Source organism: Phocoena sinus, chromosome 2 (assembly GCF_008692025.1).
Source record: "Phocoena sinus isolate mPhoSin1 chromosome 2, mPhoSin1.pri, whole genome shotgun sequence".
Lineage (NCBI taxonomy): Eukaryota > Metazoa > Chordata > Mammalia > Artiodactyla > Phocoenidae > Phocoena > Phocoena sinus.
The window spans coordinates 79,923,897-81,077,329 of record NC_045764.1 but is presented as its reverse complement, the minus strand read 5'-3'; the positions used below and the strand labels follow the sequence as shown (position 1 = coordinate 81,077,329).

At 37.4% G+C, this 1,153,433-nt stretch overlaps 3 protein-coding genes across 8 annotated transcripts; 1 reads left to right on the top strand and 2 right to left on the bottom strand.

Moving 5' to 3' along the window:
• Positions 1 to 35,463: 35,463 nt before the first annotated feature.
• WDR72 (WD repeat domain 72) lies at positions 35,464 to 246,833 on the bottom strand. 5 transcript variants are annotated; one of them, XM_032623443.1, is made up of 20 exons: positions 246,758 to 246,833; positions 227,664 to 227,828; positions 221,754 to 221,860; positions 215,679 to 215,757; positions 214,410 to 214,584; positions 213,672 to 213,748; positions 212,505 to 212,624; positions 211,363 to 211,508; positions 210,885 to 210,981; positions 204,422 to 204,563; positions 203,554 to 203,799; positions 201,077 to 201,297; positions 198,366 to 198,561; positions 170,858 to 171,060; positions 124,076 to 124,893; positions 121,305 to 121,396; positions 117,177 to 117,256; positions 112,047 to 112,242; positions 43,314 to 43,418; positions 35,464 to 37,803 (listed from the first exon to the last, which is right to left on the bottom strand). In XM_032623443.1, exons 1-20 carry the CDS (start codon positions 246,809 to 246,811, stop codon positions 37,748 to 37,750), a joined length of 3,375 nt encoding a protein of 1,124 aa, XP_032479334.1. In that variant the 5' UTR covers positions 246,812 to 246,833; the 3' UTR covers positions 35,464 to 37,747. The 5 variants fall into 5 exon arrangements, 4 of the variants coding, with proteins under 4 accessions (XP_032479334.1, XP_032479335.1, XP_032479336.1 ...); XM_032623444.1 differs by lacking the exon at positions 246,758 to 246,833 and adding an exon at positions 245,726 to 245,783; XM_032623445.1 differs by lacking the exon at positions 246,758 to 246,833 and adding an exon at positions 245,590 to 245,716.
• A 183,074-nt stretch (positions 246,834 to 429,907) lies between these two features.
• Positions 429,908 to 1,016,538, top strand: UNC13C (unc-13 homolog C). Of its 2 annotated transcripts, XM_032622977.1 has the most exons (34): positions 429,908 to 430,002; positions 431,508 to 431,579; positions 447,669 to 450,921; positions 572,613 to 572,635; positions 573,222 to 573,286; positions 638,924 to 639,002; positions 640,035 to 640,040; positions 641,188 to 641,259; positions 655,095 to 655,314; positions 666,756 to 666,983; positions 667,943 to 668,084; positions 697,950 to 698,119; positions 700,860 to 700,975; positions 703,411 to 703,574; positions 732,157 to 732,313; positions 741,551 to 741,619; positions 743,271 to 743,360; positions 749,333 to 749,461; positions 805,943 to 806,076; positions 836,765 to 836,850; positions 906,869 to 906,995; positions 916,232 to 916,328; positions 916,980 to 917,123; positions 922,769 to 922,846; positions 927,625 to 927,702; positions 932,497 to 932,585; positions 942,389 to 942,538; positions 946,588 to 946,711; positions 949,256 to 949,312; positions 955,501 to 955,581; positions 963,549 to 963,696; positions 1,009,793 to 1,009,885; positions 1,011,405 to 1,011,564; positions 1,014,716 to 1,016,538. In XM_032622977.1, exons 3-34 carry the CDS (start codon positions 447,930 to 447,932, stop codon positions 1,014,999 to 1,015,001), a joined length of 6,654 nt encoding a protein of 2,217 aa, XP_032478868.1. In that variant the 5' UTR covers positions 429,908 to 430,002; positions 431,508 to 431,579; positions 447,669 to 447,929; the 3' UTR covers positions 1,015,002 to 1,016,538. The 2 variants fall into 2 exon arrangements, with proteins under 2 accessions (XP_032478868.1, XP_032478869.1); XM_032622978.1 differs by lacking the exons at positions 429,908 to 430,002; positions 431,508 to 431,579; positions 640,035 to 640,040 and having other exon boundaries at positions 447,930 to 450,921; positions 1,014,716 to 1,015,001.
• LOC116749825 (protein phosphatase 1 regulatory subunit 14B-like) lies at positions 875,764 to 878,983 on the bottom strand. Its single transcript, XM_032624589.1, is given in 3 exon segments — positions 875,764 to 875,892; positions 875,894 to 876,270; positions 878,956 to 878,983. Coding segments are annotated over 3 exon segments (534 nt in total).
• Positions 1,016,539 to 1,153,433: the final 136,895 nt, after the last annotated feature.

Below are 1,153,433 nucleotides of genomic sequence, written 5' to 3'. Positions count from 1 at the left end.
AAGGAGGCAAAAATTGTCAAGGTAGCAGTGTCAGGTGTGGAGAAGGTAATTTCTGACAGGCGATTAATGCCAAGGAGCCAGCAGTCATCCAAGTACTGCCAATAGAAATGGGCAGTTACATATATTTTTTCTATGACTTGCCTCCCTTCCCCCACTCTTGACCTCTGGTTTTACAGTATGCTGCTGAAAAGCCTCAGAAATGATTATTTTTCCCCCAAATTCTAAATATTTATGCCCCTCAAAATCTAGAGCTTATATATACCTCACATATACATATGTCAAACAAATCCTAGTTAAGACCTCATAGCCCCACCACCTTTTGAAAAACAACTGAAATGTTCCCCAATTAATGTTACTCTAATGGTCATTAAGGAAGCAATAAGTCAGTCATCCTGGGGCCAAATCTTGTTTTATTTCATGACCCAGAGCAAATCATTGTACCTGTCTGTGTCTCAGCTTCCTCATCTATAAGATAAGATTGTTTTGTGGATTAAAAAAAGGATCTCTCACCTTTGAGATAAATGCTTAATAAACACTAGGTAATATTATTAGTGTCCCTCTGCAATGCTGTTACATATGATAGAAAATTCTCAAAAACTGGAAAAATTTTGTGAAACATAGGGCACCTGAAGGAAGCAGGTTAAATTGGGCAAGGGTAGAGGGTACTTTGGGCACTTGAATTAAAACAAAATGGGCAATGGGCGTGGGTCCTTTGAGATGGCAAATGGAGCCAAATAGCAGAAGGCAGGGAACAAAAGCCACACTTAGAACTGCTGAAAGCTGGTCCTTCCTTTCCACCCAGGCCCATGTGGAGACACCATCAGCTTATTCAATACATGGAGGATTTTAGCACAGAACCTGGGAGAAGATCCCAGGACTCATCTGTGCAGCCAATAGTGAGGAGAAATCCAGTCCAAGGTCACACCCAGTACAGGTGTGGATATGCTGAAGGTGGACACACTGCAGCTTCACCCAGGCTCTAGGCAAGAGGCAGAAGCCACACTAGCTATTTTAACAGAAGGAATTTGATATAAAGACTTGTTAATTAGGTTTCGAAGAACTGAAAAGGCAAAAGGGAACTCTGAGGTATTAGAAGGTAGCAACTTCAGCTTCAAGCCTTGGGTTGAGGGAACCAAGGGAAGAAGTTACAATTGTTCTAAATTAGAAGCCGAGTGGAAGGGGCCTTTGGAGCTGAATGTCAGGCCTCTGAGGAGGGACACTGCTAGGCTGGCACTGGAGATTTTGAGGCGGGTCGTGTATCTGGTATTTCAAGTGTGGGAAAAACGGACTGCCAACAGGATCCAGCTGCTGCTAACAGAACACAGACATTTGCTGGGGTGAAGAAATGAGGCTGGGGTGCCACTAACAGGAACGGGAAACCCATAGGAAGGAAGGAGCAAGTCCCTTCTCCCCACAGGAGCCTTGCAGTTTTCCTCTGGCGCCCGCTATTGGAGACACCTAAGAAGGAGCCTCTGGCCGAGCAGAAATAGGTAGTTTGTATCCTTGCATTCCAGGCAGAGGCAAAGCGGAGTAGAGGAGGTTGGGTGTGGTGTTGAGAGACAGTAGCTTAATCAGTGGCATCTTGTCTACTCCACCCATCCACCCACCCAATATACGATAACTACCTACCATGTGCCAAACACTGGCAGCTAAGATGCACTATTTGCTCTCCAGAAAGGCAGGCAAGGGGAAGGAGAGAGAGAAAAAAAAAAAAAAAAAAGAGGAATGTGATATAGTTGGTGACTGAGAAATATAGACTAGTATAGGGAAGAGAAGGAGGGATGGGAGAGAAACTGTCCAGAGCCAAATGTTAAAAATGAGTAGCGATTTGCTAAACAAAGAAAAGGAAAGTAGGTAGACGCTGATCTATGGAAGAACAAATCAGGAAGGGTCTTATATGCAATATGTGGAATTGGGATTTTTCTCCTGAAGGCAATGAGAAACATACCAATAGTTTTAATCTGGCATAATTAGGTTTATGTTTTGATTTTTAAAAATATTGAAAGTGGTTAGAACTGCAGCAGAATAGCCAGATTTTTAAAAAACAAAAAAGTCTAGAAATGAATTTTTAAAGTTTTTGAATAATTATTGATAATACATTTACAATATAAAAAATGATTTAAAAAGGTAAACACTAAGAAATCTCATTCTCTCCTGACTCCTGTGGATAACCATTTTTATTTTGTTCAAGGTTTTAGTGTTTCTTAATTTAAACACAAGTAAATATGAACGTTTATTTTTTATTTTCCACCTTTTCTTACTCAGTTTTTTCTTATTTGAAACAATGCTGAAATAAAAGTCTCCAAAGTCAGATTTCTGGGACAAGGGGTAAATGCTTCTGTAACTTTGGTAGATGTTGCCAAATTTGGTGGATATTTTTCTTTCCTAGATGTTGTGCCATTTTGTTCTCCCACCAGCATTACAAGAGAGCACCTCTTTACTTATAGTCTAAGCATGTTGTGAAAGTTTTTGGACTTTTTGCCATATGATAGTCGAGAGATAGAATGTCAATATAGCCTCTCTGGGTGAAGTTGTGCTTTTGTTTCATATGTTTAAAGGCCATTTGCATTACTTTTTCTGTGGTCTCTATTCATATCTTTTAATCATTTTTCTGGTGGGCTGTTATTCACTTTTTTTCCAGTTTCTAGGAGTTGCATATATTTTTCCCAGTTTGTCACTTCTTTTTGAATTTTGCTTTTGACTTTTTTTTTCTTTGTCACACAGTTATAGTTTCCTACTCTCAGTTTATGAAAGAATTCACACATGCTTTCTATAAATACATTCATGGTTTCATTTTTACATTTAAAAACTTTGGGGCTTCCCTCGTGGCACAGTGGTTGAGAGTCCGCCTGCCGATGCAGGGGACACGGGTTCGTGCCCCGGTCCAGGAAGATCCCACATGCCGCGGAGCAGCTGGGCCCGTGAGCCATGGCCGCTGAGCCTGTGCGTCCGGAGCCTGTGCTCCGCAACGGGAGAGGCCACAACAGTGAGAGGCCCGCGTACCACAAAAAAAAAAAAAAACTTTGGTGTATTTGGAGTTTATACTGGCAAGCAATATGAGGAATAGGTAGAACGTCATCTTTTCCAAGTGGCTACCAGTGGTCCTAAAAACCCTTTAATAAAATGTCCATCTTCACCTCATTGATTTGAGGCATCATCGTTATCATATTTTAAATGTCCCTATACACCTGGGTTTCCTTTTGGAAATTTGTTCTATTCCATTGATCTGTTCACCTATTCCTGAGCCAATACCACACTGTTTTAATTATCGGTGCTTTATAATATATTTTATTTTCAGATATTAGGGGTACCACTTATTGTTCTTTTTCAAAATTTCACATATGACTTGTTCTTAATGAACCAACTTCTTATTTAGGCTTTAGCCTGGAAAAGTCGAAATGTCTCCTCCTTTATATATATTTTTAAACATTTTTTAAGAGGAATTTTAGGTTTACAGCAAAATTGAGAGGAAGGTACAGATATTTTCCATATATGTCCTACAATCACACATCCGTAGCTTCCCTCATAATCAACAACCCCACCAGAGTGGTACATTCATTACAATTGATAAACATACATTGACACATCATTATCACCCTAAGTCCATTATCTATATTAGGGCTCACGCTTGTACATTCTGTGGGTTTAGATAAATGTATAATGACGCGTGTCCATGTTTGTAATATCATACAGGGTATTTTCACTGCCTTAAAATTTTTTTGTACTCTATCTATTCATCTCTGCTCCACCACCACACCACCCCCATCTCACACCCCTAGCAACCCCTGATGTTTTTTATTATGTCTATATTTTTGCTTTTTCAAGAATGTCATATAGTTGGAATCATACAGTATGTAGACTTTTCTGATTGGCTTCTTTCACTTAGCAATGTGCACTTAAGATTCCTCCATGTCCTTTTATTTTCAAGGTTATTTCTTTTTAGCTCTAAATAATATTCCACTGTATGTATTACAGTTTATTTACCCATTCACCTACTAAAGGACTTCCTGATTGCTTCCAAGTTTTGGCAATTATGAGTATAAATCTGCTATAAATGTCTATGTGCAGGGGTTTTTTTAAATTTATTTATTTATTTTTGGTTGTGTTGGGTCTTCGTTGCTATGCACGGGCTTTCTCTAGTTGTGGTGAGGGGGGGCTACTCTTCATTGTGGTGTGTGGACTTCTCATTGTGGTGGCTTCTCTGGTTGCAGAGCATGGGCTCTAGGTGCACGGGCTTCAGTAGTTGTGGCTCATGGGCTCTAGAGCACAGGTTCAGTAGTTGTGGCACATGGGCTTAGTTGCTCTGCAGCATGTGGGATCTTCCCGGACCAGGGCTCGAAGCCGTGTCCCCTGCATTGGCAGGTGGATTCTTAACCACTGTGCCACCAGGGAAGCCCTATGTGCAGGTTTTTGTGTGAAAAATAAGCTTTCAACTCCTTTGGATAAATACCAAGGAGCATGACTGCTGGATAGTATCGTAAGAGTATGTTTAGTTTTGTGAGAAGCCACCAAACTGTCTTCCAAAATGTCTGTACTATTTTACATACCACCAGCAATGAAAAGATTTCCTGTTGCTCCACATCCTAATTGGTATTTGGTGTTATCATTGTTCCAGATTTTGGCCATGCTAATAGGTATGAAGTAGTATGTCATGTTGTTTTAATTTGCATTTTCCTGATGACATACGATGTAGAGCATCTTTTCATATGCTTATTTGCCTTCCATATATCTTCTTTAATGCGGTATGGTATCTGTTTCAAGTCTTTGACCCATTTTTAATCTGGTTGTTTGTCTTCTTATTGTTGCATTTTAAGAGTTCTTTATATATCAAATGTGTATTTTACAAATATTTTCTCCTAATCTATGGCTTGTCTTTCTCATTCTCTTGACATTATCTTCCACAGAGCAGATGTTTTTAACTTTAGTGAAGTCCATATCATTATTACTTTCATGAATCATGTCTTTGTTGTCGTATCTAAAATGACATCTCCATATCCAAGGTCATTTAGGTTTTTTCCTCTGTTATATTCCAGGGGTTTTATAAGTTTGTATTTTACATTTAGGTCTAAAATCCATTTTGAGCTAATTTTTGTGAAGAGTATAATGTCTGTGTCTAGATTCATTTTTTTTTTTTTGTATGTGGATGTTCAGTTGTTCTGGCATCATTTGTTGAAGAGGCTATCTGTTCAGTTGAATTGCCTTTGCTCCTCTGTCAAAACTCAGTTGACTATATTTTGGGGGGTTTACTTCTGGACTCACTGTTCTGTCCATTGACCTATTTGTCTGTTCTTTTGCCAATACCACACTGTCACGATTGTTGTAGCGTTGTAGTAAGTCTTGTAGTTGTATAGTGTCAGTCCTCCAACTTTGTTCTTCCCCTTCAATGTTGTGTTGGCTATTTTGGGTCTTTTGCCTCTCCATACAAGCTTTAGAATGAGTTTGTTGATATCCATAAAATAACTTTCTGGGATTTTTATTGAGATTGCATTTAATCTATATATCAGATCAGGAAAAATTGACATCTTGACAATATTGACTCTTCCTATCCTTGAATATGGAATATTTCTCCATTTATTTAGTTCTTTGATTTTGTCCATCAGAGTTCTGTAATTTTCCTCTTATAGGTTTTATACATATTTCATTAGCTGTATACCTAAATATTTCATATTTTGGGGTGCTAATGTAAATAATATTGTGTTTTTAACTTCAAATTCCACTTATTCATTGTTGGTATATAGGAGAGCAATTGACTTGTATATGAACCTTGTATCCTGCAGCCTTACTATAATCGCTCACCAGTTCCAGGAAGTACTTTTGTTTGTTTGTTTGTTTTTAATTCTTTCAGATTTTCTACCTAGACAATCATGTCATCTGCAAACAAAGACTGTTTTATGTCTTCCTTTTCAATCCATATACTTTTTATTTCCTTTTTTTGCCTTATTGCATTAACAAGAACTTCCAGATGGTGTTGAAAAGGAGTGGTGAGAGGGGATCCTTGCTTTGTTCCTGATCATAGTGGAAAAGCTTCAAGTTTTTCACATAATGTTAACTGAATTTTTTGGTAGATATTCTTTATCAACTTGAGAAAATTTTCTTACATTCCTAGTTTACTGAGAGTTTTTATCATGAATGGGAAAGTATTTTACAAATGCTTTCTCTGCATCTATTGATATGATCATATGATTTTTCTTTTTTATTCTATTGATATGATGGATTATGTTACTTGATTTTAAAATGTTGAACCAGCCTTACGTATCTGGAATAAATACCATTTGGCTGAGGTGTATAATTATTTTTATACTTCCTTGGATTCGATTTGCTAATATTTTTTTGAAGATTTTTGCATCTTTTATTATCATTGTTCCTCTATAAGTAAGGTGTGTTTGTTGTTGTTTTCCCTTTTGCTTCTTTAAAAATTTTTTATTTATCTTTGATTTTCTGTAATTTGAAAATCATATGCCTAAGTGTAATTGTGTGTGTGTGTGTGTGTGTTTTGGATTTTTTTGCCATTCATCCTTCTTGGTGTTCTCTGAGCTCCCTGGATCTATTGTTTGATATCTGACAATTCTCAGATGTTATTGTTTGGGGAAACTCTCAGTTGCTATTGTTTCATACATTTCTTCTGCACCTTTCAATCTTTCTTCTCTTTCTGATATTTTCATTACGTGTATGTTTTACCTTTTGTAGCTAGTCCATAGTCCTTGGATATTCTGTTCTGTTTTTTTATTTTTTTCAGTATTTATTTTCTTTGCTTTTCAGTTTTCAAGGATTCTATTGATACATTCCATAGCTCAGATATCCTTTTTCAGCCATGTCCAGTCTGCTAATAAGCCCATCAAAGGTATTCTTCGTGTCTGTTACAGTGGTTTTAGTTTTTTATCTGTAGCATTTATTTTTTGGTTCTTTCTTAGAACTCCCATCTCTCTGCTTACATTGCCCATATGTTCTTGCATGCTGTCTGCTTTATCCATTAGAGTCCTTAGCATATTAATCGCAGTTGTTTTAAATTCCTGGCCTGACAATTCCAATATCTCTGCCATGTCTGGTTCTGATGCTTGCTTTGTCTCTTCAAATTGTGCTTTTTGCCTTTTGGTATGACTTGTAACTTTTATTTTCTTTATAGCTGAACATGATGTACCAGGTCAAAGGAACCCCTGTAAATAGGCCTTTATTAATGTGATGGTGAATTGTGGGGGTAGGGGAAGCATTCTCTAATCTTATGATTAGGTCTGAGTCTTTTAGTGAGCCTGTGTCTCTGGACTGTGAACTTCACAAATGGTTCTCAGGGCTTTTTTTTTTGTTTTTCTTTTATTCCCCACTTTAAGTGGGACAGGATGGCTAGAGTGGGCTGGAGTTGTGTATTTCTTTTCCCCCGTCAGTTAGGCTCTTATAATACCCCAGCAGGCTAGGCTCTGGAGCACTTCTTTCTCTTAGGGGCAGCCCTTCTTAAAGAGAACAGAGTGCTCTGGTGTATTTAAATATGGTTCCTTTTTCCCTCCCCCTGCCAGAGGCATGAGGGACTTTTTCTCTGATATACTGTGGGGATCTGGTCAAGCTCCTAGAGGTAAATCTGACAATATTGTGAGGGATGTTCGATGACTGGGTTCCCCCTAAAGTTTTTAACTCTCAGAGTTGTCCACTGAGCCTCCAGCAATTTGTCCACGACATTTCAGGTTTTCCTACCCAGTACAGGTTCCGCTGGCCACTTCCAGTCCTGAGTTTCTGCTCGGGTCAGCTGTGACTCCCTGAATTTGCCTGTCTGTCTCTCCAGTCTCAGAGGTTTGCCCTGTTTTCTTCCCTCTCTTATGGATCCAAGAAGAGTTGTTGATTTTTCAGTCTGTTCAGCTTTTTACTTTTTGTTAGGATTGACTGGCAACTTCCAAGCTCATTACAAGTGGAACTGGAAAACAAAAGTCTCTTTTACCTATATGTCTAAAATGTATTACATACTACCTTAGCTTTTCTTTTTCCTTAACATCTTTATTGGAGTATAACTGCTTTACAGTGGTGTGTTTCTGCTTTATAACAAAGTGAATCAGTTATACATATGCATATATCCCCATATCTCTTCCCTTTTACATCTCCCTACCTTAGCTTTTAAATAGACATTACTGCCTAATATTTGTCTTTCACTTTGACTCAGAGTCTTTACTTATGAGCATTAACTAATTGACAGTTTATAAAATAGAATAAGATTTTTAGGCATAAAAGTCTTATTTGCCTCTATATTAAGTGGCCTTAGGTTGCAAATGTTGCAAATGTACAGATTTTCTCTCTCTTACCTTATTCCTGGTTGTTACTAGGGGGGCTGCCAATAGCTTCTCTGCCCTCTTCTGAGAGCTAAGTGGAGAGCTACGGGTCTCTCTGATGAAGAAAGTCCATGAATGCCCATTCGTACCCATTTCTGTAGTAACTCCTTGACCTGACATTTTTTTTTCTTAACATAGATTCAATCAGGAAAATTGCCAATTTGTCCAAATTTGGGTACCTTTATGTTATACTAGCAATTTTTCTCTTTTCTCAATTCTCTTCTCTCTAGGTCCCAGATGTGAGTTCAGGCTCCAGACATGTTGTACTTACTAACTTGTTCAAGTACTAACACTAGCTATAATCAAAAATATATTTGCCTTAGAATGTCTTCATCATATGGAAGGATAAATGTTTAGTTCAAATGTCACCTCCTTTGTGATACTTTTCACAATTCCTCCAGTGAGATTTAACTTTTCTGTCTTCTCTAGATTCAGAGTATCGTATATGTATTTAAAATATTTATTTTATTTACCTTGAAGCTTAATATTTACCTTGAAGTTTATGCTTGTCTCCCTATGCCCTACCCTATGCCACTACCAACATTGCACCTCATCCCACTAGACCCTGACTCTGATCTTAAATACCGAGACCTGTATTTAAGGTCATAACAGAGGCACATATTTGCTGCGTTTGAACATTCTTGTGAGACGTGAATATGAAAACTAGTTATAATCAAACCTGCTAAGCTTTACTGTCAACTCTTCCAAAAGCACAGTGAGGGGGTAAAAAGTCTTTAGGCTAGAATATTTCAAAGTGCCTCTGTTCTGCTGTCTCAGACAGTTGGGATGATCCTTCCTATTCTCTGTATTCTAACTGCACTTAGGAATTTTCTCTATGATTACTCAATATCTGTGTATGATATTTTTAGAGCTTTGGGCCCTGGCTACAAATCCTTTTAAGAGAGATTACTTCCCCTTTGCCCAACACTCCTTACCCTAGTCCAGTTCCTTTTCTCATCTGCAGCTTTCTTAACTGCAGTTACATAAAACACAATCCAGGGATCCTGGCCCTCCCTGTGCATTCACTCCTTTCCACTTTAGACTCTGCTGCATTCATTCCCTTTGACTCCTGGCTGCTTTCCTGGGGCTTCCTGCCCTTCCAAGACCAGACATTCAGCTACAAGTTTTGTCAGCCTCTCTACCTACCATCTGCACCACGGGAGACCGGTTGTATTGTTACATCCTTCTCTTTCTCACTCTCTATATCAAAAAGAGCTATTTACTTGAATGGAAGGCCCATTCCCCCAGGAGACAGACCAGAAATTCTTTCTATGGTATTTCAGGTTTTCTCATTTTCCCTTTAGTAAAGTAGCAGGCTCCTGAGGCTGGGCTTAAAACATGTCACTCTCCATAAGAGATTCATTGGCCTTAGTAGCCTCTGTTTTGACTGATTTTTTTCTTACTTTTTTTTTTCTGTTCTCCCTTCATTGACAGAGTAGCAAGTATCACTAATATTGTTATACTTTCCAATAGCAATACCATGGTTTCTATGTTTATTGTTTTAATAATAATGGACTTCAGTGTTTGATCACCAGCAGTACCAATATTTTTTCTGGATCCTAGGTTCTGTTCTCATCTCTAGGATTCACACCTACTCTAAACTTCATTTTAGAGATGTAGTGGTTTTTTTAGTTTTTTGTTTTGTTTTGTTTTAATTCTCAATCAACCTAACAGCAACTAAATTAGTTCAGTTGATAAAAACCAATTATGATTGATAGATGGATGAATGGATACCTAGATAATAGATAGAGAGGTAGATAGATAAATAGATAACTTTTCTCTAAATCAGCGTTTCTGAACTTTGGGGCTATTGACATTTGGGGCCGGGTAATTCTTCATTGTGGGAGGTTGTCCTGTTTAGAGCAGGATGTTTAATAGCATCCCTGACCTCTCTCTACCCACTGGGTAGTTGTCCTTTCCCTCTCCATTCCCCCAAGTTTGACACCCAGAATATCTTCTGATATCACTAAATGTTCCTGGAGGTCAAAATCACTCCCAGTTGAGAGTCACTGATCTAAATTCATTATACCCCCAATTATTAGTAAATAATGACAAAAATTTTAACATTTTTAAAGTTAATGTATATTGAGCGAATACCACAGGCCAGGCCCTTTGGAAAGTACTTTCTCATGTAAACTTATTACATGCTTAATATCTCTGAATTAAGTATGAGAAAACAGAGAATTTAGAGAAAATCATATAGCTAGTAAATGCAGAGCTGTTTTTTAGATAACTAGCCAGTTCCAAAGCTCATGCTTTTTACAGTTATGTCATAACTTTTAACATCTTGTCTTTTATGACATAGCTATGGGTACCTTTCTTGGAGGATGAAGGTTTTCTCATCTTTCTAGCTCATTATTACTGAGACTAAGCATGGCACTTTTCTGTTGTAGGTACCAAGGAATACTAGTTGAACTGAGTATCTTTTTGTTTGACCTGAGAATGAAACGTTGCCATGCTTTGAAGAATGAGTTGTTAATAAATATTTGCTAAATGAATATCTTATGTAGTCTAGAAAAATCAGGTGGCTCGCCGTCTGTTGGTTTTCTCTATTCCTCTGATCTTTTACAATGAAGGGTCGGAGAGTGATGGGGGTCATTTTAAGATAGAATTTGTACTGCTTTTCATTTACTTTACACTAATATAAACTGTTTACTATAAACTCTATGAATATTTTCCTTACATTCATTAATTTCTTTCTACTTTGCTTTTGGTCAACAATCATAGCCAGAGTAATGTTGCATTATCTTTACACAGCACCATTTTCTGCCATTTTCTGAGGAAGCAGAATTGTATTACAAACACTATTCAATTTATCCTAAGTCTTTAGTAAGGAGAGTAGGGGTTATTGTTTTTCCTTTGAGTATACAGGGTTAATTGGAGGCATCAAGTAACTGATAAACCCAAAGATTGTGAAATCAAATTCATGGGTCCATTACTAAAGTTAACTTCTCTATTAAGAAATAATAGAACCCTCACTCTCTAACCCCCCACCTTGATTTAATCAACAGACATAAACTGTTTCCTATAGACATATATTGTGGAAATGAAGAAAAACACATTCATTTTGTGCCTACACTATCATAACTACTCTGCTAGTCACTGTAAATTTATAAGATCATTTTGGACTAAGTATAATATTAGCATCTCCATTTTAAAAAATGAAGCTGAGAGAAATTAAGAAACCTGCCCCAAATCTACAGATAGAAGGTAGCAGAAGTAAGTGTCAAAATTGGTTCAGCATAGGCAAAACATTCTTTGACACAAATCATAGCAATATTTTCTTAAGTCAGTCTCCCAAGGCAAAAGAAATAAAAACAAAAATAAATAAATGGAACCTAATCAAACTTATAAGCTTTTGCACAGCAAAGGAAACCATAGACAAAACAAAAAGACATGGAATGGGAGAAAATATTTGCAAATGAGGCAACTGACAGGGGATTAATTTCCAAAATGTTCAAACAGCTAATACAGCTCAATATGAAAAAACAAACAATCCAATCAAAACATGGGCAGATGACCTAAATAGATATGTCTCCAAAGAAGACATACAGGTGGCCAACAGGCACATGAATAGATGCTCAACATTGCTAATTATTAGAGAAATGAAAATCAAAACCACAATGAGGTATCACCTCACACTAGTCAGAATGGCCATCATCAAAAAGTCTACAAACAATAAATGCTGGAGAGGGTGTGGAGAAAAGGGAACCCTCCTACATTGTTGGTAGGAATGTAAATTGGTACAGCTACTACGGAGAATAGTATGGAGGTTGCTTAAAAAAAATAAAAATAGAGCTACCATATGATCCAGCAATCCCACTCCTGGGCATGTATCTGGAAAAGATAAAAAATCTAATTTGGAAAGATACATGCACCTTGATGTTCATAGCAGCAGTATTTACAATAGCCAAGACATGGAAGCAACCCAAGTGTCCATGGACAGATGAATGGGTAAAGAAGATGTGGTACGTATATACAATGGAATATTACTCGGCCATAAAAAAGAATGAAATAATGCCATTTTCAGCAACATAGATGGACCTAGAAATTATCACACTAAGTAAAGTAAGTCAGACAGAGAAAGCCAAATATCATATGATATCACTTATATATGGAATCTAAAAAAATGATACAAATGAACTTATTTACAAAACAAAAACTGATTACGGACATAGAAAACAAACTTCTGGTTACCAAAGGGGTTAGCAGGGAGAGGGATAAGTTAGGAATTTGGGATTAACAAATACATGCTACTGTACGTAAAATAGATAAAACAACAAGGACCTACTGTATAGCACAGGGAACTATATTCAATATCTTGTAATAACCTATAATGGAAAAGAATCTGAAAAAGAATGTATATAGAGGAATGACTGAATCACTTTGTTGTACACCAGAAACTAACACAACATTGTAAATCAACTATACTTCAATTTTAAAAAGTGGTCCAAATTTCAAAGGCATTTCTACTAATGTTAGGTTTTAATTAATTTCCACAAGCTCGTTTATAAATAAAGAGCAGTCCGAACAAATCAGTGCTTAGATAAGGTTTGAACAACCCACAGTTGTTCAAGAATCAGCCTTCCCATGGAAGCAGAAAAGGAAGAAATTAGTAAAGTTTACCTTCTTGGGCCACGGGTTGTACATATGAAACTAGAGGGTAAGCCAGGTTGGTTCTGGAGAGACTAGGTAGGTTCTGAAGAGCAAAATGTATTTACTTTTGCCCTATCCCCAAGAATACCAGTACTGTGGAATATTACATGTACTCCAGAGATTGTTGTATTTCTTTAGTAGGTGACGTGATCCCAGGATACTCCACATGGTACTTCGGGATTCTTGCAGATGAAAGGTGCTATGTAAATGTCAGATATTATACAGCACTTATAAAAAATGTTTCCACTTATCGGTGTGGACTCACTTTTGAACAGCTTAGAAAAGATAGTTATTGCTGATAATAGCTGTCAGAATAGCAGTGTAAATGACTTTTTTTTTTTGCTATACTTTGCTCCATATTTTACTGTTTTTGCTTTATAATCCAGAGTGGACTGGAAGAAGAAAGGAAGATATTTGCTGACAAGGCTTAAAAATAGGAAGATGATGATTTTTCTTATTAAGGTCAAGGTCAACAGCAAGGAAAGAATTTCCATGAGGGAATCATTAACAAAGTTAGACCACAAGAAGTTAAAAACATTACTAGAGTGTAATATTTTGATTTTAAAACATGTAACGTACATGCTATTATCTTCTGAGAGTGCAACCATTACCATTGGAAGTGTACACATTTTATTCGTAGAAAACATGATATAATGCAACGTCTTTATGTTTTCATTTTAATTTTGAAATCTCCTTTTAGGACAATCATCTGGACCCTGAATTACTTGGCTTGGCCAGTTGTGTTACCCACCTGTGTTCATTAGCTTCCTGTCCTTCAAGCTTCTGTAAGAAGCCACTAGAGAGATGTGCCCATCACTTTATCTTGGTATCATTGAACTCTTCTCCATCAGCTACTGTTCAACCAAGCAAATAGTGGTACTCTATGGAATTCTCACTGTTAGCCTAAGGAAGAAACTAGCTCCTTCACCATCAGTGTCTCAGGGCCTCCTTCTTGGCAGGGGAAAAAGTGATGATTTTTGGATTGATAGCCCTACTCTCAAGCCAAATAATTGAGAAACTAAAACTTTGACTTGGTAGTTCTTTCTAACTATTGCTCTTCTCTTCCGTCCTTTTTACTTTGAGTGCTCAAGTCTTAGAATTAGTGATCTCTCTTCTCATTTTACCTATTTTTAACATTTGATTTTCAACTGGACCTAATCAGTCTGGTTGCAGTGACTCTCCACAAAAGCTTTGTTGACATTATTTTTTCTCCTTTAACTTCATATAGATTTTGACAGCATGGATCACCCCTTACTCCTTAAGTCCTGCCAAGACTGAGATTTCTAAACAGACTTCACTCACTCTCTCTGCCACTATCGAAAATTTTTGCTGATCACCATGGGCTATGTATAACAATTCAGGTCTACTGATATGTACAATTCAATAACACTCTATTTATACACCTGTACTAGTTAGGGTTCTCTAGAGCAACAGAACCAATGGGATAGATAGAGATGGAGAGAGAGAGAGAGATTTAAGAACTTGGTTCATGAAATTGTGGGGGCTGGTTCTGGAGAGTCTGAAGTCTGTATGACAGGGCAGCAGGCTGGTAACTCAGGCAGCGTTCCTGTGCTGCAGTCTTGAAGAGAATTCCTTCTACTTTGTGAAACCTCAGACTTTGCTCTTAAAGTCTCCAACTGATTAGAAGGCACTCACCCACATTCATCAGCTTTACTCAAAGTCTACCAAAATTAATCATATCTAAAAAATACCTTCACAGCAAGACCGAGACTGGTATTTCACCAAATAACTGGTCACCATTGCCTAGCCAAGTTGACATATAAAATTAACCATTGCAGTTCCCATACTCTTTTCTTCTAATCTTGAATTCATTTGTCTTTAGTAGATGAAAAAATTGGATATGCTTTTATACTTATCAAGGATTTGGGTTGTATTGCTTTTGGAGTTTTTGCTTTTCACCCTATTGTCAGCAGTATTCGTTGTCTTGGGGAAAGATGACAAGACACATGAGTAAAGAAAACAACTTTAAGTGTCAATAGGAGTTTGCATTTTAAAGTCTTTAGCCCTATAATACTAGGGTAAAAAGTTTATGTCACAAACAACAAATCTAAGAAAATAGATAACAAGTCAGGCTATCTCATTGCCAAAGAGGTAAAGCTTAATGGGGAGGGCAAAGAGAAGATGACAAATAGCTTAGATTCAGATGGATTCCTGAAAAAGCAATCCTGTGTCTCATGCATAGTCTGTTTCCTAGTTAGGGGTGGGGTGGTGAATAGAAACCTGAGAGAATTCAGCATTCAAGAACGGTGGAGGGTGGAGACCTATTTTCTGGGTGGAGCTCAAGAGGATTGCATGTTCAGAAAATGTTGCAGCATGTAGCATGAAACAGACATGGTTGCATAGAAATGCCTGAGATAGGCATAATCATGTTCCAGTGAAGAACAATAGAGTTAAGTCTTTTCTGTCCACCTCAGCAGGGCTTAGAGAGGACCTATTAGCCAGACTAGAGATGCCTATTGCTAGAAAAGAGGGTGAAAGCAGCTGAGAGATGAATGGACAGATGGCCAAAGACCAGATAGAATGAGGCAGAACATTTTTTTTTTCTTCTGGACATCTGGATATAATATTATCTGTACATCTTGTATGGAAAATGGTGACTGAATACTCTCCAGATACCCACACCCCGCTACTACTAGACTAACATTACCTAAGTCAAAGGTGACCATATTTCTCCATTTACCTGGAATATTCCTGATTTATACTGGTTGCCTTGTGCATAATTGTTAAATAGCAGATCCTTTCACCATAGAAAATGTCTTATTTTGCACTAAAAACTATGTGACTTACTTAAGTGCTCAAAACTTACATGCAACATATGAGAAAAAGTGGAAAAATACAGGGGAAAATCTAAAATAGAAATTAGATTCATTTATAGAGAAAATAGGTTGAGTTTTGGGCATGCCTGAGAGTGTGTACTGAAATTCACATCTTTCCTAATATAAAAGGCACATAAACCTCAGGCATTTACATCTTCAAACCTGTTACAGTACGCACAACCATTACTTGAATACAATAGGATATATGTTTTATGTACTTAATATCTGTCTCAGGTTCTTTTGGTGCCTTTATTCTAGCAGCAAATATAATCCTCACTAATGTATTGTTATAAGATGGAAGAAAGCAAGGGCTACTTTGTGAAGGTCTTCGAAAGCCCAGCTAAGGGGGTTTGGAATAATTTCACAGGAGGGAAAGAATGAGATTTGTGTTTTAGAGAGTTAGCTGAGGCAACAGTGTGGACAATGGCCTGGAGGTAGAAGGACTAGTCAGCAGGCTCCTGTGGCAATTTGAATGGGAAATGAGTGTGAACGGAGGAAGTCACACTCATTTCCCAACGGAGGAAGTCCATGGGGATGCCAAAGGTCAGATTTGCGAGCCGTTAAGGAAATCAAATAGAAAATATCTGGACACCAATTTTATCCTGGGAGTGAGGAACAAAGAGGAGATTTGTGGAGGCAGAGAATGAGTTCAGTGTGGGACACTTTGTCTTGAGGTTCCTGTAGGATGTTTAGGAGGAGATGATGGCTTTGTAGGTGAATTTTGAGGTTTGGTGCTTGATGTGTGTGAGGGACGTGTGATTTGGGGGCATGGGCATATACAATTTAAAGATGGTAGTAAGCACTGAAAAAAAAAAGAAGAGCAATATAGTGATTACTTTCTCTTAGTCTCTTAGTAGATGTAAATTTAACCTGAGTAAGCTTTATGTTGAAGTCAGGCTAGAAGGTGTTATTCTGAAATAAATAAAACAACATAACACCTGACGAGCTTTTGCTTGGAAATGTATGTAGAAAGAATCTTATCTTAGACCAGTGTTTCTTGGCTGGGGGCAGTTTTGTCCCCCCACCCCCAACCAAGGAATATTTAGCAATGTCTAGAGACACTTTTGCTTATCATAACTTTACCTGCATCTGGTGGTAGAGTCCAGGGATGCTACTACTGATAAATATCCTACAATTCACAGGACAGCCCCCACCTAGCAAAGAATTATTGAGTCCAAAATATCAATAGTGCTGAGGTTGAGAAACCTCTGCCTTAGACAACTGAGCTAACAATTTTGTTGAAAGAGCTGAAATCATCCTTAAATTGCTGTTTTGATCTTGAAACATCACTGAAGGACTTCGATGTAATGCATGAAAGAACTTTGATATTCTGGCTGGGAAGTCCATTCCAGTTAGCTTTTCTGACTCAAAAGCCTACCTATCTGGTCAAAAGCTCTTGGGTACACAGAAGCACTCTGGCCATACACCACACTGAAGGCTCCAAGAAAGTACAGCACTTTTACCCACTGAATCCCACAATATAGGTTAGCAGTTGATGCAAAGATAACAAGCTCTATGGCATGGAGTGGGTGGGAATCCATATACTGCTAAAGACATAAAAATGGAAGGTTGAAAATGACCATTAAATTTGGCTTTTGCATTATCAGATATGAGGACAAAAGATGGTGAAGGGGGTCGGCAATGTAAAATAATTGTTAAAAGCACGAGTTGCTGAGTCCAACTGTTTGAGCTTGCAAGACTCCTGCTCCTATGATTCATTAGTTGAGTAATCTTAAGCAAATTACTTGTCCTCCCAAGGGCTGTACTTTTTTAATCTGTAAAATGGGTACAAAAATAATACCTGCTTCAAAGAGCTGTGTATGGGAGTAAAATGTCACACACACACAGCTAGCCGAGTGATTGGCACACGGTAGACTGTCAATAAATCCCATCTACATGAGCTCTGGGAGCCTAGCAAGTAAAGTGTGTTATCAATAGAGCAAAAGAAGACCTAGCCTTAGCCTACTGCTTCCAAAGTGATCCTCTACTAACGGCACAAAGATATTTATAGTATTAATGTTGGGATTATGATAATATCTGTTGTTTCTTTTTTAATCAAATCAGTTATTTGCTGACCAGTATTTTTTAAATGTGGTGACCTTCTTGCTGTTGATTTTATTAGCCTCTGCCATCATGAATGGAAGTAGATAAAATAGATTTATGCTTTTCAAATTGTAGTTCTCATACCCGTAAATGAAAAACTGAAGACCACACATAAGAGAGGCAGTTATAAAAGACTAAATTATTACAAAGAATCTGAATACAGAGCCTGCATGCATACAAATTGCACTGCAATATTTAAACTCTTTTTTCACTTCTTACTAGCTGTATGACCTTTGGAAAATTACTTAGCCTTTCTGTGTTTCTGTTTCCTTATCTATAAAATGAGATTAGAAAATATCTCTTAAAATGGCTGTTAAGATCAAGTAAGAAACAGTTAATGGGTGAATTGGTTTTTGTTTTGTTTTGTTTTAGTTTAAGCAAATTGAATAAAACAAAAAAATAAATTTTGTAGAGAAAAATATAAACTCCAGCAATTAGTTTCAATTAATGTATTCAATTACCTTAGAGGTTCTGTCCAACTATAAAATTTTTTGTCTAAAAAGTAATTGATGCTTTCTTTTTATTTCCTTTCCTATTGTATAGAATTGAAATATGCATTTACCTTTGATATCTACTGTGCAAAGAAAAGATATTGTAAAGTATTAGACACAGCACGCCCCCAAAATGTTCAGTAAATGTTAGCTATTAAAATTTTATGGGGAGTCCAAAATGACAAAATAGGCACTCATTCTGAATTCATCTCCTCCCAGGAACACACCAAATCTATAGCTATATATGGATATTTTCCTTGAAGAATATCTGAAAACTAGATGAACTGCTCCCTACAATAAGGGATAAAAGGACCACTTCAAGACCCATCCCTGGTGCATCAGCACACTGTAGGGAGGGATCTCACCAGGCAGGTGCTTCTCCTGGAGGAGAGAGGGGTTGGTGCCACACATCAGGCACCCCAACCCCGGGAGCTGTACTGAAGAGACAAGCCCCCAAAATGTCTGGCTTAGAAAAGCAACAGGGCTGACATCCAAGGGACCTAAGTGCTGTAGGAAACTGAGATTCCCCTCTTCAAGGGCTTGCATGAGGTCTCACTTGGCCTGAGACCCAGTGAAAAAAACAGCAGTTTGAAAGAAGCCTAGACTATATGGAAGGAAATTCATTTGCTAATCTAAAAACATTGGCTGGAGGTGGGGCGCGGGTAGTCAAAATGCCCCCTGGTGACAGAGGCGCTGGCAAATGCTATTATTGCCCCCTCAACCTAACCTGGTGGTGTAAGCTGCGAGCTTGGATGTGGCACCCTCCCCAGCCCCACTCGCCAACCTTTCTAAAACAGATGGAAGGGATTCGTCAGTTCAGGCACTATCCCGATGCCTTGCTGGAGCCAAATAGGACAGGCAGTTGCAGCACTTCCCTGCTTCCTGGCAGGGGTGGGCGAATGGGAACAGTGGCAGCATTATATTGTTCCCTAGCTAAAGTCTGTGCACGTGGGCAGTTGTGACACTCCATGACATTGCCCCATGAAAAGACAACTTAATGGGAGAAGTTATTTGCAAATCACATTTCTGATATGAGGTTAATATCCTATATATAAGGAACTTATACAACTCAATAACTAAAAACAAACAATCCAATTTTTTTCAGAGGATTTTTTTCCCTAAGGATCTGAATAGGCATTTTTCCAAAGAAAGCATCCTGATGGCCAAAAGGTACAGGAAAAGATGCTTAATATCACTAATCATCAGGGAAAAGCACATCAAAATCACAGTGAGATATCACCTTACATCTGCCAGAATGGGTGTTATCAAAAAGATGAGAAATAGAAAGTGCTGGTAAGAATTTGGAGAAAAGGGAACACCCCGAAGCCCTGTTGGAGGGATTGTAAATTGGTGCAACCACTATGGAAAACAGTATGGACATTCCTCAAAACATTGAAAATAGAGCTACCAGATGATCCAACAATTCCACTACTGAGTATCTATCTTTATTTGAAAAGATATATGCACCCCTATGTCCACTGCGCATTATTCACAATAGCCAAGACATAGAAACAACCCAAGTGTCCATAAACAAATGATTGAATAAATAAGATGTGAGATATATATAGATATAGATATAGATATAGATATGATGGAATACTACTCAGCCATAAAAAAGAATGAAATTTGGCCATTTGCGACATGGACAGACCTTGAGGGTATTATACTAAGTAAAGAAAAGTCAGGGAGAGAAAGGCAAATACCTCATCATTTCACTTATACATGAAATCTAAAGAAAAGAAGACAAACAAACAAAACAAACCCCCAAACTCATAGATACAGAGAACAGATTGGTGGTTGCCATAAGGGCAGGAGTTTGCGGGGAGGTGAAATGGGTAAAGGAGATTAAGAAACACAAATTTCCAGTTACAAAATAAATGTCATGGGAATATAATGTACAACATGGAAAATATAGTCAATAATATTGTATTACATTTGTAAGGTGACAGATAGTAACTAGACTTAGTATGGTGACCATTTTACAATGTATACAAATGTTGAATCACCATTTGTACACCTGAAACTAATATAATACTGTATGTCAATTGTACCTCAATAAAAGTCAATTTAAATAAAAACTAAAATTTTACATATTTAGCAAACATAAATGTACATGCATGCAAACTTTAAATGAATTTTTAAAGATGAACTTTAAGATGCCAGAGAAATTTCACATTTATAGTGTGCTACTTTGTGGCTATTTTGTGTACTATTTTTCTTTTCTTCTGAGAATACTTTGGTGAACTTTTGAGAAGCATAGATATGGGTGGTCTTCTAGTCCACTGGACAGCTATGCAGGCATAGGATATTTTTGACCAATACTCTTAGATACTTTCCAAAATACCTTATGAATAACTATCTACTCACACTCATTAATCACACATTGCACTCATTAATCACGTTGCAAAGGAGGATCATTAACAACTGTGACCAGATGTGCAGGAAAATCCCCTGCCTGGAAGTCATGCCTGCTGGATTACTCTGCGCACTGGTTATGGCTGGCTGTGGGAGGACAGCATCAAATGAGTGACATCACTGTGGAGTTCAGAGAAACCATACAACCTGGGTAATTTCTTGAGCTATGATCCCAAACAACCAGAGAGGTACAAAGTTAGGAACACATACAGGGCAAGCAGAGGTGAGACACTCAAAGATTCCAGATAACTCTTTTTGTACATAAATTCAATATACCAACACTTGCTATAACAAAATTTGTAAACTGGCAATTTACCTACTATTTCAGATTATTTGTAGTTCTCAATTTTAGTGATTCCTTAGCATTTAACTTTCCTTTCCTCCATTCCCCACTCCCCTCACACAATCCCCTCATCCTCCTGATAGTTATATTATCATTTTTGTTAGTGTAATGATTACTTTGTAATAATTATTACTTGTATTATTCACAGTTGGACCGCATAGTACACTGTGATTACATTTCTTCTCTTTCTCTTTTCACTTGCTTAGTTGTATGTCATACGTGATACCTGTCACTAATCCATTACCAAGCCCATTGATAGAACTCTGAGATCATTCTCAGTACGGTCAGACCTATCAGTAATCTACCAGTTTTGTTGCTGTACTGGAGATATCTCTACTGAAATCCTTTACTTTCTGCTACGACTGGCCCAGCTGCTTTCTAGGCCTGCAGACTGCAGTAGGCATGCAATCTACCTTCTTGGTCCCCTGGGGAATTTCCCTGTCTCCTATGCTGTATGTGCTGCTCTTTCTTGGTTTACTCCATCTTGAAGATGGATCATCCCCTTCAGCAGTTTTATGAGAAAAGGTGCATGGAAGAGACAGATTGGCTAGTAAAGAATTCCAGGATGGAAATGGTTTTCATTGGGATATTTAAATACCCTGTATTGACTGCTTTTGCTGTCTTTTTATGCTTGTTTGTTTTGGTCTCTATCTTTCATATTGAAAGCTTTCTTCATATCTGGTGATCCTTAGCTTTCACTAGTGAGTCATGAAAATATCTTGTGTTCCTGAGCAGGCTAGAGTGCCGGGCTTCACCCTGAGGTTATCTGGCTCTTGATGTTTCGTTGGAGCAGCCTGAAAGGTACACAGCTGTAAACCTTTTTTTCTCAGGTTGTTCTTAAAATTTTTAATTGTGGTAAAACATACGTAACATAAAATTTACAGTTTTAACCATTTTTAATTATACATTACAGTACAGATCAGTAGGGTTAGGTATGTGCACATTGGTGTGCAGCTGATCTCCAGAACTCTTTCATCTTGCAAAACTGAAACTCTATTCCCAGTAAGCAACAACTTCTCATTTTTCCCTTCCTTCCCCTTTTCCGCCTCCAGGTAACCATCATTCTACTTTCTGTCTCTATGAATTTGACTACTCTAGGTTCCTCATGTAAGTGAAATCGTTTAGTATTTATCGTTTTGTGCCTGGCTTATTTCACTTAACATAATGTCTTCAAGGTTCATCCATGTTGTAGCCTGTGTCAGAATTCTTAAGGCTGAATTATATATGACTCACATATTGTTCATCCATTCATCTGTTGATAGATGAAGGAACTTGGGTTCCCTCCACCCTTTGCTATTGCGAATAATACTGCTATGAACATGGGTGTACAAAAAACATCTCTTTGAGATCCTGCTTTCAGATATTCTTTTGGAATATATATCCAGAAGTGGAATTGTTGGATTATATGTTAATTTTATTTTGCATTTTGTCAAGCACCACTGTGCTGTTTTCCACAGCAGCTGCACCATTTTACATTCCCACAAACAATGCATGAATTCCAATTTCTCGACATCCTCACCAACACTTGTCATTGCCTGTTTTTTTGATAGTAGCCATCCTAATGTGTGTGAGGTGGTATCTCATTGTGGTTTTGATTTGCATTTCCCTAATGATTAGTGATGTTGAGGATCTTCTTATGTGCCCATTGGCCTTAGGCTGGTTATTTTATCAGAAAAAAAAACTTCTGTCTCTTATTCAGGGTTAATAAGAACGGTTATCAGCATTTCGGAAACAAAGCAGAAAGGAGTTGGAGTTGGAGTGTAGCCATAAGTGTGCAGATTTTTATCCATCCCTCCTTTTCAAGATTATGTCCCTGCTCTCAGTTAGGCTTAGTGTCCTGAGTCTAGAGTCCCTCTTGATCAGACTGTTCAGGGAAGGAACCTCCAGGCAATAGCCAGGGAGAGAAGAGGGGGTGGAAATCAAGGATATTAACTATTTCTTTCAGTTTTCCTATTTCAGCCATACTGGTACCTGCACTTTTAGAGGTGACAGTTGACTCTAATTTCTGAGCCTTTAAGAAACTCTGCAACACCAGCCAGCTCACTTTTTGGCATCATCCCTGTGGCATTTATTTACTTTTCAGTATTTAAAGTTTTGCTTTGGTACCTCCTTTTCCCAGTCTCTTTTTCTTCTGCAGTTATGTCTTTTATCACATTATTTCAGTAGAGCTTCAGCAAAGGGTAGAGATAAACGTGTGTCTTTAATTTGCCATTTTAACTGAAACTCCCTCTTGTCATTTTGCTATTGTTGTTATGTTTATTGTTATTGTTAATTTCTATCATTATTAATCAATACTCTTTTTTTTCCATTTAGGGGAAAGAAAGAGACAGAAGCAGAGATCTGTCATGAGACATTCCACCAAGCTTTATTAAAGGAAAAGCAAGGATGAGCATCTCTCCCCAGGTACATTTTGTTGGTGTTTGATACCCCTGATGCCATGGTCAGCTTTCCACTTTAACCCTTCCTTGACTCAGATTTTCTGCTCCGTTCATCTATTTTCAGATTTTTGTCTAAAAGGAAAGCATTTCTACTACATACCATCCTCAGTAGGAAAGTAAAATTCGATATACACTGTTTTGCTTTACAAAATCCTTCAGAAACTCAGAGACTTTCTAAGTTTTGGAATACTGTTTTAAAAGTACTTAGATGTTTTGTTTTGGTCTTTTTCATCATACTCATATAAAGCTATAGAATCATGCTTGTTAGTGTCATCTGATAATATGAAGATTGATAGAAGTCAGGAGGGAAGTTACCTGTCATTTCATACAGGCTTAGATGGACCATGGCCTGTTCTATTCTGACATAAAACATTCCCAGAGTATTGTCTTTCAGGACCCAGAAGAAAAACGATTTACCATTTATAATCACCCACCAAACTGGGAAAAGCCTTGACCTTTATTTATTTATTTATTTATTTTTGCTGGTAGGAATTTAACACAAATTTACTTGCATAGGTTTAAATTGCACTTTCTATAATAAAAATAGAAAGGTTACCCTTTCACATTTTTTATTTTTTTAACATCTTTATTGGAGTATAATTGCTTTACAATGGTGTGTTAGTTTCTGCTGTATAACAAAGTGAATCAGCTATACGTATACATATATCCCCATATCTCCTCCCTCTTGCGTCTCCCTCCCACCCTCCCTCTCCCACCCCTCTAGATGAACACAAAGCACTGAGCTGATCTCCCTGTGCTATGTGGCTGCTTCCCACTAGCTATCTATTTTACATTTGGTAGTGTATATATGTCCATGCCACTCTCTCACTTCGTCCCAGCTTACACTTCCCCCTCCCTGTGTCCTCAACTCCATTCTCTACATCTGCATCTTTATTCCTGTCCTCCCCCTAGGTTTTTCAGAACCGTTTTTTTTTTAATTCTATATATATGTGTTAGCATATGGTATTTATTTTTCTGTTTCTGACTTACTTCACTCTGTATGACAGACTCTAGGTCCATCCACCTCACTACAAATAACTCAATTTTGTTTCTTTCTATGGCTGAGAAATATTCCATTGTATATATGTGCCATATCTTCTTTATCCATTCATCTGTCAGTGGACACTTAGGTTGTTCCATATCCTGGCTATTGTAAATAGTACTGCAGTGAACATTGTGGTAAATGATTCTTTTTGAATTATGGTTTTCTCAGGGTATATGCCCAGTAGTGGGATTGCTGGGTCATATGGTAGTTCTATTTGTAGTTTCTTAAGGAACCTCCATACTGTTCTCCATAGTGGCTGTATCAATTTACATTCCCACCAACAGTGCAAGAGGGTTCCCTTTTCTCCACACCCTCTCCAGCATTTATTGTTTGTAGGTTTTTTGATGATGGCCATTCTGACCAGTGTGAGGTGATACCTCATTGTAGTTTTGATTTGCATTTCTCTAATGATTAGTGATGTTGAGCATCTTTTCATGTGTTTGTTGGCAATCTGTATGTCTTCTTTGGAGAAATGTCTATTTAGGTCTTCTGCCCATTTTTGGATTGGGTTGTTTGTTTTTTTGATATTGAGCTGCATGAGCTGCTTGTATATTTGGACATTAAACCTTTGCCAGTTGCTTCATTTGCAAATATTTTCTCCCATTCTGAGGGTTGTCTTTTGGTCTTGTTTATGGTTTTCTTTGCTGTGCAAAAGCTTTTAAGTTTCATTAGGTCCCATTTGTTTATTTTTGTTTTTATTTCCATTTCTCTAGGAGGTGCGTCAAAAAGGATCTTACTGTGATTTATATCATAGAGTGTTCTGCCTCTGTTTTCCTCTAAGAGTTTCATGGTGTCTGGCCTTACATTTAGGTCTCTAATCCTCTTGGAGTTGATTTTTGTTCATAGGGTGTTAGGGAGTGTTCTAATTTCATTCTTTTTCATGTGGCTAACCAGTTTTCCCAGCACCACTTTTTGAAGTGGTTGTCTTTTCTCCATTGTATATTCTTGCCTCCTTTATCAAAGATAAGGTGACCATATGTATGTGGGTTTATCTCTGGGCTTTCTATCCTGTTCCATTGATCTATGATCCTCTTTTTGTGCCAGTACCATACTGTCTTGATTACTTTAGTGTAGTAGTATAGTCTGAAGTCAGGGAGTGTCATTCCTCCACCTCCGTTTTTCTTTCTCAAGATTGCTTTAGCTATTCGGGGTCTTTTGTGTTTCCATACAAATTGTGAAATTTTTTGTTCTAGTTCTGAGAAAAATGCCATTGGTAGTTTGGTAGGGATTGCATTGAATTTGTAGATTGCTTTGGGTAGTATAGTCATTTTCACAATGTTGATTCTTCCAATCCTAGAACATGGTATATCTCTCCATCTATTTGTGTCATCTTTAATTTCTTTCATCAGTGTCTTATAGTTTTCTGCATACAGGTCTTTTGTCTCCTTAGGAAGGTTTAGTCCTAGGTATTTTATTCTTTTTGTTGCAATGGTAAATCAGAGTGTTTCCTTAATTTCTCTTTCAGATTTTTCGTTGTTAGTGTATAAGAATGCAACTGTCTTCTGTGCATTAATTTTGTATCCTGCTACTTTACCAAATTCATAATTAACTCTAGTAGTTTTCTGGTAGCATCTTTAGGAATCTCTTGTATAGTATCATGTCATCTGCAAAGAGTGACAGTTTTAATTCTTTTCCTGTTTGGATTCCTTTTATTTCCTTTTTACTCTGACTGCTGTAGCTAAAACTTCCAAAACCATGATGAATAATAGTGGAGAGAGTGGGCAACCTTGTCTTGTTCCTGATCTTAGTGGAAATGGTTTCAGTTTTTCACCACTGAGAACGATGCTGGCTGTAGATTTGTCATATTTGGCCTTTATTATGTTGAGGTAGGTTCCTTCTATGCCTAATTTCTGGAGGGTTTTTATCAAAAATGAGTGTTGAATTTTGTCAAAACCTTTTTCTGCATCTATTTAAATGATCATATGTTTTTTCTCCTTCAATTTGTTAATATGGTGAATCACATTTATTGATTTGCATATATTTAAGAATCCTTGCCTTCCTGAGATAAACTCCACTTGATCATGCGGTATCATCCACTTAATGTGCTGCTGGATTCCGTTTGCCAGTATTTTGTTGAGGATTTTTGCATCTATGTTCATCAGTGATAGTGGCCTCTAGTTTTCTTTTTTTGTGACATCTTTGTCTGGTTTTGGTACCGGGGGTGATGGTGGCCTCGTAGAATGATTTTGGGTGTGTTCCTCCCTCTGTTATATTTTGGAAGAGTTTGCAAAGGATAGGTGTTAGCTCTTCTCTAAATGTTTGATAGAATTTGCCTGTCAAGCCATCTGGTCCTGGGCTTTTGTTTATTGGAAGATTTTAATCACAGTCTCAATTTCAGTGCTTGTGATTGGTCTGTTTATATCTTCTATTTCTATTGTAGTAATCTCTCATGATCCTTTGTATTTCTGCGGTGTCTTTTGTAACTTCTCCTTTTTCATTTCTAATTTTATTGATTTGAGTCCTCTCCATCTTTTTCTTGATGAGTCTGGCTAAAGGTTTGTCAATTTTCTTTATCTTCTCAAAGAACCAGCTTTTAGTTCTCTTGATCTTTTGTATTGTTTCCTTTATTTCTTTTTCATTTATTTGTGATCTGCTCTTTATGATTTATTTCCTTCTGCTAACTTTGGTGGTTTTTTTATGTTCTTTCTCTAATTGCTTTAGTTGTGAGGTTAGGTTGTTTATTTGATATGTTTCTCGTTTCTTGAGGTAGGATTGTATTGCTATAAACTTCCCTCTTAGAACTGCTTTTGCTGCACCCCATAGGTTTTGGGTCATCGTGTTTTCATTATCATTTGTTTCTAGGTATCTTTTGATTTCCTCTTTGATTTCTTCAGTTATCTCTTGGTTATTTAGTAGCATATTTTTTAGCCTCTATGTGTTTGTATTTTTTTACAGTTTTTTCCCTGTAATTTATATCTAGTCTCATAGCATTGTGATCAGAAAAGATCACTGATACGATTTCAGTTTTCTTAAATTTACCAAGGCTTGATTTGTGACCCAAGATATGATCTATCCAGGAGAATATTCCATGAGCACTTGAGAAGAAATTGTATTCTGTTGTTTTTTGATGGAATGTCCTATAAATATCAGTTAAGTCCATCTCATTTAATGTGTCATTTAAAGCTTGTGTTTCCTTATTTAATTTCATTTTGGATGATCTGTCCATTGGTGAAAGTGGGGTGTTAAAGACCCCTATTATGATTGTGTTACTGTCAGTTTCCCCTTTTATGGCTGTTAGCATTTGCCTTATGTATTGAGGTGCTCCTATGTTGGGTGCATATATATTTACAATTGTTATATCTTCTTCTTGGATTGATCCCTTGATTATTATGTAGTGTCCTTCTTTTTCTCTTGTAATAGACTTTATTTTAAAGTATATTTTGTCTGATATGAGAATTGCTACTCCAGCTTTCTTTCGATTTCCATTTGCATGGAATATCTTTTTCCATCCCCTCACTTTCAGTCTGTATGTGTCCCTAGGTCTGAATGGGTCTCTTGTAGACAGCATATATATGTGTCTTACGTTTGTATCCATTGAGCCAGTCTGTGTCTTTTGGTTGGAGCATTTAATCCATTTACATTTAAGGTAGTTATCAGTATGTATGTTTCTATTACCATTTTCTTAATTGTTTTGGGTTTGTTATTGTAGATCTTTACCTTCTCTTGTGTTTCCTGCCTAGAGAAATTCCTTTAGCATTTGTTGTAAAGCTGGTTTGGTGGTGCTGAATTCTCTTAGCTTTTGCTTGTCTGTAAAGTTTTTAATTTCTCCGTCGAATCTGAATGAGATCCTTGCTGGGTAGACTTATCTTGTAGGCTTTCTCCTTTCATCACGTAAATACGTCCTGCCGCTCCCTAGTTCTAGCTTGCAGAGCTTCTTCTGAAAGATCAGCTGTTTACCTTATGGGGTTTCCCTTGTATGTTATTTGTTGCTTTTTCCTTGCTGCTTTTAATATATTTTTTTTTGTATTTAATATGTGATAGTTTGATTAATATGTCTTGGCATGTTTCTCCTTGGATTTATCCTGTATAGGAATCTCTGCACTTCCTGGACTTGACTATTTCCTTTCAACTATAACTTCTTCACATATTTTCTCAGTCCCATTTTTTTCCTCTTCGTCTTCTGGGATCCCTATAATTCGAATGTTAGTGTGTTTAATGTTGTCCCAGAAGTCTCTGAGACTGTCCTCAATTCTTTTCGTTTTTTTTTTTTTTTTATTCTGCTCTGCGGTAGTTATTTCCACTATTTTATCTTCCAGGCCACTTATCCATTCTTCTGCCTTAGGTATTCTGCTGTTGATTCCTTCTAGAGAATTTTTAATTTCATTTATTGTGTTGTTCATCATTGTTTGTTTGCTCATTAATTCTTCTAGGTCCTTGTTAAACGTTTCTTGTATTTTCTCCATTCTGTTTCCGAGATTTTGGATCATCTTTACTATCATTACTCTGAATTCTTTTTCAGGTAGACTGCCTATTTCCTGTTCATTTGTTTGGTCTGGTGGGTTTTTACCTTACTCCTTCATCTGCTGTGTATTTCTCTGTCTTCTCATTTTGCTTAACTTACGGTGTTTGGGGTCTCCTTTTTTGCTCGCTGCAGATTCGTAGTTACCATTGTTTTTGGTGTTGCCTCCGGTGGGTGACGTTTGTTCAGTGGGTTGTGTAGGCTTCCTGGTGGAGGGGACTGCTGCTTGTGTTTAGTGGATGAGGCTGGATCTTGTCTTTCTTGTGGGCAGGACCACGTCCGGTAGTGTGTTTTGGGGTATCTGTGAACTTATTATGATTTTAGGCTGCCTCTGTGCTAATGGGTGGAGTTGTGTTCCTGTCTTGCTAGTTGTTTTGCATAGGGTGTCCAGCACTATAGCTTGCTGGTCGTTGAGTGGAGCTGTGTCTTAGCATTGAGATGTAGATCTCTGGGAGAGCTTTTGCTGTTTGATATTACATGTGGCCGGGAGGTCTCTGGTGGACCAATGTCCTGAACTCAGCTCTCCCACCTCAGAGGCTCAGGCTTGACACCTGGTCAGTGCATAAAGACCCTGTCAGCCACACGGCTCAGAAGTAAAGGGAGAAAGAAAGAAAGAGGGAGAGAGAGGAGAGAGGCGGGGGGAGGGAGGGAGGAAGGAAGGAAAAAAAGTAAAATAAAATGAAATAAAGTTATTAAATTAAAAAACTATTCAAAATAAAAATATTAAAATAATTTAAAAAAAGAAAGAAAGAAAGAGAGCAACCAAACCAAAAAATTAATCCATCAATGATACCAAGCACTAAAAACTATACTAAAAAAAAGAACAAAAAATAGACAGAACCCTAGGACAAATGGCAAAAACAAAGCTATACAGAGAAAAATCACACAAAGAAACATACACATACACACGCACTCACAAAAAGGGAAAAAGGAAAAAAATAGAAACATATAAAAACACGGAAGAAAGCAACCAAATCAATAAAGAAATCTACCAATGATAATAAGCTCGAAATACCAAACTGAGATAAACATAAAACCAGAAACAAATTAGATGCAGAAAGTAAACCCCAAGTCTACAGTTGCTCCCAAAGTCCACTGCCTCAATTTTGGGATGATTCGTTGTCTATTCGGCTATTCCACAGATGCAGGGTACATCAAGTTGATTGTGGAGATTTAATCTGCTGCTCCTGAGGCTGCACGGAGAAATTTCCCTTTCTTTTCTTTGTTCACACAGCTCCCGGGGTTCAGCTTTGGATTTGACCCTGCCTCTGCGTGTAGGTCACCTGAGGGCATCTGTTCCCCGCCTAGACAGGATGGGGTTAAAGTAGCAGCTGATTAGGGGGCTCTGGCTCACTCAGGCCGAGGGGAGGGAGGGGTATGGAATGTGGGGCAAGCGTGTGGTGGTAGAGGCCAGTGTGCTGTTGCAACAGCCTGAGGCGTGCCGTGTGTTCTCCTGGGGAAGTTGTCCCCGGATCACGGGACCCTGGCAGTGGCAGGCTGCACAGGTTCTTAGGAGGGGAGGTATGGATAGTGATCCGTGCTTGCACACAGGCTTCTTGGTGTCTGCAGAAGCAGCCTTAGCGTTTCATGCCCGTCTCTGCTGTCCGCACTGATAGCCGCAGCTCACGCCTGTCTCTGGAGCTTGTTTAGGTGGGGCTCTGAATCCTCTCTTCTCGTGCACCCTGAAAACAATGGTCTCTTGCCTCTTAGGCAGGTCCAGACATTTTCCCCGACTCCCTCGCGGCTAGCTGTGGCACACTAACCCCCTTCAGGCTGTGTTCACACCGCCAACCCCAGTCCTCTCCCTGGGATCTGACCTCCGAATCCTGAGCCTCAGCTTCCAGCCCCCGCCCGCCCCGGCAGGGGAGCAAAGAAGCCTCTTAGGCTGGTGAGTGCTGGTCGACACCAATCCTCTATGCAGGAGTCTCTCAGCTTTGCCCTCTGCACCCCTGTTTCTGTGCTCTCCTCCATGACTCTGAAGCTTCCCCCCACCACCCTGTCTCCGCCACTGAAGGGGCTTCCTAGTGTGTGGAAACTTTTCCTCCTTCACAGCTCCCTCCCAGAGGTGCAGGTCCTGTCCCTATTCTTTTGTCACTGTTTTTCCTTTTTTCTTTTGCCCTACCCCGGTACACAGGAAGTTTCTTGCCTTTTGGGAAGTCTGAGGTCCTCTGCCAGCGTTCAGTAGGTGTTCTGTAGGAGTTGTTCCACATGTACATGTAGTTTTGATGTATTTGTGGAGAGGAAAGTGATCTCCGTGTCTTACTCCTCCGCCATCTTGAAGTTGCCTCCAGCTTTGACCTTAAAATAAACTGTTGAAAACTTCTAAACTAGTTCTTGATCCTGGGAGTGCTAAGTTAACATGAAACATTTTAAAAGAAAAGGCTTTTATTAAAACAGACTTTTTAGAATGTTTATGCCAAAGTGCTGTCCCTAATCTGAGTTAAAGCACTTATTCAAGCACTGGAGTGCCATGATAGTTAGCTATAATTAAGATTCTAAAACCAGGCATTTTTGGTATGTGTAGTAATTTCAGTGATTTGTACTATTGTATCAGTAATACTGTACATGCATATGGTAATTGAGAGATTGGAATTGTTAGTCCCAATGTATAGATGAGAAAATTGAGGTTCCGGGTAGTATATGAAACTACTTTTGTAATGTCGAACAGCTAGTAAGAAAGTGAAGGTGTGACATGCAATGATAGTACTGAAGACTCCATGTGCAATGCCTGCTGCAATGCAAAATACCTGCATTAAACTACATAGGTATTTGGAGAAAGTGATCAAGGATGTAAAGAACAAAAGAAGTGAGGAACAGTGAAAACCAGATTAAAAGGTATTAGATATAGAACCCTCTCCTCACCTTTTGCTTCACCTGTGCCTGGAATGGTATATATTTGCTTGCTATTTTGGACACGTTGACCAGCCCTGTATAAAAAGAACACCGAAGATTCCTTCACAAAAGCTACCTATGCTTGCTATCACATATCCTAGTTCTAGCAGAATGCCAGGAATTAAAGAAAATCTCACTGCTCATTAGTTTCCAATACTAAGGAAGGGCACACTTATTTACATAAAGGTAGGCATCCTGGTTTCACTTCACCAGCTTTCTCAAGGCAGTGACCCCCATCAATGCAATGGCTCAACACCTTCTATTTGTTTTCTGGCCTCACTTTCAGGTGCCCTCTCAGCTCAGACAGAGCCTTCATTTGATTTGCACACAGAACTAACTTGAATGCAGTCACCTCCAGTTAGGACAATAAGAGAAAATGGCTTTATTTGGATGACTAAAGTAAAATCTCTCCACATTTACTATATACCCTGGCTTCTCAGATGCTTACAAAGAATAAAGGGACATACTTTCACCATTTCCCAGGAAAGCTTAGGTGGTAGTGAAATAAAGCAGAGTTTTCTTCCTTTTTCTTCAGAGAGTCTTTAGCCTGAGAGAAGGTAAAGAAGTAAGATCCTAGTAAATAAACAGGAACCTAATACTGCAAACATGTATGAGGGTAGAATATGACTTCTGTATTAAGAAAAATGATGAATGTTTTCACATTATGGGAACAGCTTTAGCACACCCTTAAAATAGCACATTAGCGATATGTGAAGACACAGAGATATTTGTCTCTATACTTAAACCTTTTCTCTTCCACAAGGATTTTTAGTAAGTATATGCTATGGACTACAGCTCAGAGACTGTGGAAGAAAATTTCTAGCCTTGAGTGTTGCTGCCACCTACATGACGGGAAGACTACAAACAAAACCCAACCCCTATCCAGACAAGCATCAGCTGCAGTATACTTTCTATGAAAACATACTTTAGAAATCTCCATATTTGTTCCTTTAATTGACTATCCCAATCACAACTGAAGTGATAGTGTTCACTATTTTCACCTCACTTCTTGTCTCAAATTCTTGTAGAAACTGGAGCAGTTTTGTGTAGATTGGTGGGAATACACTGACTGTATGAAATAGGGGCTGATCCAAGGAAATCTTCCTTACCATCAAAACAGTCCTAAGTGCAACTTGATCCCTGTGACAATGACTGTCTCAGGGAGAGGATGAAGGCTCTCAATCTTACTGTCCTATAGTTTCCCCCCACCCCCCCCCAAGCCTGCAGGCTTTAAAATATAAGAGGAAGAAATAAATAAAATGTTTCCTCAGTTGATTATAACTATAAGTTGATGCAAATGGTGATAACATGAATGTAAGAATTCTTTTGATATAGATAAGAATGGTTATTTCTGATAGGAAATGCAGTTACCACTTCAGAACTAACAGGAAATCTCTTTAAAAGTCTAAAGGAAACTTGTGATATGTCAAGAACATGTCATAGATCTTCCTTTTATCTTGGATGGCATCATCTGAGGGCCATGATGCTCAGTGACTGAGGCTGTGTGAAACACATTCTCCCTAGAAGATACACATGCAAGATCGAAAAGCCGATTGATGACTTTACAGATAATTGCAATTAAAATAATTGCTAAGTGAATAAATGATAGGTTTTGTAAGCAAGTACCAAGCAGTTACCGCTATTGCATCATGTTATGAATATTGGCATTTTGCTGGCGTTTGGCACTTTCCAGATTTAGGCACAGTGTTGTACTAAACATGTACTAGTCATCTTTGATGTTAAAAACCTTGTATCCTTGAATTAAAAAAATCACTGCTACCTTTCCAATTAGTAACAAGTTGAAGACAGAAGGATCCCTAAAAACAACGATGGGAAAACCTTGTCTGTGCAATGAAAAAAGGGCATTTGGAAAAACAATGTCAAAAGGGAGCACTCTATGTGCTCGACATTTCCCCCTGTATACCACTAGAAATAAGCCATTTAAAACATTTTCAATGGTCTATGGCTTCGGTTTTCACGTGGTATTAAAACAACTATTTCTTACCATTTGTATCATTATAATCATGCTCATAATGATGAAGTTGTCACAGTCTATATACCTGCACTATGCTTTCTGGGATAAAAGTGAATTTATCCCAGACTTAATGAATAGAGCCTAAGGCTAGACGGTGGCAAAAAATTCAGTAATCAAGATAAATATATTTTAACACAATATTTATAAAAATCAAATTAATGCAAAAAATCCATGACATTGAAATCTTAAATGAAGATAGAATCTGATAAGGTCTGATGAGGGTGAGAGTGAGTGAGTGAGTGGTACTAGGACAACCTCACCCCAGTCCCTGCCCTGCCAATGACATGAAGTGACGCATGCTGTCTTCAGAGGTCACAGTTGGGTGAGAGTTTCCAGTGGCATGCTCTTACTGGAAGATCTGTTAATTTTTAGTTTACGTTTTTCTCATACATGCTATCTGTAGGGTCCTTGTTGATGAAATCACAGTGCAAAGTCGTCTGGGGACCATTGTACAGGAAGCCATGTAGCTTCATCAGAAAGATATCCACTCAAGAAAGTTTTAACTTTGCAACTTTTTTGGTCACAGTTCATTTTGAAAGTATTTTACATTGCTAACTAGGTACATGTTTACAAAGTAATGACTTCCATATGAGATTAGACACAACTTTGAGCACTTTACACGTAAAATAACATTTTGTGGAGAACCAAAGAATATATAGCACTACTTTTAAATAACTGTGTAATCAAAATGTATGCAATAGAAATTTTAAAATTACATGAAAGAGCCCATTCTGTAAAAATGACTTTAAAGTCAATTGGAATTAATAAATTCTGAGCCTTCTTTTTAAACATCTGGCATAAAACTTAAATTTTAAAACTTCAGTTATTATAATGTGCCCTCTAAAGACTGAAGAGAAAATTTCTAAAATTTTCATATTAATAATTATAAAAGGCTTTTAAATACAGAACATTGGAGGGAAATGTACAAGGAAGGAAACAAAAAATACCCCAATACTACCATCTTGAGATAGAATGTTAATACTTAGTAAAATATTTCTTATCGTTTTTCTAATAGTGACATGTTTAAAGTAGCCTTAACTTAGTTTCTAAAATAGCAACAGAATATTTCAGGCCTGAGGCCACCGTTCCGTGTTTATAATGCTATAAATTTTACCTTATATTTGAAGTGTTTTACAGTGTTCAGATTGCTTTCCATAAACCATCTCGTACAGGGCCTCTGGACGAGGCCTTTGAGGGAGCTCTCTACATGGATGGGGAAGCGAGGCTCTGAGATGCACAGCAAGGACATGCTGCCTAGACACATGGCAGTGAAGTTCTGGCTCTTAAACCTAGATTCTTCCCTTATGCAATATTGCCAGTGTGTAACTCCACAATGAATGACAGAACCCAGGCTTGCAAATTTGAAAATATGATATTCCTTGGAGGAAAATATGTAATCATAAACATCACCAAGATGATTACCAAGAAAGAAGCCCAATGTAATTTTTAAATGATTTACTTATTACAATGCCAAGGAAGACTCTGGATACAAACACATTTGTTTGCTAATACAATTACTCCACTCTTACCTAAGACTGTACATACAAAGGGACAAATACCTAATTAAGAGGCAGTCAGTTTTGAGTTTCTGGGTACGATATGAGTGATCCATTTACTTGTGTGGCAATTTACTATTTCAAATTCTCCTCACAACAGAAATTCCTGAAACATGTTGAAAGTAAGTCAATATCATTATTTTTAAACAGACTAGTGGATCTGTGTCATAAATACACTTGCACATGTATATCAGGGAACATTATTTATATGTCTATCTCTAAAACTCTCATTTTTAGGAATTAAAAGTTTTGATAATTAATGGTGTTGGTCTCCAAAATTCATATTGATAAAAGATTTTAATTAGTCATTCGATAGGAATTTTTAAATTTTAGCAACTATAAACTGTGTTACCAAAAAAATCTTAAAATTTTCATTTAGTAATGTCAGGGTTATGCTACTTCTAATTTCCTATAGCTAGTGACATAATAAAACATTTATCAAGAATTCAATACTGGTTTCCTTGGACTTGAAAAAATGCTAAATATGGCAACTATTTAAACTTATTTTTATTCTTCTTTGAAAAAAGAATAATAGGACATAGCTATAAAAACAAAGAAGTTTATTTTTAATAAGCATAACAGAACTTGAGCATCTGAATTAGTTTCAACTATTAAAATTGCCCTTGTGAGAGGATATATCCTTATTTGATATTGCTATCATTAATAATATTTCTGGGAGTCCTCCTTGTAATGGCTTTCAGAGCCAGAACACAGCGTGCAAGAAAATGTGTTCCATTGCCTAGCTTGCTACCTTCCCTTATTTTGAAATTTGTTCCACATGTCTTTTGACAATTTTCAGAGGGGTGAGGGACGCACACACACACATATATGTATATTTTTTCAAAGGATGGTAATTTTCCATCATTATTCATGTTAACAATATGTTATTGTTAGTGACATACAACTCAAAAGTAATTTCAAGTAATATCATCTTTTAGGAAAGAAAAGAACACACATTTTTGTCTATTTTAAAACAGTCACACTCACCTCTCTAGTTCTGGTATATTCATTTACTCCAATCATTAATTATAAGCTCTGTAAGGGTAGAAACCATTCTATTTCAATTTTATAGCTCTATTCTCTAATCTCCCCCTCTCCCTTGCCCACTGCATCCTCCCTTGTACAGAACCTGATGCTGATGCCCCAAAAAATGTTTGTTGAATTGAAGTGACTATAACTTCCCTATTAGATAGATATATAAAGATATATATCATATATTTAACACTTTATTTCCATTTTTCTATGGATCAGTCAATATTTGTATTCATATGCACACTAATAATCTTCTTGATGATTTTCTATAAATTCAGGAATTATACAATATAAATCACAGCAAATAAATCAGATCACTAAAGGCCTTAATATATGAGCACTTTATGTCTGTTCTTATTTATATTGCTTCCCATATTTTAGTTTGAGAATTCCTGCTAGTCAAGCTTCTTTCTGGGAACAGAACTACAAGAGTTTTTACTTATTAAAGATCAGTTGTGATGTGCTATCAGTAGATTCCCCTTCCCTAGTTTACATGTATATGGCCAACAAGATCAACCTTTAGTGAAAGACATTAGCCTCTATGTCATTAGAAGTCTAAATTAACTTGACTGCACAAGATTGGTCCCTGTTATACTGTGTATCACTTATTTGGGCTAATTGATGACTAAATGGAATTGGCTATTTGTTGACATTTCATGTTTAAGGATGAGATTTACCATAGGGTGATTGATCTGAATTAAAGCATCTACTAAGACAAAATATCCTAACCTAACAAATGAAACAAATTCGGTAAAGTTTTAGATCAAATACATTTAAGCAACATTAAATTTAAAAGCATTGTTACATTGTTTAAAAGCAATAGGGTTATGTAATTCAGGAACTGAAAAATGGAAGAAAATGTAAAATGGTATTAAATTTGTGTCTGTGGGCTGGCACTCCTTGTTGGAAATAGTCAAGCAAAAGTAAGAGGCATTGAATGATTTAGACAATGATTTTCTAAAATTAGATGAATTTGAATATTTTCCATCGGTAATGACTCTGGCCAAAGTATCAGCAGATTTACTACAAATTAATAACTAGACTAATAACAACATAGCTTATACACAATGATAAACAACTGGCATGTTTGGGGTTTCTTAATTTGTCCAAATCCAGTTCAACAGATGAGATTCCATTTAGCACAGCTTGCAGGAGCACACCTTTGCTATCCATAAATGATGCCTTCGTTCACCTGGAAAGAAAACAGATTATCTTGGGTTATATGGTAAAATAAAGAAATAAGAGAGAAGAAAGGGCAGGAGGAAGGAAGGGAGAGAGGAAGGGTGGGAGAGAGGGGAGGATGAAAGGAGGGAGGAAATGAGGAAAGAAATAAGTGAAGAAATGGAAGAAGGAAGGAAGAAAGGAATTACCTATAATTTCTACATTTCTTTTTCTATATGAAATAAAATGTTAAGACAATAAAGAAATTCTTATAAACCAGGCCTCAGGTAAATGTATTTTAATTGCACATCTTATTGGTATAGGTCTTTTCTAATCACCGAGAAAGGTAAAAAGTTGTCAACAAGATGAATCAAGTTTGAAATTAGTAAATTTCCATAAATTTCAAGCAGCTGAATTGTTCTTAGAGAAACTCACAACTGCAGTTTTAGGACCAAATGTTATAAATGTCAGTTGAAATATGGTTTGAGCTATGGAATAAAAAAAATCACACATACTTCTCAGACTACTTGGATGATTATTGCAGGCTAAAAGATCACTTGATTAAATTAATTTGAATAATTGGAGCACTGTGCCTCAGTAAACTACTTCTAAACACATTTATATTAATGTTGTGACTAATCATAGTAACTCCCACTCCTACTGGCAAAAACTCAAAAAGCTGATTATTTACTTTAGCTAAACCAATATTCAGAATTGTATTATATATGTATTACATATATATGCCTAGAATTTTATGTCCTTTAAAGGTTATTAGATTAATGCTTAAAATTTTCCCTTTGGGTAAATTATTTACAATATTGATATTGTTAAACGCAACTGGAAGACAGAGCGTACATGTTTTTACTACTGAAATTGTTCTTACTTCTTCTGGAACGTTTTTTTTACCACTAAACATAAGAAGTGTGTTCTTCATGGCTATGATTGATGGGCTGCTCGCACATTCTACATTTTTTCTGCTTCGCACATCATCATCAGCCATCTCCAACACTCCACTCCTGAGTCTGTCCTACTTTCTGTTACCTGATTTTTGCTGGTGATTCATGAGCAAGAATAGTATTAAAAAAAAAAAAAAAAAAAAAAAAAACCTTGGCTTTTCACAACGTAGTATCCCCTAGGAAACTGTAAGAAATCTAGTTTTGTTCATCAGATTCATGCAAATGCAATATTGATTAACAATGATGTATGTAGATCTACATAACGTGCTATATAAAAACCACTAAAGTGTTCTGTTAATGGCAGATGCATACCGATTATAAACTACTTCAGAATGACATAAAAATGCTTATCTGAATCCTTTTTTTTTGTACTTCCAAGTTCTCTCTCGTCACTACTATTTTCAGCTGAAGCTATATTTAAGTGCACTATCCCTGGTGCACTAGGAAGTGAAATTCTTAATTTTCCAAGCCAATAAGGTGACAAAAGCTCAAGGTTTCTCATTAACACTTGGATAAAATTTGTGAATGTCACACTAAATTTTTTATCATCATGAGTACAAAGATGAGGGGCAAGGAACACTTTTTTAATATTCTGGAGATTGGGGATTGAGCTATAATCACTGTGCATGAAACAGTTAATAAGAAGTTAACCATCAAAAGACTAAACTGAACTATTTTTGTGATAACATCTTTCAGTTTCAAAAGCAACCAGGCCTTAAAGAGCCAAAGAAAGAAAGCCTAATGGCCCTAAAAACTCAAAAAAGGGAGCTGCAAGTTCACAGGTTGTCTCAGTGCTTCTATTACTAGACATTGAAGTTATTCCCACAGGTTCCAGGAATGTATAAATGCTGGTGAAGAAGCCAGTAGACTTCACAGAGTCTAAGCCAGAAACTTCAATCTGGGATTCACCTGTGAGTCAAAACTCGTTGCTAATGAATTATTCCAAAGAAAAGACACTGCTGAGGGAGGCCTTAACCGATCAGACAAGACCTCCAGGTTCACTAGCTGGCTCAGAGTAACAAGAATGCTCTGGTCTAAAGGTGCTTTGCCAACCTTAATGGACTGCAGGCACCCACCTGGGTATACAGCTTGAACCAATAAAGAGATCACAATGGCGTGATGAATAAGGTAGAGCGCTTTAGAGACTGGATGAATGACCACTCCACCAGGTATCTAAATTGTGACCTATATGCACACTCCAGGCCATTTACTAATGGGTCATCCTAGTCAATTCAGTGCTGGAGAAGCAGTGATGTCAATGAAAAAATAAACAATCTACATACTGAGTTCAAAACCCATTTTATTCAAAGACAGTCAGTTTGCAAAGTCAACCTTACTGTTTCATAAAAATTCTAAAAGTTTGATTTTATTACTGATATTTTTAAATGCTCTGTCAACATTTAAAACATTTCAACTTCATCTTTTAAAAAATTGTTTTAGTTTTTCTGTACTTCAAGTTTTCTTACTCTCTGCAAATGCAAACTAGTTGATATGAGCAATATAAAGCTATATGAGCTAAAGTAATATGATGTGTAGAGAATCTGCCAAGAAATCTTTCTTTAGAGAGAAGAATATATGAGGCAATATTCTTGAACTGTGCTTGAATAGGAAAATGATTTTTTTGTTTTCATTTTCCAGATGCTGTTTGAACAACTGGGCTATTAACTAAAAATGATGTAATAAATATATTAGTCATTTAGAATTACATAGATAAAAACCATGTAAGGTCAATATCCATTAAAGCCAAAAGACTGACCACATTCAACTTTGTAACTAGGGGATTTTGCATGTACATGAAAATGTTAAAAAGAATTTTAAATAAGTGATAATATTCCAGGTGAAAATGGGAAGAATAATTCATTCATATTTAAATACACTCCTTTCCATACAAGAAATAATGACTATACTAATGAAATTATAAGCTTAGCTACTGAAGCAGTTCTCTTGGTTTGAGAACATCTTCTCAAAGCTTACCATTTAAAAATCCCAAATTTTGTTTTTTCTTCTAACAAAGGCGGTTAAACATGCTTTCCAGAGAAACACCACCTGTACATGGTAAGTAGAGTTAACTAAACAACCAAAGTAATGTTTATAGTTTTGGAGGCCCTACATTTGAATGACTTGATATTTTGAAGTTAATTTTTGGACGCTGAGAAGTGGACAGTCATATTTTCACAGTACAAGGAAGTCCTACCATGCCACCAATTTCACAAATCTTCCTTCATGCTCAGTTTTAAGAATTTTGCCTCTCAAATGCTCAGACTTCAAGGAACTGCACTCTCTCATCAAAATCTTTCTTACTAAACAAGCACCCCTGTCAGAAGTGTCTTAATTTCTTATCACAGAATTTTATCCACACAAGGAGCAATAAATAATTCATGTCACTGCCTCTTTGTTGTGTGTCCCTGAACTGCACAGAGCTGGAAGGCTGACAGCTGTGTCAGGACAAGCACCAAAGATCTGACATGACAAGTGACTAACAAGTTTCTTTCAGTTCATAGAGAAGGAAGACAATGGCCCAAAGTGCAGAAAGAAATCTTGAAACAAAATAAAACTGCTTCTTTCTTTTTACCTAAGTGTTTGCTATGAGCTTATTTCCAACCCACAAGCCCTGGTCATTTTATAGGACTGCCCAGCCCCCTTTATTCCTCACACTCGCTTGGCCATTTACGCCTGGCCACGGATCAATATGAGCAATTCTTGGAGAAATACGATGTCTCCATGACAACCAAGCCACAAATTCTCAGTGGAAGGCAGTGAGACCAGTAGTGAACTCTCCAGAGGTTTCTAGGCCTATAAGGCAAGATGTCTTAAAATGCAGGAATGGACAGAGGAAAAAGCCAGAGTAATTCATTCTTTATTACCAGTTTAATGATGTCCAATGTATAGAATGGTACTCACTTTTTAAGTTAAGATTCTTTATCAGCACCTATATTTTCTAATTGATCTTTCTTTTTGATATATCCTTTTGTTTATATCAATCAGATAGACTATGCTATATTTGAATCTCACTACAATTCCACTCATATTGAGGGATGACTGAAATTTATTCTACTTTTGGAACAGTATAAAGCTGATCTATTTATTCTTGCCCAAAGCAATGAACCCTTCGGTTAAAAACTTGCCTCGTGGATTTAACTGCCTGTTAAATGATTGATAGAAACCTAGTTTAAAAACTAGGTTTTTAAACTGTTTTTAAAACAGTTTAAAAACCTAGTGAAAATTAGACAAAATTTTAGTCAGAACTAAAAGTAATTTAAAAATAATTTTAATAGAAATCTGATGCTACCACTACCCGCTCCCTTTTCACGTGGGACACATCTACATTTGTCGTTTGGATATTATGGCAGGGGTTGGGGCTAATGTGCTAATGAAAAATTTCTCTCATTGCTAAAGATGCCATTTCTCAGTTCCATGGATTCTGAAGCAGAAGTGTGGCTGAGAACAGACACCCAGCAGCAGTTCATCTTTTGAGGAATCTTGGTGTAGTGGAGGGGACTGAAATACAAGCCATTGCGACTGGGCCTATCGGGGTTCCGAGATGACTTAGGGGACCTGACATAGATTGCAGGCTGCACCTTTCACTGAAAATTAAATCTCAGTAGCTCTCCTCGGGGAAGGATCAGGGGACTGTTTGCAGCTGCCCCCTGTCAGCGAAGGCTACAAGATTTGGAAATCTCTTAACTAAGCTGACAGGCCACAGAGAGGATGAATCAAAAATCTGATACATGGATCAGCACACAAAGATGTGAGGGGTTAGAGAGTACACAGCGGCCAGAGAAAACAGGAAAGAAAAACGTTCAGTGGGGGAAGATAGTTAACTCTTTCGCTCGTGGTAATAAGGCATCTTCTAGCACCTTATGGCTTTGTAGTGAACCAGGAATTGTCGTTCAACTCTCACAAGATTTTTTTTCTCTTAATTAATTAGTTGTTAAAGACAAGGCATGCTTCAAAACAAAAATTCATGCTTAAGCATTCCTGGACATATCCTTCCAGCACATTTCTGTCTGTTCTTCCCACAAAGAGAATACAAACATTAGTAACTTGGACATAGGGTAAATCTTATTGAGTGAGGAAGGGTTACTATTTTGTTTTGTTCTAAACAGTTGACACTGTCCATTTGTTCATTACTGTTATGCTAAAATCCTCTCATCCCTTTTAGAGTTCAGTTTGTATTTAGAGAGGTAAAACAGATAGTAATGATGACGATTTGTTTCTCTTTTCCCCCTAGTTCTCCATTTCCACTTGATCCCATTATTTGAAATATTTAAAATGTTGCCATTTTTCCAGTTTCCAATCTCTGCTCCTATTAACCACTTTAGCCTAAAATTGATGATAATGAACTAATAGTGTCAGCTTCCCTTCTCAGTCATAAAGCCTTTGTACTTCCTCCAGCTGAATTCTTGATGAAAGAGGAAAAGATAACAGCTCCACACTGTGACCCCTGGAGGTGACCATTAATTTGACAGTGCAGCTGCTAAGAGAAAACAGCATTACAATGTCCTCTCCCCCCACTCTCTTCCAAGGACCCCAAAGCTGTGTCAAATTTATCATTTATACTTGACTATTTTTAAATGGCTTTCACCTGAATTCTCAGACTCTTCCAGGACACATCTGTCAGGCATGTCCTCGGTGTCTTGGAAGTTTGCCGAGTTTGAGTTGCTGTCATGCTTGACCGGACTGACTGGAGCTATTAAAAAAGGAGAGAGCAAAGAAAGAGAAAGAGAGCGATGAAAAAGTAGTAATAAACACCATTAAACATTTCCTTTCATTTCCACAGATATTTCCAGGGACACACTATGTAAACACAAATAATAAATTGAAATAAAATGTATCCTCTAAGTATGTATTGGCAGACATGTAATTAGTTGAAAAATCTATAGATGAGACTTTATCTTAGAAGAAAAATAAGTTCATGGCATCAGCTTAAAAGCTACAAAGTAACAAAGTGATCCCTTCGAAGTAGAAATCGTATTTTTAATGCATAAATCTAAAACAATATAGTCAATTAACAGCAACGGGACACAGAAGGAAGAACATCAGGCTGTTCAATTAGACCAGCTCTATGCTGTTGCAGTGGTTCCTTTTGTCACACAAATCACAGTGGATGAACACTTTTTATGCATTTTGGTTCTCTTTCATCAAATTAAAAACTATTGTTCCAAACACAAAAAGCCCTATAAGAATAACTTTAAAAAGATAGGGTGAATACATTGCAAATGATAATAAGGAGGGCTGGTGTTTTGAATGGTAGGTCTTCAGTCATGATATATTTTCTGAGTAGGAATTATGAACAGAAACAGAAGCCAGCGTAGGAATCTAAAATTTCCTATAAACACATTACAAACTACTAGCTCTGTTAGAGAAACACAGACTTAGGTTTCCACATTTTTCCACGAGTTTTACTACTTTGTCTAAATTCTCTCCACAAGTAACATATTTCCCTGTTATATTTGTTCAAGGAATCATTTGTCAGGAAAAGTAGACATGGTCTTCATGAATACACTCTGAATAACAAAACAAAGCAAGCCTTCAATAATATAAATTATGTCATACTTACTTGTCTGAAGCCAAACAAAATTGAATTTTGTCTATCACGAATTGCTTCGGTGAGAAGTACCACTGTCTTCTCAGGTCTTGATAACACACACAACATATTATTTATAAGCCATAAATGCAATAGAGAAAATATAGGTTTATAAGTCATAATATGTTTATATATATTTAACATAGATATTTATAAGAAATAATGTGTTTGTTGGCCCAGGGGAGTGGGCCTGGCCGCTGTTCGTAAGCCTCCCTTAGGAGATAAGGGAGCAAATGCAGAGGCTAAAGCTTGTGTTGCTTCACACATTCGATAAATGATACAAAGGAGGGCCGCCTGAGGTCCAAAGCAACCTTAGGAGAGCTCACACCTCCCAGACTCCTTGTCTTGTTTTCATGGACTGTGCATAACAGTGGTGACCATAACCTGAGGCCCACATATACAGATTTAAAGGTGACTTGTAACATGATTCTGGTCCAAATATTCTTGCCAGTTTCACCCACCCTCTCAAAACACAGATAGTGCTGCTCTTTTCTGTGGAAGGGCAAGCATAGCATTTGAACTCACTGCTTTTCTAAAACTTTTTGTATGGGAACAAAATATGAGAAAAAATATACAAAATTCTGATTTTGAAAAAACATACCAAATGTTTCCTTTTCTGCATTTGATTTTTCTGAAAAAAAAAACATGGAAGTAGGTACCATGTCTGTTTTATTTACCTCTGTATGCCCTGGGCTATGGAAAGTATTCTTGAAGGATCTGTGCAATGGGTGAATGGATGAACAAATGAATGAAGCAGACGTGCCATGCTGGATGTCCTCCCGAACCAGGAGGATATGTGCTTTGAGTTACTTTCAACCTGATCTGCTCGGTTTCTTGTTAGGCCCACTTGAGATAAAAGATGCATATTTACAAAATAGTAGTGTGGGTTAGTCCATGACTTGGGAGGAGACACCTAAGTAGTATGTATGGGTAGTATGTATGGCCTAAGTAGTTATTTTGGTGTCACTGCCTTTAATTTAGTTTTCCTCAGTTTAGATCATACTTACAGATTATTTTTGAATCCATAGATTTTTGTGAAAGGTTTAAGTGGAATAATTAAATGCATCAAAGTTGCAGAGTACTATTACATTGGTCAGAATATTCTGGCCTACTTTAATGGTTTTTCTTCTCTATATACCTTGTTAATTTTCTGAGATACTTACATTGGTATTTATAATAGGGAATTAACCATACAACTAAATCTATTACTAACAACGAATGAAGTAGCATCTGTGTTTACTTGGGCAACTGCATCACACTTGTGATCCCATACACTATTCTTTCATCTAAAACTTGCATCTATTCATTTATCTATTCATTCCTCCAAAAGACTCTTCTAGACACAGGGTCCTCAAAGAGCTGAAGAGAGCATGGTATTAGAACAATGAAGTCAACGCTTGCAACCATTTTTAGTGGCAATAAAGTGGTCCCAGGATAAACTGACATACCAAATCTTTCAAGAAAAGTGGAAAGTTAGATGTAGCTTTAACTGCATGATCTTTATTAAACTCACAGTATAAGGTACAATGCAGCTATTTTTGTCTCCACCTCTGATTTTGGAGGGTGTGCTTTGTGTGGGGGTAGGAGAGAGAAAGGGTTGTTCTTCAGATATTTTGCTTAATTACACTTTAGCTTCCAAATCTGAGATGGTACAAGATGTGCCATTTTTTTACTGGGTAGTTTATAGAGTATCCAATTAAATCTACTGTGGAAGAAATCCCTACATTCTGTCAATTGGGAACAACAGAAATTGGAGAGGTTAATTACTGCCATTCCACTTTTTTTTTTTTTTTTTTGATAGGCCAATCTTTGCAATTATTCTTTTGGGTGTTTCTTGTGATGTTTCATCAGTAAACTCTGACATGATGTGTGGCCTAGGCTTCTGTAAATGAATCATTTCAAAACTGATGAAATCAACAAATATTGATCTAGTCATTATTATGGGTAGAGCTCTGTGCTAGACCATGTGAGGGACAAAAAACACGAAGCACTTTTAATGTGCCCGCATACAACTTGTGATCTAGTTGAGGTATAATACAAAGTAACTAGTAGGAGCATTAGAGACAATATTCCAAGAGTGACATGGTTTTTAGGAATGCAGAGGTAATTCCCCTGCAATAGGGTTTGTTGGGAAGTGAAATTTAAATTAAATCTTGAGAGGGAAGGTGTGAACCCAGGCCTGGCCAAAGAAATACATTAGCCTGGGGTCACAGATATATTTAACAGACTGTTACTGCCTACTTTTGTATGTATTTTTAATGAATTCTCCTTACATGTCTCTTTGAGCTTTTCTTGAATTGCTGTTGTGGCTAATTCTCCTCACCTGTAGAAGTTAGCTATAGACAGGTTTTTCCTCGCCGTAGATAGTCAATAATTTGATCTTTACTGATGGTGGGCCCATTTATCACAGTAAGCTCTCCTTTCACTATACATATTGACTTTTATTTATCAATACTAAAGTCCATTTGTAGCTCGTCACTAAAGTTCTTGGATATTTTCAGTAGTTTTTGAAGACGCATTTTAGAGCTTGGCAGAGAGGTACTTTTGACATCAATACAGTGCAAATGGTTGCTAGGCTCACCCTTAACTTAAAATCAACTGTTTATTTCCTCTGTAATGCATTCTGAAATAGTCTGCATTTGGGGGGCGAGGGGCAAAAAGACGAACACTTCTTGACAGTTCTACCACTGAAAGATGTAAGGCTGTTCCATTTATTCATCACATACCTCAAAATATTGACAACTAGAAGGCCAGTGTTCTAAATATCTTTGTAATATCTTCGGAAGCTAGATAGAGGGAGAAGTCCACGTACTTTGTAAAGATGCTTTTGACTACGGTGTGCTTAATTAGTGTTAAAGAAATTCCTAAAGAAATAAACGGTTCAACTGTAGACAATACAAAATCAGTTTTTAAATGACACGTAAGAACATATAATGGGGAAGCACAGAAAATTGTATGACAAAGACCCTATAGAAGAATTTACTGGAAAAAAATGTGGTGACAGGGTCAGCAGTGGTTATGCTCCTTTACCTCCCTCTATTCTCTATTTTGTTTTCAGTTAATGTCTAAAAACTCCTTCCTGCCTTTTCTCATCATTTGTGGAAATGCAAATTTTCAGTAAATTTTGAAGGTGGCTAGGCCAAGGCAACAAACAACTTTAAGAAACATCCTCCCCACTCCCAGTGAGAGAGTGACCACTGGGAAAAATCTTCATCCATCTACACAAACGGCAGCTCATTCTACCAACCTAGGCCAGTACTGTAGTATATATAGAGCCCTTGTGTAAAAATTCATATCATTCTCAGTGTGAATAAAATTTGCAGCCCAAACAATGTTTTCAGTATGATGACTAATAAATGATTAAAAAATAGATCCCATCCAGCATGTGTATGGAGTTTTAGGAAGCACTGGAGATATTGATAGGAAAATCATTTATAAAAAGATATAACAGTTTGAAATGCTGGTCAATTGAATAGAATAAACCACTGTATTAGCAGATAAAACTCAGACAAAAATCTTAATTGCATCTTATTCAAAGGCATAAAAATAATGTGCATGTTACAGAGGTCATGAAAGATTAAAAGTCCACTCAGATTTGAGGAATGAGCAGTGGAAAAGAAGTCAAAGACCTGAGTTCAAATCTACTAGCTCAATATGGTGGACAAGAGTTGATCACTTCTTTGGCTGATAATTTAGGTCTCCTCTCAATAAGGCATCACTATGAATCAACTAAAAAAAATCTTTCTACAGGTTTAGAAGGAAGAAAAACTACAGTAGGTTCAAGTACAATAGAATTAAATACTAATGCAATCCTGACAGATCACGAAAAACTGCAGTATGTTTTAAATTAGAAGGAGGCATAATCAGGGAAAAGACTTTAAGTGATAACACTAAGGTTGTAAACAAAGAGGATGTCATTTGAACAGACCGCAAATTCAGTTTACAAAGTGGCTCTCTCTGGACAGATGTCTTATCAGAAAAACATATCCAGCTAAAGAGCTATGTACATATTACCCCTACTTAAAGAGTATCTACTGAGATAATCAAGTGATAGGACATCCTGATTACATTTGAATAGCAATAGCTACATCCTGCATCAGACTTCAGGCTTACTTTGTGTTCAGTGTGGACTGGAAACTGGAAAAAAATACCATATAGGAATGCCTAGAATTAAACAAAATATCTAATGCTGCTTTATAACTAAGAAATAACTGTTTTATGGGCAAGTTCAGCAAGATGAGTTAAGATTAGATTTATGTGTTTTACTATCTTTCTGAAATGTAATCTGACACAGAATATTATTTTCTGGCTGACATTTTCTAGTGTGAATTGCTTTAAACATGAGGTTTTTTCAGTTGGTAAAGAAATAAATTTTCCAAATGCTGGAAATTTGGTATCCTAACTAGATATATAGAATTGGAATTATTATTTTATTTAAATACTTTGTGATATATAATATACATATGCAGAGGATCAAATTCTTTACTATCTAAGGGGAAAAAATTTGTAGCTAACTTCTACAGTGACACAAACAGCTAAATGTCTAATTTGGGGGAAGATAAATGTGAATGAGAAAGAAGTAATAATTGGTTACTGCATCTTTTTAAATAATGTTTTATTCCTCTAAGATATAAAAATATTCCTGTTATCCAGGATGTTTGAACAATTGATAAATGTGAATGAGAAAGAAGTAATAATTGGTTACTGCATCTTTTTAAATAATGTTTTATTCCTCTAAGATATAAAAATATTCCTGTTATCCAGGATGTTTGAACAATGGGTTGCTTTGGTAAGGCTGGTAAATAAGCAAATACATCTCTAGCCTAATGTAAGACATGAGACAGACACTTGGACTATTTATGAAATGACTGAGTAAAGCATCTAACAAGAATTTCTAAGAATTAAAAAACCAATGATTAATTTCACTTGAAGTTTAAGGGAGAAATCTTAAGGTCAGGCATAGGGTTTATAGCTTAAATATACCCAAACACCTCCACAATCTATTACTAATGCCAACAGGCAGACTACATAAAGAAGGCGATCCTACCTGCCTTATTTTGGGGAAGATAAAATTCCTCATTTTTTATTACCCAAATATATGTATTAATTGAAACAAAGGTGAATACCAACAACTTCATTACAGAGATGAACTTCTTAGTTCCCCAGGGGTGGGGGTGGGGGTGGGGGAGGCATGTTGTACTAGAAAGAAGCTCAGTTAATAGAAGATCTGTTTTTAAATTCCACTTCTGTTCCTAATAGTGTGACCTTGAGCATGTCATTTCACTTTCCTGGACTCGGGTGCTTTTATTAATAAAATGAGAGAATTGGACTGGACAGCTTCCTTGACATCTTCCTGCCAGTTAAGAATCCAAGACCAACCAATCACTGAACAGGATAGTAAGAAGATAAGTGGCTACTACAGTAACCTTGGAAATAATGAAGGCTTTTGAGGCCCTTTCTCAATTAAGATTGATATTTTCCTACAAGTAGTAATCTCCATCTGACTGAGGGACAGAGGAAATCAGGGCAGCTTCAGAGAGCTCCTTTGGTAGTTGCAACGCCAGGGTGAGGCAGCCCTATCGAAAGATGACCAAGAAAGGACTGAGGCTGCAGTATGGCTACTCCTGAGAACAAACAAGGTGACTCCTTGGCATAGAAACATCCATCAGATATTTACCAATGGTGTAAAAAATCTTTAAAACCAAATTAAAAAAAAATAAGTTATACCTTACCCTTCTTAGAATCATATTTATGCTATTAATTTCTTTAAACAATCCCTCTCTTCATTGATCAACTTGTCAAATATGAACTTCAGTACAAGATGAATCATCCTAAACTAAATTAATTGGGTCCATGAAGTAATTGCAAGAAGCAAACCTGCAGTGGACAAGCCATGGCCTGGAAGTTAGATCTGGGTTGGGTTGGGCTGAATTGGCATTAGACTCCTCTGAAGACTGGCCCCATCTTGTTTTCATGACCCCAGACATGAAGAGGTTCTCAATTATTGTTTGCTGAATGAATGGACAGTGTTATATAGAGATGTGGTATTCCTATGGAATACTATTTTCCTCGTGTCAAACCTCTTACAGAGAGAATCAGTAGAACCCCAACTCTTTCTATTCCTTTTATATGTAAAACTGAAGCCCATGAAGTACTTTGTCTTACTCAAACCTGGCATGAAAACCAACTCTAATCAAATTATTTAAACTCTCAGACTGAAACAGACTGTAGAGACATACTGGATGTAGGATGGGGAGAATATGAAAAAGGAAATGTGCAATCTGGGAAGTAGAAAAGGAAATAACCGGGAAAAATGCAACTTTCCTTTTTTTCTGCTGCATTTCTTCCTCCACCCTCCCCAAAAGGCAATTCTCAGAGTTACCTATGAGAGGTTTGCCTGGATTTCTTTATGTGCTCCTTTAGAGTACCAGCTCCTTGGCAAGCAGCGTTCCAAGGAGAGAAGTGGTAAGTAGATGAGCAAGCACCTTTTTTTTTTTTTATTTTTTAATCATCAAATCAAAATAATTTCCACAGCTTTGGTCCCTGGTCAATACTGAGTAAATTCAGAGTGGAAATAATCCAGGGAAATATTCCTTAGTATTATTTTTGTATTTATCTATACTTTGGTAAAGAAGAGATTTTCTAGATGCAAGAAATAAGCTGGTCAGATCAGCAAGCTCAATTCCAGCTTTTTACATTAAACCATAGAGATAATTATTCAGGATAGGGGGACTCAGGAACATCTTATCTGAAAGGACCCCTTCATCACGGAAAGGAAGTATAGGTGATGAATGAGTTCTAAGAAAGTATAGAAATTAACTCTCACACTCTTCAGGCAGTTTAGATTTTGTAAAACTCATATGACTTTTCTCATAAGGACTGAATCTATGGTAAAAACAGAAATGCATTAATTTTACTGTTCAGAAGTTCAAGAAGTTGAAAGCAGGAATAGATTCCAAAGAAGAAAACAAAAAGATTCCCACATATTGATAAACTGAAGAACAGTCAGTAAAGGGAGAATTCTAAGAGGAATTTGTAGTAAACTTCCCAGCTTCCATTTGAAAATTTAGAAGAAGTTCAGGAAAACAAGAAACCCTTCAATCAATGGAGCATCATGCTAGCATTTAAGACTAGAGATAAACATGATTTATATGAGCTTAAGATAAGGATTCACAGCATAGGGCAATTTAAACCAGAGCAAAGTCTACAGTTATCCATAAGGAAAAATACCAAAAACATTTTTCTCTAGAATCAGTGGAAGAAGAAACCGTCAAATGGCACTATCACTGGAATTTGTAAGAGTAGCAACCTTTCCATAGGCCGAACCTAAAACGACACCATCAGCGTGGGGAGAATGCTTGGCAGGCAGTCTCAAATCCCCAGCTGATAGCCATCTCTATCTCAGGGGAAAATGCTTGTCTCAGATGGTTAGTCAAGTGTCAGAGCTCTTTCATCTCCTAGGTAGGAAATGGAAAATAAGGAAATCAAATTATCTAGACTATGCCTTCATTTTCTGATTCTTTGTCAACCTTAAGAAGGATGCAAGGAAGAAAAGGTCTACGTTACCATATTTTGTATCATTAGGCTTGGGTACTCTGAATGTGATTTATTTTTTTTTGAACGACATCAAAATGGCATCTTAGTGATATCTTGAGAAATTATTGAAATTGAATGGAAGTCATGCTTGGATGATAAAAATGTGCTTTACCACTGTATTTATAATGTAATCAGTAGCAAGCATCACTCTCTCACACACGCACTCACACCAGCCATAGAAAGCATAGGTGATCTGTTGGCATTGATTGCCTCTTATGGTCATGCATATAAATTGTAGTCATTCATTTAAAGATATTAATTTTTCTGGGGGAATAAATAATGGAAAGTTGCCTTTTCATATCCTCAGGCTGTGTCACTGCGTAACAGTATTTGTGCTAGTATCTCTAAGAGATGGTTGCCCAAAATATAGAAATAAACTTGATAAGTAGTAGAGAGTCTCATTTTGATACTAGACATTACCATCTATAAATAAAGGATAAAGGAAACACACCTAAAGAAAGTAAAACTTTAAAGAGCAAACATGCAGTGGATAAAGGGAGACCAGCAACCATAATCTGAGACTTTCGGAGAACTAGGTTCGATACAAAAGAGATGTTATAATTAGAGAACTAAGATATAGGAAACAAAAGGTGAGAGACAAGCAGATATTTCTAGCTAAGACAGTATAAAACAGTGTCCTGGATTAGTGTATAATACTTCTCTTAATAAATTGTTTCAAATTATTTGGAAGAATACATGGTAGAATCTCCAGGACTATAGACGAAACTAAGGGTTCCTGAATGTGAAATGTTAACTATTTTACATTCAGGAACTGAATTAGAAATTCAGTTGATTAGATTAACTATAGAAAACAATTGTAAGGCTGAATCAGTGGGAATACATGCTGTGTACACATTTCAGAATAGTAAATTCTGGGAAACATTGAAAGAAAACATGATCCAAAGTATATGTAACAAGAACATGACTGAGCTATCGTTTGCTATGACTAAGGACATTAGGCCAATATAAAAACGTAAGCAAATGGTTAACAGAAGCCTGGCATTTTAGGAAGGGAAAGATAAACACAATAAACCAACCACAAGAAAACCAACAAGTAAACCCTGCCTCTGCACCTGAAACCCTGCATATGTCTCCAGGGACTATAGCCAATACAGGACACAACCAAAGGTCTGGGGGCAAGTTGAGGGGAGGAGAATTTATATAATATCAGAATATCTCAGAAGGAAATTAGGAAGACCCAGACTCCAGCATGGAAGTAAAAGTGAAGAAGAAAGTGACTGATACTTGTAAAATTGCCAAGGAACTCTATCTATCTATCACCACAGTTTTCTCACCTCTACTTCCTCCAACCCTTCAAGAAGATTGTACTGTCACCCTACTCTCCGTCACACCTCTGTTTTTATGGCCTGATAAGAGTATCTCTCCCTGCAGTAATTCTTTAAACTGAGAAAAGTCATAGCCCTAAAACCAAGGTCTAATCATGTAGCTTCTGTGTAGAAAATTCTGCAGTCACCTCTATTCAGTCAGCAATGGGGGATTCTGGAGCCATGGATTTCAAGGCCTTTCAGGATACAGTCTCAACTCACGTTTAGAGGCTTCTCACTGGATGCTGTGAGAGTGTTAGACTCTGATACCATACACTACAGCTTGACAAGACTACCCATTGTCCCCGGGCTGTGCCATTTATTTTCTACATTGGTACCTTTGTGAAGATCCCCATCTTGAGATATCCTCTGTCACCCCAATCTCTAGTTCTCTGCTTGCCCAAAACTTACCCCCCCTTTTTTTTGGGGGGGGGGGTATGCGGGCCTCTCAGTGCTGTGGCCGCTCCCATTGTGGAGCACTGGCTCCGGACGCGCAGGCTCAGCGGCCATGGCTCACGGGCCCAGCCGCTCCGCGGCATGTGGGATCTTCCCGGACTGCGGCACGAACCTGTGTCCCCTGCATCGGCAGGCGGACTCTCAACCACTGCACCACCAGGAAAGCCCAAAACTCCCCCTTATTAAAAATTCAGCTCAAATGCCATCTTTTCCATTTAGTCTTCAACAGCCCACAGTTAACAGATTTTGCCCCTTCTTCTGTGTTTCCTAGCATTTTATTGGCCTGTGTTATTCTTCTTATCCCATGCTGACTACCTCGCTGGGCTACATTCATAGGGAAGCAAGATATTTCAGACACATCTTGAAATTTTGAGGCTGATGTCATGAGGACAACTTTGCTTCTCCACAATGGAACCTCTAGTGCTGCAGTCAGAAGACTGGGCTAGAAGAAGCATAGGGCTGACCCTGTGTGTCCATTTCTGTCATTCTTAACTTGTCTCATACAGTTGTAAATTCATAGATAGTATGCGTGTTCCTCAAACATGGTGAATCTAATGCTCATGGGGAAGCTTACTTATGGATGGCCATGGTTAGGAAGTCAACTTTCTCAGCATTGAGGAGGTCATACAGATGTTGGTGGACCATGTTGAGCAAGATCTCTAGGCAATAGCATCATTTATACAACACTCCTTCCATTCCTCTCAAAGAACTTCGTAAAATAAGAGTTATACACTGCAAAATACTATACCTACCCCGACAACAGAAAATGCACTGATTTCCACTTTCTTTTCCTTACCCTCATAAATCATAAAGTTAAATTTCCCCTAGGGACTTCATTTCTCTGAACTCAGCATACAGGCATAAAACAAATTTTGTTCTCACAGGACATCCCATTTTTGTTTCATTAGTTCAAGGAAAGGGTCACTCAATTTTTAAAGCATTTGGTTTGATCTTTGCTATGATTCATGCCATCTAGCCTCCACAGACTATATACACTCTCTATACCGAAATGTTTCTTATATATAAAATGTGTCTCCACGGACTCTATAATAGTGATACCTTCACATAAAGCACGCAAAAGCTACCTTCCAGACTCATGAGTTTAGAAAAGGTGACCAGAAATAGAAAATAAACTTTTTATTTATTTATTTATTTTGCGGTACGCGGGCCTCTCACTGCTGTGGCCACTCCCATTGCAGAGCGCAGGCTCAGCGGCCGTGGCTCACAGGCCCAGCCGCTCCGCGGCACGTGGGATCTTCCCGGACCGGGGCACGAACCCGTGTCCCATGCATGGACAGGCAGACTCTCAACCACTGCGCCACCAGGGAAGCCCTAAACTTATTTTTTGAATATTTAAGCAATTATTATTTTGCCCAAGTTTCTATTCCAAGATAGATTTCTTTTCCTCTTATGAAAGACAAAATGCTTCCCTCGAGGTGGGGGTGTAAATGTTCTTAAAAATTTCCCCCAAATATGAGGTCTAAAATTATTCTCATTCTATTTTACACATTTTTATTCCATCTTTAACCATCTCATTGATATTTCATTCTACAGAGAAGGTGATAAAAATTTTTTATTAATGTAATAAAGGGAAAAAGAAATAAAGATCTGTCATAATTTAGCTAGATAAAATGAATTCTTGTGATCTTAATGTAAGAATAGACTATGATCTCTAAAGGAATACTGAATTATGGAAACATGATTTTTACATAATAGAACCATTTTCACTTACCAGTTAATCATATTAAATAATCTTACTGCTCTATTCGTTCATATGCTTTTTCTTCTCTAAATTCTTGCCATGGAACATTTACGTTATTTAAAAGGTTTTCTCATTCTATTGGCTATTGAGGGGCTCCCCCACCTCCTCTGATGGCCAAAATTTGATTTTCCACGCTGGGTATCTACAGGGAACCACAATCATCAGGCTTTGCATAGAATCTCCCTTTCTTCATGAATTAAAGATGACACAGATTTATTCCTCAAAAAACAAATAGGGAGAAGAGATTTGTATTAAACTCATTTTGCCAAATTACGGTTATTACTTTGTTTTAAAATCCTAAAGATTTTAGGAGGCTCAGACCAAGCATAGAACAGTTGGAGTTTGAAAAATGGCAGCTCAAGCAGGGAGGAAGCAGTTCTTTCCAGGGCATTTCTCTCATATTTCCTACAGGAAAGGAGTTGTCCAACTTAGAGACATTCAGTACTGCCAGAGTAGGGAGGTAAACAAAAATACTTTACAAGTCCTTTTCATTGACAAATCTAAAACATAGATCAAATTGGCCTTCTTCCAAGAATAAACAGCCCCCCCCCCCAGTGTTCCCCCATCCTGTGGAACAGAGTCTCAGAGATTCCAGCCCACATATGGCAGAAGACCCTGGCCTGCACTCAGCCAGCTAGTTATCCATGGAAGTGGCTCAAGGCTGACACTCAGATTGACTGGTTCACACTAATTTACTTCACACTGATTCCATTTATCTCCTAGAAGAACCCCTGGCAGCAGCTTATAATGGCATATCCTAGGATGCCTGCCTGCGTGTGTTTTTAAAGCAGCAGCGCTTGATGAATCTGAGTCCAGAAAACAGTTCACAGATTGAGGAGTAGGTGCAATCAGAAAACATCAAGAGGCACAGCTGGGACTTGGTAGTTTGCTTGACTGGTCTGAGCAGCTGAGCATTAACTGTGTCTGCTTTTCTGCTGGCTGCTTACTGCCACTGGGACAAATCAGAGAGCCACGCCCTCTTTCCTTTACAACTCACCCTTCAAAGGAAAAGAGAAAAGAAAGTGCATCACCATCCAAGTAGCATGTGTAGCTGTAGGGGAAGCTAATTTGACCATTTAACCTTTACTCTTTAAATACTATGATATTGCTGATCTAGGTAAAACTACAGCTGGTACTCCTGAGGTTAAGATGCTGGATATTTGGATGAGGCAAAATGTAGCTAGAAAAAAAAGAGACTCTGAATTGTTTTATTTACTTTCAACAACGAGGTGAAAGTAAATGAGATGTTATGATTGTGGGGCTAGTTGGTTACCATCTTGATGCTTGCTCTCCCATATCTACTGTAGAGCTTGGGGAAAGATACAAAAGGGCTCAATATGTGTCAAATGAATAAAGTGACTGGATAAATGTATGAACGAACAAGTCACTGTTCTCTACTACGTGTGTGTGTGTGTGTGTGTGTGTGTGTGTGTGTGTGTGTATTTTTATTACAAGCAGAATGTAGAGTGGCTAATGGTATGGGTTATGGCATCAGAATTCAGACTCTGCCATTTTTCTTTTAATGAATCAAAACAAAGGGGTTTTAAAAAGCGTATATATAAAGATATCTATGTGTGTATATATACATATAGTTGATATTTTGAATATGATTCAAAATTTCTATGCTTGTTTTATATCAGCTGCATTTATATCAACTGCATGCTGAGACTCCTAATGGTAACATGGTCAGTATCCAAAGGCAGAGGGAAATAAGAAGGGAAGTTAACAGCATTAAACAATAACAATTCAGTGGCAAATCTACCAAAGCAGTGACAAAGCATATTTAGTACTTAGAAGGTTAAACACTGGGCTGCAGTGGCTTGTTGATGGAAAAAAGTAGGATTAAGGCTTTTGCGTGAGCCTTGACATGATCATGTTGTCCGGCTGCTGCCTTAAGCTTTGAAAAACAGCTGGGATCATCTACTTATGAGCTCCAACTCAAAGATGTTTAAGCAGTCCCCAATCCAATTAAACAGAGGTAAATAGAAGGAAGAATTTTACAGAGCACCATCATCACATTTTTTCTTAATAAAAAACAGCATAATTGCGGGTTACACAGCTCCTTAATCTCACATTAAATCTAATAGATTGCTGACTTATACAGAGCATGGCAGTCCTAGCTTTCTATATTGCTGTGCTTAATTTTAGGTCATTATCCTTTATTATGTCACTTGTAATCCTTAAAGCCCATGATTGTGTCTGGTTATTTGGCAAGGATTGTACTTGGCAATACAGGGATTCTACTAAGAGTGATGATTTAATTGAAAGATATAGTATGATTAGATGTTGAGAGAATTACATATGTTGCTTTTCTTTTGTAATTGGCTAGTTTCTTATAAGTATTTCCTTCAACATTGTTTAAAATCACTATTTAGTTTTAGGACTCTGCTAAAAAAAAAAAGGCTTTCACAACTGAAAGACAAGTAGCTTATTGTTACAGGAATTTATCCATATGCTATTAAAATAGCCAATTCAAATAAAATTGTGGCTCATCCACAAACTGGGTAACTGTAGTCAAGTCACTTAATCTTCCTGTGTCTCAGTTTCCTCATCTACAAAATAGTAATAACAGTAATAATGATTAATAGTAATAATTCTACCGAATGCATGGATTGTTGTCACAATTAAATGAGTTAAAACATGCCAAGGTAGAATGTAGACCAGTGGTTAGAAAGCAGTAGGTAAATAAATCTGATATTATTACTATTATTATATATGTCCTTGCTTAGAAATGTGTATAAATGGCAATAAGATGCTTAGCCTTCAGATCAAGGTACTTAATTTTACTATCGATATAGTAATATTTAAGATTTCTCAGACCTAATAAAAGAAATATTTTAAATAGTTATATAATCTTGAACTTCACTTAAAATTGTAGAACTCTAGAAGATAATGTTAGTGACTCATTTAAAAAAATAGCTTAAGGGGACATGTGGGTTTGTATACATTTGATGATATCTATAGCCAAAAAAATCCCACACAAAGTCATCTGTAATTCTGAGGAAAGAAGTAAAACTGGTTTCTCATAACTCAGGGAAACCATTCACAGATCTTTCAGCTTTACTTATGCATAATCCTTGATTGCCAGGCTTTTTACTGGTTCCCATTCACATATGTTTTAAGAATGTGCCAGGGGCTTCCCTGGTGGCGCAGTGGTTGAGAGTCCACCTGCCGATGCTGGGGACATGGGTTCGTGCCCCAGTCCGGGAAGATCCCACATGCTGCGCAGCGGCTGGGCCCGTGAGCCATGGCCGCTGAGCCTGTGCGTCCGGAGACTGTGCTCCGCAACGGGAGAGGCCACAACAGTGAGAGGCCCGCTTACCGCAAAAAAAAAGAAAAAGAAAAAGAAAAAGAATGTGCCAATATTGAAATTAAAAGTCTAATCTAACTCAGTTCCACCTAAGACAGAAACATTACTGGATGGTGGTCATTTGATGGAGTACAAAACTAAAACATAGAAATAGTGGTTTCCTTGCTACTGACTCTGTCCTTCTCTCTCATTTCTAGGGTAGATAGCACCATAAAATACCATATCAAATAATAATAACAATAAAACAACTCTTTCCCTTGAAAATTAGGTTAAACCATGAAAAAAGCACGTGCATATCCATCTTAATCACAAAGTTGAAAAAAAGTATATATTTCAATTCATTATTAGGTTCCATAAACATAAATCATAAAATTTTATTTTTAAATGCAAGGTACGATAAATTAAGATTATTTTATATTCAACTTTGGCCATAGCTAAAAACATATCTAATTCGAGCTAGATATTTTCACTGCTGCTCTCCCTGCCCCTATACATACAGTAGATCACAAATTTGATCAGATCTCTACATGGTTGATTCCTCTGTAAAGGTAGTTGAAATAACTGGATCAGAGACTTTGTGATTGGCAAGATCTTAGCAAGTACATTTAGGTATTAATATGAACTTAGTGACATTAGCAATATTACAAATTAGAGCAAAGTTCAAAATAGAAATCAAATAAGAAGTGGGTCAAGTTACTCACAAAGGAAAGAAAATCAGATTGTAGTAAGATTTTGATGACAACACTTCACCCCAGAAAATGTAGGAGAAAGATGTTTTTAAAATTCAGGGAAAGAAAAATTTGAGCTAAGCATTTCTATCCAGCAAAACTATCTTTAACTATAAAGGCTTCAAGCTGATATGGGCATGCAATAAGAAATATTATTCCAACTATTATTCCCATAAACTTTTCCTAAGGAATCTACCAGAGAACACTTTAGATAACCAGCATAATTGAAGAGATATCTGCATAAGAACAGGAGGTAAGCACTAAATATACATTTTCATGTAGGACTGAGGCTAAGTGATGGTTATAGAAATATGACTATATGCTCTGACAATGCACAGATAGAAGTATGAAAAATAGAGGGGATTGGAAGGATATGGAGACTGCACAAAAAGCAAGATGAGCTCACTGATTACATTAAAAGTCTTACTTGGGATTAAAGAATATTATTTCAAATTAGATGCTGGGAGAGAGGAAGCCAAAATGTTACTAGCAAAGTTATTTCAATATTTCTCATAGCTGAGAACCAATCAACAATGGCAAAAAAAAAGTATTATATAAAAGTATTAGCATAAAGGTAAGCATTGGAACAAAAAAATAAACATTCCCAAATACTCCCCGACTCCTCCCCACCAAAATAAGGCAGAGAGAGAAGAAGAGAGATTTTGAAGAAAATCAAATAAAACAAACTACATAGTGAAAGCATATGTACAATTTCATATATTTGTGTGTATGCACAAATTTACCAACAGTATCAGTAAATATTAATGGTCTTAACTTATTAGAAGAAAAGATAATCAGATTGGCTAACAAAGTCAAATCTAACACTGTGTTGTATGAGATACACTGAGAACAGAGATTAAGAAGGATTCAAAATAAAAGGGTGGACAGGATATAAATATATAAAAAGAAACCTGCGGTCAAAGTATTACTGAATATGGTAAAATGCAAATCAAAGAACGTTAAATAAGAACTCAAAGAAGAGTATTTTTATGATGCTAAAAGCTACAATTCACAATAAAGTTATTTCAACTATGTATATAGGCACATAATAACACAGCCATTTTAATAAAGCAGAGACTACAGGAAGTGCAAAGAGAAACATAAACTAATAATAGACAACTTTAACATACCTCTCGCAACCGAAGACAGATGATAGAGACAAACTGACACAACTAAGTCAATAAGGTGGATCTAAAAATCAAAGTCTGAATGCCAATAATAGCATACCTTCTTTCTAAGTGCACATGAAACATTCATGAAAATTGCCCACATTTTAAACCCCAAAGTAAGTCCTACAATAGTCCAAGGAATAGAATTAGCACAGACCATATTCTCTGATCACGATACAATAAAAGTAGAAATTAATAAGAATATCAAAAAGCAAAAAGATCTTTCCACCTGGAAATTTCAAAACATATTACTAAATAACTCTTGGTTCAAAAGGGAATATGGGGCTTCCCTGGTGGCACAGTGGTTGAGAGTCCACCTGCCAACGCAGGGGACACGGGTTCGTGCCCCGGTCCGGGAAGATCCCACGTGCCGCGGAGCAGCTGGGCCCGTGAGCCATGGCCGCTGAGCCTGCGCGTCCGGAGCCTGTACTCCGCAACGGGAGAGGCCACAGCAGTGACAGGCCCACGTACCGCAAAAAAAAAAAAAAGGGAATATGGTACAGAATTGCAGAACTTTTTCAAAATTACAATAATGAAAGCATAACAGAATCCATGAAATGAATGCATAATTAATCCAGCTATGAACGGACATTTTATTATATTAAAATCTAATTAATAGAAGTGAAAGTGGATTAAATAGTCAACTCAAAAGGTAGATAAAAAACAATAAAGTAAACCAAAAGAAATCCAGAGGAAAGAATTAATAAAGGTAATGAGTGAGAAACCGCTAAAACGGAACCAGGAAAGAAATCAAAAAGCTATTTTTAAAAAACTAATCAATAAAACCAACAAACTACTAACAAATCTGTTCAAGAAGGAAAAAATCATGAACGTACAAAATCAAAATGAAAGAGGAGAAATAGCTGTCAATAGACAGGAAATTTGTTAAAGTCATAAGAGATGATGGTACTCAACTCTAAACAAATTAATCTGAAAATCTAAATTAAATCAGTAATCTTACAGAAAAATTGGTAGTGATCAAGAGGGTAAATGGACAATTACCATAGCAGAAATAGGGAAAGAAAACTCATTTGACAAAATCTAACACCATTTATGTAAACACACTCAGTAAAATAGAGTTGTTGGATATTTATTTAATATGATACGCCTCAGCCTCAAAGTCAGTATCCTACTTAGTGTAGAAGCACCAGTGACTTTCTCATCAAAGCAAGGAAAACAATAACTATTTTCAACTACTATCTAACGTTGTGTTGGAAGTATTCATCAATGCAGTTAGCCAAATGAAAACAATTATAGACACATCAACTGGAAAGGAAGAAGGAAAATCTTTTTTTTTTTTAATGGAAAATACAATTACATATCTGGAAAACTCAAAGAATCTATGGAAAAATAATTTCAATCAAAAAGAGAATTTAGTAAAGTAGCATGGCATATATATATATATATATATATATATATATATATATATATATAGTCTTTAAAAATACAAACAAAACCAGTTAGAAGATATAATGAAAAAGAAGGCTTTATTTACAATAATTAAAAAAATAAGAAATATCCAAATTTTATATGAGGAAAACTCTAAAGCACTCTTAAAAGATACAAAGGTAGATTTGGACAAACAGCAAGATGTACTTTATTCTTGTAAGGAAAAACTTTGAATAAGTAATTGAATTATTTAACTCTCTGAATCTAGTCCTATGACATAATGATATTAAAAAAAGTGTTTAGGGATGTTAAGTCACAGAGAAGCCTTTTTAGAGGGAGAACATGGCCTTAGATCTGAACTTATGAGTTGGTGTTCACTATACCTTCAGCCTCCCAAGGATTATAATTATCACATGAGAAAATAGACAATTAAAAAATATATATACAGCTTTTAAGCATAAAATTGAAACAGAGTGGGTATTTTCATTAAAATGTCTACAAATGATTTCTGCTAGAATTGAGTTACCTGAATAGTTCATGCTGTAATACTGCAGAATAATTGAAGCATTACTATTATGATACCATTCATTCCATATAGAATGAGTGCTGACTGAATGCCAAGTCCTATACAAGGTGCTGGGTGCACAGTGGTGATCAGTCTCTGCATTTCAGCGGTAATCTCTGTACTTAGGTTTCAGTGGTTCTAAGCACTAAACATTGATCATTTACTATGATACTCACTATAGTGTAAAATGGCAGGCTGAAAACCCAGACCCAGAGCAGACAGAACAAAGAATGTCCAAAATTTCTTTGCATCAAGAACTGCATTAGTCTCTACTGAATGCTGTGCCTGGAATGAATGGATTTCACCCACTTCTTCTGCCCTTGCCCCATTCAGCTTAAAGTTCTGAGCCTCAGAAGATTAATTGATTGGTTGAGTGAATGGCGCTTGCCCACTCTTTGGCCATTCTGTGGTAATGATAGAGGAATTGATCCAGTGGTAGGTGCTCCAGGCATGCCTATGGCATCTGAAGCAGGAGGACAAATGAATTTATTGTCTTTGCAAAAATGCACAGAACAAAATGGGGTGCTTTCATGGCAGCAATGAATGTTGGGCAGCAAAAAAAACAACAAATGTCACTGATTTCCCAAGGTTGATATGATAAGCTGTATGACTTCTTTGTAACTGACCATTTGGATTTGTCTGCTGTGTGAATCTATACTGAATCTGAGGCCACATTATGCAGTGAAAAATGACAAGTATAAAATTGATCATAGGGCATTCATCAGTTCTGCTCACTCCCTATAGTAGTTTAGAGTGATGTGCTAATCATCTCTTACCTAAATAAAGTAGAATATGTTAGCATCACACCATATCCTTGACCTTCCTTCTAAATGTACCTGTGGTAAGATATCTCTCATATGTTAGACTTCCCAAATAGAATAGAAATAGCCAGTGCCACCTTCCTCCTGTGGAATAAGCAGAAAAGGCCTTATGTGAAGACTAGAACTCTGTGATGCAGTGTGCTTAGTTTCCATCATATGCCAGGTTTGGAATTCCTGATGTGCATCTGGACCATGTGCAGAATTTCGGCTGACTTCAAAGAAAGTGATTTTGAGGAGAGAGAGTTAGTCACCGAAAAGAGAAAGCACGGCATTAATCTTTGACAAGCTCCATTTACTAATTTATAAAGGCAATGGGAATTGGGGTGAGGTGAAAAAGTAAGCACTGAAGGAACCATCTGTAGTGAATGTTAATCATTTTCTGACCATGTCATGAACTGTGCTTTTTTGGGGAAACGTGTATAGCTTGATTGTAAAACATTACATATTGTTCGGTAGTTTATAACTGATTATAAGATTCAAAAAAAGCCAGTTCTGGGTACTTAAAAATGGAAGAGCCATTTGCTGGAAGGGATTTGTAAGTCATAGGTAGTTACAGAAGACATTTTTAGGATTCAAAATTAACATAGAGATATTAGCATATGGAGAGCAATGCAAATAGTTCTTACATTTGTGTGTTCATCTTCTTAATACCAACACAGAGAAGGCTGGGAATGATAGGCAAGAAGCTCTAGAAAGAATCTGGGGAAACTTAGGGAAGAAAGAGAACCAACAGCTGAGCCCTGAGCGTACAGAACACATACACATCTAGGTAAGAACAGTTTACATGGAAGTTAGGTATGTATGACATTATTTATTCTTAGGGATTTTATTTCATTCAACATTGTATTTATTCAATATTTTATTCATTCAACAATTTACATATTTGGGAGACCTTAGTAAATCAGATACTATCCAAGGTTCTGGGAGGAGAAAACAAAAAAAAGATAGGCATGGTTGATGTCCTCATAGATCTTACAGTTTAACAGGGAAGAGACTGAACAAGGAATTACCATCACGTGATAAAGGTCACGCTGTGTGAGTACAGAATGGTTTTGGAACATGTAACAAGGGGAATGGCAGGACCATTTTGTTTCTTAAGATAACTAGAATGCAGCAGATAGACTCTTTAAAAATTAGGAAGTCAAAAAAATTATTAAGTCAGTTCTCAGAAGGTTTGGTTTTTGCCACATATATGTATATATATATTTTATACATATCATGTCCTTTAATCCTTAAATCAACCCTGCCAAGTAGGTACATATTTCTCCACTTATCAAGAAGGAAATTTAAACTTAAGGTACTGAAAGTAGCAGACTCTACTCACACACATCATAATAGCTCTATAAACATAAAAAAGTATAAATAATTACTAATTACATGTGAAAGTAATTACTAATTACACATGAAAATAAGTGATCCGAAAGAAAATCACAGGGTACTATGAAAATGGATAATGAAGTAAATATAAGGAAGCTTGGAGGCCAGAGATGGCCTGTTTAAGGAAGCAACCTGTAAAGTAAGACCTGAAGAAAGGGTAGAAGTTAGGTGAAGAAAGGGTAGAAATTAGGTGAAAAATGGGTGATGGAAAAGATCACGGGTTGAATGAGCACCCTGCCAAAGTTTTTAAAAAGTCCTGAGGCAGGGAGCAGCTTGGCCCAGTCTAGGAATTGGGAGAAGGCCAGCATGCTTGAAACACAGAAAATGGGAAAGCAACTGGCAAGGACTGAAGCTAGAGAGACATAGGGATGAAACCATAAGCCTAATAGAACTCATTAAGTATTTTGTGTCATATCCTAACTGCAATGAGAAGACATCAAAATAATTTATGCAGTAAGTGGCAGGATTAGATTTACATTTTGAAAAGATAATTCTGACTGCTGTGTAAAAAATACCTAAGGGGAGATCTGATCAAACCCACTCTCCACCTTCCTCTTTCCAGCACCTTCTCTGGGGAAAGTGCCTTTAAGCAACTATGTACAGAGTACAGAGATGAGTACAGGGAGAAAGTCATATCTCCCTTTCTAGGGTATAAATGGACATATTTTTTTTACCATAAATTTGTTTCCCTGTACAAACACGTAATTATAATGCTATATTCAAATCAAACTAAAAAATCAGGATTCCATTTATGAATCATAGAGTCACCATATAAAAACAATTACTTTAAGATTCAAACAGTAGGTATCTGGACAAAGAAAGGAAACCAGAGGTGGAAATTCCCTTGAAGAGGATTCTGCTAATGAAAGGCACCAATGAAGGGAGTGGTAAAAAATAGATATAGGGTGGTAATTCAGATATGGAAGAAATTCAGATATGGAAGAAGACTTAGAATAGACACACACACACACACACACACACACACACACAGACATGCACACACATAATCTGCTGGGCAGGAAGCTTCTGACCTGTCTGGCAGTTGCTCTCCATTTAATATCACAGTCCTGTGAGGTCAGGGTGGGGAAGGGAGGAAGTGAAGTGACCACCTGGCCATCTGCTGCTGAGCATATTTTTATTTATTTATTTTTTGCGGTACGCGGGCCTCTCACTGTTGTGGCCTCTCCCGTTGCGGAACACAGGCTCCGGACGTGCAGGCCCAGCGGCCATGGGTCACGGGCCCAGCCGCTCCGCGACATGTGGGATCTTCCCCGACTGGGGCACGAATCCCCTGCATCGGCCGGCGGACTCTCAACCACTGCGCCACCAGGGAAGCCCTGCTGCTGAGCATACTGAGAGAAAGGACAGAGTGTGGTTGTTTGGAATGTCCCATAAGTGTCACCTGACATTTTTAGACTATCCCCAAATGAATTGTTCTACATCTATCTCTGTGTTTGTGTGTGTATACACTACTATGTATAAATACACAAAGACACAGAGTCAGTAGCAGGTAATTTCATAATGATGACAAAGCTATATATTCAAGACTAGAGTTGTAACTTTATCTGTATAGTATATTAATGCCTCACTGGGCTCATGAATGCCACATATTCTCCACTATTTGTTTACTAGCTTGTCAGCGTTATTCATCATACACTGTGTCACAAAGCACATGGTCACATCACATATGTCTGCTCCAAGGGCAGCACCAATGTGACCTTTCACTTTCTGTGTTGTAAAAGATAAAATCATTCCTTAGGAACATTGTCTATTTGCACAACTACACAATCTGCTATTAAAGGAGTCTCAATTATCTGCAAAATAGCTTGTTAAATGTTTATAGTTACTTTTATAGTGTAGTGCTAGATGCTCAGATAATTTCAAATCTATTCTCTATTTGAGTGGGTTTTAAACTGCTTCTCTTTCCTTATGCTTTATGAGATGAGACATAGAAAATAACAAAGTGATTTATAAAACTCTTTTTCTTGGATGATGAAAAACCTGTGTAATACAGAATGCTCCCAAACATCCTCTGAGTTGGAAGACATGCTACATATCTGTCTGTCACTTAATTTTTCTTCCTGAAACAAATATTAACCAGTAAAAATCTAACACCATTTGATTTCACCCTCTTTTGCTTTGGAAATATATAATATGATTATCCAAACTCAGAGAGAGTCAGTATGGTGTGTTCTAGTTTCTGTGGAGTACAGAAGCCCCACAGGAAGTGGTGGAATTCCAAATGTGGGCTGAGAGGTTCAAATCACAGCCAAGAAAATGACTTCAGCCAGTGTCAACAGTCAGTATCATTTAAATCTCTAGATATGAAAAAAAGAAAAATTGAAACTAATGGCTTTCTTTTGAGGAATTTCCACAGCCAGTGATTCAGAATATTACATTTTTAGATAGGTGAAGGGAATATCATAGCCCAGTAGAAGGGAGAAGTAATTTTATTATCTGGCAGGATAGTGGCTTCATCATTAAAAAATTCAGCCAACTAGAATACAACATCCTTTGACCTAGCAGATAAAAGGTCAGAAAGCAATTTTGAATAATAAATGAGACCTGTTGACCTCATGACCCAAATCTGGCAGGGTCAGTGTTTCCCCTTTCACCAGATGCTGATGGCAGACACACATACAGAGACAGCTCAGCTAATGAGCTGCCTCAACCCAGGCTGTAGGTGCTGCAGTATTTTCATGTTATGTAGCATGAAAGAGAGAATAGGTTTTTAAAGCTGTTGTGTTATGTAAAGAGATATTTATAGAAATATTTCTATTGTTGCTTTTAAGAAGGCTCCTTTCCTGGTTTTTAAGGATTCTATTTAGTTGTAAAATTTAGTAGAAACCTAAGTATTGGCCAATTTTTCCTTCTAATTCTGATTTCCTTTATTATTTTAGCACTAGAAAAAAAGTTCTTTTGCTATATTTATTTTATTTGTATTATCAGTAAGGTGATTTCAAAAGAATTTTCTGAATATAGGAATGAGCCTACTTATCTCTAAAGATGTGACTTTTGCCCTTTGTTTTGCTGCAAATAGATCTCGTATTTAGATAAGGGATTGAGATATACACAGTATTAGGCTGATATAGTTATTAGTTAAAATGTTTAAGCTTATTTGGATGACACAGTGATCTAATCTAGAAATTTAAAAAATTCAACAAAAATAAAAACAGAAATATGGCTTCAAACTAAACTATTCATCCTTATGACTTTAATGTTTAAAATTTTCAGCATTGCTTTTGGGAAAAATCAGTTCTTATAAAGTCAGCCTGGTAAATGCTTGCATTATTTTAATAAATATCCTTTAATATGTCTTGTTTTGACATCCTTAAGAACAGGCACAGTGCATTTAATTTGTGTTTACTTGGTATTCTTTTAAATAAAAAAATGTCAGGAGTCTGGCCAAGTTCCAGTTTAGCTAATTACATTTATCTTACTAGGTTTCCTTTCAGCTTTCAATTGAAAATGATATTCTTCTTCACTCTTCATATTAAACTCTTGCCAGTTTGTGAATTGCAGAAGGGCCACTTAGTAAAAATAATATTATCTCCCCTTGTAGTAATATAACACAGGTGAGTAGGAAGTGTTTTGAGCCAATTTTTTTGTTATTTACTATAAAGTGGGGGAAAAAAACCTTAACAATGGAGGGTTTGGAGACAACCTCACCACAAATTCATCGCAATTCCCCATATCTGCCAAAAATAGAAAGGCAAAATGGCAGCCAAAGCTAGCTGTTATTCAATTGGTTTCAAGCTTATTCAACTTGATTCAACTGAATAAATACATATTGAACACTTTTGATATGCAGGGTCTTCACAAAGCCTCCTTGTGTTACGTGAAAACATTTTCCTTTGTGCATATTGAACTTTTCTACAAAGTTGCAAACTTTCCACAGTAAAAGCACATGACCTAGATTTATGGTGGGGACATATTCTAATTAATAATATAAAATACTACTGCTATATAGGCATGCACAGGAAGGAAAGGGGATGAGTTGACAGGATTGAGGAGAATAAAATGACACCTGGTGAGTATTGTGAAGCACTTCTTCATCCCATTAAAGCACTTCACATTTATTTTCATTTTAGCCTCACTGCAACCTCATGTGATATTTGCAGTTGTGTGCTGATAAATGTTTAACAATCTGCTCTAAAAACCAAACAACCAAAACCCTCATTTGTACCATTTGCTCATTTTTATGGTGTGAATACTCCCACCATAACTAGCTTCAAGGAACCAAGTGATGTCACTAATCATGGAGCCAGGAAGAGATGCAAACAGTTGGCTCTCATGAGCTGGTGGTAGCTGGCTCCATCACACCACTGGATATAGGACAGATATTAACATTTTCGTTTTGGAGTTTAGAAAACTGATGTGAAGATATTAAGGGATTGATTTGAGATGGAGAGGTTAAAAAAAAAAAAACAGCAGGGTTGATACTAGATGACTTTTACTACCAGATTCTGAGTTTTTCTCCCTTTTCCATACTGTGAAGCCAGTTATGACAAAAAAGAAAGAAAAGTGCCAGAAGGGTAAGGAAACTGCATACTGACACAGAGGCCTCAGTGCAGATACAGGCACAAAGAAAAGAAACGTGTGAAATAAAGATACAGACACAGAGGAGAGAACAGTAGAGAGAGCTGGGGAAAGATGGAAAAGGTGGGGGGAGAGAAGCAGAGAAATAGTCATCTGAGATTGTATACCAAATGAAAATTTAGGGTAGGGGTGTAGGGCAGGAAGGAGGCAAATGGTCCAATCCACTTACTCAAAAGCAAAGCAAAGCAAAATAAAACCATTTTAACAGGACAATAATTAAATTTGTTTTTATCTGGCAGAAGTGTAAAACAAATCTGGTACCAAAATGGCTTTGTTTAGTAGATTTTGAACTACTAAACGGAGCTTTGTTTAGATTTTGAAGAACAGTGAAGAGGATTCCACATTAAATGTCAAGAGCAGGGCTGAGGAACCTCTGGCAATTGACTTAATTTTATCTGGGCAATAAGGCAGATTAAAGATAATATCCTGATTTATTCCTGTAATTAGTAAAAGGCCAGGTATAGTTGAAGGTTTTCGGCTATAATATATAAAATATCACAAGTAGGGGCTATCATTCCATAACATTTTCACCTCTCTCTTTTTAGGTGTATATTAGTTTTTCCCTTTTGGCTCATTTGCCATTTTCCCACTTTTACTCTTCCTCTAATTCATACTTTATTAAATATATTTCTCACTTGTGGTATTCTCTGTAGTTTTCTAATCCATGTTAATATAACTACAGACCACCTAATATTTCATATTCCTCTCAGCTCTCCCAGACTTCCACCTTATCACCCACAAAGCAAATAAATTAAAACGAGGTTTAGTTTGTTTTACATTCAAACCACTTATTCGATTATTTTGCTGGATCCATAATATGCAATTTTAAAAAAGTGTTATCAAAAAATTTCACAATTTGTATGGAAACACAAAAGACCCTGAATAGCCAAAGCACTCTTGATAAAGAAAAACAGCTGGAGGAATCAGGCTCCCTGACTTCAGACTATACTACTAAGCTAAAGTAATCAAGACAGTATGGTACTGGCACAAAAACAGAAATATAGATCAATGGAACAGGATAGAAAGCCCAGAGATAAATCCACATACATATGGTCACCTTATCTTTGATAAAGGAGGCAAGAATATACAATGGAGAAAAGACAGCCTCTTCAATAAGTGGTGCTGGGAAAACTGGATAGCTACATGTAAAAGAATGAAATTAGAACACTCCCTAACACCATAAACAAAAATAAACTCAAAATGGATTTATAAACCTAAATGCAAGGCCAGACACTATAAAACTCTTAGAGCAAAACATAGGCAGAACACTCTATGACATAAATCACAGCAAGATCCTTTTTGACCCACCTCCTAGGGAAATGGAAATAAAAACAAAAATAAACAAATGGGACCTAATGAAACTTAAAAACTTTTGCACAGCAAAGGAAACCATAAACAAGAAGAAAAGACAACCCTCAGAACGGGAGAAAATATTTGCAAATGAAGCAACTGTCAATGGATTCATCTCCAAAATATATAAGCAGCTCATGCAGCTCAATATCAAAAAAACAAACAGCTCAATCCAAAAACGGGTGGAAGACCTAAATAGACATTTCTCCAAAGAAGATATACAGATTGCCAACAAACACATGAAAGAATGCTCAACATCACTAATCATTAGAGAAATGCAAATCAAAACCACAATGAGGTATCACCTCACACTGGTCAGGATGGCCATCATCAAAAAATCTACAAACAATAAATGCTGGAACAGATGTGGAGAAAAGGGAACACTCTTGCACTGTTGGTGGGAATGCAAATTGATACAGCCACTATGGAGAACAGTATGGAGGTTCCTTAAAAAACTACAAATAGAACTACCATATGACCCAGCAATCCCACTGCTGGGCATATATCCTGAGAAAACCATAATTCAAAAAGAGTCATGTACCAAAACGTTCATTGCAGCTCTATTTACAATAACCAGGACATGGAAGCAACCTAAGTGTCCATTGACAGATGAATGGATAAAGAAAATGTGGCACATATATACAATAGAATATTACTCAGCCAAAAAAAGAAACAAAACTGAGTTATTTGTAGTGAGGTGGATGGATGATGGACGTAGAGACTGTCATACAGATTGAAGTAAGTCAGAAAGAGAAAAACAAATACCATATGCTAACACATACATATGGAATCTAAAAAAAAAGAAAAATGGTTCTGAAGAACCTAGAGGCAGGACAGGAATAATGATGCAGACATAGAGAATGGACTTGAGGACATGGGGAGGGGGAAGGGGAAGCTGGGACAAAGTGAGAGAGTGGCATGGATATATTACACTACCAAATGTAAAATGGATAACTAGTGGGAAGCAGCCACATAGCACAGGGAGTTCAGCTCGGTGCTTTGTGTCCACCTAGAGGGGTGGGATAGGGAGGGTGGGAGGGAGACGTAAGAGGGAGGAGATAATGGGATATATGTATATGTATAGCTGATTCACTTTTTCATAGAGCAGAAACTAACACAGCATTGTAAAGCAATTATACTCCAATAAAGATGTTTAAAAAAATGTTTTCCATCCCTTCGTGATAGTATTACTTTGCAAAGAAGACAAGTGGTTTTACATCCATTACCTAAAAGTCTTATAGTACTCCTTCAGAAAAAAAAGGGCTATTATTTTTAATTTACAAATTAAGGGAAGGCAAAAAACATGAGGTAATTTTCTTTATCATATAGCGAAATGAACTGAGCCTTGAATCTGTTTCTCTATTATTATCCTATGATATCTTTCACTATAATACACTGTTTCAAAATCAAAATATACAGTAAATATTTAAACACATTTTCTTTAAAGATAAATGGGTCAGAATATATTCTGTCATTTCTCTATGGAGAAAACAAATAATAATTCTCTCCTCTACTTGCCAATGTAAATGTTTAACAAAGGCATAATGAAGAGACAATGTATAAGTGAGGCTCATACAATATCCGTCTCTTGAAGAAAATATTTTACTAGTAGTTAATGACAGTGATTAAATTAACATTAGTGTGATTAAATTAACATTAGTGTGAGTAAATTAACATTAGTGTGAGGATATGGGTTATGGTGATGAAACAATTTAAACTTTTCAGCATAGGAAAACACTTTAAGATAGAGTACAGTTTTTAGAACTAAGGGTTTAGGTTCCCATCTTCATTTTAGGTTTTGTTATTCATTATTTTTATTGCAAAGAAGTCACTTTTTTTCCTAATCTGGTACTTCACAGAATTCACATATGTGTTTCTAGAGGCATTAGGGTCTGGAAATCAGCAAGGGTGACATTCAGCAGTGTTCCTGTACATGGATGGATGGAACTGACTTATCAACTGTCACCTATATCACCCAAATCATCCATGTGAAGAAGGCTGACTTGGCACCTAGCTGGCAATTATCTGATGAACCCAGCCCAGTAAACTGCCTAGACTGATAAAAGTTCAAAGAATAAATAAAAATGCATTGGGAAATCATGGAGAATACTTTCTGATGATTCAAAATGCAATATCTTGACTGGATTCAATTCACAACAGCAGGCCAAACAAGCCATCTAAAATAAGACAAAAAATACAGACTGCTATAATGGATATTCTACAACATGGTTCAAAACATAACATAAATCAGGTCTTTGGAAAAAATTAATTATTGGTATAAAATATGCTGAACACATGTAGAAAAGTTACTAACGTCATATAATATATATCACCCATACAACACAATAAAAATGTATACATATACTAAACACACACAATAACCTGAACGAAGACATCAAGGTTATTAGAGAAACAAGGAAAAGGAGTTTCCCTCTCAGTAGGTCAAAAAGAAAAGAGGAATAAAAGATCCATTGACAGTAGGAATCTGACTTCAACAATTAAACAATGGATATTGCCAAAGTTGCCTAGGCCAGAATAAGAAACTGCAGTTTAAAAGGTAATTTACTTTACTAACTTTTAGTATATCAGGCTATCCAGGGAGCTTAGATGCCACGAGGGAATGCCGCAGCAGTCAGAGCAAAATGAACAATTATAGTGTCATTATACTTAGTTTTCTAACGTTAGGAAGTTCTTTCCTGTTTTCCATGGCTCCGTGGAAGGAGCCACGCTGTGTTCAGCATTCATTCAATTTTTCTGAACTGTCAGATTATCTTGGGGAAACAAATTTCCTGATGCCTTTAGTACAATAATAAGAGCATCTCAAGTAGGAAGCACTATATGTAAACTTATTTTGCATCAGCTTCAGGGTCAGTTAGACATTAAGATGGCTAAGAGTTCCATCTCACATGCCACATCCAACAACATTATAGTGACAGCTAGAAGGATATGTCCAGAAGATTTCTAATGCTGTATCTAGACCCAACAAGAAACAATGCCTTGATCAATGAGCAACGTCTGCTGTAAACTAGGAATGAAGAAGAGGAAGCTCACATGGCACCTTCTGTGATCTCATCTAATGAGATCTGGGCTGGGGTGAAGAGATACCCAGCACTGTGAACCTGGGAAAATGGCTATTGACCATCCTGAGGCTCAGTTTCCTTACGTTTAAATGAAGGGGGTGCTACTAGTGCTGGGATAATTTACTAGCACCTAATATTTGTATAGCAATATTACAATTCAAAAAAATGTTATATAAATATTAATTTCTTGTATCATTATTATTAGTTTCTAGACAAAGAAACTAAAGCTCAAGGAGGCTAACCAAGGTAATACAAATAGTGGTACAGGGACTCAAGCATTAGTTTTCATCTAATTAACATGCTGCCTCATACATATAAAAATATACATTTCTACGGACATGACAACAATATTTCCTACCTCACACTGCCAGATTGTCCAGTGCTAATCTCCTGATTCCTCCCCCTAGGGGATCCCATCCCTTGCCCACAGGATGGAGCACTAATCTATCATGGCAGCCTTTCTTTTTTTTTTTTTTTTAACATCTTTATTGGAGTATAATTGCTTTACAGTGTTGTATTAGTTACTTTCTGCTGTATAAAAAAGTGAATCAGCTATACATATACACAAATCCCCATATCCCTGCCCTCTCCCTCCTACCCTCCTTATCCCACCCCTCTAGGTGGTCACAAAGCACTGAGCTGATCTCCCTGTGCTATGCAACTGCTTCCCACTAGCTATCTGTTTTACATGTGGTAGTGTATATATGTCAATGCCACTCTCTCACTCCATCCCAGCTTACCCTTCCCCCTCCCCGTGTCCTCAAGTCCATTCTCTGCATCTGTGTCTTTATTCCTGTACTGCCCCTAGATTCATCAGAACCATTTTTTTTTTTTTTTTTTTTGCGGTACGTGGGCCTCTCACTGTTGTGGCCTCTCCCGTTGTGGAGCATAGGCTCTGGACGCGCAGGCTCAGCGGCCATGGCTCACGGGCCCAGCCACTCCACGGCATGTGGGATCTTCCCAGACCGGGACACGAACCCGTGTCCCCCGCATTGGCAGGCGGACTCTCAACCACTGCGCCAACAGGGAAGCCCAGAACCATTCTTTTTTAGATTCCATATATATGTGTTAGCATATGGTATTTGTTTTTCTCTTTCTGACTTACTTCACTCTGTATAACAGACTCTAGGTCCATCCACCTCACTACATATAACTCAATTTCATTTCTTTTTATGGCTGAGTAATATTCCATTGTATATATGTGCCACATCGTCTTTATCCATTCATCTGTTGATGGACACTTAGTTTAGTTCCACATTCTGGCTATTGTAGATAGTGCTGCAACGAACATTGTAGTACATGACTCTTTTTGAATTATGGTTTTCTCAGGGTATATGATGGCAGCCTTTCTTGCTGAGCCCAGACACAGTGTGAGATTCTTCAACACATCACTGCTGGAGCCACAACCAGTTGATAGGTTCTCACTTAAGAGAGACCAATCTCCTGGCCTTCTCCAACAATGAGCCACAGCCAAACCTTGAAGCTCAGAAGACAAGGTGAAGCAGAAGATGCTTTCCTCCTTGAGATCCTGTTGTCTGCTTTGTGGGTCCTGAGAACAAATGAGCTGAACCATAATGCTGTCATTGAAAAGCATTAGAGGAAGCAGTTTATTACCTTTGTTGAGGCTGACTTGAACAAATAGACGTCCTTGGTATATAAACTTGAAGAAAGAAAATGCTTCCAGAGTCTTCCCTATTGTAGGATTATATGGAATAGTGGCTAAAAATGACATCTTCCCTGTTGATGATGAAATAGTAGCAATGGTAGAACTATGAAGAAGTGGGTAGAGCTCAGGTCAAGAGGCCAATCCATTGTCTTTCCACGGTCATTGACTGACACAGTTCCACTTCTACCATAGATGTGTTCTGGAATCTATCACGCAGTCTATATTAGAAATCTATTATAGATATCAATATTGATTTTAATGTTTTATCCAATGTTAGTAGCAAACAATTATCCTATAATGTTATGTCCTTAATTTTCCACATTTTGAACATTATCCATGACATATTTAATCCCAGATTACCTCTTCCTGTCACCTAGCAGTTTTTTGCCATTTCTCCAGCAGATACCAACTATTCAAGCTAAACCAAGTTAGACGAATAGAATAAGGTAGCCCTGAATTTAAAGAAAAAAGCAAAAACAAATTCTGAAAAAAAGAATGGCTATAAAATAATTCTATGTATCAAATTTCATTAGACAATTGAAACCTAATTAAATATTATTCCATAGATACTACTCTCTATCTCTGATCTTTAGGGAAATGACTTAGGGGTGGAGTGAAGGAAGAACAGGATTATTTGATTACCTCTCAAAATGATGATTTAGCAATTCAACATTCCATTAAAATATGTTTAATGGAATGTTGAATTGATTTCCTAATTTATAAATTCAAAAAAGTTAAAGTCTACCCACTACATTGCTGTATACGAGAAGACCTTGTAATACATTCCAAAACCTTACATAGATGCTTTCCTGATTTTATGTGCAACTTCTTCCTCCAATTGAGCCAATGAGTAAAGCTAGCTTTTTCTGATTCACAGTAGTAAATGGCACCTGCCTTTTGATTTCGTTTCTGTGACGGGATTTTTTTTTTACTGTGAAGCAAGAAAATGGCTTCAGAATAAAAGTTTCTTAATGAGACTTTTTTCTTGCCTTTCAAAAAATAGGACGTTCTACTTTTTACTTCCTCTATTTGCATACTTAAAATATGTCTGATTTTTATTAAATCCACTTTCTTGAAGAGTTAGAATCTCAGGCATGCAGATACGCAGTTATCACTTTGGTTTATCGATGTCTGAATCAAACCAAGCATTTAGTCAACAGAAATATAACCAAAAGGCAATAGCAACCTTAAATGGGTATTTACTTATAACTTGTTAGTGTATTTTTTCTTCTTGAATGTTAACACTTTTTTTTAGGGTTGAAAGACATGGACTACTGTCATGGTATTTCCTTTTTCTTTTAGCCAAGGTCTAGAAAAAAGAAATACTTTTCATTCCCAATATGAACAACCTTTAATGATGACAAATACATGTATTTTTTAAAGTACAATGAAAGTTTAAGAAAAAGCATACAGGTTTTCCTTTCTTTTTAAAATATGTTTTTAAAGATTAGGTGAAGATCAGCCTCCCTAATAGACTCTTATTTTTCCTTACAGTATCTGTAGGAAAAGCTCATTTGCAGACAGCTGCAATATGAGCTTCCTTTCCTTGCCCTGTCATTGACCTCCAACCTGATCTGAAAGAACTACCTTCTTTCAAAATGAGAAGTTATTCATTTACCATAATAGCTCTATTCTGGGCCTCCTTAGCAGAAACTGGCAATTGTGCCCAAATAAGAAGGTTTTATGATCCTGACTACTGTTCTTACACAAGAGGACAAAAACCACTGGGAAATTTCTGTTCTGACAGCCACAGTAGGCAGCCATAACGTTGGTGTTTAAAACTATGGCTGATGTGCAGCGGTCACAAAAAGAGAAGAAAATTCATTAGGAGTTTGCACTTGTTCTGGTTTTATACTAGGTTTTGCCAATTATGTTCTCTTAACTTGACAGCTTATTCATCGAGCAAGAGCTGCTACATTAGAAGTTAGCTGACAGTCGGCTACGTGCAACTTTAAAATAAAACCACTTCATGAAGAAATGTGAGAAACATAAATGATAAGCCTATTGGATAATCATTACAAATAAATAAAAAGCCTTTGATACAAGCAATTAGTCACAAGCATTATAAGTTGAAATGCAGTCCAGTGTTAAAGAGACAGTTTAGAAGCTCATGGCACATTTATCACAGCTCCACAGACAAGTTATTGAGCTGTCTGTGAAAAAACAGAGCCAAACAGGAAAGCTTTCAGCAGCAAGCAGTGGTTGAGGCCCTTGATTGATAGAGCTAGATGATGCAAAGCTGTCTGATGGCTTTCTGCAAAATAAAGTGAAGGAACTCAAGGTCTTTCATGGTGCTCTCTGACCACAGATGAACAGCTACTTTATTACGGCTCAGATTGAGGTTGCACCTTGCTCCATAGTCTGCCACTTTCTGATGCACATGGTTGACTTGACCAACCAGCCATCGTATTTAACATACAGTCTGCCATCTTCACTTTTTTTAAAAAAGGTTTACTATAAAGTGTAAGGTCGGATCTTAACAAACGGCACCGCGAAACAGAGGAAAGCTTCAAGTGAGCTTTATTAGGGAGCGCTCCCGGGCGAGGTTCACTGGTCCGAGAGAAAGGGGGCCAGAGAAGTCGCACCCGGGCGAGGGTTGGGCAAGATTTTATAGGGGAAGAAGGGAAAGGGGTGTGGTGAATCTGGGAGGGCGCAGGGTATTCCTTATTTGGTGGTCTTCTCGGGTATCCTGGGGGACCGTTAGTCCCGCCCCTCGAAAGGCGGGAAGGCTGGGCCGGGTGCAAAGTCCCCAGGTCAGTTTCTGGAATTGGGTGGTCCGGAGAGTTTCGGTCTGATGCAACCTGTGAATCTGATTGTGTTCCCCTGCCTCGAGCCAGTTGGCCTTACATAAAGTACAAAAGATTGAACTGGTTAAAAGCTCCGATTCTTTACTTGTCCTTACCAGCAACTCTTAACCACAGTGATATAAAGGAAGAATGTTAAGGTAGGCTTCCCATATGCTGAGCCAGTGCTTTCTTCATGCACATGTAATTCCAGAGAGTCGCAAGCAAGGAAGCTCAGTACCATGACCCCAATTTACAAGCTGATATTTTCCCCCAAGAATCAAGATGCTTCATTTATTCTTATTTTCACTGTGCTTTAAAATAGGGAATGGATTTTAGATAGGGCAAGGACACTCTCGGTAGTCTTAAGAAAAGGCCATCAACTTTGCAGTTGCTTTTTAGTAGGTTTCAGTGACTGAAATTTGCTTTGTTAAGGAATTTAACAGGAAATAGTAAAATGCTCTGATCTTCATCCCTAGCTTGATTCTTGTCAACTAAACTTATTAATATCAAAATAATCATTCTCCATTCTTTTAGAGTTATTCTTATTTATGTGTCCTCTAGAGAGAGAGAGATTGGGTGAGTGAGGAGAGAGAGACTTGCTCTAGAATCATCTTAAGAGGCTATATATTCTTCTACACTTTCTTTATACATCATTCTCAAATAGAGTTCACTCTCTAAAGATATTATTACCATATTCCTTTATGTGAGATTAGAACTTTAAAAATCTTCAAGTTCTGTTTCTTTATTGGCATTTTAGAGTTGTATTATTTAATTTTGAGTATCATAAATGGCATTATTTAGAACACTTGGATTTCTATCTTTAATAAATGAATAGACTGATATAGCACATTAAACAAAAAGGACTTCATCTGAAATTAATTCTGATAAGGATATATTCATTTCTAAAACTTAAGTTTGTAACGAAAACCTAAATTAGACCTCTTCCCCTCCAGAAAATTAGGAATTTTGTAAAAATTGTACCCTATGTTTAAATTGCCTGAGAAAGAAAACAAAGATATTGAAAGCTATTAATCTGTTCAGAACAAAATTCATATCCCAAATATAAAAATATAAAGCAAAGTAAGTACAAAACATAATGAAAGTATAACCTAGTTTTACTTTGTGTAAAACTGTCAGCAATGTGAGTATTCCACATAAAACAAGTACATGCTTTGCTGCATTCTGGCTCTAGTATATCTTCTTATAGCCAAATGGGAAAAATGGTTTGGTTCTCCCTAGGAATCTGCATATTTCCCCAATACCTGAATTCCTTGTTAATCAGAGTACCTGTCACCTACTGAATTCTTAGACTATCTCAGCCCTCACCCCACAAAAGTAAGAACTATGCATTTTAACAAGTTCCCTGGGTGATTTGTATGCGCAATCACGCTTGAAAAGCCCTGCTTTAATACAGTAATTCTCAATCCTGTCTGCATTTTAGGTTCACCTGAGGATCTCTTAAAAAATAGAGATACCAGACTTCCTCTATAGACCAATTAAATCAGCATTTCTGACAGGAGGGTCTAAGCACCACTAAAACTCCACCATTCCAGTCAAAAGCTATATAGCCTGTTGTGTTTGTCTTTTTCAGCAGCTACTAGGAAGCTCAAGTAGTCACATGAATCTTCTTAGTTAAATTTTAATATATTTTCTTTTAATTTCAGTCTTACTGAGATATAATTGACAAAATTGAAAGATATTCAATTGTGGTACATTGTGGTGATTCGATATTCCTATCCATTGTGAAAGGACTCCCACCATCTAATTAATTAACTCATCCATCACCTCACATATTTATTTTTTTTCTTTTGCTTGCTTTCTTTTCTTTTTTGGTGAGAACATTTAAGTTCTACTTTCTTAGCAAATTTCAATTGTACAATACAGTGTTATCAACTATAGCCACCATATTCTACATTAGCTCTTCAGACCTTATTCATCTTACAACTGAAGGTTTATACACTTTTACCAACTTCTCCCTGTCCCCCCTCCCATACGCCCCAGCCCCTGTCAACCACTCTTCTCCTCTAAGAGTTTGACTTTCTTTTTAAGTTTCCACATAGAAGTGATACTAAGCAGTATTTGTCTTTCTCTTTTTGTCTTATTTCAATTGCTTAATACCCTCAAGGTTCATCCATGTTGTCATGAATGAGGCATACATAGTATTTATCATCATTTTATATTAACAGCAGTTAGTTAAAAAGTAATATACATATATCTTACGCTAGTCGCTACACTAAGCTTTTTCTTATACATTTTTTTCACTTAGCTCTCAAAGCGATGCTATTTTTCCCATTTTACATATAAGCAAACTGAGAGTAGGAGGGGCTGAATAAATTGGTCAATGTCAGATAGCTCATTGGTAGCAGCACATCCGGGAATCAAAACACCTGTGTCTGACTACAGAGCTTACACGCTTAAACCTATTTGTGTATTTGATTCTTGCAGCTTTTCTCAACCTGTAAAATAGTTTTCTCTTAACTGCCATCTCTCTTCCTGAGACACACACACACACATACACACACACACACATCTTACGTCTTTTTGATTCCTAGCTTTGGCTTAGACCCTAGAACGATGAGTGACCCTCAAACTTTAGCGTGAGTTAGAATCATTTGGGGAGATTATTAAAACACAGGCTGCTGATTCAGTAAGCTTTCGGTGGGGGCCCCAAGAATTTGTATTTCTAAGGAAATCCCAGGTGACACTGATGCTGCTGGACCATGCTTTAAACATCACTAGGCTGCATTAATTGTAATGAATCTTATGTTACCTGTCTTCATTATGAGCTTCCTCAAATCATTTATGTAAATAGAAAAGGGTACGTATAGATAAAAATAGGTAAGAAAGGACAAAGGGATGATGATATATAAACTGTGTTAATTAGAATTGATAATAAAATAAAACTTCAAGTAAGAAGTGATTTCTTAACCCCTGTTGCAAACCCTTCCCAAGAGATAAATGGACTTCAGCATTCTTTTCTCTATGTAGTTAAAATTAGACTTGGTGTGTGATGGCAGGCAATGCAAGTATTCTAAAAGTCAAAGAACCTTACATTATGACATTGTTTAGAAAGAAAATGAGCAATTATGAACAGTTTTAAGGTCTACTATGCATTGTGTTCTCTAAGTTACTTAAATCATATCAAGATATATTTAATTATTCCATGAGATATTTTGCTTGAAGTTATAAATTATAGTGTCTGAAACAATAAAAAGCAAGGGAATATTATTGAGTTTATCACAGTGATTTATGCTCTTATTGCAAAATTGACAATTTAAGATATACACTTGGTTTTTCTTCATCACTTACAAAAAAAATTTTCCATACCACAGAATAGTAGCTAGGAAGATGCCCCTAATTATTTGTGTTGGATATCGGTCAGATGAGATTCAGAAAACTTTATTTACGTGGATTCATTTTGGCAAAGACAAATCTTCAGAAGTTTATGATTTAAAGTTAACAAGCAGACTAATTTACTAAATTGGAAATTAGGCATAGAAAATATGAAATTATTTTAACAGCCTCTTTTTTTCTGACCTGAGTAAAGTTTAAAGGAAACAAATTGGCATATTTTACTTACAACTTCAGTGACACATGTACTTTATTTCAGCTATTAAAATAAAGAAAAGCAAGATCTGCCTGTTATAACAAAGTCTTTTTAAAATATTCATTAACACCCAGGTGTGAGGTGGAGCTGTTTGATCTAGTAATGGGAATGTCAGCTGGAACACAATTCTTAGGATTTTTTTTTTAAATGTGAAATACTGTTCCTGCACAAAGTTGGTTGGATGACATAAAGAGCACAGGCTTGCCTATCACACTGATTACTTGATATAATAGTAAGCAAGCTTAAGTGAACTGTGTGTCTTCAGTCTTTTCAATCACTTAGGGATGGGCATCACAGCTAGCCATCCATCATCTCTGGCCTGAAACATACGGTGTATCAGCAATCTTGGGCTGACCTAAATGATGGTAAAAGCCGCTATGCTGTTCACAATAAGAAATTGTTGTCCACTGAATTACAGGTTTGTGATTAGATTGCTAACATGGCCAACTTGATGTATAAGTGAAGTGTCCAGGGAAGATATTCTTTAGGGTCTTCTAAAGATTAATTTATACCCTTGAAATGTGGACCAATCACAGAGTCAAAAAATATGTCAAGGTATTTTTCTTGTAGGAAGAAAGCCCAGCCGTTATAACAGTCAATTTATTTCTGGCACCTTTATCTGCAACAGAATTTAATAAACCAGGTGTCTAATGGCTATCATCTTGGCATGGCTAGAATTGTCTAACACGATAATTATTTGGGGGGGAAGTAAAATTCACACAGAGGAGTAGTTATATACTATTATTAATATAAACCTGAAATGTCAACTTCCTCATAATTTAAATTTTTACATTAAAAAATTAAATCTGTGCAAATGTCTATCTAAAATTTCTAGTTGTATGCTATGCTCTCATATCTCAGAACTGTCTAAAGATATCAAGCAAATTACCTGATAGACATGCTATATATTATGTATTTCTTTTGCATTCTTTCCTAAGATTAAGAGAACTAGAACTTAAAATTTAACTTTAAAGAAATTATTCCCAGGTCAACTACACAGCCCAAAAGAAGACAGGCAAAGGAAATAGGAGGCCTGGCTTTGACTCCATTTCTGTGTCTAAGTGTGCCTTAGATAAGCTGCTCTTACCATCAGTATCTATATTTGGTATTATAAAAATGATATTTGCTGGTCTAGCCAAAGATCTATTCAGGAGAATGGCATTCATTCCTTCGGCATTTACTGAACACCCCTATTTTGCAACCCCTCTCCTAAGGTGCATAAAATTATGAAGACACAAGTCCTGCTGATAGCCTAGTAGAAGGAGACTAGAAAACAGGCAAGTGCAATAGAAAACATTGTGCAGAAAAACCAAGCAGGTACTTATGAAAAATGAAAATTCTGGGTCAACAGATCTAGAGGTGGGCTCAGGTACATACGTTTTTATCATGTACTCAGATAGTCAATGGTCTACAACAGAATTTTCCAAGTGCACAGAGTAAGTGCTGAGTACTTTGGAGGTATATAGGAAAAACATCTGAGTCAATCTTAACAGCCCAGAAAAGGTTTTGGGAAATGAGGTAGAGAAATTGAAACTTCACAGGCATAATCTAGGCACAATGGAGGGAGGAGAGGGGAACGTGTTCCCAGCAAGGGAACTGCATGAGAAAGAGAGCACATGGGGACCTTAGGCAGCTTTCTTTAGAAAACTCGAGGCCGAGACAAGGGATGCATTTGAAGAAGTTGGAAGGAGCCTATCACGAAGGACATATGTTTCTAGTATTAATGATTTATTTTTTGAACACATGTGCATGGGTCAAAATGTGTAAAAAGGATATGCAATGAAAAGTTTCCCTTCCATCTTTTCCCCGGCTACTCATTTCTCCTACTGGAAAGAAAAATCCATTAACAGTTTCTGTGTGTCTTTCCATAGGTATTGAATACATATGCAGTATTGGATTAGTATGTATTCCTAAAACCCTGTCCCAATAAATTAAAGAATAAGGTATACTACACCCAGCACCTTGCTTTTTGACGTAACGTATTTTGGAGGTTTGGTCACATCTTATTCATTGTAAATACTGTGTATAGTATTCCATTATATACATACACCATGATTTATTTTACCATCCACCTGCTGATTAACAATTAGCTTGTTTCTAACCTTTTATCTTATAAGCAATGCTGTAAAGAATAAACTTGTACCTAAGTAATTTCAAACACATTCATCTATGCTAAATTCCAAGAAACATATTTTGGAGTCAAGGGGCATTCATATTTAACATGTTGGTAGATTTTGTCAGATTGTTCTTCTTGGGGCTATACTAATTTGCAATCCCATTTGCAAGGTAAGAGAGGACTGTTTTCCTTCTCTTCAAAAAGCAATTTGACCTTTATCTGAAGAACACTGTGAAGTAAATCAAGGGACTTAAAAGGAATGACTTGATTAGGCTTACATTTTAGAAAGATACACCGCCACTGCAATGTGGAAAATGAATGGATTGGAGTAGGTAAGACCAGAAGCAAGAAGGGTGGTTAGCAATCTTTGCAGCAGTTAGCCAAGAACAGATAACCCAGTATCTATCATGTGGAAAGACAAAGATGTTTTATTGAGCGTATATTATATGCCAGACTCTGTGCTGAGCATGTAGACTGCATTATGTGATTTATTACTTACAACAACACTGATGGATAGCTATTGTTATTTCGGATTTCAGACACACACACACAAAAAATAAAACAAACCTGAAGCTCATAAGTTAATTAGTTGTGGATACCATATATATATATGGATACATGTTTATGCAGGCAGTACATAACAAAACTGGGATTCAAATCCAGGCAAGTATTAATTCAAAGCAAGTGCTTTTAACACCTACAATATCATCTTTGGGATGGAGAAAATGTGATGCATTTGGGATTTATCAAAGAGGTAGAATTGACAGAATTTGGCAACTGATTGTATGCAGAACATAAAGAAAAGGAACAGATCAGCATTGTCTGCAAAGACTGGGAACTCAAAAACACTTAAAATTGGAAAGCAAGGGATGGGGTAGGAGTAAATTTGATTTTCATCTTGAGGTGCCAGTGGGAGATCAAGTCAAGGACGTCTCTACCATCTTAGAAGTAGGAGATTGGTTTGGTCTGGAGCTGCAGATGGGGACATCAGCAGCATATAGCCACTGTGCTGGGAAGTCACCAGAAAGGATGATCTCACCCAGGGAGCAACACTAAGGAACAGGCCAAAGATAAGGAGAACTTGAAAGAGACTAAGAATGAACCAGGAGATAAGAAGAAAGGAAGGAAAGGACAACCAAAAGAAAATGTTAGCCCCAAGCCAAATTAAATTAAACAACAAAAAAAACTAAATCAAAAACACTTGGAATTATTTTACAAACAAATTATTGATATACTTTTTTCCTCTCATTTCTAACCACCCGCATATATTATGAAAGTAACGTTCATGAAATATTTCCCAAATACAAGGGAAGAATAGGTTACTAACACACCCCACCAATACCGTCTTGTGGAGGTGATAGTCCATGAGAAAACTGCTTTCCCTAAGCTGGCTGAGAGTCCTGATACATTTCTTTAAAGCTCTAATAACCATGCAGAAAAGTGTCAAATTGAGGATTTAAAGCCAAAGGCTGTAGTCCTGGGAGAGTGTCTGGGAGTGATTCCTATATGTACCTGACATAACTCAGAAGCAGGGGAGTCACACTCAGTGGCTAGGAGAATTTTCCTGCACCACCTCGTGTAAATCTATGGAGGGCTACCCAAAGGTTTATGTGATCTGTGTGTCCAACACGTGTTAGAAAATCAGTCTCGTTATAGTTTCCCTGTAAATCCTTCCAGGAGTCCTCTAGGTTTAAGGGGGACCTTCACATTCAGAATCGAGAAATGAGTATAGATTTTCTGAGACTGCCTGGATTGTGTAATATGCAGTTCATACAATATATTTGAGGGGAAGAATATGTAGGCACTGTCAGTCTATTGACGGATTTTGTCTCAAGAAGTTCTAACCTGCCCACTCTCCCCAACTCCCTCCTAAGAAAAAAAAGAGAGCTCTTTTCAAAGAGGGTACATTCTCTGAAAGTGGCTGAACAATCTCTGTAGCATAACTAGTGTGTGGCATGACCTGGAGAGATGGAACTGATTTTCTTGTTTAACAGTTTATAAAACCCATTTTGTAAATTACAAACACTATCTCCTGTGTTAGCAAATCACATTCCACTTCTGAATACACCAAAGCTGAAAATTTATAATTGGACCGAAATACAGAATCTAAACACATTTTTAGGTGTTTAAGCTGACCTTTATAGGAACAGAAGCCCTGAAAATTATGTAAATAAAATTGTAATATTATTAAAATCTTCTGAAAAAGCAATTAAATATCTAATGTATACTATTAATATTTAAGTCAAACTAATAGCTAAATTTTTAATAAATATCTTTTAGTTATTAGGCCAGATTTTATACTTTATTAATAGAAAAAACACTGAAATAATTATTTATAAGCTTTATTGGAAAAAATTTTAATTAAATATTCCTCCATTCTATCAAGTTTTATCTTCAGCATCAGTTGCTCATTATCCTGAATATAACAAACACAGTCATCTTAAATAAAAAAAAGAAAAATTATTGATTAGTTAGGATGTTTGAAATCAAGCTTTGATTTTAGGTATTTTTTTCTCCTAAGTTTATTTTCTTTAAATAAACTCTACTTAATTTCTAAATATTAGTCAACAGATATCTAATTTTTATAAATAGATGGGGTTATTTATATAAAATGCAAAATAATGCCTTACAATTTAATATGTGAATCATGCATATGTGTATGCATGTAGAAACAGTAGCTTATTTATTTATTTATTTATTCATTCATTCATTCATTTTGGTGCTGAAACCCTGGAACAAACAGCAGCACCTTTAAAGAGCAGTTCCTCTTACGCATGTAGCTTTTGTTTTTATAGATCCTTAAGATGTTCAGAATAGTGAAATCAATTTCTACGGGATGGAAAATAGAAATTTTCCAAACAATCTCATACCCAAAACAGTGACTCTGACCTCTTGATCGCCACTATTTGAACAACAACAAGAGGGAGCTCACTACCTGATTGGGCAGCCTGTTCCATCATTCAGCAGATTTAAGAGTTTGAATATTTTTCCTTAAATACTGTACACAAATCTCCCTATATATCTAGCAATAGTCTTTGCTCTGGCTTCTGGAACAATCCCAACAGCCTTCCCCCTTTTCACTAGGGTGGTCTGTAATCATAGCTCCCATGCTAAGATTTTATTTTTTGAGGCAAAAATTTTCTCTAGTCACTCTTCCACCTTCGTGTTTTTTAAAGGCCCTCATCAATTCCTGCTCTAAGAGCACTACTGATCATCTCTAGCAGGGACTATACACTATCTCACTCAAACATCACAAAATTCCACGTGAGGGTTATTATTTCCCAGGAGTTGGGCACCTAGCTTCTATCAATGCAACCTATATTATAAGCAATATAGTGTTTTTATAATTCAAAACATACTGTTGGCACATGCAAATTTCCATTGTCTTTTAGAGTTCAGCACAAAGAGTAGGGGAAATTTTTAATTATGATATACTTAAATTGTAAAATAATATTTATCAATTTGTCTTAGGATAATTAAGAAAATTGGAAGAATTCAGAGTATTTAAGCAAAGTAGGGTTTATTGAAACATACAAGTCCAAGGTTTTCTTCCCTCTTTACAGAACGTCTGGTCTGTTCCTTTCTGCACATGTGATCATCCTTCTTTGTCTCTCTCTGCAGATGGGCTTTCTATGCTTTGAATTACTGTAGCCAGCCCATCTCTGTCTTTATGTGGTCATTCTGATTTACATCAAACAGAAACTGGCCTCTACATTCCCAGTATTCCCAGTTTCCAATTTCTGGAACAGAAATCTCATTTTGTCCCAGGTCTCTACCGACTACTCGTCCAATTAGAGGTGACTGGGGTCACAGAGGTACACGCATCTGCACTATATGTACAGGTTCTCTGAAAGGTCATGAATGAGGCTGTGAGAGTAGGAAGCATCAACCAGACAGGCATCCTGAGAGCTGTCTACTGTAATACTATTGAAGCATGTGTCTATTGGCTAAAACACATATTAAATATAGAGCTAGACTGATATCATCATAGAATAATCTCATTCTGAATCACCCATTCAAGTCATGAGAATTCTGTATGTCAGGAATTCCATCTGATATCTGTGCATCAGTTTATGAAGCATTTATTTGCATCCACAAGACCAAATGTAGAATGCGAGTACCACAAGACATGAGCCACCTGGACGTCTTTAAATAGGTATAGTTGCTGTAGCTTTAATTAAGCCTCTCCTCTCATAGTACTCAGGTTTGCTCTCACAAGAGTAATGACCTCATTCATCATGTCCCCCTAGGATGTCATTATGTGAGTGAGGGAATATAATTTGCATTGTTTCATATGTTTTTTACTTTTTGTTTCTGTTTGTTTATCTTTGCATTATTGGTGAATTATGAAAAAATGAACTACAAAAACAATTAACATTTAAAGTAGACATCTTTGTGGTCTCCAGTGAAAGGTCTGTAAAGGTGATTCACACTCAACAGCTCAGTAAGTGGGCTGGTCTTTCGCCAAGGACAATATTCTTTTGTAGGTACATACTCTCTCTCATTTTCTCTTTCTTCTTGTGATCTCTTTCTCTCACACTGAAAGCTTAAATTAGAAACAAAATCTTGGGCTTCCCTGGTGGCGCAGTGGTTGAGAGTCTGCCTGCCGATGCAGGGGACACGGGTTCGTGCCCTGGTCCGGGAAGATCCCACATGCCACAGAGCGGCTGGGCCCGTGAGCCATGGCCGCTGAGCCTGCGCTCCGCAACGGGAGAGGCCACAACAGTGAGAGGCCCGCGTACCGCCAAAAAAAAAAAAAAAAATCTTATTAATATAAAAAATAGAAAATTTTCAGGATCTAGAGCGAGGCAAAGAATTGTTAGACTTGACTCCAAAAGCACAACCCGTAAAAGAAAAAAATTGATAAACTGGACTTCATCAAAATTAAATGATTTTTTTCCTCTGAGAGAGAATGAGAGCACTGCTCCAAGAAACTCTTGACCTTTCTCTGGGAACTACCCTTGAAGAAGCCAATGTGACTAGAGGTGCCTGGGAAGTTGCATACCCCACTGGGGTGGGCTACAGACAATGACGGACTGACACTAGGGTAAAAAAAACAAACTCAGGTCTTTTGTCACTATCCAAGTTGTACTCCAGGTATTGCTGTTCTGGAAAAACTCCTGACCCTCATCAGCATCAGCAGCAAATATGGCTCTCCCTTTCAGAAAACCATATTTTCTATCATTTCACCACAAATACAAATTTTCCACAGTGATTGGGTTTTTCATGAGTTGGAAATCCAACTAAAGGAAAGCACCTTTAGAGTTGGGGCTGGGAGGAGGTGGAGGTGGCACATTTTCTCTCCCATCGGAGAGACTCTCCAATGGTCATAGATTCCAAACAGCGCCAACCAAATCTGAGAGCACGTGTTGTGTTAAGAAACACTTTATCTTTTTCCCATGACATTCAAATATCAATTGAATTAACTTTGTTCCTCTTTTGCTAAGTACCTCATTTGGTCCAACTACACCCACCAAAATGTGTATGTAAGTGCGTGTGTGTGTGTGTGTGTGTGTGTGTGTGTGTGTGTATGTATTTCCTTCATTCCAAGACACCATCGATTCTAAATGTATTACCAATTTTATATCTTTAGGACAAAGGAAATTCCACATTAATTGTCCACATTTTATATCAATTCACAATTATATACTGTACACTTATTCATACAACACATGCCCCTTTCTTTTCCAATATCCTGCTGATGTTGGAGTCTAATCCTATGTGTGTTCAGAGGTTAGGATTTTTCTGATTTGCTTTGGCCATTGCCTTTCTGAACAATGTCATTTGATGAACTACTTTTCATGATTCTTGTAATTTTAACTCCTTTATTAGTTTTAACACCAACTGTTTCATTTGCATTTTCTATTTGCTAATATCTTAGTTTCATATTTGTTTTTATTTCTTTAATTGAATGATATATTCCAGAATATTTAGCAGATCCCCTTGAACATCAGCTGGAAACCTCTTAGTCCTTTATAATCCATGAATCAGTTGTAAGGATATCCCCAGATTGAAAATGTGATGATCTCTTACGAAAGATTACCCATTTCCACTGTCTTTAATCATATATTCAAATATCTCTTGATGTGGCAGGCAGCCTTCTGCATACAAGGCAGTATTTGTTTCAGTTCTATATCACAGTGTAATGCTTCTGAAGATATTTTGTCACGATTAAAAATCCAAACTTAATATTTAGCTGCAAGCAATGCTACTGCTGCAAATAATTCAAACTAAGGTGAAAACTGAATGAAGAGATGCCTTCTACACGTGGCTAAGTTCATGCATAGGCAATGACACTCATCATTTGTGTGACTGACAATTGTAACTTAGACTCATGCATTCATTCAATAAGTATTTACTTACAGTCTAATATTGGTGAGCCTTGACCTAGGTACTAAGGAAATAGGGTGAGTGATACAGATAAAATCTTTACTCTCATTAAGCTTATGTCCTTCAATTATGAGGCACCATATTTCAGAAATGATAATGTAGAGAAGTGCATAAAATATGTATCTCAGAATAGAGGAAAAAATGATGTACCTTTAAGGTCTTTCAGATATTCTAACTTGACTGTTTTTACTGCATTTAAATTTATTAAAATATCTCCCAAAGGGACTGCTTTACTTTTCACATATTTTCCTTGAAAAGATGTTTCTTTCATTATATAATTTCTAATGCAAAATATTGCAGTTTCACGTAACAAATGATGTAAAACCCAGACTTTCTCTTCTTCCTTTTTTTTCTTCTATAAAAGAAATGAACACGGAATTTCCATAGGATACATTCCATTTATTTTCTCTGTACTCAGACATGGAACATTATATATAGGGAGGGGGGAAGGAGTATATATATATATTCATGATGGTGGAGCTGGGTAGAATTAAAACAATTCACACATCAAGCCCTCACTTCAAAGCCAGGAAAGCTTCCAACAGACACAATACATATCTATTTTTTATATTTATATGTGCATATATAATTTATATATGTTATGCTTTGATACACACATATTTCAAAAAGCAATACAGGGAAGTTAGTAGTGGATTTTTTTCAGGTGAGTGCTAACATATCATATGTTCCAAATTCAACAGGAGAATCACTGCTAATTGTATTTGAAAACTGCCCAGTAAGCATGTACTTTTATGTGTAAATGTGGACATAATCTTTGATGTTCACAGGAAGTGATTCATGGCAAGTTTCTACAATATACCAAGGAGATGCTTTAAAGCTGGGTACTGACAGTTTATGTATTAGTCTATAAACAATACTGTTTGCTGCATGCTCTGTCACTGAAAGAAAACCGTGACTGTTCTGCAGATAAAGTTTTAATTACTAACACAAACATCCTCATTTTGAAATGTAGTAACCCTGTATATCTCCTAACACAACTTTATTACCAGGTATAAAAATCAACCTAGGGTTCAAAAGTCTTAAAACGTTGATATTTGAAAGAAACAATCTGTGCCCGTGCTTTTTTTTTTTTTTTTTTGCGGTACACGGGCCTCTCACTGTTGTGGCCTCTCCCGTTGCAGAGCACAGGCTCCGGACGCGCAGGCTCAGCGGCCATGGCTCACGGGCCCAACCACTCTGCGGCATGTGGGGTCTTCCCGGACCGGGGCACGAACCCGTGTCCCCTGCATCGGCAGGCTGACTCCCAGCCACTGCGCCACCAGGGAAGCCCAATGCATTTTTTTATAATGCAAACAGGTCATATATCTTAGAAGGGAGTCCGAACTCAGTTTTCTCCTCGGTAAAATGGAGATAATAATCGTAGCTCACAAAATTGTTACCAAAATTAAATTAGATATGTGCACAAAGCACACAGAATTTTGGGGCTGCTACTAAAATTGCAGAATGATAAAAATTTGAATTTGATTATTAGTGCCCATAAGTGGATTGGTGTTAACCTGTGCATTTCAGTAACTGACATCAACACCCATAACACAGAGATATTTAATTGCTTATGTTAAGCCTATGTAATCATTTAGCTCATTAAGCTATCTCAGAGGAAAGAACTGACAGCCAACAATTCTGCAAGATTTCAGAAGATATCTCTGGAGCCCACTGAGACAACTAGTGTCCCTACAAAGAGCCCCTTTGATCTTTGATCCATCTACTATAGTGAGAAATATCTAAATTATAAACCTGACTTCCTAGCACCTACAGTATGGCACATAAAACAGTTCACAAACTGGCCTCACCCCAACTTTGAACCTGTTGCACTCACACTCCTAAAGTAGCCCTTACGACATTGCTATTGCTTTACTGACTTTAGTTATTATTAGTTCACCAGGGGTCTAACCCTGTCTAGATTGTGTACCAAGGGCTGTACCTCAAAGAACAAGAGTTTGGTTGGGGGCAAATCAACCAGTGCATGCCTCTCCACATTTCCCAAAATAATCACTCTTGAAAGAAATCCCATTGTTAGCAGCTGTTTTTCTTTCACAGATTCCTTGAGATATTAGTAAGATGAACATTTTGAAGTTAAATTTTAAGACTGTTTGGGAAAGAGAAGTAAGGTATAGTGCTTCCAGCTCTTCAGCTTCTCTTAGCTCTCCATAGGCAGGTAGGTTCAGGGCAGCCACTACCATGGCCCTAAGCAAAGGACACACCTTAAGACACCTTGTGTCTTATTCCTTTTTGTATATATGGTAACACGTACAGTGCTTATTACTTATTAGGTAAATTTTTGATGTCTGTTAAATGATAATTCCTGTCCTTTCCCCTTCCTCCCTAAAGCCTACAAAAACCGTAGTTCCTGTAAGAACCTAGTGAAAATTGAATAAAGCAGGTTTGGTGGGCACTGAAATGACCTGGAGAGCACATACTCATTCTGAAAAGGTGGTCTGACACAACAACCTGCTACTCAGCTCCAGCCTACTGTTGTTGCACTAAAATGACAACTCAGTGTGTCACTCTGAGAAAAATCTTTTCCTATTTTTCATGAGAAGGCAGAAATCCAGAATATTTTGTGAAATCTCCTGGTTTATAAATGTTGGCAATTAAGTTTTATTTCTCATGAAGCACTGTGTAAATCAAACAGAAAACACACACAGGGGACCACTGTGCACCTGTGCTGTAGAGCTCTAAGACTTGGATGTCTCTAGACATTACTACTACGCATCTGAGCTTGAAAAGATCCCCTGCTCCTTCAAATAGACTAGGATGCTAATTGTAAGTGCGCAGCCTGTTCATGGCTGGTTTCCACTGTGCTGTCTCTCCTTATGTAAGAAGTTTGGTCAGTACCTGACTCAAAATTATGACTTTCATTTTAATCAGCAAGGAAGAATTTCTGCACTGTAAAATCTTATTAAGGGAATTTGATTGCATATTGAATGTGGTCCAGCACCTTCCCAAAGCTCATTTAAGATATTTGAGAGAAAAAGCCTATATGGGTATGTTAACTATCCATTTACCTACACTATTCCAAATTCTATCCCTGCACTCTCAGACCATCAGAAAATAGTGTCTTAGACCACATTATCTCAGTCAATCAAAGACATGTCTTCTGAGGTATGGCCCAATATCATGTTCTTTGATTTTATAGATGGATGATATTAAAAAGTATCATATTTAAGAGCATTTTTTTGTACCATTTGGAACACTGGTTGGAGGTATATTCTGCTGTGTGACTTAATGCTGCTTTATATTGGAACTCATGTGATAAATTACAGGAAAAATGGCTCCAGGAAAGGATGTTTATCTTCACAGATGCATCTATATATGATATCTTACTGGGAAAATTTTTCTTTAGTTGCCAGGCCGAACTTCAAAAAATACATTCAGTGAGAATAAGAATCCTAGATTTGTTTCTGAGTTTTTGAAGCCCTTACTGACTCTTCCCTCCACCCCCATTTATTGGTCCACTAATGTTAGCACTGATTTTAGGTTTTAGGTAACTGGGAATAACCCAGTTATAACAGTTTGTTTTTATTCAAGTGATTTGATTCTTGGTCATCAATATTTTTAAATTCATTTACTCCATTTTTATAATATTATTGCTTTGCTCTTTTATTTATAAATACAATTTTAAAAAAATAAACAGAATTCTATTTATATCATAGATTCTGGTGGTCATCTGCTCCCAAATATCTTCTTCATTACCTATAACAGGGCCTGAAAATTTAACTTTAGAAGTACATTATTTGTGGTTTTCTAGAATTCTTGGAATTCCTAGAATTGTTACCTGTCTCTTTGCTTAAAAAATATTTATTGAGAATCTTCAGGGGCTGGCACTGACCTAAGCATTGAAGATATAATAGTGAGCAAGTTAGACATATTCCTTTCCCATCATGGAGCTCACAATCTCACTGGGGAGTAGACAAGAAACCAGGCAATGACAACACAGGGTGGTCAGTATTGTGACAGAAGAAGTATAGAGTAGGACACCTAACCAATTTGGGGGAAACGGAAAGGGCATCCTAGAGGATGTAATATTCAATTTGGGACATGAAGGTCTCAGGCAATGGTGGGAGAGGGGAAAGTTTTTCAGGCAGGGGCTGTAGATACTGCAAGGCTGTCCTTTTCATTGTTGTCTCCTCAGGGCTTTGCTCACTGCAGGCATTCAAAAACTTTAAATAAGTAAATGGGTGATGGAATATAGCCTGTGTGAAGTTTGAGAGCCAAGTGGGGATAGGTCCTTTGGAGGAACTGGAAGAGTTTGGTTTGGCTGAATTGTAGGGTTCAAGGTGGGTAGGAGGGGGCAAGATGAGACTAGAGAGGCATCCAGCGGCCAGTTGAAAATGATTCTTGTGAATCATTCAAATAATATGTACTTTATCCTAAGAGAAAAGGGAAGCCATGTGTGCTTAAAGAAAACAAACAAGGAAAAAAAAAAAAAACACCTTTTTGCCTTTTCTCCGTAAGAACTTGATCTTTGGCTAACTCTAGTTGGATTCTCTTGGTAACTTGATAAAGGTAGAATGTCAACAGTTCAAGGAGACATTACTGATAGCAAAAATGACCTCTCATTGGTAAATTGTGTCTGGACTAGGAAGAGCTGTAAATGAGCCATAAAAGCCCATTATCGTAGCTTTGGGTGTCCTTGACGGTGGACCTGGCAAACCAATGCCTATGGAATTGCTACAGGAGATACAAGGCTGTTTAGCAGGATGACTTCCAGAGCTGAACTGCTGGACTGCTGGATTCCTATGAGGAATGTCCAGTCGGCCAGCTATGGTTCCCAGTCTCTGTCTTTCTGAGTAGACAGGTGCCAGGTGCAGTGTGTGGTTATCTTGTGAGTCTAATTGTTTAGTTGATCCTAAAGAAAAACCTCTGGGGAGCATTGCACCATTGAAAGGTCTTAATAGGAGAGTTGATTTGAACAAATGTGTTTTTATAAATCACTTAAGCTATGGAAGGCAGTTGTCTCTAGGACAGGTTACTCTAATAATATATTAAACTGAGTTAGTTAATACTCTTCCTGGAATAAGATGGAAGCCTACAAGGGGTAAAAGGGAGAAAAGCACCCCGCTTTTAAGTGGCTCTAACCCTATCAAGTGGGACTTAATAGGCATGTAAACTGGTTTTAGTATCTTTTTGTAGATGGTTCATCTGCCACGTACAGGAGAAAACGTTCAGTTTATTGGCAAGTAAGAACAACCAGAGAAAAAGGGAGAAATACTAAATGGCCATTTATACCACCAGGCCATTTTTTAAAAATCAGCAAATACTGGAAAGGGTTAGTTTTGAATACTGTCTCACTCCTTAACTAGCTATATCTGGACCTCTCTCAGCTTCAGGTTCTTAGGCAGAAAAACAAAGAGCTTAGACTCAATGACCTCCAAATGATCTTGACTCAAAGGTCCTATGAGTCCTATTGTCTGATACCACTCATATGCCAAGTACTATACTAATCTCTAAAACCCCTCTCTTCACCCACCATAAGGATATTCAAAATCAAGTAAATACCAAACGCCTATAACAGAAACATCAAGGCTGTAGTCAGTCCTTATCCAAGGTAGAACTGAGGACTACATTATTTCTCTTCATCCGTATTTTACCCTGTGAACATGCTGATCACATCTATCTCTGAAGAACTTGATTATGTGCTTTAGATTCTTCAAGTGGCAGGTACTATGGTAGGCTCTGATAGGCCAATCTAGTCTGAGATCACTCAAGACAGACGCCCACAGGTCTAGAGTACTTACTGCAACATTTGCCCACCGTAAACTCTCAGTGACCGCTGATGGTTGGCAGAATTAATAGAGATCATTAATAATTTAGTACTCCTGTGGTCTTCAACCATCTTGAAAAAAGACATAAAAATCCAATATAATTTAAGCCGAATATCTAAAACAAAATGATGTGAAGTGAAAATAATTTAATTTTTAAAAACCTGTCTCTAAGAGATCTAAGCACTTGCATATCTTAAAGGGCCACTCAAATGTACTGACATATGGTTATGTGACATTAAGAATTCAGGAGAAAATCTCTGTTTTTACACAAAGTTTTGAATTAGGAAATTTCAGTGAAAAGCATTGCATGTACTTCTAGGAAATCTCATCATGATCTCAGTGTAATAGCATTTGTAAAAGAGCTCTGAACTGAGTCCATGCCAGGGAGCATTATTGGAAAATGGCCCTCTCTGACGACTTCCTGGAATTCCTCTCTGTGCAAGTCAGCAGCTTGCTTGGCACCAGCTGGCACTAAACTGAGGTACTGGGAAATGTAAGGTGCATTCCTAGGTGACATGGTTTGCACTTTTATAACTTGAGTCTTAAAAGGAGGCAGCCAGACAACAGGTCACATTATTCAAATTATGAGATCAGTCTCCTTTTAAAAAATAAAGCATACAACTAAAAGGGCCACGGAAATGAAATTGAGGTAATTAGGCAAGTATTTGTTGCACTGCTGCAGTTTTGTACTAAGCTCAGGGGTGGACAGAAGAAATGATACAGTTCTTTCCTCATGATGCTGTCCAGAGGTTTCTAACTTGCATTCCATGGAACTTCAGCATTTCTCAGAGGGAATTCATAACTGTCTGATTCAAATTTTCTCTTTAAAATATATATTACAGCTATTGTTAAAGAACCATGATTTTAAAAGGCAAATTATTGTACTGTTTTTAATAATCTTGGAAAAAATAAACACATTGATTTATTCTGCCAAATAGCTGTTTCTGTACAGATCTAAGATTAATCTCTGGTTTATATTTAAATTTATAAATGTATCATCTATTAAAGAGGTTGCATGAATGTGTTTTACTTTAGTAGTAGGCAGTTTCACTCATGTAAAATTATACAGACAAGTGCTATTGAAGTGCTATTCTGCTTACTAGGATGAATCATAATTTTTTCAGTCTAGTATATCCAAAGCAATATACTAAAGTGAATTGGTTGTTGAGACCAAAAGTTTATGGATGACCGTCATCCATCTGTCTTAATTTCATATCTCATAATTCATAGAATTTGATAGATTGTTTCAGTTTTACAAAAGATTCAGTTACTTATGAAAGTTTTAAAACGCCAATTTAGGTCATTTCTTAAATAGCAAAAAGGAGCTAGTCATTGGTAAAAATCTTTAGAAATGTTTATGCTTTACATATGAGATGGAAGTTATTGGTGAAGCTTGGCTTTATTTTTCTAATATTTTGCAACTTCTCAGTTATGGTTATGTAGAAGATCCCATATAAAGGTGAAAACAACCTAGCTCACTTCATGAACTAGGTTGTACTTATTTTGTAGTAACTTTCTGATATTTAAGCAATTTTTTATATAGTGACAGATCACAGCTTTTTTTCTGGGAATTAGAAATGGAAAATTTTAGAACTTCTGTTCTAAAAAAGCCTATGAAGGTTTACTTGACTTTTTCCACTGCTGATTTGATAAAAGGAATGAACAGTTTTGGATTACTGCTACACATTAAAAGTACAGGTTAAGAATATTAAAATTTATAACTGTGGCTTGTGAATTTGGGAAATTGAGGATTGAGGCAAGGAGAAGACAGGGAAAGTGAGACTACATTCAATACAACTTGGAAGGGAAACCTGCCAATTGTAATAAATAAAAAGACTTATGATGCCTTCACCCTCTTCATATAGTTGTTCTAACTGGAGCATCTAAGTGCTTTATACCATTAGTCACCACTATACTGCAGTTTCATTCTTACATTTTTTTCAGTACATTTTATATGTATGATTTATTCCTGCAGAATAACTAGAAACAGCATATGTGCCTCACATACAGATTCCAGAAAAAGAACTCAGCTAAGTAAACTTATTTTTTAAATCCAGTTCTGTAACGATGTTTGTTATAAGACACGTGGTTTTTCCGGTAAAACATACTCTCCTGTAGCTTCACTTTCCATGCATGGACTTCTTCCAGGGCCGTACTCGTTTCTTAAGCTATATCATGGTGGAATCTTATCCTTTATAATGTTTTGGAGAAAGCTGAGGGTGGCGCCTGCACAATTTGATTTGGTGTAAAAATACACACCAAATCTGATTTCTGTTACATTAAGGCGTTCTCTGACAAAATATACAGAACAAGAAATGAAGTGAATTGTGTTTTAGAAATATCTTGCAAGCTTGTTTCCCCGAATACCTGACCACTAATTTTAAAAAATGGATCAAAACCCAGTTTAATTGAATATTTAATAGATGATTTAATGTTCAAGTTAAGATACATTTTAAATGCTAAATATAAAAATGATTTGTGTTTGCTTACTGGAAATATTTGTAATACATGTGAATATGTATAATAAACCAATATTTAAAGCAACTTTACCATGGAAGAAATGAAAACACTATCTTCAATTTATAAACATACTACATTCATCAAACTATATTTTTGACTAAGAGTTGGTTTTTATAATATGAATATCATAACGTGGATTGCCATTAACAGTAGAAATAGTTCAACTCATTTTTTTAAACGTGTAACATATTTTCCTTTAAAATGAGCCACTGGAAACATAAAAATGGCAACATCCTCCTAGGAATTTAGCTAGAGGGAAACACATCAATTTGAATAAATAAGTGAGCTCGCTCTTTTATAAATTCCATCCTGTACATGATGCCCCATGACTATGATTTACAGAAAAGAATCTGAGATTAGCAAATAGGAGCATGCAATTTAGTCTAAGACCATTTTCCAACAAGTCATATCAACATAGCAAAGGTACTTAAGTCTTTCATGCCCTAGTTTTCCTTTCATTGAAATGGGCAAAGGCTTACTTTATTTGAAAATAATCCACTTATTTGTTTTTTTTTAGTTTCTGAAACTAATGGTAAAATAGATATTTTGGCAGTCCTGAAATGAACATTTCTGCACAGTACATTATGAATAGACTCTAGATAATTTGGAGAGCTTGAAACAGGAGAGACCTAAGAAAATTCTAAAAACTCCTTTGCATTCCTCAGCATTAGACACAGACACATTATGGTATCTGAGTACTACTAAATTCTCCCGACTTATTTGCTACAAAAGAAGACTGATTAAAACCTTTCATTTTCTTTCAGCATTATGAGAACCTCAGACAAGTTTTAGTGGATAACTTACTGATTCACACAGGTGAGTAGGCTATTCTATACTGTATTACAGGTATTTGTGCCATTACCTTCTGAAACTCTGTTTCATAGTACAGAGTCTGTCATATAAAAAATACTTCCCTGGTGGCGCAGTGGTTGAGAGTCCGCCTGCCGATGCAGGGGACACGGGTTCGTGCCCTGGTCTGGGAGGATCCCACGTGCCGCGGAGCTGCTGGGCCTGTGGGCCATGGCCGCTGGGCCTGCGCGTCCGGAGCCTGTGCTCCGCAGCGGGAGAGGCCACAGCGGTGAGAGGCCCGCGTACCGCAAAAAAAAAAAAAAAAAAATAAATGATACTGCCCAATCTCAGCAGTTTGAAAGAAACTAAATCAATGGCATAAGGGAAGCAGGTGATGTAATGACTCTAGACTTAAGTAGATGACTTGAAAAGATAGATCATGAAGTTTAACCTTTGAAATTATTCATTGGTTATTAATATAAACACATGAAAAAGCACATCTCAAAGTTACCTTGCTTTGCTAAAATTCTATTCATTAAATCAAGTTGTTTTTTTTTTTAATGGTAAAGAGAAGTAATATATCCTATTCCTGGAAAATGTCTAATAGCAAAGACTTAATAAGCCTGGTCTTACTTAATGTTTCAGTAAAGGATGTTGATAGAAAAGGAGGTCAATAATGTCTACATAAATCCATACAGAGAAACGAAAAATGGAATGAATGGTGAAACCCAAACTTGTCAATCTATGGTAAGTGATCCAAATGCATCCAAAACAGCTGAGAAATCAGACCAAGTATTGTACAAATACGAGTTGGGAAAAATTTAAGAACTGACTCAGATGGATGCGAGATTGAGATAGTGACCAAATATAAAGAAAAAGAAATAACTTCAAATTAGCACCAAGAACCACAGCAACTCTGAAGGTGTTACTAACGTGACCTGGATTCTGATGATCCTGAAGAACATTCAGTGTCATTTGGTCTAAAAGCAAGGAGACAAAATTTCTCTCCTCTGTGTAATGTGAACATACTTTCTTTCTCTGTGTGAGATAAAGCACTAATGTTCTGTCTAAATAACCTAATTTCGTGAAGAGGTGATAAAAATTTTAAGGAAAATAAGTATTGCTTTACAAATAAATACCAAACAGAGAGGTATTCTGACAAAATTTGGAAACAAGGATTCTTTGCAGCTCCTGCTCTATTCACTGTCTACTTTGCACTGGAAATGCCTCACTTCTCCTCTTAAAATAATTTGTAATGGCTCCCTTTATCTTTCAAGAAAAAGCCCATTGCCAGATCCTTTACATTCTAGGTGTCTCACCTTCTGGATCCAGACTGGAGCATCCTCATCTCCTGTACCCTGCCCACAGAAAATTTACCCCTATTTCCTGACCAGACCACATTGTATTCCTCTGTGTCTGTCTTCATGTTATTCCTTTTGCCTGAAATACCCTTTCTGCATCAAGTTCTTTCCCACTGGTGTCAGCTGGGTCCTCCCAGAAGCAGATGTTAAGATGGCATTAGAAACACAAAACAACACTGACTCCATGCCAGGCCCATTGGTTTCCTCAATGATTGTGGAGACCCTCACTGGCATTCAGTGGACAGGGACCAGAACTGCCAGATGTCCAGCAGTGTTCAGGACAGTCCTTCGCAATGAAAAAATTGTCCTGATATTTCACATGGTTTCCAAATTTTCCACTGGACGTTCCTGGAAGGGAAAGCCCTGCTTATAATTTCTTGAGTCCAGAACCAAACTTAATTTTACACACAGGGATCTTTCAAGGTTTTGATTATACCTCCAATTTTCTAGGAAGGACACTAACCTTGTATGTCAAAGAATGGCCACATTTCACTGATGTTGTCCAGAACCTTACCAAGAAAAATCCATCTGGACACCCATGTCATTGACAGCACCGCCATGCGTGTGCAGGGACTGCATTGGCAGCTGTCATATTCTCAGCAGTGAAATGTTTCCTGGTCAGCATTTTATTATTTCTTTTAGTATAGTTATGCCCAAGCTTTTACCTACTAACATATTTTTATTATAAATTTCTTACTCTTTGTTTTTTATCCTTTAAATTGTATAAAAATTATTTGTGTAAATAGGTTATATTACTTATGAACTTCATTTTAGAATTAGAAAGGGAACATTACAAAGCATTAGCAATATTTCAGTCCATTTTAGGACTGAAAGAGTTGAGAAACACCAGGGCCCATGTTCATCTGCATCAGGTAAAAGAAAAAAAAGGAACAACTCTTCTTTGAAACAGCTGTCTTCATTTCTTGTGGCTTGTTCTCTGGGGTTGCCTTGTTTTTTGCCTTCAGGCATCTGTCGGCATTAATTTTTCCTGATAGCTCTACAGACAGATAAATTGCCCCTGAACTAAATAAATAAATTTGAAGAAATGCTTCTGGATTAACATTTTAGAAGAAAGCCATCATCCCTATAATGATTTTTTCCATTCTCCTGCCTACAGACGATTAACATATTATTTAGCATTTCTTCCATTTTGCCTTAGACCAGAGTTCTTTGATACATGTCTGTCACTGTCATTTATCATTCCTCCACTCACACAGGCAACAAACATTTAATGAGCACCCATCATGGGCCACGTGGTGCATTAGCTGCTAGGAGCACAAGATTAATAAGTTCCAACTTTTGCCCTCAAGGAGTTCAGAGAGGTGGGAAAGAAAGGCAAATAAATAAACAATTAGAGTGCTAGATGATATAGACTATTTAGAAGGATATAACAAGAAATGTATAAAATGATGTAATAAAAAATTTGAGTACCTTACATTGAACTTTTGACATGGTGCTTAATAAGAGATGTTTTGAAGTTATTCAAATTGTTCCAAGGGTGAAAGTTGGGCAGATGTATTGGCAAGTTAAAATGGAAAAGTAACGGTCACGCCAGCAAGGTGAATGAAATTCTGATGGAATGGGGCATTCCAATGACATGAGAACATATGGATATTTTTTCCCTCAACCACCATTTCTCTAGCAATTGCCTTGCCATTTGCCAGACACTGTACTATCTGCTGAGAACACAAAGCTGACTAAATCCCTGCTTTTTCTCTCAAGGAATTTAGTTATACCAAAATTATTTCCAGAACTAGGAATGCATATCTATATTGGCTAATGGAATTGCATTAGATGGAGGAACTAATATCACACAAAGTGCCAGGCTCAGAAGTAGGAATGGAGTCAATAAGGAGGAGGCTGACTCAAGTGAGCCAGGCTGTAAGCAGAACCCCAGGTTAGCAGTGTTAAGGGCTGCTGGCTACAGGAGATCACGAGTGAGCCAGAAATCCAAAGAGAGGCAGATGAGTCAGAACCCAGGATGTGAATCCAAATACTGAGGAAATAGTGTTTGACACAGCAGCTCTTTAAACACTTCCCTGGAGAAGCGGTAGCTGAATGAAGAATAAGAAGATGAGTTTCAGGCAAGTCTCCGGGCTCTCTAAAAACATCAGATTGAAACCAGATCATGACAAAATGAGTAGTGAAGTGCCAAATAATCAACCATCAGGAAAGAAGTTTTCTGAATGGTTACAAGCTAGACTCATTCATGTGTCTATTTTTAATTGTTTTGTCAGCCTATGTGCACACACATGATCCTGGGATGATGATGTTTAGAAAACAATTTTCATGTGTATATTCAAGACTATATCTGGCTGCTAAAGAAAAGCAATCAGCTGATTTTCCTTGTCTTTTTCTTTTACTAATTAGGAGTTGGCTGGATCTTTAGCACAAGCTACCCCGTGGTCCATCTATTCATCCATCCACTCAATAATCGCTTATTACCAGCTACTAGGTGAAGGACCATCCCAGGTGATGGGAGGGAAAAAGATAAATTGACCCAACCCCGTCCTTGAGAGGTCAGTGTTGGGAAGCCAGTCTCTGTTTGGAGAACAATAGTGCAGAACACATTGATTGCAGCAACAGAATCTAGATCACTTTTCCTTTGTCAATAACTTTAAATGGGTATGCAGACAATAATCAATAAAGTGGTGCCTGCACAACTGTTACCAAGGAACTATTTAACTCAATTCCTTGATGCTACCGTCTCTGCCCAGCTGGGCCAGGTTGGCATTCTGATTGCTCATGAGGAAAAAAGACGATGCAATACTCTAGTTCTTCGTATGCCAAGATGAAAGTCATCAATCTCAATCTCTGTGAAAGATGAAACTCTTTGGTAAAAAGAGCAGTGAGCTCTATCAGTCTTTCTAAGGCGATGCAATCTTTAAGATGATACAGAGAGGGCAGAGGCAGTGGAGGAGTTCAGAAGAATTTATATGGGGAAAAGGGAAATGATAAAATTTCTCCACCTATTTTACAAGAAGCTAAAAATAAGACAGAACATTATTAAACCCAAAGGCAACAGTGTTTCTTGAAAGGTATGTAGTGTACTCTAGGTGGTAAATTATTTGCTTGTCATATGTAAAATCATCATCATCTAACATGAATATCTTGCTTTTTAAGTCAGCTAAGCCTATTACATGGTTCAAATTAATCTATTAAAATGAAAATTTCACTTTCCTCTTCTCTTCCTCATATACTGCTAACCCTTCCCCTTTTTGACTGATATGTATATGCCGAATCGTTTTCATTTCTAACATTTACTAGTTGGCATTGCCAGTTCCCAGGCATAAAGCCTTTTAATTTTTAACACTAAAACTTATATTCATATAAATTTATATTCCAAACAAAAGTCTTAGTATTAAGTACATCTTTAGTGAAATAGCTTACGGTGTCTCATCCAAAGTTGAGTAGAAATTAGGTATTTGATATTTGCTGATTACTTGATTCAAGAGAGTATTTTCCTCCATTGCTCTGCCAAATATCTGGGGTTTTGCTGCCTTGTGATCCCCAACACGGGTTATACCTATCTCTGTAACTGTCATATAGGAGCCACGTGGTAAATATTTGCTGAATTAAGAAATAGTGAAGGAAAATAGTGATTACTTGGAAGACAATGCCAGATAGTAATGAAGAACCCAGATTTTGATGTCAGACTGCCTGGATTTGACTCTTGGTTCTGTTGTTTGTTGGTAATAAGACCTTGGGAAAGTTGCTTAACTTCTTTGTATCTGTTTTCTCATCAATAAAATGGGTATAACAATACTACCGATCCCCACAGAATTGTTGCCTGGATCAAGTGATTTAAGGTATGTGAGGCACTTAGAACATACTCAGCCATATCTGTGTTAGCTGTTATTATCATCACTATCACTATCATTGTTATTCTGGAAGGCTGAGGGTTAGGAGAGAAAGGCGTTGGCACAATGAGATTCAAAGAGGACACAGATATTCTCCAGAGGAGTTAAGGACATATGGGTTTCTTTCTAACATTCAGGTTCCTCATTTATGCATGTATGGAGCAGATAATTCTTGCGAGGAAGAAAAGGGATTACGTGGCTTTAGTGATCTTAGCAAACAGCTGTCTTCTCCTACTCCAACTATTTTTGCTTGGCTAAATCATGTTCATCTCTCAAGTCTTGCATTAGGCAACGGTTCTTCTAAGAAGCTTTCTTGACCTCAAAGTTAAGTCAAGAAAGTTAAAGTACCTCTTTAACTTAGTTAAGTACCTCTGTGATGCACTCCTGCAGACTATTCCGTGGCTTCTGACACACTTATGGTTATCTTGATGCTAGTTTATGGTCTTCGACTGGGGATTTTCAGTTGGTTCTCTGTGTACCACCAACTCTTGGATCAGTACACAGAGGCCTAGAGGAGTGATGCATAAAGATGTATTCAAAGTTTTGGAGACAGCACGGTGTGCAATATACTATATCAAGTTACCAGCCCTGCATACCCAAAAGCTTATCATATCTGCCTTCTGATTCCACCCAAGGCTCTGGTTGGGATACTTTCTTGCACAAAATAGCAAGGAAGAATTTGATGCACGCATCACCAATATATGTATGTCTGTTTATAAACAATATACATGCTATTAGTATATCCACATTAAGTCCACTCTAAAATGTACACAAATAGAACTACCATATGACCCAGCAATCCCACTACTGGGCATATACCCTGAGAAAACCATAATTCAAAAAGAGTCATGTACCAAAATGTTCATTGCAGCTATATTTGTAAATAGCCCGGAGATGGAAACAACCTAAGTGTCCATCATCGGATGAATGGATAAAGAAAATGTGGCACATATATACAATGGAATATTACTCAGCCATAAAAAAGAAACGAAATTGAGTTATTTGTAGTGAGGTGGATGGAACTAGAGTCTGTCATACAGAGTGAAGTAAGTCAGAAAGAGAAAGACAAATACCATATGCTAACACATATATATGGAATATAAGAAAAAAAAAATGTCATGAAGAACCTAGGGGTAAGACGGGAATAAAAACACAGACCTACTAGAGAATGGACTTGAGGATATGGGGAGGGGGAAGGGTAAGCTGTGACAAAGTGAGAGAGTAGCATGGACATATATACTCTACCAAACGTAAAATAGATAGCTGGTGGGAAGCAGCCGCATAGCACAGGGAGATCAGCTCGGTGCTTTGTGACCACCTAGAGGGGTAGGATAGGGAGGGTGGGAGGGAGGGAGACACAAGAGGGAAGAGATATGGGAACATATGTATATGTATAACTGATTCACTTTGTTATAAAGCAGAAACTAACACACCATTGTAAAGCAATTATACCCCAATAAAGATGTAAAAAAAAAAATAATAAATAAAATGTACACAAAAATTAAAATTTCAAAAGGAGGACATTAACACACACACACACACACACATACACACACACACACACACACACACACGACAATGCCATTTACATCTTATTTGCTTAAGCTTGCATTATTAGAATTATCTTCAATCTGTAGTTTCTTGGCAGGAAATTTTGCTCATTTTCTGAGAGTTAGTTTAGTTAATACTAGAAAATAAAATCTGTAGATCATCTAAGCAAGGACACTTGAAACTGAACATAGCAGAGTCAGCCTTCTCTGAAGTGAGTCTTCTACTCTCCTTCAGCATACCTGGAATGTCCTATGTGACACTACACTAACCAACGTAGGTTTCAAATCAGGATACCAGGGTCAATCTTTGTATCAAGGATATTTTTGTTTGAAAAAATGCAAGTATAGATTTTCATTATCTCACTCCTCCATATCCAATTCGTCAGCAAACATTGTCAGCTATACCTTCAAATGCATTCAGAATCTGATCACTTCTCATCTTCTCCATCCAAGCCACCATATTTGTTCCAGGTTGCCATCATCTGCATTAGCATTATATGGCCTCCCAACTGGTCTTCCAGCTTCTGTCCAGGGCCCTGAACTTCAGGCAATGAGATCCCATTAAAATATGTGCCCTTTGTCTGCTCAACTATTTTCCCATCTCACTCAGAGAGAAAGCCTAGGACCTCACTCTGATACACAAGGCATTCTATGACGATCCCTATGACTTCTGTGGCTATAAAGAAGAATGCATTGGCCTTCTCACTTAGCCTTAGGACAAAGGTGGAGGTGGAAGATGCATTTACCATAACTAAAGATGGTCAAGAAAGAGTTTCCCTGTGAGGTAGTCAGACACTGTGTTTCAAAGCCTTTCTACAACTAGACAGATTTCCTTCTGAGAAATTCAGCAAGCACATGAAGACTGTCCCAAGCCAGTCCTTCTACTGATGGCCACCAGGACCATAAAACTTTTCTGTTGAATATATGTTTATTTACTACAAAATAATGGTTTTACTTAAAGAGGACATTTTCATTAAATTTTGCAGATAAAACTTTGAAAATTGTGCACATAATAAAGATTATTTGCAGTACCCATATCTGATGCATCATCTTCACAACCACACAGTTTAACGTGAATTTAAATTCAGCCAGTAATTCTAAGGTGACAGTTTTATCTACAAAGCCTCCATTTGTATTTCAAGCAATTTGTTTAATGGAACAATTTAGAATACTTGTTTAAACTGATCCAAATAACATTAAAAAAAAAAGTTAAAGGAAATAACTTTCAAATGCATTTTAATAATAGAAACCACTGCTGTTTTTTAAAGCAATGAATCTTAGCCTTAAATGTGAGTGTTAATTACACAATTTCTTATTAAAGAGATTCAAGGAAGATAGCAATGCAATCGTTATAAAAATGTAAACTCAGATAAAATCCACCACTCTCCCATAAAATACTGATTCACAAATATTAAGACCTCAAATAAAATACACGCTGTGAAATGTAACAAGTGAAACACTGAAAAATAAGATACAAAATTATAAAGTTCAAACATATATTATGCTTCAATTCTCACTTTACTGATTTGCACCTCATGTACAAACAGTTCAAGGAACCTGGTGATTTTCCTTATTAAAAGGGCTGAGATGGCAATGATTGAACACTCTGCATTTTCTTTGTTAATAGAAAGTATGATTTATGAGAAGGGAATAAAAATCTAAGAAAACCACTCGATAAATTATTCAATTTTCAGACCAAGCTGATTTAGAGCAAATTTCCTTCATGCTGCCAGTATGGGAAATGTAGCTTATTGGATAAGAACGCAGTGTTTAAGAGAATATCTGGGCTCGTTTCCTTGTTTTTAGTAATTTTGTGACTGTAGACAAGGCACATACCTCCTGTAAGTCCAGTTTATTCATTAAAAAAATGGAATAATAATAGGAAGCATGTTTCAAAGTACAAGATGTGCAACACCAGTGGCTTTCAAGATGGCTATTATGGTGATGAACTTTTTTTGAAATATTATTTATTTTTATGTGTATGAGAAAGATACATAATTAGTATGTCAACCTGAACATAAACAGAGACTTATGTCAGGAAAAGCCTAGGTAGCACCATGGGAATCTCTCTTTCTCAGAGAGTAGTTCTTTTCAGCTGTACTTTGTGACTTCAATTCCATGAACATGGACATTTTTTAAAAAACTGTAAAATTGTTTACACAGACAACTCAAATATTGGAAACAGAGCCTTAGGGTTCATGTGGATCATGTGAAAATAAAAGGAAAAAGTGAGCTAGCATTCCTAAATTACTTAGCCTAGTGTTAGAGCATATTAAGAATGTAATAACTTTTGTTGTTGTTAATATTATTTTTTCCTTATGACTATTATTGTCATATTACCATAATGCTAATAAACCAAACATAATCTACCCTGGCATAAAAGAAGTTTATGAGTATCTGTACAAAAAAAAATCATCTATTACTTTCCAAATGATTTACAAATAAGATGCATCAAGAAATCAAGGAACCAAGAAAGAATAAAAGAAATTAGAAAAAAAAGATGGGGGAATGGGGAGCTCACAGAGGAAAACTGAACAAGGACCTGATAAAATCAAACAACATAAACCATTTATCGTAAGAATATTTGATAAAATGATGTATGTTGCAGTGACACTGGGGTTAAGTAAATCTCCCAATAACATTTGAAGAATAATCATATCTGGTGAACAGCACATACACCATCTTCTTAACCTTTAAATCAGGACATTTGAAATAAATAAAATAGCTTTTTACTTATTTATTTTTAAAAATTCCATGAAGTAATGCAGTATATACCACTAATAAAGGTCTAAAGCTTTTCTTATAATTTTACTTAGTTCCTCTGAATAGTTTAAAAAAATAGTTTTTTCCAAAAGGGGAAAAAATGGCAATGTTAATATCCAATATAATATTGCTTAGAAATTTTCCTCTTCAGTGCTTATCTGCTTCCTATTTAATTGCAATTGTAGTTAATATTTTCCTACAGGGAATATTTCTCAGGAAAATATATGCTCATTATTTTGTGAATATGTTATATTTATTTTAAATAAAATATTCTAAATTTCACCCACCAACATATAAAGTAGCTTTAATATTTTTGTGTTCCAATTCTTATCACAAGCCAACCCTAAATTTTCTTTTAACACTGGCAAAGGACCACTCAATAATGATCAAAAGATAGATAATATTTATTAAGATCCAGATTTTTTAGTCATAGTAAGACTGAGTTCCATAGAGTTAATAATTCTTATATCCGAGAACTAACTGGGGACAGAACAGGGCCCAATCTGGTGAAACTTCAAATAATGGGTAAGTCATGTGATAGCAAAACTCATAAAAAGTTTCACCTTGATAGCCTACCATGAATTTCTCACCCAGAAATGAGGACTATGGGCCAAGGGATAAGTTAGACACTAAAGTTTATGCAGCTCATGCAGCTCAATATCAAAAAAAAAAAACAACCCAATCCAAAAGTGGGCAGAAGACCTAAATAGACATTTCTCCAAAGAAGATATACAGATTGCCAACAAACACATGAAAGAATGCTCAACAGCATTAATCATTAGAGAAATGCAAATCAAAACTACAATGATATATCATCTCACACCAGTCAGAATGGCCATCATCAAAAAATCTAGAAACATTAAATGCTGGAGAGGGTGTGGAGAAAAGGGAACACTCTTGCAATGTTGGTGGGAATGTAAATTGATGCAGACACTATGGAGAACAGTATGGAGGTTCCTAAAAAAACTACAAACAGAACTACCATATGACCCAGCAATCCCACTACTGGGCATATACCCTGAGAAAACCATAATTCAAAAAGAGTCATGTACCAAAATGTTCATTGCAGCTCTATTTACAATAGCCAGGACATGGAAGCAACCTAAGTGTCCATCAACAGATGAATGGATAAAGAAGATGTGGCACATATATACAATGGAATATTACTCAGCCATAAAAAGAAACGAAATTGAGTTATTTGTAGTGAGGTGGATGGACCTAGAGTCTGTCATACAGAGGAATTAAGTCAGAAAGAGAAAAACAAATACCGTATGCTAACACATATATGTGGAATCTAAAAAAAAAAATTAAAAAAAGGTCATGAAGAACCTAGGGGCAAGATGGGAATAAGACCCAGACCTACTAGAGAATGGACTTGAGGATACAGGGAGGGGGAAGGGTAAGCTGTGACAAAGTGAGAGAGTGGCACGGACATATATACACTACCAAACATAAAATAGATAGCTAGTGGGAAGCGGCCATATAGCACAGGGAGATCAGCTCCGTGTTTTGTGACCACCTAGAGGGGTGAGATAGGGAGGGTGGGAGGGAGGTAGATGCAAGAGGGAAGAGATATGGAAACATATGTATATGTATAACTGATTCACTTTATTGTAAAGCAGAAACTAACACACCATTGTAAAGCAATTATACTCCAATAAAGATGTTAAAAATAAATAAATAAAGTTTATGGAAAAAAAAAAAAAAAGAACATAAAGTTTATGGATAAGGCACAGAAATACCACCTAATGCGAGTTAACACATGATGAACACACTAGCTGTCTTTGGAGAGTTGGAAGAAACCTACTAAATGACACTACAGGTGCCTCTTCAAGTGAATCAAGAACACAAATATAGTCATTGAAAATTAATTTAAAAAGGAATTTTTCTACTTCTTGCTTGAAAGGTGTAATACAACTACAATTCTGTGATATGATCAAAAAGAAGTGTCTTAAAGTGGGTGAATTTGCCAGATAATTAAAGCTAATTTCTTGACAACAAGTAAACAAATGACTTGAAATTGCCATTGAGTTTTAACAAATTACTTATTGAATTTACCAGCCTTGCTGACTGTGTTGGCATTAGGAAATATTCTATCTATTTTGATCTTTGCCCTTTACTGAAAAAGCCTTTTCCTGCTGCATATACTCTCTCACTACATAATGCTCTCTAGTCAGTAATCTTATAAAAATAATAAGAAATAAATATAATGCATTTTTAAGAATGACACCTGTTTTAAGAGTCAACATTTTAAATATAGCAACATTTCTCTGAGTCCCAGATAAAAATCTCTTTCAACCTGAAACATGTCAATTTGTAACATGTTGTCCTGACAAATATATATATTTAATTATATTATAAATTCATTTGTTCGTCAAAACCTTACTAATGAAGTTGAAAATCAAATTTTTGCTTAATGTTTTTTTTACTGTTTTTTAGTTTTCATTTTTAAGTCACAACTAACAGGCTGAAATATCAGATGACATTTTACAGCAGAAGTTTAGATTCAGTTGCTAGTCAAAACCATAAACAGTATGATTATAAAGTTACAATGATAAAATTTGTTACAGAAAGAATCAAGTGGTCCAACTGTAAAACAGTGCAATTTTAGTTTGTAGTACATTTCTTACTCCCAGAAAAGAAAAAAAAAAATGGCACATGGCTATTACCATGGTATCAAATGAAAACAAATTTAGGACCCATTATTATCAGGGTATCCTTATAATGTATGTCCCATTAAGCTATTACTGTTAGTTCTGTTTTCATTTTTACTGACTTAACTTTAAAACATTTTAATAAATAACATAAATTTTGTTCTGTAAAGAATTTATTATAATAGAATTTAGAATTAGAAACTTGACATATGAGGAAATTGATAGCAGAAAAGGTCAGAAACAGGGCACTTGGCTTGGTTTTTGCAGAAATGATACATTGTGAACTCATTCTCAAAATGTTCTGAGTAGTAGAAAAAGTTCTGATGAAAGAGCATACCAATAAATTTTGCACTTACTTTGCAGAGGCAAAGTGTCTGTAATACACTGTAACTCTGGCTCCTTGGCCCATTCAGTCTTTGGCAGGATCTGTGTCATCTCATAGTCACCATTCTCTGCCACCGACACTGGTTCACTGTCGACTGGTGTCTTTGTTAAGGTTTTCATGTGCTGTTGAACTTCCGCCAAGAGAACAGCTTGTATTGCTTCAGTTACCTGTAAAGTTTTTTCTTTTTTTTAATGAATTATTTTTAGTGTTATCATAAATGCTTGGAGTCTTATATAAAACCCAAAGTCTAGAATTTTGATTTGAATAAGTCTCACATAAATTGGAATGCTCCATTCCACGAAAATTACCATCTGAAACAATTGAAATGCAGTTACTGAAAATTGGCACCCAAATCATCATACTGTTCTTTTAAAAAAAACCTCAAGAGAATGTAAAAGGAAAGTTTAAAGGGAGTTCTCAATTCTTTCTCATAAAATATTTTCATTTATACCAGAAGATAAAGAAACTTTTAATATATCACATTATTCTGAAATACAGGTTTAGTTCCTCAATGTCTAGCTCTAAAACACGATTTAGCTAAAAACCCTTGATTTAAACTAGGTTGAATACAGAAAGGTAAAGACAAGACTTTAATAGTAAATCTCACTAAACTGTGTGTATGTGTATATGGTTTTACATGGCTTAAAATACTGCAAAGCCTGCCTTCTGATTATTGCACCTACCCAGTCAAGGACCTGTGGTTGAGGGAAGGGGAAGGGAGATATTTAGCACAGGGCATCTAATCCAATATGTTCATTTTTAAAATGAAGAACCTGGGATGTGACATCCCAAGTTCCACACAGACATGGTGGACAGGCCTTCTAACCCCTGATTCTATGTCCTTAGTAGTATACGTCCTCCCAAGGTTCTATACTCTTACATCTCAGTAAAAAGCCAGTGACAGTACCTTAGCCCCTTCCTGGTAAGAGATGAGGTAAGGTCCAGGAGTTAGGTAGAGTTCAAGGAAAGCCAAGACCTGAACTGGTGAGAGAAAAGGAAGGGCACTGCTGATCTAGATGAACTTGGGACACCTTTCCAATATCCTCCCCTGGCTGATAGTTAAACCTTTAACATAGCCACGTCCCAATGCCTACTCTTTTCCCTTCAAAAGCCTATCCTCTGTCCAGATGACTCATGTTCCATAATTGCCATCGTCCCCTCTGCCTTATTCCCAGCCTACCCATAGGATGCCTAGAGCTAGGGCTTTGGGACAACACCACTGAAACTGGTGATCGAGAGATGCTAATGCCCAAAACAGAGTAGGTATTCATTTAAATATTTATTTTGTCCCTTTTATGTGTCCTGGTAGCATGTGAGACCTTTAGGTTCCAGGGACACTTGAGAGTTTTTGCTGATGGCAGATGCTAGGTGAACTATAGGAGCAGAAGGAACTGGGTTCTAAACTCTATTCTAGAGTTTTAAATATAGGGAGCTTCCTGAAAGTATCAGAGGAGCTGCCTGATCACTGATCATCCCCCTATTCTTGTCCAGTCAGATGCTTGGTTGGGTCGTGAAAAAAGGCTAATGAATGATATGATTTTACTATCGCTTACCAAATCTATTAACATTGTAGTACTGCCTGTCACAATACAGGTACATAATGCTTACATCGTGTGAGGAGATACTCAACACTGTGAAAGCTGTTGCATACCATGAACACAACATAGAATTCTACACATTATGATACTGATGAGTCATGCTTATTAATATCTACCATATGCTGAGATACATTGTATCTTAACTATTAGCTATGATATCTATTAACATATACTATTCTATATCACAATAAGTGAATCATGCTTATCATGTAGATATTATGATGGGACAACCTGTATTAATTATTCATGGACAATTTTACAACACCGAATTTATGTCATTTTAATTTTGCCACACATTTATTTGATAGCACTGCTTCCAAGACATGAATGGTGTGGTAAACAGAGCTCTCAATCTGACATGAGAAGGTCCAAGTTCCTGATTTGGCTATGACAGTTACTACAAATGTAACTTTTGACAAGTCACGTACTTCTCTGGGACTTCATGTCCATACTTATAAAACAGTCTGTGATGCTGAGAGAGGCTAGGACGAGAGCTTTCAATCACAGAAAGCTGTATGGAACTTGCTTCTGTTCATACCTATAAAAATCAGGAAGATATTAGAGGAAATCCTCAGAACTGTAGTACATGCAGACTATGGTCTATCCCTCAGAATGGGCAGTTTGGCCATATGGTCCCATGGGATTATGGATGATGGCACATACCCAATTGGAGACAAACTCAAAATATACGCTTTGTGCTCAGTGTGAAGTCAATACACAGAGAAATGGTACAACTTGTATAAGCGTATAATAATGTTACAGTATCTGGTATACAGTGAGCCCTAAAACCAGGCTAATTGAATTGAAATAGATATTGTATACTTTAAAAATATACACTATGGAAAGTAAAATTTAATGATAGCTTCTGACTGTCAGTACTTAAGTGTCTCTAGCATATAAACAGAGTAGATAAATTTTGTAGATAGGTAGTAGGCATAGAATTTTTCCCAACAAAATATAAAATCTGTAGACATTATTTTATATAACTTTGTGATGTGAATACTGAGCTAAAATTGAAAGCACTATGGCTATAAAGCTGTCTTCCAAACACATACACAGTTTTCCTGAAAAGACAGATATGCAAAGCATTACACGCTTATGAAGGAATGTGCAGATTTAAAATAAGTTTTAAAAGTCCATTGTTTGGGAAAAGAGAGCCACATCTGGGCCATATTCTTTTTACTAGAAGTATTACTATGCCACAGCAAGCTAAAAATGTTAATGGTTTTCTACCAACACCTTGAAACAGCAAAGTATTGTAAAATAGTACAGAGTATTATAAAGACTCTTAAGGGTCCCTGTGGCCTGCTTGTGGTTTCAGTGTCCAGATTTTCTGGTATAAAAGCATTTTCCCAACACTCAGGCTCACATGAGCCTTTCATGTCTTGCATCATCTCCTGGAATAGCAATATTTTCTCAGGAGGCCTGGATGTCATGATTTCACCCACTAGTGTCAGATTATAAAATCCAAAGAATGTTAGTGCTGCCTCAGAAACATGCAAGTTAGCAACCCCAAAACCTACTGTTGCTTCTCCAGCATTTATTTCTATGTTGTGTATATTTCATGTGTGAGAAACAAAAAACAATCTCCAGACAAACTCATTCATCTGCGAAATTAACTCATCCTTACCCATTCCCTTAAAGTTACGCCCTCTTCAATTTCTGAAGTAGGATTATGCTCTTTTTTACAAAACCATTCCATTACCACCTAGTGTTCCTAAAATACATTAAAAAGCAGATTCAAGTTAACATGATTTGACTAACTGCTTAAATGAACAGCTTTATAAGGAATTTGAGGATTGGTTAATGAAGCATTTATATGGATACTTGCAAGAGCCTCTGTTTCTCCTGAGGGCCCCAGGAATTCTCATTCTCACTTTACACATGAGTAAAATAAATAATCAACAAGTTAAACCTATCTTCCAGAGTCATTCATCAGGTTAGTGGCAGAAATGAGAGGAGAATGTTGAAGCTTAAACTTCATACAGAGTGAGTAATAAACGCTCTAGTAATATTTGTCCTGCTGCCAGCATTTTACACAAGGTCATAGAATCATAGAACCTTAAGTTCCATTAGTCCAAACATATCCAAACCACATTAAAATTTATTTTAAGGTCAAACGAACAACTACAAAAGATCTTTAATTAGAGAAACTCAGGATAACTGTTTGATTGAATTCTTTTTTCCTTAAGAATTGTTTTCCCTGTTGAGAAATTCTTTGGCTACTGGGGGAAAAAAAATCCCACCTTTGATAGAGACTCTTTTAGGGTGACTGTAAATATGCTGGTAAAGTCAACATATACTAATATTTATTTGATTATCACAGATGCTTTTTGCAGAGCCATTCAGTCATTCATTAAATATATATTGACTGGCCACTGTCACTGGTGAAAGGGGTGAGTGAGACAGGCAAAGTCCCGGCTCTCAGCAAGCTTCTGTTACAGTGAAAAGACAGAAGATAAGCAAGCAAAAAAAGAAAATGGTATAATCTCCACTGAAAGCAAACACAACAAAGAAAATAAAACTGGATAATGTGATGGTAACTGGAGCATGGGGCAGCAAGGTATGGTGACAATATTAGATGGAGTGATCAGGGAAGACTTCTCTGAGGAGTTGGCTTTTGAGCAAATACCCAAATGATGAATGGAAAAAATGAGAATTTCAGCCTGAGAGAATAGTAAGGTCCTGAGGTGGAAATGAGCTTTGTATGTTCTGGAAATTATAAGCAGATCAACGTGGCTAGTGAGAATGGAGGAGAATGATGAAGAAAGAGGTTAGGCGAGGGGCAAATCATGTAGGCCATGGCTTTAATAACCATCCCAACTGTGTTTATTTGGTTTTATGGTGTCAGCCCCCATAATTTGTTCTGAGTTGACTTTCTTTGTTTTCCTGTAACCAAAATTAACCATTTGTAATTGGAATTATTGCTATTCTTGTCTTGCAAATTTGACATTTATTAAGCCCATGAAGAATAAAGTTCCAATAAATATTCATCTAATCAATGCACAGATATTTATTGTACAATGTTCAAAGCTATCCACAAAAAAATCCTTAAAAGAAGAAGAAAGACTTAAACTGGACATTGAGGAAACCAACTCTCTATATCAGCTCGCAGATGAAAAGGATAGAAAAATGATTTCTAATTATACCTACCAAATTCGCAAGCCTAGGGACTTTTATATCCAATTTTGAAATCAAATAGTAGACATTTCTGCCACCAACTGAAACCTCAGTGGGCAGTAAGTTACCTGTAACAACATAAACGTCCCTTCCTCAGCCCTTTCTATTCATGCCTCTTAGCTTGGTGCATCCTTGCATGTTATTTTCCACTTTCCCCTCATTATTAGTCTCTGCGTTAGTCCTATTAAATGAAATACCCTGGAAGAAAATATGTGAGGACAAGAGTACCTACTCACGTATACTCTCAGGTAAAGGGGAGTATGAATGAACCACAGCAGCAAGGAACTCTTCCAATAACTTCAAGAACATGAACCGTATCATACCTGGACAGACTGGTCTTTCCAACAGGAAATTAGCTTCAAAAGTGAAACGTCAGCTTCAGGTAGATGGGATTCACTCCTACCTAGAAATATATAGAACACATTTATATCTTCAGAGTATTACACATGGATGCAGCCCAATGATCTTCAACCCTGGCTGCACATTAGAATCACCTAGGGAGCCTTTTTTCCCCCCAGAAACACCGATGCCCAGGTTCAATCTTCCAGTGATTCTGGTTTAATAGGTCCCTGGGTGAGGGTGGAGCAGGCATTAATACATTTTAAAAGTATCTCAGATGATTTTCATATATAGCCAGAGTCAAGAAACATTAATTAACTTATATATATATATATTTCTAACAATTATACACATTCACATCAAATCAAATTCATCTTTATACCTTAAACCCATTTCAGTACCTTTTTGCCAACAAAATACAATGACCAACATTCCCCCCAAAACAGATCACTGAATTTTACAATGCCTTCCTCATACAAATAATCCCTGAAATTCTACCTTGCCATGAAGCAGTATCTATCACACAGAAAATCCTATAAAAGACTTCCTTTGATTCGTCCTTACCGAGCTATACTACTCTGATCAATAGGTATAGCACTTATGTTTTAATTTGACTCATTTTGTTATGTATTGTTTCTTTTTAAGTTTGCCCTTTTAAATGTCCTTTCTATCTATTTGCCCTAATGTTCAGTGTGAAATTTTAAGAGTGAGCTATGGCTTGGTTTATTTAAATTGATCCATAGAGTGTCCGACAGTTCCCTACACAAAAAAGCACTTAATAAGTGCCCTTTCATTAATTGAAAATGAACATATTATCATCCAAATGAAAAACTCAATGAATTAAGGCTTTCTGATGGCTAAAGTATATTATCTAGGTGCCAGATCCAGGAACGAGATAAGGAAGAGTGATGCAGGCTTGCACTGGAGGGAAAATTGCTATAATTGTCTATTTAAATTAATGTTTGAAATCCTGGATCAACTATTTAAATTAGTCCAAGATGCTTTTCATTGAATTACCATTTTATATATTAATAGATATGTGTGTGTGTGTGTATATATATCTCACATTAGTGGTGAAGGGAAATGTAATAGAAGGTATTGATATAATGTAAACTGACAATATGAAAGAAATATATAAGAAACTTCTGCTCATTAATATCATCATTTTCTCCTGATGGAACCTATGATGTGAATTTGAAATGCCCAAGAACAGTACATAAAAGATGTGATATGATACAACACTATGAGTTTGAAGTCGTATTTTCCATTTCTTCATGAGCACAGCAGGTAACAGAGCATTTTCTTTTGATCGCTTTCCTTTCTCCCTCTCTCACTTTGTTGACCTTGTGATTCCACCATCAAAGCTAAGTATCGGTCTCAACCGAAACTGCTTACTGGCATCATGGGGTACTTCACAGCACACTTTAATGTGATGTTAAAATTTTAATATGAGATGGAAATGAGAGCCAACTTTTCTTGGCAATAACAGTGAGTTAAAGAATTAATTATAACTTCAGGGGGAAAGATAAAAAGAAAACATCCCAGGCTTCCTCAGGCTTGGGCTTTATAGAATTAATAGCATGAAGTGAATCCCTCCTTTCCCTCCACCTCCCATCTGGCGACTATAAAGCATAAAACTATGTTTCCTTAGTATCTAACTGAATTTTAAATGCTATAAATGCCACCTCTCAACATCAGGGAGATTGTTCAGTAATAACACTAGTTGCTCAGGCTGCTTTGGTTGGGAAGTCATAGGAAAAGTTGGGGCCTCCTTGGCTCTGGTTAGCAAATCCCTAAGTCTCTGCAGAAACTACTTATACTGCACCTTAAATACTAGTCTCTTTCCCAGTGTTATAAAAAAATGAAAATTAGAGCAAATAACCCTAAAAAGGGCTACTATCTAAGGAGAAGGCTGGCAGTCCAGACTGGATCATATAGAGGAATCATGACTTGTAATCATAAATATGAGAAGTGGCCTGACATAGTGGAAAGAACAGGGGTAGGGAATTAGACGGAGTTGGACTGGAATCCTAGCCCTTCAGCTTGTCGGCTGGTTGACTATGAGTGAATCATCTAACTTCTCTGAGTCCCAATTTTCTCAAGGCTAAAACAGAGATAGATCCTCCTACTGTGCACTGCTGTTTATATATTATTTGAGGTAATATGTAATGTAAAGTCATTGGCATAATTCTTTGGACATACTAGGGGCTTAATAATTGGAAGCTATTAATAAACTCTCACTTTAAAATATCCCAAATGAATATTCTTTTCAGTAGCCCTGAGAGGGCCACTGTGCAGTGTTGTTCAGGTCATACCAACGTATTGATCACATACTGCACAACTTTGGAAGCAAAATGCACATCAATTCTGGAATCTTATTCCCATTTTACAAATGCAGTAAATTCGGCTTTTAAAGGAGTAAAAGATACACCCAAAGTTAAGTAGTAAGTGGCAGAACTTGATCTTGAACCTTAGTGGTTTATCTCCAAAACCATTGTTCTATTTTCTATTCATCCATTAATCCAAAAGTACTTGCTTAATTCCTTGCAGGCATTGTTCTGGGGAACTGGGGACACAGCAGTGAATAAAACTGTCATAAAAAACAATAACCTAGGGAGGGTGGGAGGGAGAGAGATGCAAGAGGGATGAGATATGGGAACATATGTATATGTATAACTGATTCACTTTGTTATAAAGCAGAAACTAACACACCATTGTAAAGCAATTATACTCCAATAAAGATGTAAAAAAAAAAACAACAAAAAAAACCCCCAATAACCTCCCTGGAGCTTACATTTGAGTAGCAGGAAGTAGATGGCAAATGGAAAAATGCTATACAGCATGTCAGATAGTGAAAAGGATTATGATAAAATAGGGAAAGGGGTAGGGTATGCGGGGGAGAAGGGAGTGCACCTTCACTGATAGATGGTATTGGAGGAGGAATTGAAGGATGGAGGATGGAGGTGGGGAGCAGCAGGTTGACTTCTGTGGAATCTGGAGAAAGGGCATTCTAGACAGAGGGAACAATCAGTGCAAAGACCCTAAACCCTGCCTGTCATGTGTGGGTAAGAGTTAAAAAGCCCAGCTAAGCTGGAAGGAGTGAAGCAGGGGATGAATACAAAGAGATGAGGTCAGATGGGGGTGTGTGTCTGTTGACGTAAGTAGAGCAGCCAGGTTATACAGGGCCTTGTGAGCTATCCTAAGGACTGTAGCTTTTATTCAGAGTGAAACATAAGCCACTGAAAAGTTTTAAGCAGTAGCATGAGGTTCTGACTTAGTTTCAAATAGACGACTCTGGATGTTTGGTTGGGAATAGAGTGTAGGAACCAAGAATAGGAGCAGAGGGTAGTTAGGAGGCTTCTGTATCCAGGCAAGAGGGGATGAAGGCTCACACCAGGGGGCTGGCCATGTAGGTGGAGAGAAGCAGTCAGAATCTGGGATATATTCTGGAGGTAGAACCAACATGATTACTAAAACATTGGTTGTGGGGTACAAGAAAAAAGGGGAAAGTCAATATGACATTAAAGTTCTTGGCCTAAATAACTGTAAAGATGGGACTGCCATTTAATGAGATGTCAAAAATTTGGAGAAGCAGGTTTTAGAGATGAATTAGCCATTTGGCATCAAAAGAAAATCTAAACACCAGGACTGTTACTCAGAAGAATTCAAGGACTATTATATAATCTTCTGAAATAACTGTAAAACTCTCTAATATAATAATTACTTATTTGGTAGTAAAGATATTGATACAGTAAATTCCCCATAAATCACATATGACCTTAATTTAATATTCAAATGTTTCCTTTGCTGAAAAGTTTCATACTTTTAGGTATTTCAAAGATCATTTGATGAAATCTATCATATTACATGTCTTATAAGATAGTTACTTTACTTTATTAACTTTAATATTTACTTTATTTACTTTAATAACAAAATTTCATGTATATTTCAAATATAGACAGAATACAAAACTATAACCATGTAAAATACAGACTGAATCAAACAATAAACATGCACACTTCTTATTCTAAACTGTAGGGTGCTATCTAGTTATAGCACTTTTATTTCATAGAAGAAAAAAAATTATTAGACTGTATCTGTAACTCCTTTACCATTTCGCAAATAACCGTAGAAGCTTGAAATATTTAAAATATCATTCCCAGGACTTTTCATCTTCTTATGCACAGACTCCATTGTGAAAGAACTGTTGAAATAAGATTCAAAGGATATTATTAAAGATGTATAAAAAACATTTTGAGAAATAAATTGACGATATGACTGCATGATCACTTTAACAAATTTGGGAATTGAACACATTATTTTTAGCAATATCTTTGACATTATTCTCTTCGGTGCATCTTTTTTCCCCACTTTAACTTACCTAAAACCCTAATCCCAAGTGAATTGTGAATCTTAGTTTACCAGAATTATCTTGTGATCCACTTTTACTGGAGGGGCCTTGTGACTTTAGGTCATGTGATTTGTGGCTAATGTAATAAATTTTTGAATCCTAATATGTTCATAGCTGCCAAAAAATTATCCCCAGGTACCATCAGGACTTGATGAAGACAGGCTTTACCCTAGTCCAGTGATTCAATGAGAGGACATTCAGATACTATCCAGGGATATTCTCATAGGCAGATAGCTCTTTCCTTAAAATTCAGTTTCGTCACACACTCAGTTGTTAAGCATAAAAAGATTTCTCCACCTTTACAACCACAGTGAAATGTTAGCAAAATGGCCAAATTTATTGGAAGGATTTGGAGTGACAAATCCAATACACATCGTTTTGATTTCCCTAAATATAACATGCAGTCTCCAATAGCAGATCAAATCTGAAATGGCTAATTTAGGGAAGCAGTCTCTAATCCTGACACCGCCATTCAATAATTTGTTTTAATGCAGAATTTTGTAAAGATTAACTAAAGTGTGGCAATGATTTTAAGGCCATTTAATGGAAAGCATGCTGAAAGCCCTTAGTCTCCCCTAAAGGGCACTAGATATATCCTTCACATCCTGTATTCAGTATCTGGAACAAACTTAGAATGAAAACCTCTGGCGACAATAACTGAGTCCCTCATCTGCTCTGTGGGATCGTGATTAGGCTAACAAATATAAGTTGTTTTTAAGAATTTGAAAAAATCTTGATGATCACCTATTCTATTCATCTCATTTTGTAAATGAGGAAAGCAAGGCCCAGAGGGGCTAAGTGACTAGTCCAAAGCCACATGACTAGTTTAACAACAAAACCAGGGTTCATTCTCAGGTTTTCAGGCTTGGCTGACTACAATTTTTTTTATCATACTTTAGGTGTTATTTAATTTTCTTAGTAATAGAAAGAAAAGTGCCTAACTGAAATTAAAATACATATATATTATATATATATAAATTATAAATATGAAGTTATATATTATATAAGTGTGTGTATATATATATATATATATATATATATATATATAGTAATGAACAGAAGAAAAGAAAATAGAGGAAAATTAAGTATATGAATAATGAAATTCACAGTCTCTGTTTTCTCATTATTAGGGCCACCAAACAGAAAATGGAAAACCCTATAGCATAGAAGCATAATAATGATAGGGAGTTTAACACTGAATCTACATAATCCGTATGGATTTGCTACCAGACTGTAGGTTCACTGAAGGCAGGAACTCTATTATCTAGTACCTGACACAGATATTTGTTGAACTGAGCTCTTACCAAAGAATAGAAATGTCAAGGACTATTTACCACCATGTACTGAGCAGTTCAAACGGCACATCTTCTATAAAGGCTTTCTGATGGTTTCATCTCACACTAATTATTCTCTTTACTCTGACCACCTATAATACTTACCTATACTACAAATATTTCTCCTTGTTCCTTCAGTGTTTTCTACTTATTTCATGTGCATTATCTTCATCATTTCAATTAGTTCCTACCCAAATGAGAAATTTATTTATATTTCTTCTATGAGCTAGCGCTAAAGACATATTCAGTAAGCACTTGATGAATTGAATCCAATCTTCTAACATCAGACTATGAAAAAGTATATTGAATTTTAGCAGTGGGAGAAGGTAAACACAGAGTCAAGATTAGCAATCAGGCTCTGGAGTTATACTGATGCCCAGCCTTGAATCAGCTTGTAAGGCTCTGAATTAATATTGGGGTTGATACTTTCTCTCCATAAGCCTCAATATCCTCATCTATACAATAAGCAAAATAATCGTACCTAAACCCCAGCTTTGCTGTGCACATGAAGTGAAATCATGTATGTAAAGGGCTTACATGTTGACTAGTAGATATTAAACACTCAAAAGACAATGCCTATTATTACTAAACTGTACTTTCTATAAGTGAATTAATGATAACCTCTTCTATTTTAATATGCTGAAGTCTGAATTAAACAGTGGGATTTGAGGTACGAAATTTTTCCTTTCCTAATGATATATGAAGTATATCATCATAGGCATTTATTTAAATGTTTTTTGTTCATACTTAATTCACAACAAGTAAATGGATTTCAAGGTGTGTGTGAATCTATCTACCTATCTATCTATTGAATCATTCAGCATCCAGTACTGTGAATTTCCTGGCACATATTATGAGAGCAATGGATATTTGTTGGATGAATAAATTTTAAAACATATAGATATATTGCCCAAAGTCGTCTCCAATCTCAAAGAATTAAAAGGAAGATTTTCTTAAAATTGTTTTAAGCTAAAGGAGATGTTGCATATTTACTCTTCATCTAAAGGAAGGAAGGAAGGAAGGAAGGAGAGGAGGGAGGGAGGGGGGAGGAGGGAGGCTAGAGAGCTAAATATAACAAATAATGAGAATTTTTTAATGTCGTAAATAAGAATAGTCAAAATCTCTGAGCATGTCTTACCTGTCAATTCCACATGCCAGTTCTAAAGGCATGTTGACTAACTTATTAACTAAAAATAGTTTGCTCAATAAGTAAAAGATAGTGTTTGGCTCTTGCAAAGAATCAGAATTATCTTCCGGTCTTCTTGGCATCCCAGCCTGATTTGGAAGAGTGGAAGTGTATTTATTTGACAAGTCCAAAACTTTTCTGGAAAACAAATTTACTTTTGAAGAGTCTTTTTTCATTTCAGCATTGCATGAATCCCAACCTGGCAGCATCAATGAGAAGTGATCTTCATTTGAAGCAAGTCCTAAAGAAACGGGACCCTGAAGCTTTAAAATATTGAGATGCTTAATGCAAAGATTGTCTAATTCTTTATCCACTCCCCATGGCAAAAGGCAAGATAGGAGCAATTTAGCTGTGTCTATTGTGAGGTTGGCATTGACTTTTCTAGATTGCTTAGGGTGCATCTTTTTGGAGCTCTTTATTTTCTTCTGCCTTTTAATGCCATCATTTTCTTCTGATAACTTCATGGTATTTTCTCCTTGGGCTGGGCTTTCACTAACAGGCTTGGCTTGTGCCTCCACTGAGAGAGGACCACAGGCAGTCTTATTTCTTTTCAGTGTCAGTGTTTTCTTCTCTACTGTGCTTTTGGCTCTTCTCAGGATCTCACTGCCATAGAATGAATTGGAAGGGTCAACGTCACAGATTGGAGTTGGCAGCAAAAGTTCAACAAGGTTTTCCAGATCAAATAGAAGGATATGAAAACCAATGTTACTCCATTTTGTCTTCACAGGCAAGACATTAAAAGGTCCTGAGAAACACTTGGCATCAGCGACCTGAGGGAGATTTTAAAAATTTATGTGTCAAAGTTCTTATTTTTAAGTGATTTTATTAAAAGTTCCATGATATTAAAACGGCATAAAAAGAAATTAAGTAGCAGCACAACCCAAGGCATTTTAATTTTTTGCCTTAGCTATAAAAATTCCCCTCTAAATTCAACATTCTATATTCTAATTTTTTTGAAAAACTTTTCCTTTCTAAAACTTTCATTTTTTTCCTCTAAAAAATATGAATTAGGCCTATAGAGTAAGATGGCATCAGATTAACTTTCTTCCAGATACACTTTCATATCTTCTTATCAGTATAGCCATGAAAACGTACAATAGGGGAAAAGTGGGTATGAAAATTGAGAAGAACAGTTAGAGCACCTGCAGTAATTTAAGAAGTCTTTTAACAAAAATGGTCTCTCGAAATTTGTTTAAAATTTTTAATAATTGGAAGTAACCTAAATGTGAACCAGTATCAAATTGCTTTTTTTTTTTATTTTAAAGGCTCGCCTTGTGGACTTGCATTTGTTCTTTCTCTAAGATGGTTTTGCCCTAGATACTGGCATGGTGGGCTCCCACAATTCAGTTATGTTCCTGTTCATTTAGGGTGCCTTACTTGAGTACCATATACTCTCATGCCAACCTATTACTCTCTGTCTTCTTCCTTGCTTTTTTTTCTTCATAGTACTAATTTTTACCTTATATTATATTAAATATTTATTTGTTTACTGTATATCTTCCCCAGTATCATTCAAACTACACCCCTGGTGTTTTGTGCATCCCTTTGTTCCCAATGCCTATAAAATAATGCTACTATACAGTATTATTATTACTATACAGTATTATAAATATTTGTTGAATGAACAATTAGTATATATATACAATGGAATATCATCCAAATATATTTAAATGATGGTGTACGACTATATTTTGGGGGGGAAATGTGTTCTATTAGGCAGGAAAAAATCCTTTTTGTAAAACTATGGGACTTCTCTGGTGGCACAGTGGTTAAGAATCCGCCTGCTGGGCTTCCCTGGTGGCGCAGTGGTTGAGAGTCCGCCTGCCGATGCAGGGGACGCAGGTTCGTGCCCCGGTCCGGGAAGATCCCACATGCCGCGAAGCGGCTGGGCCCGTGAGCCATGGCTGCTGAGCTTGTGCGTCCGGAGCCTGTGCTCCGCAACAGGAGAGGCCACAACAATGAGAGGCCCGCGCGTACCACAAAAAAAAAAAAAAAAAAATAGAACCTGCTCTGAGTCAATACCCCTGCCTACTGTCAGAGGTTAAATACTATCTTGAATTCCATGTTTATGATTTCTTTGCTTTCATTTAGTGTCCTAATCTTAAATATCTATTCCTAATTAATCTATTTGATTCTGCATGTTCTCAATTTTCATAAAAATATAATTATGCTGCTTATAATTTTCCATGATTTGCTTTATTTATGCTGAATTTTGCGACTGTGAGATTCATATTTGTTGATGATTACAGCTGTAGTTCTTTCATTTTTACCACTATAAAGTATTATACTATATGATAACTACAGTTTATTCATTTAAATGGATATTTAAATTATCTTCAAGATTTAGTATTACAAAAAGAAAAAAAGGCACAGTGAATATTCTTCTGGTGAAGACTTTCTTCTGGTGCACATCTGCAAAACTTGCTAGAGTGACATTGATAATTCATAGGATACGCACAACTTCAACTCTGTTATATTTTCCCAAATAATTGTATCAATTTATAAGTCTCAGTAGCACTGTATAAAGAGTTTCCATGCTCCACATCCTTATTAATACAGGATCTCATTTTTGTCAATATGGGGATATAAGATAGTATCCCTTGTAGTTTTAATTTTCTTTTTTTTAATTATTACCTTAATTATCATTGCAATATTTCATTATCTTTTCACATTTGTTCTATAAAGTGTCTGCCTATGGCTTCTATGAACTTTCGTTTGTCTTTTCCTTATTGATTTTTAGGGTTATACATTCATTCTAGAGGTAATCTTTTGTTGGTTATGTGGTCCAAATACTTCCCTCTATTTGTGGCCTGTCGTTTCTCTATTTTTAATAGTGTTTTACGATGAACACTGAATTCCTATTTTAATGCTATCAAATTTATGAAATATTTACTTTAAAAATTATAGGTATCCAGAGGATATAAAATTATTTACCTATTTTTTTCCCAAAATTTAAAGTTCCACACAACTTTTTAATTCTTTCATACTTTTCTCTTTCATATTTGTGTTTGGTTCTCAATTGGGAATAATTTTCATGTTTTTTAAAATTTTGACATTCAATTATTCCAACGTTATTTGTGAATTTGTCCTTTTCTCACTGATCTCTTTCCCTGGGACATTAATCAATTTATCTATGACTGCACAATACTCCATTGTATAACAGCTTCATGAAAAGACTTTAAGAGGTGATTAGGTAGTTTCTCCTATCCTGTTCTTTTACTCCTTTATATAAATTTGAGGATGTTTATCAAATTCCAGATTATATCTCCCACTTACTTAGATAGTGCTTAATTTCTTTTGATAGCTTTATAATATAATTTATATTATTTGCCTATAATTTTTAAACTTTCTGTAACACCTATAACTATGGGTCCTTTTTCATTTCTGACATTATTTTTGTTGCTCTTGTTTCTTTCTTGCCAGAAGTTTCTCAGTTTTTATTTTCTTTTCAAAGAATCAACTTTGACTTTGTTCATCCTCTCAACGGAATCATGTTTTTCTTAGGAGATAGTTTCGCTGAGTATACTATTTTAACTTATTCTCTCACAGCAATTTTAAGGCATTATTCTGCAGTCTTCTGGTTTCCTTTGATGTGGTTGACCTGTCACATAGAGAGCTGATAGTCTGTCACTCCATCTGGCCTTTCTCTCTGCTGCTTTTTAGATCTTGTCTTTAATATTTTGCATACAATCACAGAATCACTGTGATTCTTCTAGGTATGTATGTTTTCCCCCAATCTTTCTTACATTGTATCTGAGTGTTCCTATCCTTCGTTAATTTTGTGAAGTTCTCAGACTTGTCTTTTTGAATATCTTCTCTCTCTATCCTATTATCCCCTTATGGAACTCTGATTAGCTATTTGTCACTCTATCCCCTTTCATGTTTTTCATCTCTTTGTCTCTCTGTGTCACATGCTGGGCAATCACTTCAGAATTTCTTCTAATTTGCCAGTTTTCTTCCTCCCTGTCTCTATCGTGTCATTTAACTTATCCATGGATTTTCAAATTTCAACTTTTACATTTTTCATTTCTAGAAGTTTTATTTGACAAATTGGTCATTTTTTAGTCAGTTATTTCTTACTTACATTTTTCAAGCCTTCTTTTATTTCTTTAAGCATACTTATTTTGCATTCTGTATCTATAGTTCCAATTTTTGAAATCCTTGTGAATATGACTCTTTTTTATTTTGCTGATGCTCTCCTGTTTCCTTATATGTTTTGTAAGTGTGTGTGTGTATGTGTGAAACATTATCGGTGAGAATCCTTTGAGACGTGGGTTAAAGATGCATTCTTCAAGAGAGTATTTGTATTTTTGACTGCCAGGTACTCAGGGGTACCACCAGCAGGTCCCTATTTAAATAAAAACTTTACCTTAAGAGTTTTTCATTTCTTGCAAGTAATGTGAATCCTAACCCTCAATCTGTGTGAAGTTAGGTTATGGTTATCAATTTTCAGGCAAACCTACTTTCCCCCATCCATCTTGGGCTAAAACCAACAGAAAAATCTTTATTATCTCCATTTGTGGAATATATCCCTCACCTTGGTTCACTTTTTCACTGCATATACAGCTCTTAGAGAATAACGGATTTGCGCAATTTTCTCCAACCTAACTTCCCATCAATACACTGGGCCTGGACATTCCCGCTAATTCCCTCTAATTACCTGTGTCACAGTTAAAACCAAAGCTGAGAGAACCCAGAGACTAGCAAATGGTCTTTCAGCTTTCTCTCTCCTGTCTGGATTTGTGTTCTCATTTTGTTTTTCACCTCTAAGAGTTGCCTTAAATTTCATTTAAACTAACATGTATTATTTTTAAGGATGAATTTTAAAATACTTTATTCACTACTTTTAGAGAATTAATCAATGCTGTTGTTCAGACTATTAGTCTACAAAGAGACAGAAATTGGGTTTGTAAAGAACACTAAAAATTAAAATACTCAGTTTTGATAATGGAGCAAGAAAATGGGCACTCTCACACACTGCGTGATGGGTGTAAGCTGGTATCTCTTTCATGGAAGGCAATTAGCAAAATGTATCAATAACCTTAAACTATTATATACCCTTGGATGCAGAAATTCTTCTAAAAATAATTTATCCTGGGGTAAAATTACAAAGATGCACAAAATTATATGAAAAAGAATGCTCATTGTTAAATTTTCTATATCAATAAGCTGAAAGTAAATGTTCCATAATAGAGATTTGGCTAAAACATTATGGTATATGCACACATTAAAATATTAAGTAGATATTAAAAAGAGTCCTTTATAAAATACATAATGTCACAGCAAGAACTTCACATATATTGTCGATAGAAAATATCTAGATTTGAAAAGTACAGTTTGATTTTTTACAAAACTGCAGATTTCTTATGACTCCTTCTGATTATATCTATTTTTAAAACGCCTACAAAAATTTATATTTTACCATACTAAACAAAAGCTGTTTTTAAAAAGTAATACAAATTGACAGAGAAAATAGTAATAATAGATATGGCTATCTAAATATTTTTAACAGGTACCTCTAAAAAAAAAAAGTGCATTAATCAGGTTAAACTTAAAAGTGTAAGAAAAACAATTACAGCATAAATGATCAAAGGCTAATATTTTAGATATTTAAAGAACTCACAAAAATTATTTAGCCATATACTCAAGAGAAAAAATGAGAAAAGGAGATTAAAAAAATATCACAGAGGGGAATAGTTTTTAAACCATTTGTCCCAGTAAAAAGGAAACAAGTATAAAATTTTATATACTATACCAGTTTTGATCCCTTAAATTAGATAGAATTTTCACAGATTTGTAACAAACAAAAAGTAGAGTATCCGAAACTGTTGAGTGATCATTTCAAGGTGAACTCTGATAAGATCTAGATGTCCTTAACATTTTTCAAAACTATTGTGATAATATGTATCAAGAGTCTTAAATATATTGAGTATCATCTTCCCTAATTGAGATGCTACTTCATGTTCTTGAAGGTTACCATTCCCAGTCCATCCTTTGGGTTTATGCCTGGTTTTCTTTCATTCAGCTGTCATTCAAGAGGTCCTTGCTGAGTATGTATTAAGTAGAACATGGTGTGAGAAGCTATCCACCCAATACAGAACAAGACCCAGCATCTGTATGGATGCAGCTCACATTCTTTACACTCAGAGGGGAGAGACAGATGTGCCAAGCACTAACCACATAGCTTAGATGAGGGCAGTATAAGCAAAAATATAGGAAACTAGAAAGATCTGAAGAAGGCATCTCAGCCTGAAAGATACAAGTAGGAGTCTAAGCAGAAGTGACACCAAACTGAGATCTGAAGGATAAAGGAGAAATGAACTGAAGAAAAGTGAGAGGCCAAGTATTCCAGGCAAAGGGAAGAGAATGGGAAGCCCCCTAGAGTGATGGCTGGAAGAGGAGTGAGAAGGTATGTAGGGATCATGCACTGTGACAATCTTAGTTTGTCTACAGAGTACAGTACGGGAATGAATTACAGAATGAGACAGACAGGACAGGAGCCAGATTACACTGAAGCCCTGCAAACTGTTGAGTTTCAAATTTACTCAAAGAGCAGTTATGACCCTTGAAGGGTATTAAGCAAGGAAGTCACCTATTCACAAACTATAGCCATAGTTTCTTTTGAATTAGGGGTTAATGAAGCAGGCTGAAGACAGGGTTTCGCCCCCCTGTGCACTTCCACTTCCCTAAGCAATAATATTCTCTGGACACAACAGCTAGACCTCCTCAATTACTGGGCCACTCAAAAATCACAGCAATGATTCTAGCAGTATACACATTCCCTGGTCTGGTCTCATCTTCTTATTTTGAGATCCACACCACCACAATAGGCCCATTGTACTGCCATAAACAAAACCCCTAAATTTCTGTCCCTAAATGTGATCACCTTAAGCCTCAGGAGCAACTGGATGTTTTACAATATTTTCAAATCACAAATGTTATTCCAAATTTATTTAACATACAACAAAGTTGGCTTCCATTTGGAAATAAGTCCATTGGACAATATGTATAAACCATTGTTATATTTGAATGTACTAAAATGATTAAATGTTATAATGCTAGCCAGTGATCATTGTTTGAGCATTTTAAAATCTTTTAAGAAATAGTATATTTTTAAAGTCACATCACCAAAGGATTTGAAAAACAATATTTACCATTGTTTTAGACATAAGTAACATAGAAAGCAAATAAATACCTATAATAGTAATTCCTGGGTTTTAACATATCATGAACTGGGCAATACATAACTTTTAGTAATGTGTAGCAAAGGTTACGGTAATTCTTAAACTTATTTATATTTATATGTTACCTATATACAATATATTTCTCAGATAAGAATTCTATTAACAGTAACCTGCTAAATCATGACTGAATGATGTTGTGTAAAAATATAAATGTAATTATATTACTTTTAGAATGATAAAGTATATGTAAGCCATCATTATAACAGGAGTGTTTTAGAAACATTTACCAATCTGGTTACAATAAAAAGTCTAGAATAAATAATTAAATACAAGAGTATTTCATTCAATCTATGTCACTGCAAAAATGTGAGGGCTAAATATAAATTTTAAGTTATTAGTTTACATGTTGTTTATAGAATGCTCTCTGATTGCTTGGCAGATACTTCCCCAAAATGTACTGTCCAGGTTTTGCATACATCAGAAGGTGCTGGTTTTTTCCCCAACTTCACATCATGTTTAGTCTTACTCTCTGACATTCAGGTTGAGGCAAGAGTGGAGGTATGGTTTACAATCAGGACAGCAAGAGGGTGGCACTAAAGAACAATGGTCCATTCCAACCTCTGAACTTTGTGAGGCTGGGGAGTAAAATGGTACTCATATATCTACATGTGAATGCTCTAAACAGCAGGTGGGGAGTAGAAGGAGGCACACAGAGCTGAGCTCTTTGTCTGAAGTACACAGATTTGGGGAAAAGCTACTGAGTCAGAAAGTCTACAAGTAGAATCCCAGATGGACAGCAGGCAGAAATTATTCTGCTATCAGCAAGAACCCAGAATAAATGACAGGTAAAACTAAAGTTAACAACACAAAATTCAAGCTCTCAACAGCCCAGTATACCTGTAAAAAAGAAAACCGAAAAAGACCCAAACGTTTGGAGGAAAACAATGTAAAAGGTGTGAAGGTGTAAGTCTAACATCTTTATAAAAAAAATGTCTATTCACTTATTTTTTTCTTCATCTTACTGTGTTCAGTTGTGCCTCTTCTTTTCCTATCTGATTCAGAAAGACAAAATGGTTTAAAAAGACTGTTTTTACCTTCTGTCTTTGAAGGTGGAAATACACTGTCTAACAACATGTTCTGATAAAACTTCTTACTGAAAACAAATTGGATCCCCCACTGAGTTTGTTTTGAAAGAATCTGACCTGCCCAACCCACCACAGATACAAAATGCATCTGGTAAAACTGATGCTTAAAATTACACTCACCTGCTCACTCTTGTGATTTTTGTGCAATAATACCTAGTACAAACATTTAAATCCTAAGTGAGAAAACATATAGATGATAACTGGCAAATATTTTAGATATTTAGTTTTGTTAGAGTAAGAAGAATTTAGAAATGATTTAATCTGGCCCCTTCCCCTTACACAAGGGAAAATGAGGGACAGAGAAGTAAAGTGATTTGTTCAAAGTTACCCGTTTGGTAAATTGCCAAGTCAGGATTCTCAAGTCTGTTTTTTTCTATCTATTCTTCAGATGATATTATCAACTTAAGTTTTTCAAAGAATGGAATAATGTTTTTTTATTTATTGTTTCTAAGATATACAGAGGGCCCTCATTAGCTAAGCATTCCTTTTATGAAACACCATATTCACTGAGATGTATAAGGAAGAAAAAGTAATCATTATATGAAAATATTTACTAATGAGCTGACCATTTATAAAATTAGTACCCAAACACTCCTCCCTTTCTAACATCCATCAGTCAGGTTCTGACTGATTATCAAATAATGCAATCCAGTTGCAAAGTAAATAGCAAATACTATTAAAAATGCAGGATTACACTAAATCCAGACAGGGATGTTGGAACTATCTGAGTCAGACCCATTGTCATTGACTAATAAGAATCCAGCAGAGAAGACCAGTTAACTGAGGAAGAGAAAATTAATTCAGATGCTTCAAATGACAAACTTGTAACATAAAATATATAAGAGAGGCCTGTGAAACACTTGATTATCTTTTTGTTTTGTTTTGTTTTTGTTTTCACTTGATTATCTTTTAAATGGTTTTCTAAAATAACTCTATATTATTCAATATAAAATTCAAACATGAAGTAAAATGTAACATATTATGTACCATACAGTTTAATTTAAAAAAATACACAAAACAAAACACATGATTTGTTCTAAAGAAGTAGTATATTACAATCATAATCTAAATTTTGTTAAATATAATATAAATCACATTTTAATAATTATAACTTTATTTTTAGTTTAAAATTAAAAAAATTTTTGGACCTTTCTAACAGCTAACTCAACAGATTAACCCATGCTTTATAATCCTCCTGACCACTGGTAGGCTATGTTCTACTTTCTGCCTTCTAATCACAAGAACTATGATGTTTGCTTGTCGGTACTTTCACCTTTGCGTTCTCAATATTCTTTCCCAGGCTTATAACTTTAATTGCATAATTTAATAAGTTATATAAAAATTGGGGAATTCTGCATGTAAAATATAGCCCCTGAGAAAACACAGTTTAGTAATCTGTACAGAGGTTCAGAATTAGCCTCCCCAAAATGTATCACTTTTGCATGAGGATTATTTTGAACTAAAGGTAATCCAGACCCTGAGAGTTCAAGAGAAACTACTGCCCCTCCCCTAACTAGCTAGAAGAATTTAAGTTGGGGATTTTTCCCAGAAAAGAGTTATAACCAGAGACAGATTTTATCTAAGTGGCTCCATCTATATGTCAAGGCAAACGTCTAATTACCCACACATGTGCTCTTCTGCTTATCATCCTGTGAATGACCCTCCTGTCCTTGAAAGCCCCAGACTCCTATCCCCTTCCTTAGCTCAGGATGTCATATATACCTCATTTTACCTTTCTATCTCTAACCCTCTCGTGTATGTGGGATTCCCATAAGTATAAAATTAAATTTGATTTTCTCCTGTTAATCTGTCTTATGTCAATTTAACTCTTAGACCAGCCAGAAGAACCTAGAAGGGTACAGGAAAGTTTTCTTCCTCCCTGACATCCGAATGACTCTATGGTGATGAGTCACTCTAACAACTTCTTTTTAACTAGGTATGGATGAAGCCATGTAGCAGATCAGAAAATAATCATAAAAATATACAAAGATTCAGCACTCTGGTTACTCTGTAATTTTTTTAATTCTTCCTATTCTTTAAATAAACAAAAAACTGGAAGTCACAGTTGATGCATTGCAAGTGTAGTTCATGCCAGAAAAAAGATTAGGAATTCTAGAAAATGTATCTATACTCAAGGGAAAGTATCCACATCAAAAGATTTGTGACAATGGGAGTTTTTCAAGTAAGGATGGCACAGATGATGGAGGGTGGGGGGAAATGTGGTATCTGTGTATTGAACACTACCACTGAGAAATTATATGATGATTAACAAACATGGTAAATTTACAGAAAAGGTAACACAATTTCTTGAAGTAGAAAATTTTCTGAGAAACAACTCTGCAACGTAGATGAATTTATGACCTAATATACCTAATATATAAGAAGTTATCTTTAAAACTCATGCCACAAAAAGCAGAGAATACAGTACATGAATACAAAAGGAAATTACAGTAGCTGCCTACATCTTTGCTACAAAAAACTTCAGATAGCTACGTTTTTTAAAATTAATTTTTACTGGAGTATAGTTGCTTTACAATGTTGTGTTAGTTTCTTGCTGTACAGCAAAGTGCATCAGTCATATTCCCCTCTTTTTTAGATTTCCTTCCCATTTAGGTCACCGTGGAGCATTGCGCAGAGTTCCCTGTGCCATACAGTAGATTCTCATTAGTTATCTATTTTATACATAGTAGTGTATATATGTCAGTCCCAATCTCCCAATTCATCCCCCCGTTCCCCCTTTGGTAACCATAAGTTTGCTCTTTATGTCTGTGACTCTATTTTTGCTTTGCAAATAAGTTCATCTCTACCATTTTTTTAGATTCCATATATAAGTGATATTATACCCTATTTGTTTTTCTCTTTCTGACTTACTTAACTCTGTATGGCAGTTGCTAGGTTGATCCATGTCTAAGGAATGTCATTATTTCACTCATTTTTATGGCTGAGTAATATTCCGTTGTATATATGTACCACATCTTCTTTATCCATTCCTCTGTTGATGGACCTTTAGGTTGCTTCCATGTCCTAGCTATTGTAAATGGTGCTGCAGTGAACATCGGGGTGCATGCATCCTTTCAAATTATGGTTTTCTCCAGGTATAAGCCTAGGAGAGGGATTGCTGGGTCATATGGTAGCTCCATTTTTACTTTTTTAAGTAACCTCCATAGTGGCTGCACCAATTTACATTCCCACCAACAGTGTAGGAGGGTTTCCTTTTCTCCACACCTTCTCCAGCATTTATTGTTTGTAGAATTTTTGATCATGGCCATTCTGACCGGTGTGAGGTGATACCTCATTGTAGTTTTGATTTGCATTTCTCTAATAATTAGTGATGTTGAGCATCTTTTCATGTGTTTGTTGGCCATCTGTATGTCTGCTTTGGAGAAATGTCTATTTAGGTCTTCCGCCCATTTTTTGGATTGGGTTGTTTGTTTTTTTGATATTGAGCTGCTTGTATATTTTGGAGATTAATCGCTTGTCAGTTGCTTCATTTGCAAATATTTTCTACCATTCTGAGGGTTGTCTTTTCATTTTGGTTATGGTTTCCTTTGCTGTGCAAAAGCTTTTAAGTTTAATTAACTAGTTCTGTTTTATGACAAACTAACAAATCCTAGAGGTTTTGAAAATATCAGTTGACTTCTAGTCAAGATGGCAAAGTTTAGACTTTGGAGCAAATTATTTCTTCCAAATGGATACCAGTGATGGATGAAATATTTTTTAAAAGAAATTTTAAAAGGTTTAGACAAGCTCAAAAACAAAATAGACATCTTCGAGGGCCAAAATGGGACAGAAACACAAAGTGCTGAGTGTGGAAGTGAAGTCACAGGCCTTTAAGCAGGTGCCAGGCTTTAGAGTTTAGCCCCTGAGGTTAACGTCACTATGGAGGGTAGCTGACCTAGAACAATTTTAACTTGTAACTAAATCGACCCACAAGCTCATTCCCTAATTAGACAGAAATATACTTAGTATCAGTATGGTCCAGGCCTTATTCTGGACTGAGGACCTTGAAAAGGTAGACAGACGCAACAGTAAAACCAAAAGAGAATATCAGCTGAGTATAGAGGGAGGAAGGAAAATAAAATACACCAAAATGAAAAAAACACAAGAAAATTGCTCTAGAAATGAGTCTATAAACCAAAATTCCAAAACACTGAAAATCTAATAGCTAAAAAATAAAAGCTGAGATATATACTTACTCCAGATGAAATCAATGCTTTAGAATGGACTGAAAAAAAAAATCATCAAAGAGAAATTGAAGGAATAATATTCACAAAAATGCATAAGGAGCTATGAAAGAAAAAAAGAAAATGAACAAATGAGAAAGCATTTATTAGAAATATTAGGAAAGTACGGTGATTGTATTTAAAATGCAGTAGAGGTATATTAGAAAACTACTGTTAATAAGTATATGGCCACATCAGTGGCCTGGCTTTAAGTTACACTTTACTATTACTTATTCTGTATAAAACTTTTATTAAAGTCTTGAGTGAAGTGGCATGTCATTCAATTTTTAATCATACTTTTTGTCAATAAAGGTGAAAGTTTTCTATGTCAACATCTCAGTTAAAGCTATTTCACTGTCAGCATGGAGTTATAGAAATTAAGTTGAAAATGTTTGTAAAATTCAATTATAACCTGATCTACCATACCAAAACACAATTAATTACAATATAAGTGATTGTAATAGCAAATACAAGAAAATCTTTTAAATTAAGTAATTATATATTTAAATTGAATATCCAGACTAACTACATTAAAACTTTTAAACCATTAAATTAAATTAAATCTGGAGGAGCAGATTCTCCTAATTGGATCTGTACTGCAGTACTAGTCTCCTCACTAAGATAGTCCACTTCATCTCCTGACATCCCTGGCAGCAACATTCTTCCAGTAAACCAGGCTAAAATCTGAATATCATCTTTTCCTTCTCTGAAATCCTCCTTCAATGCCTCTCATACCATGTTCCCTCCTTCACTTTTCATTAATGATTCATTCATTCATCTATCAGATGTTTATTAAGCATTTACTACATGCCAGGCACTGTGCCATATGTGGAAGACTCAGTGGTGAGCAAGACCAATGGTCCCTGAAGCATGCACCTCGCAGTCTAGTTCATCTCACTCAAATTGTCCCCCAACCTTCTTTCCTATTTGCAAACTGTGCTTGGCACTGCTGCCTGATTCTTCTGCTGTTAGTAGCTAGTTTTGACTTTTTAGCTTTTTTGATTTCTTTGCCTCTGTGCCTCTTCTCATGCTGGGAATGCCCTAACACCCATCTACAGAAATTTTACCCCTAACGAAAGCTCATTTCCCCAAGAGATTTCCCTACACAAACTTTTTCTAATATCCTCTTCCAGCTGTAATCTTGCCTTCCTTGGATTTCTTTTATGACATTTTAATTTCTTTTTCAACATTTACCTTTTGTCTTCATCATATGTATAAGTATCAATACCATTATTGTCACCCACTCCAACCTCTAAATAGCTGAGCGTGCCTCAACCTCAGTGCATTATACCAACAGGAATTTGTTCTGTTAAGAGTTCATAAAACATGAGATCTTTTACAGAAGACTTCATTGAGTCTAAAAGTGCAGGTCAGCCAAGTCATGTAAACATTGAGCGCAAGCATACTTATTTCAAGGCATCCTCCCTCTAGTAACTATTCAATACCAAAACATAATGATTAAGATGTTATTCCAGGTCTTTTTGAAAAATAAATAAAAGCCAGCACAGTTTAAAAATAATTAAGTATGCCTTTGTTTCTGGTAACTTGGGATTCAGCCCTCAGGTGTTAGTCCTGCACATTTCCACAAGCCCATCTTTGTGACCAGAGGAATTCATTTAAGAAACTGTCACCTAAGTGAAAAATAAGTGCCTCACAACACTAGCCCATTTAAGCACCTAATTATAGGGTGAGTCAAGAGTCAACTTGCTTCCTAACAGATGGCCTCCAGTCAGTGGGTTTCTGTCTACCCAGAGCTACAGTTAGGGTGCCCCTACTCTTGGGTCTTGGCATACTTGGATGTCATTGCCCTGACTTTGAACTATGACTCCTCAAAATCTTATTGATGCAGAATTTCGGGTTGTTTGGAAGAGCACAAAGTGTTCCCCAAGTAAGCCATTTCTCCATAGATTACAAATGAAAACCACTGTTTTCTATGCCTTCTTTGAACATACCTGTGCCTGAAATCATAGAACACATTTCAGGTTCTTTAAAAAATTCTTTGAAATGGAATTTCAGGGTGAAAAATATGTGCCTTTAAAATGTTGGTTAAATTGTTAGACTATGCTCCAGCAAGGTTGTTTCAAAACACACTTGAACCAAAAATGAGTAATTATTTCATCATGTCATTAAAGAGTTCATCACTTTTTAAGAAATTACTAATTTGATTATAAAAATATGCATTGATATTTTTTAGTGAGAAAAACTTAATGACTATTTGTAGATTTTTCTGTGATTTAAGTGTTAATATTTGCCCCATTTCCTATTTTATTATTTATCTTTTCCTTATCAAATGGTAAGAGCCCCTTTGTATGTAAAGATATTGATCATCTGTTGAATATATTACAAATATTTTTCAAGTATCATTAGACTTTAAATTTATAGATCTTTGGGGTTTTTGCAATATGATTTTTAAAATTTAAATAGTAAAACTATAATTTTTTTCACGTATATTTAGAGAATTTTCCCACTCTTAGGCCCTTCACAATTACTAAAAATATTATGTATTTTTGTCTAGTAATCTATGTTTCTATGTTTAAAACTTTTATTCATCTTAAGTTTATTTTTGTTAAAGGTAGAGAGTAGGATATAATTTTATATTTTTCCCAGAAATTACTCTCAATTATACAAAAGCCACTTATTTACTTTCCTCTATGATTTTAAGTGCCATCTTTTCCAAAGAGCAAATTATGATTTATATACATCCTCATTCCTGAACTCTTTTTTTCTTTTCCATTTATCTATTTATCTGTTCTTGAACCACTAATGAACTCTACTTCAGATAGATGGATGGAGAGATGATAATGTTTGACATCTGAGAAAAAAGCCCCATGTCCATTTTTCTTCATTTTTTTAACTTTCCTTAGCTCATTTTATACATTTATTTCTCCAGGCGAATTTTTTGCAATCAACTCACCAGGTTCCCAAAAACCCACCAGGGAGATTTTGGAAGTTATTGTTATTAAATGTACAGATTTGTGACTATGGAAATCTTTAAAATACTGTACTTTCCATCTGGGATTACATTGTTACTAAATCAAGATATTTTTCAGGACTTTTAGTAATTTTTAGAATGTGTTTTCATATGGATCTTGCATATTTATCCCTATTAATTTCCTATATTCATTGAATGGAATTTTTTATATTCATTTTATTTTCTAACTAGTGTTTTCTGTGTTAGTATATGAGTTTTGTTTTCGGCACTACTATGCTTAACTTTAATTTTTGTTTTATTAGGTTTTCTGTTCTATTCATTTTTTCAAATGTAGCGTATCTACTATTACTATATTTGAATAAAAGTAATTTGTTCTATTTTTATCCTTTTTATTTCTTTTTCTTATGATTTGACATTTGCTAAAACTGCCAGAAAAAAATGTTAAATAATAGTAGGGATGGTAGATTATTATAAATTAAATTGGCATCATTATTGCTTTTTTTATTTAAAAAATTATTTGAGTCATACGTTTTCTTAATATTGGATAAATTGGAATGGTTTTCCTAGTGCATTTGTATGAATAACCATCCCTCTTTAATCCTGTCATTTAAATTTGATTTATGCAATAATTTCAAGTAAACAAAATAATACTGGGTTTATTTTAACAACATAAACTAGTAACAATTGCATATTAACATATAGTCCTAAATAGCTTCCCCCATCAAAGATTTTCTGAAAGAGAAAACTAAAATAGTGTTTATTGGAGGCTTGGTTAAAAATCTAACCAGGGTAGATGTGTACGTACTGATATAGAAGAATGTCCACCAAATATTTTTGACTTAATTTGTAGAACAGAATCTATAATATCTCATTTCTATGTGAAAACGGAATTTATACACATTCACACGTGTATGTGTTTTTATTTTATGGTCTAGAAAGGAACACATCAAAAGTATCATAATAACAGAGGCTAACACAGGGCTGTGGTTTGAAGAGTGAGAGAGGTTTCTTTACTATTCATAAATGTCAGGGTCCTCCCTGTACTGTCAAGCACTCATTTCCTAAAATTCACCCTCAATCCATTAGCGATACATGAAAACCAATACTGCTCCATTGTATTTTGAAAAGTCTTAAATTACAACATAAACCGTACCTGAAAAGTCAAGTTACTGTATATATTACTGATATGATATCCAGGAAAAGAAAATGCTTTTATATTTCCCCCCTCAAATACATCAAGACATGCCATCTACTTTAACTGATTTAATACACATAACCACATAAAAATTTCATGGAAAGTACAACTTAGATGCTGTTTTACCTATCTACCTTCTTGTCTCTGAAGGCTGTTTACCATTGAGATTCAGCTTATTCTGGGGACTGTGCTACCTTCCTTAAACTACACATTTCCATTAGCTGTTGGAGAGTCCCAAGTTGGTTTACCCTCTTTTCCTAAGACACTAGTCATTTTCCTAACAAGACACACACTCCTGGTGAATGAGCTCCTCCTCTGCCTGCCACCTTGCCCTTTGGATGTTTCTAAGGTAGAAAATACAGTGAGAAAGAAAAGTGAAAGGATTGTTAATAAAGGTAACAGTAAATTAACATTTATTCAGTGCTAAAAAGCTTTCACACAATTTTCATTTTAGATTATTTGGTCTAAAAAATAGACTAAGAGCTAAGCCAGATACTGACTTACGGATTCTTTGGTTTATGAATATTTATGACATGGGGTATAATGAGTTGCCTTGTCTCTATACCAGAAACAAATTAATTAATTAACCAATTAATTAATTGTAATAATAACTCAAATTAATTGAGTAGAAGACTTTTATCCTGCAAGTCAAACAATCCCTCGCAGTGCAGAAATGCATTATTAGGAACATTCTTTCTTTCTGAAATGCCTTTCTCTATTTGTCCTTGAAAAGATAATAAACTCCATAGTTGTTTTGAAGCACAGAGCACTGCAGTTTCTAAAATAGATGGGAGCTGGCTTGGGACATGCTTCCCACCAAACTGCCTTCATAGTAATCAAATACAGTGCTGAAAACCTGGTCAAAATAAAAGCACTAGTGGAGTAGAGGCTGATTCTGGTTTGGAGCTTTCTAGCTCCTCACATATCTAGTTTTAGTCCAGAATAATCCTAGAGAATGTTTGTTAAATTAAAAGCTGAAACATGTGTCTTGGTAGAAAGAGAAAATTACACCCTTTTCAACAATTTACCAATTTCCATAACCAAACCTAAAATGTTTAGATTTTAATTGAAAAAAATATTTCCATGGAGAATTATAGCATGTCATTTACTTTGATATGTAAAACTAAATGTATGAAGGACTACTTTATCCATTAAAAATGTGCACAGTAACAAACTTTTAATACACTACCAGATCCTTAATTATAAAAACAAAATCAGGTTTATGTTTTGTGTTTAACTGTAAATGCTACGTTAATATTGCTTTCTGTATAATTATTTCTGGAATAAATTTCTATTATGATTTGAGGAAAATGGGGTATCTGTCAGTTATAAAATGAAGTAAACCTTGAAATAACTCAAGTATTTGAGGAAGGTAAGAGAATCCATATGTTTACTGATTTTTACTCAGTCTATAAAGGTTGAGCTATTTTAAAGCAGACACAAACAGAAGTCAAAAACACAACTGCACCTCCCATATACAATTAGAAATGTGAATTAAAAATCATTTTACCATCTCTGTGCTTGCAATTAGCAAAATCTCGTCTTTAATCTGTCTTTACTCAGTGCTATATTGTTGATCTTAAGATAGTTTTATGGATAAAAACCCTGATGTTCAAAGTGCTCATTTATACTTCTCCATGGGAATTTTTCCTTCATTGACAGAAGCCAGTAACTATTTTTAAAAGGATTTTTTTATTGATTGACTAAATGAAAAAGATATACAAAGGGCTTTGCTCATATTGTACCAAATACATTTCAATATTTATAACAAATAACTTCATTTCATAGAAAACTATAAACAGGTAGGGATATACTAGTTACAAAAAACATATATCTTACAAAGATATGAAAAACCATTGGTGGAAGGATAGGAATGAACAAATAGCCCAACAATGCATAAATCAAGGTGTAAATGAAAGTGTCAGCCATTCATTTTTAGATCCATTGAGCTCTAGGCGACTGAACATAGCTGTTGGTAGTAAAAGCTATCTCCCTCCAAAGGGTTGGTGGAGAGCAGCATGATTGGCAGCACAAATAGAAGACAAAGGAGAAAGCTTCAAACTGCAGCTGATGCACAAGAAGAACATGGGGAGCTGAGTTTACAATAGAGATGACATTACCAAGCTAATGGCATGGGCAATCATGGGGCCACCATGCATCCCGGGTATCAGCGGGGCATCCATTTTCAGCTAAGTGTTAGAGTACCTTTTTGCTTTTTCTCACCACTGCAGGGGTAAAACAGCTGAGTGCGGGAAACCCACTGACTGGTAATAAATTACTATATTGGATACTTTTTGTTTTCTTTCAGCAATGACTTTACTGTGTATTTTTGCTATCATTACCAGTTAAAGTGAGGCTGATTTAGTGAACTGTATCTAACAGTGTATCAGTCCTGATGCTCCAATTGCTTTGGCAAGTATCACAGGGTCAAGAGGCTCTTTTGACCTTTATCATCTAAGTCTTTCTGACCACTCACTATTTGAAGCAATCTCAGCTGAACAGATGGACACTTTCTGGGACACTATAAAGCTTAGAATGTAAAGATAAATGAAATTGTATTTCAGGCTTCAAACTGGTTTATGAGTATAAAATATTGTTAGTGTATCCAACAAAATATCCAGTTTTAAAGAGCATACTCTAACTCTTGCTAATGGACAAGATTGCTTACTTCTTTTTTAATGGTAGGTTTTGTTTTATAAGTCTGAGGAATAGAATTTTGTAAAGCATAACTAAGGGTTGCTTGGTTACATGTTGATTACTATAACAATAAGCCCCTTAAAAAGGCAGGGTTTACTTTTCATTACTGTGTAATGATATTATTGAATTTTTTAAAAATTAATGATGCATCCAGAAAGTTATAACATACACTGAAAAACAAGATTATGTATTGGGTGAAGTAAAAATAAAGATTTTAATTGCCCTTAGACTTAAATTTTTCTCTTAAACTATGTCATTCACTTACTAGAAGGAGAGTATAGTATTTTTACATATCTGGATATGAAAGGAAAATGATTAAGCATCAGTTTTATATTTTATTAACCTGTTTGTGTTAGTATATCATCATGGTTATTTGAATATTTTGAAATTTTTAACATAAAGTAGAAGATGTATATATTTTTCTTCACTTGAATTAAGGCTAGTCTCCTCTAAGTAAAGTGACCAAATAATTTATTGTTCAAACCAGGCAACTTTTGAGAGTGAAATAGTGCACTATTAATAATTACACTGGAACAATAGGCATATACCAGGATTGTTCCAGTGATCCTAGATGTATGGTCACCTAATCTTAAAGGAATGTAGCAACAAGTATACTTCTTTTTTAAAAAAATCTGTATTTCTATATTACTCTTGAAATGTGACTATTGCTCTGTGAATCACAATTATAATTCTGTAAGTCTATTTGTTTAAATGACTAAAAAGAAGATACATTTTTTTAACTTTCAGGTTCAATTTATTTAGTTCCAATTCTTGAAAACTTCTGATTTGTAGTAAACAAACAAACAAAAAATAACCAAAGTCTCAATTATAAGAATACTACTAATTTTCTCAAGACTAAATTTCTATATTTTGTGCTTATAAAGTCCATGCTACTAGAATCCTATTATGATATAGCCAAAATAATCTCTCAGCAATCAACTACATTTCCATAAGGCAAGCAGATTTGGTTGCAGGCAAGAGCAAAAACAAGAGACATATCTGATTTAAACAAACCACTCACCACTTTGGGACAACTAACTAGTTTAGTGAGAAAAGGAGAGATACAGAAAAGGAAATAAGATGGTAAACAAAATTACCAAGGGGTCAGAAGGAACATCTCAGGGCATCCTGGACTGGGAATTGGCTAACATACTAGGACAAAGGTTACGGGCAGATGCATCCTTCCCAACAAAAAAAACCACAACCACAGGTGTGTCCTCAATTTCTGAAAAGGGACAAAAATCAATACCAGCTTTAAAGTTTTAGGGTTTTATAAGTAATTCTGAGAACAAATGTGCAATACAATCTTCTTTCTAGGCAATGAAATACCGCGTGACAGAGATCGACTTCGGGAAAAGGCTCTGAGAAAGTTAAGGAAAAACATGGCAAGTTGAGGTACGGCCAAATAGGAATTGTGTAAAATAATTCACATAACCAAATGCTATGGACTGAAGGTTTGTGTGTTGGGACTCCCCCACCACAATTCACACGTTGAATTTATAATCTCCGTGTGATGGTATTTGGAGATAGGGACTTCAGGAGGTGATATGACTATGAAGGTGGGATTAATGCCCTTAGAAGAAGAGTCCAGGGAGCTAGCTCACTTTCCTTCCACAATATGAAGGTACAATGAAAAACCAGCCATATGCAGCCAGGAAGAGAGCCTTCACCAAACACCAACTCGGCAGCACCTTAATCTTCCCATCCCCCAGAGCAGTGAGAAATAAATTTCTGTTGTTTATAAGCCATACCATCTATGATATTTTGCTATAACAGCCCAAGCTAAGATGTTTTTATTAAATCTAGGAATAATTAAATAATCGCTGATAAACTTATCTAACTTTGTACTGAAGCCAAAACATTCCTCTAAGATGTAAGGTATTACCAGTATTAGAGAAAATATAGAAAAGATTATCTTATCTTGGTACAAAGCTATGATGAGGATGCCATCAGAATGCTGGGCAAATCTGTCTAGATCTCAGGAAAAGAAATGTTTCACTATTGTAAAAATCATGATAACACAGAGTATGAAATGTTAACTCAGACACCAAATTCTGAATTACAGAAGAGACTAAAGATATTGATATACATTTAGAGATTTAAAAAAAAAAAATTAGTGAGAAAAACAAGAGACATTTGAAAGTCATGCTTAACATTACAAAAATAGATTTTGCTGTATTGTTTTTGCCTTTAATATGTGGTCTACTCAGCATCCTATAAAAAATTCAATTAAACTAATAGAAAAAAGTAGTCATATCAAATTCAAAAGCAATTTCATTTAAAAGCTAAATTATATGTAGCACAGAAAATAAAGTCCTACATGCTCTCTGTAAATAGCAACTGTTTCCTTAAATTTTTGTATCTCTCTCTGTATATAATTATCAACTAAGATAACAACTTTATGTTGCTAAATTACTCTGCAATCACACCCCCAAGAGATGAAAACTAATTAAAAGAGATGTGCTGCTGTTGGTGAGAATGTAAATTGATACAGCCACTATGAAGAACAGTATGGAGGTTCCTTAAAAAACTAAAAATAGAACTACCATATGACCCAGCAATCCCACTACTGGGCATATACCCTGAGAACACCAGAGTTCAAAAAGAGTCATGTACCAAAATGTTCATTGCAGCTCTATTTACAATAGCCAGGACATGGAAGCAACCTAAGTGTCCATCAACAGATGAATGGATAAAGAAGATGTGGCACATGTATACAATGGAGTATTACTCAGCCATACAAAGAAATGAAATTGAGTTATTTGTAGTGAGGTGGATGGACCTAGAGTCTGTCATACAGAGTGAAGTAAGTCAGAAAGAGAAAAACAAATACCGTATGCTAACACATATATATGGAATCTAAGAAAAAAAAAAAGGTCATGAAGAACCTAGGGGCAAGATGGGAATAAAGACACAGACCTACTAGAGAATGGACTTGGGGATATGGGGAGGGGGAAGGGTAAGCTGTGACAAAGTGAGAGAGTGGCATGGACATATATACACTACCAAAAGTAAAATAGATAGCTAGTGGGAAGCAGCCGCATAGCATAGGGAGATCAGCTCTGTGCTTTGTGACCATCTAGAGGGGTGGGATAGGGAGGGTGGGAGGGAGGTAGACGTAAGAGGGAAGAGATATGGAGACATATGTATATGTATAACTGATTCACTTTGTTATAAAGCAGAAACTAACACACCATTGTAAAGCAATTATACTCCAATAAAGATGTTAAAAAAAAAAACAACAGAGATGTGCTGTAGATATACTAATTTGACTTACTGCAAACACCTTTGCTTCCCATGACTTTTAAGTCAGTGGTATCATGCTAATGCTTTCCAAACATCATACTAATAAGTTTATAATTGGCCAAAAGGTTAGAAAGGATGTCGGCTGAAGGAAAATAACTTAGAATTGATTTACCACTAAGTAGATCAAAGGACAAAAAAAAAGTCCTTTTTTTTTTTTTTTTGTAAAGCTTCTTATGTGTATTTATGTAAAGAATAACCGGCCAAACACTTATTTTGGATATATGTCTCTGTGTGGCCACCAAACATTTTAGTCAATTCGATTTAACACATACCTATTAAATTGAAACCAATACCTACAGAATACTCCCACACAAAAAAGTGAAAAATATAAAATAAAGTTAAAAATGAGGACATGCATTCTTTCAAATGACTACACACACAATAAATTACCATATAGCTAGTAATTGACAAGATCAAGTTTGTAGACTACCTTTGAGAAGTAAGAAGTGGGAGAAGTAAGACAAAAAATGTCCAAAAGGCCAAAATAGATTTCACAAGGCAGGGCTCCAAAATTGAGTGCAAACAGTTTTAAATTTTAGCAAAGAGGGAGCATTACAAGATTATATGTTAATGACAACCAAAAACAGTACTTTCCAGTGGAAAGCTTCTACTTCTCTTCTTGTGGCCTATTACACTCAATTATAACAGAATCTAATCACAGCTTTGCCGACTGCAGGGGTTAGAAAACCATGGCCAGCAGACCAAATACTGCCTACCACATGTTTTTTGTAAATAAAATATCCCTGAAACACAGAAATGCTCATTTGTTTATGTATAGCCAATGGGTGTTTTTGGCATTACAAAAGCAGAGTTGAGTAGTTGTGAGGGAGACTGCATGGCCCACAAATCTAAAAATATTTACTATCTGACCCTTGACAGAAAAAGTCTGACAATCCCTGGCCTATTTTAAATGAACAGGAATTTTAAATGTGCACAAAAAAATTTTTTTAGACAAAACCACTATATAAATATAAAGCAGGCAATTTAAGGTGTTAAATCCCCTTGATTCAGGTAAGTTATATTCTAAAAAAGGACTCTATCGTAAGGTTGTATTGGATGTTTTTTGCCACCTAATGTGATTTTCCACTTTAAATGTAAGTTGCTCTCAGAAGTCGAAGGCCAGGTCCAAAGCCTTCTTTTTATTTTCCTGCTGGACAATAAGACAGTCAGCTTCCACTGTTCCCACTATATATTTAATCTCCAGGCATATCAACTTCCCATCAATCCCCTCCTCACCACTCACCTTTGTATTCTGGGCTTTTGGACCTGCTGTTCCCCACAGCAAAATTATTCCTGCATCAAGATTTAGACCCAGCATAAATTTCTGCACTCTGTGAACAGCGTGGGTCTCACCATCTACAGGGTTCTAGTAGTACTTTGGGATGTAGGTCTATTAGAGCACATGTATTATATAATGGCTTTTACCAATTTGATGTTAAAAAACTCAGCCCCAAATAATAATTTCCTTTTCTTGCTGCAACTATGCAATAGCTTCTTCTTCCTGACACCACCTTTCCTCTAATCCGATTCCTAAATAGGTCTTTTGCAGTAGCTGTTTGCTTTGCCTAGAAAATTCTCCCCTCTGCTAGCCACATGGCTGGCCACATCTAGCCACTCAGACAGTACAAATGCTACCTTCTCCTCTGACCTTCTCTAACTACTCTGCCTAAAGTAAAGCCCCAGGCCCTCTGTCACATTGTCTGTTGTTTATTCACTGCAAAGCCTTAATCACTATCTGACATTCTTTTTCTGTTTAATTAATTTTTATGGGAGTATAGTTGCTTTACAATGTTGTGTTAGCTTCTACTGCACAGCAAAATGAATCAGCCATACATATACATATATCCCTTCCCTTTTGGATTTCCCTCCAATTTAGGTCACCACAGTGCATTAAGTAGAGCTCCCTGTGCTATACAGTATGTTCCCATCAGTTGTCTATTTTATACATAGTATTAATAGTGTATATGTGTCAATCCCAATCTCCCAATTCCTCCCACCCTGCCCCCTTCCCCCTTGATATCCATACATTTGTTCTCTACGTCTGTGTCTCTACTTCTGCTTTGCAGATAAGGTCATCTATACCATTTTTTAGATTCCACATATATGCGTTAATATACCATATTTGTTTTCCTCTTTCTGACTTACTTCACTCTTTATGACGCTCTCTAGGTCCATCTACATCTCTACAAATGACCCAATTTTGTTTCTTTTTATGGCTAACATTCCATTATATATATATGTACCACATCTTCTTTATCCATTCCTCTGTTGATGGACATTTATGTTGCTTCCATGTCCTGCCTATTGTAAATAGTGCTATGAACATTGGGGTGCATGTGTCTTATTGAATTGGTTTTCTCAGGGTATATGCCCAGTAGTGGGATTGCTAGGTCATATGGTAGTTCTATTTTTAGCTGTTTAAGGAACCTCGATACTGTTCTCAGTAGTGGCTGTATCAATTTACATTCCCACCAACACTGTATGAGGGTTCCCTTTTCTCCACACCTTCTCTAGCGTTTATTGTTTGCAGTATTTTTGATCATGGCCATTCTGACCAGTGTGAGGTGATACCTCATTGCAGTTTTGATTTGCATTTCTCTAATAATTAGTGATGCTGAGCATCTTTTCATGTGTTTGTTGCCCATCTCTATGTCTTCTTTGGAGAAATATCTATTTAGGTCTTCCACCCATTTTTGGATTGGTTTTTTTGATATTGAGTTGCATGAGCTGCTTGTATACATGGAGATTAATCCTGCGTCAGTTGCTTCGTTTGTGAATATTTTCTCCCATTCTCAGGGTTGTCTCTTCATCTTGTTTATGGTTTCCTTTGCTGTGCAAAAGCTTATAAATTTAATCTCTTTTTAACAACCTTATTGGAGTATAATTGCTTTACAATGGTGTGTTAGTTTCTGCTTTATAACAAAGTGAATCAGTTATACATATACATATGTTCCCATATCCCTTCCGTCTTGTCTCTCCCTCCCTACCACCCTCCCTATCCCACCCCTCTAGATGGTCACAAAGCACCGAGCTGATCCCCCTGTGCTATGCGGCTGCTTCCCAATAGCTATGTATTTTACTTTTGGTAGTGTATGTATGTCCATGCCACTCTCTCATTTTGTCACAGCTTACCCTTCCCCCTCCCCATATCCCCAAGTCCATTCTCTAGTAGGTCTGTGTCTTTATTCCCATCTTGCCCCTAGGTTCTTCATGACCTTTTTTTTTTTCTTTTTCTGAGATTCTATATATATGTGTTAGCATACGGTATTTGTTTTTCTCTTTCTGACCTACTTCACTCTGTATGACAGACTCTAGGTCCATCCACCTCACTACAAATAACTCAATTTCATTTCTTTGTATGGCTGAGTAATATTCCATTGTATATATGTGCCACATCTTCTTATATATTCATCTGTTGATGGACACTTAGGTTGCTTCCATGTCCTGGCTATTGTAAATAGAGCTGCAATGAACATTTTGGTACATGACTCTTTTTGAATTCTGGTGTTCTCAGGGTATATGCCCAGTAGTGGGATTGCTGGGTCGTATGGTATTTCTATTCCTGGTTTTTTAAGGAACCTCCATACTGTTCTCCATAGTGGCTGTATCAATTTACATTCGCACCAAAAGTGCAAGAGTGTTCCCTTTTCTCCACACACTCTCCAGCATTTATTGTTTCTAGATTTTTTGTTGATGGCCATTCTGACCAGTGTGTTTCTCTAATGATTAATGATGTTGAGCATTCTTTCATGTGTTTGTTGGCAACCTCTATATCTTCTTTGGAGAAATGTCTATTTAGGTCTTCTGCCCATTTTTGGATTGGATTGTTTGTTTTTTGGATATTGAGCTGCATGAGCTCCTTGTAAATTCTGGAGATTAATCCTTTGTCAGTTGTTTTATTTGCAAATATTTTCTCCCATTCTGAGGGTTGTCTTTTGGTCTTGTTTATGGTTTCCTTTGCTCTGCAAAAATTTTTAAGTTTCATTAGGTCCCATTTGTTTATTTTTGTTTTTATTTCCATTTCTCTAGGAGGTGGGTCATAAAGGATCTTGCTGTGATTTATGTCATAGAGTGTTCTGCCTATGTTTTCCTCTAAGAGTTTGATAGTTTCTGGCCTTATATTTAGATCTTTAATCCATTTTGAGTTTATTTTTGTGTATGGTGTTAGGGAGTGTTCTAATTTCATACTTTTACATGTACCTGTCCAGTTTTCCCAGCACCACTTATTGAAGAGGCTGTCTTTTCGCCACTGTATATTCTTGCCTCCTTTATCGAAGATAAGGGGACCATATGTGCATGGGTTTATATCTGGGATTTCTATCCTGTTCCATTGATCTATATTTCTGTTTTTGTGCTAGTACCATACTGTCTTGATTACTGTAGCTTTGTAGTATAGTCTGAAGTTAGGGAGCCTGATTGCTCCAGCTCCATTTTTCATTCACAAGATTGCTTGACTTATTCGGGGTCTTTTGTGTTTCCATACAAACTGTGAAATTTTTTGTTCTAGTTCTGTGAAAAATGCCAGTGGTAGTTTGATAGGGATTGCATTAAATGTGTAGATTGCTTTGGGTAGTAGAGTCATTTTCACAATGTTGATTCTTCCAATCCAAGAATGTGGTATATCTCTCCATCTATTTGTATCATCTTTAATTTCTTTCATCAGTGTCTTATAATTTTCTGCATACAGGTCTTTTGTCTCCTTAGGTAGGTTTATTCCTAGATATTATATTCTTTTGGTTGCAATGGGAAATGGGGGTGTTTTCTTAATTTCACTTTCAGAATTTTCATCATTAGTGTACAGGAATGCCAGAGATTTCTGTGCATTAATTTTGTATCCTGCTACTTTACCAAATTCATTGATTAGCTCTAGTAGTTTTCTGGTAGCATCTTTAGGATTCTCTATGTATAGTATCATGTCATCTGCAAACAGTGACAGCTTTACTTCTTCTTTTCTGATTTGGATTCCTTTTATTTCCTTTTCTTCTCTGATTGCTGTGGCTAAAACTTCCAAAACTATGTTGAATAAGAGTGGTGAGAGTGGGCAACCTTGTCTTGTTCCTCGTCTTAGTGGAAATTCTTTCAGTTTTTCACCATTGAGGATGATGTTGGCTGTGGGTTTGTCATATATGACCTTTATTATGTTGAGGAACGTTCCCTCTATGCCTTTCTGCAGGGTTTTTATCATAAATGGGTGTTGAATTTTGTCAAAAGCTTTCTCGGCATCTATTGAGATGATCATACAGTTTTTCTCCTTCAATTTGTTAATATGATATATCACGTTTATTGATTTGCATATATTGAAGAATCATTGCATTCCTGGAATAAACCCCACTTGATCATGGTGTATGATCCTTTTAATGTGTTGTTGGATTCTGTTTGCCAGTATTTTGTTGAGGATTTTTGCATGTATGTTCATCAGTGATATTGGCCTGTAGTTTTCTTTTTTTGTGACATCTTTGTTGGTTTTTGTATCAGGGTGATGGTGGCCTCGTAGAATGAGTTTGGGAGTGTTCCTCCCTCTGCTATATTTTGGAAGAGTTTGAGAAGGATAGGTGTTAGCTCTTCTCTAAATGTGTGATAGAATTCGCCTGTGAAGCCATCTGGTCCCAGGCTTTTGTTTGTTGGAAGATTCTTAATCACAGTTTCAATTTCAGTGCCTGTGATTGGTCTGTTCATATTTTCTACTTATTCCTGGTTCAGTCTCGGCAGATTGTGCATTTCTAAGAATTTGTCCATTTCTTCCAGGTTGTCCATTTTATTGGCATAGAGTTGCTTGTAGTAATCTCTCATGATCCTTTGTATTTCTGCAGTGTCAGTTGTTACTTCTCCTTTTTCGTTTCTAATTCTATTGATTTGAGTATTCTCCCTTTTTTTCCTGATGAGTCTGGCTAATGGTTTATCAGTTTTGTTTATCTTCTCAAAGAACCAACTTTTAGTTTTATTGATCTTTGCTGTTGTTTCCTTAATTTCTTTTTCATTTATTTCTGATCTAATCTTTATGATTTCTTTCCTTCTGCTAACTTTGGGGTTTTTTTGTTCTTCTTTCTCTCATTGCTTTAGGTGCAAGGTTAGGTTGTTTGTTTGAGATGTTTCCTGTTTCTTAAGGTAGGATTGTATTGCTATAAACTTCCCTCTTAGAACTGCTTTTGCTGCATCCCATAGGTCTTGGGTCATCGTGTTTTCATTGTCATTTGTTTCTCGGTATTTTTTGATTTCCTCTTTGGTTTCTTCAGTGATCACTTGGTTATTAAGTAGTGTATTGTTTAGCCTCCATGTGTTTGTATTTTTTACAGATCTTTTCCTGTAATTGATATCTAGTCTCATAGCATTCTGCTTGGAAAAGATACTTTATACGGTTTCAGTTTTCTTCAACTTACCAAGGCTTGATTTGTGACCCAAGATATGATCTATCCTGGAAAATGTTCCATGAGCACTTGAGAAAAATGTGTATTCTGTTGTTTTTGGATGGAATGTTCTATAAATATCAATTAAGTCCATCTTGTTTAATGTATCACTTAAAGCTTGTGTTTCCTTATTTATTTTTATTTTGGATGATCTGTCCATTGGTGAAAGTGGGGTGTTAAAGTCACCTACTGTGATTGTGTTACTGTCAGTTTCCCCTTTTATGGCTGTTAGCATTTGCCTTATGTATTGAGGTGCTCCTATGTTGGGTGCATAAATATTTACAATTGTTATATATTCTTCTTGGATCGATCCCTTGATCATTATATAGTGTCCTTCTTTGTCTCTTGTAATAGTCATTATTTTTAAGTCTATTTTGTCTGATATGAGAATTGCTACTCCAGCTTTCTTTTGATTTCCATTTGCAAGGAATATCTTTTTCCATCCCCTCACTTTCAGTCTGTATGTGTCCCTAGGTCTGAAGTGGGTCTCTTGTAGACAGCATATATACGGGTCTTGTTTTTGTATCCATTCAGCCAGTCTGTGTCTTTTGGTGGGAGCATTTAATCCATTTACATGTACGGTAATTATCGATATGTATGTTCCTCTTCCCATTTTTCTTAATTGTTTTGGGTTTGTTATTGTAGGTCTTTTCCTTCTCTTGTGTTTCTTGCCTAGAGAAGTTCCTTTAGCATTTGTTGTAAAGCTGGTTTGGTGGTGCTGAAATCTCTCAGCTTTTCCTTGTCTGTAAAAGTTTTAATTTCTCTGTCAAATCTGAATGAGATCCTTGCTGGGTAGAGTAATCTTGGTTGTAGGTTTTTCTCCTTCATCACTTTGAATATGTCCTGCCTCTCCCTTCTGGCTTGCAGAGTTTCTGCTGAAAGATCAGCTGTTAACCTTATGGGGATTCCCTTGTGTGTTATTTGTTGTTTTTCCCTTGCTGCTTTTAATATGTTTTCTTAGTATTTACTTTTTAATAGTTTGATTAATATGTGTCTTCACTTGTTTCTCCTTGGATTTATCCTGTATGGGACTCTCTGTTCTTCCTGGACTTGATTAACTATTTCCTTTCCCATATTGGGGAAGTTTTCAACTATAATCTCTTCAAATATTTTCTCAGTCCCTTTCTTTTTCTCTTCTTCATCTAGGACCCCTATAATTTGAATGTTAGTGTGTTTAATGTTGTCCCAGAGGTCTCTGAGACTGTCCTAAGTTCTTTTCATTCTTTTTTCTTTATTCTGCTCTGCAGTAGTTATTTCTACTATTTTATCTTCCAGGTCACTTATCCATTCTTCTGCCTCAGTTATTCTGCTATTGATCCCTTCTAGAGAATTTTTAATTTCATTTATTGTGCTGTTCATCATTGTTTGTTTGCTCTTTAGTTCTTCTAGGTCCTTGTTAAACGTTTCTTGTATTTCGTCTATTCTCTTTCCAAGATTTTGGATCATCTTTACTATCATTATTCTGAATTCTTTTTCAGGTAGACTGCCTATTTCCTCTTCATTTATTAGGTCTACTGGGTTTTTACCTTGCTCCTTCATCTGCTGTGTGTTTTTCTGTCTTCTCATTTGGCTTAACTTACTGTGTTTGGGGTCTCCTTTTTGCAGGCTGCAGGTTCGTAGTTCCCTTTGTTTTTGGTGTCTCTCCCCAGTGGCTAAGGTTGGTTCAGTGGGTTGTGTAGGCTTCCTGGTGGAGGGGACTAGTGCCTGTGTTCTGGTGGATGAGGCTGGATCTTGTCTTTCTCGTGGGCAGGTCCACGTCTGGTAGTGTGTTTTGGAGTGTCTGTGGCCTTATTATGATTTTAGGCAGCCTCTCTGCTAATGGCTGGGGCTGTGTTCCTATCTTGCTAGTTTGGCATAGGGTATCCAGCACTGTAGCTTGCTGGTCATTGAGTGAAGCTGGGTGTTGGTGTTGAGATGGAGATTTCTGGGATATGTTTGCCGTTTGATATTAATGTGGAGCTGGGAGGTCTCTTGTGGACCAGTGTCCTGAAGTTGGCTCTCCCACCTCAGAGGCACAGCACTGACTCCTGGCTGGAGCACCAAGAGCCTTTCATCCACACGGCTCAGAAGGAAAGGGAGAAAAAATAGAAAGTAAGAAAGAGGATGAAATAAAATAAAATTAAATAAAGTTATTAAAGTAAGAAAAAAGTTTTAAAACGTAAAAAAAAAACAAAAAAAAAAACAGACAGACAGACCCCCTAGGACAAATGGTGAAAGCAAACCTATACAGACCAAATCACACACAGAAGCATACACATACACACTTACAGAAAGTTAAAAAGTGAAAAAAATATATATATATCATTGCCCCCAAAGTCTACCTCCTCAATTTGGGATGATTTGTTGTCTATTCAGGTATACAGGTATTCCACAGATGCAGGGTACATCAAGGTAATTGTGGAGATTTAATCCGCTACTCCTGAGGCTGCTGGGAAAAATTTCCCTTTCTCTTCTTTGTTCGCACAGCTCCTGGGGTTCAGCTTTGGATTTGGACCCGCCTCTGCATGTAGGTTGCCTGAGGGCATCTTCTCTTCGCTCAGACAGGATGGGGTTAAAGGAGCAGCTGCTTCGGGGGCTCTGGCACACTCAGGCTGGGAGGATGGAGGGGTACGGATACGGGGCGAGCCTGCGGCGGCAGAGGCCGGTGGGACATTGCACCAGCCTGAGGCGCGCCGTGCGTTCTCCCAGGGAAGTTGTCCCTGGATCACGGGACCCTGGCAGTGGTGGGTTGCACAGGCTCCCGGGAGGGGCGGTGTGGAGAGTGACCTGTGCTCGTACACAGGCTTCTTGGTGGCGGCAGCAGCAGCCTTAGCATCCCATGCCCGTCTCTGGGGTCCGCGCTGCTTGCGCCCATCTCTGGAGCTCCTTTAAGCAGTGCTCTTAATCCCCTCTCCTCGTGCACCAAGAAACAAAGAGGGAAGAGAAAGTCTCTTGCCTCTTCGGCAGTTCCAGACCTTTTCCCGGTCTCCGTCCCGGATAGCTGTGGCACACTAGCCCCCTTCAGGCTGTGTTCATGCAGCCAACCCCTGTCCTCTCGCTGCGATCCGACTGAAGCCCGAGCCTCAGCTCCCAGCCCTGCACGTCCCGGCAGGTGAGCAGACAAGCCTCTCAGACTGGTGAGTGCTGGTCAGCACCGGTCCTCTGTGCGGGAATCTCTCTGCTTTACCCTCCGCACCCCTGTTGCTGTGCTCTCCTCCGCGGCTCCGAAGCTTCCCCTCTCCGCCACCCACAGTCTCTGCCCACGAAGGGGCTTACTAGTGTGTGGAAAACTTTCCTCCTTCACAACTCCCTCCCACTGCTGCAGGTCCCGTCCCTATTCTTTTGTCTCTGTTTATTCTTTTTTCTTTTGCCCTACCCAGGTACGTGGGGAGTATCTTGACTTTTGGGAGGTCTGAGGTCTTCTGCCAGCGTTCAGTAGATGTTCTATAGGAGCAGTTCCACCTGTAGATGTATTTCTGATGTATCTGTGGGGAGGAAGGTGATCTCCGCATCTTACTCTTCCGCCATCTTGAAGCTGCCTAATCTTCTTTTAAAAAATTACAGTCCATCTCCTCTTACTAGAAATGTGTCATGAGTGCCAAGACTTTGTTGAAATTCTTAGTATCAAGAAGACTGTCTGACACATAGTAGGTGTTCGATGGATATTTGCTGAATGAATAAAAGATTCTGTTCTGCATTCCACACTACAAAACTTACATCATGTATAGACATAGCAATTCTTTCAGGTAGCTTAAGGTCTAGTTGAGAATATAAGACATATATATACTTGTAAAATAACTAGGCAATCCATAGTTAACTTACAAGTGTTTAACCAGTGCATGTTAAATAGCATGCAGATATTGTAGTATGGGTAGGATTTGACTAGGTGGAGAGAAGAGCACCTCCTGTACATGAGATTAGGCAAGAAGAGATGTGTGCAGAGTGGAATCAGTAGGGCAACCGTGTGGAGGGGCACTGACCTGCCTGCCATTACCAGGACACCTTCTCCCTAGAGGAGGAGCAAATCTTACAAGGAAGAAGAGCAAATCCCATGAGGATTGGTGTCTCCTCGGGCTGTTAACCCAGCACACTACCCTATGTTCTCACAATAAGGAGTTACCTAAAGCATTTACTGTCATACATATCAAGGAGTAGAATCAGCCCTCTCTTCACCAACCTCTGATGAGAGGTTCAGCAATTTTCAAATGATCTATGAAAATAGGAAGTGATGTCGGCCACTTGAGGGATAGAGGATTGTGCCAGAGACTTTGCATCTGGGAAATGAAACATAAATCAGGCCTCTTCATATTTATTACACTTACATTTCTAAAAGTTATTACAAACTTGTGATTAGACTGTTGCTGGCTTCAGGGATTTTGTGTCAAGGGGAGGGCTTAGTAAAGTAATTATTTGAGGGAAGCAGAGGGCTCATGATATACAGTACAATCCTCAGGCTATTTTTGAGTGCTTATTTTAGATAACTTTGTTACTAAAAAAAAACAGTCTGAAATTTAAGGCAAGTGAATAGGGCAATAACAAACTTTGCTGGTGTAAGAAACCATTTAACTACACTACCTTTTAATCTTCCTTTGTGAGTCTATATCAGCTCACCATTGTGCCTATCTTACCTATAGTGAATCATTCCTCCCTAATGTGCTAAATATCCTAAATTTCATTACCAGTTTTAATAAACTTTTTCTTATAAGCTTTTGTATTGGTTTGGACTGGTCTAAATATCGATATGCCTTTCAAACTTTGGAATTGATTGAAACTTGTGTCTAAATATCAGTGGGGTAAGAGTTGTGTTTCAACAACCTCTTTGCTATTATTAACTTTTTTTTTTTGCTAGATCACTCCCCTCTGTAAGATCAAGTCACACATAAAAACCCAATTTGGACTTTAAGCAATTGACTGACAAAGTAAATACCCATGGGGTTGCGGGGGGGCATTCATTTTCATTGTTTCTGTTACAACTCAAAAAAGGACATATTCTTCACTTTCTTACCATGTATTTTTCATGTTTCAACTTTAGTAATTTTTAGTCCATGTGTTTGTTCAACAAATATTTTCTGAAAATCTGTCTTGTGTCCAACATATGCAGGTGATGACGATACCATGATAAACTGACAGCATATCACTGCCCATTTTGAGATTATACTGTTGTGGAAGGAGGGGAAAATAAAAAATGAAATAAATAGGATGCTGAGACAGAGAATAAGGGGAGGTGGGCTGCTACATACTTTATGGAAAATGACATTGAAGCTTAGACTTCAAGGTGAAGAATCAGAGGGGAAATATTCTGGTAGCAGACAAGCAGTAGGGAGAATATGAGTTACTTTAATGAGGCCAAGTAGCTGGAGATTAAATATGTAGCTGGAGGTTATGGCCCCAAATCTACAGTTGACCTTTTCAATATCTTTTTCTTTATAATTTTGGATTTTATCTGAGGATGAATACAACTCAGATGAATAATAGTTGAATATCCATTTCTGAGGCTCTTTTCTTTCTATCCAGGTCATGCTGGTGGAAGTGGAAAGACTAATTCATAAACTGCACTGTGTGTTCGACAGATTGGAAAGTCACACAGCTGAAGAATATGTTCAATCTCCACCCAAAGATAAGCATCAAAATCAAATTTAAAGCTCAGAAGGTATGCTAACAGTAGATATTGTCCCCAGCTTAGGAGCTACAATAAAAATTACATAAAAATAATACTGATTAACAATTTGAAATTTATTAACATCCTGAAATATTAAAGGAGATGTTTTCTAGGTTTTGACTATGCTTCCAGGTGTCCAGCATGTGGAACTCCCTGAAGGAACAGACAGGGTGAAAAGGTCCCAAAGGGAAACAAGAGTTTGATTTAAACTTCAGAAACGATTAGTACCAGGATAGCTAGTCAGGGCACTTAAGCAGATGTTGAATGTTACAGAACCAGAAGAAGAGAGTAATAGTCCTAAGACAGCAGTCACCCTGAATTAGAATGATTCCCATCTATAAGCAGAATTGTAAGATTGCCCCCAGTATTCTCAAAACCTGGCAAAGCATATTTTCTTCCAGTTATCTAACCAAACAGTAATCTAGGTACTGCCATGAAGGGATTGTGCTGATGTAATTAAGGTTCCAAATCAGTTGACTTTAAGATAGGAAGGTTATCTGAGTTGTCCTGACTTAATCACATTGAGTTTTTGAAAACAGAGAGTTTTTTATGGCTGGTGGCTGAGGGGGAAGTCAGAGATTCAGAGTACTAGAGGGACTCCCTACATAAGAAGTTCTCCACTGCTGGCTGGAAGATGAAAAGACTGTATGTCAAGGAATGTGTGGGCCCCCTGGTCAGCAGTCAGCAAGGAAACAGGGACTCCTGTCCTACAACCAGAAGGTAATGAATTCTGCCAATAACCTGAATAAGCTTGGAAGAGGACCCCAGCCTCAGATGATACAGCAACTGCAGCCCACACCTGGATTTCAGTCACATGAGACCCTAAGCAAAGAACCCAGTGTCATGCCAGATTCCTGGCACAGAAGAAATGGTGATATAATAAGTGTCATTTGTTCTAAGCCCTTACATTTGTGGCAATTTGCTACATAGCAATAGAAAACTAAAACACCTTCATCTCAAAGGGTTCAGGTAGAAGAAGCCAGAGTGGTCATTAGTGAGACCACTGGTTCCCAAAAAGAGGCAACCTGGAAGGCAGATGTATACCAAGGAGGGTGATCAGACAGAGAAAAGAAAAATCAGAGCTCCAAGCAAAAGCTAAATCCTATCAACTAATCACAGAAAAGCCAGGGAATTCTGAAATTCTGGGACTATAAAAATATCCAGAACCAACTTTTAGTACACCAGATCCCAAGCTCTGCTGGCAAAGAATCTTCAAGAAGATGGGATGGGGAAGTGAAGAGAGGACAACACAGGAACTCAGCCATGAGAGAAATCTGGCAGGTCAAAGTCTGGCTACAGGATCCATCCACAAGTGGATTCAGCTATACTGACACGGAGAGAGCAGAGACAGGAACCAGAAAGTCTCAGTTTCGGCTCTAAACCCAATTTACTGTGTGATTCAGTCACGACTGGGCTCCTAAACTCTCCTCAGAAGGGAGAGAACAGATAATTGGACCACTTCTGGTTCTAACAGGCTACAATGCTAAAACTAGGAATAAAGGGTCTGATGAACCTGTCTCCCTCCATTACTACATTTTAGGCATCCAGATTATTATTTTAGTTCAAGGAGCAAAAAAGGAAGTAAGACATTTGCTACCGGAGAGTAAATGTAGAGGGCCAAGTTTTGTATAATGAGACCTCTAGTGGGAGCTGGGAAGAAAGTAGTAAAGGTGAGTACAACTTCATATTTTGTAAGCTTTCATAATAGCTTTCTAAAAACCAGCAGGTCTCAGACAACATGTGAAGACAAAAAAAAAAAAACTAAAATTTTCAGTTATACTTGGATGTGCATGAAGTTAAACACGTGTATAAGAAAGGCCCTGCTGCTCACAGCAGCCTCTTATGACCATTTCTTAAATATCTGATAGGAATAATCATACCTGGGCCGAAAGCTTACGCAGGATATTTCAATTTAGGATAAAAGCTGTTTCCAGACTAATATGAGCTTCATAGTATGTAGAAAATTACAAAAGATGTCATTTATGTCATTATTTGTATTTAATGTCATGAATGCTATTTGGGGATGCAGAGAACTGGTTGTGCCTTCAGGATGTCATTATTAAAACCCAATTCAGAAAAATGGATGAGCATATTAGCTGGATATATTTTTCAGTAAGTTCATGCTCTTAGTTCCAATGAATAAAGCTAAAGTTTGTTGTTGTTGTTACCATCTTTATTGGAGTATAATTGCTTTACAATGGTGTGTTAGTTTCTGCTTTACAACAAAGTCAATCAGCTATACGTATACATATATCCCAATATCCCGTCCCACTGCTGTCTGCCTCCCACCCTCCCTATCCCACACCTCTAGGTGGTCACAAAGCACCAAGCTAATCTCCCTGTGCTATGTGGCTGCTTCCCACTAGCTATTTTACATTTGGTAATGTATATATTTCAGTGCCATTCTCTCACTTCGTCCCAGCTTACCCTTCCCCTTTATGGACAACCTGGAAGAAATGGAAAAATTCTTAGAAAAGTACAAATTTCCAAGACTGAACTAGGAAGAAATAGAAAATATGGACAGACCAATCACAAGCACAGAAATTGAAACTGTGATTAAAAATCTTCCAGCAAACACAAGCCCAAGACCAGATGGCTTCACAGGTGAATTCTATCAAACATTTAGAGAAGAGCTAACACCCATTCTTCTCAAACTCTTCCAAAATATAGCAGAGGAAGGAACATTCCCAAACTCATTCTACAAGGCCACCATCACCCTGATACCAAAACCAGACAAAGATGTCACAAAGAAAGAAAACTACAGGCCAATATCACTGATGAACATAGATGCAAAAATCCTCAACAAAATACCAGCAAACAGAATCCAACAGCACATTAAAAGGATCACACACCATGATCAAGTGGGTTTTATCCCAGGAATGCAAGGATTCTTCAATATACGCAAATCAATCAATGTGATACACCATATTCACAAACTGAAGGATAAAAATCATATGATAATCTCAATAGATGCAGAAAAACTTTCAACAAAATTCAACACCGATTTATATTAAAAACTCTCCAGAAAGTGGACATAGAAGGAACCTACCTCAACCATATATGACAAACCCACAGCCAACATCATCCTCAATGGTGAAAAACTGAAAGAATTTCCACTAAGACGAGGAACAAGACAAGGTTGCCCACTCTCACCACTCTTATTCAACATAGTTTTGGAAGCTTTAGCCACAGCAATCAGAGAAGAAAAAGAAATAAAAGGAATCCAAATCGCAAAAGAAGAAGTAAAGCTGTCACTGTTTCAGATGACATGATACTATACATAGAGAATCCTAAAGGTGCTACCAGAAAGCTACTAGATCTAATCGATGAATTTGGTAAAGTAGCAGGATACAAAATTAATGCACAGAAATCTCTTGCATTCCTATACATTAACGATGAAAAATCTGAAAGAGAAATTAAGGAAACAATCCCACTTACCACTGCAACAAAAAGAATAAAATACCTAGGAATAAACCTTCCTAAGGAGACAAAAGACCTGTATGCAGAAAACTGTAAGACACAGGTGAAAGAAATTAGAGACAATACAAACAGATGGAGAGATATACCATGTTCTTGGACTGGAAGAATCAACATTGTGAAAATGAATATACTACCCAAAGCAATATACAGATTCAAAGCTAAAGTCTTCATACATACACTTTGTTTTTACCAACATAGGGGAAATATTCCATGAGAAGAGATGCTTTCTTTTCTGAGAATTGCTTCCTGTTACATTTTTGCATTTGCTGCTCTCTTAGGGCCAGTTTCAACATAAGTCATTGGTACAGAAGGAGTGCTCCTGTTGGGATTCCTTTAAATGGGTCCAGATGGTACTCTCAGTCTATAAGTGGCATTACCAGCTTTCAAAAAGGAAGATTTTATTCTCTTTCATTTCTTTCCCGTTATAAGCCACTAACCCTTTTAGTTAACTCAACATCTGAATTTCTATAAACTTCATTTTTTACTCCTCAAAATATCATCCATTGTAGTAGTCATCAAAAATAGGATATAAATAGAAAATATTCCTGATGTCAATGACTTGGTTACCAAGAAAACTCCAATTTTCTGTAAGGAGTAACATTTACCATCATTTTTTAATCAGAACCAGCAATTTGCTCAATAACAGAACATCTAAATCCACTGGAGTGAATTTGTATCCCAGAAGATTTAGACCTCTTTCAGTAAGTTGAATAGGTCCATCTTTAGGTCCTACAAGAACCTGGCCTTAACAAATTTGGCAAGTCACAGGGTTTCTGTTTTTGTTTTGCTTTTAATTACAACTCAGAAAAAAAAATATGTAGGAAAGAAAAGAAATGAGGGAGAAACAAAAAGTCTCTAAATGGTTATGGTGGGTAATATGGTAGGTACATTATTACATAATATATATTTTCTAAAATATCCCTATAAAATTATTGTGCAAATGGTGTCAAATTTAAAGACATGCTTTAATAAATTATGCTACTCTGTCCCTAGATTAATCTAAATACAAAATAAAACTGCCTGATATGTTTAACTTTTCGTCATGATTCTAAGATAGAATCCTCACCCACAAGTCAACTGATGACTATAATCAGAATATTTAATTCAAGAGAAAAGTTATAATCCTAGATTCCCATGTTTCTTACAGGATTGACTAATATTGTGGGGGTGGGGAAAAATACTGAGGTAAATCTAGGCTAAATCTAGCGCTAAAGAACAACATAAACATTTATTCAGTGAAAAGATTTACTTTAGAATTAACAGAAGGGATAACATTTTTTGAAACCAACTAAAATCAAAGCAGAACAAACCCTTCTTCTTGAAGGAATGAGAACTTCCTATCAGCAATTATAAAAACAATAACACTGACCTTGAATCAGCCTTACAGGTCTTTGTACACAATTATATTATCAGCTTTATGAATTTTCAGTTGCTATCTCAGCCAAAACACATATATGCAGAGTTGGTCAGTAATAGGAAGATGGCTACTTTAACAGCTTTCACTGAAAGAGGCATTTGAGAAAGTACACATTCCACCAGCTTTTCCCATGTTAAAAATGACAGCTTTTTCAAATCCTGCTTAGCACACCTTAGACGAAGGGTTAATGACATCTCAAGTAAACAATAAAAATTCAAAATCAAGTTCAGTCAAAACTAGAAATAATTTAAATAAATTTTATCTGCAATTTAAATAAACTATATTTCCATCAGTCTGCTGAAAGGTTTTTACACAAGGAAATTTTTAAAATTAAATATTGGAATTCGAAGTAAACTCTGGAAATTTTTTTCTCATCTTGAGTATATAATTTCACTGCCTCTTCTGTATCTTAAATATAACAGCTAGCAACAGCAGAGAAAGCCAGTGAAAAAAGTCCTTGTGTGTGGTTACTGTAATTAAAAGATTCAATATCTATTACCGCCAGCCAGGTATCATAGCAACCCTGTATTGCTGAAAACGCTAGAAAAATCTTCAAAACCAGCAAGACTCTGCGTTAGGGAAATCTTCAACAACACGGGGGACATTACTGCCTGTCAACATCTGTGGGTGTTGCCATGGGCACAGCCACAAAGAACCCTGCCATCTGTACAAAAAGGTACACACACAGAGAAGATGGGAGGACACAGAAGATAAACTGATAAGAGAATCAAAAAGAAGAAATAATTTCACTGGCAGTATACAATAGGCACACAATTTTGAGTCCATGTTTTACACTAATTCTTTTCTATTGTAGCTGGAGAATCCAAATTCAACTTAACTGTAATTGTGACTAAACATGAACCAGGGGGTGGAAATAATATCCTAAAACTCTGCACTTGTACCATTTATCACAAGTCTTAATTTGAAACTCAAAGTGAATTACATTTAAAATAATACTTAAACTTCCACTTATAAACCCTTGATAGTTGTTTATAAATCTACAGAAGAGAAAAGAACAGGTTACCATGAACAAGAACCCAATATTGATTTTTCGGCAGTGCAGTAAGGCATCTCCATTCTATTTGGCTGCTGTCAAAGCCACTCTTTAACAGCTGGAGTCAAATTGCACTATTTACAGAAAGAGCCCTTGTCAAGTGGACCATAAGTAGCCTAACAATACGCTATTCAAATGGCACTTTGCCACACAAATTGCTGACTTGATGAATAACCTATGTCAATGACTAAGGCTAATATAAAAGTTTCATTTTTATGAGAGGTTTTACATTCACACATTAAGTAAGCTTTCTTTGAAGAACTATTAGGCTATATATTTCAGGCCTTTGGACGCTGAAAATAATTAAAATCTGTTTAAATACATCAAGGGAACTTGACAACATTAATATGGATCTGGTGTTAACTACATTTGTCACGCGAGTCAGAACAGTGCCCTTCTGTTTCTGGCACTCCCCACCGGCACGTGCAGCACAAAGCCGGACTCAGACCAGCCGCGCACCATGAAATAGGAGCATTCTCCTTTTGTGCCTCTGATTTACATGGCCAACGAATGTTTAGATACAAGCACGGCTTTGAAGTACTGTGAGGAAATTCAGGGTTGCTTCTGTGTGCGCGGCGGACAGCTGGAGTCATTTAACGGTGTGGGGTTCCTACTTTTCACAGTGACTCTGAGACCTCCTGAATTAGTTTTGGAACAAAGCTGTGATATGCTTTTCAGAGTTTTCCTCAACACTGAGGGAAGTTTGTATCAAAAATGCTTAAACTCACGCCACAAAGTAAGAAAAGGGATATCCTTTATAAAACAGCTACAAAAAATTGCGAATTACAGCAATTTTTTTGACTTACAGTAGTTAAAATTACCATATGAAATGCTTATGAGAAATGGTTACACTGTCAAAAACTTGCACCGCTTCACATGTGTTTCAAAAAGCAAATTGACTTCTATATTTCTCTATTGTATATTTCTCTATTCTATCTCACTAGGACAGGTGATACCATTTAGGCACTAAGTTTTGAGTTGGGATTCACTAAATCAAAATACTTAAAACAAAAATCTTAATCCAATGTTAACAGAGAAATTCCTATATTTTCATGAAGGGCTGGCATGTCTAATAATAAAAATCTGTTTTCTTTTAAAATTATATAAAATTGATGCAAAATATTGTCTACATTAGAAACAATAGGCATATGTTGTTTATTACATTAAAAAGAATACTGAAAATTAACTACAAATCAAAAATGGGAAAATTATCATTCTATATTCAGGATTTATCCCTATATAACACAATTGTTTTCAAATAAATATTATTTGTTCTTTTTGTAATAATTCAATTTTGATAGTAAAATATAGATAGTTTAATGAAAACTGAGTTAACCTGCAACATGCAATATTGCCACAGTGAATTATTATTTCATGTTGATACATGTAAATTTGCAGGTGAAATTTTCAAATTGCACAATTAATAAACTACTCTAGTTCCATTTTGGTTATGTTTTTGTTTCATAAGATGTAAAGGAAATAATGTTGCATTCCAATAAAGTAATATGTAGTAGTGGGATCCGATTTTCTATTGGTGGCCTACCAGTACACCATCTGTGTTTTACAAGAGGTAGCAGGATAAAGCTCTAATAAGATTTTTCAGCAAATGGCACCAAACAGGCATAACTCTAAGGTCAACTAAAGGTTAAAAAAATACAAACATATTTATAGAAAGCTCAACTGGAACGTAAATAAATGTAAATGCATTATTTATAATCAATTTTATATATTTAGATAATGATGCATGTATAAGTGCTTTATTTAAAGAAAATTTCATTTTAAAACATCTTGCTTGGATTAGGAAGCATAATGTACACATTTGTTTTCCACAAAGGGCGGATTTTCAAACACATCAATTTCATGAATGCTGTCAGGAAACAGACTTGATACAAGGGCTTTTGGATTACATTCCTTATAATGCAGAAGTTGGGATAAGTTGCTTTATTAAAAATTTAGATATCTAGGGAGGGGGTAGGTATTGGCTATTTTGCTAGTTCCTCCAAGTACCTCACGATTTCCAAGTCTAGAGAGGACTGACTAGATCAGAAATTGGCAAATAATGGCCAGCGAGTGTCAAATGTGGTCCACTGCTTGTTTTTGTAAATAAAGTTTTATCAAAACACAACCACACTCATTTGTTTAAGAATGGTCTGTGGTGGCTTCTGTGCTCCAACAGCAGAAATGAATAGTTGCAACAGCAAAAATACGGCCTGCAAAGCCTAAAATATTTACCATCTGGTCCTTTACAAAAAAGTTTACTTATCCCTGGTCTAGTTCAACATTTATCCAACATAAATAAAATGCAAACTGCATGTGTAATTTTAAACTGCCTAGTAGCCATATTGAAAAACATAGAAAGAAACAGGTGCAATTGCTTTTAATAATATATTTTATTTAAGCCTATATATCCAAAACATCATTTTAACATGTGGTGTTAGCCAAATTTCAAGTGCTCCATAGCCATCTATGGTTAATGGCTGCCATATTAAACCATGTAACTCTAAAAAAGCAACCAGGGGGAGCTGTTGGGGACCCATTCTACAGAAAATCAGGTTATTTTTTTAAAAGGCATTTCCAGAACATTACCATGGGTCTAAATTGTGGCAGTTAAAATAATCCTGTTTATTTTTTTACTTATTTTACAGACAAGAAGTGTGGAAAAAGAATTTAAAACCAACCAACAGAATAATAGACAAAAAAGACCTTCCCTCGTTAAAATCTGATGAGGTAATGAAGAGTTTTGCCATGTAAAGATGATTTTAGTAAGGTTGTTTATTTTCTACTTTGAAGCTAAATTCCTCCCACTGCAATTTAAACAGTTTTTATCTTGTCTTATCCTCAGCAGAATCTGAGAAAAGCAGTTCCCCATCACTAATATGATATTGTATTCCTTTAAATCCTTTAAGACTCTGGTCCTCTCCTACCCCAAAGATTTTTCTTTGCCTAGCTGCACAGATTCAACTCCTTTGGCCTTTCTAATTGGACCCGTTTTTTAAATGTTTTATTGTATTTGTTGTTCTCTTTAAAACCTTCTCCTAAATCTATATGCACTCTTCAAATGCAAGAAGGAAAAGTGGACACAGCATCCTAATAAATGCAAAGTATTGCCAAACACAAAGAGCTCACCACACAGATATTACATACTATTCTTCCTTTTAAACAGTTCATGCTACCATTCGAAAATATTTCACTTGTCTCTCACTGAAGTCCATACCAAAAAATTCTGAAACACAGAGTAACCCTACATTGTTCCAAATTTTACAGGCTTATTGTCCCTCATTTTTCCCAGCTCTGAAATAAGTGTGATTCCTCTTCTATAAATGTGATTTTTTTTCTTATGAAAACTAATGAAGCATTTTACTATATTAACAAAAAGGAGAATGGAGAATTTATAAGCATTCTTGAAATTTTATGCTTATCAAATTCATAAATAAAAGATTAAGATAAAACAATCTTAAAGGCTTAAGTCTAAGACGATGAGAAGAAGATATGCAGTACATAATTGGAGAAGATATAACTTAGGAGAAGCACAAATAAAAATAGCTCTACTCAACAGTAAGCTCAATAATAAAAGAAATAAAGTACATAGAACAAAGGAGGTGATAGTCCTGTCTAATTCAATTCTCCACCTCTGTAGAGAGTAAAAGTTGGAAATTGCAGTCATCTAAGGTAAAGGGCAGCAGCTAGGAAATGAAGTTGGAATCAGCCTAAGAGTAGGAAAACAAGACCCCGGCATTTTATTGCCTCCTGGAGTCAAGAAAGAAACAAAATTATATAAAGAAAATGAAATCTATATATACTGTTATCACTACCTAAAGGGTAGCTCTGAGGTCCTGCAAGAAACAGCAGTCAGTTTACCTTCTGGGAATTAAGCTAGTAAAATAGGCACTTGATGAATGAGATTTGCTCTTGCAGACCTTAGGCATATGACATGCACAAGTCAAGAGACATATCCAGGTTCTCATCCACTATTCTAGCATATAATTTCCACTATAAAATACAAATTCTATTGTGAAAGAAAAGCAACAAAGCCACATTAAGATGGGAATGCTTGGCAGTCAGCTGGGCTCACTCACTGGGCTTTATTTACCCCAACCTTAAAATACGTAATGGAAGTGTGGTTCTGTCTCCCACTTTAGGAGACTAAGACCCTATCACTTTCAACTTCAGTTGTGAATGTTAAAAAATTTCATCATATTGATATAATTGTCCTTATAAAACATGACTTCCTGAGAATTCCCTGGTGGTCCAGTGGTTAGGACTCCGAGCTTCCACTGCCGGGGGCACAGATTGGAATCTAAGGTCCCACATGCCACACAGCATAGCCAAAAGAAAAAAAAAACCATGACTTCTTCTTTCAAGTTAAGAACATGAAAAACAGATTTGGAAAATCTAAAAACAATTAGACTAAATGAGAAAAGGAAAGAAAGGGAAAAAAAAGCTGCAGCCTAATCACTGGTTTTAACATCTGCAGGAGAAAGCATAAACAAAAGTAGCTGGCCTAAAGAGAGAAATCCAAAATTTAGAAATTTTTCAATGTATATCAGCCTTGACCAAGGGAGATAGTACCCCATGGGCTGAAAGCACAGACTGCATTATGTTCTTAGAGCTCAGTGAATGAATACCCTGGGGCTCTGACTCCATGCCCATCAAGGAATCCTCTGCTAAAATTCCACCTCCCTGCTCTCCCCCATGCCCTGTAGCTTTGCTACTGTGAGACTGTGCTGAGCAACGAACTGCCATCATATTTATCATTATACATTAAAGAATTGTCATTCTAGTTTAAATATTCATTTCTTGGGTGTTTGGTTAGTATGACTCAGTTCTCAAAAGGTTGCCAAACTCTGGCCTCACTGATAAAATCGAAATCTAGTCTTTAAACCTAAAAAGCTGAGGCTTATGCGCTGGTGCCCTCACCTCCACCCCCCCTGCAGCTTTGAGGCAGAGCTTAGCAGCCAACTGGCCTTACCTAAAAAATGACACATCCTTTTGCCTCTAACTACATACATACACATGAGATAAAATAAAGTCTTATTTAAAGTCCTTATTAATGTTACTTTGAGTCTTCATAATATCATTAAAATAACGGAAAATGTTAACAACATATAAATAAAAATCAGCTAAAATTTGACTTAGAAACCCCACTTCTGGAAATATATCACATTAAATAACACTAAGTATTAAAAAAAAGAAAACTTTAGGTTCATAGTTGTGTTAGTCCTAAACTGAAGCATAAAAAACAATCCATATATTAAGCCATAGGAAAATAATTCATATCAGTATAGTATATACACAGTATAGAGCATAATGCAGCCATTAAAAAGAAATCGACATTATTATGAAAATATGTTTACATAAAAAAATACTACATTATATATACGCATATAAATGCCACAGTTGCAACCTGAGGAGGGGATAACTTGGAGGTGTAGATGACAGAAGAATGGAAGAATCCCTTAAAGAAATCAGATTAAATTGCTATGTCATGTTTAGAGCTGAAAAATAATCAAACTCATGCAAATTTCTGTGACACAGGTTAACGTGGCTTGAGAAAATGAATGTAAACCCCATCATTGTGTGTTAACTGAGGCCTGGAATCCTAAAGAGCTAGTGATCCTAGAGATGCTGAGTATACCAAAAGAACTGCCCAAACAACGATCCAGTTTTTCTGATGGTTTTGGGTTTATTTGTAATCATTTTAAAAAGAGGTCAAATACCCAAGTGAAAAAAAAATTGATCCCGACCACAGAATATAATTTTCCCCCCTTTTCATTGAAAACCATCTAGAATTCAAGGATTAATATAAAACTGGCTCAATCTTGATAAGCCAGGACCTGTCTTATCAAAAAAGAATGCTATAGTCATTCAAAACTAATAATCACTCAAAAAGTTATCCTGATTCACCCAAGATCGCTTGCTAGGTACTTCTGGTAGATGTGATCATCTCTGAGTTCTTATCTTTGTACTGATATTTAATGGCCACATATTTATGAAAGCACTTTACTTCTTACTCAGGGTTGATAATGTTCTTCGTGAGCAGCAGCTTGATTTGAACTTACCTTACATGAAGACTCCACCTGCAGACCAGGGCAAGGTATTGGCCCAAACTGGTAGGAGCTGGGGGACCTCTGTTCTACACTTTTGTGCTTACGTGTCTCTGAGGCAACTGGAAGTACAGATTCAGGCTTTAGAAGCTGTGAATCATCACAACAATTAAGAATAATCCTTGCTCTTTCTCCCGTTTCATGTCTTTCCAAAGTGCCTGGAAAACAAGATTAGAAATAAAAATTTGTGCAAAATATTTACCCCCAAAGAATGAAAAGAAGAAACCACTTGTAACACAAAATCACGATTCTTTAAGTTATCGTGCCTTACTATCTCCTTGCAACCAAAAGACAGCCTGGAGCTTTCTCTAAATTATTCAAATCATCATATTACAAAGGCTGAAATTATAGACTTGAAAAGCTCATCTTCCTCTTTGTGCTTTTTCATCCACTGAAATCAACAGGGCATTCAATAGTCGTTAACAGTAAAATCTCATACTTATTATACAGTATGCAAGTGATCAATAACAAACAACTATGGAATATTTTAGTGCTGTCCCCTAGTGTTCCAACTCACAAACAACAGAGAATCCACAGTGCTTTGCTTGGGTTCCCAACCTTAAAATGTTTCTATTGGTAATACAGCATTTACATGAATAGGGGAAATAAGAACAGAGATGCCCAAGTACCCTCAGCTTCAGGAATTCAGGCCACTCTAGGGTTTTGTTGCTGGTGGTGGTATTGCTGATACTGTTGCTGTTATATATTTTGGCTTTTATTTCTTATTTTATTCGGAGAGAAAAACAATATTTTGCCCTCTTCTCTGCCATTCTTGCAGTTTCAGAATTTCAAAGTACTGGCAATTTCAATTTACAGTTAAAAGGAACAAGTATGAAATAGAGCAAAAGTATCAGAAAACAATTCACAGAGAGTGTTTTTATAAAATACAATGTTATGACACTCAGTGGAATCTTGGTAACGCATCTCCCTGTGAACTGCTTTCCCTAGTCCCCTAGAGGGCATATTTCTGGCAAGTTATACCACACCACAGCAGCTCCACTACCATCCAGTGACCACAGCTATAACCTCTCCAGCAAGGTCAGGATCTTAGCCCTGGGGTTGGGGAGGTCTCTTCCTTGGGCAGCTATCTCAGCTCTAGGGTAATGTCTGCTCCTTAAATCTGCTATTCCTATACTGTTTAGTTTTCTTTAGTTCTTATTAACCTGTCCCTCCCACTGAAATTCTTTATGGTGATTACTAATTTTTTAATGTTAAATGATCTCTGTTCAAATTACTATGTCATTTCTCTCTCCTGATTATATCCTGATTAATATTAATATATCACAGTAAATCACTTCTGATGCAGGATGTTCCTTTAAATATATTCCTGAAATTATGGAATTTACATGACTTCAGAGATATACTTAAATTGTTAGAGAGGGTCAATAGCAAGAACAGTAGTCCTAATGTAAATAGTAACCTAGGCGGCAGGGCAGGCCCCAAGGAGGTCCAACACAGGATGCCTTTTTCAACTCTAATAAGCTGCCTTTGGCAAGAGACAGAATAGTCACTACTGCCTGATGTTAAAGAAATATCAGAAACTGAAGGCTTACAAAACTGCTTAATTCACCTTCTAATTTCAGGGGATCTTTTCCTTTCCAAAGTGAACTCAATGATAATTAGGTTTTTTTTTTTTCTTTTGCACTGTACTACATCAAGAATATGATTGAACTCACACCTACTCTTCATTTGGATCAATCTGAACATGATAAGGAAATATGCAGAGACATATGTGAGTTAAATATTATTGAAAGTGACAATACCATTTCCTCCCTCAAAGTAGATGTGCAAAAAATACCATAAAATCTACCCCAAGTAAAATATTCATTGTATAAAATATCACTAAAAAATCATAAATATCTTGCATTTTTTATATGAGGTTTTATACAATTTGTTTTAATCCTAACTATACAATAGTACATTAAAGAATGGAAACAACCATAAGAGAGCTTAGAACAATTAACATGCTATGGGAAAATGAAGGAAAGATGGCACTGGCAAGTATTCCAAGCAGTTTTCACGGATCCAAAATTACGTATTCCTCAAAAAGCCAGTGCACAGAAACTTAAGAAGCAGCCAAGATCCCCTTTGCAGAGCCTAGGTCCATATTGACAATATTTCCATTTGTATATCCTGCTTTCGTCACTAATTCAAGCACCCCACAGCATCCCTAATCACATTTTCTTTTTTTACACCAGAACTTTCTCTGTGGCCCCCTTTGGAACCGTGTGCCTAGCTGTGGTCCTCTCTACCACCAAGGCTGATAGCCCTGAGACATCACTGCATGGTGGGTAAGAGCAGGCTCAGCACCAGCCTGCCTTGCACTTGAATCTTGGTTTTACCCTTACCTGTTGTGTGGTCTTGGGCAAGTCATTTCATTTCTGTGCCTCAGTTTCCTCATCTGTGCAATGGTGATATTAATCCTTCTTACCTCACAGGGTTACTATGAGAATTCGATTGAGCAGACATGTAAAACGTCTTAGAATAGGTTCTGGCACACAGTGGGTGCTGTGCCATATGACAGTCCTCCTCTGACGTCAGTGGGTTCTCACTCAGCCCCTCGTGAGCAGTTTAGCTCTGTGGCTCTGGGATCTGCCTGACACCAGGCCTGAGCTCACTGAGCATAAGATCAGCGTGGTCCCCCCGCCTCCTACCTGAGACTCGAAACTCCTCCTTGCCTCTCAGGGTAGGTTATAATCAAAATCAGAGTGGGATTATACATTTGCCTTACTTTTTAATCCTCCTCAGTGAACCAGGCTGGAGTCTGGCCTAAATTAAAGGCTAGATAAATACTTCTTAATGGATTATATGACATCAGCAACCTGGCTAATGATTTTTCACGGTGGCTACACTTGGGATTAAATCCAAACTCCTTGACCCACAAGTCATATTCTCACCCCTGCTTCCTCCCATGTCATCCTCCCCTTGCTCACAAATTAGATTTTTTTTTTTTGAGAAAAGATCTTTGAAAATAAATTCTCTCCTGCTAGCTCCATCTTTCTCCTTAAGAATTAGCTTAAAACCTCACCTCCTCAGAGAGGCTTTTCTAAAGTAAATTCTCCTCTGATGCATTGTTTTCTATCTCAGCTTCTTTACTTTGCAGAATTTAACACATTTGTAATTGGTATATTTTACCTGCTTACTTAAATGCAGAGCTGTCTCTCTACTAGATGCTAAATTCTTTTTGGCAAGTATGTATTCTATGAGCTTGGTACAAAGCAGAGCTCAATATGTGCTCACTGAATGAATAAAACAAATTTTACCCTTTTCTTGTAGCAGTGGAAGGAGGTGGCTATGAAAGCATCAGAGCATGCCAAGGTCTCAGAAGAAAACACCAAATTATACCCATTATAAACTTCAACCCTAGAGCCCAGGAGGAGCCAACACTGGGAAAAGCAGCATTCACATGCCTGACGCCTGTCCCAGGTCTCAGCAGTGTGGCCAGGTCCTTCCTGATGTCCCAAGAATCTGGAACTGGAAACACAAGTAAGTCTCTGAATGACATATTTTAATTTCACCTGTGGAGTAGCCGCTTGCTAGCTACCTAAATGGTCCTAATAAAGAGGGCACAGAGGAGATGTTTCTGTTTCCATCCAAACAGACATGAAAAGTTAACAAGTACAGTTCCAGATAGCAATCAGAGCAGAGAGACAAAGGCTTAAGCATTATCAGCAGATGAGTGAGGATTAAATCCCAATGAAAGAATGTCATTTTCAAGAGAGTTTGGAGGGAGATTTGTCAAGAGACCGGCATAAAACCTTTAGCAGTTTCTGCACATAGAGAGGAAAGGAGAGAAGGAAAATTCAGAAACTGTTGTAAATCAGTATGTTGCTAAAATACAGTCATATTTTAAGTGCATTGGGATTGTCAATTATTTATAAGGCATCTATAGCTTTTTTGTTTTGTTTTTAAATAGGGCAAATAATCACTTTGTAATGTGCCTGTAATGAAATCTGATTTTGAAGTATCAAGATATTTTAAAGCAAGACATGTACTAGGAAGGATGCTGCCTTCAATTGTGATAGAAAAACAAGGCAGAGGGTAAAGAGAATGCATTTAGATGATAAAATATCCCTGATATGTCATAGACTTGAATATCTACATAAAGAAAGGAAGGAGTAGTAATATTCTACACTTGATTCCCTTCCACATGATCAGAAGTTGCCCCCTTGATTTTATTTCTCTTATAATCTTCCCATATTTTAAATACTTGCTATCTTCTGTCTAAACAGTTTTTCAGCTCCCACTAATATGTGCTTTCCAAAATCAACAAAATTATCATAGCCTGCTACCAATTAATGAATAGCTTTAAATTACATATTTAAAAGCCCCAGCCAGATAAACTTTGCTCTACAACTTAACATCTAGATCAACTAAGTCTGTAGGAAAAGCAATAGCTATAATCTCATAATGGACAGAAATGGTTAAAAAAGAAAACATAATCCCTTGATGAATACATCTGCAAATAATGAGTAAATTAAGATTCAAAAACAATATGCAGATGGGTTAACTTTTTATCACATTGTACAGAAACATTTTATTTCCTTAAAAATTATATGTAAATAAATTTGAGACAGTAATTAATTTATTATAACTTATGGTGTTTTTCTTCAGAAGAACTCTGTAGAAATAGCATTACTACAGAAACATAAAATCCACCCAGCACAGTAAAATCACGTATATTATAAACCAACAAAATTTAAACAATTTGCTTAACCAAAAATGTTTTCTCAAGTAAATATTGTGCTTATTATGGGATTGTGAAAAAATCAGAATTTGGTAAATAATTCCTATTATGTGATTAGTAATTAATATAAATTGTACTTATATGACTAAAGCTTAACATTAAGAATATGTGAGTGGGCACATCATAGAGTTAGTCTTTTTTCTACATCAGGTAGGCATTTTCTAACTGAATCCACCACAATATTGGGCAGTAATTAAGAGGACAGTTATATTTGAAAGTGACACTCTCTAAAAGAGAATAGGCCAAAATAATGGCCTCGCTACCAAATCTTGTAGTCAAATTAATAAAATCACCTTTCAACAAAACAGCTGACTGACAGCTGTAATCCAATTCCACATATCAAGGAATCTGACCACTGGGTCTGTTGTAAGATTTACCATATATCTTCAGTTACACATGAAGTTCATTGCCTTGCTCGCAGAAGTGTGTGGAGATCGACCTGGTGCCCCCTTCCTAACAAAACCATTTCACAGTTACTGCATCTTACTCCAGAAAATGTATAACTGATGGGGGTTCTGACCAGGGACAGGGGACCCTGGAGGTATCAAACTTAGCTAACTAGAAAATAAGGAAAAGGTGGGGATAGGTGATGCATCTGAAAACATTAAACGAGGCATAAAGACATGTACCTTCACTTCTAAATGTATTTGAATATAATAAATTCAGCTGTAAAATAGATTGCCAAGGAGGCAGCTCATTTTGCTCTATATAAAAGTCCTAATATGATAAACTCACGACTGGCTTCACATCAACCTTCTGTACCTTAAGGGTGTGTAGAATACATTTTCACAAAGTCTCTGACCACCACGACCTTAACCCCAGCTCTGCCACTGCCTCTGGCACATTCAAAGAAACACTGGGATTTATCAGCTGGGCCACCTCAACACTCACATCTAATTCTGATCACTGACCTCCAGAAAAACTGAATAAAGGAGTGGGGATGGGGTGGGGTGAAAGAAAAAAAAGGACCAAAATACATCGAGGTTTAAAGTTGTTGAGGTATAAGGATTACAAATAATGCATTAATTGTAAACAAATTTGAAAGTAGAGTTCTTTGGATAAGGTATTTACTTATTAAATATTCCTTCTTTTTAAACATGTGCTAACACCATAGAAGCTACTATGAATAAATTTCAATTTTTAACCTCGTTCTAAGACTTCATATAATTTTAAAACAAATTTAAGAAGTGAATGTTTATGGAAAAGTATTTCTATATTATGAGACAAAAAATATATTTAATTAAGTTTATAATTACCTATTATATACAAAACATTAAAATTGGACTGCCTCTAAGTATTGTAAAAGGCCACTCACTCTGTATTTTTGATTCTTTTACACCAGACATGCTTATTTTTTACTTCTAAAATATTTCAAAAATAGACTTTTTCCTTTCATTTTCTTGGTTGAAGGTTAAGTTACTTAGGGGATACAATATTCCTAGAGATTTGACTCTGTCATTTATTCACTTCTGTTGTCAGTTAATTTAATTAGGTATTTATTTGCTGAGTTGATCTGGAATTTTTCCTGGAAAAAGGAAGAGTATTGGACAAGGAAAAATCAGAGAACAGTCTCCTGAATAAAGATGCTGGCTGGGTGAGGGGTGAAGTCATATGGAAAGTCCCTTTTTTCTGGAGGGATATGGTGGTCACGGGAGGACAAAAACCTTTTGATTGCAATCAATTTCCCCTTGGTACATGGCAGTGGTTTCCTTTAGGCAAAGAATGGGTGACCAAAGCTCCAGCAGGCATGTCAGCACCAATTCTCAGTGTACCTTCACTATAATCCTGGCACCCCAGTGCCACTTGTACAATTTCATGCCATGTTTCTGTACCCAGTTACCCAAAAAGCTTCTCCTATTTCTTCATTCTTCCATTCTATGGGTTCATTTACCCATGGGGACCTCAAGACACTAACCTACCTGAACACCAATATGATAGGTAGAATTCTACGAATAACCCCCAATAACCCTCATCTTTATGTGATTCCTTCCCCTGTGAATATGATGATAGCACTTCAGTGATTATGTTGTTACATGGCAAAAACTAACACTGCAGATATAATTAAGGTTTCTCCCTTAAAATAGGGAGATTATTCAGGTGGGCCAGGCCAAATTAGCAAGAGTTTTCTCCAGCTGGTGGAAGAGGGGGACTAGAGAGATTTAAAGCATAAGAAGGATGCAAAGTGCCATTGCTGGCTTTGAAGATAGAGGAAGCCACAAAGAAGAATCAGGGAGTAGCCTGGAGGAGCTGAGAGTGACAGCACCAACAGCCAGCAAGGACCTCAGACCTACAACCATAAAGAACTAAATTCTGCCAAGGACTGAATGAGCTTGGAATTGAATTCTTTCTCAGAGCCTCCAGTTCAGAGCTCAGTTAGCTGAACCTTGAATTTGACCTTCTGAAACCCTAAGCAGAGAACCTAGCTGAGCTCACCTGGACTGACTTACATAACTGTGAGTTAATAAATGGGCATTGTTTTGAGTTGCTAAATTTGTGGTGATCTGTTACGCAGCAATAAGAAACTAATGCAGGTAGGACTTGTGGCAGTACTTTTACTTTGGACCACAGATTTAGACCTCAAGTTTTGTTGTTGTTGTTTTCACTATTTTACATGTGAAAGTCCTGCTTCTTAAGCAAAATAAATAACTAAATATATACATGCATAGTCATAGAAACAAATAAACGTGAAGGCTGGCTAGACATTCCATACTTTTTAATAATCCCCTTCTCCTACGTTCATACCCTGAATATTAGAAACCAGGAGGAGAGTCACTAAATAGCTGGGATTGAGCAATAATATACCACATCAAAAAAATGCCTTTTTAAAACTCTGAATTAGGCTTCCCTGGTGGCGCAGTGGTTGAGAGTCCGCCTGTTGATGCAGAGAACACGGGTTTGTGCCCTGGTCCGGGTAGATCCCACATGCCGTGGAGCGGCTGGGCCCGTGAGCCATGGCCGCTGAGCCTGCCCGTCCGGAGCCTGTGCTCCGCAACAGGAGAGGCCACAACAGTGAGAGGCCCGTGTACCGCAAAAAAAAAAAAAAAAAAAAAAAAAAAACTCTGAATTATTTCAGAACGAATTATATGTAAGATATGTTTTTTCTCCTCCTTTTTAACATCATCATCATCAAAACTGCCATTAGCTACCATTAATTAAGTACACTTTAATCTTTGCTTAGCACTTAATACACATCTTATTTAATTCTTAATGCAGGAAGATACAAAAAAACAGAGGTTCAGAAAGGATAAGTTTCAGGGGATTTGTGTGTGCTGTGGTTGAGGAAGTGGTCAGGGAAGGTATTTTGACTAAAAGCTAGGAAAAGGCAAGAAGAATGCTGTGCAGTAAGGTACATTTCCACCACAGACCTTGAGGCTTGGCATCTTCAGGGCTAAGTTTAAAGTAAATCATGTTTGGTTGACAATAAGGAGAAGAGAACTAAAGAAAGTGTTTGACTGGCAGGGTAGTCAGGAAAATTTTCAACAGGTCATGTAAAAGATGATAAAGATTCCAATCCATCTGGCCCTAATGTATATTTTTAAATGTTTTTGGTACTTCTGAAATATACTATATAATTCCATGTTTTACTGGAGGCTTACAAAATAAATGTAGAACATAGCTTATCTTTCAAGTGATCCAAGTTCATTACTAGACACTTGACAATATTGAGGTTAAGAAGCAGTAATGCCCTTTGGAATTACTGATCAGGACTTTCATGGAATGGCTATTTAGTTTACTTATATAGCCAGTGGTCTTTGGTGTGTTCTTAACTCTATAGAACCATTTCCTTTTTCTTATTCTTTAACCAGAGCATTTTATCCTACTCTTCTCACCACCATCACTGTTTCTATAGTTTATAATCCACTGCCACTTCCTCTAAGTGATTTGTATGCAGTTACATATGGCATCAACCATTGTCCTACCCAGTTCTGAATTAGAAAACATTAATGAAGCATTATTCAGCCTTAAAAAGAGAGGATATTCTGACACATGCTACAACATGAATGAACCTTGGTGACATTGTGCTAAGTGAGATAAGTCAATCACAAAAGGACAAATACTGTACTGATTCCATTTTTATGGGGTACCTAGCGTAGTCAGATTCAAATTCATAGAGACAGAAAGTAGATTGGTGTTTGCAAAGGGCTGAGGGGAGGGAGGAATGAAGACTTTTTTTAAATAGGTACAGAGTTTCATTTTTGGAAGATGGAAATGTTCCCAAGATGGTGAGGATGGTTGCACAACAATGTAAATGTGTTTAATTCCCCAGAACTATGCACTGAAAAATAGTTACAATTGTAAAATTTCTGTTATGTATATCTTACCATACAAAAAAAAGCATCTGTGTTGGTAAAATAGCCCAAGGAAAATACAAACAAAAGGAGAAGGACACTGAGAACAGACTCAGGAAACAATAGAGAAAGAGCATACACAAGTAGGACAACCTGGGAAAGAGGGGCTATTGGCCATCAGGAGAAGGCAGTATCATGTGAGGCTGAGGGTGGAGAGAGAAGAGAAGGACACTGATGACAGAGTGCAGACAAGTCAAGTACTTGCCATCCAAAGAATGACAACTGGACTTGGCAACGAGGTGACCTCAAGAACAGTTCTATTAGAATAGTGGAGGCAGAAGCCAGATTAAAATGTGTTAAATAAATGGGAGGCAAGAAAACAAAGACACAGAGTATACATGGCATTTTGTAGAAAGCTATCAAATACTTCGGGGAGAATAACAGAGAAAGATAACAGAAGCCCATAATTCCTTATTCAAAACATTTGAGGTACTTCCCTGGTGGCGCAGTGGTTAAGAATCTGCCTGCCAATGCAGGGGACACAGGTTCGAGCCCTGGTCCGGGAAGATCCCACATGCCGCAGAGCAATGAAGCTGGTGTGCCACAACTACTGAGCCTGTGCTCTAGATCCCGTGAGCCACAACTACTGAGCCCGCGTGCCACAACTAATGAAGCCCACGCACCTAGAGCCCGTGCTCCTCAACAAGAGAAGCCACCGCAATGAGAAGCCCACACACCACAACGAAGAGTAGCCCCTGCTTGCCGCAACTAGAGAAAGCCCGCGCACAGCAACGAAGACTCAACGCAGCCAAAATAAAAAATTAAAAAATAAATTTATTTAAAAACAAACAAACAAACATTTGGGACCATAGTGTTTTAGAATTCAGGATTTTTCAGATTTTGCAGAAAAAAGATAATGCACAAATGCATATTGTAAAACAATTATAGCAGAGCCTGGAAAAGCAGACAGTAATCAAATGTGTCATATATGTGCAGCAAAAAGAGAATACTCACACTTCGTGGAATAAATAACCTCATGTGAATTAAGGTTTGGTTTTGTTGCCTTACCACAAACTAATAAAAACAAAAACAAAAAACTTTTGTTTTCACAGCTTTTAAGTTTTAAATTGCGGCTAGAAGAACATGGACCTTTATTCACAATAACTGATAGCCAGGAGGCCAGAACTAACGAAAAGGATATTTTCTGAAATAAGTTGGTAGGGTGCTCAGTTTTCTATAGTATAGGATATTGGATCATGCATTTGACCTCTCCTTATCTCTATTCAGATAAGCTAAGTCATCTAATTCTAAACTTCCAGTTTTGCTGATTGTTTTATTTATATATTATTAGATTATAATGTATTAAAGATTCTTTTAAATCTAATATTTAAAGAAAGCAAAACTCGCTTTATAAAAATCATTGATGAGGGATAGTTTCATTAACAGGCCAAACTTGGGAAGGCAATCATGCATGTGAAAAATGAAGATAAGAATATGTTTTAAAAATAACAGACATAAAATAAGAAACATGTAAAATGTGATAATCCTAACTAGACTTAAAACTGATGCTTCTGGAAGTAAGAAAAATGTGATGACCAAAGAAGGTTAACCTCCAGTGCAAATCATGGGTTAAAGGTAAACTGTCTTATCAAATCTTCTTATTCCAGTTATTTTCCTGGTTCTCAATTTTGACCTGTCAGCATAAAGTACAATTCATTTAACTAACGTTACAAAAACGACTTGCTATCCCCTCAAACAATGAACAAACTATAAGATGACATCCTGTGTCCCTCAGTGGAGCTTCTGTTACTCTGACTCTTCCAAGTGGCTGAAACAAGTCCGTTGTCTTCTTTGGCCTAGAGTGGATGGAATTCACCTGCATTTGAATGTGAAGGGGAAAAATAGTGGGCCAATCCTGGCGCAGGACTTTTGACAAGGCTGAGATTAGCAACCAACTTTTTGTATGGCACAAGATAAAATCTGACAACATTCCCGTAGTCAAATTCCCTGCTCACCACCCAAGCCAAGGACTTGACCTTTGGATTTGTTTTCTCCTGATTCAACCCTGGAAACACAAAAGACCTTTCCCATCAAATCCTAACAAGTAAATTAATGGTGGAAGTTGGATATTATTGATACCCTCAGATGAATCAAGTGCGTTCAATATCCTTTATCTCTCAGCCAAATCAGAGAACCTACTTTCCCAAAGAATAACAATCATTACAGTCCACTGAGTCTTGCTTTTCCAATCGTTTCTGTGGCAGCTGGCTACTGTGAAGTTGTTAGGGAATTGAAAGGAGGCAGCATGGGGAGGGGCAGATGGCTCCTTTGGGTTTATTTCACCAAACATGGCAGCTGTGAGACCCACTAATGTTCCAAGTGTTCATATAAAATGCTCGCAAAAGGGGCCAAGTTAAGGAAGAGCCACAGAGCAGCCTTCCTGATGTGTTCCTCTTTTTGTTGCTATAGAATAAGCTCCTGAGAACATTAAATGCAGATTTGTAACTAACATATGCAGCCAGCACTTGATCCAAAATTTAATCAGACTGCAGGAATAAGCTAAAACTGATTATTGCAAGTATTTTCTTTACTAAAATAAAACCCAGAAAGATAGCAGCTGACAAGGGAAATAATAAAAGCAGTGAAGCATGGCACTTAATTGGTGAAAGTAATTTTAAGAGCAAAAAGTATTTATTTTTATGATTAGAATGAGACTGTATTGATGTTCATATTTTTTTCTGACCATACAAAATGCTCCAAAGACAACCTACAAATACCACAATATGACTAATACATATTAAGATGCCAGAAGATTAAAAAATGATGAAGTTGAATAATACATTAATTAAAATGTATACACACACACGCATATTCCTGTATGTGTGTTATCAGATAAAAATTAATCATATACTGTAGAATTTTAAAAGTCATCTGGGGTATCTAAAAACAATATGGAGCCATATTCACATAAAGTATAATTTTTCAATAAAATGTAGAAAATTGTTCAAATGTTTATAACAAATGAGGATTGAGAAAGAAACAAATCCAAATTTGGGAAAAGAAAATTATTTGGGCTTCTTTTGTTAATAGATTTTCAATGTGATATATGGATTTTTAAAGAGCACAGCAGAAACTACCCCATGAAGATTATTTTTTTCTTGAATTTGTCTTCATCCTTGGAATTTCTTTACTTTGAAAGCTTGTAAAATTATAAAATCAAATGAAGATTTATATAATTTCACCAAAGTAGAGGTTCATGTTCACTACATGGAATTACAGAAGATTCCTGTGGGAGGGTGGGCAATACATTCACGTGTGTGTGTGTGTGTGTGTGTGTGTGTGTGTGTGTATTCACATGCATGTAAAAGGAGTCTACCGAGGCTTAATATGGAAGTAAAAGAAAATATACAATGAGACTCATATGCCGCTCTTCAGTGATGTACTGTTAATTGTTGGATTTAATTTGGTTGAAAAATAAGGTTAAATTCTTTATTATTATTGTATTTTTGCTCTGATCTTTTTTAAAAAGGCAGATATCGATTTATACTCCCCAACTGTACTGCTACCATTGAGTAATTCTGATGCATCCCACATTACAAATCATTTAGACCAACAGGGAATTCTTAACCATTTTTGTACCATGAACCCCTTTAGCAGTGGGAATGCCAATGAACCCTTTCTCACAATTAATATTTAAAAATGTTGGAAATAAAATACACAGGATAATAAAGGATATCAATTATATTGAAATATAATCATCAAAATAATTTTTTTTTAAATTATATGCTTCTTTATTAATGTCTTTAAATAGCAAGACCTAGTGGTGGGCCTAAAAGTTTACGACACTGATAAACATAAATGATACTTTGAGATACTGGCAACAATTGTAATGTGATATGAAAATTATCTGTGATGTCTGTTGTTGAGAAAGTCACAGGTATTGCTAATACTGCTGTGAAATGTTCCCTACATTCAAAATGGAAAGAAATACTTGATTTCATTTAGGGTTTAAAAAACCCTCTAAAGTCCCCCATTATACCTCCCAGGTTGTTATATCAATAATGAAAATAATGAACTAATAATTGGATAATGCCTTATTTAACACTTTCACAAACCAAAATAAATATAAGCATGTCTCTGTATAGATTAATATGTAAAAGGAAAAAACATTAAAATTATAATATGCTAACCATTAATGATTATCAACAAATTTTATAATTCTACTGCTTTTAAAAATGTTTCCTTTATACTATCTGTATTTCTGCGTTTTCTTATTTTTATTGAGGTGAAACTGACATAACATAAAATGAACCATTTCAAAGTGTACAATTCAGTGGCATTTAGTGCATTTACAATGTTGTGCAACCACCAACTCTCTCTAGTTTCACATTTTTTTCATCACCCCTGAAGGACAACCCCATACCCATTAAGCAATCATTCCCCATCTCCTGATAACCACTAATCTACTTTCTACCTCTATGGATTTGCTTATTCTTGATATATCATGTAAAAAGAATCTCAAAATATAAGATCTTTTGTGACTGGCTTCTTTCACTTAGCATAATGTTTCTGAGGTGCATCCAAACTGTAGCTTGTATCAGTTCCTCATTTGGATAGAATGATAATTTCATTGTATACACCATAATTTGTGTATCCCTTCATCCACTGATGAACATTTGGGTTGTTTCCACCCTTGGGCTATTATAAACAGTGCTGGTACAAACATTCACGTACAAGTTTCTGTGTAGATATATGTTCTTATTTCTCTGGGTCTATACCTAGAAGTGAAATTGCTGGTTCATATGGTATTTCTGGTTAAATTCTGAGGAATTGCCAAACTGTTTCCTACAGTGGCTGCACCACTTCATATTCCCACTGGCAATCTATAAGTGTTCCTATGTCTCTGCATCCTTGGCAAATTTGTTATTTTCCATTTTTTTATTATAAATGTGAATGTGATGTGGTATTTCATTGTGATTTTGATTTCCATTTCCCTGATGGCTAACATGTTGATAATCTTTTCATGTGCTTGTTGGCCGTTTGCATATCTAATTTGAAGGAATATCTATTCAAGTCTTTGTCCTTTTAAAAATTGGCTTGTCTTTTTGTTGTGTTGTAAGGGTTCTTTATACATTCTGGATATTAAACATTTATGAGATATATAATTTGCAAATAAGTTTTTCCATTCTGTAGTCTGTCTTTTCACATTCTTCATAATGTCCTTTGATGGGCAAAAGTTGTTAATATTTATGGAGTTCCATTTATTTTTCTTTTGTTGCTCTGGTTTCTTTTTTATTAGCACAATCATGTGAGATATATATATATATTTATTTATTTATTTATTTATATGTATGTGGATAGATAGAAATAGATATATAGATATTTATGTATATAAATATATGTGTAATATACACACACATATATGTGGTTAATTAATAAAATAAAGCCAGCATTCTCACACATACTAACTTCTCACATCTCTTCTGCAGCATTGTATTAAGTATCATCACCGTCACCATGAGGAAACTAAGGCTTTGATCAATTTAGTGATTTGCCAAAAAGTGCACAAATTAACAGTGGCACAATTTTCTGTAGCTAAATATTAGGCAGGAACATTAGTATGATAAATTAGGAGTGAATAATGAGTCATATGGAGTGATTTATGCTTACAGAAGCTAAATATTTTTAAATTTTTTTCCCAGAAGAGGTTTTATGTCTTATCCAAACTTTTTCCAAATTCCTTTTTAGTAGCCATAGATTAAATTATTTTGCATTTTTATTGAAGTATAGTTGATGTACAATATTATATACGTTACAGGTGTACAGTATAGTGACTCACAATTTTTAAAGGTTATACTTCATTTATAGTTATTATAAAATGTTGGCTATAGTCCCTGTGTTGAACAATACATCGTTTAGTTTATTTTACATATAATAGTTTTTACCTCATACTCCTCAACCCCTATGTCGCCCCTCTCCCCTTCTCTCTCCCCACTGGTAACCAGTTTTGTTTGTTATATCTGTGAGTCTGTTTCTTTATTGTTATATTCACTAGTTTGTTGTATTTTTTAGATTCAACATATAAGTGGTATCATACAATATTTCTCTTTCTCTAACTTATTTCACTTAGCATAATATCCTCTAAATCCATGTTTTTGCAAATGGCAAAATTTCATTCTTTTTTATAGCTGAGTAGTATTCCATTTTGTACACATTGATATATACCACATCTACTTTATCCATTCAACTGTTAATGGACACTTAGGTTGCATGGCAACTGTAAATAATGCTGCTATGAACTTCGGGGTGCATGTATCTTTTCGAATTAGTGTTTTTGTTTATTCAGATATATACCCAGGATTGGAATGGCTGGGTCACATAGTAGTTATATTTTTAGTCTTTTGAGAAACCTCCTCACTGTTTTCCACAGTGGCTGTACCAATTTACATTCCCACCAACAGTGGACGAGGGTTGCCTTTTCTCCACATCCTCACCAACATTTGTTATTTGTGTTCTTTTTAATGATAGCCAATCTGACAGGCGATATCTCATTGTGGTTTTGATTTGCATTTTCCCTGATGAATAGCAATGTTGAGCATCTTTTCATGTGCTTATTGGCCATCTGCACGTCCTCTTTGGAAAAATGTTTATTTTTTAATCAGGTTGTTTTTTTGATGTTGAGTTGTATGAGCTGTTTGTATATGTTGGACATTAACCCCCTTTTCAGTCATATCATTTGCAAATATTTTTTCCAATTCAGTAGGCTGTCTTTTTGTTTTGTTGATGGTTTCCTTTGCTGTAAAAGCTTTTAAGTTTAATTAGGTTCCATTTGTTTATTTTTGCTCTTATTTCCTTTGCTTTAGGAGACAGATCCAAAAACTATTGCTATGAATTATGTCAAAGAGAGTTCTGCCTATGTTTCCTTCTAGCATTTTATGGTTTCTGGTCTTACATTTAGGTCTTTAATCCATTTTGAGTTTACTTTTGTGTATGATACTAGAGAATTTCCTAATTTCATTCTTTTAAATGTAGCTATCCAGTTTCCCAGTGCCACTTATCGAAGAGACTCTTTTCTCCACTGTATATTCTTGCCTCCTCTGTCATAGATTAATTGACCATAAATGTGTGGGTTTATCTCTGGGCTTCCTATCCTGTTCCATTGATCTATATTTCCGTTTTTCATACCAATACCATACTGTTTTGATTACTGTAGCTTTGTAGTATAGTCTGAAGTCAGGGCACATGATTCCTCCAGCTCTGTTCTTCTTTCTCAAGATTTTTTTGGCTACTTGGGATCTTTTGTGTTTCCATACAAATTTTAAGATTATTTGTTCTAGTTCTGTCCAAAATGCCATTGGTGTTTTGATAGGGATCACATTGAATCTGTAGACTGTCTTGGGTAGTATGGCCATTTTTACAATATCAGTTCTTCCAATCCAAAAATAAGGTATATCTTCCCATCTGTTTGTGTCACCTTTAACTTCTTTTGTCAGTGTCATATCGTTTTCCAAGTACAGATCTTTTACCTCCCTAGGTAGGTTTATTCCTAGGTATCTTATTCTTTTTGATGTGATGGTAAGTGGGATTGTTTCCTTAATTTCTCTTTCTGGCATTTCATTGTTAGTGTATAGAATGCAACAGATTTCTGTACATTAATTTTGAATCCTGCAACTTTACTGAATTCATTGATGAGCTCTAGTAGTTTTCTGGTGGCATCTTTAGGATTTTATATGTATAGTATCATGTCACCTGCAAATAGTGACAGTTTTGCATATTCCTTTCCAATTAGGATTCCTTTTATTTCTTTTTCTTCTCTGATTATTATGGTTAGGACTTCCAATACTATGTTGAATAAAAGTGGTGAGAGTGGACATCCTTGCCTTGTTCCTGATCTTAGAGGGAATGCTTTCAGCTTTTCACTGTTGAGTATGATGTTAGCTGTGAGTTTGTCATATATGGCCTTTATTATGTTGAGGTATGTTCCCTCTATGCCAACTTTCTGGAGAGTTTTTATTATAAATGGGTGTTGAATTTTGTCAAAAGCTTTTTCTCCCTCTATTGAGATGATCATATGGTTTTTAGTCTTCTATTTGTTAATGTGGTATATCAAATTGACTGATTTGCAGATATTGAAAAATCCTTGCAACCCTGGGATAAATCCCACTTGATCATGGTGTATGATCCTTTGAATGTATTGTTGGATTTGCTTTGCTAACATTTTGTTCAGGATTTTTGCATGTATGTTCATCAGTAATATGTAATTTTCCTTTTTGGGATATCTTTGTCTGGTTTTGGTATCAGGGTGATGCTGGCCTCATAGAATGAGTTTGGGGGTGTTCCTTCCTCTGCAATTTTTTGGAATACTTTCAGAAGGATAGGTGTTAACACTTCTTTAAATGTTTGGTAGAATTCACCTATAAAGCTGGTCCTGGACTTTTGTTTGTTGGTATTTTTTTAATTACTGATTAAATTCCATTACTTGTAATTGGTCTGTTCAAATTTTCCATTTCTTCTTGGTTCAGTCCTGGGAGATTGTACCTTTCTAAGAATTTGTCCATTTCTTCTAGGTTGTCCATTTTACTGGCATACAGTTTTTCTTAGTAGTCTCTTATAATCTTTTGTATTTCTGTGGTGTTGGTTGTAACTTCTCCTTTTTAATTTCTGATTTTATTGATTTTGGCCCTTTCCCTTTTTTCTTAATGATTCTTGTAAAAAGTTTATCAATTTTGTTTATCTTTTCAGAGAATCAGCTTTTAGCTTCATTTATCTTTTCTATTTTTTTTTTAGTCTCTATTTTATTTATTTCTGCTCTGATCTCTATGATATATTTCCTTCTACTAACTTTGAGTTTTGTTTGTTCTTTCTCTGCTTCCTTTAGGTGTAAGTTTAAGTTGTTTATTTGAGATTTTTCTTGTTTCCTGAGGTAAGCTTGTATGGCTATACTACTACCTCTTACAACTGCTTTTGCTGCATCCTATAGCTTTTGGATCAATGTTTTCATTTTCATTTGTCTCTAGGTACTTTTTACTTCCTCTCTGATTTCTTCAGTGATTCATTGGTTGTTTAGTAGCATATTGTTTACAAAAGCTAAATATTTTTTAAATTTTTAATTAAATTCAACAAATATTTGTTAATTTCTTCCCATGTGTTAGGTGTTATGCTAGCTTCTGGGAATAGAACAGTGAACATGACAGACACAGTTCTTGCCCTTATGGTGTTTTAGGCTACTGAAGTATGAAATTTTAAGTATGAAATTATAAGTACCTTGTGCTATGGGAACTAGTAACAAAACTCTCCACTACACTAATTTGCCCTCATCCCTGCCTTCAGCTAAGCGCTTAGAATACTTGTCAGTACATTTGGGCACTTTAGCATAATTCATATACCACATTCTTATACGTTGCCCTATATTTTTTCAAATTGTTTCAAAGGGATAAACTTTCCATGATTTTATTGGAAGGCCATATGTGATAATTCTAGTATACCTCAGAGTGGTATGCCTTTCATCAGAATAAGAAATAACTGTTGAGCTCAACTAGAGTGGGGACAGGAGGTAAAGAGGGAGAAACAGTGAAATTTTCAGTATAAACTGGTATGGTAACATATGAAGGACTTATATAAGTAATAGTTAATGTTTATTCAGTGCTAATTGCCATTAAGAGATAGTGATTCTTTGAGGAGTTAAAAGTTGACTGGGGATAATAAAGATTGGAAAGAGTAGAACAAGATTCAAACCCAGCAGTACGAATCTCAGGGCTCATGGTCATAACCCCTCTGGATGCTAATTTCTACTCAAGACGTTGAACTTTGACAATTGTGCAACTATTCAGTAGCTAAACTGCAGACAAAGCTCATATGCACAAGTGCGTACAGTAAAAACTTGCATGCACGTGCACACAATACTGCGTGAATCAAAATCTCAAATTATAGTGTAGCTGTGATAACTAGGACCAAGGACAAAAAAATAAAGATTCAAAAAATAGGCAGTAAAACTAAAAATACACGTTGAGCAATAACATCAGTAATTATTATAATAAAGAAGAAAAGGTGATATAGGAAAAAAGCCCACCCTGTGCTTTAATGCATCCTATTTTTGTTTTCTAAAAACAATCATCCCAAGAGAGTTCCATCTATAATCTACCACAACAAAATAACGTGACTTTGAGAAAATGACACACTGGCGAGACTACTGCCTGTCGGATGCTGCATACCCAAAACCTACCTTTAAAACGCATATAATGAAAGTCATACTTGGTTTGTGCTGACAAGGCAGTCGACACAACATAACTTTACCCCTGTATCTACAAAGGGGTGACCTTCCTTGATGAGAAAACCAAGCAAAACTGCCCCTCAGAATGGAATAGTTGGTAACTAGTGGAATTTAAAATTTTTATTTTATATACTATATACTAAATATACTATTGAGTTGGCCAAAACGTTCATTCAGGTTTTTCTGTTACACCTTACGGAAAAATCCGAACTAACTTTTTGGCCAACCCAACATATACTGCAAAAGAAGAAAACCAACTAAAATTTGTGGACTGGAAAATTACTCCTCCAAGTAGTGACCTTCTGTGATATTTTGGCGTGGCAAAGTAGGAATTTAGACACATGATTCTATTCTGTTAGGGAAAATATGACTACATATATCTGGGAGACTGTAACTTGCATATATCTATATAGACCTCACCCTAAACAATTAAAGGAAACTCAGATCTAGAGTAGATTAAACACTGGATGTTTTCTAAAAATATGGCCTATTAGCTATTAGTTGACAAACTTCATTTATCTCTCTTAATAGTTTTAGTTTTTAAATTTTCTTTTTTTCTTGTACTTTGAAACCACGGAAGAACAAATGCTTCATTTACATGGCATCATAGTAGATTGAATTATTTTATAGCTAACTGCTACTCATTTCACTAAGAAAAAGAAATTAAGAGAGAGGAAATTTAACACCTGTGGTGAAAGTAACTCCAAAATGTATTATCTTCTTCCTTACTTCCTTCATTTCATATTCATAGGCTTTGTTCCAATGGTCTGTTTATAAGATGGTTGTTTTAAAACTCAGAATGTGTTTTCCCACAGAAACCATGTCATAACCAGAGGCTGGATCCTCAGGCCACACTGCAGCAGTAAAGATTCCTGCTCAAGGTCACACAGCTCACATTACCTGAGCAGACACAAGAAGACATGAACAAAAATAGATTCACAGGGACTCTCAGTTCTACCCACTCATTGGCCTTGAACTCCAGGCCCCAAGCCACTTCTGAGATTTTCTTAGGTCTAGAATCCACCTTGGATATAATGCCTTTAAATATTCTTCTTGAAGCTAGTGCTGGGAAAGAGAAAGCCCAGCTCCCCAGCAGGAGCCACAGGAAGGGGACTGGCAGCTGCCCATAACATATCTAAGAGCTTCCTGAACAAGGGAAACAATCTCAGCATTTATTTTTCTGGGTGACCGTCTTCCCCTGAGTACAGGAAAGACTGCCCTGAGCAGTGACACATAGTTTTGCCTATCCTCCCTTCCCGTCAGCTGTTGCTTCTGCTACCAGAGTGCCTGCCACTAACCGTCTCCCCACTTGCAATTTGCTGTTTCTGATCTGTCATCTGAGAAATCTGATGACTAGGGCTGTTAGAACTGCATGTAAATTGAGAGCCAGGTGCCAAGAGATAGCCAGAGACCCTCTCCTTCAAGGGAGCAGTGGCGGGGTGGGGGGGTTCCTGGTAGCCATTTCTTTTCTTCTCAGAGTTTTTCTTATGTAATTCCCTGCTTGACAGTCTCAAAAAGCTGACCTCCATCTGCAGAAGGTGCTCCTGTTGTACGGTACAGTGAACAACACACCAGAACGAAAGAGAGACACACATTCCAGTGCAAGTGCCCAACACTCAGCCTGGGGACCTTCGGATTCAAAAAATCTCTGTGCTCCATTTCCTCCTTTGCAAAATGGGTATAACCATAGAGAGTCAGTGAAGTATAATGAATTAAAATTACAAACTGCTTTAGAATGAGGTGTCAAAATAGTGATCTTTAAAAAGAATGACCATCAGGCTTCCCTGGTGGCGTAGTGGTTAAGAATCCACCTGCCAATGCAGGGGACACAGGTTCAATCCCTGGTCTGGGAAGATCCCACATGCCGCGGAGCAACTAAGCCCATGCACCACAACTACTGAGCCTGTGCTCTAGAGCCCGCGAGCCACAACTACTGAGCCCACATGCCACAACTACTGAAGCCCACGTGCCTAGAGCCCGTGCTCCACAACAAAGAGAAGCCACTGCAATGAGAAGCCCGCGCACCTCAATGAAGAGTAGCCCCCGCTTGCCACAACTAGAGAAAGCCCGCGCGCAGCAACGAAGACCCAACACAGCCAAAAATAAAATAAACAAAATAAATAAATTAAAGAGAAAAAAAAAAACTACCATCATTCTTAGGGGTCTATAAACTACTGCTGCAAGGCAAATCCAGCCTGTTGTCTGCTTTTGTAAATAAGTTTTATTGGAACAAAGCCTCACCCACTCCTTTATGTATTGTCAATGGCTTCTGTGCTACATACAAGGGCAGAGTTCAGTAGCTGCAAAAGAGATCATATGGACCACAAAGCTGAAAATATTTACTCTCCAACCCTTTACAGAAAAAGTTTTTTTGACCTATCTTACCAATAAATGTTTTATTTTCAAGCAAATAAGCCTTCATTTTTCCCACAAAAAATTCAGTTGTTTAATATAGCATATTTCACAACACAGGCCATAAGCTTAACAATTATTGGCAATTATTGTCCATTTGACAACCCACTCCATCCTTCCAATACCCTTCTGTGTCCTGTTCTATGCCCCTGGCTCATGCCTAGAACTGAATATCCTTCTGACTTCCAGTTGGATTAAACTAATGAAGATGGTGACTGCAGAAGGAGAGAGAAGAGAATTTCTTCCAACTCTCTCTTTGTATCAGTACTGCATTTCTGGTGGGAGCTGTTTCTCTTCCATGATCCCAGGGAGTATCCACTCCTCTTTGGCTTCAGCTTAACTGGGTTCCAGTACCACTATTTTCTTGTCTTTCACTTCAGCCCTAGAGGTGGTAAGAGCTTCCTGATACTGCTACTGTCTGGGTGATGGCCTCACTATCCACTCCTTGTCTGTTCCTTAATCCCTATCCACATCCCTATAAAGGGTCCTTTCCTTAAAGTCTCTTCACTTAACCTAGCAGGGTTGACTTCAATTTCTGGCCAGGACTGTGACTGAAATATAATATAGACATCTATTTATCGACATAGAAAGATGTCTGACAGAAAGTAGATCAAAATATAAATAGCAGCTATCTTTAGGCAGTGGGATAGGATTATTTGGATTTTTTTTTATGTTTCTCTGTATTTTTCAACTGTTCTACATTTGGTCATATATCTTGGGAGCATAAAAAGAAATAATACAATTAAAATACGACGTGGGAATAATATGGTTTCAAGAAGTACTAGTGGTTTGGCTTCCCTTCTTTACCGCCTGCCCCATCAGGAACAGATAAATTAAAAGTTGCATAGCCTGAAAGGTGTCCTGCTGGGGCAATGGAACCATAAACACTTATGAGTGCCCAGATTTTTTTTATTCTTGCTAGACTCCATTTTCTAGGAAAAAATATGTTTGATTAGCAAGTATTTACAATTTCACAATTAAAGACAATGCAGTTGCGCTATATTTAAAATGGATAACCAACAGGGATGTACTGTGTAGCACAGGGAACTCTGCTCAATATTCTGTAACAATCTAATTGGGAAAAGAATTTGAAAAAGAATAGATGCATGTATATGTATAACAGAAGACCTTCAATAATAATATCATTTATATTTAATAACACACAAGAAATTCATTATACAAGTTTTCTGCTAGGTAAATCCATTGCTGTGAACAGAAAAGTCCTCAGAATTAATTTAGATTCAATTCTCAAAAGAAAAATGAACTAAGAGCAGAGATTTATTTCTGGTATGCATTTTAGGGGAAAAAATCAGTATTACATTATCTCTATTGTGTCTCATAGCAATGAGGGTGACAAAACTGCCCAGAGTTGTCAGTGTCAAATACACTGTGGGAGCTCAAATATTAATCAAAATGACATCTCCAATTTTTTCCCTTCCTAATCAGGCCTAAACATCATGGGACATCTGCTAAATCAATAAGCAAAACTAGATGCCCTCATCACTCCCAACCTGGCAGCACTGCACTTTTAGCCAGAAGACAAGGGGCCCCACTGCTGCATAAATACTCCTCTGCTTTGATTGTTTGCTTCTCCCATGAGATGAGCGTGCCCACCTATGATCCCAAACTTTACCCTGGTACATATCTGGCTATGCCACCTGTCACTGAAAAGATACAGCTCAGACAATTTCAAGGTAAGACAGGCATGGGGGTACGTGGCTCTAGAATATGCTTGTGCATTGTACCAAAGAGAATAAAATAAATGAATAAATACATCTCATGAATAAAGTGAGAATTGGTTGTTGTAAAGTGTTTGTGATAAACTAAAGTCTCATATCCCATCTTCCACACCTGGAGGAAGGTGGCACAGGGACTGACCTATACCCCACCCCCCAACCTTCTGCCAAGGTGGGCTTTTGGTACAGTTGAGAATTAATTACCTTTGGCTTTAATCCCCTTCCCCTGCCTTTTATATCTAGGTCTCTTGCCCCCAAATCCTTATCCCGCTGACACCTCCTATTTCTCTCTCTAGGAGCTCTGGAGTTGCTCTAGTGCTGAAAGATCTGATAAATGCCTGAGTGTCAATTTATTCTCCTCCATGTATTTAGAGGAGGCAGAGGGCTGGAAAAATGGAGCAGAGAATAGGTCTGTTCACACATGGAACCAAGTCTGAACCTTTCAGCAAAGCTAAAAGGAAAGAAAGAAGAAAAATTGGCTGGCGTAGAAAATACACAGACTTCTACACAAGGAAGTGAGATATGCGCCTGTGAATTCCAGAAACCCTAAGGGAGACTTGGAAGAGAAAGCTAAGGGTCTATCTACAGTTGGGCAGCCACGTTCTAAGAGCCACTGCAACCGGCCAATGGTAAGATGAACTCATTTGTACTCAGTCTACTGAAGTCCAAGAAAACTTGGGTTGGTTCATTTATTCATGTGCCAGGCATGTCAGTGAACGAGCATATTCTATACTCTCATAGACCTCTTTTCGGCCTAATTGTTTTGGTCTTAGCCGGCATTTTTTCTCCTCACTTTATGAAACTATAAATGGAAAGTCTTCCTGATCCTGGATTTTCCCACCTTTACAGAAAAAGGATAAAAAAGATATCAAGTACAGCGAACATAATGGAAGTATCTTAGCCAGATGAAATACAGCTTGAGAAAGAAAAAGTCGTTCATTAAATTTTAAACAAAATTGGAATTGCTGAGGTTAAAGGCAATTCAAAACAAAGCCAATACCAGACACAGACTAAAAGGAACAACATAGACTTACTCAGAAGGAATGAGTGTGGTAAGGAGTTCATTTGTCAGCCATCTCCAGAGTGTCATGGGGCTCAAATGAGATTATCAAGGGGAGGATGCTTTGAAAAAGTGAAGAGGCACATCACGAATGTGAAGGCAATGATACAATCATTGGTAACATTTTCACCAATAATAAGCTTAAGTTGAGTTATGGTTGTTTATAACCATAGATTATAACAGTAGATCACCAAGAGATAAACAGCCTCATAGCTTCATTTGGAATAAATATCCTGTAAGTTAACTGGGCACTAAACATGTGCATATCATTTTATATGGCCATTTTAAAACAAGCTTTTTTTTTTTTATAGGAAACAATATATATAACCAACTATAGGAGATTCCTGAGTTTAAGTATGGTGTGTCCATAATGGCCAATATGGCAATTATTGTCCATTTGACAACCCACTCCATCCTTCCAATACCCTTCTGTGTCCTGTTCTATGCCCCTGGCTCATGCCTAGAACTGAATATCCTTCTGACTTCCAGTTGGATTAAACTAATGAAGATGGTGACTGCAGAAGGAGAGAGAAGAGAATTTCTTCCAACTCTCTCTTTGTATCAGTACTGCATTTCTGGTGGGAGCTGTTTCTCTTCCATGATCCCAGGGAGTATCCACTCCTCTTTGGCTTCAGCTTAACTGGGTTCCAGTACCACTATTTTCTTGTCTTTCACTTCAGCCCTAGAGGTGGTAAGAGCTTCCTGATACTGCTACTGTCTGGGTGATGGCCTCACTATCCACTCCTTGTCTGTTCCTTAATCCCTATCCACATCCCTATAAAGGGTCCTTTCCTTAAAGTCTCTTCACTTAACCTAGCAGGGTTGACTTCAATTTCTGGCCAGGACTGTGACTGAAATATAATATAGACATCTATTTATCGACATAGAAAGATGTCTGACAGAAAGTAGATCAAAATATAAATAGCAGCTATCTTTAGGCAGTGGGATAGGATTATTTGGATTTTTTTTATGTTTCTCTGTATTTTTCAACTGTTCTACATTTGGTCATATATCTTGGGAGCATAAAAAGAAATAATACAATTAAAATACGACGTGGGAATAATATGGTTTCAAGAAGTACTAGTGGTTTGGCTTCCCTTCTTTACCGCCTGCCCCATCAGGAACAGATAAATTAAAAGTTGCATAGCCTGAAAGGTGTCCTGCTGGGGCAATGGAACCATAAACACTTATGAGTGCCCAGATTTTTTTTATTCTTGCTAGACTCCATTTTCTAGGAAAAAATATGTTTGATTAGCAAGTATTTACAATTTCACAATTAAAGACAATGCAGTTGCGCTATATTTAAAATGGATAACCAACAGGGATGTACTGTGTAGCACAGGGAACTCTGCTCAATATTCTGTAACAATCTAATTGGGAAAAGAATTTGAAAAAGAATAGATGCATGTATATGTATAACTGAATCACTCTGTTGTACACCTGAAACTAACACAATGTTGTTAATCAACTATATGCCAATATAAAATAAAAAGTTAAAATAAATACATACATACATGCTATCATAACCATTAAAAAATGCAGTTGCCCACATTTATAAGTGTATGTGTTTTACAAATTCATATTTCACTAGCACAAATCAAGATTTTGCTGCATTTTTAAATAATATTAATAATAGTTAACTCTTACTAAAGACTTGGCATCTACAGGCTCTGTTTACAAGAATTGTAGGTATTTGTTAATTTAATCCTAATAGGAAGACAAGTATTATTATTCCTATTTCATAGGTGAGCAGATTGACAAGCAGTGAAGCCAAGTTATTTGTCCAAGATCATACAGTTTTTGCTTGCAGGTCCTGGAGGCAAGTCCAGGCATTAGAACCTATTTGATCCATTATACTCAATCATCACTCAGGTTGATAGATTACCTAAGAATTCTAAACTCTCTTAATCTTGTGAATATGTGCAAAGAACAACGGGGAGGGGGGCCTCATATTGGTTCACCACTTACTAGTGTGTAACCTAGCACACTTACAGATCAGAGCAACAAATTCCTCATCCATGCAATGGGGTATAATACCGCTTCTACCTACCCTAGAAGTTGTGATAATCTAATGGGAAATAAGCATGAGGCCCATCAAAGCTGTAAAGCAAAGCACAAATGTAAGGTGGTATTATCTTGCATCCTCCGTGTGCCATCGTCATTAATACATGAAAGTCAAATGTAAAGAAAATAGCAATTATTTTGGTGAAGTATGGCTCTAAACTATTGTAAGCTATCCAGTCTGTTCACAACACCCAGCATAAAGCCACCACTGATTAATCAATACAAATCATGCAATGGTTTCAGTAAAATGTACTCTCCAGGGCACTCCCTTGACTCACATTCATTCGTTACCTCGCTTTATTTGATTTGTTCCCAGCATTGGCCTGAAATGTGTTACTCTCAATCTTAAGTTATATAGTAAAACTTTATGAAAAACTTAAAAGTTCAGACTATACATTCTCTATGCTCTGACATCAAAAGTTCAATGGAACCACTCAGTTTTCAGTTCCCCTGACTCAACATTTTGGAGTTTTGTAATTAATTATATTCCATTATTACTGATCAACAATTAGCTCAAAATGTTGCTGAGATGGTGAGTATGCTGAAGAAAGCAGAATTCAATGACTGAGACTAGTAGTAGGACACTAAATTTCTCTCTTGTTAATAATTAAAGTAGATAACTTATGTTTTTATTTATAGCTTCCAGAAATATCCGGCTCATTCCTGCGCACTGCTCTGTCAGGTAATCATCAGTGGGTTAGGATCTGACTTGGGCCGTTGTGTTTATTTTCCATACATACCTTCAAACGAAGCCATTAAATGCAGCCCAACCAAAGGTAAAAGCAAGTGAGGGCATCACCGTGCCTTTTCTGGAACTCTCCACCCAGCCAAATGCTTTGATGCATAAAGATATAAAGGATGAAAAGGGGTAAAATTTCAATTTACCTGTCTCAATTTCCCAGATGTATACAGAGTCATCTGTACATCCAACAATTAGAAAGTTCTCGACGGGATGCCATTTTATCATCTTCACAGGGAAAAGGTGCTTTCGGGCGCTCAGGAGGCACCTCCTCCCCTCAAGGTGAAGGAGAGCCACGGAATGGTCACTGCACACACAGCAAATTACCTGATGACTTCGTAGCTATGGAAAAAAAAATGGCATTCTTTGTAAGCTAATAGTCAAATGCTTTCTTTAAAATTAAATCAGATTTTCCCCCCTAGTAACATAAGTTTTTGTTAAAATCCCATTTACAAAATGACAGTTCTGCTTTCTCTAGCACCTCTCCACATAACGCTGCACAGGGGAGCTTTACAAACCAAGCAGATTTTAAATTCAAAGACCTATTAGGAAGGTCAAAAGACACAAGTAAAGAGGAGAATTCCAGGCCAGATCTACTTATAAGATAAATGAAGGACTTGATCATCACTCAGCAGATTCAGGCAGCGAGGCAGACATCGGAAATAATGCAGAATAAAATAAACCCCAGAACTAATTTGTTGCCACAAAAAGAAGCTATTTGTAGACACAAGCTTAGGCCCAAGGGTATCATGAGCTGATATCTTCCACTTAGAGCCTCAAAATGTGATTTGGTGCTGTTCCCAGAACTATACAGATTCTAATCCAAACAGGAAACTCAGTGTAGACACAATCTAAAAGAGGTAAGCATTAGATAGTTCCAACTGAATGTACAGCTTCAAAGACACAGGGACCAAAAATAGTCTCACAGGACAAAGATTCTTAAGATACTTTCAAGAATGTCAGCATGTAGTTACCTTCAGCATAGTTTAGGACAAAGACTATTCTTGCTGGGTGCTGCTGAGGCTCATCTAGGAGAGGTTTACAGGGCAGCTTTGTGCCTCACCACGAGGTCCATGCACTGATCAGCCCATCAGTGGGTATGGCTGGGGTGTGGTGAGAAGGGGCAGTGGGTAGTTCCTCTGCTATTTTTTTCTTTTCTAACCATCTTGCTATGTCGATGCTCCTACTTTGACTAAGGCACCTGGCCAGACTTTCGTCTGCTATGTTAAAAGCCTCAGCTAGGGTTCCTGAAGAATCTCCCAGTGCTCATCACTGACCTCTCTCTGTGGGGCACTGGAGAACTTGTTATTTTTCCTAATACTTGTAAAGGAGACTACAGATATTCTGAGGGGGGGAGGGGGGGATCACAAAATGGCAGGTGTGATATATGGGGAGCCTGGACTTGTAGAATGGGGCACAGATGGCATTGCCGCCCAACTATTACCTCTTGGAGAACCTTCCTGACCCCCAGTCTCTAGAATAGACAGCCCAGTGTACTTCAGGAAACTCACACACACCTCCAACACAAGAGAACACACATAACACGTGAACACAGATCCTATGGCCAGGAGTAGACGTATACTAGAGACCCACACTAGGCCAATCAGATTCTCTTTTCTAGGCGTTTGAAATTGTAAAGCTAAAAGAAATCATAGGAAGAGGCAAGAGAATGGAGCAATCACAGAAAAGCAGACCATTTTGGAGCAGTGGATTCAAAGAGTAACCTTGGTTTCTGAATTTAAGTTCCACTGTAGGTCCTTGCTCTAGTGCTTTGTCTTGGATGCCTAGGGATTGCCCCTTGTGCCCTTTCAATAAACTCCCTTTTTATTTGACTTTGAATGCGTCCTGATCCTTGGAGTTAAATCATCTATGACTGAGGCAGAAGTAAAAGGGGTCAGGAGTGGAACTGACTTGGACTACGGTCCTGGGGCTGAGAGAAAAAAAATTTTTTTTGAAAAAGGGAGAACTTCAGGAATAAAAGATATATCAAGGTATCCCAAATCACCACATAGGTTTTTTTTTTTGGGGGGGGGGGGAGGGGTCACTTAACTTTGTTTTACTGTTTTGGTTAATCATTTCTGTTCCTGAAATACTGCTTTCATTTTTTCTTACTACAAAAATACAGTGCAAGTTTTCTCTGATTTTACTTTGGAACTGATTTTTCATAACATTACTATGGAGAAATAATGTTTACAAGTCAATCAACTAGCTTATAAACTCAGAAAACTCAAAACTTGGCTGTCCATATTTTATCAAAGATATCAGCTTTATGAAAACTGAATTTAAGCTGACATTGCATGAGAAAATTATACCTGAAAGTATTTCCTTTGCTCAGCACAAGGTAGATGCTCGTAAATTTGTTAAAGCTCGTCATTTGTTAAATAAATGAAAGAGTAAACAAAAATCTATTTAAGAAAAAGAAAGTGTAACTATCATTGTTATTATTAAATTGTTGAAGGCAAAAGTTAATTTTAATTTACAGTTCCTACATATTTATTTTTCCATTGAGTGTCCATTACTTTTATTTAAAAAGAAAATTCCATTAAAAATTAAGATGTAGAACTAGGAAAAAAAAAAAGAACAAACGTATAAGTACTTAAAGAGAATTAACTGACTTTTGTAAAGCCACGAATTGATGAGACCTTTGCTTTAGAACCAAATTATCTGTATAAGCTGTAAAAATAATAAAATGCATAAAATATAAGAAAGGAATTCATAAAAATCATCCAGTTACATTATGGTTTTTTCTTTTCTGTGGAAATATGGGTTATTTTTCCTTACATTTTTTAAACATTCTGAAATGTTATATGTATAACTTAAATTTATGTGTTATGTTTCACTCTTTATCTTAACTTACTTTGAAATTCTCTGGTGACATCAAAAGACTCGTTACTAAACCAGCTTGCAAAAAGAATTTATGCAAAATTTCTTCAGTAAAGATATCCCACAAGATGACCCATGAGTCCTGGTCCCCAGACACCAGCCAACTTTGGTCTAATTTTGAAGAGAGACCATGTGGATAAAGCAAGGAAGTAACACTGTGGTGATGGCCTTTGAGAACTTTCTGAGGAAGGGAATCTGGAAAACAACCAAACACCAAATAATTAAGAAGAGTTATTTTTGTTCAAGAAATAGTCCAGAGATATTCTTTTATAAATTTTTAATGTAAGGAAACTACATATAATTAAAGGTAGGCAGTTGACTAAGAAAATTAATGAACAACCCTTGGATTCTCTCAAAAGGCAAGTGCCTCATTATAAGCCAGGTCGTGCTTTTGATGGAGCACTAAATCTGGTTGTTCAAAGTCTATTAATTCTTTAAGGATGTTAGCAAGTTACCAATTCCACTGCCATGAAATAGCAAACTCTGTTCTAAAACAGTGAACAATTTATACATTTTGTCTCTACAAAAGTAATCTCAGAACACTACTGCTGTCCTTTAAAACAGCATGACCAAGTCTAGTATAAAAGAAAAGCAAAGTTTCATGGAATATTTTTGCTTTAAAAGATATTACAGATTACCTAGTTCCACCATTTTGTTTTACAGATAAAAGTATCTGAGGCTCAGAGAGGTTAAGTGGCTTGAATCCAAGTGTGAAGAAACACAGCATAATATTTAAGAGCACAGCTTTGCTGTTAACCAAATCTGGCTTTGTTTTTCTCGGTCTATCACTTACTAGATGTGTCACTGTGGACAACTTGCCTTTTCCCTCTAAGCCACAGGTACTGCATCTGAAAAAGTGGGATAATAACAGCACTTACTTCACACAAGACTACTGTGTGGAATAAATAAAATAATGTCCATACTTTCTTAGCACTGGCACTTGGTAGGAACCTAGGTGTTTCATACCATAGCTGTATTAGAACACAGGCTTACTGACACCCAGTTTCCACACTGCTTCTTCCTTCATTATTAGCTAAACCTAAAAAAACTGGAGAGGACCACAGACCACAAACTCTCTTTATTCACATTGAAAATGAGTCCCAAAGAATCATTATTACTTCTATTCCGTCAGGTACCTTCTCGCTTTATATCCACTAGCAAACCAAGATGAATATTAATTCAGATGCTAAAGATCAAATGTAGGTTTCTGCTTGTTTTCAGGATAAGATAAATCAGCCTAGATAAAATATGCTAAGGTCTTAAGCTTTTTTACTAACTTTTAACAGCAGCCATTGAGATGTAAAGTGATGTATTACCTCTCCTTGCTTTATTGCTACTCACTCCTCTATTTCAGTCAATCACTGAATCACTGAAAAGTTAGAACATTTAGTAAGTAGCCAAAGTAAGCTGAGAACAGCAATAGGCAATGTAACAAGTTTCGGTTTTGTTTTGTTTTTTTAATTGATATTTGGTCTGTCAGGACCTTGTAGTCTAGTAGGGTCCATACAATGAAAAGTGGTATACAAATTTACCTACACAGCCCCAAATCTCAATCACCTCCTATATTTCTTTCCTTTACATAAGACAACTTATTGCATAATGGTCTTTATTTAAGAGATTTTCACTGTTGCAGTGCACAAAGATATATAAGAACACATTTACATTTCATTACCAAAAAAAATTAAAACAGGAAGATACCACTTTCTCCTGATTGGCAAATATTAAAAAATTGAATAGCACAGTAAGTTGGCTAAGGCTTGGGGGAAAAGGTATTCTCATACATCTGTGTTAGTGGACACACATGTATATTGATGTACTTTGGAGAACATTTTAAGATATATTTTCAAAATTAAAAATACACATAAAGGTTGATCTAGTAATTCTACTCCTGGAAATTAATACTATACATATACCTACATATATGTGCAAAGATAGTTAATTCTGCATTGTCTATAGTAGCCAAAGACAAGAAAAAACTTGAACACTCATCATAGGAGATTTTTTAAATTAGAATTCAATCATTATTAATCATTTAAAATTAAGTCATAAAGAATGTGCTCCAAAATATTTTATTAAGGACATTTTAGTAAAGTGTGTAGAATGTGGTTCTATTTTTATAATATAATTAAAAGAATGTATACTGCTCTTTTGTTATATGCTTATATATGCATAGGAAATTTCAAAAAGTGTATAAAGAAACTTATTAGCACTTGCCTTCGGTGATCTTCCTGGAAGATCAAAGAAGGAGAGAAATGTATTTCTCATTGTATAACCTTCTGTTTGACTCTTTAAAAAAACCTATATGTGCGTTTTACTTTAACATTAAAACATGCACAAATTTATTAGCAAATACCTGTAATTTTCTTAAGCTTCAGCGATCTTCTTAGTATAGCTTATTAAAGTTGAAGCTTAGGTAAATTAAATAAATAGGGTCAAATAAAATTCAATGACCTTTTAGTAAAGAACCGCCTTCTAGAAGTCCTGCTTTGGCAGCATTCAAAGCCTGTGTAATGAAAATTGTCCCATCTTCACAGCCACATATTAGTTTATCAAGACTTGGAACATACTCTGATGAAGTGACAACCACAATTCCATTCTCATCTCTAAACCCAGAGAAGTAGTCAATAATACTTTGTGACATGGTATGATGCTTATCAAAATTATCTTGAAGGGTCCAGGTGGTAGTTATTGGTATCTCTAAAAGGAAAACACATAAGGGAAAATTTGGTTTATAAATTCATCATAGATATAGAAAATATTATCAAGGCACCATGCTTTGGGGAACATAGAGACTCTTTTGCCATCCTAACTGTACGTTATAGGCAGAAAAGTTCTGCCATCCATTGCTTTCACTCCAAATGCTATTTTATTGATTCTTTCTCCCTCAAGGAGCCTCGGAAGAATAGATGTGTATTAGTGCATTCATTTTAGACTTAAGTCAACTGAAAAGAACGGAGAAACTCTTTTGAATAGAGAAATTGGTTGAAAAGGGGTACAGGATATGGACATGACAAATTCAAAAATATGAATATGGTCTATCAGTCTATCCTATATTCATATTGTCAACATTCATTTCAAGTCTATAAAACATCATTCATGTTAAGTTGATGTTAATTTGAATTACACTTGTTGCATTGTTGTGTAAGATCTATAAGCGTCATGTTTATACTACTTTTATGTTAGCATCTAATGCATAGTGGTACATGAGAACTTTTTCTTGTTTGTTGACTCATATTACTCAACTTAAAAAAAAAAAACACTGAGTTAATTATAAAGTAGTTCTCAGAAGACAAGTGATTAGAAATAGAAATTGTCTTACCTTTAGGAGAACCATCAAACTTGGATACAGGAACATCAGGGATGTGCCACAAAGTAATTCTTCCTGAGACTTCTCCAGAGAAAAGTACCTTATAAAAAGGCTCTTTCCTTTCATTCATGTAGCCCATAACAAAGGGAAGGCTCTGGTCCAAATAAAAAAGTTAGCATTTATGTAGAAAAAATATCTTCAGAAAAATCTATATAATGGCAGCCACTGTTTTTAAATGAAGGAACAAGACTTCATAGATGAACTAAATTATTTCCATTTATGTCCCACTGTTTAAAAAATTTCAAGTAAATTAAGTGAAATGGTCCTCTTACTCAAAACAAAAAAGTTTTTATGAAATAAGAAGCAAAGTCATCAGCTAGATTTCAGAGAGTTAATAAGAATAGTTAACATTTATTGAACACGTTCAGTGTATGTATTACATATACTGTTAGGGTCTTTGCATGTATTCAGTTAAGTAGTCCTCACAATAATCCCGTGAAGTTGGTACTATCATTGTCTTCATTTTACAGATGAATAATCTGAGAGGGAAGAGGTTAATTTATTTAAGGTGATATAGATGGCAGTGGGCTTTTGAGTCCAGTAATTCTGACTCAAGAGCCCACGTCCTGATGACAGTGCCGTACCGTCCACTGAGGAGGTCTGATTTCTTTATGATCCCTTCAGTTCCAATTGTCAGTTAAAATAGCAACAACTAATATTTGTGTGGTAATCTTGTGGTATTATTATGCTTTCTACTTTCTTTTGACCATTTTTCAGATTTAACATACTTGATTTCAAACTTCCCAAATGGCCACAAAGAAAAATGAATTCATAACTTATATAGATAGATAGATAGATAGGTAGATAGATAGATACTAGTAAAAATAAATGTATAAGTTATAATTAACATAAATATATTTATATATATAAATATATAGTTTTGTTGTGGCACAGTATGAATATTGGGTACCAGAGCTCTTAAAGATACACTTTCACTAGTGAATGGGTTCAGAATCTCCCTAGTACCTCAGTGCAGTGTAGAGGTTCTTTGGGCAGACCTGTATATAGAGATTACACACAAGGGATCAAAATGATTAAGTGATTAGAAAAACAAAAACAAAACCCTCTTTTGATGTACAAATAAAAGGCACCCTGAAAAGAAAGCCAACTGCTGGTGCTAGAATTAAAGAAGCCTAAGAAAATGATAGTTTCTAGTCAGAAAACACATGTTTGAAGGTCCAGACTTAGTTATTTTAGTGGAAAAATTCTATAATGTAGCTCTAGAGAATATTAAGGGCCCAAATATTGCTACATTTAATCCTTACAACAAAGCTACATAGTAAATAATCATTATTATTATTTCTGTTATAGAGATAAGGAAACTAAGACGAGAGGAGAATAAGAAACTAATTCAAGACCAAGATATGTAATCCTCTATAGTCCCAAGAAATGAGAGCATTGAAGAAAAACAGTTCCAGTGAAGTGAGTTCTCTGAATAATTTTTTTTTTTAAAGATTCAGAAGGCACTTTGGGGTCTTATACTTCTCAAGGCCACCATTTTTGTAGGTGTTAGAAATGGTACAATAAAACTTGGTTAGATTGGCTTCTCAAACTCTCTCAACCTTTGGGAACCTTAAAATTGAGTAGTCCAGCTCTCTCATGATTTTGATATGAGGATGACGCTCCAGAGAGGCTGGGTGGTTACTGAAGTTGGTCACAGCACATCTCCTCCCTCCCAGCAAAATGTGCTGCCCCTACAGCCCATGCTCCCCATACGCTGTTACTCCCTCTACGCTCACTTCTGTACTACCATTCCTCACTTGCTCACACCCACTCCTTGACACCTCAATCCTCCTCCTTTCCAGTAGTTTCCTCTCTAGTTCACATGAAAACTCCCTCAAAGCCCCTTATCATGTGATTCTGATTTTTCGTCACAGTACCCAGTACCCATCACAAGAAGTACCCATCCTCCAAGAGGTATTAAAATAGTCATTAACAGTGAATTAAGTTTCATTAGGTCCCATTTGTTTACTTTTTTTTAATTTCCATTTCTCTAGGGGATGGGTCAAAAAGGATCTTGCCGTGATTTATGTAAAAGAGTGTTCTGCCTATGTTTTCCTCTGAGAGTTTTATAGTGTCTGGTCTTACATTTAAGTCTTTAATCCGTTTTAGGTTTATTTTTGTGTATGGTGTTAGGGAGTGTTCTAATTTCATTTTTTTACATGTAGCTGTCCAGTTTTCCCAGCACCACTTATTGAAGAGACTGTCTTTTCTCCATTGTATATTCTTGCCTCCTTTATCAAATAAGGTGACCATATGTGCGTGGGTTTATCTCTGGGCTTTCTATCCTGTTCCATTGATCTATATTTCTGATTTTGTGCCAGTACCATACTGTCTTGATTACTTTAGCTTTGTAGTACAGTCTGAAGTCAGGGAGCCTGATTCCTCCAGCTCTGTTTTTCTTTCTCAAGACCTAATGAAACTTAAAAACTTTTGTACAGCAAAGGAAGTCATAAGCAAGAGGAAAAGACAAACCTCAGAATGGGAGAAAATATTTGCAAATGAAGAAACTGACAAAGGGTTAATCTCCAAAATATATAAGCAGCTCATGCAGCTCAATATCAAAAAAACAAACAACCCAATCCAAAAATGGGCAGAAGACCTAAATAGACATTTCTCCAAAGAAGATATACAGATGGCCAACAAACACATGAAAGGATACTCAACATCACTAATCATTAAAGAAATGCAAATCAAAACTACAATGAGGTATCACCTCACACCAGTCAGAATGGTCATCACCAAAAAATCTACAAACAATAAATGCTGGAGGAGGTGTGGAGAAAAGGGAACCCTCTTGCACTGTTGGTGGGAATGTAAATTGGTACAGCCACTCTGGAGAACAGTATGGAGGTTCCTTAAAAAGTAAAAATAGAACTACCATACAACCCAGCAATCCCACTACTGGGCATATACCCTGAGAAAACCATAATTCAAAAAGAGTCATGTACCACAATGTTCACTGCCGCTCTGTTTACAATAGCCAGGACATGGAAGCAACCTAAGTGTCCATCAACAGATGAATGGATAAAGAAGATGTGGCACATATATACAATGGAATATTACTCAGCCATAAAAAGAAACGAAATTGAGTTATTTATAGTGAGGTGGATGGACCTAGAGTCCATCATACAGAGTCAAGTAAGTCAGAAAGAGAAAACAAATACTGTATGCTAACACATATATATGAAATCTAAAAAAAAAAAAAAAAGGTGATGAACCTAGGGGCAGGACAGGAATAAAGATGCAGACGTAGAGAATGGACTTGAGGACATGGGGAGGGGGAAGGATAAGCTGGGACGAAGTGAGAGAGTAGCATTGACATATATACACTACCAAATGTAAAATAGATAGCTAGTGGGAAGCAGCCGCATAGCACAGGGAGATCAGCTCGGTGCTTTGTGACCACCTAGAGGGGTGGGATAGGGAGGGTGGGAGGGAGATGCAAGAGGGAGGAGATATGGGGATATATGTATATGTACAGCTGATTCACTTTGTGATACAGCAGAAACTAACACACCATTGTAAGGCAACTGTACTCCAGTAAAGATGTTAAAAAAAAAAAAAGACTCTTAAAAAAAAAAGCAAAAAAACAAAAACAATTATCTTGTGGTAAATGCCTGGATTCAAATCCTGGTTTTAGCACATACTAACTCTATTAAAAGAGCCAATTACTTGATTTAGGCAATTTACTTAACATCTCTATATCACATTTTCTCTAACTGTGAAAGAAGGCTAATAAATAAAAGCACCTACTATATGGGATTACTGTCAGGATTAATGAGTTGATAAAGGTAAGGTGCTTAGTATGGTTCCAGGCATGTGGGACATACTCAATAAGCAGTAACGATTCTTATTATCCATTCTCAAAACAAATGAGAAACTCACTCGAAAGTCCATTCCCAGACTCTGGGGCCAAACTGCCTAGGTTCAAATCCTGGGAATTAACCTTCCTGAACATCAGTTTCAAAATGGGGTCATGGTGGAAACTCATGTAAATAAGGCAGTGCGTATGTTTAATGATAATAAGGACTGAAAAAAGAAGTTACCCATCATCGTCATTATCATTACTCTTAGTTCACGCATCCAAATTCCTTATCTGCAATCCTCAGGCTGTTTCTATCCCATCTACTCCCACCTCAACACTGCTATTTTACTCCACAGCTAAGACCCTGGGAAGCCCAGTTCCTCGCCTCAGCAGCCAGGACCCTTACCACAAGTTTCAGTGATCATCAGCTATGATTTCAAGCCAGGGAGACTTTCCTAAAGCTGTTGGAATGAAGGAGGAGTCCCCATTTTTGCTACTACAACTCCATCAGCAGGTAAGTTCCTGGCATCACATGAGAACATGTTACTGTCACACACTGGGATTTAATTCTATGGCATCACTCCAAAAGACATGTTTACAGAGCATAATTCTCTAAGATCATTGTGTCTATCAAACTCACCTCCCTACACCATGAAAATGCCTTCATTACCTTGTAACTGCATGAAACAGTAAGAAGTCTTATATTTAGTGAATATTGGTGATGTTTTGAATAGGGAGAACAAGGTCTGAATTTAGTTTCTTGGCCGGATAAAGGGCAAGCAAAGGTCTACGGATGCGTAGACCAGCTTCTTTTTGTTTCAGATTATTCTGTTCATTTTCACTGGCTTCCAAGTACTTCCCACTTTTAAGATACAGAAACAGCTGTGGTTGTCTAAACAAGAATTATACATCGACAGAAGACTCACAAATCTATACCTTCACCTTTTTTTTTTTTTTTTTTTTTTTTTTTTTTTTTTTTGCGGTACGCGGGCCTCTCACTATTGTTGCCTCTCCCGTTGTGGAGCACAGGTTCCGGACGCGCAGGCTCAGCGGCCATGGCTCACGGGCCCAGCCGCTCCGCGGCATGTGGGATCTTCCCGGACCGGGGCACGAACCCGTGTCCCCTGCATCGGCAGGTGGACTCTCAACCACTGCACCACCAGGGAAGCCCTGCCTTCATCTTTTGAGACACAAAGCAGGGTGGCTTCCCATAAGATTAGTATTTTTTTAAGTTAATTTGTAATCGCTGTTCTTTTTCCTCATAGTTATGTATAGCATTGATATTTGCAGTAGACGAGAAGCTCCTAAAGGACATTTCTTATATCTAGCTTTTAGGGCAAACTGTGCTTTGTAAAAATGCATTCAGGAGCTAAAAAGGAAAAAAAGGGAAAGTCCTTTAAAAAATAACTTAAAATCCCTTTCTGAGTAAACCACAATAAAGCTTTTGTGATCAACAGCAAAACAAGGCTCTATTGCAACCCACGAATGACTTTAGAAATAGTGTTCCACACCATAACTCTAAAGTTTGCCTATGCCCTAATGGCACTTGGAGTTCTAATTTTTGGCTGACAGTCTTAATCAAGTTTTTGCAACAAAAGCTCACAGATATGTTAAAGAGGTGATACTGAACCATAGGATTTGCCGCAGCTATGCTGCCTAATTAAGCAAACCATCACTGTAAAACGTAACATGCTTCGTTGTTTGACACATCAATAATTCAAAACTCCTCCATTCTCCATGAAATACCTTTTTGGATAATTAACTGATGACTAAGTCCAATAGGTTAAAAAAAAACACTTTCATTGACACTAAAGTAAACTAACTGCTTAAATTTTCAGGCTTCATAGAGTGTCAAAGATATAATTCAGTCAAGTGAAAACCCACAATTACATCCTCAACTCTCTGCCAGGAATCATAGTTATATTTGTTTTAACAAGAAAATTTATTCAGAAGAATAGCTAAATGCATGTGAAAATGATCTCAATATCCAGCTTCCTTAAGAATAAAAAAAAGCAGGATATAAGCCATTTGATAAACTTTAAAAAATGAAGTAGATACATCAAAATGTTAATAACTTTGTATCAAACTATCTGTTAGAAAGGTCAGTGGAAAAAATGTGTATGCATATATATATGGTGGGGGAGAGAGAGAGAGAGAGAATGAGAGAGGGAGAGGAAATAAATACGGCGAATGGTGACAATTGGTGAATCTAGGTAAAGGGTATATGTCTGGTCATTGTACTATTCTTACAACCTTTCAAATATTTGAATATTTTCCAATTAAAATAAGTAAATATAAAAAATAAAAATATTCATAGTGAATATGTATGGTGGTAAAATTAGAAATTTTAATTCTTCCTTTTTTATCATTTATAATTATTCCATAAGAAATATGTATTGTTTAGTTAAGCAGACTTAAAAAATAACTTTTCTAAAGGCAAAGTTTTCTTCAGTAGCCATTAACAATTAGATTTAATTTTCTCGTTAACAACTTGATGTGATTCTTCAATTCAATTTTTTCAAGACAGACTCTGTTAGAGACAAAGCAACACTTATCTGAGAAGTGGAGTGAAACAGCTTTGAGGCAGTCATTCTTTTCTTGCATTACCTTATTTTCCTGCACAGAAGTAGAGCACAGTAAATGAGGATAAATGGTCTCTTTAAGCACTCTTCCATCAGCAGGGTATATGCTTTTTGAAAGCCCACTGCATAGTGAAAAATAAAAAGCAAAGTTTAGAACTTTGGGGTTCTTTATTCGTTTTTTTCCCCTCCCACTTTCAAAAGCCGGATGGTACCATTCAAGTTTCTAAACTCTAGTTAGAAATTGTTGGGTTAATAATTACAAGTGACTTTTTGAAAACCCAGCACCAGCTGTACAAGTTATACATGGTTAATCTCATTCCTTCATCCCCTGCTGTTTTATACAAAGGCTGAAGCCTACCAAGCCCAGAGTAAATCTTCTAGTGCCAAAGTTGTTTTGTTCTGGTTTTTGATCATGGGCAGCATGTGGGGATTTTTCCATAATAAACCTCCCAAAGTTCATTTTCTACCTGAATGTTTTGTATGCCGCTCCCATCTGAGCCCACCTGTTCAGCAGCTGATAGATATAACTGTGACCATCTTCTGTCCAAATGATGATTCTGTGAGCGGCAAGCACCTCTCCACCAGCAAAGAACTGCCCGCTCCCACTAACTTCAGTCCAAAGAAGAGAAAAATCACAATAATCGTAAACCTAAAATACAGAATGAATGATGCCCATTAACAGAAGCTTCCAATCTAATCTACCGAGGAGAAAGATAAATTATGCTTATCAAGACTATTTAGATAACAGTGTTAATGCAACAACATATTAATTATTAATATTAAGTATTAAGTATCATAACAGGCCACACTATACTCATGGACCAAGATAATATTTCACTCGTACTTATTTTTTCACATTTATCCTAGGTAGGTTTCAGTGGACAAACCATCCGACAGTATCATTCCAGAATGTGCCCATTATGCACAGAGACCAAAAATCCCAAATTTTCTATGCAATTTTATTCTTTCCATATGTATAGTCAAACCTAAACATTTGAAAAATTTATTACACACAAAAGAAGTTGATACAATAGAAATCCTAAAGTACATGCTGAACCATCTACTTTACATTTTAGTTCAAAAATATAAGCCTTTAAGTAAGACAATATAGTTTTGTTAACTGAGCCAAGTATATGAAACATTAGAGAAAAAAAGGATGCTATCAAATGATAGTAACTTAGCTTTCCTTTCTTCTTGGAGATGTCAGTGAATATATTCACAAGAAAAGAATGTATATAGTCCCTAAAGTCAAATGTAGTGACAAAGCAGAAAAAGAAAAAAAATATAAAAATAAGACCAATGTATGTAGGTGAAAAGTATTAGTTTTCTTTCTAACTATAAAGTGCAGGCATCAACTCTTTAAAATAATCTGAGACAAATGCTCACTATTATAATAGTTTGTTATTAATAAAATTAGGATATACTTTATATATACAATATCCTGGGAAGGAAAATTACCCAGTGTAGTGAGAGGAAAACTGATAAAATTCAGTCATAAAAGACAAGTAATTCCCTGCTGCGGTAATAATATTATAAAAAGTTTGTATCATATTTAAAACACATTCTTATAGTTGTTGCACTGAACAAGATAAAAATCAAATTACATTTGTGTATCACTGGTACTTATTATGTTATTTTATAATACCTTCCAACATTTAGAAAATACCACCAGTAGAAGTCTCTCTGTATACGTGCAAAATCGTATTGTCCGGCAGTTCAGGGAATTAAGAAATTTGGATTCCTTTTCATAAACATCTTGCTTTTCCTTCAAAAGGAATAAAAACGTTTTAGTACTAGTTCTAGTTAATTTATATAAAACTGTATTAGAAGACTGCTCCCCTCTAAACCTGAAGTAGATCACACTGTTATTATAAAAAAGCACCCAACTTTCCTTTTGAGTTTTCTGAACTAAGAAAGTTACTTTGCAAAAGAAACCATGAAAAGGAAACCCACTTGAATTCAAGAATTCATTATATACAATCATTCAACAAACATTCTGTCGGGAAATTTGCTGCAGGATACTGAGAATATAAAGATATGAATAAGTTACTGACTTTCAGATATGGCAGAAAGATAAAACAAAAAAAAGGAAAATAATTTTTTAAAAAACCTTTGCAGTATCTTAATTGCTAAAATAGAAAAACAAACAAAATGTTTTGAAAAGACAAAAGCGTAGCCAGCACAGAACACCTACAATACTATGTTCTCAGTAAGTTTCTGATAATGCTGGGTGTGTGTTTTTTGCGCTCAGTATGCCAACACAATTCCCAGGTTTTCCCAACCAAGAAATTCTGAAGGATAGTCCAGAGTATGGGGCAGTTGAAACAGTTCTGTCAACCGCACAAATTCTATGACTGTTCTTTTGTCCATCACCTCGACTTGTAGCCTGATGCCAGGGAGCAGATGAATATACTGGACTCCCAGTGTATGTTACCCCCATTGCCACAGCTCACAAAGAGCCAGAAGAAATGGGGTCTTCTGCTGTAAGGGACAGAGAAATATTACACGATGAATTTTTTATATTAAATTATAATCAATGTTTGTGTGTGTGTGTGTGTGTGTGCGCGCGCACATGTGCATGTAGATAAAAACATTTGTATACATACAGAGAAAAGGTTGGAAAGATACCATGCAATTGTTACCAATGCTCACAACTTAGAAGAGAGATAGGGAAAAAGTACATGGACATAAAACTTATATACTTCTACATTATTTGGACTTTTAACAATGAGAATGTAACACTCTTATAATTTAAAAAATGTCAATACATATGCTTGAAATTGGAGAATAAAGGATATTTTCACAAGCCAACCTGAATGCTGTTGATAGATGAAGAGAGATCCCATACTTTGAGCTCACCAGCTACTGACACTACCAAGAGAGAATCTTCTGTAAAAACAACAAAGGTCATATATAAGCTGACCACTGTTATAACTGGTTACTCTAAAGATCATTTCATAGTCATTTAAGGATTATGCAGGGCATGTGGGTAGAAAATACTCAGCTGTTTTTTTAATTAAAAAAGTAAACATTTTAGATCACATTCTAAATTTGTTTTGCAATTTCAAAGTGACACCCATGTAAAAGGAGAGCACCACTAAAAGCAGAACCACATTGCAAACCATCACTCTGGCAATACTAATTACACCTTCCTATTTCAGAAATAAGTTAGGAGCCAGCCTTCCCTCATTACAGGAACTGAATTCTCTTCATTACTACATCCAGAAGATACAGCATGGCAAATCCAAGAGTCCTGTTAATCCACAACAAACACCTGCTTGTCACTCTTAAAATGTATCAAAGCAGAACTGGGTCATGGAAACACAGTGTCTCCTCTTTCCACTTCCTCATGACCTCTTGCTGACTTTCCAGTGATTTGAACCACTGGGATGGATGTTCTCAGTTTTTCTTGATCTGGCTTAGAGAGCTATCCCTACCAGTAGGTAAACATAAAGAAGCATTCTGAACTCTTGCCCAGTAATTTAACAAATAATTCAAAGGTGATATGTTTATACGCTATCTCTAGCGTTAGATAATACCTAACTCTTACCTTGAATTCTCATGGAGTGAACAATGCACATGCAGTTGATCCAATCCGGAGACTGAGATGATACGAAAGTGTGAATAATAACCAAACTTTTGGCATCAATTATAAGAACATCTTGATATTCTCCACAACACAGAAGCCAGCCTTCTCCTATCATCCGGAATGAGCAGTGGTAATACTATGCAAATTGAATTCAAAGCAAAAGTTTAATTATCACTAGCAATTAACATAATTTTGGCTGCGGTGAAGGCTTCTCTGGATTTTAATTTTATCATCTATTCAACTAAGGTATTAGGCTAAATAACAACTAAAATTTCTTTTAGTTCAATTATTCTACACTTCTGAAGTGTTAATTTTGCCGTTTATCTGACTTGCATTTGGTCATTTTTCTGGAGAAGGGGACTCTTTTGGGAAGAATTAATCTTATTCCAAATCATGGAAAGCTCACAATTATATTAATTCTGAAATGCTATGTAGAACTGAACAACAAAAAACAGGTTTCTTACCCTAGCAACACTGCTGCATCTTAGGAAGAAATAAAAATGTTTGAAAAGCATTTGAGGAATTTTTGTGCCAAATAAATTTTGAGAATGGCTTTTATTAAAGTTTGAGTAATATAATCTACCCTTGACAAGCTCTCTCGCTATTCAGGTTTTGATCCCAGAAAGGAGTTCATGAATGTTTCAATGCAAGTCATCAATGCTAAAAGCAATGCATACAATATAAAGAACAGTGTCAGTACCATGGAATCATGCGACTACCTTACGTATGCTTGGAGTCCACATACCAAAAGCCAAAATCTCTTTTAAATATTGGGAAGTTATTGTAAAGATTAAAGCTGTGCCTCTTGCTCTGTTTTCATAAATAAGAAATTCAGAACCTATTCATCCAAAAAAGGTTTAAACTGGAAGCAGAAAAAAAAAAACTTTTTTGCTTTATAAAACTGTATGTCAATAAAATGGAATCATTTCACGTGTGTGTTTTGTGAGTGTAACTAAGGAAAAATAAGGAAATTGTTTTTCAGATTTGTCTATGTTAGAAAGATACAGAAATAAGAGAAAGAATAAGAAAAAATAATTGGTTGAATAGTTACTTTGGGAAAAGAAAAATGCCAAAAATAACAGATGATAACTGACAGTATTCTATTCTAATGATAAAAAAAAATTCAAGAAAATAATTCCTCTAAAGACATGTCTTTAAATGTGTGCTTAGCAAATGCTCTGAAGCAGCTGTAGCATCTGGAGATGTTCTCAAGGAAGTGAACATACTTACACAGATTGCAGTGTGCCTGTAAGGAAGTGTGGCCTTCTCCACGCACTGTCCATTGGTGACATTCCAAACACACATCTCCCTAGCAGAGATAACTTTGTATTATTCTCTGTCATTTCCACTCAGTTGGCTGGAATAATTTTTGTGCCACCAAGTTTTTCTTTAGTGCTGCACTTAAAGGCAGTCTGATTGTTTATGTGGCTTTTTGTTACAGATTACTGGGCAAGAAAATGTTGTGGTCATTAGCAGGGATGACATGCTGTATCTATGTCTTTTTGTTTTGGTAATTACACCCTGCCACCAGCCTACAAACCTTACTTGAGTGCCAACCTGACCTACAAAAAATTGTGGGGATGCAGCTATCACAGCCTGGGAGAGTGACAGTACAACAATCTTTCTATGGAAACTGCATCTTCTTGAAAATGATTTATTTTATTGAATTTAAACTACATATTCTGAAAAACATAATACATCAAGTGTTGCATCTTCTGGAGCTCAGGTATCATTTTTATAAAAATAAACAGTGCCACCAAGAGGCCACCTTTGGTCTATCATTGATACGCTTTATTTCTTTGCTTCTCCTGAAATCCTGAAACCATCCTTGCCACTAAATTGTTAGAAAATTCTCATTGTTTAGAAAACTCTGACTTGGTTACATATATGTTACAACGATACAGATACAGTTATGAAATACAGTTACAAATACATCCAGTATAGGGCAGTTTAAATCTGTATGATTTCAGTTCACAAAAACCAGAATGGCTGTTTCAGAGTTGTTTGGTAATATTCTTCAGTTTTGACAGTTTCAACACATAAGCAAAATTTTCCAAGGAAGAAAAATGAAAGTTTTATTGGCTTTAAGGGAGAGCTGCTATTAAGAAGCAAAAGATACGGACCAATAACGGTAAATGCTATATGCATTTGGTGTTTGCAGGCTTTGGGGGTTTTATTAGCCAAACACTGGAAATCAATCTTTAAATCAATGGTTCTCAACCTAGGCTGATTCTGCCCCCACAAAGGACATTTGACAATGCTTAGAGACATTTTTAGTTGTCACAACTAGGAACACGATACTGGCATCTAGTGGGGAAAGGCCAGGGATGCTGCCAAACATCCTACAACACACAGGATAGTCCCTCACAGCAAAGAATTCTTCCATGGTCCACAATGTCATTAGTGCTGAGGTTGAAAAACCATGTCCTAGATATAGAACTAAATATTCATAGTGATTTTATTTCTCTCTGTTTATATCCAACTGTATGCCAGAAAGGATTTGAGGTAATCTGAAAAGACATGCAACTCAATAAAACGGGGAAAGTGTGTGTGTGTGTGTGTGTGTGTGTGTGTGTGTGTGAAAAATAAGAAAGGATATGTGTGTGTATGTATATATATATATATATATATATATATATATATATATATGTAAAGAAATGGAACTTTAAGCAGCCATCAATATAAAATTTTAGCTCTACAAAAAATCTGAGTTTATCAGTGTGGTTCTCAGCTCTAGCTGTGCATCAGGAATCACCTGTGAATATATAAAAATTTCTCCTCAGAGATTCTAATTTCATGGCTCTGTGTTGTGGTCCTGGCATGTGGGGTTTTGCAAAGCTCCTGGTCAGTTAACCTGTTTCTAGATAACTCTATCTCTAAACCAGTGGTTCTAAAACTCTGGCTCTACGTTAGACTTATCGGGGAGGTTTTTAAAAATACTGATGTCTGGGACCCAACCTAGACATCAAGCCAGACTAATTAAATCACAGTTTCTAAGGTTGGAGCCTGGGCATCAATAAAAGCTCTCCCAGTGATACTAATGTTTCTAAACTCTCTTGGATTCTAATGCCTTCCCTGTTTGTTTGCTTATCTTCTTATTTTCTACCTTAAATTGGAAAAAAATACAAAAATAACACATAGTAAAAACTGACTCCTTGCCAATCAATTCTATTAAAGAAAGAAAAGCAAATGTGTTGTATATCAAAAGTAGCATTGGCATTTTAGCTGGAACTGCTCAGTTATGTATCTAATAGGAAGACATGAAAATTAACTGTTAAAATGAACATTCTTCTTTTTCTTTTCAAATACTGTTCCCCAACTTTGTACATAGATTAAATCACCTTCAATTATAAAAAATTAACAATTTCCAAATTTTTTTTAAATTTCAATGAAAAGAAAATCACACAGGAAAAAATCCATAACATATAATATTAGAATATTATTATATTCCCCCTAAAAACTCCTTGAGAAAGAGCCTTTCTTTCTTATTCAACTGTACATCCCCACTTGAGCGCTTCAATAAAAATTCGTTCAATGGATACATAAATCAGTCACTACTCTTTCATCCACTTTCTATCTCTCAAAAATACACTGTTTTGGGCTTCCCTGGTGGCGCAGTGGTTGAGAGTCCGCCTGCCGATGCAGGGGGCACGGGTTCGTGCCCTGGTCTGGGAGGATCCCACATGCCGCGGAGTGGCTGGGCCCGTGGGCCATGTCCGCTGGGCCTGCGCGTCCAGAGCCTGTGCTCCACGACAGGAGAGGCCACAATAGTGGGAGGCCCGCGTACCGTAAAAAAAAAAAAAAAAAAAAAGTACACTGTTTTCTCTTGGCCCTATTCTTATTCTCATATTTGTGTGCTTATAACACTGTTATCATTTTGCTCAAATTTTAATGAAGCATCTAGAGGGAAAGGAGATACATATGAATGTTTGGTTTGCCCTCTTGAATTACAAGTCCATGACATTCTTCAAACTCACTTTTGTCTTCAGTTACACTTTTGGGTTTTCTTTGGCATTCTCAAGCTCCCATCTTCTTACGCGCATTTCTTAAATGTTGGTTTTCCTTAGTATCTTAGGCTTTCTTACATTCTCAAATTTCACACTCTCTCTTGATGAGTCATCTACTCCCATGACTGCAGGCACCAACTATATGATGTTGGAAGCCCAGACCTATTCACTGGACTCTAGATTTCCACATACAACTAGTAATTAGATGTTTCCACCTGGATGACTTGCAGGACTTCACACTCCTCGTACTTAAAATGAGGCATAACACCTTCCCTCCTTTGTTCTCATTCTCAGTGAATGGTGTCATCACCAATGATTTTCCCAAGTCATTCTTGAACTCACACATTCTCTCACTGCCCCAAACGTGGGGTACCCACTATTTCAAATATTTTCCTCTAAACCAGCAGCATAGCACTCTCCAGGAACATGTCAGAAATGCAAGTTCTTGAACCTCAGCCCAGACCTACTAAACCTGTATCACGGGGAATGGGGCCGAGAAATCTGTATTTAAACAAGCTCTGAAAGTGGTCCTGATGCAGGCTTAGGTTTGATGAACACTATCCTAGAAGACTCTAAGGCTGGGTGCCTGCCTGCCTATCTCTCTAGTGTCATCTCTTACTGGTAGTTGGAAATTTTATTAATAGTAATAACTCTCTTTATCAATGTCAAGCCTTTTTTGCCTTAAGGTTTTATTAACTATATATATTTATTAATATAATGCTAAAATGGCTATATTAACATTAATTTCATTAGTATTTGCCCAATAAATCTCTTTCCATCCATTTACTTTTAACTTTTATATATCCTTATGCTGTTTTTATTTTTTAAATTGTCTGACAATCTTTGTAATTTAACTGATGGGCTTAGTCCCTTTACTCAATTGAGATTACTGGTTTATTCAGGTTTATTTCAATTACCTTATTTTGTGCTATTTGTCTCATTTATTGTTGTCCCCTTTAGATTAAACAACATTCTTTTTCTTTTTTTAAATTGGAAGTTATATATTCTGTTTCTTTCATTTTTATTTCTTTTGTCTGTTCTCTTAGCAGCTACCCTGGAAATGTCAGCATGTATATCTAGCTTAAAGTCTAAGGTTAATCACCATCTTTACCCACCTCTAGAACACCAGAACATGTGGAGTCTGATCACTACGCTTATGATATGCAGTTGTTGATTAGGATTTTGTGTATGTGAGGGGGAGGTGGATGGGAGGTGCATATAAACCATATTGTAATATAATCTGTGCTTATTTAAATTTTCTAAAACTTTGCTGGGTTTTGTTCAATATTCCTTTTTCCATCACATCTTCCTTCTGAAATCATTATTCTTACTGAAAAACATAATTTAGAATTTCTTTACATATAGAGGGTCTGTTGGCAGTGAACACTGTCAGTATTTGTCTTAAATATTACTGTTTTGCCCTAATTTTTTGAAGATGTTTTTGCTAGAGATATAACTCTAAATTGATAGATATTTTCTCTCAACTTTTAAAAGATATTTCACTGCTATCTAATTCTCATTTTACTGTTAAGAAGTCAGCTCTCAGTTTAATTAACTTTCCTTTAAAGGTAATCTGCTTTTCCTCATTGCCTACTTTCAGGCTCTTCTCTTTTTCTTCGGCATTCCATCATTTCAACATCAGGTTCCAGGTGTTTATTTCCTTTCATTCATCCTGAAATTCACTGGGATTCCTGAATATTAGGATTTTTGCCTATAGATGAAGTAATACTAAGTGAAAAAAATGAAAAACTAAGTCAAGAAGCAAGTCATGATCAGCATGAATCTGACAACGTTGGAAGCAGAAATGCTAAGCCAACGGTCACTTCCTGGGACTTTTAAAAGCTAAAAAAAAAAAAAAAAATCATTGTTACTTAGGAAGTAATAGGTCGAACCTAGTAATTTTAACAAGTTTCAGCAGATTGAATTAGGATTTGCTAAGTATGCAGTAGCTAAAGTGTAGGTGCTGCCTAAGGAGAATCTCATAGATGCAAGGTGTCAGACCCCAAAGAAATAGACTTCTAGAAAATTCAAATCATCTTGGAAAAGGAAGACCAACCAGACTCCTTGGCTCTTTAACAATCATATTTACAGGACTTATACAGCTGAATTCATCTATCATCAAGAATATGTCCATTAACTCCTAGTTTATTTTTTGGAGCTAGACCACTGTGGACAAAAACCTCAAGGTGGAACTCAGTTATACTTTTCAGATCTATTTCTCACTCAGCTATTAATTTTATCAACTGTGCCAGTAGTCTCAGAAAAACTAACCATCCCCCAAATTCTCTAGATTGGGAATAAATATCTCAGCCTATGTAGCAGGCTTCGAGGCAGCCCTAGTGTACGAAAGCTAAGCAGTTGTTTAAAAAGAATGTACTAGGACATTTCATTTTAGCTTCATCCAAAGTTCAATCTCTCTAAGTATAACAGTTATGGCTTTGCTATAAGCTATGAGAATAGGTATCTCTTTGATGTCTGTACCACTAGCCATTTTGTTAAACTGTTCCATTTTTAAAAGTTGGACACTTGATTCCTCATTCTTCTTTTGCGTCTCAGAATTCTAAGCCATATAATTTCTCCTTGGGTTAAAAATAAAAAAAGGAGGAGATTCTCTTGTATCAACCAGCAACCCAATCCCTCATTCACAGACACATGCTGAATGGATTCCGCATTCTTGAGTATACTTTGGCAAACATCTCATCAGCAGAGTAGTTCACAGTAGCTCTTCCATCAGTGGGGCTTTTTCCTACAGCTAAGTCCTGTTTCATTGGAACAAACCTCCTTCCATGAAACTACACCCAGATCACTATGTTCCTTCTCCTTCTCCCTCCCACATCCCATTTACAAGTGAGTCCTCTCCTCTGTTTTAAAATGATATCAGACAAGTGTACAACATAAAGATCGTAACTGCTGAATTGTTCCACGAAACTATGAAGGCTTGCAGGGATTTGCTTAATAGCTCAAAGTGAGTTACTACATGAAAAAAGACAAGCGCCCAGACTTTTCCATTTTCAGTTCTATAATAGGTGGCATTTGCCAACATCCTTTACACAATGAGGCAGCCACAAGGCCTGATACACGTTGGGATGTTTAAAGATCGGGAGTCATAGTACTGATTACTTTCCTTGGGACTGTCACACAAGTTATTCAACCATTCAAGATCTAACTTTTCCTATATGTAAAAGGAATATGTTAATCACTAAAGTTTCCTTCAGCCCTAGAATTCTGTATCCCATCAGAGTTTTTAAAAAGGGAAAAGGAACAGAAACAGGTGCACAGTTCCACACATCTTACCTACCCATTTTCAGCAGCACTAACTACGAAGGGATGTTTAGAGAAGTCTCTCGCTCTCGCCAAACACGTCACTGAAGCTGAATGACCAAAAAGAAGTTCTTTGGCCGAAATCTGAAAATGATGAGGGTAAGTTTTTAAATAGCTGTAAACTTTTTAGTAGAAGAATATAACATGACATTATATAATTATTCATAATTCTAATTAGGAATGCTGTTATATTATGTTTTTGCTGTACATAAGTTTCAGGAAAACTGATATATGGCATATCAAAATCCCCAAGATAATAAACTTCTAGGTAAAGGAACTGTGTTATACACATTTTTTTTGTTTTTTGTTTTGCATCTGTCATGAAACCTAGATGACTGCTGGACCTGTTTTACAACATCTAGGTTTTGAATACAAATAAATCAGTGTTGACATTTATTACGCACAAAATGTGCCTCAAACAATAGTAGCATATTTATGTGCAGATTTCAGAATTCAGAAATGAGTTTACAAAATAATGCAGAGAAAATATTACGCTTTTTGTAACCATTATAACGCCTTATTTGAATTCCTGCCTCAGAAATAGTAAAAATTAACTTATCAACATTAGAAATAAAATTTTAACTAAGCCAACTTAGTTAAAATGCCATTGCAAAATGCCAACTTTTTCTCCTATGTGTGAATTTTAAAAATGACACCAAGGACTAATTCTTCCATTATCTCATGTGTGAAAGAAATCTGTTCCTCATAATCCAACCATAACAATAAGAACAAATTATTTCATAACATAATTGTTCTCTGCCTTCCTCTTATTTCTATATTAATCAGAATTATTTCTTTAAAAGATCTGTTATCAGAATAAATTTCTCGTGCTACAAAGAGCATTTTGCAGTTGGTTCTAATCACTTACAATCCAAGTTCTCTACCTTCCTCCTGGGAAATACAGGTTCCATTTCAGAAAACAACATACTATCTTTCCCTATCATCACACTTGGGAAAGAGTACTTCTATGAATTTAACCCTTGCCCTATATATTACAGGCCAAATTAAGCAATGAATCAGGGCAAATCAAAGATACTCCTCTTCCAGAGAAAATCCACTATGGACAAAATGTCAGAAGAGAACACCATTGCCTTTTATATGAAGTCTTCATTCTGCTACTAAATCTTCACATGTAGTTGACTAAGCTGTGACAATTCACTATAACCTCCTCATTTTATCACACGTTCTGCTGTGAAGAATAACAAAAACCTCTACAATCACGCCTAGTCGTTGCCATGATGAAATCCAGGAAAACTTTACTTCTATTCATGGGCTCCACCTTTATGAAGCATTGGTCCCCCTCACTCCCACCACAGCACAAATAGAAAAGGGAAAAGAACACACAACTTGATGAGCATATACCATATTCCAGGCACTCATGCAACTATGAACAGGGTTTAATCCCCATTTCACAGTTGAGGAAATTAGGGCTTGAAGAATGGAAGTCATTTGCCCAACACTACAGAGTTGGTAAATAACAGACCTAGATTTTGACCAAGACCTTTATTCTTTTTCTCTACTCAACATTGCTATTCTTCATTTTGTCACTGTTGTGTTTCCTTCTGAGTATAAAACAGGAAGAAAAATAGAACATACCGATACTATAAGAGAATATACCTGAGAGAATGTTCAGAGTTCACCTTTTGCTATGCTCGCAGGTATGATGAATGCCAGCAATCAATACCGAAAGGCCCAAGTGATGAAGTTCCTAGCATGGGACTTGGAGAAGCTCCCCATTGGCAGACCTCACAAAGTTTTGGGGAAAGCACAGGGCTTTGGGAGTCAGACCCTGAGCCTGGAAGCAGAATGCTTAACCTAGACACGTGATGAGCAGCCCAGGACAGGGAGACATTTATTCTCCAGCTCCCCTGCACCCCACCATCCCACCACCCATGGACAGGGAAAGTCTGAGATGTGTACACAATCCCTTAATGAATGCTTGGATACTCCAAGATGTACAGACCTTAAATCAGCTTCTTTCCCTCCCTATTCCTATTCTCTAATCCTCTCTATTTCTTATACAGAAACATGATACTCTCATTCTAGCAGTCCTACCCATCACCCAAACCCCAAATCTGGAAGGTATCTTTGGCTGTTCCTGCGCCTTTAGCTCACAACCAACTGGTTTCTGAGTTCTGTCCATACTCTCCTCTTAATATCATTCCCGGTTTCATCTCCTCTTCATTCCCATTGCCACTGATTTAGTTCATAGTCAAGAACTTTCCTGAGTACATTACTGTAGAAGCCTTCTGCCCAAAGTCCCTGGTAGTATGGGACTTACCTCATCTCCTTCTCCCTTCAATGTGCCCTTAATACCAAGTGATATTCTAAATTACAAATATAATAAAATAGTATTATGTCATCTCCTCAAAATCCCTTAATATTACCACTGCTTTTAATTAGCACAAAGTGTTAGCGATTGCTAGTTAAAAAAAAAAAAAAATCTAATCTCCTCAGCATGTCAGATTCCACATTGAGTCTGCTCTGTCCTTTCCAGATGTGCCTATCACCTCTAATTTGCCCTTTATGTTCCAGGTCTGCTCAACTACTTTCACCAGTTCCCTGAAGGCAAAATAGTCCCGCCTTCCACACACACACTTATCATTCTGTCTGCAATCTCCTCCCACCTGCTTTTCCTGTTCATGTCTGATACATCCTTTAGAATTCAGCTCAGGCATCACCCTCAGAAAGTCTTTCCCTTGAAGAGCACACTTCTCACTGATTAGGATGGCTATTAAGAAAACAGCAACAGCAATAGAAAATAACAAGTGTTGGTGAAGATGTTGAGAAAATGGGAACCCTTGCACACTGCTAGTGGGAATACAAAATGGTGCAGCCACTGTAGAAAACAGTTTAGCAGTTCCTCAAAAATGTTAAAATAGAACTACCATATAATCCATCAGTCCATGAGTACAGCCCAAAAAAGTGAAAGCAGGGACTCAAACATATGTTTATACACCCAGGTTCATGGCAGCATCGTTCACAATGGTCAAAAGGTTTGGAAGCAATCCAAATGTCCGCTGGGGAATGGATAAACAAAATGTGGTATATAAATACAATGGAATGTTATTGAGCCTTAAACGGGAAGGATATTCTGACTTATCCTATAACATGTATGAGGACATTGTGTTTAGTGAAATAAGCCAGTTGCAAAAGGATAAATACTGTATGATTCTACTTATATAAGATACATAGTAAGGTCGAATTCATAGAGACAGTGTGTATCCCACCACTTTACAGCTTCCTAATTACATGTCTGTCTCCTACACTAGACTCTGAGAAACCTGAAGGAGGTATCTACACCTGTGACAAAAAGCATCTGTGTAGTTCGTCTAATGACTGCATAAGTAAGTGTCCTTAGGTTTGTTTTCCCACTTTATTTGGTGATGAGTGAGCGTTTAAGACCACAGACCGTGATTATTCTCTTACCTAAACCCTTTTGGAGAGGGGAAGAAGCTTTCCACATTTAGTACAAGGAAGAAAGAAAGAGCTCCCAGTTCATTTTACACCCCACCTCCCTGCAGTGTCCTTCTCCCCTTCCTACCGTCTTCCCCTGCTATGCCCATCGGCCCCAAGCTGCCCTACAGCCACTCAATCAACCACGTGGTCATAACCTCTCTTAAAATCTCTCTTGTCTTCAAGGCCTCTGTTCTTCTTCCTCTGGGTGAATTATTCCTTTATCTATATATTCTAAAACAAAAATCAAATTAAACTACTAAGCATTAAAATATCAGTGATGGAACACCCACGTGACTATCTTACAGATACCAAGAGGATTTGTTGAGAACTCAAAAATGCCCTGATTTTTGAAAAGCCTAGAATCTTGCCTGCTAATAGTTGACCCATTGTCATGTAGGAGCAAGATTCAAAGGAAAAATAAGAGAAGGTGTTCATTCTTTCTGGTCCTATGACTAGCCATAGAGAATCTTAAGGAAAACTCTTATGTGGAAAATCTCACACCTATACTAATCAATATCTTACTTGTGTTACTAACTTTTTCACAATGTCCTCTCAGTGAATTTCCAAAACATAAAACTAATCCAATCTCCTTCTTAAGTCTTCTCAATGATTCTTCTATTCCTTACACCCCTGCCAATCTGATTCCCATTCCCACCTCATATTTGTAACTGTGATTTCTCAATATCAGCAACTATTAGAATTTGGGGTGGAATAATTTTTTGCTGTGAGGGGCTGTCATGTGCACTACGGAATGTTTACAGCATCCCTGACCTCTGCCCACTAGATGCCAATAGCATCGCCCTTCCCATTGCTCTAACCCCAAGCAGAAGACTTGCTCCTAATAAAAGCATGAAATAACTATTCCCACTGAAGATGAAGTACAGACTGACCCCCACAAAGAGCACCCTGTATTATAACATAACTGCACCGGCAGTTACTAGCCTATGTCCTTCCTCTACGACACTGCAACCAGTTGGGCAGCCAGTACCAGGTCTTCTCATTCACGTTTGAACTCAGGTTCCCACCGTACTGCCTAACTTATAAAATGCACCCAATAAATGAATGTTGAATAAATACCAGGAACATACGTAAAAAGATATAGATGCTAGGATTCCAAATTTCTTAAGCGTATAGCAACCTACATATTACAAGACAACTACTTCAGCCAGGAAACACTACACTCCAACATTAAAAAAAGTAGCAAGATAGTTTAAGCCATTTAGGATCTTAAGTTTAGACTGTAAGAGATAATAAAGGCAAGGGCCAATTTCAAAGCTCAGCTGTTGCAATAATACCCAGTCCTTCTTTTAGGAATGTTCATAAACATTGAGCTGAGCTGGTCTGCTTGCAGTTTTTGGCAGTCCTGTAGTGTAACTGCTCAGTGATGACAGATGTTAATTAATTACACTATAAAATAGAATTACAATTAATTGTTAATTTAGGTTTTAAAGTGACAAACTTTAAAGGCTAAAAATAGTCTTTGATCTTTAAAAGGCTTCCTAATGAGGGCAGTATACTTTAAGTACATCATTAGTTTAAGTGTTCAAATTAGGTCTAGAGGCTCCTAGAGCTAAGCAAATATCTATTCCAATATGTTAAATGTTTATGAGTTGGGACAAGGACAATTAATCGCTAATCAGTGGGCCAAATCCTAGGTGAGGTCAGGTTCTGAAATAGGAGGACGACAATAGTAAATTGGATTTAGAGCTTTTCAATGTGACCTGTAAAAATCACAGGCAAGCAGAGACTAAAAGAATGGCAAGAAGGGGCTTTCCTGGTGGCGCAGTGGTTGGGAGTCCGCCTGCCGATGCAGGGGACACGGGCTCGTGCCCTGGTCTGGGAAGATCGCACATGCCGCGGAGCGGCTGGGCCCGTGAGCCCTGGCCGCTGAGCCTGCGCGTTCGGAGCCTGTGCTCCGCAACGGGAGAGGCCACAGCAGTGAGAGGCCCGCGTCCCGTAAAAAAAAAAAAAAAAAAAAAAAAAAAAAAAAGAATGGCAAGAAGGCCAAACTGGCAGAAACACCCAGATAATTAAAATATTACTCATTTAGTTAATAGTGGTTTTCAAGGGTGCCCTTTGTTTAGATTAATGAGCCATAATTTTTAGAATTGTACTTACATGTGTGTAGTTCAGTTACTTAAACATATAATTCAGGATATAAAATAGTAAAACTCAGCATAGCTTAAAGGATGATAACACTTAACTGGTAGCTAAGATTGGTGCTATTCATAATATAATTTTCACATATGATCTTGATCCATCATATAATACTTCATTTTTCCAAATTCAAAAGTAAAACCCATTTATTACTTTGGTAAGTACCTTTTTAACAACCATGCAAAACTTCCACTGTCATTGCAGGTATAAAAAGCACGCTGTGTTTATTTTATGAGCTCTGTCTGCTTCAATAGTAATAGTTTTCACTAACCTTTAGTTCAGATGAGAGATTCCAGAGGCAGAGTTGACCCTCTTGACTTCCTGTCACAATCATTTGCTGGTCATCAGTGATCATGATGGCAGTGATGCTGTGAGGAGGTGCCTTCCTTCCCCAGAGTGCCACCGCCTGTAGGGAGGACCTCATGGTAAAGGAATCCTGGACACACAGAGATGGGAAGACGTGTACACAGTTATCATTTGTAAATTTTGAAAACTGATCATCTCATAAATGTTTATAATGATACAAACTTGAACGATGTGTTCTCCCAGAGCTGTGGAGAAAGGTGTGTCCCCGTCAAATAGAGAAGAATGTAGTCAGACATTGAAATTACCATGCCCATTGTTAATTAGTCAAAGAAGAATGATTTTTATTCCAATTCTTGATGAGTGATGCTAACCAAGAGAAGGATAGGAATAGTCTACTCACCCCACACCCAGCTCTGACTATGGGTGACCTTACCCACACCAAAGTCCAGCTAGGCCTTTCAAGAAGAATAGAGTTATCTACACACTATAATTTGAAGACAACTTTGCAGACTCTCTTTCCCCAGAAATGTCACCTCATCTAAGTAACAAATATCTGAACTTTGCTATTAAAAAGTAAATATTTTTGTAAGTGTATTAAAATCCTTAATAGTCATAAGATTCCTGACACATCCAAGTAAGAAAACAAAAAGCACAAAGGTCAAACCACAAGAAATCAGATCTCAACCAGAGTTCATCCTGAACAGTCCAGATTGCTAAATGTAGTAAAAACAGATCTGGTATTCAGAGACCTAGATATAGGGCTGCTTTACCACTTATTACCTTTATTTCCGTATTATAACAGTTATATGCAGTAAAATAAGGATACCATCACCTACATTGCCTACATCTCAGTATTCTTATGGGGAATAAATCCAGCAATGCAAATAAAAGCATGTAGGTATAATTATACATACTATGCTATCATTATACTACTCATAAACTATAATCTAGAATTTCAGGCAAGAAATGGCTTTGGGGATCATTAATCTGATCCCCCTCACTTACAAGAAAACTAACAATGAGAAATAGATAACTCTTGGGATCAGTTCTAATTCTGAGATTCTGAGAGACTAAGCGAGTACAGTGAGAATAAGTAACAGATTAAAAGGTTGCACATCTCAGAAGTCACGTTTTTCAGACTTTCTCTCTCTCTCTTTTTTTTTTTTTTCGGCAGAAAAATTTTAAAATTAGCCCCAGAAACTTGGTGCTTTGCTATCAACAGGAGAGAGAGAGAGTAAATCCATGTTTTCTGAGACCCTGTACAATTCCCCAGAAATGTCTAATCAAAAATAAACCTCAGGGGCTTCCCTCGTGGCACAGTGGTTAAGAACCCGCCTGCCAACGCAGGGGACATGGGTTCTAGCCCTGGTCCGGGAAGATCCCACATGCCCCAGAGCAACTAAGCCCATGTGCCACAACTACTGAAGCCCCCGCGCCTAGAGCCCATGCTCTGCAACGAGAGAAGCCACTGCAATGAGAAGCACGCAGTCCGCAACTAGAGAAAGCCCACGAGCAGCAACAAAGACCCAACACAGCCAAAAATAAAATGAATAAATTAAAATAAATAAACCTCAAAGGAAAAAACAGTCTATTGTAGAATCTTTAAGCTAGAGGAAAAGTCTGTGATGTGGAGAAGAAAGTCATGCCCTTGACAGAAGTATACTGTCCCATTTCAAATAATTATATGTCTAGACAAGTTGTAAAATCTTTGAAAAGGGATTATAAACCTCTAACACAGCCCTCAATTTATAATTATTATATTCCAAATTTGAGTGCCTGAATGATATTTTGGAATGTCTAAAACAAAACTATGGATAGATGTTTACAGGCCCTTAAATGATTTCTAAATCTGGCTTAATTGAAAACAATTTAAAATAAACAGTTCCATTGGAGGGAAAAAAATGGACATTAAAAAAGAAACATTTCAAAAAAAAAAAAAAAAAAAAAAAAAAAGGGCTTCCCTGGTGGCGCAGTGGTTGAGAGTCCGCCTGCCGATGCAGGGGACGCGGGTTCGTGCCCCGGTCTGGGAGGATCCCACATGCCGCGGAGCGGCTGGGCCCGTGAGCCATGGCCGCTGAGCCTGCGCGTCCGGAGCCTGTCCTCCGCAACGGGAGAGGCCACAACAGTGAGAGGCCCGCGTAACGCATTAAAAAAAAAAAAAAAAAAAGAAACATTTCCACAGACAGGGATAAAATTACAGACTATATTATAAAGGTCAAATAAATTTCCTTCATTTGGTTCTAGTCACAGTACCAAGTCACAGCACTAAGTACAACATTTTAGATTCTGATATTGTATTTTGTTACTTATATAAGGAATATGATCAATATTTATTATATAATCAATATAGCTATCAAAATAATTGTATAAACACACACATATACACACATACAAACTTTACTCTTAAGTGACTTTCAGATAATTTCTACACAAATTTTTGACTGCAGCCTACCAAAATATCACAATGAATTCTTAGAATGAGATAAATGGCCTTCAAGAAGCTCACAGCCTGCAGGTAGAATACCTATGTAAATGAATTACTCAATTATGTAGCGGTATATATATATGCCCAATTTTTCCGAAGTGGCTTTATTACTATGTAACATCACAGTACAATGCTCTGGACATGTATAGGTGCTATGCAGATAAGAGTGAGGTGTGACCTATAAGGGATAGCTGGTGTTCCATCAGCTTTCCCATCCTTTTGATTTTTGTCCCTTTCTTCAAAAATAGTCTCTCAGAACCCCTTTCATATACATATTTATTATTTTGTTATTTTTGAATAGTATAATGAAAAATAATTTTAAGAAAAATCATTATTTTAGATCTAGTAATTATTAAAGTAGGTATTATAAAGCTGGTTTTGATACAATTTAATTATATATAAAGACAAATTCAATTTATACCTAAGAATGAAAGACATAATATTAAATTTAGATGTGTTATTTTAATGTTATACATTTAAATATAGATTGAAATTTAGGTACATATCAAAAAAGACCAAAATTTCATTCGTGACATAATGCTTGGATTTCCTACCTTTTTAGGAAATCCAAAGTCAAATGTTCATTTTTATTTTTTTATTTATTTTTTTTTAAACATCTTTATTGGGGTATAATTGCTTTACAATGGTGTGTTAGTTTCTGCTTTATAACAAAGTGAATCAGCTATACATATACATATGTTCCCATATGTCTTCCCTCTTGCATCTCCCTCCCTCCCACTCTCCCCATCCCACCCCTCCAGGCTGTCACAAAGCACCGAGCTAATATCCCTGTGCCTTGCGGCTGCTTCCCCCTAGCTATCTACCTTACTACGTTTGTTAGTGTGTATATGTCCATGACTCTCTCTCACCCTGTCAAAACTCACCCTTCCCCCTCCCCATATCCTCAAGTCCGTTCTCCAGTAGGTCTGCGTCTTTATTCCTGTCTTACCCCTAGGTTCTTCATGACATTTTTTTCCCTTAAATTCCATATATATGTGTTAGCATACGGCATTTGTCTTTTTCTTTCTGACTTACTTCACTCTGTATGACAGACTCTAGGTCTATCCATCTCATTACAAATAGCTCAATTTCATTTCTTTTTAAGGCTGAGTAATATTCCATTGTGTATATGTGCCACATCTTCTTTATCCATTCATCCGATGATGGGCACTTAGGTTGTTTCCATCTCCAGGCTATTGTAAATAGAGCTGCAATGAACATTTTGGTACACAAATGTTCATTTTTATAATTTCCACGTTTTGTTTTTCTGAATAAGAGAGGTTTCAGACTGTTGTTTGCAAATGGTATTTAGTCATTCAAAATACATAAAGTTTGTAGATATTTTTCCTTTCTAGAAAAAGCCATATTCAATAAGATCATTATGATTCCCCCCCCTTTTTTTTTTTTCTGTTTTCTGGTACGCGGGCCTCTCACTGTTGTGGCCTCTCCCGTTGCGGAGCACAGGCTCCAGACGCGCAGGCTCAGCGGCCATGGCTCACGGGCATAGCTGTTCCACGGCACGTAGGGATCTTCGCGGACCGGGACACGAACCCGTGTCCCCTGCATCGGCAGGCGGACTCTCAACCACTGAGCCACCAGGGAAGCCCTAGAATGAGGCAGTAAACTCTTACAGTGCTGATGAGGAATTGAAGGAAAGGTGATGTGATTTTCCTAGAAGAAATAGAGAGTCTTCTTGTTCTGTTAGAACTTATGTTCTGGGGAAAGTAACTCCTCCATTTCCCTTTTTTGTGTTCCACTCAGATGGATAGAAATACAAAGTTTCCAATTCTAGGTTGATCATTAGGTTCTATCCAGCATGCCACCATCTCCATTAATTTAATTCAAAATATATTTTATTGTGAAAAGAGGCAAGAAAATATAATAGAAGGAGTCATAAAAATCTTGGTCTTTTTCCTACATTAATAGCTAGAAAATATTCCTTGATCCTCAGTTTTCTCAACTACAAAATGGGAAAAATAATTACCTTGCAGAACTGATGTGAAAAGAGGTGAGTCTCTACAGAAAATGCTTGTCATAATTCTTTGTTCATAATTGTCATTCAGTAAATGTTTATTGAATGAGGAAATGAATCACTGTAATTTTACCCTGTGGGCAGACAATGTGACTATCACTTTCTAGCAATGCCTTTCTCAGTGTGAGATTTCCTTCCATTCTTTTAGAATACTGTCACTACAGTTTCTTTTCTCAAAACTCCTGTGAACTTATACTAGAACATTTGGCCATAAAAATGTACATGCTGGCTTCCCTGGTGGTGCAGTGGTTAAGAATCTGCCTGCCAATGCAGGAGACACGGGTTCTAGCCCTGGTCTGGGAAGACCGCACATGCCGTGGAGCAACTAAGTCCGTGCACCACAAGTACTGTAGCCCGCACGCCCTAGAGCCCGTGAGCCACAACTACTGAGCCCACGTGCCACAACTACTGAAGCCCGCGCGCCTAGAGCCTGTGCTCTGCAACAAGAGAAGCCACCGCAATGAGAAGCCTGCGCACCACAGTAAAGAGTAGTCCCCACTCGCCGCAACTAGAGAAATCCCGCACAACAAAGACCCAACACAGCCAAAAATTAATTAATTAATAATTGATTAATTTTAAAAAAGTATACATGCTATTATTACTTCTAAAATCTATGATGATCTTTTAATCAACAACTTCAGGTATATTAGGGTCCTCAGATTTAGCGAATAAAAATACAAGATGTCTAGTTAAATTTGAATTTCAGGTAAACAACAAATAATATTTTTAGTGTAAGTATGTCCTAGACAAGATTTGGGACATGCTTATAATTTTAAAAATTGACTTTTTTATGGGACATGCTTATAAAAATTATTTATTGTTTATCTGAAATCCAAACTGAACTGGGTATGCTATAGGCATCTTAGGGCCACTGGCGACCCTAAGTTGCAGCCAAAAGGGAGCCTTGAAGATCACTATCATCCCCCTCCCTCCTTCTACAGACAAGAGAATGAAAGCTCAGGAAAATTGTTTACTTGGCCAAAGTAACCCAAGTAGAGAGTGGCTGAGTAAGAACTGGAACCTGGTCTCTTAAGACTCCACCTAGGACTCTCCTCCTGCACACCACGACAAAGACAACCCAGGCTTCCCCACCAGAGAGTCTTAGTGACAGGCTAAGCAAAAGTCTTTATGTCGGTATTTCTTTAAAAATAAACAAAAATAAATAACAAAAAGCAAATAGTCAAGTAAAACAACAACAATAAAACGTCTTATCCATTCAGGCACCAGTGTGGCCTACATCGTCTCTAAAAGCTGTGCTAATGCTTCCTGGTCCTTTCTCCATAATTACGAGAAAGCACTAGAGAAGACAACACACCATTACAGCCCCCATCTTCCTTCTCACCTTCGTCTTCTTCCCTGTAACAAGTTGCTTTTATCTCTCTGACTTGTCTGATCTGAGGCTAGCAGAAAAATAAATATGAGGCAAATGGGGTTTTGTGGCTGGTGTCTACTGGACACTGGAATTGTTTACCTTGTCATAAATAGCTCTCTTCAGGGACATGCCCTGACACTGAGTCTGCCTCGCCAGCCTCAAACACAAAGACAAACGTCAAACCCCTTTACTGAAGACAATCAAAAAATACAAAGGATATACTCCTCACTTACCATCCATGATTTCTGACAATAACCTCCTGACCAAAGTAGACATCTGTGAGGAAAGTAAAAATAGTATAGCAGTTCATAATACAAGCTTTGGAATGAAACAGATCTGGGTTTGAATCTCATATCTGCCTCTTAACAGTTATGTGGCCTCTGAATCCCATCTCTTAAGTGGAAAGGAATCCTACTTACTTTCTTCAAAACTCATACTTAGGAACTGTGAGAGACACAAATAAACTGCCTCGTGATTCTCTCCTTCAAAGAAGATAACTTGGTCATCTTGAGCCTAGAGGAAGTTTCGTTACCCAGTTTTAAGTTCAGGTTAAAAAAGCTTGGGGTTTTAACATGCATCAAATTGTACTCTTGAAATGAGTGTAGCTTACTGTATGTAAACTATTCCTTAATGAAGCTGAAAAAAACAAATAGATTGGAAATTAGAATAAAGCAGTTTGTTGGATGTCAGCTAGCTGGTCAGTGGCAATAAATTGGGAGAGGACAAAGTGGGGCTTTATGAAGCAACAAGGAATAGATGTAAGCTGAAGAGAAACATACCTGGGTATCAGGGTAGGCCAGCATGAGAGCTACTTTAAAACTGGGAAATGAAGCAAGAAGCTTCAGGCATCCATGGGACCTAAGGGTTTGTGCTCATCTGGTCTCAGCAGAAGCCCTATCCCCCAAAACCTGTTTGCAGATGCTCCCAAAGCAAAAGGTCTTATTTTATCAACAGATTGTAATCAGATCATTCCTTAGAAAAGGTAAAATATTGTTTCTATAAAGTCATAAGCTGCCCAAGGCATATTTGAATAACATATAAAAATCCACCTGGTTTACCCAGTGGAGCGTGACAATTTCAGAATTAACCCCTAACCAACATCAAAGCCAAGCTCCTCCAAAAATGTTATTATTGAGTGATTAACTGCTACTTAAGAAATGCTAGAAAGTAATGTGTTTTAGGTAAGGAATACCGTGGTAGGCAAAGTCAGTGGTAAAATAACCCAGAGATCAAGGGATGAATTAGACAGATACGCAAAATAATCTCTGAACTCCACACACGCGTGATCTGGAACAAGTATAAAACCAAACAGCCAAGAAATCACATCCCTATCACTACACGGATGAGGTTTCCATCACAGCTTGCAACTCTGCCAGTCCTGTGAGTAAAAGATTACAAAGTATTACCTTCAAATTTCATCTCCTTGTTTATTTATTATTTTTATTTTTTATTTTTTTGCGGTACACAGGCCTCTCACTGTTGTGGCCTCTCCCGTTGCGGAGCACAGGCTCCGGACGCGCAGGCTCAGCGGCCATGGCTCACGGGTCCAGCCGCTCCGAGGCATGTGGGATCTTCCCGGACCGGGCACGATCCCGCGTCCCCTGCATCGGCAGGCGGACCCTCAACCACTGCACCACCAGGGAAGACCCATCTCCTTGTTTATTAAGCTGTAGAGCAATAGATTTAAAAGAGCCCCATTAATGCCTCGTGTGTTCCATTTACAGACAATGTCGAACAGATGAGCATTTGGCCAGAAAAAGAAACAGGAGAAAGACAACTCATTTCTTTCTGGGTGGCTCCTTCACTTTTGAAAAAAATTTTAGTTTTTATTGAAGTACAGTTGATTTACAATGTTGTGTTAGTTTCAGGTGTACAGCAAAGTGATTCAGTTATATATATATATTCATTTTCAGACTATTTTCCCATACAGGTTATTATAAAATATTGAGTATGGTTCCCTGTGCTAGGTCCTTGTTTATCTATTTTATATATAGTAGTGTGTATATATTACTCCCAAATTCCTAATTTATCCCTCCCCCCAACCTTTCCCCTTTGGTAACCATAAATTTGTTTTCTATGTCTGTGAGTCTATTTCTGTTTTGTAAATAAGTTCATTTGTATCATTTTTTTAGATTCCACATATAAGTGATATCATATGATATTTGTCTTTCTCTGTCTGACTTACTTTATTTAGTATGTTCATCTCTAGGTCTATCCATGTTGCTGCAAATGGCATTATTTCATTCATTTTTATGGCTGAGTAGTATTCCATTGTGTACAAGTACTACATCTTCTTTATCCATTCCTCTGTCGATGGACATTTAGGTTGCTTCCATGTCCTGGCTATTGTAAATAGTGCTGCAGTGGACTTTGGGGTGCATGCATCTTTTCGAATTGTGGTTTTCTCTGGAAATAGAGCTCCTTCACTTTTATTTATATTTAGTCAATGAACAACTTCATGGAACTCAAATCCTCTTGTCTAAAACCTTAGTTTTAGGCTTTAAGAAGTGGATTTTTTCTTTTTAATTATGCTACATTTAACTCTGAATATTTACAGTCCAAGTCATTTTTTTTCTTAACCTAGAGATATTTAACATGAACAAAAAGTCTCACTGTTCTAGTAGTCCATTCTTAAATAAATTCAACGAATAGTTAATGAGAACCAAATGTATTCAAGGTAGTGGGCTGAGCTGCAGAGAACACAAAGAACAGAAAAACACAATCCCTGACCTCAAAGTACATACGACGAAGTAATTTTATGATTAATTTTAACTAAGTATTCCCACTATTAGGCAATTGTTTTGACGTGTATGAACTCTGTAAACGTATTTCCAGTCTTGAGTAATATTTTTCTTTGCCATATCTAAATACAATCTGTAAAACAATTTGCCTATTTCTTTAAATTAACTCATTTTATTTTTATTTTAAGTATTCAGTTAAGAATAAATTGTTATATAACTATTTCTTTAGAATTATCTTAATGATTAATAACCATATAAAATCATGGGACTTGACAGGCTGGTTAGATTTTTTTTCAAAATGTACATTAAAATAAATACTTGTCTATTAACATAAATGTTTGTTGTGTACTACCTAAAATCACACTGGGAAACATGTCTCTAATCCAGTCCCACAGTCAAATCTTTTCCTCTACCCCCTCATAAACCTCCCCGCAACCCAGGCAGCTCCTTACACCCCAATACTTTTAGTTGATGACCCTTCCTTCCAATTAACCAAGAAAAACAAGCCACTTACACAAGAACTTCCTCTCATCACTTCAACATATCATATCTTTTCCTTATTTTTAGCTTATTTTTCTAAGATATTCATACTAATCTCCTATGATAACATTTTTATCATTACCCCAAATTTCATCTTCTGTCATCTCAGTTACTCCTTTTATTGACCTTTATTTCTTGTGTTTCAACTGGTCTCCCTTTTCTTTGGCTCCTTTACCTTTACTTACATGCATTTTGTTTAAAAACGTTTATTATCTATTTTGTGCTAGGGACTATGCAAGATTCTAAGAATGTAGATAAGAATCTCCGAACCTCAAGGAGCTCATGGGTTTCTAAGGAGACAAGCACATCCTGAATCACCAACAATATGATGAGTGCCTTGTAAGGTAAATGCAAGAATGTTTGGGGAGAAAACACAACTGGAGCTTGAAATCAAAGATAGAAAGGATTTCCCCATGGAAGTTAATACCTAAACTCAAATCCCAAATATTATACACTTATCAACATTATATATGTGCTGGTTTTGTGACCCAAGAAAGTCCCTAGTTACTTTAAATTTTGTTTTCCTTATCCATAAAGTGGTAATAATATTTACCTAACCTGGCTGTAATAAGACTAAGGAGATAGCACGTACCCAGTGGTGAAGCCCTAGAGTTAGTCAGCTTGGATTCCAATGTCAACGCTACTACTGTATGTTCTCGGGTGCGTTACTTTACAACTGTGTATTGGATTCCCATCAATAAAATGTAGATAAATAATAATATCTATCTAATAGATATCTAATATCTAACAGGGTAGATGTGAAAGTTAAGTGGTCTAATCCATGGAAATCATTAGATAGTAAACATTCAATAAATGTTAGCCACTCTTATCAGAAAGCTTTTTTAATCTCAAAATTTGTGTATAAATCCTGTTAAGTAAATAGTAGAACAATAAGTGTAATCCTTGTCATGTATAATCCTTCAGTTTATCACAATTTACAATAGATCCCAGCTATTCAGTGAATTAAGCAGGGGAGACTAAAATAAAACGTCAAAGGTACCAAATTGGCAAAGTAGAACAAAATCTACCATCTTTCCATGGGTTAGGAGTTAAACTGAACTCACCCCAAAATTCATATATTGAAGTCCTAACTCCCAATACCTCAGAATATGACCTTATTTGGAAATAGGGTGATTGCAGGTGTAATTAATTAAGTGAAGATGAGGTCACACTGGGTTAGGGCTAATCCAGTATGACTGGCATCCTTATAAAACAGGGAAATTTGGAGAAAGATGCACACAAGGAGAGAGCCATGTGAAGATGAAGGCAGAGATGGGGTGATATTTCTACAAGAGAAGGAATGCCAAAGATTGTCAGCAAACCGCCAGAAGTTAGGAGAGAGGCATGGAACAGACTCTTCCTCACAGCCCACAGAAGGAACCAACCCTGCTGACACCTTGATTTCAGACTTCTAACCTCTGAAACCGTAAGACAATACATTTCTACCATTTAAGCCACTCTGTTTGCGGTACTTTGTTATGGCAGCCCTAGCAAGCTAATATACCATCTGACAGATTTTGTTTCTTCCAAGTAAGAACATAAATCTTAATAATGCGTATCTCAATTCTGGAGACAGATACTTAAACTTTACTCTGAATCACACAATTGGTCATATACCAAATTCTGTTCTCTACTTCTTTTGTGTAATAAATCTTTCCATCCACATTATAGGTTCCCTGAGGAAAGAATATACTCATTTATTAACTCAACAGGTATTTATTAAATGCTCTACTAAATGAAAATGAAAAAAACACAGGCTCTTGATCTCTAGGAGTTCACAAGCTACAAGTCAAGCCATAGGTAGGTAATAACTGATGCAAAGTAGACTGTGATGAGTTTTCCTGAGGTACAAGAGCAAGGAGCACTTTGCTCCCATGGTTGTGGATGGTGCATCCATTATACCTAAGCATTCTCTTAGAAAAATTCTGCGTTTTCCCATGGACCAGTTGTCTCCTTCCCTAGCCTTGAATCTATTCCCCTTTTCCCATCTTTAGCACATGCTGACATTGAAGTCAGTCCACTGCCATTATGATAATCCTTTCCTCGCAGAATAAATAGATAGAAGGCACTCCTACAGGCAGGAATATGAACCTAGGTAGACAACTCCTGTTTGGAGAAGGCTCCCTAATACCCAGGATTCCAGTGTTTACTGACTCTGCCTACAAAACACGGATGCTTCTGCCAAGGAAGTCTTTAAGACCACCCTCTGACATTCCAGGATCTGAGCAGAAATGTGGCCAAAACAGACTTACATCAAGAAGGCTTATGGGTGCAGAATTCCATGGTGGTTTAGAGGGAGTGGTGGCGGAGGGACAGGACTTGAGGGTCATAATCCAAAGGAAACTTAGCCTTACTGGAATATTCAGTTCTTTAAAAAGATATTTTCTGGGACTTCCAGCCCATTTCAGCTGGAATTAATTCAAGACACAAGAGGTGAGCCATTTACAACCATTCTTCTCACCTCTGTGGCTTTTCTGTCAGGAGCAGACAAATCCTACCTCTTTTTTTTATATTTCTCTTCCTCACCTCTTTTCATCATTTTCCTTGTCCTGGCTCCCCCTACTTTCCCTTATTCCAGATCATATCCCCACCTTCTGCCTTAATTATCCTTTCCCAGTCTTAAGACAAAGTATTTTCAATTCGTGTTCACTAAAAGACATTCTAGACATGGTGCTGTGCTGGGGGCTTTCCCATACATTATCTCATTTGGTCGACACACCACCATTAGTCTTATTACGAAAAGGAGGCTTGGTAAATAAATCTAAATCCCTTGAATAGAATTATATCCCAGATTCGTCTGACTTCAAGGATCATCGCACTTCTCAAACAACTTGAGAGTGAGAGTACACAGTGATGACTCCACTACCTTGTTTACAGTCGTGCCAGTCCACTTACTCATTTAAAAACAAAAAAAATCAGAAACAACTTAGGTCCAGCCGCAGGGGTGATTAAGGTGCCACATCACTCTTTAATCTGTGGGTAAATGTATAAATAGATTCTCTCTACTTAATGTGCAAAACCTATTCATTACATCATTACACGTGTGAAAGTACCTGCATGGGCAAGAATGTTTTCCAAGCACCAGGACTTCATACAGAAACACCAACAAAAACCCCACTGTAACACTGGTATCATGGAACAAGATTCCTAGTATAAAGTGATATTTCCACACGGCAGTGATTTCAAGGCAGTGTATGTCACAAGCGGTAGCTGAGGGAGACAGGGAAGGGCTTGGCTGGCTACAGGCCAATAGAAACCAGGCAAATGTAGCCCTTTCTAACATATCCTGGCTTCTGCTTATTCTAAAAAAAAATGTCCCTGGCAGGGGGGATCCCTCTTGTCACTTCTCTGTTGGGTTTCTACTGACTGAAGAAGTCCCTGTCCGGTGATATCAAGAAATTCTGTCCTTGGGGCATAAATAAATGCCCAGCTCCTATAGTTCATGGGAGTATGAGAGCCTGAGAGGCCTGGAATCGATCCAACCCATTTTAACTAGCAAGAAACTACCTAGTAATACCTTGTTTGTATTTCTTGGAGGAGGGACACAAGAAACACTTATTTCATTCCACACAATAATTCACCACAATCAGAGGGAGCACAGTAAGGGCAACACCATCTCCCAGCTGCTGATTACATCAAAGGCTTGCAGCACAAATTCAATTTTATGATGTTAATCTCGGCCTGCCACTCAGAAATTTTCTCTGAGGGATATGATTTTTCTCTGGATTTCATTTTAAGAATGATTTTCTTCGTCCACAATCAATAAAGATATGTTTTCATCAAAAGACTCTATCTTGGTAGAATTCAATTGGCTATTTCAATCCCTTTTGGTGACACAATATTAATTAAAATAGTTTATGTTGCACTTCAGCTGGAAAAAGAGGCAGTGAAAATAGCAGCTACTCAGAACACATGTTCTGTACACATCAACATGGAGGGCAGAAAATAATTTTCTCTTTCTCCAGGCAACAGACATTAGCTATTCAAGAGAGTTGCTCTGACTTAGTTTATCTCTGTGCTCTCACTGAAATTAATCAAAAAAGAAGCTCTTTCTGTTTGTATATTTTGTTCAACAGGAAATTGAAATGCACATAAAAAAGATGCTTCAAATTCTCACCTCCCAGTGATTCAGGAGGAGCAAAAATAAGTGTCTGTGCCTCTGTGGCATATTGGGCTATTAAGAATCACAGTCACTGTTTCTCTTAACTAAAACAAATTATGATGCTATTAAAAATTTTTTTATTTTCAATTTCTAAATAACGATTGCAATTGAATACATTTTATTTCTCCAAAGGAAATACAGAATTAGTATAGAGTCTTTCACACTTAAAAAAAGAGGAGAAAATTATGAAATGTGCTACAGAAAATGAATTCTGTTTTAACAGTGATTTTGAAAGTGGCAGTTAGTTCACTTAACAAATATTTATGAAGTACCTTCTGTGTGCCTGACTCTGGTCACCATTTGAGGTTCATATAGTCTCAACTGGAGGCTGGAAATCTGAATTTTAACCTGCTCTCCAAAGACATTCTTACTCACATTTGAGGCGAAGAACTTAATCTCATCATCCCCCATGCACCACACAATTAATGAAATATAAAAATCAACTGATAAAATTAAAGCAATATTCACTGAATGAGTGACCAAAAAGAATAGCTCCCTCAAAAAGTTCTTACTCAGGGCCTGGTCTGCATGACCTAGTGAGAATGTCAATACCTGGCGGGCCTAATCTGGGCCTTCCACAGCAAACAGGCCTTGTCTGGCCCCTAACCTACTGTGTTTCTCTGCGATGACTAAAGCTTAAAGTAGTTAAATTCTTTTTCTATCTACTGCTGTCTAAACGAAACATGGAAAGAAATCTTCCATGTTCTGTAGGACTTTGCAAGAAAACTACCTGAGGTCTTTCCTTTTGAAATCCACTTGGAGAAAGGGCCTAAACAGGAAAACTCTAGGTATTCAGTCGTTGAGCAAATGTGTACATTGTTTACAAGAAGGGATAATTCAAGATGATCAAGTTAGAATGTTGAGGCAAAGTCTTCCAAATTTAAACTTTTAAGAGCTAACAATACCAGAGAAAAATCACAAGAGGGTAAAATCCTCTAACAAATTCCTCCCAAAATGTTCAATTTGCAATTTGGTACTCCAAAAGAGCTAACCCATTATCCAGATCCCCTCCCCACAAATTTTTTTTCTAAGCCTCACTTCAGTTGCTCAGACTGAAAACAAGGACTAGAGCAGGAAGCAGGCCCTAAAATGGTCTGAGATCTTATCAGGTAAACACAGGAATGTTAACCTTTGTCTATCAAAGAACTCTCAGTGTGGTGGAACCCCTTTTACAGAGCCTGGTCTGGCAATATAGGCTGAAAAACACAGCTGGAGTTGAAAGTGAGCCTTTAGTGGTTGGGAAATAGGGGTAATGGAGGTGAAAGTATAAATAGCTTCATACTTCATTCTAAACAACAAGAATAGTTACAACACCTCTTGGTCTGTTTTTTATAATATGCTTGAAATTGCTAAATCCCATCTATACTCAAGGCTGGATTCCTGTTGTATTTTCTCTCATCAAGAGACTAAGACGGGTGGAGGGAACCACACTGGTTGACTGTCACCTGTGTGTCAGACAGCCTTGTGTTTTCTAGGCAATGAAGTCTTCCAACAAAGTTGTGAGGTAGACATTCTAATGGGAGAGACTTGAAAATTAAATAAGCACCTAACAGTGTAAAATAATATACAACCCTCATTTTATGTTTGAGGAAACTAAAGCTCAGAGAAGCAATTTGCCAACATCCTGTAGCCAGGAAAGGATGAGACAGCATAGGGATACTGTGTGGTGATTTGCATTTGTCATATTCTCTCACCCTATACCTTTGAAGACACAGAAGTCTCCCTTGGCCCAGAAGGCTCTTCCTCATCATTTCTCCCTGGCAAACTCCTATAAAAATGGAAGCTTCAAAACGGGAACTAAATTTTAACACCTTTAACTCCTTTGAGCCTCCCCTGGTTGATACATAGCACTCCTCTACTCCCAGCCTTCCCTTTTCTACCTTTACCAGAGCTCTGATCACTCTGATCCAATGCTTCCTGTTACCCGAACTATACTATGAATGCTTGGAGGGCAGGAAACTCTTCCTTTTTCCTTTGCATTTTGCTGGCAGGTAGTTTTACATATAACAAGAAGTAAAAAAATGTTGAGGGGGAAGTCAAAAATTAATGTATTTGTTACAAGTGAATGTGATATGGCTTCAAGAGTTGCCTCTTTTTTTTTTCTTCTCCCAGACAAATCAGCTTGAATGTAACTCTGTCTGCACAAGGAGCAAAAGGCAGAGGTAGAAAAATGTCCTTGGCCATCAACATGCATTCTATTCCTATTGAAGCAGCCTAAAATCTTATCAGCTTTCTGGGCCCTTAAAACCCACCACTGACTCAGAGGAAACACACATTCAATTTACCATGAGATTGACTGGTTCAATTAATTACAACTCCCTCATCCTGTACTCGATTATTCTTTAAACATTCATATATAGGACTTTAATTTTTCCAGGTGAAATTTTGTCTTGTTAAAAGTAAAAAAGTAAAAAAGGAAGGTCAGTGTTGGGAAAAAATTTTCTAACATTTATCAACTATTAAGTTGTAGACACTGCTATTTACATTATTTGCATCACTTCATTTGATCTTCATAATGACCCTAAGCATTATTGTTATCTTTATTCTAAACATGAGGAAAATGAGGCGAGGCTTGGAGAATATAAATAGCTTGCCCAAGATAAGAGGTAGAAAACCAAGACAGTTTCAGGAGTCTCCAAATCTCATGCCCTTAACCACTGCACTACCTTGCTTAGGTGGGGCAGGGGCATTGCCCAACATGTTCGGAAGCCCTTTGGAAATGAGAGCAAACTAGACGAGATATTGCTCTAGAGCAGTGATACCTAGCTCTAGAAATGAGGAGTTACTTTTTATAGAAGACTTCAAAGAGACCCAAATGTCCTTTAAGACCAAACAGAAATTTCTTATTTTGAAGACAAAAATAACACACATAAGTTAAAGGACTTGCTGGCACCCCGGAGTTAATCTGGGGACTTGCAAGGACTTCAGAGATGGTCTGGTATGAGAATTTAGACATATTCTTTTAGTCTTTATCCCTACCTCATCTCCCTGCCTCCAACTCAGTCTAGAGCAGAATTTAATCTAAAAATGTTATGACTGGGGAAGAAATAACTATACATTCAGAGCAGAGCTCCAGAGAAATGTCTATAAAATGCATGGACAGAATTCTTAGCATTCTCAGAGACGCCTGCATACTGTAACACTATTAAATAACAGAAAAAAAGTGAACTGTCAAGCCACAAATAAATCTGAATGAAGCAATCTTGAAACTTTGAACTATTCCTAATACCATTATTTTCAAGGTTCCATAGAGTTATTTAATAACTTATATATACTTCTATTCCAGTTGGCCTCTATAAACTAGAACCTTAGGTTTCTAAAACAGTCACTTCATTGGAATAGAGACTGTTAATGCAAGATTTCACACACAGAGTCTTAACAGTTGATATTTTATTGATAAAATAATTATATTAATAATTTTAAAACATCTTCCCCCAAAATAGTGAGAATATTGGAACTCAACAGAGTCCCAATTTTTGCAGTTTTTAAAAAATAATATTCACTTTACTAGATGGTAGAATTGACAGAGTTTCCCTTTCTCCTCCAGCCCTTTGCATTCTTTACAGAAAACACTGTTGGTGCATTTTAATATTGAAGGAGCTAAAGGAGGGCTAAGGAACAAAAGTCACAAGACCGAGTTAACCGCAAGTAATGCATGACAAAAGAGGCTGCTTTCTTCTCCCCTGGTCTTTAAATGGTGAGAATTCAGGAGAGTGGAGACTAACCCACTGTGTGTTGCGGGGCAGGAGAAGCGAGGGTGGGGGGTAGGAATGGGTACGAAAGAAACAAACAAAAAGTTCTAAACCCCTTTCTTCAGGTAGAAAATTCCCAACATGTGACCTAGTCTCCAAAGGTGACCTTGAACTCTTTTAGCATTAAAACTGCAAGGGGGAGGAAGACAAAGTTAAGGTTGCTATACAGCAACGTTCTGTTTGCATCTTAGAAACGGTTTAGAAATGAACACAGAAATGCTGTAATCGATGAGGAAGGCGGAATAAGGAAGCACCCGTCCGCAAGGGAGTATTACTAGCACTTCATCTTTGCCAAATTTTCGTCAATACAGACATCACCCCCTTGATTTTCCTGTCCCTCGTCCAGCTTTTCAAGTGACAAAAGTGTTGTGTCCGTAACCTTTATTGCTGGCTCAGCGGCAGGTGCACAACAAGGAAAGTTTTCACCAGATCCCCTGACGCGACAGGTCTCAAGCTGTCACACCCTCGCCAGCCGGCGTCCACCGGATCATTTCCCCAGCTACCAGACTCAACTTAATGAATTCAACGGACTCCAGTCCCAGAGAAGTCCGATTTCCGAGACCCAAGAAACTCTCTCAGTAGTGAATGGCGGGTCTCTAAAAGTATCTGGGAGACTACAGGCAGGAATACTAAGGCCCTTACCTACCCTCCGCCACCCACCACATACTCGAAAGGACCAATTTGATAGGTGCGTGTCTTCGGTCACTACTGATGCGACATCTGGACGAGAGAGTAGAAGAGAGAATTTTCCACGTGCAAGAACTTGGAGCAAAAGAAGAGATTATAGCAACTGCTACACGCGCTCACCTTCCTTCCCCGCCCCTCAGTATCCAAACCCTCGGCCTGAAGTCGGGAAGCCGAGGGCTGCACGAGCCTAAGGCCGTCAGAGACCCACCGCCTGGGACAGACGAACCCGAGCCGAGCCGGGGGTAGGCCGCCTTACCCGAGCCTGGGTGCCCCAAAGCAGCAGCGGCCCAGCAGCCTGGGAGCTGGGCGGCAAGACAGCGGGACGTCCTTTGGGGGCCGGCCACGCCCCGACACCACGCCCCCACCCCGATACCACGCCCTCCCAACCGCGGACGCCACGCCCGGCGCCCCACCCTCACTCCGGCCCGAGCTCCGATTCTCCCCTGCAGTCCCGCGGCTCCCTCCCGCTCTCACTGGCGGTGGCGGCTGGAACAGGCCGGTACTCGGGCGTGGAAGTGCTCTGTCCTTCAGGGCTGGAGAGAGTTGGAGTTGAGGTGAGGAAAATCAAAGTATGCCAGGTGTCAAGGACCCTCACCCCGACACTGAAAGGGACTGGGAGCCTCAGGACCTTTGATAAAGGAAGGGAGGAAGTTCACCTCCATCCGCATCCTCCCAGCAGGGGAGAGTGAGAGTTCAGGGAGCTAGAAGGGGTGGAAAATTCACCACTGAAGCCAACGTCCTGACCTGCTCTGAGTGTGCCAAGTATCACAACTGACCGGGTAGCTTAGAAAAATGGGAGGGACAATTTGCTTTTCTCAGGTTTCTCAGTTATTTTGTTTAATCCTCCACACCCTGAGGGCAACTTAGTCCTGAATTCTAAAACTCCTGGAAGCAGGTGGGGACAGATTTTTTTTTTTAAACATCTTTACTGGAGTATAATTGCTTTACAATGGTGTTAGTTTCTGCTTTATAACAAAGTGAATCAGCTATACATACACATATATCCCTATATCCCCTCCCTCTTGTGTCTCCCTCCCACCCTCCCTGTCCCAACCCTCTAGGTGGTCACAAAGCTGATCTCCCCGTGCTATGCAGCTGTTTCCCACTAGCTATCTTTTTCACATTTGGTAGTATATGTAAGTCCATGCCACTCTCTCACTTTGGGGGACAGATTTTTAACCACTCCCTTTTCACTGATACCTATCTGGCTTCCCAAATACTAAGGATAGTTGGCCAGGCCCAAGTCAGCACAAGTTCTAGGTCTCCTCTGAGGTCAAACTTCACATACCTTGGATCTTCCTGTGTGAAATCCCTCCGAGGAGGACACTCCTCTCATCTTCATCCTCTGAGCTGGGTTAGTTCCTATTCTTGGTTCATCTGAAACCTCACTTACCCCATGCAGGTTAGGTGTTCCTGCTATTCACTCCCAAGATGTGTCATTTCCTCTGTCATAACACTTGTCATGACTTACTGCAATTACTTGTTGCATTGGCCTCCCCTGCTTGACTGTAAGGTCTGTGAAGACAGGGACACCAAGCATGTAGTAGATATTGATAAATAATAAATATTGTTGACCAATGACATGCATCTAACAGTCACCTGTTAAGGTGACCACAGGCCCCAGTTCTTTAATGAACTTCCCTCACCTATTCTCAACTTCTGAGTCTTCAAGATTTTATTTCAGAGTTGACATTCCCACCCCCATTGCCATTGCCAAGTATTCATCCGACCTCTTGAGCAGAACCTTCTCCTTCAGTCTTCATAAAGATGCAGGTATTGAAAGAGCCCTAGACTTGGTTCCTCTTGTTTGAGCTCTGCCACAACTAGCTCAGGCACGTTAAAGGCCCTCAACCATTCTGGGTCTCAGGTCAGAGCCTTTGATACTTTTAGGGCACATGAAAATGGGGGGGGAAAGGAAAAATTTTTTTGAAAAGAATTTTAGGTTGAAAAAAGTGTTAATAATATATAATATTAATTTAATGGTCTTTATTGCCAGTGCAGTTGACAGTTTTGAACTTTCCAAGCCCTGTAATGGTAGAAAACAGTAAGAGTTGAAGAAATCTTCCCACTCCTTCATGTTCCGGAAATAGGAACTAATTTATTGCAAGGAATCATCCTTCCCCAAATGACTTAAATAAGACTTCCTGATAAGAGGAAGGAACACTCCCAAACTCATTCTATGAAGCCACCATCACCCTGACATGAAAACCAGACAGAGATACTGCAAAAAAAGAAAATTACAGACCAATATCATTAATGAATATAGATGCAAAAATATTCAACAAAATACTAGCAAACAGAATCTAGCAACACATTAAAAGTATCATACACCATGATCAAGTGGGATTTATCCCAGGGATGCAAGGATTTTTCAATATCTGCAAATCAATCAATGTGATACACCATATTAACAAGCTAAAGAATAAACACCATATGATCATCTCAGTAGATGCAGAAAAATCTTTTGACAAAATTCAACACCCACTTATGATAAAAACTCTCCAGAAAGTGGGCACAGAGGGAACCTACCTCAAAATAATAAAGGCCGTGTACGACAAACCCGCAGCAAACATCATTCTCAATGGTGAAAAACTGAAAGCATTTCCTCTAAGATCAGGAACAAGACAAGGATGTCCACTCTCGCCACTATTATTTGACATAGTTTTGGAAGTCCTAGCCACAGCAGAGAAGAAAATGAAATAAAAGGAATGGGGAAAGAAGATTGGAGAAGAAGTAAAACTGTCACTGTTTGCAGATGACATGATACTATACATAGAGAATCCTAAAGATGCCACCAGAAAACTACTAGAGCTCAACAATGAATTTGGTAACGTTGCAGGATACAAGATTAATGCACAGAAATCTCTTGCATTCCTATGCACTAACAATGAAAGATCTGAAAGAGAAATTAAGGAAACAATACCATTTACCATGGCATCAAAAAGAATAAGAGGGCTTCCCTGGTGGCGCAGTGGCTGAGAGTCCGCCTGCCGATGCAGGGGACACAGGTTCGTGCCCCGGTCCGGGAAGATCCCACATGCCGCGGAGCGGCTGGGCCCGTGAGCCATGGCCGCTGAGCCTGCGCGTCCAGAGCCTGTGCTCTGCAACGGGAGAGGCCACAACAGTGAGAGGCCCGCGTACCACAAAAAAAAAAAAAAGAATAAGATACCTAGGAATAAACCTACCTAAGGAGGTAAAAGACCTGTACTCAGAAAACTGTAAGACACTGATGAAAGAAATCAAAGATGACACAAACAGATGGAGAGATATACCATGTTCTTGGATTGGAAGAATCAATATTGTGAAAATGACTATACTACCTAAAGCAATCTACAGATTCAATACAATCCCTATCAAATTACCGATGGCATTTTTTACAGAACTAGAACAAAAAATCTTTCTGGGGTTTTATCTTGTTCCTTCATCTGGTACAAAGTCCTCTGCCTTTTCATTTTGTCTCTCTTTCTGTGAATGTGGTTTTCCTTCCACAAGCTGCAGAATTGTAGTTCTTCTTGCTTCTGCTGTTTGCCCTCTCAAAGCCTTCCTTTTCTTAAAAGCTAAAATTACGTGAAATTCAAGAGCCAGAAATTTGTGATTTGTGAATTCTGGGCCTGTCACTAGTTATGTGACTACAGACAAATCACACAATTTTCAGAAAGATAATCATTTTTATCAGTGAGGGAAAGTCCTCTGTAAACTGTAAGTGATATGCACATGTTAGACGTGAGAATTATTAAAATAATTTGGTCCCTGCAGAAGTAAGTACAGATATGAAGCCTCTCTCCTGTCCCCCACCCCCCACCCCGCCCCGCATCCTCCTTTCTCATTCTGGGTTGCTTCTAGAAGACCAGGTGACACACCATCCTTCTGCTGCCTAACACTAGAACTGTAGACATAATGCCTAAAGAAAGGTACCTTGTTCTTTAGGGTAGGGTCTCTTCATTTTATTTGTAAGACTGTAAGACCATGATGTTGTATATGAATTTTCACTAACAAAGTGCTCTCCTATACCATTGAGACCATGGGGACCACCTGATCTCGAAAGGCTTGTTAGGGATCCTTGCTCTAAGCAGTTCCCAAACTTGAAGATTTCACAGGTTAGTAAAATTTCAAAGAAAATGAGAATAAACATAGGGTTGCCAATTTTTATTTTGCCAAGTAATGCACTTAAAAATGAAACAAATTAAAAAATCTTTCTCAAAGCAAAAATAAAAATGTTTCAAGTTACATTATTATGAAGTTACCCAATACCAAGGATGATAAGCAGATTCTAAAATCTTCCAGAGAAAAAAATAAGGTCGCTTGCAAGCAAAGACGAATAATTGTCTTAGACTTTTCTGCGGCAATGCAGGATGTTAGAAAACAGTGTATCAAAGTCTTCAAATTTTTTAGAAGAAATGATTTTCAAATTAGAATTCTATATCCAGCCAAGTTATCAATCATAAGACATTTTCATACATGTAAGAACAAAACGATAAACCTCCCATGCACACTTTTTAGGAAGCTGTGAACAATACCTTCAGGAAAATGAAGACATTGACCAAGAAAGAGAAAAGCATGATACCTAGGAGTAAAAGGAATAGAGGAGTCAACATGAAAAGAACTGAAAGGAAAACTCAGCATGAGACACATGCCCAAAGCCCAGAAAGAGCCAGTCCATACTGGAGTGGGAAATAAAGGGAAATAAAGAGAGAGCCTCTAGAGGAGAAAAAAAGTGAAGTAGTTGGATTACTTGATATGGATGAGCATTTAAAAAATAATTGACAGACATTTATTTGTTGGGTCTGCTTGAATTCTAGAGGTCAAAAAAGGCACTAAAAATTAAGCAAACACAAAGTAAGTACGACAATTAACATTATTTGAAATGAAAAGAAGAAATAGCATTTACAATGATAACATCTAACATTTATGTGTGAATAAAAATTGTAAGTTAAATTCCCTTTACTTAAAATTTGCTAGAAGAAGATTATAATGGACATTTGTTCTCCTTTTGGGCTTCCCAGGCTCTTGGAACACTCTATTTGGGGGAGATTCCCCACTCTACCAATTTCAACCTTCCCAAGACAGAAGGCAAAACTTTCTTGCCCAGCTTACCTTGTGGCCAGGGAGCAGGTATGTGATCTAAGCTCACCAATCAGATGCACCCATAAGAGACATAGATTAACACAGATGTGACAGTGTAGGTGCCTTGCAGAATTCAGCTATCTAGGTGGCAGAGACCTCTGCTTCCAGATGCAATGATGGTAGTCACTCTAGTGATAGGATCCAGGGCCCGAAGCAATGGTGATAATTCTGCTGCCTGTGCCCAACAGTGATAGCAGTCACATCTTCACAGAACAATGTTAGTTGTTGTCCTTGGCAGTGCCCACAATATACTTTAATAGATTAATTTTCTGTGAAGCTTCTAGAATGGATATCTGTCATTTACAACTAAATCCAACAATGGATAATAAGAATTTAGCATTTACTGTTGACATTTCACATGCATTCTTTCACTAGGTTATAATCCCCTAAACCAAGACGGTGTAATATGAGAACTATGATAGTACCTGGCAATGGCAAAGACTATGTCCTTCTGACCAGTCATTGGGGGGGAAGTCTGGGACTTATAATTTTTTTATGCTATTCAACTAAGGCCGTAACTATAAAAATTATAGAATTTTTAACATTGTCAAGCGCAACGTGACATTTTAACTAGGAAAATGGAAGTGTGTGTATGTGTGTGTGTGTGTGTGTGTGTGTGTGTGTGTGTGTTCTTTCCTAAAGTAGCAGTGAGACTGAAGATACTTGGGTGTCTTTTAAAGAAGTTATAAGCTTGTGAAACAAGGAGCTTAAAATGATGATGGCAGATCCTTGATTATAGTGGTGCCATTAAGCAACACTATAATATATTTTAGGTGAAAAGTAACATTTAGAGAGGTTATTTTTCTAGCACTTGATTTCCAGGTCAAATATATTTCTTTTTCCTGTTTTGGAAGTGCCTACATTGAAAGCAAAATGAGAAAAGACAAGTAAATGTATTTTATTTTTTATGATAGCATTCTGAATCTTAAAAAAGGTAGGTATTGAAGCAATTTGAAGTTGTTACTACAACAGTAATCAAACCTAGTTATTTTCCATGCTCTAAAGGCTTCTTACAAAAGCAGAATAATTACCTGAGACAATGTCATAGAATGAATGACCCAGAGGTACTTTGGTTTTGCAGTCTCCTTGTGAACTCTGCTCAACTGTCTGTATAAATGGTTGCAACACTGCGTACTTAATCATCAGCAATTGGAAGTTTCCAGAAGAAAAACTGTCCCACAGATTTTAGCACACTCTGACATGAAGGGAAGTTTAATTCCCAGAACTTAATTATATTAACATCCCAGAAAGGGTCAAGGAACAGAGTAGTCTATAGTTAGTATCCTAGTACTATATATATTATTCTGGGAGAATCAGTTCACAAACAAGGACTGAACTCCAATTTATAATAGCAACAATGACTTACATTTGGATGGTACTTCTCCAGTAAACTTTCATACATATTATTATTATTTTTTTAATTGGGGTATAGTTGCTTTACAATGTTGTGTTAGCTTCTGCTGTACAACAAAGTGACTCAGCTATATGTATACATATATCCCCTCCCTCTTGGACCTCCCTCCCCCTGCCCCTGCTTTCCACCCATCTAGGTCACCACAGAGCACTGAGCTGAGCTCCCTGCGTTATACAGCAGGTTCCCACTAGCTATCTGTTTTACACATGGTAGTGTATATATGTCAATCCCAATCTCCCAATTTACCCCACCCCCCCTTCCCCTGCCCCGTGTCCACACGTCTGTTCTCTATGTCTGCGTCTCTATTCCTGCCTTGCAAATAGGTTCATCTGTACCATTTTTCTAGATTCCACATAAATGCATTAATATACGATATTTGTTTTTCTCTTTCTGACTTACTTTACTCTGTATGACAGACTCTAGGTCCATCCACGTCTCTACAGATATTTAACTGATACAATAAAGGACAATATAGCAGAAATGAAATGCACAAACAGCAGAGAAAGGACATGACATAGAAATCATTTGCTTTTGACTTTGCATTGCTTTTGGCAATTCTGCATGATGTCATTTTGAGGTGAACCCTTGTTATCCTAAGAAGTTGTTTCCTTTGGATTATCTTTTATGAATTAGTCCCTTTAAATGAACCCAGTTCATTCCATAGATAATATTAACTCCCCTTAGTTTTCAATTTTCCATCCTCAGAAATAATCCAGATTATTTCCTTTTTGCTCATTATATGTTGATCCATCCTTTCACACTTCCTAGTTCTTCAGTCTACTCTGCTCCCACCGATGCCCTGTTTTGTTCTAAGTTTCTACTCCCATTATTTACCTCCCTGCTTTGTCACAGCCCCCATTTTCTCCCGTTGTTGCACACGTCAAAATTGTGATTATACATCCATTTACTTCTTGTTTCCCCCACTTCACTATTATAAGTTCCATAGCGGTAGTTACTCAATTTCTTTCACCACTGTACATTCATTTATTACCGAAGTGCTTAGCATATAGGAGGTTCTTAATAAAATGTGTTGAATAATAAAATGAATAACTAAACTTATATTATCAGTTAAACACTTGTAAAAAAAAAATTAAGGTTAGATCCTAACTCATATCTTACAAAAAATCCAAATGAATTAAAGATTTAGAAGTTTAAAAAAAAAGAAGGCTAAAAAATTTTCTGAGTTAGATATTAGTAAATGTTTTAAAACCTTGGTGTGGTAAAACTTTGGTGTGGCTTTTCTTTGCCCTATTTTTTCCTCCTCCACCTTTTCTGACATTTAATTTTTTCCTCCTTCTCTTTCTACTCCTCTTCCTTCTTTTTGTTCTGTTGTTAGAATGAAAATATAAAAATCATACAGATCTATTTAAAAAATACAAAAAGACTATTGAGAAAATGAAAGTCCATTAATATTCCATATACCCATTCACTTTTCCCTCCCAGACAAACCAAGATGATCTTTTTGTTCAGTTTTCATTTGAAAAAAGCATTTTGTATGTGTGCCAGAAGCTGGAATTATCTAGGAAAATACTAATAAATTTTATGTGTATAATTTAAAATCACCTACACATCAAATCCATTATAAACAAAGTTAAAAGGCAAATGACAAACATGGAAAAATACTTTCAAATCATGTTGAAACCATTATGATTTATGATGGATTAAAGATGGCAGCATATTCTTTGTCACTCCTCCATTGAGAAAGAGAGTTTATTTCCCACCCTCTTGCATCTGGGCCGGCTCTGTGATTGCTTAACTAAAAGAAGGTGGCAGAAATAACTGTGCTAGTTTGGGCCTAAGCCTTAAAAAGGCCCGATGAGTTCCACTTGTGGGCTTCGGGGAGTACTGAGCTTCTATGCAAGAAGTCTAACTACTTTTCTGGAAAGAGTATGTGAAGATACCACGTGGAGAAGCCATGTGGAAAGCAGAGGCCCTGAGACTTGACATGGAAAGGGAGAGAGGACGAGGCATTTGAGTGTCCCATTCCAGACTTTATAAAGGAGAGGGATCCCAAGCAAAACCAGCTAGAGAATTATCTTGCTGAGCCTGATCAGCCCCAGAACCACGGGACATAATCAAATGATTGACATTTAACGCAGCAATTAACTAAAATGAAATTAGGTAGCTGTCTTAGTCCATTTGAGCTCCTATAGAAGAGTACTACAGACCGGGTAGATTATAAACAGCAAGCCACGGTTCTGGAGACTGGGAGGTACAAGATCATGGTGCAGCAGATTTGCTGTCAGGTGAGGGCCCACTTCCTCATCCATAAACTGTGCCTTCTAGCTGTAACTTCAAATGGTGGGAAGGGTTAGGGAGCTATGTGGAATCTTTTTTACAAAAACACTAATCCCATTCCTGAGTGTTCCGCCTTTATGACCTAATCATCTCCCAAAGGCCATCAATTTGGGCATTAGGTTTCAAAGTAGGAATTTTGTGGGGACACAAACATTGTCTATAGCAGCAGCTAAATGTGCTGCTGCAATGAAAAACCTAAAATATGTGACATTGACTTTGGACTGGATTAGGAGCCAAAGCTGGAAGGACCTCAGGGAGGTTGTAAAAGTTTGTTTGATCATAAACTGAATTGTGTTCCCAACACAGTGTTCAGAAAATGATATGGATGCTAAATAAACTTCTGATGAATAAACAGATGAGGTCTTATAAACAAGTAAAACAAATACCCCAATTTAAAAATGGGCTAAAAGTAAATGGACATTTCACCTAGAACACAAAAGTCCGGTAGGTGTATGAAAACATGCTTAGTCTCAATAATATTTAAAGAAATGCAAAGTGAAACAGTATCCTGGTTGGGTATTTGTTTTACCTATCAAACTGACCAAAATAAAATAGAAGGATACTAGAAGACATGCACTCTTACATTTGCCAGTGTGAGTGGACATCCGTAAAACGTTTTTGGAGGGCAGTTAGCAGTATGCGCTGAATGCCTCAAAAACACATATGCCCTTTAACCCAACAATTTAAATTTAGAAAACTTTCCTGAGAGAATAATTAATAATTACACAAAGTTTTAGCCATGACGATTATCTCAATGCAGTATTTTTTATTATAATAAAAATTTGTTTATGATTATCTTACTCGGCGAAGAATTAAGTTGTGTAGCAAAAATGATGTTGCAAAATTGTATTTACGGGCTTGAAAAGATGTTCATATCATTTCATAGTAAAAAAAGCAGGTAACATAATGATGTGTTTGGTATGAATATTTTAATTAAAATATTATATAACAAAAATATACTATGATATACACATATATAATCTTAAAATTCTTCATATATATGAAATATGTATCATGTATAGGATATACATGGTATATGTTATAATCCATATATCGTGCAGATACCAGATCATTCAGGGCCTTTAGTTCCTGATAGAAACTTGGTTATTTCCCTCAGAGCAGCACGGAGCCACTGTAAGATTTTAAAGCAGAGTAACAATAAGATCTGATTGTAATGATTGCTGTGTAGAATATTTTCAAGGTGAGCAAGAGAAGTACCTATAGTACAGGGACTATGAACTTTAACCCCAGAGCAAGACAGTCTGGAGTTGAATCCAAGCTACACCACTTAAAAACTATATAACCTCAGACAATGTATTTAATCTGTCTGGGCTCCAGGTTTACTCTTCTATAAAATGGTGATGATAATAGTACTTACCTCCTGGGAAGGTTATAAGGATTAGATAATGCAGTGTAAAGTGTTCAGAGTAGGACCTAACACAGACTAAACTCTATATGTTATTGTAATTCCCCTTTTAAAAATAAGGAGGATTGCCAAGGTTAAGTAACTTGCTCGAGGCCACAAAACTACAATTTTGTGGTAGTGGTGTAGCTTCAGTTGATGATGAGTGGAATGATCACACATTCCCCAGGATGTAGTATGGAGCACCACATCACCAGTTAATATCACAAAGGGAGAACAACTCTACTGAAGATGTGATAATAAATCATGATGGTACTTGCATATATATACTTGACTCTAAGTACAGTAAAACATGAGTGAAGTTCTATTCGTTTATTGAGATGACTATAAATATTATATATTTTTCATCAGGATAAAAACTAAGGACAAAGACTAAGTCTTCTTATACCCTGGAGGGTTTTACTTAGTCTGTCTGATTAGCTTCTTCCAATGCAATGCCTCTGCTCCCAAAATGGGGGGAGGGTGGATGGATTTAAAATGGGGGAAGGGAACATGGTGATGTGCACCTTCCTCTGGGATTTAAACCTACATCAGCTACAAAGTTTATGCTTAGTTCATTTTTTTTTAAGCCCCATATTTGTTTATTTATTTATTTATTATTTATTTATTTTTGTCTGTATTGGGTCTTCGTTTCTGTGCGAGGGCTTTCCCTAGTTGCGGCAAGTGGGGGCCACTCTTCATGGCGGTGCGCGGGCCTCTCACTATCGCGGCCTCTCTTGTTGCAGAGCACAGGCTCCAGACACGCAGGCTCTAGGTAGTTGTGGCTCATGGGCCTAGTTGCTCCGCGGCATGTGGGATGTTCCCAGACCAGGGCTCGAACCCGTGTTCCCTGCCTTAACAGGCAGATTCTCAACCACTGCGCCACCAGGGAAGCCCTATGCTCAGTTTATTGATTTACAGGCTTTCACTTCTATTAAAGTATATTGCTGTGGTAGATTTAGGACTCCTGAGATAACATTAATGAGAAGTTCAAATCTCCTTGGTACTACAGAGTGACATTGCCAGAAATGGTTTATTAACAGGTCTTGCTGTTGACAAACTTGTCAGGTGGAAGAAGCTGGTATAGCCTTACCCTTTGGAATCTTTCAGCCAGTTTATTTTGTTCTGGTTTTCCCTTCAATTTATCTCCCTGAGAGCACACTTGTTTCTAACTTTCCCTCTGCTAAATCCCATTTCATCAGAGAGGGCATTGTGACCCAATTTATCTCATCAACCCATGCTGATAGGCTAATGGGGCTGATGAGTTATCCCATTCTGTTGTGCATTCAAATACAACAATCAAGAAACATTTAGGCTCTTATTATTCACTCAACAAATATTCAGTGAATATCTATTATATTTTAGGTGCTGGAGAAAAAGCAAAAAACACTCTATAAGACCTTAGTGGTATCTTACAGACTAAGATACTTACATTGTTTCAAGCTGATAGTGTGAAAGTCTAGGAAAAATTTCTATCCAATCAGCCTGTTGGTTCTAGTGCTTCTTTAGTACTCCCCCTAGTACTTGTGTTTTCTCTCTCTCTCTTTTAATTTTTATTATTTATTCCCCAATGTGTCATAGGAAAGGCCAGAGGTATTGAAGTTTTCTGTATCCCTTTGCAGTGGATGAAGGTATTTTTAGCTGTTGTACTAATTGATCCCTGTGCTTACTACCTTTATCTCTCTTCCCTAGAGAGAAATATTATAATTCCTAAAACTGTATCAAGATCTTCCTAATTTTAGGCTAGTTGATTAGTTCTTTCTTCTCTATTTATTTCCACATAACAAGTAAACCTCACTTAAGTCCTTAATTTGAGTGTCTCAGGGATCTAGTACATGTGCAAGAGTCCCAAAATGTCACTGTTTTAAGCCAGATTAAGAATCTTATGATGAAATTTCAGATATCCAAACAGGGCCCAAATAATGAGAAAGATTCACATCAGAAAAGCGATCTAATTGGCTGAACCTCCTAAGACCGCTCCTGGAAACAAAAGTGATGATTGTAAAAAACTAGTCAAGTTAATAAGTCCCTGCTTCTTTTTTAGGATGATAGATGTGTGATCAGGCCATTCAAGATGGCTCTTCTCTTGCCCTCTGTACTCGCCTGCTCCGCCAGGCCCTGCTTCACTCAGATGATTATCCAATCCTCTTAATTATAGGGCTTAATTAGTAGCTCCTAACTGATGAGCCCACCTGCGCCCTATAAATGGTAGCCTCCTTCTCCCCTGAGTAGCTAAGGCTAATGCCATGTTCTTCCTGCTCGCTCTGAGCTGTACACAGTGGGGTGTTGCTCCAGGACCCTTTGTGTAAGATCTCCTTGTCCAATAAATCATCGATGTCTCTGTTGCTGTCTCTGGGCAACTTCAAGACTCGCAGGCCTGTGGGGTGCAGCCCAAAAGAGAACAGTAAAGGACTGGAAAGATCATCAGGCAGTAGTTCTCCCCAAGGGGCAGTACATGCTTGTGACAGTTTCCTGGAGTTGCTTGTGGCCTTTAGTGTCAGGGCCCCAGAATGCTCACAATGTAGCAGTGTCCTGATAAGCAGCACTTTTAGTCCATTCTTTTGCCAAGGGGAAGGAAACACGTGGTGGAATATTTTCCCAAAGGCCATATGCCCAGCCAATGCCAGAACTAGAGACAGAATTTGTTTTACCGACCTGGGTCCTTGGACTCTGTTTTTTTAAAATAAATTTATCTATTTAATTTATTTTTGGCTGCGTTGGGTCTTCGTTGCTGCGTGCCGGCTTTCTCTAGTTGCGGCGAGCGGGGGCTACTCTTGTTGCAGTGTGTGGGCTTCTCATTGTGGTGGCTTCTTTTTAGGGGAGCATTGGCTCTAGGCGTGCAGGCTTCAGTAGTTGTGGCACATAGGCTCAGTAGTTGTGACTTGCGGGCTCTAGAGCGCAGGCTCAGTAGTTGTGGCACACGGGCTTCATTGCTCTGCGGCATGTGCAATCTTCCCGGACCAGGGCTCGAACCCATTTCCCCTGCATTGGCAGGCAGATTCTAAACCACTGCAACAACAGGGGAGTCCCTTGGACTCTTTAATCAATAGGAATTGATAGGAGGCCAGATGAGAACTCAGGCAAGGCTTTATTGGGACTCCTGCTGCAGCACAAGGGAGCAGGTGTACAAGACAAGTAGCAGGTGCCCTTGCTCGCTCCAGAGAGGAGCTCCTTGGGTCCTTAAAAGGGGTAACAACAGGGGTGGATAGATAGGTTGGGCAGGAGGCGTGGCTTCGGAGGTCTGCTCAGGCCCTTGGTGGTGCTGTGTGCAGGGATCCCATGCAGGACCCTGCTTTTGCTCCCCGCATCTCAGAAGTGGCAGTTGGTTTGTGGCCTTTGTGTATCCTGTTGTTCATAACTGCACCAGTTGCACACGTGTGCAGTTATTTTTAGTCCCTTATAGTTTCTTTGTATTCTGTTGCTCAAGGAAACATTTGTCCAGGTGTACGCACTCTGGTGAAGTGTCCCAGGTCCCAGCCTGTCTCACTTGGAACTCCACTGCAGGACGTTTTCCACTGGAACCACTTTTCTGCATAGTTCCTCCTTATACAGCTGAAGGAAAACTGTCTCATTGAAAAGAACTTCTTTAAGGTGTGATATTTTCATTCTCCTCAGATGTTATTTCTCATACTCTAAATCCTTCTTTGGTGTGGTTTTCAGTGACATTTCAAAATCAGCCTCATTATTCTGCAGTTGTAAGGTTTTTTTTCAGGGGGAGAGGTAGTAGTTATATTTTTTATCCCCTCAAAAGTATTTTATTAAACTTGATCTTTGTTTTATTTCCCTACTTAATCCGAATAACTTTTGACTATTTTAAAAAACCAAACCTACCTCCAAATATATAAAATGTGCTGTTTTTAAGCATTGAAAGGAAAGAAGGTACAGTTCTCATTCAACATATAACATTCCTTGCAAGTGTATCATGTGCCCGGTGTTGTGTTAAGTTCTATGGGTACAGGATATACAATATTAAAAGAAAAAAATGATTCCCCCCCCACCCTCAGACACATGAGAAGGTGAGTTCAATATAGTGTTTGTAGTGATATGATAGGATCTATGTGAATATCAAGAAAGGGCAGTTGATCCCATTGTGGGTAGTTAGGCCTTCTGGGGGGTTGATATTCCAGTTGAGATTTGAGGGGTAGCAGGTGATAATAAGACAAATGGTAAGGTGGGGTTTGGGGCAAGAAGAATGGGAGACAGAAATCTAGTCAAAGAGAACAGCATCTGCAGATCTTGGGTTAGACAAGACAGTGTGTCACAACTGTGGTAAAGCAAATAGTGTAGTTTGGTGGAAACACAGGTAAGCTTTTCTGTAAGTTGTGAAATGGAAATGGAAGGGAAGAGATAAAGAGGCAAGGATGAGACTGGATGGGGAAGATCTTATAAGCCAGGCCAGGAAGTGTGGGAACCACTGAATGGTTTTAAGAAGAGAATTGGTAATTCCAAAAGTAGAAATTTGAATAAATAATCAGCTTCTAAAAATTAGAACTTCATAGAACAGCACTCATTAGATGCAGAGAATATGGTCTGACATTCTTATTGAAATTCATCACATCCACTCCCAGCGATGCTGCAAACATGTTTCTGATCCTGGACCAGTCTTGGCCCAGAGCCTCTCCTCCCTTCTGTACTCAGTGACAAGCCCCTCTCCCCAATCAATTCTTCTAATTAGTGCTCATCAGTGCTGGGGACAGATGTCATAGTAAAGAATGAGGAGACATTTGTTCAGAGTTCAGGAGGACAGTGACAAAGAGGGGGGATTTATTGCATTACCACACACACAACACAATTAAATATTAATGAAAAATGTCACTTTTCCTGTCATTACCAGGCTTTTGTTTTGCAAAGATAGTCCACTGGACCAAATGGTGAAAGATATTCAGTGCTACTGCGGAGTGAATGTTGGAGATGTAATTAGCAACGTCTTGGAAACAAAGGTGCTTTCACAAATTGCGAAAGGATAGATGGGCAAAAAATGTCCACTGGAGATACATGCAATAATTAAAGAGGTGTTTTTGAGTGCCTACTGAGGAATGTTTTGTGTGTAACAAAAGTAACACTTTATTGAGGTTTTTCTGTGTTAAATTAAAGCACCAGCCATACTCACATGATTATTTTGGAGAAGCTGTTGTATTTCACATACTGATATATCAGTGAAGACTCACTTTGAGCTTCAGTAAAACAGCAGTGAAACATTCTTCAGAAGATTGACTATGAAAATAAAAAAGTAATAAATAAACAAACAAAATGGTCATGAAGAACCTAGGGTCAGGATGGGAATAATGACGCAGACCTATTAGAGAATGGACTTGAGGACGCAGGGAGGGGGAAGGGGAAGCTGTGACAAAGTGAGAGAGTGGCATGGACATATAAACACTGCCAAATGTAAAATAGATAGCTAGTGGGAAGCAGCCGCATAGCACAGGGAGATCAGCTAGGTGCTTTGTGACCACCTAGAGAGGTGGGATAGGGAGGGTGGGAGGAAGACTCAAGAGGGAGGGGATATGGGGATATATGTATATGTATAGCTGATTCACTTTGTTATACAGCAGAAACTAACACACCACTGTAAAGCAATTATACTCCAATAAAGATGTTTTAAAAAATTAAAAAATAAAAAAAATGTAATAAAAGTGGCAGTAGTCAAAGAGTAAACATTTTCTCAAGATAGAACTTTGTACTTATTTAAAATCACATGGAATGGAGACAGGTAGCAAAAGATTAAAGATACTGGAGAAGTGAAAACAAATAGGATTTTTTTTTCTGAGATAACATGAAAGAATGAAAGAAAGTAAATTGAGACATGAGAATGTAAAGGTAAATGGGAGAGAAATAGGAAATTATTGTTTATTTGTACCTCCTCTATTTTCTTTTTTTCTTTTTTTTTTTTTTTTTTGCTGTACGCGGGCCTCTCACTGTTGTGGCCTCTCCCGTTGCGGAGCACAGGCTCTGGACGTGCAGGCTCAGTGACCATGGCTCACGGGCCCAGCCACTCCACGGCATGTGGGATCTTCCCGGACCGGGGCATGAACCCGTGTCCCCTGCATCGGCAGGCGGACTCTCAACCACTGCACCACCAGGGAAGCCCCCTCCTCTATTTTCTAAAATAATTTGAGCCAGTTTACAAAAAAACAAAAGACAGAGGAATAATAAAGTTAGTAAACAGGAAAAATGAGGACTTAGAAAGAAGTAAGAAGCAAATATTGTAACCACGATAGCTAATATCATAGGAGTGATCCAGTGTCAAATTTGGCTCTGAAGTTTTTGGCAGTCGGGGCAAAGGGGAAATATGATATGTTTCTAATTATCTCTTGCTGTGTAACAAACCACCTCAGAACAGTGACTTAGAACATTAACAGTTGTTTATTATTAGCTCATGGTTCTGTGAGTTGCCTGTAGTTCAGCAGGGAAGTTCTGGCTTTTGGTGTCTCATGCAGTTGTTTTAGTCTATGGCTAGGGCTTGAATCATCTGAAGACCAGCTCCTTCACTTATCTGGTGCCTGGGCTGAGAAGACTCAAACAGCTGGGCTGGAACACCTGGGGCTCTGCAGGCATCTCTATCTCTACCTGGCCTCTCTAGGAAGGCAGCTTCAGGGTCGTTCCAAAGGTACATGGTTCAAAGAGAGGCAAGTAGAAGCTGTGTTCCTTTTATGACCTAGCCTTGGAAGTCACTCAGCCTCATTTTCTCTGCAATTCTTTAGAAGCATGTCTCTAAGGCTGGTCTATGTTCTGGGGGAGGGGAATTAGACTTCCCTTTTTGAATAGAGGAAATGAAAAATAATCCACAACATGTTTTAAAACTACCACATGATGTAACAGGTTTTCCATTGTCAAAAAGGTAGTAGTGTATCAATTGCTCAAGCTCCCACCTGATGTTGTCAACCTTTTCTTTTAGATGAAGTTATGGGGGAGACCATCAAGCATAAGATTAGAGAAGAACAGAGGGTGAGATTAAGGAGAAAGGTATGTGTTTGAAATATCTCCTTATAGGAGCGTATAGCGGCAGCACAGTATAGCCTTGCTTCTCAAAGTGTGGTCTAGGACCAGTGGCCTCTGCCACTGAGAGCTTGTTAGAAATGCAGAACTTGGTCTCTGCCTCACACCTACTGAATCAGAATGGTATCTTAACAAGCTCACAGGATTCCTCTGCAGAAAAACACTGCTGAAGAGGTGGAAAAGAATTGTCAGGTAGTGAGGAGGGACAAACTGCTGTGTACACACTTAGAGCAGGCCATGTGTCCTCCTTTATGGGACAATAACAGAATATGAGTGGGATAAGAAAATGACTAAATAGTAAAGTTCATCTGAGGTTGGGAATTCCACACATTCATTGACCAGGATGTCTAGGATGGGTGTTGGGTACTTAGGTAGAACTGAAATGAAAATAAGATCTACATGGGTTAGGGAGAGGATGGGTGCAGTTGGAAGATGAAGGTTGGAATAAGGCTGGAGAGCTGATATTGCAGAAGTATGAACAGGGTATCCAAATAAACGATAGCTAGAAAGGGAAAATACCAAGTTGGTTTTTCAGAAATAGTTAAATATTATTTTGGTACAATGGAATTGTATGGAATGTTACCCAAAGCAAGTAGCTTTTTGACTAAGACATTTACGTTGTTTTACAGAAATATCTGCAGTAATGACATTTGCTTTTTTTTTTTTATTCTGCACAGCTTATGGGATCTTAGTTCCCCAACCAGGGATTGAACCTGGGCCCTCAGCAGTGAAAGAGTGGAGTCTTAACCACTGGACCGCCAGGGAATTCCCACATTTGCTATTTCAATAAACATCTTATATATAGTTAAGGGCAGACAGCCAACAGATTGGTATCAAATATTAGCAAATTACAACCCATCATCACTGATATTTCATACTGTCTTGTATATGTGGTTTGTATTAAGAGTATAGGGCTTAGAGAGAGTTGGGCTCCTTGGAGAAGTGGCTGATACCAATTCCGCGCCAGGAAATGCACAAAATATGTCTTGTCCTATGTGAAAGACAAGGAAACTATTAAAGATGATGGAATTCATGTTAAATGGACACCAGAGCCAATTTGAAGGGGTTGCAGTTGCCAAAGATGAGGTAATATTAGCAACAAAAAAGAATAATAATGATAATGGATTGAGATACATCAAATATGTTAAAATCCATTAGTTCTTAATGATACTCACATACAAAAACTCTCATTAGTCATCTTTGGAAGATGCTATGAAACCAAAACTTTATGCTGAAAACTGGTAAATGGAGCAAAACAATCAAGCATTTATATTAAATTTTTTTTGTACAAATAGTATTTAAGGGTGCCAAGTAGTTAATTTGGGAAAGACTTTTTAAAAGAATTTCAGCGAATAAATGTGGAAGCAATGGTAGAATTAGAATATCACCATTGAACTCCTAATGAAATAATGGATTTAGGCCATGATCATTAATGGCTCTTAAAACCATTAGGTGAATTGCTAATGGGGAGCTTTATAATGGTGGATCAGGCTGACAACAGCAAGCCTACTGCCCAGTCTTAATGTCACAAAAATGAGAAAGAACTAGACATTATGTTTCTCCTAATGGAATTACACAATACTCCTATAAAATAGTCATGCTAGGGCTTCCCTGGTGGCGCAGTGGTTGAGAGTCCGCCTGCCGATACAGGGGACACGGGTTCGTGTCCCGGTCCGGGAAGATCCCACATGCCGCGGAGCGGCTGGGCCCGTGAGCCATGGCCGCTGAGCCTACGCGTCCGGAGCCTGTGCTCCGCAACGGGAGAGGACACAACGGTGAGAGGCCCGCGTACCGCAAAAAAAATATATATATATATGGGAGCCAGAAGAATGTGTGAAAAGTCCTCATAGGGAGGCAATCAGCAAAGTTTAGAATGTGGGAATCCAATTTCTTTAACAAATAAATTGTGAGGGAAGAAAGACAGTGAGAGAAAAGTTATAGATTAAAAGATATGTAAGAGACTTTGGGTTTCAGTTTGACTCGTAGAGGGCTAGGAAATCATCACTCTAATTCTTACAACAAGAAAAAATGCTGAAAAATGACTCATTAGAGACCTAGGTCAGAAGGCAACTGCTGCTCCAAAATCTGGAGAGATGGGTGAATAGAGAGAATCTCAGCTGAGATCAGCTTACATGAGCAGACACAACTAGAGCTTTAAACAGATTAAAAGCAATTAATTGGCAATTTTTTTTGATCCATGCCAACATTTTTAATGGCTATATAAAATAACAGAAAATATCATTGTGATTTATTGCATGGGTGCCAATATTTTACTTAAAGCCAAACCATTCAAGAATCAGAAATCACTTTTTTTTTCCCACTGTAACAGCTCCTTTACTTTGCAGTGAAAATTGATTTGTATATTTTTTGCCTCTGAGTCCTTGTGGGATTTTTTTTTTTTTTAATTTGCCGTGGCTAGGACTTCCAAAACTATGTTGAATAATAGTGGTGAGAGTGGACATCCTTGTCTCATTCTTGATCTTAGAGGAAATGCTTTCAGTTTTTCACCATTGAGAATGATGTTTGCTGTGGGTTTGTCATATATGGTCTTTATTATGTTGAGGTAGTTTCCCTCTATGCCCACTTTCTGGAGAGTTTTTATCATAAATGGGTGTTGAATTTTGTCAAAAGCTTTTTCTGCATCTATTGAGATGATCATATGGTTTTTATCCTTCAATCTGTTAATATGGTTTATCACATTGATTGATTTGCATATATTGAAGAATCCTTGCATCCCTTGGATAAATCCCACTTGATCATGGTGTATGATCCTTTTAATGTGCTGTTGGATTCTGTTTGCTAGTATTTTGTTGAGGATTTTTGCATCTATATTCATCAGTGATATTGGTCTGTAATTTTCTTTTTTGTAGTATCTTTGTCTGGTTTTGGTATCAGGGTGATGGTGGCCTCATAGAATGAGTTTGGGAGTGTTCCTTCCTCTGCAAATTTTTGGAAGAGTTTGAGAAGGATGGGTGTTAGTTATTCTCTAATGTTTGATAGAATTCACCTGTGAAGCCATCTGGTCCTGGACTTTGGTTTGTTGGAAGATTTTTAATTACAGTTTCAATTTCATTACTTGTGATTGGTCTGTTCATATTTTCTATTTCTTCCTGGTTCAGTCTTGGAAGGTTATACCTTTCTAAGAATTTGTCCATTTCTTCCAGGTTGTCCATTTTATTGATGAATTCCTGGAGCCTGAGTGTTGACTAGCTTGAGAGTAAGAAACTACCAGAGTCCTAGGCTTAGAGGTTCCCCATTTGCCGGGGGGGGGGAGGGTGGGGGGGTTCTCCAGAAACCTAAGAGGTTTTCAAGGTATAGATCTGAGAAAAATTCCATTTTGGTCAGGAGAGGGAAAAGTGACCATCTGAAATACCCACAGAATAGACTCCATGACAAAGGCAAGGGAAAATCCTTAAATTAAGCAAGGGAAAATCCTTAATTTAAGCAAGGGAAAATCCTTTATCAGAACCTTATCTGACTCAGGGGCAGGGTGATAAGCCAACTATAGTCCCTGTAGCTTTTCTGTCTCACCTAAAAGGAGAAAAAAAAAGGCTAAGAAACTTTTGTGAAGGTCACACCCAGGGTTGTAGGCCCACTGTAAAATTATAAGCTTACAATACACTTCCCCCTCCCACACCTTACCACTGCATGAACAGGGCTTCAGTATAATAACAGTGGGTTGCAACTGAGAGGTGCAAGATACAGACTCAATTTTTGAAACCCAAAAACAAGAGAAGGAAAAATAAAAATAGAAACAAGGACACTAGAGGAAACCAAAGTCCTTGGCATTGATGGCTACACTACAGCAGACATTAAACACAGCCCAACTCCTTGCTAGAGCAACATAAAACCTCACACTATAGGCCTGTTTATTTCAATTCCCATTACTTGATACATTATATCATGTCCTGCTTTCAATAAGAAATTTCAAGGCATGCTTAAAAAACAAGAAAAAAATAGTCTGAAGAAACATAGCAAGCATCAGAACCATGCTCAGATGTGACACAGATTTTAGAATGATCATATAGAGAATTTCAAATAACTATGATTAATTGATTAATATGTGAAGAGCTCCAGTGGAAAAAGAAGACAACATGAAAGAAAAGATGGGTAATGTAAGTTAGAGATACGGAAACTCTAAGGAAAGATCAAAAGGGAATGTTAGAAATCAAAATCACTGTAACAGAAATGAAGAATACCTTTTATGGGCTCATCAGACTGGACATGGCCAAGGAAAAAAATCAGTGAGCTTGAAGATATATCAGTAAAATTTCCCAAACTGAAATTCAAAGGAAAGGAGACTAATTTAAAAGAAAAAAATCAGAACTATAAGACAGTTGCAAAAGATATAACATATGAATAATTGGAATACTAGAAGGAAAAGAGAGAAAGGAACATAAAATGGTTGAGAATTTTCCAAAATTAATGACAGAAAACAAACCACCACACAACCAGGAAATTTAGAGAACACTAAGCAGGATTAAAAAAATACCCAAAAAACAAAAAAACATATGGCATAAAGTCAAAGACAAAGAGAAGTTTTTGAAAGAAGTCAGAGGACAAAACACCTTACCATTAAAGAAACAATAAGAATTACAGTGAAATTCTTGCCAGAAACCATGCAAAAAAGAAGAGAGTAGAGTAAAATATTTAAAGTATAGATTGGATAAAAAAAACCAACCTAAAATTCTGTATTCAGCAAACGTCCTTCAAAAGTGAAGGAGAAATACTTTCTCAGAAAAATTAATACTGCAGAAATTTATCACCAGTAGACCTGCCCTGCAGGAGCTGTTAAAGAAATTCTTCAGATGAAAGGAAAAGTATACAGGTCAGAAACTCAGATCTACATAAAGAAAGAGAGTATCAGAGGACTAAATAAAAGTAAAATCTTTTTTTTTATTCTTAATTGATCAAATAGTCAACTGATCCAAGTAGTAATTGTAACAATATTTTGTGATGAAGGCATATGGATAAGTATCAATAAAATGAAAGACAGCAATGTTAGAAGAGAAGAGAGGAAGGAATTGGGAATACTCTTGTAAGATACCTGTACTACCTGTGAAATAAGATAGTGTTATTTGAAAAGTAAACTTAGATTAGTTGTAAGTTATATTGCAAACTCTAGGGCAACAACTAAAAAAGGAGAAAAAGAAATATAATTGATTTGCTAAGAAAGGAGAGAAAATGGAATCATGTAAAATATTCAATTAAAACCAGAGAAGGGAGAAAAAGAAGATTTTTAAAATGAGCAAACAACAAATGCAATGAAGAGAAAACAGTTAAAAACATGGTATATATTAATTCAACTACATCAGTCGTCACTTTAAATGGGAATAATCTATGTACACCAATTAAATGACAGAGATTGTCATGGTAGATAAAAACACAAGGCCCAACTATATGTTGTCTGTAAGAAACTCATATTAAATAAAGATACAGATAGGTTACAAATAAAGGATGTGAAAAGACATACCATGATAACACTAATCAAAGGAAAGATGGAGTATTATGTTGATTTCAGAAAAAGCAGACTTAAGAACAATGAAATTTACCAGGAATTAAGAGGGCGTTACATAATGATAAATCAGTCAATTCTCTAAGGAGATATAACAATACTTAACATGTTTGAATCTAACAACAGAGCATCAAAATATATAAGGCAAAAACTGATAGAACACCGAGGAAATATAGACAAATCCATAATTATGGTTGAAAACTTCAACATCCCTTTTTTAGTAATTGATAGATCTAACAGGCAGGAAATCAGTAAGGATATAGTTGAACTAAATAGCACCATCAATTAACTGCATGTAATTGACATTATACTATACTTTCCCTTCAATTTTGTTATGTAACTAAAACTACTCTAAAAAAAACTACTCTAAAGTCATTAAAAAATAAAATACATTTTAAAAAATAGACAAAAAGGGCTTCCCTGGTGGTGCAGTGTTTGAGAGTCTGCCTACCGATGAAGGGGACGTGGGTTCGTGCCCCGGTCCGGGAAGATCCCACATGCTGCGGAGCGGCTGGGCCTGTGAGCCATGGACGCTGAGCCTGCGCGTCCGGAGCCTCTGCTCCGCAACGGGAGAGGCCGCAACAGTGATAGGCCCGCGTACCGCAAAAAAAAAAAAAAAAAAAAAAAAGATAAAAGATCTGAATACTTTACCAAAGAAGATATACAGATGGCAAATAAGCATATGAAAAGATGTTCAGCATATGTATCATTAGGGAATTGCAAGTTAAAGGAAAATTGAGATACCACACACGCCTATTAGAATAACTAAAATCCAACACCTTAACAGCATCAAATGTTGATGAGGATATGGATCAAGGAGAACTCTCATTCATTGTTGGTGGCAGTGCAAAAATGGCACAGTCACTTTGGAAATAGTTTGGCAGTTTGCTATAAAGCTTAAGAGTCTTACCACAAGATTCAGCAATTTTAATCCTAGGCCCTAGGTTTTTACCTAATTGAGCTGAAAATGTTTTTTCATGCAAAAACCTGCATGTACATGTTTTTAGCAGCTGTATTAATAATCACCAAAACTGTGGGAATGTAAATTGGTGCAGCCAATATAGAAAACAGTGTGGAGGTTCCTTAAAAAACTAAAAGTAAAGCTACCATATGATCCAGCAATCCCACTCCTGGGTATATATTTGGAAAAGATGAAAACTCTAATTTCAAAAGATTCATGCATGCCAATGTTCATAGAACTATTTACAAATAGCCAAGACGTGGAAACAACCCAAGTGTCCATCCACAGACAATTGGCTTAAGAAGATGGAATATTACTCAGCCATAAAAAAGAATGAAATATTACCATTTGCAGCAATATGGATGGACCTAGAGAATATTATAGTTAAGCAAGTCAGACAGAGAAAGAAAAACATTATATGATATCACTTATATGTGATATTGACATGACCCAAATAAGCAGTTGTTGTTGTTTGTTTTTAAGTAGCACATGTAGATAAAAAAAAAAAAAAAGTAAAAATTGTTCCTCTTGGCTGTAACAGTTTCTCAGACTTGTGTTTTGATAATCTTTGAAAATTTTGAGGAGTACTGGTCAGGTACGTTATAGGATGCCCCTCAATTAAAAGTTGTCTGATATTTTCATGATGATTAGGCAGGAGTTATGGTTTTTGAGGTGAAATATAACAAAGGTAAAGTGCCATATTCATTATATCATATCAAAGGTACATACTGTTGGCATGAATTGTGAGTGTTGATGCTGACCCTAATCACCTGGCTGAAGTACTGTTTGTAAAGTTACACCTTCTTCCTCCTTTCCATACTGTACTCTTTGGAAGAAAGTCACTCTTGCACAGCCCATTTAGGTCATGTGAATTTGGATTTATTTTGACCTCTTTTGTTATTGAGTATAGGTCACATGTTTCTGTTTCTTTGCACGTCTACTGAGTTTCTACTGGGTACCTGACATTATAAATAATACATAGTAGACACATGGAAGACTGACTTTTAGTCAGGACGTTAACTTGGCTGAACTCAAACTCTATACTCTGTCCCTCTGCAGTCAGTCAGTAGCTGACTTTTCCTTCAGATCTGTAGTTTCCAGCTTTTTCTTTTTTCCACCTAGTTCCTCTGTAATCTCCCCTGTGAATATTAGTTTAGTGGTCAGCCAAATTTCAGGGCAATATTGGTTGCATAGGACTCATGCCCTATGTGGCTCTTCTCTTCTGAGCTCTTCTCTGTAGTTTTCTCTTTGCTCTGCAAACCCTGAACACTGGCCTCTTATGCTTCAGAGCACTAAGGCATTGGCTTTCTGCTGGCCAGAGCTGCTGTGCGGATTGGGGTTGTCCTCAGGCAAGAAGCCCCAGATTCCTCAGTCTCACCAGGTGCAATTCCTGTTTTTCCAGAGTAGATGTCCTTCCAGTTTCTTCCTGCTTTTGGTTGTTCTCCAGTGTCTCCAGAAGGGTTTTCTTCTTAAATAATTCTGTTCAAATTTTAAAACTTTAATCTGTGGGTAGTTTGGTCTATTCAAGCTATTTTACCATTATCAGCTGAACTCTTTTTGAAGGGTCAGCAAAGTTTGGCCCAGTTTAAAATGAGAACTCTGCCCTATTTCTTGCTCATTTTATTCCATAAATATTCATTTAGTGCTTATGAAGTGCCATGAACTTTTCTAAGTTCTTTGTGGATGCTAACTCATTCATTCCTTAGAAACAGCCTCTATGGGAACTGCTATTATTACTCCCTTTTGCCAACAGAAAAACTACTGAAGTAAAGAGAGGTTAAGTTATTTGCCAAAGTTCACACAGCCAGCTAATAGTCTAAACGCCGAACCCAGCTTACTATTTAGCTCATTCTTCTACTACCAAAAAGCCAAGGGTTGATGCAGGGATTCTGAATGTCCCTCAAATCACGCCATAATGCTGCTCTTTATAGTCTATGGGAGTAACTAAAAGAGAAGACTATATAAAGATATCCTGATTAATTTTACACATGGCTTTGGTGTATCATGTTTCTTATCTCTCAGCCCTAGTTTACTCATCTATGAAGTGAAGTGGTATTACATTTAACAGTGTACTCCAGAAAGATCAAAAGACAATAGTGTCATCCACCTGTGTGTTTCCTCTTTGTCTCCATTAGAGGGTGAAGTGATACCAGAGATTCATGGTTAAAAGACCTGAAAAAGAAACTCCAGTGGAAAAAGTTTATTTAAACAAATTTTTATTATGTAATACTATTCATTGTAAAAAAAAATGTAGGCTATATGGAAAAGCATAAAGAAGAAGAAAAACATCACTGCTGTAAACATATTTCATTCCTTTTAGCTGCCTAATTTGTGAACCTCCTTCACCGTAGAGGTAGAAATGCTGGTTTCCCTACCTCCCCTCCAGCTCGGGTGTGGGTGCGGGACTGAGGCTCTGCCCCAGACTGGAATCTGAAGACACAGAAAAGCGTGTGCAGAAATATTTTGGAGAGATTATACAGAGAAAGGGAAGTCCTGTTGAGTAGGGGAGGCTTGGAGCTAGCAAGATTAGAATATGAGTGGGTGTGACTCAATCTGCCCTCACAGGCTGGTGAGGCTTGGAGATATCCATCTTCCCAACGCTGCTCAGATTTGTCTCCTCCTCTCTCCTCCCCATGCCACTGCTGACTTCAGTTCTCACCCGCACTACTGGGCCAGCTTCTTAACCTGGATCTGGTCTTCTTTCTCCAAGTTCCAATGAGTGCCAGACTGATTTTCTGTGGTACAAATTAGATTATGTCACTCTGCTTAAAAATCTCAATGGCTCCCCATTTTCTCTGGAAAAGTATCCCATCTCCAGTGTTGATTTGGAAGATGTTTTCATGAGCTGACTTCAATCATCCTGAACCTTTCATTCAGCCTTCTCAACTTGCGCCTTATGCACTAGTCACTTTTAACTGTTGGCAGTTTCACAAACTAATCATGAATTTTATTTTCGTGCATTTGAGTATCTTCCTTATCTTTAGATCCACAATGCCGATTACAATGTGCATATGAAAAGTATTTAATAAATATTCATTGAAAAAGTGAATGAACAGTACATGTTCACATGTTCTCTGAGACTGAATCAAGATAAAAAGAGAAAGGAATTGCAAGACTGAAGCGTATCCAAGAGGTGATGACATTCAAGGTTATAATAATACTAATAACAATAGTACTTTTATTACTGATACAGTGAGTAACAATAGCTAGCCTGTATTGAGCACTGACTAGGTATCAGACACCCTTGCCATAAGATACTTTGTAATATCCCTTTAGTCCTCACCACAATGCTATGAGGTAGCTACTACCATAACCATTAAACAGAAAAGAAAGCTGAGGCAAGGGCAGAGTGTGGTTAAGTAACTTGCTTAAATTTATCGGGCCTGCCAAAGGTGGAGGCAAAATTTGAATGCATTCAAACTAACACCAGAACCTGCATGTTATACTACTTTGGAGTATACTGCAGGTGGAGAACTTCAGTGACATAAAAGAAAAGGTCATTGGTTTTGAAAAATTTGAGGAATTGTAATGTCAAGGTGTTAAAAGAAATACTAATCTGGATTTTTGTATTACCTGTTAGATGTCTACATTCCCCTACTAGAAAGAAAACACCGTAGGAGAAAACAAACATGTCTGTCTTTCACATGGAATACCAAGTCCCTAGAAAGTGTTTAGCATATGTCAATAGTAGGCGCCCCATAAATATTTATGGAAGGAAATAAGGAAGACAGGAATTACAAAGAATCTGTTGAAATTACAAAAGATCTGTTTTAGGCACTACCGTCATTGTATCAAATATATTTTAAGTTCCTTAAGTGTATGTAATATCCTTTCCTTTTCCCATCAGTTAGTTTGTGTATAGTAGGTGTTTAATAAGTAATTATTGACTGATTGAAGAGTGTCAGAAAAATTAATGAAAGACAATGAAATATTTGGAAATGGGCAGGTTATCTCTGCCTTTCAACATTTTTGGCAACTTTACAAGTCAATTAGTTTTAGAAAATTAATGATAATACAAATGATTTTGTCCATAGAACTGCAAATTGGTTGTGTCTGGTGGAATGTAATTGATTATTGCTCCATTGCGTTTCAGCATTCCTTATCTGATTTTATACATGTGTTCTTTGAATTCTTCCTTGAACAGGTTATGAAAACATACTCGTTCCCACATTAATTGGAATACTCTTCAGCCATAAAAAAAGAATGCAATTTTGCCATTTGTAACAACATGGATGCACTTGGGGGGTATTATGCTAAGTGAAATAAGTCAGACAGAGAAAGACAAGTACTGTATGTTAGAACTTATATGTGGAATCTAAAAAGTAGAACAAAGGAATGAATATAACAAAACAGAAACAGACTCACAGTTAAAGAAAACAAACTAGTGGTTACCACTGGGGACCGGGAAGAGGGGAGGGGCAAGATAGGGGTAGGGAATTACTACATGTAAAATAAATAAGTTACAAGGATATATGGTACAGCCCAGGGAATAGAGCCAATATTTTATAGTAACTATAATGGAGTATAACCTTTAAAAATTGTGAATCACTATGTTGTACACCTGAAACGTATGTATTTAGCATTGTACATCAAGTATACCTCAATATTAAAATTTTTAAAAATTGTGTTAAGTAAAATCTTTGATACAGTATCATTTTATACCTATATGAGAATCATGATTGTACCCCCTTTTAAAAACTGCCCTTTGTCAAGACGAAGTGCATATATTTTTCATTCAGAGCCATGTTGCTTCTTAGAAATGGGCATTGACAGTATGTGTGGTATCTCTAGATCCAGTCATTCAATTATGAGGATGCACTATGAACAGTTTGTGTTTGGGGTTAAGCATTGTGTTTTCTTCCCAGTTGAGGCACAACCTCTTTTTAAAATTTTTAACTCTTTCACAACTTTTAAAGAAGTGAGAGTTAGGTAGGAATTTTTACTATCTTGCTGGACGTATTAGGACTGTCTGTCCACCAGGTGTCACCCTGACATCTTAGGATCCAAAGAAAAGAAGAGTTAGTCTTTCTTTTATAAGTAGTTTATTTTTGGTAGTGGATATATAAACTGTTGACATTTTATGTCTTAATATAGGGGCCGAGGCAGGCAGGATTGGAGACAAAACTCAGGACTTTATGTTTGTCCACGTTCCTGCTTAAGGCACTTTTCCTCATAACATTGTGAATTTTTCTCTCTCCTAGAGTTAAGATATTCCTTTTTAAAAAGTACTTTTTAAATTAAAATACAGTCATTCACAAATAAGCCTAAAATATATGGTCATATTCTGGATCATGTAAGAGTCCTCATAATTCTAGAGCAGCATCCCTTCAGACATCCATGGTGATAGTCATTGATTGAGACAGACTCTCTCCTTGATCAAAGTTTAGTCACACTCCTCTAGTCTGACTAGAGGAGTAAACTAGGCCTTGTCCTTGGGGCTTGTCTTTGGCCTATTTAGTCCAGCTATAGCAAGAATCCTGCTAACTCAGTTTAGCAAGAATTCCCCACCCTTGATATCTGATCACCCTAACTTGCCTTCAGCAAGAATCCTGTTAAGTTGGTTTTGCAAGTTCCTTTACACTTGATGTCTCTTGGTTAATTTTCCATGCACTGACCCCCTCACTCTGCTCCTTGGCTATAAATTTCCAGTTCTCTTGGGTATATTTGGAGTTGAGCCCAGTCTCTCTCCCCTGTTGTGATAGTCTTGACAGCTCTTGCAATAGTCCTGAATGAAGTCTTCCTTACTATTCTAACAAGTGTCAGAATAAGACTTTAACACTTTTTTGTTTAACAACTATAGACAGAATTTCACAATCAAATCGCAATACTAGGACATCTCACAAATAGAACAATAGTTACTTTGCATTTATTAGACTCTGTTCTTATTGACAATATTTACCATGGCCAAAAATTAACCTTTCATTATGCTCCAATTTCCTCTTCTCTTGAGGATTCATCTGTTGTAAGCTTTAACAAGTATGTGTGTATGGATTTATGTGTATCTTGTATAATGAGAAACAGGACTGGCTTCCTCAACAGAGGTTTTCACCACCTTCCAAAATTTGTACTTTGATATTTAATTTTTTTACATGAATTTTGTAGCTTTTCAAGGCAAATGTTACCAAAGATAACAAGTAATTCATTTGTTTATTACAGTTCATTCATTAAGAAAAAAGGAGGTAAATATGGATAGAGAAACACAATTTCTATAGCATCTGCTCTATCAGGTAATTCAGATGTGTGATTTACATGTTGGTTAAATTCTCTTGAGTTTTTTGAGATTTGCTTAAGATTGATAGAAAACTCAATCCAACAAAGAGTCAGAAAGTTTAAGTAACTTGCTGAGAACACAGTGATGGAGCAGGAACTTCAAGTTTGTCTGCCTCCAAAACCAGAGCTATATATATTCACTTTTCTTTCTGAAATATTTGCCAGCTACATACGGTGGGGCAGGGAACTAAAGTAAAATGACTTTGATTTATTGTGATTTAGCAAAATATCTGAAATGGTGAAAATTTATAAACCTTTATATCAGAGGGAAAACTTGTATTGTTTAGAGCAACGCTTCTTATATTGATATCCATTAATTGAGGTAATTGTTCTTACCAGAGACTATGTAACTTAATTACATATAAAATGATTTAACATTCAAACATGTGCAAAGTTAACTATGGAGTCCCTAATTCTCTAATAGAATTGATTACCTCTCTCTTTCAATTACTATACCAGAGTGGGCCACTAGGTGTCAATCTGACACAGAAATTATCTAAAAAGACACTTAGAAAATAAGTGAGCTAACTTTGTAGAAAGATGGTCTGTTTTGCCTTCTCTCTTTATCCATCTGCCTGGGAAAATATTACAGTTATTTTACTGAAGTAAAATTATTTTACCACCAAGAGAAATGTTATAAATGTTTTTTGATATTTAACGTAGGGTTATTTCTGACAGATTTATTTAAAAAAGATAAATTTTTTTAGAATAACAATAGAAAAACAACAATACACAAAATGCATATGAGGGAAACTTTACAACAGTCTTGAAAGACACAGCAATACACATTATCAAATTAAAAGACATCCCTTCTTTTTGGATAGGATGTATCAGTGACATGTAGATGTCAACACATACTTTTAATGCTATCCCAATTGAAATACTGCAAGTATTTCTGGAGCAAGACAAATTAATTCTGAGGTTCATATGAAAAACCTAAACCTATAAGAATAACTATGAAAGTCCTGGTTTCATAGTTCATGAAAGTCCTTTCTCTAGTTGTGGGCTTCTCATTGCAGTGGCTCCTCTTGTTGTGGCTCACGGGCTCTAGGTGTGCAGGCTTCAGTAGTTGTGGCACATAGGTTCAGTAGTTGTGGCACATGGGCTCTAGAGCGCATGCTCAGTAGTCGTGGCACACGGGCTTAGTTGCTCTGCGGCATGTGGGATCTTCCCGGACCAGGGCTCGAACCCGTGTCCTCTGCATTGGCAGGCGGATTCTTAACCACTGTACCACCAGGGAAGCCCAAGCCTCTTATTTTTAATTTCTATTTGTCCTTAACAGGGTCTACAGTCTGGTTACTTCATGCAGATGTTTACGGTAATTGAGTGGGGTGGGGACGGTGAAGAGAGAGGGAGTACCACTCTCTACTCCCATCTCAGAGCCCTGCCTTTTTTCCCCCTCAGTTTGCCTTTTTCTCAAGTTTCTGAATGTTCAACTTGGCACTTGTTGGCCAAGCCATAACCTGAAGTGACGACCCCTCTGCAAGTGAAGAAGATTCTCTTCTTCAGGATCCTGGCGTGCTGAGAGATCTGGAAACAGCTTTCTCAACTTCCTCTTCCTGGGTCTCAGGTTTACAAGCCCTAAGTTAACCTCTGGTTAATAAATACCAGGTTAATAAAGGGATAGAATGCCCCTTTCACAATTACCCAAATTAGTTATCTTTTTATTCTCCCTTTACAAAGTTATTCTGTTATAGGTTTTATTTAAAACTCTTTTGCTATATTTCAGGTATGGGCTCATTTCAGGTATGGGCCAAGAGGAGGTATGGTTCAGATAGTCACGTTAGTGCACGTGTCTGGAAAGGCTTTCTTCGCTTGCCTCCTGTGATGCCGTTCTCTCCTGCTTTTCCTCCTTCTTCACTGGCTACCACTGCTTGGTCGCCTTACACACTCTTCCTCCTCTGCCTGACTCCTACATGAAGGAGAGCATCTTGATGGAGTTAAAAGTTCTCTCTTTATTCACTGTCACTCCATAGATGGTTTCTTCTAATTCCATGGATTTAATACCATCTGATATTGGTGAATCTAAATTTATATCCTCAGCTCTGATCTCTAGCAGTTCCACATTTTATATCCAATAGCTTCCTTGAAAGCTCAGCTAAACAGCTGATGAGCAACTCACAATATGTAGAAATAGAATTCTTGATGTCACCCAGTTCTACCCTCTTTCCAGGCTTCTTAATTTAACAAGACCATTGTGCATTCAATTGTCCAATCAAAACACAAAAGAAAATAGAACCCTAGGACTCATTTCATTGACACATCACATCAAACCCATTAGCAATTTCTGTTGGTTTTACTTCTAAAATATATTTTATATCCAGTTCCTCTCTCAATTCTTATAGTCACCAACCCGGTCCATATCACCATCTTTGCTCAGGAAAGGATGAGATACTGCCTTTCAACCAGTCCCTTTGCTTTCACTCTTTAACCTCTTCCCCCGTATATCAACCACCATAATCTTTTAAGAATGTGAATCTTATTACTTTGATAATCTCATGATAAACCTTTATGAATTTTCCATTGCACTTAAAATTAAATTAAAAATCTTTATTGGAATGTTCTTCATACTCTTTGTTCAAATGCCCCTAGATATTTTAAAATGGACAACTAAGAGTAAATTTTGCAGAAAAATTCCTTTCATTTAAAAATATCAGTATTTTAAAACAAAAAGATTACATAATTCTACTGAATATATTCAACTAATTGTTAAATGTAACAAGCAAAATATTTTTTAAAATCATCCCTTAGTGAGATGCATAGGACTTTTTTCTCCAATTAGATCATATTTCTGTAGATAAACATTTTTTATAGCTAGAATAAGACAGGGGTCAATGTTCAGCATTAGTTCCATACCTAATGTGCACATTAGGATTTTTTTTTTGCATAGCCAGATTTCAACAGGTTGTTCAGATATGCCTTAATAAGTGTGATGGTGAGAAGAAACCTTTAGAATTATCATGTATGGTTACATTTGTAATTTCATTTCATGATTAAAAGTATTAATTTATCATTATGCGTTTGAAGGAACAAGCATATTCTATCAACATCTGAGAGGGAGGAATCCATCCTAATTGACCAAAGTTGATTTTCTACAGTTCAAAACATGTAATTTGGGAGCATTTTATTCTACACCCGTAATTAAGTGGATACTAAGAATGCAATTTAATCAACTTTGTAGAAATTAACAGCAAAAAAAGATAAATTATTAGTCATTAAGTACAGTATGTACTTATAAAGGGTATACTATTTATAGGAGAATCTATACTATAGTCCTGTTAATTTAAATCTAATAGATGAATCATGAAAATATATAAAATAGTGGATAAGTGGCTGGGTAACAATTAGCAGGAGGCTTTTCTTCAAGTAAAATAATAAGTATGGCTTTACCATACTCAATCATCTTCCAGCAACTGTTCATGAGATGTTATCTTTTCCAACTCTGAATAAATATTTAAGAATTTTTAGGGCTTCCTTGGTGGCGCAGTGGTTGGGGGTCCGCCTGCCGATGCGGGGGGCATGGGTTCGTGCCCCGGTCCGGGGGGATCCCGCGTGCCGTGGCAGCGGCTGGGCCCGTGGGCCGTGGCCGCTGGGCCTGCGCGTCCGGAGCTTGTGCTCCGCGGTGGGGGAGGCCACGGCAGTGGGAGGCCCGCGTATCGCAAAAAAAAAAAAAAAAAAAAAGAATTTTTAAAACTTCTGTCTTGTTTCCAATATATGTATGTTTTTCTTTATGAAGTAATGTTGATAAGAAGTAAACTTAAAACTTTGATCTTCTCCTTAAGATCATGCAAAGCATGCTATGGAGACACAGACTACCTCATGGACAGTACCTGTGCATAATAGCATTTTGGCTGTATTACCTGAACTTACCCAAAATATTGCCCTCCTTAGATCCTTATCCAAACTGGGTATTCTGTAAAATGGAACTTACAGTCACTGATTCTTTGAGTATACCTCATATACAGATTTCAATGTACTCCTTTCTCTACAGATTTCTTTATAAAAGGGCTTCTAGTTATTTTCAGTTGATACCATGATATCTTATTTAATTTTTCTTACTTAAAAGTCAGTATCTCTTTCAGGAAAATTTAACAATTAAAAACCTGTACTTTTTTTTTTTTTTTTTTTTAAACATCTTTATTGGGGTATAATTGCTTTACAATGGTGTGTTAGTTTCTGATTTACAACAAAGTGAATCAGCTATACATATACATATGTTCCCATATGTCTTCCCTCTTGCGTCTCCCTCCCTCCCACTCTCCCCATCCCACCCTTCCAGGCTGTCACAAAGCACCGAGCTAATATCCCTGTGCCTTGCGGCTGCTTCCCCCCAGCTATCTACCTTACTACGTTTGTTAGTGTGTATATGTCCATGACTCTCTCTCGCCCTGTCAAAACTCACCCTTCCCCCTCCCCATATCCTTAAGTCCGTTCTCCAGTAGGTCTGCGTCTTTATTCCTATCTTACCCCTAGGTTCTTCATGACATTTTTTTCCCTTAAATTCCATATATATGTGTTAGCATACGGTATTTGTCTTTTTCTTTCTGACTTACTTCACTCTGTATGACAGATTCTAGGTCTATCCATCTCATTACAAATAGCTCAATTTCATTTCTTTTTAAGGCTGAGTAATATTCCATTGTGTATATGTGCCACATCTTCTTTATCCATTCATCCGATGATGGGCGCTTAGGTTGTTTCCATGTCCTGGCTACTGTAAATAGAGCTGCAATGAACATTTTGGTACATGACTCTCTTTGAATTTTGGTTTTCTCAGGGTATATGCCAAGTAGTGGGATTGCTGGGTCATATGGTAATTCTATTTGTAGTTTTTTAAGGAACCTCCATACTGTTCTCCACAGTGGCTGAACCAATTCACATTCCCACCAGCAGTGCAAGAGTGTCCCCTTTTCTCCACACCCTCTCCAGCATTTATTGTTTCTTGATTTTTTGATGATGGCCATTCTGACTGGTGTGAGATGATATCTCATTGTAGTTTTGATTTGCATTTCTCTAATGATTAATGATGTTGAGCATTCTTTCATGTGTTTGTTGGCATTCTGTATATCTTCTTTGGAGAAATGTCTATTTAGGTCTTCTGCCCATTTTTGGATGGGGTTGTTTGTTTTTTTGTTATTGAGCTGCATGAGCTGCTTGTAAATTTTGGAGATTAATCCTTTGTCAGTTGCTTCATTTGCAAATGTTTTCTCCCATTCTGAGGGTTGTCTTTTGGTCTTGGTTATGGTTTCCTTTGCTGTGCAAAAGCTTTGAAGTTTCATTAGGTCCCATTTGTTTATTTTTGTTTTTATTTCCATTACTCTAGGAGGTGGGTCAGAAAGGATCTTGCTGTGATTTATGTCATAGAGTGTTCTTCCTATGTTTTCTTCTAAGAGTTTGATAGTTTCTGGCCTTACATTTAGGTCTTTAATCCATTTTGAGCTTATTTTTGTGTATGGTGTTAGGGAGTGATCTAATCTCATACTTTTACATGTACCTGTCCAGTTTTCCCAGCACCATTTATTGAAGAGGCTGTCCTTTCTCCACTGTACATTCCTGCCTCCTTTATCAAAGATAAGGTGTCCATATGTGCGTGGGTTTATCTCTGGGCTTTCTATCCTGTTCCACTGATCTATCTTTCTGTTTTTGTGCCAGTACCATACTGTCTTGATTACTGTTGCTTTGTAATATAGTCTGAAGTCAGGGAGCCTTATTCCTCCAGCTCCTTTTTTCGTTCTCAAGATTGCTTTGGCTATTCGGGGTCTTTTGTGTTTCCATACAAATTGCGAAATTTTTTGTTCTAGTTCTGTGAAAAATGCCAGTGGTAGTTTGATAGGGATTGCATTGAATCTGTAGATTGCTTTGGGTAGTAGAGTCATTTTCACAATGTTGATTCTTCCCATCCAAGAACATGGTATATCTCTCCATCTATTTGTATCATCTTTAATTTCTTTCATCAGTGTCTTATAATTTTCTGCATACAGGTCTTTCGTATCCTTAGGTAGGTTTATTCCTAGATATTTTATTCTTTTTGTTGCAATGGTAAATGGGAGTGTTTTCTTGATTTCACTTTCAGATTTTTCATCATTAGTATATAGGAATGCCAGAGATTTCTGTGCATTAATTTTGTATCCTGCTACTTTACCAAATTCATTGATTAGCTCTAGTAGTTTTCTGGTAGCATCTTTAGGATTCTCTATGTATAGTATCATGTCATCTGCAAACAGTGACAGCTTTACTTCTTCTTTTCCGATTTGGATTCCTTTTATTTCCTTTTCTTCTCTGATTGCTGTGGCTAAAACTTCCAAAACTATGTTGAATAAGAGTGGTGAGAGTGGGCAACCTTGTCTTGTTCCTGATTTTACTGGAAATGCTTTCAGTTTTTCACCATTGAGGATGATGTTTGCTGTGGGCTTGTCATATATGGCTTTTATTATGTTTAGGAAAGTTCCCTCTATGCCTACTTTCTGGAGGGTTTTTATCATAAATGGGTGTTGAATTTTGTCGAAAGCTTTCTCTGCATCTATTGAGATGATCATATGGTTTTTCTCCTTCAATTTGTTAATATGGTTTATCACATTGATAGATTTGCGTATATTGAAGAATCCTTGCATTCCTGGAATAAACCCCACTTGATCATGGTGTATGATCCTTTTAATGTGCTGTTGGATTCTGTTTGCTAGTATTTTGTTGAGGATTTTTGCATCTATGTTCATCAGTGATATTGGCCTGTAGTTTTCTTTCTTTGTGACATCCTTGTCTGGTTTTGGTATCAAGGTGATGGTGGCTTCGTAGAAGGAATTTGGGAGTGTTCCTCCCTCTGCTATATTTTGGAAGAGTTTGAGAAGGATAGGTGTTAGCTCTTCTCTAAACGTTTGATAGAATTCACCTGTGAAGCCATCTGGTCCTGGGCTTTTGTTTGTTGGAAGATTTTTAATCACAGTTTCAATTTCAGTGCTTGTGATTGGTCTGTTCATATTTTCTATTTCTTCCTGATTCAGTCTTGGCAGGTTGTGCATTTCTAAGAATTTGTCCATTTCTTCCAGATTGTCCATTTTATTGGCATAGAGTTGCTTGTAGTAATCTCTCATGATTTTTTTTATTTCTGCAGTGTCAGTTGTTACTTCTCCTTTTTCATTTCTAATTCTATTGATTTGAGTCTTCTCCCTTTTTTTCTTGATGAGTCTGGCTAGTGGTTTATCTATTTTGTTTATCTTCTCAAAGAACCAGCTTTTAGTTTTATTGATCTTTGCTATTGTTTCCTTCATTTCTTTTTCATTTATTTCTGATCTGATTTTTATGATTTCTTTCCTTCTGCTAGCTTTGGGGTTTTTTTGTTCTTCTTTCTCTAATTGCTTGAGGTGCAAGGTTAGGTTGTTTATTCGAGATGTTTCCTGCTTCTTAAGGTGGGCTTGTATTGCTATAAACTTCCCCCTTAGAACTGCTTTTGCTGCATCCCATAGGTTTTGGGTCGTTGTGTCTCCATTGTCATTTGTTTCTAGGTATTTTTTTATTTCCTCTTTGATTTCTTCAGTGATCACTTCATTATTAAGTAGTGTATTGTTTAGCCTCCATGTGTTTGTATTTTTTACAGATCTTTTCCTGTAATTGATATCTAGTCTCATGGCGTTGTGGTCGGAAAAGATACTTGATACAATTTCAGTTTTCTTAAATTTACCAAGGCTTGATTTGTGACCCAAGATATGATCTATCCTGGAGAATGTTCCATGAGCACTTGAGAAAAATGTGTATTCTGTTGTTTTTGGATGGAGTGTCCTATAAATATCAATTAAGTCCATCTTGTTTAATGTATCATTTAAAGCTTGTGTTTCCTTATTTATTTTCATTTTGGATGATCTGTCCATGGGTGAAAGTGGGGTGTTAAAGTCCCCTACTATGAATGTGTTACTGTTGATCTCCCCTTTTATGGTTGTTAGTATTTGCCTTATGTATTGAGGTGCTCCTATGTTGGGTGCATAAATATTTACAATTGTTATATCTTCTTCTTGGATCGATCCCTTGATCATTATGTAGTGTCCTTCTTTGTCCCTTTTAATAGTCCTTATTTTAAAGTCTATTTTGTCTGATATGAGAATTGCTACTCCAGCTTTCTTTTGGTTTCCATTTGCATGGAATATCTTTTTCCATCCCCTTACTTTCAGTCTGTATGTGTCTCTAGTTCTGAAGTGGGTCTCTTGTAGACAGCATATATAAGGGTCTTGTTTTTGTATCCATTCAGCCAATCTGTGTCTTTTGGTGGGAGCATTTAGTCCATTTACATTTAAGGTAATTATCGATATGTATGTTCCTATTTCCATTTTATATATTGTTTTGGGTTCGCTACTATAGGTCATTTCCTTCTCTTGTGTTTCGTGTCTAGAGAAGTTCCTTTAGCATTTGTTGTAAAGCTGGTTTGGTGGTGCTGAACTCTCTCAGCTTTTGCTTGCCTGTAAAGGTTTTAATTTCTCCATCAAATGTGAATGAGATCCTTGCTGGGTAGAGTAGTCTTGGTTGCAGGCTATTCTCCTTCAGCACTTTCAGTATGTCCTGCCACTCCCTTCTGGCTTGTAGGGTTTCTGCTGAGAGATCAGCTGTTAACCTTATGGGGATTCCCTTGTGTGTTATTTGTTGTTTTTCCCTTGCTGCTTTTAATATGCTTTCTTTGTATTTAATTTTTGACAGTTTGATTAATATGTGTCTTGGCGTGTTTCTCCTTGTATTTATCCTGTATGGGACCCTCTGTGCTTCCTGGACTTGATTAACTATTTCCTTTCCCATATTAGGGAAGTTTTCAACTATAATCTCTTCAAATATTTTCTCAGTCCCTTTCTTTCTTTCTTCTTCTTCTGGAACCCCTATAATTCGAATGTTGGTGCGTTTCATGTTGTCCCAGAGGTCTCTGAGACTGTCCTCAGTTCTTTTCATTCTTTTTTCTTTATTCTGCTCTGCAGTAGTTATTTCCACTACTTTATCTTCCAGGTCACTTATCCGTTCTTCTGCCTCAGTTATTCTGCTATTGATCCTATCTAGAGTGATTTTAATTTCATTTATTGCATTGTTCATCGTTGCTTGTTTCATCTTTAGTTCTTGTAGGTCCTTGTTAACTGTTTCTTGCATTTTGTCCATTCTACTTCCAAGATTTCGGATCATCCTTACTTTCATTATTCTGAATTCTTTTTCAGGTAGATTGCCTATTTCCTCTTCATTTGTTAGGTCTGGTGGGTTTTTATCTTGCTCCTTCATCTGCTGTGTGTTTTTCTGTCTTCTCATTTTGCTTATCTTACTGTGTTTGGGGTCTCCTTTTTGCAGGCTGCAGGTTCGTAGTTCCCGTTGTTTTTGATGTCTGTCTCCAGTGGCTAAGGTTGTTTCAGTGGGTTGTGTAGGCTTCCTGGTGGAGGGGACTAGTGCCTGTGTTGTGCTGGATGAGGCTGGATCTTGTCTCTCTAGTGGGCAGGTTCACGTCTGGTGGTGTGTTTTGGGGTGTCTGTGGCCTTATTATGATTTTAGGCAGCCTCTCTGCTAATGGGTGGGGTTGTGTTCCTGTTTTGCTAGTTGTTTGGCATAGGTTGTCCAGCACTGTGGCTTGCTGGCCGTTGAGTGAAGCTGGGTGCTGGTGTTAAGATGGAGGTCTCTGGGAGATTTCCGCTGTTTAATATTATGTGGAGCTGGGAGGTCTCTTGTTGACCAGTGACCTGAAGTTGGCTCTCCTACCTCAGAGGCAGAGCCCTGACTCCTGGCTGGAGCACCAAGAGCCTTTCATCCACACGGCTCAGAATAAAAGGGAAAAAAAGTAGAGAGAATTAGTAGAAGTATGAGGAAAGAAAGAAGGAAAGGAGGAAAGGAAGGAAGGAAGAAAGAAGCAAAGAAGGAAAGAAAGGAGGGAGGGAGGGAGGGAGGGAGGAAGGAAGGAAGGAGGGAAAGAAGGAAAAAAAGACAGAAAGAAAGATGATACAGTAAAAATAAAATAAAGTATAATATGGTTATTGAATTAAAAAATATTTAGAAAAAAAAAAAGGGACGGATAGAACCTTAGGACAAATGTTGGAAGCAAAGCTATACAGAGAAAATCTTACACAGAAGCGTACACATACACCTTCACAAAAAGAGGTAAAGGGGGAAAAATCATAAATCCTGCTCCCTGAGACCACCTCCTCAATTTGGGGTGATTCGTTGTCTAAAGGAGGGAGGGAAGGAAGGAAAGAAAGAAAGAACGAAGGTAAAGTATAATAAAGTTATTACAATTAAACTTAATTATTAAGAAAAAGAATTTTAAAAAAAAAAGTCATGGACGGATAGAGCCCTAGGACAAATGGTGGAAGCTAGAGTATACAGACAAGATCTCACACAGAAGCATACACGTACACATTCACAAAAAGAGGAAAAGGGAAAAAAATCATAGATCTCGCTCCTAAATTCCACCTCTTCAATTTGGGATCATTCCTTGTCTATTCAGGTATTCCACAGATGCAGGGTATATCAAGTTGATTGTGGAGCTTTAATCCGCTGCTTCTGTGGCTGCTGGGAGAGATTTCCCTTTCTCTTCTTTGTTTTCACAGCTCACAGGAGCTCAGCTTTGGATTTGGCCCTGCCTCTGCGTGTAGGTCGCTGGAGGGCGTCTGTTTTTTCGCTCAGACAGGACGGGGTTAAAGGAGCCGCTGATTCGGGGCCTCCGGCTCACTCAGGCCGGGGGTTGGGGGATGGGGGAAGGAGGGGCACTGCGTGCGGGGCCGGCCTGCGGCGGCAGAGGCAGCGTGACGTTGCGGCAGAGGCCGGCGTGACGTTGCACCAGCCTGAGGCCCGCCGTGCGCTGTCCCGGGGAAGTTGTCCCTGGATCCCGGGAACCTGGCAGTGGCGGGCTGCACAGGCTCCGCGGAAGAGGGGTGTGGAGAGTGACCTGTGCTCGCACACAGGCCCCTTGGTGGCGGCAGCAGCAGCCTTAGCGTCTCCCGCCCGTCTCTGGGGTTTGCGCTTTCAGCCGCGGCTCGCGCCCGTCTCGGGGGCTCGCGCCCTCAGCCGCGGCTCGCGCCCGTCTCTGGGGTTCGCGCTTTTAGCCGCGGCTCGCGCCCGTCTCTGGAGTTCCTTTAAGCAGCGCTCTTAAACCCCTCTCCTCGCGCACCGGGAGACAAAGAGGGAAGAAAAAGTCTCTTGCCTCTTCGGCCGGTGCAGGCTTTTCCCCGAACTCCCTCCGGGCTAGTCGTGGTGCACTAACCCCTTCAGGCTATGTTCAAGCCGCCAACCCCAGTCCTCTCCCTGAGCTCCGTCCAAAACCAAAACCCGAGCCTCAGCTCGCAGCCCCGCCCGCCCCGGTGGGTGAGCAGCAAGCCTCTCGGGTTGGTGAGTGCCGGTCGGCACCGATCGTCTGTGCAGGAATCTCCCTGCTTTTCCCTCCGCACCCGTCGCTGTGCACTACTCCGCGGTCCCGAAACTCCCCCCTCCGCCTCCCGCAGTCTCCGCCCGCGGAGGGGCTTCCTAGTGTGTGGAAACTTTTCCTCCTTCACAGCTCCCTCCCACTGGTGCAGGTGCCGTCCTTATTCTTTTGTCTCTGTTTTTTCTTTTGCCCTACCCAGTTACGTGGGGAGTTTCTTGCCTTTTGGGAGGTCTGAGGTCTTCTGCCAGCCTTCAGTAGGAGTTCTGTAGGAGTTGTTCCACGTGTGGATGTATTTCTGGTGTATCCGTGGGGAGGAAGGCGATCTCCGCGTCTTACTCTTCCGCCATCTTCAAGGTCCCCCCTCAAGACATTTTTATTAAGCATAAATCTTTCAGCAACCAGTAGCCTTTAAAGGAGTCAGTTAAAAAAAAAAGTTATCTGGGAACCAATATGTGGAAATATAACCTGAATGCAGTTAAAAAAAGTTTACAGTACACTTGATAAATGTGTACATCCCATGATATGCTCTAGGAATAGAAGGTTTCAGATTTTGGTTTGGGAAAAATTATTTTCTTAATAAAATCGTATGGTCTTATTTAGTGGAAACAAGCACTAGAAGTTTGTTAGTGGTCTTAGGTGGATCTGCACTACTTGCCAGAGATAGTAAATAAATTGTCACTGCAGCTGATTAATATTCAGGAAAAAATTTGCGTCTCCACATTGCAGGGATGTGTTGCTATGGTGATGTTAATGACATCAAGCTTTGCACAGAGGATGCTGCTTCTTACCTGTAGACTGGCAAGATCAAGATAGGAAGAATTTCTAGACCATTTGAGGAAGATTTTTATGTATATTAAAGCCAGGGTAAGGGCATAAAGCTGTTCATTAAAATATTGACTCTGTGACTGTCTTAGTACCTCTTTCTAGCTTGATGTACATTGTAATAATCTGATAAGTGAGAACATGAGAATTAAGAACTATATACTTGCATTTGCATAAATTGAAGCTTTAAGTAAAGTGCTTTTCTTTCCTCTGAAAAATGTGGGGTCTCTGATTCCCATTGAGCAGGAGAATCGGAAGCATTGAATAGTGGAAAGAATGTTGACTTTAGAGTGGGAAATAGAAACTAAAGTCCAACCCTGCTTTTTACTATGTGACTGAATTTAACCCCTCTGAATGTTGGTTTATCCTTCATAAGATGTGAATAATTTCTGTTGTTGAGAAGATAAAAAAAGACTTTCCAGGTATCATCATAGGTTAGTTTTTTGACAACACAGCACCCTGATTTACCTTTGAGGAAACTATTCTCCACTTTCCTTAATCCAGGCTGACAATTTTCTCAAACCTTGACTGAGATTGTGACTCAGAACTTGTGACCCTCTGGTCATAGAAAATGATCCTGGATGGATTCATGACACCGAGCAGGCTGTTGAGAACCCTTCTTGAAACTTCTGTTAAATATGTTGAAAGAACTACGCTCTCTTTCAGGTATAGGTGCTTAGCTGATAAGATATAAACCTGAGTTGCCCATACTTTGATTACCAGTTGAGGATATTCAGCGTGAAAATGAAGTCGATACATATGAAACTGCTGGGTGGCATTTCAGGGGGCTCTGAGGAGCTCCGGTTCTTTATGTCTCAGTGCAGAAAGAATTCAGCGAGAGGCAAAGTGATATATACGAAGTAATTTATTACAATAGGATGCTCGTGAGGCTTACAAGAGGGCGGGTGGAAGGGTGCCATGTCCCAAGAACTTAGTAGGCTACAGTTTTATAATCAAAAGAAACGTGGGGAGGGGGAAAAGACCACCTTCTTCCTCATTCTTGAGTAGACAACATGCTTCCATCCTTAGTTCCTCCTCTATGTCAGATGGGGGAGTTTTCTTGTCCCTACATGGTGAAGCTGGAGTGTCATAGCACTATGGAGAAATTATTTCAGGTCTCAGTACAACGAGGATCTTTCACTTTGAAATGTCACCTTTCCATGAATTATTTTTTATGTGTGCAGAGAGCATGTCCTAGGGATCACTAACTTACTGAGCTCACTTGGCAGGATGTGGATCTTATGCCACCAATGTTTTATTGTTTTGGGGCATGTCTCATGCCTCTGTTACATGGATTGTTGGTAGGCAAGCCTGCTTTCTTGAGTGATCATTAACTTACAGGGGTCTGTCTCCCATACTTTTTTTCTTTACTTACAATCTCCTAGTGCAGTTAGCTATGTAATTACCTACTTTGACCCTTTACTCTGTCCCTATCACATAGAGAAACTGATCTGAGAAAGAGACATGGCACGCTTTGACAGCTTGAACTCAAACATCTGCTCCTTAACTTTTCAAAAATTAAGTGAGCTGATTTATTGCTTAAACCAATTTCAGTTGGGTTTCTATCATTTGAAACTGAAAATAATTCTGAATACCAGAATCATCAGTATACTCATATATACACAGGTTATTTTAAATTAAAACTGGCTAAATAACTAGAATTTTGCTCATAACTAGAATGGTCAAAATTCAGCCACCTCTGACTTTGATGTCACACGCCCTTTAGATGTTTCTCAGCTGAATTTTCTGTTGCCATTTTAATATTTCTATTTCTCAACAATGTATTGAGGTCAGTTACTTGGTAAATGCAATTAACCTTTTAAGGTGGATTCTCTTAAGTTTTTTTTTAGTTTATTTGCTTGCATTTAATTAATTAATTATTTTACAATAAGTAAAAAACTATGAGACTAGTCATATTGTTCACAGAGGGTTCAATGGATGAGAATTGGACCACGATTAGAAGTTTGAAGGCTATTTGTTATATGTATGTGGAGAAAGAAGAGTTTTTGAAAGAGAATGAAAATGAAGGCAAAGTGTATTGCTTCACAGAGTCAAGGGAGTAAGTGAAACATTTCATGAATGTGTTAATGTTCTGCATATTTAAATGCAACACAGGGACTTCCCTGGTGGTGCAGTGGTTAAGAATCTGCCTGGCAGTGCAGGGGACATGGGTTGGATCCCTGGTCTGGGAAGATCCCACATGCCGTGGAGCAACTAAGCCCGTGTGCCACAACTACTGAGCCTGAGCTCTACAGCCTGCGGGCCACAGCTACTGAAGCCTGTGAGCCTAGAGCCCATGCTCCTCAATGAGAGAAGCCACTGCAATGAAAAGCCCGTGCACCACAATGAAGAGTAACCCCCACTCACCGCAACTAGAGAAAGCCTGTGCACAGCAAAGAAGACCCAACACAGTCAAAAATAAATAAATAAATAAAATAAATTTATAAAATAAATAAATGCAACACAGAGACCCAGTAAATAGGGCCTGTTAACTTTCCCTTGAGATCAACATTTAGGAGGCTTATAGTAATTAGTGCGAGCAATTCCATGATATTTGTTGAGAGGCTCTATTTCAGTGCAATGATAAATGGGTGGTTATTAAAAACTGAGAGTTGAAAAGTGGAGATAACTCAATGAAGAATCATGGCTAAAAAGAGATGAAATATGAAAATAGGAGACCATAGGATCAGGGAGAGTTTAAAATCTTTTCGGAATGGAAGGCCCTATTTATATTGATAGTTGAAGAAGAAGAATAAGCCAGTTTAAAGGAGAAGTAATATATAAAAGGGAGGACTTGATAAAGTTAGGCCCCAGCTGAGAGAAAGATAAGTAAATGCCATTGCTATGTAAATGTGGCAGCCTTGAACTGGAAAGATGCCACCTCTGAAATCAGAAGAAGACCAAAATTGTGTCTTGGTGTATACAAGTATGTTGATCAGGAATCAGAAAGCTGGTAATATAAATTTCCTGAGTGAAGTAGGAGGCAAGGTTGTATATGAGACAAAGACATTTGGCCATGATAAAAGAGAAACAGAGCTGGATGTTTGTTGAAGGTGGCAAGACAGATTTTATTCAGGCTACTGCATTATCGGAGAGACTTCAGTGTAAACTGAGCTCATCTTTGCTGAAGCAAAAGGTGAAAGGCTTTTAAAATGCCACAGTGTGCTAAAGGAATGTTGTGGGGGGAGGGGGTTGATCTATGTGATTAGGCTAGCTCTATTTGCTAACTGGCACCTAAGGAAGTCAGGCACTGAGATTGGAAGCCAGGGACCCTATCTTTCTTGATGATCACATTTCAAAGGGAGGGTTTCCAGGTCCTTGAGAAAGACATCCCTGGGTTGTAGAAGATCAGTCTCAAAGGTATAGAGAAAAGATTTACAACTGTGAATTTTCTAAAGTAAATTCTGTGAGAAAAAGGCGATAAGAAGCTCATAGTGAGGTTTTGATTGAAACAATCAGCAAATTCTTTTGGTAGCAGTGAGCTTTCTCAAGCAGGCATTTTAAAGGAGCTGGACTCATTAACCGAGGGACATGGTCTTGAGTTGATAGAAGCCTTTCTAGAATTTAGCCAGGAAGAGAGTGCTTGTCACCACTCTCTTGGTGTTTGACTTTCTCAGGTCATATTGACTTACATGATTCAGGTGTATGAAGGTGATGAAGCAGCAAGACTGATATATAAACAGGTTTATGCAATCTCAGAGAAAGCTCTCTAAACTGATCATATAAGAACTGATGACAGAATGTTTAGTTTAGAGCAATATGGAACAGACACATAGGTAAAAAGTACTCAACTTCACAACTAGAATCATAGAAGAAAGGATTATGGAAGGGATTAAGAAGGGATTATAGAAGTCACACTTTACGTACAGCCTTCAACAAAGTCTTGTAATACAGAGTTGGTTTTTAATATCAGAGCATGCTATTTCATCATGCATTTAGTGTTTTAATCATTCATGGGATTTATAAAATGTCTACAGTATGCCAAACACTGTTCTGAGGATGAAAAGCTCAATATAAGTAGTTGTAACTATATTAATTGTGTATTTGTATATATTTATGCTTACTATAACTGTCAGTAAACTGTGTGTGATTCAGTCCATGAGGTGGTGAAGTTCTATTAATAAATATTTTTATTTCCCATAATGTCCTGAATTCAAAGAGATCTTTTAGGTCCTGTTAATGAGACATATTTGAACTGTAGCAGATCCAACTGATATTTATTTGCAGTCAGCACCGTCATTCCTTTACTGGCCAGAATCCTTATACTGAAATGATTTCATCTGATCTTTGTTTTTTGATGACGTTTAGAAGCCATAACTAATGAATGCATGAGATCAGTTGTTTTAGTCTGTTTGGGCTGCTATAACAAAATACCATTGACTCTGTGGCTTATAAACAATAGAAATTTATTTCTCACGGTTCTGGAGGCTGGGGAGTCCAATACCAAAGTGTTGGCTTACTCAGTTTCTGATGATGGCTGGCTTTCTGGTTCATACACAGCCATCTTTTCATCGTGTCCTCACATGACAGAATAATAAGGAATCTCTCTGGGTTCCCTTTTATAAGGGCACTAATCCCATTCATGATGGCTCTTCCCTCAAGACCTAATCACATCTCAAAGGCCCCACCTCCTAACACCACCACCTTGGGGGTTAGGATTTCAGCATATGAAATTTTGAGGGTACAAACATTGTCCATAGCATTTAGTGATGCTCTTCATTTGTTTAAATAGAATTAAAATTTTATGGTAGTCTCTTTTTTGGTTTGTTTGCATGTATCTTATTTAATAATTTTTATAATAACAAATCCATGAAATTAGTGGTGTTGCAAACTTAGTTTGAATTTCAATAATCTATGAACTTCGTCAAGTTACTTAATTTACACATTTATGAAAAGAGAGTTTTAGTATTTACCTTGCAGAGTGGCATGGAGATCGAATGAAATTGTGTTTTAGTCTGCCCTCGTAGCCAAAGCCAGGAATATTCATGCATTAATATAGAGATAGTCATTTTCTTTAAGACATTTTTAGGTAGTTTTTTTTTTTTTTTTTTGCGGTACGCGGGTCTCTCGCTATTGTGGCCTCTCCCGTTGCGGAGCACAGACTCCGGACATGCATGCAGGCTCAGCGGCCATGGCTCACGGGCCCAGCCGCTCTGCGGCATGTGAGATCTTCCTGGACTGAGGCACGAACCCACATCCCCTGCATCGGCAGGCGGACTCTCAACCACTGCGCCACCAGGGAAGCCCCATAAGTAGTTTTTTTTTTTTTAATAAATTTATTTATTTTATTTTTGGCTGCGTTGGGTCTTTGTTGCTGTGCGCGGGCTTTCTCTCCTTGCAGCGAACGGGGGCTACTCTTGGTTGCGGTACACGAGCTTCTCATTGCGGTGGCCTCTCTTGTTGCAAAGCACGGGCTCTAGGCACGCAGGCTTCAGTAGTTGTGGCACGCAGCCTCAGTAGTTGTGGCTCCTGGGCTCTAGAGCACAGACTCTGTTGTTGTGGTGCATGGGCTTAGGTGCTCCGTGGTGTGTGGGATCTTCCCGGACCAGGTATCAAACCCGTGTCCCCTGCAATGGCAGGCAGATTCTTAACCACTGCACCACCAGGGAAGTCCCCTAGGTAGTTTTAAAGAATGACAAATTTTTTAAAAATTGTGTCAGTTGTACAAATGTTTCATACTCTTACATCCTAATTCAATTTATTTTCAGAAATAAAATTTCCAGGAAGGTAGGTCATTTAATAATCCTAAGCTTTTTGAGGAAGAGCCTTTAGTTATATCTTGGTAATGTATAAAATCTAGACTGTGAGGAACAGTCAGATACATCCTGGAATGTCTCAGTACGAGAGCAAGGCTCATTGACTATGAGAACATGAGCTGTCCTCAGAGGAGTCAAGTCTCATGGGGTAGGGCCCAACTATAAAGCTGAGGGTTTAGAATAGTAGTACTAGAAAGACCTAGGTAGAGCCATTTCCTAGACTCTAGGGACTTGAGTGCAGTGCTGGGCCACGATGTCAGGAACAAAGAAAATGCATATGAAAGATGTACATGAACCCAAGGTCAAAAAACAACAATTAGCTGTAGAGATTTCATGCTAAAATGTTTAAATTTCTTAATTTTCCACTGACCAAATTCAGGATTGATCCTAGATTTTGGATGGAGCTGGACTTGCAGGTTTTTACCTTTCATCAGTTATCAGTTTGTGTCAAGAACTGTGGAAGATGTCAAAGGCCCCTGGAAAGATTATGGAGCGTGAACTAGGCAAGGCATTTCATTGGCTAATTTCTTACATCCTTCCTAAGTAGGAAGGATGTGGCCTTTAGGCATGGAGAAATTCACTTCAAAACAGTGACTATCCAGTGATACAAATGCAGAAGATGAAATGGTAAGGTTAAACATGGACAATTGTTGTAGAGTAGACATATGTTTTCTTTGCCTACTCAGTACCTGTCTCTTTAAAAAAAATTTTTTTTATTGAAGTATGGTTAATTTACAATGTTGTGCCAATCTGTGCTATATAGCAAAGTGACTCAGTTATACACATATATACATTCTTTTTGTATGTTCTTTTCCATTATGGTTTATCACAGGATATTCAATATAGTTCCCTGTGCTGTACATTCAGGCCTTGTTTATCCATTCTAAATGTAATAGTTTGCATCTACCAACCCCAAAGTCCCAGTCCATCCCTCTTCCTCCCCTCCCCACCCCTTGGTAACCACAAGTCCGTTCTCTATGTCTTGATTCTGTTTCTGTTTCGTAGATAGGTTCATTTGTACCATATTTTAGATTCCACATATCAGTGATATCATATGATATTTGTCTTTCTCTTTCTGACTTACTTCGCTTAGTATGATAATCTCTAGTTGCATCCATGTTGCTGCAAATGGCATTCTTTCATTCTTTGTTATGGCTGAGCAGTATTCCATTGTATATATATGTACCACATCTTCTTTATCCATTCATCTGTTGATGGACATTTAGGTTGTCTCCATGTTTTGGCTGTTGTGAACAGTGCTGCTGTGAACATAGGGGTGTATGTATCTTTTTGAATTATAGTCTTGTTCGGGTATATTCCTAGGAGTGGGATTGGTGGATCATATGCTAATTCTATTTTTAGTTTTCTGAGGAACCTCCACACTGTTTTCCATAGTGGCTGTACCAACTTACATTCCCACCAACAGTGTAGAAGGGATCCCTTTTCTCCACACTCTAGCATTTATTTGTAGACTTTTTAATAATGGCCATTCTGGCCAGTGTAATGTGGTACCTCATAGTAGTTTTGATTTGCATTTCTCTAATAATTAATGATGTTGAGGGTCTTTTCATGTGCATACTGGCCATCTGTATGTCTTCCTTGGAGAAATGTCTATTAAGGTCTGCCATTTTTCGATTGGGTTATTTTGTTGTTGTTGAGTTGTATGAGCTGTTTGTATATTTTGGAGATTAAGCCCTTGCCTGTCACATCATTTGCAAATATTTTCTCCCATTCCATAGGTTGTCTTTTGGTTTTTTTTTTTTTTATGGTTTCCTTTGCTGTGCAAAACTTATAAGTTGATTAGGTCCAATTTGTTTTTTTTTTTTTATTTCTATTGTCTTGGGAGACTGGCCTAAGAAAACATTGTCAGTACCTCTCTTAACCACATAATCCATATGGTTTGAGTGAATCTGAACCCTCAAAGAGAGAGGTAAATATGTAACCAAAATTGGGCCAATCAAAACACTCTCTAACCTTAAAGTGATTGGGTGAGGATGGGCACATGACATTTCATCTAAATTCTCATATTAATGGTCATGAAGTGGTTCATAACTTATTACACTTTTAGTATCTGTAGGGTCTCTAGTGATATCCTCTCATTCTATCACTGACATGAGGTAATTTAAGTTCTCGCTCTCTTTCATTCCTTTTTCTTTTTGGCCACATGCATGTGGGATCTTAGATCCCCAACCAGGGATCAAACCCATGCCCCCTGCAGTGGAAGTGCAGAGTCTTAACCACTGGACTGCCAAGGAAGTCCTTTATTCCTTTTTCTTGATCAGTCTATCTAGAGGTTTATATTCATCTTTTGGATTGATTTTCTCTATTATTTTTCTGAGATTTTGTTGTTTTCCTGTAAAGAGTGCTGGAATTTGTTCTGGCAGATAATAAGGTTAACTCACATATCAGTTTGATCATTTTGAAACTGTTTTTTTTTTTTTTTTCTTGCGGTACACGGGCCTCTCACCATTGTGGCCTCTCCCGTTGCGGAGCACAGGCTCAGCGGCCATGGCTTACGGGCCCAGCTGCTCCGTGGCATGTGGGATCTTCCTGAACCCAGGCACGATCCCGTGTCCCCTGCATCAGCAGGCAAGACTCTCAACCACTGCGCCACCAGGGAAGCCCTTGAAACTCGTTTTAAAGTCCCTTTAGTGTGAGTACAGATAGAATAGCCTTCACTTTAGCCCGAATTCTAATGTCTGGCCTCTGTGTAGTTTCTAATGAATACACTTTGTGTTCACTGAGGCCATTTACTCTTGCTGTTGCCAACCTGAATAATTCCAGGCCCTATGTGAGCTCTGGGAATTTCTCATCTTACAGCTTTCTGAAATTGTTCTTTCTCTAGAAGTTTTTCCTAGTTTGGCCCCATGGGATTTCCCCACCCATTTGCACGGATTGCTGTTCAGCCACAGACTTAGTGACCCCAAAATAAATTTATAGAACACTTTCTGTGCATAGCTTTTTCCTCTCAGGTATTCTGCCTTGGGAATTTTAGACACTTCTACCTTCCTGAAATCTGAGCTCTTTCTCTAGACTTTTCAGGTCATTCCTTTCTATTCTGTCTGGAAATTACATCAAGGCAGAAAGTATGGGAAATTATAAGGTTTACCTCATTTGTTTTACTTCTCTCTGGCATCATGGTCCTATATTACCTGCAGTCCAATATCTGAAAATAGGGTTTTTTTCATATATTTTTCTAGTTTTCTGGTTGTTTATGACAACCAGAAAGGTTAATTCTGAATCGTGATACTCCTTCATGCTTGAAAGTGGTAATCAACTTGCCTGCTTTTTTTTTTTTTTTTGGTTGTTTGTAGTGCAATAGACAAAAGAGTTTATATATATATACATATATATATAATATATATGTATATATATATAAAGTAAATTGCTGAAGAACTCATCGGAACTTTAAAGGACAATCTTAATAACTAATTTTCCCTGCAACTCACTGTTTGCACATACAAAGGAAAAGTAAGAATACCTGATTCAGATGAACACAGATATAAGCACATCCAGGGCTCATGAACCTTGATTGCTGCCTATATGCTGTGCCTCTCACTGACTTATCTCTCTAACTCTCTGAGATATATGTAATTTTTGGTAGTAATTACTTGCCTGAAGTCACCTACAGAGAATTTATTCCCTATCAAGGTCATTTAGCAGGGGATATTTGAATCATAGCGACTCAAGGTTTTATTATTCCAAGTAATTTTGAATTCTAGATGGGGACCTTTAAACTAAGAAACACTTTTGAATTCTAAATGAATTACTTTGATGTTGCTTTTAGAGTCACTGTAATAGGCAGTATTGTTAAGAGGAATTTGAACTAATTTGCATTAAAAAATGAGTTATTTCTATTTTACTTCCTTGACGGGCAAAGAAGAAATAGCATAGGGGAAAGAGCATAGAAGAGGAAAAAGGGAAGCTAGAATGGAGGGAAACTAGTAGGGTAGGAGGCAAGGGCCACAATTATACATTTTTTAAAGTTGGGAATTCGTAATAAGGAGGAGAAGGAAGGGGGAGACAAGAAGACTAAGGAAGGAGAAGGTATTTGAGAAAAGAGACCACCTAATAATAAATGTTGTTTGTGTTTCTGTGATGTAAATATTTCTAATACCTCACATCTTTAGTAGAATTTGCTAGACACACAAAAAACTGAGTGAATGAATTCTGTAGAATTTTGTAGAAATTAAAGACCATTTGTTTCGTAGAAATTTTGTAGAAATTAAGGAAGACTATTGGTTTCTACATTTGGATTGGCACCGGGCAGAACAAAAATAACATGCATGAAATGGAAGTGCTTCTCTAAACTGAGTTAGTATTGGGAAAAGAAGCTTGGAGTCAGATTTGTGACCATAAACTCCTGGGAATTTTCATAAATCTGAGAGAAGACATTACATTTTTTAAATTTCATGGAAGGGAGATCTAGCAAAATACTTTTGTAGGTCTTTTGAGCAGAAGGACCTGTGACCTCTGTGTTAACCTTAGGCTCTGTGCTGCCTAACACCAGTAAGACTCCAAGAGTCACTGAGCATCTGTTATTAATCTACTGCTGCTGGCAATGGCAGTCTGCTGGGGGAAAATTATGCAGAGAAAAGATTATATTTCTTTCTCGTATTTTGGCAGAGGATTAGGGGGAAAATTATGTGAAAAATGAAAGGATTTAATATAAATGTCATATGATAAACTAGCTTTTTTTGGGTGACACTTGCATTATCAGGCTGAAAGTATGGTGGTGAGCTGGTGTGAAGGTTTCCTTCAATACTGCTTAAAATAATAAATGCAAAGTTATTTTTAAAGAAACTTAGTCATCCAGAATTTGTTTCATTCCCAAAGGCAGTTCATAAATTAAGATTTATACTTAACATGCTGTTTTCTTAATTTGGAACATGTTAGTATAAGAAAATGACACATATAATTTTAGGGCTTCTAATTTATCTCTTGCAGAAATGGTATTTTTATGCTCATATGAATGTTATGTCATATTTTAATTTTTTAATTTTTGATATGTACATCTAATATTGGTGGTTAGATGGAAATAAGAGTGGGCAATATATTATCTAGTATTCTATCAATTGGAACTCTGTTTTATAGCATATTTACACACAATGAGAACTGAAGATAACAATGTAAAACACTGTAAGACTTTTTTTTTTTTTTTTGGTATGCAGGCCTCTCACTGTTGTGGCCTCTCCCGTTGCGGAGCACAGGCTCTGGACACGCAGGCTTAGTGGCCATGGCTCACAGGCCTAGCCGCTCTGCGGCTTGTGGGATCTTCCCGGACAGGGGCACGAACCCATGTCCCCTGCATCGGCAGGCAGACTCTCAACCACTGCACCACCAGGGAAGCCCTGGTATGCATTTTGAATTATTTTCATAGGAGTATTATAAGTTAAATTATGCTTGATTTTATTTTAACATTGTGACATGACATGAAAATTTATAATTTTCAATGATAAAAATAAGTCACAGTTGTGTATTGTACATTATCTTATTTTTTTCCTCATAATGAGATTTGGAAACAGGCTCAGAAAAATAATGCTTATCTGTGGCCCAATGGCTAACATACTGCCTCTTAAATTTTACAAATGTAAGTATACATAGAGTTCATATTAATGATTTATTTTAATCTTCAAAAGAATTGATACGGTGGTTGGAATAAGTACCCAGCAGGATTCAGTCACAGTTGCATGATTTAAACTATAATTTTATGCCATAGGTACATTTTATTTGAGATTCAAATATTAAGTTCTTATGCATTTAGAAATATATGTGGGGACTTCCCTGGTGGCACAGTGGTTAAGAATCCGCCTGCCAATGCAGGGGATATGGATTCCAGCCCTGGCCTGGGAAGATCCCACATGCCATGGAGCAACAAAGCCCGTGTGCCACAACTACTGAGCCTGTGCTCTAGAGCCCGCGAGCCACAACTACTGAGCCCATGTGCCACAACTACTGAAGCCCGTGCACCAAGAGCCCATGCTCTGCAACAAGAGAAGCCATGACAATGAGAAGCCCACGCACTGCAACAAAGAGTAACCCCTGCTCACCACAACTAGAGAAAGCCCGTGCACAGCAACGAAGACAAAAATAAAAACAAATTAATAAGTTTATATATAAAAAAAGAAGTATATGTGGGTAATGATGTTTAATAGTTTGTCTGCTAAATTTAAGTACTGAAAATTATTAACTTTAATTTTTGTCCTCACCTAAGTGCTGTAAATGAGCATGTACTACTCACAGAACAATAAAGCCAGTTACCAGGCATTCATCAAAGCAGTTAATGAACACAGTAAAACAAAATGGAATGAAAAAGAACCCTATGTAGTATTTATAATATTCTTATGTTTTTAAAAAATCTGAATATTTGAAAATTAATAAAGCTTTGTGACATGTAGGAAATAATTTGTACAGTTATTGATTGCACTTACCAGATGAATTGATTCTTTTCAAACTTCTTTTTTAGTCTAAACATATCACCCTGACTGCCTCACAAAATCAAACTGCAAACACAAATTGATGTTCTGAGCCAGGTGTTTACCGATTTTTAAATTTCACAGACTGGTGAAATTAAAAGGAAAACAAATGAAGAGGTTGGCCCAGGTTTGTTAGTACTCCCTGTTGCCAGTGAGAGCATTAGACAGAACAAAACAAAATTTGCAATCATCATTATTTTATAAAAGGATACATAAATACCCCCCACGCCCCCACAAAAAAGGAAGGTTATAATCTCATATACTTGAGAAAAACAGTTTATAAAACAAATTATCTTCCTCAGTCTCATTGATTTTTAATTTTTCATGCTATGAGCTTCCAATCTCAGAAAACTTCTAAATGGGCATCCAGGGAATACAGTTCTTGGCTGTTACCCAGACCCTGTTTTTATCTCCCTGGCCAGAGTCTTGGCATCATACTTCATTTCTGATAGCTGTTTGTGATGTCTTTCTATTGCAAAATGCTTCTGATTCCACTCCTGAATTTGGTGACCTAGAATTTTGGGTTATACACATGCCCTTGGCTTTGTCATTCTCTGATATTTAGGGCGAGAAATCCCTGTGCTACCCTCTTGCCCCTTGAAATCCCCACCCTAGTTGTGATAGCCTCAACTTTAATTAAAAATTCAGACATGTTTTTCCCCACCTGAACCAAATTTCAGTTCTGCTAGTTATATCAGCACTGTGCATATTCTCTGCCTGAATATTAATGCTTTCTTGTTGCCCATGACATTTAAAAATATATATATTTTGTTCAATTGTATGAAATACTTAACTAGTTGTCTTTTTTTTTTTTTTTTTTTTTTTTTTTTGCGGTATGCGGGCCTCTCACTGTTGTGGCCTCTCCCGTTGCGGAGCACAGGCTCCGGACGCGCAGGCTCAGCGGCCATGGCTCACGGGCCCAGCCGCTCCGCGGCATGTGGGATCTTCTCGGACCGGGGCACGAACCCGCGTCCCCTGCATCGGCAGGCGGACTCTCAACCACTGCGCCACCAGGGAAGCCCCACTAGTTGTCTTAAGTTTTGAAATTTTGTGGGACTTTTTTCATTACTTAAAAAATAATTTACTGAGGTGAACCTCACATGATAATGATTCACAAAGTTTCAAAATTAAAGGAGGATATTTTGAGGATCCTCTAGCACGTAGCTTAGCATTAAAGGGAACCTTAGAGGCCATTGTTCCACTATTCTACTCATACTGCATAGTGATAACATCTGAATTAAATGGCCAGCCAACCTCTATTTGGATACTTCTAATGATGAGGAGGTCATCGCCACATAAGATTGGGCATCATATTGGAAATTTCTCTAGAATGACCTAAGGCATCATTGGAAATTTCTCTAGAATGACCTGAAGTCTGTATCTTTTTCTAATAATAGCCCTTTGATGATTTCAAGGTAGCTGTTAAATCCTCCAGGAGTCTTTGCTTCTCTAGATTAAATATTCCTAGTCCCTTCAACCATTTATTTTTCAGATCTTTAATCTTTCAGACTTAATTTTCCTATATATGTCGACTGTTTTGACAACGTTCCAATTCTCCTTGACTCAGAAAGCTGGACAAAGTATTTCTGAAAAAACAGTCTTACAAAACATAGAATGGTAGACTATTTCTTTTGTATCATCTGGACAGAGTACTCCTAATAATAGGATATAAGACTGGATTCGATTCTTTAAGGTGTTCACATGAGTTTTTTTTTTTTTTTTTACCAACTAAGATCCCTAGATTTAATCTTTGCTGCTGAAATAGGTTCTTTCTAACCAGTTCTTATACATTTGAATTTCTGAACCAAAATTTGGGGCTTTAGATTTATCTTTGTTAAAATTGACCTTGACAATTTTAACAAATTGTAAAATTTGTTAGCTAAATATGCTAAACCATATTTTATGGTTATTGACCTTGACAATTTTAACAAATTGTAAAATTTGTTAGCTGAATATGCTAAACCATATTTTATGGTTTAGCTAAATAAGCTAAACCATATTTAGCATTCACTGTAAGATGGAGATGCTTCACATTATAGAATGAGAATATTTTGAATTTTAATTTTATAATTTATAATATTATATATTTCTCTCCATTTCCTATTATTTACACATTCAGCTTAGTTTTTCAAATCTCTGTCAATGATAAACATTAACATGAATCTGTTCAAGGACTCTATATTTTAGACCTCCCACCAAGTTTACGCTGTCATAATTCATATCATTTGGGTAGTTGTCTAAAAGTCATGAATCCAATTAAGTATATTTTATTATTCAGACCATGCTTTTATACAAGGGTATAATTGGAAACTTTATTGCTTGTAGTCTAAAAGATAATGGTGTCTGAATAGCCATCTCAAATGTAAAATGACCCAATTCAATAATTTTTGCATATGTTATTTTTGTTTTCTATAAGTTCATTGGACTTTTTTTCTGTTATAATTAAAATATAATGTCTTCATCAAATGTGTTTTTATTCTGGGTTCTCTAGAAAGCAGAGCCTGAGGCAACAAAATGTTGCTGCCTAATGAGGTGGAAACGTGTGTGGTAAGATAGAGGAAGAAAGAGAAGAGAGGCAAAGAAAGACATGAAACACAGTGAGCTGGAAACAGACTCAGAAGGTTGCTCAATGGGCATGTTTACTTGGCATTCAGCATTTCCCAGAGGATTGTAAAAGGGAATCACACCTCAGAGTAGTCTGTGGAAGAGAGTTAGAAGGGAGAGCCTAGCTCTGTGCTCTCCTGCTTTGCATTTGTTCAGGTTCACACACACTAACTCCCCATATTCCCTCCAGTTCAGCTATCTTGTCCCTCAGCTGACATATCTGCACTAGCAGGTACATAATTAGGTGGCATCAAATCTCAAACTTGGAATTAAACCAGGTGTATTAGTCAGCTCAGGGTGCCATAACAAAATACTGTAGACTGGCTTAAAGTACAGAAATTTATTTCCACAGTTCTGGAGGTTGGGAAGTCCAAGGTCAGGGTGCCAGCATGGTTGTGTTCTGGTGAGAGCTCTCTTTTTGGATTGCAGACAGCTGCCTTCTTGCTGTGTCTTCACCTGGCAGGCAGAGAGAGAGAGAGAGAGAGAGAGAGAGAGAGAGAGAGAGAGAGAGAGAGAGTGGGAGGGAGGGAGGGAGAGGGAGAGGGAGAGAGAGAGGGAGAGAGATCAAGCTCTCTGGTGTCTCTTCTGTTAAGGGCAATAATCCCATCATGAGGGCCACCTTCATGACCTCATCTGTACCTAATTACCTCTCAAAGGCCCCATCTCCAGTTATCCTCACTTTGGGGCTTAAGGCTTCAGCATATGAATTTTGGGGAACACAATTCAATTTAAGCATCCACACCTGCCCACCACCCAAGTTCATGTTCTTCTCTCATGCAAAACACATTCATTCCATCCCAGTGTGCCCCAAACTTTTAAATCAGCTCTAAATTTAGTCTAAAGTCCAGAGTCTCATCTAAATATCATCTAAATCAGATATGGGTGAGAATCAATATACAGTACATCCTGAGGCAAAATTCTTCTCCAGCTATGAACTTGTGAAACCAGGCAACTTATGTGCCTCCAGAATAAAATGGTGGATGGGAATAGGATAAATATTCTCATCCAAAAAGGGAGAAATTGGAAGAAAGAATGGGGTGACGGCTTCCAACCAAGTCCCAAACCTAGCAAGGCAAATTCCATTAGATTTCTTTTTAAATTAATTAATTTTTATTTTTGGCTACGTTGGGTCTTCGTTGTTGTACACAGGCTTTCTCTAGTTGTGGCGAGCAGAGGCTACTCTTCGTTGCAGTGCGCGGGCTTCTCATTGCCACGGCCTCTTCTGTTGGGGAGCACAGGCTCTAGGCGCACGGGTTTCAGTAGTTGTGGATCACGGGCTCTAGAGCTTGTAGCACATGGGCTTAGTTGCTCTGTGGCACATGGGATCTTCCTGGAACAGGGCTCAAACTCGTGTCCCCTGCATTGGCAGGAGGATTCTTAACCACTGCACCATCCCGGAAGCCCTGCTTTAGATTTTAAGTCTCAAGAATAATTCTCTGTGGTTTGATGCTCTGCCCTCCAAGTCCACTGGAGTGGCAGCATCACCCCCGTGGCTCTTGGGGCAGCCCTGACCCTTTGGCTCAAAATTGGGCTGAAAACAATAGAAATAACACACATTGCTAATTGTGTAAATCTGTGCAATCTTTCAAAAGAGCAGCTTTGCAATGCAAGTCAAAAGCTGTACAACTTTACATATTCTTTGATGCAGTAATTCAAATTCTGGCTATTTATAATAATGATACTTCTATAGTTGGACAAAGTATTTCAACACAAGAATGTCTATCACAGTTATAATAAAAAAGAGGAAACCCCAAATGCCAGCAACCAGAGATTGATGTAGTCATTCAATAGACTAGAATGCAACCAAAAGGAGTGACAGTATCATACTCAGACCATTTAATACCACGAAAATGATTCAAGGTAAAATAAATGAATAAAGCCGGTTACCAAACAATATTCCAATTATGGTAGATGCTACAGGTACCACAGCTGTATACCTTCACCCTCACTATTTTGGTGTATGCTTGCTGTCCCTCCAGTTGCCAGCATCTACTTCTCTTTGCTTGAGGTTTTTTCATCCATGTGCGTATCGGGCCAGAAGTGCTGAAAAATTATGCCCCTGGATGAGCACTGACCTAGTAATTGACGGAATTCATGTATAAGTAGCCCAGGTCAACACCACTTTGCTGAGATAACTTTGAGGCCCATGTCCTATACTGACTGTGGGAGCCAGAGTTCCTCCTTGGGATCAGCTCCTGTTGCCCACAGTGGTCACTTCCTGGGTAACACCTGCTTCACTGGCTGCTTCCCCTTTTCTGTCTCACTTTTCTGCTCTCCTACCTAGGTTTCCTGACATCATCACTAAAATGAACTACTACCACTGGAATACTTGTCTGAAGGTCTTCTGCTAGGGAAATCCAACCTAAAACACAAATTCAAACAGAATTTCAATAGAAAATAACATGTCTATATAACACTGACTGAAAATGCATAGATTGAATTAGACTGAATTAGCATTATTGGTTATTACTGGGGATGGTGAGATTATTGGTGGGTATTTTTACTTATTTGTATTATCTTTAATGAAGTTTTAAAATAGCTTTTAAGAATAAAGTTATTTTAAAGAGGAAAAATTAGCAAATACTTTATCGCCTGTTCTCTCTTTCACAATCCCATTCTCATTTCAGTCCCTTCAAAGGAAAGCTTCTTAACATGACTTTCATTGATTCACAGTGCAAAGATTTATTGTATAATTACATAATGGTTTTCAGTCAAAGGAACATTAAAGGTAATACAGGCAGTTCCTGCAACAAGTGCATTTCAATTTTAAACTTTCAATATTCTCCCTGCCTTGACTACGTCTTTAAATATTTTAGAGCTGAGAAATCTTTTTCACCAAAAGAGAATTAACCTGCAGAATTTTAGGTATAGATATCCATGAAGAATACCTTCTTCCTATGTTATATTATTTATCATGAAGTAATCCTGAATCCTTCTAGATAAAAAGGTATCAGACCTTATGATGAACTTCAGAAATGGTCATTGTCACAAAAGCTTGAAGGACAGTTGTTTAACTATCATGCAGTTCTATTTGTAGAGATAGAGAAAAGTAAATTCTCTAGACAAATCATTGAGTCTATAAAACGAGTCGTGTAGTGAGTAGGGAAGGGCATTGAAATAAGAATCAGGAGACCTGATTTCATAGGCTTGGACCAGCTACTGACCTGTTTGTTCAGATGTGGGTGTGGTGAACTTCAAGCAGAGAGAAAGATGAATAAATGAAAGGAATGAGTTCATGTCTACTAGGAACAGACAAGTTACATGAGTGATCAAACTTGGACTGTTATTTGTTTTTCTACATTTAATAAAGACATGGGTATTGAGAAGAATGTCTCTACCCCAAGAAAAGCAGTAGTGGAGGTGTGACTGATGAGTAGCAAATGCACTTAGCCTCAGTTACAAAGGTGTGGTGAGAACTGTGGTCCATGGGTCGTTGTACTCGTTTGCTAGGGCTGCCATACTAAAATCTCACAGACTGGTTGTCTTAAACAACAGGAACTATTTTCTCCCAGTCCTGAGGTTTCTCTCCTTGTCTTGTAGATGACCACCTTCTCATTGTTTCTCTGTGCACAGGTCCCTGGTGTCTCTTCCTCTTGCAATAACACCAGCCCTATTGAATTAGGACCCCACCCTAATCACCTCATTCTAACTTAATCACCTCTTGAAAGATCTTATCTCCAAATAAGGTTGCGTTCTGAAGTACTGGGGCTTAGTATTTCAACTTATGAATTTTGGAGGGACACAATTCAGTCCGTGCCAGTGACTTAGGTAGGAAGTTAGAAGAATGATAAGGGCTCAGAATTTCTGAGAACCACTGAACTCCATAATTTAATGATCCATCAAAATCTATGTTGAATCTTAGCTTACATTTTTCTTGATATAGCTTTGAAAATATATATCTAAAATTATATTTCTATTTATCTGTTTATTTTCTTTTAAATTGTAAATACAGAAATTGGCTAAAAGTTGGCTCCACTTAAAAGTCGGTTGACTATGAAACATTCACACACAAAAAATTGTTTACATATTAGGAGAAAAGAAAAATGTCAATAAATTCCCCAAAGTATAAATCCCGAACCTAAAAAGCAATAGGGCAAAAAAATCAATGACTAAAAGATGGTAAAAACAAAACAAGCAAAGCAAAGGCAGACAGTAAAATAACCACAAAGAAATCATTTTTAAAAAGAAACTCTTCTAAAAACTCAGGTTAAAAGGCAAGTAAGACTTTCCTCGTGGCACAGTGGTTAAGAATCTGCCTGCAAATGCAGGGGACACAGATTCGAGCCCTGGTCCGGGAAGACCCCACATGCTGCAGAGCAACTAAGCCCATGCGCCACAACTACTGAGCCTGCGCTCTAGAGCCCGCGAGCCACAACTACTGAGCCCACGTGCCACAACTACTGAAGCCTGTGCGCCTAGAGCCCGTGCTCCACAACAAGAGTAGCCACCGCAATGAGAAGCCCATGCACCACAACGAAGAGTAGCCCCTGCTCGCCACAACTAGAGAAAGCCCACGTGTGGCAAGGAAGACCCAATGCAACCAAAAAAAAAAGGCAAGTAAAAAACTGTGTGGTAGACAAGGGTAGTAAAAAAAAAACCTTTTCAATTGTTATTCTTCAGTGCTCTGAAATTATGATGTTATTATGTCACAGTTGTAATAATAGATTAATATTCATTAATGGCATTTTAAACCTTTATATTTTTCAAAAGAAAAAAATCAAAATACATGGACTGTACATTCAGTCTCAGAAGGCAGATAAATTGCAATACTAAAGAAATAAGAATAAAGAAATTAATGGAGAGCAGAAATTAATGAAATGGAAATAAAAAATATTGTTGCCAGAGCTAGTTCTTTGAAAAGACGGTATAAGACAACACATATATGCAACCTCAGTAATGAGGTGGTATTTACTCAGATAATGAATAATCATTTAAAATGAATATTAACTATACATTTATACCAATGAATTTGAAAATATAAAAGATGTGAATAACCTTCCTGAAAAAAAATAGCAATTTGGATTCAAGAACTGGTAGAAACTATAAAGAAAGATAGTCAAAGAGCTTTCTCCTCCATCTCACCCCCGGCTCATAGGCACAAGATTCAAATGTTTGGGCAATAAATCCATTCCAAACTTCAAAGCACAAGAAATTGAGATTTTTAAGCTATTGCAAAGCATAGATAAAGGTATACAAATAAGCAATTAATGCTCTGAAAGTGGTCCACAAAAAAAATTCACAAACTTATTTGATAAATGAACATAGAAGCAAAAATATTAAAAAGAGCCATCTAATCTAGAAGAATATTACAATAACGTTATGCCATATTTCACAAATGCAGAGACGGTTCAACGTTTGGAAATCTATTGAAGTAATTCACTGCATCAGTAATTACAGAGAGAAAGTATATTATAGATGCTAGAAAGGCCATTTGATGAAGTTCAACATCCATTTCTGGGGAACAACTTTAGTAACTTGGAAATTTTTAAATTTTGCTTAATTTGAAAGGTTTTTTTTTTTTAATCAACAATTAACAGTAGAAATCATACTCATGGAGAAATACTGGAGGAATTTCCAGTAAATTTAGGAAAAAGACGATGATATCCACTCTCATTACTATTATTTAACATCAGACTGGACATCAAAGGATGTAAGTGGGCAGTTACAGAAGAAGAAATGCAAATTACCAATGAACAATAGCATGAGAAAACATGCTTTTGTTGGTCATACTAATAGGAATGAAAACTAAAACTTCTATAAAATACAAAATTTTTACATTGGATAAAACACGAATAGTGTTGGATTTTGATGAAATTGCTCCCATTACCTACGCCCTTCTTACACCTTCAGAGGTGACCACATCCTGCCCTCTCTGTCTTTGTGCTCCCACTTCTCTCTGGATTACTGAAAATTACTTTATAACTAGGTCTTTACTAATCCCAAAGCCTCAAGTCATCCTCTAAAAGTCAGTGGATTTCTCTTCTGGACAAAACTCTGCAGATGGGTCTGAGTAATTGAGAGCGGGGTGGGGTAGGAGGAGAGCTCTGGTCCTGTGGATGGTGGTGGTTTTTTCCTGAAGTATCTAAGAATAAACACAGCTTGCCACTGTGAAGATTGATTTCCTTCCTTCCTTCCCATTAACATGATGTGTATCTTATTTCCTGTAGAATAAAAACCCTTAACGTTATTTTGCGAAGGTGCACTCTTTCCCTCCTTGTTCAAGGTTAAATTACAAACCTTTGTCACATTAATCTGTCTATGAATAGAAAATGACCAAGTTGCTGCTCTCTGATACCCAGAAGTTTCCATTGACCACCTTACTGGATTTGCAGGCAGGCAGGATGGGGTGGAGGACGTTTCAATTCACTCCCACCTCAGGAGCCATTGGAAAAGCAATTGCATTATATGCTTGAACTGATCAACAGAAAACTGCAGCCAGGGTCCACTCGAACTGGTAGTCTATGGTCCTTTAATAATAAAAGGACTAAGTTAAACCAAGAAAGTAGGTCCAAGAATCCATCTGAAAATCAGCCCCTGGGTTATCTTTCTTATATCTGGAGGCTGTGTTGACTGTGCTGCAGGGGTCAAAATAGCCTGTGCACCCTGCTCCAGCAGGGTCTTTATCTCTGGCTCAGCGTACAATACAACATATTCTTACTTGGGATAGTGCCCTGTCCAGAAAAAGTCATATATCTCCTCCTGTTTAAACCACAGGCAGTTAGCATTGCTGATTTTGCTCTTGGCCAAACCATAAAGAGCTTAAAAATGACTGGTGTGGAGGGATGAAAATAAATTCTAGAGACTCCATTCCATTACTCAGGGGGGCAGAAATGCTCTTTGAGGTCTTCTATAGAGACTTCACTGAGGGCCAGATTTAAAAACAAAGACAGGAAGCTAACTGATAGTCCATTATTTTGGATGCAAGATGGACAGAGATATCAGGGTGTGGGATTTGAAGGCATGAAGTTTAGGGCAGTCTAGGATCAGCAATCCCTGCAGTCACACAGGACTGCCACATGGGGGTGGCAAACCTTTGCCATCGTGAAGTGGCAAGCGCCACTTGCTTCAAGGTCCTGTGACTCTCTCTTGGATGAGCTATCACGTGTCTCATGAGCTACCTAAAAGCAAGGGTGTTCATACACTGGAGTAAATACTCATGACTTTGTTTTCTTTAGAAGACGTCTCATAAGTAGAAGAAAATCATTAATATTTCTCTCCACGATATCATGCATTGCTCCATAAAAAACGGAATACTTAGAAATTCCGTTGTGAGCTTACTCATTTTTCTCTCAATATTAGAACGTATTTCCCCTCTCCTTAAAAACAGTTCATTAATAATATTTGGTGGTTCCTGTAGCTTTGTTCCAAATACTTTATTTCTCTCAATATCCCTTTTACATGGAGATCAAATCCTTTGGGTTCCTCATTATCCTTATATAATATTGTTTCATCTAAGTCCTCCTTCTTCAAAGGAACATTGGAAATATTTTATGTCTTAAGTTTACCAAGTCTCACCTACCAGAAATTCTTTTTTTCCCACTTTTCTCCTCTCACTCAAGCAGTTGATTTCTATCTCTATATCATGTTAACATGGAATATTGCTAGCTGTTGTCTCCTGATATGCATCCTCTACTTATCTATAATGACACAACTCCTGAACTGTAGCTGTACATCCTTTTCACCTCTCTTTTTTTCCCCGCGAGCTGGATGGAGGTGGCCTGGACCATGTAAGTGAGCGAATCATCTTAATGATGACAGAGCAACAAGATTGAAGAGTCCTCGTTCATCTAGCTAACTTTCCTTGGACTACTTAAATCTGGATATTTAAAAGAAAATATACCCTATTTTATTTAAGACACTGTAATTTGGGGATGCTGTTATAGCAGGTGAGCCTGCGTCCTAACTAATACGAGCATCTACTATGTGCCGGCTAACAGCTGAGTACTTTATTAAAGTGCATTATCACATTTAATTTGCATAATCACTCTATAAGGTGGGTCTTGTCCTTATTTCCATTTGACAAATGAGTAAACCTAGGGGCAGAGGATTACGAAGTTTGGCCAAGGTCACTCAGCTAATGAGTGAGAGAACTAGAGCCTCTGCTCTGAACCAGCATGCCATACATCTACTCAGGGATGTCTCCATCCCTTCTTTCATTCCTCATGTATAATTAAGACCATGGTTTGCCAATCCCTCTTGACGATAGTTTCATAATCTTATTCCCTTCCTTTCTCTCCAGCCCTACTACCACCAACCATCCTTATTCCCCCTAATTGTTTTCCCAGTTGCCAGTCATATTCTTCTCTAATTCTGATTCATTCTCATTTAGCCTACAAAGTTACCTGCCCCACCCCTGCAAATAAATTCGACTGCTGTGTGTTGCCTTTGAATTCCTTGTCGAATTATTTTACAAAAGCTTTCATTTATGATATGGCTCCTGGAATGTCTTTTCTTTTTCTTTTTTGCAGTTGTAAAGTATAATTTTGTTTTATAATCAGTTATTTACTTATTTTTAATTGAGGTATAGTTGATTTATAATATTAGTTTCAGGTGTACGGTATAGTGATTCAGTATTTTTACAGATTATACTCCATTAAAAGTTATTACAAGATAATGGCTATAATTCTCTGTGCTAGACAATATATCCTTGTTGCTTATCTATTTTATACATAGTAGTTTGTATCTATTATCCCTTATCCCTAACTTACCCCTCTCCCATTTCCTATCCCCATTGGTAACCAGTAGTTTGTTTTCTGTGTCTGCGAATCTGTTTCTCTTTTGCATGTGCATTCATTTGTATTATTTGTTTTTGCCCCACTACACCTGCCAACCCCTTCCCTTCCCTCCATTCTCTAGGTTCCAGTGACACTTAATTGAGCTTCCATGCCCATCCCGTGTTCAGCTATGTTTATTCTTGCCATGGAGCTTTTGTACTGCTCGGACTCTTACCTCTTGATTCTCCCTGGTTGACTACTTCTTCTTCACCTTCAGCTTATGCCTGAATTTTGGGAAGCATGCCCTGACTCTCCAAGTCTTTGCTGGCTAATCAGTTCCATAGCAACCTCTGCTCATTTATATCAGGTATAACATTCTGCTTTTATGTCTTTGATGCGTTCCTGACAAGGCTGTGAGCTCCTTGAGATCAGGTCTGTTTTGCTTATTGCTCTATTATAGTTAAGAGCACAGTGCCTGGCACAGAGTAGGCCTTTAATAAATATATTTTGAATGACTGAATAAGTGAATGAAATTGGGAGGGGTCAGCGGATGTTCATGAGACTCTCTAGGGCTGAGCCTGTGGCCTTGGTTTAGGTCTGAAATTTTGAACTCCAGGCATTGGAAATAGAACTTGTGTCTTCTACATGCTTACCTAAGTATCTCAGTTGAAGCAAGATGACACATCAAGCCTGTTACCAGTGGAAGGCATTAGGGTTAGACAGTGATTATTAGGGTGGTGAGTGCTTGTGTTTTAACTCTTCAACTTGTAATTATGCATCCCTTTCTCCACCCCCCCACCCAAAATTGTGAAGGAAAACAATTTCTCTGCTGCTGGTGGTGTTGGGAGTGTTCATGCACTGGGTGTATGGGGTAGATGAAGCCCCAAACCTCACACTTTTAGGGTGAACACACAGAACAAGTATTGTGATGTGCTACAGTGACCTCTGATCGAAGAGTCAGGAAATCTGGGTTATTGTTTTTGTTTGTAGGCTCACAGCCAAATCTCTTAGGGAGCCATGCGTCTGCCCCAACATTCAGTAAGTCCAGCCATGCTGCACCAGCTCCGTTCTCAGAGGGTGGGGGGGGACTAGCGGTGATAGGAACAGCATCTTTGGGAGGAAGTTGTGGGATAAGGAGTGAAGAAGTTTTTGATGAGTTGGGAAGGAGAAACGACTCTAGGCCACATTGAGCTCTTCATATTTTCTCTTAAAGTGACCACCATTCATAGCTTTTTCTTTCTTTCCAGCAAATTGTGGGGTGAGAGAGTAGTGGCCAATGGTAATCATGATCTAGGTTCAAGAACTTCAAATCAAGTTACTTATCCTTTATTCTTACTCCCTAGATTTAGATGGTTGCCAAGATCTTTAAATTCTGCACGTAAAACACCATTGCTGTCTGTCTTATATTCCATTTTAACAGGCATCTCTGGTGTAGGCCCCAGTGACTCAGAGTCATCAGAATTATTGTAGCAGTATCCTCTCCAGTCTCCATGTCTCTAGGTGCAGCATCTTTTAAACTACCCTACACACCACAGCTCATTCAACCCTCATAGAGGGCTGTATTGACCTGGTCCGAAACACTGAATGTTCCCTGTTACTGTCAGGATAAATTTCAATTGCAAATAAATCAAGATTCTCACAATCTGGATGCAGTATATCTTTCTGATATCCTTTCTCATTATTCCTCTAGGTTGACTATACTTGTAACTGACCTTGTTGGGGGCACACATGCATGTGAAACCCTCATTTTTTCTCCACTCACTTTCCTCAGCCAGCTAAAGCTCTTTAAATGGTAGCTCCATCAGTTTCCACGGCGTCTTGGTCGCTCTCATTCTCAAAAAGTCCCGTCTAGTACAAATTTAAACTTAGTCTTATCTCCTCCCTTCCACTTAACACAGGCTCCATCTGTGTCCCAGGGGATCTTCAGGATGGTAGGATATTGTCTGCTCTTGCCCTCCTTCTTTTCCTTTCTCCCCTGATTCTAGATCCTCTGGTGTTAAGCAGTAGGGAGAGGGTCAGGGATGAGTCCCTTTTCCTTGTGTGGCCATTGGTGTGGCGTGGTCTTCCCTCGGGGGCTGTCCCTATTACTCTTAACACTGACTCAACGTCAACGCCGTCTGTGTTTCAGGCCTCCCAGTGTTAGCTCCGGCGAGAGGGAGCTATGAGTGTCTGGGCTTCCCTGTGGAAGCTGGGGTTCTTGGAGAAGGTCCATTCTGGATCTACCTTTTCTCAGATCTTTCTTTGTCTCAGTCTCTGACAAAGCAGTATGCCTGCAGCCTTTGGTGCTGGAGTAACCCTCCTCTGTTGCCTGCAGGATGGCTTCACTTGGCTCCTTTTCCATGACGTCCATCTGACCCACAGGAAACCACGCAGCAGCTTTTCCTTGTCCAGCTGTGAGCATCTGAGCTGCTCCATGGCTGCATCCCTTCCCCCCTTCCCCACCCTCTCTCTTTGTCCTTTTCCTCACCTACTTCTGATCATGGGATGAATACCATTTACCCTTATATACAGACTGAATCTCTTGAAGGTCCTCTCACTTGGCTTTAAGGGAGGATTGATCTCCTTCTTCCCCCTTCATGGGGAACTGAGGGGAAAAATAATATAAAACTCTTGCCCTGGCAGATGACTTAGATTCTGACATTTCCTCCACTGCCCCACCCCCTCGGTTGCACATTCCTCTGCTTGTGTGGATTGGATGGGACAGTTGTCATGAGGTGCTGGCTGTAGGGGAGATGAGATGGCTTATCAGTTACCTCTAAAAAGCCTTAAAGAGGTGTCAGCTCTTTCAAGAGTTTTCAGAATGTTCTTGTCAGCCGTCAGTCCCTAGCTTTAAGTTGTAGTCCCAATTCTGGAGAAAACAGGAAAGGTCTGACTGTTTTCTTACAAGTTCTCAGATAGGCATATTTCTCCTAATAAAAATAATAGCGAAATTTAATGAGCATCTAAGATCCTATATGCCGTACAAAGCACTTCAGTGCATTATCTCATTTAGTCCTCTGACAACCCAATGGAGTATACATTGTCAGTGTTATACTCATTTTATAGATGAAAGCAACTGAGGCTTAAATCAGTTACACAGTTCTCCTAAGGTCACTTGTGTGGAAAGTGGCAGTAGCAGGACTGGAGCCCAGGTCCATGTGACTTTAACCTGTATGACATATTGACTCCAGACACACCATGCACTATAGCTTTACTCCTGTTGTTGACATTAGACTTGAGAGAGTATTCAGTTAGATATTTCCATCATACAGAGGAGAACCTTCCCCTAGAGAGGGCAGGCGAATTTGTCAAGGCCACACATCAGAACTTTCCTCAAATGCCTTCTTTACTCTCCTTTATATCCAAACCCTACATAGCCTTCAACACCTACCTCAGATTCCACCCCATCCCACCTCCCGAAGACTTCCCTGTCCAGCCCAGTCCTCAGTGGTCTCACATTCCTCTGAAACTTATGCCACTTTCTGCTGGTACCATGCACATGACACGCCCACGTAGACTGTCTTGGCATTTCCTTTGTTGCCATGTAACTAATTTAAAAAATCATTTCATGTGCCCATGACTTCCTCCCTCACATAGATTGTCAGCAACACATGAGCATTACTTTAAAAAATATCCCCTCCCTCATGTTGTAGTTTTAGTTCAGTTTGTCTGTTATCTATTGGTGGCCCTTTTGGGAACAGGCGCTCAGACATGCCAATGGAGTCTTGATGAAGGTGTTACAATTTCTTGTTTTATTTACCCTAACTCAGAGTTTTAAAAAGCTGGCCTAAAAATATTCCCTGTGTAGCTGCTGCCATACAGTGACTGAAACACAAAACTGCCTGACATTCCTCTCTGCAGCCACGGTGGGAGCACAGACAGGGCCGATCTTTGTGCTTCCTTTTCAAACGAGTGGTGTATACTTCAAAAGAAAAATAAAAAGTTGAAAAAATTGTGTTGAGCACCTAACACAATGTACCTAGAGATGAGTAAGAAAATCCCTAATCTCAAGGAACTTTCTTTCTACTTAGTAAAGAACATCACGTAAGTGTACAAATTTTATTGTTACGAGAACAAGTTATATAAATGCTATAGCTATGAAACGTAAAAGGACAGATTGCATTGGTTTGAGGGGATTTGGGACGCTTCTTAGAGGAAGCAGATGGTCCTGAAGGTGAAGATGTGGAATTATGAGCATTGAAGGCCGAGGGGAAAAAGCAAGAAAAAGCAAAGAGAAAGGCAAATAGCTCTCAGGTAAAGGGCTTACTATGGCCTCCCTGGGGTGCAGTGTGTGACCAAGCAGGTTGACTGTAGATTACAGTTTCATTTTGTTTGACCAGCATAAGATTATTTTTCCCAATTATAATATGAATGCTTTTAGGTGGGTCTTGTCTAGATTTCATTTTCTCTTAGTTTTCTAACAGGCTGCTATACATTTCTCCGTGCCTCCCTAGACCCTGAAGGCTTCTGAGTGACGGGTATAGCAGAAGGATGCTGGTAAGGTGGCTTGGAGGACAGTGGTAGGTCAGTGGAAAGATTTTCAAACAAACAAGTCGTGGGGGAGACACTCAAGTTTTTGAGCGAAGGAGTGATGTGATTGGAGCCTCACTTTGGGACGATGCATCTGGCAGTGAGACTGAAGCAGAAAGAAGTGAGAATCAAGAAATCAATGTTCCTTTCGTTTCCTTGCAGGCCCGGGTAGTTATACGTCTCCAATAATTCTTGTGGTCTGCACTACACAATGTAACACTGTCCTGTGTTCTCCAACTGTTTTCCTGTTGTAGCATTCTTTACTCAAGCTCTAGAGATCTGGGGTCATGCGTTTTATCATTTGTGTGTCTGACACATGCAGGCAGTCCATGGACAGTTGTTTTACTGGAGACTCGGTGTTACTTCTCTGGAACAAGAAGGGGTGAGGAAGGGACATTAATTCACATGCCATGTCAATTTAAATTATTAAAGAATTTGTTTCATGTATCTGAGCACAGGACATGTGTTCTAATGCTTTTGTTTGGCTCTAGACCCACATAATGACCTTTTATGCTAAATAATGTTTTCTGTTCAAGATAAAATATCTTTCTTTTCTCTACTCTAACACACATGATGTGATCTGAATTAAGTGTTTTCAGTTTTTGCTTATGTTGCATTTTGAAGTTCAATATGCATAGACATCTTGGCATAAAGTGGTGCTAAACTCACTCATAAATACATTGGAGTCTGTTTTCCTGATTAAATGGAAAGTTAAAACCTTTAAGTTCAAGTACTAAAGCTTCCACTGAGTTTCAAGGAGGTACCTTCTTAATTGAGCCCTTCTCAAACTAAAACTTTTAATTTCAACATTATGTTGAAAATGAAGGCTTGAAGGATTGACTCAGTGGTATGTTACTCTTTGTAGGCATAGTCAACGGGCCTGGCAGTTCAGCTGTCCCACGTTATCTACCACATTATAAAACCAGAATGTTTAGATATTAAGAAAATGCTATAGATATGGATTGATTTCTTCTATCAAAAAGCCTCATGTCTCATAGTGTTCACACAATGTGTTTTCTTGGAAATCAAATGACCAGAGCAGAGACTGCTGTCAATGTCAGGGCTTTCTGTCAAGTGGCTTTTTGCTCCGAATGGTGGGTATGGCCAGGTTTACGGTTTTTTATAAAGTATGGGCAACAAAGTGAGTATAGACTGTTATTATTACTCATTCATCTCTGTTTCATCCTAGAAATACTTTTTATTACACCTTCAGTCTTTTTTGTGTGATTACAAAAACAATATACTAATTGTAAAAACAAAACAACAAATTCAGAGGTGAGTGAGATAAAGAAGGCTTCCTATGATTAGGAAGAGATAACCACTGTTAACTCTTTCACCATTTGCTGTCTAATGGAATAGGTAGGTAGGTAGATAGGCAGGTAGGTAAATAGATAGACAACAGATAAATGGGATTTTTGGTGGTTTGAACAGAAGAGTAAACAATGGTATTTCTGTAAATCCAACTATGGCATATTTATCCTTCAGGAACCACAGAGGCAACTTATTTCATGTTTGGATTTTACCTTGGTTTAAGATCCAACAACTTCAGTGGGGGATGTTTCTTAACTCTGTGGAAATTAAAAGACTGCTCACTCACTAAAGTGTAGATCTCAGGCTGTTAAACCGTTCTGTGCAATAATTTAAATCAGTGGTTGCGTTAAGCTTGTGGGTAACTTGCTGGGTCTTAAACATTCTGGAAGTGGTTCCCTGGATAATTTAGGAAGTTGTCAAGATAAGTTCCCTATGGGATAATATAGTAACATGCCAGAAAGTCCAGGTGAAATAAGTCCTTTTAAGATAATTATTGAATTTGGTTAGATGAATCGTGCAAACATATTTCTGTGTTCCACACGTAGTTTATAGAAGAGCTAGAAAAACTCCTGATCTCTTTGACCTAACACTCTCCAATGTCTCCTGCCCCATCAATCCCTTCATTGCCATGTTCCCTCCCTCAGGGTGAGCAGAAGCTCTTAGGATCCCAGGTTCAGAGAAGATAGAAAGTAGTTCAGGGAGGTTTCTGCTCTGAGTGTCAGAGGATTGCTTATGCTTAATCCAGCTTCAAACCTATGTCAATATTCATAGAAATTAAAGAGAAAGGACTTACTTCCTCAGGGACTAAGACAGGTGATTGAGAGAGATGAGGTTAAACAGAAAGGCTCATGTGTTTTGTGGGGGTGGAGGGAGAGGAGAGAGGAGAAGGAGGGGAAGAGGAAGAAAAGGAAGAAGGAAGGGAGGGGGAGGAAGGGAGGGAGAAGCCAAGAGGAGGAGGGGATAGGAGGGAAAGGGAGAGGGACAGATGAAGGAGAAGAAACTGGAAGAGAAAAGGAGAGAGGAGAGGAGTGCTCACCTTTTAAAAATATATTGAGGTTAGGGCTTCCCTGGTGGCGCAGTGGTTGAGAGTCCGCCTGCTGATGCAGGGGACACGGGTTCGTGCCCCGGTCCAGGAGGATCCCACATGCCATGGAGCGGCTGGGCCCGTGAGCCATGGCCACTGAGCCTGCGTGTCCGGAGCCTGCGCGTCCGGAGCCTGTGCTCCGCAATGGGAGAGGACACAAAAGTGAGAGGCCCGTGTACCGGTTTAAAAAAAAAAAAAAAAAAAAAAAAAATATATATATATATATATATATATATATATATGTTAAAAATGTGTGTGGAGTAATGTACAGAACTTAATTGGAGAATCAGATGAGGGTTAGCACATGTGTACCTGTATAAATAATTCCCAATGAAGATACAGAACTTTTCCTTCACCTCAGAGAGTCTCTTTACTCAACCTCCAGTGTATGTTCCACCCTCCGTACAAATATGGTGATTTCTGTCACTGTAGATTAGTTTTGACTGTTCCTGAGCTTCATACAAGTGGAATCATACAGTATGTTCTCTTCTGTATCTGGCTTCTTTTGTTTCATATAAAGTTTGTGAGATTCGTCCATAGTGCTGGGTATGATTCTACTTTATGACTATAGCACATTTGTTTACCCATGAAAATTGTCTTCCTGTTTTCTTATGTGATATTTGGTTTTTCATTTCGGTTCTGATTACTGCAATTGCAATATTTGAACTGAGCATACATGGGCCACATGATGAGGGACCAGATCCTTTGGAAACGAATAATAATTGAATACTTGGAAACTTCCTCTGTGCCGATTATTATCATCTCCTTACTACCAAATTTTAACCAAAGCGAATGTCCTCTGAAGTGCCCAAATCTACTTGGCAGTGGTATTTCACATTTACACATAATTCTGCAGTTTATAAAGCATCTTTATACACAGCATTTTCTTTCACCTTGATCAACATTGATAGTTTCTAGATATCAGATTTTGAAATGGAGAGTCAGGTACATGGACTTCCTGTTCCCTTCCCCCCAAATTCTAATTTTGTGATGTGTTACTCCATCAAATTTCTCTGGGACTATAATAAGAATTACTGATTCTCTGTGTGTCCATAAGATCTGGTTAGGGTTTCAATGCAGCCAACTCTACTGCCCTGCTCAGTGTGCCTGTTTATAACCATGTAGTTCTTGTCTGTGCTGTTCTTTGTTCACCGTTGGTTGGTCTTTTACACATTGCTTTTTAAAAGCAAGGAATTTCTCTGTCTGACTTATTTCACTAAGCATAACACCCTCTAGATGCATCAATATTGTTGCAAGTGGCAGACTTTCGTTCTTTTTTTATGGTTATGGTTTTATGTATATATGCACCATATCTTCTTTATCCATTCATCTATTGTGGATACTTGGGTTGCTTCCGTTTCTTGGCAATTGTAAATAATGCTGCTTATGAACATTGGTATGCATGTATCTTTCTGAGTTAGCATTTTCATTTTTTTCAGATATATGCCCAGGAGTGGAATTGCTGGATCATATGGTAGTTTTACTTTTAGTTTTTTGAGGACTCTCCATACTGTTTTCCATAGTGGCTGCATCGATTTGCCTTCCCAACAGCAGTGTACAGGGCTCACTTTTCTCTATGTCCTCACCATTTGTTATTTGTAGACTTTTTGATGTTAGCCATTCTGACAGTTATGAGGTGGTTTTGATTTGTGCTTCTCTAATAATTAGTCATACTGAGCATCTTCTCATGTGTCTCTTGGCCATCTGGATGTCTTCTTTGGAAAAATGTCTGTTCAGGTCTTCTGCCTGTTCTTAATTGGGTTGTATGTTTTTTTGATATTGAATTTTGTGAGCTGTTTCTTAAAAAAAAATTGTAAATCAAGTATACTTCAATAAAAAACTAATTTAAAAATAAATAAAAGTAAGGAATATTTAAAACCTGTTCTAAAAAATAAATGAAAGATCTAGCTGCTTTAAGGTATTTTCCATTCAATTTAGTTCTGAAATCACTTAAGAAAAAAAAAAGTTTTGTAGAAGTGTCCTTTTGCATTACTGAAGGACTACTTAGTATCATGTCATGGAACCAGCCAATAAATGAACCTCTCAAACAATGAACGTGCTAATACAAGCTGCATGGTATCTGGAGAAGTGATGACCTCTAGAAATTTTACTATATTATGTTAAAAGATCTTTAACTTTCATTTTAAAACTATTTTTGCTTTTTTTAAAAAAATAAATTTATTTATTAATTTTTGGCTGCATTGGGTCTTCATTGCTACACCCGGGCTTTCTCTAGTTGGGGTGAGAGGGGGCTCCTCTTTGTTGCGGTGCGGTGGCTTCTCTTGTTGTGGAGCATGGGCTCTAGGAGCACAGGCTTCTATAGTTGTGGCATGTGGGCTCTAGAGCACAGGCTCAGTAGTTGTGGTACATGGGCTTAGCTGCTCCACAGCATGTGGGATCTTCCTGGACCAGGGCTCGAACCTGTGACCCCTGCATTGGCAGGCGGATTCTTAACCACCGCACCACCAGGGAAGTCCACTGTTTTTGTTTTTGAACAATTAAATCAAATCTGGTCATGGTTCCCCAGGAAAAGATTTGCCTCCAAACTCTCTTTGTAAAGAAGACATGCCTTGTACATTTTGATTGCCTTGGTAGAAGAAGCATATTGAAAAATAAAAGAAAAATATTTTAGCAAGGAAAATATTCCTCCATGATTCTAAATAAATTCCATTTTTATGAAATGTATGTGTGGATATAGCATTTGTGTTAATGGTTATTTATAGACTCTGTCAGTAAATAATGAGCTTTGTGCTTGTAGCTCCCTTAGGTCTTTCTGTGACTTTTTGGAAAGTAAATCCTGATTCTCTTTTTAAATAAAAAAATATATAAGGGCCATGTAATCTAAAATATAAAGTACCCTCAAACTTTAAATAAATTTATTGCGCTGCGTATGTGCGTGCACACGTGTTATTTTTCTCTGTTTTCAGGCAACACATTTTACCAAGGATGGCTGGTATTTTTGTTTACATCCTGTGGTTACTCTACTGAAGTAAAATGGGCAAATACTGTGCCCATTTTACAGATATGGAATGCTGATCCTGCAGTATGAAGTGGCTAGGAAGAGGTGAGGCTAAAATGAAAATTCAGCCCCTCTGAGAGATTTTTCAGCGCTCTCCCCTATACGCTTCTTTTTTTTTTTTTGCTTATCTTTTTCAGTTTTTGGCATAGCCACCCACGGAGAGGACCAGGCGCAAAACCAAGAACACAAAGGGTCTGCAAAGGGTATAATGAGAGCTCTGGATGAACAGTAATTTTACTCAGATCTGAGAACTGGAAAGCTGGCTGAAAAAGCTGTCTGTATTATAAAAACTGAAAAAACTAGATGGCAAATCAATATTCATCCAGAATAAACTTTATTGACCAATTACTTAAATTTCAGAGAACTTAATTTGTGTTGCAGCAGCTTTGCAATTGTTTTCTGAAGAGCTGAAGAAATCGCCCTATAATGTTCGAACTGCAGGTTTGGTTTTCAGAGAGGATTGTGTGCAGTGTTTTAGAGTACGACCGTGGGTCAGCATTTCAGTGACAGCTTGAAAAGCCTTGAGCTTCAAGAAGCTTCTGTGAGGTCAGCGGAGGGCTCTCCTGGGACCACATCCCCATCTATGATCAGGATAACTTAGAATGAGATTTCTAACAGGAATTAACCAGGGCCTCTTTTTCCTCTTTTTTAAAGCAAGCTGCGCTGTCATCCTTTATGGAAATCATCACAAAAGAAGGGCTTGAGAGGGAGTTGTTCTGCTTAAGACATTGCAGCAGATAATGGGTAAAATAAGATGTGGGTGATTGCTCACAGCCCCCTCCCAACACCATTGCTTCTCACTCCCTTTTAGAGAACACCCAAGTGAGTTTTAGGATAACAATGGCTTGGTTTTAATGTTCATGAATAAAAGAAGGAGCCTGTGAGTAAGCACTGGAATTTGGAAGGCAATAAAGAAACATATCAAGAGAGAAAAGCAACTTGGGGCTGAATTGGAAGTGGAATAGAAAATAATCAGTCCTTCTTCTGTATCACCCCAAGTAATGTTGGCCTTGTCAAATGCATCACAGCTTGAGTCAAGTTTCAGCGGTGTCTGGGTTGTAGAAAGGAATAAGCCCATCCATTACGGGCTGCATCGACTCCTCTAAGTCAGCTGGAGAAGTTGACTGTGTGTGGGGGGGGGGGGGCGGGGGGTGGGATGGGGTGGGGTGTTTGTGTAGGTATAAATTTAAATCTAGTTAGTTCTCTTTGTTTTGCTCTGTGAAGGAGAAATGGAACTTATTTAAATGTCTAAGTTCTTTTGAGCCTTAAAGTTGCCATGCTGGTTGGAAAGGTAGCTGCTTACTCAAGTTTCCATGGTTAGGGAATGCTAGGGTTGAACACTGTGTCTAAGTCTGTGGATACATACACTATCCCATTGTGAAAATGGTCATTTTAAATATCTTAAAGTTAAAAAGCTTTGTCTTGTATTGGGACCATAACTTCTGATTTGAAGACATTGGAAGTCAAATTCATGTAATTTTTTTTTTTGAATTTTTTTTTTTTTGCTGTACGCGGGCCCCTCACTGATGCGGCCCCTCCCGTTGCAGAGCACAGGCTCCGGATGCGCAGGCCCAGCGGCCATGGCTCACAGGCCCATCTGTTCTGTGGCACGTGGGATCCTCCCGGACCGGGGCACGAACTCGTGTCCCCTACATCGGCAGGCGGACTCTCAACCACTGCGCCACCAGGGAAGCCCATCAAATTCATGTAATTTTTAATGAAGTTTTGCTCAGTCACTTTCAGCTACTTTAAACCAGATTAACATGAATGAGAAATAAAGTAAAGAATATCCTTTAGATAATGAATAGAGGCTCTCAACCTCTAGATCCCCTTCCCTGGTCACAGTTTAATTATCCAGCAGTGGGTGTCTGACTTAAACCGCCAATCAGAACTATTAACCACCTGATTAGGAGGTCTTTTAGTCATTTTTCTCTTGTTATAGAAATTGTGAGGTTTGAAAGTTGATTTTGTCACTTGCAGTCAAAGTCCTGACCAATACATCTATCCATTTAGGGAGTATTTAGAGGGCTTACATTCTCAAAAATCTTTCAGTGGCTTTCAGTAAGTGAATTATTTCTACATTAGAATAATAATAAAATAATGATAATTAGAATGGATTATTCACTACCTAAAACCATACAGGATCCTGTTAAAATACAAATATTATGCAGAAGAACTGTACATCCAGCCTCTAACCCTTGTGATCACTTTAACACTAATTATCTTGATTATCTAGTCAGCAACCTTTTGGAGTTTTGATTCAAAAGTCAGCACAGCTTAGTTTTGAAGGAAAAGAAAAGACCAGAAGCAAACATCATAGGAGGTAGGGATAATACAAGGGCAGACAAGTAGAGCACATTTCTCAGGTTTTTGGGTGGAGTCATGAGCAAAAGATAACTCTTAAAAGATAACTGTCTTTGTTGCATCGGATTCAAGACTTTAATTTTCTTAACCCAAAAAGAAAGAGGAAAATGCCGATTCAGGTCTATCACATGTCCTCTCATAGAGTTGTTGGTAAAGCAGTTAAAAGCACAAATGACAGAAATGGTAGATACTGGTCCCATTATTGCTATATTATGCAGACAGAGTATGTGTTTTCCCCAGATTAGATTTTTATGACAAGATTTTTTTTTTTTGGTCATAATACTGAACTGTTATTTGTCAAAGAAGATATATTTGGTTTTGACTGTTGCAGAAATCTTAGAGGAAAAATTCCCAGGCAGCATTTTACATTTAAAAAGTACATAAAGCAAAGGGCTTCCCTTCCCTAGTGGCACAGTAGTTAAGAATCCGTCTGCCAATGCAGGAGACACGGGTTCGAGCCCTGGTCCCGGAAGATCCCACATGCCGCAGAACAACTAACCTGTGCACCACAACTACTGAGACTGCGCTCTAGAGCCCGTGTGCCACAGCTACTGAAGCCTGCATGCCTAGAGCCCGTGCTCCCAACAAGAGAAGCCACCACAATGAGAAGCTTGCACACCACAACGAAGAGCAGCCCCCGCTCACCGCAACTAGAGAAAAGCCCACGTGCAGCAACAAAGACCCAATGCAGTCAAAAATAAAATAAATAAAATAAAATAAATTTATAAAAAAAAGAAGTACATAAACCTGAAGAGCAAATTTTTTTCTTTCAAAATAGGTTTTATTGTCTTTGAAAGCTTCAGACTTTCATAAAGCATTATAATATTTGGAATAAGCATATAAAATATTTAAGGGTATTGGTATTTATCTCTTTTTTTTTTTCATAATTCTGGGCAAAAAAATCCTAGGGAAAGTCTGAGGATAGATTTCTTCCATTTTCTCTTTGTTGTTTCCAGTTTTCCAAGTTGCCTTGATGCAGAGGTCAGGGGAAATGCTCCAGGTCCTGAGCACATCTGGGCTAGGATCCACGAGGCCAGCTGAGACCATCGTCGCTGTTAGTGAAAGAGCTTCATAAGTGCTTAAGGCTGGAAGGGATGGTCCAAATCAACTATAGAATCCTGTCATTTTTCAAATGGGAAACTGAGGTGCAGGGAGGTGAAGGGACCTGTCAAGGTCATACAATCAGCTAGTGTCAGAGCTGTGCTCCAGGCAGACTGACTTCCCATTCAGCCGTTTTCTCAGTAATTTCCCAGGGTCCTTTTCATTTCATCCTTGACTTGTTTCCCTTCCACTTCCTCCACTGGCCCCTGATCTTGACCAGGCTACTCTTATAGCCTCAATCCTGCTGTTTCGTTCTACTGATTGTGTGGGATCTCCCCACCTCGAGTCTTGGCATCCTCTGAGTGGTTTTGACTTGGACATATCCTTCCAGAGGTTTTTTTTTTTTTTTTTTTTTTTGCGGTACACGGGCCTCTCACTGTTGTGGCCTCTCCTGCTGCGGAGCACAGTCTCCGGACGTGCAGGCTCAGCGGCCATGGCTCACGGGCCCAGCCGCTCCGCGGCATGTGGGATCTTCCCAGACCTGGGCACGAACCCGTGTCCCCTGCATCGGCAGGCGGACTCTCAACCACTGCGCCACCAGAGAAGCCCCCTTCCAGAGGTTTTATTTGCCGATGACCTTGAGGACTCCCTCTCCACCTGCTGGCCTTTACCACTACAGCAGCTGCCATCCTGCTCTCACCACCACCACAATTTATCCAGTTACTACTTTCTGCCAGGTGCTGTGCTTAGCACTTTCTAAAAGCAAGCTCATGCCCTCCACACAACAGCTCTTTAAGGTGAGTATTTTCCCGCCCTGCAGTTGAAGAAATCAAAGCTCAGAGAGGTTAAATCACGACTCCATTGTCTCACGGTGCTAAGTGTAAGCTGAGGTTAAAACCCAGGAATATCCAAGTCCCATTCTCTTTCCATGACACCTTTCAGTCCCAGTCTGAACTGCTTAAAGCTCAGATTTTAGTGACAAATCATTGCAAATTACACTGCTTAGGGCACTCTAGTTCCCATTAATCTGCTCTGTAAATTATATTTAATTATGTGTTAATGCATGAGACTTCCTTCTTTGGGCTTGTCTGATACTAGGACTACCCTGCTTTATGCTCTTGGGACTCTGTTCAATATTCTGCCCTGTTATGTGTTCCGGATGTGGGAATGGGAATGGTTAAATGTCGCTCTATTGGCTGAAACAGTTACTCCGTTTGGCTGAAACACTAGCTTCCTGATTGAAACTCCAGCTGAAAACAGACCCTCCAAATGGCATACATTTGTACCCCTGAGCATTATGGCAGGCTAATTGCTTACCGAATTTCTACTCTTATCCTTCTTTCTTAAGTGAACCAGGTTCAGGGCAACTGAATATTATTCAGTGAAGACCCTCAATCATCTGAAAAATACTCGTGTTTCCAGCCTCTCTAAAGGTGTAAGGGATGTCTGCCAGGGATTTCTAGGGAAGTATGGCTTTCCTAATGCAGACGCTATTGTGTGTTCCTTGGCACTTCTTTCTTTTCCATGCTTGGAGTGTTAATGGGAGACACAGCTATCTTGCAGTATGGCCATAAGCATAAAAACCATACCCTAAAGACAGTGAGTAGAAACACTGAAGGCAGCCGGGATACCAGTGACATCATGAAACTACTCTACCAGTCCTAGACTGCCTGCCTCCTACTTGCTTGTTAAATCAGAAAATAAACTTTTATTTGGGAAAGCCATAGTTAATTTGTTTGGGTTTTTCTTACATGTAATTACTTAAAAACTGTGAAAATTGCTGATGGAGTCCAGCCTCCTCATTTTGTACAAGTGACTGAAGCTTACTTTCCTTCTTCACTTTATAACATCTTATCTAACTTGATTCTTCTTCATGGTGCCGCAAATCAGCTAAAATTATGTACTTATTTACTGTCTGTCTTCCGCACTAGAATGTAAGTTCCCCAGGGTTAAGGACTACATCTTTCTTGTCTATTGCTACATTCCTAACACTTAGGACCGTGTCTCACACAACAGACATACTCAGTGTTCATTGAATAAATGTACGAATCAGTGAGCTCTCACAGGGGTCCAATGACTACATTAAGAAAATGTGTAATAGGGATTAAAACCATTTGCCTGATAACCAGCTCAGTAATCCTTCATTACACTACTGCTTTGGGTGCTCTTTTAAGTCCTTGGGTAACAGTGATGATTCTATATACACATTTAACAGAAACACATTACAATCCAATTGAATCTACTCACAATGTCATCAAACTCTTATAGCATCACCTCTTCAGACTTGTTCCTCATATAATACTATTTTTGCCACCATTCCTGAATTGCCATGACTAGAAGCTCTCCCTTAAAGGGCTCTATACATGATGGCTTTCTTGGAAAATCACGAAACACCTTAGAATATTAAAGATTCTTATAGGCACTATAATTAAAAAATTGATTTAACTTTACCTTAATACTTTCCAAATTGATTTTCTATCTGAATATCCTGTCTATCTTCATTCTTTGGCTAACCACTACTAAAGTCCCAAGGAATTAATGCTGTACCTTGAAAAGCTGTGAGTCTTGACCACTGTAGTTCAAGTTGGGTATTTTATGTTCTTCAATTTCTTATAATAAAAGCCTTGATGAGCATTGGTGTCTGATGATGAAAACCCTACTCTCTACAAGTATTCTCTTTTTGGGCTAACTTTTCCAGCTGTGCGATTCATGCTGCTCAGTTCAATATGAGAATTTTTATATCACTTCCTCCTGCTGGCTCTTACAGTTCTAAAAATGCAGCCTATTCTCCTTTTACACAAAGCTGATGGCTATCATCATCATCACCATCTTCTTCTAACATTAAAGTTACAACTATGGTATTATTTTTAAACCAGTCACGTTTATCTTTTAAACATGGCTCTGATAAAATTATTTTAAATGATTCTTGCCCACAGACACAGATACACACACACACACACACACACACACACACACACACACTTTTTTCCCCCTAATAGCCATATGTATTCTTCAAATTAGCACTTTCCTAAATTGGCTTGCTCTACGGCAGCCTAAAGAGGGAGGTCACCATGGCCTCTTCTGATTCCCTAGTGAAGAGGAAAAGAATCAAAAAGCATTAGCTTACTGAAGGAGCATACTGTTGACTGGGCTATTTTAAAGTTAACAGGTTTCAGGAATAGATAGTCTATGTGTCTTAAGAGAACGCAGTAGCATTTGTTTTGTAGGCCAATAATGACTTGACAAAGAATATTATTGAACTTTAGATGAGCAGTTAGGCCAGAATATCCATAGATTAATTTTTCAGAATATTGTTAAAAGGCTCTGACACATCTGAGTTTTAATCTACTACTCTCCCAAAATAAAATGCTAAGTTATCTCAAGGCTCTACTCTTGGCTTTTCTTTGTTCTTTCCCAGAACCATGCATTTAAACAACACCTGATTACTCTTAAATGCACATCTCTAAGCATCTGCTGAGCTCCAGACTTACATATCTAAGTCTCCTCACAGATAGTGTCACCTCTCTTTGGAAATATAATAGACATGTCTAGTTTAAGATTTTCTAAACAGAAATCTTAATTTCTATGGTCTGCTTCACCACTCTTTCCCCTAATTTTCACCATTTCAGGAAGGGCTAAACCCAGTTGCTCAGGACCCTGACTAATCAAACTTTTGATTTCCTTTTGCTCCTTCTAGTCTATATCCAGTCCATTAATGAGTCCTATCAATACTTCCTCCAAAATGTGTTCAAATCTGACAACCTAAAACCATCTGTACTGATAAAGCCTAATCCAAGCCACTTTTATTATGTCTCTTCTGGACTATTACGACAGCCTTTTTATGGTCCTCCTGGGTCCACTTTTGTCCTCCCATGGTCCACTCTCCATACAGCCAAAGTAATCTCTCTCGGTGTGAATGCCATTATATCACTCTCGTGCCTAAGACTCTTCAGTGGCTTCACAGGTCAGTGAGAAGAATGTCTAAGTCCCTATCATGGCTTGTAATTGCCTACGTGTTTCTCTGATTGTATTTCCTATCATTCTTCCTGTTGCTTACTACATTTCTGCAACCTTGGCTTCTTTCTTTTCTGTTCCCTTAAATACACCATGCTCATTTCGTCTTGGGGCCTTTGCGCTTGTTATTTCCTCTGCTTAAAATACTCTTCTGATGTGTTTCCATGTTACAATATCATTTTCATTACTGAAGACTCAGGTCACTGTCACTTCTCAGGTCTTCTGTGATCACATTAACGCCAGTAGGATCTTGTGCACACAAGTCAGTCTATTCTGTTGCACTGCTATACTTATTTCTGTACATATTTGATATCTGTCTATGTCCACTGGCATATACCCTTGAGGTCAAGGAATTTTATTACTGTACCTAAGAAAGAGCCTCTCATAACAAGTGCTCTGTAAGAACTTGTTGACTGTCTGAATAAATATGGATCCTTAAAAATACTTCATTGTCATCTTTGTCTCTAATCTCTTCCTTCAAATCACTTTCCTTCCCAATTAAACTTCTTAAAGTGTTAACTTCTTATGTTCAAGAGCACATAATAGCTTCCATACAGAATAAAGTTCCAAACTCCTCTTCCTGAATTTCAAGATGCTAATTTTCTTAACCCAAACTTTTTAACCCCCAAAGTTTTAAACTTTTTCCCCTAAATGAACTCTGGGCTGGAAGACTGAGTTCCCTCTCCCTGAGAAAGTCTCTTTCCAGTCTCTCATCTTTGCTATATTCCTCCAACTATAAATTTTCACCCATTTCCACATGGTTCAATTTCCCCTCCCCTACCAAGCACTACTCCAGCCTATAGATAGCTTTTTCTTTCCTTCTATATATCTCTTATTGTTTATATTGTCATCAAATTGGTGTAACAGATCCTTATACTACTTTATTTATGTGTAGGTTATCCCCCCAAAGGAAAGACCGAATTTGAATATTAAATGCCTCCTCCACCTCCTAGCATAACGTTCCACAGAAAGTATATCTATTTAATTCCAGTTTCAATAGACATGGTGACAGAAAAACATTTATTTACTGTAAACACCTATTTATCATAATAAATATAAAAAAGCAAGGGTGATGACAAAAAGCTACTGATATTTGATCTCATTGTTAGAAAAACAATAGGGTATGGTGGTGAGCGTTATGGATAACTGCAGTCACATAACTCAACTAAGGAGAGCGGCCACGGCGCATGTCCAGGGAATTATTACTGTATAAAAACAGAGGCCCACTGTTCATTGACCCTGGTTTTTTTATGTTTTTATTTTGTGTTTTTTTCCCCGCTAAGGAAAACCAGAAATGCATATCTTTTATGCTAAATCACCCGATTTTTTACTTTTTTTCTTCCAGGAAACAAAGTGTTTTATTAAAGAGCTCAAGGAAGCAAAACTAGAGGTCAAAAGCTCTGTGTTTTTAAATATCACCCATTGACTAATTATTCCAACTTCAGATAGAATTCTGTTAATTATAGATATGTTTTTCTAGTTCACAGATTAAAAGCAGAAAATTAGAGAAGAGGAAAAACATGTGTTTAAGACACAGAAAAGTCAACTGATTAAAGACATGTAGATATATATAAAAAATCACCCAATTTTTAAAAGTTCAACACATCTGAGGCCCGAATCTGCAAACTTTGTTTTGTACTTTTGCAATGCTGACTCAAAAAATGTTCTATATTGTTAATTAACTGAGTTCCAGGAATGTGTACTTCATTCCCTCCAATTTCTCTTCATTTTCACAAATATTTCTTTTTTCTCCTTTCCAACACTAGTCTTCATAATTTACCAAAGATTTTTTTTTTAGCATTTAGTATGTGCTTTCTGATGACAAGAGTAATATATACCCTCATAAAAAATTTGGAAAATACTGAAAGGTTTGTTTACATAAGAATGTAAGAATAATTCTATACATTGCTATTATTTTTATTTATTTTCTTTCTATTTTAGCCTATGACATATTTAGTTAACATAATAAAAGCATTGGGTTTATTTTTTATAAAAGAAATTCTCCATGAAATTAAAAATTCTTGATAAGCATTATTCTAATGTCTACGTAAATTTCTATTGCTTGGATTCATCATAATTTATTTAGCCACTTCTCTATCATTGGATAATTAGGTTGTTTGCAGTGTTTCCCCAATAATGAATAATGTTGCAGTGAACATTTTTGCACATAAACTTCTCTCTATATTTTGAATTATTTTCTTAGAAATGAAGTCAATAGATTCAAATATATAAATATTTTTGAGGCCAAGTCGATTTCTAAATACACTTTGCCAATTTATAATGCTGCCAGGAGCTTGAGAGTGTACATTTTACTGCATCCAGAACATCTGGATATTCTCATTAAAAAATATTTTACGGTAATTGGTAATTCCATGTCTCTCTCCTCCCCTCAAGTCTTCTCTTCTGCCACTGACTTATTTCTACATATGACCTTCGCTCCTTTTTAAAGTGAAAATTGAGGATTCCTGTCCGTCTATCTACAAAATTACCCATAGCCACACTCATTCTTATTCCTTCCCACTTGCCTCAAGAAAAGAAATTACCTTTTTGATTTGGGTCAATACTTTCACTTGCACTTTATCTTTCATCTCTTTCTATATCCTCCAAGATCATGCTCTCTTAGCCATTACCCTGTCTTTAGTATTTTCAATATCTTGAAGAAACTATATCAGTATCTTCAATATCTCTCTTTTGGTTCTTTCTTTATGGCTTATAACAATTCTCAATTTTGTTTTATTAAAAATCTTTCATCCTAGTTTTCCCTTCTAGTTGTACTCTTACTTCTCTTCGTCCTTTTACAGCCAATCTCTTTGAAAGAGTGGTCTCAACACCCAACCTTAACTTTCTCCACTTCCAGCCTTCTTCTGGGCACCAATGGCATTATTTCTCTGGAACAAGTTTTGCTCAGATCACAAGTGATCTACTATGTGTAAATCCAGTGGTCTCTTTTTACAACTCATTTTACTTGTCCTATGTGATCCTTTAATACTCCCTTACCCTAATCCCATCTATGTGTACTTTTCTAGAGATAGGAGACAGAAAGATTGGAGGAAGTTACAGCCAAATTTCTACCTCAATAGGGTTGTCAGTTGTGGCCGAGAATTGGCAGTCATGGAAGAGAAAAAAGACTAATATGGTCAGAAAGTACACTGATGAAAGGACTAATGTTATCAGCTGGTGTTTGTGGAACATTAGGACCTATCGTGAGTAGTTTGGGGCAGCAGAAACCTAACATAGTAGCGGGAAGAATAATTAGGGATAGAAGAAACCAAATGCAGTGACAGATGAGGACCAGAAAATAGCTGAGACTAACAAGTCTGAATTATTTATTCATTCATTTAACTCCTATTAAACACTTCCTACATGCTAAGCACAGGCAATATAGTGTGTCAAGGGGTAGATAATTCATTGTCAGTAATGGCAGAGCAAGAAATTTATAGTTATAGAAGCTAACACAGAAACAGATTGGTCAGGCATCTTTAGGGAATTTAGGGGAACAAGGATGCATGGTGGCTGTAGCCTAAGTGCACCCCAGTATCAACAGCACAAGAGAGGGCAACTGAAACTCATTTTGGAATAATACAGGTATGAAGGGAAGAAATAATGGTATAAGAGGGATTCTAGAAGAGATAGAAGGGAAATTCAGAAGCAGAAGTTTCAAAGTGGCAGGGATGAGGCTGGAATGGTGGGACACGGGTCCTAGTAAGAGTATCTTTGGAAGATGCCAGTGAAATCATATAGTCAATCTGAAGTTTTATTCTGTTTGAAACAAATACAAGATAATGCTGATGCAATAAATTGTTTGGTTAAAAAGTATTCTCTAATGCAGGGGATAAAGTCTTCATAAAAATTCAAATAAGTTATGTTGATACATAGACGTTAGTCTGTATTTTGGAACTCTAAAGCTAATGCAAACTGCATGACATCAGATCAACTCAGATTTCAAGATTGCCTTGACCTCAACAGATGTAACACATTAGAACTTCCTAGTTTAAATAAAAGGGCCCAGACATATTGTTCTACATTACAAGATTTTTTCATGGTGCCTATTGAAATACATCAGAAGCACATCCATCAAATGTCACTTGAAATATTTCAGAGTATAATCTCTGAAGAGAAAATAATCTCCATTCTAATTAAGTTTCCAGAATTTGAAATCCAGCCAGAGCAAGACAAGTTCGATCAGAGTCCTTCTCACTAATACAAGATTGTGATGATAGCTCCCTGTGAAACTGGATGACCACAAGGCTGACCAGATAATTTTGCCTTTCTTCAATTCCATTGCCCTCAGCCAAATCAATAGAATGGCAATTCTTATCAATCTCCAATCTATCAACCATGATCAGACCAGGTACACTGTTGTCCAATGACTTTCCCTAGCGATGCTCTGTAGCCTGAGAGCAAGCAGGTAGTAGGCATGATCTGGTATTGGAAAACTGGAAGTGGAGGGGCTGTGTTCACGTCTAGGTCAGGTAGAAAATCATATGTGCAGCCTAACTGGCTGTGAATGAGAAGGTATTTAGTGACCGAAGACCTCTCTGAGAGCTGCTTTGGTAGTTGTGGGAATTGTGAAAGAAAAGGGAGATAATGAAGTTTCCATTTGAGATAGGGAGTGCTTAGTATTTAGACCTTGGCAGCACATACAAAAAGAAAGATTCTGTGAAATAGAGATGACATTGTGCAGGGATATAAAAGGTTAAAAAACTGGAACCTTAGTGGGTCTTTAACATGAATATCCACATACCTAATAATTCTTAATTGATTGGGTGGCTGATTGATTGGTTTATTTGACCAAATGCAAGCCTGAGAATTATGATTTTAAATCTTGAAGATTCAGTAAGGAGACTTTTGGTTGGGGGATTAGTCAGGACAATTAAACTTTTACTCCAGGATATTGAATCTTGAATCAACTGATTCAAGAACTTAATTATTGCTGATTTCTACAGCTGGCAGTACCTGGAACCCAGGAGAGACTGGTTTTTGGTCTGTTTTTCTTTTCTTTTTTTCAACCAAGAACACCAGAACCCTTCTGCTTTCTCCTTTATTCAAAGACTGTTCCTGAACTCTTTTAATCAAGTATATGAAAGAATCAACATCTTCCGTTAATGTCACTATTTTTAATTTAAGATGTATTTCTGTTTTATGCAATAAAAAACTCCTAAGATCAGGAAGTATCTACTTACTAGCATGAATACTACATGATTTTGCCTATTTTCTGATAGTTGCTATAAATAGTGAATTGATAATATAATAATCCTTTCAAAAGAAAGAACATATTTAATTTTTGTAATAAATATTAGTAATAGTAGATGATGCCTAAAATGGGGAGAAAGCCATATAGGAATACTTCTACTTAAAATTTTCCTCAGAACTTGAGTATTTCTCTGTTTGTTTCTTGTTGGGGATCTTGACCAAGTCACTTAATCTCCTTCTCTGAGCCAGTTTCCTCATCTGTAATGTGGGGATAATAATACCTCTGGCAAATAATTACTATAATTATCGACTAAGATGATGCATATGAAAGTGGCACAGAACTTTGCTCACGGTTAGAATTCTGTAATTATCATTTATTATTATCTAATTAAGCATTCAGGTCTTTCTCCTCTACCAAAGAGCAGAGATTTATCTATCTTCTTTACCCCTCTATCTCTAGTTCTAAACATAATGCTTATATAAATGGTGCTCAATAAATATTTGTTGAATAAATGAGTAAAATAAAAGCAAAATGATAAACAGAACCATTAGAGATTATGTCACCCTTATCATTCAATTTGTTTCTGATTTTGTTCTGTTTAGTCAGAATTAAGAAATTCCTAATTTCCATAGATAACATTTTAAAAAATACGTGTATCTTGAAGTTTTAGGATTTACTTCAATTAAACTAAGATGTTTGAAAGAGAAGTAGGAGGATATATTTCCTTTAAGTAGTTGAATATTCTTCTACCTGTTAGCATTTCTTATCATAAGTGTAAAAATGAGAATAGGTTCTTGACCATAGGTATGCACTCATTATCCACAGCCTGTGCGGGAACATGCATACATCCTTGTCACTGAACACAGCCCTTCTTTTTTGGTCCTAGTGCCCTTGTTTGTCCTATTTGTACCCTACCAAGCTTGCAGAGACCTGCATTTAAAAAAGACTTAGGGGGCTTCCTTGGTGGCTCAGTGGTTAAGAATCCACCTGCCAATGCAGGGGACACGGGTTTGAGCCCTGGTCTGGGAAGATCCCACATGCTGTGGAGCAACTAAGCCCTTGCGCCACAACTACTGAGCCCGCATGCTACAACTACTGAAGCCCACATCTTGCTTCCTGAGTGCCCAAGTCCCACTCCTCAGAGAAAACTGCCATTACTACTATTCTCTGCATTCTTGTAGAAATACCTAATGGATCTAAGCATATTTATGTGTGTCTCTTTTTAAAATTCCATATCAGAACATTTGTCGGCCCTGTGCTTTTTTTTTTTTTAAACCACTTTATCTTGGAGATTTTATTCTATATCAACACATGTTAAATTACGTACCTAACATTGAAATATGAATCAAAATGTAGTAGAAACCTTGAAGCACCAGGACATAATTTTAGTGCTGATATAGTCCAACTCCCCCATTTTATGGGTGAGAAGACTGAAACTCAAGGAGGTAATATGAAAATGAGACAGTGACAGCAGGGAATCTGATTCTTAATCCTGTAACTTTGCATAATATTCTAGGGGTTAAATTCACAGAATTCCTAGAAGATTTCCTTCTTGGGGGTTGGGGCAGGCAGATGAGTAAAATATTGAAAGGAGGAGAAAAAAATTACAAAAGTGGTAATTACATTGAGCCAGTCACTCTATTCAATTGAGAAATGTTTAGATGCCCTTTGCTAAAAGTTTTGCCTGAAGTGGCTTGTATTTCTGACTCAGTTACTGATAAAAACCTTGAGCAGATACCTAGAGGCCTTGGAAATTAGATGCTTCTGCAATTACTAGCTTTCTGTCTGCCAGCAGAAAGGAGAGGGATTTCTCCTCCCCCTTCTCTAGCTGCACAGCCTGACTGAGCCCGGATGAGCCCAGGCCAATTCCACTGAGGGTTGTTCAGTTCTGAGCCTGAGCCCTGGGGCCCAGGTCAGCCCAGTGCACCAATCTGAATTCCTGGGGCACTTTTCACAGAACCATTCTACCTAATTAGGCAAAATATTTTATAAACTAAAAAATCCGTGGACATATTGCTTTATCAAACACACTGAGGAGACAATAAATTTCTATATATGTATATTTTTAACACCTTACTTCCTCTGGGCCAAATCAACTCACCCACATTCTCTGTCATAAATTCTAGATCTTGTCGTAAATTTTATCTACAGAGTTAACTAACCATCTAACTGCTTCCAACAAAATAACCACACTTCTCTATGCAAACTTTTCTTGGTATCTTTAGCAAAACACCATTTAAATTTACATACATTTGTGAATTTAGAGGTATACCATCTTTCCAACAGAGTGTTACAGTTTATTGCAGTTAGGATCTAACATATTGAAAATATCTGACAAAGCCAATGGATCTTGCCTTTGAATTCATTCTATAGTTTTGATGACATACTTGGTATAAGTCTCTGTGCTGGGATTACAGTAGGCAGGGTGGTTGGGCAGAGTGAATGATGAATATAATATAGTTTCTACCCCCAGGAGCTCACACTCAAGCAAGAATTTCAGCCCATTCATAATGACCTGTAATACAGAGAGAACACTCTTTATTTCTTTTGCCTACTGGGTTTTAGAAGAAGAATGCAATAACCATGCTGTAGAGAAGACAATGTCTCAGGGGTTATAGAGGCGAAAAGAGAAACTCTGAGGCAAATGTGAGCCTTATCCCAAAGTCTAGTAGATTAAGTGAACATTAAGAGGAAAATACAATAGAATGGTATATTTATTAAGCATCTGGAGAAAAAATACATTTTAATTCAAATTTGTATTAAAAAAATACAAATTTATTTTATTTTTAATTTTTTTAACATATTTATTGGAGTATAATTGCTTTACAATGGTGTGTTAGTCTCTGCTTTATAACAAAATGAATCAGTTATACATGCACATATATCCCCATGTCTCTTCCCTCTTGCGTCTCCCTCCCTCCCACCCTCCCTATCCCACCCCTCTAGGTGGTCAAAAAGCACTGAGCTGATCTCCCTGTGCTATGCGGCTGCTTCCCACTAGCTATCTATTTTACATTTGGTAGTGTATATATGTCCATGCCACTCTCTCACTTTGTCCCAGCTTACCCTTCCCCCTCCCCATATCCTCAAGTCCATTCTCTAGTAGGTCTGCATCTTTATTCCCATCTTGCCCCCCTAGGTTCTTCATGACCTTTTTTTTTCTTAGATTCCATATATATGTGTTAGCATATGGTATTTGTCTTTCTCTTTCTGACTTACTTCACTCTGTATGACAGACTCTAGGTCCATCCACCTAACTACAAATAACTCAATTTTGATTCTTTTTATGGCCGAGTAATATTCCATTGCATATATGTGCCACATCTTCTTTATCCATTCATCTGTTGATGGACACTTAGGTTGCTTCCATGTCCTGGCTATTGTAAATAGAGCTGCAATGAACATTATGGTACATGACTCTTTTTGAATTATGGTTTTCTCAGGGTATATGCCCAGTAGTGGGATTGCTGGGCCATATGGTAGTTCTATCTTTAGTTTTTTAAGGAACCTCCATACTGTTCTCCAGAGTGGCTGTATCAATTTACGTTCCCACCAACAGTGCAAGAGGGTTCCCTTTTCTCTACACTCTCTCCAGAATTTATTGTTTGTAGATTTTTTGATGATGGCCATTCTGACCGGTGTGAGATGATATATCATTGTAGTTTAGATTTGCATTTCTCTAATGATTAGTGATGTTGAGCATTCTTTCATGTGTTTGTTGGCAATCTGTATATCTTCTTTGGAGAAATGTCTATTTAGGTCTTCTGCCCATTTTTGGATTGGGTTGTTTGGTTTTTTGATATTGAGCTGCATGAGCTGCTTGTAAATTTTGGTGATTAATCCTTTGTCAGCTGCTTCATTTGCAAATATTTTCTCCCATTCTGAGGGTTGTCTTTTGGTCTTGTTTATGGTTTCCTTTGCTGTGCAAAAGCTTTTAAGTTTCATTAGGTCCCATTTTTTTTGTTTTGTTTTTATTTCCATTTCTTTAGGAGGTGGTTCAAAAGGATCTTCCTGTGATTTATGTCATGGAGTGTTCTGCCTATGTTTTCCTCTAAGAGTTTAATAGTATCTGGCCTTATATTTAGGTCTTTAATCCATTTTGAGTTTATTTTGTTGCGGAAATTTCCTCTGTGCCTACTTTCTGGAGGGTTTTTATCATAAATGGGTGTTGAATTTTGTCAAAAGCTTTCTCTGTATCTATTGAGATAATCATGTGGTTTTTCTCCTTCAATTTGTTAATATGGTGTATCACATTGATTGATTTGTGTATATTGAAGAATCCTTGCATTCCTGGGACAAACCCCACTTGATCATGGTGTATGATCCTTTTAATGTGCTGTTGGATTCTGTTTGCCAGTATTTTGTTGAGGATTCTTGCATCTATGTTCATCAGTGATATTGGCCTGTAGTTTTCTTTCTTTGTGACATCTTTTTCTGGTTTTTGTATCAGGGTGATGGTGGCCTCGTAGGATGAGTTTGGGAGTGTTCCTCCCTCTGCTATATTTTGGAAGAGTTTGAGAAGGATAGGTGTTAGCTCTTCTCTAAATGTGTGATAGAATTCACCTGTGAAGCCATCTGGTCCTGTGCTTTTGTTTGTTGGAAGAATTTTAATCACAGTTTCAATTTCAGTGCTTGTGATTGGTTTGTTTATATTTTCTGTTTCTTCCTGGTTCAGTCTCAGAAGGTTCTGCATTTCTAAGAATTTGTCCATTTATTCCAGATTGTCCATTTTTTTTGGCATAGAGTTGCTTGTAGTAATCTCTCGTGATCCTTTGTACTTCTGCAGTGTCAGTTGTTATTTCACCTTTTTCATTTCTAATTCTGTTGATTTGAGTCTTCTCCCTTTTTTTCTTGATGAGTCTGGCTAATGGTTTATCAATTTTGTTTATCTTCTCAAAGAACCAGCTTTTAGTTTTATTGATCTTTTCTATTGTTTCCTTCATTTCTTTTTTACTTATTTCTGATCTGGTCTTTATGATTTCTTTCCTTCTGCTAATTTTTGGGTGTTTTTGATCTTCTTTCTCTAATTGCTTTAGGTGTAAAGTTAGGTTATTTGAGATGTTTCTTGTTTCTTAAGGTAGGATTGTATTGCTATAAACTTCCCTCTTAGAACTGCTTTTGCTGTATCCCATATGTTTTGGGTTGTTGTGTTTTCAGTGTCAGTTGTTTCTAGGTATTGTTTGATTTCCGCTTTGATTTGTTCAGTGATCCCTTGGTTATTAAGGAGTTTATTGTTTAGCCTCCATGTGTTTGTATTTTTTACGTAATTTTTCCTATAATTGATATCTAGTCTCATAGCGTTGTGGTCGGAAAAGATACTTGATACAATTTCAATTTTTTCAAATTTACCAAGGCTTGATTTGTGACCCAGGATATGATCTATCCTGGAGAATGTTACATGAGCACTTGAGAAGAAAGTGTATTCTGTTGTTTTTGGATAGAATGTCCTATAAATATCAATTAAGTCCAACTTGTTTAATGTATCATTTAAAGCCTGTGTTTCCTTATTTATTTTCATTTTGGATGACCTGTCCATTGGTTCAAGTGGGGTGTTAAAGTACCCTACTGTGATTGTGTTACTGTCGATTTCCCCTTTTATGGCTGTTAGTATTTGCCTTATGTATTGAGGTGCTCCTATGTTGGGTGCATACATATCTACAATTGTTATATCTTCTTCTTGCATCAATCCGTTGATCATTATGTAGTGTCCTTCTTTGTCTCTTCTAATAGTCTTTGTTTTAAAGTCTATTTTGTCTGATATGAGAATTGCCACTCCAGCTTTCTTTTGATTTCCATTGCATGGAATATCTTTTTCTATCCCCTCACTTTCAGTCTGTATGTGTCCATAGGTCTGAAGTGTGTCTCTAGTAGACAGCATATATATGGGTCTTGTTTTTGTATCCATTCAGCCAGTCTATGTCTTTTGGTTGTAGCATTTAATCCATTTACATTTAAGGTAATTATCAATATGTATGTTCCTATTACAATTTTCTTAATTGTTTTGGGTTTCTTATTGTAGTTCTTTTCCTTCTCTTGTGTTTCCTGCCTGGAGAAGTTCCTTTAGCATTTGTTGTAAAGCTGGTTTGGTGGTGCTGAATTCTCTTAGCTTTTGCTTGTATGTAAAGTTTTTAATTTCTCCATCAAATCTGAATGAGATTCTTGCTGGGTAGAGTAATCTTTGTTGTAGGTTTTTCCCCTTCATCACTTTAAATATGTCCTGCCATTCCCTTCTGGCTTGGAAAGTTTCTGCTGAAAGATCAGCTGATAACCTTATGGATATTCCTTTGTACGTTATTTGTGTTTTTTCCCTTGCTCCTTTTAATGTTTTTTCTTTGTATTTAATTTTTGATAGTTTGATTAGTATGTGTCTTGGCATGTTTCTCCTTGGTTTCATCCTGTGTGGGACTCACTGTGCTTCCTGGACTTGATTAACTATTTCCTTTCCAATATTCGGGAAGTTTTCAACTATAATGTCTTCAAATATTTTCTCAGTCCCTTTCTTTTTCTCTTCTTCTGGAATCCCTATAATTCGAATGTTTGTGCATTTAATGTTGTCCCAGAGGTCTCTGAGACTGTCCTCAATTCTTTTCATTTTTTCTTCTTTATTCTGCTCTGCTGTAATTATTTCCACTATTTTATCTTCAGGTCACTTATCCATTCTTCTGCCTCCGTTATTCTGCTATTCATCTCTTCTAGAATTTTAAATTTCATTTATTGTGTTGTTCACACAATTACTTTTAATATTCCTTCATTTTATTTAAATTGTTTTTCCAAGTTTCCCTTTTCCCCTAAATTTCTGTTGTAGTATTATACTGTTGAAATAAAAATCTATAAAATAAGGGCTGCAGAATAGACACCTTGTAAAATGGTTGTAAGAAAGTGGCAGTGTAACAGGGTAGTCTGAGGTCAAGACTAGTCACATTTCTGGAAATGGGAGTAGATGAGCTGGCAGCCCAGGGCAGAGACCTCCAGTACAGCTTAAGTCATTAAGCTTCGAGAGTGGTCTAGAGGAGCCTTCCCTAAGAAAATAACCCAGGTCAGGGCGTAGTTGCCCTTGTGTCTGAAGAGTCGGCTGGTCTGAAATGAAAAGGATGGGGGGAAAGTAGTAGTGGAGAAGTATTGCGGAATGTGGCATAAGAGGAGGGTCATGTCCCAGGTCTCTGACAAGTCCCAGGGACAGGCTCACCAAGTGAGGTCCTTGGCTTTGTGCAGGAAAGAATTTAAGAGAGAGCCATAGTAAAGTGAAAGCAAGTTTATTTAGAGATTCACATTCCGTAGGTAGAATGCAGTTCATCTCAGAAGGTAAGAGTGGCCCAAAAATGGGATGGTTAGTTTTTTATGGGCTGGGTAATTGGATAGGCTAAGGGGCAGGAGGATTATTCCAACTATTTTGGGGAAGCGGCAGAGATTTCCAGGAATTGGGCCATCGCCCACTTTTTGGCCTTTTATGGTCAGCCTCAGAACTGTCATGGCACCTGTGGGTGTGTCATTTAGCTAGTGTATTGATACTACAATGAGTGTATAATGAGGCTCAAGGTCTTCTGGAAGCTGAATCTTCTGCCATCTTGGGTCTTGTGGGTTCTAACCAGTTTATGTCATATCCTCGAGGGCTATGTCAGTCTTTTAAAAGTTGTGCCCTGCCAGCTTCCCTCCTGTCTCAGAAGGAACCAGAGAGAGAATGGAAAAGGCCAGGACTTGCGAGATAAAGAAAACAGACCTATCCGTAGTCAAAGAATCGGGAAGTAGAGCTGCCTGCCTGGTCGAATGCTCAGAAACTATGCCGTGTTGTGAAAAGTGTGCTCCGATTTCAGAATTACCTGAGTTGCTTTCTGAAAATGCAGATTGCTGAGCTTAATTAAGAAGTACTGAATCCCAGTCTGTGAGGGTAGGCGTTTTGTGCATCTTCTCCAAGCGATTCTCATGCACTTTAAAGTTTGAGAACCATCAAACATGAGCATGCTTAAGAATCACCAGGAAGCTTGCAAAGAAACAAAGTATTGCTGGATTCCATGACTGGAGATTCTGATGCAGTGCAGCTGGGGTGCTGTCAAGGTATCTGCATTTTTAGCAAGCACCTTTGGGCTTTAAAACAGGTGGTTCACAAATTGCACTTAGGGAAATAATGTTATAGGTTCTTTGAATAAAGTTAAAAATTGTCAGGAAAACAAAGAATCAGGTGACCTATGATTAGGTATTAAGTACAGTATAAGAATGACATCCTAATTCCTTATTATTTGTTTATTTACTTACATGATACTCTAGTGCTGGTGAATCTGTTTAATATTTAAATATAATATGAGAATTTTGTGAGAGAATCTTGTCCTTTCTTATCTCCAGAACATTATTACTGGTTATCATGCAGGTTGTAAACACACAAAGAAGTGACTTGTGAACTTCTTGAGTGCAAAGTGATTTCATCCAATTAAGCCGCCTGAAATTCTTTAACAGGTGTCTGCAGTTATGCCTGAGTCAAACACCCTCCTTCCAGCTGGCTATGCCTTTGAGATGGAAATCAGAGCAAAGTGAGAAGGCATTGACTACTAGAGATGTCAATAAAGAAAATACAAAGAAGAAAGAAAAGAAAAAAGGAAGTTGAGTTCTCTTATAGGCCCCAGGATAGAACTTATACCAGTAAGTATATCAGTTCTTAGATTACAAGTGGTCATTAATTGTCATTTGTCTGAACGCAGGCTGGACATTGGTGGAGATCCAGGGCAATGAGCATCCAAAACTCTCATGGGAAAAATTTTGCATTTAAGGAAATGTAACTCAGTGATAATTCAGACCGTGGACAGAAATATCACACATACCATAGGAAGGGCCTCTTCTTCATATCCGGTCCTCTTCCCCCACTCCACTCCCCACCATACACACACATACTTTTCTCTAGCAGATAGAAAAATAGGATAGGCGATATATATAAAGTGGAACCAGATTTTTAGGCTTAGGAAAAAAGCATTTGGGGCTATGTAAGATTCTTGGCTACTTTCGCTAATTTTGTTTGTGAAATTGTATTTTTAAATTATTTGTTTTTATTTTCATTGATTTTGAGAGTTGTTCTTTTTTTTTTTTTTTTTTAATTTGGCTGCTATTTCCTTTTTTGCCCTTTCTAAATTTTTACTAACTTAAAACACAGTCACCAGGGCTTCCCTGGTGTCCAGTGGTTAAGAATCTGCCTGCCAGTGCAGGGGACACTGGTTCAAGCCCTGGTCCGGGAAGGTCCCACATGCCGCACAGCAACTAAGCCTCTGTGCCACAACTACTGAGCTACTGAGCCTGGGCTCTAGAGCCCACAAGCCACAACTACTGAGCCCCCATGCCATAACTACTGAAACTCGCATTCCTAGAGCCCATGCTGTGCAACGAGAGGCCACAGCAATGAGGATCCCGCGCAGCACAACAAAGAGTAGCCCCCACTCAACGCAACCAGAGAAAAATCCGTGCACAGCAAGGAAGACCCAAGACAGCCAAAAATAAAATAAATAAAATAAAATAAATTTTAAAAAACAAAAACATAGTCACCTGTCTTAACTGAGAGAAGAGGAAGAGTGGAAGGATATTTGTTCAGTATTTAGCACGTTCTAAAGAGAGTAAGACATTCCTGGGGCTGGGCGTTGTGCTAGCAGTAGGATCAAAAGAAAAGAACCCAGAAGGAAAAGTGAGACTCTAGGGGAGAAAAAAAAAAGTGAATATTATTACAATAAATTCTCCCCCTGCTTCCAGCAAGGGTTTCTAAAATTGTGTTTTAATTAGGATGAGTGATTATTCCTTTTCAACCGTGAACTATTGGGGTTGTTGGTTTTTGTGTTTGTTTGCTTGTGAAAGCCACTCAATTGCAGAAGCAGCAGGGACTCAAATCAGCGCTGTATTGAGGCCTTGCTTGTGTTACTCTGAATACAGTTAAGCTGCAGCTCCAGGGAGATGAAAAAGGTATTTAGCCTCAGGCCCAGTTGCTTCCTCCTGTTGTCAACAACTTTTTATTTCCCTTTTTATTTATTCTTTTTATTTTCTCACCCTCTTGTCCCAAGTCACACTTATTAACAGCTTGTTAACAGTCTTTTCGGTTGACACAGAGGTGAAAAATGGTATCTCAACCTTCAACCTTTCATATGGTGTATATTATTCTCCCCTCCCCTCAGAGAAGCATCAGTCCATGACATGGATATTTGTGTCCCTGGATAGAGAGTCTTGTTTATGGCCTTTCCCTGCTATGACAGCCAGTCAGTGCTGAGCACAGAGACTGTCCCAGCCCTTGTAGCTGATACTGCACACTGCCTGGGGCTCCTGGAGACTGAACACTCCCATTACCTGTAACTGCTGAACCCACAGGGACTCAGAAACTTGTTTCCCAAGACAAGGACTAGTGGTAAAGCAGGGATGGCAAAGCCAGATGCTTTTTCCTGCCAGTGCCTGTCATCAGAGAGCCTCCACCCCACACACCATGGAGTTTATCTGGTAGTATAAGTCACGGGCTTGTGAATTCTTTGGGGGCATTGCATAGTGCTTTAGCGTACCTTTAGAAAGATGGGGACACAAGGGTCATTTCTACAGTCGTAGCATATGTACTTCCCTGACTCCGCAGGAGGGAGAAGTGAAATGGGATTTCTTTTCCTCTACAGTCTTTGTTTCTTAGCACATGTGGGAGTATAAAAAGCTCTATTATTCATGTGAATTTTACATTATAGAGTTGAAGCAGGTATTTTCTAACTTGCCATCTTTTTGTTCTAGAGTTTTACAAATCTCACATTTTCATGGTAGCACAGTATGACCTTTAAAGGTGTGGGCTCTAGGTTCTGTTCTTGACTCGGACACTTACTGGCTTTGTGACCTTGAGCAGGTTGTGTAACTATTAAGGTGCCTCACTTCTTTCCATTGAAAAGTGGGGTTTAATACTAATGCCTCATCTGTGGAGTTGTTGTGAGGATGAATGGAATAGCATGGTTGGCCTGCTCAGAGACGGGTCTGGAACGTCATAAACAAGCATATTAGCCCTTGGTACGAACTTCAGAAGGGCCTGCTTGTTTTCACAGGAGACCATGCATGCCTCAGTGAACCAGTGCTCTTAGGGTAGAGCTTCCCCGGTTAGGTAATGAATTAACTCCCTGACTGGAATCAGAGAGGGATTCTCAGAGGATGGATCCTTGTAGCTCTTGGGTGCTGTTTTGTCATCAGAATGCAACTGAAAACAGAATGCAGTTTGGCATGGAAAAAAAAAAAAAAAAAGAAAACAGAATGAAAAATCATCTACATTCTAGGCCAGTACATGTCCATCTCCAATACCGTCATGTGATGGAGCAGAATGTAATATCTCAAGAAGCTGACACCATCTTTTGTTGGAACAATGTTAATTTTAGATTCTAGCCAAGTATACTCAATAGTTGTAAATCACTGAGTACCTATTGGTACTCAGCCTTCATTCAAAGGCATAACCCAGTTGTTCTTTACACTGGAATATATGACACATATAACATGATATGGTATACTCAAGGTAAGTACCTAAAGTATGGGTGGAAAATATCCTGCAGTCAGCCTTTAAGTATTGCTTTATATGTACTTTTAAGCGATTGTCTTGATATAGATAATATTACAACAAAATAAAATTATTCATTATAGTCTTACCATATTTATAATCTTATTATAAGGTTGTAAGATTACATGACACTCTCATATCAAGTAGCTTTTCTTTTCCATATTCTTTTTCAATCAATCTTTATACATAAACATATGCTTTGTACATTAGAAGGTAATATATACTTCTCTGTTTTGGTCTAATTCACTTAGCCTTATTTACTCACGCATTTTTTGAAATAACATAATCCTCATAATTATTCATTTTAATGTATAGCTAGCTTTCTACTGCATAGACGTATTGTGTTTTACTGTTTTCTTCTCATTGGATGCTAAGGTTATTTTCATATTACTGTTAAGATGACACTGCAGCCCGTTACTTTGTGCATAGCCTCTTTCCCCTTCTCTTGGATTCTTTCTCTAAGCATCAGTTTTAAAAGTAATATTATATTCATAATTATGAACTGGATTGTCTTATTCTTACAAAGCATTAGCTCCTTGGTGTGTAAGGTTCTTTAAGAATAGACCCCAGACATAGAGTTTGGAGGAGGATATGAAACATGATGACCAAGAGTGGATGGAGTCTTCTCCAGGAGAGAATGATTTAGTCTCTCAAAGAAAAAGTTAACTGAGTATTTTGCATGTTCTAGGTACTGTGCTAGGCCCTGAGGATGTGATGATGAGCAAAACGACATAGTCCCCGTCCTCTTAAAGACTGAATCTAGTGAAGGAATCGCTTCTCAAATAATTGCACAAATAAATAACAACTCACAATATTGTACAACAGTAAAATGTGTAATGCCATGAGGCTTAGCTATGGGGAGTGACTAAGGGAAAAGACTCAGGTTAATTTTCTAAGGAAGTATTATTTAGCTTAGTTGTGAAGGGTGCATAAAATATAAATTAGGAAGCTGAGGTGTTTTCTAAGTAGGGAGAAGAACATTTGAACTGACCCTATGGCAGGAGGGGAAAGACTCACTGGGGGTTAGAAAGTCATGCAAGGGGAGCTGGAGCACAGGTATTGAGACATCTGTTTTCTGGGACAGGAGGCACATTGCTCTGGGATAGTTACTCTGGATGTGAATGGGAGAATAGAGTTGATGCTTTTATTTCTTTTCATTCTGCAGACTTCTCATTGCTACTGTAAAAACTGGTTCTAATATTGGTAATAGCTTTCAGAGTTGCTTGGTGATCTCTATATGCTTCTTCGAAACAATATTCCATTTATAGTCAAAAAGTAAAGGAACTGCCATATTATTCATATAGCTCTTTTTAAGAGACTAAATTTACATCCATGATTTTATATCAATAAAAGGCATTTCATTTTCCAGATGACTCTGAGACAAGCAAAGCAAATATAAATATTCTGGTTGACATTAAAGTTGGCCAAATCTCTGCAGAGATTATATGTTTTATAGGAAAGGAAGTCAACATGCTTAAACATCCATTATCTCAGAGCTCTCCAGTCTAATAATTTCTTCAATGGGATGTCAACTTTCTAAAGGTCAGGAAAAATTATAACTATTTATGACTTAATCTTCTCTGGGCTCTAAAGGACTCAAAATGCCTGCCCTGTCACTCTGTCATGAAGGCAATGGCTGGATTTGTAGTGCTTTGGGTCCATACAGATGGATATATATGATTAATGGGGGTGTTATGGTCACCTCATATTTTCATGGCACTTAAAATTTTCTAAAACATTTCCATATTTTTTATTGCATTGAGTCCAGTTTTAGAACCAGAACAGACTTTAATGATTATTTAGTTTAAAGGTGTTTTTAACAGAAAAAGCAATAAGCTTGGACAACTGTGTTCAAATTAAAGCTCTGTAATGTACTAGGTAAGTGGCTTTGGGCAAGTCACATAAACTGTCTGTAACACAGTCTCCCCATTTCTACATGGAGCCTATCTAGTACCAAATGTGTGAGGTGGCTTGAGTAATAATTGAGGGCACATATGAAAAGGGTTCCCAGGAGGTGTTTAATCTATATCAATTAGACATGCAACACTTGTTCACACACAAAGACAGGAAAACATGCAAGTAAATGGTCCCCACCCATGCTGGCTTGAGTTTACAGGTGATGGGATGGAAGGGAATGGGGGAAAGCAGCTTGTTCAAGACAACTTCCCAATAAAATCCAGGTCTCCTGACTCTTGGTCTTTCATATTTATCTCCATTCCTATCCTTCTCCTTTGGAATTTCTTTGCCTGCCTATGTTCTCTTCTTTAGGGATTTATTCCTTTTCATATTAAACAGAAAATAAATAACAACATCCATGAGTTTTACTAACATGACCCTCTGACCTCAAATTACCACTCTTATGTCTTACAAAAGACATCTCTAACCATAAACTATCAACTTACAATAATAGAGCATGCAGTACTGCAGGGGGAAAAAAAACTAAATTGGATATCAGGGCATCTAAGTTTTAGTCTCTTAATTTCAGTGATTAACTGTATGATTTTAAATAAGACACTTAACCTTTCTATGCCTTATTGAAAAAGATGACATTGGACTGGGATAGAGCTAAGGACTTTTCAATACCCTTAATATTTTGAGAATCTATATATGATGTAATAGAGTGTTCATTACTCACCAGAAGCAATTAACAACAGTGAAATGCACTTATATAGTTGTGATTTACTAAGCCATTGCATACATTGTTCTGGAGATTTTCTTTTTTTATTAAAATATTTCAACAGCAGATAGGTTGGGACTTCCCATGGGAATTGATTATTCATTTGTATATATACATTTGTGAATTGCAGCAGGAATAAAATACTACCCTTTCTACTCCTTTACTGAACTACTGTTTAACCTATAAGAACCAAATCAAATAACATCATTTCTGTGATACTTTCCCACTCACCCAAGTGGAAACAAGCACACCCAAAGTATTTAGTTATACCATCCACCAGGAATCAGTGTGGTTATTTATGTGTCTCTCTCCTATACAAGACTGATGTATCCTCAGGATCTAATTTAGAGCCTGGCACAAAATAGATCCTCAATAATTATTTGCTGAATTTAAGAAGAGTAGAATAATTTAGTAAGCCTCCATGTGTCTGTCACTGAATGTGCTAAAACAGAACAATTTTCAGTTTATTCTAAGATTGGCTTCATTGCATATTTGACTCTATGTGATGTTTATGGTGGAAACAATAATGAAGAGGCTTGTGACAACCTGAATAACCACCAGCCTCGATGACTTGCGGGAAATTGCCCCTGTGACCTTCGATTGACCTTAAAAAATGACTGTGCAACCCCACGCATTGCATTTCCCTTTAGTATTAGCTGTCGCTCATGTAGCTCACATTGTTTATTTGTTTTCTGGTGGAAACTATTAAAATGTAGAACTGCAGAGAGTAGGATTTTGTTGAAAAAGATGAGCCCACAGAGCCCAAGGCATATGGAGGGACAGTGTGGTTCTTCCTTGGAGTGGAGCAATCACACAGAGAATCTTCTCTTGGTTTATAAGTCCTCCATAGCTGCTTCTCAGGAACTCTCCCCCTATGCTGACCAGAGAACAGATTTGTAGAACTTTTGCTAGAGTTAATTCACAGCAGATTGGTAACCAGTAGCAGTTTTGGAGCCAAGTGGATTATTATAGGTTACTCGTAAAGCTTATTCAAGAGAGGCAGCATGGCATAATTCAGTGACAATAGACTGCATTTTTTCCAGTTCTGTCGTTTACCAGCTGGGTGAACTTGCAGAAGCCACGTCACCATTTTGAGACTCAGCTCGTCATTTATTAAACGCAAGTAATGATCCCTTCCTTTCTCTTTTATGGAATTGCTGGTGAGGTTCAATTTAGAAAGTGGATAAGTGTTTTGAAAACGTAAGATGTTATTATTTACCTCCTCCAGTTATATCTTAACTTCATGGATGAAGAAAATCATGACAGACTGTACTATATTTTGAGCTTATGGTTGAGGCGAATTTTAGTTGGGATAATTTGGGCAAAACACTGGTTTGTGATCTTGTGCTTAGTTTAACCTAGATAATTATTTAACTTTCACTGCAAATTTAGAAAATGATGTGCCATACATACAGGAAATTTAAAAGCAATAGATATCCTTTCTTAATCCCAAAGAAATCCTGTTTAACTTGACTAAATCATAGACTTTTGAACACTGAATCATCTGAATATTATAACAATCAAAATATGACTTCTTTAAACACAAGTAAATAGACTTTGATTTTAAAACAAATTAATGGTTTTAATTAATTCAGTCTTGAAGATGGAATGTTATTTGTCAACTACGTGTTAAGGGTGTATGGCTATATGTGTTTGGGAGCCTGCTTATAACTAAGAATCCCAAGGTGAGATGAGAATTAACCTTTCACAGCTGTTCTGCGCCAAATATTGAATCAGAGTATGATTTCAGTCAATGGTTTTTATAAAGAGAAAGTAGCACTTAGTTTCATGGGTAATATCCCAGAACAAATGGAATTTGTTTGCATTATTCTGCTTTTTCAGTGGAGGGGATAAATGTCACCCAGTGATTTGATTAGGTATTCACGGACTTTTATAGCAATTACATTAGATTCTTATTTCAGATAGTCTCTCATAGGGTAGAAATTTTCCAAAAATAATGATAAAATAAAGCACATCATATTATATCTTTTCATATTACAAAAGTTAAACACTGCAGTCTACAAAGAAGAGACAAAAACAAGACACGTTTGTTTGGGGCCTGTCAAGATTTCAAACCTCAAAGGGTCTGTGTTTGACAATACAGCCTCTCCTTCCCAAGGGAAAGGCTTGTTTTCTCTGTGGCTTTTAGCATTTGCCACACACGTGAAACTGGAAGGACTCCTGAGGGAGGAGAAAAATCTCATTTTAGAGCTTTGGTACAAAGCCCCTTCGTGGAACAGGGCAGAATGTTTTTGCATTCTAAATTCTGGCTTTTCTTAAATTCCCTGTAAAGGCAGACTAGCTCTATTGTTTAGATTTTAAACATATAGCCCGCCTGGTAAAATTACAAGCTCTGAGAGTCTGGCTGCCTCATTTAATTTGTGGTGTCAGGGGAAACAATCCCCAGTGAAAACATAAACACCAGACTATTATTTACCAGTGATGCTGGCTCTGAGCCTAATCTTCAGGTGTCTCCAAAAACTATTTTTTTCAAGAAAGATCTTCCTTGTTTAGATCTGATGAAAAATCTCCATGCCTGACCAGATGCTTTGTGTTTGTGAACATTCCTGACTGAGTCTGTAAAGTACGAAATGACATCACAGACCAGGCTTCCTTATCTGAATCCAAGGACTTGGTGCCCTTGGCTAGGACCCACAGACATTGGGGTCACACCTATGGCAACACAAAGTATTTTAAAATGACACCTGTCTGGGAGCTTATAAGACATATTTGTAAGAAATAAATGCATTTGACCAGGAGCAATACTATTGTTGATTCAAACAAGATGGTTTAGTTGTTTTTTTTTTTGATGGGGAGTTATGAATCTTACAGACATTAAAGCAGAGATATTTTTGAAGGAGGTGGCCATATAATTAATTTTGGACAAAATGACCATCTTGAAGGGAGGGTCTTTGTGAGGGAAAAAAAAAAAACCCACCAAAAGCAAAAACATAGGATTTGGAATAGCAAGCCCTGGATTTGAGTAATGGCTACATGACTGTATGATCCCAGAGAAACCACATTACTCCTGAGACCTCAGTTTTCTCAGTGATAAAGTGGGAATAATTTTTTTGTGTTTTATCCAATGGATCAAAATGACATGATATATTTCAAAGTGTTTTATGAATATTAAAGTGGTAAGATATTACTATTATTATTATTACTACTAAAACTATTGGGAGAAGAAGGAAAGAATGGAGAGGAAAAAATATAAACATTTGTTGTATCCGGTGTTCCATAATAGATATTATGCTATCCATTAAGAATATGAGGACATATGATACAGTCCTTGACCTGAACTAGCATGCCTGGTAGGGGAAATTGCCTTGTAAAAATATAATTGCAAGGCAGTGTGGTAGATAGAATAATAGAGATAGATACTAGATCCCAGAACGGAACCAAAAATGAATTGAGTAGTTAGGTTTGAGTGAGTCTAGAAGGACTTTCAAAGGCAAGAGACACTTAATCCTTTGAAGCTTGAAGGATTAGTAGGAGTTTCCTCCTACCTCCTGTGGGGATGAGGGTATTCCAGAGAGATGGGCGTTGGAGGAATGAAAGAGCAGGTCAGGTTCAGGATCTGCTATGCCTGGAGCTCTGCTTCTATGTGGGGTAAACAGAGTGAGCTGAGGCCAGACAGGGAAGCAGGTGGCAGGTTATGGAGGGTCACTTTCCCTCAGGAAGCCCTTTCCTCTAGAGAAGGGCTTTAAGCAGGTAAGTGGCATCCATTTATCTAAGCTACGATTTCTATTGCATTTTCTGTGTGCTAGGCATTGTTCTAAGAGCTTTATACATGTTTATTTCATCTTCATCACAATCAACTGAAGTAGATATTATTTTTATTCCCATTTAACTTCTGAGGAGAGTGAGGCAAAGACAGGATAAATTACATTCCCAAGATGACATGGCTAGTAAGTGATGGAACCAGGATTCAACCCAGCTTCTGACTTCCACAGAGTTAACCACTCCAGTACGCTGCCACTCAGGATTAGTTCCCTGTTTTAGAAAGATCACCCTTGGTCCTGGGCAGGGGATGGTTTGGGGAGGAGGTGAGGCTATAGGCAGGGAGACCAGTGGGGATAGAGATGTAAAAGTCAAGACAAGAAATGATGCATCAGTGAGGTAAGACAGAGGGAATGGATGGGTTCAAAGGATGTGTTTCGTGGTAGAACTGATAGTAATTGGTGTGGCTGATTGTGGAGTGTAAGGGAGAGGGAGTTAAGAATCTCAAGTTTCGGGGTAAGTGATGATTCCATTAACAAGATAGGAAGAACCTAGACTAAGAATGGGAGGAGAAATATAACTGACCGTGTAAATTTTGAAGCAGCTGTGGAACGTGCAGGTGGCCAGGTACGGACCACAGATAGGTTATAGGGGCTGGAATTCAAAGGCAAGTTCTAAGTCTGAAATTTAGATTTAGGAGTCATCACAGAAGCTGTGAATATATATGTGAATGCCCAGGGAAAGTTTAAATGGATCGCTACTGATCTGATCCAGCTTAGAGATGGAGATGTTTGAGTTTGCCTCTTCTGGCATGAAGTGAGAAGAGCAAAGGGTTTGGAACAGAACGCTAGGGAGAGCCAGCTCTCGTGGTATCTTCAAGAATGATAGAATGAGCAAAATCCTATCAGCATATTCTGCCTGCAGTTAGTTGAAATTAGGCATATGTAACTGCTCAGAATTTAACAACTGCAGAAATAATAGTTTATAAAAAGGAAGGAATAAATCATGTCTGCTTGCTGAACATCTTAGCGCAGCGATAGAATGTCTGACTATTCACAAGGAAAGTTGTCTTTAGACTCCCCTGGGAAGACACCGGATTATATCTGCTTTTAGCTCTGTTACGAGAGAGTGTCACTGTAGGCGCTTGCAGTTGGGATTTATAATATAGTGTGGTTTACAGTGAATAGGTTTCTCGGGGCAGGCTGAGGTACATTACCGGAGGCACTGCTGCTTTCACAGAGTACTGGGAGGTCGAACTTAACTGTTTTATCCATTGTATGAGTAATCTTAACGTAAAAAAGATTTTTTATGTCAGTGGATTTCAGGAATAGGTCATGCCCTTTATGTTCTGTTTGGGAGGAGTCCACACTGAAACTCAGCCTGGACGAAAAGGATGAGGATTACTTCATGGCAGGAGTCATTAATGACAAGGATCACACTCCATGTTTACCAGGAGGTTTTATTGAGAGTTTACAACACCGTGCCACATTATTTTGAAACGCCACTGAGTAAAAGGATGTTGCCAGAGACTTTCTGGATGAGTGTACCTACCCTAAGTAATAGTAAAACATCTAATACTGCCATTTAGAATGACAGAGGAAGAAACCATTTCTGATTAGAAAAATTTTAATATTTAGATATATACTTAACTGTGTAATGGATCAGCTTAAACCCAAATGATTCTTTCAGGTGCATGTAGTGGGGACGGACTACATTAAATGGGGGCTTTGCTCTCCTTGTACTGACTACTTAAGAATTATAAGAATTTTAAGAGTAAAAGTTCTATGCATTTGAGTATGTCAAGTACGGTACGTTTGATTGTAAACAATTTAAAGACAGACTGTCTCCGTTATAATAAGTTAGGTTATCTGACATCATACCCATTGGAAAGTTTTAGAAACCAGCATTTTCCAACTGTAGCTCTTCATTCTAAAAACTGGTTTCAACACTACAGCGAAAGGAAACAGGGTAGAATTTCTATGAGAAATGTATCAAAAAAAAAAAAAGAGAGGCTAATGGTGACATAGAAGGGGAGGAGTGTAATGTTATTCGTTTTAGTTATCTATTACTATATAACAAGCCACCCAAGATATATAGGCTTAAAACATTAATAGTTTTATCAATATTTCTTACCATTCTGTGGGTTGGCTGGTGATCCTTCTGCTCCAGCTAGGGTTACTCCATTGGCTGCATTCAGCTGGCAAATGGGCTGGGCTAGAATATCCAAGACTACCTCTCTCACATGTCTGGGGCCTTGAAAGTGACTGTCAGCTGGGCTACTTCTGTTCTCCAGGGTTTTATATGGCTTCTTTTTCCACATAGTGTCTTATCATCCAAGGTTTCTCCACATGAACACTCTTCCCAGCAGGAGAGTATGGGCTGTCTTATAACATGGCAGTCGAGTCCCAAGAGAGCAAAAGTGGATGCTATCAGTCATCTTAATGGCTAGGCTCTGAACTCACACATGTCCCTGCCATTGCATTCTATTGGTCAAAGTAAATCACAAGGTCAGCCCAAATTCAGAGGGAGGGGAAATAACCTCCACCTCTTGACGGGAGGAGTAGCCTGTTGCTAGAAGGATGGGTGGAATTGTTGGTGGCCATTTCTGGAGACAACCACATCATTAAAAATACATTTTCTGGGAAGAGGGCCACTGCGGTTCCTTCCAGAGCAGCGGTGAACTAAATGTCTAGAACACTGATACTAAAAAAGAACTGTATTGGTTCATCTGTACCAGGAAAAAATTGCTTCTCTGTAGACTTTGTTGGATTTTATCTGTATCTTTGCCTTCTGAACTCAAGCACTATATTTATTACCTGACAGAACGGATATAATGGATAGATTTTAAATTGTACTCTAATTTCTTCCTTTGACAACTACTGAGGAAATGCTGAACGTTAGGTCAGTGCTGGGAAACATTTGAACAATGCAAACACAGCTGCTGCCCTAGTGCATTTTACTTCTGAGATCTTACGATACTTTTTCAGTGCTAAGATTTCTCAAGCAATGAACTGAAAGTAAGATTTAAACCCAAATAAAATTGTTGTCAACCTCTGCAGTGAACACTTTGTCATGGTGAATGAAAAATACTATCTAGTTATTGTTTAATGGGTTTTTCCTAAATTGAAGGTCCCTGATTGGAAAGGGCACTTAATCAAGAGGTTTCCCGGGAAAAGAACCAGCAGGTGACAACTGTCTAATGCCATTTGATGACAATGACTTCTGCTTAAGTGAGATGAGCTTTCCATGTCAGGCAAGAAGTTATTTTTTTTTCTTTTGTTTATTAATCATAACCTGTGTGTTACAAAGTATATGCATGTGTGTCTGTAAATTGTCTTTGATGCCTTGTTCTTAATCATATATGCTTTCCTGTGTGACCCAAGGTGAGGGGGTGATATACAGGGCACTCAAATTCTGGCTTATGTGTCTAGCCTAAGCTTTAAAACACGTTGTTAAGACAAATAAACCAAGATATACACGTGGGTGAGTTTTGTGGAAGATTTTAGGATTCTTCTCCTAGGAAGGATGAAATCAATTGAGTTGTGTTTTGATAAAAACTATTTCCTATTTTGCTAATAGGAAGTATGCCTAATGTCACATCTGGCATGTACCCTACAAGTAGAGTCAGGTCCCTGGCATTATGATGTTGTCATTGATTCATGTAGTGGAATAAGGTCATTTACTAAAACGGAGATGATTAACGTGATCATTTGTTAACATCTGGCCCAACATCAGTATCAGTGTTTTTAACCATCCACAGCATACACCTCATAATGCTCTTAATTTACCATATACTAAGTGCTGAATTAACAATGCTGACCTCAGTTAAATGGCAGGCAAAAGTGCTTCATGTTGAGAATACTATTCATAGATACTCTGTTCTACATTGTAGTCTGTGTCTATAATTCTGTGATGTTAAAATTAATGCAATTTGTCTAACTGCAGGTGCTCAATAAAGACTTGACAATGTTAATAGGAGGAGGAACAAGGGAGTGTTGTTTACCCAAGACAGTTAGATCACTTGTCTTCATGAGACTCTTCCTCACCTGGACTGCCATGACTTCTATCTCTGCTCATACTGTTCCTAGCGATCTAAGCTTTTCTTCTGGGTGGCTTTTTCTGTCTTTTCTTCCTACCACTTTCCTTTAAATATTGGAGTTCCCTTAGCTTCTGCCCTTCAACTTCTTTTCTTTTCTTTCTTTTTTATTTTTTTGATTTCACTCTGTGGGTACTCTTCTGAGGATAAGCTGGTAACTCCCATGTATATTGATCATCAAGTTAGATCCCTTTTCAGAACTTTAAAACCCAGATATCCAACTGTATCCTAAACATTTCCATCCAGTTGTTAGAGAAGAGTCTCACAATTAAACATGTCAAAAGTTCACACTCATTAGCTTTCCCACCAAACCTTCTCTGTTCCCATGCCCTAATGCGATGACTGGTGCTGACATTCACTTAGTCATCCAAATCCAATGACACCCATGGGAATCATTCCAGATGCTCCCCGTTCCTCATCTCTTCTATCTCATAAGTGACTGAACCCTGTTAATAATTTTTCTGTAAAATTCTCCAATAGCAGTCCCTTCCTTCCTCACTAACTCTAAAGCTACTGCCACCGTTCAGATCCTCATCGTCTCAGCCTGGACAATTATAATAACAACCTAACTCTTCTCCTTGCCTCTAATCTCTAGTCCACACTGTCCCATACTCCCCTACCATGAAGACTTTATAATGCAAAAATCTCATTACTTTATGGCCCTGCTTAATACTTTAATAGCTGTTGTCTCCAAACATTGTAGATAATCTACCTCATCAGTAAAGAAAAAACTTAAACATATGTTCCTAACATATGTATATTTATTCACTTATAAAATACCACCATGTATTACTACACAAATATATTTCATTATAAAGCATATACACAAATAGAAATTAAGCATCAGATTAAAATAAATATAAACACACATTCTAATTTTACTTCCCATGCTCCAGCACTGGGTATAATAGCACTGGTGGTGGATACAACCCACAAGTACACCTCTGAGCTATTGGATAGTTCCAAAATTTTTTTTTAAATTTCTTTATTGAAGTATAGTCGATTTACAACATTGTGTTAGTTTCAGGTGTACAGCACAGTGATTCTTTTTCAGATTCTTTTCCCTTATAGGTTATTACAAGAAATTGAGCATAGTTCCCTGTGCTATACAGAAGGTCCTTGTTTATCTATTTTATATATAGTAGTGTGTATCTTTTAATCCCAAACTCCTAATTTATCCCTCCCCCACCTTTCCACTTTGGTAACAATAAGTTTGCTTTCTGTGTCTCTGGGTCTACTTCTGTCTTGTAAAAACTTCATTTGTATCATTTGTTTTTTTAGATCCCACATATAAGCAGCATCATATGATATTTGTCTTTTCTGTTTGGCTTACTTCAAAAAGAATGAAATAATGCCATTTGCAGCAACATGGATGGATCTAGAGATGATCATGCTAAGTAAAGTAAATTCCAAAGTCTGTAGTAAGTCTTACATGGTCTGGTTTCTCTCTGCTCCTCCAGCCATTTGCCTTAACACAGTCGGCGCACTGTGCGTTAGACATTCTGAACCCCTGCATCTATCTCCCTGACAGCATCATACCATTGCATGCCTCTGTGCCTTTGCTCCCTCTGCTATCCCAGCTTGGATTACCTTTCCCAGCCTTGTCTACTTGGTGGCCGTTTATTGAACGTTCATGGCACATATCCTAAATCTTTTCATCATTGAAGTCTTTCCTGCAATTTTACCGAACAATATTCTGTACAGAACTTCTGCAAGAAGATCTACACAATCTCACTGCACTTGCTTGTATCTATAATTGTCTACTGATACATGACCTTACAGTCTCTTATAACAGAGCTCTTTTATCTGTTGACCTAAAACAAATAGACTGCCAGTTATTTCTCTAGCAAAAATGGGTTTGTTTGGGCCCAACAAAGAATTGCGATTCAGGGTCTGCAGTGATGGTGAGATACGTACGAGTCCTTACACAGCAAGGAGGAAAGAATTCTTTTCAAAAGGGGAAAAGAAGTTGGGAGGGCTAGAGTAAACAAAGAGTCCATTGGAGGAATTGAGAGTTCAAAGTATAGTAGCTTTTCATTGGCCAAGTTGTGGCAGTCTCTCATTGGTGGAGCTCTTGCCAAGCAAGAGGAGGAAATATTTCTTCTTCCTGTTGGACTCTGCTATTGTGTAAGGGCATGAGAGTCCATGCCCTTCTGGCCTCCTCACTATTTTAATTGAGGTTGCTGATTATTAATTTTTATATTTCCCACTCTTGATCAAGATCTTTCTCTGAAAGCATCTCTGATCAAGAGTTAGGTTTTCTGGTTTCAATGACTTTTTGTCCTTCAATGCCAGAAGGAACTTTCCTGGGCATAATGTCCCACATTCGAGGGAAAGTGTGCAGGTTGAAACCTATTGAGGTCACGTTTGAGTAACAAGGAGGGGTAGGGGAGAGAACTCTTAGGCACTTTTTATCTAAAGTCCATATGTTAACAAGATTATAGACACTGGAGATCATTTGAAACATTATGTCACCATTAAAGGTTTGGCAATAAACTTCCAATAGGCCTGGTCTGGATATCTTGGGAAAACTGTCTGATCAGATGTCATCTGCTTCAATTCTGGGAAATCTTCACTTTCAGGTCACTGGATGACATGCAGGTCCAGTCAGGGTTCTTTCTTTAGCTGTGTCACATGAATCCAAGGCTCTGTTCCCTGGAGTTTGGCAGCACGAGGGTTGGTTAGCAGTACCAGATAGGGACCTTTCCAGCGACGTTGAAGAGAGTCTTTCTGGGGGTGTCTTTTTCAACAAAGTCTCCAGTTTGCAAAGTCCGATGCTCAAGGTCTACATCTCTCAAGAGCACACTGTGAAAAGATTGCTCTACCAAAGCATGGTTGTTTTAAATAAAGGTAATTAGGCCTTTGCAATATTGAACTATCTCTTTTTTTATTAGTTGGGGGTCAAAAGAGGCTGGAGCCAAGTACATTGGGTGTCCTGTAACTATTTCAAAGGGTGAGAGTTTATGAGTTCCAAAAGGGGTAGATCTGAGATTCAGAGAGACCAATGGCAATGCTTTTGGCCAAGGTAATTGGAGGGCTTCTACAAATTTTGCCAATTGAGCCTTAATAATGCCATTAGTGTGTCTGACCAAACCAGAGGACTGAGGGTGGTAAGCACAGTGAAGGTGTTTTAAAACCAGCCAGAGAATTCAGACTTGTCAAAGTACCTGACCAGTAAAATGGGGTCCTTTATCACTATGATGTTTGAGAGGAATTTCCCAAGTAGAGATACTCTTTTCCACAGAGGAGGCAGTATCCTGTCTGCCAGGGAAGGCTTCTGTCCAGTGAGAAAACATGCAGATGATGACTAAAACATATTTGTATTCATGAGATGGAGAAAATTGTCTGAAATCCATTTGCCAGAACTTGAATGGTCCATTAGACAGTTTTAAACATCTGGGAGCAGGGTTCCCTGGATTGTTTTGAGTAACTGGGACAAGTGAGGTAGGCATGTTTTCTGGCCTTGTTAATATTTGTTTTCCCATCAATATTGATTAATGAATGCTATCGTTTTATCAATAAACCAATTGTTTAATGCATGTACAGTGATTCGGAGTGGGAATGTTGGAGTCTCTAGTAAGACTGGGTTGTTAGTTGGTCCAAACCAGAGCTTTCTCTTTTTATCAAAACAACTGTTGAATTTCCAGTCTTATTCTTCATTTTCTGAAACTAATTGTTGGGCTTCCCTAGCCAGTTTTTCTAAGTTATCATTTGGGGAAATATCCCATGGACCATGACAGAGGTTTGACTGCTTTTGGTTCCTTTAAGGGCAGCATTCCTTGCAGAAATGTCTTGACTAAAGTTATTATATATAATAAGTTTTGAAATTGGGTTGATTGATGCCTCCAACTTTATTCTTCTTTTTCAAAATTGTTTTAGGTATTCTAGCTCCTGTGCTCTTCTATACACATTTTAGAATAATCTGATCTATATCTATAAAAAATTCTTGCTGGAATTTTGATAGCAATTGTATTAAAACTGAGCAACAATTTGGGGGGAATTGGCATCTCTACTGTGCTGCATCTTCTGATCTATGAGCATGCATATTACTCCATTTATTTAGATGTCCATTGATTTGTTATATCAGTGTTTTGTAGTCTTCAGCACAAAGTTTCATACATGTTTTTTGGATTTACACCTAAGTATTAAAGTTTTGAGCAACTATAAATAGTATTATATTTTTAAATTTGTTATCCTCTGTACGTTACTAGTATATAGAAACATTGATTTTTTTTTTTTTTTTCTTTGCAGTACGTGGGCCTCTCACCGCTGTGGCCTCTCCGTTGCGGAGCACAGGCTCCGGACGCACAGGCTCAGCGGCCATGGCTCCCGGGCCCAGCCGCTCCAGCGGCATGTGGGATCTTCCCGGACCGGGGCACGAACCCGTGTCCCCTGCATCGGCAGGCGGACTCCCAACCACTGCGCCACCAGGGAATCCCCAGAAACTTTTTTTTTTAAATAGAAAACTGATTTTTTTGTACTCTGCAACCTTGTTTAATTCACTTATTAGTTCTATTAGGTGCTTTTTTGGGTAGAAACCTTGAGATTTTCTACATAGACGATCATATCCTTTGTGAATAGGGACTTTACTTTTTTCCTGTAAATCTGTACGTCTTTGAATTACTTTTTTTTTTTTTTTGGTCTTATTCCACTGGTTACAAGTTCTAGCACCATGTTGAATAAGAATAGTGAAAGCAAATATTTTTGCCTAGTTCCCAATCATAAGGGAAGAGCAACCAGTCTTTCACCATTAAGTATATTGTTTGCTGTAAATGTTTTTAGATGGTCTTTATCAGGGTGAGGAAGTTCCCCTCTATTTCTACTTTTCTGAATTTTTATTATGAATGAATGTTAAATTTTGTCAAATGCTTTTTTTTTTTTTGCATCTACTGATATGATAATGTGATTTTTTCCCCTTAGGCTGTTAATATAGTGGATCACATTGGTTAACTTTCAAATTCTGAACCAGCCTTGCACCCCTAAAATAAATACTACTAGGTCAACACATATAATTATTTTTATATACTGCTGAATTCTGTTTGTCTGTATTTTGTTACTTTTACATCTAAATTCCTGAGGAATATTGGTTTCTAGTTTTCTTTTTGGTACTGTCTTTGTCTAATTTTGGTATCAAGGTAATCTTAGCTTTGTAAAGTGATTTGAGAAGGATTTACTGGTAGAAATTATGTAGAATTGGTGCTAATTCTTCTTTAAAGGTATGGCAAAATTCTCCACTAAAACCATATTAAGTTTTTGGGAAAATTAACTTTTGTTTTTGTTTTGGTTTTGTGGTACGCGGGCCTCTCACTGCTGTGGCCTCCCCTGTTGCGGAGCACAGGCTCCGGACGCGCAGGTTAAGCGGCCATGGCCCACGGGCCCAGCCGCTCCGCGGCATGTGGGATCCTCCCGGACCGGGGCACGAACCTGCATCCCCTGCATCGGCAGGCGGACTCCCAACCACTGCGCCACCAGGGAAGCCCGGGAAAATTAACTTTTTTTATAAGTTTCTTATTAATAAATTTAATTTCTTTAATAGTACAGGGGTATTAAAATAGTTTATTTCATATTCAGAGAGTTGTGGTAGTTTGTGTTTTTCAAGGAAGTGGTATATTATATCAAAGCTGTCAAATTTATGGTGAAAAGTTTTTCAGAGTATACCCTAATTATTCTTTTAATGTCTGTAGAGTCTGTAGTAATATCCTCTGTTTCATTCTTGATGTTGGTAATTTGTGTCTTCCTTTTTTCTTTTTCTGTCTTGCTAGAGGTTTGTAAGTTTTGTTGATATTTCCAAAGACCAAGCACTTCATTTCACTGATTTTCTCCATTGTTTTTCTTTTTTCAATTTTACTGATTTTTGCTCTTATCTTTATTACTTACCAGTCTTTCTGCTGACTTTGGGCTTACTTTGCTCTTCTTATTCTAGGTTCATGTGGTGGGAGCTTAGATTATTGATTTGAGACTTCTTTTTGATTGCATGCATTTAGTGCTTTAAATTTTTCTCAATGCTGCTTTAGCTGTTTCCTGCAAATTTTGATATTTTCCCTTTTACTCAGTTCAATGTACTTTTAAAATTTCCTTTGGGACTTCTTCTTTGACACATTGACTAAATTGTGTTGTTTAGTCTCTAAGTGTTTGGAGATTTTCCTGTTATCTTTCTGTTATTGATTTCAAGTTTGATTTTATTATAGATGGAAAATACATATATATGATTTTAGTTCTTTTAAATTCGTTGAGATTTACTCTACAGCCATAATATAGCCAGTTTTGGTGTATGTTCTATGGATGCTTGAAAAGACTGTATTTTCTGCTGTGACTGGGGGGATTGTTCCACAAACATCAATTAGGCTCTGTTAGCTGATGCTGTTGTTGAATTCTATTTTGTTTTCTTTTTTGAATTCTATATATTTGCTAATTTTTTTGGCTAGTTGCTTTATCTGTTGTTGGTGGAGGGTGGATTAAAGTCTACAACTAAAAATGAGTTTGTCTATTTCCACTTTCAATTCTATCAATTTTTACATGAAATATTTTGCAGAACTATATTTGGTATGCATATGTTTAGGATTGCTATACCTTCTTGGTGGATTGACCCTTTTATCTTTGTGTAATGTCTCAGCGTCTGATAATTTTATTTGCTCAGAAGTTTACAGTCCTATGTGATATTAATATAGCCACTTCTACTTTCTTTTGATGAATGTTTACAGTTATTTTTGTCTATCTTTTTACTTTTGACCTGCCTATGTTGTTATATTTGAAGTGAGTTTCTCATAGACAGCATATAATGAGGTCATATTTTCTAACCCACTCTGTCAATGTGTCTTTTAATTGGTATATTTAGATGATTTACATTTAATTTTTTTATATTTAATATGAATAGCTTATTGTAAGATAACTTCAGTCTTCCTAATTGTTGTGTTTCTTAGAGCTCTTAGAAGAAAAAATAAATTTGTTATTTTATTATTTGGATGATTTAATTTGTTTGGCTCGATTTTTTAAAAATCATGAGCACAGAACCTAGTAGGTTGTAAATGAAAGTTCTAGCTAGTTATACTTAGATTATGAGCAAACAAATGGAAAAGGCACTTTTTTTTGTTTTTTATCTTTATAAATGTAGGTATAAAACTTGGTCTCAAGCTTATAGTGATCACTTCTGTGCAGTCAATCAACAGCCATCCATATGTCCTGCTCTGGACTCTTTAATCTATGCTCTAATTAGTTCCAGGACTGTACATTGCCCCAGACTTGCAAAGTGAAAATGTGGAAAGGAGGTAGATAGAGGATTTTAGATTCTAAGCTCCATTAAGGCAGGGGCTGCGTCTTTTTTTTTTCACCACTTTATACTTACGGCATAGCACTGTGTAGCCCATAAAAGACATTTGATTGATATTTGTCAAATGAGTGAATGAAAAAATGAAGTAGAACTGACTTATTAACCCTCAGCTCAGTAACAGTCCTCAGTTGTTAGAATATCCTTTCTTGCATCTTTTGTCTATACCCAATCCCCAGCCTCCAAGGCATATTTCAAAGACCAACTCCTTCACAATGTTTTCTGAATCTTCTCCCTGCTGGAAGTAGCTAGTCTCTCCCTTTCCTGAAATCTTACAGTTCTTCATAATTCCACTGATCACTTTCTACTTCTTGTTGGAGATATTTATTCACATGCCTTATTATGATCTTACAGCTTTCTTTATTTTCTAAAAAGGGCATCTATGTCTCTTTGATCTTGTCACCACAGCCCTTGATACAGTGTTTTGTATCCCTCAGGGACTCTCGTTGAATGCCTACTGCAGAAAATCAGGACCACATAAGGTGGTTGTTGCTATTGTCTGGGACTTGTTCTGTGATGATGATGAAGGATTGTCAGGGTTAGAAGATGACCCTTCAGGTTTCACTGCAAAGAACAGATGGGCAGAAAATTATCTTGAACCAAAACTCATGTTTAGTATCACAGTGACTTTGTCTTCAGAATTATATCATGACATAAATTTTGGAAAGTGACAGCCAGTATCTTCTGAATAAAAAATTAGCTGTAGTTTTAACCTTGTCAGTGGGATTTTTTTTGCTATGTAAATTCAGTAGTGAAAGTACCTGAATATATTCTAAAGCTAAATAAGAACTAAAAGTAACAAAAAGAGTAGTCTGAGGGTTCAGACCAAAACCAAAATCTTGACTTAAAATCATTTTCCCTCTCAAAAACTACCCAGGTAAGATCTACCTAGGCTTTCTAACATAATAAGTCTTATTTGCTTACTCTTTTCATTTTTAACTTTTTATTTATTTATTTATTATTTTTTTATATATACAGCAGGTTCTTACTATATTTTTAACTTTTTAAATTACCAGTTTCCTGAATGTTATTTTCTGAAGTTCTCATTTAAAGACAGAAAAATAAAATGATACTGCATTCAGATGAAAGTGGCCTATTGAGAAACCTTTATCAAAGAAAGAGCCCTCATAGGTACTAAAGACCAACAGAAGTAGACTTATTATACTCTAGCAATATAGGGCCACAGTCCTTTTATTTTCTAGGGTCTTAAATTTAAAAAAAAAAGAAGGGGGAGGACTGAAATGATTCTAGAAGGATATATAGGAATTAGGCAGGTAAAGAAATAGCCTTTCAAGGAGAGGAAATAGGGAGAGTAAAGCCACATAGCTGATAGAGTATGATATTTAGAGACGCCTTAGGCTAAAGTCAGAGGCAGGGGAATGATAAGGAATGAGGCTAGCAAGATGAATTCAGAGCCTTAGATGTTGTGTTTAAAGATCTTGGAATTGATTCTTTATTAAACCATTAAAGGTATTGCCCATTAATCCGGTCATCACTACTTTTTGTGCTAGGCGCTGTTCTCGGCATTGGGGATATAGGAGAGGGCAAGACAGTGTCTTCCCTACAGGCACTTAGACTCTGGAGAGGGGTACAAAGAAATGGATAGGCAATTAAAATTTAATGATTACATTATCTTTGTCTGCATTGGGGAAGTTTAACCCTTTTAATGGAGTTATGGATATTTTAGATTGCTCATACTTGGTGCAGTTTGGGGATGGCTACAGGCTGGCAATGTGAGATGCTTCCAGAAATAAGGAAAAATAACTGCTGCTACATAGCAGGTACTTGAAAGTCCTAAATCCTAGGCCACTCCCTACTTGTTGAAAGGGAGATTGGCAAGTGTTTTTAAAAATTAGCACCTGGGCTTCCCTGGTGGCGCAGTGGTTGAGAGTCTGCCCCGCCGATGCAGAGGGACACGGGTTCGTGCCCCGGTCCGGGAAGATCCCACGTGCTGCGGAGCGGCTAGGCCCGTGAGCCATGGCCGCTGAGCCTGCGCGTCCAGAGCCTGTGCTCCGCAACGGGAGAGGCCACAACAGTGAGAGGCCCGCGTACCGCAAAAAAAAAAAAAAAAAAAAGAATTAGCACCTGACTAAGAATTATTCATTGAGGTAACACAGGAAATCCATATAAGTGTCTTCCAGTTTTGTCTGTGTTTTTTTCATAGTAAGTTGTTTTTTTTTGACATCTTTATTAGAGTATAATTGCTTTACAATAGTGTGTTAGTTTCTGCTTTATAACAAAGTGAATCAGTTATACATATACATATGTTCCCATATCACTTCCCTCTTGCGTATCCCTCCCTCCTACCCTCCCTATCCCACCCCTCCAGGAGGTCAAAAAGCACTGAGCTGATCTCCCTGTGCTACGTGGCTGCTTCCCACTAGCTATCTACCTTACGTTTGGTAGTGTATGTATGTCCCAGCCTCTCTCTCGCTTTGTCACAGCTTACCCTTCCCCCCACCCATATCCTCAAGTCCATTCTCTAGTAGGTCTATGTCTTTATTCCTGTGTTACTCCTAGGTTCTTCATGACATTTTTTCCCCCTTAAATTCCATATATATGTGTTAGCATACGGTATTTGTCTTTCTCTTTCTGACTTATTTCACTCTGTATGACAGACTCTAGGTCTATCCACCTCATTACAAATAACTCAATTTCGTTTCTTTTTATGGCTGAGTAATATTCCATTGTATATATGTGCCACATCTTCTTTATCCATTCATCTGATGATGGGCACTTAGGTTGTTTCCATCTCCGGGCTATTGTAAATAGAGCTGCAATGAACATTTTGGTACATGACTCTTTTTGAATTCTGGTTTTCTCAGGGTATATGCCTAGTAGTGGGATTGCTGGGTCATATGGTAGTTCTATTTGTAGTTTTTTAAGGAACCTCCATACTGTTCTCCACAGTGGCTGTATCAATTTATATTCCCACCAAGAGTGCAAGAGGGTTCCCTTTTCTCCAAACCCTCTACAGCATTTACTGTTTCCAGATTTTTTGAGGATGGCCATTCTGATTGGTGTGAGATGATACCTCATTGTAGTTTTGATTTGCGTTTCTCTAATGATTAATGATGTTGAGCATTCTTTCATGTATTTTTTTGGCAGTCTGTATATCTTCTTTGGAGAAATGTCTATTTAGGTCTTCTGCCCATTTTTGGATTGGGTTGTTTATTATTTTTGTTATTGAGCTGGATGAGCTGCTTATAAATTTTGGAGATCAATCCTTGTTCAGTTGCTTCATTTACAAATATTTTCTCCCATTCTGAGGGTTGTCCTTTGGTCTTGTTTATGGTTTCCTTTGCTGAGCAAAAGCTTTTAAGTTTCATTAGGTCCCATTTGTTTATTTTTATTTCCATTTCTCTAGGAGGTGGGTCAAAAAGGATCTTGCTGTGATTTGTGTCATAGAGTGTTCTGCCTATGTTTTCCTCTAAGAGTTTGATAGTTTCTGGCCTTACATTTAGGTATTTAATCCATTTTGCGCTTATTTTTGTGTATGGTGTTAGGCAGTGATCTAATCTCATACTTTTACATGTACCTGTCCAGTTTTCCCAGCACCACTAATTGACAAGGCTGTCCTTTCTCCACTGTATATTCCTGCCTCCTTTATCAAAGATAAGGTGACCATATGTGCGTGGGTTTATCTCTGGGCTTTCTATCCTGTTCCATTGATCTATCTTCCTGTTTTTGTGCCAGTACCATATTATCTCGATTACTGTAGCTTTGTAGTATAGTCTGAGGTCAGGGAGCCTGATTCCTCCAGCTCCGTTTTTTCATTCTCAAGATTGCTTTGGCTATTCGGGGTTGTTTGTGTTTTCATACAAATTGTGAAATTTTTTGTTCTAGTTCTGTGAAAAATGCCAGTGGTAGTTTGATAGGGATTGCATTGAATCTGTAGATTGCTTTGGGTAGTACAGTCATTTTCACAATGTTGATTCTTCCAATCCAAGAACATGGTATATCTTTCCATCTATTTGTATCATCTTTAATTTCTTTCATGTTTCTTATAATTTTCTGCATACAGGTCTTTTGTCTCCTTAGGTAGGTTTTTTCCTAGATATTTTATTCTTTTCATTGCAATGGTAAATGGGAGTGTTTTCTTGATTTCACTTTCAGATTTTTCATCATTAGTGTATAGGAATGCCAGAGATTTCTGTGTATTAATTTTGTATCCTGCTACTTTCTCAAATTCATTGATTAGCTTTAGTAGTTTTCTGGTAGCATCTTTAGGATTCTCTATGTATAGTATCATGTCATCTGCAAACAGTGACAGCTTTACTTCTTTTCAGATTTGGATTCCTTTTATTTCCTTTTCTTCTCTGATTGCCGTGGCTAAGACTTCCAAAACTATGTTGAATAAGAGTGGTGAGGGTGGGCAACCTTGTCTTGTTCCTGATCTTAGTGGAAATACTTTCAGTTTTTCACCATTGAGGACGATGTTGGCTGTGGGTTTGTCATATATGGCCTTTATTATGTTGAGAAAAGTTCCCTCTATGCCTACTTTCTGCAGGGTTTTTATCATAAATGGGTGTTGAATTTTGTCAAATGCTTTCTCTGCATCTATGGAGATGATCATATGGTTTTTCTCCTTCAGTTTGTTAAGATGGTGTATCACATTGATTGATTTGCGTACATTGAAGAATCCTTGCATTCCTGGAATAAACTCCACTTGATCATGGTGTATGATCCATTTAATGTGCTGTTGGATTCTGTTTGCTAGTATTTTGTTGAGGATTTTTGCATCTATGTTCATTAGTGATATTGGCCTGTAGTTTTCTTTCTTTGTGACATTCTTGTCTGCTTTTGGTATCAGGGTGATGGTGGCCTCGCAGAATGAGCTTGGGAGTGTTCCTCCCTCTGCTATATTTTGGAAGAGTTTGAGAAGGATAGGTGTTAGCTCTTCTCTGAATGTTTGATAGAATTCGCCTGTGAAGCCATCTGGTCCTGGGCTTTTGTTTGTTGGAAGATTTTTAATCACAGTTTCAATTTCAGTGCTTGTGATTGTTCTGTTCAAATTTTCTATTTCTTCCTGATTCAGTCTTGGCAGGTTGTGCATGTCTAAGAATTTGTCCATTTGTTCCAGGTTGTCCATTTTTTGGCATAGATTCGCTTGTAGTAATCTCTCATGATCTTTTGTATTTCTGCAGTGTCAGTTGTTACTTCTTTTTCATTTCTAATTCTGTTAACTTCAGTCTTCTCCCTTTTTTTCTTGATGAAATGGTTTATCAATTTTGTTTATCTTCTCAAAGAACCAGCTTTTAGTTTTATTGATCTTTGCTATCGTTTCCTTCATTTCTTTTTCATTTATTTCTGATCTGATTTTTATGATTTCTTTCCTTCTGCTAACTTTGGGGTTTTTTTGTTCTTCTTTCTCTAATTTCTTAAGGTGCAAGGTTAGGTTGTTTATTTGAGATGTTTCCTGTTTCTTAAGTTAGTATTGTATTGCTATAAACTTCCCCCTTAGAACTGCTTTTGCTGCATCCCATAGAGTTTGGTTCATTGTGTCTCCATTGTCATTTGTTTCTAGGGAGTTTTTGATTTCCTCTTTGATTTCTTCAGTGATCACTTCATTATTAAGTAGTGTATTGTTTATCCTCCATGTGTTTGTATATTTTACAGATCTTTTCCTGTAATTGATATCTACTCTCATAGCATTGTGGTCGGAATATAAACTTGATACAATTTCAATTTTCTTAAATTTACCGAGGCTTGATTTGTGACCCAAGATATGATCTATCATGGAGAATGTTCCATGAGCACTTGAGAAGAATGAGTATTCTGTTGTTTTTGGATGGAATGTCCTATAAATATCAATTAAGTCCATCTTGTTTAATGTATCATTTAAAGCTTGTGTTTCCTTATTTATTTTCATTTTGGATGATCTGTCCATTGGTGAAAGTGGGGTGTTAAAGTCCCCTACTGTGATTGTGTTACTGTTGATTTCCCCTTATGGCTGTTAGTATTTGACTTATATATCGGGGTGCTCCTATGTTGTGTGCATAAATATTTACAATTGTTATATCTTCTTCTTGGATCGATCTCTTGATCATTATGTAGTGTCCTTCTTTGTCTCTTTTAATAGTCTTTATTTTAAATATATTTTGTCTGATATGAGAATTGCTACTCCAGCTGTCTTTTGGTTTCCATTTGCATGAAATATCTTTTTCCATCCCCTTACTTTCAGTCTGCATGTGTCTCTAGGTCCGCGATGGGTCTCTTGTAGACAGCATATATATGGGTCTTCTTTTTGTAGCCATTCAGCCAATCTGTGTCTTTTGGTGAGAGCATTTAGTCCATTTACATTTAAGGTAATTATCGATATGTATGTTCCTATTCCCATTTTCTTAATTGTTTTGGGTTTGTTATTGTAGGTCTTTTCCTTCTCTTGTGTTTCTTGCCTAGAGAAGTTCCTTTAGCATTTGTTGTAAAGCTGGTTTGGTGGTGCTGAACTCTCTCAGCTTTTGCTTGTCTGTAAAGGTTTTAATTTCTCCACCAAATCTGAATGAGATCCCTTCTGGGTAATCTTGGCTGCAGGTTTTTCTCCTTCATCACTTTAAATATGTCCTGCCAGTCCCTTCTGGCTTGCAGAGTTTCTGCTGAAAGACCAGCTGTTAACCTTATGGGGATTCCCTTGTGTGATATTTGTTGTTTTTCCCTTGCTGCTTTTAATATGTTTTCTTTGTATTTAATTTTTGACAGTTTGATTAATATGTGTCTTGGCATATTTCTCCTTGGATTTATCCTGTATGGGACTCTCTGTTCTTCCTGGACTTGATTAACTATTTCCTTTCCCATATTAAGGAAGTTTTCAACTATAATCTCTTCAAATATTTTCTCAGTCCCTTTCTTTTTCTCTTCTTCTTCTGGAACCCCTATCATTCGAATGTTGATGCATTTAATGTTGTCCCAGAGGTCTCTGAGACTGTCCTCAGTTCTTTTTATTCTTTTTTCTTTATTCTGCTCTGCAGTAGTTATTTCCACTGTTTTATCTTCCAGGTCACTTAACCATTCTTCTGCCTCAGTTATTCTGCTACTGATCCCATCAAGAGTATTTTTAATTTCATTTATTGTGTTGTTCATCATTGTTTGTTTCATCTTTAGTTCTTCTAGTTTCTTGTTAAATGTTTCTTGCATTTTGTCTATTCTCTTTACAAGATTTTGGATCATCTTTACTATCATTATTCTGAATTCTTTTTCAGGTAGACTGCCTATTTCCTCTTCATTTGTTGGGTCTGGTGGGTTTTTATCTTGCTCCTTCATCTGCTGTGTGTTTTTCTGTCTTCTCATTTTGCTTACCTTACTGTGTTTGGGGTCTCCTTTTTGCAGGCTGCAGGTTTGTAGTTCCCGTTGTTTTTGGTGTCTGTCCCCAGTGGCTAAAGTTGGTTCAGTGGGTTCTGTAGGCTTCCTGGTGGAGGGGACTAGTGCCTGTGTTCTGGTGGATGCGGCTGGATTTTGTCTTTCTGGTGGGCAGGTCCATGTCTGCTGGTGTGTTTTGGGGTGTCTGTGGACTTACTATTATTTTAGGCAGCCTCTCTGCTATTGGGTGGGGTTGTGTTCCTGTCTTGCTAGTTGTTTGGCATAGGGTGTCCAGCACTGTAGCTTGCTGGTCCTTGAGTGAAGCTGGGTGCTGGTGTTGAGATGGAGATCTCTGGGAGATTTTCGCCGTTTGATATTACGTGGAGCTGGGAGGTCTCTGGTGGACCAGTGTCCTGAAGTTGGCTCTCCCACCTCAGAGGCACAGCACTGACTCCTGGCTGCAGCACCAAGAGTCTTTCATCCACTCGGCTCAGAATAAAAGGGAGAAAAAGAAGAAAGAAAAAATTAGTAGAAGTAGAAAAAAAAAAAAGAAAGAAAGGAGGGAGGGAGGGAGGGAGGAAGGAAAGAAGGAAGGAGGGAAGGAAGGAAAAAAGAAAGAAAGAAGATAAAGTAAAATAAAATAAAGTAAAATATAATAACGTTATTAAAATAAAAAAATAATTATTGAGAGAAAAAAAAGAAAAAAAAATTAAAACAAAACAAAAACGGATGGATAGAACCCTAGGACAAATGGTGGAAGCAAAGCTATACAGACAAAATCTCACACAGAAGCATAGACATACACACTCACAAAAATAGTTAAAGGGGAAAAAATCATTAATCTTGCTCTCAAAGTCCACCTCCTCAATTTGGGATGATTCGTTGTCTATTCATGTATTCCACAGATGCAGGGTACATCAAGTTGATTGTGGAGATTTAATCCGCTGCTTCTGAGGTTGCTGGGAGAGATTTCCCTTTCTCCTTTGTTCTCACAGCTCCCAGGGTCCCAGCTTTGGATTTGGCCCCGCCTCTGCGTGTAGGTCTCCGGAGGGCGTCTGTTCTTAGCTCAGATAGGACGGGGTTAAAGGAGCCGCTGATTCGGGGGCTCTGGCTCACTCAGGCCAGGGGGAAGGAGGGGCATGGAGTGCGGGGCAAGCCTGTGGCAGTAGAGGCCGGTGTGACGTTGCACCAGTCTGAGGCACGCCGTGCGTTCTCCTGGGGGAGCTGTCCCTGTATCCCGGGACCCTGGCAGTGGCGGGCTGCACAGGCTCCCCGAAAGGGGGGTGTGGATAGTGACCTGTGCTCGCACACAGGCTTCTTGGTGGCGGCAGCAACAGCCTTAGCGTCTCATGCCCGTCTCTAGGGTCCGCGCTTTTAGCCACAGCTCGCGCCCGTCTCTGGAGCTCCTTTAAGCAGCACTCTTAATCCCCTCTCCTCGCTCACCAGGAAACAAAGAGGGAAGAAAAAGTCTCTTGCCTTTTCGGCAGGTCCAGACTTTTCTCCGGACTCCCTCCCGGCTAGTCGTGGAGCACTAGCCCCTTCAGGCTCTGTTTACGCTGCCAACCCCAGTCCTCTCCCGGCGCTCCGACCGAAGCCCCAGCTCTGCTCGCCCCAGCGGGTGAGTAGACAAGCCTCTCAAGTTGGTGAGTGCTGGTCGGCCCTGATCCTCTGTGCGGGAATCTCTCCTTTTTGCCCTCCGCACCCCTCCCGCTGTGCCCTGTTCCGCGGCTCCGAAGCTTTCTCCCTCGCCACCCGCCGTCTCCGCCCGGGAAAGGGCTTCCTAATGTGTGGAAACCCTTCCTCCTTCACAGTTTCCTCCCACTGGTGCAGGTCCCATCCCTATTGTTTTGTCTCTGTTTATTCTTTTTTCTTTTGCCCTACCCAGGTACGTGGGGGGTTTCTTGCCTTTGGGGATGTCTGAGGTTTTCTGCCAGCGTTCAGTAGGTGTTCTATAGGAGTTGTTCCACGTGTAGATTATTTCTGGTGTATCTGTGGGGAGGAAGGTGATCTCCGCGTCTTTCACTTCTTTCATCTTCCCGGAAGCCCCCTTTTGTCTGTTTTAAGAGAGAAATAAGAAAGAAAGCTGCAAGTTACCAAAAGTAATTTGTATAGAATAATTTTTCTTTCTTTTTTAAAAAAATTAATTCATTAATTAATTTTTGGCTGCATTGGGTCTTCATTGTGCTGCGCGGTCTTCTCACTGAGGTGGCTTCTCTTGTTGCGGAGCTCAGGCTCTAAGCCCGTGGGCTTCAGTAGTTGGGGCGCATGCACTTAGTTGCTCCGCGGCACGTGGGATCTTCCCGGACCAGGGCTTGAACCCGTGTCTCCTGCATTGGCTGGTGGATTCTTAAACACTGTGCCACCAGGGAAGTCCTAGAATAATTTCTTAAGGATTTGTTTAGTTAGAATCTGGAGTATTTCTTCATTTTCCCTTCTATTTCCCCGTAGCACCCTGTGTAGACCTCTGTTAGTATTTCCTGCAGGACTGTAGTCCTCTGAGTACACATCTCAGGACTGGAGGACCATGAGCAACTCCAGAATCCTAAGCAGAGGACCTGGAATGTCAGAGAGAAGTTTCTTAAACCATCCTGCAAGGACCACCGATGGGCTTGGAAAAATACAGATTCCTGGAGACCTGCTCCAGACGTACTGAATCAGATTTTATTAGGAGTCTTTCACAATTTGCATTTTAAATACCATTCTCAAAAGATTCTTAGATACACTAAAGTCTGAGAAGCACTTAAGACAATAAACTGTTGGTTGTTGAACTGATACTCAAGAACTTATTCTTTTTGAGTGGAGAAGGTATCTTATAACAAATTCAAGTTTAACTAAAACTATATTTGACCTTAGAAATCTCCACTATCTGTTTTTGTTCTTTTCATATTTTTGGCACCCATATCCTCAACATCAGAAACACAGCAATAAGAAGATATAAATGTCAATACACAGAAGTGTATCTAGAAGAAACATCTGTGATGTTCTTACCTCAGTATATTCTATCAGTACACATAGGAGGAAAAAAATCCGTATTAACCCCAGTCAGGGGACTGAAAGTTATCTGTATGGTAACTTCTAAACCTAAAATATAAAGAAGGGGTGGAATAAAGATGATTAGGTATTGAGAGCCCACCATGTGGAACACACCTTATATTTATGAATTTGTGTTTCACAACAGTTATGTAAAGTAGACACATTTATTCCCATTTTACAGACCGGAAATTGAGACCTTGAGAGGTCAAGTAATTTGCCCAGAGAAAGTCTCTGTTTTTTCCCTTTTTGTTAAATAAGTTATCATTTCCTCCCTTTCTTAAAATTCCTTTGCTTGTTTGAAGAAGTATCATCAACAACAAAGACAGAAACTAACAAAGATTTTTGCCTCTGTAGGATCTGATGTTTAGTAGCTACTTTGGTGCTAACCTTTTCTGATAGAATTCTGCAGTATCCTAATTTTGTAGTAATTTCTCATCTTTGACAACAGACGATAATAACTGGGGAATCAAAGACTTCAACGGACACTCCAGGTTTTTGATATTTAATTGTGGACTGCACTCAGTAGGTCCACTTCTAACATCTGTCTGTATTGTAAAACATGGAGTATTCCTGCAAGATGCTTCTGTAAGACAGGAAACCAATTTGAGAAAGTCACGTCTGATTCTGGATTCGGGACCTAAGACACAGAAGCAGTGAGTGGCAGCCAGCGATCAGGCATTTTTCTCTCAGCGGAGACAGCAGCTCAGGGGTGGCTTAGGGCTACAACACTTTGTTATGCTTACGAAAGACATGTTTTGTGTTCCAAGAGGCTTTTAGGAAAGCAGCTAAGGCAACTGCATTTCCTTCATAAACATATTCCCCAAAGTTTTGTGTCTTTATGTAGCAACAGTTTTTGGTATATTGCAAAGAGAAATTTAATATAATAATCTGATGGAAAGAACCCTGGAGTTTTCCCCATACTCTGATTCTCACTGTGAGGAGAATATGGGAAGATGATGCTTTTTCTTTGAATTTGTTTCCTAAACTGTAAGATATGAGCAGTAGACTGGATAATATCCATGGTCCCTTTTGTCAAACTTTCTTTAATTATTATTTATGTTTTTAACAAGTGTGAAAATCTCTACCTTTTTTCTTAAACCCAATTCAATTCAATAAACCTGCATTGATGGGTGACTTGGCATAAGAAATGCCTCCAGAGAGTTGATATACAAGCTGAATCGGAAGGACTAAATTCCATCTTGACTCATTTCAACATTTTACCCTAATTTCACATGTCTTCCACACAGTGGATGCCCACTATGTGGGTTGACCATGTGTTCAGGTTGGCCAGGAACAGATACTAACTCTGCTACAGATTAAATAAAACCCACTAATTAATGAGGTGATCCCTTTTCACTCTCAAAAAAGTATCTTGATCTGAGTGGCAAATTCTATGGTCACCCTATTCCTCACAACAACTTAGTGAAGTACAGTATGTGTTACGCTCCTCATCTCACAGGTCAGGCCATGGTACCTGGTTTTGAGAGGTTAAGCTAGTGAGCATGGAGACAGGATGAAAATTCAGTTCTGATGCCAAAACTAATGTTTTTAACCACTACACTTTAAGGATACCTTTTCCCACTAAATGCTAGAAAAAATTACGTAAAATGTAAGACAGAAAAGGGTATCACGTCCTTTATTTTTATAAATATAAATAACCTTTACACCTAGGACATTTTTCCTAATGATAACTCAAATCCATCTTGTTGCAAGTTCAAGTGATTCCTTTGGCTCTGTCCCAGCAGAGCTACAGACCAGCTGGTCACAAGGATTTTATCTTTGTTCAAGGTGTATTTATCCTTAAGCCTCTGTAAAGGTAACACTTTGGCTGCAAAGAACAAAGGATAGAGGTTGCACAGTATGACATGCCCCTTTGGTTCACACATCTGCTATAGGACAGTGTGGGAGGTTGGGCAACGTTGAGCCTTGTAGTGGTGGGCTAAGATAATATTCTGAAGGCAAATGGTACAGTAAATCATTCCTTGAGCTGTCATTGTTCTGAGAAGAAAAGAGGAATCTTTTCTAAAAAGTATTGATTCTGAAGACCTTGGACACATGGCCTGGAGAAGCATAGTCATCGCCCTAAAGTTGTGTAGATGTGAATTAAAGTGGGAATTTCATGAGATAGTTAAGAAGTAAAGGTAGTAATGGTCGTTAAGATGATGATGGTGTTACTGCTTAGGACAATATTATTATCTCAATTGTATGAAAAAGGGAAAAGATTCATACAATTAACGACTTGCTTTCCCAAAGTTACACAGAAATTAACAAGCTAGATCTTGAACTCAGAACTTCTAACTCTAAATCATTCTCCCATTCATTCTCTCTCCCTCATGATTCTCCCTCCCACTCATCAACTAATTTATATTATCAGTTATCAGAAAAAATGTACTGAGTACCAACTTTATGCTAGGACAGGGGTTTCAAATATTGATGCCTTTTTGAAACACCCTGGGATCTTTGAAAAATACTGATTCCTTCCTGGCTGCCAACCTAGACATTCTGATTTAGTTGCTGGGCTGTGACCTGGGCATCAGGATTTTAAAAAGCTTCCCAGGTGATTCTAATATGTAACCAAATTAGGAATCCACTGTGCTAGGCACTTAGTTAGCATCTAGGAATTAAAGATGACCTAAAGCACTCTGATGACATAGGGGATTCAAGGCCTCTCCTTCTTACTCCAAGTTTACAGAGAAACCATTAAAGCACAGGGACCTATGCTGTTCATAGCTTTCAGGGCAGGCATAATAAAACATTGCAAAATTTTACAGTCTCTTAAAATGTCTGATTTTTTTTTGGAGAGGTTTGGTAAAGAACATAGCAAAACGAAAATAAGATTGCTGGAGTGCCTTGTATTTATGTGAAGTGCAAAATGTGAAATATATGTCACTTCTGTGTTCAAAACATTAAGTAAAATAGTAGATGTGAATAAACTGTTACTGAATTAGCACCTCACAACAGCTGCTCTCAGTGGGTAATTTAGGCTTCTTTTTATATCGTGGTTCAGACTTTGATGTGATGAGAGAATTTTGAAATGCACTTTGAGCATTCTTTTTTCCCTCAGATTCACACGGTTAGATGATCAGAGATCACATTGTATTTCTCTGTGGAAAAACTCCGTTAATTTGATGCAAAGCAGGCAGTCTTGAATCCCGAGGGAAATGAGAAATTGATGGCTTGCTTTCTAAGAGCATGGCAGGTAGGCGGGGAGTTAGGCTGTGCCACAGGCGGCTGCTGTGTGATACTGTAGGGGTTTCCCCTTAGGAGGGCCCCAAAAGTCAAGTCACATTAGCAATGAGTCTCCTGCTTCTGTCCAACTCAACCCTAAGGAAACTTTAGACTCAGGGATATTTCTGGAATAGCAAAATTGTGGCATTGTCCAAGAATATTACAGGACAAGCAGAATAAAGATTCTCCTTTTTGGACTAGGCTAAAGCTTGAACAAATTTGCTCTAAAAATGGATGCATTACAAATTGGGGGCAGTTGCCCTGTGTCAGGGACTGGCTGCAATGACTCAGAGGCAGAGTAGATATTTAGATATGATCTACCTGTCCCATAACAATTGTTAACACTTGCCGACACATTAGATTTTCATTTTGCTTGTGCTTTCTGGTTTCCTGCTACTTGACCTCTAAGACATCTAGTGATGATAGGTTTCCTCATCACAAATCTCCCCTTGCTCTTATATCCCCTAGAAGCAATGTCAGAACAGAATCCAGAGTTTCTTGTCAGTGAGCTGGTAAACAGACACGTGCCATGACTCTGGAGAGGTGCACCACCGCCAAGTCACTACGCACGGCTCTGGCTCTGAGCTTTGAATGGAAGGAGTTGCAGGGCGCACAGCTCTTCTCATCCCTTACCATCGTCTCCTTTCTCATTCATCATTTCCTACCCATCCTTTAAAGAGCCTGAATTTCTCATAGTGATGGGTTGTAGGAGGAATAACTGCTATGTGCCTGTCAGTTTTACATATGCCATCTCATTTATCTAAATCACCTGTCAGAAGCTATTACCATCAGCCAAAGACCAAGTCAGATGTTTCTCTGCCCATTCTCAAAGCATGCTTCACATCTAAATCTATGCTGATACAGTGTTTTGTCTCTTGGTCTCACTAAACTATGTGCTTCTTGAGGGTAGAGGCAATGTTTCTTTTTAAACTATTGCTACTTAGCATAGTAATTTCACATAATAGGGGTTTGGTTAGGTATAGGTCTATTTTAAATTAGTGACTGATAGTTGCAAAGGCAGTATTTTTTTTTTTTTTTTTTGCGGTACGCAGGCCTCTCACTGCTGTGGCCTCTCCCGTTGCGGAGCACAGGCTCTGGACGCGCAGGCTCAGTGGCCATGGCTCACGGGCCTAGCCGCTCCGCGGCATGTGGGATCTTCCCGGACTGGGGCACGAACCTGTGTCCCCTGCATCGGCAGGCAGACTCTCAACCACTGCACCACCAGGGAAGCCCGGCAGTATTTTTTTTTATACAGCAGGTTCTTATTAGTTATCCATTTTATACACATCGTTGTATACATGTCAATCCCAATCTCCCAATTCATCACACCACCACCACTACCCCCGCCGCTTTCCCCCCTTGGTGTCCATACGTTTGTTCTCTACATCTGTGTCTCTATTTCTGCCCTGCAGACTGGTTCATCTGTACCATTTTTCTAGAGTCCACATATATGCATTAATATACGATGTTTGGTTTTCTCTTTGACTTACTTCACTCTGTATGACAGTCTCTAGATCCATCCACGTCTCTACAAATGACCCAGTTTCTTTCCTTTTTATGGCTGAGTAATATTCCATTGTATATATGTACCACAACTTCTTTATCCATTCATCTGTCGATTGGCATTTAGGTTGCTTCCATGACCTGGCTATTATAAATAGTGCTGCAATGAACATTGGGGTGCATGTGTCTGTTTGAATTATGGTTTTCTCTGGGTACATGCCCAGTAGTGGGATTGCTGTATCATATGGTAGTTTTATTTTTAGTTTTTGAAGCAGCCTCCATACTGATCTCCATAGTGGCTGTATCAATTTACATTCCCACCAACAGTGCAAGAGAGTTCCCTTTTCTCCACACCCTCTCCAGCATTTGTTGTTTGTAGATTTTCTGATGATGCCCATTCTAACTGGTGTGAGCAAAGGCAGTATTAACGGAAGTTTAAAAGTGTTTTCACAAGGTATAAATTGATTATTTGTTGGTCATTATTGATTATTACACAGTTTTAAATTGATTAACCTGGAATTCAGGTGCCAAAGTTCTCACTTTAGGTCTCAGGGCTTTTCCTGCTATCAGACAGCCTCTTCTGATGAAGATGTAATCCAAAATTAGATGTTGCCATACGTCTTTACAACTTGCTCTTGAGTGAACTTTCCAGGTTTTGTCTTCTAACTGTACACTTCAAATGGAAGTTATGAGCTAGATTTGTTACAGAACAAATTTGTTACAAAATTTGTTACAGAACAAAAAACATTTAGATGGCTCCCAGGATAAGCTTAGGAAAGAATAGTAAGATTTCTCCTCAGTGATTTGGTATATGTTTAGGGATAGGTATTTCTCACTCTCTCAAGCCTAAGGGAGAAAATGTATATAAATTGTAAAGTGCTACGACCAAGTTTATATTTCAAAAATTATGATAAATAAATGATGTGTTTCTTGGCCTTGCCTGGGCTGTTAGGGTACTGTTATCTTGTTACTTTAAGGCTTTCATAATTTATGGTGATATCAAAGTCAAAACGAAAGGTCCATATCAAAGGTCAGAATGATCAAGAAATCAGCATATTTTCACAGTCCAATTATAATACTAAGGTGAGCCGGCTAGGACATCTGAAATCAGCTTCCTGGTTCTACTTTTGATATTTTGGAAAATATAAGAAGAGAATTGGAATATATACGTCCATCCACAGAAGCACCAAAATATCAGTGCTATTATGTGTGAGGCAATTTCAGGTGAGTATATATTCTGAGCAGGAATTATGTAGATAATATCTTCGATTATCTATAGTATTTCACCTGTGTGGACAGAGATGCTGGACTTCTCTGTGAAGATTTCTGCCTCTTTTTATATGATGGAATCAAAGTTATTATTTTTTTCCCAAAGAGTTGCATATATTGAATCTAACTAGGAAAAAAGTCATAATGGGAAAAGAGCAACCTAGGAATCATCTTCAATGTTGAACATGCCGAATTAAGGAATACGAAATTATAAGACAGGTTTAGTAAGAAACATGATTTTTCAGTTACTATATTCCCGTTATTTCATTAGAGTGAGAGGAAATGAGAAAAGTTGAAACTGCTCCAGCCAAAGTGATGTGGGTAATTAGAGCAATCTCATTTGGCTAAAACACAATCAAAGTGACAGGGCTGTTGAAATTCCATGTCCCAAACATTTAAATACCGTTAGAGTATTCTCTACAGAAATTTGGGGGCAGTCATGATGTGGTGGGGTGTAAGTGGATGGTGGCAACAGCTCAAGAATACAAGGAAGGTGGAGGGCACAGAGAGAGAGAGAAGCAGTTGGTACTGAAAATCTTGAGGCTTTATACACACGCAACCAGCTGGGTGGTCTGGTAATACTACAATCGCCTATCTGTCCCATCCTGCTACCTCCTAATCCTGGTCATTTTAATCAGATTTCACCCATTTAAGAATATTAAGGGATGGGGTGTTCACACAGCAAATATATCTTTACTGCCTACAACACTCAGGCACTAGGCTGGGTGCTCAGAATGCTCAGTGATCAAAAACAGACATACACCATCTTGCTCCAGATTTCTGTCCTTACCTGTCATGTGACCCTGTCTTAGATGGGGTTTGGCTGTAAACCAAAGAGGGGCGAGGAAGTTTACGGGACTGGCGAGGGTATCATTGAAATGACAGGTCTTAAGCTGTGTACGTTGACAAGTGAAAAAAAAGAAGCTTAAGGATTGGGACAAACCTGGGAACTCAAAGGGATGGATAGCTCATTGAGCTTGCAGACTGGTCATACTGGGGGCAGTTGAACCAAAAAACTAATGGAAACTCTGAGCAGAGAATGTTTGTGTAGTTGGAAGAATTATAGGTGATGACAATGTCATGAGATGGTCCAGGGCATGGATGGTGGAAGTAGAATGGAGGACAAGATCATCAAGGTTGAGGAGGTCATGGAACTGAGAGGCAGCCTTGCTGGCTGGGTTGTTCATGGGGCTACAGAGTGTGCTTGGGGGCAGGTGTTTATAAACACGAATGCCCTGCACTCCAGGCTTATAAAATACTCGAGGAGCTCTGAGTACTACCCATAAGGCTCAAAACACTCCGGTATTGCCTTCATAGGAAAATTTTATCACTAAAATAAATGCCAAAGAATATATACTATTACTAAATGTATACTAATTATGACATCCTTTCTCTGAAATTCTAACATAAGCAAAGTGCGAATTTACAGAAATGGAAGTGTGCTCAAGTAGTGTTTTTAAAGGTAGTGGCTCCTTTCTTTGTAAATATTTTCTTTGTTAGACTAATTTTCAAAATGCTCATAACGTTGTGAACACCCTAAATGTAGTTAATTTTATGTTACGTGGATTGTACTACAATAGAATATTCTCCCCCACTCCAAGCAAATCATTTTGTTTGATACCTCAGAAATTCTGACTAGCATGATATAAACACCAACTCCTTTTTGTGGTTATTGTTTAACATTCAATTATAGCGACATATTAAATGAATAAAGGAAAGAGAGGAATTTCGCCTTATTTTAAATTTGGTTCAAGTCAGCACACATTTATTGCTCTTCCTTAGTAGGTGCCAGAAACAGTGCTAAACCTTGTGTAGAAGGCAGCAGCAAACACCAAACAGTCCCTGACCCCTAGGAGCTAGTAGTCTAGTGGGAAACAAAGAGGCATCAATACAGATCTCGTAGACAGCAAACTATGGTTAAATATTACAATGTGGGCTTAAACAGTTTGTTTTGGTGGGTGGAAAAGGCAGAGGCTGAGGGTGATCTTGTTCCTTATTTTCAGAGCATTTTTGAAGAGGTAGTCAAACAGTGCTTAAGTTTTGTTTCCCATATAATTTAGTAGCAGCCTGAAAATTTATAGAGCTACTGCTTAAGGAGATAAACTGCGGGGAGTTTCAGACAAGGTTTAGCATTCAGTTTCCTTTTATCAAGCTAGCTTCAACAATTGTTAAAGAGTCCAAGCTCATATTGCTTGCCACATGACAAGCCAATAAATCAATTAATTGAGAGAGATGAGGTGTTGGGGAAAGGAATAGTGACTTTATTTGGAAAACCAGCAGATTGAGGAGATGGAGGACTAGTGTCCCAAAGAACCACCTTACCTGAATAAGAATTCAGGCTTCTTTTATACTAAAAGGGGAGGGAGTATGACTGTTGCAGACTTCTTGGTGCAGCTGTCCATGTAGGTCAGGTCATGATGTTTCTATAAACCACCTACAAGACAAATGTTATTTTCTGTTCTGCAACTTTTTATCTCCATATGAAGGAAAAGTGTTATGGCTTTAAAGGTCAAGCCTGGGAGGCAGAGGCTTGAGAAAGGGCTTCCATGTAGATTTCAGGCTATAGGCAACATTCTTTTAGAGAAAGGTGCAGAGCCAGCATGACTAAGCATAGGCAACAGAGCACAAGGGTTAGAGCTAAGGGAATTGATTCAATATGGAGTCAGGTTTGTTCTTCTCTGTTACACAATGTTTAAAGGGTTGGGGTTAAGTTTCTAGAATCAGAACCGCCTCAAACTTGGATAGCTCTAGAAACATATAATGATCTTTCTCCTCAAAAGTTAACTACAAATGGCATTATTTCATTTTTATGGCTGAATAATATTCCACAGTTCCTCTGTGAACATTGGGGTGCATGTATCTTTTCAAATTAGAGCTTTCGTCTTTTCCAGATAGATGTCCAAGAGTAGGATTGCAGGATCATATGGCAACTCTATTTTTAGTTTTTTAAGGAACCTCCATACTGTATTCCATAGTGGCTGCACTAATTTACATTCCTGCCAACAGTGTAGGAGGGTTCTCTTTTCTCTATACCCTCTCTAGCATTTAGTATTCATAGACTTCTTGATGATTGCCATTCTGATCGATGTGAGGTGTTATCTCACTGTAGTTTTGATTTGCATTTCTCTAATAATTAGCAATGTTGAGCATCTTTAATATGCCTGTTGGCCATCTGTATGCCTTCTTTGGAGAAATGTCTATTTAGATCTGCCCATTTTTTGGTTGGGTTGTTTGTTTTTTTGATATTCAGTTGTATGAGCTCTTTGTCTATTTTGGAAATTAATCCTTTGTCAGTTGCATTGCCTGCAAATATTTTCTCCCAGTTCGTAGGTTGTCTTTTCATTTGGTTTGTGTATTCCTTTGCTGTGCAAAAGCTTATAAGTTTGATTAGGTTCCATTTGTTTATTTTTGCTTTTATTTCTACTGTCTTGGGAGACTGACCTAAGAAAACACTGCTACAATTTATGTCAGAGAATGTTTTGCCTATGTTACTGGACCTAGAGATTATCATACTAAGTGAAGTTAAGTCAGCCAGAGAAAGACAAACATTACATCATATCACTTATATATGGAATCTTAAAAATAGTACAAATGAACTTATTTATAAAACAGAAACATATTCAGAGACATAGAAAACAAACATGGTTACCAAAGCGCGGGAGGGATAAATTGGGAGTATGGAATTTACAGATACACACTACCGTATATAAAATAGATAAGCAACAAAGGTTTACTGTATAGCGCACGAATTATATTCAGTGTCTTGTAATCAGCTACTATGGAAAAGAAATGAAAAAAGAATATAGATATATACATATGTATGTATAGCTGAATCACTTTGCTGTATACCTAAAACTAACGCAATATTGTAAATCAACTATGCTCAAATTAAAAGAAAAGCTAACTCTAAATTTCACACGAATTCAGCCTCATGGTTCCGCATGACTGCCTAATTTACAAAATTCTTTGTCTCCTTGTTTCATTCATTGTCAAGGTCGGAATGCCTGTGTTCACTGTTGTTGACTTTTTACCTGGTCTTGAAGGCTTCGGGCTGCCTTTCAGGGACAGGGCTCATATTCTGAGGGAAATTAGAACACCTCTAATGCATATACCTCAACTTATTGATGAGGAAACAGAGTTCTTGGCTCGCCTGGTCTTTGACACGTTCTGGCAAGACTCCAGCTGTTCGATCCCCATCCCGGGTCCCTCCTGTCTTCTCTCTCTCTCTCTTGCTCCTCCTTATGGCGGCAGCCTCTTCAGTTAACCCTCACTATTGACTTTCCACCCACACCTAGAAGCTTCCCCACAGTTGTATAAGGCTGAAGGTGCTCTCTTTGGGTTTCAGGGCTCAAACAAAGGCTTTCTAACCCAGTTTGACAAATAATTGTAGGTAGTGTTACTTGAGAGATTTTTTTTTTTTTTTTTACTTGAGAGATTTTACAGCAATGTTTTGTGTATTAAAGTCTGACAACAGAAAACAGATCCAAGCTGCAATATTAAAGTAGAAACTCAATAGGATACAAATGATCCGTGTTGATCAGAATAAATCTTACAGCCAAGTTTTTCATAAAGTGCATTTCCATTTACATTTTTCCATGGACTTCATTACAAAATCTGAGCTGGGTATCACGGCAATAAAATTAAATCGAAGATGCAAATCTTTAGAGAGTACATTTTAGAAGAGAAAAAAATAGGACATTTTAATAAATGTGGTGAATTAGTTAGAAGGCAGCATTTAAAACTCCCTGGATAAGCATTATTTTTCCCATTTAAAAAAAATAATTTATACTCAAAGAGACCATTGAGATCACACTTTTACCCTGGCTAACTGCAGGCTCTAAGGTGATGTACTGTCTCTAAGTAGTATACCATTTTCACCAATTCTACACAGTTACCAAAGGGCCGTTTGAATCTGAATAGAATGAGATCTAGGTAGGGATCCCCATGCTGCAGTTGTCACTTCAGACAGATAATAACCTCTGTGTTTATCAGTGTAATAAAGTGACAACTACCTTAGAGGGCTGCAGTGAGAACTGTTTAGGATCCTATAGTAGGCTTCTAAGTATGGAACCCACGCCATTGAATCTCTCTCCTCCGAATGGTAGCTTGGCTTCCATAGGATCACTGGAATGAAGCCAGTGTTCCTTATTCTTTAAAAAATTATTTTGTACTCTGTTGTGTTCAAAGTTTAATTAAACCTGTTAGGTCATTAGTGTACCATTTAAGTAAAGACTTTCTAAATAAGAGGCTCAGGAACTATACATTGGAATGTACACATAAACTGTGATGAAAATACAGTTGAGATTACTATAAACATGTATCAGTACAATGTGAAGAAACGATGCGGTCTGGAAACGGCTCAGCTTGCAAGTTTAATAGTAACTAACCACCCATAACAATTTAGATCCTGAAGTAGATTGTTTTTAGGTGGGGCATAATTTGTCCAGTTTTATCACTTTAATAGTTCTTTCGTATTCATTTAAATTAATGCTAACATCAAATCAAGTTTGTCCATTGAGTTACCTGCCACAGATGCACTCATCTTCTCTGCAGCCAACTTCTCACTCCCACATCTTCCCTAGTGCTTTTTTTCTCTTGCTGCTTTTTACCCGCAGCTCTATTAAGATCTTATCGACACATGACATATGTAAGTTTAAGGTATACAACACGATGATTTGATACACGCATGTACTGCAAAAATATTACCACAGTAACGTTAGTTAACACCTCCATCCCCTCACATAATTACCATTTTGTGTGTGTGTGTGGTGATAACATTTAAGATCTACTCTCTCAACAACTTTCCAGTATGTAATACAGCACTGCTAACTATACTTACTATGTTGTACATTGTATCTCCAGAACTTATTCATCTTACACAACTGAAACTCTGTACCCTTTGGCCAATATCTCCCTATTTCCCCCACCCCGATCCCCTGGCAACCACCACTGTATTCTCTTTTTTCAATGAATTCAGCGTTTTTTAGTTTCCACATATAAGTGAGATTCCTTAATTTTATATATTGTATAACAGGCAAAGAATATGATGTAGCTATTTTAAAATTATCCTTTGTGATGGATAAATCACACAATTATTTTTAAAAGTTCAAAAGTCTCTCTTTGTGTATGTATTACTTTGCCTAAAACATATAGTTAAGCAAAATTCACCTCTTGAGTGACTTCCTACTTTCTGGTGGCCCCCATGTCTCCCGCCCTCAACCTGTCCTTAATCCCTGGGGTTTTGTTGCAGTCAGTGGTCAGTGAACAATTCCCTGGATCTCTCTGAGGCACCCCTGACAATGGAGCGTGGCCCTGTGGAAGGAATACCTGTTCCTGCCAGGTCCTGGCTGTGAATCGTTGAGGCCTCGGTGGTGTCCTTCCTCTCCCACAGGACTGGGCTCTGACAGTCTTCCTCTCCAAATTGTCTGACCTCCTAAAAACTGGACCTGTTTGTAAAGAGTTGCTACAGTCCTAGCTGTTTTGTCTGAAAAACACTGCCCATAACTTCTTCATGTTGAAGGTGAATGAATAAATGGACAGGGGTGTGTTTTTATCCCTGGGACCTCGAAGAAATGGCACACAGTTGTTAAGAGCAGGTTTACCAACTGCATTTGAATCCTGATTTTGTTACTGTGTGACATCACTAAGCCTTCATTTCCCTAATAGTAAAATAGAGAAAAAATGAGGTTATTGAGAGTATTAAATTGTTTAATGTATGTGAGCGCCTAGCATAAAACACTTTGTATCTTTGGGTAGTTTACTGCTATAACAGACATTCCTGAAAACCTTGTAACTAGTGTCCTGTTTACCACAAATATATGAGATAATGCTCCTCATACAAATATGTACTGTAGCAAAATAAACTTTCTTTTGGGTGCTGCATCAGCGTGAGGAATCTACAAACCAACCTCACAGTGTCAAGAATTTGGGAGAAAGTAAGAAGTCATAGAAATTACAAACCTGTTTGCTACTCTTTCTTCATCTATTCCTCTTCCTTATTTTTAATGCCTTTCCTTATTTCTTTGCTTCTGTTTATATTATCGAGCTTTAGGAGTCATCTTAGATCCCTGATTATATTTTGTCTAAACTCTAGTATCTGGCTAACATCTCACGGTGCTAAGTGTTTTTCTGGATTAAGGAATATCACTTTCCACACTAACAACTTTAATGAGGAAATCAGACAAATAAACGTGAAAAATAGAACAGGAAGCATAGATTGAAAGCTACTAATTTGCTAATTATTTTTAGGTATTGACCTTTTAGCATACTGACGCTATTTGAGCAAGTTAATATTTTTATATATTCACTGTCTCATTATAAATTTATGATTTCTTTCAAGCATATGATTTAATATTTTAAATTTTATTTTCATACATGTGTATTGTGTAGGTGTGAGTTTGTTACACTCTGGAACGACCCCAGTTTCTTGCAGAGCACATGTCTAATTCCCTTAGCTCTAAAGGGGACCTTAGCAAACCGAGTGACAGTCATCTGTCTCAAGAAGCAGACAAACTTACAAGATGCTGACTGTTCCATTTCAGTGATGCAGTGTTCATCAACTGCTGGCTGCAAAAAGGAATCCTGCATTATTAGAGAGAAGAGAGGAATAGATTGGAGCAAATGCCAAAGTTTTTAGTGTCTTTTTTTCTTCAGGCATAAAATGGAATCACAGAGGGGAATCTCTGCTTTAATTAATTCTTCCCTTGGTTAGAATATCAGCCTTTTCTTCTCTGCTGCCCTCATCAGAACCACCTGAAGGGAATAACCAATAAGAGTTCTTCTGCTGTCTTTTGCACCTGACAAAATTGAGACTGCCTAGAAGTGAAAGGTAGCAGGTTATCTCCACCTGCAAAGAATCGTAATAGAGCTTATTCATGTAGTTCTTTCCATTGCTTGATTTTCCATATTGGCTTACTAAGGTCAGAAGGCTGATTTTATTGTCCTCTTTCTAAACTGACAGAAGGTAGGTTATGTTTTAATGACCCTACAGAAGGGTTCTGGCTTTGCGGAGAATGCTTTTGAAACACAAATTAAATATGCCAGCAGGGGGCGAACATCAGCTGCGAGAAAGGCTCAGGTTAGCTTTATCTTTCATAGGGGCAAATGCTCACACTCAAACTCTCCCTTACATGAAACCTTATTTTTAAGTTTTCAATTTTTAAATTATTGTGTTATATGAAGACCGTCAGCCTGTGTCTTCATACTTTACCAAAATTATACTGAAGACTTTTGTTGTAAAAATGCTCTAGTTTCGTGGTGAATAGCTGGCATAACAGAATACATTAAGTTTTGAATTAAATGGAGCCTGCCTAAATTTGAACCCCTAAGAGCTGTGTGACCTGAAGTAAATTTTGTGACCTCCCTGAGCTTCAGTTTCTTCCTTGGTGAAATAGGGATGATAAGGGTACTTACCTGACTGTGTTGTTGAGATGTCTGTATGAGATGATATAGGTAGAGAGTTTAACTCTATAAGCCACATGGTAAAATCCTGGTAAATATTATCCTTCATTCACCATGAGTACAGACCCCAGGAAAGAGAAGACACACACAGAAAAATAGTAATGATACCTATTAAAGAAACCCTACCTAATAAGAGTGGATTTGGGAAGGCTTATGACAGGATGAGTCTGCAGAACTGAAGGACAGATGAGATGTTCAAGAAAGTCTGATGCATATTTCAGTTAGCAAAGGTGGATCTACAGGAATACGGAGCCAATGACTGAAGTTCACAGTTCGTAAACCTAAAATGACTAAGAAATTGTCAGGGGAATTGAGTGCTACACATGGAAATGGAAATAAAACAGGCTGGATGGTTTTATATCCAGAAACACAATTTACAGTCAAGCAATTGTGTCAAGACAGAGAGATTTTCTGCATCTATTTTAGCACCCAAGTTCTTTCTGGCAGGATTTGGGGAAGAACATATCTTTTGGAGTTTGGCAAATCACAAGCAGGCCCATCTGTTCTGGAAGGAAATAGTCTCTACCCATTGCGCTTTTAGGGTTTGGAGGTTTGACAGATGAAAGATGTGAGCTTGGGGGAGCAAAAATGGGTTACAATTGCAGGAAATAAAATCAGACAGGACCAACATATTTATGGAGTAGAATGTGCCTTGAGAATTCTCAGGGGAAAGACTATCTACCTCTTTGTCCTGAACTGGGTATTCAGGGGACCACTAAATCAAACAGCTTGATAAAAAGGGTTTGGAAGCAAATTAACAATTTTGCAGGGATGTTCATCTACTTGCTGAAAAGAGTCGGTATGGTTGATCTGTATCCCTAAATCCTGAACTCTCTGTGGAAGTAGTATTTTACATCTAAGAATTTTATTTAGTACAAACAGTATATTTTTAACAGCTATTTGTACAGAGTTGTCCCTTCGGGTATCTAAGAAAAGTAGATGAAAATGTTCTTTCTTCAAATAATTACTGAGTATCCCATATTTCTCTATGCTCTGAGGACATGTAAGGCATCTCAATCAGGCAAAATAAATTCTGAGGTGATGCTCAGGTGTTCTTCTCAGGTATTTAAATACACAACATGCCTGAGTGCTTAGGTGAACCAGAAATCTATCACATTAAACCAGGACTTCACTTTCATTATTAAAAGTATGAAATGCCATACTTTTCTAAAACTCCAAGTAGTGTTTTAGAAATAGCATCTTATCTCGAGTCAGCACTAGATGAAGATTTGACAAGCAACAAACAAACTTACAACCCTTGGGCACCTTAGAGGCTCTGATAGGAGCCAGTGTCACTGGGGGGAAGATGTTAGCACAGCTCAAAGCCATGTTGTCAGCTACCATGACACACGTGTATTACAAACTAAGATGATTTCTGGATTTCCCCACTTTCTGTGGAGACAAAGCTTGGAAAAGACTACCCCCACCTCCCCAATGGTGGAGATGCATTCGTCATTCACAGTACTGTTGTCATAACACAGTTGTCATTAAGATTCTTCTCTGTGAAGCTTGTTAAATAGCACATCAGGACCCTCTAAACTCAAGTCTCAAAGCATTTAAAAATAGTTTATGCCTTCGTGGTCACCCTAAAGGCAATTCTAATCATCATAACTTTCAATTCTCATTAACATACTGGTACTCATTGCTGCAATATTAAACAGTTCAAATCACACCTGGTGTACCGAAATGTTGTGATTAACATAATTTGATATTTTAATGATGAGTTTCATCAGAAATCTGTGATGTTATGTTGTTGAAGTTCAATATCTTTAACAAATAAATTCCCGTTTAGGGAAAAAAAATGGTTTCTGGTCCAGAGATTGGGATAGTTTTGGCTATGTTCTGCCCCCAAATGCATGTCTTTTAACCAAGAAAATGCAATTGTGCAAGAAAATGAGGCTAATGACCTTATGTTTTCTCTCTGATGATGCTAATAAAGCCCAAATAATTTTTATTCATGAAGGTATAGAAATATTTGGTTCATTACACTCACACAGGCCATACAACCCCAAATAAACTGGTTCTTTTACAGTGTGATCAGTAGGCATAAGATGACTTGAATTGTATTTTATTATATAAAATATTAAACATACAATATAGGCAGATTATTATAATGAACTCCTATATGCCTGTCAACTGGCTTCAATGACTATCAACCAATGACCCATCTTTCAGCTCTACCCCATCTACTCCTTCTCAGCCTGTCTAATTTGAAGCAAATCTCAGATATTATATCACTTCATCCTTAAATATTTCAGTATACATTTTTAAAGTATTTGAACTCTTTGTAACACAATCTTTCATACCATTGCTTCATAAATTAGCAATGATCCTCTAATATCACTGAATATCCATTTGAATGTTTAAATTTCCAGTTATTTCACAAAGATTTTCTTTCCCCTTTCCTCTTTCTCTTTCCCTTCTTTTTAATCGAAATCTAAATAATACCTAAACATTGAATTTACTTGTTATATCTTTTAAGTGCACTTTATAGGTTCTCTTATTTTCTTCTTTTTCTGAAATTTATTTGTTGAAGAAAATATTAGGGTTACTTGTTATATAGATTTCCCACATCCTGGATTTTGTTGATCAGATCCCTCTGGCATAAGTTAACACAATCTAAAATTTATATTTCCTAAAAATCAGTAGTTAAATCCAATGGCTCTATTAGATGCAGGTTCAAACTTCTTTGGTAGGACGATTTCATAGGTGGTTGTATATACTTTTTCATAAGGAGACACATGCTATCCGATTGTCTCTCTTTTTGTGAGGGTAACTATTGAAGCTCAATGCCACCAGTTTTTCTTTTTTTTTTTTTAACATCTTTATTGGAGTATAATTGCTTTACAATGGTGTGTTAGTTTCTGCTTTATAATGAAGTGAATCAGCTATACCTATACATATATGCCCTCCCTCTTGCGTCTCCCTCCCACCCTCCCTATCCCACACCTCTAGGTGGTCACAAAGCACTCAGCTAATCTCCCTGTGCTATATGCAGCTGCTTCCCACTAGCTATCTATTTTACATTTGGTAGTGTATATATGTCCATGCCACTTTCTCACTTCATCCCAGCTTACCCTTCCCCCTCCCCGTGTCCTCAAGTCCATTCTCTGTCTGCATCTTTTTTCCAGTCCTGCCCCTAGGTTCTTCAAAACCATTTTTTTTCTTAGATTCCGTATATATGTGTTAGCATACGGTATTTAATTTTCTCTTTCTGACTTACTTCACTCTGTATGACAGACTCTAGGTCTATCCACCTCACTACAAATAACACAATTTTGTTTCTTTTTATGGCTGAGTAATATTCCATTGTATGTATATGCCACATCTTCTTTATCCATTCATCTGTCGATGGACACTTAGGTTGCTTCCATGTCCTGGCTATTGTAAACAGAGCGGCAGTGAATGTTGTGGTACATGACTCTTTTTGAATTATGGTTTTCTCAGGGTATATGCCCAGTAGTGGGATTGCTGGGTTGTATGGTAGTTCTATTTTTAGTTTTTTAAGGAACCTCCATACTGTTCTCCAGAGTGGCTGTATCAATTTACGTTCCCACCAACAGTGCAAGAGGGTTCCCTTTTCTCCCCACCCTCTCCAACATTTATTGTTGTAGATTTTTTATGATGGCCGCTCTGATTGGTGTGAGGTGATACCTCCTTGTAGTTTTGATTTGCATTTCTCTAATGGTTAGTGATGTTGAGCCTTCTTTCATGTGTTTGTTGGCCATCTGTATATCTTCTTTGGAGAAATGTCTATTTAGGTCTTCTGCCCATTTTTGGATTGGGTTGTTTGTTTTTTTGATATTGAGCTGCATGAGCTGCTTGTAAATTTTGGAGATTAATCCTTTGTCAGTTGCTTCATTTGCAAATATTTTCTCCCATTCTGAGGGTTGTCTTTTTGACTTGTTTATGGTTTCCTTTGCTGTGCAAAAGCTTTGAAGTTTCATTAGGTCCCATTTGTTTATTTTTGTTTTTATTGTCATTCCTCTATGAGGTGGGTCAAAAAGGATCTTGCCGTGATTTATGGCATAGAGTGTTCTGCCTATGTTTTCCTCTAAGAGTTTTATAGTGTCTGGCCTTACATTTAGGTCTTTAATCCATTTTGAGTTGATCTTTGTGTATGGTGTTAGGGAGTGTACTAATTTCATTCTTTTACATGTAGCTGTCCAGTTTTCCCAACACCACTTATTGAAGAGGCTGTCTTTTCTCCACTGTATATTCTTGCCACCTTTATCAAAAATAAGGTAACCATAGGTGTGTGGGTTTATCTCTGGGGTTTCTATCCTGTTCCATTGATCTATATTTCTGTTTCTGTGCCAGTACCATGCTGTCTTGATTACTGTAGCTTTGTAGTATAGTCTGAAGTCAGGGAACCTGAATCCGCCAGCTCCGTTTTTTGGTCTCAAGATTGCTTTGGCTATTCGGGGTCTTTTGTGTTTCCATACAAATTGCCACCAGTTTTTCTATGCCAAAATGCACCCACTTACTTTGGTTATCTGAAATGCTTTTTACAGTATATTTGTCCAGAAGAAATCACAAGAATAATATTCCTTGATTTTTTTTTTTTTTTTTTTTTTTTGCAGCGTGCAAACTCTTAATTGCAGCATGCATGTGGGATCTTTTCTTTGAATTTTTTATGTTTAAAGCGGTTTGTATTTTTTATGCTTGAAAGTCAATTTGTCTAGATGTCCAATTTATGGCTCATATTTTCCTTCCTGAGGTATTTTAATTTTGTTACTCCATTGTTGTTTTGGTATAAAATGTTGTCAAAAAGTCTGAAAACAATCTGACTTTTTCCCATAGAAATAACTTGGTCTTTTTGTCTGAATATCCAAATAATTTGCTAGAATATGTGCTGGTATTAATCTTTATGGTTTGATTTTCCCAGGCAGGCAGTATGATCTCTCATAACAACAGATTTTATTTTTTTGTTTGTTTTAAATTTCAGGAAACTTTCCTTAAAGATTTTACTTTTTTTTTTTCTTCTTCAGGTCATCTTATTATATATCTGTTCAATTTTCTTTGCCTAATTTTTATAGCTGCCATTTTATTGTGAATTCTTTTTACTGTTTTCCATAATTTTTATTTAAAAATTTATTCCTTTTACTTATATTTCTCTTAAGGTGATGAGTTGTGTATCTAAAGTCTGTTTTTTTCATTTTTGAAATTTGCTTTTACTTTTAAGAAATAATTTGAGAAAATATAGTTCTAATTCTTTTCTGAGTTTTTATATACATACTGTGATTTACCTAATTCTAATTTATATTATTCTTTCATATCTTATATCACTTTCTTAAATTTATTTTAGTTTTTATGAAATATTAGTTTACCTCTTTTAAAAATCTGTTTTGTGGGCTTGTCTTTATGTCATGTTTTTATTTCTGGAGGGATATTATTCTGCTTCATATACACATTGTGTATGGGGTTTGAATGTGTTCCTTTTTTGTTCTTCACTTTTTCACAAAATTGGTTTTCAAGAACATATTTTTAAAAATTCATCCTGAGTTGAAGTATGAAGCTGCTGTTTTCAAATTACCTGCTGTGCTTTCACCTGAATGCCTTTGTTTATTTCGGGGTTCTCCTGTTCTCAAGTTTTTCACATTCCTTGTGGCTTCTATTTCTTTCCATACACAAGATGATACCAGGAGGATCTTATAGCCATTTATATTTTAGAATGAGGACATCTTGTCAACTATTTTTGTTTATGTCTGTGAGTTTTTGGTTTTGCTATCCTAGTTACTCTGTCTAAATTTAAATGGTGTTCCCTTGAATTAAACTTAAAGGGGAGCTCATCATGCAGATTAAGGCGGAGACAGGAAGGAAGGAGAAGAATAAATTACATTAAATTCTTTTTCTTTAATGAAGTATTTGCTTTTCTTGACCATAAACTATATTTGATACAAGCCGATATGTTGAGATTGCTTTAGTGGTTTCATGGAGACAGTGATAATATGGAACAGTATCAATTGTGATGGGTTGTTTCAAGAAAATCAACCTGTAGGCCCTATAAAGTCTTTGTTCTTAAATAGGTAGCTTCATTTATTTTCCTGTGGCTTCTATATCTCAAAATATCTTACATATTTAATTTGGAAAAACTACTGAGAATCGATAATTATATCTGGATTTTGATTAGTTTATGCACCCTGTGCACAATGGGAATGTTTCTGATGGTAAAATGGGATTGTCCTCATGGCTTTGGAGACTTGCATCTGGATACTAAGAGGAAAAATGTCCTTGCACTCTGGGCCAGAGGGGAATGTGGCCCAACTCATGGCATACCAGAGGATAATTTAGAGAGGACATAAGAGACTGAATTATGCTGCATTCTAGACACTCATTTCTCTAGGCAACCTCAGTGGGTTCTGATTGTTTCTGTGAGATCTGGTTCCTAAGTCATTTTAAAATTTCAGCTCACAGTTGCCTTTAGTGAATTTGGCAGGTGTCCTTGACTTTGGAAGCCTTCTATCAATGAGAGTATGACACCAGTAAGAACAGTGGGAACACGAAAGATATCAAACACTTCTCAGATGAGGAAGAACCCAGGGAAGATGGTTGGGGAAGCAGATACACCTGAGACAATGACTGACAAAGGCAAGAGAGTGTGTAAAATCACTGAAACACTATGGGAGGAGCTTTTGGAATCAAAGCCTATCAACTAACAATAGCCTGTGGAAGCCATTGATACCAAGGAGAAGAAGCACCAAGAGGGATGTTGGGCTGAGGAAAGAGCCTAAGTCCTAGGGTTTCATAAGGTTTCATAAGGTCTCATATCTGGGTCTTTCCACGAGAAAAGAGGAATCAGTCCTCTTTTTGTATGTAATTTGAGATTGGGAGAATATCCACATTTCTTATCTCTGAGTTTTATAGCAATAATCAGAAGCTGATGGCCAATAAACTGCAAAGAACCCACAGTTCTGTTTTGTTTTATTTCGTTTCTGCATGGGAATTGTTTAAAATTGAAAGTTTTTATATAAAGTTCCAGATTTATGGCGTATTTAAAAGAGCAAGCAGATCTTATTGTCCAGTGTGCCTCTCATTATCCCTTTTATAGGGCTTGTACACTGCAGTTTCTTACAGTCCCCATTTCTCTGAATTTTATCACACTCAAATAATGTAAACATCAACATGACCTTCCTGACCATTGGAATTATTTGTGTTTGCCACCTCTGTTCTACAGGGAAAGAGTTTACCAACCAGAAACTTTGGAGGGCCAGAGATCTCAGACCCATGAATTATATAGAAGCCAAGGGACAATTATTGCAAATTGATTAAGAAGAAATGAAGAAGAGCCAGAGCAGAATAGTTGATCACTGGAACTAAGCCTATAAAAGACAAGAGCATGGGGGCTTCCCTGGTGGAGCAGTGGTTGAGAGTCTGCCTGCCGATGTAGGGGACACGAGTTCCTGCCCCGGTCCGGGAAGATCCCACATGCCGCGGAGCGGCTGGGCCCGTGAGCCATGGCCGCTGAGCCTGTGTGTCCGGAGCCTGTGCTCTGCAACGGGAGAGGCTGCAGCGGTGAGAGGCCCGCATACCACAAAAAAAAAGAAAAGAAAAGAAAAGAAAAAAGACAAGAGCATGGAAGGGAGAGCACTTGAGAAATACGAGGCACCTCAGGGCAACCACTGGTCGTGCTCTTAGGGGCTCAAGATGGAGGCAGTTCCAGCATTCTATCCTCCATCTCCAGGAGGAACTTGATAAAGTTTTTTTTTTTTTTTTTTTTTTTGCGGTACGCAGGCCTCTCACTGTTGTGGCCTCTCCTGTTGCGGACCACAGGCTCCGGACACGCAGGCTTAGCGGCCATGGCTCACGGGCCCAGCTGCTCCGCAGCATGTGGGATCTTCCCGGACCGGGGCACGAACCGGTGTCCCCTGCATCGGCAGGCGGACTCTGAACCACTGTGCCACCAGGGAAGCCCGATAAACTATTTTATATATGGTAATATGCAGTTTAACATAATACCCCCTTCAAATAGCAGTATTTAAAAAAATTTGATTAATAACACATAACGTAAAGTTTATAATGTTAAACAGTTTTAAGCGTACCATTCAGTAGTGCTAAGACTATGTATATCCTAGTGCAACAGATCTTTAGAACATTTTATCTTGCAAAACTGAAACTCTATACCCATTGAACACCAGCTCTCCATTTCCCCCTACCCCTGTCCCTGGTAACCACCATTCTACTTTCTGTTTCTGTAAGTTTGACTACTTTAGATGCCTCATACAAGTGGAATCATACAGTATTTGTCTTTTTGAGACTGGCTTATTTCACTTAGCATAATGTCCTCCAGGTTCACCCATGTTGTAGTAAGTGACAGGATTTCCTTCCTTTTTAAGATTGAATGATATTCTGTTGTATGTGTATACAGTCAACCCTTGAACAACATCAACTGTGTGAGTCCACTCATACGTGAATGTTTTTCAGTAAATATTTACTACAATACTACACGATCCTTGGTTAGTTTAACCTGAAGATGCAGAACCCCACATACACCCAGGAGACTGTAAAGTTGTATGAGGATTTTTGACTGCTGGGGGTTGGTGCCCTTAATCCCCACATTTTTAAAGGATCAGCTGTACTACATTTTCTTTATCCATTTATCCATTGATGGACATTTGGGTTACTTCCACCTCTTAGCTATTGAAATAATGCTGCAATGAGCATAGGTATGTGAATATCTCTTTGATATCCTACTTTCAACTATTTTGGCTATATACCCAGAAGTGGGATTGCTGGATTACATGATAATTTTAATTTTTTGAGGAACCTCCATACTGTTTTTCATAGCGGCTGTACCATTTTATTTTCCCACCAACAATGCACAAGTTATAATTTCTCCACATCCTCATAAACACTGTGGGGTGTTTTGTTTTGTTTTTTGATTGTGTCCATCCTAATGGGTGTGAAGTGATATCTCATTGTGGTTTTATTTTGACTTTCTCTAATGATTAGTGATATTGAGCATATTTTCATATGCTTGTTGGCCATTTGTATACCTTCTCTGGAGAAATGTCTATTCAAGTCATTTGCCCATTTTTAAATTGGGTTAATTTTTGTTGCTGAGTTGTAGGAGTTCTTTGTATATTCTGGATATTAAACCCTTATCAGAGAAAGACATACAGGCCGATGGAATAGAAGAGAGCCGAGAAATAAATTCTTGCATACATGGTCTAGTAATCTTTGACAACAATGCCAAAACCACACAACGGAGAAACTATAGTCTCTTCAACAAATGGTATTGGGAAAACTAGATATCCACATGCAAAAGAATGAAGCTGGACCTAACCTTACACTTTATACAAATTTTAACTCAAAATTGATTAAAGACCTAGACATGAGAACTAAAATTATATAAATTCTAGAAGAAAATATAGGGGAAAGCTACAAGACTTTGAATTTGTCAATGATTTCTTGGATATGACAGTATAAGCACAGTCAACAAAACCAAAAATAGACAGTGAGACTAAATCAAACTTTAAAATCTTCTGCATATCAAAAGAAACAGTCAACAGAGTGAAAAGTCAACATACAAAATGGGAGAGTAGGCCTTCAAGATGGCAGAGGAGTAAGACGTGGAGATCACCTTCCTCCCCACAAATACAACAAAGATACATCTACATGTGGAACAACCCCTACAGAATACCTACTGAACACTGGTAGAAGACCTCAGACTTCCCAAAAGGCAAGAAACTCCCCACGTACCTGGGTAGGGCAAAAGAAAAAAGAAAAAACAGACAAAAGAGTAGGGACGGGACCTGCACCTCTGGGAGGGAGCTGTGAAGGAGGAAGTTTCCCCACAGTAGAAAGCCCCTTCACTAGTGGAGATGGGGGTTGGGTGAGGGGAAGCTTCGGAGACACAGAGGAGAGTGCAGCAACAATGATATAGAGCAACAGGGCTGCAGAGGGCAAAGCAGAGAGATCCGCACAGAGGATCGGTGCCGACCAGCACTCACCAGACTGAGAGTCTTGTCTGCTCACTCACCAGGACGGGCAGGGGCTGGGAGCTGAGGCTCCGGCTTCAGTTGGATCCCAGGGAGAGGACTGGGGTTGGCTGCATGAACACAGCCTGAGCGGGGCTAGTGCACCACAGCTAGCCGAGAGGGAGTCTGGGAAAATGTCTGGAACTCCCTAAGAGGTAAGAGAGCAGTGTTTTGGGGTGTGTGAGGAGAGGGGCTTCAGAGCACTGCCTAAACGAGATCCAGAGATGGGCGTGAGCTGCAGCTATCAGCGCGGACACCAGAGACGGGCATGAGACGCTGCATAAGGCTGCTGCTGCAGCCACCAAGAAGCCTGTGTGCAAGCACAGGTCACTGTCCACACCTCCCCTCCTGGGAGGCTGTGCAGCCCGCCACTGCCAGGGCCCTGTGACCCAGGGACAACTTCCCCGGGAGAACACACGCCGAGCCTCAGGCTGGTGCGACGTCATGTTGGTCTCTGCCGCCGCTGGCTCACCTCTCATTCCATACCCCTCCCTCCACCCGGCCTGAGTGAGCCAGAGCCCCCTAATCAGTGGCTACTTGAACCCCATCCTGTCTGGGCGGGGAACAGACGCCAGAGTGTGACCTACATGCAGAGGTGGGATCAAATCCAAAGCTGAACCCTGGGAGCTGTGCGAACAACGAAGAGAAAGGGAAATCTCTCCCCGCAGCCTCAGGAGCAGCGGATTAAATCTCCACAATCAACTTGATGTACCCTGCATCTGTGGAATACCTGAATAGACAACAATCATCCCAAAATTGAGGCAATGGACTGTGGGAGCAACTGTAGACTTGGGATTTGCTTTCTGCATCTAATTTGTTTCTGGTTTTATGTTTATCTTAGTTTAGTATTTAGAGCTTATTATCACTGGTAGATTTGTTTATTGATTTGGTTGCTCTCTTCCTATATATATATATATATTTTTTTTTTTAACCTTTTTCTTTTTGTGAGTGTGTATGTATATGCCTCTTTGTGTGATTTTGTCTGTATAGGTTTGCTTTTACAATGTGTCCTAGGATTCTCTGTGTCCGTTTTTTTTTTCTTTAGTATAGTTTTTAGCACTTATTGTCATTGGTGGATTTGTTTATTGGTTTGGTTGCTCTCTTGTTTCCTTTTTTGTTTTTTACTTTTAATAATATTTTTAATTTTTTATTTAACAACTGTATTTTATTTTATTTCTTTTATTTTTCTCCCTTTTCTTCTGAGCTGTGTGGCTGACAGGGTCTTTGTGATCCGGCCAGGTGTCAGGGCTGAGCCTCTCAGGTGAGAGAGCCAAGTTTATGATATTGGTCCACCGGAGGCCTCCCGGCCCCATGTAGTATCAAACGGTGAGAGCTCTCCCAGAGATCTCTGTCTCAATGCTAAAACCCAGCTCCACTCAATGACCAGCAAGATCCAGTGCTAGACACCCCATGCCAAACAACTAGCAAGACAAGAAAACACCACCACCCACTAGCAGAGATGCTGCCTAAAATCATAATACATTCACAGGCACCCCAAAACATATCACCGGATGTGGTCCTGCCCACCAGAAATACAAGATCGAGCCTCATCCACCAGAATACAGGCACCAGTCCCCTCCACCAGGAAGCCTACACACCCCACTGAACCAACCTTAGCTACTGGGGGCAGACACGAAAAAAAAAAAAAAAAGGAACTACAAACCTGCAGCCTGTGAAATGGAAACCTCAAACACAGTAAGCTAAGCAAAATGAGAAGACAGAAAAACACAGCAGATGAAGGAGCAAGGGAAAAACCCACTGAACCAAACAAATGAAGAGGAAATAGGCAGTCTACCTAAAAAAGAATTCAGAGTAATGATAGTAAAGATGATCCAAAATCTTGAAAATAGAATGGAGAAAGTACAAGAAATGTTTAACAAGGACCTAGAAGAACTAAAGAGCAAACAAACAATGATGAACAACACAGTAAATGAAATTAAAAACTCTCTAGAAGGGATCAATAGAAGAATAACTAAAGCAGAAGAACGGATAAGTGACCTGGAAGATAAAATAGTGGAAATAACCACCACAGAGCAGAAAAAAGAATGAAAAGAATTGAGGACAGACTCAGAGACCTCTGGGGCAACATTAAACACACCAACATTTGAATTATAGAGGTCCCAGAAGAAGAAGTGAAAAAGAAAGGGACTGAGAAAATATTTGAAGAGATTATAGTTGAAAACTTCCCTACTAAGGGAAAGGAAATAGTCAATCAAGTCCAGGAAGCACAGAGAGTCCCATACAGGATAAATCCAAGGAGAAACATGCCAAGACACGTATTAATCAAACTATCAAAAATTAAATACAAAGAACAAATATTAAAAGTAACAAGGGAAAAGCAACAAATAACATACAAAAGAATCCCTGTAAGGTTAACAGCTGATCTTTCAGAGAAACTGCAAGCCAGAAGAGTGTGGCAGGACATATCTAAAGTGATGAAAGGGAAGAACCTACAACCAAGATTACTGTATCCAGCAAGGATCTCATTCAGATTTGATGGAGAAATTAAAACCATTATAGACAAACAAAAGTTAAGAGAGCACCACCAAGCCATCTTTACAGCAAATGCTAAAGGAACTTCTCTAGGCAGGAAACACAAGAGAAGGAAAAGACCTACAAAAAACCCCAAAAACAATTAAGAAAATGGTAATAGGAACATACACATCGATAATTACCTTAAATGTGAATGGATTAGATGCTTCAGCAAACAGACATAGACTGGCTGAATGGATACAAAAACAAGACCCATATATATGCTGTCTACAAGAGACCCACTTCAGACCTAGGGACACATACAGACTGAAAGTGAGGGGATGGAAAAAGATATTCCATGCAGTGGAAATCAAAAGAAAACTGGAGTATCAATTCTCATATCAGACAAGCTAGAGTTTAAAATAAAGACTCTTACAAGAGACAAAGAAGGGCACAACATAATGATCAAGGGATCAATCCAAGAAGAAGATATAACAATTATAAATATTTATGCACCCAATATAGGAGGAATTCAATACATTAGGTAAATGGTAACACCCATGAAAGAGGAAATCGACAGTAACACAATAATAGCAGGGGACTTTAACACCACACTTTCACCAATGGACAGATCATCGAAAATGTAAAATAAATAAGGAAACACAAGCTTTAAATGGTACATTAAACAAGATGGACTTAATTGACATTTATAGGACATTCCATCCAAAAAAAACCAGAATACACTTTCTTCTCGAGTGCTCATGGAACATTCTCCAGGATAGATCATATTTTGGGTCACAAAGCCTTGAAAAATTTGAGGGAATTGAAATTGTATCATGTATCTTTTCTGACCACAACACTATGAGACTAGATATCAATTACAGGAAAAATCTGTAAAAAATGCAAACACATGGAGACTAAACAATACACTACTTAATAACCAAGAGATCACTGAAAAAAATCAAGAGGAAATTGAAAAATACCTAGAAACAAAGCATAATGAAACACGACAACCCAAAACCTATGGGATGCAGCAAAAGCAGTTCTAAGAGGGAAGTTTACAGCAATACAATCCTATCTCAAGAAACAAGAAACATTTCAAATAAACAACCTAACCTTACACCTAAAGCAATTAGAGAAAGAAGAACAAAAAAACACCAAAGTTAGCAAAAGGATAGGAATCATAAAGATCAGATCAGAAATACACGAAAAAGAAATGAAGGAAACAATAGCAAAGATCAATAAAAGTAAAAACTGGTTCTTTGAGAAGATAAACAAAATTGATAAACCATTAGCCAGACTCTACGAGGACAAAAGGAAGAAGACTCAGATCAATAGAATTAGAAATAAAAAAGGAGAAGTAACAACTAACACTTCAGAAATACAGAAGCTTATGAGAGATTACTACAAGCAACTCTATGCCAATAAAATGGACAATCTGGAAGAAGTGGACAAATTCTTGAAAAGCACAACTTTCTGAGACTGAACCAGGAAGAAATAGAAAATATGAACAGACCAATCACAAGCACTGAAATTGAAACTGTGATTAAAAGTCTTCCAACGAGCAAAAGCCCAGGACCAGATGGCTGTACAGGCGAATTCTATAAAACACTTAGAGAAGAGCTAGCACCTATCCTTCTCAAACTCTTCCAAAATATAGCAGAGGGAGGAACACTCCCAAACTCATTCTACAAGGCTACCATCACCTTGATACCAAAACCAGAAAAAGATGTCACAAAGAATGAAAACTATAGGCCAATATCACTGTTGAAGATAGAGGCAAAAATCTTCAACAAAATACTAGCAAACAGAATCCAAGAGCACGTTAAACAGATCATACACCATGATCAAGTAAGGTTTACCCCAGGAATGCAAGGATTCTTCAATATATGCAAATCAATCAACGTGACACACCATATTAACAAATTGAAGGTTAAAAACTATATGATCTTCTCAGTAGATGCAGAAAAAGTTTTCAACACAATTCAACACCCATTTATGATAAAACCATTCCAGAAAGTAGGCATAGAGGGAACTTAGCTCAACATAATAAAGCCCATGTATGACACGCCAACAGCCAACATTGTTTTCAATGGTGCAAAACAGAAACCATTTCCACTAAGATCAGGAACAAAAAAATGTTGCCCACTCTCACTACTGTTATTCAGTATAGTTTTGGAAGTTTTAGCCATGGCAATCATAGAAGAAAAAAAAATTAAAGGAATCCAAATTGGAAAAGAAGTAGTATAACTGTCACTGTTTGCAGAGGACATGATACTATACATAGAGACTCCTAAAGATGCTACCAGAAAACTACTAGAGCTAATCAATGAATTTGTTAAAGTAGCAGGATACAAAATTAATGCACAGGAATCTCTTGCATTCCTATACAGTAATGATGAAAAATTTGAAAGAGAAATTAAGGAAACACTCCTATTTACCACTGCAACAAAAATAATGAAATATCTAGGAATAAACCTACCTAAGGAGACAAAAGTCCTGTATGCAGCAAACTATATGACACTGATGAAAGAAATTAAAGATTATACAGACAGTTGGAGAGATATACCATGTTCTTGGATTGGAAGAATCAACATTGTGTAAATGACTATACTACCCGAAGCAATCTACAGATTCAATGAAATACCTATGAAACTACCAATGGCATTTTTCACAGAACTAGAGCAAAAAATTTCACAATGTCTATGGAAACACAGAAGACTCCGAATAGCTAAAGCAATCTTGAGAAAGAAAAACAGAGCTGGAGGAATCAGGCCCCCTGACTTTAGAGTATACTACAAAGCTACAGTAATCAAGACATCATGGTACTGGCACAGAAACAGAAATATAGATCAGTGGAACAGGATAGAAACCCCAGAGATAAACCCACACACCCATGGTTACCTTATTTTTGATAAAGGTGGCAAGAGTATACAGTGGAGAAAAGACAGCCTCTTCAATAAGTGGTGCTGGGAAAACTGGACAGCTACATGTAAAAGAATGAAATTAGAACACTCCCTAACACCATACACAAAGATCAACTCAAAATGGATTAAAGACCTAAATGTAAGGCCAGACACTATAAAACTCTTAGAGGGAAACATAGGCAGAACACTCTATGACATAAATCACGGCAAGATCCTTTTTGACCCACCTCATAGAGAAATGGCAATAAAAACAAAAATAAACAAATGGGACCTAATGAAACTTCAAAGCTTTTGCACAGCAAAGGAAACCATAAACAAGCCAAAAAGACAACCCTCAGAATGGGAGAAAATATTTGCAAATGAAGCAACTGACAAAGGATTAATCTCCAAAATTTACAAGCAGCTCAATATCAAAAAAACAAACAACCCAATCCAAAAATGGGCAGAAGACCTCAACAGACATTTCTCCAAAGAACATATCGGATTAATGGATAAAGAAGATGTGGCACATATATACAATGGAATATTACTCAGCCATAAAAAGAAATGAAATTGAGGTATTTGTAATGAGGTGGATAGACCTAGAGTCTGTCATACAGAGTGAAGTAAGTCAGAAAGAGAAAGAAAAATACCGTATGCTAATACATATATATGGAATTTAAGAAAAAGAAATGTCATGAAGAACCTAGGGGTAACACAGGAATAAAGACACAGACCTCCTAGAGAATGGACTTGAGGATATGGGGAGGGGGAAGGGTAAGCTGTGACAAAGCGAGAGAGAGGCATGGACATATATACACTACCAAACGTAAGGTAGATAGCTAGTGGGAAGCAGCCGCATAGCACAGGGAGATCAGCTCGGTGCTTTGTGACTGCCTGGAGGGGTGGGATAGGGAGGGTGGGAGGGAGGGAGACGCAAGAGGGAAGAGATATGGGAACATATGTAAGTGTGTAGCTGATTCACTTTGTTATAAAGCAGAGACTAACACACCATTTTAAAGCAACTATACTCCAATAAAGAGGTTTTAAAAAAAAAAAACTAAAAATAGAACTACAATATGACCCAGCAATCCCACTACTGGGCATATACCCTGAGAAAACCATAATTCAAAAAGAGTCATGTACCACAATGTTCACTGCAGCTCTATTTAGAATAGCCAGGACATGGAAGCAACCTAAGTGTCCATCGACAGATGAATGGATAAAGAAAAGGTGGCACAAATATACAATGGAATATTACTCAGCCATAAAAAGAAATGAAATTGAAATTTTTGTAGTGAGGTGCACAGACCTAGAGTCTGTCATACAGTGAAGTAAGTCAGAAAGAGAATAACAAATATCATATGCTAACACATATATATGGAATCTAAAAAAAAAAAGAAGTTTCTGAAGAACCTAGGGACAGGACAGGAATAAACATGCAGATATAGAGAATCAACTTGAGGACACTGGGAGGGGGAAGGGTAACCTGGGACGAAGTAAGAGAGTTACATTGACATTTATACACTACCAAATGTAAAATAGTTAGCTAGTGGGGAGCAGTTGCATAGCACAGGGAGATCAGGTTGGTGCTTTGTGTCCACCTAGAGGGGTGGAACGGGGAGGGTCGGAGGGAGATGTAAGAGGGAGGGGATATGGTGGTGTATGTATATATATGGCTGATTCAGTTTGCCATACAGGAGAAACTAACACAGCATTATAAAGCAACCATTCTCCAATAAAGATGTTAAAAAAAATGGGAGAAAGTATTTGCAGGTAACACTATTTTTAACTTAATATAAGATCACTTATCAATCTAAAAAATTCTTCACTAGATGCGAGAATTTCAGGTATTGTAATAGGGTGACATTTTTAGCAGAAGATCTTTCTGGTCTTCTTTAAAAATACCTTTTTCTCAGGGTATATGTTTGGAAACTGGAAAAATCCATCTACATGAGGAAGACTGTTTATTATCTCCCATCTGATCCGTCTCTGATACTACAAGGTATTACTTCCTCCTACCACTTCCAGAGGTGTAACTTCTCCTTCTCCAGAACCCATAAGAAAGACAATGATTATATTGGTAACAACAATGGCTGATAAACTGTCAAGCTTTTTACATTTTTCATGCATTTAACTCTCACAACAAACACAAATGGGTAGCTGCTCTTTATTTCCGCTCATTTTATAGGTGTCCTAAACACTAAAATTACCAATTGTACTATGTACCAATTGTACTTTCAGAATTATTCTTGAAAGACTGTGGGTTCATTGTCTTAACTTCTTGTTCCTCCCAAGTGATATACTTTATTAATTTCGAACATGGCATTGGTTAGAGAGCCTTTTTCTCAGTAACACTGCCAAAGTAAAAGAAAGAGATGCTGAAGGAGAAACAAAAAAGGGCAGACGGGGAAAGTGAAAAGCTCTGATTCCAAACTTAATGAAGTTCACAGTTGACATAGAGTCAGACCTTCTGATAAGAGAGCCTTTTCCCCTGGCTCCAAACCAGCAAGCAGGGTTTTGTTTTTGCTCTTTTCCTTCCAGGCTTTGCTGAGTATATGAATGTGCTCTCTGGAGATAACAACAAGGAAACAGCAGTATATGAAATGGCATGAAGAGGAGGGCTATGATGTCCAATTATATTAAATAAAATACTTGAAGTATATCTATTTTTGATAAAAGTATTTTAGACTATTTCAAAGAAATATGTTCTTGTACTGACTCATGGTTTGTATATGTCGTACAGAGTTGTTTAAGCTAGGTGGAAAGGACTTTTAATGTAAGCCATGAACCATTGCTTATAACCGGAAACTGGGCAAATAAATACCAAATACGGTTTATTACCAAATTCAGTTGGAAAAAGGATATATCTTCACAAATTTTGAATCTATGCAGTTTTTGGTTGGTAATGATTCTAATCCAGTCATATGAAGTTTCTATTGAGGTCATTTCCACTGTCCTTGGAGTCATTAGCATATGTTGAATAACTCCTGAAATACTGGCAAGTAATATGATTTAAAATTGTACTCCTTAACCTTTGCACTAGAGGGAAAGATAAGAAAAGAAAACCAAAGAATCATTTATTTATCACTATATACATAAATATTTTATCTGAGACATTTGTTCCCTCTAATATTGAACAAGATAGCTCAATTTATATATGAACTTTATTATCAAGCATGTAAAAATTTCTAGTGGACATAAAATGTTTAGCAAACAAATATAAACCATTAAAATGATAATTTTTATCTTTGTCAAACCAAGTTAAAATTTGCATATGGAAATCAAAGAATAGAAAAGGTAGTGTGACATCTTGTGCTTATCTGTGAAATATGTATGTAGCTTATTAGGCAGTATTCTTTCTTTCTTGGGAAAGTTAAGTGTGCCTATTGTTCTCATATATATTAATGAAATGAGAAGGGAAAAGTACGAATTAACTGCTACGTTCCTCTCCGTTTTAACTTTCTCTGAGTTTATGATTCTAACCACCTGGTTCATTAGCCCCAGAAAAGTCGGATTTAAAAAAAGTTGAAAAAGAAAAAGGAAATACACATACTGAACACGTAGTACATACAAACATAGGAAACTGAAGCTCAGAGAGGTTACAAAACTAGTATAAGACCATACAGGAAGAAAGCAGCAGAGCTATGAATCAAAAATAGGCCCTTTGTTATTCTAAAACTGTGATTTTTAAAAAAATTCTTATTATAATTTAAAAATAATTTACTTCTCTGAAAACTTCACCATGATGAATGTAAGGCAGGCTAGTAACAGCAGAAAATGAGGACAGTGATATCAGGTAAGACATTTGATAACATTAATTATTACTAGCTAATATTTATTGAATCATGACTACAAGTCATGTATGTACCAAACTGCTTTACAAGGACGATATCCCTTGATTCGTCAGCAAGAGAATGAACAGGGATTATTTTTATACAATTTTACAGATGAAGTAACTAAAGCTTAGAGAAGTTAAGAAACTTGACCAAAGTCAGAAAGGTAAGTACATGTTAGGGCTCAGATTAGAAACCAGGCACTGTGATTCCTGAGTCAGAACTTTTAGATGTTGAGCTGCATCACTAAATCATAGTTCCCTGAATCAACTAAAATCAAAGGAATAAGGAAATGGAAAACTTTCTATTCATCCATATGCTGTGTATTTTCAGCAAATTAGAACCACTTCAAAGATACCTTCATCTGGTGATTTGCTTGAGCACAGTGCTGACAACTAATTTTACATAAGGAAAATAAAAACCAGCACATCAGAATGAGAGTATAGATGCTATCATGCCAGAGAGCATCCAGTAGTGAATGATCATTACCCAAGGTCTAATGACAATTATCCAAGCAGAAATATTCTAAAAGGTCATCTGCGTGAATAATTTCACTCACTTTATTTATTAAAAGATAAAAAACTTACAACATTTGCCGTCTATTATGGTGTTAGTTTAAATAGATACCTGTCAGCTCCTTGCCTTGGAACCAGTCTTAAAATAGGAGTTGAACGGCTGATTTGTTAGTCTCCATCACTTACTAGTTCTGTGCAATCAGGTAAGTCATGTAGCCTTTCTGAGTCTGCTTCATCATGTGAACATGGGGCTAATAACAGGACTACTATGTCTTACAGGTTTTTAAAGATAAGTATCAAATGAGAAAATGCATGGAAAAACACTTTGTAAGGGCTTTTAACCTTAGATGTTATTATTGTGTTACAGACTCCCCACTGTTGAAGTATGTAGTTAGAAGGTTTGATCTGGCACATATATATGAGACAGCTGGTGTGAACCAAGGGTGCCACTTGGACCAAGAAATAGAACAAAGCTAATTGGCTACACAGGGACGCAACTCATGTCCTTAGCCTCATTAACTCTGTGCTCTACTAACTAAGCACAGTGTTACTCACTCAACCTTCCTTTCATGAGCCTGGCCTTCGTCTGGGCATTGATGATAGAAACATAAATGACCGTGATCTCTGTCCTCAAGGAACCTTCTAGCATGGAACAGCAAGCAGATGAGTAAATTAATAGTTAACTACTTTATAATCAATTAATGCTATAATAGAGGTTTATAAAAGTGCTAAGAAGTCCCAGAGAAGAAAACTACCAATACTGACTAGGAAAGTATGGTATATGCTCATCTTGTTATTGAATTTGTTGAACCTAAAATTTTTATACCTTAAAACACTTAAGTGTACTTAAATCTACATGTCAATTAATTTCCTCATTTGGAAATTTCAAAGGTATATTTTTTTTCTTTCTCTTTCTTCCTTCCTCCCTCCCCCTTCCTCCCTCCCTCCCTCTCTTTCTTTCTTTCTTTCTCTTCCTTCCTTCCTTCCTTCCTTTCTTTCTTTCTCTTTTTCTTTCCTTCTTTCTTTCTCTTTCTTTTTCCTTTCCTTCCTTCCTCCCTCCCTCCCTTCCTCCCTTCTTTCCTTCCTTCCTTCCTTCCTTCCTTCCTTCCTTCCCTCCTCCTTTCCCTCCATCCTTCCTTCCTTTCCTTCTTTCTTCTAAACAATGAATGTTTATTATATTACAGTTTCTGTGGGTCAGAATTTCAGGAATAACTTAGCTGCTGGGTATTTCTGCCTTAGGGGTTCCTTTGGTGGTTTCATTCAGCATGTCGGAAGGGGCTGTAGTCAGGTCAAAGCTTGAATGTGGCTATAGAAGTTCAGCTTTCATAATAGCTCGTGCACGTGACAGTTGGCAGGAAGTCTCAGTTCCTATCTGGCTGTTGGCAGGAGACCTTAGTTCCTGACCATGTTGGCTTTCTCCTGGGCTGCTTGAGTGTCCTCATGACATGCAGCTAGCTTCTCCCAGAGTGAGCAAGAAAGAGTGGGCAAAGGAAATCTGCAGTACCTTGTGTGACCTAGTCTCTGAAGTTATGCAGTTACTTCTGCTCTAAGGTACAATTTTTTAGTAATCCATAATTAAATGGAAAACATTAAAAGCAGAACTTAGTGTGTGCTTTGCTATCATGAAATCAACATTTTGCAAATATTTCCAAATTGCACTGGGTGGCTTATTCCAAAATATTTGTTCCCCTATGTATTATTCAGTTACACAGAGCTAGAAACAACAGCTTGCTATTTTAGATGTAATCATGTTTTTGTCCTCAATCATCTTGACAGTTAATCAATTTTACCAATTCATTTGAATGGATACGGAGAGCCAACGACTGGTCACAGTTTTTTAAAAATAGTGAGGTCTAGTGATTGGTTCCCAGTTCCCTGAAATAAAGAGCGAGGTTTTCTAGAAAGCTGAAAATACAATTCAGTGCACACAAGTTTGATTTATGCTTTTTCAAGAATTCCTTTGTTGCTTAAAGCCAGGTGCACTGGCAATAACAAAATTATACAAGAATGGCCCTTTTACTTCATCCTTTTGGTTTCGTCAAGCTTTACTATCAATAAAAAATGACCATTGATCCAGACAGCTTGCTTTTCTCCCACCTGAGACATAAATGAGGCAAATGATCTGGCCCAGCTTATGTCCTGGGACGTGGGAGGTGAATAGTACCCTTGACGTTTTATTCCTCCTGAAATTACAGCTGGAAGACTTAGAGGAAAACATGACCTTACTGTCTTAATCAATCTGTGAATAAGTTTTGGGGTGTTTATATGTGGAGCTGTAAGTATATATATGGAAATCAATCGTTTACTCTCCTGTGTTGTTTAATGTCACTAATCCAAGAATTTGAAAAGCTCTTTGCAGAAATGACTGTGTTTTATTGATAAGCGTGTACAGGAGTCTAACTCAGTGCTGCATTTATATCATTGTGATTACACATTATTCAAATCAGATACTCAGCAGGTGAAAACTACCCAACAAGCACCTAGGAAATTCTGTTAGGAACCGTGGTGTCCTTGCAGGTCAATGAAGTCATCAAGCTCTGTCACTCTTTCCAGTAGTGACCTATTTTATTAGCAGCTGGTATCCCTCAGACACGTGATTCCTGCCACTTTCAGAGATGTAAACAGTTTCCATGTTGAAATATGGAACCAGAATGCTGATGATTAGAATTAAGCAGTACATTTATCAGAACACACACACTGGCTTTGGAGCATTCGTCTTAAAAACAGACTGATGATCAGTAACCCTGTTGTTATTTCCTCTATGAGTGTATTTGAATTAGAGCAATATTTTTCACAGCTCTTTTCCTTACACTGCATAACACATTCTGGAGACCACTCAGGGTTAGGATCCTCTTGTATTTCCTTCTGTAGGTTTAAACATTTAAAACACTGACATTATACCTCAATTTACTGAGGACTTGTATACATTGTACTATGCTGGGTACTGGGGGCTCTCAGCTGGGCATAGCCTCGGCACTTTGTTCTGGATATTGCACACCAGAAAAAGAAGAAAAAGACTCTCTAGGTGTTTCTTTCCTCTGTGTATTGAAGGGCACTCTCAAAAACTGTGTCTTGACTAGCCTGAATTTTTCTGTATAAAAAAGTCATGGTTTGCCTTACAATCTACTTTCAGGTCTAAGAGTTTTCCTTTGCTACTGTTGAGTGCTTAAAACCCTGGGGCAGCTGAGTTTTGTCCTGACAGCCACTCCGGTGGCTGCTGAAGGTGGGGATCACACTGGCCCACTGTTTGCCCCCCGATGCAGCTCATTAGACCTTGAGCAGCTGCTCAAGTCTATTAATAGTCACTTAAGCAGCAGGTTGAGGAAGCTGTGCTGCTGTGAGCTAAAGGTGGGGCTGAGAGCTGGGAGTGGGAAAGCACTTGGCTACCAGCACCTGATACATATATTGTGTTAAATTTGGGGACAGTTTTTTAAAACAACAGTCATAGAGATATTATTTGGTTGTCATGTATAGTCGATGGAATGTGTTTGGCCACAAGTTTAGCCAAAACTGTGATGTCAAGGTTAACCGTTCATTTTGCTGGCAACTATTGTAGAGTAAATATTTCGGCAAAGTAGAGTCAATTGTAAAGTTGGTCAAGGGATATCCATCCTTAAATGTATTGAAAAATGACACACAAATCTGTCTATGCTTCTTATACTGGTTGATCTCGGCTGATAGTCGACTGTTCTTTCGTCCTGGAAACATCCTCCTATTTTCTAAAAAGCTGAGAAAAGTAAATAGAAGTAAGCCAGCAGACCAGATGCAGCTTAAAACCTACAGATTATTCCAGGACTTGAGCTTCTCTAAGGCTTTATTTTAAGATCCAGTACTTTTTTGTGTTTGTTTCAACAGGAGGGTTAGAGGATAGAAAATGCTTTATTGATGGAAAAGTGGGAGCTATTACTCCCCCTACCTCCTCTGCTCTGCAAAACTAAAAAAGAAAGCAAGGCCATTCAATTCCTAGCCAGTAAAATGCTCATATCAAATGGGAAGACAGTATTTCTAAGTGAGAAACAAAACCTTTGTATCATTCTAAGTTATCTACCATTTCCCACTTTGATTTGTGTATGTGTCTTTAATTCAGATTTTTGAGGATTTAATTCAAATGGTTTTCCACACATTAAAAAGAAGAAGACCACCTGGGATGAGATCTCGGCATCTCCTCTCTCTAAATAGGGTGTTCTGTTAGTTGTCTTTTGGTGGCCAATTGGGAATTACACTCTGCGCACTGTACTTTTCATGATTCCGAGCACAGCTAACCTCATCTAAACCAGTAATTATTACATTATCTCTGTTATAAAAGAGGCTGCAAACGAGGCTAGCAGAACTGGCCATACGATTGTCTCCTAGGTCATCACTCAGCGATACAGGGAAAATTAGGCTGAGGAAGCGCCAGCATTACAGGCGTCCTCCCCAGATATGAAGCTGCGCCCCACACAGTTAGTTGTCAGTGCGGTGGTGACGGCCACACCTGGCAGCGGCCACAGTGCATCTCCTGCGAGCAAGGGCTGTGGCTCAGCTCGGAGGAGCTGCTCTGTGCAGCGGCAGCGGCAGAGGGAGCCGAGGCGCTCTGGGTAGAGGAGGCTGGGGCAGCACGGTGGCTGTGCTGCATTCCCCAAAGCAGCGGCCGCGGCAGCGCTTGGGAAGTTCCCAGCACGCACTCAGCCTCGCTGCTCCTGGCCCTCAGTTGTTGATGAACCCGGGCGCTCGTCGGCGCACGGGAGACAACCCCTCTGGCTTTCCTAGAGACAGAGATGAGAAACGAGCTGCTGAAGGAATTTGGCAATGAGGAGAGTGAAAGGCAGTTTGGCGCCAGCAGCTAAGTTGTAAAATTGCTTTGCAGGCTGCCCGGGGAGCACGAGAGAATTGACAAGAACGGACACCGTTGCAGACCACAGGCATGCCTGACTGCACTTGAGTCGGATCGCTAGGACGCAGCCTCCGCTTCAACTATTTGTGGCCGAAAAAAAGGAAAGGAGACTAGAAACGGCATTGCAAGTGGTGTTCCAGAAAGGAAAACACAGACGCTCCAGAAGGAGGGGAGGAACAGCCCAGCTGGTGTGTGCATTTTTTTTTAAAGGAGAATCCCTCAGGTATGTTCTCTTTTCCCGGTATGTGCTGCCTCATCTGCATGTGATTTTTGTGTCTGTCTTTTCTGGTCGATTCTTTTTGTCTGCACTTTGAAGAACAACCAGGGGGGTTCTAGTGTAGTAGATGATTTTTAAACGCTCAGCTCTCCTGTGTTTGTAATATGGTTGGTTCTGCTGAGGATCATAGACTTCTCAGGTACCGTTTTATTTTAAATGCAGAATGGTAAATGATTGCTTAGTTTCTGCTCAACTTTCGGGGGAAGATCTGCTTAGGAAAAAACAAGGCTGCAATAAAAGGCCAGGACATTTTCTAATCCCTTGGGATTTGGGGGAAAAATTAGAGCTAAACAGAAAAGTTGAGGGCTTCTTGGAAGGGGTTAAAAGCCAAGGTGTCATAGGCTAGCATTGTGGTCACCCAGGTGTTTTTCCAGCTCAGCATCCAGTCTGGAGCAAATTGAGCTTGACCAATGGTTTTGCATTTCGAGCTGTTGATCAGTCCTTCAAGATGAAGATCCTGCAGATTTGCTTTCCAGAGATGAACTGCTTAAATTGTGTACTTGGTTCTGTTTTACAATTGCTCTATCCTGCTGAAGGAGGCGATCTAAAAAAAAATCCCTCACTCCAACAGCTTGAGTAAACCCTAACTTCTGCAATTACATCATCGATATACTTGTATAATAGAGAGAAAGACAGATATGGCAACAGTAGTAATGTTGGCTGCTTTTAGTACCTAGGCTGAGATGACAAAGCTCAAAAGTCACTTTTCCTCCTTAGGATTTTCAAGGAAAAAAGGAAAGAGGTGGGTGGGTACCACACATAAAATGAGTTTTCAGAAATACTCTGCATTTCTTTAAAAAACTAAGAATGTAAGTTTATCTCATTTTGAATTAATAATAAATGTAGTGCTTTAAAAATAATCTTGACATCTTTTACACTTCAATACAGTATTTTCAAAGAAGTAGGTGAAATTGGTAGTACATTATACATAAGTGTATTTAAATTCAATGAGCTTTTCTAGAAGAGAGAAACGAGAATGATCAAGTTTGCTACGTTTTTTATATATCAAAGTATTTTATAGATTTTTAAGTGTTTTGTTAATACAGAGGGTCCCTGCCAAAGCTCTAGGACACTGATTTTTAATTATTGGTCCTACTTTATTATGATTTAAAAGTACAAATGGAATAGAAATAAATGGGATTTAAATTGTAATGTATGCATATTGTAAAGTAAATCACCACCCTGCTCTTTTAAAACTAAAATCTCATTTTTGCCAAATCGTAGCTGTCTGGAGCACTGACTTGGGCCATATAGCAAAATGAGGAAATCAGTTGTTTTGAAATTCCACACGTTACTATAATAACAACATCAAAACATGGTAAGCAACTACCGGCAATTCCTGGGCCAGAAGAGTGATCTGGAAGATGGACAAAAAGTTGAATTTATGTTCATTAGTAAGGTGTGGAAAAAATTGTGTGTTTCTTCTGTGTTGACATCTTATAATATGGGGAGCATTATAATATCTGTAGATGAAACACTATAGCAACAATACAACAGTAATTTTACTGAGTCCATTAAATGATTATTTTTCAAACTAATGAATAAACTAAGATAATTTAAAAGAATATTTGAACTTTTCCTTTACAAAGTTACCTTTTCATACTACAATGGAACTCTTTTGAGAAAGTAATTTTAATAGAATTGTGGACTTGGATTTGAAAATGGATAAGCAGGTATGGTTTATTTCCTAGCATCTGATTATTAGTTGTTAGACTATAGAGACTTGGTAACTTCTTCCAGAAATTGTCATTAGCAAGTGATTCAGTAAATCCATGCCCCCATGAAATATGAGGTAAACGTGTTAGATAAGCCTAGAGAATCCACTTTCCATGTGCCTATTATTAACAAAGTAAAGTGTTTCCCTTTCTAGGCCATCTAACCCCTTTCTGTGGTGGCTAGTCTTTGAAGCAATAAAGTAAGTGTGTGATGCACGGACCTACTTGCTTCAAAGCCCGTGGAACATTGTAAACAGATGACAACTGTGGTGATTCCCTTTTCAAAGACAGATTATATGAAGTGTGTGTGTGTGTGTGTGTGTGTGTGTGTGTGTGTGTGTGTGTGTAAGGGTCAGTGGAGAAGAGAGTAGCCTTTGCGTCTTAGCTGATTTAGGGCAAATCTGTGATTTTGAATATCAGTACATTTTTGGTATGAAAATATCTTTTTCCCAGTACTCCATGCACTTTCATTTCTATTGACCTACTCGGTTAATGCAATTCGTACACCTACTGTGAGTTTTCTGAGGCATTCTGCCCCCTGTACATTGTCTTACACTTTTAATACCATCACCTGTTATTCCTTCTTTCCAACCCATTCTCTTCACTATGGAAGAACTTTCTCCAGAATCTTTGAAACGTGAGAATCATCTTCCCACCAGAAAAAAATTTTCAGCCAGAAATTTTGAGGATTGAAAAATACATGCCAAATTTATTTCTAAAACACACTTTTACAGATAGAAAGTCACTTTCTAATGATATTATGGTTTATACCTAATATCAACTTGTTTGATACCATACAATTTAAAACATCATTCAGACAATAATTGTAAAATCAAGGCATTTGTATCTGTTGTTATTATTGCTACTGTTACAAATCCTTCTGGATCTTAAATTTTCTGTGCTTGGATGGCTAAGCTCCAATTCCCTTCTCACTTAAAAAAAGGGGGGTGGGTTTATTAATAGCCCTCTCAGTCTGTAGCTTTTGAGCAGGCAGAAGACTGAGCTCCCAGTTCCGTAATCTCTATGGAGATAATGATGCCACAGCAGTGCTTGCTCAACTTGTCTTTTAAGGCAGAGTTAGGAGGACAGGTGGTATTCTAGCCTCAATATCAAAAGTCTTCCAGAGGAGAAGTAGAAATGAAGACACACAGTCATTTCTCTTTCTCTTGTGAAAATGATACTAGGGGTATATATGTTTCCTATCCTTCGCATATCCTAGTTATATTGTATAGTTTAGCCTCAGCATATACAAATTATTGTAATCTTGATATGGGAGAATATTTTGTATTACTTTTTCTATATAGAGAATTAAAATATTTGGTGGATATAAATGCTGGTTAGTAAGAAATAAACTCAACATTAAAAATTGTTGAGTTTTTGGTCAATTTTTTTGTCAAAATTGTCAGGATTCTCAAAGTATTAAAAAAAAGTAATCAGAGAAGATGGGTTTCTCTCTAAAATAGCTTGTTTCCCTTAGACTTTTACAAGCTCATCTTTGGTCTGTCTCTATTCCCAATAGACAATCTCCATTGGCCCAATTCCTACATAAAACACTTTTTTCTTTTTCTCCTGAGCATTCTGGCTCTTGAAAATCTGGGTGCAACATGTCTTGTTGATAGACAAAAAGTGTTTTGCATGGAAATATTTTGTTTTATGTATTGTAGAAGTTTGAAATAACCTACTCTAGAAGTATCTTTTCCAGGCTTATTATACCTAAGGGGAAAAAAAAGAAAAGAAAAAGAAAAGCTGTCAGAAAGGAATGACTATTTTTATCGTACTGACAGGTGGGAAGAATTGATGACTTAGGCACTATCGCTGAGGCGTGTTTCTAAGACAGGGCACTGTTGACCTGATCCTAGAAGAACTGGGAGAAGAGCAAACGTGATTTGCATCATGTCACTGTGAAGTGGCACATAACTGAGAAAACCTAAACAACTGCTTTGTTTACCAGAACTCCTTAGTAAAAATTGCTAATCAGATAAAGATAGAGAATTAATGCACACATTCTAACGAGAGTCCATTGCTTTTTGCTATCTAGGAGAAAATACTGGTATTGGTCAAATCCAATTTCAGCCTCCAGCTGGCTGGGTAAACTCGGGCTGTCATTTCCTAGCTTTGGTTTCCTCATCTGTAATGGAAGACTTATCTGATGCTCCTGAAGGCTCAGTTCTCAGACTTAGAAATTCTACAGAAGCTATGTAATGCAAACCCTGTAGGTTTGACTCCATTTGAAATGTAGCTACAGAATTACTTGATTCTAATTTGCTTCTCCTGAGGCTAGCGGCTTATAAATATCATCTACCTGCCTGATAAGCTGAAAAAGTGGTACGAATCCTTTTAGGACTTTTAAGAAGTCCGACAGCTTGTTTTCCTTCAAACAATTAGGCAATGATAAATATTGTCTTATTCATATTTCATGTAACTGCATATTTTGTATAAGGCCCTGTATTTGTGAGTCATAAAATATTTGCTGCAGCTTTGATAGACGTTGAAATGCTGCCATTTTGTACAAGAAACAAATGGTATTTGGGTACTTAGAACAACTTTGAGTTGTTCATAGAACAGTTTTGTTGAGAGGTTTTAAAAATAAAGTGAGTGTACATACTCTACTTAAACGTTTGAATAGATTTACTCTCTCTCTTTCCAGCTGTCTTCCCTTCTGGATGGGCATACTCATGAGAACATGCTAGAAAGAAGGGGGTTGTGGTGCTCTCTCATGGCTGAAGGGAAAACAGGAGAATTTATATTTCCTTCTTAATTTCCAAAAAGGTTGATTGGCAGGAGGCAAAATATGTAAATTAATTTCATATATGTAAAAATTAAAATTCAATTCTAGTTACTTCTTAGAAAGCAATCCATAGGATTAGAAGACCATGTTAAATACCTAATCAAGTGTCACAATATTCCTGGACGGTAGGTGAAGAACATTTTTTTCAAATAGTAAATAATGAGACATATAAAGCTTGATGAATAAATACAACAGGTTACAATAAACACAGAACATCAATAGCTGTCTTCCTCCACTTAGCCTTGAGTTGGAGTGTTCTCTTGATCATCTCTGTCTGCTCTCTGTCTCGGTGAGCTGAATTTATTTAGTGGCCTGTACTACCTCATTGAGAGGAATTACACTAAGGTGTCCCACCAAAGTCAAGAGATTCACCTCCTCTGCTTTCCCCCAAACAGCTCCTTTTCCTGATTTTTCCTCAGTCTCTCAGGCTCAAATCTCAAGTCATTGTCACTGCCTTATACTTCCTCATGACCCATATTCAATTACTCATCAAATCTTCTTTTCTCTTCTGTATATCATTTCCAGGCATGTATTCGTTCCTTCCCCTGTTGTCACCACCTTCAAGTTCTTATCCCTTTATGACCAGAATACTGCTCTAATCTTCCAGTTCTGTCTGTGATAAGCCTCTCCTCTGAGCATCTGTTCTGCATACTACTGCCAGATTCATTGTCCTAAAAAATGCCTTGACCATGGCACATGTCGCTCACTCCCTGCTCAGAAACTTTCAAGGACACCACATTGTATATGAAATGAAGCCTCGACTACTTAGTGTGGAAAAAAGACACGTTTCCCAAGCACATCCCAGATTGCCTTTTTCAGCTTTACCTTCTGATCCCTGACCCAGTCTCTGCCCCAATTAAACAGATTACTCAGAGTTTCCACATACTGAAATTTTGTACAATTCCATAGTACTAAATTATTTGCATCATTCATTTACTAATGCATCATATACTTTCTCATGAGATTTCACCTTTGTTCTTGACCTATAGTTTAAACCTATTTTGTTGCATGTAACTTGAAAAAAAAAATTCCTAGCAAGGCTATAAACACATCAAGTATCTGTAAACTTTGGCAAGTTACTTGAAATTTCTGCATCTTAACTTTTCAACTAGAAAATAATGGCACCATAAAGAGTATTGCTTCATAGAGTTTTCATGAAGATTAAATAAATAATATAGATTAAATGTCCAAGGAATACTGGCTACTCTTAATTGTAATTATGTTCAACTTGCTCACTAACTTGTATATAAAAGGGGGGTACTCAGTAAATTTGTTTGCTTTTATATTTAATTTGAATTCTGTAATATCAGTTATTAGAGAAAAAGACTAGTAAGGGAAGGAGAGAGGCTGGTATACAAAGTAGGGAATAACAGCAAAAAAGTAAAGTCAGAAGGAAATATTCAAACCTCTACTGTGACTTAAGGTAGTAATTTCTTCAGCAATTACATTTAGAACAAATTGGAATAGCTTTGGACACCCAAATTTTTTTTGAAATCAAAGGCCCTGAGATTCTCACATTCTTATGTGTGTTTTCCATGGTATCAAGAGGCAGCAAATACTAGTTATTTTCTATATTACAGAAGGTATGGGTTTCATGAAGAGTCTACCACTGTAAAATAGTCCTGAGAACAAGAAGAGAGATTAGCCTATGACCAGTGACCCTGATTTATTCTCAGTGTTTAGAGGTCTGAGTTTAGGAGACACTCAGTAACTCTAAGGTAAATGTCAGGATCTAGTACCCGTGCAGCTCATGAGCATAAACACTGAAAGGCAGAAGTGTAGCTTCAAGAGAGGTGGAATACAAACAGTTAAAAACAGGGGAATTGCCTGCCTGACTTTACCTAGGTCAGAACCTTGTCACAGTATAAGTCCAGGTCAACTCCCTGTGTTGTGTCTTCCTGTTCTTGATCAGGGGTTCAGAGATTAAGTACTACTTTTTCAGTTTGGTGTTTCTAGTAACAGTACTTTCCTCATTGGCTCTATGCCTCATATCCCCCTTCATTTCCTTTGATCTTAATCTTCCCCTTTTAACTTCAGCTAATAATCTAGGATGTGGTCTACCTCTCTCCTGTTTAGTCCTGTGGTACACCCAACTTGTGTCCACAGTATTGGTCATTACCATCCTGGCTTCTGCTTTATGGCATCCAGCTCCCAATGGATTCAGCAATAGACACAATTATATAAAAAAGTCCAGGGAATTCCCAGTGGTCTTTTTCAGTTTTCTAGAAGGAATTCTTAGAATATCTGTTTATTCCAAGATGGGAGGCAGTATGGCTGATTACACATAGCTGTTTTTACTTGTGACATTTCATACTGGAGAAAAATTTCCCCCAAAAGAGTGAATGAAGAGTCTGAGAAAAACCCGTACTGAATTCTTTGATTGATCTTGAAATCTCTAAATTTCTCCATAATGATGGTGACAGGAAGGAATGTCAGTTAGGAGCGGCAAAGTGTGGCCAACTCTAGAATCTATGGAGAGAAAACTTGAGGCTGGCTTTGTAAGTTTTCCTTGAGAGTTACTGGCTTTTATATTACCTTCCTCTTAAGACCCTTGACACTATAAGCCTGGATTAATTTCTCTCATAGTCATTTCCAGTTGTCTGCCCTTCCGGCCCTACCCACAAGCTAATATTTACTGATTTTTGTGTTTGGAATATAAAGCTTTCTTCAGTGAAAATGGAAAAGTTGTCTCTTAGAAAGCAGAAATTTTTAAAGGTCTACAAGATGTGACACAAATTTCAAATATCAAATGTAATTAGAATTATAAGACTCTAGATATGGTTTTAAAAAAGCTATAGGAGTACCAAGAGAGTACTTGTCAAAGTACTTAACAATTTCTGGATGCCTATTTTAAAATTGTTTCTCAGTTAATCCACATATTGTCTCCCTTTTCATTGTGGATTCCATCTCTTAGTTCAGTTATCTAAAATGGCTTGAGGACAGATGATTTACTGTAGTGCTTAATATCAGTTGAAAATGGACCAAAAAAGAAAGCCTGTTCATATTTTCTTGCAAAAGATGTGTTACTATATGTCTGTGAATATTAATGAGTGATAAAACCAAGCAATCTGTAATCTAATGGAGAGATACTGTGACCCCTTTTTCATCGAGAGTTCAAACGCTAGCGAACAATTAACTAATTTGTTGCAGTATCTTTAGAACCAGTATAGCTATAATAGATATTTATACGTGATAATACTATTTAAACATTAAGATACCTTATGTTTGCAATATTGTACAAAATGATATATATTCATTGTGATGGCATGGAAGATTCTCAAGGCTTCCCCTTAGCACTTTCTATATTATAAGATATTAATTTATGCTTATCATAATTGGCCTTTATTTAATACTTTTTAATTATTTGAAATTGTTAAGTAGAAACGTTGGATGAATTGTCATTTTCTATTTAGTTAAATAGCACAGTGACGGGAGATGGCTGTCTGGATAACTAGGATCCTAGTTATTTGGTTTGGGAGGTAGTTGAAATGACCTTTGGAATGTAAGTTAACCCCTTTGTAGATTGATTATTAACACCGAGGGAACTATTATGTCCCAAGATCGGAGACTTAGATCTCAACACATTGTCTTGGTGAGGAAAGAAATTGGTCATAAAGAGAGAGAGAAAAGAAATTACTGTTATGCAAAATCCATCTCTTTTCCCAGAAAAGCAATTCAAAGCCAGCATTCTCGTGAAGGGAAATTAGAACATTAACTCCATGCCTGAAAGACAGTACACTTTTCATATTTCTGAGTACCAGCAGCTTTACCTTAATTACACTTTACTTAGATTACTACTGAAATTAGTCTGTGTGTCCTGAGGCCTCAGCAGGTGGCTCTGGAAAAAGGTGGGGCCAGGAGTGTCACAGACGACGGGAGAAAGTCAAGCTTAGGTTCGAAACATGTCCACAAAATGCACATTTCAGAAATCTCAGCACACCAAGGTGACGGTTTACATTTTCTCTTCTTGCTATATGCCTTAGGCCGCCTGAGGGACAGCTCTTGTATCTTCCTGATTGAGAGATGTATATCCTGCCTCTTGAGCGGCTGCCTTTGTCCTAATTAGACAAGCTATACAACATTTGTAGTCTAGGGGATTCCTTCTGGGTTAATTACAGAGCTGTGAGCAGCTTTTGCAGAAATGAAGCAAGGTGAGTTTCAGACAAGATGTGTCTGTGTGGTTTTAATGTGTAGTGACCTGTGCAGAGGACGGATGACGTGGCTTTTCTGAACCCTCTCTCCCTCACCATCTAGTCAGGTCTGAATTTCAAGTGCTTTTCTTTTCTATTCTTCACAGGACTGTGAGCTCCTTGAGTGCAAGGCTTGTGCCATTTTTATCCTCACTGCAAAACTGGTAGAATGCTTACATACATTATTTGCAGAGGAAAGAAAGACCTAGTAAGTGAAAATGGTTCTGATGTGATACGATACAGCAATTTCCTGTGTTTGAGATTATTAACAATAAAAGATAATGGCTAAAAGAGTTTTTCTTGGTATCTCCTCTCAAAAAGAGGCAATGATATAGATTATGATTATTGATCAGAGAGAATATTCCAGGCAGAGTGAATGTTGTGGGTCAAGAGGAAATAACAAAGTAATGAGGGGAGGACAGCAAGCTGGTTTTGCTGCTATTTAAGAAGGCTTTGGGCAGTTTGGTAGGCTCTACAGAAGGAATGTGAAGATGATAAGTAGAGGACCTGCCATCAGAAGCTCTTACATCTGTTGGGAGAGGGGAACTTAAACCCAAATTATTATACAAAGAGCGAATTAAGGGTAGGCTGCCAAAGTCGTGAATGTGAATGCAGGCTAAGTATGAATTACAGGTGGAAGGAATTTATTGTAAGACTCCCCATTGCAGCAGTAACGGTCTGATGAGGAAATGAAAGTACATTCTCTTCAAGCAAAAGGTAAAGAGATATGTTGGCAGAGAATATATGGTGAGGATTGGGGCTGTGGGGAGGTCTGAATTTCATGGAGTAGGCATCAAGGAGTCACTTTTTCGGTAGAAGTGGGTTGGAAAGAAAATACTGTTGTTTATTGCTTGCTTAACTAATTCTCCCTGCTTATTCTGATCTTACAGAGGTCAGAGACTGTTGGTGTTTTCCCCACCATTGTGCACCCCAACTTAGTACAGGTCACAACACATAGCTAGCGTTCAATAAATATTTGTTGGGTGAATGGATAAAGGGCTGATATCTTCACATTGTTAGTATTTTTAAAAATTATGACTTCAAATCTAATTTTCTCAATAGATTCCTCTTGAATATATCTTTTACTTTTTCATCTTCACTAGTAGTCTATTCTGTGTAAAACACCATGCAAGTACTGGGGTTAAAAAGAATTGTCCTTCAAAGAAGAGGCTTGGAGCCTTATTATGGAGAGAAGACATAGGCAGGTACCGTGCTTGGTGTGAGTAGAACATTAGAGGATAAACTGAGCTGTTTCTTAATGTCAGCATATTGTTCAGTATTTTGGAATCTGGTGAATAAGTAACTTCCCTCAAAATTGTGATCAGATATTTCTCACCTGAACACTATGGTTCAGTTTGCATTTATCAATGAAGGCAAGGTTATGCAACCTCAATTACAGTCTTGGAAAACTGTCAACAAATTCTGATTAACAAATACTGCTTAATTGTTAAAACATATTAGGTAATCTTTCTGGTTCCTGCCTGAAATAATAGCCTGGTAAGAAATTCAAGGAGAAAAACACAAAAATAAATAATTAATTAATCATTAGTCCAAACAATTCCTAAAGATAGCAGGGCAGGGCAATAGTCTTAAATTAAAACTGTAATTCCTCATGTTTCACCTATTTTGCCATTAAATTTATAGATTTCTTCTTTGGCAAACAGGATTTGTGCTTTGTTTATTATGCAATATAAAACCTGTTTTCTCTTTCTTTCTTTTTTTTTTTTTAACTGTTGAATACAAACACAACCCCAATACAAACTAGAGGGAGGATTATTCCTGACTATGTGTTCAGATATTCCTTAATTTATGCACCATATAGGTTTTCAAAGTATCTGCAAGCTAACATCAACGTTAAATTCTCTAGGGAGCTAGCTTTTTGTCTTCTGGAAAATTGTGCTAAATATCTTTGTAAAGCAAGTATCAATCCATTGATTTACTTGCTTTTTAAGTATTAACTTGCTTATATTGATGCATAACTGGACCTTTTTTTGAACACAATGACAGCATGGTCACTCCGTCCTCTGTTTTTAAAAGGAGCTGTCCTAGGTATAGACGTGTAACACTGTAATACCCCTGCATCTCCAGTTTGGTGGAGAACTCTGGAACTGTCATGATACGCAAATCAGGGAAAGAATTGGGCTAAAATGTCTAAGACCATATTCACGATTCTTTCTGATTCTGAGCACTATCCCTAGCAGGGTAATGACGTAGGGATTACTTAATTGGGGAAGAACACGTAAAGGGAGAACAGACCAGCTTGTCCAGAAGGTAAACAAGCCATGACAGCTCTGAGTGTCTCTGCCTCCTCACCTTAACCCAATTCTTCCTTTCAGCCTCCCTTCCTCCCTTCCTTCTTCCTTCCATTCTTTTCTTTTTCTAATTTTTTTTGTCCATCTCTCTATTAAAACATGCCTGTTTTGTGTCTCATTTCCTTAGTTATTTGGAATGTTTTAAATTATTCTAAACATGTAGATAATTATTTCATGTATCCACAGAATCATCTATGAAAGCGAGACCATGAATAAAGAATAAATAAAGAATGATAGAGCTTTCAGGAGAACCCAACAAAAGATTAGGAAGTTTAATTGCAGAGCAGGAGGACAGGGGACTGCTTTCCCGTCTGCTGGCCATGAAATTGGTGACAGAACTCTAGCTTCAATTGGGATATTCATATTTGTTTATAAGGGGTTTATTGGAGTCATACCTAAGTGTTATGTAATAAAATTTGAGTCTTTTATTTTTAAAACTTTTCAGTAATGATATATGTACATGTCTTTCTTACCTCATACCCTCTTGCAAAAATTGTAAGTTTTCTTTGTAGTTTTCTTTTTATTGTGTAAATGATTTAAGGTGAACATGTAGGCAATGAAAAAAAATAGTTTAAAGAAAAATAAACTAGGTGTGTTAGAAGTAACAAAGGACTTTTTATTTATTTGGTAAGATTTCAGGGCCATGAAGTTCTTTTGTTTGGAAAAATGGAAACAAAAAACAATACAATCCTTATCCTTCTACCCCCAGAATACTGATGCTTTAATTGTGAGTCTAAAATTCTTCCAAACATCCAAGAAAAGTACATAAGTTAGGTTGCATCAGTTTGTAACATGTGTAGTCATCAGATTCTTTCCCAAAAGTTGTGGTAGATCAGCTAAGACCTGAGTAATTGCCTACTTGAGGCCTCGAGACAGTGGGGCAGAAAAGGTGAACAAAGATGAGGCCAAGTTGTTGGGAACCAAAAATGTACACTTCACAACTTTGTATATTTAGGGCTAGGCATTTCTGGGCCCCTCAGTTCCGAGGCTCAGACCATCTGGCTGAGAGCTCTATCAGATGCTAGGAAACCTTTCACTTAGAATAGTGTTCCATATTTGGACTCAGCTAGGACATGAAGAATCTACCTTAGAGATGCAATTTCTAATAAAGATCCATCACGAATTAATTTCTTAACTTCTGTACAATATATCAATACAATGCCTTTTCAGTAGAATATTTACTACATCTATATTTAGTATATTCAGTAGTATATTTAAATGGATAATCAGGCAGTTTAAATTCAAATTATGTCCTCCCTGACATAAGTATTACTTTTTATATTTTGCCAATTATCTATATTAAAAAGTTATATAATGTGAAGGCTTTGGAATTTCATATTCTGTATTCAGATGTAGGCACTACCACTTTCTAGAATTGTGGTGTTGGGCAAGGTACTGAATTATGCCAAGCCATGGTTTCCTCCTCTCTACAGCAGGAATAGTATAGTACATTTTTTAGAGGATTGTTTCCATGATTTAACGAGATAACTTTTAAAATACTCAGCGTAGTGCCTGGAACAGAGCAAGCAAATATTAAATGGCAACTACTATTATTAATATTTGTTACCCATTAGCTGTCTCTGCTACTTACGATATATTGTGACAATAAAGAAAAAATATTTTGTAGACCTGGAGTCACATAGTCTGAAGATCAAAACTAGGGCATATTTAGGGACATTGTGGAAACCTGTGAACTGGTGTCGGTGCCAATCCAGGAACCAAGACTCCCTTCAGCTGAGGGCCATTCCAGGGGTTGACTCAGGGGATGTGTACCTTGGTCCTGAAGGTATCACACTCTAGCATCCATTATAGTCTGCCCTGTGTGCCTCTCAGACACTCTTGCTTCATATCTCAAGTTAACCATCTGGGATAGCTTGCTGGTCTATTATCCCGGGGAAGCTTACACGAACAAAGTTATTAGAATGAGCTACAGCCCTAGTAATCGCAACTGCCCTGAAGACCACAACGCATCATCTTCCTCCTACACCTCACATTTTAGGTGTCTCCTACCAATGGCTAGCACTTCTGCTGGTCTAGCTGGCTTACCTCCTGGGGTGACCCAGATTATCATCCCTGAATGATCTGAGACCTCAATCATCTTGCCATTCTTACCCATTTACCATCAAATCTGGCAGGCGATTGTGAAGAGTTTCCTCAGTGGCTTTTCTGGATGCCAGATGTGTTCCTCCTTGTTTACATAATGTAATTTTGGCCCTACATTCTCCTAATGATCAGAGTCAATTCCTCCTGCCATAAGTTTAAAGAGACCAAATGGAAACCATATTTTAAAACTTCATAGTTCTTTCACTGTGTGTCCTAACAGAAGCGGTCCCACTCTTGGAGTCAGATGCTCTACAATCAGAGAAACCTAAGTTGTAGGGATGGGAAGTACAAATATTCCAACTGGGACACTGAGAGTGATAATAAGCAGGGCCACTTCTTGGTTTCCAGACCCATGTATTCTATCTACTGGGGGCACAATACCGTGTGATGGTCATGGATTTAGAATATACACTGCATTCTGTGGTATGGTACCCCACTCCATGAGGGTATCATTTTTAAGCTGGCACTTCAAATGTGTTTTCAAAGGCTACTATTATTAAAATTATTAGGCTGGAAGTTTCTGGGTTTTGATGTGGTATGTCATAGAACTAGTGGAATCCATGGTAAGCACACGGCTGTACAACCACTACTTTAAAGTAGTCCCCTTGGTCGAAGATGAAATTACGTGGGTGAGAAAGGCAAATTTATATCTGGAATTGTGTTGATTCCAGTGAGTGCGGCACTGCCCTTTCCAGAGTAGAAGTTCAACGTAATCAATCGCTACCGAGTGACTAGTCGATATTCTTGAAAGACGTTGTATCAGGTACTCAGCGTCGATCTCTCTTGCTGGAGGGTTGGGCATTCATCAGCAGTAGTACCAAGCTCAGCCTTGGTGAGTAGGAGCCCATGCTGTTGAGACCATGCATAATCTCTATCTCAACCACATTTGGTCAAATCATTGTTTACTTGCTTATTTATTGCTACTTCCATGGTGAATACTCTCTGGTGGCCATAACATGCAACTCCAAAAATTTCACACTTTGAGCTCTTCCCCTCAAATCCACCCACATGCCTCTTCTGTAGGTTTCTTTGAACCTGATCTTCCAATTTTTCTTCTTGCAGGGTCCTGTGAAATCAGGCAAGCAATTCACCACTGCTCATGAGTCCACGTATATTCTTACCATGGGCCACTTCTCTTTCCAACAAAGTGGATGATCAGGTAACCTACCCCAAATTCTACCTGTTGGGAGGATTTTCCCTCACTGCTGTCCTTCAGTGCCATGTCGAGTGGGATAGTGTAGCAGTAGTCCATTTTCGTGGACTATCCACATATTGAGATACCCACATACTAGACAACCTGTCCATGCACTAAGGTCAGATATGTTTTTCTTCTTCCCTTAGCCACTAACAAGGGATATCTTCCAACAGGGAAGTAAGCACACTCACACATACGTATACCCACACACTGAGGGAGAGACACTGGTGAATAGTAGTGAATGTCCAGAGTCTGTGTCATGCAGCTCACTTGTGCCCTGTGACCCTGGTCCTGTCTGATAATCGCAGATATACCATTTCCATTTTTCAGTGGATTGCTATTGGGTTCACCCAATCTCATGATTTGGTGAGTGAGACAGAACTCAGCTCATGTTAGGTAGTTCTGGCAGCGTGGTCAAGTGATGTCACATGCTCAAGTGCTCCATACATATTTGGACCCGGCTGCAGATGGAGAAGTTTTAAAAAATAGTATATAGGTCTCCTCTGCAGAGGTCATGACCTTTCTTCAGAATCCAGGGGTCAACATTATCCTGTTGGGGTTCATCATAAATTCCACAAGGTAAGTTTTTCACCATGGATGTCTCTTTTCATAGGGTCTGAACTATGTCAGTCTTTCATATAGCTTATGAGTCAGAGTAGTATTTTCAAGTATGGATTATATTACTTCCAGAACCAGAAGAGACTACCACACTTCGGATGTGAGAGGCGTTGATTTATTTTTTCCTTTGGAAGGAATAGCAGGGTATCCTCTAGACTACTTCTGAAAACTCATGTGTTTTATCAAGGCCTTCTTGTTATGTTTTGCTCGCTAGATCCAATTAACAGGGTATCATCCATGTAGTGGACCAATGTAATGTTCAGAATACGCAGATGGTCTAGGTCCTGGTTCATGGTGAGAAAATGGTGGCACATGGTGGTTCATGATGGGAAAACACAGCCCAGGGACAAGATTGTACGTGCTTGACTGCCCTACCTGAATTTGAACTGCATCTGAACCATTTTCCTTTTCAGGATAGAAGAGAATAAATTTGCTGGTTCAATGACCGTATACCATGTATCAGAGGCTATGTTAATCTACTCTAGTAAAGATACCACATCTGCACACCAGCTGCAACTGGGATGATTACTTTTTGAGCTTGTGGTAGTTCACTGTCATCCACTAGGATCTATCTGGGTTTTGTAGGGGCAAATCTAGTGAACTAAATGAGATGAGTTTAATATGGATAGGATGGAGACAGCCGTCACTGAAATCCTTAAGGGTAATATTAAACTTTGCATTCCCCAAGATGTGATAATGTTTTTTATTTACTCGCCTTCCCCACTACGGTAGCTCTAATCCCACAGGCCCAGGAATCAATGCGGAGGTTCTGCCAGCTACCATATGTGTTCATTCCATTTATGCATTAAGACTGAAGGAATTATCACTGGGTGAGTCCAGGGATCCAGTGGACACACTGAGATTCGTAGCTGAGCTAAGTACATTTAGTACCTGCTCTCATATGCTCCTACTCTGAAAGAGGGTTCAGTTCGCTTAGCATCGATGCCAACTCAGACTGTGTCTCACAGTCCTCAAAGTGTCTGGATATTCTCTTTTCCCCAGTGTGTGGTTATACAAGTAAGGCCCTTTGCTGGAGGTCTATGGGAATCATTACCATATTCATCTGTCATAGTAGTGGGGTCCACACCTCATGGAGACCTGGCCTCTCCTTCAGTCACTGGGTTCTGGATTTGAGTATTGGCTCTGGTCCAGAAACTAGGCAAGAGATTTATCTTCTTACTGGGGAAGCTGTCCTCAATTCTCTAATCACATATCCATAATTTTTTTCTTATGTAATTTAAACAGTATCTGTGGAGGGGTGTGCATCTATCTTGCCTCTAGGAACTGCATTCTCTTAATCATCTCCATAGTTCTCTCTGAGTCGCCTCATGGCTGCCACCCCACAATTGTGGTTTGTTATGATAGTTTCACCCACTTTGTTTTTGATAGTTCAATGCTACTACCTCACCTAAATTGTTGGGGGATCCTATTATTGCTACTGTCATTTGAGCCTAGTTCTGTAACATCTCTGGCCTATAGAAGATAGTCATCACTGAGATACTCAATGATGCCATTGGGAAACTCACCACTGCATTACTTATCTCATTGAAAAATGATGTGTTTGCCCATGGAAAATTTTTTGGCTGGTCAGTTCCTTGGCTTTATATAGTATATCTACTCTAGTACACCCACTTCTTTGAGACTTACAAACCCTTTTTCTACTGTGTGCTATACTATTTCTACTTGGTATAGACCATAACATTTTCCAAGCCTCCAAGAATCACCGTAAAGTTGTGTTAATACTGTCTCCCATGGTCTTTGCCGGGTGTTAAATTCAATATCATAGAAGATTGCTTCAATAGCAGTAAATTCTTCCCTATCTAACTTTATATGCTTCCACATGGATCTAGTACTCACAGAATCCAGTTCATAAGTACTCTGTCAGTTCCTATATGTTCCTATTGGTGCGTATATGTTGGTGAGGTCCTTCAATTTCTTCAACATATTGTCTTTTTGCTCCCTTAACAGAGTCCAGTTTTATTCAGCTGGATTATGTTATGACTTTTCCCTAGTTATCGGTCTGGAGGTCCATGGGAGTATTTTTGGTAGATCTTGATGGAGAGTGCACAGATTTTCTCGCAAGTCTTTAAGCAAGGGTGGAGCACTAGCCACTAACGGGGAAGAGGCCACTTTTGCAGTCTCAGAGGATCCAGGGGAATCTGAGGATTAAAAAGTTTCAAGTGAATCAACCCAGATGTCCCCAGCAAATGACTCATAGTCCCATTTTTTCCCAATTAAGGCCCCAACCTTGGCACAGCCAGCTTGCCTAAGTTGAGAATTAAACATTCTCTGGATCTCTGCCACTCTTATGATTAATTCCTGGGTCTGATGCTCAGCTTTTTTCTGCATCTGCTGCAGGAGGTGAGAATTTCTTTATCTGGTGACATGGATGTCTGCTGTCTTTACATTTAGCCTTAAATTGTTGACTTATCACTCTAAGCCTTTCAATGTCTTTCTCTACTGCATTAAGAGGCCCCAGCCACAGCTATTCTATTTCACAGTGCTGATCACTTCCTCTCCTCAACCTCTAAAATACTTTAAGATGTTGTACATACAAGTTCATCTCCTTCTCTGGTATCACACCCTAGTCTACCACTAGTGAATATTTTAACAACTGTCCTGCTGCACGGTACACCATTGGCTATCAGTTTTCTACCTGGCATCAGTGACTGGGCCCTCACTGCCAGTCCAACAGAGAGGATTCAGGTAAAATATCTCATTTTAGAGCTACTTCCTCCATACTCCCTTCATACCAACTTTTTTTGGGGGGGGGGCTCTCACTGTTGTGGCCTCTCCCGTTGCGGAGCACAGGCTCCGGACGCGCAGGCTCAGCGGCCGTGGCTCACGGGCCCAGCCGCTCCGCGGCATGTGGGATCCTCCCGGACCGGGGCACGAACCCGTGTCCCCTGCATCGGCAGGCGGACTCTCAACCACTGCGCCACCAGGGAAGACCCATACCAACTTTTTAAAGTCAGGTTTCCTGGGAAACAGACTATGAACCAGAGATATATGTGCAGAGCTTCTTTTGGGTGAAGCTGAGCCACAATGCATTTGCAACAGAGGCCTCAGCCAATCCTACAGGAACTTCTGATCCTAGGATGGCCTCTGTGTTAAAGCAAGAGGGCTAGGCATTTGGGTGCCCATGTCAATTAGTCATTGCATGTGGGCTGACCCAGAGGAGGGGCAATAACCCCTTGGCCTCTGCCATTCTCGGAGAGTGACTCAGCTACGTGCCTTTGGCATTTGGGCGAATGAGTGACTTTGTCCTGGAGAGGGTGTTTGTGTGGCATACCACAGCTCTGCCATACCTTTCCTTTAATCCTGAGGGTAGACTTGGATGGGAGGTTGGAATGCAAATATTATAGTCGAGATTACTTTGATTTTAATATCAAGGACATACAGAAAGTGTATGTGCTCTGGGAAACCCCTTCTGTGTTCTTCTTTTTTCTATGACACAGCAGTTTACTCAGAAGGCTTTCTCACTACTAATTTTTTTAAATTTATATTTAGATTATATTTTTAAATGTATTAAAAATTAGCAGATTGTGGTTCCTTGTTGTCAGAGATCATCTCTCTAATTTCCTACATCATTGCTCTGAGCCTCTTCTTTCTAGCTGTCATCAAGTCCTAAGGAAAGGGTCTGGGCTGAGTCAAGGGGCCAGGTAAACACAGGTACAACCAGAGACTGAATCTTAGTGTAATTTTATGAGAGGGAGGAAAGGCTTACCTTCATTTGTGAACAGGGGTTTTTGAAAACTTGAATTTCGATAGACATTATATATTGTACGTCTGTGGTTATTTGAGATATAAAAATTTTTGTATTGCCTTCTTAATTTCTTCCTATTTTCTTATCTCAATTATACCAGCATCTAGACTTGTCATAGATCAAGTTAACAACTGCTTCTCTGGTGATTACTTATTCCCAGATGTTCTTTGAAGTAAGAGCTGGCCAATGCTAATCATGTTTTCGTTTTAAACTGAAGAGAATTTCCATGTATAATTTAGTATTCCATAATAAAAAATATAAGAAATTTTTAAAGAAGTGAACTTGTTATGTTGAATTCTTTATTGGGGGCATGTATTGCTTATTATATAGAATGTGCTCTATTTTTGCTGGAGAAGTTAAAAGATGTCTTGCTATTAGGCAGTTTGAAATAATTTGTTTATAGATTTACTTCAAATATACCCTGTGATAGAGGAAAAGGATGAAATTGCCCCTCTTTTTAATGAAACACTAATTTTAATTTATAATCGCCACACCCATTTTGCTTACATGCTCTGAAGCATAGGTAATTGACTTTCACCCAAAAGTTAGAATCGAATGAAGTTCCATTGAATGAGGAGAATTGCACTGAATCTAATACTCTCAAAGGGGAAGGGAGGGAGGATGCTAATTATGTAAGCATCTAAGTTTTGCTCTGTTGGCAGGCTGTATGACATTCATTAGAATTTAAAATTCTCACTTTTACTACAGAATAAGGACACATCTAGAGTTATGTACAGTCAGCGAGGTGAGAAGAACAGCTAGGAAGTCATATCAGTAGTTAAGTGTAAAAGTCTGTGGTGAGGATTAAGTGAATATATGTTCTTTAATATATACTTTTTTTTAACACCTTTATTGGAGTATAATTGCTTTACAGTGGTGTGTTAGTTTCTGCTGTATAACAAAGTGAATCAGCTATACATATACATATATCCCCATATCTCCTCTCTCTTGCGTCTCCCTCCCACCCTCCCTATCCCACCCCTCCAGGCGGTCACAAAGCACTGAGCTGATCTCCCTGTGCTATGCGGCTGCTTCCCCACTAGCTGTCTATTTTACATTTGGGAGTATATATAAGTCCATGCCGCTCTCTCACTTTGTCCCAGCTTACCCTTCTTTAATATATTCTTTAGAGTACAGTGTTCTTTAGAGTACAGTGAGGGGAAATTTTAGTACCTCCATAAAAATGTTTAATTTTTTGTGGATTTTTATTTTATAAAGAAAGGCAAAGACCTCAAATGAACATGGATGAGGGCCTGAACTCAGGCAGTAGCTCCTGGAATGGAAAGGAGGTGTGGATAATGAGAGAAATAGTCAAGTTTAGGACCAGAAGATTTAGAACCAGTTAGAAGTTTGGGGCAAATAAATAGAGGAAGCAAAGGTGAACCTGGAGTTCTAGTCTGTACACCTAAGAGAATGTTGGTTTTGCTAATTAGTACTGTACAAGAAATTTAGAGAACTTTGTAGTTTATGGATGAAGACGAATTTGAATATGTTGACTATTGAATTTAAATATTGAATTTGAGATGTTAATAGTCATTCAGACCAAACTGATCAACCAACAAACAGGAATTAATGCAGAGAACAGAAGCTAGATGCAGACATACTAATTTGGTAGTTAGAAGAGAGGGGAATAAAAGAAGTCTGAAAAGAGGAAGAGAGACCAGCGAAGGACCTTGTTAGGGCCTCTTTGTAAAGAAGAACACACACTTATTTATGCTAGTGTCTCACAATCCCTTAGACAAAACTCATAATGGCCCCAGACACAGGCCTAAAGAGCAGTCAGAAACACAGGATCTGCTCCTTCTGTGGCCCTGTGGTCTCTTATTTCTGCTTTTGATGACCTGTCTGCATGCTTTTTTTTGTTGTCGTTCTGAAAGTATGTTTTCACTGCTCAGTTTTTCCAAAGATCAAAGGTTGATTGGTCAGGTCACAACGTTATATCACTTCCTTGTTGAAATGCCTGAAAAGATCTGACAAAATCTCCATGTTCCAACTCCCAGTTCCCAAGATAGAAAAGCTAATTGGCCCAGTTTCCATCATGTAACCACTGTGGTCAAAATAACTGTATCCAGAGAGAGGCTGTATTGTCGTGGAGGTGGAAAGAAAGGCTGAATGGTTACTGGTTTCAGATGCAGCAGAGAGGTTAGGGAAGATTAAGGTTTTGTACCAATATGCCCAGTTAAAGAGAAATTTTAATAGAGTTCTGGGGCCGGAACTGGACAGCAAGAGGTTGAAGATGACCGACTCATGAGGGAGTAAACAGCAGGACTCCTGTGAGGTAGAAGAAAGGTACAGTAGCCTGAGGAGGTAACAACATTGAAGGAAAGTCGAAGGCTGCCTTTTGTTTTCTATTTACAATAGGGTAGAATATAAACATGCTTATTGCTTGGGTTGGATAGACCCAGTAGAGAGAAAGAGGTTTAAGATACAAGCAAGGGAATGGACTTGAGGGTATGGGGAGGGGGAAGGGTAAGCTGTGACGAAGTGAGAGAGTGGCATGGGCATATATACACTACCAAACATAAAATAGGTAGCTAGTGGGAAGCAGCCGCATAGCACAGGGAGATCAGCTCGGTGCTTTGTGACCACCTAGAGGGGTGGGATAGGGTGGGTGGGAGGGAGGGAGACGCAAGAGGGAAGAGATATGGGAACATTTGTATATGTATAACGGATTCACTTTGTTATAAAGCGGAAACTAACACACCATTGTAAAGCAGTTATACTCCAGTAAAGATGTAAAAAAAAAAATACAAGCAAGGGAAGAGAAGTTGCTGGAGCATGATTCTAGAGGTGGTGAGAGATGATTCAATCAAGAGCACAGGAGGAGATACGACTTTTGGAAGGAAGACATCCTTGTATCATAGGATGTTCAGTGAACATTCAGCGCTGAAATAAATCTCTCTCTGAATACTTATCGTAGTTGTTCCAACTGGGTGACGTTAAATCTCTGGATAACTTAGATCTGTTCTCAGTCACGGAGGCATTTCTGTGTCAGCTAGATTTCCAAGCAGGTATGAGAATTGAAGTCTGGCCTTTGTGATGAGACTGGATGTCAAAAGGACCTTTTATTCCCTAAACAGGATGTCTTTCTGTTTAGACTTTTATGTCTTTGAGTGCACAGCCCAACTGATTTTTCAGTACTGCATGGTCTAATTGGGGCAACCAGAAAAGTCCTAATTTTCATACCAAGTTCAATTAAACCAGTTTCCACCTTTCCAGGAAATTGATTCTCAAGTGCTACTTCCATTATCAAAGTACATGCTATATTTTAATTTATTTATATAATTTTTTACTGGAATGAGATTTATAAACAGTAAAATACATAGATTTCAAGTTTATAACGTAGAGAATTTAAAAAAATGAACACACCTACTATTCCAATTAAGATAGAGAGCATTTGTATCACCCCCAAAAGTTTTCTCATGTCTCTTTGAAGTCAATCCCCACCCTTCATAGGCAACAAATTTTCAGTTTCTGTTGTCATAGATTAGTCTTGCTTTGACCTTAATATAAAAGGAATCGAAGAGTATTTACTCTTTTCTGTCTGGCTTCTTCGCTCAGCACGTTTTGAGATTCATGTGTAATAGTGTTTCATTCTGATTTTATTGCCGATTAGTGCTCCACTATTTTATTGTATTTTTAAAATTTTTATTTATTTATTTATCGGCTATGTTGGGTCTTCATCGCTGTGCGTGGGCTTTCTCTAGTTGCAGCGAGCGGGGTCTCCTCTTGGTTGCGGTGCATGGGCTTCTCATTGCGGTGGCTTCTCTTGTTGCAGAGCACGGGCTCTAGGCATGTGGGCTTCAATAGTTGTGGCTCACGGGCTCTAGAGCGCAGGCTCAGTAGTTGTGACGCATGGGCTTAGTTGCTCCGTGGCATGTAGCATCTTCCCGGACCAGGGCTCGAAGCCATGCCCCTGCACTGGCAGACAGATTCTTAACCACTGCACGACCAGGGAAGTCCCACTATTTTAAAATACTGTAATTTGTGTATCCTTTCTCCTCCTAATGGATATTTTCCCACCTTTTGGCTATTATTAATAAGGCTGCATAGAAATTCTTATACGTTTGTTTGAGAAAATATGTCTTAATTTCTCTTGGGTAAATACATAGGAATGCAGTTGCTGGGCCGTAGTGTAAGTGTAGGTTTAATTCTATAAGAAAACTGCTAAAGTTTTTAAAGTGGTTATATTCTTTAACATCGTCCTGTTTAATGCATAAAAATTCTAGTTGCTCTACATACTCTCCAGAATGTGGTATGTAACTCGGCTTTTAAAATTTTATCCATTTTCATCTGTATGAAATGGTATATCAGTTTGGTTTTTAATTTGCATTTCCTGATAATTAATACTATAGAATACATTTCCATGCGCCTGCTGGTTAGTTAGAAATCAGTCTGAAATTGTCACTGACTACTAACCCATTGTATTGCTTTTAAGGATATGCTCTTGCTATTACAGTGAATTTTTTGGACAGATCGAAAACCATAAAAATGAGCAAAATAAGCTAGCAGCGCCTAATCATCTATGAAGAATACTTTGTGAACAGATTTTTATTGAGACACCCAAGATGCAGAGCTCTTTAGATTTCATTAATTAGGCATGTGGACATCTGATCAGTGTACCAGTTTGCCAGCAATAATCATAATTTCTTGTTAGAGATATATTCAGTGTAATTTTAGCATAAGGCATATTTTTGGCTGAAATATTTTATGGTATAGGCAACTCTTGTAGAAATTCAATAATATCTTATAAATTTGAACCTTACTTTTTCAGAATGTGTGATAATTACTTCATCCAAGAGGGTATTAAATTTGTATTAAGAACAGGATAAATCCTCTCCCCTGACACCCTACTAACATTTAGGTCGAGTTCTGTTTATGGTTGAACAGATCAGTGACAGTTCATAAAATATTGGTACATTTCTTCATTACTTTTTTTTCCCATTGAAAATTAATTAAACGACTATTAAATATCAGGCACCCTGGTACATTCCATTAGGGAAGACAGATGCAGAAATGAGAGATTGTATTACCTCATGCTATTGCTATAATACATGTAATGCAGTGTAGTACAGGTGTGTGTGTGGTTCAGAGAATGTATCTGTGGTGTCCAAGTGGGCTCGTGATACAGACAGAGGGACACATTAACTCCTGCCTGGGCCATCAGAGGACTTCTGCAAGGTGGTATTGACCTGGACCTAGAATCCAACTTGCCAAGTAAGGAACTGAAGACACTCTGGCTGCCTTCATGAGTTTTGGCTTAAATAACATTTTGCTGAAGTAAGGGACGGAGTGATAAAGAAGAAAGTGGATAGTAATGAAACCAAACACTGCCTCACCAAGAAATGCGACAGATGTGTCCACTCTCATTATCACATAATCTTACACATCTTGCAAACACCCCTCGGACATAGGTAATATAATTCCTGGTTTATACGTGAGGAATATGAAATATCTGTGGTCTCAATCCCAGTTTCAGAAACGTTGAAATATGAAAATATGCATGGCTTAGAATCAATAAAATACAATAAAATCATTGTTGCAAGTTTCTCATCCACTCCTATAGAGCATGTAACATTTTAAAAGGAATAACTTTTAACTGTATATAACACTACACATTTTTATCTTCCTCACAGGCCTTCAGAATTAGTATGATTCTTACTCTACCTTGAAAAAACATTGGGCAGTTTGCACTCTAAATGAAAACTCTAAGAGAGGGGCTTGTTACAATGGGCTTTTCTTTGCTGTCCTACAGTCAGGAAGGAAATGGGGGTAGAGGAAAGGTCTGCTCAGATTGGGATCTTATTGGTATTTGTAGAAACAAATAATAACTAACATTTCTGAGTACTTCTGTGGTTCTAGGCACTCCTCTAATTCTCTCTTACTTAATCTTTACAGCAACATGAGGGAGTTGGTACTGTTATTTTCTCATGTGTCAGATGAGTCCGCCGAGGGACACAGAGGTTAAACAATTTGCTTACTGTGTACAGCTAGCTTGAAGCATAGCCAGGATTCACCGTAGGCGGTCCGGCTTAAGCCTCCATCCCATGCCCCACCCCTAACATAATGAATAGTGTATGTTGGAGCTCAGCTGGGCACCAAATGGAATACGCCTTCTATTCACCAAGGGCAGAAGTGCTCCCTGATAGAACTGACGTCAACCTGCTTGAACAGTGTGCTGTGTATGGTTTGGGAACCACACCTATATTGTTCATATTCTAGCCCCATCACTTGAGTAAGTAAGTCATTAGGGTCTTTGAGTCTCAGTTTTCTTGTTTTTAGAATGAGAGTAATATTTTACCTTGTGAGGATTTTTTTAAGGATTAATCGTTGAAAAATATTGAAGACAGAGTGATGAAGATAGCAAAAAGTGCTTAGGAAGCTTAGATGGGGGTGTGTAATTTGCTCTCACAGGGATCTGAGGCCCTGCCTTGGTACAGGATGCTAGGCTGGTAATGTGTCCAGCCAGCCTGGTGGGACAGAGACATGGGAAACGTTAGAATCAGTGGCAACTTTTGCTCCAGGATGGTGTTTTTCCTAAGTGGACTTCCTTTATACGGCTTAAGTGCCAAGTAAGAATTCCAATACATGTCAAAATTGCTCATAAGATTTTCTTACAGAAACCTCTTTTAGTATCAAAAGACTTTCTAGCTCCAGAAAATTACAGATGTTGACTACAGAGAATCAAGGTCAAAGTCAAATCATTTAAGGATAGAGTTAGATTACTGCATCACAGAATGTTGCCATGGTAGGAAGATGCCAGCCCTATGGATGTGATTGCTTTAGAGGAGGGCAACACAGCACAGGGAGAAAAACAGTGAAGTTGGGGCAGGAGACCTGCATTTTCGTCCCAGCTCTGCTGTTGGAACTCGGGCAAGTGTTTTGACCTTTCTGGGTTTTCATTTCACGTTGTGCACATTTGAGGATTAGGGCTGTTTGAACTGTACTCTCCAAGCCCTAGGAACCTGTAGAGGGTCTGTATGGGCTGTAGCTAGTGTGGAAGCAGCAGGTAAAGTAAGACTTCAGCACGGCTTCTTTTTTTTTTTTTTTTTTTTATGCGTTACGCGGGCCTCTCACTGCTGTGGCCTCTCCCGCCGCGGAGGACAGGCTCCGGACGCGCAGGCTCAGCGGCCATGGCCCACGGGCCCAGCCGCTCCGCGGCATGCGGGATCCTCCCAGACCGGGGCACGAACCCGCGTCCCCTGCATCGGCAGGCGGACTCTCAACCACTGCGCCACCAGGGAAGCCCCAGCACGGCTTCTTTAATTCAACCAAAGGGCCTCTGCTCTGATCAGTTATATTCATTGAGTTTCCACGTCTGCTTCAGTTGGGGGGAAATAAAAGGAGTAATGGTGAGTTGTGAGGATAAAAACCAAGTAAACTAAAACAACTTGTCTCTGAAATGACATCATTCTAAGTTGCTCATCTGTAGCCAGTGTACCTGTGCTCTGCTCTCTGTACATGTCTGTGGGCAGAAGTTGCAAAGACTGAAAAAGACCTAGTTCTTATTCTCCAGACGTGTGTTCTCTAGCTGGAATAGGGCCAGGCCATGGCCAAGACAGTAAGCAGGCAAGACTTAAAGGCTCCTCAAGTCTCTCCTATCTGGCCTATCCTACTACTTGTCTCCTTTGGTGGGAGACTCTCCCCAACTCCATGCTTTTCTGTGTTCCCTCTGCTCTCGAGGAATGGTCTCATAAACCTTTTATACCAAGATGCAAAGTGATATATGCCTTAAAACCTTGGAGCCCCTTGGTGAGATTTGCATTTCATGAAAGACCAAATCTTAAACAAAGGTGATAAAGCCCTAATTATAGCTTCTTCTTGAGGCAGGTGTTCTTCTTCAAACATGTTACATAGGTGACCACTTTTTTCTCTAAGGTTGACTCTTATGGGCATAGCAGTGGAGCCTGGTGTTTATGAGAAAGGACTCTGAAGCCAGTCAGTTTGGGTTGCATTTCTAGCTGCATCACTTCGTAGCTGTGTGTCTTTGGGCCAGCTACTCAGGTTCTCAGTTTCTTCATCTGCAAAGTGGGAATCAATTACAATACCTACCGCAGATATTATAAACAAACATTAATGTAGTAATCTCTACAAAGGACTCGAGACAGAGTAAAGCATATAATAAGCATTAAACAAATGGAAAAACATGTACAAGAGCTATTTGGTAAATAGTTTAGAAGAATGATGAAAGACTGAGTATCATGGTTTAGACTATATGGGATATATGAAAAAGAAAACATGACTAAGTAGTTAAAGAAACTATTGCAGAAAAGATTAGTCTTGATCTGACTTAAATGATTGAGGCTAGATTAGTTGGAGGACATTCTAGGCAGGGTGAAGAACAGGAATAAAAGTGACAATGGAGGAATAAGCTTAGTGTATCCACGGAACCGTGAAGAGGCCTAGAATAGAGGGTATACAATAGTCTGTAGCAGGAGAATAAGAGGAAAACTATATTTAAGGAAGATTAGATGGAAATCAGTTCATGGGATGGTTTGGAGTAGCAGAGGATATTACTTTAGGAGGCTAGTAAGCTATTGCAATATTAAATATCTAGAGTAAGGAGAAGTTACATTATCATAGTGAAGGAACCAAGTTTTGGAGTCAGGAGACCCAGGTAACTACTGTAGCATCTATGAGACTCACCACCCCTAACCATAAACTGTGGATAATATCCTCATAAGGTTACTGAGAAGATCAGGAGTTGATACATAGAAAAGTACTTCGTAGGTTCCAAAGAATTAAAATAATAATTACAGAATTACAGGATTATTAGTACTAGATGTCATTGTGCACTCCTAAACCAAAGTCGCAGCAATGGAGGTGAATAAAAATGTAGATGGGCTGTTGTTTGATGAAAAAATTCATGAAATATCTTATTACCTAGAAAAAAGAGGACATGAATCATTTGGCCTTCATTCTTGGGGAAATGGGTCTTTCTATTTATTAAAAAAATAATTTGTTAGCTTAGGATAAACCTCTTAAGTTTGCTCATTTTTGTTGAAAATAGTTTCATATGTATTGGTTTATTGTTTGTGCCTTAACATAAGGCAAAAAATGAAGCGTTCACAAGGACATCATTTCAGGTGTTACTGTGTTTCAGCAGTTTTCATTGTCATAGTCATCCCTGTGACCATCAGTTACATTAGATATATAATTCTTTTATTCCTTCATACAAAAAGGTATATAAAACAGTTATAAATCTGCATTGATCCAATAAAGAGATTCTAGGAGATGCTTTTTAAAACTTGATCTTTTTATTTTCTTATCTCCTGCCTTGTCCCAGCTCCTCTGCTGGTCCCTCTCATCAGCTCCTCGTGGCTATTGGTGTGACTAGCTTTCCCTTCCATTTCCAGCTACCCAGGTTTGTTACACTGTTGTGCTTTAAGGATCCTGCTCATGAAGTTTTGCGGTCAGCACGCTGGCCAGGGCTGTTTTCCCTCGGGCCTTCTGGCTCTGATGAGCTGCCCCCGTGCATTGGTTAGGTTTGCTCTGTCTCTGCAGAAGCACCTCTTCCTTCCCACCTGATGGGAAATTTCTTCCAGTCAGCTGTTTTCCAAAGCACCAAGGATTTCCTGTTGAACAGATATTTGGTGAACCGTGTTCATATATTTCTCTGATTTATTTTTGGAAAAATGTCTCTTAAACCAGCAGTCAGAGAGTAGAGGGTATTTGCTGCTGAGGTGCTGTAATGAGAAACAGAGGCTTTCTTGCTCTCTTCTGGTGGGAGATCAATTATCCTCCTAACAGGGTCCTGGATGCTTAACACAAAGTCAGTGCCAACAAAGGAGCAGTTAAGAGTGAGACTTCCCTACTGGGCTGGTAGCAGGGATTAAGCAGATAGTAATGAATAGGAGGTCAGAAACGCAGGTGGCAAGCCTGAGGTTCCCACACCAGAGGTGGGAATCCAGCTCAGGGCCTGTGAAGGATACATCACGCTGAAGTAGAGAGGGCAGGACTTGGGAAGGCAACCTGGTAGGGCTGTATCACATCGTGCTTCTTTGTCTTCTCCCTCCCTTGCAAGTTAACAGTTGGATACCCAGTTCACCTACTTTACTGGATTTGATAAGGAGCTGAAAATTGTTTATTTATCTGAAAATACTTTAACTTAGTTTTGGTAATGATTTAGCAATAAATAGCTGACCATTCAAATGTTCATTAGCTCTTTTAGCCCACAGGGATGCCTACTGTTACAGTCATACTAAATAGCTCTTTTACAAAATGGATTTGTTAACATACAGGCAAAAAATATTTTACTCCCCATTGAACCCTAATAGGCAATTTGGAGTTGATACTCTTGCAGTCCAAATCTGGGGCCTGGAGTCGAGGCTGTGTTGCTTGTTAGCTGCATATATTAAGGCAAGTTTCCTCAAAACGCTAAACCTCAGCTTCCTTTTCTGGAAAATAATAATACTAATTTCACACAATTATTATGGGAATGAAGTGAAATGAGGTAAATTTTAGAAAATTACATACACAGTGCTTGGCACACAGTAAGTAATAATTAAATATTATTACTAAGGCATCTCCTAATAGTCTAGTGTTTTAATCTTTTTCAAAATCCTCCTTCCCAAAACTTTAAATCTTACCCCCAAACTTCGTTACTGAAAAGAATGTGTGGCTGTATAATGAAAGGTAATACAACTGGAGGGTAAATATGAGATTTTGAATTCAAGTAAAGAATCATGTGATGATATGTTGGTCTCCCCATCCCTCCTCAATCCCTTTGCCTCCCACATACCTCATACTGATGCTGATTTTGTCCTGATCTGGGCTGCTCCCATTTTTTTAAAAAAAGAACTTTAGAGAGGAGAGTAGGTATGTGGATTTGTATGTGGCGGGTGTTAGGACTTACGTCAATTACCGCTGGCAACATTCACTTTACATGCAACTGATAGCTTCATAGACCCCAGGACTAAGGACCAAGATATCTTTTTTTTTTTTAATGTAGATTTAATTTATTTATTTATTTTTGGCTGCGTTGGGTCTTTGTTGCTGCGCGCGGGCTTTCTCTAGTTGTGGCGAGCGGGGGCTACTCTTCATTGCGGTGCGCGGGCTTTTCCTTGCGGTGGCTTCTCTTTGTTGCGGAGCATGGGCTTTAGGTGCACGGGCTTCAGTAGTCGTGGCTCGTGGGCTCCAGAGTGCAGGCTCAATAGTTGTGGTGCACGGGCTTAGTTTATCCACAGCACGTGGGATCTTCCCGGACCAGAGCTCGAACCCACCTCCCCTGCACTGGCAGGCGGATTCTTAACCACTATATCACCAGGGAAGTCCCAAGATAACTTTTTGCTTTAGTTAACTTTCATAAAGCTCCAGTGGAAGCTATTGGGAGGGAGGATAACGTGGTGCCATTTACTAGCTGTGTAACTTCAGCTGTATCTTTTAATCTCTTTGAACCTCTTGTTTCTTCATCTGTAAAATGGACGTATAATAATGTCTTCTTCAACAGGTTTCTGTGAGGATTAATTGGGATAGTTTAAGCTTCTGGAACATAACAGGTGTTCATTAAATGTTAGCTTCCTTCTCTACCCTGGCCACTTGTCTGAAGGAAGTACCCCGGCTGATATCTGAGACTCGATAACCTTAGTAAGGCAGCTGTGGCTTTGTAAGAGAGAGAGAGAGAGAGACAGAGAGAGACAGAGAGAGAGAGAGAGAGAGAGAGAGAGAGATGGAGACAGAGATAGAGAGAGAGAGAACCCAGTGACTAGGAAGGTGAGATTTCAATATTGGAAAATTGTCACTGGACCATAGAGGTATAAAGCATTCTCCATTTCCCCTCCAGTTTCTTCTTTAAAATATATGCTATATTTTTTCATCTCATCCTCCAACCTAGTAGGATTCCTAAGTTTCCTCCTACTTCTACCTATCTTAGTTTTCACAAGAGATACCACACTATGAATCTTCTGTCATTACTTCTTGCATCTTTTCAACAGCTTTCTTCGTTCTCATGACAACTAATATGTACTGGGCTTTGCTCTGTTCTAAATACTGTTCTAAGAACTTCACATGTGTTAACTCATCACAGATATCCCATGAGGAGGTACTATTTCTGTCACAATTTAATAAATGTACAAGTGAAGGCAGTATAGAAGTGACTTTCTCAAGCTCATACAACTATTGTAATATGTCTGAGAACTGGAATTCCAATGCAGGTAATCGGAATCCAGAGGCCGTGCTGAAAACCGATAACCGTTAGTGCCTCCTCATCAAATAGCACTTCTAAACCTAAGTTTCAAACCTTTTCACATTCTGTTTAGGTTTTGCCCATCCAGACCCATCTCCCTTTAGTCCCCATCTCTCTCCAAGGTGGGTGCTTCTCCATCTTTGGACACGACATGAATGTTTGTTATGCTTGCCTTCTGCTTATACTGATTTTCTTTCTCTGGATCATTTAAGGCCCAGTTCAGCTAGTTCAGGCTTCTTTGTGTCTTTATTGTTTATCTAGTAATTCATGGGCTTGTTGTTTCTCCATTCATTCATTTGTTCATATATTTATTCATTTGTCCAGCAAATATTATGAGTCGATTACATATCAAGTAACGTAGATATTTCAAGTTAAACAGGACATAGCCCCTGCCCTTCAAATCACAGTCAGATTTGAGAGATAGACATATAAATAAAATATTTCACATAGATAATTACTGTATTGTAAGTTACCATAACAAAGGTGCATTCAAGGTATTGTGGGAGCACAGAGGAGGAAGTGCTGGGCTCTGAAGAGGTCCAACAAGATGAGGCTGATCCCTGCTGGATCTAAGATACATAGATGAATATATAGAGATATTCATGAGTGAGGCATGTGGGGATAGAGGGAAGGGGAAAGGGATGGCGGCAGAAGGAACAGCATGGACATATTGGTGAGGCAACAATACGGTAATCAGGGAACTGTTACTACTTCAGTGCCTTGGGCAGATGTGCTTGGGGGAGTGACAGGAAATGAAACTGCTGAGAAAGGTAATGTCTTAAGTAGAAGGAATTATATCTTTTTTTTTTTTTTTTTTTTTGCGGTATGCGGGCCTCTCCCTGTTGTGGCCTCTCCCGTTGCGGAGCACAGGCTCCGGATGCGCAGGCCCAGTGGCCATGGCTCATGGGCCCAGCCGCTCCGCGGCATGTGGGATCTTCCCGGACCGGGGCACGAACCCGTGTCCCCTGCATCGGCAGGCGGACTCTCAACCACTGCGCCACCAGGGAAGCCCTATATCTTTTAAATATATTAATTTTAGAGAGGAGGATTTGAGAGAAGGGCCAAATTAGAGCTAGGAAGACCATATAGGTTACAACTGTAGTAGTCCAGATGAGAAATTGTGGCGTTCAGAACTAAGGCATCACTAGTGGGATAAGGGGACATACATCAGGTATGGATATGGGATGGATCATGTTGAATCTAGCATGATTCCTGGGTATATGTCTTGGGTAAATGAATAACTATGATGATATGATATTAGTTGAGACTAAGTTGGGAAAATGACTAGGTGTTGTATGGAGTTTAATTTTAGACAACCAGGTGAAGACATTAATAAGTAGCTGAAATGTGGGTTAATTTGGAGTAAGTATGCATCTGTGAAATCATCACCAAAATTTATGCTATCAACATATCCATCATTACCACAATCTATGCTGTAAACATATCTGTCATCACCCAAAGTTTCCTCCTGCCTTTCCTTCTTTATAATTATTATTATTTTGTGATATGAACACAACATAAGATCTACCCTTTTAGCAAAATTTTAAGTATACAGTATTATTAACTAACAGCACTGCGATGTACAGTAGATCTCCAGGGCTTATTCATCTTGCATAACTGAAACATTGTACCTTTTGGACCAATTCTTCAATAACCATTTATTGAATGTTTATTATGTCTCCTGGGTTCAGGATGTTTAAAATTGGGCAAGTCATAGTCTTACCCTTAAAGAGGACATAGTCCAGTGGATGGAGACAGAAATGAGATTATAATACAGAAGAATTCGAATTGCTTATGCACTGGATTGTGGGAGAGTGTGGCCAAGAGAGAGAAAAGCTCAGTGTGGGTGGTCAGTGAAGACTTCACTGGACAAATGATTTTGAAGTTGAAACACAATTTTTACAGATAGGAAGAGCTAGACATGAATGATATTCTAGGTAGAGAGAATAGAAGAGTTGCTGAGGTGTGAAAGAGCGTAGAGCCTGTAGTGAATAACAAGCTGTTCTGTATGGTTGGAATACAGAGCAAGTGAGTTCGTCTGTGCAGCTATGCCCACATGTCCACGGGTTTGTGTTTTGAAGCAGGGCTTCAGTGTAGATTGAATTTTCCTGTTCAAAATTTTTCCAACCGTTATAGTCTAGAGCAATAGCTCTGAACTAGTAATGCAGGTCAATAAGTCTAGACACAATTTCATGAAAACTTTAGAGGCATTGACAAAATTGCTGCGTTCATTTAAATAAAAAGCAGGTATTTGTTTCCAGGTTTGAGAGACCCAGGATCTTAGATTGAGTGATTAGTGGAACAATTTATTTTATCACAGTTGGTTTTAAAATAATTTATCTACCCTACTGCTACTTAACTTTCTTTTCTTTTTTTTTTTTTTAACATCTTTATTGGAGTATAATTGCTTTACAATGTTGTGTTAGTTTCTGCTGTACAACAAAGTGAATCAGCTCTATGTATACATATATCTCCATTACTTAACTTTCTAAAGTCTTTTTTTTCCCCACAAGGAGAGGTCACATAGGAATGCAATAAATATTTTTTGAATTTAATTCAGGAATTAATTTCTTGCAATTTTTATTAGTAGAAAACATGGCATGTAATTCTGAATGAATACCAAATTGTTTCAGACAAGCAGAATTAGACTCTAACAGCTTATGAAACCCGGAAGACATGGGTTTAGAGTCTGTCTGTTTCTCTCCTCCATCTTTTTTGCTTCCCTTTCTCATTGCAGTGCCCTATCTCTTATGAAGCTTGGATCCTGGCCAGATAATGTATTCCTCAAGTCCCTGCAGGACCCTAGTAAAGTGAAATTGGCAGATTTCCAAGTGGAGGGAGCTGATGGACATCAGGCTCCTAAAACAATGTGCAGTTGTGATGTATTCTTTAAAGAATTAAATAGATTATTTATCTACCCAAATCCATACTTTGATAGCAACAAAGGCTTTTGGTCATTACTATTATTCTGTGATATATTTCAGTGATAAAATAGTAAGTTCAGTTCAACAAAACCGTGTGTGAATACCTACCACATACAAGGCACAGTGCTGGTAAAGCAGCAAAATTAATGTAAACTGTCTTCTTCTTCATGTAATTCAAAAAACTAGCTAGCACAAACATGATTTACTTGTGTGGTCATTTGCATTATAAAATACCAAATCATAGGATGAGTTATATTCGACCAGTGTTTGATTATCTTTAGACATGTTTCATTTGTGGTACAATTTTGTTTTTGTGATTTGGTGTTCTATCCTCAGTCATGGTCCTAGCCCTGGGGTTGGGTTTCCTGCCACCTGCCACAAGGCTGCACTGGTTGCCTGAGGTGGCTTTGCTTTCTCAAGGCACATCCTCTCAGAACTGAGATGTGTTATCCTCATTTTCCAATATATTTTCCTATTGTGTTGTTATTGTTACTACAATGCCTAAACTTGATATAACTACTTTTTTCAATTCATGATACTCCATTGACAAATTTGATGCCTATACGAGATGTATTTTCTCTTGGGATTTCTGTCATCACATGAAATGTTTTCTTACTTGAATGACTTTAGTCATCATTTAAGAAATTATCAATCATTGAATACCTAGAATAACAAGATTATCCGAATAAAAAAGATCTTACCTACATGGGTAATATTAATTTGATGAATTTTAAATGTTTGAGGTGGGGGGAATACATTTAAACTGAAATGCTTATGTTTGTAGAAGTAAATATAATTGTAAGAAAAGATATAAAGTGGAAATGATAAGACCATGCAGGTAATATAGCTTTTTAAATTTGCCTGTCACCTTACACAACATTTTCTAAATAATTATTATTACCTTTACTAGTATTTTAATTGTGTCCACCCATAAGTGATTTAGGAAAAAAAAATTATAATTTAAACATAGTTATTGGTTCTGATTTGCTTTAACTAATTGTTTTAAAAGTAACTGTGTTGAAATTCAGATATTTCCCTGTCCCCTCTGCAATTTTTCACACATTGTGTATCTTGAATAGCTTTGAAAAATGTTGGAAATGGGGTAAATCTAGGATTGAATTCTGATATTCATTTTAACGTTCCTTTCTTTTAGGTACTGCATGAAGTTATGTGGAAATGAAAGCGATTCACGAAACCCCTCCTCCAAGAGTGAATGAATGTCTTTCATAAATGGAGCTTGGCTTCTGGTTTTCCCAGGACACTGACATTGTGGCAGAGACACAGCGGCTCTTCCTGCTATTTTCAGTGATTCACAGAACATCTGAACAGTGATGCTGGCCTTGGATTTACAGATTTCCATCCTGATACCTTATTTACTTCTTTGGGGCAGAAAAGCTTGCACTAATTGCTCTCCATGGTGGCTAATCTTTTCAAGAGCCTGATTTTACCTTACATCCATAAGCTTTGCAAAGGAATGTTTGCAAAGAAATTGGGAAATACAACAAAAAAAAAAGAGAATCGTCAGCTGAAAAAGGATCAAGACATTCTTATTGCTGGCCAGACCAAACCCCCTAAATTTTCTAATACCTTGAAAAGCACTGTAAAGAAGATTGCAAAGTGTTCATCCCCTCGCAACTTATCCACTGAAGAAGACAAGGCTAGCAAAGAATTTTCCCTCTCCCCCACGTTCAGCTACCGAGTAGCTATTGCCAATGGCCTCCAGAAAAATATTCATATAACCAGTGGTGAGAATGAGGATATCCTTCAGGAGTTATCTTCCATCGAGAGTGCCTACTCAGAATCACTCAGTGAACTAAGGAGCAGTACAGAAAACCAGGCACAGTCAACACACACGATGCCAGTTAGACGCAACAGGAAGAGTTCAAGCAGCCTGGCACCCTCAGAAGGGAGCTCCGATGGGGAACGCACTCTGCATAGCTTAAAACTAGGAGCTTTACGCAAACTGAGGAAATGGAAAAAGAGTCAAGAGTGTGTCTCCTCGGATTCAGAGTTGAGCACAGTGAAGAAAACCTGGGGAATCAGAAGCAAATCTTTGGACAGAACTGCCCGAAACCCAAAGACCAGTGCCCTGGAGGCCGGATTCAGTTCCTCTGGCTGCATTAGCCAAACACAGGATGTCATGGAAATGATCTTTAAGGAACTTCAGGGAATAAGTCAGATTGAAACAGAACTTTCTGAACTCCGAGGGCATGTCAATGCTCTCAAGCATTCTATCGATGAGATCTCCAGCAGCGTGGAGGTTGTACAAAGTGAAATTGAGCAGCTCCGTACAGGGTTTGTCCAGTCTCGGAGGGAAACCAGAGACATCCATGATTATATTAAACATTTAGGTCACATGGGTAGCAAGGCAAGCCTGAGATTCTTAAATGTGCCCGAAGAAAGATTTGAATACATTGAAAGTGTAGTGTACCAAATTCTCATAGATAAAATGGGTTTTTCAGATGCACCAAATGCTATTAAAGTTGAATTTGCTCAGAGGATAGGACACCAAAGGGATTGCCCCAATGCAAAGCCTCGACCCATCCTTGTGTATTTTGAAACCCCTCAGCAAAGGGATTCCGTCTTAAAAAAATCATATAAACTCAAAGGAACAGGCATCGGAATCTCGACAGATATTCTTACTCATGACATCAAAGAAAGAAAAGAGAGAGGGATACCATCCTCCCAGACATATGAGAGCATGGATATAAAGCTGTCTACTCCAGAGCCCAAAATCAAGAAGAACAGTTGGCAGTCACCTGATGACAGTGATAGAGAGCTGGAATCTGACCTCAATAGAAACAGTTATGCTGTGCTTTCCAAGTCAGAGTTTCCAACAAAAGGAAGTGCTTCCAAGTCAAGTTCAAAATCACACAATGCTAGAGCCAAGAATAAAACTTCTAGTAGCAGCAGAATTGCAAATAAATCAGAATATGATAAAATTTCCTTGTATTTGCCAGAATCGGATAACTTGGCAAAGCAAACCACAACCTATTATGCAGACGCAACACCTCTCTGGCACTCACAGAGTGATTTTTTCACCACTAAACTTAGTCGTTCTGAATCAGACTTTTCCAGATTGTGTCAATCTTATTCGGAGGATTTTTCAGAAAATCAGTTTTTCACTAGAACTAATGGAAGCTCCCTCCTGTCGTCTTCAGACCGGGAACTTTGGCAGAGGAAACAGGATGGCACGCCTACCTTGTATGACAGCCCTCAGGATCAGTGTTTGAATGGGGCTTCTCAGGGTGTCCAAGTACAGAGTGAAATTGAGAACACAGAAACTGTGGACAGTGGAGTGAGTAATAGCATGGTGTGTGCATCTGGAGACCAGAGTCACTACAGTGATTCTCAGCTCTCTTTACGTGAAGATCTTTCTCCATGGAAGGAGTGGAATCAAGTAGAGCAAGGAGCTGATTTAGGTTTAGACTCATCCACCCAGGAAGTTTTTGACTATGACACAAACAGTCTATCTGATCAACAACTAGATGTTTACCATAAAGACCTAGAAGACTTGGGAAAGTGCCACAGTGTCCTTCACGATGACTCTGAGAGCTACGATTTAACCCAAGATGACAGCTCATCTCCATGCCCTGGGTTGGATAATGAACCACAAGGACAGTGGGTTGGCCAATATAATTCTTATCAGGAAGCTAATTCTAATGAGCTGTACCAAAACCAAAGGCAGTTGTCCATGATGTATCGAAGTCAAAGTGAATTGCAAAGTGATGATTCAGAGGATGCCCCACCCAAATCTTGGCATAGTCGATTAAGCATTGACCTTACTGATAAGGCTTTCAGCTTCCCAAAATTTGGATCCACACTACAGAGGGCTAAATCAGCCTTGGAAGTGGTATGGAACAAAAGCACACAGAGTCTCAGTGGGTATGAGGACAGCGGCTCTTCCTTAATCGGGAGATTTCGAACATTATCCCAGTCAACTGCAAATGAATCAAGTACCACGCTTGACTCTGATGTCTACACAGAGCCTTATTACTACAAAGCAGAGCATGAGGAGGACTATAGTGAACCAGCGGCTGATAATGAAACAGATTATGTTGAAGTGATGGAACAAGTCCTTGCTAAGCTAGAAAACAGGACTAGTATTACTGAATCAGATGAACAAATTCAGGAATATGATCACCCTTCATATGAAACACCTTATGAAACCCCACAAGATGAGGGTTATGATGGGCAGGAAGATGATGTGGCTAGTGAAGGGGGATTGGAACCCTTAAAGGAAACATCAGTTGAAATGAAAATAAAAGAAGATGAAAACCAAAACATCCCTGAAAAGCCCCTGGAAATCATAAAGCGAAAGAAGATTCGTCCCTCCTTCAAAGAAGCAGCTTGGAAAGCCTATAAGAAGCAAATGGCAGAATTGGAAGAGAAGATCCTGGCTGGAGGTATTTATGTTTAAATGCTACATTATGAGCTCCTTGTGTTTTACCATTGGGTGGTGTTCTTTAGAGCATGTTCTGTGTTTACTCTTGGGGGAAGGAATTTACTTTCAAGGAATTTGCATGTTTATTCTGAGAAGGATTTTATTTTACTGAACTCCCCCAACAAGTTGGGCTTGATGATTTAAAATCAAAGTGTTTTCAAATAGGTCATAAGCCCTATACTCTGTGGCTCAACCTTTCTGTACCAGGATTAAGCAAAAACCCCATTTCATATTTCCAACTTTATTGCATCAGTTAACAAAGGAAGGATGAGTGAAATCAAAGAGCATCCTGGGGTCTACTTTTTGGTCCTGTTAGGTTTTACAGGGATTGGGAGAAAGATAAAATTAATCTTAAAGAATTAGGAAAGATGGACTCCCAGATTTCCCACTCCTTTTCCCATCAAATCTATACTTTGGAGCCTGCCAGCAGGAAGAGCTAGTTCTGCACAGCCAACACCAGCCCATCCCATGGAGGACCACAACCTCCCTCACTACCTACCGATGCAGCAGAGGAAGGGTACTAGAGCCAAAACCCTCAGGTTGTACCTGAGCGGTCACAAGTCACTCTTTTGGAGGATAAAGGAGATAGAGTTGAGTAGCTTCCTCCTAAAGAGTGGAGTAGAAGTCTCTTGCCCATTATGGAAATGAAAGCAGTACCTTACCTGATAGTTTTACTTGACCTCCTGGGGGAACGATTTTGGATCATATACTTTGGAAAAGTAGCTGCATGTAAATAAAAATCTTTTTGAGTTTTTATTTATCAACCAAACTTCACCTGCACTTACCTCAATCCCTTACCATTTATGTTACTTGCATGCTTATCTCTTTATATCTTTGGGATAGTTTGATATAATCTCAGTTTTAATGAATTACATATTGTTAATGGTTTCCTTGATTATGGCATTGTCATCTTTAAAATACTTGCTGTACATAATACTCCATAAAGGTATATATTTATATGGTCAAGTGTTAATTGCTATTATGAAATAATATAATAATTTCTTCAGCTGGTAGCTGATTATGGCTTCTTTTTCTTAAGCAAAATTGTGATCAGATACTACTCCAAACTGGCCATTTTCTGGTTGACATGGGTGGATCATTGAATAATCAGATACCTTTATGGTTAAACTGTTTCAGGCCCTAAAACAAGTGAAATAACTATGAGGGTTCTCTGCTCTAAAATTCCGTCCATATAAAACAACATATCTTATGGAATTTGTTTAAAGAACAATATAAGTCAAGGGCATCTTGGGTACATTAGCAGTGTTTTTTGGTGGTTATTTTTTTCAGGGAAAAGTTCTCAACTATCTTTAAAATGGATTTGAAAAGGCCAAGTAGTCAAAATCTTTATGTAAATGTAATTCGTATTGGAATAATGTCTATCTTATTTCAGAGTGATTTTTAATATTAGATATTCTTATTACTGAAACTCAGTTCATTGTTTCTTGAAATACAGGTCAGCTTTTTGACAGTGTCTTTTACTTACTATGGATTCAGAGATGTCTACTTTAAAGGCATATTAAGAATAAGCAGTGTGTGTGTATATGTTTGTGTATCTGTTTGCTGTGATGCAGTGCATGAACGTTTTAATGCTAACTGGTTAAGGTATCTGAAATGTTAGGCAATATTATAAGTACAATGAAACTATACGTTTCAGAAAAAAGTGGATCTTCATTAACTTAAAAAATACCCCAAATCAGCAAACTTCTGCAAGGTAGATTGTTACTGATAATGACCATTTACATAGCTAACAGTCGTAGTCATTCAATGGCATTTATCCTCAGAAGACATAAATACACTTGGTTATCCATACGCCACCCGCTTCAGAATCCGAAGAAGGTAAAACAATCGGTAACACATACCTGACACACCAGGCCTGACAACAGAGGACTCAGACCCCTCTATATCTTGGAGCTTGGCTTGTTATCCTATGAGCCAGCTTTGAATGGAATCTGTTGGATATCATTTATCCTAAAGGAAATCATACACACGTCTTTAAGATGCTCTCTGGTTGCTTGAAAGGCACCAGATTGACTACCCAGGAGGTTGCGGTAGCCTAGATTTTAAAGGCCATCTCTTCTCCCTTTGGCAGCAGTCAGGCAGTTGTCCCCCTCCTGCGCTGCCAATATGCTTCATGAGGAAGGGCAGCCAAAGAAGGGCATTTTTCAGGCCCCTTCCCGGCTCAGAGCATCCCAATGAGTTGCCGGTCGTCATGATGGGTTTCATGTCCATAGCCATCTGCTTTACTGGGCTTTGGGTAGATGCCAACAGATTTTTCTCTCCATGACCGCTCAGTCACCATTAGGTAGCAGTGCTGCCTTTTCTCCATTACTAACCTGGCAAGATTGGACCTTAGAGCTCTTGCTGTAAACAATGTGGAATGCGGTTCTCCTGTCATTGCTTGATAGAAATGTTAGCTCATAAATTTGAATCATTTATTTCAACTTTTGTCTTCAGGGTCCTGGTAAAGAGGGATTTTTAAAAAAAAATATCATTCCTTATTTTTTATTAATTAATTAATTAATTATTGCTGTGTTGGGTCTTCGTTTCTGTGCGAGGGCTTTCTCTAGTTGTGGCAAGTGGGGGCCACTCTTCATCGCGGTGCGCGGGCCTCTCACTATTGCGGCCTTTCTTGTTGAGGAGCACAGGCTCCAGACGCGCAGGCTCAGTAGTTGTGGCTCACGGGCCTAGCTGCTCCGCGGCATGTGGGATCCTCCCAGACCAGGGCTCAAACCCGTGTCCCCTACATTAGCAGGCAGACTCTCAACCACTGCGCCACCAGGGAAGCCCCAAGAGGGATTTTTTTAAAGACCCCAGTGTACCTGGATGTTTGGTACCAGTGTTTCTGAGAATCTTCACCTTGAACAGCAGGCCAGTGGGGAAAGAGATTTTAGGCTGTGTGTAGCCAGAACCCCCATGAGGCCATATTCTTCTCTTGTTGCTGGAGCCTGCTTGTGTAGCTGGCCTGAAACCCACACCATGGTGATGAACATCTGATCCCCTACCTCTAGCCCTTCACCACCCATCAACTGGAATTAATTATTATCTCCTCAGAATTTCCCTGTATCTATCTCTTATGGCTCTGGCTTCCACCTTATATAATGACAATTTATGTGCATTCCTCATGTTCTCTTCTAAACTGTAATCTGAAGGCCAGAGGTCTTGTCTTTTCATCCCTTCATTTGCACTGTGCCTAGACCAGTGCTTTATACAGAGATGGCACTGAATTAATACCTTGGATGAATGCCTGAATCAAGGGAAGCAGGATACTAAACAAAAAGCACAAGCTTTGAAGTCAAACCCAAATCCAAATCCAAACTGTGACCTTTAATTGCTAAGACTATGACTTTATCTCCTGAGAGTTCAGAAGTATCATTAGAGATAAAAACTTACCATTGAGCACTACTATATCCCAGGCACATTCCAGGCAGTTGATCTGCTTTTTATCCCTTTGCTCCCTACAACATCACTATGAATTTGATTCCATTATTATCTCATTTTACAGGTGAGGAAACTGAGATGCTGAAAACTTCCATAACTTGTTCAGTGTCATACAGTTAGTAAGGGGGTGAATCCAGAATTAAATAGATGGCTAATTTGTTTATTTAGAGCAGCTATATGCTTACTCACCTCAAAGGTTGTTTTGTTCATGTTTGAAGGTGGAGAAACATGATGAAAATGGAGGTGGCATTAGCCGTGAGCCTTATTCCAACTAAAGGATTTTCATGAGAAAACAGGACTAATAGGAAAGGCACTAGGGTTTTGTTATGAAATAGTTCATTCCCAGTTCTTCTACTTCAAATCCATGGTTCATCTTATAAATCAAGGCTTGTAGAGCCCAATAAATAGCGTACAACACCTGCTTGAAGGATGATGTTCTGAAGTCTGAGTACACCTTACCTGACTCTAAAGTCAGTTTGCAGTAAATTTTTCCAGCAAAGAACAAAAGTGTTGTTTTGTTTCGAAATGCCATTTCCAGGCTGTCTGTAGGTTCTGAAAGAGGCTGCTCCTAGACAGATTATAAAGTCCATGAGTGAATTTCTCTTTCTGTTGCTACTGGAATGCCAGAGCCTGCCCCAGTATCTGGCAAATTTATCTAGTCCACACATATTTATTTATCTCATCTAGTCCAAATGCTAGACTCCTTTCTAAGTTGCTTGGCTATCTAGTTCCATACAAAGTGGAGAACTCTTAGAATTCAAATAAACTTTAGTTTTCTTTCTTTCCGTCAAAAAGACAATTTTACTAGATATATTTTAATATAGTACAATAGGGAAAATGTGACGGAGAGTGCAAGCAGGACTTTTCACTCCTTTGGCTCCGTTAATCACATCTTTCTTTCTATGAGGGTGTAACTTATACATCTCTAAAAACTTAGTTGAATTTACGTAAATTCCAGGTTTAATGTTGAAGAATAAATAGTTGAACTAAGTTTTGGAGGTTTGTTGGCCCAAGTTTGTCTATCACGAGGTGCTTTCTTAAATTTTTGATTGCCTCTGGGCCTCCCCTGCGGAGAGTCTGGGTCAGGAGCAATGGGGTCTGCCTTTTCAACATGCTGCCTGACGCGGGTGAGCATCATAGCACAATTTAATTGTGCAGCAAATATTATACCTTCCCGTGTAGTGTCGTTTCATCTCTTCCATTCAAATTAAAAGAGATAGAATCAGTCTGAGAAAACGTGTGAATAATTTTCTTAAAACGAAGAATGATTTTCTAATCCTCCAGAGCAGTAGGTTATTACACTTATGAAAAGGTTTTGGTAGTTTATACACATTAAAATATAGAGAACAATATACGTATTCCTTGAAACTGAAACATCCCTCTTCAAGGCAAGTAAAGCAGTACTGGTAATAGCAGAAGGCAACCCATTTGTAAAATGCTCTATTAAAACGCTGTGCATAGCAATCCACTTTTGGTTTAGTATTGTTTGCTTCTAAATACTCTAGAATTACCTGCGATATAAAGTGATTGTCTTGGTGTTTGAAATCGATTATGATCTAGAAAGGAGACCTGTGAAGAGTGAAGTGGCCAAGGGCCCTTACAGGCATTAGACACAGCTGGCATCTCTACTTCTTGCTAGACAGAAAGCCCAAAATACCCAAGGGAGTAATTCTTCTAGGAGACAGGACTGGGACTCAGAATACAAATGTGTTTATAAATCAGTTGTGTGGGGAGAGAGGTAATGGTGGTGTGTTCCAAGAGGACCCAGAGGTCTTAGAGTATATGCTGGTGTGAGATGGAGCTAAGAGATAGGGACAGAACCCACATATATTTAACACCTTCCTATCCTATTCACCTCTAGAAATTTTAAGTACATATTTAATCCTTGTTGGGTAGTATTAGCCCCACTTTGTAAATGAGATGACTGAGTCTTCATGAGGCAAAAGCAGGTCAAAGTCTATGCAGCTAATAAGAGTATTGATGGAAATTGATGTACGTATGATAGAATTCAGCATCTGATGCTCTTTCCATGACATCCCATTGCAGGTGTGGGCAAGTCTTGTCATGAAAGGACATAGCTTATATATATATATATATATATATATATATATATATATATATTTTTTTTTTTTTTTTTTTTTTTTTTTTTTTTTTTTGCGGTACGCGGGCCTCTCACTGCTGTGGCCTCTACCGTTGCGGAGCACAGGCTCCAGATGCGCAGGCTCAGCGGCCATGGCTCACGGGCCCAGCCGCTCTGCGGCATCCTCCCAGACCGGGGCACGAACCCGTGTCCCCTGCATCGGCAGGCGGGCTCTCAACCACTGCGCCACCAGGGAAGCCCAAGTTGTGCTTTTCAGGTCAGCCAGTTTTGTTTTAGCTTCTGGAGTATTGATCTCTGTTAACATAAAGTGAGTGATAATAGTTTGGGATGGTATATTATCACATTTTTAAGAAGTTTACAAAATCTGGAAGGGTGACACTTGTCACATTAAAAGACTTTATTAAGAGTGAGGAAGTGCCGATAATAGTAGTTCTTGAGAAATGAAAGCATTTTACAGGAGGTAGGGAAGAAATTCACAAGGATACACAAAAGCCGGCTATTAACAGGAATAATGAAAATGCAGGGTTCAACGATTTTGTTTACTATAATTATTAATGGCTCCTAGCTATATACCTGGAACACTTGTCTTTGTAGGGAAACTAAAAACACACTTTTCAAGGGAAATACTAACTGATGATGAAAGATGGTGATTTCCAGATTGTAATAAGAGTATCACTTCAAAGCCTGCAGTGCGATTTCCAAATTCCAGAGATTGAAGAAAAGGTATTATGTCAAAATCTCAGATGGATAGGTTTGTGTTTGTTTGTTTTGGCTAATGTCATTGTTCATACACTTTCTGCAGGTTCAAATAGATATGTTCTATAGAAATTGTGAATCATGTGAGAATTTTCTATGTGGTGTGGAATAAAATAAAGAAACTCTGTAGTCTGGTGTAAGACACAGCAAAGTATAGACTAATCAATTGTTATTGATTAGATTAGAATTGGAGGAGCTGGGACCTGAAATAGATATACCCACGGGGGTGATTCAGACTCTGAGATAAATCCAAGGAGGAAGTGAGAAGAGAAAGTTCAGTGCAGCAGAAGAAAATCTGCTGATTGGGAAGTATACCTCAGGCTACAGATGGCTACCAAGGCATCGAGAGTCTAACTGCTTATCAGTTGGGGAGGTACAGAACAGCCAGAGAACTGGGGACCTGAGATGGGCAATAATTTTCTCCAGGAAGGCTTTTGTTTTTTATTGGACCTTGGTTACCTGGTTAGGGACCGGGAAAGGATCTGAACATCCCCAAATGGGAATTATTAAGAGGAAAGCAGGGCTTCCCTGGTGGTGCAGCGGTTGAGAGTCCGCCTGCCAATGCAGGCAACGCGGGTTCGTGCCCCGGTCCGGGAGGATCCCACATGCCGTGGAGCGGCTGGGCCCGTGAGCCATGGCCGCTGAGCCTGCGCGTCCGGAGCCTGTGCTCCGCAACGGGAGAGGCCACAACAGTGAGAGGCCTGCATACGCCAAAAAGAAAAAGAGGAAAGCAAATCCCAGCGAGATTGATATACTAAATACGTCATCCAGAGAGCAACCTAGCGACCTAGCGACCTAGTTGCCTGAACTTAGGTCCATGGTCAGGAATGAGTCTCTAATATAGGTTAAAAAAAAAAACAAGTTTGATTGTTCCACTGGCATCCAAGGACTGAGCCCAATTTGCAGGCAGAATGACTTGATGCTGAGCCTCAGATTGCCGGGATACCCTGACCGCAAACAGAACTGTTCCGCACGATAAGGTATTAGCTTAGGTTGCCTCCATAGACTACGAGACCAGAAGGAACCAAATGCATTAATGGACTTCTTCACCATGGTTTATTCCAACCTATGGTGTGCATTTTCTTCTTCTTCATTTTAACAGGAAAGTATGTTATGGAATCTTGTCAACCACCTCTTTCATCAAACTTGGTTCCTGCTGGGTCTCAGCTACTTCCAAAAATAAAAGAAACGCTTAGAGGATAAAAATGACTAGCATTCAGCAGATTCCAGCGACTGTGATATGACTCTGTAGGCAGTCCCCAAAGATCCCAAAGATCCTTTGAGCAATGTCACTGTATTTAGAATAAATGTATCTCTCTCTACTCCCCCCAATCATCTTCACTGCCTCCAACTTATCCCTTACTTCTTCTCCAGTTCACCCATGATTACTACTTTAAAAAGGATAGTACTCATTTCAAAGTATGAAACTCGACGTGTGTGTGGATATTTTTAAATGTAGCCCTGGCACACACAAACACACACATTAATTTTCTTAGGAACCCCATAAGGTAGGTAGCTTAATAATAGGTGACACTTTTTCAGTGCTTTGTTATGTGCCAGACACTATTCTAAATATTTTATACTATATTAAGTTATATAATCCTCACAATAATCCTATGAGCTAGGTACTATTATCATCTCCATTTTATAGATGAGAAACAGAGACACTGTAATTCTTCTAAGAGGAGAAAAAAAAAAAAACTAAGTAGCAGAACCAGGATTTAGAGTTAGGCATTTATTTTCCAGATTCTATGTGCTTACTCACTGCTGCCTAGTTTGGGATTTTAGAAATTAAGTATTGCTATTCAACTTTATAAGATGGAAACCTGAGGTGGCAAAACGTTGATTTACCTGACAGCACGGATTTGTAAGCAGAGCTACAGTTACAAGCTGTTCTCCCAAATCGTAAGCCATTACTCAAGCTATCAGACGAGTCTTCCATTTTACATGATATTATTACAGGCAACGTGATTATCCAGGTACCATTTCTGTGAAATTTGTGACAAAAGAAATTGTTGGCTGCATGTAATAGTGGCAACAAGAAATGACAGACTGAATATGATATTATTTCCCAGAAATGTAGGATAAGCTTCCCCTTTCTTTAACACTTTCTCTGATGCTTAATGATATCTTGTGGAAAGCCCATGGCTTTCGTTTTCTATTTTGTTCTTTAGTGATTACAGTTGAAGACACACACACACTCGCGTGGGCATGAACAGAAACAGAGGGTGTGAATTCACTCAGTGTTAACAGGGTGGTGTTTTACTATGTGAGGAAAATCAGTAGGAAAATTCCCAAGTTGATCAACATTCCCTTTGCTTTTTCTAAACACATAAAGCAATTTTCATGTTTTTTAGAATTAACTATCACATGTATTTAATTCTCATAAAACACCAGTGAGAGAGCCAACCTCTTCAAGTCTCTGTTACCTTAAGGTAATTACTAGTAGTTATGTAGGTTGTAAAACTGGCAAGCGATGGGACCAGATATCAACTCCAGGACTTCTACTCTGGTGCTCTGTGCACAACAGCATGCTCTTAGCTACTTGTGTACACTTATGCTTCTTCCTTCTGGACTTTAGAACACCTGGTCTGTAACACAAACTTCTGGGGCTATGTCAAGGGTATTTCTCTGCTGATTCTTAAAGTTAGTGGTTCTCAGGTTTTAGAATGCATGAGGATCACTTGGGAGCACTTGGACTAAAATATAAATTCCTTGATCAAATCTTTAGTTAATTTCAATGCAGTATGATTCACGGATCACATTAAGAAATGCTTAACAGTTAATAGTTAATAATAGATACTAAGTGCTTTTTTCCTTTTACTCTTTCTTGAATGATTTCATACGCTCCACTGGCTTGTTATCATTTTTTTGTGTTGATGGTCCCAAATCAATGTCTTTGAGCTAACTCTCCCTTCCCCAAATGTATATCATACATTTATTCTTTCAGTCATTAATTCACCGACTAGTTCACTTATTCCTCACTAAGTATATAATTGCCTGGCTGGGCATCTGGGATACAGTACTGACAGATCTTCTTTGGTCTTCGTCTTTGTTAAGTGGTTGTGATGAATTTAAATTTCAAAAATACACAAATCCATCATTTTGAACTTGGCTAACTGCTGGAGAAGTAAGTGCAAAGTGTTAAGAGGGCATATTATCGTTTGAAGTTTAGAGAAGACTCCCCTGAGGAGATGACATTTGATCTGAAGTCTGAAGAGTGAATACCTTGAACTAGGCTAAGGGGAAGAAAAAAAAACATTCCAGGCAGAGGAAGTGGATTGGACCAGGATCTTAAGGCAGAAAGTGGTATGATGTATTTGAGAAACTTAAAGAAAGCCTGGTGTGGCTGGAGTTCATCAGGCAAGGCAGAGAATGGTATGAAACCAATCTGGTGCAATATCCAGAGGCCAGACTTTTCTGAGTCTTGTGGAGCAATTGGGACTTTTTCCCCCTACTTACCATGGAAAGCCATTGAAAGGGATTGGCCGTAATGAATTGTAGGACTTCACTCAAATGGCATTAGGTCTCAAACTCATCATGCCTAGCATCAAACTCTTTTCTTCCTGTCTCCTAATCTGGTTTCTCCTCCTGGATTTCCTATCTCAGTAAATGGCATCACATCTCCCTGTTTGCTCAGGTCAGGAAGTCATCCTTCTTGGATGCTTCCTTGTCACGCTTTATGGACGTTTGTCTCATTTTGGGCTGCCAGCCATCTGAATTCCTTTCTTATTGATGTTCCTGAATGTGTGAGCCCTTGGAGGGAAGTAGTGCCCTGTGTCCTGCTGCAGACGCTGCAGGTGGCTGGAAGTTCCTTCTCCCTTCCCCTGGCAGCCCTGGCTTGAGCACAGGACTTAAGACTTGGCTCACTGGAAGCTTCTGCCAAAGGTTTCGAATTTGAATTCAGTCATTTAATAAGCTCTGACCATTTTACCTTCTAATTGTCTCTCAACCACAGCACATTCTCTCTATCTCCTCGCGTCTCCCCTAATTCTAGCAACCATCATCTCTTGCCTGGACTATTGCTAGAATTTCCTAACTAGTCTTCCTGTCTCTTTACTCTGGTTCTCCCTGTTGCCCTCACAATCTGTCACCTCTGTGTATGCAGAGATACATACAAACCTGCAAATCTATTTTAAAAAACCATCTTTGCAGTACTTTTAGGACAAGGTCCAGAAAACAGTGAGCTAATTGTGTTGAAAGTCCCTGTTTGCTTGCCGCCCCCCTCATAGGTGGTGAGCTCCTGGGCTTCAGAGGCTGTGCTGTGTGCCCTGGCATCTGTCACAGTATCTATCAGTGACCAGCAGTGAGGGGGCCTAACAGAGTGGTTAAAAGCATGGGCTCTGGAGTCAGCCTACAAGTTGTTCAATCTTAGGCAAGTTGTTTAATTTCTCTGTGGCTGAGTTTCCTCACTGACAAAATGTAAATAATAATAGTATCTCCATGTGATAAAAATAAAATTAAAGGGACTTCCCTGGTGGTGCAGTGGTTAAGAATCCCCCTGCCAATACAGGGGACACGGGTTCAATCCCTGGTCCAGGAAGATGCCACATGCCACAGAGCAACTAAGCCCGTGCGCCACAACTACTGAGCCTGCACTCTAGAGCCCACGAGCCACAACTACTGAGCCTGTGAGCCACAACTACTGAAGCCTGCATGCCTAGAGCCCATGCTCCACAATAAGAGAAGCTACCACAATGAGAAGCCTGTGTACCACAATGAAGAGTAGCCCCCGCTCACTGCAACTAGAGAAAGCCTGCATGCAGCAAGAAGACCCAACGCAGCCCAAAAAAATGAAAAAAAGAAAAGATATCATTACCTGATTCCACAGTTGGTCGCCTATTTAAAAAAATTAATAAATAAAAATTAAACTAAATTTAAAAGAAAAGATAGGTTTTCCGCCAAACCAGTAAGTAATCAGTAGGGAGCCAACCTACCTAAAAAGCATAAAGACTTCTTCCTTTGATCTTAAACTATTTCTGAGAAATTCGAGCCAGAAGTCCAATGCTACAATTACTTTCCCATATGTTTCTTAACTGACCTAAACCATCTAGAACTTTGGGAAGTGACCAGTTATGTGATTATTTTTGTGGTTTGAATGCTTGGAAGACCGGGCATAGGCAGCTTGGCACAAGGCGCTGGACACAGTATTAATAACTATAGTTATCGATGTTTCCATGGAATGCAAAAACAAGCAACTGCCTGAACTCGTTAACTGCTTTGCCTCAGGGCAGTTTCAACAAGGAGAACCAAGTAAGTCTGGCAGCATTTATTGAGTGCTAGAAGTGTGATGAGCTCAGAATTAGGGCCTTGGGACGGGAGAAAGCCTAAGACGCAAAGGTCTGGATTCTCTCTTTGATAGGGTTACCGTCGAATTCAGGTCAATTCAAAATTATTTCTTTTGGGGTTAACAGATGCAAGCTAGTATATTTAGAGTGGGTAAACGACAAGGTCCTACTGTTTAGCACAGGGAACTATATTCAATATCCTATGATAAAGCATTCTGGAAAAGAAGATAAAAAAGAATACATGCATATGTATAACTGCATCACTTTGCTGTACAGCAGAAAGTAACGCAATGTAAATCAACTATACATCAATTAAAAACACAACCAAATTATTTCTTGAGCTAACTGTAGTAAGAGGCATTGTGGCTTATAGTCAAATATTATTATTCAATTGTTTATTATAAAAATATTTATTAGCATTTACCTGAATGTATACTGTGAAGGACGTTGTAATTATAATTAGAAGTGAAGACAGAAAATATAATTAAATCACTGGATGAGTAATGACAATTACTATTTATTAATTAATTAGTATTTAACTTGTAGCTGTTAATTAGTACTACCGATAAGCTGAAGATGAAAGGAGTCATCACATTAAAGATAACAAGTAACATTTATTCATTTCAAACTATATAACAGAAGTGAGTACCTTGCATGTGTTTTTCAACTTAAATCTCCACAAACCAATGGGAGTGCAGCAGGTGTCTCTGGAACTCCAGGTCACTCACCTGAGCCCTCCTCTGATTTCAGCTGCAGCCGTCATGTCCCACAGCATGGGCGCTCGGCCTCATCTTTCACTGACAGCCTCCCACCTCAGGCAGGTGCCTTCGTTCTTTTGAATTTCTGCTTTGGAGTCTCCCTGGTGTTCAGGGATTCCCATCAGCAATCCTCAAGCAGGGGTGTTGGGTGGTTATTAGCTAAATGCTGCAGCCTTCTACCCTTCAGGAGACCACAGCTCTGGAGGGCCTGCTGTTGTCTGCAGCAGCCCCAGTGATGCACCCTTAGATTGGCTTGGTCCTCCCTCTTGGCCTCATTCTCACTGCTTCTCCTTCCTGCTTCCAGGGACCACCTCCCAAAGAAACTACTTATCCTCATGTTCTTGTCCCAATCTCTACTTCTGGGGAAACCCAAACTAAGACCTGCGGTCATGACTGTTAATGCCCTCGTTTTACCGAGGAGGTAATAGAGACTTACTTAGGCCATTAAGTTTAGTAGTCGTTTATGTAGCTGAGTCACCTTAATCAGAGCCAGTGCGCAGATACTTGCTCTTAATTACCATACAGCCTCTTGTGAACAATTTGAAGGTATTTGCAATCATAATGCCTGGGTTTGAGAGACCTTATAAATGATCTCAGACAGTGAGGTGAATTGGGTTAGAAATTATTGTTAGTGACAGCAGTGAGTAAGCAAACACACTTCTGTGCATGTTGAAAAATATCTGGGCAAAATTGTGTCGACGTGAATGGGGCTTCCATCATCATCTTCTTACCCCTCCACCCCAGCCCCTCACCCGCAGTCTTCTGGGCTGGCAGTGCTATGTCTTCTGATTATTAAGTGCCCTGTAGTCACCGCTCTCTCCTTCATCATCCCCTGCCCTTCCCAACATTGATTTGTAGAATGACTCCGATATTTATTGTAATTGATTTTCAGTTAATAAGCTGTATCTCTTGAAGATATTTGCATTTTTGCCTTTTCTATTCTGTTATACAGTGAGAGGTTTTCCTGCTGATAAAGTCATTTTAGGCTTTGGCAAACAGGTGGGATATCTAGTTTTTGGATAGCAGAACTTGTCCACATATCCTGAAATCACACCGTTTTAGTAACCAAGCTCACATAAGGTTAGGCTTGAATGAAACCATCTTTAAACAATTTGAAGTTTCTACATTTTTGAGGTGGAGTTAGCAGGACTGACAGACATGTAAAGAAGCAGAGCATTATTTCTGTGCAAATATTTTGGAAGAAATACAAGTGTGTGTTTGCCTGAGTGAATGTACATATATATAACTGGGCAGGTAGCAAATGATTTTCATTGATGCCTTTTATAGACACTACAGAAATAAAAACCAAAAACAGTAAAGCTTTGATCTGGCTCCATTAATTTAACCACAGTCACAGTCAAGTATGTTATCAAATAACATGGGTAGATTATTATTAAAACCAATTATTAAGCAAAAGCAGTTTTTGTGTATCACTGATGAACTTTGTCATACATTTTGCTTGTTACCACCCTGAATTGTTACATGGGTTCTTGATTCTTATGGTCTGTTGCTTAGGTAACTCACTTTTCTGCTCAAAACTTTAGTAGTCAATGGGGTATTAGAAGGATTTCCTTTTCTTATGGAAAAGACATGAATCTATATGTCTTCCAGACTGAGAAATATTGTAGAAGTGCTGACTAGTATTATTAGTTATCAGTGTATCCATTTTATTACTGTAATTTGATTCTGTTGGTGGCTTTGATTTCTCTGGCATTGTTCAGTGTGAATATAAATTATTTAGAAAAAAGAGCAGTTGTGGGGAAGGAAGTCATTTCCATGTCAAGGTAAATCAAATCAGGTTGATAAGAAAACATCTGATTACAAGATTGAATAAACATGAGTGATGCTTGGAAACTTTGTCCAACCTCTTGGGCTTCCCTATTGCATTGGGAAAATGATAACTCAGGTTTGAAGTGTAAATAACTATTAGACAATTGTTTATTTATTACACTCCCTTTAGCACAAGGTATCCAATTTTTTGAAAACCCGGACTCTTATTTATTTTTATTGAAATATAGTTGACTTACAATATTATATTATTTTCAGGTAAACATCACAGTGGTTCAATATTGTTGTAGATTATACTCCATATAAAGATATTATAAAATATTGGCTATATTCCCTGTGCTGTCTTGTGTCTTACTTATTTTATACCTAGTAGTTTGTACCTCTTAATAGCCTTCACCTATCTTGCCCCCCCCCCACCCCTTTCCCCACCAGTAACCACCGGTTTGTTCTCTGTATCTGTGAGTCTGTTATGTTTTGTCATATTCATTCATTTGTTTTATTTTTTAGATTTCACATATAAGTAGGAACATACAGTAGGTTGCCTTTTCATTTTGTTAATGGTTTCCTTTGCTGTACAAAAACTTTTAAGTTTAATGAGGTCCAATTTGTTTATTTTTGCTCTTGTTTCCCTAGCTTGAGGAGACAGATCAAAAAAAAAAATTACTAAGATCTATGTCAAAGAATGATTAATTGACACTATGTGTGTGGGTTTATTCCTGGGGTCTCTATTTTGTTCCATTGACCTATGTGTCTATTTTATAGCTTGCAATCAGTCGGTATGATGCCTCCTGCTTTATTTTATTTCTCAGGATTTCTTTAGCTATTCAAAGTCTTTTATGGTTTTATACAGATTTTAGGGTTATTTGTTCTAATTCAGTGAAAAATGTCATGGGTAGTTTGATAGCGATTGCATTAAATCTGTAGATTGCTTTGGGTAGTATGGACATTTTAAACAATATTAATTCTTCCAATCCATGAACATGGGATATCTTTACATTTATTTGTATCCAGACTCTCTTTTAAAATGCAACAGCAGAAAACAAAGGAAGACATGTAGATTTAATGTGACATTTCTTAGACTAATGTGTTTTAGGCTATAAGGAGCATGCTAAATGACTTAGACCAATTCTGTCATTTAACAGTGGAGGAAAATGAGGGTCTGGAGGTTAGATGTTCTGTCCAAGATCACACAGTAATTGTGCTGAAGAACTTACTAGAAACTGGTTCTCCTCATGTAGTCAGTTGTAAAACTACATGCTGAATTGCAGTAAAAGGATGCCACTATTAAAATAGCTACTACCTTAATGATGGCATAGATGCCATTAATATAAGACTGCATCAGAGACCAATGCCTAACTTATAGGAAGAAATACAAATGAAAAATACTCAGTGAACTTCTATTTACCAACATTAGAATGAAAATCTGAAAATATAAAAAAGAAAAAAAGTAAATGTTAAAAATTTTGAATAGGTTAGAGAAACATCATTTATATATATGTTTATACATATATCTTAATTTCTAATATTCTCTATTGGGTGATAAGAAAAATGATTCTTTTGATCACCTTTCTAACTTTATACTATTGTCATGGAATTTTGGATCTGGGAGTCTTGTAGCTCTTGAGTACAGTTGTTTACAAGCCTAGATGCATGCCAGCATCACCTGGGTGAATTTTACATACAAAGGTTCTGGGGTCTCACTCTTGAGGATTCTGATTCATTGGGTCTGGAGAAGGATCTGGGAATGTGTATGGTCAATAGGATTTCCGATGTTTCTGAAGACCAGCCAGAATGGTGAACTCCCATTCTAATCCGGTCCCCTTGTTTCACAGATGAGAAAAGCTGAGATACAGATATTAGGTAATACCTAGGTAATTAAAATTTTTTTTCCTTTTCTTTTTTGAGCTTCTTGGGTATATGTAACCTATATGTCCTTTCGGTGTTCATTTTTGTGGGCTAGGAAAAGCATCGAACAGGAATGACCTCACTATTAAAACCCCATATTATATACAGCGGAATGTCATCATAGTGTCATTGAACTAGTTCAACTCCATGGACAGAGAGAGATTTGAGAAATGGAGACAGAGATGGAGAGAGAGAGGAATTTAAATACTGCTAGTGGTTCCTCCTGCCAATTCATTCAATGATCTTTTGCCCCTGAATTGACTTCTCTGGCTTACTCTCTGCTCCAGGAGGCTGATCCCTGCCTATTGTATTCGATCTCCTTTTCCAGGAGGTTCTGGTCAGGTTTGCAGAAGGTCAGCTGGCAAAGGGTATCTCTTCTCACTTTCTGTTTCAGTGTCTCAGTTCTGGTTGTAGTTTTATCTCTTCAGTTCACACCTTCTGTCAGTTACCATAGCCTCTCACACTGGACACTGGGCACTGGATACACTATTACCCTCCCTTTGCCCTTAAGCCCCCAGCACAGTAACCATTCCCCACTGTATCTAGTCTCTGGACACCGTACCATCCCTCTTTTGCTTCCTTAACTCAGCTCACAACTCTGTCATCTGTCCCTTTCTTAAAGACATTCACTTGAACCACTGGCATTAATTCTGTTTTCTACGGGTAGCTAGATTAATATAAGATGGGAAAGAGAATTAATTGTTTCCCTCAGTAATTCTTAATTCTTGAGTTTCTTTGAAGTGTCAGTATCTCCTTGAACTAAGATGGATTTATCTTTAAGAATACAATGATGTGAAATTCTATTTTGCATATTTGCTTGATTTGAATTGCACATTACTATACATTTTATCATTTTTGAATACATATTAGTATGCAAATTTGTTGACGCAAAACTATACAGACTGTACTTTGTGAGCTATTTAAGATGTCTTCAAAGGCAATTTTGACTACATAGGATTTCCTCCTTAGAAACTGACTTCAGAACCTCCTTCCACGGTTAAGTGCAACTTCACTGTGTATATCATAAAAATGTTAAAGTTGGGAGGGAGACCATAGAGTGAGAAGGCAGGCTAGAAAGAATTGATCTCATTCCCATAACCTATAACTTAAGGTATCCCAGAAGTCTGAAACAAACACTTCAAAATCCACCCCGCCCCCAACAATAATATAAATTGGAGCAACCACTTTCAGGACAATTTAGCAATATCTACCAGCATTTTAAATAAACATACCCTTTCTTTCATCATTTCTTCTTTTCTGAATGATGTTTCAGATACACATGTGTAAGGCTTTTCACCAGAGCGTATGTAACACAGTACACAACCTAAACATCCATTGTCATATGAAATGCAGTATATAACTTAAACATTCGTCAAAGGAGAGTTGCTAAAAATGTATAATGTGTCCAGACAATGGATTACTCTGCTGTCATTATAGAGAATGAGGTATATTTAGATGCTTGAGATATTTTAAGCTGAAAAAAATCCAAAATGTAGAACAGCATATGTTATATGAGCCTGTTTGTGAGATATTTCCCTATGTTTTTCTTTTTCTTTTTTAAATCATATATTATTTATATAATAAAAACAAATAAGCCATAAGTCACTGGTGATGGTGATGAGAACTTAGAGTCACCCAGCAAACACTTACTGCTAATTCACATATTGACTTCCTAGGAACTCTTCATTGCCCATTGAGAGACACACGTGTATGGGGAGCTCCCTTCAAATTCCATTGTGCTTATTCCAACCACTTTAAAGCCCATTGCTGGGGGTGTGTGCACCTCTGTTACCAGGGAGGTGTCAAGCTCTGACCTTATTTACAGAGAAATGCCTGAGTGCACCATCACTCTGAGGGGAATGTGGAAGCTGATTTCTACAGGTGATGAGAAGTGTTTCATCTCTAAGATGTCAGCAATCCAAAAATGGACGAATGAGTGCATGATGCTGGGAAACAGAGACAGTTCAGAACGAGACTCCAAAAGTCCGAGCAGCTCACAAAGAGGTTTCACACAGAAGGAAGGTGTTAAATCAAAGAGCAGGGTTTACGTTCTTAGATGAAGTCATCGGCTGCCAGAAAGAGATAGAAAAGATGAAGATGTGGTCGTAAATTCCTCTGTCTTAAAAGGCAGGTCAGGTAGTAATACTTGAGCAATTTTGTAGGCTGGCCATCTGGGACTTGAGGTTACAGAGAGTTATTGTCGTGCTAGGGACTTGCAAGCCAAGGTGAGATGTTTGTCTCCAGACCATAACCCTTTTCTTTCCAGGGACACTTGTTTCTACCTACCTTCGGTCTTGTATTCATTCCCAAAGAAACTTAGAAACCTAACCATTTTGTCTCCAGATGCTACATGAATAGTGTTAGAAGAGGTCATGGGAATGTCTCATATACATTGGACAATTTTTTTTTAAAGAGAACACTACATCCCAAACCAAGCTCTAGTGTTAGAAATCAGGTTAGTTGTTACTCTATCAAATAGATAGTTTGCTACTATATTTCAAATGTGTATAGATGCTTGTATAATTAATGAATTATATACTCATCTCAATGTACAAATGAATTAAAAGTTGCTTTTGCTGTACTCAGTAGATGCTAAAATAGCAAAATAATTATGCACATTTTCTGATTGCTCACCCAATGACAAGCATCGTGCTAAGCCTGTTATATAGTTTTACTTCTGCACAATGACTAAATGAGGAAAATGCTATTATTATCCCGATTTTATAGCTGAGGAAGGCAGGGAATAGGGAGTTTAAACTACTTGCCCGAGGCACGTTATAGGGAAACTCAGAGTGGAATACCTAGGTCTTTCTGACTAGAAAGCACTTACGTTTAACCATTTCACTGTGGTGCGTAAAAGTGCAACTACTATTGAAGTGAGAAACTTGCAAATCATGTGAATACTGAAAAGGGGCGCTAGGACTCAAAGTAGTTGGAAGCAGTGATCGCTAAACGAGAGGCAGCCATTTTTCTTTCAAGAAGACTTCCAGACTTAGAAATACTGTTGTAACTGGGAAGTGCAGAAAGTACCCCACGGGACAGGTCACCTCCCAATGCTAGGTCCTACCATAGCCCAAACAATATGAAATAAATCACATTTAGTCTTCACAGGAGGTTCTGTTTCTTGGCAGCTCTTGCCCTCATGTAGGCAGAGTGACTTGCTTCAGGTGAACTAAGTAAAGTAAGCATGGAAGGTACATTAGCTTAGTGATTCTTCTTACCATACCCAAGACCTTTCAAGTGAGTCATTGGCGGTTTTCCAAGTTCACAGTCAGAGAAATTCAGAGGTAAAACAACAACTTTGGAAGGTCTTCATTCTGATCTGGTCTTCTAACACCTCAGATTGTCACTTGTAAAAGTATTTAAGGGGAGTACATTCAACATTTTGCTAAACTCATATTTTTTGGTGTGTATCCTATTAAATTTCTTTCCAAATAAAACTCACATAAGTTTACTGGGTGAAATTTGACACATGCAAGAGAATCTGCATTCTTTTACCAAAAAGTGGGACGTATAAAAATGAAACTTTTTTGGTGCCTTTGAGAACAACTTTTGAGCAAGAAAATTCTAGTTATATATTTTGTTTTAAAATTAATGTTCATTTATTAGTTAAAATTTTTTAAAATATAGCTTTTCCTTATGCTTTTAAGTGCAACTTGTATATCTTATTCTATTTATAGATGCAGTAACATTTTAAAAATCACTTGTTAAAATCAAGATGGCTTTGAATTAATGTTACATTCCATTTACAAATGAAGTTAGCTAAACAATTTTAAACTTTTAAAATTGCATTTATACATTAAAATATTTGGTTTCCATTCTGAGCACTTTGATAAACAGAAACTTCCCAAGTGATTAGTGATTCTTACGATATAATAAACTTACAAATAATATGGATACCAAGTTTTCTTAAACATCCCAACATGGTTTAGAAACTTGATTAGATTGTCTTTGAATGGTTAAGATCACGATTCCAAAATCAGTTAATTATGTTTAAATTTAGAACCCTCTGGCTTCTAAGTTAGCTTAATAAGTTAAATTGTCTTAAATACTGTATTTCTAATACTTTACTAAATATAGATAGTTTCCATTTTTACAAAAACCAGTTTCCTGAACTTATAGTTGTTTTCTGATTATGTGTTTGATTTATCATCCCTGTGCTAAATTCTAAACATTCCTGTTTAAGGCTAGTTAAGGTTACACATCAGTGAGCAATTTTGGGCCTAGATGCAGTATTTGATTCTCCCTGTGTCACATACCTACAAATTGACCTGCTTTTTATAGTTGCTATAACAACAGGAACTTTCTGTCCTTAGAGGACATTGTCCTCTCCTGGGTTCAGACTATCATTATGTAACATTTCTGTCCACTCCTATCGAGACTGTAATTGTCTTCATGACTTGCTTAGGTTTTGCAGTTATTTTATTGTGTTAATGCATTTTAATGTTTTCCCATCTGGCTCAAAACATATTCTCTTTCTATGCCATCGGATAATTCACACACATATGTAATACTTTTGAAATCTCTTTTAACTTTATTGCCTGATTTGTGTTGTTGAAATTCTATACTCTTTTCATGTTGTTCCTGACTGGCAGAGCCACAGTGAGATAGAATGACATAGCATTGGATGCTGTATGTCCTTCAGATCTCTGGTTCCACAGACATTACACTGAAGTCAGGCTAGTGACAGTAAGAAAAATCACCACCACCCAGAAGCCCTCCACACAGACACAGCTACTGTTGACTTTGAGCATAAGGACTTCCAGTACTCCCGAGGTTAACGTGTTCCAGGGCTCAGTTCTTGGACTCTCTTTTTTCTACTTGCACTTGGTTTCTAAGTGATCTCATTCAGTCCAGTGATTTTAAAAGCCACGTATATGCTGAACACAGCCACTTTTATATCTCCTACCACAGACCTCTTTCCCAAACTCTACAGCGTTGTGATCCAGCTGTTTACTTGACGACTTTATACTTCCCCTCATATGTCCGCCACCTCCCGTGTCCTTGCCTCTACAATGTACCTCTGTTATCTCTGCCATGGGTTACTGCGGTGGCCTCCAAATTAGCCTATTGTACCTGCATCTGCCCTTGACCCTTGCCAGTAGCCTGGGTGAGGCTGTTAATGGCAGAGCATGTTATCATGTCATCCTCGGCTGAAAACTGTACTAATGGCCCAACATTTTACTCTGAGTCAGAGCCAGAACCCTTACCTTGGTCCAATATCATCTTCTTCCATTACCACTACAAACTCTTTTCCTTTTCCTGCTACTGAGCCCCTCACTCTGCTCCAGCCACTCTGGATTCTTTGTGTCCTCTAGTTCACCAGAGCACTCTGCCTCAGGGTATGGTATAGGCTTGTCCTAGCAGACCCTAAGACACGTGAATGCAACTAGTTTATTCTAAAGGTGATGCCAGGTTAACACTATGTGGGAGAGAAGAAATGAATCAGGGGTGGGAAAGAAGCCAATAGAGGGTGTATTACTGCTGTGATCAAGTGGGCCCAGACCCACTGAATAATTCTAGGACCTCACTGCTTTAGGTATGGTCCGTGAGCCAGCAGCACTGCCATCACCTGGGAATTTGTCAGAATGAGAATCTCATACCCCACCCCAGACCTCCTGAATCAGAATCTGCATTTTAACAAGGACTTCAGGTGGTTCATATGTCCTAACTGATGATTGAGAAACACTGCTCTAGGGGATAATGTGCACCATGTCTCTGAGTTAGCTCACCCAAGGGCAGGGGACGTGGGGGGAGTGTTTCATCAGTTCCTTAGCCGTCATTGGTTGAGTCCTGATTTCAGGACCATTGATTTCCAGATTGTCTCACGTCCTGACTGAGCATGCTCCAAGGGCTGAAAATAGGGACCTGTAGGAAGTGAGTCACAGGTGGTTGCGGTAAACTGTCTGTAGGTGTGCAGAGGTCCACACCCAGAATATGGGTGGGGTACCAACAGCATCTGGTGCCAAGCCTTCACTCTACCTAGTCTCTCAACCTGAAATGCTCTTCCCTCAGGTATTCACATGGCTAAATCCTCCACCTCCCCTACGTCTTTGCTCAGATTTTACTGTCCCGGTGAGGCCTTCCTCTATTTAATTTGGCAACCTGCATGCATGAACCCAGAATTCCCAATTCCCACCATCCTGCTCTTCCCTTTTTTCAACTGTACTTATTCTAATTCACTACGTAATTCATTTACTTATTATGTTCATTGTTTGCGTTTTCCACGGGAAAGTTAACTCTATCACAGCAGGAAACTTTGTTTTGCTTACTTATTTGAATAAATAGATTTCTGTGTTTTTAAATATAAATAGTAGTATACATAAAATTTTGTATTCTTTGTTTTGCTTAGCATTGTATGTCGTAAATATTTCCCATATTATGAAAACTCATAATAAATGTCATTTTTATTGGCTGCCAAATATTCCATTGTTTCTATAAACTATAATTAAACATTCTTGTAATATTTGGCATGTGTTTGCCATTTTCTTTTGGCGATTATCAGTAACGCTGGCATGAGCTTCTCTGTGCATAAATCTGTTTCATTTTAAATATAATTTCTTTAGAATGGATTCCTAGAAGTCAAAATATTACACAAAAGCTGAAAATTACCTTCAAGACTCTTGATATATACATATAAAGTTGTCTTTCAGAAATTTTGTCCCCAAATGCCTCTACTCAATAATGAATGAATATGCCTGAGTCACCACATCCTTTCCGTCAACCTGAGGTGGGACAGCACAGTGGTTAAGAGCAGGTATCTGGAGACAGACTGGCTTGGATTGAATACCAGTTCTCTGATTTATGAATTGCGTGACTTCGGACAAGTTATTTCACTTGCCTGTGCCTCACTTTCTTTCTCCGTTAAATGGGAATGTTGAAAATAATGTTGCTTCCCTAACAGGGTTGTTGTGAAGATTAAATTCCTTAATATAGGTAAAGCACTTAGATGAGTGACTTGGACATGATAAGCACTATGTAACTGTTATCTATTAATATACTGAGACTTTTTGAAGTTGATAAGTGAATAAATGGCACATTGCTTATGCTTTATATGCATTTTGAAGTTGCATCTTGAGGAAATTTATATTTGGCGCTTATGTTTTCCCTTTTGAGAATTTTATGTTCTCTTAATGTTTTCTTGGGGGTTTACAGAGTAAGGATATTGATCTCTTATATTTGGGGTGAATATGTTTCTAACTAAATATTTGCTCTTTAATCGTTTATCTTTGATATCCATAAATTGTGTATATGATAGTATATTAATAATATTTTCCTATATCATGTCTTCATTTTTTAAGTTTAGAAGATTTTTATCATTCAGAAATCAGAGAGAGATGCACCTGTATTTTAGATTTTATTTTTATTGTTATCAGTTTACTTTTTGCTTCTTTTACCTCTCTAAAATGCATTTTAGTGTATTTTAGGAGCTAAGTTCTAACTTGGCTTTTATTTCCTATCATTTAAATTAGCCTGCCATTTTTGAGGAAAATTGAATAAGAACAGAGAAGAAATTGGACAGACTCTCTTACTCAGGCACCAGAAGCTGTGGTGACAAATTTTCATGGGAGAGCTCTTTTACAACATTTTCACAGGAGCCCCACGATGCCCCTCAGAGCTGTGGTGTAAATTCCCCCATGCTGTTTCTAATTGGCGGGGGCATTAACTCTAACTCTTTCATGGTTGAGTTGAGCAGTTATGCCCAGAGAGTTTTAACCTGGGGGAAGATTCTGAGAGGCTATGGAATAAGTGTTCTCAAATGCACACAAAACATCTGGGTTTATATGAATAATTTGATGTCATCTGTCAAAAGAGGCTGTTGCTGGGCCCAGTTCTGGGTAATGGAACATTTCTAGTACTTCATTCTAACTGAAGCCTGTCTGTCCTGGGAGTACACTGCTTTCAGTGGTGTAGAGGATTATGTGGTAAGATTTATGAAGACTGTAATATTCCAAAACCTGGTCTTTTACTTCTCAGTTTAGCATGGTGGATTTGGGGCTTGGCATTATAAGAAGTCACAATACTACAGTATCAGGTGTTGGAACTCTTAGATCCAAATGATTGCCAGAAAATTTTTTCTTATTTCCTATGTTTCATTTTTCACATAGTCAAATAAAAATATGTTGGAACTTATCATAGATAAATGTGACCTTATCATTGAAAATGCAAGGTTGTAGTTATAACTTTAATGGTGATTTTTTTTTAAACCGGTAATGTATGCGATGCCTGTTTTTTCAGAGCCTCGCCAACAGTGTGTGCCGTCAAACTTATATTTTTGCCAATCAATAGTTATGAACTATTTCAATGTAATTTTAATTTGTTTTTCTCTTGCTGTGAATGAAATCAAGCATCTTTTCTTTCACAGGGTTATTTATATATGTTTCTGTAAACTGCCTCTATTATTATAATTTTTGTTCATTTTTCTTATGGCTTTTTCCTTCAACATTTAAAGTAGTTTTTGTATTGATTGTTACTCCTTGAGCTATGATTATGTTGCAAACATTTTCTCCTAGTTTTGCATTTGTCTTTATTTTGCTTATTGTGAATATTTGTTGTATTAAAATTTTATACTTAGTCATATTTATCAATCTTTTATTATATCTGCATTTCAGTCATACTTAGAAAGCTTTTCCTCATACCCAGGTTCTAAGGGAATTGGCCAGTTTCTTCTAGCAGTTTTAGGGATTCATGTATTTTATTTGTATCCTTGATACATTTGGAGTTCATTCTGGTGTATGGTGTAAGGAATAAATTCAAATTCATTATTTTTCCAAATCACCATCCAGTGTCCCAGTACTAATTATTTAAAGGTCTATTTTTTTACCTAGTGGATTGAGTTGACACCTTTTCTTTTTTTTTTTTTTTTTTTTTTGCGGTACGCGGGCCTCTCACTGTTGTGGCCTCTCCCGTTGCGGAGCACGGGCTCCGGACACGCAGGCTCAGTGGCCATGGCTCACGGGCCCAGCCGCTCCATGGCATATGGGATCTTCCCGGACCGGGGCATGAACCCGTGTCCCCTGCATCGGCAGGCGGACTCTCAACCACTGTGCCACCAGGGAAGCCCGAGTTGACACCTTTTTAATACAGGCATACCATGGAGATATTGTGGGTTTGGTTCCAGACTCCTGCAATAAGGTAAATATTGCAATAGAGCAAGTCACACAGTTTTTATGGTCTCCCAGTGCATATAAAAGTTATATTTACATTATAATGCAGTCTATTAAGTGTGCAATAGCGTCATGTCTAAAAAATGTATACACCTTCATTGCTAAAACATGCTAACTGTCATCTGAGCTTTCAGAGAGTGGTGATCCTTTTGCTGGTGGAATGTTTGACTGGTTGTTGACTGCTGACTTATCAGGGTAATGGTTGCTGAAGGCTGGGCTGGCTGTGGACATTTCTTAAAATAAGACAACAATGTAGTTTGTCACACCCATTGACTCTTTCTTTCATGAATGATCTCTCTGCAGCATGTAATGCTGTTTGATAGCATTTTACCCACAGCAGAACTTCTTTCAAAATTGGAGTCAGTCTTCTAAAACCCCGTTACTGCTTTATCAACTAAGTTTACGTAATATCCTAAATCCTTTGTTGTCCTTTTAACAGTTTTCTCAGTATCTTCATCAGGAGTGGATTCCATCACAAGAACCACTTTCTTTGCTCATCCGTAAGAAGTCACTCCTTATCCATTCCAGTTTTCTCGTGAGATTGTAGCAATTCAGTCACATCTTCAGGCTCCACTTCTAATTCTGGTTCTCTTGCTCTTTCTACCACATCTGCAGTTATTTCCTCCAGTGAAGTTTTGAACCCCTAAAGTCATCCATGAGGGTTGGAATCAACTTCTTCCAAACTCCTTTTCACGTAGACATTTTGACCTCTTCCCATGAATTCTGAATGATCTTAATGGCATCTAGAATGGTGAATTCTTTCCAAAAGGTTTTCAATTCACTTTGCTGAGATTCGTTAGAGGAATCACTATTTATGGCGGTGAATATGTATGGTAGCCTTACAGAGTGTATTTTTAAAGAGTAAGGCTCGAAAGTCAAAATTATTCCTTGATCCAGGGGCTGCAGAATGGATGCTGTGTTAGCAGGCATGAAAACAACATTAATCTCATTACACATCTCTGTCGGAGCTCTTGGGTGACCAGTTACATTGTCAATGAACAGTAGTGTTTTGAAAGGAATCTTTCTTTCTGAGCAGTAGGTCTCACAGTCAACTTAAAATATTCAGTAAACCGTGTTGTAAATGGATAGGCTGTCAGCCAGGCTTTGTTGTTCCATTTATAGAGCACAAGCCGAACAGATTTAGCATAATTCCTAAGAGCCCTAGGATTTTTGGAATGGTAAATGAGCATTGGCTTCAGTTTCAAGTCACCACCTGCATAAGCCCCTAATAAGAGAGTCAGCCTGTCCTTTGAATCTTTGAAGCCAGGCATTGACTTGTCCGCTCCAGCTGTGAAAGTCCTAGAGGGCATCTTCTTCCAACATAAGGCTGTTCTGTTTCATCTACAGTGGAAATCTGTTGTTTGGTGTAGCCACCTTCATTATTGATCTTAGCTAGATCTTCTGGATAACTTGCTGCGGTTTCTACATCAGCACCTGCTGCTTCACCGTGCACTTTGGTGTTGTGGAGAGAGCTTCTTTCCTTAAACCTCATGAACCAACCTCTGTTAGCTTCAAACTTTTCTTCTGCAGTTTTCTCATCTTTCTCAGCCTTCATAGAATTGAAGAGAGTCAGGGCTTTGCTCTGGATTAGTCTTTGGCTTAAGGGAATATTGTAGCTGGTTTGATCTTCTATCCAGACCACCAAAACTTTCTCCGTATCAGCAGTAAGGCTGTTTTACTTTCTTACCATTTGTGTGTTCACTGAAGTAGTACTTTCAATTTCCTTTAAGAACTTTTCCTATGCATTCATGACATGAATGCATAGGTTACCTGTTCCGCGCAAGAGGCCTAGCTTTTGGCCTGTCTTGGCTTTAGACGTGCCTTCTTCACTAAGCTTAATCATTTCTAACTTTTGATTTAAAATGAGAGACATGCGACTTTTCCTTTCACCTGAACACTTAGTGGCCATTGTAGTATTGTTAATTGGCCTAATTTCAAGATAGTTGTGTCTTAGCGAATAGGGAGGCCCGGGGAGAGGTAGAGATGGAAGAAATGTTGGTCAGTGGAGCAGTCAGAACACACACAGCATTTATCTATTAAGTTTACCACCTTACATGGGCATAATTCATGGTGCCTCAGAACCATTATGATAGTAACACCAAAGGTTACTGATCACAGATCACCGTAACAAATGCAATAATAATGAAAAACTTTGAAATATTTTGAAATTTACCAAAATGTGACACAGAGACATGAAGAGAGTAAATGCTCTTAGAAAAAAAATGGCACTGATAGACTTGTTCAACTCAGTGTTGCCACAAAACTCCAATTTGTAAAAAATGCAACATCTGTGAAATGCAATAAAGCAAAGCACTATAAAATGAGGTGTGCCTGTGTACTATGCAAATGCTCCCTGATTTATGATGGTTCAACTTAAGATTTTTTGACTTTATGATGCTTCAAAAGTGATACACGTTCAGTGGAAACAGTACTGCCAATTTTGAATTTTGATCTTTTCCTGGGGTAGCAATGTGCTATATTCTCTTACGATTCTGGGCAGTGGTAGCGAGCTGCAGCTCCCATTCAGCCACATAATCATGAGGGTGAACAACCAATACACTTACAACTGTTCTGTACCCACACAACCATTCTGTTATTCACTTTGAGTACAGTATACAATAAATTACATGAGACATTCAACACTTTATTACAAAAGAGGTTTCGTGTTAAATGATTTTGCTCAACTGTTGGCTAATGTAAATGTTCAGAGTAAGTTTTTTTTTTGCTCCGCGGCACGTGGGATCTTCCCGGACCGGGGCACGAACCCGTGTCCCCTGCATCGGCAGGCGGACTCCCAACCACTGCGCCACCAGGGAAGCCTCAGAGCAAGTTTGATGTAGCTAGGCTAAGCTATGATGTTCAGTAGGCGAGGTGTATTAAATGCATACGTGACTTAAGATATTTTCAACTTACCATGGAGTTGTCAGGATCAATAATCCCATCATAAGTTGAGGAAGATCTGTACTAAAATTTTATGTGTTCTTGGGCATTTTCTCCTGAACTTTCTATTTTTTTTCTACTGCTTCATCTCTCTATTCACGTGCTATACCACAGTCTTGCAATGACAGATGCTTTGGTGTATATTTCAGTATCTGGACAGGCCTGCTGATGACCATATAGCTGCGTATTTCATGGTTTTTCTTTTTTGGCTTTCTGTTTTGTTTGTTTTTTTCACATGAACTTTAAATTCAGCTTGTTGACCTCAAAAATCTTGTTGATGATTTCATAAAGATTGTAATATATATAGATAGATAGAGCTATACAATATATATACTATATATATTATAAAATATATACCTCAATATACATATGCACTATAATATAAATTGAATGATAAATGACAAATGACATGCTTATGGTGTTGATATGTATTATCCAAGAAGGAAGGATGCCTTTCTATGTGTCAAACACTATCTTAAATTTTCGTATTTAACTCTTTATATGTCATAGTTCATTTTGTGGGTCCTTTCCCTTCTTGGATTGCACAGGCTGTGCTTCACCACTGACTCCCCCCTCGTTTTTTCCTTTTTGATTTGCTTTCATTTACCATCTAGGGCAATGTCTTCAACATAATTGTTTATTTGATTTTATAGTTATCTAATGATAGAAATAGGATGCTCACTGAAGTGGTTACTGTCCAAATAAAAGGATATAGAAAAAGAAATATAGAGATCCAATTGACTCTTAAACTCTGTCATCCTTAACCTGGGCTATGTTCTAGGAATGTTGGACTGATTGGTACAAAAAGGCAAATATAAACACAACAATGAACAGTTAGCTCAAGTGTCACACTTTTTATAAAGCTTTCTGGGGCATATGCTTCCCTGCCCACCCATGATTTGACAGCTCTATTCTCTGGACCCACATACCCAAAAGATACTTCCATCAGAATATCCATCCACTCTTTGGCTCTTGTCAATCTCTCCCTCTTAGGCTGTAAGCTACTGATGTCAATGACCATGACCGATGTGTCTTTGCATTTTTCTATTATAATGTCTCCTTTAGGGCCACACCCTGTTAAATATTAATTGCATAATTTGGTTCAAATATAATTCTGTGAATAAATTTAAAAGTGATGAATCTAAGACTTTGTATTTTAAAAGTTCTTATACTTCTGCAGAATGAAGAAGCTGGGATCATTAAACTGGGTGTTAAGCATCCCTCATTGTTTATAATTTAAATTTGACATGTGAACCAAATTTGACACTTTCTTCACTCCCTAATAACTTTCCATTTTCTCTCTGTCATTCCTACAATATGGTAAGTCAACTGTTTTTAAACATAAAAGCATATCACAATAGCAATTTTTTTTACCTGAAATATGTATTTTCCTTCTATACCTTGCTATCTAGATGAGACCCCAAATGATATTTTCACCAAGATTTGTTTTTGGTTATTATTTTTTCTTGTTGGTTCTTGATGAAGGCTAGGCATTAACTCAACTGACTTTGCATAGTTGATTTTTATTTTTATTTAATGCCCGTGAAGTCTGCTACCCAGCGAGTTGGATAATCTATCGCAATATCTGAACCAAGTGTGGCCTGCATTGTTTGATCAAGGTCGCTAGATAGTTTTATTTATTTTCTTGTTTTATAATTATAGTCTATAGATAAAGAGGCATTATTTTAGGAGTTAAACTTGGTCATGCTACATTACAAAAGTCACTCTTTGTCTACAAAGGCAAATTGATTTGATTATATTCATTAAAACATGATATCATGTAATTAATTCATTATAGCAGAATACTCCTACCTCACTTGGAAATTGGTTAAAACAACTCATTGGTAGTATATAAACAAAATACAAATCTCACTTATGTATATTTCAGTTTCCTTGAACACTACATTAGCTGTCTGGGAGTTGGCCCTTGCCAATTTTATTGTTGTATTTTGTCCTATCTTCTTTCTGTAATTTCTCTAGTAAAGTTATACCAAACTAACTTTTTGGTTATACTTTGGTTAGTGTTTACATTGGGGAACTGCGTTTCTCGAGATTCTATTTTTAAAATGTCTTCTTTTGATATGCACTGCTACAAAACACATAAGCAAGTACTATTGTTGAGTTGATGACAGAGATTTGCTTGGTACTTCAAGCTGATCAACTGAAGATTCTAGTCTGTAACCATGTCTAGAAAAAATGCGAATATGAGTGTTTGAATTTTTTTTTCTACTGTCAGTATGCATTTGGATAGTGTTGAACATACTTCTCTGTGTTGTTTTATAGAACTAATTTTCATGGCTTTATGATATCTTTGCATAGGTGGTATTTGATTTTGGGGGATAAATTTATTCCTACATACATTTTCTAGGAAAATGTTAATAGTCAATCAAATAATGGGATGGAACAGAGTTACAGTGACACTAATACAAACTGAATCATGAAACTCAAATATCTGTTTTGCCTCCAGTGGGTACAATTTATGTGACAACAAGGAATTTTATTTTATATTATTTTTTAATTGAAGTATAATTGATTTACAATGTTATGTTAATTTCTGCGGTACAGCCAAGTGATTCAGTTATGCATATATTTACATGCTTTTTAATATTCTTTTCCATTATGGTTCATCACAGGGTAATAAATGTAGTTCCCTCTGCTATATACTGGGGACCTTGTTGTTTATCCATCCTGTATATAATAGTACAGAATAAAATAAAATAATGGTTTGCATCTGCTAACCCCAAACTTCTACTCCATCCTTCCCTGGCCCCCTCTCTCCCTTGGCAACCACAAGTGTTCTCTATGTTTGTGAGTCTGTTTCTGTTTCATAGATAAATTCATTTATGTCATATTTTAGATTCCACATATAAATGATAGCATGTGGCATTTGTCTTTCTCTTTCTGACTTACTTCACTTAATATGATAATCTCTAGTTCCATCCATGATGCTGCAAATGTCATTCTTTTTATGGCTGAGTAGTATTCCATTGTATATATGTACCACATCTTCTTTATCCATTTATCTGTCGATGGACATTTAGGTTGTTTCCATGTCTTGGCTATTGTGAATAGTGCCGCCATGAAATAGGGGGTGCATGTATCTTTTTGAATTGTAGTTTGTCCAGGTATATGCCCAGGAGTGGGATTGCTGGATCATATGGTAGTTCTATTTTTATTTTTCTGAGGAAACTCCGTAATGTTTTCCATTATGTTTTGGTACAGTGGCTGTACCAGCCTACATTCCCACCAACAGTGTAGGAGGGATCCCTTTTCTTCACACTCTCTCCAGCATTTGTTATTTGTAGACTTCTTTTTTCAAAGATTTTTTTTTTATGTGGACCATTTCTAAAGTCTTTATTGAATTTGTTACAATATTGCTTCTCTTTTATGTTTTTTGGTTTCTTGGCCATGAGGCATGTGGGATCCTAGCCCCCTGACCAGGGGTTGAACCCACACCACTGGACCACCAGGGAAGTCCCTGTAGACTTTTTAATGATGGTCATTCTGACCAGTGTGAGGTGGTACCTCACTGTAGTTTTGATTTGCACTTCTCTAATAATTAGTGATGTTGAGCATCTTTTCATGTGCCTGATGGCCATCTGTACGTCTTCTTTGGAGAAAATGTCTATTTAGTTCTTCTGCCCACTTTTTGATTGGGTCGTCTTGTTTTTGTTATTGAGTTGTATGAGCTGTTCATATATTTTGGAAATTAATCCCTTGTCAGTTGCTTCATTTGCAAATATTTTCTCCCATTCCATAGGTTGTCTTTTCGTTTTGTTTATGGTTTCCTTTGCTGTGCAAAAGCTTGTAAGTTTCATTAGGTCCCATTTATACATTTTTGCTTTTATTTCTATTGCTTTGAGAGACTGACCTAAGAAAACATTGGTACGATTTATGTCAGAGAATGTTTTGCCTATGTTCTCTTCTAGGAGTTTTATGGTGTCATACCTTATGTTTAAGTCCTTAAGCCATTTTGAGTTTATTTTTGTATATGGTGTGAGGCTGTGTTGTAACTTCATTTATTTACAAGCGGCTGTCTAATTTTCCCAACACCACTTGCTGAAAAGACTGTCTTTTTCCCATTGTATATTCTTGCCTCTTTTGTCGAAGACTAATTGACCGTAGGTGTGTGGGCTTATTTCTGGGCTCTCTAATCTGTTCCATTGATCCACATGTCTGTTTTTGTGCCAATACCACACTGTTTTGATTACTGTAGTTTTGTAGTATTGTCTGAAGCCTGGGAGGGTTATGCCTCCTGCTTTACAACAGGGAATTTTAGGACAAATGAATGATGAAAGAGGAGAAATCCCCCAAATTACTATAGGGAAGTTGTGGGTGCTCTCCCCACATTCATTGGATATCCTCCATTAACATCTGTGAGTCTCTGATTTCTTTGACTGCAGGAGCATGCATGAACCATCTGGGGACAGGGTGTTCACATCTTGGGAGCAGCTGTTAACTAACAACTGGAGGGAGTTGGTAGATATAGCCCCCAGCTTCCTTGCTCTTACATGGGACAACTCTGAGCTGTGTTCTATATCACTTTCTAGAATGCCCAGCAGGAATAAGCCCCAGTTCCCTTTCGGGCTAACTTTTCTGTGTTGGCTTTCTTCCTTGCCCTTTCTCACTTCCCAGTTCTCTGCCATTGCTTGTTAGCACTGCCTCCCAAAGTAAACTACTTGCACTTATATCCTACTTCAGGGTCTGATTCTGGGAGAACCCAATCTAAGTTGGTGATCGATGACTGTGCTTCCTTAGAACTCAGGTTCCTGGAAGAAATATAGACTCTACGCAGTACACTTTGGTTGTACAAACAGAAGTAAGAAATACTTTCTTTTTGCTTTTGGAAGCTTGCCTACCTTTTGCCCTTGATCAGGAATTTTTTTCACTAATTAATTGGACCATTTCTCATTTCTCTTAATATCAGATTTCTCTTGTTAAAGTTGGGTTGGAGCACAAAGACCAGCCTAAAGGCCTCTGAGGAAGTATATACCCCTATGTCCATGGCCAAACCTTGGAATCTTACCTCTCTTGTTAGGAAAATGGTACAGGAAGCCCTTGGGCATGCCTAAGTGAGATAGAACAAAGGGAGCAAGAGAGTGAAGAGAACTGGGTATGAGTGCCCCAATACGGGGACAAGAGAACGTGACGAGAAAAATCTCATTCCACAAAACCTTTTCATGCACAGTGGCATAGAATAGGGAGTATATTCTTTGAGTATAGAATAGGGAAAAGTATATTTATTCTATCATCTACTATAAATACTGCCCCATTAAGGTTCCAGAATGCTTTGGAGGCAGGAAGCATCAAGGAAGAAGAAAGGGGTAGGGAGTGGGAAATGGATAAGGCAGAGACCCTCTCACCCTTTCTGCTTATCACAGGGATGCCAGTTAAATCAAGGTCATTGATGTTTATAAAATTAAAAATACATCTCAAAATTTAGGCCTCCTCTATTATACACCAGCAACTTGATTCTTAGCTTATGCCAAGATGGGGAATGACTCAAGGTGACTCCATACATCTATTAACAATTCCCATTCTAGGTGTTATTCTCCTAACAACTCAGAGGTTACAGTTTCCCATAGAAGGCGATCCCAGCACCACATTCTAAACTCATAGCGTTCTTCACTCCAGCCCCAAACTTCCTCAACTCCATTCTCCTTCCCCTACTTTCCACAAAATTCAATCTCCAGGGAAAGAAAAATGCCATTGCTATCACATGTGAAACGCTTTTCCCACCTCTATGCTGTTGAGTATGCCCTTCCTCCTTTTGGAGTGTTCTTTCTCTTCCATACGGAAGGGAAGTTTTGTATAAATATGGTGGTTCTTCACATGTTTCCTTGTGCCAGCAGCATGAGCATTGCCAGGGAGCTTGTTGGAAATGTAAACTTTTGGCCCCACCCCAAAATACTGAATTAGAAACTTTGGAGGTGGAGCCTAGCAGTCTAGTTTAATAAGCCCTTCAGGTGATTCCGATCCACCATAAATTTTGCAAACTATAGTACTTCTATAATGATTGTTTGCAAATACTGGGAACTGAGCCAAGGAGGTCCTGCTCTAGCTTGGGATAAGGCTGACATCCCAGTTGTTCTATCCCAGCTCCTTTCACCAATAGGCAAAATTGTAATTAGGAAGGCTCATTGGTTTTGAAGGCTCGGAAAGTTGTTGCGGGGTGAGAGAAAGGCCCCTGCATTCCTATCAGGGATCGGCCCTGGGAATCTTGGTAGGGATGGATTAAGAGAAAATCTGTGGTTTTTGGTTTTCTTCCTCCTGGAAGAGAGAGGATGTCTTCCTATTCCAAAATCTCTCTTCCACGCTGACTGAAATTTCATCAGTTCGAGTTAATAAGAAAACATTCCTGAGTAGGTTAAAGAGTATGTGGGAAGATGATTAGTCATAAGCTTAATGTGAATTAGCTTAATTAGCTTTCATTCCAACTTGGCTGAGATGCCTAAAGAAAATGAGAATTTTCACTTAGGGGAAGGGTAATTCCAAAGCCAGACATACATGAGGTTGAATAGGAGGTGTGGGACTTCATAATGGGGAGGGATGGGTGATGGGGAAAGATTTAGGCAGGAAGAGGGCTTAGGGAGCTTTCACAGGGCACCAAGGAGGAGGAGACAGGTGCTAAAGGTATAAGCCAAGCGATACTGTCTGTTTCTCACTTTTATTTTAGATTCCTCATAGAAGCTATTGGTAATCAGTCGAGGATAGCTATTGTGCTTTTTTGTTTGTTTGTTTCCAGTTTGTTTTTTTTTTAAACATTCCTACTTACTTCTCCCTCATTTTCCATTTCCTGGAGATTAGAAAAAAAACTTTAAAGGGGATTCTGTCATGAAGGAATTCTAGGTACACAGGAATTGCTACAAAAATAACTTGACCTTTAAAAAAACGACCACTCTTTGTAATAAGTGTGTGGAAGAAATGCTGTGCTTCCATTAAATCCACAAACATTTTGTATGTGTGAGCAGGAAAGTGATAATGGGATCAACCACAGATAACACAGGGCATACTAAGATGAGAGACAAAAGGCTGCCCTAAAGAGGCTGTCACTGAGGAGGGGAAAGGGGCAGTATGCAAATAACTGTACTACAACCTGGAAATAAGGTATTTTGTGGGGAACAAAGGACAATGGGAGTTTTATGGAGAGAACAATCACCGTGTGTTGCCACCCATGAGTTTCTGAGATCTGACCCACAGCCAGGTGCAAAAGTTACTGGATGGAGGAGACTCAATTGCTTCTCTTATGTCTAACTTCTCACCATCTTCCTTCTTTAGTTTTCTTTCCTTCCTTTAGATTCTTAAGGTAAATGGCTTTTTGTGTCCAGCTTTTGGTAAAATTGGTCTCACAAAAGAAGCTTTGCCTGCAAAGGTAAGGGACAAAGAATTATTTAGGAATACTGCCTCCAGGTCGTAGGGCTAGTTCATGGTGGCATAGGGATCCATGGCTCCACGATCCTGCCATGATCTCATTTTGGTTATTTCTGCCTGTCAGTAGACCTACAGGCTCTACATAAATGTGGTCAATTTGTTGCTAAAAAGATTATGAAGCAATGGTCACATCCTTGAAGCTTGAGGAAATAGAAGAGGAGAGCGTGGGGAGGTCCCTCCTCACTTTAGCATTGACAGTAGGAGGCTGGCAAGTCAATGCCTCAAATTTCCACTGTGCTCCACTTCATTAGGATCAGCAGAGAATAAATTCCTATTGAGTCTGCGCTGTTCCATTCAATATGCAGGCAGGAGCAGTGAAACAAATGCAAAGTGGCTGATTTCCCAAGAGATGATGCTAACATAAGCCAGAAGCTCATTCAGAAGAATTAAATGGAAATCTTCCCAATACATATTTACTCACATCCGTCACTTCCCTCCCCCATTTCCTGTGCTTCTCGCTCCTCTGCACTCAATCTGTCAGCAGGAACCACCACATAAAAATCTTGTTAAGAGCAGTTAAGTAGGGATCACTAGAGGTACTGTTTAATTTATCTTCAGGAAACAGGCTTTAGTTTGAGTGTTCTCATCTCTTTGGATGTGACGGCCAAAAGCTTAAATGTTTTAATTTGCTGTTGTTGACCATCACCAGGTGAGAAAGCTTTCATTGAAGAAAGCCTTGTATTTAGTTCTCAAAATTGGAGCGGTCTGAGAGTATTTGAGAAATGGAATATGTAAATAAATAAATTCATTATGCAGGGATTTCCAGCTGACTAATAATAGTTTTATTATAGAAAACTGCCTGGGTTTAATATTCATTCATTCCAGTTTCGTGATATCCTTGGAATTCTGAACTAGAACGTAGGCCTCCAGATTAGATACGTAAGCCACAGTGTCTTTCTCCAGGCTCTGGACTGCAGTATGCATGACAATTGGTCTGGCTGTACAGGAGGTCACCTGCTAGCCTGGATCAGAGAGGTAAACAGCAGGTACAGTCAGGGAAGCCCTCAGGGGCTCTCCTCCCTGTTGGTGGCCTGCCTTCCCAGTCCTCACGAGGGATCCAGCTCCAAGACGTGTTCTTCAGATCTGCATGGACCTCTGCTATCTCTGCCTTTGATTTGCCAACAGCCTCAGCTTCTCTAGGTCCCCAACCCCACTCTTCCGTTTTTGCTGCATGCCATGGTCTCTGGCGCCATCCCTCACTGTTCACCATTTCCTTGCTGCTCACTTTTGCATCCGAGACTACTTTTCCGTCATGATGATACTGCTAAGAGGACTCAGCATGTGAGCCCCCTCCTTGATGTCGGGGTAATCCTGGTAAGCTGCTGTGTCAACCACAAAATCTCATGGCTTAACACATGATTCATCCCTTGTTCACAGGACAGCTCAATGTGTATTAGGAGGCTATCTTCCAATACACAGGGACACAGGCATCTGGACACTTTCTTTAGGGTAGCTTCATGATCATGGAGTCCTTTCCTTCCAGTTAATGGGAGAAAGTCCAGGACCTCACATGAACTTTTAGGGGCCAGGCTATTCCATTGGCCAGAGCTGGTCCCAGGCCCCAGTCTAAGTGCAAGTGACCTGGGAAATGTACTCTTCCTCTGCAAATAGAAAGAGGAAATGCTATTGGTGATTATCTAGTCACTCTCTACTGTGCCTGTCACTGAATGACTTATTAACTACTATTAAGGGAGGTATATATTAAGTGACTGTAATACTGGCTTAGGGCAAAAAGCAAGCACAGTTTGAATTTATTTTTTCCTGATTATATAGTGATTAATTAACTATACCCACAAATTTTTACTGTCTATTTGCATGAACATCAGGTAAAGTTTTCCTTTATTTCTAATTATGGCTTTAACGATATTTGAGCCAGTCTTAAGCAAACAGGAAAAAAAAGGCCAAAAATAAAGCCCTTAAACCAGTCACCAAAGTAAAGCCAGAGCAGCTTCTGGGAGTAATTTATTTCACTTTTATGGTTAATTTCAACAAAAAAAAATCATGTATTGTCTAATTCAATAAGTAAGTAGTTGTAGATTTATTAAGGCTAGGTCGAAGGCTTTTCCTGTACATATCAACAGCCTAGTATAAAAGAGGTACTGGATAAAGGTTAATTTCTTTTTCCCTTTGCTGATTGATGACTGATTTCTCCAGTGAATATGGGATAGGCTTTTAAAATCCTTTCCTGGTAGAGTTGGGGCTTATGTTTGTTTGGAGCAAGCTCATCTTGTCCCCACTGTTTTCAAACTTTTTTTTCTAGGTGTGGAACTTCATGTTTCAATTCAGTGTGTCTGCACATTTATTATGTTAAATAGACACAGAGAGAGGTGCTATGAGCCAAAGATTTCATTCAGCCTCCAGCCCTCAGCCCCACCCCAAGGTGGCCAGAGGAGTTCCCCAGAGCCCTCCCCGCTTGTGTAAACTGAGACCTGTAGAGTGAGGTTTTGTGATGCTGAGAGATCACACTCTGTACCTACAGATGACCATTTCCAGGAAGTTAATGACTAAATCGACAGAGCATTTCTTTCCTCTGAGAAACAGAAACCAGAAATTGGGCCAACTGGGGGACTTCAGCCCTCAAAATTGAGGAATGGGAAAAAAAGAAGTCCTAGGCATGTTAGGGTCCGGATGTCCGCTAAATTTTGTCCAGCACAGTATTCTAAAAGGCAGAGATTCTCTCACAGAAATGCCCTTCTGATCACTGGAATCTAGGCATTAATGTTTAAAGGGAATACAGAAATTCGCATTTGGGTGTGTAAAATGTAGGCAGAATAGATTTTGCCGTGTTAATTCATGGTATTGTCATACTCACTCCATCTCGTGCTTGCTTGCTCGGACACTTTTTAGCTTATAGCCCTGGCTGATGCCGATCGTTCTCAAGGTAAATGACTTTCTAAGATTATTAAGACAGTAATTCTTCCCCATACCCCTGTTTAGTTTAATTTGATGACTGACTATTTTCTTAATCGTGGTTGAGTATCCCTGAAAGTGATGTTGTCTCAAGTGATTACTTTTACCTTAAGGAAAACTGGATTATCTACGTAACATTGAATATTTAGACCAATGCCATATTTAAAATTCCCTTTTAATCATTTACTTCTGAGAGAACAAGTGTGTCTACTAGATTGTCTTTTAGGGTAACACATACCACACCTAATTTTGGATCCTCTATTTTCAGAGTTAATTAAGTCTTATAATGTGTTATAAAATTGTTAAAATATTTGACTCTTCAATTGATTTTTTAAAATGCCCTTTCTCCCAGAGAAGGGGAATTCTTTGATTCAGCCAATGTCATGCTGCAACAGGTAAAGTTTGTCCCAATGATGCCTCATCTGAATACTGTTTTAGGAAATAGCTGTAAACGTTGGCACTGTGTAGATAAAACAAAAGGGAAACAGAAGGTTTATACTATTGACAGGTAAATCTTTATGAGTGTCTACTGTATGAAGTAGACAGTAATTCCATAATGAATTAACTTTGTGTCTGTCGGAGTTAGTAGGGGGTATTTAGACTTACGTGTCACTAACCCTCTGATTTTGGATAATTCTCAAGTCCTTGGGCCTCAGCTTTCCCTGGATTAGAATGAAGATAAGCCTCCCTCTGCCCTACGGGTGGAGTACTGTGAATCATATGAGATCAATACACGTGAGAATACATTTGTAGCAGTGCCTACAGTCTGACATCTTTCTCAAGTTAAGGAACTGGAGTATTGTTGCCAGATGAAATGCAGGGTGTCCAGTTAAATGTAATTTTCAGATAAACGACAAGTAATTTATACTTCCTAAATCTAGTAACTCTAGATTGGGGTTATTGAGAAGCTGCAAAGGGCAGTTTCTATCGAGAAATTTCCTTTCCCTTCCTGCCACCTACATTACTGACTGAATTTCTGGAGGGCCCTTTAGGAACCCGTTTAATCAGTATTAAGGAAAGCGTTGATAAACCATTCTGAATGTAGCTGCAATGCAACATGGATAATTCAATAGCCTCAACTGTTTGAGCGATTTTGAGAAATAGCTCATAGATATTTCAAAATTGTAGTGCAGTTAAAAACCTTCTAATTTGCTCTGTTTAGAGATGAAGACTCAAGCCCAAAGTTGGGAATGGATTGCTTGCCATCCTACAGGTAGCTAGAGGAAGAACCACAGCTAGAACTCCCTTCCCCTGACTCCTGGGCCACTGTTCTTTCCCCTCCGCCATGCTGTGCCTATGGGCTAAATCCAGGCAACCACCTGCTTTTGTAAATAAAGTTTTATTTGCAGCTTGGCTATGACCAGGACCATTTGTTTACAGATTGTCTCCAGCTGCTTTCACTCTACAATGGCAGAGTTGAGTAGTTGCATCAGTGACTGTATGGCCAGCAAAAGCTGATATTTATTCTCTGGCTCTTTATAAAATCAGTCTTGATCTCTGCTGAAGGAGAAAGTGTTGTCTTCACCTCATGGTTACAAGGAGACAAGTGGGTCTGCTCTTCTAATTACCGCAGGCAGACCTTACTAAATGTATAATTTCCTTTTCAAAAATGACAAAACGTAAGCTGCATACACCAAGAGCGGGCAAATTACTATAACTGTAGTAGTCACTGAATTTCAGGAAGGTGCGCTAGAATTGTCAGAAAGGAATTTTTTTCCCTTTACATTTTTGATCCCTTAATGAGGGCAATTACATGATTAGTCAATAATATTTTTTGAGAGGTTTTTGTGCACAGGACATTATGTCTGTTTTAGGCGTTCTAAACTAAGACACAATGCATGGGTTTTGCCATCAAGATGACAACATGTAAAAAAGGGCACTAGACTTATTCTCTATTACCTATCACATCTTAAATGATCCTAGGAGCATAACGAGATATACTGTATATATATATATGCATACACATATGGATGCTTACACTTTAGAATAGCGTCTATATCTGCAGAGACCAGACTAAGGGAGAATAGGAAGCAGCTCTAAGGAAGCTGGCCTTGTTTCAGTTTTATTTCTCAGTATGGCACAGGTTATCATGGGAAAGAGCAAGCTGTCAATCAGGTTGAAAGTATTTAAGCAGATGCAGGATAACCATCAGGAAGGTGTAGAGATAAGAGCTGGGCAAGGTGGCTGTTAGAGTCTCTTTCTAGGCTGAGATTCTATGATGAACAGCCTATGGCATTTTAGGAGACCTGCTTACAGTCTTCTTTAGATCGCGGTCATCGGCAATCTCCTTTTGGTGCAGCCCATGTGGATAGACATTAATGGCATCGCAAGCGCGTCTATGCATACTGAAGGGCTGTACGTATTTCCTAATGAGACTGTTTATTTTACAAATGTATTACTTCCTGCACAAAATAATCCTGGGCATCACATCCTTGACTAAATTCTCTGATGCTTATGTTGAAAATCACGCATGGTTTGATGCTTCGCCAAGTTTGCCTCAAACGGTTTTCTGAAACTACAAATATCTTCTTGCCACAAGTCTCGTGCTCACAGAGGTATTCCGGTTGCTTTGAAAGAAAAGAATGATTTTTTTCAAGGCACTTCAGAAAATCATAGATGATTTGAAATCACGCCAGATACACCAGAAAGTTCGATCATATTTTGAGCTCTTGTGAGGTGGACCGGACCCCTGGGGATTCTGTAGCGGTTGGACCTGATTTTCTGTAGATGATGAGGAATCATACAAGTAGTAGGAGGAACAGTCTTCAGTGTTCCGTAAGAAAGGTTCCCTTTCCTTAGCCACCTAAGCAAGGAAGAAAATCAGCAGTTACTGACATCTGTTTCATGCCACATACTTTATACATTATTTCATTTAATCTGCAGAATGAGTTAGCTATTGTTCACCTTCCAGTTTACAAATGACGAAACTGAGATGCAGGGAATCATAGAGCTGGAAGCAAAGGAGCTGGCATTAAGTCTGCTGGGTTCTAAAGCCCCTGTTGAATGGTTTTACCATAGTATCTCCCACCAGGAGTGAGGAACCCAAGTAACTCAGACTTAGGGCTGCTCTGGTTTAGCCACAGCTATTTATAGCCTGTTTTGACATCAATCCAAATGTTTTCATTAAGCCCTTGCTGTGTTCAAGGCACTGTGCCAATTGTTATGGAAATTCAGAGATACATTGCCATCCTCAAGGACCCTCAAGGATCTTAGTATCTAGCTAAGGATAAAAGACATGACAATATGAAAAGATAACTGGAAATGAAAGGCAACCCGTGCCAAGAGCTGACTAAGTAGAATATGTAAGTGTTGCAGGGGTTGGAGAAGGGTAAGTCACTTCCAGCTGCAGGAGAAACCCCCAAGGAAAGGAAGGCAAGTCTGAATGTGGTGTAAGACATTATTACAGCCATCAGCGAGGTGAGGGTTGCAGTGTGGGCATCACATTTATCCTACAGACCTGCGTAGATTTTTGTTTTATTTTGTTTTGTTTTGAATTTTGGTCAATTCACACACAAATCTGGCTTCGGGTTTTTCTTAAAAGAAATTTTCAGAAGAGGTGGGCCATACGTGTTCACATGGCAAAAGTCAGAGCCTGTGTTTTTCCAGTTTTCTGTGGCCTTTGCCTTCCCAGGAGCTACAGATGCTCTGCTTTTCCCATGTACATGTCTTGCCTGGCCCGATAGGTATTTGAGTTTATAACCCCTGATCAAGACGAGGAAACTGAGACCCAGAGAGTGTGGAACAAATTTCTAAGGATCCAACTAATTAGTAGTAGGATGAATTATACCCCAAAACTCCTAACTATATTAATCTAGTTTTCTTTTTACTAGACCACAGTATCATTCATGAGAATCAGTTTATCCTTTAGTAGAGAATATGGACTTAAAACAGGTACACAATTGATTATCTAGCATCCGTGGAACCAGATATGTTTGGAAAGTCAGGTTTTTTAAACCTTAGGAAGGTAATGCTATTAAACCTGTCAACTGTTATGGAACAAGTCCAACAGGGTCGGGGCAGTATCCGCAATTAAACAAATTAATATTTCTACCATGAAATGTATGAATGTTAACCCTAAGTGAGAGAAATAAAAAGTTATGCATAAGCACATGTCAATTCAGTCAGGTTTTGCTATCAAATCAGGTCAGGTCTTACAATAAATTTGTCTGTTTCTAAACTGGGAATTTCAGAATTGCAGATAAAGGCTTATGGGTAGCTATAGCTATCTTAATACTCTTGTGTTTGTTGTCTCAGTTTTCTTATGTATAAAATGAAGATAATAATAGCTCCTACTTCATCAAAGATTTAATGGACGTAAAGCACAGTGGCGAGAACATAGTAAGATCTCTATAAGTAATGATTATTGCTATTATTTCCTTTTATTAGTATTTTTGTCTAAGATATTGATTTCCTAAATCAGATTCTCCGTTTGATTTTCTACAACTACCTCCTAAATGTCCACTTTTAAGCATATAGAGGCACTCTGTACAATCAGTTCTGCATGGCTTGCCCTGACCCAGGAGGCAGGAAGCAATGACCTATGGGCCACATGTGGCCTGCTGCCTGTTTGCAGGGCTTCTGGCCCAAGAATGTTTTTTTACATTTTAAAATGGATAAAAACAAAAGTCAAAAGAAGAACAATGTTTTGTCATGTGCAAATTATATAAAATTCAAACTTTGGTGTCCTTCCCTGTCTTGCCTTGTGAAGCAAACCCATTTCACTCTACCTGGTTTCCTAAGATGACCTTGGATTTGCTTCTCTTGCAGTTGAGGGTATCTCCCTTCTCTGTTGCAGAACTTGACCTTCTTTCTTCCATTATCGTTTCTACCATGGACTTTATATGCCCCTGTTTTCCCGGGTGCAGGAGTGGAAACCAGGAGCCTGATCTATGGCTCGTCTGTAATAGGTCTGTGGAAGTAGAGGGTAAAGAGTAGGGAGGCATATGCTCTAGAACAATGTAGTCTGCAATTTCAGTTGTTGTTTCAAACATGTCTGAGCTGCCAAAACCCCAGCCCAAAATAAGCCTGCTAGATTCTTTTTTGAAAATCTGTACTTTCCACACTGTAGGTATTTTGCCCCCAAGTTTATCTGTAGATAAAATTGGGGATAAAAATGTAGGGCAACCTGAATTCTCCATCAGAGTGTCCAGAAAATGCCTTGATAACTGTTGAGGCTGTACTTTACACCCACTTCTTAGCTAAATGGAAGCAATAGGGCATGAGAAGGGGAAAATTGTGCACATCCCCCAAACAGTTTGGGAGTTTGCCATGTCACTCTTACATGGGGCTTGATTTGCATAGACAACGCAAGGCCTTTTTATCCCCCCTTTCTTTCAAGCCACTACATTTTCTGTTTCATACTGAGGTGATTTTAATGGAAAGTTCAGCCTGGGGTAGGTGGAGAAATTGAGAAAGGGATTTGAATTATCTAGGAACTTGTAACAAGAGAGCTTTATTCTCATTTCTCTTGGGTAATGTGCAGTTTCGGGTCTTTCAGGTTGATCTGTATAAAAGAACATTTTACTACTTGTAGGTGTAATTATGTAACTGGATAATGAATTTACTAACCAATTCTTAAGAGCTTGCCAACAATTTAAACTGCTGTAGATCCACAGCCTCTTCCTATTCACAGTTCCTTAAGAATCGATCACCCTGAAGGACTGTCTTATTGGTGAGGCAGGTTTTTACTGTCATCAATGTTGTGCAGTTGGGAGCCAGGCAGACCTGTGCTCCAACATTTGCTTGTGACCTGAGCCCCGATTTCCTCATCAGTAAATGTCTTTGTTTTAATTTTTTTTAATCGAAGTATAGTTAATTTACAATGTTGTGTTAGTTTCAGGTGTACAGCAAAGTGATTCAGTTATACGTATATATTTATGTATAATGTATTTTTTTCAGGTTCTTTTCCATTATACATCATTACAAGATATGGTGTATAATTCCGTGTGCTATACGATAGGTCCTTGTTGTTTACCTATTTTATATATAGTAGTGTGTGTCTGTTAATCCCAAACTCTTAAATGTATCTTACCCCCTCCCCCTGCTCTACCCTTTGGTAACCGTAAGTTTGTTTTCTGGGTCTGTGAGTCTATTTCTGTTTTGTAAATAAGTTCATTTGTATCATTTGTTTTAGATTCCACATATAAGTGATAGCATATGATGGAAAATGTCTTAATATTACTCACAGAGTAATGAAAGGATTAAGGAAGAGAGTATACATAAAGTGTTTCACCTGCCATTCAGGCTTATATAGGAGCTTTTCATATATGATGGTTGTTAGTACTATTGGGAGTATTGAGCAGCCATTGTAAATAGAATATCAATCTGGCCAATTGTACTGCAATTTATTAATTCAAAGAATTCGTGTGTAATTTAGGTCAATTTAAAAAAATATATCCTTGTGTGCACATATTTAAAAGCACTCTGTAAAACTACTATCTCCAGAGTTAAAATAGTGCCAGAGAGTAATTTTCAAATATTAGATACATAAAAATGCAAATCATCATTATTTTTTAATCTGAAAACTGAATCTTAGGATCTTAGAGACCATCTAGTTAATTGGCTTCAAGTATAGACAAGGGTGCTTAGTAATTTTCTTGAAGTCACACAGCTAGGTCATGGCAGAGTCCATGAATAGGGTCTCCTACAGTTCTAGGCCTCCTCTTTCCATTTCCAGATTCTTGTGATTAATTGCCTTTCGTTGTATTTAATTGCCTTTCCTCACTCAGATTCTTGTATTTAAGTGTCCTCTGTAAATGTAGAAAGTATTTAGGAAAATTATTTTTAAAATGCTTACAATTCCCTGGAAAACACCACATTTATTGGGTAGTGAAATAGAAGTAGTTCAGTTTTCTACCAGGTGTCCAGGAGGCTGCCAGCAAAGGAGAGAAAGTCTCTACTTTTACTTCATAATGAGTTTGTTTCAATGTAAGAAAACTAGGAATTGGAATTGTTGTCATTAGCATCTCCCTCCAACACACAAATGCACACTCATCTTTAATTTCACTACCACGTTCTGTTTTAGGTCAAATCCTTGTGATAATATTCTTGGCTGTGGAGGAGGGATGAAGGGGAAAGAGATGGATGTGGCTGAACAGATATTTCTGCCTGCTTTCGTTCCATAAGTTGAATTTAACATTACAGAGTGATTTAGACAAATGATTATAAAAGCTCATTTTGTATAGTCATATTTGTTTCAGTCTATTGTTTTCTAATCTATAGAACGGACATTTTATCCCCATATTTATGATAAGAAAATAGCATCTGAGAGATGAGTGATTTATCCAGGGTGCATGGCTAGTCAATGGCTAAACTGGGTTTCAAATTTTAGCTTTCAGGCAACAAGTCCAGGGTTCTTCTGAGAAGACCATGAGTTTTTAATTAATCAATTAATTTATGTATTTATTTTTGGCTGTGTTGGGTCTTCGTTTCTGTGCGAGGGCTTTCTCTAGTTGCGGCAAGTGCGGGCCACTCTTCATCGTGGTGCGTGGGCCTCTCACTGTCGCGGCCTCTCTTGTTGCGGGGCACAGGCTCCAGATGTGCAGGCTCAGTAGTTGTGGCTCACGGGCCTAGTTGCTCCGCGACATGTGGGCTCTTCCCAGACCAGGGCTCGAACCCGTGTCCCCTGCATTGGCAGGCAGATTCTCAACCACTGCACCTCCAGGGAAGCCCCAAGACCATGAGTTTTTTACCCCTATATCCATGGGCCCCAAAGAGCCTTGGAGGTAAAGAGAAAGAAAAAGGAGGCAGGAATGCCCAGCATGAATAGGCTCTTTCTCACTGAATATCTTTTTTAGAAAATGCTAAATATGCTTTTTTTTTTAATTGGAGTAAAATTGCTTTACAATGTTGTGTTAGTTTCTGCTGTACAATGAATTGAATCAGCTATATATATTCTTATATGCCCTCCCTCTTGGACCTCCCTCCACCCCTTCCCCACCCCACCATCTAGGTCATCACAGAGCACCGAGCTGAGCTCCCTGTGCTATACAGCAGGTTCCCACTAGGTATGTAGTTTACACATGGTAGTATATCTATGTCAAACTTAATCTCCCAATTTGTCCCACCCTCCTTTTCCCGCACTGTGTCCACGTCTGTTCTCTACATTTACATCTGTATTCCTGCCCTACAAATAGGTTCATCTGTACCATTCTTAACACAGATTATTAAACATTTTCTTTGTCATGGTGCATTTTTAATGCATCTTCTTATTTGCAAATTGTATATCTTCAGCAATACTCATTCTTAAAATACTAATTTAGTAATTGGCACGGATAATAGCTGTTTTGTTGGTCCCATAATATCTAATTAAATTTAATAGCAATAATTACAAACCAACTTGCTAAATAAGACATTACTACCTAAACAAATAAGCCTATGTAATTTTATTTCCTCATCACCTTTTTTCTTTGGTTCTGCACTCTTTGCATTCTATTAGTCTATTCCTTTTGATCAATTGGGTCTAAGTTCCTCATTTGTAACAGAAAATGAGGGGAGGGTTTGATTTTCTCAAAGATCCCTTTTTTCAATTGCATTTTATGGGCTTATGTATTGTCTTTATAACTCAGGAGCAATGAACGTGAAGGCATACCCATCTTCTTTTCTTCCTAAATCATATGTTTTATTTAAACTATTGATTTGTGGCTTTGCAAATTTCCAGCCTCATGTCTGGATTATTTCCACCTGTTTTTCTAAATTCAGGGGCCCAGGGTCTGAAACTGTCCTCTCTACTGCCATTGCCATTTTTTAGGCATGTAAAGAGACACATCTAAAACATGATGATTCAGAAAGCTTGGAAATAAAGGGATGGAAAAACAAGCATCATACAAATGGTATACAAAAGAAAGCTATTGTGGCTATGGTAATCTCAAGATAAAGAAGACAGGCAAAAAAGGATTATTAAAGATAAAGAGAGATACTTCATAATGACAAAAGACCCATTCACCAGGTAAATAATCTCAAATTTATATGTACCTAATAACTTAGTTTTAAAATATACAAGCAAAAATCAGTAGGAATAGAAGAAGAGATATATAAAGCTACTATCAGAATGGTAGCTGTTGACTACATCTCTCTCAGTAACTGATAGAACTGGCAGAAAATAATTAGTAAAGACATTAAAGATTTGAAAAACCCATCAACACACTAGATCTGATGGACATATTTATAGCACCTAATCCCCAAAATGCAGAATACACATACAAATTCTTTTCAAGTACCCATAGAATGTTTCCAAAATTTGACCAAATATAGGAAAGTCTCATCAAATTCCAAAGAAATAATATTAAAATATGTTCTTAGACCACATGAAATTCAGCGAGAAATAAATAATGTAAAGACCCTTAAAAATCCACACGTTTGGAAATTAAGAAATACACTTCTGATATATCCATCAATTGTGAAGTACAGGTATTATGGCTTATTTGGTTAATAAACTGTAAAAATTAGGTTATGAGAATTGGGAAAATTGAAATTGATTCAACATTGGGGTTATATTAAGGAATAATGTGGTTATGTTTTGAAAAACAGTCCTTATATTTTTAAGCTATTTACAAATGACATATTTACCAATGATTTGCTTCAAAATAGTCCTGAGAAGGGGGGAGTAGAGGGGAATAAAGATGAAAAAAAAATGCACATGAGTTGATAATTATTGAGTCTGGATTATGAGCCCTAGGTGGATTCATTAAACTATTATCTCAATCTTTATATATGTTTTAACTTTTCCATAATTAAAAATTAAAAAAAGAATGCATTTAGAAACAACCCCTGAATCAAAGGAGAAATTCCAATGAAAATTAGCAAATATGTTAAACACAATGATAATTTAAAATGCTATATAAAAACTGTGGAATGGGGCTTCCCTGGTGGCACAGTGGTTAAGAATCTGCCTGCCAATGTAGGGGACACGGGTTTGAGCCCTGGTTCAGGAAGATCCCACGTGCCATGGACCAACTTAGCCCGTGTGCCACAAGCACTTAGCCTGTGCTCTAGAGCCCACGAGCCACAACTACTGAAGCCCGCGCGCTCTAGGGCCTGCATGCCACAACTACTGAGCCTACGTGCTGCAACTACTAAGGCCCGCATGCCTAGAGCCCGTGCTCCACAACAAGAGAAGCCACCGCAACGAAGAGTAGCCCCCGCTCGCCGCAACTAGAGAAAGCCCGCGCACAGCAACGAAGACCCAACGCAGCCAAAAATAAATAAATAAATTTTAAAAAACAAACAAAAAAACTGTGGAATGTAGTAAACCCAGATTTTGAGAGAAGTTTATAATCTTTAATGAATACATTAGAAAAGAAGACTGGCTGAAAATCACTGAAATACGCATTCATTTCGAGAAACTATTAACAAAAATCCCCACAAAAAAATAGAAAAGAAGAAAGATAAGGGTAGAAATTAAGGGCAAGAGAACAAATATAAAATTAGAATTAACAAAGCCAAAAGTTTGTTCTTTGGAAAGATTAACAAAACCGCTAAACACTGTGTGAAACTGATCAAGAAAGAGAGAAAGAAACGATCAAAGTGAGGAATTAAAAGAGGCATTGCCACAAGCTTTTCAGACATTTAAAAGATCATAGCAGGATATTATGAATCTTAGAACAATCAACTTGAAAATTTAAATGAAATAGACAAATGCTTAGAAAAATGCAATTACTATAACTGGCACAATAAGAAATAGGAAGTCTGAATAGTCCAGTAACAATGAAAGCGACTAAATATATAATGTAGAATCTCCTCACAAGTAAAACTCCAGGCCCAGATAGCATCACAGGAAAAGTATACCTAACTTTCAAAGAACAAATAATGCCAATTTTCACAGACTTCTCCCAAGTCTTGAAAAAAAGGGAACACTCCAGCTAATTTCATTAGGGCAGCACATCTTTGATAGTAAAACTAGACAAGGGCATTATGAGAAAAAAATACAGAATAATAGCGTTCATGAATATAAATACACATATTCTAAATAGATATTAGCAAACCAAATCTAACAATATATATGAAGGATAACATAAACCAGCTGAATTTCTTCTAATAACACAGATTTAATAACATTCAAATAGGAAGTCATAGCATTCAACATTATCAGAATGAAGGAAAAAATCATGATTACCTCATGAGATAAAATTTTAAAAGTATTAGATAAATACCAACATCTATTTTTTTTTTTGTTTGTTTGTTTTGTTTTTTGTTTTTTTTTTTTTTGCGGTACGTGGGCCTCTCACTGTCGTGGCCTCTCCCGTTGCGGAGCACAGTCTCCGGACACACAGGCTCAGCGGCCACGGCTCACGGGCCCAGCCACTCCGCACGGCATGTGGGATCTTCCCGGACCAGGGCACGAACCCGCGTCCCCTGCATCGGCAGGCGGACTCTCAACCACTGCGCCACCAGGGAAGCCCCCCAACATCTATTTTTGACTAATGTCCAGTGAACTGGTGAAAATGAACTGCCTCAATCTGAAGAGTATCTGTAAAATGGTACAATACATCAGTCATATGTAGGGGTGAAATGTTGAAAATTCCCCTAGATCAGAAACAAGACAAGGACCCCTGATAAGACAAGGACTTCTCCAACTAGATAGTGTTTTGAAGATCCTGGCCATTGAAGTAAGGCATAAATAAATAAATAACTAAAAGAATTCTGTTATCATCCGTAGGAGATATAGTTGATAAGTAAAAAATACAAAACACACCATACAATTCACCTATTTAATGTGTACAATTCAATGAACTTTAGTTAAAAAGCTTTTTTAAATGCAAGGACAAAGAATATTCAATATATTCCTTTGGTGATATATAGGATAGTGTTTTTAATTTTTTATTAAATTTTTTTCAAAAATGTATGAAAGTAAAAAAATTCTGAAAACCCTATATACCTATTTTGTAGATTAAAATTTTTTTAACACTTTGTCAATTTTATTCTGTCTATTCCCCCTATCATTTAGCTGATATATTTTAAAGCAACTTCCAGGTACCAGATAATTTCACTTTCAAACACTACTTTGTACCCCTAAATAGATAAAGATTTGTAATAAATTCTTTATAAAGAAGAACAAAGTGAGGGGATTTGCTTTTTGAATATTAATATGTATAACAAAGTTATAATAATAAAATCAGAGTGGTATTGATCCTAGGATAAAAATATAGACCAAAGGGCAGGACTGAAGAACACAGAATTTGACCAATGTATTATAGACACTTGACTAACAACAAAGTACGTCCCACAGAGCAGTGGGGAAAGGATGGTGTTTTCAATAAATGCTGCTGGTTAAATTGGATATCTATATGGGCAAAATGAATCTCAATTCCATCCCATCCTCATATCACACACAAAAATAAATTATTAGGCAAAACAGTAAAGCTCTAAAAGATTATACAGAAAATTATCTTTATGACTTTTGGTTATGAAAGGATCTCTTAAAATACAAAGAAGCACTGATTATAAAGAAAAAGACTGATAAATGGGACTACCGCTAAAGTGAAGACATTGTATTTATCAAAAGGTGGCATGAATGTAAATCAGCTATATCCCAATGTAAAATAAAAATTAAAATAAATCTGTGAGGAAGACAAATAAACAAACAAGATAGCATTAAGAGGAAGGCACAAGGTGACAGAAAATATTTGCTAAGCATACGTTGTGGACTGAATTGTGTCCCCCCCAAAGCCGTACGTTGAAGCCCTAACCCCCAGTGTGACTGTATTTGGAGATAGGACCTCTAAGGAGGTACTTAAAGCTAACGAGGCCATAAAGATGGGCCTTAATCCAATAGGGCTGGTGTTCTTGGAAGAAGGGATACTAGGAGTATGAACACAGAGAGAGACCATGTGAGGACACAGTAAGTAAGCATCTATGTGCAAGTCAGGAAAAGCAGTCTCACCAGAAACCAACCCAACCAGCATCTTGATCTTGGACTTTCATCTCCCAGAACTGTAAGAGAATAAGTTTCTGTTGTTTAAGTCAGCCAGTCTGTGGTATTCTGTTATGGCAGCCCTAGCAGACTGATAGAGCATATATTTGACAAAGAGCTTGTGTTCAAAATATATAATGAGTTTCTGCAAATTAGGCGCCCAGTAGAAAAATGAGCAGGAGAGATGAAAAGGCACTGCACAAAAACAACAGTCAATTCACCAGTAGACATACAAATAAAGGCACTCATCTTCATTAGTGATCAGTAATATACTAATTAAAACTACAAACTTAATACATTTGTATGCCACCAGGAGAGTTAAGAATGTAAATGATCACAATAGCAAATGTTGGTGATGGTGTGCGGCAGTAGGGACATCTATGGACTGTTGATAAGAGTGTCACTAGGTTCAACCACTTTAGAAAAAAATTTAGATTTATCTCTCAAAGTTAAAGAGATATGACTTCATATCAATAGTTCTGCTCCTAGATATACATGAGAACATTCATGAGACATAGCCATGAATAAGAACGTTAGGAGTAGTAGTATTTGTAACAGCCTGAAAGTGGAAACAACCCAATGCCCACCAACAGTAGAAGGGATAAATTATGGAACGGTCATACAGTGAAATACTCTGCAGCAGTGGTTCTCAACAGTGGGCAGTTTGGACCCCCAGAGGGTATTTGGCAATGTCTGGAGACTGTTTGGGTTGTCACAATTAAGTGGGCGGGTGGGTGAGATGCTACTGGCACCGAGGGGTGGAGGCCAGGAATGCTGTTAAACATCCTACAGTGCATACGATAACCCCCTTTAACCAAGAATTATCTGGCCTAAAATGTCAATGGTGTCAAGGCTGAGAAAACTTGTTGTATGGTAATAAAAAGGAATGAAGAGCAACTGCACAGACAACTTGGAAAAACCTCACAAACCAAGTTCTGAGGGAAAAAAATCCAATCTCAAAAGAACACATCATTGTATGATTCCATTTATCTAAGTTCAAAAACCAAACATTCTAAATTATAGGACTTAGGGATTCCAGCTCATATAGTAAAACTGAAAAGAAAAGTGAGGAAGTCATTAACTTAGAAGTCAGGATTGTAGGGAAGCAGGAGGAGGTAATAATTTGGAAGAGACACAAGATGAGTTTCAAGGATACTGGAGATATTCTGTATCTTGACCTTTGTGGGGGTTATGTGGGCATTCACCGTATAATGATCCTTGTGTTTTGTGTAGTGCAGTTTCTGTCTGCACAATTAAAAATGCTTAAAAGCAAAGTAAAATTTAAAAATAATTATGAAAGTATTGGTAGAGAACTCTGGAGAGCTGTTGGGCTGCTCCTTTTTATTTTCATCCCTAATAGGATGGCATGTTTTACTAGAATCTGCATGAAGAAAGACATGTTGGTAGTATGGGACATCCAAAAAGATCTTTTTAAGGAGATCTGTTTCTGAGATTCCCAGTAATGATGTCTCCTATCCCCTTAAGGGTCACATGGCATAACCAAAACTTTATCAACAAAATGATAAAATCAAGGCTGCTAGGCCACTCAAAATAAAATGCTAGCAAAGGACCGAGAGATTAGATGGGTTTGATACTCCCCATCAAAGGAAGGAACATAAATCTCTGCTCAGCTCTTGTGTTTGTTTTGTAATCTCCCTAAAATGAGAATTTAAAGGAGGTAAAGTTGGGGAGATGGAGAAAGGAATCATAAATTTGTTGAAATGCAGCACTGTGCAGCCACGGAAATTGTATTGGTTTTTGTAGGTTTGAAACATTACCATTGGCTTCACACGTACTATAGGTGCTGCTGATTTTCTAGCTCAGTGCTTGTCAGCTGCTGGAAGCACTGTTTCCTTTTCTCCTAGCAACGAAAATTGAACTTACCTGATTCAGACAAGTGTCATTCACCTCCTCTCACGTATTTTTTTCATTGTTCCCATGTCAAGCACTATTTTTATAAATTCTGCTTCAGACAGTGGAACAGGCTTACAGTCTGATTGTCTCTGTGTTAAATATTGTAATGTTAATTCTAACTTCGCGAAGTGAATCATTTGTCTTAGCGTGTGCTTTGCTTTGGGGAAGGAGCAAGAAATCAATTTTTTTTTTTTTTTTTGTAGAATCAAAGAATCTTAAATTTTAGAGAGCCCATGGAAATCCGCAAGTTCATCAAATGTGACAGATGGATTTCTAGCCTGTCCTGGAATACTACTGGTATCTGGGAGCTCATTATCTGGGAGCTCATTATCTGTGAAATTATCTCTGCATTTTTACAAAGCTCCATTTATGAGAAAGTTATCATCTGTATTAGGTTGAAATATGCAACCATGAATTTTCCATTCATCCTTACCCCCTTTGTTCTTTCCTTATTGTATTTGTGATCATTTCTATTTCCTTTTTTTCTCATTAATGAACATCTGTTAAGTAGTGTGTAGTGTCGAAGAGTCCCTAAAGTCCGCAAACGTGCAGTTTACTGACTTAAATCAGTTTGATGAATGTTACCACCACAGGTGGATTTCCTGTGCCCAAACTGCCTCAGTTACCACCGAGAGACACCTATAGAGCAGTTGCTTTAGGTGGAGTTTTGTCTCAGCACAGAAGAGAATTACTACAGATTAGCCCTGACACCTAAGAGGCTGAATTAAAAACAACTTTCTGTTTCATGTTCTTCAAGCTCACTTTCTCTACTCACCAAAGCTTCTATCTCCACTAGAAATTCCCTTGACTGGGCAAATTATCAAATAATTTCCAAATATAATCAATCCTGGTTAACATATATTGGGAGGGAAAAAGCTTAGAGACAATTTCCAGTATTGTTTAAAACAAAACTAATGAAAATATAGACCAAATGGAAAGAATATGATTTCATTTACTTAAATTTGCATCCAGTATTTAAGAACACATCCATTTGACTATTGAAATGTGTACAAACGAAACCCCATGTAGTTTAGGAATCCAGAAAATTACATACATCCTTTGATTTTTGAAATGGCCTTAAAATGGGCTCCCATAGTGTTTTTATCAAGTGAATTGCCATTTTTTAAAAACACGTTAGGCATAGATGTAGAAGCACCTCTGAGCTCCTTCTTTTTCTTTCTTTTCTTTATTCAGTCTCCAAAATCGTGTCCGTTCACAGCCCTAATTCTTCAGATTCAGTTCCCAGGGATTATACACACACACACACCCACACACACACACACACACACATCTTTGCCTGTATCACTGGCCTTCAGTCTGAGGTCACTTTTTCACTCTTAAGAAAAGATGGGCAGAGGGAGAACATGCTATTCTGACTGTGGAGAGAGAGCAGCATTATTAGGCAGCATTGGTCAAAATGTGATTGTCAGTGTAGTTCCAAACAGTAAATGCTTTTATATGGAGAGGGAGTCATGCTGATTCATAGAAACATTAAGTTTTTTCTCACAAAACACTAATATTGTTATTGTTGTTATATGTTGTTAATACTGTTGCTTAATCAGAGCTCAGGTACAAACAGGTTTACCTACTCTTAGACTGTAGTTCTTACCATTGCATGGTACTTCCTTTCTCCAAAATATTCTCTTAAGTTTACGTTTTGACATGGGAGTTAGGACTGTTGGTTAAGAAGAGAATGAATCCCCTTTGTCTATCTTTTAATTTTAAATTTCTAAGCATAGAGAGAATGGAGACAATGTCATGTGTAGTGACCCAGCACTAACATTGCAAACAATAAATGAGGACTTAAACATTTTCTGCTTTTTCGTAAGTAAACTACTCTTCCTTCTTTCAATGCCTGTGAGGAGGAAAATAAGGCACTAGTTTCACACCAGTGAGACAGAAGAAAAATTGGGATTGACCCCACCTGGCTTTGGGGCCAGATAACTGGGAAGAAAAACATCATGAAAGTTCCAGAAACTTGATGCTGGAATTGGCAATATTATGGTCCCATCCTATACTAGACCTCAATGCCCTTGACCATCCTCCGATGTGTCATTAAAATGTCTGCCTTCCCACCTCCTCCTGCCCCTGTGGGAATAGGATCACGACAGGCAAAGGGACTTCCAAATGTGATGTTTCAATTCGGAGTGGAATGTCTGAGAGAGAGGAAGGCAGCAGAGCTCTGACCAGTATTACTGGGAAGGACTTCGGCCCTGACACAGAGAGCCTGAGGCACATGTGTGTTTCCTTTGCTAATGTACAGAAGAACTCTGACGTTGGTTAAAGTTCTTTTTCTGAGGGTATATGTATCACCTGCAAATGTCAAACGATAATCTGATGCTTCCCAAAGTGAGGCAGCTCACTGAAAACGGAACCACTTCAGGATTGCAGGGAGAGAATACATTCTATATGGGCCTTCTCTTGGGGCCTTGTAGGCCATTCTAGAGGATTTCTTTAGATACTGTTAAAAAAAAAAAGCATTGATAAAAAGGCTTAAGAATGATGGGACAAGAAGCTCTGTCTACTGGATACTGAGTGTCCTATCTGAGATAATAAGAGCGAATGTGATTATAACACCATATGACCATACTTCTAAATGCTCTTTATATTTGCTTTCAAGCTATTAACCCTGGTTTACCCAAGAAAGTCCTAGAGGAATTACGTGACCATCCACATTTTGAAAGTGGCGGAGTCAGGATTCAAGCTCATTCTCCCTGGCTCAAATTCATGCTCTTACCAGTTATTTCTCAAGAAGTTTATTCTGCACACTGCCCAACATTGAAATGTTTGAAAATTCTGAAGGATAGGAGTTACCCTCCCCGCTTTTCCATCTGGATGTTGATGTTCTGTAGAGACGGTGGATAGCAGGGCATTGGATAGCTCCTTGTGGAAGGGCTCTCAGACTGGAGACTCCCATCACTGTGCTAAGCTGCCTGAAGTTTAGTTAAGTGCTCCAGCTCTGGGAGGAACCAGCTTGATTCTGTTCCTCCAGGATGGCATGTGTGTGATGCAACTGGTACATGTCGGTAGGGACCTGATGATGATGGGCCGAGGAGCGCTAAGGAGAATTTGGAGCCTTCTTTTTTTTTTTGTGGCCACTCCACGCAATATGCAGGATCGTAGTTCCCCGACCTTGGATCGAACCTGCAATGGAAGCATGGAGTCTTAACCACTGGACCTCCAGAGAAGTCTCTTGGTTCTGTAAGTTCTAAAGTTCATCCCCAACATGACCAAGAATCACACACCTTCCACCAAGGCCATTAGGGGTTGCCTGGCAACCTCCCACAGCCCTTCTCCCTGGGTCTCCTCTGACTTTCTCTGGCTCTCTCTGAACTCTGGCTTTGTGGTGCTGGCTTGACCCTGCCTCTTGTTTTTAATTTAGCATTTGCACTTGTCCCTCCTGCACTTAGAATTTCCTCTTTCCTTTTAAGACCCTCCCTTGATATGTCCCTCCAGTCCTTCTTACCTTGTACTGTCTTAGGTAACATCTTCTCCCCAGTTCTGTCCTTGTAGGGCCTCAATAGCATTTTTTCTTGTCTATTTTTCCCATTTATTCTTCCAGATGGATTTTAGAGCTTGTTCATAGGCTCTAAATCATCTGTTGAAATTTATATTGGAGTTGCTTTAAACTTGTGGATTAATTAGGGAAGACGATATATTTGTAATGGTGAATCCTCCCATCTTCACTATTCTGTACTTTTACATTTATTTGAAGGTTATTTTTGATCTCTCTGTAAATTTTTGTAGGTTTTGCATGTAGTTTTTTATATTTATTAATATGCTTAGTTCTATAGGTTTTGTATTTTTATTGCTCCTTTGAATGGGGAATGTTTTCAGTTTCTTTTCCGGATTTTGCTAGTACAATATATAGAAAAGCTATCAATGTCTAGATGCTTATTCTGTAACTTGTCCTCTTTCTGGAAACTTTATTGGATTTTAACGTTTTTTAGTTGATTGGCTTTTCAGGAGACATCACTTTTTTGCACAGGTCTTAAAATTTTCCATTTGGCTTGGTTTCTGCTACTGGAATTTTCCTGTTGAGATTTATTCCTTAATTTTTAGTGTTCTCATCACTGGCAAGCTTTGCTTATTATACATCCACCCATGTTTCTTTCCTTAAATATCAGAAATTTTATATCAATATTGGTTTGAATTAAAATCAGATTTACTATACTTCTTAGATTTGGGAATTTGGTTGTAAAACCTCTCTCCTAGGAGCCAGAAAGAGGGTTCTGATGTCTTTTTAATTTTTTCTTACCACATTGCCACCCTTCAAAGCCTTGACTATGATTTGCCCACCTTACTGACAGGGCCTGAGATCGCTGAAAACTCCTTCCCTGAATCTGTGTAGTTTAGGATGCTACCTGAACAAACAATTTAAGGATGACAGTGTATGGTATCATGAAGTCAAGTATTTAACATGACTTATTTTTACTGTAAACCTCCATAATCTTCAAAAATTAGGGGCTATACAGGGGTGCGGGGATAAGTGAAATAAACAAAGGAAATTAAGAGATACAAACTTCCAGTTACAAAATAAATGAGTCATGGGGATTAAATTTACAGCACGGGGAATATAATCAATAAACTATGTAATACCTCTGTATGGTAACAGATGATAGCTAGACTTGTCACGGTGATCATTTTGTAATGTATAGAAATATCAAATCACTGTGTTATGTACCAGGAACTAACATGTGTTGTAGGTCACTTGTACTTCAAAACAAACAGACAAATAAACTCATAGATAAGGAGAGTAGATCTGTGGTTACCACAGGCAAGGGGTCGGGGAGGGGGAATTCGATAAAGATGGGTGAAAGGTATAAACTTCCAGTTGTAGGATAAATAAGTACCAGGGATGTCATTTACGCATGTTGAATGTAATGACTACTGCTGTGTGTTATATATGAAAGTGGTGAAGAGGGTAAATCCTAAGAGTTCTCATCACAAGGAAAAAATATGTTTTTCTTTTTCTTTTCTTTTCTATCTGAGATGATGGATGCTCACTAAACTTATTGTGGTAACCTTTTCATGATGTATGTAAGTCAAATCATGATGCTGTACACCTTAAACACATACAGTGCTGTATGTCGATTATATCTCAATAAGATGGGCAGAAAAAAAAGAAAGGAATGACATCAATGGCTGAAAGTAGTTCAAGAATTAATAAATTTTGAATTAAGTGCCAAAATAATAGGGGCTAATATTGGGCTGGTAAGGTCACAAAACACATTCATTCAACAAATATTTACAGAGTATCTGCTAAAATTTAAAAAAGTAATGATAGTAAATAAACTATCAATGTTTTATAATAACTATATCTGGTACAGTCTAAATCTTTACATACATTATTCCATTTATGCTCGCACCAGCACAGGGAGTGTTATAATCCCTCTTTTAAACTGTGTCTTGAAGAGGTTTACAAATTTGCTCAAGGAAACACATTTAGTGTTGGAGCCAAGTTTTAAACCTGGAAAATTCCTCCTCTTAATCGTCAAGAATGTTGCTAGTTGCAAGTGATGTAAAAGTTGAAAAGAAGTGCTCCATACCTTCAATACATTTAGTAGATATTGGGGGAGATAGACATTTGATAATTAATATATAAAATGTAACCTGAAGTATACTGTAAATGAAAAGATATACAAGGTGTAGTGGGATTATAGGGGACATAGTTACCTATGATGTCACTGCAGATTTGTTTTTTAGTATGGATTTTGACATTACTGCATTGGAGACCTCAGTAGAAAATGGTTTCTAAATTTCCAGTTACTCTATGACAAAGATAGGAAAAAGTTCTCTTTGCTTAGAGAGTATTTGACAGTATCTTTCCCTCAGGGAAAGGTGAAATGATCTTGGAAGAATCTCCTAGCCTCTAAGATTTAAGTATTCCAGTTCCCCTTAGTCTCCCTTCACTTATGCCCGATGATGCTAGGTTCCTCAGGGTTTTATCCTTATTTGGCATCAATTCTTGATTACCAGTCTTACTCCAACTTATATTTGTGCTGCTATTATTCATCCCTAGGGCTATATTTATAGAATACTAAAAATTATGAGTAAAATGTTTTTAAAAAATATGTCAATCTTGGCTATTTTGACAATACAGTCAAAGGCTATTTCCGAATAGTTGAGTCATTCAAACATTCAAAATAAGTATGTTTAACATACTTATTTCTTATTGCATAGATCAAATGACTGAATTAATTTTTCACTTTCCCCAGGGCTCTTTAGTTTTATACCTATTTATGTAGATATGGCTAAAGAGTTAAACTAGTTGTGTTTGCTTTGCATCAGTCTTACTCTTTACATTGTCCTTTGCTTTTATGTAAAGGTGTAATTTGATGATTAGCAGTTAATAAAGAGCAGTTAATATCCAGCTTTATCCAGCTGGATATTAATGATGCTCTCTTGAAGTGAACAGCTTAATGAGAACAACTTTTATTTTTAAATGAGTTTTTATTTTGCAATCTTGTTCATATTGGTGAATAGTTACCAAATGCTATAGAGGGTGCTGCAGTGGTCTGGCTTAGCATGATGTGAGAGTCCTTGGAAAACGTTACTCAGATTCTCCCTCTGCTATACTTTAGGTATATTCTGGACTTGATGTGCCTGCCTCTTGCTGCTGTTGAGTGTATGCTCATATTAGTATTATGAAGGGAAGTAGTCACATTCAGCTTTACAAATACATTGCCATTGTCCGAGAGCAATTCAATCAGTAACGTCTTCTGAAAATAAACCAGCCATGGCTCATCCTCAAAATGCTGTCTTCTTAGTTCAAGGTCTTATGGCAAAAATAAGTAAGTAAATAAATACAAAATATGCATCAACACTGTAGAAGTTATGAGAATACGCCTCTCGAATCTCTGACTGTGAGGGGCATAACTGACCTACGGTCCCAGCTGCTGGGCTCTGAGATCCATTACTGTGTTTCCACTTAGGCCAGCCTTCCTATGGGCTACGCCAGCCAATGACTGAGCAGGGCAGAGACGCAAAAGCAGACCTGCTTGCTGGGTGACATGGGGCTCCTCTGACAGGTGACTTTGATGTAAGGATTCTCCAAAGGCTTTGCCAGACTGTCTTAGCACCACGCTGCTGTCTAAGACACTTCCACCCAACCTTCCTTCTCTCTCTTTCTCCCAGGGTCAAGGTCAGTTCTGCATCTCCACTTGACAGCTCTCTCAGCCTGTTCCATCTCCCTCTTTATTTTCCTTAACAAACGTCACCCTCAATAAATATTTATGCATCTAACCATTCCCATCTGGACATCTGCTTCTTGGCGGACTTGGTTAACACCTTCACCTTTCAAGCTAAGACAGTATTACTAGCTTAGGTTTAAGACCAACTGGAACTCATGAAGTTGTGTATTTTGTATCAAGCTTTGAGGTGACTGTGTAATTATGTCTTTAAATAAGCTGGACTCAGAGTAAAACTTTAAAAATCACTTTGTTTTTGTCTCCTACTCTTTCTTCAAACTTGTTTGGGGGGATATTCTCTTCTGACGCTCTTTGATGAAAACTTCAGTAGATATCATTAACTTTTATGTTATTCTTAGATAACAAAAAAATTTTTTGAACATTTTAGTTTACCAAAGCATCTCAGTTCATCAGTTGAAGTACCCACTTCCATGTAATAATCCAAAGGTCTATTAAAGTTTTATTAAAGTTCTTCCTCCCCTTCAGTTTAGGTCTATGGAGCCATCTCTGAGTTTTGGCAAGTTTTAAAACTGAGTCCTTTTCTCTTGGTTGTTTGGGAAACCCTTCATTATTGGGGGCCTCTCACTCTTGTTTCTTGATATGGCCAAAGTCAAAACTCCTAGCTATTTGCTTAAATTCTCCTTCCTCTCTGGGGGATCTATCCAGACAGCTCAAGCATCTTTGTGGGGGAGGTCGTAAACACATTCTGATGACTTTCTTGAACATCTTTGCCAACCCCACACTGACTCTTTCACAGGTGTGTCCACATCTGCTCCATGGGAAACACTCACACATCCTTTGTCCAACAAACTCTGGGCAGGCAGGGTGCCCCAACATAGCAGGCTCACTGAAGAACACTGTCCACTTCAGCAGATAGACGGCCATAGTCTCTTTCCCTTTAGATTTCTCAGGCATGGTGTCTCTTAAACTCTGAGGGATACAAATCAAACTCTATGTTAGTCCCATTCAAGACCTTTGCTCAAGGCTTGAGAGATAAAAGAATCTCCTCTGTATTTCCCACAGGTTATGGTATGGCAGGGTGTGAAGCATCCTCAGTATGCGATATTCTCTCCAGAATTCATCTAAGTTCTGAGCCCCCCTCTTGACCCCTCTGAGCTTTCTCACAAGCTAGAGGTGCATTTTATTCTCCGTGTCACTAAACTAGTATTAAGCAAGCTTCTTTGCAGTGTAGGCAAACTTTCCTGGTTTTGTGGTCCTACTATGGAATGTGGGAATAGTTGGCACCTATTCAGTCCATTGATATTCAAAGGATAGTACAAATACCAGCAGCATCCTCACCTGGGACTTTGCATAAATACTGAGTTTCAGGTCCCATCCCAGACCTACTGAATCAGCACCTGCATTTCAACCTGGTCCCCAGGTGATTTGTATTCACAGTAACTTTCGAGAGAGCCTAGCCTAGAGTACTCAGCTGAAACAGGTAAGAAGTATCCTATTTTAATATTCAGTTACAACTGTAGTTACTATTTATTCAGTAAATATTTATTGACTGCTATTAGGTAGAAGACATATTCAAAAGGCTGAATTGGGGTCTTGGAGGGGAGCTTGAACAAGCTCATACATAAACAAAATGCAAGGGATAAAATTAAAATGCTAAGAGGTAATACAGTTCTGTAGGATTTTAGAGGAGAAAAGATTATGTTTTGGCTGGAGATTCAGAGAGAAAATGATTTGAATTGAGCTTTGAAAGACACATGTCACCTGGCCATGTGTAACTGAGGAATTGATCTTTTGATATGGAAGGATTAGAGTAAATAAAGGCACAGAGGGGGCCATTAGTAGGCACATGTACAGAGAGCAGCTCTATTTGACTGGAAGAGAGGGTAAGTGGAGGCCACACTGGAGGCCATACTGGAGGCAACAATAAGGGAGATACATCAGGGCCTTCGATGTTGAGTCAGAGTTTATACTTCGTTTAGAAATGAAGTGAAGGAGTTCCTCTGGTGATACAGGAAATGATTCTCCTTAGCTTTTGTGCTTCAGCAACTACTAGTGTGTTAGAAGAATAGCTTAAGACTTTAATCAGCTTCTGAAGCTATCTGGCTGAAGAGGAGTATAATCTGGAGAGGTGGGTTGGACTGTGCTAGGTCAGCGGTCCCAGGGTTGGTCCCATGATCTTTGATACTGCTCATTTGTCTATTAGAAAAAAATAATCTGTGATAGACCAAGAACTGTGGCCTCAACTACCGCCAGGGGAATTTTAAAAGGGGGACATGCTGGGTATGGTGTTTGGGAGCCTGCTTTGGAGAAGTGCCAATTGTCTGCTCCCCTTCACAGGAAAACTTCCCTAGTTGTTAATATTGACTATGTCCCAGTGTTTCACTCTCATTTTCTCTTCAATGTGGATCAAGCCCCTTTTCAGGGCCACTAACATCACAAAAAGAGAGACAGCCAGACATGATATGCCTTTTAATGGGAGGCCTTATCACCACCCATGGGTAATCTCACCAAATAAGTTGTCCCTGAACCTGATCAAGGATCTAAACCCAAATACCAATTTCCTGAAATTACAGTGAAATAGAGTTTCATGGAAAACAACACCACAGGAATATAATCAGCAAAATCCAAACTGTGGGAAACGCTCTAACTATAGAACAGATTCTCTCCCCATCATCTTCTTTAAATAAATAATTGCAAGCAAAGGGAGGGAGGGAGGGAGGGAGGGGGAGAGAGAGAGAGAGAGAGAGAGAGAGAGAGAGAGAGAGAGAGACACAAAACCAATAGGTTGAAAGAGACAACAAGCCAGTCACAATGTGTGGACTTAATTTGAATCTTGATTCAAACAAACTAAAATAATTTTTTAGTTATTTTTAAAATAATTTTTTATAAAGTTATGACATTTGAGACAACTGGAAATTTTAATCTTATGATATTAAAGAAATTGTTATTTTCAAAAAATGTATGGATCAAGCCCCATGCTGATACAGTCTCCACTCAACTGCAAGAGTGGTCTTTAGACATAGTCTGATTATGACAATTTCCTGCTTTAAGCATCTAAAAATAACATAGACTAAACACCAGTTCCTTAACTTGTCTAAAATTTAACACGGTCTGGCTCCTGCCTTCCTCTTCAGCCTGATCTCATGCTCTTCCAGCCCTCATTCACTCTCCTCCAGTCTCCCGGGACAGAGGTAGAATGAAACCCACAGTAAGAGAGATCTAGGCTAAAAGGAAAGGAAAATCCTATATATTTCTTTATGTACATATATGTATGTAAATATATATATATATATATATATATATATATATATATTTGTGGTACACGGGCCTCTCCCTGTTGTGGCCTCTCCCGCTGCGGAGCACAGGCTCCGGACACACAGGCTCAGTGGCCATGGCTCACGGGCCCAGCTGCTCCGCGGCATGTGGGATCTTCCCGGACCGGGGCACGAACCCGTGTCCCCTGCATCGGCAGGGGGACTCTCAACCACTGCCCCACCAGGGAAGCCCTGTAAATATATTTTAAACTCCCTAGAAGGATATATGATAAAGTAATGATTATGGTTATATTTTTTTTGTGGGGGGGGAGTTTTGGATTGAGAGGAAAAAACTTCTTATCTCTTTTATCTGTAATGTTTGAATCCAGTTTCTACTTATACAGGAAAAACACACTCCTGTGTTTCTTCTTTATTATCACTCTACCACACTTCACATTTGGTCACCAAGTGTGTGGGGTGTTTTCCCACACATTAAGCAATTCTCCGTGACACCTGCTGGGTATCATGTAATTCAGTTCAATTCTGACACTAACTACATGGAGTTAGCATCAGATCTCACAAGTGAAGTCTGTGTCCCCACTTCAGACCCCAACTGCAAGTTCCAGGTTGTCGTCTACGCTTCTGACAGACTGACTTTAAATTGGGATTTCCACACTCCCCTCACTGGGTTCAATAATTTGCTAGAATGGCTCACATAACTCAGGGAAACATGTTTCCTGGCTTTTTATAAAGGATATGAATGAAGAGTCAGATGAAGAGACATATAGGGCAAGTCCAGAAGGGTCCTATGTGTAGGAGCTTCTGTCTTCCTATCTTGGTGGAGTTGGGCTTCACCACCCTCCTAGCATGTAGCTATGGTCACTGACCTGGAAGCTCTCTGAATCCTCTACTATTGGGATTCTTATGGAGGTTTCATCACTTAGGCATGATTGATCATTAACTCAATCTCCAGCCTCTTTCCCCTTTCTAGAGCTGAAAGTTCCAAGCTTCTAATCATGGCTTGATCTTTCTGGTGACTGTCCGCCATCCTGAAGAGCCCACCAAAAGTCAGCTCATTAGAACAAAAGACACATCACCCAGGAAATTATAAGAGTTTCAGGAGCTCTGTGCCAGGAACCAGGGGCCGATACAAATATACATATTTTCTATTTTTTCACACCACCTTAAAAATAAATTCGTGTATCACCTGGCAAATTTTTAAGTCAGATTTTTAAAAAGACTTAGTTAAGATACAGAATTTCCCTTCTCCAAATGTCTTAAATAGAGAAAATTTGACCCTTTCTCTTCTGTGTTATCACAGTAGTTTGTTTATAGATCTATTCTAGCATTGCGTGTATTCTACAAATATTTATTGAGGACCCCAAAAATGTAGTTTGCTAAGGTAGTCACCAGCCCTTCCCTAAAGGAGTTCACTTTGTCTAATTGTTATGGTGTCTGTTTCTCTTAAAATTACTTATTCATCACGTGTGCTGTTTGTTAGTTGGCTTTTTTTTCCACTTTAACTGTACATATCAGAGATTTTCCTATGACAGGAGATATAGACGTACCTCATTCTTACCAATATGTAAGAAAATTGATTGTTTTAATGGGGAACTTGGGACAGATCTTTGTAAGAAGATTGTGAGATGCTGATTAGCTACTATGCCTGGTATTGTGTGTAGTTTAATGGCTTTCAGACAGTTTTTCTTTCTTTAACTTGTAAAGGTATCAGGGGCCCAGAGTAACGGATTGTTTTCTAGGTAGAAAATGTCAGAGGACCCGAAGTTCCAATAACTCACTCGTCTTCATAGCAAATTCTAGGAATAGACCCATAAGGAGCTATGGCCTCAAGTCTGTCTATAACTCATCTATGATTTGAAATGGTTAATTGTGTCTACTAATGAGACTTCTATTCTTAAATGACTGATATGCCATCTCTAAGAGAAATTCATCAAAATAACATTGACATCATTGTTGGAATAACTTGTTTGCAAAATGAGTGTTGTGAAGGCTACAATACTCATTGGTATGTAGGGACACCGGGATTAAAAAACAAAACTAAACTAAATCTCCCTCCTGTAGAGCCATGTATGCTGAATGACTATGAAAGCTTCTCTGCCATATTGGTTTCAATTGCACTACCTGTTACAGAAGAATAGAATGTGTTTTTACCAGTACAGAGATCAGGAACAATTCATGGCAGATTCAGTGGTCCTAGTCAATCATAGTAGCCTGGGGTGGTCCTTCTGGGATAGCTGGGTCTGGTGATTCCTTCTCTAACTTCCTCTCCTCTATGTTCCTGGAACTGCAACAATCATCAGATCCCCAATCTTTATTCATGTGAACATCCCATTTTTTGGCAAGGATAGAGATTTTATGTTTTTATTGATACTTTACATGGGTTTCTTTCAGTAGGTTATAAAGAAAGGAATACACACCAGTAAAAGATAGATTGATATGTCATGAAGAATTACACTTTTCCAATTCATATTGGAAAATTATACAGGCAAGTGATTAACCTTTCCGTAGGCATATTTTAAAAACATCTTACCAGGAAATATTTTTAAGCAAGCGATTTAAGGTTTTCTTTTTGATAATTTGCAAATAATGATCTTCCTAATAGAGATTTCCATCTTTTACATCAAACATCAGTGAACCCCTGAAGGACATTTTCATTCTGCAATACACTGCTAAAGAGAATCAGCAGAGCTTGAAATAGTTGAGGATTTAGGTATGACTGCAATTGCCTCTTTAACGTGGAGCTAGAGAATGGATCGTTATTTCCGTTACTCTGCAATTTGTGAGTGCCTTATGTGTTTTACTGACCTGAATCGTTCTGAGAAGACTTACCAAAGCTCAGCAGTCTCTGCTTTAACCAAAGATGTCCGAAGAATTTGATAGCACTTGATGAACTGGTAGAAGTTTTTAGTTGGAAAAGAGCAATTTTGTCTGAGTCGAACAACAGTAAGTGACAGCAAATCCAAATTTCTCACCCCCAACTTGTTTGCAATTTGATGACAGAACTTTCTGGGATATTTCAGTGTAAGAGGCTATAGCATCCAAAAAGGATAGGATGCCTCTTTTCTTTCACATGCTTCCTATGAAAAAATCTAAGCCGTGGTTAAATCTAACATTCCTCCTGCTCCTACGCTGTATTCTACACCTGTGCTGCTGAACTTTGCATGAAAAGAAAGCAGACCTGATAAGTGGTATCACTGTAAATACATGGCCATACATCTCAAAGAAGCCCTTTCCAGCCTCTCTGCTTCATTTCCTCAACAATTTTGCTTCCTAATTCTCCAAGATGATGTTTTCATAGTTCTACACTTTCTTTAAACTTCCAATATTTGTCTTCACAATGATGAACACTTTCAAACTTTAATGAGAAAATAGAAGCATTCAAATAAGAAAACCCATCTTTCCATCATTGAACTCCTAAACGTACGTGTATCTGCACCCAGTTATTTCCCTTCTGATTAAAATGGAAGAAGAGCCCTCCTTTCCCCTTCACTTGCAGTCTTCACTAATTCATTCTGATTTTTTTTCAAACATTTTTTTCCTCTAAAGTGGAAGCATCCTTTAAGATATCCCATATTTAAAACAAAACATTCTTCTTACACTCCTCCAACTACCACTCAATTTCTTTTCTCCCTTTCACATACTGAAAGGGTTGTCTCTATCTGTTATATCTACTTTCTCACCTTTTATTCTCTTTTTAACTTGCTCCTTTCAGGTTTTTGCTACCACTACCTGCAGAAACAGTTTCACCAAAGTCAACAATGAACTCCACTCAGTCAACTATTAGCCTGTTTCTTACTTAGTTTCTTAGTATAGTTTAATATGATGGACGACTCTTTCTTTATTAACAGCTTCTCCACTCTTGGCTTCTTTGGCAACACATTCACCAGCTTTTCTCCTGCCCCACTGACACTCCTTTTCAGGGTACTCTTTTCTAAATTAACTAATTAATTAAATAATTATTGTAAAAATTGTACTATTTTATTGAGGTATAATTGACATGTAAAAATCTGTATGTGTTGAATGGATACAACTCAGTCAGTCTGGAGGTAAGTATACACTCATGAAACCATCACTGCCTTGATCAAGGCCATAAACGTATCCATCACTTTTCAAGGTCACCCCCCCACCCCTTTATCATTATTTTCTGTGTGTGGTAGAAACACTTAACATAAGATCTACCTTCTTAGCAAATGTTACATATAAAGCACGGTACTGTTGGCTGTAAGTACTATTCTATATAGTAGGTCTCTAGAACTTGTTTATCTTGCACAACTGAAATTTTGTGCCCTTTGACCATTGCCTCCCTTTTTCCCCTTCCCCTAGCCCCTGGCAACCACCATTCTAATCTCTTCTATGAGTTTGACTATTTTATACTCCACATTTAAATGATATCATACAGTGTTCGTTCTTCCATGTCTGGCTTGTTTCACTTAGCATAGTGTTCCCAAAGTCTATCCATGTTGTTGCAAATGCCAGGGTTTACTTCTTTTTTAAGGCTGAATAATAATTTGTTGTGTGTGTGTGTATGTGTATATATATGCCATGTATTTTAAAATCCATTCATTTGTCAGTGGACAGTTAGGTTTCTTCCGCCTCTTGGCTATTATGAATAATGCTTCAATAAACATGGGGGTACATGTATGCTTTTTGAGATTTTGATTTCAATTCCTTTGGATAAATATCCAGAAGTAGGATTGATGAATCAAACAGTAGTTCCATTTTTAGTTAAGAAAGGTACCTCAATATAATAAAGGTCATATATGACAAGCTCACAGCTCACATTATACTGAACAGTGAAAATCTGAAAGCTTTTCTTTAAGATAGAAACAAGACAAGGATGCCCACTCTCATCACTTTTATTCCCCATAATACTGGAAGTGCTATCTAGAGCAATTAGAAATAAAATGCAGCTAAATCAGAAGAGAAGAAGTAAAATTGTATTTGTTTGCAGATGACTTGATCTTATACATTGAAAACCCTAAAGACTCCACCAAAAATCTATTAGAACTAATAAGTGAAGTAAGTAAAGTTGTAGGATACAAATCAACGTACAAAATCAATTGCATTTCTAGACACTAACAGCAAACTCTCTGAAAAAGAAATTAAGAAAGCAATTCCTTTTACAATACCATGAAAAAGAATAAAATACTTAGGAATAACTAAACTTAACCAAGAAAGTGAAAGATCTGTACACTGAAAACTATAAAACATTAGTGAAAGAAATTGAAGAAGACACAAATAAATGGAAAGATATCCCATGCTGATGAGCTAGAAGAATTCATATTTTTAAAATGTTCATACTACCCAAAGTGATCTACATAGTCAATGCAATCCCTATCAAAATTCCAGTGGCATTTTTCACAGAAATAGAAAAAACAATCCTAAAAATTCCTATAGAACCACAAAAGATTCTGAAAAGCCAAAGTATCTTGAGCAAGAAAAATAAAGCTGGAAGCTCCCCATTTTCTGTTTTCAAATTGTATTTGATTTTGATAGTCATCGAAATAGAATGGTACTGGCATATAAACAGACACATAGAACATTAGAACAGAATAGAGAGCTAGGTGTTCTTTGCTCTCCCCAATTCCTGCATCCAAATTCTAAATGTTGGTGTATTTCAGGGCTCACACATGGGTCCCCTTCTCTTCTCGATTTACATTCTCTCCCTATGTGATTTCATCCAGTCTTATGGTTTTCTTTAAATACAATTTTTGTACTGATAAGTTATCTTTAACTCAGATCTTCACTCTGAGCTTAGTAACTATGCATCCAGTTACCTATATGGCAGATGTTTCACAGACATCTCAAAATTAACATGTAGAAAAGAAGAACTCTCAATATTCGAAGATTTATTAGAAATCCAATTACCATTATTTGAAATGTATCTCTTTCTCTATCAGTACTACTTAATCCACATCATTATCTCTTTTGGGAACTAACTACATAGCTTTTAAACTGGTCTCCCTGCTTTCACTTTTGTCCATCCCTCGTGTCAACACCTTCCACCCAGCCCTTTTTCCACACAGCAGGAGGAATTAATTAAAAACTGTATTTATTGAGGTATAACGTATAATACACATATAGTAAAATGCATAAATATTAAGTGTACAGCCAAATAATTAGCATCCAGATAAAAACTAGGACGTTATTAGCACTCCAAAGACCAATATTTGTTCTTAAATCTGTTTCAGTTTTTTTGTAATTTTTAATTCTAGAATTCCATTTGATTTGTTTTGTATATATTTCTGTTTTATGGTGAAATTCTCCACCTTATGTATTTCCATATATATATATATATATATATATAATTATTTTTATCTTTGATAACTCCAATATCTGGATAACCTGTGTTAATTTTTTTTCATTGTCCTTTTGTTCTCTTGATTTTTAGTTATTTGGTACTATCTCCTGACATGCTTGGTAGCTTTTTTTTTCAGTTGAATCATCATTACTTTGTGTAAAAAACTGTATAGTTTTAAAATGACCTTATCTTTGTCTACTAAGAGTTCATTTATTTTCCAGAATATAGTCAGAATAAGTTCAGATCACTTTGCTGCATTAGAGACTGGTCTGTTTCCAATTTTATCCTATTCTTAGAGTAGATTTCTTCAGGGATTTCAATAGAAATCTCGAGGCCTTTAGCAGTTGTCTTAGTCTGTCAGGCTGCTATAACAAACTACCATGGACTGGTGATTAAACAAAAAAACAAACAAAAAAGTTTACCTCTCGCAGTTCTGGAGGGTGGAAATCCAAGATAATGATGCTGGCAGATTTGGTGTGTTGCAGGGGGGTGCATTTCCTGGTTCACAGATGGCCATCTTTTTGCTGTGTCCTAAAACGGTGGAGAGTAGAAGGCAGAAGAAAGCTATTTCTTGACCCTTGTAAGGGCACTAATCCCATTCACGATGGCTGCACCCTCATAACCTCACCTAATCCTAATTACCTTCCAAAGACCCCACCTCCTGACACCATCACATTTGTGGGTAGGGATTTAACATATGAATTTTGAGGAACACAAGTATTCAGTCCGTAACAGTAGTGTTCCCTTCCCTTGAAGGCTCCTGAATTTTAATTTTGATCTACCCAGAACCAGAGAAATGCTGAAATATCTGCCTTAGCATTTTAGTCTCTTAGCAACTGCTTTCTGTTTGGCTCCTTGGTGTCTCACTCACATTTGCGCCATTTAGGGATTAGCAGATGCTTCTGGGGAAATTGCCTACAGAATTTTAGGCTTCATGTAATTTTTTTTCTTATGTCTGGAATCCTGTCACCTCAAATACCAGTATTTTGAAAATTGTCAGATGCCTTCATAGAGTTCTTTATTTTTTTCAAAAACCAGAGTTTATATTTTTCCTGGTGTGGGAGTTAGTTTGATATTAGCTACTCTGCCATAGGCAGAAATGAAACACTCCTCTGTTTTAAATGCAAAAATCAAATCACATCACTCCTTTGGTTCAAATTCTCCAACAGCTGTCCATTGCAAGTAGTATAAGATACAAACTCCACACCATGAGCTAAAGTACTGCAAACAATCTGCCAAAAGGCGTATAGCAGAGAGTGACAGAACTGAATGCAAAACTACGGTCTTTTGATTCCCAGTCCAGGACGGCAACAATTTTCTCTCTTGTGGGTGTTTTGCCACATGAAAAGCAGAATTTGTTTTTTTTTTTTTTTTTTTTGTGGTACGCGGGCCTCTCACTGTTGTGACCTCTCCCATTGCGGAGCACAGGCTCCAGACACGCAGGCTCAGCGGCCATGGCTCACGGGCCTAGCCGCTCCGCGGCATGTGGGATCTTCCCGGACCGGGGCACGCTTTACAAATATTTTTAAAGCTGAAAAACTTACATTTTTTACTAAATAAAATTGCATTCGTAATTCCAATATGTAGACAAGATAAGTGGAACTTTTGCAGATCAAAGGCTGTGGGACATGGAGTCCATTCCATACCATTTGTCCTCCTCATTCTCTTTCCACTATTGAGACCCCCTTGGGGACATAGAGAGCCAAAGAACAGAATTCTGAAAACACTGGTAGGGTTTATCTGTTCAAATTACTAAGCCAGCTACCTTTGTTTAGTGCTTTTTGCATTACAGATTTTTGGGACATATATTATCACATTTAACGCCCGTATCATCCTGTGTAAGGTATCTGAGGCATGGATTTTAATATACCCATATTACAAGTGAGAAAACCAGGACTCGGGCTAAGCAAACTTCTGCAAATCGTAAAAATAAAGAAATGAACACAGTGACACCAAAATATTATGTCTTGGAGTCCAGTATTTATTTTTCCACATTTAGGGACAATGCATATAAACTTTTACCAGATCCTTCTTAATATAATTACCTAGGAACTGGAGGCCCAGTCTGACCTGAGAATGTCTGTGCTACTGTATAGTATTTTCATTAAAATTCAGTTTTCCAACTTTCAAAGAAAATGTCATAGGGCATCCAGAAGTACCTTGAGAGCCTCGTGATCTGGCTGAAGAAATTTCAGGTTGAAAACATCGTTGCTCTGTGGAACTTGCTCCTGTACATCTGTGTTATGATTCCCAGACCCATTACTAAAACGTGTGTGTACAACTGTGAATATGCCGTCCATGGGGAAAGATTCTTGCCTCCTTTTGGGGAGTGCAAGAGCAAAACAAATATTTAAAAATTACAATAAAAACCTTTTCTGTATATATCTAGTATTTTTTACTTTTTCAGCTTGGAGTATTTTTAAAAAGCCACAGTCTTTTACATATTTAAATTAAATGATTCTGAGTGCCCATTCTACTGTTGAGAAGGCATCTGTCTTTCCTACTCTGCATCTTTCTTTACCCCTACTGTCCTCGTATTCTAAACATAGGAACCCTGAGTGTGTTCACTTAGTCCTGGTGGCTCTTGTTTCATGGGATAAAAACGAAGAAGAAAATCTGATGAGTTCTCCTGGAGAGCAGCATTCTCTGCCTCTGTGGTTGCCATAGCACTGGTGTCACGTGGAAAATAAGTGATCCCTTGGCCACATGCGGTACCTGTCTCTTGCTGGAAACCTGTTGATGGCATTAGTAGATCAATACTCCTTTTGTTCTGGAAGGAAGGCAGATTGTGTCTTCTGTGACTGAGGTTCATAGTCGGACAGTTTCTCAGGGTGCAAATCTGAGACAGAAAGACCTTTCCACAGTGCTTTGTTCAGCCGTGGTGTTGTACGCCCATCACAGGCCCAGGGTCTGTTAATTATGACTATTTGGTGACTCGCTGACACACACACCTAGACACACACTCTCCTAACACATCTACCCATACACTCACATACCCAGAGGCACGCACATGCACTTGTGTAGACACACACACACACACATACACACACACACCTACACTTACACTTTTCCTGAGGGGCGCACCAGGGTGACTGGGCACAGCGCACCTCATCACCTTCATCCTGAGGCTTTGAGAGTGGAAACCATCCCTTCTTAGACACAAAGCCTGCTCTATTTCCTGACACAAGGTGGACACTATTTCTTCCAAGTAAAAGCCATACCTGGTGGTATGTATAGGACATTTTATAGTTTACACAGTGTGTGGAAATTAATTATCTTATTTGAAAACACAATAGTATTTTACTTTTAGAAATTAAAAAGAAAACAAAGCTCAGAGACATTAAGGGACATGACCAAGGACACACTGCTTTTGCATACAAACCTCTCTCACTCTCTCTGTCTCTTATATTCCCTCAATTTAGGGTGCATTATTTAAAAAATAATACGAATTATTCTGACATGAAAATTATTCAGACATAAAAATGTAAAAAAACAACATGCCTATGCACCAACCACCCAATTTAAGAAAAAAAAATATTGCAAATAGAAGTGAACCCTGTGTGTATCTCTATATCCCCCTTTCTCTCTTCCTAGTAAATAACTACTATTCTCTATCTGTTGTTTATCGTTTTCTTACATTTCTTTAAACTTTTACTACATACGTATGTATTTTTAAACACTGTCTAGTGCATCTTCTTACTAGTTTTATTACTTTTTGTTGTCTCAGTTTTGTCATTTATAAAATGGGAAAAATAATAATTACTTTATTAGGTTGTCGAGAGCATAAGTGATTTAGTATCTAAAAAAACAATAATGCTTGACATACAGTGAGATTTTTTAAGTTTTAAAATGCTCCTTTTTTTTGCAGTTTCTTTTTTTCTCTGAACTGTATGTTCTGAGATTCATCCATCTTGATATATGTAGTCTGAGCTTATTCATTTCTCCTACTTTCTAGTAGGCCATATTTTATTACAGTCATATTAGGATTTTTAAAATACTTTTTAAAAATACTGCTGCTATAAACATTCTTATACATGTTTTCCATGGAAGAGAGCCTCTCAGGAATATATAGAATTATTGAATTGTCCAGTCATGGAAATGCATATCTTTAACCCAACTTGATATTGCCAAATTGCTTCCAGAAGTTGCTGTACCCAGTTACACTCCCACTGGCAGCTTATGAAAATGCATAAGGAGATGCCATATCCCTGCCAACTTTTAAGATAATTTATGAATTTCTGCTTGTCTAAAGGAATTGTCAATTCAGGGGTTTTGTCCTTTTTCTAGTAGACTGTTTGTCCTTTTATCTCTCAGTTGTAGAAATTATTCATAACCCCTTGTCATTTAAATCAGCTAATTATACCTTATCACAGCTTGTGACCTTTTTTTCACCCTTTTAGGGTGACTTTTGATAGGTTTTATATTTAGCGCAGTAAAATTTAATATGTTCCTTCTTTATGAGATGTGTCTTTGGGGATTTTGTTGAAAAGATTTTTCCCTTCTCTGAAGTCATATATCCTCTTAAATTTTCTTCTAAAAGTTCTAGAATTTTAATTTTTATAGATAGTTCTTTAATTTGGACATTTTAAAGGAATAACATGAAATAGACATCAATTTTATTTTTTCATATGTGTGTATAATTATCCCAGCATAATTTACTCAGTCTTCCATTTTTTCCCCATCGATCTGTGATGCTACCTCTGTCTTATACCTAGTGTATATAAAATACATATAAATATCTATATATATTTATATAGATAGATATATGCAGGGTCTATTGGAGGCTTTAGCTTCTGTTCCATTGGTATGTTTGTTTCTAAACCAAATCCTCAATCTTAATTACTTTATATTAAATATTACTTGAAGTAGTATTTACTATAATTTTTATCGCTTTGTTGGATATTTTCAGCTATTTGTTCTTTCATAGCAATTTAAGGATGTGCTCAAATTCGATGAAAAACTTGATGGACATCTTGTCATATTTCTATTTTCTAAATTTCCCTTTTTGTACACTAAAACTTCATTCTTTTTATCTATTTTTTTCTCAGTTTATGACTATATGATTTTGGTCACTTCAAGGAGGCCCATTTTGGATCTGGATTTGTCTTTTTTAATGTACTCAGTAAGTGGTAAGGCCACTGATAACTACCCTATGGTGAAGAGCACAGATTTGAAGTAACTAAAAATGATGACTGCCCTCCGCACTTTAGAATTAACTAAAAGTCAAGGACGTTATTTTACTTCAATGGATAGTAAAATAATGGATAGGAGACTTTGCTGGAAAGTAATACCTTAAGGACTATTGATCTCTTAGCATCTTTTAGGCTCTTTGCTACAATAACACATAGTGGGATACAGTTGAAATACTTTACAATCACAGTACTTCAGACCCAGGCTTTTCAACTTACTGGCTGATGGGGAATCACTTACTTGAACTTGGGTTTCCTCATCTGTAAATGAAGATTATAATATGCAGCTTACAAGGTTTTGGTAAAAATACATGAGATAATACTTGTGAAATAAAATAGCATACTATCTGCTATGTCATAGCTGTATAAGAAAACATTAATTTTCTGCCTCTTTAGAGGAACTGATTTCAGTTAAGTAACTGAAATTTTTGCTGAGTAGCAAGAAGAAATATTGTTTGCAGGTGATTTAACTACTTGTTGAAGTTGTTGTTTGCAGGTGATTTAACTACCTGTTGAAAGACAGTAGTGGCTCAATTAATTTTTAACGGCCAAAAGAGAATGATTTCTTTTATATCATGAAAAAATTTTAAGTGAAATAAGACAGGCTTTGGAAGAAGACATTCCTTTCTGAGACGCCTGGCTTTACTCTTTACTAGCTATGTGACCTGGAGAAGTTGGTTTTCGTATTGGTGCTATGGAGATAATTTCTTTAAGGTCTTTATAAAAATGAGAGATAGTAGATTAAAACTTCCCACTGCACTGCCTGCTGCAGGGTAAGTGCTTCATAATTAGTAGCTGCTATTTTTTTTTTTTTTTTTTTACCATTTTATAGAATTGAGCTTTCAACTATCTTGAGGTAACTGAAGGAAGAACGTCTACATTGTCCTACCTGCTTGAGAACAATCTCACTGAGTTGTATATCAATAAAAAATAACTCATTTTTCACTCTTTAATAAATTGAGCCCTAATACCTGAAATTTTTTTCTGGTAACTTTCACAAGAGTCACCACTCACTAGGTGCACATAGGATAAATGGAATAATGGAAAAATGATGTTTGTTTATCTCAATTATTGTTATCAGATATATATTAGTTGCCAAACCAGAATCCCATCAGGACACCTGCAAAGATTAGCAAGTATATCATTGATAAAACACTTTCAACTCTAGGATTCCAACGGCAGAAAACAAAGAACTCCTGGATCCCCTGAGTGTTAAGTTGGAGAATTCTGATTGACAAAACACCATCAAAGGAAATTCAAGAAAGGGGCATGGACACTTTTTCATAATATCTTCCATAAAAAAGCAAAGGGATTTAAAATTTCAGAAATCTGCCATGGGTTTTCCCCTTTTGGCAAAACACAAGAAACATGAAGAAAACCACATCAAGGCACGTCATAAGCAAATTGCTCAAAAAAGGGAATAAAGAACAAAACTTTTTTTTATTAAGTTAATTTTATATTTTGTATTTAATAGAACAAGTGGTGATTGGGGGACATTTATAAACAATACAATTGGTCGTATGTTTCCAGCCAAAACCAAGCTTTTGGGTTTTTCTTTGCTCTTTATTAGGTATTCCAGGACCTGTAATTAATGCCAACAGTTTTCTCCACTTGGTGCTGACCTTCCCACCTCCGCGCTCATTGCGGGCACCTGAGCCTGATTGCTGTGGCTGACCTGGGCTCCCAATTGTCCCCGAGCCAGGCCCCATTTCACTTTGCCCGCTTCCATCTGAAGCCCCGCCCAGTCCTCTTCCCTGGAGTCCCAGCACCTGCGGGTATCATTGCTGATGGGAACAACCTGGGATCCCCCCGGGGGAAGCGTGGGCGGGAGAGAACCTGAAATAGGCATGGCGGGATTGAGGAGGTAGCAACAGTGAGCACGGGCTCCGAGACGTGGGGGAGGTGTCGGGGGAGAGGAAGGAGAGCCCGGAGGAGAGGAGGGACCCGTGAGCGGCCGTGTGGTCACAGCGGCGACCTGCAGAGGCCATGGCGGCTCCAGGACGGAGAGCAGGTAAGACAGCGGCCCTGGAGGGAGGAAGAAAGCTCTCCCCTCTCCCCTTGTGCCCCATGTCGCAAGTGACCCCCGAAGCACCCCAAATGAGTACACTCAGTTCCCTCTCGGGACTGGCCTCCTTTGCGGGAGGGGTGAGATTCAAGGGCAACTGGATGTGCCTCCGCCAGCCTCCCCGCATCTATTTGCTGATGGCTGAAATTCTTTTTGTTTGTTTTGCGGTACGCGGGCCTCTCACTGCTGTGGCCTCTCCCGTTGCGGAGCACAGGCTCCGGACGCGCAGGCCCAGCGGCCATGGCTCACGGGCCTAGTCGCTCCGCGGCATGGGGGATCTTCCCGGACCGGGGCACGAACCCGTGTCCTCTGCATCGGCAGGCGGACTCTCAACCACTGCGCCACCAGGGAAGCCTAAATGTGTGGTTTTTTTGTTTTGTTTTCGGTACGCGGGCCTCTCACTGTTGTGGCCTCTCCCGTTGCGGAGCGCAGGCTCAGCGGCCATGGCTCACGGGCCTAGCCGCTCCGCAGCATGTGGGATTTTCCCGGACCGGGGCACTAACCCGTGTCCCCTGCATCGGCAGGCGGACTCTCAACCACTGCACCACCAGGGAAGCCCCTGAAATTCTTTTAATAGCACATAAGACCTTTCACTTCCATACTTAAAAGATTGAATTATAATACAAAGGACAAATGTTTCCTGAACCCAAATGTGTTCGTAGTAAAGTATAAGTGACTAAGGTAAGGCCTGTTCAGTAGTGATAGAGGTTAGGAAAAGGGACACCTCGCTTGGGGTGGAAAAGCCCTGAAACGCGAGGCTGGGGTCCGAAGAGGCCGATATTCACAGCCTGGCCGTGTCCTTCTGGGCTGTTGACCTGAAATCGATCTGAGTCCGGGAGAAGCGGCCCGGGTGGGCAGCCGCGTCGTCAGCCGCAGCAGGGCCGCTGCTTGAATTATTTCCTCTGCCTGAGATCGCGCTCGGGACTTTTGTGTAGGAGAAGCATTTCCCGAATCTCTACACCGCAGAATTCTTCCAAGTATTGAGTTACTCAAACGATGCTTACTATTCATGGGCATGAACTCAGAGAACAATGCTCACACCAAGAGGGACAGACCTAAATGTGGGGCTTTCTTTGATTATATTGGTTCCTAGTTAAATATAACAGATACTCCTTCTCCAGGGGTCTACAGAATCTTTTCCAGAGTGACAATAACTTTTTCCCTTTGACTCAACCTCTTCCTCCGTGTTCTCGGCGTCCCCTGCCAGCCATGAGGGTACGGCCTCATTCCGAAGTCTGTTTGCCAGGTTATGGGAGCCTGGAAGTCTTTTCAGCTGTGGAACACAGATTACTCACCCCTTTTCAAATGATCTAACATACATACAACCGTGGCTAGAATAGTGACTCGGCCACTAAGTGAATGGATATTTTTTTTTCATCCATGACAAACGTGTCTGAAAGTTATCTGTTTGTTCCCTCACTCCCTAATTAGGACACTGAGAGCACTCTAGGGAGTCCCTTCCTTTCAGACAGCACTTTTAATTCTCTTTAATGTATCTTCACATTCATTGTCTCATTTTATGCAGTGCAGGTAAAGTAGGTAGCTGATGTGTCATTGTTCTCACTTGACAGATCAGAAAGATAAGACACAGCAAGGGTTTGCTTTGGTCACAGAGTAAATTAGGAGCAGACCTGGATCTGTGAAGTGAGGTCGGCTGCATTGGGTGGTCCCCTGACCCAGGCTTGGCACAACTTCAGACCCTTGTATCCAGGACTAATGAGCTCACCTGAATCTCACTAGGCCTGAGCATCAGGTGGGCTGTGGCGGGCATGTCAGTCATCCAGCCGGCACCCTCCTCCCTCCAGATAGGATGGGGGTGGAGAAGCCAAATGCAGGCTGTCTGTCCCTGAGTCAGGGCCTAATGGGCAGGGAGAGCTTTGCCTTTTTTCAGAGAACCTTATCAGGTTCTTAAAGTGGGACTTGTAGTGAACAGCATTCTCAAAATAACAAGTGTCAGCCATGGACAAAATTTTCTAAGTAGTAAAACATTACCACTGATTAGAAATCTAATGTATCAAGGTGCTTTGGGCTTAGAACACGACACTTCTCTCACAGAGGGGATTTGCTAACAATTCACTGGCTACAGTGGCAGAGCCAGGGTCTCTGTTCTGTCTGTCTCAGACCTTTGTTCTGTGTCTTGATCAATTCTTCTGTCATTCTCTGTCCTCTGTGGGTATGTTTGTGCGTGAGGGTAGAAAGGGTGGATGGATATGTGTAAATTCTCTGCTGTCCTGCTTATAAATCCTTACACACTTTCTTTTCTCTCCTCCACTCTATTTGGAAAGTTTTTGTCTCAGATCATTGACTCTGTTAGTTATATCAGCCTCCTTCTCTGCCTCTCCAAGAGGGAGAAGCTATTTAGCTTTGAAGAGATGCTCTGGTTTAGGTGGGGAAGATCTGGCTCCCCGCAGAGCCCTGAGAGGAGGATCGAGGAAAGACAATAACCCTGTATTTCTGGCATTTCCTGGCTGCCCAGAGCATCTCTCTACAGCTGACACGGATAAAATTTTTTCAAAGGCTACAGGTTTTTAAAACATCATTTATAATGTGAGTCATATTAGCATTTAAGATACTGGTTATTTATTTTTTTAACATCTTTATTGGAGTATAATTGCTTTACAGTGTTGTGTTAGTTTCTGCTATATAACAAAGTGAATCAGCTATACATATACATATATCCCCATATCCCCTCCCTCTTGCGTCTCCCTCCCACCCTCCCTATCTCACCCTTCTAGGTGGTCACAAAGCACCTAGCTGATCTCCCTGTGCTATGCGGCTGCTTCCCTCTAGCTATCTGTTTTACATTTGGTAGTGTATATATGTCCATGCCACTATCTCACTTTGTCCCAGCTTACCCTTCCCCCTCCCCGTGTCCTCAAGTCCGTTCTCTACGTCTGCATCTTTATTCCTGTCCTGCCCCTAGGTTCTTCAGAACAATTTTTTTTTTCTATATTCCGTATATATGTGTTAGCATATGGTATTTGTTTTTCTCTTTCTGACTGACTTCACTCTGTATGACAGACTTTAGGTCCATCCACCTCACTACAAATAACTCAATTTTGTTTCTTTTTATGGCTGAGTAATATTCCGTTGTATATATGTGCCACATCTTCTTTATCCGTTCATCTGTTGATGAACACTTAGGTTGCTTCCATGTCCTGGCTATTGTAAATAGAGCTGCAGTGAACATTGTGGTACATGACTCCTTTTGAATTATGGTTTTCTCAGGGTATATGCCCAGTAGTGGGATTTCTGGGTTGTATGGTAGTTCTATTTTTAGTTTTTTTAAGGAACCTCCATACTGTTCTCCATAGTAGCTATAAGATACTGGTTATTTTTACTGCATAGAATGTGACATATTCATTTTGTATGTTATCACATTTCTAAAAACTCAGTTTACCTCCTAAATTTATTGGAAAGCAATTTTAAAATGTAGCTTGATAGTCCTGACAGACACAAGTGCTCTTGAACAAGTGGAAAGATACATCGTGTTTTCGCACAGGATGACTGAACGTTATAAAGATTGCATTTTCCCTAAGTTAAATTTTTTTACTTTTTATTTTAAAATTACTCAGTTTTCTTGAGATATAATTGACATACAGCACTGTATAAGTTTACACCTGTACAGCATAATGTTTTGACTTACATATAATGTGAAATACCACAGTAAGTTTAGTTAACATCCATCATTTCATACAGATATAAAAGAAGAAAAGTTTTTCTTCCTTGTGGTGGGAACTCTTAGGATTTACTCTTCACTTTCATACATACCATACTTTTTCTATGGGTTTTTTTGTTTTGCTTTTGTGTTGGATTCCACATGAGATCATATATGTCTTTCTCTGACGTATTTCACTTAGCATAATGCCTTCAACATGCATCCATGTTGTTGTAAATGGCAGAAGTTCCTTCTTTTTATGGCTGCATAATATTCCATTGTGTATATACCACACTTTCTTTATCCACTCATGGGTTGATTGATACTTAAGTCATTTCCATGTCTTAGCTACTGTAAATAATGTGGTTAAGAACATGGTGATACAGATGTCTCTCTGACATAGTGCTTTTGTTTCTGTCAGATGTATTCCCAGAAGTGGAATTGCTGGATCATATGGTAGTTCTATTTTTCTGAGGAATCTCCATGCTCTTTTCCATAGTGGCTGTACCAACTTACAGTCACCCTAACCATGCACAAGTATTCCCTTTTCTCCAGAGCCTTGCCAGCATTTGTTATTGCTTGTCCTTTTGATAATAGCTATTCTGACAGGTGTGAGGAGTTGTCTCCTTGTGGTTTTGACTTACATTTTTCCAATGATTAGTGATGTTTAGCACCTTTTAATGTACCTGTTAGCCGTATGTGTATACCTTCTTTGGGAAAATGTCTATTAGGTCCTTTACCTATTTTTCAGTTGCATTATTTGTTTTTTGCTATTGAGTTGTATGATTTCTTTTTATATTTTGGATATTAATTCCTTGTTAGATATATGATTGGCAAATATATTCTCCCATTCTGTAGGTTGTCTTTTCATTTTCTTTATTTCTTTTGCTGTGCAGAAGCTTTTAATTCAGTGTTTATTTTTTATCTTGTTCGGGTCATATCCAAAAAAATTGTGGTGGAGGCCCATGTCAAGGAACCTTTTTCCTGTTTTCTTCTAGAAGTTTTATGGTTTCCAGTCTTACATTTAAATTTTTAATCCATTTCGAGTTAATTTTGTGAATGATGTAAGATAAGGGTATTGTTTCATTATTTTTGTATGAGTATCCAAATTTCCTGGTACCATTCATTGAAGAGAATGTTTTTTCTCCATGAGTATTCTTTGCTCCCTTGTCAAATATTAGTTGACTATATGTGCATGGCTTTATTTCTCAGTGCTTGGTTCTGTTCCATTGGTCTTTGTGTCTGTTTTTAATGCCAGTACAATACTGTTTGGATTTCTATAATATTAGAATATAGCTTGAAATCAGGAAGTGTGATGCCTCCTGCTTTGTTCTTCTTTTTTCAGCATTGCTTTGGCTATCCAGTGTCTTTCGTAGCTCCATATAAACTTCAGGATTGTTTTTTCTACTTATTTAAAAGAAAAAAAATTTTAGAGCAGTCAGAGGGTAAAAGATACCAGCAGACTCACATGCCAAGAAATGTTAAAGGTAGTATTTCAGGAAGCAGGAAAGTCATACCAGATAGAAACATAAACCCAGACAAAGAGTGAAGAAAATGACAAATGTGAACTACATGTAAGATGTTGTCTCTGCTCACCTATTAGGAAAAGTAAGAAGCTGGGTAGAACAATATCATTCAACAAAGCCTGCTTAATGAAATTATTATTAAAATTATTTATATGTTAAAATAATGCATTGCTTTTAATCAGTAACCTAAAAGACTGAATGAAATTTGAGTAGACAGTACCTCTGTCTCCCCTTCTCAGAACTTTGCCTCACAGCAACCCCTCAAAAGGTTTTTCTCCCTATGTCCAAATAATGTGCTTATACCGCTATTGGTTCTCAATATTAATCATCCTTTATTAAACTTACATAGTGGATATATATTAAACTCTTTAGCATCTTTCTTTTCTACTCACCCTTCTCATGCTCTATATTTCTCATTTATTGTAATAGTTCTTTGTTTAGTATGATGATATACTTTTGACTTCAAAGTCATCAGAATTCTACCATTAAACTTATTTAGTTGAACATCTTGTGTTCTCTCTAGAATTGACTGCTTTGTTCATTTGCTTAGTTTTCTATGACACCATCATTTTTTTTTGTACGTGTACCATCATACCTATCAGACAACTGTTAAGTATTATTTCCCAGACATACAGAGCTTTTACGATATTTTGTTAAGTCTTATTTTGTTCTTTGCTCTGGATCCCTGCTTCATTGTTCTTCCTGGGACTTCTGTTGGCGACCATTTGTGGAATTCCCTTCATTGTCCTCATAAGATACCTGGATGCTATATCTCTTTTCGAAGTTGACTCTGTTATGGAAGTGAGAACATTTCTGAGAAAGAATCCATACGATGCTCACTTCGTATCTTCCTTTTTTGGAGCATATTCATGGTTGGAAATGTCTTTGTCTATAGAAAGTTTTTTGAAAAGCTGTAGGGTAATCTGGTGGCAAGCTTGAATTTTCATTGGTTTGTGTCCGAAAGTGTTGCAGATGTCACTTTCTGGGAATCTTGACTCTGAGGCTCTTTACTTTGTCTAGAGGAGGAGCCTCTAGTTCTCTTAACTACAGGTCATCTGTGGTTCTGGGAGCAGATGGGGAAAGAGTTCTTAAAGTTCAGTGGTTCGTATATAGGATTTCATTTAACTTTGCTGTCCTTATCTCATTCCCAGCATTTGCCTGGCTTTTTTGGATCCACAGACTCCCAGATTCAATTTATCATGAGAACAAACCTTGGCTCTCCTTCCTGAGGTGTGACAGCTTGACTGTGCATGATGGTGAACAGAACCCAGGGGTCCAAATACTGTATTCAGATGGTCAGTCTTTCTCTTGCTTTCATCCTTTCTTCTGGTGTGCACTCCTTGTTACCTGGCGCCTCATAGTCTGGGATACGTCAGAGGTTTTTGTGATTAGAATAAGTTTCTTTCTTGTAGTAACTACTCACTTAACTATCTTTCCTATTGCTTCTTTCATTCTGAGGGCCTTTCTGTATTTTAGTATATCACCTAAGTGAAATTACAAAAGGGAGAAGAGGTACATATTTTGGGCCAATTCATCAAGTTTAAACACAATTTCCATGTTATATTTTAAAGCCCTCGGGTAAGGCATAGAAAGGTTTAAGTAAAACACCATCGTCTACTACAAATGACCAAAAAACTTTCTACTAGTTTGTAATTAAAAATCCAGAGGCAGGAAAACCATACTGACCACTGGAGAAATCATGAAAATCTGAATATGGCACTAATAGGACTCAGCAGAAGAATGTGAATGTGAGAGGGATTTTGGAGATGATTTCAACCAGACTGAGTGACCAATTGAATATGGGGGTGAATGTAATGAAAAGAATAAAAAGTCTAGGATGACTTTAAGGCTTTTGATTTGATGACTGGGTGGAAGCCATTATCTTCTCTTAAACAAAGAGAATGCAGGAGGAAGATTGGCAGAGGAATAGGTCAGATCTATTTTACTGAATTAGAGATGCCTGGGGCTCACCCAAGCAGAGCTGGTCGCTAGGTAGATATTACGTTCTTAAAGTTTGAAAAGCAGTGATTGCAACGTGTACTAGCGCCATTCTCAATGATGTACTTGTAATGGGCTCTAATAATTCTGTTGGTAAAGCAGTATTTCTTGATCCCTTGACTCTTGGAGCAAATATAAGTAATACAGTGATTCCATTTCGGAAGCATCTGCCTTTATTTGAGATGGGAAAGAATTTTAAGACCTCTGAGACTCATGTTTAGAGAAATAGGAAATGATATATAAAGCAGAATTTGAAGGCTAAAGTTTGGGTTTGTCGGAATAGATAAATTTCCTTATAAAAGTGAATTATTACTGATCCTAAAGCCGTCTTGAAGAGAATAACTATTAAGACAAGAGCTTGAAATACCCCAGTGACCACCTAGACTCCTCTAAATCTTAAAAAAAAAACAAAACATCAAGTGCAGATATTTTCAGGTGTGCTGTTAAAACGTGACTCTGAGCTGACAGTTTACACAGAATGACTTGCAATGGACTTGCTCAGAATAAAAGTAGCATATAATCATCATTTCACGTACATTCTTATTCTTTATTTTTCTCTTTTGTTCCAGCAGAAGTCATCCTCCAAATCAAGTTACACACTTATTTTATGTTCCATGTGCTATCTCGTCATCTCATCTTACCCACTGAATTTCTTTCTGCAGTCATTCTTTTTTTCCATTTGTTCTCTGAAAAGACATTTAATAGATACCTACCGTATGACTCAGGCTTAAACTGGCCAAAATGTCAAAAGTAGCAGCATGGATTATCATACTAAATGAAATAAGTTAGATATAAGAAGACAAATATCCTGTAACATCACTTATGTGGAATATAAAGAAATTAATACAAATCAACTTATTTACATAAACAAGCTCACAGACATAGAAAACAAACTTGTGGTTACCAAAGGGGAAAGGAGATGGGGAGGGATAAATGAGGAGTATGGGATTAACAGATACATACCACTGCATATAAAATATGTAAACAATGAGGATTTACTGTATAGCAACAGCGAACTATATTCAGTATCTTGTAATAGTCTGTAGCGGAAAAGAATCTGAAGCTGTACACCTGAAACTAACACAATATTGTAAATCAACTATAGTTAAATTAAAAAAAAATAAAGGCAATTGGACAATGGTGAAAGTTGATTGAGGGTGCACTGGCAGTTGGCAGGCAGGCAGGATGGAAAGAGCACTTGCCTTGTTTTTTGAGTTTTCAGACTCTGCTCCACATAGCAGAGTACTGGATCAGGGGGTACTCTTGCCCATTTATGGTCCCCTACTGTGTGTCATGAGAACTATTATTAGAGTGAAGCCACATTCCTGGAAATGCAAATTCTCCAAATTAGTTTGTTTGGTAGGTTCCTTGCAGCAGCCTCTTCTGACCATACTGACATCAAATACATTCTTGTGTACAGAAATATCAAAAAAATGAGCACATGCATTGCAACACCTATTTGCATTGATAGGAAAAGAAATTGTGGCTAATATTGTGGACCATTTTCTTTACTGCAAATCATAACCCCTTATTGCAATTGTATGCCTGAGCCATTGCCTGAATTTTTTTTTTTTTTTTTTTTTTGTGGTACGCGGGCCTCTCGCTGGTGTGGCCTCTCCTGTTGCGGAGCACAGGCTGTGGATGCGCAGGCTCAGCGGCCATGGATCACGGGCCTAGCTGCTCCGCGGCATGTGGGATCCTCCCGGACCGGGGCACGAACCCGTGTCCCCTGCATCGGCAGGTGGACTCTCAACCACTGCACCACCAGGGAAGCCCGTCCCTGAATTTTTAATGTTTAATACACCAAAAGTTCAATAGAATAAGGCTGAAAATAAGGGCTACCTAGGCACAAGGGGGAGAAAAGCCTGTAACAAAAAAGGATTTATATTGTATCTTAAATGATAATCACTCAAATATCAATATGAACATTTTCAAGCCAGTTTAATATAGTTTCTCATGCACTTGTAGTACTTTCATGTATTGCTTGATGTATGCAAGTATGTGCCAGGCACAGAGATGGAATGTGGAGTCCCTTATAAATGTGACCACCTGGTTCCCATTTTTAAGGAGCTCACAATCTGCAGTAGAAGAAGGCAGTCTTTAAAATTTATATTAATTCAAACTTGGAACCCAGCTGAGAACAGCAGAATTGGCTTTCCAATGGTACTGCTGCTTTCTTGAAGAATGAGAATGCAGCTATCAGTTGAAAGGGAATTAATGTGATATACAACACTTAAGGGAAGTAGAGTCTTAGGGCTTTATATTAAAGAGAATAATTCCCATTACTCTACCATGGTTTTGTTCTCTTTTAAGGAAGCATGAGAATAGGTTAGATCATCTCTTCGAGTCTCCTTATTTTCATTCTGGATTACATAAACAGGGCAGAAGCATCCTTGGAAGTGAAACTTCGCATTAAAAAACACTTGAGATTTATTTTGTATTTTATTTCATTTTTTAACATCTTTATTGGAGTACAATTGCTTTTAAATGGTGTGGTAGTTTCTGCTGTATAACAAAGTGAATCAGCTATACATATACATATATTCCCATATCTCCTTCGTCTTGTGTCTCTCTCCCACCCTCCCTATTCCACCCATCTATGTGTTCACAAAGCACCGAGCTGATCTCCCTGTGCTATGCGGGTGCTTCCCTCTAGCTATCTATTTTACATTTGGTAGTGTATATATGTACATGCCACTCTCTCAGTTCGTCCCAGCTTACCCATCCCCCTTCCCATGACCTCAAGTCCATTCTCTATATCTGTATCTTTATTCCTGCCCTGCCCCTAGGTTCTTCAGAATCTTTTTTTTTTTTAAGATTCCAGATATATGTGTTAGCATACTAGTTGGTATTTGTTTTTCTCTATCTGACTACTTCACTCTGTATGACAGACTCTAAGTCCATCCACTTCACTACACATAACTTAATTTCGTTTATTTTTATGGCTGAGTAATACTCCATTGTATATATGTGCCACATCTTCTTTATCCATTCATCTGTCGATGGACACTTAGTTTGCTTCCATGTCTTGGCTATTGTAAATAGAGCTGCAATGAACATTGTGGTATATGACCTTTTTTGAATTATGGTTTTCTCAGGGTATATGCCCAGTAGTGGGATTGCTGGGTTGTATGGTAATTCTATTTTTAGTTTTTTGAGGAACCTCCATAATGTTCACAATAGTGGCTGTACCAATTTACATTCCTACCAAGAGTGCAAGAGGGTTCCCTTTTCTCCACACCCTCTCCAGCATTTATTGTTTCTAGATTTTTTGATGATGTCCATTCTGACAAGTGTGAGGTGATACTTCATTGGAGTTTTGATTTGCATTTCTCTAATGATTAGTGATGTTGAGCATCCTTTCATGTGTTTGTTGGCAATCTGTATATCTTCCTTGGAGAAATGTCTATTTAGGTCTTCTGCCCATTTTTGGATGGGGTTGTTTGTTTTTTTGTTATTGAGCTGCATGAGCTGCTTGTAAATTTTGGAGATTAATCCTTTGTCAGTTGCTTCATTTGCAAATATTTTCACCCATTCTGAGGATTGTCTTTTGGTCTTGTTTATGGTTTCCTTTGCTGTGCAAAAGTTTTGAAGTTTCATTAGGTCCCATTTGTTTATTTTTGTTTTTATTTCCATTTCTCTAGGAGGTGGGTCAAAAAGGATCTTGCTGTGATTTATGTCATGGAGTGTTCTGCGTCTGTTTTCCTCTAAGAGTTTTATACTGTCTGGCCTTACATTTAGGTCTTTAATGCGTTTTGAGTTTATTTTTGTGTATAGATTTAGGGAGTGCTCTAATTTCATTCTTTTACATGCAGCTGTCCAGTTTTCCCAGCACCACTTATTGAAGAGTCTGTCTTTTCTCCACTGTATATTCTTGCCTCCTTTATCAAAGATAAGGTGACCATATGTTCATGGGTTTATCTCTGGGCTTTCTATCCTGTTCCATTGATCTATCTTTCTGTTTTTGTGCCAGTACTGTACTGTCTTGATTACTGTAGCTTTGTAGTATAGTCTGAAGTCAGGGAGCCTGATTCCTCCAGCTCCATTTTTCTTTTTCAAGATCGTTTTGGCTATTCGAGGTCTTTTGTGTTTCCATACAAATTGTGAAATTTTTTGTTCTAGTTCTGTGAAAAATGCCAGTGGTAGTTTGATAGGGATTGTATTGAATCTGTAGATTGCTTTGGTTAGTAGAGTCATTTTCACAATGTTGATTCTTCCAGTGCAAGAGCATGGTATATCTCTCCATCTATTTGTATCATCTTTCATTTCTTTCATCAGTGTCTTATAATTTTCTGCATACAGGTCTTTTGTCTCCTTAGGTAGATTTATTCCTGTGTGTTTTATTCTTTTGTTGCAAGCGTAAATGAGTGTTTCCTTAATTTCTCTTTCAGATTATTCTGCATTAGTGTATAGGAATGCAAGAGATTTCTGTGCATTAATTTTGTATCCTGCTACTTTACCAAATTCACTGCTTAGCTCTAGTAGTTTTCTGGTAGCATCTTTAGGATTCTCTATAGTATCATGTCATCTGCAAATGGTGACAGCTTTACTTCTTCTTTTCTGGTTTGGATTCCTTTTATTTCTTTTTCTTCTGTGATTGCTGTGGCTAAAACTTCCAAAACTATGTTGAATAATAGTGGTGAGAGTGGGTAACCTTGTCTTGTTCCTGATGTTAGTGGTAATGGTTTCAGTTTTTCACCATTGATAACAATGTTGGCTGTGGGTTTGTCATATATGGCCTTTATTATGTTGAGGTAAGTTCCTTCTATGCCTGTTTTCTGGGGGGGTTTATCATAAATTGGTGTTGAGTTTTGTTGAAAGCTTTTTCTGCATCTATTGACATGATCGTATGTTTTTTTCCTTCAATTTGTTAATATGGCTTATCATATTGATTGAGTTGCTTACGTTGAAGAATCCTTGCATTCCTGGGAGAAAACCCATTTGCTCATAGTGTATGATCCTTTTAATGTGCTGTTGGATTCTGTTTGCTAGTATTTTGTTGAGGATTTTGGCATCTATGTTCATCAGTGATATTGGCCTGTAGTTTTCTTTTTTGTGGCATCTTTGTCTAGGTTTGGTAGCAGGGTAGTGGTGGACTTGTAGAATGAGTTGGGGAGTGTTCCTCCCTTGCTATATTGTGGAAGAGTTTGAGAAGGATAGGTGTTAGCTCTTCTCTAAATGTTTCATAGAATTTGCCTGTGAAGCCATCTGGTCCTGGTCTTTTGTTTGTTGGAAGAGTTTTTTTTTTCTTTTTTTGCGGTACACGGGCCTCTCACTGTTGTGGCCTCTCTCGTTGTGGAGCACAGGCTCTGGACGCGCAGGCTCAGCAGCCATGGCTCACGGGCCCAGCCGCTCCACGGAATGTGGGATCATCCCGGACCAGGAAACAAACCCGTGTCCCCTGCATTGGCAGGTGGACTCTCAACCACTGTGCCACCAGGGAAGGAAGCCCCTGTTGGAAGATTTTTAATCACAGTTTCAATTTCAGTGCTTGTGATTGGTCTGTTTATACTTTCTATTTCTTCGTGGTTTATTCTTGGAGGGTTGTGCTTTTCTAATAACTTGTCCATTTCTTCCAGGTTGTCCGTTTTATTGGCATATAGTTGCTTGTAGTAATCTCTGATAATCCTGTGTGTTTCTGCAGTGTCAGTTGTTACTTTTCCTTTTTCATTTCTAATTCTATTGATTTGAGTGTTCTTCCTTTTTTTCTTGATTAGTCTGGCTGATGGTTTATCAATTTTGTTTATCTTCTCAAAGAACCAGCTTTTAGTTTTATTGCTCTTTGTGATTGTTTCTTTCATTTCTTTTTCATGTATTTCTGACCTGATCTTTATGATTTCTTTCCTTCTCCTAACTTTGGGGTTTTTTTTTTCTTCTTTCTCTAATTGTTTTAGGTGCAAGGTTAGGTTGTTTATTTGAGATGTTTCCTGTTTCTTAAGGTAGGCTTGTATAGTTATAAACTTCCCTCTTAGAACTGCTTTTGCTGCATCCCATTGATTTTGGGTTGTCATGTTTTCATTGTCATTTGTTTCTAGGTATTTTTTAATTTCCTCTTTGATTTCTTCAGTGATCTCTTGGTTATTTAGTAGTGTATTGTTTAGCATCCATGTGTTTGTATTTTTTACAGATTTTTTTCCTGTAATTGATATCTAGTCTCATAGCATTGTGATCAGAAAAGACACTTTTTGTGATTTCAATTTTCTTAAATTTACCAAGGCTTCATTTGTGACCCAAGATAAGATGTATCCTGGAGAATATTCCATGAGCTTTTGAGAAGCAAGTGTAATCTGCTGTTTTTGGATGGAATGTCCTATAAATATCAATTATGTCCATCTTGTTTAATGTATCATTTAAAGCTTGTGTTTCCTTATTTATTTTCACTATGGATGATGTGTCTATTGGTGTAAGTAGGGTGTTAAAGTCCCCTACTATGATAGTGTTACTGTCGAATTCCTCTTTATGGCTGTTAGCATTTGCCTTATGTATTGAGGTGCTTCCATGTTGGGTGAATAAATATTTACAATTGTTATTTCTTCTTCTTGGATTGATCCTGTGATCATTAAGTAGTGTCCTTCTTTGTCTCTTGTAATAGGCTTTATTTTAAAGTCTATTTTGTCTGATATGAGAATTGCTACTCCAGCTTTCTTTTGATTGCCATTTGCATGGAATATCGTTTTCCAACTCTTCACTTTCAGTCTGTATGTGTCCCTAGGTATGAAGTGGGTCTCTTGTAGACAGCGTATGTACGGGTCTTTTTTTGGTATCCATTCAGCCAGTCTATGTCTTTTGGTTGGACCATAAAATCCATTTGCATTTAAGGTAGTTATGGATATGTATGTTCCTATTACCATTTTATTAATTGTTTTGGGTTTGTTATTGTAAGTCTTTTATTTCACATGTGTTTCCTGCCTAGAGACGTTCCTTTAGCATTTGTTGTAGAGCTGGTCTGTTGGTGCTGAATTTTCTTAGCTTTTGCTTGTCTGTAAAGGTTTTAATTTCTCTGTCACATCTGAATGAGATCCTTGCTGGGTACAGTAATCTTGGTTGTAGGTTTTTCCCTTTCATCACTTGAAATACGTCCTGTCACTCCCTTCTGGCTTGCAGAGTTTCTGCTGAAAGATCAGCTATAACCTTATAAGGATTCTCTTGTATGTTAATTTTTGCTTTTCCCTTGCTACTTTTAATTTTTTTTCTCCGTATTTATTTTTGACAGTTTGATTATTATGTGTTTTGGCATATTTCTCCTTGCATTTACCCTGTATGAGACTCTCTGTGCTTCCTGGACTTAACTATTTTCTTTCCCATATTAGGGAAGTTTTCAACTATAATCTCTTCAAATATTTTCTCAGTCCCTTTCTTTTTCTCTTCTTCTGGAACCCCTATAATTCGAATGTTGGTTTGTTTAATGTTGTCCCAGAGGTCTCTGAGACTGTCCTCAGTTCTTTTCATTCTTTTTTCTTTATTCTGCTCTGCAGTAGTTATTTCCACTATTTTATCTTCCAGGTCACTTATCCGTTCTTCTTCCTCAGTTATTCTGCTATGATTCCTTCTAGGGAATTTTAAATTTCATTTATTGTGTTGTTCATCATTGTTTATTTGCTGTTTAGTTCTTTTAGGTCCTTGTTAAACGTTTCTTGTATTTTCTCCATTCTATTTCCAAAATTTTGGGTCACCTTTACTATCATTACTCTGTATTCTTTTTCAGGTGGACTGCCTATTTCCTCTTCATTTGTTTGGTCTGGTGGGTTGTTACCTTGTTCCTTCATGTGCTGTGTATTTCTCTGTCCTTTCATTTTTCTTAAGTTACTGTGTTTGAGATCTCCGTTTCATAGCCTGCATGTTCATAGTTTCCGGTTTTTTTGCTGTCTGCCCCCGGTGGGTGAGGTTGTGTCAGTGGGTTGTGTAGGCTTCCTGGTGGAGGGGACTGGTACCTGTGTTCTGGTGGGTGGGGCTGGATCTTGCCTTTCTGGTGGGCAGGACCACATCCAGTGGTGTGTTTTGGGGTGTCTGTGACCTTATCAGGATTTTTGGCAACCTCTCTGCTAATGGGTGGGTTTGTGTTCCTGTCTTGCTAGTTGTTTGGCATAGGGTGTTCAGCACTGTAGCTTGCTGGTCATTGAGTGGAGCTGGGTTTTTGCATTGAGATAGAGATCTCTGGGAGTGCTTTTGCCATTTGATACTATGCAGGGCTGGGATGTTTCTGCTGGGCCAGTGTCCTGAACTCAGCTGTCCCACCTGAGAGGCTGAGGCCTGAGACCCAGCCAGAGCACCAAGACCCTGTCAGCCACACGGCTCAGATGAAAAGGTAGAAAAAGAAACAAAGATACAAAGAAAAAATAAAGTTATTAAAAGTAAAAAAAAATTAAAAATTAATAAAAAAAGAGAGCAAGCATACCAAAAAACAAATCCACCAATGATAACAAGTGGTAAAAACTATACTAAAAATAAATAATGGACAGTCAGAACCCTAGGACAAATGGCAAAAGTAAAGCTATGCAGACAAAATCACACAAAGAAGCATACACATACACACTCACAAAAAGAGAAAAAGAAAAAATATATATAAAATAAAAAAACAAAGAGAGCAGCCAACTCCATAAACAAATCTACCAGTGATAATGAGCTCTGAACACTAAGATAAACATAAAAGCAGAAACAAATTAGATTCAGAAAGCAAATCCCAAGTCTACAGTTGCTCCCACAGTCCATCGCCTCAATTTTGGGATGATTCGTCGTCCATTCAGGTATTCCACAGGTACAGGGTACATCAAGTTGATTGTGGAGATTTAGTCTGCTGCTCCTGAGGCTGCTGGGAGAGATTTCCCTTTCTCTTCTTTGTTCACACAGCTCCTGGGATTCAGCTTTGGATTTGGCACTGCTTCCGTGTGTAGGTCGCCTGATGTCTGTTCCCCACCCAGCCAGGACAGGGTTAATTGAGCAGCTGATTAGGGGCCTCTGGCTCAGTCAGGCTGTGGAGAGGGCAGGGTACAGAATGTGGGGCAAGCTTGCAGGCAGAGGGTAGCGTGAAGTTGCAACAGCCTGAGGCGTGCTATGTATTCTCCCGGGGAAGTTGTCCCTGGATCACGGGACCCTGGCATTGGCGGGCTGCACAGGCTCCCGGGACGGGAGGTGTGGATAGTGACCTGTGCTTGCACACAGTCTTCTTGGTGGCTGCAGCAGCAGCCTTAGCATTTCATGCCAGTCTGATGTCTGTACTGATAGCCATGACTCGTGTCCGTTTCTGGAGCTCAGTTAGGTGGTGCTCTGAATTCCTTCTCTTCACACACCAGGAAACAACGAGGCAAGAAAAAGTCTCTTGTCTCTTCGGCAGCTCCAGACTTTTTCCCAGACTCCCTCCCAGCTACATGTCGCGCACTAGCCCCCTTCAGGCTGTGTTCACACCGCCAACCCCAGTCCTCTCCCTGGGATCTTAACTCCGAAGCCCGAGCCTCAGCTCCCAGTCCCCACTTGCCCCAGTGGGTGAGCAGACAAGCCTCTCGGGCTGGTGAGTGCTGGCCGGCACCGATCCTATGTGTGGGAATCTCTCCGCTTTGCCCTCTGCACCCTTGTTTCTGCGCTCTCCTCTGTGGCTCTGAAGCTTCCCCGCCTCCGCCACCTGCAGTCTCCACCTGTGAAGGGGCTTCCTAGTGTGTGGAAACTTTTCCTCCTTCACAGCTCCCTCCCAGAGGTACAGTTCCTGTCCCTATTGTTTTGTGTCTGTTTTTCCTTTTTTCTTTTTCCCTACCCAGGTACGTGGGGAATTTCTTGCCTTTTGGGAGGTCTGAGGTCTTCTGCCAGCGTTCAGTAGGTGTTCTGTAGGAGTTGTTCCACATGTAGATGTATTTCTGATGTATCTGTGGGGAGGAAGGTAATCTGCACGTCTTACTCCTCTGCCAGCTTGATGGTGCCCCTTGAGTCTTGAGAGGATAGAAATGTTGTTTTATGCTAAAAGTTACTGACAGTTGGTATGAGTGAAGATGAGAGAACGACGGTATCTGGGACTTTGATACCACATATTGTAAAACAGGAAAAAACATATGTCAGAGGAACGTTTTTAAGTGTGTAACAAATACAAGTTTTATCTAGTTTTTTTTTTTTTCCTCTGCTGTGTAGGAATGACGGTTTTCTTTATGGTTTTATAGCAAAGTTTTGGAGGTAATGATTTGACAATTGTGTTTTTTTGGTAGTTCAACAAAATGCCTTTTACTAAGTAATCCTTTTATTTAAAAATCTCAAACAAGGTAGGTCAAGAAAAAATTATCTGGTATAACAGTCATAGTATAGTAGATTTGTTTTCAAGTCTCAATTTATACCAAATTCCCTTAAAATTGTTTCCCCATAGCATATAGATTCACCTCCAAAGGTGCATAAGAATTATAATGGTCAAAGTAACAAGCTTGTTCTACTTTAAGCTGTAACTTGCTGTTCTCTCTCCATTTCTGTTATGTCTGAAAAATAGGGACTATAGATTAAGAAGAGCTAAATTCCTACAGTCAGCTGAATTTCTCTTTATTGGTTGATTTAGTGATTACAAGAGGACCACAGATTCAAACAATCTTTCAGACAGAGGCACTCAGCAAACCCAAAGGAGGAGGCATTCCATGTCGCTGTTCCATCCTGGGATGGTTTCCTTTTATACATTCAGTTGGGAGGAATTCTGATAGAGTGAGATCCAGAACCTGGAATGTGGGTACAAGCCTTCAGTTCCTTCATTTAGAGTGAGGTTACTGTAATTTCCACCTCCACATGGGGGTGTTTTACCCACCTTTATCTTCTGCATACCTTGCCCTGACATATGTTTCCTACTTAGGATAAAAATGTTTCTCACCTGTGCCTGTCTCAGCCTCCAACTCATGCTTTACAAAACCAAAAGCTAGACATAGCAACTTCCCTGCTAGCAGAGGTAAATGTTTTACAAACTATTTTTTTCTGGCTAATACAAATAATTTTGTACTTACTAATCTCTAGAATAATCCACACCTCTTAAGCCCTAAGTGTATGTGCTTCTTGGTAAGATGTGGAATCATTATGAAACAGTGTGGTTTCTGAGCTGCAAAGGTGGAGATTGTGGTATTACTGTTGACTGTTCCCTCTCCCCCTGAAAAATCAGTTAAGTGGTTACAGTTCATTCCCTGTCAGTCACTTTGCTTGGTGGCTACACCATCTTCCTTGGGCATTAGCAGGGAAGAAAAGGACTATTCTAAACATCTCTAAGTATGGTTGCAGAGCCTTCTGTTTAAAGTAGAAATATTAATAGACAATTCCTAAGCTGGAAAATATTACAAAAGGCAAACAGTAATTTTCAAAGATTTTATACCAGGAACAATAGAGGAAAATGTTGCCATTATTTGGTTTGTTAGGTTGAATGAGGTCTGAATTGCAAAACCAACTTCTGTGTCTTTAGTGTATAGCCTGGGAGGTGACATTGCTTTCTGTGTTTTGAGCATTTAGGGTGAAGATACTACAGGAATTAAAAAAAAAAAATGCATTTTGTGGTAGTTGGTTTCAAGATGATTAAAAGAGACTTCCATTCATCAGGAAAAATATAATTGAATGTTATTTGAACATTATAGCTGTAGCCACATGACATCTTTTGGTGAAAATTAATGATTATTAGTTTTCCACACCATTAAGCGAATCCTGGAGTAAAGATCAAAGTTGGTTTTTGTGAATTTTCTTCCTCATGAGCTTTGGTGCCTAACATAATTATCCCCCTTCTTTAGTGATTTCCTTGAAGAGAACTGATTAGCCTCAGCAATGACTTCCATTAGAGATTACCAAGCTAACAGGCAGGGATGGAAACTTGACTTAGTCCTGAAGTCCTGCAACTTCAGAAAAATAAATGGTTGCTTTCCAAAAACTCACACACCATTTCACTTTGTTTAATGCGTAACGCTTATTTACAAGGTTATCACTAGGTTGCTAGGTTAAGTGATTCCAAAAGTTCATGCCCATTCCAGTGGGTGATGACTCTTTGTCTTCCAACTGTTGGAGCAGGGCATGATGCACACCCCAAAATTTGAGAGAGCATGTTCTACCTTCTTTCTTCGCTGAATATATACTAGAATTCCTGTGTTGGCAAGTTAAACATAATTTCACCTCTGATTTGACACTTGGCGGAACATCCTCCTGTCTGTAATACTGAGATGGACATAGAAACCAAAGCCTCTCATGGATCTTCTTAACAGCTTTCCATTGTGCTGAGAATTCTGTAGGCATCAAATCAGTTAAACATAGAACTATGTAACCTTGCTGGAAAATGACTTTAACTTCTGTTCTTATTTCCTTATAAAAAATAATAATAATGCGTAAACCCAGTGATTTTCATCCTCCTGTTGAAGAGAACTGTTTTTGTGGACAAAGCCTTACTTGGAACCCCAGTTACAAAGCAGATAATATCAGAAATGCTGTACTTGAATCAGGGGTGATGGGTGCAGAGTCCTAGCTTCTAACCTCCTTTCTCATCCCCTGGAGCCTCTTGGGAACCCAAAGGCTTCTGGGAACTCAATTTGAAAACCAGTAGGCAATATGATCTCTAAAAGCCCTTTGGTTCTGAGATAATAGGTTTCTAAGAAGTAATTACTGTTTCCATGTTATTTGCTCTATACTCTGCTATACCAGTAATTGATGGGAAAGGTCCCTGTCATCAAAAGATGGTATGATATCAGCAGATGGAAAGCCAAAGAATAATTTGAGGGTAAGTGGGAGCCAGTCCTGGGAGGCAGAGAAAAGTGTTATCTTTGGTGGTAAATAGAGTCATGAGAGGAGGTATTGCTCTTCCTTAAAGGTTATTTGGCCCTCTAGACTCATACCCTTCCTTCCCTAGGGACAGTCACCATAAAAAATATCATGCGTGTTCTTCCAGGCTATGTTGTCATAACTTTACTATGCATAAATACTATCAAAGTGGAGCTTTGTGATTTAAACATTTTAATACAAATGATGTCATACTAAATGATCCTGCAACTTGCTTTTTTAACTCAGTGTTATATTCTTGAAAATTATTCATATTGATGTCTACTGGTCTAAGTCACTTAATGTATAAGTCATTTATTTTAATGTTTTTATCATATTATCAATATATTAAAATGTATCCATTTCATATTAATAGGTATTTATACTGTATCATTTTTTGCTATCATAAGTCATTTTGTAATAAAAGTCTTCCTACATGTAATCTGGTACATATGTGAAAGTTTCTTCATTTCACATACCTAGAATCAGAATTGTTAAGCAAAAAGGTAAGCAAATGTCACCCTTACTGAGATTTTGTTCTCTAGAGTGATCATGTAAATTTTTACTACCAACAGCACTACCAAATTTCACCTCATGGATGAAAGTGTCCATCCGTAACAACATAGCAGTCTTAGATGCTGTTTTTTTCCATTTCAGTGGTTGGGAAATAATATATCACTGCCATAGTAATTTGCACAATCCTCATAGTTGAAGACTTTGAGCATCTTTTCCTATGTTTATTAATTCAGATTTCCTCTTAATGATTTGCATATTGAAACGCACTTTCTATTTTTCTACTGGGTTATTGTTCAAGTTCTTTTATTAAGGATGCTAAGCTGATCCACTATGTATTACAAATATCTTCTCCAGCTCTTTCATGATGTTTTTGTTGTATCTCTTTTACTTTTGAGGTGATAAATTCATTATTCTTACCCTTTATGATTTATGCTTTCTGTGTCTTATTTAAAAGTTTTTCTCATGAGACTATATAAAATATATTCTATATTTTAAATAAAGAGGTTTTGTTCACATTTAGGTTTCAATGAACCAAAAATGTGTTCACACATGTTTTGAGAAATGAATCTAATATTGTTTTTAATGGAAGTATAGCTGATTTAAAGTATTATTAGTTTCAGGTGGACAGCATAGTGATTTAGTATTTTTATATATTTCATTAAAATTTACTATAGAATAATGGCTATAATTCCCTGTGCTCTACAATGTATCCTTGTTGCTTATCTATTTTGTACATAATAGTTGTAGCTCTTAATCTCATACCTCTGTCTTGCCACTTGCTTCCATCTCCCCACTGGTTGCCAGTAGTTTTTTTTTTTTTTTCTGTATCATTAGTTTGTTTTTGTTTTACTATATACATTCCTGTTATTTTTTAGATTCCATATGAAAGTGATGTCATACAGTATTTGTCTTTCTCTGACATATTTCACTAAGCATAATACTCTCTAGGTCAATCTGTGTTGCTGCAAATGGCAGAATTTCTTTCTTTTCTATGGCTGTGTAATCCTGTGTGTATGTATGTGAAAATATATATATGCATGTGTGTATATATATATATATATATATATACACACACACATCTTGTTTTTCTAAAGTACAATTTTACATTCTATTTTTATTTTGAAATGTACAAAAATGTCCTTTAAAATGGCTGTGTTAGATTGCTGTCTTGGAAAAAATGATTTTTCTCTTTATGTTAATTGAAGTATAGTTGATTTAGAATACTATGTAAGTTTCAGGTATACAGGATAATTATTCAGTATTTTTGCAGATTATACTCCATTCTAGGTTATTAGAAGATAATGGCTACAATTCCCTGTGTTATACAGTATATCCTTGTTGCTTACTTATTTCATACATAGTATTTTGTATCTCTTAATCCCATACCCCTAATTTGTCCATACACCCTTCCTTCTCCCCTTTGGTAACCTCAGGTTTGTTTTCTATATCTGTGAATTTGTTTCTGTTTTGCTATATATATTTGTTTGTATTTTTTAGATTTCATGTATAAGTAATATCATAAACAATTTCTTTCTCTGGCGTATTTCACTCAACATAATATTCTCTAGGTCCATCCACGTTGCTGCAAATAGCAGTATTTCTGAGTAATGTTCCATTGTGTGTATAGATACCACATTTTCTTAATCCAGTCATCTGTAGATGGTCACTTGGGTTGCTTCCATGTCTTAGCTATTGTACATAGTGCTGCTATGAACATTGGCCTGCCTGTATCTCTTTGAATTAGTGTTTTAATTTTTTTCCAGATATATACCCAGGAGTGGAACTGTTGGATTATGTGGTAGTTCTATTTTTAGTTTCTTGAGAAACCTCCATACTGTTTCCCATAGTGAGTGCACCAATTTACGTTCCCACCAACAGTATACAAGGGTTCTCTTTCTCCACATCCTCTCCAACATTTGTTATTTGAAGTCTTTTTGATGATAGCCATTCTGACAGGTGAGGTGGTATCTCACTGTGGTTTTGATTAGCATTTCCCTGATGATGAGCAACATTGAGCATCTTTTCATGTGCCTGTTGGCCATCTGTATGTCTTCTTTGAAGAAACGTCTTTTCAGTTCTTCTGCCCATTTTTTAATCAGGTTGTTTGTTTTTTTGATGTTGAGTTGTATGAGTTTTTTATATATGTTGGATATTAATCCCTTACCGGTCATATCATTTGCAAATATTTTCTCCCATTCAGTATGTTCTTTGCATTTTGTTTATGGTTTCCTTTGCAGTGCAAAAGCTTTCAAGTTTACTTAGGTCCCATTTGTTTAGTTTTTGCTTTTATTTACTTTAGGAGATGGATCCAGAAAGATACTGTTACAGTTTATGTCAAAGAGTGTTCTGCCTATGTTTTCCTGTAGGAAACATTGCTTTGTAGTATAGTCTGAAGTCAAGGAATATGATTGCTCTTTGTGGAAAACCACTTATGGCAACTTCATTAATTCCTCCTGGTTTTGCACTGCTATTTCTTTTATATATAAGTCTGCATGTATATGTGTATTTGTGTATTTTGGAGCTCTCGGATTCCAATGTTTTTTAAATATGTTTTGTGACAGTATTACACTGTACCAATTTTCATAGCTTTTTAAAAAATTTTTTTTTTAGTTTTTTACATCTTTATTGGAGTATAATTGCTTTACAATGGTGTGTTAGTTTCTGCTTTATAACAAAATGAATCAGTTATACATATACATATGTTTCCATATCTCTTCCATGTTGCGTGTCCCTCCCTCCCACCCTCCCTATCCCACCCCTCCAGGTGGTCACAAAGCACCGAGCTGATCTCCCTGTGCTATGTGGCTGCTTCCCACTAGCTATCTATTTTACATTTCGTATTGTATAAATGTCCATGTCACTCTCTTACTTGGTCACAGTTTACTCTTCCCCCTCCCCATATCCTCAAGTCCATTATCTAGTAGGTCTGTATCTTTATTCCTGTCTTACTGCTAGGTTCTTCATGACATTTTTTTTTTCTTAAATTCCATATATATATGTTAGCATACAGTATTTGTCTTTCTCTTTCTGACTTACTTCACTCTGTATGACGGACTCTAGGTCTATCCACCTCATTACAAATAGCTCAATTTCATTTCTTTTTATGGCTAATACTCCATTGTATATATGTGCCACATCTTCTTTATCCATTCATCCAACGATGGACACTTAGGTTGTTTCCATCTCCTGGCGATTGTAAATAGAGCTGCAATGACCATTGTGGTACATGACTCTTTTTGAATTATGGTTTTCTCAGGGTATATGCCCAGTAGTGGGATTGCTGGGTCATATGGTAGTTCTATTTGTAGTTTTTTAAGGAACCTCCATACTGTTCTCCATAGTGGCTGTATCAGCTTACATTCCCACCAGTAGTGCAGGAGGGTTCCCTTTTCTCCACACCCTCTCCAGCATTTATTGTTTCTAGATTTTTTGAGGATGGCCATTCTGACAGGTGTGAGGTGATACCTCATTGTAGTTTTGATTTGCATTTCTCTAATGATTAACGATGTTGAACATTCTTTCATGTGTTTGTTGGCAATCTGTTTATTTTCTTTGGAAAAATGTCTATTTAGGTCTTCTGCCCATTTTTGGATTGGGTTGTTTGTTTTTTTGTTACTGAGCTGCATGAGCTGCTTGTAAATTTTGGAGATTAATCCTTTGTCAGTTGCTTCGTTTGCAAATATTTTCTCCCATTCTGAAGGCTGTCTTTTGGTCTTGTTTATGGTTTCCTTCGCTGTGCAAAAGCTTTGAAGTTTCATTAGGTCCCATTTGTTTATTTTTGTTTTTATTTCCATTTCTCTCGGAGGTGGGTCAAAAAGGATCTTGCTGTGATCTATATCATGGAGTGTTCTGCCTATGTTTTCCTCTAAGAGTTTGATAATTTCTGGCCTTACATTTAGGTCTTTAATCCATTCTGAGTTTATTTTTGTGTATGGTGTTAGGGGGTGTTCTAATTTCATACTTTTTACATGTACCTGTCCAGTTTTCCCAGCACCACTTATTGAAGAGGCTGTCTTTTCTCCACTGTATATTCTTGCCTCCTTTATCAAAGATAAGGTGACCATATGTGTGTGGAATTTCTATCCTGTTCCATTGATCTATCTTTCTGTTTTTATGCCAGTACCATACTGTCTCGATTACTGTGACTTTGTAGTATAGTCTGACGTGAGAGACCTGATTCCTCCAGCTCCATATCTCATTCTCAAGTTTGCTTTGGCTATTCGGGGTCTTTTGTGTTTCCACACAAATTGTGAAATTTTTTGTTCTAGTTCTGTGAAAAGTGCCAGTGGTAGTTTGATAGGGATTGCATTGAATCTGTAGATTGCTTTGGTTAGTAGAGTCATTTTCACAATGTTGATTCTTCCAATCCAGTAACATGGTATATCTCTCCATCTATTTGTATCATCTTTAATTTCTTTCATCAGTGTCTTGTAATTTTCTGCATTCAGCTCTTTTGTCCCCTTAGGTAGGTTTATTCCTAGACATTTTATTCTTTTTGTTGCTATGGTAAATGGGAGTGTTTTCTTAATTTCACTTTTGGATTTTTCATCATTAATTTATAGGAATGCAAGAGATTTCTGTGCATTAATTTTGTATCCTGCTATTTTACCAAATTCATTGATTAGCTGTAGTAGTTTTCTGGTAGCATCTTTAGGATTCTCTGTAGTATCATGTCATCTGCAAATGGTGACAGCTTTACTTCTTCTTTTCTGATTTGGATTCCTTTTATGACAGCTTTACTTCTTTTTTCTGATTTGGATTCCTTTTATTTCTTTTTCTTCTGTGATTGCTGTGGCTAAAACTTCCAAAACTTGGTAAATTTAAGAAAATTGAAATCGTATCAAATATCTTTTCTGACCACAACAATATGAGAATAGATATCAATTACAGGAAAAGATCTATAAAAAATATAAACACATGGAGGCTAAACAACACACTACTTAATAATTGTACTTAACACACTACTTAATAGTAGTACTTAACACACTACTACTTAACACACTACATAATAATTTCTTTAGTGATCACTGAAGAAATCAAAGGGGAAATCAGAAAATACTTAGAAACAAATGACATTGGAGACACGACGACCCAAACCTATGGGATGCAGCAAAAGCAGTTCTAAGAGGGAAGTTTTTAGCAATACAATCCTACCTTAAGAAATAGGAAGCATCTCAAATAAACAACCTAAACTTGCTCCTAAAGCAGTTAGAGAAAGAAGAACAAAATACCCTAAAGTTAGCCAAAGGAAATAAATCATAAGAATCAGATTAAAGGTAAATGAAAAACAAGTGAAGGAAACGATAGCAAAGATCAATAAAACTAAAAGCTGGTTCTTTGAGAAGATCAGCAAAGTTGATAAACCATTAGCCTGACTCATCAAGAAAAAAAGGGAGAGGACTCAAATCAGATTTAGAAATGAAAAATGAGCAGTAACAACTGACACTGCAGAAATACAAAGGATCATGAGAGATGACTACAAGCAACTGTATGCCAATAAAATGGACAACCTGGAAGAAATGGACAGATTATTAGAAATGCACAACCTGCTGAGAGTGAACCAGGAAGAAATAGAAAATATGAACAGACCAATCACAAGCACTGAAATTGAAACTGTGATTAAAAATCTTCCAACAAACAAAAGCCCAGGACCAGATGGCTTCACAGGCTAATTCTATCAAACATTTACAGAAGAGCTAACACCTATCCTTTTCAAACTCTTCCAAAATATAGCAGAGGGAGGAACACTCCCAAACTCATTCTACGATGCCACCACCACCCTGATACCAAAACCAGACAAAGATGTCATAAAGAAAGAAAACTACAGGCCAATATCACTGATGAACATAGATGCAAAAATCCTCAACAAAATACTAGCAAACAGTATCCAACAGCACATTAAAAGGATCATACACCATGATCAAGTGGGGTTTATCCCAGGATTGCAAGGATTCTTCAATATACACAAATCAATCAACATGGTACACCATATTAACAAATTGAAGAAGAAAAACTATATAATCATCTCAGTAGATGGAGAGAACGCTTTCAACAAAATTCAACACCCATTCATGATTAAAAACCCTGCAGAAAGTAGGCATAGAGGGAACTTTCCTCAACATAATAAAGGCCATATATGAGAAACCTACAGCCAACCTTGTTCTCAATGGTGAAAAACTGAAACCATTTCCACTAAGATCCAGGAACAAGACAAGGTTGCCCACTCTCATCACTATTATTCATCAGCGCCTTACAGTTTTCTGAGTACAGGTCTTTTACCTCCTTAGGTAGGTTTATTCCTAGGTATTTTATTCTTTTTGTTGCAGTGGTGAATGTGATTGTTTCCTTAATTTCTCTTTCTGATCTCTCGTTGTTAGTGTATAGGAATGCAAGAGACTTCTGTGCATTAATTTTGTATCCTGCGACTTTACCAGATTGATTGATTAGCTCTAGTAGTTTTCTGGTGACATCATTAGGATTATCTATGTATCGTGTCATGTCATCTGCAAACAGTGACAGTTTTAGTACTTCTTTTCCAATTTGTATTTTATTTCCTTTTCTTCTCTGATTGTCATGGCTAGGAGTTATAAAACTATGTTCAATAATAGTGGCAAGAGTGGACATCCTTGTTGTGTTCCTGATCTTAGCGGAAATGCTTTCAGTTTTTCACCATTGAGAATTATGTTTGCTGTGGGTTTGTTATACATGGCCTTTAGTATTAGATGTAGGTTCCTGCTATGCCCACTTTCTGGAGAGTTTTTATCATAAATGTGTTTTGAATTTTGTCAAAAGCTTTTTCTGCATCTGTTGAGATGATCACATGGTATTTATTGTTCAATTTGTGAATATGGTGTATCACATTGATTGATTTGCATATACTCAAGAATCCTTGCATCCCTGGGATAAATTCCCCTTTATCATGTTTTATGATCCTTTTCATGTGTTGCTGGATTAATCGTTTGCTAGTATTTTGTTGAGGATTTTTGCATCTGTTTTCATTAGTGGTACTGGTCAGTAACTTTCTTTTTTTGTAGTCTTTGTCTGGTTTTGGTATCAGGGTGATGGTGGACTCGTAGAATGAGTTTGGGAGTGTTCCTCTGCAATTTTTTGGAAGAGTTTGAGGAAGATGGATATTAGCACTTCTCTAAATGTTTGATAAAATTCACTTGTGAAGCCACCTGGTCCTGGACTTTGGTTTGTTGGAAGATTTTAAATCACAGTTTCAGTTTCATTACTTGTGATTGGTCTAGTACATATTTTCTGTTTCTTCTTGGTTCAGTTGTGGAAGGTTATACCTTTTTTAGACTGTCCATTTCTTCCAGTTTATCCATTTTATTGGCATAGAGTTGCTTGTAGTAGTCTCCTATGATGCTTTATATTTCTGTGGTATCCATTGTAACTTCTCCTTTTCTCATTTCTAATTTTATTGATTTGAGTACTCTCCCTCTTTTTCCTTTTTGTTTTTTTTTTTTGTGGTGAGTAGTCTTTTTTTAACATCTTTTTTGGAGTATAATTGCTTCACAATGGTGTGTTACCTTCTGCTGTATAACAACGTGAATCAGCTATACATAAACATATATCCCCATATATCTTTCCTCTTGCATCACCCTCCCTCCCACATTTCCTATTCCACCCCTCTAGGTGGTCACAAAGCACCAAGCTGATCTCCCTGTGCTATGTGGCTGCTTCCCACTAGCTATCTGTTTTATGTTTGGTAGTGTATGTATGTCCATGCCACTCTCTCACTTTGCCCCAGCTTAGTCTTCCCCATCCTCATGTCCTCAAGTCCATTCTCTAGTAGGTCTGTATCTTTATTCCTGTACTGCCTCTAGGTTCTTCATGACCATTTTTTTTTCATTCGATATATATGTGTTAGCATACAGTATTTTTCTCTTTCTGACTTACTTCACTTTGTATGACAGACTCTAGGTCCATCCACCTCCCTACAGATAACTCAATTTCATTTATTTTTATGGCTGAATAATACTCCATTGTATATATGTGCCACATCTTCTTTAACCATTCATCTGTCGATGGACACTTAGGTTGCTTCCACGTCCTGGCTTTTGTAAATAGAGCTTCAGTGGACATTGTGTTACATGACTCTTTCTGAATTATGGTTTTCTCGGGGTATATGCCCAGTAGTGGGATTGCTGGGTCATATGGTAGTTCTATTTTTAGTTTTTTAAGGAACCTCCCCACTGTTCTCCATAGTGGCTGTATCGATTTCCCTCTTTTTCTTGATGTGTCTCACTAAAGGTTCATCAATTTTGTTTATTGTCTCAAAGAACCAGCTTTTAGTTTTATTGATATTTGCTATTATTTTCTTTTTCTCTATTACATTCATTTCTGCTCTGATCTTTACGATTTCTTTCCTTCTACTAAATTTAGGTTTTGTTTGTTCTTCTTATTTCCTTTAGGTGTAAGATTAGATTATTTATTTGAGATTATTTTTGTTTCCTGAGATAGGATTGTAGTGTTATAAATTTCCCTCTTAGAACTGCTTTTTGCTGCATCCCATATGTTTTGATACTACACTTGATTTTAGCCAAAAGGCCGAGAAGAGATATAGGTTTTGGATTGTCTCTAGGTGTTTTCTGATTTCCTCTTTGATTTCTTCAGTGATGTTTTGGTAATTTAGTAACATATTGTTTAGCCTCCATGTGTTTGTGTTTTTTACGTTTTTTCCCCTGTAATTTATTTCTAATCTCATAGTGTTGTGGTCAGAAAAGATAGTTGAGATCATTTCAGTTTTCTTAAATTTACTGAGGCTTGATTTGTGATCCAAGATGTGATCTATCCTGGTGAGTTTTCCATGTGTACTTGGGCAGAAAGTGTAATCTGCTGTTTTCTGATGGAATGTCCTATAAATACCAATTAAGTCTATATGGTCTATTGTGTCATTTAAAGCTTGTGTTTCCTTATTACTTTTCTGTCGTGATCTGTCCATTGTTGTAAGTGAGGTGTAAAAGTCTCCCACTATTATTGTGTTACTGTTGATTTCCTCTTGTATAGCTGTTAGCATTTGCCTTAGGTATTGAAGTGCTTCTATGTTGGGTGCATATATATTTATAATTGTTATATCTTCCTCTTGGATTTATTCCTTAATCATTATGTAGTGTCCTTCCTTGTCTGTTGTAACATTCTTTATTTTAAAGTCTATTTTATTTGATATGAGTGTTGCTATTCCAGTTTTCTTTCGATTTCCCTTTGCATGGAATATCTTTTTCCATCCCCCCACCTTCAGTCTGTATGTGTCCCTTGGTCTGAAGTGGGTCTGTTGTAGACAGCATATATATGGGTCTTGTTTTTGCATCCGTTCAGCAAGCCTGTGTCTTTTGGTTGGAGTATTTAATCCATTCACATTTCAGGTAATTATCAATATGTTTGTTCCTATTACAATTTTCTTAATTGTTTTGGGTTTGTTTTTGTAGGTCCTTTTCTTCTCTTGCGTTTCCCACTTAGAGAAGTTCCTGTATCCTTTGTTGTAGAGCTGGTTTGGTGATGCTGAATTCTCTTAGCTTTTGCTTGTCTGTAAAGCTTTGGATTTCTCTGTCGAATCTGAATGAGATCCTTGCTGGGCAGAGTAATCTTGGTTGTATGTTCTTCCCTGTCATCTCTTTAGATAAATCATGCCACTCCCTCTGGCCTGTACAGTTTCTGCTGAGAAATCAGCTGTTAACTTTATGGGAATTTGCTTGTATCTCATTTGTCATTTTTCCCTTGTTTCTTTTAATAATTTTTCTTAGTCTTTAATTCTTGTCAATTTGATTACTGTGTGTTCTGGCCTGTTTCTCCTTGGGTTTATCCTTTCTGGGACTCTGCACTTCCTGGATTGGGTGGCTATTTCCTTTCCTATGCTAGGGAAGTTTTCAACTATAATCTCTTCAAATATTTTCTTGAGTCCTTTCTCTCTTCTCCTTCTGGGACCCCTATAATGTGAATGTTGGTGTGTTTTATGTTGTCCCAGAGGTGCCTTAGACTGTCTTCATCTCTTTTCTTTCTGTTTTCTTTTTTCTGTTCCGCAGCAGTAATTTCCACCATTCTGTCTTCCAGGTTGTTTATCTGTTCTTCTGCGTCAGGTATTCTGCTATTGATTCCTTCTAGTGTATTTTTCATTTCACTTATTGTATTGTTCATCTCTGTTTGTTCTTTGATTCTTCTAGGTCTTTGTTAAACTTTCATGCATCTTCCCAGTCTTTGCTTCCATTCTTTTTCCAAGGTCCTGGATCATGTTCACTATAATTATTCTGAAGTCTTTTTCTGGAAGGTTTCCTATCTCTGCTTCATGTAGTTGTTTTTCTGGGATTTTATCTTGTTCCTTCATCTGGTACATAGTCCTGTGCTTTTTCATTTTGTCTGCCTTCCTGTGAATGTGATTTTTCTTCCACAAGCTGCAAGATTCTCTATACTTTTATTAAAGTTTTTTAAAACATCTTTTTTCATACCTTTTTTCTTCAGAAAATAATTTTACATCATTATTTCCACTCTTTACTGTTCTGATTTTTTACTTGCTTTGGGTCATGCTATAATTCTTTTTAGCTTCTTGAGTTGCATTTTTACTTTAATTTTTTTATTTGCTTAAAACATTTAAGTCTGCAACTCTGTCATACCACAGTTATCCCACAAATATATATATATGTGTGTCTCTGTATATGCTTAATTTTAGTTTAGCTATTCACATTTCATGATTTACACCATTTTTTTTATCCTCTGTAAATCTTAAGGGGAAGTGTTAATGAGTTTCAAAATGGAGGGTTTTTTGTTTTTTTAAATCACTGACCCATTGTTGATTTCTTATGTAATTGGTCTTTAGGATAACACTTTCATGGAATATGTTGAGGTTTCTTTTGTGGCAAGGTGCATTGTCAATTTTTATTAGTATTTTATGTGAAAAGAATAAATGTATTTAATTTTGATGTGAATTGTGAAACCGCATTTGGTACAGGCCTGAGATTCAGGTTTTCCTTTGTAAATTTTTTTTGTTTATGTCTTTAAGTGGATAGAAAACTTCCTTGTTTCTCCATTGCCATAGATAATTTTTATCTCATTCGTTTATATTGTATGAGTGTATTTATACTGTTTTGACTTCCTGGTTTACCCAGGTAGCTTCAAGAAAATTTTTAGCTTTGCTTGTGCAGATTCTGTGATGTAGACTTAACGTTAAATATCACCACTGCTTATGTAATTTTATCTTTATTTTCAAGTTTGGTATCCTTAGTCCCTAGCACAGTGTTTAGCACCTAGGGAGTACTTGATCAATATTTGCTGAATGAATGAATGAATGGTTGCAATACCCCTGTAAGCAATTTTGGGTTTTATTTCATTCATAGTTAGTGCTGAATTTCTACTTCATTTGTACATATTGGGAGATTGTTCTTCTTTTTGAGTTTAGATATGCTTTAAAGTTTGAAAAATTACTTTACTTACCATTTGTGTATGTGTGTAAAATTGTGGTATATGTGGATCAATTAGCAGACCATTCCATATCATCTTGTTCTGCCTTGTCCAGGCGACTGGTTTGGATTTTTTAAAACAGAAAATAAAATTCTGTTCATGTTATATGTCACTGTCTAGCTATTTGTGGTTTCAAATTGCAGTTAGGGTATAAATTCCTTAATAAGATACATGAAGATTTTCATACTATGAGCTCCATTTATCTACCTTTTATTCCTTAGTATTTACTCTCATATTCCCATGTTTTAGTTCCTAACACACTATACTCTTTCAAGCTTCAGTGCCTTTTAAAATTATTTTCCCTCTGCCAAGAATGCCTTCATTTGACAAAGACCCACTCATAAATAATCTACTATTCTTTCTAAACCCCTCATCCTCTCTGGCTGGAGAGAGAGATTTCTTCTCTTGCTCCCATATCATATCTTTCATATTTTTGACTCAATTTTTCAGGTTACCTCCTTGAACAAAAGTGTAAGATGAGTTAATAAGCATTAGTCTTTCACTTAGCACCCACACTATTGCATCCAGAATTAGAACTGAAATGTGAGCCATGCTCACAGCGTTTCCTTTGCCCTGGCAGCATCTAAGGAATATTGATACATTATAAGACAGTTCAAAGCATTCAATCAAAGTGCAGATAATGTGCTTTGCAATGTAGCACATAGTAGGTACTCTGTAAAAGTTAATGGCAACTCAACAGTACTCTGATAACATTATAACGTTTTCTCTGAATTGTCTTCAGCTCCCATTTCATGATTCTCAGGCATATATTGTACATGTTGTAAAAGTGATAGATACTTTGATGTCCTGGTAAGTAAAGCAAACATATCTCCAAAGCACATACTGAAATATTACTACCAGTGGAAGCTATATATTATCAATGAAGAACTATAGAGCAAAGAAGTTTAATGAAACTCCTAAGCCAGGTATGACTTTAGAACTCAGATTCTTTACAAACTTAGAGGTCTCTTCTACCAAATTTCCTTCCAAAGGTGTGGTGTTATGGGTAAAATATCAAGAGCGGAAACAATTTTTACTTTTATCTTAGGAGAATGTGAAATGATTATAAATAACTCATTTAAGCATTAGATACTAATTTTAAATATTTTTGTGGTAGCTTGTGAGTAAATACACTTTGTTATAGTGAAGTTTTATTATACATATGCAAACAAAAGCATGAAATTTAGAGTTAGAGGTTTCAGATACATGCTAGTCAAACCTTAGTTCACTTATATGAGGGAAAACTGAGGGCAAAGGTGGTCACATGTTGCCTAAATCACATTCAGATTTCCTTCTCAGGGATGCTCACACAAGAACTTCTGGTGGGCTTACTAAACTTAGATCATGTGCACTCCTGCATGCTAAAGGTTTTAGTTTCCTAGGTTCCCATGCAGCATGGTTGATTAGAATAATGATGTTCAACTGATAAATATTGTGTTTAAAAAAATTAACTATGTTATTTTGAGACATTAAGAAGCATACAGTCACAGAAATTCACTGTAATTCCGTTTATAGAGGAGGTTTCACTATAAGTAGATGGAGGCACCATGGGTCTATATTAAAGATATCAAGCCACTGAACTGCAAAATGACCTTGATGTGAGATGATAGGACTTCTAAGACAAGGAGCATTAGGAGAAGCATTATGGGGAGTATCCAGCATTTAATTAGAATTTTAACCAGAATTTAACTAAGCAAAATAGCTACATGTAGAGTAAAAGGCAATTCATCAAGGAACAAAGCCATCGTGAGAATGTGTATATTGATTACATACATATGTAACATGTATAATATCAATGTATACATATATATCATATATATAATATACATATATAATATTTCCTACATCTTTATATAGTCTTTAAATGCATTTATTTTAATGATAGCAAATTATTGCATCTAGGTCATAGAACATAATTTTCAACCCACACTTCTATACTTGGCTGTGTATGTTTGTGCAGTTTTTTTTTGTTTGTTTTTGTAAATAATGAAACAATGCAGATCCTCACACATAGATTTTCTTCAGTATTTAAAATTATTTTAGTTTGTTAGGGCTGTTGTAACAAAGCACCATGAACTGAGTGAGAACAAGAGAAATTGTCTCATAGTTCTGGAGGCTAGATCTAGGTGTATTGACAAGGCAGTGCTCCCTCTGAAGGCTCTAGGGATGGATCTGTCAGGCCTCTCTTGTGATTTTTGGTAGGTAGGTCTTAGGCTTTGCAGTATAACTCTGATTTTTATGTGATGTTTTTCTTGGGTGTGTTTATCTGTCTCCAAATTTCTCCTTCTTATAAGGACATCAGTCATACTGGATTGTGGATCACCCTACTCCAATATGACCTCATTTAATTATATCTGCAAGAACTCTACTCCCAAACAAGGCTGTATTCTGAGGTACTGGGAGTTAAGACTTTGGCATATGGATTAAGGGGGACACAATTCAGTCCATAACAAATTTAATTTCCTTAGCATCAACTTCCAAAAAAGGAATTTACCCATAAGAACAAAGTTTATCGCTAGACATCACTAAAAGGTTTCTGACAAATATAATTTTCACTGTTACCAACCCTATATCAGAGTGCCTGATTCTTGATATCCTCAAAGACCTTGGTAATTATTTTCAATATCATTAAAATTAATATCATTATTCTTAACTTTGCAAATTTTATAATCATGGTTAGGCATAGTTTTAATAAACTGGTTAATTTTTCATGCTTATTGACTATTGCATTCTAATTTGTGAATTATCTAGTCACATTCTTGACCGTGGGTATCTATTGGGATATTAGTGTCACTTTTTATAGACATGTGAGAGTTCTTTATACATTGAACATATTAATATACATGTATTCAGCAAAAAATTTTTTTATTGTTTTTGTATACAAAAATAGTAAATGAATATAAATTTATCAAACGTTTCTGTTTGTTGTATTCTTTTACCTCTAAGTTTGAGCATATCTTCTTATTCCATAGGCTTAATAAATACACATTTTTTTTTCACTTTTTCTTACTTGAATTTGAATTACTTTAAATTTAATAATACATCTGGAACTTCATGATATATGTATGAGATACAAATGAGTATTAGAAATATTTACCCAATGTTCTAAGTAACATTTTATTTATAATTTTTATTTCATATTGGAATATATTTGATTTCAATGTTGTGTTAGTTTCAGGTGTACAGCAAAGTGATTCAGTTATACATATACATATATCTATTCTTTTTCAAATTCTTTTTCCATTTAGGTTATTACAGAATATCGAGCAGAGATTCCTCTGCTGTAAACCAGGTCCTTGTTGGTTATCTATTTTAAATATAGTAGTGTGTATTTGTGAATCCCAAACTCCCAATTTATCCCTACCCTCACCTTTCCCCTTTGGTAACCGTAAGTTTTCTAAGTCTGTGAGTCTGTTTCTGTTGTGTAAATAAGTTCAGTTGTATCATTTTTTTATTTTCTTCATATAAGAAATATCATATGATATTTGTCTGTTAGTATGATAATCTCCAGGTCCATCCATATTGCTGCAAAAGGTATTATTTCACACTTTTTTATGGCTGAGTGATAGTCCATTGTATATATGTACCACATCTTTATCCATTCATCTGTTGATGGACATTTAGGTTGTTTCCATGTCTTGGCTATTCTAAAAAAATGTTGCAGTGAACATTGGGGTGTATGTATCCTTTTGAACCATGTTTTTCTCTGGATACATGCCCAGGAGTGGGATTGCTGGGTTATGTATTAGCTCTGTTTTCAGTTTTTTAAGGAACCTCCCTTCCGTTCTCCACAGTGGCTGCACCAATCTACATTCCCACCAACAGTGTAGGAGGTTTCCGTTTTCTCCACATGCTCTTCAGCATTTATTGTTTGTAGAGTTTTTGATGATGGCCATGCTGACTGGTGTTAAATGTTATATACCTCATTGTAGTATTGACTTGCATTTCTCTAACAGTTAGCAACGTTGAGAATCTTTTCATGTGCCTGTTGACCATCTGCCTGTCTTCTTTGAAGAAATGTCTGTTTAGGTCCTCTGCCCATTTTTAGATTGGATTTTTCTTTACTTTATTTTTTTTTTTTTTTTTTGATAATGAGCTGCTTGTAACTTTTGGAGATTAATACCTTGTCCCTCTTATTGTTTGCAAATATTTTCTTCCATTCTGTGGGTTGTCTTTTCATTTTGTTTATGGTTTCCTTTCCTGTACAAAAGTGTTTAATTAGGTCCCATTTGTTTATTTTTGCTTTTATTTTCATTACTCTAGGAGACAGATCAAAAAAGATCTTGCTGCAATTTATGTCAAGGAGTGTTCTGCCTATGTTTTCGTCTAAGAGTTTTATGGTATCCAGTCTTACACTTAGGTCTTTAATCCATGTTGAGTTTATTTTCGTGTGTGTGGTTAGAGAATATTCTAATTTCACTTTTTAAAATGTAGCTGTCCAGTTTTCCCACCACCATTTATTGAAGAGACTGTCTTTTCTCCATTGTATAGTCTTGCCTCCTTTGTTGTAGATTAATTGACCATAGTGCATGGTTTAATTTCTGGGCTTTCTATCCTCTTCCATTGAACTGTATTTCTGTTTTTTTGTGCCAGTACCATACTGTTTCGATGACTGTAGTATAGTCTGAAGTCAAGGTGCCTGATTCCTCCAGCTCCATTTTTCTTTTTCAAGATTGCTTTTGCTATTCAGGGCTTTTTGTGTCTCTGTACAAATTTTACGATTTTTCTAGTTCTGTGAAAAGTGCCATTGGTAATTTCACAGAGATTGCATTGAATCTGTAGGTTGCCTTGGGTAGTATAGTCATTTTGACAATATTGATTCTTTCAATCCATGGTCATGGTATATCTTTCCATTTGTTTGTGTCATCTTTGATTTTTTTCATCAGCATCTTACAGTTTTCAGAGTACAGATCTTTTCCTCCTTAGGTAGGTTTATTCGTAGGTATTTTATTCTTTTTAATGTGATGGTGAATGAGGTTGTTTCTTTAACTTCCCTTTCTGATCTTTCATTGTTAGTGTATAAGCAGTGCAACAGATTTCTGTGTATTAATTTTATATCCTGCAACTTTACCAAATTCATTGATTAGCTCTAGTAGTTTCCTGGTGGCATCTTTACGATTATATATGCATAGTATCATGTCATCTGCAAACAGTGACAGTTATATTTCTTTTCCAATTTGGATTCCTTTTATTTCTTTTTCTTCTCTGATTGGCATGGCTAGTACTTCCAAAACTGTGTTGAATAAAGATGGCAAGAGTGTATATCACTGTCTTGTTCCTGATCTTAGAGGAAATGCTTTCAGCCTTTCACCATTGAGTATGATGTTAGCTGTAGGTTTGTCATATATGGGCTTTATTATGTTGAGGTATGTTCCCTCTATATCTAGTTTCTGGAGAGTTTTCATCGTAAATGAGTGCTGAATTTTGTCAAAAGCTTTCTCTGCATCTATTGAGATGATCATATGATTTTTATTCTTTAATTTGTTAATGTGTTTTATCACACTGATTCATTTATGGATATTAAAAAAATCCTTGCATCCCTGGGTTAAATCCAACTTATTCGTATTGTGTGATCCTTTTAATGTATTGTTGCATTTGGTTTACTAGTATTTTGTTGAGGATTTTGGATCGATGTTCATCAGTAATATTGGCCTGTAATTTTCTTTTTTGTGGTACGTTTGTCTGGTTTTGGTATCGGGGATGGTGGCCTCATAGAATGAGTTTGGGAATATTCCTTCCTGTGCAATTCTTTGGAATAGTTTGAGAAGGATAGGCATTACCTCTTCTCTAAATGTCTGAGAGAATTTGCCTGTGAAACCATCTGGTCTGGACTTTTGTTTGTTGTGAGTTTTTTCATCACAGTTTCAATTTCAGTACTTGTGATTGGCATATTCATATTTTCTTTGTCTCCCTGGTTCAGTCTTGGGAGACTGTATCTTTCCAGGAATTTGTCCACTTCTTCTAGGTTGTTCCTTTCATTGGCATATAGTTGCTTGCAGTATTCTCTTATTATCCTTTGTGTCCATTGGAACTTCTCCTTTTTCATTTCTAATTTTTTGGATTTGAGCCCTCTATCTCCGAGTTTTTCTTGTTGAGCCTGACTAAAGGTTTATCAATTTTGTTTATCTTTTCAGAGAACCAGGTTTTAGTTTTATTGATCTTTTCTATTGTTCTTCACTATTTCAGTTTTTTCTGCTCTGATCTTTATGATTTCTTTTGTTCTACTAGCTTTGTATTTTGTTTGTTGTTTTTCTAGTTGCTTTAGGTGTAAGTTTAGGTTATTTGTTTGAGATTTTTCTTGTTTCTTGAGGTGAGCTTGAATTGCTATGGACTTCCCTCTTAGAACTGCTTTTGCTGAGCCCCATAGGTTTTGGATTGTCATGTTTTCATTTTCATTTTTCTCCAGGTATTTTTTAATTTCTTTTTTGATTTCTTCAATGATCCATTAGTTGCTTGGTAGCATATTGTTTAGCCTCCATGTGTTTGTGTTTTTTTCCAGTTTTTTTTGTAGTTGATTTCTAATCTCATTGCATTGTGGTCAGAATAGATGGTTGATATGATTTCAATTTTATTAAATTTACTTAGGCTTGATTTTGTTGCCCAGTATGTGGTAAGGTCTGGAGAATGTTCCATGTGCAGTAGGGAGAATGTGTATGCTGCTGCTTTTGGATGGAATGCTTTATAAATATCAATTAAGTCTATCTGGTCTAATGTGTCATTTAAGGCCTGTGTTTCCTTTTTGACTTTCTCCCTGTATGATCTGTCTGTTGATGAAAGTGGGGTGTTAAAGTCCCCCACTATTAATGTGTTACTGTAGATTTCTCCTTTTATGGCTGTTAGTTTTTTCCTTATATATTGTGGTGCTCCCATGTTGGGTACATATATTTTTACAATTATTATATCTTCTTCTTGGATTGTTGCCTTGATCATTATGAAGTGTCCTTCTTTGTCTTTTGTAACAGTCTTTATTTTAAAGTCTGTTTTGTATGATATGAGTGTTGCTAGTCCAGCTTCCTTTTGATTTCCATTTACATGGAATACCTTATTCCATCCCTTCACTTTCAGTTGGTATATGTCCCTAGATCTGAAGTGGGTCTCTTGTAGACAGCACATATATGCGTCTTATTTTTGTATACATTCAGCCAGTCTTTGTCTTTTGGTTGGAACATTTAATCCATATATGTTTAAGGTAATTATTGATATGTATGTTCTTATTGCCATTTTGTTATAGTTTTGGTTTTGTTTTTGTAGGTCTTTTTCCTTCCCTTTCTCTTTTGTTCCCTTCTGTTGTGTTTTGATGACTAACATTAGTGTTGTGTTTGGATTCCTTTTTATTTTTTGTGTATCTATTGTAGTTTTTCTCTTTGTGGTTACCATGAGGTTTTGATACAGCAGTCTGTATACAAACAAGATTGTTTTAAGTTGCTGGTCCCTTAATTTCAAATGCATTTCCAATGTCCTGCATTTATACTCGCCTCTTCTCACAGTTGCTGGTTTTGACTTCATATTTGTGTGTGGATGACTTCCTACCTTTACTCTTGTTTGCCTTTACTGGTGAGCTTTTCCATTCATTATTTTCTTGTTTCTAGTTGTGGCTTTTTCTTTTGCACCTAGAGAAGTTCCTTTAGCATTTGTTGCAAAGCTGTTCTGGTGGTGAATTCTCTTAGCTTTTTCTTGTCTATAAAGCTTTTGATTTCTCCATCACATCTGAATGAGAGCATTACTTGGTAGAGTATTCTTGGTTGTAGGTTCTTCCCTTTAATCACTTTACATATATTTTGCCATTCCCTTCTGGCCTTTAGAGTTTCTGCTGAAAAATCAGCTGATAACCTTTTGGGAATTCCCTGTATGTTATTTTTGCTTTTCCCTTGTTGCTTTTAATATTTTCTTTGTCTTTAATTTTTGTCAACTTGATTACTGTGTCTCTCGGCATGTTCCTCCTTGGGGTTTTCCTGTCTGGGACTCTCTGCATTTCCTGGAACTTGGATGACTGCTTCGTTTCCCATGATATGGGAGTTTTCAGCTATTAACTCTTCATATATTTTCTCAGATCCTTTCTCTCTGACTTCTCCTTCTAGGACCTCCATACTGAGGATATTGGTGTGTTTAATGTTGTCCCAGAGGTCTCTTAGACTGTCCTCATTTCTTTTCATTCTTTTTCCTTTATTCTGTTCTGCAGTGGTGATCTCCACCATTCTGTCTTCCACTTCACTTATTCATTTTTGTGATTCATGTATTCTGATATTGATTCCTTCTGGTGTAATTTTATTCCAGTTATTGTAGTGTTCATCTCTGTTTGTTCTGTAGATCTTCTTGCTCTTTTTTAAACATTTCTTCTATCTTCTCTGTCTGTTCCTCCATTCTTTTTCCAAGATTTTAGATCATCTTTACTATCATTACTCTGAATTCTTTTTCAGGTAGATTACCTATCTCCCATTCACTTAGTAGCTCTTCTGGGGTTTTATCTTGTTCCTTCATCTGGGACACATTCCTCTGCTGTCTCATTTTGTCTGACTTTCTGTGTTTGCTGTTTCTGTTTCTCAGGAGGCAGGGTTTTAGTTCTTCTTGCTTCTGCTGTCTGTCCCCTGATGGATAATGCTGGTCTAAGGGGCTTATGCCAGCTTTCTGGTGGGAGGGACTGGTTCTTGCCCACTGGTTACTAGAGCTTCATCTTGTCCCTCTGGTGGGCAGGGCCATGTGAAGGGGTGTGTTCATTGGGAAGCTGTGGGCTCAGGAAGACTTTAGGTAGCCTGTCTGCAGGGGACTGGGGCTGTGTTCCCACCCTGTTGGTGGTTTGGCCTGAGGTGTTTCAGCACTGGAGTGTACAGGCCATTGGGTGGGGCCAGGTCTTATGGGAAAATGGTGACCTAGGGGAGGGCTCTTGCCAATGAGTATTCTCTAGAACTACAGCCTCCATTATCTTTTCCCCTGCAGTGAGCCACAGCCTCCCCCTGCCTCTGCAGGAGACCCTCCAATACCAGCAAGTAGGTCTGGCCCAGGCTCTTATGAGGTCATTGCTTTTTCCCCTGCGTCTGGGTGTGCACAAGACCTTGTGTGCAACATCCAAGAGTGGAGTTTCTGTTTCTCCCATTCCTGTGGAATTCCTGTGATCAGAACCTCACTGACCTTCAAAGCCAGATGCCCTGGGGACTCCTCCTGATGCAAGACTCTAATGATGGGGTGCCTGATGTGGGGATCAGAACTTTCACTCCTTTTGGATAACTTCTGTCATATAATTGTTTTCCATTTTGTGGGTCACCCACCTGGCAGGTATGTGATTTGATTTTATCATGATTGTGCTGCTTCTAGTGTCTCATTTGGCTTCTTCTTTGTCTTATTGGTAGTTTCCAGTGTTTTTTTGTCAATGGTTGTTCAGCAGTCAGTTGTGATTTTGGTGTTTTGGTGAGGGGGGTGAGCTCAAGTCCTTATACTCTGCCATCTTGTCTCTGCCCCCATAAGCATCATTTATTAACTAATGTTTCTCATTTTCTTTGATAATAATATGTCCTTTCTTATTCACTAAGTTCTTAAGTATAAGGGTATATTACTTTGGAGTATACTTAAGTATGTATACTTATGTTTCACTGATCTTCTGTTATTTTGCCCCAACCATATTTCAGCTATTATAGACTTTTAATATTTGTGTAATCTGCCCTCATTAATCTCCTTTAAAACAATCTTACGTGTTTTTACTTGTTTGTTGACCTAGTTATACTTAAAATTAGAATAATTTCAAGTTACAACTTGCCATTAGGATTTTAACTGTTAAATCTATAAATCTGTTAGAAAGTAATTCATCCTCCCTATACAGAAAGATGAAATAATAGTTTTCTTTATATGGATTTTTAAATACTTCAATAAAGTTGTATAGCTTATGTAAGGTTGTACATTCACTGCTTAGCAAACATTTATTAGTCATCTCCTGTGTTTCAGGAATATAATGGAAGTTGACAAAAAGCTTAAATAAAGTATCATTGAGGCACTTTTTTAGAATGATTTCAGATAAGGAAATTGGGAAATTTTGAGGGTTAGCCAAGAGGAATACACAGTGTGCAGTGCAGCGCTCATGTATAAATACCATGAATCCCTGAAAAGTGACAAGATTCCAGGAGAGGGCGTTATGCTTCAACTGAGTTTTGGAGGCTGACAGGCAGTTAGCTGGATGAAGAAAGCAATAACTTCTTTTAGAAGGAGGAAACTGAAAATGCAAAGGTACACATTTAAAAGACATGTCATGGAAACTGAATGGCAAGAATTTCATTGTGGCCAAAGTGTAGGATGTGAATGAGGACTGGTGAGCCATGAATTTCTAGTATATATAGATCTAATTTTCTCAAACGGGCATTGGGTGACGTTGGTGGGTTTTAAAAAGGGAAGTGACATCATATTTGTATTTCAGAAAGGTTTCAAATGGGGACAAGAAAGGAGTCAAAGTGAACAACAAAGGTTCATTGATAATAAATAAAAATATGTATTCAGTGAAAGAATGAATGAACATTGAATGAATCAATGAATGAAAAGTTAATGTATTACCACATTTAGCAGCTGAAAAATAACAACTTTGGTAAGATTACCTTTATATAGTCAAGTGGTTGCTATACAAGCCGGTTAGAATGGAAGACTGTGTAACAGTACTGGATATTTGAAATGAGATCTAATGTCATTGTATTCCAAACTAGTTATTGCTAGTTAGTAGGAAATAACTTAATGTTGTTACTTGATGTGTTGGTTATATATTCACTTTGCCACCTATTTTATTATCCTAATAGTTTTCCAGGTGGTTTGGTTTGGCTTGTTTTCAGGGTATAATACTGTAATTCCTGAAAAATAATAACTCTGTATTTTACCTTTCAACATTGGTGTTAAAGTTTATTTCTGTTTTAATATATTGGTCAGAATTTCTGGAATTAAGTTAAAATATGGTAGTGAACATTTTTGTTTTGGTTTTAATAATAGGGATGCCCTAATAATTTACACTTGAGTTGATTCTGAAAGATATTTTTAGCATATTAAAATTAAGACTCATTCCAATCCTATTTTAAATAGGTTAAAAATTATTTGGAAGATTTTGAAATTTTATCTAATAACTTGTGTGTTCCTGTTGAAATGCAGATATGTATTTTATGACCAGTTAATATGTCATGTTAAATTCGTCAGTGATTTTAAATCATGCTTATGAAAAAATCTTCATGGCTATGATATATTATTCCTCTGATACTGTGCTGAATTTTATTTTCTGTATTTTGTGAAGTATTTAAAAGTACTTATGGCCATAAATAAGATTTGCTTTATTACTCTATATTGTGCCTTACCCTGTTTTATATTCAAAGATAGAACCCTGGGATATTGTAAAATCTTAAATATTGCACAAAAATATTTAGTTATGTTAACTGGTTCATACTTAATGAGTCAAGAAAATAAATATATTTCAGATTTTTATCAATAAAGGTCATCATTGAGTTACATGACCTCAGGGAAATCTTTCTGTCTCTGGGGCTCCTCTATAAAAATAAGGGGATTGGACTACATGAACTCTAAGGCCTTGCCAGCTCTAGCTTTCTGCAAACTTGGAGAAATCCCTCCAGCTTTATGCTAAAAAGCAATAATACTCTGTAAGGTAGAAATGGACCATGCTATGATGACCCTTACAGATTTAGACTTGAGTTTCAAAAAAAAAAGCAGTAGTCCATTGTTCATCTACTTGGGCCCATGAGCAGTTGAAAGTGATAAATGTTGACCTTGTGATTTATCTTAAGTTGCACTGGAGAACTGTGGATCAGCCACCCCTCACTGTTTTGTTCAATTCACGTGAAACATTGGATCTAAAGGGCAGCAGGTGGGGGATCAGAAGCCCTGGATTTTTGTCCCACTCTGTCATTTACTAGTTTTGGGATCCTAAGTCATTTAATCCCTTCAGGCAAGTTTTCTTATTTGCAAGATGAAATGTACTTAATTAGTTAATCTTTTAGTTCTGAAGTTCTATGAGAAGCCATAAATAATCCCTCAATAAAACATCTTTAGTTTATATAGTCACCTGGGGTTTACTTTCATATATATTGATCTTAACTGATCCTCTCCACAACGTTTGGAGGCAAAAAGCAAAGTATTAGTGACTTATTTCAGAGTTAGGTCTAGCCTCCAGACTCCAGAGAATTTGGTAGTTTGCCCAGTGTGCTTAGTAAGTGGCAGAGCCCCAACTGGAGCCTAGGCATTCTGATACTTAAACTGTTCTTTTCTTTTTACGACACATTGTCTTTCGTTAAGTCCTGTAATCACTCTTTTATACTTTTCAAGCATTCTGGCACATTTTCCGGCTCTTTAAATTGTGAGGACAAACTATCCTTCTTCCCTTGGGGTTCATTTATGCTTTTAAACTATATAGCACTAACACTTCGTTCATGTATATGTTTAAATGATTTCTTGAAAAGTACTCCATCTAACATTTATTCCTTCTTTTCCTGATTCTCTTTCAGATAGCAGTTCTGTGGATGAAAAGGTTTTAAATCATACTTTTTCTTCCCTCCTGAGGGATCTTGTCTTTTGTACATGTTTGTTTGTGACATATTAGACCTGTTTTGGTTCTTCTGTTTTAGTTGTGAACTGTGCATGTTATCCCAGCTTTCCATTCTTTGGTTGTCCTTTAAGTGTGCCCCAATCTGTTGCATTTATGAAGAGGTTACCCCTTGCCAGCTTCGCTTACTTTAGCTTACACTTGCCAACCTAGGGGTCTGCTACGGTCAAACTCAGCATCTGTTTTTAAGTCTGGCGAATCATGGTCTCTCTGACTGATTCATGATCTTCACTGCACATACCAAGTTTTAAGGGCAAATAGTATTTGGAATATGATATTTTCCTCGACTCTGCCAGTGCTTTTGTCTGAATGCTGACAGCTAATTTCAAAACCTCCACTCACAAAAACACAGTAGCTTTGACTTGAAGCTGACCCTGCTTAGCATCTGTCATACTAGGTGTTACGTGTCTAGTGCAGTTGACGCGTGTTCCAAATTCATGTATACACAGCTATAGGATGCTAAAAGCCTCTCTCTTTTGTTTTGTTTTGTTTTTCTCCATTTTCGTTTAAGGCTCGAATAGTAAGTGGCAGTGATTTGGATGCTTCCCAGTTCTCTGCACTTCAGGCGTTTGGTGGGTAAGTACATTCATAACCTTTCTAATTCATTCCATTCATCAGTGGTTCTCAACATATGTATTTTGAACGCAGAATGTTGCATGATGGCATAATTAGCTTGCCTTGCTGTTGCTTTCTTTTCACAGTAAAATAGCTTTTATAGTGTTTTAAAAAAAGTAATGTATAGATTTGTGTATATTTATGTTTAATTATATATACGTGTATCTATGTGTAAAGAACAAAGTTGAAATCACCTAGCCAGAATAAACATTAACATGATCATTCCATACACAAAACATAACCGTATAATTTTACATTACTGAGTTCATGTTAATAAAATAGTGTTTTGATCTGCTTGCTTGCACTTTATGATATGTGCATGAACATTTTTTTTATGTCAGTAAGTGAGTAAATGTAATCTTCACCATTATTTTTTATAGTTCCATTTAATGAGTGTATAAAGTACTTAAAATGTAATCACAAAATAATGTCTTAATTATATTTTCTATGTAAGATACTCAAACAGCAAGGGATTTCCTTTAATGCCCCTAATGATACATTGGTATCAGTTTGGCATGTGTGTTGTTAGGCCTTTTTCTGTGTGCTTGTAAACATATATGTTCTATAAGTTCATATAGAATAATAGTTTTGTTGGTCTCTGTGCGTTGAACATAAATTAGGCCATTCTATATGTAAATAAAGAAGCACTAATTTAGTGCTGACATAATAGCAGATATCATTACAATTGTTTCATATATAGTGACTCATTTGTTCCTTACAATAGCCCTGTGAGGTAAGTACTATTTTGACTTCCACTTTACGCGAGGAAACTGATGTATAACGTAGTTAAAAACAAAGAAATAAAGAAAAGCAACCAAAACCAAACCTTTCTCTTCATACACCTAGTAAGTAGCAAAGTCAGTATTCAAAATTAGTCTAGTTCCAGAGTCTCTGATCTTAATTACTATGCTATATTTCATCTGCAACTTGTGGGTTTCTTTTTCCTTACTTTTTCTTTTTTACTATTTGACAACATACCTTGGAAAACTTTGCACTTCATTATTCATAAGCGATGTAGATATTTCGAAACATTTATGTAATGTTTGTTCATTCTTCTATTAATGAATTTTCCAGAATATTTCTGTGTCGTCATTGTAAATGATACTAGAACAAACATATAATCAATTTTCGAAGTGTAATGTGTGGACCAAAGCTAATGTACAGGATAGATAGTTAAATTGTTTTATAGGTGTTGAAATTTGAACATTTTTGTGTACAATAGAAATAGAAGCAAAATTTAGATATATGGTTTAGGGTTTTTTGGAGGGGCAAAGAAATAGTCTCACGGTTACGTTTTATAATATTCTCATCCTCTTAAATGAATTTTGTTAAATAACATCCACATGCTATTTTCTTTAAATTAAACATATGAAAAATTTTAAGTTTCAAATTTAAAGCTCCTGGATAATAACATCATTTTTACTGAGATTTTTCAAATGAGTAACTAGATATTATTTATGTATACAAACATTTCAATGTCCTTTAAATATGTGAAGATTTATATTCACATCTATAATGTTACAATAATTTAAATAAGTTATAAAAACGAACTGTGGCAAAAGTTCACTATGGATTATTTATAGAAGATTCAGGTAATAAATGGATTACTCTCTCCCCACTACCCCACATATACTTTCTTTAAGTTTACAAAAAAATGATACTGTGACAAAACTAATAAAATGTTTATTTTAGAAAATAAGTTGAATCCCAATTTAAATTTAAAAAACATTTGTATGTCATAGTCTTAGAGGCTTATCTGAGTTTATGAGCTTACAGTTCTTTAAATTCCTACCTTCCTGTGGCATCTATCACTTGAAAACAACTTGCTTTCTTAACTCATATCTGAATATGGACTTTTATCATTGCCAGAGCAACAGAGTTAATCACCATCCATGTTTTTGTTAAGTGTATGCTGTGTAAATGTCTAGCTACAATAGGTCATCTTTTCATTTCAATTCTTTAGATCCTTTCCACATTATTTTTCCAGAAATTTCCTATTTCAAGGGCTTAGCAAGGGATTTTGAAATTATGATGATATGGGAAAGAGGTGATAATTTTTAGTCTACAAGAGAATTTGCTGTTATCTGAAGGCAGGTTCCTCTTGAAGAACCTGAAGAGTACATTAAAATGCAAGCTTTCAGTCACAACCTATTCCAGAAATATTTATTGTACTTTCCCGATCAATATTTAAATATATATATTTTAGTAGAGTAAAATATTGCTGTAATCCTCAATATTAAAATTTCTGTTGTCCTGGGAAACTGACACTGGAACAGACTCTGAAAATAGGGAGTCATTGCTGCTTCAGGGCAAGGCTTCTATATCCTTCACCTCTCTGCCGTCAGCGTCCCTAATGAGTTCAGAGCCAAACCACGTCCATCCTTCCCTCTCATTTCTCAAGTGTCAATAAAAGCACAATCTATACACACTGAAACCAGATAATGGAATTACCAATGCTGCTGATTTCTGCTCATTCTCTGTACATCTCCTGTAAGTGTTGCTGGAAAATACATGCCAAACTTTATTTTTCCTATCTGTTACAATAAAAATTCAGACAGGTTCTTGGAAAAGAACTGAGAGGGAGAGAGAAAAGATGCACAGAAAAAGAGAAGGCTGGAAAGATGCTTGTTTCAGTGAAATCATTGCATTTAACATCTTAGTGCTTTTATAAGAGTTCGGTAACTTTTGTCATATACGTAAGCTAAGAGTCATACTAAGATGACAGACATAGAAGAGCTTTTGGGAGAGAAACATCTCAGGTGAAGTGGAGAGACAGACAACAGGAGTAGGCAAGAAGTGCCTTGGACCATGATATAGGTCTGATACCCTGGAAAAGGGGGAGGAGAAAGAAGGACGACTAGGTATGAAAAGACTTAAACTGACTGCAATGTGAAACTGCCATGAGACTGCAATAAAGTGTCAGTCAGACCAATGGGGAGTGGTAGAGGTGAGGCTGTCTGTTACAGGAGTCCCACCTTGAGCATACAGGGGCAGCTCATTACCCTCACCAAGTTCACTCGCTGAACACTGACAGCAGCTTGGGGAGAGTTTGGCCTCAAGTGAATGCTGCAGTTGATTCTGGAGGTGTGGTTACTGAAGGCTGTCATCCAACTGTTCCTAGATTTTCTCTGAGGAATATCTGAGTGATACATGCCCATGGCTACCCAGCATCAGACATTTTGATGTCTTTAAATGTCACTTTGATGACACAGAGATTGACAAATAGAAAAAGAAAAGCTTCTGTTTTGACCTCCCTTTCAAATAGGTAAAGTAGCAAAAGAAAAAAAAATACATGAAATAAGTGCTGAGATTTCCAAGGTTGTTCAGTTTTTGCCATGAACAAATAACTTTGTGAATGTGTGAATAAGTCAGTCATTAGCCAGAGTTCTGAACAATTCCTTTGTTTTTAAGTTTACCTTGATTCAAATCATGGTTTTTGTTGTAGTTGTTAACACCTGACGTGAGTTAGGTGGTACAGTCTATGGATATAGCAGGTTTAATATACTCTTGATATTTGTCATAGTGCTGGCATTGCTTCTGTAGTCTGTATAAACTTTAGGATGTCGTCTTCTGTCTTCACACCACCTTCCCTGGTGCTAGTTTTGATCTCCATGTTTTGTCAGGGCATGAAATCAGTCACTTAACATGGAAGCTAAGATTGTTCTTACTCTTAAGGGGCTCCTAACCCGTCTTTTCCCATAGCAGCAGTCTTTTCTCCGGTAGCTGAAAACTCTTTGTTTTTTTCCTATCTAGCCCATAAATTAAATTTTTCCCTGTCCCCTCAGGTAATGTCCTTACTTCTAAAGGACAGGGCCAGAAATTCTCCTAAGCCTAGATCATGGCTCTTTCCAGAGCTATAAACCTTTCCCTGGGTCAATGGTTCATCATGCGTTAAACATTCTTACATTCTCTGAACCAGGTTTGCCAAGTACCAAGAAAATGACAGCCCTGGCGTAAGTTTGCTGCACTCACAGTAGCAGGTCACTCTTTGGAGAAAAATGGAAGCCTTTTTCTTTGACTTTCTGATTAGTGTTTTCGTGGAAGAACTCCTTTTCTCCCCAGGGGCTTTGGTAGAGGAGTTCACTATAGATTTAGAGAGAAGTGAGTTAGGATTAGGACTGTTAATTGTTATAAGGGTTATCAGATGCAAACAGGATCTACTTTCACAATTCATAATTGTGCAGCAATTCAGTCACCATACCTGTACTGTTTTCAACTTAGATTGCCATCAGTCTAGTTTAAGTCCTCAATAGCTGCTACCTACGCAGTTGCAAGCTTATCTTCTAGCTGATCTTCCTGCATCAGTTTATTCCTCCACGTTAAGTCCAATCTATACACTGTTAAAGATTAATCTCCTTAAAACACAGTCTTTTTCTACTTAAATGTGTCTCATGACTCCTCATTTCTGCAATGTAAAGTATGGCTTTCAATATACTTCTTCATTTCTATTTTTCTCTCGTACAAAAGAGAAATATTACCTACCTTATCTGTGTTCTTGTTCGTGTCATTCCTGTGGCCCATAGTAGTGTCTTAAATTGCACAACCTTAACAAGACTCATACCCTTGATGACTTGATTTTAAGCTCTTTAAAGGCATAGAGTTGGTCTTTTATTACTTAGGTTTCCTTCTATAAAGTTTATGATAGTGTTTTGCCCATTTAGGACCTCATTCATAAGTTAATTTTGTTTGAGAATGGCAGTCTCTTCGATCCATGGGTTAGAATTACTTTCTAAGAGATTCAGGTCTACCACATTTTAAGAAAAATTATTCCTGAAATAATTGTGGTTTGAGGATCAGACACACATGAGAAGGACTCTGAGTTTTTAAAGCAGCCTAACCCACCCCTCAAACTCAATGTTACTAAGCCCTTACAGGAAAAAAAAATCATCAGCGGATTTTTCTCACAGTAGATGTAACCCTAGTTGACTAGGAGGCCACTTTGTTTTGGATTGTGAATCTCCTTTTCTCCATTTTGGAGAAACTTTTGAAGATTCTACGGAGAAAATTGATAAAAACTATTACTCTAATTATGCTAAGATAAATTTTATCCTTTCATTCTCCTATCAGAAAACCTTACCACTTTAGAAAACTCTAGATATAAATTCACACTGTATTAAAGATTTCCTGTAATAAACTCCATTCTTACTACCTGAGAAAGGAGAACTTTGGTGATTAATAATTGAACGAACTTTTTCACCTTGTCCTTTATAAAAATAATAAAGGGAGTTGTCTTGCGTAATCTATTACAGAAAGAATGAAACCTGGCATCTCGTGGCTAATGTCAGACATAATCATGACAGTGGGTAGTTATATCAGCTAGAAAAGAATCTCACGTGAGGCTGAGGCAGTCCCAGCCCTACCACAGCCTCTGGATTATACCAGGTCCACTAGTGCTCAACACTGCCCGCAGTCCTCCTGCCAAGCAGAAATGTTACATTCTATACACCAAGATTTGGCCTAGACAGAGAGCCTCTTAACTAAGAAAACTGACATAGATAAGGCCATCAACTTTCTAAAACCCATGTATCAAATACTGATTGCTAAGCCATTAGCTTCCCGTGGCCAAAACAAAAACAAAACCAAAAAACCCTGCCTGTCTAATTTTGGCCTACCACCAGCCATCAGTTTCCTAGTTCATGGTCAGCTGAAATGCTTCATTAGACTCGTGTAACTTAGAGAGCACTCAACACCTCTATTGAGAAAATCTTGGTCATTAGAGAGTACATTTTTATGTTAGCCACAAAGACCAGCCACTAGACTGACTCCTTCGATGTATGAACCTGCGAAACACCAGGACCACATTATCAGACCCTGTTAGTGTCTAGTGTTACAGTCTAAACCAGGCTTATAGATGCCATAGTTTTCTTGGAATGGATTATAAATCATTTCTTTCAGGCATATTTTTTCCTACATAGATATTGGCAAATAATTCACAGAACTCATTCAAAGGATTAAGAAAATGGACCTGTTACCTCATTACTACTAGCTTATAGTTCACAAAGTTAGAGATTGACACCTTGCCTGAGTTTGTAGCTTAACATTTTTTTTCTGACTACAAATGCAGAAGGACACTTGAGTATGACCCACTGTCAATCCAGGGATACTGTATAAGGCTCTCCAATCTTCTGGTAATGATATTAGCGAAAAGATTCTGCCATCCACCAGAGACCTGATGTCTACTCTAAATGAGACCCTTTTCTGTGCCGAGAAAGCAGTCCATGGAGAATTCCTCACCCAGAGTCCATTTGTACTTCTGTTATTAAATGGTTCATAAGAATATGCAACTTCAGGGTCATCCTGGGTTGCAGGATTTTACTCATCACATAAAGGCCACTCTCTTGTTTTTAAGGAAGATAGGTTTACAGTTTTGATCGAGAAGATGGGTATGACTCTTCATATCAGCCCTGGATGCAGATAATGCCTTCGTTCCAGGGGAGGAAACCACAGCCACTCCCAGCCATCATCAATGCTGACAGCTTTCGTTTAGCCAGTTCCTCACCCTGGAGCCTTCCAGAACTGTTGCCTACAGCACTGGTTGGCCCCTCAGAAACGGCCTGCTTTTCCTTTTATCTTTAGGTGACTGCCAAGCAGAAACACACCCAACAGGAAGTGTTAGAAAATTACCGGCTATTAGTCAAAATCATTGAAAATAACTCCTCTAGGTAAGATGGCAGTTATGACTGCCTTGCTTCCTAAACCAGAGGATTCTTTCCAAAACTTAATTGATATGGCTGTTGAGTACATGGGACGTACATGAACTATCTTAGGGGAAAAAAAATGAGCTTGATCATTGTATATCCCGGTAAAGCATATGTTGAATGGGGTTTTAAGTATCTTTTAATAAATGAATACCATAATCCATGAAGGCAGATAATAAGAGATTTCTCTTATAGGCAGACAGTAGAGTAGAGCAGAAAAACAGTAATCGTCGCTGCTAACAAAATAGTTCGCCTCCACACCTTGCAATTACTCCTTATTTGAAGTAACAGGTTTGCTTAATCCACGGTGTGTTCTTAAATATTGAACAGCTTGTTGTTCAAACCATAATTCTCAGATATGACCAATTCTACATTGATGTCCAGTAGGTAGTTCTTGGTTTTTAGTCTTTCTTAGCATTTAGAAACAGTATGAAATATGATAGAGGGAATATAAGGAAGCATTTTAGATATTTTAAAAATGGGGATGATGTTTTAAATTCATAATTATTATAATAACTAATATTTTTTCTAGTGTTACAGTATAACAGACCCATATGTATGCGTTATTTATGCATTATCTTCTTTAATCCTCATCACAACTTTTCGAGGTAGACGTTTCAATTATTTTATTTTTCAAATGAGGTTACTGAGGCTTAGAGGTATTAAATATGGACAAGGTGAAATAATGATTATTAGAGCTGAGGCTCGAACTAGGTCTAACATATTCCAGGGCTTGGCTGCTTTACTATTAGGCCAAACTGATGTAATTTGCAAATAGATGATGCTTGAGTCTACATCAGTTCTTTGTAATTATATATTATATTTTGAACTTGATATTTCATTATGTATTAGTCTGACAAGGTTTCTAAATAGGGGTATCGAATAAATGTTCTACATGTATTTCTATCTAGATTCCAGGAAAGTATTTGCTAAGGGTTTTTGTATTATCCCCTAGAAATATGTAATATTTCATAATATCACTGAGGTGAATTAGTGATGGATTGAATGACCGAACCCAGCGTATTAGGTTATTTTTAGTTGAACTAAATGGAAATATGAAAGCTCTGATTGTAGGATTTGAGGGTGACATGGTTGGGCAAGATAACTAGTGTTATTAGATAATGGAGTTAATATCTAAAAGATTTTTAGCATACTACAACTGAATATAACAAGATGAAGTATAAATAGTTTATCCTGACTGATATACGAAGCTACTATGCAATAGCCTACCATACTACCCCGTTTTAGTGTATTAATCAAATAAAGGTTTATTTCTCACCCATACTACGTTTTCAGTGCATATAAAACAAGGGAGGAGGATGTACTTGAGAGTTGCCCAGGGAACCAGGCTGGCAAAGGTTTGCCTCAACACACACTTTCATGTTTTCACTGTAGGGAAATTAGGATGTGGCACACTGGACTCTAACTCTTAAAACTTCCAGTTAGACGTGACATGCCTCCCTTCTGTTCATATTACAATGGACAAAGCAAATCACGTAGAATAACTACTTTAAAGGGAGGGTTGAGGTGCAATCCTATCATGTGTCTGAAAGGATGAAAGACCTGGAATGTTTCTCAACAGCCCTAATTATCACAACTACGGATAAATGTGGGCTTTGAACTCAGACTCTATAGAAGAGAGAGAGCAAATACAGTTTAACATCAACGTATGAAGAATTCCAAAGTGTTCATTGAATCTAGTGACAAATTAAATAAGGTTGTGGTACTAGTGCAGGGGGCCTGCAGGGAAAGCCCCCGTAGAGCACATGGAGAGAAGTGCAGGGTTGGAACGGGACAGCAAGCCGTGTCCTCATCAAGCTCCCCTGCTTCTCAGGACTGTGTGCTCAGTTCAGGGACCAACACCCGAACAGGGTGTAGACAAAAGAGAAGGCTTGCAGATCAAACAAACAGGTTGAAAAGGGGTCTCAAATCATACCATAGGAAAAACCACCAATGAGCCAGGGACACTGAATGTGGAAAAGAGAAAGTTGTGGTGAGAATGTGCTCAAGGTCTTCAGATATTCAAAGGATTAGGTGTGGAAAAAGGGATTAAATTGTCCTGAGATTCACAGAGGGAAAACCATGGCTTACCGGTGAAATTATGAGTAGGCAGACTTCTCAATATGCGAAGAAATTTCCAACAGTAAGAGATTTTGTAAAAACGAAATTCTCCATTTCCAGAGAGATTTAAATAGTTTGGGTGATCACTCGTTAGACATGCTGCAAAGGGAATTTAAATATCAGATGTTTGATTCTTTAAAGCCTCTTCTAACCTTAAGATTCTGTTACATCCTTTCCTAATATAATCAGTCTATCAGACAGATGTTGCTGTGTAGTAAACCACCCTAAAATTCAGTAGCTTAAAACAATGAATCTGCTAGTCTTGTCTGCATTCACTTAGACATGTGTGGTCTGCTGGACAGCGGCTGGTTCTCACATGTCTGTGGGTGTATGGCTGTTATCTGGGCAACAGAGGAGAGCTGGCTCTACGTCACTCATTGTCCAGCCAGCCAGATCAAGCTTATTCATGTGGCAGTGATGGGATTCTAAAAAAACTAGTGGAAGCAGCAAGGCTACTTTAAGCCAAGGCTGGAACTCACAACCAGCACTTTTGCTACGTTCTGTTGTCCCGAAAAAGTAATAAATTCAGCTCAGATTCAAGGAACATGGAAATAGACCCTGACTCTTTATGGGAGAACTGAACTGAGGCCAATTTTTTTTTAATGATCTACCATAATTATGTATACCTATAATTAAATATTATTCAAAAATAACATATTTCTCATAATTTGAAGAAAATAGAATGTTATTCCATGTATTTACCTTCACTTACAATATGATAGTCTCTGTACTTGGAATAATAAAAAAGTAGGAATTACTATGAAAATGCCAGAATCTCATTTTTGGGTATTTAACCACTTAACCTCAGCTACAATACAAGGTAAAGGTGACTTACTTTCCAGTGGATAAAGTGCTCTGAAAATTTATAAAAGGAAGATATTTCTGATTTGGAGTTATCAGGGAAGACTTTATGGAGAAGATGACACTGAATTGGGCTTTGAAGTTTGTGTGGGATTTTGATAATTGGATATAGAAAAGTCAGAGCAGGAAGCAGTACAAAAGCTTAAATAGCATCATGGGCAAGAAAATGTATTGGACAATCATGTGTCGGATGCATGCAGGAGAAAAGTGGAAGATGGGTTTGGACAGGCAAGTGGAAACTTTGAATGCCTGACTATAGATATTAAATATATTAATCTTTTGAATAATATATCTATAACTTTGAACTCCTGCATCTTGTGAAAATGACTCAGTTGTTCTGGGAACATAATGGTTGAACAATAACTAGTAGATGATGATGACAAGGAAGGGAAGAAGCTATGAATTTATATTCACAAGATTGTACAGTTTTCTTTAACAGAACAGACTCATCTGCGAAAAGTACAAGAGACAATTTTTAGATACACAGCAGTCTTCAGAAGCAAGTGTGCCCAGGCGTAGCAGACAGGTTCTTTTGTCCGGAGTACTTTGACATAACTCTGTCAACCGTGATAAGCATCACTGCAACTCCTGCTCATTATCTTGATGTTTAGACTCTAAGGTCCCAGGTAGGAAAGGCCAAAGCAGAGACTGGTAGAAGCCATTGCTGCTCAGGATGATCTGAGTATAAATCTTTTCACACAGGGTGACACCATCTGCCTCATAATCTTTGCATATAAAGATTCCTTCAGGAAACAAAACTTGAAATAATTGTTCCAGGTGACAACTACAGTGACAACTACAAAATCTCAAGTTTCAGAAGAATCCCCAAGTTTAATAAGATGCATTTATTTGTATCAAGTATAGGAAGTTAAAAAAAAAAATGGAGACATAAAATTTCTTCTGGAAATGCAAATTAATCCAAGTATACCGTGAGAGACATACAGTGTCCCTTATAAACTTCACATAGGTAAAAAGCAGAAATGTCAGAAGTGATGAAATATGTTAGTTGGTCTGTGAGTTTCTCACTGGAAATGTAAGTGCTTAGAAGGAGTTAAAAAAAAAAAAAGTGGGCTGACAGTATTTGCTGTAGCTATCTTTTGCTGGGTTTTGGGATTTGGAATATTTTTTGTTGTTTATTTACATATTTGCTTTTCTCTATATCTTCTATATATTTTTGACTTTTCTATAATAAATGTGTATTAATTCTACATTTAAAATAAAAGTATAGGAAGTACCAAAGCTATAACACAGGAATGAATGAAACCACAGATTATACACAACAGAGTATCCTGTCTGGGTCAGAGTTGAGACTCAGATTTGATCAATGTGAGATCTGTGAAAGCTCTTGTCAAGGTATGTATCTGCCTTCATTGATTTATACAGAGTTTGAAGAGAGTACGTGAGCAGTACTCGTAATTGGGGTTCAGACTTAGACATATTTGGTGGTAAAGCTGGCTTAGCAGTAATGAAAGTGATTTGCAGCAGAATTCAGGGAAGGACAGGGGGATTCCTGTGAAATGTCTAATCAAAAGGGAACAAAAGTAGCCTTTTGTTGGCAATTCAGACTAAGACCTGGATAGTAGGGGGAAGGAGTGTGTGTGTGTGTGTGTGTGTGTGTGTGTGTGTGTGTGTGTGTGTGTTAAGCTATCCTTACCCAGCCTTAAAAAGTTGTATAAGTAACTTGTAAGGAGAAAAAAGGGTATATGTGACTTCGAGCTGTTCTTCTGGGATCCGGGCAAAACTGCTGAGTCCCCCTGCCCTCCCCAGCTGAGTACAAACAACTCAAAGGGTACACACTAGAGACAGAACACTAAGTAAGGGCTAATAATATTTTCAGTTCTTTCATTCAGCCAATGGGACCTGAGGAGGGGAATATCCTGCATTATCTCTGAGCAAAAGGCAAATGTGGTATATCAGTGAATATACAGGCTTTGGAATTAGTCCTCTTTTTCAACCTTGACTCCACCATTTATTAGCGGGGTGAGCTTGGGCAAGTCATTTGATCTGTAAGTCATGATGCCTCATTTGAAAAATGTGGATTATAATCAACAGTTAGCTCACAGGATCATTTAATGCATCTCAGCTTTTTCACCCAGCACATACAAATATAATAGTTTTATGATACATTACCGGAAAAGTAAAAGCTTTGCTTATGGTGGCCAGAGATGGGGTCTCCTGGGACCGAAGAGTTTTGCAGGACACGGGTCTTTCAGTGCTAAACCCGGGAAAGCCCTGAGCAAACTGGGTTGAGGTGGCCATCCTCGAGGAGACGAGGGACTCTGGCTGCCCCAAATGGCCACAAAGGTGGTTTCTCTAAGATCAGCATACCTGTAACTCACGTGTAGCTCACTAGAAACTCTTGTTAAGGGAATTAAATTAGGCAATATACTTCTTTCTATGCAACTGTACTTCTCTGGGCTTCTGCCTGAAAAAATGCATGGATTCAAGCTTGGAGAAGTAGTTTCCTACTTCAGTTTCTTGCTTGACATATTTCATTAGACATGATTGTTTGCCCCTCGAAAATACAAGGGTCATATCTCAAAGACAAAGGAACAGGGAAGAGAGGGGCCTTAAGAGAGAGAGTGGAGAGTCCATTTCTGATCTGAATTGAGAGTGAAAAGGAGAAACGGGTAGAATACAAATCTGTTCTCTTGACCCTTTGAGGAAGCTACAGTAAGTAGAACTCAGCAGGGCTGCCTCTGTTTTCTAAAATGTTTGACTGAAGATGTGGCAGATACTGACAAACTTCCCCCCTTTTAGTGTGTATTACAGTCTGGTTCTCTGCTTTTATTCACTAGATACTAGCCTTGTCATCTCAAATGAGATAAGCTTGTTCTTTCCTGCTATTACAAGCTGAGGCATGGGCAGGCTTTTATTTCACTATCTCTGGCAGAACGGGTGAACCTGTTGGAGTCAGAGCTGAAAACAGATCTGACCACTGCTTAGAAACTGGACACTTCCTGCATCACACCATTAAACATCACCCTAATGGCAATGTGTCTTATTATTATACTTTAGTTGTCTCATACTCACTACTGAGCAGGCTACAATAGAACTAATAAACATTCTGATACAGTAATTTCCAAGTTTCTCTAGTATCCAAATTCTGTTGAGCCAGACAGCATAAACACAGTAAAAATCTGATATAATATAAATATCAATGGATTGAGGAGAGAGGAAAGACTTAGGAGGACTGTATAATTTTGGAGATAAGTCAATACACTTATTGAGAGTACACCAAGAACAAAGGCACTCTTTATTCTAAGGGTCTTTTTTGATTAGAGGGTGCAAAACATAAGGCCATCTCTCTTCTTGTGCATATTGCATTAAGTTGAGAAGATAGTTGAGGGGATAAGACTGGTGTGTGAATTATAAGGGACCATAGGAAACAGGAAAGAAAAACCAGGTGGCCTTGTGGCCAAAATATACATGAATGATCCGTTAGTATTTAAAGGCCCTACTTAACAGTGACTTGGACATGGGGATTAGTGATCCATTTTGGTAGATGAACAGGGTGTTCATGAGGGGTATTATTGGGACATAAGGATTTTGAAAATCAGCTGGTACCAGATTGGGAAAGACCTTGAACATCAACTATGAAGCATGGGTTTTTTGTGTTTTCTAAACAGATTTTCTAACTCCAAATACCCAAAGGATATGTTGGCTCACCAGAATCAGGGGAAGTGCCATGTGCACCTTCCTCTTCTCTTGGATGTTGTATCACCTGCATAACCTGTCCTTGAGAAAAGCACCGGTTTTAGACAATCAGAAGCCAGGGAGGGCACTTGAACAACAATTAAAAAAAAATTTGTATGAAGATTGAAGTGGAAGTTGTGTATAATATGTACTAGAAACCAGATACTTGAAAGACTTGAAATATTATGGACAAAAAGCATAAGGACTACTTTATCAGAACAAATGATGACTTTAAGCATCTTCAGCTGGGGGAAATATGAAGTGGATAGTCAAATATAAATGTTGGGTAGTCTTCTAGGAATGAGGGACTAGATCATGGGTGAAAGTTTGGGATTGGTGTAGAGATTAGAGATTGAATTCTGCAGAAGTCGATAGCTAAATGGAAATGGCACAGATAGGGTATAGAAACCTACGCAGAATGACTAAGAAAGAAGAATGTTGTTAAATCCTCATGACAATGTATACTACTTCTTTCTTCCGTGTGTCAAGTAGCAGAATGTTACAGCATATGCTTGTGTCATAGAAACTGTGATAAGTGGTTGATCACTCCAGGATATCCTTGACTGATGTGTTCTGAGACTAACTTATTCTCTTTTTAAATTTAGAAATGGAATTCATGAACTTTAAGTCTGGTGTAAGATTCTGATGTCTGGAATTCTAGCTAAATAGCTATTTATCAGTACACCTATGAGCAGGTTTCTTAATTTCTCTAAAATTAGTTTCTTCATCTGTATAAGTGAATAATTACAATTTCTACCTCATTTCAGTGCTATGAGTGTTAAGTGAATCAGCATATGTAAATGTTTTACACAATATACAGCATATAAAAAACAAATGGTCATTACATGCTGGTCGTTAATAATTGTTCCATGATTTCAAATATGCTTCAAAATCTGTATCTCTCATAGCTTCTTGATACTTTAGATTTTAAAGACCAAATTACTTTAATGAGAACGTAGTGCTCACATCAGTGCATACCCTTGTAGCATCACATTCATATTGAACTACTGTATGTCAGTTTAAAATGTGCTAAGAAAAGCCAATGTGGGTAGCAGCACAGCCCCAAAATTGAGTGCTTTGCTGGTCCACACTTGATGGGTTATTATAAATAACTCTTTGGATCTATATTTGATTTTAGCATCATTCTGTAAAGTGAATAATAAGAATAAATAAGCTGGTGAATTTGGGCACAGAGAATGAGGTCTTAGGCTAGCATTAGTCATAAAGCCATGACCCGCTGCCTGGCATATGTGCCTAGTTTGACAGTGGTGTACGACTTCCTGAAGCTAATGATTTTATCCAGGGAAACTGCAGCTGGCCTAAGTTTAAATATTTATTCAATGTTTCGATGAAATAGGAGAATTAATAATACTGTCACAATTTCTCGTACAATGGGAATAAACATCGTAATATTTTTATAGGCTGAGTAGTTTTCCTTTTTTTTTTGGTATTTTTATGTTTTATTTTGTATTGGATACGGTAGGCCTTTTGTCAGTTATCATTAGGAGTTTGACTGTTTTCACACACTTCCATGTCTCTGCCATAGAGGGATTTGTGGTTTTGTTGAAGCATAAATTTTATGTTGGTTATCCAAAATTCTCTGTTCTGTGTTCTCTAGCTATTAGGAACTTACATATTGTAGAGTCATATTGTTGTTATTTGTAAATCTGTGTGTGTGTATGACAAATTGATGTTGAAGATTTTTTCCATATACCAGATAACAATCTATAACTCAAAGGGTTAAGGTGAGGCCAGGCATGAGATTCAAATACAATTCTTGGTAATTTCATTAGAAAGGTAGAGACTTGTTCATTTTCCTGTTTGGTTCCCTCCAGGGCTCATCCCTTGTGATTGCAGAATCTAAGACCAAATTTCCTTAGCTTGTGCCTTTATGAAATCATGAATGGACAAACCAAAAGACATTCAGAGAGACTGCCTGGGCCAGTCTTTGTAATAAGGGAGAGACATTTGAACTACAGTGGCCTCATGCCAGAAGTTTTCCTGGCAAGGATATTTAGGCCAGTTCCAGAACATAGACAGTTCCTGGATATTAGTGCAAAAAGTCTCCTGGGGTCTCTAGACTCAGAAATCATCTCCTACCTCCTTCTTGCATCTAATGCAAACTAGTTACATTCTAGTTAATGTGCTTTTTAGTTTCCACTTAATTCATTAGCTCTCTAATCCCTTACAGAGCTGTGCTCTTAAACTGCTCTGAATTCAAAATAGTTTCCTAAATGATCCCATATTCAAATTCAACTAGATTAAGCATGAAGGGGATATCTAGAGAAAACAGATGTTGAACAATTCAAGGTACTGTGTTTAATTTTAACTTTTCAACCTATGTTACCTGAACAGGTAAGAGATGAGACATCTAGATAAAGTTATGCCATATTTTGGGATTTTCTTCTCTTTCTTTCTCTCTCCCTCTCCAAGGTAGACAGAATAATGGCCCCGCAAAAATGTATACATTCTAAACCCTGAAACCTATGAATATATTGACTTACTTGGCAAAAGGAACTTTGTAGATGTGATTGAATTTAGGATCTTGAAATGAGGAGATTATACTGAATTATCTGGATGGAACCAATGTAATTATAAGGGTCCTTTTAAGGGAGACAGAAGCATTAGAATCAAAAAAAGGAGATGTGATGTAAAGAAGGGAAGCAGAGGTCAGAGTGATATAAGGAAGGGGCCACAAGCTAAGGCAGCTTGAAAAGGCAAGGTAATTGATTCTCCCCAAAAGGAAACAGTAGGATCACAGCCCTGCTGATCCTTTGATTTTAGGATTTCTGACCAGAACTATAAAATAAGACATTTTTGTTATTTTTAAGCCACTAAATTTGTGGTACTTTGTTATAGCAGCATATAGGAAACTAGTACCCTCTCCCTCTATTTTTTTTTTTTTTTTAATGGGCCTAAATCATTTTTAAACTTTACCGCCAGAGCACTTTGAATCTTCTGGAACATCTACTGTTCTTCTTTTCAGTCTCTTGTCTTCTATCTTATACACATTGCTTTATTTTATAACCAGAGCCTCTTGTGCAAATTTACTACTATGGCTATTTGAGAATTGGGATTGCTTCTGTCATCAATCTAACGGAAATTATTTATCCAGTATAGGCTAGGTGCTCAGTGCTGTGCTAGATATTGTTTTAATGTATCCTTTTCTCTAACAGGTTACAGTCACTTTTGTAATCATGTGTTGAGTAATAAACTTGGAGAGTGAAGTTACTTGAAACCTGAAAAATCTAGTTCATTATCTAGTTCATTAGCTAGCATAGAAAAAGAATTTCTTTTCCTAGCTGGAGTATTATGTTCTGCAATGTAAATTATAATACCAATTTATTTTGGAAGTTATTATTCATAAAGTTATTTGCTTCCTTAAAATGTCAGGTGGACAGTGTTAAAACTGAAAAGGAAGGAAACATGGAGCTAACATCTCCTAAATAAGAACAGGTTTTAAAAGTAGAAACAGCCTTTGTTCAATTCAACAGAACCATCGCCCTCTTGAGGGGCCGCTTTCACTAACGATTATGTTATGTTATGTTATGTATGTGCGTTGTTGAATTTGAAGTACAGTGTTAAATGCTCTGAATTGTTGTACGCTACTTGGATTTGATTTTTCTTAGCAACCAATTCAGTTGGCACTGAAGGACTAGAAACAATGAGAACTCTGATTTTCAAGCAGCAAAAAATTCAGGTAGTTCTAGTTTAGAATGGTTTCATCATGATATTTTATAAGTTGATGTTTTAACTAATGAGGTACCAGTGTGTTTAGGTTTTTGTACATCACAGAATATTGTTAAAATAATTTATTTAAAAAATGGAAAATACAGAAAAGTATACATCAAAATTACTTTCAAGATCCTGCAATCCAGAGATAGAGTTAATATTGTGTGTGTGTTTGTGTGTGTAGTTTTAAATAATCCATACTCATTTCAAAATTTCCATGAGCTCCAAAAGTGAAATCAATAAAAAGTCCAAATCCACATCCCTTCTTTCTCAGTATCTCCTTTCTCACTTCCCAGGATTAGCCGTTGTTTACAATTTATTGTGTATTCTAGAAATTCATTTTCTCCCTCTCTCCTCCCCCCTCTATATATAAAACAAAAATGGAATTAATTTGTGTAATATTTATAAATCTAATTATGTTCGCTTAAGTGTGTTAGCAGCAATACATAATTATATGCATATATTTATAATATTTCTGGAAGGCTGTGCATAAAAAAAACTGTAATAAGCACTAACTATGTGCCGGGTACTGCTATTTTTAATTAAATGTCTCATTTAATTCTCGCAACTATATTAGGTAATTCCCATTATTGTCATTTTACAGATGGGGAAATTGAGGGGTAGACCTTAAATCCAAGGCACACAATGAGTCAATGGCAGAACTGTATCCTAATCCCAGTCCTGTCTTATTTCAGAACTTAGGTATTGTAGACATTTTCTCATCCAATAAAGGTTTATCATTTTTTATATAATATCACATATAATCAAATATAATGATACATAATTTAAGTAAACTTTATCATTAAATATTTAGGTTATTTCTTTCTCATTATTATAAATAATGTGCTTTCAAAATTATTTCACTAAGATAAGTTACTGGAACTATAATTACTGGATTACTAAATTGCTCTCAAGGAGGATTTTAATTTTCTTCCTGTACTGTTATATATTATTTATACTATAATTTTCTCTCTTGTCAATCTGAAAGGTCAAAAACACATCTCATTTAAAAATTTTTTTATTACCAGTGAAGTCAAACATTTTCTTGTTTCTTGCCATTTGCACTTTTTATTTTGTGATTGTTCTGTTTTCTTCCTATTTATCTTTTGGGGTAAATTATCTTTTCAGTTAAGGTTTGTAGGAATTATTCATATATTAAGAGTATTTTTGGCTGTATATCATAATATTTTCCAGCTTATAGTATTTTAAATAGTATGTATAGTGTCATTTTGAAGAAATTTTAATTTTATTAACATTGTCCTGGTTACCCTCTTTGGAAAATAATTATAAAACTATTCCCCATACCAAGATTAAAGTGATTTTCTTCCAGTCTTCTTAAGCAAACATTTGTATCTTTAGTCTATATTAATTTATTTGAATGGTATGAGATCAAAATAATTTTTTCCCAACTATTTATCTAATTATAACATTCATTAAAAAACACCTTATTTTTCCAGATATTTGAAATTTAAGTATTTATGCCGAATCATATGTACTTGTACCCAAATCACTTTGATTGTTTCTAGACTTTCCATTTTCTCTCAGTTTTAGGGCTAATTCCTCAACTTTTCAAATTAAGTATAGGAAATTATGCAAGAGAAAAGTGGGTTAAAGATTGGAAATGAAGAACTAAAACTGTCTGTATTTGTAGAGGGAATGATTATGTAGAAAAGCCTAAGGAGTCTACAAAATGATTACTGGAACTAATAGTGAAATAATCAAGGCAGTAGAGATTAAGGATTAATATAACTATAGTCAATTTTATTTTTCTATGCTATAAGCAGACTATTAAAACATGAAAAATTTTAAATGTCATCAAATTGCATCAAAACAAATAACAGATACAGGAATAAAATTTAAATGATATGCCAAATTTGCAGCTAAAATAATTCAAATATGGTTGAGAGAAGTTAAATAAATTAATATGCCATGTTCGTGGATTGGAAAATGCAAAATTGTAAAAATGTCAGTTTTCTCCAATCTGATTCTGATTCAAACCCAGTCATAATCCCAGGAGTCTTTTTTTTAAAAAAATAGAAATTGACAAACTGATTTTAAAATGTACAGGTAAATGTAAAGTAGTTGATATTCAAAGCAATCTTAAAGAACAAGTTTGAGGATATATGGTACTTGACTTCAAGATATAGTATAAAACTATAAAAATCAAACAGTGGGAACTGGCATAAAAGTGAAAATATATCAATGGAATGCATAGGGTCCAGAAATACACCCACATAAATATGCTTATCTGATTTTTGACAAAGGTGACAAAGCAGTTCAATAGGAAAAGAAAGTCTTTTCAACAAATGGTGCTGGAATAATCAAATATCCATATGGGGGGAAAATGGAACCTCAACCTCGAACTCACACCACACACACAGAACAAAAATACATTAGACTTCAGTGAAATTCTGCTCAAGAGATGACACCATTAAGAAAATGAATAGATAAGCCATGTGTAAGGAGGAAATATTAACACAACACACATCTGACAAAGGACTGGCATGCAGGTGATACAAAGAAATCCTACAACTCAATAAGTTAACCCAATAAAAATGAGCAAAAGATTTCAACAAACACTTAATAAAAGAACATATAGGAATAGCCAATATGCATATGGAAAAATGTGCAACGTCTTTAGCCTTCAGGTCACTTTTTAACCTAATGTTAATTCAGAAGAAGTGTAAGCATTGATGAGTCCTGCTGCTGAAACAGGTTGGATAGGCTGAAGGCCCATCTAGATAGGAACATCAAACAAACGGCAAGGAAACTTTTCCAGGTAACCTATCTATTGAAGAAGTAGAACCTGACAGAGACCATCAAAGAGTGTAGGTATTTGCTTACTTTTTTTTTTCCATATAGATAAAAATTGTCCTTTTAAAACAGGCTGACCTGAGAGAATGTTTCTCTGGGTAAGATAAACAGTTGATCCTCGAACGACACAAGTTTGAACCGTTCGGGCCCACTTATACACAGATACTTTTTCAGTAATAAATACTGCAGTACTGTAGGGACTGTAGTTGGTTGAACCAACAGATGTGAAGGAACCCTGGATGTGGAGGGCCAATCATAAATTATAGGCAGATTAACTCCCCTCTTGTTTAAGGACCAGCTGTATCTGGTGGACTAATTCAGAAGCCTATTGGTTGAAATGCATCTGACGGCTAAGCTTAATTTCTCTTGGTCATTTTGATTTTACACAGTAATGGAATTATGAACAACTTTTCAGAACCCAACCTCTTCCTAAGTATGGGATTTTCTCTATGTAGAAAAACTATTGATTTTTTTATAGCATTTTGCACATTACTGCCCATCTTACTAAGCTCTTATCAATTCCAATAGTTATTCAATTGACTTCTGGTGTTTCCAGGGGCACGCCGCCAGGGAAGCCCCCTGATTTTACACACTAATGGAATTATGAACAACTTTTCAGAACCCAGCCTCTTCCTAAGTATGGGATTTTCTCTATGTAGAAAAACTATTGATTTTTTAATAGCATTTTGCACATTACTGCCTATCTTACTAAGCTCTCTTATCAATTCCAATAGTTATTCAATTGACTTCTGGTGTTTCCAGGGGCATTCTCTGTAAATAATGGCATCCCATTGCACTTAGAATTAAAACTCAAGACATTTAACACGACCTGAAAGAGGCCTAGGCTGCCTCCCCAGACTCATCTCATGCCCCTCCTTCCTTACTTCACCCTACTGCTCACCATTATGGCCTGTTTTGTTTCCTCAAATGTGACAAGTCCACTTTCCAGCCTTAGGGCTTTAAACTTGCTATTCACGTTGCCAGGAGTGCACTTTTCACTTCTCCTCACCAACTCCTGTCCATACCTTAGATCTCTGTGTATGGGACCCTTCTTCCAAGATGCTTTCCCTGGCCCTAGAGTTTTTTACTGGGTACCCCTGTTCTCTCCCATAATGACCAGTGCTTTTCCTTCAGGGAGCATTTCACAGTTTGTGAATCTGTATCTTCTTTGTGATGATGTGTTTGATGTCTCTCTCCTCTCCAACAAGGTGGTAAGCTTCACATCAGCAAGGAAGATATCTTTTTTTTGTCAATCACCATACTTCTACACCTAGCTCGGAGCATATTGTATAGTAGGAGCTCCATAAATACTTCTTAAAAAATAGAATGCTATCAGAATGAGTTGCTGTTTCTTTCAGATAAGACCTTGCTCTCACCTGTCTGTTTAGAAGGAAGTAAGAAAAGCTTCTCTCTGTTATGATATTCATGTCTGATAGTGACTAAATAGATTTCCACTTGAGAGGCATTTACATTTGAGAAGCACACATGTTAATGGAATAGAGAGTTTGTCTAATGATAGGATTCTCAGAAATAAAACTATATGGTGCTAAGAGGAGAAAAAAATGAGAAAAACAATCATTAAGCTCATAGCTGCACAGGTGACTATCAATTTCAACTTACACATTTGGCAAAAAACCACGAGATCCTAAAATATAGATAGTATGGAGGGAGTATAAATATAGAAAAGGAAATTATCTAGATATTCTAGTGCATTTCAAACAAATACTATTATCATATGTGGTACTGTGAGACTTTTTTAAGATTAAAAACATCGGTAAGAGTTTTTAATTGCCTTTTTTTCCCCCTAAAATGGCTTATTTTTCTTAGAAAGAGACAGCCATTTCATTTGAACAAGTTACAGGATTTTATCTGTGATAATGTGTATCCTATTCTTGAAGCTCTTGAGATGTTAGTTAGTGATGGTACTTGGAAGACACAGTACCCTGCTAGAGAGAGCTCTGCAGTGAATACTCCTCAGGTGACCCCTGTGCACTAGGTATTTTTTGACAACAAAGACACTTCTTTTCAGGAATCCCCATTCTTTCACAAACACGTAATGAGTAAATTGGCCTAGCCTTGTATGATAGACGATACTTGAATGTCTAGAGGTATATAAGGTATATCAGATTCAGTTAGGGTCTGAACAGGAAGCAGATGGCATTGCAAAACAGGAATTGAGGTTTGCTTACAGAGGGATGATATACAAGGTGCGGGTAGCGGAAAACTGCAAGGATGGGAATATACATTACATACATTAAAACAAACCCATTTTAAGTGTATAATTCAATGAGTTTTGTCAAATGGACACACACTTGTATAAACAGCAAAGAAATAAAAATTCAGGATATCTCCATCATTGCAAAATACTTTCTCTTGTCCCTTTATAATCAGTCTCTAACCCTAGGCTATGGGCAATCACTGAGCAACTTTCAGTCACTATAGATTAACTGTACATGTTCTTGAATTTCATATAAGTGGAGTAATACAGTAAGTGCTTGTTGACTCCAGATTCTTTAGCTCATAAATTGTTGATTGTATTAGTAGTTATTTGTAGTTATTTGGCTGAGTAGTGTTCTACTGTATGAATATGCCACAGATTATTGGTCCTTGACTGAAACACACCTAGAATGTTTTGAGGTTTTGGAGCTGTTTTTTTTGCTATTTTTATAACACCTCTATAAGCATTCTTGAACAAGTTTTAATTTTTGCCAAAGATTAACATTTATAAAAGGGCTCTTCTAAGAGTTTGAATGTATCATATCATTTGTTTAATCCTCACAGTAACCCTATAAAAGAAGTACTATGAAAAATGAGGCACAGGAAGGCTAAATACGTTGTCCAGGCTTACCAGGTAATATATGTCAGAAACAGAGATTTGAATCCAGGAAGGCTGACTCCAGAATCTGGTTTCTTTCTTCAGGATCAGTAGCCCAGGACATAGTTCACTGGATCCGGTTAGCTCCTTTAACATCTCCAGCATTCAGTTAATCCAGGACTCCGTCTTTCCCAAGTTCCACTTGTCCAAAGCACTAAAGAGCCAACAGGGCACATGAGAAAATCATAGCACCAGAGCCATACAATTCAGAACCCATTATTTCCTCTGAAGTAACTTTTGATAATTTCTTTATCAAAAGTATATTCTCCTCTTGCTTTTTCTAGTCATAAACAATTTTTTTGTACACATAGATAAAGCAGGTGAGGATAGAGAAGTGGTCATGATTTCAGTTTCACTAAGATGCCAACTGGCCACAGTTCACAAACTTCGATTTTCAATTGATTTAGAAGAAACCTCACATAAGATTAAATTTTGCTTTTGGCAAATGGTGCAAAATCTTTTTGTCAAGCTCCAGCCTACTGACCCCACATGCTTCTACTTGCACTTCCCAAACTTGTGAGCCCAGTGGCGGTGAGAAGCAGGCTGATGCATACCTTTGTGTTTGCTCAGCTCCCCAGTTCCCAGGCCTTGGCTAACCTTCATTACTCCAATGGGGCCAAAATATTTCCTTTGCACCACTTATTTTCTTGCTGCAACAGGAAGTAACTTACCATGGAAAAAGAAACTATTGATTAGCCGTGGATGAGAAACAGACTAAACAGCAAAAAATGTTTCAAGACAAGCACAAGAGGAACAGACTCCATGGTGGACAACCTAGCATTAGGAGCAATACCTTATTTGCCCTGATAGTACCCATAAAAACAGTAAGCCAGAGATCTGTGGTTCTGAGATGAGTATCTCCTGACGCCAAAAGAATCTTCTTTGTTGTGCATCTAATATCAGTTGCAGTCACACGTTACCTAGAGCCTGCTTCTCCCAATAAGACACTTTACCTCTGACATGCTAGTTTATCAGCTAAGCTCCTTCATGTTGTTTTAAAATTATATTTGATGGCATAATGACCAGTAACCTTTGAAATCCATCTCTCCATCAGCTTTTTTTTTTTTTTTTTTTTTTTTTTTTTTTTTTTTTTTTTTTGCGGTATGCAGGCCTCTCACTGTTGTGGCCTCTCCCGTTGCGGAGCACAGGCTCCGGACGCCCAGGCTTAGCGGCCACGGCTCACAGGCCCAGCCGCTCTGTGCATGTGGGATCTTCCCAGACCGGGGCACGAACCCGCGTCCCCTGCACCGGCAGGCGGACTCTCAACCACTGCGCCACCAGGGAAGCCCTCCATCAGCTTTTTTTATGTGGAATTCCAAGTTGCCAATGAAAACAAAATATTTCTTAATATCTAGACCACTGTTTGATACCTTAATGTAGGATTCTCTGGTAAATCTGATATAGAGCACATAGTTTAGGCCAGAGACTGAAGTGAATCTCAACCTCCCTGTAAAGTCTGAATATAAATATTGGAATCATACCGTTATTTTATTGCCTTTAGCAGACAGTCAACTTGGGTGTTCAACTGAAGAGAGGGTGATAGCACCAGCTGTGTAGGATTGAGTCTACCAAACTACCAAATTTCAAGGAGTAGAAATTTTGGGGAGAGTGGAAGGCAGAGAAAAGAAAGAGTAAGATCATTACCTTAATGTATAACCAGGACATGGAAGTCATATTTTAATGCAAAATGATTCTAGGCTATTATAGCTGACCTGATATTTGGAACTTGACCAATTCGAATAAGATTTCCTCTTGTCAAGAAATAAGGATGTATTTGAACAGAGAAGCTGTCAGAAGAAAAGAGGCACGTTGTCCCCGCCAAACCCTGTTGTGGTCCAAGAGCTCTTACCATTCCGCAAGGAGATACACAGAAGCTGAGAGTAAGGGTTTAGAAAAATATTAAACTGATTTGACATTGCCCTAACATTCAGATCCATGATCAGTGGGCTCATCTGATTAAATAGGAGTATGAAGCATGTGGTATAAACTGCATACTAGTTATGAGCAGTAATACCACATAGTGGTTTATTATGGATAGGATTTTTAAAAACTAAAGCTTGCCCTTCACCGTAGTTTGCTTGAGAAGTACTACTGCAGAACATATTTTTAGTGCCCAAAATAATGTCTGCCATATATCGGGTTTCTCTTCCCCCCACCCCTTAGACAAACTGTCTCCTCTTTACTCAGTGTGGATGTTTATCCTTTACTTCATTTACGTTTTTATAATATCCTTTATTTTAACCTCATAGAATCACAGATTTTAACGTTCTGCAAAGAATCTTAAGGGGCAGACAGTCTAACATTTTTCAGCCACAGTCTTCAAACTGTAGATTTTTTGTCTCTATTAAACTTTATCGTAGTTGTTTCCATGATGTATAAGAAACTATTTCCCACTTTTTGGTAGCATCTCTGAATCACACTGTAGCCTGGTGGCTTCTGGAAGATAAGAGCCAATTCTAGTGAAGGTACTGGGCTTATTACCTTCTATCAAAGAAGCTATATGCCTTCTGACTTGGGTTGTCTGTTCTGGCTTTCTGCTTCAATCTTTTTGAGTTTTGGGATCTGGCTTACATTGACCCTGTAACCTGCAATCACCTTTTATAATATCTTCTTTAACTCTTATTCACATTTTATAATATTTCTGCAGATATTATATATAAAAACATTGTTGGAACTATTGCTGAAAGATGTAGCCCTTTCAAAAAGTTCTTAAGGAGAAAATTATAATTCTAATAATTTATATTCACAGTAAGACCAGAGAGAATGAAAAAAAAAATTTAGGTCTATAGAGCTATGTTTCATGAAAGTTTGATATTGAAGAATAGGTTTAATATGATCAAATAGTACCTTAAACCACAAAAATGGTATGGATTTAATATTTTAGGACTATGACATCATATATAGAATTAAATTTTTGGTTCACCATGCAGTCATGATTTCCACCTTGTTCTATGGAGCAAGAAGTGTTATAAAAGAAGCATGGATGCTACCCATGAAGAATCACCCAGTTAAGGTGAAGAGAGTTTAATAGCCTTTATCAAACGAATAGCAGGAGTACTAACTGATTTTACTAAACTATCTCTAAACTGGCAAGCTGGATATGTAATTGGATTGCTTAACTCTAACATCGCAAGTGAATACTTTTCTCTGGTTATAGCCTAGGAATCTGAAAACCTAAAATGTTTCAAAGACATTCTGAAGGAAGATCTGCAAAACCATCTGTATCTATCTAACAGTGTGGACAAGTATTTTAGGATTATACTGTGCACTTGTGTAAGGGGTAACATAGCTAAAGGGAATTGATCCTATACAGGTACTGTTTTATAAAATACTGTCACTAGTAGCCCAACTACCAATAGTAATAAAAAAATGATGGTGATGGTAATAGTTACCAGAGGTACTGTATGTGTTGACTGGGATAATGACTACATCAATCCATTGGGTTCTACCTTGATAGGCAAAGAGGATTTTTAAAATTCAGGATTTCATAAGCACCTACACACACACATGGGCTAAGGCAACTTTCCATCCTCTGGGAAAGGACTACATGCTGCTATTTATATTAATATAAGCATATATATAATAAATAAGTACAGAAATAACCTGTTGTTATGGCATGATTCACCATGCCATAAATCTTTAATCATTTAAAGATTAAAGAGAGGCCCTAAACTAATTCAGAGGAAAAGTAGAAACAAGAAGAACCTTATTTTCCACTTTTACTCCAGTGTTTACTCTCTTCTATGAGTCTGTTTCCTGATAACTTAACTCCAAAATAAATTTTTATTTAAGCATCACATGTATAAACTCTTAAAAAGGAGAATGTGATTTATAGCTGATTTTTCCAAAGAAACTATGGATGCTAGAAGAAAATAAAATGACATCTTTAAGTGCCAAAAAAAAACACCTGAGTCCACCTAGAACTCTATCCTGTAAAACTGTATAATCAAAGAACATATCCTTTAACAAAAACTGAAGGAATTCAGCAGTATACATTTATTGCAAGGAATGCTAAAAGAAGTTCTTTAGATTGAAGGAAAATAATTCCAAACAGAAGCATGAAACCTTAGGAAAGACCAAAGAGCACCAGAAAAGGAAAATATATACATAGTTACGAAAGAATATTGACTGTTTAAATGTAAATAAAATAATACCATGTGTGGTCCATAACATATATATATAGCAATAAAATAAATGCCAATGATATGGTATAAATGGAGTTAAAGTATTATGTTTCATTCATCATTAAGGAAGTGATATAAGTATTAATTTGAGGTTGACTTTAATAAGCAAGGTTACAGTTTTAATATGTAGAATTAGCACTGTAACATGTAATAACATATCTAATAACATAAAATACAAAGAAGCTAATAGAGAAGAAAAATGGAATAATAGAATTTTAAAATTGACCCAAAAGGAGGCAAGGAAGATAGAATAAAGGAGAAAAAAGAGATGTGGCAATGAATATCAACACTTTTCTGAATTTAGGCAAACTGGATCCAGTATTGACTATGCTATTAATTATCTGTGTAATCAGGGAAGAGCAGCTTGTCTTTACAAAACAAAACATTGTTTTTAAGAAATGTTGTTTAATACATATATGATTTTTCGATCATTTCTTTCTGAAGAAATGGTTACCGTTATTTGCATTGCCTGAATATTTACATATGGAATGACAAGGTTATTAATGGCCAGTATATTGCTGGTTTGTGCTAAAAATCAAGAAGAAATTGATCCATCTTTAGAGAATTTATAAAGTTGAGAGATGTGAATTATTGAAACAACATTGCAGAGAATATGAGTAATGAACCATGTTTTGAAATTCAGTTATTCACGCTATGAATATTTATTGAGCACATAATATATGCTAGTCTTTGTGCTTGGCCCCAGATGTAGTGAGATGAAAAAACATTTCAGTCTATTACTAGAGAACAACCATTACAGACACTGGTAAGTATTAGAGTAAAGGTAAATTCTACATTAAGCACGGTCACAAAGGGAGGAATGGTTGGTTTTGTTTGAGTGAGACTTGGAAGTCTTCATGAAGGACAAGACACATTAGCTGTATCTTAAATGTTAAATAAATGATTTAGTTGAGGAATGAATATTTGAAAAAAAATTGCAAGTAGATTCATAACTTGAAAAAAGTATAATCTTAAAATGTATGACAATTTTTTTTGTATAATAGTCTGTGAAATACTGACCATGCATTTTCATCACATGAAGTATTACATCTGCTTTAGTTGGTTTCTTTTGTCTTGTTTTGTTTCTGAAGTAACAGATGCAAATAAATAAAGTTAACAAGCAAATCAAAGTATTTTCCTATTCTCTATTTGATTCATTATCCATTTGCTCTCTAGTTTAAATTTATTTCACTCAAAGTAGTTGGAGAAAATAAAATAAATTCTGATATATATTTGACATTTGAAAACTTATGTCTTACACAGAATAACTGTGGAAATCAGTCAAGTATAGCAATATTAAAATACTTTCTCCTCAATTATATAGCATATTTCAGGATTCTAAAAAGCAAATTTATCTCTTTATATCACAGAATGTAACTTTTCTCAAGCGGAATAATTTATATTATGATATATTATAACTGAGAATAAACCCACACCCACTGTGGGAAAATTAATTATGGATTGGGAGTAAGGATGGATCAATCTCCCTATAAGAACAATTTAATATCTTTAAGATTTTTGGAGAAAATCTCTATTTTGTTGAAAAAGAGCATCTTTGACTTTAAAGTTACTTAATGCACATTGCCCTTAATCACAAACTACTATGATCTATAGCACACACTGCAGACAGGCTTGGTATCATTTTTACACGTATAGTGTTGGTACGGTGTTTATATGTATAAAGTAGGTGTGCAAATGGATACATAGCCATTTCTGAGAGTATTTTTTAAATTAAAGCAAGGTCTCTGAAATTTTTCTTTTTCTCTCCATCACTACTTCTTACTCTGACCTGGACATCTACCATAGTCTCTCATGTGGTGTCCATCCTTACATCCATTCTTGCCCCACATCAAGGTGTTCTCCAAATCACGGGCTATTTCAGAATACATTGTCAATTGTTTAACATTCCTTAACGACTTTCCGTTGCTCTTAAAGATCAAAACCATCCATAAAATGGCCTGACACTTCTCCATAACGCTATAGTCCTGCTCTTTGCCTTTCAGTCACACTGAATAGTCAGTTTCTAAAGTGTGTCTGGCTCTCTTTACCACTGGTCTTTTGTCTTGGATGCCCTCTCTGCTCAGAGCAGTCTGCCTATTTTTCTCTACCTAGGTAACTCCTGTTCATCCATCGTATCTCAGCCAGCATGTTCTCAAGGAAAGCCTTTTCTGACCTCTGTGATGATACGATTTTCTTCTATAATAAGTTATCATGGCACCATGTATGTCTGTTTTACATCACTCAGCTAGGTATATTTATACCTTTATCAATATAATGATTTGATCAATGTCTTCTCTCTCTCCACTCGATGGTGAGGGCCACCGGAAAGTAGATTGTATGTTTTTACTTACCAGTGGTTCCCTAGTATCCAGCAGAGTATGCCTGGTACATAGTAGGACTCAATAAACAACTGTTTAAATTTCTTACATCGTTTAACTTAAGTAAAAAGTCATTAGAACAGAAGTTAATTTCAATAACATAAGACATAATCTGACCTCGTTTTGGATAAACCCCCAATTTAAGTATTTTCCAGTTGGAATGAATATAAAAGCAAACAAAATACTGGCTGAACTTTCATCTCACCCATGAAATAGAAATAGGCAAATAGTAATTATATAAGAAGAGATTTTATTTATCATTCTCAAAATCTATATAATTATAATACAATTTGATTAAAAAATTTGTGATGATGGAATACAGTAAACTATATTTGTTTTGAATTTCTTTTGTGAGTGTTAACTTGCTAAACAGTTTTCAAATATCAGTTATTTACTTCTCCTAAGTGCAAATGTGAATGGGATTCAAAATCAGGTTACCTGACTCCAAAGCTTAAGCTGTTTATTATAATACTGCTTTGCTGTGGCAGTTTTGTGTATAATATTAGCCATCATTTGCTAAACATCTTTTATGTGCCAGGGACTCTGCTACAAGCTTTATGTACATGATCTCTCTTGAGTCTCATTGCTGGGTAGGTTTGTATTATTATTTCTGTTTATTAGATACCCTCTTTGAGTAATCACATGTATTAGAAATTTGAAATTATCACCAATAGGGGAAATCACTAATACTTAAATATTATTGTCTTTTCCAAATAGGAGTTTTTATCAGGAAGCAGTTCAGGTTTGCTTTCCCGTTGTTGCAGTTTGCAAATTCTCTAGCAACAAAGCATATATTTATATAATACTCTTTTGATAAAATTACATTAAAGATCAGGACTGTTACTGATTTGAAAATTGGTTTTGGCTAAATTATATTAAAAATTTATCACTAGAAAACTTAGGGACATCTGCACCCAAAAATAAATAAATAAAATATCAGGGACATCCCATTGGTTATTGTGAGTACTGGCCATCTGTTCTCTACGTGTGAGAAGCTCATTTTCTTTGTCCTGCAGATCAGTGTCAGGAATCAGGGTAGAATGTATAAAAGTGGCTTAGGAAATTTTTTCTTCTCCTCACCCAGAAAATAAACATTGCCTCAGCACACAAGGGAGAAATGAATTGGAGGATGTGGGTGTTCAGCTTGCCTGTTCATATTCTATTTAGAATTTCTTTTCGTAAAAAGTGAGCTCTTTGATATTACCATTTTTAAAAATTCAATTTATTTTAATTGCTCTTTCAAGAAAAACGGCACCTTCATAGCACCAGTTGCCTACTGAATCTTTTATAACTATTAGGAAAATGAGCTCCATAAGTAATAACTACTTCAATAGAAGTTATGAGGAAATTTCAAGAGTATATTAGGGTGTGGAGCTATGTCAACAGAGGCAGAATGAAGGCGGCAACTGAGGCAGTTTTCTAGATATTTTGGGCAAATAGAAACAAGATAATTAAGAGAAAAATTTGAATTATTTGATTCAAGAGTTTTTCTGGTCATAAGTCAATATTAGTTGCAGCAAAGTCTGTCAGACCATGTGCATATGGTGAAGTTTTCATTGTCACCCACAGCTACTTTGTTGTGGCATCTTTATTTTTTTGATGCCACTAGATACATATTTCAGTTTAAAAAATCATGTTTTGGAAAGGATTCTACTGCAAAGATAGAACTGATTTAGATAATTTGGGAAGAAATCATAAAAATATGATGTAACATTTCAGATAAATGGTCTGTTTAGCTAATGTTTTTGTATTTGTAAGAAGGCTTAGGGGCCAGAACTGATTCTACAAAATTTCATGATAATGTTCAGTGTGGCAATGCCTTACTCCTTAGGGTTATAGGGTAATAGGTAAGTTCAGTAAGGTCAGAGTTTCTAGTTTTGTGGTCCCTGCAGATGGTTAAAACAACTACATTTATGAATATATATTTACATCTGTATAACTATAGAGAGCGAGATACGTTAACCATATGAATTTATTAATAATGTTACCCCCTGCAAACAATGGAATATTACTCAGCCATAAAAAGGAATGAAATTGGGTCATTTGTAGAGATGTGGATGGACCTAGAGTCTGCCATACAGAGTGAAGTAAGCCAGAAAGAGAAAAACAAATATTGTATATTAACACATACATGTGGAATCTAGAAAAATAATACAGATGAACCTATTTCCAGGGCAGGAGTAGAGACGCAGATGTAGAGAACGGACATGTGGACACAGTGGGGGAAGGGAGGGTAGGATGAATTGGGAGATTAGGTTTGACATAAATACACTACCATGGGTAAAATAGATAGCTAGTGGGAACTTGCTGTATAGCACAGGGAACTCAGCTCGGTGCTCTCTGACAACCTAGATGGGTGGGATGGGCGGGGGGTGGGAGGGAGGTCCAAGAAGGAGGGGATATAAGTATACATATAGCTGATTCACTTCATTGTACAGCAGAAACTAACACAATATTGTAAAGTAAATTTACTCCGATTAAAAAAAAAATACAATGTCTATGTCCCCCCCCTCCAAGTTCATATGTTGAAATGCTTAGCCCTAATGTGAGCACATTGGGAGTTGGGGTCTTTGGGAGGGGATTAGGTCATGAGGGCAGATAATTGTCTTTATAAAAGGGACCCTGAAAGAGCCCTCACCATGTGAGGTTACAGCAGAAAAAACAGCTGTCTATGAATTCAAAATCGGCCAGCTTCCTTATCTTGGACTTCCCAGCCTCCAGAAAAACTGTGAGAAATAAATTTCTGTGGTTTATAAGCCACCCAGTCTGTGGTATAGTATTATAGTAGCCCACACCCACTAAGTGGGCTACTGCAATGATCAGTTGCTGCACAATGAGGAAGTGGCAGAGCCAAGACTCTGATCCAAGACCTACTAACTTGAAAGTTGTTGCTTTCAAAACAAGGTTTACTTATAAAGAAGGCAATACATATACACAACTTTTCAAACAACACCAAAAATACATTGTGATAAGAAAAATCTCCCATACCTGTACTTCTAGTCACCCATTACTTTTCCTTAGAGACAACCACTGTCATCCATTTACTTACACATCCTTCCAGTGATATTCTTTGCTCTACAAGCATTTTTATGTATGTCATTATGTGTGTAAAAAACATACAGTAGAATACCATATATGCTATCCTGCATTTTTTTAACTTTATGTAGCAGAGAGTTTCTTCCATACTAGCAGATATATAGCTACCTTATATATTCTAGAAGCTATGCAGTATTCCATTTTATACTGTATCATAATATCCATGAGGAACATTTAGGTTGTTTCCAGTCTTATTTTATTACTAATAGTGCTACAAAGACTATTATTTTTATATATGCCATTTAGTCATTCTGTTTTAGGTGTCTCTTTCTTCATATAGTAGAGTTGAATTCTGCTTTTTGACCTAATGTTACAATATTTAAACCGTTTACATTTATTGATAAACTGGCTTAGTGCTATCATCTTTTTCCATTTTATATTTTCTCTCTTTATAAGCTATGATTTCTTTCTGTTTGTAGTCTGTATTTCTCTAGTAATCTGTAAAGTTTATCTTTCTAAATTAGTCTTCTAGAATTTGAGACAATATTGAAGTATTTCTCATGATAAGGCTAGAATTCGTTTAGTACACATTAGTTTAGTCCTTTAATTTTTTCTTCACCACCTAAGTGTGATTTTATTACTTATTTCTTTTAGATATTTTCTGAACTTAGATTTAAATGCTAGCCTGGCCCATGATTCTAAAAATAAAGATTTCAGCCAGCTTGAACTACTTCTCACCTTCTTTTCCCTTCTCCTCCTAGTTTTTGTCAGTTACATCAGCTTTGCCTCATCAGAGCTTATATTTACATACCTTTCTGCAATTATGACATTAATGCTCATTGTTATTGTCTTTGTATAACAGGTAAAATGACTCCGTTTCCCCCTATTCCTTTTCCCAGAGTTTCTCCATTCACCTTAGTTGAAATTCATCTTCTTCTACTGCTTTTATGAAGGGCTCATGTAACTGTATTCTCTAAATTCTCAACGTTTAAGAAAAGTTTGTTTATTGCCTTTATCATTGAGCAATAATTTAACTGGTTTATTAGTCAGAATATAGTGCAGGAAACAAAAGCCATTTTAAGTATTTTAAGTAACCTTCAGAAGTGTCTTGCAGAATAACACAGAACTTACCCAACAGCAGAGTTATTATATCTGAGGCAACCACTGCAAATGCCAAATTAAATCCATAAACCTATAGCTGCAATTTAGTTTAGGAAGCCAGAATTAAGAAGCTGTCACTACTGCTGAAACCATCATACCTGCCTTTGAACTTAGAAACCTGAAGAATGAAAAATGAAATGTTGCTGCAGAAAAACCTGTTATGCTCGCTAAAAAGAGGCAGGAAATGGACTCTGCAGCAGTTCTGCTTTCTGAATCTCACTTGAGTCCATGTAATTGTTGGATCCTAATTTGAAATAATAGCCATATCTGCACGGGAGTCTGGGGAGTGGAGTTTTTACCTTCCCTTATCTGCAGTCCTGGAATACATACTAAATGGAAGATAGTCTGGAGATCAAATTAACCAACTCATGGTACCCATTATCTGGGTTGAAATAATATTTGTGTGTTTTTCTTTTCTTGAGGAACTTACAAGCAATTCTATATTCTGAATGTTGTTGTGAAGGAATCTAAGGATAACTCCTTTCCCCCAATATTTACTGGTAACTAATATCCTTGCCTACTCCAAGTATTTTTTATCTTTAAGGTTCAGTAATTTTAATAAGATATACCTTGATATTATTCTGAGTCTCCTTTAGTCTGGAACATAATGTATCTTCAACATGTTTTGAAATGTCTATTTACTTATGGAATATTGTATTTTACAATACATTATAATTATTACTACAGTAGATCCTCATCTGTGGTTTTGCCTTCCATAGTTTCAGTTACCAGTGGTCAACCATGGTCCAAAAATATTAAATGGAAAATTCCAGAAAAAACCAATTTAAAAACTTTAAATTGGGCACTGTTCTGAGTAGCATGATGAAATCTTGTGCCTTCCCACTCCATCCTACCTGGGATCCCCAATTGTGGATAATGTCTGCTCCTGACACCCAGCCATGTACATTATCATGTCCCAAGGATCACCTGAAGCAGATGGTACTCTTTCTGGTGTATCATCAGAAGGTCAGTAGTAGCGTAAGACTGTGTCATTTACCTCACTTCATCTCATCAAATAGCATTTTATCACCTCAGATCAACACAAGAAGAAGAGGGTGTGTACAGTACAGTAAGATATTTTGAGAGAGAGACTACATTCACATAACTTTTTTCACAGTATGTTGTTATAACTGTTCTATTTTACTATTAGTTATTACCGTACATAATTTATAAATTAAACTTTATCACAGGAAAAAAATATATATAGTGTTTGGTACTATCCACAGTCTCAGGTATCCACTGAGGGTCTTGGGATGTATCACCCATGGATAAGGAGAAACTACTGGATTATTAGTATTCTAGTCATTTACCTTTGAAGTATTGAATATGAATGGATGAGATCTCTTTTTGTTGGTCTTCCTATCTACCTTATTATTATTATTATTTTTTTTACCTTATTATTTAAAAGTGTTTTACATGCTGAAATTATTTCCACTGCAGTTTGCTCACTCCTCTCAATCTTATCCTCCTTGACTCTTTCTGTATTTTCAGCAGTGCCTGTTCTCCTTTTCTTCTAGTTAGTCATTTCTGTAATCGTTTTTTTTTCTTTGATTCCTACCTTCTTTACCACTACTTCCAATGATTTATCTCTAAATGCTCTCTAATTGTAGTTTCTCTGAGCTTGTGTATATATCCGATAAAGTTTTATTTTATAAAGGCAATTGTTGCACTTTATTTTAACATCTTTATTGGAGTATACTTGTTTTACAGTGCTGTGTTAGTTTCTGCTGTATAACAAAGTGAATCAGCTATACATATACATATATCCCCATATCCCCTCCCTCTTGCGTCTCCCTCCCTCCCACCCTTCCTATCCCACCCCTCCAGGCGGTTACAAAGCACCGAGCTGATCTCCCTGTGCTATGCGGCTGCTTCCCACTAGCTATCTACCTTACATTTGGTAGTGTATATATGTCCATGCCACTCTCTCGCTTTGTCACAGCTTACCCTTCCCCCTCCTGATATCCTCAAGTCCATTCTCTAGTAGATCTGTGTCTTTATTCCCGTCTTACCCCTAGGTTCTTCATGACATTTTTTTTTCTTAAATTCCATATATATGTGTTAGCATACGGTATTTGTCTTTCTCTTTCTGACTTACTTCATTCTGTATGACAGACTCTAGGTCTATCCACCTCACTACGAATAACTCAATTTAATTTCTTTTTGTGGCTGAGTAATATTCCACTGTATATATGTGCCACATCTTCTTTATCTATTCATCTGTCGATGGACACTTAGGTTGCTTCCATGTCCTGGCTATTGTAAATAGACCTGCAATGAACATTGTGGTACATGGCTCTTTTTGAATTATGGTTTTCTCAGGGTATATGCCCAATAGTGGGATTGCTGGGTCATATGGTAGTTCTATTTGTAGTTTTTTAAGTAACCTCCATACTGTTCTCCATAGTGGGTGTATCAATTTACATTCCCACCAACAGTGCAAGACAGTTCCCTTTTCTCCACACCCTCTCCATCATTTATTGTTTGTAGATTTTTTGATGATTGCCATTCTGAGTGGTGTGAGGTGATACCTCATTGTAGTTTTGATTTGCATTTCTCTAATGATTAGTGATGTTGAGCATTCTTTCATGTGTTTGTTGGCAATCTGTATATCTTCTCTGGAGAAATGTCTATTTAGCTCTTCTGTTCATTTTTGGATTGGGTTATTTGTTTTTTTGATAATTGAGTTGCATGAGCTGCTTGTAAATTTTGGAGGTTAATCGTTTGTCAGTTGCTTCATTTGCAAATATTTTCTCCCATTCTGATGGCTGTCTTTTCATCTTGTTAATACTACAAAGCTACAGTAATCAAGGCAGTACGGTACTGGCACAAAAACAGAAATATAGATCAGTGGAACAGGATAGAAAGCCCAGAGATAAACCCATAAACATATGGTCACCTTATTTTTGATAAAGGAGGCAAGATTATACAATGGGGAAAAGGCAGCCTCTTCAATAAGTGGTGCTGGGAGAACTGGACAGCTACATGTAAAAGAATGAAATTAGAATACTCCCTAACACCATACATAAAAATACACTCAAAATGGATTTAGGGCTTCCCTGGTGGTGCAGTGGTTGAGAGTCCGCCTGCCGATGCAGGGGACACGGGTTCGTGCCCCGGTCTGGGAGGATCCCACATGCCGCGGAGCGGCTGGGCCCGTGAGCCATGGCCGCTGAGCCTGCGCGTCCGGAGCCTGTCCTCCGCAACGGGAGGGGCCACGACAGTGAGAGGCCCGCGTAACGCATAAAAAAAAAAAAAAATGGATTTATAAACCTAAATGTAAGGCCAGACACTATAAAACTCTTAGAGGAAAACATAGGCAGAACACTATGACATAAATCACAGCAAGATCCTTTTTGACCCACCTCCTAGAGAAATGGAAATAAAAACAAAAATAAACAAATAGGACCTAATGAAACTTAAAAGCTTTTGCACAGCAAAGGAAATCACTTTATTTCTTAAATGCAAGATAGTGTGCTTGTCACAGTTTTCATTTCTTTAGGGGAAACTTTTTATATCTTGGAAACATTCTTATTGTCATTTGTTTTTCCTGTTCCTTTTCACCTTTATTTTTGTTGTGTCTTTCAGTCTTGTGTTAGTGTTCCATTATTATTAGTATTCAGTCATTTTAAAAAAGACATGAGGGCTTCCCTGGTGGCGCAGTGGTTGAGAGTCCGCCTGCCGATGCAGGGGACGTGGGTTCGTGCCCCGGTCCGGGAGGATCCCCCATGCCATGGAGCGGCTGGGCCCGTGAGCCATGGCCGCTGAGCCTGTGCGTCCAGAGCCTGTGCTCCGCAATGGGAGAGGCCACAGCAGTGAGAGGCCCACATACTGCAGAAGAAAAAAAAAAAAAGACATGAGTCCATCTTGGAGCATCTACCAGTAGAGCAGTGTCCCAGGCAAGAGTATCTTCTCCTTGACTTACAAGCCGTACCTGATGACAGAGTTGTGTATATGTGAATTTTTAGTTATTTAATTAATTAATTTTTGGCTTCATTGGTCTTTGTTGCTGTGCACGGGCTTTCTCTAGTTGCGGTGAGTGGGGTCTACTCTTCGTTGCTGTGCATGAGCTTCTCGTCGCGGTGGCTTCTCTTGTTGCAGAGCACGGGCTCTAGGTGTATGGGCTTCAGTAGTTGTGGCACACGGGCTCAGTAGTTGGGGCACACAGGCTTAGTTGCTCACGGCACGTGGGATCTTCCCAGACCAGGGCTCAAATCCGTGTCCCCTGCATTGGCAGGCTGATTCTTAACCACTGTGTCACCAGGGAATCCCTATGTGAATTCTTTTACCTTTTACTTCTTTCCTGACAACTGAGACTAGCACCTGCCAGACTGCTCACAGTGCACCCTTTCTTCTGCAACATTTTATTCTTCAAATTATTATATCTGGATAATTCCTCTTCTTGTTGGTTCTTCCTTGGTTTACTTTACCACCATGCAGTGTCCACGGCACATCTTTTCACCATTACAAAGAATTATTGGCTTTATTACCCAAAGAGGTTTATCTAATTTTGAACATTGTGTCCTATTCGTTTCATCTGAGAGCTGTAGCTGTAGGGCTGCTCTCTGTTTCATGTTGTACCTTATTCAACCTTCACTGCATTTGGCAGCCCTTTCTCATATGCTGTGGTTTGAATTAGAAATATCTCCTGGTTTTACCTAAAATCAAATTTGTTTCTGTCTCTTTCTCTCATTAATTCCAAATGAAGAGGGAAAGGAGGCAGTGCTATTTATTTTTATTTGTTTTCAAAATAGAAACCTAAGCAACTCAAAGCTCATACTCTAAATTACTCTGCTAACAGTATTACATTATCAATGCCCCACTAGTATTTTTCTAGAGAACTTACCATCTTAGCTTCACGATCATTACAATTGGGGCTCCAGTATGTATAAAATTTTATTCTGCTTTATGAAGTACTAAGTGAGGTGATATTTAATATGTGACAAATGAGAAAAAAAGTTTTGATCTTTTAGGAACAATTGTTCTTGTAAAAGTTCTGATCAGAGTCTTCACGTATCTCCTTAAGAATCAGAAATTCAGCCTCGCTCACCATTGGTTAGTAATGACCACATGATATGCTTGCCATGATATCCACACTTCATGACTCCCTTCTCTACAAAGTCTGAGTATATAAGGCACAGGTTTCCTACCGTTACTTGCTATACGTTGACACCTCCTCATTGAGGAAGTAACTTCTTTGTTTCAGAGGCTTCCCCTATTTACCTTTTCCCTGTAGCTGTTCACTTTCTACCACTTTCTTATCCTTCTTCTCTGCCCCTCATCCACTTCTATCCTAGAAGCTTCCATCTGTGTGGAGTCACCCGTCAGCCCTACTGCTTTTCAATGTTTCCTCTTGCCCACCTACCAAAAGACCCTACACTCGCATCCTCTGGCTGTTACCTGCTCTGCCATTTTTGTTTTACCCTTTACAAATAAACCAGCTGAAGAGCTAGGTAATCTACTGGTGTCTGCCGTTATCTCCATTTTAACGATAAGGGAACTGAGGCAAGTAAGAGGTAAGGCAACCTACCCTTCTCTCAGTATAAGGCCTTGTCTTGAGGGAAATTCATCTTTCTGTGAAGATTTCCCGTTTACCTGTATAGTAATGATTCCTAAATGTGCATATCTGGGCTTGATTTCTGATTAATAAAGGTCTCCTTTAGTATTAATAAATTAAAAATGAGTATTTTATACAAATGAAAATGAAGTATTTAAAAATACATTAGTTTTTCTTCACACTATTTTCATACAGAATATATATATATATATATATATATATATATATATAAACAGTTTTACTCTTTCTCTAGCATTTATAATCCTGCTTACCTGTTTCCTTAAGTATTAAGACTGTGCTCCTGCTGGTATACTCTTCCATATTTGCTCCCAGACAATATAAACTCTCTGAATGGTCTTCCTTCATTTAAGTTCACTTTAATAATACAGTTCACCATGGATTTCTGCTGACCATCCTGTCTGCACCCTCTTCTAAATCTCATAGTATTTTCACACAAGTGCTACGTGCGTGTGAACAGTTTATCACGTCACTCCCTTGCTCAGAAGTTCCAGTAGTTCTCTACTGAATATTGGAGAATATTCTTTAATCATCCGTTCAACACATGGTTATTAACCTCCTACAGTGTTTCAGGTACTGGTGTAACTGTCACAAGAGATCTCACTGTCCTGGAACGTGAATTTTAATATAGAGAGAGAAACAAACAAGTAAATTAGGAGTATCAGATAACGTTAAGTGCTATGGAAACCAAGATAATATGCTAGAGAGTGCCAGGTAACATTTCGGATTGTTTTTCAAGATAACACGATTTAATACCTGGATATTGAGATCTGGCCTAGCAAAGTGATCAGAGGAGGAGATGAGCCTAGCCCAATAGGAGAACAGAAAGAAGGCCAATGTGGTCCAAATATAGGCGTGGACTATATTCTAAGGGTAATGGGAAGCAGTGAGGGGATTTTAATTAGGGAATCTAACTTACATTTGTAGTGATCACTCTGGAAGCTCTGTGTTAGGAGACTATGCAATAATCCAGTCTAGAGGGGATGATGTTTTAGATTAGAGCAGTGATGGATATAGGTGATCACATTTTAAAGGTCCTTTTAAGGTCATTAGCGAAAACCTGCTTTATCAAGCTCACTTGTTGTTTTCCCTGACACTTACTCTTAATCTTCATTCTTTGTGGAAGGATGATTTCTCACTCAGCGGTAATAAATCTTCTTCCATTTGTCAAATAGGTTTTATTTTCCATGTTCTTTGGCATTTTCTATAGCAAGAACAATATTGATCCATAATTGAATCGTAAGATGTTTTTAGTGTTAAATAAAAAAACAAGTTTTAAAGCTGAAGCTGTTAGATAAACACATAATGAAGAATGCAGCTTTAAGGTACTTTTCTACTTTGACTGCCATGTGAGAACTTGATAATTTTGCTTGATTCTATAAATTAAAACAAAATGATGCAAAACTCTCCCTTGAACTCAAATTGCTTCAGAGCTAGTGGGTGAAATTTCAATTTGAACTCTGGGTAAAATGCCATGAAGTACATTTACTACTGTATTGGGTGTCAGGTGTGGGGTGAGGGGTTGAAATGGAGCAGGATACTGTCTAAAAAAATTACAAACATAAATATATTTTTAAAACAACTTGAAACACTGAACACATCTATTGAGAAAAAGGTTAAAAGAAACTATCAAACAAAAATCTTCAATAAAAGACAAATAGGAAATTATGATTGATTCCATAATTTAAAGTTCCTCTCTATGTAATGTCTTCCTTCATCAAAATTTATGTTTCACTACTGGTCTTCCATGCCTTGAGTTCAGTTAGCCTTTCCGGATGAGAGTGTTTTGTGTGTATGTGTTTATGATTTTTTGGTTCTTCCCCCCAAATCTTTGATATTGCACATATAAGGAAGGTAGAATTTCAATCTTGATTATTCTCCAATTGTTAACTACTCCATAAACAACTCTGCTGGAAAAGGAAAATGCGTATGCCCACAATAGGAGGGTTGTTTATATTCTACATCACTGTCTAAGTAGAAGCCTGTCTGGCAGACAAAGTGCAGGTGTGAATGTCATTTGATCATTCAACAATGCAGACACCACCATTCTAAGCTACTGTTCCATTGTAGCTTTGATATTGAACCAGTGTATAATAAATACCGATGGTTTTGAAGAAAGCCATGGGTATACCAGCCCTTTCTTTATTCATTCAGTTAATATTGAGTGGCCAATTCTGCACGTTTTGATCAGATAGGTAGAGTATTGGGAGGAGGACAGAGTAGCCCCTTGTGTACCACAGATGGATCAGTAAATACACCATTAATATCATGAAGCTTCCCAGGCACAAAGTGAGTCAAACGTTACATAATCCAAACTCCTCCTCTGAATATTCAAAATCCTCTACTGCTTGTTCTTCAGTCTTTATACGCTTAGCAAATCAATCTCATTGCCATTCTACTTGGCACTTTCTTTTCAGGGATGTTTATAATGTCATTTTGTTTTGAGTGGCAGAGTATGAGAAGGTTTTAGGAAAGTGAAGCCAAAGGAGAGAATGCTAAGGAGTGCCGAGAGGGCATTTTGTTGCAGTTGCTTAAATTGCTCAGATTAACCTGTTGCTTTAGAGTACACTGAAGCTGAATTAATGTAAAATAAGCTACAAAGCTTGTTGTACTGCCACTGCATCTTATTTTGTCTCATTGCTGCCACTTGGCAAATGCATATGTTCTCACCTCTTCTTGTAGTAGTGCATAGTCTTGGCCATCTTTGTTTCATCCCAGATTCACCAGCTCTAGGAATACTCCCCTGTAGTCATTCAAGCAGATGATGTTACATTATGGTGGGAAAGCTCTCCTATGAATTGAAGATGAGGTTTATCTTTCTCCCCACTCAAGGTATGGCACACACTCATTTCTAAATAAAATATGAAAATCATCCTCTTAAATGTATTGCTGAGCTTGCAAGAAAGTAAGGAAAACCCTCATAAATTTCAAGTGGAACTGCAAATCCAGAGAGACAAGCAAACATGAAGTATCACCTGCCCCAGGGTATCCGCTAATCTTGGAAGCGTACATCTTTAGCTTTGGCGCTAAGCAGGCCATATGAAAAAAGGACCTGGGACCTCTGTAAGTGAGACTTTGTAGTGGAGATCCATACAAAAAGCAGACCCTAGAAGGATTCATCTTACACTCATTTTTGCAGATAATAGAAAAAGAAGATACATTTTCCAACTTACTTTATGAAACTAGTATAATCATGTGGGTCAAATCATACCAGGAAAATAAGCAGCAGGAAAGTTACAGGCTGTGCTCTGTCATGTATGTATATAGAAAATTACTAACTACAGTATTATATAGCATCCAGTATTTTGTATAAAAAGATAATAAGTCATGATCAAATTAGGTTTATCCCAGGAGTGCAAGTTTAACGGCAGATAATCTAACCTATACGGTGATTAAAGGAGAAAAATTGTATGACCATTTCAACAGATGATGAATAATCATTCAGTAGCATTGATAACCCATTAGTGGTTTTTGAAAAACATCCTATTGAATTAGAAAGAAAAATTTCTTAACCTGATGAATTTATATAACAAAAACCTATAGGAAATGTCATGCTTAATGTTAAAACAATTTACTTTAGGCCAGTAATGAGGAAATAAGTCTGTTATAGCACCACCTCTATTCAGCATTGTTTTGGAGATTGTAAACAGCACCACGATAAAAGAAAAAGAAAAGCTATAACATTTTGACATAGGAAACAAAGCTACCGTTATTTGCAGATTATACAATGGTCTACATATAAAAATCAAGTTTGAAACAAATTATTAGTTTTAACAAGCCTGCTTGGAAAGAATATTGGATAGGCTTAATATACAAAAGTCAACTGAATTTCTATTTATTGGCAATAATGCGTTAGAAATGCAATTCAGTAAAAGGAAGAATTGACAATGCGAATAAGAGTGTAAGGACCATAGGAACAATCTAGTGGATAATATTTGTGCCACTTACAGAAAAACACAGAACTTAACTGAAAGCACTTAAAAAGGGTATAAATAGAGAAATTATGCTCAGTGCATAGATGATCCAATGGAAGATATCAATTCTCTGTAAATTGATAGGTAGTTAATATAATTCAAACCTCAACAGGTTTTAAAGTTTAACTGAAAAGGTGATCTAAAAATTTTACAGAAGACAGAAAGGAAAATAAGCTAACACAGTCCTTAAGAAAATGAACAAGGTAGAGGCACTTATCCTACCAGTCAAATAACTTAGTTTAAAACTCTAGTAATTAAAACAGAGTAGTGTTGGGGAAACCAAGGGAATTGTTATCAGATAATTCAGGATAGTTACTTCTGGAGGAGAGGGATAAGGTTGAAGAGAGGCAAATAATATTGGAAACATTTTTTTGAACTAAGTAGTAAATACAAGAGTGTTTATTCATATCATATATAGTCACCTACATTGTTACATATAAATTATTTCATAATAGCACAGCTTAAATGACATGTGAAAATATATGCGGGCCTCTCACTGTTGTGGCCTCTCCCATTGCGGAGCACAGGCTCCAGGCACGCAGGCTCAGCGGCCATGGCTCACGGGCCCAGCCGCTCTGCGGCATGTGGGATCCTCCCGGACCGGGGCACGAACCCGTGTCCCCTGCATTGGCAGGCGGACTCTCAACCACTGCGCCACCAGAGAAGCCCAAGCCTTATTCTTTTAATAATAATATTTTAATATTTGCTCTCAGACTTCTTGAATTGGGAGATATTGGAAGTAATGTTTCCTAATCCTGATTCATAATCAGAGTACTGAAGGATCTTTTAAAATATATATATGTCATGGCTCTCTCTAGATCTCTTTAACCAGAATCCTGCTAAATTACTTCTTGGGTCAGGGGAATATAGTAAAAGGAGTGATGATTGGTAGTATAGTGCTCTGTTTTAAAAACCAAACACATTCTGTCTTCCATTTATTTTAATTCTCTAGGTGATTTTGATGATTAGCCAGTTCAGGGAAACTTTGACTTTTTAGTTCATCCTCTCCCACAGTGTTAAGATTTTTTTTCTGCACTATCATAATAGATAGACAATATACCTCACCTTGTCTATTTCCATTGGGAAGGAGCTCATTAAGCAATCCTTCCACTAACATTAGATTCTCCTTTTTCAAAAGTGTTAACAGTGAGAAGAAAAAATGAGATGCTTTCTGTACATATCTTAGCATCATGCCTCATGCCTGGCACACAGTAAAGGCTCTGTAAATATTGGCTCTTTCCCACATTTATTGTAATTATAGTGATTGGTGATGATTGGATTTCTAACTTGCTGTCATTTCCACCAATTTGTCCTAGTTCTGCTTTCTAGAGCAGCAAAGAACAGGTCTCTTTTCTCTGTCATGGAACTTGTTCTTTAAACATTTAAAGAGCCTTGTCATATCACCTTTGAATTTTCTCTACGTTTTGCAAAATATCTGTATTTTTTACTGTCAGGAACTCAGGTGAGCTGGAGTGGGGGTAGGTGAGAGCTGAGCTGCCAGGTCTCCAGAATAGCTGCTTTAAGCAACAAGCCAAAAATGAAAGAGTTACAACTTTAATCACTTACTGTGATGATATAAGCAGGAGTTGAAAACCAGAGAAAGTGCTGATTCTCCCTGTTCCATTTCCCCCATGGAACACTGATCAAGGGCCATGGGGATCAGTGCAGACCTGGGTGTCCTCACTGTTTAGAGAGCCCCGTACAAAGGGCTCCAGCAGTTTTATTGACCCTGAGATGTGTGTTTAACAGAGAGGGAAAGGGGAAAGGGTTAGAGGTGGAAAAGTACTGAGTACTGAATCAGAGTAGGGAAAAATATATCTTTAAGATTTCCCTCTCCCTATAAGGAGAACTTGAGAAACACCTAAAGAAGATCTCTGCCCAAGGCCTCAGAGAGACCTAGGAATGAAATCCCCAGGGCTAGGAATCTAAATATGTGAAAGGCAATGACCAACCAGGGGACTGAGTCCTTGACTGCACCTCTCTCCAGAAATAGCAGTGCATTGGCCATGCACCCAGTCTGGTTGGGGGAGGGCAGCTTCACTCCACGAGGGCTGATACTTAGAGCTTCATAATTGCCTGTGGTGAGGCCTGAAAAATCACACATAGGTTTTTAACTAGGAGCCAGACTCCTTACTTACAACTGTTCAGAATATGATTTGGCAAGCAGACCCCTCACCTTTCCAAGCCCTTTTCTCTGAGTGTGTTATAGGGCACAACAACACAGGGACAGAGTACATTGTAGTATTCCTTTAAAATTCCCTTACCAGTGAGGTGACGAGAAAGTAATTAAATCAGTTTAAATTAAAGCTGTGTTTTTGAGAATCCATGACTGGTATAGGATTAAACTAGGCATAGCTAAGGACAAATTTCTCTAGCTGAACTATTAAGTTCTTACTTTGAAGGATCAGGGTATAATTTAATTTTCTATCAAGCATTTACTGTCATCTAAGATAACAGAATAAAAAATCAATGATATTAAAGTATTAATGCCTAGCAGATTGGATTTATAGTAAATACTCAATTTTCTAGGAGTACCGATATTCCTAATGTTAGGCTCTATACAAAAACTCAAAAATTACGTTACTAAAAATAGTATCGATAATGATTTTTCTGGGTTTTTTTCGTTCTGTAATAGTATCTCTCCTTCTCTTTGTGGTACTCATTTACCACCCACTTGTTGTGCCTACATTGATCTTCTTAAGGCTCCTACCGCTCATCCTCCAATGAGCTTAAGTTCTCATTCACATAAATAGAAGTTATTTTCCATAACAGCAAAGATTTGCTTTTTTTTCCCCATTGTGATTATTCTGAGCTCAGCTCTACCTTCTTGAAGCAGTTCAGTGTAGGCTAGCATCCCTCTCAGAAAATGGCTAATGAATTGCAATATTAAATTGTCCCTGTTCAGACATTTAAATGTTGCTGGTTATTGGGGCTTGGACCATGAATCAATACTCACAATATTTAAGGATTCTATTACTTTTCTTCTGCTTCCAAAACAGAGCATATCATCCTCATAGTTGGGCAGTAAACCAGGATCAGGTGAAGGAAATGCCTGTCAGGATTCTGTCTAGACCAGACAGTAAGTTGCATTAAAGTTATTTGTGGCACTTGTCAGCAGATGTAATATAAGAATGGGAGTCTCACAGTGCTTCTAATACATATAGTGAATATAAGGAGTCAACTGTTTGTGTGGTCAAAGAAACAATCTGGAAAATTACAGCAAAATGAAGCTGCAAGGCAAGGGCTCTTGTCTTATGAAATTGCTCTGGCAAGAGCAAAATTCATCAATGTCAGAAGTCTACGATGTGGTGACCTACAGTTACGTTTATAACTCCCAATATAAAGCATTGTGCTGGTGTTAAAATATAACGCACTTCTAATGGAAAATAAAATCCAAGGTGTCTGAAATAACAGGAATAGCTTGAGTCCTAAATAAAAGTTATCACTAAAGTTTGGGGTCCCACAATATGAGAATTCTCATTCTCTTACAATACCATGAGCCAGTTTAAAGTAACAGGGACACCTTGCTTTTTTGTTTGTTTTTGCATAATTAGTTTCTTTTATTGGAGTTTTGCAGAGTAAGCCTTTAGTTGCAGCACGATTTAAAGACCACTTACACTAAAAAATAAATCTTGTGCTTCTTAAATAAATCTAGGTGATGCGCTACTTAATCTAAAAACTTTTTTTTGCATTAGAATTTCCTTTATTTATTTTTACATCTTTATTAGAGTATAATTGCTTTACAGTGTTGTGTCAGTTTCTGCTGTATAACAAAGTGAATCAGCTACATGTGTACATATATCCCCATATCCCCTCCTTCTTGCGTCTCCCTCCCACCCTCCCTATCCCACCCCTCTAGGTGGTCACAAGGTACTGAGCTGATCTCCCTGTGCTATGCAGCTGCTTCCCACTAGCTATCTACTTTACATTTGGTAGTATATATGTGTCAATGCTACTCTCTTACTTCGTCCCAGCTTACACTTACCCCCCACCCCTGTGTCCCCAAGTCATTTCTCTATATCTGTGTCTTTGTTCCTGTCCTGGCTCGAGGTTCATCAGAACCATTTTTTTTATAGATTCCATACATATGTGTTAGCGTGCAGTATTTGTTTTTCTCTTCCTGACTTACTTCATCGTGTATGACAGACTCTAGGTCCATCCACCTCACTACAAATAACTGAATTTCATTTCTTTTTATGGCTGAGTAATATTCCATTGTATATATGTGCCACATCTTCTTTATCCATTCCTCTGTCAGTGGACACTTAGGTTGCTTCCATGTCCTGGCTATTGTAAATAGACCTGCAATGAACATTGTGGTACATGACTCTCTGAATTATGGTTTTCTCAGGGTATATGCCCAGTAGTGGGATTGCTGGGTCCTATGGTAGTTCTGTTTTTAGTTTTTTAAGGAAACCCCATACTGTTCTCCATAGTGGGTGTATCAATTTACATTCCCACCAACAGTGCAAGAGAGTTCCCTTTTCTCCACACCCTCTCCAGCATTTATTGTTTGTAGATGTTTTGATGATGGCCATTCTGATCGGTGTGAGGTGATACCTCATTGTGGTTTTGATCTGCATTTCTCTAATGATTAGTGGTGTTGAGCATCCTTTCATGTATTTTTTGGCAATCTGTACATCTTCTTTGGAGAAATGTCTATTTAGGTCTTCTGCCCATTTTTGGATTGGGTTGTTTGCTTTTTGGTATTGAGCTGCATGAGCTGCTCGCATATTTTGGAGATTAATCCTTTGTCAGTTGCTTCATTTGCAAATATTTTCTTCCATTCTGAGGGTTGTCTTTTCATCTTGTTTGTGGTTTCCTTTGCTGTGGAAAAGCTTTTAAGTTTCATTAGGTCCCATTTGTTTATTTTTGTTTTTATTTCCATTACTCTAAGAGGTGGGTCAAAAGGGATCTTGCTGTGATTTATGTCATAGAGTGTTCTGCCTCTGTTTTCCTCTAAGAGTTTGATAGTGTCTGGCCTTACATTTAGGTCTTTAATCCATTTTGAGTTTACTTTTGTGTGTGGTGTTAAGAAGTATTCTAATTTCATACTTTTACATGTAGCTGTCCAGTTTTCCCAGCACCACTTTGTTGATATTGGTGATGATGATAGTGACGATGATGATGGTGATCATCAAGAATTAGAAAAGAGGAAGGACAGGAATGGAGCAGAAAAGGGAGAAGGATTAGGGGAAGGATAGAAGAGAAGAAATTATGGAAACAATATGCCCACTGGAATTCTACAATTAAACAGGTATTTGAGAGAATGGGATAATCCATGTAAGTTAATTATCTAGAAAACCGAAGTGCCAGTTAAAGATACCTAAATAATTAATATTTTATTCTAATAATTTAGGTTAAGTATCTTTCTAAAAGTACTACATACATCTCTGCCTTCTTAAAATAATTAATACATAATATTTGTCTTTCTTGAAATGGCTCAGGTCATCATTATGAATATCCATCACTGATGCAGTGGTTAGGAGGATTGACTCTGAAACCAGACTCCCAGGTTCAAAACTCAGCTCTGTAATTAGTAGTTGTGTGATTTTGGAGCAAGATAATTAACATCTTTGTACTGTAGTATGCTAACTTATAAGGATAAGAGTAATTCTATCTCATAGATTTATTGTATGCATTAAATGAGTTAATGTGTGTAAAGAATCTATAACAGTACTTGACACATAGTAAGAGCCCAATAAATAATTATTATTTTTGAACAGTTAATGGTTGTTTATTCATTCCCGTAATATTTATTGAGCAACTATGTGTTTATTCAAGGCACTTGGATACAAAACAAAGATCCTGCTCCTTGCGCAGCTTGAATTCTTGTAGAGGTGATAATAAAAAATAAACATAAGTAAATTATGTGACTTGTAAGATAGTCATAAGAACTATGAAAATAGAAAAAAATAAAGCTGGATAAAGGGGATTGGTCGTGTTGAGGTGCGCGTGGATTTTGGCAGGGGAACAGAGGCAGTTTGCATGTTGCAGTATTAAATAGTGGTAAGTTTGTCTCATTGAAAAGATAATAAAATTGCTTTTTGGTTCTCTACCTGTGTATTATTTTGGCCCCCATATATTTATGCTTATCAGTGTTTGTCTATGTGGTCAAACAGAAAATAGAACAAGGAGTCTTGCTTTGGGTAATTCAGAGTCTCCAAGAGAGAAGCAGGTTCTTCTTTAGGCAAAATGAATCCATGGTTAACTAGGCCATTCTCTGGACCTTGAGCACCTTACCCTCCCCCTCCTCATGGCTCAGGCTCTGGGTTCTCCTGTACTGAACTTAAGTGTACTTGGGATACTGCACTTCTGTCTTCAACTCTCATCCTGAACTCCGTCTGCCCTTGTCTCACTCCACTCTAAAAGTTTCGCTCTATGGAGGTTTAATTGCCTGAGGAAAGAGGGTTCCAGAGTAGAACTACAGGTATAATGGGGTAAATGTCCCAGAAACCCAAAGAGGAAAAAAAAGTATTTTCTAGCTCTCCCATTTGAAGTTCCTTATTAACTTTACTTGATATTAGAGGAGATTATAGGCCCTCTGGAGCCCCAGTTCCATACTCCAATTATAAACTCTCCTAAATAGTCCAAAGATAGAGTGAAGAGTCAGTCACATGTTAATCAATACGTGTTTATTTTATTAAAAGTATGTCAGACACTGCGTTGTGTAACTACTTGAGTAATATTATTTAAATCAATTTCCTGCTATTTAGTAGCTATATTAATTTTGAATAAATTATTTAACTTCTCTGAACACAATTTCCTCTCCTATAAAATAGAAATAATAATTCCTACTTGAAAAGCTACTGTATTACAAAGACTACTTGTAAAGACTCTATTGCACTACCTGCCCTATTGTTGGTGTTCAACAAATTGAAGAAATGTTTAATATCATTTATTATATAAACAACTTACTAGAGTAAAATTTTTTGTCTAGCCAAACAAGTGTTAATTCTTCTAATCAGTGATTTTGTTGAATGTCTTTTCTATCTTGGTTCTTTAAATTAGTTGCCGTATTACTAATTAGATGATTAATGCTCCATCTACAAGCATGATCATGAATGAGGGTTGTGTGGCATAAACTATTTACTTTTTAATGAAATTCAGTGCTGTACCATGATTTTTTTCATGGTGACAGATTCAAGTACTTGTGATACAGATCTTTCCCCCTTTGTACTACTTGATGTAGCTTTATGTATTTTGGTTGTACGCAAGTCAGTGCTTTCTAATTACATGTATTTATACATAATCACATCTCAACAAGTTTATATGTCTCTTTAAGACCATGAATAAGCTTATTTTATACTCTCCATGTCAGGAACTATGAAGGGCCTGATACTTTACCCTACAGACTAGCTGACAAGTTACCCTACCATAATTTCATAGATGCTGGCAGAAGACACGAGGCACCTGGATCAGAGACAAAGAACTTCATTACTCATGGCACAGCAGATAGCATGAGCTTCATGTTTGCAACAGTTTCTCTTGTCCCTTAAGCCCCACAGGGGCAATGTGGTGACAGACCTAGGTGGATGCAAGGAACACAGTGGATGTGTCAGTTTTTGAGCTTAGGAAGCCCCAATCTTTTGAAAGCAAACAAGCCAAATTTTGCCCCAGAAAGAGGCACTGTATTTACTATACTGGTCAGCACACAAATCTGTCTTCTACTCCAGAAGAGTACGGTATCTCTACATACATGCCATGAACATCTATGAAAGGCTAATCCAGAACAAAGTCAGTCTTGACTCACAGAGAAATTCAAGAGACCCATGGAAAATTGTCTCCAGCACTTTAGTAGTCTAGGTACACAGTAGGAAATCAGTAAGAGCTGAAATGAATGAATTTGACCAGAGAATCAAGAAGTCATTGCTGAAAATAACATGACCATCTATATGCCCTTTGTGCTGATTTCCCTTTCAATTGAGTTTCTGAGGAAGACACTAAGAACTCAAATATTCATACAAAGATGATGTCGAAAGATAGTAAGGACCCACATCAGTCAAAGATAGAGAGGAATAGGAACAAAGGAGTTAGTTCAGTTAGTGAAGCGTCAAATTGTAGGAGTTCCTTCCTGGGACTACTAGCGAGAGTTGTGATTAGTGGTCTGCTGGTGTTTTACAGCCGGCTCTCCACTAATGAATAAGGCCCTGATTTGCGTTGCTTGCCTATTTTCCTGCTCTGAGTAATCCTACCATAGCCAATTTCAAGCTATCAAAGTGACGTCACTGCATGTGGAGTTGGGGAAAGATGTATACAGTCTGCTTTCCAGAGCCATGAGACCAGCTCTAGTACACCACTGGTTGCATTGGATAAAATGGAAATAATAGTACCAAATGTCCATTCCCCCCAACTCTCATTTTTTGTCTCAGTGTTCTCTCTCAAGATAAAAAGTGTAATGAATGCAATGCTAGTGAGACTTCTGGGTAGGGATACCATATTTGATAAATCTAGTCTTAGTTGCTTTTTCTAGAGAAAATCAAAAGGATTAAGTTTGCATGAGAGCTGCCTAGCCTGTGAGCAGGACTCAGATCAGGTTGCAACCTCAGCTTCCATCCCCTACAGCAGTATTTTGATGGGTGCCAAAGTCTATTTTTCCCTTCTCTGTTGCCCCCAGATTATAAGGCAAGAGCTTATAGTAGACTACTTCTCACTGGCTTATTCACTCACTCTTAAGACCTACGCATTTTTTATGGGACCCTAATTGTATTGGCTCAAATGATTTATGTTGCATCGGGAGGAAAAATTACCAAGTTGTGATTCCAGGAGCTAATATATCCTGTGGCCAGCACTTGCCTACTGATTAAGGATGCTACCGTTGTTCCATTATCATATTGCTTGCACTTTACAAACAAACTTGACATGTATTGCGAGCATGGAAGTTGCTGAGTTCTTGTACCAGACTTCTGAGAAGAGATCCATGGGATGGATGCATGGGCAGTCAGGCATGCAACTAAGGGGAAAATTCAGGTAGATCTTTGTATCATTTTTGTGTTAATGACCATATTAAGAAATATGCCCATTCTCAAGTAACTATACTTAAACACCACGGGCCAGATGATTCTTGCCCAAATCCAGAGACTCATATACAGTCATTGAAAACCAGCTCCAATATCAGCATATACAGAGAGAACATTGCTGATCATGAACATGATAAGGTGTTACTCACAGAAGCCAAGCAGAATAAACAAGGTTTTCCCATTCTGTGCCTCTCCAGTCAGCACAGTCAAACCCCCCACATCTACAGGGTTTGGTTTCCTCTGTCTCTCTTCCCTTCTAATTACATCTATGTTTGTTTGTTTGTTTGTTTGAAATACTGGCTTTAAAAAGTGTTTCTAGAATACTAGTTTGACTGTGCTAGCAGAGTTGATGACACAGTAGGTTAAACATAGATGGATTTGCCTTTGTTTAAATAACTGTAATTACCTTTTGGCTGGGTATGTGCTTTTTAAAGCTCCATTTCACTTCCCTTAACTGTACCTGAAAATGCAAGGCATATCCATCAGGAACAAACAATAGTTATTCTCTATTTAATCCCTGACTGCATTGGGTAAGTAAAGCTAAGAACAGTAAGAACAACGATTTGGATTAGAGAAATAATGACTTGATTTGTTTTTCAATTTTCAGAGAAGCATACCTTCTGGAATAATAATCTTTGTTCCAGATCCTGAGGCAGGCAAGAGAACTGGGACAGTGTGTTGATTTCTAGTTACTTGAGGTTCTAAATGTACACGTTTATTTGCCTTAAAAAGGAATGTCTAAAAAATAACTGAAAAGAATTCTTCCAATCATTAATTTTACTGTTATTTACTAAGTAGTATGTGTACTAATACTAATATATGTCAAATCCTGTACTAAATACTAGAGATGAAAAGTAAGTTGTATATAGTCCCTGTTTTTGAGGAGTCCATAATCTGAGTGAAAATCAGATATGAGCAAATAATTATCCTTATAGAAGGAGTAAATTGAGTATGGTGGTAGCATGGTCACATTGGTCCTTGGCTGTTAAATAAAGTTGTTTAAGATCACGCAGTTGAATTTTGTTAACTTCGTAGGCTTCTGATCCCTTGTACAACCCTGGGCAGTCACTCCTCTGAGTACCTGCATGAGTTGCAGAGGAATGATTTTGCAGCAGATGGATAGGTTAGGGAAGCCACTTCTTAACTTACTAAGCATAATAGGTGGTTATGCTTGAAACTTTCATACGTATGAGAATGTCGCTGAGTCCAGTGGTTCCAGAAGTTTGCCAGCCATAGGATGTGAGATCCAGGGAGTCGGAGCACAGATGAAGCTATTGAGGGAGAGAAGTAACAGACTTGGAATCAGTGGCCAGAGAAACATTTTTTAAAATAAATAATTAATATTATAATATTCGGTCCCTGCATATTTGTTTCAGTTGGAATCCCTCCAACACCCATTCCCTGGTTGGCAATTCGTTAAACCAGTACTTGGTATATGTTTATTGTTTTTCTAAAAGTATATTTTAATTCTACTGCAAGAATTCTGTAATATCCCTTAAAATAATGAGACGGCCATGGTATAACCTATCACCAGGGCTTGAGTCGGTTATGTTATCTGTGAACGGGGTACTTCGTGAGATACACGAGAGCTTGAGTTTTCTTCACTCTTTGTTCTTTTTACTTTGTGGTAAGCAGGGCCTCAGGATCTTTCTTGGTACTACCTATCAAAGGTAGACCACTGGGTAGGGTGTGTCTTTATTCTGAGCTAAATTCTGGGCCATCTTTAGTGTTTCTGTTAGCATAGAGCAAATTATAAAAAGGATTCAAAAAGCATTGAGAATAAGAGGCCGCTTGGGCTGTGAAAGTCTGGCAACCACCTAATGGTAGTCTCTGCCTTTAGGTACTACCAATTTTCATTAGTGATTGGAGAGGGATTGTTAAGAAACTAATTTTCATTATTGATAGGAGACGGATTGTTTAAAATTTCAGGGGATTAAATATTTCAGGGCAGCGTATTTCTAAAGAATATTATGATTAAAAGGAATCTGAGGTTTCAGCTTTGAGAAATGTAATTTCTTTGCTGTTGTATATTTGATTGTATTTAATGGCCTCTAAGTAAAGCATATTAAGAAGCTGGTATTTCATTAATTTATGAATGATTATATTTTATAAACTATATGTAAATGAATGCTGAGTTTTTCCAGAGAGAGATTACTAAGAAAATTAGCTTTAAACCAAGGAACATTAATACACACAATTTCATATTTACTATAGCTTTGTGCCACAGAAGCCTAGTTCAGGAGCTTAAAAACTAACACCCTAAATCAAGACCCTATGTGGTAAGAATTTTAATTAAAGGGACATTTTTTTCCAAATAATAACAATTGCTTAGTCACGAGAAAATTTGGGGGCTGCATATTTTATTTTCTGTTGTGTAGTATGTGATGTTATGAGTTTAATCTAGTTGCAGATAATGTTATGGGAGGGGTAATAAAAGTTTCTTGTGTAGGGAATTGCAAGCCTTAGAAAATGCTATATTGTCTATCTGATAAACAATCTGTTAAGGAAATGAGCCCTAGAAAGTACATATAATAATTGAGTTGTTAGAAGTTAATCCCTGACACCTGACACTGTCCCGTAAGACTAACATTGAGAAATTTTCAGGGGAGTGTTTAACAGCTGCATTATAGGTTTTCACTTCTGCAACTCATTGTGTGCTAAAACCTAGGACCATTTGGTTGTTTTGCTATGAAAAATATTTTTAATAATTAGAAATATAGCCTGCAATCCCCATTACTAACAGAATGGTGAATCTTTCACATCCCCTTTCTGTCTCTAAAAACTTAAAAATGACATTAGCTTTTGAAAAATAATGTAAAAATGAATAATGAGGTAGTCAGCATTTCTGAAACAGTGTTTCAAAAGAACAAGGATTTGAAAGGAAAAGCCTGCTTGAAGTACTAAGCAACATTACAGAGTGGTAAGAGATCAATGCCTAGGAAAGGAGAATGTAATTTAGTGGAATACAAAGGCTCTCCTTGGCAACGAGGCCATTTACTCTTTAAAATATCATAGCAGTTTGAATTGGAAATTTTACCAGAGTTCATGAAGTGGAATGAAGGGGCTGAAAAGAAAGTGGTGAAACCACCTCGGTCAAGGCCCTCGTTAAGGAATCCAGAATTACTTCAGCAATCTTTTAGACCATCTCTCTGTCTCCTTTATCTGTCCTCTAATCCATCATATCATGAACAGCACTGCCAGACTGGTCTTCTTAAAACATTGCTTTCATCATGTTAGCCTCATGGCTGCCTACTCACAGCAAGATGGACATGGCAGTTCTGTTCAAGATGAACTGCAGATAAGGAAGTTAGCAATTAGAAAGTCAACGGAAAGAATTCCAGGTATGATAGGATAACATTCAATTGTGGTGATCCAAATATAAAGAAAGATACAAACGAGAGACAATGTGAGGAAGGAAAAGAAACTGTGATGCATGGAAATGGACAAGGCTTGGTACCTCTTGGATATTAGAAGCAAAGGAGAGGAGGGAAGGGCATTAGTGATGTTCTGGAGTCCTGAGAATTTCTAGCTAGCTGCTGTAAGTTGGGTATCTTGAATAAGAATTTAAATTTTTTTGCAGCTGAGTTTCTATATGCCTAAAATACAAGACTGTTAGAATATATAATTTCGTAGGTGGCTTAAGTTTTTCAACTTGGATTAGCTGTTATTAGGGAGTTTAAGCCTCTGCAGCTGGACAAATGCTGATAGTATAAAAATCCGAGACATCCAAAGGAGACATCCAAAATAATTTGCAGGAAAGATAATTGGTTCTAAAATGGATGTCTTTACTTGAAAGTGCTGACAGGTTTGTGGAAATATTCAAGAACACTTAAAAACTATTTATTGATACCCACTGTACTCCAGGCACTCAGCAAAACAAACATGCTCCTTGCCTACTTCAGTGAAGTCAATTCATATACAAATTTACTGTATGAACTAGAGAAAGAGTAAGAGAATGAAAGCAAGAAAGAGAAAGGAAACCATTTAAAAATGATGGCATCACTAATCATTAGAGAAATGCAAATCAAAACTACAATGAGGTATCACCTCACACCAGTCAGAATGGCCATCATCCAAAAATTTACAAACAATAAATGCTGGAGACGGTGTGGAGAAAAGGGAACCCTCTTGCACTGTTGGTGGGAATGTAAATTGATAAAGCCATTATGGGGAACCGTATGGAGGTTCCTTAAAAAACTGAAAACAGAACTACCATATGACCCAGCAATCCCACTACTGGGCATATATCCTGAGAAAACCATAATTCAAAAAGAGTCATGTACCACAATGTTCATTGCAGCTTTATTTACAATAGCCAGGACATGGAAGCAACCTAAGTGCCCATCGACAGATGAATGGATAAAGAAGATGTGGCACATATATACAATGGAATATTACTCAGCCATAAAAAGAAACGAAATTGAGTTATTTGTAGTGAGGTGGATGGACCTAGAGTCTCTCATACAAAGTGAAGTAACTCAGAAAGAGAAAAATACCATATGCTAACACATACGTGTGGAATCTAAAAAAAAAAAAAAGGTTCTGAAGAACCTAGGGGCAGGACAGGAATAAAGACACAGAAGTAGAGAATGGACTTGAGGACACGGGGAGGGGGAAGGGTAAGCTGGGACGACGTGAGAATGGCATGGACATACATATGCTACCAAAAGTAAAATAGCTAGTGGGAAGCAGCTGCATAGCACAGGGAGATCAGCTCCGTACTTTGTGACCACCTAGAGGGGTGGGATAGGGAGGGTGGGAGGGAGGGAGACGCGAGAGGGAGGAGATATGGGGATATATGTATATGTATAGCTGATTTACCTTGTTATACAGCAGAAACTAACACGACATTGTAAAACAATTATACTCCAATAAAGATGTTAAAAAAAAATGATGGCAATTCAACATGCCAGTTCACTATTTTATTGATGTTTGCCCAGAATGAGCAAGAGTTGTTAGATAAGAATATGCTGTACCTGACAAAGTTTCATTTCCCTTTGGCCTCGCAGATGGGAACAGCATTGTCCCACTGCACATAATTTGCTATATTTTTGATACAACCATGGCCTCTAAACTCAAGTCGATTACACTCACCCCTTGCTGTCTGTGGGAGATTGGTTCCAGGGCTCTCACAGTTACCAAAATTTGAAGATGCCTAAGTTCCTTGTATAAAATGGTGTAGTATTTCTGTATAACCTATGTACATCCTCCTGTATACTTTTAATCACCTCTAGATTACTTACAATAGCAAGTAGAATGTAAATGCTATTTAGATAGTTGTAAATGCTATGCAAATAGTGGCTAGCACACAGAAAATTCAATTTTTTCTTTTGGGAACTTTCTGGATTATTTTTTTCCAAATGTTTTCAATCTGCAGTTGATTGAACCTAGGAATGTGGAACTGGTAGATACATAGGCCTGGCTCATCTCACTCTCCACCAAGCAACTAGTGATCACTCCAAGGCAAAAGGAAATGTGGCTGTGCCAGTTTTACTGAGAGACATCATGTTGGTCTATAATGTAGTTCCCTCCACAGAGATCATCAGTGGTAGTTTAGAGGACTAGATGTGATTTTCAGTAAAGACAAATATCCTACTTTATGGCCACAGTTCAGAGAACCCAGGAAGTAATGAAGAGAAGATAGAGGAGTCTGGCATGATTAGTACTAGGGAGAAGCTTTATGCTTTGAATTTTATTTCTGTTTTAAGTCAGGGCTTAGACAATTATTTGAGAGGAAAAGCGGTGTTTTTCAAGATTAGAGCTAACAGGAAAAATGGACTTGGTTGGAGCATCTGTGAGACCTTTGTTCAACATAAAGTTAAATAACTGGGACCAGGATTGTAGATGAGGGTTAGGCAAGGAATAAGCTCAGCCAAGATGCATGCTCCTCAGGGCTGAGGCACTAACCAAAACGAGACCAGCAGAGGAAAGAAGTCTGGACCAAAGCTGAGTCAGAAGAGGAAGTTAATAGCGCTCAAAATACCACATAGAATGCAATCGCAAATTTGTCTTTCTGCCCTTCTGTTTCTTTAATTATTTAAGTAGATAGCTACCCACAAGTGCATGTCTGCCAGAGACTGTTACTAATCTATTCCTCAGTTGGAGGAATGTGACTAGCCATAGGGCAGCAGTGGGCCAGCAAACATTCCATCAACTTTAATAATGTTCCTGTTTACACAAGTCTATGATAAAATAATTGCTACCAATAATGCGTAATCTACTTACACAGGTCTTCTCAATCAGTGCTCCCCACAATACCACTGTGAAGGTAAATTTTGCATTTTCCATATGAGATAATCAAGGTTCATAGCGGTTACAAAATAGTTCCTGGTGGAGTGACTAGGCTCTTACGTTCTTCCAATGACTAAGTCCTTGCCTGCTACCCCACTTCAGTGTGTGGTCCTTACCTTTCTCCCTGGTCCTCTGGCTTCTGTCTTGTTCTTTTTAGGTGTTATTTCAGAGATAATGAAGCAGCGATAATAAAAACCATAGCTTGCTTAATGTCTCATCTCTCCAGTGTCAAGGCCTAGTCACTTGACCTTCCATGTTTCAGTCTTCCTGCTACATGCCAGGGTTGGCTCTAGGGGAGTAGAGAGGAGTAAGATTTATTTCTCATTTTTTGGAAACCTATATTCTAGCAGGGACTTCCATGTAAACAAACAGAATGCGGTTTTACAGGGGTTATGGCAGAAGACTTAGAACAACTGTTCTCCAATGTTTTTCTGCCCCAGTTCAACCAAAAAGTAGGATATCCTTCTCTCAGTAACAAATATTTGATTTTAACCCGCAGCTGTTGAGAAGCCCGACTGAGAAGCGGGAGGCAGGATCCTCCCACTTCTTCCTCCCCTCCCTCCCCAGCCCCTTCCACTGGGCATCCTGGTGTTGAGGTCACAGTCAAGTAGAGTTGGTTGAGAGGGGGAGGATGTAATTACATCTACCTTATGGACCGATGAGCATTATGTTCAAGTTTCATTTGAGAGGTCAGTAGGTGTTAGCTTATGCCGCTCAGCAAGGAGGCCAGTACCCGCAGAGGAAATAGCAGAGTAAAAACAGACAAGTAGGGAACAGTGTGATGCCTCCGAGGATCTACAAGGAGTTGAAGATGACTGGAACAAGGAAGTATAGGGAGAAGTCGAAAGAGATGAGACTGGAGGAGACATCGTACCTTACTGGGATGTACAGGGGTTTGTTCTTTGTAGGCACTTGTAGGCGTAAGGCATATTGAGTATTAAAAAAAGACATCTTCAAATTTGTGTTCTAGAAAAATCACTCTGTTGGCAATGTAAAAAATGGGCTGGCAGAAATTCTAAGAAATTAGTTAAGATTGGAAAGCCTGGACTAGGGCACTGTCAGTGGGAGAGTTCAAGAGGGAGACAGCTGAACTGTTTTATCGATTCTACAGTGCACATTTTTATACTTTATAACAAATGGAGATGCATCTTAATAACTGATGGTGTCTTAAAAACATTAGTAGCCAAGCAGCAGTTATAAGAGTTTACAAGCCTGCACGCTTGTAAACTTAGTTGAAAGTGCCCTGGGAAAGTGTAATCATTTTATTGTTATTATTGTTTTGTTGTTATTGCTAGTGGTATGGCTGGACAATTGCAATCTCTTAATACTTCAGTTTAGAAAAGCAATGATGATTGGAGGAAGGATCAGAGTCTCGTTTGTCTCCTTTGATGCTTCTGGTAAGGTTGAGAGCCCACCATCACCGAAATCTGCAGCAGAACTATCTGCTTCAGGGAATACAAGAGACAGCAGTGGAGCACTGTTTCCCATAATGCCCGATCACTGTTGCTCTTGATGGCTTAAAAGACAGTAATTTGGAAAAAGTCCCAGACAGTGAGAATTCTGGGTTGCAGAGTAATGCTGAAAGGTTGAATTTTGAATGCGAAGTTTAAGGAATAACAGTTCGCTTTGCTTATATTTTCCTTTTCATATATAGAACAATGTGCGTGACATATGACAGAAATCTATGCCATAGACAAAGTCACTTAAAGAGTGCCCTTTCAATTAGTATAAAATTTAAATTCTCATTGCTAAGAAAGCATGGTGTCAGAGATTAATTTGATTTTTTCACAATGATATATAAAATAATGCTTTATCTTATGATAGATGGTGCCTTAGTTTTGATGAGATAAAGAATCAAAAAATCATTAGGAATTGGTGATTAATTGGCTGTGAGGAATGAGTCATCAATTACACAAACATAAATAACTCATTCGGTGTTGACAGTAATGGAAATCTTTTCCAGAAGGTGAAAAAAAAGGAAAAAAAAATATTAGGATATAACATATCCTAATATGCTGCAGGGGAATATATAAGTATATAATGTATATATGATCATCTATATATAAGTATATAATGTATATATGATCAAAGTATATAATGATCATCAAGAAAAGTGTGTTAAAATGTATGTAAACTAGATCATGTTAAGCAAAAAGAGCAATATAGATCATTGTATGTTTATCATCATTAAGTAATGAAATAAATACAGAGCTGTTTTTAAAAGGCTGAGAGTACAGCTGTATTAGAGAGGGAGTTAATATGATTTATTGTTAACCTTTACATTGCCTTAATATTCCATAATGCTAAAAAATGATTAATTATATAGCCCTGCCCAATAAATGCCTTGGAAACATAGAAATAAACAGAAGCACCATAATTGGTTTTTTCAGGCCTGTAGTCTTCAATTAATTTAACAACAACTTTGGATATAAACAGAGTCTACCAATTTTCTGATTTCTAATGGAAATCAGCAAGTCTCTGAATATTACCAATTAAGCATCAAGCATCTACATGCGAAAGTAGCACGTCTTTGTCCCATAATCAGAAAGTACTACTTTCAGGAAACCTGCTTAATTGTTTTCATGCAGTACTCTCCCTGTGCCTTCTCAGAGTTCATTGTCAATCCGTAGAGACTCCGTATGTTATCAGATCAATTTTGGATTAAAAATAATTACTATGTACTTAGTAAAAATCAGCTTTACCTCTTCTACCTGTGTATCAGATTTCTTAAAAATTACAGAATACTGTATATCTCTTTTAGACAATATGTGTTTTTTTCTGTAACAAGATAATTAATCCAAGTCAAGGTATATAGCCATATACTTTTATACTGAGATGTTATTAAACTCAGTAAACTTCTTTTAGTATAATTATGCAACGAACTAAGGAATAAAACCATGAAAAATATGAAGACTTTTTAATACGACAAATGTTGGATTAGAACACATCTCAGTTTAGCCTGTAAAATTATATCCATTGTCAATTATATGTGATCATTGACGCTCCAGATATTTCTGTAGATCTCCTGATACTTTTATCTCATTTGTAACTCCTGTAGTCTAAAGGTCTCCTTTTTCCTTGGGAGAACACTTGAATAGCTGGAGAGGAAGCACTTGGGAAGGATTGGGACTATCTTATACAGTAATACAGTGTTTCTAATTCGAAGACAATACCCTTAGAATACATTTTTAAAATTCACATACTAGCAGCACCTTTACTAGGACAGGCCTCTGATTTCCTCCTACCAAAAAAAAAAGTATATTCGTTATTAAGAACATGAGGTTTGAGGCAAGACGCTCCTGCAATAGAAATCAAGGTGTGCCAGATATTTCTAGGCCTGGGGAAATTGTTCAGTTTACGGTTTATTAAAGGCAAAATGGGATTAATGGGAAACCTCAACTCATATTATTGTTGTAAATGTGGAATAATGTAATCATACAAGCAGTAGAGTGTGGTGAGACAAATCCTGGCAGTGCTAACTCTGACTTAGATAATGGCCTTTGGGATGATTCTGAACTATGCTATGCTTCCATTTCCTCACTTATAAAATGAGAGACATACTTGTAGTTATACCTTATTGGATTTTTTGAGAATAAAATGAGGTAATGCTTGTAAAGACTGGCTATGATGGATAGCATTCTCTCTGGCTCCTGGTAAGCGCCACATAAATATTAGCTAGAATTAGCTAGTTTGCTTGCTACAGTTAAAGATGGCTTAATCCAATCAGCTATACCAGAAAGGGTTGAAATCAAACAGCTTCTTCCCTAGAATTAGACTTCCCTTCAGAATTAACTTGTCTGCTGTTGCCTGTGTTGATGACTCCCTGTGACCTCCAGATCATCAAGCCTGGCTCATTTCTTTAACGGATATCCATGAACTTGACCTCTTGCCTATAAGGCAATAATTTACTTACCTACTGTTCTTTCCAGGCTTCACCATTTTTTTGTTATCTAATCGCTCCCAGATCTCTCCTGGTTAGGAAGTCTCTCAGTAAATATTACAAAGATATTTGTGTAGAGCACAGTATTCACCAAGCACTGCTCTGTTCATGAGGTGAGGCTATTAGGGCAGGTTTTTTTTGTTTGTTTTTTAAGATGCATGTTTGAAATAAAATTTTATTATTACTTGATGGATAAGCTCATTAAAGTATACATTTATACAAACTTCTTATAGTAATGATGAAAATGTAAAATTATAAGGAAACACAACCCGATAAAGAACATTTTGGGGACTATCTGTGAAGGTTAAGAGAACATTTTTATTGCATTGCAATTTAAAAATATAGGTTTAATGAAAGTAAGTGACAAACTCAGGGGACAGAGATGAATTTTGGATCCATGTCTTCTAACTTGGGTTCAAGTTCGCCCTGGGTTCTTGGATCTCTCTGTTCTGACGAGAGAAGCATAAGGGTGAAGTGTGAGGTTCAAGAACATATATATGTGTAATTGATTCCTGAATTTGTGAAAATACGAGGTTGCTCAAAATTCTAGGCTGGCTTGGGAAGTTAAGTTCCACAAGAAGGAAAACATAAAGAAAATAAATAATTTGTTATTGATAGGAAGAAAACACATAACTCATTTATATAACACTTGGCAGTTTATAAATAATTTTCTCAACCATTATCACAATTGAATGTGTTTCTTTACAAAGTTATTAAAGTAACTTCAAAACACTTGGAGGCACTTAGTATGGTTGCTATGTAATGTGATGGAAAGACATTTATAGAGGTACATTTTATGCCATTATTATCCTGTTCACAGAGGAGAGAAAGTAGAAACTGCTTGGAATCAGAGCCTTAGACTGGAGCAAATGAAACTGGAAAAATCCTTTTAGGAACCCGCTCACATAATCCTTTTCCCATATATTTGATGTTTGGGATGTGGGAGGGTCAAGGCAGGGAGAAGGCAATAATACGGAAATAGGATAGGAGGGAAGCAAGACGTCACACTGAGAGAGCAGTAGTCTTTCTGAAGGTGAGTGTTGCAAAGAAAAAAAAAATATTCACTGCCCTTTCCTCCTCCTATACTCTGCAGTTTCTTGCAGTTCATAAGGAGATGCTGCCAATGATTCTTTTGTGATTGCAGTTCTTCATCTCTGACTGTCACCGTGACTATCACAGCCCTTAACCTACAGTGTCAATTGGCATTATTCTAGAAAACGGTGGAAGCTGTATTAACTCCTTTTTCACAGGTTCAGTGGTGGACTACTTAAGTGTCATCTTCCCCTACCACATACTGTCTCCTCTCCCATCTTTTATTCCTTCCCCCTCTTCTTTCTTTGCTCTTCCTTGATCTCTGCCCCACAATTACTCTTGTCCTGTATTCTATGATCTACAGGTAACTTTTAGTTCAGGTGTGTGACCTTAAGTATGTTCTGTTCGTCACTGACATCCTTCTTACCCGTGTTCAGTGGTTTTAATATTTCACATTTATTACTGCATTTGGTCCTCATTTTCAGACATGTAGTTTATGGCATTATTACTATTTATTACCATCTTATCTTTATTAATATTTTGCTTTTAATATTTAGTATGAGTTGTATGATGCATCTTTGTAATTTGTCCAAGATCACCAAATTGGTACAACTGGAAGTATTTGAGTTAAGACTGTGGCTACTAAGAGAGATCCAATAAGACAAAGGTTTCCCTTTGTTAAATTAAGCAGCAGAAATGAAGAAACAATCTCTGTGTCAGTGAAAACTGGACAGTAAAATGCTGATAACCTGTTTTTGGCTGTTGTAGCCTATTCCAGTGGCAGAGCTGCCCACCTAAACCCAGCAGTATGAATTGTGGTGTTTCTGGTGCAGAAGCTGACTCTCAGCTAGAGGTTAGCAGGGGTTTTGCAGTTCAAGTGAGTGGAAGGAGTAGCTGTCATCAATGACGTTAGCACCTTTTTGGTTGTATAAAAAGACTAGCTTTAATGCAATAAAAAATCAAATTCAGGGCTTCCCTGGTGGCGCAGTGGTTGAGAGTCCGCCTGCCGATGCAGGGGACACGGGTTCGTGCCCTGGTCCGGGAAGATCCCACATGCCGCGGAGCGGCTGGGCCCGTGAGCCATGGCCGCTGAGCCTGTGCGTCCGGAGCCTGTGCTCCGCAACGGGAGAGGCCACAACGGTGAGAGGCCCGCGTACCGCAAAAAAAAGAAAAACAACAAAAAAACCCAATTCATTCTATTAAACTTATTTTAATAAGTATTAATATTAATATTTTAAAATTAGTTTAAATTGCAAAGACGGCCCATGCTTATTATAAAAACATTGGACATTAACAGATTTATAACATAGGGAGAGTCTTCTCTTTTTCTATCACCCAGTTTCTCTCACTCAACAGAGGTAAACAGAGGTTTACCAATTTGGTGAATATATTTCTAGAAATTTTCTGTGTATATATAAATGCACATACAAATGTGGGACCATACGAAACATAATAATAGGCAAACTTGCTTTCTGAACATACTGTAAGTATTTTCTCGTATATACACGTATATATTTACCTTATTCACCTTAACGATTGCATCCTTCCCCTTGTATAATATACTGTAATTCATTCAATCAGTATACTGTTGTTGAATATTCAGGTGACCTAGCTTTTGTTGTTACCACAAAAAAAAAAAAGTTGTAGTGAACATCCATGTATAACAAATTATTATAATCTTGTGCATTTATCTTTAGATACTTCAGATAAGTGGAAATTCTGGTATTGGAGTAATCACTAATACTTTAGATGTGTCTATAAATCCTTGAGATGCCACTTTAGAGTTCAATCTGTGAAGATGCAATATACACAAAACATAGTATCTTTACAATAAAAGTAATTTTTTTTTTTACCATTGCAGACAGACCAAACTTTCAGCAGAACTTGTTTGGTTCTGTTTCTTCCTGGAGGTGCAAAGTTCCATATACCTAACAGCTTCAGTTGTCCTCTCTGTGGTACAGTAAAACAATGTGTCAAATCAGGCCATCTATAAAGTGTCAAAGTATGGAACTATCTAAGAAGGCAAGAGATCACTCTGTGTGGTAGTGTCCTTTTTGGGCAAGGTCCTTGAGTCTTGGATCTTTGCTGCTGTCTGAACCAGCATGATAATCCTTTAACCTTTTTTCACAGTCTTTTTACTACAAAGAGTGGAATTTTTCTTATAAAGAGTCAGTTAACCATTAAAATCATTCCTTTGTCCCCTCTTTCAGAGCCGGTTGGGGACTTTATGGTATTGATAGTATGCCAGATCTCCGAAGGAAAAAAACTCTGCCTATTGTACGAGATGTGGTGAGTCACTCCTGTTTAATTCATTTTGATTGCATACATTGTCTTTATCTTTATTAGATGTCATACTGTCCTTCTCATTAAATGCCTAGCCTGTAAATATTTCACAGAATAAAACACAGGAGAAGCTGGATGCTGGCAAGTGTTATATTTATTATTTCTTTAAAATCTATTAGATGGAGGAAATAACTCTAACCTTTTGACAGCTTTTAATATTAGTTGAAATTACAAATTGAGTTAAAATGGCCCTATAATTGAGCAGAAAGAAGTCACACAGTATGCAAAGTGGGCTGCTGCACCTGGGCTTTGGTGACCACAAGTTTACTTTGCAGTTGAAGGCTGTATTTGACAGTCTTCATCTTAACCCAGTAAACTTTATGCTTTATGAAGCATGCAGATAATATTAATCAGTTCCTTATTCTCATATATTAAGATCAAGTCTAGCCAAATTAATAAGCTGTTCCACTCTCCAAAGAAAACCATGGCTTCCAAGTCATTAAAACCTTTATTAGCCCTGAACATAACTCTGAATGACAAACTCTCCTATAGGAAATATGCTGGGGACTGCTTAGAGATGCAAAGAATTGATAATAGTCTGTATTAAATTCTAAAAACAAATAGCCCATCAACATGAAAAAGAAATGTTTTCTATCATTCACAATGTTTTCCTGTTTTCCTGGAGGCTTATTCTTAATAGTTTATTATATGAAAATACATTTTCCTTCAGAGAAACTGAAGTTTTCCTTTTAGCAACAACGTGCACAATTTCTTGATACCAGTAATTTTCAATTTTGCTATGATAACCTTCATCTGAAGGTCATCACTTTAGTTTCAAATTAGGAAAGACAAAATCTTGCCTGGAAAAATCTTATGCTGGAAAGCATGATACGTCTGTACAATTAACTCAGATTCCTGCCATTACAGTGTGACATTGTTTTTAAGTGTTAGGCTTATTTAACACTATTACACTCTTTTCTCACCTGTCATATGTCTAATTATTTATATTTTGTTTTCTCTGTCACTTGGACACTTCAGGCCATGGTAAGTGACTTTCATTTTACTTAATTAATACTTGGCAATCTTCTCAAATGTACACGGCTCGTATTCATGGGATCAAAGAGAGCAAGATGGGGAAATGAAAAGAGACATATTAGAATAAGAAGTTTGGGTTCTCCAAGGTTTAACATCTAGTTCAATTCTGAAAGACAGACCAATTTACATAAACAACAGGTACAAATACAGGCTAAAATAAAATAAAAACATATTTTTAGGGACAGTAGTTGTCCGAGATGGAAGATCATCTTTAGAGGTAAGTCCTGTATAAGTTTACGTGGTAGGAGTGGAGATGGTAGGAGTTTACAAGTGAGGAGTGAGTCATCTGCTCACTTAGGACTGTACTGAACCTAACTGGGCACAATGGCTTTGTAGCTCCAAGGAGATATATTTCTGACCAGATCTTTTATTCCACTATGACTTCCCTTTGTTCCTATCGGGAGAGAAGATTTAATATTCCCACATAGAACTCCTGATTTCCAGAGTTCTCTATAGCACCATCGAGTATATTATATTGTATATGTTTCAGGTGGGAGCAGCATAATGGTTCTATTTTACAGGGGAAACTAAAGGGATGTGACTCTTATTTAAAATCACCTAAGTTACCAACATTGAGTGAAGCAAACAAGTCTAATGATGATTCTCAGTTGGTAAAATGGACCCTTGGAAGAAAATATTCTGGCCAGATATGGAAGCATATTTCAGGGAACTGTGGACAACTCAAGAATCATCTAGTACCAGTCGTGATTCAGGGCTATCAGACAGATCAGCTGGCTCTGTATCAATGGTTATGTTTTATGAAGGAATGTGATTATGATTGTCTTGGGGAAAAACAATGTCTTAGGAGCCTCTTGCTAGCCTAGAAACCTTGGGCTGCAAGCCTGCTTTGCTGGGCCTCAGTTTTATCATCTGTAAAATGTAGAGGCTAGGTTTGATGATCTAAAGGGACTTTTTCAGCTTTAGTGTCCTATGATTCCACGTTCTGGATGAACTGGCTGACTGCTGAAAATGGTAGGTCCCTATTGACTAAAGTGTGAATAGTGATAGTCTGTACTTTTACACTTTCACCTTCTGCTGAGTAACAGGTACATAGCAGTCACCTCATAATTCTGTGTTTTTTTGGTTTTATTTTAAGACCCTGGCTGCCCGGAAATCTGGACTCTCCCTGGCTATGGTGATTAGGACATCTCTAAATAATGAGGAATTGGTAGGTGCAGAGTCAGTTACTAACTATGCATTGATCATGGTCTGGGGAAAAGCATTCTGCCTGGGCTGCTTGTTTGTTATGTTCATTCCAGAGTTCTAGGGATCATTGGGAACGTGGGGAAAGTCTGACCCTAAACAAAGTTTCTCAGGGCCTCAGCTGCACGATCGTGCAAATTATCCTGTGCTGCTCAAGCATGCACGCACCTTCCCATCTTTACAAATGCGATTGCATCCTAACACAGTTTGTCACTGTCCACCTAAAAAAATCCTGCTAAGTTTTTACATAGTTCACGTTTTGCTTCCTTTTGGAGGCTTTCCCAAACACCCTCCTCCCCTTCTGGCTCAATTATTAGTTTCTTCCACAGGGCTTTTCTAGCATTTAATCATGACCTCCATAGTATAGTATGGTATAGCATGGTTAAGAGTGAAGGCTGCTTGGGGTGAGTCCCATCTGTGCCACTAAATTAGCATTGTTATGTCTGGTAAGTTATGTAACTTCTCTGAGCCTGAGTTCTTTCATGTGTATAGTGAGGTGATAATAATACAGAAGATTAAGGGAGTGGATGAATATTTAACCTGCTTACACAGCCTAGGGTACAGTAAACAATAAATACAAGCTGGTATTCTTATTATTTTTGTTACTACAGTTTGATTATTTTGCATAAGCCTTTCCTTTTAGACTCCATGAAGGTAGCACTATATCCTGTTTGTCGTTCTTGTTAAATATTTTCATCCCTATTGCTTAGTACACTGTCTGACATAAGATAGAAGCTTTGTCAATTCTTGTTGAATGAAAGAACCAGCATGGTTAGAAGGTACAAGTAGGTCAGGGATTCTTGAATTTGGTTCATTAGAATCACCTGGGGGAGCTTTAAACCATACTTATGTCTGAGTCTCACTCCCGTGATTCTGATTTAATTGGCTTCGAGTACAGCTTGGATAGAAGAGGTTTGTTTTGTTTTGTTTAAACTTCCAGGTGATTCCAATGAGCAGTGGGTGTTGTGCCATGGTAACTGCATCCTGCACAGCCACTCTGCTGGGGCTTTTTAAAAAATAATTAATTAATTAATTTTTATGGCTGCATCGGGTCTTAGTTGCCGCCCTTGGGATCTTCTTTGAGGCACGCAGGATCTTTTCGTTGTGGTGCATGGGCTTCTCTCTAATTGTGGTGTTTGGGTTTTCTCTTCTCTAGTTGTGGCACGCAGACTCTAGAGCATGTGGGTTCTGTAGTTGTGGCACGCGGGCTTAGTTGCCCTGCGGCCTGTGGGATCTTAGTTCCCTGAGCAGGGATCGAACTTGTGTCCCCTGCATTGCAAGACAGATTCTTTACCACTGGACCACCAGGAAAGTCCCTCTGCTGGGGCTTTTATCCAAGACAATTTATCTGTGCCCTCCTTTATTGCAACTATGTACTCTACCTCCCCCAATTTTAGAGACACTGTCATTTTTAGAGAATAAAAATGTGGCCACTATTATTACTTGTTTTAAATTTCTATACACTTGCCATTTAAACACCATTATTTATATTTTTCATTCTCTTCTTCCTGTCATTGTCATTTTCCACCCAAAGCCAACCTTTCCTAGGTGTCTATCAGCAAGCCGCCCTCCCCAACCCAGTCATCCCTTAAGTACTACATCAGCAATAGTACATGTCCCTTTGGATATCTGGGTGCTACAGCAAGTTCAGAACATTTTTTATTGTGCCATAGGATTTTTAAAATATGGCTGCTTTCCCGGGGGCTTATTCTTATCTGCTGGGTTTATGACGCCATGTAATATTTTCACTATAGTTTGGGTACGAAAGAAAGTAAACATTCTCTGGTATATGAGAAAGCTTCATATTGCTTGCTGAATCTCAAAGTATCCAGTCTTTTGCTTTTGAGGAAATAATCAAGGAAATAATCAAGATGGAAGGTTTTTATTGATAGACTCCTAGACTGTTCCTTTCTTATATTTTAGAATTTGCTATTTGGTTTAATGCACAAATACTCATTCCTATGAAAAGTGAAGAGGAAAGCGACAGATATTAGAGGAATGCTGCTACATTTTCTGAGGCTCTGACAGAGACCGCACCCTCACTTCATAGTTAAATTAGCTATTGATCTACTGTTCCTTTACTTAAACATATCATTTTGCTTCTTTAGTTTCAGAAGACCTATGTAGAAGATATTTCTGTGTGGGTGTTGAGTGGATGAACAGAGTCCATCATCAGCTCCCTCTAAAACTCATAGAGCCCGTAGCCCTGGGGCCCATGTCTCAAAAAGCAAATGAAATATGACTTCTGTACAACAGGCATATTAAATGCCACTCTTGACAAGCTGTCACATTAAGTCATTACATGGGCAACTAACATAAATGCTGGAGCAAATACTTTCCACTTCCCAGTTTGTGAGTCCCAGGCACCCTGAATGTGAAGCATGAAATATTTGCCTTTACATGAAGAAAAAAGGCTTGGCCATGTGGAAAATGGTAGCCCTTCTATTTGAATTAAAGAGATGTGCGGTAAAAAGCTCAGTCATCTCTTCCAAGGAAGGAAAGGGCTATAAAGTCTGATGCAAGATGACAGTGCGTCAGCCAGCACCACCTCCACTGACACACTGTTGGCGGTGGGCAAAGTATTGCCAGGCGCCCCGTCCATCACCAATTCCCAGTCACCACAGGGAGCTACTGGGACTGATTGGGAATCTCCGTCTAATCAGCCCTTAAGTACTACAGCTTTGAAATATTCCCATCTGGTTTAATAGCACCAGACAGGATAACAATCTAGTATCCATATACCACAACAATAATCCGCCTGGCACTACACTGCCTAGCTTTGTGCTTGCTTTCTCAGTGGTAGTTTCCTAGGTTTAGAGCCAAGAGTAGCACAGTCACAGTAGATCCATTCACTATTTCCACAAATATTAATTGACTGTCTTCTGTATTTCAGGCATTGTTTCAGATTTTGGAAATAAGGCAGAGAACAACTCATTTAAAAATCCCTGCTGTCATGATGCTTATAGTGAGAGAGGAGCTGAGATACTGTGTTCTGTACCCACTGTTGCTATAGTTCATAATGGAAGCTTTTGGTAGGCAGGGGTATTTAGACTAAGACAGGCTTAGAGGATGGTTATGAGAAACTCAGGTAGAGTGAGGAATCCAGATCACCAAGGCTAAAAGAGATTCTAGAACACTGTTCTATCTGGGTTGATGTCCATGTTTAGGAGGCTGGCCTAAGGGCAGGCTTATAGGGAGTGTCAATTCTCATAAAGGGTTGATTTGTCTAGGAGGATAGAGGTCCTTCTTCCAATAACAGGATTCAGGCCAAAGAAAAGACACTGGCAAGAATTAGGTGTGGGGATAAACAGGATATCAGAGCTGGGTCCTATTCCTGGCATGACCTAGAAAGAAACATGGAAGGAGGAAGCAGGTCAGAACACCTGTCTGGTGCCTGGGGTTCAATCTGGAAGTTGCAGGCTCAGTTCACCCAGGGATTCCGGACTCCCGCTCAGGAACAGGAATCCTTTCATACCACGTGAACAAGTATTGAAGTGATATGGCCTGAATTTGAATCTCAGCTCCACCTCTTAGTACCTTTGAGAACTCATTTCTTATCAATATGCTTTGTCTCCCTTGAGACTTGTTTATCTCATCGTTAAATTAATGTAATAATACTTCTCTCACAATGAGAGAGAATTAAAGAAATGTCTTGCCAGGCACAGCAGTGGCAGTCAGGGCAGTGGAACAGGGGCTTAGGATGAAGTATCCAGAGTACCTGCTAAGCCCAGTGCCTCCATGTCACCTTTGCAACTGAGGGGCAGATTGCAGGGAGTACTGATAGGGGAGTCATCAGCAATGACACCAAATATACAGATTATCTCTTGTTTACAAGTAGTATTGCTATTGGGGCTGCTGCTTTCCTTCTTCAAGAGAAGGAAATCATGGTCCTTGGCTTGAGAAAAATGTTGGTCCAAGTCCACCATTTACTAGCTGAGGGAATTTACGCAAGTTACTGAAATTTTCTTGGCCTCAGTTTTCTCATATGTTTGCTAATTATGTAAGATTTTTGCACCTTTATTCATTAGTAAAATGGTCTATGGTTTACCATGTCTTTGAACAATTGTGGCATCAAGAATAAACGAATTTTATAAAATAAGTAGGGAAGCTTTCCTTTTCCACTTCTCTGGGGTGATATGCATAAAGTAAGTGTTGCTAACCTTGAAAGACTGACAAAACTTGCCTCTAAAACCGTCTTGTACGTTTTTTTGTTTTTGATTTTTTAGGGTGGTTATATGACTGCTAAATCAATTTATGTAGTACAACAATTCTATCCATGTTATTTAAACATTTGTTCTTGAGTCAGTTTTAATCATTTATATTTTTTCCAGGAAGTTATCCTTTTTTCTAAATTTGCAAACTTAATACCGTCAAATTGTTCATATAATTGTATCATTTATAAAAGCTTGTGCTGTTTTCATCTTATTTATTTGTATCTTTTCCTCTCTTTTATAGAGTCAGTACTGCAAGAGATTCTCTGGCATTTCTTTTGTTGACTCCATATTTTGTTTCTTTGTTTTATATTTCATTTATTTCTGCTCTTACTCATCTTCTACTTTTTATATTTTCCCTGAAGCTATTTTTCTAACTTACTAAGTTGAGTATGTAGTCTGTTAATTTTTATTGTTGCTATTAACTAGTGCATACACACAAAATAATATCTACAACATAAATGAAGGGAGTAAATAACAGTACAAACACCTTATATCCATCATTCAGCTTTAAAAAGAGAATATTTCCATCCCTTGTGTATTCCTTCTTCATTTTCTTCCTCCTTCTAAACTTCAGAGATTTCGTGTCTATCATTTTGTTGCTTCTGTTTATATTTTTACCACACTTGTATAACCTAATTTTCTTTTTGTCTTTTCTACCAAATGCATTTTAAACTATTCATTTTCCTCTCAGCACACTTTAGCTGCATCATACAAGTTTTGATATATAGTGCTTTTATTGTTGTTGAGATAGAATTATTTCCTAAATTGTCCAGTGATTAATATTTTGACTCATCAGTTATTTAGAAAGTATATTCATTAATCTTCCAAAGATAAGGGCTTTATTTTTGTTACTGTATCGTGTTCAGAGGACGTGGACTGTATTTTCAGTCTTTAGTATTTAATTGAAAATTGCTTTATGGCTTAGTACATGATCAGCACTGTAGATATCCCATATGAGCCTTTTCTGTTCAGTACATAAGTTTTGGGACTTCTATATCCCTGATAAATTGTTTCTTTCAACTTTTGGTAGCAATCCTGTTAATTTCTTGCATGTTTTTTCCTTAAACATATTCTATGTGATATTAATACAGCTCACTGAAGTAATTAGGTTAGTATCTTCCTTGATAGAACCTTTTCTGGCCCTTCCTTTAAATCTTAATGTGTTTTATGCATATCTCATAAAAACAGATAGCTTAGTTTTAAAATTCAATCTCAGAATTTGTCTTTTTATGGTTGGCTTCAGTTTACATTTATTATAATAAATATGAGCTTAGTTCTCTTATTTTTTATTTATTTATTTATTTATTTATTTATTTATTTATTTATTTTGTGGTACGCGGGCCTCTCCCTGTTGTGGCCTCTCCCGTTGCGGAGCACAGGCTCCGGACGCGCAGGCTCAGCGGCCATGGCTCACGGGCCCAGCCGCTCCGTGGCATGTGGGATCTTCCCGGACCGGGGCACGAACCCGTGTCCCCTGCATCGGCAGGCGGACTCTCAACCACTGCGCCACCAGGGAAGCCCAGTTCTCTTATTTTTAAACGTTTAATTAAAATACTTTTCAAATTTTAAACTTGATCAGTAATTCTGTCCTGAAAAAATACATAAAGATCTGAAAATGCTTAGTCTCTGATTACTACCCTCAATGCCCACATTAGGTAGAAGTCAAGTCTAAATGCCCTATCTGAAAATGGTCTGAAAACCCAAAGATCCAAGCCCATGGAGTTTAACTGGATCCCAAACATACTTCTTAGGTTTCCACAGAACCTGCTTTTTTAAATCTGTCATTAAGTCCCATTTATTTATTTATGTATTTAGATGCCTGGGGAATCTTTCTTTGCAGCCCTCCTACATAGTAAAATGTTTTTTTCCCAACACTTACCTAGTGGGCTATATCAACTTCATTTGCCAGGTTTCCAGATCAGTTTTCCAATAAACAAAATGAATATACTAATATTTCTAGAGGATTTGGAGGGGAATCAAATGAGATAACAAATAGCACTTCAGCCATTTTGGATGCATAAATATTAGTTACTATTTTTATGATTGTCTACTTTCACTACACAGCTTTACATAGCTACACGATTGACTTTCTTGGTTTTACGAGAGAACAATAGAATGGGTTCCCTTTAAGAGGGAGGGTCACCCTTTTCCCTCTCTTCCTTTTATAATATCCTAACCCTTCTTCCTGTTCTTTCATGGCCTCTGTCAGAAGATTTATAAGAACTCAGTCTCTGCCCCGACTGGTAAGAATTAGACTTTCCAGATTAAAATGCCTAAAGTTTCTCCCAGTGGAGAAATTCAAATTATTTTTGGCCGCTTATATTTAATAAGTTACTCATCTCATACCACCTTCTTTATTTGTATATATGTATTTTTTCATTGAAAGTTTGAATTGGAGAAAAAGTGATACTTATATAGTACATGACAAATTTACCCTAATTTGTTATCAGATCAAGTTCCATGTCATGTATTGGCATGGAACCATATTGTACTTCAGACTGTATATACTATATTGTCCTCTCCTTAAATTATTGAACCATCTATTTTATCACTGTTCTACCCTCTTTATTTGGACTCAGTCCATAAGTTACTTAGGTCACTGGTAATTAGTACATGTTATCAAACAATATAAGTAAAAACAAATTACTTACAGTCTTCCATGTATAGGCACATAAGTTTTAGTCTCTGTTAGCACTTTCTGTGACAAAAAATTTTACCCAAGTAATTTTAGCTTCTACAGTCAGTCTTATGTAATGATTAGTCTAATGAGTAAACCAGTCATGAAATTATGTCTGTTTTTATACTCAGGAACGTATTCTACCATTGTTCTGTCCTCATGCTCATGACCAATTTCAAAGGTCACATTGTCCCTAATCTTTGCTCTGCAAATCTTTCTGATGCTTTTGTCCAGAAATAGCAAAAGGATACTTAGAGGACAGTAAGTAGATTTCTAAATACGCGTGAAAAAAAGAAGCATACTTTTTTCCCTGGAATTATCTAAATGTGATTGTTTTCCAGTATAGGAAAGAGATGGTTTACGTAGTTCTATGAGGGAAGGCCACAGGATGCAGAGAAAAATAGAACTTCATTAGTTAAGTTGCTGGTTAACATAGGAGAGGGAAAAGGAGAAAAGGTATGTGGCAAATGGAGACAGTCAAGCTTTGTTCCTGTTATAAGTGTTAACAGTTTGTAGATTGGAATTTTGGTGGTCCAAAGACACTGGTAATTGTTCCCTGAAGGAGGCTTGATTGCTTTATTTCTCTGACTCATTTTCATTTCCCCATGTAGTTATCAATAGAAAAGGCAATTCATTCCCTGTCCTAATTGTTCAAAAAGCGATATATTAGGGCAACTCACTTTAAATTCCAGTTTCTCAGAGCAGGACTTTTTAACAAAATCTTTGTCTAAAATATGAGCATCCTCCTCTTTGGAGTCCAAAGGTCGTACCTGGCTACTAAGTCTTACCTGAGTGAAAGCAGAGTAGTCATTTCTACAGATTAAAGCAGTGTTGAAACAATAAAAATTGCCTTACTTTCTGGAATCACACTAGTAATATAAAAATAATGTTTATTGTTCTTTACTTGATTGCAAAAGCTTGATATCATGGCTATAAATAGAAAAATTACTGGAAGAACATGCATCAAACCGTACCTAACTTTGAAAAATTAAATTATTTTTTATTTTAATGCTTGTTTGGGTTTATAAATTACTCTTTCAGTGAGCATGCATTTTATTATGATCAGAACATACATACATTTTAGCAAATAATATATGTTCGTTGTAGAAGATTTGAAAAGTTTAGGAACACTTAAAATAGATTAGCAGGAAGTCTCCCAAATTGCTGAATCCACTCTGTCCTTCAGTCCTAATTCCAGTAATTGAGCTCTGCTTGTTCTTCAGACCACCTTCTCCATATGTCTAGTTCCTTGTTTACCTAGGCCAGAGACCCTCTCTTGATAACCTAACCAGTTCCCATCCTTTCACATCAGCTCAGATCCTATTAGCTACACTCTATTATCTTTCTACCTTCTCTAAGTACGTGTGTGTATGTATGAAAGTGTGTGTGTATATATATTTTCTCTTCCCTTTAGTTCAACTCTTAAAGGTCAGTTACAGGCTTCCATTTCCCGTCGTACATGGCTAATTTGACTGTTTCCCCTTGTTTTCTTCTGCTTTGTTTTTATTCAGTGCCCAGTATCCTATCTTTTGCCTTATTCCACAAAAACTCCACACTATGTCCTTATAATCTTGTTTGATCCGGTCTTACCTTGCTGCTAATCTTTCCCCCAGTATGCAGTATTCCCCTGAGACATGAGTCCCTTCTTATCAGATGTATTTTTCATGCTTTCCTTAGCCGTTCATTTCCTCAGTTTCTAAAGTGACCATCATTCCATCTTAGGCTTTGTTGGAATAAGAAATGTTTTCATAAGCCATTTATTTTATTTTATTTATTTTTTAAGCATCTTTATTGGAGTATAATTGTTTTACAATAGTGTGTTAGTTTCTTCTTTATAACAAACTGAATCAGCTATACATATACATATACCTGCATATCTCCTCCCTCTTGTGTCTCCCTCCCACCCTCCCTATCCCACCCCTCTAGGTGGTCACGGAGCACGGAGCTGATATCCCTGTGCTATGTGGCTGCTTCCCACTAGCTATCTGTTTTACATTTGGTAGTATATATAAGTCCATTCCACTCTCTCACTTCGTCCCAGCTTACCCTTCCCCCTCCCCGTGTCCTCAAGTCCATTCTCTACATCTGCATCTTTATTCCTGTCCTGCCCCTACGTTCTTCAGAACCGTATTTTTTTTAGATTCCATACATATGTATTAGCATACAGTATTTGTTCTTCTCTTTCTGACTTACTTCACTCTGTATGACAGACTCAAGTTCCATACACCTCACTACAAATAACTCAATTTCGTTTCCTTTTATGGCTGAGTAATATTCCATTGTATATATGTGCCACATCTTCTTTATCCATTCATCTGTCGATGGACACTTAGGTTGCTTCCATGTCCTGGCTAATGTAAATAGACCTGCGATGAACATTGTGGTACATGAATCTTTTTGAATTATGGTTTTCTCAGGGTATATGCCCCATACTGGGATTGCTGGGTCATATGGTAGATCTATTTTTAGTTCTTTAAGGAACCTCCATACTGTTCCCCATAGTGGCTGTATCAATTTACATTCCCACCAGCAGTGCAAAAAGTTTCCCTTTTCTCCACAGCCTCTCCAGCATTTATTGTTTGTAGATGTTTTGATGATGGCCATTCTGACTGGTGTGAGGTGATACCCCATTGTGGTTTTGATTTGCATTTCTCTAGTGCTTATTGATGCTGAACATCCTTTCATGTGTTTGTTGACAATCTGTATATCTTCTTTGGAGAAATGTCTGTTTAGGTCTTCTGCCCATTTTTGGTTTGGGTTGTTTGTTTTTTGATATTGAGCTGCATGAGCTGCTTGTATATTTTGGAGATTAATCCTTTTTCAGTTGCTTCATTTGCAAATATTTTCTTCCATGCTCAGGGTTGTCTTTTCATCTTGTTTATGGTTTCCTTTGCTGTGGAAAAGCTTTCAAGTTTCATTAGGTCCCATTTGTTTATTTTTGTTTTTATTTCCATTACTCTAAGAGGTGGGTCAAAGGGATCTTGCTGTGATTTATGTCATAGAGTATTCTGCCTCTGTTTTCCTCTAAGAGTTTGAAAGTGTCTGGCCTTATATTTAGGTCTTTAATCCATTTTGAGTTGATTTTTGTGTATGGTGTTAGGGAGTGTTCTAATTTCATTCTTTTACATGTAGCTGTCCAGTTTTTCCAGCACCATTTATTGAAGAGGCTGTCTTTTCTGCATTATATATTTTTGCCTCCTTTACCAAAAATAAGGTGACCATATGTGCGTGGGTTTATCTCTGGGCTTTCTATCCTGTTCCATTGATCTATATTTCTGTTTTTGTGCCAGTACCATGCTGTCTTGATTACTGTAGCTTTGTAGTATAGTCTGAAGCCTGGGAGCCTGATTCCTCCAGCTCCGTTTTTCTTTGTCAAGATTGCTTTGGCTGTTTGGGGCCTTTTGTGTTTCCATACAAATTGTGAAATTTTTGTTCTAGTTCTGTGAAAAATGCCATTGGTAGTTTGATAAGGATTGCATTGACTCTGTAGATTGCTTTGGGTAGTATAGTCATTTTCACAATGTTATTTCTTCCAGTCTAAGAACACAGTATATCTCTTCATCTGTTTGTATCATCTTTAATTTCTTTCGTCAGTGTCTCATAGTTTTCTGCATACAGCTCTTTTGTCTCCTAAGGTAGGTTTATTCCTAGGTATTTTATTCTTTTTGTTGCAATGGTAAATGGGAGTGTTTCCTTTATTTCTCTTTAGCCATTTATTTTAGAGTACTTTTCAAGCTTTGGTAAACACGTGCCCATATCCCCAAAACTCAAGAATGAAAAAACTCATAATCACTTTTTTGAGACTGGGGATATGTACCCTGTAGTGAATTACCTAGTGTTTTTCTCCAGCTTCTACAGCTTTCACATGTTATGGTTTATTCTAATGCCCCATTCAGTTGATTTTCAATGTGCTGTCTAGTAAATTTTCCATGTTTTTTCTTTTTGAACTTAGCTTCACTTCCTCTTTTCATGAAGTGGACCATCCCTCTTTAACCAAACCAAACCAAACATTTCAATGAAACCTTCTCAGCTGTCTTTCACTTGCTTTCCTTCAGACTATTTATTCTTTTTGTTTTGTGGTACGTGGGCCTCTCACTGCTGTGGCCTCTCCCATTGCGGAGCACAGGCTCCGGACATGCAGGCTCAGTGGCCATGGCTCACGGACCCAGCCGCTCCGCGGCATGTGGGATCTTCCCAGACCGGGGCACAAACCCATGTCCCCTGCATCGGCAGGCGGGCTCTCAACCACTGCGCCACCAGGGAAGCCCTCCTTCAGCCTATTTAATTTTTTAGCAAGTGGTCCTTATATTTATTACTCCTACTATAGCCTAAGGATTTAGAGCACTGACTATATGTCACTTGAATTCAATAAAATGAAAATGGACATAGGGAATTACAGTGTGTTCATCATCAAATTTAAATTACACAGATGAATTCATGTTCAAAATCAACCCTTTGCCCAGCTCTGCTTTCTAAATTAATATGTATTTCTCACTTGTATTCAGTAGCAGATTGTTCTATTCCCACCCAGTGTTCCAATGAGTTAGAATTGTTGTTTTCCCCTACTAAGACAACAGATGATGCAATCGCAAATATACCTAAAGTCCATTCTTATTTTTTTGGCTCAACCAAAATTTTTGTATTACACTCACACACACCACATATACACATTACACGGTCCTCCAGCCCCTCAGCTCAGCTAGAACATGAAACTGTCAATGGAGAGCTGATTGTAAATCTGTTATGCCAAGAATCATTCAAGTCACTTTGATGATATTGAATATCACTCTGCTAGGCAGTAGATGGGAAGCAAAGATGCATAATACATCTGATTCTAAAAGAACTCTTAACAGTTCTTTTCAAGACAAGGCATCTTCATTAGGGAATGAAGCCAAGAGATTTATTGGCTCAGACTATCTTTATTGAAAAGTGATGGATCCACTCGTTTTGTCGATACAAACCCTAACACAGGGGTCTTCTACTTGAGAACTTCCCATATTTTCAACCTACTGTTGCTCTGTAGACTCACTTGAAATATAAAGAGCTTTGCCCAGCCCCTCATGGAGTAGCAAGTCTGCATCTTGCTGTTCAAAAGCTAGAAAATTTTTTTAGTAATGCTTAACTCCCTGGTAGGGAACCTCCTTCCACCATTAACAAACATATTCTGGGAAAATACATAATGAGGGGAATGTATTAATAAAGGGAAATATGCTGTTGCCATACTATGGATTTGAAAAATAATGACAAGTTAGCCATTTCAACGCTGTGGGAAGACATTCTGAAATGAGATTTAAGGATGTTTAATGCAAAATACAAGTGCTTCCTTTTTAGCATTGCTTATCAGCTAGACTCCTACAGGATTTATGTAAATAACCATTTATTATGCGTCAGGTAGTTGTGGGAAGTTATTTGTAATTGTAACTTCAGAGAGTGCTAGTCTTTCTACCAGGACGTCACCTGCATAGTGGGATATGACAATCAAATGGACAGACACATCCAAACAAATCTCCACTATCAACACTAGTACTTAGTCTTTTTTTTTGTTTTTTTTTTTTTGTGGTACGCGGGCCTCCCACTGTTGTGGCCTCTCCCGTTGTGGAGCACAGGCTCCGGACGCGCAGGCTCAGCAGCCATGGCTTACGGGCCCAGCCGCTCCGCGGCATGTGGGATCTTCCCGGACCAGGGCACGAACCCGTGTCCCCTGCATCGGCAGGCGGACTCTCAACCACTGCGCCACCAGGGAAAGCCCATACTTAGTATTTTCTTAGTGTTTGAAGTCTATGGACTATATTTGTTACCATCTCACTGTTTGATCTTCAACATAATACGGTAGGTAGGTAGTACAGGAAAGTGAGGATTAGAGAGTTTAAGTCTCTTCCTAGATCACAAGACTCTTGAGTAACAGACATTCATTAATTTCATACACAAAAAATGTGTTGTACCTTTACTATGCCCAAGGACAATGATAGGCACTGTTTAGGCACTAGAGAAATAGGGAAGAGCGCTCCTGCCTACTGAAACCCATTTCATATGTCACATGATGGGGCCTGTGCTCGTGAACTCAGGCCTCCTGGCTCCTCGTTCAGTGCTCACTCTACCAACAGCTTCCATGTGCTATTAAATATTACCTCCCTTTAAAATATAAAGCACCATGGGAGAGTGCCACATTTAACCTTTATCTACTACTAGGGCTTTCTTATCAATTCGTTGATGAGCTCTTTCCTAAGGAATAGGTGATGAAAGCAGTTCCCTGTGGAAAGATCTATAGAAGAAGTGTACTTTGGGACTGGGGAGGGATGTAGTGTTAGAGAGGGTATAGAATCCGGGAGATGAGGCCTAGGTAGAATATAAAAGAGGGGAGGGAGTGTTTCTAGAGGGTTAAAATCAGCATTGAGAATATTTTCCATTACTTCATCATTTTACCAACCACCAGAAGAACCAATTTAGACCAAGGATAGTAATATAAATTCCTTTTTTTTTTTTGAATTGATGTTTCCTGAACACCTATCTCAAGCCAGAGACTAGGTTAGGCTCTGAGGATTGATCCAGCAGTGAGCAGTATGTTCATCATCCTTGCCCTCGTGGAGTTCACAGGATAGAGGGACATAGTCACTATCAAGCAGCAAGAGCTCTGTGCTGCCATGAAAGAAGCTTACACAGCAGGGAGCCCAGTCCAATATGAAGACTGGGGAGTTCTTTGTGTTCGAAGAACTGACTTGGGCCCTAGGACACTGAGCAAAGAATAAGTGTGCAGAGTTATTTTGATGACTGCCCTCACTTAAATCAATAATCAAGGGGTCCCCTCAAAATAGCGTTTTCAGGAAAAAGTTGTAAAATGGTTTGTTTTATGATGAAATTCTCCAGATCTACTAATGTGGCTCGTGTTGGTTACTTGTCTCATCTTCACAGAAAATACATGTCTTCAAGAAGACTTTGCAGGCACTGATCTACCCCATGTCCTCCACCACCCCACACAACTTTGAGGTCTGGACGGCTACGACACCTACCTACTGCTACGAGTGTGAAGGGCTTCTGTGGGGCATTGCCCGGCAAGGCATGAAGTGTTCAGAGTGCGGAGTGAAGTGCCACGAAAAGTGTCAGGACCTCCTGAACGCGGACTGTTTGCAGAGTGAGTATTCGGTTAGGTGAAGAGGCAGGTGTGCAGAGCTGGTCTTACCCTATGCATTTTCAGCTCTTGCTAATTCTCAACAAATCCTACTCACCCCGGCCTATTCATTCACACAAAGATATACATACTGCCCGCCAAGTCATGTAAATGATTGTGTCTTCCTACACTGTTGACCTTGGCACTTTCAGATTCCTCAGAATAACTACCTGGAGTTCAGTGGCACTCAGACCAAGTAGACAACTTCACAGTGACTTCCAATCTTTGTTCTCACTTTTATCTCATAATAGCCCCACGTGGTCAGTGGGAACATGTAAAGTCACATTCCTCAAACAGGGGTGAAGACACACCCCTGCGATGACAGCAACTGGAATTCTTTTCCAAGCCTACTTGACACCTGCCTTCTGCAGGCAAGAGCCATGCTCTTTTGCTGTCCCTGTGCAGCCCTTAGAATTGGGAGGTCTTGTATTGAAGTCAAAGACAAGTCTAACTTACCAGATATGTGACCCTGGGCAAGTTTTTCTAACTTTTCAGGGCTTCATTTTCTTCCACCAAATAAATAGGAATAATAAAATTATACCTCAGTGGGTTATTTCGAAAATTAAATGAAATAGTTGCTGCTAAGAGTCTGGCACATAGTAGATGCTCAATGAATATTAATCGCCTCTCCATTCTTTTACATTTCTGAATAGGTACATGTCACTTGGACTTTCATGACAGGTTATCTTAAATTTTCCATTTCCAAAAGAAAATCCTTTATACTGGTACTTTAGATTAGGTCCTGAAATGCCAAAACATCATACTCTAAAATACATATTATTGGCTTTTCACTGCTGGATTTGTCTGCTGACCTTATATAACTAAAAAAGCACTGCTGAACAAATCTATTTAAACATGGATTTTCATTTTCAAATGATTTTTTTTTACATCTAAATATTGTTCCCTTTCTTCATTCTTTATAGGAATGCAGTCATTGTAAGGTACATAGGTTGCCTGAAATTGAGGGAGGACAGAGGAAAATGTCAAAATAAAGATTAAATCAGAAATGCTGGCACAGCTGGCTCTTGCAGTAACAGTCACACATACTGTTCACTTTCCTCTACCTGATCAGTATTCTCCCTACACAGTCAGGTCAGCCTAAGACTGTTAATGGTAATGAATGTGTTTTTGAAAAAAATAGTGCCCCTCCTTTGAAAAATAAAAGGCCTATTTAGGAATGAGTGCTTAGAAGAAGGTGGATTGACTCAGTATTACTCAGCCAATTTACTTGCAAAATCTCATAATACAATTAAAATTCAATCTACCTGTCTAAAAAGTGAATTGTGAACAGACATCTTAAGAAACAATCACATTAGGGCAGTGACATTTTGAGAAAACAGATAGGAAAAATATTGCCATCTAGAAACAAGTGGCTTGAGTCCCTTAAAGAAAAAAAAAATGATGCAGATAATACCTAAGAAATGAATTCATTCTTTAAGTCTTTCAGAGAAGAGAGATGCCACCCATTCATTAAACTTTAGAAACACTTTCGTAGTCTATTTCCATTTCTTGGTATTATTTGGTATTGGTTAAATACACTAGGCGAGCTTTGCGCTGAAGTTATTCATTAAAATGCCCATGTAAATTGGAAGAATCAAAAACAGTGCAGAAAAAATGAGGGTAGACATGTATGCCCCAGGAAAAGGATATTTTCCTTGATCACCCCTCCTTATTTTACCCTAAAACCCATGTTCTCACCTTGAATGGAAAGAGGTGTTGCTAATAGATGAATTCAACTTCACCGCTTGCCACAATAACTATCAATAAAATTTAAAGTTGTCCCTACAAAATCAGTGACATTTCCTTAAGAAATTTCTCTTTTCATTGCTTTAAGCAAGAAATTTGCAATGTGACACATTGTGTGAAATACTTCCATGTGTGCCAAAATTGAAAGAAAAGGAGAGAATAAAAAGAGAAATCAGAGTTGGAAAATACAGCTAATACTGCAACTTGTAAGCACAAGGAAGTTCTTTGATTTCCTTCTCCAAATGGTCATTCAATTTCTGTTTGAGCATCTACAGAGAAAATTTAACACCTTGGCAGGCAGCTTAATTTATATTAGAAAATTCTAGCTTATAAAATAAAATTTGAACCAACTCTTGCCTTATAGCAAATTCTTTTCGTTAAGCCAAATCTTACCTTTGGAGAAAATATTTAATAAATTGACTTCTATCATATATGATAATTTTTCAAATACTTGAAGATAATAGTCTTCTTTAGGTTTCTAGAACCCTCATTATTTTGCTAATTCTTCTCTGAAGAAATTGCAGTCTCTCAACATGCATACACACATACACTCGGAATAAAACAAAAGGAAAAATAAGTCTACATTTGGGTCTAATGACCTGTACAAAATAAAGGGTATTTAAAGTTACTTCAAATTAATTTGAGTTTGGTATTTCAGTCCAATCAAGTCTTGGGTCTGTGACTTACACACTTGCAGTCAAGGGAAATTAGACCAGGTGATAATATCCCACTCACTGTTCTAGTACCTCCATGCAGGTGCAGAGATGCATGGAAATAGGTTCTGCAAACAGCGTCATCTCAGCTCCTGTCTAGTGGATTCTACCTGGTGGTTTCTACACTTGACTGCCTTCCTGGCCTGAGGGTAACAGCTATGTGAAGTGGAGGTTAGGAGCAAAGGATAGCAAAGGAAAACATAGCAATGCTTGAGAGAAGAGCACTGATCTGTCATACCCCTCCCTGTTTCAGGCCAGTAGTGGTGGGTAGCGTTCACCTATTTTTCTTGAATTAACTCATTTTTGTCCTGTTATTTAAAATACATTTACTCTTTTTTGGAAATGGCATTTGGTTATGGAAGAATTGAAGCACAGCTAATGGAGGAGCAGTTTCTGACCCTGAATGATATTCATGTAACCCATAAGGACCTTGCCAAAACAGTTACGGTGGCAGTTTTAAACTAGGAAAAAGTGAAAAAAAGTGTACGCTGGCTGGGTTGAGGTTGTATGCAGAGTGAGACATACGTAAAAAGAGAGATCACATATAAAATATTTTCCTTGATTATCTTTTTACAGTAGAAAAGAGATAACTTCAAAATCAGAAAAATGTGCAAATAACCATGGAGCCTAACCCAACTGACTAGCACTTTCTTACACATCTCCAAAGAAGAAATCCCAGAGTCCCACTGAAAAAATATTCTGCCTAGTTTTAAGTCCTAACTGGAAATTTCAAGTATCTGCATAAAGAGAGAAAGTATTTCATCAAGAGTTCAGGAAAGCAGCATCTTGTGAGATGTGCTATTTTGTTCTGTGTTTCCCACTGACGTTATGTTAAGCTTACATGCACTAATTATTAGCCATTGTGAATTCGTAACATTCACAAAATCTGGCTAGTGCACTCATGTCTGCAAAGTAGATGCTGGTGTTTTTCGTATTTGTGCTACCACATTTGCAACCACACTGTCTTTTAAGATGGTCTGTTATTTGTATATGTTGAACAGCTATGGATGGGAGCGTTATTCTGGGCTTTCAGATCTAGAAAGAAAGTAATCAGTGTTGTCCCTGGACTCAGACATGTTTTCTAAAACTTAACTCAGGTGAATAGATGTAAACACATATGTTGGAAACTTTTGACGTTCTACTCTGTCAACAGCAATTATACAAAGTATGTTTATGTTACGAATATACTTAGGAAGCTTACAAATAGGATTTTGCGTGTCTACTGCTATAGGGTGGAGACCAGTCTTTGTTTCCCCATAATTTAGCACACATTTAAGCACAGCTAGCTGCATAATAAGTGTTGGGGAAGCAACAAATGAGGGCATGCGAACACAATTAGAAATAGCATGAAATGGTTTAAAGATCATCCTTCCGTAGAACCGTAGATCATTAAGGGAGCCTTTGAGATCAGTAGATTGGAGAACCCGATCTACTGCTTTTACTTAGTTCAGACAGTTCAGTATCTTGTCGAAAAGAATCAAATGGTAACATAGGTAGCGTTACAACTAAGGTCTCTGAACTCCCAGCCTAGTGATCTCTCCTAATTTATAAAGAAATATGCAAAGTGGACCCTAGGGGGAAAAATGGAAAGTTGTTAAATTTTATCTCCAGTGCTTTCCCCGCTCCGTGTCTTTTAGACATTCTGTGCTGTCCAGACCTTGGCTTCCCAGCGCTCCCGATCATGACTCCTCAAGGCCTCCCTCTATGACCAACCCACCAAGCTCGGGGTATACGCTCTGTCCACCGTCTCCAATCACAATTCACTCACTACACTGACTTTTCAGCACTAAAGAGGAAACGATTTGATAAGTTAATTTGGATAAAAGTGGAATCAGTAGTTAAGTTAGCTTAGTACAATGGTCAGTTCCTTAACGCAAAGGAATAACCTTATAATGGAGCATTTTCAGGTTTTGGGATAGGGGACTCGGGGCACAAAAAGGGTGAGTATGCCTTACATAATGTCACAGACATATTCTATGTAACCTAAGCGAAGGCTACTTATCTATCTATATACATTTTTTTCATACTCCTGAACTACTTGAGAAAGATCTGGCTTCTAATCCTGTCACTAGTAGAGTTTTTTAAAACCTCTCTGAGCACCATTTTCCATATATGTGAAATTAATAATACCTGTCAATGCCCTTCAGCTAAAGACCACCAGGAACACACCTATGGTTTTAAAAGTTCAGTTTATTCCCCATCACTTCATGGAGAATGCACAGCAGGGTGAACTACAGGGCATCTCAGTAAGAGGGCAGTAAAAAAGCAGAGGATTTCTCTTGATCGGGTTTGCCTTGAAGTGAGGACAATTCTGTGATTGTGTACATTAAAAAAAAAAATCTACGAGGAAAGCAGAGTGAGGCTAATAGCTGTACTTAATAAAGAAGCAGTAGTCACTCATATTAGGAGAGGGATGTTTGGTATTTTGTGGTTACACGGTGACCTGGTTTTCATCTGTGCTTAGAAAAAATTATAGAGTGGCCTTGTTTGTCTTGCTTTAAGAGGGACCATGTGTGAGGATGGTGTCCTATGAGAGTCCTTATACGCAGCTGGAAAGCGTTACTGCCTAGTGGTGAGCGCCAGGCCAGCTTCCAGCCACAGTGTGAACCAGATGTGTCAGCTGAATTCACAGGTGTCAGAGGCTATTTTAAAAAAAGAGAAAAAGAAAGAAATCCTAAGTTTAATTGTTCCTTTGTTATCTTTTCTTTTTTTGAAAAAGATATGAAGAAATCTATGTAACTAACAGTCGTGAGACCAAAAAGATCTTTCCTCTTCCAATCTCTCCCTTGCTTCCTTCCTTTTTCTTTACATAGTAAAAATGTTTTTGAAGTTGCCCCCCCCACCTTTTTTACAATTAATTTGTTCCCTTAGAGCTTATAGATAGTTCTGGACTCTGAAATGACTGGAAAATCTTGGAGAAGTGAGTATCTAGGTAACACTCATGAGATGGAGTTTTGACAAAGAATTGTGAGAGTGTATTCCTGATTTTGTGGGGGGCGTTTGGCAGGCACGTTTCTAAACTTTTTCTAAAAGTTTGCATTTACTAAAAATAGGATGATCGAATCTGGTGGGGTTGATATAGTGGAAGCAGAGGAGAGGAAAGGTTGTTTTTCTTTGGGGCTGTAGGCTTACTGACAGTGAAGTCACTTTATAGAAGGTGGCAATTCCTCCAAAGGAGGCTCCCTGCCCACATTCCCCACCTACAGGGGTGGGAGATGATGCTCTGCTAGATCTGTGCTCCTCCGGTTACCCGCCTGTTAATCATCAGTCCTTTGTTGTTTGTGAGAAATCGTGTGGAGTGTGCTGCTTTGATCTTACAAGAAAAAGGAGGCGGCTGTCTTGAAGACGGGGGAGTCTGGGGCTGTTCCTTGAAATATTGAAGGTATGTTAAAAGAGGAGGGTTAAGATTATCTTGGTTGTAAAGCAGCTAAAGGGAAAGGGTAGCAAGCACGAACTACATGCCCACCTACATGATTTCATGGGAAAGAAAAGCAGAAGTGTCAAAAGCAGGTCCACCTACATGGTTTTACTGGTAAAAAAAAAAAAAAAAAAAAAAAAGAAAAGCAATAAAGTTTCTCATACTAGACACTCTTAGCGAGACACGTGCCTTAATATCAGACCCTGAGTGTGCTTTCCAGGTTTATTAACCACCTGCTACCTCTGGGTTCACCAGCCTCAAACACAGGTAAGGGTTAATGGATGTTAATAATAAATTATTATTATTGTTATTATTATCTTCTGCAGTCTCTTTGAACTCTGTTGTCTTTTATCTTCAAGCACTTCATTGACTCCCATCTAGTAAATAGCTATAAAGCATTTAGCCTTTGGCAGACACTGAGCATGGCACTGTCCAGGGAAAAGTTTTCAAGGAGTTGCTTCACAGGGCAAGTAATTATGAAGCTCAGAACCCTAAAATTCTTCATTAATGTGAAATTCTTTAACAACTGCTTATAACTTAACCTCTTAGACATTCTGAAATCCCTACACTTACTCAGTTATTATTATTGAAACTATATGCATTATCTCATTTAATCCTTACAATGACCCTGTAAAGGAAGACACTACTATTATTTCCTTGTGTTTCTCAGATGAAGAAACTAAGGCTTACAGAGGAATTAACTAGCGCAAGTTCAAATGGTTAGTATGTGGCAAATCAGGATTCACACACAAGGCTGTGGTGTTCTATATCCAGAGCACCATGAGCACTGTGCTCTCTTGCCTTATTAAAAAGTGATTGTCTTGGGCTTCCCTGGTGGCACAGTGGTTGAGAGTCCGCCTGCCGGTGCAGTGGACACGGGTTCGTGCCCCGGTCCGGGAAGATCCCACATGCCGTGGAGCAGCTGGTTCCGTGAGCCATGGCCGCTGAGCCTGCGTGTCCGGAGCCTGTGCTCCGCAACGGGAGAGGCCACAACAGTGAGAGGCCCGCGTATCGCAAAAAAAAAAAAAAAGTGCTTGTCTTGATTGATTTTTTTGCATTTATAATTGGATTTATGCCCTTGCTTTACGTTATTAAATTCATGAAGTATATATGCCAAGCAAATTCTGCTTTATAATGGTGGTCACCCATTTGTTTTCTGAAAATCCCAAATCTGTAGCCAAGGGCCGGGTGTATTTTGTCTCTTCCTAAAATATAGTCCACAGCACGTTTATCATTTTAGATAGAATTCATTCTTGTTTTTTCCAGGATTTTGGCCTTGTGGTCACAGTGTGCAAGACGTTTATAGCACATTAAAGTAAACCCAGAGCCAATTAAATACTCAAATATATTGGTTTTTTTTAGGTTCCCCCAATAAACATTTTATCTTCTCTATTTACTGAGTGTATCCTATTTTCCAAGCGATGTGTTAGATACTTGGAATACACCTTTACTTGTCGTTGGCCTTGAAGAGTAGTGTGTGTGTGTGTGTGTGTGTGTGTGTGTGTGTATATTCAGGTAGTTGTGTCAGTGTTGGTTGATAAATACTGAAGAATTCTGTGAGGCAGTTCCTTGAAATCAGCCATGCTAAGAGTATTTACACCCCAGAAATCTGCTAATGCTATAAATGAAGTTTGGCTTTTGTTGTTCAGCTTTTTTCCATGGGGGAGGGGAGAAAACGTGACCACTGAACTTAGAAAGCCTGCATTTCTGTTAAGGAAGAGATAAGATCATATGCTGAGAATGGAGAGTAATGGCAGCGGTAGGTGAATTGAAAAGAGTAGAAATGTTTTAGAACAGCTGTTCAGAAAAATAGGAAAGAGAAGAGACTGAGACCACGGTGGAATCATACATTTGTTACATGCATATAGATAATTATTTGGAAGGAAAACTGAAATTGTACGTTGCCATGTAAAAGTGGTGAAACTGTGACTTTTATATGCAATTTAGATGCTTTGGGTAATGAATAAAACTTAAATGAAGGTTTCTAGTTAATTGCCTGTTCCATTAAATTAGGTGGAAGGGAGCCATGTGGGATAAGTCTGCCTCTGTCTAAGGTTGAAATTTCTTGCAGTTTTGTTGTGCATAATTGTATTAATCTGTCAATTAAGTGTTTTTATTTATTTATTTTAAAATTTATTTCTTTATTTTTGGTTGCTTCGGGTCTTTGTCAGTGCGCACAGGCTTTCTCTAGTTGCAGCAAGTGGGGGCTACTCTTCGTTGTGGTGCGTGGGCTCCTCATTGCAGTGGCTTCTCTGGTTGCAGAGCACGGGCTCTAGGCATGCGGGCGTCAGTAGTTGTGGTGCACGGGCTTAGTTGCTCTGCAGCATGTGGGATCTTCCCGACCAGGGCTCGAACCCGTGACCCCTGCATTGGCAGGCGGATTCTTAACCACTGCACCACCAGGGAAGTCCCTAAGTGTTTTTAAAAGTAACAAACATGCATTCCATTTGGATAATGTATTACTCTTTTCTTTTCTTTTATTATGATCCAGAGCCTGATTTTTTTTTTAAACATCTTTAGTGGAGTATAATTGCTTTACAATGGTGTGTTAGTTTCTGCTGTGTAACAAAGTGAATCACTTATATGTACACATATATCCCCATATCCCCTCCCTCTTGAGCCTCCCTCCCACCCTCCCTATCCCATCCCTCTAGGGGGTCACAAAGCACCTAGCTGATCTCCCTGTGCTATGCAGCTGCTTCCCACTAGCTATTTTACATTTGGTAGTGTATATATGTTAATGCTACTCTCTCACTTCCTCCCAGCTTACCCTCTCCTACCCCCATGTCCTCAAGTCCATTCTCTTTGTCTGCATTCTAGCAGCTTCATTGAAATACAGTAATATGTCACCAGAGATCAACAATAAAGGAGATCAATAGAACTCAGAGAACAATATCAAAGAACAATAAAGGAGTATGTATTACTCTTCCAAGTGCTTTCACTGTGTAATATCTCTTGATCTCCTTTATTGTTGATCTCTGGTTGATGTACTACCATTAGAGAAATAAGATGAGATATATAGGTTCAATAAATAACAGGGCAATGAAAAGTCATTGTAGATGAGTTATAAAAATTATAAATTTGTCTTGTATCCCTGAACTAAATAGATCTACTTTGAATCACTTTCTTCAGATCAAAACTATAAAAGTAGAACTTAAAAAAAGCTATATATCTTTTCTAGAAATAACAGTTAAAAGGCTCAAACATAAGTCTCTCTCTATTAACTTGCTCTCCTAGATTGGCGATTTCACAATTTATGGGTCTGTATGTTGTCTGTACATATTGAGTAGATATTCTACTCCAACATCAAAAGCATTGGTGAATGATTTCAAAGCTAATTGTCAAGCTTTCCTAGTTAATTCCTTGAAAGAATTCAAGCGGCAGTTTTTAAGTACAGAGATTTGGTTTCTTAGGAAGAAAAATCTCTTGACATTCCAGCCTTGAATTTGGTAGTTATTACTAGAATGAACATTTATTATGTGGCTGGCAGTCAGCTGGCTCTTCCTGAATTTAGAAAAGTAATCCAAAATACATTTAACTGTTGGGAACTTTAACACACTTTTCTAGAGCTTTGAGGGCTTAATAGCCACAACCGTAATAGTTGTTTAGAAATCTGGGGGAAGTCAACATTTTTATGACACTTTGAGCATTCTTAGAATGACCTTTACAGACCAAACTTTTGAGGCACTTTGAATCTTCTAGGTGACTTTTTCAGGGCACTGCTGTTCTTTCTTTTTAATGACTATTCCAATACTTGAAGTAAAATAGCCTTTTGGGGAGTTGTAACTATATCGTGTAGCCTAAGCTAATTTTACCATGTAAGAATTAATGGTCTGTGGAGCTAAACCATTACTGACAAATTACAAAAATGCTTAATTGCTTAAAGGTGCACAATTCACAAATGTGTAGCCGTTTGAGGGCATGCTTTAACAGATGACTAGGACACTTAGAATGTCCTTTCAAATTATATCTTAAATGGAATACATTAATTTTTACTATTTTTTTAAATGTGGTATAAATTCTCAAAGGTTTAAAAAAAAAGGTAAAGACAGGGAAACTGCTCTTTCTGCCAATAGATTTTTCATCTCTTTTAGTGTACTCTAATTATACCTTGATTACTGTGAATGTATTTTTTCTACTTTGGAAAATAAATGTTTTATTTTCAAATAAATGAAGATGTTCACTAAAATACTGCTGTTAAATTTTAGATGAATTTATTACGAGGAGAGTTCAGAGTTGACTTTTTGTATTTTGTCTTAGCTTCTGTACTTAAATTGGGCATAACACTCACAGAAGTAGACTCAAAGAACATTACTGAGGCTATCCTTTGTGATAGGAATTGTACAGATAAATTATCACATTCAGTCTCTAAACTCTATTAGTATGCTTATTTCAGAAATACAATATTTCAAAAAATATAATACAAGTTGGGCAGTATTTACAGTAATGGAGATAAAAATTGGAATGATTATCACCTATAGACACAATTTTTTTCTTCTTTTCATTATATGTCAGTTGCTTCTGTACCAAAAAGTGTTTGGTTTCAGCAGCGACAGTTCCTTATAGACCCTGATACATGGGCTTTTGCTTTCTTGCTTCAAACTCAGTAAGGAAACATGAGAACTGGAATCAGGGTCCACTATTTGCTTGTGGAATACTGAGCAACCCAGAGGCCACATAAGACTATCCGGTTGGTAGTTGGAGAAGGTGAGTGGACCCAAGAATTGGCTTTTGGAAATCCTTCATTGCCAGGATTTGTGTTAGAAACAAAAGTGCCCGGAAAGTTGAGACCGATCATGAAAAAACAATGTCTTAGAAAACAAAACAGAGTTTTGGGTGGAAAGTGAAAATTCAGCCTGTTTAAAACTATGGCCATATCACAGAATGAGAGTTCAAGTCTGTGGTCCATGAGGTAGAGGTAGTTCAGCCCAGTGGTTTCCACATCCTTTTTAAATAGCCGAATTACTTTCATTCCAAGTAAAATTTTACCCTATATTTCAATATAACAAATAGTGGTGGTATTTATTTTGCAGAGAAAAATTTAAGCTTTTCATTATGATAAATTTCATCAATTAAAAATAAGTAGGTACTTTAGATGAACACAAGTATTTGAAATACTGATTTTCAAGTGACATTTGCCGTATGCATCCAGTCTGTTTCTCAATTTTGTGTTGGTTACTCAGTGAGTAAATATTTGTGGTATATAACAGATTCAATTATGTGCGCTCCTTTTGGTTTTGAAATTTGTGTTTAAAAATTCAAACCAAATATTTGCACAACTGTGATTCAGTTCAGTAATACAACTGAAAAAACTGGGATCGTGGAGGTCCATTTCCTTGCCAGTAACACAAGGACTAGTCTCAGCATAGAGCTTGTTCCCCTTATATTTTTTGAAAAAGCCACCCTGACTTCTCACAATGAAAGCATTCATTCATTCTCATGGTCTTCCTTTTTTCTTTCTCCCTCTCTTGGTCCCTCAAAAAGTAACTTCATGTATATTTACATCACGGTTGATTTTTCTATTATAGGAGCGGCAGAAAAGAGTTCTAAGCATGGTGCGGAAGACAAGACTCAGACCATTATTACAGCCATGAAAGAAAGAATGAAGATCAGGGAGACAAACAGGCCAGAGGTGTTTGAAGTAATTCAGGAAATGTTTCAGATTTCTAAAGAAGATTTTGTGCAGTACACAAAGGCGGCCAAACAGAGTGTACTGGACGGGACATCTAAGTGGTCAGCAAAAATAACCATTACAGGTAAAAATAAGTCTTTTTTAAAATTTTCATTCCATATTGAGATTTTTATATGTCTTAGAAATCACTGCTACTAATAGTTATAGGTAAGATAAGTAGAATTTTTCAATCTTGTCAATATTGAAGTTTAATTGGCTTCAAATTTCTGAAATGTGTACTAGATAATTGAAATCGTTTCAGTCTATGTCTTGTTCTAATCAAAAGCTCTTCAAGAGGAAGAAAGTTCTATTTTGTAATATACTCATCAATACCCTGCAGTTTACAAGAGACTAGCTTTGTTGCTGCCTGCCACTGATAAATGACAAGAGTAGCCAGTAATCTCTTCGGTCAGTTTTTCTTAATGAGAAAACAAATATTGTTTTATATACTCCTGGATCGGTATCCCTCATTCATTTGATCCTTGATTTGGCAATCTGAGTTTAGTGATGTCTAATAACTTGAACTTCTGAAGTTGCTTGTAAGTAACAGCAACTGCATATGTTACATGTTGATATTTACCACGCCTTTTAACTTACTCATATTGTATTCAAAAGGTAAAATAAAGAAGCTTCTGTTACTGAGTTGAGTTGATCAATACTGACAGTAAATTCATAAATAAATAAATACATTTTAAATCACAGACCTTTGAATTACGTTGGGTAATTTGCTTATTGTATGTGCATTCTCATTTATCTATACATGGTACAGTGATATATATGAGTATATAGCTAATATGCATATGTATGTATACCACTACTGTCATTACAGGCAAAAGCAAATATTCATGAAAGGAAGGTTTTAATGTTCCGTGATTCATTCTTTTCTTAAACATTTTGTTAAGTCCTGTTGCTCATGAAAATGAAAGCAGTGGGGTTGCATTGCAAACCAAGGGGACAACGAAATAGAAAATGTTTCCTTCATTATCATTTTTTCTGTTTCTGAGGAAATCTTTATGTTAAAAGTTTGAATTTGGTTTATTTCAGTGGTTTCTGCACAAGGCTTGCAGGCAAAAGACAAAACAGGGTCAAGTGACCCATATGTTACAGTTCAAGTCGGAAAGAACAAAAGAAGAACTAAAACCATTTTTGGAAACTTGAATCCAGTATGGGATGAGAAGTTTTATTTGTAAGTAAATAATGAAACTATTACAAATATTAAGATACTTCAGGATAAATTTAAGACAGGCATTCACAGTATGCAAGCAATAATTATCTCATATTTTAATGGTATCTATGCATAAATTATAAAAAAGTAAAACTAATATTATGAACTCAGTAACCTCATAATATTTATTATTTATTCTTCATCTTGAGAAGCAAGTGAATTAAAAAAAATATTACAAACAAAAAAGTTGGCACAGCTAAGATGAGTTTGCAGGAGAAAAAAAAAAGATTATGACATGATCTGTAACTTGGGTTGACCCAATCTAGTAAGGAATTTACAAGCTTGATTCAGCAATAGCTTGGCATCTGAAGATTGATGACAAAAGACAATAGAAAGATTTGGGGCATCACCTGGCCCATTACAGCTACACCAGCCTGTACTGATGAAATTGTTGATGATAACTTTTAAAACCTCTCATTTTCTGTGAGGTCATTTATTCCAAACCTCTTATATCCTGTACCAAACAGCAAGAAATCATTTTTTGTCAAGGCTTCTTTTCTTTCTATTAGCCCTTCTTGGAGAGAGAGATGATAATTTCCAATTACCATTTGGTAGAAATAAAAAGCCCTAACTGTGAGTTTAAAGGCAGACTGTTCTTTTTCTCTCCTTCTTTCTTTGTTAATAGTTTACACATTGATCTCAGAAACATGCTAAATGAGCAAACTCAACACATACAGCTTGTTTGGGAATGTGGACAAGAGTATATATAAAATACAGAATTTCACATGTATATTGGCTGATGAAGGGAGTGTTAAGAAAAGGGTGTGGAAAATCAGTTGCGACCCAATAACAGAGAGTACCGTGGAAAAAGTTAAGAGCTTTCTATGCTTCCTACTTCAGACTGCTGGGAGAAACCATTTTAATATCTCTTTGTTTGTTAAGAGAAGATAAGAAATCAATTGATAGTCATAAATTCTTAGTCCTAAGGCAGTCAAGTTAAGTGAATAAAGTAGGATAAGGGCAAAAAAGGGGAGGGACTGTGGGAAACTTGAGAGCAAGTGACTTGGAGAAGAGACAGCTTCCACTGCCACGCAGTCCTGCAGCTGCAATGCAGCTAGAGTTTCCAGTTTCTTAGGAGAAGCTGGACATTTGAAAGTTTAAAAAGAACTTTATTGAACTATAATTGGAAAAAAAAGTCTACATCTTCAAACTGTACAATTTAAGTTTTGACATATGTATACCCCATGAAACCATCACCACAGACAGGAAAATGAGCATGTCTATCAACCCCAAAAGGTTCTTTATGCCCCATTGAAGCCATCCCTCCTGACTGCCCCCCCCCCCCCCCATGCCAGGCAATCACTGGCTGGCTTTATGGTGCTATAGGACTTTTTTTTTGCATTTCTACAATTTTATGTGAATAGATCTTACAGCATGCGTCCTACTTTTGTGTGTTTTTTTTTTTTCACTCAGCATAGCTGTTTTGAGATGTTGTAGGGTTTAGCAATAATTTATTTCTTTTTATTGCCAGGTAGCATTTCATTGTATTAAAATATAACCGTTTGTTTATGTAGTCACCTTCAATGGCCATTTGGTATGTTTCTAGTTTTTAGCTATTAAAAACAAAAGTTGTTAGGAGCACTTATATGGACATATGTTTACATTTCTCTTGAATAAATACCTAAGACTAGAATAGCTGGAACATACAGTAGGATCATGTTTAATTTTTAAGACTCTTCCTAAGTGCTTGTACCATTCTATATACATTTTCACCACCTACGTATGGGAATTCCAGGTCATACAAATCCTTCCAGTGTCAGGCCAGTCTTTTGGATTTTAGCCATTCTAATACATGTGTCTTGTTATCTTATACTGCTTTTATTTTGTATTTATCTAACGATTAATGATTTCAGGCATCTTAGAATATGTTTATGTGCTCTCCATGTGTCTTCATTAGTTAACTATCCAAGTATTTCGCCCATTTTTATTTTTGTGTGTTTTTATTTGTATAAGTTTTATATTTTTATGCTTCACACATTGGTCTATGATACATTTTGATGTGATTATTTATAATGTGGTATAAGTTATAGACCCAAGTTCTTTATTTCGTATATGGAAATCCACTGGTTCCTGCACCATTTTTTGAAAACGCTATCCTTTCTGTACTAAACTGCTTTTGCACCTTTTATAAAATTCAGCTTTCTCTATATGTGTGGAGATTATTCCTGTTTCTGGATTTTTTATTCTGATCTTTTTCTCCATGTATATGCCCCTACCACATGGTCTTGATTACTATAGTTATACTTTATAATAAATAAAGTCTTAAAATCAGGTAGTGCTAGCCCTCCAACTTTTTCTTTTTTTCAAAGTTATTTTATCTATTTTAGAACCTTTGAATTATTTTCATGTGAAATTTTTAATTGGCTTATCATTTTTCACACAAAAGAAAGCCTGATACGGTTTTGATTGCTTTATTGCCTTGGCTAAGATTTCCAGTATAATGCCAAGTAAAAGTGATAAGAGCAGGCATCCTGGCCTTGTTCCTGATCTCAGATGGAAGACGTTCCTTTCTTGATTAACTGTGATATTAGCTTTGGGCTTATTGCAGATGCAACTTTTCCAGTTAAGACAGCCATCTTCTACTTCCAGTAGGCTAAGAATTTTGATTAGAACTCAATATTGCATTTTGTCTAATGCTTTTACTGCATCTATCGAGAGAATCATATAATTCCGAATGTCATTTTTAAAACTTTACTTGGCCGATATTGTTCCATTGTCTTTGTGTTTGCCTCACTTCCTTATTCTCAATGATAAATCTGTTGTCTTCTTTGTTACCTTGTACATGTCTTTTTCCCCCCATAATTGCTTTTAAGGTTTTGTTTTCTTTACTCACCTGTACAATTGGACTGCAGTGCGCCATGGTGTAATTTTCTTTGTGTTTCTGGTGCTTAGGGTTTATTGAGCTACTTGGGCCTGTGAGTTTGCAGTTTCCTTTAAATTGGGGGAAATTTTGGCCACTGTTTCTTTAAATATTCTTTCTGTCCCTGTCTTCTGGAGATTTCACTTATACGTATATTAAGCCTCTTGAAGTTGTCCCACAGGCCACGGATGCTCTTATGTTCTCTCTCCCTCTCTCTCTGCCTCCCTTCCTTTCTCTGTGTTTCACTTTAAATTATTTCTATTGGTAGGCATTCAAATTCACTGACCTTTTCTTCTGTAATGTCTAATCTACTCTTAATCCAAGCCACTGTGTTTTTCATCTCAGACATTTATTTTCCATGTCAGGAAGTTCAAATTGAGTCTCTGTATCTTCCATATCTCTACTTAATTGTTTTAAAAATTAAGATGTTATTGGTGGGGGGAGGTTCCTAGGAAAATTTGGGGGAATGTGTAGTGATTTCCCATGTACCTGCTACCCCCACGCATGCATAGCCTCCCTCCATTATCACCATCTCCCAGCAGCGTGTGGGTATATTGTTACAATTGATAAACCTACATTGACACAAGATAATCACTCAAAATTCAGAGTAGACATTACCTTTCTCATTGTGTTTTACATTTTATACATTTGGGCAAATGTATAATGACATGTATCCATCATTATGGTATCATACAAAGTACTTTTACTGCCTTAAAAATCCTCTGCGCTTCATCCGTTCATTCCTCTTCCCTCGCCAAATCCTTGGCAACTACTGATCTTTTTACTGTCTCCAAAGTTTTGCCTTTTCTAAAACGTCATATAGTTGGAGTCATACAGTATGTAGCATTTCCAGATTGACTTTTTTTTTCATTTAGTAATACGCATCGAAGGTTCCTCTGTGTTTTCTTTCATGGCTTGATAGCTCATTTCGTTTTCAGCACTGAATAATATTTAATTGCCTTGATGTACTAGAGTGTTTTTATTCATTCACCTACTGAAGAACATCTTGGTTACTTCCAAGTTTTAGTCATTATGAATAAAGCTGCTATAAGTATTCATATGCAGGTTTTTATGTGGACATCAATTTTCAGCTCCTTAGGGTAAATGCTAAGGAGTATGATTGCTAGATTCTATGGTAAGGGTATGTTTAGTTTTGTAAGAAATGGTCAAACTGTCTTCCATAGCGGCTGGACCATTTTGTGTTCTCCCCAGCAGTGAATAACAGTTCCTCTTGTTCCACATCCTCTGTAGTGTTTGACATTGTCAGTATTTTGAATTTTGACTGATCTGGTAGGTGCGTATGATACCTCGTTTTAATTTGATTTTCATTTGAGATGATCTATGTGGAACATCTGTTCATTTGCTTATTTACAGTCCTGTTCATTATCTTTGGTGAGGTGTCTGTTAAGTTTTTTGGCCCATTTCTTAATCGAGTTGTTTATTATTGAGTTTTAAGGTTTCTTTGAATATTTTGGATAATCATCTTTCATCACATGTGCCTTTTGAAAATACTTTCTCCATGTCTGTGGCTTGTCTTCTGATTCCCCTGACATTGTCTTTCTCTACTTAGCTTTCTGATTCATGCAATACTCATAATAATTGCTTTGATGCCCTTGACTGACAATTCTAACATTTGTGTCCATTCTTGGTCAGTTTTGATTGATAATTTCTTTTCCCTTATTTTGTGTCGTGTTTTTCCGCTACTTCATGTGCCTGGTAATTTTATATTGAATGACAGGCTTTGCAAATATTACTTTGTTGTTGCTGGATACTTTGGGCATCCTCTAAATATTCTTGAGCTCTGTTCTGAGACATAGTTAAGTTACATGGAAACATATAGTTCTTTAGGTAGGTCTTGCTTTTTAAAATTGGTTAGGTGGGAATGAAATAGCACTCAACTTCAGGCTAATTATTCCTCAGTACTGAAGCAAGACTCTGACATGTCCTCCACCTACTGACTCATGAATGATAAGGTTCTCTTGTCTGTGCAGTAGACACAAACTATTTCTAGCCTTGGTGAGTGTTGGGCACTGTGACATCTAATCCTTTCAAGGGCGGCTTTTAACCTGGCTTTGGGTAGTTTCATCACATGCGTGCACTTATTACTCAGCGGATTGCCCAAGATGAGCCTGAAGTAGATTATTGCTTTCTTTCTGTTCAGTTCTCTTCTTTTTGATAGTATGTATGCCCTGTGACTTCTAGCTACATTGGCTTTTTCAGATTTTCAACTCTGTCGTTCCAACTCAGAGAGTCCAGTGGACTCCACCTGGGTTTTCTCTCTTTGCACAGTGGCCTGGAAACTCCCTCAGGGAAGTAAGCTGAAGTAATGGTAAGGCTCACCTTGTTAATTTTTTTCACCTCCTTGAAATCACTGTTCCTCTTTGACAGATCTTCAGTATATTGAGAAACAATGTTTTATATATTTCGCTCACTTTTTGACTTTTCATGTGGGGGGAGTCTCTAGTCCCGGTTACTCCCTCTTGACTAGAATAGAAAGTCTGGAACTTTGAATTTAATTGATAAGCAAAACAAAATAAAACAGTATGAAAGCCAACACAGAACATGTCAAACAAGGTACAACCTTTGGAGGTATGTGCGCCATAGGTTTTCAGTTGCAATCTATGAAATAAAGCATCCATTTAAAGAAATGCAGTAGTAGAAATATTCTAGTTTTATAATCCTGCAAAGGACCCCCTTTGACAAATGAGCTGAATAATGATAAGTGCATGCATATGAGGAAACTTCCCAAGACCAAGGTAAAGTCCACCCAAAAGAATTAGATATGACAGTGCCCAGTGTTCAGTCACGTCAGGAATAGTGTTTGCTCCCACTGGACAGGCTAGAAAGGTTCATGGTTCATGGGCTGAGTATACTGGAATGGATATTGAAAACATGAGTCATCAGTATTCTAACTGGCAGTTTTTCATGTAATTTACTGTATACCTGTTTTCCTTTTGATAGGAGGCACCAACAATACATGTATTCTTAAAACAGCATCCTTTTCCAGGAAGAAGAAATTCAAACTTATTGCACCAGGCTGTGCATATAATATATATATATAGCATACTTTTCACATTTTTCACTTTACTGACAAAATATTTATGAGCTTTAAGTGAAATCATGCTCACAAATATTTTCCATATTTTCCTTCTAGAATATAAAAAAATGAATGCCTAAATTTTCAACCGCAATTAATTTTGTTGCCAGTTACCTGAACGCCAAGATTCCATTTTTATTATCGATGTTCTATATCACTGGTTCTAGAAATAACTATTTTGAATCTACCTGTGCATGATTTCATTTGACCATGAAAATGGTGTGAAAGTTGCAAACTTACCTTCCTTTATACGGAAGGAGGAAATGAGTTCATAGTGTATTTACGTGCAGACTTTGAAAAACGCGTACATGTCACAGATGAACTCACCCAGGCCTCCCACTACCCTGACAGTTCTGCCCTGTGAACCGGAGTGTAAAAACGTGTCCTGACATTCTGAAAATAGGACGGCTTATTCATCGTATGGCTTTAGTTTGCTTTTTGGGCAATTTGCTTCAATTCTGAGCTTTAGCTTTTCCAATACGGAGAAAATGGGATAATACATACTTCCCAGGACTGATATATTTGTTGAGATAATGTATATAGAGCTTTTGTCACTTGTTAAGCATATTCAGAATGACAGCTGTATTTTTATAATTATTAGCATTAATAACATGATCACATCCTTTGTGCCGAGATTCAGGACTTAGAGCAGAAATGGCAGTAATACTTTCATACCGAAAAGGTTCCCGCCTGGATAGTGAGGCCAAGAGGAGTCTGATGAACAAGGTGCTGTAGGAAGGAAGTACTGCTGAAAGAAGAATTTAGAGAATTGAAACTGGGCGAAGTTTTGAGACATGGTTTTATCCAACTCCCTCATCTTACTGATGAGAAAATCGAAGCTTAGACAGGTTATAGTAGAGACAAGACTACAAAGCAGCCCCCTATTGTGAAGGCAAAAATAAGATACAAGAAGAAATAAAGAGGTGTGTCTTTCCCCACCTTCAGACCCTTCCTGTGGAAAAAGTGCAGTTGACCTGAACCAGGCAGGCAGTCGCAAAGCTGGTAAGACAAAAATGCAGATGAAGTAATTTTTCAAGTTTTTTTGTTTGAAAGCCTAATGGTTCCCCCACTAATGGCACTTTGATGCCCTCAAAAGATTAATGCTAAGTAATTTCAATTTTAATTTTACCTCTCTTGCCATGGGTTAAAAAAAGTTTGAAATTAATCTTCAAAAGACTATGGATGTGTGATTCTAGAATGCGGCACTCTGGACAGTGTTTACAGAGAACAGAGACATGACCAATTAAGCCCTTGCAGAAATGTGGGGTAGGAGGGGTTGTAAACGTGTAATTTTTAAAATATCACATGAAAATTAATTACACTAATCTATATGAAAGCACTTTGAAATTGATATAGTGTTACATAAATCTAAGGTGCCCCTTATCTTTGCTCTTGGATCCTAGTAAGTTATGGATTCGATCATTTCATAATTAATTATGACCCGATTTTATTTTCCTGTGCTACAATTAAAGAAATGGTTATGCTTATCATAAACCATTCCCTCAGGAGGAAAAGGAGTCAGTCTCTCCCAGTGAGTTCTAGAGAGAAAATGGTAGCATAGTCTGCCCATTTGAATAAGACATTTTGTAGTTAGAAGACTTAAATTTTATATATGTGTTGATACTATGCTTTCTAGAGAACCCTACAGTTGATCCTTGGTGACTCACTTTTGCTAACATAGGAAATAAAAACAAAATATGCTGATTCCCTCCTGGAGGGGCAGTAGCCGGTACGTATTGGCTATCTTTTTTAGATTGGTGTCAATGTTAACCATTGGAGTAAAGAGTTATTTTAATAACAGAGAGTCTAGTCAATACAATGCCTGTGGTAGGAGTGTGGACACGCCCTCACTTATTCATGGTGGTGTTGAATAGGCACGGCAGTGGTGTTTAAACATTCTACTCATGTATTGACTGAACAACCAGCTTCACTTGCTTTGTGGGGTATCAGTTAAATTCCACCCTCATTTCCTGAGCGTCCTTTATATGCAAAGCACTGTACTGGGTCCACGGAAAGTACTGACTTGAGTACTTTCATGTTATACCCAAAAGCTCTCTGGCCTTCAAGTTTACAAACCTGAGTTTCAGAACTGTTCTGGATCCAGCATGCTTCTTGACCTCCAGGAAACCCCTCAACCTCTTTGAATCTCAGTTTCACAGTGGGCATTGTGCACAAAAAGTATTCCCCACCTTGACTCAGTGAAGTTATTATTAGGAGGTAGTGTACATGAAAGCTCTTTTAACACATAAGCACCCAAAATTCATAATGCTGTTATTTGGCCCTTTGAAGCATATGCCACCCATGTTGCATTCACAGCTACCCAGATGGGGTGGCACACCGAGTGCCTCAGGCCCAAGGCTCTCCACTGTGCCATGTGCTGCTCAGCCCAGGGCTGAGTATGAATTAAGCATAAACTAAGCTCCATAGGAGATAACACTTAAATACTACAGTTAAATAAAAATGTCTTCAGAGCATGGCAGGTTAATATTTTAAAATGACAGCCTGGATGTAATCAAGGATTTGATCTATTGCCTGGGTTACTAGCGGAGGCCTTTCCTGGGCTATGTGGGATGGGAGCATTTCCTCAGTCGTCTGAGCTAGCTTACAATGATGCATCAGGAAGTCATCTGTCAAGAAGATAGTCCCACGATTGTCTAAAGCAAGAAGGAGTTTAGTCACACTTTACAGGCTTACAAATTTGTTTACTTATCATTGTCTACATTGTGAATATGCCTGGCAACAGGGGGATATAATAACCAGTACTGCCTTTCACTTAGTAAACAAGGTTGAATGATTACTCATCCATATACAGCAGAGCCAATAGACTAGCACCTACTTCATGAATAATTCATACCAGAACTTAAGGGTTAGTAAGGAGACGAAAGTGTATGGAAAGAGTTCTGGACAGAATTCAATGAAGTATGAACTTAGGGCCACCAAAAAGAATTGATTTATAGTCAACAAACCATAAAATTTTGGATCAGAACAGATCCTTGATATTCTGTAGGCTGAGATACAGAGGAACATATACTTTACTTAGTTTTAAACTGAGGATCAACTAGAATTCAAACAAAATCCCCCAAATCTTTAGGGAGCAGTTAAATTACAAACAGCAAACTCTTGGGGCAATGGGGTCTATTCTGTAGAGATCCCTCTTGGTGGGAAGAAAGGGTCTACATTTAAACTGGTCCATAGAAAAGGAATTAGGAAGAAACAAATTGTATTACAGAAAGCCTTTGCAGGAGTCCAGGAAAAGCCAAACAGTAGAACTCCAAAAGGGCAGAAATTATTATGCTTATTTATTTTCTCTATTTTTCTCTGATGTTTGTCCATCTCTATGTGTTTTTCTCCATCTCTGCCCCTCCATTATATATTTTCTCTTTTCTCTCTCCGTCTCTCCCTCTCCCTGTCTGCCTCTCATCTGTCACTGTCCCTCCTTGTGTCCCTTCCCCTCCCTTCTTTCCTCCCTGCTCTGTACTCCAGTCTGATTCCTGATGTCTAATCAATAGCTTTTCATTAATTAGCTTCCATGTGGTTCGTAATAGCCTTAGCCCTAAGGTCATGTGTTTCCTACCTCTAGTGCTCACAGTTTCTTTGCATTTTTAAGCAATTAGCCCAATTCCTCTTTGTGAAACAAACCATACAGGTCGTGGGTGGTCTCCTGGTGACTAATTTGAGCCTATGGATTGAACCAATTCCCCCTGAGTAGAATATATATATATATATATATATATATATATATATATATATATATATAAAATGTAAGTAAAGGTACTTACAGTCATCTGGATTTATGTAGCATTTTCAAGACCCAATCACTATAGCCATCCATCCTCTATTTGGTTCATCCCCCCACCTCTTGGATGTGCCCCACATGTGGACCAACCATTTTGAAGGCAGAGAAAGGAGATTCACATGCTAGTGCTATCCCTAGCCAAATTGGAAATGTGCAGATCTCTACCGACTTAGAACTGTACAATGTAAAGTCCAACTTCCTGGGCATTTTGTGTGTGTGTCAGTACCAGCTCCAACCCTCTTTAGAAAAATAATTCTTTCAACAAATATTTATGTGTGAGGCACTCTCCTAGATGCTACAGACATTGAGGTAAATATGCACAGTAGTTGCTTCCTCGTACAGAGTTCTCATTCTAATTGGTGGGGAGACTGTGCTGAGACTCATATCAGCTAGGAAAAGAGTCAATGCTAGGAAATTAGGGGAGAATGGACAGTTCTCCTTGGTCCTGCCCTCCTGGCTGAGCTTGACAATAGAACATTTATCTCTGTGTAAAGGGTGTATAAAGCAAGATAATATTGGACAAAAGAAATTCTAGATAAGTAATCACCTTATTGAGATATAATGGCTAGGAAGAAAAATCTAAAACCCAAATCACTGAAAGTATCATCATAATTATAGTCACTGATATTTGTGTAACCATTTACTGTATCTTAACTGCTACCACATGTATTACACTTCTCAAATACCTTAAAAAGCATTGCCATTACTGTTGTTGTTGTTGTTGTTGTTGTTGTCATTCTATAAATAAGAAAGCTAAGACTCAGGGAGGGAAACAGATTGTTGCTAAAGAATTCATCCAAACAAGGAAAGTAAAAGAACGAAGACTCTTATCCTCATCTTCTATTACTGCAGTAAGTGCCCTTTCCACACTATCTCATTCCCTTACTAGTGCCAGTCATTCAAAACAATCACCCAAAGAGAGCCAGGGAAAACCCAGTACAAAAAACCCAACGTGAAAACAGATAAGTGAAGATATTGAAGATATTTTTTACAAAAGACTGAAAATGAACTTCTAGAAATGAAAAATACATTGTGTACAATGGAAAGTACACTGAATAGGAATGACGCAGATTAAATATTGCAGAAGAAAAGATTATTTATCTTACAGACATAATAATAAAAAAAATGAGATGAAACATACAGAAAATTTCAAAGAATAAACAGAACAGTTGAAACTGGTTCAAGAAGCCAAAAATCATCTAATCGGAGTTCCCTAAAGGAGAAGGGAAGATGGGTATAAAAAGTATCTGAGGAAATAATGGACTTTCTTTTCCCAAATTTGATCAAAATTAAAAACCCACAGGCTCAAGAAGCTCAATGAATCTCAAGCATAAGATACATGAAAAAATTACATCAACACAACATAGCCAAATTGCTCCGAACCAGTGAAGAAAAGGAAATCATGAAAACTTCCAGAGAAAAAAGGCACACCATACACAGAGTAAGAAAAATAAAGATGGCCTCAGAAATGGTGTAACCAGTAGTACAATGGAGCATCATCTTTTCATTGTTGTAAGAAAAACTGTCAAACTAGAGTTCTAAACACAGAGAAAACACTCTTCAAAAAAGGGCAATGAAGTGGTTTAAAACATACAAAGACAAAATAAAGGCTTTCCATACATATGAAAGCTGAAAGAATTCCTTTCCTTCTGACTGGCACTACAAAAAATATTAAGAGAAGTTTCTCAGGCAGAAAAAATGTGATGCCAGAGGAAAATACAGATCAATATAAAGGCAAGAAAAAGAATGAACTCTGGAAATAATAACCTCATTGACATATATATTACACTCTTACATTTTATTTAGATTTATTTAAAAGATTGGTAAGTATTAACACAAAAATAATAACTTATTCCTGAGTTGTTAATGCAATAACTAAAATATATGATAATGATTGCATAAAGGTCTAGGAGACAAAACTGAAAATATACTATTATAAGGTTCTTACACTGTATATTAAAGGGTATAAAACATTTGTAGATTGTGATAGCTTAAATATGCATACTAAAGTAACAACTATAATGACAAAACAAAAGAATTAATAGCTAATATGACAAAGTAGATAAAATTCAGTTATAAAAATAATTGAAAAAACCAGATAAAAGGGAAAATGGGACAAAAATGGGGAAAATAAAAAATAGCAAGATGCCTATGTTTTTCACTAAGAGTTTTATAGTCTCTGGCCTTACGTTTAGGTCTTTAATCCATTTTGAGTTTATTTTTGTGTATGGTGTAAGGGAGTGTTCTAATTTCATTCTTTTACATGTAGCTGTTCAGTTTTCCCAGCACTACTTATTGAAGAGGCTGTCTTTTCTCCATTGTATATTCTTGCCTCCTTTATCAAAGATAAGGTGACCATATGTGCGTGGGTTTATCGCTGGGCTTTCTATCCTGTTTCATTGTTCTATATTTCTGTTTCTGTGCCAGTACCATACTGTCTTGATTACTGTAGCTTTGTAGTATAGTCTGAAGACAGGGAGCCTGATTCCTCCAGCTCCATTTTTCTTTCTCAAGATTGCTTTGGCTATTCGGGGTCTTTTGTGTTTCCATACAAACTGTGAATTTTTTTGTTCTAGTTCTGTGAAAAATGCCATTGGTAGTTTGATAGGGATTGCAAGGAATTTGTAGATTGCTTTAGGTAGTATAGCCATTTTCACAATGTTGATTCTTTTAATCAAAGAACATGGTATATTTCTCCATCTGTTTGTATCATCTTTAATTTCTTTCATCAACGTCTGATAGTTTTCTGCATACAGGTCTTTTGTTTCTTTACGTAGGTTTATTCCTAGGTGTTTTATTATTTTTGTTGCAGTGGTAGATGGGAGTGTTTGCTTAATTTTGCTTCCAGATATTTCATCATTAGTGTATAGGGATACCAGAGATTTCTGTGCATTAATTTTGTCTCCTGCTACTTTACCAAATTCATTGATTAGCTCTAGTAGTTTTCTGGTAGCATCTTTAGGATTCTCTATGTATAGTATCATGTCATCTGCAAACAGTGACAGTTATACTTCTTCTTTTCTCATTTGGATTCCTTTTATTTCTTTTTCTTCTCTGATTGCTGTGGCTAAAACTTCCAAAACTATGTTGAATAATAGTGGTGAGAGTGGGCAACCTTGTCTTGTTCCTGATCTTAGTGGAAATGGTTTCAGTTTTTCACCATTGAGTACGATGTTGGCTATGGGTTTGTTATATATGGCCTTTATTATATTGAGGTAAGTTCCCTCTATGTCTACTTTTTGGAGGGTTTTTATCATAAATGGGTGTTGAATTTTGTCAAAAGCTTTTTCTGCATTTATTTAGATGATCATATGTTTTTTCTCCTTCAATGTGTTAATATGCTGTATCACATTGATTAATTTGCATATATTGAAGAATCCTTGCATTCCTGGGAGAAACCCCAATTGATCATGCTGTATGATCCTTTTAATGTGCTGTTGGATTCTGTTTGGTAGTATTTTGTTGAGAATTTTTGCATCTATGTTCACCAGTAATATTGGCTGGTTGTTTTCTTTCTTTGTGACATCTTTGTCTGGTTTTGATATCAGAGTGATGGTGACCTTGTACAATGAGTTTGGGAGTGTTCCTCCCTCTTCTATATTCTGGAAGAGTTTGAGAAGGATAGGTGTTAGCTCTTCTCTAAATGTTGGATAGAATTTGCCTGTGAAGGCATCTGGTCCTGGGCTTTTGTTTGTTGGAAGATTTTTAATCGCAGTCTCAATTTCAGTGCTTGTGATTGGTCTGATTGGTCTGTTTATATTTTCTGTTTCTTCCTGGTTCAGTCTCAGAAGGTTGTGCATTTCTAAGAATTTGTCCATTTCTTCTAGATGGTCCATTTTATTGGCATATAGTTGTTTATGGTAATCTCTCATGATCCTTTGTATTTCTGCAGTGTCAGTTGTTACTTCTCCTTTTTCATTTTAATTCTATTACTTTGAGTCTTCTCCCTTTTTTTCTTGATGAGTCGGGCTAAAGTTTTATCAATTTTGTTTATCTTCTCATAGAACCAGCTTTTAGTTTTGTTGATCTTTGCTATCGTTTCCTTCATTGCTTTTTCATTTATTTCTGATGGGATGTTTATGATTTCTTTCCTTCTGCTAATTTTGGGGGTTTTTGTTCTTCTTTCTCTAATTGCTTTAGGTGTAAGTTTAGGTTGTTTCTTTGAGATGTTTCTTGTTTCTTGAGGTAGGATTGTATTGCTATAAACTTACCTCTTAGAACTGCTTTTGCTGCATCCCATAGGTTTTGGGTCATCGTGTTTTCATTGTCATTTGTTTGTAGGTACTTTTTAATTTCCTCTTTGATTTCTTCAGTGATCTCTTGGTTATTTAGTAGTGTATTGTTTGGCCCCCATGTGTTTGTATTTTTTTTACAGATTTTTTTCCTGTAACTGATATCTAGTCTCATAGTGTTGTGGTTGGAAAAGATACTTGATACAATTTCAATTTTCTTAAATTTACCAAGGCCTGATTTGTTACCCAAGATATGATCTACCTTGTAGAATGTTCCATGGGCACTTGAGAAGCAAGTGTATTCTTTTGTTTTTGGTTGGAATGTCCTATAAATATCAATCAAGTCCGTGTTGTGTAATGAAACATTTAAAGCTTGTGTTTCCTTATTTATTTTCATTTTGGATGATGTGTCTATTGGTGAAAATGGGGTGTTAAAGACCCCTACTATGATTGTGTTACTGTCGATTTCCCCGTTTATGGCTGTTAGCATTTGCCTTATGTATTGAGGTGCTCCTATATTGGGTGCATAACTATTTACAGTTGTTATATCTTCTTCTTGGATTGATCCCTTGATCATTACATAGGTCATTCTTTGTCTCTTGTAATAATCTTTATTTTAAAGTCTATTTTGTCTGATATGAGAAATGCTACTCCAGCTTTCTTTTGATTTCCATTTGCATGGAATATCTTTTTCCATCACCTCATTTTCAGTCTGTATGTGTCTCTAGATCTGAAGTGGGTCTCTTGTAGACAGCATATATATGGGTCTTGTTTTTGTTTCCATTCAGCTAGTTGTGTCTTTGGGTTGGAGCGTTTAATCCTTTTACATTTAAGGTAGTTTACATTTAAGGTAGTTATCAATATGTATGTTCCTATTACCATTTTCTTAATTGTTTTGGGTTTGTTATTGTAAGACTCTTCCTTCTCTTGTGTTTCCTGCCTAGAGAAGTTCCTTTAGCATTTGTTGTAGAGCTGGTTTTGTGGTGCTGAATTCTCTTAGCTTTTGCTTGTCTGTAAAGGGTTTAATTTCTCCATTGAATCTGAATGAGATCCTTGCTGGGTAGAGTAATCTTGATTGTAGGTTTTTCCCTTTCATCACTTGAAGTATGTCCTGCCACTCCCTTCTGGCTTGCAGAGTTTCTGCTGAAAGATCAGCTGTTAACCTTATGGGGATTCCCTTTTATGTTATTTGTTGTTTTTCCTTCGCTGCTTTTAATATTTTTTTCTTTGTATTTAACTTTTGATAGTTTGATTAATATGTGTCTTGGCATATTTCTCCTTGGATTTGTCCTGTATGGGACTCTCTGTGCTTCCTGGACTTGATTGAATATTTCCTTTCCCATATTAGGGAAGTTTTCAACTATAATCTCTTCAAATATTTTCTCAATCTCTTTTTTTGTCTTCTTCTCCTGGGACCACTATAGTTCGAATGTTGGTGCATTTAATACTGTCCCACAGTTCTCCGAGACTGTCCTCAGTTCTTTTCATTGTTTTTTCTTTATTCTGCTCTGCGGTAGTTATTTCCACTATTTTGTCTTCCAGGTCATTTATCCCTTCTTCTGCCTCAGTTATTCTGCTATTGATTTCTCCTAGAGAGTTTGTAATTTTATTTACTGTGTTGTTCATCTTTTTTTTTTTTTTTGCTCTTTAGTTCTTCTAGGTCCTTGTTAAATGTATTTTGTATTTTCTCCATTCTATTTCCAAGATTTTGGATCATCTTTACTATCATTACTCTGAATTCTTTTTCAGGTATACTGCCTATTTCCTCTTCATTTGTTTGGTCTGGTGGGTTTTTACCTTTCTCCTTCATCTTCTGTGTATTTCTCTGTCTTCTCATTTTGCTTAACTTACTGTGTTTGGGGTCTCCTTTTTGCAGGCTGCAGGTTCGTACTTCCTGTTGTTTTTTGTGTCTTCTCCCAGTGGGCAAGATTGGTTCATTGGGTTGTGTAGGCCTCCTGGTGGAGGAGACTGGTGCCTGTGTTCTGCTGGATGAGGCTGGATCTGGTCTTTCTGGTTGGCAGGAACATGTCCGGTGGTCTCTTTTTGGGTGTCTGTGAACTATCATGATTTTAGGCTGTCTCTCTGCTAAGAGGTGGGGTTGTGTTCCTGTCTTGCTAGTTGTTTGACATAGGGTGTCTAGCACTGTAGATTGCTGGTCGTTGAGTGGAGCTGGGTCTTAGCATTGAGATGGAGGTCTCTGGGAGAGCTTTCTCCATTTGATATTATGTGGGGCTGGGAGATGTGTGGTGGACCAATGTCCTGATCTTGGCTCTGCCACCTCAGAGTCTCAGGCATGACACCTGGCTAGAGCACCAAGACCCTGTCAGACACATGGCTCAGAAGAAAAGGGTGAGGAAGGAAGGAAGGGAGGGAGGGAGGGAGGGAAGGAGGAAGGAAGGGAGGAAGGAAAGGAGAAACAGAGAAAGAATGAAATAATAAATAAAATAAAGTTAGTAAAATGTAAATAATTATTAAAAATTAAGAAATTAAAAATTAATTAAAAAAAAGAGAGCAACCAAAGCAAAAAACAAATCCACCAATGAGAACAAGAACTAAAAACTATACTAAAAAAAAAAAATAAATAAAAAGGGACAGAAATAACTCTAGGACAAATGGCAAAAGCAAAGCTATACAGACATAATCACACAAAGAAACATACACAAAAAGATAAAAAGGAAAAAATATATATATATAAAAAGGAAGAGAGCAACCAAATCAGTAAAGAAATCTACCAGTGATAATAGGCTCTGAACACTACACTAAGATAAACATAAAAGCAGAAACAAATTAGTTGCAGAAATCAAACTCCAAGTCTACAGTTGCTCCCAAAGTCTACTGCCTCTATTTTGGGATGATTCATTGTCTATTCAGGTATTCCACAGATGCAGGGTACATCAAGTTGATTGTGGAGATTTTATCCGCTACTCCTGAGGCTGCTGGGAGAGATTTCCCTTTCTCTTCTTTGTTCTCACTGCTCCTGGGGTTCAGCTTTGGATTTGGGCCCCCCTCTGCATGTAGGTCGCCTGAGGGCGTCTATTCCCTGCCCAGACAGGACAGGGTAAAGTAGCAACTGATTTAGGGGCTCTGGCTCACTCAGGCCGTGGGGAGGGAGGAGTACCAAATGCAGGGCGAGCCTGTGGCGGCAGAGGCCAGCATGACTTTGCAACGGTCAAGCATTTACTTTTTTACTAGCATCACCAGTGTATGTTTTCCTGCCTGATGAAACCTTACCATTGCCTTTAGTCTTCATGATATGTTACTTTTGGTGATGCTTTTGATTAGAGTTGGAATTGAAGGGATAGTAAAGGGGACAAAATGCGTTTTGTCTTATTTAAAGCACTGCAATAAGCAGTAGAATAACTTCTTGAGCTTTTACTAAGACTAGATTTTGACATCCTTTTTTGATCTGTCCTCACAGAACTATGGATAAAATTAAGAAAGCACAGGATGGAAAACTACCACTAATTCTGAGGGGACATTTAACATGTGTTTTTATCTGAAGATGATATCTAAGACCCTTTCTGACATCATAGGTATATTATTTTGTGAAACTTTACCATTGCCAAATAATTAAGTTCATGTATTGGGAAAATTCCTTCAAAGAACGGGACACTATTTTTTCAACACTGCTAAGATAAGGGCCGTATTTAATATGATTTAAAGCATGTTTAATTAAATGTTTGATTTTAAGCTATTGTTTATACCTTGCTTTGTCCCTACAAGTAATTGAAACAACTAGTCCAAGTTTATTTTTCAGTGGTATATTTAGTCACAAAGATTGAAATGAAACTAAGTGATTAGAACCCACAGTATTTCATAATACAGAAGTAAAGTTGTGGAGAAATGGTAAATTGGGGGAAAGTTAAGTCGCTGATACTTTTATGCACTGCCTTTCCAGGAGATTTCAGAGGCTGTGGACTACTCTAGAATGAGGCATGCTTTCATACGCTAATAGCCAGTGGGCAAGCAGAAAGAGTCAGTTCCCTTAGAAGACTTTACATTTATGGAAAGAGGATCAGTGCAACTCAAGAGTAGCTCTTATGTGAATGCTATCTATACACCGGCTAGCTTTCCTTACCATCTATGGCCATCTGGCCTTGACCTTAGACCTCTGAAAGTCGTGCCTGGCTTCTACTGTGCCCTTTATAAAATGCTGGCACCCTACATCTTTTCTCCTATTATGTAAAATCTTACCTCTTTATTTATCTACTGTCTCTGATGAATATGGATCTGATCTTTCTAGAACCCCAAGAAATTCTTTAATAGCCAGAAATTTTGACTGCTGCCTACTTTAAGGTCAGGATAATATTCTCACATGGGCTTAAGATCTTGGAATTTCCTTGAATAGACAAAATTAATCCATTGTCTGGTGGGGGGGGGGATAAGGAAGTCCCCTGAGGAGTGGCTGACTTTCTTGAAAAATGTTTTACAGTAGTATTTAGGTGGTCTCCTCTAGGATCAGTATCATTCTCAAATACATCCAGTTTAGGAAATCTTGACTATCTTTGTTACTTGGTACTTTTCTTTATTTTCCCTGTCACACCACCACCACTAATTGCTTCAATATCTTAATGATCAGACTGTTACATGATCGCACTAGTTTTTTAATTTCATAGAATTTCTTGTACTTGCCAAGTACAAAGTGTATGTTCAACTAGGACACAAACAAGATTTTGTTATATGGAACTAGTTATTACTAGGCCAAGCCATATGAAATTGCTGATGGTCAACTCTTTTGACGTACAATAATGGCAATTTCATATGGTTTAACCTAATGTAATATCTTCTGTTGAAATTAATTCTTTGTGAATAATCAGTCATACCTTTATATCATCTGGAGGATAGTGTTTTTGGTACCTTTTTAAGCTATGTTTATAGTTGATCAAGTTGTGTTCTTTTGGAAGTTTGAAAACATTCAAATAGATGTTTTTTTTATCTGAATTTTTGGCTGAAGGTTCATAATTATGTAGATCGAACTCTAATTTTTGAGACACTTGAGTTTACATTTTAATGATGAAGGGTAGCTACTGTTGATGAGCACCATTGCCACAATAACACAGGTGCTGTCAAGTGGTTTTCTGTGTTTGTGTGGTGACTTGGTTTGTTTTTCTTTTTGAATTCTATCTCTTTGTATTTTCCATAACATCCAGGAAAAGAGTCCAGAGAGGTCTGAAGTATACCCAACACTACTATTTATGAATTCTTAGGCATAACTGCTCCATTCCCAATAATTGGTTGAGCTTAGATTTAAGTGGAAAAGTTAATTGGATGGTAGGATTTCCTAATGTTTCTTCTCTGTTTTAGCAATTCCTTGGTGATTAGTGCAGAAGTGTTCCACTAGCCTGTGCACTGTTGCTGTGTTGCTGATGTTTGGAATGAGAGAGCTGTTAGTTAATAGTATTTACCTTTATCATCGCTGCTTCTGATTCAAGTGTGGTGTTCAGATAAGGTCTGCCCAGGCAACTGATATAACTGCAGCTTGCCGCTGACGTTGCCATCATTGCTTCAGAGTTTCCCAGGAGAATAGCAGCTGTTCTTTTCTAGCGAAGAGTGAAGGGGAGCATCTCAGAGAAAGGCAACTTAAGTGCCTATAAAAAAGCATGCTGACTGATTCTGTTCTCTTGCCAGGTACAGATTCTGGCTATTTTAACCCTTTTTCTCTGGCAAGAAATAGTTATAAGCTCCTCTTTAGAGGTCTCTTTGATATATGGTGGGGGAGGGCACTTTTCATTCATTTTTTTTTTTCTCCTTTTCAGTTGGACTGGTGTGGGAAAGAGGAAAATTTTGTAGAAATGTACATACATATTTCATTTTTTTCATATTTAATTTAATGTATAACAGATGGACTCCCTAAAAGTCAATATAATAGGAGAAGACATATTTCAGCTTTCTGATTAGCACAGATTGAAAAGTAATTAGTACTCAGTACTAATGAAAGTATAGAGAAACAGGTGTAGTGTAAGCACATATATGCTTTCTGCAGGATATTTTAGTAATTTGTGTGTGTGTGTGTGTGTGTATCTATCTGTATACAGATGTGTATGTAACTGACATGACTTCCAACCTAAAAAATCCACTTTTAATAATTTGTCAGACTAGAATATTTTTATAAGTTCATAAAGATATACATACAAAGCATTCTGTATAGCAGTACAGTAAGACATTGGAAACCACCTAAATACACATCTACTATCTATAGGGGATGAATTCGTTAGAAAACATCCATATAATGGAATATATCATATCATTAGAAAGAATGATGTATATGTGTATATGTCAGGATGGACATGACATATTAAATTTAAAAAGTGGAGATGCTAAACGGTACGTAGAGTATGATCCTGCATTTATACAAATTCACTTAAAATTAAATACAATTATATAGATCAAGTATCAAACCTTTTAAAGGTAAAAACTAACACTAAGCAATATCTTTCCATTAAAATATTGACAGTAACATTCATTGAGTCAAGTAGGGCACTGAATGCAAATATGTGATAATATGAATTGTGCTCACTGCAGTGGAAATTGGTAGAGGGATGCTCCATCTTTCTGAAAAACAGTATTTTAAAAAAGTTTTAAAGCATCCATATGCTTATACAGAGTGACTATATAACATTAATGATAATAAAATGGTTCATATTTATAAAGCACTATTATTTTTTCAAAGCATTTTTTAAAAACAAGTTTCTTTTCTTTTTTAAAATTTAATTAATTAATTTTTGTCTGTGTTGGGTCTTTGTTTCTGTGTGAGGGCTTTCTCTAGTTGCGGCGAGCAGAGGCCACTCTAATTCGCGGTGCGCGGGCCTCTCACAGTCGCGGCCTCTCTTGTTGCGGAGCACTAGTTCCAGATGCGCAGGCTCAGTAGTGTGGCTCATGGGCCTACTTGCTCTGCGGCATGTGGGACCTTCCCAGACCAGGGCTTGAACCCGTGTCCCCTGCATTGGCAGGCAGATTCTCAACCCCTGCGCCACCAGGGAAGCCCTCAAAGCATTTTTATACTCATAACTTTCTTTCCAAATCACTCATTGTGTTACCTATTGCAAAAATGTTTATTATTCTCTTTTTATCAGTTTCCTTTCCTGAAGTAAGCAAGTTGAATGATGCCCTCTAGAAAAATGCTTTTAGCGTTAAAGGGTTTTATCTATGAAGATGCAAATGTAAAGACCTCTTAGGGAAAGGCACAACAATGCTAAAAGGAGTAAGAGAAACAAAGAAACACTTCAAACCAAGTGCATAGTGTTATGTGTTTCTTTATAGCATTTTCTACATGAGTTTGGCATATGTGCTGGTCATTTACCTGTTTGCTATACCATTTATTCCCTGAAATGTCTTTGGTGTGTTCTTTATGTCAGGGAACTGAACTCTAAAGGCTACCTTTCCCAGACTTCCCTGCCCACTAGGTTTGGCCATGAGGAAGCACTGCAATAAGATCAAAGGTGGGAGGATGGGAGAAGCCAGAGTATTTTTTTTCCTTCTCTCTCTGCCTTGGACAGCATCACCAATGATGTGTGGGTTTCCTGCCTGATTCAAGCTTCTGTTGGATGGGACCTTCCTCTGTGGTCCCAGTTCCTATCTATCTTTTCCCATTGTGTGAACCTTTGGACACTATTGGTGGGCACGCAAAATGGTGCATCTGCTATCGGAACCAGTATGGAGTTTACTCAAATATTTGAAAACAGAACTACCATTGATCTGGCAATCTCACTTCTGGGTATATATCCAAAAGAATTGAGATCAGAATCTCAAAGAGATTTTAGCGCTTCCAAGCCCAGCATTATTCACAACAGCCAAGATGTGGAAACAACCTAAATGTCCAGTGACAGGTGAATGAGTAAAGAAGTCATATATACGTACAATGGGATATTATTCATCCTTACAAAAAAGAAGGAAATTCTGCAATATGTGACAGTAGGGATGAACCTTGAGGATGTTACGCTAAGCCAGTTACAGAAAGACAAATACTGCATTATTGCACTTATATGAGGTATCTAAAATCATCATATGCACAGAATTAAAGACTAGAATGGTGGTTTCTGTGGGCTGGAGAGAGGGTGAAATGGGGAGTTACTAATCAATAGGCACAGAGTTTTTTTTAACATCTTTATAGGAGTATAATTGCTTTACCTTGTTGTGTTAGTTGCTGCTGTAAAACAAAGTGAATCAACTATACATATATCCCTATATCCCCTCCCTCTTGCGTCTCCCTCCCTCCCACCCTCCCTATCCCACCCCTCTAAGTGGTCACAAAGCACTGAGCTGATCTCCCTGTGCTATGTGGCTGCTTCCCTCTAGTTATCTGTTTGACATTTGGTAGTGTATATATGTCCGTGCCACTCCCTCACTTCGTCCCAGCTTACCCTTCCCCTGCCCTGTGTCCTCAAGTCCATTCTTTACATCTGTGTCTTTATTCCTCTCCTGCCCCTAGGTTCTTCAGAACCATTTATTTTTTTTTAGATTCCATATATACGTGTTAGCATACGGTATTTAATTTTCTCTTTCTGACTTATTTCACTCTGTATGACAGACTCTAGGTCCATCCACCTCACTACAAATAACTCAGTTTCGTTTCTTTTTATGGCTGAGTTACATGCCATTATATACATGTGTCACATCTTTATCCATTCATCTGTTGATGGACACGTAGGTTGCTTCCACGTCCTGGCTATTGTAAATAGTAGGCACGGAGTCTTAATTAAGCAAGAGAGGTTCTGGGATTGGCTATAAACCATGTACCTGTATCCAACAATACTGTACTGTACACTTAAAAATTTGTTATGGGGAAAAATAATACAAATCTACAGTAACAAAAACAGTGTGGTACTGTAATACAGACAGACATACATAGATCAATGGAACAGTATAGAGACCCCTGAAATAAATCTTCACCTAAAACAGTGTTTTTAATAGTTGAATAAAATTTTATTATATCAATATATATCAATGATTTAATTTTAGTGTTTTGATAATTAGGCTAATTAAAAAATTCCCTGTTTTATATATTTTCAGTAACTTGTCCATTGCTGTTAAAGGCAAAATATATTTATATATTTGACTGATGTACTTAGCTGCATTAGTTAGCTAGATCTAATTAAATCCTGCTAAATGCCCAGCATAGTTCTGTGTTTTTTAAATATATTTAATCATGTTTAAAAGATCAATACCAATGTTCTAGTTTTATAGATTGGGCATGGAGGCTCAGTGCAACTGCATAACTTGCCCAGAGTCATGTTGCTAGTAAGTGGCTCAAATGGAATTTGAATCAGGCAGATCTTTTTCCAAGTTTGTTCTGTTATTCCATCATGCCTAATGCACATGGGCCTTGAAAGTAAAATGAAAAAGGCATAACTTATTCTATGAATCGTAGACCTTGGAATATTAGAGCTAGAGTAGGACAACCACAGAACAGTGACAACATACACTGTGGCTGCTTACATTTACATTATCTTTTGCTGTGCAGCTTCTTTATCTATAGACAAGTTAGTTGAAGAAAAAAATGCATGTCACCACTTAGAGAAAAAGCCGGTTTGAAAAGATAATGCCTTTAATCACATGTCCAATAAATGTCAAACATATATCCAAAGTGGATCTTATTTCCAACGTAAAGCAAATGGTTAGATTTCAGCTGCATAATTAGCCACTAATTGGAATATGCCCATTTGTAATAGTTAATGAGCAACAATAAAGAAGAGTAGGATGACTGTGACATATGATATTTCTCTTATGTTTCTGATAAACAGTTTTTTCATATCAATTTGCTGTAGGTACTAGGGTTTGGAAAAATTTTTCTTAGGGAAGTTTCACACAGAGGTGATATTTTATCTGAGTCTTGAAAGACAGCTAAGGGTTCCTTACGTAGAGGAGTAGGGAAAAGACATCCTTGCTCTAAGAAACACAATGAACAAAGGGTCTGAGTTGAGAAAAACGTGTGGTGAACCAAAGAGGTGGTGAGTAGAAACCATCCCTATTGCGTGCACGCACACGCACACGCACACGCACACATTCGCATGCATATATATTTCTCCTATTTTTTGAAAGAGTAATTTGATTCTCCTGTTTTCTACGTGTTGTTTCTTTTTAAATTATATTTGGCATATAACACTGTGTAAATTTAAGGAAAAATATGTTGATTTGATACATTTGTATATTATAATATGATTGCCATTGTAGCATTAACTAGTTCCTCTATCACATCACATGATTACCATAACCGTTTTTGTCGTGGGAATAATTAAGATCTAGTCTCTTAGCAAGTTTGGTGATTAATATAATATTGCTGTCTATATTCACTATATTGTGCATTAGATCTCTAGGACTTATTTATCGACTATTTTGTACTCTTAAACAACATCTCTCCTATTTCCCCACCTTCCAGCCCCTGGTAACCATTATTTTGCTCTCTGTTTTTATTAGTTCAGATTTTTAGATTCCACCTAAATGTGATATCATATAGATCTTCCTGTTTTCTGATCTCTCTCCCTAAGTGTTCTCTCTTTGCACAGCAAAATGGACAATAAAGTATTTTTCTAAACAAAACAGTTTCTTACCTTTATTATTTTAACATAATTAATATTTTGTAATATTTAATACTGAATAATTCTCAAAACAGCTATTAAAATAAATTTATCTGCAACATTAGTACCTGTGAAGGAAATATTAGATATAAAAACAGATATAAAAATAGAATACAGGACTTTGAGGTATTGATGGTCTATTTGTGGGGCTGGAAGGTGGGGCAGGAAAATTGGTATATCTTATAAGATCATACTTTGTCCTTTGGTTCTCTGGCCTATTACAGTACTAGGACTTCATTCAACCAATCCTTAAATGTCAGCATATGAATTCCTCTTCAGCTCCTTTTCTTTTACAAAAGTGCCTCTAATAATATAATTTATTTCTTATTCTCATTCTTTTATCTTCCATGTCATTGATTAATAGAATGGATCTACAACGTCCAATTACTACATAGAATACCCTCAGAAAAACTTAAAAGTAAAATGTTGAGGACCAGGGGTTTTTTTCCATCCTAATTCCCATAATTAAATTGTCCTTGATCAATGCAGTGGGGAAAGTCACTGTGCACTGGCACTGGGTTTTGAACTTATAGTTTGTCTATCATAATACAATTAAAAGATAATAGGGTTAGGGCTCTTAATTCAATAACAAGACACATATACTGTGATGGAAGTGGGTTACATAATTCATAATAAATCACTGAGAGGAAATGTGCACATCAGGTGTCTCACATATCTCCATTTGGTGGGTCAGGGTTTAAGGAACTAAGCTGTAACTAGAGAATTCAATCACTGCCTGAAAGGCTGCTGCTGCTTTGCCTAAGGATGGCTCTTGCAGGTTTCTGGCTGATTATTTTCTCAGTCAATGCCCTGACTTCCAGCTTGAGTTGAAATGAGATTATTTACAATTACTAGATATTTTAGAATACAATTTTGTTGATTGTGATAGGAAAATATAAAGAATAAACTAAAATTTTTCACTAATTTTACCAGCTATATTTTGACATATAACCTTACAGCTTGTTTCAATGCACATATATATATACATACACATATATGGGTATATATGTATATAAAAACACATATATATTTAATATTTCTCTTATTAATGTGTCTATTAACAAAATCTGGTATAATAGCATTAAAATATAGAAATATCATTTACTATACTTAAAATATATAGCTAGAATTTTATAAACTCTTAAAGAACATGATTTTTAATGGCAACATAATTTACTATTGGCTTTTTTCCTAATATAGTTGCTGTGTGAGATGTATTTTAGTTGCTTCATTAGAACTAGCTTGACTATAGGTACGGTTCTCATTTTTGTTTTTGTTTTTTTTTTTTTCTTCTCATTTTTGAATGGTCATTTGCTCATACACTACTTTTGTAATGACTTCCCATTGGAGGATGACTGCTTGAGCAACAGCTCGTTGTTCCACTGAAATCAGGCTTTATTGGCTTTATGAAATTCATGGGCATTTCTCTAGGTAAAGCAGTCCTTCTCAGACTAGGTTAAACTCTTATAAATTGGGTAAGGAGTGGGTTTGGGGTTTGTTTTGGTTTGTTTCTTTTTATTTGCTTTTTGTCTTTGTTTTTTGTTTTGCCTTAATTATAGGAGATATGTGTTTGGGCCATATCCAGGAAACTCTAAATCTAAAAATGTTTACAGTAAGACCATTTTCAAATTTGGAATAAATAATTATAAGGAAATTAGTCTTTTGGATGGCTGCCAAAAGAAAATTGGCCAAATAGTGATTGGCTGTACAGAGATAGGGTATCTGTGAACTGAAAACAAAAATAAAGAAAAAACAGAACACAAACACACACAATAATTCTGAGTCCAGAAGGGGGAAACGCTTTGCTTTAATTTGGGAAAGAATAAAATAGCTTATTCCCATGGAAACCAAACCATTCCTCTCTTTAACAATGAAAAAACACAAAATTAGACATATGAACTACTCTTTAAGATGCAGATTGTTTTCATTTAAAAAAAAACTACAAAGCAAATGGCTTTAATAATACTTATTTTATTTACCAAGAGTTTATGCAGTAAAATATCTTATTCTTTTCTTATAGAAAGTCCAAATCACAAGCTGGTGAACTAAACCAGGAGTCTTTGTTAGCTAATTAATCAGGTGTGGAATGATCTAGTGGAGTAAGATTTAATGGAGTGGAGTATGCTTTTTCTCTCTATTTTATGTGATAGACTTTTCCCTTGTGTGTAAAAATATTTCTTTCTGTCAAATTTTCCTACATAAGCCTCCAGTTTCCCATCTAAACTGCAAGCCTTTATATTTTCATAAAAGTCAAGGTTTGTGAAACACATGTTAAATAGTTAAGAAATAAAACAGCAAGTACAAAAATAGTAAGAGTTAATAAATTAAACATTTTAAATCATTTAATATATAATCAAACAAAATGAACTTGGTAGATATTTAATTATTTTCCCACTGATTCAATTAGAATTTTATTCAGCTTCACATTAAGCCATGATTGTGGCTTAGTGAAAAAGAGATTTATTTATTTCATTCAACAAGAATTCCAGGTATAGGCGTTTGAGGGCTAGTTTGGTAACTCAATGATTCCATTGAAGAAAAAAGCTAAATCTATCTTCCTGTTTGATCATCTTTAGTGGAGGATGTTCTACATGCATGTTAAAGAGTAATAAAAGAAGAAAACAGAATAGGGCAAGAAGATTTTTGCTTATATCTCATTGGCAGAACTATGTCAAGTGGTCATCTCTAGTTGCAAGGGAGACTGGGATATTTCACAAAAGCAGGAAAGGGAAGGAGGGCTTAAAAGGTTGCTGAGTGAATGAACTTACTGTATCTGTCGCCTTCCACCTCTCTGAGCATTCTGTATTTATACACAATATTTATATCTTTCTCTGGACTTTAAATAAAATGAATTCATCCTCTGTCTTCCAAGGCAGATAATCCCCAAATTATATCCAGTTACTGTATTTAGCTTGAAGTCTAGGATATTTGGGTAATCTCTCCCTCAGCTACATGTTTGGTTCTTTGTGATCCTTAGGTCTATACACTAAAGACAAGTCATCTTCTTCTAACATTCCCAATGTATTACTGTGGAGAGAGAAGAAAATAGGATAATAGCAATTTAAAAAGTCTTATTCAGTAAGAGGGAACGTAGAAAATATATGACTGTCGGTGGTACATAGCAAATATAATAGAGTCCTGCTGGGTGGGTTACTCAGGACTTCCTGATGCTAGCAGCAGAAGTAGTTACTTGACTAGCCAATTTGGCAGGCCCTGGTACTTCTTTCTTGGCGAATTTCTTTTTTCTCCAAGTCCTTGGTTCTACATCTGGGGAGACCTTCCTTGACCAATGTGCCAATGCCTACAAAAATGAAAGTAAAAGAGGGCTCCAAAAAGAATGAAAAGGCATTGCATATCTATAAAACCGTAAATTGGGACCATCCCAGGAAATCCAGGTAAATGGTTTTCCTAGCTGGGAAGAGATTCACCTTGGAGTCCACTTTCTTTCGCTGTGAGTTCAAGGACCCAGAAATTACTTTAAATACAGCTGTAGTGAGCCTGAGGCACATTTGGAAATACCATGCTCTGGAAATTTTACCAGGCTTCCAGGAGGTGAGTTTCAAGACCATTTTATGAGTAACCACATCAGCCTGGAAAATGTAACTTGTTGCTACTGACTCCTTTGTTCTGACCAATTCCTCACTCTTAACCTAATGGCTGCTGCCTCAGCCCCTGCAAAACTGCATGCCAAGGTGCCACACCATTAATCTGATCTTTGCCACTAAGTTCCCCTTCATTGTCACTTAGAGATTTCCTAAAGGAAAGTGTATGAAACACCCTGGGGCAACAGTTTCGTATGTTTTTGAAGTTGCACTCAGAAACCTCTGCTTGTATACATACATTTTGTATACAGAAGCAGCTGGCTGTTCTCAACCCTGCAAGGTTCCAAATTATGATATTCGCAGTCAATTTATATTGCAGGACACAAGCAGAGTGAGCCTCTGCTGGTAGGTAAAGGTAGCTGTGCTCCCTTGCATCTCTGCTTAGAGACTCTCTAGCTCTAGTTTGAGTGCATCTCTACCACAGTACACTTTTGAAAGCAGCAGGATTTAAGAAGCACATGCCAGTATTCTGAATTTTATTCCTACCATTCACGCTAATAAAAAAGCTTCAGTTGGCATGTGGTCACAGTTCCAAAGTATAGCAAGCAACAGTTTGACCAGCAGTTTCGCTACTGCATTTCAAAATGCGTTAGCTTTCAAGCCTGAGGTAATTAAATCTTCACTGTTTGCCCTCATTGTCTCCTCCACAGAGTCAGTTTCGCATTTTAAGGCCTATTATTGAAGCTCCCTTCATTCTTTAAAAATTATTTCATTGATCAGTATTCTTAGTTGCAAACAACAGAGTCTACTCTAGTTAGCTTACACAGAAAAAAAAATTATTTCATAGACTCTTAGGTCACTCAGGAATTTTCGGAGAGGTCCAAATGCCCACCTCTAAATCTACTGTGCAGAAACAATGTCCAATTATACCATGGGGTTTCTTTGGAGAAAACATCATTGCCACCATTGATCAATACTTTGTCCCTCAGGACTGAATACTGGAGACTCTACAATAAAGTACAAAAGACCACCACTTTTGTTGCTGAAAGAGCAAAACCCCACAATACAGTCACTGGCTCACTTTGCTCAATTTGAGTTCAGATCTTGCTTGAATGCAGGTCAAATATCTGGACCGTAACTACAAAGGAATCTAAGAATGTGTTTGATCTAGCTTGTCTTGAGAAGACGAGGAACATAAGGAGAAATGTAGCCAAAATGGAAGGAGAATGTTTAAAGATGCTGGGTATCCATATGTGATGATTGGATTTAACAATATCGTACATGCTTACTGGGATTTTTAGCTTATCAGTAGGACTCTGTGATGTCCACTTCCTCAACACCCATTGCAATTAAGTTATCTTTATGGTACAGAATTTTCCTGAGCATGGACATGTTATAGATAACTGTTGCAAATAAGAAATATACCTTAGAGAAAATATCTCAAAGATTTCTGATCCATATTTGATTACGTCCAGTTCAATTAAAGGAAATAGAATGGAATGGGGTAGGATTTTCTCTTATTAACATTACTTAACTATCACAACTTTTTTTCAATATCCCTGATACCTGCAACATCCCATGGGTGGAATAGTCTGTGGGAAATCTTATTTACTATGTAATATACTATGCCTTTCTGGCTTAGATAGATTTAAAACAAGTTGCTAACATCAGATGCCATTTAGAGAAGTTATCACTGGTTGTTAACTTATCCACATCTGTTTTCAGTGAGTGCCATAACTCCACAGATCGAATCAAAGTCAGAGTGTGGGATGAAGATGATGACATTAAATCCAGAGTGAAGCAACATTTCAAAAAGGAGTCAGATGATTTTCTGGGACAAACAATTGTAGAAGTGAGGACCCTGAGTGGAGAAATGGATGTCTGGTACAATTTAGGTGACTGTCTTTATATCTACTTGAAAAATGTTAAATAAAATTCCAGAATATCTGTGGAAGGTATTATATTCCTATATAGGTAAAAATAACCAGTGCTTTTCTCGAACATTCTCATGGACTTCAGGCAGTTTAGTTTCGTTAGAAATTAAGGTGATAATTATTCAAACTCTATATTATTGAAAGATATTGGTAAATTTGAGATGAAGAGAGAAAAGTCTTTCTAGAAATCAACTGGGTGTCTTTTAGGAGAAACATATCCCATTCTGAATTTTTAATTCATAGAGTATAGCTTCAAAAAATCTTGCCAAATGTATAGAAAATAAATAAGCTATGACTTAATAATGTCTGACTTATTTCCTCTTAGTCCCTTAATGAATTTTGGCAATAAAGGAAAAGTGTGTATTTTGGATATTTTGCAAAGATGATATAAAAGTAGGCTTTAGCAGGCAAAGCCAGATACACATGTGGACTTCTGCGTATTCTGATGATGAAGATATTGAGAATATGTTTAATTGGCATGATTTTAAAATGGAATTTTATTATGGAACCAAGAATTGAATAAAGATAAGTTTTAATTTGACTTTTACTACAATTGACTAATAAGCTAGAATCTTCAGTGCTGACTTAATAATAGTAAATATATATGGATCGCCTCATTTTCTATAAAGGATATGATCCAAAATGGCTTTATCATATCATCTGAAATGTTTTAATTAAATTTTTAAGGTCTGGTCGTGAATCTAAGAAAGGTTTACATACTCCCAGGATTATGAAGTGTTTCCATTTAGGATACCAACTTATCTTAGCAAATTAAAGAGTGCTTTTGACTTTTTAAAAACCTACGTACTTCAAGTAATGTAATATTTGGCAAAGTAAAGGGGTAAGGCCACAAAATTAATGAATATCTGAATTATATAATAATTTAAAGAAGGAGAGATATATAACTTACCTGAACATAGGTGATTCAAGCTAGACTAAAAACTCGTTATCAAAAAATACTTTATTTTGAGGAAATCTTTAAAGAAAATTGGTGCTTCTCCATTATTGGCATAGAGGTTTTGCTTCACTTATAATGATAATCCTCCTGTATCTTGTTTATACTATTAAATAACTTTATATATGAAAACAGAGATGTTGGGCAAGGGTAAACTTCAGGGCATTAACTTTGCACAGTACTCATAGGTTGTGTTTTCATTAAAGAGGCTTGCCTACGTGAGTTTTTGTTTTTTGCAATAAGTTAACATGTTCTTGAATTGAGGGAGTTAGAATTCAGAACAGAAATTCCTCAAATTATTCTTTTGACAAAACGTACAAGGGTATATTTAGTCTGCAAAAGAATTTGAATGTGCTTTTAATAAAATCTGCCACCCAGCTCTTGTGCAGAAACAGTCCTTCATTCTATGGAAGGAAAAACGTGATGCAACAAACATGGACACCTTTGCCTGCTCATCCTCAATTCATTGAGGATGTCATTGCTGATGTTTAACCTTTAGAAGGAGAGAGAGCAGGTCTTAGCTTTGTATAAAATCCCACAGTGGGTTCCATCCCCGTTAGTACCATATTTTCATTCTTTGTACAATGTTCCTCCTTCCTCATTACTTAGAATCCATTCCACCATGGAAGGAGGACTTGGCCAAAAGTCCTAGGCATCTAAGCAGAGCCTGTGTCCCATGGATCCATTGTGATGATGGTAGGTAAAATGTTCCCCTGTGATTCCAGGAAAAGGTCTGTGACAAAAAGGTCTCAGGACTTGACTTTCTCTTGGCTTCAGCAGAGAACTTGAGCATTTGTTGAGAATCAACTATCTCCCAGCCAATAGGAGAAACTCTCAAGATCCTGGCAGTCCTAAGGGAAGAATCTTCACAACACAATGACTATTAAATATTAACGATGAAAGTCATCAGACATTCCACAAGAAGAAAGTGGCCTGTGTGATTTAACTGTATCTTATTTGGCTAAAAATACAGTTATGCTTAGAAAAAGGGGCAATTAAAGAAGTCTTCACCGCTGACTTTGTGTCACTCTATCTCTTTATCTTTTGTTTTTGAGATGGGTCAGCTTGCTTCTTTATGTGTTTCATCAGGGAAGTAGGTATCAGACATAGGTCTCCTACCTACATTCACACCCTAGGAATTTTGTGACTATGCTTTTCTTTCTCTCAAAGCTACTACTCAGTTCATATTAGACACACGTGCATACACTTACACACACATTATTAGACTGAATTGGCTACATACTGATTCCATTCAAAGAAAGAGTGAATCTAACACATAAGTAAACACAGGCTGTAGACTATAGGTCTTCATGAATCACTGACAAAGAAACCTAATAACAAATGTTTTTGTTAGAGCTTTGACTCATTTTTTCAAGGACAGAAAGAGTGGGGCTTTTAGATAAAATACTTCCCTCATTAATTTTTTCTTTTAGTTATTTTGCTTTTAATTGCCCAAATAATTAATTTCATTGTATAAACTGATCTAGTACACAGAAATTTATATCAGAATGGTAGGGTCTTCTGATTGAGCTTTTCTATTTGAAATATTTATATCACAGTTTGACAATCCCAGCGACATATTAGGCACATTATTTTAAATTGTGTTTAGCAGAATCATTGTGGTTAATCAAACCTGATCTAGAAAAATGGCTTTTAGCACTATAAGCCCTTTTTTAAAGCTTTCGAGAACTTGTATAAGAAACATGATGTCAAAAATGACTGACCAGTTACATTTTGCTTTATCAGAGAAACGGACAGATAAATCAGCTGTGTCTGGGGCCATTCGATTGAAAATCAATGTGGAAATAAAAGGAGAGGAGAAGGTTGCTCCGTATCATTTACAATATACATGTTTACATGAGGTAAGTAAATTGAATTGTATTAATAACAAAACCTAGGAAAGAGTGTATTGTTTATGGATCATGCAACAAAATATTCGTTTTAAAAATAGAATTGAATTAGGTTTGTAAAAGTGTCCCTGAAGTTCTTACTCTGTACTATAGCAAGTGATTTGCTAAGGTATCACATAGCCTATGTATTACCCCCTGAAGAGAGAGCTGGTTGTCTTTTTTCTTCTTGCGGTACGCGGGCCTCTCACTGCTCTGGCCTCTCCCGTTGCGGAGCACAGGCTCTGGACGCGCAGGCTCAGCGGCCATGGCTCACGGGCCCAGCCACTGCGCGGCATGTGGGATCTTCCCGGACCAGGGCACAAACCCGTGTCCCCTGCATCGGCAGGCGGACTCTCAACCACTGCACCACCAGGGAAGCCCCAGCCGGTTGTCTTTGAATGAGATTTAGAACAAACATACGAGGCGGGTTTTAATAAATGAGGCAATAAGGTGATAATGAACAAGTAGGCCAAATTAAATTACCATTCTTCCAGGGAGGAAGAAGAATATTAGAAAGCATTCATTGAAGAAATAAGTCATGATATTTTGGAAGCATTGTAAATATATAGTTCTTTAATAATGGAGGAGAGGATCCAAATCATGATAGTTTTTGAGAATTCTGAGTGAGTGTTCAGATTTTGTTGAAGATTTAATTAGTATTATCTGTTAAATATAAAAATTCTGACGTTGTAGCAATGGCTTTGGAGAGCTAATGTAATTAGCAGTAATTTTGTCTTTCTTTTTCTGAGTACAACAGAGGGCTTTATACATACTGAAGCCTCCTCCATTTTAACTACCCTTTGCACAAACACATCTGGGTGGCAAGTATCAGAATGTAGTTTTCCATCCATGGATAGGAGAGAATATACTACCCAATAGAAGGAGCCTGGTTGGCTTAGAGAGAGGTAGAGACCACCCAATTTGAGTCAAAAGGGCAGATTCATCAGTTCCCATTTGTGCCTCAGTGTAAATGCACAGATAATCTTGGGCTTTTATTACTGGATGCTTTGCAACTGAGAGCTTAGTTAGACATGTCACCAGAGCTTTTCCCTGATACAAATGACACATCCCATGTATCAAAAAATATGAAGTGAAGCTGAGGAATATGCCTTTTCCCATGTTCAAAGGGTACAGAAGAAGTACCTTCCTAAGAAAGAAAAAGATAGCTGGGAGAATCTTTGCCCTTTGTACATTATTTTTCCTAAATATATCTATGAAAATGTATATATGTAATTATTTTCACCTCCATTTTACTAAAGAAGGAAATGAGGAACAATATTTAAGTCATTTACACATTATACAGTCATTAGATATAGAACCAAGCCTTAATTTCCTGACTACAGTATAGCCAGTGATAATCCATCAAGAAAGGTGGTTCAGTTTTTAGACCAATACCAATAAATCCCTTGAACTGGCAGGATGGGGAGCCAACACTGGCCTTAAAATGTGGGTAGGGGCTTCCCCAGTGGCGCAGTGGTTGAGAATCCGCCTGCCAATGCAGGGGACACGGGTTCGAGCCCTGGTCTGGGAAGATCCCACATGCCACGGAGCAACTGGGCCCGTGAGCCACAACTACTGAGCCTGCACGTCTGGAGCCTGTGCTCCGCAACAAGAGAGGCCACGATAGTGAGAGGCCCGCGCACCGCGATGAAGAGTGGCCCCCGCTCACCGCAACTAGAGAAAGCCCTCGCACAGAAACAAAGACCCAACACTGCCAAAAATAAATAAATAAATTTATAAAAAAAAAAAAAAAAAAAATGTGGGTAGAGATTTAGGATCACAGGAACAGGATCATGCTTTGTTTTTCAGAGTCTTCTGTTGGTCCAAGACACAAAAAGAAATGAAATCCAAGAAAGGGTCCTTCAGTGACCCAGGCTGCATCCATGCAGCAGTTTCTCAACTTCTTCAAAGCAGGAAGGAATTCTTTGTAGTGATTTTTTTCACTTCAAAGTTCTAAAAATATTTATTTTCAACCTGAATTCATTGTCATGACTCATACCATTTTGCAGCCAAAGTCCTTTAGTATTATTTGCATACCTAGATTGTGTATTAACATAGCCCAAACACATTATTCATCCAGAGCTTTATAATTTACTCAGAGCCCATGAATGCAAAAGTTGTTCCAGAATGTAGAAATGTTTACATGAAAAAACATTTACTTCCTTCTAAAATGATGTGGTATATCTGAAACACTTAAATCATTGATTCCGTATAAACCTAGACAGAAATAAAATCAGAATTTGTATAAAGATGAGGTACGTTTGAATGAAAATCTGAGACATTTCTATTATTTATAGATGCTGATGAAACATTATATGCAATTATAAGTATAATTTACTGAAAGTTACAGTTAAATATATCTGGCCTAGTCTGAGAAAACTGAACATTTGAAAACCACTTACTTTTAGAATTTGTTCCATTACTTGACTGAAGTGAAATCTAATGGTGGAGTGAAAATCCCAGAGGTCAAAGGGGATGAAGCCTGGAAGGTTTTCTTTGATGATGCCTCCCAAGAAATAGTCGATGAATTTGCCATGCGTTACGGGATTGAATCCATTTATCAAGCTATGACGTAAGTATTATAGAACATTTACATTATCAAAATCTCTGTTGAAATCCAAAGGGGGAATAGAAAGAGTGTTCATTTCCCTTCTTCTAAATCAAATGAAATTTTGGTTAAAAAGACAGTTACATTTTGGATGTAATTGATTGGATGCTGGCTTCTTTCTCTATTACAGCTATAAAGTATTAAGGATTTGGTAACTCACTACCATCATCTTCCCAATTCTTATTCCATTCCCGTGTGCTGTTCTCTGACTAGCAGCATTAGCAGCACCTGGGAACTTAGAAATGTAAAATTTCTACCTTACTTCAGACCTATTGAATCAGAAACTCTAAAGGTGAGGCCCAGCCATCTGTGTTTTAATATTCCCAACACGTGATTCTCGTACACTCTGAAGTTAGAGAACCAATGCCTTACTTGATATCTGAGAAAACTGAAGCCTGATGATTAAATGAGTCGTCCAAGGTTACAGAGCCTGTTAGCATCAGAGACACATCTAGAGTCCTTATGGTGTTGACCATAACTTCAGACTGTATCCTTCTTTCCTATATTTATCTCAGTGCTGCTACTTTGGCGAAACCAAGATTTATTGACCACCCGTAGAACCCAAACACTACAGTAAATGTGATCCTGTAGAAGTGAGCCATACAGAAACACACCCCTTACTGAGGAGTTTCAGTAAGGATTTAGAATGGGGTTATATTACTTGTCCAGAGTTTATCTTTTGAAACCTGGTCTAAGTTTATAAGTGCATTCTGTTCAGATATAAACCATGTATAATATGTAAACTATGTACATATATTAGGACTATTTTTTCATATTAGAGGTCAAATCATATTTTCATGTGAACAGAATAGATGCTGGCCCAGACAGTCAATCATTTTCAGCCAACTTGATGGATATATTAGACCAAAATCTTCAAGGTTTATTGCTCAGAGAATTTAATCAACAGTCATATTTCTAGAACATCATATGTAAGAATGATTTTTTTTAATTTTCTGATAGTGTATGCTTTTTCAGTTTACAGAATGTCCACATGCTAAATAACAAAGGCTTACAGATTCTTACGTATGAAGAGGAACTTAGAGGTCACCCAATTGAAACTCCCTCTGAATCAGGAAACCCTGTTTTTGCATCCCTCACTAGTTGTTATCATCCCTTTGTTTGCTCACCTGCAGTAACAGGGAGCTCACTCCTTTTTCTTTTAATTGAAGTATAGTTGATTTACAATGTTGTGCTAATTTCTGCTGTATAGCAAAGTGACTCAGTTATACACATATATCCATTCTTTTTTATCTTCTTTTCCATTGTGGTTTATCCCAGGAGATTGGATGTAGTTCTCTGTGCTATACAGTAGGACCTTGCTGTTTATCCATTCTAAATGTAATAGTTGGCATCTGCTAACCCCAGACTCCCAGTTGACCCCTCTCCCTTTCCCACTCCCCCTTGGCAACCACAAGTCTGTTCTGTATGTCTGTGAGTCTGTTTCTGTTTTGTAGGTAGGTTCTTTTGTGCCATATTTTAGATTCCACATATAAGTGATACTATGTGGTATTTGTCTTTCTCTTTCTGACTTCACTTAGTGTTATAATCTCTAGTTACATCCATGTTGCTGAAAATGACATTATTTCATTCTTTTTTAGTATTCCATTGTATGTACATACTACATCTTCTTTATCCATTCATCTGTCAGTGGACATTTAGGTTGTTTTCATGTCTTGGCTATTGTGAACATTGCTGCTATGAACATAGGGGTGCTTGTATCTTTTTGAATTGTAGTTTTGTCTGGGTATATGCCCAGGAATGGGATTGCTGGATCATATGGTAGTTCTAATTTTAGTTTTCTGAGGAACTTCCATGCTGTTTTCCACAGTGGCTGCACCAACTTACATTCCCACCAACAGTGTAGGAACATTCCCTTTTCTCCATACTCTCTCCAGCATTTGTTATTTGTAAACTTTTTAATGATGGCCATTCTGACTAGTGTGAGGTGGTACCTCATTGTAGCTTTGATTTGCATTTCTCTAATAATTAGTGATGTTGAGCATCTTTTCATGTGCCTGTTGGCCATCTGTATATCTTCTTTGGAGAAATGTCTATTAAGGTCTTCCGCCCATTTTTCAATTGGGTTGTTTGTTGTTTTGTTGTTGTGTTGTATGAGCTGCATACAATATGTGTTGTGTATTTTGGAGATTAAGCCCTTGTTGATCGCATCATTTGCAAGTATTTTCTCCCATTCCATAGGTTGTCTTTTTGGTTTTTTTGTATGGTTTCCTTTGCTGCATAAAAGCTCGTAAGTTTGATTAGGTCCCATTTGTTTATTTTTGGTTTTGTTTCTGTTGCCTTGGGAGACTGACCTATGAAAATATGGTATGATTTATGTCAGAGAATGTTTTGCCTGTGCTCTCTTATAGGAGTTTATCATATCATGTCTTATGTTAAATAAGTCTTTAAGCCATTTTGAGTTTATTTTTGAGCATGGTGTGAGGGTGTGTTCTAACTTCATTGATTTACATGCATCTGTCCAACTTTCCCAGCACCAATTGCTGAAGAGACTGTCTTTTTCCCATTTTATATTCTTGCCTCCTTTGTTGAAGATAAATTGGCCATAGGTGTGTGGGTTTATTTCTGGGCTCTCCATTTTTCCCCCAATGATCCGTTTTTCCCCCATTATCCGTTTTTGTACCAATACCACACTGTTTTGATTTCTGTAGCTTTGTAGTATTGTCTGAAGTCTGGGAGAGTAATGCCTCCTGCTTTGTTATTTGTCCTCAGGATTTCTTTTGGAAATTCTGGGTCTTTTATAGTTCCATATAAATTTTTGGAGTATTTGTTCTACTCCTGTGAAAAATGTCATGGGTATATTGATAGGGATCACATTAAATCTGCAGATTGCTTTGGGTAGTATTGCCATTTTAACAATATTCTTCCAATCCAAGAGCATGGGGTATCCTTCCATTTCTTTGAATCCTCTTTTATTTCCTTTATTAATGTTTTAATATTCTCAGCATGCAGGTCTTTCACCTCCTTGGTCAGGATTTATTCCTAGGCATTTTATTTTTTTGGTGCGATTTTAGAAGTTTTTTTTTTTTTTTTTACATTCCCTTTCTGATGTTTCATTGTTAGTGTAAAAAAATGCAACTGGGGCTTCCCAGGTGGTGCCGTGGTTGAGAGTCCGCCTGCCAATGCAGGGGACACGGGTTCGTGCCCCAGTCTGGGAAGATCCCACATGCCGCGGAGCAGCTGGGCCCATGAGCCATGGCCGCTGAGCCTGTGCGTCCGGAGCCTGTGCTCCGCAACGGGAAAGGCCACAGCAGTGAGAGGCCCACATACCTCAAAAAAAAAAAAAAAAAAAAAATGCAACTGATTTCTGAATGTTGATCTTGTGTCCTGCCACTTCGCTGAATTCATATATTAGATCTAGTAGTTTTTGTGTGGAATCATTAGGGTTTTCTATATATAGTATCATGTCATCTGCATATAGTGACAATTTTACCTCTTCCCTTCCAATTTGGATACCTTTTATTTCTTTTTCTTGTCTGATTGCTGTGACTAGGACTTCCAATACTACATTGAATAGAAGTGGTGAGAGTGGGCATCCTTGGCTTGTCCCAGATTTTAGCAGGATAGCTTTCAGCTTTTCACCATTGAGTGTTACATTGGTTGTGGGTTCGTCATAAATAGTTTTTATTATGTTGAGATATGGTCCCTCTATACCCACTTTTGTAAGAGTTTTTACCATGAATAGATACTGAATTTTGTCAAATGATTTTTCTGCATCTATTGAGATGATCATGTTGTTTTTGACTTTTCTTTTGCTAATGTGGTGTATTACATTGATTAATTTGCATATGTTGAACCATCCTTGTGAACTTGGGGTGAATCCCACTTGGTCATGGTGTATGATCTTTTTTATGTGTTGTTGGACTTGATTTGCTAATATTTTGTTGAGAATTTTTGCATCATCAAAGATATTGGCCTGTAATTTTCCTTTCTGGTGGTATCTTTATCTGGTTTTGGTATCAGTGTGATGGTGGCTTCATAAAATGTCTTTGAGAGTGGTCCCTCCTCTTCAATATTTTGGAAGAGTTTAAGGAAGAATGGAATAAGTTATTTGTATGTGTGGTAGGTAGAGTTCTCCTGTGAAGCCATCTGGTCCTGGACTTTTGTTTGTAGGGAGTTTTTTTTTTTGTTTTGTTTTGTTTTAATTACAGATTCTAATTTATTTCTAGTGATCCGTTTGTTCAGATTATCTATTTCTTCTTGATTCAATTTTGGTGGGCTGTATGTTTCTAGGAAGTTGTCCATTTCTTCTAGGTTGTCAAATTTGTTGGCATATAATTGATCATAGTATTCTCTTATGATTTTTTGTATTTCTGCAGTATTGGTTGAGATTTCTTCTATTCATTTGTTATTTTGTTTATTTGGGTTCTCTCTCTTGTTTTCTTGATTATCCTGGCCACAGGTTTGTCAATTTTTTTACCATTTCAAAGAACCAGCTTTTGGTTTAATTGATTTTTTTCCTATTTTTTAAATCCCTATTTTATTTATTTCTACCCTGATTTTTATTATTTCCTTCCTTCTGATGACATTAGGTTTTGTCTGTTCTTTTTTTTCTAATTCTTTTAGATGGTAGGTTAGCTTGTTTATTTGAGATTTTTGTTGTTTTTTGAGGAAGACATGTATCACTATGGACTTCCCTCTAAAAACTGCTTTTGCTGCATCCCGTAGATTTTGTGTAGTTGTGTTTTCATTGTCATTTGTCTCAAGGTACTTTTTAATTTCCTTTTTGATTTCCTAATTGACCCACTGGTTTTTTAGTAGCATGTTGTTTAGTCTCCATTTGATCGTTTTTTTCTCATTTCTTTTCCCATGGTTGATTTCTAGTTTCAGGCCATTGTGGTCAGGGAAGATGCTTGAAATAATTTCTATACTCTTAAATTTTTTGAGGTCAGTTTTGTGCCCTAGTACATGGTTAATTCTAGAGAATGTTCCATGTGCCCTTGAAAAGAATATGTATTTTTTTTAATGTAATGTCCTGAAAATATCAATTAAGACTAACTGTTCTATTGTATCATTTAGGATCCTGTTGCCTCATTGATTTTCTGTCTAGATCTGTTCATTGATGTGAGTGGGGTGTTAACATCTCCTACTATTGTTGTATTCCCATCAATTTCTCCCTTTATGTCTGTTAGTATTTGGGGTTTTTTTGTTTTGATTTTTGTTTTGTCTTTTTGCAGTACGCGTGCCTCTCACTGTTGTGGCCTCTCCCATTGCGGAGCACAGGCTCCGGATGCGCAGGCTTAGCAGCCATGGCTCACGGGCTTAACCGCTTTGTGGCATGTGGGATCTTCCCGGACCGGGGCATGAACCCGTGTCCCCTCCATCGGCAGGCAGACTCTCAAAGTATTTGTTTTATGTATCTGGGTGCTCCTATATTAGGTGTATGTACATGGATGAGTGTAAAATCTTCTTCTTGTATTGATCCTTTTACCATTATGTAGTGTCCTTCTTTATCTTTCTTTATGGCCTGTATTTTAAAGTCTGATATGAATATTGCAACTCCTGCTTTCTTGTTATTTCTATCTGCATGAAATATCTTTTTCCATCCCCTCACTTTCAATCTATGTGTGTCCTTTGCTCTAAGGTGGGTCTCTTGTAGGCAGCATGTTGTAGGCTCTTGTTTTTTTATACAGTCTGCTACTCTATATCTTTTAATTGAAGCATTCAGCCCATTGACATTTAAGATAATTATTGATACATATGTATTGCCATTTTAAACCTTGTTTTGTAGTTGATTCTGTGTTTCTTCTTTGTTCCTTTGTTTTTCTTTCTGTGGTTTGATGATTTCCTTTTATTTTATGCTTGTGTTCTTTTGGGGTTTTGTGAATCTATTTTATGTTTTCGATTTGTGGCTGCCCTGTTTTTCAAATATGTTAACCCCTTTCTATATCTGCTTGGTTTAGACTGATAGTCATATAGGCTCAAACACATTCTAAAAAAAAGAATCTACATGCACATTCTTAAAAAAAAAGAATCTACATTTTCCATTTTATTACTCTCCTTCCACACATTTTATGATTTTGATGTTCTTTTTTACATCTTCATGTTTATCCTTTTGCTGTTCCACGTGTTTATCATTGCTTTCACAGTAGTTTGTATTTTTTTTCTTTAATCGTCTGTATACTGGCTAATTTAAGTGATTTACTTTCCAATTGTGATTTCCTCCTTCCTATATCTGCTTGTTTTTTTTCAATTTAGAGAAGAACTTTCAACGTTTCTTTTAAGGTAGGTTTAGTATTCCTGTATTCTTTTAGTTTTTGCTTGTCTTAGAAATTCTTTATTTCTCCTATTTTAAGTGATAATCTTGCTTGGTATAGTATTCTAGGTTGCAGATTTTTCTCTTTCAAAACTTTGAGTATATTTTGCCACTCCCTTCTAGCCTATAGAGTTTCTGTAGAGAAATCAGCTGGTAGCCTTATGGGGGTTCCCTTGTAATTAACACTTTGTTTTTATCTTGCTGCCTTTAGAATCCTCTCTTCATCTTTAACTTTACCATTTTTATTATAATATGTCTTGGTGTAGGTCTGTTTGGGTTCATCTTGTTTGGGACCCTCTATGCTTCCTATATCTGGATATCTGTTTCCTTATTTAGGTTTGGGAAGTTTTCAGCCATAATTTCTTCAAATACATTTTCAATTCTTTTTTCTCTTTCTTCTCCTTCTGGAATCCCTATTATACATAGATTGGCATGCTTTATATTATCCCATAGGTCTCCTATATTGCTTTCATTTTTTTAATTTGGTTTTCAGTCTGCTGTTTTGATTGGCTAATTTTCATTACTTTATCTCCCAGATCACTTATTGCTTCTTCTGCATTATTCATTCTGCTATTCATTGCCTTTAGCTCAGCTTTCATCTTGGCAAATGAACTTTCTAATTTTTCTTGGCTCCTCTTTATAGTTTCTAGTTCCTTTTTACAGCAATTTGCATTTCTGTCAATAGCCTTTCTTAATTCCTTCAGTATTTTCATTACTTCCTTTTTTGGACTTGTGTCTATTAGACTGAAGAAGTCTGTTTCATTGTTTGCTCTTTCAGGGGAATTCTCTTGGTCTTTTAAGTGGGATTCATTCCTTTGCTTCTTCATTTTGCTTATATTTCTCTTACTCTGTGAGTTTAAGAGAAACAATTATCTACTGTAGTCTTGGAGGGCTATTTATATGTGGGAGCATCACAGCATAGCTTGTGTGGATTTAATATTTTTTGACTTAGGGGCTGTTTTTGGTTTGGATGCTTGCCATCTCTTTCCTCAGTGTGTGCTGGCCGTTATCCCCTTGATAGGGGGTGTGCAGGTGCATGGCCTGTGTGCACTCCCAAGAAGGTGGGGGCAGCGGTTGGTGCCCAGTCGTGGGATCCTCGGCAGCAGGTGTGGTCCGCGCCCGCCTCTTTAGTCTGAAATGGCAGCTGTGTCTCACGCTTGCCCCTGGAGCTCGTGTAGGCGGTGCCCTGCCACCTGAGAGCACTCTCCTGGAGAAGGAAGCTCCTATTTTGGTCCTGCCCCTCTCCTCATGTGCCCCCAGACAACGGTGCCTTGCCTCTCTGGCAGGCCCAGACTTCTTCCCGCACTCCCTCAGTTGTGTCACACCACACCCTAGCCCCCTCAAGCTGTCTCCACAAAGCCCACCACAGTCCTCACCCAGTGCCTGACCTCCAAAACCCAAGCCTCAGCACTCAGACCCTGCCAGCCCCAGCAGATGAGCATCTCAGGCTGGGGAGTGCAGGGCAGCGGCACCTACCATCTGTGCAGGTCTCTCTCTTCTTTGCCCTCCATAAACCAGTTACTGTGCTCTCCTCTGAGGCTCCACAGCTCCCTCTCTGTCCTGGCTGATTGCCCTGCAAGTGAGGGGACTTGCCAGGGTACGCAAACCTTCCCTCTTTCACGGCTTCCTCTCTGGGGTGCAGGACCCGTCCTGACTCCTTTTTCTCTCTTTTTTTTTTTCCTTTTTTCTTTTGTCCTACCCAGTTATGTGGAGATTTTCTTGCCCTTTTGGGAGTCTGAGGCCTTCTGCCAGCGTTCAGTAGATGTTCTGTGAGAATGGTTCCACGTGTAGATGTATTTTTGATGTATTTGTGGGAGAAGGTGAGCGCCATATCCTACTCCTCCACCATCTTCATCCGATCTCTGGGAGCTCATTGCTTTTGAGGCAACCTATTTTGAAGCTGGGCAGCCATGATGAAGTCTGTGACAGCTGTCTGCTCTGTCCTATGTCAATGGCTATAAGAACTCTTCAGAGCAACTAGTACAAAATTTGATTACAATTAAAATGCAACTATGATTTAATAGTCTAAAGTAAATGAACTGTACTGCCAAGAGAACTATGTTTTAAAAAACCCACAAAAACAAAAAAATCTTCGGGAAAGAATCCCAGTAAAAGAAAGGATCAAGTTAAATTTATTCCAAAATATGTCTGTGAGCTGATGTTGGATTTCTTCATCGCCGTGTTTCTGATATTCTGAGAAACACAACCATGTTAATACAGAAAAAAATGGTAAATGTATGGTAGTTTAAAAGAGAAGAATCATAGATCCTTCAACTTATTACTTTCATTTTCCTATTACCTTTTTAACTTAAGTAAACAATAACAATAAAAAATATTTTTGGATGCTTTTTGGTATCCAGTGACTTGCAGGTTAATTTGGATCCCATCATACTTATAAGTCAGTGGGACAAAGCCCCTGCTCACATTGAAAATTGTCTGAAGCAGAAGTCAGCATTTTTTTTTTTTTTTGGTAAAGGCCAGAGAGTATTTTTAGCTTTGTGGGTCCTATGGTGTCTGTCACAGCCACTCAATTCTACATTCCTAGTGCATAAGCAGCTGTAGATACTAAGTAAACAAAATAGCATGGCTGTGCTCTGATAAAACTCTGTTTTAAAAACAAAATCTATGGGCTGAGTTTGGCTGTGGACTTTAGATTGCCAACTGCTTGTCTAAAGAGTGAGAGCAAGGTAGATAAACATAAGGAAAAAGAATGCCTGCTTTTCGTGGGATAAATTGATAATTGCACTTCGACAGGAACAAAATGAGGCACGTTACCTCTACTGCTGGTTACACATTTGATTTGATATTTTTATTTATTAAATGTTTCTGTTAGCACTGAGTACTCATCAAGATGGCCTTGACATTTCCCTCAGCTTGACAAAACTTTAGACAGGCTTCTTTCTGCCTCTAGGCCCCAGGCCTCCCCCTCACCTTGGCCCTTAAAGAATCCAGAAAGTCTAACCTCAGAGGACCCTACCTTCACTTTCCTCAGAGCATTTATTTTAGAAAACTTACTATATTTTTTCTCTGTCCTTTTGAGATATAAAAATTTTTAAAGCCTCTTGCCAGTTTTTCAGCCCGGGACCAGCTTTCTCAAGGACCTGGGAGACATCCCTTTCAAATGTCCTCATCAAGGAAGATAGTTCTTGTTTCTCAGTCTTTGTGGGAGCGTAGGATCGTAACTTGGGTAGCTGCCTTACTCCAAGTTGTACTGCTACCTCCTGTCATGAGGGTGAGAGAAAGTTTATTGTTGCTTTGGGTAAGGCCAGTTAGAAAACACACATGACTGGGATTCTCCCCACTCCAGCTCTTAGAAACTCTCCCCTCCATCAGTCCACCTCAGCTCTTAAAAACTTTCTCGGGCTTCCCTGGTGGTGCAGTTGAGAGTCCGCCTGCTGATGCAGGGGACACGGGTTCGTGCCCCAGTCCGGGAAGATCCCACATGCCACAGAGTGGCTGGACCCGTGAGCCATGGCCGCTGAGCCTGCGCGTCTGGAGCCTGTGCTCCGCAACGGGAAAGGCCACAACAGTGAGAGGCCTGCATAGCGGGAAACAAACAAACAAAAAAAAAACTTTCTCATTTTTTATTTCAGTGAAGTTAAGTTCAGACTAAGTTCTGGTTTCTCTTCCCTATTGCATAGCCTTGAATAAAATGTTGCTCTCCTATTTAATTTTGTCCAGTGCAATTTTTGCTTTTATGGCACAAAAATTATCATCTCACCAGGATATTTTTTTTAAAAATCCTGTTGTTTGACAATCTGATAACTCCTAAAAAAAATTTGCTACCAACATAGGTATAATCTTTTCATTTACTATTCATTAGTGATCATTACTCGATGAAATTAATTATTTTAATAGGAAAATACATATGTACTCATTTTATATCAGTGTGTAGCTATCATAATTGCATATATATCAATATAATCATGCTTAAGAGAGATAAAGAGACTGGAGTCCCTTAGAGGGTCACTTGAATTCTATTCAAAGATTTACAAATTGAAATCTTGAATGAAGGAGTTACACATCTTTTATTAGTGCTTTGTAAGACGTTCTGGGTGCATGATAGAAAAGCAGAACATATTTGTAATTGAATGTATGAGAAGTAGAAATTGTTTATCAGAATTACATTTATTAACCTCTCCTGGCATATTCCTTCATGTCAGAAATTTTCAGTTGCCAAAAACAAGCAAAGTGGAACTTGAATGTTTAATTAAGCTGGCATAGGTATCTATTCTACCAATTATGTTGCATTTAAGTGTTTTAGAGCATACTGTATTGAGTGCTCATTTCTTGTAATCTGGAGAAATTTCAGAGTACTGGCATTCTTTTGTCAGGTTTTGAAACATAACTTTCAGAGATGATTTTGATCGTATTTTCCACATGATACGTTTGTAACTTGAGTCCTAAACTATTGTTGGCCAATGAATAATGCAGCCACAACAAAAAAATGAATAATCAACTTATCTTTGAATTTAAACTCGTTGCCTATTGAATCGGTAATTTTCTGTTGTTTTGAAACCTTGCTGGAGGGGATCAAGAAACATAACCAGAAAACCAACCAAACAGCAATAAAACAGATCTAGATTTATCAAGCCTATCTCAGAAGTATCCCCTCTTATTTTAAAAAACACAAAATTAAGAAACTCAGCTTCAAGGAAGAAACAAATGTCCTCTCTGTATAGTATGGATACTTAAAAGTTTGGGAAAGCACAAAACTGTTTAATTCTTTAGACTTCCCTAGACAACATTGCATCAGAAAAAGGAATCAAATCACAGTTTCTTTTGATATTTAAAGTCCCCTTATGCTTAGCCAGATCCCCAGGTAACTTCATAATCTTGCTGCTTTATTAGAGATTGCTTGGTTTCTTTCAAGCATACTCCCATTTCTTTGAAGATAGATTTGGAGCACAAATAAATAAAGGGGACGTATGTATTAAGCCATAGAGTCTGGATGTACATTATTAAAGTTTCCTCTTGTGTATTTCTCCTCATAAGCAGGAGCCTGAATCTATTCTGCTAGTAAATAAACTGAACATTAATACCAAACCTTCCAGTCCTCCAAGGTACCTCCTGCTTACTGTAAATGTTTCTTCCTTTTTACCAGAGAACATTTGCTATGAGGGCACAATGTATTAGTTCTATTTGTCCCATAAAAATCTCTCTTTTGTTTTGGAGCATTCATGTTTTGGAGGAAAAGGATTACAGTTTTCCTGTTTGGACAAGTGATTGATCAGGTACCTGGAGGATCTCTTCCCACATGGTAAATTCAACCATCCATCTAACATAAAAGCAATTTTCCAATTTGTGACAGTAAGAATGAGAGTCTGCTCTCTTTTTCAAAGGAGCACATTATTCCACATGTTTAGCATGAGGTCGGGCAAAAAACCTGTTTACATCGTGAGAATTCTGAGAGCTTTAGATGTTTTCCATCTGTTTATGCAAATATATATATTCTTAATATTCTGACAGACCACCTGTTCACCCCTGAACACAATCAGGGGAATTTCATGTCAAGCACTAAGGATTAAATCGTCCTCTAGAGGTGATTTCTGTCAAGCAAATACATTTTAACTGAGTGTTTAACAAGTCTTTCATTTATTTTAAAATGAAGCCCAAGATGTCTCACAAAATTTGAGATTCTGTTAGGCTATAGTCATGCCTCTATAATACCAAATAACAGAAAAGCATTAGGTCATTGTTTATTACATTGGCATGCTTAACAAACAACATATACTTTGGCACTGGTCATCTTTATATAACTCACATTTGAACCAGAACTGTTGAGATACACTTTACTTTAAAGCCACTAGTCATTGTATCTGTTAGAGCTATGAACCTGCTTTCTTTCTTTTTTTTTTTTTTGTAACATCTTTATTGGAGTATAATTGCTTTACAATTGTGTGTTAGTTTCTGCTTTATAACAAAGTGAATCAGCTATGTCTATACATATACCCCAATATCTCCTCTCTCTTTTGTCTCCCTCCCACCCTCCCTATGCCACCCATCTAGGTGGACACAAAGCACCGAGCTGATCTCCCTGTGCCACACAACTGCTTCCCACTAGCTATCTATTTTACATTTGGTAGTGTGTATATGTCCATGCCACTTTCTCCCAGCTTACCCTTCCCCCTCCCTCTGTCCTCAAGTCCATTCTCTATGTCTGCGTCTTTATTCCTGTCCTGCCCCCAGGTTCTTCAGAAACTTTTTTTTTTTTAGATTCCATATATATGTGTTAGCATACAGTATTTGTTTTCCTCTTTCTGACTACTTACTTCACTCTGTATAACAGACTCTAGGTCCATCCACCTCACTACGAATAACTCAATTTCATTTCTTTTTATGGCTAAGTAATATTCCACTGTATATATGTGCCACATCTTCTTTATCCATTCATCTGTCGATGGACACTTAGGTTGCTTCCATGTCCTGGCTATTGTAAATAAAGCTGCAATGAACATTGTGATACAAGACTCTTTTTGAATTATGGTTTTCTCAAGGTACATGCCCAGCAGTGGAACTAGCTTTAGGTCTAGTTTTCCAAGGAACCTCCACACTGCTCTCAACAGTGGCCGTACCAATTCACATTCCCACCAACAGTGCAAGAGGTTTCCCCTTTCTCCACACCCTCTCCAGGATCCATTGTCTGTGGATATTTTGATGATGGCCATTCTGACTGGTGTGAGGTGATACCTCATTGTAGTCTCGACTTGCATCTCTCTAGCCATTAGCGCTGTTGAGCATCCTTTCATGTGTTTGTTGGCAATACGTATATCTTCTTTGGAGAAACGTCCATCCAGGTCTTCTGTCCTTCATTTGAAGGATAAGCTAGTTTGTGTTAAGCAGTATGTATTGGTTCGGTCATTTGGATCATGTTTCTTAGCATTGGTGGCAGAGTGTTTGCCTAGGTACAGAATTAATAGCCCTTAGTAATGACTGCTGCTGGTGTGTATTTTTGTAAATGTTATGCACTTACTGAAAGGAATAAAAACACACACAAAAGAAAATGACTTTTTTTTTTTTTTTCCAAGGACAGTGTTGCTGCCTAAAAAAAATGATGCTGTAAAATAGTGAGAGCTTCTTTCTGAATAGCCCCTGATTGGGCTTTTTGTTTTTTTGATATTGAGCTGCATGAACTGCTTGTAAATTTTTGAGATTAGTCCTTTGTCAGTTGCTTCATCTGCAAACATTTTCTCCCATTCTGAGGGTTGTCAGCGTGTCCCCTTTATGTTTTACTTTGCTGTGCAAAAGCTTCTAAGTTTCATTAGGTCCCATTTTGTTTATCTTTGTTTTTATTTCCATTGCTCTAGGAGCTGGGTCATAAGGGATCTTGCTGTGATTTATGTCATGGAGTGTTCTGCCTATGTTTTCCTCAAAGAGTTTTATAGTGCCTGGCCTTACATTTAGGTCTTTAATCTTTTTTTCTTTTAACATCTTTATTGGAGTATAATTACTTTACAAGGGTGTGTTAGTTTCTGCATTATAACAAAGTGAATCAGTTATACATATACATACATTCCCATATCTCTTCCCTCTTGCGTCTCCCTCCCACCCACCCTCCCTATCCCACCCCTCTAGGTGGTCACAAAGCACCGAGCTGATCTCCCTATCCTATGTGGCTGCTTCCCACTAGCTAGCTATTTTACGTGTGGTAGTGTATATATGTCCATGCCACTCTCTCGTTTTGTCACTTTTTCATATCTTCACCATTCGCAGCCCTATATATTGCATTAGGAAGTTATGAGCCAAGATCGTTTCATTAATACCTTTAAAATTCTTGATACATTTTATTTAGTGTACTAAAAGTGGCATCTATTGCATAGTAATTTTATGGCATGTTTTGCATTTACTCATTAATCAGAAATTAGGTCTATGGTAAATTTTGAAAGAAAAAATTATTTTATGGGTGATTTGTTTAACTTCACAAAAATCTTATTTAATGATACATAAAGAATAATACAGGCTTTTTACATTATATACTTTAAAGGTTTTGTGGCTTTTTTAGCAAAGAAAAGTATAAAAGAAATTTTTACTTTAGTCAAGCAAAAATTTTAAAAGGAGTTGTATTACTTTGTTTCTATTGGTGCTAAAAGTTACAAAGAGACATAAAATCAACAATAGAGCAAAAGTTGAATTAACATTTAAAAACTATAAATATATATATAACTAAAATATTTTTCTGATTAGGGTAGTAAAACATGCTAATGGTAAATTACTTTTAAAAATACAGGATATATACACACACACACACACACATATATGTATTATATTTTACATCCTTATTGGAGTATAATTGCTTTACAATGGTGTGTTAGTTTCTGCTTTATAACACAGTGAATCAGTTATACATATACATATGTTCCCGTATCTCTTCCCGCTTGCGTCTCCCTACCTCTCACACTCCCTATCCCACCCCTCTAGGTGGTCACAAAGCACCAAGCTGATCTCCCTGTGCTATGTGGCTGCTTCCCACTAGCTATGTATTTTACATTTCATAGTGTATATATATCCATGCCACTCTCTCACTTTGTCACAGCTTACCCTTCCCCCTCCCCATATCCTCAAGTCCATTCTATAGTAGGTCTGTGTCTTTATTCCTGTCTTACTCCTAGGTTCTTCATGACATTTTTTTCCCTTAAATTCCATATATATATGTTAGCATATAGTATTTGTCTTTCTCTTCCTGACTTATTTCACTCAGTATGACAGACTCTAGGTCCATCCACCTCATTACAAATAGCTCAATTTCGTTTCTTTTTATGGCTGAGTAATATTCCATTGTATATATGTGCCACATCTTCTTTATCCATTCATCCGATGATGGATACTTAGGTTGATTCCATCTCCAGGCTATTGTAAATAGAGCTGCAATGAACATTTTGGTACATGACTCTTTTTGAATTATGGTTTTCTTAGGGTATATGCTCAGTAGTGGGATTGCTGGGTCATATGGTAGTTCTATTTGTAGTTTTATAAAGAACCTCCATACTGTTCTCTATAATGGCTGTACCAATTCAGATACCCACCAGCAGTGGAAGAGTGTTCCCTTTTCTCCACACCCTCTCCAGCATTTATTGTTTCTAGATTTTCTGATGATGGCCATTCTGACAGGTGTGAGACGATATCTCATTGTAGTTTTGATTTGCTTTTCTCTAACGATTAATGATGTTGAGCATTCTTTCATGTGTTTGTTAGCAGTCTGTATATCTTCTTTGGAGAAATGTCTATTTAGGTCTTCTGCCCGTTTTTGGATTGGGTTGTTTGTTTGTTATTGAGCTGCATGAGCTGCTTGTAAATTTTGGAGATTAATCCTTTGCCAGTTGCTTCATTTGCAAATATTTTCTCCCATACTGAGGGTTGTCTTTTGGTCTTGTTTAGGGTTTCCTTTGCTGTGCAAAAGGTTTCACGTTTCACTAGGTTCCATTTGTTTGTTTTTGTTTTTATTTCCATTTCCCTAGGAGGTGGGTCAAAATAAAACTTGCTGTGATTTATGTCATAGAGTGTTCTGCCTATGTTTTCCTCTAAGTGTTTGATAGTTTCTGGCCTTACATTTAGGTATTTAATCCATTTTGAGCTTTTTTTGTGTGTATCGTGTTAGGGAGTGATCTAATCTCTTACTTTTACATGTACCTGTCCAGTTTTCCCAGCACCACTTATTGAAGAGTCTGTCCTTTCTCCACTGTACCTTCCTGCCTCCTTTATCAAAGATAAGGTGACCATATGTGCGTGGGTTTATCTCTGGGCTTTCTATCCTGTTCCATTGATCTATCTTTCTGTTTTTGTGCCAGTACCATACTGTCTTGATTACTGTAGCTTTGTAGTATAGTCTGAGGTCAGGGAGCCTGATTCCTCCAGCTCCGTTTTTCGTTCTCAAGATTGCTTTTGCTATTCGGGGTTGTGTTTTCATACAAATTGTGAACGTTTTTGTTCTAGTTCTGTGAAAAATGCCAGTGGTAGTTTGATAGGGATTGCATTGAATCTGTAGATTGCTTTGAGTAGTAGAGTCATTTTCACAATGTTGATTCTTCCAATCCAAGAACATGGTATATCTCTCCATTTATTTGGATCATCTTTAATTTCTTTCATCAATGTCTTATAATTTTCTGCATACAGGTCTTTTGTCTCTTTGGGTAGTTTTATTCCTAGATATTTTATTCTTTTTGATGCAGTGGTAAATGGGAGTGCTTTCTTGATTTCACTCTCAGATTTTTCATCATTAGTATATAGGAATGCCAGAGATTTCTGTGCATTTTGTATCCTGCTACTTTACCAAATTCATTGATTAGCTCTAGTAGTTTTCTGGTAGCATCTTTAGGATTCTCTATGTATAGTATCATGTCATCTGCAAACAGTGACAGCTTTACTTCTTTTCCGATTTGGATTCCTTTTATTTCCTTTTCTTCTCTGATTGCTGTGGCTAAAACTTCCAAAACTTTGTTGAATAACAGTGGTGAGAGTGGGCAACTTTGTCTTCTTTCTGATATTAGTGGAAATGCTTTCAGTTTTTCACCATTGAGGACGATGTTGGCTGTGGGTTTGTCATATATGGCCTTTATTATGTTGAGGAAAGTTCCCTCTATGCCTACTTTCTGTAGGGTTTTTATCATAAATGGGTGTTAAATTTGGTCAAAAGCTTTCTCTGCATCTATTGAGATGATCACATGGTTTTTCTCCTTCAATTTGTTAATATGGTGTATCATGTTGATTGATTTGCGTATATTGAAGAATCCTTGCATTCCTGGAATAAACCCCACGTGATCATGGTGTATGACCCTTTTATGTGCTGTTGGATTCTTTTAATGTGCTGTTGGATTCTGTTTTGTAGTATTTTGTTGAGGATTTTTGTATCTATGTTCATCAGTGATACTGGCCTGTAGTTTTGTTTCTTTGTGACATTCTTGTCTGGTTTTGGTATCAGGGTGATGGTGGCCTCGTAGAATAAGTTTGGGAGTGTTCCTCCCTCTGCTCTATTGTGGAAGAGTTTGAGAAGGATGGATGTTAGCTCTTCTCAGTATGTTTGATAGAATTCACCTGTGAAGCCATCTGGTCCTGTGCTTTTGTTTGTTGGAAGATTTTTAATCACAGTTTCAATTTCAGTGCTTGTGTTTGGTCTGTTCATATTTTCTATTTCTTCCTGATTCAGTCTTGGCAGGTTGTGCATGTCTAAGGATTTGTCCATTTCTTCGAGGTTGTCCATTTTATTGGCATAGAGTTGCTTGTAGTAATCTCTCATGATCTTTTGTATTTCTGCAGTGTCAATTGTTACTTCTCCTTTTTCGTTTCTAATTCTATTGATTTGAGTCTTCTCCCTTTTTTTCTTGATGAGTCTGGCTAATGGTTTACCAATTTTGTTTATCTTCCAAAAGAACCGGCTTTTAGTTTTATTTATCTTTGCTATCGTTTCCCTCATTTCTTTTTCATTAATTTCTGATCTGATTTTTATGTTTTCTTTCCTTTTGCTAACTTTGGGGTTTTTTTGTTCTTCTTTCTCTAATTGCTGTAGGTACAAGGTTATGTTGTTTATTCAAGATGTTTCCTGTTTCTTTAGGTAGGATTGTATTGCTATAAACTTCCCTTTTAGAACTGCTTTTGCTGCATCCCATAGGTTTTGGGTCATCATGTCTCCATTGTTATTTGCTTCTGGGTATTTTTTTTATTTCCTCTTTGATTTCTTCAGTGATCTCTTCGTTATTAAGTAGTGTATTGTTCAGCCTCCATGTGTTTGTATATTTTACAGATCTTTTCCTGTAATTGATATCTAGTCTCATAGCGTTGTGGTCAGAAAAGATACTTGATACAATTTCAATTTTCTTAAATTTATGAAGGCTTAACTTGTGACCCAAGATATGATCTATCCTGGAGAATGAGCATTTGAGAATAATGTGTATTCTGTTGTTTTTGGATGGAATGTCCTATAAATATCAATTAAGTCCGTCTTGTTTAACGTATCATTTAACGCTTGTGTTTCCTTATTTATTTTCATTTTGCATGATCTGTCCATTGGTGAAAGTGGGGTGTTAAAGTCCCCTACTATGAATGTGTTACTGTCGATTTCCCCTTTTATGGCTGTTAGTATTTGCCTTATGTATTGAGGTGCTCCTATGTTGGGAGCATAAAATTTTACAATTGTTATATCTTCTTCTTGGATCGATTCCTTGATCATTATGTAGTGTCCTTCTTTGTCTCTTCTAATAGTCTTTTAAAGTCTGTTTTGTCTGATGACAATTGCTACTCCAGCTTTCTTTTGGTTTCCATTTGCATGGAATATCTTTTTCCATGCCCTTACTTTCAGTCTGTATGTGTCTCTATGTCTGAAGTGAGTCTCTTGTAGACAGCACATATATGGGTCTTGTTTTTGCATCCTTTTAGCCAATCTGTGTCTTTTGGAGGGAGCATTTAGGCCATTTACATTTAAGGTAATTATCGATATGTATGTTCCTATTCCCATTTTCTAAATTGTTTTGGGTTCGTTAATATAGGTATTTTCCTTCTCTTGTGTTTCTTGCCTAGAGAAGTTCCTTTAGCATTTGTTGTAAGGCTGGTTTGGTGGTGCTGAACTCTCTCAGCTTTTGCTTGTCTGTAAAGGTTTTAATCTCTCCATCAAATCTGAATGAGATTCTTGCTGGGTAGAGTAATCTTGTTTGCAGGTTTTTCTCCTTCATCAGTTTCAGTATGTCCTCCCACTCCCTTCTGGCTTGCAGAGTTTCTCTGAAAGATCAGCTGTTAACCTTATGGGGATTCCCTTGTGTGTTATTTGTTGTTTTTCCCTTGCTGCTTTTAATATGCTTTCTTTGTATTTAATTTTTGACAGTTTGATTAATATGTGTCTTGGCGTATTTCTCCTTGGATTTATCCTGTATGGGACTCTCTGTGCTTCCTGGACTTAACTATTTCCTTTCCCATATTAAGGAAGTTTTCAACTATAATCTCTTCAAATATTTTCTTAGTCCCTTTCTTTTTCTCTTCTTCTTCTGGAACCCCTATCATTCGAATATTGTTGTGTTTAATTTTGTCCCAGAGGTCTCTGAGACTGTCCTCAGTTCTTTTCATTCTTTTTTCTTTATTCTGCTCTGCAGTAGTTATTTCCACTATTTTATCTTCCAGGTCACTTATGCGTTCTTCTGCCTCAGTTATTCTGCTATTGATCCCATCTAGAGTATTTTTAATTTCATTTATTGTGTTGTTCATCGTTGCTTGTTTCATCTTCAGTTTTTCTATGTCCTTGTTAAATGTTTCTTGCATTTTGTCTATTCTATTTCCAAGATTTTGGATCTTGTTTACTATCATTATTCTGAATTCTTTTTCAGGTAGACTGCCTATTTCCTCTTCATTTATTAGGTCTGGTGGGTTTTTATCTCGCTCCTTCATCTGCTGTGTGTTTTTCTGTCTTCTCATTTTGCTTATCTTACTGTGTTTGGGGTCTCCTTTTTGCAGGCTGCAGGTTCGTAGTTCCCGTTGTTTTTGGTGTCTGTCCCCAGTGGCTGAAGTTGGTTCAGTGGGTTGTGTAGGCTTCCTGGTGGAGGGGACTAGTGCCTGTGTTCTGGTGGATGAGGCTGGATCTTGTGTCTCTGGTCGGCAGGTCCATGTCTGTTTGTGTGTTTTGGGTGTCTGTGGACTTCTTATGATTTTAGGCAGCCTCTCTGCTAATGGGTGGGGTTGTGTCCCTGTTTTCCTAGTTGTTTGGCATAGCGTGTCCAGCACTGTAGCTTGCTGCTCATTGAGTGAAGCTGGGTGCTGGTGTTGAGATGGGGATCTCTGGGAGTTTTTTGCCGTTTGTTATTATGTGGAGCTGGGAGGTCTCTTGTGGACCAGTGTCCTGAAGTTGGCTCTCCCACCTCAGAGGCACAGCACTGACTCCTGGCTGCCGCACCAAGAGCCTTTCATCCACACGGCTCAGAATAAAAGGGAGAAAAAGTAGAAAGGAAGGAAGGGAGGGAGGGAGGGAGGGAGGGAGGGAAAGAAAAGATAAAATAAAGTAAGATAAAATAAAATAAAGTTATTAAAATTAAAAATAATTATTAAGAAAATTAATTTTTTTTAAAGAATAAAAAAGGCGGACGGATAGAACCCTAGGACAAATGGTGGAAGCAAAGCTCTACAGACAAAATCTCACATAGAAGCATACACATACACACTCACAAAAAGAGGAAAAGGGGAAAAAATAATAAATCTTGTTCTCAAAGTACACCTCTGCAGTTTTGGATGATTCATTGTCTATTCATGTATTCCACAGATGCAGGGAACATCAAGTTGTTTGTGGAGTTTTAATTCGCTGCTTCTGAGGCTGCTGACAGAGATTTCCCTTTCTCTTTGTTCTCACAGCTCCCGGGGTTCAGCTTTGGATTTGGCCCCGCCTCTGTGTGTAGGTTGGCGGAGGGCGTCTGTTCTTCGTTCAGACAGGACGGGGTTAAGGGAGCCGCTGATTTGGGAGCACCGGCTCACTGAGGCTGGGGAGAGGGAGGGGCACGGAGTGCCGGGCGGGCCTGCGGTGGCACAGGCCAGTGTGACGTTGCACCAGCCTGAGGCACACTGTGCGTTCTCCCGGGGGAGTTGTTCCTGGATCCCAGGACCCTGGCAGTGGCGGGCTGCACAGGCTCCCCGGAAGGGGTGTGGATAGTGACCTGTGCTCGCACACAGGCTTCTTGGTGGCGGCAGCAGCAGCCTTAGCGTCTCATGCCCGTCTCTGGGGTCCAGGCTGGTAGCCGCAGCTCGCGCCCGTCTCTGTAGGTCCTTTAAGCAGCGCTCTTAATTCCCTCTTCTCGCGCACCAGGAAACAAAGAGGGAAGAAAAAGTCTCTTGCCTCTTCGTCAGGTCCAGACTTTTCCCCGGATTTCCTCCCGGCTGGCTGTGGTGCACTAACCCCTTAAGGCTGTGTTCACGCCGCCAACCCCAGTCCTCTCCCTGCGGTCCAACCAAAGCCGGAGCCTCAGCTCCCCGCCCGCCCCGGCGGGGGAGCAGACAAGCCTCTCGTGCTGGTGAGTGCTGGTCGGCACCGATCCTCTGTGCAGGAATCTCTCCGCTTTGCCCTCTGCACTCCTGTTGCTGTGGTCTCTTCTGCTGCTTCGAAGCTTCCCCTTCCACCACCCACAGTCTCCGTCCGCCAAGGGGCTTCCTAGTGTGTGGAAACCTTTCCTCCTTCACAGCTCCCTCTCACTGGTGCAGGTGCCGTCCCTATCCTTTTGTCTCTGTTTATTCTTTTTTCTTTAGCCCTACCCATGTACTTGGGGACTTTCTTGCCTTTTGGGAGGTCTGAGGTCTTCTGCCAGCATTCAGTAGGTGTTCTGTAGGAGTTGTTCCACGTGTAGATGTATTTCTGGTGTATCTGTGGGGAGGAAGGTGATCTCCGTGTCTTACTCTTCTGCCATCTTCCCCTCCGAAAAAAAAGGATATAGTTTTTTAAATAACAAAAGTTTGTAGCTCCACCCAGAGATAACACTGTGACCATTTTATTTGGTTATTTTTGCTGTATAAGTGTGTGTGTGTGTGTGTGTGTGTGTGTGTTTGCATGCACACACAAGCGCTTGTATGCCTGTTGAGATAATGTACAAAGATGTTTGCATTCTGCTTGTTTGGCAACCTACAGGGTCCTTTGAATCAGTATTTGTTGACCACCGGCGTGTTACCAGTACTCACCTGCAGATCTTATAATGGCAGGTGAGCCTCTAAAAAGGTTCCCTGTGTGCCATGACTTTATTCTAATGCAGTTTGCTTTTAGATTGGGCAAAGATATTTACCTGCTCCTATTGGTGGGCTCTTTAAGTATGAGAGCTGGATTTCTTTTCCTGGATAATGTAAACAACTTGTGAATTCTTATCTTGCTATAGCAGAACATAAAAGGTTATAGATAATCCCCACGGTATACTATTCCCTGTGTTCTTCCAACCCTTTCTTCTTACTAGCTTCTAATCCCGTTGCCCATTCCCATTGCACAGGTTGTATTGCAGTCTTGGGAGTTGTGTACTCTTTAATGGATGTAAAGTGAGAAGATGTGGGAAACACGCGACAGGTTTATTGCGTCTGGAAGCCATTACCATGGAATAGGAAAGTGATCAAAAGCCTTGCTGGCCAGCTGCCTAGGCCTCGCATTTCTGATATGGGGGTGTACAGTGTATGGTTCCCAGAAATATCTTCCCGTTTCTTCTCTAGTCAGGTGAATATTTTAGGAGTTTAGACCAGGATAGTCACTGAATATCTCTCAGTCTATCCAGCTGCCCTAAACTTAGGCAAAGTCCCTCCCAGATATAGGGAAATCTTTGATTGATACCCCTAATTTCCAGTGCTGTTATGACTTTACATCATTTATTTTTGTTTTCATGGCCATTTCCATGGGAGGTTCAGAGGGGTAGATCATGAACAGCTGATTACCTCGCATCATACCCTAGAAGTTATCTCAGTTAAATCTGAATCAGAAAGTACAATATTTCTGTCCGGTCTCTAAGATGAATGCATGCCTAATGCTCTGGAAAATTTAAAATACTCTCAGTGTACCACTTAAAATCAGAATACAATTCACTTTCAAAGTTGTGATCATTATGGCATTAACTGCTATGCACTTCAGCCCAATGTTCACAAAGCAATTGGATGTTGTGATAAACTGTCATACTCAAAGTAAACAAGCACATGTCCTATACACTGACGCTACATAAATACCGTTAACTCATATCGCTGTCACTGGTTTTCATTAAATACTTACGGGCCAACTCCTGTGTACAAGAAAACACTATGCTAGAAGTGGGCTGGATTAGATGACAATTAAGCATGAACTAAACACATTCTGGAAGAAACAGATACATACACAAGTAATATACAACATTAGAGAGGGAGGAAGATAAATTAAGAGAAGATCACCCTGGTGGTTAAGAAAGATGCTTCTGAGCTTACATTGCCTGAACTCTAATCCTTAATCATCTCACTGCTCTGTGACCTTAGGGAGAAAAAAATTAGAAAAGGAAAGAAATATTTAATTACAACAAGTACAGAGAGGGAATGAGACTTTAGAAGCACTGGCAAAACCAAACCAAACCAAACCAAACAAAAACGTAACATTTCTAAAGGCTACCTAGTTTACACGGTGTTCTTATGCTGTTCTTGATGGAAACAGCAGCTTTCCACCTGGTTTTAATACATTCAGAGGTCATATAATGAGATTTAATACATTTTCAGATATAGCATGGCTAAACTCCAGTTCAAAACTGTTCTGTTAGGAAGTTCAGGTTGTTAGAGAAATATTTGAGGTTTTATATTTTGGAGACCAGAAATAATGTGATTATGTGATTTTCAGATTATCTCAAGGTGGAGAATATTTTGTTCCTTATGACTGTGGTATATGAAGGGCTTAGTCATATTGGAAGTGGGGCAGAAATGTCATTTTTTGCTTCTACACTTCCTAAATTGTTTTTCTGCTTCCAATACCTACTCATTTCAATCCATTTTTACACCCTTTCAGGGTTATCTTTCTAAATTCATCTGACAGTATCCCTTCCCTCTGTGAGAATTTCAGCTAACTCTGTGTAGTTCACATGAGAAAGTCAAAGCTCCTTAGCTAAAGACCAGCAAAATCTATCCTTGATCCATTTTTCCTTGGTCATCTTCTGCTACTTCTCACTTTTCATCCTATTCTGTCTCGGTGCAACCCCGTTACTCCACTAACACTGATGTTGTTGCTGTCACAATGATGTTTATTTGTCAAGTCCAATAGTTGTTTTATGTTCTTATAAGACTCTTTCAGTGCACCTATCAGCATCAATCATCCTTCATCCTTCAAACCTCCTATTCCAGTGTTTTCCCTAATTCCATTGCCCTGGCTTTCCTTTGACCTATTTTTTTTTTTTTTTAAAAGGACATACTTTTTAAAAAATCTATTTATTATTTATTTTTGGCTGCATTGGGTCTTCGTTGCTGCGCACAGGCTTTCTCTAGTTGTGGCGAGCGGGGGCTGCTTTTCGTTGCTCTGTGCAGGCTTCTCATTACAGTGGCTTCTCTTGTTGCGGAGCACAGGCTCTAGGTGTGTGAGCTTCGGTAGTTGTGGCACGTCGGCTCAGTAGTTGTGGCACCCGGGCTTAGTTGTTCCACAGTATGTGGGATCTTCCTGGACCAGTGCTCAAACTTGTGTCCCCTGCATTGGCAGTCAGTTTCTTAATCACTGCACCACCAGGGAAGTCCCTATCATTTTAAGTTTGATCCCAGTCATAGAATTTACTTATTCGTCTTCCACTAGTCCCTTATATATCGGTGTTTCCCAGTTTTCATTTCCTGACACTGTTCTTCATTCTGTATAATTCCCCTGAATGATCTTACCCATTTTCGTGGTTTTGAAGTGATCCCCAGATCTAAGTGTCCAGCCCAGGTCTCCAGTAACCCGGTGGACATTACTTTATGGAAATCCTACAAGCACCTTAAGCTCAAACTCGACTGGACACATGACCCGACCTTACAACCCCTTTTTCTCCTTTTTAGTTCCCAGCTCACTGGGCAGAAGTACCCCTCACCCAGCCTTCCACACCGAAGCCTTGGAATTTCATCACTTCTCTTTCTTCTCTTTCACTCCGTATCAAGCACTGAGTCCTGACAGTTTTCCTCTCTTAATATTTTTAAAATATATTCCCTCCTCCGTATCTCTACAGCTACTGTCTTAGTTCAGACACCCATCATCTCTTCCCTTTATAGCCTCCTAATTGGACTGTTTTCTCAGTCTCACCTTCCTTAAGCCATCCTCCTAAAATCCCCTCCCACCAAATCTATTTTAAACTCAACTCTGATGATGTCACTTCCTACCCCATGTAAACAATGAGAGATTGTTGGAAGTAATTTTTCACTTATATTGACTCTAAGATTTTGAGTCTTGTTTGAAAAAATCTTCTGACCTATATAATAGGTCCAACTTGCCTACCATATTGCACAAGACTATCGTACATACCCCTCACTTTGCCTCTGGTCATATAACGGTCTAGAATGTGCTCCTGGAAATTTGGGCTCCACCAGCCTAAAATTGCTAGGGTTCATTGTAAACAATATTTTGTTTCTTTCCATTGTGACTTGGTTTTAATTATTCCATTCCTTTGGAATATTTATATTCTTTATCTATCAGCAATAGCAAGCCCTGTGCTTGCTCTGGCTATCTCTTAGTCATACATTGACTCTTAGCCCAGCATCATTTCAAGAAGTCTTCCTAGACAGCGCCCCCACCACCAGGGTGCAATACACACACTCTAATTTGGTGTTTCATAGCACTGTTATGCTTTTCTTTTTCATAACTTTCTCAAAATTGTATTACATTTCTTGTGTCACTGATTCTCCCACTAATCTGTAAGTAAACTCATTACTGTATACCCAGTATCTAATACAGTATCTGGCTTTCAGACATGTTCAGTAAATACCTATCAAAGTAAATTCTAGGGACACTAAACTCTCCACTCTGCCATGGCCATTACATAATCACTCATCCTCTAGACCTTGACTCAGATGTTTCCCTCTGACTTCTCCTATACTAGGTTCACCACTAGTGGACTCAACTCAACCTTTGGACCTTTGCCATCCATCTCCAGGCCTCATTCCTCCATCCCATGGCCCACTCAAACCGTTACATACCTCTGTAACAGCACTTTCTCTTGTGTAACAAAATGAGGTTTTAACGTGCATGCCTCTGAATTAGGGTATACATTAATTTTTTACACCAGGACCATGTTTTAATCAACTCAAGATCCCTATCAGGAAGAATAGTCCCAGAAATATAGTAAATGTGTAGTTGTTAAAGGGAGAATACTCTGCCCAGATGCCTTTAACATTAAAAAAAAAATGAAAGGTTAAGGAGTAGAAAAACAATAGAATCAATTATAATTCTATTTTTCATCAATTCTGATAAGAGAAAGTATTATAATTATACTATTTGGCTATAAATTGAATTTATTTTTTAGAGAACAGCAGTGTGAATGGCAGTTTATTTTCCTGTTTTCTAATTGTTTATGAATAATATGTATTAACATTAAATTATAAACACAGCAAATATTTCATTAAACTAAGAAACTCTAAATTACATTTATTTACATAGCTTTTTGCCTATATTACCCATAAATTTTCATATCTAACATAAATTATTTGTTAAACCTCTCATTTTGGTTGTAAAACATTGCTTTGGGATTGCAAAGCCACAATTTCATAGGGCATTTTCATCATTAAGATATTGGCTGAATCAAGTCAAAGTATAAAATAGACAAAGCTTGGTTGTTGATATCCCTGGTCTTCCCATATGGCACTCATTTTTCCCTAAGATGCCTTATAATTGCATCATCTTCAAAATAGAACTTTCTATTTCACTTATCAGATTCACAACGTGGAACGCCTTAAGCAGAATATTCATATGTTCCTCCATTGTTCTACTTAAAGTACCTGCTGAGCTGTTGCTGCTGCTCTTACGGGACAACAAAAATCACTGGGTGGCAGCTGCAAGCAGTACAGACTAAGTAACACACCTGCATTAGGAGAATACTAATTCTGGTTTAAAACCAAGAACAAGATTATTCATTCTGGTGACCTCCAGAATCTCTTTAAATAGATAATGCCTGCTAAGGAAAATAAACTTCTGGTCTTTGAGTTCCTCACCAGTTTATTTTGACAGTTGGTGATCGTCTATCTCTTGTTCCCACCTAGGTATGTATATTTCCCTTTTGCCATCTCCCACACTATCCCATTTAGGCATTGCACATTCCATATCTCTTGACCTCTGACTTGGGTCTAACAAATCTAATTATTTGACAGTTATGAAAAAAGAAAGAAATGTGATACCATATGCTAGTTTTTATTTAATTTCTATTTTTAATATATTTATGTCACTTATGGTATTCTTAATAGATATAAATTATAAGTAGTGTATAATAAAGTCAAAATATGCATCATTTACCTAAAAGAAGAAAGTAGTGATCATCTAATTCCAGGGTTACATCACACAGATCATGTAACTCTCATGGCATACTTTGCTCTTCATGATCCTCAAAGATCTGTGTTTAAAAATGTAGCCTAGGGCTTCCTTGGTGGCGCAGTGGTTGAGAGTCCGCCTGCCGATGCAGGGGACACGGGTTGTGCCCCGGTCCGGGAAGATCCCACATGCCACGGAGCGGCTGGGCCCGTGAGCCATGGCCGCTGAGCCTGCACATCCGGAGCCTGTGCTCCACAACGGGAGAGGCCACAACAGTGAGAGGCCCATGTACTGTAAAAAAATAAATAAATAAAAATAATTTAGCCTATATTTATTAGCTAATCGAAGTTAGATGAGTGGCCTGGCTAAAGTCTAAGAAAAGCAACATTTCCAGGACCTCCATCCATTTCTTTTGAGCTGCCACTTGGAGCGTTTATTTATGTGGGTACATTCTGTGCTTGTGTTCAATAATACAAAATTCAGAGATGCCTTGGTGTTGGATAAATTACTGAGATATGAGAGCAAAATAGGATCAGATTAGGTAATGAAAATTGCTTTCTTCCATGGGTATTTTATCTTTTCACTTTTATCACAAGTTGTGCTTTCAATTTTTAAGTCTTTTGTTAGAATTCAAATGAAACAATTTTTCCTGAGAGAAGTAATGGAATTGAACACTTGATGCTTCTGATGTCTGTAAATGATACTGTTATTCAATGTTTAAAAGAAATGGTCTTTAAGCATAAAGCTGGCATAATTCAGTTTGTCTTCACTGTTCATTTGTTTGCTTAATTAAATTCTGGCTTTAGCAAAACCTCAATAAACAAAACTCCTTGTGGAAGATACTCCTTAATAACAAAAGCTCTCAAACTGGACTCAGGTCAGATGTTAAGTTGACTTGTTCAATCAGTGTGCAATGAAAGGAGGGCCTCTTGTTTACCTTATTGGTGTGAGAGGAATACAAGTGTGAAAGAACATTCTGGTTGCAATTCAACATTTCAGGAACTGAAGTAATTGAGGACAGAGTTGCCAGAGAAAGGGAAACTCCTGGATTATTGCTTTTCGACAGTGTTAGATTCCACTGGAAATTGCACTTTTTGTGTGTACACACAACACTCCCAGTTGAAAGAAATTATGCACATATCCTTGTGGCAAATCACATTCTAATTAAGCCACTTCACATTTGTGAATGAGAAGTTTTTAAAAGGCTGAAATTGCTTTCTCTTTCAATTAGTAATTGTAAGAGTTTTCTCTCCTTTTCATAGATAAGAGGAGAGGAATTACTTAATTGCTGATGTTAGAGGATACACTGCTATGTGAATTAATTAGATTCTCTTTTTAAAGCACTTAATGTTTTTGTCTTGCAGGCACTTTTCATGTCTGTCTTCTAAATACATGTGCCCCGGTGTCCCTGCTGTAATGAGTACCTTGCTGGCAAATATAAATGCTTTCTATGCTCACACAACTGTTACAACGAATGTACAGGTTTCTGCCTCAGATCGATTTGCCGCTACCAACTTTGGTGTAAGTATTATTTTTTGAACTTGAAAATTCCACATAACTTATGGGACTTAGATTTTCAAGGAGCTTTGGATTCCAGATATTCTTAGAATCTTACTGCAGAATGTACATCTTAAGGAGTATCTCTTAGTGTAATAGACTAAAGCTTAAAATTTATTTGAAACGTGTTCAGTGAAATACCTTTATTTGACAGTCAGTAGGTATCTTCATTAAATTAAATCTTCATATCGGGAATGGCTTTTCCAATGGAGGAAAACATACATTTTGTGATAGAGTACTAGGATTTATAGAAAAGCCTCCACGTAAGCAAATTTGGGATTAACCATGGAAGATATCATTCCCTTGTAAATGTGAGCTCAGTTGGCTTCTCTGGAGCCTTTTGGGCTCCATTTGCACTTCCTCTTGGTTTCTACTGGTACTGATGGATAAAGGCATATCATCTAAGTAAAAAAAATGTTAGGAGTATAAAGAAGCCAAGAAAACTATCTGTATCTAATTAAAACTGTCCACCTGACAATCAAATGCATCAAGAACACACTGAAAAGTAAAAATGCAGGACCCTAAGGAGTCTCAAGTATTTATCTGTTGTACCTGGTGCTAGAACCCATTCTCCATAAGCATAATTAAATTGAAATTGACAAGACTAGAAATAGGATATAAATAAACAGTAATTCCAGTAAAGTGGTGAAGATCTAAACTGAGAATTAGTGGAGATGGGGTAGGAAGGACAAATTCCAGAGCTTTTCAGGGCATAGAATCAACAGCACTTGCTGTCTTTAGGTACATGAACAGTGAGAGAAAGGGAAAGATGCTTGGAAAGATTCCCAAGGTTTTCACCAGGGCAGTTGGTAGGCGGTAGCTCTGTTCAGTATCCCTGTGAGACAGGTAGTTCTGTACTCATTTGTTTGTGGAGGAAACTAAGATCCATTGTAGGAAGGTGATTTCCATGACACCATAGTTGCTCTTGTCACTGCACTTCCAAATCGGTTCACTGAATAGATTTGTGTTATTGATCATGTTGTTAGAAATCAAATTTTGAGGTGTGTGTCATAAAGTAGAAACAAATGAGACCCAGCTAATAAAAGGGTGTAAAGCCAATAGGGGAGAAAATGTGCTGCTATGTTTACTCTTTTCTTGTCCTTTTCATTTAAAAGAAAACACATGTGAAGTATGTGAGATGAGTTGGAATGAATTAAAAGAAAAAGTAATTGTTATTTAATGACAGTCAAAATAAATACTGGTAGAAGAGAACACTATCTGGGTTAAGAGTCATGGGGTTTGAGTTTGTATTCAAATTTAACAAGTCAGTTCAGTCATTCAAGCCTCAATATCTCAATATGTTCAATGAGGGTAGAAATTATTGCTCTGACATGTTTCTCAAATTTAAGATGAAAATCAAATGAAGTAAAAGATAAGCTAGTTTGTAAGAGTTGAAAGTGCTCTATAAATATAAGGTATGAGGATTTCATCTCTCCTGCCTGTCCTCTACTGTTGTTAGACAGAATGGCTCTTCTAAGAGCTGGGACCAAAGAAAATTCCCTAGTTAGCTCAACAAAATACTGTTATGACCATCACCAGATCATAGAATAGTTTTTGTTATAAAAACCTCATGAAATTGTTTTGCTTTTAATATTCTGCCTGGGTATACTATAGAGAATAAGCTAACCTTGTGGAACACTGAGTCTTTCTACCTCTGAGAAAGAAGATGTGTTTATGTGACTAATTTCCATAAAAGCTACCTGGAGGAAAATGAGATAGTATGCTCCTTTACTTCATGCTGACCCAAAGAAGAGAAGCCAGATTGATTTCACTACTTTGCAGTGTTTCAGTAGCAACATAGTTATAACAAAGTTCACTTTGTAAATCAAATAACGTCTTGTAGGACAGGGTCAAAAAAGAAATCTTTCTTCAAACTACATCTTGATAAGTTAGTGATTTAATGTGTAAATTTGACTAAATTTTTCTCTACCTATTGAAAATAATGCTAGTTGCTCAGTCAAATATAATAAGTATAAAGCTTCCCACCTTCACTTGGCCTGAAGTTGTTATTTACCTGACTTCTGAAGTTGATACTGTCACTTGTGAATCAGGCAGGAACACTATTGACCCCTTTTTATCTTTCCTAAAGGTGTAATCCAGACATTTTTGAATCTCAAAAAATAAACCAGTGGAAAAGTTTTCTTACCTATGAGGACTGTAAAACAAACAAATATTTAAGAAAAGGAAATCATTACTCTTTCCAATCCAAACTTTTTGTGTGCATATGTTATTTAAAGTCATGCTTTGGATGAAAAATGTTCAAGAATAAAGTGAAAAGAACAGAACCATTGAGTGTGGAGATGAGAGAGAAGCAAAGTTTGCTGAGGAAAGTGATTAGAGAAATTGGGTAAAAATGATGATAAAAATCTGACGTTATTAAAGACAAGGTAAAAATATTTTAAGAAAAGAGGAGTATATTGCATTGTCAGCTGTTGCAAAAAGTTCAAGTAAGATGGCGAGAGGAATGAGCCTGTTGGCTTTGGCAATTAGGAGGTCATTGCTAAGTGAAGCAGTTGAGGTTAAAGCCTGATTTCATAGAGATCTTCAATGAATGGCATGTATGAATAGCTGTGTCAATTAGGGTTCATTTATTCCCTAAAATATAATGCAGTCATTAAAAAATCAAGCTTTTAAAGAAAAGTGTATATAATTGAGCAATGCCCATTAAAAATGACAAATGAAAATATATACATATAAAAATCTATATATAATCTAATTCCAACATTGAACACACACACACACACTCACACACACACACACATATACATATATATATACGGGTTTAGAAACAAGCCTGAAAGAAAATGTGCCAAAATGCCAATAGTGTAGCCACTTGGTGGGATTACAGCTAATATTTTCTTGTTTTTGTTTTGTATTCATCTTTATACTAAAGTTGTACATTTTTCTATATTGTATCTGTATTTTATAATAATGACTAAAAGAGGGAAAGTGGGTGATTAAATAGAGACTAACCTGTTAAGCAACTTGAATGAGAAGGTAAGAGAGAGATTGGTCAAGAGTGAGAAGGTTTTACCATGAAAAAAGAGATGTTACTTTTACTGCGTGGTTGGGTAGGAGTTTTTATTATTTACTAAGATCAATTTTAACATATTTATAGATTGTTAGGACAGGAACTAGCTGCAAGAATGAAGTTGCAGATTTATCAGATGGAGAATAAGTGATATAATAACATCTCAGAGGAGAAAGAAGTAAATGTAGTCAAGAGGATGGAAGGAGGGACATTCTTTGGAATAAGAAAGGACAAGTTCCTATTCTGAAATTTGAGGAAATGGTGTGTGAGTCCTTGCAGAGAATGCTAAGCTTCTGATATAGGAGTGAAAAGTTGATGGAATCATACTATATTTCCCTAATCTTCTCTGTGGTTGTCTACAGGACAAGAAATGCTTATATATAAGACAAGGGCTATGATAGAGATGCACAAGGTAGAGGAGGCTGGAAAAAGGGAAGGAAATAGAAAGACAAACGCTTCAGGCTCACATAAGAGGAATTCCTAGCATAAATCTGTTGTTAAAACAATTCATGTGGCTGTGAGTTTTTCTCAGAATTTCTCAGCTTTCAGATTCTGATGTAGTAACATATAGCAGAAGGTTGAAATTTCCCACACACACAAAAAATAGAGATGATCGAAGGGTTAGGGAATTAGCATATAGGTGACACTATCAAAAGAAAGTTGAAGTGATTCACCATGGGATCTAGGTTTGATAAGTGGCACCATGATAGAGACAGAGATAAAGGATTTGGGTAGGAACATCATCCATGTAGTTAAGATTTCAAAGGGGGAAGCCTCAGGTCCACGATGTATCTCTAGGAGTAGGTTGTTGAAAACTGAGTGTAAAAACAGTGGTGTACTGGAGCTAGTTTGTACCTGCTAACAGGCAGTGATTGCTGAATTTTTAGGACTATTGAAGGCTGGTTGTTGAGTACAGCCATCTTGAAACTGGAAATACTGAGAGTATTTATACCATGAAAACTGTCAAATGCTAAAAATCAAGGCTTTTTTCTTTTGGAGAGATGGTTTTGTTGCACACCCTTGAATGCAGAGATTGCTGGGAGTCAAGCTTATCAAAGAACTTGATTGGATAAAACATCTCCATGGGTGTTGAAAACACCGTGGGTAGAGCAAGAGTTGGAAAGGAAGAAAACTCCATGAGGTGGGGGTCAGTTTTTCAACTTTGAAGAAAAGTCTTTAGGAAACTTATTTAGTTAGTTATCTTAAGACACAAATAGCAAATTATTAGTAAAATTGATGTTTAGCTCAATTTTTTCTTGAGCATAGATACCCTCTGACATAGCCAGTGCCCTGCAAAAACAAGTATGCTAATAAATATTTCCTTTTCATTACAGGTATTCTTTTATTTGTTTGCTTGTTCATTCAAGACATATTTATGTGATACCTCATTTAAGGCACTATGGCAGGTAGTAGAGGGACTGAAAGATAAATGTTTACCTCTGTTCTCTGGGTCTTATACTCTAATGGGATAGTCACCTAACCATGTGTAACAATAACCATAAATCACTCCCCAAATGGGATAAGTGTCAAAGGAGTTCATACTTGTAAATTTGCCTTGAGATTGAGGAGGAGAAAGTGATGGATACTCTTCAGAGGCTCATGGAAGCTTGCCAAAAGGAACAGTGCTTTTAGGAATGAGTAATATTTTTCAAAGTCCAAGAAGTAGAAGGAAAACTACCTTAGGTCTTTGAAGTAAAGACAAGGAGAAGATACAAAACTAAGTTCAAAGTGTGTGTAAGGTAGCCTGCCTAGTGAATAGTGCAGATAGAATAAAAGATGGAAATATAAGAGAACATTGTGTTACTGGATCGATATTAGATTGCTGAGGCCGTTTAATGCCCACTCAGATGTTTGGACTTCATTCTTGAGGCATCGTGTAGAATCTGATTGAATTTCTGATTTAGAAAGGTCACTCTGTAGAGGAAATGTTGCAGAGGGGAGAGATAGAATGTATATCAGACAGCGATTCAACTATACGGTGATGGATGGCAACTAGATTTGTGGTGGTGATTGCTTTCTAGTATATACAGATGTCAAATTATAATACTGTTTGCCTGAAACTTATATAATAATTTTAAAAAATAAGCACTTCCCCCTGATCACACAGCCATGCCCCAACATATGTGTTCCTTTTCCAAATCCCTGGGAAACCCGAACTTTCTGATAAAGTGACAGGAAATGCTTACAATCATAGAAAATGCAAAAAAAAAAAAAACAAAACAAAACCATGATGTCTAAAACAATTTGCAAAAAAAGAAAATGCTCTAAAAATAAAAGAGGGAGGTTAGGACCTAGCGTCAAGAAGAAGCTTGTCTAAAGTTTAGTCAGACTGAGAGAAACGTTAGGCTTTCATGCTCAGTGAACAGTAATATCTCAGTGCTTTTCAAGTTTACCTATTAAGTGACTTCTTATATACTCTTTGAATTTGTCATCTATTAATTAGTGTGTCATTGATAGCATTGTTTCAGTGGCATTTTATAATTTTATGGTATCTCTGTTGGTATCAGTATTAATCTCAAATCAACAAGAAATGCAAATGTATTTCCAGTATGTTCATATGATTAGCATTAATTAAATTATAAAAAACTTAATCAAAATAGCTTACACATTAATTCTACTTGAAATGTTTCTGTTCTGCTTAAAGAATGACTGCTTTCGATATGATCTGGAAAAAACTTTTTATAATTTGCTGGTTCAGGTCAGAATAATTTTATCCTATTCTTGTAAATTTATGAAAACCTAAGAGCAGGTTGCACATGCAGCTAGGGCTCCTCCCAGGGAAGCTGAATCAAGCGAGGATCCTGAGAGCTTAAGCATCGTTACCTTCAGGTTAAATCTACTGCTGCTGCTGGAGTGAGATACTGAGAAGCAAAGGAATGGGAGAGAGAAGCTGCAGATGATGCAGAGGTTTTTACACACCTTCTTTATAAGAGCTTTTCCTTCCACGATTCCCAGTGTCCTAGGGAAACTGGCTAAGAGTGTCCTTGTGGGGTAGTAACTGCCTCCCCCTACTCAAAATCTCCCCTCTTGTCATGGGTCAAAACTGGCCCACCAACTGGTTTTGTACAGCTCATGAGCTAAGAATGGCTTTTACATTTTTAAATGGTTTTTAAAAATCAAAAGATTGTCATTTGTGATACATGATAATTATATGAAATTCACGCTTCAGTATCCATAAGCAAAATTTTATTGGAAAACAACCGTGCTCGTTTGTTTATATATTGGTTATAGAAGCTCTTGTGCTACAATGGCAGAGTTTAATAGTTGTGACAGAGACCACAGAGCTGGAAATATTTACGATCTGGCTCTTTACATACAGTTTGCTGACCCCTGGTCTAGAGTTATTCTTGTCAACTAATTAAACCTAAATACTTGATAACAGATAATGCTTAATGTTAATATTACAGATTTAGCCCCTAATAGCAGACATATGTAGTCCTTACCAAATGCAAAGAACTAAATAATGTGACAGTTTCAGATATTGTGGCATGTCCCTCGAGAAACATTTTTTTTTTTTTTTTTTTTTTTCGGTACGCGGGCCTCTCACTGTTGTGGCCTCTCCTGTCGTGGAGTATAGGCTCTGGACACGCAGGCTCAGCGGCCATGGTTCACGGACCCAGCCGCTCCGCGGCATGTGGGATCTTCCCGGACCGGGGCACGAACCCGCGTCCCCTGCATCGGCAGGCGGACTCTCAACCACTGCGCCACCAGGGAAGCCCGAGAAACATTTTTTAATCGCAGTCTTTTCTTATTCCTCAAATCACACCATGTAGGTGATAGGCCTCCTGTGCTCTCACAAAGGTAATCTCACTCAAGTTAAACAGAAATATGGCAAATGAAATAAAATTTCAGGCTGTCCTTCTGTTTAAAAAATGTCTGTGAAAATTCTATCAGGAGCACACTTTTAATTTCACATCATCTGATATTGTTCGGGATTTCGCGACAACGTGCCTGGCAGTTTTCTCCACAGTTTTCTGTTTTTCTGGAATGTAAATTTTCCAGCTGGGCACTGAAGACCTAGGGTGGAAGACTAAATGTGTGATCTGTATCAGTCAGAATTCTGTTCAGCTGCATGATATAAATTCAACAAACCTGACTCAATATTCTTTCTCATGTAACCTAAGTCCAAAGGTAATAAGGAATTCAGGGCTAGTACAGCTGCTCAGGATTGTAATGTTTTGAAAGGGTAGGCAAACAGTTAGGGTGAGGTGTGGAGGCTCCTAGCTTCCTGCCTCATCATTCTTACCGTTTGTTTAGCTTTTTGTCTTATAGCCACGGGATGACTATTTGACCTTCTAGTATCTCATCTGAGTTTAAGGTGAGAGAAAGGAGAGAGACACAAAGGGCAAATGGAAAAAAGGCCTAACAAAGAATTATATAGCAAATACTAATACAACAACTCTGCAGAGCATTCTTTTAGAATCTTTCTAAATAATAATTCATCGGTAATATGCTGGCTGGTTCCATCCCCTTTAATAAACTGTATACATCTCATTGGCCAAAATCATGCTACATGGCCATTGTTAGAGTAAAAGAGGCCTGGGAGGGTAGGTGTTTCATAAAGGACATATTTGACTCTTGAGGTTCTGTTAGGAAGAGAAGAAGGGATATCGGGCAGACAACCAGAACAGTTGGTCCCACTGTACACAAGGCCAGTGATTTGGGTCATAGCGTGGTTGACTAGGGTCATGTCGGCTGTCTTAATGATTCATACCGATCACAGAGGTCATATAAAGCATCCAGAGACTGACACAAACACATTGATTTTTACAGTCGTTGAATGATTAACTACTATGGCCTAAACCGATGATTGTAGCAGCTCTTTTATTTTTCTATTTTGATTGCGATCCACTGACCCACATTGATGGAGGATGGGGGTTAATCAAGGGCAACATAGGTCACCTCCTACCCTAGGAAGGTATGATAGAGAGTAAGAAAGAAAACTCTAAGACATTCATCATATTTTCCGGCAGCTTTACTGGAGAGTCTTACTTGCCTAACAAGATAGCAAGCTTCTGGAAGGCAAGGGTCACTTCTTAGGCTCCTTCATTGCCTCCACAAGGGTTATTAACACAGAGTCAATACTCAAACTTTGTTCACTGATAGATAAACCTGATAAAAGGCAGTTTATTCAGAAAATTGAAGTTTCAACTTAGGAACTATTTATCAACTCCCGTTAATATTCAACTCACTTCATCAAGATCAGTGACTTAAAGGGATAAGAGTTATATACCCCATAAATCCAACTTGTTCGTGAAACTACTGGGAAAAATTTGTACTTTTGTTAATATATTCCAAAGTGTAATTTGGTGTTTACATAATATTAGTCTAGAGAGGAGCCTTTAGTCATTTACTACCATCCCCCTATTTTTTTTTTCATTTTTATTTAGTAATTGGAGACTCAGAATGGTGCTTTGTCTATTGTAAAGTTTTCACGTGTGACTTTGATGGTGTTTTACCTTATCTAATTTATTTAATCCACTCAACTATATCCTTATGCTTATTAGCAAAACGTTTTAATTCTTATCCTTTATCATCTTCAAATCCTTCTATGAAGAAGTCAGTCCAACCCTGATACAGCACCAGAGGGAGGCATGGGTAATTTTTGTTGACCTGATATTTTATACTTTTTTAGCACTACATCATAAACATACTTTAAAGGCAGTCGATCCTTTCAAATTATGAAGTCCGTTACCAAAAGGAAAATACTTTTTGAAATTGTTTTTGACACAAAGAGCGGCTAGTCCCCCTTCCATAGGTGGGAGAAGTTTAAAAAAACTATAGTTTAATTTTGGGGAGGTGGTGTGGTGTGTGGAGGTGGGAAGGGGGTGGGTTATATTCTCTTGTTGACTCATACTGCTGTGAAGGAGTACAGTGGCAATTCAGTTGTCTGGTCTCTTTCTTCATGACTCAGCTCTTTGGATACTGTCTCATTCATCACAGAGAGGCAGTGTGACTTACAGGGAAGAGTGTGGATTTGGTGTCAGAGACCTGAGTTTGAATCACTGCTATGTCACATACCAGCTCTATGATCTTGGAGAAATCACTGACATCTTTGAACCTTCCTTTCTATCAAATGGGGACATTAACTCAGAGAGATTTTGTTGTGAGGACTACATTTAGAATTATCATTGATTTCCATTCTCCTATTTTGTGTTTGCTTTGCACAGAGGGAAAAATTCATAAAACTACTGGACCAGTTGCATAACTCTTTAAGGATTGACCTGTCAAAGTATAGGGTATGTACAAAATTATTTGCCTAAAGGTAAAATATGGTGTTTGGCTCAGATGATTACTTGTCACATTGTAAAAAAAAAAAAAAGCTATCCACTATGTAAAGGAAAAGTAAAGGTAATGATCTTGGAATCTTGGGTCCTGTCACACTAGACGGGTCCCCTAAGTAATCAAGTAGACATCTCTTGTTTAGGTACCTTGCTCCACATCAGCCTGAAGTACTCTGTGTGTGTGGGGGGGGGGGGGGGGTGTGGGTGTGTACGCACACAAGTACAGGTTTAATTTTATAATTCTTTTAATAACCATTAGATTGAGTGGCCCTCAGCTAATTCATGAAGTAGACATGTGACCCAGTCCTCATCTTAAAAGCTCACCCCTTCTTACTAAGATATCCAGCTGATATTTCCTCAGCTTTTGATATTCCTTCTGGGATTCACCACTTAATTCACTCCTAGATCAATACAATGTGCATTTTTTGAAGCTGTACAGAGTTCATTGTCAACAATTCTATACTTCACCTGCAGGTGAAACTCACACATACACAAATATATTCATGTGTGTGTCTGTGTTTGTAAACACACAGATATAATTTTATTTAGAAAATACAGTTACCAAAAAATTTAGTTACAAATTTTATTTACCAAAAAATCTATAGTAATAATTATTGCATTCTTTAACAATTTATTCTATAATAAATATCTTTCCATATCTGTACATATGTATCTTTCTTGCATTCAATTTTTAGTCTCTTATTGATGGATCGCTTAACTGCGCATTTCCGGATATTGTAATACCAAATTTTACCTTTCATGTCGGAACTGGGGCCAACACTATGAGAAGGGAACTGCTGTGACAGGCAATGAAAATGATACTTGGGGGCAAGAAGGACCTTGAGGCCGCCTCATTCATCATCACTTTGACACTCCAACTCTGCTTGAGTTCATGAATACCTAAAAGTTACCTGTGGTTTTCCTAATGGCTCTTTAAAAAGCCTATCTGAAAGCACGTTAATATGAGAAATTTCTCAATGCTGAAATTGTTTCCTTAATATTTTCCTAATTCCTTTCCTTTCCTTTCCTTCAAAACTGTGAACATCTGCATTTTTATCTCACATTTCTCACCAAACTTCACTAACAAAAACTTTTTGTTTAAATCTGCAGTACTTCAGGGAGAGACTATGCAGTGCAGTCTTCTTTTCTTTTTTTTTACTTTTAGCTTCATTGTGACTAAATGTAAATATAGGGCATGTAAAATTTCCCAAAAGGATTTTGGAAAAAATAACCCATCTTGAGAAAATTATAAAAAATATTTTCAAATATATGCTCACCCTCCCTCTTTCGGCAGGAAACCTATTTTGTGAAACAAGGATGAATAACCTCGTAACACTGCATTAATGATATTATTTTTTACTTTTTTTTATGTTGTGGGAATAAATAGAAGAATATGGCTTTCCAAGTCTAAGACAAGAATACTTCCAACTTGTTTATTTTCTGTGATATTTTACAGTAAAAATATTGTGAGAATACTGTGGTGATACTTTTTAAATTTTACACAGTTTACTTACCATTTTCTTTCACAGAAAGTTAGTTGTAGTTTATTTGCCACTGGAGGCTTAATGCTGATAATTTACCCATTTTCTGTTTCCTAATTAAACAGGAAAACTTTCCCGCCAGCAATGCTGAAAGATTGCAAGACCTGAAATCAACTGTTGACCTGCTAACAAGTATCACCTTTTTTAGGATGAAGGTACATTTTTTATTTTTGTCACTGTCTTCGTGTGACATACATTTATTCCCTGGTAAAGTCTGGTTTTACCCTTCTCTCTCTTTTTTTTTTTTTCCCCGGTACGCGGGCCTCTCACTGTTGTGGCCTCTTCAGTTGCAGAGCACAGGCTCCAGACGTGAAGGCCCAGTGGCCATGGCTCACGGGCCCAGCCGCTCTTCCCAGACCGGGGCACGAACCCGTGTCCCCTGCATCAGCAGGCAGACTCTCAACCACTGCGCCACCAGGGAAGCGCTACCCTTCTCTTGATCAATACTGTTCATCCCCATTGATTAAGATGTGGTGCCTTTGCCTGAGCTAAATGAATCTTCCAACATAATGTGTGTTGAAAAAGAGATTATCCTAGACACTTAAGATATTCTGATACATTTGGCTCAAATTTAGTTTTAAGTTAAATTCATCTTAAACAGAGCTCTCTAGTGAGTGGACGTGACACTTACCGGAAAAAAAAAACTCCCTAAGAACATTAAATGGAAATGGAGTTCACTTTGCATTTCAATTTTAACTGAGATGTCTTGCCGATTTTTTCATTGCAAGAGAGTAGCCTCTTTTAAGTTTACCCTAATTGTAGCAACTCCCATTTCCTGCACTGAGAATGTCTATATAGGAATATGTGTGATTGTTTGTTTAATCCATTGGTATAATTAACTGTTATCTACCAACCTATGCAAATATTTCTTTTTAGGTATATCTTCTCTGCTTTAATAGCAAGTTGTCTGCAATTGTAATTTGGCTAGCCAGACAATTCATGTAAAGCCTTTCTTAAAACTACTTGTCAGGCTATGGGCTAAACATTTTTGCCCTTTGAAAGAGAGTTTATGATTTTTTTTTTATTATTATTGCGGTACGCAGGCCTCTCACTGCTGTGGCCTCTCCCGCTGCGGAGCACAGGCTCCAGACGCGCAGGCTCAGCGGCCATGGCTCACGGGCCCAGCCGCTCTGCGGCATGTGGGATCCTCCTGGACCGGGGCATGAACCCGCGTCCCCTGCATCGGCAGGCGGACTCTCAACCACTGTGCCACCAGGGAAGCCCAGAGTTTATGATTTTTTATTCAGGAAATTCCTGTACAGAAAAAATTAGAAATAATTATTTTTCTTCTTTTCAGTTGCCAGTGATTATCTTCACTAAAGCAATAAAATTGGTATTTTATAAGAGAGAAAGAAAACAAAACCATACTGTATAAACCATCCGTCCTTTAAAGTTCAATTAAAATTCATTTGGTTTGAAGTCATGGTAAAAGTAGGTGACTGGCATAAATAGAATTTACATCAATTCTGATCTGCTGGCAGTAGCTGCTGGAACAGTGCATAGAGGGTGATAGAACTGATCCAGGCTCTCATTGACAAGGGATGCCTGCCATTGCCATTGAGGGAGGTAGGAAAATGGGAGTGAGGGAGGGGAGTGGCCAGCACAGTGCTCAATACCTGCCTTTCCTCAGTCACCAGCCTTGCAGTGTATAGGAAACAAAATCATTTCAAACTTGCAAGTCCTCCTCCCCCACCCTCACTACCAGCTGATGACCTTGCTTCTGATTTCACTGGAAAAGCAGGAGCAACTACTGGAGAGCTTCCTCAAGGTCTGACCACAAGCTCCTGCCACCCACCCATCTACTTACTTAGGTGCATCTGTGTCCATATTCTGTTCCTTCTTTTTTTTTATTATGATTGCTTAGCTGTTTGTTCTAAAAAAAAAAAAAAAAGCTGTATCTTCCACTGATGTAATTAATTTCTTCTCCTCCTGAGTTACTAAAACAGTGGTCCAGCAATCTTCCTCACTCACCTGAATTATCAGTCTTCCACACTCTACTGGATATTCCCCATCACCAAACATGCTATTATTTCCAGTCCTAAAAATATTGCTTGACTCCATTTTCTTCTACAGCTACTACCCTTATCCTTCTTTTCCTTTAATACCAAAACCCTTCAAAATAGTCCTTTTTACTTTTTCTTTCCAATTTATCTTCTTGAATTGTCTTCTGAACAAGTTTTCTCCTTCTTTTTTCTTTTTCTCCTCATTATAGACAGTAAAATTCACTGTGTCATAGTGATCTGTTAGTTTTGACATGTGTGGTTGTATTAACCACCACTACAATAAAGATATAGAATAGAACAGTCCTATTAGCCTCCAGTATTCCCTTGTGCTAGTCCTTTATAGTCAACCTCTCTCTCACCTCCTGATCTGTTATTGTCCCCCTGTGGTTTTACCTTTTCCAGAACATCGTGTAAATGAAATAATCATCTATGTAGTGTAACATATTGGCTATTCAGCCTTCTTCCTGAATATATCTACAGTTCATTCCTTTTTATTGCTGAGTAGTAATTCTTTGTTATATATGATCTACAGGCATTCGGGTTATTTCCAGTTTGGGGTAATACCAAATAAAACTGTTAAAAATATTGATATATTTTTGTGTAAACATAAATTTTCACTATTGTTGGATAAATAACAAGGAGAGAGATTCCTTGGTCATTTGGTAAATGTATGTAAAACTTTACAAGAAATGCCAATTTCAGTTGTTCTACATCTTCTGGTAAAGCTCTTGGCATTTTCCATGATTTTATTTTATTTTTTTTAGCCATTCTAATGATGCCAAAAACTCAGCCAGCCTCTGTGCACCAGTGTCAAATCGAATCTCAGAGACAGAGTTTTGGGTGAAGTAGAAAAGCATAGCTTTATTGCTTTTCCAGGCAAAGCGGGGACAGAGTGGGATCCTGCCCTCAAAAACTATGTGTCCCTACCTGGGAGGATTTGGCAAGGAGTTTTATAGCAACAGCTCAAGGGTGAGGTTGCGGGTAAGATTAGGGTGTGTGCAGGGCCTGCACTCCTTTAATCTGGCCTCAGGTCGTCTGATGAGTTTCTGTGGTTCCTTTAACCTGGTAGCCTTCTTGAAGAGCTTCTCTGGTTCCTTTAATCTGGAATGAAGAATGCTGGCATCTTCCATTTGTTGGGGGTTTTAGTTCTATAAAGAACTTAAAGATATTGTTATGTGTATCCCTGAGGCAGAACCATGACCTGGCCCCAAGGCTGCACTATTGTTTCTTGACTGCTCCTCCCATGTCTCAGCATCCCCTCCCTTCCCTGATTAGTAACTGTTCTAGTCTGCCCTTTGGAACTCAGGGAGGGTCATGGAGGCTGGAGTCTATTCCCTACAAACAAGAAATTGGGGCGACAAAGACTTCTGTGACCTGGAGCCCCACAGGATCCTGCTCAGTTTCACTAATAGGAATGAAGTTATATCTTATTATGGTCTTAATTTTATTTCTATATTAATTAGCAATGTTGATCATGCTTTCTTGAGCTGATTTGCTGAGTTTCTTTTGTGAACAGTCTGTTGAAATGTTTTGCCCACTCTTCATTCTTATTGTGGAGTATTGAGTTCTTTATTTACTCTGGATACAAGTCTTTTCTCAGGTACTTTATTTGCTGATGTTTTCTCCCTGTCTGTGTTTTGTCTTTTCATTCTCTAAAATCATCTTTTGCCTAGCAAAAGTTTTTAATTTTGTTAAAGTCTACTTTATCAGTCTTTCTATTTACAGGTAGTGCTACTGACGAAACTAGGGTCACAAAGATTTTTCTGTGTTTCTTCTAAAAGTTTTATTTTACCTTTTACGTTTAATGCTGGGTTCCATTTTGAGAGTTTTTTTTTTTTAATAAGTTGTGAGGTATGGGTCAGGATCATTTTTTTGTATATAGATGTTCAGTAGTTTTCACACCATTTATTGAAGCGATCATCCCTTATTCATTGAATTTCATTCGCATCATTATAAAAAAATCAATTGATCATGTTTGTTTGGGTCTATTTCTGGACTTTCTATGCTGTCCAGATGTCTATACTTTTACCATTACTATGCTGTCTTGATTACTGAAGCCTTATAGCAAATCTTAAAATTAGATAGTTTTAGTCCTCCACCTTTTTTGTTACTTTTCAGAATTGTTTAATAGATTATATTAGTTCTTACTGGGAATTTGGTTGGGATTGCATTAAATCTATAGATCAGTCTTTAGAGAACTAAAAAATTTTAAATATTAAATCTTCAAATCCACCCTTATTTTTGGAACCTACTCCAATTAGACATTTAATCCATCACTTCACGAAAAATGATCTTGTCAAGTCACCAGTGACTATCACTTTGCTGAATCTAGTGGTCAGTCATCAGTCTTCATCCTACAGTGTTCAGTATCATGTAATATATTTTATCAACCCCTCCTCCAGGAAAGCCTTTCTTCCCTAGATTCCAGGACACCCCTCTTGCTTCTTTTTTCTCCTATCTCATTGGCTGCCTTTTATCTCTTCTCCATTGCTTTGTTCTTTCTCATTTGTCTAATGTCATAGGGCTAGAATTACCCAGCATTTCTTTTTTGGACCCCTTCTCTTCTCTGTCCATACTCATCTAGTCTCATTTCTTTAAAGTCTTCTCTAAGCTAATAATTCTCAAATTTATATCACTAGCTCAGGCATCTCTACTACTCCAGACTCATTTACCCAAATGTCTGTTTTGAAATCTACTTGTATGCATAACAGGCTTCTCAATCTTAATCTGTCATAAACTGAGCTCCTGATCTTCTAAGCATAGTCTTGCTCATCTAGGTTGAGACCACTTCCAGTGTACCAGTTATTTAGGGCTAAAACCTTGGTGTTAGGCCACCCCCCATAGGCCGACGAGGCCTGTACTTGCCCATTTTCAAGACTAAAGAAAGAATCCGGAATCAGCAACAGAGACATCAGTGGTTAAATGGATGGGGGATCTTATGTGTCTGAAGCAAGGTCCTGGAGTGAGACCTCGCTGTGTGCTCCAGGCTCTTGGCCGGCCATGAAGGCAGTCTTCACTCCTGGGAGGAAGGGGAGATTACCAGTTATAGGGGAATTGATGTCAGGTTGGCCCCTCAGTTACCAGGGAAACCAGCAGAGGGGCATGTCCCTCACCACCCCTTTGATAGGTTTCCATCGGGGCTAAAGTTAGACCAATCATTAACTGGGGCCTGGGGCAAGTATGTAGGAAGGTCTGTCAGGTAGTAGAGTGTGGCTGAAGTAGGCACTCGTGGAGCAGGAGATGTACAGAGAGCAAGAGGACAGCCGTCTTGGGTCACCTGATGATATACTTGGGGTGTCTTTCTCTCACACTGGTCACCCAATCTGTCAGGAAATCCTGTTACCTATTCCTTCCAAAATTAACCAGAATGGAATTTCTTCTAACAACTCCTTTCTCTACCATAGTTCAAGCACTGTCTTCTCATGACTGAATTATTGAACTATTCTCATCACTGGTCTTTCTGCTTTGTCCATAGCCGGCGTTAAGGCAGCATAAGGGAGCCTTTTAAAAAAATAGGTCACTTTCCTCTTCTGCTCAAATAGTCTACTTTCTTCCCACCTTGCTCAAAGCTAAGGTTCTTGGAGTAGTCTATTTGCAATTTTTCCACTGGTCCCATCCTGTTACTTCTCTGAATTGATCTACTATTGAAGTCCTTTGTATTAAATTCTATTCCACTGAAACACTTTCTATCCCTCTTCTTCAGTTTATTTTTTTTTTCAGCATGCAACATCATGTAATATATTTTACTGATTTCTTTTGTTTATTATCTACTAAAATTTAGCTTCACAAGGAAAGGGATTTTTGTTTCTTTTGCTCACTGCAGTATCACCATTGTCCGATATATAGTAGGTGATGATAAATATTTGTTGAGTGGTTGAATGGAATGATATTGTGATTGGTCACTGTAAGTATTTCTATTTGAATATTTACAACTATGCTCGTTTTCTCTGAGTTGTTATATTAGGACGTTAAGATGGGTGTTTACACATTTAAAGCATTTCTAAGACCACATTTCTCCTGAATACAGAAAGTTCAACTAAGTGTTTATTGAATATTGTTTGATTTGTTTATACTGTTTATACAATGTTTTATTTTTGAATTTAAGAAAATATTTTGTCTACCAGGTTCTGGAGCTGCAAAGCCCCCCAAAGGCCAGCGTGGTGGTGAAAGACTGTGTCAGGGCTTGCCTGGATTCTACGTACAAGTATATTTTTGACAATTGCCATGAACTGTATTCCCAGCTAATAGACCCGGTAAGAAAAGATGTGTGTCTACTTTCTGTTCTAATGTGTGCTTCCATAAGTTTAGAATGACAGTAAGTGGGAAAGTATGTTCATTCAACTTCACGTTAACTGCAGGTTTTAAGAATTTCCATATCTTTTCTTCACATTTGAACATCACTTTCTTATATATGAGAGTGAAATAATTCACTCCTTAAAATATCTTCATATATTAAAGGTGGATATTGTTGTTCAAGTTTTTCAGGTGAGGAGTTAGTTTCAAAAGAATTAAGTGATTTTCTCAAGGTCACACAGTGGGCAAGTGGCAGATTTGGGACTAGAACTTAGGATTTCAACTCCTACTTCTATGTTCTTCCCCTAATTCATCTGCTTCTCTTATCATTTTTTCTCATAAAACTGATAGATGGGGACATATTTATAGAACAGGATGGTAACATTGTCACATATGTAAATTTATTATTAAGAAATATTTCTAAAAAGAAAATACAGAAAGTAAATCAAACATGCATATACTTACCACGTAGATGACCAACTGTTAACATTTAGCAATATTTGCTCTGCTCTTTATTGTTTAAAGCCATTAAATGTTAGTCATAAATTGGCATTTCACTTTGTAGCTCTTTCAAATTCCATTCTTCTCCCTTCCTCTTCCTTCAGAAATGAACACTGTTTTAATATTGGTGAGTTTGAACGTCTTTTCACATATGCTCAATGAACACTTCAGTTTTATTTTCTGTATATCGCCTATTAATTCCTTGCTGATTTTTCTCTTGGCTTGCCTGTCTTTTGCTTATTAATCTGTAGAAAATTCTAAAATATATTTTGGATACTAATCTTTGTTGGTTATGTAATTTCATCTATTACTTCTCTTTATGTGTGATGTGTCTTTTTGTTGCATTGAAGTTTTTTAATGCACACTATGATTTTTATATATCGCTATTAGTTCTATAGAACTATTGTTTGGGGATGGCTCTTTAACATGTATCTGTTGTCTGTCCACTTCTCTGAAGAATGCAGTTGCTCAAATAGATATTGAAAACCATGCAGTTACCTGTGGAACTTCCTGGTTAGTTGAGTGGGGCAGATTCTAGAAAGCCGATGTTGGATGAAGGCGCATAGGACTCTTTCAAGCTAGGTTTCGGGCTGGGTTTCTTACAGTATTCATCCTTTCTGGGGTCACTGACTCCTTAGCCTAATAGGAGAAAACATTAAAGCTGGAGTCTGTCATTGTATAAGCAAAACAACATAAAACCACGTAACTGTTCTTAACTCTAGCTTAACATTCCCACTATGTGTGCTCTTGTTTGGAAACTTGGTTCTCTGGGATTTCTAGGGATTAAATTTTCTCTGACTTCAAATCTCCCCTTGGGTGGCCTTCTAATGTCTTCCCTTTGTCTATTCTCTACTCTCTATCTTCCTCCCACAAAGCTCTTTCAATTCTTCCTCTACATTTTCAACATCATCTTTATTCTACCCAAAATATAAAAATTAAGCTTTTTATTATACAATATAAGTTACCCATACATAACTTTATAATCAATCTTACCAGGCTTTACCACCTTTAATTTCCTCCTCCTCGCAATTCCAGACTCAAACTGGTCCCTCTCATGAGCCCTAAATTCTATTATTTTCTATTAACTGGCCATCTTCTTTTATATTCATGTGTTTATCCTGTTCTATTTGACTAAAATGTCCTTCCGCCATCCTCTGCCTTCAAAAAATCCAACTTAAATATGACCTCCTCTCCCACTAATTCACACTCAGTGGATGAATCAAATCATCAAGGTCAAGTGTCATACCTTATTTAGTGTCTTTCTAATATATTAATACTAATAATAGTAAAATAACAGCTTTATTTATATAAGATACATAGAAATATGTGCAGTTCCCATAAGCAAACATACCCCTAATAAAAAGCAAATAAATTGTCACGTCAAAATGAATCTAATATAGCTTAATATTTGCTTATTTGGCTTCAAAACAATGTTTGCATGATTTTCTAACTAACTGGTATTCATTTTATGTGGGCAGATTTATAGATTTTATATGAAATCTTGTCCATGTGGAGATTGTTTGGAGCTAAGCTTTAAATCTAAGAAAAAGACTTTTCCTTAAACATTGTTAATCCTTTGAAATTCTAAACAAAGCACCCATTGGACCTGAATAATTTAGGAAACTAATACTCCCTAGAGCCCTTCTGGAACCATCTTGGAAAAATTTTAATAATTAAGGCTTATCTCCCCTCAGTTGACTGTAACCCCATTCTCCGAGGAGCTCAAGTTTTAAGACCTTTTTCCTTCACACTATACATCTGAATTGTCCTCAAATTCTGGTGACTTTATTTTCAAAATCAAACACCTTATCTTCACAATACATCCAGAATCTAACCACTTTTCACCACCTTCATGCTCCCACCTGATCTGAGTCACCATTGTTGCTCACTTGGATTACTACATAACTTACTAACAGAGCTCAGTGCTTCTACCCTACAACCTCTGCCTATGTTTAAGAGAGCAGCAAGAATGATCCTTTTAAAAAGTAAGTCAGATTATGTCACTCTTTTCCACATAATATTCTAAAGTCCCTTCATTTTAGTCATGTTCAAAGTCCTGTCAATGGCAGTAAGACCCAGGATCTGCCCATATTGCACCTTCCACCCCACTTACTCTGTTACTCTGTCCTTACACATATCATCGTGCGTGGAGAGGAAAGTAACATGAACAATGCTGTATCCCTGGTACCTGCAACAATGCCTAGATCATAGTAGGTGCTCAGAAATGTGTTTGTTGAATAAATTGAATGAATGAATAAACAGTTACTTTTCTCAAACGATGCAATAATAAATTACAGGTTATTTGGCCCTTTATAAACAAGACTGAAAGAAGTGCTCTATCATAGGAGACTCTGAGTCCTTGCCTAAAGCCTCTTGTAGTTGTATGGGGTAGTGTTGCAGGGTCCTGGACAAGATATGGGAGGAACTGATGAAAGCTACATCTAGTCCCAACCCTTAAAAACATCCTGAAGTTTCCTCCAGCTCTCTCTCTTCTGCGTAGTAACCTGGAAGGACACACATTCCACATGGTATGGATAGCAGGTGGAGGACGGCTATCCAGCCAGCTTCAGCAATAACCCATTACTGCAGTAACTTATTGAGGTTAGGAGATTTATCTGTTACCACAACAAACTTGGCTTATTTTGACTAATAGACCTTCAAATCCATTTCCAACCTGCCTCCCAAACTATCTACTTAAAACATATATGACTGTCCTATCTGTAACCCCCATTCACTCATGGGATTAAGTCTAAACTTTGCAATTATTCAGAGGTCCTCTAAGATGTGAGCTCTGACTAGCTTTCCTTATTTCAGTGTAATTTTCCCCTTGCTTTCTGTGATTCAGGACACTAAACTCCATGATGCCTCCATCCGCATTGTTTTTATCTACCTGGATTTGCTTCACCTCCCCAAACCCCTTCGTGGCTAACTCGAGCTCACTGACCTTTTCTTCAGAAAGCCGGAGTTGCTGCTGTCTGCTCTCATGATACCCTGACATGTCACCACTAGCACACTTACCGCGATGCATTTATTAGGAATATAATGTAATATTTGTCTGGCTTGTCTTCCCTACTCGGCTGTGAGTTTCATCTTTGTAGCCCCAGTGTTCAACGCTCTGCTTTACACAGAGTACAGTTGATTAAATAATTAGTAAGAAAGAAATTTTATAAAAACAGCACTCTGTAACTTATTTATATTCTACTTCACTGACTCCACTTCAAAGTCTGTGGTCAAGAACATAATGTTTGAACCCCTGAGTTTAGATCCTGGCTCTACTGCTTATTAGTTTGGTCGCCTTGGATGAGGTAGTCAGCCTCTTCAACTCACAGTTGCTTCATCAAGACATACTTTTAGTATTCATGCCACTTCTGTTTTCATCTGAGTTCTCTCTAGATAATGTAATGCCTGAAATCAAGAAACAAGTGTTTCAGGGTTGTTAGGCTCAGTATAATTCTGATTGTTTAAATGTAGAAGCTCTCTTTCTTTCTCCAAAGGGGTTTTGAAGAACCATATAAAAATAGTGCTCAGAATAAAAATGAAAAACAAACTTGAGAGTTAAGTTGAAATTGTTGCCGTTAGAAGAAATAGCTAAAAAAGGCTGGTTGCACACTCATGGAGCAGCTTTTACCTTGAGTGAATCACCGTGCCCATGTTTGTCCTTCAGTTTAGCAAAACTAAGAACTCAGGTGTGGCCATGTGGACATAGGTGATTGATCTCTTGCATAAAGACACATGAGGATCAGTCTATAAACTAGCCCAATGTTCTAATTATATTTTTAATTAATAATGAGTTTAAGAATCTCTCATAAGTTTATTAGCTTTTTGAGTAACCATTTTTATAAATTACCTATTCATAGCTTGTGCTTATTTTTTAAAATAGAATCTCTTTTTCTGGTTGCTATTCTAAAGTTACTTAGCTCTTTGTCAGCTTTTGACATTGCAAAGATGTTCACAATCCTTCATCTTTATCTTTGTCACAGCGTACATTTATAAGAAATTCTCATTTTTAATATAATCAAATTGACCAATTTTTCTATATAAAATTTGGAGTATTAAAAAGTCTTTCCCACTCACCCCCAAATAGAGGATCTCCTTACGTGGAACTTAATAAAATGAATGTGTTCCAGCTTCGTAGTAATCACCGTTAGGATTGTCCAACTAGTTCCCCTGCTGTTGCTCCTAAAGCAGCCTTCAGATTATGGATTTTCTTCTCATACAGATGATCTTCCAGGAGAGGACAAGCCAATACATTTTCAAGTCTGTTTGAAATGTTTGGTCTTTTTTTTTCTTTTCTATCTTAAAGAAACTGTTGTTTGTTCCCTGAGGTGTCCTCAGAACTACACTAGTGCCTGGCATATTAGAGTGCCTTTAGAGTCCCTTTGTTTCCCTCCCAAAACAAATTTCCCTGCCTCTTACCTGTGAGGCAGTCTCTATTATTAACTTGATATTAGCTTTCTGGTTCATCTTTATGAACATTTATTATACGTGTCTATTAACCATTTGAGTATATGAATATGTCTCTCTCATATACTACATTGTACAAACAAGCAGTGTAGTGATATGGTTCCATGTTCTAACTCCAGTACCAGACTAAAAAAGGTTTAGTTATTTGGTAGGAATGATTCTGTAAATTTAAAAGCTTGGTGTTAGGTTTTGCAAACTATGTATTCTGATACATTTAGGTACAGTTTATTGATTTTTTTTTTTTTTACAGCTACCTATCACATAAATACACCACAATTTACATATCAATTCCAGTGTTTCACTTTTACAAATAATAGTGCAATGAATATCATAATGTTTTTAAAGAACAGAAGAATGCCTTCCTTTCCTTTGCTTTTCCATTTCTACTATATATAATGCAAACTTGATTGTACCATGTGGTCAAAGCACCCTCTATTTTTTCACATCTTAAAATGTCCTTCAACTTGTCTGATTCCCACAGGAAACACTGAGTTTAATGAGAATAGAAACTATTTTGTTTATTATTGAACTTGTAGTACATAGCTCTGTGCCTCACATATAGTAGCAGAAATCAGTGAATAACTGCTTACTTAATAGAACTTCTCTGCAAAAATATCTGTATGTATGCAGTATGTTACTGCTATTCGTTTAACATTTTTGACCAAGATGTCTTCTGAAAGCATTTTTAGAAAAAAGAAAACACCCTCCACAATATCTTAAATTGGCAACTTACATGAACGTATGCATGCCAAGTTTCAGAAAGTTTTCCTTGATTTGTAGATGTGTACTTTTTCAGCTATTTTAGCCAAAAAAGTTGCCATAGCTATTTTTGTTTGTTTGTTCTTTTGTTTTTGCTCTAGTCAATTCTAAATAATTCAGTAATAAAAGGAAAGTTTAAAATAAAATGTGACTTTGAAATTTACAAGTGGAAAAATTTCAATTCTAGAACTCTTGAGATATTATTTAAATAGTAATCCTTAAGTAACTAGCTAGAAAGTGTCCCTGACTTTTCTTAGATTTTTTTCCCCTTGCAATGGACTTTCTTATGCAATCAGTAGCATTAGTTTAGGGAATGATGTTCATTCTGAAAAGAAGGTACTTTTTCACTACCTCCTGTGATTATTGTCATTACACTAGAACTAAGTAAATACAGACACGTTTTAAGCTTAACTTTTCTTTAAATTTTATTATAAAATATGTGGAAGAAAGTTTATAAGTAGGAAGTTTCTTCTTAAGTGCCAGCTTCATAAGCAATATATAAATTCTTATAAAATGTTCAAAATGAGTGGTGTCTTATTTATTGGTGAAGAAGACAGGAACGTGAAAATCCAAAACCTCAAAAATTATTAGGTTTCCATCATTGTGTATTTCAATTTTTCTAACAAAGTGAGGTCAAAAATTAAGCCACAAATGAAACCTTAATAAATTCTGAAAGAATAAACAACATGCAGAGTAAGTTGTGCCAGTAAGACTAGTGTAATCTTGATTCTAAAATTGGATTATGACAATATTTGAAAAGAAAATTATAGACACATTTTGTAAATGAACACTGTTTTAAAAGTTCTAAATAAATTATCAAATGGCATATTTAAAATACAACCAGATCAAACAATCTTATCCCAGGAATTCAAGGACTGTTTGACATTAGGAAAAAAATTTATCAATATAAGTCACTGTAATAGTTATCTAAAGGGGGAAGATCATATATTTATGCAATATATGTAGAATGAGCGTGTGATGAAGTTTGATGCCTCTTTATGATTAAAAAAGAAACTGAAAAATTAGGAATGGAGCAGATTTTCTTTTATGTAAGTTTACATTAAAAAAAACTATGGCTAACATTAACAGATGAAATTTAGGTACATTCATTTAAGAAATAGAGATAATTATCCTATTAATACTGCTGTGTAACATAATAGTTGAAGAAATGAGAATATAAATTAGAAAGGAAAAGAGCTGTTATAATTTATGAGTCATATGACTATATGTGTAGGAAAACTAACAGAATCTACAAAAAGCTGTTGGTTCACATAAAATAAATCTCATTCAACAAATACAAGAACAACAGAGTTTCTTTACACTAAACATTGTGGCACATAGATTACTAGGAAAAGGAACAGACATTTAGAGTGTAAGGAAAATTGTCTCACCATATGGAGCTAGGGCTTGGGGGTTTGTGGGAAGAGCTGGTTTCTTGCCTAATACCATATCCAATGTGAACTTAAGACGATGAAAAAGAGAAGTGTTAATATAATAATAACGATAGTATAGGTTAATACCTTTCTGATGCATGGTAGGAAAGACTTTTTAAAATTCCAAAGCACAAATTTTAAATAGAAAAATTGATCTATTTAATTATTTTAAAATTGACAATTTATTATAAATGTACACTGTGAGAAGGACGAAAGATTGCAAAAAATCTTTGCAGTGTCAAAAGCTGACAAAGGACTAAGGAATTCCAAAATAGCAACTAAAAAAGATAGAGATTCCATTTTAAACAATAGGCACAAAAAACGAACAGGCAATTTATAAAAATGCTTACTTAAGAAGCTTATAAGCTTTGAGAAGTTTCTTAAACTCGTTATTAATTAAAGTAATATAGTCAAAACATCACTGAGCTATAATCTTATATCTAACAGGTCAGCAAAAATTAATAAACTACATAATGCCAATGTCCCCATTTCATGAGGAAATGGAGACATTGGCACTCTCATGAACTTTTGGTTAGCATGGAAACTAGGAACCAGCAATCCTGATATTAGATCTATATATAAGACATATTTGCACAAAGATCCCTAAGAAGATATTTAGTAGAATATTCACTTTAGCATTGTTTGTGATACTTAGAAGTTGGAGGCAATCCATATGTCTTTCATAGAAGAATAGATACATAAAATGTGGTGGATTTACCCATAGAATATTATGGAGCAGTTAGAAGAAATGAGTTAGTTGTTTACCTAGTAACCTGGAAAGAAATTAAAAACATACTGATGAGTGGAAAAAAAAAAAAGAAATAGAAGGTGTTGTATAGCATAATACTACTTAAGTAAATTTAAAGTAAACACACATCACAATAATAACATTTTACAAGATCAGAGAAATAGATAAACATCTAACGTAGTATATGATCTTATGTAGATCAGGAGGAGATGGAATTTTGGAATGGATGAAAAAGGAGTAGATGGAAGGATGGTTGGGTGGATGGATAGATATACAAGAGAGATGGATATATGAATTGTGCATAGTCAAAATATCTGTATTTGAGATTTCAATGTTTTCGCTACCTCCAGTAAAAAAAGAATACATGAAGTCTAAATTTCTGGAGAAAAATATTCTGTATTTGTGATATATTTGGAATCTAGTATCTAATCTTCATAAAACCTTTAAATTGATATGAATTTGGTATCCAACAAGTATAGAACTGGGTTAGATTTATTATTGACACTACCTGCTTCACATGGTCATACACAATAATAGGAATGATGACCCCTGAAACTGTATAATATTGTAGCCATAAAGCTACCCTATTAGAATCGATATTGCATTATGTGATTTTTGTTTTAATGTGTTCCCACTTTAGAAATGTTTATTCTTTAAAGGTATATTTAATTCACAAATAATTACAGGCAAAAAAAATCAATCTATGATGTGCTTCTTGGTATTTTTTTAATGTCTTAAGGTGTTTGAAACATGGTGTTTCATTGAAGGTTATACATGGAGTCGAGTCATCTCGCAATTTATTCTTTCACACTGTGTTAACTGGAAAATCAATGGGTCTTGAATCTGTTACTTTTAAAACACATTTGTTGATTCAGATGGGGCATTTAGTAAATCAGATTACTTGAAATTCGTGAAAAGTGCAGTAAACATAAAGAAGGAAACATACATTTTCTTATACTTGCTTGATTCTAGTTCAATATTTCCCAAACTGCCCTGATCCTAAGAATCACCTGGGGAACTTGACCACCTCGCACTCAATAAAATAGGGTATCTGAGGAGAATCCCAGGAATCCATATTTTAATAAGTTCTTCAAGAGGTACTTGACATTAAGCAAATATTAAATAAGATAAAATTTTGTCACTACTTCTAATTTTTTTCTTTAGATTTTTTCTTTTTGATAAGTATCCCAGAGAAAAAGAAAATAAACATCAACTGCAAATTAAATTGCACAAAGAGCTATAGTATGTAAGAAATCTGCTTAAGGAGTATTTTTGCCTAATAGTCTGTATTATTTTTCATGGCTTAGGCTGCTCTTTCCCAGCTGCCCAGAATTTATAGAATCCTTAATATAGAGTAAGTCCCCTACATACGAACCTTCAAGTTGCGAACTTTCAAAGACGCAAATGTGCATTAACCTGTCCAGTCATCTAAGTTAGTTCACATGTCTGGCGTACCTGTATGCATCCTCTACAACTGGTTGCGCTTTTGTGTACTTTACAGTACTGAAAAGAGTACAGTAGTACAGTATCTTCATTTCAAGCCCAGGATGTCCAGAAGCAAGCATAAAAGCAGCAGTGATGTAGTTGATAATGCTAAGAAGTGCCAGCTGTTGTACTGGACTACTGTACTTTTCAAGGTACTGTACTCTAAGATTAAAAACATTTTCTTTATTTTTTGTGTTCGTTCTTTATGTGTTAGTTGTGTGAAAAGTATTATAAACCTATTACAGTACAGTACTATATAGCCAACTGTGTTAGCTGGGTACCTAGGCTAACTTTGTTAGACTTAATGAACACACTCTTGGAACAGAACTCATTCATATGTAGGGGACTTACTGTAATTCCCTTTTAAGAGAAAAACTAAGTAGATGTTAGTGATATTACTGAATCATTAGTAAAATAATATAGCAATTAAGATCATAGAAGAGACAATATGGTGGTACAGACTGTAAACCCCACCAGAGCAGGAATTATGTCACTTTTGCCCATCAATGAATTCTTCATGTGTGGTATAGCATTCACATATAATAGGTATTCCAAAAACACTGAATGTAATTGTTGTGATTTTTATTTATAATACATGTAATTAAAACTTTTTTTTTTCAATTTGTGGCTCTTCTACTCACTAACTAGACGTAGCAAAGCAATCACTAATTAACCATTTTCTTACTCTAAGCACAATGCAAAGCAAACTAAGCAAATTTTCCTCTCTACTACAGAACTCAACAAACTTTCATTATTATATATTCGTGAATGAATGAGTGACTTTTAAATCCTTAAAATCAGAAAGTTATATGTTTGAAAGTAGCTGGTAAGTTAGAAAACAATGCCAAAATATAATTAATTAAAAGAGAAATATAGTAAAAATAGAATTCAAGTTGAGATATCGTTATTTACTCGGTGATTTTTACTTAAATGCAGACCTTGGGTTGAAAGGCAAATGTGAAATTCTAAAGGAGAAGATCAGGAACTCTGGGCCATCTAAAAGGGCCCTTACATGGTAACATTTGATGTATTTTAAAAAATCAATATATGCAGCCTCCCAGCAGACATCGGTACTGTTGTCCTCATTGTTTTGACTTTATTTACGTGCTTTTTAAATAAGCGGTTTGTGTGTGTGTGTGTGTGTGTGTGTGTGTGTGTGTGTGTGTTTAGAGGCAGAATATACCCTCCTAATACTTTTTATCATATTAATCATTTTGGAACATCATCAGCAACAATAAACTCGTATGAGTAAAATGGTATGACATTAATAAAATGAGATATAATGTAATGATGAGACAGTCTCCATGAAAAGATCCTTATATTTAGTAGCAGTTTTCTTTTAAAGCTCCTAATCTTCAGAACAGTGTCAAATGGAAAGTATAAAGCAAAAATACAGCAAACTCTCTATTATACTAGCTTCTATAATACATATGTAATTTAGCCACCTCCCATACTTGGTGTTTATACATATTCTCTAATACGTGGTCAGCAAAGGCAAAATAGACTGTTATAATCTGGTAATCCAATTTTCCTTACTCTCTGCAGAGCAAGTTAAAGGATAATGGAATCTCACAATGAAGTGAATTGGTCCCTTTCTCCATTTCCTTGCTGCATTTTATTTTTCTCAAATGTACTACATGGCTCTCCATGGAGAAGTTCAGCTTCCTCACCATTCTTGAAAATATGTTATTAAATATTCAGGTTTTATTCTGTTTTATTGCCTTTAAATTTTCATCTGGTGAAAAACTCTAACTTTAGTTAATTTCTTATTTTGGCAATGGTAAAAGTGGCCAAAGGGAAGCATTCCAAATCATATGGAAGATTGGTTTTGAGTTCTCTGTCCCATACGGGGAAAAGGATTTAAAAGTCACACATTCATTCACAAATATACAGTAACTAAGATTTGTTGAGTTCTTGTTATGTGCCAGGCACTGTTAGAATAAGGAAACGAGCAGTAACAAGAATAAGGGAAAGGACAGTGAGTAGTCCTTGACTCACAGTCAAGCCAGAGAGGTAGATATTTTAAAAATAACTACACCACTAACTAAAATAATGTCAGGTGCTGGGAAGGGAAAATACAATGTGCTGTTGGAATATATAACAGAAAGAACCATCCTAGTCTTGGATGTAGGAAAGAGTACAACTTATAATAATATGATTTCTGGAAATCTGCCATGGCAGGTCCTTCCATGGAGGTATTAATTCTGGAACTATGTATCCAAATACAGCAGGGAAGTGTTACAAAACAAAAATAAATAAAGCATTCTCTTAACCTTTGTTCAAAATGACAGTATGGTAGGCAGTATCTAGAATACTGTAAGGTGTTCTGTTTTTCTTTATCTCAGAAAAAGAGGTAACTTAGACCCATTTTTGTTGGGCTTCAGTTATCTGCTTCTACTGAAACTGTCTTAAGCAGGTCACCAAGTACCTCGACTTTGCCTAAACCAGTGGTCAATTCTCTAGCCTCATTTTGCTCAACCTCTCAGTAACATTCGTTACTGCTGACTACTCCGTCTTTCTTGAAATACTGTTTTCTAAGTGTTTAACAACCGTCTTTATGTTTTCCTGCAGCCTCAGTGGCTGCTCCATTTTGAACGTTTTGCAAACCCCCTCCTCACCAGGCCTTTAAATGTTGGAGGCTCAGGGCTCTGTTCTTGGCACTTACTCTAGCTGTACTTTGTGATCTAGTCCAGTGCTTCAAACACAGGGCAGTCCCATAAAAACCCTGGGGTCACATCAACCTGTTGGAAAAAAAGGGCTGGTGTCTGGTCTAGGATGAAGGAGGTAGACCCTTCTTCTTCAGTTCTGGAAATAGTTCCCATGAGTCCTACAGATATATAGATGGTCCTGCTTGCCTCATCTCAACAAAGAATGTTGTTCCGTTTTGCCAGTAAGTGGGCTTGTCTTAGGAAGAAATGAAGTTTTGAAATCACGTGCACCTGCATTCAAATAGAACCTTGTCCCCCCCCATCAACTTAGAAAGATATTGAGTCTTGGGCAAGGTATTTAATTCCTCTAAGCCTCAATTTCTTCATTTGGCGAAAGGGGATAACAACACTTACTTCACAGGATTGCTGTGAGGATTAAATGTGATATTGCCTGTGAATAACCTTACTCATAGATACTCAGAAGGTCTTCATTTTCTTTTTTCTTTTTATTATAGTACTTTTTTATTGAGGTATAATTGACATATAACATTATTATACATATAGACGTTAAGTTTATAACATATTGATTCAATATTTGTATATATTGCAAAATGATCACCACAACAAGTCCAGTTAACATCTGTCACCATAAAGAGTTACAAAAATGCTTTTTCTTGTGATGAAGACTTTTAGGATCTAATTTCCTAGCAGCTTTCAAATATGCAATACAGAATTATTAACTATAGTAACCATGTGGTACAATATATCCCCATAACTTACTTATTTTATAGTTGGAAGCTTGAAACTTTTGAACCCCATTACCCATTTCATCCACACCCTCACCCCCCACCTCTGGCAACCAGCCATCTATTCTCTGTATCTCTGAGCTTGTGTTTCTTTTTGCATTCCACATATGAGTGAACTCATACAGTAATTGTCTTTATCTCTCTGACTTATTTCACTTAGCATTCATAACACTCTCAGAGTCCATTCATGTTGTTCTAAATGGCAAGATTCCATTCTTTTTTATGGCTGAATAGTATTACGTTGTGTGTGTGTATGCACATATATGTATATATGTATGTATGTGTAGATGTATGTGTATCTATATATCTTTATCTCATATCTTCTTTATCCATTTATCTATTGATGGACGTTTAGGTTGTTTCCAGTCTTGGCAATTGTAACTAATGATGCAATAAAGATGGGTACCTTTATGGGCAATATCTTTTCAAATTAGTGCTTTTGGTGGATTTTGGTGATAAATACCCAGAAGTGAAATTGCTGATTTATATGGTAGTTTTCTATCTTATTTTTTTTTAGGAACCTCCATACGGTTTTCCATAGTGACTATACCAATTGACACTCCCACCAACAATATACAAGGGTTCCCTTTGTTCCACATCCTAACCATTGCTGATTATATCTTTTTGATGATAGCCATACTAACAGGCGTGAGGTGATATCTCATTGTGGTTTTAATTTGTATTTCCCTAATGATTAGTAACATTGAGCATCTTTTCATGTACCTATTGGCCATCTCTATATATTCTCTGGAAAATATCTATTCATATCTTCTGCTCTTTTCTATTTTAAGTGAATTTTTTTTTGGCTATTGAGTTGAATGAGTTCTTTATATACAGGCAAGCCTGATTGTATTGTACTTCACAGATATTGCATTTTTTTTTAAATTGAAGGTGTCAGCACTGCATCAAGCAAGTCTATCCACCATATTCCAATAACATTTGTTCACTCCCTCTCTCTGTGTCACATTTTGGTTACTCTAGCAATATTACAAACTTCTTCGAGGCAAGACCCTCTACCAGCCAAAAGATTACAACTCTCTGAAGGCTCAGATTAATGGTTAGCATTTTTTTAGCAATAAAGTATTTTTTAATCAAGGTATATATGTTGTTTTCTTAGACATACTGCTATTGCATACTTAATAGACTATAGACTACAGTATAGTGTAAACATAACTTTTATATGCACTAGGAGACCAAAAAATTTGTGTGACTTGCTTTATTGCAATATTTGCTTTATTGTGGTGGTCTGGAACTGAACCCACAATATCTACAGGGTATGGCTGTATTTGGATTTTAACCCCTTATCAGATATATGATTTGTAAACATTTCCTCCCGTTCAGTAGATTACCTTTTGTTTGCTGATGGCTTCCTTTGCTGTGCAGAAGCTTTTTAGTTTGATGTAGTCCCATTTGTTTATTTTTGCTTTTGTTACCTTTCCTTTTGTGTCAAATCCAAAAAATCCTCACCAAGACCAATGTCAAGGAGCTTACTTCTTATATTTTCTGCTAGGAGTTTTATGGTTTCAGGTCTTACATTCAAGTCTTTAATTCATTTGAGTTAATTTTTGTGTATCGTGTAAGATACTGGTCCAGAGTCATTTTTTGCATATGGCTGTTCAGTTTTCCCACCACCATTCATTCAAAGACTGTCTTTTCCCCATTGTATATTCTTGGCTCTTTTGTCATAAATTAACTGACCATATTTATATGAGTTTGTTTTCTGGGCTCTCTATTCTGTTCCGTTGATCTGTGTGTCTGTTTTTATGTCAATAACATGTTGTTTTGATTAATATAGCTTTGTAATATAGTTTGAAATCAGGGAACATGATGCCTCCAGCTTTGTTCTTCTTTATCAGGATTGTTTTGTGTGTTTGGGGTTGTTTGTGGCTCCATGCAAATTTTAGGATTGTTTGTTCTGTTTCTGTGAAAAATGCCATTGGAATTTTGACAAGGATTGCATTGAATCTGTGGATTGCTTTGGGTAGTATGGATACTTTAACAATATTGATTCTTCCAATCCATGAGCACAGAATATATTTCTATTTCTTTGTGTCTTATTCAGTTTCTTTTATCATCACTGTGTTATAGTCTTCACTGTACAAGTCTTTCACTTTCTTGGTTAAATTTATTTCAAAGTATATTATTATTCTTGATGCAATTGTAAATGGGATGTTTAAAATTTTATCTTTCTGATTGTTCTTTATTAGTGTATAAAAATGCCACAGATTTTTGCATATTAATTTTGTATCCTACAGCTTTACTGAGTTCATTTATTAGTTCTAACAGTTTTTGTTGTTTTTTTTTTGGTGCAGACTTTAGTTTTCTATATGTAATATGTCATCTGCAAATAGTGACAGTTACTTCTTCCTTTCAAGTTTGGATGCCTTTTACTTCTTTTTCTTGCCTTATTTCTCTGGCTTGCACTGCAAATACTGTGGTGAATAAAAGTGGTGAGAATGGGCGTTCTTGTCTTTTTCCTGATCTTAGAGGAAAGGCTTTCAGCTTTTCACCACTGAGTATGATGTTAGCTTTGAGTTTGTCATATATGGCCTTTATTATGTGGAGATACATTCCCTCTATATGCAATTTGTTGATGCTTTTTATCATAAATACATGTTGAACTTTGTCAAATACATCTTGTGAATCTATTGAGATGATCATATGATTTTTATCATTTATTTTTTAATGTGTATCATGTTAATTGATTTGCAGATGTTGAACCATACTTGCATCCCTGGGATAAATCCCACTTGCTTGTGGTGTATGATCCTTTTAATGTACTGTTGAATTTGGTTTGCCAATATTTTGTTGAGGATTTTTGCATCTATTTTTGTTCCTCAGGAATATTTGCCTGTAATTTTCTTTTCTTGTGATGTGAGAATGAAGGTGTGTTTCAGTCTTGTATCTGTGCAGTGCAGTGCAAGGGTGGTAGCCTGCCAAGAACTGTTTCTCCAAGTGGTAGAGTCTCATGGTACCCAGAAATGCCATTTCCACTGGTCTTCAGAGCCAGGTAACCAAGGGACATTCCCTGGGCTAAAGCCTTAAAAGCCAGGGTACCAGACATGCATAAAAGTTTACCTCAAGGAGATATTGGTACCGTGGTGCATGGTAGATGAAAAGCATAATGACAGCACCTGCAAAAGTAAGAAAAAATAAAGGTCTAGAGTAATAAAATAAAGATGACATCCACTAGCCTTAGCAAGGCAGAGGGGGAGAACAAAGATGGTGCCCCACCATTTGGAAGATAAAGATGGCACCCAGTGGAAAAAAAAATAGCACCGACCAACTTTGCAAGAGAGAGTATGCAAGTGGCACCCACCAGCACCTCCATTCCCAGATGGTATCCCAACAGTTCCCCAACACTCTGAGATTAGCGAGTGAATCTCTTTCACATAAAGTCTGGCCATTTTTCAAAAGCTGCCTCTGTGCTGGGCCTTGAGGTGAGTGAGTCTGCAAAAACCCTTTAAGAGTCATTTCTCAGTTTGCTACAGCCCTTTGCTCAGCCCATGGACCTAAGCTCTTTCGGTTTTCAAAACCAGATGTTTGGGGGCCTCATCTTTCAGGTGCAGGTCTTAAAGTTGGGGTGCTGCATGTGGGGTATGAACCCTTCACTATTCAGGGAGGAGCTCTGGGTTTGTGAGTTCCCTGCTGATTGTGGGTCACTGAGCTGGGGGTGGCATTTACAGTGAGATTGTGCCCCAGCCTCTCCTACCTTCCTCAGTGTGACCCTTTTCTCCTTTGCTGATGTGAAGGAGCTGCTCTGGTAGTTTTCAGGTCTTTTTCAGAGAAAATGGTTTCATATGTAGCTTGTTGAGTCCATGAGAAATTTCAGGATCTTCCTACATCACCAACTTGGACGGCTCTTAGATCTTCCTTTTCTTTAAAATTCTATCAGCAGAGTTGACCCTTGAACAACGTGGGTTTGAACTGCATAGGTCCTCTTAAACACAGGTTTTTTTCAATAAATACGTACTACAGTACTATAGGATCCACAGTTGGTTAATGCATGGATGCAAAACTGCAGATGGGGGGCTGACTTTAAAGTTATAGGAGGATTTTTGACTGTGCAGGGAGTAGGTATCCCTAATTCCTGCATTGTTCAAGGGTCAACTGTACTTCCTTGTTCTTGTACTAAATTTACTGATGGAGGCAGGAGTTTGCACTATAGTAGCATGCACTAAAACACAGTTTTTGGTTCATTGCCTCTTTTGATTCATTGCCTCTTTTACTCAGTCTGACTTCACTGTGAGCAGATGTCACTGTGAAGGATTTTAGTGCTTTTCTAGATATGAGGACATGCAGGACCTGGGCTCGTTAAATCTCCTGAAATTATCTAACTGTCTGAAGATCTGTTATGCCAGTTTTTCCTAGAGCACAGAGTACCTCATTCCTGATCTCCACCCTGAGCTTCTTTCAGGGGGTATTTAAGGTCAGCAGCTACAGCAGCTCATGATTTAATCCATGTAGAGGTAGATTGCAAGTGCCAGTTTGTAGTTGGCAGGGCCCCTTCATGTTCATACATTCGACCACGGTTTGGGAGGCATTTCATGAACATTTTGTCCCTTAGTGCTAGGAATGCTCATCCCCAGGTCTGGTGAAGATTTGGTTGATAGGCCACTCAATGTGCTGTTACTGGACTAGGCCTTATTAACAGTACCCAAAAATCTCTGGAGCACCTGTTGTTTGTTCGTTTGTTTGCGGTACATGGGCCTTTCACTGCTGTGGCCTCTCCCGTTGCGGAGCACAGGCTCGGGACGCGCAGCAGGCCCAGCGGCCATGGCTCACGGGCCCAGCCGCTCTGCGGCATGTGGGATCTTCCCGGACCGGGGCACGAACCCGTGTCCCCTGCATCGGCAGGCGGACTCTCAGCCACTGCGCCACCAGGGAAGCCCTGGAGCACCTGTTTTACTAGTCTGTATGGTCCAGGAAAAATTCCCTCTTGTTGCATCTTCCCGTATCTAGACTTACACTGTTACAATCAATGATCTCATATAGAGCTATATATTTTTGTTGGAGGCTCAGTCACACATTTGGTAATGCAAAAACAGCAATCTTGTAAAAATAGGCAAAATACAAATAACATAGCTAGTAGTATTAGTAAAGTCGTGAGTAGGAATTAAGCCAAGAACTTCCATTAGGTGTGGCCCACTATATCCCCAGGTCATCTGACTTAGTCTCTTCTATACCAATCCTTATCTTTCAGGGAAATTATATATTGGCACTGTCCATATGGCTCCCAGCCCAATTTCCTAATGTTACTAGCCTTTAAGGGGGGCCTTAAAACTTACATGAACATAGCCTGGTGTTAAGCACGTAAAACCATCCCACAATTGTGGGAGGTTTTATTCCTTAGCTGAAATTTTGCTTGTTGCTCTGACTAAGCTTGAATAACGTTGCAAGAAAATTCATATTTATGGCCAGGGTCAGAGCAGGTGTTACTAATTGGCTAGGTGAGGGGATCCCTCCTAGTAATACCCACAGTGGCCTGAACAGGACTATAATTTATTTCTTCTAGAATAAATTTCCTTAGGGCCAACCAATTAGAGCCTTGAAGTGGAGAAATCCACCAAGGTAACCCAGAAGTACTAGACACAGGTAATTGGGCACAAACCCAACAACTGAGTTGATTTTTAAAACTAGCATAGGATTGGGCTTCCCTGGTGGCACAGTGGTTAAGAATCCACCTGCCAATGCAGGCAACACGGGTTCTATCCCTGACCTGGGAAGATCCCACATGTCTCAGAACAACTAAGCTCCTGTGCCACAACTACTGAGCCTGTGCTGTAGAGCCTGTGAGCCACAACTGCTGAGCCCACGGGCCACAGCTACTGATGCCTGCATGCCTAGAGCCTGTGCTCAACACGAGAAGCCACGACAATGAGAAGCCCCTGCATTGCAATGAAGAGTAGCCCCCACTCACCGCAACTAGAGAAAAGCCCACGCACAGCAACAAAGACTCAACACAGCCAAAAATAAAAAATCAAATAAAAAAATGTATTTAAAAAAAAAGCTAGCATAGGATTGTGCCTATGATAGTAAAACATTTGATTCGTAGGTAAAGGTCCAAGAAGTCAAGAAAACACTATAAATGATCATAAGAGTCAGATCCAGGATCTTAGGCCAGCTGTCTACTTCTGATGTTGTCTTCTTCCCGTCCTGGTATGAGTGTACTTTCCCTCTGTTTGAGTGTTGTTTTAAGATGAAATTGAGGTCAGCAGTCCTCTCTATAGACCAGTCCAGTGCAGGGACCCTTTGCAAGTTGGAATTAATCCAAGAATCCATTCCCTTTGCTTTCACTGTGTATGAGCTAGTTAAGAGTACATGATAGGGATCCTTTCATCTAGGTTGGAGATGGTCCTTTAAAATATGTCTTTTCCAGTATGCATAATCCACTGGTTGCATGTCGTGGGGCATCTGATTTTCATCCAAAGATAGATTACTAAGATAAGCTTAAGAAACAAACCTAGAATGACTTTTTATAATTCAATTAAATTCTATGTTAATATAACATAACAGCAAGGAACTGTCTGGGAAGTGAGTCTTAGTAAATGCAAACCTCCATTAACAAAACTGGAATTTAATATTCACTGAAACAATCTTTTGTTTGTTTTTTTATACTGCAGGTTCTTATTAGTCATCAGTTTTATACACACCAGTGTACACATGTCAATCCTAATCGCCCAATTCAGCACACCACCATCTCCACCCCACCGTGATTTTCCCCCCTTGGTGTCCATACGTTTGTTCTCTACATCTGTGTCTCAACTTCTGCCCTGCAAACCAGGTCACGTGTGCCGTTTTACTAGGTTCCACATACATGCGTTAATATATGATATTTGTTTTTCTCTTTCTGACTTAATTCACTCTGTATAACAGTCTCTAGATCCATCCACGTCTCAACAAATGACTCAATTTCATTCCTTTTTATTGCTGAGGAATATTCCACTGCATATATATACCACATCTTCTTTAACCATTCATCTGTCGATGGGAGTTTAGGTTGCTTCCATGACCTGGCTATTGTAAATAGTGCTGCAATGAACACTGGGGTGCATGTGTCTTTTTGATTTATGGTTTTCTCTGGGTATATGCCCAGTAGTGGGATTGCTGGATCATATGGTAATTCTATTTTTAGTATTTTAAGGAACCTCCATACTGTTCTCCATAGTGGCTGTATCAATTTACATTCCCACCAACAGTGCAAGAGGGTTCCCTTTTCTCCACACCCTCTCCAGCATTTGTTTTTTGTAGATTTTCTGATGATGCCCATTCTAACTGGTGTGAGGTGATACCTCATTGTAGTTTTGATTTGCATTTCTCTAATAATTAGTGATGTTGAGCAGCTTTTCATGTGCTTCTTGGCCACCTGTATATCTTCTTTGGAGAAATGTCCATTTAGGTGTTCTGCCCATTTTGGATTGGGTTGTTTGTTTCTTTAATATTGAGCTGCATGAGCTGTTTATATATTTTGGAGATGAATCCTTTGTCCGTTGATTCGTTTGCAAATACTTTCTCCCATTCTGAGGGATGTCTTTTCGTCTTGTTTATGGTTTCCTTTGCCGTGCAAAAGCTTTGAAGTTTCTTTAGGTCCCATTTGTTTATTTTTTTTATTTCCATTACTCAAGGAGGTGGATCAAAAAAGATCTTGCTGTGATTTATGTCAAAGAGTGTTCTTCCTATGTTTTCCTCTAAGAGTTTTATAGTGTCTGGTCTTTCATTTAGGTCTCGAATCCATTTTCAGTTTATTTTTGTGTGTGGTGTCAGGGAGTGTTCTAATTTCATTCTTTTACACGTAGCTGTCCAGTTTTCCCAGCATCACTTATTGAAGAGACTGTCTTTTTTCCATTGTATATCTTTGCCTCCTTTGTTATAGATTACTTGACCATAGGTGTGTGGATTTATCTCTGGGATTTCTATCTTGTTCCATTGATTTATGTTTCTGTTTTTGTGCCAGTACCACATTGTCTTGATTATTGTAGCTTTGTAGTGTAGTCTGAAGTCAGGGAGTCTGATTCCTCCAGCTCCATTTTTTTCCCTCAAGACTGCTTTGGCTATTCGGGATCTTTTTTGTCTCCATACAGATTTTAAGATGATTTGTTCTAGTTCCATAAAAAGTGCCGTGCCATTGGTAATTTGATAGGGATTGCATTGAATTTGTAGATTGCTTTGGGTAGTATAGTCATTTTCACAATTTTGATTCTTCCAATCCAAGAACATGGTATATCTCTCCATCTGTTGGTATCTTCTTTAATTTCTTTCAGCAGTCTCTTATAGTTTTCTGCATACATGTCTTTTGTCTCCCTAGGTAGGTTTATTCCTAGGTATTTTATTCCTTTTGTTGCAATGGTAAATGGAAGTGTTTCCATAATTTCTCTTTCTGATTTTTCATCATTAGTGTATAGGAATGCAAGAGATTGTTGTGCATTAATTTTGTATTTTGCTACTTCACCAAATTCATTGATTAGCTCTATTAGTTTTCTGATGGCATTGTTAGGATTCTCTGTGTATAGTATCATGTCACCTGAAAACAGTGACAGTTTTATACTTCTTCTTTTCCAATTTATATTCCTTTTATTTCTTTTTCATCTCTGATTGCCGTGGCTAGGACTTCCAAAACTATGTTGAATAACAGTGGTGAGAGTGGACATCGTTTCTCATTCCTGATCTTAGAGGAAATGCTTTCAGTTTTACACCATTGAGAATGATGTTTGCTCTGGGTTTGTCATATATGGCCTTTATTATGTTGAGGTAGGTTCCCTCTATGCCCACTTACTGGAGAGTTTTTATCATAAATAGGTGTTGAATTTTGTCAAAAGCTTTTTCTTCATCTATTGAGGTGATCATATGGTTTTTATTCTTCAATTTGCTAATATGGTGTATCACATTGATTGATTTGCATATATTGAAGAATCCTTGCATCCCTGGGATAAATCCCACTTGATCGTGGTGTATGATCCTTTTAATGTGTTGTTGGATTCTGTTTGCCAGTATTTTGTTGAGGACTTTTGCGTCTATATTCATCAGTGATATTGGTCTGTAATTTTCTTTTTTTGTAGTATCTTTGTCTGGTTTTGGTATCAGGGTGATGGTGGCCTCATAGAATGAGTTTGGGAGTGTTCCTTCCTCTGCAATTTTTTGGAAGAGTTTGAGAAGGATGGGTGTTAGCTCTTCTCTAAATGTGTGATAGAATTCACCTGTGAAGCCATCTGGTCCTGTACTTTTGTTTGTTGGAAGATTTTTAATCACAGTTTCAATATCATTGCTCGTGATGGGTCTGTTTATATTTTCTGTTTCTTCCTGGTTCGGTCTTGGAAGGTTATACCTTTCTAAGAATTTGTCCATTTCTTCCAGGTTGTCCATTTTATTGGCGTAGAGTTGCTTGTAGTAGTCTCTTAGGATGCTTTGCATTTCTGCTGTGTCTGTTGTAACTTCTCCTTTTTCATTTCTAGTTTTATTGATTTGAGTCCTCTCCCTATTTTTCTTGATGAGTCTGGCTAATGGTTTATCAATTATGTTTATCTTCTCAAAGAACCAGCTTTTAGTTTTATTGATCTTTGCTATTGTTTTCTTTGTTTCTATTTCATTTATTTCTGCTCTGATCGTTATGATTTCTTTCCTTCTGCTACCTTTGGGTTTTGTTTGTTCTTCTTTCTGTAGTTCCTTTAGGTGTAAGTTTAGATTTTTTACTTGAGATTTTTCTTGTTTCTTGAGGTAGGCTTGTATAGCTATAAAATTCCCTCTTAGAACTGCTTTTGCTGCATCCCATAGATTTTGGATTGTCATGTTTTCATTGTCATTTGTCTTTAGTTATTTTATTATTTCCTCTTTGATTTCTTCAGTGATCTCTTGGTTACTTAGTAACCTATTGTTTAGCCTCCATGTGTTTGTGCATTTTACATTTTTTTCCCTGTAATTGATTTCTAATCTCATAGTGTTGTGGTCAGAAAAGATGCTTGATATGATTTCCGTTTTCTTCAATTTACTGAGGCTTGATTTGTGACCTAAGATGTGATCTCTTCTGGAGAATGTTCCATGTGCACTTGAGAAGGAAGTGTAATCTGCTGTTTTTGGATGGAATGTCCTATAGATATCAATTAAATCTATCTGGTCTATTGTGTCATTTAAAGCTTGTGTTTCCTTATTAATTTTCTGTTTGGATGATCTGTCCATTGGTGTAAGTGAGGTGTTAAAGTCCTCCACTATTACTGTGTTACTGTCGATTTCCTCTTTTCTAGCTGTTAGCAGTTGCCTTATGTATTGAGGTGCTCCTATGTTGGGTGCATATATGTTTATAATTGTTGTATCTTCTTCTTGGATTGATCCCTTGATCATTATGTAGTGTCCTTCCTTGTCTCTTGTAACGTTCTTTATTGTAAAGTCTATTTTATCTGCTATGAGTATAGCTACTCCAGCTTTCTTTTGATTTCCATTTGCATGGAATATCTTTTTCCATCCCCTCACTCTCAGTCTGTATGTGACCCTAGGTCTGAAGTGGGTCTCTTGTAGACAGCATATGTATTTATCTTAATTTTGTATCCATTCAGTGAGCCTGTGTCTTTTGGTTGGCGCATTTAATCCATTCACGTTTAAGATAATTATCGGTATGTATGTTCCTATGACCATTTTCTTAATTGTTTTGGGTTTGTTTCTATAGATCCTTTACTTCTCTTGTGTTTCCCACTTAGAGAAGTTCCTTTAGCATTTGTTGTAGAGCTGGTTTGGTGGTGCTGAATTGTCTTAGCTTTTGCTTGTCTGTAAAGCTTTTGATTTCTCCATGGAATCTGAATGAGATCCTTGCCAGGTAGAGTAATCTTGGTTGTAGGTTCTTCCCTTTCATCACTTTAAGTAGATCGTGCCACTCCCTTCTGGGTTGTAGAGTTTCTGCTGAGAAATCAGCTGTTAACCTTATGGGAGTTCCCTTGTATGTTATTTGTCATTTTTCCCTTGTTGCTTTCAGTAATTTTTCTTTGTCTTTAAATTTTGCCAATTTGATTACTGTGTGTCTCAGCATGTCTCTCCTTGGGTTTATCCTGTATGGGACTTGCTGCCCTTCCTGGACTTGGATGGCTATTTCCTTTCCCATGTTAGGGAAGTTTTTGACTATAATCTCTTCAAATATTTTCTCTGGTCCTTCTTCTCTCTCTTCTCCTTCTGGGACCCTATAATGTGAATGTTGTTGCATTTAATGTTGTCTCAGAGGTCTCTTAGGCTCTCTTCATTTCTTTTCACTGTGTTTTCTTTATTCTGTTCTGCAGCAGTGAATTCCACCATTCTGTCTTCTAGGTCACTTATCCATTCTTCTGCCTCAGTTATTCTGCTATTGATTCCTTCTGGTGTAGTTTTCATTTCAGTTATTGTGTTCATCTCTGTTTGTTTGTTCTTTAATTCTTGTAGATCTTTGTTAAACATTTCTTGCATCTTCTTGGTCTTTGCCTCCATTCTTTTTCTGAGGTCCTGGATCATCTTCACTATCATTATTCTGAATTCTTTTTCTGGCAGGTTGCCTATCTCCACTTCATTTAGTTGTTTCTCTGGGGTTTTATCTTGTTCCTTCATCTGGTATATAGCCCTCTGCCTTCTCATCTTGTCTATCTTTCTGTGAATGTGGTTTTTTTCCACAGGCTGCAGGATTGTAGTTCTTCTTGCTTCTGCTGTCTGCCCTCTCGAAACAATCTTTTCCTCATTAAAATTACCCTAATTTCTACCAAATATAGCTAAATTAAGACTAATTTGTTTACAAAATAAGTCTGGTCTCAAGAAACATGTCTTGATGATGTATATAATGGTAATTGATCATGTACGCTTTTTTTCTTTAATTGTCTTTGCTGTAATTTTTATAAGGAGTCCCAGCCTGAAGTTTTAAAGGCCCTCTAAGGGGCCTGAACCTGTTAGGAGGTAGCCTTCCTGATTTATCTGATAAAGCTCCTGGGACCCTAAGAGTTTGGAGCAGATAGAGTAGATAAATGTTTCAATTCTTCTTGCAAAGGTATAATTTACCAAATTACTGTTAAGTCATAATTAGTTTGAGGGGAAGAGTTTCCTTATATCTGGAAAACACAGATTTAAACCGGTAATTTTTTTTTCAGATAGAAACCATAAAATTAGAACCACATTCACCCGTTCACTCAGTCGTATGTAACTAATCCTTTTTTTATTAACAGTTTTATGAAGGCATCAGGTTTCCCATTAGAATTTTTAAATCTCTTACCGAGTTCAGCATTATGGTGTGAAAGGCAGAAACTTGTATTTATCCAAAAGTCCTTTCTATAAATCTTCTTCAAAATGTTCTTGAAAAGATTTTTGTGAAGACATTAGAGTAAAGCCATAACTGTCTGTGACAAATGACTTAAGAAGGCACGTTTAAAATCTGATTACAGTGCCACTGACAAAGCAACTTGGTTACTGCTGTGACATATAACACTTTCTGATAATAACTAGAATTATAACTGATAACATTTCACCAGGACATATCAGATTTTTAGGAACTCCATATAATTTCTAGAATATCTTTATTAATAACATTTACCATACAGTATAACCTAAGAAGATTTATTACTCATTTGACAATACTTCACATGTAATGTAAGATATCCAATGACTCTAATTAGTCTAATATCTTCCTTTGGGATATTTCAGGGGCCCTTTGAAGCATCCCAAAATTAGCTAGTGGTCAAAAGGACTTCATTAGAATTTGATTTAGGGAGTTTTGTCAAAAAAAAATACCAAAAAGAATTTGAAGTACTTGGTCATATAGGATCATACATAGGTCACTGTGAAACAATAGTTATTTACTTCTTAGCCATAGTGACAATAAAAGATTTCAAAGGCAAATACAGAACTGATCACTTAAAAGGCAAAGGAACTTAAAATCTGTTATCAGAGGCAGCTCAGCATTTTAAGAAAACTTGTCCTTTTAACAGAGAGAAAAGTCAAATTCAGGTTTTGCACCAGCTTACTTTTAAAATTCATTTACTCTATTAAATTTATTCTAACCTAGTCAGTCCTGACAATGCACAAAGCTCTTTTCTCTGGGTCCACTTCCCACAAACCTTCCATCACATTCTGTCTCCATCCAGAAACAACCAGCTCTAAGACAGACAGACTTTCTGTTTCCCTCATAAAATGAAATTCCATTCTTCATACCTTCTTTGCTAAAAACACACATCCTACTTTCCTTAAACAACCCCAGTCTTTTATATCAGCACTTTCCCTAATTTGAGATTACGTTAAAACTCTTATCCCATCATTTTGTGCAGAATTTTTATAGTTTCTTCATATTTAAACTTGTGACTCACCTGGAATTTATTTTGAAATGAGGTGTGATGGAAAATCTTGTTTTAAACTAATGCTTTACTGCAACTTTGGAAATGAGTTAAATACGAATTATAGTGCAGAATCAAATCAACCAATGATATCTTTGCTTTGTATTCTGTTTCATTCTAAATTACAGCCTGGAGTACTATAAGAAGATTCTTGTTTTCCTATAGTATCTATAACATCTCATCCTGTAAATTGTTTTAATGAGATGTTAAATTTGAAAGTAGTTGTCAAGCTCAGCATTAAGAACAAGATGACTTTTTCTGTTTAACCTCATTACCTAAAATTCTAAAAAAAAAAAATCCAGCTAATGTTAATACTACATATTTTCATACAGGTCTTTGTACACTGATAAATATTTGAAAAGACAGAGTAGAAACTAAAAGAGATTTCATCAAGCACATGCATTAAAAAAAAAAAAAAAAAAAAAACAACGAAACTGCAAGCTCCTAAAGTTATAAAAACAGATAAATTAGGAAGTGTAAACTCTTTAGGATGAAGTGACCTGGGGAGGTAACCACTGAAAAAGCCAGGGGAAAATACAAACAAACCATTCTCTGGTTTGAATATAAGTTCACTTTGTTCTTGGAATAGCATTTTCTTACAAAACACATTTTCCTTTTTTTTTTTTTTTTAACATAATGTCAGTCTTTCCTCAGTAATCACCAAAAGCCATGTAGGCTTGTCTATGCTAATTATGTTCTTGCCCAAAGATACCTAACTCTTTTTGGTTAAAATAAATAAATAAAAGATTGAGGGGATTCTGTATTCAATCTATATGCAATCTAGATTATTCTCATCATCAATTTAAATGTTGAAAAATTAACCACGTGAAAATGTGGTGATGGTAGTGGTAGGTATTGAAATACCAGGAAATGTAGTCAATATTGAGTTAGGGAAGTGCCGAAGATGAAGTTTTAAGGCCTTCACCAGTATCTCTACATGTAGGCTAATTTTAAGCCCTAAATTTGCCAATCCATGCAATAAACACTTGCACATTTCCTGTTGTATATAAAGCATTAGGCTAGATGCTAATTATGCCATGGTGAATAACTCAGAGCTTTGCTTTCAAAGTTTATTTTCTACTGCAGGTTTCACAAAATGTAGTCATAGGCCCATAGCAGCAACATTACCTGAGAATTTGTCAGAAACGCGTATCCGTGGGCCCCCGCCAGCAGTTACTGAATCAGAAACTCTGAGGGTGGGGTCCAGCAATCTGCTTTAACAAGCCCCACAGGTGATTCTGATGCATATGCCTGTTCGAGAATCCCTGATCCATATAACTCAGACAAGTAAGGGGGCAATTACAAAGCAGTGTGGAAAATTCGTTGAGGGAGGAAAGATAGGGTGTTCTGTGAGCATGCAGGAAGCTCAAATAAGGCCCTGGGCTGGGGTGGGTGGGGAAGAGAGGGTCAAGGAAGGCTTTCAGGAATAAGTGACTTCTATGAAAACAGAAAGAATAAGTAGGAGTTGAGCAAGCAGGGTGGGTTAGGTAAAAGAAGGAAGGCATGGTGAGGGACAGAAGGCAAGAGAGCATATTACAAATAAAGGAGGGTCCCACACATGCAAAACCTCAGAGCTATGTGAGGGTTTGCTCCCTCCCAGGAGTGAAGGCTCCAGCGAATTGGACCAGCCGCAGTGTAGAGCTGATCGTGAGGCTGAATCAAGGGTCAGGAGTGTCACAACTACTAATAATAGTGATACTGATGCTAATAATAGTGAAAGTAGTTCTGGTGATAGAAAGGCTGAAGAGGAAAGCAAATGCTTTGTAAGCCAGGTTAAGGAGTTTGGATTTGTCCTGCAGGAAATGCGGAGCCACTAAGAATTTTCCATAGGAGCATCAGATTTGAGTTTTATGAAGATGGCTCTGGCTGCAGAATCGAGAAGTAATTGGAGGGGTGAGACTGGAAGCAAGGAGAGTACCTACTAGGCTATTAGGGTAATCTGGTTGAGTTAACTTTTCGTATAGAATCTGACTTGTTCTTGCTAAAATAATTTATTTACAAAATATGCCTTAGGTCTTTGGCTTATGTTGAGTAATAATGCATACCGAAAGATTAAAGTCTTATCTCTTAAATAATGGCTTCTAATTTGGGGACCCAGGACACAGTGGATGTTAATAGAAAATAAGGGGGAATCACAAGCTATTTTCAGTGTATTAAAAGGTCCAATAAGAATCATACATTTGCGTGAAAGCACACTAAAATTTATGTTTCCTTCTTTTTCATCTGAAGTTATGTCAACTCAGTATAGGTTCTGTGGTCATTTAATGCTGATTAGAAACTCCATCTTGACCTTTGTGTATCCCCGGAGAACAAAATCATGAGAAAAATGAGCTTTTTGCTTGACTGATGCAGTAAAAAATAAAAAGAAATAGAATCCGTGGGAGAAACTAAATGCATGTATCTTGCTATTTAAAGATAACAAACTGTGGCATGTTATCTATTATGTGGTAGCTGGACCTAAGGGAATTAGGGGGCTAGCCAAGAGTTAGGCAGAAAAATGACCTGAAATGAAAAGAAAAATTAAATTGCATGAAAATAGTTCAATGTTTGCGATTAAAAATCGTATTTTATTTATAAGTAATTACACTCAGACCTACTATGAGAAGGAAAAGCATCAGCTTCCATGAAAGCCCCGCGTTCTCAGTAATTGAACAGACCCCATTTCAATGTTCATTTGTCTTCAGTGTAGGGAGCCTAGTGGGGTTTGATGCTATTTTGTTCACAGTCAAATGTATTTCCTCTCATCTTCTGAGTGGCAGGTGCTTTTGTAATCAGATTGAGCAGATGACAGTTTGTACTTTTAGTGAGGGACAGTATGAATTCAGTTTAGTAACATTCTCTTATGGAAACAGACTCATATGACTCTAAATAAAAAATTTTAAACCTTTAATGAAAACAGAGGCACCATATCTAATGTTCACCTCGGAGCACTAGAACTGTAACATGGCACTGATTGTACTTACTGTGTTCCCCATTAAATGACTTAATGGGCCTCATTCGATGTAATTTGTCTAGGAAGTGCTGGTAACATACTTACCTAGTGATCGATTCTCACTGACCAAGAGTTGTGAGAACTAGAACACGGTGAATGAGTAATAGTAGCATACATGAACCACTTTTGCCTGGACATAAGAACACTCCAACTCAATGTGCTGTTATTGGACTAGGCCTTATTAACACTCCAACTGCGTCATAACCACGATGCAGGGTCCTGCATTTCCATACGTTGTCGCTGACTCCAGCGCTGTGCCTGGAGCAGTAGCTTTGACTGAACTGGTTATGGCCCATGGGCTCTGCATTGAAGTAGATTTTCTTTTTATTTGTCTAACTTTATGTTTTATATTTGCAAGATATCCTTTGTATTATCTAGGAATTTGGGCTAGCCTAGAAGTCCATGTTGCTTTACAATTTTATGCATGTCAGCTATGCAAGCTGGGAGACCCAGGTTTTCCGATAGAAGAGTCCGAGCCTTTCGGGTCAGTCCTTACGTGAAAAATTTTTGAGAATCCCCGCCTGCCCTTCATCCCCACCCCCAGCACTTGACCCCCAGCAGCAGTTCATCTTTGTGAACATAGTAGAAACATTCTTCAGAACTTCTTCAGTTAGAATTTGTCTTCCTGAAGGCTCAGTACTTGGACAACTCATCTTTTTCTGTTAGAAAAATATCATAGGTTTTTATAAAGAAAGGAAAATGTATTAGTTTCATTTCCACATTTCGAAGATATTTAGAATTATGTTAACTTTTCTGACATTTGCAGCACTTTAGGTAAAGTGTTCTAGGATAATTTGTTCAGTTGTTCCATACAAGCAAAGCAATTTGGGACATTACTTATGTGTGTTATTTTATTTCCTATTTTTGTTAATGGCTTTTTTAAAAATCAAGCATCTCTCCCTCAGATACAAAGACCTTGTTTTATTTTAAAAGCATCGCCATTATAACTATTCTGTGATTCAGAATTAATTCCTGATGTTTTATCTGCATATAATTTTGTTGATGCATTCTCTACCTGCTGTACAACAGATTTTGTTCCATAACATGGCAAAATGTTATAAAGAAGCTATCAGCTTAGGGTACTTATGTTTAGCCCTTCCAGATTTCCCTTATGGCTTTACAGATGTGGATTTTAATCCTGCTTTGTATTTTCCCTGAGATTCATTTTCCATCCCAAAGTCAGATCCCCAGTAAAATATAAAGACATTTTATATTTTACCTATGTGCACAAGATACATGTGCGTGCGTGCGCACACACACACACACACACACAACACACACACATACACCTATACATGGTACCTGTAGTGTTTTGTTTGTGATATCTTGTTTCTATAATATGTGGTACTAAAATTGTAAATAGTATCAGTTAATTGGTTTGAAAATGCTTAACTGTTTGACCCACAATACTGGCAGTAATGGTAATTCCAATTTGCTAGAAGAAAGAAGTCTCCCACATTGATGGGAAGAGAAGGTCTCTCAGAGATAATTTCTATTAAAAATCATCTTGAAAATGGATGATATCTTATGTGGCACTATGCCTCAGAGCTCACAGATGTTACAGAAAATCCATAGAAGATGTTTTCTTCATTTTTCTAACAACTAGCTAACCTGTCTTTAAAACATTTTTGGACAGCCCTCAATTATATACATATAATACACCCAGTCAGCTAAGGGCTGCAGGGCCCTGATGTCCCCACAAAACAGAGCAAGACACTCTTCTGTAAGACCAAGTTAGATCTGGAAGTCTGGGGCTCTAACATGGCTATCTCCTCATGGGAAAACTGGCTGTATGTTATCAAACTTCAGGAGCTAACAGTGGCCGTACAGTTCACAGAATTTAATTATGCATAAGATCAGCTATTAATGAAATAAAAATTACGTATTAGTTTAAATCTATATTAACCATCTGTTTATATCAAAATTGTGTCTTAGAAGGTAGAACAGAAGGTACCAACAAAACACAAGAAAGTACGCCAGCTCCCACACACCTTATACTCCAAGCGAACCAAACATTTCCTCCCATACATGGCTCATGTTTTCCTCCTGCTTTGCCTTTTTTTTTTAATAGAGGTCTTCCTGCTGCCGTATTCACATTTCCCAACCCTACCTATCCCTAAAAGCTGAATTTAAATACCACCTTTTCTATAAATATCTTTTGATAGATCTAACAGTAAATAATTTCTCGCCACTCTGAACCTCCTATTTGGGAATTTGTTTCCCTTATATTATTGTTATTTTTTGCAGGTCTTAGCTCACCTATTACACCACAGGCCTTTTGGAAGGAGGATTTGAGTTTGATTCATTTCTAAGAATCCCTTTCTTCCCCCTCCCCAGCCTACATACCTTGCCTTGCATGTGTTATCTTCTCAAAAAATAGTGATAGAATGAATGAATTCAAAAAAATACTTAAAAGTTCCTAGAGGGAAAATGCAAATAATTCAACAAATTATAGCTACTGTGACTACAGCAACTGAGGAACCACTGAGGAACCAAATTTTAATTGTTTTTAAGTTTCATCTAAATTTAAATAAACACATTTGACTAGTGGCTACTGAATTAGAAAGCATAGCTCTAGAACTTAGACTATGGAAATTCACACTGTACTAAAACAGTCCAGCTGGACCAGGACCAGGGTCCACTAGGATAAGCCTCCCTGTGTTGTGCAAGTGTAGGGTTAACACTTAAATTTTATACTGAAGGCACCTCACTTGCCTCACCATAGTCCCAGCCCTGCATTTCAATGACTCAGCAGAAATTTCTCACCACTGACACTTTGTCTTATATTGTTGCACCCCTGTTAAACCACTGATGGTATTGTGGCGCCCTTACTATTTGAGAACAACACAGCATCATCCATAGGACAGATTGTTCACAGATCTACAAAGTATTGTTTCTGCTGTTGTGGGAATCAAGGCTTGTTTCCTTTTACCCCATCTTTTTCCCTTGGTAGCTTCTCAAATATCAGACCTTCTTTCTATAATTAAATCAAATGTCGTCTCCTCTGTGTAGTGACTCTTGGTGCTTTGAATATTCACTTCTCCTGACAAAACTGGGTTTAAGCAGTTGAAAATCAGTAAAACCTAAACAAGTTGTTTAATTTTTCTAAGCTTCAGTTCCTCTACCCACCCCCAAAACATGGTGATGCTAACACCTAATTCATGTTTATTATTAACTATTTAATGTGAGTCTGCTATATGCCTGGTATCTGCACTAAATACAGATCATTCATTCAGCATGGGAGATTTGGCCTTCTGTTACACAGAATAGATTTAGGTTAATAATTAAATAAGTGTGATAGTTTCTGTCATGACTGAAGTGCTCCTATTTCAGTAACTGAAATAGAGTCGGAACTTATTAAATGAAATCCTTTCTATTATTATTAAGCCTGAGGAGTCTATTTCATAAAGTCCAGAACATGACTGAATCAGTATGGCATTACTGTGTTAAACAACTATAGATGCATTTCACTATATTGTTGATAAAAGACAATTAGAATCATTTCCTCCACGAAGGAATGGTTTATTCTAATATACCTTATAAAAACCTCCCAGAGCCACAAATGAAGAAAAATAATTAATTTTGTCTAGCCACCACACTTGATAAAATTTAACATCTTTGTGTTTTTATATTCACAAGTAAATTAGAGAAATAAACTTTGTGGATTAAAGGATTTTTAGCCAAAGAGGAGTACATTTTGAATGTTACTATTCACCAGTTGAATGGTATGATGTTACATTCTTATTTTATTTTAATGCTGGTAGTATTGAACTGAGGTTATTTGGGGTAAGGTTAATTTGGAGATTAATTAATTTGGTACCATCAACAAAGGTACCCCCTTTACTTAAGCCCTTTCCTTTCTTATTGCAATCCAGCCTAACAGCCACATTTACAATTAAATTGTTAATTGACTTTTAGATCACTGTTCCCCATGCAACACTAAACTCATAAGTAATGATTCAGGCATTAATAAGAAGCCATACAATTTAAAAATATGCACCACAAATTTTATGTTCACCCACTGAATTGATAAATGCAGCAGGAAATTCTAGATGCGTGCTGTCAACTGTAAAATTAAAGATAGTGTGAAGAAAGCACAGTCTCCTTTTGATGATTTGCAGATGCGTTATCTGGCTTGAAAGAGCCTTAGATTCACCTTTTCTATTTTTTGTTTATGACACTTTCCCTACTATATTACTTCACTAATGGGTGGATAAACAATGAAGAAAAGTGCCACTCAGATCAGTCAGCTCACATGGCTCAAGGAGGAGAACAAAAATATATGAGGCCCTGTTTGCTCTTCTAATTACCCATTGTATCATTTTCTACTATTTTTTTAAAAAATGAGAGTTGACTGTATTAGGAACTCTGGTTAGTCAGGGATCCTCAGTTATGTTAACTACATACCCTCCTTGTGTTTTACGGGGTGGTAAGAAATAATGGGCAACTTTTGTTTCCTGTGAGCTCATTGATTCTTCTTAGTATCTGTTGTTGAGTTTTTGTGTCATTATCGCTGATATATTATGTAGAGCTAGCACTTGGTATTTCTGTAACACTTAGTATTTGCTTGGTTCCATGTTAACGACTTCCATCTCTCTACACACAGATTAAAACACAACAAAAAACAGTATGGTGGCTTGCGTTGCTTATTCAGTAAGTGATGGAAATGAACTGATACCTACGCTGCTTAGTTGGCTCCATTTAGCATGGCTGTTAAACAATGAGAAATAGTCAATTTTAGAAAAGCAAAGCCCTAGTAACTGTCTATTTTTGCTAAGTTCAACATAAATTTTGGAACCTTGACTTACCCTCAAGCAGTTAATTCACTACATAAAGTCAATAAATACCATACAATGAAACACAGACATTTTGGACATACATGTAAAGTTTGGTTACTTGGCATTAAGCCTAGAGAAAAATAGAACTTGAGATCTTTAAACCTCCTTTCAACTCTCAAACTCTCTATGAGCAATCTGACTGTTATATCATGACAACATCTGCAGATACCTCCATGCCAATTCTCCTCAAATTACCCCTGCCTGCATCTTGACTTTCAGCCTACTTTTGACAAAACAGGAATTTGTTGTTTTCAAGTTGAATCATTCTGATTTCTAAACTGACATCTTGTCATATTTTTATTTGTAGATTTCAGTTTATAAGCCAGCATTCCAAAGACTATTTACAGCTTTTTGGCCTCTAGTAACAGTGTCTTACCTAGGTATCTGGATGAGGTATAAGCATCTAAACTTCTCACAGGTATAAAAAACTAAATTCAAAAAAAAAAATCCCACTGACATAAGCTTAAAAATTAAAACATCAATCTTGAATAAAATGTAAATTTTCACTAATCATTAATTTTCCTATTTGGAATAATTATCAAGCATTTGAAGGAAATGTATAGAATAGAAGTTCTTAAGTCTAATTCAACGTATGTTCTACTCATTGCCCATTCTTGCCATCAACATGGCACCCTATTAAGTTCCCAAATTGAATAAACTTACCCAACTCGTCTCAAAACTTTTTTGACTGTCTGAGACTTATCAGCAGTTCTTATTTCACTAGTCTATTGTGGATAAGACATCTTATTATAGAAATATGTAAGTAAGTTATAGATCTTACCATTCTGTTTGATGTCTCTAAGCTATTTGCATGTGTAATGAGCTCACAGGATCTGTCTATGGCTTTACTACAGCTTTGTTTAAAATAAAAGAGTCCTTAATAATGGTAATATGTTGTATCAGTGGGTTCTTTCTTACTGATAGAACTAAAAATAATACAAAAAGAATCAATCTCCTTTTCCGTAAGAGCTCAGATTATTTTTTAATATTTTTATTTTGAAAAATATCCTAAGTAAAAAATAGTGAACAGTTATGTTTTAAAAAAAAAAATAATGAGGTGGACACTTAAGTATTTGTAGCCCAGATTTAGAAAAAGGTTTCCCTGTTAGCTTCTGGTTCCCAGAAATAACCACTGTGGTGAAGCTTATGTTAATGATGTCTTTGCTTTTCCTTATAGTTTCACCACATATAAACATTTGTCTAAATTAGTTAATATCTAATACTACTTTCTTTTAAATTGATATAAAAGAGATCATATTGAATACGTTCTTCTGTCATGATCTTTTTCCTTAGCCTTATGTTTGAGATTCATATGTACTGGGGTGTGTAACAATTCAGCTTAGCTTGCGTTCCCTGGAAATAGATTCTGAGGTGGGGACTTGCATGCAGAAGTTTCACCCAAGAGTGCTCTAAAGCAGGGCTGTCCATTAGAACTATATGGAATGGTGACTGTGCTCTATATCTACACAGCCTCCTGTAGTAGCCACGGCCACAAGCTACATATGACTTGAGCGCTTGAATTAATTTAATTTAGATGTAAATTTAAATATCTACATGTAACTCATGGGCTTCTGTATTGGACAGCACAACTCTAGAGAAATATACCTGTAAGGAGGTGGTAAAGGCAGAATCGGGCAGAGGGAGAAGCTGACTTGCCATGTGGTTACATGGCAAGAGCTCAGCAATCCTATGGGAAGGTCTGGAGCAGGGATGGCCCTTCAAAGCTGTCCCTGCTTTGAGGGACAAAGTTGAGGCAAAGCAACTGAACTTGGGTATCAGAGCATAAGCCAGTCATCTGTGGTGCCTTCTGAAAGAAGGAGAAATCTTAGGTGAATCAGTTTCTTGTCTCTGAGGGCAATTCCCACTGAAGCACACAGCTATAAGCCTTCAGCAGCCAATATTACCAGTAGCAGGGGGATTGGTGCCAGGCCCTAAAGAGGGAATCTGAGCAGAGTACCATGGTATCCATTATTCAGTTGGCCATTCATTTGCAGTACTCTATGGAGATTCCATTATATAAATAAATCACAATTTATTTATATATTCTATAGATGATGGAGAGTTGGAGTATTTCCAGTTTGGAGAAGTGTGGCTATTATAAACACTATTTCTCTAAACATTTCTTCATATGTCTCCTGGTGAATAAATGCAAGGGTTTCTCTAGGATATGTGCCTATAAGTGAAATTACAGAGAATTGGAATAGGTTCATAATTTGCTAGAAAATGCCAAGCTGTTTTCCAAAATGGCTGTATAATTTACAAATTACAGACTTTCATTCACTATCCCAGTTCTGGCAATTGAGAGGTTTATTCAGAATATCTGTTCTACCTTTCAGAAGACAAGCTTAGGGTCTTTGATATCATTTTCCTCCTGAATAAAGTATTAAAATAACTTTTACCCTTTAGAGGTTAGCAGAATTCTAAGATAACTCTCAATGAGTCATGCTCTTATATAATGTTTCTTCCTTAACTGTGGGCAGAATCTGTGACTTGCTTTTAGCCAATAGAATATGCCAAAACCGATAAACCTAAGCAAAAACCTAAACCCATGATTAGATTGTATGTTAAAGGCAAAGGGTTTTATAGATGTAATTAAGGTTCCTGATCAGTTTGACTTTGAATTAATGAAAAGAGGTATTACACTGGGTAGGCCTGACCTAATCAGGTTTGCTCTTTAAAAGGAAGCTTGGGCCTTTTCTGAGGTCAGAGACATTGGAAAATCAAGCTGCCATGGACTCTAAGGAAATTAATTTTGCCACACCATGCAGGCTTGTATGAGAACTCTGAGCCTCAGATAAGATCCCAGCTCTGGCCAGCACCTTGATTGCAGCTCTGTGGGACTGAACAGAGCACCCAGTTATGCTATGCCTGGACCTCCTGACCTATGGAAACTGTGTGACAATAAATGTGTTGTTTAAAGTTGCTAAACTTTTGGCAGTTTGTTACAAGACAGTAGAAAAAAAATACACCTGCTTAGCAGCAAAATTTCTCTCTTTTTTCAACCACATAATTTTATTTCCTCCATGTGATTATTTGATTTCCTTGGGTCTTTTGTATTTGGAGTGAGAGACTTTATTATTTCTATCTTAAGAGAATTCTTAATCCATTGAACAGAGGCACTGAGTATACTTCAGATTGCTGCAGCATTGTATCTAGTTAGTAACTGCTTCCTTTCAAAGAAATTATATTCCTTTTCCATGAGTGAGTACCTATAGGAACTTAAGTGTTGGAGGGAAATTATTTATGTCGATTTCAAGAATAAAATATCTAAAAATTGCTTTCCTGAAACATCTAAGAATGGCTAAGCCTAAGAGAAAACATAAGGCTTTCTCTGATTCCTTTGGGGACAGAAAGGTTTTGAGAAGATAACAATGACAGAAACAAAAGAAAAATGTGGATGATGTCTGAAACAGAAAAAAAAAGTGAGGAGTTTAAATTTTATAAAGAAAAAATGGGCTTGTCTTATTACAGATCAAAGCACATGGTAAGACAAAAAACCTTAAATTCAAATGGGAGTGATACATTTTATTCTCACTCATGTACAGTTGGTAAAAATGGATGTTCCTGTCATAGTTGGGGTCCTCTGGAAGTAGAACTTAAAAGAAGAACTTGTAGGTAGTTTATCTGAGACATGATCCCAGGAAGGAGAAGTTGAGTGTATAGGGAAAATGAGATAAAGAATACAGAAAAGCAATAAAGGGTGCATCGTGAGCTGGTTATCTCTGTGGTCAGCTGAGGTCTGTTCCTTTGGAAGCCCACTGGGAAATTACATGCCACGTACCTCAGAATTGTCCCAGTGGATGATGGGGAGTGTGGTGGGTTGAATGGTATCACCCAGGACCTCAGAATGTGAGCTTATGTAGAATAAGGACCTTTGCAGATGTAGCTAAGGTCAGCAGCTAGAGATTAGAGTAAATCCAGTGACAGGTTTTCTTATAAGAGACAGAAAAGAAGACACAGCAATACACAGAAGAAGGGCATGTGAATATAGAAGCAGAGATTGGAGTTATTGCATCCGCAAACCAAAGAACATCAAGGGTTGCCCCCAGTCATCAGAAGCTAGGAGAGAGGCATGGAAGGAATTCTTCCTGGCAGCCTGCAGAAGGAAACAAGCCAATTGGATCTGATTTTGGATTTCTCGGTTCCAGAGCTGTGAGAGAGTAAGTTTCTATTATTTTAAGCCACCAAGTCTGTGGTAATTTGTTACGGCAGCCCTAGGAAATTAATACAGGCAGGCTGAGCTGTTGACTCCTCTACACGTCTGGGCCACACCTGAATGTGACAGAAGAGCCTTCTGTGACTTTATAAAAAGCCCCAGGCAGCAAATCAGAGAAAGGTTGCAGCAAGTGCTTGATGTGGGACCCTGACATCATACATGGAATTACTCACCATAGTTTTGTTGAAATGCGGTGGGCTTAAAAGGTGTGACACTATTGTCCACAAGCATCTGCTTCACTCCTCCAAGCAGTAATTTAGAGAATCCGGTCCCTGCTGTCCTGTGATTCTACCATCTTAAACATGGTAGTAAAGTGGCTATGGTTTTGCATAGAAAAGTGAGAGGGAAAAGAGCATAGAGGGTTGTAAGTGGAAGGTTTAGAGGCTTAAGCAGTTCTGCTCACATTCTGTTGGCTAGAACTCAGTCATATTTCCACAACTACCTGCAAAGGGGGCCAGGAAATATAGTTATTCTGGTTATCTGATTGCTCTGTAATAACCAATACCAATCTCAACAGCTGGAGAAAACCAATAATTTATTTTGCTCATGAATCTGCACCTGCAGCTTGGGGAGGGCCCAGCTGGGATGGCTCATCTCTGCTCCGTGCAACGCTAGTTTAAGTGGTTCAGCTGGGCCTGAAGCGTCCACTTCCAAGATGGCTTATACACGTGGCTAGAAAGTCGGTAACAACTGTCATCCAGAAACTTAGCTGAGGCTGTTATCTTGAGGCCTTGGTGCATTTCCCTGTGGGCCTTCCAAGGATTCTTTACATTTCTCTCAAGTGCGAATTGTACTCATGCACTCACTTCCAAATTCTCATGCTATTTCAACATCAGGCTCGTACTTGAGATTCAGGATTCCTTTAAATCACATCCAGATAGAGATGAAGCTCCCTGGGTCCTGTCTCTGACGTGTGCTTCCTCTTTACCTAAATACCTGGAAACTAAAGAGCCAAGTTGTCTGCCACCTCCCACATGCCCCATAGACAATGGAGAGATAGAAATAGTGTAAGTTTCAACAGACATTTCTGTTCAAAAATAGGGGAGAGATGATGGTCTCATGTCCATGGAAATTCTGAAATCTAAGCAGAAACATGTTGCCTGTTACTCATTGGGGCCCAATCCTGCTCTCGAGGGGTTATTCTCTGTGACTCTTGGCTCCATTCTCTGAGTTCTTGGCCTCGCCCTTGAGTCATCTATCCTGTTCCGTAAGAACCTTTGGGTAGACTTCTAGCCTGCTTCCTACCCGTAGAAATTTGGAATCTAAAGCCCTCTTTTCATTAGTCTCTTTAGGTCCAAAGTGATAATAATTTACTTCAAATATCTGTGGACATTCTATTAGACAAAAGCAGCACCCATGTTTCTTTCTAAGACAGACCTTTACCTTGGATTAAAAGTCATGTGCTGTAGGACAATGCAATTAAGATTCTTAGAAGTCTTTTTGTCTAGTTGAAAGGAGCCATGAGGCACACCTGTAAGATTATTACAAGCCCCTTTTTTTCTAGTACAAAAATTCTGAAAGGAACTTGCTTAAGATACTCAGGAAGTCTACTGCATACAGTTTATTTTTTTATTTATTTTCTGTGTGTGTGACTTCATATTCCTTTTTTTAAATTTAATTATTTTATACAGCAGGTTCTTATTAGTCATCCATTTTATACACATCAGTGTATACATGTCAATCACAATCTCCCAATTCATCACATCACCACCACCACCCCCGCTGCTTTCCCCTCGTGGTGTCCATACATTTTTTTCTCTACTTATGTGTCTCAATTTCTGCTCTGCAAACTGGTTCATCTGTACCATTTTCTGGGTTCCACATATATGCGTTAATATATGATATTTGCTTTTCTCTTTCTGACTTACTTCACTCTGTGTGACAGTCTCTACATGCATCCACGTCTCTACAAATGATCCAATTTTGTTCCTTTTTATGGCTGAGTAATATTCCATTGTATATATGTACCATATCTTCTTTATCCATTCGTCTGTCGATGGGCATTTAGGTTGCTTCCATGGCCTGGCTATTGTAAATAGTGCTGCAATGAACATTGGGGTGCATGTGTCTTTTTTGAATTATGGCTTTCTCTGGGTATATGCCCAATTGTGGGATTGCTGGGTCATATGATAATTCTATTTTTAGTTTTTTAAGGAACTTTCATACTGTTCACCATAGTGGCTGTATCATTTTACATTCCCACCAACAGTGCAAGGAGGGTTCCCTTTTCTCCACACCCTCTCCAGGATTTGTTGTTTGTAGATTTTCTGATGATGCCCATTCTAACTGGTGTGGGGTGATACCTCATTGAAGTTTTGATTTGCATTTCTCTAATAATTGGTGACGTTGAGCAGCTTTTCATGCGTTTCTTAGCCATCTGTATGTCTTCTTTGGAGAAATGTCTATTTAGGTCTTCTGCCCATTTTTGGATTGAGTTGTTTGTTTTTTAATATTGAGCTGCATGAGCTGTTTATATGTTTTGGAGATTAATCCTTTGTCCAATGATTCGTTTGCAAATATTTTCTCCCATTCTGTGGGTTGTCTTTTCGTCTTGTTTATGGTTTCCTTTGCTGTGCAAAAGCTTTTAAGTTTCATTAGGTCTCATTTGTTTATTGTTGTTTTTTATTTCCATTACTCTAGGAGGTGGATCAAGAAATATCTTGCTGTGATTTATGTCAAAGAGTGTTCTTCCTATGTTTTCCTCTAAGAGTTTTGTAGTGTCCAGTCTTACATTTAGCCCTCTAATCCATTTTGAGTTGATTTTGGTGTACAGTGTTAGGGAGTATTCTAATTTCATTCTTTTACATGTAGCTGCCCAGTTTTCCCAGCATCACTTATTAAAGAGACTGTCTTTTCTCCATTGTATATCTTTGCCTCCTTTGTTATAGATTACTTGACCATAGGTGCGTGGGTTTATCTCTGGGCTGTCTGTCTTGTTCCATTGATCTATATTTCTGGTTTTTTGCTAGTACCATACTGTCTTGATTACTGTAGCTTTGTAGTATAGTCCGAAGTCAGGGAGTCTGATTCCTCCAGCTCCGTTTTTTTCCCTCAAGACTGCTTTGTCTATTTGGGGTCTTTTGTGTCTCCATACAAATTTTCAGATTTTTTTGTTCTAGTTCTGTAAAACATGCCATTGGTAATTTGATAGGAATTGCATTGAATCTCTAGATTGCTTTGGGTAGTATAGTCATTTTCACAATTTTCATGCTTCCAATCCAGGAACATGGTATATCTCTCCATCTGTTGGTATCTTCTTTAATTTCTTTCAGCAGTGTCTTATAGTTGTCTGCCTACAGGTCTTCTGTCTCCCTAGGTAGGTTTATTCCTAGGTATTTTATTCCTTTTGTTGCAGTGGTAAATTGGAGTGTTTCCTTAATTTCTCTTTCAGATGTTTCATCATTAGTATATAGGAATACAAGGGATTTCTGTGCATTAATTTTGTATCCTGCAACTTTACCAAATTCATTGATTTGCTTTATTAGTTTTCTGGTGGAATTTTTAGGATTCTCCAAGTATAATATCATGTCACCTGAAAACAGTGACAGTTTTATTTCTTCTTTTCCAATTTATATTCCTTTTATTACTTTTTCTTCTCTGATTGCTGTGACTAGGACTTAAAAAACTATGTTGAATAACAGTGGTGAGAGGGGACATCCTTGTCTCATTCCTGTTGTTACAGGAAATGCTTTCAGTTTTTCAACATTGAGAATGATGTTTGCTGTGGGTTTGTCGTATATGGCCTTTATTATGTTGAGGTAGATTCCCTCTATGCCCACGTTTTGAGAATTTTTATCATAAATGGGTGTTGAATTTTGTCAAAAGCTTTTTCTACATGTATTGAGATGATCATCATATGTTTTTTATTCTTCAGTTTGTTAATACGGTGTATCACATTGATTGATTTGCATATATTGAACACTTCTTGCATCTCTGGGAAAAATCCCACTTGATCATGGTGTGTGATCCTTCTAATGTGTTGTTGGATTCTGTTTGCCAGTATTTTGTTGAGGACTTTTGCATCTATATTCATCAGTGATATTGGTCTGTAATTTTCTTTTTTGTAGTGTCTTTGTCTGGTTTTGGTATCAGGGTGATGGTGGCCTCATAGAATGAGTTTGGGAGTGTTCCTTCCTCTGCAATATTTTGGAAGAGTTTGAGAAGGATAGGTGTTAGCTCTTCTCTAAATGTGTGATAGAATTCACCTGTGAAGCCATCTGGTCCTGGACTTTGGTTTGTTGGAAGATTTTTAACCACAGTTTCTATTTCATTACTTGTGATTGGTCTGTGTATATTTTCTGTTTCTTCCTGGTTCAGTCTTGGAAGTTTATACCTTTCTAAGAATTTGTCCATTTCTTCCAGGTTGTCCATTTTATTGGCATAGAGTTGCTTGTAGTAGTCTCTTAGGATGCTTTGTATTTCTGCAGTGTCTGTCGTAACTTCTTTTTCATTTCTAAATTTATTGATTTGAGTCCTCTCCCTATTTTTCTTGATGAGTCTGGCTAATGGTTTATGAATTTTGTTTGTCTTCTCAAAGAACTAGCTTTTAGTTTTATTGATCTTTGCTATTGTTTTCTTTGTTTCTATTTCATTTATTTTTGCTCTGATCTTTACAATTTCTTTCCTTCTACTAACTTTGGATTTTGTTTGTTCTCCTTTCTCTAGTTCCTTTAGGTGTAACGTTAGATTGTTTGTTTGAGATTTTTCTTGTTTCTTGAGGTAGGCTTGTATAGCTATAAACTTCCCTCTTAGAATTTCTTTTGCTGCATCCCATAGATTTTGGATTGTCATGTTTTCATTGTCATTTGTCTTTAGTTATTTTTTTATTTCCTCTTTGATTTCTTCAGTGATCTCTTGGTTATTTAGTAACGTATTGTTTAGCCTCCATGTGTTTGTGTTTTTTACATTTTTTCCCTGTAATTGATTTCTAATCTCATAGTATCGTGGTCAGAAAAGATGCTTGATATGATTTCCGTTTTCTTAAATTTACTGAGGCTTGATTTGTGACCCAAAATGTGATCTATTCTGGAGAATTTTCCATGTGCACTTGCGAAGAAAGTGTAATCTGCTGTTTTTGGATGGAATGTCCTATAAATATCAATTAAATCTATCTGGTCTATTGTGTCATTTAAAGCTTGTGTTTCCTTATTAATTTTCTGTTTGGATGATCTGTCCATTGGTGTAAGTGAGGTGTTAAAGTCCCCCACTATTACTGTGTTACTTTCGATTTCCTCTTTTATGGCTGTTAGCAGTTGCCTTATGTATTGAGGTGCTTCTATGTTGGGTGCATATATATTTATAATTGTTGTATCTTCTTCTTGGATTGATCCCTTGATCATTATGTAGTGTCCTTCCTTGTCTCTTGTAACGTTCTTTATTGTAAAGTCTGTTTTATCTGCTATGAGTATAGCTACTCCAGCTTTCTTTTGATTTCCATTTGCATGGAATATCTTTTTCCATCCCCTCACTCTCAGTCTGTATGTGTCCCTAGGTCTGAAGCGGGTCTCTTGTAGACAGCATATATATGGATCTTGATTTTGTATCCATTCAGTGAGCCTGTGTCTTTTGGTTGGAGCATTTAATCCATTCACATTTAAGATAATTACTGGTATATATGTTCCTATGACCATTTTCTTAATTGTTTTGGGTTTGTTTTTATAGGTCCTTTTCTTCTCTTGTGTTTCCCACTTAGAGAAGTTCCTTTAGAATTTGTTGTAGAGCTGGTTTGGTGGTGCTGAGTTCTCTTAGCTTTTGGTTGTCTGTAAAGCTTTTGATTTCTCCATGGAATCTGAATGAGATCCTTGCCAGGTAGAGTAATCTTGGTTGTAGGTTCTTCCCTTTCATCACTTTAAGTAGATCGTGCCACTCCCTTCTGGGTTGTAGAGTTCCTGCTGAGAAATCAGCTGTTAACCTTATGGGAGTTCCCTTGTATGTTATTTGTCGTTTTTCCCTTGTTGCTTTCAGTAATTTTTCTTTGTCTTTAATTTTTGCCAATTTGATTACTATGTGTCTCAGCATGTCTCTCCTTGGATTTATCCTGTATGGGACTTGCTGCCCTTCCTGGACTTGGATGGCTATTTCCTTTCCCATGTTAGGGAAGTTTACGACTAAAATGTCTTCAAATATGTTCTCAGGTCCTTTCTCTCTCTCTTCTCCTTCTGGGACCCCTATAATGCGAATGTTGTTGCGTATAATGTTGTCCCAGAGGTGTCTTAGGCTGTCTTCATTTCTTTTCATTCTTTTTTCTTTATTCTGTTCTGCAGCAGTGAACTCTGCCATTCTGTCTTCCAGGTCACTTATCCGTTCTTCTGCCTCAGTTATTCTGCTATGGATTCCTTCTAGGGTATTTTTCATTTCAGTTAGTGTATTGTTCATCTCTGTTTGTTTGTTCTTTAATTCTTGTAGATCTTTGTTAAACATTTCTTGCATCTTCTTGGTCTTTGCCTCCATTCTTTTTCTGAGGTCCTGGATCATCTTCACTATCATTATTCTGAAATCTTTTTCTGGCAGGTTGCCTATCTCCACTTCATTTAGTTGTTTCTCTGGGGTTTTATCTTGTTCCTTCATCTGGTACCTAGCCCTCTGCCTTTTCATCTTGTCTGTCTTTCTGTGAATGTGGTTTTTCTCCACAGGCTGCAGGATTGTAGTTCTTCTTGCTTCTGCTGTACTGCACACACTTTTAATATTCATAACCCTCTTAGGAACCCTGCTTTGGACCTAGACATCTTTGCATGACCATAGAGTCATGCTAGTAAAGTACCCTGGGTTTGATACGTTTCCTGAAACTCTTTCTCGCTTTGAAAGTCTTGTGTTCTGGGGAGATTAAGGATGAAAAAGTTTTCATTTTGAACCCAGAACGTCCTCATTCCTTTATATTTCCTTGGAATTCTGCTTGGAAAATGATTCATTTGTTTTTTAGCTCATCTCTCTTTCCAGCTTTATGTTATTCTACATGACTTTGAGAAACCACTTGACAGATTCATTATTCTGCCAAATCCACCAGCTCACATTTTCTACACTCTATATTTATTTCAGGTGACAACGTTGACAAATATTCCCTGCTAAGTAACAGGAGTCACCTTTTATCTGGCCTAAAATAACAGTATCCTCACTGTCCTTTAGGTTCTCACGAGGAAGTCTTCCGATTTCACTAACGATATCCTTGAAGCCCTTCTAGCTTCTGCCTACCATTCAATCCTAAATCAATGCCACAGGTTTTAGGTTTTTAACATTAACACCCCACTTCCAGCATTAAATTCTGTTCTAGTTAACAAACCACCATAAATCGTAGTGGTTGAAAACTGTAACAGTAGCTTATTTTGCTCACAGATCTGTCATGTGGGTAGGTCTGGGTGTCAAAATCTCATCTCCGTTCTGTGCAGCTTCAGCTGGTCTGGCTTGACTGGAGCTGGGGAATCTACTTCCCAGAGGCTTACTCATATGGCTAGCAAGATATTCTGGCTGTCATCTGGGAACTGCACCAGGTCTGTTGGTTCTTCTCCACATGGACTTCTCCATGGGGCTACTGGGGTGTCCTCACAATTTAGTGGCTGGATTTTAAGAGCAGGTGGTCCAAGAAATAGGAATTGGGAGTTGCCAGTTTCTTAAAACCTCAGCCTCGAAACAGAGATAGGTCACTTCTGCCGTATTCTTTTGGTCAAAGTCACGCATATTCAAGGGAAGAAAATATAGGCATACCTTTTATGAAAGGATTATCAAAGAATTTAAAGGCATCTTAAATCCTCCACAGTAGTCTAGCTGTGTACTCAAGGAAAAGGGGAAACAGATATGGTGAACAGCTATCCTTTCTCTGCCACAGTGTATTCTACCCTTTAAAAATAGTAGTCATATATTCAATGGGTATTAAGTTACAGTTGTACAAGTTCTAGAGATCTGCTATACAATATAGTGCCTATAGTTAATAATATGATACTGTGAAGTTAAAAATTTGTTGGGAGGATAGGGCTCCTGTAAAATATTCTTACTAGAGGGGAAAGGGGTGGGAGGAAAGGGACACAAGGAAACTTTTGGAGGCAATGGCTAGGTTTATAGCCTTGTTTTTAGTGATTCTATTGTGGATGTATACATACGTTCAGACTCATCAAACTGTGTACATTAATAAATGCAGTTTTTGTATATCAATTGCACATCAATAAGGCTATAAAAAAATAACATGTATTTGTAATCAACATCCCATCAAATGCTTAAAACTTATGTGTTCATCTCTGTGAATTTAGTTACTGGAGTATAATCATAGACAGTATATTAAAAAGAAACTCAGAGATTGTGGTCAATTTTTAGATACAACATGGACAAAGGATTTCTTGTATACCTTTAAATGTCTGGAAGTTTATAACATTTGTAGAGATCTGATATTTAGACATTTTTTCCTTATGTTGTACTAAAACCTTCTCTATTGAAAGTTTTACTCACAAGTACTAGTTTTATTTTCTTGACCATGCAATACAAATCCAATTTCTCTTCTAACCTCTTTCTATACCACAGTCCATCATGTATTTGAAGTCATCTCTCATGGTACTCCTGAGTTTGGTCTCAGTACTACTAGTTGTCTTTAATATGTAATATCTTAAATTGAAAATAAATGCCTTCTAGATGTGACCTATTACATTTTTTTCTTTTTAATGCAAGTTTAATTTATGTAAAGAGAAAAGGGGAAAACTATTAGTTTATCCATTAATATTTTATGTTCAAGAAACTGTCTTATACATCTGTCAGAATTTGAACAAGAACCTTGTCATTTAGCAGAGCATTTACCATAAATTTAATTAAAAGTAAGTATTCACCTGTTACGGTAATAAATGTCTCTTACTGAAGATGTTCTACTTATATACTTGCTAGAACTACCAGAAAAATAGGATTAGGTATGTATACTCTGATTTCAATATTAAGAATCCAAATTTGAAGAAATTAATTCCTTGCCCAAGTTTGGACAAATTAATGTAAGCTTAGAACAGAATATAAGTTCCTGATTCCATGTTCAATTATTTTTTTCTATTATTCCATACTGTTAACTGATTTGTGTGGATATATTTAAAGTCCACATTCAAAGTTATGACAATTTATAGTATGTATAGATCATTAACTATGTACAGTCTATTGAAATTCAAGGAATCATAGAGATTTTAAAAACCACATGGAGTGTCCAAATTTTGAAATGCAGTTTTGGCAATTAAAGTGTCAGGATACCTCAGACTTACTGAAGCTGAAAAGACCCAGTGAAGATTCTGTTTTGCTGTAATACAAATACAATATTCTAATATATGGAAATTCCTTGTTTTTTTTCTAACCATATTAACATATTTTTGGTTTTTAGTAATTACTCTTATTAAGACCACTAGGTGCTCAATTTTTTTTTTCTCAATTAGCAACAGTAAATTAAGTTATTTGGGTATAACAGTAATTTCCTAGTGACTCTTAATTTAAAAAGTAATGTGTTACAAAGGGATTAGCGTAGCAATCTGTCAACACCTGGAATGGGCACCACATAAATATCCAATAAGTTACTCCACCTCCTCTTAAAATTGGATAACTATGTAGTTGGAAATTTGTCATATGTAAAGATAAAAGAGAAGTCTTTTGTTATCACACAGAATGCAAAATCTAGCAACCTATGACTGACATTGGCATCCAGGAAGAGCTGTATCATCACCCTTCCTTTAAAAAAAAAACAAACAAAAATACAAACACAGGCCTATTTTTAACTGACTTACTGACAATTTAGTAGTGAACTCTACCTATGGATGTGAGGATTTCGGAAGAGCAGAGCTGTACGTGTTAAGTCCAGACTCCCAGGCATAACTCTAGTTATCTTAATTTAGTAGGTCTGCAACAGGGACTCTAAAATCAAGTGTATGTATTTCTAATAAGAAACCCAGGTGATTCTAATGTAGATGGTCTATGGACCAGACTTAGAAAAACACTGGGCAGTGGAAGCTTTGCATATAGTCTCAGATTTCACTGCTTAGTATGTTTCTTTTAAGTTCTCTGCAAAAGTTACAATTCACATTGTCCCAAAGCATTTTTGCTATGGATTTTAAAAGCTAGTTATACAATTAATTATGGCAACTGGAATTTAGACTCTGCCCCAGTTAGCCCAGAAAGCAACAATGGCACAACTTTGTGATGAAAGTAAACTCAGATTGACTCACACATAACCAGAATACTCAGGGCTATTCATTATGTGTATGATCACAATCCAGCTCATTAGAGAATCCAGGCACTGAACCTCATTTAGAATAATTTCCCAGAGTCTCTCCCATTCATGACCAAGTTTAAGTGACTTACTATATATCAGTAAAATTCAGTGGTGAAGAAGGCATTTAAGATTAATAGTGGAAAAACCTTTGAAGAATTAGGTAGATAAAAAGGTGATAAACTTGCAAATGGTCTAAGTAAGAGATGAAATAAACTTTGCCAAAGGCAAAAAAATTTTTTTTTCAATAAGTAATGGGAAATATTGGCACCACCTTAAAATGGATGCCCCATTTATCTTAGCTCTTAAGATGTGTAAGGAGACTTAGGTCATCAGTTACTAATGCTTCCATTTAGCAGTCATTTTCAAACTTTTTAATTAGAGGGAGGGGTCATGAACCTGCTGATCAATAACTTAATTTGCTTCTTTATGCCTTAACAAACAAAATCCAACTCTGTCTTCTGCCATTTAGCTGAGTAATTTGTGTCAAGCTCAGTTTCCTCATCTGTCAGGCTGTTTCCTCATGTGTAGAATGCAGAAATTGCAGTAAATGTTTCAGTACTACACTGTGACTCAAGAACAGAAGAGGTATAGCAGTGTGGGTAGGTCTATGAGTTCTTGGCTGTTAAGAAGTGAGCAAAAAAGATGTGCATTTACTTCTTCGCTGATATAAACTTCTGTCTCTCTTCCTCTCTTTTCTTGCCTGTGGACAGTGTCTTTGATTTTACTCCACATGCAAGACCCTGGAATCCAGTTGACTGCCTTTGTCTGAGCTGACAAAGAATTGTAGAATTCTTCGGTGTGGTGACCAAGTTTCTCACATACAGTTAATACATCTTAACAATCTTTCTCCTTGTTTATTTTCTTCCTGTTCTAGGTACAAACCTCCCTGAAATATTTTAACATCCTGCTTTTTAAATTTCCTATCTACCCCTTCACACCTTGATCAGAGACTCACATCATTTTCCCTAAGTGTAATCAGTCAAACAACGATTTAGCCTTCTGGAATTACCAAGATAAGCAATTTTAGTGAAGTCATTCTGGACACTATAGTGTCATTTTGATGGTTTCCTATATTTGGGCAAGTAGAGTGGGAGTCTATGAAGTGTTGGAACTTCACTCTCTGGATCTCCTATTATGTCCATTTCTGGTTGTCCATCCTGCCCAAAGTTGAATGGAATTAAACCGACACTAATTGGGAGAAGCAGATAAAATGACTGCAGTTATATGAACTGTAAGGATTAACTAGTAACTTTAGTAAGAACTTTTGGGACATTGGATACTGATTATAAAGCAGTATCAATTAAGAAAGCTCTATAAATTAGGAGTTTGGAATTAATATATACACACTGCTATATATAACATAGATAAACAACAAGGACCTACAGTATAGCACGGAGATCTATATTCAATATCTTGTAATAAACTGTAATGGAAAAAAATGTGAAAAAGAATAGATATCCATATCTATATCTATTTTTTAATGTTAATCCCAAACTCCTAATTTATGGAGCTTTGTTAATTAATACTCTTTCATCATTCATCAGTATCCAGTGTCCCCAAAGTTCTTACTAAAGTTTCCTTTATAGATTATTACAAGTTATAAAGTTATACGTATATATACATACAACCGAATCACTTTGTTGTACACCTGAAACTAACACAACAATGTAAATTAAATATACTTTAAAAATGGTTGAAAAAAAAGAAAGCTCTAAAACTGAGGGAGAAAACAACTGGCAATTAACTTAGAACCAAACCCTCCTTGTGCCTGTAACTCTCAAACTGCAGATGAATGCTGAGCAGTTGTGAGAGTCTCAAGAATGCAGGACCTGTGCAGGGATTTCACATAAGCATCCATAATTTTATTTTCTGAAAGCATTCCTTCTCATTCAAGATATATAACTCAGGATAAAAACCAGCCCATTATTATTAGTGGGAGGTAATGGTTGTCATCTGTGTCTATAAACTATGTAACCAGGGCTTGGAGTTGAGGATATAGAGAGAAAACCAAAGCTATACGTTTTTTAATGTGGTCTACATGTTCTGTCTTCAGTGAAGAAGAAGCGGTCATAAATAAGGTAACCCTCAGTTTCTTCATCTCTGAAATCAGGATTTTAATGTTTGGCTTTGATGTTTGAAAATCAATGAAGACCACCCAAATGAGAACAGATAGAGGCTGTTTATTCAGATCTTGCTCAAACAGCGAAGGCGGCCAACATCACTTTTATTTGGCCGAGACTCAACAGCAGACAGGGAAGTGGAAAAGCTTTATAGTGAAAACAGCAGGGAAGGTTTCAGGTCTAGTATGATCAGAGCTTGTTGGCCTGGGGAAACTGGGAGTCACCTAGCTAGAAGAAGGCATCTTGTGTGCATGATTTGGGGGACATATTTGGCTTTCAATGCTTGGTCCTGAGTTAGAAGTCAGGGTAAAATATAAGGAAACTGGCAGTCATTGACCAAGTCCTGATCATTCTGGGCCGACTGTTGCAGAGATTTGGGCTTGGTTTCCCAAAGTGGTTGTTGTGGAGATTGTGGGCCAGATTTCTGTCATATGTGGTCTGGCCATTGTTCATTTGTATATTCAGTCTCCAAGGCTGCAAGTTTGTTGTCAGAACTGACCATGGAATGAGTTAAAAAGATGCCTCTATTGCTGTTTTTGGAGATGGTAGAAGTATTATTAGACGATGAAGGAAAGGCAATAATATTTTGGAGAGAGGAGCAAGAAGCGTGTCTCCACGGATGTAAAAAATATTCCACCTGCTGTGGGAAGGGTACCTAGAGAAACTGTATCTAATCCTGCTTAAGTGAAGGCCAGTATAAATGTCCTCCTTTCTCCTGGCTGATAAACTAACTGTCCACGTTGCTCTTCATAAAGATCTCAAATCCCCTGAGCATTTGAAACTTTATGTTTTGCTTCCAAAACCAGTAACAAAGTTCCAATTTTTCTAACCTGTGAACTGCTAGGGCTAAGATGTCCTTATCTCCGAAGTATGAGAAGACATACAGCCAACTCAGAGTCAGAGGATGTTGCAAACTTATTATAAAAGAGCTATCTAGTTCATATTTTAATATTCATTTACTTTGCTAGCCTTTTGGTTATAATTTAAAGCTTATTTCTTTTTTAATACTCAGGCTTACCTCTGTTTTGTTTCCTTTTGTGTCTTTATATTCACGCTGTCCTGATTTTCCATCTATTAGCCTCGTTGCCAAAACTTTCAGCCATCACTTACCTTGAAAGAAGACCATCTTTCTACGTACACTGCAGCAGTCACCTGCTCACACACACACAAATTCTGTAAGTTCTTTTTAGAGTTACCACAGCTTACTTATCTTACCTGAGAGGTATCATTTTCCTCAGCTCTTCTCAACCTCCACTCTAGAGCCCTTTACGTGATCTCTGTTCCTGCCCCGCCATGGTCTGAATGCCTAAACACAAACATCCTCCTCCAACAATCTGCTGTCCTTCCTTTCTCCTCCCTCCTTTTTCTAGATCTACTCCTCCATCTTCCCTCCCATTTCTCTTCTTCCTTCCTCTGGACCATAAAATATATTTGTTCCAACACTCCAACCATTCTGGTCAAACACTTAAATCCTTTTCCTACTTCATTGCCCTCCAGTAGTAAATCCAACAGTCTGTTTCCTTGACTTCTGAATCCAGTCCTGGAGGAAACTCATGATGGTCCAGAGCAGCATCCTTGTAAGTGCAGGGCCCCACCCTCAACAGCGCTCCCCAGCTCCCTGGCAGGGCCACTCTGGGTCCAACTCAAGGCCCACTTTCATTCCTTGCAGAGGTTGTTTCAAACTTTTACTATTTACTCCTCCTCTTCTCTCAGGATAGAAATTTCTAGCTGTCCTTTCTCACCATCAACAAGACTTATCTGCAAGATTCTTTATTGCCTGACTCAGAGGAAGCCTTGCTCTTCATTTACATTCAAGGCTAATCCTCCAACATTTACTCTGGATCCCATTTTCTCCCATTTCAACAGGGGCCTCACTCCCCCATCTATTCCCCTCTTTCATAAAATGTTATTCTCTTTTAGACTTTCTCCCCAAGGTTTTGCCTCTAGCCATGTAGTCTTCTCTCTCTCTCTTTGAGTAAACTTGTTTACTCCATAATTTCAGCTACCACATACATCCTGGAATTCTTCAAGCTATATCAGTAGTCCAGAGTGCTTTCTAAACTCCAGGCTGGTTTACCTAATTACCTTATGGATAGTTCGATTGACTTTTTCCTCTCTCTCTTCTTTCTCACCATTTACATAATGAGTTCTATTAATTTTACCTAACTATTTCATAAGTATTTTCCTAAACCTATTAATTTTATTTATTGACTATTTCATAAGTTTTAATTTATCAAGCTACTGCCAAATCATTTTTTAAAAACACAACTGTAATTAAGTATTCCCGTGTTTAAAATCATATAATAGTCCTCATCAAATTTAGTTTAAATGCAAATCCCTTCATATAACACAAAATATCTTTCAGTATTTGACCCCCGCATCTCTAGCCTTTTGTTTCCCAAAGTACACTCAGAGGAATGCTTTTTCTGTGGAATGTTTTACAAGATGGGATGTGGGGAATAGGAGGGGAGTAGAAGACTCTCAAATTGGCCCTGGGGCCAACAGCACCAGAATTACTTGAGACTTTATTATATATGCAAATTCTCAAGCTTCACCCTAGACCTACTGAATCAGGAACTCTGGTAGTAGAGCCTACCAATCCGTGTTTTAGCAAGCCTGCCCAGTGATGCTGAAAAACACTAAAGTTTGAGAACCACCATCTTAGAGAATCACAATGTACATTAGCATCTTACTACAAGAAGTCTGGAAATAACGTATTTAACTTCATTTAAGCAAAATTTCCTCAATTTGAGCATGGACCGTGTGTGTGTGTGTGTGTGCGTGCACATGCGTGTGTGTGTGTGTGTGTGTGTGTGTGTGTGTGTGAGATACTCACTAATATCCAGTAGAACTAATGTTAGAGAAACTTGTCAAAAGCCTGCAGCCTCACATTGCTAGTAATTCCCCAATTAGTGTCATGTGCCTTTGCACTTAAACATCCCACTGCATTGCTCTACCAGATATCTCCCCCCAACCCTTGTCTGGCCAGCTCCTTAGAGGAGGTATTTCAAAATTATATGCTTATTGAACAGATACATGGGATGGAACAGAAATATGTTGTAGAAACCTTAGAATTGTTGCTAGGTTCCTACTACCATGAAGATATAATCTGTTATTTCAACACTTTTTTACATATAATGGTTCTCTCTGTATATTGATCTCTTCTTAATGGAGTATCTTCATATTTTCTTCTTTGATATTGTGAAAGTATAATGTACATCTTATCAGCTTGTCTGTACAAGCTTTTTGTATTGAAATATCCTTTGTAAATACGATGACTAGAAGGTTTTTCAGCTGATCCTACACCCTGGTGACTTTCTAGTTTTAAAAATTTCTCTCCCCATTATACTTTCACAGTGTTTCTTTCATATCTCTTTCCTCAGTTATCTATTAACAAAATAATTTTTAGACACTATAATAACAATGACCATATTAAGATTGACATACTAAGTCATAGCTTTATAAACCTATTGTATTTTATTTGTTATTAATGAGGTTAATGCATATTACACTTTTATATAATATAAATATATTTTATTAAATTTTTCTTGCGATACATATTAATTCATAGGGGTTTTAGTACATATTAGTACACTTATTACTAGCTTTCAGAATTTCTACTGCCATTATCTTAATTTTTCCAACCACAATTTCAAATGCCCCAGTAGACTTCTTAAATATTCATAAAGTGTTACTTAGAAAAACTGAGTCCCTAAGCAGTCAAGTAAGTATTCTTATATAATGGTTGTACTACAGGTTTCAACCATGCAGTTTATTCAAATGCACTAGCAAAATACATAAAGCATGATTTATGCTACTGATACGTGGTACGTAAAAACTTCGTGACTCAGCATCAGGTTTGGTTTATTCGGATGCAGCATACAGAATTTTATGCAAAAATCATTACCACCTGTAATCCTCTGATGTCATAAAAAAGTAATCTGTGACAGCTAAGGGACTTTGGAATTAATGTATATTCAACTACTTTGGTCTCTGCCGTTTCCCAGATCACTCTTTGCAGAATGGTGATAAGTGACTCTGGTGTTAGACATATCATCAGTAGTCATTTATTTTTATTTAATCACATTACTTGAAACGTTAGGCATATAGTTCGGCTATATACACATCAAGATGATTAATAATAGTATTCTCATATAGTCCACCATGGCCATCAGAACTCATTTTACTTACAATCTTCACAACTCACCAGGTTCTCTGGCTTTCTAACTACATCCTAGAGAAGGAAATCTATTGAGCTTAACGTAATGAGTAAATAATTACGTTATCGTGACCATAATAAATTCTCGTTCATAAAAGAAAGATAAATTTCAATAGAAAATGTAATTTAATCATAGGCGAAATCAGACATTTGTAAGCCTTTTTCGCTGCCTTTTTCTTATTAAAGATCTTCTGATGTGCCTTGGTGTACCAAAAGAATTAAAAGAGGAAGGCTGCCAGAGTTTCAAGTGGTTCTCAGGGACCAGGTATATAAGATTCTTAAGATCCTTTGGAGATTGCTTATAGTTCATTCTGGCAATTTGAAGTAATTTGTCCTAGCCACTAATTTTTTGACTATTTTAGCTCTTCAACTTTTAGTATCTGTTAAATTTTGAGCTTAAAGGTAAATCAACAGCATTTGGAAGCACCATAGGAAAATTAAAGTCCCTAAAGGTGCATTATAGTCGGCGTATGAGGTCTCTAACAGTAAGTGGATTTAATACAGGGTTATATTTTAACTTAAGTGAGACTATAATAGTGTGATGACTCATCCAAATCTGGTTACCTGTCCTGGGCAGCATTAGACGATAGGCATACAACCATTCAGCAGAGGGTGGCTGTTCTTTGGAAAAGACATGGTAGTTGGATAGGGCAAAAGATTGGCTCAAGTAAAATCGAATCCACCTTCTGTATGAGAGCCCATAAATTTCCTGAGCTACACATTGGAGCTTTCAGATATCCTGGATATATAAGATTATAAATAATTTAGCAAAAACAAGGAAACAATATGCTTCCCACTGAGTCATATACTTGAGTGAAAATTGTCTCGTCTTTATCTTTTTTGCCTAATTTAGAAAAGTACATGTGAAAGACGTGTTATAAGAAGAATGCCCACCAAACAAAGTGACCAGAATAATTTATTTGTGTGTTCAAAGGAATTGTGTTTGTTGAATATGAAGTTTAGATGTTAAACATTCAAAATTGTTATTATACTCTGTTAATCTCACTGTAAATTTAGATCATTGAGGCAACACTCTTCCCAGAGGTGAGAGTGGAGAATTCATTCAGTATTGTAAATCAAGAAGGATTCCAATATGATTTAAATACACATACATGCACAAAAAAGAAAGATAGACTTAGGAAGTTTTTGTTAACTAGATACATTTGTGAGTGGAATGAGAGAGTTCCAGACCATTCATGCAACTTGTATATGCTGTCGTATTTAACAATACTGGCTTTGTAACCAGGCAGTCTTGCTTGAGTTCAGCCCACTTTACTACCAGTGTGACTATGGACAAATAGGCAGGGCAAATTTTATATACAACACACACACACACATCATTGTACAAACAGTTCAACCTTTTGCCTTGGAAGAAGCCACATTAAAGGGATAATTTCTACAATAATAATTCCTAAGGTCATGAACTGCAGTAGAGGAAGAGAAACCTCCATTCCAGAACCAAAGTATTTAGGAGTTCAAGCCTGGCCATTGTGACTTTACCCTGTGGGATGCATTCAATGAAGAGAGGAAACCTGAATTTAATAGCTTTGGTTAGCATGATCTGAGAGTTGTTCCATTACCCCTTTTCTCTAATCCTCCTGTTTGACAGTGACATCTAACTAAAGTCATACCATTTGACCTTTTCTTTTGCATGTTGCATGACCTTGTGAGCAGAGTAAGAAACGGGACATTCCTCGGGAAGATCAGGGACCAACCACCAAGAATTTGGATTTTTGGCCCCAACTTATTACACTGATGGTCACGATTATTGATGAGGATAAAACTGCCTACACTCCTGTCCTGAATCAGTAAGTACACTGTTTTGGTAATAACTGGATTTTATTCCACTAAAGTTAAGAAAGCAAAATATTTGAAGTATGGCTTATACTCTCATGACAATGACAAACTTTTCCAAAATCAAGCTATAGAAAGCAGTATATTTTTACTTTTATCAGTAAATATTAATTCAGTGATATTATGAATTTTTAGTTTCAGCCTCATACAGAGTGATTATTTGGATATGGAGACAAATATTTCCCACAAATTTATTTTTATTTGATGTAGAAAAATTTCTTCTTTCCACTGGTTTCTTTCATTGTCTTAAAATTTAAAAAAATGCAATCCCCCAAAACTAAAAAGAATGTTAAAGAGTATTAACGTATTCCACCGTGACTTTATTAATAGTAAGGATTTTTCAAAAAAACTTGCTTTCAAAATAGTTGTGTATGCTAGATGTAACAAATTTAATGCAGTATTTAAGAGAACAAGTCCATTTTCTCAAATAACCTAAGCCTATGCCTCCATGCATAGAATTTATAAATTATGAGCAGGTTAACAAGGCAGATGAATTAAAATTCGTGGCTGTTCTAGAAGACTCTGAAATCATCAACTTATCAACTTAACACTAGCTATGAGACCTTGGGCAAATTATCTAATTGCCCTGGGTCTCAGTTTCCTCATATATAAAATAAGGATATATTACCAGATAATTTCCAAGATCCAGTCCACCTTTAATGTTGCACATTTAGGATTTATTTCACACCCACACGTCGAGAGCTATACAACAGAAATAACAGCTGACTCTGCCCGCAGGGCATTTGCAATCTGGTAATGGAGAGAATATCCTGACATATTGGTCATACCTGAAAACCTGTGGGCAGCAGGAATAGCAGAAATAGACAAACCATGATGTACATTCAGGCTTAATATGGAGAACTGGTTTTATTATTTCTAATTTTTAGTACTGGTCAAGACAGTCAGGGTCAAAAAGCTTGTGTGGAATACAATTGAAATTCCAATTATAGAAGAAATACCTGTAAGTATTCCAATTTTTATCCTTTCCTGTTTCTTCACCACCCATTTTCACCTGCCCTGAATTTCTTCTAAATGTGGAGAAAGTATTCCTCTCTTTGATAGGCATGACAGCATCGTTAGGTTTACCTTTACACTTTCTTCTTCCTTTTCCCCTTATACCCACCTTTTCTGCCTGATGCCAGAGTGTATCATGATGACCATCTGTAGAGACTTTCTCTTATTCTCTTCTGATAGCTCAGGAATAGATCCTCTCTTTTAACATATGGCATGTCCTCAGTTCCTCCTGGACAGCTTTATGGGCTAGATATGTTTTCTCATTCATTCTTTGGATCTTTCTTGAAGATACAGTAGATTTCCTAAAGGTAGGGACATCAATAACTTGTTTTAAGACTGTGCCCTCGGGCTGGGGTAGGTCAGTTGATTAATGAGAATGGAATGAAAACAAACATCTGCTGAGAAATGCTAATTAAAAGTTATTAGCAAGGATTTTATTTTTAATCAAATGAATTCTTTACATTTACCAAATATTCAGGATATGACTATTAAAAGATAACATTATAAAATCATGGAATCAAAGTTCCCCAGAATCATTCTTAATCATATACCATTAAAGATATACAAAGATTTTAGTTACTTTTTTGTGACTGTGTTAAAGGAAGTGGAGGGAATGCGTTTACTTATGGCAAAAATAAATTTTAAATTATGAGCTAAATTAAGTCTACTAAGTATAAAAATGAGCAAGGACACAAGGAAAGAAGAGAAATGTCTTTGTCTTGCTTTTTATTTTTGTTTATAGTGTCAGTTTGGAGTCACTTTTGTTCCAATGAAAACCTAGTTCTAATAGAGCTGAACACTTTCCCTCTGTTGGGAATCTGTGCTTTATGATTGTATTTGCTCAGATTTTGAAGATGTTCTAAAGAGTTTTTGCTCACTAAGGATCATTGCATTTTGTTTCTCATTTAATTAAATCTATATTTTAAGTGAACTCACCTAGATAGCAAGGTGTGCTCTTAGTGGCCAATGTTGCGTTTGTGTAATTTTGTGAGATTTCCATTCATGCGTGTTTCTTTATTTGTGCAATGTGTCATCACATTTAGGCATCGCTAATTATCTCACTGGGTAGTTAGACTGTTAGGATCAAATAGGCTGATAGTTGCGAATGCAGATTCTGAGCTCCATCCCAAATCTACAGAGTTAAAATCTGAATTTGGCACAGAAGTCTGCATTATTAGTAAAGTATCCCTTGTGTGGTTTGTATACACCAGAGTATGAAGGCACAGGTCAGTTTGTGAAGGACATGTCCAGCTAAAACAAGTTTTGGGTTTTATTTTGAAGGTAATGGCAAGAGAACGGATAATTTAAAAATATAGGTCTTATTTTTATATCTTTCTTGTTTTTAATATCTAAGATTATTGATATAAATAATTAATTGAATGAAGTATTCGTGGTTATTTTGACTAAAAAAATATTGCAAGCCTTTGCTTATTCAGGTTTGATAACAATTTATAATAATTGCAGAAAGTAAACATGAGGGGAAGGATTTGTTTTATTTTGTATATTAGTATGTATCCAGGCATATATATTGGTTGAATTAATGAATACATTAAAGTAAATCCATATGTGTAATTGGTGTCTGTTCTCTCTGTTCATACTCCATTGATTAACTGATGTACTAGAGTATTTCTTTGACTGATACGTCTTCACATTTTAAAGATTAATTTCATGAAGTCGCTTTCCAGGTGTTTCTATTTCATTGAAACTGAAAACTATTAAGCACAGTATTTTCAGATCTTTCAATGTGGGTCTTTCTCTCCCTTTTAAATAGATGTATTGAGGTATAACTGAATACAATTAAAAATTTAATTAGTTTTGACATATGCATCTAACCATGAAACCATCACCACAATCAAGATAATAAAGATACCTATATCCCCAATAAGTTTCTGTGTGCCTTATGTAACCCACCCCAGGCAACCAATGGTCTGCTTTCTAATACTACAAATTAGTTAGAAATTTTTATCCTTTTGTATAAAGGAATAATATATTATGTACATTTCTTTGTCTAATTTCTTTCACTAATTACAACTATTTTGAGATTCATCCAGGTGGTTGTGGGTATCAATACTTCATCTCCTTTTATTTCTGAGTAATATTCCACTATATAGATACAACACAAAATGTTTATCCATTCATCTGTTAGGATTAGGGTTAAGGTTAGGGGGTAAATTTGGAGTTTTTTCAAGATTAGGTTTCTGTGAATATTTGTTTGCAAGATTTTGTGTAGACATATTCTTTTATTTTCCTTGGGTCATGTAATATGTACATGTTTAATATTTCTTAAAACTGCCAAACCACTTTCCAAAGTGTTTGTACATTTCCAACACTTAGTACTATTAGACTTTTTACTTTTAGCCATTCAAATAAGTGTAGTGATATCTCCTTGTGGTTTTAATTTGCACTTTCCTAAGTACTGATATTGACTGTCTTTTCATCTGCTTATTTGCAATACATATATCTTCTTTGGTGAAATGTCTGTTCAAATCTTTTTGCCATTTCCAAATTGGGATGTTTATCTTCTTATTAATGAGTTGTAATGGCTCTTTAATTATACTAAATAAAGGTCTACTGTTATGTAAATGCTGCAATATTTTCTCCTAGTTTGTGACTTTCTCTTCCATTTATTACTAGTTTCTTTTGGAGAGCTGTTTTTAAGAAAATAATTGATAGAGTAGTCCAATTTGTTGATTATTTTCTTCTATAATTTGGGCTTTCTGTGTCCTACTTGAGAAAACGTTGCAACACCCAGAGTCAAGTTGCAATACTGTAGTTTTCTTCTAGATATCTTACATTGAGATCTGTGGTTCATCTCCAGTTATTTTTTGTATATGGTATGATATAGAGTTTAAGATTTTTGGGGATTTTTTTCATATGTTTAATCTTTTCAGCTCAATTTGTTAGAAAAATTATCCTATCCCCATCGAATTGCTTTGGTAACTTTGTCAAAAATCAATTAATTATATGTTTGAGTCCAATTCTGTACTCTCTGTTCTATTGATCCGTATATCTATGGGTCTAGTAGTGATTAACTTCAGCTTTTGTCTGGAAAACTCTTTGTCTCTCCTTCAATTCTGAAGGACAACTTTGCCATGTGGAATATTATTGGTTGGCAGGTTTTCTCTTTCAGCATTCTGAAATATCATTCCACTCCCTCCTGGCTTGCAAAGTTTCTGCTGAAAAATTCACTGATAGTCTTATGGGGATCCCCTTCAATGTAACAAACTCCTTTTATCTTGCTGCTTTTAGGATTCTCTCTTTGTCTTTTATATTTTCTCTTGGCTGAAATCCTCACTTTGTTCATGCATTGTTCTCTGACCTCAGTGAGCATCTTTATGACCATTATTTTGAACTCTCTATTGGGTAAAATCACTTATCTCTTTTATTAAGGTCAATTACAGGTGATTTATCTTGTCCTTTTGTTTGCAACGTATTTCCTTATTATTTTTTTTTTTTTCATTTTCCTTGACTCTTTGTGTTGGTTTCTGCACATTAGATTAGACAACCACCTCTCCCAGTCTAGACAGACTGTCTCATCAATCAGCCCAGCCCAAGCTTCTGGTTGTCTCTCAAACCTTTATGGTTGTCCAAGCTGCCATCTTTGTTCTTAGTGGCTCCCTAATTGAGGGTGTGCCAAGGCCGGTCATTGTTTCAAGGAAAAGGATAAAAGTCAGCACCTAGATGCAGGCTAACTAAAAGCTGTACCCTCAGGCAATAGATGGGAAAAGATATAGTTAAGCCCCTTGGAAGGAGAAATTGGAAGATGGGCATTATTGCCTGCTTCCTCTGCACTGAGCCCAGGTGGATAGCCATGACAGTGGGGGAGGGACAAGCAGGTGTTTCTGCACCTGTTGAAAAGCTGCTTGTTTTGTTTGCTCTAGTCCTGTGGGACTTGTGAATGAAAGACCTACTGGCTATCAGAGCTACATGATTTGGGAACCCATCCCTCAGCTTGCAGCCATAAAAGCTGATGCAGTAAATATGTGGACAGGCTCCTTCCAGGGAAGTACTGGTGGTTTGATTTCATTGTTGGATCAAGCAAGAGGGAGAATGCAGGGAAGTGCCCACCAGCTCCTCTGGGCTCTAAGAAAGATCTCAGCCAGCCTCTAGATGCATGCTAAATTAGAAGCCAGACCCTCAGGCATAAACTTGTAAAGTATGCAGTCATATCCCTCCAGGGCAAGACTGGGAGATGGGCATTTTTACCTGCTCTTTCTGGGCTGAGCCTTGAGGAGACAGCCACAGGGAGTGATGTGCACCCACTGACAAATGCGTCTTTATTTGCCATAGTCCTGTGAGCCACTGGATTTCTCTCAGTGGGAATTTCTCCATGTGTAGTGTCGTTGTACATTCATTGCATCTGTGGGTGGAGGGAAGTTCCTATGTTGCCATCTTGGTCCCTCCCCAAACTGCTTGTTCTTGATTGTGTTTTTGTTGTTTGTCTTTCAAGGAATTTTTCCATTTAATCTAAGTGGCAATTTGCTGTTGTATAGTTGCTCATGACATTTCTCTATTATGCCTTAATGTCTATAAAATCTGAAGTCATTTCTCTTCTCTCATTCTTAATATTGATATTTTGTATCTCCTGTTTTCCTGTCTAACTGGCTAGCCATTTATGAATTTTATTAGTCTTCTGAAAAAAAAAGAAACTGATTTTGGTTTCATTAAATCTCAGTATTGTTTTTGGTTTTAAAGTAAATTGGTGTCTTCTCTATTTCTTATTATGTTCTTTCCTTTGTAAGTGTAGATAACTGTTAGGTGGCTCCAGCAGTAATCCAGTGAGAAAATATGAGGACTTTGGATAAGATGATGGAGAGGTAGGATCAGATCTGAGAAATATTTAGGAGATAAATCAAGAGATCTTTTTGACTAACTGCATTGAGTGGAAGGTTAGGAAAGAAGATGGAGACAGTGAACACGCTGTGTTTATGGGAGCACCATTAATTGAGATAATAAATTCAGGAGGAAGTCTCAGTGTAAGGAAGTAAATAGTTAAAAGAAGTATACAGTGAGTTATATTTGGATATATAGAGATTTGGCTATCTGTATGACTTCCATGAATCATATGCAGTAGGCAATTGTATACTTAGCTGTGAAATTCCTTTAGACTGATGACAACTAAATGTATAATGTAGGAGAGGTTCACTAAATATGCTTGAAAGTAAGAAATCTTATATCTTTTAAAATATTTGTGTAATTTTACTCTGATTATTTAAATTATTGTGACTTAACATTACTTTGTTTTTGTAAAGCTGACCAAAATGGAAGCAAAAATATGTTTGATCCATTCTACAATCCTGTGTATTTGCATGTATTTTATTATTGTCTGTAATTTCTTTTAGCATCTTTCCAAAGTATTGAGCCACAGTGAAAGCTCAATTTGTTTTCTCTCTGCATTAAGAGTATATATCAGAGAGGCTCCAATGTGTTGAATAGAAAATGGAACAATTTTCAAAAATCTGCTGTTTCATTTGTGAAGATGAGGTATGCTGCTTTTATTTTGTCAAGGCTGCGGGATGAGCCATAACATTATTTTCAAATTTTATGTTTTAAAACATAGTATGCTTCATTTGCTGCAGGGAGAAAATTGGGTTTAAGCTACTTTGATCAAAGATGTACATCTTCTTCTTTCTGTTTTGGAACTAATGCTCTTCAAAGTATTAAAGCTGTTGATGTCTTTGCTTGCACTGTGGCTTCCCTAAATTATTTTTCTATTTAAAACTTTGTTACAAAACTGTTCATTATGCTAAAAAGTAGAGAGAGTATACAATGGAGTGTATATCCATAACTCAAACTCAACAATTACTAAGATTTTGTCATATTTTCTTCACCTATACATTGAGCTTTATTATTTTTTTTTCCTTTGCTGAATTCTTTTAAACAAATCTCAGACATATATCATTTCATCCGTAAAAATTACGGTTATTTTCTTACATATGACAATGTCATTCTCACAACTAATAACACTAACAGTAATGCATTAGTATCGTGTACCCCTTCCTGTAATCAAATGCTGCTGTTTTTCTTTAAAAATCCCTTTTTACATTTGTTTTGTTTTAGTCAGGATTCAGATGAGGTCCACATACTACATTTTGGCTACTTTGTGTTCTAAGTCTCTTTCCTCGTAATTCCTCTCCCTTAACTTCTCTTTTATCCATGCCGCTACTTTCTTAAAGAAGCCATGTTCATTGTCCTTTAGAATGTTCTACTTTCTGGATCATTCTGCATGTCTCTTTCTTATATTTAATTTGTTCCACCGTATTCTGTACTCCCCATAGCTGAGCACTGGCTTAAAGGCTATCTTTCAGATTCCTTTTTTGTTTGTTTGTTTTTCAAGAATAACTCACAGGTGACTCTGTGTACTTCATACTCCATCACATCCGCGGTCACAGTAAGTCTGGTTGTTCCCCCTGTGGTCATGCTGCCAGCCTGATCCTTCCATTTCAGTGTTCCTGTTGACCTCTCCTCTAATGCTTTCATTTATTTATAATCATTTCAGAATAAGTTATTCAATTAGGGACGGCAAAATTGTGATTTTATAATGTTATTTGTTCAGCATTTATTTAGTTAGAGTTTTTCTGTAAAGAAGGACTTGCCTTCATCAACTAGGGCTGCTTATCTGGTTATTGTCGATGAAAATAATCAATAAATAACCTATATTAGGAATAGAAAAGAATTTTATTTGAGTCAAACTGAGAACTCTAGCCTAGAAAACGGCCTCCCAGAAAACTCCAAGGAACTGCTCCATAGAAGCCTGGTTATCAGCACAGTTTTATATCTTGTCAGAACAAAGGACATGAAACAAGCCAGGGATACATTCCTTCAAGGTGTCAAAAAAAACAAATCAGCACGTACACGGTGAGTCAGTATAGTCGTGGCACCTGGGAAGGGAGTCTTATCATCGGAGGAGTACCAGCATTGGTGCCCTGGGAAGGGAGGTATCTAATCTTTATTTTTAACATGGTCTTTGTTTACTTCTGCTCAGTACACCCTGCTTTTTAATAATTAAAGCCCAAGCACAGCTTATGTTTGATAGGCCACAAACAGGCAGTTTTAGTTAGCATAAAATTCAAGTTAACTCATATATAAGCCAGAATGACTTCCCCATATCGCAGTATGTGAAAATTTCTTGTATCATTACCCTGAAATAGAACAAGTATAGGAAAGATAAGGCAAATATTCACTTCTTTCTTTTAAAGATTTTTATTTCATTCTTTTTTCTGCTCTATTTACTTTTATTTTTTTTCATTAAAATTCTCATTTAAATAAATATGCATTGAATATTTTCTAGTTGCCAGGTTCTATGCAAAGCTGGGGCCACAAAGATTTAATCGGGAAAGAGATATACAAAATCAAACATGAGCCTTAAACTGTGCCTGCCACAATCACAGGTCATTCTGAGATCAAATTCCTCACCTTAATCCCTTGTTAAGGTAATCTAATGAAAAAAACTAGATTTGGAATTAGACTAAGAAATCCAGAGATTGAGATAGTTGACAAGAATAGACATTGAAAGGTTATGAGTTTGGAGATGGCTATAGTAAGTGATCCAAAATTAAGAATAAATCAAAATGATGTGTAAATAGAAGCCAGGAGATAAACATGGTTGAAGGAGAAGAAGGCAGTTTTCAGGAAAAGAAGGGAAAGGATGCTTGCAAGGAAAAGCGGAAACGATGAGAATAGCAGAGTCTTGGTATTGGTGGACTTCTTTTTTTTTTTTTTTTTTTTTTTTTTTTTTTTTGCGGTACGCGGGCCTCTCACTGTTGTGGCCTCTCCCGTTGCGGAGCTCAGGCTCCAGATGTGCAGGCTCAGCGGCCATGGCTCACGGGCCCAGCCGTTCCGCGGCATGTGGGATCTTCCCGGACCGTGACACGAACCCGTGTCCCCTGCATCGGCAGGCGGACTCTCAACCACTGCACCACCAGGGAAGCCCTGGTGGACCTCTTAGGTGAGGATCCTGACTGTGGTCACTCACTGCACTCCCCTAATGCCTTCACCTCGGAAGGAGCTTTTTGTTCCTGGTGCAAGGAGACTGACTACTGGTGTTTGCTCCATCTGTTAACCTAGTTCAGCTTTCCTTGGGTTCCAGTACAATGTGGCAAGGCAGTTTAGTCTTGTTTCTCCATTGTGCAAAGTATACTTATCAAAATTACCTTCTAGTTATTTGCAGTTACTTGAGCTGTGATCCTTATAGCCAAAGTAGCATAACTAAACCATATGATATTACATGGAGCAACATGTGTATTCCACTATAGTTGCAGTTAGGTTGCTGTTGAAGTGTAAAGGAATGCTTCAATTTCAATTGCTGGGATATAAGCAAACAATATATTTCCTATGAGTAAACAGTTCTGCAGAGCTAGGGTTTACAATGGGGAGAATGGATAGCCAGAAAATCTGAAAACCTGGGCTAACACTACCTGAATAAAAGCACACACACAAAAAAGAAGTCATTTTGAAAGCTTTTACTAATGTTAATTAATTACAGCCGACTTAAATTTTAAAATAGATAAGGTGTTTCTCTGCAAATTCCCAAAACAATAACACGTTATTTGGAAAGAATAAGAATATTTTTCTAAGAGCATAAGAGTACTGTTGTAAGATTGCTAACTAAGAATTATACTAATTCAGTCGCTTCTGAAGATTTCAATTTTCTGCCTCCCTGACTGCACATCATAGAGAAAACAAAAGGTTCATCTTGGATTTTCAGTTTATTATGCTTGCCAGATGATTTATGTACAACTAGATATCTGTGTTATAAATATTACAACCATCGTATAGGGAACTATGGGAAATTCATTGGAGCCAGACACTGTACTAAGCATTTTTTACAGTTTAATGTTTAATTGAATCCTCAGTGTAATTATAATAGAATCAGTGCTGTTAACATCCCCAAAGTGCAGACGATGAAACTGAAGCACAGTTAGTAAGTGGCAGAATTAGAATCTAAGCAACCCTCTGCATTAACAAAACGATTAATTGTAGGGAAAAATCCCATAAGTCAGGGCATTAATCCTTTAGCTCCATCCAGACATTTCTGATGTCTCAATGATTAATCTGAATCTGGTCATGATAAACCTGAAACAATAATTACAAAAGTTTAAAGTGCAAGATATGCCATATGATGGCACCAGTTGTAGTTGTATATAAACCAATAGACAAAATGCGTACAATTTGTAATTTACTTGTAAGAAAAATGTAAATGTGTAGTGCGTACTCACTGGCACCCTCAGGAGAAACCATGAAAGAATTTTTTTTTTTCTAGAATTCTCTGTGTTAAAAACCTTGCTTCCCAAGCATTTGGGATACACAAAAATGATCAGTTTTCCCTTGTGGATTAGGTGCAAGAAGTGTTAGAACCAAGGCCCACATTTAATAACTCTATAGAATCTAACTTCATACCTTTCTACATTTCTATGTCTAATATCATTTTACTTTTATATCCTCATTTTTCTTCTCTTTTTTTTTTAAACATATTTTCTCCCTGGAGGCCCCCTGTGTCCTCCTGCTGAATTCTAAACTGGTTGTTCTCTAGGTCTGTTGCAGAGCTGTTATTTGGCGATAGTGATGGCTACCATTGGTTTAGAAGGTTTCATTCGTTTAACTTATGTTGATTACTGGGCAATATGTTACAAACTGGAGATTCAGCAATAAACAAGACAAAAAAAGTTCTTTATTACTTTTCCTGGGAGGGGAGAGGAGTTAGATAGCAAGGCACCTAAAAATAAACAGATAATACCATGTTTCAGGTATTGATAAATGCTATGGAGAAGGTAAAGCAAGACAATACTGAAAACAATGACTTGGCAGAAGTGAAGATCAGTGCCAATATGTCAATTTCAATGGCTACAAAAGGACTCTTGCAGAAAGTGACATTTGAATTGAAGCCTGGATCAGAGGAAGGCAAACATAAACTAAGCTTTGGTAACTGTAAACAGGAGAATCAATAGCAAGTACAAAGTTTCAGAGCTGAAGCCTGGCATGTTGGACTAGCAGCAAGAAAGGCCACGTGATTGGGGCTTAATCAATGGGAGAAACATTAGGAAGAGTTGATGCCATAAAAGTGGCTCCTTTATTTATTGGATGGAGCTGCGGATTCCCATAGATGGCAAAGCAAACAGACTGCAACACTTTGCTTTCACGTCCATATTTCAGTTGCTGTCACCTGGTATGTGGCCAGTATTTCCGTAGGTTAGAGAGAATGAGTAGTAGTAATTTGGTTAGTCAAGTTTCTTGTTTGTTTGTTTTGTTTGTTTTTGTAGTTATTTTTTTTCTTCAGCAAAGATAATTTTACGAAACACTTAATGGACTCTCTACTATCTAACTCCAAGTTCCCTCCACACTTTCCTTTGCCCTTAAGATTTAAGCCTTAACTAAAGCATTGCCTCTTCCAGCTAGTCTTCCCTAATGCATCCAGGATGTATAGGTGCCACATTATGGCTCATCCATGAATTTACATTCTATCATTGCATTTATAGTATGGTACTATGAGTATATATATATATGTATAAATCTGTTTCTTCCACTATGCTGAAAAGTTTTTGAAGGAAAAGACCATGTCTTTTCATCTTTTTATTTTTACCACCTTAGCATAGTGTCAGATGAAGTGATGATGTTCCACTTGTTACTGAATGAGGGTCCCGCTGCTCCCACTGATAGAATCAATTACACACTCACAAATGTTGGCAGCAAACGACAGGCGCCTTTAATCAGAATGTCCATGGTCTGGAGAGATGATGGACTCAACATCCCCCAAAAACCACCTCCGAAGATTCTGCTTGACCATGAAACTTTTAAGGGAAAGGAGGGAAGTAATCTCAGTTAATCATTGAGATAGGGGGTCAGAGTCATCATCATCGCCCCACTGCTCGCAGGCTCGTTGACTTCTTGTGATCTTCCTCTAGATGTTACCTCATTCACACAGTTTGTTCGGGAGATGACTGAAGGGGAAGCTAGGGGAGAGATCTGGTCATCTTCATTTCTACATTTCATTGCTTATTCTTCATTTCTACTTCTTTGATCAATGGAAAGAACTGACAAGTCAGGCAAGGTATTGATTACAAGGTTTGAAAGGTGCACTTGGGCCAGAGATAAGTAGAGCATGGGGGTGCCTGGTTTAAAAGTTAGTTACAATGTAGCTTTGCTAAAGTGACAGGAACAGGGGCTTCCTGCTGAGGGTGGTTTCCTGCAAAGAGCTGCTGACAGATCCTCACTTGTCAGAACGTCATTCCATTTCTATGGGATTAGGGGCAAAGTTCTATCTTCTGTACCTTCTTCATACTGACATAGGGAGCTGTATTCTCAGAGTGGAAATTGTCAACGTGGGTCTGTAGCATCTCTTTGCTGACAATTTTAGTTGTCGCTTACATATATGGGCAGGGCAAGCTACAATTATTTTCATGTCCACAAAGATATAGATTATTATGAGCAATAATGTTAATCCCATTCTCTTGAGGCCAGTTCTTGGAATTGTGCTACCCATAGATTCAGTACTGTTCAAGTTGGAGCAGTTCATGTCATGGCTACAGTCTGGTCATCATGCAGTTAGCTTTTGTACCTCTGGTGGCAGTTTCAGTATGTGTAAAACAACTCCCTAGTATTTGGGGGTGGACGGAGGGGGGACCTGCAGTGTTCTGCTGGGCTCCAAACTCATGTTTATTGGGTGTATAAAATTTGCCACTTCCATACTTATCCTGCCTCTGCCTTTGTCTAAGGCCAATTACAGATTTTTCGCAGTGATACTCCCTTCTCCCTTCCTAACATGTAATTGAGACAGAAAAATAGATGGTTACTTTGGTTTAGTAAAATCACATCCAAGCTCTTTACCATAAATGGCTACAAGTTTATTGTGGGAAACTCTTAGCAGAAATTTGATATTAATTTTATTGGCACCAGACAGGAACAATCAGACAGTACATGTGCTTTTTCAATGAATACAGACAGATAAAAGTGAATGCTGAACCATAGTGAAAGGGTTTAAGGGAACTAGTTCTAAGCAATCTTTGTAACAATGCAGTGTCCTTGAGATCCATTCATAATTATACATTACACTTGGGAAACAACTTTTAGATGGAAGGGTCTCCCTCCACTGCTGCTCGGGCAGGCAAGATGTTTGTCGGTCAGTCATCCAACAGGCATTAAGGTCTCTACTTTGAAGACAAATCTCATCTTATTATATTTTGTAAACCATCTTAGTATTTTTTAATGAGATGAGTACTTCAGTAGTAAGTAAAAATAAAGAAAGAGGACTATGTTTTAAGTATGCAAAGATCAGTGTGGCTTGAGTGGCTTAGTGATCTAATATTTTTGCATGAGAGAGACTGAGCCGTAAGACCTTAGAAAAGTTTTGCAACATTTTTTGGACTATTTTCCACATGTGAAAGATTGGGAGTTAAAACTGGAAAAATTGGGAGTTCAATCTGAAAAATTTGGGAGTTAAAACACAGAGGACCATTATCCGGATTCGAGGAGATAATGCTTAGAAGTATGCTTAGAAGCACCTAGCCCAGTGCTTGTCACTGACTAGATGCTCATCACATACATGTTAACTCCCATCTCTTGGCATTCAGTGCCTCAAGCTCCCTGCCTCCAACGTGAATATGAGGACTTGCTTTCCCCAGGTCTGTAATCTGGAAACACTGGAGTAGCTTGAGAAACGTGACCTGAGGTCAGTAAATTCTGTTTACTCTTCACCCCAAGCACATTACCCACGTTTTTTAAAGCTGTTTCTGCCATCTCCACCTCCTTTGCCACTGCCAGGTGACATCTTCACTGTCTTACAAAATGCTGATTTCAGTAGTTAATCGAGATCCATCCCAAATTTTATTTTTCATATTTAAATTATGTATTTAAAGATCCACGTTTATTAAATAATACCTTAGGTTGTAGATGTAAATAAAGAGAAAACAAAAAGATAAAAGGGTAGTTGGGTTTAAATGGCATTAGTGACCTACTTGCTTTTTAGTACAAGAGAACTTAAATACAAAAGGAAAGATGATCACCACAGGAAATGTCCAGTTGTTGAGTTCACACTCCAAATGCTTAAGCTAACTTTCACCCTGAACTGCAATGTTATGATACGTTTTAGTTGCCCTTTAATATAGCTTTAACTTGTAAGGCTAGTTTGTAATTTACAAGTAGAGTCCTACTTAATAAAGGTCATTCTTGGTGGTTCTCTCTCTCCATGGTAATGGCAGTTAATTGCGCTAAGGCAAGTCTAGTTCTCTTAAATGGAGAGCATGTTAAAATCTGATTTTAAGAAAAGATAACAATGTTAAAAGAGCGGAGCAAGCTAAATGTCTTGACTTCTGACTGTGACAATGAAGCTTCAGTTGCATACATGACACATAATATCAGAACCATTGCTTACTCATTTGTAACAATGAATACACTTATCTTCAAAGGCAAACTTTGCATGTGAGAACAATACTTCAGGGCTTCCCTGGTGGTGCAGTGGTTGAGAGTCCGCGTGCCGATGCAGGGGACACGGGTTTGTGCCCCTGTCCGGGAGGATCCCACATGCCGCGGAGTGGCTGGGCCCGTGAGCCATGGCCGCTGAGCCTGCGCGTCCGGAGCCTGTGCTCCGCAACGGGAGAGGCCACAACAGTGAGAGGCAAAAAACAAAAACAAAAACAAAAAAACAAAAAAAAAAAACTTCACATTTGATGGATTCTAATTTTATCTGTTGAGACTAATGAATCAGTATTATCAAATTTGGCAGTGGAATATTGTATTTTCCTTATTTCACTAAGACATTTTCAAGATAATAAATTGGGTTATTAAATTGTTGTGTCTCAGAGGAGTCAAGGTTTAAAACATTTATGGTTTGTATTAATTGCTGCAAATTAAAAACAGGAGACATTCAAATAATGTTGGAATGGATCAGTTATTTCACTAAACTTCTTTTTATAAATAATAGACTAAGTTAAGCTATAACTACATGGAAAATGAAGAAGAGGTGGAGCTATACATTCTAGAATTCAATTTGTATACATTAACTTGGACCAGGATGAAGAGGACCAATTTTATTTTTAAAATATGAATAATGAAATAAGAGTATTTAATGTACCATATTATATGTGTACTTGTTTTAACTTTTATATGTATATATATATACTAATTTCTACGAGGTTAGGAAATGGTCATGGAAAGTTAAAAACTCTTTTAGTCCTGCTTGTATCATAGTTTGGAATTCATTTCTAATTAGCATATAAATTGTTAGTGTATGGCTAGAGATTTCTGAAGTTGGTGAAACCAGTTTACTCCTGTTAGTATATAATAATTTCCCTCTGCAATCAAGTTTATTGCTTTTAATTTTATTAGCAGTTTTTTTTTCTGGAGACTAATAACTAGCAACACAAATGTAAACTTCCATTCATTTTCTGTGATAATTTTTTTCACATTAGAAATCAGTGGAATCTAAATAATATTTTCTTGTATGTCTTGTGTCTTACTTATAGTTAAAATTTCCTTATCGTCAGCAGCAAGCCTTTATTGAGTGTTCGCTATGGCCAGTGGCTGTACAAGTTATATACATGTAAAATCTCATTTCATCCTCATAACAGCCCTAGAAAGGCCCAAGTTGCAATTATTATCATCCCCATTTGACAGATGAGGAAATTGAGTTTTAAGGAGATTACTCAGTGCTCCACCGGGTCAATTAGTTAAGTAGCAGAGGAGAAATCAAATCTCTGTCTTTTGGATTACATCGAGGCTTAACCACTACATTACACTTCTGTGACTTGTGCACAGGAAATAGCCAGAACTGCGTTAAATTACAGAAAATAAGCCTCTGGCAAATGTGCAAATGGTGTAGACTTCTTAGCCAGCCCAAAGAAAAGGCAGAAATATTCAACTGTGGAATGTGTTGGAAGAAAACAGCTCTGCCATTTGAATCATTATTTGATACCGAGGAGACCACATAGACATAGCATATAAAATTTGATGCCAGAGTGAGATTATATATTTGCATATCTACAAAGGAAATTTGAACACAGTGCAAAAGTGCACTCTTATGGGAATATGATTATTTTGTTGCCCCTTAAAAATGGAAACGTAGAATCTACCTAGTAGTTACTCAGAACTTGATAAAATCTGTTATGAGAAATACTAGGTGTCTGTCCTCTCATTCCAAGCTCTGATTTCCTTCTCTTATTGGTTGTATATAGTTGTGAATTTTTGTCCCCTTTTTCAGTGAGTAGGTAGGAATAAAGAAGTTATTTTGGAAACTGTTAGCTTTGCAGATGTTGTCACCAGGTTATATCCTGGCTTCTGTTTAAATTGCATGGAGAGGAAATATACATACATACATACATATATACAAATAAATAAATAAATGCATATATAAAAATATGTATATGTGTATATAGAAGATTATATAAGCACAATTAACATTATCTGTTAGTGAAGAGATGCTAGATGGAGAATTGTTTTCTAATGGTAGCCAAAACTGCTTAAAGAGAAAAGAAATTCATGTTACTTCATCAGTTCTGAACTATAAAGCAAATGTCAATAAAATTAGACTAGATAAGTTAAATCTTGTGGCAACAGTAAAATTATGGAATTAACACAGTACAAAGCACCAATGCTATCACTATTAATATTAAGTGTGCTATGATTCAGTTTATAGTCACTGTAAACTTTACTTTGCCCTTATCCCTCACAGCTAATTAATCACTGCTAATTCTGCCTTCATTACAACAAAAGACTTTAGCGGGAGGAGCTGTGCTTTGAAGGAACAAAGTATTTATGATCAAATGGAAATTGAGGAAGAGAGAGAACAGTTAGGGGAAAGTGATCAGAAGACATGGGACATCAGATATGTTAAGAAATTATAAGTAGTCTGGGTGGCTAGAGCATGGAAAGTGTTGGAGAGTAGAGATAGTTAAAGTGGGGGTCAGATTGTCATTGGCCAGGCAAGTCATCTTAATGAGTTGAAACTTCTCTATGCTAATGAATATGTGACAAACAATTGATGGTTTTAAAGTAGTGGTTTGAAATACTACAGCCTATGTTCTTAAAAGGTAAATTAGGTGGTAGTATAGAGGATGAATTTGAAGAGGAAGAAATGGAGCAAATAGATAAACTAACAGGTTAATTCAGCTCTTGAGGCAAGGGAGGGTAAAGACTTGAACTGGAGACGTGACGGTAGGAGCGGGGCAGGGACAAATTCTAACGGTATGTCAAAGGAATAATCCACAGGAGAGTAGAAAGGAGATGCTGTAGATTGCGGAAGAGGTGGATGACCAAGTGTGCTATCTGGATTCAGGGCTGACTACTGAGGTTTTTTATTTAACTAGGATTTATGTAAGACAGAGCCAGAGAAGTACTTCCAAATGCACCAGAAATACCATAGAGAGGTAGTAAAGTAAAATTAAAATATAGACTTCAGAAGAACTTATGTAACGCTTAGGTAAACAAAGGATCTTTGAGTTATTTTTTTCTAGCACAAGGATATCTGTTATTTCCATAGGTAATAGTAAGAAAACCAAATTTGAAGCTAGCATGTCATAATACACAATAAGCAAAACTTGTAAAACAGATATCAGGGTAATGTCTCAGACCCCAAAGATTATCTTCTGTGTGGAAGCAGAGCTTGGCAAGAAGTAAATCTTGAGATTTAAATTTAAAGATAGACTATTACATAAAATATGAAGCTAATGATTTGCACTGTAAATATTTTAAGGCAAAATCAATAGGCTGAAACAAAACAAAACAAAAGAATTAGCTGTGAAGACATTTTCAATGCTTGGGAATTTCTGTTATTGTCATAAGAAAAAGAATGAAAAAGAAATATGGTCAAGAAGCATAAGCTCTATTATTGATTCTGTCATTGATGTGTTTCATGTTTTAGGACATGTTTCTTAATCTCTAACGTTCCTAAGTCTAAAATGAGTGTAGTCAAAGTTATCTTTATGCCTCTTCTAAGTATCAAAAAAAATTGAATATTTGCTGTTTCTTTATTGGAGAGATCACGAGCTTTGGGAAAACAGCTCAAGGCTCTAATTCTGACCACCAGTTCCTCATTTGAAAAATGAGAATGACAACAATCAAATAGGAATTTTGTGAGAAATAAATGAATGTTATTTAGCTTTATAAAAATAATTCTAGTATTTAGTAAAATGCCCTTTGATGTTTATTTCAGAATTTATTTAAATTTTTGTGTTTATTAAAATGATCATATTCAACTTCACAGGCCTATTTGAAGTAGAAAGTGAAAGTTCTAAATGTTTATGTATCATTTTTATGAAGAAAACAAATAAAAACCAAAAATAAGACTCCCTTACCCACTCCTTACAAATTTTCAGTAGTTGGGTGTATTTTTTCCAACTACTATTTTGTGCATGTATAAGCGTAGAAATTCATTTAATAATATTTATTTTTACTCTTTTTTTTTTTACAAAATATAGGATAATATGTACCGTAATCTGTATAATTTGCTTTGTTCACTTAAAACAGCTTGACAGACATCTTTTCATGTCAATATAGGCAGACCTATCTTGCTCTTTTTAATAGGTGCATATTATTTTGTAGTTTCATATTAACACCATGATGATGCAGTCCATGGAGGGGACTCCTGGGACACAGGAGAGAAGGGAGTGGAAATAATGCAGGTATCAGAATAACATAAAAACTGAAAGCCTGTAGAGAGTCATTAAATAGCTTTTGTAAATCAGGTTCAGACAGGTCCTGAATTTTCATTAATATTTTCTGCTTGTTTTCTAGCCTGAAATGTCCTTAGTAAAAAAATTTTACTATTATTTTAATTGAAATTTCTTTGAATATTAGAGAAGTGAGCATGCTTTTTCTATATTTACTAGGTTTTTGTGTTGTTTAATTTTTAGATTGTCCATTCATCTCAGCCATTTTTTCTAATATCCCTCTTTTTCTTCAGATTTGTAACAATTCTTCTTGCATTAATAGTATTATCCCTTTGCCTTTTATATATCTAGTGTGTATTTTTCTTGTGTGTTGTTTTTATTTTAAATGGTAGTTTGGTTTTGGTTTAAGTTTTTGTTAAATCCTCAACAGTAATAATGAGAACCTTTAAACCTCAGTTTTTCAAGAATAAAAATCAAACTTGACATTGCTTATGCAACTGAGAAAATCCTGACACTAATAGCTTATTTTTAGATTCCCTGTTTTGAAGTTATTTGATTGAACGGTCTAGATTAAAGGAAAAATATTTTAAAAGTCACTTTGAGAGTCTTTTCTTATGGTAATTAAAGCCATTAACTGGGGTGCATAGCTTATCCCTTCCACCAGTTAATCTTTATCCTCCTCGAAAAGTACATACAAATCTTAACTTTCTTCAGATAACTTCTGTGAATGACTGCACCAGTATATACTTCTGCATCATATACTCTTACCTTTATTGTGTTTAGTAATTTGTACTTAGTGCAAATCAAGTAAAATGTCCCTTTCCATTATGACGCATGTTTCTTTTTTTTAATTGAAATATAATTAATTTATAATATTGTGTTAGTTTCTGGTGTACAGAAAAGTGATTTGGTTATACATACATTTATCTATTCTTTTTCAAATTCTTTTCCATTATAGGTTATTACAAGATATTGAATATAGTTCCCTGTGTTATACAGTAGGTCCTTGTTTATCTATTTTATATATAGTAGTGACCCATGTTTCTTTTAAGTCACATCACCCAAGTGTAGACCCAAGAATAGAAAAACAGCAGCCACTCAGGATATCTTTGGCTCTTTTTGCCCTTGCTCCTTGGTCTAGCTCCTGTGTATTCTCTCACCTACAGCTGATGTTCTGCAGTCTCCTTTTCTATTTATTATCCATGTTCCCATTCCCCATGTTGCTCTTCTTCTGTTCCCCTTTGATATCATGGCAGTCACTGTCATTTACAGCATACACCAAGGTTCCTATCACTGTTGGTCCTTGATACCAGAAGTTCTGAATCTTCTCTTGCCAAACTTGTTCATGCTGCTGCTTCCCATCTCTGTACAGGCTACAGGAGTGACCCTCCATTGAAAATAAGCTGCTGTCACAGCCCCTAAGAACCGGTAAAGAGGAGTTGTTTCTCCAAACCCTTGATTTTCTAAAGCCACTGTTTTCACAACCAGCTCTATTGTTTCACCCTCTAGCTTTCTTTGTGAGACTTATCAAATATATATCATATGATATGTTTTATACATATATATATATGTTTGTTTTTTTTTTTACTGTCATTTCTACTAGGTTGTAAACTTCTGAGGGGCAAGGACTGTGTGTATTTTATTTAGCCCTCAGTGCTGTGCATAGCACATGCTAGGCCTTCAATTAATAGCGACTTATTAACAAATATTACTTATTAAATGCTAAATATGTTAGCACTCATTTGTATTATATTACCTCTTATTTTACTGCTTGTAAAATTATAAACTTTTTAGTTTTTTTCTAAAATAAACAAAACATTGCAAATCGGATTGAAGACGTGTATATATGCCTCCCTGAATTCAATTCCCTTTACTACTTGCCCAAACCTTACTATTAGAATAGGTTTGATCTTTTTACCCCCATGAATTTATTTATATCTTTATGATATATGCACGTATTTACTAGAAAAGTGTGTCAGGTACATGCCGACCCTCTCCCCTAGAGGCGTCAACTGATCTGCCTAGAGGCAGAGGCTGAGAGTCTGAGAAAGTGCCAGTTGAAAAACTGAGAAAGGTGAACATGGGATCAGTAGAATAATAGGAAATAAGGCCCTACAAGTAGTAGGTCTATCTTTTCTCCATTGAATTAATGTAACATCTTGTTGAAAATTAATTTACCTTGAAGATACACTGTTTAATTACTATAGTTTCATAGTAAGCTGTGAAGACAGGTGTTGTAAATCCTTCAGCTATTTTAATAAATACCCTTTTTGCTCTTCTAGTTCTTTTTGCTTCACCATGTAAATTTTAGAATGAATTTGTCAGTTTCTACAAAAAGAGTTCTGCTAGAATTCTGGGTGAGATTGCATTGAATCTGTAAATCAACTTGGGAAAAATTAACATTCTAATGACATTAAATATACCAATTCGTGAATACAACATATTTCTCCATTTATTTAAGCTTTATTTCATGTTTCTCCTCAGTACTTTGCAGGTTTCCTCATATAAATCTTGTACATATATTCTAGATTTATGCCTAAGTATTTCATCTTTTGCTGCTATTGTAAATATATTGCTGTTTTAATCTCAGTTTCCAATGGTTCATTGCTAGAGTATAGAAATACAATGATTGTGTGTCTTGAATTCGTATTCTGTGACCTTGCTGAACTTATTTGGTAGCATTTTTGTAGTTTTTGGAGATTTTCTATGTAGATGATCATGTTGTCTGCAAATAGAGAGTTTTATTTCTATATGCCTCTGATATTATTTCTTTTTCTTTCCTGTTTACAATCTTTAGGAACTCCAGTACAGTGTTTAATAGGAATAGTGAGAGTAAATACCATTACCTTGATCCTTATCTTAGTATGATGTTAGCTGTAGGTTTTTGCAGATTCTCTTTATAAGTTTAAGGAAGTTCCCTTTAATTTCCTAGTTTTAGGATGTTTGTTTTTGTTTTTGACTTGTTTTGTTTTTAGCATGAACAAATGTTGAAGTTCATCAGATACATTCTCTGCATCCATTGAGATGCTAAAAGTTTTCTCCTTAGTCTGTAAATATGGTGAATCACATTGATTGATTTTTGAATGTTGAACCTATGCTGCATTTCTGGGATAAGTCTCTTGGTCATGATGTATTATCCTTTGAATATATGTAAGGATTGAATTTGTCATTTTTCGTTGAGGACTTCTGCATCAATTTCATGAGAGATAATGCTCTTTAGTTCACTTTTTGTATAATGTATTTTTTAACACGTTTATTGGAGTATAATTGCTTTATGTTGCTGTGTTAGAATCTGCTTTATAATAAAGTGAATCAGCTATACATATACATATATCCCCATATCTCCTCCCTCTTGCATCTCCCTCCCACCCCCCTAGGTGGTCACAAAGCACCTAGCTGATCTCCCCTGTGCTATGCAGCTGCTTCCCACTAGCTATCTGTTTTACATTTGGTAGTGTATACAAGTCCATGCCACACTCTCACTTCATCCCATCTTACCCTTCCCCCTCCCCATCCTCAGGTCCATTCTCTAGTAGGTCTGCGTCATTATTCCTGTCCTGCCCCTAGGTTCATCAGAACCATTTTGTCTTTTTTTTTTTTTAGATTCCATATATATGCGTTAGCATATGGTATTTGTTTTTCTCTTTCTGACTTACTTCACTCTGTATGATAGACACTAGTTCCATCCACCTCACTACAAATAACTCAATTTCATTTCACTTTATGGTGGAGTAATATTCCATTGTATATATAAATGCCACATCTTCTTTATCCATTCATCTGTTGATGGACACTTACATTGTTTCCATACCCTGGCTATTATAAATAGAGCTGCAATGATCATTTTGTTAACATGACTCTTTTTGAATTATGATTTTCTCAGGGTATCTGCCCAGTAGTGGGATAGCTGGGTCATATGGTAGTTCTATTTTTAGTTTTTTAAGGAACCTCCATACTGTTCTCCATAGTGGCTGTATCAATTTACATTCCCACCAACACTACAAGAGCGTACCCTTTTCTCCACACCCTCTTCAGCATTTATTGTTTGTAGATTTTTTGATGATGGCCATTCTCACTGGTGTGAGGGGATACCTCATTGTAGTTTTGATTTGCATTTCTCTAATGATTAGTGATGTTGAGCATTCTTTCATGTGTTTGTTGATAATCTGTATATCATCTTTGGAGAAATGTCTGCTTAGGTCCTCTGCCCTTTTTTTCATTTGGTTTTTGTTTTTTTGATATTGAGCTACATATGCTGCTTGTAAATTTTAGAGATTAATCCTTTGTTAGTTGCTTCATTTTTAAATATTTTCTCCCATTCTGAGGGTTGTCTTTCGTCTTGTTTATGGTTTCCTTTGCTGTGCAAAAGCTTTTAAGTTTCATTAGGTCCCATTTGTTTATTTTTGTTTTTATTGCCATTTCTCTAGGAGGTGGGTCATAAAGGATCTTGCTGTGATTTATGTCATAGAGTGTTCTGCCTATGTTTTCCTCTAAGAGTTTGATAGTTTCTAGCCTTACATTTAGGTCTTTAACCCATTTTGAGCTTATTTTCGTGTATGATGTTAGGGAATGTTCTAATTTCATTCTTTTACACATAGCTGTCCAGTTTTCCCACCACCACTTATTGAAGAGGCTGTCTTTTCTCCTTTGTATATTCTTGCCTCCTTCATCAAGGATAAGGTGACCATATGTGCATGGGGTTATCTCTGCGCTTTCTGTCCTGATCTGCTAATCTATATTTCTGTTTTTGTGCCAGTACCATATTGTCTTGATTACTGTAGCTTTGTACTATAGTCTGAAGTCCAGGAGCGTGATTCCTTCAGCTCCATTTTTCTTTCTCAATATTGCTTAGACTATTCGGGGTCTTTTGTGTTTCCATATGAATTGTGAAATTTTTTGTTCTAGTTCTGTGAAAAATGCCATTGGTAGTTTGATAGGGAATGCATTGACTCTGTGGATTGCTTTGGGTAGTAGAGTCATTTTCACAATGTTGATTCTTCCAATCCAAGAACATGCTATATCTCTCCATATGTTTATCATCTTTAATTTCTTTCATCAGTGTCTAATAGTTTTCTGCATACAGGTCTTTTGTCTCCTTAGGTAGTTGTATTCCTAGGTATTTTATTCTTTTTGTTGCAGTGGTAAATGGGAGTGTTTCCTTTCCTTCTCTTTCAGATTTTTCATCATTAGTGTATAGGAATGCAAGAGATTTCTGTGCATTAATTTGTCTCCTGCTACTTTACCAAATTCATTAATTAGCTCTAGTAGTTTTCTGTTAGCGTCTTTAGGATTCTCTATGTATAGTATCATGTCATCTGCAAACAGAGACAGCTTTACTTCTTCTTTTCCAATTTGGATTCCTTGTATTGCTTTTTCTTCTCTGATTAATGTGGCTAAAACTTCCAAAACTATGTTGAGTAATAGTGGTGAGAGTGGGCAACCTCATCTTATTCCTGATCTTAGTGGAAATGGTTTCAGTTTTTCACCATTGAGAATGCTGTTGGCTGTGGGTTTGTCATATATGGCCTTTATTATGTTGAGGGAAGTTCCCTCTATGCCTCCTTTCTGGAGGGTTTTTATCATAAATTGGTGTTTTATTTTATCAAAAGCTTTTTCTGCATCTATTGAGATGATCATATGGTTTTTCTCCTTCAGTTTGTTAATATGCTAGATCACATTGATTGATTTGCGTATATTGAGGAATCCTGTAATCCTGGAATAAACCCCACTTGATCATGATGTATGATCCTTTTAATGTGTTGTTGGATTCTATTTGCTAATATTTTATTGAGGATTTTGGCATCTATGTTCATCGCTGATATTGGCTTGTAGTTTTCTTTCTTTGTGACATCTTTGTGTGGTTTTCTTATCAGGGTGATGGTGGCCTCATAGAATGAGTTTGGGAGTGTTCCTCCCTCTACTATATTTTGGAAGAGTTTGATAAGGATAGATGTTAGCTCGTCTCTAAATGATAGAATTCACCTGAGAAGACATCTGGTCCTGGGCTTTTTTTTGTTGGAAGATTTTTAATCACAGTCTCAATTTCAGTGCTTGCGATTGGTCTGTTTATATTTTCTATTTCTTCCTGATTCAGTCTCAGAAGATGTGCTTTTCTAAGAATTTGTCCTTTTCTTCTAGGTTGTCCATTTTATTAGCGTATTGTTGTTTGTAGTAATCTCTCATGATCCTTTGTGTTTCTGCAGTGTCAGTTGTTACTTCTTTTTCATTTCTAATTCTATTGATTTGAGTCTTCTCCCTTTTTTTCTTGATGAGTCTGACTAATGGTTTATCAATTTTGTTTATCTTCTCAAAGAACCAGCTTTTAGTTTTTTGATATTTGCTCTTGTCTCCTTCATTTCTTTTTCATTTATTTCTGATCTGATCTTTACGGTTTCTTTCCTTCTGCTGACTTTGGGGGTTTTTTGTTCTTCTTTCTCTAATCTCTTTAGGTGTAAGGTAAGGTTTTTTATTTGAGATGTTTCTTGTTTCTTGAGGTAGGATTCTATTGCTATAAAGTTCCCTCTTACAACTGCTTTTGCTGCATCCGAAAAGTTTTGGGTCATTGTGTTTTCACTGTAATTTGTGTCTAGGTATTTTTTTTTTCCTCTTTGATTTCTTCAGTGATCTCTTGGTTATTAATTAGTGTATTGTTTAGCCTCCATGTGTTTGTATATTTTACAGATTTTTCTGCAGTAGATATCTAGTCTCATAGTGTTGTGGTTGGAAAAGATAGAATTTCACTTTTCCTAAATTTACCCAGACTTGGTTGGTGACCCAAGATATGATCTATCCTGGAGAATGTTCCATGAGCACTTCAGAAGAAAGTGTGTTCTGTTGTTTTTGGATGGAATGTCCTATAAATATCAATTAAGTCCATCTTGTTTACTGTGTCATTTAAAGTTTGTGTTTCCTTTTTTATTTTCACTTTGGATGATCTGTCAGTTGGTGATAGTGGGGTCTTAAAGTCCCCTACTGTGACTTTGCTATTGCCAATTTCCCCTTTTATGGCTGTCAGCATTTGCCTTATGTATTGAAGTCCTCCTATTTTGGGTGCATAAATATTTACAATTGTTATATCTTCTTCTTGGATTGATCCCTTGATCATCGTGTAGTGTCCTTCTTTGTCTCTTGTACTAGTCTTTATTTTAAATTCTATTTTTTCTGATATCAGAATTGCTACTCCAGCTTTCTTTTGCTTTCCATTTGCATGGAATATCTTTTTACATCCCCTCACTTTCAGTCTGTATGTGTCCCTAGGTCTGAAGTGGATCTCTTGTAGACAGCATATATATGGGTCTTGTTTTTGTATCCATTCAGCCAGTCTATGTCTTTTGGTATGAGCATTTAATCCATTTACATTTAAGGTAATTATCAATATGTATATTCCTATTACTATTTTCTTAGTTGTTTGGGGTTTGTTATTGTAAGTTTTTTTCTCCTCTTGTGGTTCCTGCCTAGAGAAGTTCCTTTAGCATTTGTTGTAAAGCTGGTTTGGTGGTGCTGAATTCTCTTAGCTTTTGCTTGTCTGTGCAGTTTTAATTTCTCCTTCAAACCTCAATGAAATCCTTGGTGGACAGAGTAATCTTGGTTGTAGGTTTTTCGTTTTCATCACTTTAAATATGTCCTTCTACTCCCTTTTGGCTTGCAGAGTTTCTGCTAAAAGGTCATCTGTTAACCTTATGGGGATTCCCTTGTATGTTATTTGTTGTTTTTCCCTTGCTGCTTTTAATATTTTTTTTTTGTATTTAATTTTTGACAGTTTGATTAATATGTGTCTTGGCGTGTTTCTCCTTGTATTTATCCTGTATGGGAGTCTCTGTGCTTCCTGGACTTGATTAACTATTTCCTTTTCCATATTAGGGAAGTTTTCAACTATAATCTCTTCAAATATTTTCTCAGTGCCTTTCTTTTTCTCTTCTTCTTCTGGGACCCCTATAATTCGAATGTTGGTGTGTTTAACGTGTCCCAGTGGTCTCTGACACTGTCCTCAATTCTTTTCATTCTTTTTTCTTTATTCAGCTCTGCAGTAGTTATTTCCGCTATTTTATCTTCCAGGTCTCTTATCCGTTCTTCTGCCTCAGTTATTCTGCTGTTGATTCCTTCTAGAGAATTTTTAATTTCATTTATTGTGTTGTTCATCACTGTTTGTTTGCTCTTTAATTATTCTAGGTCCTTATTAAACGTTTCTTGTATTTTCTCTATTCTATTTCCAAGATTTTGGAACATCTTTACTATCATTACTCTGAGTTCTTTTTCAGGTAGACTGCCTATTTTCTCTTCGTTTGTTTGGTCTGGTGGGTTTTTACCTTGCTCCTTCATCTTCTATGTGTTTCTCTGTCTTCTCATTCTGCTTCACTTACTGTTTTGGGGGTCTCCTTTTCGCAGGCTGCAGGTTCGTAGTTCCTGTTGTTTTTGGTTTGTGCCCCTAGTGGCTAAGGTTAGTTTAGTGGGTTGTGTAGGCTTCCTGGTGGAGGGGAGTTGTGCCTGTGTTCTGGTGGACGAGGCTGGATCTTGTCTTTCTGGTGGGCAGGACCACGTCCAGTGGTGTCTTTTGGGGCATCTTTGACCTTATTATGAATTTAGGCAGCCTCCCTGCTAATGGGTGGGGTTTTGTTACTGTCCTGTTAGTTGTTTGGCATAGGGTGTCCAGCACTGTAGCTTGCTGGTTGTTGAGTGGAGCTGTGTCTTCACATTGAGATGGAGATCTCTGGGAGAGCTTTCGCCGTTTGATATTACGTGGAGCCGGGAGGTCTCTGGTGGACCAGTGTCCGGAAGTCGGCTCTTTCACCTCAGAGGCAGAGGCCTGACACCTGACCGGAGCACCAAGACCCTGTCTGCCACATGGCTCAGAAGAAAGGGGAGGAAAAGAAAGAAAGAAGGAAAAGTAATAAAATAAAGTAAAGTTATTGATATAAAAAATTATTAAAAATTTAAAAGTAATAAAAAAAGAAAAATAAAGAATGAAAGAAAGAAGTGAGCAACCAGACCAAAAAACAAATCCACCAATGATAACAAGTGCTAAAAACTATACTAAAAGAAAAAAAAAAAAGTGGACAGACCGAGCCCTAGGACAAATGGTAAAAACAAAGCTATGCAGACAAAATCACACAAAGAATCATACACATGCACACTCACTAAGAGAAAAAGGAAAAAAATATATCTATACCATTGCTCCTAAATTCTACCACTTCTATTTTGGGATGATTCATTATCTATTCAGGTATTCCAAAGATATAGGGTACATCAAGTTGATTGTGAAGATTTAATCCGCTGCTCCTGAGGCTGCTCGGAGAGATTTCCCTTTCTCTTCTTTGTTCGAACAGCTCCCAGGGTTCAGCTTTGGATTGGCCCTGCCTCTGCATGTAGGTAGCCTGAGGGCATCTGTTCTTTGCTCAGGACAAGGTTAAAGGAGTAGCTGGTTAGGGGGCTCTGGCTCACTCAGGCCGGGGCGTGGGAGAGTATGGATGCGGGGCAAGCCTGCAACGGCAGAGGCCGGCGTGACATTGCAGCAGCCTGATGCGTGACGTGTGTTCTCCCGGGGAAGTTGTCCCTGGATCCCGGGACCCTGGCAGTGGCGGGCTGCACAGGCTCCTGGGCGGGGAGGTGTGGAGAGTGGCCTGTGCTTGCACACAGGATTCTTGGTGGCTGCAGCAGCAGTGTTAGCGTCTCATGCCCGTCTCTGGGGTCCACGCTGATAGCCGCAGCTCCCGCCCATCTCTGGAGCTCGTTTAGGCGATGCTCTGAATCCCCTCTACTTACACACCCTGAAACAATGGTCTCTTGCCCCTTTGGAAGCTCCAGACTTTTTCCTGGACTCCCTCCCGGCTAGCTGTGGTGCACTAACCCCTTCAGGCTGTGTTCACGCAGTCAACCCCAGTCCTCTCCGGGTGCTCTGACCGAAGCCCGAGCCTCAGCTCCCTGCCCCGCCCGCCCCGGCGGGTGAGCAGACAAGCCTCTCGGGCTGGTGAGTGCTGGTTGGCACCGATCGTCTGTGCAGGAATCGCTCCACTTTGCCCTCTGCACCCCTGTTTCTGCGCTCTCCTCCGTGGCTCCGAAGCTCCCCGCCTCTGCCACCCGCAGTCTCCGCCCGTGAAGAGCCTTCCTAGCGTGTGGAAACTTCTCCTCCTTCACAGCTCCCTCCCAGAGGTGCAGGTTCTGTCCCTATTCTTTTTTGTCTCTGTTTTTTCTTTTTTCCTTTTGCCCTACCCAGGTACGTGGGGAGTTTCTTGCCTTTTGGGAGGTCTGAGGTCTTCTGCCAGTGTTCAGTAGGTGTTCCATAGGAGCTGTTCCACATGTAGATGTATTTCTGATGTATTTGTTGGGGGGGAAGGTGATCTCTACATCTCACTCTTCTGCCATCTTGAAGGTCTCCCAATGTCTTTGTTTTTTATATCAGGGCACCATAAACTGAATTAATACATTCTTTATTCTGTATTCAAAAAATTAAAATAATAGATTTCCTCATTTTATGAGCTTAAATCACTGTAATTATATCACTTACAATTTTGTTGCTGTGTATCTATTACATAAAATTTAATATACTACATATATGGGATTTTCATAGCTATCCACAAATGAAACATTACTTGCCAAAGGTTATTTTTATATAAAGGGGGTAAAATTTATTGTTGAAAACTAATTTTGTATATATCTAGGTTATATTTATTTTTTGATCATAGGAAGCATTCTGTTTTAATACTTAATAATAATGCCTCCACATTTAAGTTTTAAATATCAGTTGACATTATTAGATAAATTGATCGGTGGAAATTAGTAAGGGATATTTGATGAAACACGCTGTGCTTTGGTGAAATAGTATGTAGGATATGTGGTCTTTTCTTTGCTGAGGTTATACTGAGGTCATATTTACTTAAGTAACCCTTTCTATCCCATTCAGGGTTATATTACTCTTTTCTCTTTTTCTGATTTGGACTCAAAGATATAAATGAATGTGAAGTCCTTATTGAATTTGTTACAATATTGCTTCTGTTTTATGTTTTGGTTTTTTGGCTGTGAGGTATGTGGGATCTTAATTGCATACCAGGGATTGAACCTGCACCCCCTGCATAGGAAGACAAAGTCTTAACTTTCAATAAAGACTTTAAAAAAAAAAAAAATGGTCCACATCAAAAAAATCTTAAAAATGAAAAATAAATGAATGTGAGAGTTATTCTTGTTACTTTACATATATATGTATTTCTTTAATATGTTAGCTTGTATATATGTATATAAACATTTATATGCGTGCACTTTATAAATAATATATTCAATGCATAAAATATATAATATCTATTTGTTAGAACAGAAAGTACTTTCCATCTTGCATGTTAGCATGGGCTGAGTGTTTACAATGAAATGAAATGAATGAAATTATTTTCACTGGGCTTATCATGAGATTGAAAACACATACAAACAGAATACATATTCAGCAGCAGTAGGAATCCTGTCTTTGGCTTAAGCTTCTTTGATCTAAAATACACAGCCTGCCTGGTAGTTCTGGAGTCCTGATTAATGGGTCCATCATGGGCCATTTTACCAGAGGAGTGAGGAATCTTTCTTGAAATAATTTGCTTTAAGCAAATAGAGAATGGAAGCACTCAAGTTTGCTTCGAGAAAAATGGCTGACAGATGAATGTGAGCTGTGGTTTTTGCTGTTATATGGTATCTGCTCCTCAGATTCATCTGGCCTATCCTCAAATTGAGACATATGAAGACAAAGTGTTTGATAAAACTAAAGGGACTCTTTAGACACAAGCAAACACACAGCATAAGACATCCATCAGGAACCCTGGGCAACATTACATTGGCACTGATGTAATGAAGTCTGTTTTCCTTTTACCCAATAATTGTCTTTATCGCCACACTCTGGTGTTCAGCTTTTTTTCCCTACCCCTGAAAATTTATAAAGAGAAATCTCATAAGTAAAAGTATTTATAAACTATGTAATAATTACTGTGGTGTCTGTGTAATGTGAAGCGTTTTTTTTCAGGCACGTTTTTCTTTTTGACCTAATATATGTGTTTGCTTTTAGGTTTCCTCAGGAACTGAACATGGGAAAAATAAGTGCTGAAATTATGTGGACCCTTTTTGCTCAGGATATGAAAGATGCACTAGAAGGTAGGTACAAATATTTAAACTTATTAAGAGCATACGTTTTAGTTAAATTTTGATTTTGTGTTCTTGATTTTAAATGTAAGGAACTGTTGCATCAAAACATCGATCACTGTGATCAGTTTAGTTCTGAAACTGATTTCCACATTGTGGAAAGATAAAGATCACAAAGTATTTAAAAGCCCTGAAGAAATGCATTTTAAATCAAATGGTCTAAGTTGCAGGATAATAGTGAGTATTTCATATGTAGGACAAAGTTTAGATGCAGGAATACTTTATGGCATAAATACTTACGGCGTAAATCAGACCATATTGAGAGGGTAGATGAGTAATATTAGTTCAGATATTTGTCTACGTAGACTTAGAAATGGTATCCGATGGCTGGGCAGGTTAAAATACGGCCAAAGCTGGTGCAAAGACAATGGCAGGGCTCTTTACCAGAAACTCCACTTTCAGTATACTCAAATCATAGAATGTAAAGCGTGAGAAATGCAGCTCTCAGTTGAAAAACTGTAAATTTCTTTGAGCACTCACCTTGTGTTTAGAGTTGGAGTAGTATGTTTAACCAGCCTAGGGTTCCTGCTCTCTAGGAATTTAAAACCTAGTAGAAAGTTTTCTTTGCACGTATTCACTATGTATTAAGCTCCTAGATGCTAAATGCCCAGACTGCACTCAGTATGGAAGATACAACAATGAACAGGACAGCTATGGTCCCTGCCCTCAACAAGATTATGCAGGACAGCTGCAAATATGTAGACGGTCGCAACGTGGGGGTGGTCAGTGCTAAAGATGACGGGATATCTGGAGGTGAAGCTCCTAAGTCAGACTTAGGACAAGGGGGCAAGGCAGGTTTTCTAGAGGAACTTCCTCTGAAGAGGTGTTATCTTGACAAAGACCTGAAGTATAGGTAGGAGTTCACTTTGGGAAGAGTTGAGCAAGAAGCATCTCTGTCTTGTCCTGGTCAAGGACAAAGCATTAACAAGTAGAGTGAGCACAGGGTTCGTCTGAGAAGAGAACTCAGCTGGTCCTGTGAGCAACAGGTAGCAGGAAGTGAGGCTGGAGAAATTGTCAGGGACCAGCATGTGCTGCCTTGTGGGCCATGATGAGGAGTTTGACTCTCTGCTAAGAGAAACGACAGACCATAAAGGGATTTCAGGAGGGACATGTCCTGTTCAGATTGGCAGCTTAGAACAGGCATTGGGACCGCAGCGTGGAAGATGACTGATTGAGTTTGTGCTCATTGTGCCACTATTTTTTTCTTAGTGTTGCTGAAATGTAAGCTTCTTGCTAGGGCACACAGAGGAAACATACAGTACTTTTCCTTATTTGAAAAAGAAGGTACACAATAGATTTTAATACTTGATTTTCTGGTAAAGTCTGGGTCTACCACCTAATTAGGTAAATTAGGACTTATCCTTAAAATTATACCAGAACGTGCTCAGAGATGCAAACTCCTTATTCTGCAGTGAAGCGGTCCTTCTCCATTGTATTGATCAATCCTGCTTTCTCTACCTCTGCCTCCTACCAACCACAACCTTTTCATCAGCTCGTTTACTGCCTGGATTTCTTTTCCCACCACTCTTCACAGGCAGCCATGTAGGGCTCAGGAGCTAAAGTCACCTCCATGAATAACCTTATCTTAATCCTCTGGATAGCAACTAATTACTATCCTTTAGTTACTTGTTTACTCGGGCTTCTTATCTGTCTTCCTTGCCACAGTGCAAATTTTTTGCCTGTGATTTTTATCAACATATCTATATTGCCTAGAATGAAGCCTAGAAAATAGAAACTACTTGATAACTATGTGTTGTATCAGTAAAGACTTTACCAGTTAATCCCAACTCAGTGTAGTAGTAGAAAAAGCAGTAGAGACTTCTGTTTGTGATCCTTTTCTATGTGATCTTGGGAATATTTTAAGAGGTCAACACCTTCATGTTTCGTTGTCCTCACCTGTAAAATGAAAAGTTCACACTGGATCAGAGGGCTGGGCAACGGGCAAGGAGCCGCTCCTGCCCGTATTTCAGAGGAACTTGTCTATTTGGGACCGTTCCACAGTGGCATTGCCTACCAGTGCACATTTCATTTGGACAGGGCCTCTATCTTTATTTATATAACATTTGTGCAACTATTGGATGTTTTATTTTATGTTACCTTTGCTTTAAAAAATAAGTAGTAATTTTAGACAACTAAGTATAATATTTATGTTAGGAAATGTAAATCTCAAAAAATATAACGTGTGTTTGAAACAACAATGAAATTAGAAATGCTACATGTAAAGCACCATAACTTTGGTTGGATGTTTATTGATTAGAAGTTAATAATTTTGTGCAAAAGCAGTATCCCAAAATGCTGAGATTGTATTATTAAAAGTCACGTCCAAGATCAAGGGTAAGTCATTATTTTGTGATTATCTTAGGTTTTCTGGAGACAAGAATCCTTTCCTTAACACAAATTTTTAAATATTTTTTTAATTTATTATTTTATTTTTTTAATGGCAGCTGTATTGAGATATAATTCACATCCCATACAATTCACCTAAAGTGTCCAGTTCACTAGTTTGCACATTCACACCCATTTTCAGGAAGGCATAATGAGCATAGTAAGGGAGTAGTTTAGATTGCAGTTCCTGGTTTATGTATCTTCTACACCAGATGAGAAGGCTTCTGAGTGTAAAGATTGTATTTCTCATTTCTGTATTCACTGAACCTTAATAGAAGCTTAGTATGTGTTAGTTTACTTGAATCAAATTACAAATGGGACAACCTTATACAAAGAGCCTCGCAGACAAAGCCAGATACTTATGTTCAAACTAAACATTTCTAGTATTGCTAGTTGGGAGACAGCAAGAGACCTGAGTCTGGGAAACCCAGTTTCAGAAAGCTTTCTCACTTATGAGCTGCACCAGCTTGGGCAATTAATGTATAACATCTCCAAACTTTAGTTTTCCTTTCAGTAAAAAGGTGATAAGAGTTCCCAGCTTGGTGTGAGGATTACATGATACCTCAAATATACTGTACTTCAAAATCACAGTGCTAATGGGAGGAGAGCATTATTATTATATAAATGGAGAAAGATCTGTGGAAGTCTCAAAACAGTCTCCTTTAGAGGTCATTTAAGGTTTAAAACTCCTAGGACAGTGTTTACAAATCCATGTTCATTTGTTCCCTATCTCTCCATCCTTCCCTTTCACCATTTCAATGTAATAGATGGCTTCATACTGTGACATTTTAAAAAATGTGACATGAATAATAATTGTTAAAGAAAATAAGGACTAGGAATACCTCACAGAATAGAGGGCATATACTTAAAAACATTTTTCTGGCAGGCTCTTTCGCATGTGATAGTAACGTTCTTACTCTCCCTATTTGCCTTACAGAATGTTGTTAAAATTAATTGACTGTGGAGGAGTGCTTCAGGCTATCGGCCTAGAAAGACCCTGTGTTGTTATATAATTTGGGCTACATAGTTTGTCTTATGATTAAAGCACCTGAGCCCAAGTTGTAAGTAACCTCTGATGAAGTCAGGTCAACAGAGGAGCGAGTTAGAATTTATGGACTTAAGGCTTTTTGATGCAGCTTTTTGCTTTACCTCATGAACTCATCAGCTGCTATGAAAAGAATAATGTAATTTAAAAATAAAATAACTTTTTCCCCAACTTTACTCAGTCTGTATGAGCCATCTTATTTTGTTTTCATATTTGACATTAATCACCTTACAACGTTGATAAGCAGTATCAAACTTCGGTGATAACTTGCTGAATGAACCAGAATAAATTATTTTACAGATTTTACACAAAAGATGTACTTTCTGTGGAAAAGGTAGTTTAGGAAGAAAAAAGCCCTGATGAAATATTTCATTTTATGGTGAAATAGAGTTGGTTTTGCAGAATTTTTTCTAAAGCAGTTATTCTAAAGACTTTTATAGTCTTTAGCCTGGCTGGTAAAAATACAGGTTTTGCAGTCAGTTAGATCTATGTGTGAGTTCAGGCTCCGCTACTTTCCATTAACTTGTTAGCTATGATCTTGGACAGTTTATTAAAGTAAGGCTCAGTTTCCATATTTTAAAATTAGGGACAAAAATACCTACCTTACAAGGTTACTTTAAGGAGAAAGGAAGAGCGATATGGGGGCAAGGAGCAGATAGTTTCCTAGTGCATAATAAATACTCAAACATTAGCCATTATCACAATCTTCAGGATTCTAATTTAATAAACAAGAACTTTCAGATGATTTATAATACCACCCAAATGTCTAGATGCCTGTGACTGAAAGTTTTACTTGGCAATTGCAGTTGACGGCACACGTTTTACATGTCATCTCGGTATCCATAGAACTTGGTTGCCTGGCGATCAAGGCAGTCCTGTTCAGGGCCCTGGTTGTGTAACATTATGTGGGTGTCTTCAAAGTCTCTATTAAAAGCAAACCCTGCTAGGCCCCAAGATAGCAGCCATTTGGCGGATCGGGTCCTCAAGCATTCAGGTGGTTTCTAGTTAATAATTCTGTAGAGCAGTGCTTGGGATTCTTTAAATACTACTTCTTAAATTGGAATCTGTGGCTGGGCTTTAAGTTATATTCTGAAATTGCGCCCACTTGTAAGGATGGGAGCGATGGGGAGAAGAGCGTCTCAAGCATTTGCCACATTCTCAGATGAATCTTTGAAGAGAAAAATAATTAAAAATCATTGAAAATAGATCAGTTAAAAATGACTGTTTTACTTAATTAACTTAGGCAGAGATGGAGTTAATTATGATATGCAAAATACAGTCACCTTTCACCTGGCCTTATTTAAAGTCTCCCAGATCAGAGCTCCTCAAACTTTAATGTGCACAGTAGTCCCCGGGAATCCTGTTAAAATGCAGATTCTGGTTGAGTAGACCTTTTTGGGGGCGGGGTAGGTGGTTCTCTCCAGTCCTAACAAAATCTGAGATGATGCCAGGCATCTGGTTCGTGCACCACACACTGAGTAGCAGCAAGGCTTTAACACTGGACAGTCTATCTTTTCATCACCAGTCTTTCTGGTCTGCTGCTTAGTTATCATGTTGATCCTCATCAACAGGTGAAAATTGTTAGACTGCCTTCGTAATCTTTCACTGTCTCACCATCCTAATAAGCACAACTGTTGCCGTTAACTCTGCTCTCACCATTTCCATGCACTATCTTCTCTTGATGTATGAATTTGAGTATTTGCGTATTGAATATCTTTAGCATATCTTACTCTCTTACATTTATTTTTGGAGGCCTTCTCTCAAAGAAGTATAATTTTTTTATTGCCCTTCACCCACATACAGGTCTCAGGCCACCCTGTGCCTTTCAGAACATTGCCCTTGACCTTGTAGGCACAAAAACAATGAGAAGACAAAGTCATGGTCATATCTTTCCTGGTCTCGCTGACCACTTTGGCTGTACGGAAAGAACTGAACTATTGACCCATGAACTTCTCTAGCCTCCCTTAGAATATTCTTGTCCTTAACATCTTTCTGGTCTGGCTCATACCCTCAAACTATTATTTGATACTTGTCACCTTTCTTGTCTTCCTATCAGTAATTTTCTGCTGATTTTTAAGTTTACTCTCACAAATCACTGGTTGTCAGTTTATCGTGATCCTCATATTTTGGTAGAAAAGACTGGCTTCTGACTAATTTCTGCAATCAGTAAAACCTCCCTGGAAACGACTGATTTCTTTCGTCTCCTGTTTCCTCCTCTCAATCTTTCTTAACCTTATTGGAATGACAGAGATTAAAGCTATGCCTCTGTATTCTTCAGAGACTGTGGTTGGAGCCAAGATTGGGAGCACTCTGTAAAGGATCTCTCTGACCTCCTTTTCGTACAGTAGTGGTTCTCAACCTGTTTGGTGTCCTTCCCTGTTGCAACACTCCTCAGAGGTACAGCAATTCCCATAAATAACAGAGATGTTGGTATTTCTCAACCAAGGAGAGATGACAGGTGGCTTTCCCTCATCTTGTTGAGAATCTTCAATATTACTCTTGTCCGGAAACAACTGTTGAATGACTCAAAGAAATAATACAGTGCTCACTGATAAAATATTAGCTTTTAGTGGATAATGTCTTATACCTGAACAAATTCTATCCTGTATTTCATATGATTAATAAGTCATTTTCCTGTTCTGAAAGCTTTTTGCTAAGACTTAGGTACTTTGGCAATGGCTGCCAGAATGCCATAGAGACAGTTCAACACAACTTTAAGACACTTCTGCATTCCTGCTATTATAAAATGGCATCATAAACAGTACAGTCGCTTCAACTAAAAATTGGGAAATCGTGGTTGACGTCTCTGCCTCCTATTAGCACATCTGTACTAAAAGCTCTATATGTGAAATTCTCTTCAGTAACTTTTCTTTCTATGATTCTTACTGCTGTTCTTGTTCAGACACGTCTTTCCTGCTTCTGCCTTCACTGATACGGGTCTTCCTTTGTAGACACCTCCTGGACCACTGGATAAGGTCCAGATATCTTAGCCTAGCTTACACCAGCTCCCTCTTCTCCTTTCTGTACCTGATTTCAGCCCTAGTGCTTAATACTTTGATCCATACACATACTATATGCTCTACCTACATCCACCTGTTTAAAATTTCCCTGAAATCCTTACACAAGTTTATTCCCCAGGAGGTGTGCATGATGCCCCCCACCCCCGCCCAGGCTTTCTCCTACTTGCCATCCCCAGCAATGACTCATGCATTCTTCAAAGTCCAATTCAAATGTTACTTCTGTCAAGTTTTCCCTGAGAAGTCCGTACTTCTTCCCTATTCTCCCATAATATTGAATACTTCCTATTGTACTATTTATGCCTGTGCTTTACTTCACAGATACATCATCCACCATGCCCTGAGCTCTCATTCATCTTTGTATGAATCTTCCTACTCTCCCTTTCTCTGACCCTTAATAAAAAATGTTAATGAATCAATGAATGCATGCATGAACATAAGCCTCTGTCTACAAACAGACAAAAGCAAAGATATACGTTCCGTTCCCGAACTCAAATTTCCAGTCACAATTTGGCACAAATCACGCAAACCAGTTACAATCACTCATATAAAGGAGAAATGTTTTCTAAGTATGTAGTCCCGATAATTATTTTTACCACATGTTGTGGTTGTAGCAGTTCTAGGAGGGTTTTAATAATCACAGATGTGGGGGAAAAAAACCCTAAATACCTTTGATTTACCCACAGAAACAGTGTGTGTGTATATGTGTGTGTGTGGCTCATGCATCTGTGTGTGGTAAGAGAAGACGGTAGGATTATAATGCTTTGCTTCCTTAGCAAATTGTGAAATACCTCTTCCAGTCACACTCTGTTCATCAGTCCCCACCTGCTTTTCTACAGCAACCCACTAATTTGTTTTGACATATCTTCACACAGAATTCCAAGTCTGGATTAATGGACAAAAAATGAAAGCAAAACAAAATGGTTACTCACTCTCAGTGTTCATTATTGCAAAAAGACCAGTTCTATTCATTTAAATTGCAGGTCACATGAGTCAAACCATGAACTGAAACATGATTTCTGTATTGATGTATCAGTTTATATGTGGCAGCTTATTTGAGGGATCCTGTGTTATATTTGCCCCACACCCCCAAATAAAAAAAAGAACAAAGTGTATTTACTGGTACTTCTTAAGTTTTCCCGGTTCACTAGGCCAGTAGTTCTCAAAGTGTGGTTCCCAGACCAGCAAGCATCAGCATCACCTGGGAAGATGTTAGAAATGCAAATTCTTGGGTCCCACCCCACACCTACTGTTTCAGATTGAGGCCCAGCAGTCTGTTTTTGATTTTTTTTTTTAAATAAGATCTCCAAATGATTCTGATGCATGCTAAAATTTAAGAACTACTAATCTAGGGAATGTATAATCAACATAGTGCCTTCTTCCATTGTTGAGCTGAACACACATGATTTTTTTTAATTAGAATATAGCTGATTTACAACGTTGTGTTAGCTTCAGGTATACAGCAGAGTGATTCAGTTAAATGTATATATTCAGATTCTTTTCCAGTATAGGTTATTACATGATATTGAATATAGTTCCCTGTGCTATACAGTAAGTCCTTGTTGTTCATCTATTTTATATATAGTAATGTGTATCTACTAATTCCAACCTCTTAGTTTGTCCCTCCCCCTTCTCTTTCCCTTTTGGTATCCACAAGTTTGTTATCTATGTGAGTCTATTTCTGTCTTGTGAGTAAGTTCATTTGCATCGTGTTTTTAGATTCCACATATAAGTGATATAATATTTGTCTTTGTCTGACTTAACTTCACTTAGTATGATAATCTCTAGGTTCATCCATGTTGCTGCAAATGGAATTATTGCATTCTTTTTTATGGCTGAGTAATATTCCAGTGTGTGTGTGTATACATACACACACACTATCTTCTTTATCCATTTATCTGTTGATGGACACTTACGTTGCTTCCATGTCTTGGCTATTGTAAATAGTGCTGCAATGAATACTGGAGTGCATGTATCTTTTCTGGGTATATGCCCAGTAGTGGGATTGCTGGGTCGTATGGTAGTTCTATTTTTAGTGGTTTTGTTTTTGCATTACGCGGGCCCGTCACTGTTGTAGCCTCTCCCGCTGTGGAGCAGAGGCTCCTGACGCGCAGGCTCAGCGGCCATGGCTCACGGGCCTAGCTGCTCCGTGGCATGTGGCATCCTCCTGGACCGGGGCACGAACCCATGTCTCCTGCATCGGCAGGCAGACTCTCAACCACTGTGCCACCAGGGAAGCCCTATTTTTAGTTTTTGAAGGAACCTCCATACTGTTTTCCATACTGGCTGCACCAATTTACATTCCCACCAACAGTGGTGGAGGGCTCCCTTTTCTCCACACCCTCTCCAGTATTTGTTATTTGTAGACTTTTTCATGGTGGCCATTCTGACCAGTGAACGCACAATGATTTTTGAAGAAATATAAGTAAGTCAGAAAAATGTCCCTTATAATGCAAAGTTAAAGTGGAGGAATGGTATGGATGTATCAACTATGTAAGAACAAATTAGGAAAGAAAAACAAGTTCAAGGAGCAGACTGATTTGTAAATATCAGTTTTTAAAAGTTTGTAAGTAAAGAGAAAGAAAAGAAGAATTAAAATAATAATTTTTAAAGGAGAAGAAAAGTAAAAAGTAATTTTCAAGAAAGTAAAGGGAGGAAGGGAATGGACTGGGCCAAGTCCATTAGCATGAAGCTCAATGGGAGAAAAATGACAGGAAAGATATTGATGACTCAACCAAGTAGGCATACAATTCTTAGGTTAAGAAAGTCCAGGAGTATTCAGTAACATAGAGGAAAGTGAACCTTCATTAGAAAAGAATGAAAAAGTTGCTTATTTCGTTTAATCTCCTCTTCAAAGGAAAAATAGAAGCTCATACACCACTCATGTCAAGTAATTTTTCATTTTTTTGCCTTGGAGTCAAATTACAACAAAGGCAAATAAATTTCCTCTAATGTTAACATCTTTCTTTACATCTTTATTTATTATTTTGAATAGAGCAAAACTCAAATGTATTTTGAAACATTTAATGCTTTTTTTGAACCATAATGCTGTAAAAGCTAAATGTTATAGAAAGGAGATAACTAGCTTTGCCATCTATTTATGTTTTGTTTTTCTTTTCAGTGTGACTTTAACTGGGGATGTTGGTAAGGCTTTGCATAACAGTATTTTTCACATTTAACTGTCCAGCATGCTTCATATATATTTTACAGAAAATTTTTATTAAGTAGAATAGATGGTCTTACTAGTGACATTCTCAATTATATGAAGTTTTGACCTCTTTGAGGGAAGGGTCCACATTGACCATATTCAGTCCTTAACAGATGCCTGGCACATGTAGGGGCTCAATAAATATTCAGTGAAAATCCAAGGTGCACTAAAACAATGTGTATATGAATGTGTGTGTAGGTTAACTACATGATTCAGAGTGATTTTCATCTATGTTAGAGCCCAGGAATGCACATTGTTAAAACTTTCTATAAATTTCCAGTACATTCTGTATTAAAGTACATTATTCATCACTTGAATTGTCCATATTGATATTTGGGCAACAGCATATCAAAGCTCCAGTTCAACAAGGTGTCTTTCATCACATAAGCCTTTGAGATTCAATCCTTAGCCAAAGGCTTCCCAACATATGACAGACTATTTCACATTAGCAAGCACAGCATGCAAAACATAGGGTAAAATTCTACTTCTGTGAGTTAGAGCCAAATTTTAGCCATCAAACAGATTTCACAGGCTGGTTAATAAAAATTAGCTGTCAAATTATATAATCTAAAGTCTAAAACCTTTAAATGCCAACCCCCTGGAATTTAATAAGGAAATGGAAATCAGTGAAAGTAGATGTTAAACAAACAGGGCAAGACCAAGGTAGACAGATGGGTTTCAGCCCTGCCTTCCTCCACTTGTCTTATGTTTTCCCCTTACTCCCCACCAGTCCCTCACTCCTTCTTTATTATCCTCTCGAACACCTGGTACACTCAGGACTTACCAGCAGATTGCACACACTAAGGTGTTTGGGACGTCTTGCTTATCCCTTCCAAAAGACCTGAAATCAGAATAAGGAGAAAAAGCATTAAAATTAAAAACTGGGAGGGGTGGGGATAGCAAACTAAATCCTGCTTACCCTGGTGAGCTGGAAGTGGGCACACACTTAAAAGGAAATAAAGTGGAAACTAGACATGAAGCTTATTTGACTCTGCTTTTCACCTTCTAAACATGTTATTTCCCAGACAGTTAGGGGTTTCTTGCCTCATTTCCTCTTTACTCTAAAGGAAAGCATCAGTGTTCATTCAAATGACCTCAACTAGGGAGACCCGAGCCCTGCTCACACTTAGAGTAAATGCATTTCGCAGTTGCTTCCTCTCTGGCAATTCGTCTTCTCTGCCCCCCATGATTAAGTTGAAACGACTTGTTTTGTATTTCTGGAATAGACAGGATGAGCTGTGTGTGTAATTAATCTAGAACATGCTGACTACAATATTTGGCTTCTAGATAACAGGAAAGAAAAAAATAAGTGTTCAGGAGTGTTTGTAATGCTATCATTAATCTCACCCTATGTAATCACCTACTAACTCGCCTTATAATTGATTTTGGTAAAAATTAATTAAAATATGCTGGTCTGAGTACTATATTGTGTTCCCTGGATAGAAGTGAGCATATCAGAGTAGGATGTAATTAACTGATCAACCACTTTTTCTGGGTCCCCAAGTCTCCAACTCAGAAGGTAATCACACAGCAAAAACAGGTCTAAGTTAATTTAGGCTATGGATGTGATCTCTCTGGCTGCATATTGCAAATATCTTTGTGACACACACCCCATGTATGTTCTGAGGTTCAGTGCAATAGTTTTTAAGTCTGTCTACCCACAGTGGTGAACTTCAGCAAAATCTCAGGTAAATGGAAATTATTTTCCGAAAGCCAAGTAACCTGGTTTATTAGAACCGAGTGATGGAGCAACACCTATTCAGCTATTTCAAATTGTTATATGACCAGTATATAAATAGCACTTAAAGGTCTTCATGGTCATTTTCTCTCAGCCCAAACTCAGTCTTAACCAGGAAAAAATCTACTCGTTTCTCACATTATTCTTTGGTTTATTTGGTTTTGAAATAAAGAACAGTAGTGGACACCAACAATTCAGGGGGGTTTAGATTGGCAGCCTGGCCATCTGTGCTCCTAAGAAACTTTGAGCTTTCTTGCATTTTTCTTTTAAGATAGTATTAGGCTTTGTCGACTCAGTTAGGGTCCTGCATAGCTGACCCCTAACTGTTGAGCTTGGTACAGCTCAAGAATCTTGTTACTTTTTTTCTCTCTGGATGTGAGGCCTCAGGGAAACACAAAGCAGGAGACTGGGTTCTCTTTCTCTCCCCATAGAGTGTGCCTATTTTACTCGCTAACCATTTCCTTGTATCTTACGTGGGCTTAAAGGGTTAGGAAAAATAAAATGAGCAGATCACCTGCAGTGGCACCAAAATGGCCGAAGGGAAACTCTCAGCTCAGGCATCTAAAAAATAAAAGTTTAAGTTTACTTCATCATTTATGTATCACTGCGTAACAAATTATCCCAAAACTTTGTGAATTAAAACATAAATCAGTATGTAGTATCTCTCATGGTTTCTGCAGAATAGGAGGTTTGGGGTTGGGGTCTCTTGTGAGGTTACAGTTAAGATAGGAACCAGGGCTGCAGTTGCTGAAAGCTTGATGGGCTGGAAGAGTCAGTTTCCACGTGGCTCTCCCGCGTGGCTCTCCCACGTGGCTCTCCCATGTGGCTGTCAAGCCACTATGGGCTGTTGGTGGGAGGCCTCAGTTCTTTGTTTTCCTCTCCACAAACTGCTTGACTGTCCTCTCTGTGTGACAGCTAGCTTCTCCCAGAGTGAACAACGCGAGACAAAGGGTGGGAAAACTGCAATGTCTTTTCCAACCTAGCCTGGGAAGTTAGACTTTGTCCCTTCTGCGATAGCTTATTGATCACACAGTTCAGCTACATTCAGTGTAGAAGGGAGCACACAAGGACATGAACTACAGGAAGCAAGGATCACTGGTGTCATTTTGAAGGCTAGTTTGCTCACACAGTTAGTATTTACCTCTCTGATCATTTCTTTATAATGTTAGCATTTTCCTATATTAGGACAGGCTTTTATTGTTTGCATGGATTTTAAACAAAAGAAATAATCAGCTTGGATAAAACCAGTTTTCTTCCTTCTGCTGCTTTGCCTCAGCCCCTCCCCCTACCACAAGAAAAAAGGTCAGCATGAACCAGCTCTTGAGGTTTCAGGAAGAGAATTCACTTCCAAGATGCCAGGGCTCTTGCTAGCCCTCTCTAGTTTCCTAGCAAAGCTCCTCTGGGAAGGGAAGTCTGCTACGCTGAGAGGAAATTAACACCACATTCTCAAGAAAGGCACTCATCTATCGCTTGCTCTCTTTTCATTACAGAGCAGTGGTTGTCATCCCTGGCTGTACATTAGAATCACCAGAGGTGGATCCTAGACTTTAAAAAAAAGAATACTCTAAGGTTTATAATCCTATTTAGCAATCACCTATTTAGCACTTACTAAGTACTTCTCTAAATGATATGCAAATATTAACTTATTTGAACTTCATAACAAGCCCATAAGGTAGGTACTATTATATTAGCTCCAGTTTATACATGAAGAACTTGAGGCACAGAGAAGTTAAGTATTTTGCCCAAAGTCACACAGCAATTGAATAGAAGAGCCAAGACTTCAGGGAGTTCTATTATATATCCAAGATTGAGTACCACTACTCTTAATTAAGTGTTGAAGGCCTTTGAGTACGTGATGAAATATTCAGGCTCTATCACCAGAAAGATGCACATAGCATATACATGAAAAATGTGTATATATCTTTTCAGGGATGTGTATGTAAATCCCCCATAGCGCTCTTGTAGACTTTTTCCAGGGATCTGTGAACCCCAGATTAAGAACCTTTTCTTGCTAGAGCACTGATTTCCCCTGGACCAGCATCACCAGTATCACCTGGGAAGTGGTTAGAAATGCAAATCCCCAGACCCCACCCCAGACCTACTGAATAAGAAACTCTGAGCATAAGGTTCAGCTTTCCCTATTTTAACAAGACTTCCAAATGAATCTCATGTGTGCTAAAGTGTGAGAAAACTGTTCTAGAAGGCTGGTGTGTAGAAGCAAGTGATTAACTAGTCAATGACCCTAGCTTCATGGTTCTGTAAAGACATCTCATTGTTCTTGCCTCACCATTAGGCAGGTAGAAATTTTCTTCTGTTAAAACTTGATTTCTTTGAAAAAAAAAATGATCACCAAAGGAAAGTCCATCACTGACATTCATAAAAGTGTTCATTAATAACAACACCTTTATGTCATTAGGTCAGTAGATATTCCCTGCATGCTTGCTCTGTGCTGGGAAAGCAAGGATCAGTACAACACAAAATAAACATGACTCCCACCTTGAGGAAGTTTTTACTCTATAATGAGCAAATAATTACACAAATAAATATATAATTATAAAATTGAATCAGTGCTGTGGATGAAAACTGGGTCTATTTGATCTCAAAATTACCTGTTAAAAATGAACCTCTAGGGCTTCCCTGGTGGTACAGTGGTTGAGAGTCCGCCTGCCGATGCAGGGGACACGGGTTCGTGTCCCGGTCCGGGAAGATCCCACGTGCCGCGGAGCGGCTGGGCCCGTGAGCCGTGGCCGCTGAGCCTGCGCATCCGGAGCCTGTGCTCCACAACGGGAGAGGCCACAGCAGTGAGAGGCCCGCGTACCGCAAAAAAAAAAAAAAAAGATCCTCTAGAATTAAAACCTCCTCACCCAAATTCTGTTCCTGTCTTGGCCTTTGCCATTCGTATAGTTTTTAGACATTATCTTTGATTCCTTTGTTTCTCTGAGTCTACCACCATCCACAGAGACACAACACACAGATATCCATAAGCAAACGATACTTGTTCTACCCCCAAAACATACCTAGCTCTGTACCCTTCTCTCCATCTCCACTACCTCCAGTTAGTTCTAGCCACAGACCTCCTTTGCTTTGACAGCTGTAATAGCCCCCTAAATATTTTGCACATTTCCACTCTTGCTTTCCTTTAATCCATTGTGCTCATAACATCCAGACTAACCCACACAAATTTAAATTAGATCAAGACTTTCTCTGGCATATAAAAGCTTCCAAAATCTTCCCCTTTCAGTCAACCAAAACCCATTTTTTTTGAAAACCATGGCTTATGACATGCTGTGTAGTCTGAATCTATTCACCCTCCAAGTGCATCTCATTCCCTTTCCCTCTCATTTATCTGTAACCACAGCACCCTCATGCCTATTCCTCATCTGGGCCAGATTTGCTTCTACAGCAGGGCATTCACATTGGCTCTTCCTTCCACCTTTAAAGGTCTTTCCTGCTCTCTGTATAGCGGGCTCTTTCCCACCCTGCAGGTCTTAGTTCACATTTCATTCCTTTTCATAACCTACCCTGACCATCCCATCCCTCACTCCACTCCCACAAAATCCACCCCCTTTTTTCTTTCAGACACTTACTGTATCTGAATCTTTTTATTTAGCCTAGTTATTTATTCACTGGTTTACTAATTTTTTCTCTTTCTTTTATGGAACTATTTGTAAGCGTTTGGGTCACAATCCAAAGCAAAAACTACATTTTTACAATAGCACAGTATATATACACACCCAGATACACACACAACCAAAACAAAAGTTTCATGACACATGGAGTCTTGACAAGTGTAGAGGTAATATAAACCCTCAAAATTTATTTCTTATTCTGTTTTTCAATTTATATGTGTGTGTATATGTATATGTAAATATACTAAAATTACATATATATATTTTTTTAATTTTAGTTATAGTGCTCTAAATTGATTTTATGACCCATTGTTGAGTTGGGCCAGCAGTTTAAAAACACTGCTCTTAAACTTAAAAACAAGCTTCATGGAGTCAGAAACTTTGTAATCCCATTTGTAGTTGAATCCTCACTCCTAGAACATGATAGGTAATCAAATAAAAAATTTTGAATCATTTAAAAATACACAGCAGTAAGACTTAAATCCCACAAAAGAACATCCAGACTTATTTCCATATTCATTAATTTTCAAATACCAATAGAGTATAGACATAATTTCCCCAATAATAATTGGGGATTTGACACAATTTTGGTCCTGTTTTTGTGTACCTAACTCTTTATTTTTAAATACCTATAATGAGAATGTTATATTGAAACATAACAATTTTTTCTCTTAAAACTAATTAAGATATTCCTGGCCAATTATCACATCCCTTGGGCAAGGTATTTGAATGGAACGTTTGAATGTGAAATCTGTAGTAGGTCATAATTGCCAGGAGGAAAATGTAGTAAGAGTGCAATTAAGAAAATAAAGTTGGCAGTTGCTGAAAACAAAGAAATGGGTTTGCATATGTCAGTAGCATAACATAGTAAATTACCACTTATATGAAAAATAGGTATTTAACTCTTCACTTTCCCCTCTGTTGTTTTCCTGCTATTTATCTTTTAGCCACATCTCATCTGGGAAAAGATAGGGGGAAAATAAAAAGAAAAGTAAAGAAAAACTAACAAAAACTCAGAGTTTTCTTCCCTGTTAGCAGTTTTAGTTTAAAAAAATTAGTAATAACAAATTGAAAGTAATTGTTAAAATTAGTTTAGAAAAACTCAAATTAAATGGGAAATATAAATATTTAAATATCTTGGCTGTAAGATCCTAATTGCTGCCTTGCAGCCCCTGGTAGGTATTAAAGAAGACGAGATGATTTAGCAATACATGAACATTATCTAAACTACTTGACTTTATTTGTGGAACTTTTAAATTTACTCTCCTCATTAAATCAAATCAAATCAATCACAAGTGCAACAGTGCCTGCAGATACACAGATGGAATCAAAGAATACAAATATCTGTAGCTTCTGGGTTAATATTTTGATCAAGAAACTGTGTCTTTGTTTGGAGATCCACAATACCCAGCAAGTGAACATGTTTTGGCAACAATGAAAACCCAGGAAGGTGATGGCAATTGGTATAAACCAGCTTTCCAGAAACTTTCTCCTGATAAAGAGCCCAGAAACCATGCTTTTGCCATGTTTTTTTATTTGGAGACATTCCAGGGAAAGCTCTGAATGAATGACCTTCTGTTGGTTCTCTTGGGATGACTGCCAGTTATAGACTATGTATGATGCCTGGTTATAACTTGAGAAGAAGGGAAAAGGCCCTGTTTAAAGTCGCTTTGTGCTTTAGAGCAGACCTTGAAAGCATAATAGAAACAAGATGCACGTAGTTTTCACCCTATTAAGAAACTACCTGTGAGTGGCTTGTGGTGGTGTAACCTCGGACTTATATCAATCTCATAACGATGGGCTATTCAAGATGGCAAAAGAGCTGAAAAGGGGCAAGAAGAGGGCATTTCTAGAAGCTTAGTGGGAGAGGAAGACAGAGATTATACCTGGTGACAGTCTGATGCTGGAGAGAGCAGGTTGGAGCATGAGAGGCACTTTGGAGACAGAACAGAGATGTCTGCTGGAGAAGGTGAGTCCACTGTGCTGTGCTCTGTGTTGAGAACCCTCTTCTCCAACTCCCCAAGAGACTTCAGTGCACTGTACACTACTTGTCATTGGAGTGCTCCAAAATGCTAATCCTGACTTCTAAATAGGTCCAACTAGAGCTGAGGCTGACAAGCTACACAAACGGCATGTGCTGCAGGGAACTCCAGCCATTTCTCTCCCAGTAGGAACAACTTTAGCATTAAGAGAGTATGAGTGAAATTATTTTAATATATTTTTAAATAAAATACTATTTATTATAATATTAAAATCATAGTACAAGACCTAAAATAATAGTTTCTTCTTTTAAAAAGAGTGAAGTAACTTATCTATAAACTTTAGTAGCATCATTATGATGAATAAAATCTTCATTGCGTCATACCTCATAAATCACTGTATAGATGGAAGGGTGCCACAAAATGATGACCAAGAACCACTTCTCGGGCTTAGAGAAACACAGAGGCAGAAAGCAAAATGAATGAAAGCTGGGCACAAGGTTATGGGGTGGAGGTATGTGTGAAGATTCTTCAGAGGCAAAGAGAAGCAACCAGTGGTAAGTCATATGCAAGCAGGAAAACGAGAAGCACAGGAGAATCACCACTTACCCATGAGGCGGAAGAAGTACCATCCCAGAGGAGATCAAGATGGAGGAGTAGGAAGACACTGAGCTCACCTCCCCCGGCATGAACACATCAAAAATTCACGTACATGTGGAGCAGTTCTCACTGAAGACAAACTGGAGACTGGCAGAAAGACTCTTCTACAACAAACGCCGCAAAGAAAGATCCACACGGAGTCAGGTTGGAAGGGAAAGAAAGTGATCAGGTCAGGACCTGCACCCCTAGGAAGGGACAAAGAAGGGGGATGATTACACAGGCTTGGAGATCCTCCCTGGGGAGTGAGCAGTTTGAACCACTTACTGGGCACCCCAGCTGTGAGGTCTGACACTGGGAAGATGAGTCCTCTTGGCTGGTTTTGAAGATCAGTGAGATTGGCAGTGGGGGCAGTGGGGACGGGGGCTGTGAGATACTTGGAGTCCACCCATGAAGAGCATGCACACACTTGCTTGCTCCCGAAGCATGGTGGAGGAAGAAGATTGAGACTGCCTGGGACCCTGGCCAGTTTCTGGAAACTGCCCCAGCATGCACCCTTGACCACGCTGAGGACCTTTCTGGCTCCCATTGCTCCAGAGCGCAGCTCCCCACTAGGGCAAAGGCTGTTGTTGCCAAGGAGAGTGTGCAGGTATGTGGGACAGAGGTGGCTCTGACCCAGCACTGCATCTGAACAGGGTGAAGGCACTCATGCAGGTGACAGATTGGAAGCAGTCTTGAACTCTGGTCTGCAGGGACTGCCAAAGAATGGGTCCCAACCCATGCCAAGAACCCACTCTGCCCCCTCTCTTTCCAGCGTCGCTCCCTTCTGGGGCAAAGGTGCTGATGCTGGGAAGGAGGAGAACACACTTACAGGGAACAGAACCAGCTTGTACCCGAACCTCAGGGCTTCTGTTCCTGCACCTTGGGACCTGCCTGTACCCCTGATAAGGCAGTTTTGGCCACTGAGCATAGGAGAAGCCCTGACTCACACCTGGCTCTAGCTCTAGCCCCTCCATCTCCAGCCCCACCAAGGTGATAGCTGGTAGCACACCCTGGGGGAAGATATGACTCATACTCATTTCAGGTCCAGTTCTCCCACCAAAGCCACTGGGCACACACTGACTGCAAAGGAACACTCCTACACAAGGACACTCCTTCGAGACCAGGATAGGTGATTGCTTAACCTAATTTCATAGAGACAGAGAAAGTCAAGGAAAAATGGGAAGACAGAGGAATCTGTTTTAAATGAAAGAACAACAGCAATAACAACAGCAACAACAAAAACAAACCCTGAAAAAACCTGATGAAACAGAGATAAGTAATCTACCAGATAAAGGGTTTCAAAGCAATAGTAATAATGTTAACTGAACTAGGGAAAAGAATAGATGAACACAGTGATAATTCTTAAAAAGAACTAGTAAATATTAAAAAAGAACCATTCAGAGCTGAAGAATACAATAACTGAAATGGGAAACACACCAGAAGGAATTAAGAGCAGACTAGGTGGTACAGAAGAACGCATAAGTGATCTGAAAGATAGAATAATGGAAATCACCCAGTCAGAATAGCAAAAGGAAAACAAATTAAAAATAGGACAGTTTAAGGGACCTCTGAGACAGCATCAAGTGTAATAACTTTCACATCACAGTGATTCCAGAAGGAAAAGAGAGAAAGCAGGGCCAAAATGTATTTGATGAAATTATGATAGAAAACCTCCCAAGCCTGAAGAAGGAATCTAGGTACAGGATGCACAGAGAATCCCGAACAATATGAATCCAAAGAGACCCACACCAAGACATATAATTAAAATGTAAAAGTTAAAGAGAATTCTAAAGGCAGCAAGAGAAAGAGAAAAATAAAGAGTCACATACAGGGGAACCCCTGTAAGATTATCTGCTGATTTTTCTGCAGAAACTTTGCAAGCCAGAAGGGGGTGGCATGATATTTTTAAAGTGCTAAAAAGGAAAAACCTGCAACCTACGATACTCTACCCGGTAAGATGATCATTCAGAATTGAAGGATGGATAAAGAACGTCTTAGATAAGCAAAACGTAAAAGAGTTCATCATATTAAACCAACCCTAGAAGAAATGTTAAAGTTTCTTCTCTAAGCAGAAAAGAAAATTAAACAACAAAAGCAAAAATTTGTAGGAAAGGAAAAATCCCACTAGTAGAGGCAAATATATAGTCAAGGCTATGGATTAACCACTTAAGTAAGCTAGTACAAAGATGAAAAGAGAAAAAAACACATCATAAAATTAACTATAATTACAATAGACAAGAGATAAACATGAAGACGTAAATTACGACATCAAAAACACAAAACTTGGGAGAGGGGAGTAAAAATATATAGATCTTTTAGAATGTGTTTGAACTTAAGTGACTAGTTTAAAACAAGTAGATATAGTTATAGGTCAACATATATTAACTCCATAGTAATCACAAATCATAAACCTACATTAAATACACAAAATCTAGGAGAAAGGAACACAAGCATGCCACTAAAGAAACCATCAAACCAGAGGTTTGATTTCCTCACATTATATACAAAGATAAACTCAACATGGATTAACGACCTAAATGTAAGACCTGGAACTTTACAGTTTTATATAGTTCTGTAACTCCTAGAAGAGAATATAGGCATAACCCTCTTTGACATAAATAGTAGGAATCTTTTTTTTGGATCTGTTTCCTAAGGCAAAGGAAACAAAAGCAAAAATAAACAAACGGGACCTAATTAAAAGTTTTGCACAGCAAACGAAACCATAAAACAAAGGGACAACCTACGGAATGGGAGAAAGTATTTGCAAATGACATGACCAACAAGGGGTTAATATCCAAACTATATAAACAACTCATACAACTTAATATCAAAACATAAACAACTGAATTACAAAATGGGCAGAAGATGTGAATAGACACTTTTCAAAGAAAACCTACAGATGGCCAACAGGCACATGGAAAGATGTTCATCATTGCTAATTATCAGAGAAATGCAAATCAAAATCATGATGAGATATCATCTCACACCTGTCAAAGTGGCTATAATCAAAAAGAACACAAATAACAAATGTCAGGGATGTAGAGAAAAGGGAACCCTAGTACATCATTTGTGGGAATGTAAATTGGTGTAGCTCTATGGAAAACAGCATGGAGGGTTCTCAGAAAACTAAAAATAGAACTATCATATGATCCAGCAATTCCACTCCTGGATATATATCCAAAGAAAATGAAAACAGTAATTTGAAAAAACACATGCATCCCAGTGTTCATAGTAGCATTATTTACAATAACCAGGATATGGAAGCAACCTAAGTGTCCATCTGCAGATGAATGGATAAGAAGATGTGGTATATATACAGCATGAAATATTACTCAAACATTAAAAAGAATGAAATTGTAGCATTTGCAACAACATGGGTGGACCTGGAGGATATTATGCTTACTGAAATAAGTCAGACAGAGAAAGACAAATACTGTATGTTAGCACTTATATGTGGAATCTAAAAAATAGAACAAAGGAATGAATATAACAAAACAGAAACAGACTCACAGATAAAGAAAACAAACTAGTGGTTACCACTGGGGAGAAGGAGGAGGGGGGACAAGGTGAGAATAAGGTATTAACAAACTACTCCATATAAAATAAATAAGCAACAAAGATAGATTGTATAGCACAGGGAATATAGCCAATATTTTATAATAACTTTAAATGTAGTATAAGAATATTGAATCACTATGTTGTCCACATGAAACTAATATAATATTGTAAATCAACTATACTTCAATTTTTTAAAAATTTGACTTCTCCAAAAAAAAAATCATCTCTTACCCAACGTAAGAAAATCTTACAAGTACTACCTGGCATTGTGAGATCACATTAAAAGACCCAAAGACAAACAAGGCCTATAATATTGGGTTATTCTTTTCTCAATATTTGTAGTCCCTCATAGTGATACTGTTGAGAGGAATTTCTACATCTCCTGAGAAGTTAGTCTAGCTCAGTTGCTCTAGCTTTTGTGCTCTATGGGACACTCTAGGTCAAAAGTTTAGTGACTACTTTGGTGGCACATGGGGTGTTCAGACAGAAAGACTACAAAGCAGCTGATTCTTCTTCTTTGTGACAGAGTATGTTTATTAGATATCTGTTGCTGTGTAACAAAATATTCCCAGAACTGGTGTTTCAAACAATGATTATTTCATGCAATTCTGTAGTTCAAGTGTGATGTGGGTCTTTCTGGGATAAATCAAAGTGTTGGCTGGGCTGCCTTTCTTTCTGGAGGCTCTAAGGTAGGATTCATTTCCTTACTTTTATAGCTTCTAGAGGCTTCCCACGTTTCTTGGCTTGTGGCCACCTTCCATCTTCAAAGCCAGCAGTATTTATTCAAGTCTGTCTTACACTGCATCACTCTGACACTGACCCTTCTGCCTCCCTCTTTTACCTTTAAGTACCCTAGTGATTATGTTGAGCCTATCTAGAAATCCAAGATCATTTCCCTATCTTAAAGTCATCTTATTAACAAACTTAATTCCAACTGAACATTTTGAGGGGTGCATTATTTTGCCTACCACAGTCAGTAGTCTGGTCATGGTTCAACTGTGACCTCTATTTGAGGGTCTTTTACAAGGCTGAAATCAAGGTGTCATTTCAAAACTGTGGTCTCATCTGAAGGCTCGACTGATGAAGCATCTTCTTCCAAGCTCTCTAATGTGGTAGTTGGCATAATTCAGTTTCTCAAAAGCTGTTAGATTGATGGCCTCACTTCTTCCCTTGCAGTTGCTTGCCAAGGGGACATCTCTAACATGACATTTAATCAAAGTGTTCAAGCCAAAAAAGCAATAGTGAGTGAGTCTATAGCAAGTGGAATTCACAGTCTCTTATAACCCAACCACAAAAGTGTTATCTCCTAATTTCTGTTGTATTCTATGCATTAGTAGTCATTCGTTAGGTCCAATGTACCCTCAAGAGGAGGGGATTACTCAAGGGTCCCGTGAAGGCTGGGATCAGTTGGTGTTATTTCAGAGGATATCTTCCACAGAGTGCTAAGTAACAAAGAACACTAGCTTTAATTACACAGGATGAGTACAAAATCCATCTCCACTGCTTACTATCCATGTGACATCCAGCAAGTTTTGTATCAACTCTGTGCCTCAATTTCATTGTGTGATAAATTATATTATTGTGAGGATTAAATGAGATGCTACAAACAAGATGGTTAGAAGATTGCCTGGCGCCTATGAATAAGTGCCCAATGAATATTAACATTGAATGGAGTACTCAATGCTGAAACATGAGTTGAAAACTATTGAACTAGTTAGATCTAAATTAAATACCTATGTATTTTATGATCTAAAAACTATTTTTTCACCTCTTAGAATATATAGAAAATGTGGAACATAACATTTTGTTAGACACCAGAGGATATGACAGGATGGTTTCTTTATTAAAAATTTGTAATATTATTTTTATGATTGAAAAAAGCAATTATGGGAAATTTGAAAGTTACAGAGAAGCACAAAAAAGAATGAATGAATAAATGTTTTTCTCAAATTTGACATACAAATACTTTTATACCTTTAAGTTTTTACATTATAATTAATCAAAATACTTTTAATGTGAAAATGTGGTATTGCATTTTATCCTACTTTTGCCTTATTCTTGAATTTTTTTATTCTTGAATTTTTTTTGAAACAACGTCATCCCCGATCTTGATTTAGTTTTTTTTCTAGCATATATTTGTAAATCTTACTAGAAAGTATACATGGTTTTATATTCTAAGACCCTGCATGTCTGATAATATCTCTCTGTTGTACTTGAATGACTAAGTGGCTAAGTATGTCATTGTTAGGTCATACTTGTTTTCTTTCAGAACTCTATAAACATTTTTCTATTGCCTTGTGGTGTTCAGGGTTATAACAAAGGATATAAGACCAGAATGACATTTTTTTTTCTTTGCACACAATCTGTTCTGTTTTGCTTCAGCCTGGGTGCTTACTAGATATTTTTAGCTTGAAATTTCTAATGTTGAAAATATGTGGAAGAGTTTTTTCCACTGTTAATTCTGCCTGGTACTCAATGGGTCCTTAAAACATCTTTCCTCAGATATTTCTCCAATTCTGGAAACATCTCTTTATTGTTTCTTTGCTTTGAACTGACAAAAATCAAATCATGTCACCCTTCTGCTCATAACCCTCATCACACTCAGAATGAAATCCAGAGTCCCTACCCTGGACTACAAGGCCCTACACAGTAGCTGGTGGCTTTCTCTGAACTCAGCAGTCTCAGCCCTTCACTTTGAGTAAGCCACTCTGACCTCCTTGCCCTTCCCTAATCATATCAAACACATCTCTTCCTCCGGTTCTCTGCATGTGCTATCCCCTCTGCTTGCAGTATCCACTTCAGGTCTCTAGGAAGGAAAGCCTTGCCACCTTGTAAAATAGGAAAATCGATCCACCCCCAATCTGTCACCTACAGGCATGCTTATTTGTCCATTTCCCCTATAGAATATAAGCTCCATAAAAGCAGGGCCTTTCTGTTTTGTCTGCTGCAGTACCACCAGCAACTGTAGAAGGGTCGTTAATCAAGTCCTGGTGGGTTGCTGCCTTGCAGTTACCAGTTGTTCCTTCCTATGCCTCCTTTCTTTTGCTGTGTCCCATGTTTCCCAAGTCTTGTATAATTACTTAAAGTTTCTTACATATGAATGCCATCCTTCCCTGGAGTCTTGGCTCTTAAAGGCTTTTGTAGCATAAAATGAGATAGTGCTCGAAGTGCTTTGATATGTTTACAAGGTTGTGCAGCCATCATCATAATCTAAATTTAGAACATTTCATCATTGCAAAAAGAAAGCTTGCAACCCTTAGCAGGGGCGCCCACCCTGTCTGCCCACCCTCTTTGAATTGTATACATTAAACAGATGAACTTTGTGCTATGTAAATTGTATCTCAATAATGCTCTTTTAAAAAGTGATTTATAAAAAAAGTGATTTATAAGCAGGAATGTCATATAGGTGTTTTCATTTTTTAGGCTGAAAAGAAAATTAGAGACACCTCGAGGCTAACATGTTAAAGGATTATTCTTTTATGAACTTCCCATGTGGGCCATTTTTTTACCTTTTCAAAAATGCAAAGGTTTAACTTTAGCACATTGTCCATTATTTTTCTCAAATTATAATAGTTATTTCTCATGAACCATAAAATGTGTTTTCATGTAAGTAAATATGGAAACATAAAGTTACATGTAGGCTTAATATATTAACTATAACTAGCGATATCTGCATCATTTGTCTTTGTCAGATTCTTTCATGTAGATGCGCAGACAGGTAATTTCCATTCTGAATAGGTACCAATATCATTTATGAATATTTATGTACTTGTAATTTTAATTAGTTTTTCCCTTAGTTGAATTCTACCCACGTTCACTAATTTCTGATTTTATCATCTACTAATTCTTTTTTAAATTTATTTTATTTTTTACTTATTTTTGGCTGCCTTAGGTCTTCATTGCAGCACGCAGGCTTCTCACTGCGGTGGCTTCTCTTGTTGTGGGCTCTAGGCATTCGGGCTTCAGTAGTTGTGGCACGTGGGCTCAGTAACTGTGGCTTGTGGGCTCTAGAGCGCAGGCTCAGTAGTTGTGGTGCACAGGCTTAGTTGCTCCGCGGCATGTGGGATCTTCCCGGACCAGGGCTCAAACCCGTGTCCCCTGCATTGGCAGGTGGATTCCTAACCACTGTGCCACCAGGGAAGCCCTCATCTACTTATTCTTATCCTTTATCTGTATGGGAAATCGTTATTGAAACTTTGAAGTCAGTGTAATGGTAGCATTGCCATTTTGCTATTCCTTTAATCTGCTTCTATTTGCCTAAGGAGAAATATGTCATGTCACTTAAAAGTAAGTATCAGAAACTGCAGAGTAATATAGTTGTGGATGAAATGTAAGAGATTTTATTTAGATAGTAAAAATTGAATTTTAATGGTATTTTATCTTTTACAGTTAAACGAAGGCATATGATATACTGAAATGCACGCTTGTCACCAAAATACTTTATTACCAAAAATAATAAGGCAATTTGAGTATCAACCTATGAACAAATGTATAATTGACTATCATTTCATTTTTCACAGCATGCTTCATACTCGAGCATATCTTTAATTTAACCATAAAACAGTCTTTAATAGTGAGTTGAAATATTTGATGAGTGGTAGTCTCAGATTCTATATTCACTTTTTTTTGTGAATCAGGAAAAATGAACTGTGTGCACTCTACCCTTTAAAGTTATGATTTACCAACTCTTATTCCACTTAGGGTGATAAAGAATTATTACATTTAGTTTTAAACTCTTCAAATTATGGTATCTTAAATATTTTGGTTAGTTCTTGGTAGCCAAACCCAACTGGAATAAGCTTTCAAAGTTTTTAGATGAGTTGGGATAAAATATATAGAAATCTTAAAATTGTATTTATTAGTCTTTGCATGCTCCTTTCACATTGAATTCTGCCTTTCATTTATAAGTTTAAACATTTTTAAATATGCTACTCGCTCATTAGGCTATTAAACTTGTCAATATATTATGAGGTAAATCAGTGTTAAATACTAATAGAAATTGAGGTACACAGAGGTTAAATGACTTGTCAAGTCACATTTCATACGCCATTCCTTTTGAAGGGGTTATCTTGCTTAAATTTGTACTAACCGAATACAACTGTTTGTATGGGAATTGAAATCACATTTTCTTTGCACTCCATGGAAGACTGAGCCCCTGAGATTGATAACTACACTAAATACTATCTCAGGAATTTCAAGAAGCAGAATGAGCCCGCAGGGTAATGGAGGTCTTTCATTCGCTTATTCCACAGAGAGATTCTGGAACTTGGCAGCTATATTCAATAGCTAGTGTAACTGAGAGAACAGTTGGTGCGTGGGTTTGGACAGATTTTGCCTACTTAGTGATCCAGGTCTTTCCATGGGGAATTTCACGTAGCATGAAACATGCTGCAAACTCTCTTTAGAGAAAATCTGGACGGGAGATGATAACACCCAAAACAGTAACAGCAATATTTTTTTGCTTCTCATTGCCCTTGCAAACAAAGTGATTTCTTAACCCACTACTCAAGGAGGAGTAATTTTTACAAAGAGAGTATCAGATTTGGGGATTTATTTTGGTGACTGTGTGGTTTCGTTAAATTACATATTCAAGAAAAGTAATGTATAAAGCTGATTCCATTCAGCTTTATAACATGAGCAAATTTTCCAGAATACACAATTAAAATTTTAAAATTTCAGATCTCCTTGAATATTGTATAACTGTATTGAAAGGCCACCTCTACCAATTTTACTTCTCTGAATCACAATACTTTTCCAATATTTGTCCTCTGTCTTTATACGGGTTCTCAGAATTTACCTAGAACTACTTCCTCTTTCTATAATGTCTGAATATTTAGAATATCTAATAGAGTGTCAAGTATGCATTATCATATTTTGTCAGGATGTGCCACTAATATACATCCATCTGGTTTTATTTATTTTAAACTCTTTTATTTAAACTTCAAAGTTTGATGAAATGAATTTTTGTCTCACCATTCTTGTAATATCCACATTCTGTAAAACAGATCTATTTAAAATATGTGCTGCAACCTATATAATATGAATTGATTTCAGCTGAGAAAGTAGTTTTGAAGACTGTTGGTTTTATATTATGCAAATTACTTTCTCTAGTAAAGTAGCATTTTCTGGAATTCAGAATATCCTGTAGTTACATTTACAATTTCTTCTTAACAAAATAACAGGACATGTAGTCTGACAAGTAAGAGAGTTTTTCCATATAAAGTGGAACAACATATTTGAAACTGGAACAGTCTTAGAGAATCCAGATTATGTGGACTCCATATCTATAATCCCAGGAAGTGCCAAATAGTCATTTGGTAAGATCATTAAAGGAAGGCTACTGCAAAAATATTCTTAAGATGTGAATTGACCTATAATTTTTCATTAAATGGATTCCTTACATCCACAAAAAAATGTTACTCATTTATTTGACCACTAAATAAGCTAATATTAATTATTTTTTAATTGAAGTATAGTTGATGTACAGTATTATACAAGTTACAGGTATACGACATAGTGATTCACAAATTTTAAAGGTTATATTCCATTAATAGTTACTACATAATACTGGCTATATTCCTGTGTTGTACAATACATCCTTGTTAGTGAGCTAATATTGAAATGTCTATTCTGTGTCAGGCACTCTGGTAGGTACTTGGGACCAAAAAGAGAATCTCTGCCCTTACGGAGCGTGAGTCTTGTCAAGAAGACAGGTATTGATCAAATATTCATGCTTATTTAGGTAAAAGTAACTGTGATATCTGCTATAAAAGATAAGTATATTGTGCTGTTAGAACAGCTGAGAGGGACATTTTATTTTGTCAGGCAATTCAGAAAACTATTCCGTAAGGAAGTTATTTTACAGCTGCCATCTCAAGAACAGGCAGCAGTTAACCAGTTGAAAAGGGATGGAAAGACCTGTTATAATGAAAAATTTTTAAACCAGTAAATGTATTGCAAAATCTTTTCAACTACTGATTTTAAATATCATTACTAACCCTATAAGTCCATAGCTTGTGAAATTTCGAATTTACATTTCTCTGTTGGCTGCCTGCAGTGAGAGTATTTGGCTTATGTGTGGATGTGTTCACCAGCTGGGTGTGTATGGTAACAAACATGCTTCTTCCCCATGGTAAAATGAGTTTCTTTTTGGATAATTGCTCTCAGTAGTTACCACTGAGCCTCAACTATTTTCTACGTTGGCAAGTCCCCAGAAGGTTCCAAAAGAGGAAATGCACGTCCATCTTTAGCTCTTTGATTCTGTGTGTGATATTTTAGTCACGAAATAATTTCCAGCTGGCAAGCTTGACATACATATTCAACAGCTGCTAAATATTGTTGCTGCATCTATTACATAAGCTGCAAAGAAACTCAGTCAAGAGATGCTCCAAAATTTATAAAAGTTTTAATACTCAAACATTTGGTATTTTTATCATAAAAATCTGAGTCTCATTTATGATTGATTTGATTGTTCACATTACAGCCCTTCCCTTCCCCAGATCCATATAGTTTGTTTATTTTCCAGGCTCCCATATGTTACATCTTCAGAGTTGGGCCATTTTCCCAAAAGTCGGGCCATGGAGGAAGTTGAGTGATAGGGAATCTTTTATGAGGAGAATCAGGCGAGTTGGAATTTAAGACCTACCAGAGGGAGGTCAGTTAGTCCAACTCTGTCCAGTTGTAAACAAGAACACTGGTAACAAGGAACATCAAATGATTGCTCAAGGTCACACAGGTGGTTAGGACACAGCTGAGGTGCGTAAACCACCTTCTCCGGAATCTGTCCAGTATAGTTTGTATTATACATTTATAGGATAATGATTAAAATCATCACTTGAAACCCATGAAATTAAAAATGGTTTTTGACTATGTTTAAGTATTGCTACAATTTGGGTATACAATGAAAGTAATTACTCCTATGTCCTTACGTCTTTTGTCTTATGTTCTTTGACTATCTAAAACTCAGAACTTTGTCTAGTTAGCAGGGATGAGTGTGTTTATAAGTAGAAATAAGGTAAATAGATCCCAGGCAATCATCAGCTTAGCAAAGTATATGATGGGGTTTACATGTAAGGAAAGCCTATAGACTTTTTCAGTATAAAGAAGAAAAAGGGCCACATTTTTGGCCCAGACCAAGTGAGATTTTCAGGTGAAATTACTGAACCAGCAGCTATGATCCTACAGTAAATTCTAAGCCTCATAAAGTTTGTGATTAAATCCTTACAAATTCAATTGATTTTCCTATGAGTGTCTCCTAATGGCTCTGATTCTTCTACTAAAATATGGATGGAAAGGGGATCACAATATAAAGATGCCCATCTGCTGGGTTTTCTTCGAGTAGAAAGTGCTGTGTCTACAAAAGAGTTGTATTTTAAACCTTCAGTTCCCTTTTTTCCAAGGCTTTGTGCTCACCGATTATAAGCATGCACATTTTTAAAATGTAGATTTAAGTATGGCTCACCCCTCTAGGCTAGTCAACATGAGGCATCCTCTTTCTGAGCGAATTCCTGGATTCATATACTCAGAATCTCCTCAGTTCTAAAATGCTAAGTAGAATATATCTTAATGCATATACCCTTGCCTTAAAGGCACATGATCCACGTGAATCCACGATTCATATTTGTATTTAGGTACAATTTCTCTGCCTTTTGAACTGCTTTGATCTATGTATCTGTGACTTACAATTAGCCTCTCTAGAGGGTTGGTGGTGAAGAAGTATCTCTAGAATCCCAAAGTGAAATCAATAATTCATCCTTTTTCCAAAGCTGTTCCTCTGCTGTACTTGACAGCCTCACTCTGAGCCCAGGAACCCCACATCCTCAGATCAGACTAAGTGCTCCACTCTTCCTTACTCCTCTTCTGCAGGGTCAAAGCTCCAACAGTCTACTTTTAAGTGTCCTCCTCTCTTCTCCCTTCTTCTCAAACCCACTCACAACTTCACTAGTACAAGACGAGATCATTTTCCCTATGGATTCCTTCCTTAGATGCCAAGCTTCTCACATTGCCTCTCTCCTGCTGCAAAAGGTGTGTCTAAAATTCTCTCTCTCTCCCTCTCCCCCTCTGTCTCTTCTTCCCTCCCTCTCTCCCTCTCTCATCCTCCCTCTCTCCCTCTCCCTCTCTTCTACATGGAATTGTTCTAAATATAAAACATGTTGGTAAGATTCCATTAATAACAATATTATGTCCAACGTCTTTGCATTGAATAGCTACTTAATTCTTCATGAATGCCATTTACGTGTAGGTATATTACTGTTCCAAAAGGAGAAATCAGAATTGAGTGCCTTTGCCAGTTTTCATTAGACTCGGTGATCTAAAGCTTGAATTAAAATATAAAATAGAAACAATAATTCTCTGCTTCACGATGCAAGAAAAATGTTTCCTTTGTTGATAATTTTGAATTTATTCAACTTATGTTTTACTGTTCAATAATCATAACAGAAATAGATTTTTAAGTTAGCCGTGATCCCTCTTCTCCATTTTCTACTGCTACATATGCACACAGAATTTTGTATAACTGTAATAATAGCATAAATGCACTTCTGTATTTTTTCATGTTTTATGAATTTTGGCATATTGATAGAGTTTCAGAATCTTTTCAGTAGTTACATAATATTTCACCACATCCGTAAACCTCAGCTTTTTAACCAACTCTCTATTTTTGGATAATCAGGTTAATAGCATTCTTTAAATTATAATGAATAATGCTACAATGAAAATGTTCTTGTATTATGATTTTTCCTCATTTTGTTTACATACTTGGGGCAAATTCCCAGTAGAATCATTGAATATCAACAGTATGATTAATACTGTGTATATTTCTTGAAATGTGTTACCAAATCATGTACTGAAGTTTTCACCAGTGTGCACTGTCACCAGGGGATGGCTATGCTTGTTTCAGCCCACCTTCAACAGAATAGAATATTGGAAAAACTTTAAGTTTGCTGTTTTAATAAAGTGGTACATCGTTATGTGTTTATACTTTGAATTTCTTTCATAACTAAGGAATTGAACATTTTTTTGTATGTTTGTTGACTAATTTTACTAGTTTTTTTTTTTTTATTCATGTCCCTGCCCTTGAAATATTGGTCTTTAATTCAATGAATACTATTTTAATTTTTAATCTGTATGGCTTCTTTATACAATATAGCTTTTAATTTTTAAAACTACTGCTGCATATATTTTTTTCAGGATGGATTCCATTTAAATTGCATTATTTTTGTTATAAGGTTTTTTTTATATTATATGATCTGTCTTTATGGTTTCTTTTAGTTTCAGTGTTATCCAGCAAAATATATTGTTAGTTTCTAATGTTATTTCTGTATGTATGTTAATTCTTTGATCCCTTTGGTCTTCATTTAGTGTTAAAAATCCATTTTATCATAGAAATACGTCATATGTTTTTGTGGTTATGGGAATAATTCAGTTGCACAGAGGAGAAATTTATGATGCAGAAGAGATAGTACATGATTGCAACAGCCAAGTCTTTGAGTGGGAGAAGTTGGCTATTATTCAGTACACAAGTGGACTGCTTAGCTTTAGGTAGTAGTAGAGGTAGTTCAGTCATAGTAGCAAGAGGAGAGGAAAAGTACATGGCTTTAGGAGGCAAAATGGTAAATGTGGTAGTGGAATATCAGTGATCTGCTAAGAGTGAAGAGAGGACAAGGGTTCTTGTATGTTTGTGGAGAGAGGAGAACAGGAATATAAAATAATACTCTCAGAGCATAGGGACCAAGTGCTTAGTGAACTGTGGAGACGGCTGTCCATATGGAGGGCCCTTTTGACATTTGTGGCCATTATTTTAGATAACAACAGCCAGCATGGTGATGTTTTTTCCAGTCCTGTTGAGACACTAGGATACAGGCACAGAAGAGATAAGGAATTGGTTTTACACAGGTTTGTCCTTGGCCAGGAGAGTATGACAAAGGGAGACGCCAAGTATTTGAGGGTATATATAAAAAAAGAGATTACAGTCATGGACCGTAGACTCTCAGGTAGTTAAAGAGAAAGTAAAGTTATGAATGAGGTCATTTAGAGAGAAAATGTGGGTCTCAGTGGATATAAGAGGGAGCGAGGTAAAGTAGTAGTCAAAGAGCACAATGCCTTTCAAAGAGCAGAATGCTAAAAATTGAGATTTAGAGTGAGTGCGCTTGTTGGTACCGACATGATCTAAGGTCAGACCATAGAAAGGGATGGCTGTTGTGGGAGGGAGGACAAACCCAAGGGAGAGTGGAGCTCAGAGCTGAGAACCAAGACACTAACTAGGTCATCTCCATAGTTATCAAGGTCACAAAAAATGAAGACAGTAGTGATTGCGAAGAGAAAAAAGCAGTGGGCTAAGAAATGTAAATCCAGTATTGATAGTAATTTCCAGTAAAGTTGTATCATTAAAGATTTCTGTTAATGGTTTTGAAAGTGTCTGCTTCTCCATATCTTGCCAATACCAGGTATTATCAATATGCTTAATTGTTATCAATCTCCTAGGTGAAATTATCTTGGGATTGGATTTTCCTTTTCTAACAACAAGTACAGTTGATCATCTTTTCCTGTCTAGTCATTTGTATTTCCTTTTCCATTCATGAGTTTGACCATTTTTCTGCTGATGTGTTCACCTTTTATTAGCTACTTGAAAGAAATCTTCCTGGAATAGAGAAATTCCCTCTGAGATATAAACTGCCTTGCAAGTGCTTTCCAAATTTTTTTTATTAGTTATCTATTTTATACATATTAGTGTATATGTCAATCCCAATCTCCCAATTCATCCCACTGCAACCCCCCGACCCTGGCTTTCCCCCCTTGCTGTCCATACGTTTATTCTCTGCATCTGTGTCTCTATTTCTGCCTTGCAAACTGCTTCATCTGTACCATTTTTCTAGATTCCACATGTATGCGTTAATATACGATATTCGGAAATGTGTTTTTCTCTCTCTGACTTCTTTGTATGACATTCTCTAGGTCTATCCACATCTCTACAAATGACCCAATTTCATTCCTTTTTATGGCTAAGTAATATTCCATTGTATATGTGTACTACATCTTTATCCATTCATCTGTCGATAAGCATTTAGGTAGCTTCCATGACCTGACTATTGTAAATAGTGCTGGAATGAACATTGGGGTGAATGTGTCTTTTTGAATTGTGGTTTTCTCTGGGTATATGCCCATCAGTGGGATTGCTGGGTCATATGGTAGTTCTATTTTTAGTTTTTTAAGGAACCTCAATACTGTTCTCCATAGTGGCTGTATCAGTTTACATTCCCACCAACAGTGCAAGAGGGTTCTCTTTTCTCCATGCCCTCTCCAGCATTTGTTGTTGTAGATTTTCTAATCACGCAAATTCTAACTGATGTGAGGTGATACCTCATTGTAGTTTTGACTTGTATTTAATGTGCCTCTTGGCCATTTGTATGTCTTCGTTGGAGAAATGTCCATTTAGGTCTTTTGCCCATTTTTTGATTGGGTTGTTTGTTTTTTTAATATTAAGCTACATGAGCTGTTTATATATTTTCGAGATTAATCCTTTGTCCGTTGATTAGTTTGCAAATATTTTCTCCCATTCTGAAGGTTGTCTTTTCGTCTTGTTTATAGTTTCCTTCGCTGTACAAAAGCTTTTAAGTTTCATTAGGTCCCATTTGTTTATTTTTGTTTTTATTTCCATTTCTCTAGCAGGTGGGTCAAAAAAGATCTTGCTGTGATTTATGTCAAAGAGTTTTCTTCCTATGTTTTTCTCTAAGAGTTTTATAGTGTCTGGCCTTACACTTAGGTGTTTAATCAACTTTGAGTTTATTTTTGTGTATGGTATTAGGGAGTCTTCTAATTTCACTCTTTTACATGTAGATGTCCAGTTTTCGCAGCACCACATATTGAAGAGGCTGTCTTTTCTCTATTGTATATTCTTGCCTCCTTTCTCAAAGATAAGGTGACCATATGTGTGTGGGTTTATCTCTGGGCTTTCTATCCTGTTCCGTTGATCTATCTTTCTGTTTTTGTGCCAGTACCATACTGTCTTCATTACTGTAGCTTTGTAGTATAGTCTGGAATCCGAGGGAGCCTGATTCCTCCAGCTCTGTTTTTCTTTCACAAGATTGCTTTTGCTATTTGGGCTCTTTTGTGTTTCCATACAAATTGTGAAATATTTTGTTCTAGTTCTGTGAAAAATGCCAGTGGTAGTTTGATAGGGATTGCATTGAATCTGTAGATTGCTTTGGGTAGTAGAGTCATTTTCACAATGTTGATTCTTCCAATCGAAGAACACGGTATATTTCTCCATCTGTTTGTATCATCTTTAATTTCTTTCATCAATGTCTTATAGTTTTCTGCATACAGATCTTTTGTCTCCTTAGGTAGGTTTATTCCTAGGTATTTTATTCTTTTTGTTGCAATGGTAAATGGGAGTGTTTCCTTAACTTCTCTTTCAGATTTTTTATCATTAGTGTATAGGAATACAGGAGAATTCTGTGCATTAATTTTGTATCCTGCTACTTTACCAAATTCATTGATTAGCTCTAGTAGTTTTCTGTTAGCATTTTTAAGATTCTCTATGTATACTGTCATGTCATCTGCAAACAGTGATAGTTTTACCTCTTCTTTTCCAATTTGTATTCCTTTTATTTCTTTTTCTTCTCTGATTGCTGTGGCTAGGACTTCCAAAACTATGTTGAATAATAGTGGAGAGTGGACATCCTTGTCTTGTTCCTGATCTTAGAGGAATGCTTTCAGTTTTTCACCATTGAGAATAATGTTTGCTGTGGGTTTGTGGTATATGGACTTTATTATTTTACATAGGTTCCCTCTATGCCCACTTTCTGGAGAGTTTTCATCATAAATGGTGTTGAATTTTGTCAAAAGTCTTTTCTGCATCTATTGAGATGATCATATGGATTTATTCTTCAGTTTGTTAATATGGTTTATCACATGAGTTGATTTGCGTATACTGAAAAATCCTTGCATCCCTTGGATAAATCCCACTTGATCGTGGTGTATGATCCTTTTAATGTTTGTTAGATTCTGTTTGCTAGTATTTTGTTGAGGATTTTTGCATCTATATTTACCAGTGATAGTGGTCTGTGATTTTCCTTTTTTGTAGTATCTTTGTCTGGTTTTGGTGTCTGGTGGCCTCATAGAATGAGTTTGGGAGTGTTCCTTCCTCTGCAATTTTTTGGAAAAATTTGAGAAGGATGGGTGTTAGCTCTTCTCTAGATGTGTGATAGAATTCACCTGTGAATCCATCTGGTCCTGGACTTTGGTTTTTTGGAAGATTTTTAATCACAGTTTCAATTTCATTACTTGTGATTGATCTGTTCATATTTTCTATTTCTTCCTGGTTCAGTCTTGGAAGGTTATACCTTTTTAAGAATTCCTCCATTTCTTGCAGGTTGTCCATTTCATTGGCATAGAGTTGCTTGTAATAGCCTCTTATGATGCTTTTTTCTGCAGTGTCCATTGCAGCTTCTCCTTTTTCATTCCTAATTTTATTGCTTTGAGTCCTCTGCCTCTTTTTCTTGATGAGTCTGGCTAAAGGTTTATCAATTTTGTTTATCTTCCCAAAAAAGCAGCCTTTAATTTTATTGATCTTTGCTATTGTTTTCTTTGTTTCTATTTCATTTATTTCTGCTCTGATATTTATTATTTCTTTTCTTCTACTAACTTTGCATTTTATTTGTTCTTCTTTATCTAGCTCCTTTAGGTGTAAGGTTAGATTGCTTATTTGAGATTTTTCTTGTTTCTTGTGGTAGGATTGTATTGCTATAAACTTCCCTCTTAGAACTGCTTTTGCTGCATCCCATAGGTTTTGGATCATCATGTTTTCATTGTCATTTGTTTCTAGGTATTTTTTGATTTCCTCTTTGATTTCTTCAGTGATCTCTTAGTTAGTTAGTAACATATTGTTTAGCCTGTAAGTGTTTATGTTTTTCACGTTTTCTTTGCCCTGTAATTCTGATCTCATAGCGTTGTGGTCAGAAAAGATGCTTGATATGATTTCAATTTTCTTAAATTTACCGAGGCTTGATTCGTGACCCAAGATGTGATCTGTCGTGGAGACTGTTCTGTGTGCACTTGAGAGGAAAGTTAATCTGCTGTTTTGGGATGGAATGTCCTGTAAATATCAATTAAATCTATCTGGTCTATTGTGTCATTTAAAGCTTGTGTTTCCTTAATTTTCTGTGTGGATGATCTGTCCATTGGTGTAAGTGAGGTGTTAAAGTCCCCCACTATTATTGTGTTACTGTCAATTTCCTCTTTTATAGCTGTTAGCAGTTGCCTTATGTATTGAGCTGCTCCTATGTTGGTGCATGTATATTTATAATTATTGTATCTTCTTTATGGATTAATCCCTTGATCATTATGTAATGTTCTTCCTTGTCTCTTGTAACGTTCTTTATTTTAAGGTCTATTTTATCTGATAATGAGTATTGCTACTCCAGCTTACTTTTGCTTTCCTTTTGCATGGAATATCTTTTTCCACCCCCTCACTTTCAGTCTGTATGTGTCCATAGGTCTGAAGTGGATCTCTTGTAGACAGCGTATGTATGGGTCTTATTTTTGTATCCATTCAGTGAGCCTGTGTCTTCTGTTTGGAGCATTTAGTCCATTCACATTTAAGTAATTATCGTTATGTATGTTCCTATTGCCATTTTCTTAATTGTTTGGGGTTTGTTTTTGTAGGTCCTTTTGTTCTCTTGTGTTTCCCATTTTAGAGAAGTTCCTTTAGCATTTGTTGTAGAGCTGGTTTGGTGGTGCTGAAATCTCTTAGTTTTGCTTGTCTGTAAAGCTTTTGACTTCTCCATTGAATCTGAATGAGATCCATGCTGGGTAGAGTAATCTTGGTTGTAGATTCTTCCCTTTCATCACTTTAAGTATATCATGCAGCCTCCTTCTGGCTTGTAGAGTTTTTGCTGAGAAATCAGCTGTTAACTTATGGGAGTTCCCTTGTATGTTGTTTGTTGTTGTTCCCTTTTGGCTTTTAATAATTTTACTTTGTCTTTAATTCTTGTCAGTTTGATTACTGTGTGTCTCGGCATGTTTCTCCTTGGGCTTATTGTGGCTGGGACTCTGCCCTTCCTTGACTTGGCTGGCTATTTACTTTCCCATGTTAGGGAAGTTTTTGAGTATAATCTCTTCAAATATTTTATCAGGTCCTTTCTCTCTTCTCCTTCTGGGACCCCTATGATGCAAATGTTGGTTTGTTTTATGTTGTCCCAGAGGTCTCTTAGGGTGTCTTCATTTCTTTTCATTCTTTTTTCTTTATTCTGTTCTGTGCTAGTGATTTCCACCATTCTGTCTTCCAGGTCACTTATCTGTTCTTCTGCCTCAGTTATTCTGCTATTGATTCCTTCTAGTGTATTTTCCATTTCAGTTTTTCTATCATTCATCTCTGTTTGTTTGTTGTTTAATTCTTCTAGGTCTTTGTTAAACATTTCTTGCATCTTCTTGATCTTTGCCTCCATTTTTTTTCCCAAGGTCCTGAATCATCTTCACTATCATTATTTTGAATTCTTTCTCTGGAAGGTTGCCTATGTCCACTTCATTTAGTTGTTTTTCTGGTGTTTTATATTGTCCCTTCATCTGGTACATAGTCCTCTGCCTTTCATTTTGTCTTTCTTTTTGTGAATGTGGTTTTCTTTCCACAGGCTGCAGGATTGTAGTTCTGTTTGCTTCTGCTGTCTGCCCTCTGGTGGATGAGGCTATCTCTGGACATTGAGAGCGGACTCCTGTGGGTCATGCCTTAGTGAAAGCAGCCAGGGGAAACAAAAGCCTATTCTGTGTTAGTGTTGGAGTGTCTGCTGCAGAGGCAGGTCCAATTATTTTATATTGATATTTTAGTAAAATATTAATAAATCTTCCCATTCTTAAAAATAAGCATTACAATTAGTATATATTTAGTAATCAATTAACTGTGTAGATAAAGCGTCAGATTGATATATTTTTTATTTGGATTTAATTGATTCTTCTAAAGGACCAAAATGTATATGAGTTAAATATTTTTTAAACTTTATAGTGGCTGTAGTTAGTACAAGGAAAAAGACAGGTCTTACGTTTAAAAGCCTTTCACTTGACTTCATTTGAACAGCTTAGTTTCTCAACAGCAACCCCACACATATATAGGCAGTACTGCTTCAGATAAATTTGTTGGATTTTTTGGTAGAAAATGAGAGTTAAATTAATGTAACACTAACAGAAATGCAACTTTATTCACTATTTTCCTGACTGATGAAAAGTTATTAAGAACTCACAAATGCAGTGCTTTTAAAGGGTAAACAATTTCAGAGGTCTTCACACATTGATTTTCTCTATATCTTAAAACTTCTGTAATAACATGCTTCACTCAAATTTTCATTTATTGTCTAGCTCCAAGGATAATGGAAGCTGATTTGCTATATATACAGTAGAATTTTTTTTTAACTGCATCAAAGGCATATCCTAGCTCTGCTAAAGGGCCTGCACCACAGTCAATATAAAAGCACAAAAAGTCCCATCAGTTTAATAATAATAAAACCCCCAAAATGGAAAACTGAGGGTGCAGGGAAGAGGCCCCTGGGCCAGGGGCATGGGGAGCCCTGCTCATGGCACCAGGCCTGGCCACAGGGCTCCCCTGGTATTACTGTTGCTACGAGGTTGGGGGTCAGCAATTGTCCTGTGGGAGCCATCGTTCACCTGGGTAGAGGACCCTTACTTCTTCTGGGGTGTGCTCAGCTTCTGCATGCCCCAGATCTTGCTCAGCTGGCCAGAGCTGAAGGCCTCAGTGGGTTTGTAACAGTCAACCAGCAGCTCCTTGACCCTGGCAGCTCAGGTGTCATTCATCACTCTCCATGTCCAGGAGTTCATCCACATCAATTTCCAGCTCCAGGATCTCCTCTTCCTGGCAGTTGTAGAGGTGAGTGATCTGCTCCAGGATCCACTCCCCCAGGTTGAGGCGCTTCCGTAGCTCCTTGCGGTTGTACTTGACTGTGACCTTCCCTTGGCGCCTCACTGGTCCCTCATCGTCTGCGCCACCTGGGCCCTTGCCTGCAGCCCCAGGGCGGCTCTGAAAGTAGATGCGGGGTCCTGGGCCACCACTCCCTGGTCCAGGGGCCGGAGCCACCAACGCCGCACCCCCCACAGGGCCAAGTATGTGCGTCAGGCTCCTCCTTGTGCTGCCGCCTCCAGGATGCCTGCTGGCTGGCTCCAGGCCCCTGGCTAGGGTTAGCTCGTGAGCTCAGCTCCACAGGGCTCCTCATGGCTCCACAGCAAGGGCAGCGACGGTGGGCGTGCCTGGGGGCAGATGCAGCATGTGGCGTCCCCAGAGCTGGCCTGGCCACACCCTGCCCCCTCCTCACCAATCCTTAGAATTTTTCTGTATATTAAATTGATAATACTTATCTGGTAGTAGCATTCAGTGTCATGCAATATGTATTGATGCTATTGTTATCTGCTTTTGGAATAAGTCTGTGAGGTACTTCAGCTTGAAAGAAGCAATAAATGAACCAAAAAATAAATGATAACTAATGAGACAGTGAAGAGAACAGGGTAAATTCCCAGATTTCAAATGAACTGTACTATTTTGTGACTCCACTCATCCTCAGATTATCCTATATATATATATATATATATATATATATATATATATTCAGTCACCAAGAATACATCATAAGATAATTATTTATATGTAGTGGTCTCCATAGTTATTTAGCCAATCCTTTTAGCCCTTGAATGATTAATTCCAATTCATTTATTCAAAGTTTTTTGAGCTCCTACTTTTTGCAAACACTGATGTAAACACTAGGGTTAACATGATAAAAAAAAGGGGGGGGGAGTCTCCACATTATAGCTTGATTAGAGTAAGAGTTAATAAGAAAATACAAGGAATCATTAGTATGACTCCTGAGCTGAGTGAGAGGTCAGCATGGACTAATACTAGCAAGTGATAACTTCTTATATGTGTAATTGGAGTTTCCAAAGAAGTAAAGAGAGTCAGAGACAGTTGTTGAAATGGAAGATAGGTAAAGAAAATCTAATATGTGGAAATAGAGTCCCTGGAGAAGGAAAAACAAAAGAAAGCAATAGAATTTATGTTTAAAACTGTAATAAAAGAAAATTTTGTAGAAACAAAAGACTTCCAGGTACAAATTGACAAGGCTGATTTAATACTAGAAAATCAACTTGAAATTGTCAACTTTGAAACAGATCCTGGTAAACTTATTGGATCTTAAAGATAACGGAGATATCTTCAGGGTCTCTAGTCATAAAGTGATTAGGATCTTTTTTTAAAAAGCCCCAGAAAACTCCCAAGCCCCTTCCACACTGTGAAGATAAAAGAAGTCACATTCTGCAAGACCGAAAGGGCCTCCACCAGAACATGACCATGCTGGAGGCTTGACCTTGGACTTCCTATATCTAGAACTGTGAGAAATAAATGTTTGTTGCTTATAAGCCACCTAGTCTATGGCATTTGGTTATAGCAGCCCAAACAGACTAAGACAAAAGGCTAGTTTATTATTGGGAAATCCACTAATATCATATAACATATTAATAGGCATAAGAAGAAAAAGCAGATGATAGTCTTCATGGATGTTGAAAAAGTATTTGACAAAATTCAATACATATAAACATTCAAGAACATAGAAATCAATGGATATTTCCCTTACCATATTTCATAAAAATAATTATATATTTTTATACATCTAGATATGTATGTGTATATATATTAAATATATATGAAATAGAGACATAATGCAAATTTGGCAAAATATTGACCATTGTTGAGTCTGAGTAAAGAATATATGGGAGTTCATTGTACTAGTCTTGCAACCTTTCTGTAATTTTTACATTATATCAAAATAAAATATTGTACAATTCACTATTTCTGAATAATAGAGATGAAAAATTGGCTAAACAATGTCATTTTCTGTGTCTAATCCTTTTTAACCAAGTTACTGTAATAGTCTTTTAATATGGTAGTTCTTGTTACAGCTACAATTAATTGTAACAATTACTGCCATTTATAAAGTATATTTCAGTGATGGCACATTTATACAGTGTTATCTCACTGAACTTTCACTAAATATCCTGAAGGGGGATAGAGTTACAGTCCCATTTTACACAAGAGGAAACTGAGCCTTCTAGGAGTAAAATGGTTTGCCCAAGTTGACAGGGCAGTAAGTGATGGATTCAAGACACAATTCATGTCTCTGTCTCCCTTGCTGTCTCAAATCTTTCCTTCAGTGCATCCATCTAACCCCAAAGACACGAGTTTTTCTATACTTTTTCTTAAATGCGGGGATTATATCCTAGGCTTCTTTTGTATTTCCATAGCACAATATGTGGCTTGCACAATCAATAATACTTGTTGAATTAAGTTAAATTACAATGTAGTAAGAATAAATAAAAAGGGAAAGAGAAAAGAATAAGTCTGTGCTTAAATAGTTCCCTACATATATTGATTCTCTTTGTCTTAATTTTCACATAAAGAGTAAAATTTATTAGCTGACACAATGAAAAATTTAGGTAAATGAATATGAGCGATTGGTTATATAAAAGTAGTATTGCAAATGTAAACAAAATATTTGACTAGTATTTTTAACTTTCAGGTGGGAATTTTATTGATGGTAAGTTCAATAAAGAAGGGGAAAAATACCAAGATGCTGTGTTTTTCATACTCTGTCTATTCTGAAAAGTTTTGGCCTAGATATAGTGCAGTTGACATCATGTAATTTATATGTTCATAAATCCTCCAGTACATGAAGTACCTTTAATCAATGACCATTGTCTAAAGGATGAGGTATATTTTTACTGAGTACACATTTTATTGAACTATAACATGCATAGAGAAATTGTGCAAATAATAGGTGTCCAGCTGGATAGATTTATACACAGTGCACTTACCTGTTAACAGAACCTCAGAAGTCCCCATCATGTTCCTTTCCAGTCACTACCTAATGCCTCTGATAAAATTACTCACTATTTTGACTTCTAACATGATATAATACTTTTGCCTGTTGTGGAGCTTCATTTACATCAAACCATAGAATACATTCTATTTTGTGCTGGGGTTCTTTCATTGAACATTATTTTTTTGAGATATTACCCACATAGTCTGTTCATTCTCATTACAGTATTATGTTCCAGTGTACAAATATGCCACTATTTATTTATTCATTTTACTATTGAGGTATATTTGGGTAGTTTCCAATTTTAGACTATTAAAGTGGTGCTATGAATGTTCTTATTCACATTTCAGCGGATATATATGTACACATATCTGTCATGGATATACCCAAGGAGTGAACTGTATCCTGTTCAGTTTAGTAGATATTACAAACTAGTTTTCCAAAGTGATTATACCAGTTACCTGACCCATCAACAGTGTATACAAATTCCAGTTGCTCCACATCTCCACCAACTTGCTATTGCCTGTCTTTTTCATTCTAGCCATTTTGATAGACATGTAATGATAATTAAAATTGTAGTTTAATTTCTGCTTTCCCGCTGACTAAGAAAGTGAAATACTTCTTCATAAGGTTTTTGGCCATTTGACTATTTCTTTTGTGAGCTACCTTTTCAATCTTTTGTCCATTTTTTTAATTGAGCTCTCTGACATTTTCTTAAAATTTTTAAGTTCTTTATATATTGTAGATATTAGCCTTTTGTTGGATATTTGTATTGCAAATATTTTCTCAGTCTATGACTTGCTTTTTTACTCTCTTAATAATGTCTTTATTGATGTATAGTTGATTTACAATATTATATTAGTTTCAGGTATACAGCTTAGTGATTCAGTATTTTCACAGATTATACTTCATTAAAAGTTATTACAAGATAATGGCTATAATTCCCTGTGCTATACAATATATCCTTGTTGCTTATCTATTTTATAGTAGTTTGTATCTCTTAATCGCATACCTCTAATATGCCTCTCCCCTCTTCCCACTTCCTTTGGGTAACCACTAGTTTGTTTTCTAAATTTGTGAGTCTTTCTGTTTTGCATATACATTCACTTGTATTATTTTTTTAGATTCCACGTGTATGTGACTTATTATACTAAGCATAGTATTTTATAGGTTCATCTATGTTGCTGCAAATAGCAGAATTCCATTCTTTTTATAGCTGAGAAATATTATATTGTATATATATACCACATCTTCTTTATCTGTTTGTCTGTTGATGGGCACCTGGGTTGCTTCTATGTCTTGGCTATTGTAAAAATGCTGCTAAGAACATGGGGTGCATGTATCTTTCTGAATTAGAGTTTTCATCTTCTCTGAATATATGCCCAGGAGTGGGATTGCTGGATCATATGGTAGTTCTAGTTTTAGTTTTTTGAGGAAGCTTCATACTATTTTCCATAGTGGCTGCACTAATTTACATTCCCACCAACAATGTACAAGGGTTCCCTTTTCTCAACATCCTCACTGACATTTTTTATTTGTAGACTTTTTTTTTTTTTTGCGGTACGTGGGCCTCTCACTGTTGTGGCCTCTCCCATTGTGGAGCACAGGCTCCGGACGCGCAGGCTCAGCGGCCATGGCTCACAGACCTAGCCAATCCGTGGCATGTGGGATCTTCCCGGACCAGGGCACGAACCCATGTCCCCTGCATCAGCAGGCAGACTCTCAACCACTGTGCCACCAGTGAAGCCCTGTAGACTTTTTGATGATAGCCATTCTGACAGATGAGACGTGGTACCTTGTTTTTATTTGCATTTCTATAATAATTAGCATAGTTGAGCAGCTTTTCATGTGCCTGTTGGCTATCTGTATGTCTCCTTTGAAAAATGTCTATTCAGGTCTTCTACCCATTTTTTGATTGTGTTGTTTGGTGTTTTTTGTTGTTTTGTTTTGATGTTGAGTTGTATGAGCTTTTTATATGTTTTGTATATCAACCCCTTGTTAGTCATATCATTAGCAAATATTTTCTCCCATTCAGTAGATTTTTTTCACTTTTGTCAGTGGTTCCTCTTGCTGTGCAAAAGCTTTAAGTTTACTTAGGTTCCATTTATGTATCTTTGCTTTTATCTTTTGCCTTAGAAGACAGAGCCAATAAAATATTGCTACGATTTATGTCAAAGTGTGTTCTGCCTATGTTCTCTTCTAGGAGCTTTATAGTTTCTCGTCCTCATTTTATAGAAATATTCTACTTATTTTCTTTATTTTTGTTTGTTTGCCTTTTGCTTGTTTCTATTTTTTAATTTTTAAATGCATTTTGAGTTTATTTTTCTCTATGGTGTGAGGAAATGTTCTAATCTCACTGTTTTACATGTAGTTGTCCAGTTTTCCCAGAACCACTTGTTAAAGAGACTGTCCTTTCTCCATAATATATTCTTGCCTCCTTTGTTGTAGATTAATTGACCATAGGTGTGTGGGCTTATTTCTGGGCTTTGTATCCTGTTCCACTGATCTGTGTATTTGTTTTTGTGCCAGTACCAGGCTGTTTAGATTACTGTAGTTTTGTGGTATCTTCTGAAGTCTGAAAGTGTGATGCCTCCAGCTTTGTTCTTTTTTTCTCAAGATTGCTTTGGCTATTCTGAGTCTTTTGTGGTTTCATATGAATTTAGGATTATTTGTTCTAGTTCTGTGAAAAATGTCATGGTATTTTGATAGGGATTGTATTAAACCTGTAGATTGCTTTGGGTAGTATGGCCTTTTTAACATGTCATTTAATGATTTCTTTTGAAAAATAAAGGTTCTAAGTTTAAACAGTGCAATTTATCAATAACCTCCTTTATTAGTAGTACTGTTTTTGTCCTCTTTAATCTTTGCCTACCCAAGATTATGAAAATAATCTCTTACATTTTCTTCTAAAAGCTTTATTGTTTACCTTTCTATTTTAGATCTACAATCCATCTGAAACTCACTTTTTGTGTGTCAACCCCCTTGATGAAGTCATATGATGTAATAGAAAGATCTTTTATTCTCTAAGCTCAGACCGATCTGGAGAATATAACAGAAATATGTAGAAGTGTATGCCCAAGAATACACAAAGCATAGTTTTTAAAAACCATATTAAATGATGACATTAATTTTATTGGCATGGAAGACTGTTGAGTGAAAGGAGTGGGTTATAGAACATAAAGCATTTATACAAATTGTATGCACACATATATTTTAGATACATAAATTCATACAGTGTTATTCTGAAGGGTAATCGGGCATAGTTTAACAACATATCTGTGAATCATGGGATTTATGGTAATTGATATTTTTCTTCGAACTTTTCTGTATTGTTTGAATATTTTTCAGTGAATATGTATCTTCATTTCCAGAATAAACATGAAAAATCATTCTTATTTAAATACAAGTACATAGGGGAGAAGAGTTATCCAGATGTACCCATAATAACCTTTTGGATCTTTTCATTCAGTCATTTTTCTTGGCATAGATGGTGGCTGTTTTATCCTTTAATAAAAATTGTAATTCCTATTTAATTAGACTTCTGAATCTGGTACAAGTCTGGCCTGAGGGGGAGAGAGGCTAGAACAAAAGAAATCCTTGTGTCCAGTAAATAGATTTATTTCTGTAACGAAAAATGATTCATGATAAGATGTATCACTTTTATGGTTTATCTACATGCTTCATGAAAGAAGGAACCAATCCCTCCATATCTTTGCATGTTGATTGGTAGAGCCAGTTCAGCTGTATGTACTTTGCCTTCATGCCAAAAACAAATCAGTATATAAAATTCTTCGGTCCACTGCAAATTTTCCTCTCACGACTCTGTAGATGTTGTTTTGTTATCCCATAACCTCTAGGGAATGGAAGGATCCCAGGTCAGCCTGCTTTAAATAATTTTATGTACTTTTCTGTTTATAAGCCTAAAAGATTTTTTTCCTTTGTCTTTAAAACATTTTGGCAGATGTTTTATTATTTATTTTTATTTATTATTCATTAGTACCTAGAAGTGAGTATCTCTTCACTAGTAGAGAATTTCTTAACTTCATACTTGCTTTCCTCTCTCCCACTAAAAGATTGTTCTCTTTAATTATGCATCTTTTTTTTTTTTTTTTTTTTTTTTTGTTGTTGTTGTTGTTGTACGCGGGCCTCTCACTGCTGTGGCCTCTCCCGTTACAGAGCACAGGCTCTGGACGTGCAGGCTCAGCAGCCATGGCTCACGGGCCCAGCCGCTCCGCGGCACGTGGGATCCTCCCGGACCGGGGCACGAACCCGTGTCCCCTGCATCGGCAGGCGGACTCCCAACCACTGCGCCACCAGGGAAACCCTAATTATGCATCTTGTTATTGATTCTGTTCCATTTGTTTAGCTTTTTTTTTTTTCTCCTTATGTTGGATCTCTCCTCTCTAGTTATAGAAGTCTCTCTGACTACTGTATCAATCATTTATTCTCTAATTTTCTTCTCTAAGAATTATCCCTGCATCCTAGAGGATTTTATTAAGCTAGGCTTCAAGTACTGATTTATTTTCCTAAATTGTCTATTTTGCTCTTTCCTTTTTCTAGTTGTATTTTTTAAATAAGTTACTAGTTTTTGAAAATACAGGTACATGGTTAAAACAGTACAAAAAATATTCTGTGAAAAGTTTCTTTTTGTTACCTGACAAGTTAACCACTGTTTCCAGTTTCTTGTGTATTTCCAGAAATATTCTAAGCATACACACGTATGTATGCACGTATCTTTTTTCTTTTCTACATAAGTGGTAATATATTATCATACTCTTCTTCACCTTGCTATTTTACTTAACAATATAACTTGAAGTTTGTACTATGTAAATACATTAAGATCTACCTCATTCTCTATTACAATTATATTGTTTTCAATAGAATGGTTGTATAAAACATACTTAATTCTTCTTATATCAATAAATATTTAGACTATTTTTAATACTTTGCTAATATAAATAACTCTGTACATATATTTTTTGTTTACATGTGCAAGTATATTTAGACAGGAAATTTTAGAAGTGGAATTGCCAAAAGATATGCACATTTAAAATTTTGAAATATATTGCTAACTTTTCCCTAAGAAGCAGAACACTGTATTTTCTACTTTAGCAATTTGATAGATAACTACCATCTCATTAAATTTTCATTTCTTTAAGTATTAATGAAGTTATGCATTTTTCACATGTTTAAGGCCATTGTCTTTTTTTTTTTTTTTTTTTTTTTTTTTTTTTTTTTTTTTTTTTTTGCGGTACGCGGGCCTCTCACTGCTGTGGCCTCTCCCGTTGTGAAGCACAGGCTCCGGACGCGCAGGCTCAGCGGCCATGGCTCACGGGCCCAGCCGCTCCGCGGCATGTGGGATCTTCCTGCACCGGGGCACGAACCCGTGTCCCCTGCATCGGCAGGCGGACTCTCAACCACTGCGCCACCAGGGAAGCCCCATTGTCTTTTTTTAAAGTGAGAATTCCCAAGGAAATTATCAATAAAGTTTAAAAAATAACCATTACCACCAATAATAAAATTAAAAGTAATCAAGTATTTAGGATATTTTAATCACTTGTGGCTAAAATATAAATTAAGTGAAGCATTTTTTAACTGTTCATGACTTATCTATTAGTTCCATTTCCTTTATAAGTAATAAACAGATGATTGCAACTCAGAAAGCAAAGAGAAAATGACTTAGTTGAAATATACCAAAAAGATAAATCCCTATTTCTTTATAAGTTGTAAATAATTGATAGAAATCAATTTTATCCTAAAACAGAATCTCAACTACAGGTTACATTTAAATAAGTAATGAGAAAATGTACAGGAAACTAAAAGAAATGAAAGCCATAAAGATTTAAGTCTTTTAAGAAAAAGCTACAAGCAATGATTTTGCAATATATGTTATAACCTGAGAAATACATGAAACTGATTATTTATGAGTTTTTTATGAGCTATGTATATGGAATAAAATTGTTTATATTTTATTGATAATTGTTAATAAAAAGTTTATTGATATACACAGGGCTTTTTATTTTAGGGCAGAAAATTAGGTCTTTTAAGACACAGCAGTGGCTTTTCCCCATGGGAAGCTGTACACCAGCAAACTTTTAGACCATGTCCAATGTTAAACATGTCCTCTATCAGTTTGATTGATGACCTGGTCTATTCTCAGCAAAACTGAGGAGAAAATGAAGGAATAGAGATGGCAAAAGAACTGGATACAACCTTTACATTCTTTTATCCATCCATCTATCCATTTATCTTACCCTTGTCTGAGCAGACAAGGTGGTGTGAGGAATCAAACATTTATCTTATCTGTTGTGTTATCTGTTCTTAGAAAGCTTATCTAGGCAGAGAAGAGGTAAGAGGCAAGGTTATATGATGGAAAGACACAGAACCAGGATTAGACTTTATGCTGCACCACATCTACCACAGTCATCACTGTTACCACCCAAGTCCAAACAGCCAAGTCTGTCCATTGTTCATTCTACTGCAGTGGCTCCTCTATACACTGCTGCTTCCACTTTTAGGTCCCTGTAATCTGTTCTCCAGACAGCAACCAAAGTGATGTTTTACCAATGTAAAATGAGACCAAAAACCTCCAACGTTATTCCATAACTCTTAGGCAGAGAGGTCCTTATCAAAGAATTCAAGATCCTATGTGACCTGACCCTAGCTTCTCTCTGAAATCAGCTCTCACCTCTCAATCACTCACTCTGCTTCAGCCACACTGGCTTCCTTGCATCTCCTTGAACTTGTCAAGGACACTCTTTGGCTTGAGGGCTACTTCACTTGCTATGTTTTCTACCTGAAATGCTCTTCCAGAAGATGGCTGCATGGTTTGCTCTCTGACTTCATTCAGTTCTGCTTTCATGTCGCCTCATTAGAGATCTTCCCTTAGCGCCCTATCAAAGAAAATGTACGCTCAGCTCATCTGCTCCCTTACCCTGCATTTTATTTTTCCAGAACACTTACACTACTTCGCATTATATTGAGGGGTTTTTATTGTCTGCCTCTCCTCACTATATTATAAATTCCAAAATCCCAGGAATGCTCTGTTTTCTTCTTTGCTGTACTTTCAGTATGCAGCATAGTACCTGGCTCACAGTAGATAATCAGTAGATATATTGCACAAGTGAATGAAATCCACATTTTGGTCCTAAGTACTAACTTTCATGGAAATACTCTGTACTACCTCTATTGCTAGGACTGCTAGGCCTATGGATAAAAGTACAATGTAAATGAAGCTTGTTTTTGTTTATTTTTTATACCCTTGCTCCATGGCTTGTCAATTAATGCCAGTAGCTTCTTTGGGTGCCCATATTTTTTTTTTTTTAACATCTTTATTGGAGTATAACTGCTTTACAATGGTGTGTTAGTTTCTGCTTTATAACAAAGTGAATCAGTTATACATATACATATGTTCCCATATCTCTTCCCTCTTGCGTCTCCCTCCCTCCCACCCCTCCAGGTGGTCACAAAGCACCGAGCCGATATCCCTGTGCCATGCGGCTGCTTCCCACTAGCTATCTACCTTACGTTAGTTAGTTAGTGTATATATGTCCATGCCTCTCTCTCACCCAGTCACAGCTCACCCTTCCCCCTCACCATATTCTCAAGTCTGTTCTCCAGTAGGTCTGTGTCTTTATTCCTGTCTTACCCCAAGGTTCTTCATGACATTTTTTTTCTTAAATGCCATATATATGTGTTAGCATACGATATTTGTCTTTCTCTTTCTGACTTACTTCACTCTGTATGACAGACTCTAGGTCTATCCATCTCATTACAAATAGCTCAATTTCGTTTCTTTCTATGATTGAGTAATATTCCATTGTATATATGTGCCACATCTTCTGTATCCATTCATCCGATGATGGGCACTTAGGTTGTTTCCATCTCCGGGCTATTGTAAATAGAGCTGCAATGAACATTTTGGTACATGACTCTTTTTGAATTTTGGTTTTCTCAGGGTATATGGCCAGTAGTGGGATTGCTGGGTCATATGGTAGTTCTATTTGTAGTTTTTTAAGGAACCTCCATACTGTTCTCCATAGTGGATGAACCAATTCACATTCCCACCAGCAGTACAAGAGAGTTCCCTTTTCTCCACACCCTCTCCAGCATTAATTGTTTCTAGATTTTTTGATGGTGGCCATTCTGACTCATGTGACATGATATCTCATTGTAGTTTTGATTTGCATTTCTCTAATGATTAATGATGTTGAGCCTTCTTTCATGTGTTTGTTGGCAGTCTGTATATCTTTTTTGGAGAAATGTCTATTTAGGTCTTCTGCCCATTTTTGGATTGGGTTGTTTGTTTTTTTGACATTGAGCTGCATGAGCTGCTTGTAAATTTTGGAAATTAATCCTTTGTCAGTTGCTTCATTTGCAAATATTTTCTCCCATTCTGAGGGTTGTCTTTTGGTCTTGTTTATGGTTTCCTTTGCTATGCAAAAGCTTTTAAGTTTCATTAGGTCCCATTTGTTTATTTTTGTTTTTATTTCCATTTCTCTAGGAGGTGGATCAAAAAAAATCTTGATGTGATTTATGTCATAGAGTGTTCTGCCTATATTTTCCTCTAAGAGTTTGATAGTGTCTGGCCTTACATTTAGGTCTTTAATCCATTTTGAGTTTATTTTTGTGTATGGTGTTAGGGAGTGTTCTAATTTCATTCTTTTACATGTAGCTGTCCAGTTTTCCCAGCACCACTTATTGAAGAGGCTGTCTTTTCTCCATTGTATATTCTTGCCTCCTTTATCAAAAATAAGGTGACCATATGTCACCTTTATCTCTGGGCTATCTATCCTGTTCCATTGATCTCTATTTCTGTTTTTGTGCCAGTACCATACTCTCTTGATTACTCTAGCTTTGCAGTATAGTCTGAAGTCTGTCTCATCCCATTTTTTTTCCTTATAACTATCCATCTGTAGTTTCCTAGCACCAGATTATGTGGTCCTGACTTCATACCGCTTCCTGAATTTTCAAGGTCTATGTCTCAGACAAATCATGCAGAATTCTTCCAAGTCTATTATAAAATGGTATGCCCTTCCTTCTGAGTATTATGGAAGAGCAGTTTCACACTCTGGCTTGCCTGTAAAACATTTCACAGATATAGGAGTCTGTGTCGTAGATGAAGATTATAGAGGAAATGTTGCTGTTGTACTGTTTAATTTTGGCAAAGAAACATTTGATGTCAAAAGGGTGATTGAGGGCTTCCCTGGTGGCGCAGTGGTTGAGAGTCCGCCTGCCGATGCAGGGGACACGGGTTCGTTCCCCGGTCCGGGAAGATCCCACGTGCCGCGGAGCGGCTGGGCCCGTGAGCCATGGCCGCTGAGCCTGCGCGTCCAGAGCCTGTGCTCTGCAACGGGAGAGGCCACAACAGTGAGAGGCCCGCGTAAAGAAAAAAAAAAAAAAAAAAAAAAAAAAAGGGTGATTGAATTGCACAGCTCATTTTTGAACAGGTTTCTTATCCAGAAACAGGAAGTTTACGTTTTAGATGATGCTGAAAGGGGTTCAAGAGTTTTTGGTTCTACTGGAAGTAGCCAGTCTTATTCGAAACCCACCAGTCTAGATTTGTGGGTTGTAGATCTACACCAGAATTCTAAGCAGTTATATCAGAGTGTATGGCTGTGAAGTATGTCTGACCTCACATCACTTCTGGTTTAATTTACCAGGGAGCCTTGTTTCATTCTGGGATTCTGCTGAGATACTAGTTTTAATTTTGAGTTGGACTGCCAGCTACAAGTATAATGCTGCTTCTAGCATCAGTTTCATTGGTCATGGAGTAAGGCAGTATTTTCCTAATTTTGCTTGGCTTTTTTTTCCTAGTGTTTTGCTAAGGCTTAGTTACCAGAAATGTTTCATGAAAGAAACTTCCATATCTTCTTTCTTACCCTACAAAAATTAATGATATTTTTTCCTTCATTGTCATTGATTCTTAAGAAAGTTGACTACAATAATTGATTATTATGGCTAATCTTTTCTCTTGTTTGCTGATTTCCTTCTCTGGAAGATTCACATTGGTCCAAATTACTTTTTGCTAACATATTATTATGTATAGTCCTTTATTTCTTCATTTTTATTTTATTACTCCAAGCTTTATTACCTTGTAAGTACAATACCTTACTTTGGCAGCCAGAACTTTACATGATATCTCACTTCCAAAGATGTGCTGATATTACAAAACCTTTATAGAGCTGCTCTAAAATGGAAAATTGTAATTCTTATTTTCTCTCTCTCCCTCTCTCTCTCTTCTCCCCTCCCCGCCCTCGCCTTTCTCTTTATGCTTCCAGTTACATGGATTAGCATTCTCAGTGTATGAAAAAGAGCCCATGATCTCCATCTGTCTATTGTTAATATACATTTATGCTTACCTTTGATAGATGTTTATATGTATGTATTATCTGTAAAAGTCTTATACATACTTATTTTTACAGTCAAAATTTCTGAGTGATAGGGTTTGGGGTTTGTGAGCACATAGTATCTTACAAACCATCATGTGCATTGACCCCCTAATGCCGACTCTTTATTTGGTATTCTTTCCAAACCTTCCATATCATCACCTCTTAGAGATAGAGCAGCCTGTCAAACAGTTAGAGGGATGTTTAAGAGAGCCCTACAGAATTGAACTACCAACTCTAGGACAACGCAGAGTGTTTATGCAATAAAATGATGTCACAGATTAAGAACTGGAAAATGACACTGTGACGATTGATGGCAGCAAATTTGCTTTTGGCATGAGAATGGATTGAGTGTATGTCACCCCTATCCTGTAAATTGTTACATAATTGTCGATAAAATCCCATGCCTACAATAACTTTCAGAAGAAGATATATTATTTTAAAGTAAATGCTGGTAAACACCATCTAAAGGCAAATAGGAATAGTCTTCTAAGTTGCCAAGTTTTTCCTTGTACTATTTTAATGAAGCATTTTTATTCTGGTAGTAAAATATTCTTCTCATTGAAATTCAAAGCTTAATTTTTTTATATTTTTATTGGAGTATAATTGCTTTACAATGTTGCATTAGTTTCTGCTGTACAACAAAGTGAATCAGCTATATGTATACATATATCCCCATATCCCCTCCCTCTTGAGCCTCCCTCCTACACTCCCTATCCCACCCCTCTAGGTCATCACAAAGCATTGAGCTGATCTCCCTATGCTATGCGGCAGCTTCCCACTAGCCATCTGTTTTACATTTGGTAGTGTATATATGTCAATGATACTCTATCACTTCGTTCCAGCTTCCCCTTCAACCCGTGTCCTCAAGTTTGTTCCCTATGTCTGCATCTTTATTCCTGCCCTACCGCTAGGTTCATCATTACCGTTTTTTTTAGATTCGCATTCGCATACGGTATTTGTTTTTCTCTTTCTCATTTACTTCACTCTGTATTACAGTCTCTAGGTCCATTCATCTCATTACAAATAACTCAGTTTTGTTCCTTTTTATGGCTGAGTAATATTCCATTGTATATATGTGCCACATCTTCTTTATCCATTCATCTGTTTTTTTTTTTTTTTTTTTTGCGGTACGCGGGCCTCTCACTGTTGTGGCCTCTCCCGTTGCCGAGCACAGGCTCCGGACGCGCAGGCTCAGCGGCCATGGCTCACGGGCGCAGCCGCTCCGCGGCATGTGGGATCCTCCCGGACCGGGGCACGAACCCGCGTCCCCTGCATCGGCAGGCAGACTCTCAACCACTGCGCCACCAGGGAAGCCCTCCATTCATCTGTTGATGGACATTTAGGTTGCTTCCATGTCCTGGCTATTGTAAATAGTGCTGCAGTGAACATTGTGGTGCACGACTCTTTTTGAATTATGGTTTTCTAAGGATATATGCCCAGTAGTGGGATTGCTGGGTCATATGGAAATTCTATTTTTCATTTTTTAAGGAACCTCCATAGTGGCTGTATCAATTTACATTCCCACCAACAGTGCAAGAGGGTTCCCTTTTCTCCACACCCTCTCCAACATTTATTTTTTGTAGATTTTTTGATGATGGCACTTCTGACTGGTGTGAGGTGATACCTCATTGTAGAATTGATTTGCATTTCTCTAATGTTTAGTGATGTTGAGCATCCTTTCATGTGTTTGTTGGCCATCTGTGTATCTTCTTTGGAGGAATGTCTATTTAGGTCTTCTGCCCATTTTTGATTGGGTTGTTTGTTTTTTTGAAGATTGAGCTGCATGAGGTGCTTGTATATTTTAGAAATTAATCCTTTGTCAGGATTCATTTGCAAATATTTTCTCCCATTCTGAGGGTTTTCTTTCATCAAATATTAAATTTTGTAGAAAATTACTATACTGAGTTCAGAAAATTAATTAAATGTTTTATCTTGTAAATGTAATGAGCAAGTTAAATATTTGTTGCCAAAATTTAAAATGTAGGAGAACTGATGGCTAAATAAATTTTGTTGTTCACATCATATGAGATAAATGCAGTTTTGTGACTGGTCTACAACTAAGCAGAAGACACTTCGTGAGAATTAAAGATAATTTGAAGTATATCTTTGAATTTGATATTATAATATCTTAAATCAATATTTGGTATGTGGTGGTTAAGATATAATTGTAGTTTATTTGAAATATCTCCTTAAAACATATCATTACACATTATGGGAGGAAGACATGAGGAAATCAGGCATATAGATTTTGGAACATAACAGCTCACTTTATATAAAATCATCCAAGTGGTGATAACTACTCAGAATATAGCTAAGAGACTACAAGTATGAAATGAGGCTGACAGGAAGGTTAACTGTAATATTAGTCTACCTGGAAAATGTATTCCTTCTATGATAATTCTATGATAATTCCTCTCTCAGAGCCTATATACTATTTTCTTAACATGAAACTTCTTAAGAAGTCTGATTCACTGATTTCCTACATGATGGTGGATCAATTCACAGTGGGGTCTGCTAAAGGTTCTTACATTGATACAGTTCCATAAAGCAAGGGGACAGCCTGACTACATATGTATGTGTGTGTTTGTGTGTGTGTGAAACAGGAAATTAGAAAGCAAAATAATTTGGAGGTTAATTAATAAGCACATCTTAACCTTTCAGAAACCTTTGTGTGATGCAACAGAACATAACCCCATGTCGCCAAACTCCATAACAAATGATTTAACACAGTGCCAGCTTATTTATTTCTTACTTGTACAAGTCAAAGAAGGTATTTCTGATTGGGTGGCTCTCCTCTGAGAAGTGGCTCAAGGATCCAGACTTCAACCCTCTAGCAGCTCTGTGATCCCCTTGAACCTTGGAATCCTTGGCTGGATCTTCTGCATCTGACCACAAATGAGGGAAAGGCAAGCACAGCAGATTTCACAGGAGGTGTTTTAGGGCAAGGCTGAAAACAGCATATATTACTTTGGCCCACAAGTCAGTCATAGGCCAACCTATTGCAAGGAAGGTTGGGAAATGTAGTCTGGTTGTATGACTGGGAGGTAAAGGACTTAGTGTGATAATCATCTAATTAGTTATACCTGCCACAGATACTGAGGTTCTTGATGATCACCACAAGTCACTGCTGAAAAAAGTTAAATTCTACTTAATACTTTCTACTTAAGGACAAAACAGGTGCACCTTATTATATAGGCGGGTACCATTTCCATTATCAATTGCATTTTTCTTCAGATCAAACCTACCTCACAAACTAACTCAGTAAGCTGAAAACCTCTTGCTATGTCAGCTGAAGTGCATAGTGCATGCAAAGATGTCAATTAGTATGGTTGAATTGGCAAAATGGAACAACAGTTGGTACTGGTCTCTTGTTCCTGTCCACAGAGCTGTAAATATTAGTTGATGGTGCATAAGAGACATGCAGCATAAAAGAACAGAAACTAATTCCTATGAGTGTGAAAGCAATTCCTTTCTTTTTTTAACATCTTTATTGGAATATAATTGCTTTACAATGGTGTATTAGTTTCTGCTTTATAACAGAGTGAATCAGCTATACATATACATATATCACCATATCTCCTCCCTCTTGCGTCTCTCTCCCACCCTCCCTATCCCACCCCTCTAGGTGGTCACAAAACACTGAGTGGATCTCCCTGTGCTATACGGCTGCTTCCCACAACCTATCTGTTTTACATTTGGTACTATAAATAAGCCCATGCCACTCTCTCACTTCGTCCCGGGTTACCCTTCCCCCTCCCCGTGTCCTCAAGTCCATTCTCTACGTCTGTGTCTTTATTCCTGTTCTGCCCCTAGCTTCATCATGACTTTTTTTTTTTTACATTCCATATATATGTGTTAGCATACAGAATCTGTTTTTCTCTTTCTGACTTCACTCTGTATGACACACTCGAGGTCCATCCACCTCACTACAAATAACTCAGTTTCGTTTCTTTTTATGGCTGAGTAATATTCCATTTTATATATGTGCCATATCTTCTTTATCCATTCATCTGTCGATGAACACTTAGATTGCTTCCATGTCCTGGCTATTGTAAGTAGAGCTGCAATGAACATTATGGTACATGACTCTTTTTGAATTATGGTTTTCTCAAGGTATATGCCCAGTAGTGGGATTCCTGGGTTGTATGGTAGTTCTATTTTTAGTTTTTCAAGGAACCTCCATACTGATCTCCATAGTGGCTGTATCAATTTACATTCCCACCAACAGTGCAAGAGGGTTCCCTTTTCTCCACACCCTCTCTAGCATTAACGTTTTGTAGATTTTTTGATGATGGCCATTTTGACTGGTGTGAGGTGATACCTCACTGTAGTTTTGATTTGCATTTCTCTGATGATTAGTGATGTTGAGCATCCTTTCATGTATTTGTTGGCAATATGTGTATCTTCTGTGGAGAAATGTCTGTTTAGGTCTTCTACCCATTTTTGGATTGGGTTGTCTGTTTTTTTGATATTGAGCTGCATGAGCTGCTTGTAAATTTGGACATTAATTCTTTGTCAGTTGCCTGTTTTGCAAATATTTTCTCCCATTCTGAGGGTTGTCTTCATCTTATTTATGGTTTCCTCTGATGTGCAAAAGCTTTTAACTTTCATTAGGTCCTATTTGTTCATTTTTATTTTTATTTCGATTTCTCTAGGAGATGGGTCAAAAAGGATCTTGCTGTGATTTATGTCAAAGAGTGTTCTGCCTCTGTTTTCCTCTAAGAATTTTATACTGTCTGGCCTTAGATTTAGGTATTTAATCCATTTTGAGTTTATTTCCGTGTACACTGTTAGGAAGTGTTCTAATTTCATTCTTTTACATGTAGCTCTCCAGTTTTATCAGCACCACTTACTGAAGAGGCTGTCTTTTCTCGATTGTATATTCTTGCCTCCTTTATCAAAGATAAGCTGACCATATGTGCATGGACTTACCTCTGGGCTTTCTATCCTGTTCCATTGATCTATATTTCTATTTCTGTGCCAGTACCATACTGTCTTCATTACTGTAGCTTTGTAGTATAGTCTGAAGTCAAGGAGGCTGATTTTTCCAACTCCGTTTTTCTTTCTCAAGATTGCTTTGGCTATTTGGGGTCTTTTGTGTTTCCATACAAATTGCGAAGTTTTTTGGTCTAGTTCTGTGAAAAATGCCATTGGTAATTTGATAGGTGTTGCATTGAATCTGTAAATGGCTTTGGGTTGTATAGTCATTTTTGCAGTGTTGATCCTTCTTATCCAGGGACATGGTATATCTCTCCATCTGTTTGTATCATCTTTAATTTCTTTCATCAGTGTCTTATAATTTTCTACATACAGATGTTTTGTCTCCTTAGGTAGGTTTATTCTTAGGTATTTTATTCTTTTTCTTGCAATGGTAAATGGGAGTGTTTCCTTAATTCCTCTTTCAGATTTTTATCATTAGTGTATAGGAATGCAAGAGATTTGTGTGCATCAATTTTGTATCCTGCTGCTTTACCAAATTCATTGATTAGCTTTAGTAGTCTTCTGGTAGAGTCTTTAGTATTTTCTATGTATAGTGTCATGTCATCTGCAAACAGTGACAGATTTACATCTTTTCCAATTTGGATTCCTTTTATTTCTTTCTCTTCTCTGATTGACATGGCTAAAACTTCCAAAACTATGTTGAATAATAGTAGTGAGAGTAGGCAACCTTGTCTTCTTCCTGATCTTAGTGGAAACGGTTACCGTTTTTCACCATTGAGAACGATGTTGGCTGTGGGTTTGTCATATATGGCGTTTATTATGTTGAGGTAAGTTATCTCTGTGCCTCCTTTCTGGAGGGTTTTTTATCATAAATCGTTGTTGAATTTTTTCAAAAGCTTTTTCTGAACATATTGAGATGATCATACAGTTTTTATCCTTCCATATGTTAATATGGTATATCACATTGACTGATTTGCGTATATTGAACAATCCTTGCATTCCTGGGATAAACCCCGCTTGATCACGGTATATGATCCTTTTAATGTGCTGTTGGATTCTGTTTGCCAGTATTTTGTTGAGGATTTTTGCATCTGTACTCATCAGTGATATTGACCTGCAGTTTTCTTTGTGTGTGACATCTTTTTCTGGCCTCGTAGAATGAGTTTGGGAGTGTTCCTCTGTCTGCTATATTTTAGAAGAGTTTGAGAAGGATGGGTGTTAACTCTTCTCTAAATGTTTGGTAGAATTCATCTGTGAACCTATCTGGTCCTGGGCTTTTGTTTGTTGGAAGATTTCTAATAAGAGTCTCAAATCAGTGCTTGTGATTTGTCTGGTTATATTTTCTATTTCTTCCTGTTTCAGTCTCAGAAGGTTGTGCTTTTCTAAGAATTTGCCCATTTTTTCCAGGTTGTCCTTTTTATTGGCATATGGTTGCTTGTAGTAATCTCTCATGATCGTTTGCATTTCTGAAGTGTCAGTTGTTACTTCGCCTTTTTCATTTCTAATTCTATTTATGAGTCTTCTCCATTTTTTTCTTGATGAGTCTAGCAAATGGTTTATCCATTTTGTTTATCATCTCAAAGAACCAGCTTTTAGTTTTATTGATCTTTGCTATTGTTCCTTTATTTCTTTTTCATTTATTTTTGCTCTGATCTTTGTGATTTCTTTCCTTCTGCTAACTTTGGGGTTTTCCTGTTCTTCTTTCTCTACTTGCTTTAGGTGTAAGATTAGGTTGTTTTTTTGAGATGTTTCTTGAGGTAGGATTGTATTGCTCTAAACTTCTCTCTTAGAACTGCTTTTGCTACATCCCATAGGCTTTCAGTCTTTGTATTTTCATTGTCATTTGTTTCTAGGTATTTTTTGATTTCCTCTTTGATTTCTTCAGTGATCTCTTTGTTATTAAGTAGTGTATTGTTTAGCCTCCATGTGTTTGTATTTTTTACAGATTATTTTCCTGTAATTGCTATCTATTTTCTTAGCGCTGTGGTCTGAAAAGATACTTGATACCATTTCAATTTTCTTAAATTTACCAAGGCTTGATTTGTGACCCAAGATATGATCTGTCCAGGAGAATGTTCCATGAGCACTTGAGAAGTAAGTGTGTTCTGTTGTTTTTTTTTTGTTTTTGTTTTTTTTGGCTACATTGGGTCTTCATTGCTGCGTGTAGGCTTTCTCTTGTTGCAGCTACTGGGGGCTACTCTTCATTGCGATGCACAGGCTTCTTATTGTGGTGCCTTCTCTTATTGCAGAGCACGGACTTCAGGCATGCAGGCTTTAGTAGTTGTGGCCCATGGGGTCAGTGGTTGTGGCATGCCAGCTCTAGAGTGCAGGCTCAGTAGTTGTGGTGCACAGGTTTAGTTGCTCTACGGCATGTGGGACCTTCCTGGACTGGGGCTCGCCCCTGTGTCCCCTGCATTGGCAGGCAGATTCTTAACCACTTCGCCACCAGGGAAGTCCATATTCTGTTGTTTTTGGATGGAATGTCCTATAAATATCAATTAAGTCCATCTTGTTTAATGTATCACTTAATGCTTGTGTTTGCTTATTTATTTTCATTTTGCATGATCTGTCCATTGGTGAAAGTGGGGTGTTAAAGTCCCCTACTATGATTGTGTTACTGTCAATTTCCCCTTTTATGGCTCTTAGAATTTGCCTTATGTATTGAGGTGCTCCTGTGTTAGGTGCATAGATATTTACAATTGTTATATCTTCTTCTTGGATTGATCCCTTGATCATTATGTAGTGTCCTTCTTTGTCTCTTGTAATAGTCTTTATTTTAAGGTCTATTTTGTCTGATACGGGAATTGCTACTCCAGCTTTCTTTTGATTTCCATTTGCATAGAATATCTTTTTCCACCCCCTTACTTTCATTCTGTATGTGTCTCTAGGTCTGAAGTGTGTGTCTTTAGACTGGATATATATGGGTCTTATTTTTGTATCCATTCAGCAAGTCTATGTCTTTGGGTTTTAGCATTTAATCCATTTACATGTAAGGTAATTATCAATATGTATGTTCCTATTTCCATTTCCTTAGTTGTTTTAGGTTTGTTATTGTAGGTCATTTCCTTCTGTTGTATTTCCTGCCTAGAGAAGTTTCTTTAGCTTTGTTGTAAAGCTGGTTTGGTGGTGCTGAATTGTCTTAGCTTTTGCATGTCTGTAAAGGTTTTAATTTCTCCATCAAATCTGAATGAGATCCTTTCTGGGTAGAGTAATCTTGGTTGTAGGTTTCCCTTTCATCACTTTAAGTATGTCCTGCCACTCCCTTCTGGCTTGCAGAGTTTCTGTTGAAAGGTCAGCTGTTAACCTTATGGAGATTCCCTTGTATGTTGTTTGTTGTTTTTCCCTTGCTGCTTTTAATATTTTTTCTTTCTACATAATTTTTGATAGTTTGTTTAATATGTGTCTTGGTGTGTTTCTCCTTGTATTTATCCTGTATGGGACTCTCTGCACTTCCTGGACTTGATTGACTATTTCCTTTCCCATATTAGGGAAGTTTTCAACTATAATCTCTTCAAATATTTTCTCAGTCCCTTTCTTTATCTCTTCATCCTCTGGGACCCCTATAATTCTGATGTTCCTGCATTTAACGTTGTCCCAGAAGTCTCTAAGACTGTCCTCAATTCTTATCATTCTTTTTTCTTTATTCTGCTGTGCAGTAGTTATTTCTTCTATTCTGTCTTTCAGGTCAGTTATCTGCTCTTCTGCCTGTTGTTATGCTATTGATTCCTTCTAGAGAATTTTTCATTTCATTTATTGTGTTGTTTATCCTTTTTTGTTTGCTCTTTAGTTCTCCTAGGTCCTTGTTAAACGTTTCTTGAATTTCCTCCATTCTATTTCCAAGATTTGGATCATGTTTACTATCATTATTCTGAATTCTTTTTCAGGTAGACTGCCTGTTTCCTCTTCATTTGCTAGGTCTGGTGAGTTTTTATCTTGCTCCTTCATCTGCTGTGTGTTTCTGTCTTCTCATTTTGCTTAACTTACTGTGTTTGGGGTCTCCTTTTCACAGGCTGCAGGTTCATAGTCCCCGTTCTTCTTGGTGTCTGCCCCCAGTGCCTAAGCTTGTTTCAGTGGGTTGTGTAAGCTTCCTGATGGAGAGGACTGGTGCCTGTGTTCTGGTGAATGAGGCTGGATCTTGTCTTTCTGGTGGGCAGGTCTGTGTCCGGTGGTGTGTCTTGGGGTGTCTGTGGACTTATGATTTTAGGCAGCCTCTCTGCTAGTGGGTGGGGTTGTGTTCCTGTCTTTTTAGTTTTTCGGCATGGTGGACACCAGTGTAGCCTGCTGGTTGTTAAGTGGAGGTGGGTCTTAACGTTGAGATGGAGATCTCTGGGAGAGCTTTCACCATTTGATATTACATGGAGCCAGGATGTCTCTAGTGGACCAATGTCTTGAACTTGCTTCTTCCACCTCAGAGGCACGTGTCCTGACACCCACCCTGAGCACCAAGACCCTGTCAGCCACTCAGCTCAGATGGAAAGGGAGAAAAAAAGAAATAAAAAAATAAAATAAAATAAATTTATTAAAATAAAAAATAATTATTAAAAAGTAATAAAAAACAAAAAAAAGGAAGAAAGAAGAGAGCAACCAAACTGAAAAACAAATCCACCAATGATAACAAGTGCTAAAAACTATACTAAAAAAAAAACAAAACCCGACAGAAGCCTAAGCCAAACGGTAAAAGCAGAGCTATCCAGACAAAAATCACACAAAGAAGCATACACATACACACTCACAAAGAGAAAAAGAAAAAAAAAAAAAAAAAAAAAAAAAAAAAAAATATATATATATATATATATATATATATATATATATATATATCGTTGCTTCCAAAGTCCACCACCTCAATTTTGGGATTATTCGTTGTGTATTCAGGTATTCCAAGATGCAGGGTATATCAGGTTGAGTTTGGAGATTTAATATACTGCGCCTGAGGCTGTTGGGAGAAATTTCCCTTTCTCTTCTTTGTTCACACTGTTCCTGGGGTTCTGCTTTGGATTTGGCTCGCCTCTGTGTGTAGGTTGCCTGAGGGCATCTGTACTTTGCTCAGACAGGACAGATTTAAAGTAGCAGCTGATTAGGGGTCACTGGTTTGCTCAGGCCGGTGACAGGGTGGGGGGCGGGGAGAGGTATGGAATGCGGAGAGAGACTGCCGTGGCAGAGGCCAGCATGAAGTTGCAACAGCCTGAGGCATGCTGTCTCTTCACCCCCACCCCCACCCCCGGGGAAGTTGTCCTTGGATCACGGCACCCTGGCAGTGGCAGGCTGCACAGGCTCCTGGGAGGGGAGGTGTGAAGAGTGACCTGTCCTTGCACACAGGCTTCTTGGTGGCTGCAGCAGCAGCCTTAGCATCTCATGTCCGTCTTTGGGGTCTGTGCTGGTAGCCACCACTCACACCTGTCTCTGGAGCTCATTTACGTGGTGCTCTGAATCCTCTCTCCTCATGCACCCTGAAACAATGGCCTCTTGCCTCTTAGGCAGGTCCACACTTTTTCCCGGACTCCCTCCCGGCTAGCTGTGGTGCACTAGCCCCTTCAGGCTGTGTTCAAGCAGCCAACCCCAGTGCTCTCCTTGGGATCTGACCTCCAAAGAAGCCTGAGCCTCAGCTCCCAGCCCCCACCTGCCCCAGCGGGTGAGCAGAGAAGCCTCTCGGGCTGGTGAGTGCTGGTCAGCACCGATCCCCTGTGCGGGAATCTCTCCGCTTTGCTCTCTGCACCCCTGTGGCTTTACTCTCCTCCATGGCTATGAAGCTTCCCCACCACCACCCACGTCTCCGCCCGTGAAGGGGCTTCTTAGTATGTGGAAACCTTTCCTCCTTCACAGCTCCCTCCCAGAGATGCAGGTCCCGTCCCTATTCTTTTGTCTCTGTTTTTTCTTTTTTCTTTTGCCCTACCCAGGTATGTGGGGAGTTTCTTGACTTTTAGGAGGTCTGAGGTCTTCTGCCAGCGTTCAGTAGGTGTTCTGTAGGAGTTGTTCCACATGTAGATGTATTTCTGATGTTATTTGTCAGGCGGAAGGTGATCTCCACGTCTTACTCTTCCGCCATCTTGAAGGTCTTCCCCTCGAAAGCAATTCTTTAAGGAGAAAACTATTAGTAATTCATAAAAGGTTTGTTTTTTAGCAGAGGGGGGTACTAAAACCCTGATAATTTGAGTTATCATATCACATACATTCTTAGGAACTAGAAAAGATGGTCTCCAGACTAGACCAAAACAAGATTTCGTCTTTTTAAAAGATAATCGGTCTCCTTCTTTTCTCCTTTCATGTGTTTGTTCTCAGTAGAAGGGACGTGGTAGGTGGGGAAGAAGAGTTGGGGGGCCTACCTACAGTATGGCTACAGAATATTAGACAAATAGAAGTGTTCCTTTCCTGGAAACGTGGGAACATCGGGAATGAGGGGAATGTAGGAGGGCAGAGATCTTGCAGAGTCCAGGAGAGTGGGTTTGGGGAGGGCTGTAAGCTCTGAGCAGAGTGCCCAAATAGGGAAGAAGGCAAGACTGCTGCATTTATGGAGAAGTGAAGTGTAAATGGTTAAGCAAATAAACTGCAGGTCTTGTCTAGAAATCTGACTTGGGACTGCCCACAGCTGGCTTTTACCTACTCTCCAAAGTACAGAGGCAACTTCATTGTAAGGGGCAGAGATTGGCAAACATTTTCCTTTTATGACACAACATAGGGTTCACCCAAACTTGCTACCAGAACATGAGTAGAAAGAGTAAAGATCCCAAAGCCTTAACTGGAACCATAGTTATAAACTTTTGCAAAGGAGACACACATATATTAAATAGCATTTCTTATATGAAGTTTTGTTTTATATAATATGTATCGTCTGGCTCAAATTCCTCTTTGTGCACTGAACCACTAACAGCAAATAATTTCTGTATTTAATTGTTCACCTAAACCATAAAATTGGGCTAAAGTCATCTCCTCCAAGAGACCACATCCTCCTGTACATATCAAATCACGGCACTTGCCATGCTATATTAAATTCCCTGTTACATGTCACCCTTCTTCCCTAAGCTCTGTGCATATGTGTCCTTCATCTTTATCTCTCTAGTGCCTCCCATGTGACCTGGCACAAGCTACACACTCAGTAAACATTTTTGTTATTAGATGGAACTGGATTACCCTTCCCTTCAGGATTCTGATAATGTGCAAAAACTCTTAGAAGAGGTAATACATTTCCAGGCTCTCACCTCTAACACTTGCAAAGACAAGAGCATAAATGGAGGTCCACATAGCATAGACCTAAATATTTATCATTTCTAAATCAAGCTAATATACTTTTTTTTTTTTTTTTTTTTGCGGTACGCGGGCCTCTCACTGTCGTGGCCTCTCCCGTTGCAGAGCACAGGCTCCGGACGCGCAGGCTCAGCGGCCATGGCTCACGGGCCTAGCCGCTCCGCGGCATGTGGGATCTTCCCGGACCAGGGCACGAATCCGTGTCCCCTGCATCGGCAGGCAGACTCTCAACCACTGCGCCACCAGGGAAGCCCAAGCTAATATACTTTTAAGTGAAATGTGTTCTATCGTCTTACCTCAAAAAGTCAACTTACTTTTGAGCTTCCCTGGTGGTGCAGTGGTTAAGAATCCGCCTGCCAATGCAGGGGACACGGGTTCAAGCCCTGGTCTGGGAAGATCCCACATGCCGCGGAGCAGCTAAACCTGTGCACCACAACTACTGAGCCTCCACTCTAGAACCCACGAGCCACAACTACTGAGCCCGCATGCCTAGAGCCCATGTTCTGCAACAAGAGAAGCCACTACAGTGAGAAGCTCACACACCGCAATGAAGAGTAGCCCCCACTAGCCACAACTAGAGAAAGCCCATATGCAGCAATGAAGACCCTATGCAGCCAAATGTAAATATTTTTTAAAAAAGAAAAAAAATAAACTTTCATATTGATACAATAAAAAAATTTGGACCAGTTATTTTTTAATATGCTGAAAGTTGGCAAAATATCAAAGATAACAATTGAATTATCAATATGCATATTTTGGTGTCCTAAGAGGCAATGTTTGTGTTTTCCAGTGAAGATACAAATAAGTCATAAATTATATTTTTCTTTCAGAAATGTATATTTTCACCTTTATTTCAGCAAAATGATTAATTATGCCATTATAATAAAATATTTCAAATATTTTGTGTTCTATTCACAGTGGCACCAAATAATACATTTCCCAAGTCACATGATGTCTGTTGTCTTTAATTTTTTCGTGTTTTAAAATATTTAAGCATATCTTTGAACTTTTAAAAATTTATTTTCAGCCTTTTTTTCTTCTCTGAGGTTACATGTTTTCTATCCAATCTCAGTTTACATGCACTCTTTTTAAAATTGAGATATAGTTGATTTACAGTATTAGTCTCAGGTGTACAACATAGTGATTCAAAACTTTTACAGATTATATTCCATTTATATTTTTTATAAAATATTGGCTATATTCCCTGTGCTATATTACATTCTGTGGCTTATTAATTTTATATATAGTAGTTTGTACTTCTTAATCCCCTACCCCTATCTTGCCCCTCCACCTTCCATCTTCCCACTGGTAACCACTAGTTTGCTCTTCCTATGAGTCTGTTGCTTCTTTGTTGTATTCATTCATTTGTTTTATGTTTTAGATTTTACCTATAAGTGATAACATATGGTATTTATCTTTCCCCTTCAGACTTATTTCCCTAAGCGTAATATGTTCCAGGTCCACGTTCTTGCAGATGGCAAGATTTCATTCTTTTTTATGGCTGAGTAATATTCCTGTGTGTGTGTGTGTGTGTGTGTGTGTGTGTGTGTGTGTGTGTGTACGTGTGTACACATCTTCGTTATCCATTCATCTGTTGATGAGCACTTAGGTTGTTGGCATATCTTGACAATTGTAAATAATGCTGTTGTGAACACTGGTCTGCATGTATCTTTTCAAATTACTGTTTTCATTTTCTTTTTTTTTTTTTTTTTTTTTTTTTTTGCGTTACGCGGGCCTCTCAATGCTGTGGCCTCTCCCGCCGCGGAGCACAGGCTCCGGACGCGCAGGCCCAGCGGCCATGGCCCACGGGCCCAGCCGCTCCGCGGCATGTGGGATCCTCCCGGACTGGGGCACGAACCCGCGTCCCCTGCATTGGCAGGCGGACTCTCAACCACTGCGCCACCAGGGAAGCCCTCATTTTCTTTGAATATATACCCAGGAGTGGAATTGCTGGATCATATGGTAGTTCGATTTGTAGTTTTTTGAGGAAACTCCATTCTGTTTCCACAGTAGCTGCACCAATTTACATTACCACAAACAGTGTACTAGGGTTCCCTTTACTCCACATCCTTGACAACATTTGTAATTTATAACCTTTTTGAACATAGCCATTTTGACAGGTGTGAGGTGATACATCATCGTGGTTTTGATTTTCATTTATCTTATGATTAGTGATGTTGAGCATCTTTTCCTGTGCCTGTTGCCATCTCTGTCTTCTTTGGGAAATTGTCTATTCACGTCTTCTGCTCAATTTTTTTAATTAATTTGTTTGGGGGTTTTTTGATGTTGAGTTGTATGAATTGTTTATATATTTTGGATATTAACCCCTTATCAGTCATACCATTTGCAAATATTTTCTCCCATTCAGTAGGTTTTAGCATTTTTGTTGATGGTTTCCTTTGCTGTGCAAAAGCTTTTAAGTTTAATCAGGTCTCATTTTTAAAGTTATGCTTTTGTTTCCTTTGGCTGTGAGACAGATCCAAAAAAATTATTAGTATGATTTATGTCATAGAACGTTCTACCTATGTTTTCTTCTAGTTTTATGCTTTCCAGTCTTACATTTAGGTCTTTAATCCATTTTGAGTTTATTTTTATATATAGTGTGAGAAAATGTTCTAATTTCATTCTTTTACATGTAGCTCTCTAGTTTTCCCTTTACTGATCATTGTGGTTATAGATGATTTTACTACTTTTGGTTTTTAACCTTCCTACTAGGTTTGTACATGGTTGATTTACCACCTTTGCTGGATACTTGCCTTTACCAAGGAGATTTTTCTTTCTGTAATTTTCATGTTTTTTGTTGTGGCCTTTTCTTTTTCACTTATAGAAGGCCCTTTAACATTTCTTGTACAGCTGGTTTGGTGGTGCTGAACTCTCTTACCTTTTGCTTGCCTGTTAAACTTTTGACTTCTCTATCGAATCTAAATGGAAGCCTTGCCTGATAGAGTATCCTTGGTTGTAGGTTTTTCTCTTTCATCACTTTATTTTCTGCTTAAAAGTCAGCTGATAGCCTTATGGGAGTTCCCTCGTTTCTTTTCCCTTACTGCTTTTAATATTCTCTCTTATATTCAATTTTTGCCATTTTAATTACAATGTGTCTTGGGGTGGTCCTCTTTGGGTAGATCCTGTTTGGGACTCTCTGTGTTTCCTGCACTTTGAGGTCTGCTTCCTTTTCTAGGTTAGGGAAGTTTTCAGCTATTATATCTTCACATACGTTCTCTGCCCCTTTCTCTCTCTTCTCCTTCTGGGACCTCTGTAATGTGAGTGTTAGAATATTTGATGTTATTCCAGAGATTTATTAAACTTTCCTCATTTCTTTTTATTCTTTTTTTCTTTTTTCTGTTCAGCTTTGGTGATTTCCACTGCTCTGTCTTCCAACTCACTGATCCGTTCCTCTGTATCATTTAACCTACTGTCAAGTCCTAGAAGTGTATTTTTCATTTAGTTATTGTATTCTTCATCTCTGTTAAACAATTTTAACTTGTGGATTAAAGACCTAAATGTAAGACTGGAAAGCATAAAACTAGAAGAAAACATAGGTAGAACATTCTATGACATAAATCATAGTAATAACGATAACATTTATATACTAATAACTCTGTTCTTCCATTCTTCTCCTGAGTTCTTTGATCATCTTTACAATCATTACCTTGAACTCTTTCTCAGATAGACTGCCTATCTCCATTTCAGTTAATTCTTTTTCTGGGGTTTTATCTTGTTCCTTTTTTGGACCATGTCTCTCTGTCACCTCATTTTGTCTAATTTGCTGTTTTTATTTCTATGTATCTGGTAGGTTGATTATGTTTCCTGACCTTGGAGAAGTGGCTTTTTGTAGGAGAAGTCCTATGTGTCTCAGCAGCCCACTCCTCACTGGTCACCAGAGCTGTATGCTCTAGGGGTGCCCCTATGTGTGTGGATCCTTCTCTTGTGGAGGGTAGACTACTGGGGGCAGTCTGGTAGGCATGGCTGGCTCCCAGTCTGGTTGGTTGCCAGGCCCATCCTTGCACAGCGGCTGCCAGTCACCTAGTTCATAATTTTGTCTGGGAGTTTGGTCTATAGGTACTAGTATATTACTCTTGTTTCTGTGTATAGATGTGTTTTTTCTGTGTCTCTGCCTCTTTCTTGGTTCTACAGATTGTCTTGAATTAATCATTGCTTAGATAATTTGAAAATGTTCGATTTGGGGTTGTGTTACCTCTTGTGTTTATTATTGGGATTTAAGTCCCTTTATAGTCAGGTTTGGAAAAGCAAGGATAACCTCAATTATCTTATAACAATCTAATTGCTTCAGTTAGTGTTTTCAGCCTGGAATATTAACTAAAGGGTGTTCCTATTATAAATTAAAGCCCTTAGCTTGAAGGAGGTTCACAGACCTCAACCAGAACTTCTCAGAGGACATTTTCAACCTACATATAGTTAGGGATATTTGGGGTTTGGTTGTGCCTATACTTAGAGCCAGAATTGGCCAACATATTAATATTGAGCAGAGATAAATGTGTTCAGTAACATTATTTTTGTCTCTATTCCCCAGTGCTATATTACTATATGTTCAGATCAAAGTAACAGTGTTAAGCTATACTTCTTGAGCAAGAGAGAGGAAAAAAGTCACATATTAGAAAATCCTGCTTTATGGGAAAAGAATCTAAAAGTGGAGATATATATATATATGATTCATTTTGCTGTACACCTGAAGCTAACACAACCTTGTAAATCAACTATACTCCAATAAAAATTTTTAAAAAAGAAAATCCTGCTAAATAAATGTCAAAAAAAGGTCACAGCGTACAAAATAATTTTTGCTGAACTTAAAAGCTGAAGAAGAAATCAGCTGGCTTAGAAGTTAAATATAGTTCTTCTCCTTAATTCTCTAAGTATTAAATATCCAGGCCAAAAATGCGATCTACTCATTCCCATTTCCAGTATTAATCAGGGATTATGCCTCCTAGTTTGATTCATGTTTTATTCATGCTTACAAGTTTTCATTCTTTCTGGCACTTTGCATCATGCTAAAAGTAGTCAAAATGTGAAAGCTTGCAGATAAATAGAAAAATGCTGATACATTATCACTCTTTAACTCACCAGAATTCTCACCTTTTTCAGGAAGGCACATTAGACCATTCAGTCATTTCTCATTACTGCCTGAGCTATTCTACATAGGACCTAACGGATGATTTTTTCATTTTGTAAACTTTCAGGTCTGTCTTTAGCAATTCAATTTGCTTTAACCTCAGATATGTTATTTTCTTCCTTTTTGAAATACGAATAATAAAAGTAGATTGGAACACAGCATTGTTGGCAAACCAAACTTTATTAAATATTTGATTTTATCTGTTACAGAACATGAAAAGCAGCGGTTATGCAAGAGTACTGATTATATGAATTTGCATTTCAAAGTGAAATGGTTTTATATTGAATATGTGCGAGAACTTCCTGCTTTCAAGGATGCCGTTCCTGAATATTCCTTGTAAGTAGTGATTTTCACCCCCCAAGTTTATTCTCAACTCATAGTCCTGTAAAACTAAACCTGAATTATGCAGCCCTAAAATCTCTTCACATAATCTTCATTTGAATGCTGACATTTCTGTCATAAAATTAACATTAAATGATTTGCTTACCTTTGGGAACCATATTTAATTGAATTGTGTTGCATTTTTCAAGTATGACTTACTTGGATATTCAACTCAAAGAGAAAGAAATACGTAATACATAATACACAATGGCTCACATGATGAAATTATTTCTTGTAAAAGTGCTTGAACTCAAATTTTGTTGGGAAAATGAGGGGTGCTTGTGTATTGATCTATATAATCCAAATTACTCTTTATTTCAAACCTAAAAATGTCTTAGATATTTATATTTCTAAAATACAAGTCATTATTAAACAGGTAACATTTTCAGAAACATGAATCTATCAGATACAATTGTAATCACAGATTTATAATACTCTGCATTTTATATTTGTCAGAATTCTGTTTTATTCTGTTGAGGGAGGGCTTCCAAATTCTAGGCACTGTGCCAAGTGTTGTAGGACAACAGTGAATAAAATAAAGGCCTCACCTTGAAAGGAGCTTATACTCAAGGAGATAGTGTAAGAACAAAAATCCTGCTAAAGCAAGGCAAATTGAAATAATTACTAATTCAAGTAATATGAGCAAAGTGCAATGGGGTCTCACAGAAGAGAGATACTACCCCATTTCAATGACTCTACACAGTATTTATGGATGGGATAGCATTTGATACAGACTTTGAAATGTTTGGGCTATGGCAAGAAAATGAAAGGAAAGTTATGAGCATAATTATGGAGGAAGGAATACATGGGCTATGGTCCATGGGAAATAGTTTCATTTCAGTGCAGTACAGGGTATCTTTACAAAATTAGTAGAAAGTAATGTAGGAAACGTGGTTTTGAACTAGATTATATAAATACTGTGAAGCGTTTACCACTTTCATTAGGCATTGTGGGGTTGGAAAAGGTAGAGAATGGAGCGGGGTAGGGAAGGGTATATATACATAATAGAGTGATTGTAGTAAAAATGTAAAGGATGAAGATGTATGGGAGAGAAATTTCAAAGATAGAATTTACAGAATTTGTCTACTGAAGACACATGAGGGTAAAAGAAAGAAGGAAGAGTTAAACATGCAGTACATGTGCCTAAGCGTTGGTAGTATCATTGACTGGGAATAGGGAAGTGAAAAAGGGAGCTATTTGCCAAGAGAATTCTGCTTCTGGCTCTGTGTAGACTAACTAAGCTACACTAACTTAAATCAGACTAACATGCTCACTGAAGACCAACTATAAAAGCAAAATAAAATTAAACAGTATCAGAGAGCAATTGAGGCAACCAGGGATTGAGAAGCTAAGGTCCCTGAGAAAAGAAGTGCATTGAGGTGAACCCTGTATTTGCTGCAGTTTCTCTCCAGTCCTCTCCATCTACACGCATTTACCAATTTGCCATATAAGTCATGGTGGTCAAATAGAGAACAGTAACCCAGAGTTTATAGTGCTCTCCCTGGGCTAGAGAAACAAACATTGGTGTTCAAGGCTCTGAAGGCTGCTTTGTCTTGTGGGACCAACATCCTAGAATAACGGGAACTACAGAGAAGTAAGTATAGCATGCTGCATGCAGTTTCTTCTTGAGGTATTCTCTGATTCTTAATCTACCCGTGTGTGGAGAGTGAGGCAGAAATAAACAAGTAGAAAGCAGGCACTAAGAGATTAAAAACCAAGCAGAGACTTCAGTAGTCTCACAATGCTGGGGAGATAAAAATTAGAAAGCAAGGCTTCCTAAGAAAGAAGAAGCATTATAAACATCCCAGGTTTTCAGGTGAGATCCCTGAAGGACTCTGTCCTAAAAATAAGGGCCAACTGGAAATAGCCCAGTCTAAAACCCAGTCTTTTCTAGATTCTGGTGATCTCCCTACATTCTGTCTACAAGAAGAAATTCAGATCCACTTTGGAGGAAATGATCAACCAAAGGTTCCACAATTTTTCATAGACAATGCACAATATTTAACAAAAGATTAAAGACTGCCAGGCAACAGGACCAAATGACTAGAATCCAAGAGAAAAAGAGAAATTAATCTTATCAGACATAGAGTTTGATGTGTATTTCAAGTTATGGGAGAATTTCAACAGAAAAATGGAACCTATAAGAAGAATAAAATGGACAATGTAGAACTGAAATAGGATGAAATTAGGAATGTGATAGGTGGACCTAATGGCAGAATATACATAGCAGAAGAGGGCTTAAAATAACTGGAACATATTTTTGAAGAACATATTCATATAAAAACATAGAAAAAAATACAAGATATAGAAAAAATAGAACAGGGATATATGGGACAAATTATAAAAAGGTCTAATGTACAAAGACCTGAGTTCCAGAAAAGGAGAAGAGAGAAACAGTACTAGAGCAGTGTGTGAAGAGTTACTAGATGTGGATTTTGCAAAACTGATGAAAAACATGAAGCCACATTCAAGAATTTCTGTAAATCCTAAGAAGGGTAAATGCAAGGAAAACTACCTGTAGGTACATCATAGAAAACTGCTTAAAATCAAAAAGAAGAAGAAATCTTTAAATGTACTGGGTCAAGAAAGGGAAGACACTTTACCTTCAAAAGGGCTGCAATAAAACAGTTGGCTGATTATTCAGTAGAAGTTACTGAAACCTGAATACAATGCAATGATATCTTTTAAGTGCTGAAAGAAAACAACTATTTAGAATTCTACAAGTGTCAAATGTAGCCTTCAAAAATAAAGGAAAATAAAAACATTTATATAACTGAGAAGTTGACAGGACTTATTTCCAGCAGACTCTCACCAAAAATATACTCTAAGCCTTCAGACAAGGAAAATGACTCAAGATTAAAATACAGTAATATAGTAAAGAATTACAATCATTAAAGAAGGTGAACAAATGTGTACATTTAAAACACATTAAAAACATAAAAATTGGGGCTTCCCTGGTGGCGCAGTGGTTGGGAGTCCGCCTGCCGATGCAGGGGACGCGGGTTCGTGCCCCGGTCTGGGAAGATCCCACATGCCGCGGAGCGGCTGGGCCCGTGAGCCATGGCCGCTGAGCCTGCGCGTCCGGAGCCTGTCCTCCGCAACGGGAGAGGCCACAACAGTGAGAGGCCCGCGTAACGCATAAAAAAAAAAAAAAAAAAAAAAAAAAAAAAAATAAAAATTAAAAAATAAACACATTAACTATATAAAATTTTAAAAATCTGTAGAATAAAATATACATAGGATTAGGACTACCCTGGTGATGCAGTGGTTAAGAATCCACCTGCCAATACAGGCGACACAGGTTCAATCCCTGGTCTAGGAAGATCCTATATGCTGTGGAGCAACTAAGCCTGTGTGCCACAACTACTGAGCCTGTGCTCTAGAGCCCATGAGCCACTACTGAAGCCCGTGCGCCTAGAGCCTGTGCTCTGCAACAAGAGAAGCCACCGCAATGAGAAGCCCATGCACCACAATTAAGAGTAGCCCCCACTCACCACCACTAGAGAAAGCCCGTGCACAGCAATGAAGACCCAATGCAGCCAAAAATAAATACTAAATAAACAAATAAATTTAAAATAGAAGACAGCAATAGCATGAAAAGGTAGAAGAGTGATACACTGAGTAAATACAAGATCCTTGACTTGTTTGAAAAGTGTAAAATACTCATTTTAAAAAGCTTTGACTATATCGTGGATGAGTATTATAATTTATAGTGTAACCCCTTAAGGTATAATATAATACTATGCATCAATAAGATAATGGGGAAGGGGAGGAGGATAAAACAACATTACATAAAAGTCAAGAAACGAGAATGAAAAGAAGGAAGAGCAAGTAGGAAACTGAGGGTGAGGGAAGCAAGATGATAGATTTAAAATTTAATGTATCAGAAAATTAAGTGTAATCATTAAATGCAAATAGATTAATACTCTAGCCAACAGGTATTGTCCTACTAGATAAAATAGCAAAACCCAAAATATCTTGCTTACAATTTATTCACCTAAAACATGAGTCTAGAAATGTTAAGTGAAAGGATGAAAAAATAATTGAAAGGAAAATCACACAGCTATCCTGATATTAGACAAAATAGGTTTTAAGATAAGAAATACTTTGAGAGAGAGAAATTTTTCATGATGATTAAAGGAGCAATTCAACAAAAAGATGGGAAAGATATCTAATGGAAAGATATCCCATGCTCTTGGATTGGAAGAATTAATATTGTTAAATGGCTATACTACCCAAAGCAACCTACAGATTTAATTTGATCTCTATCAAATTACCCATGACACTTTTCACAAAACTAATGATCACCCTAAAATTTACATGGAACCATGAAGGACCCGCGAATTGCCAAAGCAATCCTGAGGAAAAAGAACAAAGCTGGAGGCATAACCCTCCTAGACTTCAGACAATACTACAAAGCTGCAGCAATCAAAACATCGTGGTATTGGCACAAAAACAGACATATGGATCAATGGAACAGAATAGAGAGCCCAGAAATAAACCCACACATCTACGCTCAATTAATCTTTGACAAAGGAGGCAAGAATATACAATGGAGAAAAGACAGTCTCTTCAGGAAGTGATGTTGGGAAAGCTGGACAGCTACATGTAAATCAATGAAGTTAGAACACTCCCTCACACCATACAAAAAAAAAACTCAAAATGGCTTAAAGACTTAAACATAAAACATGACACCATAAAACTCCTAGAGGAGAACATAGGCAGAACATTCTCTGACATAAACCATAGCAACATTTTCTTAGGTCAGTCTCCCAAGGCGATAGAAATAAAAGCAAAAATAAACAAATGGGACCTACTCAAACTTATAAGCTTTTGCACAGCAAATGAAGCCATCAACAAAATTTAAAGACAGCCTATGGGATGGAAGAAAATATTTGCAAATGATGTGACCAACAAGGGATTAAATTCCAAAATATAAAAACAGTTCATACAACTCAATAAAAAAAACCAAACCACCTAATCAGAAAATGGGCAGAACAAATAAATAAATATCATTTTTCTTTTTGTTCAAACTTTAAAAATAAATAGGCAGAAGACCTAAATAGACAATTCCCCAAAGAAGACATAGAGATGGCCAACAGGCACATGAAAAGATGCTCATCATCACTAATTATTAGAGAAATGCAAACCAAAATGACAAAGAGGTACCACCTCACACTGGTCAGAATGGCCACCATCAAAAAGTCTACAAATAACAAATGCTGGAGAGGGTGTGGAGAAAAGGGAACCCTCCTTCACTGTTGGTGGTAATGTAAATTGGTGCAGCCACTATGGAAAACAATATGGGGATTCCTTAAAAAACTAAAAATAGAGTTGCCATATGATCCAGCAATCCCACTCCTGGGCATATATCTGGAGAAAACTCTAACTTGAAAAGATACATGCACCCCAAAGTTCATAGCAACACTATTTACAATAGACAAGTCATAGAAGCAGCCTAAATGTCCATTGATAGATGAATGGATAAAGGAAATGTGGTACATATATACAGTGGAATACTACTCAGCCATAAAAAGAATGAAATATTGCCATTTGCAGCAACATGGATGGACCTAGAGGTTATCATACTAAGTGAAGTAAATCAGACAGAGAAAGAAAAATATCATATGATGTCACTTATATGTAGACTCTAAAATATGATACAAATGAACTTATTTACAAAACAAACACTCATAGACACAAAGCAAACTTACGGTTACCAAAGGGGAAGGGGGAGGGAGGGATAAATTAGGAGTCTGGGATTAGTAGATACAAACTGCTATGTATAAAATAGATAAACAACAAGGTCCTACTGTGTAGCACAGGGATCTATATTCAATACCCTGTAACAAACCATAATGGAAAAGAATATGAAATAGAAAATATATATATATATATATATATATATATGAAACCATAACATACATAACTGACTCACTTTGCTATACACTAGGAACTAACACAGCATTGTAGATCAACTATACTTCAATTAAAATATTTCAAAAATAAAATTTAAAAAGATATTTCATTTCTAAATTTGTAGGTATCAAATGACATGTCAGCAAAATATATAAAGCAAAACTTGTCAGAAGTAAAATGAAAAATCAAATCTACAATTTGGAGATTATACATCTTTCAGAAACTGATTGAAGAATCAGACAAAAAATGTCATTAAGAAAAAAGACATTTCAACAACATGATATCTGTCCATCTATTTCTGGTCACCCAGAGTTTCCACAAATTTTCATAGATATTGTTTATACACATACACACACACACACACACACACACACACACACACACACAACCTATCTACAGTTATAACCAGCAATGAAAAAATACACATTGTTATCAGATGTACATGGTGCATTTACCAAAATAGACTATCTGATAGACCAAAAAGCAAGTATAATGAATTTTAAGAGATTGAAGCATATACTGTATGTTCTTGGACCACTGTGGAATTAAGCCAAAAATCAGCTCCAAGAAGATAACTAGAAAGTCACCAGATAGGGAAATTAAGCAGATACTCTAGATGATTCATAAGTCAAAAAACAAATCACAGTGTAGATTACACGATATTTTTAACTAAGTGATAAAATATGGCATGTCAAGACTTGCGGATTACAGCTAAAACAGTAAACAGAGGAAGATTTATAGCTCTAGTTCTATAAAGAGAAAGGAAAAAAGGCTATAAAAACAGTAATATAAGTTATCAGAAGAAATGTTTAAACGCCACTCAAGTCAAGAGAAAGTAGAAAAAGAAAATAAACAACATGACCTGGAATAAAAATAAAGTAGAAAATTTAAGGAGAAATTTAAAAGCCAAGTGTGTTTTTGAGAAGACTATAAAAATCAAAAAAACCTTAGGCCAGTGAAAAAAGATATGTCACAAATTACCATTTTCAGGAAAAGATGTCACTAAAGATGCTATAAAGATAAAAAATTATTAAGAGTATTTATGGTAGCACATTTAAAAGTTAGACAAAATGTACAAATTCCTTTAAAAAGAAAACTTACCAAGCTAGCATAGGAAAAAAGATTAAATCTGAGCGGGTCTATAACTATTTTAAAATTTGAATCCTTAAATAAAAATCATGTCACAATTAAAACTCCAGGCCCAGATGGCTCCAAATGGAATTCTTCCAACTGTTTAAGAAAGAATATCAGCACTGTTACACAAACTTTTCCAGAGAAGGCAGGAATACTTCTCAAATCCTTTTTGAGGTCAGCGTATCCTCACTACTAAAACCTATTGAGAACATGACAGGTAAGAATATTTACAGGCCAATTTGTCTCTGACCATAGTTTAAAAAAATAAATGAAATATTAGCCAGTAGAATTCAGTGGTCTATGAAAACAGTAATAGAACATGACCATGGGGAATTTATTCCTGGAATATGAGATTAAACATTTTAAAAGCAATGAATGTAAATCACCACATTTAAATTACGAAGGAGAAAATCGCTACAATCATTACACTAAATATATAACAATGATTAGATAAAATAGAACATTCATTTATTATAAAAATCTTTTATCAAGTGAGGAATAGAAGGGAACTCTCTTAATCTAATAAAAGACCCACCCTTCAAAAAAAAAGTGTACAAACATTCTCATGGATCAAATTTTGAAAACTTTCCCGGGATCAAGAATGACTGATTGTATATGTGTATAACTGAATCACTTTGCTGTACAGTAGAAATTAACACAACATTGTAAATCAACTATACTTCAGTAAAATAAATTTTTTAAAAAAGAACGAGACCAATAGCTGATAACGTCACTTTTATTTAACATTGTGCTAGAAGTCCCAGGCAGTACAATAAGACAAGAAAGAGAAAAGTATAATGGTTGTAAAAGCATATAATGATGCTATCCATATGTGTATATGACATATTTATACACCTAGAGAATTCAAAAGAAAGTATAGGAAAACTAATAGAATCTAAAAAGTGACTGTAGTAAGTTCATTGAATTTCTATGTGACAGCCACAGTTAGAAAATTACATATAAACAATACCGTTTGAATGGCATTATAACCGTGATAAACACATGTGATGAAAGGTGTGCGTGCCCTCTACTGAGGCAACTATAAAATATTACTGAGAGGATTACTTAAGATGAACGAAATAAAAATATACAATATTCCTAAAAAGATGCATTATTGTAAAGGAGGTAGTTCTCCCCACATTGACATACAGATTCAAAGCAATCCCATAAGGAGTCCCGCAGCTATTTTTGTGTAGATTGACAAGTTCATTCAAAAATATGTAATACGTAGAAATGCAAAGGGCTAAGACTAGCCATAGCAATCTTGAAGAGGAAGTAAAAAAGTTGGAGAAGGGCACTCAGTCATCAAGACTTATTCAAAAGTTAATTATTAATTGTATGGTGTGGTGCATGACAAGTAGACCAATGAAACAAAATAGTCCAGAAACAAATCCACACATTGCTGTTACCTGATGTGCTTCAAAGATGCCAACTCAGAGGAGTGGGGGAAAGGATGACCTTCTAAATAAATGGTGCTAGACAACTGTATATCCATACAGAATAAAGAACTTTGAAACTTAGACCATTCAAAAAACCCACCTATGGTGGATTGCAGATCACTAAAAGTTAAAGGTGAGCACCCAGAATCAGTTACAGGAGATGAGTCCTTGTAGATGAAAGCCAGATGGTAAAGCCCTAAGAAATGAGAGAATGGCACAATGGGGGACATAGCACACAAGATCTACATTTTACAGGATTTTGAATTGTAAAGGGAACTGTAGAGTGGGAATTGGGAACTAAGCATATTTGAGGCAGCATTGGAAGGGCCAAGAGAAAGGTAGAGATTGAAGGTAAAAGAGAAGGGGATATATATATATATACACATACATGTATATGGTACACTGCACAGCATGCAGGACCTTAGTTCCCCGATCAGGGATTGCACCCATGAACCTGTACCCCATGTAGTGGAAGCTTACTTGGACTCCTAACCGCTGGACTGCCAAGGAATTTTGAGAAGCGGATATGTTTGAGAAGTGAAACTAAAGGTCTTCAAGGTAGCAGAACTAGAAAAAGAGAATGAAAAGAGATTTTTGGTCCTGAATTACTCTCCGATAAGAAAAGAGCAGTATTCACTGTGAATAATGTGCAAATGACATCTTTTATAGTATGCAGTACTATCGATTTTTTTTTTTCAGGTGGTTTGAACCTTTTGTCATGCAGTGGCTAGATGAAAATGAAGATGTGTCAATGGAGTTCCTTAATGGAGCCCTGGGAAGAGACAAAAAAGATGGAGTGAGTTTAAATGACTTTCAGATTGCTTATTGTCAAGATTCATTTACACTGCTCACTTTTAAGCTAATGGGAATTTTTAGGCTTATTGCTATTAATCAAGTTTACTTTTAATCCTCTCATTACCAAAATATAATTAAAACACAATTTTAAATGCTGATAAGAACCCTAGGGAATTGCTTTTAAAAAAAATCGATCACCCTTTTGCCCCAAGATTCTTTACTCCTTGAATTGGTCTGAATCTACAAGTTCAGTGGGCTTATACAAAGCTCCCCTGTTGTTCTGGAACCCTTCCAGGATTCCAAGATTAGGAACAGACACCCTCCCAATCCCTCTGGAGCAAATCAAATGTCTTGAGCCACAATCGGCTTGCTAAACCATCCTAATGCCTGTGGGGAATGAGAAATTGAAAGAACCAGTCCCTCAATTCAGTAATGGAGAAACCAATTAATAGCAACCTGCCCCATGATATTAGTTTTACTACACTTTCCAGAAAAGGAGATGGATGATTTTAAAATGAGCAAGCATTTTATTACTGGGAAATGAAAGTACATGATATAGGAGATTGAGCTGTTTTTGTGAAATAATGAAGATTCCTTCCACAGTCCCTCTAAAGTACGCTTATGAGGATGGTTTCACCTTCTCTCCCCTCAGTTCCAGCAGACATCTGATCACGCACTGTTTTCTTCCTCTGTGGTTGATGTCTTTGCTCAGCTTAATCAGAGCTTTGAGATTATTAAGAAACTGGAATGCCCCAATCCTGAAGCATTATCTCACTTAATGAGAAGATTTGCAAAGGTAGGTTAAATGGAATGAATCCTTCCTTCGCTGGGACTATGGCATGTTGTTATTTTCCTGCACAGAATTTGAAAAATGCTGTTGTTTTGTAGCATTAGTCTTGTCTGACTACTACCCCAATTTAATTTTCTAATTCCAGTAAAAATAGGCTGTTTCAGGTATGTCATCTAACTCTTTTTACCCTTCCTGTTTCCTAAGTATGGATTTATCATCTTAAAAAATCTATTATTCACATGAATGACTCAGTCATTTGTAATTGATGAGACTACCATAGGTGGCCAAATTAATTTCTATTTCAGCTTTGTAGCTGAAAATAAATCTTGGAATTTCATATTCAAACTGCAGGTATTTTTTTTTAATCAGTACTACGATAAAAAGTGTTTGAACTTGGAGTAATGAGAACTGAGTTCTAACTTCAAATCAGCCAATAACTGTAGTGTGAGTCTGAGCAGTTCCCTTGATTTTTTTTTTTAACGTCTTTATTGGAGTATAATTGCTTTACAATGGTGTGTTAGTTTCTGCTGTATAACAAAGTGAATTAGCTATACGTATACATATATCCCCATATCCTCTCCCTCTTACGTCTCCCTCCCACCCTCCCTATCCCAGCCCTCTAGGTGGTCACAAGCAAGGTCACAAAGTCGCTTGATTTTTATGAGTTTAATTTTCTTTGTTGGCAAATTGATTTTGAGCAATCAGATTCCTCTGAAGACCTCTTCCTCCTCTTACTGTCTAAGAAGGCTTGCAGAGTACTTACTATTTTGCAAAAGTTTCTGGGGAAGTATAAGAAATAAAAAATGCTGTCTCTGGCCCTTCAAATCTTTATATATATATATATATATATATATATATATATATATATATTATATATAATAATCAAGACCACATGACATGAACTAATTGGGAGATGGCATGAAGAGGGCCACAATTCAATCTCAAGCACAGTAGAGCGCACAGTAAGTTGAGCGGAAGGAAAACTAATGAGAGCTGAAATACAGTTTCCCTGGGAAAACAGGGCTCATTCAGCCTAAAAAGGTGAAGTTAGAAAAGTATTGTAAGCCACGGGAATAGCAGGAACAAAGGGAAAGGAAAAGCTGAGCATGACGTGAAGAGCAGGGAGAAACAATCCTCTGGCAAAAAACCAAAAAAAAGGAAAAGAAAAGGGAAAAAAAAAAATCTGTTCTGGGAGAAGTAGTGGGGAATGTTAGGAGAGTGAGGATGGGTCCAGATCTTGAAGAGCTCTGCTTCCCAGGCTGAGAAGTTTATACTTAATCTTTTGAACAGTTTAAGAAACAGTGAATATTTGGAGATTTTGAATCACGGTAGTGATATGACAAATGTAGGGATGTAGGGCAATGACCTACACACCCCTATGCCTGACGGCCCTAAGCATAAGCCTGGCTTCATGGGTTGGATGATGGCAGAGGTTTCAGCTGGCTGTTTATTTGACATGGGCTTACTCTTTGCCTCACTTGCACAATTTACTAGCCACTTTAAGAGATGTAGTCATGAATAAGCACAATCTGACCTCAAAAAACCTATAATGAGATGGCCAAACCTATAAACAACTATGAAAAAGTCAAATGCTATAATCGGGGTATCTCAGGGGTTGAAAAAGGCCTAGTGTATATCTATATCTCTCTATCTTCTATATAGATATATATAGAGAGAGATAGGTAAAGAGATATATATATAGATCATGTTAAAAAATAAAGACATGCCAAAACTCAGTGAAATTGTATAATATTTAAGACGTATTAATTTGCTAGGGCTGCCATAAATAAAATACCACAGAATGGTGGCCTAAACAGTAAAAATTAATTTTCTCACAGTTCTGGAAACTATAAATCCAAGATCAAGGTGTCAGCAGGTTTGTTGTCTTCTGAGGGCTCTCAGGGCTTCTTGCAGATGACTATCTTCTTACTGTGTCCTCACACAGTCTTTCCTCTGTATACCTGCAACCCTGGTGTTTCTATGTGTGTCTAAATTTTCTCTTCTTATAAAGACACCAGTCATACTGGATTAGGGCTCACACTAATGGCCTTATTTTAACTAACTCACTTTTTGAAAGGCCTTATCTCCAAATACAGTCATATTCTGAGATATTAGGAGTTAGGGTTTCAACATATAAATTTTGAGGGACAAAATTCAGCCCCTAAAGGATGTATACATTTAACGTGCCACTGCTTTCAACCACAGACACCAACACAAGAGTAGATTACTTCATGTGCATTATCACAAAAAGCCTAAATTTGAGATCCTTTATGAATGGGAGGCTTGAGCCTGACCCTGTCATTGGCTCTGGCTCTTAGAAAACTTTAAGCCTGGTTCACTGACAGGTGGATTAGGAAAGGGCTTCTTGTAGAAGGCAGCATCTTTATTAACTGTAGTAGGATAGTTTTGCTGAGGTAACAAGGAAACCAAGAAACTGTATGATTTAACACAACAAAGATTTACTTCCTGCTCACCCAACATCAGATACTGGTTGGGCAACCCTATGGGGGAGCCTTTGTCAAAAATGAACAAAGCCAGGGCTTCCCTGGTGGCGCAGTGGTTGAGAGTGCGCCTGCCGATGCAGGGGCACGGGTTCGTGCCCCGGTCCAGGAGGATCCCACGTGCCACGGAGTAGCTGGGCCTGTGAGCCATGGCCGCGGAGCCTGCGCATCTGGAGCCTGTGCTCCGCAACGGGAGAGGCCACAGCAGTGAGAGGCCCGCGTACCGCAAAAAAAATAAAAATAGAAATAAAAATAAAATAAACAAAGCCAGATACTAATTAAAGTTGTAAGGACAGATTTTAATTAGCAGTAAATGAGTGCAATGGGGAAGAGTCCAGACTGAACGAGAGTCAATTTTGATTTGTACAGACGTCACTGGCTGTTTTAGAGGCAGAGTGTAGGAACAGAGAAGACACAAGCAGGGGCTCTCTCTGTCTTTCTCTCTATACTGTCCCCACTGCTGAAGCCCAACAGTCCACCAAAAAGAAAATCATGACCTAAGTTCACACACTCAGAAATCCTACCTTCCAGGCCTTCCTTGTACCCCTTCCATCAACTGGTTCTCTCTGAAGAGTCATCTCCACCCTGCCGTGCATTAGGTAGGACAATGGTTCTCAAACTTCAGCTTGCACCACTACCACCTGGAGGCTTGTTAAAACATAAATTGCTGGGACTCAACCCCAGAATTGCTGCCTCAGTAGACCTGGGACTGGATCAGGGAATTTAGATTTCCGACAAGTTCCCGGGTGATGGTTATGATACTGTTGGAGACATGCCTGAAGTAGACATGTCTTAACTAACTACAGATGACCCTTGAACAATGTGGGTTTGAACTACGGGGGGCCACAGTTTTTAATAGTGAATACTATAGTCCAACATGATCTGTGGTTGGTTGAATTCGGAGATATGGAAGAACTACAGATATGGAAGGCTGACTATAAGTTATGAGTAGATTTTCCACTGTGTGGAAGGTCAGCACCCCTAACCCTCTGGTTGTTTAAGGTTCACCTGTACTCACTAGTATTAATTAAAGAACTAATATACAGTCATGATTTTACTTTGTTGAATAAATTAGAATGAAATCGAGGTTGCCCCTGAATTGTACATGAACACTTTCATTCAGGCGTACTTTGTATACTCACAAAGAAATGGATGTTGTCACAGCCAGTGTACTCACAACTCTTACGGGCACAAGGCCTTAAACTACATCCTACATGGCTGAGCCCTTTTCCTTAAATGCAACCTATCCAGACTTGCTAACCACTGGCATTTGTAGGCTAGTGGATGCGAGATCGTGGGATCAGTTTCCTCCCAGCAGGAATTCAAGGGACTAGGTTTTTCCTATGAAGTAGAGGCAAGAATTAGACCATGGGAAGACCTTAAGAATAATCAGAAATGGATGTGTGGATTCCCCTGCCCAAACTAAATCTTGAACAAGTGATAGTCTGAGTTGCAACAAGCTCCTAAAGTCAGGCTTCTGTTGGTTTTTGTTCTTGCCATATAGTGAAATGATCCCTGCAGTTTACAGTATCATAAGAACCTGTAAATTGAAAGTAGTATTCATATGTATGAGTAAATCAGCACTCATTAGGGAAGTCCCAAAGTAATTTTCAACATTACATCTAAAATAAGTTTTGGACAGGTGCATTTGGAAGATACTTCAGTCTGATCCACCACCTGTTTTCCTAGATTTATTGGTCTGCTGCTTGATAAGATGTTATATTTTCCAAAGTCAGTCTTCCATTTAAATTGATGTGTATTATCACTTTACCTTGTACTTCCACAAACTATGGATTTTCTGTTATCCCTAATTTCAGGTTTCAGGTTTTCATTGTGATTTTTAAAGTCTATAAGACGAGTTCATAGTCCCATTCGGTGAATTCAGCTTTGTAAATTAAACATCTCTCCTTTAGTTTAACTCCTTGGACTGTCTCCCCAAGTTGATTTTGAGCCGCAAAGAAAATTCAGATGAATAGGTTATACAAAAACTAAAATCTTTTTTGTCTTTGCTTTTCTATGGAAAGAGATGGTCTGTATCTGCTGCTCTTGTTGCTTTCTCTCTTCTAAGAAAATCATGTCCACATTGGGCTTATGATAATTCAAGCTCTGTTAAGTAACAGCAGTAGGGTGCAAACTCATCAATATCTCTTTAAGTAGTTGAAATAAAATGTAACAAAGTTTGTTCATTTTCCCTTATTTTGCATAATTAATGGGTGCAGAGGGCATCCTTAGGCTCAGAGAGAGTTATTAGATGGAGAGGGAAAATTTAGAATTAAGATTAAAAAGACAGAAAGAGGGGAAGGATTAGGCAATATTTTTTAGCAAATATTGCACCAATAAATAACTTACTAATTAAAGGTAAATGTATTGAGATAGTGTGATGCAACAAAAGCTGAAGTTTAGGTCTTAAGAGGTGGTGTTTATTATTAGTAAGGCTCCTTATCATAGAAAATTACTGAAAATATTCATTGCTAAGTGACATATATGGGAATGTTCTGACCCCCCTCTCATAATGAGGTATTTAGGAACAATGCAGAAAGTTGAAAAAATAACCATCACAAGGAATTTTGTCATAGGGGTGCGTGTGTGTGTGTGTGTGTGTGTGTGTGTGTGTGTGTGTGTGGTGGAGGGGGAGAGGATGGGAACTAGAAACCATGAGAGATGATGAAAGCATGAAGTGTCATTCAGGAAAAGAAAAATCATTAAGGGGGCATTAGGTAATAAGTATCCAAGCATAGAGGAGGTTACCCCCAAACAGTACACCTTCTGAGTATTTAGATAAGTTAGAAATAAAGAATTTTGTGATGGAGCTGGTTGTATTAAAATGGAATGGATGCATGTGGAATATCTTCCAAATGTACTCGGAAATATTACAAATTGTCATCTAAATATAATAGTTTAATTGAGATCCTTCTTTTGGCAAGGGTGTAGATTTAATCACTACTTATGGCCATTGTTCAACTGAATATTACATTAGAAAAGTTTTCCCAGTTAACATAACCTGGATTGTGTGTGTGGGGTGTGTGTGTGTGTGTGTGTGTGTGTGTGTGTGTGTGTGTGTGTGTGTGTGGAGATAGATACATATATCTGTATATACATACATATAGGTCTTTACTTACCTGGATACATTTCACAATGTTTTTTTCCTAGACCATCAATAAAGTTCTGCTTCAGTATGCTGCAATTGTATCAAGTGATTTCAGTTCATACTGTGATAAGGAAAATGTGGTAAGTAAAAATGTCTCTACTTTCAAGTATTCCTCAGTTGAGAACCACTTCTTCAAACTAATAAGTAAGCAAAGGAAGTTGTTTTCTTTCTGTTTTCATACAGGATGATAGAAAATAGGGATCTCAAGAAATTGTTTGAAAATTTCCTAGTAGTCCTGAACTGGTACAAAATAGAATTCAAAGGAAGGTTGAGAGCATCTCAATGCCAGCCAGCTTGTGGTTTTCCATGATGATAAGGAATAAGGCTCATATAAACAGCTGAAAACCCTCATCATTGTAAACACTGGAGCTGGGACCTAGGAGTTAAAAAGTTGTTTATTGTTAATACCAACTAGTGTAGTTTTGGCACCAATACCAAAATGAGTATAATTTAGCCTTTCAGTTTTCAAATAAATTGAAAAGGATGGTTAATGTAAGGAGTGATGCTAATTTATACTCTGAATTATTAAATTAGCCTTTTATTTTTTGGATGATTGAGAAAACATTGATAAAATCTAAGCCAGTATTGCAGCTTAATAAAAGGAATAAAGAGAAGTAAGATAAACTAATTTAGAATATATTCAGTGTTATTTTATGGTAGAGGGTAAAACCTTTCTATTCACCATACATAATTTTAGGAGAAATCTGCCAGTAACATTATAGGATTATTTTTTTAAACACTGAAAAAAATATTTCAAAAGTCAGTACTAGGGCTTCCCTGGTGGTGCAATGATTGAGAGTCTGCCTGCCGAAGCAGGGGACACGGGTTTGTGCCCCGGTCCAGGAAGATCCCACATGCCGCGGAGTGGCTGGGCCCATGAGCCATGGCCACTGGGCCTGCGCGTCCGGAGCCTGTGCTCCGCAACGGGAGAGGCCACAACAGTAAGAGGCCCAGATACCGCAAAAAAAAAAAAGTCAGTACTAGATTTTTCAAGACAAAAGTCAGGGTGTTTTTTTCTCCCTCAAAAAAATCAGTTCCCACTATCAGGCAAGTCTTAAAGAGAATTCTTGCTGAAACCTCCTTGACCTCTTGCTGACAGCTCATTAAGATAAGTCAGTCCTAATGGTTCTTGAGGGTCCCAAAAGATGCTTCTTTTCCTTAAAGGAAAATGCTACCTAGAAATTTTACTGAAACTCCCAGGTATCTCAGCAGTGATTTCTAATTGCCATTGATTATAAATACTCTAATAGGCAAGATAGAGTATTTATTTATTGAAAGCATATAGCTACAATTAAATTTATAATACATTTGAAAAGTATTATATTGAAAATCAAAACAGTGACAGATAATTTCAGAAAAGATTCTGATTTACTAGGACAGCCAAACTGAAGATTTTGAAAGGTGACTATGAATTATCAAGGCTAATTCCTGTCATTCAGAAAGGAAAAGTAGCCTTGAAAGGCCCCTGCAGACTTTATAGTATATTTTATTTTTTAAAGGAGAAAAATTATAAATCAGCATTTATTGTATTATTCTCTGTATTTTTCATTTATATTTTATACTTATAAAAATCAAATTTTTAAAAAGTCATTGAAATATTATAGCACAGGAACTTACTTTTCCTTCCTCAATGCTTTTCTTTCCTAATTACTGATATCTTGACCAGTCTTAGACTCTCATTCAAATGCCGAGTATCATTTTAGCTTTTCCATGAAAGGTTATCAGTTAGCTGCTTAGTTTAAGCTTTCAGCTGAGATAAATTGAAGAAATGCTTTTGTACACTTGTATGTGTACATATCACTGCTGTTACAGATTTCTTTAAATATCAAGAACATTGAAACATTATTATTTTTTAGGTTCTCTGTATATATATGACAATATTCCTATTTCATCTGCAAATTTCACTAGAAACTTTTAAAGAGAGACATCTTCTAAGAGATGACCATAACACTTGCTTTCCCAGGGGTCAGAATTATAGATGACAGTTAAACAATATCTGTGACAGAATTTTTTTTTCTTCTGTGACATTTTAAATTTGGAATGGGTCACAAGTTTTCAATCCATTCTTCCACACTCCACATTATAGCAAAGCAACATTATCTAAATCAGAAATGCTTGATTTATTTTTTAAATCTTTTTCAACTCAAAAACATAATTTGGTGGAATCTAAAAAAATACAACAAGCTAGTGAATATAACCAAAACGAAGCCGACTCACAGATATAGAAAACAAACTAGTGGTTATGAGTGGGGAGAGGGAAGGGAGAAGGGGCAATACAGGGGTAGGGAATTAAGAGTTACAAACTATTATGTATAAAATAAGCTACAGGATATATTGTACAACATGGGGAATGTAACCAATATTTTATAATAACTATAATAGAGTATAACCTTTTAAAATTGGGAATCACTATACTGTACACCTGTAACTTATATTGTCCATCAACTATGGTAAAAAAATATATATTTGGGTCATGTAGAAATGGCCACAGCCTGAACAAATCTAACTTTTATATTCACTGTACTTTAGGTTCCTAACTTTGTTCCAGGTTTAGAGCAAATGAAATACATTATGACATTTTTAGGGGAAAAGCCAAAATATACAAAGGTTAAAAATTAACTTCACACATAGGTTACTTTTATCTAACTAAACTCATCAACAAATGATGCTTCTAAATTCGGTTAATGTTCCCTTTACTATGGGTATTTTTAGCTGTCTTTGCTTGTTTTTCATTTACCACTGAAATCTTTAAAGTAAAAGTTGTTCCCCGATTAGGTTTAAGGTAGAGTTGTGTAATTCAATTCTCAGTACTGTTTTGATAAATTGATTCAATAAAATTGAAATTTGAACATGTCAAGGTCAGGGGAAGCTTAATCAAAGAGGAAAGTCTCACGTTCATTTTTATCTCCGTCTGGATAACTGCATCTCTTTTTTTATATGTAGCCTTACCCAGGTCAGTGGCAATCTATGCCACGTGAGCCCAAGTGTCTTTGTTCATTTGGCTTCTTAGTAGCTCTTTTCCATCGGAAATTTCCTTAATACCAACTAGTGTAGTTTCTACACTAGTGTAGTTTCTACTATATTAAGAAGGCTTGGAGGTTGGTTTAATTTGTAAAGCTGGAACTAAAGTACTATTACATGTGTCAAAAGAGATAAGCTTGAATGCTAATATCAAATAATCATAAAAGAGACTACCCAGCTAACTTAGACCCATGAAAAGCAAGGTGATAACACCTTTGCCCATGTAGTCTTCCTGCTTCTCCTTGAGTCGTGCTCTTGCTTAGTTCTTTCCCCTCTACAGTGAAAAAGGAAAAACCCCAACGTCCCTATACCCTGATGGAAAAAGCTCTGTTGGTTCAGTTTGTTGACATTGGGTCAAGATGCGGAAACCCTGAAAATCTGATCATACATGCCACGGAAAGCATTAGGCCTGGATCCAGTGACTCTCCATCACAGCTGGCAATCTGAATCATTTGTAGAACATTGTGGTTCAGCTTACTGAACAAAATCTATAGGAGATAAATCTCTGTGTTAAAAAAAAGAAAATATTTAAGTGCCTGGAATTAAGAGAGTAGAAGTTCTAAATTGTTTTTGTAAATTGAAGTTAGGATGTGGTCACTTTAAGAGTCAAATAGAAAGTTTTTCAAAGGTCAGTAATGTGGTTAAAACAATAATAAAATCTTTCCACTGATGAGCACTAACACCTCTCTGATGTCCTGGAAGTCCTTTGCAGGCCTCTCTCTGACTCATTATTGGCTCATTTCCCAGCACCTTGGAAGGCATATCCATTTTCCTTTCTTTCACTCTTTTCTTCCATTGATATGCTGGCTCTTCAGAATCAGTATGTAGCAAATATTAAATTATTCCATAACTATTCTGAATTCCATTATAAATTAATTTCTACTATTCTGAGGACACATCTAGTCCTGTCAGAAAGCTGTACATCTTAATGTGATTGTTATATTTCTGCCTCCTTGGAAATAAGTCAAGGAACATTTTTAAATCATGTATTATGTGTGAGGCTCTGTGCAGTACTCTGTAAGAAAAAAGCAGAAAAAGACACAGAGACACATACAGTGCATTTAAGGTCAGCTGGGAAGACAGTCAAAAGCAACTCAAACGTGAAGTTAAATAAAACAAATGTCAAGTGAGTGACAAAAAAGATGCAGTGTGGGAAAACAAAGGCCCTAACCTGAATGATGGACATGACTGAAATAGGTGAAGAGGTTCAAGTGAAGGGCCTACATGCTAAGCCGAGCCACAGAGTCTGGAAAGCACAGGTGTTGGGGAGGTGGGAAGCAAGCCTCTTGTAGTTGAGAGTTCATCATAATACAGTAGAGGGAGAGGAGAAGACACGCATGGTTTGGAGCTGTATAACTAAGGGCCTTGAATACCAAGGGGTGGCCTTTATCGATAGCCAGAATTTATTAAAGGTTTTTTGGGTTTTTTTTTTCTTTTTTTTGCATTTCTGAAATTCAGATGGTGTTTTAGCTTTTGACACAGTGAAATAATAGAATAGTTTAAATTCGTTTGTTTTTCTTAAAGTAAATCTTTAAAAAAGTAAACTGAATTTGGTTAATTTTGAAGTACAAAATGCCACAATACTAAGACTAAAATAACCTCTAGTAATAGGTCTCCAATGGTTTATTGTCTAAGTATATTATTAAATTTCATTCCCCAAAGTGGTCATATTTTCTCTCTTCTATTCTTAACTGTTAAAAAGTATAATCTTAAAATAGCATAATTATTCTATTTGCCAAATAGAATTGAACTTAGGTGATAGTTGTATACTATCACATTGAAGGTAAGCTCATTCAATAATTTAATGTATTTTTTGTTTTGTTTGCTTTATTTAAAGCCCTGTATATTGATGAACAATATTCAACAATTGCGGGTTCAGCTGGAAAAAATGTTTGAATCCATGGGAGGAAAAGAGGTGGGTATGTTTTTATGCCTGCGTTTGCCAAATATCTCAGAGGTCATTAGCAGCGTATCTCTTTGCTATGGAGAGTGACATAATCAAGTTTTTACATGGCTTAGCTAAAGAACAGGAAATGCTAACAATCTAAAATACCATTAACAGCTAAGGTGATCATTACTCCGCAACAGAATACTTCATTAAATACATCGGAAGTGTGAATAGGAGGAGGGAGATGGTCAATAGCCTTTTGTAATGTGTATATATAGTCATATATACACTATTAAATATATTTTTGTATATGCTGACGATACGTAAAATTTCACAGTTGCAGATGTCTTTTACCATACTGCACAATGTCAACTTGATACCAGTTTTCTTCTGCAGTGTGCTTTGTGGCACTACTGGTTCTTGGTGTATCGCTGGTTTATTTTTCACATCTCAAAAACCTGTCACAACTGTGTTGTGTAGTGTCTGTAATGTGTTGTGTCTTTGTCTAACATCTCTGACCTGCAATTCCATGAGCAGAAGAAGGAGGGAGAAAGATTCTTTTATGAAGTTTGTGATAGTACGCGTCTTATGACTGTTTCCCCTCCAAACTCAAAGACGATTGCACTTCCTACTTGTTCTCATTTGCTTGTTTGGATCAGGCAGACTGTGAACTACTAACGGGGCACCTGCCTTGAGCTGCCGCAGTATTTCACAAACCGACATGAGCATCTGGGGAATTGAGGACTGGAGACAGTGCTGCAAGGGAAGGTCATGCAGCTGTCATTCTCCCACCACCACCCGCTCCGTAAAACAATCCCAAGGGTGGCTAGGATGAAGGGATATTTCTGTTTAAGGTTTTATTTACACTGTTCCTAGTTATTGTGATAAGTACGCAAGACATATGTAAAGCTAGGTTCGATTTCAAAGCCAAGATCCCATTCATTTCTAAATTGATAAGGCTGAAAATGCTTCTTTTAAGATGAGACCTCTTCACACATGATCACATGATGTTTCTTTTAACCCAAGAGACATTTATACATTTTTCCCCTGATGTCTTTTTTATTATTCTCAAGTCTCAGTCTTTTGAAAAATAAACTTGCTATTTAGCATCCTACAAATGAGAAGCACCAGGATACGTGGGTGAAGGTGCAAAACATATACTCTCTATAGGTCCATTAGGGAAAGAATTTCTGCTAGGAAGCAAAAATACAGTGGGGGTATGGTAACCATATTTTTAGAACTGAACAAATATCAGGGCATAATCTGACGTGGTCAGGCAATGACACAAAAACTTGAAATTAGGACTAACCTGGTAGTTCCAGAATATGTGGTGGCTAAGGAATGAAAGATTTCAAATGCAAAAGTATTCTACTAATAGTCGACGCAAAGTATCAGTCTAAGGAGAAGGGGCACTCTAGATATCAAGATTCCCTTTGAGGGAATCATTTCATGCTTCTTCCTGCCCTCACCTCCTTCCTCAAATATTTGATAAATGCCTAGCCTTGCAGGGACAGACACTCAGGAGAGAAAGTTAAGTAAGACAGAGTTTAGTGGGAGAGATAGATTCATAGGAGCACAGTTAAAAGAGAGGGCTGTATAGACAGTAAGAATGCACAGCAGAGTTAGTACAGAAACTAGAGCCAGTGACTGCCTGGGGTGAGTGACATCTGGGGTCAGATTTGTAAAAGGAGGTGATAAGTAAATTGTCTTTTAAAGGAAAAGTAGAAGTGAGCCTTGAGGACAAAAAACTGCAAAGATATTTTGCCTTCTAGCTATCTCTTCCAGAAGTCATTCATATTACCACAGCTCAATAGTGTAAAGTATCTCAGTGGTGTAAATAACTTTGCCAGCCAAGTTGTTCAGGTACACTTTCTAATACAGTTTCTAATTTAAAATAAATTTATTAACCTTGACTTTTGAATGCTTGAAATATTATCTTTTTTCTTATTTCTCTTTGTTTCTCTTTTTGCTTTTAATAACTCTAAAATACAAAAAAAAAGGCGCGTTACTTTTGATGTCATATTCCTTACAGAACTAAGCTAAGTTTTAAACATTTGTGAAAAAAATTAGGTAGCTTTTTACTTTTCCAAGGTAGCCAATAATTTGTAAAATACGCTATTGGTAATTTAGGCAATAAATTCTCAATGCCAAATTATTATTTCTTACAAACTTTAGGGAGTTTGTACGAGTAAGGAAATTTTTCTCAATTTGGACACATAAAGAAATGCAGAAGAACTCAAGAATTGGTAAATTTGCTGGCCAAAGAGATTGTTTTATAATTAGATGGGTATGCTATTTATGCCCATTATTACAAAAGACCTGCAATTTGCATATTGGCCTCAAAATTACTCTTCCTATTTTAGTGGTTTAATCCTATGATTTGGATCAGATAAATGTCAAATACCTAACTGAAACAAGAGCTTTTCTGATTGTTTTTTCTTTTTCCTGTTTATATGACAAGGCATTCTGTCTGTACCTGCTTAGAAACTCATGCTTCTCTCAGGAAATGAAAACTGTCATCCAATATTTAAATTGCTGTATTTTGACAGTTTCAGATTTTCAAGTAATAACCAATTATTTGATAGAAAATTTCCATTCACAAAATCCCTAAGGGAGACTAAAATGATTCATAAGAAAAGAGCATAATTTCGCCCAACTGACCTACCTAACCATTTTTGTATGACTTTAAAGTCATTGTCTTAACAGGTGAACAAACTAACTCAATCTGCGTATCAAACTAATATGGAAACAAAATACATACTTTAAATAAGAAGCAACCCAATTTCCTGAAGAAAACCCTACTGTCAGAGCCATTCCTTGGAGGTGGCAGATATGTGGGTGGGGAACAACCACCTATCACGGTTTAGCACAGTGGGGCATGAAGAAAATTCTATGGGAGCTCTTCTCTTCATTTTCTGTTTCCAAACATTTTTATCCAAGTGAAGTTGGTCTAAAATTGGTATTAGGATAATAGCAAGAACATGTGATAAAAAAACATTCAGCTTACAAGGTTCCCTAGGATTGGGGTGGGCAGTTGACATATGTTTTCTTGGTTAAGGGTTGGGGAGATATGGTTTATTAGGCTAATTATGTTTAAATGCACATCAGTGTCAGGGCTATTTAAAAACAGGTAATATCTAATTGTTTTTCTGAATCACTGCCTTGCAACTGGTTATAGGTGAATGGAACTCTCAAAGTATGAGACTTAGGGATATTGTAAGTTTCCAACTGCTAGAGAAGTCTGCATCTGTTAAGGTGGCCTGTGCATGTGCGGGTAATCTCTTATGACAGAGACAGAAAAAAATTAGTCCAGAAGAATCACATTGGCTCTGATAAAGGAGCAGAAACTAACCAATCCTGAAATCACCTAGATTTGAGTGAAAATTGACATTAAGGATTGGTTTGACATACCCAGTAAAGTATCAGATGTCAAATGCAATCTTTGGTTTCTACTCCAATGTTTTTAATCAAGTTAGCATGACATAGAGCTACCCAGATGCTGAGGTGTGTCAATAATACTTCTTCCTAATAGTTTCTTAGTATTAGAAAATGTTCCTAGAGGGTTATAAGATTTATGACCAGTGTATTCTATTAGGGACACTTTTTGGTCCTGGGTTGCCTCCCAGGAGTTTAAACTGATTTGGGTCATATGTGTATTTGGTGTTCTTAGGTTCTCTTGTTTATACCAAGTCCTCCTTTAACTTTCTCTACTCCCCAAAGTTGTCTTCCTCCTATGCCCCTCTCTTCAACAGTAGTTCAGCTTGGGCAAGAACTATAGGTACTAATGGTAGGAAATTGAATTTCTGAAGACTCAAAGGAAGATTGGCTTAAATTTCAGAGAATATTCTAGGTTTCCCTTTACATGAATTTCTATCAGCTAGATACACTACATCTATTATAAGTTATTCTATTTTGACAACTGGTTTGCAAAAATTAAATTAACAAACAGGATAAAATTTTCTAAATGCTGGTAAAGTTTGTGTTCATCCTTTAATTTTAAAAAAATACTCCCACATTAATAGTTTGATGTTTTATTTGTGTTCATTTATATTATGTTATTTTCTAATATTGATTGATATTATTTTAGCACAGAAATCAGTTAAAAAGAATAATTGGCTTTTACATTGTAAGAGTAAGCATAAAATGTCCTCTTGATTTAATTATTTTTCTTTTGCCCCCTCCCCCCAAAAGAAAAATTTAAAAATAAATAAATAAAATGGGAAACTTTGAATCTTGAACTCTGAGTTATCAATTGGCATCCAGGAAGAAAAGTTAGCCCTGTCACCTCCAGAGAAACACACTGGAGCAACAGGATAATTGTTTATTACTTTTAATTCCATACTTGGAAAAATAAGGTACAACACAACATGCAAAAATTAATTTTTAGCCATTTTTAAAGTTTTCAATGGGCCTATTTATTTACAGGGATATTAAAAATGAAAATATATTTTCAAGCAACACATATGTTCAACTAATGTATAACCAGTTCTCTAAGTTATGAAGTTATCAAGTTCTGTAGGATATTTTGTCATACCTTGCATCCCACTGCTGTAGCCAACAAAGGCTTTGCTCTCTAGCTCTTTTTTGTATGCATGCTATGCATTTCAATCAATTTTTTCAAATGTAAGAACTCTTCAGGTTTCATTAGAATTATCTAAATTTTGCATTTGATTTCAAAGGTTAAAAAAAGGAAAGGAAAGAAAACTGTATATGTATGCTATATTGTTTGAAGTTTACCTTGTAATAAGCAAAATGTCCTAAGAGATAAAAGGCATGCTCTCTCAGAACTCCAAAGTAATATTGTTTATGGTCTCTTTGCAGCTAGATCCTGAAGCTAGTACTATTCTAAAAGAACTTCAGGTTAAACTCAGTGGAGTTCTGGATGAGCTCAGTGTCACTTACGGTGAAAGGTAAGTGGCCTAAGTAATTACTATCCAAATGTATTAGGTTTCATTTAATGATAATCATGCCTTCAACACTGTCTCTCTCCTCTGACTAAGTCCGTTTAACCTCAAGACTCAATCTAAGCATCACCTCCTCTGGAAAATCTTCCATGACCCTGCGATTTTATAGTGATGTCTTGCTGCTTGCTCCCCAGAACTCCTGCTCCCCAGTATCCTGCAGTTGAGTAGCACTTACAACACTATGCTCTGAGTTCTGGTTAACTTCCCTCTTTCCCTCTCTTTATTGTATGTTTCTTAACATCTCATTCTTATTTGCAATTCTAGTGTTTAGAGCTTAGCAATTGGCTGTTGAAAGAATAGAGGGAGGAGGGAAGGCAGAGATAAAATCCTCACATATATAACAAGTATGAGTTGTGTTCATGCCATACACATCAGTGTGGTTTCACTTCGAAAGAACTGAACTCTTAACCCCATAACTGAATTAAGTCAGGGTGATTTGTTTTAGGCTTTAGAAATGTTAATGCAATTAGCTCATGGGAAACTACTGACATATCTATGTTTTGTCTTTTTTTTTTTTTAATTAACTTTGCTTGCCTATGGTGTGTTTCTAAAGAATGAGAAGTTCATCCTAGATAAACTTCATTTTGGATCTATAGGAAAAAGCCGTCATCTCATCAGCAAATGTTAAAATAGATTAGAATTTATCCCTTATCGGTCATATCATTTGCAGATATTTTATCCCATTCAGTAGGTTGTCTTTTCATTTTGTTGATGGTTTCCTCTGCTGTGCAAAAGGTTTTAAGTTTAATGAGGTCCCATTTGTTTATTTTTGCTTTTATTTCCTTTACTTCAGGAGACAGATCCAAAAAAATATTGCTGTGATTTATGTCAGAGTGTTCTGCCTATGTTTTCCTCTAAGAGTTTTATAGTATCCAGTCTTATATTTAGGTCTTTAATCCACTTTGAGTTTATTTTTGTATATGGTGTTAGAGAATGTTCTAATTTCATTCTTTTACATGTAGCTGTCCAGTTTTCCCAGCACCACTTATTGAAGAGACTCTCTTTTCTCAATTGTGTACTCTTGCCTCCTTTGTCATAAACTAATTGACCATAAGTGCATGGGTTTATTTCTGGGCTTTCTGTCCTCTTCCGTTGATTTATGTGTCTGCTTTCATGCCAGTACCATACTGTATTGATTACTGTAGCTTTGTAGTATAGTCTGTAGCATAGTCTGAAGTCAGGGAGCATGATTCCTCCAGCTCTGCTCTTTCTCAAGATTGCTTTGGCTATTCAGGGTATTTTGTGTTTCCGTAAAAATTTTAAAAATTTTTGTTTCAGTTGTGTGAAAAATGCCACTGATAATTTGATAGGGTTTGCATTGAATCTGAAGATTGCCTTGGGTAGTATGGTCATTTTAACAGTATTGATCCTTCCAATCCAAGAACACAGTATCTTTCCACCTGTTTGTGTGGTCTTTGATTTCTTTCAGCATCTTATAGTTTTTGTAGTACAGGTCTTTGGCCTCCTTATGTAGGTTTATTCCTATGTGGGGTTTTTTTTTGTTTTTGTTTTTAATGCAATGGTAAATCAAACACATTTTTGATGAGGTTCATTACTTTCATACAGAATTTGCTTTAAATATTAGTTCAATAAATGTTGACTTATTATTTGAAGCTATGTCTTCAGTTCTCAAATAAGACTGAAATTTACTCTTATGGAGAGGGCTAGTTATCTCTTTGAATCTCAGTCATCACTTATTAGTGTGTTTTGGAAAGATACATGCTTAACACACATTCATTGATTAGTTTTGCCACTCTTAAATCCAAAAGACTAAAACAAAAAAGACACTGAAAGTATCATATTTTTTCTCAAATGTAGAAATGAGGCAAAGTAAAGAAAAATCCTATGCTTGGACTTCTCTTCAGTATCAGAGCTGTGTTCATTATGTTCATGGAACCCCCTCTCAAAGTTTAAGTGCTGGGCCAGATGCAGTCTTGATGTATTGAGCTTTTAGGGTCGTAGCTCTGCCTTCTGCTTTGTGTTGTTAGCTGACCTGGATGATCCTGCATACTTGGCCTAAATGTTAATAAGTAATTTGAAGTTTCTGCTTACAAGGAGCTGGAGAGGCAGACATTGTCCCAGAGATTTGGGGGCTCGTTGGCTCTGACTTGGGGTGACACTTAGAGGCTTACCTCTCTTTATTCTAGTTGTAAGTTGACATGTGATTAGCAGAAGGACTGTTGCCTTCAGCTACAAAGGCAAAAATAGAGATTATTTAGCAAAGTTAAGGGGAGATAAAAGGGGTCAGGAATAGCTAGAGGTGTTCAGAACCTTACGGGAAATAAGATGACTAAACAGGATAGAAACTATAATTAACTAAAAAAAGGATATTCAAATTATTTTCTGTAATGTATCCAAATCATCCTCTGAACAAGTACTTTTTATTCTGTTTTGTTTTAAGATTGGGGAATATTCAGGTTACAAAGGCTGAAATATATATTATGATTGGAAAAACTTAGCAAACTTCAGTTATGAAATAAGGAGAGATGCCTTTAGGAGGGCACTTGAAGTACTTTAGTCATATGAAGTCAGCTATTTAACCTAGATATTGAAACTCCTTGTTACCCTGTTTGTATTTCTTCATTATTTTTTAAATATACCTCTAAGAGAGCTAGGATTATTGAAATAAACAGCCCAGATGTCATTCTTTCCTTATAAAAAGAATAATTATTATATCTTTGTTGCCATAGATTTATTTCCCATACTGCCAACCAGGTCTGCATCACACACTCAGGGTAGGTGGGAAGGCCATAATGATCAGTGTGATCATGCTGTGAAGTCAAACTGGATAATTTCATGCTGGACTTTATGCTGTGAAGTCAAACTGAATCCACCCTTCTTACAGTCTAAATTAGTGGTCTAGAGTTTTAAAGTTAAGTGCATATTTAATTGCCCCAAATCCATTTCATCTACCGTTATTAAAACCCACAATTAAATTATTCTACCCTCTGTAGCTGGTAGGGTGATTTTTCAGGAAAGCCAGGACAGAGCCAAAGCAAACATCTGAAGCCCGGGTCCCCAGGTTCCTGATAACATGCACAGGGCACCCACCTGGGAACTGAGACTCAGCAACAGGACTTCAATGATATCTTAAGGATGTTCTTAACGTTTTCAAAACCTGTGCCACTTAGGTTTCTGCTTACACGCATTTTGCAGCTTGGTTTCTTGATTCACTACATTTCTTTTAATGATATCTTTTGATGCCAGTGGCTGGCTGGATTAAGTAGATTAAAAATTTAGGAATATTTCATAGGATTTCTTCTGTGTTTGGCATCTTGAGTGCTCACAGAGTCTGTCATTATTACCTGGTACTGCTGATTAATAAAAACTTTTCAACTGTAAAATGGATAGAAAAAAATGAATCTTTAGGTGTATTTACAAAAAATTGATAGAGACAAAAGATTTTCGGGTCAAATGCAGGTGTTGATTCACCTGGATTCATGCTAAGGTAGAATGTCATTCTCTTTTATTCTCTGGTAATCCTTCCTCCCTATGCCTCATCTCCCCACACAGAGCTGGCTTCTGGTGGGTGTTTACCATATGGGTCTGTTGTAAGAACCTGTTTGTACATTTTTGGATCATGAGTATCATACCTTCTGCTCAGTCTATCCTCCAGCCCAGTAAACTGATTTGAGAATAAGTTCAAAAGAAAGTAGCTATTTCAAAGGTGATTATTACTGCAGTCAGCAGGATCACTGATACCCAGTAGTAAATCAACTAGGTCAAGTTTTCCACCATTATTTACCTTTCCTTTCTCTTGCCCCAAGTATCTACCACCACTACCCTTCACTATATACACCCACCACCATCACCCCCTTCTCACATCAGAAGCCCGGGTGTTCTTCACTACCCCCAATGCCACCCTTCCCCCCAACCACTACCTGACAAAAGTCCAAAGGCAGGTCCAGCCAGAAAAAAGCCAAGTGATTAGGCATTCAGCTTCCTTTGAACCTAAACCTGAAACAGCATATTCCATTGAATGAGATAAATACACAGAGAGCCAAGAAATGAACCACATCCACAGAGGCAAACTGAGATCCAAGGATCAAAGAGTCAAATGCAGGGGGACAGAAATGGTGGTATCACTAGTAAAGAAAGTCACAGAGAAGTCAGGAGCCAAAGATGGAAACAGCCACAACACAATGGTGGAAGTAGAATCAGGCCTTGACTACATGCTCAACAATACGGACCAATATTTATAAACCTGTTATATCAGGAGCAAGAAAAACACCCAAGTTGTGATCATTTAAAATATATCAGACTTGAGGATATAGGGAGGGAAAGGCTAAGCTGGGACGAAGTGAGAGAGTGGCATGGACATATATACACTACCAAATGTAAAATAGATAGCTGTGGGAAGCAGCCACGTAGCACAGGGAGATCAGTGCTGTGCTTTGTGTTCACGTGGAGGGGTGGGATAGGGAGGGTGAGAGGGAGACACAAGAGGGCGGAGATATGGAGATATATGTATATGTATAGCTGATTCACTTTGTTATAAAGTAGAAACTAACACGCCATTGTAAAGCAATTATACTCCCATAAAGATGTTAATAAATAAATAAATAAAATAAAATACATCAAAGATTTCCCATATTAGGTAGCAAAACCAAAAACTAGAAAAATGAAATATTTAACAACAGGCTATACTATATTTATAATGTAAATTCAAAAATAAAGGGTCAAATATGTGCCACAAGAATAAGGAATTTTGGGCTTCCCTGGTGGCGCAGTGGTTGAGAGTCCGCCTGCCGATTCAGGGGACACGGGTTCATGCCCCAGTCTAGGAGGATCCCACATGCCACGGAGCGACTGGGTCCGTGAGCCATGGCCGCTGAGCCTGCGCGTCCGGAGCCTGTGCTCCACAACGGGAGAGGCCACAACAGTGAGAGGCCCTCGTACCGCAAAAAAACAAAAACAAAACAAAACAAAAAGAATAAGGAATTTTATCTGTTTTGTTCATTGATGTATCCTAGTAACTGAGACTGGCACACAGTGTTAATTAAACATTTGTAGAATGCATACATACATTAATAAATATTTATATTATTTCTATTTAATGAATAATGACAGCATTATATAGTGAAACTTCCTAAACTTCTATATAAAATGTGAGGAATTGTTGCATTTGGATCCTTCTTAAATAACATGAACTGTGTCATCATTGTGTGTGGAGAAAGAGGAATGGGACTGACTTGATTTCAATACTAAAATCAACTCCCTCCTCATCACCATTCCCGTGATGTGATCATTTCCCAAATTTTTATTTACCCCCATTATCCTAACTGGCTTTTTTCTTGCCTGCCTGAATGTATATTATAATTACTCCTATTGTTGGAGGTATGAAAGTAACAGACAACATAGAGGAATGGTGGATATGCTGAAGGTCTCCACTATTTAAATCTCTTACTATTTGCTGCTGCTTAGGTAGGAATCACCAAAACTGGTGTAGAGGATGTAAAGGATGAAAACAGTAATTCTAAGGCTTACTCTTCACAGACTTAGTTAATCTTTTTTCTAATCTTTCCTTGAGTGCTTGCCTGTGTTGGGTTAACAGCGTACTTAATAATTTAATGTTGGATTGTGTTTATTTGCTGTTAACTATCAGTATAATATCAGTTACTGATGTAAGCTTACGCAAGGAGAAATATTTCTTATTACTCATATTAACATTATTGCTTCTATTGGTTAATAGATTAGTCCGGTGTAAAACTAGGGGTTGATTTGCTTATTGTTGATATTAAGATAAAGTTATTGTTGAGCTTGAATGCTTTCCTAATTGGTGGAGCTTTTAAGCCAACTATGGTGTTGTTTATTTACTCTCTAGATAAGGTTGTATCCGTTTCTAAAAAGCTATACCTTTTTAGATTAACGTTTAAAAATACATTAAAATTTCTAATTTTTTTGTAATTTTTAAAGTTAAACTAAGATTTTTTTCTTGGACAAGCAGCTGTCACCAGGCTCATTAGGCTCGTCACCTCTGCTTATAAACCTTCTCACTGCTTTGCTACATAGATGAGTTTGTTCTACAAACTGTTCGTAAGTAGCTCATCTGGTTTCGGGGTATTTAGCTAAGTTCTCTTTGTTAAATGTTTACTAGTTAAATCATTATGCAAAATGTAAAAGGGGTAAACTTTGCTTTTTATTACTTGTAATGCTTCTTTCATCATTCCCTTACGGTGCTTTCTCTGTAGCGCCAAAGGTGGTTTTAAATTTCTATCTCCTGTACTTTAAATGCTGAGTGAACGATTGATTTAATTTGCTTGTGTTAGTAAAATTTGTGGAGGTTTGGGCTAGCGTTGTTCAAAGTATTCATAGATTATGAAATCCCCTAGGTGTAAACGAGGTGCTTTTATTTAAGCTATGCTTTGATTGATCTAAGCACACTTTCCAGTATGCTTACCCTGTTACAACTTGTCTCCTCTCATATACTTGGTGTTTGTTAATAGGTTATAGGAAGTTGTTATAATACTTGAGGATGGTGATGGGTGGTGTGTGCGTGCTTCGCGGCCTTGTTCAACTAAGCATTCTATTCTTAATTTACTACTAACTCCTCCTTTGGTTTTTCGTTTTCATAAAAACTTCCGTGTGTGAGAAGTACATTCTCGAAACAGAAAAGGCAGACCATTTCTTCCTATCCCATAGGTTACACCTTGACCTAACTTTTTATGTATAGTATTTATGCTTGCTTTTATCCCTTCTTAGGGTTTGCTGAAGATGGCGGTATATAGACTGAATTAGCGGAGCTTGGTGAGGTTTATCGGGGTTTATTGATTATAGAACAGGCTCCTCTAGAGGGGTGTGAAACATTGCCAGTCCTTTGAGTTTTAAGCTGCTGCCAGTAGTACTCTGGTGAATAATTTTGTTATTATAATTAGGGTTTAGGGCTAAGCATAGTGGGGTATCTAATCCCAGTTTGGGTCTTAGCTGTCGTGTAATCAGGAAATACTAAGGTCACTTTCATAGTTTATTTTAGCTATGGCTTTTTAGGGTTTAGTTAGAATTTAACTTTATTTTTTATTACTCTTTAACAGGCTTTACGCCGGTTTTCTATTTATTTGGATTAATCATATGAGCAAGATGGCTGGCACGAAGTTTACCAACCCTAGATAATGTAACTTAGTCGAGCTTTCATTTAAGGCTGAATTTTTATCACTGCTGTTTCCCATAGGGGTGTGGTGAAGCAAGGTGTTATGAGCTACTACCGTTAGTGTGCTTGATACCTGCTCCATTTTACAGTAATGATTTAGAGAGCATTCTCACTGGGGTGCGGATGCTTGCATGTGTAATTTTATTAGAAACTAATAGAAAGGCTGGGAACAAACCTATGGAGTTAGTAAACTCATCTAGGCATTTTCAGTGCCTTGCTTTAGAATTTAAGCTACATTAACAAGTTGTGTTTATATAGTGATGTAACATGTATATAGTTTTCCTGTATAATTTGTTAGATTTAGTATTAAAATTTTAATGAAATGGCTGATAGATCTAGGGAGATGTCTGTCTATATAAGTGGTATATGTCTAAGTAATTCACTGGTACGATTAGGGTTTATTTTCTAGGTCTATCTTACTTTGAGTACTGAAATGTTCACGCTGTCAGATAGATTAATTAAATTCTATGTATTTATATATTCCTGTCTTGTTTTGGGGGGTTGGTGGGGCATTATAGGCATGTAGAGCATAGGGTTTAAGTGGGGGAGGTCATGGGGTGTTGTTAAACAGGTCATTTATCTGTTCAACACGTTTAATAGGGGTGGGTGGAAGGAGGATGGTCCATTGATACATTCAGCCAGTATTTCCTGAGGAACTCATGGTGTGGGTAGATAACACTGAAAAAAACGGTCCTGCCCTCATGGAGCTTATATTCTATTTGGAGCAATAGACGACAAACAAATAGATAAAAACTATGTAATGTGTCAAATAATGGAGAATGCAATAAAGAACTGTAAGGAAATGGAGAATGATAGGAATTTCATTTCAGGTGGAGTGTTTATGAAACACTTTTCCGAGGAGGTGACCTTTGGCTTATGCCCGTAATAAGTGAGGGACTAACAGACCCATGAGAAATTGCATGGGGGAGGGAACATAACAGTGGCCATGAGATAAGAGTGTCCTCAGAGAATTCTAAGGACACCAGGGAGACTACTGTGGCGGGACTGCAATGAAGCAGAGGGAATAGTGGCAAGAAATGACATCAGGGAAGTTTCCAGGGCCAGAATATGTTGGGATTTAATTAACTCCATGAAATACATTCTAGGCATTTTTTTTTTTTTTTTCCAGTGGATCTGGAAGCCATTGAAGGTTTTTAGCAAGAGAGGAACATGATCTGGTTTCTATTTTAAAAGATACCTTTAGAGGGTTGAACAGAGAGTTAATGTAGGAAATTATTACACAAGTTCAGGTGAAAGATAATGGTGGCTTGGCCTGCAGTAGCTTTGTGGAAGTAATAATAGATCCTCAGATTTAATATACTTTATAAAGATTTGCTGACGGATTGGATGTTGAAAATTTCATTAGATTGGATGAGAAGAATTCATTAGACTTCTATCTAAGTAAAAAGGCTACATAGGCAGTTTAATAATGGTTTGTATTTTAGAGTAGAAGTCATATCTATAGATGTGTATTTGGCAATCACCAGTGTACAGATGGCAGGAAAATCATGAGACTAGATATGATTGCCAAGGAAGTGATTTTTTTTAATAAATTCATTTTATTTTATTATTTATATATGTTTGGCTGCATTGGGTCTTCGTTGCTGCACACGGGCTTTCCCTAGCTGCAGCGAGCGGGGCTACTCTTCATTGCGGTGCGCAGGCTTCTCATTGTGGTGGCTTCTCATGTTGTGGAGCACAGGCTCTACGCGTGTGGGCTTCTGTAGGTGTGGCACACAGGCTCAGTAGTTGTGGCTTGCAGATTCTAGAGCGTAGGCTCAGTAGTTGTGGCACACGGGCTTAGTTGCTCCACAGCATGTGGGATCTTCCCGGACCAGGGCTCGAACCCGTGTCCCCTGCATTGGCAGGCGGATTCTTAACCACTGTGCCACCAGGGGAGCCCCACGGAAGTGATTTTTGATGGAGAGATGGTGTGGTCCAAGGATTGAGCCTAGAGGTGGGATTGCCAGCCCCGATGTAGGGTTGCCAGCTAAACTACAGCATATGCCCAGTTAAATTTGAACTTCATATAAAAATGGACAATCTTTAATATAAATATGTCCCAAGTATCACATGGGGCATACTTACACTAAAATTATTCACTATCTGAAATTAAAATTACCTAGGCATTCTGTGTTTTAATATGCTAAGTCTGGCAACCTTATTACAATAGTTAGAGGTCAGACAATGGAGAAGGAGCAGCTAGTGAGGTTGGAGGAAAGCTAAGAGGGTGTGGAGTCCCAGAGGCTAAGTGAAGAAGGTGTACCCAGATGCCAAGGGTCACTCACAGTCATTTTTCCAAAAGATGCTCAGAGGGACATCTCAGCTGTTACTGGGAGTGATGGGGGCCGAATGATCTCCCCACTCAAGTTAATTCGACCTGAAGAGCATCAGTCTTACCTACTTTATGTATAAGCGTTCTAAGTAAGCTTTCATTGCAACAAAATTTTTTGCAGCTAAACAGTAAGTTTGAAAACTAATGAGCAAGGGCTATCACACCATTGCAAACAGATCAAACTCCCTGGGGTGAATTTAACAGACACAGGCAAAGGAAGGCATAAATGTTTGCTCTTATTCCAGAATTTATATTCTTTATTTTCAGTTTCCAGCTTATTATTGAAGAGTGCGTAAAACAGATGAGTTTTGAACTAAATCAAATGAGAGCAACTGGAAATACCGCATCTAATAAGAACAGTACAGCCATGGATGCAGAGGTTGTATTAAGACCTCTCATGGACTTCTTGGACAAAATGTAAGTGTTCTACCCAGTTTTCTCTTGATTCGCTGCCCTCAATTTGGCTGATATGGATTTCAGAGAAAAAAAACATATTTTCCTCTATGTAGGACAGCTTTAAAAGGGCTTCTACAGAAATAGATCAATTCACTAAAAAGGAAAAACTCTTAATTCATTACTAGATGAGAATGACTATGTACAGAAAAGGAAAAATGGAGAGGAAATAAGTATGGATAACTAAGGAGGTTGCTGCTCTGAGGCATAGAGAGATTTAGGATTTCATGCTTCTCAGATAACATATTGTTCTGCAACTTCTTGGACATGGAGAAAGACTGAGTTGACTCCAGAATATCTGATTTCATGTCAGAAACCTGCTGAAGAAGAGAATAGCACAAATGTGACTACAGTTAATTCAGCTCAGAGGCAAGTAGATTGCTGCCTCACCCCACCTTCTATAACTATTTACTGAGTGTCCGCCTGTTTCAAACTCTAATCTAGGCACTGGACAATGATGATGGAGAGTCAAGGTCCTTGACTCCATGGAGATTCCAGTCCAGTGGTGGGAGTGGGTGGGAATGAAGGTCTTTATGACCAACTAAGACAGTGTTCTGAACCAAAAAGTTGGTTTATTTTGCTTCTGTTCCATCCCTCCTCTTCGAAGTTCTAATTTTGTGAGTTTGGAGTAGGGTCCAGGCACCTACATTTTAAAATGTGTTCACAATTGGCAACCATTGATCTAAAGCAGCAAGAGGTATGATTTCTTAAATGGTGATACTTAAAACCAGAACTGAAGGTAGAAAAGCAAAAAATAACTTTGAATGCCTACCATGGGACCAGTATTATACCTACTAGTTTACATATATTACCTCATTTAATATTGTTGTGGAAAATTAATTAATGCCAAAGAGACCAAGATAAATAAGAGGGATACAGTGTACCTTTCCTTAAAGATAAGGATAACAAAAAAAAAAAAAAAAAGATAAGGATAACAAAGAAGGAATTAGTAAGGAGAACCTCTTCTACATATTTATGACTTCTACCTTAATTCCATTTCCCTTTGCTTATAACCTTACTGCGTAAGTAAGACTAATGTTCTTATCACTTTAATTTTAGTATTTGGTAGAAAAATTATTTTCTGTCTGCTATGGGGAAATATCTAGAAGATAGGTGAATAGGTAATTAGGTAGCTTAGCAGGAAGCAGGTAGGGCAAGTGGCGTAGAAGAAAAGGCGGAAGAAAAGAGAGAAGAGGAGGAAAGAGAGAAAGGCGTCTTCATATCTTTAGACACTTTTATCTAACCTCATTTCCTATATAACCCCTTGAAATTTGTGTCATCTTATATGGCTCTTTTCTATGGACAAGACTTAATTGAATCACAGAAACTACCATTTAGTTGTGAATGTGATGGTGAGCAGAGGGCAGGACAAAGCAATCCTGATCTTCTTAAAACTCCTACTGGAATGCCTTCTGTTTTGGGAATTCCAGGCAGCAGTTTGGAGATACATCATTGATAAAACTATTTATTTTTGCATATGCTATAAGCAAAGTTGTGGAACATACAAAAAGTTTGAAGTTATCCTAATACAGTTATCTACTAGTTGAGGGACCTTGAATCCATTTCATCACCTATAAAACAGAGCTAATACATAAAGTGGGTTGGCTCTTCTTTTCAGGATATTTAGATTCTTATTTTCCTCAGTCTTATTTTCTCTTTCTAATTATACTTTATCATATCATCATGTATGTAATTTCCTCTAATTCTTAGTAGAAAGAAACAGTATATAAAAATAGAAAAACATCAATGAGCTTTAAAATATTATAAAAGATTTTAAACTTTTGGAAAGAGATATTATATGAGGCATGGAGAGTTGTGGAAATTTTCTGGGCTAATACAGAATGTACAGCCATAAAGCCACTTGTTAGAGGACTTTTTAAAAAGTTAGATATTAATTCTGTTCTCAAGGAGCTAAGAGTTTAGAAAGAAAAAATAAGAAAAGTAGAAAAAATAAGAAAAGTAGAATAAATGCAATAAGGTATAAAGTAATAATCTCCTGTTCAGATGGTCAGTAGAAATTCCACTTGGGTTGGGTCTTCTTTAAAGGCAGTTAGGGTTTTATAAAATAAGCTATAAGGGCCATTTCCAGCCAGCAGAAATCCCATGCAGAGCTGCAAACATGTCAACAGTTTTATTCCTATTGTTTCAGCTCCAGTTTAAACAGGGTTAGTTAGCATGCCAAGTACATCAGCTGACCATAAAAATAAGATCAATTTTAAATGACACATCTGCTGTAAAATGGGCAGGTTTGTTGTGTCTTAAACCATCCTAGGGATTTCTCTGAGGGTAGGTTCTGCTGTTCTTCCATGACACATCATCTGGTTTCCACCCTATGTCCATATAGGGAATACCTATCTACCAGGAAGCTAAAACTACCACCTTTGAACAATGGTTTCCAAACCAGTGGGGCTACAGCGTTCCATAGCTATGCTTCAGGGACCCCCAACTCTCCTCTTAAACCAGGGGAGGTCACTTTCATGTATTTTTATATATTAGGTATCTATACACAGCAGTGATAGGAGAAATACTTCTTCATGAAAATGTGTTTGGGAAATCTCTCCCTTTGCCTCTCACACATCACATGCCTTTAAATATTAATTCCTTAAATGTTAATTATATACTTAAATATTTAAAAAAGTCAATTCTGTCTCTATCAGAACCCAGTTTATAAGTTCTGAGTCCAAAAGTACAGAGTACTCAGTAGCACTATAGAAAGTCCATGAGGCTACCTTGAAATATATGACCCCCACCTGTGGCCCTCTGTGCAACAGGTTTGATTAACTCTTATTAAAGGAGTCTCGAAGAGTTCAGTGTCATATTATGGTACATTCCATAAATCTTTATGCAGCACTGTGCCTTCATGTATTGCTGGGCCTTCACACACAAGTACATTTACCAAGGGTAGCATGGGGCATTGGACAGTGTACTGGCTCTCAGCCCTCACTTACTAGCCTCACTTCCTTAGACAAGTTCCCCAACGTCTCTGAGCTGGGTTTGATTTCTAAAATGGATATACTAGATACTCATACAGTAAGTGAGAAATCTTCAGAAGAGATTTCTAAACTAAAGTGTTATATAAATGCTAGATGATGTTACCATCATTATCTCACCATGAGAAGAATTTGTAAGAGATACCTTAAACCTATTAAAGTTGGTAAATTGCAAATCTAGAAAATCTGAACTCAGAGAACAAATTTGTGCTGGCTGGAAATAGGTAAAGGGAGTCAAAGGGTACAAACTTCCAGTTATAAGATAAAGAAGTCCTGAGGATGTAATGCACAGCATATATATAGTATAGTAACTATAGGAAACTATACTAAATTATATATTGGAAAATTGCTAAGAGTAAATCTTAAAAGTTTTTATCACAAGCCAAAACAAAATAACTATGTGAGGTGATGAATGTTAACTAAATTTATGGTGGTGATTGTTTCACCACCATATATATGTAGTTTCACCACCAAATATATGTAGTATTTACATATATCAAATCATTATCTTGTGCACCCTAAACGTACACAATGTTATATATCAATCGTATCTCAATAAATCTGGAAAATAAAGTTGGTAAGGTTTTGCTCTTGAGTGAAATCATATGCATGTTTGCCATGTTGTTATGTTGGTCCAGTGCCAGATAGTGATGAAAATGTGCTTCTTTGGTGTTTGGCCTGTACCATGAACATGGAACATGTAGTAACTACAAGTCTGGAATGCAGGTAAAAATTGTGTACTTTGGGAGCCTTGATGTCAGTTTAGGATGCAATTTAAGAAAGGAAATACTCTGAATTCATTTTCTACCAAACAGTGAATTACCTAATGATGTATAATATGATGAAACAGATTTTTGATATTATATATTTTTTTTCCATAAATGAAATGAAATTTAGCATCTGAAAATTATAAAGACCTATTCAGGTATTTGAATGTCAGTGCTGAAAATGTGAATTTCTGATCAATCAAATGATACCTCAATAAAAGACTTATAAGTGATTGTGTGTTTTATTTCATTTCAGATTAAGTCTCTCAGCAAAAATCTGTGAGAAAACAGTCCTGAAGCGAATATTGAAAGAACTATGGAAGCTAGTTCTCAACAAAATAGAAAAACAAATTGTCCTCCCTCCTCTGACAGATCAAACAGTAAGTATTCAAACTAACATTTGATTATATTTTCAATAGCCCATCTAATTGTTTTTTGTTTCAATGAATGGTTTTGATCTAGACAAAATAGTAATTAAATTCATTTTTGGAAAAAGGGTGTGGTATACAGTGTCTTAGCAATGATCATTCCAATGACATCACCTTGTACAAATCAATTTTTTTCTTTTCCATTATGGCTTATTACAAGATACTGAATTTAGCTCCTAGTGTTAAACAACAGGATCTTGTTGTTTATCCATTCTATATATAATAGTTTGCATCTGCTAGTCCCAAACTCCCAATGCAATCCTCCCGCACCCCCATCACAAGTCAATTTTAAATAGTGGCAGTAGCAGTCATACTTCACACTGGCTTGACATTTCAAACGTTATCACTTGAAAAACAAATGTATCAAAGCTCAACTTGTAGAGTTATCTGGTCTACACATGTAATTTTTATTTAATTTTATTATGACCCCCCCCCCCCACCCCAGGGAAATAGATTTTTGATAGAATATGCCTGCTGTGTTTCTTTCTGCAACTTTACAGTTGAAGAAGATAAAGCCAACACTGCTATCTGGAATTTTTTTTACTTTTCCCTTTTGCTTTTACCTGTCACCTTCGCACTTGGTGGTTAATACAGGAGACATCTTTTAGTGCATTTGAAGAACGTGATTGTATCATACACAGTGAAATCAGAAAGAACCAGAAAGATCAGTTGGCAGCAAAAGTCAGACAGTGGTCAAGCGGATACCCCGTCCAGCTAACTCAGCATATCCTGAGCCAAGCGAGGAAAGAAAGAACCCTAACGAGCACCTGCTATGGAATAATTTTTTTGTCTGTGACTGAGGACGATAAGTTGATGCAAATAATGAGTAATTATAAACTAAACTAAAATATATATTGACACCATTAATCATGCACACTCAGTCCATATTTATCCAGTGAGATTATATAGAAAATGTTTTCTTGTAAAGTGTTCCAAGGTGCAAAGATTCATGTTTGTGTTGATTTACGGCCAGTGAGTGTTAAATATAAATCACTTTGAGTTTTGCTTCATGCCATGAGTGTATGGTATAATCATTATAGCCTACACGTGTGGGTAGCCAAATCACATACAGAAACACACACACACACCCCATATTCTCACACACCCCTTATTCTGCTATAACACATAATGCATTTCTGTAACACCAGTTACCTGTCACTTAATTTGCCAATAGAGGAATGATGTCAGTGCAATGTGCAAGTTGGGTTGCTTTATAAGTAAATTTTTCTAGGTGAGAGGCTTGGGAATATAACAGAATAGCTATATACTTCAGCAGAAGAGGAAAGAGCACTCAGCCTGGCTGCTACATAGGCAGGAGCCCTTTCATCCTGATTTTAAAAAGATAAAAAAGAGGAAGGGGGCATACTTGCACATTGGTCTGTATCCAGATACATGCACCTAGCCTCTCACACGTGGCAGGCTACCCTGTCCCTGTGCACAGAGCTCCACTTCTACAGGCATTGTCTCAGCCCACGTTATACTCTATTGTGCTGTTGTTTGGGGTTTTTTTTTTTTACATTTTTAATATCCCTCGAGGTAGCCACCAGCTTCACTGCGCTCCCTTTGAGCTGTTCATGCTGTCTCCCAAAGTAGCATTTATTGTTTTTGATAGTTCTTTGGTAACAAAATTGCATGGACTTTGCACTGCTCCCTCCTATTTTCCCCCAAAGCCCTACTATTTCTAATGAACAATTTTATAGAATATGAGTTTTTTCAAGACTACATCTATCATGTTATAATAGCACAAGTGCTGTATATGACATTTCATTTTTTGATATAAGATCTTCCCTAGGAAAGCTAACCGTCACCTCAATTTTCTCAAACATCAAGATCTCCAAGTATGGATTTCTCAGTGAATATACAGGCTCCAATAAAAACATGGAGACTACTACTTCAGAATAGCTGGTTTTCCTTATTGTGAAAACATTCTAGGCTACTGCTGAGTATTCTAGTAGTGCTTCTGATGTTTATTCTGATGTTTTTCAAGCTCTCCCCAGGGCCTTGGGGTACTAGGGAAAACCTCTGGCTGAGGGAGGAGTTACGAGGGCAGGGCTCTGATAGATTGGATGGCATGTCAGGTGGACCAGCTCCACCTTCTTCAGCTGTGGATCTTGACATTTTGCATAGATTTATTTTGGGGGGTGGGGAGTGGAGGGAAGTACTTGCCTCTGCTACAAATAAAGAAAGAAAAGATAAAGCTCTCTGAGATCATACATACACTACACTAAACTGGATACACTAGCAGTAACCCATTCAGTAACTCAGACTAAAACTTCCAGAAGTAGGGTGCCTATGAAGATAGTCGTATTGCCAGCAGTACTAGATATCTTTGATCCAAGTTGTAAAATAGACCAGTTAAGGGCTTATGGCATTAAAGTCACAAATATAATAAGAAAAATAGAGTACATTGTCTGTTGACTACATTTCTACTTTGAGAGTTACTGAAGATCTTATGACGGAGTCCTCTTCTCTCCTTTTCTATGTGTGTGTCTCTAGGGACCCCAGATGATTTTCATTGCAGCTAAAGATCTGGGACAACTATCCAAACTGAAGGTAATAAGAATAAAGCAATTACTAGTTGTCTATGAAAAGTAACGAGCTGACTGCAACCCTGTGAGAAACCAACCTCCTATTAGTAATGGTATTGAATACGGCAGGACTATAGGAGAATGTGTGTCTGGGATCTCACAATCTGCTTTAAGAATGAATCAGATCAAAATTTAGGGACTGAATTGTACTGTCGTCTTCTCCCCACACTCCATATTTCTCATATTTTCCAATTCGTAGAGCAACTGGGAATTTTTGACTTTGTGTTGAAGCGTGAAGCATTACTGCTTTAAATTAGACTAAATTAGAGAGCATATTTTCTTCTCTATAGTAAACTGACTTTGTATGAATAAAGGCAAAGAATGCTTCATAGAAATCCAGGAAAGTCTAGAGAACTCTTAAGGCAAGAAACCTAATGCAGGAAAATAAACTCATCAAAGCAGACATTGAACTCACTGACATAATCAACCCCATTATAACAGGGATTTGCTGTATAAATAACCTTGCCTTTTATTATCGCTTGAGACTCACAAGACTTTGCAGTTGTGCAGGGAACCTCAGGTTTTTTTCCCCTCTGGAATAGGAACTTGATTCATTAACATACATATTGCGGTTCTGTGACGGGCTTTTTTCACTTAGCATAATGTCCTGCAGGTTCATCCATGTTGTAGTACATGGCAGGATTTCCTTCCTTTTAAAGGCTGAATAATATTCTACTGTAAGTATATACCACATTTTTTATCCATTCATGTATCAGTGGACCACATATAGGCCAACATTGTGCCTGTAGCTGAAATATTTGTTCCTGTTCCATTACTACCTATTAGAATATAGTATAGCATGGGTATGGGTTCCAGATACTGACCACCTTGGCTCAAATTCTACCTCAGCTGCTTCCAAGTATGTGATACTGCCCAAAGTATTTAACCTAATTTTCAGATTTGGCATTTGTAAATCCAGACAATGTTAGCACCTGGTTCAGAGAATTGTTGTGAGGATACATGAGATAATGCATGCATTGTCTTTGCATGGTGCCTGTCAAGAGTATGCCACCTCCCACTCACAGAGGTGATCTTGCTTCCTCCCCAGCTGGCAGCTCAGGGTTAGGTATCACTGGCACTGTTTTGTGTGTGCAACACAGGCAAAGGATAATCCATTTGACTGTGTAATTACTTACTGAGATAAAATAGGTGCCCTATAATATCAGTACTTTATTATATCACCTTCATTATCCCCTTTGTCAGAAAAAAATTAAAGGCCAATAATCCCTTTAGAAGACATAACCATGACATAAAATTCTCACAGGTATTCATTGATGTCGGTGGTTCAGAGGGAAAGTAGAATGTAGATGTCACTGTCAAACTGTCGTTTTGGATCTTGATCTCCATTGCATTCTTTATCCCTCTTATTACCTCCCTGACATTTCTAGTCCCTACTTTGAAAAATGGATTTATATAGTATTGAAGTTTCTCATAGAAAACCATGAAAGTGAAACATCACAGTGGCTTATTACAAAAGAAATAGCCCTGGCTATGTGTCTAGCATTCTGTGTGACATCGGGAAACATATTCCATCTCCCCCAGCTTCAGTTTTCTGAACTGAATGTTTGTTATATCAGCTATAACTATTTCAGTTTCAAGTGATGGAAAGCCAGACTAACAAAAGCAAGAAAGGAATTCATTGCTCCATGAAACTTTATACTCCTGGGATAACTCTGGTTTCCATCACTGCTTGATTAGGAAGTCAAACAATATTACAGAACCCAGTTACTCACTGTCTCTCAACTCTGCTCTTTCCTTGTTTGACTTACTGCCTTAACAAACCTCCCTTCCTGTTTGTAAGATGGTTCTCTGCTTATATCTAACATTTTTTAACTTGAAATCTTGTAAAAAAAAAAAAAAAAAAAAAAAAAAAAGAACACCCCCCCTTGGTGCAAGGAATTCCAGCAAAATCCACTGGCACATCATCAACTCTAATAGAATATTATCACCTCACCACTCCCAAGCCAACCACTGTGGCCTGGGGAATGGCATATGCTATTTGGCTTAATTCACATACCCACCCACCCCTGAGCTGGGGGTGCAGGCAGCCCTGTTCAAATCTTACGAACACTAGATGGGAGAGACCGGATCCTCAGTGGGCATATGCACACTACCTGGGAAAAATCAGAGTCCACAGAAAACATCACACTTTAGGTCCCTTCATGGCCTCAAAATTTCCTCAATTCAGTGAATTCTCTTTTGATTATAATGAACTAAAAGCAAATTATGAATAAAATATCCTAAAAGAGTTAAATTCATTAAGACTGAAATAATCTGAAGGACTAAAAATAGATTCATGTTATCCATAGGTGATGGAAAAATAACTTAGTTTTCCAAATATTGTCCCTTGATTTTTAAATTTTTGGTCCATTTAGTTGTCATTTGAATGACAGAGCAATAAGCCCTCTACATTATTATCTAAAAAATTAAAACTCTAGCTAAAACACAGAATTGAAAATTTTTTAACTGAGGTTGATTTATTGTATTGTGTTAATTTCTGCTATACAGTAAAGTGATTCAGTTATACATATATATACATTCTTTTAAAAATTCTTTACCTTTGTGGTTTACCACAGGAGATTGGATATAGTTCCCTGTATTGTACAGTAAGACCTTGTTGTTTATCCATTCTATATATTATAATGGTTTGCATTTGCTAACCCCAAACTCCCAATCCATTCCTCCCCCAACCCCCCCCCTTGGCAACAAGTCTGTTCTCTATGTCTGTGAGTTTGTATCTTTTTTGTAGATAGCTTCATTTGTGTCATATTTTAGATTCCATATATAAGCGATATCATGGTATTTGTCTTTCTCTTTCTGACTTACTTCACTTAGTATGATGACCTGTAGTTCCATCCGTGTTTTGCTGCAAGTGGCATTATTTCATTCTTTTTTATGGCTGAGTAGTACTATTGTATATATGTACCACATCTTCTTTATCCATTCATCTGTCAATGACATTTAAGTCGTTTCCATGTCTTGGCTGTTGTGAATAGTGCTGCAGTGAACATAAGGGTGCATGTATCTTTTTGAATTGTAGTTTTGTCCAGATACATGCCCAGGAGTAGGATTGCTGGATTGTATGGCAACTCTATTTTTAGTTTTTTGAGGAACCTCCGTATTATTTTCCATAGTGGCTGCACCAACTTACATTCCTACCAACAATGTAGGAGGATTTCCTTTTCTTCACACCCTCTCCAGCATTTCTTATTTGTAGAGTTTTAACTATGGCCATTCTGATCCGTGTGAGGTGATTCCTGATTGTAATTTTGAGCATCCTTTCATGTGCCTGTGGCCATCTGTGTGTCTTCTTTGGAGAAATGTCTATTTAGTTCTTCTGCCCATTTTTTGATTGGGTTGTTTGGTGTTCTATTGTTGAGTTGTATGAGCTGTTTGTTTGTATATTATGGAAATTAACCCTTCTCAGTCGCATCACTTGCAAATATTTTCTCCCAGTCTATAGGTTGTCTTTTCATTTTGTTTATGGTTTCCTTTTCTGTGCAAAAGGTTGTACAGTTTTTGGTTTGTTTTTTATTATTGTTTTTAACACCTTTATTGGAGTATAATCGCTTTACAATGGTGTGTTAGTTTGTGCTTTATAACAAAGTGACTCAGCTATACGTATATCCCCATATCCCCTCCCTCTTGCATCCCATCCTCCCTATCCCACCCCCTCTAGGTGGTCGCAATGCACCAAGCTGATCTCCCTGTGCTCTGTGGCTGAAAAGCTTGTACATTTGATTAGGTCCCATTTCTTGGTTTTTCCTTTTATTTCCATGGCCTTGGAAGACTGACCTAAGAAAACATTGGTACAATTTATGTCAGAATGTTTTCCTATGTTCTCTTCTAGGCAGAACTGCAAATTTTATAAAGCTGTTTTCCCATATTTTACTAGAATGTCACTTTCAATGTTTTCATTTTAAATCATGGGTCTTTTCATTTTCATGTATTAATTTGAAAGCATATTTGATCCACAGGAAAAGCATCATTTGAAATAATTGTATTGATGAGTAAATTCAGAAATCCTATATAGAAATATTAACAAATGACTACCTTACTTAAAAGAACAAGGAAAATAGAACAATGAGGGAAACTAATTGCTTTTCTGCATGTGATTATGATTTAGGATTAATTCATTAAGCAAACATTTATTCAGATGTGGACATATTCTATATTACTTCATCCTCTGGAACTTTATAATGTATGTATATTAAGTATGCCCAACTTATCACTATTTTATGGGATCAGATTTATTTGGCATAACATTTTTTTAAAAATGAATACATCTTTATGGACGGGTGATACAGTATCAAAACCAGTTAGTAAAAATACATCTGAGACTATGAATTTATGCAAGCAAGGAGTAACTCATTACAAGACTTCTTCAGAGACTACCTTATTTCAATGAGCTATTTGCTAAATCCCAGAAAATCATTTCTTGCAAGAATCGTATTTTTCTATAGCACTAACATATATTATGTATTAGCAGCTATTAAAAAATAATCTGACCTCATCAAAAAGCCAGTCAAGATTGATGAAGTCAGAGAGATTTATTTAATACAAAGTAAAGCATTTCTCTCTATAATTTGGCAAAAAATTTCCATCCTTTTTTTTGGGTCTCAATGGGTAGTTAATATTCTAACCACCCATTTTTTTAATATTTTTAAAATATTAAATGGACTCATGTTTGTGTTGAAATCTCTATATCCGAGAAAGAGGCAGTGAGATGCAGAAGTGTATATCATGGGTCCAGCATGATACCACGTTTTCAACAATATTCAAAGGAGTGTGATTCCATTCAAGCCTATTGAATCATTTAGGATATAGGATATGCTGAAGAAGTACAATTCGATTACGAAAAACGAAAAACATATTGAGGGCCTAGCAGGTGACAATTGCCAAGATAGGCACTGAAAGTCTGCAGAAGTGAGTCAAACATATAGATTATCTTCAGAAAGCCATGGCCTCTACTAAGTGACAGAGTAAGACAAAGGCTAGAATAGAAGGATGAGCCACTGTCTGTGACTGTACAATTCGTACATTGCACAAAACTGTCCCACTAAGGGAGTGAATGACGGCCGACTTAGGGACCATGCAACACTTGCTAAGCCACATGTGTTGATGTGCAGCTGTGCCCCGTAGAAAAAGAGGCACCTTTTATTACTAACCAAAAGCACTGATCCCTTGACCAAGTCATGTATTCTCGGAGCTACATCAGCTTTCCTTCTAATTCACAAAGAGGCACTTACATAAGTTAGAATTTAAGTTCCAGGAGAATGAAAGTCTTTCTTTCATGAAACAATATATCTGTCACCTAGAACAGTGCTGGCACATAATAAGCACTCAATAAATATTTGTTGAATGTTGTTGACATAGGATAGCCCTGGGGAGATTATATCAATAGGGGGGTCAGGAATTTCTAAATTTTTCTTTTAGACAAAGTTCCTTTATTGTTGTCTTCAACTTTCTACCATCATTTCCCTAAAATAGTTTGAAATAAAGAGAGAGTTCATAGTGAACAATGAGGAAAATGCATTGTTAATATGGAAATCAGTTCCAAAATATTGAAAAATGACTTTAAAATATAGAAAATCTCCAGAGCCGAAATCAGTTAATTCTTTAGGAATTTTCCTGGTAATGACTGACTAAACATTAAGGGTATCCTAGAAAGAAAATAAAGTGGGAGCATTATACTTAAAGTAGGTTTTATCAGTGATAATTGAATGAGGCTAAAATTTACCTCCTAAATCCCTTACATGATGGACCTTCCTCTTTCCTCTGTGTGACAGAACAGAAAGCAGGAATTAAGATGGAAAAGCTTGGACACACATTTTCCAGGTTTATCTCTTTTTTTTTCCCTACCATTGGCTTGCAGGTGAAAAATAAAGCCACCTATGAATCAAAGCACTGCTTTTTAAGTAAACATTTAAAAGCATTTTAAAATTAAAACATTCAAAAGCATTTCCTCTTTTGGCAAAGTGGATTTTTATTAAATATCTGACAAAATCATCCTGTAAAATGTGTTCATATGAAAAAGATATCTCTCAAATGGGAAATATCTGCATACAGGGATTATATACAGATTTTGCTTGAAAACAGTTGTTAAATAAATGAACTGGTAATTTTATAAGCAGTTTTTCACTTGTTTTCCAGGAGCACATGATTCGAGAGGATACCAAGGGTCTGACACCGAGACAGTGTACTATAATGGAGGTGGTCCTGGCTACCATCAAGGTAAGGTTATAGTGTCCCTGGATATGGATCCACAGTTCTCTGTGTACCCTCAGAGAAAGGTAACCCCATATGCTTGTCTGTAGAGCTGTGCCATCCATAGACACAGTAGACAGTTGTACACATACATCCTGGGAGTGTGTCAGACTTAGGCCATACTATGTCATTATTACATCCATATTGCTCTGCCCTTAGAGTCGCTTCCTTTGTCTACCTTTAGAAAATGTGTTTGAAATCTATGTTTAACAGGTGTTTTCAAAGAAAGACATGTACCCCCAAAGCCCAGTTAAATAGATGCTTCAGGGGATTTAGGGTTAACAGAATTTCCGTTTGTGTTTTCTATGCTTGCTGAAATGGTTTTGGAAAGATGAATTTTCTCTTCTCTCTTAGTAAGGACAATAATTTAGTTTTCTGCTGAAAACGCAAAGGCATTGCATTGTGTGCATCAATTTTTCATAGCCAGAGGTTGACCAAAAGTTATTGGATTGTGGGCTAAATATAGGCAGATCTCAAAACATAACTTAGAAGTTCTTTGTTTTCACGTGGTTCTTTATAGATTTATATACATACATTTTATATTTATATGTGAAAGTTTATTAAAGAGTGAAAAATTAATTCATCTCCTAAATTTGGACTGTGTCCAATGTCTCAATACTTCACTTGGGGAAGCATCTGTTATCCAGGATGTGTGAATAGTTTAGCAAAGAACTGTGAGCTACCACAAGCCATTTTCCAAGCACAGAATAATCTCACTGGATAGAAACAGACACTGCAACGGTAGTCATTAAAACAGAGTTCTATTTGTATAACAGTTGGACACCTTCAAAACACTATTACTTCATGACTTTTGTAGTTTCAGCATTTAATAAGAGGACATCTTTTGCTGCTTCAGAAAACTGCAAAATGAAATTTGTGAGGTGACTATTTTGTGACACCTGGTGGAATGTGGCAAGCGTGAATTTCAGCAGTGAGATGACTGACAGTGATGGAGTTTCTAAAGATGCAGCCAGAGTATGGGCTGGAAGTATAAACATTTTGCAAAATCTTTTTTTTTAATAGTAAACATGAAAAAAGAAAAAACCTGTTCTTTTTGAAAATAATTTTCAAAAATATGAATAAGAAATGACTGACCCTGTGGAGTTATAGAAGCACTAATGGCTACAAATAAGGAAGTGATAGTAGAAAAAATAACTCCGAGGCACACCATGAACAGTAAAAAAAAAAAAAAAAGTGAGATTTTTTAAAATCAGAATTCAGCCCTTCATGGATTTTATAAGGTCAATGGATGACTCTAAGAGAGAGCGCAAGAAAAATATGTTCTGTGAACATAGAGAATGGCATTCAATGTACTGACAGGCCTGGCTCCTGTTCCTAACCCCAGCATTTCTCTAATTCTTCTTGGTGGGGACAAATGACCACCTCCTGCAGGACTAGTTCTGCCCAAACTCTGGGACAACCCTGATCCCCAAGCAGATCCCCCTGATCTACGTGTTGACAGCTCAACTATCCCATTTTCCTTCCCAGGTCATCCAGTGATATTTTAGTTCAGCCTCAGCCACCAGACACTTGGCCTTGCTCTTCGGGAAGAAACTACTGCCTGGTGTCCAAGATCCAGCAAATGGATCCACATCATTATCTTGTTCTCCAGGACCAGAGTCTGACCCTGGTCCTTCTGAACCTCAGAGTCTGAGGTCAGGTCTTCAGTCTCCTTATTTCCCAACTTTTTCTCTGGGGTCCCCACGCTACACCTGCTTTACCTGCTTTGAGACCCTCTTATCTTTTCTGATTCTGAAATTCGCCCTGACTGTTCTACAAGGCACTAACCGTAATGTTGACTGAAAAGGAATTCAGGAGAAAGAGGAGTACTACTTAAAAGAACTGTAGCCTCAAGAGCTAGTGATTCAATGTCTGCTGGGAGCCCAGCAAAGGGAATACTGTAAGGCCGAGACTTCATGAGAAAGATATACCGAAGCAGTAGATGCTACCCAGGCTGCCAAAGACATGATCCTTATAAGCATCCTGGGTGTTAGGTACATCAAGAATGATCATTCACATTTTACAGATGAAAAAGCAGAGGCTAAATAAGCAGGTTTAACTTGTTTGCCTAGGGCCACAGAGTTGCTTGTAAGTGGCAGAGCTGAGAAAAGATTCCAAACTCTAAAATCAATGTCCTTGCTTCTGTGTTTCATTATTTAACTAAATGTCAACAAGGTGTAGGAAAATGTAGCAAGCCAAAACAAGTAATATTCCTACAGGGAGATTAGTTCTCTTTAAGTTAAAATACTGTATTTCAATTATTTAGTTTTCTTTTTAATTATTTAAAATAATGTGAAATCCTTCAACCTCTACACAAGTACTGATGAAAATATTAACTTTCTTAAATACTAAAATTCTAATTGGACTGGATTAGTCATACCAGTTGCAGGTAGTTTCAATTGTAAGTTAAAAGGATAGAACATGGCACAAGAAACAGAATTACAATGATCTGCCGCAACTGGCGTGGTTGGCCTTAGAGACATTACATTTACCTGCCAACACTGAGCCAAATCAACAGTATTTGAAAATAAAAGGACAAGGCAACAGCTCTGAAACACAGCTAACAACTTAATCAAGCTGCAAGCCTCTGCAAGCTGCTACAGAGGCCAATGGAGAAACCGTATTTAAAGTTGAGCTTTTGAAGAAGAACTACAATCCTGCATCCTGTGGACCAAAAAACACATTCTCAGAAACTTAGATAAAGTTAAAAGGCAGAGGACTATGTACCAGTTGAAGGAACGAGATAAAACCCCAGAAAAACAATTAAATGAAGTGGAGATAGGCAACCTTCCAGAAAAAGAATTCAGAATAATGATAGTGAAGATGATCCAGGACCTTGAAAAAAGAATGGAGGCAAAGATTGAGAAGATGCAAGAAATGTTTAACAAAGACCTAGAAGAATTAAAGAACAAACAAACTGAGATGAACAACACACTAACTGAAATGAAGAAAACACTAGAAGGAATCAGTAGCAAAATAACTGAGGCAGAAGAACGGATAAGTCACCTGGAAGACAGAATGGTGGAAATCACTGCTGTGGAACTGAATAAAGAAAGAAGAATGAAAATAAATGAAGACAGCCTAAGAGACCTCTGGAACAACATTAAATGCACCAACATTTGCATTATAGGGGTCTAAGAAGGAGAAGAGAGAGACAAAGGACCCAAGCAAATATTTGAAGAGATTATAGTCAAAAACTTTCCTAACATGGGAAAGGAAATAGCCACCAAAGTCCAGGAGGCACAGAGTCCCAGGCAAGATAAACCCAAGGAGAAACACACTGAAACAAATAGTAATCAAACTGACAAAAATTAAAGACAAATTATTAAAAGCAGCAAGGGAAAAACAACAAATAACATACAAGGGAACTCCCATAAAGTTAACAGCTGATTTCTCAGCAGAAACTCTACAAGCCAGAAGGGAGTGGCATGATCTACTTAAAGTGATGAAAGGGAAGAAGCTACAACCAAAATTACTTTACCCAGCAAGGATCTCATTCAGATTCGATGGAGAAATCAAAAGCTTTACAGACAAGCAAAAGCTAAGACAATTCAGCACCACCAAACCAGCTCTACAACAAATGCTAAAGGAACTTCTCTAAATGGGAAACACAAGAGAAGAAAAGGACCTACAAAAACAAACCCAAAACAATTAAGAAAATGGTCATAGGAACATACATATCAATAATTACCTTCAATGTGAATGGATTAAATGCTCCAACCAAAAGACACAGGCTCACTGAATGGATACAAAATCAAGATAAATATATATGCTGTCTACAAGAGACCCGCTTCAGACCTAGGGACACATACAGACTGAGAGTGAGGGGATGGAAAAAGATATTCCATACAAATGGAAATCAAAAGAAAGCTGGAGTAGCTATACTCATATCAGATAAAATCGGCTTTACAATAAAGACTGTCACAAGAGACAAGGAAGGACACTACATAATGATCAAGGGATCAATCCAAGAAGAAGATACAACAATTATAAATAAATATATATGCACCCAACATAGGAGCACCTCAATACATAAGGCAACTGCTAACAGCTATAAAAGAGGAAATCGGAAGTAACACAGTAATAGTGGGGGACTTTAACACCTCACTTACACCAATGGACAGATCACCCAAACAGAAAATTAATAAGGAAGCACAAGCTTTAAATGACACAATAGAGCAGATAGATTTAATTGATATTTATAGGACATTCCATCCAAAAACAGCAGATTACACTTTCTTCTCAAGTGCACATGGAACATTCTCCAGAATAGATCACATCTTGGGTCACAAATCAAGCCTCAATAAATTTAAGAAAACGGAAATCATATCAAGCATCTTTTCTGACCACAACACTATGAGATTAGAAATCAATTACAGGGGAAAAAACATAAAAAACACAAACACATGGAGGCTAAACAATAGGTTACTAAATAACCAAGAGATCACTGAAGAAATCAAAGAGGAAAGTTAAAAATACCTAGAGACAAATGACAGCGAAAACACGATGATCCAAAACCTATGGGATGCAGCAAAAGCAGTTCTAAGAGGGAAGTTTACAGCTGTACAAGCCTACCTCAAGAAACAAGAAAAATCTCAAGTAAAGAATCTAAACTTACACCTAAAGGAACTAGAGAAAGAACACACAAAACCCAAAGGTAGCAGAAGGAAAGATATCATAAAGATCAGAGCAGAAATAAATGAAATAGAAACAAAGAAAACAATAGCAAAGATCAGTAAAACCAAAAGCCTGTTCTTTGAGAAGATAAACAAAATTGATAAACCTTCAGCCAGACTCATCAAGAAAAAGAGGGAGAGGACTCAAATCAATAAAATTAGAAATGAAAAAGGAGAAGTTAAAACTGACACCGCAGAAATACAAAGGATCATAAGAGACTACTATAAGCAGCTATATGCCAATAAAATAGTCAACCTAGAAGTAATGGACAAATTCTTAGAAAGATACTACCTTCTAAGACTGAACCAGGAAGAATTAGAAAATATGAACAAACCAATCACAAGTACTGAAATTGAAACAGTGATTAAAAAACACAGAAAAGGGTACCCTCCTACACTGTTTGTGGGAATGTAAATTGATGCAGCCACTATGGAGAACAGTATGGAGGTTCCTTAAAAAACTAAAAGTAGAACCACCATATCATCCAGCAATCCCACTCCTGGGCATATATCCAAAGGAAACCATAATTCGAAAAGAGACATGTACCCCAGTGTTCATTGCAGCTCTATTTACGATAGCCAGGACATGGGAACAACCTAAACGTCCACTGACAGATGAATGGATAAAGAAGATGTGGCACGTATATACAATGGAATATTACTCAGCCATAAAAAGAATGAAATAGTGCCATTTGCAGCAACATGGATGGACTTAGAGATTGTCATACTGAGTGAAGTAAGACAGATAAAGACAAATATCATATGATATTGCTTGTATGTGAAATCTTTTTTAAAAATGGTACAAATGAACCTATTTACAAAACAAATAGAGTCGCAGATGTAGAAAACAAACTTACGGTTACCAAGGGGGAAGGGGGGAGGGATAAATTGGGAGTTCGGGATTGACATATACACACTGCTATATATAAAATAGTTAACTAATAAGAAACTACTGTATAGCACAGGGAACTCTGCTCAGTACTCTGTAATGACCTATATTGGAATAGAATATTAAAAAGAGTAGGTATATGTATATGTATAACTGATTCACTTTTTTGTACAGCAGAAACATAACATTGTAAATAAACTATACTCCAATAAAAATTAATTTAAAAAGTTAGAGTATAACTGTGACATTCATGCAGTTATAAAACTTGTCCGGAATATTATTTAACTCATCAATTAATGAGGGAACCAGTAAGATCTTATATCTGGCTCAAAGATTTCCAAGAACCACACATAAAGATAGGCAATGAGGAAAGCTGAAATAAATTTACAAAGAGAGGCAAAACAGATCTAGCCACAAAACAGTCATCGGTTGCATCCCACCAGAAATAATTAATTTGCATTTCTAACAACTCTCAGTTGCCAAGAGATCGTGAAACATCATTGTAGCTGCTGCTCGTTATTCTTCCTGTACTTTACTAATTTAATTCTCCAGCACTTATGCTCAGGTTTGACAAAACTGAAGTTTGTCTGGGAAACATTGACAGGGAGAATGCCTTCCCCTCCACAGATGCCACCTAGTCCTAGTTCAGTTTATCCCACTGCTCTTTACAGTTAGGGTATGTTATTTCATCTGATACTTCCCTGGGTCATTACGTAAACAGAGCTCCAGAGCTCACCCCACCACTCCTCCAGGAAAGACAATCAAGTCCAAGTGAAACCTTCCCCTTTCAATACACTCATTTAATATTTTTCCACTTTAAGTATCATATCACCTTTCCTAAAGAAAGGGACTCTGATATTTTTTTCATCCACCAAAGCACCTGAACAATTCCAGACTCTCAGTCTTTGATAAATACTTTCTACATGTGAAAATATTTTAACATTTATATAAGAAGATCAAGGTATAGAACAAGTTTAAATATTACGTCTTTGTTGACTCTTCAAAAATAAGAAAAGGCTCTTCCCATTTTGCTGTGCCTCCTCTTCATAACCATAGGTAGCTTTAGGCGCAGCTTGTGTTTTCACAGTGCGCCCAGCTGGAGTGGAAAAGAACTGTAAGTGGCCATGGGTTTTTCTTTGGGAGGAGGGTGTCTGCAGTTGTAACAAACTTTCTTCAGATCATATCACCATTGCCTACTTCCTCAGGCCTGTGCCTTTAGTCTTCTCTACATTACGGTCTCTGAAATTACACTCAGATGCCTACAAATGCTCAGAATGTGTTTCTACTTAGGGAAGAAAACTAAGACAATTATGAATTTTCAGTTCACTGACATGTTTCACCTCAGAAATTTTTAAGAAGTGGGATAGAGGGATAACATATATCCATTTAGGAGAGTGTATCAGAATCATTTGTTGAGCTTTTCCAAAACATGCCATTCTGTGAGAATCCTAGATTGTACGAGGCAGGTTGCAATGAGGGTGTAGTTTAGCTTTGTTGGTACAGGGAGAGAGAGAGAACCATTTATCTAACATTAATAGAATACTGTAAACCCATTATCATCTCTAAATGGTTGGGAAATAACATCCTTAGTCCCATCACGTATCTCTAGTGAGTCCTCCAAAGTGATGTCTGTGCTTAATACCTGCAGCATTAGAAATGCTCATATCCCTCAATCACCTCATTTATTGTCAAATATATATGTTCTCTATTACCTTTCCTATAAATATTGCAATGCTTTGAGTTTGCTGGACGACAAGAGCAATAAAAGAAGAAGAAAGAAACTCTGTTTCATTGCATTTCTCAGACACAAGGTTCAGGAGATGTTGGATTTCCAAGGACCACTGTGCATCCTCAGGTTGGCCTATGTGTGCACCACTGTGTGATTAGAGCATGGGGAAGATGGGAGCAGTGGGCACCTGTCCTAGAATTGCAAACTAGTATCTGGAAAATACATGACCGGGAGATACCTTCTTTATGAAAGTTGACAACCCTGGACGTTTTTCTCATGTTCTGGAAACGGAAGTCAACAACCAAGTTGACACAGTATCTACACCTGCCGTTCAGTAAGCATGCTGGCGACTGCATCTTCATGATCCCATTTCTTTAACTTAAGTGTTGAATGAGAGGAAGAGTCTTAAGCTGTGAGGATCTGATGTCTGTGATGCAGAGCAACACTTCAGAGATACTGAGGGAACCTGAACTACATGGTGATGACTTGGCAGTGGCCAGCTGGTGCTATTTCTTTGTATCTACCTCATGTTGATCATACTGTATTATCCCATTTGAGCCTCACGATTATGGCAATAAAATCCCTCATCTAATACTTCTTTCTAAATGCCTCTGTTGACATTATTTCTTTTTCCTTTTAGCAATACTTTCATGCAGGAGGAAATGGCCTGAAAAAGAATTTCTTGGAGAAAAGCCCAGATCTTCAGTCTCTGAGATACGCTCTCAGTCTTTATACCCAAACAACTGATGCCTTGATAAAGAAATTCATAGACACTCAAACCTCACAGAGTAAGTAACACATTGGATGTGAGAATAAGTAAACTGAACACAAACTAAACTTCAACAGAGAAATCATTATAAATAATATCTCTAATTTGACTATAATAACTTAAAGCAGCAGTAAGAATGGGTAATTATTATTCATAGAAAATTGCCCAACGTTTAGCAAATTATTTTATAATTTCAGTAACACTGGGATATGCTCAATACTAAAACTATATAGAGTGGTTGACCTTTGCTCTTGATTCTAATTTCATAAAATTTAGTAAACCCTAGTTTTGAATATCCGTAACTGTGACAGTCTCAATTTAGAACAAAAGAGTTAGTGTTTGTTGGTCTTTGTAACTTCCAAAGTAAGAGCATAATTCCCCAAATCCTGACTTCAAATGCAAAAATCTCCCGCTGTCGGGTTTTCAGGAGGGCAAACTCATTTAATCCTAACTTTATATGAGAAAAATTTTAACTTTTACTTTGAAATGAGCCAAGAGCCAAGTATTTCATTGGAAACTCAGATCCGTTTCATGTGGCAAAGTTCCCACCTCATAAGCTTCTAGGATATTACTGTTAAACAACCTTTCTTTCAAGTTGCTTTGTGATTTATTATATTTTGGTAATTCCATGTATTTAAGATCTAGCATTTCTGAGAGATTATTGAAAACGTCCCTCTGAGTCAAAAAAAAAAAAAAAAAGCCATATGCAGGCTCAAACTCTAGAACATAATAAATTGCCTCCCAGATATAATAAAAAGAAATAAGAGGACACTGTCTTCATTCATGAGAGCTCCTTCAAAGGAAGCATACGGATCTTTCTCCTCAGATGAGAATGCTCCAGACTTGTCTATGTTTCGTCATGGATATTTTCATTTTTCTAATTACATGGAAGATAATGCCAAGGTAGGTAGGTGCTAGGTAGGTGCTTGACCTGTCTTTAATATTACACTCTGCGCTTTCTGATAGTATCCGACTAAATGCTATAAATACTCCTTTTAATGTGATCTTCAAACCCAGCTTACATTTTTAGGATGGTTCCAGAAAGGAGAAAAGAGTTGAGTCATAAAGCCTTGTCAAGATATACATTACTCCTTGAACCCATGATCCCTCAAGGTTTTCTAAACTGTAAATATGAATGCAATTCTAACACATCTTACCAGAATAGTGTCGTTGCTTTATTCCTAAAGAATGTGAGTGTATAAAAACTTAGCTCTGCTTTTACAGGTATACATTATGTGTATATACACACACCCCATGTTTCAACATAGATGTTACACCAAAAAAGCTACATATGTGTATCAATTTTGGTGTATGGAATTTGGCACACGTGTTGATTTTCTTTTGTATGAATTGTTTGGCAACATCAAAAATAAATAGCGGGGGGGAAAAAGAGGATTCATAATCCTAATAATCCCTGACAACATAATTTATTTTCGTCTTGGTCTTTCTTTTTCTTTTTTTACTTCCCTTTTCTGGCTTTTTCTAAGTACACAATTTTTTTTTTTTGGCATAATTGAAATTGGTAGGCTATGGATATGAAATGGGTTGCCTTCTCTCTGATAGTTACCTTCAGCCATGCTGGGTGGAAACTATTTCCATCTCCTCCCTCCCTCCCTTGTCATCCCTCCAACTGCCCCCCAGCCCAGCATGATCAGTCCCAAAGGACCTGAGGTGTGAAGGGGACTTGAAGGTGCACTTTGCTCCCCCATCCCCATCATCTTCTAGACCCCTCTCTGCTTCAGGGTTTTGGGGGCAGACACTGAAGGGGAGGAGGGCGATGTCTTTCATGCCCCCTGTACAGCTGCGTCCAGTACCTGCTTCCTGAGGGCCCCGTGCTAGGGATCCTCCTATCTGCTCAGCTCCCTTCAGGGAGCCCTCAGTTCTTGCCTCCTGCAGCACCTACTGTGGCTTCCTGCTCCTAGTGTCCAGCCCTCTGCAATGGGGTCCCAGCCAGAAGGCTGCAGCCCAGCTTCCTCCAGTGGGACCCACCGCAGCTCATATACGCTTTCCACGTCTGTGGTGATAATGGGGACTTCTCCCCTGTCACCTGCCCTCTCTCTACAATTCTCCTTTCTACCTGCTCAGATACTTGCTTATACTTTCAAACTTGGGGGAGGGGAAGAGGAAGAAACACTGCTGCCTAACAGAACATAACCATTGTTCAATCAAAAACAGAGGCGAGCCAAGTCTCGTCAATTAATGGATGCAGTGTTTCTGAGTTTTTATCCCTTTCTTCCAATTCTATCACAATCCTACCGCAATACTCATTACCATAGACTGAATAATAAAGTTAGCAACAGGACCATATCCCTTATAAAATAGGGAAAGGAGAGATAGAGGAAAATTCACTGAATCTTAGAATTCTGTATGACATACCCCAAAATAGAACATATTAAAGGATGCAATCCCCATTTCTATAACAGTCCCTAAAGTCGTGGGCTGTGTGTATGACTTCCAAATGCCCGGGGCCAGCCCATATTTCCTTTGGCTTCTAAAGAACCTCAGCTTCCAGGGTTCTTTAACTGACAGAGAAACATAGAAAAGTTGAATTCTCGAGGGTCTTATTTACATGGGCTGCTCTACTCTTCTATGAACATTTGACATGGGGTGTGTTGAAAGAGAGGAACTTGGGTGCCACCCCTGGGATTCCTTTGGGATCCTCCCTGCAGATGCACATTTACAATTAATAGTAGGATCAACTCCCCCTTTTTTGTACCTGCGATCCTAGTATCGGGCAGAGTCCAAAATGACCAAATGAAGTCTCAGTTTCCACTGTAAATATTGTTGCAATTATTCAAGTAATTTTCTAGAACTTGGCTCAGTACCAAATACCCGTGAATATTTATTGTTCAATTTTTGTTCATCTAATTTATATTTTATTAATATAATTAAGAAAGACCATACTCGTGTTACGGTATCTTTCAAATATAAAATTTGAAATGGGAGCTAGTGCTACACACTGCAAACCCCTGCTACCCTCTGCCTGAGGAGCCCCATTCAGGGTAAGCTGGGCTGTCAGACAGTTAACCCCCAGGAAGCAGCCCTCAACCAGTGAAAGATAGGAAGCTGGCAGATTAAAAAACAGACAAAACGTCAGCTTCCTTTAGAGTTGGGACAACTCTAAAATGAATTCTACGCAAACTCCAGAGTTCCCCTGTGAGATGAAGCTTCATCCCTTCAGGGAGGATGCCTTCCCAGATGGACCATTTACCGTGGAATGCTTGTCTCAACTTTCTGCTCCCGGGGCAACCCAAATCCAGGGTCACACTGCTGGAAAGTGAGGATGCAGATTCCAGGTCAGCTCCTCTAGATCTAAATCCTGTGCACTTAACCATGATGCCTGCATCTTCTTGATGCTAATTAAATTATAAAGGCCAAATACCCTGAATGAATTTTTCCCCATTACTTGAGCTTTTTCTCTCACGATTTCTTAAGTTAGGAATACAGAACCAATTAGAGAAACTCAGCTTATAAAGTAGTGAACATTATTTGGAAACAAATTTTACATATTTCATTTACTTTATGACTGACAAAACAAACTGATTTTTTGTCTCCATTTCTAACTCACATTCTACAAGTATTAATGAATCATCATTCAAGTGTTACTTAATCAACATGAAGAACTTGGAATCCTTTAGAAATTTTACTGTGCTTTTTAAAGCATCCATATTTTGTTCTCATATTCTCATAAAATCTTCCCTTACTCCATTTTCTTCTTTCCCTCTCTCTTGTTAAAATGTTCTTTCACATCTCTTTCTCCTTTGTTTTTTCCTGATCTGTGTTAGCAAATTAATTGTAACATTAAATATACGGGAAAGAAACAATGAATAATTAATGAATTATTTTTTCACTGTCTTCAAATTGGAAGACATACTTTCTTTAAAAATATTTTTAATTCAGTTTTTACATAAATGGGCTTGCGAGTATAGAAAAACCTGTTGTATGTTGCTCACTTACGCTTTATTTTATTCCTTTTATTCCCTTGCTCCATTCTCTCCATTTTCACCTTCCTTTCCTCTTTCTTTGATCTCTTTTTAGAATAGATTTAGATGTCCTCTTTCTCCAGTAATAAAAAAAAAAAAAAAGGAATAGAGTTTCATTAGAAATTTATGAGCACAGAGTTCAAGTGAAATCCATCAGTTTGGAAAAACACTGTCTTCTCTCCTCTTTCTATTCCCAATATTGGAAAATAAACAAATGCCAAATGCATAGAGAAGTATTCTTAAGTCCTCAAGTGAAACTGAGAGTTCGATTTTAAAGAGTATCATGTTTGTTAGTCTAGCAAGGTACTGCAGTAAGAAAACACCATATTATGCCGCATTCACTTAACAGATATTTACTGAGCATCACCTCTGAATAAAGTCCCATACCATGGGGCATATATTCAAAGCTGAACATAGTGTTATGTACCACACCAGGTGCTCTAATATGGTGGTTCTCAAGCAGAGGTGAATTTGTCCCCCCAGGGCAATTAATTACAAATATCTGAAGAGCTTTGGTTGTCTCATCTGGGAGTGGTGGTCACGTTACTGGTGTCTAGTGGGTGGAGAACAGGGAGGCTGCTAAACGTCTTACAGTGCCCAGGACAGTCCACAACAAGATGTTATCTAAAGTCTCCAGGTGGCAGTAGTGCTGAGGTTGGGACACCCTGCTCTAATACTAGACTGAAACAACATGAGAAGTGATGTAACATGTCATGTTAGAAGAGGGAAAAATTTGCCTTGGGAAGACCGGAAAGGCAGAACAGTCAGTGGGAAAACTGAGTCATGAGGAGGTAGGAAGAGGAAGGCATTCTGGATTCAGAAACTGTCCAGGAAAGAATATACTTGCATTCTTAATTTTAAAATCCCAACATGTCAAGCACATCCACAGTATATTTTTATGAGGAAAAAAATGTTTATTTTGCTTTTAAAGCAAAATTCACCATATCACCACTAATAGGGTTTAAAAGTACCTTAGAGTTCCTTGCACTGTTAACTATTTTGTGTAACGTTAGTAGAAATTATTTTAATATTTAAAGTAATTACCATGTTCTTCTCTTGGAGTTGGCCCTATGGCCTAAATTGGGTAGTTAGCTTGAAAATTTATACTTTTTTATTGTGGTTTCTCAAAAATGTGTTACTTACAGTTTTAGAAGCTGGTACAAAATTCATTTCTTGAATCTTAATTACAATATTCATCCTCATTTTTAAAAAAGCTTCTCTAACAGCTATTTCATTACACCAAGGGCTCTTTGAATATTTCATGCAGTAGCAGACAGTGAAAAATGTATAGAACTTTAACATATTAAGTAGAATTCTTTTCAATGGATAACACAATTTGGAATGAGACACAGAATGATTCATTGCTGACCTATCCTGTGTCATATTGTTTCCTTACCTGAGCATTTATTACAGCTTGAGGAACCTAAATCTAAAAAGCTTTAAAGACAAAGGGGATTTTTTATGTCTAAGTTACAGATGGCTCATAAAGCAAAAAAAAAAAAAAAAAAAAAAAAAAAAGACTATATATTAAAATATATGAAGTGAAATGTCTTTATTCTATAATCTGTCCTCTTTTTAACTTTTTATGAGCAATATCTTTGAGTCCTTGCTTATTTGAAATTTCTTAAAATTTAAATCAGATCATTTTGGTCATTATAATAACTTGTTTCCTGCTAAAGTAGAGTATAATATATTTTAATCTGAAATGTAAATCAGATAGCTACTGACTCACATTTTGAATCTACGAATATGCTTCAATACATTCATTATGTATAAAGCATTATCTCTAATTATGTTCTTGAAATTACAAAAGATATGTCCATAAGAAGAAAAGAAACCCTTTGTGAAGTGGTTCACTGTAGAAAAGGTCTCTTCTTATCAGAAATGTAGAACTTAACAACATTAATAATATTTAGTTGGCAGAAGAGCTGGCATCAAAATAAAGAGATTAGCCTTTAGGCCAAGGGCCACAGCTGAAACTTCACCTTGATGCCACCTATGGGAGAAAATGCTGAGGAATGTCTTCAGGCTAAACAAAGTTCATTTAGCCATCTTCAATTTAATACTGATTTGAAAGCACAGTCAGAAGTGGTCTCTCATTTTAGCTAATAAGCCTTTCAGAGATCACCAGAATCCCCTCCAACACGTCTATGCCCCTGTCTTATCCCTGGGACAGTGGGATTCCACTAGCTAGCACCACCTTCTAAGACAAGAGGTTAGATTTCTTATGCGGTGGAAAAATTGAGAATTTATGCGATTTGGCTCTTCAAATATTGCAGTTGGTCTGATGACATTCAACGCTGGGTGAGGCTCTTCAGTGCAGTCAAAAAGCTGTACACAAATAACTTTAGTAGGAGTGGTGATGTGATAGGGTCTGAGCACACTGAATCCTTCCCCAAGGTAGAAGTGTGTTAGATAAGGGTTACAGTTATGCTGAGCAGTACTGGGCACTGAAAGCAAGCTGTCCACCACTGTGCCAGTCTTCCCAAGCAGTCCTGCGAGGTGAGTAACTTCATCCATGCTTGTCAGGTTAAGAAATGCACAAATAGATTAAGAAACTTGCTAAAGTCATATAGCTAAGTGGCAGAGACAACGCCCTTCCCACTTTTTCACACTTATTTTAATCAGCGAAGAAAGCAGAATGTATTATTACTTCCTACACCCACCCCGCGCTTTCTTCTCCATAGTTTTGAATAATTGGGGTTACACTCCATACTTCTTACTTCTCATTTTGGTAAGACTAAAGCTCCCTTCTGTTCCGGAGATGATCTTTCTTTCAGTTGGTATCTTTTTCACATCAGCGACAAACTCTATCCCCGAACGTCTTCCTTGCTTCCCAGTTTCTTCTCATTCTGGCCCCAGTTACTGGGCAGGCTTAGTGGCCAGGGCATCTTTTGAATGTTACTTGGAAGTAATTGTACTGTAGTAATCTAAGTTGAAAATAAGAAAATGCATCCTGCTTTCCGAAAACCTTTTCTAACATAGGCTGATTTCACTCCTCTGGAGTGTGTGTGTGTGTGTGTGTGTGTGTGTGTGTTTAGGCTGTTGCTCTGGTCTTTCTTCTCTTTTCTACTCTTCTCACCCTTGTCCCCCACCAGCAGAAAGATCATTTTGTAACACTCCCCTTGCACATAAAGTCATGTCATGAGTGCTAATCTACATTTCTCTCTTCTCCCCATGTAAATCCTAGAAGACAGGGCCTTGCTTACTCATCCCTCAAATCTAAGTGCTCAGTATAGTGCCAGATACAAAGTCGGCGCGTTAGTGAATTTTAGAAAAAATAAATGCTGGGAAATTAAATGCAGAAAATTTTTAATTGTGTGATATGACACAGTCCTCATATTTGAATTGATGCCATTACAAATCTTTATTGAAAGCAAGTATATTTACAGCCCAAAAGAGAGGAAGAGGGAGAGATAAGAGGGAGGAAAGAGAGAGAGAGAGAGAGAGAAGTTTACGGTTTGATGGCTGATAGTGTTGAGTAGTTTCTTTACAAGGTAGAAGATAGTAAGTGCCACTGGAGAAATACAAAGGGCTGTATAAAGTTAGATGGAGAGAATAAGATCTCGCATTTGTATTAAACTCTTGAAATCACCATGTGTTATTCAATCTGTTACATGAACTTAAACATAACCAGTAAAAAATGAAATACCCTACTGTGTTGAGTCCAGGTCACAGATACATTTGTATACGCTTGCATTTGACGCATTTTTAGTAGCATTCTCCATGTGCCAGCCTTTGTGTTAGATGCTAGTTAAAACTACAGTGAAAGGCTGTGCTGAATATCTTCCATTTGCCCCTTCTAATCCACCCTGCTTTCTCCCTGGGGCTGGGGCGTATTGATTGCAACAATAGACTCTCTTACTCCTTGTTTCCCTGGGGCTGGGGCGTATCGATTGCAACAATAGACTCTCTTACTCCTTGTTTCCCATTGGGTTCAGCCAGTAGGGAGCCCCTACAAATCTCTGGGGGAGGAAAGAGTGAGGTGAGGTATTCATTCTGTCCGCTCCCTCTGGGCATGATCCATTCATTCAAGCTGACTTTGTCCTTTGACTCTAAGCCTCTCAAAGTTGCCTTCCCTAGAAGACTCTCCTAGTGGACCACGGTAGTGACTTCCGCCCCTCAGGCTTTAGGGATTATGGATATTAACAGCCCCACTATCCCTCAACCCGCCACCTAAACCTTCACAAACAGTCTCTCTCTTAAAGCAACCAAAATTACCCTAATTTGAGTTTCCATCTGTTTGCTAATGATACCCCGACGCATACAAAGGCAGATCTTCGTGGCTTTGCTAGGTTTTTCTTCCATGCCAACTCTGGGTCATCAAAGATTAACATTTTAAAATAAACAAATCAAGCATCAGAATAATTATCTTTGGAATGAGAAACAGAAAACATTGCATTTTGATGACTGAGCTACCCAGAATGAACAGAAGAGTGTATTAGCTTTTCACTCACAAGAATATTTCCGCTATACTCTGGCCAAGTCAACAAAATCCCAGCTCCCACTTTCTCATAATGCAGTTTATCTTGCTCAGTTTCATGTCTGAAAACTGGAAATCAGATGGAGACAACTGGGAGCCACTGGTGAAATTTGCAAAGTTTAAGTAAGAGCCCTCATAGCACAACTAAGCAGATGTTTGTTGTATGTCATGTAATGGGGAAATTATCATTCTTTGTGCGCTTATCTAAGTATGCATATTTCTAGGTCAGAAAAAGGGTACTTTCATTATTGCTTCATTTTTTAGTATAACTAGTTGAAAGATTAACTTTTCCATAACACTACCCATACAACTGTCTGTAATGGAAAGGTATCTCTTCATTTCTCAATTGGGTGAGAACCAGATCTCATTCCAAGACTATGCAGAATATCAGTGGTATTAGAACACTGCTTTCTCACTTAAGTACTCTCTGTTAGTTGCATCTTAAAGGCTAAGTTGGATTTAAACAATTCTGACAATGAGTAATGTGCATATTTTTCTAAAATTAAACCAAAAAATTAAATGAAATGTTTCTAAAAACAAACAACAACAAAAAGCACTTGACATTGGCATTACATTCAAAGATCTAATGCATAACCATTCACCCTTGGAGTTTACTATAGTTTATAGGCATCTTCAAATACCTTTTTCTCTCCTGAGTCTGAGAACAGCCCTGCAAAGTCAGACAGAGGTCTTTGGATTATTGGTCTGATATTCCACACTGCCTCTGGGTGCTCTTTTGAGATGGGCATTTCACCCAAGAGCAGTAGATGCCATTGAAGTGATTTGAGCAAGGGTACAGTGTGCAGAAAAAGACGGAAGGGAGACAAGACAAAAGAAGGCAGCCAGGTTGGAGGCTAGGCTGTGCGAATAACTATGGAGACATGCAAGCAGGTTCAAGATGTAGTTCAGCACTCTAATAGGCATGAGCTGGTGAAATAAATCTTGTCAAATTAATAGAAATTTAGGATAAAAAATGTCTTCTATAGAGTATTAAAATAAAGCAACATTTACTTCTGTGTGGTGAAATTATGTTTTTTTCCTGCCTGCTTATAATTTTCTGCACTTTCAAATTATCAAAAAATGTCCAGGAATTTCTGTTGAATCATAATTTTAAAAGAAATATGTGGAGAACACACTTTGATCTGCAAAGTAAATTAGTTTCATTGAATACCAAGGTATAATCAGTTCAAGGTGGTAGGTTTTAATGTCTTTCAGGGCCTTGGATTTAAATCTGTGGGATGAAATAAACAGCCCAATTAAACCTTCTCCTTACGATTCAAAGGATCTCAGAATTGCTCTGTTGGTAGGAGAATTTTACAGAGTATGAACTACACATACGTGTTATATTTACAAACATATATATGCTATATGGGTATATGTAATTTAATTATTTATAAATCTTATTTTATGAAGAAAATGACCAGAGTAATTCTGTTATGCATTGATTAAAATTAAGCAAATGCTAAATCAGTGATAAAACAGGTATTCTTAAAATTATCTAACACTTTCTTATTATGGGTAATTATGATATTCCTCAATGTTTTTGTTATTGTTATTTTTGTTTTAGGACTGATTAGAAAGTGAAACAGAGGTTAGAATGAGTTGTTGGGAATTTTATGGAAATGCTGACAAACTGAGATGTCAGAAAAACATTCTTCAAATCACTGAGTCAAGAAAGCAAAACACAAGACAATTTCTCTGGATCCTCTGAGCCATAACGTCTGTTTTTATTCACTGAGAACAGATTGCTGTGACCAGTGGGTTCAGTAGCATTAATTGAAAATTGCAGACTGTTACTTTACAACCTTTATGTGCCCTTTATAACTAACTTCCAAGAAAAGATATGGGATATTTTCTCCCTCGGTTATCCCGTGGCACTAGAAGATAAGCCTTGCTATTCAGTGTTTGATTTATCTTAGAAAAAGAACTGTGTTAAGTAAAATGGAAATAGTAAATCTCAATCTTTAAAGGTTGAAAGTCAAGCTTGTATAAACCTCTGGCATAAAGGTCTCTATTTATGGAGAAGAAGGGGCAAGAAATTGGTATGTTGGTTAAAACAGGGAAATGGGGAACCATGCAGTCATGGCCCAAGCATCTGCTCTACCTCTGCTTGGCTATATGACCTTGAGACAAGTCACTTAACTTCTCTAAGCCTCAATTTTCCCATCTGTAAAATGGATAACATAGCAATTTCAAAGTCCACTGGGTCCTGGGAGGATCACAGTGGTATACACGTGAAGTGCTTAGTGCACAGCAATCTCTCAATGTTAATTTTTAGTGCATCACTGATATTGGACACACTGTCTAAAAAGTACCTCTTTCTTTTACAAACATGAACAGAGAGGAACTGTCTTAGGATGCAGCTCTCTGAGCAAGGAAGCCAATAGTCAATCACATGCTCCTCTGTGAGCTGTACCTCATTACCAAGGGGCTCTCAGAGTGACTGAGAAACCTACCACACTGAGACGTCAAGGATTCACACCTGCAGTTTCTATGAACTTCTTCTCCATACGCGCCATGGTTGTCAAATAATTGTGTATTTTTTGAACACTTGGTATATGCACAAAGCGCTATGCTGGTAGGAGACACAGGGGGAAAACTCTCTGCTCCAAGGAGCTTACAATGAAGCTAACAACAGCTACATGAGAGGGAAAAAGCATCACACAAGGTAGCTTACGCTAAATACCAGGTGAATCTAAAGACCAAGTACTAAGGGCTTTCAAGGAGGGAGAAATGACTGTGGGCAGGAGAGTTGGGAGGATTCAGAGAAGCGTGGCCCAAGGTGGGCTTTGACAAATGTCTGAGGTTCAGGTAAGAGGAGAAGAGGAGGGCATGTCTGCAAGGCACAGAGTCCACATCTACAAGAAGAAGTACTTCTCAATGTGGAGTCCCAGGAGTAGCAGTGTCAGGGCCTCCCGGTGTGTCAGTCAGCTTAGACCACAGTAACAGAATGCCACAGACTGGGTGGCTTAAACCAAAGAATCGTATTTTCTTATAGTCCTGGAGGCTGAAGGTACCAACAGATTCAGTTTCTGGTGAGAGCCCTCTTCCTGGCTTGGAGGTAGCTGTCATCTCTTGGTGTCCTCACATGGTAGAGAGAGCACACTCTCTTGGTGTCTCTTCATATAGAGACCCTAATCCTGTTGGGTCAGGGCCCGCCCCCACTCTTATGACCTCATTTAACCTTAATTACTTTCTTAGAGGCCTCGTCTTCAAATACAGTCACATTAGAAGTTAGAGCTTCAATACATGGATTTTGAAAGGACACAAGCATTTGGTCCTGAGAACTTGTTAGGATTGCAAAATCTTAAGCCTCACCCTCAGTGCTGAGTTAGAGACTCCAGGTTTAAGACCCAAAAGTCTGTGTTTTAACCAGCCCTCCAGGTAACTGAGTTTGAGAACCACCGGAGTAAAGGGTCTGTAGGGAGGAGTGAATAGAGGGGAGATGGAAGAAATAGGTTATGATCAGAACTTGGAGAGCTTTGAATGTCAGGCCCAGGAGTGTAGAGATTGACCTGCAGTCAGTGTGAGGCCCAGAAGAAAGGAGAGGTCAACAGATTAACCTAAAGGACTCATGCTATGCCATCTACTTTTGCATAGGAGGGAAGGAAGAAAGGAAGAAAAGAATGCAGAAAAGAAGGGAGGGAATGGAGAGAGGAAGGGAAGGAGGGAGAAAGGGAGAGGAAGAGGGAAGGGAAGGGAACCTCTTGGTAAATCGTTTTGCAGTTTAAATATTTACAGTCTAAACGTAGTAACAGCAGGAACAGACAAGAAGGGATGAATATGAGAAACATCATGAAGGAAGAAACTACAGGTCATTACAAAATAAAGCAAGCAAAGGAGAAAGAGTGGTAAACTTTGGTAACTTGTAGATCAGTGAAACCTACCGCTAAGCAGAATGTAGAAGTGTTGATGGGGAGCTGTTTTGATGCAAGTGTTCAATTCCATTTTATTTATGTCAGTGTTAATAGCAGGACATACAAGGGACTGTGTCCACTGGGCAGATGGGAAAGGTAGTGGAGAGAGTGGTTGGTACTTCAGCTACATTCAGGAAGTGATTCCTGAATCCTGGGGAGAGGGTGCAAGCTCTGAGGAAGGCCACAGAGCAAGGGAGGATAAGCGAAATCACAGAGCAAGCCACCATTCAGAGGAAAAGCCGTGGCCGGGAAACAGAAGGTGATCAGGGCAGGGTAAATATCAGTGCCATTTAAGCACTTTTGCTATTAGCACCTTAAAAGGTCTCTGAGTCTGAGCACTTCAGAAGGGACAAGTATATAGCTCCTTGTGAGTCCTGTGGGTAAGTCGTCATGCTCGTGACAAGGGCCAGCTAGGAAAAACAGGAATTATGAGCATCACTGCTGTTAGCCTACTGTTAAACTGGGTAACGGCCTTCAGTACCATCAGAAAGACCTAAGGGTGTTGACCGTTTATATGTACTTAAGAAATGCGTTAATTACTTCATTGGGGGTTTCCGTAACAATGAATGTGTGGTTCTCAAACTTCAGTGCAGGTGAGAATCACCTGCAGGGCTCGTTAAAACACAGACTGCTGGGCCTCACTCTTACAATTTCTGACTCATTAGCTCTGGAGTTGGGTCCGGGAACTTGGATTTGTAACAGGTTCCCAGGAGCTGCTGATGCCTCCTGGTCCAGGGACCACACTTTGAGAACTGTTGCTAAGCCCTACATAGAGGCACGCCCTATAATGACACCACCTGTAGCTCATTCAAGGCATTGGCTGCAAACAATAATTTCAGGCTATTCTTTTAGTGTGTCCAGGCTGAAACCTCTAGATAAGAGCACTGGAGAAGCATGAGAAGAAAGTATGGACACACACACACACACACACACACACACACACACACACACACACACACACCCTACAAGGTAAAATACAGAAAAGTCTTTCAAACACTTTCTTCTGGGCCAAAGTTGACATTCAGGCCTGCACATTTTCCTCACATTCTCCTCATATTTGAGCTTTCACATCAAATGACATTGCCTTTTTAGTATACTGGAAGAACCTAGAAACGACTCCTGCCTGTGATTCCATACAAAAGGGGTTATTTTCAATTACTTTCAGTTCAGTTTTTGTTCATGAACAATATGATGTGATTGGAAAGCCAATTTCTCTGGGAAAACTTGGCCGTTTACATATGTGTTTATAATGTAAAATTTTGTGATCGGTTTAGAATACATTATTAGATCCTCTAGCTCTAAATTGCATGGCTGTCTTAATGTGCGGTTATGCCTTATTTCATTTTCCACTGGAAGTCATTTCATTCCCTCGGTTTATAAACACCTTGAATTCTCTTTAACTGAAAAGACAAGGTAACTTGATAGAGCATCCCCCTTAGCACTAATAACCCCCAAGGTAGAAGCAAACTAAGCAGAGCAAAACTATAGGCATCATGTCCTACATCATTCAAGAAAGGAAAGAAAATGGTGCTGAAAGGCAGGAAAGCCTCTATGAAGAAATTCAAAAGAATAGACGGATGTACTGGAAATGCAAATGAAGAATGTCAGTTTTTCCTCTCCTTTGGAGTAGGCCAGTTTGGAAATTAGCAGGTAAAAAGTTGCAGTTATTTAGATGGCAAGGCTCGTGAATCCTGGACAAACAGGGTCCCAATGTCCATTATACAAAGCATACCTGTGTATCCTACTTGATCCTCTCAGTGATCCTATAAAGAACAGGGGACTATACACATTCTCTGATGAGAAGACAGGTCTTCAGGGTGAGATTGGGTGACTTGTAAGAGTCACATCAGTATTAATTAGTAGAACCGGGGCTCAACTCCAAATTTTTCAAACCATAAACACAGGACATTTTTCACTAACCAGCCCACTAACCAAAGCTTTCATCAGAAAGCTGAATTTTCTAACATTTAGAGTAATGCTCTGGACATACGAGTAAAACCAATTTTGGCCCATAGTCATTACGCCTTGTCATTAGCCTACCAGTACTAATCTATATGAGCAGCAGAATTAAGATGTAATAAAGTCTAATAGAACCTCTTATTATTTGTGTGGATACAACAGTAACCGAGATGGGTAACTACAGACATTAATTCAACAGATGTTTATATATTGCCTGAATCTTCTCCCTTGCACTGTGGAGTGTTCGGGAGGTATAGATAAAAAATAGTTTTTCCTCCCAATCTTTGGGAAGACAGGAACTAGAAAGGTGAATGTACAGAAGAATCACCTACTGAGGGATATAACTAGGTTGGACAGACTGTTAAAGCCATCAGTCAACATTAATTTACCAGCAGCACAGCCACTTTTCATCAGTTCCCTTATTCATTCACTCTACATTTAATCATTCATAGATTCATTTTATACACCATATGGCTAGACGCTACCCAGATAGTTTGTTTCCTTCCAGCAGTCATTTACTACCATTGTAAATTGTGTAAGTCTGTTGATTGGGATTCAAACTTAGATTTCAACTTCCGACTTTTGTGTCATGTTGATTTGATACGATAGCTATGAAGTGACATGACAGAATATCAGATGGCAGAATCTCCTTCTACCAGTGCCATTCAGAAAACCCATGAAATATTTATACGGCCTGAAGTTTCCTATGTGCCCAGAGTCTACTGTGGGAAACAGAGTTTTCTACACTCCTTCCCAGTTCTTAAAAACAACCAGCAAGCAATTAATACAACTTACTCAAAATGGCTGGTGTAAAAGGCAATTTGGACACAGTATGGATTTGCAATGTTTTAAAAGATTATGTAGTTTTATAACTTCCATGTTTAAGGCCTCTGTACCCTCCCCCTACTTCTCAATTTACAGACATTTCTGTTAGGATGGGGTTCAGCCCAGGAGGCATATGTCACCCTGCCCCCTTCCCCAGACAACCAAATTCCTAGGGAGGGTATCTGTTACACCAAGTTTCAAAAGATAATAAAATTGGTCCTGGGCACTGACCATAGGTGAAACACTGTAGTCTCAGGAAGATGGATTTTGTCTAATTCCTGGATCAGGCAGAATCAAAGTTGTAGAGATTTGACATCCCTAGATAAGATGGTTCAGCAATTAGCCCTAGAACCCAAAGCATTATCTGCTCAAATACAAAGGAAATGCTAATATATTTTAAACTTATTTTCTCAAGTAAATTGAAATCTCCTCTGTGCATATGGTCATATTATCTATTTCTTCAAAACTTGGCTCTGCCGTTTATTAACTATGTAACATTGGGTAAGTTATTCATTTCTCTTTGCCTCAATTCCCTTATCTGTAAAATGAGGATAAGAATAGTACCCCCAGTGTGGTTGGTGAGAAGATTAAGTGAATTAATATATATAAAGCTCTTAAAACAATGCCTAATACCTAATAAGTACTTTATAAAACTGGATTCTTAATTATAGAACTAGTGATATTTTACTGTTTTTGTTTAAATTAAGGCAGTTGTGTTTTCATCTCTTATTTTGCCAAGAAAACTCTATGGAAATCTATCTCCTAGCCCTTACGATGCTAAGAGTGGCTTTAGTGATGCAAGTACGTCACAAGTGTGTAACATTTTTCTCCAGAAATAATTTAAAGTTCTTGGACAGCTTCTTTTTGTCTCATTCTTTGGCTCATTTGAACAGACTCAATTTTTGAATGATTTGTACTTGATATTGTATAGAAATGTAGCCAAATAATTGAAAGATAATCTTCTATTCCTTTTATTATTCATTTCATCTCTTGAAAAATGATCAGGTGGCTAACATTTTCTCACAGCATAACAAATATTAAATATAAAAATGGCTTTAAGAACTTTCAATAAAAAAAAAGCATCTTCAGTAGCAATTATAGTTGTCTACTGAGTGTTTGGTTTTAGTGTTTTGACTGAACTAACCGGCAGTTTGGGTCAAACATCCAATATGACTGAGTCTCGCTGAATTGGACTGGGGTTGAGCTACTTAGCATGAAAGTTCAAACCAGAAATACGTGTAAGTTCCATTTTAGAGATTATATTTACCAAAATGTTGCCTTTTCGTGGCATATAAATATGCTTAATACAACTGTGGGCATTCTTTCTCCCAGGAATGTTACATTAAAGAGAATATTTCCTGTAACACATGCCAAACATGCCTCCCTGTGAATTTTAGATAATTTGTCCCCATAGAAAGCTGACCACAGAGGCCAGCCAATTATAGTGTTTTTAGTTTTGTGGATTTTTTTTCATCTATGAATGGGGATTTAAATAAAAATATGTCAAATGACTTTAGGTCCAGACTTACTCTGAAGAGCTACCCTCTGCTTACACACGTGTGCAGACACAAGCACAACAACTCCTCAAGAGGCCAAACAAGAAAGGTCTCTAGGGACAAGTAGTGTGATCATGTGTGAGACATTACACAGAACTAGGTGCCCAGAGAAAGGCAAGAGCCAGAGGAATCCTACCAGGTTCACTAGGAGATAACGGCTGGAGGACAAACCGTTTAAGACCCAGCATCCTTTGGTAGAAAGGCATCCACAGCACCTCCAGACCAGAGTTTCTGTTGCCTCAGGCCCTCCACACACAAGGGGTTCATCTTAGCCCAGGGTTTGGGCCCCTCTGTTTATGAACCCCACAGATATGTCTGGGGGAAGATGTATGGAAGGAGAGGGAGAATTGCTAGGCATGGAGAATCGTCACATCCTGAAGCATTGCAGAAGGGGGCAAGAGTGCCCAAGCTGGGTGAAAGGTAATAATTTTAAAAAGAAGAATTGGATTTTGATCTTCTCGTGAACTGGCAATCTACTGCCTAACACATAAAAAGAACTCCAAATGTTATTTGCGTAAATTACAGAATGATGTGTTAATACATGACATCAGAAATATCACAGGAAACTGCTTACATTAATGATGATTCTAAACGTTAGAAAAGCAGATACATTATATAAAATTCTGATTCTGACTGTATAAAAATACTATTATGTCTAGCCAATAATATAAGCCATTTTTCAATTATATCTAATTTTCATGGAGCAAAATAATGATTTTTTAAAATTGAGGTATTAGATGTATTCCTGCAAGGCAGAGTTTGGCTTAATATTAGGAAAAACGTACTAACCATTGGAGCTATCCAGTAAAGGAATGGGATGCCTTCTTATGTAGTAATGTCTGCATGATAGAAAATAGCCAAGCTAAGACTGGTCGGGACTTTCCAGGCATATTGTAGAAAGGACTGCTGCAATGAATGGAAGATTTTAACCTCTAAGGTCCTTTTTAATTCTAAGGTTCTATAAGATTGCTTGAGGATTTTAGAAATTCAGAGTAAAAAGCTATCTGAATACAGTCCTACAGTTTTATATTCTCCAGGGACATTTCCGTGCATTCTATGTATGGTTTGGGTGGATTGAAGTTCTGTGGAATCACGCTAAAGGAAGCAGCACTAGCAAGAGTTTATTAAAGTTTTCCTAAAAGAATTTAGGAAATGTATCCTGATTTAGCTCAAGTATCGTAAAATTCAATTTGGTGTTATAATTTCTACTAAATTTCCTAAATTTTTCCTTCTATCTTTAGAAAGATTTGGCTGCTTGCATATGTCATTCATGAAATTTATTACCGAGCAGACACACAGTAGATGTTTGCTGCGTTGCAGTGAGGCTAGCCTTTGAGAGGATGCAGGGGTTGTTGGGTTGTTAGGCTTAAAAAAAAAAAATGGTCACTTGAGTTATTCTATTTAAAAGCTACCAGATAAAGGATACTTTAGTGTTTTCTAATTGTTCTTAGGATGACGATAGAAGATATGAGGGAAAAAAATCCAGAAACAAGAAAAAATAAGTTACGCGGTCAAATTAGTGTTGTGACCTCTGTCTTAAAAGTTAAGCAGTTTTCCCTGATTTTGAACTTGCTAATATGCATTGAGAAGAGGACCTAGTGTGCAGTATTTCCACATATATTTGTTCATAGAAATCTCATATTTACAAAGCCCATTTGGTATAGATGACTCATAACGCCATGTATAAATATTGGTTAAACTAAAACACACGCGTACACACATACTCATGAATTTGTAGAGTTTGTTTTCTTTCAAAAATGACGGCAGCGGTATTTGTTCTGTTCCTTGTTGTACCCCTGGTGCCTGGTGCTCAATATTTATTGAATGAAAAAACAGCAGTCGTGCTAGTGCGAAAAAAAACAAAACAGTCCATTCTGTTATTCTTCTCACCAAATCCTTTCTTCCCGCTTAACCCCTCTCAGAATAATCAGACCTTACAATAATAGCAGATTTTAGAGTTTATTAAATATATCTGTGTTCACGATCTTACTTGATCCTCACAAAAACATAGGTAGAGAAATACTGTCATTCCTATGTTACCAATGAAAAAATTGAGGTTCTGAGAGGTGAAAAGACTCAAGCAAAGTCCCATCACTAATGATTAAGACACAAATCCCTGCTTCAAGTTTCCACATCCAGTACATTCTTTACTACCCATGAGCATTTATGCCAGCCTCAGAGGTTCAGATCAAGAAGAGAAACGCTAAGCAATTTCTTCTGCATTGGACTCCTCCTGCTTTCGCTTTGACATTGTATCTTTTATAAACCACCAATGTAATTTCTATTTCTTCAGTATCTCCTTGCAATCATTGTTACTGTTTTTATCTACAACAGTATAACAGGTAAGAACTTTTTCTCTAACTCTGGTAAAACTGTCCAAGTTTTGAAAAATAAGATTCTCCAATAATATTAGACCATTATGGATCCAGGGCCCTGGGAGAATCTCAAGAGAGCAATTGTTCCTACAGTAACCAAATGCTTCAACCACCGAAACACTGTTGGTCTACACTGTTTATGAGAATCTCCTTTAGGTGGCCCAATTAGTTTTCAATCCCTCGTACAGTGAAAAATTCTTCCTCGCATCTAGACATATTTTCTCTGGGTATGTGTTAAGCTTATTTTATCTATCTTTCTGTCCTGAATAGAAATGAAGGATACCTGTTCCTTCTCTTCCTGAGATTACTTATACCCTAAAGAAAAAATGGACCTCTCATTCTTTCTCTCTTGTCTCTCCCCAACCACTGCAAGTAAACTTGAAGAGCACATTAACTATCTATCCTATTGAAGTTAGAGACCTTGAAACGATTAGTTTCCTCTCTTGCTTTTAAAGTGGTTGAGTGTTTTGATGATTTCTGTTTGTTTTTAGGAAGAGGTTTCATAGGTGTAACATAGCAGACATATAATCATTTATTAACCTCTTATTCTATTAAATGCTTTGAGCCATGGAGAATAATGGACACCATTCCTACCAGAGTAAGTCTTGGTCTAATTTACCAGAGCTAACAGGTAAGCATGGGACCGTTAGAGGGTCATTTCAAAGCAGCACTTATTAGCGTGGACTGCTCCTTCATCTCATTAGAGCGAGGCTCTATAAATCCCAGAAGGATTGTTATCCAAGGAGCACTGTGTGAAAGAGAGAAGTCTAGAGATGGATCTCGATAGAGGCATATGCTTTAGAGAAGCAAGGACTTTCTGTGAACACAGTATCATATCACCAAAGGCAAAGAGTTAGGCTGGGTTCAGGATATGGGGGGAGCAGGCCAGAAGGTCAGAAACAGAAGGTCTAGTTTGAGAACAGGATGAGCTCAGGTAGATTAAATTAGATTATAAAGTGCCTCTTAGATTTCTTTGTCCATATAGAACTTTCATATTTCTGAATACATGATAACTGTAACACCTGAATACTGACTACAATTCACTCTTTGGTACCTTATTTTTTTACGTGTTTTGTTGATAAACAACATTTCTGAACTTGGAACATCCTTCTCACCTAATCAGTTTTTTTTTTTCTTATACAAGTTTTTTTTTTTTTTCTCTCTCTTTGGGGGAAAAAAACTCACCTCTTTTATACTTTAAGAGAACTCCATAGATTGATCATTTATTCATTCACGGGACTAACGTTAGCTAAGTGTTTATCATGGACCGTGCACTATTCTAGATGTTAGCGACACAACACCGAATACTTCAGCCTCTACTCTCAGGTCATCTACAGTCTAATGGATTAGGTTAGATTAGAGTGAACTACTGCGTTCTTCCTAGCAATTAATTCTTTAGTTCCAAGGAATGGTTGGCATGTCATGCAATGGATATCAGTAAAATAAATCAAATAAACAAACATATTTTGATAATCTATATGCCAGGAACTCTGCTACATGCTACAGGGAATCCATAGGACAATGTAATAGGGTTTCTAATATCAAGGAGAAGAAAACCTCCTGGGGGAATAGGCCACAAAGAAAATTACTTAATAATCCAGGGCAAGCTTATCAGAGCATTACAGGGCAGTGCTGTGGGTTTAGAGAAGGGAGAGAGCATTTGATGGTAGGAATGGGCTGAGGAGACACGGGAGAAACAAAGACCTAGCTTGACATTGAAGGATGAGTAGGATTTGTATAGTCATCAACAAGCAGAGAATAAAAGAAAGACATAAACATTGGGCAGGGTGGTGTAGCACTAGGCTTATTTGTATCACTGTCTTCTATAGGCAGCTAAAAAAAATTAACTTTGGCTTTTACCAACTCTGTCAGCAGGAAAAAAAAATAGTAAAGTTTTGGTAATCACAGAGTACCAGACTTCCCTGATCATTACCACTATGCTCTTTCATTTTGAGGGTATGGTAGAATGGTCCGGACATCTGCCGTCCACCCTAGCCCCACCTTAAAAGAGTTCTGTCAGGGCTGTTCAATTAATTTAACAGCAGGCAGAAGGAAATACCGGATTGGCCAAAAAGTTTGTTCGGCTAATGAATACGTTGTTCAATAAAGTTCTTGGTGAAAATGGAATTTTTTTTTTTTACTTTAAACCGAACAAACTTTTTGGCCAACAATAAAATCAGGTGTCATTCTAGGGCTACTGCCAACCATTTAAGGCCCTGTTCCCCCTCAAAATGGAGACGTGGAAGCAGGAAAAGGTGAGGAAAGAGTGAGGATACAAGTGCCTAGTTTTGCAGTCTATTGCAGTGATTTGCAGTCCTCCCCACGCACTGCCCCGTCAGTGAGAGGCTGACTCACACCCTCGCCCTACTTCTCTTCTGTGATCCCACAGCCAGCTCCCCGGTCTTATTCCTGCCCTCCCCACTAGCCCTCTTCTTGTCTGGTTTAGCCTGGCTTACACTCAAGAGGCAATTCTCTCTCCATCAGTTAACAGCTCTGGAGAACAGACTAGCTCCTTACTGGCCTCTGAGGACCGAGAAAGCATCCAAAGGAAGCAAAGCCATAGGTGGTTTCCATGGAGCTGTGCAGCCTGGAGTTGGAGGGGATAACTTTATTTCTGAAGCACCTTAATTACCATAATAGCTCTTTAACACACTACTCAGAGTAATAAACACAATTGTTTCTAGCTTTCACTGAGAACAATAGATTAGATTCACTGGGCTGAAAGGGAGACAGGGGTAAAGCAAGCTGAGAGTAGGAAGAAAATCCTCCCACCCACAGCCAACCTCGTAGAAATGAGGCACAGGAATATCCTTTAAATGGCCACCACCGTTCCGCCATCAAGTAGATAGCAGATTTTAATATTTTTACTTTGAGGTTATAGTATCAATAGATTTTATTTTTTAAGGTTTTTTTTTATTGTAAAATAAGTAAAGAGAACCACATAAAACAAATGTAAGAACCACAGAGGTCAACGAAGAGAACTTTGCCAGCCACCGCAGAAGCATCTCCATGTTCCCTGTCCCAATCACACCCTCAGCCTTCCTCCAAAGGTAACCACTGTCTTGACTTCTATAGTAATTCTTAGCATCTCTTCATAGTTTTATACCCAAGAGAGTTTATGTAGACACTAGCGTTTCACCTTGCACACTTTTTTATTGGATACCTGTCAAGTCCCTTTAATTTGTAAGTTCCTCCTCCACCTTTTTTCTTTACAATTTACCTTTTGAAGAACATGGGTTGCTTGATTCAGAGTCTCCCATAGTCTGGATTTTCCTGATAGAAGATTTAGAGTGTGATTCAGCATATCCTTCTATGTTCCTACGAATTAGCTACTGGGTCCGGAGGCTTGACCAGACTCAAGTTCCATCCCTTAGGTAAAGCAATAGGTAGGATTAGTGTAGAGAGTGCATAGAAGCTGGGGTGTTCCTGCCCCTTCAATGTTCATTCTGTTCTCTGTGCCCTCTCCTGTTCGTGGATTGGGCAATTCCCCTCCAAGTTCCAGCTGCTATCTCAAATTGGCCCCCAGGGCCATCTGGTGAGTACCTATTGGCTATTTTGGGGCACTCTGGTTCTCAAATCTGTCAGATGTCCCCATGCTTCTCTTCCAAACAACCATCAGTTACACAAAAGCCTAGTGGCTGTTGGTGGTGGCTCCTGCATTCTCACGATTAGGGATTCATGGGCTACCTTGGCACCGGTTACATGGTAAATGTTTCCCTTGGGTTTGTAGTTTCACCAAGTAGTTGCTCTGTGTGTCTTCCTATGGATTTAGGAAGATCCAGAAATTAGGCTGACACTGTTTTGAGCCATCTTCTCAGAATTCTAGTATGATTTTTTATCATATGGAATGTATCTTTGAAGGAATAGATTCTTGTATATTTAATGAGAAAAATACTTGATGTTCATAAACTCAGTTGACTGGCGACTTTGGGAAACCTGCTTATTCTGTATATTGAGAGATTCTTATCTGGTTGTTTATCAGTCCACAGTTAATTTGCTACCAGAACCCTATTTGTAGCACTGAACTCTTTCTTAGCCATATGCAGAAAATCACTTCTCTTGCTAACATTCCAATTCAGACCTATAACCATTCTCACCCCAAACCCCGTCACACACGAACAGTAAAAACACAAGGACCTTCTCTGTTCAAATAAACTTTGTTGAAACCTCCGTCCTGAGCATGATCTATTTTTTTACCTGACTTCCTAAATACAGTGTTTCCATTGTCTTCATTACCAAATTCCAAGTGTGCGTTCCCACTTATTCATAGGTCCTTTGATCTCCTCAGGCCACAGATGCCTGATACCAAGGTTTCCAGACCTTTGATTTGCTTCTGCTGCTTTAACCCTCAGTTTATTGATCTCAGACCTGGACCCCTGCCCATCTCTTCACGGAGCTGGCCTTTTCTTAATCCTACACTGGACTGGCTGGCCCCATTATCATTCATGCCCTGACCTTGTAAACACCACATTGTATAGCATCAGATGGCCTGGTTTTCCCAATATTACATAACACCTTCACGTGTCATTTAAAAATCTTGAAAAGTACGAGTTTTAAAGAATGCATAATTTCCCACCATGGCCTAAACTGTGCTTAACCACGCATCCTAACACTTGTAGGTTATTTTCAATTAAGGAAAACAACTAAGAATTTGAAATTGCAGGTACTCTTATACCAGAAAAAAGTAACAGCTACAACATCTCTGAGTTTACGTGGATATTTGCTGTAAACACTTTGTTCTGACTGGGGTGGTAGAAGTTTTTGGGGATCACTGATGTCTTTATCCTTAAGGGGTTCTCCTCCTTCTGTCTCCCTGATTCCCCCAGAATAAGCTCTAGTTCTAAATTTTTTTTTTTAGTTGAAGTATAGTTGGTTTATAATATTGTGTTAGTTTCAGGAGTCCAACAAAGTGATTCAGTTATGTATATGTATATATATTTTTTCAGATTATTTTCTATTATAGGTTATTACAGGATCCTCCAGAGCCTGTTCCTATGCCCTCTGCTGTGCCCCACTACTGAGGCCATCTTGACTTAGTAGTGCTGGGGTAAGCATGGTGGTCACATGGAGGAATCTATCAAAATCCCCATCCTTAGGAAGTTTACAGTTTACCGAATTGGAAGTATGTGCATTTTGTGTACAAATAACTATAATCAAAGTAGAAAATACTAAAGCATTAAACAGATTATAAATGAAGTTGTATCAAGGAGAGATTATTTTCTGGTGGAGAGGTCAAGGAGGGCTTCTTGTAGGAAATGGCCTTTGACCTCAGCTTCACATCCTGTATTTATTTATTTTTTTTTTACTTGATTATATTGAAATTGACTCTTTTTTTTTTTAGAGCAGTGATACTCAGCTCTAAGGCAAATTCTGCATCATGAATGCAACCAGTTGTAGCCTCTGACTGAGGCCTAATTCTAAATAGTTTAAACAAAGAGGGAAATGAATTGTAAAAATGCTAGCAACTCTCAAGTTAGAACTGAGCCACAGGGTGCAGGGATGTATTGGACTGGGGAAATTACTGGAAGCCAGTATTTAAATTCCTTCAAAACTCTGTCCTTATCTGTATTTCTCCATGCATGTTTGACCTTTTTCAGAGTCAGATCCAAACTTTTCTTTAAAAAGAAAAATAATTTGTAATGCTCTACCCTACAATGGAGTTCCTCAGCATTGTTTGAACTTGTGAAGTTTTTAGAGTGATGGCAGTTATAAAGAACACAATCACTGGGAATTATTTCTAAGGCCTTTGGCTTTTTTCCTGATGGCTTCAGACAAATAGTTGATTTTGTATTTTTATGTGTGTTTACTTCAAAACATAAAGTCTCCTCAAAAGTATATATTCTCTAGATTCCACATGTATGCGTTAATATACGATATTTATTTTTCTCTTTCTGACTTACTTCGTATAGAGCAGGGAGCTCAGCTCGGTGTGTGGTGACCTAGATGGGTGGGATGGGGGGGTAGGATGGGGGAGTGTGAGAGAAGTCCAAGAGGTAGGGGATGTATGTATACATATAGCTGATTCACTTCACTGTACAGCAGAAACTAACACAACACTGTAAAGCAACTATATCCCAGTGAAAAAAAAAAAGTATGTATTCTCTAGGGGAAAAAAAGCCAATTTCTCTTCACTCTTCTGAGGTTCAAGTTTTTTTCAGAGGTTCAAGATTTTTTGAAGAAAATAGCATTACTGAAGAGTAGATATTAAAATTTTTCTTCTTAATCAAATCTAAGGCCTAGATCAATCAAAGCTAAAATCTAATCGGTATATTCAAGATACTTTCCTTTAAAATAAGACATATTAGTATTTGCTATAAATATAAAATGTGTTTTTTAAACAAAAATAAAATAGATCTTTCCAAATTAAAATGAAAAAACATAAAGGAATTAACATTTATAAGCACCTGATATATGTTAGACAGCGAGTTCAGCCAATGTTACCTCATTTTGTCCTTTTCATCTTATGAAGAAGATGGGATTATTTTCAGTTCCACAGCTGAACCGAGTGTCAGAGATATTAAAATGATCACCCAAGGCCAAAGCTAATAAACAACAGAGCCAGAATTCAAACCCAAATCTTCCCGATTACAAATTCAGATTTAAAATTACAAAAATCTTCAAGTAGGGTTATTTATGTATCTGTTTTATTCCACTGCTGTATAAGGAGGAAATGCAGTGCACTCATTTCATGGGGTTTTGCCCCCACAAAACCTAGCCAAGTGGCCAGTTTAATATATTAGTAACCAAATGAAGAAACCATGTTTAATTCATTTATTTTTAAACTCTATACAGTAACTCAATTTTTATATATCCAGGTTTCAAAGTCTTATTCAGTACTGTATAACGATCAGTAAGCAAAACAGACTAAAGAAGGTAAAGAAAAGGAAAGAAGAAAAGGAAAGATAGAGGGTTTCTTGCATGAAGTTCTCTATGTTCACTGTACCTGCTGGGAAGTGGAACCATATCTGTTCTGTTTCTTTTCTGACAAATGTTATTCATTCTGTCCATTACAATTCCTTCTGTCTTGTTATGCTGTCTTCGCCAAATTACATTAGATTAGACCAGTTCTTGATAAAACGTTCAGAGCAAGACATTACCAAGCCCTGGTGCATTTCTGCAGAGGAGTTAATTTGTGTATGTATGCCCACCTCCTGCAGAGTAACTGCCTCAATGTTGGGGACAGTTACATTTTCCTATTAGAACACTAGCCTCTAGTTCTTTAGCCTTTTGACCTGCAGTGAAGTCTATGATATTAAATGATCTCTCATTTAATAGTAGCACAATGCATACTATTGTGCTATTTGATTTTTCATACACACCGTTTCATGTCTTATATACAGGTTTTCCCCGCTTTAGAGTGGATTCATAATATCTCATAATAAGATATATGATGATGTACTCACTATTTTACTACTTATAAACATATAGGTTGTATCTAAATTTTTTAGCCATTATAAAAATGTTGCCATGAAATCTTTAGCCATATAATTCTTTGTGTATCTATGCAAATATTTCTGTATGACAGGTTCATAGGAAAGAAATTGCTAGGTCAAAGGGAACGATTTAATATTCTAATAAACAACCACAACAGTAATACAGAGGACTTTCTATATGCCAGGTGCTTTTGTAAGTTCTTTACAGGTGATAACATGTAATCTTTACAACAACTGAAGGAGTCAGGTACTACTATTATTATTTCACAGATGAGGGAATTGAAATGTAGAGAGATTCAACAACTTAGCCAAGGTCACCCAGCTAATATGTGGTGGAGCCTGAATTCAAATCTAAGGAGTATGGCCCAGAGACTTGCTATGCACGCTGCCTCCAAAACTTGCCTTCCAGTTAATTTTTTATATATGTTATCCCACCAGTTTTGCCAATAATGTATATTATTTAAAATTTTAGATATAGTTTTTTTCAATTTAACATTGAAACAGTTTTAATCTTGGTGTAACTTCGTGATGCAATAAATTCAATCAATCAGTAGAACAGACACAGGAGTACACGATGAGGCAGAATATTAAGTACGAAAATGGGTGGTATGGATAAGAACACAGAAGTGGATGCAAGTGACAGTCAACCATATAGGCTGGAGTGACTGGAAAGCCATAAAGAGATGGCAGAGTTCAGGTGGGGGGTACTACTTAAATATATGGAAGGAGGGCTTGCAGAAAGGGATACTGTTGAGTGTAGTGAGGGATGAATTTGATCATAATTGATGGAGGCAGAATTTCTAAAGCCAAGAGTTACTTAGGGAATGTGGAATTTCCCCTCAAAACAACAGGAAGCCTTGGTTCTAGGAGAAGAAGAGTAATAGGAAGAAATTTGTATCTTGGGAAGTTTAGTCCTGCTAAGTGATATAAAATATAATAGAAATGTATGAAAGCAAAATGACTTCTTGGAAGGTGACAGAGATACCAGATTTGGTGATGAGATCACAAACTAAGAGAGTAGAATGTTGAAGTACAGATTGAATCAAATAAACTCTGTAAAGAATAATTGGCAAGGGCTTCCCTGGTGGCGCAGTGGTTGAGAGTCCGCCTGCCGATGCAGGGGACGCGGGTTCGTGCCCCGGTCCGGGAAGATCCCGCATGCTGCGGAGCGGCTGGGCCCGTGAGCCATGGCCGCTGAGCCTGCGCGTCCGGAGCCTGTGCTCTGCAACGGGAGAGGCCACAACAGTGAGAGGCCCACGTACCGCAAAAAAAAAAAAAAAAAAAAAAAAAAGAAGAAGAAGAATGGGAAAGATTTAGTTACTGGTTAGGATCAGCAAATAAAGCAGGAAGGAAAAGTTCCATCAGGTTTTCAGTGATTTGAGCTTGGATAGCAGAAAGAATAGTGTCATCCGGTTGGAAATGGGGAAGCTGAGAACTGGAGTAGGTTTGAGAGCACCATAGGTCAATTTTTGCATTTGATGAGATTAAACTAAGAGGGAAGACATCCAGCAATTGTATCTATTAGACAATTAGAAATGGAGTTCATTTGGAAGATGAGGATAAGGACTAGAAATATATTTTTTAAACTTAATAAAGATGAAAGTTGAAACTATAACACTGTGGAAAGGAGTATTGAGAAAAGAGAGGAGAGAGCCAAAGACTGATATGGGGGAATGGCACATAACGAAAAGCTGAAAGAAGGTGGCTACAAAGATGGAAGAAAAGGGGTAAACCAGAGAAGTAAACAGTGAATCAAGAAAGTAGACAGTGAAGGAAGTCAAGAGGGATAAGACTACAAGGAGGTATTCAAATATGTCAAAGCCAAGGACATGGAAAATAGCAAGGAATTGGAAAAAATATATTTTTATATAGTTTAAAAAGAGATCATTGGGGACTCTCAAAATTTCCAGTAGAGTTATGCTATACGATCACAAGAGATGACTTAAAACTTGCTTGGACATAAGTGAGCAAGTGTAGATGGTACATTCAAGAAATTTGATGATTAAATATGAGGGATAAGATAACATCTAAATAAGTCAGAAGGTCGATGCATAGGCTGATTGAGTTTTTTAAAAAGTATTAATCTCTGGGGGAACTTGTAGGATCCTGAAAGGTTAAGCTATTTTTAATCTCCTTATCAAACTCCTCTGCAAAAATATATGGATATGCTGTTTCAAAACTCTATAATCAGTAATCAGGAGTTTAAAATTCCTAGTTATTGATAAATTTTGTGGTTTAGCCAGTATGAAATCGAAGTTTCTTTTTTTTTATAGAAAATATTTTTTTAATATTTTATTTATTATTTATTTTTGGCTGCGTTGGGTCTTCGCTGCTGCGCACAGGCTTTCTCTAGTTGCAGCGAGCGGGGACTACTCTTAGTTTCAGTGCGCAGGCTTCTCATTGCATTGGCTTCTCTTAGCACGGGCTCTAGGTGCGTGGGTTTCACTAGTTGTGGCATGTGGGCTCAGTAGTTGTGGCTCACGGGCTCTAGAGCGCAGGCTCAGTAGTTGCGGCGCACAGGCTTAGTTGCTCCGTGGCATGTGGGATCTTCCCAGACGAGGGCTGGAACCTGTGTGCCCTGCATTGGCAGGCAGATTCTTAACCACTGCACCACCAGGGAAGCCCCAAAGTTTCTTGACACAAGTTTTAAAACATTGTTTTAACTAGGTTTCTTGTATTTTGATTATAAAGGTAATATATACATATTGGAAAATAGAAAATTCAGAACAGTATTAAAAAGGAAAAGATTATTCACAAATTATTCAACTTTTGATATATTTTCTTGCAATTTCATCTTATGTTTGTTTTAAATACTTCAGAAACGTTATAGGAAATTATGTATCCCTTTCATACAGCATTCCAACGTAAGTATTTTATATGATAACTCCTTGTCAATGTGTCATGCTTATATCCAATCACACAGATAATTCATAGTTTATGTATTCCCCAATTACAAAATACTTAAGTTTATTTCTCATTTTCATTCAATATTTTAAATTACATTTACTAAAAATTTTCCAGGCATATTTTTTCTGTATTTAGAATTATGTTTTGAATAGAATTCCATAAATGGAATTACTGAATCCAAAGTTCTGAATATCTAGAAGGCATGTAGTACCCAAGTAGCTTTCCAACTATAAATTTGTTCCAATCAAAAGTTGATTAGAATATTAGATTTTTCCACAAAAATCTCTAGTTCTGGGTGGTTGTATTTGTTTAAAATATTTGTTAATGTAATAGGTAGTATACATTAATTTGATTACAAAAGAATAAACATTTTCAATATTTTTTAACTAGTTGAATATTTCTTTTTGTGAATTGTCTATGACCTGTATTCATTTTTTAATGGTGCCTTTGAGTTTATCAATTTGTGTGATTTCTTTATACATGAAGGATAGTAACCCTCTATAACATTTGTTGCGAACATTTTCTCACTCAGTTGATTACTTGCATAGTATGTCTTTTGACATACAAATATTTTCAAATATTTGCCTTTGTGATTTATTTCCTTAATTTTAAGCCCAAGGAGCCTTTCCACATGCAAATATCAAATAAAATGCATCTATATTTTCTTCCTTTTTCAGTTGTATTTTTCAATTTTAACTAAATATATCAGAATTTGCTTTTGGTATATGATATACAGTGAGGATATAAAGTTTTTCTCCAAATAGTAACCTATTCTCCTACCAATTACTGAATAATTCTGCCCTGTCCCACTGATGATTCCTTTGCCATTGATACCTTAAATATATTGGAATTCTGTTTCTGGACCTTTTATCCTATTCTGTCTGACCATTTATAGCCCAGGATTAGACTGATTTAATTATTGTTGCTTAATAAAGTATTTTAGTATTTTATAAGAATACATTTTCATTTCTCTCTTTTTAAGGAGAGAAAGTTCTTAGTTACTATTCATTTAGTGTTTTTAAAAATTCTTAGTTGCTTTTAATAGTTCTATTTTTAATAAGTTCTTAGTTTCTATTGTCACTGCTTTTCACATGAGCTTTGGATTCTGTAAAAAAAAAAATTGAAGTCTTTGGGATTCTGATTAAAATTGCAGTAAGTCTGAAACTAAATATACAAGTAAGTGACATCCTTAAGACATTTTGTCTTAACTGTAAAGTTTACAGATATGTTTCATGTAATTATTATTTTATGCCTATATGAAATTTCATTGTTTTATCACATCTTTAATTAACTTTATTTCAGGGATTTTTTTTTTTTCTGGCTGCTTTGAGAATGATATACTGTCATCCAGAATCATGTAACTATTTGTTTATTATGTTTTAATCTCTTACCAAATTAATTCAAGAAACACTTTTGTTAAATAATTTTTAAATTGTTGTTTTAGTTATTGCAAAAAAAATAATGTCACCATTTCCAGGAGCCATACTGACTTTTCTGTTTTTAATCATTGCCTCCACATAAACTTTCAGACCCTGTATTTATTCTTGTTTTGCATAGTCTTATTTTGTTTCCAATTTTGAAAGGGAATTTCTAATGATTCACATGTGGGTATGATGTCAGTTGTTTTAAAAGAAATGTTCTTTATCACAGTTAGGAACCATCCTTCAAATCTGAATAACTAAGAGATTTTATCATGAATGGGCACTGAAATTTATCAGATGCTTTTTCAGAATTTATGAGAAAAGTTTCTAGTGATATTTATTAGGATAATAGTTTAAAACAACCCTTTCTTGTTAAGATAAACCCTACTTGGTGATAGGGTTGCATTTTATCAATATTTTATTTAGAATTTTTGTATTATATATATAAATTAGTTTAGCTAGGTCTTCTTTTTATACTCTCCATATTAAGTTTTTGTCTCAATGTTATATACATATAAAATTAATTAGGGAGATTATCATCTTCTCAACACAAAAACGAGAATTGAAAAAGAAAATAAAAGTCCTTATAAGCAGACAACATAATTATTTACATAGAAAGCATAAGCAATTCTATAGGGAAACTACTGAAACTAATAAGGCTTTTCCATGAAATCATTCACTACAAAATCAATATACAAACTCAACAGCATAACTTTACAAAACTAATAGCTAACTAGAATGTGAAATAAAAAAGAATCCTATTTAAAATAGGAGTAAAAGAATACTTACAAATAAATTTAGCAAAATATGTATAAAATCTCTAAAATTTGAAATTTTACTCAAGGTAAGACTAGCTCCATAGCTAATACCCACAACCCCAAACTCCCAGAACCTCTATAATGAAGGGATTGCCATGAGCATCTCTAAGCTGCTACAAAGCAAATTTAAACTCCATAGTCATCTATTCACATGAATTGTTTTTATTTGCACATTTTTCCTGCAAAGATGGTAACTTGAGAGAGAATACTTCTGTGTGATGGAAGCCAGACATAGATCAATACCCATTTATTTGATAAGGAAAATCTGCTTTAAGCACGCCTATAATTTCATTATTTTACCACTGATTCACTTACACAACACTAAAACACTAAAACGAAGAGAACAAACTTTTCAATTACTTTCCCATTAAAGAGTTCATCCCTTCCTAACACCTGCCTTCCTGTACAATCCACACATCATCCAAATTTCTGTTCATTCTCCTCTTACGGAACTCCTTCACTATGCCATGCACAGAGATACACTGGGAATATAAAACTAAATAAGACTACGCTTGCCATAATAAATTCAAATCTAATAAGGAAGGTATATCCATTTGATATCCACCTGACAGTTTATCTAAATCATGCTATTGCTTACTGACATACTTTCTACAACACAACTTCCCCAGTCTGAGGTTCTTTTGGCTGAAATATGTCTCCAAGTCATAGTCTCTGGGGAAACTGTGTGTGTGTGTGTGTGTGTGTGTGTGTGTGTGTGTGTGTGTGTGTGTGAGAGAGAGAGAGAGAGAGAGAGAGAGAGAGAGAGAGAGAGTGTGTGTGCACAAAATAAATTTTATTGGCTCTTGAATTACATTTTGTTTCATTCATACATAGAAACAACTTGCCTAGATTTAAAATTCTATGATTATAGACTCTCTCCCTCATAGCTTTGTAGGCACTGCTCATTTCCTTCTGATTTTTATTTTGTGAGGAAAACAACAGGCCAGCTGAAATTCTTTCCCTTTTCTTCTTGGATACATTTCTTCTTCCTCCTGTTCCTCCTTTTTTCCTCCTCTTCTTTTTCTCCTCCTTCTCCTTCTCTTCTTCTCCTTTTCACCTGGATATACATGGGTATAGTTTGTGCTTTTTAATTTTTCTAAAACGAATTCTTTAAAAGTTGAGGGCTTTTTTTAAGCTCAAGAAATTTGCTTTTTCTTATGCATTTGATTATGACTCCATTTTTCATTGCGGTTCCTTCAGGAGCATCACTTCCAGCAATAGGCTTTTGCCTGAGTCCTTGAGATATTGTTACCTTTTCCTTGTGCTGTAGAATTTTTTTTCAGAAGCCCCTGAGTTTTATATGTATATTTATCCTCAAAGAAGAAGATCTGTTCACATCATACATTCAAGTAAACTGGATTACCCTTAGCCACATCTCAAAAATCCTTGGTTACTGATAGTTCCAATCATTTGAAGCTGTGGGGTGCATAGCCCCTAGCCTGACTTCACTTATCTAAACTAGCTCAGTATCTACTACTACGTTTATTGACATCCTCAGTGACTACCAAGAAGAAAAGACATGTCCTAATCTCATCCCTCAAAACGTATCCTACTCTAGTCTCTTCCTACCAACAGTGATTTACATGGTGTGAATACGTACTGCCTTATGAGAGTAATCTTTCTCATCTCATTCTCCTCCAGGTCGTAGTGTTTGCTAGTAGTCATGGTGTTAATGAAAAGATCTTAAAAGAGAGATGCTAACAGATCAGGTGAAATAGATAATGATTAGAAATAATTCTTAGGTACTAGTCAAAATTGAAAGTTTAATTTTCTGATTTTTGCCACTTCTGAGTTTCCACCAGGAAAAAACAGCAGTGACTGTCCATATCCATATCCTACCTGCTTCCCAAATTCTACTATTCTTTGAAAGTCTGTCCCATTATGTGAATTCCAGAAGACCTTTTTTTTTTTTTTTTTTTTTTGCGGTACGCGGGCCTCTCACTGTTGTGGCCTCTCCCGCTGCGGAGCACAGGCTCCGGACGCGCAGGCTCAGCGGCCATGGCTCACGGGCCCAGCCGCTCCGCGGCATGTGGGATCTTCCCGGACCGGGACATGAACCCGCGTCCCCTGAATCGACGGGCGGACCCTCAACCACTGCGCCACCAGGGAAGCCCCAGAAGACCTTTTTAGAGGCAAGCTAGTTTGTCAGTGGAAAGAGACCTTCACCGAAAATAACAAGACCCATCACTGATACTGCCAAGCTATGGAAATTTGTACAAGACACTTAGCCTCAACTTCCTTACCTCTAAAACAAAGAGATCGGATCAGATAGTTTCCAAGGCCCACTCTAGTTCTAACATTAAAACTATATATTTTTCAATACTAAAATATTTCAGGTTAAGATAACTAAACTTTCCAAAACAATTCTAAACGGATACCCAACTAGCATAGTGACTGACTTCCAGGATTTGACACATTTCAAATCTTAGTAATCACTGATTAATTTTTCAGCCACACATTTAAGCATGCTATAGCATGGAAACTCACTGATATAAAGTAACAATATAAGATGTTTCAATCAATAGTAGGTTTAAGGATAAAACACAGCTATGAAACCATGAACATCCCAGAACACAAAATTAATTTAAATATACATTTGAATGATTACCATGGGGCTTAATATAAAAAGCTGCAAATGAAAACTAAATATTATCACACACACAAAAATAACCTTAAGATACATAGATGCTTTCTGTCTATGCAGTATGTTCTTTGTCTTAGATTTCACATCTTCTTCTGCCTTTTAGTTCACCAAGACTTTAAATGCCGTTAACAACAACAAAAAAAACAAAACCACCAAGACAGTTTGCTTTCTCCTCTTTGATGTGAAAGAAGGAAGGGGGAGGGGAAAAGAGTAGAAGAGAAGCTATTCAATGAACATCACAGCATGTCAGAGATCTGAGGTCAAATTTCAGTTTTCCGTTTACTGACTTTGACAGGTAACTAACATCCGTGCCCAACTGCACCATCTATAAAATGTACACGATACCTTTATCTGATATCAGAGCAACATCTTATCCTTAAAGCATTCAGCGCAATGCCTGGCACACACAAGTAGTCAAAAATTGTACCCGTAATTGTTATCATGACCATGAATTACTTCAAATATAAATCTTAAATAACATGGAGATAATGAGCAAACAAAAAGGAAGGAACATGAGGAAAGCACAAAAGGCATAAGAGAAGGAATGGAGCTTAAGTCAAGCCACTTCCTGGTTTATTCTACTCCTACCGCCTCTGATGATATCTAACGACCTAGAAACCTGAATGGAGGTAAGTTACTCCCACCTGGAGCCCTAGACTTGAAGGTGGAAGGAGAAGTAGGGCAGGTCAGCTGATACTGAACTATGACATTGCCAGAGTGGTCATCCCTCATGAATTCACCACACCTTTCCTTTGAGGTGCCCAGCAAAGTCCCATGAGGACTGATTCAAACCCCTTTGTCAGGGGCTTAAGCAGTTTGGTAAACTTGTACAAATGACTTGAGCAGCTGTGATGTTTTTCATCTAATATTTTACAGGATGCTAATAGAGACTTGGAGGTAATTATTTAAAACATTACATGAATAATCATTACTAAATGTTTTTTAAATTATTCACAGAATGTACTAAAATTATGTTGGGTGAGAGACTAACTCTATTAGGGGTGCTTATATAATGCTATATTATAATCTGATAGTAATCAGGATCTATTATCAAAAAGCTTTTTATCAAAAGCTGCTCTTCTAAAGAGAACTTCAAATTAAACAATCAGTTCTTTCATCCTCCTGCCCTTTGCCAGTGTTTACTCACATGAGCGTTACTCATTCCTGAATAGAGTTTGGTATTCACGATCCAATAATGTTGGTGACAAAGGACACATTCTAGGGACCCAGATGTTGATTTGAGGCACAACAGCCTGATTTCTATGGATTTAGAATAGACAAGATTATGTAACAGGCATAGCCTCTGATTAAATCTTCATTAAATGCTCAAAAATTGTTAAATAGATGAATAACAAGCTCCATATTAGATTATTTTCATATTTCATTCCGTCACAAGTGGAAATCTCTTATATGTTACCTTTTCTTCTCTTTTTGGAAAATAACTGCTTGACTGATACATACCTTCTTCAACTTGAAGATGCTTCTTTTTTTTTTTTTTTTTTTTAACATCTTTATTGGGGTATAATTGCTTTACAATGATGTGTTAGTTTCTGATTTATAACAAAGTGAATCAGCTATACATATACATGTGCTCCCATGTGTCTTCCCCCTTGCGTCTCCCTCCCTCCCACTCTCCCCCTCCCACCCCTCCAGGCTGTCCCAAAGCCCCGAGCTAATATCCCTGTGCCTTGCGGCTGCTTCCCCCTAGCTATCTACCTTACTACGTTTGTTAGTGTGTATATGTTCATGACTCTCTCTCGCCCTGTCAAAACTCACCCTTCCCCCTCCCCATATCCTTAAGTCCGTTCTCCAGTAGGTCTGCGCCTCTATTCCTGTCTTATCCCTAGGTTCTTCATGACATTTTTTCCCCTTAAATTCCATATATATGTGTTAGCATACGGTATTTGTCTTTGTCTTTCTGACTTACTTCACTCTGTATGACAGACTCTAGGTCTATCCATCTCATTACAAATATCTCAATTTCATTTCTTTTTAAGGCTGAGTAATATTCCATTGTGTATATGTGCCACATCTTCTTTATCCATTCGTCCGATGATGGGCGCTTAGGTTCTTTCCATCTCCGGGCTATTGTAAATAGAGCTGCAATGAACATTTTGGTACATGACTCTTTTTGAATTTTGGTTTTCTCAGGGTATATGCCCAGTAGTGGGATTGCTGGGTCATATGGTAATTCTATTTGTAGTTTTTTAAGGAACCTCCATACTGTTCTCCATAGTGGCTGAACCAATTCACATTCCCACCAGCAGTGCAAGAGTGTCCCCTTTTCTCCACACCCTCTCCAGCATTTATTGTTTCTAGATTTTTTGATGATGGCCATTCTGACTGGTGTGAGATGATATCTCATTGTAGTTTTGATTTGCATTTCTCTAATGATTAATGATGTTGAGCATTCTTTCATGTGTTTGTTGGCATTCTGTATATCTTCTTTGGAGAAATGTCTGTTTAGGTCTTCTGCCCATTTTTGGATGGGGTTGTTTGTTTTTTTGTTATTGAGCTGCATGAGCTGCTTGTAAATTTTGGAGATTAATCCTTTGTCAGTTGCTTCATTTGCAAATGTTTTCTCCCATTCTGAGGGTTGTCTTTTGGTCTTGATTATGGTTTCCTTTGCTGTGCAAAAGCTTTGAAGTTTCATTAGGTCCCATTTGTTTATTTTTGTTTTTATTTCCATTACTCTAGGAGGTGGGTCAGAAAGGATCTTGCTGTGATTTATGTCATAGAGTGTTCTTCCTATGTTTTCCTCTAAGAGTTTGATAGTTTCTGGCCTTACATTTAGGTCTTTAATCCATTTTGAGTTTATTTTTGTGTATGGTGTTAGGGAGTGATCTAATCTCATACTTTTACATGTACCTGTCCAGTTTTCCCAGCACCATTTATTGAAGAGGCTGTCCTTTCTCCACTGTACATTCCTGCCTCCTTTATCAAAGATAAGGTGTCCATATGTGCGTGGGTTTATCTCTGGGCTTTCTATCCTGTTCCACTGATCTATCTTTCTGTTTTTGTGCCAGTACCATACTGTCTTGATTACTGTTGCTTTGTAATATAGTCTGAAGTCAGGGAGCCTTATTCCTCCAGCTCCTTTTTTCGTTCTCAAGATTGCTTTGGCTATTCGGGGTCTTTTGTGTTTCCATACAAATTGCGAAATTTTTTGTTCTAGTTCTGTGAAAAATGCCAGTGGTAGTTTGATAGGGATTGCATTGAATCTGTAGATTGCTTTGGGTAGTAGAGTCATTTTCACAATGTTGATTCTTCCCATCCAAGAACATGGTATATCTCTCCATCTATTTGTATCATCTTTAATTTCTTTCATCAGTGTCTTATAATTTTCTGCATACAGGTCTTTCGTCTCCTTAGGTAGGTTTATTCCTAGATATTTTATTCTTTTTGTTGCAATGGTAAATGGGAGTGTTTTCTTGATTTCACTTTCAGATTTTTCATCATTAGTATATAGGAATGCCAGAGATTTCTGTGCATTAATTTTGTATCCTGCTACTTTACCAAATTCATTGATTAGCTCTAGTAGTTTTCTGGTAGCATCTTTAGGATTCTCTATGTATAGTATCATGTCATCTGCAAACAGTGACAGCTTTACTTCTTCTTTTCCGATGTGGATTCCTTTTATTTCCTTTTCTTCTCTGATTGCTGTGGCTAAAACTTCCAAAACTATGTTGAATAAGAGTGGTGAGAGTGGGCAACCTTGTCTTGTTCCTGATCTTAGTGGAAATGCTTTCAGTTTTTCACCATTGAGGATGATGTTTGCTGTGGGCTTGTCATATATGGCCTTTATTATGTTGAGGAAAGTTCCCTCTATGCCCACTTTCTGGAGGGTTTTTATCATAAATGGGTGTTGAATTTTGTCAAAAGCTTTCTCTGCATCTATTGAGATGATCATATGGTTTTTCTCCTTCAATTTGTTAATATGGTTTATCACATTGATAGATTTGCGTATATTGAAGAATCCTTGCATTCCTGGAATAAACCCCACTTGATCATGGTGTATGATCCTTTTAATGTGCTGTTGGATTCTGTTGAAGATGCTTCTATTCAATACCATTTTTATTCAGGGATAGGCAGTCAACAGATTTCACCATGCAAATGTTAGATGGATCAGATCAAGGTTATAGCAAACCAACCCCACCAAATGGGAAGAAAAATCGATTGTACAGTGCAACACAGATGTAAATCACATCTGACTGAATTAAGCAGCTTCCACAGGTTCAGCAACTGCAAAGGTATTGTTTCAGCAACTGCAAAGGTATTAAATGAATCAACTCAAATATGTACAATCATAAAAATAACTGTGCAAACTGAAACTGTTCAAAGCAATCTTGCTAATTAATGGGGAAAATTATAATTCTACCAAGACTTTTGAAAACATTCTGTCAAAAGAAACAAAATCTTCTGCTGTCAGCTATAAATGTATAGGGAAAAGAAAAAAGAGAAAACATCTATTTAATATGCCGTAATTGGAAGCATTAGAAACATGGAGAATTAAAGCACTTCGTTTTTTTTAAAATCTTATCGAGTGTAGTTTGAACAGCACTTGCCTTTTTCTTCTCATCACATAACCGTAAGGCGCAAGCATCTTTTCTGTGCCTCGGTGAATTGTCATTCCACAGTTTGGATCAGTCACCAGCAGTTTATCCTTCCTGCTTTCGATGCGGTAACATATCTAAGAGTTCCTTTAATGTGAAGTTTTTCTCCAATGTCACCTCTACTAGGACATCTTCATCTTCTTTCTCATTTATGTCAATAAGGTCACTTTTCACTAAGTTCCTTGTCTGCTTCTCTAGGGCCCGGCATGGGCAGTAATGTCAACATTCACAAGGTCAGTAATTTTTTTCTATTAACCCATTTACATTCTACACAAATTTCACTCCAGTGTTATCACTTTTTGTTCCTTTCTTTTGCACTTTCTTCTTTTCTGGCTCATTCCCTCTTTTGATTATCCAGGTTTTTATCACTGGAAAACAAGGCAGCAACACAACTACACACTGCTACGTGTGAACTGGACAGGGGCACGGTGACCAATCACCAACAGACTTTAAAAGAAGTGATGTCATTGGTTGCTGATGATAATACCTATCTGTTACTTATATGATGATTTGTGGACTAAGAAACTAGCAGCAAAGTTTGTACTTTAGGCAACGATACACGTTCAATAGGCCATGACAACTGAAATTTGAATGTGTCAGTGGGAAATGAGTGCTATTTAACTAAACCGTGGGGACTGAAATCCAGGCGTATCATGGAACATGAAAACCCGTGCAAAGTGAGGACTGCTTGCATGTTTAATCAATGAATAAATATAAACTGGCCATTTACTATGTATCAAAAGAATATTATGTTTATTGTATGAATTAGAGATAAGAAGTATGGATTATTAATATGAATAGAGGCTTCCTGCCATTATGGAATATAGTTAGGAAGAAAAATATCTGCATAAGTAACTACAATACTCGGCATAACATAGGTGCTCGGAGTGGTATAAACACTGTGCCATGGAAACACAAACCTGGAGTTCTCAGGAGACACTTACGAATAGCGTGACTATTAAGCAATAATCGTAATAACGATAAAACCTTTTACGCTAGTTGCATCTACTCAAAATTGTCAGAAGACGGTCACATTCCTAATTCCACTTTTTTAAGGTTGTACCATATTAAGCAGGCAGCTCTCAAGACTATGTTTGACTTGGTTGAGCAGTAAATTTCACATTTTATGTTAGAAAAGGAAGTGTGTATTTTCTAGTCAATGTTTCCACCCAAGAGGTTCCACAAAATTGTTCAGGGACTGCTGAGTACATAAGTCTGATTTTTAACATGCTTTTCCCCACCAATGCAGCCCTCCAAATCTTTTTAGAAAACACACACACGCGCACAGAGTTAGGATGTACAAGTGGAGGACGAGAGAGCAGCAGTTTGGGAAAGGGAAAAACATATCTATGCATTTAGAGTACCTTTTAAAAAGCTTTAGGCACATTTCTTTAGCTGTTAGTTGTTTTCAAACAGCATAAAATTTCTCCTCCATAAGTAAGAGCATCAAACAGAAACCACATATTTTCCTTATTCAATTTTTATATATTCTCTAATAAAAATCAATTTCTATAACAACAGAGTTAAAGCCTTTAAATTACCTTGGTAAGGTTTCTGGTTAGAAACTCAGATGAAGAAATGGTACCTCCTGGTGAGTGCTCTGATGGAAGGCTTTTCTCAATTACAAATCTGTTAAATCAGTAACTTTCCTGACCATAATTTCTAGATGTTTACTCTGGGCAGAAACCAGCCATTGCTACATTACTATTTATAGTAATACATATTAGACCACACATAAAAGTCTTAACCACAAACCCAGGTGCTGAGCAGGCTCTGATCCTTGGTGTAACAACAGAGACAAATACACAATCTGGATGTATTTTCAGTGTTGCTGAGATACCATCTCTCATTTACTCTGATTTCAACAATAGTGAAACAAACAAAAAACCTTTAGTAATCAAGAAAACTCATTTCACTGAATTCTTGATTAATCAAAGGTTTTATTGATACATCATAGTGGGGAAGAACATTCCCTAATAGACATTCAACATGAGGGCTCTTAAAAACCTTCCATCCCTAGCGTACCCAGCCCAGAAAATCTTACTGAAGAAAGTAAGAATTCCAAAGTTGTTGGGGAAAACTCCAGTCACTTATGTTGTCTTATTGCAGTATTTGATTTAGGTAACTATAGCATCAGTGGATTTTTCTCCATAATTTTTCTATGAATCTTTGAGGTATTTAATAACTTTGAAATACTCTTATTAAGAATTATTATCATCATAAACTTGGATCCATTTACCAGATAGCTGTTATGTGCAAGGCACATAATATCCTACATATTTTTCAAAATTTTCCCTTTTTAGCCTCACCATAATGTTGCCAGGTAGGTGTGTTTATCCCCACTTTACAAATAAGGAAATGCAAGTTAATGGAGTTTTAAACTGTTAATGAGTGACAGACCAGATTCATGATCAGGGAAGTCTGATTTCACTGCCCAGTTTTTTTTATACTATGTTATAGTATTTGAGGAAATCAGGAATATAACTACAGATTATTTTTATAGAATAATAAAAGATGAGTATTTTACAGTAGAGGTGTTTGGACAGAGCTTCATAAGATAATGGAGGGAGGATGTTCCAAACTTGTGGTTTGAGTGGATGAAAACATGAAGAAAGTTTTGAAGAATGAAGCCAAAGACAACAGCGTGGACCAGAAGTGCAGATGAAGGAAAGGTCATCAGAAGCGTCCTTGCAAGGCGCTGGGCTTTAGGATTTGATTCAAGATGTAATAAGATGCAAGTGGGAGGTTTTCCAGAAGGGAATAGGGTGATAAAAAATGATCTATCTTTTACACAGATGAGACAAATTCTTTCAAAATCTGGGTCTGACTATGCCACCCATAGCCAAAAACTTAACAGACTTCTCTGGATCTCCAAGATAATGTCTGACAACTTTTATTTATTTATTTTTTTTTGTCTAACAACTTTTTAAATGGCATTCAGAGGACCCACACTTTCTTTAACATTTCCTCTTGTTACTCCATCTATGCTTGCTCCATCCATAATGAACTCCTTGCAATTTCCAGGACACACCATTCTGTTTTATGCATCTACATGTGGGCGCATGCTATTTTCTGCTCCTTTGTCTAAAAAAAATGAATCTCAACTCAACCGTTTTCAAGAGTCTCCTTAAGCATCTTCTCCCCTATAAAATCCATCATGATAACAGTTGTAGTGAGTATCCATATTTTATGTCCTGTCTCCCCCACCAAAAAAATTGTCTCAGTGTTCCTCAAGACCTAAGAATATTGTGAAAATACTAGAGGCATTTCCATTAAAGTTATGAGCAAATCAAAGATGTTAACTCTATTAGCCAAGGTCGCAGTAGGAATCAGATGGCACACTCAATTAAGATTATCTGAGAAGGATTTAATAGAGACACTATGGGCAAAGGTATGTGCTGGATATAAAGAGACCAGAAAAAGTAGTAAACTAACCTCCCTGCAACAAAAATAACAAGGGAGGAAGAAGCTCCTAAAACCAGGAAAGGGACTGTCTCCTACTGAGGGCTGGTGAGGGGAATTTTGATTTTTGTTTGCAGGATTCAGCCAGCAGAAGGTGACTCCACAGGAAGGAGACTAAAGAAATAAATACCTGACCCGACTCTACTCCCTCCCTCCCCTGCCTTGCCAGGACTTCTCAGCGGCAGTACAGTATAGAGGAGACCATTGAATTGTCCATCTAAGGGCAGAGTAGAGAAGGGTGGAAAATGAATGTGGAGAGCCAAATGGAGGATAACAAGCATGTCCACTTCTAACACTGTCAATGGAATATAGTATTAGAAACATAAGCTAATAAAATTAGCCAAGGCAAACAATATGAGGTGTAAAAAATGGAAAGAAGTGTCATTCACTGAAAATAATATGATTGTATTTCATTTACTCAAAAGGGGTAAATGTAAATCTTTCATTAAAAATTCAGTTGGCTGAATAAAAAAAATATACAAAAATCACTAGCCTTCCTGTTATAAAATATAATGGAATAAACGGTCCCATTTAAAATAGGATGAGATACCACAACTAGGAATAAGCTTTTAAAATGTTTAATATTCACATGAAGAAAAATGTAAAACATGGTTGAAATACACAAAAGGAGACTTGAATAATGGGAAGACATTCTATTTTTCATATCATAAATATGTCACCAGTTTAGGAATGATATCAAACTATTTTATTTTTCCAAAAAGTGTTGTCAGCTTCTCTTATGAGCCCTACTTTCTACTGCATAGACACCTCCCTCATTGATATCGACACCCAGGTATGTACCATGTTAATTACTTGCACTATTAGAAAGTTATTCAGGTTCTAAGACCTTGTTCTGCTCACAGTAAGGTTTTAATCACTTATTGGATATAAAGCTCTCCTCCTTTCTACACAAGCAGGGGGAAACGGTGACTCTAGCAGTAGAAGCAGGAGGTGGAGGAAGACATGAGCTGTGTACCTTTCCTCTTTCTCCTGGACGTAGTTTCCCTGATATTGAGGAGGAAGGAAAGTGAGAAAAGAGAAAGATGACTCTTTATTTAAACTTCAGTGGTTGGGGACTTCCCTGGTGGTCCCGTGGTAAAGAATTCAGCTTCCAACCCAGGGGACGTGGGTTCAATCCCTGGTCGGGGAACTAAGATCCCACGTGCCCAGGGGCAACTAAGCCCATGCGCCACAACTACTGAGCTCGTGCACCTCAACTAGAGAGCCCACGCGCCACAACCAGAGAGAAAACCATGCACCATAACTAGAGAGAGAAAACATGGAGGCCACAACTAGAGAGACGCCCATGAGCCGCAGCAAAGAGCCTGTATGCTACAATGAAAGATCCCGCATGCCTCAACGAAGATCCTGCGTGCTGCAACTAAGACTTGATGCAGCCAAAAATAATAAATAAATAAAATAAAATAAACTTCAGTGGTGGCCATTAGTGGTCATTATCTATTTAAAGGTCATTGTCTATTCAGTTAGTGGTAGAGCTTTTCAAGCTCCTTCTCCTAGGGGAAGTACAAGCTTGGTCGATAGAACTGGCTGGTGTGAAACTTATTTCCAAATAGTTCCCCAGGGCATTGATGAACTCTTCCAAGACTCGAGACCTGGCCACTTTTTCCTGCTGCACCTCACCTGGGCATAGCACATTCCTTTGAGAGGCCTGCCTCTTTACCACGTCTGTGACAATCCCTGATAAAACCAGAGCCTACAATCACATTATCCCTCTCTTGTCCCCAACTCTGGCACTTCAAGGCCATTCAGGAGCCATCTGCCATATTTCTCAGCAACCATGACTTTAAGCAGAGGGGAAGGTTCTGGCATACTCTGTGGCTTGCTGTTCCTCACTGGGCCATGTCCAGGTCTAATAAGTAGGCAGCCAATTAAAAAATGAAATGCTAGGCTTCCCTGGTGGCGCAGTGGTTGAGAGTATGCCTGCCGATGCAGGGAACATGGGTTCGTGCCCCGGTCTGGGAAGATCCCACATGCTGTGGAGCGGCTGTGCCCGTGAGCCATGGCCGCTGAGCCTGTGCGTCCGGAGACTGTGCTCCGCAACGGGAGAGGCCACAGAAGCGAGAGGCCCGCGTACCGCAAAAAAAAAAAAAAAAAAAAAAATGAAATGCTCCTCTTGCTAGCACTTCCGGAGTCTAGGAATACTTCTCTTGGCGTTTTCTTTCCTTCGCCTCAGGAAAAGGAAACATTTCCGCTCTTCCCTTCCCACAGAACAATGAACAGTCCCTTGGCTAATGCCCAAAGTGATCCCTTTCTATCTTTCAATTCTTTTATTATCAAGTGGCTGGGGTGGGGTGTGGATGAGAGAGCTGCTTGTGGTGAAGCAGCTCTTCTCAGCAGGTCCTGTTAAGAGGTTCCGGCTGAAATCCAGTGATTTCCTGAAGTTAGGAATTGGAAGTCTCTTAGAACCTTTCATTTTCAGCTTGGTCACTAGCCGTTTATTTTACAAAAATAAGATTCTTACTACTCTCATATATATTGTAAATGGTTAAAATCTCTATGGGGCAAAATTAGAATTCCACCTACCTTTGACAAATAAATACCATTTCTAAAATAGATAAACTTGTAAATATGAAAAATAATTATTTGTTACATTTTGCTCTTAAGAGATTAGAAACAACCAAAGTGTAGTTAAATAAATAATGGATGTTCGTATAATGGAATAAAGGCTAAACATTATTTTAAATGTTTTAAATATTTTAATGTTTTCATTAGTAAGCGGATTAGTGATTCATTTTTAAGCAAGTACTCAGGGAACACTGACTTTGTAGTTAATGCAGTGATATTCCAGACTATATTAAAGAATGGGGCTTAGCTTTATACTGAAATGGAATGATCTTCTTAATATATTTTTAGGTGAAAAGACAAAGGCAAGGTAAATGATAATTAGAGCATGTGCTTTTATTTGTGAAAAATATATACATGCTTATAGGTGATATGTTAATAGATAAGTGTGTGTGTGTATGAAGTTGATGTAGTTATCCCTGTTTTACAAATGAGAAGACCAAGACTTGAGAACATAGCAAACTCCAATCACAGAACCAGTTGCAGCATAACTATGGTTTGAATTCAAGCTTATCTGACCCCAAATCACAGGCACTTTCCAATACAACATTCTTAACCTGTGACTAACGTTTAGCAGGGTAGAATTGACTGCTCCTTTTTATACCATCAGTCGATCTTGTATCTATTTTAGAATGTATCACACTATATACAGCAATATGTGTATATGTTGCTCTCCCCTGGTCTAGTGTGGGCCTCGTGAGGGCAGGTGCTCTGTAGAGCCAGCTTTGTATCCTGGGTGCTCTGGTGTGGTACACTGAAGAAAAGCACTTCACAAAGGAATGAAAGGCATGATACATCTTTGTACGTAAGCATCAACGGAGGAGAGCTTTATTAAGTGCCTAGTAAGGCAACTGCCTTTTTTTTTTTTAACAATAGTAATACTAAGAGTGTGCCTTAAGGTATCTGAGTACTATATGAAAGTTTAGCTAAATGGGCTAAATATGGTTATACCCAAGCCTCAAACCTGCATAGCAAATTTAATTTAGTGAACATTTATCAAAATCTATTACGTGCTGTTAACGAAAAGAACCGTTTATTTCTATGATCACACCTTACAGTCCCTTGTGCACAGAGTGCTGATGGCCATTATTAAGTGGTCTGAAAGGTCAGGCCAGTAAACTTTTGCTGATTTGCAGGTCCCTCCTCCAGAGATTCAGTGGGTCAGATATCTGTTCATGTGGACATCACCGCCACCCCAGGAACAGGAGAGCATAAAGTCACTATAAAAGGTATATTTCGGGTCCAGGTAGATAAAACAGCCTATGAGACTTTAACCTCTGGAAATAATTATGTCAAAAATGTTTTTTCTTGAATCTCTCTTTAAAAATCTATATTAAATGATTTCAGGGCATGCTTGGAATTTCTTCATGAATCTAGAACTTTTGATTTAAAACTGAAACAAATGAATGGCACAGGTACTTAATTACCTGAAATACCTAAATGGTTTAAATACGTTGGTGATTACATTTCAAAACTGTATACATTGAACATGTTCTCTATGGTTGAGGCTATGATATACATTGAACATTGGTGCTGTGGTCGGCTCCAACTTGCCAATGACATTTTAGATGTTAAGTCAGCATGTTCTTACTATCCACATAATCTACCTACTTTTTCTATGTGATTTCCAACAACTGTTTGATTTTTTTTAAATGGGTGGTTGAATCAATTGGTTTTATATTGTAAAAGCACAATCTGAAAAGAGGGGTCATTTCAAAGATACAATTTAATGATTAATACTTTCCTCAATAGAACCATGTTCTGTTTTTATATTATTATAGACTTAGTCACTTTAAATAATATCTACTGTAATCAAAACCATGGCCTTCTAACATACTTTAAAATTGCATTACCTAATGTATCTTTGTATTATAAAAGTAATACTGCTATGGGCTATAATAGATTATATACAGTACTGGTAATCATACAGAAAAGTGGGCATGACTATATATTCCAGTGTCACTAAATATATTTGAAAAATATTTTGACAATGCATATCAAATGGGAAAAGTTTTATCAACCTTTTACATTAGCAAATTTAATTGTAAGACAATTCCTTAAGGATATCATCATCAAAGGATGAGCAAACCTGTATGAGAATGTTCATTTAAGTATTATTTATGATGCCTGAAATTAGGAAACCACCATAATATGCAACAACAAGTGACTGGGTAAATATAGAATGAAATGTACATATAATGAAATATTTGCTGTTGCAAAATATATAATAAATTAGAATGCTACCCGTGATGGGCTTAAAAAATAAAGCTACTTATAAGACTGCAATACATTATGATCCCATTCTATATATAAAGATTGAAAACATCATACCAAAATATTAACTCATTTCTTCTGAGTGATAAAATTATATATTTTTTAAATCTATTTTCTGTATATTTTCTAAATATTTTATGATGAACGTATAATTTTAATATGAAAAGCATCATCTTTTCACCTAAACAAGAATCACAACTTTTCAGTATTAATGATTGTCCTTTCAATTACAGCTAACATTTGCCATCCCAATGCCACATGGCCTAGAGCTGAAAGCGCCATCTAGCGTGCAGCCCAGAGAGTAAATGGTTTTTCCTTGTCAGTGGGGTTAGGGTGCTATCAAATGCAAGTTACAACTTCATACATCACTTTTAAAAATAAAAATTCACTCTAAGGATCAAAGGGAGAGTCTAGGATTCCACACATTGGTTTGCTAATACTTTATATTCCTGTCTCTTTCCTTTTGGTTTTTAGTGATTGCTATTAATGACTTAAACTGGCAGACCACTGCAACGTTCCGCCCCTTTGTGGAAGTTTGTATGCTGGGACCCAACCTCGGAGACAAGAAGAGAAAACAAGGCACAAAGACAAAAAGCAACACATGGTCACCAAAATATAACGAAACACTTCAGTTGTAAGTTATGACCTGACTCCTTTACTCAACCAGGCAATAGGCATTGTAGAGCTACACTTATGAGCGACTCACAGGGTAGGAATGGCACTGGGCTTTGCTAAGGAAAGCAAAACCTATGGGTTTAAGGATTCCTGTTCATCATTGATCCAAGGCAAATGAACAAGGCTCTGTTTTTAGTTCTCTTCCATTTGTTTAGTATTTGTCCAGTGCCTACCATGTATCAGGCAATAGTATAGGCATTGGATATGTGTAGAAGGAGGACTTTGCTCTCGTGGAAGTTACTCTCTAGAGGTAAAGAACGTATGATAAGCAACATCATAAGTAAATAAAGTTATCATATGATAGTACTAAGCAGAGCATTAAAACAGGGTGATGCAATAGAGTGATGGGTTGGCTGCTTAGACGGCGTGTTCAGGTAAGCCTCTCTGAGCATGTGCCTTTTAAATAGGAACCTGAGAAAATAAAGAACCAGTCATGTAGGGAAGAGAGTTGAGAGCATTTTAGGACAAGGAAAATTGCGAGTGCAAGGATTCTAAGCAGGAGCATGCCTGGCATATTTAAGAAACAGTATGTAGTGGGCAAGGGAGTGAGATGAAATGAATTTGAAGAGGTGGTCAGGTACTACATCACACAGGGCTTTGAAGTCAGTGGTAAAGGAGCCTGGGTCACATTCTAAGCTCAATAGGAGACACTGAAGGATTTCCACGTGAGGGTTTGAACAATCTGATTTACATCATTAATGATTATTGTGTTTGCTGTGTAGAGAAGTAACTATAGGGAAGGCAAGACCAAACAGGTAGAGGTAAGTTAGAAGGCTATTGCAGTAGTCTAGGTAAGAGATAATAGTGACTGATCAGATAGTCTTAGGGAGGAAGGAAGTAGTCAAGAGATGGGAAAAAGTGGAAATATTTTTGGATATGTTTTGGAGTTCTAAGAGATCCTATAGAATTTACAGTGGACTGGAGATAGAATATGAAAGAAAGAGTATATGAATTAGGCTCCCAAGAACATTCAATTTAGATTAATTCAAGACATATATTTACAAAGGAACATGCAAAGATGTGTGAATAGAGGGACTGTGAGCAATAGTGATGTAACCTGGGGCTAGGAATAGCCAGGTTATTACCCCTCCTGTGCCTATAGGAGAGGAGGAGCAGTTACTAAAATCGGGACTGTGAAACTTCATTTGTAGTCATTCACCTTATTAGGAGAGTGACCTTCCATGGAGGGAAACAGCCTACCTGAGGGAGCCTCACATGCAAGAAGCCAGAGAAATCAACTCTGACCTCACTCTCATCATTTTTTCCGATTTTCTAATGACGCTCCCTTTTGGCCAAACCCAACTGGAAGCCAGCACGGAGAAACTCCGTGTGTGTAGTCCTTACAGGTCAGCATTGTATCGCAAAGTACAAGAAGAAGGATGGAGAGTAGATCCAGTTGGAGCAAACGGAAGCTGTCTGGCACTGAATAAAATCAAGGATGACTCCTAGTTTTTGGCATAAGCAGTTGGGTAGCTGTTGAGTTACTGAGATGGGGAAATAGAGACAGGCGATGAGGAGATCAAAGATTTTGTTTTAAATCTATTAATCTGGAGATGCCTACAGTACATCCAAGAGGAAATATTAAATACATAGTTAGATATAACTTGAGAATTATCTGCATATAGATGTAATTAATTCTACAAATCTACATGAGCTGACCCAGAGATAGAGAGCAGGGACACAGGACCAAGCCCTAGGGGCTTTCATACACATGCACGCGCATTCACACTTACCAAACCGTCCCTTACTGGTTTGATTCTTTGTTATTTTGCATTCTCGATTTCCCAGAGACCTTGCAGCACTCTGTTCTCTGAATATTTCACTCGGTTACCACTCATTAAAACTTAAGTATCCTACCACATCAATTAAAAGGGTTCTAACAGATTAATCCCACTAATAATGCCTGCTAATAAACCAGCTCACAAGATTCCACCTATCTGCTCCTCCAAACTACACAAAAACTTTGATCCAATTGAAAAGTCTTCCAAAAGGTTCTAGGAATACTTGGATAATGCAAAATTCAGATACAACACTGTGAGCTACCAAGACCACAATTCTGGGAAAAGGTGGCATTTTGACTCATTTTAATTCACAAGAAGACCCAGATCCTATCATATTTTGCCATTCTATTCTTACCCCCCAGGATTCCATCTTCTTGTATGTCATTTCAGATCGTCTCTTAAAATAAGTACACAGTTTAGTTGTCAAATGTCACCTGGAAACAAAAGTCTGACTCGGCAAAATGTTTGATCAGAAAAAATGACTTAGAAAAGGAAGGAATTGGGAAGCTTGTACTGCTGAGGAATAGATGTGCATTCATTAAAAAGTCAGGACTATCTGAGGACGAATTAAAATAAGGGGCAGGGAAGGATTATCCTCAGAGTTTCACCACTCAGCCTTCTTCATTAGGTTCAGTTCTGCACTAAGTTGTCTTGGGTTGTTATTAGGAGAGGCCATCCTCAGTCCCAATCTTGACAGGTCTAACTGTTGCCATAGGAAAGAGCTGGCATTGAAGCACCAGGCTCTGCTAGAACTGATTTACTCTGGAGATCTGGATGCAGTTTAACATCTTGTGAATAGTGCTTGATAGTCTGTGCAGTGTGTTCCCCTGAGAAAAGGCTCCTAGATATAATAGCGTATCCAGGAGTCTGAGGTAAAGAAAGGAAATTGTAATAACGGATGTTGAAATGGCACAGAAATTCTTCCAAAAGGTACCCGTCCCCCCTGGCCTAGCTTCCATGACCCCTAGTAACGCCTCCTACCCCTGTATCACTGGGGAGACCTTGCCTCCAATGATTAATTACAACATAATATTTTAATTCCAGTTTCTATTAATATCCTTAACATCAGGGCAGTAAAGCATTTTTAGATTGATTTCCTATTTCCATCTAGGGAAGGAAGGAGTTTTTAAGTTCGATTGCAGAGTGACAGCTATGTAAATATACAATCTAAGTAAAATTTAAAGGATATTTGCATCAGAGTTCAAAGACAATGATACTCTATTTGCCAATATAATATTCTGAGCAGTATATAAAATTTTCAACAGTCTATTAGAACCATATTGATCCCTATTTGAAAATGCTCCAAATCCATATTTCTAATCCACACAGCATTCTGAGTAAAGAAAACCGCCCACAGGCCTGTGAACTTCACCTTTCAGTTAAAGATTACTGCTTCGCCAGAGAAGATCGAATTATCGGAATGACAGTAATTCAGCTCCAGAACATAGCAGAAAAAGGAAGCCACGGGGCATGGTATCCCCTATTGAAAAACGTCTCTATGGATGAAACTGGTTTGACTATCCTTAGAATCCTCTCGCAGAGGACCAGTGACAATGTGGCTAAAGAATTTGTAAGACTTAAATCTGAAACAAGATCTGCTGAAGAGAGTGCTTGAAACAAACACTGCAAGATAGCATCTATGAGAATTCATAAACTGTAACTGTTTGCCTACTGCATGCATGTGCAAATACACAGGAATGTTTATTTCACTACGTTTCAGTGTTTGCCAGTACTCAAGAACAATGTCTACAAGGTATGTGGAAAACCTGTGGAACTTTTATACCACTTCTGGTCTTTGAGAAATAAATGTCCCATGAAGTGCCAAAATTATGATGTAAAGTGAAATATCCAGAGTATCTTTTAAAATGTTTATTTCATTACCAATTTCTCATCCATTAAACATACTAAAAAACAGCCTCTTAAGTTGGTCCATTAGTTGTCCTTGTTACATTGGTGTATATGGCCAGTAGATATGAAAGCATCTGTTACTCAAATTCTATTTTATTTAGACTTACCTCATTATAGATGTCTTACAAATACCCTTTTCTATCATGACTAGAAATGCAGTTACTTCTAGAAAGCGTTTGTAATTTTATAGTTGCAGATATATTGTGATGATTTTTGCATACATATTAAAATAGAAAATGTGGGAAATATTTTATGCCAACCGGTTTCCAACCTTTCTGAAATCACTGTGAAGAAACGCTCTTAAAGCAAACTTATAAAAAGTAATGCTAAATAGTTTGTTAACAGTGTTTGATATATCAACAGAACTTTGTTCTTTAAAACTGCCAAGGTCACATCACATTTGTAAAAAAAAACGGTAAGTTGAAGCATTTGCCATCTAGCATTATGTCTTGGCTTTACTAAATTTCATTCCTTAGAAAGTCATACGACTAATGGTTTAGGAGTATGATGGAAGGTTTCTTAAATTACCTATGATAAGTAATTATACTGTTAGTGTTTTCCTTCTGACAGTTATGACTAACTCCTTACTTACTGAGTGCTATAATCAGTTCAATGCTTTTCTCTTTTTAGAACTATTCAACAGTTTTTACTGAATGCAGCATTACTATATATTGCACTGGAGCAAAATGTCACGTCTTCAACTATTTAGTGAAAAATGTAAAATGAAGTCTGAAGAAATTGCTTACAGTTTTGTAATTTATGTTATTTATAAGCCCAAGATGCATACAATGCAATAGGAAAACAACTTATTTCAGCTCGGTAGATAAAAATATAACTAGGTTAGAGTTTGAATATGAAATAGTCTATGAATATTTGCATTTTCTCTGTTTTTATGGTTTGACTTTTTAGAATCTGTACCTAAGTACTTGGCTGTAGAACAGGACTTTGTAGTTGTAACTTATGGTCATAACTGTTAGTGGGCAACATACATATGCAGGAACAAGATCCTGTTATAGTGACTGTGCTTTGTGAACAAGCTGGTCTGATATGTTAAGAACAGAAATGAAAAGTATCATGACTTTCAGAACCATGCTGTTACTGGGTGTGGAAACACAGACAGTAAGATCCACTCATTCATGTTAAATTGATAAGCAAGTGCTTTGTTAATGACGTCTCCAAACGCATAGTACAATGCAATCCTTTGGCATATGCATTAATAAATGGATGTATACTGAGCACATGCAATACTTCATTGTACCTTCTGCCTTTTTATTTCATGTATGCAACATCATTCCACTATTTAAGAATTAAAAATCCAGGCTCTTTTTACTGGATAGAACACTCTTCACAATGTTTAGTTCTAGTATCTCATTCGAATTTGAAAAAAATTTTTCCAGGAGTTGTATTCATGGAAAAAGCCACATATTACAGGATAATTACCCTGAAAATAAGAAAAAAGCTGATGTATCCACCTGTCTGTACGTCTCTGAATACTGTTAAGCCATGAAGAAAATTCAACATTCAACATATAGACAAGCAACACAGTTAAATAAAAACTGACATGACAAAAGGTTTCATTATTTTATTGCAAGATTCATTCAAGATTTGTAACAATTATACAGAACATTGACTTGAGCTCTTTAGGAGCACATTAATGTCATAAAGCAGCACACCCTTGAATAAATGGCAGTTTGCGTTTGCATTGATCACTTAAAAAATTATGAGCTAAGTAGTTTTTCCAGTATTTGTTTAATTGGATCTATTCATTCCGTCTTTGTGTGTTGGCACAATATATATCAAACACTAATGGTTATGATATGAATTGAGTCTATTTATTAATATCATAAAGTATCAGTCCTAATTTTGAAATAATTATGAATTCTGCAGTCTGTTGTTTCTCCCAAGATACAAGTATTTGTTGTCTGCAGAACAAAGCTTGTTGTGTTTGCATATCCAAAATAGTAACCACTCTGAAGTTCACAGCAATCTCTGTCAACTATAGACTCCATTAAAGTGTGAAGCAATTTATCATATTTTAGATAAAATGCACAAAGACAAAGCTCTGTTTTTCATCTACAGATGAAACTCACATTACAAGTCCTCAAAGAAACACATGATAATCAAATTTGGCTAAAATGAGGTGTTTAAAACCACAGTGGAACATTTATTATTTAAAGGAGCTCTGATGAATGATTATTTAAGATAAGTAATCAGATGTCCTCATCGCAACCTGCTCTAACTCATCTATTTCTAGGATAATTTATGTATTGAATTTCCCTTAAATGAGGTACATTTATAAATGACACTCCTAGCTTAATGTTTTGCATTTGGCCTTTTTAAAAAAATGTTTGAAGTGAGGTTTATTTTCTCCTTTTAATTTCTCTTATATAAAGATGACTATACTAGCACTTTTATGGACTAATATAGTAGTTTCAATCTTCATACTCAAATAATGAAAAATAATCGGAGTTATGCAGGACTCAGAAAATATCCCTGGATAGAAGTCTGAGAATAAGCTCCAATTTGTAAATATCATATTATACATATTTTAAAATATACTTTTTTCACATTATGATGATTTTGAAATCAGGATACATTTTATAATCATTGTCAAACTATAGATTAATGGGTGCTTTTTTTCCTTTTTTAATAGTAAATAATGGTTCATCTTGCAATGAATGACTTCTTAGAAACAAATGTAGAAAAAGAAAGTAACGCTTAGGGATCTTTTTAAAGAATCATATATATTTTAGTTTGCGTATACTAAAATTAACTCTGTTGGTAAACGTTTCTGTTTTGACAAATTCATAGAATAATGTATCAGGCACAACAAGCAAAATATAGGACAGTTCCGTCATCCTCCAAAATTCCATTATCCTACTACTTTGTAAACAAACTCTTTTTCTACCTTCAACTCCTGGCAGCACTGCTCTATTTTCAGTCCCCCTGGTTTTATGTTTTCCAGAATGCCATGGAATGGAATCATGATAGTAGGTAACCTTCTGAACCTAACTTCTTTCACTAGGCATTATTCATTTAAGAGTCATCCATGTTGTGGCATGTATCAACTGTTTTCATTGCTGAGTAGTATCCCATTTATGGGCATACAAAAGAGCATCTGTTCATTCACCAGTTCAAAGACATCTGGGTTGTTTTGGGGTTTTGTAAGATTATGAACAAAGCTGTTATAAACATTTGTGTACAGGATTTTGTGTCACCGTAAGTGCATATTTCTCTTGAGTGAATGCAAACTAGTGGGATTTCTGGATCATATTATATATTTAACTTTATAAAAAACTGTCAGACTTTTACCAAAGTGATTGTATCATTTTACATTCCCAGCAGCAATGGGTAAGAGTTCCAATTGCTCCAAATCCTTGAAGCACTTGGTATTGTCAGTCCTTTTTCTATTTTAGTTTTCTATTTTAGTTTGCAGTCCTCTGATGATTGATGAGTATCTCTACATTTGCTTGTTTCTCATCCATATATTATCTTCGGTGAAGTGTCTGCAAATCTTTTGTCCATTGATTCAACTAGTTTTTTGTTTTACTATTGTTGAATTTGGAGACATCTTTGCATACTGGGTATAGAAGTCCTTTGTCAGATATGAGATTTGCAAGTATTTCATCCCAGTCTGTGGCTACTCTTTTCATTCTCATAAGAGTGTCTTTCAGAGAGCAAAAGTTTTAAATTTTGAAAAAGTAATTCATCATATTTTTCTTTTATGGATCATGGCTTTGCTGTTATATTTAAAAATTCTTTGCCTCACTCAGAGTCATAAAGATTTTCTCCCATGTTTTATTAAAGAAGTTTTATAGTTTTAGATTTTACTGTTTGGTCTATGATCCATGATCCATTTTGAGGTTATTTATTTTAATTATAGGATGTGAGGTCTGGGTTGAGGTTTATCTGTCTGTTTTTTTCATTATTTTTAATCTACTAATTAATTTGCACAGGGAAGTCAAATTGTTCCAGTACCACACACCATTTATTGAAAAGACTACACTTTCTATGAATTACCTATGCACCTTTGTCATAAATCCATTGACCAAATATGTGTGGGTCTATTTTTAAAATCTCTATTTCTGAAATCCCTTCCTTAACACCAGTGTGACACTGTCTTAATGACTATAGCTTTGTATTGTCTTGAACTCAGGCAGTGTGAGTTTTCCACGTTGTTCTTTTTCTTAAGATCGTTGTGGGCTGTTCTAGTAATTTTGCATTCTTAAAAACATTAAAACACTACTGGAATTTTGATTGGGATTTTATTGAATCTACAAATCATTTGGGGGACAACTGACATCTTAACAATATTGAGTCATCAATCTATGAACACAGTACCTTGTCTCCATTTATTTAGGTCTTTGTTAATTTCTTTCATCAACGTTAGTTTTCAGCATAAAAATCCTACCAAATATTTCTTCTGTGTGTGCATGTATGATAGTGTAAGCAGTAATCTGAGAATAAAATTCAAATTTCAATTGTTCATTTTAGTATAAAAATTGATTCTTGTATATTAGCATGGTACCCCACGACCTCACTAATCTTCCTTATTATTTGTAGGATCTTTTTTATAGATTCCTTGGGATTTTCTACATTGACAACCACGTCAAAGAGAGGCATTTTTGTTTCTTTTCATGTGTGTGCATATTATCGCTTTTCTTTCTTTAATGCACTGGTTAAGTCTTCCAGTACATTCTTTTATTTTTTTCTTTCTGAGAACAGGCAAAAACTGTTTACGTAGATTTAATCATATCATATACAACTACAACTTGTAGCACTGAAAATGACCCTAGAAAGAATTTGGCTTCAGTGGTCTCAAACTATTTAGTGTAGCTGAATTCCCTCCATAATGTATTCACACCACAATATATAATATAAAGCAGGAAGAAGAGGCACAGTTCTTATTTTTTACATTAGTTGTATCCATTTGTTAATACACTGACTTCATATTTTAACCTATTCTCATGGCATACAATATTACAACTGAGTACAATCTTTAATAGGAGCAGTAAGCTTGGCTTGTTCTCAGTCTTAGGGAGAAAGTATTCAGTCCTTCACCATTAAATATGATGTTAGTTATAAGTTTTCTTTTATCAGCTTAAAGAAGTTCCCTCCTACTCCTACTTTGCTGACAGTTTTATCAAGAATGACTTTTGAATTTTGTCTAATGCTTTTTCTGTATCAATTCAGATAATCATATAATTTGTCTTCTATAGTCCGTGAATGTGATAAACTACATGGACTGATTTTTTGACTCTTGAAGCAGCTTTGCATTTCTGAGATGAACCCCAGTTGGTCATGATGTATTGTCTTTTTGTATATTGATGAATTCAATTGGGTAATATTTTGTTGCATTTTTATATCTATATTCATGAATTCTATTGATCTATATTTTTCTTTTCTTATAATGTTTCTGTCTTGTTTTGTTATCAGGGTATTTATGGCCTCCTAAAGATTTTGAAACTGTTTCCTCCATTTCTATTTATCTATTTTATTAATCTTTTAAAAAGAATTAGCTTTGATTTCATTTTCTCTACTTTTTTCTGCTTTGAATTTCAATGTCTTTTGTTCTTTATTACTTTCTTCCATCTGTTTGATATAGGTTTAATTTTCTCTTCCAATTTATTAAAGTGGGGCCTCAGATTATTGATTTGGTACCTTTTGTCTTCTAAAATATAAGCACTTAAATGCCACAAATCTTCTAAACACTGCTTTAGCTTCGTTCCACAAATTTTGGTATGCTGTATTTTGTCTTTATGCAGTTAAAAATATTTTCCAATTTCCATTTTGACTTCTTTGACCCATAAGTTACAAATTATGTGTCTTGTTAAATTTCCAAATATCGTCTTATTTCTAGTTTCATTTCATTACAAGTTAGAGAGTATAATTTGTATGATATCAATTCTTTTAAATTTGATAAGATTTGTTTTATGACCCAAGATATGTATGGTAACTGTTCCATATGCACCAGAAAAGAGTCTATTTTTTTGTCTTATAATTTTAAGGCATCTATGAAGAAATCTAACAATCATAGTCAAGTTGATTGGTAGTGTTCTTCTGATCATCAATATTTTACTGACTTTCTTTTTTGTTTTACCAGTTACTTTGAGAAGAGTGTTGAAATCGCCAAATATAATTGTGAATCTATTTATCTTTCTATTTCTTCTGTTTGTTTTGTTTATTTTGAAACTCTGTTGTTAGGTCCATATACATTTCGGATTACGATTATCTTCTCAGTGAGTGAACTCTGTTATAAATATGTGATGTTCCTCTTTCATCCTGGTAAATTTCTTTGTTCTAAAGTCTGCAATAACTGATAGTAGTGTAGCTTTCTTTAAATTAGGGTTTAAGTTGTATACCTTTTCCCATTGTTTTCTTCTAAACTATCTGTATCACTATATTTAAAGTATGATAATTGTAGACAGCATCTGTGTGGCATATATGGGTCTTTTTTTTAAATCTAACTTGACAATCTTTATTTACATGGTACACTTTGACCATTTTACAAAGCTAATTAATTAGATTTTTTAAATCGCCAAAATTCTGATCTGAGATAGTTGAAATAAAAAGACTCATAATACATTGTAGTCTTTTGTCTTCTTTATAGAAAGTCATTTAGGCCACAAGTTTGAAAAGTTAATATAGGCCCAAGTTGTAAGCATCTACACTGGTATTTCTTGAAAAAGATATGACAAAATTATAAAATTTAAGAGCTGAAAATAATCATACAGATAATCAAAATTCTTCACTCAAGAGAAGAAACTAAGCCTCAAAGGTATATAATATCTAGCCTAATATCAACTAGTTAATAGCATAATAGGAAACTGGAATCTGGATGATCTAATTTTCCTAAAGCTATCTTCTCTGCCCCACACCAGTACCTTGTCTGGGGCACTTCTAAATACTCTAAAATCAGTCCTCTAGGGCTGCCTCCCGAAAGCAAAGGGATAAATTTAGGCCAAATTGTGATTTTTATCCCAAAAGTATATCTAAATTAGCCAGCTAGTTCTGACATATTTTTTAGTGATGATATTAGATGGTTGAGCATTGTTTCTTTAAAATGTAGCATTACAGAAAAGGGAGGTTAAAAACATTAACAAATGCTAGTCATCTTTTTTGTTCGTATACCTAGAAGAATTGATTTAATTCTAATGAATCATATCCTGTGAATATGTTTTTAATCTCAATTTTATGTATGAGGAAACCGAACCTTGAAGAGTTTAAATGATTTGGTGAGATTCATACACATTCTTACTTATTTATGCTCATATAGATATATGGACACATTTATAACCAATTATAAAATATATTAAGAAAAAAGAGGGGCTTCCCTGGTGGCACAGTGGTTGAGAGTCCGCCTGCTGATGCAGGGGACACGGGTTCGTGCCCCGGCCTGGGAAGATCCCACATGCCGCGGAGCGGCTGGGCCCGTGAGCCATGGCCACTGGGCCTGCGCGTCCGAAGCCTGTGCTCCGCAACGGGAGAGGCCACAACAGTGAGAGGCCCGTGTACCACAAAAAAAAAAAAAAAAAAAGGAAAAAGAAAAAAATTCCATTCACAATGACAACAGAAATTTTAAGGTACCTAGGAAGAAATCTAACGAACAATGCATAAAGACTTGTATAAGGAAATTCTAACTCTATTAAAGGGCATAGACGATAATACAAACAAAAGAAAACATAGGTCTCTTTATGAATGACAAGACTAGATATTATAATGATGGTAATTGCTTCCAAATTAATCTACAAGTTTCATTACATTTTAATTTACAAAACAACATATTTTTCTAATAGATTACAAGCTAATTTAAGAATTCATATGGAAGCAAAAGAAAAGTCAAGGCAATTTTGAAAAATGATCAAGTATCCCCCCAGCTGCACAGCTCTAACCGATTTCATGATTTGTCATAATGCTGTAGTAAATAGTGTAGGTTTTGAATAGACACATAAATAGACAATGAAATACAATAGATTCCCTAGAAATATATCTATGAATATGTGAGAATTTGATATCATGTTGGGTAGGGTAGACTTTTAATAAATGTATACATTAATATACATTTAATGTATATATTCTATATCTATATAAAAATAGATAAAACTAGATCTCAATGCAAAACAAAAATAAAACGAAATCCAGATGAATTGCACACCTAATAATCAAACAGTAATGTTTTAGAAGAAAAACTTATCTTCACCATATAGAAATTAGAAACAATTTTTTAAACAGGAATTTTAAGGCATAAAAGAAAAAAGAAATGATAAATTTGCACATACTAAAATTTAAAACTTTTCAGTGACAAAAGGAACAAAGTTAGATGAACAGCCAAACGAAAAATATTTTAATATGCTTAATTAATAATGAACTCAACTACATTGTGGCACAAACTTTTAAGAATTACTTAAAAATTCAATAGAAAAATCAATGAGCAATCCACAAAAGAGAAACACCAATGACAATAAATATATTTAGAGATGCTTATTCTCAATAGAAATAATAAAAATACAAAATATATCTCACTCAAATCAGCAGAAACATGAAAAAGTTGATTCAAGAATCAACATAATATTTTGAACAACCCCTCATTAATGTCATTAACAAGATCCAAGAAGACATTGCGTCTATGAACTATAAGAATGAAAGCCAAAATAAAGTGCTTTAAAAATGAGCATAGCCAAGAGAAGTAAATAATGAGAGAAAATATTACATTTGGAGCAGATAATCCTCCTTTGTCGCGGGGAGCTGTCCTGTGCACTATAGGATGTTTGGCAGCATTGCTGGCCTCTACCGTGGTTCAAAGTAATCATGGCCTTCACCTTAGAAATGGGCATGAACCACCCAGCACTATGAAAGCACTGTTAAACCCGGTGTAAACCGGCTGCATGATGATCCTCTCCTCTGTCTCTCTCCCTTCTAAACTCCCAAGGCTAAAAAATTACAACTTAAGGAGACAGTGTCCCTCCAGTGTTCCTTCTTTTTGAGAGTTCAGAGAAAAACCTCTGACAACTAGATGTTTCCTAGTGATGCAGCACCAAATAGGAGTTGGTAACCGTGGCTCTGTAGTGCCAAAGACTCTGTCCTGGGGCTCATCTCTCCCTTCTTCAACAAACTGGGGGGAATTGACTATGTTTTGTTGAAGTTTTTCTTCTATAGTAATTTGTAAGAGAGATACTCCATTTAAAATTCTACTAATGATTTATAGTTTTTTCACAAATAGTTATTTATAGTCATTATTATCATAAACACACAAAATAACTTTTATCTCACACTTACCAGTCAAGAAATTTAACATACTTATTTTTTGGGGATTTGGAGTTTTTTGTTTTGTTTTTCAGCTTCCTGGCCTTTCTTAGGCTTCCAGTTGTGTTTTTTTCTTTTTTTTCCTGAAGTGAACTCATTTAAATATGAAAACTTTCAAGACAAAGATATTTTTATTTTATATTTGTTATTGTAATCATATTTTAATAAATTACTTATATTTACTTTATCAATATTTCTCCCTTGACTGGTTAGTTCTTTTATTCAGTTGTCCTTTATGCTTTATCGACCTTAATGCTTAATAACTGATTACTATCATTAACTGAGAACTAGAATATGCCAGTCACTATTCTAAATGCTTTAGATGTATCAACGTATTTAATCTTCACAATACCATTATGAGGTTGGTATTATAATAACCATTGTAAAGATAAGAAAATTGTGGCTTAGAATGGTTAAGTAGACTGCCTAATGTCATGAAGGTGTTAACTAAATCAAGATCTAAACTGGGATAGTCTAATTCCAATTTTAAATTCAAGGGGGAAAAAAAGGGACAATAATATAGCTATTATAAACAAACATTCACTTAACAATACAGACTATATCAAAATGTATTTAAGCAACAACCTATAAACCTAGAGGATTAAAAAGAATGAAACCAGAAAATATACTTGGAGAATTTAATATTATGCCCATCTCAAAAATTTATAAAGCCCACTAAAATAGTCTTAGACATCAATGGTCTCAACAGTACAATTAGTAAATCTTAGGTATGAAATACAGAGAATTCTATATCCTACAAACAAAGAATATGATTTGCTTTTGAGCAGCAGCAGAACAGAAAAATAGCTAGTAGGCTACAAAGGCAAACTCAAAACATTCCAAAGGATCAAGAACACACTGAATGTGTTCTGGCAAAATGCAATAAAAATATGAATTAATAACAAAATGAAAGCTAAATATTACGTATGTTTGAAAATTAGCATCTTACCAAATAATCTTTGTCTTATGGAAGAAATAAATAAACAAAGGAAGGAAGGAAGAAAGAAATACTTGTAGCTGAATTGTGATAAAAACACTACATGTCAAAATTTATATGTGAAAGCAATACACAGAAGTAATTCTATAGCCTTAAATATATTTGTTTTAAGAACAAGAAATTATTAAAAATATAAGTGAAGTATCCAACTCAAGAAGTTGGAAGACAATCAAGAAAATAGGCCAAAGAAGCAACAAAGAAGAAAGTTATACAATTAAGTTTAAGAAAAAAAATCAGACACCTAGATATTCCTTACAAAAGAAAATCCATGTAAAAGTTTAGCAAAACCAAAACCTAAACCTAGTTCCCTGAAAAGATTTATAAGATAGATAAACCTTTGGCAAGACTAGTTAAGAAAAATAGTAGAGAAGATACTACTGCATAAAATACAGAATGAAAAGGGAAATTATGGACCCAAAAGAAATATAATAATAATAAGGGAATAATGAATAAAACTACTCTAAAAAAAATAGATGAGGTGGATAAATGTGTAGAAAAATATATAATACCAAAACTGGCCAAAACATTTATAGAACCTCAACAAACCTCTAAAATGCTTTTTTTAATTGGAAAATTTATTAAGAAATTCACCTTCCAAAAATACTAGTGAGTGTGTAAACTTGAACAGCCAATTGGGAAAGCAATATGGCAGTACTTACGAGTTCCACTCATAGGCTTTATATCCCAAAGAACCTCTCACGCAGGTCCAAATGTGTGAGACAGACTACATGAACATGCAGCACAAGGATAGAGCTTTAAATACATTGAATCATTCCTGCACCCCAGGGATAAAGCCCACTTGGTCATGGTGTATAATCCTTTTAATATGTTCATGAATTCAGCTTGCTAATACTTTGTTGAAAACTTTTGCATCTATATTCATCAGGGATATGGGTCTAAGTTTTCTTATAGTCTCCTTATCTTGCTGTGATATTAGGGTAATACTAGCCTCATAGAGCGAGTTTGGAAGGGTCCCCATGTTCCCTCCTCTTCAATTTTTTGGAAGAGTGTGAGAAGGATTGGCATTAATTCTTCTTTAAATTTTTGGTAGATTTCACGAGTGAAGCTATCTGGTCCTAGTGTTCTTTTGTGTTGGAAGTTTTTAATTACTGATTCAATCTTGTTACTCATTATTGGTATGTTCAGATTTTCTATTTCTTCCTGATTCAGTCTTGGCAGGTTGTATGTTTCTAGAATTTATCCATTTCTTCTAGATTATCTAATTTATTGGCATACAACTGTTCACTGTAGTCTCTTATGATCCTATATATTTCTATACTATTAGTTGTATTATCTTTCATATCTGATTTTATCTATTTGCGTCTTCTCTCTTTTTCTCTTAGTCTAGCTACAGGTTTGTCAATTTTGTTTATCTTTTTGAGAAAATCAACTCTTAATTTCTATGATCTTTTCTATTGTTTTTCTGTTCTCTATTTCCACCCTGATCTTTAATTCATTCCTTCTGCCAACTTTGGGCTTAGACAAAGAAACTATAAGAATAAAGAAGTAGAAAGCTAGAGACACTACTCTTACTGATTTCAAACTATACTACAAAGCTATAGTAATTCAAACAATATGGTACTGATATAAAAATAAACACACAATCAGTGGAACAACAGAGAGCCCAGAATTAAAGCTCCATATATGTGGACAATTAATATCTGAAAAGGAAGCCAAGAATATTCAATGGGAAAAGGATAGTCTCTTCAACAAATGGTACTGAGGAAACTAGATAAACACATGCAGAAAAATGAAATTGAACCTCAATTTTACACTACTCACAAAAATTAACTTGAAATGGATCAAAGTCTTAAACATAAAACATGATGCCTTAAAACTCCTAGATGAAAACATAGGGAAGCAGCTCTTTGATATTGCTCTCAGTGATGATTTTTTGGATATAAAACCAAGAGCGCAAAACAACAAAAGTAAAAATCAACAAATGGGACTACATCAAACATAAAAACTTCTCCACTGCAAAAGAAACAATCAACAAAATGAAAAAGCAACCTACTGAAGGGAAGAAAATATTTGCAAACCATATATCTGATAAGGAGTTAACATTTCAAAATATATAAACATCATACAATTCAGCATCAAAAAAACAACCAATCAGATTAAAAATGGGCAGAAGTCCTGAATAGACATTTTCCCAAAGAGGACATATAGATGGTCAACAGGCACATGAAAAAGATGCTCAACATCACTAATCATCAGAGAAATGCAAATTAAAACCACAATGAGATATCCACTCACACCCATCAAAATGGTTATCATCAAAAAGTCTACAAATAACAAATGTTGGCAAGGATGTAGAGAAAAGGAAACCCTAGTACATTGTTGTCAGGATTGTAAATTGGTTTCAGCCACTATGGAAAACAGTGTGGAGCTTCATCAAAAAACTAAAACACTAATTCAAAAAGATACATGCACCCCAATGTTCATAGCAGCATTACCTACAATAGCCAAGATATGGAAGCAACCTAAGTGCCTATTAACAGATGAACTGATAAAGAAGATGTGCTATACACAAACACACACACACACACACACACACAAAATGGACTACTACTTAGCCATTACAAAATGAAATTCTTCCATATGCAACAATGTGGATGGACCTGGAGGGTATTACGCTTAGTGAAATAAGTCATACTGAGAAAAACAAATATTGTATGTTATCACTTCCAGGTAGAACCTAAAAAATAAAACAAACAAATATATATAACAAAACAGAAACAGACTCACAGATATAGAGAACAAACTAGTGGTTACCAGTGGGGAAAGGGGAAAGATAGGGGTATGGGATTAAGAGACACAAACTACTATGTATAAAATAGTAAGTATCAAGGATATATTGTACAGCACAGGGAAATACAGCCATTATTTTTTTAATAACTTTAAATGGAGTATAATCTATAAAAATATTGAATCACTATGTTGTATACCTGAAACCAGTACAATACTGTAAATCAACTATACTATAGGAAAAAAAAATTGGCAGAGGGACTAAACAGAAATTTGTCCAAATGAGACATCCAAATTATCAGCAGCTGCGTAAAAAGGTGCTCAATATCACTAACCACCAGGAAAACACAAATCAAAACCACAATGAGATATCATGGCATACCTGTGAAAATGACTATCATCAAGAAGAGATAACAAATGTCGACAAGGATGTAAAGAAAAGGAAAAACTTGGGTACTGTTGGTGGAAATATAAATCGGCATAGCCCTATGGAAAACAATATGAAGGTTCCTAAAAAAATTAATAGAACTACCATATGGTCCAGCAATTCCACTTCTGGGTATATGTCCAAAGGAAATGAAAACAGGATACCAAAGAAAGATATACATTCCCACGTTTACTGCAGCATTATTCACAACAGCTGAGATACGGAAACAACCTACATGTCCCTCAAAGGCTGAATGGATAAAGAAGATATGATATGCACACACACAATGAAATATTATTCAACCATAAGAAGGAGGAAATCTCTGCCATTTGCAACAACATGGATAGACCTTGAGGACATTATGCTAAATGAGATAAGTCAGACATAGGAAGACCAATACTGTATGATATCGCTATATGTGGAATCTAAAAACAGCAAAACTGATTAAAAACAGAGAGTAAAGTGATGTTTACCAGAGAGTAAAATGATTCCCCAGTGGGGGAATAGGAGATATATAGGAGGATACAAAGTTGCAGCTAGTAGATAAGTAAGTCCAGAAGATCTAATGCATAGGAAAGTGATTATAGACAACAATATTGTGTTATAAACTTCAGACTTGTTAAGAGACTAGACCTTAATTATTCCCACCACAAGAAAAATGCTAATTATGTGATGTGATAAAGGTGCTAGCTAACACTACAGTTGCAATCATACTGCAAATTATAAACGTATCAAATCAACATTTTGCATACCTTAAACTTAAACAATGTTATATGTCTCTTGCACTGTTGGTGGGAATGTAAATTGATACAGCCACTATGGAGAACAGTATGGAGGTTCCTTAATAAACTAAAAATAGAACTACCATATGACCCAGCAATCCCACTCCTGGGCATATACCCTGAGAAAACCATAATTCAAAAAGAGTCATGTACCACAATGTTCATTGCAGCACTATTTACAATAGCCAGGACATGAAAGCAACTTAAGTGTCCATCAACAGATGAATGGATAAAGAAGATGTGGCACATATATACAATGGAACATTACTCAGCCATAAAAAGAAATGAATCTGAGTTATCCGTAGTGAGTTGGATGGACCTAGAGTCTGTCATACAGAGTGAAGTATGTCAGAAGAGAAAAACAAATACCGTATGCTAACACATATATATGGAATCTAAAAAAGAAAAAGACAAAATGGCTCTGATGAACCTAGGGGCAGGACAGGAATAAAGACGCAGACCTACTAGAGAATGGACTTGAGGACACGGGGAGGGGGAAGGGTAAGCTGGGACATATTGAGAGAGTAGCATTGACATATATACATACACTACTAAATGTAAAATAGATAGGTAGTGGGAAGCAGCTGCATCGCACGGGGAGATCAGCTCTGTGCTTTGTGACCACCTAGAGAGGTGGGATAGGGAGGGTGGGAGGGAGATGCAAGAGGGAGGGGATATGGGGATATATGTATACATATACCCGGTTCACTTTGTTATATAGCAGAAACTAACACAACATTGTAAAGCAATTATACTCTAATAAACATGTTTAAAAAATTTAAAAAAAGAATAAATTGAGTAAATCCAGGACACAAGAGTAAGGACTAAAACACTGGTTGAAATTTTAAAAGATATTGACATGCTGAAATATAATGGAAAATTCATAACAGTTGAATAATACACTTAAACTAGAAAGAATTAAGTCACTCTTGAAATCTGCAAATATTATAAACAATACACATATTCTCTCAAGCCTATATGGAATATCTAAAAAATATGAATCAAATATTCTGCCACAAAGGAAATATCATTAAATGTGAAGGAAGGAAGGGAGAAAAGAGAAAGCATACAGGCCATACTAGCCTCACACTAAAAGCTAATAAAGTAAACTATAAAATTATCTCTTCTTTAGAAAAGTGAAAAGATGGAAATATAAGCAAAATAATAGACAAAATTGGGATTGAGAAAAGTATAACCTTTTAAAAAAGAGAAGTAACAACACAGAGGCTTAAAATTTTAAGCAATTTGTAACCCCATGCTAATAAATTTGAAAGCATGGATAAAATGTCCACTTTTCTGGCAAACTTTTATTTACCAACTATATTAGGGTAAATAACGTTAGCTTCTGTAACAAGCATTGTGTCTCAGTGGCTCAAAACAATAAAGGTTTATTTCTTACTCACGGCAAACTGACTGTGAGTTGGTTGACTCCTCGGCAGCTTTTCTTTAAGCAGTGACTTTAGCATCCTTCCTCCACTTACAGCCATCTAGACAAGAGAGAAGATAACCATGGAAGTCAGTCACATGGACCATTTTAAGGCTGTCATGGAAGTAGCATACATCATTTCCATCCACATTCCACTGGCCTAACTGGAAGGCCACTGGCTGCAAGGGAGGCTGAGCAAAGCTGGCATCCCGTGTTCCCTGAGAGAAACTCAGAGTTACCAAACACGTAGCCACTTTCTGCCATACAACAGCAACTCATGATGAAGCAGCAAAGTTGGCTGAGCTATAACTATGAAAGACATGGAAATAATTTAAAAGAATCTCCTCCCCAAAGGTTGTGGGGGAATTTGGACTTACTGGTGAGTTCATTCAAATGTTCAAGAAGTAGCTCGTCTCTATACCCTAAGAAATATCAGAGTACTAAAAAAAAGGGAACTTCTCAATGTATTTTATGAAGCTAATTTAACACTGATTTCCACTGTGGTAGAAAGTGTCTCAGCTGTCTCATCGGCAAAGTGGGGATAACAATATTCCCAGTGCTGGAATTATTGAGAGGATTAAATGAATTACATAAAATGCACATAAATGGCACATGGTAAAAAAAATATGTTCTTATTATAATTACACGCCACAAGTAACTAATAGACTAGTAAACTAAATTTTTTAATAATTAAAATTATTTCAAACTATTCAATAACATTGAAAGAAAATTATCTATGAGAGTAAATTTCTCCTAAGAATACAAAGATCTAACATTAGGAAGTCCATTAATAAAATATATCACATTGATATATAAAATTTAAATGATTCTCTCATTAGAAGCTACAAGCTTGAAATTTAACAAATATGCTAGATTACAGTTTAGAGAAAATAGGAGTAAATCAATAACTCTCACCACAAGAAATGACCCCTTTAAAATGAGGAAAAAGACAAAAGTTCCTACTTTCTACAGTATTTAATACTTTTCTGAAATTTTTTCGTTTGCCTTTTTATTGTTTTATTGAGATACAGTTGATTTACAATATTATATTAGTTTCAAGTGTACAACAGTGATTCGAAATGTTAATAGATTATACTCCATAAAAGTTTCTTTTCTGGAATATTAAAAGAATGCAATAATGCATGAATCAAAGAAAAAATGAGGTGGGATCTTCACTCCACTCATAAAAATTACTGAAATAACAGAAAAATTTACAAAATACTGATTTTTTTGTTTTTTACAGCCACTAAAATTGATATCTATGGGCATTATGCGAAAACGGGCAATGCCTAGAATGTAATATTAAACAGGAAAGCAAGATACAAAAAAATATTTATTATAGCTATGGAAAAGCAATAGTCATACATTTAAAAGAATAACTTTTATTTCTAGAGCAGTAATTTTGAAATCCAAGTAGTCTTTCAACATTTATAACAAAGATTGAACTACTTTTCAAGTACCTACAGAGCTAGTCACTTTGGAAATAATAACAATGGCTAAAATTGTATATCATTTACTAAACAACATTTTCACATATAGTATGCCATTTATTCTTCACAGAGGGCTTTTTAAAGGTAATAAAGCCCATTAACAGCAGGACCTGGAATTAAACCCAATCTCCACATGTTCTGTGACAGAAAGATATGCCTACCCATATTCTTTGTCCCCCTCTTCCTCACTAACAGAAGAGGAGAATAGACATTATTTCAGATGGCAAAGTAGCCTTTTAAAAGATGGTATTTCTCAACTTCCCTTGTAGCTGTGGGTAGACAGTACCTTTCTCTTCTGCTTTATATTTGCTGCCAGGAGTGCAGGTGTGATGGCTGGAGGTGTAGCAGCCATCTTGGATCATAAGGTAACCTTAAGGTCCTAAGTCATGTTCTAAACCTAGAACCCTGATGACTGTGGAGCCAATATACTGACCCCAGAGAGCAATTTCCAGACTCCATTTACATGCAGAAAAATAATTCCTTGTGTGCTCACGTCACTATTATATAGAGTATGTGCTCCAGCTTGTATGTGCTAGCTGGCATGTGCTATTTCCTCTACAGTATAAATGAGGTAATCAAATTTCAGTGTAAGAACAGGACAAAAATATTTTTAAATATTTAAAACAACCTTAATTGTTTTCATCCTGTACCCAAACTTTAGTGGATAAGGAAGAGTTATAGCTCCTTTTTCCTATGGGAAAAAATTAAGTCACATCTGATCACAAGCTTATTAGACATTATTCTTCTGGCACTATCACTTTAAGTGAGGAATTGGCTTAAAAAGCAAAAGGAAAAAAAAAAAAAAAAACCCAGTTGTGCATAGCCAGCCATACCTATAGCTTCAATTACCATCTTGCCCCAGGAACCCCAAATACATCTTACCAGCATAGACCACTTGTGTGAACCCTAAACATCCACATGCAATTGCTTACTGATACCTCGTAAAAGTCTGAAGCAGTAAACTCAGCATGCTCAAAGCTAAATTCAGAAACTTCCCTCAAACCCAACTACCTTAACTCTTTCCTGTCACAGTACTTATCTTCTTTTGAGTTAGGTCAACCAACAACTTAGGGGTCAGTGTAAGGCAATCTCCCTAACCTCTCACACCGAATCGGCGACCAGTACTATCTGTTTAAGCTTCTAGGTATCTCTCAAACCTGCCCACATTTTCTTTCTCTCCACTATCAGCCGGGTCTACACAACTGTCATAGCTCTTATGTACTACTATCAAAACCTACAAATCTTTCTACTTGAATCCATTTTGGCCTCTCCTCCAATTTCCTCTGCAGCTTTGCAAGCAGCGTGACGTGTTTTAAAAAGCCAATCTCATTATACAAGTCCTTTGCTTAAAACAGTACAATGATTTTCCATTGCCTTTACGATAAAGATCAAAATTGATAACAACCTAAAAGAAAAACTATGGTCTGGTGCCTGGTAACTCTTCATCATTGTATTCTGTGCTCCAGGTTCTCTGACCTTCTTTATGCTCATCAAATGCACCTTCTGCATTTCCCTTTGGAGTCTTGACACAGGTTGTTCCCTTTGCCTGGAAGTTCTTTTCCTCCCTTTTTTCTTTACTCCACACTTTCTATTTCTTATTTTCCACTCAGCCTTAATCTTGTCTCAAATCTTCTTCACTGAGGAACTTATCTGATAAGATACACTTTCCTCAATATCTCATTATCATATATGTTTATTTCTTCCTAGTTATCTGATATTTCCTCTTAATATCTTTCATCGTGTCATATATTTCTCTTCATAGCACTAAATCACAGTGGCAATTACATATTTGTCTATTTGGTTGATATTTACCTGTGCCCTCTCCCAAAACACACACTGGATGCTCTGAGAGCATGGATTTTATCTGTTTTGCTCATTATTGCATTCCTATGCGGTACTTGGCACAAAATAGGTGCTGAAAAAGGCGTACATGTGGAGAGAGATTAAACAGACATAATAAATGAATGAATATATAAATATCCTAAAATATTAATAATGAGTGATAGGGTCATGGATTACATTTTCCTTATTTTACTCCTTTCTGTTTCGTATTTCATACAATTTGCATTAAGAGTAATTTTTATTATTTTTTATATTAAATAAGTTTATTTACTTTACAAATTTGGAGAAATTTTAAAACAGCAGTAAATATTTCACAGTCCAAAAAGTACCACCCAAATTTATGTTTGAGGAAATATTCCCTTTGTATTAAAAATGCACATATGCACATTTGCATAGATTACATTAACTTGGTTACTTTTGGAAGAACAGGAAAGGAAGTAGCCAGATGAAATGAACTGGTAAAGTTGAACAAGAGCAAACAGTTAAATGTACCAATAACAGTGCATCATTAACCTAGGAATTTGATTAATTCAATCTCTATAGCATTAATAATAATTTTTAAAGATACTTTTTTTTTTTAATCTTGAAAAACAGACAATTGAATTCTGTCAGTTAGGTAAAAGTCTTCATTGAACCAATGACAGTATCTCTTATTTCTTGATAGCAGTGGCCTTTGCAAAGGCTAAAAGCATACATAGAAAAACGGAGTGACCAGAAAAGTCCACAAAAACTTATTTTTCCTGAGAAAATAAACATCTGTTAGCCTGGTCTTGAACTGGACATAGAGAATTCTAATTACTCTCAAGCAAAACCTCCAGTATCTGCACATGTGCCGGAAGTGCATCTTTATCTGCCATCATCATAAAAAGAAAAATGAAGAGAAAATGGACTCCTTCAGAAATAGAACCACGTAAAGCTTCAACACAGTGCTTAGTGAGATTGAGATCCTGTCTGAATGCACACAGTTTAAAATGTCCCTTTAATTAACCCTTCCCCAGGGAACTTGTTTGTTTTACACTAAACTTTCTTTTGCATTTAATGTCAAATAGCTTGTTCTTTTACATATATGGGGCTTATGCGGTAAAGTTTTGTTGCTGATTTTGACCTTTGCTTCTCTGTTCTGATCCTTGTCCCTTTTACCAACTGCAGTGTGGTCTTGACATAAAAAGCCTCTAACTCAGGTACTCGGTAAATGCTTTTCGCGTACTTATTAGCACAATATTTAATTATCATCCACTTAAGAAAAAAAAGCATCCCACAAGAGTGCTTACTTTTCTTATGTGTCCATAGTTACTTTGAGGATTTTCAGCATGTGTGATTGTTATTAAACAGAATATAAGTTACTGAAAATGTAATCAAAATGCTAAATAATTACATGAATCCTGGCAGAGAAAACTAAACGATTCATATAAATCTCTCCTCTCTTTGGATATTGTGTGGGACTGAACATTATTTAACATTATTAATTATTTTATATTTTTGTTTCTGAAATTAGATAGTTGAACACTTCTTGTTGGTATTTTAAAACTGTCTGGACAAAACATCTCAAATCTCCTCTGGCAGAAGATATGAGGACTTTCATTAGGCTGGTGTTTTTGGTGGTGGTGTTTGTTTTGTGTTGTTGTTTGAGTTCAGTTGTTTTGAGATGCTAGGTACTAAGTTAGTTGTTTCCTGAACATAAGTATATTTTAACACTTCTCTTTGCAGCTGTAGAGTCCATGGCACCCTAAAGTTTGGTAATTCCCTCTGACTGACAAGAGTGTAAGAGAAGGAGGAAGAGGTTTGGTGTCTTGCAGACTCAAGCTCAAATCCTTGCTCAGCATTAACTAACTATGTGGCCTTGAACAAGCGTTTTTACCTTTTGTAAATAGAGCCTAATACCCACCTCTTGAATTTGTTTTGAGAAATTGATTAGGAAAAAAACATGACACGCCCCTGGCACAAAGCAGGCCCTCAGTGAATACTAGCTCCCTTCCCCCTTTTTCAGAAAACTGCATTACATTCTGAATAGCATTGAAATAAAAGATTTTATGAGGTTTTTTAAATACAGATTTAAATAAATTTCTGTTTGTTGTTTTATGAAAAAATGTTTGCTTGGGTCAAACTCTCATGAGAGATGGCAAGATTGAAACGTTGGGAGCATTACTTAAAGAACATTCTGTGATTGGAGACGGGTCACAAATAATGTAGGAAGCTTGATGTTGAGGGTGTGTGAAGTATGTAATGAGAGTTAACAACTTCTCGAGAACACAGCATGACACTTGCTAAAGGTCATCTCAGAGAAAAATATCACCCAGCACTTTGAGGATAGCTTTTCATTTACATCATGCAGATAGTTGCTGGAGTTTTACTCTGTCTTTTACTGCCGACGAAATATGGACAAACATGATGAACAAACATCTAACAAACTTTTAACGGTTAATTAATTAACTTATTCATTGAACAAATACAAGCATACCTACTTCCTCATACTGGAAATATTGTCTTTTTTGTTGATTTTTTTTTTTAATGGCTCCTAATGCAGTCAGTGTGTGCCTCTGATGGATCCTTCATATGTATTAATTACTTAGAGAAGAAGTTGCACTGAAATCTGCTACTATGCAAGGAAGAGAATCTGAAGTCTGGAGGTGGACGCCTTTTTTTTAATCAAAGATTATTTTTTCTGACTCTGTGGTTGCTCAGTGAACACATTAGTTTAACCATAAAATTGTATGTATTTCCCACTGGACAGCCAGCTCCCTATCCACGTTCATGCCTCCCTGATGGATAAGGAATTCCACAGCTCCTTACCAAATAAACCCTGGCTCCTTTGAAACAGTTAAACCAGGCTGATTTCAGAAATCTACAGAAGGCAGATTAAGCCCCACCCCCTTCAAGAAAGTCTCCCATCATTATTAAAACAAACCCATCACGCTACAGATTCACCAATTCCTCCAGTTTCCTTTTCCCACCCCTGAGCCTTTGTTCAAAGTGCCGACTCCGCTGGTAACACCATCTAATCCTGTTTATTTACCTGGATCAAGTTCCCACCCACTTGGCTCAACCTGCTCCAGCCACGTTCAAACTGAATAGACAGATACCATAGTGGTGGTAACCAGGAGTTAGAACATTCTGAGAACCTGCAACAGGACCCAGGGGACATTCTGTCTGCACAAAGAACACCGCTAGGCTTGCCTACCATGGATGTGGGAATTCACTTAAGCATCCAAAGAAGCCAAACTTTCTCACTTTCTCACTCTACAACATAGAGTTTGAAATTGCTAACAGTCACAATTCCTGCCAAAGAGCGAAATACTCAACGTCTAAAACAAATCCAAATCTAGATATTTATCCTGATAAAAATAGGTTTCAGAAGAGGCAAGTGTGGTTAGGGCAGCTGGATACCAGAAATGTACAAGGCGGCCCTGCTTGTATGAGCTAGCCATCACCATCTATGGAGTCAGATGAAGTCCAGATAAGCCCACCTTCCTCATGAAAAGGTGTCTAGGAAACAACACGCAGCTGACTAATGTAATATTCTCCACCAGATAAATGGTAGACGATTATTTGGCAACCAGTTTAACTTATAAATCTGAGTCAGAAATTTCAAGGATTTTATTTCTTTATTATGTCGATGACATTTTTTGTTCTGGTTGTGCTCCTTAGTAGCTATATACCTTGAGCAAGTTATTTACCTTCTCTCTGCATCAGTTTTACTTTCACCTCTGAGATGAAACATGTGGTAATAGGACATATTCCCCTTTGGGGCAAAAATGCTGCTCCTTCCTTTTTTTCTTAGATTGTTATATTAACAAACATCAGTTCTATGAAATCACATCCAATCATGTCATAATGGAATCTACCTATATGTTAACTTCCCAAGCCTCCCTCAATTACTCAGAATGGCTGACAAAATAAACTAATCTGCCTCATCAAGATGTTCCATAATATTCCACTTTAACTCACTATAAAGATATGACCTTAATCTTATGTTCACTGGTAAAATGTCTTCCTGGTCTAATTTTTTATGAGAAATAGCTGATATTTTGAAAGTGCTTTCATTATTTTTATGATAAAACATACTAATTAACTTGACCTCCCCCCCCCCCACACACAAAAATGCCTTATGAGTTTCTTTTACTCTTTCCAGTACAATACTACCTATTTGTTGTACTGAAATTCTATGTTTATCTTGTCTCTAAAGCTCTTAAGGCTAAATCTTAACTTTCTATTTTGGGAACTCATCATTCCAGTCATTTTCTAGCAATACAACTGTATTTACAGCTACATGAATGACTATACTGTTTCACAGAAGCTCCCAGAGTATGAAGTTAAATGACCAATTAAACAATAAGTAAATATGAATGAGAAGATGAAGTTTTCCATCAAAACTTAGTAAACCTAAAACTTTGCAAAGCTTTGTCTACCTCTTAGACCAATGCATTTTCCTTTGTTAACAATGGAAAGGAAAATAGCCCAGACAAAAATAATGTCAGTTAGGATCTGGATAAATAATATATTTCACTGTATCTGGAAGAATGTTTTGTCCTTAAATTTTGACTAGTCAAGATAATTCTAAAAACTAAATAGATCTCCCATTATCCTCAGAAATATCCCTCTGCTTCTACAAACACACACTCAGTTTGATTTATGATAGCAAGCAACATTAGCGCTCTATGACATATTTTTCACATTCCACAAAGCTACTAAGTTAATATTCCCATCTTGATGGATTTTTTGGTAAAGAAACAGTAGGGTATAGAATGACCTATATAACCCTTCCATTAAAAAAATACAGCATATCGAAATTGAGCTATTTGTAATGAGGTGGGTAGACTCAGAGTCTGTCATACAGAGTGAAGTAAGTCAGAAAGAGAAAAACAAATACCGTATGCTAACACATATGTATGGAATTTAGGGGAAAAAAATGTCATGAAGAACCTAGGGGTAAGACAGGAATAAAGACACAGACCTACTAGAGAATAGACTTGAGGATATGGGGAGGGGGAAGGGTAAGCTGTGACAAAGCGCGAGAGAGGCATGGACATATATACACTACCAAACGTAAGGTAGAGAGCTAGTGGGAAGCAGCCACATAGCACAGGGAGACCAGCTAGGTGCTCTGTGACCACCTGGAGGGGTGGGATAGGGAGGGTGGGAGGGAGGGAGATGCAAGAGGGAAGAGATATGGGAACATATGTATAACTGATTCACTTTGTTATAAAGCAGAAACTAACACACCATTGTAAAGCAATTATACCCTAATAAAGATGTAAAAAAAAATACAGCATATCATGTTTGTGTCATTGAACTGGCCAGCTCATTTTCCTTCTTTTATTATACTTATTGTTGTTTTAACACTATCCATTGAGTTGTAGCTGGCATTTTGAAAATTTAAGGGAAAAAAATGAGTTAATACTTACTGTTTACAGTTTAGTGTTAGATGCATTATTGTACTGAAACCTAAAAACAATCCTATCCAGGTATTAATTCCATTTCACAGATTTATTCATTAGTTTATTTATTCTTTTACTTATCAAATAATTATGTGTTTTCAATGTGCCAGGCATGGTTCTAGGCTCTACATCAGTTAACTAAACAGATAAACACTACTCACCTTGGTGGATTTTACATTCTAGTGTGGGAGAATGAGGAAAGTGAAACTCAAAAATGCTATGCAACTTGCCCAAGATAATTAAGATTTGAAGTGTTTCCTAAAATGTGGCTCTAAGAATGTCTGTTTTAAAGACACTGAGGATGTTTGTTTAAAGGTAGAAAGTCTTGGGTTCCATCTCAGAATCATTGGAGGTAGGAGGTGGGTAAGCCAGAGTTTGCACTTTTTAAAAAGAACCCCTATTTCCTTATACACAGATTTTTGAAAGTTATGAGCAAACAACTGAAGGTGTTTAGGGTCCTGCTCAGATCTGTCTAGATTTCTATTGCAAAGAAACAAAAACCTGACTATATAAGATATATGTAGAGAAATGTTTAGAGCAGCACTGCTTATAACAGAAAAGAGGAAAAGACCAAAACAAACCAAATGTTCATTAATGGACAAATGGTTGAATAAACTGTGGTTCATGCATGTTATAAAATACTCTGCAGCCATGAGAAACAATTATACACACACACATTAGAAAGATGTTCACTTTATACTGTTAAATAAAAAAGCAAGTTGCAGAATACTATGTAAAATATGATTACCTATTATCTACTATATATATGACTTACATCTATATTTATGTTTCTATAGACATAGAAAAGCATACACAGCAAACCTTTAACAGTGTTTACTTCATCAATGAAAAGAGGATGGGGAAAACCTCTCATTTTTAATTCATATGCTTTCTTATTTTTAATTATAATAATAAGCACACATCATTTTTATAATAAAAGCAGATAAAAAATAGTTTTACAAAGAGAAATTCTTAAAATGTAGATGCAAAAACAATGATTCCATAGGAAAATGATGCTTTAGTAGGAGGGTAACTTCTGAGAGATGTGGATAATTAAATATAGAGGAGGTCTTAGATCACAGGTGAGAGGCACAAATGCTAACAAAAAGAATTCAGACATCAGGAAGATATGAAAAAAAGAAAGCTAGATAACTGGTTTGTAATGCCTATAGAAATCTTATGGAGGAATTCCACCTAGTTATTTCAAGTTATTGGTATCTCTTCACATCATGAAAATACGCCCTTGTATTTCTCTTCAGTAACCTCCCCGCAGGGGGAAAAAAAACTACACTAAACTAAAATTTAAGGTAAACTCAATTAATTAGCAAAATCCATCATGGTTACAAGGAGTTTTTATTTTCCTTGGATAGTAAATTGTTTTTCAATTTAAAAGAAAAATGTGTTTATCAACCATTGTGTGGCTTATTCTCTGAAAATGATAAATTCATTACAATTTTTCTTTTGTTACTCTTTGGTAACATAAAATGAACAATAGAAATACTTGTATATATTCTTAATTTTATTTTTAATCAACTTTATTAAGGTATAATATACATTCAATAAAATGCACCCATTTTAAGGGTACAGTTGATGAGTTTGGACCCATGTAGACACTCATGTAACCAACACCACAATCAAGATAACAAGCACTTGCTTCATCCTAAAAAGTTCCCTTGCCCCCCTTCCTTAGTCAATCCTGCCATTCCTGCTCCTAATTCCAAATCCATTTATAAGCTCTTTGTAACTATAAATTAGATTTGTCTTTTCTAGAATCTTACATAAGTGTAACATACAATACATAACTTTTGTGTTGACTTCTTTTATTCAACTTAATATTTTTGAAACTAATACACATTGTTGAATGTATCAGTACATTGCTCATTTTTATTATTGAGTACCAATCCACTGAATGGAACTTATTTATCCTTATACTTGCTGATAGGCATTTAAGTTGTTCACAGTTTTCGCTACTATAAGTCTTGCTGCTACAAATATTAGAGTCTACACTATGTATAGTTATGTTTCCTTTTCTTTTGACTAAATCCCTAAAAGTAGAATCATTGGCGTTTATGGTAAATGTACATTTATTTAATTGTATTAAAATGTCCACAATGTTTCCCAAAGTGGTTGTTATGATCTGGCATTTTTAAAACAATATATGAAAGTTCCAGTTGCTCTATACCTTGCCAACACATTATTATCAACATTTTAAATTTCAGTCATTCTAGTGGATGTGCAGTCATATATTGCTGAAGATTTACTTTTCATTTCCCTAATGGTAAGTGATAGAAAGCATATTCACATGTAGGTATTAGCCATTTACATACCCCCATACGTGAAAGATCTGTTAAATCTTTTGCCCATTTTTAATTAGTCTTAAATAGGTTAAATACACACACACATACATACAATTTCATCTTAGTCTTCTGCTTCATGCCTTTTCATTTTCTCAAGGGTATTTTTTGATGAGAAGGTTTAAATTTCAATTTAGTCCAATTATCAACTTTTGTCTTTTGCGAATCATGTTTTTTGCGTCCTAACAGATCTTCTATACCAAGGTCAAGAAGTTTTATCCTTTTTATCCTATGCTTTCTTTGATAAGTTTTTTAGTTTTAACTTTTACGTCCTTGATACATTTTGAATTTATGTTTGCGTATAGCATAAGGTAAAGTTTCAAGTACTTTAAAAAAATTATAATAAAAATACATATATTCTCAACTTATGTACACATACACACACAATATGTATGTCTCTTTCTGGACTTTCTACTCTGTTTCTGTTGCATTTCCTTGATCTATTTTTTTCTTATACTAATACCACACTATCTTGATTGCTATAACTATGGAAATCAGTATATCATCCAACTTTCCCTTTTTAGAAATTATTTAGGATATTCTAATTCCCCTGTATTTTCTCTTTTTTCTTACATTTTCATGTAAATTTTAGAAGCAGCTCAATTTCTACCAAAAAAAAAGACTATTAGTGTTCTAACTGGCATTTCAGTGAATCTGCAGAGCATTTTGAGGGACACTGACATCTGAATAGTATTGAATCTTCTGATCCATGAACACTTATGTTAATTTCTCTCAGCAGTGTTTTGTAGTTTTCAGGATATAGGTTAAGCACATATTTTGTTAAATGAAACCTATCACCTACAAATGGCACTTGCCAGCTACCTCTACGAGGATTAAATTATCAGCCACTGCAGCTGCTGACCTTCAACATCCCCTGAAAGGAGTTCAGGGTGAAGATCAGAAATGAGGCACTCTGTGCTCGGGGGTGGGGTGGGGTGGGGTGGGGTGGGGTGGGGTGGGGTGGGGTGGGGTGAGGTGGGGAGGGGAAAACTGGCAGAACAGGTCTTCAGATAGATATTTTCAGGAGACAATTTTATGATCCTAAGCCTTGCATCTCCTCATGTCTAGAAAAGCACTAAAATCCTTTATGGTGATGTCTGCTCCTTGCGACCAGCAGTAACCTTCTCAAGACTAGCAGATACCTTCTGCAAAAAATATGTGCTTGACTGCATGTACTCCCCCTTCACCAAAATCACATATATACTGACCTTCCCCCCACCTCTTTGTAGCAGTTTCTCAGAGCTATCTGAAATGCCATCTCCTGGGCTATAGCCCTCATTTTGCCCCAAATAAAACTTAACTCACAACTCTCACGTCGGGCATTTTTTTTTCCAGCCAACGATCCCTAATTATTTCTTGTTCTCCAATGCCACTTTAAATGGTAATTTAAAAAATTTTATTTTCTAACTGTTCTTTGCTAGACTATAGAAATATAATTGATTTTTAATATGTTAGAATTGCATGCATCCTGAAAAAAGTTAACATCATAATTTTTATGTTCAGTTTTCATTTTAATTCAGCTCAAAATATTTCCAATTTCCCTCGTGAAATCTTTATTGCCCCATGGGTTATTTAAAAATATATTAATTTCCAAATATGCATTATTTTTCTCAAGTCTACGTTGTGCTCACTTCTCCATACCACCAAGTACTTAGGTGCTCAATTCCCCCTCAGGCTGTGAGCTAACAGGAATATACAGACAGCCAGGTTACTAAATTTTCTAATTCCCAACAGGCACGTAAGGAAAACTGATATAAATCCATGATCACACTGAGCCACTCTTTCTTCGGCTCCTTTAGGCTCCTTTGGAAACAATGTCACAACAGGAAATAGCCCACTCAAAAGGGATGACTGCACGGAGTTGAATAAAGGGACTATTCACAAAAGATAGAATTAAGGGAAACCACAAAGGATGATGAGGCATCCTGGGGTAAGCAACAACAGGAAGCAAGTAGCCAGAATCGTTACTGACAATCACTGAAAGTTCCAAGGAAGGGCCATCCAACAGGAGTTGTGACCTCAAGCAGAGAGACACAGAGAGGGGACTAAAGAAATAAACACTCCAGCCTCTTTTTCTTCCCGGGCACCCACGGGGCATCTCAACCAAGAGCTGAAAGGAAAAAGAGCCTGGTTTACACCATCCCTGGAGGTGAACCACCTAAACAGAATAAGATAAAGCTGGAGAGTGAAGCCGGAGAGGCAGATTCAGAATATTCAGCAAATACAGCATGCTATGAATTTCTACACATCAGGTTCCAACCTTTATTACTGAAATCACCAGCTCTAAAAGAACAGAATGAGATCATGAGATTGTTCTCATAGATGAAATGTAGGAACAAAGGATATTTTGTTTCCCTTAGCACTAATGACATCTATTTTTCCGCCCCCATTTGACTTTGTTCTCAGGGTCCTGTTAAGCCCAGCTGATTGACACAGGGATCTGAAATGTAATCCTAAGTGACATTTACTCTTGCTTTAAAAGCTGCTTAGCGCCAGTCCCTTGGACTATTAGTTCACTGTGTGCTCACTACAGAAAAATGCCAGACAATTATAGCCAAACTCCGAGAAACAGTTGGATAACTATATCCAGGTGTTTTTCAGGACGTCAGGAAACCTTGATTGAATATGTCAGTGGGCATTTGGCCTTCACTATGGTTTTTTTTATGTTTCAAATTTAGAGTTACCAGGCAGCTGCCAGGGCACACCCAGCACAAACTTGTCCAGGGCCTGTCCTGGCACTTCCTTTAGGATCGGATCATCTGACCAGTGGTTAGTCTAGTATTATGTCTAATCCAATCCAGCTACGGACATTTACATTCTTTTCTGGGAACATTGGGTAATTGTGCAATTAGAAGAGGTCTATCTGTAACTGTTATAAATCAAGTTTTTCCAGTAATGGGTGTTGATCAAACTTGTTTTTTTGTTCGTTTGTTTTTCAGATGAATAAGTATTAATTGACCACCCAGAGTATCCAGCTATATCTTGAGGTGGTCCCTTTTCAAATATTCTTTCAAATATTTGGAGTCCCTTTTCAAATTTTTTTTTATTAATTTTTATTGGAGTATAGTTATTTTACAATGCTGTGTTAGTTTCTGCTTTACAGCAAAGTGAATCGGCTATACGTATACATATATCCCCTCATTTTTGAATTTCCTTCCCTTTTAGGTCACCACGGAGCATTGAGTAGAGTTCCCTGTGCCATACAGTAGGTTCTCATTAGTTATCCATTTTATGCATAGTAGTGTATATATGTCAATCCCAATCTCCCAATTCATCCTACCCTACCCATCTTGTTGTCCATACATTTGTTCTCTACATCTATTTCTCTATTACTGCTTTGCAAATAAGTTCATTTGTATCATCTTTCTGGATTCCACATATAAGCGATATTATAATTTGTTTTTCTCTCTGATTTACTTCACTCTGTGCGACAGTCTCTAGGTCCATCCACATCTCTGCAAATGGCACAATTTCATTTTACTACTCCCACTGGCTTTAGCAATTTTTAAAAAAAATAAACGTGGAATGTAGAAAATATTTTCTTTATAGCTATCAGCATCATTTGCTGGGATGGAAGATAGTGTGTGATTAATTTGCAGGCTACTTAGAAACACAGAACCTGGGAAATCTTTTAGACAACTGAGTTGTTTTCTTTCCTTAATAATAATTGTTCCTGTTTAAAAAGCACATACCATATTCCAGAAACTGTGTTAAGTTTTTAGGTATTTTATATTATTAATTCTCATGACAGAGGCATGAAATAATTATCACCCTTCATCAGGTGAGACTGAGATTTAGCAAGATTATGTAACTTGTCCAAGGTCACACACCCGGTAAGTGGGAGAGGTTTATGGGAGGAGAACATGAGTTAGTCTGATTCTGATACCCATATTCCTACCTGCTGTGTTATTTGTCCACCTAACAAAACATCTGGCAGAGCACCTATTTCTTAGCCTCACAGGACCAGATTAGCTATGCATAGGGAATGTAACTGTGTATGCAGATGGTACCCACCAGCTACACATTAGGTATTGTTATTCTCTCTTTATGACAAAGCCTTAATTAACTTTTCATTATTCTTGAATTCCAAAAGAATTGTGAACTCACAGTGGGATTTGAATTTTTCATGTCTGTTTTTGAGGGATCACTTGGGTTTTCTCTGGCCAGTCTGGGGACAATGCATCGTCACCATGGATGTCCCAAAGCAGTTGGCAGCCACTGACAGCAGGGGGCTGCTAACAGTGCAGAGAGATGATGCTAAAGCATGTTTCTCTTAATATTTCCTTTTAGGAAGAAATACTGACATATAAGAAAAGTCGGCTTCTAGGTGACTGAGCAAACCTTATAGAACAAGCATGGAGGTTCCAAATGGAGTCAACTTGAAATAATAATTTAAGGTCAAGTCTATTTACGATGATAGTAAGAAACTCTACTGGTTTCAGACACTGTTAATTAGCACTGGGGATCCTCAGGGATCTCTGGACCAAATATGTGAGCAAACTAATGTAACAGTCATTGACAATAGAGGTCACGTATATTTATAGACTATATAGTGATATCATGTTACATAGGTAAAAGAATATAATATTGGATTATTTTCTGAACAACAGTTTAAAATAATAAAAAGCCATTCTGTACCTTATGTGACATTTGAATGTTACAGAAGTATCCTGGAGGCCAAAAGCTTTCCAGAAATCTCTGTGTTAGAAAGCTCTAGAGTTCATCTCAGATCCAGTGCTGACTAGATCAAGAGGTAGCAGAGAGGAGAGAATGGCAAATCCGTCATTTCACTTAAAATGCACAAAAAGTACACTCGAAAAGCCAGACTAATTTCTAATGCTTCAGAAATTCCTTTAGGAAAGCATCCTTCATACCATGTCTATTTTCCCTGCCACTGACACACTTCTTGGATAAGTTAGACTCCCGTAAAAGAATGTTCTATAGCCAGCTCTCAGATGCCACTAAAGATGCCAATAATAGTAAGTCTCCCTTAAGACAAACATTACAGCAAAATATGCCTCACATGGACCTTGACACCACACAAGGCTGTCTGTGTGTATGATAACCAAGAAACAGGGATCAGAGAGGGCCCAGGACACAGGACTGACAGCAACAGCATCCAGTTACCAGTACTGAATTATTATAATGCATAAAATGCCTTCAGTGAGATTCTGTGATTAACATTTAAGGTTATATACAGGTAAATACATTACTTTTTTTTCTTTTTTTTTTTTAAAAGAATAGACTGGGGGACAGACTGCTTAGATCCTCTCCTGGACTAATTACAGTAAGAACTGTGTGATTTCAGACAAGAACTTAACCTCTCTCAGCCCATTTCCCACATATTGGGTCAAGCCACTCATCCTAAACAAATAAGTAAACCAACAAATGGCAGAGCTAGAACTCACACCAGTCGGTCTGACTCCAAAGTCTAAGCTATCAAGCATTATACTCTGCTGCTTCCACTAAGTAAAAGCAAATCATTATAGGTTTTACTAAAAACACATGTGTTCAGTATAAATTTGAGTTTTCTATCCCTGTTCCCATTCTTAGCACTTTTAAGGAAGGCAATTTATGGAAATGAATGGAAATCTAATATATTCAACATACATTTGGGAGCCATTCCTCCAAATTAACAGAAGTATTTAGAGTCATTTAAACAATAAAAGGAATGACACAAACCTGTTCATTAACCCCTAAGCATATGGCTATAAGGGTTGTTAATCCTGAACTAAAAGTGGTATTTATCATTTTCACTAAAAAATAAAATAGGAAAATCTCTAGGAATTTGGTAGCAGGAGGCAATGTATCACTTAGGTATCTCAAGGTCACTTAATTATTAAACTACAGAAATGAAATTCAAATGTATGTTTGTCTTATTTTCCACAAAAACACAATATAAATATACATTGATTCACTCTTACCTAGAACACAATTCCTTGCATTGTTCTACGTCTGAACAAGCCATTAATTTGACTTGTTTCTAAATAATTTAACTGCATGTCATCATATAATTACAAATTATTTTATTGTCTAACTTATATTCTAAAGAATTACAAAAACTCAACTTTATCAAAAGATTGATAGGTGTATTTTACAGCAAAATAAAAGAATATTAGGTCTGAAGGTACATCTTTAGAAGTTAGAGATGTTTCCGCAATTTAAAATTTCAAAGCCCTCTTACTACAAAGTCCAAATATTAATTATGAATTCAAGTACTAAAATAAAATTGAACTGCACTCAGACAGAAAAACTTTGCATTGGACCCTTAGTCTATTCTACACTTGGTGTCTGATTTTATATTCTCAAAGCATTATGGAGTTGAAAGGGCATATATTTGCTGAAAGTTTGTCAGCAGTGCCTGTTAATTGCTACAGAATACCATGGTGACCCAACCTTTCCTGGAGCCAATTACAGCCCTCTGTGAAAGAGATATCGATAGAACAATGCCTTATATGATATGTAAAATATAAAGAAGTTGGGATTTTTGATTCTTGGCATAAATGCACAATAGTCTCTTCATGATCTATTTAGTTAAGTCGTAAATCATGAAATATCAAAGAAGATAAAGCTGTAAGGAAAAACAGGCATCAGGATCTTCTTCTCCCACCCTTTGCTATATGGGTTAAAATGGAAATGGGAAAGGGACCCAATTGAGAAACAAATATATTGTTGAACTTATAAACAATCATGTACTTTCTCCTCTTTCTAAGACAAGCTTAGACCAAGACAGAGTCTGATTCACACTACATCGTGGGAGTCATGTAGGGAAAAAAATAAAACCCACAAGATACTTTAACTCTTTTCCCAATGTTATGGTACCCCAAAACCCTAGGGTAGTTGGTTAATGGGAGAATTATCCTAATACATGGAGAACCCAAGCCTATTATTTACAGATGAGGTTGGGAATCCGAGAAATGAAGTGATATGCTGCCAGTGACAGAAACAAAACTCAAATTCTTAACTTTGGACTCTGAATCAAATTTATAAGGTTTATCTTTCCAAAGAGTGATCTAGTAATATTTAGGGAAATTAATTTTGTAGCCAGGACTAATAAAGTAAGAAATATTTAGTGAACATCTACTATGTGTGATGCTGGGAGTACAAGAGTTCATAGATGCACAAACCCTATGCTCATCATTCTGACTCTCTAATGAAGAATAAGACAAAATTTTTTGGGGGGGGGATAGGCGGGCCTCTCACTCTTGTGGCCTCTCCCGTTGCGGAGCACAGCCTCCGGACGCGCAGGCTCAGCGGCCATGGCTCACGGGCCCAGCCGCTCCGCGGCATGTGGGATCCTCCCGGACCGGGGCACGAACCCATGTCCCCTGCATCGGCAGGTGGACGCTCAACCACTGCGCCACCAGGGAAGCCCAAGAATAAGACAATTTAAGATAATTTTTAAATTAAAAACAAACCACCCAAACAACGTATAACTTCAAACTATGGTAAGTGCTACCAAAAAAACAAAACAAAAAAATCCCAACAGTATTTAATGAAAAAGAACAGCAAGACCAGAAGAAGAGACCTAGATAAGGTGGTCAGAGAAGAAATCTCTATAGTTATGACATGTAAACAGAAATGCAAAGAATAAATAATCTTCTTAGCACAGCTGTTTGAAGTATTTTTCTCTAATCAAAAGAGCAAGGAGTAGAACACTCAGGACAGCCCTGGGGAAAGTCTGTTTTGTCAGAGTTTGTAGGAGAAGGAGTTTAGATTGCACAAAAATAGAGAAGCCTAATAACATAGGGCTATAAAGGAAATAATACAGAAATTAGATTTTATTTTAAGCATGGTGATAAATCATTATAAAGGAGTAACATGATTAAATATATATTTAAAAATATCTCCCTGTGTGTGGTGTATGTGGCATAGACAGACTAAAGGGGCTCTAGAGCAGAAGACCAGTTAGGTGGCTATTGAAATAGTCTACAGAAATCATGATGACTCTTGTCTAGATTGATGCAGAGAATTAGATTTGAGATATACTTGGATGTAAAATCAGTACACCTGGCTGATGGTTTGTACACAGAAATGGAAATGGAGGAAGGCAAGATTAATTCTCAGTTTGCAGTCTGAGTAAGTGGATAGATGGTGGTGTCAGTGACTGAATGGAGATTGGGAAGACTGAGGAAGATCCAATGTGGAAGGGAAAGCAAATGTCCAGTTAAAGAAACATTTGATTTCATGTATTTGTGAAATATTCCAGGGGAAACAATAGGTAATTCACTATGTGAATGGGATGTTCAGAGAAAATCTCAAGTTTTTATGCTGCCAATTACACAGGATCTTGAGTTTTAATGACTACACAGGTGATAAAGAGAAGCCTTAGGTCTGGCTAACATTTGAATAGAGATCCTTTCAAAAATACAAAATCCCAACACAACATTGTAAACCAATTATACTTCAATAAAATAAATTAAAAACAAAAATACAGAATCCCAAAGGGGATACACACTCAGTAGTAGGGAAGACAGGGGGACAAACTCTAAAACAAAGGAAGATACCAGAGAAATGGTCTGTCTAGGTCTAGACTCTGAGTAGAGAAGAGAAAAAGACTCCCAAGAATATTTGCTACCAAAGGCAAACCTTCACACAAGTTTAGACAAATGTCTATCACCCACACAGTAAAACAAAACAAAAACAATAAAACAAAAACAATAAAACAAAAAAATTCTATCATATTTCTACCTTATAAATGTTCTAACTCTTGAGAACTTAATTTAAGGTAGTCCTGAGTTGATAGCATTCCCTGGTATTTGGTAGGGAAGAATCTGAATGTATTAGTAATCACAATAAAAACAAATGGGTTTAAAATTTTCCTTTAAAAGACAATAAGTACTAGGCTGGATTTTAAAAAGCCACTTAGCCACAAACCTAAGTTATAAGTATATAAAAGAATGAAAATAAAAGTATGAATAAAAGTGCACCAGCCAAATACTAAGAAAACAAGCCGAGAAACCTATACTAATATCACACCACACATGATTTAAAGCAAAAGGTATTATTAGCAATAAAAAGGTTCATTACATACTACTAAAAAGCTTCAACAAACCAAAAAAATTTAATAATTCTAAAGTTATCTTCCCTTAATACTACTAGTTAAAAGAAAATGAGACAGAATTACAAGGACAAATGAAAATACTAGCGTAGTGGGTGATTTTAACATCTATTTATTAGTGAATGATAGGTCAGGCAATAGAAAATTTTAGCAACACAATCAATAAATTAGCTCTCATGGGCCCAAATAGAAACATGCACTCAAAAATTTGAGAATATAGTTTCCTCTGAGTCATCTAAGAAATATATAAAAGACTGACCAGGTAACAATTCATATAGTGAGTTTCAACAAACACATGTGATTTTCATACATAATAGTATGTGATAAAATAATATAATAAAGGTGGCATCTCAAACCACTGGAGCAAAGGTGGGATTTTTAATAAATGAAGCTGGGGCAACTAGGTAGTATTGGGAAAAACTATGATTAGATTCACAGTTTACACCATATATAAGAATAAACTCCAAATGGACCAGCGATTTCAATATAAAAATAAACCTTACAAGTACTAGAAGAAAACATGGATTAATTTATCTAACACCTCTGTGTAGGGAAAGACTTTTGAACTATGACTCAAAACTCCAGAAAAAAAAAAAGAAAAAATTACATAGACTACATAGAAATTTCTAAAGTTTTCATAGGAAAAAACCCCCAAAAACTCAAAGACAACTAATAAAATGAAAGGAAATATTTACAACATATACCAAAGACAAAGGGCTAATATCCCTAATATGTAAAGAATTCCTAAAAATTGAGAAAGAAATAAAAATCTTACAGGAAAATGGACAAAAGACATGACCAGACAATTTGCAATAAAAGGATAAAAAAGTAGACCTTGAAGGACTTCAAATGACAAAAGTGGGGACAAATTGAGTAACAAAATAATTGATGATAATAATGAATTATAACCCATAGAATAAATATCCATAAATTCATCCTGATATAAATAAATGAGTAAACAGGTAGATAAAGATAAGAAAAACTGTTCTTCCTTATAGAATTCCAAATGATAAATGTATAAATAATGAGGGAAATAGAAAATATCCAATAGGTGGACTTCCCTGGTGGTGCAGTGGTTAAGAATCCACCTGCCAATGTATGGGACACAGGTTCGAGCCCTGGTCTGGGAAGATCCCACATGCTGCAGAGCAACTAAGCCCATGTACCACAACTACTGAACCTACTCACCACAACTACTGTGTGAGCATGCTACAACTACTGAAGCCCATGCACCTAGAGCCTCTGCTCCTCAACAAGAAAAGCCACTGCAATGAGAGCCCCATGCACCACAATGAAGAGTAGCCCCGCTCACCACAACTAGAGAAACCTTGCACACAGCAGCAAAGGCTCAATGAAGCCAAAAAAAAATCCAATAGGCAACCACCACAGCAATGATTGTGGCAAGCAAGAATCATCTATTCATAGTAACTCAAATGTGTCAATGTCATGATAGACCAAGACACACTGACGGACTGTCACAGATTGTAGGTGACTAAGGGAACATGACAGCTGTATCATATGCGGGATCCTGAATAACTTCCTGGACCAGAAAAAGTACACGAGCAAAAAAGTTTACAAAAGTTGATTGAGGTCTTAAAGGAATAAATAGTACTAAATCAATGTTAATTTCCTGATTTTGGTCTTTGAGCCAGGTGTTTTTTCAGATGCCACCCTTAAATAATGTAAAGGGTATAAAGGAAATCTCTGTACTCCTCTTGCAACTTTCTGTAAGTCTAAAATTACAAAATAATTTGTTAATAAATATAACTGCCTAAAGCAAAATGTAGTAAACGTGTATTCTGAGGTGTACAATAAATGTGTAAGTAAAATTAAGGGAAAAGTAACAAAGGATAAGAAGAAATAGAAGTGTACTTTTGTGGTTCTTAAACCATATGTGAAATGGTAGATTATTTGAAGTTAGACTGTGAAAAATTAGTGATAGTGATACAATTATAAATGTGTACATATAATATATATACAAGTGTATATCAACATATCTCTACCATATGTATATATAGTAAACCCTACAAGAAACACTAAAAAAAAAAGGTACAAATAATTAGAAAGTTATAAAGATAGAAAAGGCAGAAAATAACACCATATTTATTCACAGATTATACAGAAAAAACAGAATGTATAAGAATATTATTCAAAATAGTAAGAAAACTTAGAAAGTTTATCAATATAAGATCAATATAAACAACGTATTTCTGTAAACACACACACTTCTGGTCAATCAATCTATGACAAAGGAGGCAAGAATATACAATGGAGAAAAGACAGTCTCTTCAATAAGTGGTGCTGGGAAAACTGGACGACTATGTGTAAAAGAATGATACTAGAATATGCTCTAACACCGTGTACAAAAATAAACTCAAAATGTATTAAATACCTAAATGTAAGACTGGATACCATAAAACTCCTAGAGGAAAACATAGGCAGAACACTCTGTGACATAAATCACAGCAGTATTTTTTTGGATTTGTCTCCTAAAGGAAGTAAAAGCAAAAACAAACAAATGAGACCTAATTAAACTTAAAAGCTTTTGCAGAGCAAAGGAAACCATCAGCAAAACAAAAAGACAACCAATTGAATGAGAGAAAGTATTTGCAAATGATATAACTGATAAGGGGTTAACACCCAACATATATAAATAGCTAACACAACTCAATATCAAAGAAACAAACAACTAGATTTAAAAATGGGCAAACGAACTGAATAGACATTTTTCCAAGGAGGACATGTAGATGGCCATGAAAAGATGCTCAACATCACTAATCATCAGGGAAATGCAAATCAAAACCACAATGAGATATCACCTCACACCTGTCAAATTGCTATCATGAAAAAGAACACAAATAACAAATGTTTGTGAGGATGTGGAGAAAAGGGAACACTTGTACACTATAGGTGGTAATGTAAATTGATACAGCCACTGTGGAAAAGAGTATGGAGGTTTCTCAAAACCTAAAAATAAAGGTACCATATGACCCAGCAATTCCACTCCTGGCTATATACTTGAAAACAAACAAACAAATTAGAAAATCCCACTAATTCAAAAAGATACACACACACACCCCAATGTTCACAGCAGCATTGTTTACAATTACCAAGATATGAAAGCAACCTATGTGTCCATCAACAGATGAATGGATAAAGAAGATGTGATATATATATATATATATATATATATATATTATATATACACATACACACACACACACACAATGGAATACTTCTCAGCCATAAAAAAGAAGGAAATTTTGCCATTTACAGCAACATGGATGGACTTGGAGGGCATTATGCTAAGCAAAAAAACTCAAACAAAGACAAATACTGTATATCACTTATAAATAGAATTTAAAAAAACAACAAACTAGTGAACTTTACAAAAAGAAACAGACTCACAGATATAGAGAACAAACTATTGGTTACCAGTAGGGAGAGGGAAAGGAGGATGGGCAATAAACGGGTAGGGGAGTAGGAGGTACAAGCTATTAAGTATAAAATAAGCAACAAGGATATATTGTGCAACACTGGGAATATAGCCATTATTTTATAATAGCCATAAATGAGTATAACTTTTAAAAATTGTGAATCACTCTACTATACACCTGAAACGTATAATATTGTAGAGCAACTATACTTCAATAAGAAAGGAGAGAAAGGAAAGAAGTAAGAAAGGGAGGGAGGGTGGGGGAGAGAGAGATTGATTTTCCTTTACAAACCCAGATTGCGGTTTCCACAAACTCCACCTATCATTTTAGTCAATACTGTTAATTAGGGAGCACAGATTTGGACTGCTAGCAAAGGCCCCGGTTGTTAACCAGGAGGCTGAGCTAGTGGCTGCAGCACACACTGGAAATTTGCCAAGTGCTACCAGTGGGAGAGGGTCCACCTACCTGGCTGTGAAGGATGGGCATTTCACTCTCCAAAGTCCTGAATATATCTTACTTCATTTATATTCACAACAACATAAAGGGTAAAAAAAAAAAAATAAGATGTGATTTCCAGATTAGGAAACTGAGGGTCGGAGAGAAAAACACTTTCCGATGTCACCCAGCCGGTACATGGAGGAGCTGGGATTCAGAACAGCTCCTGACCCCAGGACCGTGCTCTGCCTCTCTGCAAAGCAGATCCACCCGCCTCAATTCTTGGCCCATCAGGCCTTCACCATTTCTCCACCCACTGAACAAATCACACCCAGTTCCATCCCTAGTTCCTTCTTCCCCAATTCCCCAACTCTCTAAAAGTCTCTGATGGTTTCACAGATTACATTCACCTCTCCAGCCAGGTGGTAAGTTTCTTGAGGTCAAAGAGAATGTTTCCTACTTTGTTTTTCCTCATAATTTATCTGGTGCCAAGCTGAGCATATCACTAACCATGGGGTAGGTGATAGGCCAGCAGAGCACCCACAAATGACATTCTGTTCATAGGCCATGGGGTTCAGGATGGTGGAATGACTCCTCTCCATGTGCCCAACTGCTTTCTCTCGTGCAGTCATCCTCATGTTTTAGAGATCCCCTAGCAGATTTTTGACTCTTAACTGAAATGCCACTCACTGGAGCCTTCCCTGCCCACCCAATCTCAAGTGTCATCCCTGGTTATTCCCTCTTTCTCTCTCTCCTTTTCATTTCTCTATAAATTTATTGTCCTTGATTGAAGATGTAATATAAACCAGAGCTCTAATCCACCTCTTTTTAAGTTATTCTCTCCCATGTATATATGAGAAAGAACGGGAGGGAGGAAGAGAAGGAGAGGGAGAGGGAGAGGGAGAGGGAAGGAAGGAAGGAGGAAGAAAGAGAGTATGGTTGATGAGGCATATGTGCTAATGTAACAACTGGGGCATTTGTGTGAAGGGAATATGGGAATATAGGAGGTTTTTTGTTTTGTTTTTCTTTTACTGTTATCACAACTTTAATGTAAGTTTGAAAAGATTTCAAAATAAATCATGAAAAAACTAATGAGGAATCTCTCTATATACAGTTGACCTTCAGGATATTTATCAGTGAAAAATAAAGTGTAAGAATGGCTGCCTTATGGTTAGTAATAATATTGTTATTTTGCAGTTATATATACAATGTAGAATAAGGAAAATAAATAATTATGCTAACATTATTCAGAACTAAGATATTCAGTTTAAAGAGAAAAATATAAACATACTATAATTAAGTTAAAAAACACTTGCATTTTTAGTCCTGAATTATAAATATCAGTATTAACTCATAAATTCTTTCTCTAAAAAATGTATTTTCTAGCTCTGCCCATGGAAATAGCCTAGAAGTAATGAAAACCTAGTAGCAATGAATATCACAATTGCCCAAATTATGGTCTCTAAAAACCAATTCACTAGAGCCAAAGTTCCTTGGAGAAATAGCTAATTCCAGATCTTGATAAGGTAATTTACAAAAGGAACATGGTGCATACTTTTGTGCAAGAAAGAAAGAAAAATGTCAGAGTATTTACTAGGCTAGTGTCTAAAGTATACTGGGGCCATCTTGAAGAAACAGAGTGGTTAAAAGTAGAAAAATAAGCATCAAAAGGAATAATGACTGCTATTGATTGAGAGAGCAAATATATTTGTTAAAATTTATGAATTAATAGTGTTATTTAAGAAACTAAAACTATTAGTGCCCTTTGGAGGTTGCCAGGACATCAACCTATTAATCCAAAAGCTGGAAAGTTAAAGGAAAGACTCAAACGTTGACCCTACCTTTCTGTATGAACTGTAGTTCAGATTTGAAAAACTCCTTCCACTAATACATCCTGTGACCTGTGTAACTTTCTTCACCTCTCTGAGCCTTGTTATCTATCTCTAGATGAAGATAATATCACCTACCTCACAGTGATGTTAAGAGCATTAAAATATATGACATATGTAAAGCTTTCTGTTCAGGGAGTCATCTTCTCTGCAAAAAGATTGTTATAGTCCTTAAGGACAATTAACCTTTACTGTACATCTTTTGTATTCTCCAGTTCATCAGTTTATCATTAAACTTTACCTACTCTAGGGCCTACTACATATTAAGCACTGTGTTAGAGGTGAAGAATGAAGGAGATTAAGACACCCCTCCTGAACTTAAAGAACTTTTAATCTAGTAAAACAACTACCCAGAAGATAGCTGTAACTCATTACATCCTTGTTGAATTAAACAGAAATTTTCACACTGGTTTAGATTTCAAGAGTCTGTCTGGTAGTTCTTTATCACACATACTTCTTGTTCTATAAAAATAAAATAGGAGGACAGCAGCAGTCTTGATACTAAATTACCAAAAAGTTAATACTAAAAGAAAAGCTAAATGAAAAACAATTACAACAAATCTACAAAAAGAATAGATTTAATCTTACTTAGATTTACAGGTAACAGTGTCTGGAGGATATGACTGGGTTTCAGTCTTAGCCAGCCTGCCAGCAAACAGGCACCATTAAGCTATTCAGGTCACGTTAACTGTTTAGGACAAATGGAGCAAGAGTGAAGATTAATGAAGACAAATAGCATTTGAAATGGCAGGATCTAATTCTAGGTAATCTGCCCTAGAGATGACAGCTGAAATTCACTCATACCCCCAAATTACACCTAACATCAATTCATAATACACATGAAATCAGATGAGAATCACTGACCCAGGGTGTGTGTGTGCCTGCTGGGAATCTCCTACAAGCAGGTGGCAAGCTGGATGCAAAAATGTATTCCAGTCTGAGTAAAAAAGGTTTCTATTGTAAAAAACACATAGCAACAAGGCTAGTACCGCCTGAGAAATCGAGTAACAGTGACAGAAATTATTCCTTGGTTTAGTTATCTTCTGTTACAACCAGTTGTGGATTAATTTATAATTACATGCTTTTTCAGAAAGAAATACAAAATAAGCACTGGAAAGAAAGGAAAACAAAAGAAAGCAAAAACAGTGAATGGATAAACTGGCAAAAAAATTTTAAAGATACTGCAAATTGTTCATTGGACTATCAATTATAGTGTGTGTGCAGTGAAATCTGTAGGCATCTCTATGGTGACAAAACTGACTTAAAAATAACTTCTGGGGGCAGAGTCAAGATGGCAGTGTGGGAGGACATGGAGTTCATGTCTCCTCACAACTAGGGTGCCTGCCAGACACTGGTGGGAAGAATCCCCAAGAGAACTGGTAGGACAGGGTGGGGGGACTGAGAGAGGAGGAGAAGCAGAGGTCAGACAGGACTGGTGCCCCTGAGGGGTGAGTGAGAGAGGGGAAGGGTTCCCATACCTGGAGGGACCCTCAGGGGCTCAGATCAGGGGGAAGCATGCCCAGTGTTTCCCCTGCCCAATAAGCTGGGGAAGCCTGCCCAGCTCTTAGGCCGGGTCCAGGTCCTATGTCCTCAAAAGTGCCCTCCGGACTGGGTTGGTCCTGGGGACATAAGAGGAATGCAAAGAGAGAACAGGAGAGGCAGGCGGGAGGGGCCTTTTGGGACTGGAAGAGCAGGAGAGGAGCAGAGGGTGTCTGTCCCACCCACTCGAGCCCAGGGAGCCTGCTGACATCCCAGGCCGGTCCCCCACCCTCTGAGACCAGAGGCAGGAGGCACGCCTGGGCCCCTTCTGTTATTTTGAGCCTAAAACACATCCCCCCACACCCCCCAGGGCCTTTCCAGCCCTATGAGCCCTAAGCATAGGCTGTGCCTACCACCCAAACCTTGCCCCAGCTTGGGCCCCGCCCTCCAGAGCCAAGGCCTTTTCCACGTTTTTTTTTTTCTCCTCCTCTTTTTTACTTTTGTGGTCCTGTTTTACCTTCTGGTTGTTATTTCACCTACTTTTTAATTTTTATACTATTTCTAAAATATATGTTAGTTTCCTAGTCTAATTTTATTTTTTACTTTCTTACTCTTCTCTTTTTTGTTTCTTTTCTGCCACCCCATGCAGTTTGCAGGATCCAGGTTCACAAGCCAGGGGTCAGGCCAAAGCTCCTGCAGTGGGAGTTACAAGTCCAAACCACTGGACTGACAGAGAACCTCAGATCCCAGGGAATATTCACTGAAGTGAGGTCTCATGGAGGTCCTCATCTAAGCACCAAGACCCAGCTCTAACCAACAGCTTAAAACTCCAGTGTTGGAAGCCTCAGGCCAAAAAAACAGTAAAACAGGAACAAAATCCCACTCATAAAAAAAAAGGAAAAAATAAATGAGATGGCAAAAAATATGTCACAGATGAAGGAGCAAGGTAAAAACCTACAAAACCAAATAAATGAAGAGGAAATAGGCAAGCTACCTCGAAAAGAATTCAGAGTAATGATACTAAAAATGATCCAGAATCTCAAATAGAATGGAGGCATGGATCAAGAAAATACAAGAAATGTTTAACAAAGATCTAGAAGAACTAAAGAACAAACAAGCAGAAATGAACAACACAATAACTGAAATGAAAAATACACTAGAAGGAATCAATAACAGAATAAGTGACGCAGAAGAACAAAAAAGTGAGCTGGAAGACAAAACGGTAGAAATAACTGCTGAGGAGCAGAATAAAGAGAAAAGAATAAAAAGTACCGAGAACAACCTCAGAGATTTCTGGGACAACACTAAATGCACCACCATTCTAATTATAGGGGTCACAGAAGAAGAAGAGAAAAAGAAAAGGTCTGAGAAAATATTTGAAGGGATTATAGTGGAAAACTTCCCTAACATGGGAAAGGAAATAGTTACCCAAGTCCAGGAAGCACAGAGAGTCCCATAAAGAATAAACCCTAGGAGAAACACAACAGGACACATACTAATCAAACAAAAAAAATCAAATTCAAAGAAAAAATATTAAGAGTAGCAAGGGAAAAACAAAAAATAGCATACAAAGGAATCCCCATAGGGTTATCAGCTGATTTTTCAGCAGAAACTCTGCAGGCCAGAAGGGAGTGGCAGGATATACTTAAAATGATGAAAGAGAAAAACCTAAAACCAAGGTTACTCTGCCCAACGAGGATCTCATTCAGATTCAATGGAGAAATCAAAAGCTTTTCAGACAAGCAAAAGCTAAGAGAATTCAGCACCACCAAACCAGTTTTGCAACAAATGTTAAAGGAACTTCTCTAGACAGGAAACACAAGAGAAGAAAAAGACCCACAAAAACAAATCCAAAATAATTAAGAAAATGGTAATAGGAACATACATATTGATAATAATCTTGAATGTAAGTGGATTAAATGCCCCACCAAAAGACACAGACTGGCTGAACGGATACAAAAAAACACCCAAAGATATGCTGTCTACAAGAGACCCACTTCAGACCTAGGGACACATACAGATTGAAAGTGAAGGGATGGAAAAAGATATTCCATGCAAATGGAAATCAAAAGAAAGCTGGAGTAGCAATACTCATATCAGATAAAATAGACTTTAAAATAAAGAATGTTACAAGAGACAAGGAAGAACACTACATAATGATCAACGGATCAATCCAAGAAGAAGATATAACAATTATAAATGCTTACACACCTAACATAGGAGCACCTCAATACATAAGGCAAATGCTAACAACCATGAAGGGGGAAATCAACAGTAACACAATAATAGTGGGGGACTTTAACACCCCACTTACACCAGTGGATAGATCATCCAAATAGAAAGTAAATAAACAGAAGCTTAAAATGACACAATAGACCAGATAATTTAATTGATATTTATAGAACATTCCACCTCAAAGCGTCAGAATACACTTTCTTCTCAAGTGCACATGGAACATTCTCCAGGATAGATCACATTTTGGGTCACAAATCAAGCCTCCGAAAATTTAAGAAAACTGAAATCGTATCAAGTATCTTTTATGACAACAATGCTATAAGATTGGAAATCAATTACAAAATCGATTGGAAAAAAACCGTAAAAGTCAAATACAAGGAGGCTATATAATGTGCTTCTAAATAACCAAGAGATCACTGAAGAAATCAAAGAGGAAATCAAAATATACAGAGAAACAAATGACAATGAAAACACAGTGACCCAAAACATATGGGACACAGCAAAAGCAGTTCTAAGAGAGAACTTTACAGCAATTCAATCTCACCTCAAAAAACAAGAAAAATCTCAAATAAACAATCTATCCCGACACCTGAAGCAAACAGAGAAAGAAGAACAAAGAAAACCAAAGTCAGTAGAAGGAAAGAAATCATAAAGATCAGAGAAGAAATAATTGAAATAGAAATGAAGAAAACAATAGCAAACATCAATACAACTAAAAGTTTGTTCTTTGAGAAGATAAACAAAATTGATAAACCCTTAACTAGACTCATCAAGAAAAAAAGGGAAAGGATTCAAATCAATAAAATTAGAAATGAAAAAGGAGAAGTTACAACTGACACTGCAGAAATAAAAAGGATTATAAGAGACTACTACAAACAACTATATGCCAACAAAATGGACAACCTCGAAGAAATGGACAAATCTTGGAAATGTACAATTTTCTATGACTGAACCAGGAAGAATTAGAAAATATCAGCATACCTATCACAAGTAAAGAAATTGAAACTGTAATTAAAAGTCTTCCAGCCAAAAATTGTCCAGGACCAGATGGCTTCACCAACGAATTCTACCAAACATTTAGAGAAGAACTAATATCAATCCTTCTCAAACTCTTCCAAAAATTGCAGAGAGAGGAACACTCCCAAATTCATTCTACAAAGCGATAATCACTCTGATACCAAAACCAGAAGAAGACATCACAAAAAAGAAAATTATAGACCAATACCACTGATGAACATAGATGCAAAAAACCTGAACAAAATACTAGCAAACAGAATCCAACAATATATTGAAAGGATCATACACCATGATCAAGTGGGATTTATCTCAGGGATGCAAAGATTCTTCAATGTATGCAAATCAATGTGATACACCATATTAACAAATTAAGAAATAAAAACCATATAATCATCTCAATAGATGCAGAAAAAACTTTTGACAAAATTCAACACCAATTTATGATAAAAACGCTCCAGAAAATGGGCAGAGAGGGAACCTACCCCAACATAATAAAGGCCATATATGACAAACCCACAGCAAACATCATACTCAATGATGAAAAACTGAAAACATTTCCACTAAGATCAGGAACAAGACAAGGATGGCCACTCTCACCACTCTTATTCAACATAGTTTTCGAAGTCCTAGCCATGGCAATCAGAGAAGAAAAAGAAATACAAATTGGAAAAGAAGAAGTAAAACTGTCACTGTTTGCAGATGACATGGTAATATACATAGAAAATCCTACAGATACCACCAGAAAACTACAAGAACTAATCAGTGAATTTGGTAAGGTTACAGGATACAAAATGAATGCACAGAAATCTCTGTCACTCCTATACACTAACAACAAAGAATCAGAAAGAGAAATTAAGGAAACACTGCCATTTACCACTGCAACAAAAAGAATAAAATACCAAGGAATGAACCTGCTTAAGGGAGGAGCTTCAAAATGGCAGAAGAGTAAGATGCGGAGATCACCTTCCTCCCCACAAATACGTAACAAATACACCTACATGTGGAACAAGCCCTAAAAACACCTACTGAACGCTGGCAGAAGACCTCAGGTCTCCCAAAAGGCAACAAACTCTCCACGTACCTGGGTAGGGCAAAAGAAAAAACAAAGACAAAAGAATAGGGACGGGACCTGCACCACTGGGAGGGAGCAGTGAAGGAGGAGAAGTTTCCACACACTAGGAAGCCCCTTCACTGGCAGAGACGGGGTGGCGGGGGAAAGCTTCAGAGACACAAAGGAGAGCGCAGCAGCAGGGGTGCAGAGGGCAAAGCTGAGAGATTACCGCACAGAGGATCAGTGCCAACCAGCACTCACCAGCCTGATAGGCTTGTCTGCTCACCCACTGGGGCGGGCGGGGCTGGGAGCTGAGGCTCGGGCTTCGGTGGGATCCCAGGGAGAGGACTGGGGTTGGCGGCATGAACACAGGCTGAAGGGGCTAGTGTGCCACGGCTAGCTGGGAGGGAGTCCGGGAAAAAGTCTGGAGCTGCCGAAGAGATAAGAGACTTTTTCTTGCCTCTTTGTTTCCTGGTACGAGAGGAGAGGGGATTAAGAGCGCTGCTTAAAGGAGCTCCAGAGACAGGCACGAGCTGCAGCTATCAGCACGGACCCCAGAGATGGGCATGGGACATTAAGGCTGCTGCTGCAGCCAGCAAGAAGCCTATGTGTGAGCACAGGTCACTCTCCACCTCCCCTCCCGGGAGCCTGTGCAGGCCACCACTGCCAGGGTCCCAGGATCCAGGGACAACTGCCCCGGGAGAACGCATGGCACGCCTCAGGCTGGTGCAACGTCATGCTGGCCTCTGCCGCCACAGGCTTGTCCCGCACTCCGCACCCCTCCCTCCCCCTGGCCTGAGTGAGACAAAGCCCCCGAATCAGCTGCTCCTTCAACCCCATCCTGTCTGACTGAAGAACAGACGCCCTCAGGCGACCTACACGCAGAGGTGGGTCCAAATCCAAAGCTGAACCCAGGGAGCTGTGCGAACAAAGAAGAGAAAGGGAAATCTTTCCCAGCAGCCTCAGGAGCAGCGGATTAAATCTCCACAATCAACCGGACATAACCTGAATCTGTGGAATACCTGAATAGACAATGAATCATCTCAAATTGAGGAGGTGGACTTTGGGGGCAATGATATATATATATATATATTTTTTTTGTTTTTGTTTTTTTTGCTTTTTCTCATTTTGTGAGTGTGTATCTCTATGCTTCTGTGTGTGATTTTGTCTGTATAGCTTTGCTTTTACCATGTCCTAGGGTTCTATCTGTCCATCTTTTTTTTTATTACTTAAAAAAATTTTTTTAATAATTATTTTTTATTTTAATGACTTTATTTTATCTTCTTTCTTTTTTTCCTCCCTTTTATTCTGAGCTGTGTGGAATACAGGCTCTTAGTGCTCCAGCCAGGCATCAGAGCTGTGCCACTGAGGTGGGAGAGCCAAGTTCAGGACACTGGGCCAAAAGAGACCTCCCAGCTCCATGTAATATCAAATGGCGAAAATCTTCCAGAGATCTCCATCTCAACACAAAGACCCAGCTCCACTCAATGACCAGCAAGCTACAGTGTTGGACACCCTATGCCAAACAACTAGCAAGACAGGAACACAAACCCATCCATTAGCACAGAGGCTGCCTAAATTCATAATAAGGCCACAGACACCCCAAAACACACTAACAGACGTGGACCTGCCCACCAGAAAGACAAGATCCAGCCTCATCCACCAGAACACAGCCACTAGTCCCCTTCAGCAGGAAGCCTACACAACCCACTGAACCAATCTTAGCCATTGGGGACAGACACCAAAAACAATGGGAACCACGAACCTGCAGCCTGAGAAAAGGAGACCCCAAACACAGTAAATTAATCAAAATGAGAAGACAGAGAATCACACAGCAGACAAAGGAGCAAAGCAAAACTCCACCAGACCAAACAAATGAAGAGGAAATAGGCAGTCTACCTGAAAAAAAATTCAGAATAATGTTATCAAGATAATCCAAAATCTTGGAAATAGAATGAAGAAAATACAAGAAAAATTTAACAAGGACCTAGAAGAAATAAAGAGCAAACAAACAGTGATCAACCACAAAATAAATGAAATTTAAAATTTTCTAGAAGGGATCAATAGCAGAATAACTGAGGCAGAAGAACGGATAAGTGACCTGGAAGTTAAAATAGTGGAAATAATTACTGCAGAGAAGAATAAAGAAAAAAGAATGAAAAGAATTGAGGCCAGTCTCAGAGACATCTGGGACAACATTAAACGCAACAACATTCGAATTATAGGGGTCCCAGAAGAAGATGAGAAAAAGAAAGGGACTGAGAAAATATTTGAAGAGATTATAGTTGAAAACTTCCCTAATATGGTAAAGGAAATAGTTAATCAAGTCCAAGAAGCACAGAGAATCCCATACAGGATAAATCCAAGGAAAAACATGCCAAGACACATATTAATCAAACTATCATAAACTAAATACAAATAACAAATATTAAAAACAGCAAGGGAAAAATAACACTGGTTTCCCTCATAGGCTCTTCATGGTGCACCCTGAGTACCGGCCCAAGAGGCCCGCCAACCAGGTTGTGTCCAGGCTCTACAGTTTTAAGATCCATCCTATGGCCTACCAGCTGCAGCTCCAAGCAGCCAGCAACTTCAAGAGTCCAGTCAAGACGATCCACTGATTCCCCACCCCACCTGTCCCCAGTCTTTGACACTTTCATTCCTTTGCTGCCACCCTTTCAGGAACCCTCTATGGTTTTTAGTTTAAATTAAAGGAGTCATTATTGCGGTGGGAATATGAAATAAAGTGGAAGAAAAGGCCAAAAAAACCACCAAAAAATTAATAATGATCTTTCAGCAGAAACTCTGCAAGCCAGAAGACTGCCAGGACATATTTAAAGTGATGAAGGAGAGAACATACAACAAAGATTACTCTACCCAGCAAGGATATCATTCAGATTTGATGGAGAAATTAAGACCTTTACAGACAAGCAAAATCTAAGAGAACAGGGCACCACTAAACCAGCTTTACAAAAATGCTAAAGGAACTTTTCTAGGCAGGAAACATAAGAGAAGGAAAAGCCTGACAATAATAAACCCAAAACAATTAAGAAAATGGTAATAAGAACATACATATTGATAATTACCTTAAATGTAAATGGATTAAATGCTCCAACCAAAACACATAGACTGGCTGAATGCATAGAAAAACAAGACCTACATATATGCTGTCTACAAGAGACCCACTACAGACCTAGGGATACATACAGACTGAGTGAGGGGATGGAAAAAGATATTCCATGCAAATGGAAATTAAAAGAAAACTGGAGTAGCAATTCTCATATCAGACAAAATAGACTTTTAAACAAAGACTATTACAAGAGACAAAGAAGGCCACTACACAATGATCAAGGGATCAATCCAAGAAGAAAATATAAGAATTGTAAATATTTATGCACCCAACATAGGAGCACCTCAATACATAAGGCAAATACTAACAGCTATAAAAGGGGAGATCAACAGTAATGCAATCATAGTAGGGGACTTAACACACCACTTTCAACAATGGACAGATCATCCAAAATGAAAATAAATAAGGAAACACAAGCTTTAAATGATACATTACACAAGATGGACTTCATTGATATTTATAGGACATTCCACCCAAAAACAACAGAATACACATTCTTCTCAAGTGCTCATGGAACATTCTCCAGAATAGATCATATATTGGGTCACAAATAAAGCCTTGGTAAATTTAAGAAAATTGACATGGTATCAAGTATCTTTTCTGACAAAAACACTATGAGACTAGATATCAATTACAGGAAAAAATCTGTAAGAAATACAACCACGTGGAGTCTAAACAATACACTACTTAATAACCAAGAGATCACTGAAGAAATCAAAGAGGAAATCAAAAAATACCTAGAAACAAATGACAATGAAAACATGACGACCCAAAACCTATCGGATGCAGCAAAAGCAGTTCTAAGAGGGAAGTTTATAGCTATACAAGCCTACCTCAAGAAACAAGAAACATCTCAAATAAACAACCTAACCTTACACCTAAAGCAATTAGAGAAAGATGAACAAGACAAAACAAAAAAAACCCCAAGGTAGCAGAAGGAAAGAAATCATAAAGATCAGATCAGAAATAAATGAAAAAGAAATGAAGGAAACGATAGCAAAGATCAATAAAACTAAAAGCTGGCTCTTTAAGAAGACAAACAGAATTAATAAACCATTAGCCAGACTCATCAAGAAAAAAAGGGAGAAGACTCAAATCAATAGAATTAGAAATGAAAAAGGAGAAGTAACAACTGACACTGCAGAAATACAAAGGACCATGAGAGATTACTAGAAACAACTCTATGCCAATAAAATGGACAACCTGGAAGAAATGGACAAATTCTTAGAAATGCACAACCTTCTGAGACTGAACCAGAAAGAAATAGAAAATACGAACAGACCAATCACAAGCACTGAAATTGAAACTGTGATTAAAAATCTTCCCACAAACGAAAGCCAAGAACCAGATGGCTTCACAGGCGAATTCTATCACACATTTAGAGAAGAGCTAACACGTATCCTTCTCAAACTCTTCCAAAATATAGCAGAGGGAGGAACACTCCCAAACTCATTCTACGAGGCCACCATCACTCTGATATCAAAACCATACAAAGATGTCACAAACAAAGAAATCTACAGGCCAATATCACTGATGAACATAGATGCAAAAATCCTCAACACAATACTAGCAAACAGAATCCAACAGCACATTAAAAGGATCATACACCATGATCAAGTGGGGTTTATCCCAGAAATGCAAGGATTCTTCAATACACACAAATCAATCAACATGATACACCATATTAACAAACTGAAGGAGAAAAACCATATGAGCATTTCAATAGATGCAGAGAAAGCTTTTGACAAAATTCAACACCTATTTATGGTAAAAACCCTCCAGAAAGTAGGCATAGAGGGAACTTTCCTCAGCATAATAAATGACATATATGATAGACCCACAGCCAACATCATCCTCAATGGTGAAAAACTGAAACCATTTCCACTAAGATCAGGAACAAGACAAACTTGCCCACTCTCACCTCTATTATTCAACATAGTTTTGGAAGTTTTACCACAGCAATCAGAGAAGAAAAAGAAATAAAAGGAATCCAAATTGGAAAAGAAGTAAAGCTGTCACTGTTTGCAGATGACATGATACTATGCATGGAGAATCCTAAAGATGCTACCAGAAAACTACTAGACCTAATCAATGAATTTGGTAAAGTAGCAGGATGCAAAATTAATGCACAGAAATCTCTGGCATTCCTATAAACTAATATGGAAAAATCTGAAAGTGAAATCAAGAAAACACTCCCATTTACCACTGCAACAAAAAGAATAAAATATCTAGGTCTAAACCTACCTAAGAAGACAACAGACCTGTATGCAGAAAATTATAAGACACTGATGAAAGAAATTAAAGATGATACAAATAGATAGAGAGATATACCATGTTCTTCGTTTGGAAGAATCAACATTGTGAAAATGACTCTACTACCCAAAGCAATCTACAGATTCAATGCAATCCCTATCAAACGACCACCAGCATTTTTCACAGAACAAGAACAGGAAACTTCACAATTTGTATGGAAACGCAAAATACCCCAAATAGCCAAAGCAATCTTGAGAAAGAAAAATGGAGCTGGAGGTTTCAGGCTCCCTGACTTCAGACTACACTACAAAGCTACGGTAATCAAGACAGTATGGTACTGGCACAAAAACAGACATATAGATCAATGGAACAGGATAGAAAGCCCAGAGATAAACTCACGCACATATGGTCACCTTATCTTTGATAAAGGAGGCAAGAATAAACAGTGGAGAAAAGACAGCCTCTTCAATAAGTGGTGCTGGGAAAACTGGACAGCTACATGTAAAAGAATGAAATTAGAACACTCCCTAACACCATATAGAAAAATAAACTCAAAATGGATTAAAGAGCTAAATGTAAGGACAGACACCATCAAACTCTTAGAGGAAAACATAGGCAGGACACCCTATGACATAAATCACACCAAGATCCTTTTTGACCCATCTCCTAGAGAAATGGAAGTAAAAACAAAACAAAACAAAAACAAATGTGACCTTATGAAACTTAAAAGCTTTTGCACAGCAAAGGAAACCATAAACGAGACCAAAAGACAACCCTCAGAATGGGAGAAAATATTTGCAAATGAAGAAACTGACAAAGGATTAATATCGAAAATTTACATGCAGCTCAATATTAAAAAAACAAACAACCCAATCCAAAAGTGGGCAGAATACCTAAATAGACATTTCTCCAAAGAAGATATACAGATTGCCAACAGACACATGAAAGAATGCTCAACACATCATTACTCATTAGAGAAATGTAAATCAAAACTACAATGGGATAGCATCTCACACCAGTAAGAATTGCCATCATCATAAAATCTACAAACAAATCCTGGAGAGGGTGTGGAGAAAACGGAACCCTCTTGCACTGTTGGTAGGAATGTAAATTGATACAGCCACTATGGAGAACAGTATGGAGGTTCCTTAAAAGACTAAAAATAGAACTACCAAATCACCCAGCAATCCCATTACTGGGCATATACCTTGAGAAAACCATAATTCACAAGGAATCATGTACCAAAATGTTCACTGCAGCTCTATTTACAATAGCCAGGACATGGAAGCAACCTAAGTGTCCATCAACAGATGAATGGATAAAGAAGATGTGGCACATATATACAATGGAATATTACTCAGCCATAAAAAGGAATGAAACTGACTTTTTGTAGTGAGGTGGATGGACCTAGAGACTGTCATACAGAGTGAAGTAAGTCAGAAAGAGAAAAACAAATACCATATGCTAACACATATATATGGAATCTAAAAAAAAAAAAAGAAGGAAATATGGTCATGAAGAACCTAAGGGCACGACGGGAATAAAGATGGAGACCTACTAGAGAATGGAGTTGAGGATACAGGGAGGGTGAAGGGTAAGCTGGGACAAAGTGAGAGAGTGGCATGGGCATATATACACTACCAAATGTAAAATATAGTGGGAAGCAGCCGCATAGCACAGGGAGATAAGCTCAGTGCTTTGTGACCACCTAGAGCAGTGTTATAGGGATGGTGGGAGGAAGGGAGATGCAAGAGGGAAGAGTTATGGGGACATATGTATATGTATTACTGATTCACCTTGTTATAAAGCAGAAACTAACACATCATTGTAAAGCAATTATACTCCAATAAAGGTGTTCAAAAAAACACAAAAACCTGCCTAAGGAAATGAAAGTCTTGTACTCAGAAAACTACAAAACACTGATGAAAGAAATCAGATGACATAAACAGATGGAGAAATATACCATGCTCTTGGATTGGAAGAATCAATATTGTGAAAATGACTATACTACCCAAAGCCATCTACAGACTCAATGCAGTCCCTCTCAAAATACCAATAGCATTCTTCACAGAATTAGAACAAAAAAATTGAGAATACGTATGGAAACACAAAAGATCCTGAATACCCAAAGCAAGCTTGAGAAAGAAAAACAGAGCTGGAAGAATCAGTCTCCCTGACTTCAAACTATACTACCAAGCTACAGTAGTCAAGACAGTATGGTACTGGCACAAAAACAGAAATATAGATCAATGGTACAGGATAGAAAACCCAGAGATAAACCCATGCACATATGGTCATCTAATTTATGACAAAGGAGGCAAGAATATACAACGCAGAAAAGACAGCCTCTTCAATAAATGGTGCCTGGAAAACTGGACAGCTGCATGTAAAAGAATGAAATTAGAACACTCCTAACACCATAAACAAAAATAAACTCAAAATGGATTAAAGACCTAAATGTAAGACCAAACACTATAATACTCCTTGAGGAAAACATAGGAAAACCACTCTTTTACATAATCCACAGCAAGATCCTTTTTGACCCACCTCTTAGAGAAATGGAAATAAAAACAAAAATAAACAAATGGGACCTAATGAAACTTCAAAGTTTTTGCACAGCAAAGGAAACCATAAACAAGACGAAAAGAAAACCCTCAGAATGGGGGAAAATATTTGCAAATGAAACAACAAAGGATTAATCTCCAAAATGTACAAAAAGCTCATGGAGCTCAATATCAAAAAAACAGACAGTTCAAGTAAAAACTGGGCAGAAGACCTAAATAGACATTTCTCCAAAGAAGGCATACAGATGGCCAAGAGGCACATGAAAATCTGGTCAACATCGCTAATTATTAGAGAAATGCAAATCAAAACTACAATGAGATATTTTCTCACACCAGTCAGAATGGCCATTATCAAAATATCTAGAAACAATAAATGCTGGAAAGGGTGTGGTGAAAAGGGAACCCTCTTGCACTGTTGGTGGGACTGTAAATTGATACAACCCCTATGGAGAACAGTACGGCAGTTCCTTAAAAAACTAAAAATAGAACTACCACGTGACCCAGCAATCCCACTACTGGGCATATACCCTGAGAAAACCATAATTCAAAAAGAGACATGTACCACAATGTTCACTGCAGCTCTATTTACAATAGACAGGACATGGAACCAACCTAAATGTCCAATGACAGATGAATGGATAAAGAAGATGTGGCCCATATATACAGTGGAATATTACTCAGCCATAAAAATAAATGAAATTGAGTTATTTGTAGTGAGGTGGATGGACCTAGATTCTGTCATACAGCGTGAATTCAGTCAGAAAGAGAAAAACAAATACCATATGCTAAGATGTATATATGGAGTCTAAAAACAAAACAAAAAAAATGGTACTGATGAACTTAGTGGCAGGGCAGGAATAAAGACGTAGACATAGAAAATGGACTTGAGGACATGGAGGCGAGGGGGAAGCTGGGGCAAAGTGAGAGAAGCATCGACATATATACACTACTGTATGTAAAACAGATAGCTAATGGGAAGCAGCAGCATAGCACAGAGAGATCAGCTCAGTGCTTTGTGATGACCTAGAGTGTTGGGATAGGGAGGGTGGGAGGGAGGCGCAAGAGGGAGGAGATATGGGGATATATGTATACATATAGCTGATTCACTTGTTGTACAACAGAAAGTAACACAGCATTGTGAAACAATTATACTCCCATAAAGGTCTATTAAAATTTTTTTAAAAATAACTTCTTTGACCACTGCTTCCCAACATTTTTCACACCAATGCATACATAGAAAATGGGAATGTTTATACAGCACTAAATTACTGCAGGCAACTGGCCAGACAGTGCTACTGTCTTCATCCTGCCCAGATGACCCAAGAACTTCAGGGGTTATAGTCCAGGTATCCCTGTAATGTATTCACTACACACCTTGCGCTGCTGCCTACTATTCCTAGGCTAAGGGTTTTCAAATAGTGTAGGTGGCCTTATGGGCTCTGAGATGCAGACTGAGGGGTCCTGATTAGGTAGATCTCCATACTCTTACTCCAGAGCAACTCTACTTTTTTTGTGCGGTTAAAGAAAAAATTTCACTGAAAAAAAAGAAATGTTATTTTGAAAATTATTTCTTTGATTTCATAACCACAGAAATTGAATTTAAAAATAAAAGCAAGCAAAAGATAAAAAGAAGAAAATAGATAAATAAATAAAGGCATGCTAGGACTAGACGGCTCATTACAGCAATGTTTCTCAACCTTGTCTGTACAGTATAATCTCTGAGGGAGGTTTTAAAAATACAGAGACCCTGGCCCGAGTCTCAGTGGTTCTGAATCATTCATGGTGTATCTCAGGCATGTAACACTGCTTGTAAAAGCTACCAGGTGATTATCATGTTTAGCCAGGTTTGAGAAATGCTGAATTAGACACACCTATTGGCCAGGTAGAAAACGTCCCATAATTGAAGTCACGTGAGACCCAGACATGCTTGCCAGTTTTATTTGCCCATTGTAAATAACTTGTGCGAGTCCTAATTTTCTTACTGACAAGACAGTGATGGTAATACTTGTAGGTTGTTGTACATTTTCTAAACCAAGAAGTTTTACTGGGAAAAGACAAAGTGATCAATGACAGGAGGTAGATTTGGAGGCCACAGTATTGGAAGAGAGCATTGTGACTTTGCTTTCTTAAGGAGATAGAAAAACTGAGGGCAAAAAGAAAAGTCATAAACTGGGGACGATTAGATATGCTGAGACTTCATGTTACCTGTTCCTTCCCCACATCCTCTCAGACCTCCACTAGTGAAAAGCAAGGGATCAGAGCCACTTAAAAATGGAAACTAAGAGACAGTACAAAGCTGGAAGCCTTAAAAAGGAAAGAGAAAATCTGAAGAAAATATTTGGTGTGGCTGTTTTGTTTTCTGGAATCCTAGAAGTCTTGGTGAAAAAGAGAACACCAGAAACAAAGACAATCTTTAAAACTTCCGGAAGAGGAGAAAAATTAGCTGTGACACTAGGTACAAGAGATTATGTGACCATTGTTATTTTTCACTGGAAAATAAAATCCAAAGCACTCATTTGCTGAAATAATAAATACCAAACATTTTATGAACACCTTCTATGGGCCAGATATGCTGTTAGATGTTTTCTATACATTACCTTTAATAGGTGTATGTGTTTACAATCAACCTTTATATATATTATCTCTAATTTTTATCATTTAAATGTCCTGTAAGGTATTGTTTGCATTTTACAAAAGAAGAAATTGGAACTTAAGGGAGCTAGATATCAAGGCCTCATGATCAGAACCCAGGATAGAAGTTATTTGAATTGCAGTGCTTGCCTCCACTGTCTACTGTCTTTCCACAGCACTTAAAAATGTTTAGGAATTAAAGCATTTGACACAGCACTGAGTCAGGGGTAAACACACATATAACTTTAGGAATTGTAACAATAGGAAGAAGGAACCCAAGATGTTTTTTTGTTTGTTGGTTTGGTTTCTTTGTTGTTGTTGTGGTACGTGGGCCTCTCACTGTTGTGGCCTCTCCCATTGCAGAGCACAGGCTCCGGACTCGCGGGCCCAGCCTCTCCACAGCATGTGGGATCCTCCCGGACTGAGGCACGAACCCGTGTGCCCTGCATCGGCAGGCGGACTCTCAACCACTGCGCCACCAGGGAAGCCTCCAAGATATTTTTTAAATTCTCTTTAAAAAAAAAAAGAAAAGCTTGTTGTAAGAGTAATAAAAACATTATTTAAGAAAAAAATTAAGTAAAATTTTGAGATTTGGATCCAGAAATACAAAGATGGAGTAAAATTAGACAAGAGACGGATAGATTAACTAATGCCAGATGCTTTTCACTTAGGTTCAGATAAGGTTTACAAAAACCATGTTTTATGGATCTGGAAATAAATCGAATATAATATGTAGAAAAAAAAATCTCAGCTCTTTTTAAAACAAGTTCACCACTGATCTTATGGGGGCCAGGGGGAAATGGAGCAAAATCTTGTATAATTTGTGCTTTAGAAAACTAACCTGTTCAAGTTGCTAAAGACCATTAAACGATAAGTACAGGCAGGCACACATGTTCAGAACTAGAACAAAGGAGAAGAAAGAACCAACAGACCAGGTAAAATGTGCCCCAATCTATTCAGGATAGTCTTCCGTGGGAAAAGAAAATCTCTGAGGGGAATTCAGAAAGAGATGGGAGAAATTGAAAATGATGACGGGTTTATAATACTGAGATAGGGGGAAGGAGAAGGAAGACAGGAAATATATTTTTTAACATCTTTATTGGAGTATAATTGCTTTACAACAGTATGTTAGTTTCTGCTTTATAACAAACTGAATCAGCTATACATGTATGTATATCCCCATATCTCCTCCCTCTTGTGTCTCCCTCCCACCCTCCCTATCCCACCCCTCTAGGTGGACACAAAGCGCTGAGCTGATCTCCCTGTGCTACGAGGCTGCTTCCCACTAGCTAACTATTTTACGTTTGGTAGTGTATATATGTCGATGTGAAGTAGAAAGGGAAATATATTCGTGGGGAATTTACTGGCTGATAGAAAATGATAATATGGTCCTGGTGCCCCTTTCTCTCTTGTACATTAGTTGTGGACAGCTCCTACCAACAGGGTACCTTATTGCCCTATGGAAAAACAGGCTATGTGGCAAAACACTTGACTGAAAGGTGGGTCATGAATCTGTAACGAGAGAAAAGGCAGAGGAGTTCAGTGTTTCTGCATAAAAAAAAAAAACAAAAAAAACAACAGAGGATAACAACCGTAGATTTCAGTCCAGCTTGTACTTGCCAGTTTTGAAAGGCTAGTAGAAAGATTTTTCACCAAAAAGGAAATATTTTTCGCATAAACACAAGGCAACACACAAGAGTGAAAAAAATTGCATGGTTGAGAATACAGCCTGAGGATTTAAAAAGAGAGAGAGCAAAAGAGTTTACAAAGAAATCTCAAAGGAGGTTTTCAATATGAGACTTTCAACTCATAAAATAGATATTTCTTATAATTTTCTTAGGAACTAAAGACAATTTAAGAGGTAGTTCAGAACAGGAATGTCACCTGGAGTATACTGCTTTGAAAAGCCTAGTTCAAAGCAAAGTTCTGAGTTTCAGAGACAGGAAGAGAGAGCACCGTCAAGAGAACTCCACTGAGAAGGCAGAGTCCCAAAGCACTGAGGCTCTGAAGACACCAGAGTAAAGGATGAATCCACTGAGACTACAGGAGGGGGGAAAGTACCCAATTCTCAGCAATAATAAAAGGCCTATGGCGAGGTTCTTACTTTAGTCTCACTGATATTTATGATATAACAATAAATAAATCCCATAAATTAGAGAATTTCCAGAATTTCTCACTCTTGACATCCAAGGGAATTATACATGTATATGTATATAGAGGACCTGTGTAAAGTTTGGGGGGATAAAATAGTAAATAGGTGAACACGTGTGGTCAGGTGTTACAACATCTAACTTACAAAATTTCGTTTTGTTCACTGTTGTACCTTCAGGGCCTAGATGAATGCCTTGCTCTGAATAACTATTTATTTAATGAATCAACAAGCAAACTTATCTTTTCTTGTGACAGTGCTAGTAATAAAAAGTTACGCTCTTTTACCAAAAAAATTGAAATGTTGACAAGTTGACAATAGAAATGCAGAAGGATATAAGTATGTAAAATGTACCAGAGAAGAAACCATGAGGGTAAGAGACATTACCCAGAAGAGGAAGATAAAATAATTGAAGGAAAAACATCAGCATTTTGAGAACACTGGGTCTCTCAGAATCCAACATGCAATGTTTATGAATAGTTTAGGATGAGAGAATTATGAGATGTGTGTGTATATATCTACTAACATAAACAACTTTAAAATAAATAACCCAAGATTCAGTGGGCCTCCTCTTGAGACACTGGGTCCTCTAGAGTGACCAGTGGAGTTTGTCCAACCATTGATGAGCCAGTGAGATGTTGCAGCAGGGCTACAGAGGAGCAGAAGCTTTGAAGGGTGGTGGGACAAGACACCCCTATGCTGCCTTTCAGCCTTGGCTCTAAGTTTCTATTTTTAATCTAAGTACGCTCTTTTCTGTTAAAATAGGAAACAAAAGGATTATATGAGAAAGTAGATTTGAAACCTGTCTCTGTGGCATGCTGAGCTAATTTCGATATGAAATGAAAGTAATTGTTTGCTTGTTGTTTTAATGCAAAGACTTTTTAAAGAAAGTTAAGGAAGAGCAGATAAGGTGTCTGCACGTTAATAAACAGTGTTGAACGTATTGTGTTTCCAGAGTCACGTGGATTGAGGACAGTAAGTTTGAATACGCAAGATACATTTGCTCAAAAATACCTTTTCTCACGTTTATCAGCAACTTTTGTCTGAAATGCATGTATCCCTGTAGGAGTGTGTTTACATGGACAGGGTTTAGGAGTTTATAGGTTTGACATATATACACTACCACTGTAAAACAGATATTTAGTGGGAACCTGCCGTACAGCAGAGGGAGCTCAGCTTGGTGCTCTGTGATTACCTAGATGGGTGGGATGGTGGGCGGTGAAAGGGGAGGTCCAAGAGAGAGGGGATATATGTATACATACAGTTGATTCACTTCATGGTACAGCAGAAACCAATACAACATTGTAAAGCAACTATATTCCAATAAAAAAAAATGTATTAGTCATCGGTCTCAGTTTTATTTCAATGCCTAATTCACATATTGGCTTTAGGAATAAGAGCTTTCATGGGGTGATATGAAGATATTTGCTATATATAGGGCAGAAGAGCATTTGAAGAAAAATAGTAATAAGTGAGTGAGAACACAAACTCTGACCACTCTGAGATTTTGCCTAGAATTCTAGTTGCAGCCAGCATATATTTGAGTATTGATATTAGGACCAATTTGGAAGACAAAAATCCTAGATTCCTAAATTCCACAGTCTTCTCAGTTTAGATTTTTTTTTAATTGAAGTATAGTTGATTTACAATGCTGTGTTAGTTTCTAGTGTACAGCAAAGTGATTCACTTATATACATATATATACACATGTATATATATACACATACATGCATATATATATATATTCTTTTTCAGATTCTTTTCCATTATAGGTTATTAAAAGTTATTGAATATAGTTTCTTGTGCTACACAATAGGTCCTTATTGTTTATCTATTTTATATGTAGTAGCGTTAGACTAATTTATCCAAATTCATGATTCCAGAGGAGTGTATCACCATCCCTTTTATGCCCTTCATTCATTTAGGGTGGGATAAATAGATTCATCCATGGAGATGAGTAACCAAAAATGATAAAGGAATTAACATTTCTTAAATACCCACTATTTGTCAATTTGGGGGTTAGAGTCATGCATATATACAATTTTTTTAACCCGGCCTGACAAACCCTACATAATCTGGCTTCTGCCTCTTTCCAAACTACCCTGTTCCACTTGTCCTCTCTCCCACTCTGCAGTGGTCAAAATGACTTTCCTGTTGCTCAAGTACACTAAGCTCATTCTACCTCGGGGCCTCAAACTTGCTGTTTCCTTTGCCTAGAGTGATCTTCTCTTCTCCTTGCCTTCAGGGCTGATTTTTCTTTCCTTCCATTCACTTTCTAGTCAGAAGTCACCTACTCACATATGCTGACCACCCAAAAATTAACAGCTCGCACTTGACCCCTTCACTCTCTCTTCTTTCCCTGCTTGATTTTTCTTCAAGGCACTTATTACTACCTGAACTTTTATTTTTTTGCGTTTAGAATCTGTCTCTTCCCAGTAGAATGCAAGCTTTGCAAAGGCAAAGTATTGCTTCTCTCTTGTAATCCCTGTGTTTGTAGCACCTTCAGTGGTGTCTGGTATAATGTAGATACTGAAAAAAAGGTTTCTTGGATGAACAAGTATATTCTAATCTTTACAACAATAGTATGAAAATTATGCCATTTTTTATTATGTTACAGAGTAATAAGCTATTGTTCAAAGTGGCATTTAGTGATTTCCACCTAGTATTGTCTGGCTATAAGCACAAGCTTCTAGGTTCACTGAAACACCCAACCTCATTGCAAGTCCTGACTCATATTTTTTATATGACAAGGAAATATACTAAACAGTACCCAAAGTGAGGCTGAGCCAAGAATAAGAAAAGATGGATAGCTATAGTCACATCTTCTTAATATAAATTGCCAAGGGAGTTCTACTGCTATTAATGGAAAGCTACGAAAAATGTAACTCTCATCCTAACAACCAGAAAATGGTGGGAAAATCTACAGAATCATGTATTTTCTTAAGCCTACCAAGAGCTGAGGTTTCAGAAAAATAAAGTGAACTGAGTTCCAAGGGAAAGATGGGACACCAGAACGGTTTCACTTTTGACGAAACACAAAGAGAAAGAGGCAACCTGCCAAGAAAGAAAAAGAGGAAATCAAAAAACTAAATAATCCTTAAAGGCTGACTGTGGATTACCATGACAGTCTATAATCCCTGGAAGCACAGACACAAGGAGCATCTATATTCATTCAAGAACTCTTTTTCATAAGCCTCCACCAGGTGCTCACAAGAAAGACTGGAATCAGAGCAGGATGTCCAAATGAGCCCCTTTGGTGGTGCACAGGCACAAAATGTGTCCATTCTCTGAACCATTATATGAAACAAAAGCCTTAAGCCATACACCAGGTTTAGGAAATCCTACTGTCCCTAGTGGTCAAGGAGGATAGTAGCAAAAGTTGTCTGCTGCTGAGTGTAGAGAGAGATCCCCATTGTGACCCATATATGTAAAGTGGTTATGGAAGTGGAATATGAACATTGAGAAAGACTTTGTGTCACCCCAAGCCCAAGGTAGCAGCAGCCCGCTGCTAGAAGTATTTAAAGGTTATGGTACACTGAATGCACCTACTGCAACAAAACTCAAACCCAGCTCAACTACTGACTAGGTTCACTCAACTCCCCAGACTTGATTTGACAGAGGAAGAGGTGGGTCCATTTCCAGGCACAAATACTATTTAACCTTAGTTTCTACCCTTCTTCTATACAATGTTTGGTATTTAATTGAAAAATATGACGTATAAAAAGGTTAAAATAAAAACCACCCATTGTCAAGTGAAAAAGAAGCCTATAGAACTAGACCCAGAGATGACCAGATGTTGGAATTTTCAGACAATGACTTAAAAATATCTATGATTAATATATTGAATGATAGAGTGGAAAGGACTGTAATATGTATGAATAAATGGGAAATCCCATCAAAGAGATAAAGCCTATGAAGAAAGAGTAAAATGGAATGCTGGAAATGTGAATAGATTCTACACCTGTAATACATATCACTTTTAAATTTTCTTTGTAAGCAGAAAATTCTAATGCCATAGATGTATACTTTAGTTTTTACATATCTTTAATTATAAAGAGTAAATGTCATCTCCTAAATTTAGACTTAACCAACTCTTAAAAACCAAAGCGTTCATGTCTGATACTGCTGTTTATCTCAGTCACCACCAGAAGTTCAAGTCCCTCCAAGTCTCCCATTATGTGGACTCACCCTGGGAATATTTTACACACTTATAGAAAAACTCACATCTCCTCTTCCTCCCAACTCCTTCTCATGAAACTGCTAGAAATAGTTAGACCAGGTCTTGGCTCAGCTACTTACTTTGTACATGGATTTGAAAAAGGTAATTTGCCTTTCTGCGTTTTTAGTTCCTCATCAGTATAATAAGAAACTTAGACTTCCCTGGTGGTCCAGTGGTAGAGAATCTGCCTTCCAATGCAGGGGAAGCAGGTTCAATCCCTGGTCCAGGAAGATCCCACATGCCATGGAGCAATTGAGCATGTGTGCCACAACTACTGAAAGAGTCCACATGCCTCAACAAAGATCCTGTGTGCTGCAACTAAGACCCAACACAGCCAAAAATAAATAAATAAATAAGAAATAAATCTTTTTTTTTTTTTTTTTTGGTGGTACGCGGGCCTCTCACTGTTGTGGCCTCTCCCGTCGTGGCGCGCAGGCTCAGTGGCCATGGCTCACGAGCCCAGCTGCTCTGTGGCATGTGGGATCTTCCTGGACTGGGGCACGAACCTGTGTCCCCTGTATCAGCAGGCAGACTCTCAACCACTGCGCCACTAGGAGAGCCCTAAATAAATCTCTAAAAAAAGAAAAAAGGGCTTCCCTGGTGGTTCAGTGGCTAAGAATCCACCTACAAATGCAGGGGATACGGGTTCGAGCCCCGGTCCGGGATGATCCCACATGCCGCGGAGCAACTAAGCCCGTGTGCCGTAACTACTGAGCCTGCGCTCTAGAGCCTGTGAGCCACAACTACTGAAGCCCGCGTGCCTAGAGCCCATGCTCCACAGCAAAGAGAAGCCACCACAATGAGAAGCCTGTGCACCGCAACGAAGAGTAGCCCTCATTTGCCACAACTAGAGAAAGCTTGCTCATAACAACGAAGATGCAATGCAGCCAAAAATAAATAAATAAATTCATTTTTTAAAAACCTTAATTACCAGCTCACAAGTTGTCAGAATAATAAATAATATTGTCAAGTGGATAGTATATAGAAGACACCCAATAAATGGTAGCTATGATTACTATAAATTTGTTCTTGTGTTCATAGTAGTTCTCATACACTTGAACATGGCGGGAAAGTTGAGCTGTTGTCTGTAGGGCACATGGTCCTCTATACCTGAAGCAAGGGATGTTTGTCATGAGAATAAGAACCAAATTCTCCTTGATCCATGGCAATATAGTCAAAAGAGTCACATCAGGCTTCTGGATCCTGGTTTTCTCAGATGTAAAATGACCAAGCCAAATAATCTCCCTAAGGTCTCTTGAAATTCTAAAATTCTATAATTTCAAGCCCACGAGAATCCTTAAATTGTGACTTTGGATAATATTAAGGAGTTTATTTTTCTTTGTAAATCAAATAAAATCTTTATTATTCCTACCATGAGTTAATATATAGCATAAACAGGAGATCTATCTGTGAATTAATGAATAAAAAATAATACATCTATGCAAGCATCTGGGGTTCACGTACACTCATTTTATTAAATGGTAAGTAACTATATTAACTTGGCTTCTATCTTTCACGCTCAGAGTTCTAGTTCTACTTATTCTGTGTTATTTTTGTGATGTGAATTTTTATTTTGATCTTTATAAAATGATATAAAGAACTATGGTCATTAACCAATCACCACCTAATATATCCCTGAATATCCACTAAAGATTTTCATCTGTTAAAACTTTACTTTGTACTTTAAACGAAATGCTTCTGCATTATCTGGCTTTATTCTTGAAGTACATGTGGGAAGATTAATGAAACTGATATAAATCACACATTAAACTAACACAAGACATTTGTTTTTGCCATCAAGAAGGCTTGCTAGGCTAGAAAATATTTTAAGCAAAATATTCCAAAGAGGATTGGTGTCAGAATATTTAGTTCTTTTTAAAACTTCTTCATTATGGCTGGACTAGCATCCCTCTGGATTTCAAAATAGTTATAGGAAAAGTAATATTATAAGAAAGGTTAAAAATCATTTATATCACACAGACTTTTTTTCTATAAGATGAACATGGAAATACTTGGAAATACCTGGATTTTAGCTAAAAGTTTTGTATTTTACTCAAATGTCATGTAAGCTCAATTTCACCAAGGAAAACAATCTGATATTAAAATAAGGTGATAAAACTGCCTCTTACTTCAAGACAATTATAAGCACTAATGACATTTTAAATACAACAAACTATTTTGTACTGTGGAAAAGAGGGTCAAGGTATATTCATTTCAAGATCAAGTAACTTGAAGAGGAGTCCAAGATAACAACACAGGAAGATTCTTAACTCTCCTCCTCTCATGGACACACCAAATCTACACCTCCATATGGATCATTTCCTTTTGAAAAAGATTTGGAAACCAGATAAGCTCTTTTCCACAACAAAGGATCAAAGGACCACACTGAACAGGGGAGGAGGGGCAGAGACACAGTCACTCAAAAAAATACCCAGCCCCAGTGTACCAACACACAACAGGGAGGCGTCTCACTAGACAGGTGCCTCTCTCGGAGAAGTGAGGGGTTGGTGCCCCACATTAGGTACCCCCAAACCCTGGAATCTTCATTGGAGAGACAAGCTCCCAAAATGTCTGGCTTAGAAAACCAACAGAGCTGAAGTCCAAGGGACCCAAAGTGCTATAGAAAACTGAGATTCCCCTTTTCAAGGGCTTACCATGAAACCCAATGAAACAATACCGGTTTGGAAAGTGCCTAAACTATACGTGGAGGAGATTCATTTGCTAACTAAAAATGTTGTCTGGAGGGGCAGGAGACCGTCAAAATTCTCCACAGAGACAGAGGTGCTGGCAGATGCCGTAACATCCTCAACCTAATCTGTTGGAGCAGGCAGGTGAGCTCAGCCATGGCACCCTCCCACCACCTTTCTAAGACACGGGGGAAAGCAGTCCTGGTAGTATCCCACTGCCCTGCTAAAGCCAGAGAGTGCAGGCAGTTTCAGCACTCTCTTACTCTCTGGCTGGGACAGGCACATGGGAATGGTTGCAGCATTATACTGCCGCCTAGCTAAAGTCTGTGAACTACAGGTGGTTGTGGAACTCCCCTGCCCCAAGCTGGGGCTTGAGCAATCTGGCATTCACCTGCTCCCAGCCTGAAGCCAGTGCATGTGCACAGACAAGGCACGCTCCCTTGCATTACTGAAACCTTAAGTCATGTACAATCAAGATATTTTCCCACTGCCTTTCTAAAGCCAGCAAGCATGTCTTGCCTCTACTCTCCAGCCGCCTTGCACAATCCAGACAAGGGACAAGACTTGATCACTTGGTCCTGGTGGTCAAGGGGGCTGATGTTCCTGAGTTCCATGGGATTAGAACAACTGGAAAGACAGTTCTGGCCAGGCCACCACAGCCTGGGCACTGCAGACAACAGACTGAAACACAACCCCATTCTTCCTGTGTAAAAGGGCTATTTACTTAGCCCAAAGCATCAGCCTGAGGCACAGAGTTCAGGTTTCCCAGCCATCTAGAGGCTAAGTAGATGCAAGGATGGGGATATGCACCATCCTTGCATATCCCCTTGGCCTTGTTATGGCTCAATGAAATTTCCGAGAAATGAGCTTATACACTCTTCTAGAGCCCCAATTTTCACAACTGTCTCCCAGGGTCACCTCCAGATCTTTTGGCCTGGAGACCAGCAGGGATTGTGACCCCACAAGACCGCATATTTTTATAAACTTTAAAAGCTGCTGCTGGGCTTCCCTAGTGGCACAGTGGTTGAGAATCTGCCTGCCAATGCAGGGAACACAGGTTCAAGCCCTGGTCCAGGAAGATCTCACATGCTGCAGAACAACCAAACCCATGCGCCACAACTACTGAGCCTGTGCTCCAGAGCCCACAAGCCACAACTACTGAGCCCACTAGCCACAACTACTGAGCTCACGTGCCACAACTACTAAGCCCACATGCCACAACTACTGAAGCCCACATGCCTAGAGCCCGTGCTCCACAACAAGAGAAGCCACCACAACGAGAAGCCTGAGCATAGCAACGAAGAGTAGCCCCCGCTCCCTGCAACTAGAGAAAGCGCACATGCAGCAATGAAGACCCAATGCAGCCAAAAATTAATTAATTAATTAATTAAAAAAAAAAATCTGCTGCCTGAGGTTCTGGCATCCAATCAGCCTGAAACTAGTTGAAACACTTCCAGTTGAAACACTTGACAGATCTTGGGACACCCTCAACAATCAGGGTATTCTTATTTATTAAGAATAAATCAGGCAGTTTAGACAATCACAAAGGTTTGGAGACAACCAAGGTCAAAGTTAAACAAGGAGAGTTATCATGTACACAAGGTCACTTCTTCAAGACTGAGAGAGGTAGCTATTTCACCAAATACACAGAAACAAACACAGAGGATCAAGCAAAATGAGGAAATAGAGAAATATGTTCCAAACAAAACAAAACAAAACAAAACCTCAGAAAAAGACTTTAGTGATATAGAGACAGGTAAGTGCCCTAATAAATAATCTGAAATAAAGATCAAGATGCTCACTGAACTAGGAAGAAGGATGGGTGAACACAGTGAGAACTTCAACAAAGAGATAGAAAACATAAAGTACCTATCAGAAGTCACAGAGCTGAGTAATACAGTAACTGAACTGATAAATACACTAGAGGGGTTCAACAGCAGACTAGATAAAGCAGAAGAATGTTTCAGCAAGCTGGAAGATAAAGCAATGGAACTCACCTGCACAAAGCCAAAAAAGGAAAAAAGAATTTAACACACGAAGATAACTTAAGGAACCTCTTGAACAACATCAAGCGGAATAACATTCACATTATTGGGGTCCTAGAAAGAGGAGAGAGAGAAAGAAGGGGCAGAAATCTTATTTGAAGAAATAATAGCAAAAAAGGAAAGGAAAGGAGAGGAGAGGGGTGGAAGAGAGAAGGGGGAGGGGGAGAGGAGGGAAGGGAAGGGAAGGAAAAAATGGCTGGAAACTTCCCTAACCTAGGGAAGAAAACAGACATCCAGGTCCAGGAAGACCAAAAAGTTCCAAATAAGCTGAACCCAAGGATATCCACACCAAGACACATTATAATTAAAACATCAAAATTTAAAGAGAGAATCTTAAAAACAGCAAGAGACAAACAAATTACTACATACAAGGAAACTCCATAAAGCCATCAGCAGATTTCTAAGCAGAAACTTTGTAGGACAGAAGGGAGTCACATGACATACGCAAGGTGATGAAAGGAAAACACTTCCAACCAATAATACTCTATTCAGCAACATTATCATTCAGATTTGAAGGAGAGATAAGGAGTTTTTCAAACAAGCAAAAGCTAAAATAGTTCATCATTACTAAACAGGTCTAACAAGAAATACTAGAGGAAAGCTGAAAAGAAATGACACTATTAAAAACAAGACAACATACAAAGGTAAACATCTCACTGGAAAAGGTAAATAAATAGCAAACATAGTCAATTAATCACTTATAAAGCTACTAAGAAGGTTAAAAGGCAGAAGTAGTAAAATTAACTAAAGCTACAGTAATTAGTTAAAAGATATACAAAATTTTTAAATGTGAAAAGTAACATCTAAAAACCAGGAGAATACACATTCTTCTCAAGTGCACATGAAACTTCCTCAGATAGATCATATGTTATGCCACAAAATAATTTCTAATAAATTCCAGAAAATGTACCTCATATCAGGCATCTTTTCTGACCACAATGGTATGAAACCAGAAATCAATCACAAGAAGAAAATAAACATGTCACTGAACAACTACTGAGACATCGAAAAAGTCAAAAGAGAAATCAAAAACTACCTAGAAACAACTGAAAACAGATACAACATACCAAAATGCAATATCACGAAAGCTGTTCTAAGAGGGTGGTTCACAGATATATAGGCTTACCTCAAGAAACAAAATACAACAAACCAGCGAATATAACAAGAAAGAACAGATGCACAGATACAGAGAAAATGCTAATGTTTACCAGTGGAGTGAGGCCAGAAAAGGTGTGAGAGAGTGGGAGATACAAACTACTGGGTGTAAGATAGGCTCAAGGACGTATTGCACAACATGGGGAATAGAGCCAATATTTTTTAATAACTGCAAATGGAAAGTAATCTTTAAAAATTGTATTAAAAATTAAAAAAAATTTTTGAAGAATACAAAAAATTTTTAAAGATGTAAAAGTCTAAGAAAAAAGAAGATAAATCTCAAATAAACAATTTAACTTTAGACCTAAAAGAATTAGAAAAGGAACAAATGAATCACAAAGTTAGTAGAAGGAAAGAAATAATAAGGATGAGCAGAAATAAAGGTAATTAAGACTAAAAAGACAATTGAAAAGATTAAAAAAACTAAGAAATGGTTCTTTGAAAAGAAACAAAATTGACAATCCTTTAACTAGACTCACCAAGAAAAATGTCAGGAATGAAAGAGAAGTTCCAACTGATACCACAGAAATACAAAGGTTCATGAAATATTACTATGAGCAATTACACACCAACAAACTGGGCAACCTAGAAGAAAAGAATACATTCTTAGAAATTAGTAAAATCAAGTAAGTTGAAAGTGAGAAGAGGGTTCATGGATTTACAGATGAAAATTATTTCAGACCATTTTCCTCTCAGTTTATGGGACCTACGATACAATGCAGCAGCAACCAATTTACACCCCACACAGGACCTTATCAGTGAGCTGAATGATTTCATAGACACAATGAAGAGACTATATAAATTAGAAGAGGTCATGTTTTCCAGAGACTATAAATTTTCAGAACGTGGTTTTAAGAGTCAAACATCTGGATTTCCCTGGTGGCGCAATGGTTGGGAGTTCACGTACCAATGCAGGGGACACGGGTTTGAGCCATGGTCCGGGAAGATCCCACATGCCATGGAGCAACTAAGCCCATGTGCCACAACTACTGAGCCTGTGCTCTAGAGCCCACAAGCCACAACTAGAGAAAGCCCGTGTGCAGCAATGAAGACCCAATGCAGCCAAAAATAAATAAATAAACTCATTAAAAAAAAAGAGTCAAATATCCATATTTCTTTGATGGCTTATTACCAAAATTAATTTCTTAAAATATAATGATACAGCTATATATTTTAAATAGCTTGATTTCTACTTTCACAAAGCTGAATGCTAAGAAAAGGGCTTCTAAGAGCCCGAGAGAGTATATTTAGGCTCTCAGGGAATCAAAGAGTAGAAAGAAGGAAAAAGTGCAACCTGAGAGCTCCTTGTAGAAGGGGACCAGAGGGTATTGGCACAAGACAGATCAGCAAATGCATATGAGCAACAGGGTGAGGCAGTGCCCAATGGCCAACAGCCCACTCTGGCAGATCTAGAGAACTCTTGAGCAGTTTTATATTCTACACTCTGGTACCAGAGTTAACAGGATTAATTTCCCTAAATTAACACAGAAGTTAGGAGTAATGGTCCCAATCTAGATTTTCTGAGAGTGCAAATGACGGTAATAAACCAATGGTCAGTATTTCAAAAAGCGTAACAGAAATCGTGTCACATAAATTATAGTTTGTACTCAGTACACAAAAACTTTCTTAGCACAGACCCATACAGTGAGAAACACTAAGAATTGCCCTTCATGGTAAAAACTAAATTAAAAATTTTGATACATCTGGAAAATACCTAGGCAGAAAACTGAGGGTCAAAGGGAACACATGATATTTTCCTGTCCCACCCCCTTTCACTTTAATTTTCATTTTTTTCTGTGTTTTCTTCTTTTCCTTCCTTCCTTTCTTTCTTCTTTTTTTCCTTTTCTTCTTCTATTCTCCTATCCTTTTTTTTTTTTTTTTTTTTTTTAAATCTCTTTCTAGCTTTTATTAGCTAAAACTCGACCATCCATTTTGGATCACTGGCAGACCCTGAATGAAAACCGTCCCCTTGAATCTCCTACCACCAGTACCAATAAATTTTTCTGTTTCTTACAGCCCACAGTGACGCATAGTAGACACAAAACACATTAAAATTGGTGCTTTCACTTGCAAGTTAATCTTTTTGATAAAGGTTTTCTAGTCTTCAGAAACAAGCAGGTCTTAAAAAAAAGGCCATGTATCTTCTGGCTTGATCCATCTTCTAGATAGCCTGGTAGCCTGAGTGAAAGTCATTCACTGAAATTTTGCAAGAAAGTAAGCCTAGATTTACCTTCAAGGAACTAGATTAACCCAATAGGCTAATATGAAAACAAAGAAACAAAAAAAGCTTCATGTTCCTCAACTATTATATATCCACTTTTGAGCCATAATTCTTAGTTTCAGGTCCTGTCCCTGGTTCTTTGAGTTCAGGTCCTGGGAATCACCAATGTCTTACTATGTATCCACAATTTTACTTCTCTTAGTGCTTGTTTAAATGCACCAGTCATGGCATAATGCTACGATTTCCCAAAGAAACTACAATAGTATTTATCAATTAGAGGAACTCCCTTCTGATTTGTGATATTGCGGCAAACACAGCTCTTACAATGAGAATGTAGCTCAGTTCCTGCCGATCACTGCCTAATAGACCTATGCCTGCTTAGAAAATAGCTCAGTCCTTTTCTCCTGGGCCTAAAGAGGATATCCTGCCCCCAGATACCTCTACTGTGAGATTGGCCATTTCTCCCAAAGAGTCCAAAAGTTTCCACTATCTGTTGAATATACACTCAAAGCACACACAAAAACTGAAACACTGAAAAACACAGCTCTTTTATGGGTCAATTCTAAGGCATTTTAAAATTTCACTGTACCTTGGATCACTCAGTCTAAGTGAGGCTACTTTAATTTTCCAGCAGTGAGTGACGGACATTTTTTGCAAGCTAGTTTTTCTCCTTGTCTAAATTCCCAGTTTCTGTTGATCATGCCTTTCTCTGCTGCTTCATGACTAAGTTTTTCACTTACCCAATCCAACTGGAATTTATTACGCTACCTTTTGTATTTTGAAATAAGGTCCCATTGGTCAAATTCAATCCACGTGACTTCAGCAGATACTTCTGAAAGGCCAGTACAAGCCAGTAATTCATTAAGTTAGAAATCTATACCACACAATTCAAACTTCAGAGAAAAAAATTATCAGCACAAATCCTGAGTACTCTGTATTTTTCCATTATATTAATTTTGCCCTTGGCTCTCCCATATATCCTCATTTTGGCCACTAATGTTTTGTCACTTTGCTGCTCACAAAGCACATTTGTCTTGTCCTTTTCTTCTTATTGAACTGCCTATGTCTACTCAAATCAATAATTATGAAAATGCAAAGAGTAACAAAAATTACAACATCGTGACTAGTAACAATTTATGGAAAAGTTTAAATCTAAAATTTCTCAAACGTTCCAGCTCTCACATGTCACCTAGCACTTAGAACGGGGCTTTGCAAGTCTCACTCTTCTATATTCAGTGTGGTACAAGATAAATTGTCTCCTATATTCTTCTACTGCCTCATCGGTAAACATAGAACTCTGTGCTTTCACATTTGTAGTTCATATCCAGGCCATGAATGTAGGGTGCCTAGGCAAATATGAAGAGATTTGAGAGAAGCCCTTTAAGAGTTTATGTCCCTAAAGGACAAAAGAGCATCATAGGGAAAATTCCATCCTAAAAATCAGAAGCTAAGGCACAGAGGTTTGATCAACTACAGTAGGCCAGGATGGGAAGAAAGATTCTGGTTATCCTACTCTTTTAACTATGATCTTCCAAGAAGCAAACAGAATGATGCAATTAAACATGATTTGGGCTCTAGATTCATGACGCTTACTGGGTAGGGGGACAGTTTTAGAACTGGGGGTAAATAAACAATTACAGACAAATCCAATTAATTATAATTTTGATGAGTTCTGCAAATGATAGTATGGGGTCATTAATGTAATATGTAATTTCATGCCATAAGATTCTTTTTTTTCCTCAATAAGTATTTTATTAGCACCTACTTGGGTTCAACACAGGGCTGCTACAGTCCTCAAGCAAAATGAAATACAAAACTACTTCACATGGAGATCTCACCAGCCTGTCTTCACCAACTTTTGTAGCCTCAGTGATGATACCAATAGGTGGAGAGAGCTGCAGTAACAGTGCCCTTTGCAATGAGAATGTACAGTTTCAGTGCCCTCATTTCAGACATCAACTCTCTGGACCATAAGCAGAGACAACTTTGGCTGGCAGATAGAAGCAACTACTTCAGGCTTTGATAGTTTTGCCTTTGAAGGGCATCAGTGTGATGGAAGAGTAGTCACCATTAAAGCTAAGAAACCAGGAAGTACCAAAACTGACTATGCTTAGGAAGTAGTTATGATGCTTTATTTTCTGGAGGTTACCAGAATTTTTTGAGAGAAAATCAATCTAATGCTGATTAAGTAGACCCAACCAGGACATATATGGTTTTATATTAGTTACAGACAGCTTCATTTTCATATCCTATCTGGTCTGACATAGGAAACATAAAATATAGAAAATATCCACACATGAATATCAGTAACAGAATAAAGTTAGTAAAGTAAGGTTGTTTTTGAGTAAAGGGATGATCCTATGCACTGAAGATGCATGCCTCCTGCTGATGCAAAAGAGTGATTCTGCTATAAAACTGAAGCCAGAAAGATAGATTTTGGGGCAAGGGATTTCCTACAAAGCATATATCTGCCCCCCGTCCCATCAGAGAATATTAATAACTGGTAACAAGTATATTATCTGTCTTCTGGAGGCTCTGTGCCTTGAGGAATATGTAGCCGTATGATATCACTTATATGTGGAATCAAAAAAAAAAAAAAAAAAGGAACCCATAGAAGCAGAGAATGAATTGGTAGTTACCACATGTAGAAGGTGGGGACTGGGGAAATGGGGTGAAGGTGGTCAAAATGTACAAACTTTCAACTATAAGATTAATAAATTCTGGGAGTGTAATGTACAACATGTTGACTATAGTTAACAATACTGTATTGTATATTTGAAAGCTGCTAAGAAAATAAATCTTAAAAGTTTTCATCACAAGGAAAAAATAAGTGTAAATATGTGAGCAGTTGGATGTTTACTAAACTTATTGTGGTAATCATTTCACAATATATGTATGTATCATAGCATTATGCTGTGCATCTTAAACTTATATAACATAGGTTATATGTCAATTATATCTCAGTAAATCTGAGGGAAAAAAAGAATTTTATTACCTAAAAAATAAAAACCAAACAGCCTTAGGAGTGTCAAGATTCAGAACCAGACTCATTACAGTTCAAAGCATTTGCCACTGGTTTTTCCCACACCAACTTGCCTAGACCAGGCATGTCCAAAAGTGGGCTATCTCATATCCTAGGGGTTAGACAAGATGATCCACTGGAGCATGATAAGAAAACATCCCAATCTTTATTTTACAGTTATACATGTATAGAAATGAACACAAAACTTAATCGCATTTACTATATGAATCAATACCCTATGTCTGTGTCAGGTCCATTCCCAGTACTGTGCCACCCTAAAGTAGGTGGGGAAGTTTCCCCACACAGAGTTGATGATAGTGACACCTCTACTTACATGCTTCCTTTTAATATACTGCAACATATTTCATTATATGCACAACTGATTAAATGGATTTTCAGTTTGTATTGTCTGTATTTGACCAAATTAACCCTCATTAAAAAAAAAAAACACACACACACACACTTTAAAATTTCTGCCAAAAAAATCAGTTTGGATACAATACTAATATGAAAGCAGAAGCAGGCAACAAACAAAAGCAGAGCCAATGCTATTCCTACTCTAAGTACAAGCCCTTTGTCAGCTTTGAGATTAAAAATATGACAGTCTAGTTACATCCGACAAGAAGTAGGCTCCAAAAACTTGGATTTGTCAAGATTATTTTAAATATAAATCTACATCTAAATGCACTATTGTTACCAGAGAACCTCATCCTAAGGATACACTGTAACTTGAGATAGTAGCTAACAATGTATCACCACCCTGAAAAATTAGTCACCTAGAATCTGAAGACAAATCTCTACAATTTTGTAGCAAATCATGTTATTCTTAAAGCCAGATATGACATATTTCATAAAATATAATTTTAAAAATGAAAAACCTCTTCTGGGATTTTTTATTTCACAGTGCAAGCCAAAAAAAGGTCATGGCTTTGGGGCCAGCACTTGATCTACCTGCAGCCTTAAACATGGCTGAAATTACATACTGAATAGGGTATAGTGACTAAAATGTCTTTCAGGCAGATAATGCTTTCAGAAAATGAATAATACATCGCTGAAATTCTGAAGACACAAGTATTAGAATAAATTACATAAGTATGGGCGTTTGTTGGATGAAAGAACAGATGTTTCTAACATCTAATAAAAGATTACACATATGCACACATGCTCAACAGTAAATATAATCTTAGGGGGCGGAGTCAAGATGGCGGAGTTGGAGGAAGCGGAGTTCGCATCTCCCCACAACTAGGGCACCTACCATATGCTGGTGGGGGTCCTCGACATCCAAGGAGATGGGAGGAACCCCTGAGTTGACTGGGTAGGACATGGAGGGAAGTGAGGGAGGAGGAGAGTGGAGGCTGTATAAGACTGGAGCCCCTGGGAGGTGACAGGAAGAGGGCAGGGGTTCCCATACCTGGAGGGACGCTCCTGGGCATGGAGAATCACAGGAGAGCGTGGCTAGTGTGTCCCCTGCCCAATCGGGCCCCGGGGAAGCCTACTGGGCTCCCAGCCAGGTCCTCTGCCTTCCAGGGCCCCCTCTAGGCGCATAGGTCCTAGGGGCGTAGGAGGGAGGGAGGAAGGGGGAAAAGGAGGAGAGGCAGATGAGGAGGGGCCCTCTGGGATTGGAGGATCACTGGGAACATGCTTAGCAGTTCCCCCACCCAATCGGGCCCAGGGAGCCTGCTGGGGTCCCCAAACGTGGGGCTCCACACTCCCAGGCCAGAGGCAATCCTGGACACCTCCGGCCACAGTGACCCTAAGTCCCGCCCCCCCAGGGCCTTTTCCAGCTGCATGAGTCCTAAGCCTAGAAACACCCACTGCCTAAACCCCACCCCTGCCTGAGCTCCGCCACCCACAGCCAAGGCCTTTTCTGACTTTTATTTCTTTCCTTTTCTTTTTTCCTCTTTTTTGCTATTGTGGTTCTGTTTTACCTTCTGGTTGTTGTTTCATCTATATTTTTATTTTTTCTAACATATCCATTAGTTTTCTAATCTTATTTTATTTGTTACTCTTTGTTATTGTTCTGCTACTCTTCTTTTTTTTTCCACCCTGTGAGACTTGCAGGATCTTGGTTCATGAGCCAGGGGTTGGGACTGAGGTCCTATGGTGGGAACTCTACATCTGAACCACTGGACTAACAAAGAACCTTAGACCCCAGGGAATATTCATCGGAGTGAGGTCTCCATGCGGTCCTCATCTCGTTACCAAGACCCGGCTCTACCCAACAGCCTACAAGCTCCAGTGCAGGAAGTCTCAGGCCAAACAACCAGTAAGACAGGAACACAATCCAAGACATCAAAAAAAAAAAAAAAAAAAAAAAAAAAGATGATAAAACAATGTTACAGATGAAGGAGCAAGGTAAAAACCTACTAGACTAAATAAATGAATAGGAAATAGGCAACCTACCTGAAAAAGAATTCAGAGTAATAATAGAAAAGATGATCCAGAATCTCGGAAATAGGATGGAGGCACGGATCAAGAAAATACAAGAAATGTTTAGCTAGACCTAGAAGAACTAAAGAACAAACAGAGATGAACACACAATAACTGAAATGAAAAATACACTAGAAGGAATCAATAACAGAATAACTGAGGGAGAAGAACGACTAAGAGAGCTGGAAGACAGAATGGTGGGAATAACTGCCAAGGAGCAGAATAAAGAAAAAAGAATGAAAAGAATTAAAGACAATCTCAGAAACCTCTGGGACAACACTAAATCCAGCAACATTTGAATTATAGGGATCTCAGAAGAAGAAGAGAAAAAGAAAGGGTCTGAGAAGATATTTGAGGAGATTATAGTCGAAAACTTCCCTAACATGGGAAAGGAGATAGCCACTCAAGTCCAGGAAGCACAGAGTCCCATAGAGGATAAACCCTAGGAGAAACACACCAAGACACATATTAATCAAACTAACAAAAGTTAAATTCAAAGAAAAAATATTAAAAGCAGCAAAGGATAAGCAAAAAATAACTTAGAAGGGTATCCCCATAAGCTTATCAGTTGATTGTTCAGCAGAAACTCTGCAGGCCAGAAGGGAGTGGCAGGATATATGTAAAGGGATAAAAGAGAAAAACCTACAACCAAGGTGACTCTACCCAGCAAGGATCTAATTCAGATTTGATGGAGAAATCAAAAGCTTTACAGACAAGCAAAAGCTAAGAGAATTCAGCACCACCAAACCAGCTTTACAACAAATGCTGAAGAAACTTCTCTAGGTGGGAAACACAAGAGAAGAAAAAGACCCACAAAAACAAACCCAAAACTATTAAGAAAATGGTAACAGGAACTTACATATCAATAATTACCTTGAATGTGAATGGATTAAATGCTCCAATCAAAAGACACAGACTGGCTGAATGGATACAAAAACAAGACCCATATATATGCTATCTGCAAGAGACCCACTTCAGACCTAGGGACACATACAGACTGAAAGTGAGGGGACGGAAAAAGATATTCCATGCAAATGGAAATCAAAAGAAAGCTGGAGTAGCAATATACATATCAGATAAAAATAGGCTTTAAAATAAAGACTATTATAAGAGATAAGGAAGGACACTACATAATGATCAAGGGATCAATCCAAGAAGAAGATATAACAATTATAAACGTTTGTGCACCCAACATAGGAGCACCTCTATACATAAGGCAAATGCTAACAACCATGAAAGGGGAAATCAATAGTAATGCAATAATAGTGGGGGAATTTAACACCCCACATACACCAATGGACAGATCATCCAAACAGAAAATAAATAAGGAAACACAAGCTTTATATGACACAACAGACCAGGGAAATTTAACTGATATTTATAGGACATTCCACTCAAAAGTGACAGAATACACTTTCTTCTCAAGTGCACATGGAACATTCTCCAGGATAGGTCACATCTTGGGTCACAAATCAAGCCTCAGAAAATTTAAGAAAATTAAAATCATATCAAGCCTCTTTTCCGACCACAACACTATGAGATTAGAAATCAGTTACAAGAGAAAAACTGTAGAAAACACAAATACATGGAGGCTAAACAGTGCACTAAATAACCAAGAGATCACTGAAGAAATCAAAGAGGAAAAAAAATACATATGAACAAATGACAGTGAAAACATGATGACCCAAAACTTATGGGAAGTAGCTAAAGCAGTTCAAAAAGGGAAGTTTATAGCAATTAAATCTCACCTCAGAGAACAAGAAAAATCTCACATAAACAATCTAACCTTACACCTAAGCGACTAGAGAAAGAAGAAGAAAGAGAACCCAAAGTCAGAAGGAAAGAAATCATAAAGATCAGAGCAGAAATAAATGAAGTGGAAACAAAGAAAACAATAGCAAAGATCAATACAACTAAAAGTTTGTTCTTTGAGAAGATAAATAAACCAATAAACCTCTAGGCAGACACATCAAGAAAAAAAGGGAGAGGAGGCAAATCAATAAAATTAGAAACGAAAAAGGAGAAATCACAGCTGATACCGCAGAAATACAAAGGATTATGAGATACTACTACAAACAACTATATGCCAATAAAATGGACAACCTCGAAGAAATGGACAAATTCTTGAGAAGGTACAATTTTTAAATAATGAATCAGGAAGAATTAGAAAATATAAACAGACTTATAAATAATGAAATTGAAACTGTAATTAAAAATCTTCCAACAAGCAAAAGTCCAGGACCAGATTGCTTCACAGGTTAATTCTATCAAACATTTAGAAAAGAGCTAAACGTATCCTTCTCAAACTCTTCCAGAAAATTGCAGAAGGAGGAACACTCCCAAATTCATTCTACAAGACCACCATCACCCTGATTCCAAAAACAGACAAAGATATCACAAAAAAAGACAATTATAGACCAATATCACTGATGAACATAGACTCAAATATCCTCAACAAAATACTGGCAAACAAAATCCAACAACACATTAAAACGATAGTACACCATGATCAAGTGGGATTTATCCCAGTGATGCAAGGATTCTTCAATATACGCAAATCAATCAGTGTGATACACCATATTAACAAACTGAAGGATAAAAACCATATGATCATCTCAATAGATGCAGAAAAAGCTTTTGACGAAATCCAACACCCATTTATGATAAAAACTCTCCAGAAAATGGTCATAGAGGGAACCTACCTCTACATAATAAAGGCCATATATGACAAACCCACAGCAAACATCATCCTTTCTCAATGGTGAAAGACTGAAAGCATTTAAGAATGAAACTCAAGTATGAATCTGAATGTACTCAGATAAATAGATCTAACAAATTATCAGAGTGTAAATCTGAAATCTACAATGGCATAGTGGAAAACACCAGAGAATTGTCAGAAGATCCTGTTACACATCCACTCATCACCATTGGATGACTGCACGACTGCTGGCACATCATCTAACCATACTACAATGCCCAGCACTTGGTAAATACTCAAAAATATCACCTATTTGTATTATTACTGCAATAATAATAAAAACCTCTGAACCTCAGTTTCACCATGTTGAAAAAAAGGGGAGGAAATGACTCCTTCTGCACCCGGTTCCCAGAACTTTTGCAAAAATCAAATAAAATTCATGTATATGAAAGCACCTGGAGCATGTAGAGCTCATGTAAATTAAGATGTTAATACACTGCATAAAACTAAACATCCCTGGTTGACTGTTTTTGCTTCGTAATCTAAACATGACAATTAAAATTACAACAACTTGGCTGCAGGAAACTTTACACATTAATGTACTTACACATCACCTAACTACAAAGAGTCTCAAAATTACTGGATGAAATAGGCAGGGGAGTCATTAATGGAGTTATATTCCCAAATACACTGATGGAGAAACTGAAGCCATAAGCCGACAGCAAATGCACAAAGAGAAGCCAGTTCTCTGACTTTAGTGCAGTGTTTCCCTTCACCACACTCACTTCTAGGAAGTATTTACAGCTACTTATCTGCAGATTTATAACAGCCCATTAAGATTTTCTATAAGTGTGCATAATTTTAGAAATACATTTGCTTGATTCTCTTTCCATAATTACAATAGATGAAACTTCCTTCCCTGGCTGTTTTAAGTTATGATTCATGAGGCTTGTTGTGGGCTCACCAGTTAGGTAGAAAATGCTTTAAAGCACATCATTAACAGTAAGAAATTCCCATCGATACTGAATCCATGGGAGAGTTTCAAGTGAGAGAGAATATAGTATTTTATATATCTTAACATAATATAATGGATTACTGTACATGTTTTATTCATTTTGAAATATAAAATACATTCATTACTTTTGCTCAAGTCTGCTCATTTTTCTCATCTGTAAATTGAATGAATCAAGTAAAATTATGCCTAATATCACTTTCCCAATCATCCAAGAACATATTTGAAAGTATTTTTCATACATTTATAGATTATCTGAATAAAGTTTCAAGTGAAAATGTATTAATTCTATGTGCTATGTGATTCTTATCAATAAAGACAATACAGAGAAAAATAAATCCTATACACAGAGGAAAAAAAAGTAAAAATTTGTTATATATCTTCCCAGAGTATTTTTTTAAGTTACTTCACATGATTTTACTTTTCTATTCTAGTAGGAAAATGTTGAGAACTCTATCAACACAGTTTTGACAGATTTTGAAGAAGAAGCAAAAATTCAAGCACAAAAGAAAATTTCATAGTGCCAAAAATAAAACCAGTTTGGTCTGTCCTTGGAAAATAATGGAGTAATTTATAACAATAATACTGTTGTCTCATTGGACACAAATGCAGGAATGCCGCTGGCCCTCAGGATGGAATCAGCAGCTGGAAAGTAATAAGAAACCAGGTAATCTTCACTTGCAGTCTCTAGTCTCTGTACATCTGCTTCAGTTCTCTGTTTTAAACACCAGCTTTTCCTCTTTCTAGGTTCATTCACATGATGTAACATGACTCCATAACAATAAACTTTTCTCATAACCTCTATTTAAGAAAGCAAATCTGGAACTAAGACTTAGATCTTAGTTCTAATTGCAAATTAAAAGAGAAACACTCTGTATTAGTCAGAGTCCCAACAGAAAACAGAAGGCTTACTTGGCTGTTGTTTTTCAGCAGAGTTTAATTAAGGGTATATTTACAGCAATGGAGGAAAAATTTAAAGAACCAATAATGGAGATTAAGGCACCCAAGATCTAGCAATAGAAGGAGGTTTTTATCACCATTAGGTCTGAGGAAACAAGAAGAAGGAGCACTGGAGGAGGAGGTATCCCCAAAAGAGCTGTAGTTAAAAGACAGATGCATCCACTGTAAAAACCATAGTGATGAGGCAGAAAGAGAGCAAGGTAACATCCAGACCACTATGCTCCATATTCCAGACCCACTGGAAGCCAGAGGGCAAGGGACTCCCAGTAAGTTGATAGTGGTCAACCTCATGGGCACAGAGAAGGGCAGAGAAGGTTAAAAAAGGAACAGAATTGCAGGGTGAGGAGACAAGAGATTGGGGAGAGGCAAAATAAGAATGACCAGCATACCATCTAAGTGATCTATCTGGACTGGGTTCCTTCCTTTCCATTCAACCAGTTATGACCAAGAGGTTAAATCACTAAAGAGTGACTCAAAAGTGTTCTTTTAACGTCCTGCACTTTTTAAAAATTGAAGTATAGTTAATTTACAATGCTGTGTTAGTTTCAGGTATACAGAAAAATTATTAAGTTATACGTGTGTGTGTGTGTGTGTGTGTGTTCTTTTTCAGATTCTTTTCCATGATAGGTTACTACAAGACATTGACTATAGCTCCCTGTGCTATACAGTAGGTCCTTGTTGTTTATCTATTTTTTATTTACTATTGTGTATCTGTTAATCCTTTATAGCAGTTATCCCATTTGATGTATACAGTTCTTACCGTTATTATTTGTTTAATGTCTGCTTCCCATCATGCATTTTCCCATAGGACAATGATCATATTCCTTCTTTCCATTACAGTATCTCCACTGCCTAGAGATCAGCACTCTAGGTATGCATTGTTTTCCTGAACCACTTGGTGGTAAGCTACATGTATCATGGCTTTTTTACCCATAAGTCGTTTAAAATGCATTTCCTAAAAATAGAGATATTAAATGGCCATAGCACAGTCATCAACTTGAGTAAATATAATATTGATAGGATAATTTACCATTCAAATTCCAATTTTGTCCGTTGACTCCTTTTTTCCCCTCCAGTACAGGATGCAGTCTAGGGTCAGGTATTGCATTTAGTTTTCCTGTCTCAGCTAACCTCCATTAATTTGAAATATTCCCACAGCGTTTGTTGTTATTGTTGTATTGTCTTTTAGAATATTAACGTTTTAAAATAATACAGTACCTCTTTCTTTTAACGGAAATTTCCTAACTATTGGTTTGGCTCACGTTTCTCCATGATTACATTCATATTAGGCATTCTAACTCAGAACACTACATAGGTGATGCATCCTCAAAGTATTACAACTGGAGGCTCAGTATGTCCAACTGCCCTTTATTAGTGATAATTAATTTTTGATCACCTAATCAAGGGGTTGGCCATATTCACCATGGTATAATCACTATTTTTCTCTTGGGACAAATAAGCATTCTTTCTGGGGGGACACTTTAAGAGTAAACAAATATGCTGCCTCCCATCAAAAGGTCTCCCTAGATATATCACTTCTCTTAGTGAAAGTGAAATAGACTATCTTTTTATATGCTTAGAGATCAATTTTTCTCTTTTTGTCTATGACATAGACAATTGTCATAGACAACTGTCTATGAATTGTCTATTCATATCTTTCACCCATTTTTCTCTTAGATTTTCGGTTTGTTGCTCCTCCAGTTTTAAAAGATATGTATTTTTTGGGCTTCCCTGGTGGCACAGTGGTTGAGAGTCTGCCTGCTAATGCAGGGGACACGGGTTCGAGCCCTGGTCTGGGAGGATCCCACATGCCGCGGAGCAATTAGGTCCGTGAGCCACAACTACTGAGCCTGCGTGTCTGGAGCCTGTGCTCCACAAGAAGAGAGGCCGTGATAGTGAGAGGCCCGCACACCGCGATGAAGAGTGGCCTCCGCTTGCCACAACTAGAGAAAGCCCTCACACAGAAATGAAGACCCAACACAGCAAAAATAAAGAAATTAATAAAAACTCAAAAAGAAAAAATATACATATTTTTTATCTCTATATAAAAAGACCTTTTTGTTTACAGGTCTATATTTAATTTCTACTTTCATTGTATTTTGAACTGAGACTGTTATTTGTAATATTTCTAGTTAATACATATTTCTATTTTATGTAACCCAGTAATATTTCTTTGTGCCTTAGTAGGATCAATTTTTGTGAAAGTTCTATATGTTAGAAAAGAAATAATATTTTCTAGTATTTGGGTTCAATCCATATCCAGTAAATCTTATGTAACTGAGGTGTTTTATATCCTTACATATTTGTCTGCTTGACCTGTTTTACTCAAAGTGATGTCAGTATCTACTATTAATATTTTTCTCCGTATTTCTCCTTGAATCTTTTGTAGTTCTGTTTTATGTAGGTTTTTGTGCATTATTTTATGCAAAGATATTCATAGCTTTTAAATTTTATTTTTGTATGTCATATTAAGTGTTTTGGCTTGTATTTCACTTTTTCTCAGGTCAGGATTGCAATACCAGTTTTTAAATTTTTTCCATTTACCTCGTAAATCTTTGTCCATTCATATAATTGAATGGCCTTTATGAATCATTGTTCTTTAGGTGTATCTCATATCTGGTATAGAGTTAAGTTTTTCCTAATGAACAAATTTGCAAATTCATTTTTAATAGGCAAGTTAAACCCACTAACTCTAACTTTTACAATTGGTGTCTGTTCTATCATAATATCATATGCTGTAATTACTGTATTGTGTAGTGTTTACTGCATTTTGTCTCTATTTGTTGTGCTCTCTGCTTTTTAAAAATTTACTTTGTTACTTAGAAAAGATTCTATTTTTATTATTCTTATTACCTTATTTAGCACCTTTTTCCTTACCCTTTTGCTATCTGATATGTCAGTTACAGAAGGTATCATACGACTCCACTTGTTATCTATAAGACATTCAGTGATCTTATTTCCTCATTTTTCTCTGTTCTCTCATGCTATAACATGCAATGTTTATGTAATATTCTTCAATCCACAACCCTACCTTTAGCTCTACAATTAAATATATGAAATACTGTCAGTCTTTTTGCCAAAGTTTTTCTGTTTGGATGAAGCTAAGCCCCTAGTATATTCTTCTGGAAGGCACATATGCACAGCATTTCCTGAGTTCTGCCACAATCAAATTTCTGTAGTTTTGTTTCTTTGAAGAACATCTTGGTTCACAAATAATATCCTTGGTTTAAGTATGCTTTAACCCCATTTATTCCTTCCTGGGTTATTAGTGATTATTGTCATGTATTTTAATTCTCTATATTTTTAAGCATTTAATATAATTCTTTATTTTTAGTCACCTTTCCATTAAATTAACATGCATATTTACTTTTTATCATTTCTCTTGATTATTTCTTGTATCTTAGAACTTTAATCTGTTCTCATTTTTCTTCAGCCTGAATAACACCCATTTGTATATATTTTAGTGTGGCTCTATTAAAAATTCTCTTAGTTTTTGTGTAATAATGTTTACTTTCTTGTCATTTTTTAAAATGAAATGAACATTGAATTGTATTAGAACTCTAGGTTGGCAGTTATTCTCACTCAATGATTTCAAGATATATCATTTTCCTATGGCTTCCATCTGTTCAGATATCTACTAGCATTCTTATTGCTGCTCCTTTCTGGTTATTTTTTCTGTTTCTCTAGCCACTTTAGAGATATTTTATCTTTTTCAGAAAAGAGATATTACTATAATGTGCCATAACTATATTTTATTTTTATCTAATATACTTGGGGCTTGAATCTGTGGTCTCATTTCTTTACCTAGGTTTACCCAATTCTATCTTATATTTGTTCATGTATTACTTCTGAGCTATTCTTTTCTCTTTCTGATACTTTAATTTTACATATATTATACCTTTTAATTATATTATATATGTCTCATATAGTTTTTTGCATTTTGTATATGCATGAAAATATCTATGGATTTAAAAAAATTTTATCTTTTATTTCAGTAATTCTCTCTTCAGTTGTATTTAACCTACAGTATAACCCATTCATAGAATTATTACCTTCAGTTATATTTTCAGTTCTAGAATTTTGTCTTCATCATTTATTTCATTTTTGTACAAATTCTCCTCCTAAACTCTTAATCTTTCAATTTCTTGAACATATTAATCAAAATCATATTCAAATTTGTGTCTTAAAACTCCATTACATGGAGTCTGTTTCAGTTACCTATTATATCCTATGGATTTCAAAAATATCTTGTCTTCTGTTATATCTGATTATTCTTTATTGAGTCCTACACATTATAAATGAGGATCAGGAAAGATAATTTAAGACTCAACATAGGATAAGTTGTTTTCTTACAGAGAGGACTTACTTTTGTTAGAGACATCATAATCCAAGATGATATTAATCCAATTACAAATTGAAAGGATGTAAAGCTAGGCTTCGGTCTTGTGAAGACTGAACTATTACTGGTTCACTATTATTCCTATGATATAGCATTTTGAAATTCTAGGAGTCTGGGATGTTTGCCAGAGGCCATCCCTTGTCAAGCCCTAAACTAATATTGTTTCCTCTCTGGGTTTATCTTCACCATGCCTTCTCTATCATTTGCTGAATTTTTCTTAGAAAAGTAATAAATCATTTCTGCTTCCCACTAGGACCACATTTATCAAACAACCTCTATGTCTAAGCAATCTCCAACCTCTACTCCCTAAAGCAAATATCTATAAGAGTAGTTATAAATAAATCTAATAATTCTTAATATTTACTTTGCATGCCACAGAAAATAGCATATTATGAATCTACTACTCATAAGAAGTGTGAGAGGTAAGATTCTGAAACTTTTTCACTACAATGTACTAAGTAAGAAACAGTTAGCAATATACACATTTTCTACTTTAAATGTTATATATTGATACTGTGTATAAAATAGACAACTGATGGGAACATACTTTATAACAAAGGGAACTCTACCTAAGGCACTGTGGTAGCCTAAATAGGAGGGAAGTCCAAAAGGAAGGGGGTATCTGTATGTGTATGGCTGATTCATTTTGTTGTTCAGTGGAGGCTAACAGCATTGTAAAGCAGCCATACTCCAATAAGAATTAATTTAAAAAATCAAAAATAATTTCAGTTTCATTATTCAAAGGTTTTTTAACTTTTTCACTTAAACAGAGAAAAAAATCATCAAGGACACAGGAAAGTTTTGCTTAATTTTTTCATGTTTTTCCCCCTACTTAACTGAACTAAAAACTTTAAAAGGGAAGAGATTGTGTTATCATTATCATTGCTTAAGTCATTATCATAATTACACTCATCATTACCATCAATACAGAGAATTTTAAATACATACCACAATCTGGCAATTAAGATTCTGTAAGCAAAATCTATTTTAAGAATCATCAGACACAAAATAAAAACTAATTGCAGCTTACATGGTCCATTTAATTTAACACTCAAGTCATTGTCTTTAAGTGCTAATATGTAGTTAATTTGTTTCATTCAACAAATACTTGTTAGGCACCCACTATGTGCCAAGGACAGTTCGATGTACTGAGGATACAGTGTTGAACTCAAAGTTTCAGCCCTCATGGAATTTACACTCTTGTTAAGAGAGACAGGCAATGAATAAACACAAAGATAAATACAAAACACATTTTATCAGATGATGACCAAGGCTACAGAGAAAAATAAGGTAAAAGGAATTCAGAGGAGTGGGCAAGGGAGAAATGCTGTTTTATTGTCCAGATGATAGAGTGACATTATACAAAGACCTGAAGGGATTGAGAAAGTGAACAATGCAGATATCTGAGGGAAGAGCACTCAAGGCAGAGAGAAAAAACAACTACAAAGGTCCTGGAGTAGAAGCATGCCTGGTACATTCAGGGAACAGCATGTAAACCAGAACACATGTGCTCTAAATGAGGTTAGAATGGAAAGAGTACAGCTATAATGTTTAGGGCCTTAGAGGTTATTATAAAGACTTGGACTTTTACCCTGAAATATAGGAAGCCACTGAGAAGTTTTAATTGGGTAAGTGACATGATCTGACTTATACTGCTAAAAGATTACTCAGATTTCCATGTTGAAAGTAAAAGGCAGGGTGTGGGGCAGAAGAAAACCAGGAGACCAGCTTTGAGGTTACTGAAACAGCCTAGCTAAGAAATGATGGTGCTTGAATTGGAGTGTTGACATAATAATGGCAAGATGCGGTCAGATCCTAAATGATTTCTGAAGATAGATCTGACAGCTTTTGCTGACAAAAGGAACATGGAGATGACAGATGAATTCACAGTTTTTGGCTTAGGCAAGAAAGAAGGATGAAAATATTATCAAATGAGATGTGAAAGACAAGGCGTGGTGTAGCTGCATTCATTTCTAGAAATGATAAATTTTAATAGCTATTAGACATCGGCAGGGTGATGTTGAGCATGTCATAAAATATATGAATCTGTATTCTGGGAGAGGCAGAGATAAATTTGGAAGTCAACAGCTGATTTAAAGTCTTTAAAGTTGGGTGAGATCGCCTCATTAGGGAGTATGAAAACTAAATAGTAGAGGTCTGATAACTGAACACTGGAATATTCCAATACTCAGAGGTTTTAAAAATGAGAAAAATCAAACTGAAGATTAAGTGCCAGTGGAATAGGAAAACCAGATGTTGATATCAAGAAACCCAGTGAAAAAAAATATTAAAGGAAAATCAAGTGATCAAATAACACTGATAAATGAGGTAAAACAAAGACTAGGAATTGACCATTGGATCTAACAACATAGTACTAACTTTAAAGACTTCTGTAGAGCAGTAGACATAAGGTCTGATTCAAGCGAGTTCAAACAAGAATGGAGAGGCCGCTCTTGCCTTCTGAGATGGCCCACACTGTCTGTGTTTTTCCTAAATAAATGCACTTTTTACCTATCGAAAACAAAAACAAGAATGGGGAAAAGGAGACTAAACATATTGAGACAGCAAGTATAGGCTACTATTTTGAGTATTTTACTGAAAGAAGCTTAGAGAAATACAACAAGGACAGAGAAGGGATGTGAGATTAAGTAACTTTTATTCTTAATTGAGAAAATTACTGCTCATTTGAATAAACCAGTAAAGGGGGGAGATCGGTGATGCAAAAGAGACAGGCTGGACAGTCACTTGAGTCATGCCTTTGAGAGGGGATGGGATCCAGAGTAAACGTAAAGGGTTGACCTTCAATAGAGGCATACGCAATTGACCAATGACAAATAAAAAACATATACATATACAAAAGCAGTCAACATTGTTTCAGTCCTGGGGAGTAGGAAGAGAATTGGATTTAGCCAGTTTTCAGAATTTTCTGGAAGCATACATTATAGGAAGAAACAGGCCATGAAGGCATTTGCAAAGTGGTGATTATGATAATGGATTATAAACTCTATATGAAAGTGGAAGTGAGGACATGTAATGTGTGGAAATAGTGCAACAGTACTAAAATCAATAGATTGTAGATCCTAGTTGGGCTTAAGAATTTGGGGGGTCTGGACACTAGAGAGAGTAAGCTGGAAAAAGAGAAATAGTGTTTGAAGAGTATAATGTTTAAAATGAAGATGTTGGAGAAGTGCCATCACTAGTAATGGCAACATCTACGTTATGAACATAGAAGCGAATGCCTGAGATAGGGTTAAGGTTAAGAATGTGAACACTGGATCACAGTCAAAGAATTGAGATGGCAGATATGTGGATAATTAAACCATTTAGTATATAGCAAATTCATTCTCTCTGTACATGTATAAAATATATATATATAAATAAAATTACACACGCATATACATTCCAGTATGTGTGTGTGTATATATACACACACTGGAGAGAAAGAGAGAGAGTGAATATGAATAAATTTGCAAGATAGTAGGAGTTTGAAGGAATGTTGGAGAGAAAGAGACCTGGAGGTCTATGGAGGCTTGTAGCAAGGTGGAGTAATGAACAGCATAATCCGATAGCTTGAACCTCAAATCTGAGTATTTTTAAGGAGAATGGTCTGAAAAGTACCAAGAGAGTATCTAACTATCTCCAGGCCCAGTGGCAGAAAAGAACAGAGGGAAAAAACACCCCTTCCCCTCCTTCAGAGGTTTCATGGGAAGCAGTTTCTTCAGAGAGGGTTAAGTGTCAGAGAGCAAGGAGGTGAACAAATGTTTGGTAAATAGGTTAAAACTTCAGAGGGTTGTGTTAATAAGAGGCAGAGTCCCGGGGTATTCATTGGAAGGTTTGGGGACAAAGAAAGGAGAGAGATTTCATAAAAAAGTAGAGACTTATTGTAATAAGGGATGAATATGGATGATGGGGTGACTTAGAAATATCGGGGTTCACAGAACAATTGATAGAAGAATGAAGGGCACAATCTGATTAGTTCTGGATCCTTGAGCAGGATTCAACAGAGAGGCAGTGAGTGTTGTTGAGGAAGGGGGGTGGTTCTTAGCAAGAATATTTAAAGACCTGGGATCCACACTTCACTCCTACAGATAATGGTGTGAAAGCTAGAGAAGAAACCATATATGATGAGATAATCTAAAACACATATACAGAAAAATTATGACTTATCCAATAAGAGCTAAGGCACTTATGCAGTTCGGTTTCAGCGAAAATATCGTAGGGTCTGTGGAAAATCTAGAATTAAAATTTTGGTCGAAAAATAAAAAATTACAAAAGGTATTTTTCCCTCCCTGGAATTGAGAAAATAAACCAGTCTCAATTTTTGTTTCATTGTTAGACTCTCCACCTGTGGGTTGGGTACCTAAATATAGTAAATGTGTTTTCAATCATCAACATAAAATACTCACACTGCAAACATGCAGAGAATCCAGCTTTGAATTGAAGCTAATTCTTAAAAAAAACATTAAGAACTATAGAACACTCACCTATCCAGGTACCAGTCTTAAACTCTTTATCTCATATGACACTTGCAATAGACTTGTGATGTGTTATGCCCACCTTTCAGAGGAAGAAATTCAGGCATAGAAAAACAAAACTGTCCTCGGTCATACAGTGAGTAAATACTTGAAGGCTGGTGTGTCTAAGCTGAGAGCACTATCTGAAAATAAGATCTCTATCAGGCTTCTGTAGTATTTCTCAAAGTGCAGAACTTGGACCTGTCAAATTGTAAGAAATGCAAATCCTAGAACCCCACCCCAAACTTACTGAATCAGAAATTCTGGGGGTGGTGTCCAGACATCTGTATTTTAGTAAGGCTTCCAGGTGATTCTGATGCACACGGAAGTATGAGAACCCCTGTTCTAAAGTAAATAGGAATGAAGTATCAGATTATCGAGAACATAAGAAAGGGCAGGATAACTACCTGTCATTTTAGGCCCATTAAATTCTCTCTCACACGACTGTGTGTGTGTGTGTGTGTGTGTGTGTGTGTGTGTGTGTGTCTCTCACTGGGTGAGTTTGAGTAGGTGGGGTAGGGATGTAGTACTAGCTAATCTCCCTCCCTTGTAAAACCTTCAGGATTATCATTAACTTCAGGATTTATTGAAGTTGTGACAATCCAACAATTTGGAAACACATCTAGTTTACAATTTGGCCATTTTAAGGATTTGAACAACAGCACAAATGTTGTCCTTATTTTCTAGTCTATTAACCACATGAAGAAACAGTAACTTACTCTTTGAAACATTAAATTCTCATTTGCACTACAAAATCTGATGACTTTTAGAGATGTATTGCATATGAGTCTGAATTTTACCAGAAGCAAGACTTCACAAAACAGGACAGTTACGTTGTGAGGCTTGAGACAAGAAAACTGTCATGACATTCATCTCTGATTCTGTATAGGAAACACCTTGTTAGAAAAGATGTTCTTGCTGCTGCAGAGCTGTTGCTAGGGGCAGCTAAACTGCTGAGACAGCCACTTAATCTCTCTTTCTCAGTGAATAGAGAATCAACATGAAATAGATCACAACTGACTTTTTTGCATTACATAAAAAAATGAACTTCATGGAAAATAGATTTTCACAAAATCATAGTAATATTTCTCTCACCTATATCCACACTTTCCACTCAAAATAGAGACCATCACAAAATCATTAATCAGTCCAATACTTTTCCTCTAGCCCCGAGGGTGCAATGAAAAACTAAATCTACCAGGAAAGAAGCCTTGTGGAGAGAAAATCCTACATCTATTATTCATTTTGTGAAGCAGGGCTGGTGAAACCAAGTAACTTTGTGTATTTGTCTGCCTCTGCTAATTTTTCTTTTAGCCACTTTACAACTGCCATATCACATGTATCATCATTGTAGAGGAATTAACAAAGGTACAATTATCTCTATTTTATAGAGGAAGAAACTAATCCCCATAGAAGTTAAGCAAATAGGCATATCTAATGCTACAGTGTTGTGTTTAAGACCTGAATTAGAAACCAGTTCTGTTGATTGTTACTTCTCTGACTCTGGCCCAGTTTTCACCTAAACTTCTGAATGTGTCTAGGAAGAGTACATGCCACTCCCATTCAACAAATTGTTGATGATATAGACCATAATTTTCAGACAGTTCAGGGTCACTCTTTCAGTGGGTCCATGAAGTCAAACACTAGGATGTTATTAGCCTTTTTCACTTTCATCCACTCCTGAGTGTACAGTGAAGTTTTTCAGGGGCTATATGATGTATGATGCGGCAATAGACTGAATGCAGAATCAGATAGGAAAATCCAGCTTTCCTCTATTAAGTTGTCCCTAGAGATTTGTAAAAATGTAAAAAATGTCAACCATTTGACCTAAATTGATTTTGCTTTTGAAATTTTCATAAAATTATGTTAACATATAATGATGTTATCATTGCTTCTAAATGAAGTAATAAACATTTCTAAAATGTATTAATTTAATTTTAATAAAATAAATAGCAATAGATATAACTGGCATTTTAATAAGCCCTTTGGGGTCCTCAATAATTTTTATGACTGTAAAGGGAGCTTCAGAACAAAATTTTGAGAACTGCTGGGCTAAACTAAAGTAAAACCTGACCCACAAATTCCTGTGCTTCAATTAAGTTCTTAATGTATTCTTTCTTAAATTCTTCATTCGATAAATATTTCTTGAGCCGTACTGTGTGCAAAACAGTGTCAAAAAATAGATACACTGATGACTAAAAGAATAGTCCTTATTCATATTGGAGGTATAAAACAATAAATAGTCAACACATAGTCCATATGTATTGTAAACTTTGATATATCTTTTAAAGAAAAAGAATAGGATGCCTTTACGTAGAATAATGAATTGAGGGAAGTATAGATTAGAAAGGTTGTACAGAAGGATAAGGAGGAATAAATGAGAATAAAATAAATGAGAAAAAGGAGACCTGATAGAGGAAGCATGTCTTTAAGATCTTAGGGTAGGAAAGAGCTTGAGGAACTCAGAGAAGTGAAGTATTGACAGGGAGCTACTGTATAACAAGCAAAGGAGAGACTGGAAAGGAAGACACTGGAAACTGAGGCAGAGGCTATATATTACAAGCCATCATAGATCATAAGAACTTTATTTTTTATTCAATATGCAGTAGGAAGTTCTTAACGAATTTGAAACAGTGAGGTGGCATAACCTGTGTTGCACAGTGTTGTTTAATAAGTAAATTTATTGGACTGAAAGAAGACATTAATCAAAGAAAACCAACAGAAATAGAATGAGAAAGTCAGTGAATCCATGGGAAAATCACTAAAATTTTGCAGAGAACCAGGCAAACTAAGGTGGGGTGATGGGGGGAGGGTGGCGCTGCAGTCATATTAGGTTTAACTTGCTTGTGAGATATGTCAGTGGAAACTGTAAGGAGGCAGTAGGATAAAAATGTATAGAGCACAGACATAAGATTTGGAATGAAATATACATTTAGGAACATTGGTATGTATATTGTAAGACCTCAAATTTCAAGTGCTCCCTTAACACTTGAGTATTAAGACTTAAGACTTGTGAGTCTTTGAGGCTCACAAGGCCCCAGAGGCCTTTGCTGATCTCCCCAGATATGGTCCTCCACCCAGCAGGAAATCTCCCCAGGCAGCTGGTTCCCATATCACCTGAAACAGCTCTGCCTCACCCAGTCCTTAACCTAAGAATTTCACCTGACAGCCTGCAGAATTATTCAAACAAGCCAACCACATCCACCCAGGTGGGGTACACCACCATCCTATTACTACAAAGCCTGCTTCCTACAGCCCCTGCTTATCCACTAGATTCCCTTGTGCAACCCGCATGTTTCAGTACTTCACATGGTCTCCATGTCCTCCTACCAGGGTGTGAATATATGTGTCAAAAAACTGTTTCCAATCTCTTCTGCCAAGTGTGGAGTGTCACATGTTCAGCCATCTTACACTATTTAGGACTGGATCCCTCCTCCACCAACAAGGTGAAAAGAAGGCGACCAGAACAGTATATAGATAGCATTTAAAGACATTGACATAGGTTAACTCACACAAGCAGAAATGTTAAAGAGAAAAGAAAATAGGGCCTAGCAATGAGGTGCAGTCCTGATCCATTAGGAAAAGCTGAGAAATATTTTGACAGGTAAGAGGAAAACCAGTAAACTGCAAAATTTAGAGCCCAAAGAAAAGATTATTTCAAGAATAGACAAAAAGATTACTCTTAACCCTATCATAAAAGTTAAAAGATAATAATGTGTTAATGGACACACCATATAAGGAGAAGAATACAAAGTGTTGGCACAAAAAGTGGGAGTAAAAGTGCAGAGATTTTGTATGTGGTTGAAGTTAGGCTGATATCAACTTAAACATACGGTTATAACTGAAAGATATTTTATGCAAACCTCAAGCTAACCAGAAAGAAAAAGCCTGTAATAAGTACAGCAAAGGAAAAAAAAGAAAATAGTCAAAGCAAATCACTAAAGAGTCATAAAATAATGAAGGAAGGCAGTAATAGAGGAAGAGAGAAACAAAAGGAATGCACAACAGAGAACCATTAACAAAATGGTGATAAGTCCTCACCTATCAATAATTACTTTAATTGTAAATGAATTAAACGTCCCAATCAAAAAGAATAGAGTTGCTAAATGGATTAAAAAAAAAACAGCAACATACTATCTACAACAGTCTCATTTTAGTTTTAAAAACACATAGGTGGAAAGTGAAAAGATAAAAAATATATTCCATGCAAACAGTAACAAAAACAAAGCTGGAATGGCTATATTTACATCAGACAAAGTAGACTTAAAGTCAAAAACTGTCTTCAGAGACAAAAAATATCATTAGATAATGATAAAGGGCTTAATTCAACAGGAAGGTATAATAATTATTAATATATGGGCACCCAACATCAGAGCACATAAATATATAAAACAAATACTGACAGATCTGAAGGATAATACTAACAATACAATAATAAGAGGGACTTCAACACCAACTTTCAATAATGGATACAAATCTATACAGAAAGCAAACCAAAAAATGGCTGACTTGAACAACACATACAACAAATGGACCTCAACAGACATATAAAGAACTTTCCACCCAACAGCAGAATAATACACATTCTTCTCAAGCACTTGCAAAACATCTCCAGATAAGATCATGCTAGTTCACAAAACAAGTCCTTACAAATTAAAAAATATCAAAATCATTTCAATCATCTTTTCCAGCCACAATGGGATGAACCAAAAAATCTATAACAACAATAAAAAGGGAAAACTCACAAATACGTGAGAAATATCAGACTCTTGAAGAACAATTGAGTGAAAGAGGAAATCAATTGAGTGAAAAAGGAAACTTTAAAAGTATCTTGAAACAAACAAAAATGAAAATATAATGTATTAAAACTTAAAAGATGAAGCAAAAACAGTACTAAGAGGGAACGTTAGTGATAAATGCCTACATTAAAAAATAAGAAAGATCTCAAATAGATGTAACTATACATCTCAAGGAGCTAGAAAAACACCAAACTAAGTTGAAAGCATAAGGAAGGAAATAATAAAGATTAGAGCAGAAATAAGTCAAAAATAGAGGCCAGAAAAACTATAGAAAAAAAATAAATAAAACTGATACTTGGTTTTTTTAAAAGATACACAAAACTGGCAAATCTTTAGCTCAATGAGAGACAGAAGACTCAAAATCAGAAACTAAAGAGGAGACATAGTAGCGGTTACCTCAGAAATTAAAAAATCTTAAGAGAGTATTATAAACAATTATATGGCAATATATAAGACAACATAGAAAAAAATGGATAAATTCCTAGAAATATACAACCTATCAAAACTGAATCAAAAAGAAATAGAAAGCCTAAACAGACTAATAACAAATAAGGAGATTTAATCTGTAATCAAAAACCTCCCAACAGACAATCCCATGACCAAATGGCTTCATGGGTGAATTCTACCAAATATTCAAAGAAGAATAAACTCCAATCCTTCATAAATTCTTCCAAAAAATAGATGAGGGAACACTTCCAAACTCATTTTATGAGGCCAACATCACCCTGATATGAAAACCAGACAAGAACACCACAAGAAAATAAAACTAAGGGCAATATCTCTGATGATCGTAGATGCTCAATACAATACTAGGAAACCAAACCTAACAGCACATTAAAAGGATCAAACACCATTACCAAGTGTAATTTATTCCTGGGATGCGAGGATGGTTCAGTATATATTGATACAAATCAACATGAAACACCACATTAACGAAAATGAAAGAAAAAATCATATGATCATCTCAATAGATGTATAAAAAGCATTTGACAAAACTCACCCACCATTAATGATAAAAGCTCTCAACAAAATAGGTAAAGAAGGAACTGAACACAATGCAGACCATATATGAAAAGTCCACAGATAACATCGGAATCAATGGGAAAGAGCTGAAACCTTTTCCTCTAAGATTAGCAACAAAGCAATAATGTCCACTCAGAAAATAAAAAGCATCAAAAAAAAAAAAAGTAAAGTTGTCTCTGTTTGAAGATGGCACTATATATGTAAAAAAATGCTAAAGGTTCAACAACAACAAAAAAAGTGTTAGAATAAACTAATTCAGTAAAGTTGAAGGAGGCATAAATCAACATACAAAAGTTTAGGAATCAACTTAACCAAAGAGATGAAAGACTTGTACATCAAAAGTTATAAAACACTTCCATAAATGATTATTTTGTAGAACACTGTACAAATAAATTTAGAAATCTAAGTTCAGTACTGTATAACAGAACTCTGCAATGATAGAAATATCCTACAGCTGCACCATCCAGTAGCCATATGTGTCTACCAAACACTTTATACTGAAATGTGGCTAGTATGACTGAAGAACTAAAATTTATATTTAATTTAATTATAATTAATTTAAATATGTATAACCTCACACAGATAGCAACTATATCAGAAAGCAAATAAGGTGATAAAAATGAAATTTTTCTAAGAAAATGCAATTTATCAAACTAAATTCAATAGAGATTTTTTAAATCTACAAACCAATTCTAAAGAAAAATAAAATTATCAAAAAAATCTCTCCCTACTTCTCTCACTCTCGCATTCATACACAGAGAGCATCATGCCCAGATACTTTACACAGAAGAATTAACACCAAACAATCAAAAACTGAATACTTCCAACTCTAAGTTACTTCTAAGAATTTCTACACTATTTTCCCCAATTTTCTTGAGATATGATTGACACACAACAATGCATAAGTGTAATGTGTAAAAAATGTTGATTTGATATATTTATATATTGCAATATGACTTACCACCACAATATTAACTAATATCTCAGTCATGTCAATTACCATTTCTTTTTTGTGGGGAAAACATTTAAGATCTACTCTCTTAGCAACTTTCAAGCATATACTACAGTAATAATATAACCACAATGTTGTGCATTAGGTTGCCAGAATTTATGCATCTTCTAACTGGTAGTTTGTACCCTTTGACCTATGTTGCCCTATTTCCCCCACCCCCCAGTTTTGGGTAACCTTCATTCTACTCTATGTTTCTATGAGTTCAGCTTTTTTAGAATTCCACATATAAGTGACATCATACATTATTTGTCTTTCTGTGTCTGACTTATTTACCTTAGCATAATGTCCTCTAGGACCATACATATTGTCACAAATGGCAGGATTTCCATCCTTCTTGTGGGTGAATATAGTATATCATTGAGTATATAGTATAACATCTTTACCCTTTCATTTACTGACAGACACTTTGGTTGTTTCCATATCTTGGCTATTGTGAAAAATGCTGGGAATGCAAATATCTCTTTGAGACCCTGTTTTTATTACCTTTGGATATACACCCAGAAGTGATATTGCTAGATCATATGGTCGTTCCACCTTTAGTTTTTGAGGCACCTGCATACTGTTTTCCATAGTGGCTGCATCACTTTACATTCTCACCAACAGCTCATGAGGATTCCCTCTTCTCCACATCCTCACCAACACTTGTTCTCTTGTGTTTTTGACAATGCAATTCTAACAGGTGTGAGGTGATAGCTCATTGTGGTATTTTTTTTTTTACCATCTTTATTGAAGTATAATTGCTTTACAATGGTGTGTTAGTTTCTGTTTTATAACAAAGTGAATCAGCTATACATATATGTATATTCCCATATCTCTTCCCTCTTGTGTCACCCTCCCTCCCACCCTCCCTATCCCACGTATCTAGGTGGTCACAAAGCACCGAACTGATCTCCCTGTGCTATGCGGCTGCTTCCCACTAGCTAACTATTTTACGTTTGGTAGTGTATATATGTCCATGCCACTCTCTCACTATGTCACAGCTTACCCTTCACACTCCCCATATCTTCAAGTCCATTCTCTAGTAGGTCTGTGTCTTTATTCTTGTCTTGCCCCTAGGTTCTTCATGACTTTTTTTTTCTTAGATTCCATATATATGTACTAGCATATGGTATTTATTTTTCTCTTTCTGACTTACTTCACTCTGTATGACAGACTCTAGGTCCATCCACCTCACTACAAATAACTCAATTTCATTCCTTTTTACAGCTGAGTAATATTCCATTGTATTTATGTGCCAAATCTTCCTTATCCATTCATCTGCCAATGGACACTTAGGTTGCTTCCATGTCCTGGCTATTGTAAATAGAGCTGCAATGAACATTTTGGTGCATGACTCTTTTTGAATTATGGTTGTCTCAGGGTATATGCCCAGTAGTGAGACTGTTGGGTCATATGGTAGTTGTATTTTTAGTTTTTTAAGGAATCTCCATACTGTTCTCCATAGTAGCTGTATCAATTTACATTCCCACCAACAGTGTAAGAGGGTTCCCTTTTCTCTACACCCTCCCAGCATTTATTGTTTGTAGATTTTTTGATGAGGACCATTCTGACCGGTGTGAGATGATATCTCATTGTAATTTTGATTTGCATTCCTCTAATGATTAATGATGTTGAGCATTCTTTCATATGTTTGTTGGGAATCTGTATATCTTCTTTGGAGAAATGTCTATTTCGTCTTCTGCCACTTTTGGATTGGGTTGTTTGTTTTTTCAATATTGAGCTGCACAAGCTGCTTGTAAATTTTGGAGATTAATCCTTTGTCAGTTGCTTCATGTGCAAATATTTTCTCCCATTCTGAGGGTTGTCTCTTTGTCTCATTTATGGTTTCCTTTACTGTGCAAATGTTTTGAAGTTTCATTAGGTCCCATTTGTTTATTTTTGTTTTTATTTCCATTTCTCTAAGAGGTGGGTCAAAAAGGATCCTGCTCTCATTTATGTCGTAGAGTGTTTTCCTCTAAGAGTTTGATAGTGTCTGGCCTTACATTTAGGACTTTAATCCATTTTGAGTTTATTTTTGTGTATGGTATTAGGGAGGGTTCTAATTTCATTCTCTTACATGTAGTTGTCCAGTTTTCCCAGCACCACTTATTGAAGAGGATGTATTTCCTCCACTGTATATACTTGCCTCCTTTATCAAAGATAAGGTGACCATATATGCATGGGTTGATCTCTGGGCTTTCTATCCTGTTCCATTGATCTATATTTCTATTTTTGTGCCAGTACCATACTGTCTTGATTACTGTAGCGTTGTAGTATAGCCTGAACTCAGGGAGCCTGATTCCCCCAGCTCCTTTTTTCATTCTCAAGATTGCTTTGGCTATTAGGGTCTTTTGCGTTTCCATACAAATTGTGAAATTTTTTGTTCTAGTGAAAAATGCCAGTGATAGTTTGATAGGGATAGCATTGAATCTGTAGATTGCTTTGGGTAGTAGTCATTTTCACAATTTTGACTCTTCCAATCCAAGAACATGGTGTATCTCTCCATCTGTTGGTATCATCTTTAATTTCTTTCATCAGTGTCTTATAATTTTCTGTATACAGGTCTTTTGCCTCCTTAGGTAGGGTTATTCCTAAATATTTTGTTCTTTATGTTGCAATGGTAAATGGGAGTGCTTTCTTGATTCCACTTTGAGATTTTTCATCATTGGTGTATAACAATGCCAGAGATTTCTGTGCATTAATTTTGTCTCCTGCTACTTTACCAAATTGATTGATCAGCTCTAGTAGATTTCTGGTAGCATCTTTAGGATTCTCTATGCATAGTATCATGTCATCTGCAAACAGTGATAGCTTTACTTCTTTTCCGATTTGAATTCCTTTTATTTCTTTTTCTTCTCTGATTGCTGCTGCTGCTAAAACTTCAAAAACTATGTTGAATAATAGTGGTGAGAGTGGGCAACCTTGTATTGTTCCTGATCTTCGTGGTAATGGTTTCAGTTTTCACCATTGAGGACGATGTTGGCTGTGGGTTTGTCATATATGGCCTTTATTATGTTGAGGAAAGTGCCCTCTATGCCTACTTTCTGCAGGGTTTTTATCATAAATGGGTGTTGAATTTTGTCAAAAGCTTTCTCTGCATCGATTGAGATGATCATATGGTTTTTCTTCTTCAATATGTTAATATGGTGTATCACACTGATTGATTTCCATATATTGAAAAATCCTTGCATTCCTGGGATAAACTCCACTTGATCATAGTGTATGATCCTTTTAATGTGCTGTCGGATGTGTTTGCTAGTATTTTGTTGAGGATTTTTGCATTTCTGATCATAAGTGATAACGGCCTGTAGTTTTCTTTCTTGGTGATTTCTTTGTCTGGTTTTGTTATCAGGGTGATGGTGGCCTCATAAAATGAGTTTGGGAATGTTCTTCCCTCTGCTAAATTTTGGAAGAGTTTGAAAAGAATAGGTGTTAGCTCTTCACTAATGTCTGACAGAATTCGCCTATGAAGCCATCTGGTCCTGGGCTTCTGTTTGTTGTAAGATGTTTAATCACAGTTTCAATTACAGTGCTTGTGATTGGTCTGTTCATATTTTCTATTTCTTCCTGTTTCAGTCTTGGCAGGTTGTGCATTTCTAAGAATTTGTCCATTTCTTCCAGGTTGTCCATTTTATTGGCATAGAGTTGCTGTAGTAATCTCTCATGATCCTTTGTATTTCTGTAGTGTTAGACGTTACTTCTCCTTTTTCATTTCTAATTCTATTGATTTGAGTCTTCTCCCTTTTTTTCTTGATGAGTCTGGCTAACCGTTTATCCATTGTGTTTATATTCTCAAAGAACCAGCTTTTAGTTTTATTGATCTTTGCTATCATTTCCTTCATTTCTTTTTCATTTATTTCTGATCTAATTTCTTTCCTTCTATCTTTGGGTTTTTTGTTCTTCTTTCTCTAATTGCTCTAGTTGAAAGTTTAGGTTGTTTATTCGAGATGCTTCCTGTTTCTTAAGGTAGGATTGTATTGCTATAAACTTCCCTCTTAGAACTACTTTTGCTGCATCCCATAGGTTTTGGGTCGTCGTGTATTCATTGTCATTTGTTTCTAGGTATTTTTTTATTTCCTCTTTGATTTCTTCAGTGACCTCTTGGTTATTAAGTAGTGTACTGTTTAGCCTCAATGTGCTTGTATTTTTTACAGCTTTTTTCCTGTAATTGATATCTAGTCTTATAGTGTTGTGGTCGGAAAAGATACTGGATATGATTTCAATTTTCTTAAATTTATCAAGGCTTGATTTGTGACCCAAGATATGATCTATCCTGGAGAATGTTCCATGAGCACTTGAGAAGAATGTGTATTCTCTTGTTTTGGATGGAATATCCTATAAATATCAATTAAGTCCATCTTGTTTAAAGTATCATTTAAAGCTGGTGTTTCCTTATTTTCATTTTGGATGATATGTCCGTTGGTGACAGTGGGGTGTGAAAGTCCCCTACTATGATTGTGTTACTGTCAGTTTCCCCTTTTATGGCTGTTAGTATTTGCCTTATGTATTGAGGTGCTCCTATATTGGGTGCATAAATATTGACAATTGTTATATCTTATTCTTGGATTGATCCCTTGATCATTATGTAGTGTCCTTCTTTGTCTCTTGTAATAGTCTTTATTTTAAAGTCTCTTTTCTCTGATATGAGAATCCAGCTTTCTTTTGATTTCCATTTGCAAGGAATATCTTTTTCCATCCCCTCACTTTCAGTCTGTATGTGTCCCTAGGTCTGAAGTGGGTTTCTTGTAGACAGCATATATACAGGTCTTGTTTTTGTATCCATTCAGCCAATCTATGTCTTTGGTTGGAGCATTTAATACATTTACATTAAGTAATTTTCGATATATATGTTCCTATTCCCATTTTCTTAATTGTTTTGGGTTTGTTATTTTAGGCCTTTTCCTTCCCTTGTGTTTCCTGCCTACAGAAGTTCCTTTAGCATTTGTTGTAAATGGTTTGGTGGTGCTGAACTGTCTCAGCTTTTGCTTGTCTGTAAAGGTTTTAATTTCTCCATCAAATCTGAATGAGGCCCTTGCTGGGTACATTAATCTTGGTTGCAGGTTTTGCTCCTTCATCACTTTAAATATCTCCTGCCACTCCTTTCTGGCTTGCATAGTTTCTGCTGAAAGATCAGCTGTTTAACCTTATGGGGAGTCCCCTGTGTGTTATTTGTTGTTTTTCCCTTGCTGCTTTTAATATGTTTTCTTTGTATTTAATTTTTGATAGTTTGATTAATATGTGTCTTGGCATGTTTCTCCTTGAATTTATCCTGTATGGGACTCTCTGTGCTTCCTGGACTTGATTAACTATTTCCTTTCCCATATTAGGGAAGTTTTCAACTATAATCTCTTCAAATATTTTCTCAGTCCCTTCCTTTTTCTCTTCTTCTTCTGGAACCCCTATAATTCGAATGTTGGTGCATCTAATGTCCCAGAGGTGTCTGAGACTGTTCTCAGTTCTTTTCATTCTTTATCTTTATTCTGCTCTGCAGTAGTTATTTCCACTATTTTATCTTCCAGGTCACTTATCCATGCTTCTGCCTCAGTTATTCTGCTATTGATCCCTTCTAGAGAACTTTAAATTTCATTTATTTTGTTGTTCATCGTTTGTTTGCTCTTTAGTTCTTCTAAGTCCTTGTTAAACGTTTCTTGTATTTTGTCTATTCTATTTCCAAGATTTTGGATCATCTTTACTATCATTATTCTGAATTCTTTTTCAGGTAGACTGCCTATTTCCTCTTCATTTATTAGGTCTAGTGGGTTTTTACCTTGCTCCTTCATCTGCTGTGTGTTTTTCTGTCTTCTCGTTGTGCTCATTTGTTTGGGGTCTCCTTTTCGCAGGCTGCAGGTTCATAGTTCCCACTGTTTTTGGTGTCTGTCCCCAGTAGCTAAGGTTGGTTCAGTGAGTTGTGTTGGCTTCCTGGTGGAGGGGACTTGTGTCTGTGGTCTGGTAGATGAGGCAGGATATTGTCTTTCTGGTGGGCAGGTCCACGTCTGGTGGTATGTTTTGGGGTGTCTGTGGCCTTATTATGTTTTTAGGCAGCCTCTCTGCTAATGCATGGGGCTGTGTTCCTGTCTTACTAGTTGTTTGGCATAGGGTGTCCAGCACTGTAGCTTCTGGTCATTGAGTGAAGCTGGGTCTTGGCGTTGAGATGGAGTTCTCTGGGAGATTTTCGCCATTTGATATTATGTGGAGCTGGGAGGTCTCTTGTGGACCAGTGTCCTGAAGTTGGCTCTCCTACCTCAGAGGCACAGCCCTGATGCCTGGCTGGAGCTCACTTATTTCATCCACACAGCTCAGAATAAAAGGGAGAGAAAATAGATAGAAAAAGATAAAATAAAATAAAGTAAAATAAAATAAAGTTATTAAAAAAATAATTATTAAGAAAAATATTTTAAAAAGTAAATAAAAAGAAAAAGCAGATGGATAGAACCCTAGGACAAATGGTAAAAGCAAAGCTATACAGACAAAATCTCACACAGAAGGATACCCATGCACACTCACAAAAAGAGAAAAAGGGGGAAAAAATGTATCTTTGCTCCCAAAGTTCACCTCTTCAATTTGGGAAGATTCGTTTCCTATTAAGGTATTCCACAGAGGCAGGGTACATCAAGTTGATTGTGGAGATTTAATCCACTGCTCCTGAGGCTGCTGGGAGAGATTTCCCTTTCTCTTCTTTTTTCCCACAGCTCCCAGGGTTCAGCTTTGGATTTGGACCCGCCTCTGCATGTAGGTCACCTGAGGGCGTCTGTTCTTCACTCAGACAGGATGGGGTTAAAGGAGCAGCTGATTAAGGGACTCTGGCTCACTCATGCCGGGGGGAGGGAGGGGTACGGATGCGGGGCGAGCCGCGGCAGAGGGCGGTGTGACATTGCACCAGCCTGAGGTGCGCCATGTGCTCTCCCGGGGAAGTTGTCCCTGGATCACGGGACCCTGGCAGTGGCCGGCTGTACAGACTCCCCAGAAGGGAGGTGTGGAGAGTGACCTGTGCTCACACACAGGCTTCTTGGTGGCTCTAGCAGCAGCCTTATCGTTTCCTGCCCGTCTCTGTGGTCCTTGCTGATAGCTGCAGCTCGGGACCGTCTCTGGAGCTCCTTTAAGCAGCGCTCTTAACCCCCCTCCTCGTGCACCAGGAAACAAAGAGGGAAGAAAAAGTCTCTTGCCTCTTTGGCAGGTCCAGACTTTTCCCAGGACTCCCTCCCGGCTAGCCGTGGCACACTAGCCCCTCAGGCTGTGTTCACGTCGCCAGCCCCAGTCCTCTTCCTGCGCTGCGACTGAAGCCTGAGCCTCAGCTCCCAGCCCCGCCCGTCCCGGCGGGTGAGCAGACAAGCCTCTCGGGCTGGTGAGTGCCGGTCGGTACCGATCCTCTGTGCGGGAATCTCTGCGCACCCTTGTGGCTGTGCTCTCCTCCGCGGCTTCGAAGTTTCCCCGCCCGCCACCGCAGTCTCCGCCCGCGTAGGGGCTTCCTAGTGTGTGGAAACCTTTCCTCCTTCACAGCTCCCTCCCAGAGGTGCAGGTCCTGTCTGTATTCTTCTGTCTCTGATTTTTCTTTTTTCTTTTGCCCTACCCAGGCACGTGGGGAGTTTCTTGCCTTCTGGGAGGTCTGAGGTCTTCTTCCAGCGTTCACTAGGTGTTCTATAGGAGCTGTTCCACATGTAGATGTATTTCTGATGTATTTGTGGAGAGGTAGGTGATCTCTGCATCTTACTCTTCCGCCATCTTTAAGCCAGTGGTCCTCATTGTGGTTTTGAGTTGCATTTCCCTGATGATTAGTGATGTTGGTCACCTTTTCATGTACCTGCAGGCTATTTTGATTTCTTCTTTGGAAACATATCTATGCAGATCCTCTGGCCATTAATTATTTGAATTGTTTGTCTGTTAATGATTTGTATGAAGTCTTAATATATCTTGGATATTAACCCCCTATCCTATAAGTGGTTTGCAAATATTTTCTTCCATTTAATAGGTTGCCTTTTTATTTTGTTGATGATTCCTTTTGCTGTTTAGAAGCTTTTTAAGTTCAATGTTGTCTCACTTATTTTTGTCTTTGTTGCTTGTACTTTTGGTGTCATATCCAAAAAATTGTTGCCAAAACTTATGTCAAGGAGCTCTTTCCCTTTGTTTTCTTCCAGGAGTTTTATTGTTTCATGTCTTATATTTAAGTCTTGAATCCATTCCAAGTTAATTTTTGTGAGTTGTGTAAAATAATGGGTCCAGTTGCATTCTTCTGCATGTTGATACCCACTTTTCCCATTACCATTTGTTGAAGAGACTATTCTTTCCCCACTGAGTATAGTTTGAATCAGAAAGTGCTTTGTTGTTCTTTCTCAGGATTGTTTTACGTAACTGGGGTCTTTTGTGGTTTCATACAAATTTTAGGATTATTTTTTCTATTTCTGTGAAAAATGACATTGGAATTTTCATAGGGATAACACTGAATCACTACATTGCTTTGGGTAGTATGGGCATTTTAACAATATTCATTCTCCCTATTCGAGAACATGGGATCTCTTTCCATTTAGTTATGTCTTCATTTTTTTCATCAGTCTTGTAGTTTTCAGTGTACAGACCTTTCACCTCCTTGGTTAAATTGATTCCTAACTATTTTTATTGTTTTTGATGCTATTGCGAATGGAATTCTTTCTTTTCCAGATATTCTGTTGTTAGTGTAAAAAAATGCAACTAATTACTATAAATTGATTTCATACCCTGCAACTTTACTGAATTCATTGATTAGTTCCAACAGTGTTTTGGTTTAGTCTTTAGTGTTTTCTACACATAATATCACATAGTCTGCAAATAAAGACAATTTTACTTTCCTCTTTCTAATTTGGTTGCCTTTTATTCCTTTTTCTTGCCTGATCGCACTAGCTAAGATTTCCAGGACTATGTTGAATAAGAGTTGTAAGAGTGAGCACCCATGTCTTCTTCCTGATCTTAAAGAAAAAGCTTTCAATCTTACACCATAGAGCATGAGGTTAACTGTGGACTTGTCATATACAGCATTATACTGAGATGTGTTCCCTGTGTACAGTTTATTGAGAGGTTTTATTATTAATGGATGCTGCATTATTTGAAAGTTTCTAAGAGAGTAGATCTTAAAAATCCTCATCACAAGAAAAAAATATTTTGACTATGGTGTCAGATGTGAACTAGATTTACTGTGGTGATCATTTCAAAATAGAGTTGACCCTGGAACAATGTATGGGTTGTTGTTGTTGCTGGGGCCAACCAACACCCTCTGTATCATGTGCAATTGAAAATCCATGTATAACTTTAGAATTGACCCTCCGCACCCATGGCACTGCACCCTCAAATTCAACCAACCTCAGATGGTGTACAACTGTAGTATATATTGGAAAAAATCCACATAAGTGGACCTATGCAGTTCAAACTGATTTTGTTCAAGGGTCCATTCTATATGTAAGTATAGAGCCATTATGTTGTACACCTGAAACTAATATGATGTTATATGTCAATTATGCCTCAATAAAAAAATATCTTTATTATGACCACAAAAACTAAAAATTAAAGAGACAAGTAACGAACTATGAGAAAGTATTTGCAATATGCACAGACAAAAGTCTCATCCCTTTAATATATAAAGACCTGTTAGAAACTGAGCAAAAGAATAGAAAAAGGGTAAAAGCCATGAATAGACAAATCACAAGAAAGAAAATGTATGAATGCCTCTTAAAGTGGAAAAATGTTCAATTTTACTCATAAAAGAAATGCAAATTAAAATTTCATCAAAATAAACTTCTTACCAATCATATGTTCAAAAATAAATAAATGACAGTAAACAACTTACTGATGACACTATGGAAAAGAGATAATCTTATACATTTCTAGTGGGCATTCAAAGTGATCCATCCATTATGGAGGATATTTGGCAAACCTAACAAATCTGTATGCTTACCATTGACTCATGATTCCATTTCTAAGAATTTTACCCTGGAAATCTAGCTCCACAATTATGAAACATTTGCATGTAGTTACACATAATGTTTTTATCTGTAATAGCAAAATATTAAAAAATCCTAAATGCCCACCCACAGAAGACTGTGTGAATATTCTAAGTTATATTAACATAATGGAGAATAATACAGCCATCAAAAAGGAGGACGAAGATCTTTAAAAATTGATATGGGTCATTTTTAAGATTAGTGTTAAATGGAAATGTAAGGTGTAAAGGGGCATGCACATATATAAATACATATGTATAATGCTATTACACATGGAAAATGAAACTAAAAATATATATGTCTGTAGGTATGCATGCATTCGTATACACATGCATGCATTTTAGTGATTTTTGCAAAAAGAAACAGGAATGATAAGTAAAAAAGTAATGAAAATGGTTACCAACAGAGTGGATGAAAAATAAATATAAGGGGCAGTGATAAGAATAAGACCTCTGAGTATACTATTTTTACTGTTTTGATTTTGAGCTATGTAGTTTTTGTATCAAAAATAAAATTAGGTAAAAACTAATGAAGTAAAACAAACACTAATATTATATAGAAACAGAAAAAACTTTAAGCTAGCTATATATTAAGTTGACAACTACACAAAAATAGTTCAAATAACATAGTACTCTGATGGTACACTCTAAGTAAGGTATTTAATAAGAAAAGAGCTATAAAGAAATCTTGAACTTGACTTAGTAAGTTTTGTTGTCCCAGGAGATAATAATTTTGGAACTATTTTGCATGTACTTTAGGACACAGCAAATATGTTGATGCTGAGAAGATTTTCAATATGGAAGAAGAAAATATTAAATGAGAAATTATGTATACACACACACACAAACACTTCCTAGCTCTGTTCACTGAAAGTACACAGCAAAGATACTTCAACACAAATGGGTACTTGTAGCTACGAGAGCTGGTTTTCTAAATACCATTCATTACTAGAAGAAAAGTGGGCTCCTTGGAGAAATTTTTTTTCCAGGTCTGACAAAAGAAAGAAAAGAACAAAGTATTACCCAAAAAGGAAGGAGGTGGTCAAAGACTAAAGGAGACCTGTCAAAATCACAGAAGCTCTTGTTCCTATTGGACAAATCGGGACAATCTGAGCATCAAAAGGAATAATTATCATAATGGATTATTTCACACTAAATAAAAAAAGAGTCCATGTGCTACAATGACACACACACACACACTCTACAAGGGAAGGGAAAGCTCTTCAGCATCATCTACAACAAAGGTCAAATTGCTTCCCATGGCTTATATCCTGCTATAGGCTGTTTTTGTGCAGACCATGAGCTAAGAATATTTTTTTCCATTAAAAAAAAGAAAAAAATAATATGCCACAGAGAACATATGTGACCCACAAAGCCTGAAATATTTACTGTATGGCTCTTTACTGAAAAAAAAAATGTATAGACCTCTGATCTAGAAGAATGACTGAATTAAATAATCACCATTTTGTAACCATCAATGTAATGCAAGATGCAGTAAAGAAACTAATCCTAAAACCATAGGCTAAAATTTGCTAAAGACAGAACAAAAAAGGATACTCATAGATTCTCCAATTATTATTCATCATATTTAATTACAAAGTAGAAACCTACATTAAAACGAATAACTTCACCATTATTAGGACAAACTGACATGAAGTTCCTGGTGTGATAAAATGGCAAATATATAAAAATGGCAAATTTTTCCAAAATATTTTAACCACAACCTGATCCAAAGGAAATGATTAGACAAATCCAGTTTGAAGAATATTCCACCATACAGACATTTGATCTAGTATTATCAAAAATGTCAATGTTTCAGAAGGCAAAGAAAAAAAAGGCAGAGTATGAGTTATATTCTAGATTAAAGGGATTAGACACATGGCAAGAAAATCCAGTATGTGCTCCCTGAGATTACAGACATTTGACCCTGTCCAAAATGCCCATTTAGACATTTGGTCTCCACCAAAAGTTCCTTGAAATTTGGTCCTATCAAAAATATCCATGAGCGTATTTGGTCCATGTCCAATGACCCTTGATATTTGGTCCTGTCAAAAATTTCCATGCTTAGAAAATGTCACTGGGTTCAAATATATCTCATTGTGTTGTGGCTTTAAGGCCAGAGTAACCCTTCTTGCCTCAGTAGACTAGCACATGGAGTTAGGTAGATGGGTCAGGCTTCAAATCTTGCAAAAGAGTGGAATTTATATTAGCTAAGCCTTCCAAGGAAGAGTCCTACAGATAGAGAAGGATGGAATCTCATGATGCATGGTGCGTTAATGAGTGACTGGGCATTTGGTTGGATGTGGCCGAGACATTCAATAAGGGTGGAGTTTGGTCAAGCCTCTATGTAAAACAGGCAATCAACACATTGACATACACAGATTTTTCAGTGATGACACCTTCAAGCCAGCACCAACACAGTTCACTCAGTTACTTACTGGGCACAGTGTAGTATCAGGTTACACTACACCACTGATTTATACATTAGCAATGAAAAGACTAGAACCACATGTAGATACATACAGAATGAAGTACTTGCATTTGCATGGGAATTAAATCTCTACATTAACTCTTCATTGTGCATGAGGGACTTTGACATTGCAAATATGAATGCAATTCAACTACTCCTAACAGATACACAAGTAAAAGGATGCTTATTTCACTTTTCACAATCACTGTGCTGCAAAAATCTTCTTTGGGTCTATCATGTGAGTATACGACAATAGAAAATAACATCTATAATGTGCATCTATGTTGTTTGGACTTCACCTGTGTCTGTGGAAGATTCAAATGAAAATTTGAGTATATTGCAGAGAAGGGAGAAGAAAATTTAGATGACTTAATGTATTATGTTAAGAGAGTGTATGTCCATGGAAGGCATGGCAGGAGCAGAAGACAACCAGAGGTTCCAAGATTTCCATCAGAAATTTGGAATGTTTATAAATTAGAGCTGGATGGCAATCACAGGACAAACAATGCAGTGGAAGGTTGGTACAGCAAATTTCAAAAGCTGATGGTAGTGCAGCATCCTTGGAGATTTATTGAAGTGTTAAAATATGAACAGCAAAGCAATGAACAAGTTATTACTAGGTGCTTAATGATACGCTCAAATATGGCCATCAACTTTAGGACAATACTGACGAAAAGAAACCTGTATAACCGAAACTGTTAACAGTATAGGGGAGGAAAATTTTTCTTCTACCCTTATAGGCTCTTTTGTTTGGCCTAGTAATCAAATTGACATAAGATCGATAAACAAGAGAAAATCAAATTTAATTTTGTACATACAGAGGTCCCTTAGCTATGGGACCTAAGAAGTGACTAAAGCATGCTGTTCACCTACCCTTTTATACAAAATCAATTATTTGTGAAGATTTGGCAAGACAAAGGAGTTTTTGTTTGGGGTAGCAAATTAATGAAGAGTAACAACGTTTGTTTATATAGTTTCCTCAGTCTCAAACTCCCTATCTCCAGCCTTCCATCCTCCTGGCACAGGAAGGATACCTTCCCATGAAAGCTTTGTTTTCCACTTCCAGGGAAACAAAGGAGGGTATGAGTGTTCTTGTGTCAGCTGTTTCTCAAGTAACTTTAATTCAAAATAATCAATGTGCCACCTTGGCATATTTGGGGGTGGCCTGCCCTGAGCCCCCATCAGCAGATATAATAGAGAACCTTTTGGACAGGACCAAATACAAAGGACTATTTGGCATGGACCAAATATCTCAACAGATGTCTGGGACATGTTCAAATGTCCTACAAGGGATCCCCAATTGATATAAAGAATATTTAGGAACAAACAGAGACATTTACTTTAGACTGTACATTACATAATACCAATTATCAGTGGCAAATGTCTTTTCTGGGATTGTTGTTGTAGTTACATGGGAAAATGTCTTTGTTCTTAGGGAAAAGACCTGAAATACTTCGGGGTGAAGTGTCTTGATGCCTGCAACTTACTTTCAAGTAATGCAGTCCCCCAAAACATGTGTGTGTGTGTGTGTGTGTGGAGAGAGGAAAAGATAAAAAGAAGCAAATGCTAGAAAATGTTAGTAATTACTGGGCATAGGTAAAGGGTATATGTATCCTATTGCACTACTTTTTCAACTTTTCTGTGGGTTCAAGTTTTATTAAAAGTTGGGAAATTTTGAAAGGCATTGGTTTGCTAAGTGAACATGGCTTTCAAATTTATCTGCTAAATTTTAATTTCCTGCAGTTTTTTGTGTTCTCATACCACCTGGTGACTGCATGACTAAAATAAACCCAGCCACAAAAGAAAAACAAGCTAAAAATTGTTTGACACAAAAGCCAAACAATTTTTTCCACTGAGTAGGAAAAAAGCATCACCATCATTAAACTTATTGGCAAGTTATATTCTTATAAATTTTTATTCTCCTAATTCCATATAACTATTTATTGCTTTGTGTCAGCATCTACTAAAAGGAAGGAACAAACAGGCAGAATTTATGCCCAATTACATTCTGGCAATTTTTTATCTCTAAGAGTAACAATATGCCAAACATTAATAAAAGAAGATACAGGAGGTATTTTTTCATAATTTACAAGACAGGAAATCACATTATCTCCTTCTATTACATGGTTAAGTAGTGTAGAAAACATATATTCGGGTTGATAGTTCTAACAGACAGCTATACAAGGTGTATAAGCAATCCTGTGATCCCTCATCATTACAATCACCCCAGTCTCAAATGGAACAAAAATGACACATGTAGAAAGGTGCAGAAGACCAAAGTTACAGCTTTAGCTTGCTTCTAAATAGATCAATATTTGGGGGTAAATCACTTTCCTTCTCTGAGCTTCCATTTCATCTGTAAAATGAGGCACTTGAACTTGAATTAAGATTGTTAAAACTGTGGAATCAAGGGCCATTTTTTTTTTCAAGGACTAGGTGGAGAGGAGCCAATTTTAAATAATCGTTTTGTAAGAAATAAAAACTCAATCTGAGGTAGATATTATTCCTTAGAACCCAATGAGGCAGAGAAGGGAGGAGGCCAGAATGTACATGAAACTGATGAGCCTGAGGGAGTCACTCCCTTCTAGACTGGGGGCTACATTCTCTGGGGAGGACCACTGGAGCAGAAGACCACCCTGTCGAAGTTCTGAGTGAGGGATGGCCCCAGAGGAAGGCTGGAAGTTAGATTGGGTGAGCAAGGTGGCCTCTGACTTTTGTTTGATATGACCACTCTACCCAGAGCCACCAAAAATCCTTATATATTTGATGTGGTTAAAAAATTTTAATTATGAATTCTAGAAATAAACAATATTTTGAAATGAGGTAGCAAAAGAAGTGTAAAATGCCCCCACAAAGAGGAAAAAAGTAACCCTGAAGAAGTCAGAAATGCAAAAAAAAAAAAAAAAAGGAAAAAGAAAAGAAAAAAACAGACATACAAATGAAAACAAAAACTGAGCTCAACTAAAATTAGAGTTTTAAGGAAGTTTTGCCTGAACTTTTGAGGATATGTTGCCTCCAAGTGATGTATGAGATAATTCAAACACAGTTAAGACCTTAGGTGAGCAGAATCCTTGGGAAATGGATTAGCTGATTAATCAATTTCAAAAACTTGTCAGTCTCTCAACTCTTCACTATTTAAATTTTTTTTTTCTAAATAAGAACAGTCTCCTGAACATTACTGAATCTTCCTTTGATCATTTTAGATCCTTCAGTACCGCCAAGTCACAATTTTAAACATCATTACTCTGTACAGGGACTGAGATATGGGATTTGCTAACAGTGGACTGAATCCATTTAGGCACATACACCCCTGCAAGACGCTTTTCTGGAGAGAGATAGATCATGAATATGAACTATTTTCTCACTCTTTGCCTCCTTCTCATGAAATACAAATGTGGCCAAAAAAAAAAAAAGAGAAAAATTCTGTTAATTGAGGCTTTTGATTAGTTTGAGTTCCTAAGACGGTACTCTTTCAACAGAGCAATGAGAGCAACATTTCTTGCCCATATATTTTCAAGAAAGTTCCTCAAGCTTCTAACTGACAGTTCATTTTTTAAACTCTTATGAATTTGGAAGCAGAAATTCAACTCACAATTGAACTTCCTTAAGTTTGCAGACACAGCGTTTCAAATTCTAATTCTACTGTGGAGCAAACCTAGATTGAAAAATTTAGGACAAAAAAAAGTACATCATTTATACTGGGTAACTGTATCCATAAACAGAGTTTTTGAAACACAATAGCAAGTTCTATTTAAGATGTTTATGTTCCTGGGAGCATGTCCTGGCATTCCTCTACTGGATTATTTGTACACAGATCAGTGTTCACAAACTTTCAACTGACATTAATTTCAATACTGTAAAAAAAAAAAACCTCTAAATATATAAAAATTATTACTTTAAGAATAGATTTGATTCTGAATTAGTATCTGATTTTGAGTCTTGAAAGTAAGATACCAACCTGCTCAAATTCTTTGTTTAAAAAAAAAATGAAAATGCCATGTGAACAGGCAACTGATAAGAGAAGACCATACCTCCCTGGGATGAGTCACAGAAGCGCTATTCATGGGGATTATGGATAGCAGTTCTGAAAGCAGGAAAGCAGAACAAAATTTTCAAGGTTATGTTCAAGATAAACTGTTACGGAGAGAGGAGGCATGCATGAACCAAATATATGGTACATTGTTGCCGCAAGAAAGAACATATGTGTTTCAGAATAAAGGCACCAAAACAGTAATGGCCCCCTCTACCATCACCACCAGTGGCCATTTGGGGAACGTGTGCTTACCAATCCCAAAACTCTGGGTTCTGCAGATTTAGAGGAAGAACCTTCCATCAGTAGATATAGCAGAACTCCCACTGGTCAGAAGATATGGCTGCCACTCGGACACTTTGGTTACCATGTGTCCAGGGCCAGCAACAAAAAAGGAGAGGTCACCATCTTTTGTGGTGATTGACCCAAAGGGGCAAGGGTTACTGGCCTAGTTATCAAGAAGAGGTAGGGCTGCTGTTACAGGCTGCAGTAGGGAGAAACGTGTGGCACTCGGGTGAAGGCCGTATCTTAGCACTCCCTCACCCACTTTTGATCACAAATCCACAGTTGCCACAGCCATACCCTAGGAAAGGTATGGTAAACAGGGACTGGGTCTCCTCAGGGATGCAGGTCACCCACCAGGACATCTCCTCAACCAGTTAAGGAACTAATCAAGGGTAAGGTATCTAGCAAGGATCCTAACCGAGTTTAGCCTCCAGGCCAACTATAGTAGCAGGAGGTGCCATTTCTCCCATTAACGTTTCTTTTTATGAGTTTCCACCAATAAAGTGGCCCACCAGAGTCCTGAAGGAGCTACTCCCAAAACTTATGGGAGACAAATGGTCCAAGGGCAAGACATGGACTGCTGTGAATGTGGCATTCCCCCACCTACTTCACGACTGAGGGACTTACTTCTCCCGCTGAAAATGGCCTCAAAGAATGAGATTCCCTCTTCCCCAGTCAGCCCCTACCCAAGGACTGGTTGATATGGGGACATAAGGGCTCAGCACTTCTCCCCCAGACAGGAACAACTCTGAAGGGGCTTTCCCAGCTTCAGACCTGAGTCCTTATTATGACCGCATCACAGCCCAAATCTTCCTAGTTCCCTTGCCTCAAGTGGAGTTGATCCCAAGACTGCTCCCTAATAAACTTCCTGCACCCTTATTTCCAACTTAGCATCTGCTTCCTTGGGCAAACCATCTACAACAATAATCTTTTCCTAAGGAAGCTGTTATGAACACTTGCCGGATTAAAAGAAGAAAAAAAATAATCTCACTATTTTATTTAGGCCATATTTTTTTCTATATCCCTGCAGTATTTTTTCTTTCTCCTCTTAAGGTCTTTCAAGGAGCAAAGAAAAATTTCCCCTCAAGTGTATTTATAGTCTAACAAGAGCTGCACTATATAAGATTATTTTTTAAATAATCCTTGATTCCACCAATATAGTCACATACTTAAGGGAGCTAAAGAACCAAGACAAATAGGATTAAAAGAACCTGATTATGGGGGCTTCCCTTGTGGCGCAGTGGTTGGGAGTCCGCCTGCCGATGTAGGGGACACGAGTTCGTGCCCCCGTCTGGGAAGATCCCACATGCCGCGGAGCGGCTGGGCCCGTGAGCCATGGCCGCTGAGCCTGCGCGTCCGGAGCCTGTGCTCCACAATGGGAGAGGCCAGAACAGTGAGAGGCCCGCGTACCGCAAAAAAAAAAAAAAAAAAAAAAAAAGAACCTGATTATGGAATAAAGTATTTTGGATTTTGTGTCAAAGAAATTGCTGAAACGTTTATGGTACATAATTGACACAGAACCTTAAATTGATCCAATATATGAGAAATAAAGTGACTTTTATACTAGGGTCAATTTTAGTACCATTTGCTAGCCCTTCTTTCTTGTTTTTTTCCTGTCTTGCCTCATCTCTCCATCTCTAGAATCTGTTTCAAGCCTGAAATCCTAGTAACTGCTCTCCTAACGTGTCATTGTTTATTTCTGAAAACTGATTACCACTCTGGACCTGCCAGACTGCTCCATTAGCTCTCTGCTGACTTGAAATGCCCGCTGCCCAGACCTGCAGTATCCAGCAGTGTCCAGTATCTGCCTTAATTAAACACCTTGTCCTGGCCAAATATATTTCTTCTTAATTGTAATACAGAGGAGTCATGACTTTCTCCAGGTTAGGTTCTAACATCAAGCTGCAAGGTGGAAAACTCATTATCATTACCCTTGAAAATCCCATAAAATTGGGGGGTGGGGGGAAGTATCTCAATAAATGAATCACTGCCGTTTTTTCTTCCAGCCTTTGAGTCAATCATTCTGAAGTGTTTGGCATTCATTTAAGTAGACACTTTGTCCCCTTAAAACAGTACCATGATTAAACACTAAAGTTCCACTTAGTTTAGCAAGATGCTGACTCTAAAAAGCATAAGAAACTTAAGAAAAACCACTGAGGGAAAGGCCATTTGTGCTTATTGAGGGAAATTACGGGTCTACTCACTCACACAATGTAAATGATTATTTTTTTTTCTTTCTTGGTTCATTTATTTTTTTGATGATTATATGCACTTGAAATTTTGTAAATGAAATGCATGCATCCTGACATCAACAGAATAGCCAGGAGATGAACTCACCCTAGTAGCTGTCAGACTCTCACCCATGCAAATGCAGCAACTTGCTGAAACCTTGTTCCTGAACCTCTTTCACTGACTATTTCAGGTCTTTCAGATTATCTCAATTTATGTATTTCCACCCATGTATGTAATTCTACTCATTCCAATTCAACTTTAGCCAATGTCTGGTTTTTAAATTTTCTCTTCTGTAAAAGCATCGACACCTCTCCCCCACCCCCACCAAAGGAACCTGAGATCCATATAGCTACTGGATAATTATACAGAAGAGAAAAATAAACCTAACACTGTATTAACATAAACATATTAGCTTTTTACAAGTCAGATCAACCTTAGCAGTGAATGTCACAACCCATCTCTTGGTTCACCAATATTATAAGCAAATCCATCCCTGTGGGGCAGATTTTAAATATAAGAGAAATTAACACAGTTGCACTAATGGAATCACAATGTCAATAATTTATAATGTGAGAAAAGAAATTGGTAAACCACATTTTAATTATATGGGTTCATCCTGACATATGACTTACGTGACATTCTAAAATTTTTTCACTTAATAATCTGGGCAAGATGGTTTTAGTAAATTATAAACAAATACATTACAGTTGCATTCTTTTCTCTCAGAAATATTCTTTCCTATCTTATTGGACAGTTGTAAAAATATCCCCTGGGGTCGGATATATTCATGCCCTCCAAATATACCAAGTTATGTAAGTGTTTTTAAATCATGTTAGTTCAATATGTTACCAAAGAGAGAACAAGTTACACAATAAACAAGTCTATATCTGAAAGCATTACTATATGTTCATAAATTTCATATTTGCTCCAAAGTTACAATAAATGGAGAGGTAGTAAGGCTTCCGGGAAAGTGGCAGAAGAGTAAGATGTGGAGATCACCTTCCTCCCCAAAGATACACCAGAAATACATCTACACGTGGAACAACTCCTACAGAACACCTACTGAACGCTGGCAGAAGACCTCAGACCTCCCAAAAGGCAAGAAACCCCCCACATACCTGGGTAGGGCAAAAGAAAAAAGAATAAACAGAGACGAAAGGATAGGGACGGGACCTGCACCAGTGGGAGGGAGCCGTGAAGGAGGAAAGGTTTCCACACACTAGGAAATCACTTCGCGGGCAGAGACTGTGGGAGGCAGAGGGGGAAAGCTTCAGAGCCGCGGAGGAGAGCACCGCTACAGGGGTGCGGAGGGCAAAGCGGGGAGATTCCCGCACAGAGGATCGGTGCCAACCAGCACTCACCAGCCCGATAGGCTTGTCAGCTCACCCACCGGGGTGGGCGGGGCTGGGAGCTGAGGCTCAGGCTTCAGTTGGAGCGCCGCCGGGAGAAGACTGCGGTTGGCGGCGTGAACACAGCCTGCAGGGGGTTAGTGCACCATGGCTAGCCAGGAGGGAGTCCGGGGAAAAGTCTGGACCTGCCAAAGAGGCGAGAGACTTTTTCTTCCCTCTTTGTTCCCTGGTGCACGAGGAGGGGGATTAAGAGCGCTGCTTAAAGGAGCTCCAGAGACGGTCCCGAGCTGCGGCTATCAGCAAGGACCCCAGAGATGGGCATGAGACGCTAAGGCTGCTGCTGCCACCACCAAGAAGCCTGTGTGCGAGCACAGGTCACTATCCACATCCCCCTTCCGGGGAGCTTGTGCAGCCCGCCACTGCCAGGGTCCTGGGATCCAGGGACAACTTCCCTGGGAGAACGCACAGTGCGCCTCAGGCTGGTGCAACGTCCTGCCAGCCTCTGCCGCCACAGGCTCGCCCGCACTCCATGCCCCTCCCTCCCCCCGGCCTGAGTGAGACAGAGCCCCCGAATCAGCGGCTCCTTTAACCCCGTTCTGTCTGAGTGAAGAACAGACGCCCTCCAGCGACCTACACACAGAGGAGGGGCCAAATCCAAAGCTGAGCCCGGGGAGCTGTGAGAACAAAGAAGAGAAAGAGAAATTTCTCCCAGCAGCCTCAGAAGCAGCGGATTAAAGCTCCACAATCAACTTGAGGTACCCTGCATCTGTGGAATATATGAATAGACAACGAATCATCCCAAATTGAGGACGTGGACTTTGAGAGCAATATTTATGATTTTTTCCTCTTTTCCTATTTTTCTGAGTGTGTATGTGTATGCTTCTGTGTGAGATTTTGTCTGTATAGCTTTCCTTCCACCATTTGTCCTAGGGTTCTATCCGCCTGTTTCTTTTCATATTTTTCTTAATATTTTTTATTTTAATAACTTTTTGTTTTACCTTACTTTTTTTTTACTTTACCTTCTTTCTTTTCTTCCTTCTTCCCTCCCTCCCTCCTTTCTTTATTTTTTCTTTCTTTCTTTCTTTCTTTTCTTTCATTCTACTTCTACTAATTCTTTCTTTCTACTTTTTCTCCCTTTTATTCTGAGCCATGTGGATGAAACACTCTTGGTGCTCCAGGAAGTAGTCAGTGTTGTGCCTATGAGATGGGAGAGCCAACTTCAGGACACTTGTCCACAAGAGACCTCCCAGCTCCACATTAGATCAAATGGCAAAAATCTCCCGGAGATCTCCATCTCAACACCAGCAGCCAGCTTAACTCAACGACCAGCAAGCTACAGTGCTGAACACCCTATGCCAAACAACTATCAAGACAGGAACACAACCCCACCTACTAGCAGAGAGGCTTCCTAAAATCATAACAAGTCCACAGACACCCCAAAACACACCACAAGACGTGGACCTGCCCACCAGAAAGACAAGATCCAGCCTCATCCACCAGAACACAGGCACTAGTCCCCTCCACCAGGAAGCCTACACAACCCACTGAACCAACCTTAGCCACTGGGGACAGACACCGAAAACAATGGGAACTACAAACCTGCAGCCTGCAAAAAGGAGACCCCCCCAAACACAGTAAGATAAGCAAAATGAGAAGAAAGAAAAACACACAGTAGTTGAAGGAGCAAGATAAAAACCCACCAGACCTAATAAATGAAGAGGAAATGGACAGTCTACCTGAAAAAGAATTCAGAATAATAGTAAAGATGATCCAAAATGTTGGAAATAGAATAGACAAAATGCAATAAACATTTAACAAGGACCGAGAAGAACTAAAGATGAAACAAGCAATGATGAACAACACAATAAATGAAATTAAAAATACGCTAGATGGGATCAATAGCAGAATAACTGAGGCAGAAGAACGGGTAAGTGACCTGGAAGATAAAAGAGTGGAAATAACTACTGCAGAGCAGAATAAAGAAAAAAGAATGAAAAGAACTGAGGACAGTCTCAGAGACCTCTGGGACAACATTAACTGCACCAACATTCCAATTATAGGGGTTCCAGAAGAAGAAGAGCAAAAGAAAGGCACTGAGAAAATATTTGAAGAGATTATAGTTGAAAACTTCCCTAATATGGGAAAGGAAAGAGTTAATCAACTCCAGGAAGCACAGAGAGTCCCATACAGGATAAATCCAAGGAAAAATACACCAAGACACAGATTAATCAAGCTGTCAAAAATTAAATACAAAGAAAACATATTAAAATCAGCAAGAGAAAAACAACAAATAACACACAAGGGAATCCCCATAAGGTTAACCACTGATCTTTCAGTTTATAGCAATACAATCCTACCTTATGTAACAGGAGACATCTCAAATAAATAACCTAACCTTGCACCTAAAGCAATTAGAGAAAGAAGAACAAAAAACCCCCAAAGTTAGCAGAAGGCAAGAAATCATAAAAATCAGATCAGAAATAAATGAAAAAGAAATGAAGGAAACGATACCAAAGATCAATAAAGCTAAAAGCTGGTTCTTTGAGAAGATAAACAAAATTGATAAACCATTAGCCAGACTCATCAAGAAGCAAAGGGAGAAGACTCCCATCAATAGAATTAGAAATGAAACAGGAAAAGTAACAACTGACACTGCAGAAATACAAAAGATCATGAGAGATTACTACAAGCAACTCTATGCCAATAAAATGGACAACCTGGAAGATATGGACAAATTCTTAGAAATGCACAACTGCCAAGACTGAATCAGGAAGAAATAGAAATTATGAACAGAGCAAGCACAAGCACTGAAATTGAAACTGTGATTAAAAATCTTCCAACAAACAAAAGCCCAGGTCCAGATGGCTTCACAGGTGAATTCTATCAAACGTTTAGAGAAGAGCTAACACCTATCCTTCTCAAACTGTTCCAAAATATAGCAGAGGGAGGAACACTCCCAAACTCATTCTACGAGGCCACCATCACCCTGATACGAAAACCAACAAAGATGTCACAAAGAAAGAAAACTACAGGCCAATATCACAGATGAACATAGATGCAAAAATCCTCAACAAAATACTAGCAAACAGAATCCAATAGCACATTAAACGGATCATACACCATTATCAAGTGGGGTTTATTCCAGGAATGCAAGGATTCTTCAATATAAGCAAATCAATCAATGTGATACACCATATTAACATATTGAAGGAGAAAAACCATATGATCATCTCAATAGATGCAGAGAAAGCTTTTGACAAAATTCAGCCCCCATTTATGATAAACACCCTGCAGAAAGTAGGCATAGAGAGAACTTTCTTCAACATAATAATGGACATATATGACAAACCCACTGCCAACATCATCCTCAGTGGTGAAAACCTGAAAGCATTTCCACCTAGATCAGGAACAAGGCAAGGTTGTCCACTCTCACCACTCTTATTCAACATAGTTTTGGAAGTTTTAGCTACAGCAATCAGAGAAGAAAAGGAAGTAAAAGGAATCCAAATCGGAAAAGAACATTTAAAGGTGTCTCTGTTTGCAGATGACATGATACTATACATAGAGGATCCTAAAGATGCTACCAGAAAACTACTAGAGCTAATCAATGAATTTGGTAAAGTAGCAGGATACAAAATTAATGCACAGAAATCTCTGGCATTCCTATAAACTAATAATGAAAAATCTGAAAGTGAAATCAAGAAAACACTCCCATTTACCACTGCAACAAAAAGAATAAAATATCTAGGAATAAACCTACCTAAGGAGACAAAAGACCCGTATGGAGAAAATTATAAGACACTGATGAAAGAAATTAAAGATGATACAAATAGATGGAGAGTTATACCATGTTCTTGGATTGGAAGAATCAACATTGTGAAAATGACTCTACTACCCAAAGCAATCTACAGATTCAATGCAGTCCCTATCAAACTACCACTGGCATTTTTCACAGAAATACAACAAAAAAATTCACCATTTGTATGGAAACACAAAAGACCCCGAATAGCCAAAGCAATCTTAAGAACAAAAAACAGAGCTGGAGGAATCAGGCTCCCTGACTTCAGATTATACTACAAAGCTACAGTAATCAAGACAGTATGGTACTGGCACAAAAACAGAAAGCTAGATCAATGGAACAGGATAGAAAGCCCAGAGATAAACCCACGCACATATCGTCACCTTATCTTTGATAAAGGAGGCAGGAATGTACAATGGAGAAAGGACAGCCTCTTCAATAAGTGGTGCTGGGAAAACTGGATAGGTACATGTAAAAGTATGAGATTAGATCACTCCCTAACACCATACACAAAAATAAGCTCAAAATGGATTAAAGACCTAAATGTAAAGCCAGAAACTATCAAACTCTTAGAGGAAAACACAGGCAGAACACTCTATGATATAAATCACAGTGAGATCCTTTTTGACCCACTTCCTACAGAAATGGAAATAAAAAAAAATAAACAAATGGGACCTAATGAAACTTCAAAGCCTTTGCACAGCAAAGGAAACCATAAACAAGACCAAAAGAAAAGAAAACCCTTAGCAGGGGAGAAAATATTTGCAAATGAAGCAACTGACAAAGGATTAATCTCCAAAATTTATAAGTAGCTTATGCAGCTCAATAACAAAAAAACAAACAACCCAATCCAAAAATGGGCAGAAGACGTAAATAGACATTTCTCCAAAGAAGATATACAGACTGCCAACAAACACATGAAAAAATGCTCAACATCATTAATCATTAGAGAAATGCGAATCAAAAGTACAATGAGGTATCATCTCACACCAGTCAGAATGGCCATCATCAAAAAATCTAGAAACAATCAATGCTGGAGAGGGTGTGGGGGAAAGGGAACACTCTTGCACTGCTATTGGGAATGTGAATTGGTACAGCCACTATGGAGAACAGTATGGAGGTTCCTTAGAAAACTAAAAATAGAACTACCATACGACCCAGCAATCCCAGTACTGGGCATATAACCTACGAAAACCATAATTCAAAAAGAGTCATGTTCGAAAATGTTCATTGCAGCTCTATTTACAATAGCCCGGAGATGGAAACAACCTAAGTGTCCATCATTAGATGAATGGATAAAGAAGATGTGGCACATATATACAATGGAATATTACTCAGCCATAAAAAGAGACGAAATTGAGCTATTTGTAATGAGGTGGACAGGCCTAGAGTCTGTCATACAGAGTGAAGTAAGTCAGAGAGAGAAAGACAAATACTGTATGCTAACACATATATATGGAATTTTAGGAAAAAAATGTCATGAAGAACCTAGGGGTACGACAGGAATAAAGACACAGACCTACTAGAGAATGGACTTGAAGACATGGGGAGCGGGACGGGTAAGCTGTGACAAAGCGAGAGAGAGGCATGGACATATATACACTGCCAAATGTAAGGTAGATAGCTAGTGGGAAGCAGCCGCATAGCACAAGGAGAGCAGCTCGGTGCTTTGTGACCGCCTGGAGGGGTGGGATAGGGAGGGTGGGAGGGAGGGAGACGCAAGAGGGAAGAGATATGGGAACATATGTATACGTATAACTGATTCACTTTGTTATGAAGCAGAAACTAACACACCATTGTATTGCAATTATACTCCAATAAAGATGGGAAAAAAAAAAAAAAAACGATGCTAACCCTCATTATCAGTTGGCACATGTTGAACCAGTCACCTATGACAGGTGATCACTAATTCCACACACTCTTCCAGAATGGTCTTTTGATGGTTTTTAACCCTCAAAACAACACTTTGAACTGCATTCAAAGACACTGATTTTGATTGTGTCTTCTTACTTCTGTTTTCTATTCCCCAAATTAATATTTTATACAATATATATTGTCAAATGTGTAATTGTTTTACTTTTTAATTTATTGAAAATGCTCTCAGCCCTCTTTCTCTCCATATTAAGTAGACTGGGTGCAGACTCCTAGGAGCTGATAGGTAAGTGAAAACCCAGTGTGTATTTGCACTTTAAAAACTGGAAGTACTATTTCAAAGTATGGACATATAATTCCTGGAAGTATTAATAATAGAGTGATAAGAGTTTTACAGAAAGAATACATTTAAGATATCTTTCTCTGATACATGTTTTAAGTCAACTTTCAATGAACTATTCTGAGCCTTCACACATGTAATCATATTAAGTCAGAAGGAATGTACACTATATAATTTAAATACCAACTCCAGTCTCTGGACTGGAGTGGAGGACTTAGCATTTGAGACTGTATTTGCCTTTGCTAATGGAGTGTGAGCCCAGAGACAGCCTGTCTAAGAGCAGACAGAGTCTCAAAGTGACAAATGCAGCTTTTGTGTCCATTTAGTGAGGATGGATTTTGGCTTCCAAGAGGAAAAACAAAAAAGCTAATAAAGATAGGTATAAAGAAAGGATTAGGACAAAGATAACGACAAATACAATTGGAGAAGAGAAGGTTATGGGATTGTGTGCTTAAAAACCTCTAGTCTTTCTGAAGTTGATTAAGCCTTCTCTCCAGGTCACCCCCACTTCCACATTCCCACCTCCTTAACCCAGTGCCAAGGTGGGGCAGAAATTCCCCAAGGCTCTCCTTAGTAATTTCCTCTTTCTCTCTCTAGCCATATTGCCTACTCATTTTTATTGCCTCAAAGCAAGCAGTATTTGCTAACAAAACCTTTCTTGTGCTTTTCCCATCAAGACGTGGCCAGCTGGGTAAAGGGCGCACCCAGTATCAGACCCAACCTGCTGCTAAGGGATAACTGTTCATTAAATAGGTATGAAGAAGCCTGAGAGTAAAAATTAATAAGACTGGGAAAGAGAATATATGGGAGCTCTCAGTACTTTCTGCTCAATTTTGCTGTGAACCTAAAACTATTCTAACAAATTGTCAATTAAAAAACCTGGTAAGACTCAAAGTAGCAGCAATTCCGAAAGTATTAACAAGCAAGGAGAAGTTCACTTGCTCAGGCCTGAGTTAACAGCATATTCTTTGCTATCTGTGATCATGAGTAGTGCTTAACGGGCTGTAAGTACAGACCCTATGTATCTTGCACAATCTAAAGCCAAAGAAAACATAATTAAATACAGCACACCTCTTCTCCCTAGTGATTCTTCATTTGCCATATTTCCACCTACTCCTCAGTTTCCACTTAACATATGGAGGCAAGAATATGGGGTAATTCCGATCAATGGGTCAAAAAAGGAATTTCAAATGGACATCAAAAGAATTCCTTGAGACAAATGAAAGTGGAAACACAACATACTGAAATTTTATGGAACGTAGCAAAAGCAGTTCTAGAGGGACATTTATAGTGATAACACCTACATTAAGGAAAAAGAAAGCTCTCAAATAACTATTTAACTTTGTACCTCAGGGAACTAGAAAAAGAAGAACAAACTAAGCCCTAATTTAGAATAAAGAAATGAAGATCAGAGCAGAAATAAATGAAATAGACACTAGAAATACAATATAAAAGATCAATGAAACTAAGGGCTAGTTTTTTGAAAAGATAAACAGCATTGACAAAACTTTAGCTAGACTAGCAAAAGACAGATGACTCAAAATCTGAAATGAAAGAAAGTCATTAAAAGGAATAACAAAGGAACACTAAGGAATCTAAGAAATAAATATGAACAATTATATGTCAACAAATTAGACGACCTAGAAGAAATGGATAAATTCCTAGAAACACAGAATGTACCAAGACTAAATCATGAAGAAATAGAAAATCTGAACAGACCAACCATGAATAAAGAAATTGAATCAGTATTCAAAAGCTCTCAACAAAGAAAATACAGATAGTTTCACTGGTGAATTTTACTAAATATTTAAAGGAGAACAAACACCAGTCTTTCTCAAACTCTTCCAAAAATTGAAAGGCAGAGAGCACTTCCAAACTCACTTTACAAGGACAGTATTATGCTGATACTGCCAAACAAGGGACACCACAAGAAAGAAAATTACAGGCCAATATCCTTGATGAACATACATGTAAAAATCCTCAATATTAATAAACCAAATTCAACATCTCATTAAAAGGATTATACACTATATTAAGTGGGATTTATTCTGGATACCAGAATAATTCAACATACACAAATCAAGCAATGTGATACACCACATTAAAAAAATGAAGGATAAAAATCATAGGATCATCTCAATAAATGTAGAAAAGGCATACGACAAAATTCAAACCTTCCAAGGTAAAAACTTTCAACAAAACGCACCTCAACGTAATAAAGGCCGGATGTGACAAGTCCACAGCTAACATCGTACTCTATGTTGAAAAGCTGAAAGCCTTTCTTCTAAGATCAGGAACAAAACAAGGATGCCCACTCTCGCCATTTTTATTCAACATAGTACTGGAAGTCCTGGCCAGAGAAATCAAGCAAGAGAAAGAAAGAAATATCACCCAAATTGGAAAGGAAGAAATAAAACTGTCTCTATTTGCAGATGGCATGATCTCACATATAGAAAACCCTCAAGACTCCACTAAATAAATGAATTCAGTAAAGTTGTAAGATACAAAATTCAAAATAGAAAAATCAGTTTTATTTTTATATACCAACAATTATCTGAAAGATAAATTAAGAAAATAATCCCATTTATAATAGCATCAAAAACAATAAATTTAACCAAGGAGGTGAAAAATCTATACACTGAAAACTGTAAGAGGTGTATGAAAGAAATTGAAGAACACATAGGTAAGTGGAAAGACCTCCTGTGTTCATGGATTGGAAGAATGAATATTTAAAAATGTCCACACTACCCAAAGCAATCTACAGAGTCAATGCAATTTTTATCAAAATGCCAACAGCATTTTTTCATAGGAATGTAGAGCATGGTGACTATAGTTGATAATACTGTATTGTATAACTATAATTTGTTAATAGAATAGATCTTAAGCATTTTCACACACACAAGAAAGTATATATATGCTAATTAACCAGATGGTAAGAATCATTTCACAATGTTTATGTTTATCAGATAACCATGTACATCTAAATATTAACATTTTATTTCTCAACTCTATCACAGTAAAGTTGGGGGGGAGCATATGAAGTGACGGGGAGATTCTGTTCCATCTTTGTTGAAAACTGCCTTCTTACTCAAGTCAGAATACCTGGGCGTGACTGATCTAAGAAGGCTTTTCTTATACATGTGTAGAAAACATGAAAGATTATTTTCTTACCCAGACCCATTAATTGAGTAAAAAGATTAAACACTGCTCTAAGTACAACATCTATTACTAGGACACAGGTTCATTAGTAAGGTATAATCTATACCCCCAAAAAGCTCACCCACCACTTATCAGGCAAAACATAAAACATACACAGATAACCATAATAAAGATGAAAAAGGACATGTGCCTTGAAAGGAGGGAGGAAAATATCACAGGTGTCTAGAGAACAGAGAGGAAACTTTCACTGGGGCCAGGGAACTACTTGAAAGATATAATGCCCCTAGAGAAAATACTTGAAGGATAGATCCAGGTATTATCCACAATTACAATGTTAATTTCCCACACTGAGGGAGAATTATATATCCCTGCCCTTTTTGGTTGTTTGGTTTTGTTTTCATTTTTTATTGAAATATAGTTGATTTACAATGTTGTGTTAGTTTCAGGTGTACAGCAAAGTGATTCAAATAAATAAATATATATATTTTTTAGAGTCTTTCTATTATAGGTTATTACAAGTTATTGAGTATGGTTCCCTGTGCTACATAATAGGTCCTTATTAGTTATCTATTTTATATACAGTAGTGTGTATATTTTAATCCCAAACTCCTAATTTATCCCTGTGCCTCTTTTTCCTTTGGTAACCATAAGTTTATTTTCTATGTCTGTGAGTCTATTTCTGTTTTGTAAATAAGTTCATTTGTATCATTTTTTTAGGTTCCACATACAAGCGATATCATATGATATTTGTCTTTCTCTGCTTGGCTTACTTCACTTAGTATGACAATCTCTAGGTCCATCCGTGTTGCTGCAAATGGCATTATTTCCTTCTTTTTTATGGCTGTAATCCATTGTGTATATGTACCACATCTTCTTTACCATTCATCTGTTGATGGACACTTAGGTTGCTTCCATGTCTTGGCTACTGAAAATAGTGCTGCTATGAACATTGGGATGCATGTATCTTTTGTGAATAACCCAGGTATTATTCACAATTACAATTGTTCTCAATTTCCCACACTGCGGGAGAATTATATATCCCTGCCCTTTTGAATTCAGAATGTCCATGTGATTTGCTTTGCCACAAATTGAAGTGAAAGTGTGTGTGTATTTGCCTTGGCTCTTTCCCCTTTGTGGGTGGGACACCTACAGATGTCCAAATGAAGACTGCTCTATCTACCATCACATACCAGAGTGATGTCCACTGAGGCCTCTCCTTTTCCCCTCTGGCTACTCCCTTTAGCCAACACCAAGACCATCAGCCCAAGTAGACAACATTTCTCAAGGTCACAGACAGTAATTTTTTCCTCCTCGCCTTTATTGCCCTCACTAGCAGCCCATGTTTGCTAGCCTCACTTGCCAAAATTTTCCTTTTGTCAGGACTCGGCTTGCCACATTCAGGCTGTATGCTGACCTCAAACCCAACCTACGGTCAAGGGGGTTTCCTGCTCACTGGAAAAGAACAATGGGTGGACCTGCGGTACAGTGGAGAAAAAAACCTTTGTTGTCACCGAGATTTGGAGACCACTGATGACTGCAGCATAATTTACTCTACCCTGGCTGCTTCACCGGAATTTGAATATGTGGCAATAGAGATGGCAAATAAATGAGAGAATTCGGAAAACATTTACGAAGAGCAATAGTTCAAAAGTGTTATTGCTTAAGGTATATGAAAAGAAAGTGAAGCCTGCTGTGTTTGAACCTACATTTTAAGAAAACTTGCAAGTTCTTATATCCAGCGATATCTATTCCTAGCTCAAGTAATTTTTTTCAAAGTTTTAGTGATTTCTCTACTTGCTTTTATTCCTTTTATTTAATCTCACACACAAAAAATTGACTCAATATTATTCCATCATCTCCAGGTGACATTTAAAGATTGAATTAATTCAGCAAGCTCTGATTTAAACCATGACATTTCCCAAATGAGTCTATAAAGAATGCATAAATGATAGATTCCCCGGATGCTCTGAGGGTATAATGATGATTTCTACACTAAAGAAATACATAAATTCTACCTTTGAAATTGTCAGTGTCTACCTATATCCTCTTGATTTAGGGAGTAAAATGAATATATTAGGAGAGAAGTGCTGTTCTTCAAAATTTAGAGACTATTCTCTGATTAAGTAAGAAGCCTTTGGACAAGAAACTATCCTCTCACAGCCACTTCCTAAGCTTGTAATGGAAATACATATAATTTACAACTGTTTTATAATGGTTTTATGGCAAAGGAATGACCACATGTATCCTAAAGCTATCATTCACCTTTCCTTTTCAATAAACAAAACTGTACCTTTTCATATAGGCTGTTACTAGCCAGGGCTTTCACAGGCACACTCTCATTTAATTCTATTAACAACTCAGAAGAGCATCATTGCACTCATTTTGCAAGTAAGGATACTGAGTTTCAGAGAAGTTGAGGTTTTTCTATAAAACATTTATTGTAAATTGAAGCCACAGAATTATACATAGTAGAGCAAAAACGAAAACCTCCAAATCCTGGCTCCCAGTATATTCAGTCAGGTTGGTATCCTTTAATCCAGCCTTAAAACACTCCTCTACTATGGATAAAGCCACAGGTATCATATTAACTGCTTCCTCCATCTCTCCAGCTATGCTTTCTGCTGGCCCATCAGGCTCTCCTTGCTCCTCTGGGTCTCACTAACCCCAGTTGCAGAGCCTGCACTGCCTATCCCATCTGTGCTTTGACATCGAAGTTCTCCTGGGCTCCTTAGCTCCTGTTTTACATCTTTCTCAAGTGACATCAAACCTGGTCCCTCCCATCTCCCTCCTGGCCTTAGCTTTCCAGGTGGTCTAAAGCCCTAAATGCTATACTTTGCAGAGAACCCAGCATCCTTCCACTTTCACATTTTATGCTTTCTTTAGACATATATGTGCATAGTGGGCTCTTATACAAAACTATCATCTGTCCTACATTTTTAGTCCTTCAACCTGTTTCCCTGTGTAAATAATTCACCTCTGAATCCAACCCAGAATGAATAAAATGTTTTTGATGTCTATTCTTCCCACCTAGATGATTTGGGATTTGCTTTGTTTGCTTCTAGGTCACACACACATAACTGGTCACAGTGACTCCCCACAGCCCACAAACACATTTGCCACTTGTATTTTACACACAAGTCCTCAGTTCAAAAGCACATGTCAAAGGAAGTCAACAATTGTAAACAACCCCTAGACTCAAAAAATATGCCACGACTCAGGGACAATTTGCATGAGGGACGTCAACACATGTTGCCTTAAAAACGTAATTCTTCTTGACCAGATACATCCCAGGCAGCACAGCGGTCAAAAGATTTGCTGGTATATATATGGTAAATTGGGAAAAGCATAGGGCAATGTAGCAATTCCTTTTTTGCTAACCAAGTCATCGTTGTCACTGTCCCTGGCCCTAATCTAGACATTTAATAAGAAAAGGATTTTTAAATGGTCACAATATTTTGTAAGTCTGGTGGAAAAACTCAAACTGAGATGATCTGGCAAAAATGAACCTAAAGCTTTCCCAATGCATGAAGAGCCAATGCCTTTTATTATCTAAGAAAATTTTTATTGTTGTTGTTCAAACATATAATTCACGCCTGCACTTCTCTTGTATCCTGCAGAGGGTCTGCCACAAGGCTGGGTGCTTAGATCATGGTGCAGCAGAAGACTCCTGGACTGGAAATCAGGCCACAGGCTTCCTGCTCCAAGCCCTGCCTTTACCTTACAAACTGTCTTTTAACTTCTCCAGACCTCTGGTTGCTCATCTATGGCATGAGGGCAACGGCCTAGATGATCTCTTCCAACTCTAACTAGTTGGGCTCTTGTGACTTCCTTCAACCCACACTGGTTTGACAGTAACAGGCTTATGCAAATCATTTCCTGACCCCCCTCTTAAAACTCCAAGGTTGGCAGAGTTCCTTTGTGCAAATCTGCTGGTAGGCATCTCAGTCAAAGATACCATACAAAAGGAAAATAACTGTAAACAGTGTAGAAAATGAGAATAGTATCTTTGTCAGAGCCAGTGGGTTAAGCCAAACTTAGGGAATTGCTCATTGCAACAAAGAATGAGGGCAAATGAAAGCGAAGAAAATTGAAAAGAAAAAATAGAACTGTTATTACTATGGGCCACTGACTTTATCAAATCCTGACAAGCCTCTTGACCTTGATTCTCCCTGCCTCAGCTATATTGCCTATGATGAATTCAGCAATAACTGCTAGCCTGGGCTGGTTTTGTGAATGCCTACTAGTCAGCATTCACCACTTCTGAGCAAAGAGCTAGTGGCTGAAGAGCATTTAGTTTTTTTTGCCAATATCTCTTCTGTTCCTCATCTTTAGAAAGAAAAAAAAAATTTGGCCTGACACAATAATTAAGTGATATGCATAGCTGTACTCTCCTCATGCAGCTTCCATAAAGTTATTAATTCCAGCTTTCAATTGTCTTTATAAGCAATCAAATAAATGTTAAATTATTAAGAAGCCAGACTGTTATTTATTTATCCACATATGAGGTCCTACCAGCACCTATAAAGACTGCTTCTCCTGCACTGTTCCTGCTTCTGCCAGTGCCATGGCCATCCTCTTAGTTACCAAGGCTGAAAGTCTTAGCACTATCACCGAACTTTCCCTTCTCTAGCCCCCAAATCTGGTCAGTTGACCCAGTCTCTCACCTGTACCTCTAAAATGTTTTTGAAATTCACTCTGCCTTCCCCACTCCTGCTATCACTCTCCTGTTTATCCCATAATTCACCTTGCCTGGACCATTAAAAAAAGTTCTCTTTTTTCCTCCCTACTTAGTCTCCCCTTTCTGTGATCTATCTTCCTTTGAAATAATCTTCCTGAACTTCATGTCACAGCTCTGCTCAAAACTTAGAATTCCTCTTTAGTTACAGGATAAAGTCTAAATCACCTTGGCCTAGCATTAAAGCACTGTTGGCTTGTATTTCTGAAATATGTTCTCCATTGGGATTCCCTGGTGGCACAGTGGTTAAGAATCCACCTGCCAGTGCAGGGGACACGGGTTCAAGCCCTTATCCCTACTTAGCCCTACTTCACATGACTTTTCCTACTAGTGTGTCTTGACATCTCTAAACCTCTCTCCTTCAAACTGAGATAAAAATTCAGTTTACTCAGAAAAGCCACAGGTTTGAATTTAAATCAAAGGGCACAGAAAAGAGGCCTACACCTTACGTTCATGCTGCAGATCCAGCACTATTTGGATAGTATCTTTAAAAATATCGAGGGCTAAATGCCATGCAGTATGCTGGATTGGATTTTGGAACAGAAAAAGGACATCAATGGAAAAAGTAGTAAAATATGAAAAAAGTCTGGAGTTTAATAACTACTGTTAATTTTTTACTTCTCACAAATGTACCAGGGTTATAGTACCAGGGTTATTCAAGATGATAACATTAGGGGCAACCAGGTGAGAAGTATACAGGAACTCTTGGTTCTACCTGTGCAACTTTTCTGTTGTCTAAAATTATGTCAAAATCACAAATTTATTTAAAAAATTATTACAGGGACCTAAGTTTCTTACTGTTGGAAGAGGGAGTTATAAGTACAAAAAGGGGAAACAGAGATGGAGTCAAGATGGCAGTGTGAGAAGCCATGAAATTAGCATCTCCCCACAACTAGGGCACCTGCCAGCAACTGGTGGGGGACTCCGATGCCCAAGGAGATGGGAGGAAGCCCAGAGTGAAAGGCCCAGAATTGGGCAGAAGTTCCTGTGGTGGGAGTTCCAAGTCTGAACCACCAGACTAACAGAGAATCTCAGATCCCAGGGAATATTCATTGGAGTGAAGTCTCACAGAGGTCCTCATCTCAGCACCAAGACCCAGCTCTACCCAATAGCCTACAAACTCCAGTGTTGGAAGCCTCAGGCCAAACAATGAGTAAAACAGGAACACAATCTCACTCATAAAAAGAAAACAGAAAAAAATGAGACGGCAAAAAAATGTCACAAATAAAGGAGCAAGGTAAAATCCTACAAGACCAAATAAATGAAGAGGAAATAGGCAATCTACCTGAAAAAGAATTCAAAGTAATGATAGTAAAGATAATCCAGAATCTCGGAAATAGAATGGAGAAAATACAAGAAATATTTAACAAAGATCTAGAAGAACAAAAGAACAAACAAACAGAGATGAAAAACACAATAATTGAAATGAAAAAACACACTAGAAGGAATCAATAGCAGAATAACTGAGGCAGAAGAACGAATAAGTGAGCTGGAAGACAAAATGGTGGAAATAACTGCCGAAGAGCAGAATAAAGAAAAAAAGAATGAGAAGAATCGAAGACAATCTCAGAGCCATCTGGGGTAACACTAAACACACCAACATTCAAACTATTGGGCTCTCAGAAGAAGAAGATAAAAAGAAAGGGTCTGAGAAAACATTTGAAGGGATTATAGTTGAAAACATCCTTAACATGGGAAAGGAAATAGTCACCCAAGTCTAGGAAGCACAGAGAGTCCCATACAGGATAAATCCTAGGAAAAGTACACCAAGACACATATTAATCAAACTAACAAAAATTAAATTCAAAGAAAAAATATTAAAAGCAGCAAGGGAAAAACAAAAAATAACATAAAAAGGAACCCCCATAAGGTTATCAGCTGATTTTTCAGTGGAAACTCTGTAGGGTAGAAGGGAGTGGCAGGATATACTTAAAGTGATGAAAGAGAAGAATCTACAACCAAGATTACTCTACCCAGCAAGGATCTCACTCAGATTCGATAGAGAAGTCAAAAGCTTTTCAGACAAGCAAAAGCTAAGAGAATTCACCACCACCAAACTAGCTTTACAACAAAGGCTAAAGAAACTTCCCTAAGCAGGAAACACAAGAGAAGAAAAAGACCCACAAAAACAAATCCAAAACAATTAAGAAAATGGTAATAGGAACATACATATCGATAATAACCTTGAATGTAAAAGGAATAAATGCCCCCAACCAAAAGACAAAGACTGGCTGAATGGATACCAAAAAAAGAGCCATATGTATGCTGTCTACAAGAGACCCACTTCAGACCTAGGGACACATACAGACTGAAAGTGAAGGGATGAAAAAAGATATTCCATGCAAATGGAAATCAAAAGAAAGCTGGAGTAGCAATATTCATATCAGATAAAATAGGCTTCAAAATAAAGACTGATATAAGAGATAAGGAAGGACACTACATAATAATCAAGGGATCAATCCAAGAAGAAGATATAATAATTATAAACGTTTATGCACCCAACATAGGATCACCTCAATACATACGGCAAATGCTAACAACCATGAAAGGGGAAATCAATAGTAATGCAATAATAGTGGGGGAATTTAACACCCCACTTACACCAATGGACAGATCATCCAAACAGAAAATAAATAAGGAAACAAGCTTTAAATGACACAATAGACCAGAGAGATTTAACTGATATTTATGGGACATTCCACACAAAAGTGGCAGAATACACTTTCTTCTCAAGTGCACATGGAACATTCTCCAGGATAGATCACATTGTGGGTCACAAATCAAGCCTCATAAAAATTAAGAAAATTGAAATCATATCAAGCATCTTTTCGCACCACAACTCTATGAGATTAGAAATCAATTACAGGAGAGAAACTGTAAAAAACACAAATATATGGAGGCTAAACAGTGTGCTAAATAACCGAGACATCACTGAAGAAATCAAAGAGGAGAAAAACACACATGTGAACAAATGACAATGAAAACATGATGACCCAAAACTTACGGGAAGTAGCAAAAGCAGTTCAATGAAGGAAGTTTATAGCAATTAAATCTCACCTCAGAAAATAAAAAAATCTCACATAAAAATCTAACCTTACACCTAAGCAACTAGAGAAAGAAGAAGAAAGAGAACCCAAAGTCAGCAGAAGAAATCATAAAGATCAGAACAGAAATAAATGAAATTGAAACAAAGAAAACAATAGCAAAGATAACACAACTAAAAGTTGGTTCTTTGAGAAGATAAACAAAATTGATAAACCTCTAGACACACTCATCAAGAAAAAAAGGGAGAGGAGGCAAATCAATAATTAGAAATGAAAAAGGAGAAATCAGAATCAATACTGCAGGAATACAAAGGATTATGAGAGACTACTACAAACAACTATATGCCAATAAAATGGACAACCTCAAAGAAATGGACAAATTCTTGAGAAGGTACAATTTTCCAAGACTGAACCAGGAAGAATTAGAAAATATACACAGACCTATCACAAGTAATGAAATTAAAACCGTAATTAAAAATCCTCCAACAAACAAAAGTCCAGGACCAGATGGCTTCACAGGTGAATTCTATCAAACATTTAGAGAAAAGCAAACACTCATCCTTCTCAAACACTTCCAAAAAATTGCAGAGGGAGAAACACTCCCAAATTCAATCTATGAAGCCATCATCACCCTGTTACCAAAAACAGAAAAAAATATCACAAAAAAGGAAAATTATAGACCAATATCACTGGTGAACATAGATGTAAAAACCCTGAACAAAATACTAACAAACAGAATCCAGCACCACATTAAAAAGATCATACACCAAGCTCCCCTGGTAGCTCAGTGGTTAAGAATCTGCCTGCCAATGCAGAGGACATGGGTTCAAGCCCTGGTCCAGGAAGATCCCACATGCTGCAGAGCAACTAGCCCGTGCGTCACAACTATTGAGCCTGTACTCTAGAGCCCACAAGCCACACTACTGAGCCCACATGCCTAGAGCTCATGCTCCAAAACAAGAGAAGCCACCACAATAAGAAGCTCACACACCGCAGCAAAGAGTAGTCCCTGCTTGCCACAACTAGAGAAAGCCCATGCACAGCAAGAAAGACCCAACGCAGCCAAAAATAAATAAATAAATTAATTAAGGGAAAAAAAGGATCATACATCATGATCAAGTGGGATTTATCCCAGGGATCCAAGGATTCTTCAATATACACAAATCAATCAATGTGAAGTCCATATATGACAAACCCACAGCAAGCATCACACTCAGTGGTGAAAAACTGAAAACATTTCCACTAAGATCAGGAACAAGACAAGGATGTCCACTTTTGCCAATTTTATTCAATATAGTTTTGGAAGTCCTAGCCAAGGCAATCAGAGAAGAAAAAGAAATAAAAGGAATACAAATTGGCAAAGAAGAAGTAAAACTGTCACTCTTTGCCAATGACATGATTCTATACATAGAGAATCCTAAAGATGCCACCAGAAAACTACTAAAACTAACCAATGAATTTGGTAAGTTTGCAAGACCCAAAATTAATGCACAGAAATCTCTTGCATTCCTATTCACTAATGACGAAAAATCTGAAAGAGAAATTAAGGAAATGCTCCCATTTACCACTGCAACAGAAAGAATAAAATACCTAGGAATAAACCTGCCTAAGGAGGTGAAATACTTGTACTCAGAAAACTATAAAACACTGATGAAATAATATCAGATGGAAAAATATACCATGCTCTTGGACTGGAAGAATCAATATTGTGAAAATGACAGTACTACCCAAAGCAATCCAGATTGAGTGCAATCTCTATCAAACTGCTCATGCAGTTCAATATCAGAAAAACAAACAACCCAATCAAAAAACATGGGCAGAAGATCTAAATAGACATTTCTCCAAAGAAGACATACAGACGGTTTAAAAGCACATGAAAAGATGCTCAACATCACTAATTATTAGAGAAATGCAAATCAAAACTACAATGAGGTATCACCTCACACCAGTCAGAATGGCCATCATCAAAAAAATCTACAAACATAAATGTTGGAGAGGATGTGGAGAAAAGGGAACCCTCCTACACTCTTGGTGGGAAGGCAAACTTGCAGACCCACTATAGAGGACAGTATGGAGGTTCCTTAAAATCCTGAAATAGAGCTACCATATAATCCAGGAATCCCACTCCTGGGCATATATCCAGAGAAAACCATAATTTGAAAAGATATATGCACCCTAATGTTCATTGCAGCACTATTTACAATAGCCAAGACATGGAAGCAACCTAAATGTTCATTGACAGAGGAATGGAAAAAGAAGATGTGGTACATATACACAATGGAATATTACTCAGCCATAAAATAGAATGAAATAATGCCATTTTCAGCAACATGGATGGACCTAGAGACTGTCATACTTAGTGAAATAAGCCAGACAGAGAAAGAGAAATATCATATGATATTGCTTATATGTGGAATCTACCCAAAAAAAGGTACAAATGAACTTATCTACAAAACAGAAATAGAGTTACAGATGTAGAAAATAAACTTATGGTTACCAAGGGGTAAGTGGGGGGAGGGTTAAATTGGAAGATTGGGATTGACATATACA

What these genes read in the sequence shown, in the direction of transcription:
- WDR72 (XM_032623443.1), bottom strand. Translation starts at nt 246,811, where the DNA reads ATGAAGATGAGAGGAGTGTCCTCCTCGGAGGGATTTCACACAGGAAGA. An exon ending in TTCACACAGGAAGATCCAAG is followed by an intron (nt 227,829 to 246,757) that starts GTATGTGAAGTT and finishes CTGTGTGTCCAG; the next exon opens with GATTCCTTTACCATGAGGTC. An exon ending in GGAAAGACCAGTCTGTCCAG is followed by an intron (nt 112,243 to 117,176) that starts GTATGATACGGT and finishes AAAACTTTACAG; the next exon opens with GTAACTGAAGCAATACAAGC.
- UNC13C (XM_032622977.1), top strand. Translation starts at nt 447,930, where the DNA reads ATGGTGGCTAATCTTTTCAAGAGCCTGATTTTACCTTACATCCATAAG. An exon ending in ATGGACTTCTTGGACAAAAT is followed by an intron (nt 942,539 to 946,587) that starts GTAAGTGTTCTA and finishes ATTTCATTTCAG; the next exon opens with ATTAAGTCTCTCAGCAAAAA. An exon ending in TATAACGAAACACTTCAGTT is followed by an intron (nt 1,011,565 to 1,014,715) that starts GTAAGTTATGAC and finishes TAATCCACACAG; the next exon opens with CATTCTGAGTAAAGAAAACC.